Raw genomic sequence first — 1,126,781 nt, forward strand, 5'->3', positions numbered from 1 at the left:
ACTTGAAGAGTCCTTTAATCTAGACTCTCATGAGCTTCTCATCTTTGGAATTTTCTTCTATTCTTTATTTGATTATTTTTTGCCCTTTCTCATTGATCATCATCTCTTGGTATACATGCTCTTGCGTAGTCCCTCCAAAATTGAAAAGGATGACATATGCGACCTGCTGGATGTTAGAAAAGCGATGATAGGTGATATCCAGAGCTGATCATGAAAGATGTTTTCCTTGATATCTTGGATTACTTGCTTAGTGAAAATCATCTCAAGAGGAGACTCAAGCTAACCTATGGAGAAGCTCACATGGTGAGGAACTTAAATCTTCAACCAACAAAGGTCACAAGCTTGCTTGTCCATTCTATCAGGGAGCTACCTTGGAAGCAGATTCTCCAGCTTTAGTCAAACCTTATGAAAACCACGACCCTGGGCAACATTCAGCTGAACCTCATGAGAAACCCAGAGTCAGAACCATTCAGTTCCTGAACTCATGACCATATAAACTAGGCAGTTATCATTCATGATATAAAGTCTGAAAATTCTCTATATTGGATATCTATTTCTCCACATGGTTTTAGAAAAGGCAGAGGAACCAGAGATCAAATTGCCAACATCCACTGGATCATCAAAAAAGCAAAAGAGTTCCAGAAAAACATCTATTTCTGCTTTATTGACTATGCCAAAGCCTTTGACTGTGTGGATCACAATCAACTGTGGAAAATTCTGAAAGAGATGGGAAGACCAGACCGCCTGACCTGCCTCTTGAGAAACCTATATGCAGGTCAGGAAGCAACAGTTAGAACTGGACATGGAACAACAGACTGGTTCCAAATACGAAAAGGAGTACGTCAAGGCTGTTTATTGTCACCCTGCTTCTTTAACTTATATGCACAGTACATCATGAGAAATGCTGGGCTGGAAGAAGCACAAGCTGGAATCAAGATTGCTGGGAGAAATATCAATAACCTCAGATATGCAGATGACACCACCCTTATGGCAGAAAGTGAAGAACTAAAGAGCCACTTGATGAAAGTAAAAAAGGAGGGTGAAAAAGTTGGCTTAAAGCTCAACATTCAGAAATCTAAGATCATGGCATCTGGTTCCATCACTTCATGGGAAATAGGTTGGGAAACAGTGGAAACAGTGTCAGACTTTATTTTTGGGGGCTCCAAAATCACTGCAGTTGGTGATTGCAGCCATAAAATTAAAAGACACTCTTTGGAAGGAAAGTTATGACCAAACTAGACAGCATATTAAAAAGCAGAGACATTACTTTGTCAACAAAGGTCCGTCTAGTCAAGGCTATGGTTTTTCCAGTGGTCATGTATGGGTGTGAGAGTTGGACTACAAAGAAAGCTGAGCACTGAAGAATTGATGCTTTTGGACTGTGGTGTTGGGGAAGACTCTTGAGAGTCCCTTGGACTGCAAGGAGATCCAACTAGTCCATCCTAAAGGAGACCAGTCCAGGGTGTTCATTGGAAGACTGATGTTGAAGCTGAAACTCCAACACTTTGGCCACTTGATGCAAAGAGCTGACTCATTTGAAAAGACCCCTATGCTGGGAAAGATTGAGGGCAGGAGGAGAAGGGGACAACAGAGGATGAGATGGTTGGATGGCATCATCAACTCGACATGGGTTTGGGTGGACTCCAGGAGTTGGTGATGGACAGGGAGGCCTGGTGTGCTGTGGTTCATAGGGTAGCAAGGAGTTGGACATGACTGAGTGACTGAACTGAACTGAAATGAACTGATTATTTCACTTGTTCAGCATTTCCTCTTCTGATGAAAGAAAGATTCTCTGGGGAATCATCTGTAGGGGTTGGAGGCCTTTCCCCCTCCCCTGATCCCAGCTCAAAAGATGAGTCAGATCTGATCAATGAGACTCATGGCCAGGACTTTGCTAGAACTATTGCATAGTGAATGATGACTCAACCCACAGAAGGTTAAAGCTTGGAGTTGCTGGTATTCACCCCAAACTGTGGAGAGAGCCTGCTTGAAAATGAAGTCAATAGAACAAAGAAGAGTCAGGAGAGAGGCAGTGTCTTACTGAACTGCTGGAAGTGTGGAATCTAGCATTGTATTTGTTGTCTGTTCAGTCGCCATGTTGTGTCTAACTCTTTTGCATACTAATGTTACATCAGCTCTCGAACCTCCCAGGTACCTGAACCACTGTGTTTATTTTTGTTTAAAAGAAACAGACAGAAGGAGATCTATGTCTTTCAGTGCTGTATCTGCCTCTTTCCTGCCTCATTTAAGTGTTTTTTTTTTAAAAAATCTTAACTGATGTTTATTTTTAACAAGTATTTTTCTGCATCTATCAAAATTATGTTTGGCTTATAATTATTAATATTATGAATTATATTAATTCTATAATCTTCTCAACCATGGACAACTTTACAGGGCACTTTTGGCAATGTCTGGAGCCACTTTGGCTTGTCAGAAATGTGGGTGCTGCTGCTGCTGCTAGTATGTAGTAGTGACTACAGGCCAATGATGCTGCTAAACATTCTACGGTGAACAGGTTGGTACTCCACAACAAAGATTTATCCAGCTCCAAATGGCAATAGTGCCCAGGTTGAGAAACTCTGTTAAATTGATCTCACATTACTAGCATAACCTGAATTGCTTGTTATTATATATATATATTTGATATATGCTTTATTATATGTGCTATGTGCTAAGCCGCTTCAGTCACGTCTGACTCTGCGACCCCATCATGCTCTTCTGTTCATGGGATTCTTCAGGCAAGTATACTGGAGTGGGTTGCCATTTCCTATGCCAGGGGAATCTTCCCAATCCAGGGATCAAACCCATGTCTCTTACATCTCCTGTATCGGCCTGCTGCTTCTTTACCACTAGCGCCACCTTGGAAGCCTTTATAACATCTACAGAATATGTAATGATGGGCCCTTTTAAATTTATAGTATTTGTTATGTATGCTTTTTTCTTTTCCTCTTGATGGCCTACTACTACTAAGTTGCTTCAATTGTGTCCGACTCTGTGTGACCCCATAGATGGCAGCCCACCAGGCTCCCCCGTCCCTGGGATTCTCCAGGCAAGAACACTGGAGTGGGTTGGCCTAGCTAGAGATTTACTAACTTTATGAATCTTTCCAAAGAACCACTTTTAAGTTCTTAATTCTTCTCTTTTGCATGATTATTTTTCTATTTCATTAATTTCTGCTCTGATTCCCTGGTGGCTCACTGGTAAAGAAACTGCCTGCCCATGCAAGAGATGTGAGTTTGATCCCTGGGTTGGTAAGATCCCCGGGAGAAGCAAATGGCAGTATTCTTGCCTGGGAAATCCCATGGACAGAGGAGCCTGGGGGCTACAGTCCATGGGGTCACAAACAAGTCAGTCACAAACGAGTCAGTCACACCTAGCGACTGCACAACAACTGATGTGATTCTCTCTCTCTTCTACATTTATTGTGTTATTTTATCATACTTCCCCCCTAACTTCTTGAGATAGCTTATTTCTGTTGTCTGTTGTTTCTATAAGTTTTCACTCACTTGGTTCCTTGTACACCTTGTTATTTTTTATCAAACACTGGTAGACTACATGTAAAAATTATTTTGAGGAAATAGTTTTACTCCTAGAATAATGCTCCCCTCCGCTACAAGGGATCTTTGCTTGTTGCTCCTGTCAAGGACCACCTTAATCCAAGTTAAAGACCTGAGATACCCTATCCTCCAGACGATGGGAAGGAAGCTGCAACTTGGTGCCAGAGCTGATTTATTTCTGGTTTATTCCACTCTGAAGAAATAGTGAGCAGTGCTTTAACCAGAGCATCTGATAACTTCTGATAAGCTCTTGGCTCTGACTTTTGTCCCCTTCTCCTGACTCCATGAAGCAACTAGGAGTTTGGGTTGTCTCTATAGCTATTTACCCAGGTATATTATCTCAAGGCAAACACGGCTTAAAGTAGCTTGTCTTAACTCTCTGGGTTGTCCTTGTCTCCCAACAATTCTTTAGTATTTGTCAAATTCTTTGATGTTTCTAAGATAGTTTTTAAAAAAATATTATCTTGCTTCTTCAGCTGTTCTCAGCAGGAGGGTAGATTGGAGACACCTACTCCATTATCAGAGTGGAATTCTTATTATGCAACTCTTATACCTTTTGACTTGTAAGCTTTATAAATGCCTCATCTGCACAAAAATCTTTTAAAAATAGAGATTGCCACTTCTGGTGTCCTATTCTGCATGTAAGGGGCTTGGAAACTGCCACTGAATGCTAACAACAAATAAAAAGCTGAACAAACTGAAAAACCAATTATTAGATCCATAAGAGAGATGAGGACACAGGGAAAACCACTGCCAACAGATTAGGGATGGACAGGTGAATACAGGGTATCTCTGCTGACCGGAATAAAGACTTAAGAATAGAGAGCCGACACTGTGAGACCCAACACTGGAGTAGGAAAACTGTAACTAACAAATTGCTAGAGGCTCTGCAGACAGATGTGAGGGCTAAAAAATCCAGGGGCACTCAGTCATGGGATGGTCTCACGGTTTTATAAATTTCACCTCCGAGAGTTCAACCAGGTTTTCATTGTAAATAACAGAGAAAAATGTAAAGACTAGAAACTCTGATTCACATAATGGAAGTGCACTGAAGAAGGGATAAGTGAAAGTAAAATATTTAAAAGCTTCTATTTTTTTTCATTCTTAACTAAACTAACAGATAACACTTTGTTAAAAAGAAAAGCAATTATATATATACATATGTGTAATACTGAACTGTGGTTCTGGAGAAGACTCTTGAGAGTCCCTTAGACTGCAAGGAGATCAAACCAACCAATCTAAAAGAAAATCAACCCTGAATATTCATTGGAAGGACTGATGCTGAAGTTGAAGCTCCAGTATTCTGGCCACCTGATGCGAAGAGCCAGCTCATTGGAAAATTACTCTGATACTGGGAAAGATTGAGGGCAGGAGGAGAAGGGGATGACCGAGGATGAGATGGTTGGATGGCATCACCAATTCAATGGACATGAGTCTGAGCATCTGGGAGATGGTGGACAGGGAAGCCTGGCATGCTGCAGTCCATGGGGTTGCAAATAGTTGGACACCACTGAGCGACTAAACAACAACAACAGATGTATAATATCCTAAGGTAGGGTGTGGGGACACACTGCAGTATTCCTGCCTGGAGAATCCCATGGACAGGAAGCCTGCTGGGCCATGGTCCAGAGAGTTGCAAAGAGTCAGACAGGACTGAAGTGGCTTAGCGTGCACGTGTAATATATATATTAATATATGAAATGAATAACAGCAATGATACAAGGGATGGGGAGGAGGAAATAGGATTACTTTGTTAAAATATGGTTCTCATATTACTTCTGGAGCAGTACAGTGTTATTTAAAAAGTGGACAACTATTTAAATATATTAATATATTGCAAACTCTAGGGTAACCAGTAAAAAAAAAAGCACACATACACAAAAGGACATGGTAAAAAAGGAGAGAAAATACAATAATATAAAATGCTCAATTAAAAGCACAAAAGGTAGAAAATGAATAGCAGACAAAAATGGGAACAAAGGCAACAAATAGAAAATAGTAACAAATATGATCGCTATTAAGGCAACTAATCAGTATTCACCTTGAACATTAATGATATAAATGCATCAATTAAAACAGATTGTCAGAGTGGATCAAAACAATATGAATCAACTCTATGTTGTCCAAAAGAAATCCGTTTAAAAATACAGTGATACATATAGATGAATAATAAACGAATGGAGAAAAATATACGATGCTAATACTAATCAGAAGCAAGCAGGAGTAGCTGTAGTAAGTTCAGACAGAGCACACGTCAAAGCAAGGAAAGTTATCAGGGATAAGGAAATGCATTACATAATGATAAAGTGGTCAGCTCTCTAAGAAAACATAAATAACAATCCTTATTATGTATGCATCTAAAAACAGAGCAACAAATGATGTAAGGCAAAAATTAATAGAATGTAAAAGAGAAATGGGGGACTCCTCTATTGTAGTTGAAGATTTTGACATCCCTCTATCAGAAATGGACAGAACCAGCAGACAGAAAATCAGTAAGAATGTAATTAATCTCAACAACACCATCAATTAACTGGATGTTAACAGACATCTATAGAGTACTTTATCCAACAATAGAATGTACAGTCTTTTCAAGCTCACATGGAACATTCACTAAAGTGGATCATATTCTTCATCATAAAGCACAACTTAACAAATTGAAAGGCATTTTTCATGGCTCAGCAACTACCGTTCAGAATCTGCCTGCAAAGCAGGAGACCTGGGTTCAATTCCTGGGTCGGGAAGATCCCCTGGAGAAGGAAATGGGAACCCACTCCAGTATTCTTGCCTGGAGAATCCCCAAGGACACAGGAGCCTGGCAAGCTACAGTCCATGGGGTTGCAAGAGTTGGACACAACTTAGCAACTAAACCGCCACCACCGAATTGAAAAGAACGGAAATCATGTAATGTCTGTTCTCATACCACAATGGAATTAAACTAGAAATCAGCAACAGAAAGAAAACTGGAAAATCCCCAAATACATAGAGATTAAACAACACACCTTTAAATAACACAGGAGTGAAAGGAGAAATCTCAAGGGAAATTTTAAAATATTTTCAACTCAAAGAAAATAGAAACCCAGATATCAAAATCTGTGATGAAGTGAAAACATTGCTTTGGGGGAAATTTATAGTACTGAATGCCCCTATTAGAAAGACTAGAAAATGCTAAAATCTGAAAACTTGAATACATTTCTAAAACAATATAAATGGTAATAATTGATTCATGAAGAACAGTTTAAAAATAAATAAATAAGCCCATGAGACTTAAAGAAGGTAAATCAGTAACCAAAGCCTCCTTCTCTCAAAAGATACCAGCCTAAGGTGGCTTTATAAGGAAGCTTTGTTTCAAAGATAAGAAAACATACAACTTGTTTCAGACAACAGAAAGAAAAGAAAAACTACCCGATCTATTTTACCAAGACATTAGTCAGATTTTGCTGTGATAGTGCTGCGCAACAAATTACTCAAGTCCCAGTGATCTACAGTTATTTCTTATTCATTTGTCTATGGTCTCTATATACCATAGTTCTATCAGTCAATATAGGAAACATATTTAACTAAATTCAACACTCACTCCTGGGAAAACAAACAAACAAACTAGACCTCATAACAAACAGCTATTAGAAAGTAATATGAATAGAGACAGATTTCAAAATCCTATTGTAATCATTATTTTTAATATGGAAGCTATAGGCTTGTTGTTAAACCAGGAACAAATCCAGACTGTCCCCAAAATGAATTCTATACAAACTGGCCTAGTTCTCTTTTCCCATGGTGGATTTGAAGGTGGGAAGATAAGGGATTCTGTGACTGAAGGCTTTTATATTCTCCATGGAGCATAAGGCAAAGTAAGTGGTAGAATGGGAAGAAATTGTCAGGGGTTTGGTGAGAGGGGAATCATTTTCTGGAGTGAGAGAGCAAACCATCCAAAGATTTCCAGGAAGAGTTAAATGTCTACTGTGTTTGTGGTCATGAAATAAAGAGAAATCTGTGAGGCTTCCCTGGTGGCTGAGACAGTAAAGAATCCACGTGCAATGCAGGAGACCTAGGTTGTTGGGAAGATCCTTTGGAGAAGGAAAGATCCCCTAGAGAAAGGAATGGCTACCCACTCCAGTATTCTTGCCTGGAGAATTCCATGGACAGAGGGGCCTGATGGGCTACAGTCCATGGGGTCACAAAGAGCCAGACATGACTGAGCAACTAACACTTTCACTTTTTCTTTGAGAGTCTGTGATTTTTCTCAACCAATTTTTAGCTGCCCAGGGGTAAGCTCAGTAACACTGTTGAATTTAGCCAAGTTTGGGATTTTGCTAGACAAGAATCTAAGCCAGGTAGAGAGGAATGTGAAGACAACAGCAGAATAATAATGGGGAAATGATGGGGTCAGTGGACTGGGAGTTAAAGACTCCTTGAGGGGATATAAGAGTAGGTGGACTTAGGGCTAGAAGGTTGTGGTGAGGGTGTGAGGCTTCAGTTGTTTCAGGAGTGCTGTAGTTGCTGGTATTGCATAGGAATGGGGTGACCATACGGTGGGGGTAGTGTCTGACCTGGAGTGGAAGCAAGTTGGAGTTGGAGGCAAGGGGGACAGGGAATGGGGAGGTCAGCATGTTAGCATGTGGCCACATGGATGTTAAAACTGCTTAGAATGAGGGCAGGTGTGAGAAACAGCCGGGAATAAGAATCTTCAGTGAATGAGGGGAAGAGCTGGGCGGTCTGCAGAAGGACAATGGTGGCAGATAATATGTTAAGATGAATTCACTGTCAGAGAAGCTGAGATTTTGAAGGAAGGAATAAAAAGGCTTGGGAATGTCAGTGGAGGGCAAGGAAAACACCTACCCCCGTTCTAGACTGGAGGAAACCTGCGTCCACCTGAGAGGGCTGCAGGGGCCAGGCAGCATTCTGGGAAGGACTAAAGGTACAGAGGTTGAAAACGTAGTGGAGGTTTCTAAAGGTGGGGTTGAGATGGTGGGGGTCCAATGGGTAGGCTCAGAAGGAAGGATTAGCAGAGGATTGGATGAAACTGGGCCCAGTTGTAAATAAAGAAGGAAGGTTTGAGGACTCTGGTGGTAAGCAGGGATTAGTCAGTCTTAGGGAGGACTAGGAGAAAAGAAAGCATTTTATTTTTTTTAAATAGTTTTAGTATGGAGAAGGGATAGGCTACCCATTCCAGTATTCTTGGGCTTCCCTTGTGGCTCAGCTGGTAAAGAATCTACCTGCAATATGGGAGACCTGGGTTCAATCCTTGAGTTGAGAAGATCCCCTAGAGAAGGGACAGGCTACCCTCTTCAGTATCCTGGCCTGGAGAATTCCATGGACTGTATAGTCTATGGGGTCGCAAAGAGTCGGACACAACTGAGCAACTTTCAATTTCAGTATACCTTTTAATTAATTTATTTAGTTTACCTGGCATCACCATGTGGCCTGCAGGATCTTAATTATCGAGCAAGGATTGAACCCATGTCCCATGCAGTGGAAGCATGGAGTCTTAACTGTTGGACCACGAGGGAATTCCTAAGAAAAAGCATTTTAGATTTCTATCTTGGCTCCTTGGCTTGGGAGGTTGGAAGCCTGAGGTGATGGGAGCTTTATCCATACAAATGAAGGTAGATGACAGAAGTTGAGCTGGTTTGGGGGGACCCATCCCTCAGTGGGTCCAGAAGGGGACAGCAGGGAGGAAGGGAAAGTCCCTTGAGGTGGGTGTGGGTCATAGGCTCACAGCCCAAACCGCCTCTACAGGCTGCTGTGGCTTCAGAGGGCAGCAGCCTCGGGGGCAAAAGTGTCTGGGCTGGCTGTTTTTGGACATCCTGGGCAGAGACAAGCTCTAGAGGGGATGGTTTCCCCAGCAAGTGGGGTCCTGTCCTCTTATCCCTGCGCACAAACAATAGATTCCAGGAAAGCTGCTTGTTGGGGATGGGCCGAGAGGAGCAGTCTTGGTGGGTTACATAAATAACAGTTCTGAGGATCTCTCTCAGGCCAGAGTTGGGGAGGGGAGGCGCTAAGAAACGGCAGATGCTGGTCCTCCCTAGCTCCTGAAGGCAGGCCAAGAGGTTTCTCTTTGCACACTGTCCTCGGGGACTCCACTGTGTCCTGTGAGGGACCATCCTAGGAACGTTTGGCATCTCTGCCCTCCCAGCAATCCTGCGAGGCAGGGGGAAGTGTCTCCACTTGGCCAATGTAAGACACACGCCCAGTATCCCATAGGAAGGCGCAGAGCTCAGAACACACACCCCTTGCACTGAACCTCCCTGCCTCTCGTTCAGTTCTTTGAGCATTTATGGGGTGACTTCCACAGCAGCCACCCAGCTAGAAACCAGGACACCCTGTCCACAGGAGGGCAGTTTCACAGCCCTGGTTGTGCACCAGATCACCATGGAAACCCTCAGCCCTGACTTCACAGGTTGAGGGGTGGAACCTGAGAATCGACATTTTTATTTGAATGATACTTGGAAAGGACAGTCTGTGTGGGATCCTCTTGGGTCACTAACTGGTGGAGAAGGCAGGTTTCCCTTTCTAGGTAGGCAAGAAAAGTGGAGTGGCCTGGCTTTGATCTCTCATAGTTAAGCAGGGGTGAAAGAGGCAGCCCCTGCACACCACCCCCTCTCCTCCAACGTGCCTTAAATCCCACAGTCAGGTGTATTCCTTTCAGTTAGGTTTTATCTTCAGCTAAAACAGTCATCTCTCTGTTTGGGGTTGTAGGGGGGAGTACATCAGCTATTATCAGTTAAATACAGGCGAATTTGTTGAATCAATGCAATGGGAGAGTAAATAACAAAAAGAAAAACAAATCCTTAGTCAGGACCAGTTGTGCCAGCTCACAATTTGGCAAGTTACAGCTTGGGCAAGTAACAGCGAGAAAACCAGGCTGGAACCTGCCCTGGGAACATCTAGAGGAAAAGTAGGGAGATAAAAGGAATAGGTTCAGAACCCAGGGCGCTGTAGTGGAGGAGCAGGCCTGGGGAGGGCTGTTGGGCCTCTGGAGACCTGCCGGAGCACACAGGAGATCCAGGGGGTCAGAGCACAATAGCTCAACCCCTGGACTGGCTCCTGGGGCAGGTAATGGGAGTCCCGAGGAGGGGGTCCCTGAGGAACAGGTGCATTGTGGACAAAGCTCCTCCCTTAGCCTAGGAGTGCCAGGGAAGGCTTCCCAGGGGCCCTCTGAGGGCAACTTAGAACAAGACCCTGATGCAGTGGAGGGTGGCTGGGAAATGACGGGCATGAGCAGAGGGCCAGCCAGGGCACAGGCACCAGTCCGTATAGAGGCCCCTCCACTGGGGTGGGGGGCCACCCGGGCATGAGGCTGGGGCCTTGCTGGGCCAAGCTGAGGTTGCCCTGGCAGCCGTCTGAATTCCCTGTCAGCTGAATTCCCTTCTGCAGCTTCGGAAGTGGTGGGATAGGCAGGTGGAAGGCAGAACTGCTGAGTCACTGGGAACCCTGCCTTAGCTGGGCCCTCCCTGGTCCCCAGAGAAGTCTGCCCCGAGGCTGCAGGGGAGGGAATCTTCTCCCCTCTACCCTTCTGGGCTCTGTGACTCGTCTAAGAAAGACATTGACGTAAGACAGATTAACAGGAGAAAAAAACACAGCTTTAAGTATGCTGGTTCCGACTCAAGGGGCCCCACAAAACTGCGAGAGGCTTATATACCACCCTGAGTTAAGGCCAGGGATAGGGATCTGGGGCTGCTAGGGGGTGGAGGCAGCCCTGGAGGGTGAGAGGGGAAATGTAGGGAAAACTAAGTCTGTCTCTCTGGTGGTGAAACTTTTCTCTGCAGAAGCTCTCTTCTGAGTCCTGAGAGGGACATCCTCACAAAGGCAGCTTTTCTTCGCAAATGTAAACCTCCCCACAAAACAGTTACCTCTGTTCTGTTTTTAGAGCTTCTCTCACGTCTGTTTCTTAGAGCTTCCCTGGTAGCTCAGCTGGTAAAGCATCAGCCTGCAATGCAGGAGACCCCGGTTTGATTCCTGGGTTGGGAAGATCCGCTGGAGGAGGGCATGGCAACCCACTCCAGTATTCTTGCCTGGAGAGTCCCCATGGACAGAGGAGCCTGGTGGGCTACAGTCCACGGGGTTGCAAAGAGTCAAAATAATTAGCTCAACTTGACCCTTGTGCCCAAGAGGCAAATCTAGGGGAGGCTGATTCCACTCCCCTCAGGCCTCCTTCCCTCCCACTGCCCCTCGCCCTGAACACCTTCTACAAAACTAACAGGGGTGAGGGGAGGGTTAGAAGGATCCATTTATCTTGATGGAAAGAGAAGCTGATTCCCCGGGCCCAATTCCTGGGCGCCTCTAACTTCAGCCAAGCACCTGCTCTGCCCTGGCAGGATATTTTCTCCCATTCTCAGAGGTAACTGAGGCCACAAGACCTCTCAAAGCAAAGTAAAAAGGCAGATTAAAGAATTACGATGTTAAAAAAAAAAAAACTGAAAAAGAAAATTCCAAGAACAACAGGAAGCTGATCAGGAAGTTCCCATAGAAGATGAAAATATTTGAGAGTCGTGCTGAGAGCAGGGGCTGAGGGCAGAGGGCCTTCCAGGGACATACAGCCGTGGTGGTGGTGGTCGTGCCCCCCCACCTTCTGCCCACCCTTCTCCTTTGGCAGGGTGACCTCAGGCCTGCTGGCCAGGCCCTGTCCACTCCCAGGGGCCCAGGAACACCTCTGCTTAAACAGGCCCACGCATGCAGCTATATGCACACACGCAGCAACTTTTACACACGTGCCCCCAGATCTGCCCGTGTGCACGCACACACATAAGTGTGCTCATGTGGACTAATGCTTGTGCATGGGGGACCTGTCTCTGCACACAGAGGCAGAAAGGGCAAACTCTCAGAGACGCCTTGTGTGCAGAACTGTAAAGAAAGTGAAAGGGAGACGGTAGGCCCTTCCTCTCACTTGCTGTCTTTAACCACCCCTTTTTCAGGTGTCCAGGCATCTGATGGTGTTTGGCTGAAAGTCTTCTCACAGTGCGTCCTCCACGCCCTCCCCACCCAGGGCAGCCCCCCTTGAGAAATATCCTAGCGCTGTAGTTCTCAAACTTTTTGATCTCATATCCTTTTTATACTCTTAAAAATTATAAGGACCCCAAAGACCTTTTATTAATGTGTCTTATATCTGTCAATATAGTGGCATGGTTTTCTGTTTGTACAAATCTCTCTGTTGTTGTTGTTTTAGTGACGTAGTTGTATCCAGCTCTTTTGTAACCCCATTGACTGTAGCTTGCCAGGCTGCTCTGTCCATGGGATTTCCTAGGGAAGAACACTGGAGTGGGTTGCCATTTCCTTCTCCAGGGGATCTTTCTGACACAGAGACTGAACCCTTGTCTCCTGCATGGGCAGGCAGGTTTTTTAACCACTGAGCCACCAGGGAAGCCCCGCGAGTCTCTCTACTGTGAGCTTAATATGGGACAGCTGATATGTGCTCCTGCATGAAATCTCTTATGACACATTTTGGTTGAAGTATAAGAAGAAAGCCAAGTATCCCAGAGACAGAGAGTTGGAAAGAGATTTTTCGTGGATGCCCTGTGTTTGGCAGCCTCTAAAGTGTCTCCCAGGGCACCCTCCCCACATCCTGATCTTCATACCTTGTGCAATCCCTCCCCTTGGGTGTGGGCTAGATCTGATGATTCACCTCCAAGGAAGTGAGTGGTACAAGAGGTATGGCAAATGTGATGGCGCCTCACTCAGAAGATTAAGACACAGAAAGACGGTGGTTTCTATCCTAAGGAGGCCTCTCTTGCTCCCTTGCTCTCAGGGAAGTCAGCTCTAAGCTGCAGGATAGAAAGCCCCATCTGGCAAGGAACAGAGAGAGACCTCTGGACAAAATTCAGTGAAGAACTGAGGCCCCTAATAACAAACTAAATCCTTCCAACAACCATGGCCTTGAGCTTGGAGGTGGGTCCACCCCCAGCTGGGCTGTCAGATCGACCAGAGCCTGTGAGACCTGGTAGGAGGCATCCAGCTAAGTCATGCCCAGATCCCTGACTTATTGTGAGCTACTGTGAGGTAATAAATGTTTGTTGTTTTAAGCTGCTGAGATTTAGGGGAATTCTGACAAGCAAGAGATAACTAACAACTTACACAAAACAGTTTTGGAGACCCCCAGGGGTCCACAGCCCTCCCTTCGGCACTGCTACTCTAGGCCCGATCCCTTCAGCTGCTCTGGCTTGACCCTCCCAGTCAGCGTCTGCTCTTCTTACAGGCTCCTGCTCTCCGCTGATGTAAGGAAGAGGGCTGGTAAAGGAGGTGGGCCCCATGCAGGTGACCAGGGACAGGTGATGTGCAAGTGATGGGTGCATGGTGTCTGTTCTTGATGTTGCTCCTTCATAGCAGACTTTCAGGCAGAGAGCACTGCATGAGGGGTCTGCTGGCAGGTGGGGAGACGTTTTTAGGTAACAGTCTGTTCCCTCTGTAAGCATCCACATTCTACCCCCTCCCCCAACCCAGTGCCCTTTGGGGAAATCAAACTGTGCCAGGCCCTGGGTTCCTACTCACAAATCATCCTATTTCCTATTAACATTTAGGCTAACACAGATGGCCGAAATCCTTGTTTTCCAATCAGTGAAAAGGCTTCTATCTGAATCACCACATGTTCATACAGGCCGATCAGTCTGCTTCCAAAGTTTCTGCGAGTATCACAGCTTGTTTTACAGACAGAAAAGCTGAGGCAGGCATTCAATCAGGGCCACACAGTCTATAGTGGAAGCAGATGTTCGAATGCAGGAGGGATTCCTTGAGCTCTCCTCTAGCAGGTAGAAGGGAAAGTGCCTGATAGCTGACATGTTCCTGAGGCTGACTTTCCCATTCCCAAGAGTAACACTAACGCTACTGATGATGCCTCACTTTCTGGACACCCAGGGTGGTCTAGGCTTCCACCATGGAGGCATGCGCTCTGAGGACTGGAATCTCCAACACCATCCAGGCACATTGGCCCACTGCAGAGGAAGGCAGAAGATCCAGCAAATTGGAGACAGTGCTGGGTTTCAGATAAGCCTCCCTTCTCCCCCACCCACAATCTGATTAAAGTTTTTGCGGGGTGCATCCCTCCCCCAGGCTGTACGTCTGTGAGGACTGGGCTGGGCTCACAGCACATGGCAATCCACAGAAGCTCAGTGATGACTGTGAATGGATGAGGAGGTGGGCAAACATTTGAGTTAGGTCTGTGTTCGGGGTTAGAAAGCTTGGCTGTGGTGAGTATAAAGGCTAGTTTCTGATAAGTCAAGGTTAGAGAGTCAATCTGGAGCAGGATGGGCAAGCCAACTTAGGAAGGGCTAGGAAGTCAGGCTTTGTTGGGGGTCAGCTTATCTCTGATGGGGTTTAGAGTTCCATCTGGTGGGTGTGAGAGGTCAGTCTTTGCCTGAGCTGAGAACACCATCCCCGGTCAGTATTTGCCCCTTGCAAAGCTGATGCGTCTCCGTGGTGCTTCCCACAACATCTCTTATCACCTGACTCAGAATGTCCACTGTCCTGAGCAACGGGTGAAGTCAGCTCTGGCTCCAGGAGTAGAGAGAGCTTCCGAGTAGCACCGAGGATCGCATTCTTGGGGATGGGGTTTAAGGTGATCTTGCTTTGAGGGCTTCCCTGGTGGCTCAGATGGCCAAGAATCTGCCTGCAATGCAGGAGACTCAGGTTCAATCCCTGCAGAAGGGAATGGCAACCCACTCCAGTATTCTTGCCTGGAGAATCCCACAGATAGAGAAGCCTGGCAGGCTGCAGTCCATGGGGTCGCAAAGAGCTGGACATGACTGAGCAACCAACATTACTTCTAGGGCGTCGTCCTCAGCAGCTGGCTTGGGACGTAGACCCTGCATGAAGGGCGCAGGGAATAAAAAGACTTCAGGCCCTTGGAGGCATTTCCTGTTTTCCAGTGAACTGAAAACTCGGCTTCCTGCTTAGAATAGTCCATAGGGATGGTTTCTTTTTTTGGTGGTGGGAGGGGTGTCTGAGGGTGGAGGATGCAGGCTTTGCTGGGCTTGAGGACCAGCTCTCAGGACTCTGCTAGGAGGCAGCACAGGCAGAAAGGTGGGAAAGAAGAGCAGTAAGAGTCCCCAGGTGCCTCTGCCTGATGCCCTAGCCATGCCTTCCTCGGTGCTCACATTCATAGTCTTTAGAGTGAGCAATGCAGTCTAATTATATCAGACAAATTGTATCATTTCACAAGGATGTAAAATTTCTCCAGAAAAAGGAAGCCAAAAGCATGCAGGACCTGTGTCGGGACCAGGACCAGGAGCACAGTGGGGAGAGACGTCTTTGTCCCCAACTGGGTGCAGATGTAAACGACAGGCTTGCATCCTAGATCTGCTAGGGGCTGCCTGTGCAGCTTGGAGAATTTCTTGACTTTGCAGCACCTCAGACAGGGAACCAAATGACCACCTCGCCAGTGGAATGGTGCTCAGCTGGCCCAAGGCAGGCACACTGGCATCCAGCCTCCTTCCCTCCATCAGAGCACAGAGGGCAGAAGGGTACCTGAGGTACATCTGTGCCCACAGCAATCTCATCAGCTCCATTTCTGCCATGACAGTGCACCCAGCGGCTGCTGCTGACTCCGCCCCAGGGTCTCTCCGCCCTTCTACTGCAGGCACATCCCAGTCTCTAGTTACTCCCACCACTCTTGGTTCTTTCATTGTCTGTTGGGTACTGGTTGGGTGATTTGGGAGAACAGATTCTCCTGCTTGGCTGCACCTCCCTTTGCCTGTGGCAGCATTTATCCTCACCAGGCTGGGAGACTCTGTCCTTCCTCTGCCAGGGATCAAGCTTGAGCCCCCACCTCACCCCAACATCCACATGAGGGACAGATTAAACACCCCCAAGCACAGCTGCGATGGGTGGAGTGCAAAGCAGGGCCAGCAAGAAAGGACATTAGTATGGACCATGATTCTGAAGGAAGTATTGGCCAGGACAAGGTCCTTTGATCCCACCCCCATGGTGGGACTGAGCTCCGGGGGAGGAACTAGTGTTGATTAAGTGGGAGGGCTACAAGGTGGACTACCCAGTCCAGCCCTTGTCCATGTGCTGTGATAGTTCATGGACACCACCTTTTAGTGAACAGTGCCCACTGGGATGGGCCCTCAGGGGTGGGACCTCCTTACACAGCTGACATGGCTGGGGGCATGGAGTCCCTGGCTCACATTGCCAGGGCGAGGGCCATGCTGAGGTCTACAACTCACCTGAGCAGTGAGCTGCCTCACCCTGGCCACTGCCCTCTCTTCCGTCCTGGTCTTTCTCTTCCTTTATGAGTCTGTCTGCCTGTTCATTCTCCCCTCCCGCTCTCCAGCTGGCCTTCCAGGTTGTTATGATGGTGTCTTTGTCAAGGGATAAGGCTAGATCATATTCTTTAACAATAGCTTGATTTATAACAAAAAATCTTTAGCCCCCTGGTCTGGACCGCCATTTGTACCCTTGCTTCAAATCTTAGGGGTGGCCTGGATCTTCTAACACATTATATAATTCACTTAATGGTCATGTTTATTGCTTATGGTCTGCCAATACCCCACCTCTACATAAACTCGGTAAGGGTGAAGAGTTTTGTCTGTTTACTGCTGTCTAGATGAATGGCTGGCATATAGTAGGAATTTGATGAACAACTGAGGAATAAATTTATGGAATAAATGAGTGAATATTTCTGTCATCTGTCTTGTGTGTTAACACTACATCCTGTTCAAGCAGCTTTTACTGGAACTGAGAATCTGGGCAATTGATTTTATGTAGAATGGGCATAAGAATACAACAGTTTCATGGAGTTTTAAGGACTAAAGACTTTCATATAATTTATGAGCCTCAGTTTCCTCATGTATGAAATGGGGATAACTGGAATATCTATTCCATGTGATTTTTGTGAGCTTTAAAGAGATGACTTGTGTGAAATACATAGCAGAATGTCTGAAACAAAGAAGATAATACATGTTACACTTAAACGATTAATAACCTAAAGAAGAAAGCATGAAGAATGAGAATCTACAATTTGTGCCTAGAAAGGGACCTTTCAGAGCCCCTCACAACAGCCCAAGGGGGTGACGGTGCTGGTGGTTTAGTCGCTAAGTCTGACTCTTGCAACCCCGAGGACTGTAGCCTGCCAGGTTCCCCTGTCCATGGGATTTCTCAAGCCAGAACACTGGAGTGGATTGCCGTTTCATTCTCCAGGGAATCTTCCTGAATCAGACATCTAACCCATGTCTCCTGCAATGCAGGCGGTCTCCTGCATTGTAGGCAGATTCTTTACCGCTAAGCCACCAGGGAGGCTGCCCTAAAGTGCAGAAGGGCTGAGAAGTAGTGAGGTTTGCAACTGTTTCCTCAGCATTCGGGTCCTAGAACTGAGGCTGGTCTGATCTCAACCCTCAGGCAGTGTCTACCTGACCTCAAGAGAGAGCAGGCAGTGAAAGCTGAACTCCTTCATCCTACACAAAGACAAGGAGCCTTTATTCAAGGTGAGGGCTGGGCCCTCTCAGAGACAGTGCCGCCTGCGGAGAGCATCACACTTTAAAGGATTCCATGACCTTGACAATCTTCTGCTGAGAAATAACGTGAGGGCTACCGCACTTCTCCTGCATCCTGGGGAAGGGCAACTTGGCACAGACAGGAGCCACCTTTCCTCCTTCTCTCTGATTTGTGCTCCCCTCATTATCACAACATCTTGGCCCTCAGCACTCCTGGGGCATCTGACACATCCCGAAGTCATGAAGAGGCAGTGATGAGAGGGCACTGAAGGAATAGGAAGATGTGGGTAGAAGAAGGTAGTGGTAGCAACGAGACAGGAGGGAAGGAGGCAGGGCACAACCTTGAAAAGAATAATCTAGCCATCAAGGACATGACTTAAACTGGTTAGACGTAACTGGGTCCAAGATGGCAGAAGATTCAGCTTCCAGTAGATCTTGAGCCTCATCATACGCTCACTGTAATATTAGGTTGGTGCAAAAGTAATTACAGTTTTACATCGTTAAAATTTGCCTTTTGGTATTAGAATACATTCTTAAATAAATGTGGTTACATTATACATCATTTTAACGTGCATTTCTCGCTTCATTTTTTTTTTGTTGCTAATGACATTACTTGCTGCTTATTTTAAATTTATTTTAGACTACAGAAATGATTTAGATAAAAATCAAATTTAAGCAATTTATTTGAGTTCAAAATGGGTTGTAAAGCAACGGAAACAACTCTCAACATCAACAACGCATTTAGCCCAGGAACTGCTAACAAATGTACAGTGCAGTGGTGATTTAAGAAGTTTTGAAAAAGGAGACAAGAGAGCCTTGAAGATGAGTGTAGTGGCTGGCCATCAGAAGTTGACCGTAGATAATGATGAGAGACATTAAAGATGACACAAACAGATGGAGATAGATATGTTCTTGGATTGGAAGAATCATTATTGTGAAACTGTCTATACTAACCAAAGCAATCTACAGATTCATTGCAATCCCTATCAAATTATCAATGGCATTTTTTCTTCCACAGAATTAGAAGAAAAATTTTACAGTTTGTATGGGAAAAAAAAAAGACTCTAAATAGCCAAAGTAAACTTGAGAAAGAAAAATGGAGCTGGAGGAATCAGGCTCCTTAACTTTAGACTAATTACCAAGCTACAGTAATCAAGACTGTATGATATTGGAACAGAAACAGAAACACAGGTCAATGGAACAGGGTAGAAAGCCCAGAGGTAAACCTATGCATGTTTGGGCACCTAATCTATGACAAAGGAGGCAAGAATATACAATGGAGAAAAGACACGTTCCTCAATAAGTAGTGCTGGCAGAACTGGACAGTTACATGTAAAAGAATTAAATTAGAATACTTCCAAACACCATATACAAAAATAAACTCAAAATGGATTTAAAGACCTAAACGTAAGACCACACACTATAAAGCTCTTAGAGGAAAACATAGGAAGAACATTCTTTGACAGAAATCAAAGCAAGATCTTTTTTGACTCACCTCCTAGGGTAATGAAAATAAAAACAGAAATAAACAAATGGGACCTAATTAAACTTAAAAGTTTTTGCCCAGCAAAGGAAACCATAAACAAGACAGAAAGACCCACAGGATGGGAGAGAATATTTGCAAATGAAGCAAACGACAAGGGATTAATCTCCAAATATACAAACAGCTCATGCAGCTCAATATCAGGGGGAAAAAAAAAACAACCCCAAATGACCCAATTAAAAAACGGGCAGAAGACCTAAACAGACATTTCTGCAAGGAAGACATATAGATGGCCAAGAGGCATATAAAAAGATGCTCAACATTGCTAATTACCAGAGAAATGCAGATGAAAACCACAGTGAGGTATCACCTCACACTGGTCAGAATGGCCATCATCAAAAAATCGACAAACAATAAATGCTGGAGAGGGTGTGGAGAAAAGGGAACTCTCTTGCACTGTTGGTGGGAATGTATATTAATATAGCCATGGTGGAGAACAGTATAGAGATACCTTAAAAGAAACGAAAAATAGAACTACGCTATTACCCAGCAATTCCACTCCTGGGCATATAACCTGAGAAAACCATAATTCAAAAAGATACATGCACCCCACGTCCGATAGCCAGGACATGGAAACAAACTATATGTCCATCGACAGATGAATGGATAAAGACGATGTAGTACATAGATACAATGGATTATTACTCGGTCATAAAGAGGAACAGAACTGTGCCATTTGTAGGGATGTGGATGTATCTAGAGACAGTCATACAGAGTGAAGGAGTCAGAAAGAGAGAAACATCACATATTGATGCAGATATATGGAATCTAGAAAAATGGTACAGATGAACCGATTTGCAGGGTAGGAATAGAGAGGCAGACATATGGACACGGGGGACAAGGAAGAGGGGATGGGATGAAATGGGAGACTGGGACTGACTTATATACACTACCAAGTGTGCAGCAGATAGTGGGAACCTGTTGCCCAGCTCAGGGAGCTCAGCTCTCTGATCATCTAGAGGGGTAGGATGATGGAGGGGGTTGGTGGGTAGGAGGGAGGTCCAAGAGGGAGGCGATATATGTATACATAAAGCTGATTCACTTCGCTGTACAGCAGAAACCAACACAAAATTGGAAAGCAACTATACTCCAATTAAATAAATAAAACAAAAATGAAAACAAAAATGAAACCATCTCTCCAGAAGCCCTTTCATGCTGCCTCCTAGTCCTTGCCTCTCCTCCCCTAAGGGCAACCACTAGCTTGGCTTCTAGCAGCACAGACTATTTTGTACTTTATGTAACTGGAATCACAGTCTGCACCAGCCCTGACTTCTCAAACCCAACACTATGTTGTGAGGTTCCTCTAGGTTGTTGTCTGTAGTTGTAAATCATTCATTCTCATGTATATCTAGTGTTCTACTGTGTTAATGTAAAATTCCACAATTTATTTATCCAGCTGGTAAATTTTCTGTGAAGCCAAGGTTGCTTCAGTAGATACAGCCAAAGTTTTTCAAGGTAGTTGTACCACTTTATACTCAAATCTGAGACACTAAAAGCTCCAGTTGCTCCACATCCTTAGTAACACTTGATAAGTCTGCCTTTTTAGGTTAGTCTTTCTGGTGGGTGTGAAGTGGTATTTCAGTTTGATTTAAATTTGCATTTCCCTAACCACTAAGGAAACTAAAGACCCTCTAGTTTCTTATATCCTGATTTAAAAAAAAAAATGGATATTTGTCTTAAAATATATTTACCAATGTACTTATCTCAAACACCACTGATGTCATCTTTCTGACACCCTTTATGCTAATTAATAAGCTACTGGTTTCCTTGAGAATCTTTTTCTAGAATTCTTTATGCTAACAACGAAACCCCCAGGAGTTGGTGGGAGATGAAAAAGAGCTGAAGCACTTCTGGTGGTGGTGGTTTAGTTGCTAAGTCCTGTTCAACTCTTGTGACTCCATGGACTGTAGCTTGCCAGGCTCCTCTGTCCATAGTAAAGAAGCACTTGTAGTACCTTCTAAATAAACACTGCCTATTTATCCAATCAGCTGGTCCCTAGAGGGTGTATTCCTGATTAGGACAGCTCCTCATCCTTCAGGTCCATACCATCCAAGTCATATCATTATCTAGGCTAAAGAACTTTAAACTGAAAACCCGACTTCATGATGTGGCTTCTGTCCTGTTTTCCCACTCCATCTCTCTGCTACTGTAAGCACTATGACAACACGTGCTTTGTGGTTTAGTAATTTTATTGCATGGAGATCTTCAGGCTCCTGGTAATTCAAACACTGGACTGTACTCAGGTCCATGGAAATAGAGAAGGACTAGTCTTCCCATAGATTTCCTCTGCGAGAAATCTGTTAGACCTGTTCTTTCTCAGTTCAGGGGCAAAGCCACACAGATAGGCTTTCTTAAAGCCGCTCTGGAGCCACCTAGCTCTTGCCAGGGACCAGTGGCCATGGTTTTCCTGGAATAGGCATGGCATTGCTTGACTTCCTCTTCTAGAACATAGTTGGAGTTGAGGAAAGAGGTTCTAAACCAAGTACTCTGATCAGCAATTGACCTTTTTTATAGCTTCAAGGTGATTTATCGAGCACATGGATTTGGGGAGAACGAACTTCCTCATCTCCAGGACTCTGGAGCTGTCTCTTCTGGACCACTAGGCAAGGGATGTGTAGACTGGTCATATTTCATTCAGTAAAATGTTTGGAGATGTCTTCTGACCTTCTAAGAACAACATCTTTTAATTCGATTTTCTTTTTATTTAAACTCAGACATGCTGGTGGGAAGCTTGTTTCTCCTAGGATGGTCATTTACCTAGAAACAGCTGTCTGAATCAGAGAGGAAAATGGTGATAAATACAACCTTCTCCTTGCTTGGCTTGCTCCTTGGAAGAAAAGTTATGACCAACCTAGACAGTATATTAAAAAGCAGAGACATTACTTTGCCAACGAAGGTCCGTCTAGTTAAAGCTATGGTTTTTCCAGTAGTCATGTATGGACGTGAGAGTTGGACTGTGAAGAAAGCTGGGTGCTGAAGAATTGATGCTTTTGAACTGTGGTGTTGGAGAAGACTTTTGAGAGCCCCTTGGACTGCAAGGAGATCCAACCAGTCCATTCTAAAGGAAATCAGTCCTGAATATTCATAAGAAGGACTGATGCTGAAGCTGAAACTCCAGTACTTTGGCCACCTGATGGGAAGAACTGACTCATCAGAAAAGACCCCAATTCTGGGAAAGATTGAAGGCAGGAGGAGAAGGGACAACAGAAGATGAGATGGTTGGGTAGAATCACTGACTCAATAGACATGAGTTTGAGTAAACTCTGAGAGTTAGTAATGGGTAGGGAAGCCTGGCATGCTGCAGTCCATAGGGTTGCAAAGAGTCGGACATGACTGAGCAACTGAACTGAACAACCTTCCTCTTGGAGTGGGTCTGGAGGTCCATGCTTACATCTTCAGTAGGCAGATGAGATTGCTGGTCGGGGAGGGGGAAGGGACTGAGAGGTGAGTACCTTCAGGATAATATACCTAAGTCATGGGAAGTTTCCAGCCTCGTAGGAGCTTCTTGGATTCCTAAGGCCTAAAGTTCTGAGCAGCTGGTCAAAAACTGAGTCTTGAAGAGGCCTGAATGGGTGGCAAGAAGATCCAGTCTTTTCTTCTCTAGAAAGCTGAAAATGAAGTGCTTTCAGTGTTGCTTGGCTATCTCCCAGCACTCCAAGGCAGCTTCACGCCCAGGCAGCCCAGGGCCCATCCAGTGTGCTCAGGGCCCCTCCATGCTTCTGGTGGGCAGTCCCTGAAATGCAGAGGCCAGACAGGGGTGGGCAAGGGGAGGATGCACATACGGTCATTTGCATCTTTGTGCATCTTCCAAGGATAAGAGAAAAGTGGAAGCCTTGTCTAGGTTTGGGAATTTGGAATCTCTAATGTCCAAAAGGCAATAAGCTTCATTAGTGCCACCTTGTCATTCACCAAGGAGATAAATTGGAGCCCAGGAGATAAAATGCTCAATAGGACCCAGAAATAAGATTTAACGTCATTGTATTTATTAGGTTCTGAAACAATACACATTCACATCCTTTTGAATACAGTACATTTGGCACAATAATGTTTACAATGAAATAACACTAATGAATGGCAAGAGATTAAAATTACATCCCGAAAAGAAAAAAATGTACAAATAAAGCATCACAATACAAAAAAAAATCCCTAAAGTTGAATACATTTTATATTTAGCCAGAATTACTTTGCACATAATTTAAAAAGAGGTAATTTTTAGCCTTCTTTTTTTTTAATGTAAGAATGCATTTTTTTTTCACCTTTGGAGGAAAAAAAAATTATTTCCACTTCACAAAGTCCATAATGAGAGAACACAGGAGAACAGCTATCCTTCATATATTTTTTTGGCATTTTTTTTTACACTCCCCTCATTTTTTTGTCTCAAAAAAATAAAAAAGAGTGAGCAAGCTAGTTGGAAAGATTAGAAGGAACTAGCAGAAATGTAATAGTATGTCTGCTTCCAAACTCTTGTGAAAACCGAAATGAAACAATGAATATTCAAGGAACATACAAGCTCTATTCTATAGACTAAATAGGATTTGAGTCTGCCTGTGTGAGAACTTGATCAGCTTTCAAGCAGGAGGCATCCCAGTCAGCCCAGCTCTGGGGGCTGGAAGGGGGCATCTCTGAGCCAGGCAACCTGCTTGAGTGACTGCTTGGAGCTGCTGGGTAGAATGTATTATTATTTGTCTTCCAACAAAAATGCCAGTTGTTCTGCAGGAAGGGCACAATGCCTGCTGACATGGGAATATTTTGGACAAGCCCGTTCGGCATGACAGTTTAAGAGCTTGCTTGGTCGTTCGATCATCAGGGTGAAGGAAGCAGAGAAGAAAGCAGAGAGCAGTAGGGACTCGTGAGTAAGATGGGCAGTATCGTCATGTTTTCCTAAAAAATGAGATGACGCCACCATGAAGATGTTTCTGTGCTTGTCCTCAACTCCGGAAGAGAGTCTCCCCTTACTATGTCAAGTTACCGAAGATAAATTAAATTAATCTACTGTTCTTCATCTCTTCACTGGTATGCTGAACACACAAGTTGATATAGCATAATATTTGAAATTATAACAAGAACAGATAATAATTACACCTGAGTTTTTTCAAAAATCAAAACAAAAGAGAAGTGAATGTCATCACTAGTCGCCAAGGCCACGACCAGCCAGATGCAAATACGGACACCAGCTCTGTACGGGCTTGAGCTAGTCACTGTACAGACTTTGAAACAACCATCCAGAACATTCCTTTCTCTTCCCCATCTCTATCAGGACATAATAGAGCACAGGAGAACTATATGTGAGATTTAATATCGCTTAATACATGTTTACATCTTTTAAAATAAACCAACATGAAATAAACAATATGAAGAACACCCCTCCTCCCACCCCCCGGCCTCCCAGAAAAAGAGAGAAAGAAGGAAACACACCTTATCTCTCGGTAACTTGAACCAATACGCTTACAGAGTATTGCACCTGGACATTATTATAATTATTCTTTCATAGACTAAAGTTTATAATATGCCTGAACATGCAGCAGTTGATACCTCTAAATTCAATGAATTAATTCCACAGGCCTTGCAGCAAACACTATATACAAAAAATCTCAAATGTACAAAAGGCAAAAAGCTTCATTAGTGCCACTTTGCCACTCACAAGTATAGATATTTAGGGGCAGCTGGGAAATCCACGTGCAATCGTTGGAATGGATTCCATTCCCTGCTAAGTCAGTTCAGTGAAATAGATAATCCAATGACCTCCGGGACACATAACACACGAAGCCACAGAGAACCCTTGGAAATCAGAGAACGTAACACTGGTAGCGTATCTGCGGGAGGTAACATCACACCCATCGAACGTGGCCACAGGAATGGCCCTTGCATGTCACACGGAAACAACGCTCAGAACATCTTGCCACCCTGTCAGTGTTCCAATAAGTCGCTCTTCAATCTCCTGACACCCTCTACATAACCCATGTTTAGCCTCAGGCTGCTTGTTCCAAAAGCAGATATTTTATATTTAACTTTACACGTTTAATGTTTAAAAACCACAACACAGTAGTACTATCATTTGGTAGAAGTGCGCAAAAATCACACACTGCTGCAGAAAATAAATAGAGTTGATGCTGGGGATTCAGGATGAAACTGGAGAGAGAATCTGGGAGCTGAGTTTTGCTAGAACCCAGGGTCTTGACCACTCTTCAGGGTAGCCATGGAGTTCAGGCAGAACTTGAACAACAAAGAGCTCTACTAGTTTCCTTTTCTCTCAATTCAGAGCCCCCAGGTGCCATGAAAGCATTAAGAGCATACACCATGGATGATGATTTTCTCATTGTATATTAGCCCTTTAATATCTACCTTTATTAACACTGGAATTTATTTCTTTTGGCCAATTAGAAAGCAAATTTGATAATCTATTTTTGAAATGTTAATAGAGTTCAAATCAAATTTCTTTTTCTATGGAGAGCGATTTCTTCCACAAGATACATGCTTATACAACTTCGGCATGCCCCAAATCTAAAACCAAAGCAAATGACGATGAGCCATTCCAGAGCAAACCAACACAGGGAGCCGATCAGGGTGTCTTCCGACCTCACTCCTTCCTGGGCACGCCTAGAGGGTGCTCACCCTTGGGCTGAAGAAGCACCAGTCTCTTCTCTTCTGGATAGAATGGCAGAGGGTGGCAGGTGGTGGGTGGGGGACTGGAGTGAGGAGAAGCAAGAATTGTCAGGACTCGATGTTCAAAAACAGAGCCCGAGTCTTGCTTGCTTTTTTCTTTCCTTCTTTTCTTTGCAGTAAAAGACCTGAAGTTCCTTCCTTACCGAAGCCCCCAAGGAGCAAAGCCAGGCTTGCCAACAGACCAAACTCAGCAGTGGTCCAGTGAACTGCTGAGCCTGCACAATTCTGCAGTACTGGTGAGACGAGAATCAAGAGTGCCTTCTGGTCATCAGGTGGAAGTGGGGAGGAGCTGGCCCCGGGGTGAGGGAATGCAATAAATAGAGGGTGGACAAGGGACTGGGCTCCGGGGAGAAGTAGTTCAAGACCATCTGATGGGAAAATAGGAGTCTTCCCGGCGCCCTTGCTTGCAGCATCACCAAACTTCACTGGGAGCGGTTGCTCAGGGCATCAGGTCTTCACCAAAGTAGGAGAAGCCTTTGAATTCCTCCTGGTTGATCTGCTTCACAATCGCTTCGTCCACGAGTGTGAGTACTGGCTCTTCCCGGGTAAAGTCTTGGTCAAAATTATTGACGTCTCTTTTGGTTTTCTGTGGGGAGATAAGAGAAAGCACTGATTCTAGGCTGACCTTCCTCCCCAAGGCCCCCCCACAGGGAGTGGGCATTGCGCTGACCAGCCTCTTGCCAAAGCAGACCTCTAGCTACTGAGAGCAGACATTGAGCTGTTTCAATGAGGTAACAATGAATGGCCCCAGGACCGCGAGGTGACGGAGGACTTGGAAAGGAAGAATGAGGTCAAGTGAGAAGGAAGAAGGGGTGAGAGGTATGATGGAAAAGCAAGGAAGTGGGATTCCCATAGACTGTGTGTGTGTGCATGTTCGGACATTTTCCCTTTCAGCATCTGCCCCAACCCTCTGGCTCCACTGAGTCCTCCCTTCCTGTGATCCAGGGAATGAACATGAATTGCCCTCCTATGAGCTCTCCAGTGGTCTTTCTTCCATAAAGGTAAGCATCACCACCCCCATCACCTTACCATGTCTTTTCTAGATGACATCTTCTCTATACGTAGGGGGATGCATGGAGTGGGGGTTGGGACCATCTTCTGGGAAGCCTGCCTTGATCCTCACCTGCTATCATCCTGAATCCTATTTTGTGCTCCCACATTATTTCTATCATTACACTCAAGACACTGACTTGCAGTGAATTGTTAATGCTTCTGTCCTGTCCATGAGCTCCTTAAAGGCAGAATCCTTGTCTGACTCAACCCTGGGTTCCTAGCAGTCCACTAAACTAAGCATCTACTGAATAAATGAATACATCAGCAAGCCCACCACTGACTCTCTAGGGTAGAAGGACCCATACCTAGTTGGAAGTTCAAGTTGCCAAAATTGTGCTTATGGTCTGTGTGTGGGGTTGGGGGGAGAGGGCAGTGATCAAACAAACTCTGGGTTTTGGAGAAAATCAGGAAGTAAGAATAATTCTCTCTGCCTTTGGGGGCTCCCTGCTGGGCTGGGGTCAGTATTCCTTTCTAGCACACACTGCAATGGGTGAGGAAAACTTTCACAGAATAGTGGGACCTGGCTGAGACTTGGAGAATGAATTACCATCATGTTGTAGAGATGGGAAGAAGGCACCTTGGCAGAGAGGAAGATGGGAAAAGGCAGGAGACTGGGAACACGAAAGATGTGTATACAGGACAATGGGTTGGTCAGGCTGCTTGTGACAGAGTGCAGTGTGGGGATGGCGGGAAATAAGGGTGGAGTCCAACTGAGAGACCTGCAGTACCAAGTTCCTCCTCCCCTGCATCCACAGCACAACACTGAGATGGCTGAAGGGGTTCCGGCAATATTTTTTCAGACACTGAGTAATCGGCATTATCCAGGATTAGCGCCCTGGATGATGGAATAACTCTTGTGGTGACCATTATTATTTGTAGAATAAATATTAACATATACTATGTTCTATGGAAATCAGTTACCTAAAAGGTTAGTGATAGTCTGTGTGAGAAAGTAGTCTTGAGACAAAGCTATATTTTGCACTCTGCTCTGGGAGAGTCACCATGCATGTCAGCAAATGAAAGGATGTGGGACACCCTGCAGTCAAGAAAACCGGCTGATTTGATTCAGGCCAGTCTTCCTCAGAATGACATAAAACTTTTTTTTTTCCTTAAAAAAAAAAAAATATATATATATATATATATATATATATATATGTGGACTGTTTTATTTAAAGATTCTCTTAGATTCTTTTTTTGCTGTGGACCATTTTTAAAGTCTTTATTGAATTTGTTACCGTATCATTTTTGTTTTATGTTTTGGTTTTTTGGCCATGAGGCATGTGGGATCCTGGCTCCCAGACCAGGGGTCGAATCCACACCCCCTGTATTGGAAGATGAAGTCTTAACCGTGGACTGCCAAGGAAGTCCTTTTTTTTTTTTTTTCCTAAATATTCTCTCAATATCTGTCCTGGGAGCAAAGTTCTGCAGAACGTGGTTTGGGAAGTGCCACTTTACAGAGCATCTTCATGTTCGTTTGCTTATTGATCCTTGGAACAGGCAGGTGTTATTATCCTGATTTTACAGATGTGGAAACTGTGGCTCACAGACGTTTGATCACTTGCCCAGAGTCACCCAACTGTGTTCAGAGTGAGGCAAGACTCAAGTTCAGCTCTCAGCGTGATGCGTCTCATGGTGCAGAATATTTGGAGAGCTGGACACTGGAGACATGAGAAGACATGGCCAGGCTCAAATGCAACCAGGAGACCTTTAGGTCAAGCTACTAGGCTGAAGTAAAGCCAGAAAGGCTTGCTAGTAAGCCAGCATGGTGGGAGAGGGCTGTGGATCAGGGAGAGAGTGGTACACAGTGAAGTGAACTTGACAGGGGAGTCTGTTTTCAAACTGTCCCAGATTAAGGTCCAAATCAGACAGACACCACGCAGAAGAGATGAGCTAATCTTTCCCATACTGCAGCCCCCATCCATCCTGCTTGGCACCTTCTCTCCGGCCTCAAGCCACCAGAGCTCAGTAGGGCTCAGAGACCTTGTGGCGGGTGGGGGGGGTGGGGTGCGGACAGAAAGGGGACAGAGGAAAGCTGCAGGGATGGAAACAGTACTCGCAGCAGAAGGGGGTGTGTGCCGCCCCTGAGGTGAGAAAACTGAGGAGTGGCTCAGCCATTCCTACAAGAGAGCAGGCTCCAGGCCAAAGAGGACACGTTCTCCACCTCTAGTGTGCACAGAGCAAAAGGAAAAGGTGGGCCCTGCATGGAGAGAGACTTCAGAGGGGAACCACAAAGTCCATCTCCACAGTGATGCATGTGGGGCACGGGAGGGTAGCTGCCTGGGGAGAGGGTGTGAAGACTCCTCTCCTGAAGTTCTCTCTCACAGGAGTGAGGGGTTCACTTTGATTAAAGAGGGGTAACAGCATGTGGCCCATGGTGCTGGGGAAGGAGCAGGATGGGGAAGAAGGCGACGGCAGCATGGGAAGCACCAAGTATCATCCCAGTGGGGGCAGGAGGAGAGGGAGTTGGTGAAGAAGACTGGCAGAGAATAGGGCAGAAGGGAAACTCAGTTTGAGCACCACTGATGGTGGGCTATATCCAGGACCTTTCAGGGGCAGGACCCCCTCCTTCCAGCCTCCTCTGCACTGGTCATTAATGGGGGATGGGGGCTGGTGTAAAGGGAACCTCGGGAAATTTGTAAAGGCTTTGGCATTGACTCCCCTCTTTAACTTTTTGTGCTTTACCTTTTAATCATTTGAGTCCACTAGTCATGGAAACTGGTTTCATTTCCTGAGGTCAACTGAGCATAGTGATGGAGCTAGGTTTCATAGCATGTCTGAATGTCCCAACTTGCTGACTGCCTACCAGGGAACCAGGCTCAGTCAACACAGCTAGGGACATCTTTTTCCAGGTGCATGATGAGCTGGCTTGGGGAGCAATCAAGCTCAGCTCTGGGCTTTCCAGGGGTCCCAGAATCATTGGTGGCATGCAAGCGAGGGTGCCATTCTTCAAGAACTCTATAGAAGAACCTACTTAGCTCATGCACCCCTTATGCTACCTGGTCCAGGCCTTTTTCCCCTTGGAGACATCTTAGATCCTTGTCAGTTATTCATTTCCATTCGTACAACTGACAGTTCCTGACTATTAATTAACCTTAGAGGCTTGGGAGGTTTTCTAGAGCAAGTATCTCTGAGGAAACCCACCCCATGTTAATAGCATGTAGGCAGCCTCACATCCTCACGTTTAGAGGACTGGGGACTATATCCTTTACTCACTGGTTTCACTCATTGGAAAGCGGCTGTTTCCCTTGAACAGCAGGTACGGGACTCACGTCCAAGGTTCTGATGGACAAAGTCCCTGTTTACCTGGATCTTCAGTCATCCCCTTTGCCTCCCTTCATGCCTACACACCTGACTCAGCCCCCACCACACAGCCTGAGAGGTGACACTGGGACACAGGGAACAGCCTTCTAACTCTTCATACCTTGTCTCCTCCAAGAAGCCCTTCCCACACCCTCTGACCCACATGGAGCAGACACCGCATGGAGGAGGAGAAAGAGCACTGGCTGACCTCCCGTCTTGGTACCGTCCCCTTGCTGGTTGGATGACACTGTGAAGGAAACCTCTTTTAGCCTTGGTCTTTTCATCTGTCAAATGGGGGTGGTCCCAGGAGCCCTACGATAGCCTTGAGGACTGAGTTAGATGCCAGATGTGCAGCGCCTCAGTGCAAATCCTGACACATAGTGGGCACCCAATAAATGTGAGCTCCCACCCTCTTAGTTTTAGCACCATGTGCGTTGGGCATACCTCACGCTCAGCTTGGCTGGATCTCCAGCTCAGCCCATGGGCGCCATGAGCTTTGGCATGCAGGGCCTGAGCTCACACTTCTCTGTGTGCTTTCAAATTCTGAACTAGTGCTGAGCCAGGGCCTGCCTGGACATCCTGGTCTTCCTCTAGCCACTGAGATTCTTCCAACGGTGCCCTACTGCTCTCAGAAAAAGCACCAGTTTCTTAATCACTCCTAAGGCCCTTTGGGATCTGGTCCCTGCCCACTTATCCAGCTTTATCTCCTAGGCCCTATGGAACCATGAGGTTCTTTGGATGCACTGGCTTCTTCCTACAGCTGAGCCTTTGATCAGCCAATCCTCTGCCTGGAGCACCCTCTCCCCTCTTTGAGTTCTGCCCCATGTCCTCGTTACCTAGCTGACTTCTGCTCACCTTTTCCATCTTGGCTTAGATATCCTGCCTTCAGGAAAACTTCTCTGTCTCTCCAGGTCTCTTCTTGGGGTCCTGTCATCTCCTCTAACTTTTATCACAGCACTTGCCACCCGGGGTGTCCACCTCCTTTTGTGATTAATCTGTGAGCTCCTGGGGGCAGGGACCAGGTTGAACTCAATGTTCCATCCCCAGGCTGGGCACTGCCTGGCACATAGTGAGTGCTCAATAAATAACCGAGAAAAAAGATTGAGTGTGTGTCTCTTGCTACCACCTTATCTAAAGCCACTGAAGTGATCTGGACCTGAGGCACTCTTGGGCCAATAGGTATTTTTGTTTAGAGAAGGCTGAGGACTGACTCACAAAAAGCCCAGAGCAGGGTGCCCTAGCCCATGGCAGCCTGGTTAATAGGGTGTCTTCTGCCATCTGCAGTCAGCCTGGGCCACTAAAGTTCTTCAGTTGCTGGTATGAGACAGAAATGGAACAAACCAGGGTTTGGGCAAATCCCATTGAGACAGATAGGCTAAGAGAAGTTTGGAGATTTTGTGGGTATGTCCCTAACCCCCGCTATTGGTGTCAGGGGAAAACAACACTCCTCTTCCCTTTGGCTTCCTTCAGAAGTCAGGTCTTAGATCTGAGAAGTCTAGGGCTGACCTGGGGGAGGGCACACTTCTGGCATCTGCAGTGGGAGAGTGAGGCAGTGCTTATGGAGACAGAGTTATAGGTCACTCTAGAGTCTTCTGAGAAATTCCATCTAAGAGGCGAAGCTGGTGGACCTGTCTGTCAAATCACCCTGAGGCCGTGGGGGGCTGGAGCCTCAGCCAGCTGTGGCCATGTTTGGACTCCAGTGCGGACAGGGGCAGGCTGCCTGCATGCTTGCTTCCTGTCTGGCTGGCGGAGTTCTTTCAGAGCCCTCACTGAACTGAAATCATAAACACAAGCTTTCAGAGAAGCCAGTGATTTCTGCTTCTGTCTTCATCTGATTATGAGGAGATAACAGATGACTTTGTTCTAAAGTGCAGAGAAAACTCCCTGGTCTTACAGGCCGGGGCATGGGGCTATAGTCACCGTGCTGGTCCCAGACCACCTCTTCATCTGTGCCTGGCATGACAGCAAGGACACATAGGCAGCAGAGTGACCACAAGCCGGGGTCCTGGCCCCATGAGTGTGACAAGAACCTGGGAGACAAACTGTTCCTGGGGGGACACGCTGTCTCGATGCAGTGTCCAAGAACCCAGGTTTCAGGTTCCAGCTCGCTCTTGAGTCTCCCGGCCTCCAGCCTCCCTCCAGCTCACCCTCCTTTCCCAGTCCCCGCAGCACTTCCTGGAACATGCATTCCCCCCACCTCCTAATATTTTTATGTGCGTCACATTTTCCTCTCATATCCCTCAAGGTACCTGTTGCAAAGCAGGGCACACAGCAATCCCTTCATATTCATTTGCTCAAAATCCTTTTACTCACCATAAAAGTCAAACTCAAAATGCCTCCTAGCTTTGAAATGTCCCAGTATGCTTATCTAAGCTCTATTTTCTTTGAAATGTCAATATGCTTATCTAAGCTCTATTTTCTTCTTTTAAATATCCTCTAAGGAAAAGGAAACATGAAAATAATTAGAATGCTTGCTCAATATCAATTAACTAGGTCTTTAGATAGATATATGTATTCATTCAGTTCAGTTCAGTCGCTTGAGTGTCTGACTCTCTGCGACCCCATGAACCGCAGCACGCCAGGCCTCCCTGTCCATCACCAACTCCCAGAGTCCACTCAAACCCATGTCCACTGAGTCAGTATTAATTAAACCCATATATTTTCAGAGTATACATGTGCATCTTTATACACATGTTCACCTGTGAAGTTAGATGAGCTAGGAATGTGAAACTGCATAGTGTCTTGCCTGACAAAAATAGAGTTGGGACACAACTTCAAGTTAACTATCGTTTGCCTAGAAATTTCTCAACATGTTCTTCTATCCCTTTCCCAATTTTCCTTGTAGAAAACAGAGTAAGACACACAGAGGGCTGCCAGTAGAAGCTTTCACAGTACCTATCTTGCCAGAGAGGTGTTCTATCATTCTTTAATCCATTTCCTTCTTAGAATGTGGTGGCCAGAACTGATGGCTTGCTCCTTGACTCTGTTCTGGGCAATGCTAAGGGCAGCCAGTTTCCACTTGGTGGAAGCCCTCAAACCATTGTCTAAAATGGTGTCAGTGTTTTATCATTTATGGAGTAACTGTGATAACACAGTGATGCTCTTACAGCTTTACCAATCCAGTTTAACCTTGAATGAGTTGACCTGTGTCTCCCTCAAAAGCTATGTTGAAATTCTAAGCACCAGCACCTCAGCCTTATTTGGAAATAAAGTCTTTGAAAATGTAATCCAATTGAGATGAGGTCAGCAGGGTGGGGCCTAATTCAGCCTGACTGGTGTCCTTATAAGAAGGGGAAATTTGGACACAGTGCTTAGACATGTACAGCGGGAGGACCTGATCAAGAGACACAGGGAGAATGTATGTGAAGAGTGGAGGGCTGCAGCCCCAAGCCAAGGGACATCTGGCACCACCAGAAGCTGACAGAGGCAAGGAAGTCTGCCTTCCCCTGCAGGTTTCACGGGGAAACCTGATCTGCAGGCACCTAGACCAAAGACTGCTCACCCAGAATGACCACATTTCTGTTGCTGTAAGCCACCAGTGTGTGGTACTTCACGGTAGCCCCTGGAAACTAACACAAACCCCAATCTTCTGAAAAGGACTTTTCGCATCTGAATGTCACCCTTGACATTTAACCTTGATTTCCTCTGATGGTGGGACTTATTTCTAGCCTGTCAAGATTACCATAATAACGATTCTGTGATTTACCTTTCTGGATCTCAGTTTCTTTACCAGAAAAGTGGGGATAATAAATCTACCAAGCTTGCTGATTGAATGACAGCATAATAGTAAACCTCATGTAAACTAGAGTTTACTTGAGAAAGTACTATATGAATGTCATTTTAATTCTGTCATCTAGCTCATCTGCCATATCCTTCAGCTTTAAGTTGTTTTGATCGGGACCATTTTTAAAGTCTTTACTGAATTTGTTGCAATATTGTTTCTGTTCCATGTTTTGTTTTTTTTTGGCTGCAAGGCCTGTGGGATCTTAGCTCCTTCACCAGGGATCGAACCCCTACCTGCTTCCCCTAGAAGGTGAAGTCTTAACCACTGGACTGCCAGGGAAGCCCCCTCCTTCAGCTTTTTGTCATTCTAAAATTTGACTGCCATGCCTCCCCTCTCTCTATCAAGATGCATATACAAATATTGCATAAGGCAAGTTCAGGCTCAGAACCCTCTGACCTGCCCTCTACAAACAGCCCTCTCATAAAGCTGACAGAACCAGTCTCACCAACACACTTTGCGGGTATGGTTGTTAAATTCATTGTTAATCAACCAGCCATGGTCACTTTTTCCACCAGGTTCAGGAAGATGATAACAGAGACTTTCAACTGTCTTGCTGGAATAGAGATACACAATGCCTGCAGCATTTCTCTGATCTATTAGTCTAGAAATGAAGTTAACTGGCTCCCAGCAATTACCATTTTCCCCTAAGTGTCCACAAACCATCTTCTCATAAAACCTTCTAGAAATCTGCTTTAATCACATCCATCTCAGAGTATCCCAAACGTCATTTTCTCTCTTTTTGAATACTGGGAGCCTGTTTGCCCATCTCCCATCATTTGGTTCAGTTCAGTTCAGTCGCTCAGTCGTGTCTGACTCTTTGCAACCCCATGAATCGCAGCACGCCAGGCCTCCCTGTCCATCACCAACTCCCGGAGTTTACTCAGACTCACGTCTGTCGAGTCCATGATGCCATCCAGCCATCTCATCCTCTGTCATCCCCTTCTTCTCCTGCCCCCAATCCCTCCCAGGATCAAGGTCTTTTCCAATGAGTCAACTCTTCACATGAGGTGGCCAAAGTACTGGAGTTTCAGCTTTAGCATCATTCCTTCCAAAGAAATCCCAGGGTTGATCTCCTTCAGGATGGACTGGTTGGATCTCCTTGCAGTCCAACGGACTCTCAAGAGTCTTCTCCAACACCACAGTTCAAAAGCATCAGTTCTTTGGTGCTCAGCCTTCTTCACAGTCCAACTCTCACATCCATACATAACCACAGGAAAAACTATAGCCTTGACTAGACGGACCTTAGTTGGCAAAGTAATGTCTCTGCTTTTGAATATACTATCTAGGTTGCTCATAACTTTTCTTCCAAGGAGTAAGCGTCTTTTAATTTCATGGCTGCAATCACCATGTGCAGTGATTTTGGAGCCCCCCAAAATAAAGTCTGACACTGTTTCCACTGTTTCCCCATCTGTTTCCCATGAAGTGATGGGACCAGATGCCATGATCTTGATTTTCTGAATGCTGAGCTTTAAGCCAACTTTTTCACTCTCCATTTTCACTTTCATCAAGAGGCTTTTAGTTCCTCTTCACTTTCTGCCATAAGGGTGGTGTCATCTGCATATCTGAGGTTATTGATATTTCTCCTGGCAATCTTGATTCCAGCTTGTGCTTCTTCCAGCCCAGCGTGTCTCATGATGTACTCTGCATATGAGTTAAATAAGCAGGGTGACAATATACAGCCTTGACGTACTCCTTTTCCTATCTGCAACCAGTCTGTTGTTCCATGTCCAGTTCTAACTGTTGCTTCCTGACCTGAATACAGATTTCTCAAGAGGCAGGTCAGGTGGTCTGGTCTTCCCATCTCTTCCAGAATTTTCCACAGTTTATTGTAATCCGCACAGTCAAAGGCTTTGGCGTAGTCAATTAAGCAGAAATAGATGTTTTCTGGAACTCTCTTGCTTTTTCGATGATCCAGCGGATGTTGGCAATTTGATCTCTGGTACCACTGCTCTATTCCGTCAAATCCCAACCACCAAACAGTGGACCTGGTTAATTCTTTGCCAACCTGAGAGGTAACTCACCCGGGCCTCTGAGATGGCTTTTAACCTCAGCTGCATAACAGAACCACCAGGGAATTTTAAATGCAAGTGATGCTACCCTTATCCCAGAGATTCAGTGTAACTGCTCTAGGATCTGGCCTGGGTGAGTTATAGCTCCCATCTGACTTCATTAGATATAATTCATTAATGTACTTCACATGGGTTTCAGTTCACCTAACAGTGGCTTCTGCCCTAATCTTTGTACAATGAAGATATTTCTCTTTGGGAAAAAATTTAGAGGCAAAATAACAGCCTTGTTATTTGTCCTTGTTTTCTCCACCCTGCCGGTGCATCAGAAACAAACACGCATCTGTATGGACACCTGGGTTTCAACCCCTATCTCGTGAACTGGAATGTCCAGGCTGGGGCCCAGATCTGGTTTTTTCATTTTTCTTTTTTTAAGCTCTGTGAATGATTCTGATGTGCATCCTGGCCAAGCCCCTCTGTATAAAGATCAGTGGATCTTTCTTCCTTCCTTTTCTTAGTTTCAAAAGGCTACTTTGTTGTCCGAAAGCCTGGATTCAGCTTTCCCTCAAGGTCACACAATATACTAGCATTCCTTCTCAATTCCATGCCATTCTTCACTTAGTTTATATTGATTGGTCTTTATAAAATCTGGGCACACAAGAGTCTACTGGCAAGCCACACTAGTTTCTTTAGATATTGCCTTCTGAGAGGCAGAATAATCTAGTGATTTAGCATGCATGTTAAACTTTATGGTCTTGGGTAAATCATGCCGCCTCCCTTGTGCCTCCGTTTCCTCATCTGTAAAATGAGGATATTAGTAGTCCTCATATACTTGTTATAAGGATAAGTGAAATAATGCATTTAAGCGATGAGAACGGTACCCAGCAGAGAGTAAATATAAATTGTTAGTAATGCTTCTTTGTCAGTATTGACCCAACAGTATGATGAGAACAAACAGCATCATCTTTTGGATGGTCCTTGATCTCAGGTCATAGAATAATCGTCATTTCACCAGGGCAACCGTGTGCGTTCATTTCCTACATAATCCAAACACTAGAATTCACCAGCCTACTCTCAAAAGCTAAGAGCCGGAAGTGTGGCCCACCCAAAAGGACCTTCCTGAATCTTTTATTGCCTTCCGACCCTTGTTGGGTTTTCCTCATTTTCACTGTATTCACATTTACAGTATGTGCTTTTATACATCCTGGTGGGCTATCTTTAAACTTTCTGGAATAAAATAAGATAAGAAAAACAAAAAGGAGAAAGAAGATGAATTTTACTTCCAGCACTGCTGGCTGTGACATCATATATCCTTTTCTCTGTAATGAGCAGGGGTGTGCATGTCCACGGGGAGCTGTAGAGACAGGGGAAGGTGTGCAGTGCGTGCCTCACCCGCTGACGCTGCCTTCAAGGACACAGACCCTCCCTTTCCAGGGCTTCTGAATTCCCAACAAATGCCCCAGATACATTTTAATGCTAGATTTCCTAATTTTTGCCAACTAAGTCAATTAAAAAATAGAGTAGCCTGGCTGAATAGGTCGAACAGTCCTCCAGTTTGTGACCTCTATTTAGTAAAGTTGTTTCCACGTTTTAGGGGAAAAGAAGATCAAGACCCATTTGCTTTTTAAGCACAAACGATTGGCTTCATGGCATTTAAAAGTGGGAAGCCACATGGCCCCTGGCCACTCTCTGGTCCACTGGAGACAGTCATGGCAGCACCCTGACCTCTGTCGCTGGCACACGGAAATGAGGAGCCACCCAAGTGCCAGGGCAAATGCCTCCACCCCCATAATCTGGTCCACAGCCTCATCTAAACTTTGTCTGAGGGAAAGTGGCTTCACTCCCAAGTGAATTTAAATTTAAATGCATATTTAAATGCATTTTTTACCTTTTTATTTATCTAAATTTTTTATTTTATATTGGAGTATAGTCGAGTAACAATGTTGTGATAGTTTCAGGTGAGCAGCAGAGCAACTCAGCCATACTTATAGACATACCCAACCTCCCCCAAACTCCTCTCCCATCCAGGCTGCCACCTAACATTGAGCAGAGTTCCCTGTGTTACACAGTAGGTCCTTGTTGAGTATCGATTTTAAATATATAAATGTATTGATTTTTTTTTTAAATGGACGAAGTCTCTCAGACCATCAGGCACTCTGAACAACCAACTACAGTTGAATTCTATCAAATCCACTGCATGATGGAATTCAACCATTTCCCCCTCTCATTACTGTTTGCCAGACTATAAAAAAAAATCCACAGTTTTTACAAATTCTATTTGAAGACTTACATGGGAAACTCCTATCAGCTACCACTAACCTCCTCCCTCACACCTAGCTAATACCTCAGTGACCAAAGGAGCTTAGCCAACCACAATTTGTCTATAAACTGGGGGTTTATAGGGGTGTATAGACTCACTCTATGGACTAATGCTGAAGTTCAAATACTTTGGCCATCTTATGTGAAGAGTTGACTCATTGGAAAAGACCCTGATGCTAGGAAAGACTGAAGTTAAAAAGGAGAAGAAGGTGGCAGAGGATGAGATGGTTAGATAGCATCACTAACACAATGGACACGAATCTGAGCAAACTCCAGGAGATAGTGAAGGAGAGGGAAGCCTGGCGTGCTGCAGTCCACGGGGTCACAAAGCGTGGACATGACTTGGCAACTGAACAAGAATAGACTCAGTTCTCCGTGATCTCCTTTACAGGGAAGGGCAGTTATCCCTGTTATAAAGAAGTTGTTACCAAACTTGGAACACTTGCTACGGTGCTTTTAAAACAAAATTTGGGGACAACTACTTGAAGGTTACTTGGAAGTCCGGGCCAGTTTGGAAACCTACAGAAGCTTGAAAGGGGACCCCAAGACACAACTCCCTGTACCCCTTGCTCCCACAGAAGCAGGGAACGTGGTCTTTGATCAAGTGGGGAGTTTGTTGAGGTGACTTTCAAAGCTGCTTCTACCTGTAAATTCCATGGCTCAATCATTTAAAGTAAAAGTAAGGTATTTCAAGCAAGACTTATTGACCTGGGTTCCCACTCCCAGGGCATGGGTGGCACATTTTCTGTGAGGGGCCAGTTAGTGAATATTTTAGGCTTTGTGGGCCATGGGGCCTCGGTCACACCTACCCACCCCTGCTGTGTGTCTCAGAAGTGGCCCTAGACAAGGTGCCAGTGACTGGGCGTGGCTGAGTCCCAGGAACACTTTATTTATGGACACAGACATTTGAACTTCTTATAATGGTCAAGCGTCACCCAGCATTCTTCCTCAACCACTGAAGAAAAATGTAAAACCCACTCACAGTCTGAGGGTTGTACAGAAAGAGTCAGTGGTCGGACTTGGCCAGTGGGCCAGAGTTTGCCGACTGCTGTACTACAGAAGGGACTTCAGGGCTTCCTTGAACCTCCTAAAATACAGTGATGCATGTTGTGTAGACGGGCATATTTGGGTTTTCCTGGAGGAGTTCATTGTAGCAGGTTCTGGAAGGGATGCTGACTTCACTGCTAAGTTAAGAACCACAGATTGAAAAGCTTCCCCTCATACAAGGCTTGAAATTCTCTGTGGAATAACTCCCTGAGGAACCACAGAGAGAAGAAAACCCTGAGAAGCAGTTTCAGGACTGGAAATGTCTCCCCTTGGTCTAGGCCCTTGCACCATGGAGGTTCCAACACAGAGTGTCGCCTTTGGCCTCTTGGAGCTCCACGCGAAGGCTCCCTATGAAAACAGCTGGGAAAAGTCCTGACACAGACTATGTAGCCAAGGCTGTTCCAAGACCAGGTGGAACCACAGTCATGGTATTTCTCTATTTCTTTTAGGGAAGGAGACATTCCTGGACAATTCTGGGGGTGGTGTTGGCACCTGCCTCCTGAAACATTCACAGCCTTCCAGCCTCACAGGTTTGCCCAGGTCCATACGTGGGCACACTGTTGGCTGTGATTATTTGCCTTTAAAACTTGGTAGTGAAAATACAGAGCATACATTTCAGCCAGGATTCACTTTGGCCCATGTAGTTATATGCTGCTCATGTCTGCATCGTCTGTACAGAGCTCACTGGCCCTTGACTAGATTCAGATTGGAGTTTTAAGTGGCCTAGAGGTGTCTCCAAGTGCCCCAAGAATCTTGGCTCCCTGGCGAGGCAGGCAGGGTCTCGGGGCAGGGTGGGACACCTACACCATCTGTCAGTAGTGGTACCTGGCTCACAACCAGTGGACCCTGCTGAGTGCCCAGGTGATGGCTCAGAGGGAGAGCTCTTCTCACACTGGGGAGCCTGCCCCTCTCCAAGACCGGACATGAGAGGAAAGGAGTGTCTGTTTCCCTCTCAAATACTGCAAAGGGGCTTGAAACCATCCCTGAGCCCAGGAGGCTTCCATTCTGCTGCTAACAAGAAGGGTCTATGAGCTGCTAATGTGGGAAAGAAATGTCCCTTCCTAGGGAACTGTGCCCAACCCAGGCTGGTCCCCCTCACATACCTGACACCTCCCTGTGCCCCTCTTTCCCAGCCCTCCTTGTAACCAGGGCTAAGAAATGACTTATTTGTTAACTGTCTCCTCCACAGGCTGGACATTGGGCTTGGGTGTCTGTCATGCATCGCCAGCACCAGCACAGGGCTTGGCATGGCCCAGTCCCTCCACGCAGACAACATAATAAAGCACAGCAACGGAGCCTTCTCTAGGCTGTATTACAAAGCTTACCTGTCTGATGTGTTTAACCTCACATCTACCCTACGGGGAGGCAATGCTGCTGGGGAGGCAATGCTGCCTCAGCAGCCACTGGAGACCAGCACACAGCTTGCCCAACGTGTGCCAGGTGGGGGAGCCAGGATTAGGTTCAGCCTGTTCTGACTCCGGGCTGTGTCCCTGGAGTGTGTTGTCCTGCCTCCCACTGAGAGGTATCACTGTGGTCACCTGTACAAGAGGCTGAGGCTCTGAGCCCAGCCCAGTGGGCAGTCACTATCTCTCACCAATAGTGTTGCTGCTGCATTTAAAACCAACCAACCGATCAATAAGCAAAAATTGCCTTCCGCTCTGAGTCTCTCATAGTGCATGAGGCTGCCATCCGCACTAGACCCTTTGGGGTCATTTCTTCAACATGAAGGGTGAAGAGGAACACGGTCCTTTGAAATTCTTCATTATGACCAAGAATAGACATACAGTTTCCGTGTAACCTAGTGAACATCACCTCACTCCACCACCCCCAAGTAAAGGTGCAGCTCGCTACTCTTTACCTTCACTCTGCGTGACTCAGTCTGGGTTCTAGTCTCTCTACGTAGTTCTTTTCTACTGTACCCTACCCTAGTCAACCTGATCCTAGTCTTCATTAAAAATGTTTTCTGCCTTAACCTTCTAAATTGATTTTACAACCCACTGAGGGGAAGACCCAGAAGTCAGGTAAAGGGGCACCCAGCAGGGTGTCTGGAACTGAAAACGTGTAGGAAATACAAGGTTGATACCCAGGAATAAAAAGTCTTAGGAGGAGACAGCATGCTACCTGCCCTAAGCCTGAGCCCCCGGGCCAGGCTCTGCAGTGAGCTAGCCCCATGCGGCAGGGTGTGCAGCAGCAGGGCCCGTGGCCGCTCCCACTGCAAGTGGGCAGACGCAGTGGCAAAGCCAGCCCCGTTCTGCCTCTAACCGTGGGGCCCTTTTTCATTCATCATTAACTTTTCAAAGCAGCGTCATCATTGACAGCTGTTGAGTTTAGCTACTCTAGGGATGCTTTTTGGTACACAAAGAAGAAACTTTCCAATAGGTCCTGGCAAAAACCCTGGTCCTCCACTGACCCGTCTTTTCTCCCCATATTTATGAAGATGCCCTGGATGGAGATCAAGTTCCCTTGGCCCAGGGGGAAGAGATGGTATTATGGCTCTGCCTACTGGCTTTAAAACAGCAACTGTAAACACTCTAATAGATGCCTCTCAGGTTAAGATGAGGTCACCCACCTTCTGTTACCATTCAAAAAATTCAGGTTTCCTAATGCAGGATCTTATCACCCCAAATTCCTAGGTGTACACCGGAACAGATCTTAAGCCATAAAAAGTGAGACGAGAACTTAGAGATGGAACTGGGAGAGAAACATTCTCCAGAAAAAACACTTGTAGAGCTTCGTTCATTCATCCCACACAGGCATACTGAATCCCTACTCTGTGCCAGGAGTTTTTGCTAAGAACACAGGTGTGAAAGAAAGGGAAGCACATCGCTCCTCTAACACCTGAACCAGAGCTTGCTAATCGTCGCTGTAGGGTGATGGGCACATGGGGATTCTACTTTTCTTGCTACTTTTGTGCATGCTTGGAATTTTCCATAATGAAGAGTTAAACATATGAATCTCACACACTTGATGCTGGGTGAAAGAAGCCAGACATAAGAGAGTACATACAACATGACTCCATGTACGTGAGACTCAAGGAAAAAGAGGTCTCCTCTCCAGGGACAGAAAGCAGATCAAGGGCTGCTGGTGGCGAAGGCATCTGGGAACTGCTCGGACATAGAGGTACTCATACATTCATGTACAGTGGTTACATGGGTGCATCCATTTGTTAAAACACACCAAAATGGACACTTTTAACAGGTAACTTTTAGGCTCTGTAAATGCAGTTATAATAAAATTTAAAAATCACACACATCCCTGCTGGCATAGAGCATGTTTACATGGAATAGCTGGCGCTGGGAGAAATCTGAGGGACCACGCAAGTCCCTCACTTTAAGGAAAGGAGCAGAGAGACTCTGTCTTGTGCAGGGTCTCACAGACTCTCGCAGTGGGGACCTGGACCCAGCCCTGTCCAGTGACTTCTCTTTAGCTCACTGCCTGTGACATACAGCAGGGGCTAAGTTCTGGAATGCCCTGCTTTGGGGGTGATGGTATTCTGAGTCATCTGGTGGAACACCCACATCCCAGGCGCCTGGGTACCTGTAGCCTGAATCTGTAATATCTCCCTAGGAGGACCAGCAATCCTGTTGTTTCCAGCAATAGCGAGGCGCCAGCTACTTATGGGGAGGAGGAAGGAGTGGCTGAAGTGCCCAGTCAAGGTCTGGTTTATTTTCCAGGTCACCTCAGCTGACAATCCCCACTCCAGGCTTATCTGTCCATCTCCCTGCTTCAGGCAATGATCATATCTCACTGTCCCCATTATTTTGGCCCCTCCTCCACACCTAGCTGGGCTCACACACCTGAAATACTCCACTGACACCCAAGCTCTGTGCTCCAAGAAAACTTCTTTATGGGTGGAGTAGGTCCCAGAAAGGAGGAGCCCAAATAACACGCAGGCTCGGAAGGATGCAGGCCAGTGATCCAGGCCTTCTCACTTTCTCACTTTAAAGAGACTGAGGTTGATGTGCAAACTTAACAAACCTTTACAAACCCAATGTGTGTTTGCTAGGCCCCAGAACTCTAGGACAATGTTTTAGCAAATGCCAGCTTGAGGGCTGGAAGACAGAGCCCACCCATGAGAAAAGCTTAATGTTCTGCTGTTACTTAGACGCATGTTACCCAGCCTCTGACCACTGTGCCTCCACCCCTGGCTGCAGGACGACCTGAAGCCTTGTCTGCAGAGGTGGGCAGGTGGGCACCACTCATCCACCTATGTGCCACCCTGGATGGGACCATCCACAGGATGGTGGTGGGAAGTGGCTCCCGTGACCCACACAGGCCTGATCAGGGAGGAGGCTGTCTTCTAAACCTCAAGACTCCGCTCCCAAAGTTAAATCCTGGATTTTATCCTGTTGTGGTAGCTCAAACGGTAAAGTGTCTGCCTACAATGCAGGAGACCAGGGTTCGATCCCTGGGTTGGGAAGATCCTCTGGAGAAGGAAATGGCACCCCACTCCAGAACTCTTGCCTGGAAAACCCCATGGACGGAGGAGCGTGGTAGGCTAGAGTCCCCGGGGTCGCAAAGAATCAGACACGACTGAACAACTTCACTGTCACTGTTTTCACTTTTCACAGTCCTCGGGGATTCCGTGTTCAGTATCTCCTCCTGCCAGCTCAGCTCCTTCCGTCACATGGTGACATGAAATTGTTCTCTGTTCCTAGGGGGTTCTTTCCTTCTATGTTTACATTCCCTGCACCCGGGGCATCCCACAGGACACAAAGCACACGCTCACTAAACACTGGCTAGAAAGAGCCGCTCTGAATCCTGCCCTTCTCTTTTCCCTGTCATACCTTTTCCCAGGTAGCTCTCTTCCTAACCCTTCCTGGCGTTCTCTGCCAAGATCCAGCAACTCTCAAGAACCTTCCCTGATGCTCCTGCCCTTCCCTACTTCAGTCAGGAACAGCCTACTAGGTCCCATGCTCCCAGATAGGATGTGTGTGTGTTATCTTAAGTGCTCATGGGGTGGAAAGGAGATTAAATTCAATATGCACTAGTTTGGTGAAACTACGAAGATGAATCCCAATATAACAGCTATCAAGTCATAAATAAAAACTTGAGAGCTTATGGAAATGCCCTCCCCTGGGGTGGGGGGCTGGGAGGACCAGAGTGATGCACACATGGGCCCTCCAGTCCCTGGATACAGGGACGCTCCTGCAGTCAGAATTCTCTGAGAGAAATTTACTGTGCAGAGTCAAAGAAACCCCCCTGAGGCTGTTTAGCTTAGAAATACTTGGGAAGCTGTGACTGCTACCATTTCAGGGCTGGGACACTGAATGTCACACAGCTGTGCTCAGCAAAGGGACAGTAAAGGTTGGATGATGGCAGGAACAGTAAAGGTCATGGGCAAATTCACTGAATAAAAGGTGGGGAACCTTGGGATATTCCAAGGGACAAAGGGCTTGAATACTGGTGTCCAGGGTGGATCACTGTCTTGCAGCTCCTTCTTCCGAGAAGGCCCCCAGCTCAGACCAGTGGCTATGCCAGCATTAAGCCCCGGGAGGCTCTCTGGCAGAGTCTAAACTGTGTTCTCTGCTAGTCTTTAGATGGCTTTCTGCTTGCGATGGATGGCTGCTCCCCTGCACACAAGGTGTTACCCTTCATCTGAATGCCTGGTTCCTCCACCAGTTTAGATCAGAAATCTGGTCCAGAACTGCCTCCCTCAGCTTAGACCCCCACTGTCCCCACCACCATCAGCATCAGCACCAGCCCCAGCACCCCTGCATATCAAGGATTGTCCTAATCACTTCACATCACCAGGTTTTTCCCTCCTGACAGCAATCCAGTATGGCAGATTTTATCATCCCTGTTTCATGGATGAGCAAAAGTTCAGAGAAATGAGATGATTTTCTCAAGATGTGACAGCCCCAACTGGAACCTGGTTGTATCTGATTCCACGTCTCAGCCTTCAAATATTAATATCACACCACCTCCTGCAATCCGGAACTCTCAATTCTTGGAATCTTGGGATAAGAGGAAGAAGGGCTATAACAGGCTGGGTTGGGGGTAGTGAATGGAAAGAGACAGCAACTAGAATTTATCGAGACTCTGTAGTACGCAAAGCATCTGAGGTTTGTAAGCTAATCCTGTAGTAACTCTGTGAGTGGGTATTCTCAAGCCCATTATACAGATAAGGAGGTCAGGGTTCAAGAAGGCTAGAGGTGAATTCCTAGGTTCATATGGCTATCCTATGAGAGCAATTTTATTCCCACCAAGCCCCTCTGGGGTGACAGCCAGTGCCCTGTCCACTGCACCATGCCACCCCCTGGGCCAATTACCAGAAACAGGTTCCTGGACTTTTCCCATGCCCTCAACCCTGGGCCAGCACCCTGGCTCTTGGAGGGACTCTGCAGCTTCTTGGAGGCTAAGAGTTGTCACTCTGGCATGGACATAGGCCAGTCAGCTGTCCTCATATGTCTGTGGGACTGACTGGGCCCCACTCCTGCCTGCTACGTGGAAGATGGGGACAGCCTCTCATGGTCTCTGGGGCTCTGTCTTCAAGATTCACACTTTCAGGAGGTCTTCAGCTGGTGGGCTGGCTCTAGTGGAAAGGGTTGCCTGTTCTGCAGGGCTCCTCCTCTGGCCGCTGAGTTGGTGAGGGTGTGAGGGTCTCAGGCCCACTTCCCAGTTTTCTCTCAGCATAGCCTGGTCATGCAGGAGCATGCAGGAAGGGCCTCCCTTGAGGGTCCCGCCATGCAGTGTGGATGGCTGGATGGAACAGATCATGAGGTTGAAAGGGGCCTCCGTGTCACCAGGCCTGAGGGCTCACCTACCTGGAGAGACTCCCCATTCTGGAGGCCTTACCTTAAAGAGGGACATTCACACTGAAGCAAACTTGAAAAGAGAGAACATGTACACAAAGAGAAGTTTACTTGGCTGGCATTTCCCTCATTGTTTTTGGCTTTCACTGAGGACAGGTGGGCTGTTGCGAAGGCAGATCTTTCCCTCCTCCACTGGCTTTCCCCCATTTCAGCGCTGAAGCCATAATCTCAGAGCCTCCTGCTTCTGGGGGGCAGGGTGGGAGTATGCAGGAGGAGTGCTAGTGAGCAAAATACCTCCAAGATCTACAAGGTCAGATGATGCCCTTCAACCACACCAAACACATCACTTCTGTCCCCGATGGTCCCCAAGGAAGGCAAGCCCACTAGGAACACAAAAGCTAAATAGGCTGCTTTTAATGGCAGCAAATGATGCCACTGTCTTGGAAACAAATCCCCAGTAAGACCGATGGTGAATTCCATATTGGAGAGTTTTTCCAGCATCAAAGGTCAGAGATCCAGCTTTGCTGGTTTTTCTATCCCCCCACCCACATGCCGCCCCAGAAGAACGGATTTGAGTGCATGATGGCACCAAGTCTCCAGTTCGGTGTTAATGGCACATCGCTGTACCTCAGTAGAGTATGGGAGTGGAGAAAGGGTGGACGGGAGGAGCATAAAAAGGAAAGTGGAGGAGGGAGGATATACAAGATAAGATAGCTGGGAGGAAAGATGAGAAGGAAAGTTCCACGCAGAAGCAAAGGCCACTGAAAAATGTCCTAGGGAGGGGTTAGCACAAAGGGGTGAAAACCTGAAGGGAGGGAACCCAGGAAATACTGACAGCTGGTGAGTCAGGGCAGGGTTTAGACAGGGAGGTTCAGGCGCCAGGGAGCAGAAATCTCAGCTCAGCAAACATCTCAGGAAGGCAAAGGCCTGGAGGGAATAGCAGCCAATCGAAGTCTGTGCTGGAACCTGACCAGAGGCCAAATTCCAGCTACGAATCTGGACAATCTCCTCAGTGATATCTTTAGAGGGGCGAGGCTTCCTGTGGAGGGGATGGAAACCAGTTCTGGAAGCTGTTCTCCTGCCATATCCTTAGCCCTTGTGTGGGTGATCCAGGGACCCCAGCCTCCAGCTGAGCCAGCATGGGCAGAGTGCAGTTTGCTGTGCCCACCCGTGCGTAGGGCCTCTGTCTGTGTGGGGGAGTGGGGATGGTTAGGAACTCTGGAACACAGGCCACTATGTTTTGTCTCTGCATAACTCCTAGACTGGATGATAGGACCTCACTCAGTCTGTTTCCCCAGCACCCACTACCAGACAAAACCAATTCCTTCCTGAATCAGACAGGCAAGATGCCTGCCCTGTCCCCTTCGCCCTCCGCCGACTGCCCAGGGGGCTCAGATTCAGTAGGGCCAGCAGAGCAGTGGAAAGCAGCTCTTCAGCAGGCTCCTGGGGACTGGTGGCATCCTGGTGAGACATCAGCAGGGCATGGGCAGGAAGCAAGTAGAGCAAGCCCAGAACAGAGGAGCCCCAGGGTTCCCTCTGGAGCCCCAGGCTCTTGACTGAACACCCTAGAGATCTTCAGCCTGATGAGATGAGGAGTCCGTGCATAGCTTTCCTTGCTTCTGGAACGCATGCCCAGTGTCTTCTTTAGGCCACCACCAAAGTGCATAGCTGGAGACGCTTGATCACAGACTTGTCCCCTCCCTTCTCACAGTGGCTTTTTCCCTTTGACTTGGAGTCTGTCCCTAAGATCTAAGAAGCTCCCACTGTCCTTCGCCGCTTGTGATCCACCACCTTGGCCGCTTGTTCCCAGTGTCAGTCCAGTTTTTCTTCCTCTCTGTCAAAACCATTCTTCCGTGGTTCTCCTCAGAAGGCATCTGGTGTGTCCTTAAGTTATGTGACACCTGAAGCCCAGGGAGAGCTTGTCCTGTGTTGAACTCCCTGTCCCATGAGCAAAAGATGAGGTCTATGGGGACACACTTCAGCTTCCCAGGGTCTCTCCAATGACTTCTCATGTGTGGCTCTGTCTGTGGCTTATACTGACGCAGCTTTTGGAACACAGAGCCCTGCTCACTGCTGGCATCTGAGCCAGGCAGGCCTCCACACCCCCAGGGAGAATCCTGAGATGGTTAGGGGAGGTGATGGCTTATAAACACCTGTGTGATCCACACTGGTCCAACTAGGGCTTTCAGAGATAAGATACAGTATATCCGTCATTGCAGTGGGCTTTAATTCAACTTAAAACTTGTTTCTATTACACATAGCCCACAGATGACTCAGGATGATGCCATTAACATTTTTCAGAGAAGAGTTTTCAATCAAGGGACAGATCTGGGACATCTTTTCAACATGCTAACCAGATGAAGACTGTTCTTTCCCGATTTTAATATTTCTCTGGAGAGAAATCTCTTGTCACAAGGATATAATTGTGATCAGAGATCTAAATAACTTGAATATATCTTGACTGCCCTATAGCTGAGAACTTAGTAAGGGTCAGCATCATTCAGCTCCAAACGTGACCAGCAACACCTCTCGTACAATGTAAGTTTCCTTTTTTATCCTTCCTTCAGACGATGTTCTAATTTCTTCCTTCAAACTGAATTCAAACCAACCAAATAAATGCCCTCTCCTGACCCCCCCAGTGTTGAGAGTGACTCTGCAGGCCTGTGGGGGGCGAGCAGGAACATGCCCAGAGGGTCATTTCCAAGGCAATGACGACTCAGTCTCTAGGAATGCTAAACAGTGGGAACGTGCTGGGAGCTCCTGGATGGCCCCCAGAAGCCTACTTGAGCCCCTCAGCAAAGGAAGCAAGTAGAGTCCTGCCCTCTGGTCCCAGGTTGGGGCTGTCGAGAGGCCCAGGGAAGGGAAGCACTGGGCTCTTGCATTCTGCATGGAAAGAAAGAACCCCTGACCCAGGATGGACTTCTACTGCTGATTCCTGGGGAGCCATCACTCCCTGTCCACAGGAGTACCCAGCACCTACACCCCTGGCCAGGGCCAGGGCTACAGCTAGCAGAAGGCTACAGCTCAGCCTTCTGGTTCATGTCCCCCCACCGCCCCCTCGTCTGTATCCTTGTCCATCCTGTAGGCCATAGAAACTGCACATCTGTCCTTCCTGCCCTCGCCTCTCTCTGGGGAAGCCAGGGACTGCTCCAAGTGTCCCTGCTCTCAGGTGTGCCCTTTCACTGCGCTCAGAGTTCAGACTGGAGGGTGGAAGCCCCAGGAATTGCTGGGGCTTTGGGAAGAGATCCTGGAGACCAGCACTTTTGGGGGTTTCTTTGGCTATCTCAGAGTAATTGCCTCCACTGGATCCGAGTGACAGTCGGCCACCAGACCACTCCAGAGAAAGATTCTGCCCATGGATTCATCCTTTAAAGCTTCCTTGTGCCTTTTACCACAAACAGCTTCCTGAATTCCGTGCTCCCCTGTGGCTCTCTGCAAAGATTCCCTGCCTGCCTTTGCCCCACCCAGACCCTGGTTCCTTTCATACCCCTTGCTGACGATGGTCCCCTGGGGCTTGTCCCCTCCAGCCTGTACCCCTAGGAGGGGCTGCTCCTCCAGCCATGCCCCTTTGCAAGCCTAGCAGGAAGTCCTTTTATTGACCTGGCCTCTAGATTGGAGTTCAAGTCATTCTGCAGACCTGCACTACTTGACTGGGCCCTGTGCTCATCCTGGGTTCCTCTTTGTTGGGCCCAGATTCCTTACTCAGGTCTATTTCCCAATTTTCTTTGGGTTTGATCAACTTAGATTAAACCTAAAATAAGTTTCTCCTCCTCTGCCTGGCCTCTGGTCTCCTGACCGCCTCACTTTGTCTGGGGAAACTTGTCAGTTTGTCTTGTTCTAAAAGACCACCTGCAGAGACCCTAGGGATGAGGTGGGGGCAGCCTTGAAGCAGGCTAGCATGTGCCATAAGCCCTGTTCTGAGCTCACATCACAGGCTTAGAACAACAGGCCTCAGAGCTGTGGGTGATGTTATCAAAGAAAGAAGGTAAACCTGAACTTAGCCTGTTCCAGGCTGTGTGTCAGCCAGAGAAAATCATAAGAACTCAAAAGGAAGCAAACAAAGAATGGTGATGGGACTATGTCCAGGGACCATCCACCTGCATGCTCTTGTCTGGCCGAGGCCTGGATCACACCCTTCAGCTGAATCTTACCCCAACATGAAATATTTCTAAGATCCCTGCACTGTCAACCATTCCCCCCCAGAAAACCTCCTGGAATATAGTGGATTTCCTCTCTGATGATTCCCAAGGCACAGGAGGGTCTTTTTTATGTATGGAAGTGATGGAGAAGGAATCCTCTGACAGAATGTGGAGTGACTGAGGCTGACTGGATAATCACAAGCCTTCGCTGCCCAAGACCCCAGCCCCACCATTCTGGGGCTCTGCCCTATAACTTCATTACACAGCCCCCCTTCACTCCCAGAACAATAGCTAGCTGGTTACCCAAAATTTCATCTAAATGATTGCTTCATCAGGCTAGGATGCAAAAGAACTAAGAGTTTCCCCTTATACACACACACACACACACACACACACACAGATATGTGTGCATACACATGCACACACATGCTTACACACCCACTCTCTAACTTTAAGGAAAGCACCTCTGACCCTTTTCCCTTCCAGAGGCAGGTCACTGCCACAATGTGGTCTCTGCTCTCTGAGTCAAGCCTGGACTCGACAGGCCTATTCCTCTTTCTAACCTCTGAGCTTCAAACACAATGATTGCACCTTCCTCTGACTGGCATGATCACAACAGGCAAAAGGACCTGGAAGAAGTGTGTGCGGAGGCTGAAGAGAAGGCAGAAGGGAGAGTGGGTCAAAGAGGGCAGAGACGAGGTCTAAAGAAATGGCATCTCACACAGCCGGGCTCCACGGGCTGCTCTGGGGACAGTCCTCTTCAAATGTCCCCCTCTGAGTCTCAGCCTCAGGCTCTGGGCTAGCTCCAAACAATGACTGCGACTATCACTGAGTTAATATTTTTCTTTAAATTGACTCATTTAAAAAAATGTTTATTTATAAAGAAACTTTGTATCTCTACCACACATAGAAAATCAGTATTGCCTACAATTTTGGTCAAGATAAATAAAATTTGATTAAAGTACAAAAGGTTCCTCTGTGTCCCATGTAAGTCATCATCTTGGTTACAGCTATTGGTTATGTATCTTTGACAGTAAACCTCCAGGGTCAACGAGACTCTTTTAGGGCATCTCTTGGTGACCTTCTGCCCTTGTCATCTTGGTTGTGAAATGTGCCCAGACCCTCATCTCTGTGCACAGATGCCACGCCCACCCCCAGTGTGCACAAGCTACAGGCCTACTTACAATGCGAGGTTTGAAAGGCGGCTTGATCTTCTTCTGCTCCAGGAGCAGCCAGTCAATCTCCTTGAAGAACGGGTGCTGCTTGATGGCCTCCTCACCGTTCTGCGCCACCACGCAGCCCAGGCGCTTGTGGGGGTTCTTGGTCATGAACTGGGGGGATGAAGACAGAGAGAGAATCAGGAACAGAGGCCCGGCAGGCACAGGCACTGAGGCGAAGGTGGAGCTCAGCCAAGGCAGAATCTTTGTCACCTCCCAAGCCCACTTTCTGTACTTTCAGGAGCTTCGCCCCTCAGGGTACTCTTTCATTCTTAAGTAGGACTTACTATGCGCCAGCCACCGCTCTACACATATCATATACATATACTGACTCATTCCATGCAATGCAGCCTTCTGAGGGACTAAAACGATCCCTACTTTATAAGTGAGGTAGTTAAGGCTCAGAGAAGTTAATTAACTTGGCCAAAGTCAAACAGTCAGCGAGGTATCAAGTCAAGATTAGGAACTTAGACTTTTTCTAACCCTCTGATTTCCCCTCAGATTCTTAACTCTTCTCATCAGGGTGACTGAAGTCTGATAACCTCATACTAAGAGGTCAACAGCCCTTTTGGAGGTAAGGAAAGAAGACCAGATATTCATATCAAGGTCAGTTTTCAAAGGCACCTCCTCCCCTTTCCTTTTCCTGGATGTAGGCCCTCCTACTTAAAAAAAAAAAATTTTTTTTTTGAATTTGTAATTGCTAGCACAAAACCCAATGTAGATTAACAGATAAAAAACAGGAAAAAGAAAGGCTTATTGCTTCTCAATGCTTGTCTGTAAAAACCACATTGATGTGTTTTGCACTTTTTGGCTGGTGTCTTGTGAACTCATACACCCGAGTGAAATTACTATTCCTACTAAATGAGTCAGTCCTGATGGCAAATGTGAATTTAATTGAGTAGCTGTATAAAAATATCACCTTGAAAAAAAATCAGTGCTGGTAGGTGGAAACATTTCTGACAGCCAACCAAAATAAAGGTAGTGGTGTGTGTTTGCATGGTGTCAGAGGCTGAGTGTTATATCTCATGGGGTGAAGACTGAGAGTTTAAACAAAGGACCTTAAGAGGACAAAGTATAAATTAAATTCAGAGGGATAAATCTATAATGATGGCATTTCGGGCTTCAGCAAGGGAGGGTTTCCTGGGTAGCAAGAACTTCCTACTGACTCCTGCCTGGCACTGCTGAAGCCAAAGAATCTTACCTGGGCAGAGATAAGAGGGTGAAGGGGTGCTGGGTAGATGCTTCTTGTTTATTTAAATTATAATTTGTCTAATTTTTTTTCTCCATTGTGAGCGCTATAATATAGGCATCAGTCCTATCTTCCCAGCATCTGGCTCAGTGCCTGGCTCCCAGTATGCACTCAGTACATTGAGATGAGTGAACAGCGGGTTGAAGGCTGGGCCTCAGGGCACAGGGCTGAGGAAGGGAGGGAGCAGGACCGCTACGCACTGTTGCACAGGTGGTGCACTGCATAACTCTATGGTGCAAAAGGCTTCTGGAGAGTTCTGCACGTAGGCAGCAGCCCTCAAGAGACACGGCTCAGTGGCCAGAGTCATGGAAAACCTGGCCTGGCCCTAGAGTCAAGCGACAATGTGAGGAAGTGAAGTGTTCCAAGGCCGAGGGAGTAGAAGACTTCTCCTTGCTCCCTCAGCTCTTCCTGTCCTCCCACTTCTGGGAGGGGAAGTATCAGCGCCATGGATAAGCACACAGGTTTTAGCGTCTCAGGAAGCTGAGCCCGAGCCAGAGTCTCGTCTTTTCCCAGACATTTCGCCCTCACCAACCAGCTGACACAGGCGCAACCTCCTTCTCAGTCTCTGCAGGTTGAAGTTTCCTCTGTGCTGATGGCAGTTTGGCCTGGATACTTCTTAGCTGTGGGGGCTGTACAGTGCAGGGTGTTTAACTGCATCCCTGCCTTCACCCACTAGATGCCAATAGCACCCCTCCCCTCCAAGTTGAGACAACTAAAACATCTCCAGACATTGCCAGATGTCTCCGGGGGATGATGGAAGTGTGGGGGGCTGGGAGGTCAGAACCATCCCTAGGTGAAGACCACTGCTCTGATCATTCATGATGAAACAGCCCATCTAGGGCAGCGGCAGGGTGCTTACTGGAAGGTGTGTCAGGTTGGTGTCTGGGGCCCAGGGTGAGCGATCAGCTCTGCTGAGGGCATCCTAGCTGCCTCAGGTGCTACAGGGTCTTCTTTTGCCAGCTTCTGGCATAGCGTCTGGCACATCCAAATGCCCGATAAATAGGTGTTGAATAAATGACTGAATGAACATATTCTCTTTGCTTCCTTCACTGCTCGTAGCCCAATGGTGACCACCTATGGATGTGTTTTTTAACTTATTTCCCACCTTCTCCTGCTGGATCACAGGCTCCACAAGGCAAGAATGATGGCTGTTATACTCACGCAGCAGCTAGCACAATGCTAGAGGAAAATACTCAACAGATAGTTGTTCACTGAACCAAGGAACTGGAGGGAGGGAGACGAAGAGAAATGGATGTAGGAGGGAGGGAAGGAAGGAAGATGAGAGAAAGAAGGGAAGAGGAAGGAAACAATGAACCGCAGAAAGAGGCAACGTGTTCGGATGTAGCATTTTCCAAAACATGGTACAAGTCACCTCCAGACACCTGTGAGATGATTTTAGGCCTTTTTACTATTTTTATAGGATGATTTATGTTAATCAATTATGGCAAGCAATACTGATTTTCCATTTATGATAGGGATATAATATTTCTGTATATATACAATTAGGTAAATATTGGGACTTGACTTGGAAAACAAGAAAAATAAACCATGATAGAGCAGGTATTTTGGAACGGCGAATGTTGGGACTGTGGCATGCTGACTCTGAGCTTCGGGGCGTTGTGATGGGTGAGAGGAGCCAGGAACAGAAGTCAGGGTTCCTGGGTTGTCATGGCCTCAGCCCAGTGGGGTGACCCTCCCCAGGTAAACTGGTCTGTTTACATGCCCTGCACCTCACCTCCCTGAGCATTCCCGGGGGACAGATGACTTCATTTACTTGCCGTAGCACACGTGTCTCATTGTTGTAGCCATGGTTGTACTGAGCAAGTGCTAAGCATTATCATCTGTAAGGGACTATTTTGCGGCACGGGAAAGGCTATTACATCTGAATCCATGGTGGTCTCAGGGGTCTTGAGAGGACACACCTTTTCTGATCAGTGTCACTGTTGACGACACAGGTATACAGCGTCTCCCTTTCCTCACCTTTCTCTCTTCCCCGTTGCAAGCCCCAGAGGTAGACAGGCATGGGTGGCAGATCAGGAAAGGGGGTACTGCCCCCAGAATGTGAGCAGTAGGGGTGACCCCAGCACCAGCGGGGTTGGTTCTCCCCCTCTGCAGCTCTGGAGGACACACAAGTGCACAGAGCTTTCCTCTGGGAATGCAGATGTGGTGTCCCTGGGCTCAATTTCTCAACAGCAGCCCCTGTAGTGGACCTGAACTCCCAGTGGTGACTGCCCTCCACCCCTTCTGTTGGGCAGTGAGCAGAGGTGGGATGGGGAAAGGGGTGGGGGCGGGGGGAAGGCGTGGGAGCAGAAAGAGGGCAGGGGCCGATGACTCACAGCTTTCAGGATGCTGACTGCCTCCTTGCTGAGCCAGACCGGGTAGAGCACGTCGTCGTGGAGGATGGACTCAAACAGATCGTCCTCGTTGTCAGCCTCGAAGGGGGGCTGCCCGGCCATCATCTCGTACATCAGTACCCCCAGGGCCCACCAGTCCACTGAGGGGCCGTACTCCAACTCCTGCAGGATCTGTTCGGGAGATGGGCAACATCAGGGCCCCCCTGCAAGCTGCCCCCCCCCAGGCCACGCCTGTACTACAAGCGGCCTTGCAAAGACCTGGGTTTCTATTTCCAGCTTGTTCTTCCAGAGAGTAGGGCTGCCTTATAAAAATTAGGGTTCTAAATCAGCTAGTTTAGTGAAAATTGAGTTTGGGAGGCACAGTGTAGGGGCCAGGTTTCCAGAGTCAACACCCACAGTCTGCCTTGCAGTGGGAACAAATTATAGCTTCTTTGCTTGAGTACCAGATGAAGTTCCTCACCTGCATGGAGGACCATGTGAAAAAATTGTGCATATTCTCGGCACTAAAATCACAGTGAGTGAGTGCAGCAAATTTAGGTCTCCCCTCACTAAATAAGGGTGATCAGAACCTCAGTCCTCTTTAGATAGTGACAACGCTGAATTCACGGAGCCCTGGGCTCTTGGAAAAGAAACTACAGTTAATAAATCTCCCCATCTGTTTGTGTTCTAATCATAAAGGACCACTCTATGCTCTTGCATATTCTGAGAAAAGACCCATTTCTATTATTCTTCATGACTTTCCTAAGGCCTGCTGACAAATCATTTCCCTTCCTTTATGAAGCCCCAGAACCCCTTTAAAAAATGATTGAGTGTTATTTTACCTTTATAACAGTTTTTACACAGATTATTTTCTTTTTCCTAATTTACTGGTGAAAAAATTAAACATTTAATTAAGTGACTTGCAGGAAATAAAGCCAGATTTATGCACTCGTTCCAATCTTACTTCAGATTTGACTAAGTTCAAAGTTTATGTTTTATCCATTACTAAATATTGTTAAACATGACACTAATCTGCTTTGTGGTATATTCATTATAATTAGCTCACAATTTTGTGCTCAAACATATAATAAACTCCATCAATTTCTTACCATATTATTTCACTTATTGCTTGTTAGTTTCACACTGAGAAAACTAAAGAGGTATAGATTTTAATTAACTTAACATGCGGGTTTGTTTTGTCAGTGATCCTTGCATATTGAGTGGATTCCCTCCTTTTTCAGAGAAGGCAATGGCACCCCACTCCAGTACTCTTGCCTGGAAAACCCCTTAGATGGAGGAGCCTGGTAGGATGCAGTCCACGGGGTCGCTAAGAGTTGGACACAACTAAGCGACTTCACTTTCACTTTTCATTTTTATGCACTGGAGAAGGAAATGGCAAACCAGTCCAGTGTTCTTGCCTGGAGAATCCCAGGGACGGGGGAGCCTGGTGGGCTGCCGTCCATGGGGTCGCACAGAGTCGGACACGACTAAAGTGACTTAGCAGCAGCAGCCGCTCTCCTTTTTATTTCAGGCATTCCATAAAATTCTCCCTATTCCAAGAGCCCAGTCAAATCCTGGTTGTCTGGTGCATTTTGTCTTTGCATTTTTCTCTGACAAATCCTCCAAATAAGGACATGTCGCTTCTCTTATCTATGTTCTCTTTGCCTCTTCCTCCAAGTATACGGAGTCAGAGTCACTCAGGTTACATGCACTTAGTACATGATGCTGAAGACATGCTGACATCAGCTTCCTACAGAATGGTGTGTGAGGACTGAAGTTTTACAGATGGAATCAGAATGTCAGTGCAGGAGGGGAACTCTGAGTTGAGAAGCTGCAGAACTTTTGGAAAAGCAAGTAAATTCCCCCTCCTAATTTTTCTGCAGTGCCGGCCAGGTGCTAGAGATAGAAGATCTACCAGGAGGTACCTAATTTCACCCCAAGTTTGGCATTATATTTCTGGGTGATCTCAAGCCAGACAGTTGACTTCCTCATTTATCATATGAGGCTCAGATCCTCAGCTTAACCTCACAAGATTAATTAAGATGGAAGATTCCGAAAGCCTACTGCAGATACAAAGCTCTATATAATCGGAGTGAGTGAGTGAGTGAGTGAGTGAAGTTGCTCAGTCGTGTCCGACTCTTTGCGACCCCGTGGACTGTAGCCCACCAGGCTCCTCCATCCGTGGGATTCTCCAGGCAAGAATACTGGAGTGGGTTGCCATTTCCTTCTCCAGGGGATCTTCCCGACCCAGGGATCGAACCCAGGTCTCCCGCATTACGGGTAGACGCTTTAACCTCTGAGCCACCAGGGAAGCCCAATATAATTGGAAGGTGGTACTAAACCTAATTTTACTTTTACAAGACTTCATCTCCATGTGTGTGTGGTATGTAGCATGTCAGTGATGTGTAGTTGGCTCTGAGCAGAAAGAATGCTGGATTGTCCCCACTGCTAAGGAAGTGATGTTCCCACTCCACAGTGATATTTTCTTCTTATCAGTCAGCAGGACCAGGCATGGTGCTGCCCAGAGACAGCGGGGCAGGTAACAGGTCATCTCTGATTGCTCTCAGTGCTATCATCCTATAAAGAATTCCGAAAAGCGAAGGCAGCAGGAGCACAACTGGAGTGCACATCCTCAAAGGGGATATATTCTGAAGACACCTCCCCAGATGGCAACGGTCACTCCAGCCTGTGGGTCACCTCAGGCAGGTAACATTCTCAGGTCACCTATTTCAGAATGAAGGTCCAGCTCAGTTCTCAGATTACCAGACAGAAGACGAGGTTGAACTCAGGTATTTGGACTGTCTGGGGTCTGCTCAAAATGCCCTTCTCAAGGTTGCAGACTGCTTGGGATTAAATCAAAAGGCGGGAGAAGCATTTTGACAATAGTAAAGAAAAAAAAATATGCACATTTTAGGACTCCTTAGAACTTAGAATGAAAAGAAATGTGAGCAAATGCAGCCAACTTTAAATTATTTGGGGCTGGTAATCTGCTTGGTTAGGACCTTTGATCTCTTAGTCCAGTGGTCAGTACAGGGTATCTGAAAGGTCAAAGATATAGGTTCCACTGAGAAGCCAGTAAAGCTGCTCAGTGCTAAAGCCAAAGACTGAACCTCCCTCAACCTTGAAAGACCCAGAGCCCCACCCTGGCTCACTGTGGTACCCCTTCAAGGTCATGGTTATCACCAAAAGCTTTCCTCCAAAAAGATTTCCTGGATTTCTCTAACCTTTCTCCTAGTCTCTGGCACCCTAAGACCTCTGGCCTTAAGATTTGACAGGCACTTTCCACATACCACCATGATTTTAGCCATTGCTTTTTCATGGTCAACTATCTCCCAGGGCACCCATAAGCCACCAGAGGACAGGGGCTTTACCAGTTCTCTGGATCTACTCGTGACTGTTTCCAGCACTCAGGGAGATTGGCTGCCAGCTGTGTCCACTGTGCGTATCTTCCAGGGCATGCTCCCTGCTCTCCTGGGCTCTGGGGACCCTGGTGCTAAGGTAGCTACCCGCTAACCTCAGGGCAGGGCTGGTACAACTGGGTGTGGTGGGGAGGTAGCTTCCAGGTGACCCTGTGTGTGCTCAGACAGGATGGTGCTAGGGAAACCACCAGAGCTGCACTGCCCGCCTTTCCCCTCCAGAGGCTTCCTGTTTGGGGTGGCATCTTTAATAAAATCCTCCTCAGGTTTGACCCTAATTATCTGCTTCTAAATCACCTTGTCATGGATGGAGCTGGTGAGAAGGCAAGTCTTCACATGCCATGGGAGGGTACCTGGCATGGCAGCCAACCCCTAGATGGGTCAGAGCTGGGGAAGAAGAGCAGGCATTGGGCCTAAAGATGCCAGGCACTTCCCAGGGCTGGCCACCATTGTCTGGGGAACAGGTGAGGAGATAGGGGAGGGGTTGCCATGGAGGTCAGCCAAGGGCATGTGGTGGAAGGAGAAGCCTCAGGGTAGAGTCAGTGCCTCAGAAGGTGTCTCTGGTTTCAGGGTTAGCCAGGCACCTCACAACCCCTCCTATTTGGATATAGGCTTATGCTTTCTGAAGCATTTCCATGCTCTAATTGCATTAGATTCTCAAAGTGCTTGATGAGGCGGCTAGGGCAGGTATTATCATTCCCATTTGAAAGATGAGGAATCTGAGGGTCAAAAACATTTTGAGACTTGGTCAAGGTCACATGGGGGTTTTCGTGGTTAAGTCCAGCCTGGATTCTCAACTGTTAGTACTGTGCTTTGCCCACCCCACTGCGTGACCCAACAACCATGATGATTGTGATGGAGCCACTGCTGACCCAGTACTTACTGTGGTCTGGGCACTGGGCTAAATGCCTTAGCAGCATAATTTCATTTAACCTTCTCAGTGACCCTTTGATAAAGGTAGCAATGCCCCTATCAGCTAGAATCTGCCTACAGTAAGGCCAGGAATCACTTGGCATTTCACACAGAGTGGTGATGCTGTGTAGTTGACACAAGTGCAGAGCGAGAAGGCACAGTGTCTGGGTCCCTATAAAACAGAAACCACAGTTATCCACTGGGAGTTTCGCCAATGGATTGCCTTTCATCAAAGTCGTGTGGGTGTTCTGTTCATCATAAAGTGAATGTTTGTCTTGGGCTGGGTCCTTGACTGCTACACTAGGCCATCGAGCCTTTGACTCTGACATCAATTCACAGAGGGCCTAGAACCAACCATTCTGATGATAAAGAGTGAATGAGGAAGGTGGCGGAAAATCAGGTCTCAACTGAGAGCCCTCGCTTTCAATTTCTCCTTGAAGGTTAAACTCCTAATGTTTCCGCTAAAAGAACTTACTAGTAGAGGCAGTCTGAAATTTCTATTCTTCAGATCTTTTAGAAGATAGAGGGTCCAGTGAGACTTTACCTATTACCATCCTCACTCTGCGAACCTCCCCAGGCCTCCTTGTGTCTTATCTGGGCTGTAAAAAACTCTCAACCAATCTTCTCTGGCCCTCTGGCTTTTGATCTACATTCCTGTTGCCTGTCTTCTTTCTGGGACAGGTCTGATGATGCCCATCCCTCCACTGGGAAACCTTCAGGGGGTCCACAGATCCTATAGAATAAAGGCCACTTTCCGTGGTCCTTTTTCTTAATCTTGTTCATTACTAAGAGCACTAAGAAACCCTCTGTTCTGGCCATACTATCTTCCTTTCTAAAAAAGACCAAGAATGTTCTCATCCCCCAGGCTTTGCTCATGTTGGAGTATTACAAGTCCTTATTTATTTATTTATTCATTCAACAAACCATTACTAAGAGACTGATTTGTGTGCCAGAGATTAGAAACAAAGTCTCTGCCTTAAAGGATTCAGAGCCCAGGGATACTGAATCTCCTCCCCTGCCCCACACCCACCCCAACCCTTCCTGTTGTTTTCGGGAATGCCCCCCTCTCCCCCCGCCACTGCATACCACCAAAGGAAATCCTGCTGACTCTCTGCAACTCAATGCATCCACCAGGTGCCCTAAGAAACCTTCCCTGAGTCCTGAGGTTACCATCTTGTGTACCTATTTATTCTGCTTAACTAGCTGTCACTCTCTCGAGACACAAAAGCCTTTTAGGAGAGCCACCAGGGTCTCAGTAATTCTTCATCCTCACACCACTTTGTGTCTAGCAGGTGCTCAAACAGTGCCCACTGGAAAGAAATGAAATCTGGCTGTGCTAACTCCTACTCACCATGGACAATGCTTAAAGGGGACTAGTACCTCCTTCTTACCTCACATGTTTCAGAACCCTTGAGACCATTTTTATTAAGTATCTGTGATAGACTTCCATAAAAGGCAACTTCCATAAAAGGCAACCCATTGGTGAGGCTCACAGTGAACATCTCTGATCTCCATTAAAACGAGGCTTAGATGCTCTCCTCTTCCTGCTCAACCTTGTGTGCCTGCTATGCAGAATCCATGATACCTTAGAAATGGCAGCTAATTTTTGGTTTTGCTGTAGGCAATTAAAGCTGTATAGCTTAGCTCTGCCTTTATCAATGGTGCTCCTTCAGTCTGGTTATTAAAAAGTGAAAACAGAGCTTTCCTGGTGGATCAGTGGTAAAGAGTCCTCCTATAAATGCAGGAGACACAGGTTAAATCCCTGACTGGGGAGGAAACCACATGCCATGAAGCAACTAAGCTTATGTGCTGCAACTACTGAGCCTGCGCTCTAGAGCCCAGGACTGCAGCTACTGAAGGCCACGTGCCCTAGAGCCCGTGCTCTGCGATGAGGAAGCCATCGCAACGAGGGGGCACACATCACGGCTAGAGAGAGCCCCTGCTCCCTGCAACCAGAAGAAAGCCTGTGCAGCCACCAAGATCCAGGACAGCCAAACTAAATAAATAATTAAAAAGTAAAACACAGTACTACCTTAAGAAAAGTAAAAACAATAATACAAGTCAACAAACATTGCTTGGTCCTAGCTTTGTGATGGTTCTGGACTGGGATGAGATGGGATGCTCAGTGAGGGCCTGGCTAGCTTCAGGGAATGGCCTGTTATTCTGAAGCCCAGCCTGCACAAGCAGTTCACCGTTCTCTCCTCATCACCACCACTTCCTTATGGAGAAATCGATATGCCTTTTACCTTTCCTTTTTTCCCTCCTCCCTGGAATTCATCCTGGTTTTCCACAGCCTTCACCCAGCACTGCTAGATGACCCCAACACATGAGGATGAACTCAGGCCTCAGCCCTGGCAGTGGGAGGAGGTAGCCCCTTATCTTCATGGTCTTACCTCGGGAGCAATGTAGTCGGGTGTCCCGCAGAAAGTGGTGGTCGTCACGCCGTTCAGAATCCCTTCCTTGCACATCCCAAAGTCAGCCAGCTTGCAATGACCTTCTGCGTCCAGAAGGATATTGTCCAGTTTCAAATCCCTATAAGACAGGGCAGAACCACATGATTAGTGCTTCACTCATCCCAATATGACCTTTCTAGTTGGAGAGATATGCACATCTCAGGGAAGCCTGCTACAGAAAGGGAAGTCTTCCAGGAGGCTTTACCTGCCAACAACCGACCTCTCACCCACAGGGCTCTCACCCACATGGCCACCCCCTCAAAGATGACCCCCATTCACTCCAACACGAGGGAGGAATTTCTGTAACCTCAGGAATGTCTAAACCCTGCTTTGGTTTAAAAAAGTCAGCAGCTATTCATTGAAACACTACTATATGTGGAAATTTGTATTATTCAGATCATGGGTTAATCATAGGAATCAGTTGGAAGGACAAGACTGACATATTGAAACCAGGGAAGCAGATAAAACACATAAGAACCAAGTGCTACTTTACAAGGCACTATGTGAGCTATTGTTTCCAGTGGGGAGATCACTGATGGCTGGTGTAGGCAGGGGGGGCTTCCAGAAAACTGACTCTCAAGAGAAAGGATAGAACATGAAGAGAAAAGGCGGAAGGGAGGGGAAGGCCAACATGATAGATGCAAAAGGCAACGAGGAGGCCAGAGCACTGGGTCCCAGGATACAGTGAGCTAGGACAGGCATGTTGAAAACAGCCATGAAGAGCCTAGAACACCAGGAAGAAGGAAGCCGAAATTCATGCTGAGGGGCTGAGGATAACTGAAGCCCAGCCTGCACTAGCAGGAAGCATTTGCAAGCTCAGTCTCCTGGGGGCAAGCAGGCCGTGTGGGGGAAGGGTCTGAGTGCAGGAAAGAAGGCACACTGGCTGCAGTTCCCAGGACTCTTAAAGCTGGGTGGTTCTCAGGCCTCAGGCAGTGCGGCTCCCACACGGCCAGTTCCACAGTTAGGGGTTCCACATAAGATCTCACATATAACCTAGGATTCTGGATGATAAATCCCCTACCAGGCAAGTCTGCAAATTCTAGACCCATCTCATAGAAAGATCCAGATGGAGGTCCTCACCCTGGGTCTCTCTCAGCAGTTACTCTGGGGTGGGGGTGGGGGTCTTGCAAAGACAGCTGATTCCACAGCACGCAGAGCAAGAGGGACCTTTCTCACAGGCCTGCTGGCGTCTGGACTTGAACTCCAGCCACTGTCAGGAATCCAGGCCTGAGTGCAAAGGTGCAGCAGGAAGCACTCTAAGGCTGGCCTGTCTTGCACCCGTGGCCCCATTTCCTCGTACAGCTGGGACTTCTTGAGAAAAAAGAAAGCACATAAAATGTGCTGCTCTAAGCAAATGCCTGGGAACTACAGAAAGAAGGGTGCATCCGATCAGCCGAGCCCCTGGGACCAGGGCTCACCAAGTCCCCTCTCTGGCCTCTGTGTGTGGTCAAGGCTGGGTTCTAGCTGGGGCGATGAGGGTGGAAAATGACGAGAGGAACACGGCCTGGGCTCAGGTAGCCTGGGGGACAATCACTACAGGGGTTAGGTCCTGTGCAGGTCTGTAATCTCATGCGCTGGTGGGAAGGACTACTGTGGTGAGTGTGTCAAAGTAGCCCATCTTTAACACCTTTACACATGAGGCAACAGAGAGGGAGCTGGGAGTCCTGCAAACGTGCGAGTGGCTGAGGCTGACTCAGGGCCCCACCGAGTTAGGGCCCCTACTTGCTCTCTAGACTGGAGCTGCTTTTCCAAGACCCACCCCTGCCCACCAGGATCAGCACGGCAACACTCAGGCTGCTAATAACCAAAGCCTGCGGGAAGCGCGCCTGGTCGTTGACAAACCACAGTCGTATTCTGAACAACTGACCGTTAGGAAGAGCACTCTGCATGACAGTGGCAGAAACTAACCAAGGGAAGACGGAAGAGGTAAGTGATTTCTGTAAGGTGACAGGGTGCTGATGGATCTAGAACCTGAAGCTGGGCACCACTGCCTCTGGGTATGACACTCCCCCACCTTCTGGCCTTCTCAGTGACAGATTTTCAATGCCAGCCACCAACTCCAAATTTAAAAGGAGCCCCGCATGCCATTGCTCAAAGCACTCTCTTTGAAAATGCTCATTATGTCACAGGAAAGACTCGTTTGCTTCTGTGTGAATGGAATAGATTCAGTAGATTCTGAGCCAGCCTGAACCTTGCCCTCATTCTGAAAATCGAGACTCAGCATTTCCGGTCCATCAAGCTCAGCCTTTCCTTCGGCTTGGGGCTCCTACTCAGAGTAAGAGAAGGTGAACCTTCAGTTCCTCCCTGTCTCCCATTCTTCTCTGCCCTCCCTTGCCCTGGCCCAGGCGCACGTCATCCCTGGGCTCTCTGCCCCTCTGCTTCTAGGAGAGAGAAGCCAATCCTAATGAAGGAAGGCCAGGGTGGCCGCCAGGACGGAGCACATTTTGCTGGCAGCTGCCCCTCTGCTGCGGCGAAGGGAGGACCCAGGCCAAAGCATTTCTTCCTGCTGTCTTGTCACTTGTGCCTGACATATTCCTCAGATTGCCCCTCTACCGTCTGTATTTATCTAAACTTCAACTCCCCACACGAAACCAAGTCCCAGGGAAGACTTCATGATTTATGTTCCTTTCCTTGTAACAGGAAAGATTAGCATAGCTTGAAAGACCCCTGGGTGCCTAAAAGGCCCTTGGTGGAACTCTTTCTCTGGGGGGTCTTCTAGTCTCATTGAAAAGAAAAATACCACAGGGACCAAACATGTCCTGTCTCAGGCTCTCAGTGAGTTCCCAGGTGGGGTTTCAGGGGATGGCAGCGCTCAGGAAAGCCCAGGGCCAGGGTTGCTCAGGTGGAGAAAGAGAGAGGAGGGGAGGGGATGAAGGCTGCCCGGGGAAGGGGGTAGCCTTGAAATTCTGCTTGCTGTGCAGCCAGCTGAAGACTGTGGTCCCCTCGTGGTCTCCCTCCCTTCTCCAACCAGCATTGCTGTTCCCTGCCTTTCTACTTGCTCTTCCTGCCCCAGGATTTCTCTCCTCTGGGCTTCTAGTGCTGCCTCTTTCTAGGGATCTCTAAGTTTCCCCAAGTAGTGGGGTCAGAAACAGTCCTTTCCCAGCCTTGCCTTCTCTGCAGTCCAGTTTGCATGGCAGAGTGACTGGACTTTTCCTTTTGAGGGAATTTCTCCTGGCCCTTGGGTCATAGCGGAGCAAGGAGTAGGTACTTGCCAAACTTGGGGACTGACAGCTTTGCAAAGAGGGGCTCCTGCCTAGACATCAGTCCTTCTCTATTCAATCCCCAAATACAATTCAGGGCACTTTTGAGGACTGGAACACTGTCTATGCAGTTGTTGTTCAGTTGCTAAGTTATGTCTAACTCTTTGCCACCCTAGGTACTGCAGCATGCCAGGCCTCCTTCTTTCGATCTCCCAGAGTTTGCCCAAGTTCATGTCCATTGAATTGGTGATGCCATCCAACCATCTCATCCTTTGTCACCCTCTTCTCCTTCTGCCTTCAATCTTGCCCAACATCAGGGTCTTTTCCAATGAGTCAGCTCTTTGCATCAGGTGACCAAAGTACTGGAGCTTCAGCATCAGTCCTTCCAACGAGTATTCAGGGTTGATTTCTTGTAGGATGGACTGGTTTGATCTCCTTGCAGTCTAAGGGACTCTCAAGAGTCTTTTCCAACACCACATTTTGAAATCATTAATCCTTTGGTTTAAGGAGTAGGTTTTTTTTTCTTTTTTTTTTTAATAATGGAAACAAATACAGCAACATCCCTTTCCCTATATATGAGCCAATGTGACTGGCCTTTATTAAGCTGATCTATTAATAGTTTCACTCAATCTTTTTCAGTTGGTAATACATTCATGTATAAAACTCAAAGTGTAAAGGGCATACAGGAAATATTCTCCCCTCTGCCTCTGTCCCTTCCCCGCTACAGGCAATTGCTTTTAACTTATTCTTTGTGCATCCTCTTGGTCACACTTTAGATGTAAATAAGAAAATGTGAATACACATTCATTTCCCTCCTTTAACTAACTGGGAGCTTGTTATATGCACTCATTTGTACCTTGTATCTTTTACTTATTTACTGGATATATTGGACATCTTTCTGTCTTGGTACATGAAGAGCCTCCAAATTCTTTTTTATGGTTGCATAATACTCCATCATAATTTGGGGGGGCCTGTTTAAGATGCTTCTAATATTGTGCTATTATAAATAGTGCTGCTGTGACTTAGCTTGTACCTATGAAATCTTTACATATATGAAGGTACTTGTGCATATATCCTAGAAATTTGAGTCTAATAGTACAAAAATGTAGATGTTGATGAATGTTGTCAAACTGCTCTCCTTGGGGGCTGAACAATTTATACTTCCAGAAGCATAGGTGATAGTTCCTGCTTGCTACCCTGCTGTGTTACCAGGTTTCTGGTGTCTGATAGGTAAAAGCAGTACTTCAGTATGTATCCTTAGGTTTCTCTATAAGTTTGAGCAATTTTCCCATGTCTGAAAGTGCTCTGTATTTTTTTTTTTTTTCTCTGTGGATTGTCTGTTACCCATTTTCCTTCTGTGGTGTGTGTTTTTGTTGACTGCCAGGAGCTCTTTCTATATTAGGAAACAACCTTTGTGTGGGCTGAGAATTGCAAATGCTTGTGTCAGTCTACTCTTTGACTTGGACACTGCTTATGCCAGTTCTTGCCAGGCCAATATTATTTTTGATGTAAGTGAATTGATGTTTACGCTTATAGTTTTTAGAGTTTATGTTTTCATTTGAAAGGCTTTGTCCTACCTATTTCAAAGTTATAAAAGCATTCTCCCAAGGTTTTTCACTAGTACTTTTATGCTTTCATTATATACAGATAAGTCTGTGATATGCTTGGAATTTATCTTGATAAAACGTGGGGAATATAGATCCAACTTTGTTTTCAGACTTTTAGTAAAGTGTCCCAATCCCATATGTTAAGTAGTTCATCTTTTCCTCATTGATTGAAAAACTACCTTTATCAAATACTGGTATTAAATGTTCATATATATTTGGATTTATTCCTTTACTCTTCACTCTATAACATTGATCTGTACCACACTTTTTAAATTATTGTAGGTTTAAAATATATTTTAATTGACAGTAGGGCTGGTCCCCTCCTTCTCCTTTTTCAAAAGTTCCTGGCTACTCTTGCTTATTTATTTTTCCATTTGAACTTTAGAATCATCTGTCTAGTTAAAAAAAATTCTTAGTGATGTTTTTATTGGAAACATGTTTAAAGTTATAAATTAACTCAGGGAGAATTGATCCTTCTGTGATGTTGAGTCTTCCAATTCAATATCATTGTTTGTCTTTCCATTTGTTCAAGTCTCGTCTGTGTCCTGTCGGAGCATTTTAAAGTTCTCTCTCATAGATCTTTTACCTTTTTGTTACATTTCATGGCAGTCTGCCCATGGTCCCAATATTCATTCTCACTTTCTGCCATAGTGAGAGAATGTTGATTTCTTTTAAGCCAAGCACACAGTGATGCAGCTATAAACTAGGATTTATAGCCTTCTTTAGAGCTGGGCATGGTTATGTGACTAGGTTCTAGCCAATCAGATGTGTGAAAGTCTCTTTGAAAGGAAGAGCCTTACTCTTCTTTTTCGTTTCTTCCTCTAGCCTATTACTTGAATGCGGCTGTAATGCCTGAAGTCCTAGCAGCCACCTTCAACCCTGAAGATAAGGACCCTGCCCCAGGAATGGTCACTGGACTACCTATACTTCCAGATAACATTCACATGAAAAAGAAAAATTTGTATTTTATTTAAAGCACTGTTGTCTGGATTTTACATGTTAATTGCAAACTGAATCTACTTCTAAATAACCCGTTACTATTTTATATTTCACATTCCTATTGTATACAGTCTTGTCTTCCAGTATATTTTCTATCAAGTTACACATGTTTGCACTAACTATTGATTTCTGCTGGCCATTCTGTGCTCTGATGCTATACTGAACTTTTGTTTTTGTAAAGGAGTTCTCCAGTTGATTCTCCTGGCTTTTCCAAATCATCTGTATTAGTGATTATTTTTATCTCTTCCTTTTCAGTGATTATATTTCTAACCCATTTCTTCCATCTGGTTGTATTGACTAGAACCTTGAGAACAATGCTAAAGAATAATGGTGATAGTGAGCACTTTTAGTAGTCCCTGATTTTAGGGGGAGGGTGCTCCCAGAATTTCTTCCTCAGGCAGAACACACTTGTCACGTGGCACCTGGATGAAGGCTACCTTCCTGTATTTCTCTACTAGACGGAGGACTGGTGAGAACGTCCATGGAGGCTCTATTAGTCCCACAGCTGCTAGAGGTCAAAATGGGGTGTGTGGGGACTGGAGGGAAAGAGTTAGGGAGCAGGTCACATACTGTCCCTCCGGTCCAGGGTTTCTCACCTTTGGCACATTGGATTGGTATTCGATGCTGGATAATTCTTTGTTGTGGGAGGGCTGTCCTGTGCGTTGTAGGATGTTTGGTAGCATCTTCGGTCTCTACACATTAGATGCTCTCAGGGACCCCCACCCACCAATTCGTAACAACCAAAAATGGCGCTGCTGCTGCTGCTGCTAAGTTGCGTCAGTCGTGTCTGACTCTGTGCGACCCCATAGACAGCACCCAACAGGCTCCTCTGTCCCTGGGATTCTCCAGGCAAGAAAAATGGCTCTAGACATTGTTAAACATCTCCTTGCAGGGCCTCTGGTGGACAACTGCTTCTCAAACTTAAGTCTTAAACAGTGATCCAAAGCTCCAAGACGGCCTGACCCAGATCATGAAGCCAAAGAGGGATCTGGGAGCCATGCTCCGGCTACCAGGAGAGGGTGGATCTGCCTACGGTATCCTCTGCCATTTCATCCCGGGAGACAAGAACCCTGACCACAGCCACCCTCCTGACATCTGGCATCAACAACCACCTTTTTAAATGTATGAAGAAATGAATGCTTAGAAAAGGCGAGTTACTTGCCCAAGGCCTCAGGTCGGTGAGAAGCAATGCTATGCTAATTCCACACAGCTGCCCGTGACCACCTTATGCCAAATACAAGACCCACCTTTGAGCTGAAAATCTCTATCTGCTGCTTGGGCCCAGATCCTTTGGGCTGGGAAAGGAAGGCTTTGTGGTGAGAAGGGGACTACAGAGTCTGAGAGGTCTCAGTGGCTGACAGGGGTGGGCTGATTTAGAGGCAGGATGGTATGACCAAGGCTCCCTTGGGAAAGGAGCATAGCTCTCTTCCAAAAATTCCAAAGACAGCAAGAAAGGAAATTCTCTAAACAAGATACCTTAAAAAATTCTATAAAACCTATGGGGATGGCAGGGAGGCCTAGCAGTTGGTTTTAAGGAGGGGAAAAAAACCCCTAACTTTTCTTCTCTGATCAACTATACTAGTTTTTTGTGTTGAAAAAAGGGAAAGGGGCCTTTGAGTGAAAGCAAAGGTCCCTACAATGAATTTGCTGTGAGCTGGGGAGAAGTGAGGTCTTTCTACCACATCTGTTAGAGATGGGGAGAGAATAGCACTAGGTCGAATTATACTTTTAACTTTTAACAAAAGTATACTTTTAGCATGACATGGAATCAACTGTTGATATCTCTAGAAATGTATCCATGATAGTTTGAAATACATAATTTGGCTTCTTAGAATTGTACACCCCTACCCGCCCTCCCCATGGCTGTTTATGCACCTAAAGGCCAAGGAAATTGTGGATGCCTCTGTGTTGTGACCTGAGATGCTGGGGAGGTACCCCCACTTGTCTCTTCCTGATGGACAGTGAGACCGTTCTGCATCTAAATCCTAACTAGGCTGCTTTTTAGTTGGATGGTGTTGGACTAGTACCTTTAGGACTCGGCGCTCTTATCTGTAAAATAAGCAGAACACTGCCATGACTGAATGCTGTAACCAAGGTGAAAGCTCAGGCACAATGCCTGAGACACTGTAGCTACCCCAGTACTCTGCAGGGCTCTCTAACAGTCACTGCTTCAAACCCACCTGCCATGTGAGGGCAAGTCACTAGAACTTTTGAAAAATACCTATTAGCTCGTATTGTGTCTAGAGGAGCCTGATGGGCTGCAGTCCGTGGGGTCGCAAAAAGTCGGACATGACAAAGCAACTAACAAGCACATCCTACTGTGTATAAGCCACAGAGAGAGACACTACGGGCTGAAAAATGGAAGCCTGTGCAACCGCAACATATGAGAGAAAGCGACAATTGACACTTAAAGGGGACAGAGGCTGAGACTTTCAGTAGAGCCCAGCGAGAAAAATCACAGATTCCTTTCCCCTGGGCCTGAGGAATGACACCTGATGGGAACACCTACAGCCCCAGGGGAGAAAACAATGGGAAGAAGGTAGGGACTGAGGGGGGCGGTGTGGGGTGGGGCAACACAGGTGTTTCTAATCAGGACTGCCGTGACAGCTCCCAGACCCTTAGTTAGCAAACTGCTCGGGACCTGGGATCTCCACAGCTGGGAGTGGGGCCCACAGGGTGGTTGTGGTTCACCGCTGTAACCTGTTCCTAAGCTCTGGGCTTACACATCCTTAAGGCTACCACATGCCTTATCTTTCTTACTCACCACAACAGCCCTGGGCAGTGGGTAGCACCACCCCCAATTCACAGACAAAGAGCCTGGGGAACACAAAGCTTAGTGACGTGAGTTGGGGTTGGCACTTCAGAAGTTGGGTACAGCCCTCTTTTCCTCCCATAGCACCATCTTGACTGAAAATGTCATTCTTTGCCATTTGTAAAATTATAGTGCCCCAATTTGATGGTTAGATTTCCCAGGAATAAAGGCCAAGAAACTCTTCTGTAAACCACAGAGCGTTTAGCAAAGGGTTGGCACCCATGAGACTCAGAAGAAAAAAGTAAAAAAAAAAAAAAAAAAAAATTTGTTTTTCTTGACTTGAAAACATGCCCTAAAGGAAGAGACCCATATGTGCCTATCTCCTTCACCCTGGCTCCATTCTCAGTGCCCTCACTTCCTGGTATGTGCTCCCCACCAGCAGGCTAATTCCACAAAGCTCAGGCCTGAGTGCCACAGAAACGACAGTAAATTCTTCCATTTATGTGAAGATAAGAGATGCAAAAGATTACTTCTTGGGATGCCAAGTATTTGGATCACCAGAGAACAGGCCCTCAGGGGGAGGTTATGAAGAAACTCTGCTTGTTCTTGGGCAAGCAGTGGAGACTTGCAAATGACTGTGGTTAATCAGATGGGAATCCAGGCTCTTCTGGCAGATGACGTCAAACACTTTCACAAACTTAATAATAAGTTCAACAGAAAGACCATTTGCCGCTTCAATGCAGACTACCCTCAAGATGGCAGCAGATGCTGGTGACCAGCTGTCATCCTTTCTCCCGGCTTTCTCTGTTGCAGCCACCTCCCATTTCTCCCAGGGAGGCCATGTCACTCAAGTACGACCCTATGCCAGACGGGATGGCACATGAGAAGCCTGCCTAGGAGACTGCACCTCCTGCCTGTCCATCAAACAGAAAAGCATAATGTGCTCTCAGAACCAAGGTAAATGATTAAAAAAAAAAATCTGCAGAGAAATCTTTCTCCAAGTCATAGGGAAAAGTTCATTCATTTAGGAACCAAGTCATAACCACTATTTTTTTTTCAGATGCTTTTGTATGCCCAGGCTCAGCGGTACATCTTTTACACACATTATCTCATTTAATCTCACAAATAGTCTATGAATCTGGTCAGATTATTATTCTCTCCTTCTTAAAGAGGAGGAAGAAGGGTCTCAGATGTCACTGACCTGGGCTGTCTGATATCAACTCTCATGTTCTCAATCCCATTTTGCTGTGTCATTTGGGGAGGAAAAAAATGCTGTACCACGCTTTTGCCCTTTTGTGGGATTGAAAACCCAATTTTTGCTTTTGGGGTGGTGGTTGCTCTTGTCTCATGGCAACATGGTTATAAGATGTAACTGATAAGCTACACACTGCAGTTTGGACCAAATAGAAGACCCCCTGTCTGAAGGCAGCAGACAACTGGAAACCTGAGGTGTGAAAGAGCATCCCTGTTCATGGCCAAAATAAACAGCCTGGGGCTGTACCTGGGCATTAAGACTTGGAATCACTGTCGAATCACTTGTCTGATCGCATGATTCTCCAATTACTATTTTTTTTTTCCACCCACAGTAATGAAAGCAAATTCTTATCCTTAATACTCACGGATAATATCCTGACCTCCACTGGTGGGAAATAGGCCTTGACTTGTGTCCTCAGCAAGGAGGATGGGCTGCCCTGACCGGACACTTAACACCTAGTCCTCTCATTCCTCTCCAGGTCATCAATCAACTCGGCTTTGAAATGGCTATCTGGGGTTCAGTGTATAGACCAGGACCAAGGACAATGGTGACTTCAAGCAACCTGCTTTTCTGAGCTTATAATCCCCCAGGACCCTTCCTCTAATATCCTGGGAAGCTAAGGCAGCTGGAACACACCAAGCTTGAACTTGCAATCCTGGCTGTTGGATACCAAATGTTTCCCTTTCTACTCCTGAGCAAACCTTTGCCAGCAGACATTTTGATACAAAATGTAAATCTGACCACTCTCTCCTACTATTTGCCTTATTCAAGGGCACCCCATGAACTGGCTTTCTAACATGGTATGTGAGATGCTGTGTGGTCTCCACCAGCCTGGCCTTTCAGCCTCATCCCTCAACATACCCCCTCAAAATCCAAACGTGGGGCCTGTGGGTGGTTTCCTAGATGTTTGAGACTGCCTCCTGCCTCCATATCTTGGTACAGGCCCCACTAGGAGTACCTGTCTTCCACAATGCCCAGCTCCACTGGGGCAGGGCCTGGGAATCCTCCAGTGCCGGAAGCATCCTAGCTTCTCCATACCTGTTGGTCAGAGGAATGAACAAAGGAATGAATAGAGAAGTGAGTTTTGTGGATCAGGCTCCTCCAGTCAGATGATCCTATTTTCAGATAACATATGCAACTACTAAGATACACTGTTCTTTAAAAAAATACTAAAACTAAGGCCAAACTCCCAGAGGCAGCTGACTCTAAGGTTCCCTTGCACCTTCCAGTCCATGCTCTGGTTTCACACGGGAAGAACCCTTTGTTGACGCCAGCAACTTCCGTACTCCGGCCTTGGGGCTGGCCCTCCCCTGTCTCATTTGGTGCCCATTTCCCCTCTGTCCAGCCACAGGGTTTGTGTGACAGCTCCTCAAGCTCACTGAGCACTTTCCTGCTTTGAGACCTTTCCCACATGGCTGTTTCCTCTCCCTAGAGAACAGGCTCCCTGGCATTCTGGTCTCCATCCCCTTTTCTTAAAGATGCCTTTCTTGGCCACCCTGTCTAAAGCATGCCATCACCTCTTGCCCCTCCCCTTCCTTTATTTTCAGTCACCCTGGTCATTTCCTATGCAGCAATGATTACAACTTGCAATTACTTTGCTTGCTTACGTCCTTGAGTTTACAGTTTCCCTCACATGAGCTCCACAAGAACTATGTCTTTGTGTCTGCATCTTGGTCCCTAGAGCCTTCAAAATGCCTGGCCTTCATGTTTGTGAGTGTCTGGATCCATATAACGGGCGGGATCCATATTAAGCCCAATCTAAGGACAGTCTACTTAGTGGCACGACAACAACTCCTAATACATCCATTGCCTACTTGGCCCTGCTACATAATGCTTCAGACTATTTACTGAGATGCTGCTCAGGGTCTGCTTTAGAGCTGGGCCCTGAGGATGCTAAGAGAGAACACAGTCCCTCTCCTCAAGGAAAGCTCTCTGTCTTTAAGACACAAGTGGACATGAGTCCAGAACACTTGGGATGGTAAGTTCTATACCAGAGGGCAAACAGGATACCATCACTGTCCTTAGAAGGCAAGGGCTGCTGGTCTTGTCTTTTTTGGGCCCAGCGATTTGCAGCTCAGAACTCAGCCAGCACTCTGTTATCATATAAAGGGCTATTCCAGCTAAAGGACCAAGAGTACCCTATTGAGTATCCTCCAGTGGGCATGCCTGGAGTCTGGCGGAAGTGGACTATGGAACCCTAGTCAGGGCCCAGAATTCCCGGACAGGGAGGCCAGAAAACCACTCTTCAGACTCTTTTGTCAGGATGAGAAATTGCCATATTGTGAGTGTACGGCTTCCCTGTCCAGCTACGCAAGGAGCCATGTGCTCAGAGAGTGGTCAGTCCCTCACAGGTCAGCCCAGCCCAGATAAAGAGCTGAGAAAACGCAAATGCAACTCCAACAAGTTGAGGAGGATGTAGGGCAAGCACGTCTTCCTGCAAAGTGGGGGTCACTCAAGTTACTTGGAGGATGTCAGAGGCCTCCAGCAAGGCCAGGGAGCTGAAAATGGACTGACCTCTGAAGGGACAGAAAACAGATTTTATTATTCTTTAAAAAAGAAGCTGTATATTTATATTTGTTTAATTTGGCCACAGAAGGTATTTGCTTTGAGACCGAGTGGTGCTTTTCAGCTGATTAGAGGTGTAGGTGTATGCTCATGTGTAGGCATACACGCTGCTAGGGACGGGTACGTGCTGTGTTCATGCCACACGTGTGTTTGTGGGCTTGGGCTAAGGGGGAGGCACAGGTCCTTGAGGACGAGGCAGGTCAAAAAGTTTCCTCTCTTTTATCAGGGAGGACATAATCTGGCAGCGTTTATGAAACAAAGACAGTTAGAGCTGGGAGTGCGGGAGCACTGAAGAGTGCTCCACTTGATAGATATTTATGAGGCACCTACTATATATATACTGGGGAGGTCCAGGTTGTGGAGTGAGGGCAGGGGTTGACAGTAGTTCAACTCGCATAGCCCGAGTGTGAGATGCCTTGGCAACACCTAACTGAACATACTGACCAGGTGGTGACATAGGAAGGTTTGGGATGGAGAATGAATGAGTGTGGGTGGGATTTTCTGAGAAGACAGATGGTACAGTGTGAGAAGAGAAGAAAGCTAAAATTGGTCTGTGCGCAAGCCCAGCATTTAACGGGTGGGACTTGCAATCAAACAACCAGAGAGGAAGCTCAGGAGGTTCAATGTCCAGGAAGCCCGAGGAGGAGGAACAGTCTACCAAAGGGCCTGGGCAGTTATTGCCGTGCTGCTGGGGGCCTCAAGTTTGGTGATCCAGCAGCTCCAAGTTCTTTCTATCCAACTTAGGCCCAGGGAGATACACTGCTTACCTTTATTTATACTTATGATATTTTCTCTTTATGCTTTGTGACTAAAATTTAGAAATAATAATAATAGTAATGATAATACTACTAACAATAACCTACTCTAGTATTCTAACCCTCTCCAGTACTCTTGCCTAGAGAATCTCACGGACAGAGGAGCCTGGCAGGCTATAGTCCATAGGGTCACAAAGGGTTGAACACGACTAAAGTAACTTAGTACGCACTAATAATAAATTATACATTTTAAGAATGACTTGCCAAATCAACAGAGGTATCATGTGCCAGGGGTGGCCTGGTGAATAGTGTTAGTAAAGAAAAGAAAATGTCAAACTTGTCAATGGGAAAAAGAGAAGGAATTTCCAAAATTTCACTCAGGAAAAAAAATAACGTAACAGTTCTGCAAGTGACACTGGGAGATATGTCCCTGCATAAGACAACCTAGTGTCCACATAGGAAGAACTTTCACTCAGAGAAAACACACTGGAGCTCCATGTTCTCCAGGAGGCTTCCAGGCTCTAACTGAGAAGGACCTAGCAGCTTCCTCCTCTCCTCCTCCTCGTGAGTGGGTGCACCCAGCCCAACATCAGTCCAGTTTCCTGGGTCCCTCTTGCTACTCCACCAGCCTCATGGCCCTGTGGCTGCCCTCCCTGGCACTCCCTACCTACTGCTCCACTGGAGGGGGCAACTGCACTCAGGATATATTTTTCACTCCCTTACCTTGAAAAATTACTCTCCCCTAAACGACAAGTCCTTCTGATGACTTGCAAATCTGTTAAGTGTCATTAAGCTAAGATGGGCATTTGCAGCTTGATATATACAACTTCCCTCAGGAACCTCCAAAGACTTGTCAGAAGACTGGAGAGTTAGTGGAGGAGATGGTGTGACACCACTTTCCAAATTCTGCCTGGAGGGGGCGGAGGTTCCCTCTAGGATTCTCCTAGTGGCTGCCTCTTTATCCCACCTCTAAATCCAGCCGGAGTCAGCTGCCTTTTTTTTTTTTTTTCTTTTTTAAACCATAGGACCATTCTTGAAGCAGAATTTGGATTTTCGTGATGTCATTCAGCTAAAATTCAGAGTGACTTGGCTGGCAATCACCAGCTGAACATATCCTCATAGTAGAGCAGGTTGTTTGGGCACAGATATGGATGAGACCCATCTGAATACAGAGTTCCAAAGAACAGCAAGGGGAGGTAAGAAAGCCTTCCTAAATGGTCAATGCTAAGAAATAGAGGAAAACAACTGAATGGGAAAAACTTAAGATCTCTTCAAGAAAATTAGAGCTACCAAGGGAACATTTTGTGCAAAGATGGGCACATAAAAGGAACAGAAATGGTATAGACTTAATAGAAGCAGAACATATTAAGAAAAGGTGGCAAGAATACATGGAAGAACTATACAAAAAAAGATCTTAATGACCCAAAACACCACGATGGTGTGATCACTCACTTAGAGCCAGACAACCTGGAATCCGAAGTCAACAGGGCCTTACAAAGCATCACTACAAACAAAGCTAGTGGACATGATGGAATTCCAGCTGAGCCATTTCAAGTCTTAAAAGATGATGCTGTGAAAGTGCTGTACTCAGTATGCCAGCAAACTTGGAAAACTCAGCACTGGTCACAGGACTGGAAAAAGTCAGTTTTCATTCCAATCCCAGAGAAAGGCAATGCCAAAGAATGTTCAAACTATTGCACAATTGCACTTATCTTACATGCTAACAAAGTAATGCTCAAAATTCTCCAAGTGAGGCTTCAACAGTATGGGAACCTTGAACTTCCAGATGTTCAAGCTGGATTTAGAAAAGGCAGAGGAACCAGAGATCAAATTGCCAACATCCGCTGAATCATAGAAAAAGCAAGAGAGTTCCAAAAAAACATTTACTTCTGCTTCATTGACTATGCCAAAGCCTTTGACTGTGTGGATCACAATGAACTGTGGAAAATTCTTTAAGAGATGGGAATACCAGACCACCTTACCTCCTCCTGAGAAATCTGTATGCAGGCCAAGAAGCAACAGTTAAAACTGGACATGGAACAATGGTCTGGTTCCAAACTGGGAAAGGAATACGTCAAGACTGTATATTGTCACCTTGGTTATTCAACTTACATGCAGAGTACATGATGTGAAATGCGAGGCTGGATGAAGCACAAGCTGGAATCAAGACTGCTGGGAGAAATGTCAATAACCTCAGATATGCAGATGACATCACCCTTATGGCAGAAAGTAAAAAGGAATTGAGGAGCCTCTTGATTAAAGTGAAAGGAGAGTGAAAAAGCTGGCTTAAAACTCAGCATTCAAAAAACTTAAGATCATGGCATCCGGTCCCATCACTTCAGGGCAAATAGATGGGGAAACAATGGAAACAGTGACAGACTTTCTTTTCTTGGGCTCCAAAATCACTGCAGGTGGTGACTGCAGCCATGAAATTAAAAGATGCTTGCTCCTTGGAAGAAAAGCTATGACCAGTGTAGACAGCATATTAAAAATCAGAGGCATTACTTTGCTGACAAAGGTCTATCTAGTCAAGGCTATGGTTTTTCCAATAGTCATGTATGGATGTGAGAGTTGGACCATAAGGAAGGCTGAGTGCCGAAGAATTGATGCTTTGAACTGTGGTGTTGGAGAAGACTTTTAAGAGTTCCTTGGACTGCAAGGAGATCAAACCAAGTCAATCTGGTGGTTTTATTTCCTATAAATACGTACTGAACACTCCACAGTTGGTTAAATCCATGAATATGGAACCATGAGTATGAAGGGTTGATTCTAACTTATACATGAAGTTTTTACATGAAGTTTGCATGAAGTTTATACATGAAGCTTGCATGTAACTTTTTGCTTGGTTCCTCTAATCCCTGTGCTGTTCAAGGGTCAACTGAACTATACATATAGATAATATATAGTAGGATTAATACGTACCAAATATAGAGAGATGTTGGGAGTTGTATGTTGCCTATTACACAAAGTATGTCTGTAACAAAGCATCTATTATGATTAATATACATAATGATATTTAGTATAATAATTTGTATATATATATTCATATTCTATATAATTATTGTATGTATATATAGTATAATACATGTACCTATAGGATATGTTTTACCTAAAATCAATAGAAGTTTTAGTAACTTCTTAGACTATACTCTGTCACTGGTCCCTTCCTAAGTTTGCAACTTATTTTTACCTACTGGTTTATGCTAACAGGGGTAGAAACAACAATTACACTTGAAGCCTTCAGTGTATACCAATGTAAAATCTGCCACCTTATCAGGCTAAAAAAACATTTCAGGCACTAAGAGCTTCAAATAGAACTTTATTAAACAAATGCTAATTTCCTAATCTGCTCATAACTGTCAGTTTTTAATTGCCAGCGATCAGCTTTTAAGATATATATACATATTCACAACCACATCAGCTCTTTTTTGAAACATAAATGTTCTGATTTAATGGAAAATCACTGCAGGGCACAACTATAAACTATAAAACAATGAAAATCATAAATCCAAATGGCAGCAATTCTCAGTGAGTTTTATGACATCAGACTAAGCAGTTGCCAATCTGAAAAGCTCTGCCCTGGGCCCCACAGGTGAGCTGGCTGGCTGGGGCCAGGGGCAGGCACAGGCAGCTTCCTGTGGATGGCTGCCAGCAGGAACCCAAGTTGGCTGGAGTCTCCGTAGGACAGTGGGACGGTCTGCCTAGGGCTAGGAGGTTACAGAGCAGAGACTGCCCACAGGTTTCTAGCCAACTTATTTCCCTTTCATAGGAAAGACCATTTATTCATGCATTTAAATATTTACTGAACAGCTACTGTGTGACTAGTACCATCGTGGATGAAACAAATTCCCTGCCCTCAGGGAGTTTACATTCTAATATGGAAATTGATAATCAATTAACATAACAATAAATAATATGTTAAGAAATGAAAGTGCTATCAATACTTTGCCTGGGATGAACTCTGGTCCATGTCCTTGTTTCTTTTCCACTAAGTGACAAGCATTTATTGAGCATCTTCTAAGTGCTTGGGCCTTTGTGAGATAACTTTCAAGAGACAGAATTCTAAGATTTGGCTTCTGCCACTTGTAGCTGGAGCCAGGAGAAAATCCTAAAGTCACCGTGCTGCACCTCATGTAGAAGATCTCATCAAATTCTCTGAGATGGGATTAATATCACTCCTGTTTTATGGATGGCAAAACTTGAGAGGGTAAACAGCTTGTCTAGAAGCCTATGGTTAGTGTCGAGGTCGGAACGAAGGCCTGCTCCTTGCAGAGCGAGCTCCTAACCATACAGTCCACGTGTGTCTACACTGGATGGTAGAGACATTGGCACTGAAGGACTTCCTGAGAAGCTATAAGCTGCCCAAAGAAGGAACCACATCTGCTCCACCATCCACATCCTCCCCAGGCCCACAGTGCCTGCCCCAGCACAAGTGCCAAGAGAGGTCATTAACCCTGACAGCCTGGTTGTTGTCTGATGCTGTCACTCCAAGATCACCCACCCAAATCTTCAGACCAGAAGGTCTTTTGCTGTGTGGTCATCCAGCCCTGATTTCTAAATAAGGACACTTCATTGTCTTGTCAGTCTTATTTTTAATGGTCAAAAGCAAGTCTAGATTTGGGGCCCTTGGAAAACTGGTTAAAGGTCAATGACATAAGGATTAGGGGATGTTCACCAAGACAGGGACTCTCTGTGATGCCATGGGAGGATTAGTCAGGCAGAGAACCAGAGACCAAGCAGGAGTCAGTGATGTTTCACAGATGTGAGCTTAAAGATTACTCTGACTGAATTATTATCAAGGATAATGTGAAGACAGTGACTGATGCTCACAGAGCCACAGGCCCCTCACCTGTAAAATGGGGGTAACAATACTCATGCCAAAGGCTTACTGTGATGCCTAAATGAGATCATATGTGAAGAATTCATTACAGTTCCTGGCAAAGAGTGGGTACTTGACAAAGATCAGTTTTAATTCCCTTTCATGAGCAATTTCCAAACATGATCATTCAAACCATTAGTTTCTTACTCCTCTCTAACCAACCGAAAAATTACTATCTGCCAGAGAAACAGATTTGAAAGTCTGTTGGATTTTTTACACTGACTACATTTTAAGTGACACTGTAAGGGAGCAACACAGTGGCAAACCACCACCAACAACAACAGAAGGGAAAACCAGAATGAGGAAATATAAATAGGAATTGTAGAATGTGGGCTATATCGCTAAGATTTTGCCTTAATTTCCCACTCTAAGTTGACTTTGTTATGGGAGGAGGGCGTGGGTACCTTGGGTGTGAGTTGTGGAAGGGCATGGGACACTCAGACATGTCCATTTTGATACTTCTAGGACTTTTGAGGCATGAGGCATGAAGGACCTGTGAGCTGTTCAGACTGCGGTGTGCCATGGTGAAGTTTAAGAGACATGGCTGTGTCCAGCCTCCTTGATCCCTGCCCATTTTCCCCTTGATTTTCCAGCTTGCCTGTTGTGTCTATGATCTACTCTATCTCTGTCCAACAAATTCCTTTTCTGTACAAGTTAGCCAGAGCTGTGCTTACTATTAAGACCCTTGACTAACCCCCTCCCAGTCCCAGGCCAATCTAAATACCCCTCACTCACACGGGTTGCTCGTGATGACAGCTGCTCATTGTCAAAGGCTTACAAACTTGGAACTATCTCAGGAGCCAGGCCAATGATTTTGAGAGTGGAGAGGCCCTGCTAGTCACCATACATTCACAAATACCTTTTGACCACTTACTCTGCGCACAGTGCTGGTTGGGAGCTGAAACCGATATTGGGAACAGTGAGGACCAGCAATACCAACTGCATTGGTCTTCATGCTCTAAGAGAAGGCTGAGGCAAATAACAGCTACTCAGTGTATGTTGACATGACCCAGCAGCTTAGAGGTTAGGATCAGATGCTGGTTTAAGGCTCTCTCCCTTAAAAAAACAACAACAACAAAAAAACAGGTCTATACAGCTGTTTCTACTCCATCTTCAAAATAAGAAAAAACATTAAGCATATTATAAAAACCTAGAGGAATCCTCCCGTAGGACACTGTATTAAGAGATGAGGAATCCAGAGTTGTAGCAATCTGTGAAGAAAATATCAATGATGAATTGTTTAAGGGCAAGGGTCAACGAGTTTGCACTGAACAAACCTGAAAGCTAAATAAAGAATCGAAACTAAAGCAGCAGAGCTACTGGGAAGGCCCAAATCTGTAGGCTTTTCTGGCCCCAAAGCCTTGCCTTTTTCCATACTTTGCCCTTCAACTCCTAGGCTAAGGGTCTGGAAGCTTAAAATAGCACAAATAGACTCTAGTTTTTAAAGCTCAAGGACAACACTCATGTTTCAAAAGAGCTCATCTCAGGTAAGCCTATTAATGCTGGGCCTTAAGGAAAACGGCACTGAGTGAGGCGTGTCTTCACCACCCAGGGCTCCTTGTCTCACCCCTGTCTGTCCTCAGTGCTGCCTGACCCCTAGGCACAGGGTCTGCTTCCCCTGTGCTCCCCCCGCTCTTCCCTCCCAGCTTCCCTGAGAACCTGGGGCACCACCATTCACCCTCCAGGCAAGTGGGAAGGAAACACAATTGCCAAACTCTTGGGGAGACCCAAGGATACTAAAGAAAGTTTCTGCTGGGAAAGAAAGCTTCTACTCCAACACTACAATGGGAAATACAGATTCAAGTACCAAGAAGTATGAAATAAAAGGTATAAATAATAAGTGCTCATGTTTAGGTTTTTGCAGAAACTGTCCTCTCTGCCTAGAACACTCTTTCCCACTCCTCACTGGTCACCTCCCAGTATTTCCTGCAAGAAACTTTTATGAGCTCCTCCAATTAGGTTCAGTGCTCCTCTTAAGAAGTGCCAAGGTATTTGGACTTCCCCCACCATACTATTCGTGACAATGAAATGTGAACGCCTGTTTGTCTATCTCCCCCACTGGGCACAAGGAGGGGACAAACTGACCCAGTCGAGTTCGCCACTTCATCCCCACAGGACCTCTCACAGTGTCTGGGATATATATATTTGGCACCTACTAAAAGTGTAATGGCTGACTTCTTAAAAATGAACAGAGGTGCTCAGAGGAAATCCAGAGAGAGCTCTGTGGGCTGAAGGGGGTCAGCTTCCAAGACAGGCAACACTTGGGAGTACTTACTAAAGAAAGATCCATGAAGTAACTTTCTTCTGGAAACTTAGTGTTGTCTGTGCCACAGCTTGGATGCTAAGCTGATAAAATAACACTGCCTAATAGACACACTCTACAAGAACCAACCTGTCGGGCTATTAGTACCATGGCTTGGCAGTCCCAATCCTGTTGCTTACATTTGCCCTGATGTTTGTACAGATTAACTTGCCTTGAATAATTTTTAATCATTTTAAACAAGTACTTCACTTAGATACAATGGAGACACGTACAACTGGATTTTGACTCACACTCCAGTTTATTACGGCAGTAATTATATATGGAATGGACGTTGATTTTCATGCTTATTTAATCCTAATGTGAATTAGGAATGACTCATTGTCATAGGCTGAAACATTGGTTTTTCTCAGAGGGTGCTTACTTATGTACCTACTAAGTACCTTCACATGTTAATTTTTTTATTTTTGGTATGTGTTTATCGGCATGTGTGAACTTAGTAGAAGGAAATTACTTAAAGAGACTAAAACGGTGAAAAATTTCACCAGTTACTTTGGCTAGATGAAGTGAATGACTCATTCACTTCCCTCCTGATGATATAGTTAACCCTACCCAGGAAACTGACTTCTGTCTCTCCTACCCTCTTTAAGTTCTGCATGATAAAAGCCAAACTCTGGTCCAATAGACCAACTTCAGAAAAGATTCCTCTCTTCCAGATGAATTCTCAGAAACTCAAACTAGTAAACCTAATCATTGCTACCTAAAATGCAACCCCAAAGTCACTGAGGACCATGCTAATTTTTCCTTTCTGTTAGAATATGGATCACTGAGTTCTGTGGAATGTGTGGACTGTGTACAGAACATCAATTCATTTTCCAAAGACATTTTTACTAATATTTAGATAAATATAAATGCAAATCAACTGAATTCGAATTTTCTAAAGTTTGTATACATATATATGACTAAAGTCAGTGAAGTAGAATTTCAGAAATCGCTACGGAGAGAAAGTATTGGGCAATTAATGGCTAAAGTGGGCAAAACAAACCATTACCAGAGTGTCTTTTTTGTGCCCCAGTGAGAGAATCCAAGTGTGATTTTTTTCTAGGAAAGATTTAACTGTGTGTAAGGAGTTCTTTTTGAGACTCACCATATTTACAAATTACATGGAGGCTGCTAGTGGAGAAATATTTTTAATTGTTCAGGGTCATTTGACAGTATATAAACATATAACACAATTATCATTATCATTCACCACAAGGACTATGTAAAGATCTTTGTTAGATATAATGGAAGATCAGAGAGATATAAGACTTGTTCCCAGTCTTTAAAGTGTTTAAGTCTATCAAAGTTAGATCAAGGAATGAGGTACTAAGGACTCAGAATATGCCCTCTTTCCTCTACCCAGAGGCCTTAACAGAAATGTAGAGCCATGATTTACATAGTCTTTTTTTTTTAAACACAAATAGGGACATCCAGCTGGGGAGTGAACATAGAATTATAGGGTAGTGTCAAGGGTACTGGTCCAATAAGGTTTCACAGAGGAGGAGGGACTGGAGTCTATTAATATCAGCTGATTAAATTGAACTATTCCTTAAGAGGTGGAGCAGGCAATGGCAACCCACTCCAGTATTCTTGCCTGGAGAATCCTATGGACAGAGGAGCCTGGTGGGCTACAGTCCATGGGGTTGCAAAGAGTTGGACATGACTGAAGAAATAGCACATTGCTTAAGAGGAAATTCTTCCCAGATGACTGTCTATTCATATTCCTCGTGGCAGCAACACCATTTTAACTAGAAATAAAAGTAGTGCCCTCATATCTTCGTTTACAAGCAAACATTTGAAAATCAGGCTTCCCTGGTGGGAATCTGCCATAAAGAATCTGCCTGCAATACGGGAGACGTGGGTTTGCTCCCTGGGTTGGGAAGATCCCCTGGAGAAGGGCATGGCAACCCACCCCAGCATTCTTGCTTGGAGACTGCCCAAGGACAGAGGAGCCTGAATGGCTGCATGTAGTCCATGGGGTTGCAAAAATTTGGACATGACTGAATGACTGCGCACACAGCATTTAAAAACCACGTTTCTAACTAGGAGACTCAGAAATCGCTTGACCACTGTCAGTTGCTTGAAATCAGCCATGCCTTGAGTTTGCTTCCCCTTGCATCAGTATGCACCTCACAAGTCTCTTCATTCATTATTGGGAACCTCATTACTCTGTGCTTGAAAAGGTGCTAATCCTCACCACCTAAGGGGAAACATAATGCAATGTAAAACCAATATATGTGTTTTTGATCTCTGTGATACAAAACAGAGCTCTTCAGGATCCTAAACAGTAAGTTCAGTTCAGTTCGTCAGTCGTGTCTGATTCTTTTCGACCCCATAGACTGCAGCATGCCAGGCTTCCCTGTCCATCACCAACTCCCGGAGCTTGCTCAAACTCAAGTCTATTGAGTCGGTGATTCTATCTAACCATCTCATCCTCTGTCATCCTCTTCTCCTCCTGCCTTCAATCTTTCCCAGCATCAGAGTCTTTTCCAATGAGTCAGTTCTTTGCATCAGGTGGCCAAATAGTAAATAAGTGAGATATTGTTTATTCCCCCAAGAGAAGTAATTCTTTGCTTTTTGGGTCTTGTTTTTGACTCTCCCCAAATCTTTTATCTTCATTCTCTCATTGAACCTTATTCTAGTCTCACTACTCTCCAGTAACTTCCACAATTGAGAGGTAATAGTTTGAGACATTAAAGGGTATGACTTGCTTATCTTTTTACTCTGAGTTTCCTATGAGCAAACCAAAGAGGGTGGGGGCTCAAGTGTTTTCCTTTGTAAAGCTTTTCCTTTCCTTGTATTTACACATTTTTGCCAGTGAACTTGAGTAAATGTATTTCTTAAACTTAAACATACATTACAAGAGAGGTTTCAGGCTATGACCACTGGGCAGTAAACATTGCCACAATGACCAACAGCAAGGTGGTCTGGTAAGGTTTTCTAGAATCTCTCCTCCAGTTTTACTAGGGAGTATTGAACTCAATTTTATAAGAAAAATAATTTGGCTTTGCTAGCTTTTCTAAGTATAATGGAAGAACATGCTTGTCGGCATAGTGCTAAGGAATACAGACTGTGGTGTCCACGGAGCCAGGTTCCAATGCTGCACCCCCACTTCCTGGTTCTGGAACCTCTTACTTTCTGTTACAACTTGAAGTCTCAGTTTCTTCATCTGTAAAGTAGGGACAATACTATCTACCTCACAGGCTGTGTTCCCAGGGGTTAAAAGAAGGAACAGATGGAAAAACACTTATTGCTAGGCATGATTTAATTTCTCAATAATTATTACTAGTAATTTTCAATATGAGGAGCTTCACGTACCAACCCAGACTTGGGCAAGATCAACCCAGACTTGGGCAATATCAGAGGGAGACAATGAGGGCTATTTAGATTGTTTTAGCACTAAGGTCAGTTTTAAAGAGACCTAAATATAAAACTTACTTATGGTCAGAATGGTGGTAACCCCTGGGGTAAGGATGGTACTGACTGAGGAGGCATTAGCCTGCTGGGCTGCAGGAAACAGTCTCTATCTCAGTCTGGGTAACATAGGTGTACGATCATGTAAAAATTTGTTAACATCTGGGAAATGCATTTTTTACTATAGGCCTATTATACCTCAATAAGAAAAAAGAACTAGGAAGGAAAGGAGGGAGGTGGGAGGAAGGGAGGCAAACAGGGACGGAGGGAGGAAAGAAGAGGGGGAATAAAATGGGGGCAGGCATAAAGGTTTCTCTGGTCCACTTTGCTCTTAAGTAATCCACAAGCCCAGTTTGGGAGAGGCCTATTCAATGAACGAGCTGACTGATCAGAAAGAACTGTGCTCTTTCCTCTATGATCAGAGCCTAACTCCGGTTCTGAGGCATCTACAAGCACCATTTTTGGTATGTGATCAGGTGTATGAGGACAGGTTGTATGTGTTCAGAGATTGCATGCTGGTCTGACTTTAGTTTGAATATGCCTCCTGACGTGTGCCAAACACCTGCTGCTGTATGATCCTTGTACTGAAATTGATAAGCCTGATCATCATCCCAGAATTTCACATCAACAAATTGATTGACATTCTCTAGCCATCCCCTACAAGCCTGACACAATTTCAGGTCCTATAAATTCCCCATGGGCACCTATACTATCTCAGAGTCTATTGTGCTGTGTGGTACAGACTGGGCAGGTGTTTGCAGGCATCCACAAGTGGGTGTCAAAGATGGCAAGAGCATGCCCTGGGCACCTTGGGGTCAGAAAGAACAGACCTGGGAGACTTCTTTCAGCATGTAGGGTGGGCCCCCCCTCATGCCATAAAATGTTTAAGACAGTCTGGTCCCAAGAGGCCATAAACAATGCAATGTTTACTTTATGATGGGTGCACCGAAGTGGAAATGAAAATTGTCTGTCTGTGTATTCTTAATCCTTTTAATCCCTAGAACACTAAGCCATTACTGGCATAAACTTCCCCATAAAAGACACTGAAAGGGTGGGGTAAGATGAAGGTGCTCCGGTTAGATCGAGTTGTGATGGCAAAATGACTTTCGAAAAAGTGTGTTTTGTTTGAAATAAAATTTATCTGGAGAGGAGTGGTTTTTGTCTGGAAATGGATATTGCCACATGTTTATGGGACACATATAGAAGGATTAAAGAGGTGGGAAATTAATAAGAAGAGAAGATCATATTTAGGCTATTCTAGTTTTTATAATATGGATAGATTAACTATGTCTTGATTTGATATTTACCAAAAAAGAAAAACAGCCCCAACCCAACAACCTTTGGTTTTTCTAACTTGGGAATATTTGAAAGAATACCCAATACAGTCTAAGACGTTAAATTGTAGAACCTTGCTGAGTGGAAAAAAGGAAAGGAAATGTCTTCCTCTGTCTTCAAAAGGATTCAAAGAGCCTGATCTGGTTTCTTCAAGGTCTGAAAAGTCTGCAATTCTGGCTGCATAAGCCACCTAAACTACATAAGCCTTAGCAGCCAAAACAAGGGTTCTGTTAACTCATGACCTCTCCAAGCTTTAGGGTTGCATAATCACAGAGCTCTGGAGCTGGGGCAGGGTTTATCTTCCTCGTGCTACTCACATCTCGGGCTGGACAGTTTGCTGTGGGGGCAGGCCTGTGCGTGCATCGCAGGACGTTTAGCAGCAGACTCGGCCTCTAGCTACGCCAGCAACAGCACCCACTTTCCAGCTGCACAACCAAAACTAACTCCAGACTCTGTCAAATGTCAGTACCAGCTGAGAGTCTTTGTGCCAGAGGAGCATCAGGGATCACCCACTCTAATCTCATCAGGGGTGAAGAAACTATAGCCAATGACAGTGTTCCCAGCCTGATTTCATTGTCTTTTCCCCAAACAGGGCTTCTGTGTAAGAGTCAAATCCTTCTTTTTAAGTAGAATGAAATCCTTCTTCAGTTCAGTTCAGTCGCTCAGTCGTGTCCTACTCTTTGCGACCCCATGAATCGCAGCACACCAGGCCTCCCTGTCCATCACCAACTCCCGGAGTTCACTCAGACTCATGTCCATTGAGTCCGTGATGCCATCCAGCCATCTCATCCTCTGTCTTCCCCTTCTCCTCCTGCCCCCAATCCCTTCCAGCATCAGAGTCTTTTCCAATGAGTCAACTCTTCGCATGAGGTGGCCAAAGTACTGGAGTTTCAGCTTTAGCATCATTCCTTCCAAAGAAATCCCAGGGCTGATCTTCAGAATGGACTGGTTGGATCTCCTTGCAGTCCAAGGGACTCTCAAGAGTCTTCTCCAATACCACAGTTCAAAAGCATCAATTCTTCGGTGCTCAGCTTTCCTCATAGTTCAACTCTTACATCCATACATGACCACTAGAAAAACCATAGCCTTGACTAGACGGACCTTTGTTGGCAAAGTAATGTTTCTGTTTTTGAATATGCTATCTAGGTTGGTCATAACTTTTCTTCCAAGGAGTAAGCATCTTTTAATTTCATGGCTGCAATCACCATGTGCAGTGATTTTGGAGCCCCCCAAAATGAAGTCTGACACTGTTTCCACTGTTTCCCCATCTATTTGCCATGAAGTGATGGGACCAGATGCCATGATCTTTGTTTTCTGAATGTTGAGCTTTAAGCCAACTTTTTTACTCTCCTCTTTCACTTTCCTCAAGAGGCTTTTTAGTTCGTCTTCACTTTCTGCCATAAAGATGGTGTCATCTGCATATCTGAGGTTATTGATATTTATCCCAGCAATCTTGATTTCAGCTTGTGCTTCTTCCAGCCCAGCGTTTCTCATGATGTACTCTGCATAATAAGGAATCGAGTTTCTTGCTCCATTATCTAGAATGACAACATTTCTTGGAGCCTCAGGAACAGAAGGGCCTCATGGCTCTACCTGCAGATTACAGCATGTTCTGTGCAGCGCCCAGTGAGTTTCCCATCTGCAAGCTCCCAGAGTCCTCCCAGCTGAAGGACAGGGAATGCACAGATTTCTTGGTGGTGCTTTAAAACACATTGTAACTACAGATTTCACCTATTTGATCCAAATTCCAGCAACAGAAATTGAGAACCCTGAAGCCAAAATCAAGATTTGCTAACTGACTTCCACTAACACACTGGGTGGGATGCTGCCTGATAGCCCTCGGGTGATGAGAGCCTAGCGCTCTCTCTGCTGATGGGACATTGTGTGTCTCTCAGTCCACTGGCTCAGAAGGCCTCATTGAAGGAGTCTTCAACTTGCTCAAAAGTGATGGTTTCTGGGAAAAGAAATCACTGGATACAGTATTACCTCTGACTTAGCAGCAGCAGCAGGAGCAGAGCTAACATAAACCACACTGTAAAACCAGGCACTAGGCTAAAAGCTTTGTTCAAACTGTTCAGCCTAGAGAGATTAGGAATTGGAGGAAATTCAGAAAATATGAGCCCCCAGGACCAATAAACCATATTTGGAACTATTTGAATATATTTTATATTTACAGAAGTTATATTAAAGATAGAATTTGAATGTCTTCCTTGACCCATCCCATCCCTTATTTATAAAGATTAAATGACATCATTTAGCTAGAGTAAAGAATGCCCTAAAAGAATAGGCTAAATTGTTTCTACCATTTAGGAAAGGGAAAAAAAATGCAAAACCAAACCAAACCTAACAAATCCTGTTTTGTTTTTTTTTTTTCCTTCACAAAAATAACAGAAGGAAAGCTGCTACTGTAATCAGCAGTGATTGCAGGCATTTCCTGTATTTTTATATCAAGCTGGTTGTTTTTTTTCCATTACATACCCAGTGAACTCCAGTTAGGTCAAGACTAGAGAAAAATAGGACCAATTATGCCTCCAAACCCGCAAATCTGCCTACTTAACCCTGTTAATTTTATTGTGTTAACTCCATGGGGCCTGGTGAAAGAAAAAGCCCTATTCACTGTCCTCCTTCAGTTCCATTCCAGGTAGTTTCCAGCATCCCAAAAAGCACCTGTCCCAGACTGGGGTTCAATCAGGTTGTTAAAATGAGAGGGTCCTGGGTCACAAACCTGCTTTCTCAGAAGTTATCAGGTTCCCTGGGGCCCATGCTCCAGGCCTACCTTTGGACAGGCCAATGCCTAAACCTCCAGGCCCATCACTCATGTCCATCACTAGGATTTTCATTCTCATGTTTTATCCTCAAGAAGGTCAAAAACGTCTTCCTTTACATGCCTCACCTTACATCTCTTTGGCTTTAAGTCACTTTCTTCCTGATTTGTGTTTTGTGGTTACAAGATTGCATTAGGAGCTTCCTTAGTGAAATCTGTTATAATGTAGTAATAATAAAACAGTCTCATCACCATTTTTCTTTTTTGTTACTTCAAGGATTTCTATGAATGTGGTACTATACTATGACTCTGCCTTTCCTGCCATAATTTTAATATCTTACTTATAATACCATACATACACCAGGTTTTATAGTTAGCATGCAGTCAACACGGCAACATAATGGCCAGTATCTATTCTCTCTTTCAAATCTTCTGAAAAGCTTGAAAACCTTCTTTACCAACCTGAAAGCATTATAAAAAGGCGAAAAGCTCTCTGGCCAACCTTGGCACTCTTTCCCCATCCTGTCCCACAGCTCCCCAAGTGCCCACTCTTCTTTGTTTGTGGAGTTTCAGGTAGGTTTTCTTCTTGGCAATGCCTCTCCTGCCCAGGTTAAACAAATTACTTCATCGTCTTAAGTGACGAGGCCACAGAGGAGTGAGGCCACAGAGGAGTCTTTCCCACTGACAGTTCCACAAAAGTGGGCTAAGGAGGTTATTCAAGATATTTTCCCCTAGGGTGTGCCTATAAAGTTACTTGACTCCCTGACAGTTTATTCTTCAATTATCCATGCTATTTAACACTTTTTCTTATTGTTCATATTAATTCCATTATCTGATGTAATAGTCAATTTCACAGACTGTTCGAGCTGGGGTGGACCTTCAAGGTAAATAAAAGCCATTCTGGAATACTTTCATGGGATTAAGGATTAGAGATGTTCTCCTAGCCTTCCTGCAGTTACCTTAGATGACCCCACACTTGAAAGTACAAGTGTACTTTCAAGTCAAAACTTGACACATTTAGACTCAACCTTGTAACCAACCAACTAATATTTAGTGATTACTTACCATGTACTTGGCTCCACATTAAGGTATTATAAGTGAATAATAATAACAATAAATAATTATAAAGCCCTTCTTGTGTGTTTTTCAAGCATTAATTCACTTCATAGTCATAATAATCATACGCAATAATCACACCCAGGATTCCCACTCCAGTACTCTTGCCTGGGAAATCCCATGGACAGAGGAGCCTGGCGGGCTACAGTCCATGGGGTTTCAAGAGTCGGACACAACTTAGCAATTAAACCAACACATCCCAGGATTTCAATGAGGATAGTGAAGGTCAGAAGGGAAAAAGAATTGGCCAGCATGTAGAGCCAGGATCTTATAACCCCAGATGTGTCTAGTTCACAGGTATATATTATCACCCAGCCAGCTGATGCACATTGGGGTCCCTGGAGGCTACTGGGAAAGAACTGGTGAGCTTGCTGCTGCTGTCCCCTTGCTTTCTGGACCTTATGTAGAAGGTCTGTCAGAATCCATCATTTCACAGCCAATCAGAAAAATCAGGGCTTTTCTGTCATAGGCACACATTATTTTTGCTACAAAATGATGTTCAGAAACCAGATTTACTTCCAAAGGAGGACTATTAGACACAAAAGAGATATTCAAAGTAAAATCTAGAGAGGGGTATAAAAATATTCAGAGGAAAAGCAATATTTTTGCCCTGAGAATAGTCTCCCAGGAGGACTCTTTTAAAGCAGATGATAACACTCATTTGGATGTGTAAACTCTGCTCTGTTTGCTTAGAAAAAAATCAGTCTGTTTCCTTATGGCAGAATTGAGAAACTCCCAGCCCCTGATGCCCTCACATGCTTTCTGGAGGAGCTAATTTGATAGGGTTCCATAGCTCCTTTGGACAGTCCATTGTTTTTTTTTATTTTTCCACTTTCCTTCAAACATTAAATTGGGTTCTTAGCTATAAAGATAAAATCCTTTGTTTCATGTTCCTTCTTCTATGAAATTTGACCTATAATTTTCTTTACTGCTGGCTTCCTTTTAAGCAATAGCAAGAAAAACCACCAGAAATTCTTTAGATTCTTTAAGTGAAAGGTCTTTCTACTACCCACAGTTTTGTTTTCCCCTCTCCAAATCTAACTACCAAAGTACATCCTCTTTTGCTACTTGTTTTTCTTCCTCTAATTTTAGTATAGGATGTTCATGTTTATTAAATTATTGATCTTGATGGTTAAATTATGGTCACTGGCCAACCACAGGGCAGAGTGGGGACAAACACATGGCCTATAAACCTGGTAGGCACATGAAGGCTGTGGGTTAGGTTAGGGTCAGTTTTATTAGCACAGACCATCAGTAAAACGGTTCACTTGATTCCTCTTTTGTTATATGTATTCATTTATTTTTTAGATTCCACATACAAGTGGTAACACACAGAATGTCTTTCTCTGTCTGACTTATTTCACTAAGCATAATCCTCTCCAGGTTCACCCACATTGTTTCCAATGGCAAAATTTCAGTATTTTCTATAGCGAAAATAGAGTAGTATTCCATTGTATATATATACCATATCTTCTTTATCCATTCTCTGTCAATGGACACTTAGGTTGCTTCCATATCTTCAGTTCAGTTCAGTTCAGTCACTGAGTCTTGTCCAACTCTTTCCGACCTCATGAATCGCAGCACACCAGGCCTCCCTGTCCATCACCAACTCCCAGAGTCCACTCAAACTCATGTCCATCGAGTTGGTGATGCCATCCAGCTATCTCATCCTCCGTCGTCCCCTTCTCCTCCTGCCCCCAATCCCTCCCAGCATCAGGGTCTTTTCCAACGAGTCAACTCTTCACATGAGGTGGCCAAAGTATTGGAGTTTCAGCTTCAGCATCAGCCCTTCCAGTGAACACCCAGGACCGATCTCCTTTAGGATGGACTGGTTGGATCTCCCTTCAGTCCAAGGGACTCTCAAGAGTCTTCTCCAACACCACAGTTCAAAAGCATCAATTCTTTGGCGCTCAGCTTTCTTCACAGTCCAACTCTTAAATCCATACATGACCACTGGAAAAACCATAGCCTTGACTAGATGGACCTTTGTTGGCAAAGTAATGTCTCTGCTTTTGAATATGTTATCTAGGTTCGTCATAACTTTCCTTCCAAGGAGTAAGCATCTTTTAATTTCATGGCTGCAATCACCATCTACAGTGGTTTTAGAGCCCAAAACATAAAGTCTGACACTGTTTCCACTGTTTCCCCATCTATTTCCCACGAAGTGATGGGACCAGATGCCATGATCTTAGTTTTCTGAATGTTGAGCTTTAAGCTAAGTTTTCACTCTCCTCTTTCACTTTCATCAAGAGGCTTTTTAGTTCCTCTTCACTTTCTGCCACAAGGGTGGTATCATCTGCATATATGAGGTGATTGATATTTCTCCTGGAAATCTTGATTCCAGCTTGTGCTTCCTCCAGCCCAGCGTTTCTCATGATGTACTCTGCTTATAACTTAAATAAGCAGGGTGACAATATACAGCCTGGACATACTCCTTTCCCAATTTGGAACGAGTCTGTTGTTCCATGTCCAGTTCTAACTGTTGCTTCCTGACCTGCATACAGATTTCTCAAGAGGCAGGTCAGGTGGTCTGGTATTCCCATCTCTTTCAGAATTTTCCACAGTTTATTGTGATCCACACAGTCAAAGGCTTTGGCATAGTCAATAAAGCAGAAATAGATGTTTTTCTGGAACTCTCTTGCTTTTTCGATGATCCAGCAGATGTTGGCAATTTGATCTCTGGTTCCTCTGCCTTTTCTAAAACCAGCTTGAACATCTGGAAGTTCTATGGAAAATATTGTTCCAAGGTGTCAACAGTACTGGGTCACCAACAGCTCACCAGTCTGGTCTCACAGCTTTCATCATCATCTTATTTTATTTGAAACTAGGATGAAAGCATCCAGGCAACAGTTACTGAATTGCTTATTACTCTGGATGTTTTAGATTAGAATTCAAGACTTCTTCTGCAGGTTGTGGTTGCAATTCATATCCATGTGGGCACACTGTTCTCTGAGAAGTTCTAAAAGGCACCTCTCACTTGACAATTTCTATGTGCAGGAACACGCTCACCTGCATAACAGAGATAACCTTCTTAAACTGGCTTACCTCATATACAGCCCTTTCTGGGCAGCTTGGAGGACCCCAAAGGAGGAGAGGTCATGTTCCCAGACCTCCAATTGCTAACAATTTAAATTTGGAGACATATGAACAAAAGTGAAACCTTTCTAGACTGAGCAAGCGCTACCTCCTTAGCCACAGTCTGAAATCCCATAAGCCACTGTACAAATAAATGCTCATTCACCTTTGGGAAATCTTATGCTAATCTTCCTGACCCCGTAATATTATAAAGCAAGTTTTTCTTTCTGTAACTTTAGGCCTTTGGTTCCCCATTGTGAGAAAATTTTAGTCTTATAATGAAAAACAAAACAAAAATGGAGACTTAAACACAAAGATGGCTGGGTGACATCACTGATGCAATGGACATGACCTTGGGCAAACTTCGGGAGACAGTGAGGGACAGGGAGGCCTGACGCACCGCAGTCCACCAGGTTGCAAAGAGTCCGACATGACAGGGTGACTGAACAACAATATACACAAAGATAAATGAAAAGAAGGCAAATGATGGGAAGGCTCTCTCTAAGCTGCATTCCCTAGGGTACAGTCTATAATGAGGTGCTAATTACAGAGGGGCAAAGGAGCCTGTGTCTGATTCTAAGTGGGTTCTAAATATAGCTCTGCATCTTGCGTCAACGTGAAACACTGATTTATAATTCAGATAAACACACAGATAGAACTCAGCAGCTATGAAGCGAGCACTGATGCACATACAGACAGCTCCTAAATCTGGCCTCCTGCAGGCAAAGGTGTATCTCTGATGTCTGGTACCCTGTTGTATGCACACAAATGCACCTTTGACAATAAAAGGTCCCCACTGGAGAATTCTATGACATCTGTAGGCAAGTGGGGCTTCTGGATTCCTTATACCCCTTGATTTATTCTTCCAGCCATGTGCTCAGCAGCTAAGTTTTCTGGATAAGACATACTGGGTGGACATTTTTCACTGGGGCTTGGGGGTCTAATGAGATGTGGATTTTTTTGTGCAAAAAATAGGTTAGGTTTTCAGACTCTCACCAATAGGACACACTTCCACTATCTCACAGGAACCTGGAAAAGACAGAAAGCAGAGTCTGGGCACAGGTCCTATTTGTGGAAGCTTGCAAAGTCCAAGGTGACTGGCTGAAAACTTTGTTCTGCTTTGGGTAGTGGATAACTTGTGAAATAAGTTCCCCTGACCCCTTCCAGGGCTTAGGACTGATGCTTGAGTTCTGCTGTGGTCCAGAAGGGACATAGGATGGAGAAATGGCACTCCAGGGGTGCCATTCATATGGAGGCAAAGTCACGAAATGTTGGAAACTTCGTGGAACTGCCCCTGCCTTTCCTCAGCAGCCCCTGGCAATAGGACAGGATTTCCTGGAATCGTCTATCTCTTGGGAAAAGGGATATCCAAATGTATATTATTGAGGCCTGAAATCCTTTTTCTCCAAATCCTGCCCTTCTCTTGGTTTGGGTGATCCAGATAATTGCTCTAATTCCCCATTTTTTTTTAAAATTCATGTCAGTATATCACAAAATTCCCACTGAATCATAAAGTACAGCAAAGTACAAAACTTAAGCTGTTAAGTACAGCTTAACCTCTCTCGAGGTTAAGAATTTTAGATTTTTCTAAAAATCGTAACTCTAGAAAGGATACTGTTGTTTCAGGCTGTATTGGCCAAGTGATGCTCAGCCTCTGGAAAGGTTGCAGCCTTGACTCAGAAAAGTCATGAACAAAAGTCCCCAACTACAGAAAACTATATAAACAGAGAAATTTTCTCTAGGCAGACCTAGCTCTTCTCATGCTTAATTCAATGCTGACATATTCTCCACAACCATGAAACAGAGCCAAAAACTGTAGGATTCTTCTGTCAATGGATATCCCCTGCTCATGTGGGTCCAAAGGCCCAGCCTGGTGTTATTCAGACTCTAAAGATGTAAAAGGTCTGTCTACTCAAAGCTATGGTTTTTCCAGTGGTCATGTATGGATGTGAGAGTTGGACCATAAAGAAGGCTGAGTGCAGAAGAATTGATGCTTTTGAACTGTGGTGTGAAGAAGACTCTTGAGAGTCCCTTGGACTGCAAGGAGATCAAACCAGTTAATCCTAAAGGAGATCAGTCCTGGGTGTTCATTGGAAGGATAAATGCTGAAGTTGAAACTCCAATACTTTGGCCAACTGATGTGAAGAACCGACTCATTGGAAAAGACCCTGATGCTGGGAAAGACTGAAAGCAGGAGGAGAAGGGGATGACGGAGGATGAGATGGTTGGATGGCATCACCAACTCAATGGACATGAGTTTGAGCAAGCTCCGGGAGTTGGTGATGGACAGGGTAGCCTGGCGTGCTGCAGTCCGTGGGGTTGCAAAGAGTCAGACACACTGAGCGACTGAACTGAATTGAACTGAGGAGTGAAGAGAGAGGCATCAATTCATTCCCATTAGACCCAAACTGCGGATTCAGGAAACAAAAACACAGGAGACAAATGAATAAGGAAGTAAAGGAAAATGAATTATTAGCATTATCTAGAATATTCCTGAGGAGAAAGCTGCAGAGTTTAAGCACAATCACCTCTCTGGGCCCCCACCACAGAGCCAATGAGTATGCGGCTGGTGTTCCATCAGGAGTCACCGCTTTACAATGGCTGGGAGAAGGATGGCTTGCAGCTGGTGTTCCATCAGGAGTCACCGCTTCATGATGGCTGGGAGAAGGATGGCCGCCCTCATGTGGCCCCTGCTGCCTGGATCAATCGGGACCTCTTTTAGCCCTAGAGCAGACCCTCTCCAGGGCTAAGAGGGAACCCCGCATGTGAGAAATGTTAGGAAGTAGCCCCTTTCCTCATAGCCAAATCTACCTGGAGAGATTGGTCCCTATGGTTCAGGGCATTTCCCCTGCCAGTGTTTAAATTCTCGGTACCCATCAGGTCCTGCTTAGAGTTTTCAGCTCAGAAAGGGATACTGAGGCACAGTAATCACAGTAAACTCTAATTTAGAGAAATTGACAGGATGACAACTGTTAAAAATAATAGCTATGATTTGGGCACTTGCTGGGTCCTAACCATATTCTGCAAGGAAGGTATTGATATAAACATTTTACACATAAGGAAACTGAGACTTAGAGCGGTTAGTAAATTTCTCAAGGTCATTTCTCTGTAAGTGATGAATCTGGGATTCAAATACAGCACTATCTGATCTCAGAGTTTTGTATTTAAATATGGACTACAGAACAAACTGGCCAAGAGAACATGTTTACAGTAAGGGACCACAAAAAAACTCAATCCAGGACCATATGCTCATGTATTTAGGGTAGTTATTCTCAACTGTGATTCAGTGATAGAACTGGGGTGTCCAGGTCAGCTTTGAGATCCATAGAGTAACTGGATAGGACTAATATAGTAATTATGATAATGGTTAACATTTACTACACACTGCCATACCAAACACTGCATTAAGTACTTTGAGGCACAGCCCTGTTTAAGCCCCACAACCTCCTTATGGGGGGAGCAGTACCATGACTATGGTTCATAAATTCTAGAACACACTTTTTTTTTTTACATTTAAAAAATTTTGAATTTAAGGTGCATCTTACAATTACAATTGGCAATTTTTCTTTTTAATTAAAAAAAAGCAACAGCAGGGGTAAGGGGAAATAAAAACCTAATGTAATTAATACAAAATCATTAAAAATGATAGATATTAATCCTACTCTATCAATAATCACTTCACGTGTGAATGGTCTAAATATATCAATTAAAAGACAGATTGTCAGAGAGGATTAAGAAACAACAAACAGGACCCAACTATATGTTGTCTATAAGAAACACACATTAAATAGTAAAGATTCAGATAGATTAAAAGTGAAAGGATGGAGAGAGCAATACCATGCTGACATTAATCATAAGAAAGCTACGCTATCTATATTGATTTCAGACAAAGCAGACTTCACAATATGAGAAATTATCAGGAATAAGGTGCATTATATAATGATGGCATCAAGTCTTCAAGATGACCTAAAAATCCTAAACATGAATGTACTGAACAACAGAATATCTAAATGGAGAAGGCAATGGCACCCCACTCCAGTCCTCTTGCCTGGAAAATGCCATGGATGGAGGAGCCTGGTGGGCTACAGTCCATGGGGTCGCTAACAACAGAATATCTAAATAGACAGAGGTAAAACTGATAGAACTCAGAACCACAATTAGATATACACCATACCCAGTGGGATATATCATCGAAAAAGAGAGACAATGGTAAGTGTTGATGGGGATGGGAAGAAACTAGAACCTTCACTTGTTGCTGGTGGGAATGCAAAATGGTGCAGACACTTTGGGAAACAGCGCGACAGTTCTTCAAAAACTTAAACCATTTGACCCAGCGATTCTATTCCTAGGTTAGATAAATGGAAACATATGTCCACTCAATGACTTGGATAGCAGTATTAGCAGCAGGTGGACAACCCAAGGGCCCACCAATTGATAAATGAATAAAGAAAATGTGGTTATACCAATACAACATAACATTATTTAGCCATAAAAAGGAATGAAGGACTGATGCATGCTACAATGTGGATAAACCTTGAAATATGCTATATTTAAAAAAAAAAGCCAGTTACAAAACACTGCATACTGTATGATTCCATTTATATGTAATGTCCAGAGTAGGAAAATCTACAAAGTAGACTGCCTAGGGCTGGGGGAGAGGATAGGGGAGGACTGGGGGATGATGGGTAAAAAACATGGAGCTTCTTTTTGGAGGAATGAAAATACTTTGGTGAGAGTTACACAACTGTGTGAATATATTAAAAACTTATTTGTATACTTTCAGTGGGTGAACTGTATGGTATGCAAATTAAATTGCAACGAAACTGTTAGAAAAAAGATTGAACCGAAAGGAGAAATGCACACATACCCTCTTTTAGTGATAGATCAAGCAGACAGAAAACCAACAAGGATATAGTTGACTTGAACAGCGCTGCCCAACTTAATCTATAGCTTTCATTTTACAGCAGTGTACTGATAAATATGTAGAAACAGTTCTCCAGAGGAAATAAGCTTTCATCTGTAGCACTGACGATTTCCACGGTACAAATACTCCCACCATGGCTGATATCAACCTACCAACAAAATGTCACTGACCATGGAGTTGGTTGGGAAGAGATGCTCATAGCTCTCTCTCTCTTTGGTGGTTTAGTTGCTAAGTCTTGTCCAACTCTTTGTGACCCCCTTGCACTGTAGCCCACCAGGCTCCTCTGTCCATAGAGTTTTCCAGGGAAGAATACTGGAGTGAGCTGCCATTTCCTTCTCCAGGGGATCTTTCAGACCCAGAGACTGAACCTGAGTCTCCTGCATTGGCAGGCAGATTCTTTACTGCTGAGCCCCCACGGAAGTCCCTTTCCTCTTTGGTGCCAGTTCACAAATCAGATTGCTAAATTTTCAGGAGTTTTGTGACCTGATTGTGAAATGTGGGTAGCTTGAAATTCACTCCACCCCAGAGGGAATATTTACACTATGGAAATCAACTGCAAATCAGGTGTTTCTGCTTGTCTATTTGGAGTCAGTTTATCAGCCCATACTATCAAAAAACCCCAGAGTTCCCACTCATGGTTCTTCCTACATTACCAAGAGATTGAATGACTTTGGACAAGTCACACCACCTCCCTGACTTTCAGTTTGTTCATCTATAAAAGATGGAGCTGGAGTAGCTGACCTTCAAGTTTACTCACACCTCTGAAATTCTATTATACAGTCAGCCCCTCTTCCGCAATTCCCACATATAACACAACCAAACCACATTAGCGTGAATTCATGTGGCTTCGGACAATCATTCTATTCCCCTCAGGACAGGGTGGGTCCATGCCGTCCCCTCGGGTCTCATTGTTCACCAAGATTCCCTTTGTGTTTTGAGAAGCAGGCCTGTAGAAATTCTTTAGACCCACAGACCCGTCTGGTGCTCTGCCCACCCAAGCCTTCATACATCCTGTTCCCACTCTGTGGTCCACTCTCCTATGACCTCTTACTCTGGCCAACTCCTATTGACTCTACAGGGGCCTTCCTGGAAGAGATCACTACCCCCAGAAAACCTTCCTTGGTTTTCTTCATCCAGCCAAGCTATCTCTGCCATGTAGTTTCTGGCACCCTATCTGATCACCGTCCTCATCAGTTTTTTAAAAATTGTTTTTGTCCATTTTATTGTCTGGCATCCCCACCCAAACTTAAGGGCTAGGAGGACAGAGAATGTGTGTCTTTTTCTTTTCATGGTATCTGCATGAATACACCAATACACCTCCTGATACACTAAGGAGGCTTCACAATCATTGTTGGCTGAATAAATGAGTAGGACACAGCTCTCTTAACAACAGAGCGGTACTCTTCAAGAAAAGGTACAAACTCAAACCAAAATCCCTTTTGGAAGAATGCTTTTGCATCAGCAAATTTCCAACAATGGAGCAAATTTCATCTGAGAGATGTCCCATTTCAGAGAGGGTTTGGAGTCATGGCGTGTGAGATGTTCAATCCTGATATGACCGTGACTTTCTAAGCAAGCAGCCCTAATTCTCAGACTGAACTCCTACCCATATAGTGGTTACTGCCTCTGGAGCTACTTGGTTTAAGAGGGGGGATCTATGGATACATTAGCAGGTAGATCCGCAGATTGTCATCTGATACTCAGAGTGCAAAGCCCAGGACTACCTGTGTATGAAATCTCATGTTCTAGGACCTCTAACCTCTCCAGCAGGCACCAGACACTCTTGCTACTTAAATTCAGTCACCTCTGGAGACTCACTGAGGTAATCTGTAGATGCCATTTTTAGAGATTTATTTTCAGAATCTGTTGGAATTCCCAGAACAACAACCTTAGGATCTAGGCACACAGAGCAAGACCCTCCAAAGCAGACACTGTGTAGGGAGCTGAGGTTCAGAGAGAAGCAGTAATTTGCCTGAGGTCACCCAACTGAGGCAAAGCTTTATTAGAGTTCTGGCCCAATTCCTGGCCTCATGTTCTTTCTACCGTAGCACTTCATTGACCAGACATTGTGAAAAGCAAAAAGACCATGGAATGGGGCAGTGCACACAGAAAGGAAACCCCAGGGAAATGTGGGTCTAGCAAGAAGTCTGTTAGAAAGTGCATCCCTGCGACCAAATATGTTTAGAAAGTCACCCCACCTCCCAGGAGGTGTTTTGCTTGATATATTTGAATAGGTGGAGCCATGAACTCACGGGCAATTGGGCTAAATCATAAGTTCAGAATAACCTGCAGAAATTCTATAAGATCATTCAATCAAGAAGTAGTTTCAGTACAATGTGAGAACAACTAGAATATAATGGAATAGATGCAGTGTTAATGAGAGGAAGAGAGGACTAACTTTGTTTGAAAGGGCCAGGGGAAAATAAACTGAAGCTGAATCTTAAAGGATGGGAAAGAGAAAAAGAGAAAGTGAAGAAGAAAATCTGGTATTCTAGGAAAAGTTACGGTATTCCTAGGTAACAAGAGGAGTCGATGTTTGGGATCGGGGTGATAAATGTACAGTATGTATGGCTGTGTTGGTGAGGACACCTGCCAGGTTCAAGCAGAGCTCCACAGGGGAGTCTGGTGGGAGAAAAACTTGAGAAGGCAGGGTAGGTTGGAACAGAACTGTGTGCAAAGCCTGGAGAAGGAGCTAGTGAAAGGGTCAGCTTGGGGATGGCTTCAGGTAAAAGGCAGAAGTGTCTGGGGCATTATTCTGAGATAACACAGAGTCACTGCAGACTTCTGAGCAAGAAAATGCCCCAACTCCTGGTTTTACAACAATTAATCTGCAGGAATGTCGGGAGAAGAGAACCAGAAGCAAGGAGAGAGAAGACGGCAACAACCACCAGGATTAATCCATTAGCCTGTCACCACAAAACCAAAATGAGAAGCAAAGCTAATTAAATGTGGCCCCTAATGCTTCCAAGGGCTGAAGAAATCCCCCCTCTCCCTCACTGGCTTGAGTCATCTTGGACTCATCCAGGGCCCACTGAGACCTTGGGATCCACTCAAATGTCTGCATAGACTCTATGTACCACGTGGCAGAACTACCCATTGTTTGCTAAAACAATTCCTTTTTTTTGCAGTGCAATCATTAGCCAAAGGCATTGAAGAAACAAAGTCATCAAACTAAGCCTAGGAGAATTCAAGTCCTACTGTTGAATACACTGATAATACGTGTTCAAGGATGTCTACATTCTAAAGGCCACTGCATGGCCTTAAAAGCTACAGATACTGAATTGTGCTTCATAAGACAGAATCCAGGTCCTCAAAGTAGCCTTTGTTTCGGAGACTCTAACCTGGCAAGATGTTTTCATCAGTTTACCAGCTAGCAAGATACAAGGTGAAACTTACCGATTGTCTACTCAACCACTTGTGAAATAGAATAACAATGCCAATACCAGCAGCGAGTACTCAGTGTTTACACTGTAACGGACACAATCACACAATCATAATGACTTTACACCTATTAACATGTATTTGAGTCTCACAATGTCTCTTTGTGGGAGGTAATATCTCCATTTTACAGATGAAGAAACTGAGAGTTAGAGAAGTTAGCTGCCTAAGATCATATATCTAACAAGCAATGGAGACAGAATTTGAGCCAGGAGTCCTTAACCACTACATTGGGCCCTCAGCTCTGTGGTGAGTATCGTGAGAGACACAAAAGTAGTTGATAGTGCCCCAGTCATTTTCTCTCCTTGGGAACTCAGACACATTTAATCAGGAATTTCCCTCTGGTTCCAAACTTCCTGTTTGCTCTGAACGTCCAATGTCAATGGAGTCAGAATTCTACTTCTGATCTGGTCAGCAATAACGTGGCTTCCTCAGAGGAATGTAAACTTGGCTTTTGTCCCAACCAGCTCTGTCTCCATTCACTCTTCCTCTCTCCTTTATCATGTCATAACGACTTCACCCCACATGGACATCAGCAGGTGACACTGTATGAAAGGAGTTCGGGGTGAAGACAGTCCCATCTCTAAGTAAACCCAGACTCACCAAAAAGTGACTATCCCTGAAAACTCCACAATAATATTTAATACTCCTTTATCAAGAGGACAAGCCCTTCAATTATGCAACACGGTAGAGGGGTGAAATAAGTTTCATTACCAAGATGCACATTTTTGAAGTCAGCTTTTTTGCTGAAGCAGATCATGTAAGGAACAGGGAGTGGGTGTAGGAGCTTGTGAAGATGGTAGGTGCCAAGGGAGCCATCAAGGAGGCTGAGGTACAGAAATTAGACTCTGTAGCATTCCAATGCAGGCATACCTCGGGTGTTCCAGCCCTGTTGGTCACTTTCTCATGCATTTCTCAGCACTCACTCATCCTGCCCTATGGTCCCTAGGTGCTCGTAGTATTGAAATAATGCCAAGGAAAGGCTCCCTCCCCTGAAATACTGCCTGACTCTGAGACCTAAGCCCTGTCCTGTTGGGCCCTTAGTTGGGCTCTGCACAGGGGCAAAGCCTCACATGTCCACCACCCTGATGACAGGGTGTCATCACTGCTGGGATACTGGCACCTCCCCATGCCTCACTGGGTCCCAAACAACTTACAGAGTCCTTTCTAGGTCTATCAGTTTATTTAAACCTTTCAATTTATGCCAGAATGGCAGGCCTGGCCGTCTTATTTTGATATTTATTAGGAGCTCCATTTGTATCAGCTCCACATTTTACAGGAAACTGTGGCCATTTGCCCAGGGCTACATGGTTAGCAAGTGTCAGTGCTTGGACTGCACCCTGGGATCTCTGCATTGGTTTCCTAGGGCTGCCAGAGCCAAGCACACACTCTGTTGGGAACAACAGAAACATATTTCTTCCAGTTCTGGAGGCCCCAGATTGAGGACTGGTTTCTTCTGAGATCTCTCTTCAGCCTATAAATGGATTTTCTCCTAGGGTCTTCATGGTCTCCCTCCGCACATTTCTGTGTCCTAATCTTATTAAAACACTGGTCATACTGGATTAGGGGTCACCCTTATGACCTTATTTTACCTTTTACCACTTTAAAGACCCTATCTCCAAATACAGCCACATTCTGAGGTACTAGGAATTAGGACTTCAACGCATGAATTTGGAGGGGACACAATTCAGTCCATAACATCCTCTGACTCCATAACCCTCCACTCTCCCACTCATCCAACCAATATTTATAGAGCTTCCTAGGTGCCAAGGACTGTGCTCAGCACGTCTGAAAAATGTTTTCTGATGTAATTCTCCAAACAGTCCAGGGAAGTTCTCATTCCAATTCCCATGGTACAGTGAGGAAAATACACTTCAAACAGTTTAAGTATTCTGCTCAGGAAAACACAACAAAGATCCAGCATATGTGGGATCCAGCCCCAGCTCTCTGACTCCAACTCAGCGCTGTCTCCAACACACAACTTTGCTCCCACACGAGGCAGCAATGGGACAGGTTGACCTGACAGTTGGCAGCAGCGTGGGATCTGGCAGGATCTCCTTCTTTGGAAATATCATAAATCCCATGAATAACAGCTACCACATAGGGTGTAGCTATTATGTGTATCTACCACATAGGGTTACTGTGTGATGACTAAATGAGTAAATGGGTGCAAAGTGCTCAGAATAGAGTTTGGCTGGTCACGAAGCCTAAAATGAGTGTCTTGCTATCGTTGTTGTTGTTGCTGCTGCTACTGCTGCGGCAGTTATTATTTGTTATTATTTTTGACTTCTAGATAAATAGGTAGCTTGAATGCTCACAAATTATTTTTTTCTCCTTCCCCAAATTACACACAAAGGCCTAAACACACAAAGATGGGGGAAACAACAGAAGAAAGAACAGCAATGTAATTTTGGAAGCAGGAAAGCAAAGGGGTGAGTGGGAATGGCTCAGTAGACCTGAGAAAGAGCAGCATCCTGAGCCAGCAATGGGATAAGTAAAGGACAATCAAATTTATGCTGTAGAATCTCCCGTTTCCTGCTCTAACAAAGCTCAGGAATTTATAATAACCATTACTGCTGGAGATGAGGGTGATGTAGATAAAGATCTGATTGAAAAGCAACTATACACTCAGATTCTCTTCTTACTCTGCATACCCCCTTCTCTGCCTCAGAGACTTACTCTCTGGAGAAGAGAAATTGAAAGTCTCAAGGTCCATGGTGGAATCAGGGAGAGTGCAGGCACCAGGGTATAGAACTAAAAATAGGGCAATTGGGTGGATATATGTATTTTGGGAGCTGGGCCCTCCAATGCTCTTCTCTCATTTGGCTCATCTTGCTGCCAAGCTCTGTCTCTACAGGAAGGACTCTGGAAGAGTCTTTCCAAGGTAAACTGAGGCCTCCAAGAGAAAAAACTCTAAAAATACTGATAGTCAAAAGTTCCCCAAATAAGTGGCAAGTCAGATGATTCATTGTAGTGATGCCCAAGTTGACTACTCCAGAATCTGAATGATAGTTCCAGAAAGAAATAAGACATTTTCCTGAACATAATCTTCTAAGTTAAAAAGGTTCACCCAGGGCCTAGTACAATGCATGAAAATAGGTCTATGACACATCATTAACAAATAATTAAACAAGATTCCAGAAAAAAGAAATAGGTCCATAAGAAGGATCAAGGATAAAACAGTGGACTTCTTAATAGCAGCACTAGGAGCTGAAAGGCAATGGCAACACCTTCACATTTTGAGTGAAAACACTTTTCAGTCTAGAATTCTCTACCTAGCCAAACTCTTTGTCAAGTTTGAGAGTGCGATAAAGATGGTCTTAGGTAAAGAAGGAAGGTCTCAAAAATTTACTTCCCGTACTTTTTCTTGGAAGGTACATCACCATCTCAAGAAAGTGTATCAAGGAAGAGACGATGTGACATAAGAGAGGAGCTCTCACATGGGAGAGGCGAAGACACCCAGACAATACTGACGGGGAGTCCCAGAACGACAGCTCTGCAGCAGGGACTGAGGACAAGTGTTAGGACTGGAGCAGTTCAGAAGGCTCAGGAGAAGCGCATCCAAGAATACTGACAGAATGATTGTTGCACCTCACCATCTTGGAGGGAGATGCGGACACGAGAGCATCCGTATCAACTCCAGGGAAAACAAAGAAAGTGTATTGGAAAGGAAAAGCAATTATAGCTTTTCACAGTCATAACAATGTATACAATGTACATTCATGTAACCAAAATTATAGTAATCTCTGTTGAGAAGATGGGAGGTTTGTAAGGTTATGTCGATGTGATGGGGTGGAAGGTAGGTACTAGGTAGGGCAGAGAACTAAATTCTCCCTTGCCTAGTGGAAAGTCACTAGATAATGCCTAAAATAAAATTCAAAAAATAACATTAAACCATGCTATTTAGTACAATGAGGTTTCACTTCATACGGCTAAAACAGCCATCATTAAAAAGTCTATAAATAATGAATAGAAATGATGTGGAGAAAAGGGAACCCTCCTACATTGTTGGTAGGAATGCAAATTGCTGCATTCCTGGAAAACTATACAGTCAATTCAGTTGCTCAGTCATGTCCGACTCTTTGTGACACCATGGACTGCAGCATACCAGGCTTCCCTGTCCATCATCAACTCCTATAGCCTGCTCAAACTTGTGTCTCTCGAGCTGGTGGTGCCATCCAACCATCTCATCCTCTGTCATCCCCTTCTACTCCTGCTTTCAATCTTTCCCAGCATCAAGGTCTTTTCCAAAGAGTCAGTTCTTTGCATCAGGTGGCCAAAGTATTGGAGTTTAAGCTTCAGCATCAGTCCTTTCAATGAATATTCAGGACTGATATCCTTTAGGATTGACTGGTTGGTTCTCTTTGCAGTCCAAGGGACTCTCAAGAGTCTTCTTCAACACCATATTTGAAAAGCATCAATTCTTTGGCACTCAGCTTTCTTGATAGTTCAACTCTCACATCCATATATGACTACTGGAAAAACCATAGCTTTGACTAGAAGGACCTTTCTTAGCAAAGTAATGTCTTTGCTTTTTAATATGCTGTCTAGGTTGGTCATAGCTTTTCTTCCAAGGAGCAAGTGTCTTTTAATTTCATGGCTGCAGTCACCAAATGCAGTGATTTTGGATCCCCCCAAAATAAAATCTCTCACTGTTTCCATTGTTTCCTCATCTATTTGCTATGAAGTGATGGGATCGGATGCCATGATGCTTAGGTTTTCGAATATTGAGTTTTAAGCTAACTTTTTCACTCTCCTCTTTCACTTTCCTCAAGAGGTTCTTTAGTTCTTCTTCGCTTTATGCCATAAAGGTAGCATCATTTGTGTATCTGAAGTTATTGATATTTCTCCTGGAAACCTTGATTCCAGCTTGTGCTTTATCCAGTCTGGAATTTTGCATAATATACTATGCATATAAGTTAAATAAGCAGGGTGACAATATACAGCCTTGACATACTCCTTTCCTGATTTCAAACCAGTCTGTTGTTCCATGCCTGGTTCTAACTGTAGCTTCTTGACCTGCATACAGATTTCTCAGGAGGCAGGTCAGGTGGTCTGGTATTTCTGTCTCTTGAAGAATTTTCCACAGTTTGTTGTGATCCACACAGTCAAAGGCCTTGGTGTAGTCAATAAAGCAGAAGTAGATGTTTTTCTGGAATTCTCTTGCTTTTTTGATGATCCAATAGATGTTGGCAATTTGATCTCTGGTTCCTCTGTCTTTTCTAAAACGAGCTTGAACATCTGGAATTTCACAGTTCACGTACTGTTGAAGCCTGGCTTGGAGAATTTTGAGCATCACTTTGCTAGTGTGTGAGATGAGCGCAATTGTGCAGTAGTTTGAGCATTCTTTGGCATTGCCTTTCTTTGCAATTGGAATGAAAACGGACCTTTTCCAGTCCTGTGGCCACTGCTGAGTTTTCCAAATTTGCTGGCATATTGAGTACAGCACTTTCATAGGATCATCTTTTAGGATTTGAAACAGCTCAACTGGAATTCCATCACCTCCACTAGCTTTGTTTGTAGTGATGCTTCCTAACGCCCATTTGACTATGCATTCCAGGTTGTCTGGCTCTAGGTGAGTGATCACACCATCATGGTTATCTGGGTCATGAAGATCTTTTAAATATAGTTCTCTGTGTATTCTCGCCACCTCTACTTAATATCTTCTGCTTCTGTTAGGTCCATACCACTTCTGTCTTTTATTGTGCCAATCTTTCCATGAAATGACTCACTAGAAAAGACCCTGATGCTGGCAAAGATTGAAGGTCGGAGGAGAAGGGAATGACAGAGGATAAGAAAGTTGGATGGCATCACTGACTCGATGGACAGGAGTTTGAGTAGCTCTGGGAGTTGGTGATGGACAGGGAAGCCTGGCATGCTGCAGTCCATGTGGTTACAAAGAGTTGGACATGACTGAGTGACTGAACTGGAACTTGCATGAAATATTCCCTTGGTATCTCCAGTTTTCTTGAAGAGATCTCTAGTCTTTCTGTTCTATTGTTTTCCTCTATTTCTTTGCATTGATCACTGAGGAAAGCTTTCTTATCTCTCCTTGCTATTCTTTGGGCAAGAATCCCTTAGATACTACCGTGGACAGGAATCCCTTAGAAGAAATGGAATAGCCCTCATAATCAACAAAAGATTCTGAAATGCAGTACTTGGGTGCACTCTCAAAAATGACAGAATGATCTCTGTTTGTTTCCAAGGCAAACCATTCAGTATCACAGTAATCCAAGGCTATGCCCTGACCAGTAATGCTGAAAGCTGAAGTTGAATGGTTCTATGAAGACCTACAAGACCTTCTAGAACTAACATTGAAAAAAGATGTCCTTCTCATCATAGGGGACTGGAATGCAAAAGTAGGAAGTCAAGAGATACCTGGAGTAACAGGTAAATTGGCCTTGGAGTACCAAATGAAGCAGGGTAAAAGCTAACAGAGTTTTGCCAAGAGAACACGCTGGTCATAGCAAACACACTCTTCCAACAACACAAGAGATGACTCTACACATGGACACCACCAAACTGTCAATACTCAAATCAGATTGATTATATTCTTTGCAGCCAGAGATGAAGAAGCTCTATACAGTCAGCAAAACAAGACAGGGAGCTGACTGTGGCTCAGATCATGAACTCCTTATTGCCAAATTCAGACTTAAATTGACGAAAGTAGGGAAAAATCACTGGACGATTCAGGTATGACCTAAATCCCTTATGATTATACAGTGGAAGTGAAAAATAGATTCAAGGGATTAAATCTGATAGACAGAGTGCCTGAAGAGAACTATGGAATGAGGTTTGTAACATTGTACAGGAGGCAGTGATCAAGACCATACCCAAGAAAAAGAAATACAAAAAGGGAAAATGGTTGTCTGAGGAGGCCTTACAAATAGGTGAGAAAGAAGAAAAGCTAAAGGCAAAGGAGAAAAGGAAAGATATACCCATTTGAATGCAGAGTTCCAAAGAATAGCAAGGAGAGATAAGAAAGCCTTCCTCAGTGATCAATGCAAAGAAATAGAGGCACACTATACAGAGGTTCTTTAAAAACTATAAATAGAGTTACCATATGCTCTAACAATCCCACTCTTGGGCACATGTATGGAGAAAAGTCTGATTCAAAAAGATACATAAACTCCAATGTTCATAACAACACAATTTATAATAGCCGAGGCATGGAAGCAACTTAAATTCCATCAACAGATGAATAGATAAAGACCATGTGGTACATGTCACACACACACACACACACACACACACACACACACAAGAATATTACTCAGTCATAAAAAAGAATGAAGTCATGCCATTTGCAGCAACATGGATGGCCTACAGATTATCAGGCTAAGTGAAGTAAGCCAGACAGAGAAAGACGAATATCACATGACATCACTTATATGTGAAATCTAAGTTATGATACAAATGAATTCATTTACAAAACAGAAGTCGACTCACAGACAGAAAACAAACTTATGGTTACCAAAGGGGAAAAGGGTTGAAGATAGGATAAATTAGGAGTTTGGGATTAGCAGATACAAACTATTATATTTAAAATATATAAACAACAAGGTCCTACTGTAGAGCACAGGGAAGCATATTTAATATCCTGTAATAAAGCATGATAGAAAAGAATATGGAAAAGGCCAAATATATACATTTGGTCACTTTGAATCACTTTGCATATACCAGAATCCAATCAGCTATAAGAAAGGAAAAAACCCTTTTATTTAGAAATACTAGAAGCATAAGCTAAAAAAATTGCAAGCAGGTATCTTTGTGGAAGGGGAAATTATTGGAGAGGAAGGGCAGAAAACAGATTTTCATTTCTTTAAGTACCTGGTTAGAACTATTTGAATCTTTATGTATATCTCTGATTAAAATAACATCTAAGCTTTATAACACTTCACTGTGTAAACTTGAATAAGTTACTGCCTGGCTTTGGTTTCCAAGTTCTGTATCTATAAAATGGAGTTGGATGAGATAGCCTCTGAGGTCCCCCTTGATCTAACATTCACACCACAATTCCTGCCATGGGAACTGATATCATCTCATTACATACTCAACCCTTAGATCCTTAGTAGTTAGCTAACACTAAAGCATTAAAGTATCGGATTCATGTTGATGTATGGCAAAACCAATACAGTACTGTAAAGTAAAATAAAGTTAAATAAATAAAGTATCATTTTCTACAATGGGTGGGAGAATGTTGACAGCTGAGAACAGTGCTCAGTGGGGACAAAGATCCCCTTGAGATTTTCCAAGGACCAGGTCTTGGAAGACTGAGAAGGAAAGAAGAAGGGATCTCCCCAATTCCTCCCCATCCTCTGTTTTGTATGAGCATTAGCTACATTGGAAACATACTGAAAGCAGATGAGACTCTAAATATTAGACCTTCCAGTTACTAACGTAGCCTTTAACCAGAGACCTTCATCTCAGGAAACACCTACCTGTGGCCATGGCAGGAGAGGTTTCCAAGGATCAAGGCAGGCTGCCAGCCCCCAAACTAGGCCCACAGTCTTCCCCCACAGACCACCAGGAAGGCAAGACTGCAGAGCACATCACAACTCCGTGTGCACTTCCTGGGTAGGCCTGGCTTGGAAGGCACAGTCAGAGACCTCGGTCTGCAGCTCTTTCTAGGGAAATTCTTCCCAAGTTCCTCCCTTTGGGCTCATCCCCCAGCCCTGGAGAGAACTAGACATTTCACACTCAGGCTTATCTGAGTCTGAATTAAATCTTTGTTCCCTGCTCATAACTCTTCACTGACTTATAAACATCATCATCAACACGAAAACCTTTTCTAAGCACCTCTTGAGTAGAGTGGCCTAGACAGGGCCAAAGCAGAAACACCCTTTTCTCTCCTCCTGTCCGCTATGGCCTCTCAGTTCTGGCATCAGGCATAGATCAACTCTTGTGGGGTGATGGTGATGACTCATTGAGGATTGACAATCTTGGAGAATTAAAGGAGCAGGAGAGCTTTATAACTTACAATTTCCTCTCCTTCTGGTTAAAGACCAAATTTTAGTGCTCAGTGTGACAAAAGTTAATCATCAGTGATACCGGACATAAATTCCTCATCATTTCCCCTTCTTTTCATATCCTTCACTTTTAGTTGTACAGTTCAACTTGTCAGGACCACACTCAACCACCTTAGAGAGGAGACAAGGCAGGTATTATCTGAACCGCACATGGAAGCCACTCAAAAAGAAATCCAATCACTTGCTCAAATTTTTTTGAAGGATTCTCTAGCAACTCTTCATCTGTTTTGCCCTGATGGTTATGAGGTTGGTGAAGAGAAAACTGATTTTACTTTTCTGTTTAAATTTTTATTTTTCCTATGACTATTACTTCTGTAATTTAAAAACACAGGAATTTAGTTTTATAAAAACAAAGGAAAGAATTCATTCTTCTAGTGTTAAGACACTTGGCCAGAGGGGCAGAAGCCATGTTCTTTACCACCCTCTGCCGCAGTAACTATGACTGTGGAAGAAGATGCCTTTCTGTCTGCCAAGCCTCTGGTTCTCTTCCCAGGGACCCCACTGCCCTCTGTGTCTGAGGTGGATCCCATCCTCTTGCTTCCTTGTCCCATGAACAGAGGAGTATCCTGAGACTCATCTGCTGTCCTGAGCAGCTCAGAGGAAAACAGATAAGCCCCGAGCATGGTGCACAGCAGGAGAAAGCTCCCTACATCAAATTTTAGAAGAAAGTCCACCCCTCAAAACTTCCCCCATCATGGTGTGTGTGAAGGCATAAGGGAGGAGAAGAAAATGTTTAAAAGCCATAGTTAGAAAGAGTGGACCCACAGTGAGCTAACACCTGCTCCTACCGCAGCACACAGAGGATTCCTAGGAATGCTGAGCAGAGAAAACAGAGACAGTGCCCTGTGCCACCCACATGGGGAACCTGACTAGAGAGACCCAGAGGAAAGTAGCCTGCACACCTTCTAGTGTGAGCCCTTGGCCAGAGGAACAACTTCTTCCCTTAGTTCCGGAACTCTGGCCAATTAGTCACTAATTAGTTTGTGTATAACTTCCAGCAGGAAGGCTGGAAAATTCTATCTCAACCTTGGCAATCAGGTCCCTCCTGCAAAATTTAGTCTTGCCAACCTCCCAGACAAACCCTGCACCACTCAAAATATGGTTGCCATCTCGGCTTCACAGGCGAACAGGCAGAGACATGTATCATACAGCCCTTGTGCCGGCAGCTTCAAACAAAGGAGCATGGGGAAGAGAGATCACGTGGTCCTAATTCATCTATGAAATGAGAAACATGCAGGAATGGGGCAATTCAGGGTCAAGGAAGAAAAACTGTGTGTTTCAACAGATGCTTCCAACACAGACTTTCAAAAGTGCACAGGTACGAGGTAGCAAATAGTGATTGCAGCCATGAAATTAAAAGATGCTTACTCCTTGGAAGGAAAGTTATGACCAACCTAGACAGCATATTAAAAAGCAGAGACATTACTTTGCCAAGGAAGGTCCATCTAGTCAAGGCTATGGTTTTTCCAGAAGTCGTGTATGGATGTGAGAGTTGGACTATAAAGAAAGCTGAGTCCTGAAGAATCGATGCTTTTGAACTGTGGTGTTGGAGAAGACTCTTGAGAGTCCCTTGGACTGAAAGGAGATCCAACCAGTCCATCCTAAAGGAGATCAGTCCTGGGTGTTCATTGGAAGGACTGATGTTGAAGCTTAAACTCCAATACTTTGGCCACCTGATGCAAAGAACTGACTCATCTGAAAAGACCCTGATGCTGGGAAATACTGAACACAAAATGAGCATCCACTCCCAAAAATTAGAAAAAGAGCAGAGTGAAGTCTTAGGCCCTGGAAGACATGTAAACAGAAAGGAGGGATAGGAATTAAGTAGAAGAAAAGAATGGGGGGCAACTGATCAGGAAAACCTAAAGCTGATTATCTGAGAGAACATGTACAAAAGATAAGTTTCTGACAAGATGTAACACTTTGGCCACCTGATGTGAAGAGCTGACTCATTTTAAAAGACCCTGATGCTGGGAAAGATTGAAGGTGGGAGGAGAAAGGGATGACAGAGGATGAGATGGTTTGATGGCATCACTGACTCAATGGACATGAGTTTGGGTAAACTCTGTGAGTGAGTGATGGACAGGGAGGCCTGGCGTGCTGCAGTCCATGGGGTTGCAAAGTATTGGACAAAACTGAGGGACTAAACTGAACTGAACTGATGAGGTAGCAACCCAGCTGGACTGTAGGGTTCTGGAGCGTTAGAGAGGAAAACAAGTATTTAGTGAACACTTACTACAAGCAGCATAATAAGCTAGGCTGGCCAGGTAAGCACACCTGCATGGAGTTCTCAATCACAGAATAGGTAAAATACAAGGCTGACAAAGGGAACTGGCTTGAAACAGAGAGATGCTGTCACCCAAGGGAGGCATGATCCCCATGACAGGCTGAGTGGTCAGGGTAGCCTCCCAGAGCAGGGGCATCTTACATAGTCCTGAAGGCAGAACAGAACTTTTCTATACCTGTGGTCCCCAGTCACCTGAGAAATTCTTTAAGGAAGTACAGATTCCTGAGTCCCATACCAGACCTAATGAAACAAAGACTCTAAGAATGCTACCTTGGAACTGCTATTCTTTAAGAAAAAAAGTTATGATTATTACGGCAAATTTAAAACATTCACAAAAGCAGACATAACAGTGAACCTCCGTGTACTCAACACCCAGTCTCAGCAATCATCAGCTCATGGCCATTCTTTCCCCATCTATATCCTGATGTAGTCCCCTCATTTAGTATTCTGGAATCTACCTTTAAAAAACAAAAAAACAACCAAGGACCCTTAGACAGTCAGAACATGGATGTGACCTAGGAGCCCCTCACTGAGCAAGATACAGATTGGGAACAAGGGAATTCTAGGGACGGTGAAGACAAAGACTTGGAGAAATGAAAGAGAAAGGCATTTGGGGGAGAATGGTCTCATCTGGAGGGCATAGAGGGTGGGCTACACAGTTGGGGGAATAGTGATAAGGATCAAAAGATCACTGGGGGCGACCAGGGCCCTTTTAGCATGCATGGTGTCTTTGTGAGAAACAAAAAAAAGGGTCTCCTCTAGGTAGAAAAAGCATCTCTTCCTCGGGCTGAAGCCAGACGCGCTAGCAGAGCAGACCTGGGTGTCAGCTCCCACTCACCGCCTGGGCCCACCCCTCCCAAGCCACGCCCAAGTCACGCAGCTGTGCACAGGCTGCCTCAGGGCCAGGGCTGATGGATTCTGATGGCCAGCAAAAGGGGCTGTGCTTTATCTAGCAGAGGTAGAAGGATGCTAAGGAGGGCACCATGTGTCCATCAGCCTGCACTTTGAAAGAACACTGGGCTGCGATGGAGAGGGAGGCAGACAAGATAGGAGGGAGAAGAGCAAGAGGCAGTGAGGACTCAGGCCAGTAAACTCTTGCAAACTACCTGGGAAAGAAGGTAGAAAGCCTTGGAGATCATCTTGAGAGAGTAGTCTTGTGCAGGGATCTGGAGAGAACTGGGGGCTGGAGACAGTGATATGGGAGTCTCTGGCACACAGGTGTCATTTGGAGACAGGCAACTGCTGAAATTGCTCAGGGAGAGAATTTAGGGATGAAGGCTCCGGGAAAAACCAGTATTTAGAGGATGGGGCTTGGAGGGGAGAAGGATCAGGCCACGTTATATAGAGATTAAGGAGAAGTGGCCAGGGAAGTGGAAAGGAGAGGAAGAGAGGGGACAAGTATGGCTCACAAAAGTCACTAGAACAAACGTAGGTGAGAGGCAAGTATTCATCTAGGGAAGCAGAAAGGAAAAGAAACTAGAAATGTAAGGAAAAGTCAAGTTTTGGAGTGTCAGGAATGACTAGTAAAGAGTATGGACTTGGACTTGGCAGGCCCATGACAAGCGTCATGTCAGTTACACTTCCTAAGTCTGTCACTTACCGAATATGGCCTTGGGCAACTTATTGGGCTGGCCAAAAAGCTTGTTCGGGTTTTTCCATAAGATGTTATGGAAAAACTAGAACAAACCTTTTGGCCCACCCACTGTTAAAGGGGAATCTCTGAATCTCTGCTGGTAAACTGTGGGTGATTATACCCACTCTGACAGGGAGTGGATAGGGATGATATCTCAGTGAATGACAATTCTTCTAGTCACTGGCTCCCTAAGAGTTCACTGCCTTGTAATATGGGTGATATTTTCACATATCTAATGCCAATATCTCTAACTAGTCGGCAAGCTGCTTTGGAGGCAGAGATTAGGAATTTGAACTGAAGCCAAGGGTCATTTCTTGTTCATTTACTATGTGCAAGATAATAAGAGGATGTAAAAAAAGAAGGTCAAAGAGTTAATAAAGAAGCAGCCATGGTCCTAAGGTAGAGGGTGTGACATTCCCAAATTACAAATAAAGCGGGGGATGGAGAGACTTGCTCTGGCTGGTGGGGCCAGGCTTCTAGCAGGCAGGCAGTATTGCATCAGGCTTCTGGGCTGGAAAGAGGAGGACAGAAGAACAAGAAAGTAGGGAATTGTCAGATGAGCTTGAAGCAAGCTAAGAACCTTGGGTTCCCAGGTGGTGCTAGTGGTAAGAACCTGCCTGCCAGTGCAGGATATGTAAGAGATTCAGGTTCGATTCCTGGGTCAGGAAGATCCCCTGGAGTAGGGCATGGCAACCCACTCCAGTATTCTTGCCTGGAGAATCCCATGGAGAGAGGAGCCTGACAGGCTGCAGCCCATAGCATCGCACAGAATCAGCCACGATTGAATGACTTAGCACACACACATGCAAGAACCTTGGTAGGTTCAAGAGATCATAGGAAGTGAGGTGTACTGGGCTGTAGTAGATATAACCTAAGGTGACCCCCAATGTTTAACACACTGGTATAATCTCATAACCCCTTCCCCTTGTTTATGGTGGAGAAACTGTGACTTCTTCAACCAAAACCCGTGGTGGATTCATGTCAATGTATGGCAAAACCAATACAGTATTGTAAAGTAAAATAAAGTAAAAATAAAAATTAAAAAAAAACCACCAATGTGGAAAGGGATATAATATCACTCACAATTATAAGACATCATAGGGCAAGGGCCAAGGGATTTACAGGCATAATTAAGCTCCCCAAATGATTTGACTTTGAGTTAAAAGAGAGATCAGTCTGGGTGGGCCCAATTTAATCAAGTGATCCTTTTCAAAGAGGGTCCAGGCCTCCCTGAAGTTAGAGATTCAAAGCAGGAAAGGCTTTCATTCCTGCTGACCATGAGGAAGCCACGTGTATTCTCCATTTGCAAGGAAATGAATTCTGCCCATAATCATGTGAGCCTGGAAAAGGAGCTCAAACTTCAACAAGAAAGCAGCCTGGCTTTCATTGATCACAGCAGAGAGACCCAGGTACGCTGTGCCTAGACTGCTGCCCTGTGGGAACTGTGAAGCAGCCAATGCGTTAAGCCACTGCGTTTGTGGTAATTCGTTATGCAGTGATAGGAAGCAAACGTGTGGTTGTGACGTGGAGGACCACAACAGCAGGCTAGAGAGTGTGGGCTTTGTTATGCAGGCCGTCGGGAGCCACTGACTATTTTTGAGCAGAAGGAATTAAGGAAGCTGAGGGTTGGTTTCAGAACCCCTTGGAGAACATTTTTTTTTTTTTAGTGAGGGCATTGCTCCCAGGAGTGGGGCCAGTGAAGTTCTGGTGAGGGATTAATTTTGGGTTGAATCAAGCCAGCTATTCTTCAACCCAATTGAAGGAAAAAGGAGGAAGCAAAATCTAAGTAAAGAAATGGACAATCATTGAAAAAACCCGAAGGAACTTTAGTGTCCTTGTTGCTAATTATAAATATTTACTCCTCCCAGAATTCCTGACCTCACAGAAGAGCCTGCGTAAGTAGTACTGCTCTCTTACTGGAAAATTTGTGTGTGTGTGTGTGTGTGTGTGTGTGTGTGTGTTCCATGTTTTCTTGGAAGGGGGACAAGGCAGTAACAAGGGACTGGATGATCTGCAGAGAGTCACTTCCTGTTAGATACTGTCTAGTTCCCCTCCCCTCTTCCCTCCTAGATCATAAACCCTGAGACCCCCACAAGGAACTCCTCCTTCTCTGATTCTATCTGCTGGAGACAAGTAAGCCAAACAAACTCAGGAAGTGGCAAGAGGTTGGGAAGGGGAGGAAGTTCATGGCACAGAAGGAAAAAGTGCAGAGAATGCCCTGATGTTCAAGGAAGAGGGTTGGGGTGGCGGTGGGGAGAGAGAAATGAAGGTCACCCCAAGGTTACTTGGCACTGGGCCTTTAAAACGTCCTGCTTAAGCTTTCAATCAAAACTGGCACAAACAGTGGATCAGATCTCCCGGGGCTATTCAAATATTAACATTTACAGTGATAAACAGCCCCTAAAAAAGCCCTCTGTAAGCAAATTGAAACAAACAACTAATTTAAAGCGAGTTCTAAGAGACCAGTTGGGTGGAAGCCAAACTCAGTTCAAGCATCCAGAAGACTCTCTATTTTTTCACTTTGGGGGAAGAGAGGAGGTAAGGAGAGGTACCTGTAGATGACTCCATGTTGGTGGAGGAACATGAGAGCTGATGTAACCTCTGCAGCATAGAACCGGGAACGAGGCTCATCGAATTTCCGGGAGCGCTGAATCTGGAACATGAGGTCCCCACCATTCACATACTCCATGACAAAAAAGAGGCGGTCCTGAAGGGAGAGGAGAAAATGTCATTTAGTGAGTCCACTGCAGCTGCCCACACAGGCCAGCGAATGTACAGTGAGTTCGAAGTAACAGAACGAGGACTCAAGCAGGGACAGAGTGCACAGGTGGGGGAACTCTAGTAGCACATGTTCCAGAGAGAAGACAAGGAATCAGGGTATGAAGCGTTATTCTAATATCTTTGTCTTACTTTCACAGGAACCAGCATGCTCTAGTGGGAGGAGTCTAAGATTGACAGAAAGAAGACCTGGATCTCTGCCTAATTTCTGTTACAACCTTGAAGTGTGACCTTGGACAAGTCTCTGTCCCTTTGGAGGCTCCAGTTACTTTTGTCTGTGTGGTAGGTTACATCATGGCTGCCCCAAAGATATCCCAGTCCTAACCCCTTAATGTGTAAATGTTACCTGAGATGGCAAAGAAGAACTTAAAGAGTTGTGATGAAGTTGAGGATCTTGAGTTGGGGAGACTATTGTGGATCACCAGGGTGGGCCTTAATTGCAGTCACAAGTGTCCTTATAAGAGGGAAGTAGAGGGAGATTTGAGAAGGGAGGAGAAAGCAGTGTGACCAAGGAAGCAGAGATTAGAACGAAGTGGCCACAAGCCAAGGAAGGTGGTGCTGCCAGAAGCTGGAGCTGTCAGAAGCTGGAAGAGGCAGGGAAGGGTCTGTCCTAGAGCTTCTGGAGGGAGCATGGCTCCATCAGCACTTGGACTCTGGCTCAGTGACACTGGTCTCAGACGTCTGACCTCCAGAAATGTGAGAGGAGAGATTTCTATTATTTTAAAACACCAAGTTTGTGGTGATTTGCTAAGATAGTACTGGAACCTAATACAAAACAACATGGACTAATAAGATGGTGAGAGCCCCTCCCGGGCAGGGGGCCACGTCCACTTTGGAGGATGCTCCCTCTGGGATCTCCACCTTGATGTGCTTCCTATGGATTTTGCCCTCAAGAATGGTCAAACCATAATCACATCTCATTGGGGTTGGTGCCTTCTTTTCTGCACATCATGATGATGTGGGAAGAAGAGGGACTGAAATTCACTTTTCGTACAGCTTCTTGACTACTATTTCCTGAGCCTGTAGAGTATGTGGTGCTGTGCTGGGCAGGAGGCAAAAAGTTGTAAGCCACCACTGTCCTGAATGTTGCGGGGATCATACACATAAGGCTTATGATCCAGGGGAAATGTGTAGAATGATGAAAACTAAACAGGACCAGAGTGCCTTAAAGATATTTGGTGCTGAAAGGATTAGGAGAAAGGGGGACTCTCTGAACTGGGGGTCCATGGAGGATTCTAGAAGGAGATAGGTCCTCCCTGAGAGGAGGAGGAGATGGGGGGAGGCACCAATAAATACCAGGGCAAGGGAACAGAGCGACAGCACTTGGGAACCAGTAAACTGACCAGGTCAGCCAGGGAGGAAGGTCCATGGAGCAAAGAGGAAGCAGTGAGGCTGGGGAGGGCAGAGGGTCAGAGTACATTCTGAACATATAGACACAGTCTCAGCAAAGCTGCTAGGCGGATGTCAGCATATTATCTTGGATTAAAATTAGTAGAATCATTTCAATTAAGACTGAATAAAAATCACAATTAGCAAAGGCTAATAGAGTTTTGCCAAGAAAACGCACTGATGTACTCTGCATAGAAGTTAAATAAGCAGGGTGACAATATACAGCCTTGACGTACTCCTTTTCATATTTGGAACCAGTCTGTTGTTCCATGTCCAGTTCTAACTGTTGCTTCTTGACCTGCATACAGATTTCTACATGCAGAACATCCTCTTCCAAAAACAGAAGAGAAGACTCTGTACATGGACATCACCAGCTGGTAAACACCGAAATCAGATTGATTATATTCTTTGCAGCCAAAGATGGAGAAGCTCTATACAGTCAGCAAAAACAAGACCAGGAGCTGACTGTGGCTCAGATCGTGAACTCCTTATTGCCAAATTCAAACTTAAATTGACGAAAGTAGGGAAAACCACTAGACCATCCAGGTATGACCTAAATCAAATCCCTTATGATTATACAGTGGAAGTGAAAAATAGATTCAGGGGATTAGATCTGATAGACAGAGTGCCTGAAGAACTATGGACAGAGGTTCATGACATTGTATAGGAGGCAGCGATCAGGACCATGCCCAAGAAAAAGAAATGCAAAGAGGCAAAATGGTTGTCTAAGGAGGCCTTACAAATAGCTGTGAAAAGAGGAGTGAAGGCAAAGGAGGAAAGGGAAGATACACCCATTTGAATGCAGAGTTCCAAAGACTAGCAAGGAGAGATTAAAAAAAACTTTCCTTGGTGATCAATGCAAAGAAATACAGGAAAACAACAGAATCGGAAAGACTAGAGAGCTCTTCAAGAAAATTAGAGATATCAAGGGAACTTTCCATGCAAAGATGGGCACAGTAAAGGAGCCAGACAACCTGGAATGCATAGTCAAGTGGGCCTTAGGCAGCCTTGCTACAAACAAAGCTAGTAGAGATGATAGAATTCCAGTTGAGGGATTTCAAATCCTAAAAGATGATCCTGTCAAAGTGCTGTACTCAATATGCCAGCAAATTTGGAAAACTCAGCAGTGGCCACAGGACTGGAAAAGGTCCGTTTTCATTCTAACTGCAAAGAAAGGCAATGCCAAAGAATGCTCAAACTACTGCACAATTGCACTCATCTCACACGCTAGCAAAGTGATGCTCAAAATTCTCCAAGCCAGGCTTCAACAGTATGTGAACTGTGAAATTCCAGATGTTCAAGCTCGTTTTAGAAAAAGCAGAGGAACCAGAGATCAAATTGCCAGCATCCATTGGCTCATCAAAAAAGCAAGAGAATTCCAGAAAAACATCTACTTCTGCTTTATTGACTACACCAAAGCCTTTGACTGTGTGGATCACAATAGACTGTGGAAAATTCTTCATGAGATAGGAATACCAGACCACCTGACCTGCCTCCTGAGAAATCTGTATGCAGGTCAAGAAGCAACAGTTAGAACTGGACATGGAACAACAGACTGGTTCCAAATATGAAAAGGAGTACGTCAAGGCTGTATATTGTCACCCTGCTTATTTAACTTATATGCAGAGTACATCATGAGAAATGCTGGACTGGATGAAGTATAGCTGGAATCAAGATTTCCGGGAGAAATATCAATAACCTCAGATATGCAGATGACACCACTCTTATGGGAGAAAGTGAAGAGGAACTAAAGAGTCTCTCAATGAAAGTGAAAGAGGAGAGTCAAAGTTGGCTTAAAACTCAGCATTTAGAAAACTAAGACCATGGCATCCAGTCGCATCACTTCATGGCAAATAGATGGGGAAGCAGCGGAAACAGTGACAGACTTTCTTTTGGGGTCTCCAAAATCACTGCAGATGGTGACTGCAGCCATGACATTATTAAAAGACGTTTGCTCCTTGGAAGAAAAGTTATGACCAACCTAGACCCCTTATTAAAAAGCAGACAAAAAAAAAAATAAAAAAAAATAAAAAGCAGACATTACTTTGCAACAAAGGTCCATCTAGTCAAAGCTATGGTGTTTCCAGTAGTCATGTATGGATGTGAGTGTTGGATTATAAAGAAAGCTGAGCATCGAAGCATTGATGCTTTTGAACTGTGGTGTTGGAGAAGACTCTTGAGAGTCCCTTGGACTGCAAGGAAATCAAACCAGTCCATCCTAAAGGAAATCAGTCCTAGATATTCATTGGAAGGACAAATGCTGAAGTTGAAACTCCAATACTTTGGCCAGCTGATGCGAAGAACTGACTCATTTGAAAAGACCCTGATGCTGGGAAAGATTGAAGGTGGGAGGATAAGGGGAAGACAGAGGATGAGATGGTTGGATGGCATCACTGACTCAATGGACATGAGTTTGAGTAAACTCTGGGAGTGGGTAATGGACAGGGAATCCTGGTGTGCTGCAGTCCATGGGGTTGCAAAGAGTCAGACACGACTGAGTGACTGAACTGAACTGAAAAATCACAATAATATTTTACTCATGGAGCAGCCTTGACCACATATTTACTTTATAACTGGCATCTCTTTCAAACTAAGTCACCCTTAAGAATTATTATAAATTCAGACTACCTTCTCTCCCCACCACAACCTCCAGAATTATTCAAGCTTTACTGCTATTCACAAAGTGCCTAAGATCTAGCTTCTCTTCCATTTGTCTCGACCTTCCCCTTGAAAACCTGCCTTGTTTTCTCCCCCAGGCCCAACCGGGCACTCAGAAGTGTTCAGATCATCTATTCAATCGTCTATTCAATGATCATTCGATGATCAGTGTTCATTCGATCATCTATTCCCCATTCAAATCCTTATTTCAAATGATCAGGCCAGTGCCAACCCAATGCAACCAGAATTTCTGAGGGTGGACTCCAGCTATCGTAGTTCACAAAGCTCCTCATGTGATTACAGTGGGCAGCCAGGGTTAAGAAACACTGTCCCATCTGGTTGCTGCCAAGGTGAGATATATGGATCATGTTATTAGGGTTTTCCTCTTTTTCAAGGGTCTCCCAAGAAGAAGGTTCTCAAACTTGTGCATCAGAATCTCACAGAGGTTTATTAGAGCATGGATTCCTCCTCCGCGCCTTCTGCCCTACTGCTGCTGCTGCTAAGTCACTTCAGTCGTGTCCGACTCTGTGCGGCAGCCCACCAGGCTTCCCTGTCCCTGGGATTCTCTAGGCAAGAACACTGGAGTGGGTTGCCATTTCCTTCTCCAATGCATGAAAGTGAAAAGTGAAAAGTGAAGTCGCTTAGTCGTGTCCGACTCTTAGCGACCCCATGGACTGCAGCCCACCAGGCTCTCCCGTCCATGGGGTTTTCCAGGCAAGAGTACTGGACTGGGTGCCATTGCCTTCTCTGCTTCTGCCCTACAGGGTTTCTAATTCAGAAGGTCTCGACTGGAGCCTGAGAATCTGCATCTCTTAGTTCCCAGGTGATGCTAGGCTGCTGGCCTGGAGCTCTCACTTTGAGAACCAATGCCCTAGAACACTTGGAGCAAGGCTTTTTCCCATGGGAAATATAGCCTTGTCATGCATTCAACACTACCCTAATCTAGCTGAACCATCATCAGAAACAGCTGCTGCAATACCAGTTCCTGGTCACCAACTTGAACTTGGGCTTTAGCAACCATGGAACATTTTCCTGCCTTTGCTTGAAAGAATCCAAATTTCTAAATCTCCCCTCCCCACCCTGCCTCCCTGGCTGCTTTTTATTTCCCGCAAGGCATTTAAGGACAGGGGCCATGGAGTGAGAAAGAAGAGCTTCCCCCTTGATTTCTTCACTCACTGGCTGTGTGACCTCAAGCAAATGACTTCAGCTCTCTGTGCTCAGTGTTCTGTACTGTGAAAATGAGGCTGATAACAGGACCTGCCTTACAAAATTCCTATGAGGATTAAATTATATGTTAAAGTGCCTGGCTCGTAACTGGGGCTCCATAAAGACTGTCAATAATGATTATTACTATAGTATTATAGCTAGTGGTATGACAGTTATTATTGTCATTATTGAGTCTTCATTTTCCCTATCCTTTCAGCATTATTTTTCCCTGATGACCTCCTCTCCCAACAAATGCTTGCTTTCCTCGGCTTTCACCTGCTATTCTCCCTGTGGTTCTGGCAGGTTTGTTCTGCCTGCTTTGGTAGGCTTCTCCTTTCCCCAGCCATTAGGTGTTGGAATCCCACAAGGCGGGGTTGGACGCCCTCCTCTCTCCTCCCCTTTCTGTACTCGCTGAGTGATCTCATCCACACCCACGGTGTCTAATGCACCTTGACACTGATGACTCACAAACATCTCCCTCTATCCTAGACCTCTCGTCCAACCTGGGAACCCATTTACCCAGCTGTGTTTCTGTCATCTCTCTCTGATGCCTCAAAGGCACTCAATCCCAACATGTTCAAAACTGCTTCATAATCTTCCCCTGGCAAAACTGGTCCTCATCCAGGGTGCCTGTCTCAGGGCAGGGCTTCACCATCCAGCCAAGTGTATAAGTCAGGAACCTGAAAAGCCATTCTCAACACCCGCCTCCTCTTTATCCCTCTTATCCATCACCAAGTCCTATTGCTTTTACCTCTCGTACCTTTGCACTTATTACCTTTGTACCTGTTACATTTGCCTACTTCCTTCTGCTGCTGCCACCGTTGTGGCCACCATTCTGGCCCAAGCAGTTATCATCTCTGGTTGAAATGCTTGCAAGTGCCTTCTCACTGGTGCTCCCTACATTGATTCCAGTCCCCACACCAAACACTGACCACACTGTGGGCAGAGTTACCATGCTGAAATGAAAATCTTATTACAGCGTATGTGCCTTCCTTTCCTCATTCTACTGATTGTTTCAAGGGTTTCATATTACTCTTGGAATAAATAGAACACTCCCTAATATGCCTCCTGGCCAGTGTGATCTCACTTCAGTTCAGTTCAGTCACTCAGTCGTGTCCAACTCTTTGCGACCCCATGAATCGCAGCACGCCAGGCCTCCCTGTCCATCACCAACTCCCGGAGTTCACTCAGACTCACATCCATCGAGTCAGTGATGCCATCCAGCCATCTCATCCTCTGTCGTCCCCTTCTCCTCCTGCCCCCAATACCTCCCAGCATCAGAGTCTTTTCCAATGAGTCAACTCTTCACATGAGGTGGCCAAAGTACTGGAGTTTCAGCTTTAGAATCATTCCTTCCAAAGAAATCCCAGGGCTGATTTCCTTTAGAATGGAATGGTTGGATCTCCCTTCAGTCCAAGGGACTCTCAAGAGTCTTCTCCAACACCACAGTTCAAAAGCATCAGTTCTTTGGCACTCAGCCTTCTTCACAGTCCAACTCTCACATCCATACATGACCACTGGAAAAACCATAGCCTTGACTAGACGGACCTTTGTTGACAAAGTAATGTCTCTGCTTTTGAATATGCTATCTAGGTTGGTCATAACTTTCCTTCCAAGGAGTAAGCTGGCCCTATCTAATTCTCAGTCATTTCACTCCCAGCTGTTCCCTTCGCCTCAACAGAAAACTCCCTCCTGCCACAGGGCCTTTGCTCATGCTACTCCCTCTGCTTGGCCTGTGTCTCCCTGACCTTTCACCTAATTAATTCCTCCTCATCCTTCAGATTTCAGTGCAGCCATCTTTTCTTCTAAGAAGCTGTCCTTGACTTTTCTCACCAAGTCAAAACCTCCTCTTACATGCTACACTCTCTGCCGGGGGTTGATTTGAGTCACTGATTTATGTCTTTCTCTCTCAGTAATCTGCATACTTCATGAGGATAAAAACTGTTGGTAACTCTACCCTGTTGGTTTTTAAGGGAATTAGCCTAACCTCAAAGAAAAGTGCCTCTAATTTCCTTTAAAACAAGCATCATGTGGATAGAATAACTAAACAGCTCAGGGGGCTACAAGAGAAACAAAATCAAAAGATGCTCTGATATTTGTATCGGCAGTCTCTTACTGCTTAGGGAATTAAAGGCTTCAAGATGAGTCAGGCTACTGCAGTGAGCCTCCTGCCTATAGAAAGTGCCCATGAGTGCCCAATCTGACCATTTCACCCTTAAGGGGTCTGTCTCAGCACCCAGTATTTGGGACAGCTTTGAACAGTTCTTTGGTTCCTTGGACAGATGATTTCACCTCCCCATGAGATGGCCAGTTCCTTGAGGAACATAACCTTAGACTTCCCAACAATGCCATGGCCACTACTAGCTCAGAAGTGCTCAATAAAAATCTGCTCATCCAACATTCACTCCATGTTAGCACCTTAAGGGAGGGGTTCTCATTAGCTTCTCACTGTATCCCCAGCAACTAGAATGGAGCCTGAAACACAGTGGGTTCCTAGTGTGTCTTTGTTGAATGCATGAAGTCTTGAATGCCCACCATAGAGAAGATTCTGGTTGCTAGAAATTCAATTGTAAACAGAGTTGATTTCCCCATGTTATTTCTATTGTTAACCTCATTTCGAGTTATTCTAACTTTAGCCCATTTGAACTTTAGTTTTAACTTACTTTTCTACTCAATACAGCTCAATGTGCATGGCCCCAAAGCATGGTCAGCCCTTTTGACACAGGAGGGACTGCTTTTAAAGCAAGAGAAGTTTTCCACTCCTCCTCCCTCCATTCAGTGAGTCTGGATTATTTCTGGTCTCCACACCTAACCCATTTGAGAAGCATGTTTTGATGCAGAGTGAGAACCTGAAGTCATTCTGGGAACTGCTTAATTACATAAACTGAAATCAAAAGAAAGCTGGCAAACCCAGCAGCTACTCATTCATTAATCCCCTCTTGGCATGGGTAGAAAACACAACAAAACAAAAAACCCAACTTCCTGGTAAAGTAAGCAAATACGTTTTCTGAGGTAATCAAAGATTTTAAAAGCCTTATTCTATCTCCTCCTCCCTTAGACACACCTGAATGTCTAAAAAGTTATGGTCTTGTGATAGTAAGTAAACTAATAAAATTAGGAAAGAGATTATATATCATGGCCATTTAGGGTAAGAATAGGTAATAACGACCTGCAAGCTGGAAGGGCCACACCATGTGTTTGAAATTCCCTTTGGGCTCTATTTTCCCAGAGTGCTAACCTTTCCTAACTTAGAAGGGAAAATCTGGCCCGCCCTGTTCATCTTTCAAGGTGTGATGGATAGCCAGAGGCTTCCTCTCAGCAGCACTGCATGTCCTGCCAACTGGATTTGTTTGCACACACAGTCACCATAGTCTGTTAGCTGTTTACATGTGCAAAGATTCTATCGCTTTTAAATCAATTTCACATGACTGCCCAACAAAAGACTGGACTTGGAACAGTCTACCTTTGATGCACCAGTGACCTCTCACTTGTAGCATCTCCTTTTCCTCTCCATGTCTCCATCTTATAACCTATCAACTCAGCAGGTCTGTCCTGGGTGCCCAGACCTAGGGTAGGTGACTGGGGGATATGGAAGATGATATAAGCCATGGGTTTGGTTTCTAGGCACTAGGAATTGAACACAGGAAATCATACAAAGCAACATAAAATGCTCTGTCATTATGCACTAAACGTCTTGTATCAAATCAGACATGAAACCTATGTATCTGTGCCCTTAGCTTCTTAGGCCCTTAGAGAAGAAATGTCTATCATCCAGGCCTCAGCACTTACAAAAGATCATTATAAGAAAAGGCCATAAGAAAACTCTTTCTGTATTTTATTTTCCATAATACAACTGGTATTGATGGAAATGGCCATTGCCTTGGGATTTGGTTGAGACAAATCTAAATTACACGAAAGACCACAGTTAAGGTCTTGAACAGCAGAAGGTGGGAGGAGTAGAGGGCCTGGCAAGTTAGAAGCACACACATGAAGGGCAGAGGTAAGCAAAAGTGATCACTGCATATGGGGATGAGGAGGGGAGGAATGAGGCAGTGAAAAACTTGGATATGGGTATGAAGGAGACAGACAGGTGGGGGCAGAAAGAGAGATGGTTCTGAAAACACAGGTGAGAAATAAAGAACTCTAGAAATCTTCTGAGTTATAAAATGGCATAATTAAAGCTGATTTAAAACTGTTCTAAAGGCAGAGTCCATGATGGATTGATGGAAGATTGCTTGAAGTTATTATCCCATCTCTTCTCTATTTCCACTGTGTAAACTGTTCTATTATCTTTGAGAAAGAACAGCAAGCGACCGTTCTTCTTCTCTATTATACTTCTTGGGTCGAAAGAAAGGAAAGATCCAATCACTTTGGGAAACTTAACTATTAAACTAAACTATAAATCAATTTTACTTCCTCATCAAGAAAGCACAGCCATCATTACAATAAACTAAAAACAGACACTCATGAGTGGGATTCTACAGCTCTCAGGCAGACATACCATATGCGGACTAGAGGCAGAGCCTTGTTTTATTGGTGTCATAGACCTTCCACTGAGTTAGGTGAAAGAGAGGTATGGAGAATAAAAAGAAAGGATCTTTCCTCTCACTGAAGGCTTACCTGCCAACTAACAGAGAAAGACAATCTTATCTGAATACTAATTATGATTGATTATGCAAACTTTCTTATGTAACAATAATATCACCTGAAACATGTTTGAAAAATTAATTTTCACACGTTCTCAGTACTTCTCAGCTTTCTCCCATTGTGCAAGGCCTTACTCGAGAATAACAACCCTGTTGTAGTCTTTCCCCAAACTTAGATTTATCTCAGCTAAATTCCTACAGCCATGGTCAATTCCATCAATGCCAAGAGTGGTACAGAAAATACAGAATGGGTTTTCACATTGCTGTTTCTGATAAGAATCTTCTATAGGCCACAGAGGGGTAGAGTCCACCCTTCTTTGGATAAAAAGGGAGAAGTATTTTCTTGGGGGAAAGTATTAACCTAATCAGAATTAGTCAAACAGCAAAACTTCCACACAGAAGCCTGATAGTTTAGAGGTATAAACTTCATTCATGTCCATCTGATACTTGTTTCCAACTGCTTTAAACTCTACTTATTTGAAGTACATAGGACACCCCAAGTTTAAAGTGACCTAAAAGCTATACCAAACGGACTCATTCAATTAAGCTCAAAATAAACATTTTCTGCATCTGATTAGAGGGATTATTACATAGGCCAGGGAACAACTTCAGGTTACTGTCATCCTGCCCCAGGTACTCTCATCTGTGTGTGAAAGCCAGGGAAAGGGGAGGGCTTTGGGATCAGTATGTCAGAGAACACTTGCCTTTCATAGGGTCGCTTTCAGAGGGTCGTCAACATCTTAGGAAAATGAAGTTTCTATCACATGATGTGACAGGACATACAGGACAGCCCCCAAATAGGCTACATCTCAACGATGATGACACTAGAGTGACCTTGTGCTATGAATAAGAGCAACATCTGAAGGTAAGTAGGAAGAATGACTTGCTGTTAATTTTTCTCTTTGAAAATGACAGAGTCAGAGGGGTTTAGATGGGGAACACGGCAATAAAATGGACAATGGTATGGTTTTCCTGAGGCTCTTCCTTTCATTTCATCGCATCACCAGAGTGTCAGCATCACCTCATAGCACCAGGCTTTCTCCTGGTTCTTCACCCAAGAACTGCTTTCTCCATGAAGCGCTGCTCCTGGGGTATGGCTTCCGGCTGTCATCCTCTGCCACTGGTTGTTGACCTGGACTCCAGGAAAGCAGCAAAGCATCAGGAAACTCTCCCCTGACTCATTTGCCCAACTTAGCAGCCTGGTCATCTTGCAGAGATTTCACATGTCCCTGCTACCCACCTAGAATCTGGTCTGCCCATTCTGGGCAGGCTAGATCTCTCTCTAATGATCCCAAGAGTCCGTTTAAAAAGAAAGAAAACATTGGTTGCTCACTGGAGTCCATTTTCACCAGTGTCACCAGCAGTCAGCAGCTGAAGTTAAGAACTGAAAGAATACTCTTTGTATTTTTAAGCACAGGAATGAAAGTATTCTTGTTCTAAGCCCATCTTCCCATCCAGCCAAGGCCCACATGTAGTCTTGTCCTTTATCAATGCTCTTCTCATGAACTCAGGCTTCTCTTCCCGATCTGGTGTGTGATTGCGTCAAACTCTGACTGCCCCAGAATATACCTTCCTGTGTCTCCAGCAGGACGTAAGGCCCAACAGCTGGGGCTCAAGATGCCCTTTTCTGGTGTCTCCACACCCTCTCTAGGCTCGATGTATGTCTAGCTGGTAGAGAAGAACTAAATGAGTGTCTCTGGCCTCCAGCTCACATGCTAGAGATGGAGCCCAGGCAGAACTGAAGCAGCTCAAGTAGCTGCTGCACTTCCTTGGCGGCTCAGTGGTAAAGAAGCCACCTGCTAATGCAGGAGACACAAGTTTGATCCCTAGGTTAGGAAGATCACCCAGAGAAGGAAATGGCAACCCACTCCAGTATTCTTGCTGGGGAAATCCCCTGGGCAGAGGGGCCTGGTGGGGTACGATCTATAGGGTCACAAAGAGTTGGACACAGCTTAGCGACTAAACAACAATAACAACAAATATAGCTGTTACTCTGATTTTGGAAGCTTCAGATGTCACCTTATTACTTCCTGTGTCCAATACAAAAAGAAGCGCCTACAGAGGTCACATCTGAGGTCTGATTTCCAGGAGGCTCATGCGTCTACTATTGTCAACAAGTCTCCAGTCCTGGGTAAGGCCAAGCCTCAAATCGTGTTATGGCTGCAATTGGTGTTGCTATTTTCTTTCCCATTGTTTTTTGTTTCTTATCTTACTTGCTTAATTCTATTTAGAATGAAATCCTGCTAACCAATCAGGGGATTAGATGACCAGTCTATTCAGCAAAAAAGTAATCAAAGAAATGTTATTCCAATTTTACCTGCATGAAACAACTGACCAGTTAATGTTACAACCAGCTGTCACAACAGTTTCTCTTTTCTTACTTTTTGTTTCCCAAAGAATATGCAAAGTTCATGTGACAGTTTTAAACATAAGCAAATACCAGGTAGCTGACCCTAAGGAGAGAAGGTACATCGCTATTTCTCTTCAGTTGTGGAAAGGAACCATAACCTGCTTAGATGGAAATATTTAGGTTGAGCCCACCAACAGAGGAGAAAGGAAAGCTGCCCCTTGCACCTCTAGTCGGTGTAGCAGTCAGAGCTGATCCTACACATAGGGAGCAATGATGTGGCGAGAGCCTCCACTTAGCCTGCAGACCCGTTAATACACGCACAGTGTGGTTGATGCAGCAAATATCCAGGTTCCCAATGAAACATTATTTCTCCACTTGGAACACCAGAAGGATGGCACTCTCTTTCATTCCAAAGCTTACCCATTCACTAGGACATGGTCAGCCAATACTGACCTTTTCCCTTCCTGATCTGGGCTCCAGATCCTTCTGTCTGCATCCGTTTGAGTTTTTGGTTATTCTCAAATAACACTACTTAGGAGAAGCAGGGCACAAGTAGCAACTGCTCCTGTGGCTCCTGCTGGACTCCGCTCATCAGATCACATGGTCAGTGTGGTGTCCCATTCTGAGCACCATATTTGACACTGACAACTAGAGTTCATCCAGAGGAAGGCAAACAGGACAGGGTGAAGAAGCCGAGATCTGTAAGAAGCAGCTGAAGGAGGCGGCAATGGTCAGCCTCAAGAAACCCACTCTTAGAGGATGCTGACAGTCTGAACTGAATGAATGAATGAATGAACAAATGAATCAGGTATCAGACAAAGGAGTAAACTGAAGAGGAACTCTCTTCAAACACCTGAAGGATTGACATGTTGGTAACCAATTGCAGGACCGCCATCTCGGTAATGACAACCTGTGATACTGCAGATTAACTAAGAAAATGGGTAGAAGATAAACAAAGGCCCTTTTATCAAAGTCTAGGATAGCTCAGTTGGTAAAGAATCAGCCTGCAATGTAGGAGACCCCGGTTCGATTCCTGAGTTGGGAAGATCCACAGGAGAAGGGATAGGCTACCCACTCCAGTACTCTTGGGCTTCCCTTGTGGCTCAGCTGCTCAAGAATCCACCTGCAATGCAGGAGACCTGGATTCAACCCCTGGGTTGGGAAGATCCCTTGGAGAAGGGAAAGGCTACCCACTCCAGTATTCTGCCCTGGAGAAGTCCATGGACTGTAAGTCCATGAGGTCACAAAGAGACACAACTGAGCGACTTTCACTTTGAGGAAATGCTTTAGAGAACCCCCATCTTCTGCCTGGGTCCTGCTGCCTGTTCTGCAGCAAGTTCCTTCCAACCTGAGGATGTCAGCCTTGGGTGGATCATCACTTTGTAGGGTTGTTAACAGAAACCATCTTTGTTCATTGAGGGGACTGGTCAAGTGAGCTGGCCAAGCCACAGAATCCCGTGAGAGCATTTTAAAGCATCCATATTTCCAGGACCCTTGATCAGAGTTTCTAATTCTAGCTGGGCCCTGGGAATGTCCACTTCCTTTTAAATTCCCCAGGTAGCTCCTAATGCTCAGTGAGGTTTGGGAACCGCTGGATTGGACAACTGCCCTGGCTTGTGACATCAAGATTAGGTGATTTCACTGCGTTTGGTTCTGTACCTTTTTGTGAGAATGTTATGTACTGGTAAGTCCAACCAGAGTATAAATTCTTGGACCAGTGGCTTCTAGTCTTCCTCCAGCCCAGGACTCTGACAGACAGGTACTCTTAAGAAAACCATGGCTTTCCACAACAGGAGGAATCTTCTGGAATGACGGGGGTCATGTCTCCTGCATCTGGCTGTGTTCTTACAATGCTCCACACCATGCTGGGCTCATCCACCCACTCCACTAATGTCATAATAAAGCACTTACCACATAGCTGATACCATGCTATACCATGGTTTTGTAACTATGGGGCCATATGAAATCAAATCGAGGGCCTGAAATTCCCACCCACAGTTAAAGAGCTGTGGTTTCACCACATAATTGTATTTCTTGTCTTTTCCTTTTTACCAGTCCCACTTGGTTTGACTTTCAGTCCTACAGACACCTTGTTGGATTCACATGCATGGCTGCCCTGAACTAAATAAACCATGTCACAATGGCAAGGAAGCGCTGCTGACATCACCACTGTGCTAAATCTCCTTTCATGTTCTGACCTCTTTAATAAAGCCGAAATGAAAATGTGCTAAGCTGGGGAAAATTGGCAACTGGGAAATAATACACTAACGTTACATACAACTCAATCCTGTGGATTCTGAACACTTGGTCACATTGTTTTAAATATTAAGTGGCAAGGCTGGTGGCTGTAGGCAGGCTGGAGAGGATTTCCATATGACTTCCCTAATACTTTCTTTAGATGACAGATAGAGCGTGAATAGAGGTTTTTGATTGTTAAATTCTTTGATCTCCGTACTTCCACCCAGGTTTACTCTGAACCCCAGGCAGTGTGGTGAAATAAACTTGTAAGTATTTAGTGTAATAGCACAGGGGCCTCTCCAAGGAACTGTTTAACCTCAGCTATGCTATTGTGAGAAGGTGTGGGATTCCGGCATGTGTTGTTTTTTTTAAAAAATCTATGAGCAGACTGCAATCAACACCGTGCAGTCTGCGTTCAACAGGCATAGGTGCTTGTAGAAGCAGAACAAAAACAGCCTGTGTTTAATCTGTTCACAGACCTTTTGTTCTTAATGACCTGAAAAGGTGGTGAAACAGACAAAGCAAGTGAGTTTCAGGACTGAGTCACAGCTCTTACACGAACCAAGGGCTGACAATTCAGAGAGGAGGCTGGTTTCTCTAACTGTAGAAAGTCATGATCTAAATGATTTGTTAAATGACACAAATGAGAAAAAATGACATAGAGAACCTCAACTGAGAGGTTTATAACTTGGCTGTAGTTGGTCCCCATTTGTAGAACTCTGTCCGTGGGTGTTTTTGAATGTTCTGATAGCCTTCTCCACCCACAGTCTCACCTGCATGGTGCCGTGGTCCAAACTCAGTCTCTGGACCCAGACTGCTTGTGTTTAAATCTTAGCTCCTCTACTCACTGGCTATAAGAACTTGGACAATCAGGAGTGTGGGTTTCCCCATCTATAAAATCAAGGTTCAATAGCAGCTACTTCTTGGAAAATTATAATAGATTATCTGTAGCGTGGGTTCTTGGCCCCCAAAAAACTGCTGAGGAAAACATTAGTTTCAATTTTTCATTCATAAGACTCGATTCAGCAGCTGTATATGGCTTGGTGATGAATGTTATTTCAAATCAGTCCATTCATCTGTAGGTATAGAAGGTTTTCAAAAAGGCTATAATCTAGTTGGAAGAATGAGAAACTCTAATGAAATAAGGGTTAACACCACAGGAGGGTATTTTATTATTTGTGGATTTGTGATGAAGAAAACAGTGAAGGAAATCTCCATGGAAGAACTGGGACTTAAAAGGGGAAGGGAATCAAACCAAGCAGAGTTCGGGCTTTCCAGGTGCAGGAGAACCATGAAGGCACAGAGGTGGGATGCGTCTGGAAGACTTCAGGAACGCTGAGGAAGTCTAGCTGTTTGAAGCATCAAAGCTATCTTGGCCTTTTTGTTTTTCTTAGAAAACTACAATCTCAGGTTAATGTGAGGACACAACGAACAAGTGGAAAGTGACAAGGGCTATAATGAGTACCTACTATATATGAAGCTACTTTTCCACTGACACAGCAGTCTTGAAAGCTGGTGTTAACACCTCCATTTTCCACAAAGATACAAAAGCTCAGAGGAGTAAGTTGACTTGCCTGAGGCCACAGAGCTGGTAAGTAGTACAGCTAGAATTCGAACCCAGATCTGTCTGTCCCAAAGCTTGGGCTCTTTCTGTTACACCAGGAGTAACCCTCAGCATCATTCATTAAAGCTGACAGTAGAGCTCCCATTTTATATATCAGAAATATGGGGCTAGGGTTAGAGACTGTGTTAAGGTCTGCACCTTAAGCCTTTGCTCATTGTTTGTTTACAGAGGTGGTCTTGAATCTCGAGGACACAAACTGCTGATTTTTGAAGGAGCATGACAGGGATCTGTTCCTCTCTTTGGGATCCTAGACATCTTTAGAGTCAACATGAAATCTAAGTGAATACAGCGTCAAGCCTTCTATGCAACGGTCTGCTCTCTGACAAACTCCACCATCTGACAACCACCACCACAAACTCCACCTGTGAAACTGCAGGGGGAAAATGTCCCTTGAGTGGGCAAGGGAAAACACTGGTGTCAAGACCCACAGTATTCATGACAATAGAAGCTAACACCACCCTCAAGTCCATGGGCCAAGGGCTACTCCATGACACTGCTGGCAAAATTAAGGTTAGGATTTTAACCTTACGAAAACTCCATTCTTCCTAGCTTATTGGAGTAGCAAATCAGTCAGTCAGTTAGTTCAGTCACTAAGTAGTGTCCGGCTCTTTGCGACCCCATGGACCACAGCACTCTAGCCTTCCCTGTCCATCACTAACTCCTGGAGCTTACTCAAGCTCATGTCCACAGAGTCAGTGATGCCATCCAACCATCTCATTCTCTGTCGTCCCCTTTTCCTCCTGCCTTCAATCCTTCCCAGCATCAGGGTTTTTTTTCCAAGGAGTCAGTCCTTCACATCAGGTGGCCAAAATATTGGAGTTTGAACTTCAGCATCAGTCCTTCCAATGGATATTCAGGATTGATCTCCTTTAGGATGGACTGGTTGGATCTCCTTGCAGTCCAAGGGACTCTCAAGAGTCTTCTCAGGGTGCGAAATAAAGATAAAAGAGACTGGTAGAATTGATCAAAAAATTGCCAGCCTGGGCCTATTTAAGCGGGAATAACAGTCCTAACTTCTTACAGCCCTGAAGGTATTATTATATCAAAGTCACCAAGTAAAAGAAACATTCAAAACTTTACCAACACTTAAAAATACACGCTGATTTTATTATTATATAGTATTCCTACTAGTATTAATGATAATATAATGAAAAAGTCTGGAAAAATTTTTCTATCAAAAAGGTTTGCTGATTTATAAGAGCTCATATTACCTTTGTAACATGGAAATCTGAATTTCCTGATAAATGCCAGATAAACAACCTGATTCAAAATAGTGGGAATTTTTTAAATGGTCAGAAATATATGAATGAGTATTATGTTTTAAACTATAAAGCACCATATAAATTTGTTATTGTTGCTGATTCATATAGATCTTGCAAAGCACACACTTTAAAAAATCCCAACTTATATAAAATACAATAGGTGCATATCATACCATTACATAGACAAGATCTAGACTCAGCCTTCAGAAACTACTCCAAAGAACAGTTACATGACTGTACCAGTTATGTGACTAGGATTTGGAAAGATTTCATCTTGGTAAGCAGTAGGTAAGGGAGGATTATAAGGGAGGATGTCTTCCACGTAAAAGACAGTATCCCAAAGGCACTGACTTGCTTCCCCACTGAAAAACATGCTTCTTCTCCATTCAAGAGCCTCAGTCATTTGGGACAAAACTCAAATTGCCAGTAGTTGTGCTTTTCAAACTTTAGTATGCACAAGAGTCAACTGAACACTTAAAAAAAAACGAACCCCAATTCCTGAACCACACACCCAAAAGTACTGAGTCTGTAGGTCTAGGTTGGGACATGAGATTCTGTGTTTCTAACAAGTTCCCAGGAGATGCAGTGTTGCTAGTCTAGGAATCCCACTTTGACTGATCCCACTTTGATTAACTCAGGTTAGAACTGCCAGTAGTCTGGTGGTGATCTAAATTTCAGCCTATCTCACTGCTCCCTGGGTGTCCCTGATGGCTTAGTGGATAAAGAATCTGCCTGCAATACAGGAGACACAGGAGATGTGGATTTGATCCCTGGGTCAGGAAGATCTCCTGGAGGAGGAAATGGCAACCCACTCCAGTATTCTTGCCCGAAAATTCCCATGGATGGAGAAGTCTGGCAGGCTACAGTTCATGGGGTGGTAAGAGTCACACATACACAGCACCGCTTCCCACGTGAGCTGATTTTTTTTCATATGGCAACCACTCATTTTTCCTGTTCATTCTGAACAATCCTGGTAACTCTGCTCCAAGTTCCTCCTCTCCACCTGTCAAATACTTTCTATCCTCTTCTTCTTTGGTGATGCCTTTTCCAGGGAAGACAGTATTTAGAAAACTCTTCCTCCTGTGAATTCATGGCAGTATTTAAACCACCCATGTGATGACTAATCTTACCCTGTACATTATAACCTTATACCATAGATTTACATTATTAAGGCAAAGAGGGTTATTTAACTCAGTTATTTTTTAAAAACTCCTACTTCTTAAACTGGGCTTTCTCATTCCTTGAGAGCAGCAATTATACCTTTCATATAACAGTCATTTAATTAATAGTGACTGGTTAGATTTACCAATCAATGTAGTTAATTTGGGTTCTACTTAGGTAAGATTGTCCAAATTACTAAAATGGGTCAGTGGCATTACTCTAGACAAGCCAATTCAAAACCGTTTCATAGTCTTGCTTCTCAGAGTGGCCCCTAAGGTCTTTTCTTAAATCCTTTATTGGACCTAACAGAGCAGGCATGCTCAGGAGTTAGATGGCTGATTAAGTGGCTCACCCCAATACTTCTCTCCATCCTGGATACAAGCCAGCCTAGGTTTATACCCATTCATGACCCTGCTTTTAAGAAGTCCTTAGGGGAAATCCACCCCCAATGATATAAAGTACAAGCAAACCACCAGAGTCTCACATGGACAACAAAAATTTTTTTTTCAATTGCCTTCTGACTAATTCCTTAGAGAAATAATCAGTCAGCTGGTGAGGAAATTGCTTTCAACCACAGAATTATGTGAAAATGTGCATTCTCTTGCAATACTGACTTATAAACAATCCAATGCCAGGAAACTCTAAACAAATGCTTGGAAAAGGGGTATATTTCCAGATTTGCATGACTTTTACTGTTCCTCTCTGTTGCATCAGATTCTTGGTTTACCAAGTGGGAGGAGAGCTAAGGGACTATTTTAAAGTGAACTGCCTCTATAAGGATGGGCAATCCTGCAACTTTGGTCTTCCAGGCTCTGCTAAACTAACTGGAAGTTTGGTACATTCATTTCATAAAAACAACTAACCTCTGGCACATAATTTTTTTTAGCACTTACTAGATGCTTAGAGTCGGACACGACTGAGCATCTTCACTTTCACTTTTCACTTTCATGCATTGGAGAAGGAAATGGCAACCCACTCCAGTGTTCTTGCCTGGAGAATCCCAGGGACGGGGGAGCCTGGTGGGCTGCTGTCTATGGGGTCGCACAGGGTCGGACACGACTGAAGCGATTTAGCAGCAGCAGCAGCAGATGCAAGACAGCCCAACACATAAATTGTTCCAAATTCTAAGATGGTGTCTACCCTTGAAATTAAACATGAGATTCCATTTTGTACCACGTAGGCTGGGTTGACGTCTGAGTACCTGAACATGTAGGTAAAGTGAGAAAGACTTTAAAACAGCACAGAGTTTGCTCCCTTGGGCTGAGAGCTACCTCTCACCTCTGCCTCCCAGGCATGGCTGAAACTGTTTCTCAGGCTCCAAATCACTACTTTAATACCATTCTTTTCTCGTGAAACCACTGCACCAAAATATTTTGATGGACAAGGACTCACTATCTAGTACATGTCATCGGTCTGGCATTTGCTCAAATATGAGACTGTGATAGTTTGAACAGGAACAAACTGGAAATATATTTTTATAAAGAAATACATTGCTTAGCCAATTCATAGCCAAGTCAAATGCTCAAATGTGCAAACTTTTCTGATTAATTTAAGAGCACATTTTTAAGCACATTGATAGAACCCATCCATTTGGGAAGTGTGCTGATTACAATTAACCTTATCACTTTATCATGGAAGGTTCTGAGGAAACTCTGCCTGGCAACCACCTGTGAGCAGTTCTAACTCCTGTCATCTTTTTGAATACATTCCGTATATTTCAGATTTACTACCAATTCTAATTGCCCATATTAGTTTTCTTTTGCAGTGTATCTGTGTGGATAATATAAAACACCGTCAACTTGTTTAAAACAGAAGCACTGACAAAATATTCATTAGCAAGAGCTCTCCACCAACCCATGGGCTTCCCTGGTAGCTCAGCTGGTAAAGAATCCACCTGCAATGCAGGAGACCCCAGTTTGATTCCTGGGTCAGGAAGATTTGCTGGAGAAGGAATGGGCTACCTGCTCCAGTATTCTTGGGCTTCCCTTATGGCTTAGCTGGTAAAGAATTCACTTGCAATGTGGGAGACCCAGGTTTGATCCCTGGGTTGGGAAGACCCCCTGGAGAAGGGAAAGGCTACCCACTCCAGTATTCTGGCCTGGAGAATTCCAGGGACTGTACTGTCCATGAGGTCACAAAGAGACACGACTGTATAGAGTCTGACTGTTCAACTGCAAAGAGTCAAACACAACTGAGCAACTTTCACTTTTACTCCACCAACCCACAGGCAGACCTCACCACAGGACTAGCTCTCCTCTTCTCTGTGAAGCTTTCAACCAAGTTCCCATGTACCTACCACCCAGGGTCAACCAACGACAACAGTTGCCTGTAGCCTAACAGCACAGCGAGAAACTTCTGCCCTGTTCTGATCATCCAAATGGAAAGTTTACGAGAGATGACAAACCGGTTCACAAACTATGCCCTGAGCACTAGATAGAACTTATTTTCACAATTTATTTGAACAAATTGTACTGGGTATCATAGAGTTGTTAAATGAATATAAGCCTAGGATTTTCAATTGGAATAGATGGTTCCCTCTCTTCTTTCCCAGAGACCTCAAAATCAAGATGCAACCTACAGCCTTGGCTATTTCAACCTCGCCTTATCTGTTTTCATTCATAAATTTGGGGGAAAAGAATGGAAGGGCAGGAAAGCAAGATCTAAATAAAGGTAGGTGACTCTTATTACTATAACATTTTCTTTGGGCTGACTTAAACCAAGCCAGCACTCAGGTGGGCGTGCTGGCAGAATCAGGGGAAACAGCAAGACACAGGAAAGGAAGTTGATGAATGCTTCCCCTTCACTCAGTATGGCACTGGGCTATCTCTTCTCCCTGAAGACCCCTGAAGCCCCTTACCACTTCCACGTTCTTCCTCTAGATCGCAGTCTGTTACTGATATACTCTCTTAAGGGAAATGCCAAGGTTAAAATGGCTGAGCTAGTGCCATCTAGCCCTTTGGAATGTCTGGGAAACAGTAATCTCTGGAGGATTGCTGCTGGATCTTTGCAAATGGGTTCTGGGGTGGAGGAGGGCCATGCAACACGGCCTCAAAAGAGAGTTAAGACAAATTAAGCAGCAGCACTCCACCAGTCCCTTGTGCATAAGGCAAGGGTGCTTCAGCTTCCTAGGAGACAATACCATCAGCTAAAGCATGAATCAACTGGTCTGTTCTATTTTCTAAAATTGCGCAAACACTTTCTTGGAATCAGCACCATGACTCAAAGCACCTATGATCATTTATGGCTTGGAAATATAATGCAAATATTTCAGGATAATTTTCCAATAGGAAAATATTAAAAATTTTTTTTCATATGTGTTTCTAACCTCTAGTGACATCAGATCTTGATCATTAAGATAAAGCCAACGCATGTCAGAGTAGCTAATTATAGAATAAGAAGGTTAAAAAGGGTTCTTCTAACATCTGGACAGTAATTTCTTCAGATTACAACAGATCTTATCTGAACTATGGTCCTCACCCACCAATAAGAGCTGGCTATCTAGATGGGAACAATAACAAATTATTCACCAAAACTGCTGTGCTCTCTCTCTCTCTCTCTTTTTTTTTTTGGATTGTGACACTTAACTGGACAGACAGTAAGATAGGACTGTTGATGGAATCAGAGAAAGTCTGTGCGTGATATGATGTCTACTTTTGCTTGTTGGGAAAGAGACTATTTCAAGAGTATGTGAGAAACTATGACAAACCCCAAACACTGTTTCTTATTGAGATTCTTGGAGGAGTTTAGTTCACCCGCAGACACATTCCTTGCTCAGTGGATACTAGATAAACAGCATTCTTTGAAGGCACAGGTCTTAAACAGGTGCTTCCCTCTTTCCTTTTCCCCTCTTAATAGTAGGCTTTTAGGTTTAAATAAATGGTAAATTATATCAACCTCCCACTCCTTTGCCCATCTGAATACAAGAAGCTTGGAGAACTATTATCAGATCCTCTATGATCCTAGCTCTGAAGTGTGGAGGAAGTAAAACTATTTTGAAGGGTCAAGAACGTGCAAGGGTAAAAATCAGTTAAGAGCATGACCTTGCCAGTTAGAAAGTCAACACCTTCTCCTCTACACTCTGGTTAAAAATGAAGGATGACATCTGCATGCTGTCAGCAACAGCCCTCTCCCCCATCTCTACCCCCCACAATTTTTATAGTACTAAGGAGCCCAAAGAGAGAACCCAAGAGAATTAAAAAAATAAATGCCCCTGGTAGTAGTTTCTGCGCTCCCAGGTTCTGACCCATGAGGCACTTTCCAGTCCCACAGTTTGTCACCCCAATCAGAATATAATCAGCCTTGGAAAATGTTTCCTTGACCCTCCCTAGTTCTTCTTTCTATCTAATTGTTGCAGGCTGCTGCTGATCATCTAAATCCCTTAGGCAACTGGTTAAGCACTTGTTGCCAAGACTGTCCTTTCCATTATCATTTAATACCATGTTTTAAAGAAACCATCAGTGTCAGGAAATCCAATTAACTTGGGTTACCTATCAGTCAGTATTAAGAAACACGTCATTAACTGAAATTCATGTGAACTTCTTTTATACATACATTTAGACGATTTAGGGATATCAGAGGAATAACACTGCATCTTAAAGGCAGTTAGCCATTCTTACATACATAAAAATTAACAAGTTTGAGGACTAAAACCCCATTCCAGTCAACGACTCTTGGGGTTCTGGGAGAAACTAGGATTCTTTGAAGTCATCAGAAATGAATCTTCCTGAGTTATTGGAAGTCATCAGAAATAAATCTTCCTGAGTTATTGGATAATTTGTTTCTCAAATGAGTTTGATAGGAAAATGCCACGCCAATTTAGAAGTCACTAGGAATAGAGATTGTTACTGCTTTGTCTGGCAAAACTGTGCAAATCCTTTCCTGCCCCTTTCAAGACAGTTACAGTGGCAGAATCCTGTATCCCGGGAGCATGCTTGACTTCCATTTTCAAATGCAAGGGAAAACAAACAAGCTTCAGCTGCTTCACAGAGCCTCAAATAGCTCTTTTGGAAGATGGGGCTTCATCTCTCATCAGATGGGTTTTTGAAGGCCCAGACCACAGAAACTGTCTGGGAGTCTGTGCTCAAAAGTCCAGAACAATTTAGAAATTATTTCAGCTGTTCTCAATTTAGAAGTAAAACAAAAACACCAAGTAGGAACAAACAAACACATGCTTCTATGTATCTATTTTTAAAAGAAAAGCACAGCTCTGCCCCTGACTTTCTGTCCATTCTTTACCGCCTAGCTTTAGGATCTTGCCCATAAAAAAAGTAAATGGCAATTCCAAAATCTCTTCTTCTGGAATATCAGAAATTCTCTCATTCAGCTAAGCTGAAAGCGTTTTATGTCTTCAGTCTGCTCTTTCTGGTCCTGGATCTATCAAACATAATAACCAGTTGCTATTTCATCAATTTCCCCTGGTTCAGTATTGACATCTCAGCTCTACTTTTCTGACTATGATCACTCTCTAGTGGCAAAAGCTGTTAACTGCAAGCTACTCAGCAACTGGATCATAGAGAGTGGGCCGGGGAGGGAAAAAGATGAGTTTTACCTCTCTGCTTTCTGATTTCCAAGAAAATATTAGTTAAATGAGACGCATGTTTGAAGGATTGTATGCCATTGTTTTAAATGTAGGAAAACGTTCATTAATGAACCGAATTTTTATTCTTCAACTCCTGGCTAAAAGAATATGAGTATTAAAGTGAGGGAAGAGGTAGTCAATTCAAAATAAAGAAAACTGAACGCTATTATAATACAGAGAACCTCAGCCCTCATTCTGTCCAATTTTCCTATTTACCTCTTATTCCTCATAGTTTGTGTCCAGTCCCTACTTGCCAGGGAGAGTTTGAGAGTCACAGCAAGACTTTCTTGCCTTGCTGGGCTTCTTGTGGCTTCCTAAGGGAAACAGTTTGCTTGAGAAGGCTGACCAGATCAGGCAAGACACATTCCATGAGGCAGCACTTACAGGGATGCCTGTCACCACAACACATCAACTAGTGGCACATTGGGTCAGATTTTGTTCCTGAAATTCTAAAACCCTGCCCTCTTGCTGAGGGCAGGAGCTGTGTCCATCTCACAGCACCTGACACAGTGCTTTATACCTAGCAGAAGAGTGAGAAATATTTTGTTCATGCATGAATGAGAGGAAGATACTGAAAAAGTGCTCGAGAAAGCAAGTGTGATGCTAATATCCAGGAAACTCTGACTTCCAGTCCCAATTTCCCCCAACAACTAAAAGAGAGGATTTAAAACTCTCCTCCAGGAATTTTAGATGTCAAGGAGGTTCACTAGGGGCCAGCCACCAGGCAGCCAAGTCCCATGGCACCCTTGAATAAAAGGGGCTTCCTCTTGCATAGTTTTATAGAGTCCTCTGCTCTGCAGGCCCCATTCCCTTATTATAAACAGCCTGAAACCACAGCTCCAGGACACTGACCTCAGCAGGACAATGTACCAGACAGAACTGATTATCTGAACCAGAGAATAATGCTAAAACATTTATAGAAAAAATTAGAACAGATAGGACACAATTCCAGAAAAAATTAAAATCTGAACACAAGATGGACAGGACTAGACTGCTTATTCTTTTGGACACTGAGCTGGACACACAGACTCAGACACCTTCGATGTGAGCAGGGCTGAACATCTTAGAAGCATACAGCACTTTTCCAGAGCCCGGCTCCCATTGGCCCACTGTAACTCACTCACTGGAGGGAAGGATGGCTTTGCACAGCTTGTGCTGCGCAGTGTGGGTACTGTTTGCCTTCACTGGTCTGGCCCATTTCCCCAGGATGCTGGCTCTCTCTGTCTGTGTTTGTCTGTGGGCTGTGGAGGGGTGGTAGAGCTCTGAGACTTACCCTTTGCTGCTTGGCACCCAAAGTCTCATCTACAGCAGGGATCATGAAACCATAGACAGAGTCATGCAGGTTCTTGGACAGTCCAGGCAGTATGCATGGAAGGGAAGGGCTGTCTGATTTTATGTGTAATGATCATACATGAACTTGCTTAGTCGGTCATTCATTTTGTTAAGCCCAATTCTGGGAGGGCTGGGGGCTGAAAATGCATTCCTAAATTGAAAGATGTAGTGTTCTTTAGAGAAATGATACACAGCAAAATCTCTCTCCTCCTAACATTTAAAAGCACACAATTCAAAGCCAAAAATATTCGCTGAAGTGAGTAAAATACAGAATAATTCAAGTTCAATTAATTCAATTCCTATTTTCCTTAGTCCTTCAAAGTTTTCAATTTTATTTAGTCTTCATTTTTACCATATATGTGGTAATAGTGCAAACACATGGCCTTGGCATAAAGTGATATGGAAACATCAGGTTAGCAACAAGAAATACTTGCTGGCTAATCTCTGAAATGTCCAACATCTCTTGAATTTTAGTTTATTTAGAAAGTAATTCAGATACTGTCTTAAAGGATCACATCACAAGTGGTGAGCAGATGGCCCAAACCAGACACTGGGCTTAGAGAATAGTAAGACGTAGAGGCACAGCAGAGAATAACCGAAAGGATGAAATGCCTCTCCCACTGACCAGGAACCATTAGCAAAATCACTAATCCACGCAGAAGCAAGATGAATCCCAACAGTCTTGAAGATGGTATTTTTTATGAATCAGATTCTGCATCAGTCACTCCATAAGAACCAACTGATCACTTACAGCCGTGCTTCCTTGAAGAAGCTGAATGACAAGGATCACCCTGGTTGATGGAATGATCTACAGACGGAGGTCACTATGCCCAAAAAGTTGTAAAAGAGAACTTTAGTGGCCAAAGGGAAACAAAGTGTAGGAAAATAGGCATCAATACTATTTTGCTTCATTTAAAGGTATCATTTCAAATAATGGAAGAAAGACTCCTTCCATGTGACTGAACTCATGGCAAGTGGTAAAGCTGTTAGAACACCTGGAAAACTGGCAGTGCCTCTGTCTGCCTTGCTGCGGTGGGGGCACAATCCCCTTTCACCACGTGACGTGCAGACAGTGTCCTGCATTAGTATCTTTCCCACAGTTTTTGGACTGGAAACAACTCTTACCCCTTCTTCCCTACTCCCTCCAAGTCAAGTTTGTGGGACTTAAAATTCAGATCTTTTGGCTTCTTCAGTTGAAGACTGATTTGATCAAACAAATATTTAGCATCCTAAACAATGAGCTAGTTCCTCTGGAAACATTTCACTGCATCCCCACACAATGAGTGCCTGGACCCCAGCCAGTCCCGGTCCAGCTTTCCAGAGACTCCTCCTCTTCTTGACCCACTGAAGGCCACTTAGCCCAGGACATTTGTGTCCTGTCAGAAGAGAAAGTTGAAGTCACCTGCTTCCTGCAGAAGCTGTAAAACCTGGCCCTCCAGCCACGTCTCCCATCTGTATGACCTCTAGAAGGCCACTAAACCTCAAAGGAATTGAACTACATGGCATCTGAAGTTCCTTCTAGCTGGAACTGCAAAGCACTGAAAAAAAAAAAAAAAAAGAATTCACTCATTATTTGGCTGTTGCAAGGCTCTAAGCGAGGGCAAAGAAGGAGCAGAGGAAAGGAAACAGTTCAGAGGCAACTCCTGAAGTCTGAATCTATTACATTCATCTGTCAGTCAGCTGGTGAGTAGCCTTTCGCTTCTCCTGTGTTTCAGCTACTACAACAAGAGCACTGTGAATGCTCCTAACACAGATATGTATCCTCAGATCTTTTGATAAGCCACTGCTTTTCTGATTCTCAGGGCCCCCAGGTACTTCAGCTCTCTGTCACCCCACTGTTCCAACCACCTCCTGACTTCCCTAAGCCAGAACCAAGCAGCCGAGCCTCCAAGTTTCGAGGTGATCCCTTGTAGCAACAGTAATCAAAACAGCTCCAAGTCCCAAGTTTCAGCCAGAGCAGAAGTGCTTTCACGTGTTTTATATATGTGGTTTTCTCATTGTGATTCCACCACTACAACTGAAAAGGTCGAAAGCCACCTTTAAGAATGTGAGGAGTGATTTCAGCCTGGTCACCACCCACTGAAAGGATGGTATGATGAGGACAGAATCTAACTCCAGCCTTGACTAGTATCCAATATTTATTTTTAGGTAAAGAGATAGTTACTCATAATGCATAGTAAAGTTTCTAATGAATAGTAATTCAAAAGGGAAGGATATAAAACCTGGAAACACCTAAATTTACTAATTGCTGCCAATTTCTATCAATACAATACCTTTTGAAAAAGGAAAGAGATGATTTGAGGAAGGCAGGATGCAAACCCTCCAGATATTACTCATGAAACACAGCTTTATCAGAAGACAAACTAGCCCCATCCAAAAGGGACTCTATGCTCTGCTCACAAGTGGGTATGGTCAGGTGGCTCAGGGGTCACTGAGCTTGGTTCTGGCTTCAGTCTTTGGGGACAGATATTTGAAGATAAAGTATACCCAGAAGAGCAAGACCTAAAAGTGACTGGCCTGAAAGTCAAGAGATAAAGTTTAAGAGTAGGTTAAAGAATCAGGATACCGATAGTGAAGAATAAGACTGAGAAAGGATGTAATTATTGTTTCTAAATATAGTAATATTGAACAATCTATTGAACTCCTGCTGATGAGGCTTATCTGATGCCTCCTCTAAACAGCTTGTTTCCATCTTACAGATGAAGAAACTAAGGCCTAAGGTTACAGAGCATGTTTGTGTCAGAGTTAGGATTCAAACCCAGGTGATCAGACTCCTGAGTCCTGCTTTTAACTGTACAAAGGACTGGCATGTAAAATTAGACACACTGAGCATTGTTCCAGAGGGCAGAACCAAAACTGAGAATGCAAGTCACAGCAATGCCAATACCAACCAGGGCTCCAAAAAGAGAATTTTCTAGCTAGTAGGTATATCAAATGACTGACAGTTAGTTACAAGGTAATGGGTTTCCTACTGTAGAAAACGCACAAGCAGCAGCTGCAGGAGAGCTGTTGATGAAGTTTTAGCCCTGATGGAGAGACCAAACTAGAGGATTTCTAAGAGAAGTCTTTGAACCCCAGGATTCTGTGCATGGTTGAAAATGCAGAGATTCTAAATTAGGACAGAAGTTGCCTTAAAGGTTGAACGAATGAATGAAGATTTTTTATTCTGTAATTCCTGTCTACCTACACCTTACCTCTGGGGGCTCTGTGTTCTTAGTGGAGGATAGGGTGAGCACATGATGCAGAAAAAAGCTCTAGATAAAGTGACATAGCACTTGCTGTTTAATCCCAAACAACCACTTACCGTCCCTGCACTACAATTTCCTCAATTATCAAACTCGAGTGATAAGAGGCGGCACTAGGTGTGGAAGAGTTGGTCCCCTAATCACACGGCCGGAATCTGTCTCCCAGGTCTGCATCTGGCTAGCTGTGAGTCACAAAACCACTTTGGCCTCAATTTCCTCATCTGAAAACTAGGGATGATAACGGGATTCACCTCCTAGGGCTGCTGTGAGAATTCAGTGTCTTAATAATCTATGAAGTGCTGGGAGCCGAGCTTGGCAACATGGCAAGCCTGAGAGAACTGTTAGCTAAAATGAAGATAATGGTAACTCTTTCACCAGGACGTTGGGTAGGGGATGGGGAGACCTACACATAGGAAATAAGAAGAACTTGAAATAAAAAGTAGCTGTTTTATACTAAAAAGTAAGCTCCCTCAGAACCTGGTGAGGCCCCTTATTGAGTTCAAATGTCTTAGGCTGCAGATGATTAGTGGAGTCTGAAGAGTGACAGAAAGGCTTCTCCTCCTCAGAGCAGGACTTGCTTCTCACCATGCTGTCACTCTTTTTTTTTTTTTTTTCCCCTCCCACATGCAGTTACTTCTTTGAAATCACTGAAGCTCTTGACAAAAATATAATCTTACATTCCTACCGATGTCTCTTCTGCTGGTGCTCCCAGCCTTTGACATTCTCATCCTTGTAACTTCACAGGAAGTTGTTGTATGAGAAGCTCTTGTTTAAGGGTTCAATTTGACTTAATTTTCGAGTATGGTGTTGGAAAACAATCTAAATGTTCATCACCTGTTGGAAAGACAACATTTTCTTTTCTCCATTCAATGGTCTCGTCACTACTGTTGAAAACCAATTGGCCATAAATGTAAAGGCTTATTTCTGAGTTCTCTATTCTGCTGCCTTGACATGTGTGTCTGTTTTTATGCTAAGTACCACACTGTTTTGATTACAGTAGCTTTAGAGGAACTTTTGAAAACAGGAAACATGTATCTTCCAATTTTACTCTTCTTTTTCAAGATTGCTTTGGCTATTTGAAGTCCTTTATATTTCCATACAAATTTTAAGTTCAGACTGTCAATATCTGCAAAGAGGTCTGCTGGGATTTTGATAGGAAGTGTGTTGAATATGTAGACCAATTTGGGAAGAAATGCCATTTTAACAATGCTGAGTCTTTTAATTCATGGACATGAACTGTTTCTATATTTATTTATATTTTCCTTAATTTCTCTCAATGTTTTGTATTTTTTAGTATATAAGTCCCCAGCTCCTTTGGTTAAATTTATTCCTGAGCATTTAATTCTTTCTGACGTCACTGTGAATGGAACTCTTTTCTTAAATTTCACTGGTGGATTGCTCACTGCTAGTATATAGAAAGACAACTGTTTTTTATATATTGATCTCACATCCTATGGCCCTCCTCTAGTCATTTATTAGTTCTAGTAGGTTCTTTGCGTATGTGTGTTCATACGCATTAACATTTTCTACATACAGGATCATGTTATCTGTACACACTGCCTTTTCAAAAGAGGCTCAAGCCTTAGATATACTCAATGACCAAAGGGAAGAGGGGATCATGCTGACACTAATAGCTCCTTAGATTATATAGCTATTCTCTCTTCTCTCCCTTTCTGCACTGGAAATCATCCCTGAGTATTTGTCTCTCACTTTACTTCAGTGATGCCTGAAAAAAAAAAAAAAAAAAAGAACACAATGCCTACAAGTGTTAAAGCACCAAAAAGATAGAACAGCCCCTAAGACACTGATAATGTAGCATAACTTCAAATATCAGAGCCACCTTAAAATCCATGGCTGGTGGGAAGAATGGCAAGGACAGTGCCTCACACTCAGGGGATTAGCTGTGACACGTAACATCTCTGGACTTCAGTTTTCTCATCTGTAAAAGTGAGATGAGGACTCCTGTCCTGCTTGTGGCTTCCCAACCATTCTGATCTCGGCTCAGAGAGGCTGAGGTAGCACATGTGTGACACACTGGGGAATGTGGACAGCTCCCCGCCACCAGGAATCAGCAGCCCAGGGCCGCACTACCCAGGGCTGCCCCAGTGCTGTCCCCAGAGCTGGCAGGCAGAGCCATGTCACAGCCTGTCTCCAATCCACTCCTGGTTCCCTAGTTGGGAAGGTCAGATCTGAGGATCAAATGACATGAGCTGGAAGTGTTTCGAGAACTGCAGTAACAAAGAGAAACTGTCACCAGCATAGTTCTGGTGGGAGGACTTGAAATCATCTCCACATGTATTTGTGGGCTCGCCTCAGACGATAACATCCAACCCAACATGACACACAAGCTCTTCCCTCCCTTCCTCTCCTTGTGGGCACCGGATAGAAGTGCAGGGAAGGGAGAAGAGGATAATTAAGAATCGGGGCCTTTGTGGGACTTCTCAGAGGACAGCACAGGAGATGCTTCTGTCTGCGGTGGGCATTGAGAAAAATCATTGTGTTTTTTTTTTTGTTGGTTGGTTTTGTTTTTTGCTTTTTCCTAGAAAATAGTGAAGCTTTGATATAAAGAGAAAGGGAGAAGACACACACAAAATATGCCAGTGTGCCTCCCAATTACTCCTGGGACATGGCTGGAAAAAACCAAATATGTACCAAGTTATGTTTTTTCCAGGCCCTGGTGGCTGTGTCCTGAAATTGCCCCATAACCTTTAGAACCTCATCAAGGGGCCCTCACTGGGGAAGTGGGAGGGAGGGGGAAGCTGAAGCCTTTGTTCCTCCCCCAACCCCAAGGTCACACCTAACATTTTATAATCCATCAGCTCACATGGGAGGGGCAGGGAGAGACAGAGGAGGTGGGGAAGGCAGGAAAGGAAACCAAATGACCAGAAATGATGTTTTCTCTCGGCTGCAACCCATGTGGTTGAAAGCCATTAGACTCGGAGATGATTACAGAAATTAGACACCTTTTGACGGGTGGGACACTAGAGCTGAGGTGTGCCCTGGGACAGGCACGCAGGGACAGCAAACACTCCAATAGCTTCTCACGGCTCAGGGATTAGAAGGAGGACTGGTGACTTAGATTTCGTAAACTAGACAATCACAAAAGGCCCATAAGAAGTGGCCAGTGCCAGACTCCTGGTGGCGGTGCTTGTGTTAAGCCTTCCTGCTGTGAGTCTTTTCTTGTGAAAGGTAAACATGATGGAAGGGAAGTGGCGTTGCAGATTTCAGGCTGTGCATCCCTGGCCGGGAGCTCACCTGAGCCAACTCAGGAACAGGGCGGCAGAGGAGGCACGGGGAGGTCAGTGGAGAAACTGCCAGGCCCCAAGGACCCCCCTGCAAGGGCTCAGCATTTCCGCATCAGGCAGGGGCTTCATTTTTACCCTCTAGCCTCCAGCTCCGGCCCTGAGGACTGCGCTTCATGGCCCCTTTCATGGGAGCCAGCTCTGTGCTGGAGTCAGCAGACACCAGGGCCTGGGTCTGCCCCGGAGGTCTTCTAGGCATGATGGGGAATCAGAACTCATGGAACATAAAATGCTACATCCTCAACAGCTAAATGGCACAAGGCAAGAGGGAAACCAATGAGAGGAGATCAAGACAGATGTTCTAGAATAGGTAGGATTTATAAGAGCTCACAGAAAAGTGGAAGTGAGGCCCCTGCACCCTTGGTGACCTACATGGAATCAGGTGAGGGTACTGCCCCAACAGTGACAAGGAGACCAGAAAGTATTCCCTGCAGCAGGCATAAAACACACCAATGCTCCCACTGACCAGAGGGCTTCTCGGAAACCATTCAGGCTTAAACCAGCCTGGCTCCTCACGGCCTGGACTCTGATCTGGGCTTACAGTTTACTGCAAAACATGTGTGTAAAGGGCTCTGCCCCAGTCTGGTGCATGCTCTCCCATTTCAGTCTATCTCAGACCACTCTGAGTCAATAGCAGCTTAAAGGATCTGGAAGCCTGAGAGAGAGCTGGGCTGTGTGCACTGGCAAGATTGGAAGGAAACCAGAGCAGTACGATCCAGGGCTGGGGGCTTCCATCACACTCTTCCCTTGTCGGGAACTAGTGACTGCTTGGGAAGCTTCTCAGTAGAAACTCAGTGGTCCTGGAGACCACTAAACAGAGCAAGGGGTGGGGTCAGTTAAACTCCAGGAAAGATGGGCTTGGAGAGACAACTCTGGCCCAAGCTAGATCCAGAGGAGGAAGAAAGAGCCTTGTTGTGTCCTTCTGTCTGTCTGACTCTGACATAAAGGTCAAGTCATCTCTACCAGGGGATTCCACGGAAGGCCCTGGGATGATAGACTACAGGGACAAGCCAACTAAACAGTTTTTAGAACCTCTGTTGAATTCCTCCTCCTAAACTCATACATAAAGCATCTTTGGAAAGTCATAATACCCACGGCCATAGGTCTGGTCTTTGCCATGTGGAGGTATGGAAAGGGAGAGTGCATTCTCCCTGGAAGGAGGAGAAAGAGGGCAAGATTCATACTGAGTTGGGTCTTGCAGGATTGGCAGAATTTGCCCAGGTGGGGAAAGCACAACGTATTTCCTATCAAATGGAACAGCTCACCTGTCAGACACTGGTTTCCTTCACTGATACCAAAACCCCCATGCAGGGCCAATCACCCGACTCTCCCTGGAAAAGGCCAAGCATTAGCAAAAAAGTGCTCAAGGATGACTGGGCAGATGTCTGTGCTGGGCAAACCTGCCCATCCCTCTGTGCTCCTTGCTCAGAAAGCCAGCTGTCTGGGGGGAGGTTCATGGAGAGCGGTGCTGGTGGGACACAGTGCAGTGAGCCCCATGTGGGTCCCTGTTGAAGATTAGGACGTGAAAAAGTGGATGGGAGATTGTAAAATATGAAGAGAACACAAGGTGGGAGCTTTCCATTTCATGAATACCCATAGGGCTTTTCAAAATGCTGCTCTTTAAACCTCGGGACAGCCTTGAATGGAATAGGCAAGGAATGTTGAACCCATTTCACAGATGAGGGAACTGAGGTACAAAAGGATCATCATCTAGCTATCCTACAGCTAGTCAGAAAAAACAGAACAGAGAACTTAATCTTCCTCTTCCTCACTGTCCCCATGTGCCATTAAGCAAGTCAGTAAACCCTGCTGTAGTGGGCAGGTAGGCTTATCTGTGGAATTCTTGCACACTCTGTAGAAATAAGACTTAAATTAAGAGACATTGATTTTATGACAGCTAATAATAGTTAACATAAGTATGCTGGCCTTCTAATTTTCAAAACACTTTTTACATTTAATGAGCCACCTCGCTGGTCTGGGTGCAACCAAAGAGAGAATTGCATTTTAATATTCACTTTTCAGATTAAATTGTCTAGGATTTGTTTGGTATTTGAGAGAAGACATCCTGTATGCAGGTCAAATGTCAGCAGTCGAAATGGAGATATTCTGATGAGATTTCTTTTTTAGGCTACAATAGAGTCTCTGATAAAAAATTTCCCCCAAGTTTTTGCTTTTGAGTTATTCAGCTTTCTCACTTAAAAATAAATGAGCTAATTAATTAAGTAGGAAGAGAAAGAGAGAAAGGGAACTGCTTTGATTTGAAGCTCTAAACAAGTGAAACAACAGACACTGCTGAGGTTTTGTCCTGAGCCACTTCAGTGTTTTGAAATGCACAGCTTCTCCAGTATCTAACATCTAAAATGGGATTAGTGGCTTGAGCTCTACACGATCCCTAACTCAGTACATTATCCATAACGCAGCCCAAAAGAGCCCTCCATGTGTGGGTGGCACAGCACTGTGAGCTCTGGGGCTTGCAGATGGGGAGGTGGCCTCCCAGGACCACATCTTCTCAGACATGTATTTTACCTTCTTGTTCCAGCCATGAGTCTTCACTGCTCTATAAAAATCCACCTGCATCACCAGGTTAATTGTATTTATCGGCCCCTTGCCAGGCATCCTGGAATGTGAAGTCAAGTGGGCCTTTAGGAAGCATCACTACGAACAAACTTGGTAGAGGTGATGGAATTCCAGTTGAGCTGTTTCAAATCCTGAAAGATGATGCTATGGAAGTGCTGCACTCAATATGCCAGCAAATTTGGAAAACTCAGCAGTGGCCACAGGACTGGAAAAGGTCGGTTTTCATTCCAATCCCAAAGAAAGGCAATGTCAAAGAAGACTCAAACTACCACACAATTGCACCCATCTCACACACTAGCAAAGTAATGCTCAAAATTCTCCAAGCCAGGCTTCAGCAATACATGAACTGTGAACTTCCAGATGTTCAAGCTGGTTTTAGAAAAGGCAGAGGAACCAGAGGTCAAATTGCCAACATCTGCTGGATCATTGAAAAAGCAAGAGAGTTCCAGAAAAACATCTATTTCTGCTTTATTGGCTATGCCAAAGCCTTTGACTGTGTGGATCACAATAAACTGTGGAAAATTCTGAAAGAGATGGGAATATCAGACCACCTGACCTGCCTCTTGAGAAATCTGTATGCAGGTCAAGAAGTAGCAGTTAGAACTGGACATGGAACAACAGACTGGTTCCAAATAGGAAAAGGATAATGTGAAGGCTGTATATTGTCACCCTGCTTATTTAACTCATATGCAGAGTACATCATGAGAAAGGCTGGGCTGGAGAAAGCACAAGCTGGAATCAAGATTGCAAGGAGAAATATCAATAACCTCAGATATGCAGATGACACCACCCTTATGGCAGAAAGTGAAGAACTAAAGAGCCTCTTGATGAAAGTGAAAGAGGAGAGTGAAAAAGTTGGTTTAAAGCTCAACATTCAGAAAACTAAGATCATGGTATCCAGTCCCATCACTTCATGGCAAATAGATGGGGAAACAGTGGAAACAGTGGCAGACTTTATTTTTTTGGGCTCCAAAATCACTGCAGATGGTGACTGCAGCCATGAAATTAAAAGACGCTTACTCCTTGGAAGGAAACTTATGACCAACCTAGACAGCATATTAAAAAGCAGAGACATTACTTTGTCAACAAAGGTCCGTCTAGTCAAGGCTATGGTTTTTCCAGTAGTCATATATGGATGTGAGAGTTGGACTATAAAGATATCTGAGCACCGAAGAACTGATGCTTTTGAACTGTGGTATTGGAGAAGACTCTTGAGAGTCCCTTGGACTGCAAGGAGATCCAACCAGTCCATCCTAAAGGAGATCAGTCCTGGGTGTTCATTGGAAGGACTGATGCTGAAGCTGAAACTCCAATACTTTGGCCACCTGATGTGAAGAGCTGACTCATCTGAAAAGACCCTGATACTGGGTAAGATTGAGGGCAGGAGGAGAAGGGGATGACAGAGGATGAGATGGTTGGATGGCATCACTGACTCAATGGACATGGGTTTGGGTAGACTGGCAGTTGGTGATGGACAGGGAGGCCTGGCATGCTGCAGTTCATGGGGTCACAAAGAGTCGGACACGACTGAGCAACTGAACTGAAATGAATGAGATCTCTTCAAAGTCAAGTGCCCTGAGTTCCCTTGGCCAACTGGAAATGAGATTTCTGTACTCTTTCTCTGATGAGTTTTTAGAAAACAGCTCAGCAAAGAGTTATCAGATGTGGCCCAGCTCAGGGAGAGCCCATGGCTTGCCTGTCCTGGCCTCTTCTTAATCCTGTGCCTTTAAACTTCTCTAACTGGGGATAAATATGGCCAGGAAGGCTGAGTCTCCAGGGGGTTAAAAAAAAAAAAAAAAAGCCACAGGAGCTCTCCTTCAAATAGTCCTTGGATATCAGATACATCTCTCCTGACCTAGGAAGAATTCACTACAGGAGAAGGGACAAGAGAAAAAGGCTGAGCATGGCCCTTCCATGTTGAGTTGAGGAAAGAGGCAGAATGCTCAGTGTCAGACCCAGGAAGAGTTTTTAAGAGCTGCTTGGTGATTAACAGATGAAAATGGATATAGGGCTCTTCCAATGACGTTCACTCATCATAGAAATAAATAAACAGAGAATGTGGAATACCTCTTGAATCCCATCCAACTCCGTGTTTATCAGAGGGTATTTTCAGGAGGATTCCTGAAGGGGTTGTGCCCAAGATATTGGCCTTCAGAGGAGAGCTATCCTGTGGCTGCTGTTAGATAAACAGTTGACTTTTTTGCCCCCTTTTAAGTTTTCAACTAGGTTTGTAAAAACCCTGACCAAGAAGAAGAACCCCAAATTAAGCCATATTAAAAAATAACTCTCCAGGCTTAGGATTTTCCATCTTTCAATGTGATATGTATATTAAAGAAATCCTAAAGCTGAGATTCTCAAACTTTCAAGTGCAAGAGAGTCTTCTGGAAGATTTGTTATTAACAAAATCACCTGGGACTCAGCCCAGAGGTTCTGCTTCAGCAGATAACAATGATGTGAAGCCAAAGTTCTTTGGGGTGTTTTTTGAGAAACACTGCCCCATGGAGCTCAGTGTCACCACGTATTGCTGGCAAACAGTGACATTTAGCCCTGGAGGCCAGACAAGGCCCAGAGCCCACACAGGGGTGCTGGAGAATGCCAAGCCAGCCTGGAGATGGGAGTCTGGCTATTCGCCAACCTTTGAGCAGCCAATTTTCCTGGGACAAAGGATGGCAGCTGATCTTTTAGGAATAGCATCTGCCCTGGGCCCTCACCCCATGAACTCCACCAGGATGGAATCCCAGCTACTGCTTGCTAGGCTGGGATTTACCATCAGATACCATCTTCCCATGACAGAGGGGGAACCCTCTGTGAGTCAGACCTCCTTCCAGGAGCTGCCTTTGCCCTCTAGGTGTGCTATTTTGGTCTCTCATCTGCTGACTCAGTTCCCCCTGGCAGGGCCCCACACTGTAGGTCAAAACCCACGTATACACAGAAACCAGTAACTGAAATTGTTTCCCAGTACAACTCTTATCTTTACTACCTGTAGAAGATATGGCTGTACTCTCATATTTTCTAACCTATTTTTTTCCGTTAAAGAAAAAATGCTCATAGAAACACACTAAGTGAATTTCATGACCCACTAGTCAAAAACATAACCTGGAGTTTGAAAAAAATGCTGCTTTAACTAGCCTGTAGTATACAGGAAGGCAATGGCAACCCGCTCCAGTACCCTTGCCTGGCAAATCCCATGGACAGAGGAGCCTGGTGGGCTGCAGTCCATGGGGTCGCTAAGAGTCGGACACGACTGAGCGACTTCACTTTCACTTTTCACTTTCATACATTGGAGAAGGAAATGGCAACCCACTCCAGTGTTCTTGCCTGGAGAATCCCAGGGACAGGGGAGCCTGGTGAGCTGCCGTCTCTGGGGTCGCACAGAGTTGGACACGACTGAAGTGACTTAGCAGCAGCAGCAGCAGTATACAGGAAATGTGATTTTGTGTATACTGTTCTGTAAAATAAAATAGTACAAATATACAACAGACACGATACAGTACCCCCATAGGATACTCAAATACAAGCACAGGACCTAACACCCACTAGAACTGCTCAGTGTAGAGCCATGACTCCCCACCACCCCCTCCGGAGGAGATGCCCTTGTTTGAGGCAGCGAGGAGCTGAGAACCCCTAAGTGTGAGCAGCTCCATGGCTCATTTGCCCTAATTTATTTGCCAATCACATTCATAATCAACGAATGAGCATGAACGGAAGTTTTTGTATACGATGACTCCACGGCGTTCCTATTGCTGTCAGGAGCTGCTGGGCATTCCAGGTTTCTACAGGACTTTGCACTGAAAACACTGAAAGACATAAACACTAAACTGAATAGTGAAGTGAAGTGAGCTCGTTCAGTCGTGTCCGACTCTTTGCGACCCCATCCATGGGATTCTCCAGGCAAGGACACTGGACTGGGTTGCCATTTCCTTCTCCAGGGGAACTTCCCAACCCAGGGATCAAACCCAGGGATCGAACCCAGGTCTCCCGCATTGCTGGCAGGCGCTTTACCCTCTGAGCCACCGGAGAAGCCCCTAAACTGAATAACTACATACTAAATCAGCAACCCCCTCCGCTCCAGAGAAAGACTGTGAAGAGAAAATTCTGAGCACTGGCTGGCATCAGATAAGGGACTACGACAGGGAATTAATTCCCTGCTGGTCCAGTGGTTTGGACTTTATACTTTCACTGCCGAGGGCTCGGGATTCAATACTTGCTTGGGGAGCTAAGAACCCCCAAGTCATGACGCATGGCCAAAACAAAATGGGACTGTGTCATAGCTTATACAATAGCATTTATTATATGGAATGGCTCCAGCCAAAAATTAAGCTGTCCCTCTGGAATCAGGGCCCTGCAGAACCATGTGAGATTGGTTAAGACCATTGCTGGCCTTTTCTGAGATGTAACAACAGTCTAGGGATGAGCAGATGCTGGGGGAGGGTGTTGGGGGGAAAACGAGCACAGCCATTGGCCTGAGTATTTTGTAAGGAAAGATGCTGCAACCCCTCCATGAGAATGACAAAACCAGTCCATTGTGCCATACACCCACGAAGACACACACACAGCTGCGGAGCAACCACTCAGAGATGGCACTCTGGACCCGCTGACGGGTTCACACCTGCTCCTCCAGCCAGGGGAAGCAGATGGAGCAAAGACATTTCTGCTTTGTCATCCAGCAACGCAGCCTCTGCTCACAGTGGGATCTATGGACCCACCATCGTCTCCATGGAGGTTGGCCCCTCCGTGGTCCCAATCGCTCTACCCAAATTCTTCCTTCTGTTCCCCACCAACTGGAGAGGTGCCCATCTTCACTGTCTCGTGGATTATTTACCATAATAATTAGAGGCAGCAATTGCCTTCAGACCCACACATCTCTAGGAGTGCACTATGTAACCGCCCATTGATTTAAAAAATTTTAAGGCAATACAAAAAGATGTCAATTGGACATTTCTAACATTACTTTAAAAAAATTGGAATAATTACCTCACTCTTCCCCTTCACAGCTGAACTGAAAGTTGTTTTGTTTTGTTTTCTTGCCGTATAAGCATGGCTATAAGAAGTCCAAACAAGCTCTGAGTTATATAACATATTTCACATTTTTGGGGGCTATAATTAGAGTGATAAGATTATGGCAGTGATCCTAGAACAGATTAAGGACATAACTGTGATGAAAGAGGGCTTTGGGTCAGTAAAAGTACAGATCTGAAACTGTTTTATTTGACATGATTTTGGCACAAGGAGGAGTAATAATCCCATATTTACACAACACCTTTCAAAAACTGTTTTCCCAAAGGCCCCACCACAGAGTTTTCCCACTTCAAGTGTTTAAGCTGGATGGAAAGTTGTGAGTTTAGAATGAAATTATAAAACAAAGAGTCTCTCTCAGGAAATCACCATGATTTTAAAAGGCTTGAAAAGGTAGGAACTACAGACAGGACAATATGGTTTCTGAAAGTTTTCTATGCTCTCCTTCTATTAAAAATTCTATGCACAAAACAACAGCATGGATAGAATGATGTCTGAAAATCAAAATGCTGACCAGGGCAGTGCCTGTGAATAGGAATATACATGAAGAGGCCCAGAGTCAGGCTGAAGTCACCAGACTGATTTACCTGGGAGAACCAGGAGAGGGTCTTATAGCTGGGCTGTGGGAAATGAGCCCCTGCCCTTGCCTCTGGGATTTTATAAGATGGAGAGAAGACTCCCATGGAAAGGCCTAGAGGAGATTGCTCCTCCCACTGGTTACTTGACTCTACAGTGCTCAGGGCTCAGGCCACTGGTTGAAATGAAACAGGACCAAGAGGTGAACATACCATGGGCTTCAAGGGGACAGGGAAGCTTTGGCCCTGGTTCTCCAGAGGCAAAGGGGAGAAGAATCACAGACTGGCATTTGTACCACTTAAGCCTGGCTGGCTATTCTACTCTGTGGCTAGACCGTATTTAAATTTGGAACAGAATCTTGGACTCTAACCTCTCCCATTTACTTTTGTTTGCTCTTCTTACCAATGTTCCTTCTGAAAAAATTCCACTCATCTGGGTAGTAAATGAATGGGAAAAACTTTTTTTCTCACCTCAGTAACAATAAAAGGGGGAAACATTATGCTTTTGTGGCTAGGACATTGGAGGGAAAATATGAACAGGAATGGGAAATTCAAAGAAACAGAATGTAGGTCAGCCACGGAAGCTTCTTAGCTGGGGAATCAATGAGATCCACACGCTGTAAAAAACCAGCAGGCATAGGCCCTTAATAAACAGCAAATCGATCAATTTGGACTCTCCTTTCCCACTAACCTACTATTTTCAATAATGTTAATGTTAACTGGCTGGTATTCCCAGCAGTCAACTTTTGGAGTTTAGCTATAGCTCATATATTAATAAATAAACAAAAATAGAATTCCTAGAAAGGGGACTGTCACATCAAACTGTATCACACACAACCTATGCTATAGAAGTCATAGTAACAACCAGCACAGAGAAGTCCAATGTCTTACAGTGTCTTCAGTGTAGAAAATAAGAGTCTTCAAGCTAAAGTGTTAAAAATGGAGACACAAATGTAGACTGGACTTGTGGATGCAGGGATGGGAAGGAGAGGGTGGGATGTGTATACACCATCATGTGTAAACAGACAGCTGGTAGGAAGTTGCTATACAACACAGGGAGCCCAGCCTGGTGCTCTTGATGACCTAGAGCGGTGGGCTGGGGGAGGGGAGAGAGGCTCAGGAAGGAGGGATGTATGTAGAATTATGGCGGATTTGCTTTGCTGAACAGCAGAAACTAGCGCAACATTGTAAAGCAATTTTCCTCCAATTAAAAAATAAATTTACAGAAAGAAAAAAGACCCAGAACCTTGCTTTTCCAACATGAAAGTGTTGGGAGTGTGGTGCAGTTTTAAGCGAAATTCCTCCAGCTCAAAGAATTCTGAATTTAAACAATGTAATGTAAACTGATCTCTACTTTGCTATGATGCACATGGAAAAGTATTCACAAGGAAACACTTGGGTACTCTGTTGTTTCTCTTTAAGCAGAAAAGCTCTTATTTGTGACTTGCCAATTAGCTCGGTAAAAAAGTCACTGCCTTCATGGTTACTCAGGCTAGTATTTGCTTGTCCAAGACTATGTGTCAAGATTCCTATAATTCCTGCAAATGCTGCAACTCTCTCATTGTAATTTTCAGCCTTTCTTCTGGAAGCCAGGGTGGATGTGACCTGAATTTGGACAAGTGTAAGGAGAAACATGCTTATGTGCTTTTCTTTTAAAATCCAGTATGCTCTTCCCAAAGGGGCATGAGTGCTGTATTAAACCTATGCGACTTAATAAAAGCCCAAGCATCAGGAGATAACTTATGGAAGAAAAGACAGATGAGTGCGTCCTTCCATGAGAAGCATTTTGTTTCAATATTGCTTTAAAATTCTCACACAGGACATAGGTGTACCCAGGACTCCATAATCAAGGGTGATTATTTGCTAGGCCTATGGCTATTTGAACGGTAAAGTGTCTGCCTACAATGCGGGAGACCCGGGTTCGATCCCTGGGTTGGGAAGATCCCCTGGAGCAGGAAATGGCAACCCACTCCAGTATTCATGCCTGGAAAATCCCATGGACCGAGGAGCCTGGTGGGCTACAGTCCACGGGGTCGCAAAGAGTTGGACACGCCTGAGCGACTTCTCTTCACTTCTTCTCTTCACTTCCCTTCATGGCTCAATGACTGGTGCCAATATAAGACACACTTGAGACTGAGTTCTTGCCGTGAACTTGAACACCTGGAAAACCTACACTTACTTAGGAAATGAGCACCTTCTGTCACTTACTCATGAAGAGAAACGATTTTCGAAAAGTCAGGATATGACAGACAGAATGATTTATTTTGAATACTGCAAATGTAAACAGCACCCTAATTAACTTGAAAACTTCTCATTCCTGGGACTTATAGTGACTTTTGCCGTGACCTAGATATAGGGTGACATTTGAACTACGCTTAAACTTGAGATTCGTCAGTTTGCAAGCATTCAGAAACCAATCACGTTCAGAGTGCAAGGGTTACGATGGCAGCAGAGCAGGGGCAGCGGGGTCTTCAGAAGTCTGTAGCACTGGCTGCCCTGACTGTAACTAGTCGTTACCGATCATTTTGCTGTGTCATCAACGGATCTCTTTCACTGATTTTTTACCCAATTCTTTTTAGAGTCACTCTAGAATTCTGAACTCCAGCTTGGAAGACTTAGAGACCAATCCTGGCATTTCCCCACGACCACTAGCAATTTATAGTAGCAGAGGCCTCCTGGTGTGGGGCTCTCACCACAGCCTGCAAAGTGTCCCTAGGAGCCCTAAGTCAGAGTCAGTGGTTCTCAGCGTCCCCAGGCCTCACCCACAGGGATTCAATTTTAACTGAACTAGGGTGAGGCCAGGTGGGTGTATGGCTCTAATGTAGCCCATGTGATTCTAACCTGAAGCCAGAATAGACAACACTGTTCTAAGGTATTCAAAGCAAATGGCCATCTATCTGCCCTCCAATTACTCTCATATGTAACTAAATTGCAATCCAATTACAGTTTACCCCCTTGTAATTCCTGCTTCCCACCTGTCTCTTCTTTCCTGTAGAAACCTCTCCCTAGAAGGCCCCAGCTCTCCAGTCCTTCCAGCTAAATTCTCATCATCCTTCAAGGCCTGGTTCAGTTCAATTTAGTGAATGTTCCCTGGTCACCCACTGAAGCCAGACCCTGTGTACAGCTCAGATGCCCAAGACACAGGACTTGCCTTCAGGGAGCTTCCAGCCATGGCTAAGAAGTCAAACTTAATTCTGAGATACCAGCTAAGATCAAATGTCCTACCCTTAGTAGGTAAAAAATGGCAATTCCAGAAACAGAACAGGCCTGCAAGCATAACAGCTGGGAAGCACAACCAGTTCCAATGGAGGATGAATAAATCTAAGTCGCCATGGAGACCCACAGAACCACCTCAATGAGAGGAGAGGGAGGTAGAAACCCCAGACATCTTTCTTCTAGAACAGTGGTGAATTAGCAAGCGGAGACTCGGGGCCTAATCAAGGCAGCTTTATCAAATGTCAGCATTGTCATCCTTAACTATTTCTTGAATAAATAAGAAAAGAGACACTTTAAGGAATACTAGGCAGAGCAGTCTTCTGGAAGAGGAAGGCTGAACTAATCCAAAGGTTCAGCTTAGACCCCAGGAGCAAAATTAGATTATTTTTTTTAATTAATAATATAAACCCATAATGCAGTCAGAGAAACATGGTCAGTAAAGATAAAAGGGATAGCCTAGGTTGAGGTTTATTTCAGGAGAAGGACTTTTTTCCTATTGCCTTAGCTAAGCAGTCTGGGGAGAGCATGGGTGTCATTTCTGGGTTGGTGGGTATCTCTGGGTTTGTGGGTATCTTGGCTGGGATAAAATTCCCCTTGGGACATCTTTAATGTCTATTAGCTTCTAAGAAGTGCTGTAAGCCCAATGGAAGAACCCGGAGATCTCAGTTCTCTTTCTAGCTTTTCATTCACTGTGATTAGTAAGACTGTTGTTTATTTAACAACAGTTTTTAGGAACATCTGTGTGAGGACATAAGGCTCTGATGAGGCAAGTGCATTGTGAAAAGAAAACGGTGGCAAAACTGACAACTGGTTTCCAAGCTCCCTGGAACTCTCACAGAAGGAAGGTATGAGAGGCACACAGAAACTGGTGGAAGGTAGGAGAGCAAGAAATGGTAAAGCTGAAGAGAACCATAATAAATATCCCAGCCAATTATCTGTGTTATATAGTTTACTGAAGATTTCACATTATTCATCCACTGAATCCTCAAAAGTAGCCTTATTAGTTTCTGCTATCTTCATGTTGCTGATGAAGAAATTGAAGCACAGAGAAGTTAAGTCATTTGACCAAAATCACACAGTCAGTTAAAACAGAGATGGGACATGGCCATGATCGATCTTACTATCACTAAACTGCATGTTAACAGTATATATGATGCCTAAGCAACTACAAAAATTACACATGGAATCTGTACTGTAAGCAAGGAATCATGCTAACACTTCAAATGCCCATCAGTAAGAGTGTGTCCTAACTTGAAGACATATATCATAGTCACTATGGCAAAAAGTATGAAAACTCAAAAACTATGCTAGCATTTAAAAAACAAATCAAAATAAATCTATTTTTATCAATTCACTGTTTGGAGTTGGCAGAGCTTTGTTTATCATTATAAACTATGGCTAAGCCTGGAAGCTTGATGTAATGGAACAAGAACTTTACTTCCAAGGAAGTATCTGGAAGAAATGTTGAGAGTAGAGGCTGTACTGAGGAGGGAGAGCATTATCACTAGGCCTTCATTTCATCTTTCCAGGTATTTAATACCCAGCTCCCCAGGACCATGGCAAGTGTTGGGGAACATGTGGGAGGGGGGAACATCTGTGGGTCAGAGTATTTTTTGAGCCACTTTTGAAGCTGGTTCATTTTAAGTTCACACAACACTTGGGAGCTAACAGTAGTTTGAACTTTTGGCCTGCAAGATATCCTGCTCATTGGTAAGTAAACATGCAGTAGGGACAAACAGTTTTTATACAACTCTTCATTATACAGTGATAAGATCTGGAGAAACGTTTCTTCCCCCTAGTTTAGATTTCTTTATTCAAATTTCACACTCAGAAATTCCCCAAACCACTTTGCCAAGACCCAACATTCACTCCTTCATCTGGGAACTTCAATAATTTGGCAATCACTGCCAGTATGCTTTTTTTTTTTTAAGAGTTTTAAATGCTATGTAGCCTCAACTTTTTTCCTCAAAATTATATCAAAAGTATAATTGGCTCATAAAGAAGATAAATATAGAGGAAGGGCCTCTAGCCAATCAGTACCACACCCAACTACCCTTCTTCCTGAGTCCCAGCTGAATTATTCAGTCACTGTGGCAGGCACTTTCCCAGACTTTTTCATGCCCAAACCTTGAAACAACTCTAGGAGATGGTCATTACCACCCTAACCTCATTTATTTGCCAGCTTTACTGAGATGTAATTACCTCAAAGCAGTGCATACTACCTGTTGATTAAATATACTTCCACACTACAAGATGATTACCTCCACAGCGTTGCTAACACCTGCCCACTTACTTATTTTTATTTTTATTTTTAAGATGAGAACACTAAGGTTCAAGGAGTTTCAACAATGTGCTCAGAGTCAACCAGCACCAAAAATAGAGGTCACGTGTTTCTGGCTTTGAAGACAGTGATCGTATCCTTTTTGCTAGAGCTAGGCTGCCATCTTTAAGACTTTCTCTCCAAATCCTCAAAGCCTCCTAATACTCCCTATAATCTGATCATGACCCAGACCAGTTTCTGTAGGTGGAAAGGTGGCCTCGGAGGGAACAATAGCCCCACCACATCCTGCCCACAGAAGTAGGGTTTGAGAGTTGTGGTTGTTTCCTTCAAATGTGTTATTATTCAACTGAATAATGGCTTGAGTATTTTTCTCCCTCTTTTGAAAAATGGCAAGTAAAACAATACTCAGCTATAGTGTTACCAATCTGAGGATGTAAGCATTAGCCTGGGGGACATTTGAACTCCTTCAGAGTATTTTATGCAACAATGCATCTCTAAACCAAATGGCATTAGCAGCTAATCCCTTTTTGCCATGTCATATGGCGACAACACCTTCCTGCTTTTCTCATACCCAGGTCATTAGTGATGGATGGAGAGGTGAGTAAGGCTCAGGGTTTGCTCACGGTTAAGCCTGACTTGGAGGGAATGGGGGAATCCTTATCTTCAGCTCTCACATGCCTTTTTCATTCAGAAACTGAGCAACACTTTTCATAGGAATAGCTATCCACCCCCACTGCCTGTGGGAATCCAGCAGTTCCAGCAAGACAGAAAGAGAATTCCAGCAGAACTCAAAGACTGATGTCCGGGCAGAGTGACTGTGGGTGGGAGGGGACCTGGTTTGTGCCCCTGGCAGAGCCATAGTCATCACTGGAAGGGATACAGGAAAGTATGAGTCAGCAGGGAAGGGATGAACCCCAGGCAGGGAGACAAGAACAGGCTGGGTTTGGGAAGCTTTTGAGAGCCGGCACCACCATTGGCCTGGGCCAGGCTGTCTGCGTCAGGGTATGGAATGTGGGACAGGCAGGCTTCTACTGATTTTTCACAACTTTCCCGTCAGCCATCCAAGGCCCTCTAAACACAGCCTTCACCTTCGTGTCTGGCCTTATCTTCACTAGGTCCCTATGCAAACTCCCTGAGCATCTCTCGCATTTCTCCTGCCAGAATCAGCCTCCACCTGGTTGCACTGTCCTTCCTCTTATCGGTTCAAGTCCTGGCTCCCGTCAGGGGCCTTCCTTGACTGCCCCCGTCCCAGAGGGGACACTCTTCTGTTTCAAAATCACCGGGCCCCTTAGTCTGTCCTTACCACATTCTACCTTGTCCCATTATCTAAGCTTTTACAAGACTATGTTCTTTCTTCTCTAGGATGGTCAGGGGAGTGCCTGCCTTCCCTCTGGCCCATCTCCTCCTATCCTGTCCTTAGCTCACTCTGCTTCAGCCATGATGGCTTCCTCAGTGTTCTTCGGGAATGCCAGGCACAGTCCTGCTCAGGTGTTTGCACTGGCCACTCCCTCTGTTTAGACCACTCCTCCCCCAGGTAAATGGCTCACACTTTAACAGCCCTGCTCAAATGTTACTGTAATTTATGAAAAGGCGTCTGTGAATATCCCAGATTACAACAAACAAATACCCTTTCTCAGAACCCTGCTTCACCTGCCCTTGCTTTTGTTTCCTGCTTTGTTTTTGTCTTATCACCACCTGACATTGTGGGTTTTTTAACCTGTTTATTGCCATCCCCCTCCCTACCCCCTTGAATATAAGTTCTATGAGGGCACAGATTTCCAGCTGTTTTGTTCACTGCTGGATTCCCAACACTCAGTGCCTTGTATGTAGCAGTGACATAAGAAACAGGTGCTAAATGAATGAATGAATTTATAGTATTATAGCCCTTTTCCTTATCATAGTGCCAGGCCATTTGTTCTGTGTATTTATCATATACATATGGTATATATCATATACAGACATATCATATACATGCAATTTACATTTACCCTTTACCCTTTATATATATACCAGCATAATGCTCAACAGATATTTGTTATAAATGACAATATTATTCTGTCCTTGTGCTCAGACCCCTGTTGGTCTATTCATTTCAAATGCTCCTTCCCCAAGGCTGGGAGGGCACAATGTGGTCTGAAGAAGGGAGGTACTGGAGGAGGAGAGTGAACAAAGACCAAGTGTCCTGTTATTACACCTTTCTCCAACATTACAGTCTTGCACCTAGGTTGAGCTTGTACTCATAAGAGAACCATAGAATCATCCACTTGACATCTGGTTCAAGGATGAATTCCTGCCTGGCAGCCCTGAAAAGTCAAGAGGGAACTTCTCAGGCTAGTCTGCATCTTTCTATAAAGGGAGCCTCAGTAAAAGGCGTGGACAGTCATACTGAGCCCTGGCACTTGGTACCTCTGTGCTTCCTGCCACCTGGGAGATTTTGGACCTCATTTGCTCTCCATGAGAAAGGAGCTCAGGTCCTTAGGGCCACAGAGAAGTCTCTGGGCTTTCAGTTCAGCTTCAATTCTGATGTTTCTACAGAGGTACTAAAAAGAAGCCCTCAAGTGTGGGCTTGTGCAGTGGGGGTGGGTCCTGGAAGGGGTGACCAATGGAGGCACTCTCTGCTGTGACCCCTGAGTTTGCGGTCCTGATTTTGTTGAGTCAGAGGAAAGGAAACCCTGTCTGAGACAAGAGGATAGGTGAGAGCCTTGGCTGTAGAAGGACAACTCAGGTGATCACAGGCTGCTTCTGAGACTAGCTCTCTGGATAAAATCCAGATTCATGGTCCCCTTCCCAGAACCAAGACCTGCAGAGACATGTAGTGATGCCATTATGTGGTCACTCCAATGTCCAGGCAGTGTGTGTGCCAATGAGACAGTAGCCCCTGAAGCCACCAGGAATTAATCAAGTGACTATGAGTTTCTAATATGTGCCTGGTACTATGCTAGAACAATGTCTCTAATCTTCCCAAAAATGCTCTAAGGTAAGTCAGAGCAGTTTACATGCCTAAGGACCCCCTGCAGTTAGGCAGCTGAGTCTGGATGGGAATCTTGGTCTGGGTTCTAGCCAGGCTGCCTCTCTCAGCCCATGGCCTCAGAGTTCTCCCAAAACCATCAGGGAGGGGGTGTGGGTGCAGGTTATGAGACTAAGCTGTGGTGGAGCCGCTCCAGATGTGAGAAGGACCAAGGGAGGTCTGTGGAGAGGAAGCAGCTGCTATTTCTTAACATTTGATGGAACAGTTCCCAGAAACCTATAGATAACGCGCTCAGAACTAAGGCCGGTGATATGAGATACACTGACCAAGGAAGAACATAATACCACATACATAAACACACAGATCCCTCCTTTAAGAAGCAGGGAAAGCCTCCAATCAGTTTTCAGTCACTCAGTCATGTCCAACTCTTTGCAACCCCATGGACTGCAGCATGCCAGGCTTCCCTATCCATCATTAATTTCTGGAGTCTGCTCAAACTCATGTCCATCAAGTTGGTGAGGCCATCCAACCATCTCATCCTCTATCATCCTGTTCTCTGCTGCTACTGCTGCTGCTAAGTCACTTCAGTTGTATCTTACTCTGTGTGACCCCATAGACGGCTCCCCCGTCCCTGGGATTCTCTATGTAAGAACACCGGAGTGGTTTGCCATTTCCTTCTCCAGTGCATGAAAGTGAAAAGTGAAAGTGAAGTCGCTCAGTCCTGTCTGACTCTTAGTGACCCCATGGACTGCAGCCCACCAGGCTCCTCTGTCCATGGGATTTTCCAGGCAAGAGCACTGGAGTGGGGTGCCATTGCCTTCTCCGCATCCCATTCTCTACCTGCCTTCAATCTTTCCCAGCATCAGGGTCTTTTCAAATGAGTCAGTTCTTGGCATCAGGTGGCCAGAGTATTGAAGTTTCAGCTTCAGCATCAGTCCTTCCAATGAATATTCAGGACTGATTTCCTTTAAGATGGACTGGTTGGATCTCCTTGCAGTCCAAGGGACTCTCAAGAGTCTTCTCCAACACCACAGTTCAAAAGCATCAATTCTTGGGTGCTCAGCTTTCCTTATGGTCTAACTCTCACATCCATACATGACTAATGGAAAAACTACAGCTTTGACTATACAGACCTTTGTCAGTAATGTTTCTGCTTTTTAATATGCTGTCTAGGTTGGTCACAGCTTTTCTTCCAAGGAGTAAGTGTCTTTTAATTTCATGGCTGCAGTCAAAACCTGCAGTGATTTTGGAGCCCAAGAAAATAAAGTCTCTCACTATTTCCATTGTTTTCCCATCTATTTGCCATGGAGTGAAGGGGCTGGATGCCATAACCTTAGTTTTCTGAATGTTGAGTTTTAAGCCAGTTTTTTCACTCTCCTCTTTCACTTTCATCAAGAGGCTCTTTAGTTCCTCTTTGCTTTCTGTCATAAGGGTGGTACCATCTGCATATCTGAGGTTATTGATATTTCTCCCTGTAATCTTGATTCCAGCTTGTGCTTAATCCAGTCTGGCATTTCACATAATGTACTCTGCATATAAGTTAAATAAGCAGGGTGACAATATACAGCCTTGACGTACTCCTTTTCCTATTTAGAACCAATCTGTTGTTCCATGTCCAGTTCTAACTGCTACTTCCTGACCTGCATATAGATTTCTCAAGAGGCAGGTCAGGTGGTCTGGTATTGCCATCTCTTGAAGAATTTTCCAGTTTGTCGTGATCCACACAGTCAAAGGCTTTAGCATAGTCAATGAAGTAGAAGTAGACATTCTTCTGGAACTCTCTTGCTTTTTTTGATGATCCAGCAGATGTTGGCAATTTGACCTCTGGTTCCTCTGCCTTTCTAAACCCAGCTTAATATCTAGAAGTTCTTGGTTCGTGGATTGTTGAAGCCTAGCTTGGAGAATTTTGAGCATTATTTTGCTAGCATGTGAGATGAGTACAATTGTGTGGTAGTTTGAGCATTCTTTGGCATTGGCTCTCTTTGGAATTGTAATGAAAACTGACTTTTCCCAGTCCTGTGGCCACTGCTGAGTTTTCCAAATTTGCTGGCATATTGAGTGCAGCACTTTCACAGCATTGTGTTTTTTAGGATTTGAAATAGTTCAGCTGGAATTCCATCACCTCCACTAGCTTTGTTTGTAGTGATACTTCCTAAGGCCCACTTGACTTCACACTCCAGGATGTCTCGCTTTAGGTGAGTGATCCCACCATGGTTGTTATCTGGGTCATTAATATCTTTTTTGTATAGTTCTTCTATGCATTCTCACCACCTGTTCTTAATCTTTTCTGCTTCTGTTAGGTCCATACTTTTTCTGTCTTTTATTGTGCCCATCTTTGAAACGTTCCCTTGGTTCCCAGGGAACCAGGACCCAGTTCCCAGGACCTGCATATGTTCCCAGGACCCAGTCTACTCTCTAATGTTCTCGGAGATCTCTCTACTCTTTCCCATTCTATTGTTTTCCTCTATTTCTTTGCACTGATCACCGAGGAAGGCTTTCTTATAGTTACTGTCATTCACTGATACTCACTATAGACTGGCGCTGTTCTCAGTGCTTTATCCAAGGTACTTCATCTACACCTCTATGCAGTAGGTATTAATATCTCCACTTTTCAAATGAAGAAACTCCAGCCTGGAGAGGTGAAGAAACTTGCTCAAGGGTATTTACCTAATCAGAAATAGAGGGTCTGACTCCAGAGGCCAAAATCTTAACCTCCATGTAGGCTGCCAAACACCCTGGAATGCAGAGGACTTCTGTTGTGGTCTTAGCTGTCACATGGGGCAAATCACTTGGTCTCTGAACTTGGATTTCCCCATCTCTGAACATGGAAGTTGGATGAAAGATCTCTGAGGTATATTCTTTTATGTATATTAACCGAGTGGCACTGGTTATAACTTCTCTGACTGGCACTGGGCTCCTCTAGGGTAAGCAGAAATGGACAACCACAGTCCTAGCTGTCAAGGAGCAGCCTGGAGGGATTCTCTCCAGCCAGAATATCTGATTATTCATAATAAGAGGACCCTTCTAGGCTGCCTTAGGAAGTCTGACCTCCTTGACTGGCCCTCCCAGCTCTGTGGGGTCAGGACCCAGTCTACTCTCCATCTGCTGGCTCCATTGGTAAGCACCAGTCTCTCCTGGCCTTCCTGCTAGGGCTCATGCTAATTCCTAGTCCCATGAATATTCCTAAGGATCAGCAGCTCATCCAAAGGACCCATCTCCTACCTCCTTCAAGACAGCTGCACTTTCCATTTTTCCAAACTCCTCCATCATTTACTGAAGGGCCCATCCTGTTTAACATATTACTTATTAGCTTATATTATTACTCAATACATATATTATCTTTTATATTTCAGTCTTATTTCCCAGATGTGGCTTATTCTTTTTGATTTCCCACAGCAAGTAATGTAAAGACACGCACATAAAAGAATTCAGTTTGTCAACAAGTTTCATCAAGGTTTCTCTTTGCCAAGAAGAGGTTCTAAATTAGATTATCTTGTCTCAAGTCCACTCCTCTCAAAGGAGAGCTGTGTCACTTTGGGAAAGTTACTTAATTTTTTCAAGCTTCAGTTTCTTTATTTAATATAAAAAGGAAATGGTAATAGCACCTTCTTCTAGAACTGTGTGAGGATTAAATGACAAAAAGCATTAAGATACTTGGCACAGTACCTGACAAGAATGAAAGCCCAATATTAATCGCCCTTATGACTGTGGAAGATAGTCTCCAAAGATGGCCCCATTAGTACTCCTTCCCTGATGGGCATGCTCCTCCTATCAAAAGACAGAATCTGCTTCCCTCCCCTTGAGCCTGGGCTGGCCTTGTGGCTTACTTTGGACAACTGGATACAAAGAAGTGATACTAACTATGCCAGTTCAGGGTCTACCTCTTAAGAGGCCAGGCAGCCTCTGGAACTCTCTGGGGGCAGCCAGCCACCATGCTGGAAAGAAGCCTGGGCTCAGCCACTGGAGGATGAGCACCAGGTATATGGGTGATGCCTCCTGGCACCTTCCAACCCAGCCCAGCCACCAGCTGAATACAGCCAAACACAGCCAAACAAGGGACACCAACTGATGCCACTTGGAGCAGAAAAGCCACCTAGTCCAGTTTCCCAAGTTTCTGGCCCATAGAATAAGAGGAATAATTTATTTTTAAAAGCCACTAAGTTTTGGGGTGATTTGTTGCATAGCCTTAGAAAACTGAATCAACCAATATAAATATTGTAATTCAATGCTCAAAATTCTCCAAGCCAGGCTTCAGCAGTATGTGAACTTCCAGATGTTCAAGCTGGTTTTAGAAAAGGCAGAGGAACCAGAGATCAAATTACCAACATCTGCTGGATCATGGAAAAAGCAAGAGAGTTTCAGAAAAACATCTATTTCTCCTTGATTGACTATGCCAAAGCTTTTGACTGTGTGGATCACAATAAACTGTGGGAAATTCTGAAAGAGATGGGAATACCAGATCACCTGACCTGCCTCTTGAGAAACCTATATGTAGGTCAGGAAGCAACAGTTAGAACTGGATGTGGAACAACAGACTGGTTCCAAATAGGGAAAGGATAATGTGAAGGCTGTATATTGTCACCCTGCTTATTTAACTTATATACAGAGTACATCATGAGAAACGCCTGGGCTGGAGGAAGCACAAGCTGGAATCAAGATTACAGCGGGAAATATCAATAACCTCAGATATGCAGATGACACCACCCTACGGCAGAAAATGAAGAACTAAAGAGCCTCTTGATGAAAGTGAAAGAGGAGAGTGAAAAAGTTGGCTTAAAGTTCAACATTCAGAAAACTAAGATCAGGCATCTGGTCCCATCACTTTATGGCAAACAGAAGGGGAAACAGTGGAAACAGTGGCTGACTTTATTTGGAGGGGCTCCAAAATCACTGCAGATGGTGATTACAGCCATGAAATTAAAAGACGCTTACTCTTTGGAAGGAAACTTATGACCAAACTAGATAGCATATTAAAAAGCAGAGACATTACTTTGTCAACAAAGGTCCGTCTAGTCAAGGCTATGGTTTTTCCAGTAGTCATATATGGATGTGAGAGTTGGACTATAAAGATAGCTGAGTGCCGAAGAACTGATGCTTTTGAACTGTGGTGTTAGAGAAGTCTCTTAAGAATCCCTTGGACTGCAAGGAGATCCAACCAGTCTATCCTAAAGGAGATCAGTCCTGGGTGTTCATTGGAAGGACTGATGTTGAAGCTGAAACTCCAATACTTTGGCCACCTGATGCGAAGAGCTGACTCATCTGAAAAGACCCTGATGATGGGTAAGATTGTGGGCAGGAGAAGAAGGGGATGACAGAGGATGAGATGGTTGGATGGCATCACCAACTCAATGGACATGAATTTGGGTAAACTCTGGGATTTGGTGTTGGACAGGGAGGCCTGGCATGCTGCGGTTCATGGGGTTGCAAAGAATCAGACACAACTGAGCTACTGAACTGAACTGAATTCTTATGATTAGGCAAACTGAAATCAATCAGCAAGTTCACAATGAAGGGTTAATAAATGTGAGACAAGTATTTTTTATCCATTATGACCTTAAGAGCTAAAGCAGGGGAAAAAAGAAAAAAGTATAACTATTACCTAACTCCTTACCTCAAGGTTTTTATAGTCTAGCATAATGGGAAACCCTATCACAGACACAATAACCATATAAAGCAGCAGAGGGGACATAGTACTATAGTTTAACAATCTTAATAAGTGAAAGGATGAAGAAATTTGGACTCTGTTCAGAAGGATAGGACTTGAGCGGGGGTGGGGGTGTCCCAGATAACACAGCTATTTGTGCAGAAAGAGACATTTTAGATGGATCTTGAAGGCTAATAAGACAGGAAATTATACACATACACACACACACACACACACGCACACACACACACACACACACACATTTTAAAGAGACAGCAACTGAAAAATGCCTCTAAGAGCTCTAGGTCCTCTCGTGCAACTTTTCTCAGTGTGGCAGCAGGATAAACTCAGCTGGGGAGTGGGGGGAGGTCACAGGGCCTGGACAAGAGACTCAATTCCACCCCATATCTCTGTGAGAATTTCAAGAACAACCCACCTGTTTTCTTATCCTTTAAGAGATGTGACAGTCCCGTAAGTCCCACCACAGGATCACATAGAATTGAGTGCTTTGAAATCCAGAACACACTTTCCACACAAACATCAAGGTATAAATACTCAGGCTCTGAACTCCCATAGACCACAGTCTATGGTGATCCAAATACCCTCTGAGCAAAGTCTTAAAAACCTTAGACTGTTGTCCAGTGTGGTTTGGACTAAGTCCTCACCTGCTGATGGTGGGCTGGGCTGCTGCTCAGACCTGGTGCCTGTTCGAGGCTCACTAACACCAGATTTCAGGGAGCCTTGACCAATGCCCACTGAACCTATGACTTTCTTGAAATGGAGACACAGGCTTTCAGGCTGGTAACGCAACAAGCTCAAGGCTGCCTATACACTGGTAGCCCCTCATCAGAAATGCTCTCTTTCCCTCTGAGCCATCTGTGCAAATGCTCCAGTCCTCCAGGCCCAGCAGAGCCCCATCAGCTCTGCCCAGCAGACCCTGACTCTCCAGCCCTCCTGGAACCCCAACAATGGTCCAGCACCTAATTCTGGCCAATCCTGCTCTGCCCACTCCATTCCCAATATACTCTTCTGAAGGATAAGACTCACAGTGTATGAATCTTCTGCAAATCCCAACAGGCCTAGGACAGTGCCTGGGGCAGTCACTTAGTGATTAATTTTAAAGCCAGTTCTCTGGCCCATTTTTTGATTGGGTCATTTATTTTTCTGGAATTGAGCTGCAGGAATTGCTTGTATATTTTTGAGATTGGTTGTTTGTCAGTTGCGTCATTTGCTATTATTTTCTCCCATTCAGAAGGCTGCCTTTCACCTTGCTTATAGTTTCCTTTGTTGTACAGAAGCTTTTAAGTTTAATTAGGTCCCATTTGTTTATTTTTGCTTTTATTTCCAATATTCTGGGAGGTGGGTCATAGAGGATCCTGCTGTGATTTATGTCGGAGAGTGTTTTGCCTATGTTCTCCTCTAGGAGTTTTATAGTTTCTGGTCTTACATTTAGATCTTTAATCCATTTTGAGTTTATTTTTGTGTATGGTGTTAGAAAGTGTTCTAGTTTCATTCTTTTACAAGTGGTTGACCAATTTTCCCAGCACTACTTGTTAAAGAGATTGTCTTTAGTCCATTGTATATCCTTGCTTCCTTTGTCAAAGATAAGGTGTCCATAGGTGTGTGGATTTATCTCTTGGCTTTCTATTTTGTTCCATTGATCTATATTTCTGTCTTTGTGCCAGTACCATACTGTCTTGATGACTGTGGCTTTGTAGTAGAGCTTGAAGTCAGGCAGGTTGATTCCTCCAGTTCCATTCTTCTTTCTCAAGATTGCTTTGGCTATTCAAGGTTTTTTGTATTTCCATACAAATTGTGAAATTATTTTTTCTAGCTCTGTGAAATATACTGTTGGTAGCTTGACAGGGATTGCATTGAATCTATAGATTGCTTTGGGTAGTATACTCATTTTCACTATATTGATTCTTCTCCAAAGAAGACATACAGATGGCTAACCAACACATGAAAAGATGCTCAACATCACTCATTATCAGAGAAATGCAAATCAAAACCACTGTGAGGTACCATTTCATGCCAGTCAGAATGGCTGTGATCCAAAAGTCTACAAGCAGTAAATGCTGGAGAGGGTGTGGAGAAAAGGGAACCCTCTTACACTGTTGGTGGGAATGCAAACTAGTACAGCCACTATGGAGAACAGTGTGGAGATTCCTTTAAAAACTGGAAATAGAACTGCCTTATGACTCAGCAATCCCACTGCTGGGCATACAAACTGAGGAAACCAGAACTGAAAGAGACACATGTACCCCAATGTTCATCGCAGCACTGTTTATAATAGGCAGGACATGGAAGCAACCTAGATATCCATCAGCAGATGAATGGATAAGAAAGCTGTGGTACATATACACAATGGAGTATTACTCAGCCATTAAAAAGAATACATTTGAATCAGTTCTAATGGGGTGGATGAAAGTGGAGCCTATTATACAGAATGAAGAAAGCCAGAAAGAAATCACCAATACAGTCTACTACTGCATATATATGGAATTTAGAAAGATGGTAATGATAACCCTGTATGCAAGACAGCGAAAGAGACACAGATGTGTAGAACAGTCTTTTGGACTCTGTGGGAGAGGGAGAGGGTAGGGTGATTTGGGAGAATGGCATTGAAACATGTATAATATCATATATGAAACGAATCGCCAGTCCAGGTTCGATACATGATACTGGATGCTCAGGCCTGGTGCACTGGGATGACCCAGAGGGATGGTACGGGGAGGGAGGAGGGAGGGGGGTTCAGGATGGGGAACATGTGTATACCTTTGGCGGGTTCATGTTGATGTATGGCAAAACTAATACAATATTGTAAAGTAACCTCCAATTAAAATAAATAAATTTATATTAATAAAATAAAATGCAAATGGGAAAAAAATAATAAAGCCAGTTCTCTAAAAATAGGTAGCCATGCCACTACCAGGCAGTGTTTCTTCAAGTGCTGTCAGCAACCACTTTGCATTAAAAAAACGCTGATCCAAGTAATCTAGATCTCCAGGTAGGGGGCTCTACCAATCTGCCATTTAACCAGCTCCCTGGGAGATGCATATACCTTAGTATTGAGACCTCTGCCATAAGGGTGGTGCACTAATCCACTCACACAGCAAGGTCTATGTCTGACAGCACTCATAACACAGGGCGTGGAGTTCTGCTGGGGAGACCAAGGAGACCTCTTACTCTGGGGGGACTTCCCACCAGCATGCCTAATGAAAATAATGAGGAGCAATGGCTCCCTGATCTCTGTCTTGCTTCCAAATGCCTATGTGGTGATGTGTTGTCATTCCTGTCACTAAAAGTGACCTGCCTAAGTCCATAACTAATGTCTGGTTCACCTTTTCTCCTCTATAATCTTCCCAGAAATGACTGATCTCTGTAAATACTACATGTGGACCGCTACATCGCGCCGTCAGTGGAGGCCATCTGATCCTTGCTTCTATACCCTTCATGCTGCCTGCAGACGAGAATGAGCCTTTCTCTTCCAGCTGGATAGCGCCAGTTCTGAAAATGAAACTGTGACCTTTAGCAGAAGTACTGATGATAACTGCTTCATTTTCCATACTTTCCTGTTTTCATTACATGATGAATTCTTGGCAAAGGGTTTCTTTCTCACCACCGAAAGCACTGGCAGGCCACAGCTGTGAAAGCCTGAGCTGGGAAACCTGAAATTTCATTAATATTGCAAAAAGCACACACCTTGGGAGAGAAACTTTACCCGTGACTAATGAGAGTCACTTAATGAGGAGACTATAGAGAGGATTAAAACACTTCATCCTTTTCTCTTAGCCTCCTGACTGATTAGGAGCTTCTAGGGTTACAGGGCTTTTTCAAAAATCACCCCTCGCTTAGTCAGTTGGCCTCTGAGCATCAACGCCCATCACAGCCTGGGTGTTTTTCAGTGGAGCCTATAAAATCTCCCAAGTCATCTGGAACTTTCCAGGATAACTGGGATGCAAGACAAATACACAATATTTTAACCTTTAATGAATCCTACTGCTGGCCACAAGTAGAGGCGAAAGTTCAGGAAGGCTGGAGGTAAGGAGGTAGCCTGACCTTAACAAGAGTGAGTCCCCCAGACACACTCAGGCTCACTTTCTGAGACAAACAGTAGTTTCCTCAGCACAAGCCAAGGGTGGGAGTTCCTTCCGTAGGCAAAGGCCGTCCTCTCTCCTGCCACCCCCACAAGGAACATTGCCAGGAGGAGGAGCACTGGAGCGAAGGGGGCTGGGCGAGCCCTCAGATCCAGTCCTGGCTCTTCATGAATCACAGGCCCCGGGCGATTTCTCTCACTGACCTGTGCCTGTTTCCTCATCTATCAAAGGAAAATACACCAGCACCCAGCCTATCTAGTAGGTTCTGTGAAGATAAAGCGAGGCAATGACGCACAAAGGACCCCAGGAAGCAATGTGAGATTGCGTGTGTGCTGCCTTCCAGGCACTGTGCTAGAGGCATGCGTGTTATCACTAAGCTCTCCTGGCAGCCTGTGGAGGGGAGCACTACTATAGTTGTCCCTCGGCATCCAAAGGGGACTGGTTCTAGGACCACAGAGATACCCAAACCTGCCAATGCTCAAGTCCCTTATATAAAACGGTGAAGTATTTACATATGACCTACACACAAACTCCTGCATTCTTAAAACATTGATTTACTTGGCTGAGTCTGGTCTTAGTTGGGCACACAGGATATTTGCTGCGTCACTGGGATTTTTTGCTGTGGTACAAGGACTCTGGTTATGGCACAACAGTGAGCAATCTTGGCAGCTGTGGTGTTCAGGCTTGGTTGCTCCTAAGCATGTGGGATCTTAGTTTCCCAAGCAGGGACCTAACCCCGCTCCCCAGCATTGAAAGGTGGTTCTTAACCACTCGACCTTCAGGGAAGATCATCTCTAGATTACTTATGATACCTAATATGATGTAAATGCTATGTAAATCATTATGTGCATTGCAAATTCAAGTTTTCCTTTTTGGAAATTTTTTCCAAATATTTTCCATCTGTGGTTGGCTGAATCCATGGATGTGGAACCCAAGGATGTGGAGGTACTTCTGCTTTGTGGAGAAGGAAACCAAGATTTGTGAGCTTTCTCAATATCTGGTGTAAGTTTTTTAAAAATCAGACAAAATAATAGGTCTCTGAAAACTAAATTGTTGTTGTGAGATACCCTGTCTCTAATAGGCTGAGAGATGAGTGTGTCTAAGGTGAGAGGTAGTTAAAAAAACAAAAAAGTTTGGATTCTCTCCCATGCTAATTGCAGTCAATTAGTAGGAGCTGTGAGGAGCAATGTGACTGGAATATAACAGAATCCTATTCAGGATTCTACAGCCATATGCTGAAAGGGGGAGAATGATGGATTAGCTGCAAGACACTGTTAAATCAGCTGATTTTAATTCCCCAAATGATTCCTGCTGAGCTGAATCACACTAGCTGTCACTACCATCCTTGCCACAGCGTGCCTTTACTGAGCACTTACTCTTCCTAAGTGGGCTTCTCCTATACATACATACGCATGCATGCACACTCATGCACACACACACATGCAAATGAGCACACACCGGTAAAAAAGAGCCTTTGTGTTGGCCTTCGGATACTTATAATTGGCTTGGAGAGGTTAGTTGAGCTAGTCACACTGTATATTCTGGGTGCCAAGTGACAAGAGTCATTAATAAACACTAAAGGGCTTTGAATGAACCGAAGGATTCACAGAGGACATGGGATGTGAGTGCAGCAGCTGGAGATCTGGTTAACCAGAGAAGTGGGGCTTCGCCACCCCAAGCTAGGGGAACAGGTGGAAAGCAGGGATCTGCCCGGCAGCATCCAGAAAGTGGACAGTGAAGCTTAGGAGCTGATTGAGATCCAACAGAGGGCATTTTACGCTACAGGCCACTGGCAGGGCCCAAAGTCCCAGAAGAGGGTGGCAAAGTGGGGAAGCTCCTTCCTTGTGTTTATAAAACTTCTTCCAGGAGCGGTCCATTTCTAATAAAAATAAGAATGGCTACCCCACTAAAATCTGTTGTTCCTGTTACTACTCAAAATAGTGTTTACGGCAAGTCTGCTGAAATGTCCATTCCTACACACACGGAGCTTGCTACATCACAAGAAAAGCTGCTCAACAACAGGATGCTCTACAGGTAATGAATGGGAGGACAAGTGCAAGACACACACCCCAGGAAGTTCCTACCTAGCATAAAAGGAAACACAAAATGAAAACTACTACTCTCAGGGAAAAGAAACTCACTTGATCTATGGAAGACAAAGACAGCAGGGATCCTAGGATTTGGAGAGCAGGAAGACAGGGACTATCCCACATCATGCGAGACCAGCAGAAACCAGGGGTGGACTGGGAGGTGAAAAGGGGCAAATTCATTTAAGTGGGCAATTTCTTTTTGCTGGGACATAATTACAGTGTGCTATGGAAAAGTTTTACTATAGCAGCAACCCTAGGAAACATTCATTCTGGCAATCCTAAAGGCAGCAGCTTTAGATTTTCTACATCCTCCAATCACCTCTGAAAGATGCAACCACTTTTGAGGAGTAACAGTGATGGAAGAGAAGGGACAGCCCTTCACAACCTTTGGCATGGACACATGGTCAGAAAAGCCCATGGGTGATTTGGGTAAGTGTATCTTCTGCCCTTCTAGTAACCCTCACTGTCACATATCACTGCCCTGAGTGATTCTGGGGTGACATGAAAAGCTAAAGTCAGACAGGCAACCAGGAAGACCCTCCAGAGAGGCCCAGTGTGGGTTTAAAGGATTCAGCCACTGACAAGGAGGTTTATGGCTGGAGCACCAGTGTTTTCTCTTTGAGTCTGCTGTGCCTCTGACTGTATTCTTATCTGGAAGGTTCTTGAGTGCTGTGATCTCAGTGGGAAGCACAGTGTCCACGTTCTTAAAGGATGGAGACAAGTAAACATACATGTTCCATCCCCAGGATTCAAGGACCACAAAGAGCTGTCAGCTCCATCAACCCACTCAGCCACCCAGCAGCTTCACAGTGAGGACTTTTCACCACTCCCTGATGGGGGGTAGTTTAACTTTCTAATGAGTTTATAAAGTCTTTGAGCCATGGTTTCTGGGTGGACTGTCTTCCTTACATCACAGAAAGGGCATTGAGGAAAAAAGCATGGTATGGGAAGCATTTACTCAAATACGTAGTTTGGGAAGGGGGCCGTTAATCACAGAGCCTTCTGTTTCAAGGACCCCAGTAAATCCCTCTAAACATTATTTCCTTCACTTACATTTTTTAAAAAGGAGAGTGAGCTGGAGGAGTTTGGTATTTTCTTACAGCTTCCTTTTTCCTGACTCTCTGTACAGGATGATGTAGTTGTTTACTTTAAGGCTCAGGAGTCAGCCAGCATTGTATAAAAAGCTTTCCCACAAAAAAATAAATAAATAACCATAATAAGACAAACTCCATGATGTTTAGGCAATTAGCAACACATGAACTGGCTTGCTCACGCTCTCACTCCAGGATCTGCTCTTTCCTCCTGCTGCAGCAGCCACACACCCTGGGACTGGGGAAAAGGGAAGACTTTCCATTTTCACAGGGAGATGGGTGGGGGTTGGTGTGAGGGGTGCAGGGGAAGGAGTGGGTGTGGGGACAGTGAATAAAGAAGCTCTTCATTGGTTGCACCACCAACCCTTTGTGAAATTAAATTCCAAGCCTCAGTCTGCCTATCCATAAAATGAGGGGGGGTGATGAAACTGCAGGAAATGTGGTGAGCCAGTCACACCTGAAAGTGGTTATCGTGTTAGCTGAGGCCGCACAGCACGGTGAGCTCTAGCACAACAGCGTGGACACTGCTTGGGTCCCGGTCCCAGTTCAGCTACTTATTAGCCGTGCGATTTTTGGAGAAGGTACTTTACCTCTCTGAGTCTCAGGATACGTCTACCTTATAAGGCCCTTGCGAGGATTATATTAATCAAAATATGTCAAGAGCTTTAAAAATGGTACATAGTAAATGCTGTAAAAATGTCAGCTGCTATTATTTTGGGCTTACAGAAAACATTCTATTAATCTTCGGTGCTGGTGATGGCAGCAAGGAAAGCTATTTTCCACCAGTGGAGGGTATGGGGGAAGGAGGCACGGGAAGGGGCATGTCCCCCACAGAGCATATGTCAGGATCTGGAGAGAACATGTTTGATTCATATAACTGCAAAGCAGTTCATTTATAATATAATTTTGTAGAGAGAGAATAAAGATTTCTATGGTTTTCATAACTCACCAATGAAATGTTTGACGACATCTTCTTGGCTATAAAAGAAGATTTTAGAATGTTGAAAAACACCAAGGTAGTGGAGACTAGGAGAGATTTCTCCCTAAGCAGAGCTGCATGCTACTCCCTGAGAAAGCTCAACCTGTGAAGGGGAGGTCCTAGCCTGGGTTGAAGATGGGCCAGTGTTTCTGCAGATAACCTCGAGACTTCAGCCCCCTCTTGGCCTTGGTCTTGGGAAGGAGATAGGGTCTATGCTTTATCCTTTGAGTTAAACAGACCACGGGACTAGTGGCTACACTTCCTGTCCTTGAGACAGACCTCACTGCCAAAGACAACAGGAAAAACGAGACTTTGGTGGCAAAATAATGATATGTAGACACTGTCCTCAAGCTCATTTTTTACTACAGTGAGAATTTTTTTGAGGCAATATCATTTAAAATGCTAATATCTATAGCAGTTAAGATCTTTTTCATGATCTTGTTCTGCTCTTTCCTTTTATTATATACCTACAGAAGAATATATAAAATATATATTTCAAAGAATAATCAAAACAAACTTCCTTTAGTCATGAGGTGCTCAGTCATGTCTAACTCTTTGGGACCCCATGGATTGTAGCCCACCAGGCTCCTCTGTCCATGGGATTTTTCAGGCAAGAAAGCTGGAGGCATTGCCATTTCCTTCTCCAGGGGATTTTCCCCACCCAGGGGTCGAACCTGTGTCTCCTGCATTGCAGGCAGATTCTTTAGCCGCTGAGCCATCAGGGATAGCAGGTGGTTGCTGGTCTTCAGAAGCTGTTTTAACCCTCTCTGATCGCATCCCCTCCTCCACTTCCCACCAGGAGTAATCACCAGGTAGACCTTCCTGGTAATTATTGCCTTAAACTGCTTTTCTTTATAGTTTCATCATCTCTGCATTTATCTCTAAACAGTACATTGTTTAATGTTTCCTATTTGGGGACTTTATATAAATGCAGTTATGCTGCATAGCTCTTTCTGGGACTGACTTGCATCTTTAGTCTGTGTTTCCTTCTTTGTCATCACCAGCTCTTCTTGTTGAGATCTTAGTTTTTAAAAGCACCCTTTCTTTTAAAAGACATCCCTTTAGTCTCCCTAAAATATCATGACAGCAACTGAACTGATTCATTCTGTTCCCTTGGATGTGGACTGTCTGCCATATTTTAGTAATCTGTGGCCAGTCCCTCACCTTCTGTATTCAAATATTATTTCCATACATCAGAGTGACATTTTTGGTAGATTTAAAGATGGGAGAAATGCATTCAAACCTTCCAAATGATAACCATCCTCCAAAAGGAGGTCTTTTCCCCTTAAGTTCCATATTCTTCATATTTTTTGCAATTTTCTATGTTTCTTCCAGTTTTGTCCAAATGCTCACACTCTTCTCTACTCTTGTCTTTCCTTACCTATGAAGTCTAAATGTCCATTTTTACGGGAATTGGGATTTTAAGTTTCACATCATTACCTTAACCTTTGAACAATTTATGTAGATTTTGACAAAGCCCTGCAACTTAATACTTTTTGCTCCCACGAAAATGTCTATTTGGATCAAATGGGATTTTTACTCATAATCCTGCAAAGTATTAGGGCCATTTCCTACAGATGAGGAAGGAGCATCTGAATGTATGCATTTGGGGCTGAACTTAATGTCTTCAAGATCCAGGAATTAAGGAGTAGCTCAAAGAGCTAAAGAGAAGCTGCCTTTCAGGGGATGTGGATGCACAGGAATCACATGGTTTTGGGGCTGGAAGCATCCATCTATCATTTTAAGTTTTTGGAGGACCCTGTTTGTTTCTGCCCGTGGCATCCACGAGATGCTGACTTCCTGTGTTTACCCAGTGCTGAGGACACTGGGCTCTCTTCAGTTCCCACGGTGATGGGCGGATCCCATCCCCCTCCTGTCCCTCCAGAGGCTAATGTGGTTTAAAGCTGCAGAGATCAGCACTGGGACAGGCGACTAGAGGGAAGGATCCAAACGAAGTAAACAAGCACAACTGCTTCAGACAGGTCTTGCTCCTTGTCACAAAATAATGAGACCACATGGAGCCAATCCCAAAGGTGCTAACAGACTCTCACCACTGTGTTCCTCAAAGATGGATGGGATCCAGGGTTCTTACTCCCGTGACAAAGTCCTTCATATGTGAGTGTCCCTCCCACTTGCAGGAGTATGTGCACTCCTCCAGCCCACTCACAGCACTTCTTCCTCTGACATTCTAAGCTGATTTCTGCACCACTCAATTTTACACAGAATTTTTCATTATTTTCTGGCTCCTCTGTGCTCGTCTTACCTTCCTAGATAGACAAGAAATTCTTGGGATAAAGGCTGTGTCTTTTTCCATCACTGGTGAACCCAGTAAGAAGCAAAAGACATACCAGGTACTGGGGAAATACTGGCTGTCTACTGTTTCCTAAAGCAGGATACTTTGTTCCCTGACTGATGGGATATGTTCCCTGTGTCTTCCTTCCTCCCCCTGTACGGCTCCTCCTGTACTACCATTTTCAACACTTCAGGTCTCAGTGACTCTGCCCAATACCTCTACCTCTCAGCCATTCCACCCAGCAAACCAAGTGCATCTTGCCAACCCAAGGTTTTTTCCTAGTGAATTATTTCAAAAACATTTTATAAAAGTCGTTGGCTTTTGCAAGATGAACAAATCACACCTGCATTTATAATGATTACTTTTTAAAGCCATAGTTTATTTTCAAGTTTTCTTCTAGTGAACCTACTTGTACTTCTTTGTTACATTCCCTTCCAATTTATATACATCAAGAAATATTTCCCATATCTCCAATCAACTCCCTGAGAAGTACAAAACTCCAGGTGAATGAGATCATGGGAGTATTTCAAAATGGATGGCAATGTGTTTCATTTGGTTGCATTTGTGTGGCTTTAGTGTTAATGTTGGTACAACCAGAAAGCCTTCATAAATTAGTGCTTGATAAAGGAAGTTGAATTTAAGTTATTACTTGAAAAACAAAACCGGCATGGGTTGGATAAATGGTGAAAGAAACACAGAGAACAAAGACATCAGCTTCTCCAACCACTCTCATCCTCAGACTGTTACTATGCTGTGTCTTTTGTAAGATGAGCTAAGGCCACAGTCCCTGTCACCACCCAATTCACTATCAGTGGGTCTGGCCCCAACCTATCTGTAGAGCCAGAAGGCTTCAGCTCTAAGAGCCAGGGCTGGGTAAAGAGCTTAGTTCCCTAGCAACCTGCACACAAGTGTTCCAGACAAAATGGATTACATACTGCTGATGAATTCCAAGTGAATATCCTATTGACCCAACAAAGGAGTTAATTTGTACCTTCTGCCACACTAGAGGAGTCAACTAAGAGAATTCTTTTTGTCTATGATCTCTCCTGGCATTCTCTTTGGATTGTCACGGTAAAATAAAATGCTCTGAAGGATTCAAAAAGTGGATGGTTCAACTTCCAATTGCCTCTGAAAGAAAAGAGTCCTCATAATAGGAAGAAGAGGGCCTGTTTTTCCTCTTCTTGCTTTCTGAATACAATTTGGATTGCCTAAAATAATTCCCCTCCCAGCAAGAGTTACTCCAGAGACCCTGGGTAATAGACATAAATAGTCTGATCACTTCACTATACGATAACTGACTGCTGTTTTATTTATACATTGGTCTCTTGAGATTTTGGTTTGTGATCATTAATCCTCAGGAGCCTAATATCCCCTGGGAACTAGGACAAAATGAAGTTTCTGGAAGCCAACTGCCTGGGTCTGCCAGTTCCAGCTGTGTGACCTCTCTTTGGGACCTCTCTAGGACCTCCTACCTAGAAGGTTGATGTGAAGATTAAACAAGTTAATACATGTAAAATGCTTGAAATTAAACCTGGCATTTAACAAGTACTACTAAACAACAGCAACAATAATATAAATTGTTGTTCTTTTTGTTATTATTGATCCAAGGATGACCCTGAAATGGAAGGTGATATTATTACTGATCCAAGGATGACCCATCTCTCTCTTTCTCTCATTTCTTGAATTAGGATGGCAGCCTCCAAAGTGAAACCACCAAGGGAGCAGTTCTAAGATGTTCTTTACTGGAACCAGGAATCTTTTCTTTTCATATTGGGGAGTCAGCCCTAATATGTGACATACATCTCCCACTCTGTACCAGTGGCATGAAGGAGACAAAAGATACAGCAAGAATTCACTGGACTCTTTTGGATAAATAAAAGCACTCAGAAACCACATGGAAGCCAATGTCAAGGTGACCCACTTGTACTACCACAGCTCAAGCCACAGGTCAGACAGTCAGAAGGACAAGCTACCTGACTTCTAGGGACACACAATCGAAGATGTGTTCTTCACGTTAAGTAGTCACACTTCTAAACTGACTAGATTTTACAACTGAGAAATAAAAGTAATATAACAAAGCTTTCATCCTCTAGTTGGGCATAGACATTTGGGAGAAGAGATGGCTCTTGGTAATCTTTTGCTCGATGCCCTCCTGAAACACTTGTGAGACTGACTAGTCAGGTTAAGAGGTTGGGCCATAGCCGTAGTTAAGGACATCCGGACTCAGCTTAGGAGACAGGTAATGTACATTTCCTCCTTATGAAGCTAGGTTCATAAGGGGGTTCAGCTCTACCAACAATGGTTTCTCAATTCTGTTTTGTGAACATTTAGCCAGCTGGTCAGAAAAGGTCTTCCCTATAGGCTAACTTGTCTGGAGAGCCTGTGGGTTACTGTCTATGGGGTAGCAAGAGTTGGACATGACTGAGTGACTAACAGGCTAACAGAAATGTGGCAAAGCTCTCAGTCCAGCTTGGGGGTGGAAGACTTACCTATATAAAGCATACTGAAACTGCTAACTGAACAAGACAGAAGTGGATAAGACAGAGGCTAAAATTATACTGCCTGCTGTGTGCTAGAAACTGTGCTGTGCTTTTATAAGACAATTGTAACACCTCATGGTAGATCTCCTGATGTGGGACCATTAGTCATTGATTGAAAGTGGGTTTGAATTCGGAACCGTGATGCAAAACAATAGTCTTGTGAACATAAAGGCATTGATCAAGGGAGGATCATTTACTGAATTGAACTTTGAAAAATGAACGCTAAATAGAGCACTTTTCATATGATTTTATTGTTGTTCTTTTCTCGCTCATGCATCAGCAAGTTAGTAATGGTCCCATGTATGGTTGCCAATGAGTTGAGTTTTCACAGATCTTCAGAATCAGATTTAGGAATCTTATACTGAAGATAATGTCATCTCCTCTCTTTGTGTCCTTCCCCAATCTTTTATTATGAGCGAGGAAGTCAATGTCCAGAGAAACATCTCAGTCAAGCATCAGCGGCAGGAGCCAGAGCTAGAACCAGAGTGTCTTTCCTCACAAAGCCCTCTTTCCTGGAACCCATGTTCCTTACCAATGAAGAGGGCACACATGAACACAAATAGCCAAATGGGACATAGCTACCCGCTGATAAAACCTTCAAAGATTCAAGGGCCAGCAGGGTTATCTGAAGTACCTGAGACCATTGGAAGAAAAAGTTCAGGTTAAATGAGAAAATCCTATTGCTGGGTTTCCCTAGTGACCAGTGGTAAAGAATCTGCCTGCCAATGCAGGAGATAAGGGTTTGATCCCTGATCCAGGAAGATCCAGCAGCACAGAGCAAGTAAGCCTGTGCATCACCAGTACTGAGCCCGTGCTCTGTAGCCCAGGAGCTACAACTACTGAGCCCACACGCCATAACTGCTGAAGCTCATACACCTAGATCACACACACCAAGAGAGCCACCACAATGAGAAGCCCGTGTAACACAAGAAAGTTGCTCCTGCAGTTACAGAAAGCCCAAGCAGCAACAAAGACCCAGCACAGCAAAAATAAATAGAAATTATATGTATAAAGAAAGCCCATTGCTTAAGCTGAGTAATCTCAAATAGACTGGGTAGAAGCTTCTCCACAAAATGCCCCACATAGAAAATAACAGTCCACTATCAAAATTCAACTTCGATCTAAAAACAGGCACACACACACAAATAATAATAATAAATTCTGAAATCCAATAGATGAGGCTAGATGGGAGGTCTGACATCAATCAATGAGGAAACTAGCTTTGTTTGGTGAACAGGTTAGATAAATTATACCTCTGGTTTTAGATTTCAAGCTGAAACTTTTAATTTAAATTCAAACATTATGAACCCATTGAAATGTGGGCAAATGACACCTTAGGTCACTTAACCCAACTGCCTGCAACCTAAGTTCTTATTGCTAACCAGCCTGGGGTTGTACAATTGATATTTTCCAGAGGATTAAATGCAGTGCTCCACTTCCTTCTCAAGCAGGCCCACCTTCCTGAATGAAGAGAGAAAACTGAACAGCCTATAGCAACTCTTCCTTCAGAAGTTCTCCTCCACCTCCTGACTCGCGGGCTGTTGAAGCAACCTCCACACAGGTAGATACTTTTTATTTTCCCCTTTAATCCAAACCACACAGAGCTGCCCCGCTTTGCTTCTTAAGTCATCACTGCCTATAAAACCTTCAAAGAATCCTTTACTTTCAGAATAAGTTCAAGCTCCTTGTTTCATACTTTAAGAACTCCAGAGCTTAGCCAAACTCTCCTTATGAAGTGGTCTTTCTCATACCCTCCTAAAGTGAGCCCGTTTTTCCAACACAGCACATCATCACTCACCCTAAATTTGGGGTCAAAGTCCTCCCTCCCTCAAACTTGCTGTGTCCTGCTCCTCAAGCTCCCTGAAGTAATTCCTGCTAACTCCCCACAGAGCACGTTCCTCATCCATAGTAGTCCTTCTCTCCCATAGGAGGCAAGCGTGGGGATGGTTGGTCTGAATTCCAGCTCCATCATTAAACTGTGACTAAGGCTCCCCTAGTCTCAGCTTCTTTCCCTCCCCAGAGAAAGGACAATACCTATACTCCATGAGACTTGGGTAAAATTAAAGAAGTTGGTTCTCTCACAAGCCTTGCCACTTAATAGGTGCTCAGTAAGTTTTTCTTTTCTCTTTAGCACATACTACCTCTATTCTGCTGCTAAGTCGTTTCAGTCGTGTCCGACTCTGTGCGACCCCACAGACGGCAGCTCACCAAGCTCCCCCATCCCTGGGATTCTCCAAGCAAGAACACTGGAGTGGGTTGCCATTTCCTTACTGCTTATGTCTACTTTATCATCTGTCCTTGAACGTAAGAGTCCTAGTTCCTGTTATCTCCCAATGGCACCTAATAAGGTTCTAGTACAGAGCAGATTTTCATGGTCAACTTGCGTGTCATTGGAGTAATGTTATAACCCAGCTACATTCCATCCATCTTACTCTTTCTATGGTGGAAAACCTTCCTCAGCGAGCCAAAGTGGTTTCTATTAATGATCCAACTAAACTAGAGACAGCACTCACAGAGAATAAAGGAAACGTATGAGTTTTGAATCTACTTCCATAATTCTATCTCTGCCTAAGTTCCAGGAACATGCCCATTTTAATTATGTAAGGACATATATAATGGAAATCTTCAAGAAATGATATCTGTGTATATATACCTGATTCTACATAGACAGGTAAGAATCATCAAGACTTACTCCAAACTGTCAGCAGAAGTTGCAGTGGCGTTATACTTTTTTTTCCCCCAAAGTATAATCCTTTCTTCAAATGGTATCTTACTTGGAATACTAACATGAGAAGCAGCTGAAGGTACGACTTCTCTGGGTGGACGGAAGGAGGAACGTGTAGGCCCTGTCTTCACAGCACACCAGGGTCTGTGAGTTCAGAGTGTGTGTGTGCATGTGTGGATGCGCACATACACATACACAGAAACTCCTCAGGCACGTCCACAAAACCTAACTCAGAAACTACAGCTTGGCAGAATAAGCAAATCGTGTAGGAGGTGGGTAAACATACTCCACACCAGTGAAAAAACACCTACTAAACAAACATATATACAAGCATATGACGTCAGAGGAATTTAAATCCCGTTCTACAAGATGCCAATGTCAGAGGTTCTGCAAGTTGTACTCAATTTATGTTACAGAAAGAGAGAAGCACAAACAGAAGGAGGCCGTTCTGCTGCATGGCGGTGAATGCTCTCTCTGGGCATCGCTGGGCAGTGTTTTCTGGTTCACTTACCACTAACATCAGCTCCACGGGAAGCCAAGCATTTTCTGGTGACCTGCAAGCCCCCAGATTCAGGATTTCTCTACGGGAAGCCCTTGGATACTGTGAACTTTAGAAATCATTTGGTTAAAGAATATTTAGTGACAACAGAAATAGCTTCAAAATACCATTTGGTGAGACAATTGAAAATATGATTTCAATTTTAAAAATATATGTTTAAACAGATATGCACTTTTAAACTGGAAATATATACACCAAAATGTTAGTAGTCATTAGAACAATTCTTTCTGTTCTTCTACAAATTTATCAAAATTTCTACAATTAACAAATATTCTTTGTCATAAATAATAATAATAATAATAATTATTATTATTATTATTTAGCAAACACCACACAGTATGTAGCATGTTAGTTCCCTGACCAGGGATCGAACCTGAGCACCCTGAAGTGGAAGCATGGAGTCTTCCCTGGACCACCAGGGAAATACCTTACTATTATTGTTTAAAGGCTAAGGCCAGTGGTTTTTGCAGGAGAACAAAGCAATGAATTTACTACTAAATCTCTGGGCAGGTGGCAAGGTGCCCCATGATGCCCACAGCATGATACACAGGGTACCTAGTAGATGCTCAATTAACAGTGACTGAATGGGCAGGTGTGAGGGGCGCATCCTGCTCCAGCCCATTTTGTATATATTCCCTGCACCCATCCCCTATTCCTTCTCTCTCCTCTCTCACAGTTTCAGAAAACAGAAACGCTTCCAGAAACAGGCTGCAAGATTCAGCTACTCTCACCAGCTTAAGGGGCATTTGTTTTTTTTTTTTTAATTCCAATCTCACTGAATCTAGGCAAAACAGAGCTGTCACTCTGAGACCCTTTCTCATGTGTATGACAGCGTATGGAGACTGGGGAGGGAGTTCAGAGGTGAGGATATGTGAGGTAGGGAACTTGGAGAGGAGGGAGGTGATGGAGACAGAGTAACAACAAGGGTCAACAGGACACCTTGATGCCAAGCTGGGTTCCAATACAGACTTGCGTGACTTCTCTGGGCCTCAGTTTTCTCATCCATAGAAGGAAGTGACCTTACTTAAGTCACAGAGATGTCATCACAAATGTGTAGGATGGCTGAGCTAAATGAAATGAAGGCAAAAGTGACTGTCCCATTTAAATGCAAAGTTTCCTTGGAACAAGGAAGTTGCCTGAGGCAGCGGCATCTTGGATTACCTGTACGTTACATTACATTCACACATACACACACACAGGTATCTCTTTGCTCCAGGGGGTACAGGAGCCATAAGGAACTCTACAGCCTTTCCTTTCGTCATGCAGAATGCATCCTGTTATGTCACCTCTGTGAAGCCTTGCTTATGAAAACTGTGATCTCTCCCTACCTGCAGTGGGCACCCCTGGTCTGCTGCACACAGACTCACCCCTCCCCATCACACACACACACACACACACACCCACACCCACACACCCACACCCACATACCCCACACACACACACACACCACACACACACATTCTTTCTCTCCTCTCTCCTTCCTCCCCACCACCTCCTCCATCTCAGTCCCCACCAGCCCTCCACAGGCTTCAAGTGAACAGCCAACTATAATCCCACTATTCTGACAGAAGACCTATCACAAAGTCTTGTAAGGCCCCATAGTGATGTGTACACTGCAGGCCCTCACTGAAGATGTTTGGTTGTCTGATTAAAAGCCATGGCTCCATTGACCAGCTTGCTCTAGGACAGGATGGTCTTTAGAAGTAAAGAGAGTTTGCTGGAGTCTCATCAATTTGGCAATGGCCTCTGCCAATGCTGAGCCTGTACCCTCTACCATAGACCTCATTTCACTGAAATCTGTTAGAAACTATTGAGGCTATCTCTTTTATTGGCAAATATATTGATTCCCAGGTGTCTGCCTGACCCTCAGACCATTTCATGGTACTGAACCTCTCAACATACTCTTGCCAGACACTTGTCAATCCTATCAAAGCCTCTTCATGCACTCCGATACCACACTGCCTGGGAAGGCATGCTCTAGTACAAAAGAGACCCATACTTCATTCTCAGCTCTTTTAGATTTTATTTGACATAGTTAACTCTTTAAAAAGAAAATCTACCGGTGGCCTAATTCTTACTCTGCTTTTTGTTTTTGTGTTTGCTGCTCTTCAGAACTGACAGTCATAAGAGACATCCGAGTTCCTTGAAACCACAATTTTCCCCCTGCATCATCAACACTCCTTTCCCGGCAGTTTTCACCCCCTGCTCACACAGCTTATTAAAACTCATTTGAAAAATATCTCCAGTTGCTTTTTAAGGATTTTTCCATCCTGCATTTCCCCCAGGGCAGCAAGGAAGGTTGGATGAGGGAGATTCTTTAGTTCACTCTCTGTTTCCTCCTTAGCAACTCACACTGATCAAGCCCTCCATGAATCTTCTTCCCAGGCCTGGCAGGAAATGCCAAAGGATCAGGGATGGGGACAATTACGTAGAGACTCTTATTTTGAATGAGAAAAAAAATCATGACAAATTTACTCAAGTCAGGTTTTGTTGGAAGAGATGATTTCACAAGGGAGATCATACTCAGCAGCTCAAAATGCCTGAGAATTTTCTTTCTAATAACCAGAAAAACAAAAGCAAAAACAAGCCTACCCCTCAGTGGCTCTCCCATCCTCAGCCTTCCACGGATGAGGGAAGGTGGAAGAGGCAATTCCTGAAATCATGCCTCCTCCTAAGCCCTGACATTAAGTAGCCCATAACTTTTAGAGCCCAAAGAAGCAGGGTCCCAGTATTGCCTTTCCCCCTCTACCAATGAACATCTGATTCTGCAGATGCAGGAAACCTCCCTCTTCATTTCCCCAACATCCTCCCTTTCTTCCTCTCCTTCACTGCAGTTGTTAAGCCATCAACATTTCCTTGGGAAAAGCAGGACACACACTGAGGTAGGAGTTCCAGTGCTGGAACAATCACAATGAAAATGAGAGTAGGAGATCAGTTCTAGTCTTCATAAGCATCTCTTTTCCATCATCCTCTTTACAAATGCTACCCCTGCTTAAAGGTCCAAGTTAGGTGCCACCTCTTCCAGGAAGCCTTCCCAATAGCCTTTGGCAGAGCTTCAAATGAATCACCTACAGAGCTCCACTAGAAGAGTTACCGTGCTGTAGAGTATCACTTGCTGCTTATCTATCTCCCCACTAAACAGCAATCTTTATGCATTCAGAGTTAGTATGTTTTGAGTTGTGTAGCCTCAGTAATGTCTAGCATACATCAGATGCCCAATAAATACGTGTATATTCACTGAATTAATTATAGGCTTTACTGCAGTGGGTTGCTACGCCCCCTCCAGGGGATCTTCCCAACTCAGGGACTGAACCCAGGTCTCCTGCGTTGCAGGCAGATTCTTTATTGACTGAGCCACCAGGGAAGCCATATATTTTTTAAGCAAGAAATTATTGTGTGTATGAAAATATTAAATATGCTGTTAATCTAATATCAACCATTAAGAATAAGTTTAGAATATGAAAATTTTAGTTTCTCATCCATACCAACAGCTAGTACAATGCTTATAATTCTTTATGGCTATGTCAAACAAATGCAAAAAGGCAAAATGGTTGTGTGAGGAGGGCTTACAAATAGCTGAGAAAAGAGGAGAAGCTAAAGGCAAAGGAGAAAAGGGAAGATATACTCACTTGAAAACAGAATTCCAAAGAACAACAATGAGAGATAAGAAAGCCTTCCTCACTGATCAGTGCAAAGAGACAGAGGTAAACAACAGAACGGGAAAGACCAGAGATCTCTTCAAGAAAATTAGAGATACCAAGAGAACATTTCATGCAAAGATGGGCACAATAAAGGACAGTAAAAGTATGGACTTAACAGGAGCAGAAGATATTAAGAAGATGTGGCAGGAATACACGGAAGAATGATACAAAAAAGATCTTAATGACCCAGATAACGAGGATGCTGTGATCACTTACCTAGAGCCAGATGTCCTGGAGTCTGAAGTCAAGTGGCTTTAGGAAGCATCACTACGAACAAAGCTAGTGGAGGTGTGGAATTCCAGTTGAGCTATTTCAAATCCTGAAAGATGATGCTTTGAAAGTGCTGCACTCAATATGCCAGCAAATTTGGAAAACTCAGCAGTGGCCACAGGCCTGGAAAAGGCCAGTTTTCACTCCAATCCCAAAGAAAGGAAATGCCAAAAAATGCTCAAACTACTGCACAATTGCACTCATCTCACATGCTAGCAAAGTAATGTTCAAAATTCTCCAAGCGAGGTTTTAACAGTACATGAACCAAGAACTTCCAGATGTTCAAGCTGGTTTTAGAAAAGGCAGAGGAACCAGAGATCTTGCCAACATCTGTTGGATCATCGAAAAAGCAAGAGGTCCAGAAAAACATCTACTTCTGCTTTATTGATTATGCCAAAGACTTTGATTGTGTGGATCACAATAAACTGTGGAAAATTCTGCAAGACATGGGAATACCAGACCACCTGACCTGCCTCCTGAGAAATCTGTATGCAGGTCAGGAAGCAACAGTTAGAACTGAACATAGAACAACAGACTGGTTCCAAATAGGAAAAGGAGTATGTCAAGGCTGTATATTGTCACCCTGCTTATTTAACTTATATGCAAAGTATAGCATGTGAAACGCCAGACTGGATGAAGCACAAGCTGGAATCAAGATTTCCGGGAGAAATATCAATAACCTCAGATATGCATATGACACCACCCTTATGACAGAAAGCGAAGAGGAACTGAAGAACCTCTTAATGAAAGTGAAACAGTGAAAAAGCTGGCTTAAAACTCAACATGCAGAAAACTAAGATCATGGCATCTGGTCCCATCACTTCATGGGAAATAGATGGGGAAACAATGGAAACAGTGACAGATTTTATTTTCCTGGGCTCCAAAATCTCTGCAGATGGCGACTGTAGCCATGAAATTAAAAGACGCATGCTCCTTGGAAGAAACGTTATGGTAAATCTAGACAGCATACTAAAAAGCAGAGACATTACTTTGCTGACAAAGGTCCATCTAGTCAAAGCTATGGTTTTTCCATTAGTCATGTATGGATGTGAGAGTTGGACCATAAAGAAAGCTGAGCACTGGAGAATTGATACTTTTGAACTGTAGTCTTAGAGAAGACCCTGGAGAGTCCCTTGGACTGCAAGGAAATCAAACCAGTCAATTCTAAAGGAAATCAGTCCTGAATATTCATTGGAAGGACTGATGCTGAAGCTGAAGCTCCAATACTTTGGCCACCTGATGTGAAGAACTGACTCACTGGAAAAGACCCTGATGCTAGGCAAGATTGAAGGCAGGAGGAGTAGGGGATGACAGAGCATGAGATGGTTGGATGGCATCACTGACTCAATGGACATGAGTTTTAGCAGGCTTCAGGAGTTGGTGATGGCCAGGGAAGCCTGGCATGCTGCAGTCCATGGGGTTGCAAACAGTCGGACATGACTGAGCGACTGAACTGAACTGATGTCAATCTTGAAGAGCACAGTGCCTTTATAAAGTAAGAACTGTGCCCAGGGATTTTCTTTTTTTTAGTTGTAAGAAGGAGGGCCTGAGAGAAATGAGGCTACTCTCTCTCAACTGGAGTAGGAAGTCTTTTTACCTCCTTCTCATACTATATGTTTGCTACACAATTAAATACAGTTTTGTAGATTTTTCCAGCTGTTTCAGGTGATTCTAGCATCCCAAAGAGCATAGGGAGAATTCCAGTCAAACACACTGGTGTGAATTGATTGAATTTGATTGAAACTGAAGTTACTGGCTTAATTTGAGGGCCTTCTGCCTTTTCTCACAAGCACTAGAGCCATTTCATTTGCTTTTTCCTTCTAGATCCCATGGAGAATGATCAGAGCACAGGAGTCAAGGACAGGTGGGCTTGGCACAGAAAAGGCCACAACAGTCTTTACCTGTAACTTGGTCATTTAGTGGGCTGTTATAACCAGACCTGACATCACAATTGGCGCCAGAGGGTTTACACAATCATTGCCATTGGTCACCATACCAGACTGGGGACCCTACGCACTTCCAAGTCCTTTCAGGCAATCTGCGTAGTGCATGGCCTGAAGTCATGTGCAGTCTCTCAGGAGCTTCGCAAAGGAATGCTTTTGTAGGGGCTGTTTCTTCTACATACCAAACAATAAAGGCTCACCTAAAAATAATTAAACCCTGCTTAACACCATTTCTGCTCTCTGTGTCATAATTAAGCAAGAATGAAAGAAATCTTAATAGGATTGTAAACAGGTCTTGTGTTCCTTAATCATGTGTTAGAGACTTAGTCAAAAACAAGTTTACGAAGGCTCAGAAACACCATCCTTTCTTTTCGGGAAAAGCTAAACTAAAGCTGTGCTGTACTATGGCCACTGAAGTCAGCTCCACTCCCACCCAAGTCCTGCTCCCGCCCTCCCCACTGCAGGACCTGGATCCAACTCCTTCCTCACCTCTGGACTCTAAGGATCACCCCCTCCTCTGAGTTCTCCTGGCTTGAACACCTCCACCCAGAATGTAACTACTCAAGGCTGTTTGCTGTGGAAGGTAGTACAACCCCCTCATGCCTTATTGAGTAAAGTCCTCCACTTGAGAATCATCTTCCTTTTTGCTGATAACTCCACATCCAGAACCTACCTCAGAGTCAGGTGAACATCAGCTATTCTTTAAAATCATGATAACTGGTTGCCATAGGAAAAGCCACATTTTCTAACCATTAAGCTGGGAGGTTATTCAATGATTCCTCCTAAGATTTTTTTCACTAGTAAGCTAAGGTCCTTTGGAAAGATTAAACTATGATTTGCTTTGGAAAAATTAGATGAACACACTATCTGTCATGTTAAGTGAGATGTGCCATGGTCAACTGCATGGTCTGGGAATTGCTCCTGTAACTGTGGCCACCTGACATTGGCCTAGGAAAAACCTCTGACCTACAGAGGTAAGCCCCTTCTCTCCCCAACCTTACCCTCAGACACTCAGACACCAATTTCCATGTCATTTGGTCACTGTTCTGCCACAAAGAAAACCCATGGTATCATTAGATACCATTTTCTGCTTCAAGAGCAGTCACATAATGAGGACCCTAGCCTTGATATTCTAAATGCACAGAGAAGAAAACTGCTGACCCTAAAGACATCAATCCCACTCCTCATTCACCAACACTGCAAGGAAGCAGAGCCTCCGCTGGCTCCCCAGGTCTACCACGTACAGGTCCCTACACAAGGTCCCTACAGCTGGACTGGACCTCTCTTGGGATGTTGGACCTCTTGGCAATGTGTCCAAAGAAAGCAAGCTAGTGTGGAACCCTGCTAGGAAACCAGCTCAGATAGTAAGAGATAAGGCGCAGCTGCTACGGGTAGGGGAAGTGGGGTAACACAACATGGTATCAGAGCAGTCCCCACTAAACTGGAAGTCCCAGAGGTGAGATGGTAGCTCGGCTGCCAATACCAAGTGTCTGGGTCAAAGACTTACTTGTCTGAAATCTGATTTTCACATTGGTGCAAAAAGCAGAGCAGAGGAGAGAATTTAAAAAAAAAATCTCCCACCCCTCCATCTCTGAGAGCAACCAGCTACTATGTATGAGGCCCTTGATAGGCACCATGGAAGATAAAGAAATACAGGATAAGTTTCTCATTAATTCAGAATTATTCTCAGGCGGAGAAAAGAGGAAAGCTGACCTCATGACTGACTCCATAATGTGCTTGCAGATTATTTTCATTTCTTTACTGCCACCTTCTGGTCTCTAGGCACCTACATGGTAATTTTAAAATGCTACCTTAAATTTGTGATTCATGATGGATTTTTTTTTTTTTTTGACCGTGCCACATGGCTTGCAGGATCTTAATTCCCTGACCAGGGATTGAACCCCTGGCCATGGTGGTGAAAGAGCCAAGTCCTAACCACTGGACCACCAGAGAATTCCCCATATGGCATTTTTAGTACTTGCTCACACCCTTTACCTCATACGATGGTACACAGATTAGACATAGTTCAGGTGGCCTTTATTCTATTTTCATTTGATCTGAGGGCAACAACAAATTTAAGTGATTTGCCAAGAGACAAAAAGTTAGGAGCAGAGCAAGGATAAACCATGCCTGCTGTTTTATCCAAGGAGCAAACACCGGGGTTATTCATTTGACTTTCCTTGTCCAGCTACATTCATAAAGACTTCCATAACCCTCTCATTCCTTCACAAGTACACCCTTGAGTGGAAAATCCCTTACTCTTAAAAAAGAGAATGCTGTTCAAAGACTCCCTGATCTTTTCAAGGGTAAAATCCATTCCATTTTACAAGGTCTCTGATAAAAGAATGTAGGGGATCTGTGATTGATTTTTAAGATTTTATCTGACAGGCAAAATACTATAGCATCCTCCAGCACAACCCTCAGATGGCATCCACCAGCTTCCTCTTAAGCATACCTTGGTCTGGAAGCAGCAATAGAGCTGGGTTAGGTACGGATGTTTTCGAGCCAGAGCCAAAATCCGCTTCTCTGTCATCGTGCAGTCCACATCATCATCCTGAAGGATGACATCCTTCTTTAGGACCTTCACGGCATAGACTTCATCTTTGCCTTTGAGCTCCGCCAGCATGACCTATAATTACCCAAAACCACCCCATAAGTCTATATATATAGGAAATTAAAAGAAACCCAAGTCAATACGAAGTGCTTTGAAAACTAACTCATTTTATCTTTAATTCTAAATAGTATTGTAGTATTTAAAATGTAAAGACTATCCATCCTGATACAGCTACTATAATTTATTTGCTTTTAATCTCTAGCACTGTGTCCAGGCAAAGAAAAGTTCAATGCACATTTGTTAAACAAATTATATGAACATATTAATAATTATTTCATATGTTCATATAATTTGTCATACTTGCAATGAGTACAACAAGTATAGCATCGATTTTTTAATTGAACATTATTTCATAAGCATTTCTCTATATAGTCTCCATCATATCATGGTTGCTGATACTCAGTTCAAGTATAACAGTTTATTTAACCATGTACTTCAAACTAGTGTCATCCAATTATTAAGTATTATATAAATAAATTGCTTTAGGTGGTTTATACATACAACTTTTCTTTCTTTGAGATCATAGCCTTAAGATAGAAAATCTTCAAAGTGAATTATAGAGTTAAAAGTGTACATTTCCTGACTTTCAAAAAGGATATACTATATAATCTGCCACTAGTAATGTAGAAGTACTTTAGTTTCATGTACATTCACTAATGTTGGTACGTTCACATAAAAAGCTTTGCTTCTGTAATGAGTGTGAAATGTTTCCTCAATGCTATTTTAACTTGTAATGAAACTAAAAATCTTTGTTTTCTATTTTCTTTTTGTGCGAATTATTGTCCTCTGTCCAGTTATCTACTGTCTTATACCACCACATTCTTTAGGAATCCTTATGAGCTTGGTATATAAAGTTACTACCACTTTAATTTCTGCAAAGGTTTTTCTAAGCCTGCCATATGATTTTCTGCTATTTTTTCTATTGAACAAGGTCCTCTATTTTTTGTAGTTGAATCTGTCCTTGTTTACCTTTATGATTTCTTCTACAGCTTTAAAGCTGGAATGTGATTCCTTCTCCAGAGAGTGAATTAATAGCTCTATTTTCTTAAAGTTTTCCTATCATTTGATATTTTTGCACTCATTTCCCTACAGATGTGACAAGATTTTCTCCCATTAAATAACTCGTAAATACAGTATTTCAGTCATCAGAGCTAAAGAGCAGTAACTCAGAAGCTTAATGAGGGCATTCAGGATGTTACCCTGAAGATGTTTGTCACCCACATACAATATAAAGTTTTAAAACTGGCTCAAACTTTGGCAGCAACTTTTCTGAAGAAGCAACCCAAATGCTCCCAAGTCATCAAGGTTCACATCCTGCTTACATCCTGTGGAAACCTGGAGCCTCTGAACCTGCTTCTTTCCTCTTGAATCTTGCTCAGAATTAAACCAGGTCCTGCTTACATTCCAGAGTTATGCCATCAGAGGACTGGGGTCTGCTTCGTACATAACCAGTCTCTGAAGAATTTGATTGCTTCAGCCTTTGCTATTAGAGTCAATCCCATCAGTGACTTTTGCTATTAAGTCAATGCCACCCATAGTCTCAGGATGAAATGTGGCAGGTAAGATGGCTGAGAACCAGGTCTCATCCTCTGGGGGCTCCAGAAAGCCATTACCTTTGGAGAGAAGTGGAGCAGGTCTATAGCTTAGCCTGCAAAAGTCCAGGATGCATAAGGGCATGAGATCCCTGGGAGTTCCCAGAGCCAGGCACCTGGCTCCAGAGCATGGCCACCTAGGAGGTCCTAGAAAGGTGACGCCCATTGATCCCAGGCATGGCTTTGTGATAAGCAGGGAATAAGCAGGGGTCTGAGCTGAAATGTTATCCAGTTTCCTAGGTTCCCTGCTCTTCCATCTTCTAAAATAAACTGGGGTTATTGTGTCCATCTCATCCCACCTTCAGAATGCTGGCTGGTCACCATGAAGGCTTTAATGGGCACACTCTGCACCCATGCCCCAGTTCACTGTGTTGGGCTCAGGGGAGCAGGAGAGGAGAAGGGCTCCGGGGGAAGTGGCCCCTGATCAAAGACCTGAGATGCCTGTGCTCATTCTCTCGCCACAGGCGCAGGATAAAAAAGACACTTAGTCAGTGCCAGAAAAGTCACTTAAAATAACATTTAATTTACAAAGTAATACACTCTAAGATTTCCTTTGAGCCTCAAGTTCACTCAGGGCAGAGATGCTAGAATTAATTTCCAAAATTTTTGTAATGAATTAAGAAAACAGAATTTCAGATGGATCTCTGAAAGGAAGAAAGCTCTCATGACTATTATTGATAATGGGAGGCCAAGCACACATAAAGCAATTTAAACTGCTCTGAGTGCTTTCTTGCCCGCTCTCTCACTTGGTTCCTGCTCCTGTTTGACAAATGAGAACAACTGAATCCCAGAGAGGTGGAATGACTGTCCTATAGTCCTGCAGCCCATGAGCAGCACAACCCTGGTTCCTGTCTCCTTGGCCTCAGGCCATTCTCACTCAACCAGGAAGGAAAACATAACCAGACCAGGATGAAATGTTCATCACATTTTGGATCAGACCAGCAGTTCTGCCCTTGCGTGCCACAGACCTTGCCGAAGCTGCCTTTGCCCAACACCTTGATGAAGTTGAACTCATCCAGGCCCAAGCGCTTGGCCTGGCCTTGCCGGACTTCACCATTTTCACCCAGGCTTGCCAGCTGACCATCGGTGGATGATGCCGCCCTGTGCTCCTCCCCTCGATTGTCAAATGACAAGGCCTTCCGGATGTTGTTTTCAAGTTCTTTTATTTCTAGGACCAAGGGTGACAAGATATGGCATTAGTGCGCACCTCACAAGCCCTTCCTGTTAGGATCTGATATTCAAAATGTTCCCCCCTGCACCACGACTCTCAACCCTCCCTCTGGTTCTTCACAGCAACAGACGCAGCGACGCACTCCTGTAAGTTCCTCCATTTGCTCTGCACACTTTCACTGGCACCTAATTAATGCACAGCAAGGCCTAGGAACACAAAGAGAAACACGGTCCCCGCCAATTCTCTCCTTCAGATCTGCCTTTTATTCTGGGACGGGGCCACCTCTCTGAAAGCCCCCTTCAGCCGGTAGCCTGTTGCATTGTTCTAGGTGTAGTGCAGGAATCCTGGCCTCCCAAAGGCAATAGGGATCCTTCAAGTTTCCTTTGAAAAGTAAAACAATGACTAATGGAAAACCACTGTCACAATAATTATTGGTGAGGTAATTATTTCAATAACTGGAACTAAGAAACCTTTACCTTCTAAGGGACTTTACTTGGCTTTATTGCTGGGTTTATTCTAAATACCCATCTTCCATAAGGTTATTTAACCAAATGAGCAGTGGGCTTATCGTTAACAAAAGAATTATGTCCCTAGAGTGACATGTTGCAAATTTATCTCAGATGGGGCAGGAATTCCTCAGCAGTTTCATAACTATGACACAGCCTTGTGCTGCTGCAGAGTATGTGACCTGAATTAACCTGGGGATGATAACGCTGGGTGACCCTTTGACCTTTTCTATTTGAGAAAACTGTTAGCTATACATTCACCAAGACATAGGCTCCTTTGTGTAGAAGTGGACATCTCAAGCGTAATCCAATTTTAAAAGATGCTTGTGAATAACTGGGATCACAGGAGGGAAACACAAACTATTAACCTTTGGGAATCAGAATCAAGCAGGAGTGATCAGCTGCTGCTTGACATAAAGATAGCTTCAGCTCCTTTACAGAACGGAGGCCTATGAAGGCTCCATGGTCTGCAGGCTTGACTTCTCTGAGATGTGCAGGGGAGAGGTGAGGACAGCTTCCAAGTCTACAGACATGCCCGTGCCAGCACCGCAGTTTTCTATCACTTACTCTTAACTAAGTATAACTTTTGCTCTCAGCATAGAGCTTCTACTCATAACTTGCAAGCAAGTTTATTAAGTGAATTTTGGAAAACAGAACTTGGATGCTGGGGATATTAAAACTTGAAGAAAGTATCTTTCTATGTGTTCTTACAACAGAGAGAAGAGGAATTGTGCCTTATTTCAGTTCGGCAATAATGCACTGTCTTGCTAAGAAGGTTTTCACATCTATTTGTCCTCACAATACGGCTGGGAAATACTGTACCTTCACGGACGGGGGACAAAGAGAGGTCCTGAGGGGCCTGGTGTCCTGCCGAGGCTGGACAACAGGCTGGGCAGGAACCAGGCCTACAAACCTAGTTGCCTCATGCTTGCCTGGGGTTACTTTATCATATGACTCTGTCCCCTTGAAGCTCTCAAAGGAGCTCTCAGTCTTAAAACAGCAAAACCTGAAAATGCCCACATTGAACAGGGACAGCATCTGCTTGTTTGGAGGCTCCAGGGAACCACTGGATTATTTAGGAAGGGCTCAAGCCTCTTTTGAAAGGAAGCAGAGTATAAAGGTGCAGAAAGTTAATCAGAGAAGCATGAAGAGGGACTCAGATCAATTATTTTGTGACTTCAGGACTGGCATACCCCCTGCAGTTGTTTTATTTACTTCTAGGGAAGAAGGGCTGGGTTGCAGTGATGACCTCCACAGAGGGTTCTATGGCAAGGTTTCTAAGAATGGGGTCCCTAGGCCATAAGGGGTGACGTCTTGCCCTTACCACTGACTTAGTTCCTGACCTTTGGGCAAAACTTTTTAACTCTCTGCCTTACACTTCTCACCCTGTAACCTGGGGACAGTAAGGGAGCATAGACAGAGAGTTGGCTTGAGTGTAGAATGAGGATAAGGAAGACAAAAGGGGCTATAGAACATCAAGGCACTATTGTTCTGACTTGTTAATAATTATCCCTGTTCCGCAGATACAAACATCCCTTGCCAGTGAGATCTGGTTCTGGTTACCAGAGGGGAAGTTCTAAAGTGTATATATCCCTCCTCAGTCTTGGCATCCTTGGATACTTGAAGAATTCAGAAACCTTTGATAACTTCCAGCATATTCTGATGGAGAAGGAGACATCCTGAGCTGAGCACTAGAGGGGAGTCAGGTGCGGAGCTGGCTTCTCGCAGGCTTTGCCAGCTTCACCTTACTATGCCCACCCACCCATCTCCAGACTCCTGCCCTGATCGCAACTTTTGGGTATGATGGTGAAGTTCAGGGAGGAAGGAAGTCAGATTCAACTCAACTGAGTGGTGCTGAGGGGGCTGGGAGCAGAGCTGGGCAGTGTGGTGAGAGAAGGGCTGTGCTCTCTGCCTCTCCTGCACGTGGAAGCTGGAAGATAGGCGAAAGAAAAGAACCGCAGCTCCCCATCTCTCTCACTTTTACCCTTGCCTGGGAGTGATGTCAGGGTGGCAGAGCCATTCAGTGCCACACTCTCAAGACTTGGACTCCTTGGCCCTTGCAAGGACGGAGCTCAGAGGTAAAGAAGCAAATCTGAGGGTCTCACCTTGGTCACAGGGAGAGGTGGGGGCAGACTTGGATCGATCTTCCTCAGACGGTGAGCTTCCAGAAGCAGGCTGCGGGGACTCAGCACCAGCAATGAGCTAGAGAGAGGGAGAGAACGAGGGGAGAAAAGAGTCAGAAAGGAGATGGGGAGTTTCCCTAAAGTCAAAAGCATCAAGATACGATGCCAGGGGCTGTAGCAGTCCGTGGTGCACAGTAGCTTTTGCTGAATTGATCATCCAAAAGCAGAGACTCAAGGTTGTCAATTAAAGGAAAGAAAACAAGTGATGTCAGCTTGTTTAATTTTTATTCTACCCAAATACAACTGACCTTTCCAAGCAAAGCTCAACCTTACCCCTTTCATGAAACTTCTCTTGCCTACCCAAGCAATGGCAGTTATCTCATCCAGAGCAAGCTTGACAGCTGCTTGGTATTTATTCCCTACCTTGTTCAGCTTTATTTAATTTGGGATCTCTACTCAGGTAGCCTGTAGGTTCTCTGAAGGCTAAGAGCCTCTCTAGTATTTGTATTGCTCCTGGGGATTGCACAGAGTGATACACATAACAGAAGCTCAATCAGCATCTTCAGATGTATCGATATTTGTTGGCAATCAGGAAATTTCTAGCCGGATGTCCTCCATGAAGTCTATTTCTTAGCATAGATGCTGGTATATTCATACTAAGTTCCGATTAAAGGCAGAAGTTTGCACTCAAGAGATCACAAGCACTTCTGTTCCCCTTTACTCTTGATCTACTCACTGTGCACACACGTCATTCCTGGATGATCGGCTGCTTGCAAGGGACACTATGAAGGTAACTCAGGCTCCAGAAAGCCTGATGCTCCCACATAGAAGCTCCCTCAGCTTCTGGCCAAGGGTACTGGTCTCCCATTCTCTAGTACTAACTCAAGGTACTACTTGGTTTGCTTGACTTTTTCCAGCTTTTGCATCAGAAGCAACACAGCAATAAAACTGTCAGGACTGAAGTCTCTTAGTCTCTGACTCTGCTCCTTCCTTATTTTCTCCATGTTGGCTTCTTAGCAGCAGGATCTCCCAAATCCAAGACAGACAGACAATGCCTGGTTACTCTCGTTACAGGCCATATAAATACAGGGGAGGGGGCAGGTATTGAGTTTTCTCTGAAATGTTCCATGACAGTAAAGATTCCAACTCAGTTTACTTCTCAGTTCAGTCACTCAGTCGTGTCCGACTCCTTGCAACCCCATGAACTGTAGCACGCCAGACTTCCCTGTCCATCACCAACTCCTGGAGTCCACCTAAACCCATGTCCATTGAGTCGATGATGCCATCCAACCATCTCATCCTCTATCGTCCCCTTCTTCTCCTGCCCGCAGTCTTTCCCAGCATCAGGGTCTTTTCAAATGAGTCAGCTCTTCACATCAGGTGGCCAGAGTATCAGAGTTTCAGCTTCAACATCAGTCCTTCCAATGAACACCCAGGACTGATCTCCTTTAGGATGGACTGGTTGGATCTTCTTGCAGTCCAAGGGACTCTCAAGAGTCTTCTCCAACACCACAGTTCAAAAGCATCAATTCTTCGGTGCTCAGCTTTCTTTATAGTCCAACTCTCACATCCATACATGACTACTGGAAAAACCATAGCCTTGACTAGACAAACCTTTGTTGACAAAAGCAATGTCTCTGCTTTTTAATATGCTATCTAGGTTGGTCATAACTTTCCTTCCAAAGAGTAAGCGTCTTTTAATTTCATTGCTGCAATCACCATCTGCAGTGATTTTGGAGCCCCCCAAAATAAAGTCTGCCACTGTTTCCACAGTTTCCCCATCTGTTTGCCATGAAGTGATGGGACTGGATACCATGATCCTAGTTTTCTGAATGTTGAGCTTTAAGCCAACTTTTTCACTCTCCTTTTCACTTTCATCAAGAGGCTCTTTAGTTCTTTGCTTTCTGCCATAAGGGTGGTGTCATCTGCATATCTGAGGTTATTGATATTTCTCCTGGCAATCTGGATTCCAGCTTGTGCTTCCTCCAGCCCAGCGTTTCTTATGATATACTCTGCATATAAGTTAAATAAGCAGGGTGACAACATACAGCCTTGACATACTCCTTTTCGTATTTGGAACCAGTCTGTTGTTCCATGTCCAGTTCTAACTGTTGCTTCCTGACCTGCATATAGGTTTCTCAAGAGGCAGGTCAGGTGGTCTGATATTCCATCTCTTTCAGAATTTCCCATTGTTTATTGTGATCGACACAGTCAAAGGCTTTGGCATAGTCAATCAAGCAGAAATAGGTGTTTTTCTGAAACTCTCTTGCTTTTTCGATGATTCAGCGGATGTTGGCAATTTGATTTCTGGTTCCTCTGCCTTTTCTAAAGCCAGCTTACTTCAGGCAAGGAACAAACTCATGTCTGCTGAACAGGACTCTCTGTGGAGCCGTGCACGCGTGTGTTCAGCACCGCCGTCATAGGGTGTTTGTCTAACCTGCCTTCGGGGTGGGGCCTCAGCATTAGGGGTGCTGACCTTCTGCTTGTAGCTTCAATGTCCTGGGTCAATAACCGAAGTCCTGCTTCTACCAGTGGGACTGTCGAGAGCTGAGAAGGGCCACCAGAAGCACCAAATCTCACGTTAGTCATGAGGAGAGGGTGTGTTTTACTCGAAACCTTACAAAATAGCTTTGTTTATTGGAAAAGTAAAGAAGAAAATGCTTAAAAAGATGGAAACAACCCAAACCTTCCCATTCAAGGGAAAAGCCTCCTCTGAGAGGCAGCAGGGAAAAGGTATGGGCAGCTTCTAGAACAAGAAGGGAAACACAAAGTCCTTCAGAAAGTATTTCAAGGGAAAATTTAGGGACAACATTTAGGAGCTAATACTGTCGAGGCAACCAGAGTCAGGCTTGTTTTTTAGTTAAAAAAAAAAAAAATATATATATATATATATATATACACACACACACTGGGCAATGAGAGCCACTTGCCCATGCCAACCTACCAGGATTTCTTGCCCAGTTAACATGGTTCCCATTTTTTCATTAACTTACTCTTTCAGAGCCCTCTTACATTTTTTAGGCTAGGAGCCAAGGCTAGGACGAGCCTTCAAACAAAATGCTAGAGATATCTTTAGCTCTGTTTACATCTGCGGGGCCTGATTCACCAACATAACATTATAGCAAATGGATCTTTTCCTACTGACATTCGGAATGTCACACAGATAGAGACAGGGCTTTGGTCACCAAAGACAGGCCCAGATGTTTCATGTCGTGGGACATTAACAATATTCCTCGGGCAGCCAAGTGCCAGCACTATCACAAATCTTCTTGGCTTGCTCCCTAGAAAGAAATGTGTTTCTAGCTCTTCATCCATTTATCCTCATTATAGTGATACCAGAGGCAAAGTTCAAATGTGAACATTGCTCTCATGCCAGGTTTGGAGGCAGATAAGGCTACTTCCCTGTCTAGAATTGAATATTTTCTGGAGGGAATTCCAGAATCCTCACCTCGAAGGTGATGATGTAGCCCTAGGAAACACAACACTTGAGACTTGCTTGGCTTTTCCTCACCTCTGGAATCGACGAAGGAGACTTCTGCGTTCCCTGCATGACTCTTTCTTCTTTGTGTTCTTTAAGCACATGTTGTTTCAAGTCCAGTGTCTCAACCCAGCAGTCTCAGAACTATACTCCAAGGGACTCTCAGGAAGTCAGCATGGAGAAGCCGGCTCATATGGAGCTCCAGAAACATCACCCAAGAACCACTTACCTTTTTCCTCCTCTGGCCACTATTGGTGATCTTGTCTGGAGTAACACCCAGGTCAGCCAACACTTTAGCGATACCCCTGGCATCCACGCCACAGTTGGGAGCCACGTTGGTCTCACAGCGCCGGTGAACGTTCATCTTGCAGACTGTAAGGAGACACGGAGGAGAGGCTTCCAAAGGGTCATGGCCTAAAATGTTACCTTATTGTGCTCTGATTGTAAAAGGAACACACGTTCACTTGTTAGAATTTGGAAAATGCAGGAAGACAAAAAAAGAAAAATTAAAAAATCACCCATCATCCCCTCACACAGATCTAAAATCAGCCACCTCATGGAGATAATCAGGTTATGGATGAATAAAAATCACACTGAAATTTCCTTTCAGGGAGCAGAACACTGACTATAGAATTTAATTGGTTTCTCTGAAGAAAGTTCATTTAGATGCTGAACCTAAATGGGTGCCCTGTATACAGTGCACTATATTACTCCACTGTAATGTGGGAATGGTCCCAAGAGAAGAACACTCACAGTAGACAGCCTCTAAAGAAACTCATCTCTAAAAATGAGGAGCCTGAGTAAGGTGACCTCCAAGGTCCCCTTCAAATCCAAAATCTGGATTCGAAGGAACAAAGGCCATGCTTGAATTTTGTCTTTTGCTTTATCTGGATCACTTAAGCTAACCTTGGTGCAGGACACCCAAGGTGAAAACATTAACTGTTTTGGTCTCCAGTCCAGTATGTGAGGAGCTTGGAAGTTGTTGCTCTGTCCTAATGAGTAAAAAGCTCAACAAACTGGAAAATCAACAAGTCTTCTTAAGATTTAACAGAGAAGTAACATCACAGGGCAAACTGCTGCCCTGTGGGAGAGACAGATATGAATCTTAACAGTGGAACAGAAACTCCCAAGCAGCAACCCAGAGGAAAAGCAGCACAGGGTAGGGAAGCCTGCACTAAATGGTGAGCCGCTGGGGTCCCAGAGTGGACGATCTGTCAGAGACTCTAGGCTGACCCCGTCATAGGGTCCCCCCCAGTTTTGTGACTTTTACCTCTAGTTGTTTGACCATGTTCTCACAGGGAATATTGGAGAAAGAAATCCCACATGCTGATCACAGGGAGACAGGGAAGGAATTTTGAAATACGGCAGAGCTCCCTGTTCTTAACAATGCTGGCTCTTAGAAGAAGCTATTTCATCAGAGATTAAACTACTGCAGCTTTATCAGATCCTAAGCAACCTAGGGGAAGGAAAATGCCCAACTCCAACCTGTGTTAGCTATCTTGTCCTACATAAGGTGGGGGAAACCCTGAGAAGCATGTATACAGCTCATAGCTCAGAGAAACAGGTTCACAGAAAGACTGAGATCCAATCTCAGAACTACAGAATGCCTCCGCTCCCCCAACACCTTAGCACCATGTTACTAAAGGCCTATTACTGCTGGTCCTGTTACTTGACATGTCATGTCTGACTATCCCTCTCTCATACACACAAATGTGAGGCATCTTAAAAGTTAAAAAACCAGTTTGAAGAGACAGGGCAAGAAGCAGAACCAGATTCAGACATGGCAGAGTTGCTGGAATAACCAGGCCAGGAATTTAAAACAACTATGATTAATATGCTAAGGGTGTGTGTCAATAGAAATTTTTAAAACAGAAAAACAAAAGGAGAAATACTGGAAAAAATATATAGAATATCTAAGAAATACAGAACAGTTGCAAAAGGTGTAACATGTGCATGGGAATACTAGCAGGAGGAAAAAAAAGGGAGAAATGAACAGAAAAATATTTGAAGTAAAAATGACTGAGAATGCCCTCAAAATAAATTCAGATACCAAACTACAGACCCAGGAAGCTTAGAGAACACCAACAAATGACAAGAAAGAACAGGATAAATGAAAAAGAACAAAACCAGGATCAAGCTACGTCTAGGCATATCATATACAAGCTGCAGAAAATCAAACATAAAGAAAAATAATCTTGAAAGAAGTCAGAAGGAAATAACACCTTACCCAAAGGGAAGCAAAGACAAGCATTACATCTGACTGCTCAGAAACCACATAAGCAAGAAGAGAGTAGAGTGAAATATTTAAAGTACAATAAATCCCCTTCACATGAACTAGCTCTGTTCCAAAAGCATGTTCATAAATCCAATTAAGTCCAACAAAGTTAGCCTAGGTACTCAACTAACACAACTGGCTATGTAACACTGTACTGTAATAGATTTATAATATTTGCTTATAAAAAACAAATATAAAAATAAAGAAAACATTTTTAATCTTATAGTGCAGTACCTTGTACTCTTGTAGTGCTATAGTACCTTGAAAAGCATAATAGTGAAGTACAATAGCTGGTGGTTCTTAGCAGTGACAGTCACATCAACATTGCTTTCACACTTGCTCCTAGACATCCTGGGCTTGAAATAAAGTTACTGTATACTGTACTCTATACAGTACACAAAAGCACCACACTTAGAGAGGAAGCACACACGTGACAATACATACCAGGCGTGTGACTAACTTACATGACTGGTCATGTGTACACACCTCCACATTTTTGAAAGTTAGCAACCTCAAGGTTCATATGTAGGGGACTTACTGTATTGAGAGGGGGAGAAGATGCAGAATTCTGTACCCTGTGAATTTATCCTTCAAAAGTGAAGGAGAAATAAAGACTTCCTCAGACAAACAAAAATTGAGGAACTTTATTGCCAATAGACCTGCCTTGCAAGAAGTGTTAAAAGAAGCTCTTCAGAAAGAAGGAAAATGCTATCAGGCATTTTCCTTCCTTCAGTCATCAGAAACTCAGATCTACATAAAGAAAGGAAGAGCATCAGAGAAGGAATAAGTGATGGTAAAATACAAACTTTTATTTTTTAAATTCCTACTTGATCTAACAGATAAATTTTTAAGACAACAATAGCAACGATGTTTTCAATTATTACGCTTATGTATATCATATGTATGGATAATATATGCTTATGTATAAGTGAAATGAATGACAACAATGATACGAGGAGTAGGACAGAAGAATGAGAATTCCTTTGTTATCATAAGGTATTAATACTTGCACCTGGGGCTTCCCAGGTGGCACTAGCAGTAAGGAACCTGCCTGCCGGTGCAGGAGACATAAGAGATGCTGCTTCGATCCCTGGGTCAGGTAGATCCCCTGAAGGAGGAAATGGCAAGCCACTCCACTGTTCTTACCTGGAGAACCCCATGAACAGAGGAACCTGGCGGGGTACAGTCCATGGGGTTGCAAAGAGTCGGACACGACTAAAGCAACTTAGCACACATGCAATCCTTGCACTATCTGTGAAGTATTAGAGCATTATTTGAAAGTGGACTTGGATTAGTTGTCAGCGTATATTGCAAACTCTAGGGCAACCAGGAAGAATGGATATGCCAAGAGAAAAAATGGAATCTTATAAATTGTTCAATTAAAACCACGAAAGGTGGACAAATGTGAACGACAAAAACAGAAAAAAAGGGCAAGGGCATCAAATGGAAAACAGTAACAAAAAGACGGTTATTAATCCAAACATATTGAAAACCACGTTAAATGGCAATGGTCTAAAGACACTGAGTAGAAGACAGAGATTGTCAGGGTGGATCAAAAAAGAAAACCTAGTACATATGACCTAGAATAAACACACTTTAAATATGTAAGATACATATAGATTAAAATTAATGTATGGAGACAGATACGTCATGCTAATGCTAATTAAAAGAACGCAGGAATAGCTACATTAATTTCTAATAGAGTAGACTCAGAGCAAGGGAAGTTATCAGAGATATCTAAGGCACAACAAGGGAACAATTCTCCAATAAGACATTAAAATCACACTCCTGGTACTTACTCAAATGAGTTGAAGATGTAGGTCTACACAAAAACCAGCACACGGATGTGTACAACAGCTTTATTCACAATTATGAAAACTTCAGAGCAACTAAGATGTCCTTCAGGAGCTGAACAGCTAAACTGCGGTATACGCATATAACTGAATATTTGTCAGTACTAAAAATACATTAGCTATTAAACCAAGAAAAGACATAAAAGAACCTTAATTGCATATTACTAAGTGAAAGAAGCCAACCTGAAAAAAAAAAACTATACATTGCATATAGCTCTTACTACATGACGTCCTCCTCCATGACAGAAAGGCACAACTGCGGAGTCGTAAAAGGATCAGGGACTGTCAGTGGCTGCAGGGGAGGCAGGGAAGAGTAAATAGCCAAAGCACAGAGGATTCTCAGGGCAGTGAAACTACTGTGTATAAATACTATAAGGATGGATACACCATGTTGTACATTTGTCCAAACCCACAGGATGTCTAGTACAAAGAGCAATCCCTAATGTAAACGGAGGGATAATGATGCGTCAATGCAAGTTCATTGATTTAACAAATGTATCACTCTGGTGTGGATACTGATAGTGAGGAAGGCTGTCTGCGGGCGAGGGTAGGAGGGTATGCCAGAAATCTTTGTACTTGCTCCTCAAGTTTGCTCTGACCCTAAAACTACCCCAAAAGCTAAAGTCTATTTTAACACACACACACACACACTCTTCTGGAATAAAATCAGGCAGGACGACCAGACCTCAGGGTTCTGCACTACCTGACCACTGACCTGGAGGAGGGACAGCACTGACCCTACTCTCCTGCATCCAACCCAGGCTTGAAGAGCTCAAGTGAATTATGCGGCTGAAGATGCCCGCAGAGCCAAAGGCAGAAATATGGGGGTGGGGAAGCATGTGTGCTGATGGGAGGGGAGCTTTCTCAGGCAATATAAACAAAAAGAAAGCTCCACCACAGCCTGGCCATGGTGCTGCCTGCATTAATTGAGTTTTTACTAAAAATGCTCAAAAATCCTCAGACCCATGCCAGACTCCAGGCAACAGCACTCCAAATTCTCTGTCCCACTGCCCTTGGCAAAGCTACCCTCTGATACTCAGCTCAGCTCATCTGCACCTGTCCACCCATCCAATCGCATACAAGTTCTCTTCCGTCTCTTCTTGAGGTGACAGAATAGACAAGCATGAAGCAACCGAATGAAGAGAATTTCGTTGCACGGGTAGTTTATCTATGTGATTTAGCTGCTGGCGCCCTCTGGTGTTGTAACACCAACCTGTCCATCCTAATGAAACAAATTGGCTCAGGTTGACTGGTCAGCAAAACAAGAAAGATATTTGGGGACTTCATTTATCGTTACAAAAAATCTGTTATTTATTTGGGAGAACTGTGTAGTTGTCTTAATATGTAAGGTTAAAAAAAAAAACCCCAGTGACGTGTCAGTTAACATGAACCACATGAAAAAGAGACTTTGAGAGAGCTTTGAAAATTCTGGAAACACAAGGGTAAAGCTGGCTGAGAGAAGAGAATTTGACATAATTTAAGCAGCCACAGTGCGGTTCCTGGAAGCTGGAAGTAACATCTGGAGGCCGCAGGTCAGGAAGAGAAAGTAAGTGCTAGAAGCAAAGAAACGTGAAGCTCATTTATAATAATGCAAGGCAGACAAACCAGTTGAATCACCCCCTTCTCTCCCTCATCCAGACTGGTGAGCACCCAGACGCTAGTCCCCTGAGGATTCCCATTCTAGGCTGCTTCATATTGTTCATGCTTTAACCGCTTCACCGGGATGAGCTGCACTGCTGGGGCTCTTCAAAAAGGAAGATCATTATTCTGCTTCTGCCCAGTGTCTCATCACACATTTGCTGAGCTCCTACTCTGCGCTATAGGCGGTGCTGTTCTCAGGACAGACGGGGGCTGGGGCATGCTGACCTTCATTCTCGTTTCCATGTTTCCACCCTTTCCATAGCTGAGATTAAAGCCGGTGTTGCAGTGGGGTGGGTTATGCTGTTGGGAATCCTCCCAAAGCAGGCAGAAGACCTTGTGAGAGAAAGCGACAAAGGGAGCCCGGCAGGCCTAAGCGTCCTCCAGAAATCTCTTTACATGAGGGTCATCTGGCCCTTGTAGGTGAGCCAGAGCAGTGGTTCGATAGCATAGCAGGTTACAGCCAGCCACACCACGCTCAGGGGCAAAACACACACAACTGTGAGCAGGAAGTTGTGTGCTTGTGTCATGGAGGCTGGCAGGGGTGGGAGAGTGCTTGATGCAGAGTCCTGGGCAGGAGACAAGAATGGGAGTAGCAAATGTACACAAAAGGGCTCAAAAGGAGCCAGAAAATTGTTAGTAGAGGTTAGGGCTGGAAACAGACATGGTAAGAGAATATAACAGACTGTAACATTTTTATACATATACTTACGTCTTGCTAGAATCTTTCATAGTGAGAATTATTTGTGTATTATTTGTGTTTTTTTTTTAAATTCTAAAAATACAAATAAAAGTTGAAGATATGACAAGGAAAAGTGAAAGTCGCCCAGTTGTGTCCAACTCTTTGTGACCCCATGGGCTATACAGTCCATGGAATGCTCCAGGCCAGAATACTGGAGTGGGTAGCATTTCCCTTCTCCAGGGGATCTTCCCAAGCCAGGGATCCAACCCAGGTCTCCCGCACTGCAGGCGGATTCTTTACCAGCTGAGCCACCAGGGAAACCCTATGACAAGGAAACTGTTTGTTAAAAAATAATAGTAAAGGGCTGATATTTTCAAAACTGATGAGAATAAAAATCGTTTTTCCTAACTTTACTGTTTTGTTTTTTTAATATCCACTTTTTTTTAATGGAAGGAAGGAAGAAAGGAAGGGAAGGGAAGGGAGCGAGAAAACCTTCCCTTCCTCCTATCTTTGTGGCTCCTATGGCCACTTTTCATTACTTTCATTATAATTCTCAGAAGGTGGGTATGCAGTTGGAGTTAAAAGGAAGCCCAGGGTCGCCTAACCAGGGGGCCTCCCTGCAACTACCCAGCCCAAGCAGTGGCAGAACCAGCACAGATCAGTTCCCTAGACTCCTAATCTGGGATCTTCACTGCTTCCAGCTCTCTGCCTAGGGGGTTTGCCCCTAAATAGATGGCTTGTTCTTTATTACCTGCAGGAATGGGAGTGACTCTCTCCCCCTTAGTCCACAAAAGCAGCCTTGGCTCACAGCTGCTATTAGGATAGGATCTCAGAGAGAGTCAAGAAGCCAGGAAGGAGACTCTTCAGGACTCTCCAGACCAGACCTTTTCCAACTGTACCTCATTCCCTACCTTGGCACAGAGCTGCAGTCAGGGTGGACAGGCAGGAGCAGGGGGCTCACCCCAGAGGAGAACAGGAAAGCCAGGGCTGCTGCAGGTGCTGCAGGGCAGACTGAATTGTGTAAAGAGGTCTGGCTTTCTGTTAAACTGACCCAGATGCTGGGGGATGTCAAGAAAGCTGTGCTGGAGACATGTGAGCTAACAGGCAGAAGAGAAGTGGGGGGCGGGGGGGTGGTGGCCGGGGCAGGTGAGAACCCCACATCTTCTTTAGAGAAGGAAACAAAAATCATAAGGTATTGGGAGTCTTTACCTCTGGGGAAACTGACTCCACAAGTCAATGGAGAAATAAAGCACATGTGAGAGGACCCTGGAGGCACTCACTGTGCAGGTGAAGGTCAGGTCAAGGAAGCAGCAGGCTTAAAATGAAAAGAATAAAAAGAGTTCAAGGGCCTCAGTGACGCTAGTATTTGAACATCTGAAGCTAATTTTTGCACAGGCTAATAGTGGCTGAGGTGCTCAGACAGACCCTCAGTGAGTCTATGGAGAGGTACAGCGCAACTGTGCCAGCACTTAAATCATAAGATAAAGGACAGGAGGAAGTCCCCTGGTGGTCCAGTGGTTAGGACTCTGCACTTTCACTGCCAAAGGCACAGGTTCAATCCCTGGTTGAGAAGCTAGGACCCTGCTAGGTGACCAAAAAAAAAAAAAAAGACAGCAATGAAATATCCTGCCTAGTGCTGGTGTCTTTCTACCCTGATAAAGGAGCTCAGTTTCTCAAACACAGCCTGTGAGCACTCTCCAAGCGTCTGGCCCCTCTGGGCTGCGGGAGGGAGGAGGCAGCCTCGAGGGTGGTGGTGGGTTCCCACGGGTCCCTGGTTTTACCCCTCTGTGCGCACTGGTCTCCATCCCCGCCAGTAAAAGGGGGTAGTGATGCTCTCTCTCCCTGGCTGACAGAGGGACAGTCTCTGGAAGAGTATATCCACCACCCTTGAACCCATGTGGCTCAGGCAACTTCAGGCTGAAGGGAGAGTGACCAGGACCATCTCATGGATTCTTCACTATAGATGCAAGCTTGAGAAAAACCCACTTCATTGAAAACACCTAAACGTTTTATCCTCAGGAGTGGGATGGGCAACAAAGCTGAAGCCACAGACCAGCAGGTCAAGTGGCTTGTATCCCACCATGACCAGGGGATGGGGGCTCCAGCCCAGGAGGCCAAGCCAGCCTGATTCAACAAAGGTGAAGACCTGAAGGAGTCTCCATAGATAGGAGAGGGTGTGGATCACAGACCAGAGGCAGTGCAGGAGCCAGCTGCCTGGGTTTAACTCCAGCTCCCTGGGGACTTGCTCTGAGCCCCCAGGCAGGTCAGGAATTTTTGATTTCTTTTTCTTAGCAATCAAAGGAGTGGAACCAGACTTAGACCCAGGTAAGAGGGGCCCCTGCCTAGGACCCTCCCAGCCTCTTCTGGCCATCGCCCTCTCCACAGGATAAGGGGCCTGCAGGGACAAATAGACTTGAGGCTGAAAAACGATAAAAAGCGAGAAGAAAACATAGGGGATTGGGGGCCAGTGAAACTACTCTGTATGATACTGTAAGGGCAGATACATGTCATTAAACATCTGTCAAAACCCACAGAGTGTCCAACACCAAGAGTGCAATTAATGTAAATTATGGATATTGGGTGACTGTGATATGTCAGTGTAAGCTCAGCAACTGTTTAACAAATGCATCTCTCTGGTCGGGGATGTTGATGGTGGGAGAGGCTGGGTATATGTGGGGGCAGGCTATATACAGGAAATCTCTGTATCTTCTGCTCAGTTTTACTGTGAATCTAAAAAATAAATTGAAAGAGGGAGAAAAGTGCAGCAGGAGGAGAAAAGGAGCAAGAGGGGAAAGGCCAAGTCATGGTAACAGAGGATAGGACAGGAGTATCTGTAAACCTTTGTTGGGGCCCTAAGTTCTGAATTGCCTCTACCCTCTCATCTCTGTGTAGCCTGTTCCTCTCATGTCCCGCTGGGCTCCAGTGACCAGGAATCCTCACTTGAGGCAGCCTCATTCTCCCCATCCTTTACTTGAGCAGGCTTGGGGTGCTTCCTGCCAAAACAGAGCTGAACACACTGTTCCCCAACCTTGCCTTCTCCCAGGGTCATTCAGGGACCCACGGCCCTGGCAGCCACATCTGGGTGTCTGGGCTGCCTCTAAGTTATCAATATTTATGAGATGATGGTGTCTTCATTTAGAGTCCCTAGATAGATCAATAATTAATAGAGTTACTTAAAACCAGACATGGCCTCATCAGAGTCCCATCCAAAGCAGGCGCTCTGCTTCCTGGCAACCACTACTCCACTTTCCAAAAGCGCATCACTCCTCTGCTGAGAGCATTCGAGACTCCTGCTGTACTGCTTTATTTCTCTTCTTTTTGTTTCCATGTTACCTAATGGCAAAAAGGATTTTGGACAGGCCCTGTTTCTTTCAGGTCACTGCTGAAATTCTAGAAAGGGAAAGGACATCTGGGAAGCTCACACAGAACATAAGATGTGCCAGTGGCCAGCACTTCCTCCTGTCCCGTTCATCCTCACTTCTTATGACGCTATTTCCAACCCTCCTTGTGCCTTCCACACCCCCGCTTACTTCTCACCTCAACTGAAAAGGATCTGCTATTTCAGAAGTAAGGGAACTCTCTCTCTCCGCTGCCCCACACTGTAACTCAGAAATCTGGCCAATGTCTATATTGATCAAAGTTGGGGAAATTAACAAGGGTTAGCTAATAAAATGAAATGGTGTGCTATTTATTGTCTTTTATCACTGATAACACTCTAATTAATGCCATCACTACCTAATCTTCTTTGTTATCAACATCAGAAACAGAGTAATTAAAAAGACTTTTCTGCTCTCATGTTAGAAGTGCTGCAGTCTGGGGTTGTCTTTTATGTGCTGACCTTTTTTTTTTAATTGTTGGAGCATAGTTGCTTTACAATGTCCTGCTTGCAATGTGGTACAGCAAAGTGAAGTAGCCATACATATATGTGTTAGTTGCTCAGTCGTGTCCAACTCTTTGCAAACCCATGGACTGTAGCCTGCCAGGCTCCTCTGACCATCGGATTTCCCAGGCAAGAATACTGGAGTAGGTGGCCATTCCCTTCTCCAGGGGATCTTCCCAACCCAGGGATCGAACCTGAGTCTCCTGCATTGCAGGCAGATTCTTTACAGTCTGAGCTACCTGGAAAGCTGTATACATACATCCCCTCTTTTTTTGGATTTCCTTCCCATTTAGGTCACCACAGAGTTTCAAGTAGTGTTCCCTGCGCTATAAAGTAGTTCTCCTTAGTGATCTATTTTATACATAAATGCTGGAGAGGGTGTGAGAGCAGGGAATCCTCTTACACTGTAGGTGAAAGAAAGTGAAGTAGCTCAGTCATGTCCGACTCTTCGCGACCCCATGGACTGTAGCCTACAGGCTCCTCCGTCCATGGGATTTTCCAGGCAAGAATACTGGAGTGGGTTGCCATTTCCTTCTCCAGGAGATCTTCCTGACCTAGGGATTGAACCCGGGTGTCCCACATTGTAGGCAGACGCTTTACCATCTGAGCCACCAGGGAAGTAGGAAAGTAAATTAATACAGCCACTATGGAGAACAGTAAGGCGTTTCCTTTAGAAACTTAATTTAAAAAGGAACTTATTTTTAACTGCAGTGCCCTCAAAAGATTCAGAACTTAAATGACCATTCTGCCAGTCATCTCCTCCTGGACCCCCTTCCATGACACAGGACATGTATCTCTACGCAGGCCTGGCTTTGAGTCTTTCCCTTCACCAGGAAGAGGGGTGTCCGTCTCTCTATCCCTGTTCTATCAAGAATCCCCTGTCTCTCCTGGATCATTAATGGTCTCTTTTTCCACTGTCTTTTTTCTGATTATATAAAATATCCTGAAAATACTTCACCTTCTGTTTTCACTCCAGCCTCTGCACTTGGGTGACCATCCCCACCAAGACAGCTCCTGCTGAGTGCACTAGTGATCTCCTTATTGTTAAATCCAACCCCATGTTCCACCTTTTTTTTTTTTCAGTTTTATTGAAGCATAACTGACCTACAGTACCATGCTGGTTACCGGTGCACAAACATAATGATTCAATATTTCTGTACATTAAAAAATGAGCACCACAGTAAGTCTAGTTACCATCTGTCACCATACAGAGATGCTACAGTATTAGTCAGTCTGTGCCCCATGTTGCACATTTCATCTCTGTAACTTTCATTTTGTATCTTAATCTCCCTCATCCCCCATCCACCTCCCCTCCAGCAACCACCTGTTTGTTCTCTGTATCTATGAGTCTGTTTCTGTTTTATGTATTGTGGTGCTGGAGAAGACTCTTGAAAGTCCCTTGGACTGCAAGGAGATCAAACCAGTCAATCCTAAAGGAAATCAACCCTGAATATTCATTGGAAGGACTGATGCTAAAGCTGAAGCTCCAATACTTTGGCCACCCGATGTGAAGAGCCGACTCCCTGGAAAAGACCTTGATGCTGGAAAAGATTAAAGCCAAAAGGAGAAGAGGGCGGCAGAGGATGAGATGGTTAGACAGCATCACTGACTCAGTGGACATGAATTTGAGCAAGCTCAGGGAGATAGTTAAGGACAGGGAAACCTGGCGTGCAGCAGTTCATGGGGTCACAAAGAGTTGGATGCAACTTAGCAGCTGAACAACAATAACAAGAAGATTCTATGCACTATTTGTCTTTCCCAATCTGACTTATTTAACTAAGCATAATACCTCTAGTTCTACTCATGTTGTCACAAATGTCAAGATTTAATTAATTTTTATGGCTGAGTACTACTCCACTGCGCACACGTATGTGTGGGTGTGCATGCGCACAACACCTCTTCTTTACCCATCCATCTGTTGATGGATACTTAGGTTGCTTCCATATTTTGGCTATTGTAAACATATTGCAATGAACACAGGGGGTATGCGTATCTTTTCAAAGTAGTGTTTCTATTTCTTCAGGAAAATAGCCAGAAGTGGAGTTGCTGGATCATATGGTAGTTCTATTTTCCCATGTTGTACTTTTTACTTTAAATAACTTTTTGGAAGCATTTGGCACTTTCCATCACTCCCTGTTTAAATTTTTTAAAAAGTACTCTCAGTTCTTTTGGCTTCTATGATTCCACTCCTTGCCACTTTCCCTCCTATCTCTGAAGCCCTTCCCTCAGAGCGTGCAGTTCCTTTGCACACTCATCCTAGGATGCTGATACCCTACCTCGTCCCCAGATTCCCAAGGTGTCTTCTTTCTTCACTCAAGGTACTTATCCTGGGGATGACATCTACTTTATAGGTTAACTACTACTCAAACACTGACAAATCCAAATCTAAGTGCTCCATCTAGACGCCTTTCCTGAGTTTCAGTGAGAATTTCCAACAGTCAGACAGCTTCATGTACTTTCCACTGGTGCCTCAAAGTTGACACGTCCCCAGCTCAACTCCACCATCCCTGCCTCCAGCCCTGCCCTCCCTCATGGGTTTCCACCATCCTCCCAGTTGGATCTGATCACTACAGACAATAAATCACTCATCAGCACCTCTTAGGTTATTTCCCTTCTCTGTTCCCAGTACAGCCAATACCTTATTTCCAATCTTCATAATTTCTCACTGGGATCCTTTCAGTGACCAATTGGTTCACAGCTTCAATTTCCTTCTTTAGCTCTTTCTCTAATATTTCCACAATGGGAATTTATTAATGATGCATTCAGTAATAATAAAATAATGTTTTTAATAACAAACTAATTTCATAGTTTAATACCTTTTCATTTTTAAGCTTAAATTTACTTAATAAAATTTTAATATTTAATAAAATAATAAAAAATTGTTTATAAATAGTGTCTGTGAGGTATTCCTGGCCAATAGTTCATGGTTGTCCAACTCTGTGAGCAAGTTGGCCTAGCTTGTGACCCTGGACTTCTATCAGACCCCAGAGTGTGAACCCACCTCCCCATATTATGTGGTGTTCCCTGTGTCACTTAGGACACTCATTTGAGCAGAAGTCAATTCAAAGGCAGAACAGCAGGAAATAAAGGAGGAAACTCAGACCCAGAGGTCAAGGTTCAAACCCCACTTCTGCTCACGAGCTACCTGGAGAGGTTAAATTAGTCTCTGAGCCTATTTCCTCATGGGGGCCAGAAGGATAATATAACATCCATCACAGGTCTATGAAGGAGCAATCTGTCTTACGTGACAGCATTTTAGCAGGGGTTTTTCTGAAAGTAAACTATGAACCACGGATGGTGACAGAAAAAATGTCTATGACTTATTTCACAGTCTGACTCCAAACACTTTTCTTCCCTTCTACTCCAGTGTATCTTTCCCTTAATTTTTTCCTGTACTTTTTCAGACTCATCTTGCGGTCCCAGCTTGTTCACTGTCTTAAAAGGTGGAGTCACACTTTCTCTCTCCTGATTCCCTCTATGGAGTCTGCTGGAAGGCCTCTGCACAGAGACTGCCTGGCAAATGCTCAGAGTAACTAACAACGGCTTAGCAAGGGCTTGGGCCCAGTCCTTCGGTCAGCCCTGGAGAGCACTCTCGAGGCTCCAAGAAGAGTCTTTAAGTGGAGGGACAGCAGGGGCTCGGGTGCAGGGGGTAGGAGCAGCAGGACCCAGCGCCTTACCTTTGCACTGCAGACCCTGCCGCAAGAGGCCCCAGAGCAAGGAGCCGCAGTGGTCGCAGAAGGTGGGGACCTTGTAGTTGTGGATCCCGAACTTGTGAGGCATGTTGACACTGAACCGCTGGGAGCCCACCTGCAGGGATGGCAAATCACAGGGTCAAAGCCAAGCTCCTTGCTCTGAAGCTTCCCTGGGAACATGGTGAAGACAGCCTTCCTCCCAGGGCCCTGACCCCACTTTCTCTGTGGACTCTGATCCCCTACCAGTCCCATCCAGGACTCCAGACCTCCAAATCCCCTGGCACATAGCACGCAATCTGGACCTCACATTTTGGCCTTGAAGAGTTGTCATTAGGAGACAGGGTTGTGGGATCAATGAGACCTTGGGGGCAGAAGAGGCAGGAAACATATTATTGTAGGTACTGCAGACATGCTGGGTCGATACTAAGGGGAGAGTCATGGTCTCCCAGGACTGGCCCCAGAGGGATGAGGTGGCAACCAAGGTAAAGAGGTAGGGAAGCATCCCAGGTGGCTAGGAGGTCTGTGGGGGCGGGAGAGCTGTGTGACCCTCAGCTGCAGCCACTAAGGACTCCAAAGTATCAGACGATGGTGAGTGAGAATGACACACACACAAGACTGTGCTGCAGGATCAGAGGGCCTGCGAGCATCCAGGAAGGCAGCACAGGTGTAGTTCAGACGCACACAGCACTCAAGAGGAAAATACAGCAACAGAGGGGTGAGCAAGCCCAACAGAAAGGACTCAGGGAGGGAGAAAAGGGAGAGAGAGAGAATCGGAAGATTAAAAGCCAAAGAGGAAGAGAAGGAAGGAAGATAACACAGAGAGAGAGCATTCTTGGTTAGTTGGGGAACGGCAAGAATCCTAAGTGTGAGCACAGAGACACAAGACAGGATGAGGGCATCGGCCAAGCGCTTGTGGCCAAAGTTCCGGGGAGCCCACTGGCAGAGCCCCCTTTTAACGGGAGGGCATTAGATGCTTGGTGTTTAGAGCCATGTGGGTGTGGGGTGTATATGTATGATGAGTGTGTACATGTCTCACACTTCGGGTGGTTACACAAAAGAGTGAAATTGAAGGTTCGTCCCCTGAGGGCTGTGCCCGGCAGAGGGCACAGGCATTACCCCGATGGGCCAGGAATATAATAACTAAAAGAGACTGGGCTCAGGGAGCAGCAGGACAGGCAACCAATCCCACTACACTAAGAACCCCAATCAATCCCTGGCAATTAGTCTCCACTGGGACAGGTACCAAATTTGGGAACTCGCCTCATTGGTAACTTCTTTTTCAGTGCTCAATATGCCAGAAAATACAATCAGAAAAACTAGGTCACAGATTAAGCTGGGTTCTGTGCATTTCAAATGTCAACCCTCTAGCCTGCATGGCGTGAAGTCATAGGGTTTCCTTCCAAGAAGGTTTGAAAGAGGTTTAAACATCTGCAGAGGTTCACAATTGATAAAACTTATGAGATCATTTTTTAAAACCTTATTGAGACTTATGAGCTCCTTAAGAGCAGGAATCATGTATTCCTCTTTGTTTCTGTGGGTCATGGAGCAATCATCTGGCATACAGGAAGTGCTCAATAAATGCTCAATAAAACGTCCCTAAGAAGACAGACAGACACACAGCAAGGAAATTATTTTTTTCTTACATTTACTTAAAAAGATAATGAGAGTAACAGCATACTTATGGTTATGATCCTAGAACAGGAATCAGGACAGCCAGGTGACAGTGCCTTGCGATTTCCCACCATGACTGCAGAACCTCAGTAAACGACTTTGGTGCTTTGGGCTGCCTGCTTTCCAGGGACGTGGGATGCTCAGTCTAAGCCTCGTCCCTTCCTGCTTTCCAGAGATGGTGTGAAATCAGAAGGAGATGGAAGAGCTTTCCATAAAGATGCTTTGGGTGTCAAGGTGTTACTTTGTTGAATTGTTTTCAAGAAGCAGGTAGAAGACCCTGCTTCTTCAAAATAGAAGGGACTCCTTTTGGAAGCCTAATTATAAACCTATCTGATTGTAATCCCACCCAGGGTCTATCTCACACTAATGGCCTATGATTGTACGATATTTACTTATTTCACCAAGAATTAAAAGTATGTCTTTGGAATCAACTGTTTTGAACACAGATAACTCCTCTACTCACAGTCACACCTGTCATTTTCTCGAAGAGGCTTTTTTTTTACTTCTGTTCGTGGATCCACTCTTCTCTCAATTACTCAGTTAAGAGAAACCTGGCTTCAAGTCAGATTTTCTTACTTCTTTACTCCTAACAACTTTTGTAACAGTCAGTCTGACACTAGTTTCTAAGATGAGGAGAACATAGCACAGTGGTCAAGGGCTCAGACTCTGGAACAGACTGGCTGGCGTTTTCACATACTGGGGTGTGAGGCTTAAGGCAAGTTAATTTGACCTCTCTATGCTTCTATTCTCTCTGTTGGAAACTGAAGATAGATCTCATTAAGGTTGTTATGGCTTTAAATAATATATGATAAAGTGCTTAAATCAGGGCACAGCAAGTACCCAGTGAATGTCAGCTATTGTTATAACTGTGGTTCTTCCAGCCTTTTAAGTGTTTCTTAGATTCGCTAATCCCACTCCATTCCTCCATCACCTCATAAAGATAAGGCTCCTGCTTATGTGTTCTGTCTCTCACTGTTTATGAGCTGTGTGGAGCCCTTGACATGTCAGTGAGTTCTTTCACTGTTTCGATGAGATAATGACATAAAATAACTCAAATTTTCCTCTGGGCTTTCTTCTGGGGACCATACAACCCTTGGCATCATATCCACACACACACAAGCCTGACTGTGAGCTGCACTCATTCTGTAGATTGTACCTCATGCCGGAAGGCTGTGGACAACTCCCTTCATTTTTGATCAACACAATGAAGAAAGCAACAGGACCTCAGAGAGATAAGGTTTTTCTTGAGGACCACAGAGGAGGCAGTGGAGGGTGGGGATGGCAGGGAAGAAAGCCCAGAATTTCAATGTTATAAATATTTACCTCGTCGGGAGTTTCCTGTTTCTTTAATCCAGCACACTTCGTAATTATGAGCTCATGGCATCTCTTGTGGACCACGCAAGTGCAGACTGCAAACAGCAAAACATGAGAGAGCTGAGCGACAAGCAGGGGAAGAAAGGTTCCGTCCCGGGATTCAATGAGGTTTCTGTGGAGGAGCGAGGGGAGCCCTGCCCCTTCTGTCTCCAACGCAGAGTCTTATGGTAATGCCCTACCTGAAGCCCTTTATGCAATCACTTCAAAGCACTCTGCCATCAGAGCCATTAGGGTTTCCTAAATGCTCTGGAGAAGAATGGACTCTCTAGTTCCAGGACTACCAATCAATTTTCTTGCTTCTCTATGCCAGCGTCAGGAAGCAATCGCCCAATCGTGAAGCACTGTCAACTCCCTGCGTTCCATTCAAGGTCCCACCAGGGCTGGCTGGGGTGGGAGGGAGGCCAGCAGCATGTGAGTGGCTGTTCTGTGACGCAGAAGTTCTCTAGCTCCTTGATCTGGATATACCTTTTGTGCCAAATTTAAAATTTTTCACTGTATGTAATACTTCCCCAAGAAATGGCTGACACTCTGTAGTGTCATGGGCCAGTGTGGGCAGTAGGTGATGCAAGGAATCTAAGAACCGTCACATGTGTAATCGCTTGTTCACACATCACCTCCAGGACACAGCCACGTCCCACAGAAGCTACCCCAGGCCCAGGGGTGAGACTCAAGTCAACTAGCGGCTGGTCCCCCAGTTCCAACCACAGAGAAGCCTCAGCATGACCTCATTACATACTACCCTCCAGTTCTACATAACTTAACCTTGCATTTGCAGTCAATTAACTGGGGAATAAACAAACTCTCTCATACTTTCGAGCAACTGTTAAATGTTTAAGAGCTAATGATGATACAGAAGAGACAAAAAAAAAAAAAAAGAGAGAGAGAGAGAGAGAGGGAGAGAGAAAGAAACAGCAAGGACCATGAGTGAGACAGAATAAAACAAGCAGGGCAGGAAGCTTCTTCAGGGGGCTGGAGAGTGAGGAGCTAACAGAACACACAGAACCTGATTCAGGACACAGGGGGCCTCCAAAGGGCATCTTCCTGAAGCTTTCCATCTCATGGGGAAAGAAGAAGGTGCACCGAAAACACTGCACCAAAAGGCTGAGCCCCCTGGGCCACCTGCAGATGGTGGTCCCCACAGGCACTCCTATACATCTACTCCCACATAGATACAGTGGAGCGACGGCCAGGCAGGGACAAAAGAAAATCGGGGTCTCGCTTTGCAGAGAGAGAGGGTGACCATGCAGGGCCTACAGGGCTCTGAGTCTCATCCAACCAGCCCCTGTTTCCACAGGCAGTCGTGATCTGAACTGACCTGTGGTTCCCAGGGATTTACTTCATACAACACGCTCTTACCTTGACATTGGTATCCCTGCTTTCCTATGACACCCCTGAAAAGAAGAACACAGCTCTTTAAGAAAATGAATTCCAGGAGGTCAAAAGCGACACAAAGCCACCCCATTCCGGCCACTGCCCACAGCGTACCAAATGCTGAGTGGAGTCCACTCAGCAGTGGGGTAGTAATCTCGCTCCCACTTGAAGGGTGCCTTAAAATGACTCCTTCTGAAGGCCATCAAGAACAGCCCCAGTGCTTGGAATGGGTGCAAGGTTTGGTCAGTGTTAGGGCTCAGTTTCCTATACAAACAGCCACTCCAGGGGCCTAGCTGTGTTTTGGAAAGCCCCAGAGACCCTGCTTGCTCTCCATGGGCCTCAAGTCATTGAGTGTGCCCTTCTTTGCAGACAGTTGTGGAGAAAGGTTCTCACTGGCAAGCATATTCCCTGAGCATTCCAGGAGTAGTCAAGATTTATGGGGCAGAGTGTGGCCAGGACTGGGATTTCAATCTACCACTGGGGTAAAGACCAACATCACAGATTCCTTCCATCACCAGCATGGGTCCCCTAGGGCAGGCTTAGGGTCAGCCTGGACACAGAACAATCCAGCCAGCCTGGCCTGAGCCCTGTGCTCAGGACACCACCACCAACTGGTCAGCTCCTTGCAGTGCCCAGTCCAGTGAGAGGAGCCAGCAGTCACTGGGGCTACAGCTAAGGGAACCCAGAGTTTGGTCATACTGGCCATGGGCTTAGAGGAGACCTGAATCTCTAGGGCTAAGCTTTCAGAACCTGTTCCCCAATTCTTGACCAAAATACAGAGATACAGGTCAGACGGCTGTCAGTCCCAGGAATAAGACGTGTCTGTGGATGGAGTTGGGTGTTATTTCTGCTTTAATCAGATTGACTTTGCTCTAAACTGTGTCACCTTGGATGTCCATGCCAACCTCTGTGACTAGTTCCAGAACACCACAAGGATGAGACGAGGTGTTCCTGGACACCATGGGAATCCAGGGGGTCCTCAGAGTGCAATTTGAATGTTCCCCTTCTGCATTCATACTGCAGTATGGCCTTGCTCACTCTCCTCCATGGTACTGCCAACATGCGAACTCCACATCAGTTCCAGAGAGCTAAGAGAGGTGGCTAGGAAGGCTGAGCATGAGCTATTAGTTGTGCTCACCAGGGTGGAATCAGGTCTCTGACACATCCTAGCTGTAGGGCCATAGGCTGGTCTCATTTCTGAGCCTCAGTATTGTTGTTAGTGGAATGGTGTTCATAATACATAGCTCATAGGATGCTGGGAAGATTTAGAGATTTCCAGAGCCAAAGAGAAACCCTGACACAAGGTAGGTATTCATCAAAAGTTCCCTTCTAATCCCCAAGGCCAATATTCCTTGTCTTTCTCCACCTCCCAAAAAGGCCTACTACTTACCTGTTTCTGCCTATCAAAATCCTAGTCATCATAAAAAGAGAATTGCCACCTTCTCCAGGAAGCCTTCCCTGAGTACTCCAGCCAATGCTTCTCTCTTATCTGAAATCTCAGCATCCTATCAGCACCAGTGTTGTGACAGTTACTAAGAACTGCTTTGTATTATAAATATTGGCAATGAAATATTTTTAAGCTTTCTATGCAAACATTTAAATGTATAAAAAAATAGAGAGATGAATATAGTAGGCCCTCAGGTATCTGTGAGTAGCTCCAACAATGATAAGTTCATGGCCAGCCTTGTTTCATCTCTACCCCTAGCCCCTCACCCCTCCTTCCAGTTATTTTTTTAAAACAAATCTAAGAAATCCATCATTATGTTGGTAAATAATTCAGATTCCCTCTTTAAAAGTTAAGAGTTCTTTTAAAAAACACCCACAAACCACAATGCCATCATTGGTTATAAAATCTTAACTCCTCAAATATGAGATATGATATGATCCTACATATCTCCATATGTAGGAACCAGGAATCATAGTTTCTTCTTCCCATCTAGCCCCCCAAGCACCACTCGGCCTTGCAGAAAAGTCTTCTGTAGTCAAAGAATTAAAGCACATGAGCATTTTTTACATAAAGTGTCCAATCTCCTGACCCATTCCCCCCACCTCTTGCTGCCGAAAAGTCTAACTGAGAGGTTTCCAGAAAAGAGGACCTTACCAGATAAAATCTCGGCAGTGGGAACAGTAGGTGGGCTGCCGAAGGTAGGTGGCCATGAACTTGTGGCCGTTGACCTGGTGGACCCTGCGCCTGACAGCCCCTTGCCGCTTCCTGGGCCGCATGCGCTCCCGAAACACACGCTCTTCATTGTCTTTAGGGGCTGAGGAGGGACAAGAGCACAGAAGAAAATACAGTTTGGGTTAGCATCCCTTGAAAATGAGCTTCTGTGGGAAAGTTACTCCGGCCTGGGAGATCTGGAGGTTGTGGGGGGGCAGCCTCCACTGGTGGCTGCTGATTCAGGGGTCTAAAGAGCCTCACTACTTAGCTCCAGTGAGTATGCACCATGTGACTGCAAGGCCCAGACTGTGCACTTTCCCACAACAGCTGCACTCAGCATCCATCCCAAGCCCACTCCTGCGCCAGGGGTGGCCGCTTCACTCCTCCCCACACCAGCTACATGGTGCGAGGGTGTGGGGTCAGAGGCTCAGGTTCAAATCTCACGGAAACTTCTGAGGAGTGACCTAGGACTGCCTGTGCTCCTCATCTGGAGCCTCTGCAGGCCTTGTCCTCTGTCAGGGGGATGATGGTGACGGCCCTAAGGGGTGTGGCTTGGAGCCAATGGTGTGACTTCCCTCCCCACCCAGACGCCAAGCTCAGAGAAGTAGCTGCTGAATAAACTTGACTTTTCTTCCTCTTCCCTCTTACCTAGAGTAAAGCAAAAAAGAGCCTTTCCCTAAAGGTTAAAAGGAGAGGGAAACAGAACACTGTGAAAGTAGATAGTTTCTAAAAGGTTCAAGACCCACCACCACGGGCTTTAAGACCTACTGGAGACAGAAAGATCTTCCCACTTCTTCCTTCCCTCCCTTTCAAAGACTGTCCCAAACCTAAGAACACCCTGCAAAGGGACAATAAAAACAATAAAGACCAGTAAGTGCTGAATGTGCCACCACACATCCCAATACATACATCAATGCCCTAATCCCCAGTGTGATAGTTGGAGGGGGGGGCCTTTAGGAGGTAATAAAGATTAAATGTAGGCATGAGGGTGTACCCGCATAATGGGATTAGTGCTCTTATAAGAAAAGGAAAAGACCTGAGCCCGCCTGCTCTCTGCGATGAGAGGATACAATGAGAAAGGGGTTGTAAGCCAGCCAAGCAGAAATCCTCACCAGAACACAAAGATCTTGATTTCAACCTTTCAGCCTCCAGAACTGTGAAAAGTAACTTTCCGCTGTCTAAGCCTGTAGTCTATGGTATTCTGTTAAAGCCTGAGCAGACTAACACAGTGACAATGCTAGCTAACGGCTGGCAAGGGCTTACACTCTGGTAAGTGTTAGTCGCTCACTTGGGTCCAACTCTTTGTGACCCCACAGACTGTAGCCCACCAGCCTCCTTAGCTCATGGGATTCTCCAGGCAAGAACACTGGAGGGGGTTGCTATTTCCTTCTCCAGGGGATCTTCCTGACCCAGGGATTGAACCTGGGTTTCCCGCACTGCAGGCAGATTCTTTACCATCTGAGCCACCTTAGCTATGCACTCTGGTAGGTGCCATGCTAAATGCATTATGTGTGATAACTCACTGAAGCATCACAACCCCAGCTGAAGGGTACCGCTATTATCCCCATTTCTTGGATTTGCAAACTGAAGAATGCAGTGTTCAAGTAACCTTTTCTGTTAATACAGCTATCTAGTGGTAGAGCCCTAGAGAGGGGAATGGCAATCCACTCCAGTGTTCTTGCCTGGAGAATTCCATGGACAGAGAAGCCTGGCAGGCTATAGTTCGTGGAGTTGCAAAGAGTCGGACATTACTGAGTGACTAACATACACACAGTGGTAGAGCCCAGATTCCATACCAGAGAGGGAGAGAGAGGTCCCTGTTCCACTGGCCACCTGCTGCTCTGAGGGACAGCCCACTCTCCCTACAGCAAGTCTCCAAAGCTCTCACCTGGTGGCTCTCATTAGGGAAGAGCTGGGCTGCCTGAGGCTTCCCCTAGCACAGAGAAGGCAGGCTATGGGTCTCCTGCCAGGCTCTTGACACTCTCAAGCACCTCTCTCCACCTACCCCTGGAAGGTGGGTAACAATACGCTGGGAAGGCTACATCTCCCCCACAGCCCTCTTGCACCAGCCAGTGCCCATCACCCCAGCCTAACAGTGTCAGTCCTGAGGGGAATAAGCTTTGCCCCTCATGGACCTCTCTGAACACAAGGTTCTCTGCAGTGGTGGTCATGCGTGTCAGTCAAACATCTGTTTAATCCAAGAGCATCTTGTCAGTCCAGAGAGGGTAGGGGTGGACAGAACATCAAACTGAAGGAGGAAAAGAACAATGGGGAGCTAACGTCCAGCATGTGCTTTGAGAGGGAAGCAGCCTCCAAGTGTGCAGAACTGCTGCCTGGAGGCGGCTGGCTGGGCTCCCAGGCTGTGTCCTCAGGACTGCCCCTTAATGACCCAGAAGGGGTTCTGCCTGTGGGCCTCCTGCTTCATACCCCACAACCTGCAGGGGTTTCCTGTTTAACCGTTGCCTATTGTTTCACAAAGTCTCTGACACCAATTACCTCTGGGTATAGAAAGCCCACACCACCACCTACTTTCTACAACCTAGGGGGTAAGACCCAGCAGAGCAAATTCACAAGGAAAGGTCCTGCTTCTAACTAGAGATGTCTACATAGGCACATGCATGCATAAATACGACAATCATCTCTCAGTTGTGAAATTACAGGTGACTTTCATTTCTGCTTCATACTTTCCAGTATATTTAGAAAATTCTATTTTTATAAGCTGGAAAAATGTGGTATTTTAAAAAACAAATATTTTCAATAGCGCTTAGTTGCTACAAAACTGATTGACAAAAAATCCAACCCCCCCCCCCCAAACTCAGCCTTGGGGTAGCTCAGGCCAGGGGATGGGACTTCTCTTTGTACAAAAGCATCCATCAAATTCTTTCACAGAAGGTGTTACCGTGGAATGTATATCAACAGTATACTCTAATGCATTTAAAATGCAATTTGATTTACAAATTCCTCAGATTTTCTAGTCATCTTGATTCTGGAAATTGTGTTCTCAGTCAAAATGGTGAGGAGTTTAATCCAGTTTTCTCAAAGAAGTGCTGCCATATGGGGGGTTATAGGGGTCCCTGAGGGCCTTATTTCTCAACTTTTTATAGAAATGACCACAGTAACCAAACTGGACATTCTAAACTGTGTTTAACTGATTTAATAGATAAATGCAGCAGCCAGTTAATTTAACTTCACTTGCTTTTTAAAAATTTACTTATTCTTTAATTGAAGAATAATTGCTTTGCAGAATTATGTTGGTTTCTGCCAAACCCCACTTACTTTCGAAAATCTGTTTGTGGGGTGCACTGATGCTGTGAGAAAAGCTGTATAAAATTTGTAGGGGGTGGGAGGTGGGGGGGGATAGGAGGGTCTTGGGTGCAGGTTAGAAGGAGAGCCAAGGATAACCCCATGCTAAGGCGGGGTCTGTCTGATCTAACTTCTCTAAAACATTCTGTTATCCTGCCCCAGAGCACACTGTGCATGGCCTGAAGTCAGCTTCTATGTTCAATATGTGGGGAGACTAAAGGCAACAGAAAGAACAGGCAAATAAACTTCGTGTTCCAAGGAGGTTTGCACACGAGGCTGCAGGAGAAAGGGGATGGGACTCCTGGCTGATGATAACACCTGCCTTCCACACACCTCTGGACAGGGGAGCCACGGGGCTCCTCAGCCCCATAGAATCTCCTCGTTGGGCCTAGAGAAACTGCTAGAAATGGATCACCTTCAGCATTTCCCCTGGTGTGAAGGGTCTCTATTAAAATACAGCTTCCATGGGGCAGGGGCTGATGCATGGCGCATGCCTGCAGGAGCACAGACACCTGTATGGGTAAGAGAGGGTGCGTGGCGTGACAGTGAAAGAATGGACTATAAATGCAAGCATATGTGTACAAGCATGTGTGCAATATAATAGCAATATATATCAAATATCACGCATAATTCATTATACATTCATATATAATACAGCATGATATTAGTGTCATTACATAATTATATTATGACATAATTATGTTATATTCATAGCAATATATTATTATATAAGATGAATATATGATATCTAGTTTTTCTGAACTGTCTGAAGCAATGCTTCACCCCTAAATACTTCTGGGTTTATCTCCTAAGAATAAAAACATTCTCTGACATAATCACAATATCAAAGTCAAGAAATTTAACATTGCTATAACTATCCAATAGACAGTTCATATTTAAATCTCCCTGATTGTCCCCTGTACGTGTGTGTGCTAAGTCGCTTCAGTTGTGTCCAACTCTTTGCAACCCTCTGGACCATAAGCTGCCAGGCTCCTCTGGCCATGGGACTCTCCAGGCAAGAATACTGGAGTGGGTTGCCATGCCCTCCTCCAGGGGGTCTTCCAGACCCAAGGATCGAACCCATGTCTCATATCTCCTGCATTGGCAGGTGTGTTCTTTACCACTAGCGCCACCTGGAAAACCCAATTGTCCCCTAAATGTCCTTTATCATTGCTATTGTTTTTAAATGTTTAATCCAGGAGCTAGTTAGAGCTCAAGGAAGTTATCTGCTTGCCATGTCTCTTTAATCTCCTAATAGAGAACAATTTTCTTGACTTATATCATTCTTATGACAAAGTTATGGAAAATATAGCATGTTGTCTTATGGAACATTCTATGGCCTGGATTTGTTTGTTCCCATTTGATTAGTTTCCAATTCAATGGCAAACATACCATGGAGGTGTACATATCAGTAAATCTTTAGCTATAGATAAGTGTATAAATGAAATAAATATAAAATTTATAGGAGGAAAAATATAAAATATTCATTCTTACTAGGAATTCTTAAAATATAGAGCTCTCTTGACCTATCATTGACATACCATTTAATGCCTAATAAAGAAATAAATTTGTTTTAAAATGGTATTATCAGCTGTTTGGAAGGCTGCTATTAAACTGATTTATTCATTCACTGCTAGAGGCAATGTTGCATATTTTCAGAAGCAATATTACAGTACATGGCAAACATCACAAAGAGATTCATATCCTCTGATTAGGCAATTCCTTAGTAAGTAACTCTAAGTCAATAATTCAACATAAACTAAAAGTTATACACTTATAACTTATACATGTTCCCCAAGGCATGTCTAATCAGCCTTCAAATAGAAGTAACTTGATAGTCTCACATTAGTAGAATGGTCTAATGAATTATACTACATCTATATCAATTTTAAAATGTTGAGAGAAGACTATGTAGGAACATGGGGAAACATGATCTAAAACTGAAAACAGGAGGCACAGAAACACAAAACATATCTACAGGTTGAAGGTAACATAAAAGAATTATTGTGTTAAACTAGGATGGGATTATGTATTTGTATATTTGAAAAATGTTCTCTAATGCTTGCTGAGCTCTGAAGAATTGATGCTTTTGAACTGTGGTGTTGGAGAAGACTCTTGAGAGTCCCTTGGACTGCAAGGAGATCCAACCAGTCCATTCTATAGGAGATCAGTCCTGGGTGTTTTTTGGAAGGAATGATGCTAAAGCTGAAACTCCAGTACTTTGGCCACCTCATGCGAAGAGTTGACTCATTGGAAAAGACTCTGAGGCTGGGGGCAGAGGAAAGGGGGATGACAGAAGATGAGATGTCTGGATGGCATCACCAACTCGATGGACATGAGTCTGAGTGAACTCTGGCAGTTGGTGACGGGCAGGGAGGCCTGGCATGCTGTAATTCATGGGGTTGCAAAGAGTCTGACATGAGGTAGCCACTGAACTGAACTGACTGAATGCTCTTTAATGGTATTTTTAACACATTGTTTCTTTTTGGCTGCAGCGCACAGAATACTGGATCTTAGTTCCCCAACCAGGGATCAAACCACACCCCCTATATCGGAAGCTTGGAGTCTTAACAACTAGACTCCCAGAGAAGTCCTTTCATGATTTTTAATAGCAGTTCTTTCCACCTAAAGCATTAGGCAATGGAAGGGTCACTCATTTGCAGGAGTGGGGGACTACACGGCATGAATGAGGAGGAAAGGGCACCAGATGTTGGCCTGGAGATCGGGAGAGACAAGATACATTTTATCAGCTTCCCCAGTCACCTGTGGTTCTGAGCTGGGTCACCCCACTTGCCCCGACATCTGTGACTTGCTCTGAAGCATGCTCTTGACATCACTTCACTGGATGTACTCAGCCACGCCCACCTAGGCTGATGGCTCATTTGCCACAGCCCACAAGGCAAAACCAGTGCTGATTTTCCTTTCTTTCCTTCCTTTCCTTTCTGCCTACACATATCTTTTGCTTTATGGCTGCATCTACCACACAGCAGAAGGGATGACCCAAGTCAGGGAGAGGCCAACACAAAGTTGGATAACTCTTGTGAAACTTTCATTGTAAATGAAGGTCTTGGCTGCCCGGATATAACAACGAGAATTCACAAAGGCATGAAGCTAAGGAGACACCCTGTGAAGCAGCTATGAGATCTTCGGTAACCTTAATCTCTAACAAGAATGTTTTCTGCTGGCTTTGATTTGCCTATAATCTCAAATTCCTAGGGTCTTCTATACCAATGAGTATCTTACAGGCCCAAAGCTCAGAAGAATCTCTGACAGGCTGCAGGCAAGGGGCAGAAGAAGCACAAAGAACCCACACCTCACAGTTCTTGCTTTGTTGATCAGCCTCACCTGGCCCCTTTTCCTGGGGCTGAGACTTCTCAGTCTAGGCCAGAAGGACACTCACAATCACAGGGAGAGGCAGCCCCTGGCACCAAACCCTCTGCTACCTCTTCGGGTCTGTCTGATTATTGAAGGTCCCATTGCTTCATCAGCACCTCCCTCACCTCATCTCATGTTTTCCTGCATAAAAAGCGGGCTCAAATGACAGGACTGAACTGGCATCCTTAAACTCAGTGCTCTTTGAATGCCTCTCAGTGAAAGAATATCTAGCAGGGAATTCCTAATAGGCTGATGGTTATGAATCCCCATATGCTGGCACTTCCTTCGAGGGCATGTGTAATAAGGACTGCCAAGCCCAAAGTTCCAGCTCGCCCAAGACCCCTGACCTTGGAGCCTGGACCAGTCAGAAGGACCAATATGCCCGACTGGCCACCTCTGGGCACCACTGTCATTCCTCACTGCAGGCGATCTCTCAATTAATTACTTACTCTTGATTTTGAGTGCACATAGGGCAGGGGTCTTCTCCACAAGCAAGTGTGCCATGGATGGTCTTCTTGATCTCTTCTCACCTCCTTCTTTCTACCACCATGGTTGAACTAGGTGCTGGGAGACTGGACAAATGTTGCCTTTACCTCAGACTTGCGTTATAACCTAGAACAAGTCATTTAATCTCTTCAGGCGTCTGTTTTCTTATCCATCAGGAATAGCAATGCAATGGCTCTGTCTAAACACTAGGCTGGCATGTTCTCTGCCCCAGGTGCCAATGTGACATCTCAATCTCCTGATTGAGGGAAAGTGGAATACTCTCATCCACTCCACTACAAAACCTCCCCTGGCTGAGGTCCGACTGCCTCCAGATAGTTCAGCCCTGCCACTGTGAATGAAAGGGGGTCGGCTCCATCTCCTCCCACCCCATGCATCAGCGGCTTCAGAGGAGCACACTCCACCTCCAGAGTGGAGTAGTCCTGGGAAAACTGGGCTGGGTAAAAACACTGACTCAGCTCTGGGACAAGACCAGTAAGAAATGTGACCAGTTTGAGAAAAGGCTGGGAACGTCCTCAGAAGGCTTGTCTCGGAAGCCAAGCAAAGAGTGAATCCAGTTTTCAAGGCAGATTATTTCACAACGCAAAGAAAACAACTCAAACATCCTGATAATTTTATCTAAATAACTGTCAACTCTTGGATGATCCAGAAGCTGAAAAATAACAGCTACCATGTATGGGCCCCTGTCATGTGGTGAGCACCATTCTAAGTATTTTGTATCCACGAGGGGCTACTTTATGTGTAAGATACTGTTACACATCCATAAAGCGCAATTAAAAATACATGAGGTATTATTACATATACACAAGATACTGTAAGCAACTTACATCTAACATCATGAGGTGCTACTATCCTCAGCTTACAAATGAAGAAACCAAGGGCTCAAGAGGTTAAGTAATTTGTTCAAGGTCACATAGCTAACAGTGAGTGTCAAGTTCAAGAATTCCCACCCTGACCCATCCACCCATATTTTACAAGGAGGGCAGAATAGCTTGTGTCCCTAGTACCCAACTTTGTGTATGGAAGTCTCTTGCTGGCTGCTGCCCATTCACCTCTCCACACACTCATCCTGCTTTCAACTAGACACTTAGAAAGTCAAAAGGGACTGATTAATTCACAGGCACACACATAATGGAATTTAATGCAGTGGCTTCAAAAAGCAGACACGCCAAGTCCCACCAAGAAACAATATGTAGAAAAAGAGAACTAAGAAACATGTCTATAGTTTATATTGATATAAAATGAGAAAGAGAAAAGGATAAATATCCTCAAACAACATAAACAGAAAAACACATCGAGACTTTCTAAAGGGTTAAAAATTGCACATTCTCAAAAATGTTTATTAGGTGGATATTGGATGCCAGGTAGTATTCTTGGCACAGACTCTTAGCCATAATGGATGGTCCATAGCCACTCTCTAAATTATTCTTCTCAGATATTTTGGATTTGATCCTTAATAGGTGGGTCTCCACAAACAAAGCAAGGAATTGCCGTCACTGTCCAGACAACAGTGGTTATGACTGGGGGTGGGGAATGCCCCTGAAGAGACTAGATGGAATTTTTCCCACTCAGGATCTGAGGAGTTTACTCAATAAATCTCTGGCTTAACTTTATGGACTTAATGTGAAAATGCAAGACCAACGGAAACAAAACAAAATGAAAAAAAACCTAGGCACTGAAAATCAAAGGAGCAGTGCCTTTCCAATTTATTTTCCATGAGGAAAATAGCTTATAATATTTTCAAGTTGAAATAAATGCTACATGACAGTGAGTTTTAACGATTAAGTAAATATTTATGTGATACCAAAGGCTATGTTCTACATGTTGTACTCACACAATACATTAAAGAAAATTTCTGTTCAAAACAGGAAAAGAGGAAACAGCAATTAATTCCCCGAGAGAGATTAGCCTGAACTATCTATGTCTTCCCAGAGAGCCACACGATGTGAAGCAGAAACGTCTAGGAGGAGAGGTTTGGAATTGTCCACATGTGTTATTCTTTGCGTAATCTAATCAGAAGAGCACTGGTGGCATTTCAAGATTAGCATCTCAAATTTACTACAAATCATGTTCTTCTTTCTCATCTTTTCTTTCCGAATGACCTATTCTGTATTCATGGCAGGGCATAAGCTCTTGTCCACTTAATCAAACTAAAGCTTAAGCTAGTTTGTGCTTTGTTAGAAAAAAAAAAAAAAGTGAAACATTTGGACACTTGACAGGGTAGAGAGAGTAGCATTAGGGTGAACTGAGGTCAAACACAGTGGTGGTAGGACAACTGGACGGTCACTGAGGGAAGGCGCCTCAGGGAGAAGGGGGGCAGCCCCCCAGTCCCACCACCCGGGCTCTGGTGTACATGGGGACATGGAGAACCACTGGAGAACGATGATCATCCTTAAGTAGGAAGTCTCCTTGCTTCCTGCCTATCAGCATTTATTCATTCCCTCCCTCCTCCATCCATTCACAATTAAACACTGGAGTTACACTGGAACTACCACATGCTTCTGGGACCCAGGAAAAGTCACTGCTTGCCAGGAGAAAAACCACAGAGCAAAATCCCTTCAGGCAGACCTGCTAAATGCTCAAAGAGCCTTCTCATCCCGGGAAATCAGCCAAGTGGGGCACCAGCCAAAGGTGGGGCCAGAGTCCTCGCTGGTGCCAGTGACAGTCCTGTGATTCATATCACAGGAAACTGAGCTGTTGCTGAATTACTGGGCATCTGAGCCCTGAGGACCTCATGTCCATGATGTCATGTCCATGGTTTGTGTTTCTAAAATGCTCTATTAACAAACGCCTGTGGGGGAGCAGTGGCAGAAGTCTTAGCAGGACGTCTGTCCATTCCCAGCATGAAGTGGGGGAGTGCCAATGCTGAGTGAAGGGTGGCAACCCCCTTTCCAGATACAGGCCTCTTAATGCCAAGGCAGGCAGGCCAAAAGGGTTATGGGATTATTTACTGAAAAACCCACATCCATCAGTACTGTTGCTATTAGCTGTTCCACAACATCCAGTCAGTGGCAGGCAGGATTCAGAAAGGTTCAAGAAGAGTGAGCTAGAAATCACACCCTTTAATACCAAGTGGTCCCTTTACCATCTCATTCCAGCCTCCGCAGACCTCCTCCCAGCCTCCATAGACCTCCTCAAAACACAGTCACCCAAATTACCACGACAGACTCACCTGTTTATTTTCCCCAAACTCCTCTGTTTGCTAAGGTAGTTCCATACTGTTGCTAATACTTTAAAGTTAAAATTAAAAAGAAAAACCATAGCCTTTCCCAGAGAGATCTTAAGTCCTGAGCAGGATTCTAAGAAAGATGGCCAGGTGGGTCTTTATCAGACTACCTGAGAAAGAAGTCAAGTTTCAGGGAGTCAGAAGATAAAAGCAAAAAAAATAACAGGCAATGAAAGATTTGTTAAGACAAAGGAGCTGGTGAAAGAAGATAAAAAGAAGTAAGGATGATTACTAAGTCATGAAGTCCAGGCTGGTGATTGGCCAAATGAACCCCACACCTTCCCAGACAGCAGATGAGTTTGTCTTACTCTCTGCATCCCTTCCTCCACACTGACCTTCCTTCTACCCTCCTTCCCAGCTAGTTTCCAGAGCAGGGTATTAGGGGGATGGACCTTCCTTAGGAAGCTTACCAGAGGTTAAAAAAAACCCCTAGATCATCCTATAGAAACAGCTATCAGGGCTATCAGGCCTTGGGAAGCCACAAGATCAAACCAATCAATCCTAAATAAAATCAACTCTGAATAGTCATTGAAAGGGCTGATGCTGAAGCTTAAGCTCCAATACTTTGGCCACCTGATGCAAAGAGCTAACTCATTGGAAAAACCCTCATGCTGCAAAAGATTGAGGGCAGGATAAGATGGTTGGATGGCATCATTGACTCAATGGACATGAATTTGAGAAAACTCCAGGATATAGTGAAGGGCAGGGAAGCCTGGTGTTCTGCAGTCCATGGGGTTGCAGAGTCAGACACGACTTAGCGAGTGAACAACAATCAAGAGCATAGTGCCCATAGAACTTATATCTTCCCCTTGGCTTCAAAAACTTGCTTAAACTTTTTCTGATAAGTTTTATGTTCCACTGAGATAGTGATCACAACTCTGTATGTAGAAAGAAGGATAAGGAGGTCAAAAACAATAATGCTTTTAATAACTGAAAACAAAGCCAGAATCCAGCCCTGTGCCCCTTCAAGGCTCACAGGCTCTGATTACACACACACACACACACACACACACACACACACACACACACACACACACACACACGGTGTGATCCACCCCCTGCTGCTGGCATCTCTTTCAATACAGGGGACACTGCAGTCTGGAAAAACCAATGGCATTCCCAGGATTGCATCTTAGGGCCTCGGAAACTCCTGTTTCTCCATAATTTGTCATTCATAGTGATAGGAGAACGTTGTGGAAAGAACAGCCACTATGTGAGAAGGAAAATGTACTTCTAATAGCCCTACAAAACAACAGAGACATCTGCTAAATTTGGAGTCTCATATCTAGAAACTCCTATACACAGAAAATTAAAACCATCAAAAATAAAAAGATGGGGGTAGGGGCAAGGGAAATGTTTTTAAATTTTCAGTTTAATGAGACTAAGGAAATATTCTAAGGCCTCAGATGCTTAAGGGAGACCCAGTCAGCTTGGGTCTTACTGTTAACGAAGTACGAGAGGAGATCAAATTCCCCAAGTGAGTAAGTTATCTCTGTCCAGAGGGAAAATATTACCAGTCACAGACCCTGCCTTGAATCTCAGCAAGCTTCTTGCAGATATACATTCTTGGTCACCAGCATTCTCGGGAAGAAGTATTGATACTTACAGCTACTATAAATCAATTTCTCTCTGAGAAACCCAGCTCCCATCCTAGACCTTACGACCTCAGGGCAGCCCAGAGCCATGTCTTTACTTACAAAAGAGGACACTTTCCTAATCTGGAAATCTGGGCCCTGAACACAGTGTAGTCACCTGCCTGCCCTTTCAGGAGGTCTTGGTTTAAGCGTTAACAGGGCTAGTCAACAAAGGTTAAGCTAAGGTTAAGATCTACCACAGTCTTAAGAGTCTCAAGAATCCTGAGTAGTGGATGAGCACTGCTCCAGCCAAAGCACACCTCTGCCACATCTTAGCCGGGCTTGTGAGACTGGCTATCCCTAGCATGTGTGAGATGTCCAAGGGAAGACAAGTGAAATGCTTCTAGAGGAAAGATTTGAAACTTCATTTCCTGGGAGAAAAAAAAGAAAGGATTGCATGAGAGGTGTGGTGGCCAATCTCCAAGACGACCCTCAGGGATCCGTGCCTCCTGGCACTCACACCTCTGTGCAGGCCCCTCCTACAATGACTAGAGTTGCCCTGCTGACTCGTGGAACCAAAGAGACTTTGCAGAAATGACAAAGGGGACTGCTTAAGCTAGGTTATGAAAGACACTGCAGCTTCCACCTTGCTCACTCTTGGCTCTCTTGGAAAGCCAGTTTCTGTGTCCTGGCACACAAGCAGCCTTGTGCAGAGGTCCATTTTGGTGGAAACTGACTGGGAGAGACCTCCTCTGTCAGTCAACACTGACTCATGAGCCTTGAGTGTCAGCTATCTTGGAACTGGATCCTCCAGCCCCAGTTGAGCTTTTTTGGTCAGCCAGAGCCCTAGCCAACAATCCTGACTGCAACCTCACGAGAGACTATGGGTTAGAACCATCCAGCTAAAGCTGCTCCTGAATTCCTAACCCACAGAACAGTATGGGATAATACTCTTTCTTATTGTCTTAAGCTGATAAATTTATGATAATTTGTTACTCAGCAATAGATATCTATAATTCAGGAGGTAACTGATAAACCAAGCAGGAAGAGACTTAGGGTAAACATTGGAAGAAAAATGTTTTCACTGTGACAATTGTTCATTCACTTAGCCAATATTTACTGAGCACCTCCAGGGTGCTAGGTACCAGGCCTCTGAATTATACATTTATCCCTCCTCTGGAGAGGGACAAAGGAAAACAAACACTGGTTATATTAAAAGCATGATCACATGGATGCCAGTGCCTATGAAAAAGTGAGTTAGGCTGACCTGGCTCCTGAGAGCTGGGAATTCAGACATAGTGGCGTCCTAAAAAGCAAATGATCCCTGTTACTTTGAGCTCCACTGTGTCAGCTTTTATCTTAAGCTTGAGGCTTTAAGCCCTGTTAAAACACAGATCCTCTGGGAGGGCCATTATGAGTTTAGTGTGGCTGAATTTCAGATTCTTTTTTAGAGGTTGTATTGGGAAGGTAGAAAAAAATCATGTAGAACCTGCAGGGAGAGTGGTGTTAGGAGATAAATTTTGGAAATTTTACATTCTAAAGTAAGAGACAAATTCCATTTGTAAACAAATCTAGTAATAGAAATAATAGGTACCATTTATCATACAGTGTGTGATTAAAACATATCTTTGTTTCTTGAAGAGAGCCTACAAGATCAGTATTATTCTCCCCATTATGCAAATGAGGAAACTGGGGCTAAATAAATCTAGGTGACTCACCCAGGGACACACCTTACTAAGTGGTAGAACCTGATTTTGTACAAGGATTGTCTTCCTCCAAAGTTCACTGCTTCCCGACCATACTACATACGTTAAAGAACACAAAATGACCATTTTCTACCCTTTTCTTCCTATATAGAAACTGGAAAAAAAAAAAAAAACACTCAAGAAATTCAAGCATGCTGTTTCTATTATTCTAACAAGTAGTTTATAGATTTTCTAAAAACTGAACTTTGCTCCTCTAATGCTGTAAATGAAAAAACTTGTGTGAAAAAATTAATAGCAGACTGGAAGGAGAGAGGCCCATTTCTTTCACGTGAATGTAGCATTTGATGAGAAGTTCTGAAAGTTGTTCTGGAAACCAGACGTCTGGCAAAGCAGCAGAAGATGAAAACTCATAGAGATGGGGCGCTCTCATCACACAGCACACACGCGGGGGGAGCTCAGGGAAGAGGCAGAAATGCGACCGTAACCCACACTTTGCTGGTGTGCACCACCTCCAGGCATTTCCTACAGAACCATGAAAGGCAGGAGGAGACACGAAGTACGATGCGGCAACAGATAAATCCATCACATAGGCCACAACCTCCCAGAACAAAAAGTTTCTATCTGCGCAAGCCAAGCAGGGAAGAAAGCTTTAGGTCAAGGTGTTCCCTAAACCTGCCCCAAGCCAGCTTGTGGTTGTCGGCAGGAACACTGGGCCTTGAAGGAAAAGTCACTTTTTCCTCTTCTTCAGGTCAGTCCCCTCTTCACTCCTGAAGCTACAAAGATGAAAGTTAACGCTGCTGTTTTTTTTAAAATAAACATTATCCTCTGTCTCCAAAGAGATCAGTAAGCAAAGGCCCAGACCAAACCTAGAAAATTCGAAGTGAGAAGCTAAAATAGTGTGTGTGTTTAAGGTAGTAGGATTAAAATGATGCTAGAACATTATACCTTTGGCTCCTTCAAATCACCTTCCTGAGAAAAAAAGACTGCAGTGTTGAAGAGACAAGGCAGCCTTCCTTTATTCTGGAGCTACTCTGGCCTCGCTGCTGAGCAGCCTGGCCCAGATAATTTACTGAAAAGGAGAGCTCTTATCGCATCTACTGCTGAATGGGTAGAACAGGACAACAATTTTCTCCTGGTACTTGGGACACTTGGGGCTTCTTATAAGCTCTTACAATATCCTCCCCTGCCCCTTATTTGCAGCTCAAGAGGATAGCCATTTGATTTCTGGGTGACAGTGACCCAGAAATTCCCTTCTGCAGGGATTTACCCAGTGGTAAATCATTAACTAGAACTTCTGGTTGATTCTCAACCTATCAACCTGAATTGTACACCTATCAGACTCCTGACTTGGCTCTTTCTCACATTGATGCTCTGCTTGAAATCCGCTCTGTGCTTAGTCACTCAGTTGTGTCCAACTCTTTACAATCCCATGGGCTGTAGCCCGCCAGGTTCCTCTGTCCATGGGGATTCTCCAGACAAGAATACTGGAGTAGGTTGCTATCCCTCCTCCAGGGGATCTTCCCAACTCAAGGATCGAACCCAGGTCTCCCATATTGCAGGTGGATTCTTTACCATCTGAGCCACCTAGAAAGCCCATGAATACTGGAGTAGGTAGCCTATCCCTTCTCCAGGGGATCTTTCTGACTCAGGAATTGAACAGGAGTCTCCTGCATGGCAGGTGGATTATTTACCAGCTGAGCTACCAGAGAAGGCTCTCTAGGTATCAGAAATGGTTTCTCACTCCTCAAGGGGAGGAGTATGATGTTAGAGTATGATGGCAAAGGAGTTCAGAAAAATGTTTTAAAGGCCAGAATAAATGGAAAAAAGGTCCTTCTCTCTTTCAGATAAGAGCCAGTCAATGGTCAGTCGGAAAATAGCCACAGTTTCTTATCAAATCTGAATTAGAAAACAGAAGACCCTAAATTAAGTTCATTAACACAATTCCATCACTATTTTCTTCTAAACAACCGAAATGTTGAAGTCTTCACCTTTGCATAGTCTCAAACTCCACCTTGCACCAGAAATGTCTGGAGGGCTTGATGAAACATACACTGCTGGACCCATTTCCGGTTTCTAATTCAGCAAGTTTGGAGAGGGGCTGAGAATTTCATTTCTAACAAGTTCACAGGTGATCCTAATGTTGCTAATCCAGGACCAAATTCTGAGAACAGTCTGGACCACATTATCCGTTACCTGAATCAACTAAGAGTGATACACTTATTTTTTCAAAATAAATTAGGGCCTGTCTTAGGATGTATAAAAAATTAGAAAGACCATCACTTTCACCATTACAACAAAAAAACAGACAACTAGATCAATGGACCAGAACAGAATCCAGAAATCAGCCCACTTATATATCTAAAATTGATTTTCAACAAGGGAGAAAGGCAATTCAAAGGAAAAATTATAGTCTTTTCAACACGTGATGCTGGAAAAATTGAATATCCATACACAAAAAATAAGTTTGGGGCTTCCCAGGTGGCTCAGATGGTAAAGAATGTGCCTGCAATGCAGGAGACCCAAGTTTGGTCTCTGGGTTGGGAAGATCCCCTGCAGAAGGGAATGGCTACCCACTCCAGTTTTCTTGCCTAGAGAATTCCATGGACAGAGGAGTCTGGTGGGCTATAGTCCATGGAGTCTCAAAGAGTAGGATACAACTTAGTGACTTACACACTTCATACCTTGCATCTTGCACAAAAATTACCTCGGAATAGGTAATAGAAAAACATGTGAAACCTAAACATTGGAGAAAGTTTTCATGACCTTGAAGTTAGAGCTTTATTGGCTACAACTGAAAGTACAATTGATAAAAGATGGATAAATTGAACATCAAGATTAATAACTGCTATTTAAAAGACATTGTTAATAGAATTAAAAGATAAGACACAAAATGAGGGAAAATATTTGCAAAATACATAGCTGGTAAAGCACTAATATTTAGAATTTATAGAACTCTCAAAACTCATTTATAAGGAAACAAACCAATTTTTTAAAATGAGCTAAATATTTGAAAGACAGCTCACCAGAAAAAGATATATGGATAGTAATTATGCATGAAAAGATGCTGAACATTAGTTTTAGGAAAATGGAAATTAAAACCACAGTGAAACCATGATATTCCTGTTAGAATGACAAAACATTAAAATAACAACAACAATAACATAAAACTTGAAAATATCAAGAGCTGCTGAGGATGCAAACTAACTGGAACTTTCATTACTGGTGTGAAAACAAAATAGTTTCTCCACTTCGGAAAACACTTCAGTTTCTTCTAAAACCAAATATACGCTTACCATGCACGATCCAGCGGTCCCATCCCCAGGTATCTACTCAAATGAAATGAAAACTTATCCTCACACAAAAACCTATATTCAAATATCTTAGCAGCTTTATCTGTAAGCGTCAAAAACTGGAAATAATCCATAAGTACTTGGACTGGGGGACGAATAAACAAATTGGTTTACATCCAGACAGTGGAATTCTATTCAGCAAAGGAAGGGATTACTGATGCACTCATCAACATGAATGAATGTCAAACGTAACGCACTAAAGGAAAAAAAAGTCAAGCCCCAAAGGCTAAATACTGTATGTTCCATCCAAATGACATTCCAGAAAGGGCAGAACTATACGTGCTGCAAAGGGATCAGTGGTTGCCAGGTGCTGGTGGGGGGTGGGGGGTGGGCAGGGTGGTGAGCAAAAAGTTTCACTATGAAATGGAAAGATAATGTGAGAACTTTGAAAGGTGGTGAAACTGTTCTATATTTTGATCACAGTAGAGGTTAGCCGACTTATGTATTTGTCAAAACCCACAAAACTATACACTAGAACAAGCAAATTTTACTGTACATAATGGCAACCCACTCCAGTATTTCTGCCTGGAAAATCCCACGGACAGAGGATACTGGCAGGGTAGAGTCCAAGGGGTCGCAAATAGTCAGACATGACTGAAGCAACTTAGCACATACCCATGCAATACCTTAATTTATAAAAAAAGTGGCGGGGCAGAGGGGAGTAATTAGGAAAGATCTATGGAAGCTTCAGCCCTGTGTCAACAGCTACTAGAGCTACGGAGAACTGCCTTGAGGATGGTTTAGTGCACATCTGCCTGAAGCATTTAACCAGCCTTTACAACTGAGACCTCAAGGGAGCAGAACAGATTGCAAACCCGAGTCTAAAGAAAGCTGGGGGGTCAAGTACAAACCAGGTCCTCTCTGTCTCTGCCTTCCCTGCTCTGACTACGCGAACCAGGTGGATCTCCTGACTGCCCCCCACAGAAGTCACACTTATTCCTCCCAAGCTTCTAATTTCATCAGCCCTCCTGCTAGGACAGAGCTTTCTCCCCTCTTCTAATCTCAATCTTTCCCACTCTTATAGACCTAAATCTTCCATGAAACCTTCCTTGCCAGAGCAGCATCTTAGGACTTGGGGGTTTTACCATTCAATTTGATATTCATCCATTAAACATTTAATTACACACTTTGAGTGTTTGATGTAGTGTTTTCATTGTTCCCTCAACTACATTGCTAGCTACTTTAGAAGTAGAAGCTCTTAAGATTTCTCTTGAATTCATCTCCCCAACCATCACCTCCAATACCTCTACTGCCTAGTTCAAACTATCATTAATTGAATGAAATGCTGAGGTATCAACCACAGCAGGCAAGAGAAGCAATGTGGTATTAAACACATTGCAATTCATCTGCTCATAGCTCAAAATCCTTGTAAATTCTTCCTTTGCATACAAGGTGATTAAAATGTCTTTTCATAAAATAAAATCCATCCCTGGTTCTAGACAATTTAACAATCCCTAAAGGACCCACAATAGCACAGTAAGTACCTGCATTTCCTGATGTGTAACTGTTTCCACTGAACTCAATTCCTTTCATAACAGCACATTAAAATGAGAATTGCATTCTTTTCATTTTTTTTGACAATAATGAAATGAATTCTATACATTGTTTTCTTCTAGAAGTCTTTGGCCAAGCATCTTGAGTTAATAGACCCCCTCCACAGATGTTTCCAGTTTTCATGCATGCTTGTGTTTAAATTAGATAGGCCAATTTAATTAGTCTTTTAATCCTGCAGAACAGTGATGCAAGAAGAACACCATGCTGGGTTACTGCCATCATATTCCGAGTCTCAAGTTACATTTCATTATTTGTTCTTTGCTTAGTTGATGGTAAACCACAAATGGAAAATGCAATATTGATAAGAAAATTATTTTTTTCTTCAGAAATATTCCAACCGACATTTAAATTCTTTTGACTCTGTATTGAATTTTTAGTGATAAGGACACCATTGGCCTTCATTTCATTTGGATATATAGACTCTATTCAATAATATCACAGTATGTGTGTGGGTGAGTTGAAGAATTGTTTTCGTCCCTGCCCAGAATCACTGGGGCTGCAGGAAGACCCTGTGACCCTCTGAGGCCCCCTTCAAAGTGAAGGGAGCATTGAAAAGTTTCAGAAAGTTGACAAGATCATCATCCAAGCTCATGATTTTGCCCAAGTCCAGCCCTTTCTAGTTATAGCCTAAAGGTACATGTTTAGGTATTATGTACCCGTAGACAAAATAAAATAGACACACAAATACTCCTACACCAGTGAATATAAAACAAAACCACTAGGCCAGTGGTTCTCAAGCTATAGCCTGCCTCAGAATTCTCGGAGGTTTGTTAAAGCACAGGTTTCTGGGCCCCACCTGGGTTTCTATTCAGGAGCTCTGGGTTGAGACCTGAGACCATGCATTTCTAACAAACTCCCAGGTGACGCTGATGCTGCTGGGCCATCAGGAGAGGGCACTTTAAGAATCAAAGACTACCTGAATCTATCTATGGTTCTGTGAGTCACCAGAATCAGCAGAGAATTCTGGACTGAGACACAGGAAATAGCCCCAGAGAAAAGAGGAGCAACAGAGACTTCTTTAATCCATCAGTGCTCTGAACCATCCTTTCATCAAGACAGCCTCAGGTGGCTCCAGGGGGGGAGGCTCCCAAGGCGATTTTGTAATTGAAGTATTATTGACTTACAATGTTAGTTTCAGGTATACAGCATAGTGATTTTAGGGGGCAGATTATATTCCACTATAGGCAACTACAAGATACTGAGTATAATTCCCCGTGCTGTAGAGTAAATCCTTGTTGTCTACTTACATGATGTAGTTTGTATCTTTTAAATCCATCCTCCTAATTTCTCCTTCCCTCTCCCCTTTGGTAAGCATAAGTTTGGTTTCTATGTCTGAGTCTGTCTCTGTTTTGTATATAGGTTCATTTGTGTTATTTTTTTTATTCCACCTATAAGTAATATCTCAGAATGGCCATCAAAAAGTCCACAAATAAAAAATGCCAAGGCGTTCTCATAAGCTATCTTTGGAGCGTTCCCAGGGAGTCTGCAGCCTTCACATCTCCTGGAGCTCTGATAGAAAGTTTTAAGGGCAGAACCACTGGGTCAGCATGGAAGTATCTCCTGTGAGTAGGTGACTAACACTGGGGATGAGATTGGCCAATGAGTAAATGGAGGGTGAATGGTCATGTGAAGGATGTAAATTCAAAAGGGAGAATGGCACTGCAATTCCACATCCGCCCGTGGAACACCCACTGTGCCAAGGACTGAGCCCTGCTCTTCCAGGAGCTGAAGGAGGGGCTGTGGGCAATGCAGCTCACCCCCAGGAGAGGGCGCTGAAGACCTCGGAGAAGCCCTCATGTACGACTGTCTGTTAGTTGCTCAGGTGAGTCCAACTCTTCGAGACCCCAAGGACTGTAGCCCGCTAGGCTCCTCTGTCCATGGAATTCTCCAGGCAAGAATATTGGAGTGAGTTGCCACTTCCTTTGCCAGGGGATCTTCCTGACCCACAGATTGAACCTGGGTCTCCTGCATTACACCCAGATGCTTTACCATCTGAGATACAGGGAAGTCCATGTGATTAGCTTCTTCCTATATTCTTCCAGAGAGAGACCCTGGGGCCCTTCACCTTTAAAACACAGAGAGGCCTTGGCCCCACCCTCAGAGACTCCCATCTAAATGGGGACTGGCACTCCACGGGGGATTTTTTTAAGTTTCCCAGGTGATCATAACTGGGAATCAAAGCTGAGAACCACTGGTGAACCAGATCTGGGCTTCTTGGCCCAAAGGAAGCCTGTGTTATTCCTTTCCTTGACCTGCAACTGGTGATGAGAGCATTTCCACAACCAAGAGATTTATTTTATTCCCCAAACCAAAAGTTACAGAAAATGGCATTTCCATATGTCCCCTTTCATTTTTCCAAAAAGGCAAAGGCACTAGGTAAGATTGCAAGGGAGGAGGGGTACAGCTTCTGTGCCTTATTAGGAAAGTAGAAAGCTACGGGGAATCCATTCACCTACCTAAATATGCTGTTCCCACATCGGCTGGCAAATAACGGTCAGCAGGTACACAAAAATAACTAGACATAATCCTGAATGACACGTACCCTCAGACTCACCCGGGGAGGCCTGAGATTTGCTGGTGCTCACAGCTTACCCCAGACAACTGATTCATAATCTCTGCGGGTGGGGCCCAGGCACTGGCACTTTAAAGCCACCAGGGGATTCTAATGTGCAGCCAGAGTGAAGAAGCACTGATAGTAAGGGGAGGTGGTGGGGCCAGTAAAAATCAGGAGAGGCCCAGGGGGACATGGCACTGATCAAGCCAGAGGCATGTGACTCAGCAGCTGCCAGTGACACTGAATGAGCGTTTGGGGTCAATGTTTGTTTTGGGGCCATGACTCAGAATTGGATATTGAAGGGAGGTATTCCAAGAGGAAGAGAGAGGGCAGGGGAGGGAGGGAGAGGGGAAGATGTTACATCCTAATTGAAAAGTGCCCTGAACTGAAAGCCTGGCAGATGGAGGATAAAGTCTTGGTGCTGGGGACTTTCCTGGTGGCCAGTGGCTAAGACTCCATGCTCCAAACGCAGGGGGCCCGGGTTTGATCTCTGGTCAAGAAACTAGATCCTGCATGCCACAACCAAGTGTTGGCATGCCACAACAAAGACTGGAGCTCCAGCATGCCACGACTAAGACCTGGCACAGCCAAGTAAAAATAAATAATAAAAAAATAAAGTCTTCGTTCTGACACTAAACATATACGTGACCCCAGGTGAGTCATTTCACTAGCCTTGGCCTCATTCTCCCATGTTACATGGATAGCTGTGTGTTTTCAGGTCCCTTCAGCTTCTGAGATTTTTCCAGGTGTTGTAACAACATCACCCAATAGACATGAGGTTGGACCCCATGGCAAAGGGGAAAAAGAGGCATCAGAGCTGAGTCTCTCCCAGGCAACCGAACGCAAATATTTAAGTTTGAGAAGAGGTGGCTGAGGGTTATTTTGGAGTCCTCAATTATTTGAGAATTTCATCCTCTCAAACATCACTCAGAGATGTCAAAAAAAAAAAAAAAAAAAAAGGCAGCTGACTTGATCTTCCTATCCAGTTTTCAGGGTGAACTCAGCTTCCCAAGTAAAACAAATGCTCATCCTGAAATCTACAGGTTTATTTGGCTACTGTGTTTTGCCCTGTTAGTTAATAAGCTCCTTGAAGCAGGAACTGGTTATCTAATAGAACCTTCATGTTGAGGGGCATGGCTTAAGCAAAGCACTTTCAGTGTGCTTACTTTTTCTACAACAGTCATGTTCCTGGAAAGCTGTGCATCAGCGGAATTTCCATCAATCAAACCCAATTTTAAATGTACATTAAGTGCTCCTGTGGTGAGTGCCTTTGAAGAGTGACTTAATTTCTTGGGTAATGCTAATAATTGTACTTAATTCAACTGTTTGGTAAGGCTAAATTTTAACATAGCAACTTTGATATAAAATAGAGGTTGTTTTATGTACCCTTAATCTGAACCCTTAAGGGGTTTGGGGTGTGTTATAATAAATCCTGCTGTAGCCTATACTCCTTCAGAATACGTGCAGCAAAAGGAGGGGTGTTATATTGGTTTAACCTTGACTGCGCTTCTGTGTGTTGAGCCACTTGCAAACTCAGAACAGAACAGTGATGACTTGCCTGTGCTTACAAAGGCCCAGGAGCTGCACGGTGCCATGAAATGAGGAGAATCACTGTGGGCTGGGCACTGAGGTCCTTCCTTCTGCTCACCACCATCCAGCTGTGTGCCATTGATAGAGTCTCTTTCCTTTTCTAGGCTTTAGCTTGCCTATTGCTATGTCAGAAATATTGGACTAGCTGGTTTCTAAAGTTCTCTTCAGCTCTGGCATTTTAGGATTTGGGGCTTCTTTGAAGAGTCTGGGGCATCTGAGGTTATCAAATTTTAAGGTCTTAGAACCACTCAGGTAGTGCTTTGATTCAGCTTGGCACAAACGTGGAGGATGGGCTGCAGGAGAGCCAAGCGCACTGCGTGCCGTCACGCAGGCTGTAGACTACACAAAGTGTTCGGCCTTGGCTGCACCTGCCCCCAGCACAGGGTTGTGTTACCTCAGCCGCCTCCCCCACCCCACTGTGTTAGGTGCTGCACGGTCTAGCCTGGCCCTTTAAACCTAAGGGCAAGAAAGCACAAATCTCGTGGTTAAAATCAAAGTCAGGGCGGGGCGGCGGTGGTGGCGTCCCATGACCAAAAGGCTATCTACCCTTCTGGGCCCACGGGAGGTGTGGCTCAAGTGTGGAGATCATATACACATAAATATCACCCAGGTTCAGCGAGGAAGTCAGGGTAAGGGAGGATTTATGGAAGCCCAAAGATTTGCAAGGCAGAGGGACATATTTGGTTGACTAAAACATTCTTTTGGGTTTTTCCATAAGAGGTTATGGAAAAATCCGAAAGTAAGTCCCAGCCAACCCAATATCTAAAGAGATGACTGTGACTGGAAACATTAGTTACTGATCAGTCTTCATGAAACTGTTTCCTAGATGACCTGGTTCCTCCCTAGAGTCCTGTGCTAAAGTTACAAAGAGGAGTAGTTCTCCAAACCTGGATGCTTATTGGAGGGACCTGTGAAGCTGGTACAGCCCTAGAATCCTGAACCACTCCCCAGTCCCACTGAGCGATGCTTACAAACTTGTAATTTCAGTCAGCTCCCTGGCGAATCTAGCACCACCAGCACAGCACAGACAACGTGACCGTGTTTAGAGAACACAGGTGAGAGCCGTTGTCTGAGTATTAGTTGAGGAAGGATTGGAGAGTAATTTACAATCATGATCAAGGGTAGATGATACCAGAAGAAGAGCAGGAACACCATTTAGGGCCTTCTGTCACGGTGGCCAAGTGAACATGGTCCCAGGCAGATAATCTGGGCCACCCAGTGGGCAAAGACAGCCCAAAAAAATTAGCCCGGTAGTCTGAGGATGTTTAACCGGGGAGCTGAATTCTCAAGAGGCATTTACGGAATGCCAGTCCTCCCACTTCCCCTTCAGCTGCTACTCATCTCTGACCACCTGACACCTTGAGGCCAACAGGAGTGTGAACCGTGCAGAGGGGGCAGACACTGTGCTGATCTGCACCCCACCCCTCAGCATGCATCTCTCTCGGCCCTCCATGTGCTTGCAGTACTCTTCCTTACTCCATTGCTCATCAGACACTTGGCCTGGGGTGTCATCAAAGCAGACATCTGGCTGTCCCTGGAGAACCTGGGGCAGAGTCCAGAAGAAAGCCTGGTAATGACTTTGAAAGCTATTCCCCACTTACCCAGCCGGAGTTCCTATCCCCAGAGAATGATCACAATCTGAACCTAGGTCTGTGTGTGCTAAGTTGCCTCAGTCATGTCCAGCTCTTTGCAACCCCATGGACTGTAGCCCGCAAGGCTCCTCTGTCCATGGGATTCTCCAGGCATAAGTCCTGGAGTGGCTTGCCATCTCCTTCTCTAGAGGAGCTTCATGATCCAGGGATCGACGTTTTATTTTTAAAATAGGGACTTCCTATAGGTGGTCCAGTGGCTAAGACTTCATACCTCCAATGCAGGGGACCTGGATTCCATCCCTGGTCATGTAGCTAGGTCCCTCAATGCAACTAAAGATCCTGAGTGCCACAACTAAGGCCCAGCACAGCCGTGTGTGTGTGTGTGTGTGTGTGTGTGTGTACACACACACACACACACACATATATTTTAATCTTAAAACATAGGAAAATATTTCTGTCATTTAGATAGAGAAGGATTTATTCATAATGCAAAAAGCACAAACTTATGATAAAAATATAATCATATTAAAACATAAAACTGCAAGAAGACACCAGAAATAAATTATAATGGCAAGCTAGAGACACATTGAGAAGATATATGCCACACAGAATAGACTCAGATTTGGTAGTTGAGTATGCATCAGAAACTTCTACCATCAAAAAAAAAAGATGACCAACAGTCAGAAAAAAATAATAGCAAAGGATATGAATAGTTTCTTCTCAGGAGACATACAGCTGTCCATTACAGAATCCTTAAGTAAGTAAGTAAAGTTGCTCAGTCGTGTCTGACTCTTTGCGACCCCATGGACTGTAGCCTACCATGCTCCTCCATCCATGGGATTTTCCAGGCAAGGGTACTGGCGTGGGTTGCCATTTCCTTCTCCAAAAGATCTTCCCAACCCAGGGATCGAACCCGGGTCTCCCTCACTGTAGGCAGACACTTTATCATCTGAGCCACTAGAGAAGTCTGTACAGAATCCTTAACCTTACAGATAATCAGGGAAATTCAGATAAAACAACAATGAGGTACCATGTTTTATTTATTGGTTGGCTAAAATTAAAAATCTGACATTCCTAAGTTTTGAAGACGAGGTAAAGAAGCAAACTCTTATATACTGTCCCAAGGTGGTGCAAATTAATATAACCATGTTGAAGACTCATCTGGCAATAATGAGCTAAGCTGATGATATACATATCCTACAACTCAGCAGTTCTTTCCTAAGTACATGTATGTGCTCAGTCATGTCCAGCTCTTTGTGACCCCATCAGGCTCCTCCGTCCATGGGATTTTTCAAGGAAGAATACTAGAGTGGATTGCCATTCCATTCTCCAGGGGATCTTCATGATCCAGGGATCAAATCTGTGTTTCCTGCATTGGCAGGTAGGTTCTTACCACTGAGCCACCTAGGAAGCCAAAGTATATACCCCTAGGGAAATTTGCACACATATATCAAAGAAATTCACACAAAGATGGTCACTGGAACAGTGTGGTAGTTTTAAAAAAAAAAAACCACAACTAAAAACAGCTTGAATATCTTACTAGTAAGTGAATGAATAAAAACTTTGATACTGTCATACAAGAACTATCATCTGGTAGTTAAAATGAGTGAACTAGATATGTTAACACAAATATTAAAAACATATTCCCTTAAAAATATTACAAAAGAAAATGTACAGAATGTTACCATTTATATAAAATCAAATTTACAAAACATTTATGGACACACACATGAATGGGCTACACACCAACTTCATCCCAGTGGTTACCTCTGGGAAACAGGAGGAGCAGAAATCTCTTCTCAAGGGAATTCCAACTGTATCTCTTGTCTCTAACACGGAAAAAGATCTGAAGAAAATATTACATTTTTATACTTGCAAACTAGAGGTAGTAAGGTTGCCACTAAATTATTCCGGCTTTTTCATGTGTGATTGAAGTATCTCCAATATCATAAAGGTTCTGTGTGCCCTTGTGCCAGCAAGCATTCATTCTGAATGTGACATTATCATACCTCAAGGACTTGAACTCAGTCCACTGAATTTGGAGATGTAACACAGGAACGCTTGTGACTGTCCTGCACAGCGCAAATTTAAACCAGATACAATTGACAGATGAACTGTTGCTCAAGCTGGAGTTACTAGCCTGGGATTAGGATGCACACAACAGACACTGACATGTGAGCGATGCCTGAACGGTGTCTAGGATGGGAGTGGGACAGGGAGTTTCATTACTGCTCGGAGAGAACACTGCTGACCTCACCTGTCCACCGTGCTCTGACTTTCCCCTGCTTCTCAGCCATTTTTATATCTCCAAGTTTTATTGGGTAAAACAGACTAGAAAAGGAACAGAAATCTCATTGAAAGGAATGTTGACTGAATAGTCCATCTCCAAAGAAATAATCCTAAAGACATTTTTAGCTCTATAGAAACACTATCACAATCACTACTGCCACAACAACTCTAGAATTATGAATGCCACCACTGCCACAACAAATCTAGAAACATAAATGCCCACCAACTGGAAAATAATTAAATGAGATTTCAAACTGATAGAATGCAAATAATAATTATAAAGACTACGTAATAAAATGGACAAATGTTTGCTAAAAAGAACATGGAAAAAGTACACTGAAGCTATAATCACATAAAAATATGTTTTCAAGCAGCTGAAGAAGCAAAGATAGATAAAAATTAGAACGGCTATGCTAGCACTGTATTATCAACATTACTTTAACCTTTTAATATTTATTCCTTAACTATCTTTTTTGGAAACAGCTTTATGGGGACAGAATGTCTCCATATTGTGGGTCACTATTCGCTGAAACTCCAGTACCTTGGCCACCTCATGCAAAGAATTGACTCATTGGAAAAGACTCTGATACTGGGAGGGACTGGGGGCAGGAGGAGAAGGGGACGACCGAGGATGAGATGGCTGGATGGCATCACAGACTCGATGGATGTGAGTCTGAGTGAACTCTGGGAGTTGGTGATGGACAGGGAGGCCTGGCGTGCTGCGATTCATGGCGTCGCAAAGAGTTGGACATGACTGAGCGACTGAACTAAACTGATACCACTGACCTACTTGGAGCAGGTCATCAATGGTCTTTAGTATATTCACAGGTGTGCTACCATCTCTACAGATCTTAGGACATTCTCATCATGACAAAAAGAAACCCCATGTGATAATGTCACATTCAGAATGAATGCTTGCTGGCACACAGGTACACAGAACCTTTACAGACATTGAAGGGTAAACCATACCCTTTAGCAGGCATTCTGCATCTCCCTGCCTCTTCCCCTGGCAATCACTAATGACATTTCTGTCTCTATGGATTTGCCTCTTCTGGACATGTCATATAAATGGAATCATACTATATGTGGCCTTTTGTGTCTGGGTGCTTTCATTTAGCATAATATTTTTAAGGTTCATCCATATCATAGCATGTATCGGTACCTTATTTCTTTTTATTGCCAAATAATTTTCCATTAAATGGATATACCATACTTTATTTCTGTGGTCCTATCTTTACAATACCCTGGAGGAGAGCATGGCAACCCACTCCAGTATTCTTGCCTGGAGAATCTCATGGACAGAGGAGCCTGGCGGGCTACAGTCCATGGGGTCACAAAGAGTCAGACACGACTGAAGCGACTCAGCAGGCATACACATCTTTACAATAAGAACAATGGAGAGAGATTTGCAGAGTCTTCCTTCTACCCTATTCTAACATGAATTACTTTGGGGGCTGATTGATGACCTTGGGGGAGTGAATGTCTTATAGAGTCTAGGTCTCCTGGGTTATAACTGGGACTTGGCTGTTGGGTAGGACAGGCCAGACTGGAGGTCTGGATCCAGGGACCAGAGTCTCTAGAGGGGAGAGCTGACATCTGGTGCAATCTGGGAAAAGAGAAAAGGAAGTGGGGTGGGAGGCAGGGGGGCAAGGAAGGAGGGGCTTAGCATAGGTAGGAGGTGCTGGACAGGAGGACGTTAGGAAGGAGATTGCAGGACAGAGGATAGGCAGAGGGGCTTACAGGCAACCAGCTTCCCAAGGAAGATCCAGCCACAGGAGGAGTGGCCCAAGCACAGGCCGAGGCTCGAGGGCAGGTCTGGGTACATGGAAAGTCCTGGGACACTGAGCAGGAGGCCAGACCACGGACTTGACTATGGAGTCAGAGTAGCTCTCCGCTGCAGAAAGCCCAGTCAAGGTAGAGCTGGGGCCACTCAACCAGGAATTTGAGGCCAGAGAAGGACAGGGGGAAGCAGAACTAAGAGGATGCTGTCCCTTGGATCCTATAGACTGAACCTGACTTAGGGACTACAGAAGTCAGGCAATGCAAATAGCTAGGAGGAAGGAAATAATTCAGTCATCGTGGTAAGAGCAGGCACCGTCGATTATGCACCAAGCATGGCGATAGGTGGTTGTGTATATTATCAGTAATCCTCGCAACCACTTACAAGGAAAGTACTACTACTACCCTAATTTTCAGATGAGAAGACCAAAACTTATAGAGGTACAACCATGATACAACAGAAAGTGACAAAGCAGGCTGAGAACCCAAGTCTGATTCCAAAGCCTACCTCTCCAGTTCTGAGAGTGGCACTGACTATTTGCTGAATCCACAGCAGAGAAAAGGTCCTGGAGCACTTGGCCACCGCATAATCGACACAAGTTCGCTTTGTCATCCATGGTGTATGGATGTTGCCCCCGGAGGGTGGTGAGAGCCAAGGTGTGCCCGGGGCAGCATTCTGAACTACTCAAGAGGGTGGTCACACACCCTCCTGCATTTGGACTTTCTCTCCTGGGAAATTCCATGCAGCAAGCAAAGGAGGATGAATCCCACAAATCACACTGGTACCTTTATCACAGACTGTTCTACTGACCTTTAATTCATCATCTCCTCCACAGCACTCCAGTAAGAACCTCTTACAACTATGACTGGTTATTTCCCAGGGCATTGGCGTGGATCTCAAAAAGATTAAGGGGCGGGCAGTGAGCTCGCAAGATGACTCCCCCTTCTCTCAGCATTGTTGACCTCCTTCTTTTAACAAGAGCTTGAGGCTGCTGTTTCTGGGATTAGACAGCTCTGTTCTCCAATCCCTCGCCTTCTCTCCGCTCAAGTGAACAGACGTCACAGCTGTCCCTGCAAACCCTGTGAAGAGCTGAGCCAGCATGTCCCAGGATTCTGAGTTGGGTAACTTACAATTCAATTCATTTCCATAAAATTTAAATGGAAAATAGATTCAGGTAAAGCGAGCCAGAAGACAACTAGGCCAAGTGGGCTTACTGCATGGTCAGCCACAGAGTGACTGTGTATGACTCATAGCCAGAGATGATCTGATCAAGGGTCCTGAGGGTGTGGAGCCCAGGGGTGGGCAAGGATGTGAGAGACACAGGGCTCCTTGGGGCTCCTTTTCAGAAGGGTTCTGCAAACTCGGGTCACTTTGGTTGATATTCAGTCCACATCCTATACTCCAGGAGGGCCTCTGTCAACTTCACAATCCATCTTGGCCGTGCAGATGGGGGGTTAACAGCAGCCCTAGTTGTTTTGTGTTTATTAATGACTTACATGTGCAGAGTACTTAATTCAGTTCATTTCTGGGCTTATCATCACTGCCATCCAGTTGGCCACACTCATAGGTATAAGTGGCCATTCATGTGGTCTCCTTGAAGAAGAAAAAGCCCTTCACCATATCAGTACCTTATGATCTACTGTGAGCAAGTCATTCTTTTGAGCTCAGGGCCTGGCACACAGTACATGCTCAACCAGCGACAGGTGTGCAGTGTGGGCCTCTCGGGTCCTTCCCTGGGACTACAGTTCTCTCAGAACACACCCTACACTTAGGGCTCTGGTGTGGCAGTCATTTCCCTGCCTGATGGGACCAACCTAGGGCAGCTGGAGGCCCATGGGAAGTATATAGGGGGTTGGAAGTGCAGCAGGAAATGGAAAAACCATTCCTGGAGAGGGAAAGGGCAATGAGAGGGATGGCTGGAAGCAGAAGACCAGCATCCTCACTTTACCGAGTGCCACTTCTGTATCCACCCCAAAGTGGCTTCGTAGGCAGAATTTACCCACCTAATATCCAAGGATTTACAAGTGAAGTCATTTGAGTGGCTTTTTTCTTTTGTAATTAACTATTCATTTACATAAAGTAGAATGCAGAGATCCTAAGTGTCAAGTCAGCGAGTTCTTACAAACTTATGCACCAGTGCAGCCACCACCCTGAGCTGAGCTGTCTTTTCTGTACTGGTTGCAAGGAATCCCGCACACAGCTCACACATCAAGAATGCCCACTGGGGAGACATGTCCTTCCCCTACAGCCTGATGCCTGTGGCCATCCATAAGATACAAATAAAATAGCGACCAAGAAGCCTAAAGGGAGTAAATGGAACTAGAACAGTGAGGCAGAATGGGGGTGGGTAGAACTGAATCACCAACTCAGTGATTCAATTCTAAAGGCTGTGGTGTCAATGAATCTGGGCAAGAATCTACAAGCAACGGCCCTCTGAGGGGGTGGGGGTGGGGGGCGGGTCACAGCCACTGAGCCTTGGAACTGACTCATGACACCTAGGTTCTTCCCACACTCGAGACTCAGTTTTCTCCCTGCCATCTCACTGCCTTGGAGTAAATCACATCACTGCTCCATGCCTGCGTCTCCAAACTCTGTAAAATGATGCACTTGTGGACTGAATGCTCTTTTACGTCTTTTCTGGCTCCAGCAACTTAGTTCTGTGTCAGTGATCTAGACAGGGCAGTTTCATTGCATGGGGACTCCAAATTCTCCCTTGCTGACTTAACACAGACACAGCCTCTTGGGCAGCTATCTGGTGCCCTCTGCAAACAGGGACTCTTCATGAAGAGGACCCAGGAAAGCAGGTGTGGAGGCTGGGTCTATGCCGAGAAAGTGCGACTCAGCTGACACATTTTCATACTCTTGTCATCTGATGAGAACTTTATCTTCCTGGGTCCTCCTCAAGAGTGTTTGGGACAGTGGAACCCAAAAGCATTTAAGAAAAAAAAAAAAAGAACTCTGGGAAGAAGAAATTCTGGTCTGTGCAACTTCACAGATTTCCAGTTTTTATAGGAAAACTAGTTCTCATCTTGTATGTCTCAGTTGTAACTCATCTGCAAGCCCCAGGTCAAATGCCACGTCCTCCTGGGAAACCCCTGGCTAGCAGGGTCCATGGACAATTCCTGCGACTTCTACTCACATCCCTCTTAATGCCCATATACCCTGTTCTATATATATATATAGATGATTATGGTCCTTTTAATCCTTCATAGGCTGGTTAAGTACTTTCTACATGGTAAGTGCAAAAATTCTCTTTTTTTAAAAAAATGAAGGAATAAATAAAGGAGTGTAAAATTTAGGAGAAACTGAATGATGTCCTTTAACAAAGGAATTGTCCTCCTATAATAAAAGTAGACAAGTAGAAAATTACCTACAATGAGCTCTTAAATCCTCCTGAATCTTCATTGCTGTGTCCTAGCTCATGGGATGCAATTATTCTCTTTGGCTAAAATGATTTGTCAATTTACAAAATACTACAAAAGGTGAAAGATTATCTGAAATAAATCATTGCAAGTATTTGTGTAGCACTTTGATCACTACCTACTCCAGTATTCTTGCCTGGAGAATTCCGTGGACAGAGGAACCTGGTGGGCTATAGTCTATGGGGTCATAAAGAATCAGACATGACCGACATCTATCAAAAAAAGAAAGGGACAGCAGCAGGCTTCCAGGGAGGGGATCTGAGAGGTCAGGCAACTCTTATTTCACTCTCTAAAGCACTCCTCCATATTATTCAGTCTTTTCCTATAAGCACATGCAGTATTTATTATTTAAATAATGTTTAATCAAGACTGAAGTTGACAGAGAGTTTTGACATCAATACACTCATTTAATTATGTGTGTATTATAATACATATAATGCATTTTATTGTCAAAAAATTGAATCTCAAGGAGATTGAATGACTTGCCCAAGAATTAATTGTAGAATCAGAAAACAGCGTGCTTCTGTAACAAAGCACAGGGAAGGAGGGAATTCATAAATCTACTCACGTTCTAAGCCTTTCTACGAGGACCTCATCATCAGGCCAATATAATTTACTAAGCGCATGGCCTGTGCCAGTCCCCATCAGTCCCCTCCTGAGACTCTATCAGGAGCTTTCACATCACAAAGGCTGCCTGTTCCTCCGTTTATGACATAAGACCCATTCAGTTACAGCACCTAAATGGATTCTAAGAAGGAAATGTTGCCTAAGTTGTTATTCTTATTCTCACCTGTACAATTTGGAAACCATCAACCAAATGATGTTATCATCTCACCACGTGTTGATCTTTTCCAGGCATCTCAGGATATACTCAGATAGGCAATGTCTTTGGCCAAAATGTTTCTTTAATTGGTGTCTTTGGAACTTAACTAACACAACGATTCATTCTGTCAATGTTTAACAGATAGAAATAGAATCCTTACTGGATTTGCCTCAGATGAAAAGAAAAAGTAATAAATATTTGTTTTTAATGCCTGGCTCCTATATTTCTCTCTCTAAGCAAGAGTGCTCACACTCCACGGACTAAGCTAGGGTGTCATGCCACAAGAAGAAGTGACAAATTCAAAACAGCAATTAGGTTTGGTTTTAAGAGTTTGCTTTGATAGCTATTTGGAAAGACAGACCCCACTGAGCCAGAACTTCCAGCTAACCACAGCAGCCTCTTGCCTGAACCTCTTGTTTTAATCACTGTAGAAGAGGTTTCAACCCCTCCAGCGATGGGGTCTTTCATCCCCAAGAATAATCTCCCCATAATCGGTAAATTTATCACTTTCTTAGCCAGAGTGTGCCAGGAAAGGCTGTCATATCATAAAGGCCCAGGGCTCAAGGGAATCTTAAAGTTGTCTAGCTCAGTAACTTTCCATCACTTGAAATCCCTCTAGGCTCCCCCAGTGCATGCTTGAACTGCCTGATGACCAGGGCGCTACTGCAGAATAAGTGACTTAAGCTCCCCTGATCCTCAGCCCCTTACAGACAGAACTGTGCTGGCTGAATCTTCCCTTCTCTCTCCCTTTTTAATTCAACCACCCTTCAAGGCCCAGCAGAAGTCCTACTTCTTCCTCAAACTCCTCCCACTGACCTCTGTCCCTCTGTTCCCTCAAATGCTGCTCTATCATAAACACCTGTCAGTGCCTAGTTGACAAAGGTCTGTATTATCTCCCAATCCAGATATTAAGTGTCTCAAGGCTGGAGACCATGTCTTTGCCTCTCACCTGCCCTCATGTCATCTGATCTGCAGATGACTACACTGATGGTGTTGAGTGTGCAGAAGATATCCTGGTCACAAAGTTTCAGTGTGTACACACTGGACACTAACTTCCTAAGGTTCAGGTCTGATGCCAGCCATCAAAAGGGGTTAAGTTAGACAGCAAATGGCCAGTAGTGCATTTTCAAGGGATGAATCATGCTACTGCTTCCCCTTGGGAATAGGTGTCTATTAAGTTTATTAGCCAAAAGGTGCGTTGTGTTTGAGACCATGTGGTGTGTTTGTATGTGCACGTGAGTTGGGGGGAAGCATGGGAGTGTCTGTGTTTGTGAATGAATGCGATTGGTAGTGAGTGTGTGCAGGAGTGAGCAGTAAGTGAAGGTAGGTGTGTATGTATGATATGCATGTGGTATGCTGGTGTAGTGAATATGAGTAATGTGTGTGCATTGATATAATCAGGTGTCAGGTGAGTGTGATTACATGTGTGAGTGTACACAGGTACACTATGTGCATATCTTGGGTGAGTGCATGAGTGTGCATGCACACGTGTTTGTACATGGCCCTGGACACAAGTAACCACCTTCACTTTTGCTCTGATTAACATGCTCTCTGCTTCTTCCATTCCTTGGATCTATGTGGGTCGACTAAGCCAAAGGTTTCCAAGTATTTTTGACTGTAAGTATAGGTAAAAACTTTCTGACATATAGGCTTATTTTCTTATAGATTATGAACATGTAGTACTGGCAGTCTATATGCTGAGTATTAAAATGCAATCATTCTTTTGTTTCTTAGGTAAGAAAATAGATGCAAATGGAAGTGCTCTTGTTTGTTTCCTATTTCCTAGTGGCGCACGTGGTCCGAGTGTGAGCTGTAAGCAGGTTCTACTTCAGATGCCACGCCCCTAAACCATATGACCCCTAGTCCGACTTCTCACCTCTCCCCTAGATACACACACATACACTCACACACTCACACTCTCACATACCTCCTGATGAGGGTTACCATTGGATTACTCAAAGCAAATGCCAGGAGATGGGCTGGAAATGGAGTCTATGTTCATCTGCACATGGAGACAGTCTCCAATTTGCACTGCTGATGCCAGTTTCTAGGAGCCATTACGAGAGGGACAAAGGCAGCAGCCAGGAAGATGCAGAGGTGAGCTCTCGAGCAGGAAATCAACTGAGCAAGAAGACTCTTTGAGGTTATACGGGGGCAAGTGGGTGTGTGGGTGCCTGTTTTCTGAATGTACTTGCCAGCCCAGCATGGTGAGGGGATGCGTTACACCCACATTTCAGAAATGACAGCGGATTCCCACAACAATTTACAGCAGGCATGACTTAACAGTGCATTAGCTAACGGCTGCTGGAATCACTTAAGTAAAACACTTTTTTTTTTAAGTCAATGCATTTTCTCTTAATGACACAGAGTTGGAAATGTCTCTGAAAGCCTTAGTAATCTAATGAAAGAGTGCTCAGATGCTAGTCTCCAGGACAGTAGGGTATAAAATGATGACAGAGCAGCAAAAAGGTCAGCTCCAGGGCCTGACCACCGGATAATAGGGCTGCTTATGAGGGAATGTAAATGGTGAGTCCTGAGGAAGGCAGTGGTGCTGGCTTTAACAAGCCTGTCTCCTGTCTGTCACTGGGGTGCTACCAAGATAAACCTTAGGATGTTTAATAATAACATTTCACATTTCCATCAAATTGCTCTTTCTTCAGACTAATAGTCATTTCTTTTACTAAGGACCCACAGTGACCGTAAGAAGGAGGCTCAGAGGAGTATGATGTATAGAGGGCTGTTTTCACTTGCTTTCTTTTTCTTTTTTTTGACATTTTCCAGGAGAAGAAATCACTCGGTAAGTGACAGGCTGGCACCTCCTCTGCCCTGGCAGGATGCTCTGGGCTGGATCTCCCTGGGGTTGGATGAGGTTGGAGCCAGTGGGGAATTAGCCTGCTGCGCTGGATTCCTGAGTGCTGACTCAGCCACAGAACTCCAGGAGCAGAGCTACAAGCAGCGGTCCACGCAGTGCCCACCATGCCTAGCTGGAAAGAGGACCAGCCTCTGCCCTGGAGGTTTACAACATCATATATCATGCATGCGGCTGATGTTTCTGAGACAGTAAATGAGTGAGAAAGAAAAGTGTCATGCTTATACATACACATTTAAGCAGTTTAAGCAAATGTGTACATTTGTTCCTTTTGTTCCAAAAGTTGCTGAATAAAGCAAGGCACAATGAATTTATGGTCAAATAATCAAGAAACGGCCAAGTTTAGGCAAAAGAGAAGGGGGTCCTAAGTTAGAAAAAAACGAAAGCTGAAGGCCAGAAAGAGTTTGCTCCCTGAATAAATGGCTTTTGTAAGGATTGACAATGGTGAGAGGGGTAGGTACCAAAATATTAAAAAGAGATGCAGAGGTCAGTCATAAAAACATGGGAAAGTCAGGAGAGGTATATGGAGCAGAAAGGGAGAACACAGGCTCCACTTCACCCACGAGAGTCCTGGAATTTGCCTGTTTTTCCAGAGTCATTGTGAATCGCACCACCTCTCACTCTCAACTGTGTCCTTTCTTGGAGGATAAACTACTCATCCTGGTTCTCAAGAGCCCACAGGATGCACTGAATTGCCAGACAGCACCTTCTTTGGCCAAGCCACCTGGTGGCTTGGTGTCTACCTTTGTAATCCTCTCCAAGGGGCTGAAAATCTCCCTTGCAGCCTGCCCTGGGGGTAGGCAAAGCTCCTGTTTCCTTCTGAGCGGATGGTTATCATAAGAGGTTCCAACTCTTCACTCCTGGGGCCACACTGGCTCCTGATGACACTAGAGGAATAGGGCGGAGATGGGGGGAGGGAGGTGAGGAGGAGAGAGAGTAGAGGTGAGAAGGGACGGAGACAGTGAGAATCTGGGGGCTGGAGCCGTAGGAGGGACATGGCTGGAGCTCACTGTCACCATGGGGAAGCCGGCAAGGGCTGGGGGAGGACAGGGCCCAGTGAGACCTGTTTTCTGCTCCAGATCCTTTTGCTAAGGCTGTTTTCTCATCTCCAAGTAAGAGTTAGTAACATCTATTTCCAAAGTTCATGCGACCTTTACAAAATAATCATTTTAAAGCATCAGGCACACAGTAGGCACTCAAGGAATGATGTGTACCTAAGAGCATTTTTCCTAAAATCAAACCACCTAAAACAGGGGACCATCGAGTGTTAGCCCCTATTCCATAAGACTGTGGCTTAGATCACCTCAGGCAGAGACAGGTGGGATGTTTCTGGGTATTCTGCAGATGACCTCAGTGGTGGACCAAGGAATAGGGCTGTGCTGGGGCACCAAGAGCATCTACTGCCCACCCCCAGCTATTTTTATTGAATTACTACTATAAACTTATACACAAAAAGAAAAAAAAATTAAGGCAGATTTTAAAAAGTGAATGGAATTTGGATGTTTTCTTCCCAAAGGGAATCATCCCTTAGGGCATCAGTCCCCAACCTTTTTGGCACCAGGGATCAATTTCATGGAAGACAATTTTTCCATGGACTGGGGGCAGGGCGGAGTAGGGTGGCTGATGGTTTCGGGATGATTCAAGTGCATTACATTTATTTTTTTTTTCTAGTGCATTACATTTATTGAGCACTTTATTTCTATTATTATTCCATCAGCTCCACCTCAGATATTAGATCCTGGGGGTTGGATAACCCTGCTGTAGGGAGCACATCTCCTCTTTCGTATCACTGCCCAAAGGATCCATAAAAGAAAGTCCAAGCACCTGCAGGACTCAAAATATAAGCACCAGAAGCCTTGTACCTGTACTAGGCCCTGGCCTCCATGCTGGAGATCCGCTAGCTCAGCCCCACTGATTGATTAATAGCCTGAAAGTAGAAAAAGGACAGTCAGAGCTATAGCTTTCGTTTCTATTCCTTTTGATAAAAACATGTACCAGTAAGAGGCTGTGAGTTGGAGGAAGTCTCCAAGAACTGATCACACCTGCAGAAAATCTGTGGGCTCCATAAACCATGCCTTGTAACTTGAGTTGAATAAGACCACAGGATGTTTAACTGTTGATAACAGCAATAAAAATGACGTTTAAAAATAACGACAATAGTAGCCTGAAACTAACAAAACATTGTAAATCAACTATACTTCAATTAAAAAGCTCTAAAAAACAAAGCTCACCTTGACAATACTATGACCAAGTCATGATTATAATAAAATCACATAATTTTCCACAAGAATCGACGTGTTCACCAAATTAACTACAAATAGTTTTTTGGAAAAAAAATAACAGAAATAAACAGTTGAAGATTATGGAAAATATTTGTTTCAAGGTGGACCAGAGGCTGCCTGCTGCCTTCTCTGGCCTTGGGCAAAGGAAAATCTGGTCGCACTTTTCCAACCGCCCACCATGGCCACACGGGGGCGCGCGAGTCAACGAATGATCTGGGCTTCCCACAGGCTTCCTCTCCGGAAAGAAACAACGTTGGAGGAGGACATCGGTGAGCAGAGAAACCTACTGGCTAATTCCTTGCTGGGCCCACTTCCGCCAAGGCAGTGACTCAGGCTGATTGCCCCCGGGTGGTTCAGAACCGTGTGGGTGCCTACACAAAAGGTTTCCCCTGTCTTCAAGGCACTTTCCCAGCACCGTGGCCTGGGGCACTGGTTATTGTTGTTACACCCGGGGAGCGGGGCGGGGTGGGAAGGATTGAATTAATAAATGAATAACCACCTGACGCGCCACCGGAGGGAGTAGATGAATACCCGCAAAGGAGAGTCTTTGGGGTGGAGGGCGCTGCGGGTGGGAGTGGGGGTGTGGAACAACAGACTGTCAATATGAACTGAGAATCTTTTTAAAGCTTTATTATCTGTCCCTTTCCCCACTTCAGGATCCTACTGTTTTTCCCTCCCACGCATAATTCAACAGATTTTATTAGCAATTTATCTTCAGTGACTCTTTCCAATACATTCAACTTAGTTTTCATAGAAACGTTTTCTTTTCATGGTCTAATTTCATTAGATTAGCTGTGATTGGATCAAAATTAGGTAATTAGAAGAAAACCCACAAACACAAGTGACTTTTGATAAGTATACAACTGAAAGGATGGAGACAGGCCCCTGAGCCACTAATGAGAATCTTCAAGTGTGCTCTTGGGTGTCAGAAGGAATGGGAGGGAGAATGAGTTTGGCAAGTCTGTAGAGGGGAAGTGGTTTAAGAGAATACCTCCTAACCTTTGGTGAAAAGATCTGAAAAGCTGCAGACTCGGCATTTATAACATGGCCAAATTTGCTAGACAGACATGCAACACTTCAGAAGCACATCTGATGTCCAAGCAAGGAATACCTTCACCAGTGTAGGCTTTTATCAGTCACTGAGCTGGCTACCACTTGCCCAGGTTAATTCAGTTTCACTACAGTGCTGCCCACATCCTAGGAGTACTCGCAAATCCTTGTTTCCCTAGCATTGAAAATTACTACTAACTGAAAAGGCAGACACATTACATGAAAAGGCAAACAATAAGGTTTTTGGAAGAAAACAAAGATGGATATACCATAATCTTCAGGCAGACAGCAGTTTCTTGAATAGAACACACACACAAACGTGTTACCCATAAAGAAAAAGAAAAACCAAGAAAAAATATTGGACAAATTGGACTGCCTCATTGAGGGCTTCTATTCACCAAAATATATCCCTAAGGACTGAAAAGGCAGGCAACAGATTAGAAGAAGGGACTTGGAATTCATACATTCAACAAAGAGTCAGCTCTGGAATATATAAAGATCTCCCACAAATTAAAAAGAAAAAGGCCGACAATCCAATAGAAAAATGGGCAAAAGACTTGAGTAGGTACTTCTAAAGGAGGATATCCAAACAGCTACTGATCATATAAAAGGTGCTCAAGAGAAACACAAAATTGTAAGAAATATAAGCTAAAATCAGAATAAAATCAAAAGATGAATGGTCAACAGATATGGTACATATATACAGTGGAATACCATTCAAGTCTTAAAAATAAAGGAATTTCTGACACATGCTATAACGTGGATGAGCTTGAGAACATTATGCAAGTAAAATATACCTGTCACAGAAGGATAAATATTATACAATTTCACTTACATGAGGTACTTAGAGTAGTCAGATTCAGAGAGAGAGAATGGTGTTTGTCAGCCGTGAAGGCCCGGGAAATGAAGACTTGGTGTTTAACGGGTACAAAGTGCCAGTTTGTAAAACGAGGAAAGTTCTGGAGTTGAATAGTGGTGATGATCGCACAAAAGCATAAATGTTCTTAATGCTGGTGAACTGTACACTATAAAATGGTCAAAAATGGTAAATCTGAATGTTACGTATGTGTGTTTTACCGCAATAAAAAAAGAAGAAAAATTACAATGAAACACATCCAGTGGAAGTGCTGAAAGTGGATTAGGCATGTGTTAACACCACCAACTTTTGGCAGTCATGGAGCAACTGGAACTCTTCATACACTGTTGGTGGGAGAGTAAGTTGGTACAGCCATTTGGGGACACGGACAGCGGCCACCTCATGACTCAAAAATCCTATTCCTAGGTATGCGTGCAACACCACTGTGTACATTTGTTCACCAAAAGATGCAAACTAGAATGTTCACAGCAACATTATTTATATTGCTTCTAAACTGGAAATGACCACGTGCCCATCAATGGTAGAACAGATAGCTATTCCCACAATTTCATGGCAATGAAAATGAACAAACTACACGCAACAGATGAACCACAAAGAAGGCTGAGCACTGAAGAACTGACACTTTTGAATTGCGGTGCTAGAGAAGACTTTTGAGAGACCCTTGGGCTGCAAGAGATCAAACCAGTCAATCCAGAGGGAAATCAACCCCGAATATTCATTGGTAGGACTGATGCTGAAGCTTCAATGCTTTGGCCACCTGATGCAAAGAGCCGACTCATTGGAAAAGATCCTGATGCTCAGAAAGACTGAAGGCAAAAGGGGAAGAGGGCGGCAGAGGATGAGATGGTTAGGCAGCATCACCGACTCAATGGACATGAGTTTGAGCAAACTCAGGGAGACAGGAAAGGACAGGGAAGCCTAGCGTGCTGCAATCCATGGGTTGTAAAGAGTCAGACACAACTTCATGACTAAACAATACACAACAGCAGGGATGAATCTCATAAACAGAATGTTGAATGAAAGAAACCAGATACAAGAGTGTACAGTCATCATTTGGTATCAGCAGAGGTGATTGTTCCAGGACCAAGGCAGATACCAGAACCTGAGGATGCTCAACCTTCTGTTATCCATGGTTCCATATTCACAAGTTTAACCAACTGTAGATCAGTGAAAGTGAAAGTTGCTCAGTTGTGTCCGACTCTTTGTGACCCCGTGGACTATACAGTATAATACTGGAGTATTAATACTATAATACTATACTATAATACTGGAGTGGGTAGTCTTTCCTTTCTCCAGAGGATCTTCCTTACCCAGGAATCAAACCAGGGTCTCCTGCACTGCAGGCTAATTCTTTACCAGCTGAGCTACCAGGGAAGCCCAGTAGATCAGTAGTACTGTAGTATTTATTGGAAAAAAATAAAAAAACACATACAAGTGGACCCATGAAGTACAAAACCATGTTGTTCAAGGGTTAACTTCATATCATATGAATCCACCTTTTTAAAGTTCAAAACCAAGTAAAACTATTCTATGCCCTTGGAAGTCTAGATGGGGGGAGAAGGGGGACAATGACAGGAAGAGGCATCGGGAGGCTGATCATATTCTGTTTCTTCATCTGGATGCTGATCACTTGGTGTATTCACTTTGTGAAAATTCACTGAGCTGTACACTTATGCGCTAGGCATTTTTCTGTGTGTATATGTCACTTTAAAAGTTGACATAAAATAACAAAATCAGACACATGTAGCATTGCATATAATGAAGCATTCAATTCAAATCCTAAAAGATGGGGCTGTTAAAGTGCTGCACTCAATATGCCAGCAAATTTGGAAAACTCAGCAGTGGCCACAGGACTAGAAAAGTTCAGTTTTCCTTCCAATCCCAAAGAAAAGCAATGCCAAAGGATGTTCAAACTACAGCACAATTGCATTCATCTCACATGCTAGCAAAGTAATGCTCAAAATTCTCCAAGCCAGGCTTCAACAGTACATGAACCGTGTACTTCCAGATGTTCAAGTTGGATTTAGAAAAGGCAGAGGAGCCAGAAATCAAATTGCCAACATCCGTTGGATCATAGAAAAAGCAAGAGAGTTCCAGAAAAAACACCTACTTTTGCTTCATTGACTATGCCAAACCTTTGACTGTGTGGACCACAACAAACTGTGGAAAATTCTTAAAGAGATGGGAATACCAGACCACCTGACCTCCTGAGAAACCTGTATGCAGGTCAACAAGCAACAGTTAGAACAGGACATGGAACAATAGACTGGTTCCAAATTGGGAAAGGAATACATCAGGGTTGTATATTGTCACCCTACTTATTTAACTTCTATGCAGAATACATCATGCGAAATGCTGGGCTGGATGAAACACAAGCTGGAATCAAGATTGCTGGGAGAAATATCAATAACCTCAGATATGCAGATGACACCATCCTTAATGCAGAAAGTGAAGAACTAAAGAGCCTCTTGATGAAAATGAAAGAGAAGAGTAAAAATGTTGGCTTACAACATTCAAAACACGAAGATCATGGCATCTGGTCCCATCACTTCATGGCCAATAGATAGGGGAACAGTGGAAACAGTGACAGACTTTTATTTTCTTGGGCTCCAAAATCACTACAGATGGTGATTGCAGCCATGAAATTAAAAGATTCTTGCTCCTTGGAAGAAAAGCTATGACTAACCTAGACAGCATATTAAAAAGCAGAGACATTATTTTGCTGACAAAGGTCCATCTAGTCAAAGCTATGGTTTTCCAGTAGTCAAGTATGGATGTGAGAGTTGGACTGTAAAGAAAGCTGAGCACCAAAGAACTGATGCTTTTGAACTGTAGTGTTAGAGAAGACTCTTGAGAGTCCCTTGGACTGCAAGGAGAGCAAACCAGTCCATCCTAAAGGAAATCAGTCCTGAATATTCGTTGGAAGGACTGATGCTGAAGCTGAAACTCCAATACTTTGGCCACCTGATGTGAAGAACTGACTTAGTGGAAAAGACCCTGATATTGGGAAAGACTGAAGGCAGGAGGAGAAGGGGACGACAGAGGATGAGATGGCTGGATGGCATCACGGAGTCGATGCTGCAGTCCATGGGGTTGCAAAGAGTCAGACACGACTAAGTGACTGAACTGAAAGTATTCAATTATGGAATATTTAGGACACAAGAACGTGGGAAAGTCAAGACCTAATGGAACACTGGTGGAGCAAAATAATGTACCGGGCTTCAACTAGAATGCAATTCACCATCAGGGAGTCATTCAGGAGCAGGGAAAATTTAGGTCAACAAGCTGATGGCACCAGAAGGTGCTGTTAGGGCGCTTAACACCCGTGTTATTCATCCTAGCATCTAATCACATGGCGTCTCATTTTGTTATGCAAAGGTCTGGTGAGTGTTCACCTTAACTATAAGCTCCCTGAAAGCAGAGACTCTGGTGCTGTTTGTCTAAAATAAACCAGAACCTAGCACAGGGTTAGGCATCCCACAAGAATGAAGACCACTATGTTCAGCATTAATATACAACATTAGAATTATGTAACAATGATATAATAAATTAAATGTGTTGTCTGCTAATGCAGGGAACCAGAAATGTTAGATTATCTATCCAGGGGCAAATTCATAATAAACAAAGAGCTTTGGCTTTGAAGCATGACAGATCTTGGGCTGGTTTATATAATATCCTTGACCTCTGCTTTGCAACCTCCAAGTGAGGAGAGTTGTGCCCTTATAATGTTGGTATAAGGATGAGATAAATTATATGAGATAAAGCTGAGGAAGTGGGGGATCTAGGACACAATTATGTGCCTAGCAGCATACACACAAGTACGGTAGCTGTCTTCTCCCAAAGTCTGTGTAGACTTCTGATCTTAAGCAGAAAAGAAGGTGGAATCTGGATCCTTCCTCGTCCTAAATTTCCTCACATCTTCCAGAAGGTGGCTCCTGGGGTAGGGGCACTCTATATCACGCCTTTCTGACCTATCTCCAGGAATCCCTTTTGCAGCTACACTTTTTTTTTTTTTTTTTAATGAATCAGATGCCACTTTTATGATTTTACACTTCCAATCTTGATGAAGGCCCATGAAAAGTGAAAGTGAAGTTGCTCAGTCGTGTCCGACTCTTTGCGACCCCATGGACTGTAACCTATCAGGCTCCTCTCTCCATGGGATTTTCCAGGCAATAGTACTGGAGTGGATTGCCATTTCCTTCTCCAGGGGATCTTCCCGACCCAGGGATCGAACCCACGTCTCCCGCATTGTAGACAGACGCTTTACTGTCTGAGCCACCAGGGAAGTCGCAAGGCCCATAACTCGTGAATAATTTGATACACTAGTTAGGACAGGGGTTGGTTACAAAAAGCCTTACAAATTTCTGAGTACAAACGTACTGATGCCACACTTAGTGTTATCCTTTTCCCAGGTCTCCCTCCATCAGGCTCTTTCCTTTTCCTGACCCAGCACCCACTGAGAGCCCCCTACTGTTGGAGGAGCAGGTGCTGGGATCCCACAGAGGTGGACACCGTGGACTGGGGCGTGGGGAGTCCAGGGACAAAGATCCTATCCTCTGCCTATGAGGTGGGGGGACCACCGAGCTCCCCTCTTTGGACCTCAGTTCTCCTACCTAAAAAGTGAAAAAGGAACTGGATACCCTGCTTCCTTCCTGCTCCAATACTGGATCAGTTCAGGTTCTTTCATTCACAAGTAACAGAGACTAAAAGAAGCTGCTTCTGCACAAAGGGGAATTTATTGGGAAGACCCTGGGCCATCTCACAGACTCCAAGGAGGACCTGAATCCCAAGCCATAGGATGAAGAAAGCAGGCTGCCCAGGACACCCCAACAATGGGAGTCTATGGGGTTGCCCTCTCAACATGACTCAGACCTAGGCAGGAACAAATTTTTGAATCAACCAAAGATAGATGAAGTAGATCCTAGGTGGGATAAATGACATGAGTGATGGTGATTGGCTCCCAATGACAAGGCAGCAGAGTCCATTACAGAGTAACTTGTGTGGCCTCTGCAAAGAGAAGATAGGCATTCAGACCGGAAGGTGGGCAGCGAGAGTCTTCCCTGGATCTGCCTGTGTAGTGGGGAGGCCGCTGGGCATGTGGTTCAATGAATGTTCCCGTTCTCCCCAGTAAGGGGCATGGTGGTGTCTGGGGAAGAAGTTGAAATCAGGTTCTAAAGACTAACTCTATGCTTATTTGTAAGATTTATTGAGCATCCAACATGAGCCAGCAGGCACTGGCCTAGATCTGCCACTCACAAACTGTGATCTTTTGGCTAAATTTTCTGAACTCGCTAAGCCTCCATTCCCTCGTTTTAAAACTGATGAGTAGTACCCGGTCACCTCCACATCTTTTATCAACCATGTGCTCTCTAAACACTACATCTTACTCAGCTATCTTTAGAGTCCTCATGTCCTCACTGTGGAGTGTCACACAGAACAGTCATGAGGTGACTGATAAGCTGCAGAGAAGTGTAGTCTGACTGCCAAAGAGACCATTATCAGACCAGAATAGGAAGAGCAGGGTTCATATCTTTCGCATGGTACTTTTCAGAAACTGTAACATGTCTCCTTTGGTTTGCCCATTCATTGATCCACTGAATGACTGATTTACTCAACAAATTACTTGGTGCTCACTTTGGACCAGACTTAGAGCTCAGTTCAGTTGCTCAGTCGTGTCCAACTCTTTGTGACCCCATGAACCGTAACACACCAGACCTCCCTGTCCATCACCAACTCCTGGAGTCCACCCAAACCCAGGCATGGGTTAGACCAAGACCCTTCCCTCAGGGTGCTTGTGCTCTATATGAAATGCGCAGCCTAATCACTAATCACACACACAATGAAAGTGAAAGTGAAGGTTGCTCAGTCTTGCCCAACTCTTTGCAATCCCATGGACTGAACAGTCCGTGGAATTCTCCAGGCCAGAACACTGGAGTGGGTAGCCTTTCCCTTCTCCAGGAGATCTTCCCAACCCAGGAATCGAACTGATGTTTCCTGCATTGCAGGCAGATTCTTTACCAGCTGGGCTGCCAGAGAAGCCCCAGTCACACACACAACAAGGCACGATAAGGGAGAACAGAGCGTATTGTAGGTAGAGGGGAAGAAGCCAAGAGAAAAAGCAAAGAACATTGCAAGAGAAAGAGGAGATAATTCACAGAGGACCTGGAGGCTAGGGGGAGGCAGATGAGGATGGAGCTGGAAGAAAGCAGTATTTTCTTCAGTTCTAGAAAAATCACTAATGTTAAACAATTTTCAGGGCAGAAAGAACCCTTTGATAAGATGAGTCTTCTGTATGGTTTTAGAAGCAGTCAGAAGTGGGAGCTCTACTTACCATCTTAACATCTGGCCACACCCCCAGACACCACCTCCTTCTGCTCTGCAGGGGCAGAAGCTCTCTGTATCTTTTTTTTTTTTTTTTTTTGGCTTGATGCTCCCTTAGTCTTGGTATCACCTGCCCGAATTTAGTTCCATGGGGGTATGAGTGGGAATTGAACATGGTTGAAAAACCGCAAGGAGAGTATGTATGCACAGAGTAAAAAGGTTTCTATATGTGCATCTTCCGCTGGGAGAAACTGCTTCCCCATCACTCTGGTGTCTCAGACTCAGGCACGACTCATTTTTCACTTTTCCATTCCAATTAGCTGCATATTTTTAGCACGTGTTATATAAGTCTCATCTGCCCGAATTCGTTGGCTCAGGGCCTCTCCTTCCTTTCATTTCACTGGTGGATTGACCCGCGTGGTGGGATGACAAGTCTGTAAATAGCCTGCCCGAGGAGGGGTGGACGGAAAGAGCTCTGGAGATGAAGTGAGGGTTTGTATTTGGCATGCCAGGGCTAAATCCAGCCCTTCTAAAAGGGGAAGCAGCAAGAACGCACAATTCTGAACTAAACGGCAACACGTTAGAAAGGGCTGCTCCGCCTACAACAAGCATGAAGAAGCCTGGCTCAGACAGATGGGGCCAGGATCTCACAGACAGGTCTCCTCGACTGTCTCTAAACCAGGCTTAGAGGAGGCCGGCCGCAGGTCCGGAGTGCACCGAGGGCTCTGTCCGAATAATAATATGCAGAATAATCCTCTATAATTCTATGCATGGCTTGCAGGCCTTTCTAGGAAAAATAAAAGCTCATCAGCACTGTCAGTGGGTGGCAGGAAAAAGCATGAAGTGGGCCTGAGAAAACACTGCCCTCGACTCTTGTCATTCTAGGGAAGGTGCTTCACCTCTCTTGGGGTCAGGATCAGGTGCTAAAAATATCCACATCACTTTTATACACGAGGTTATGGAAGGACTAAAATGGAACAATGAACATGTACAGAAAAGTAAAAGGTTACATTCAAACGTAAAGCATCATTGCTATGAGTCTGACATGTAACCCATGATTACACACCCTGAGTTAAATTTGCAGAAGGCACTAGGGCTAAGCCGTCTCCTCCCAGGGATCACCGTATAAGACAAGCTCCTCTAGAAACCAGAGCCTGGAGAGGAGAAGAGAGGATACCCTAGAAGTCAAGGGGTGTGGTGCTGGGGTATGACTTTAGTGTCCCCAGAGAACACAGAAAAGCTAGACAGGTCCTGGCTCAAAGGTAAGTCTCCACGTCCACTGAGATCTTTCAGCTCATCCATCCATCCTCCTCCTTCAGGACATGCAGTGGGCGATAGGTATCATGAAAGTCGCACATCTGAATGAAGCCTTGGATCAAAGACTTTCCAGAGTCACTATACAGAAGTCTTCCCAGAGCTAAAGAAAAGTAAAGCTGTGTTCTTCCTCAGCCTACACCAACAGTTGGCAGTTATACGTTTACCTATTTAATGAGAAGATATTAAATAGGTAAACATATAAATATTCAAATCCAACACAGGAAAGAATATCAGCATCTGTGAAAAACAAGTGACCTCCTGCTGATTCGAGGTTCTGGAAATGAAACCCCTTCTCCAACGCCCCTCAGTCTGGAGTGTAGAATCAGTAACATACCTTTGGACCAGCAGCTACACACCATGTAGAAAGTTAGGATCCTTGGGTCAGAGAGGTCTGAATTCATGTGGCTTTTCTTGGTGACACTGGGGAAAGTATTTATTTTGTTTACCCATCAGTTTTCAATGTGTAAAATGGAAACAATATCTGCTTCACATGAGGATTAAATTTAAATAATGTATATAAAAGAAACACATTTTTGAAAAGACAGATTAAAAGCTTGGGGCCTGGCACACTGAACAGCAGTCAATGAATATGAACTTCTTTCTCTTCTCCAGGTTCCAATCCCAGAGAAATCCAACAAGACTTGTTAGCTCAACCAATTATATCTTTACTCTCTAATCTCCTTTTTCTTGGATGTATAAACTCACATGTGCACATATAAACTTTGTAACACCTATGACTCTCTTGTGTCCTACTTTTCAGCTGAAACTTCTAAGTTCAAATTCTGTTTCCAATAACCCTTTCTAGTGACTCTGGCGAACAGAAAGCCTTCTTTAACACTTCTGTCTGTAACTGTCAATACAACTCATTGATACTCATTGGAAAGAGACAGTGATGTAAAACAGACAAAATAACCCTGACTTTAAAAAACTCTCTGAATCCCAGCCTGGGTCTTTCAACTGGTACACCACCACCTGCTCTGCCTACCTCACAGTTTTGCCTTAGGCTCAAGGAGAAGGAAATGGCAACCCACTCCAGTGTTCTTGCCTGGAGAATCCCAGGGATGGCGGAGCATGGTGGGCTGCCATCTATGGGGTCGCACAGAGTCGGACACGACTGAAGTGGCTTAGCAGCAGCCAGCAAAATTACCTGTACAAAAGAGCTATCTAATCTGCCATAACTATGTAAGTACAAGGTTTCCACCTCTTCATCCCCAGGACTGTCACCACCTCTCCAACAGCTACCATCATAAGCATTACCACCAGCATGACCGTCACCACCCCCGGCATCGCCATCGCCAACGCCATCATCATTACTATCATTATCACCACCTTCATCATCATCACTCCTGCCATGATCACCATCATCACCACATTACTGCTCTCGCCATCACTACCACCGTTATCACCACTGCCATCACCGTCATGACCACCACGGCCAACATGACTGCAGCTCCCATCACCATCATCATGACACACAAACGATCCTTAGGATGTAGGTACTCATTTAACTCGTTGAATTCACTAACTCCTTCCTGACTTAATATGCAGCAGAAATGTGTGTCAGGCTCTGAAGAAAGTGGTTCTGTACATCAGTTTCCCTGAAACAAGGAGAAACACTTCTTCCCCACATATCCTTGGCCAGGGCTCTGGAGAAAGGAGAATTCAAAATTAGCCACCTGGGTTCCCATGCATATCATTGCAAGCCCCAGCAACTTAGTCGGCTGCTTGCTGAGCAGTCGACTGAAAATTCATGCCTGTCAACCCTGACATTTCTCACAATTTCTGAGTTATTTATACTGTACCAGTCTGTGAGATTCAGGTCCCTAGATTCTTGGGGTGTAGGTGTGCCCAGTTGCTCAGCTGTGTCCGACTCTCTGTGACTCTTTGGACTATGGCCTGCAAGGCTCCTTTGTCCATGGGATTTTTTCAAGCAAGAACACCGGAGTGGGTTGCCATTTTCTTCTCCAAGGATCTTCCCAACCCAGGGGTTGAACCCACATCTCCTGTGTCTCTTGCATTGCAGGCCGATTCTTTACCCACTGAGTCATCGGGGAAGCCCCTGGGATGTAGGAGAAACTGGTAAAATGCTCTTCTAGAAATTTCCAACCCAAAGTGGATGGCAATGAGGTATCTAATATTCCGCCCACTGAATTCTCCTGATCTGATCCTACTCACTTAAATTAGCCTTGACTACCCTCCCCACTGAACCCCACTCTCAGGGTACCCCTACTTGGGGGTCAAGAATGTCTACCCCATCATTCTGTCTGCTTATGAAGACCCTGACATCCATGCTGAAGTCCCATCTTGGCTAGAAGTTGGCACAGGTTTTTCCAGTCCTCAATGATTGACAGCAGCTTTCTCTCATCAACATCACAGATCTTAGCTCTTCAGAAAACTAACCTCAGACTAAGTGATCCTTGACCAGCCTGTGAGTTCCCTGAGCTTGTGCTCCAGAATTATTCCTTGGGTTCATTGCTGAGCTGGCTGTATCTAAGGAACACAGTGAATACTTGCTGATAATAACTGATGATAGAAAGGTAGGATGCTTAACAAGTGAAGTGAAATGAAAGTCGCTCAGTCATGTCCAACTCTTGCAACCCCATGGACAGTAGCTGTCCATGGGATTCTCCAGGCAAGAATATTAGAGTGGGTTGCCATTTCCTTTTCCAGGGGATCTTCCTGGGGTGTCTACACCCCAGGAATCAAACCCAGATCTCCTACATTTCAGGCAGAGTCTTTACCAACCAAGCTCCAGGGGAGGCCCCATGCTTAACAAGGTCAGGTGAAATAAGTTAGCAGGACAATTTGTCTACAAGAAAGGATAAAAACCCCATCCTTCAGTACAAGTCAGCTCAAAAATGAGAAACTGGACATCTTAAAGAATAGCCCTGAGGTCCTGGTTGCCTGATATCAGGCTCCAGATAGTCCTTTGTCCTTCAGGATTTTAGCAAGCTTACCCTTGAGGCAAGGTTGCACACCCTAGAGACACCCTGCCCAGCATTGTCTGTCTTAATCCTCTTCAGTGTTCTCAGTTTCAGTTTACTGGGCAACCCAAGAACTCTGGCTGCTCAGCCCTGCCTGCCATGGGCCCTCAGGTTGGTTCTTTACCCTCTGTGCTCAGAGCTGTCTACACCCCAGCTGGCTCTGCTGGTTTCTGCACACCCCACGCCAGGCCTGGCTTTGGTCGCTCTGCATTCAGCCTCCCATCTCCCATCAATCAATTTCTGTGGAACTCTTTGCTGCAACTGATACAGAATGAAACACCCATTTTTCTCAGTGCTGTGTTTGGGGTCAGTAATAAAATGGCATTTCTAACTAACATTTACTTGAGTGCATACTATTTGCCAAGCACGCATCCCAACATTCCATATGTGTGTTCAACCCTGTATTACAACTACTCTATGAAGGGGGTTGGGGTGAATACTAGCATTTTTCCCTAGTGAGTTAAACAACCAGCCCAAGGTCCCCTGATGCTGGGAAGTGGCACAGCCCAGTCCAATCTGGGCGGGAGGCTGCACTCCCAGCCTCTCTGCCATTCTGTCTCTATAGAACACCCATTACAGGGAAGAATGCTTCCTTCCAACTGACCCCAGCAATCACGGTTTCCTTAATGTCTCCCCTGCTTTCAGTCCTTCCTATTCAAAAACAATTGGTCTGGTGAAGAAAACCTCAAATTTGGCATGAGGATGTCTTTCTTCTGGCAGTGGACATATCTGCTTTAGCTCTCCCCAAACAGAAGTACATTTGTTTTCCTTTTGCTACAATGATCAAGAAACCAATTACTTACCAACTAAATGGCCAGGCACGAAAGTCAACTCCACTGCCTTTTTCCACCTACAAGGAGAGGCTCCGTGGAAGTTTCTGTAGACTTAAGTCCCAGGAGAGAAGGGAGAATGCGGTCCAGTGGGTTGAGTCCCTTTGTTTATCGGGAATCAAGGCTTGTGGAGGGAATGTTCACACCCCCCTCAGCATCTCCAAGGAGCCAGGATGTAGCAAACTCATGTTTACATGTTAATTTATTCATACTACTCTTCTCGATGCTTCCAATAACCCCCCTCCCACTGCCCTGAGAACATTCAGCTAGGTGAGCTAGTTCCCACACATCCCTACCTCATTCCAAGCTCATTCCAACCACTGTACCTTTGCTTACCAGGTACCTCCTGCCTGGAATTTCCTCCCTCATTCCCCTCTGATCATACAAATCCATCCTTCGTAGCCAGCTCCCATGTCTCATGGAGCCTCCTGAACCCTTCAAATCCTGAGGGTGAGCTCCCTGCTCTGTGCTCCTACCTCATAAAGTCTATGCTCCAAAAGTCAGTGCTTAACTATGCCATCACGGGGTATTTCACATGTCTCCTCAACTAGTCTGGGAGCAGAAAGCACGTGTCTTGTGCTCCTACATCTACCACTGACTCTGAAATGGGGCTGGGAATACACACTGGAGATGAACACACTTGGCTGGCTGATGAAAACTGGATGAGGGGGCTTCCCTGGTGGCTCAGTGGTAAAGAATCGGCCTGCCCGTGCAGGAGACACGGGTTCCATCCCTGGTCCGGGAAGATCCCACATGCCGAGGATGTGGGACAACCTTGGCACAACCAAGCCCTTGTGCCACACTGCTGAAGCCCATGAGCCCTGGAGCCCGTGCTCCGCAACAAGAGAAGCCACTGCAGTGAGATGCCTGAGCACCACAACTGAAAGAGTAGCCCCTGCTCGCCGCAACTAGAGAAAAGCTGCAGGAGCAATGAAGAGCCAGTGCAGCTCAAAACACAACAGAGCTGGAGGAGGCTCTGGGCTTCAGCTGCTCTACCTCCAAGGCCAGTGTCAAAAATGACGAACTGCAGGCCAGAGTCGTAGATCCTACCGACCCCCGCTGCCCCATGGCATCTTCTCCCCAGAGCTCCAGAGACGCCATGCTGCAAGCCTGGGGTGGGGTGGAGGGCTCTCAGTGGCTCCTCCTGGCCACTGTTCTGGGCACGTGCACACACTACAGGTTAAATCCTCCCAATTCATCCAGCACTCCTATCTCCGAATCTGAACACTGAAAAAAACCTCAAGAGGTAAACTGTGTCATACCATCAGTCCAGGGATCCAGGCACCTATAATCTCTGCATTTCCTAAAAAACTTTAGTGCCAAAGTCTCTCCCCCAGGGACTTTCTGAAATGGTCTCCTCTCAGCAAGGCCTACTCCTCCAATTATTGCTCCCCATACAAATAAAAGGGAAAGTTCAAAAACACCGTTCCCCTCCCCCCTCATTATAAACACAAGGGCTCAGGTCTGTTCCTTCTCTTTATCCTGCTTTACAGAAGGTGTGTGGTACTTTCCCGCCTCTTGCATCCTAAAGAATTGCCAATCCCTATAAACCGGGGATATCAGAGCATGATCACCTGTGTGCCTATTATTTCCGTAACTAACACGTAAAGGATGTAGCCTCAAGTTCCAGAGATTTAATGTAAAATCAGAGTTGCAAAAGAAAGGATTGGTGTTTCTTAGGTGCCCAAGAACATCCTAGTGCAGAATGAGACACACATTTCCACTGCGCGGTCTTGGCTCCATGATAATCTCCAGGCAACCAAAAGTCAGCTGCTTAGAGACAAAAGCAAGAGGATCAGCCTGCATGTCTCTATTAAAGAGTGGCTATGGCCTGGTGGGAAGCACGGATATGAGCTGGAGTCACCCTGGGCAGCCAGCTGTCAGGGAGAGACCAGCCACATGGGCTTGGCGTGAGGGCAGCCCAGGAGGAAGAAGTTTAATGAAGATGGTTGATGAGAAGGGAGTTGGTGGCAGGGTGTCCAGACATAAGAGGGGCAATTAAAAATGAGGCACAGGGAGGGCAGTTAACCCCCTGGGTGGTGGGGGGCTGAAGCATCCTATTTTCCTCTCTAGATGCTATGCCCCTTAAGGGTCTGAGGGGGCTTGGCCTCAGAAAGGTCCATGGTCAGCTAGTAGCTCAGCCAATACAAAGAATTTGGGGACCTCTAGCACAGCTCTTTTCCACTGAATCACGCTAAATATAATAGGAAAGCTAACAGGGATTCTTAAAATCATGATTTGACAGGTTTTTATGGAGCTTGAGCTCTACCAGATGCTCTGAGGGACAGAAATAAGCATCCAGGATCAGAGAACATGTGGTAATTTCAGACCTAGATACATGGGCTGGTGAGCAGTTCTACCACTAACCAACTCAAGAACAGGAAAAAAAATAAATAAATAAAGTGCTTCACAAGCCTCAGCCATAAAAGAGGGATAATTGTACTTGCCCTGCTTATCCTTGGGCTGTTGTGAAAAACAGATGAGAAAATTGTATGTCTGGAGGAATTTTTGCCATTCCAAGGGGCCAGTATATTAATACAGCTATCCTAGGAAGGTGCTACACTGGGCAGAGAGAGAGGTCAATATATCAAACAACACAAAGCAGTAAGCAGGTGCAGGGAAGCTGCAGGGCAAGGGAACTGACAGGTGAGACTCTCTTTCTCTTCTTGCCCAGTCTACTCACCTCTGGCCTGAAAGCTGGGCAATAAAAAGGACAGGAAAAGCAATTCACACTGATCTGAGGGTTCCTCAGGGACAGCAGCTTTGCAGTAGGTCGTAACTGGTCTGCGTCCTGAAGCAATTCCATGGATTTTTATTATTCAGGCCACAGCAATCCCCCAGGATCAGATACAACCTCAAACTGATGTCAACAGAGAGACACTCATGCCATCTCCACCCCAGATCTTTCAACTTGACCTCCCAAAGGAACATCAGCTCATTAGCAACCGCATTCACACCATGGGGTACCCTGAAGAAAATCAAGTCCCAAAGAGGAAGAAGTCCCCGATGTAGAAAGAGTTTGTTTTAGAGATCTCAGAGCAACTTCCCACCTCTAATCTCATTTGAATCTTAGTCATTTCCTCCATGTAAGGGCATAGTTGGATAAATATTTTATGATAATTCTATGCCCACTACCAAACCAAATATCAAAACAATACAGACATAAGTTAACTGCTCCATTTATTATATATGCAAATTAACTCATTCCCCAGGCAATAAATATGTGTCGAGTGCTTTCTGTAAGCCTGTGGACATCACACCAGGAGAAGATATCAGGATGAAGACAACGCTAGGTCTCCCCACAAAGGTCTCACAGAAGGGCTGTGGCCTGGTGGTGTTCTGTAAGTCCTTCTTTCTTATAGAACGAGGTGTGTGAAAAGTGATGATATCTGATCAGCACACAGAGGGAACTGAATGGAGCTGCTTACAATGGGTCCAGGGGTTCTGGCCACTAGGACTACCGTGGCAATTTCCCCCTTAACCCTCCCCACCTCTATCCCAGGCAACCACCAGTCTGCTTTCTGTATCTATAGACCTCCTTACTCAGGACATTCCATGTGAGCAAAATCACGTAGCATATGGTCTTCTGTGTCTGGTTTCTTTTATTTACACACATTATTTTCAAGGTTCATCCATGGTGTTGTGTGTGTCAGTACTTCATTCCTTGTTACAGCTCCATAATATTCCCTCGGATGACTATTTCACATTTTATTTCTCTATTCAGTTGTTGGAACATTTGAGTAATCTGTTGTTTTTCTTTTCTCTTACTATTATGAAGAATGTTACTGTGAAGTTTTTATGTGAATGTACATTCTCATTTCTCTTGGGATTATACCTAGGAGTGGAACTGCTGGGTCACATGGTAACTCTACGTATAATCGTTTTGAGAATGTTTTCCAAAACAGCTGCACCATTTTACATTCCCCTCTTTGGTTAATTATTAAACAGTTAGAAAGTCTCAAGCTGAGGCCTTAGTGTATACTCATCTTCTAAACGTTTAGCCTCAAACGAATGTCACTTCACTCTCCTCCATGAGATCTCAGGAGCAAAGTTTTTCTCTTGTCAAAGAGAACTTGACTGTGAGGTTGCTCTGTCCTGCTTGACCATTGAAGAGTAAAGCTGTGTCCTTACCTTCCAGGGGAACTACTAGTTCTTGTCCTAGCAGCCTCAGGGCTGCAGGAGATTAACATGGCAGGGTTGTATCTGCACTGGCTGGGTCCACTGTGCCTGCACCTGGAAACAAAGACACAGGAGATGCACCGGCCAGCCCGAGGCCACTTGGCACCCAGCAGGGTCAGGATGCACAGAGCCAGGTCCTGAGTCTGAGTCCTTCCTCTTCCACTGCACAGGGTCCTCCCTTCGCCTCCTTTCCACATCTACTGGGAGCACTTATGCTCGCCTGAGCAGTGAGAACTCCACACATGTGTTTGTTTACCTCATTTGGAGAAGTTCTCTCATTTATTTCCCCTGCTTTCCTTTGTCAGAAGGCCCCCACGCATACTGAGACAAATGTCTGCAGGCTGTTTACTGTGAGCTTTTCTCCCCACACTAGTCTCAGAAGGCCTGGATTTGGAAAAACAAAGGTGGCTCCTGACAACAGCCTATGTTCACTTGAGCTGCCTCCTTACTTTTCCATGGCCTGTGTCTCCTCATGGCCTTGTCCACCCTAGATTTTCCCAGCATTATCCAAAGCATGAACCCGACCTCACTGAGTACCCCTGGGTGCCGGCTTACCCAGGAAACAGGGACAGAAGGAGAGGCATGGGCTCCCCAGAGGAGGAGGGTCCCCCATTTTAAGCCAGAAATGGGGCATCCATACACACTTCAGTGGAAAAGTATCAAATCAAGCGAGACAGGAGGGTAGAGGCAAACACCTTCACAAACACGGGCTTTCCTGTGGTCTCCATGGCCATGTAATGTGCAGATCATGAGCTTTGGAAAGGAAGGGGATCTCTCAGGCCAAGCCAGGCCTGAAGGATCCAGCTCAGCCTGCCCCCTACCTGGACCTCTCAGCTAAACTGATGCTGACACCTGTCCACCTGCCTTCACTCCCTGGTCAGGCGGCCTGCCTGCACCGCCTCATCCCATGGGCCCAACTCATCCTCTCTCTGTCCACCCAACCTCCCCTCTTGTCTCCCCACCCTTGATGTCCTCTTGTTTTCCATTAAACTAAAGTGAAACCAGCTGTTTCCGTGTAACAACCTTGATTTACATAAGCTGCCTTATCAAGCCAAAATGGGCTGGCTCCAGGCCTAACTGTTCCGACACGCTCTTTGGGTGGCTGTCCAGCCCAGCTGTGACACTCTGGCCACTGCCATATCCTGCAGTTCTGCCCGGGTGGGCACCTCCACACCGCTGAAGCAGCTCTGCTCTCCGCCCTCCACACTTTCTGCCCAGCCTGCACTTCCTATGCACAGCTGCCTCCCAGTAACCTTGGTCCACACACTGTCCCTGTCACCTCCCCTGGCATTTGTTTCCACCTGTTGTGACATCTCTTGAATAGCTACCTTTTAATATTCTTTTCATCATAAACACTATAAAAGATTATTAAAGAAAATCTAGCAAATTGAACCGGAATGAAAGAAAAATTATTCAAAACTCCACCATCCAAACAGAACACTATGTATTCTGAAGTACTTCCTCTGGTGGGTGGGGTGGGCGTGTGTGTGTGCTCATATCATACATCTTGCCTTGTTGTTCAGCTTTTCAGCTCTGCCTCCCCCACCATATTCTCATTTAAATGGGAAACCCCTTGAAGACAATGACTGACAAGAAAAGGGAACATAACTTGAGCCATAAAATGAGTTGTGAAAACTTCAACCTCCAAGATGTTTAGTATGACAGTCTGCAAAACACAGATGAGCTCATGGCCAGGCTCTGAGGTCTTGGCTTCTCCTCGCCTGCCCCCTTGCCAACCTCAGCCCCTGCCACCCTCCTGCGCTCACCTCTCCCCCCAGATTCCCCTGCCCACCACAAAGCACTCGAGCTGGCAATAAGCCTGGTCCATGGAAAATGATTCCTGCAAGTACTGTGACTTTCCAGCTGGTGGACAGATTGGTTTACTATACACTGCCATGAAAGCTTTAGGGATTTGAGCTGAATTTGAATCATCTGGTTTTAAAGGAACTATAGAAACCTTAAAATGATATATATGGTGACTTTTCCCTCCTCCAATTGCATTTATTGTCTGAGCCCTTTGCTGGTCTTTAATCCTACGTGGTCTTTTATGACTGTCATCCAAGTCTGAGTTTTGCAAGCATAAGCCTTAATAACATCAACAATAACAGTTACCTTGACCTTGACCCTTATGTTTCGGTGCTTCTCGATTCTGGTCCTATTTTCTTCCACTGTCCTTGAAAAATGTTAGTTGAATAGTAGAGACTTAATCTCAAAAGTGTGTTGTTGATAATCACTGATACAAAGATCAAAGTTTAACTAAAAATAAATGAGTTATAATTTTGAAAAAGTTAAGAGTAAAGCCCTGTTAGAGACTAGACATTCAGAGTTAAATCTAAAGCCACCCTCAGAAGCTTTCCACTCATGATAGAGAAGGAGATGCACCACCTACCCCTTTTACATCTAGCATGTGAAATTTTTCTGTAATATTAAGTCAATTTATGAATAATAGACACTTTTTAATGAGGCTTTACTGTGTTTGAATATAAAGCTTCTTTAAAAGAACAGAGCATCTAAGATTCTCTGTTTGGCTAAAAGAATCCTCAGTGTGAGAGGATGTGAAAATTGCCCAAATAAAACAATATTCCTCCAGACTTACCTTTCTAAAGTAGGAAATTTCTTCAATACAAAGGAATCTATTGCTCTCTCTTGTCCTAAGAACTCTACACCCTAGACAACTTTAAGGGAAAAATAAGTATCGATAGCCAAGACCAACACAACAACCTCCTGATCCCACGTTGGTCCTTGACATCTGCAGAGCTCCTTCTCAACATAACCATCTCCTCTCACATAAGTCCCAGAACTATGCCTTCCAAATTCTTCCCTCTTCGCTGTAAGCGGTAAGCTCGCGCAGACAAATTCAGAAATTGTCCCTGCTTCTTCCTGGCTGATGACAATTCTGTTTAAGGGGGTTTAGACGCTATAGAAGTTACCATGGTGGGTGGGGTGTGGTGGCCATATCCTCTGGGTGCTCTCAGATTTCTGTAGTCCACTCACATCTATTGTCATTTCCTATTGAGACCAAGGTCAGACAGAACTGAGTCACACCAAGACAAAGCCACCACTTGCTAATCTGCAAACTCAGAAAAGATTATATGGGTTTGGTGAAACTTCAGGGAGGCTTGAAAGTCTATATTCATCCCTAGGAGGCTCAAATGCCTTTCATTTGCCCTTTGTTCACTCTTCAGGTGGCAAGTACTTGCTCCTAGAAAGGCCCCCTGGGAACTTCACTTTCTAATGACAAGAAGCCAAGTTCTTCAGGGTTCACTGGCGCTTTAGTGAATTCTAAAATGCTCATACAAAAGAGCCAATTCCCAATCTTATTAATATTTAAAACCTTCCTTCTTGCAAATTCATGCCATGGATCCCTAAGATGTGCTTAGAGGCCAACAACAACAGATGCTCTGGCTGGACATTTAAAAAAAAAAATCTAATTATTAAAAAAAAAAAAAAATGAAGACTCTCACTAGGCTGAAAGGACAAGCTGCCCAACTCCTCTGGTACGTTAAATTATTTTGCCCAAAACTTTGGGGCAAGGAAAAGACAATAATCTCTTCAGTCTAAAGCACACTATGGCAAATTCTAGCAAAAGGATACTTTTTCAGGGGTTGATAATAAGGGAAAATAGAAATTTGAGGCGGGAAGCCCAAGACAGGGTTCTCTGTTGGGTATACATGTGTAATCCCCAAGAGCTGGGTGCTTCTGGAGAGAAATGCATGGTATTCATTCCTTTCCATATATCCCAAGCCAATAAAAGCAACACACAATTAATTCACCATCAATGAGAGACTGTACGGACTCTCAAAAGATTTCTAATCAGATTATGGCTCGTCAACTTCAATGTGAAATGAACATCGTATTTGTTGTTGAGAGCCGCGTGCTCTCCTTCCAGTTCTTCCCAGTGCAGGCTACAACCAGAACTTTAGAAAGTGGGTCATTTAATCAAGCAGCCTCACTAGACAAACAAGAAACCCAGGACTGGAGAGGCGAGATGGCTTGCCCAGGGTCATGTCACTGGTTCTCAGAGCAGTGGAACTCCTGGCTCACAGCGCTGTTTACACTGTGTTCAGTGAACTGTGTTCTCCTTTCGACAAAAGAGTAGTTCAGAGATACTAAAGTTGGATGAGGAACAGAGTTGCCACCATAACTGACAAAGGACGCTTTAAGACCCTGGAATTGCTTCGTTTGAGAGACAGAAGTTGTAGAAGAAAGTAAAAGCTGCTCTTCCATCTCTGAAGGCTGTCAGTGTGGAGGACATGACAGATGTGCTCTGCAGAGCTCCAGGGGACTGACCAAAGCCGGCAAGGGTGAAAGCTGTGCACAAGCAGGGTCTGGGTCCACTTCCAGGAGACGCTTCTTATGAGAAGCCAAATCCCACAAGGCCTGGGCTACGTGCTATTCTGTGGGGAGGTGTGCTCACAAACGAAGGTCCTTATACATATGATAGGTGTGAAAAGGGCACCCAGAGGTTTGGGTATCACCTGCCAGAAATAATATTAATGGGAATCCTCCTTGGGGTGGGAGTTTGAACCAGGCCAGCAGATCTAAAATATTGTTGATGGTTGCAATCTCTAAAAATGCTTTCAAATAAAGATTCCTGAAATCAATGGGTGGAAACAGGCCTGGAAATGGGTAATTTAAAAAACATTCTATGTTTCAGTGATTCTCTAAATAGGGAACCACTGAAATGGATCAGTGGCTCTCATACCTTTCAACCATAACTCATAGTATGGAAGTCATCTTTGCACAGAAACTGTGGATATGCACATTTACATAACGAAAACAGAAGTTTCACAAACAATTGTTGCCCCTATTTACACAGGAGGCACTTTGATATTTTCTATTTCATTTTGTATATTTTTGTAAAATGTGGGTTAAGATTCGCCTAATTCATTTTATGATCAACTCAAGAAAACACTATATAGCTTTCAAGAAACAGAAAGTAAAGGTGAGAAAAAGAAAGTGTGCCCACAGGAAGAAGAAAACATGGGTTTAGATTCTCTTGGTATTTGGCATGTGGTTTGGTTGTTTTAGGTACAGATGAGGAGGGACCAAAGAGAACCTTGAAGGCAGCACTCATTCAAAAACAAGTAGTCAAAGAGGTGGTTACTGTAATTAAAACACATCACAGGTAGGCAGTTACCGAATCCTTGAGAAGCAAAAACATCTGAGCAAATCTCCACGTACATGAGTTATCTTCCCTTGGAGAGCTTTGGAGAGGCAGCAAAGATCAAGCTGATGTGTGCAGCTTAATTATGTTAGTGACTGAAAAGATGTTTTCTTCCTTTGCATTTACATTATGTGAAGAAAATGACTGTTAATTAAAAATGTAGCAAAGCTTGCCCAGAGTCCAGTGTGCTCTATCATCCTATGGTGAAGGAGGCCCCTCCCAGGCTCACTGGAAGGCCTTACCGGCCAGTGGCTACCCTTCACGGTGAAGATGAACACTTGAGCTCAGCAAAGGACATGCAGATGTCTTGTGCCACTACAGGGAAAGATGGGAGTTGCGTGTCTCTCCCACCCATTTCTTTGCTTTTATGTCAACTTGATGACTTGGATCCTCCCTACCCGATACCTAGATTACTGAACGTGGTATAGCAGAAAGCCCTAGCGGTGCTTCTCACGTGTGCATGGGTACCACCTAGATCTTGTTAAGAGGCAGAGTCTGAGTTGGTCTGGGTGCAATCTGAGAATCTGCATTTCTAACTAGGTCCCAGGTGATGCCCATGTTACTGGCCCCTGAACCACCACTTTGACTAGCAAAGACCTAGATTTTGGAGTCAGGTATATTAGAATCTGCATCCCTACCCTGCCACTTTCTTTTTTGCAAATGTTTTGGAAACATTTTTAAATAATAACTTTTGTTGGGGTGGGGGTGGGGTTTCTGTTTATAATAGTAATGTAGAAAAGGGCACGTTATTTTACTTCTTTGAACTCAGTCTCCTCTGTAAACAGAAAGTAACAACCCCTACCTTTGGGCTGGGGCTGGGGGGATAGTGAAAGCTCTCACCCATGCTCTCTGCTGCCCTTACAGTCCTGAAAGTAGGGTCTCCCTGCACTTTCCACTCCTCCACTGCCCCTCTTTTCTAGTGCACTCTGACCTCTGCCCTTGACTTCCTCTTGAGACGGTTCTCCCCAAGGATCCAACAACCACTGTTCACTTTAATCACTCTTGAATACATGAAACTGTAAACAACCCTCTCTGTTCTCAAAATGCTCTTTGGTTTGGGGACCAGCCCCCACCTCATTCTACCATCTCACACTCACTCCTCTGGTCAGTCTCCCTCTGTCCATTCCATGCACTTGGGGTTTCTTCAGGTCTCTGTCCTGGGCTTGGCTTTCTGTTGGATTCTTTCTACACATTCTTCCTTGACCACCACAGCACTGCATCCTCCAAATGCTAATCCCCAAATCAAGATCTACAGCCTGGAGCACTCCTCCCAGCCCCAGATCCAGAGAGCCCCCAGCCCTCTGATTACAATGTCTCCAAGACATATCCAACTCCATGTGTCCAAACAGAACTCGTCACTTCCTCCTGTGTTCCCATAGGTAGCTCCAGGCTCTGCCATCCACTCATCTTATTAGCCAGTCTAGGCACTCCGGTACTTACCCTCCGCTGGGCCAGCACCATTATTTTTCGAATTCACATATGAATGTATTATCTCCCTTACATTATGTAGCAAATGCCTTAATGTCCTTACAGCATTGAGCATGATGCAATATACATATCTATAATTTAAGTCACCAATAAGTTATTTCAGGAATCAGAATGTGAATTACACTTTGCTACACATGCAGAGAAAACTGTGTCCACTAACAGCTCTTGGCATTGTTAACGGTTTCCCCTCAAGAAGAAAAGTACTTCCATTAAGTTGGTAGGCTGCAAATTAAATCTCCACAAATTCTGCACCCCCCAAAAAAAATGGGGCGAGAGGAGAAATCCTTGTTTTTCTAGGACTTGAGGAATAGATACTCAAGTTTTGGCTGGCTGGCATTATGAGGAAAGTCCTGGAACCATCATGGATGAGAGATACACACTGAATGACACTATAACCTTTATACACCTGGCTCCTCTCCTTGACTATACACGGAACGCCTGGACGGCATGGGTAATGCCTGCAGGTTACACCCCTAGAAGTCGGGCTGTGCTCACTCAATACATTTGAGCTGTCAAGTGAGAGAGTAGGTGAATGAGTGAGGAAATGGATAGGTAGATAGAAAAAAAATACTGATGCTGAAGTAGGTCTTTCAGCCACAAGTCCTGAAAACTGGGACTGGTGAGAGTAGGTTGGTCCTCAAAGACTATAGGCAGGCCTCAACAAGAATCACTTAATCCAAGGAACACCGGAACTCCAGTGTTCTACTGAGTCTGGAGCAGGAGCCAAGACCTTTGCCTCACTGAATAAAAGGAACTCCATCTCAGCAGCACCCCTGTTGGTTTCTGACTGGACCGTCACTTACACAATGTGTCCACAGGCCCTGTTTCACTTCTTCTGCCTGCATCTGGGGGTCAGAAAGACAACTATGATGAAGAGACATAGCTAGCTGTCTCATTGAGGTAAGCGGCTCCTAAACACCAATCCTGTACATTTCAACAATGCCATCATGTTACTGCTGTATCCCCAGTGTGGCCCAGTGAAATGTGGGCTTGAACTTCTTCAGGACACTCATTCCGGGCTCTGGCCCGGGTCGACTGGTGGCCCCCAGAAGGCTCCCGGGAAGCAGACCGCAGATGTCCATAGGAGTCCTTTCCAGATTCCTCAGCAAAGTCAGCCTATTCTGTTATTTCCAAACCCTATTCTGTCACTTCCAAACCATTCCTTTCACAGACTCTTTTCCCTTCAAAGCTTTTCCTTTGAAATCTACTCTGTGTTAGAAGCCTTCAAGTTCTATCTGGCTGAAGCCAGGGGCCAAGAAACGATCCTGGCTGCTCAAGTGGTGATTTCTGCCAAGAGATTCCTCTAAGCTGCATTTCTGAGGCCACTCCGTGCCGCTTGCAAAGCCTCTGCCCCAGAGAGGCTGCCCTCAGCCTCCTGAATTATCTCTACTCCCAGGAGCTGTCACACACCTTCTCCTTAACAATGGCTTAGACTCACCCTTTGAAGTCAGGGTCCTGCAGCATGTGGCACCCGTCCACCAGGCACCGTCTACACTCCTAAGGCAGAGCCCCTCCTCCACACAGCTGAAGCAGAGCAGGTCCAGGGAGATGGCCTGTGTGACATCTTTCCTGTTTCTCCCTTCTCCTCCACCACCTGGAGCTCATTCAGAAGGAAGTATCATTGCCCTGAAATTGAGGAGGCATGGATTACAGGCCCTCCATCTGTCACGAGCTAGTTGTATGGCTCCCGGCAGGACACTGACCTGTCATCTGCTCTCTGATCCAGGATCGCACCCTCCCTATCTTTCAGAGTACTGTACATATCCAACAATACAAAAGTACTTTGGAAAATGCAAGGTTTTATTACTACTATTATTGTAATACTATGACCAATATGTGGGACTTCCCAGGTGGCTTAGCCTGCAATGCGAGAGACACAGAGTTCAGGATCCCCGGGTCAGGAAGATCCCCGGGTCAGGAAGATCCCCTGGAGAAGGAAATGGCAATCCCTTCCAGTATCTTGCCTGGAAAACCCCATGGACAAAGAAGCCTGGAGGGCTACAGTCCATGGGTTACAAAAGACACAACTTGGACACAACTAAGCGACTGCTCAAGTAAACCACAACAGCCAATATGGGGACCTCCCTCTCCCGCCGAAGCTCACTCTGGTGGAGAGAGAAAGCCCCCAGGCACGCTCACGCCCTTAAACCCAGTTACCGAAAGGCTCGCGCAGCACTCTCCTGGCTGCCTGGCAAGCCAGAAATTCTCTGTTTTCCTCCAGTCTGTCAACACTCTCGTCTAACTGCTGCACCACGTCGTTTCAGTCACCCTTCGGCCTGGAGGATTTCTGGAGTCTCGGGAAACAGGCTGACAGAGACTCTAAGTGGTCATCTCATTAATCCATTCCTTGCCTCCAGGCAGAGCTTGCAAAGAATACTCCTGCTAAGCAACTTCTCTTCAGGTCTCCAGGGTTTAGAGGAAATGAGACCATGTGCAGCACAGGGGCATGGCCTCTTAGACATGGAGAGTCCCAGTCCCTCAGGCCACATTTGGGATCTGCTGACCCATCATCCTGAGAGATGTGCACACTCCGGGCACACAACGTGGTACCTATGGACAGGCGATACTCGCCCCCCAGTGGTGGGCAGGCATCGGCCACTCTACAGCTCCTTTCCTCAACCAGTCATGTTCTGAGAAATGTTGGGGAAGGTTGCATAGTTGGGGGCTGGAGATGGCGTTTATGGGAAAAGGCAGCTTTTGCTTACTTGTTGGCTTTAAATGACCCATGCCTTCTTCACGTTGATTGAGAAGCATTTTCCTTGGATTCCAGTCCAAGCAAATTCATAAAGAAAAACTCCTTTAGGCTGAAAATGCCAGTGGTCAATATCTCTTGGGACACTGAGGTGGAAGATGCAAGCCTTTCCTTAAGTCTGAGCCATGGCACACAGATGTGAGCAGCCTACAGTCGTCAGCCCAGCTCTCCAACCCAGAGAATGTTCACCTGTGAAGAGCAGTTTCAGTTTTTTTTTCATTTTGTGACATCGCTTCTTGCCTTAGCCTCCATCCCTGACCTTCATTTCCCTTCACAGCGTGACCCTCAACAAGCTGCCTTCAGTGCACACTCCCCACATGGCCTGCTGTTGTGCTGGGCATGCAGCTCGGGGCTCTGTCCAGCATCTGCTCACTGCCCTGTCCACACTCACAGCTCTGACCCCCAAGTACTGACCTTACTCTTGCCCAACTCAGGATGTTCCTCCCCAGCTCCTCCACCTTGGCCCATCCTCATTAGTAGGGGTAGTGATGAGAAGAGGACTGAACTAGTATCCACTGAGCACCTGCTTGATGCTAGGCTCTTCAGCACACACTGGGTCATGTGATGCTTGTAACTGCCTTCCTGAGGAAGGAGGAAGAAGTTGGGGCTCTGAGATATTAAGAAACTCCCCCAAAGACCCTGAGCTGGTAAGTGGGAGAGTTAAGATCTGACCTGCAGCCACCTCTGTGCCCAGTAGCCTGTGTCCCTGCCCGCCCAGTGACCAGAACCCCAAGGCAGTACTAGGACCTGAGGGCACATTGGGACCCCTGCTTCCGCACTCTCAAGATTCCTCACTGCCACCTCCTCCCACTTCCCAGTTGTTCCCAGACGAGGACTAAGCACACAGCCCCCGAGACTCCAGAACAACCAGTCCATGATGACAACAGCCTTCAGAGACTACTTTGTGGGGAGGCTCCAGTTGTGCATGGCTACATTTTTTTAAAAACAGCAACTTAGCAGTGGCATTCCTAGAATCATTAACTACACATGGAACTTAGAAGTGATTAATCGCGGGCATTTTATTTTTCAAGTGCCCTTCAGCATGAGTTTGGGTGCCCTGCTCACACATTCCTGGGCACTTGACTAGGTGGAGGCAGGTGGGGGGAATTTACTGGAAAGGGTCGTTGACAGAAATGCTGCCCTATCGCTTCTACCTTGCACAGAAGCAGAAGTGAGATTCCACTTCTATTTGAGGGAGGAGGCAGTAGGCTGTCTCCATGGCAACCCTGGAGGAATAAGGACCTAAAGAAGGTTTGGGGGAAATTAAGTTGAGGTTGTCCGCGTGTTTGGCCTTGTCGCGGGCAGTGGCTTGGAATGCCTGCCTGAAGGAAGGACACAGGTATGGTGATACAGAGGGGACATTCCAGGAAGGACTCCAACGAGCACTGCACGACTGACTGACTCCTTCCTACCTGGGTGGTTTTTCTAAATGCTTCACTGTGGACGGTTAACCCTGCCCGGAAAGCTAAGCACACGTGCGTGCGTGCGTGCGTGTGTGCGTGTGTGTGTGCGTGTGTGTGTGTGTGTGTGTGCGTGTGTGTGAAGACAGAGAAAGCGAGAGAAAGGAGGAGGGAAGGAGAGGCTGAATAATTTAAAACATGTTTTCTACCTTATTTCCCTATGGTTTTATTTGTTTTTGCTGACTTTATTTGCTCTAGTTTCTATTTTAATACTTTTTAAACTTTAGAGCCTTCTCAGCTATGCACTTTAGGTTCATTTTAGGAAAAGTCTTAACACCCAGCTACAGGTTGATGACACCTTGACAGTCTTCCTTAATATGGAATCACAATGTTTTGTATGAGGCAAAATTATGACCTACAATGTCAGCAAGTCTATGGAACTGTCAATATCACTCCAATAAGATGTGAGCGCATCCCAGTTCTGTTAGCCACTGCTACTGTGACCTTCAGCAAGCTCCTAAGCCAATGTGAGCCTCAGTTTCCTGGGGACAATAATCTTCTTTCATCTCATAATGGCAGTTTGACTATCAACTAAGATAATGACCGTGAACATGCTTTGTAAAACATAATATAATCTACAAATGGAAGGGAGTGGTGTTATTATATTATTAATAATTATAGGATTTAATGCAAAGAGGTTGCATTACTAATGACAACAATTTTTTGGCAAAGCAGTTTGCTGTTTTTCTTCCCTCACCTTTTTCTAAGTTCAAAGAGCCAGTGAGAGACAGAAGCCTGCCTGCATGGCCTGCCAGCTTCAAGGTCAAAACTCAGTCATGCATTTTCACGGGGCACAAAGAGGAACCAATCGATTAGACACAGAAATCAGAGTGTTAAGTAGAAAGCTGCCTGAACAGATGACCGCAGGCTCAGAGGAGGGAGGAGGGAGCCACAGCCTGCCTGCTCCCCTCTCTCCAGGGTTTTGCTGACCCTGGAGGATAGTTCATTCCTCACGGGAAAGCAGAGCAACGCTCGCTCAGGGAGGTCCGCCACATTGCCCAGGTGGGGCCTCATTAGCCTCCCTCAGGCTTGCTCCCATCTGGCTGGTGCTGAGAAACCTGTGAGCATGAGAAGGAAAATAGAGCCTGTGCACAGTGCTCTCAACAGGAAAGACATCCAGGCCCAGCAGCAGCCTTCTAAATCCTCACTTCTCACACAGGGTCCCTGAGTAGCAGCCTCGGCAAGACTGGCCGCTGAGTAGACACACGGAATCGCAGTCATGCCCTGACCCGCTGAGTCAGAATCTGCATCGGTCTGCGATGCCCAGGTTACTTTTGTGCACTTAGCATTTGAGGAAGTGCTGTCCTGGTACCCACAAGCCAGGGAGTGGGGTGGTGGTGACAAGGATGAGACCCCCTGGCGGGGTATCTGGTGAACTGCTTCCATCTGCCTTAATCCTGATGAGGCCCCGCATTGTCTGGTAAGGAGTAGGATCCCCATGCAGACCATGTCGGTTTTCAGCAAGAAGCCGACAGGCTAGACGAGCCCCTTCAGAGGACAGCTTTCTCCTTCTCTCCATGCAGGCCAACCTGCGGGTCAGCCCCTTTGGCGCTGTGGGAAATGCGTCTTTCCAGTTGCTAGGCCTTTGTTCAAAGGGCACTGAATGGCTGGAGTGGCCACTTCCAGTCACACTTCCTTAGCACTCAGAAGCAGACTACATTCTGAGCCTTCAAGCCGAGACCCTCGAGCCCTCCCCAGTCCTCCTCCCTACAGGCTGCACAGCAGCCAGCCTGCCAGCCTGCTCCCACGGCCCGGGGCCTGGCTGCCTCCTCAGGACTTGTTTCTTCCCAATGCCCAGGATTTGCTTTACTATCTTCATCCTGTGTCTGGGAAGCAGGCCCCTGTGGCCAAGGACACTGGAAAGTGGAGGGGAAACTGAAGGGGCATGGAGAGATAGTCAGGGCCACTCAACTTGAATGCAGTTCTTTCCCCTCCTGAACCAAGTTCTTGAGTTCTTGGTTTTTCCATCCATTAACCAACCACCTGCACTCAGAAAATGTACCCAAAGTCTCTGTGTGCTTTTCCTATCTCCCAAATAAGGTTATAGTTACCCTCCTCACTTAAAGGTTTGAGAACATGAAACAGAATTATAAGAAGGGAAAACGGAGTGACATGAGAGATCATTCTGGACAAGGTTTTCTTTACTAATACAGACGCCAGGCACTGATCTCAGCACTTTATAAATCCTAACCCACCTAACCAGCACAAGGCTAGAAGCACACACTACTGGTGTGTCCGGTTTAGGACAAGGCACAGGGACCCAGAGAGGCGAAGAGTCTGCTGACGGTGACCTGTGTGGGTAAGTGCAAAAGGGATGCTGGAACAAGAGCAGGCTCGGATCTGCTCTGCTTGGCTTGGGAGAGGAGGCCCAGGGCAGCTCTGGGCCTTGGAGCCAAGCCTCCCACTGGCTCTAGGCTACTCCTCTTTCTTCAGGATGGAACAGTCCGTGGAGCAGTCAAGGTCTTGCAGACCGACTGTGGAGGAAAGCAGGAGCTGCGTGCGGGACAAGCCAGCCACACCCTCGAGGGCCACCTCCGCAGCAGGAAGACACCCAGCCAGGCAACTGCGGAAGCCCTCAGGGGGATGCGTTCCAAGGTGGCTACCTTCCCGCAGGGAGAAACCCAGTCTAGTCCAATTCTTTACCGATTCTGCAGGACAGTAGCCCCTGAAGCTCTTCAGAAAACACAAAAGGGCCTCGAAGACATTCTCAGCCTCCGAACCCAAACATCATCCAGTGCCTTCAAATATTTCCTCAATATCCAATTGGCCTGCCTCTAATTTCTGAAAGTCGTTCAACAGGGGGCCAATTGACTTCTCCCCTTGCCAACTGCCAGTGCACTTAAAACCCATTCACTCACTCCCAGTCAGACGCTCCATGATATTTAAGACTCAGTTTTCCTCTCTTCCAGGCTCTCTCCTCCATCACTTCAAGGATTTTAACCTTTGCTCTTCAGACCCTGCTAACCCTCTTTCTACCCTCTTCACCACACTTAACCCTCCCCTCCCTTGTTCTGGAGCCCACCAGGGGCACCACCCACAGCAATGCCTGCAGGGGCTGTGAGAAGGATGCCATCTGTGCCCCTTATTCACCCAGGGCCCCAACCAGGACCTCTGGGCCTGGACTGATGAGTAAAAGCCCAGTGCTGCCTTGCAGGCAGACCCCCTGCCAAACATTGGCTCAGCCAAGTTGGAGTGGGATGGCATGGAACCAATCTCCAACAGGGCTGCCCCCCTGCCCCGGTCTCAGCAGGCCTTGCTCACTCAGTCAGGAATCTCAGAAACTGTTGGAACACAGATACCCAGAGCTCCCACCTGAGAGAAGGTAGAGGGCCAAAAGCAACAAATCACAGCCTCTGCTCCCGCTGCCCCTTAACCGGGGAACAGGTGGAGGGATGCAGCACCGTGCAGAGTCAGAGGAAACGGCACCACACACAACCAGGAATGATCCGGGGTCACACTAGCCAGGCCTGTGTTCAGAATCAGATGACAGATATTCAGAGGGAATACAGGAAACACTAACCTTCCCCCGACCCAAATTAAACTGCGCCAAGCCAAGCACTGCACCACAGGGAGAAGAGGCTCAACTTGTTTTAATTTTGGGTGTGTTTAGGCTTTGCTTTAGTAAATGCACAATTGCAAATCTCCAGAGTATCTCAGAGCAGTTCTCCAGCTGGAGAGCTGTAAGGGTTTAATTAACCTAAATACCTGTGACTTCCTGCCTCCAAAAACCTGTTCTCCAAAACTTGGCAGTGACCTGGCCCAGGCTATGTCTGTTGAACAGCACTAGAACCCCAGACTCGGCATTTCTATGCCCAGGAGTGGCCCAAATGAGCGGGAAGGATGCTCAACAGACCAGGAGTTCAAGACTCTTCAACTTGGACTTAGTGACCAGCTTTCATTGTTTAGTTGCTCAGTTGTGTCCAACTCTGCGACCACATGCACTGCAGCACGCCAGGATTCCCTGTCCTTCACCTGCAGAAGGACAAACTGGAGCTTGTCCTGGAGCTTGTTCAAACTCATGTCCATCGAGTAGGTGAGGCCATCCAACCATCTCATCCTCTGTTGTCCCCTTCTCCTCCTGCCTTCTTTCCCAGCATCAGGGCCTTTTCCAGTAAGTCAGTTCTTCACATCAGGTGGCCAAAGTATTGGAGTTTCAACTTCAGCATCAGTCCTTCTAATGAATATTCAGACTGATTTCCTTTAGGATTGACTGGTTTAGTCTCCTTGAAGTCCAAGGGACTCTCAAGTGTTTTCTCCAACACCACAGTTCGAAAGCATCAATTCTTTGACGCTCAGCCTTCTTTATGGTCCAACTCTCACATCCACACATGACTATTGGAAAAGCCATAGCTTCAACTATACAGACCTTTGTAGGCAAAGTAATGTCTCTGCTTTTTAATATGCTGTCTAGGTTTGTCATAGCTTTTCTTCCAAGGAACAAGTGCCTTTTAATTTCATGGCTGCAGTTACCATCTGCAGTGATTTTGGAGCTCAAGAAATAAGGTCTCTCCCTGTTTCTGTTGTTTCCCCATCTATTTGCCATGAAGTGATGGGACTGGATGCAATGATCTTCGTTTTTTGAATGTTGAGTTTTAAGCCAGCTTTTTCACTCTCCTCTTTCACCTTCATCAAGAGGCTCTTTAGTTCCTCTTCATTTTCTGCCATAAGAGTGGTGCCATCTGCATATCTGAGGTTATTGATATTTCTCCCAGCAATCTTGATTCCAGTTTGTGCTCCATCCAGCCTGGCATTCTGCATGATGTACTCTGCATATAAGTTAAATAAGTGATAGTTGCTCAGTCATTCCTGACTCTTTGCAACCCCGTGGACTCCTCTGTCCATGGAATTCTCCAGGCAAGATTACTGGAGTGGGTTGCCATTTCCTTCTCCAAAGTTAAGTAAGCAGGGTGACAATATACAGTCTTCATGTATTCCTTTCCCAACTTTGATCCGGTCCTTTGTTTCATGTCCCATTCTAACTGTTGCTTCTTGACCTGCAAACAGGTTTCTCAGGAGGCAAGTATGGTGGTCTGGTATTACTATCATTTTAAGAATTTTCTAGTTAGTTGTGATCCACACAGTCAAAGGTTTTAGCTTAGTCAATGAAGCAGAAGTAGATGTTTTTCTGGAATTCTCTTGCTTTTTCTATGATCCAACAAAATGTTGGCAATTTGATCTCTGGTTCCTCTTTAGCCCAGCTCATTACAAGGAGAATTTATATTAGATTCCAGCATGTCCCAGGAAACCATGTAATATACCATACCTGGGATGTGTGGGTGGGGAAGGAAGGCTGAATTGCTTCAATGAAAGCAGCCCTCCCCTCACCCCCCCACAAACACATCCCTAGGTACATGCACACTTGCGCATCACACTGTTCACAAACACAGCCTTCCAACACCGCGCCTCCTAGACAAAAAAAACCGTAAAGGGAACTCCTTCCCATTGTGGGAACTGCATCTCACTCTGTGGCCTGCATGTCCCAAGAACAGAGCTGGGTCAGCAGTGCAGGTCAGGCTGTGTAAACATGGACCACAAGGGCCAAGAGCCAGACCTCATGCACCCTTCGGAACAGGTTGGTGCTTTCGTATCACAGCTGAGAGGTTTACCCTCTTGCCTCCACCCTACCTGCCTGTCTCCCTCTATTCATCCCAGCACCAGTGGGTGCTTCCTTGGGAGCCCCGGTCATCCTATCTATCTCTCAGGAAGAGCCTGCAGGGCCATGATGCAGGGCCCAGTGAAGGCCCGGCCTTGCCTAGCTTTCAGAGCTTTCAGGAAAGTACTCAGGGGTTCCAATGTGCTGAAGCTGTGTTTTACTGGATGACAGCACATTTTTAGCTGATTGTTAAAGTCACAGTCTACTATAGCCCATCAACAACCAATTTGGCCCCAGTAAAATGGATTCCAATTCCCTCAGCACTAGTCTCCTAGCAATCAGCTCATCAATATACATAATGTTTAGAAGCTGGATATTGATTGTGGAGTCTAATGGACTCATTATTCAGGGTTCTGCTTGACCCCTGGAAGAACATTTTATTGGAGCTTCCCTCTCCACTCACTACCAAATTCCAAATGGGGGGTGGGGGAAGGGGAGCAGGGATGATGGAGAGGAAGCAAAGAGGTTCCTGGGGTTTGGCCATAAATCAAGTATGCTCATGACCTGGGGTTTTGCCCAGCCAATGTGAAGTAGCCTGTAATACTGTCAGCCCCCAGCATCACTGAATTAACAAGGAGCTACTGTTGCCATAGGATACAGCAAGCACCCATGGCGTGATTTACTTTGGTGGCAGCCAGCAATCCTCTGGGTCACAAATGCTAGCAGAGGCACCTTAGAGTCCCTGCCAGTGTCTGTACAATGATCAGCAGCAGCACCAAGCCCTGGCCCTCAAACACAGCCCCCACAGCCCAGCTCCACAGCATCCCTGACTCCTCCCCTGGGCCTGGGGACACCTATTCACAGCACAGGGCCACCCCATTGTTCCTCCCAAGTCCCTGCTCTCAGAAGCATGTGCAGGGCTGGGGGAAAGGTGAGCTTCTGAGGCACAGAGCAGGGGGCTGAGTCACAGAAAAGAATAATGCTGATGGGACAGGCAGTCTGGCCTCCCAGTGGGTCATGGGGAGACTTTTTCCACAAAGAGATTAGCTAGATTCTTTTTCCTCCTGATAAGATCCCAAGCAGAGTCTGCTGGTAAGCCCTGACCATTTAGTAATCATCACTGAGTGTGGAGCTAAGACATTTCACTTCTTGGCAGAGAAATGAACACAGAGCCTCCCATACACCAAATAAGCCCATCTCTCCCTCACAAAACTTTCATCTCATCTAGAGTCAATACAAAAACACATTTCCATACCATTGCTTTATTTTCACATGTGAGAATTCAGTGTCCTCAATTACATTTAAAATTCCACAACTGGAGGATAGGTGCATTCAGTAACCCTGTCTTCTCTTCTCTTCTACCCCGAGGTTTGCCCTGGACTACACTGGGCCCACCCCTACCATGTTCATTGCAGGCAGGGAATTTGTAGTCTTTGTGGTTTCAAGAGTATGAGGTTCAGACACAACTCGCTTCATTCTACAAAACTATATACTTTGCATTTTCCAAGGAAGCTGAAAATCTACGCTATTTTTTTTTTTTTTTTTACCCAAAGGAAAGTTTTGGACCTTACATTTGTTTGTTTTTAAAAGTATGTGAGCCAAATAAAATACCTTCCAGGCTGCAACCTCTCATGTATAAAATCTCCCAAACTGTGGGAGATGTAATAAAAGGGAGCAGGAGAGAGGGAGCTTGAGGATGCAGTAATCCATCTCCCAGGAGGAGGCTCCAAGGTCTCCAAAACTTGGAGCAGATTCTTGCTACCTTGCCTTTACATTTTAAGTCACTTTCTGGTCCACATGTCTAGATTTCCCAGACATCCTGTGCAAGGGTGTCAGATTTAGAAAACAAAAACACAGGATGTCCAGTTAAATTTCAATTTCAGATAAACAATGAATACTTTTTTGTATTAGTATGTCCAATACAATATTTGGGATATACTTACCTTTAAAATTATGCAGCGCTAGTGTGAAGTTCAATGTGACTAGACAGCCTGTACTTTTTCTACAACCCCAATCCTGCCAGCTCTTGGAGTTTTCTCTTCACTCACAGCCCCAACTACCACGACCCAAGGTTCTATCCCCATGGTGGGGTTGTATTGCTGATGCAAAATCATTTCTCATATTGCAAGAGAAGAAAAGGAATGATGTTAACAAAAACAGTAGTTTTTAAAGCTTATGTTAAGTGTCTCAATATATCAAATACCTTCTGAATTTAGAGAGCCCCGCGGTATTTTATTGTAGGCTGGGCTCTCTTGGAGGACCCCTCATTCACTGGTTTCTTTAAATGAAGTCCTTCTAACTTCTTTCCAGTCAACACCCCTGGGCTTTCAGACCACTGAAAACGTGACTCTATTGCTAGTGACTTGCACTAAAAAACATACTGAAATAAAATCATTTAGGCTAGTATTTCCCCAACTCAATTATATTCTTTGGAATTCTATTCCTGTAGGATCCTCCTGGGGGGGAAAAAAATGGTTCTGTGGTTGAATAAGCAGGAAACTGCACACTGCCTATGCCCAGCTGGGAAAGTCACTGTGAACATCAGCATATGAAAGGCTTGAGGAATCTTGTGGGGGAAACTCTGAGCTGCTTATTCCAACATGAACCAAACTCATCTGACCACAGATCACAAAGGCTGCCACCTCCTCCATCTAATCCCTATTAACCCTACAGATAACACTTGGGTTGCTAGAAACTGATGAATGTGTCTCAAACACAACTAACCCTTTAGACGTGATTTCTTCCTATGCCCTGGTTTAAGTCTGGGTTTCTGAGTTCTTCAGAAGTGTTCCTGGCCCTGATCCCAGACTGTTCTATCACGGTCTTCTTTCAAAGCCCACTGAAGCTCCACCTGCTCAACAAAGCCTCCTTGACCTCCTGGTATCTCCAGTCACACTGACCGCTTCCTTCTTCATTTCTCTGAATTTTTGTTCAGCAACGAATCCCAGCACATCAATTCACACAGCCCATGTCCTCAAGACATTAATCCAGGTATGCTGATTTGATTCTTCTGCTATTGTTTTCTGATTCTGTTTATTTGTTGGCTCCTCAACCAGGCTTGAAGCTACTTGGGCTGACACTTCTCCTGCTTCACAACAGCCCCTGTTTCAAGATGGGCCAAGCACCCAATAGGCCTTTGTTAAATTCTTTTTGACAGTAGCGTGTCTATTCATGTACCCATGTTCTAATCATTGCTGATTTCAAAAACAAAGGATGGCTCTCCTAAAAGAATCAGGAGCTGATTTCTCTCAGGCACCATTAAAGATGAAAACTTAATCCCAGAGTTGCCTTCTGAGCCATGCATTGTGCATCCCCTGGCATCAGTCACCACTGCCCAGCAAACAACCCAACCCAAACCAGTGGAGGAGGGAGAGACCTGAGAAGACCAGAGATCTCCATGACCCTGAAATAATTTCCCAGTTAGGGAAAATTTCATAGGTCAAAATTTCCAGGAATGATACGTCATCTACAGCCTTGATATTCAAATGATTTCACTTCTTCTGTCCTGGGGAATACTATTTCATTATCCTAAGGCAAAGACAGCCATGTACTCTGATAAAGAACAGACTGCAAAATGACCTGCTCTCTAATGCTGAAGTCACAGGATTCTTTTATTTAATGGGCTGGGAGGGGCTTCAGGGTTTTACAGACATTGTGCTGTGAGCTCCATCACAAATCAAGGCCTGTGTGATGCAGACTTCTAACAATTCCACTGTATTTCCATAGTCTTCAGGGAGCTTTCATCTTCACCCTGAGATTCCGATTTAAAAAGAAAAATCTGGGCAACAACAGAGGAGTCTCTAAAACACATAATTGGAAATCTAAACACATCGTACAAATCAACTCTACACACACTTCATTGTCCCAGAAGCATATTTCTTTCCATCTCAAGCCAATTACAAAAAAAAAAAAAATATTCCACACACAAAGCTTTACATAAATAGCCCTAGTTTCCAAGGTGAAATAGAATCTCCTTTTGAATGATAACAAGTGATTAAAAATATCAGTTATAAACCAATTTTTGTAAATCAATTATTTTCTAAAATGCGTAAAGGGCTTTCCAAGAAGGCTCATGGCAAACTTCATTGGATTCAGTTCCTGGAAAAATATGCAACCGGCTAACATTTCCTGGGTGAAAATACTGCCAGGTCTGAGCACTTGGTAGTCAGTAAGAAACACTTTAACATTCTAGTCTGCTAATGCCTTGTTTGTCCCCTTCTCGGTCCCCAAGCAATCAATTAAGAATACACAACACAGACACTCATGCTTTGCAAGCACAATTAATAAGATTTGGATTTTGTAGACATTTCTATATCTTGGAAATTTCAATGAGATTTCAGGTAAAATGGGGTCCAAACATATTCAGTTAAGATTTGATCAAATCATTTGTCATTCAGAACTTACTCAAAGTGTCAACTCCTCAGTGTCCTTCCTGGGTCACACCAGCTAAAGCACATCCCACCCCGTGCACAGGTATAATACAGTTTTCTACCACATTCTTGATTTTACATTTCCCAAAGTCCTTATAGTACCTGTATCACCTTCTTCATCAGTTTAATGTTTACTGTCCATCCCTCATCAGTAGAAAACAATGTAAGAGATGACCTTTGTACTCAGGTCCTCTGCCTGGCCCAATGCTAAATCCCTGGAGCCTCATTTCAGGGCTGGTGATGGCTGTTCAACTCTCACTACCATCCATTTCCAGGACTTTCATATTCCCAAACTGAAATTCTGTGCCATTAAGCCCTGACCCCCTCCTCAGCCTCTCCACCCTGCAACTTCCTCAGTTCGGTTCAGTTCAGTCACTCAGTCATGTCCGACTCTTTGCGACTACATGAATCGCAGCACGCCAGGCCTCCCTGTCCATCACCAACTCCCAGAGTTCACCCAAACTCTTATCCATTGAGTCGGTAATGCCATCCAGCTATCTCATCCTCTGTTGTCCCCTCCTCCTCCTGCCCCCAATCCCTCCCAGCATCAGAGTCTTTTCCAATGAGTCAACTCTTCCCATGAGGTGGCCAAACTATTAGAGTTTCAGCTTTAGCATCATTCCTTCCAAAGAACACCCAGGACTGATCTCCTTCAGAATGGACTGGTTGGATTTCCTTGCAGTCCAAGGGACTCTCAAGAGTCTTCTCCAACACCACAGTTCAAAAGCATCAATTCTTCAGTGCTCAGCTTTCTTTACAGTCCAACTTCCACATTCATACATGATTACTGGAAAAACCATAGCCTTGACTAGACAGACCTTTGTTGGCAAAGTAATGTCTCTGCTTTTGAATGCACTATCTAGGTTCGTCATAACTTTCCTTCCAAGGAGTAAGTGCTTTTTAATTTCATGGCTGTAATCACCATTTGCAGTGATTTTGGAGCACAGAAAAATAAAGTCTGACACTGTTTCCACTGGTTCCCCATCTATTTCCCATGAAGTGATGGGACCAGATGCCATGATCTTCGTTTTCTGAATGTTGAGCTTTAAGCTAACTTGTTCACTCTCCTCTTTCACTTTCATCAAGAGGCTTTTGAGTTCCTCTTCACTTTCTGCCATAAGGGTGGTGTCATCTGCATATCTGAGGTTATTGATATTTCTCCTGGCAATCTTCTAGCAATTGTTATTCTACTTTTTCTCTATGAATTTGACTACTCTAGGACCTCATATAAGTGGAATCATGTGAGTTGACCATGTTGTTTCATGTGTCAGAATTCCATTGCATGAATACACCACATTTTGTTAATCCATTCATCTATCAATGGGCATCTGAGTTGTTTCCACCTTTTGGCTATCAAAAATAATATTTCACTGAACATTGGTATACAAATATTTGAGTCCTTGCTTTCAGATTTTTGGAGTATATACCCAATAGTAGAATTTCTTAATCATATGGTAATTCTATGTTTAATTTTTTGAGGACCTGCCATACTGTTTTCCACAACGGCTGCATTATTGTACATCCCTGCCAATAGAGAACAAGGTTCCAATTTCTCCACATCTTCTTCAACATTTGTTATTTGTGTTTGTTTGTTTGTTTCTTTGGGTTGTGTTGTTTTGTTTCTGTTTGCTAATTACATTTTATCTGAAGCAACAGTTCCCATTTATGTCCATTATAGATGAATGGATCTAATGAGAAAAAACTTTTGACTTGGGTTACTACCCAATGCACAGAGGTCATGAACACTTAAATAATCTACCTTTCACAGCTCAGCCTGGGCTAACAGCACAAGGATTATTTCTGAATATTTGGAAGCCACATCCCACTAGAAATATAAACAAGTAAAGAGAACCAACTGCTAGGTAGCTTTCTCCCCATACTGGTATTAATGTTTTCTGCAAACAGCCCCAGCTGACAGCAAGTGGAATCTCAGGCAGGAACTGCTCTGTGCAGCACTAACTATAGGCCCTGCCACTTCTGGAAGTGCATAAAAGGGACTTTGGAAACTGTGTGGTATTGGCCATTAAGACTTGGAAGGAAGGAGGAGTGGAAATTACAGCCATCTGAATGCAATTGCTTGGCTTTATCTTTGCCCAACACTCCAAGAGCCTATAAACATCAGTGGAGGGAAAAGGGTTTAATCTCCAAAGACATAAAATTTTCAGAGCTATGTGACCTCTGAAAGAATAAGGCCATCTGAGAAAACTATTTCCTGAAACTCAAATCCAGGCTTGGGGAATGAGGCCACCAGCCAAGGCTCAGTCTTTCACTTTTTAAAATGTTTGCACATCAGCCTTTCCCACTGGATTTGGATACTGGGGAGAAAAAAGCTGTGGCCAATTTAACTGTATCTCCTGGCCCTTAGCACAGGGATTGTCACCCAGCTGGGAATGAATACATAGTTCTTAGAACAATAAATGAACACACGACACCAACCTAGAAGCGTGAGGATTTTCTGATCCCAGAGATGGGAGAATGTTGTCTTCCTGATACATTCTAGCCCTGACAAGATCTCATGGACTAGGCTTTGTGTCCTGTGAAGACCCAAGAGAGCAGTCCTTCACAGAAATCCCTACAATCATCATGTGGGTTCATGTGTAAAATAAGCTTTCTCTACCCGGCCCTGGAGCCAGTCCTAGGGAATAATAATCTGGGTAGAATGGCTTTCAATTCCCTTTATCTATTCCCTAACCCAAGGGTTCCCAATCTAATGCCAGATCTAATGCCTGATGATCTGAGGTAGAGCTGATGTAATAATAACAGAAATAAAGTCCACAATAAAGGTAATATGTTTGAATCATCCAGAAACTTCCCCAACCCTCAGTCCTTGGAAAAACTGTTCCACAGAAGTGGTCCCTGGTGCCTAAAAGGTTGGGGACCACTGCTAACCCATGTCTGTGTCCTACTCTTCTGACTCCCAATGGGTGCCCCTTTTCAACAACAACAGTGGAGGTAATAGGGTCAGCAAGAGTTGACTTTGTTTACTGCTTTACCGTTCCCATGGGGCTCTCAACTGCATTAGTTTATTTGACCCCCAGCACAATCTAATGGGAAAACCAAGGAGAGCGGTTTTCAGTCATCTGATTTACCAAAGGTATGTGGGCAATATGCCGCAGAATTAAGTCTCCAGGTTCCAAAAACCCAGTTCTCTTTCTGTGAATATCTTTCTGTTCCTTAAACATTACCAAGTACATATTAATCTCAAAACCAAAACTCTTACCCCTTTAGGGCTGTTCTCAATTACCCACTGAGAGGAAAGATGGCTCCTAATGGACAGATTCTAATCATGCTGATATGTTAATGATTGCAAGTGATTTCATGTGTTTGTGGTTATATTAAAATGTCTACAAATTCATGCATACTCCTCTCTTCAAGACGCAAAGCTTAATTCACCTCCGTTTGAGCTTGGACTGCACTAAGTAACGTGCCTCTAAGGAGTGAAAAAGGTGAAGTGTTGGTGTGTAATTTCAGAGACTAGTTTATATGAGCTAGTGGTCACTGTGGCATCTTCCTTGCTCTCTGCAATCACTGGGGAGGAAGCCAGCTGACATAATGTGAGGACACTCAATAGCTCTATGGAAAGACTCAGGTAGCAAGACTGAGGCCACCCGCCAACAGTTGCATGAGAGAATCATTTTGGAAGCAGGTCTTCCAGCTTCAGTGAAACCTTTGGATAACTTCAGTACCAGTCAGAAGACTGACTGGAGTCTCATGAGAGTCCTTGAGCCAGAACCACAAAATTAAGCTTCTGAATTCTTAACCCACAGAAACTGGAAGCGAACATTTATTTTATAAAGCAACTAACTTTGTGGGGTAATCTGTTATGCCTCAACAGGAACCTAAGACAGTTTTTTACCACTTAGGAAATATATATACTTAAAGAAAGTTTACCTTTAAAAAACTTTATTTTTATACCACTACTCTATGCTTAATTAAAATTTTAAATATACATAAGAACAAACTTTTTAAATTACTCACAGTCTTATTTACATAACTAATTTTTATCATTTTGATATAACTTTTCATGTTTCTTCCGTGTGTATGTGTGTGTGTGTTGGTTGTCTTTATTTTTCTTACAAAAATGAGCTCGTATTACTTAGAATCTTTTTGTCATTCAACAATACTGAAATCTATTTCAAGTCATTAAAGTTAAAATTACAACCGTATTTCGAATAGTCACATTCTATTTTATTAATTATATCAAAATATACTTAACCAATTCTTTTTTAATAAGTGATTTAGCTATTACCAATTAGCATGAATGAGGCTGCAGTGGGAAACTGTCCATGTGTCTTCTGTGGGCTTGTCGGCTGTGTCCTTAGCATAAATTGATACATGTGGAACTGCTGAATAAAAAAAGGTATATACTTCTTAAATGAGTGCCAGGCACACTAACAGATTATACCAAAGACTGGGAAAATTTATATCTTCCCAACAGTTTATTATGTATTGTCCCTCTCTGATAAACTCTGGCCAACCAACTAAAAACCAATTCTTAACTCAAAGAATTGAATCTTTAGTGATGGAGTTGCCAGCAGCTGGCAGATCAACAGAAAGATACTTGGGTGGGTGAGGGAGCTTTTCTCTCAAGCTATGCACCATTTTGCGAAGTTCCCTCCATCTAAGTCCCCACAGAACTGACTCTGACTCCTCTTTCTTCAGCCTGACAAACCAGGAAAGAAGACAGAGATTGGCTTTGCCATGAAAGGCATCAAACGCAGTGGAAAATGTGGCACCATCTCCTGGCACAGTGCATTGAGACAGTCATATTGTCCTTATACAAGGACTGAGAGATACAACAAGACAGGGTGGAGCAAAAAGCTCTTTCTCTCATGGCCCCTTAAAGTCAGGCTCCCCGGGAGCCTGCGTAGACCACCTATAAGCAGAGTGGGGATGGCCAGGACCATTGAACCAATCTACAAAGAGCTGTGCGTCCCTCAAAGAGGTTAAGTGACTTGGACAAGGTAACAAAACCAGGTTGAAAGTGAGATTCAGAACCCAGATCCTCCCACACCCATGCCCCTCTGTGGATGACCACCCTGGTTTAGGCACGTCCAGGACAAGAATTATAAAGAGCTGGGATTCCACCTGAAGCACCCTCCTTCACCTTCCTCAGTGAGCCGCAGCCCACACCCCCACTCCTTTGGATCCCCTGATCCGTGCCTCACCCTTCTATATTAGTGTCTCCTCCCTCTTGGCCCCTAGAGGGTCTCCTTCCTCTACACCTGCGAGATCTCACCTTGCTGAGATGACCCTTGTGTTCCTAACAAACTGGTTTGGGCACTATGCCCTCTTCCTCTTGATTTCCCCAGTCCCTAACCCAGCATACAGAAGGGCTTGATGAAATTCGACTCAGCTGACATGAAAAGCTGGCATCATCAACCCTGAATACCTCGAGAGTGACTTCAACCAAATGAATAAAACGTGATTGCTTTGCATAAACTCCTAGGAGCATTTTCCCCCTAGCCAAATTAGAGAACTAAAGAATGAATTAGGCGTCTCCTGGCATCCTGTTAGTCCCTTTAAAATCATCACATGGCTGTCTTGCTTTAGTTGGCTGAACCATTTATCCCCACGATCCAGAGTCCATACAAGAGACATTGGGATATAAAGTGACAACCAGACCTCTGCACACCAGAGGCCTTATTTTTTTTTTTTCTTTTGAGAAAGTCCCTCATCTATTCATTGAAAAGTTAATAGTTTATGAGTGTCAGGCTCACCACTGCAGGGAGATACTATTATTACAGCTGTCTATGTTCTAGGGAAGCACACCTAGTGACCATGAGTGAAAACAAAAAACAGAAATCAGTCTGTGAAAATGTACCTGATCAACACCATTTATTCTGGAAAAAACTTATTTCTCAGCCAACTATCTGTTTGGCATGTAGTGAAATCCTTACAACTAACATCCTCAACAAGCACCTCTGTCTGCCTAAGTCCCTCGTTTACCCAGGTAGAAGTGGAAGAAAAGATGACACTGAGATCACTTTTTTAAGTGAACATTTTTTCTACTTTAGAGGGAAATGGAAGGGGACTACTGTGTACCAGGCAACACAAAATGTTTCATATACACTGTCAAGTCCGATCTTCATCAAATGGAGCAGATTACGTCCAACAAGAATGATTCTTAAAAGACTTCATAAGTGACAAAAACCAGCCACAAGAGAATATGTTCTCTATGATACCATTTTTATGAAATCTTAGAAAATGTAAAGTTTTAGATTCATCAAGCAGATAAGTAACTGTCATTGGCCAGAGGTGAAACTTTGAGAATGATGGCAATGTTCATATCATAATTGTGGTGGTGGCTAGAGGATTGTATACATTTGTCAAAACTCAATTTACACCTAAAATTGCTAAATTTTATTATATGTACAGTATACTGCAATAAAACTGATTTAAAAAAATTTTAATCCCATCTTGACATCAACTCTGTGAAACTCAAACGTACTAAGTAACTTGCAGAAATCTGCCCTCCCTGACATACTGCCAGGCTGCCTCCACTTAGAAGATCTTTCAGTATTATTATAACACTTTCTCACTCCATGGCATTCATCTATTTTTTTCCCCTTAAGTTTCCCTTCTTCATTTTTACTGTTACTGTTATTGGATGCTTACTTCCTCTCTGTTAAGATGTCTCTATCAGGCATTAGCCAGATATTCACTGCTCAGCAAAGTAATTAGTTGCTTTAATCTTTCTTTATCAAACAGCCTGTTTCCTTAGTCACTCTAAAGAAGACAAGTTCCAGGCTTTCCCTCAGTAGCTCTAGTTTTAAGTGCTTGCAGGTTAAAAGCAGAGCTCTAAAAGCGACCTTCAGAACTGATATGACAACTCTCATCATCTTTAATCCACAGACATGTGTTAATGAAACAACTATTACATACTGATCTTGTGTGGCAATACAGATGGACTGCAGGGTGTGGGAGGGTGGTCATCCACACAGAGCTTGCTGTATACTGAAGGTCAGCTATGTCCAGGGATATCACATGTTACTTTTAATCTGAGATATGTTTGTATCCATGTTGCGAATGAGCAGACTTAGATTAGAAGTCTTTCACCAAGAAGCAGGAAGGAAGGATTATGGCCTTACAGCCCCAGACCCTCTGGAGGTCTCCCACTACTGGTGGGGGCACTGCTAAGGACCCTAGGGCCTACAGAGAATGAACAAGCCCTGGGCTCGGAGAGCCAGCCTAGCTGTTCAAATGGAAAGCAACTTACACCTCAAGCGAGTGTTTGCAGCAGGATCGATGTGTGTCTGAGCAAGGGTGGCACTTGCAGTGGGAGGTGGTGGCACTTGGGGAAACTCCCAGTGGGACATGAGTCAGGCTGTGGTAAGAAGGAGAGAGGCTGATCCCAATGACCAGCCTCTCCTCCAAGTACCCTACATGCTGATCGCACCAGACAGCAGTCATCTCCATGGGCATTTCCTTCTCTCAGCAACTCTCCATACAGCTTCTCAAGGCACAGGTCATTGCCTTCTTTGTTTCCACCAAACTGCCTCCAGGTGTTCAGCTGGGCAGTTCACCTTGCCAACTTTCTCTTCTTATTGTAGCTGAATCTATAGGCACAGCATTCAGGGTTCTGTGAACCCTGCAGAGAGGCAAACAGTCAGCCCAAATTGGGGGCCCCTTGCAACATTTCTCTGAACAGCTGAGCAAGGCTGATGGTTTTAATGGGCAGAAGGCCTGGGCTGACTTTCACGGTGACGCCCTGAGCCACCTTGGGATGCTGCCCTCGAGAAGTCAACGACCAAGAGAAGCCCCAAGGGGTACATCATTGACTGTTATGCATTTCTGCTCCCTGTTCCTGCAAAGAGCACAAGGATACACATCAAAGTACCATGCGGAGCAAACTGTGAGGACAATCCATCTGCCATCCATGAGTGCTAGGAAATCCATACCTCATCAGCAGCCAAGGGTGCTCCTGTACTCTTACTTCTATTTATACAGATACATGCTTTAGTCTCCAGAAATCCTTGCTGTTGGGCTGTTAGCATCTCCAGAGCATCCTTTTAAACCAGGTGGGCACTCATACACCCAGGAGAATAGAACCAAAGAGTCTCCATCTGGTTTATATCGCAGAGCAAATACCTAACCAACCACCCCATCTTCCCAAACTAGCCTCCCACACTGGCTGCCCTCCATTCTCAAGTCCTCAGCCTGCTGACCTAAACTTCTGACATAAGCATTTCTCTCTGTATTTGCATTTAGGGTTTCCCTGGTGACTCAGATGGTAAAGAATCCGCCCACAATGTGGGAGACCTGGATTCAGTTCCTGGGTTGGGAAGATCCCCTAGAGAAGGACATAGCAACCCACTCCATTATTCTTGCCTGGCAGGCTATAGTCCATGGGGTCACAGAGTCAGACATGGTCGAGCGACTAAGCGCAGCATTTTGCATTTAACTTTCCCTATTTCTAATTTTCCTCCCTGTTCTCTCCTCCTATGGAAAAGGAAAACCTCAAATATCCAGGAGCTCCGGTATGCCCAGCCCTGCGCTAGCACAAGAGAGAAGCACACAGGTGCAGTTCACTGCACAGTGAGTTCAAGGGCCTGCATGGACACATGTGAGGGCTGAAAGGGCCCTGGAGCAAAGCATACACATGCCACAGGAGTGTAAGAAGGCAGTCACCTCTCTCCAGGAAGGTCAGCAGAATGTGAGCAGAACAGGCATTCTGTTAGCAGAGGGGAAGGCCTCCGGACAACAGAACTACCGATGAGCAATGCATGGAGCTGGCGAGGCACAGCATGTGCCTGGGGACCTGCTCAGCCAGAGAAGAGAGTTTCTGGAACGACAGATAAGGCTGGAAATGGAGACCAGATGTCTACTTGTGGAAGCCAGGACCAATGTAAAAAGTTAGCCTTTGTCTTCCAGGCAGCAGGAGGATATCAAAGGTTTTCTGAGCCACCGTGCTGTTTCAGTGGCGATGAAAGCAGTGGCAGCAGCCTGTGTAGGAAGAACTGGAGGTGGGAGTGACTAAAAGCTGGAAACCTGCACAGAAGATGCTCTGTGGCACCTGGGCGCTCGCAGTTGCCATGGGGATAGGAAGCCGGGAGCAACAGATGCAAAGGGCTTTTTCAAGGAAAAAGAAGACTGGAAACAATGGAGAGGAAATAGTCCAAGATGATGGGGATGTTCAAAGTGAACCCTTATCTTTTTTGGATGCTTAGCATTTAAAACCCCTTTATATCTGGGAAGACCACATCCCCCCATGACATGCTTCTTGCTATAAGGCAGATCCCATGTCTTCCAGAGAAGCTAAAGGAGCCAGATCCCCGGTTCTTGCCTCTCTCTCCCTGGGTAGCCGCTGTTCTGGTATGTGACCTACTCCACCAATCAGACAGTCCCACGGGGACTTTGAAACTTGATGGTGACCACTCTGAACCTTCAGACCACACAGCCCCTTGTTCTGCTGAGCCACGCTAGCATGTCTGAACAGAGATGCTCATCAGGCACATAACCTGTGTGGTTACTCTGTTAGCCCACATTCCGAGGACTGGACTACAAGGGTTATCAGAGCAGAGCCCACAGCTTCTCAGGAATATGGGCACATCTGCCGCCTCACTGCCACCCCCGACCCATCCAGCAAAACCTGACCTGTTTCCATACCAATCACACCACCTTGGGCAGGCAAGCGGCTCTGTTTATGCCTATAGATCCATCTGGATTGCATTTTGCATATTCATACCTTTTTGCCTTTTCATACTGTTCACGGGGTTCATGGCCAATACTTTGGCTACCTGATGCAAAGAACCGACTTGCTGAACAAGACCCTGATGCTGGGAAAGATTGAAGGCGGTAGAAGGGGACGACAGAGGATGAGACGGCTGGATGGCATCACCGACACAACGGACGTGAGTTTGAGTAGGCTCTGGGAGTTGGTGGTGGACGGGGAAGCCTGGCACGCTGCAGTTCATGGGGTCGTGAAGAGTCAGAATGACTAAATGACTGAACTGAACTTGCATATTCAAGGCAAAATCTGAAAAGCCCCTCATGTGAGTTAAAAGTCCTTATTGCTGCAGTGTTTAGAAGATTATGTAAAAATATTGAGAAACAGAGAAATAAAAAGGGTAGAATAACATAAAAATATTTTTACAATTTTTTTGTTATAATGGGGAAGAGGAAACAAGGCTGGCCAGGCATGAGCATTAAACTCTTAAGCTAGGAAGAGGCACATGGGGATTTATTATACTATTCTATTTTGATACTAAAATTTCCCATAATTAAAACTTTAAAGATTAAATAATAACTATCAAAAATTTAATTTTTATAGTCATTTAAGATTATCTTTGGAAAAGATCAGTTTTCATTCCAATCCCAAACAAGGACAATGCCAAAGAATGTTCAAACTATAGTACAATTGTACTCATTTCACATGCTAGCAAGATAATGCTCAAAATCCTTCAAGCTAGGCTTCACAAGCTGGATTTAGAAAAGGCAGAGGAACCAGATATCAAGTTGCCAACATTCACTGAATCATAAAGCAAAGGAATTCCAGAAAAACATCTACTTCTACTTCACTGACTAGGCTAATAAAGCCTTTGATTGTGTGGATCACAACAAACTGTGGAAAATTCTTAAAGAGATGGGAATAACAGACCATCTTATCTATCGCCTGAGAAACCTGTATACAGATCAAGAAGCGACACTTAGAACTGGACATGGAACAACGGACTGGATCAAAACTGGGAAAGGAGTATGACAAGCTTGTATCGCGTCACTCTGTTCGTTTAACTTATATGCAGAGGACATCATGCAAAACGCCAGGCTGGATGAAGCATCAGCTGGAATCAAGGTTGGCAGGAGAAACAATAACCTCAGATATACAGATGACACTACTCTACTGGCAGAAAGCGAAAAAGAACTAAAAAGCATCTTGAGGAAGGTGAAAGAGGAGAGTGAGAAGGCTGGCTTAAAACTCAACATTCACAAAACTAAGATCATGGCATCTGGTCCCATTGCTCCATGGCAAATAGAAGGGGGAAAAGTGGAAACAGTTATTGATTTTTTTTTTCCTTGGGCTCCAAAATCGCTGCAATGGTAACTGGAGCCACAAAATTAAAAGATGCTTGCTTCTTGGAAGGAAAGCTTTGACAAACCTAGACAGCATATTTAAAAGCAGAGACATCACTTTGCCAACAAAGGTCCGTATAGTCAGATCTATTGCTTTTCCAGTGGTCATGTGTGGATGTGCGAGTTAGACCATAAAGAAGATGAGCACCAAGGAATTGATGCTTTCAAACTGTGGTGCTGTAGAAGGCTCTTTGAGAGTCCCTTGGACAGCAAGGAGATCAAATCAGTCAATCCTGAAGGAAATAAACCCTAAATATTCATTGGAAGGACTGATGCTGAAGCTGAAGCTCCAGTACTTTGGCCACCTGATGTGAAGAGCAGACTGATTGGAAAAGACCCTGATGCTGGGAAAGACTGGGGGCAGGAGGAGAAGGGGATGACAGAGGATGAGATGCTTGGATGGCATCACTGACTCTATGGACATGAGTTTGACCAAACTCCAGGAGATAGTGAAGGACAGGGAAGCCTGGTGTATTGCAGTTCATGAGGTCACCAAGAGTTGGACACAACTTAGCGACTGAACAACAACAAAAGATTATCCTTGAGAGCTGAAGAACCGATGGGGAGGGGATTGAAATCTCTGGTGACTCTGGTAATTGCTTAGGACAAATGGGAAGCACTGAACTCCATGTTTATAGAAAAATCTGGCATTTAATGATGTGAAACCTCCAATTAATAAAGTATTTACAGAGAAAACAAAAGGCACTTCATTAAGGGAATTAGTACAAAGGGATTTGAACCCAAAGAGCACAGTAGTGGTGGTGGTGGTGGGGTGATGCCCTCCACTGCACAGCTCTTGTGTTCCCACCCCTATCCTGTTCTAGACGGGAACTGGAGGAGAAGTGGTTGACACTATGGAATGCCTTCATATACACAGGACACTGATCAGTTGAGTTCAGTTCAGTCGCTTAGTCATGTCTGACTCTTTGTGACCCCAGGAACTGCAGCATGCAAGGCCTCCCTGTCCATCATCGACTCCCGGAGTGCACCCAAACCCATGTCCATTGAGTCGGTGATGCCATCCAACCATCTCATCCTCTGTCGTCCCCTTCTTCTCCTGCCCTCAATCTTTCCCAGCTTCAGGGTCTTTTCAAATGATTCAGCTCTTTGCATCAGGTGGCCAAAGTATTGGACTTTCAGCTTCAACATCAGTCCTTCCAATGAACACCCAGGACTGATCTCCTTTAGGATGGACTGGTTGGATATCCTTGCAGTCCAAGGGACTCTCAAGAGTCTTCTCCAACACCACAGTTCAAAAACATAAATTCTTTGGCGCTCAGCTTTCTTCACAGTCCAACTCTCACATCCATACATGACCACTGGAAAAACCATAGCCTTGACTAGATAGACCTTTGTTGACAAAGTGATGTCTCTGCTTTTTAATATGCTGTCTAGGTTGGTCATAACTTTCCTTCCAAGGAGTAAGCATCTTTTAATTTCATGGCTGCAATCACCATCTGCAATGATTTTGGAGACCAGAAAAATAAAGTCAGCCACTGTTTCCACTGTTTCCCCATCTATTTGCCATGAAGTGATGGGACTAGATGCCATGATCTTAATTTTCTGAATTTTGAGCTTTAAGCCAACATTTTCACTCTCCTCTTTCACTTTCATGAAGAAGCTCTTTAGTTCTAGCCAGAGCATAACTTCAGGTTCAGTCAATCAGAACATGGAAAAACTTAGGGAGTCAGAAACATGCTTGTGATTCTGTACAGTCATAAGTTCCACCTTTCAGCAAACTAATTTAATCATCTAACTCCCATTTCCTGGTTCCCAGGAAGGCTGCACATAAATCCACTTAAGGCATGTCTGATTGCCTTCCTAGTGTTAAGAAGAGCTGCATGCCCCAATTTGAGGGCTTTATCAAACTGCCAGCATTTTTTCAATGCTTAAACTCAACCTTCAAAAAGATTTGCTTGAGAATGACACACACATGCTACAAATTCTTTGTTAGATGGTTGAGGTAGAAAATTAAATTTGATGAATGTATAGATAACTAACAAGGACCTACTGTATAGCACAGAGAATTCTATTCAATACTCTGTAATGGCCTTATTGGGAAAAGAATCCAAAAAAAAGAGTAGATATATGTATATGCGTTACCATATTAAAGATTGAAGGCAAAAGGAGAAGAGGATGAGATGGCTGGATAGCATCACTGATTCAATGGACGTGAACTTGGGCAAACTCCGGGAAATGGTAATGGACAGGGAGGCCTGCCATGCTGTAGTACATGGGGTCACAAAGAGTCGGACACGACTTAGCGACTGAACAACAACATCACTGGTTCACTTTGCAGTGCACCTGGAACTAATACAACATAGTAAATCACTAAACTCTAATAGAAGTTAAAAAAAAATAAAATCAATGAACCACGCACTATAAACTCTAAGTTCATCTCTGAAGTTGCCTTCTTTTCCTTCTGCAGCATCTGATTTCTGAACGGTGGTAACTACTGGTCCAATTCTCATCACTGTCTCTGGGCCTTTGCCATCATGGCTGCAAATCCTTCTAGGCAGGAATACTCCCTCTCCTGTCTTCATGCGTTTCATGCCCTGCTTCGCTGCACACAGAAGTCACCCACACAGAAGACTCCTGCCCTCACACCCCCCACAGGCCCCCCTCCGCTCAGGACACTCTCACCTGAAGCTCTGAGTTCCCTATTGTGCTGCCCTTGTTTTCCTTAAACTAAATGCAATTCATTTTCTGTTTCTTTAACAGATCAACACACATGAGATGTGGTCCACAACTGATTAATATTTTATGATTGTGGTAACCTCTACTAGTGATTACAAAGCTTCCTCCTTAGGGGTCTCCCTAAGGATGACTCTCAGGCCATCTGGATTCCTAAGCGAACCCTCTCTGTCCACACAGGCTCACTTCCACGGGGAGGGTTTTTTGGTCCTTCTTGAAGGGCAGCGTGCCATCCTCACTTTAAAAAGCCGTATCATGTCAATGGTCTGTGATGTGCCCTATGAAGGTCATTGGAAAGGTCAATTCCTTGGAAGTAAAACAAACTATTTTCTCAAAGGTGTTCCTTGACTTCCTCTTTAAAATAGCATTTCTCACATATATTGAGAAATAGTACTTCCGCATCTTTTAAAAGTGGGGCTTCCCTGTGGCCAAGTAAGTTTGAGGAACCCCTGCATGCTGTATCCCCATTGGGAGATGCACACACACACGAGCATGGTGAAGACTCTGCAATTGAGACATGAATATTCTTATCATCTCATTTTCCCTAATAACATCCAGCAAGAGTGGAGTTCTCTAGAACTCCCCCTTGAGATGCTGCAACTATAGCTAAACAGTCCCAAAAAAGCTAAGCAGAAGCCAGAGGGCAAACCCATGGCCTTTTGCTACTCTTAACTCTTTGCTGCTTATTATTACTATTATTTGCTGCTGTCGTCAACATACAACCCCAAAAAGATTCCCAACCACTCCATGCTCTGCTATAACCTCAGTTTTGTGCTCTTCAGCTGACTCTGGAAACTAAGGTCTACTTCTACTAACCACTGGGCCTAGAGGATATGAAGGATTGGTTTTCAAGAAGTTCTGGTGTGTCCTGCACATCCTCAGATTCACTGTAGTGAAGGTTCCAGGTGTGAGTTAGGTTTGGCCACTCCAATGTACTTTTGCGAAATTTAGAAAGAAACATGAGGCAGAGATCATACTTCTGTGGTTTTTGCTCTTTTCTTTCCTCAATAAGCAAAGTCCAGGAGGCACCTGGTTCTTCTGTGACAGTTTCAGCAAAGGTGCCAGCTTCATGGGTGTCAGGAGGCAGAACCGGGACACCCGCTTGCAGGTCTGGATCATAGCAGTGCAGCATGGTTCTGATCATCGAAGCCTCTCCATCCTGGCCATCCCAACATGGCTGTGGAGAAGCTGCTGGCTGACTGTGAAAGTATTGCCTTTATTAGACCTAGCTGTGTCTTCGGAACGCTCCATCAGTCTTCAAGACATTTCATTCTCTATAATGAGTCCCTTCCTCCTGAAGTTTGCTAGAGTGGATTTTGCTTTCTGTGACTGGATCTCGACCTACTCTCCAACTCAAGTGGTGTCCCAGCAAGGGTGGCCTAACCTCTCAGTCTCATCTTGAAGGCAGTGGGATTCCAAACTGAATCACTGTCCACATTCCAGGTGGGAGCCTCCTGAATGGCAGACTGTAGCCAATAAGGGAAACCTGCAGAGCTGGCTTTCTGCAGCCAGGCATATACATCTTGGGTCAGGTCAACATAGATGTCTGCTTCCCAAGCAATAAGGATGCCAAACTCCTTCTAGAGCAGCAACTGTATATCAGTTCACTTCAGTAGCTCACTCGTGTCCAGCTCTTTGAGACCCCATGGGCTGCAGCACGCCAGGCTTCCCTGTCCATCACCAACTCCCAGAGCTTACTCAAACTCATGTCCATCGAGTTGGTGACACCGTCTCATCCTCTGTCATCCCCTTTTCCTCCTGCCTTCAATCAGGGTCTTTTCCAATGAATCAGCTCTTCACATCAGGTGGCCAAAGTACTGTAGTTTCAGCTTCAACATCGGTCCTTCCAATGCATATTAGGGACTGATTTCCTTTAGGATGAACTGGTTGGATCTCTGCAGTCCAAGGGACTCTGAAGACTCTTCTCCAACACCACAGTTTGAAAGCATCAATTTTTCAGCACTCAGCTTTCTTTATAGTCCAACCCTCATGTGAGCCAGGTGGGGACAGTGACATCCTTTAGCTCATAAGAAGGAAGTGAATAGATCTGAAAGGTCTTTGAGGGGGAAAAATGTATTCTATTAAAAGGATGGCACTTACCACTACTAATTAATATTGCCACTAGCATCCAGAAATCATAACCAAGAAAAGAATGCCCTTCTTTCCATACTTTAAAAGAAACTTGTTAAATTTTTAATACATAACATTTTAGCACACTGCATTTAGAGACAAAGTTTTATGAGCTTCATAAAAAAAAATCAGAGCACTGAAAATGAAATGCTTGCTTTAGGTTATAGCCAAGCACAGAAAAGGTTTTTAAAAATCATTTCACTTCAACAGGATTAGCAAGACTCATTGCAGGGTTATTGTTTTCATGCCAGTTGTCCTTTTGTGCCATCCTGCAAATGTCTGGAAGATTTCCTCTATCCACATAGTCCTGAGTTTTTGTCGTTGCTGTTGTTGTTGTTTTTAAGCAAGCATCACTCCTATTTCTTTAGTTTTCTGACACCACAGGAAATCAATGTGTCAGGTTAGTTTCACTGCTAGCCTTAAAACGCCATGTCCCTTGGAAGCAAACCCTCTTGACACAATCTCTAAGCGCTGCTCTAAGTTAACAGACAGCCATAAGGCAGGGGTTCTCAGGAAGAAATGGTCTAAACAGGCAGGAAAGAAGGCAGCAGCCAGACCAGACGGAGAAGCTCAGAGCTCTCAACGTGCAGAGGAGGAGTGGTTAGGAACTGGGATAAGCACAGGAGGGGAATGAGAGTCCCCAACAGCCAGAGCTCCTGGGACTGTGGACAGCTCTGTAATTAACACACCATGTATTCCAGGGCCCAGAACAGAAGACTGCCAGCATATGGGGCCCAGAGCCCATGGGTCAGGCAATGTAAGCAAGGGTTACACCTGTCAGCAAGAGCCGAGTCAGTCACAAGAGGCCCAAGCAGGGCTCTCAAAGAGGAGGAAGAAGAGGATGGGTGAGGGAGGAGGGAGAGGCCACTGATCTGGGAGGCCTGAGGGGAGGATTCAGGTCCTGAAGAGGGCTGAGGTCAACATCCCTTCCACACCTGATTCTCGGATTTATAGAACACAAATGCCCTCATTAAAACAAAACAAAATACTTAACTCTACAAGATTTATTTAAGGCTCCCTAGTCTATGGGGTTGCACAGAGTCAGACATGATTGAAGCGACTTAGCATGCATGCATGCATTGGAGAAGGAAATGGCAACCCACTCCAGTATTCTTGCCTGGAGAATCCCAGGGACGCAGGAGCCTCATGGACTGCCGTCTATGGGGTCACACAGAGTCGGACACGACTGAAGTGACTTTGCATGCATGCAATGCATTTAAAATTTAGCTTTCTAAATTATCTGATGTATAACATTTTGGGAAAATGGCAATATAAGCACCCAAACCCCACAGATCTGCAGATTTTCTTTTAGCCATAGGAAAAACCATTTCACACTGCACCATGAAATCAGAGGAGTTGCTTTAACCCCTAAACATTCACTTTAGGATGTCTCAAGTGCTTGCTTTAACTAGAGAACTAAACCCCATTTGTTATCAACAACAGGGAAAAAAAATTTGGTTATAGTATCGTGTTGCACTGCCGAAACAGCAAAGAGATATATGAATTCATGTAGGTTAGCTGCTTTATAAAATAAAGTTGGCTGCCCTTTTTTTGTGTGTAGGAAAACATATTTGAAAACACACATAGCTACCCTTTGCAAACCCAATTAATGGCAACAGCTTCCCCCATGGACAGTAAAGAGTGAGCTGCAGATACAAACATCCCAGGCAGGAGGGCTCTGAAAGCAGGGCCTTCAAAAGAGAGCTTTGCTGTATTCTCTAGGATCTAAAAAAAGGGAAGCTTTGTCAGGACCCTTCCCTCCAGACACACACATCATTTTATTTGGAAGTCACATGATGTGATTAAATTTAACTGGGTGGAGTAGTGGAAAACCACAGTATTAACAACATAATTCTTTTTGAGGAGAGAGTCTGCCAAGTGCAAAAGAGATAATTCTGAAAGCTTTGAGCCGCTAGGCACTGGCTTTCAACATTTGTTTTAAATCCAGAAGCATCTCTCTGCTCACTGTGGCATGGCATCTATAACTGAAACTCCAGAAACTACCTGGATCTTCGTCATTTGGGCTCCTGGTGAAAGAAATTATGATGCATATAGAACTGATGACATGCAGCATATATATGGACATAAGTACCCATTATATGTATCCATGTGTCCAGGTAATTACTGGAAGGTTATACAAGAAGTAAACAGAAGTCATCTCCAGGGAATAGCACTGACTGGGGAGGGGTGTCTTTCACTCTTCACTGCACACTCTTCTGTCCTAGTAGAATTTTCACCACTAATGTATTTTTTTAATTAGAAAAACTAGCCATGAATATATCACTTCAAGAGCTCACAGGCCAGGAAGTTTGAAAAGCTCAGTGTCAGCCCTGCTCATCACCAAGAAACTGTAAAGGTAGAAATGTTTCATAGCTGTAAGATTGCTTACAGTTTATAAGGCACAGACTGCCTCCCTTTATTCCTGTAACATCGTCAAAGATATCAAGACAAGGCACTCCCGAGACTGCAGCTACTTCCATTTTATTTCTATAAAACAAAGGTTCTGGAGGCTAAGTGTCCTGCCAGGGGCCACTGGGGCTGTAGCGAAGGCAACTGGGCTTGATCTCAGGCCTTCTTCTCGACCACTATCCTATCTTCATACTGTGAATGTTGGTCAGGCCACTTCTGAGTCTCTCCACCAATGAAAAGGAGACACTATCACAGGCATCCTTTCAACAAATGAGTAAATAACATTCTGTTTTACCAAAGAGGAAACTGAAATCAGAAAGGTCAAGTAATCTGCCTGTGACACATAGGACTTGAATCCAGAAATCCTCTCACTCTACTTCTTGGCTGCTATTCCAGGCCACCTCTCTAGGCTGTCCCCTCCACCTAATACAGTGCTGGTTTCAGGCCTCCAGATGTTCACAGAAGTCTTGATTTGTGACAATTTGCAAAAACACGTGTACAAGAAACTGTATGGTGGGAACAAGGGCCCATGGGCTGTCCACAGAGCCACCCATTCTCAAGGCATTTTCCAAAACACAGCTCCTGTGCCCCAGAAGGCCTTGAGCAGCCTTGCGGATTCCAAGCTGCTCTGCAGAAAAGATTAAAAAACAAAACTAAACCCTCAGCTCTGCAGACACTGACAACTAGAAAATCAACTCTCAAGGAAAGATTCCCAGGCCCTTTCCCCAAAGTTTGAGCCTGAGCACCTCTCAGGGCTTGGCATGGATCATCTCCTGCCCACCCCCTGGCTGTGCTGTGATGTCACCCTGTCCCCACACTAGCTGTGCAAAGTGGACTTGCCAGCCCAGCCTGCCCTTCCTTCCAGCAGAGAAGAGGACAACTCCTTTCTCAGGAGCTTCTGACGCCATCCGCACTGGGGCAGTGGAGTAGCTCTGTGGGTGTAAGAGCTCACTTTCAGGGCTTACACAAGAATAAGTATAAATACGTGAAAAAAAACAACAACAACAACAACAAAATACAGTGTAAATTTAACACCCCACAGGACCAAGCAGGGAGGAAGAGCTGATCTGAACAGCAGATACAGCCCTAGCATGGGGCGGGGGGAGTACCTTGCCCCAGGAGCCTTCCACCAAGGGCTCCCATGGGAGCCAGGGATGGCGGTAACAAGCCTCAGGGACTCACCCACATCCCACGGGAGGCCAGCCAACAGTCATCCCTGCAGAGCCCTCAGAGTCCACTCTGTAATGCTCTGCAGCTTTCAATCAATGCAAACTCAGTGATCAGTTAATCGCTACAAAATCAAAATCCATACTTGGCTCTGTTCAGGAGCAATCTGTGGAGGGCAGCCTCACATGGCAGGGCTCAAGTGCAGTGGACACACACATGGACACACATGACGCTGGCTGGAGGGCAAATACCCAAGAACGTATTAAAATATGAATTTGAATATGTGTGGATTTTTGTCTTAACTCCACTAAGATTTAAAGCCCAGAGAGCCAAATATTTCAGCAGTGACTGGTCTGCACCACACACTGCTATAAAGTGCGGTTTTAGACCAGTATTACCAGATGAACCAATGGAAAACCTTTACGCTTCCAAGTTCTAAGCCCTTCTGAATGGAGCCTGCCTGTGTCCACATAGGGTCATTCTGCTGGCCGCAATGACAGAAGCCAGACTTACCCTGGAATCAGTGGACTTAGAGGGGCCACGTGAAGATTTAAAAACAAAAGTCCAGCACAGACCAAAAGGTGCACGCGGGAATCAACAATTCCAGTTTGTCAGGCCAACTCTTTCTATTCACTTTCTTCTGCATCCTTCTCCTCCATGTGCGGACAGGTCCTCAGGGTCAGGGAGTCATTGAGAATTAGGCCAATTCTCTAGGTAATTCTGGAAAGAAAAATACCCTCCAAATATCAAAGAGAAAGCAGCTGGGAGGAGACCAATCAACACGTTATTCTGCAATGATAACATTCCAAACATCATATTCCCCCGAATCCTTGAAAACAAGACCCTAACATCTCTTTGTATTCTTCAATCCAGCAGCTGACCCAACAGCACAAGATAACTGACCAATGAAGCCACTCCCAAGAGGTCAATGCCTCAGACCACTGTGTGACTGAGAGCATCGGGTAAGGGATCACATCAACCCTGAGGCTCCCCTTCACAGCTTCCACAAGGAGGTGAACCGACAGGACAGTCTCTCCCTGAAATTCAGAGCCTGCTCTCCACATGTTATCAAGTATATCACCAATAAATAGGAAGAAAGTAGGTGAGACAAGTCACCAAAGAGGAGAAACAGATATAATAGAGCAATCTCATCTCTAAGCTCTAAAAGCTATTTCCTTATGTTTGGTTTTTTGTCTTTCCATGAAAACACGTTTCCCCTTCGCCAGTCAAATCTGGCACACAGCTTTCTAGAAATAATTCATAAATCCAACAGAAGGCAGAGAACGGTCCCTATGGAGGCTGTGGGAGAATGATGCATGGAACTCCCTCCACCCAGAGGTCTGCAAGCTAACGCCAAGCTTCTGGTTGACCTGCACAGCTGCACGTAGCCCTGGGTGGCCTGGAAAAAACACTTATCACTCAATCTTGTTCCTGCAACAGGACAGCATTTAAGACTAAGAACACAGACATCAGAACCAGGAGGGCTGTGTTGAAATCTTGGCTCTGCCTCCCACTGCGTGACCTAGTTATTCCATCACTTCAGGCCTCAGTGTCCTCATCTGAAAAAACAGGGATGATAACAGGACCCACCATATAGTGTTACTGAAATGATTACATGAATCACTATACATAACATGGCTAAAATAATTACAGGAATGCAGTAAGTGCCATATAAGAGTTGCTATTATTATTAATTATAGCTACTTAGTGCACATTTACTGAAGACCGACTAAGCACTGTGACTAAAAGATTTTTAAATGGCAATAACAATAATTACATTCATGAATTTCTGACTTAGGTACTTAAAGGGTATCTGTACTATATATTATGAAGAATAAGAAGGCCTGGGAATTCTATCAATCAAAAATATACACACCTAGACATTTTTCAACATGTATACCTAGATTACAACACTGACGTCATCCTTGGTTTTTCAGTACGTATAGGACAAAGTTGAAACACAGCACATTTTACCTATGGTTGCCTTAAATTCCTGTTCTGCTTCTACCAACAATTATAGCACAGAGCAGGGAGGGGTGAACACATTAAGATGGAAGCTGCAGTCTGTGAAGGCAAACACACCTTGAAATCTTGAAAAAGCTGTTGTAAGCCCTTAATATCTAGTTCATACATACTGACCTATAAAAATGGGACAAGTTGTGTGCTTCTTTGCAAAACTGCATTTAAACCACCCTAGCCCTTTGTATCTAGCCAGTACCTACCTACTTATCAACAAGTACTCTGCTGCATTTATTTTTCAAGGGACAAGATATTGACTGTGCCCCTACTGAGAACTAGCTGCTGTGCTAGGCACTTTTCCACATATACTTCCTGACCTCACGTAGCCATAGGGGCAGTAAACAGAGTCTTTAATCATAAAAATAAAGTTATAAATTGAGATAAATGTCATGAAGGAAAAAGCCAGGGTTATGAAAGTGTGTAACAAGGAGTCCTAATTAAGACTGGGCTCAGCCAAGTCTCAACCCAAGATGTGGCATTCAAAGTGAGATCTCCAGTTATGGCAATCAGACTACATTATTTGAACCAAATGTACCACTAAAAATAACAACCAAAAATGCTGCATAAAATTGTTAAAATTCTTCTCTGAAGTATCAAAAGTGTAGACAAGATAGTAGTAAATAGCTAGGGAAATAGAAGAAAAATGGGAACACAGGGAGGCACTTTGGGCATTTGTGAATTCTGGAAAATGAAAATTTAGAAGATTTTTCAAGATCAGGAGGACAAAAATAAAAGATTAGGGCATGCTCAAAGAAGAGGTTCAAATGATAGACTCTCACCCTCAATATGCTAGGACCCAAAAGATCCCAAGCCTTAGAATAAAGGTATGACTGGAAATAAATCCCCGTATAGATCTATGAAACTGGGGAGAACCTGCTCCACCAAAATTCAAATATTAAATCCTAAGCCCAGAGTGATGGCACGTGGAGGTGAGGACTTAGGAGGTGATTCAGTCATAATGGTGGAATTGTCATGAATGAGATTAGTGCCCTTATAAAAAAGATCTCATAGAGAGATCCCTTGCCCTTTCTACCATGTGAGAACACAGCAAAAGAATCAAGGAGAAGGCTCTTAGCAAACACTGAATATGCTAGCACCTCGATCTTTCACTTCCCAGCCTCCAGAACTGTAAGAAAATAAATGTCTGTTGTTTATAAGCAACCAAGCCTATGGTATTTTCTTATAGCAGCCCAAACAGACTAAGACAGAGACTGAGCCCTAAATTTGGCTTAAGTTGGACTGAGATACTAGGTACCTGCAGAAGCAAACACTGGAGGGAGGTACCTTCATAACAGGTCACAAAGAAAAATGTCAGCACAATGAGTTTGCAAACCTATTTAGTTCAACCTCCCAGGGATTGCTGAAATCCCTTTAAGGCAGAATGTAAGCCAACATCTGTATGAACACTTAGGGTGATGAGAACTTACCACCTCCACAAAGCAGCCAGTTTAGTTGTGGGAAATCTTTATCATGACCTTACATTTACCCTACTTGTCTTTACTGTTTTTCTGATCAATACAGAACACAATGAACCTATATTTATATAACCACCATACCCATGGAGACACCTGACTTGAGGGAGATTGATACATGCAAGGTATCTCTTTATCAACCCTCCTCCATCAGAGCCTCTGGACACCTCTCTCCCTTCCTCCAGAGCTGGGCTCTGGTGTGCCAACATGCTCCCTAGCAAGCAATACCAGAACCAACCTCCAACTTGAAGAGTCTTTAACACAGTTGTGAACAGAATCAGCAGGCTTTAAATCATAGCCCCTTGAGGCAATGGATGAAAATGTTGAATTGTATCACAGATATTGGTGGTTGAACCTTGGACTCAACAGATAAGGAAATCTGCTTTTGTTTTTTTCTTTCCTCCTAGACTCTGCTGTACCATTTCTGCTCTAGGTCTCACCTGAAGGAGCTGGTCAAAGGCCTGTACATTCCCATCCCTCTAGCCTCTGTCATCCATATGCAGTTACTGTGAGTAATAGTTGCTCAGTCATGCCTGACTCTTTGCAACCCCATGGACTGTAGCCTGCCAGGCTCCTCTGTCCATGGAGTTCTCCAGGCAAGATTACTGGAGTGGGTTGCCATAAAGACCATGTGCACCTGTTAGAGATATGTTCTCTCTCTCCATACACACACATATATTTCATAGTTAATCCATATATCTATGTATATATATATTATATATATAAAATATATGTATCTTCTCGCTGAAATAAGAAAAACAGGATACTGGAAACATAGGCCAAGTAGATTTGAGCTATACCATCAAATTAAAATGGGCCAGAACCAGACAAACAGAATAAGGCACTTAATTCCCAAATATCCCCAGTTGCCATCTGTTCAGTGGCATATTCTGCAATCTGAGATCCAGGGCCAGCAGGGAGCAGAAAGCAGGAATCCTTCGTCTCTGTAAACAGTGGAATGCAGTGTTGGGAATGATAAGCCACCAGCTGCATATTAATCAGTGGGAATTTAGAACCTGTCACTTAAAAACAAGTGAGGCCCCCAAGCTTGATATTTGACACACCCTGTGGCCACACCCTGTCCAATGCATCTCTTCCAAAGACTCAAATCAGAGTTAAAAGAAAGCAAGCAGAGGGTCCTGGAAAAGTGGTAACTGGCAACCATCTCACAGGCAAGTGACAAGTGGGAAAGACAGCTCCAGGAGGCTTTGCCTAACTGGAGGGAGTTCATATCTGATTGCTGACAGCCCCCTCTAGGCTGAGGAGCCTTTTCCTCCATTCAGCCTTGAAGATAGTAGGGTGGGAGGCAAGAGGACAGGTACAAGTTCAGGGCAAGAAAAGGCAATCACCAAAGCCCCTCCAGCTTCCTCCTTTGGTCACCAGCAGGAAGGAAGCCCTCTGGAGTTGTGGGTGAAGATACTACATGACAGCCTGTCCAGAACCTTGGGATCCAGCATTTTGACCAAAATATCTTATAGGCAGAAAAGGGAGGGAAAGGGAAAGAAGGGTCCCAGAGGAAAGAGTTTGAGAGATGGAAGATTGGAACAAGTCTGGATCCTAAGAAGGAAGTTATCCACATGGTGTGATTTGACAGAACTTTTATTAACAATCTCTTTAGCAACGATTCCTCTACTAGGCACTTATACCACAATTTTATCTAACCTCCCAATATTGCTCTGAGTTGCATTTTTCCAGGTGATTGAGTTTCCTTTGAGAAGAAGACAACTTTGAACCAGGCAGCCACTAAGGACCCTTCCAGCTCTCCAGGCGCCATGCTCTCCTCCAGACTCACAGCTCCATAGACGATCCACATGCTTAGAATACAGCAATTTATGTCTCCAGCCTAGTCTTCTCCCCCAAAGTCAGAGCCAACCATTCAGCTGCCTGCTTGACATCCACCCTCAACAACTCCCAGACATCTCAAATTAAATATGACCAGAACAGAGCTCTGAAACCCCACCCCTTGCAGGCTCACCCCATCAGTTAATGGCAACTCCATCCTTCCAACTGCTCAGACCAAAGATCTTGAAGTCATCCCTGATTTCTCCCTTTATTTCACAACTTACTTCAAACAAATCAATAAAATTCTCAACTTACCTGCTCAGGTATATCCAAAATCCAACTTCTTATTATCCAACCACCACAATTCAGGCCACTGCCATCTCATTGCTGGCCTGGTTCCTGGCAGTGGCCCCTAATGGACCCTTCCACTGTCCACTTTTAGGCAGCAGCCTGAATGAGCCTCCTAAAACCCAGACCGGCCGCTCCTCTGCTCAGAACCCTCTGGGGGCCCCGCCTTTCTTGAGAGCAAAGGCCAGTGTCCTATCTGTAACCTGCTCTGCACGTCTGGGCTGGCTCCCTGCCGCCTCTCTGACCTGCTTTCTGCCCTTTGTCTCCCTATCCTCTCAGCTCCAGTCACATTTCCACACCAGCAGGACCTCTGCACTTGCTGTTTTCTCTGTCCAGAATGTTCTTTCATTTCTGCATGGCTCATTCCCTCATTTCCTTCAGGTCTTTACTCAAAGTTATCCCTGGTCCCCTAATATCTCAGAGTCCTCAACCCCTACAGTTCATATCCCCTTTTTCTGCTTAACTTTCTCCATAACAGTGACAATGACATAAAAATCACTTATCTTGCCTACGATCTGTCTCCGCCAGCGGGAGAGCCACGAGGGCACAAGTTTTTGTGCGTTTTGTCCATATGGCAGCCTCAGCGTCTGCCCCAGTGCCTGGCACACAGTAGGTGTTCAGTACATTTGTGGAATGAGGCAGTTCTGTGGGTCACTGTCTGGCTGGTCTGAGGTCCTCCAGTTGCCCCTTCTCCGCTTGGTCATCAGACTCAGACAGAAAACATCTCAGCATCTAAGGGGATGATTCCACCAGGTGTGGAAGAGGCCTGTGTCCCATCTCTGGAGGGGACCATAGAGAAGTGTGCTCTTCACCACTGACCTGCCTTTGCACTCTCATCTCTGCAAAAGAAAGTACCCACTAGGAGGGTTTGGTTTTGTTTTAATTAATCCCATGTAAACCCTTCAGCTGTTTACCTGAATTCCGTTTAACCTCCTATAGAGCTGTTTCTCAATCATTTGCTCTCCAAAAGTCAGGGAAAAACCAACTCCTCCTCTAAAATGGTTTTATCACCCTTGCTGCTGAGAAAACACAATTTCTATCAAGAGAAGCAACACAAAGCAACAGAGCAATTATTTGTCATTTTTTCCCCCTCAGTGCTGGATTATCTAACCACAGGTCTCACAGGGAGTTTAACAGGTGAAGGATTTGGGCCATTTAAATGCACCTTCACACAAAGATACTGGGTCCCAGCTGCAGGTGCACATGTCAACCTGCTGGAACTTCCATTTGTCCCACCAGGGAGGGCATAAAATGCTCTTTAAGCCAGAGCCATACACAGATAAGGTTCTCCTGACAGGGATCAGAGCAGGGGGTGGGGTGATGCCCACAGGTCAGACCAGCCACATGGGGGTCTGAGGAAGAGGGTCTCTTCCCATACGGGTGGCTAACTGAGGTGCCCACTTTATCGTTCCACATCCAATTGCAGTCTCTCTGAAGAAACAGGACACCTCTGATTCTTTGAAGACGAGAAGTATCTGGAGGTCCCTGGAGCATGCCACTCTATGAGAAGTCCCTTCCAGAGTGTCCCTGACAGCCAGCCGCCACTGTCTGCCCAAATGCTTCTGGGGACCGAGCACAGCCTCATTGTCCTCTGGGAAGCCTGCTCCTCCCAAGGGCCACTGGTTCCCTGCGTTCATTCTCTTTGAAGATCTAGGGTCTTTATAACCACTGAATCTTACTATGCACCCAGAATTCAACATGCTTTCACTCACTGAATCACCATGGCCCAGGGAGAAGAGGACATTATCATTACTTCCCAGATGAGGAAACAGAAGCTTCCACTCCTTTCCACCCCTTCAGAGCCACACTCCATTGAGACACAGAGGCTACCGTGGCATATAACTGTGTGAATGTTGTAACCATTACCTGAACCCACTTCATTCTTATTCTAGGAACAGGTTACCACCTTATGAAGCAAAGATCTATTCAGGGCCTCAAGGACACAGAGGAAAAAGTATGTCACGTTTAGCCTAAACACAAAGAAAAAACTAAGAAACACCTCGGTTCATCACATAATCAAATCATCAGGCAAGTCATTCTCTCAGCTGAGAAAAGACTCAAAATATGCAAGCATGCCATGGGAATCTTCTTTTCACCAAGGTCCCTCTATCAGTGGTTTTTTTAAATTAACTTTAGAGCAGTTTTAAGTTTATAGAAAAATTGACCAGGAAGTACAAAATTCCCAAACACCCCCTGCTTCCCACAAACACGGGTTCCTCTATTATCTACACCTTGTATTAGTGTGGTATGTTTGTTACAACTGATGAACCAATACTGATATATTAACATCCACAGTCAATATTAGGATTCACTCTGAATCATATGTTCTAAGAGTTCTGACATATGATGACACATATCCATCATTACTGTATACAGAACAGTTTCACTGCCGTAAAAATCCCCTATGCTCTACATATTCATTTCTTTCTCTCTCCCCTTCCATAACCCCAGCCTCTGGCAACTTCTGATCCCAAATAATTGACAGAAAATTCCTGTATCTAATAAGAAACTGGAGCAAGGTTGCCAAATACGAGGTTAATATACAACAGTCAATTGTTTAGCTATATACCAGCCATGACAATGAGTTTGAACTTAAAAACACATCAGCACCAAAAAAAAAAAAAAAAAAAAGCCCACATAGGTACATGCTCTTCATCAGTAAAACTACAAACCTCTAATGAAAAGAAATCAAAACAATCTATAAATAAATGGGCATTCCTCCACTGATTTTTAAAGGCAAACTCTCCAACTCTATTAACCTGGTCTCAAGTCAGAGGTTTAGAAATAATAATACCTTCCTTCACAATGACAGTTATCAGAAAAAGCCCCTAAGTGAAGATAGTAGTCCCACAGATGTACTGCTACAAATAAACGCTCAGGGCCTCTATCCACTGTGGGTGGGAAAAGAGGTGCCAACATATAGTTTCCAGATAAAATACAATAAGTATTTAGCATACTTATGTCCCAAGTATTACATGGAACATACTAAAGAATTTAAAATGTGTTTGTAGTTTAACTAAAATTCAAATTGAACTAGGTACCCTTTATTTTTCTTTGCATTATCTGGCAACACTACTCCAAGGCCTCACTCCACTCCAAGACTTGGAACATGGAAAAACAACATACCTCTTAGGTATATTCAGTGGCTGACATTTTTCGAAGTCTTCTCAATACTCTCTCTAGATTTTACTATGTCTGAGAGGAAAGAAGGACAAATATCTCTCTACCCTCATTAACCAGATGAGGCTTTTTAGTTCCTCTTCACTTTCTCCCATAAGGGTGGTGTCATCTGCATATCTGAGGTTATTGATATTTCTCCCGGCAATCTTGATTCCACCTTGTGCTTCATCCATCCCAGCGTGTCTCATGATGTACTCTGCATATAAGTTAAATAGGCAGGGTGATAATATACAGCCTTGACTTACTCCTCTTCTTATGTGGAACCAGTCTGTTGTTCCATGTCCAGTTCTAACTGCTTCCTGACCTGCATACAGATTTCTCAGATGAGAGGAAGAAAAGCAGGTAGCAAACAATGGAGAGACGGTCAGGCAGGTCAGGAACACACTTGGCTCTAATCATTCTGAAGCCTATCTGTTGAATTAGCCCAGGAGACTTTACCCTGGTTCAACCTGGGAGTCACCTGGGGAGCCACCAAAATCCCACTGATGCTTGTGTGCTCCTAACGCCTGGGCATTTTTTTAAAGCATTTTACCAAAAAAGGTAAAGACATATAAAAGTAGACAGAAAGGATGGTGAACCCCCAGGTGACCAATCATCCAGCTTCAGCAAAAACCAGTTCAGTTCAGTTCAGCCGCTCAGTCATGTCCGACTCTTTGCGACCCCATGAATTGCAGCACGCCAGGCCTCCCTGTCCATCACCAACTCCCAGAGTTCACTCACATTCACGTCCGTCAAGTCAGTGATGCCATCCAGCCATCTCCTCCTCTGTCGTCCCCTTCTCCTCCTGCCCCCAATCCCTCCCAGCATCAGAGTCTTTTCCAATGAGTCAACTCGCATGAGGTGGCCAAAGTACTGGAGTTTCAGCTTTAGCATCACACCTTCCAAAGAAATCCCAGGGCTGATCTCCTTCAGAATGGACTGGTTGGATCTCCTTGCAGTCCAAGGGACTCTCAAGAGTCTTCTCCAACACCACACTTCAAAAGCATCAATTCTTCGGTGCTCAGCTTTCTTCACACTCCAACTCTCACATCCATTCATGGTTACTGGAAAAACCATAGCCTTGACTAGACGGACCTTAGTCGGCAAAGTAATGTCTCTGCTTTTGAATATACTATCTAGGTTAGTCATAACTTTTCTTCCAAGGAGTAAGCGTCTTTTAATTTCATGGCTGCATTCACCATCTGCAGTGATTTTGGAGCCCCCAAAAATAAAGTCTTCCACTGTTTCCACTGTTTCCCCATCTATTTGCCATGAAGTGATGGGACCAGATGCCATGATCTTCGTTTTCTGAATGTTGAGCTTTAGGCCAACTTTTTCACTCTCCTCTTTCACTTTCATCAAGAGGCGTTTTAGTTCCTCTTCACTTTCTGCCATAAGGGTGGTGTCATCTGCATATCTGAGGTTATTGATATTTCTCCCAGCAATCTTGATTCCAGCTTGTGCTTCTCACAATGTACTCATAATGTACTCTGCATATAAGTTAAATAGGCAGGGTGATAATATACAGCCTTGACTTACTCCTCTTCTTATGTGGAACCAGTCTGTTGTTCCATGTCCAGTTCTAACTGCTTCCTGACCTGCATACAGATTTCTCAAGAGGCAGGTCAGGTGGTCTGTATTCCCATCTCTTTCAGAATTTTCCACAGTTTATTGTGATACACACAGTCAAAGGCTTTGGCATAGTCAATAAAGCAGAAATAGATGTTTTCTGGAACTCTCTTGCTTTTTCCATGATCCAGCAGATGTTGGCAATTTGATCTCTGGTTCCTCTGCCTTTTCTAAAACCAGCTTGAACATCAGGAAGTTCACGGTTCACGTATTGCTAAAGGCTGGCTTGGAGAATTCTGAGCATTACTTTACCAGTGTGTGAGATGAGTGCAATTGTGCGGTAGTTTGAGCATTCTTTGGCATTGTCTTTCTTTGGAATTGGAATGAAAACTGACCTTTTCCAGTCCTGTGGCCACTGCTGAGTTTTCCAAATTTGCTGGCATATTGAGTGTGGCACTTTCACAGCATCATCTTTCAGGATTTGAAATAGCTCAACTGGAATTCCATCACCTCCACTAGCTTTATTTGTAGCGATGCTTTCCAAGGCCCACTTGGCTTCACATTCCAGGATGTCTGGCTCTAGATTAGTGATCACACCATCATGATTATCTTGGTCATGAAGATCTTTTTTGTACAGTTCTTCTGTGTATTCTTGCCACCTCTTCTTAATATCTTCTGCTTCTGTTAGGTCCATACCATTTCTGTCCTTTATCGAGCCCATCTTTGTATGAAATGTTCCCTTGGTATCTCTAATTTTCTTGAAGAGATCTCTAGTCTTTCCCATTCTGTTCTTTTCCTCTATTTCTTTGCACTGTTTGCTGAAGAAGGCTTTCTTATCTCTTCTTGCTATTCTCTGGAACTCTGCCTTCAGATGCTTATATCTTTCCTTTTCTCCTTTGCTTTTCACCTCTCTTCTTTTCACAGCTATTTGAAAGGCCTCCCCAGACAGCCATTTTCTGGCCAATCTCATTTCATACACCAGCCCTGCCCAGTAGAATTTTCTGCAGTGATGGAAATGTTCCACATTAACGTTGTCCAATATAGCTGCTAGCCACATGTGACTAATGAGTACTTGAAATGTGCCTGGGGTCACAGAGGAACTGCATTTTCAGTTTTTAATAATTTTTAATTAATTTCGATCTAAACAGCCACAGGTGGCTGACGGCTACACACTGGAGAGCACAGATCAATATTCTCAGCCAGTTCTCTTCCCACCATGTTATTCTGAAGCAAATCCCAAACATCATATTATTTCATCCATGTATCAATATCGAATCCCTTGGACTGCAAGGAGATCCAACCAGTCCATTCTAAAGGAGATCAGCCCTGGGATTTCTTTGGAAGGAATGATGCTAAAGCTGAAACTCCAATAGTTTGGCCACCTCATGCGAAGAGTTGACTCATTTGAAAAGACTCTGATGCTGGGAGGGATTGGGGGCAGGAGGAGAAGGGGACGGCAGAGGATGCGATGGCTGGATGGCATCACGGACTTGATGGACGTGAGTTTGGGTGAACTCTGGGAGTTGGTGATGGATAGGGAGGCCTGGCGGGCTGCAATTCATAGGGGTTGCAAAGAGTCGGACACGACTGAGCGAATGAACTGATAATTTCTTTTAAAGCTTTCCAGATGATTCCAAAGTGAAACCACAGTTGGAGGCCAATGACTAGCCCATCAAATAGTCAATACTATGACACTATTTACTTAGAAGACAGACTTTCAGCAACTTCACAACCTTGAGAACAATGTTCTCAACCTTGAGTGCACATCCAGTCACCTGGGGATCCGGGGCCAGGCTTCACCTCCAGAAATTCAGGCTTTTCTCTCTGAAGATGAAACTTTTTTTCTTTCCCTCTCCCTCCCTCATTCTTGCACAAGCTCTTCACGTGATTTGAATGTGTGGTCAGAATGGAGATCCACTGCTTTAATATCTTTCTATAGAAAGAGAGCTCCGCAGATCAGCAGTATCAGCATCACCTGGGAGCCAGTTTAAAGAGCAGACTCCCAGACCCACCCCAGACCTTCTGAATCAGAAATTACATTTTGACCAGCTTCCCCAGGTAACTAGTGTGCACATTAAAGTTGATAAGGGCTATTTTTAAATAGTGGTTCTCAAAGTGCAGAACTTACTAGGAATGTAAATTATTGGGCTTCACCCCAGACATAGAGACACTAGGGCTAGGGCCCAGCAGGCTGCTTGCACACGAACCAGTTCTTCTGGCAACACTGATACATGCTTAGATTCAAGATCGACTACTATGGAGTCTAGAACACAACTCTGTACTGCCCAAGCAGCAAGTAGTGATTATATACACAGCAAGTCACTTCTACAGAGAAGCTGAAGCCATCCTCAGGCTCCCATGCAAGCAAGCACACATCAATTAAGATCTCTCTTTATAACCTATGACACTGGACACGTAGGCGGGACTGGTAGGCAGGAATTAAAAACAAAGCCACCTGGGGTCCTCAGAAAACAGGCCAATAATTGGTGTTCATAAAAATGTCCAAAATACTAAACATGTCAGTTGTGTTCAGTACATTCTCCTTAAGGAGGCAACTAAGTTTACATTTCAGAAATATTTCTATTACAATGTTTTACATTTCTTTCAAGGGGAAAATGATTGCTAAGAACAATCTTTTGCATGAAGTATTTGTATCTAGAGGATGAGGGCAGAGACAAGAAGAAAGATTACACTAGGGAACATGGCAGGACCCAAGACTCTTCCCCAGAGCGATTACTGTGAAGCTTTTTGAGGTCCCAAATTCTTCTGACACTGGAGCAAAGCTATACACCTTCTGCTCTTAAAATGCACATCCAGAAAATACAGAAAACACTGCACTCTATGTCAGAGGATTCAAGGCCTCTTAGCCCATAGGCTTGAGGCTGAGGATGCCTTCCTTGACCTGGAAAGCAGGCCTGGAGAACAAAACACAGCTCTTTTAGGGGTCCTATCTTTAGGTAGGAAGTAGCAGCTTGGTGGGTGGCCCTGAGACCTTCCATTCTGAGTCAAGTGCTTCCAAACAAAGTAGTCAGTAGGGGGCTGGGATGTCAGGAAATGGGGAGCCTAATTCAGTATACCCTCCTTTCCAGACCCCAAACCCACACTGATAGAACAAACCATGCATCTGGCTACCTTTTCCCACAGCTTCACAGCCCCTCAAAGTCATATACTGTCCCCAGCTGCTTCCTTTCCCTCTGGCGGGTCCCAACAAATTCCAGAGAGGGGTCTATGGAGCCTTTGGTACCAGGGACTAGACCAGAGAATCAGAAAGCTTGTTTTTCAGAATGGTTCTCAATCAGAATGCTCAGATGTGGGGCAGGAGGGTACCTGAGCTTCTAGTGCTGTTGGAGCATCCATTGAGCCAGGAGTCCAGGAGAAACCAAACAAGTGATTATGATCACACTTGTGTATGTGAGCATGCGTGTATACCCGTGAGTACTGGTGCTGCACAGGCCCACACTCAGGCCTGGGGCAGAACAGAGTTAACTTTGCTAATAAGCTGCCTGCTGTGAGTCTGAGCAACAATCAGTGCCCTGAGCCTTGCACCCTTATTCACATCACCAGTGGGATGACCTGGGACTATGTTTCCTAGCACTGCAGCCCTTGAGAAGGAGCCATAAAGTCATCGACTCAGAGTCCAGCTCCAGGGACACAGGAAGCCGAACGGAGCCAGGCTAAGACCCTGCCTCTCAGACTGCCCAGGGGGGTCGTACCTGATGCCTTCTTGTACTCAGTACAGTCTTCCCTCCTGACAGTCTGGTTGAAGGTAGTTGACACCACAGAACAAGGCAGAAAACAACCTTAGAGAGGCCTAATGCATGGCTGAGTTGTATGACCAGGGAGTTCTGTGGGTTTCAGAGAAGAGAGCCAATCCTGCCAGGGACGGTGCAGGACGTTCTATGCAGGTGCTGAGAACTGGAAGGGAGAGAGGAACAAACTGTTGGGGGAAGAGGAGGTGGTTATGTGTAGTAGGAGGCAACGTAATGAGGAATTCAGATGAACAGATTTAAAATATTTATAAGCTCAAGGTAAAAACATCAATGAGTTAAAAGGTATGGAGGGAACAGAAAGTCTTTTGGTCCCCCTTCCCAATATTCAGAGGTAAAATTTGTGTGTACACAGACCTAGCGTGTGTATATGTATATGTGTTTCTTGTAGCACAAATGACATCACACATATGATTCCAACTTACTTTATTAACCATTTATTTTGAAAATACTTCCCCATTAATATACACAATCAGCCTAAAAATTTGTAATGGTTGCTTACTATTCCATTATAGGAAGATACAAAATGCTCCTTAGCTGCAGACATTTGCCTTGTTTTCCAACATTTCTCTGTTCCAGATTTGCTGATTTGTCTCTACATTACCTGAGCAGGTTTGCCAAGGGGATAAACCTGCAACTGGATTTCTGGGTCAAGGGAAATCCTAATTACATTCCTATCAACAGTTTAAGCGGCACTTACTGAATACCTACCATATGCAATAAAAAAGGAATAAAGGAGCTCTTATTTTAATGACACAGAAGGTAAACTGACCTTGAGTAGGAAGAGGCCATTTACTGAGGGATGGGTTTGAGGGCATTTCTACTCTTCCTATATTTTTTTCTGTTGTGTGTACATGTATTTTTTTATGATAAATATTAAGTGTGCAACCTAACACATGGGTTATAAAACATTACTGCAGAACAGGTAATTACATGGCATATTTACCCCAATCTATTATATATCAAAAATTCTTTTCACTGTCTTTGCCACAACCCAGTAAGTGATAAATTATATACATATTAATTTTAAAAAATCACCCTGTGCTTTTTCAGAATTACCATCCAAGGTTGCAAGGATTGCCTTCGGGAGTCAGAACCAAATCAGTCTCTTGCCTCAAGCCCACATCCACCCTAATATCAGCCCTATTACGAAGGAGCATTCAGTTCAATTCAGTTCAGCTGCTCAGTCATGTCTGACTCTTTGCGACCCCATGCCAGTCTTCCCTGTCCATCACCAACTCCCACAGCTTACTCAAACTCGTGGCCATTGAGTCAGTGATGCCATCCAACCATCTCATCCTCTGTCGTCCCCTTCTCTATCTGCCTTCAATCATTCCCAGCATTAACATTAGGCAATGGCTCAGCTTGCTGCTTTCTCAACCAGAAAACCAGTGAGCAGGAAGCAAGGCTCTGATTTCCTGAAAAGCCAAATCCTCATTGCTTTCCCTACCCAGACCCTTGCTCTGCTCCCACTCTTTTAGCAGAAATGAAAGTCTTTCTGTGACAGCCCACAGGACTTGGCATCAAAGACCTGCATTACTCACTGGTTCCTGACCACCCCCCTTCAAAAAAAAAAAAAAAAAAAACGCTTGTCCAGGACATGGGTTAAGGAGCAGCCAAGAAGAGGTCATTGATCTCTGTCTCCAGGGCTCAGCGGCTTTGGCACAGGGAGGGGCCAAGGCTTTCCAGATGTTCCACTGAAGGGCTGGACTGGAGCCCAGGGAGCCCTGCAGATCTACAAAGAGACGCCTGTTCCCCAAGTGTGCACCATGCAAAATCCAAAGCTCTCTGAAGAGAGTCACTGCCCAAGTGGGCAGGGCCTTCCCAGAGCTTTCTGACTGTTCCTGCTGTCCTCACTCACTCCATGTCCGTGGCCACCACCCAGCTCTGGTTCTCCACCACTTCCACGACACACCCTCCCCCAGCCCTCTCAAGCACACACATTCCCCCCGAACTACCAGCTCTGGTTTCCATAGCAACCAAGCACAAGCCAGTTGGGTTTGTAAAAGCAGCAAATTTGACAGTGACCATGCAGAAGGAGGGGAAAAAAAAAATAGCCTGGGAAATTCTGGTCTCACCCTAGAAATCTGCCCTCACAGAAGTGCCAGCCCATCAGGGGGCCCCAGTTACAAGTCTAAAAACTGAGCTCTCAGATCCCCAGGGCACAATTCTTTTTCTCAGGCTCCACCCACCCTCTCTGGAAAGGAAAAGGCCAGGGATACACTGAACAATACACTGCATCAGTTTGAAAGTTATTTGAATAGGAAGCAAATCTTGATTTTGGATGATTACATAGCAATGATATCATGACTACTACTAACACCACTGGCTTAGTCATTCACTGAACAAATATTTTCTGAGCACCTACTATGTGCCAGGTACTATTCCAAGTTGTTAGACATGCAATGATGAACAAGATAAAATTCTTGCCCCCTGGAGTGTACATTCTAGAGGGACAAACATAACAAGTGAACAAACAAATTATAATTTCAAAAGGCAACAAGTGCAATTTAAAAAACAACTCAAAACCAAAATATATATATATATATATATATATATATATATATATATATATATATTCCCAGAGAGTATGTTTTCATATAAAAATGGAGGCGCTAGGATAATGTAAAAAGAAAACTAGACTTTCTGTAAGCATGTATGGTGTTTTACTTTCAAAATGTGCTTTCACAAATGTCAATGCATTTTGCCATCACTCACTGTAAGGATGCATCAGTGTGCTCATTCACCCAAGCAGAAACAGAAGCACAGATGTGAAAAATGAGTTGTTTCAAGGTCCAGTAAGTTTCATTCTTTGGATTTCCATTTATCAGCTGGCCACAGAGAAACTGAAAAGATTAGCCACAAGATGGGAATACCAGACCACCTAACCTGCCTCTTGAGAAATCTGTATGCAGGTCAGGAAGCAACAGTTAGAACTGGACATGGAACAACAGACTGGTTCCAAATAGGAAAAGGAGTACGTCAAGGCTGTATATTGTCACCCTGCTTATTTAACTTCTATGCAGAGTACATCATGAGAAATGCTGGACTGGAAGAAACACAAGCTGGAATCAAGATTGCCAGGAGAAATATCAATAACCTCAGATATGCAGATGACACCACCCTTATGGAAGAAAGTGAAGAGGAGCTAAAAAGCCTCTTGATGAAAGTGAAAATGGAGAGTGAAAAAGTTAGCTTAAAGCTCAACATTCAGAAAACGAAGATCATGGCATCTGGTCCCATCACTTCATGGCAAATAGATGGGGAAACAGTAGAAACAGTGTGAGACTTTATTTTTTTCGGCTCCAAAATCACTGCAGATGGTGACTGCAGCCATGAAATTAAAAGACGCTTACTCCTTGGAAGAAAAGTTATGACCAACCTAGATAGCATATTCAGAAGTAGAGACATACTTTGCTGACTAAGGTCCGTCTAGTCAAGGCTATGGTTTTTCCAGTGGTCATGTATGGATGTGAGAGTTGGACTGTGAAGAAGGCTGAGCGCCGAAGAATTGATGCGTTTGAACTGTGGTGTTGGAGAAGACTCTTGAGAGTCCGTTGGACTGCAAGGAGATCCAACCAGTCCATTCTGAAGGAGATCAACCCTGGGATCTCTTTGGAAGGAATGATGCTAAAGCTGAAGCTCCAGTACTTTGGCCACCTCATGCGAACAGTTGAGTCATTGGAAAAGACTCTGATGCTGGGAGGGATTGGGGGCAGGAGGAGAAGGGGACGACAGAGGATGAGATGGCTGGATGGCATCACGGACTCGATGGACGTGAGTCTGAGTGAACTCTGGGAGATGGTGATGAACAGGGAGGCCTGGCGTGCTGCAATTCATGGGGTCGCAAAGAGTCAGACACGACTGAGCGACTGAACTGAACTGATTTGCTTCCCAGGTGGTGCAATGGTAAAGAATCCACCTGCCAATGCAGGAGATGCAAGAGTCAGGTTTGACCCCTAGGTCAGGAAGATCCTCTGGAGAAGGAAATGGAACCCACTCCGGTATTCTTGCCTAGAGAATCCTGTGGACAGAGGAGCCTGGCAGGATACAGTCCATTACGTTGCAAAGAGTCAGACACAACTAAGTGGAGCACACACACATTTGCAACAAACATAACTGCCTCTGAAACAATAAGAAACAGACCAAAAGCATAAGAGAAAAATGCACCAAAGGAATGAACAGATATTTCTCAGGAAAGATCAAAAACCTGTAGGTACATGAAAAGGTTCTCAATTTCATTAACCATCAGAGAAATACAAATTTAAAGTATAACGACATACCACCTCCCACACTAGCAGAAATTTAGAAGTTTGATAACACCAAGTATTTGTGAAGATATAATGTAACTGGAAATTGCAAACAAGTATATTTACGTCTGGTGGTAGCATCCATTGCTACAGTCACTTTGGAAAACAATTCATCATTACCTAGTAAATAACTTATCATTACCTTTGTATTGGACATACAAAGACCTTTTGAACTATCAGCTCCACACCTAAGCATATAATCAAAAGAAATTATAGGTGCAATGTGCTCCAGAACAGCAAAAATTTGAAAATAACCCAGATGTCCATGAATAGGAGAATGGATAAAGGAATTTTGCTATTAATAAATGGGATAACATGAACTATAGTCACAGTCACATCAATATGGATAAATCATAAAGAATATATAGGATGGTACTATTTAAATAAAACTAAAAAGTAGAGAAGACAGAACAATATATTATTTAACGAAATAAGCATATAGGTGGTAAAAATCTAAAAATGCAAAAAAAAAAAATTTAGCACAAAATTCAGAATAGTATTGGGTTGGCCAAAAAGATGTTACAGAAAAACCCAAAAGAACTTTTTGGCCAAAACCAAATAGTTACCTTTGGGGAAAAAAAGGCAAAGACAAGGTCAGTGAAGGGCCCCGGAGGCTGCAAAGGTACTGGAAATATTCTTCTTTTTTAAATTTGGCTCATAGGTACATATAACCATAGAGGAAAGGAGGGAGGGTAAGACTGATTTAAATTAATCCCAAAAGACAGATTGATTCGAGGGAAACAATGACAGAGGATATTTTTTTCTTATGTCCAAAAAAACATTATCATTTGTTGGTTTTCTAAGGCAAGGAAGCCTGGTAAAGGCCTCACGCAGTACAGGAAATGAGTGTTAAATCCAAAGGACACTGGTTTGATTTCTGCTTTAAAAAATTAAAAATAAAAGTAAAATAGGTCCCTCTTTAGGCAGAGCTAGGTGATTCTAGTTGGCCTGGCAGTAGAGTGGCTACAAGGGCCATAATTACAGCCAGGGAGAGGTCGGGCAGCTAGATGGCCATCTATAATTAAGCAGGTGAAGTCTGTTTTCCATGCTCAGGCACACTGCCGATGGTCCCAATGACCCCACACCCCCCCATTACAGGCAGTTCTTAACTTTCACATGTTTCGCCTTCAAACAACACACTGGCCAAACAGAGACAGTTGCCGTCAGACAGCAATGACATTTCACAACAGTGCTCTCTGCCTGCAGAGACCCGGAGCCACCTCCACACAATTGCCACATACACCTGGACAGCAGTCACTCACTAATTCCAGGAGCAAGTATTTCCTAAGCACCCCTGTTCACTGGCACTGAGGCCATAAAAGAACAACAGAGACCAAAATAGACACAGTCCTGGCCTGCTTAGAGTCTAAAGAAAGCATTTGTGCATTTATTGAATATTTTATTGCTCTGGCCCCTTTTTCTTAAGTAAGAATGATGAATAAGGGAAAAAGGGAAAAGACTGGCTGTTGTGATAAGATGCATCTTTTCTCCTTTAGAGAGTACAGAAAATCAGCCAAGGGTCCTCGGGGGCAGAAAAAGGTCCTATTTAGCCTCAGCTGTACCCTTCTAGCATTTAAGGAGGTTGACAGGCTGCCCAGGTGACCAAAGGAGAAAAGAAAAAATAATAAGATGCTGGAATTATTACTAAAAAATTATGCCTACACAATGGGACATGAGGAGAGGATTTTATAATATACTTTTGTTTTCCGGGAATGGAATCTCCTATTATAAGATTTAACTCAGTTATTCAGACTTTCTTTGCCCTTCAGACATGTGCGTTTTTTGTTTTTTTTTTTTTTAAGAAAGGTATCATGCACAAAATTAGGGGACTGCAAACCTGGCTATTGGTCCTTCATGCATGAGAAGATTAATAACATTTATGACTTCATCTTTCTAAAAGGGTTGATCTTTTCTTTTCTTTGGGGGGAGGAACGAACTAGCTATGGGATGGCATCAAAACCACCACCCATGTGAAAGCTCTGAAGGTAATTTCAAGCATTAGACAAAACATAGGTCAATGGTGGGGGAAGGCAGTCAACCACCTTCCTAGTGCCCTCACCTCACATAGGCAGTAAATGGTTCAACCTGTTCACGGCAATCATCAACCACCATAGGGAGAAGCTATCTACCCAAAATCAAACCCTTTCTTGGGGCAAGAGGCTAAGAGGCAAAGAAACCTCCATTTCTTTCCACTTCTGTAGCTTGCATGTAATACCTTCATAAGTCTGAGGAGTAAACCATTACTTCTCAGCAGACATGACAAGCATGATGAAATGATGTTTTCCTTTGAGTCAGGGATCTCTGTTGCTCTTTCTCCTTCTCCCAGATGGGGCTGCTCACAGACACACACACCAGTGGACCACTTTTTAAGTGAACTCCATGTTCATCTCCATATAAGAGAGAATTAAGGAGCAAAATAGGTGTTACAAGAGGTTATTCCTCTTAAAAGCAAGGCTTCCAGGATAGGTTCACACAATTTGGGGTCCAATCAAATAGAATCCTTCCTTAGATGTTTGGAAATAAGATTCAAATCTCAACATTTCCATTTTTGACTAAACTTTCCAGAAATAGAACTATTCTGTATATCGATGTTGAGGTCCAGCTTATTCTCTTTTCCCATTATTTCACTTTTATTCTCTACCTCTTTTTCCATGTAGACCTTGGATTTTTTTTTCAAATAAAATAAACAGTTGTTTTATTATCCTTCATTTGTAGATATTTAATGGAAGTTATGTTACAGATAGTCTGATCTTCAAACTGGGGCTCTGTAATAACCTAGAGGGGTGGGAATGGGCAGGAGGTAGGAGAGAGGTTCAAGAGGGAGGGGACATAAGTACACCTATGGTTAATTCATATTGATGTAGGACAGAAATCAAACCAAGACAGTAAACCAATCATCAAGCAATTAAAACTAAATAGATATTTTTTAAAAGAGAGAAATCTTTTCTACAATTTTTTAAAAAATGCTCACTCAGTTTCTATGTGAATACCTACAGAGATGGAGAGCTCCCTCTTTACTGCTGAAATGTACTTAACTGCTAATGAGTAGTTACTAAACTAAGCTTAAAGTTCCTCCCTGTAACTGCTATCCCTCTGGTCCCTGGGCTGCCCAAGAGCCACAGGATAAGTCTTTCCCCTATTCCTCTTTGCTACACTGTAACTTCTTAAGAAACCCAATCATGTCTCACTGACTACTCAGGATCCCATGCTTCACTGAGGAATGATTTGAGTCTTGCTCCTTGGTGTCAAGTATAGAGAGAGATGAGGAAACACTGTCAATGACTCACACCTGGATTCAGAAAGTCTTCAATCTGGGAATCCAAAATCCCAAGCATTCACTGAATCACAGCATCTTAACGCCTCTTATGCAATCCAGTTGAGGGCCAGAAACATGTAATAATTTGTTCACCTTCAACTGACTGGTTAGAAGCAGGGCCAGGAACAGAATCCAAGCTTCTGATTTCAGTAAAGGGGTTGCTCACACTACACTTCATCATAAAGCTGTTTATGCTGAATGCAGTATAACTAACCACGGGCCATGTGCCCAGCATGAAGAGGCCTTGTGATGATGAAGACTCCTGCGGACTTGCTTGGAGCCGCCACGATAGCTAGTCTCACAACGGCTTTGGGTGATCTGAGTCCCCAGCAGACAAAAAGGTCCAACTACAGAGATAGCCCTTGTTCCCAGTCTGGCTTTGTGTAGTCCAGATGGCAGGACAGCGCCCTGGGCTCAGCACTGCTGTATCACAGGGCCAGCCAGGAGCCTCATGTGCTCTGGGCCAGCTCTCAGCTCAAAGCCCGTGTTCCAGAAGTCTCTGCCCTTGGATAATTTGTGGCTCACTGGGGTAGGCAGGGTACAACCAGGACTCTAGTTATAGATACAATATAAATATCTGAGTACATGCTTGTATGGAAAGACACAGAAGAGTGTGGGAGCAAAAACTGTGTGAACCGGTAGGTTGAAGTGGGCCAGCTGGTGTGGGAAGGTCCCCAGGAGGAGGCAAACTTGAAATCAAATTTTGAAAGAACAGAGAAGTAGTTGAATTAAAAGGGAGGGGACAGGATATTATAATTGGGGACTTGTTGTGCGTGGAGGCCCTGAGGTGGCCTCAGAGCACCCCTAATCAGTACCAGGCATAGTTTAACCACGCAGGTTCACTCCCACCCGTGAAACTGATTGTATACTGGAATGCAAAACAGCCGATTATCCAAAGCAAGGTCAGACCAAACACCTTGTTTATCGCCATGGTTTCCTTTTAAAGTGACACTTTCTCCTGTTATTTCATTTAGGCACACATTCATTTGTGTGACGTTAAAAATTATGCCCCTACTGTGTACCCAGCACCTAACAGAACTCCCCCTGCATTTCCACCTCCATTAAAGGCAGGTGCAACTTGCCTACCTCAGAGGAGGATCACGGAGAGGTAAGTTCTAGCAAGGTCCCTGGGTGAGTTACTTTAATTAAAGCCTCAGGAACTGGGAGAAAATTAGCACAGTGGGGTCAAATTCAAGCACCACTCAATACTTGAGGGTATTTATAGACAAGCAAACACAAAACCAAAAAATCCAATATCCTGACTGGTTGCTTTTTGTTTTCGGGGTATAAATTGGTGCCTGTTCTCCTACCTAAAGAACACCGATGCTATCCATTTTGACCTTCTGCAGGTTATTAAAGCTGGGACTTGAATACCAGGGCCCAGGGAATTGCCTACCTCCCTAAGAATATGCCAAGTGCCCTTCCAGCCCTTTTCCAGAAGAAAGGACAAGGTGGGGGAAAAGATACTAAACAAAAAAGGATTAAAAGATCTTGATTTTGAAGACAAAATGATTGGAAGTTGGGGAAGAAAAAAGCAGATTTCTCTCTTAATTTTCAATCCTGTAGAAACTGGTTCAGAGAGGAAATCACAGGTCTTAAGAGTCTCTCACTACGCAAAGTGTTGTCCAAGGACGCGTGGCAAGGGCATCTCCTAGGACCTAATGAGAAATGCAGCAACTCAGGCCCCACCCCAGGCCCACTGAATCAAATCTGCATCTTCACAGGATCCAAGGGATTCACAGTATTAAAACTCCTTAAGCCTCAATTTTTCCATCTGTAAAATAGGGATAATGAAATGGCAGATCCATTTAGGCTTTAAAATAATCTCTGTACAGAGATTTGGCTTAAAAATTTTTGTCCTCTCTCCCTTCCTCCTTCTAGGTGCCCAGCTCTGAGCAAACTTATCTTGGTTTTAATTCAGCCCTGCAGAGGGCCATAGGGTCAATAGTCCCATTTCTCTCTTTCTTTGTATACCAAGGAGGCCATGGAGGCCCAAGTGAAGCAGCTGCCTTGTTGCCAGACACACCCTAGCTTGGGAGCTCCTCGAGGGCAAGACCTACGTCTTTTACATCTTGTTCTCTCTAGCTCTTGGCAAGGTGCCAGGCAGGCAACAGACTCTGCATGTACATCTGTTGAATCAGCAGTATATCCAGTAATTAACCAATTGTGGAACAAAAGCTAAAGTGCAGGTGTCTATGAAATCCTAGTCCTAGTAACACACAGATACACCTGAAAGTGGACTTAACTTCCCCTAACTTCATTCTTTCTGACAGTTGCCAAAGAACTTACACCTGGCTATTCGTCGAAGCCATGAGTTCCTGCTGCAGAAAACAGTTCCTGAACTAAACATCACTATTAATTTTCAGGAAACAGGCAAACTTGAGTGTCTATAGAGTATGAATAACCCCCTGGCAGCCAGTGTGCTCTACTTAGCCAGGCAGAAGGGACCTCAGCTAGTGAAGTCTCTCAGTCCGTGGAGATGACTAAACTTGGAACAAGAAGCAGCTGGCCCTGAACTCTGGAGAGCGCTGCCTAGTGCTAATGAAAAATACCTGCATGGGACTGTCCATTCAGAGGTGTGCAGCCTCTCAGCAGCAGGAGTGGGCATGCAGAGGCCAGCAGCTTCCTGCAATGAACGCTCTGTGAGCATCATTCATCCATCACTTGTTCCACGGAGTCTGGCTACCTGGCCCACCAGCCTCTACGTGTCAGAAGCACATGGTCCTTGGAGACAGGCACACGCTGACAGCATCCTCAATTTCAGCACATCCCACTTCAGATCAGAGATGTCTTGAGTGACATGAAGTGGGTGTCATGCATTATTTCTGAGCTCGCTGCCCTTAGACATTCACGCTGTGGATTAAGCAGGTCATTCCTCTCTACCTAGGTCTTCTGAAACCTGCTGCAGCCTGTGTTCATGGGCAAGCCACAGTCTCTGTGTATATGGGAATGGTAACATTTCTGCCTAATTCTTTTTTTTTTTTTTTTCAAATTTTCTAATTGCTTTAACAGCTCATGTACATCACATGGGAAAGAAAACCAAGATTCCAGACATTGACAAAAATGGTTCCCCCTTTTCTAAATTCACCCTTTCCCTTCCCCAGAGACAACTCTGGTTCCCAGTATGTGATATATCATACAGAGACAGCCCACACACCCCCAAGCATGTCTATGAGAAGGGGCCTGGGGGCAAGGATTTCTGTTTTCACTGTTCACTTCTCGGTCCCTGGTGTAGGGCTTCCCTGGTGGCTCAGAGGGTAAAAAATCGGCCTGAACTGTGGGAGACCAGGGCTCGATCCCTGAATCGGTAAGATCCCCTGGAGAAGGGAATAGCAACCCACTCTCATATTCTGGCCTGGAGAATTCCATGGACAGAGGAGCCTGAAGAGCTGAGTCCATGGGGTCAGAAAGAGCTAGACACAACTGAGCGACTAACACACTTTCTGCGTCCCTGGTACTGAGAAGGTGAAGGAAGGTGAAGTCGCTCAGGCGTGTCCGACTCTTTGCGACCCCATGGACTGTAGCCTACCAGGCTCCTCCGTCCATGGGACTCTCCAGGCAAGAATACTGGAGTGGGTTGCCATTTCCTTCTCCAGGGGATATTCCTGACCCAGGGATCGAACCCGGGTCTCCCACATTGGAGGCAGCCGCTTTAACCTCTGAGCCACGAGGGAAGCCCTTGGTACTGAGAAGAGTAACTGCTAAAGGTGCCCACGGAGAAGGCGATGGCACCCCACTCCAGTACTCTTGCCTGGAAAATCCCATGGGCGGAGGAGTCTGGCAGGCTGCAGCCCATGAGGTCGTGAAGAGTTGGACACGACTGAGCGACTTCACTTTTACTTTTCACTTTCATGCATTGGAGAACGAAATGGCAACCCACTCCAGCGTTCTTGCCTGGAGAGTCCCATTGACAGCGGAGCCTGGTGGGCTGCCGTCTATGGGGTCGCACAGAGTCGGACACGACTGAAGCGACTTAGCAGCAGCGGCAGCAAAGGTGCCCAAATAGTTCTATGTTGAATGAATTAATGTGTAGGTCATAGGTATGCCCGAAAGCTCCACATTTTGGTAAAGCAATTCATGCATGCATGTGTGCTAAGTTGCTTCAGTCGTGTCTGACTCTTTGCAACCCTACAGATGGTAGCCCACCAGGCTCCTCTGTCCATGGGATTCTCCAAGCAAGAACACTGGAGTGGGTTGCCATGCCCTCCTCCAGGGGATCTTGCCAACCCAGGGACTGAACCCGCATCTCTTATGTCTCCTGCACTGGCAGGCAGGTTCTTACCACTAGCGCCACCTGGGAAGCCCTAAATCAAGTACTGCTGCTGCTAAGTCGCTTCAGTCGTGTCCGACTCCTAGCGACCCCACGGACTGCAGCCTACCAGGCTCCTCCATCCATGGGATTTTCCAGGCAAGAGTACTACTCTGCACTTGTTATATCTTCTGATTGGATGTGCCTTCAGTGGACAGTGGCTCTGTCTCCTCAACCAAGAAAAGAGGATAACTGTTATTACCTGCCTTTTAGGGTTGCCATGGAGCGGACGAGAGCATGTGGAAGTACTGGAGGTTATCATTCATTGACTGCATACTCCAGAAAGGGCAGTCCCACTATACTCTGTTCTCCCAGTAGCTACCCAAATGATCAAACACATCACGGTGCTTACTGGTGTAGTGTTTGCCTTATTGCTTAAGAGCACAGATGCCCTAGAGCAGGGACCATCTTCGTTAACTCTATCCTCCTAGGGTTTAGCACTTCTTAGATAAGTAAATAAGAGACGCTTCAAATGAGGGCCACTGAGGAAGAAGGAGAGAGAGGAGATTCACAGACATTCGTTCTTAGCTATAGGCATGTGCACAAAAAAACACACCTTCCCAGGCCCCCAAAAGCTCACACCAAAGGTTTATAATACAGGAGGAAGATAAAAGGCCCAGTGTGAGCAGCTTGAATAAGATGGTAAATGCATTTGATTGTGAGAATGTGAATGTTTCAATGAAGCTAGGTAATAAGAAAAATCAATAAAACTGTCAGCACTGGCCAATTTCAACTGGATAAAAGAATAAAGTAATTGGTCTTGAAAGACAACTCTCTAAATTAAGTTAGATGAATGGAAATACCCTTTTGTTTTAAGCCAAATCACAAGGACATCAACAGCAGTAAATGATTAAATTATAAGCCACTTTGACCCAGTATGATCTGAGCTGCAAACATGAATTTCCCGAAACGATCTTCTTTGTAAGACACAGAACTGATGTCTAGCAAGACAACAAAGACAGAATAGGAGGCCACACCAGGATACCCGGCGCTTGCTTCTTGACTAAGGATCTATTATAAACCGATTCTTTCTATTAAACTTATTTATTCAACATGACTATTCCTCCTTCAATTACTTCATTAGTGAAACAGGCACACAAGTCAGTAGAAAATGCACATCTACGCTCCCATAAAGGCAGAGAGGAAGGAGGCTTTGGTAGTGATCCTAAAGAGCTCTGCTCTCCACACACTCAGGATTCAATTCTGTTTTTCATCTGCTAATGGTTGGCATTTGGTGTTGTTAACTGTGGATGGATGATTCATTTCAGAGGAACTGCTGCGCATCTCGAGCCTGTTTGGAAGGAAATGAGGGTTTCTTGGCTTATTTCTCATCAAGCATTTTAGCATTGTCTCTCTTTGTGACATTATAAACCCCTTAATGGGAGTTTGGTCCTCACTGCTTTCAAGCTGACTCTCCCTGTCTCATCTGGTGCATATGGCCACTGCCAGGAACAAGCATTTATTCCATCAGGACAAAGGAGGGAGCCAAAAATCTGGAAATTAATAGGCCCATTCCCTGAGTCTTGAGCTGCAATAGCGAGTGAATATGTGGGAGTGGGGGTGGGGTGGGGTGCACATTGCAAGAATGATGGTTTTGAACATCTGGCTTTGGTTAATATTCACTCTTATCAGATACTGAGGCTGCTTTCTGTTCTCCATACGCTACTGGAGAATCCAGCTTGTCCACGAATGTCTGGGGACCCTGTGGGGTGAGCAGAATCACAACCTTATTGCCAGAGACACCTCACAGGAGGGAGACCCATCAGCTCCTTGGAGCAGTGCCTGACTTTGAAGTCCCTTTTTTGGGTGGGTAGGTCCCTTTAACATACAAAGTAATGTTTCTCATTAGAGACTGAACAGAACTTGAAAAGGGTGAGAGTGTCAGGCTTGATGCAGGGACACCCGCTAGACAGGCTGGAGAGAAGGAGAAGTTTTAGGGTGATAGCAGGCTTTCCGTGGGACTCCATGAAATTGCTGAAAAGACCACAGCAGGCCACAGAGAGATGCCTGTACTGGTCTTGTCCTTCAAATCACCTAAGTCCCGGGCTTAAAAATGTGCTCTCTGCCATAACCCAGACTTGACCATACTTGGCCTAGAACATCCCTCCTCCTTAGTGGCCAAGGTGAGTGATAGGCCTTGACCATGAAGACACATCCAGAAAGAACTGCCCTCAATCTTCAAACACAGCTTAATCATTTATTTCATTTCCTTGTTTGAAAATTTCTGTCTGCCACATTGATGACTATCTTTGTTTGGAAGCTCCTTGAGAATACAAATGGCATCTATTTAATTTATAGTGTCTGTCCTGCCTTACCAAAAAAAAAAAAAAAGAGCTTCAAAGCTGTCTTTGATAATGATGATATGATGCTCTCTACACAGAATGGCCTTCCCACTTCTTCCTTGTCAATCTGGTATACCTAACTTTTCCTTTTCAGCCTTCAAGCTTTGCCTCTTTCTTGAGTTTCTCTGTGGAGAAGGCAATGACAACCCACTCCAGTACTCTTGCCTGGAAAATCCCATGGACAGAGGAGCCTGGTAGGCTGCAGTCCATGGGGTCGCAAAGAGTCGGACACGACTGCTGCAAATTATTCCCGTCTGGAGAACTCCTGGTAACACCAGTTAAGCACTCAGTGTGATCTTATCTTGCATTTATTCTCTAATGCTTTTGTCCTGCAGGTGTCTCGGATTCCTGATGGAATTGCAAGCCCCTTGACGGCAAGGGCATGTGCTCTTACAAATGCCGTGTCTCATTTTCCACTTCCCAGTCCCCAAATTCAGCATGGACACCAAACTTGACATATTTACTAAGATGCATTAGTGAACACTCTACATCTGAATGAATGGTTCTGCTTAATGATCTGATCCTCAGAAGGCAATGGATTAAAAAATAAAGAAATTTTAAGAGAAACAGTAGAATTCTTATAAGCTAAAGATTCAGTGGGACTCTGGAATCAGAAAGATGTTATCTAGATAAAAACCACCAGTGGCAGAGTGTCAAGAGGAAAGCCTGCCTCTCTATTTCAACTCTGAAGGCAGTGTTCTAATGCCTGCCATGGACACAAGGTAAGAAAGATTATTAATCTGCTGGGATTTGAGTCCAGCCAAGACTTAGTTATGGATGCACCTTACAGACAGCCTGAAAAGGAGCTGACCATTTCTAAACTGGGACCATGTAAGTTTTCATTTCATTTCAGTGGGGCAAAGATCTGCTTATTAATAAAATGGATTCTTTGGGTCATCTTTGGATTCAAAACTAAAAACTTTACCTTCCTATTTCTATAAAAAGCTTCCTGAAGAAAAGAACTAAACTGTTAAAAGCAGTGAGGAGGTGTCTGCCACAGAGGCATGGGGGGACTCATTACTGGGGCCCTAATCCAGGCAGGGCCCTGAATCATAGCCGGGAATAGGAACCAACAGGGCCTGGTGATCAACTGTTTGGCCTAAGGCACATCACTTGACCTCTCAAAGTCACCATCTCCCGCCAGAAGATGTCTGTACTTGCTCTACACACATTATCATCTTATAAAGAAGCGAAGCATGTTTGATCATGTCCACCAGTCTGTGCAACTTGAAAAAAAATCTAGAAGAGAGCTGCAAAGATGAGATAAGATTTCTAAACTCTCTCTTCAGAAAGGTTGAGGAATTTGATTGATTCAACCTGAAGAAGAGAGATTTAATAACCGTCTTCGAATATATGCAGGGCTTTTTACCCAGGGCTGATGAGTGTGGGGACCACATGTTCTGTCTGCACTGAGCAGAGAAGGTACAAGCCCAGGCTTAGGAAAACAGACATTCGTAGCATTAAGGGAAACAAGACACAGACAAGCTAATGAATGTCCTTCTGGGGAATACTTCAGTGGGAAAAGGGTGCTGACGAAAGAGAAAGAAAATGGGACAAAACTATGGGAAAGTCCAAACTCTGCAAAAAGCAATCTCATAGCCCCTGAAAGATACAGATATTATTCTATGAATTTCCTCTTTGGCACCTTGCTCTATTCTTGGACCTTTTGCCATGCCCCAAAGTCAGAAACTTGCCCTCAAACTGTTTCCCTAGATATCCAGCCTGCTGCTCCTTCCTGAACACTGGACTAGAGTGTTGCTCACCTCTCTGCCTTCAGGTCTCCAGGGCCCTGAAGATATTATCGAGCAGCCCCTTCATGTGAGTACTCTGTCCTCAAAGCAGTTCTATCACAGTATCAAAACCTACTATACATCCTATTAGCCCCATTGATGGCTGAGAAATCTGAAGCTCTAAGCTAGTAAACACTGGAGCTAGGATTTAGGAGTCCATCAGTCAGTGCAGTCCACCGGTCCACTGACTGATGTATTTCTAAGGCTCTGTTTACTCTCTCCTCTCCTTTCCCAGAGAGGAGACTGAATGCTTTCTGAAGCCTGTGGCAACAGAAAAAAGAAGACAGGGCTTGCTTTTTCACCCACCTCTTCATCTTCTACTTCCACAATATGTATTAATTTCCCAACCTGATCTACCTGCAGTATTTATGATGGATGTGCTGCAAAAATCTTTCCAATTGCTTTTATCTTCAGCATTTTATTGGAGAAACAGTTTGGGGACCCAAACATACCACTGAGATCCACTTCCTGTCCTTTATATTATTGTCTAAACTCTGAAAAACTCTCCTGGGTGAACATGACACCTGGATGGAAGATGGGAGAAGAAGAGCCTAAAAATCTCTAGGTCAGACCCTGATTGCCCCTCCTCTGGGAGTCTGCAAATGATGGCTCATTATCATATTACTATAAAGAATAGAAATAATATACAAATCACATCACAACAAAGGGAAAAATATTAACAAATGTCCACAGCAGGAAATAATTATTTGCACAACTGAGAACTACATACATTGTTTTTTATGCTTCTGTTGCCTAGGCTAATTACGCTCTGATTTAAGTATCTGATGAGTCTGTAGTGCTGTGCTTACCAGGAAGCCCCATGGTCATTGCTGCTGCTGCTGCTGCTAAGCCGCTTCAGTCGTGTCCGACTCTGTGTGACCCCAGAGACGGCAGCCCACCAGGCTCCCCCATCCCTGGGATTCTCCAGGCAAGAAGACTGGAATGGGTTGCCATTTCCTTCTCCAATGCATGAAAGTGAAAAGTGAAAGTGAAGTCTCTCCGTCATGTCTGACTCTTAGCGACCCCATGGACTGCAGCCTACCAGGGTCCTCCATCCATGGGATTCTCCAGGCAAGAGGACTGGAGTGGGGTGCCATTGCCTTCAAACACTAAGAGGCACCTGGTGCTTCTCCAATGATCCAGTGGGTAAAGAATCTGCCTGCAATACAGGAGACGCAGAAGACGTGGGTTGGATCCCTGGGTTGGGAAGATCTCCTAGAGGAAGTAATGACAACCCACTCCAGTATTCCCGCCTGGAGAATCCCATGGACAGAGGAGCCTGATGGGCTACAGTACATGAGGTTGCAAAGAGTTGGACACGACTGAGCAACTAATGCACAAGAGGCACCCAAGTCTAGAGCGACACATAAAACATTCTGAGAAGGTTTACTGCATGGGATAATGTAGGTAATGTCCTTGGCACAGTACCTGTCAACCCCTTCTACTGGTTACAGATATTAGCCAGTTTTCAGCTTGAGCTTTGACAGATGTCTATTCAAATTATACCAAAGATCAAAACTGCATGACCAGAAATGACCTTAACTGTTATCCAGCCTGACCCCATACGTCTGAGGTTAGGTCGCCTGGTTTAGCTAAAGCTCATATCAGTCAAATCCCATTATGATGAACTACACAGGACATGCAAGCAATGGAATTTTATTAGACAGTTAGAAATCACATTAACTCCAGCTCTAGCAGACGTAAATGTCCAGGCTTTCCACAGTGTGTTAGCAAGAAAAAAGAATTCTTTGGCACATCCCAGAAGAAGGGGGTGTATTCACACAGCCTCACCCCCACATCTTTCCCTGAGCTCTTTGCTATTTGCATGTGGTGTAAAGTTTGTGCAATTGCTATGAATATCTTTTTTTTCCATTGATGGGACTGACTGGAGCACTTGAAATAGGCAAGCTGAAGGGATGCTTGATGGCAGAATAATAGAGCAGTGAAAATGTCAGCTGTGCCTCATTGCAGCTCTCTTTTTCACCTTTTCTCAGAATACAGATCAGGAATTTTCACTAAAGAGAAGGACTTAAATAAGAATCAATGAATGTCCACAGTCTGGGTGTGACTAACCTGTTTTTCCCCGGACCCTTACCATGCAATCAAGGTAGCAAACGTTTTGACTGCTTATTCTCCATTCCTCTTTTCACCCTCCCAACCTTTCCAAAAACAAAACCACCTTTGGACCATGAGTCCTCAACATCCCAGAGCAGGACTGGGAGAACAGAAGCATAGAACACAAACAGAATGCACCAAGATCAGCTTCTAGGAAGAGATTGCTGGAAGTCTCTCCCACTATCCAGAGAAATAATTCCAAATCCAGGAACAGCAAGAAAAAAGAGGAGAAAACTTCTCCTTTTCTTCAGAGCAACACATGCTAGCACTTTACTGAGTCTGGCATGTGTCAGCATTTCCAAAGTAAACCCTGTTTTCTTTAGATGAAAGAGATTTAAAAAAAAATAGACTAAGAATTCAGTCCAATGAAAACTGCTTTGGTCATTCACATGCAATAAGCTGTAGAAGCAAGAAGGAAAAAACCAATTGCCTCTGATTTATTTATTCATTCATTTGTCCATATCCTTTCCCGCTAATGTAAAAAAAGGACATCTTCTATAATTTGCAAGTCATTAATTTTTTCAAAGGAAAAAATAACCAAGCCTCCCAATGATTGTCCAGCATATTGGCACAGGAAGTACATATTTAATTAATTATCCTGCTGCATGCAGAATTATGTAAGGGAAAAGGGGGATTGATTTTTCCCATCAAATGTTTCACCCATATTTCCAACCAGGAGACCACTGTAATACTGTGAAGTATGGTAAATTTGGGATCAGTCATTATGTTAAAAGTAACACAAGGCTTTACCTTACTGAGTGCTTTATTTCTTAATCCCATTTTATTATTTTTTTGCACATCTTGAATATTTCATACTAAATATTGTTAAATCTTCAAATCTTCTACAATAGTTTTCTATTCTGGGCTGTTCAGAGCTGAGAGTAGAGAAGGAAAGTTGGAAATGCCAAAATGTAATTGCAATAAAGAGCAGAAAATGTAAGAGACCAGTTTTGGAAGAATGTTTAAAGTTTTAAACCTATGCCAAATAATTGAGATCTATTATAAGAGGACTGACTTCTATTATGAGCTCCATATACACACAATTACTGAATTATTCTGAACACCTGTTAAAATCAGGTGTTAACAGTCAAATAAAAATCACCAGGCACACCTGTCAAGTGCATCTTTTGACCAGCTCCTTTGAATTTGCTTGCATAATCCCCCCTCCATTACAGAACCTTAAACTAGAGCTTTATCCCTAAAATTTTGGGGTTGTGGCTTTGGCTTATAATCCCCAGTATTCCAGGGAGATGCTGTAAAAGGCCCAATTCTTCCAGCCAGGAGCTGTGCCTTTCCCTTTGAACCACGACCTCTAATCCCCATCTTTTCTCACTGCCAAGAGGAACCTGCCTTGCTCATCCCATCTTTCTGCAGTGACATTCAAGCCAACCGTTCTGTCCCCTGCCCTCATAGAGAAGAGGAGAGGAAAGATGGTCCCTATAACTAAGTTTCAGTCCTAATTCCCAACCTCCTTAGAGCCCAAGTCTGCCACCACCTCCCTGTTTTCAAGTGCATATGTTTATCCCAAACTCCTAATTTATCCCTCTTTATAAGAAGTAACATTTCTATTAAAGCTCTAAAGAAATAGGACTCTGAAATTTGACACCTCATTTATTTCATTTCTGACTACCCTTACACCAACTGGTTTTACTTCCGTCCCACTGCACACACACAAACCCCATGCGACCTTCCCAGGAGAGGCAGTCACCCCTCCAAAGCCTGCCTGGGCATCTGTGCCCGGGAATGCCTGCTTTACTGGTCTGACTCTGTAAGACGAAAATCTTCCCTCTGCTCCACCAGAGCTAACAGATGGCATGGCTGGTCTCTTTTGGTACATAGGCGTAAACATCTTCAAAATAACCTTTTCCTTTATACCGTGCCAATTAATTACATGTCACTGTAATATGTCCCAGCCAAAGATGGAAGGGAGAGACTAAAAGACAAAAGGGTCAATGGACGAGAACAAGGACGAGAGGTCACACTCTCCTACCTTCACCCGACGACCCCGAGAGATCAATGATCACATACACTCTTCCTTCTGGCTCCAGATCAATCTGCAATTAAGAAAATGATAGTAACTCTGTTAGTGCATCGTGGGGGAAACCTGAGAGTTCATGACATTTCCAACCCAAACTGCTAAAACCTAGAGTCACAGCTCCATTCAATCCATCAACCTGCAACATGGAGAGTGCTGGGTGAATTAGGGATGAGGGAGAATCAGCATTTATGGAATGTCTACTATGTTCCAGATGCACTAACGATGAGGTTTGATACATCCCCAACAGGCAGTGCCATCCCACGGGTTCCCAACTGGAAGCAGTTTTGCTGCACAAGCAAAACGTGACAACACACGCAACTGAACAGGGACACGTGGCACAAGGAACACTTATGGGGGGACACAGAAATATCTGGAGACATTTTTGATTGTCATGACTGAAGAGGGAGTGGTGCTATTGGCATCTAGTAGGTGGAGGCCAGGGAGGCTACTTACTAAACCTCCTGCAGCAGACAGGACAGCCCCCACGACAAAGGATTATCCAGCCCTTTGCTGACAAAGTCAAGGTTAACAAACTGTGTTATCTCGTTTCACAGGTAAGGAAACTGACCTCACCATTCCAGGGTAAATGGCAATGCTGAGATTCAATGCCAAGACTGTCTCCAGAAACCCCTATCCTTTATATGACACAAATTGCTCATGGGAGATTAAAAAAAAGAAAAAAAAGAAAAAGACACTATTCCCACTCTCAAGGTGCTTATAATCTTACTGGGGAGTTAAAAACAACAACAGAGAACAATGCCAAACCCAGCTTAATGATGAGGAACAGAAATTAACTGATATAAAATATTCTGGTGAACCTGAAATCAGTATAAAAGAGCAGCCTGGGCAAGAAAGGGAAGGCATTCCAGATGAAAGCAACATCATAGGCAAAGGCTGGGCATGTGAGTGGTGCTCGTGCAGGACTGAAGGACCCCATGCTCAAGGGTATGCTGGCACCTGTGTTTGACAAACCCAATCCTACTAAATTCTCACCACCAACCTTGTCCACCCACCCTCATACCCTCCCTCCCCACCTCCCAATCCAGCAAGCTACTTCTATACAGAAGCAGGCTGATGAGCAAGGTCAGAGGAGCTGGGCCTCTTGTAGTCAATATCCTTCTGAGGTCTGAGCTGTCCTTACAGAGTGTGTTCTCCATGAGTAGCGACTCCGGAAACCCTGGATCACCAAGTAACCCTGGTACCCACCCCCGCCTTCCATCTGCCTGTGCAGAGTTTCAGTTGGCTTAGTCGTGCCAGGCTGGACTCCTCAACAAGCTGTGAGTCTCTTGAGGGAAGGAACTACTAGCCCCTCCCTTTTTTGTCCATGGTCCAGCAAAGAGCAGGCACATATTTAGCGAGTACTACTTAGGAAGGGTCAGCCTGGTGAACACCTCCTCCTCCTCCAAGGTCAAGATCAGTTATTGCCTCCTTTCTGAAGCTTTTCCAGATATTCCCAAGTCAGAATGAATTACTCTTCACTTGTGTTCTCATAGTAGACACACATATCTCAATCACGGCTCCTATCAAGCTATAATACATTGTCAGTATGTCTCTATTGTCAGCCTGGCAGAGACTCTGACAATCCTATTTGCACCCCCAGTGTTTAGCTTACTGTCTGCTGGTCAGGAGACACAGCCAATAAACCTATGCAGAAGTGGGGAAAGTCTCCACTTCTGGAGGTGTCCCAGAGCCTATTCTGGAATTATTCACTCCTTCAAGCCCCTTCCCTAGGCAGGAAGGAAGGTAGGTAATTTGTACTAAAATGATATTCCAAAGAGGCACGAGGGGAAGAAGAGGTAGCTATACCTGGAGCACCGGAGACTCTCTATGAGGTAAAAACTCACGGTGAACTAATGCTGTTTGGGTCCCTGCCCCCAATATCTCGCTCCACTCCTGATCCACACTCCCTGAGCCACGTGTGAGCCCCACTTTCTTTCCTGACTCCGCCTTTCAGTGGTTGAGAGGGCTGACAGTTTCCCTCAGAATTTCAGTTCCACCCACAGGTGTCTTTGATGCCCCTCCCCGCCCCAGATGAGGCCCCTGTGATCTTTTAGGCACACTCTGAGGGCAGGGAGGGAGGGAGGGCAGAAAGCTCTCAGGTAGCTCCACAGGGGCCACTCACCTGAGCTTGAGATTTTGAGTTTGGGGTCCAAATGGGAGCCAAATAACACACTGATGATGCCAGGAGATGACTCTCTGCACCCCTTCTGCCCCAAAAGCCCATGATTTTAGGTTTTTGGATAAAGAAAATGTTCTCCAGCATTCTTACCACTAGTACTGTCCCCTGCCACAAGCATAACCTGGCCCCTGCACCGAATTACAAACAGGAAAACCATCCGTCGACTCTACTGAACAGAATCCAACCAAAATCCTGTCCCTGCTACAGTTCAAAAGTCTCAGGGGCCCCCTTGTCCAAAAGCATGGAATTTAAATAATGTATGCCTCTTAGAGATTAGATCATTCCTATTAAACCCTGCCGGCAAAATGAAACACTTTCTCATATCCTCCAAGTCAAAGATTTCCCACGACTGTGGATTTCATTGGCAAAGTACAATGGTATCTGAGAAAAGCAGGGAGGGAGACAGCAAAGGAATGAGATGGGCTGCGTGGCCTATCGGAAGGCAGGCTGCATGCCTATCTTTGCAAAAAGGGAGTGAGAGCTTGTGTCAAGGGGGAACAGGTCATTGATGATAAAATGTATTAGGATATTAACATTCAAGATAGCAATCAGAAACCATTTTAGCACCCACTGCTGCTTCAATGCCGATGAACTGCATTTCCAAACAGAAAAATAGAAATTAAGCTATTAAACATGCCAAGAGCAACAAAGAACTTTGCAGCAGCCTGGGCAGATGGCCGCGGAGTGCTGGCTGAGCCCCAAGCAAGCTGAGTGAGGAGGCTCTGAGAATCCATCCAGACTGGTGTGACTTCGACGTGGATGACTGGAAGGGTTATCTGGTACAAAAAGGGGTGGAATGCGTTGCAACTTCATGGCCAAATTAGCTTAATCACAAATTCTGCTCACAATTACGTGGTGTGGATAATGAAGCAATGTAGGTGCCCAGCCCTGCAAAACCCCTGCAACCTGAAAGCCAGCATCACCACCAGGCAACTGGCACCACATAAAAGCAGGCCTTTTCCCTCCTCCCAACCATTCCCAGAGTTTCTTCTCAGTTCCTTCTCCCAGGCTTCAGGTTGCTCCCAATTCTCCCAGAGGCAACCCCATTTGTCAAATCGCCTTGAATCTCATGCCCTTATTTGATACACTTTCCCTGATACTATCTCCGTTTCTGACTATGACTCTCTTTCAACCTTCAGCTGAGGCCAGAAGCAAAGCAGTAGAACCGTGGGGGAGATAAACACAACCTTTAGAGTCAGATCAGGACTGAATCCCAGTTTTGCCACTTACAGGTCAGTCAATTATGTATTCTCTTTGAACCTCAACCTCTATCTCTTCATCTGTGAAACAGGTTGCTGCGAAAATTCCACAAGACACACATACAAAGCACTTGGCACTTGGGAGCTACTCAGTATATAGTGGTTAAGAGTGAATTTGCTGGCTCTCCAGCCTGAAGCAAGAAACTATCTCCTCTAAGCTTCAGAGTGCTCCTCAGTGAAATGGAACCAATAACAGGTCCTGTGACACTGGGGCTGTCCTGATGTAAAATGCAAAATCTATGTACAGTGCATAGCATGGTGCCTGGCACAGAACACTCAGTAATTGTTGCTGCTATTGTTATTAAAGGCTTCCCAGGTGGCTCAGTGGTAAAGAATCTAGCTACCAATGCAAGAGATGCAGGAGACGCGGGTTTCATCCCTGGGTCAGGAAGATCCCCTGGAGGAGGAAATGGCAACCCACTCCACTATTCTTGCCTTGGAAATTCCATGGACAGAGGAACCTGGTGGGCTAGAGTCCATGGGGTCACAAAACAGTCAGACACAGCTTAGCGACTGAGCCCAGTGACAGTTGTTTTTCAAAAGTCAAGCATTTAAATTTGCTACTTAATCCGATGTGATGTTCTTTCCACTGTATCAAACTCTCCCCCAACCCTGCCCGCCACAAAGCATTTTCTTGCCCAAAGTTGATGTTATTTTATATATTCCAGTACATCTGATGATTTTACACTGCTTTGAGTATCAGATGTAGAACCAAGGTGAGAATGTTGCACCCTCCCCTGGCAGGAAACCCAGGGGCAAAAAATGGCTATAGCCCCTGTTCATCAGAGGGTCATGAAGTGATTATGAGACAAGAAGCAGAAGATGACCACGTGCTGTCTCTACTAGGCCTGGGACACTGTATTGAGTTTTTTTACCTGAATTAGTTCACCCAATCTCTTCTGAGGGCTTCCCTAGTGGCTCAGATGGTAAAGAATCTGCCTGCAGTGCAGGAGGCCCACGCTTGAGCCCTGGGTCAGGAAGATCCCCTGGAGGAGGGAAGGACAACCCACTCCAGTATTCTTGCCTGAATAATCCCATAGATAGAGGAGCCTGGCAGGCTTACAGTCCATGGGGTTGCAAAGAGTCAGACATAGTTGAGCAACTAAACAACAACAACAATCTCCCATACATATTCCCCACTTTTCAGATTGAAAAGCTTGGGTTCAGAAAACTTTCAGTGGGATTCCCACACAGTGCTGCTGCCTCGAGCACACAGGAGAGATGACTTTCTTTGACAGGGTTCCCATCTCAAGCACCATCCAGCCCAGAATGGGCAGCCCCTGGCTGTGTCCTCTGTGGGTTCACTGTCCTTCTCAGGTGCAACTGACCGACTCCCTAGCCAGGTCAGTTTAAGGCAGAGCAACGCCCTGAATACCTCACCTATCCTCCCCTTCCCCCACTTGGGGAAGGTCTGGGCATCAACAAGATCTCCATTCCTGCAAATTCAGTACAAAGCAACAAGGAAAGAGCTCAAACCATGAAACCAGCAAAAAGCCACCTCTGAAAAGCAAAAAGACCTACAGGCACTTTTTTGGATGTTGCCTGACCCTTCACAAAGTTCTTCACAAGCATTATTCATTGATTCCTCACAATTAACCTGTAAGGTAAGAAGTATTATTAGCAACATTAAGGATGAGAAAACTGAAGTTAAGGAAGGTAAACAGGCTAGTGAGAGCACACACAACTGCAGGGGCAGCGTTCACCTGGTCGTCTATGGGGACCAGTCCCCCGGACCTGGGGATGAGCTCAGAGTCAGGGATGAGCAGCAGAGTCAGAACCTGCCCCCTCAGCGCCCGACTCTCAGCAACCTCTATTCCTCCCACCACACCACACCTGCCCAGCAAGAACTCTGACCGCTGGACTAGCACCCCACCCATGCAGCCGGTTTAGCTGTCACTGCTGTGTGTCACTGTGCATGCCTGTGTTTGGGGGTAATGGGGTTTGAGACAAAGGAGGTAAAAAATTCATAGTCAAGCTTCCTACTAACTATAGGCTCCACTTTCACTGAGGACCTCAAGGCAAACCTCTCCTCAGAACAGCCCACAAAGGGCACAGAGGCCCCATCTGAGTTTCACTTCCTTTTCCATCTGTTGTCAGGCACTAGGGCCTGGAAAGAAGCAAAAGGGAGAGAGTGGGTCAGAAAAAGATGACTCCAGAAAGGAGAAGGAGGCTGCACCGCCCCTGTTACACCAATTAAGTCCTAGATAATAGACTGTTTCTTTTATTTCCTGGAGGAGGGTGGGGAGGGAGGAGGAGGAAGTGGGAAGGAGAAGGAGGGAGAAGACTCGGGGCTTCTTTCCGAGGCAGAGGACCCACTTCCCAAGGCCTGCATTCTCTTTATCACTGGCTCGTCTCCCCTGGAGACCCCCTGGGCACACTACCATCCCCAGAGGCGCTGGGCATGGAAGAGGCAAGCCAGACCTAGCAGGAGATCTCCATGCAGCAGGTGGCCTGCCTCCCAGACACTGCTTCTGGAAGGCAGTAAATGTGGAGACCGCAATGGCTGCTCTTAAGCAGCTGCTGGGTGCTGATTTTGGAGTTAGCAGCCAATTAAACTAAAGACTCTTCATTAGAGGAGTTTGCTGCTAGCTTGATGGGTAGAGAGCACTGGCTGGTTAAAAAGCAGAGGGTACACATGTAATTAAATATTTTAAGAGTTCCACTTGGTTCACAGGCTTCCAACAGTACTTACTTTCATGAAATAAGGGGAGAAGAGGATGGCTTCTATCTCAAACACCTTCCGTGGTAGTGCAAAGATATTATGCAGACTTTCGGGTATATCCTGCAGGGCAAAACTCTGCCTGTCCAGCACACTGGAGGGATTTAATAATATCTATAAATGTTGGTGCCGTGGATGAAAAGAGGATCTGTACAACTGAATTATGGAGAGTATTTACTTGGGAAGCCATCACATAACCATGTACATGAGTGCTCTGTCATGTCTGACCCTTTGCGACCCCATGTAGCCTGCCAGACTCTGCTGCCCATGGAATTTTCCAGGCAAGAATTTGGAGTAGGTGGCCATTTCCCACTCCAATATTCCCCACTCCAGGGAAACTTCGCAACCCATGGATCGAACTGATGTCTTCTGCATTGGGAAACCAACCTGTACACGAATGTTCCTAGTGGCTTCATTCATAACAATCAAATGCTGGAAACAACCCAAATATCCAAGAACAGATCAATGAATAAGTAAACCAGGCTGTGTCCATATGATAGACTTTTACTCAGCAGTAAAGAATGAACTCCTGGTACACACCACAAACTGAATGCTATGGGAAAGAAGCCACATACAAAAGAGTACATACTATACGATTCAATTTACATAATGTCCTAGAATAGGCAAAACGAATCTATCATGACAAAAAGACTATCAGCGACCTCCTGGAGGTGGAAATGAGAACTGGATTCAACGAGGCGTAGAGGATGACCGAATGATTTTGAGTTTTGTATTTTACAATGGTAAAGTAAATATTCAGTTTTTTTTTTAAAAAAAAAGAGGCACAGAAGAACTTTTGGGGAAGATGAAACTTTTCTATAATGTTGATCAGGTGGTGGTGACATGAACGCATACATTTGTTAAACCACATCAAGTCGCACACTTAAAATGGATGCGTTTTCTTGCATGTAAATTATACCTCAATAAAGTCGTTTTCAAAAAAGGAAAAAATGAAGACATCATTTCACACAAGGATTGCTCTACAATTTTTCTTTAAATAATAAATCATCTTCCCACCCTCAGGGCATTTAAAATTTCATATTCCATTTTTTAAAATAAAAGGGTTCATTCAGAGTTTTTCAAGAACACATCTGTCACCCAACATAATGTACACCTACCTGTGTAGGCATATATTCACACACCCACCCACATGTGCAAAACACTCACAGCCACCTTCTCTTGTCTTTCTGTGATCAAAATACAGCAATAGCAAGAAAAACATCCAAAATGTAGGTTCTTTGCTGAATTATTTAAACCTGTCTTTCTGTGTGCGGATCTCAATTTCCTCATACGCAAAACAAAACAAAACAAAAAAATAGGCCAAATGTTCTAGAATGGCTTTTAATGACCTCAAGGACCTAAATATCCATGATTAGGAGATACTTGGATAAATCATGGGAAATCATTCCGTAGGTCACTATGCAAGCTCTATAAAAAGAAGGAAAAGATCTAAATGTATTGACCTATATGAAACTATCTCTGGGTTATAGTAAGTGGGAAAAAAGGATAGTATAATGGGTATATTATACCAGGCTATCATGTGAATAAAATGGGTGCACATATGGGTATACAAACATATACACACTCATACTCGTGAGGCAGAGATTCTCTCTAGAAAGAGGCTTAATCAACAGGAATAGAAACTATAGTATTGAGGGGCCAGAAATCACAAAAGGAGCATTATTCCTTACTCTATGCTCTTTTGAACCACTTGACTTTTAAAATCATGTTCCTAACCTGTTTGCAGGGCAGGAATAGAGATGCAGACCTAGAGTACGGACTTGTGGACACAGTGGGGGAAGCAGAGGGTGGGACCAATTGAGAGAGTAGCATTGATATATATACACTGCTGCTGCTGCTAAGCCGCTTCAGTCGTGTCCGACTCTGTGCGACCCTGTAGACGGCAGCCCAGCAGGCTCCCCCGTCCCTGGGATTCTCCAGGCAAGAGTACTGGAGTGGGGTGCCATTGCCTTCTCCGATACTACCATGTGTGAAATGGCTAGCTAGCAGGGAGCGACTACATAGCACCGGAGTGCAGCTCAGGGCTCTGTGATGATTTAGAGGGGTGAGATGGGGAGAGGAGGGGGGCTTAAGGAGGACAGGATATACGTATACACATGGCTGATTCACAATTTGTACAGCAGAAACTTTGTAAAGCAATTTTACTCCAACTGAAAAAAAATCGTGTCCTTGTGTGAACTTGTCACAATATTTAAGTCAACACCTTTTTTCACTACCTATTTCTAACCTCCAGTCCCCCAGAGAGTAGCTTGCTTCCGTTCCCAGACACATCTTAAATAAACGCCCCTCAAAACTGGCTGACACGTTGCTTGCCCATCCCCCGTCACCAGGTCCTAGATGGAGCAGCAGCCAACATCTCCGTGTGGAAGCCCTGTTGGCTGAACTGGAGGCCTGTTACAGATTCCAGCTCCCCACAGGCCGCAAATGGAGTCAGCTCAGCTAGCACCTGCTTCCTCTTTTCAACAGGCTCAGAAATAGACCCAGAGAGCTGGCTCCCTCTGATGACAGAGGTGGCTAAAAACAAATAAGTCTGTGTATATAGATGCTTTCCTGAGCTGAGAAAACATCCCAAAGTGCCAAATCTAATGCCAAGGGTGTGCAGTGGCTTACAAAGTATCGCCAGGTCAGGGTGTCATTTTCCTCTCTTCTGTCAGGGATGACAGTATAAGTGTAAACCATGAGGAGATGCTGAGTGCAAACAGTAGGAAATGCAACCACTTACCCTCAGTATTTTGAAGTGAAAAATACTCACCACCCATCTGCACTTCTTTGCATTTTGCTTTACAATGCTCTCTCTCACTGCACATACTCGTATCCATGTGTTTGTTTCCATGTTTCCTAAGTTTTACCCTAAGCCAATCGCAGTGAACGAGTGTCAAGGCTCTGAAGCTAGCCTAACCCCAGCTCTGCCTGTCACAAGCTGTGTGGCCCCTGCTTCAATTTCTTCACCTACACATTTAGAATGTCAGTGCGACCTGTTTCAGAGTGTTGTAGGATCAAATGCGAGGGTAAAGCACTTGGAGCTGGGCCTGACACACTGCTAGAATCCTCTCAATGTCAGCTGTCAAGTCGTTAGCGTTATTGCCTGCCTAGACTTTGAGACCCTCTGGGGGAAAGTCACATGTCCCTTTTAGGGGGAGAAAGGGTCCACAGTTCTTGATCCAGGACTGGGCACATGGCAGGGAATCAGTAGAGACTCCACGTGGAATTCAATGGATCCACGTAGAACAGAGCTAAGCCCCAGTAAGGAGCTCAAGATTGTGCAACCAGAAAATTTATCTCCAGACCAGGAACTTTTCTGTCTCTATAATATCATGACTTAGCAGGACCTTCACCAATGGCTCACAAAGGTGTTCAGTTCATGACTCCCTTCAACCTAAGACATTGTAACTGTTATTTAACACTCTGAGAGTCTCAAAAGAGAGACTCTTTTGTTCATGCTAATAATCGCAAGTCTAATAGACACCCTTTACTGAGCACTTCGCACATCTTACCTGGATGAGAGTTTTATCTTAACCATTTCAGGAATGAGAAAACAGGTTCAGGGATTTCAGTGGCTTGCCCACATCCTCACAGCTTGAAGAGGGGAAGCCTGCATTAAGGCAGGGCTCTCCAACTCCCTATCCAATGCACCTGTTACCTTGGGCCCAATCAAAGGTAAGGACTCAAGGAGATCTTGGAGAAAGAACACATTGTGAGCTGTTCATGGAGCCCATGCTGTGTGCATGAAGGCAGAGTTGCTTCTCGGGAACAAGAATAATGAAAGTAAAGCTTTTCCATTGTCCTCTTGGAGTTCATAGTTGAAGGAACACCAATCCCACAGCAAAACCACTAGGAGGTTTGGATTATAAGACACAAACACAGGGCACGATGCCCAGTTTCAGGGAGTAAATGCCCTCCTAGAAATATTGCTGTATTGAGATTTTCTGTATAACAAGTCCTATTTGCCTCTGCTTTGCATCATATCATCATTAAGTGACTTCCCTGGTGGCTTAGAGGGTAAAGTGTGTGCCTGCCTACAATGTGGGAGACCTGGACTGGATCACTGGGTCAGGAAGATCCCCTGGAGAAAGTGAAAGTGAAAGAAAGTGAAGTCGTTCAGCCATGTCCAATTCTTTGCGACCCCATGGACTGTATAGCCTATCAGGCTCCTCTGTCCATGGGATCTTCCAGGCAAGAGTACTGGAGTGGATTGCCATTTCCTTCTCCAGAGGATCTTCCCGACCCAGGAATCGAACCCGGGTCTCCTGCTTTGCAGGTAGACGCTTTACCGTCTGAGCCACCAGGGAAGGAAAGGGCAACCTGCTCCAGTACTCTTGCCTGGAAAATCCCATTGATGGAGAAGCCTGGTAGGCTAAAGTCCATGGGGTCACAAAGAGTTGGACACGACTGAGTGACTTCACTTGCATTATATAGTTGGAACCATGCCTGATGAGGAAAAGAAGGGTTTTATAAAAATCATAGAGGCATGAAAGCTAAGATTCATAAGCTACTTTGAAAACACTTGGTTCAAATAAGCAAAGTAAGGCAAATTTAACTAAGGGTAAGACTTTTTTCTTTTGCCTATCAAATTAGGCAAAGTTTCTTTTGGGGCTATGTATTCTTGAGTTATTTGTTTATTAAAATATAAACAAAATTAAGTACCATGATGTGTTCAGTTTTTAAAAATCAAAGCTACATGTGAACTTACAATGAGAGGCAGCAGTCTCTTGCCCCATACTCCCCAGAGGGAGCCAATTTTAATAATTTCTATTTGGGTTTTTCTAGTGTCCTGAAATAATATGTTTATGCCTCAATTTCCGGATTTCTTATTTTAGATATTCGCTCTTGCCTTGCTGCTGTGATAGATGAGGATTTAGTTCACTCACCACCTCACTTTACTTTCCTCCCTCTACAAAATAATTACATACTGCAGTTCTCAATTCCTTCTCTATTCTTCTCTACAACTGCTAAAAAGCAATCTAAATGTCAATTTCTTGTTTCATCAACTATAGACCATATCCCTTGACCTTCCACATTCTAACTGGAGACCATGAATACTTCCAGCTCCACCCCTATCCTTCACATGTTTACTGTTCGACTATCAGTGTTGACAGGCATCCCAGGTGGCTCAGTAGTAAAGAAGCCAACACAAGAGACATGGGTTCGATCCCTGGAGGAGCAAATGGCAATCTACTCCAGTATTCTTGCCTGGAAAATCCCACGGACAGAGAAGCCAAGCGGGCTGCAGTCCACAGAGTCACAGAGAGTTGGACATGACTGAGTCACTAAGTAAGCATACACCAATGTTAACAATACTGACATGCTTTCCTAACTGTAGCTGAGTCCCGTGTTTTATGTATATGTTGCTTTCAACATTTGAAAATGAATTAATAGCATTTATGTAAAATTACAACTTTGTAAATGATATCACATATACTTTCTTTTCCTTGAGTCCAATGTGACAACCCATATGCCACTCAATGAAGAATATACCTGGCATCAAATTCAAATAGATTGCTTTTTTTTTTTTTCACTCTACCAATTGCCTGTCTCAGATCCTTAAGTTTCCCCCAGGTTCACTTTTTTAAGGGTCTGCCCCTCCGGTGACCTTCACTGTCCATTTCTCCCTGATCTGGGCTGGCTGCTCTCTGGTCTCCAACACAGTTTTGATACCTGCTCTACTGCATGCAGCCACCGTTGCTGGAATCCATCATCTTCCTTGTTCCGAGTCATTCCCTTGTTTTTGCCAGTAAAGTACATTCTGATTGATATATTGATTAAGAATGTATAGAAAGCCAGCTTTCTAAGACCTTGCATGCCTGTCTTCACACATGATTGATAGTTTAGAGGTTGGCTACAGACAGAGTTCTAGGTAAAAAAAAAAATCATTATCAGAACTTATTCTAACATTAATATTGCCAGTGGACTCTAATATCAGCCTGGTTGCTTTTGTTTAGTAGGTGACATTATTTTGTCTTCATTCTCTGGAAGTTTTAGGATCTTATGCCATGATTAGTAACATGCGGTTAGTAGTCTACACTGTGGAAGTTTTAGGATCTCTTTTTTATCCTCAGAGTTCTGAAATTCCATGATATGCCGCAGGGTATCTTTTTTTTTTTTTTTTTTTTTGATTCATTGTATTTGTTCTTTGGACTTATTGAATTTGTGGGATAGGTTCTTCTATGTGTCCTCTGCTACTGACTTCTTCTTTTTCTCTATGAAATTCCTATTATTTGGCATGTTCTACATATAGACCTTCAAACAGTCACTTGCTTTCAGCTGCACATCTCACTCCTGCCTCCGGGGTGACTGAGTCTCCATGCCTGAGCTCCTTGAGGGTTCTGCAGAACAGCTAGCTCTAGGCGGGGCTCTGGCACCCTTCCACACACGTTCTGGGCTGTGGCTCCTTTGTATCTCTATTCCATCCCATGGTTGCCACCTGCCCTCTCCTTTCTTTTCCCCAAAATTCACTGAAATAGTTTGTTGATGGAATTTTTCTGCTCACCTATTGTTATAAAATTGTATCTCCCATCATTTTACTTTTCTATTACTTAATTGGGATCTTGAGAAGGCAAAGCAATCAACGTATTTGCTCCAAGGCCATCTTGAATGAAAATTCCAAAGACATATCATCTTAAATGATATTATCCAAGAGCAGAGGAGAAATAGACCCCCTTATACACTGCTAATGAAGTGCAAATTGGCACAAAATTTGTAGGGCGGTTTGCCATTATATCCTTTGACGTAGCAATTCCATTTCTGGGAATTTATCCCAAATCACACATGTGCAAGAAGATTTAAATACAAGGATCATTATTACAACATTTTGAAGAGTATAAAATTAGAAACTAATTGTCCAATAATAGCAAACTATTTAAATAAATTGTAGCATATTCAAATCATTAGATACCATGCCATTGCAAAAAAAAAAAAAAACTTGTAGAATTATACTTAATGACGTGGAAAGATGTGCAAAATGTGGTATTAAAAATGGAAAGAAAATGAAATAAAAAAAAAAGAAAAGAAAATGAAATAACAAAGGAATATGTATACTACGGCCCAATTTTTAAAAAATAAAATGTTATCCACAGAGAATGAAATAATGTGTGATTTTTCTTCGGGCATATTCATAGCTTTCTAAACTTCGTCTTTTCTTCTACTTTCTACTGTAACTTTTGTGATTTAAAAAGTCAAACAATAAACTTGTTGCTTGAATGACATTGTGTGGCTCAGTCCCCTCACTTACAGGTAAGGAAACTGAGGCACAGAAAGGTCAAGCAATCCAGTCAGACATATCAATAAATTATGTATAGCTGAAAATAAAGACACTCAGTTATCCCGATTTTCACTGCAGAATTCCTTAAGGTGCAAGCTAAAAATGGGACAAATTATGTTCACTCTACATGCTTCTATAAAAGTATAATTTTCTGGTCAATGTTTCACAGCACTACTCAATCCTAATCACAAGGGATTAGTAGCTAGGCATATTCCTCATTTGGGGACAGTTAGAACATCTTAAGAGAAGCTTCAGTAGCTCAGCCAAATAGAATGTACTAGTTTCAAAATTGTTTGTTTTGATTAAATCTCCTTTGTATGATGACGATACCGTTCCTCCATTTTTGTGGGATGATGTGGCCCATATTTTTACACCTTATATACAGTTACCTTTTAAACTACCTTCCATGTAACAAACTTTCCAACCAGCATAGACTTTGTCAACCAGGTAATGACCAAACACTTCTATGATATAACCATACTGGGCTAACATCTAGCCACATGGTATCACTATCTTTGTTTTTACAGGCATTCTTAGGAGTATATTCTCTCATTTGTCCTCACTGTCCTATAATTTTTTGAAGAAAATTTATAAAAAATGTAAAATGCTGGTTCTAAAAAAACCAAGCATAGACCTCAAACACGTAATACAGAGGAAAATGGAATTTAATAGGCAGGTCAACATCAGTAAAATCTTATCTTCAATTAGATATTAATCAGTTGACTCTGTTTAATTTTGAAGGAAAACATTAAATTTTTAAAAATTTTAGATTTTGTGCCAAAACAGTAAAGAAGATAAAATAAGTTTGATACAATCTCTAGTTTTTTGGAATAAAGCCTACCTTAACATGTAACCTAACAAGCATGTGTGAATGTTCAACTGGGCTTTTTCTATAAATAAATGATTATGTTGGTTTTCAGATACAAAGAATACGTGAAAGCAGGGACTATTTATTCTCTGAAAATGAGCAACTCTCCTTAAAATTCTGCTTGTTTTCTACACACTTATGAAGTTGCAAGCCTTGTAAAATGAATAGGCAAATACAGTTGGACTCACAAATCAGACATGCACGTGCTGAAGTCCCACCAGCATCTGAACTAGAAGGAAAGATATTTCCTGAAATTCATAGCAAAGGGGATCAGAAAGTTGTCCAAACTTTGAATGCTGGAATAGTTCTGAACCTGTGACTTTCTCTTGTGGACATCAGATTTCCATATATTTTGGACAAGTACAGAAAAGACCTATATCACAAGTATATTGTATTAAAGACCATATGAGAGGGGCTCTCGATTCCATCCACTTTGTGAGGATAGTGTAGGGCTATCTTCAATCACTAATTAACAGATGCAGGGATTGAAATAAGTAGAAGAAAGCACACAAAAAGTGCTCAGAAAAGTCCTCAGATTTTCAAAGGCATCAAAGGAAAATAAACTTCAAAATTTTTAAGTCTGTCCTTAGAATAGTCAATGCTTTGTTCACTGCCCAGAGTAGATGTAACAGAAAACAAGTTTCAGTTAATAGATCTTTTCTAACCTGTTAAACCTTTTGTTGGTTTCCCTGCAGAGTATTTCATGTTTTATTTATCAAAAGTCGAGTAAAAGGTTTGGGTTTGGTGACTGAGTGTCCATTTATCTAAGGTCATCAAGAAAGGCCTTCTTGACATTCAAGGAGTCAGGCCTGCAGATTTCTGGGAGGAAAACAGGAGTGTAACAAGCAGAGGGAAGAGCAAGTGCAAAGGCTGGGAGGTGGGAGAGGACTTGGTCTTTGCCAGGGTGGGAGACGGGGAGAGTGAGGAAGGTCACCAGTGACAAGGTCTCAGAGGCCGGGGTGTGGTGAGGACTGGGCTTTGTGGCTGAGTGAGATGGGAAGCCAGAGGCAAGTCTGAGCAGAGCGGTGATGTGCTGTGACTGGCACTTTGACAGGATCACTCTGGCTGCTGTGTGGAGAATAAACCTTGGGGGTGAGAGAGGAAGCAGGAAGGCCAGCTCAGAGGATATCATGGTAATCCAGTGGAGAGGTGGAGGCTCTCATAATAATCCAGGGAAGATGACTAGGAAGGGGTGGGATAGTGGAGGTGAGGGGAAGTGGTCAGTTTCTGAACATATTTTGAAGGTGGAGCCAGAGGATTCCTAATGGATTAGATACAGTGCATAAGATAAAGAGAGGGCTTGAGGCTAGCATGGAGTTGTGGGGCCTGAGCAAAACATGAAGCTGTCCTTGACCAAGCAGGAGAGGACAAGGAAGGCGGCAGGGCAGGAGTGGACATCAGGAGCAGAGTTTGAACAGGTATGGCTGGAGACACCTCTGAGACAGCCAAGGGTGAGCGAAAGTCCAAGCTTAAGATCTGAATTCAGAAGTCCGTAGCAGAGAGGCAGTACAGAGCTAAAACCCCTGACCCACAATCCTGACATCCAAAATGCTCTAAAAATTAGACTTTTTTGAAATTTGAGTCAAAATCCTTTGGCCACAAACCTTGACCCAAGATGACATATGGCTATTTATTGTCTCTGCTTATTCCACTTAGTGTGAATATTTACACAATTGTGCTATAGAAATATTAATTTGTTCAGTCATAAAGGACTGCCCCAGAATCTGCTGGGGTTATTATGGAATATACAGAATAAATTCTAGAAAACACGAAATTTTGAATTTCTAAATAAATCTGGGCCTTGAGAGGGCTGGATACGGGATGAGGATCTATAGATTGGGCCATAAGAACAGAGAGATTGGGAAGATGAGAGGGACCAGCCCAGATGCCTGAAAGACCTCCAAAGACCCAGCCTTGCCTACCCCAGGTGGATTCTGCTTTGATTTCATTCCTTCCTTCCTCCAAACCACCACACCAAACATGCACATTCATTCCAGACTTGTGGCAGATTTTTAGGCCTTGATTTTTAGCTTTCTCTGTGTCTTCAGAAGAGAGGGCCAAAACTCTTTCTATTCACCATCCCTGCCCTACCCCCACACCCTATACACAGTAGTATTTTTAAAAGCCTGACGTGATGTTGACTTCATGTATCACTGAACTTGCTGTATCTGTTACGAGGTGGGGTTCATGTGGGGGCCCTCACAGGTGGCTCAGTGGTAAAGAACCTACCTGGCAATGCAGGAGACACAGGAGATAAGGGTCCAATCCCTGGGTCAGGAAGATCCCCTGTAGGAGGAAATGGCAACCCACTCCAGTATTCTTGCCAAGATAATCCCATGGACAGAGGAGACTGGAGGGCTACAGTCCATGGGGTCACAAAAGAGTCAGACGCAACTCAGTGACTGAGCAGGCACACAAGCATGGGGTTCATGCGGTGAGAAAAAATATGTGAAGAAATTGAAATAATGCTTGAAGTTAGCATAAAGGCATTTCCTGTTTCTGGGAAGCCTATCTGCCTGCTGCTGTTTCTCTAGCAGATTGAGTATCCCTGCCCCGACCATTAAACACCCTGACTCCAAATTCAGTCAGGGCACAGTGGAAGAGGAGTTGCAGCGGGGCACTGCAACTCCCAGGCCTGTTGCAAGAAAACAACGGAGCAAGATGCTGGGTGCCGGAATCCCCTGAGCAACGTGCTCTCACGTGCTCTCCTGGACTGCAGACAAGCAAGATCCCCACAGGGAAACTCTCGTGTGTTCTGAGGCAAGGCACAGGAAAAGGTTAAGAAGATTTAGAATCACAGCCAGGTAAAGCTGAGGCTGACATAGCTACTGTTATGGAAGCTATTATTCCCATGTTTATTCTTGTGTATAAATGGTCTAGAGTGGACAGCTCAGCTAGAGATAAGCTGACTTGTCAGCAATTAAAAATAGAAATGAAGAGGCATTTCCACTCACCACTGCATCTAGCCCACCAATGGACCCAGGTTCTGTTGCCTTTGCAGGCCCCATGACTCAACCTCCTTCACCTACTTTTCTTGCCCTGGATGCAGCTTCCTAGGAAAACCTCTATATCGACCTAAATTGTTGGCCCATTCAACTTCTAAGGAAGGAAAAAAAGAAAAAGAGACAAGAAATCTCTACCAGAAATTCCAGGAGCCCCATCATTCATAAACAGATGAGCAACATTCAATGAATAAGAAAAATCCCCCATAGAGCAGGGGTGCTGATAACTAAATATTAATTGGAAAATTGGTCATTGGTTATGGCCGTTGACACTGGATGGTGCATATAAGAGAATCCATTATTCTATGCTGTCTACTTCTATATGTGTTTGAGATGTTCCATAATAAGAGATAAAGAAGAGGAAAAGGAGAAGGAAGAAAAGAGGGAAAGAGGAAGGGAGGGAGGAAGTAGAGAACAATATACCACCTGGGCTTGTGGTCCACAGCTCATCCTAGCCTTTCTTAAAGACTTTATCTGGGGAGCAGGGTACCTCATTTAACCCAAGTCTTTCCCACTTCCTGTCCCAACCAATCTAACCCAATGCCCTACTGCAGACACAGGATAATTAAACCCAAGCCATAGCTGTCCATCTGGTCTTTGCCCCACCCCCTCCCCAAGCCCTTTCCCTGATCCCCTCATGCATACATGGTAGGCGGTGGGTGTTTTTAATGTTTTGGTCAGGATTCACATTGATAAGTGCTTTGAAGAAAAAAGAAGCTGATCACTTCATCCTTTCCTTACTTCACAGAGATATTTTCCCCGACTTCAAAGGCCATCTGTTTATCTTAGATGATTAGGGAGCATTAATGGAACTAATTGTGTTAACAATGTGACTGTCCTGCTGAAGCCTGCAAATTATCCCTCATTTACTTTGATTGCCTCAAGATTACCTCACCACCACCAAACCCAGTAAGCTTTCATATGACCACACTAGGCTGTGCCCCGGTAGTGAGCCAGAGTGCAAAGTCAGCCTTCTGCAGGGACTGAGGCTGTGGCAGCTTCCAGAGTATGAAGTAAGCCTGCTAACCCCTTGGCAGTGCCAGGAAAAGCCAGTGATCTGATGGGCATCTACCCTGGTAGTGCAAAGCTTATACCATGTCAGCCAGGCCAGATGCTCTACCCTCACGCATCCCTGGGGCTGTGACCCTTTGGCTGGCATCTTGTATAAACACTCCACCAGCATAAGAACAGAAACAGCTGCCCAGAACACACATATCTCAGATGCCTCTGTAACTGCCGACAGCAGAGCTGAGTGAGCCCTCAGAGGTAGAACTGGGCTCAGGGAACAAACTGGGAAATAAAGAGAATGCAGCCAGAAGAAGGGATAGAAAACCTGAAGTTCTCTGTCACAGATGGAAGATGCCCTCCTTGGAAGCCTGCAAAGCGCATCAAACCAAGTAGCATGGGTTGGCAGGGTGGGTGGGGCGGTGCTGCCAGGGCCCACTCACGGCTGCCTTTTTGTCACCTTCACCCCTATGACTTTATCACTGTGAATGAAACTCCTGGAGTGTAACACAAACCCTAGTACCCAATTACCTAAATATGAGAAAATTCACCACTTGTTTCTTGAAATCAAGTTACTCTGACTCTTTTGTTCACAAAGCTATGGATGAATCACAGGTTTCTCAACTCAAGGGGACCCAAAGCTTGCCAGAGCCTCCCTGAGAAAGTGATTTTTCAATAGCTCAGCCACTTGGAGTGAATCATTTTCCAACAAATTCCCACTTTTTTTCATCCAAAAAGCAGGTGACAAACCTGGCATCCCCAGGTGTGTTATCTGAGGCAGTGGGAAGGATGTGATTGTCGGGCCAACTTCTCAAGCCTTAAGAACTGAAGATTTGGGAATTCACTCCAGTGCTCAGAGACCTAATGGAGATCACTTCACTCTCTGCCATGCTACCTGGGGTACAGGGCTTGATGACTGGGAGCCATCACAGCAGGAACCTGGGCTCTTCCAGAACAGCTTCCCATTCATCTTTGTCTTCCCAGGCGACTCGGGTAGGGTGGCGGGAACAGGTGTCAGTTACAGGAAAGTGACTACCAGGATTCAATCAGAAGAGTAAAGAAAAACTTCACTTACCTGGTGTTATGCTTTGTTTGGGCCATTAAGTATCAATCATAGGACCTCACAGAGGACAGAGGTCCCCAACCTTTTTGGCACCAGGGACTACTTTTATGCAAGACAATTTTTCCATAGATGGGAGCAGTGGGGATGGTTTTGGGATGATTCAAGCACATTACATTTATTGTGCACTTTATTCCTATTATTATTGTATCAGCTCCACCTCAGATTATCAGGCATTAGATCCCAGAGGTTGGGAACCCCTGTCATAGGGGATAGTATAATTATTAACATGAGCTTATGTTCTGCATAAGGGAATCGCTGCCAAAATTAAAAGAAGCAACTCTCTTCACAAAGAGAGAACATTAAAAAACAAATGCTCTTAACCAAGCCAAAAAAAAAAAAAAAAAAAGTCTTATGAGAAAGATTTAGCCCCTGGTTATGCAACTCATTCAGTGACTGACATTGATTTGTAACTCTAAACCCACGGCATCCCCAACTGCACCCCTACCACCACCTCAATGGCCAAGCCACCTGAATTAACCAAGTTGAGGGTGCAAAGCCTGCCTTGGCACAAAGCTCTCTGCTGCCCAGAGTCCTTATAGGGTGTCCAACCCCAGGAAAAAGGAAGAAAGTAGCCATGCAAGTTGGGGATCCTTGGCAGTTACTGTCCATTTCCAACAACAAACTCACCCACAGACAACCCCACCATGCAGGCAGGAGGTGGGGAGCTCCAGCAATGCTTACATACAACCTTATCTACTGGGGCCACTTGTGGGTTCACGATTTTGGCTGCCTTCTCATTCTTCCCAAGAGCCACAGCATTTCTCTCCAGAGTTGGCTCAAGTTTCATCCTCTGGAAACCAGCTGCTCTAAAAATGCCATATGTGTGTGTGTGTGTGTGTGTGCGCGCGTGCTTGTGTGCACACGTGTGTATGTGCACGTGTGTGCACATGTGCATGTACACTTCAGTTGGGTCCAACTCTTTGTGACCCCATGGACCATAGACCGCCTGGCTCCTCTGTCCATGGGGATTCTCCAGGCAAGAATGCTGGGGATGGGTTGTAACACCCTCCTCCAGGGAATCTTCCTGACTCAGAAATCGAACCCACATCTCCTGCACTGCAGGTGGATTCTTTACTGGCTGAGCCATCGAGGAAGCCCCTAAAATGCCATCGGCCTTCCCCAAACTACAAATTACTCTTCTCCCTCTGGAGATGACAGGAACGTGTTCTTCCTGTCTCCCTGTGCCTTCGCATACACACATATTTCACATGCAGGAAACTGACATATACTGACTTAACACAACACCTTCTGAAAAGATATATACGAAGAACTTGGAAAGAGAGGGCCCTGGACAACCACCAGACTATTCTGCAGCCTGTTCTCCCAGGCCCTTCACTTGGAGCCATCCCAGATCCTCCCACACTCTGCCCCTCCAATCTCATCAGTCACTAAGCCCCTGAATCCTTCTTCATAATCTTCTGTGCCTACCCTTTGGTTCCATGCCTACGCTTGGTGCCAGTCCTCATAAAATATGCCTGATAACCTACATTTCCCTCATTCTCAGCACTAATCTACCCTACTGGAATCACGACCCATTTACAACACAGTTGTCATCATGATGCCACTTTCACCAAAATGCCCCTTGCCCACAGGGTGACATTCAACTCCTCAAGACGGCAGCCCACTTCTTCTAAACTGTCCCTGTGTTCCTCCTAGTCCTTCTTTCCCACTGCAGATGCCCAGTGCTGCAGCCAGGCTCACATAACCATCCTGCAAGATCCCGCAGGTATGCCTTACACTGGGGTCCAATGCTTCCCTTCCTGGGGTCTAGTCCGTCTCCTCCTGCCTCCTCCAGCATCTTCTATCTGAGTCACTCCTTTGGCATGAGCATTGTTTAAATGGCCAGGAACTATCTTCTCACTTGTATCACCAGTCCTCAAAAGTACTTTTTCAAGGTACTTCATCCTACATTCTTCCTTCCCCAACCCCACCCCCATCCCTCAACTTCTAGCATTTAGAAAACATCCCACAAAGAAGTTCTTCAATAAACATGTGTTTGCTGTTTGCTTCCACCCCATGCTGTGATGCTCCATCTTTTCCTTTAGCATCTGTAACTTAGAGATCTCTTCAAGAAAATCAGAGCTACCAAGGGAACATTTCATGCAAAGATGGGCTCAATAAAGGAAAGAAATGGTAGGGACCTACTAGAAGCAGAAGATATTAAGAAGAGGTGGCAAGAATACACAGAAGAACTGTACAAAAGAAATCTTCATGAGCCAGATAATCACAATGGTGTGATCACTCACCTAGAGCCAGACATCCTACAATGTGAAGCCAAGTGGGCCTTAGGAAGTATCACTATGAACAAAGCCAGTGAAGGTGATGGAATTCCAGTTGAGCTATTTCAAATCCTGAAAGATGATGCTGTGAAAGTGCTGCACTCAATATGTCAGCAAATTTGGAAAACTTAGCAGTGGCCACAGGACTGGAAAAGGTCAGTTTTCATTCCAATCCCAAAGAAAGGCAATGCCAAAGAATGCTCAAACTACCACACAATTGCACTCATCTCACATGCTAGTAAACTAATGCTTAAAAGTCTCCAAGCCAGGCTTCAGCAGTATATGAACCGTGAACTCCCTGATGTTCAGGCTGGTTTTAGAAAAGGCAGAGGAACCAGAGATCAAATTGCCAACGTCTGTTGGATCATGGAAAAAGCAAGAGAGTTCCATAAAAACATCTATTTCTGCTTTATCGACTATGCCAAAGCCTTTGACTGTATGGATCACAACAAACTGTGGAAAATTCTGAGAGAGATGGGAATACCAGACCACCTGACCTGCCTCTTGAGAAACCTGTACGCAGGTCAGGAAGCAAGAGTCAGAACTGGACATGGAACAACAGACTGGTTCTAAATAGGAAAAGGAGTACGTCAAGGCTGTATATTGTTACCCTGCTTATTCAACTTCTATGCAGAGTACATCATGAGAAACGCTGGGCTGGAGGAAGCACAAGCTGGAATCAAGACTGCTGGGAGGAATATGAATAACCTCAGATATGCAGATGACACCACCCTTATGGCAGAAAGTGAAGAAGAACTAAAGAGCCTCTTGATGAAAGTGAAAGAGGAGAGTGAAAAAGTTGGCTTAAAGCTCAACATTCAGAAAACAAAGATCATGGCATCTGGTCCCATCACTTCACGGGAACTAGATGGGGAAACAGTGGAAACAGTGTCTGACTTTATTTTTTTGGGCTCCAAAATCACTGCAGATGGTGATTGAAGCCATGAAATTAAAAGACTCTTACTCCTTGGAAGGAAAGTTATGACCAACCTAGATAGTATATTCAAAAGCAGAGACATTACTTTGCCAACAAAGGTCTGTCTAGTCAAGGCTATGGTTTCTCCAGTGGTCATGTATGGATGTGAGAGTTGGACTATAAAGAAAGCTGAGCACCAAAGAATTGATGCTTTTGAACTGTGGTATTGGAGAAGACTCTTGCAAGTCCCTTGGACTACAAGGAGATCCAACCAGTCCATCCTAAAGGAGATCAGTCCTGGGTGTTCATTGGAAGGACTGATGTTGAAGCTGAAACTCCAATACTTTGGCCAGCTGATGCGAAGAGCTGACTCGTTTGAAAAGACCCTGAAGCTGGGAAAGATTGAGGGTAGGAGGAAAAGGGGACAACAGAGGATGAGATGGTTGGATGGCATCACCGACTTGATGGACATGGGTTTGGGTGGACTCCGGGAGTTGGTGATGGACAGGGAGGCCAGGTGTGCTGCGGTTCATGGGATTGCAAAGAGTCGGACACGACTGAGCGACTGAACTGAACTGAACCTAACTTAGCAGAGATAATCACTTCAATTTCTAGGTATTCAATGTTGAGTAAAATAACTCTAGACACAAACAATAATTTTTAAATGATATACCTCCTGGAACTTCCCTGGTGGTCTAGTGGTTAAGACTCCAAACTATCAACACAGGGGGTCCAGGTTCAATCCCTGGCTTGGGAATTAGATCCTGCATGCAGCAACTAAGGCCCAGGGCAGCCAATAAATAAATAAATATGTTTTTAAAAAGCTATACCACCTTTCCATATATTAACAAGCTTCTTTTTAGATTTATTTTTAATTGAAGGATAATTGCTTTACCGTATTGCATTGTCAACCAGTCTCTAAATAATACAAAAAGGTTGTGTGCCTACAGCCTATGAGGTTACCATAGGGCATGGGTTGGTAGGGGGAAGCTTGAAGGGGGGAGTTAGCCCAGAAAGCCTTCTTAAATGAAAAATGAAAATAAATAGAGGAAAACAATAGAATGGGAGAGATTAGAGATTTCTTCAAGAAAATTGGATATACCAAGGGAACATTTCATGCAAAGATGGACAGAAAAAAGGGACAAGGATCTAACAGGAGCAGAAGATATTAAGAAGAGGTGGCAAGGATACACTGAAGAACTATACAAGGATGGTATTAATGACCCAGATAACCATGATGGTGTTGTCACTCACCTAGAGCCAGACATCCTGGAGTGTGAAGTCAAGTGGGCCTTAGGAAGCATTATTACAAACAAAATTAGTGGAGGTGAAGGAATTTCAGCTGAGTTACTTAAAATCCTAAAAGATGATGCTGTTAAAGTGCTGCAATAAATATTCCAGCAAATTTGGAAAACAGCAGTGGCCACAGGACTGGAAAAGGTCAGTTTTCACTCCAATCCTAAAGAAAGGCAATGCCAAAGAATGTTCAAACTACCATAAAATTGTGCTCATTTCACATGTTATCAAGGTAATACTCAAAATCCTTTAAGTTAGGCATCAACAATACATGAACCGAGAACTTCCAGATGTACAAGCTAGGTTTACAAAAGGCAGAGGAATCAGAGGTCAAATTGTCAACATTCATTGGATCATAGAGAAAGCAAGAGAATTCCAGAAAAACAACTACTTCTGTTTTGTTGACTATGTGAAAGTTTTTGTGTGGATCACAAAGTGTGGAAAACTTATTGAAGAGATAGGAATACCAGATCACCTCACCAGTCTCCTGAGAAACTTGTAACCAGGTCAAGAAGCAACAGTTAGAATCGTACATGGAACAACTGACTGTTTCAAAATTGGGAAAGGAGTACGTCAAGGCTATATATTGTTCCTCAGATTACTTAACTCATATGCAGAGTACATCATGCAAAATGCTGGACTGGATGAATCACAAGCTAGAATCAAGACTGTGGGCAGAAATATTAATAACCTCAGATATGAAGATGATACCACCCTTATGGTAGAAAGCAAAGAGGAACTAATAAAGACCCTCTTGATGACGGTTAAAGAGGAAAAAGCTGGCTTAAAACTCAACATTCAAAAAACAAAGATCATGGGATCTGGTCCTATCACTTCATGGAAAAAAGAATGGGAAAAAGTGGAAACAGTGACAGATTGTCTTTTCTTGGGCTCCATAATCACTGTGGATGGTGACTGCAGCCCCCAAATTAAAAGATGCTTACTCCTTGGAAGGAAATCTACGGCAAACCTAGATAGTTTGTTAAAAAGCAGAGACTTTGCTGACAAAGGTCCATGCTATGATTTTTCCAGTTGTCATGTATGGATGTGAGAGTTGGACCATAAAGAAGGCTGAGTGCCCAAAGAATGGATGAATTCAAATTGTGGTGCTGTAGAAGACTCTTGAGAGTCCCTTGGATAGCAAGGAGATCAAACCAGTCAGTCCCGAAGGAAATCAACTCTGAATACTCATTGGAAAGACTGATGATGAAGCTGAAGATACGGCTACCTGATGCGAAGAGCCGACTCATTGGAAAGACCCTGATGCTGGGAAAGACTAAAGGCAGGAGGAGAAGAGGATGACAGAGGATGATATGGTTGGATAGCATGACTGACTCAATGGCCACGAGTTTGAGCAAACTCCAGGAGATAGTGAAGGACAGGAAAGCCTGGCGTGCCTCAGTCCATGGGGTCGCAGAGAGTCAGATACACTTAGCAACTGAACTTGTTCAAAAAGCTTTAAAAGTCCTGAACACAGAGTCTCCCTGACTTCCCTACCCTAAGCTGGGCTCCCCCAACCCCTGAGGCTCAGAGATACTAGCTTTGTGCAGTCCTATGTAAGGTGATCTGTTACCAGATCTAAAGGAGCTCTCTGAAAGTGAGGGTGCTAGACCTCACAGGATTTCAGCTCTTTGTCATGGGGGAGAAGAGCCTAGGCCAAGTTTCTAACCCTGGCCTCTGCCACTAACATCCACATGACCCAGAACAATCTCTCAGAGCCTTAATTGTCTTAACCATGAACTCCCACAGGGGCATGGAAGAGACCTGCCACAGTCATGCATAAACCAGAATGTTTAGAATAATCAAGAACTCAACAAATAAAGAGACTGAAGCTCTCAGTTTGAAAACCCAAAATTTGGCCTTTAGATTCTGAAAAAAGACTTAAGGACAGGAGGACCCCTAGGTACCTCCCTTTCAAATAACAAAGTTAAAATCCTCAATTCTGTAATTCCTATTGCCACAAGTCACAACTTCTCTTGCTGGCATTTAATATTCTTTAAAACTCGGCCCCAACTGGAATTTCCAGCTCTTTCTCCCACCCCCTTATGCTTCAGCCATATTGTCCTCCTACTGTACCAGGTCTTTTGCATCCTACCCTCCCTTCTTCAGCACACTTTGTCCCTTCCAAACCACCCCCTGCCAAAAGCCCAAGTGAAATCTACCTAAACTTTCAGGCCTATCTCCACCCAAATCTGCTCTCCCTCTCAACATGGGTCCATCAAGCGCAGGTCCTCTCCTATATTCTGAGTCCCCTCTCCCCACTGGGAAAAAAGTGCTCAGTAAACCTGGATTTTAAATGATGTGATATCCAGAAAAACTGAGACTCCCTGATGCTTCCATTACTTTCAGCTGGAGGATCCCACTGAGGATTCAGCCTTGGGTCCAGCCCCCTGAAAACATCCTCCTTTATTTTGCTGGTGAGCTCATCTCAGTCCTATAAAAGTGCTACATCCAACTTCCATCTGCGCTTCCCAGGCCAGTGATCACTTCCAACTCCCATTAAACTCCCTATTACTTTTCAAAGCAGCAGCCACCCCAGATCCATACATTCTGAAGACAGTGGGCTGTGCAATGACATGGCCCACACCCATCTTGATGCAATTATGTCCTTGTGCTATCGCTTCCCTGCAGTCTTACTATTGTTCTCCATTTACCCAGAGATCTAGGTCTGACGTTTTATAGGAGAAACGAATTAGGACTTGCTTTATATGTCCCACTTTTCAGTTCACCAATATGGTTTTCAAAGCTTTTGCTGGTGACTCTCAAGGCCCTGAGGTGAACAATTTCACAAACCAGCTTGCTATACAGTGTCACCCAGAACTAATCTCCACCCTCCCCGCTCTCACATCCCATCCATACTATGTATATGCTGCCTTTCCATCACCTGGACTCTCATCCCTAGCCCAGGAACAGGGAAAACCACATGCTAACAACCAGCCAGATTGGCAGACAGTGAGCTGGAAGAGAAGAACCATCCCTGAAACCGCAGGCTTGGAAGGACAGAGCAGTCACTCTTCTCCAGGGCTGTAACTGACAGCATGTCCTCTGGAATTAACTTTTACCTGGACTCACATGAGTGGTGTTCTCCCTGACCACCCCAGAGGAAAGAATAGTGCTCTGGGCCAGGTGAGTTCTGAAGAGGAAAAGCCATACTACACAGTGCAGAAAGTGCATCCGGGAGCCAGACTTCCTGAGCACCACCTCCACTAAACAGCGGAGTGACCTTGGGTAATCAATTATTCCTCATTCTCAATCTGCAGACTAGGGATAACAGCAGTACCTACCTCATAGCATTGTTCTTAATTTATATAAAATGCATAGAAACTACATCTGACAGAGTAAACATTTACTATTATCATCAATAGCATAATTATGGTTATTTTATTACTTCCTCTCCTTTGCTTTATTTAGGCAGGAAAGCAAATGCCTCACCCTCAGCACAGATCTTCCTGTCACTGGACACTATACTCCAAATCCTTTCTCCCCACACCTCCTTTTTTCACCTCCTACATCTCAAACATTAAACATCCATTCAAGCATGGAAACCATCAAAGTGAACTGCTCTCACTTGCTTCCTTTCCTCAGCCAACACCCCAGATTTCTTACAAGCTACTGGATCCACTTGGTGGCAAATTCAAGAATGTTTATACAGGTTTTTATCATTACATGTATTTCAGAAACAGGCATGTGAGTGCTAAAGCAGGGAAGAGGAGAAAGCAAGGCATTAAAAAGATCAAAAACAAGTCTCCACCTCCTCGTCTTAAAATTTCAATGGTGGATCTCCACCAAAGCCAGAGGCCCGTTGAGACTTCTGTCCTGAATTCAAACTGTCGGCTCCAGGAGCTGGTCCAAGAAGGAGATAAGGCAGATGGGAAAAATTGAGGATGAAAGCAGGGTAAAAAGTTGAACCCCAAAGTGTGAGATGAACCCTTTAGATTCATTTCATAACATAGTTTCTGAGCCTACCAGAGTGCTGTCCTTTCTGACAAACATCTGTTACGGTGACTGAGACCCAGTGTAGTTTATTCATTCTTTGCTAAAACTTCCGTTGGGGTGTTGATCTCATAAATGTTATCCTTAAGGCTCAGATGAAAGTCAATGCTCAAATCCAAAAGAGGGTGTGGAGCAGCCAGACTATCTATCCATCTTCTGAAGCCAAAGAGATAGAAATCTACAAGTCACAGGATTGATTTTTGTTTACGCCTTTAATCCCAAACATTTGGAATGACCACTTTGATGTAACAAAAACATGTCCCATGAATGCCAAAAAATAAAAACAGAACCTAATTTCTATGTAGCAGACAATAAAGGTTACCTTATGGACCAACTGATTATACAAAGTGATTGTGAGATTCCTACTGCACCCAAAGGAGTAAAGGCACCAAATCAATGCCTGACTGACTTTTTTCCTTTCGTACTCAAAAGACCAAACTCATTTAAACTCTGTAGGACTTCACGGTTAACAAGGAAAAAGTCCAGGGAAACTGAGCCTCTCCTAATTCATACCACAGATAGATGAAACCCTGCCTCTTGTTTGCCCAGAACCCTGAGAGCAGGCAGGCATCAGGTGCCCCTCCTCCTGGCTCTCAGAGGGCAGGTAGAGCAAACACTGCCCTTTCCTTAAGACTCAAGGACCCCATTCCTGGCTTCTCCTTTGTTAACTGGGTGGTGTCAGACAAGCCACTAAACCAAGTTAAGCCTCAAGAGCAGCACAGTTTGAGGGTTATTTAAGGAATTTAAAAGATAAAGATATTTGAAATTTGGTGCTCTGCAAATGTATAGTCCTATTACATAAACTGCAACACCCAATAAGAAGTTAGCTACATACTGCTATTATTCAAAAGGGTAGGGTTGCAGCTGTTGGCATAGAGGAATGCCAAAGGGAGGCTTGTCCCTCTCCTGGGGCATATACCTACCCAAAACACACACCACAAATACACTCAAACACACACCCTGCAGAGATTCTGTCACTTGAATAATTTCCTTACAGAACAATCATTTTCCTGCACTCTGGATTTTTGGTAATAGTTATGACAAAAGTTCACAGTAATAACTATAAAAGAGAGAAATTTTTAAAAATTACCATAATCTCACAATCCATAAATAATTTGCAATATATTGCTTCCAGCCCTTCATAGCTGTTTGCATGTGTATTTATACATATGTTTGTATGTATATATATGCACGAGTGATTTTTTAATAATAGCAAACATAACAAATACTTACTATATGCCAGGTATGGGATTAACCACATGATTTTAGTCATATAATCCTCTCAACAACCCCTGAGTAGGTACCATTCATCCTCCATTTTGCAGATGAGGAAACTGAAACTCAGAGAAGAAACATGCCTAAGGTCACATAGCTTTTAAGCAGCAAAGCCTGGGTTCAAACCCAGGCAAAGTCTGCTGAGTCACCAAACCAAACATAAAACATAACCTGCAAATGTTGCCACTTATATATCTTGAAAATCTTTACATTTTATTCGTTATGTTTTCTAGTATCATGATTACATAGTCTCCACGGTATAGATAAGCCAAGTTTTAATCAGCTGTTGAACTTGACTAATATCTGTGTACCCACAATATACTCCAACTGGGGATATTTACTTTTTAGTATTTCAGTAATTTAAATAACACTAAAAAGAACACCCTTCTATGATCACTCTTACCATTCTTAGAAGTGGAACTGCTGGATCAAGAGAACTGCATGCTTTTAAAGACCTTGATATTTTTGCCATATTGCCCTCCTGAAAGATTTCATCAGCTGCACTCCTGTTTGCAGCATCTGAATAAATTCTTACATCTTCATCAACAGTGGTGGTATCCTTATTTCATTCTCAGAAACATTTTCAAATCTAACAACTCTGAAGTGAATTACCCTCATCCCCTTCTTCTGACCTAGGACCAGTGCACCCTCTACCACTTAGAAAATGGAGGCTCAGAGGAGGACCAGAGAGGCAAGGGGAACATGAGAAGGCAGGAAGGGGACATCTGATGCAGGGGATGGGGAGGCAGTGCAGCATGGGGAGGAGCCAGGGGCCAGAGCAGGGCTGAGGATGATATGACAGAGAGGAAAGCAAGAGCATGCCAAAAACGAAGTCCTGGCACTTAAAAAATAATTATAATGGCAGGAGCTTAAGAATAAGGAAAAGAAAGATTAATTGAAAACAAAACAATCAAAAGCCAGAAGTTTCACAAGAAGGTTGGAGTCAGACCAGCACTGAACTGCTTCTGTCTGGTTGACACAGAAAGTCAAGTACACCTCTAGGTGTGAGGGATAATGAGGTCCCAAGTTTTATACCCGTGTGCTACATGCTGGAGAAAGTGCACCTGGTCTCATCCCCAGGAAAAATCACTGAATGATTTCCTAGGTCCCCAGGGCGCCCCCAAAACATTAAACCTCACTGAAGTCTAGAGGACCGTCAGCGAATTCCATTCAGCCTGGTCATGTAGGGCAAATTGTCCTTCCCCATTCACAGGTCAGTCTGGGACTCAGGGAAGAGGGAAATGGGGCCTTGAAAGCAGAACCCAGAGATCATATACTCATCAGAGAAGGCCACATAGCAAAGCTCCAGATTATGCAGTGTCAGGCAATGACAGTAGTAGGAATTTCGGTAGCTGTACTAATAGGCATATAGGTGAATAAATGCAAATATAAATAAAGATGTGCCTTTTCAGTACTCCTCATGGGCCAAGAGAAAATGGTCAAATGAGAGATGTGTCCTGGATGTGTCCTGCCTTAATTGCCAGACTCATGGAGGTGCCCATGTTAACACTTTTGTACCACTGAGACTGTGAGCATTCGGGTGGGGTGGACCCCATCACTCCCATTTTTTCAGAAGAGAAATGGAAACCTGAGGATGACTTACCCACGGTCACCTAACCAGAAGGTGACAGAGGCACAAGTTCTAACAGCAGTAACAACCGGGAGTGCTGATTTTCTACTTTAATTCTAGGGCATTCCTTAACCATACCTCCTAGTTCTTTCTTAGAAATGAAACAGAGAAAGCGGCCTATTTGCAGGAATACTCTATCAGTAAAACAGTCTCCCTGCGTGGGGCTGGAGACGCGGACTGTAAACTTCAGGTTATCTACCTGATGATTTTCATCCACTTAGGCCACCTCCCCTCTGAAGTGACTAATCAGGACATGCTTTTTGGCCCATGGAGGGAACCCAGGAAGAAAACGACAGAGATCCAGGGTTGGAAAGCTGAAAGGAGGCAATGAAATACAAAGTAAGAAGAGGAGTCCTTAAGACTTGTGTCCAGGGAGGGGATGGATCTGGGGCAGAGGATTCAAAACACCTGGGCTCACAGCCCGCCTGCTATGGTCACAATTTAAAGAACACACTGCTTCTTTTCGGCTCTAGAATCAGCACTTTACCAAAGGCATTTCTTGTTAAACACTGTGTGTGTGTGTGTGTGTGTGTGTGTGTGTGTGTGTGTGTGTGTATACAAATTATATTTTTGACCCTGAACCACCAAAGAGTAAAGAGAAAGGGGTGGGAGTGGGGGAGGGAAACTGCTGTATCAAATTTCCTGCATAATCCTCTTACAAGATTAGAGCCTTCTTAAATGGTAATGAGGTTCTGGCTTGGGAACTAAATTATACCACTGGGTAATTCTCCTCTGGGGGAGAGGGGCATTCTTGAGTACATGAAGCAGGAGGGAAGCACAGACTTGTGATCCCTTGCTCTAAGTTGGTGCAAATCGAACCATTTCAAATCAGGAGCATGGAGCTTTAAACCTGAAAGGAAATTAGAACCTAACACAATGCCCTTGTAGGTTCATTTGTGGTGAAGTCATACTGCCACAGCCTCCAAGCCTGGGACATGGGATGGTGTTCCCCACAACCCTTCTTGAGTCTCTTCTCCTCTTGAGGAGCCATCCAAACAAGCATGGGCTGTGGCTGAGGTGCTTTGAAACTCTCCTCCCTCCACCCCCTCCTCCCTCCTCCCTCTCCACTCCTCCCTCCAGAGAGTATAAAGTGCCCCGCAAGACACTGTCCAGGGGTAGGATATTTCAGCAACTCTGTCGCACCAAATATTCTTGGCGCCAAAGTCCCTCCTGAATGCGCCTGCGGTCTGAAAGAATCAAGATGCCTGGCTCTCACTCTCAAGCAGCCCAGACCCCAGGAGAATTGGAACTGGACATTTCCTTTCAAACTAGTGGGGATGCAGGATTATCCATCTCTTCTTTTGCACATACAACTACATATTTTGTCTATGAGCTTTGTCTTCCTGGTTTTCAGCATGAAAGATACCTAAATTCCCACTGGAGAAGGAGTAAACTCAGAGCCCTGCAGCGGTGCCAGGAATGAAACTGGAGATCTGAACAGAGGCAGAGCTCTGACCTCCCCATCTGTCCCCTGGAAAGGCTGCCTTCCTCACGGGAGCACTTCTGCAGAGTTACCTGGCAGCCCTTGGCTGCAGGGCTGGGGGCCAGAGGCCATCGGTTACTCTGGTCTGCGGGCTCTGTCCTTCCTGGCTGGTTGAATTTGATCAAACCCAACCAGTTTTCCATTTCCAATCTCTAGCTCTGGCTTCAAGATTCTTCTCAATCTGTCAGCAGTCACGCTTGGGTTCCCAGCCACCCACCACAAGCCCGGTCACCGATTGCTGGGGGTGGGGGTTGTTACCCCACGCTAATCTGCAATCGACTCACTTATTTCTCATCTGTTTCTCAAATTAATCTGGGGACAGGGGCTGGGAAGGGCCTTTTCTGATTATTCTGCTGACCCTAGGTGCTCTGTTTCCTGTTAAGTGTCAATTTAAACGGTTTGTGTTGAATTCACCGAAACTATACTCATTTTTGAGTTATTGTACATGCTCTTGGAGGCTAAAATTTCACAGATATACACTTAAACTCACCTCTATTTATGCCCTAACAGTAGAGAACCAATGCAAACATTCTGGGGTGCATGGGCTATGTGCCATATCAGGTACTTTACACCATCGCAAAGATTCCTAACGTACACTCTACAGAGTTATTTCTACTTACAGAGGAAAGCTCCTGACAGACAGATTATGATCTGGACCCTGCTCTGCCTGCTCCCCACCCCCACCCTTTGCTGTGCTCTGGCCTTGAGTGCTGGGCCTGAGTTTCCAGATGACCACCTCGCACCTACCTGAGGCCCAATTTTCTCTTCTATGAAACAGAAAGAGAGGCTCCTGTAGTCCCCACATCCATTTAGCAGAGAGCTGGACACAGGGGAAAAAAAGAATAAAACTGCCCCTCCCCCTCTCCCCCCTGCTCAGGGACAAACCCTGTCCTCATTAGCACCTGCACTTGCTTTGTGCCCAAGAGTCACCAGTGAGAGCCATCTGTATGCTCTGAAGCCATTAACCCTGTGAACCTCCTCCTGCTCATGCAGCCAGGGGGTCACTTTTAGGTCCTTTTAAAAAATGACCCATGACTGGCCAGCCCTAAGGCTCTGGCAAAGAGAAGCCTGGGAGCCCAGCCGAGGACCTCAGAGAGATGCCTCAGGGAAGGTGCAGTGGCCTCCTGGCTGGGGATCATGGTGCTGCATGAGATAATAACAAATTCCCTGAAGTTCTGCAGCCTGGAACTAAATGCCAGAGCTTATTAACTCCATCCCCAACAAGGCTCATTCCTGGGCTGCAAGTGGAGCCAGGAAACCCAGAAATGGAATTTTCAATAGCCATTTTCTTCTAATTGTCCGTGTTTTTTGCAACCAAACTAAGAACTCTCCTTAAGGTACTTGTCACCCTGCCACAGCACCACGACCTTAATATGCCCACTGGACACTGAAACACTCACCTGGTATATTGTTATTTTGCTAGTGTGTGTTGTTTCACATGCATCTTTCCACCCCTAGATTATAAGTCACACAAGAGCAGGGAACAATGCTACTAACACTTCTGTGTCTTCATTCCTACCATCTCACCTACTGTGAGGCCACCTACAGGCTCCAGGCCCTGTGCTGGGGACTTTACAAAAGACAGCACATTTCATGACTATCACTTGCTGGGGCACTACTGCCATCATTTCATTGCACTGACCATTTTCCAGGCATGTTTGTTACGTGTTTTACACCTACTAACTCATTTACTCCTGAAAACAAGCCTACGTGATGGGCACTAATATTACCCCCACTGTACAGCAGAGGACACTGAGAAACAGAGAGGCTGAGTCAGCAGCCTGAGATTATCCAGCAGGTGGGAGGAGAGCCAGCAGTCCTGGCGTTGGAGCCCTTCACCATCACAGTGCATTGCCTCATGCCCTGCTGCCCTTGGCACGGGGCTGGCACACACCAGTGCTCCATAAGTACTGGCTTTACTGGCAGACAGCTCCTCAGTTCACTCTTCAGATTCATGTTTCAGCTAGCCTCTCTGCTGCCTGTGATAAAATTTCCTGCATGCGATCTGAGATCCATGGCTTCTTCTCTCGGTGGGTTATAATAATACTTTGCATTTGAACAAATGCTTTACATTTTTTTCAAGTGTCAACAGATCACCTCTCCCCCAAACACAAATCTGAAGATATTCTTGGAAGGTAAGTAGAATAAGTGCATGCAAGCCGCTTTTACAGAGGCAGAACCTTTACTCAGAGAGGCGCATGACTCACCCAAAGTCACATACCTTTTCAGGGCTGAGGCTGAGGTTAAGGCTAAAACCCAGGCTTCCTACCTCTTGGTTCACTCTTCTTCCCACCTTGGGAAGAAATGACTACAAACACTGTCAGGAGATTTGCCCCGCAAGGGAATCCCTCAGACAGGACAATGTGGCTATGGATATGAATGGGGGTGGGGGATGGGGCTAGAGCTCAAGAAAGAGGTAAATACAAGAGGATGTGCAGAAGTGTGGCGCTATCTGAAACAGCTACCTTTTTAATTTTTTTTTTGGTCACACCAAGCAGCACTGGGATCTTAATTCCCCAGCCAGGGGTCAAACCCTTGCCAGCTGCAGTGGGAGCATGGACTCATACCCTGGGCCATGAGGGAGTCCCAGCTACTACAACTTTAAAATGTTATTCAAAATGTTTTAAATAGCACTGACAGCAGTCAAAAGACAATTTTTTTTATTTTAAAAAATAGTATCAACATTTTAAAATAATATGAAATCCCAGTGATTCAGAATTCAAGAATCACAAAAGGCTATGCAGTTAAAAATCTCTGTATCATGGGTTTTGATTCCAGGGCCCATCTTCTCCAAGCCCTTCTTTTTTCCATACTTGGACGACCCTACTGTAACAATTCGGAAAGCTTACCTACAAGCCACACATGATGGCCATTTTTTTCTTCAAGCCATACATGATGGTGACTTTTATTTCATTGACAATAGATAATACATGAGCACTGTTCAGGTTTAGAAAGTACCAGGAAAAACAATCATAATGAAAAATCAGTGTCCTTTTTCCCTCTGGCCCTCAGTTATCCAGAAACTGTTACTTCTTTCCCTTATTCTTTCCAGTGAGAATTTATGTATTTACAAGCGTATCCATACATTTTTCCAACTCAGAGTGTAGACTGTTACGCACACTTTTCTGCATGTGTTTTTTTCACTGAACAATTATCTTAGAGATCTTTATATCTGTACTTACACAGCTCCTTCCCTTTAATGGTTATGTGATATTTCATTGTATGGACATACCACAAATTATCTGATGGATCTTTAGTTGCCTCCAACCGTCTGCTATTAAGAACAATGCTGCAATAACCATAGATCATGGCTGCGTAGAGGCTGCTAGGTCTCCCCAATATCTGTGGTCTCTTTCTTCCATACAAGAGAATTTTATAAAGGCCACAGTTCCCAACCTCTCTTGCAAATAAGTATGGCCAAATGAACAAATTCTGGCCATGAATGTAAGCAAATGCACTATTTGGCAATTTTTAGGAACTTCTCTTGTGAGAAAGCAGATGTCCTCCCTTTACTTGCTTCATTTTTATCTCACCAGGAAAATTTGTGAAGTGAACAAAACCAGTTACTGGTGTCCTGTCCAGGGCCCACTTCTGTATTATATCAGACTTAGGTTGTCTCTGAGCCACTTTACAACTCTGTGAGTGGTAGAATACTGTCAATAATATGAATGATTTCCATTCATAAAAATACAAATTATGTCAGTAGAATTGAAGTTGATATTGCAGTAAATATTGACCCAATTTGCATCTAATTATAAGCTCATTCAGCACTCTTGGTGGCCTATATATGTGTATGTTCAGTTCTTCTTTAAACCAACTCTGACATCTTACTAGTCCCCTCATTGAGTTAAACAAAATATTTACAATGCTTTTATTTTTACATTTGCATGACAGCTATGATTTTATCTTTAAAAATTATCTTTTAATAATCCTTTACTTTGTCCTGCTGCTTGGAATACAGATGGTTCCATCTTGGACAATGATATTAAGAACAACCCTAAACAAAAAGAGCCCAAGTCTGAGACCTGGGAGTACTCCACCTGTTTTAGACTTCATCTAGACTTTTATGTGCAAGAAAAACACATGTCTATCTTCAGTGACTATTATTCAGAGTTTTCTGTTAGAGTGAAACCTAACAATGAAATGACTTCTAAGAGAAATTTTTACTAATAGAATATGTCATGATTTCATCTTTGTGCAACTGCAAATTTTACTTTAGACTGTCTTGACAGACATTATTAATCAATCCCCCCGGAGCCCTTACTCAAAATGCGTCTTAAGGTCACAATCTAAATGGTCATTAGTATCAAAAAGAACTTTGAATGACATGTAATTACCATTCTTGCTACAGGATAACAAATCAGCACAATTTTCTCAACTGTCCAGATTCTAATATAAACTTACTGATTTAGACCCCATCTTACTCCTGAGAAGATTTAGATCAGAAAACTATAGGGATCTATGTGAAGGCCTGTAGAATTTCAGGACAGGGGGTAGGGAATATCTCAGCCATTGCCACCAGCCCAGGATACACCTGAGGTTCCAGCCTCACAACAAGTTCACTCAAAATCTCATACCCACAAAAGTCACAGAGGGAACAAGTCACCTGGATGGATGAGTACCATTTGGTGCTAGATTCTGAGCCAGGGTACAGTAGTGATTTAGAAATACTGGCCTGCCAGTGGGCAGGACACAAGATATACAAAGAGATCCCAAACAACATTTCCACACATGCGCATCCCAAGTACAGCTGGAGATAAAGCACTAAGCTAGGATCAGGGAAGGGGTACCCCTTCCAGCTCTGCTCCTAGTGAGCTCCCCTTCACTGGGTCTCAGATAACTCAGCAGAGATGCCGCTAGATGATTCCCAGGCCTAAAAGTATACACAATGTTCTACCTAAAACAAAGCATAGTCTCAGCAGCCTTGAGAGCATCTTTAGCCCAGCAGCGCCAGGTACAGAGACAATCTTCACACCCACTCCCAGCGCCAGGCTGTGGGGGCTTCCAATCCTGGTAGTTCCTTGGCTGCCAGCTCAGTGGCAGAGGAAGGGCTGGCAGAACTAGTGACTCTGATGTCCTCTACAGTCTAGAGACTGCACACAAACAGGAAACTGGGAGAGGTGATAATTGTTTAATCAGCTCTCCAGCAACACCTGTTGTGTTGAGTTCCTCTAATGTGAAAAGCCAGGCGTACAGGGAATAACACTTTCTTATGGTGGTTAGTGTTGATATCAATGTACCATCAAAGATGACAGGAACAGTATTCCCCTGACAATTTTCTACAGTTCCTTTTCTCAAACTTCCAAGCCAACAAACATCCTTTGATCAAGGAGGTACTCATCAGGGTAAAGCACACATTGAAAGTTGAAAGGGAAAGAAAAAACTGGAAGGCTCACTCCTTGCCAGCCAACCACCTACAACTCAAGTTTCAGACTGGACCAACTTCCAGAGAAGTTAACTTGTGATAAAAGCTGTGGTAAGCTGGTGGGATCCTAAAAGTTATAAATGATCAGAGAGGGAGTGACCATGGGTTGGGGTGACCCAGAGTACTCTGGGTAAGGGCAGCCTTGTAGGATGGATAAGACCCAATTAAGCAAAAGAAAGAACATTTTGGGTGCAGGGGGTGTTACAGTGAGGGAGTGAGAGTAGAAATGTCCCCTGTATTTTCAAAAGGGAGACTAGTCTGGCTGGAGCAGAGTTTGTATTAAATACAGGGAAGACGGGAGGAGGGATTGAGATATATGGAAAGAGTAACATGGAAACTTACATTACCATATGTAAAATAGATAGCCAATGGGAATTTACTGTATGTCTCGACCTAGAGGGGTGGGATGGGGAGAGAGATGGGAGGGAGGTTCAAAAGGGAGGGGATATATGGATACCTATGCCCGATTCATGTTGAGGTTTGACAGAAAACAACAACAGTTTGTAAAGCAATTATCCTTCAATTTAAAAATGAATAAATCAAAAAAAAGAATCTACCTAACTACTCAAATAATCCTATTAAAAATAACTTTTAAATAAATAAATAAATAAATACAGGGAAGAAAAGGCAGAAACAGAGGTGGGGGCTGGAGCATTCGTCCTCAAACTTGTATGTATACTAAAGGGTTTGTTGAAGTGTAGCTTGCTGGGTTCCACCCTCAGGGTTTCTGATTTAGGACTTCTGGGGTGGAACCTCAGTATTTGCACTTCTAACAAGGTATCAGGTGATGCTGATGCTGCTGGTCCAAGGACCATACTTTTGAGAACCACTGGACCAGACAGTAGAGGGCCATGAATCCTGAACAGCTGGGAGCTCCAGATGGTCTCCCAGGGGAGAGATGGAATGGGAGTGATGCTTTGTTTAATTTGCACCCTGCTCTTTTCCATTTCTATGAATAGCTTTCTGCCCTTTTCTATTGTCTGTTTTTATAGAAATGGGATCAGTAGACATCAACCACTACCTACCACCTCTACCACACTCCCACTTCTCATTTCTGTGTGAAACACATTGCTTTAAACAGAAATTAGCAGTCATGATTCTGCACCATAAGCAGAAACCAGAAAACATGGTTTGGTTGAAGATTTCACTTTCTTTAAAAATGCCAAGTGAGTGTAAGAAGCCCAGCTGGGATCATTCCAGTGTTACTATTTGTGAACACCTACATGCCAGACACAATGCTTCATACTTTATGTACATTATTGCAAGGTAGGGATTATTGTTCTCATTTTATAGATGAAACCCCTGAGGCTGAGACCAGGTAAGTGGCTGGCTCAAGATCAGAACTTATAAAAGATGGAGTCTGTACGCAGAACCAAGGTCTACCTCCTCCCCAGCCCATGCCAAGCTTACCCTGTGGCCTGTCCTGCTCCATCCACCCAGACCTGCAGAGAGCTCTGAGATGCTGCTTCAGCCCTCTCATCAGCCTTGGTGAGGACTGTCTACAGGGGATCTCTAGGCAAAATGTGCACAAGGACTCAACTTCTAAACCAGCCTCTCAGAAGTTCTGAGTGCCAAGCCCCCATCCCTTTGCAAAAGCTCCTGGAGTTTCAGGGCTTCACCAACCTCTCTCCTTAGGCCCCTGACATACACACATGGTCTCTCCTGGCACACTCTCTTTGCCTCCCTCAGGTACATCCCTCATCTGCACTCAACCTGAGAACAACCAAGTCATCTGAGTCAAATAAACCAGTCACAAAAGGAAAAATACAGTGTGATTCCAATTATACAAGGTACTTGGGTACTCAAATTCATAGAGTCATGCTGGTTTCTAGGCGCTGGAGGGAGGGGGAATGGGAGTCAGTATTTAATGAGTACAGAGTTTCCTTTGGGGACAATGAAGAGTTCTGGAGGTGATGGTGGTGATGACTGTACAATGATAGGAACATATTTAATGCCACTGAACTGTATGTTTAAAAATGGTTAAGACAGTAAATTTTATAACTTAAAAAATGAGTGTATTTTACTATAACTTAATAAATGAGTGAATGGAGAATCCAGTGATAGAAGACAACTAGATCTCCTGAGTTCTGCTCCAGCTACCTTCAGTTCAGTTCAGATCAGTCGCTTAGTCGTGTCCGACTCTTTGCAACCCTATGGACTGCAGCACGCCAAGCTTCCCTGTCATCACCAACTCCCGGAGCTTACTCAGACTCACGTCCATCAAGCTGGTAATGCCATCCAACTATCTCATCCTCTATCATCCCCTTTTCCTCTTGCCTTCAATCTTTGCCAGCATCAAGGTCTTTTCCAATGAGTCAGATCTTTCCATCAGGTGGTTGAAGTATTGGAATTTCAGCTTCAGCATCAGCCCTTCCAATGAATATTCAGGACTGATTTCCTTTAGGATGGCCTGGTTGGATCTCCTTGCAGCCCAAGGGACTCTCAACAGTCTTCTCCAATACCACAGGTCAAAAGCATCAATTCTTCGGGGCTTAGGTTTCTTTATAGTCCAACTCTAACATCCATACATGATTACTGGAAAAACCATAGCTTTGACTAGATTGACCTTTGTCAGCAAAGTAATGTCTCTTCTTTTTAATATGCTGTCTAGGTTGGTCATAGCTTTTCTTCCAAGGAGCAAGTGTCTTTTAATTTCATGGCTTCGGTCACCAACTGCATTGATTTCGGAGCCCAAAAATGTAAAGTCTGTCACTGTTTCCACTGTTTCCCCATCTATTTGCCATGAAGTGATGGGACCGGATGCCATAATCTTAGTTTTCTGAATTGTTGAGCTTTAAGCCAACTTTTTCACTCTCCTCTTTCATTTTCATCAAGAGGCTTTTTAGTTCTTCACTTTCTGCCATAAGGGTGGTGTCATCTGCATATCTGAGGTTATTGATATTTCTCCCAGCTTGATTCCAGCTTGTGCTTCTTCCAGCCCAGCGTTTCTCATGATGTACTCTGCATATAAGTTAAATAAGCAGGGTGACAATATACAGCCTTGACGCACTCCTTTCCCAATTTGGAACTAGTCCATTGTTTTATGTCCAGTTCTAACTGCTGCTTCCTGATGTGCGTACAGATTTCTCAGGAGGCAGGTCAGATGGTCTAGTATTCCCATCACTTTAAGAATTTTTCACAGTTTGTTGTTATTCACACAATCAAAGGCTTTGGCGTAGTCAATAAAGCAGAAATAGATGCTTTTCTGGTATTCTCTTGCTTTTTAGATGATCCAATGGATGTTGATAATTTGATCTCTGGTTCCTCTGCCTTTTCTAAATCCAGCTTGAACATTTGGAAGTTCATGGTTCACATACTGTTGAAGCCTGGCTGGGAGAATTTTGAGCATTACTTTTTGAGCATTACTTTGAGCATTAGCCTGTGAGATGAGTGCAATTGTGCAGTAGTTTGAGCATTCTTTGGCCAGCTAGCCTACATTTCCTACATATACTGTTCACAGAGATGCAGCAGGAGGGGGAAGTGAACATGAGCGAAGGGAGAGATGGACATGCTTGAGCATGGTTGGGGGGGGGCAGTCCCACTGATGTGCCAATCACAGAGTAATAACCGCTGTATATGTGTTGGGTGCTCTTCAGGCCCCAAGCTTTCTCACACACAAAGGCTTGTCTGGTTGATGACCTGATGACCTGGCCAGGGTCCCCAGAGCAAAACACTTCTAGAATATACTTTCCCAATGATGTACATGTGGTAAAAGAATTTTCCCCATGAAGTGTGGAATGAAAGCCCCAGCCTCACTTCGTATTTCATGGTCTGCTAAAAGCCCTTGAACTCAGTTTAGGAAATTCTGATGGAGTGGGACATGGGAGCCCAAGGGCATTGGCATGGACATGCTGGATGGTGGTGTGACCTTGGGCAAGTTCCTTGGCTTTGCTAAGGGTCATTTCTTTCCATGTGACACAGGAATGCTGTGATAGGAGCAAGAAGATAGTGCATGCAAAAACTTAGCACAGGTTTTAGATAAGTGAAAGTTCTCTGAGGAGCTTTAATTACAAGGTCTATTCTTTTGAGACCAGGTCCTGTCCTCCAGAAGTCATGGCCCAGGAAAACAGATGAGGAAAGGGAAGAGGCAAGTAAACAGCAGCATGGTGGGCTGAGTCTGCATGGACACTGAACCCAGCCGAGAAAGAAGGACTCATCTCAAATTGGGTCACTTTTCCCCATCAGGCTCTAAATTCTTATTAAGAGGCCGTATGCATAGTGGTGAAGATCTCACAACCATGCAGCTGGCCTGGACTTGAATCTATGTGTGATCTTGAGCAAATTACTCACCCTCTCTGTGCCTGCTTTTCCTCATCTATAAAATAGTGATCACAAAAACAAGGTCTAACTCATAGGATTCCTATAAAGATTTGGATAAATATCAATGATCAAAATGCTCAAAAGAGAATCTAAAAAGGAAATAGAGATATTTATAGCTTCAGTTCAGTTCAGTCGCTCAGTCGTGTTCAACTCTGCGACCCCATGAATCGCAGCACGCCAGACCTCCCTGTCCATCACTAACTCCCAGAGTTGACTCAGACCCACGTCCATCGAGTCAGTGATGCCATCCAGCCATCTCATCCTCTGTCGTCCCCTTCTCCTCCTGCCCCCAATCCCTCCCAGCATCAGAGTCTTTTCCAATGAGTCAACTCTTCGCATGAGGTGTCCAAAGTACTGGAGTTTCAGCTTTAGCATCAGTCCTTCCAAAGAAATCCCAGGGCTGATCTCCTTCAGAATGGACTGGTTGGATCTCCTTGCAGTCCAAGGGACTCTCAAGAGTCTTCTCCAACACCACAGTTCAAAAGCATCAATTCTTCAGTGCTCAGCCTTCTTCACAGTCCAACTCTCACATCCATACATGATTACTGGAAAAACCATAGCCTTGACTAGACGGACTTAGTCGGCAAAGTAATGTCTCTGCTTTTAAATATACTATCTAGGTTGGTCATAACTTTTCTTCCAAGGAGTAAGCGTCTTTTAATTTCATGGCTGCAGTCACCATCTGCAGTGATTTTGGAGCCCAAAAAAATAAAGTCTGACACTGTTTCCACTATTTCCCCATCTATTTCCCATGAAGTGATGGCTTAGCTAGTCTAATTAGTAGGTCTTTGACTTTCCTTTTGTATCCTTTTCTTTGCTTCCAAATATTTAACCTAATTCTAGAAGGATTTAGGCAGCAGACCTGGGAACATACAGTAAGTACTCAAAAAAATATAGAATTAAAGAAAAAAAAAACCACAACAATTGATGACATTAACTGAACAGAGAATTTAAAGGCTTAATACAAAATCTCCCAATGAAGCAAACAAATATCGACACCTTTTGAAACAATCAAATCTGATTCCTAGTCAGACTTCCTGAGCTAATTTGCCCTAATCTCTGATTTCTGACATCCAGACACCCGCACAATGGGGCCTCCTGCCAGAGATTTAAGTCCCTGGGTCTCCATATTCACTGGGTGGATAGGGAGGCAGAAGAGCCATCTTTTCTCTCAATATGAGAGCTGAATTGCTTTCCAAATGGAACCATTGTCCCCCTCCACCACTGCATTGACCAACTCCAAAGTCCACAGAGCTTTAGGTTTCCCCATTGTTTGGTCCTTCCCCTACCCACAGCCTTCAGCAACCTGGTGTAGGAGAAGTTATTACTAATCAGGATAAAGTACTGAAAGACCATTAGAATATCCTGAAGCTACCTGGATGCAATTCTTTGGAAAGAATAGCAAGGAGAGATAAGAAAGCCTTCCTCAGAGATCAATGCAAAGAAATAGAGGAAAACAATAGAAAGGGAAAGACTAGAGATCTCGTCAAGATAATTAGGGATGCCAAGGGAACATTTCATACAAAGATGGGCACAATAAAGGACAGAAATGGTATGGACCTAACAGAAGCTGAAGATTTTAAGATTTAAGACTTTAAGATTTTAAGGTGGCAAGAATACACAGAAGAACTGTACAAAAAGATCTTCATGACCCAGACAACCACAATGGTGTGATCACTCACCTAAAGCCAGACATCCTGGAATGCAAAGTCAACTGGGCCTTAGGAAGCATAAATACAAACAAAGCCAGTGGAGGTGATGGAATTCCAGTTGAGCTGTTTCAAATCCTAAAACATGATACTGTGAAAGTGCTGCACTCAACATGCCAGCAAATCTGGAAAACTCAGCAGTGGCCACAGGACTGGAAAAGGTCAATTTTCATTCCAATCCCAAAGAAAGGCAATGCCAAAGAATGTTCAAACTACCACACAATTGCACTCATCTCACACACTAGCAAAGTAATGCTCAAAATTCTCCAAGCCAGGCTTCAACAGTACATGAACAATGAACTTCCAGATGTTCAAGCTGGATTTAGAAAAGGCAGAGGAACCAGAGATCAAATTGCCAATATCCAGGATCATAGAAAAAGCAAGAGAATTCCAGAAAAACTTCTGCTTCATTGACTAGGCTAAAACTTTTGACTGTGTGGATCACAACAAACTGTGAAAAATTCTTAAAGAGATGGGAATACCAGACCACCTTACCTGTCTCCTGAGAAATCTGTGTGCAGGTCAAGAAGTAACAGTTAGAACCAGACATGGAACAACAGACTGGTTCCAAATTGGGAAAGGAGTACGTCAAGGCTGTATATTTATAGCCACCCTGCTTATTTAACTTATATAAGAGTACATCATCTGAAATGCTGGGCTGGATGAAGCACAAGCTGGAATCAAGATTGTTGAAAGAAATATCAATAACCTCACTGACACAGATGATACCATCCTTACGGCAGAAAGTAAAGAGGAACTAAACAGCTTCTTGATGAAAGTGAAAGAGGAGAGTGAAAAAGTTGGCTTAAAACATTCAAAAAACTAAGATCATGGCATCTGGTCCCATCACTTCATGGCAAATAGATGGGGAAACAATGGAAACAATGACAGACTTTATTTTCTTGGGCTCCAAAATTATTGCAAATGGTGAATGCAGCCATGAAATTAAGACACTTACTCCTTAGAAGAAAAGCTATGACCGACCTAGACAGCATATTAAAAAAGCAGAGACATTACTTTGCCAACAAAGGTCCTTCTAGTCAAAGCTATGGTTTTCCAGTAGTCATGTATGGATGTGAGAGTTGGACAATATCAAGAAAACTAAGTGCCAAAGAATTGATGTTTTTGAACTGTCATGTTGAGAAGACTCTTGAGAGCCCTTGGACTGCAAGAAGTTCCAACCAGTCCATCCTAAAGGAAATCAGTCTGAGTAGTCATTGGAAGGACAGATGCTGAAGCTGAAACTCCAATACTTTGGCCACCTGGTGCAAAAAACTGACTCATTTGGAAAAACCGTGATGCTGGGAAGGATTGAAGGCAGGAGGAGAAGGGGATGACAGAGGATGAGATGGTTGGATGGCATCACTGACTTGATGGACATGAGTCTGAGCAAACTCTGTTGGTGATGGACAGGGCAGCCTGGCATGCTGCAGTCCATGGGGTCACAAAGGGTCAGATATGACTGAGTGACTGAACTGAACTGACCTGGATGCAATATGCCCAGGTCCTTTCCTCCAGCTTCAGGTCAGCAGGTCTGGGTTGGACCCTGAGCATCTGTAGGTTGTAATGCTGCTCCAGATCATGCTGATGCTTAGCCAGGGTTGAGACCCACTCTGCTGTTTTCCCTAACAGCTCTTCGGTTTAGCTACACTGCATTAAGCTTGCTGTACTGGATGCAGCTCTTTCATAAAGCTCTCATGTGGGTCATACACTGAGCACTGACGGCAAGCAAGACATTGAAGTGAATGGTATGTCAGCAGAAACAAAGATGAATCAGCCACAGATAGCACACTGGGACCCCCCTGCCCCCACTCTCCTCCCACCTCCTCCATCCAGTAATGGAGAAACGAGTGAATCTGAGGCTGGGCTGAAACTTGTGATCAAAGCCCCTCTCCCAGGATGGGGTGAAGAAAAGGACCAAGAAAACTGACTTCAAGCTTTGTTCATTTAAACAACATACTCCCTGCAGAATCTCGCAAGTTTAGACATAATTTTATGGGACTGCCCTCCAAAAAGTAAAATACATTGTTTAAAAGTAACTAAATTTATAGTGTATACAATATTTTGGGGGGAAGCACTTCGTTACTAAAACACTTCAGAAACAATTTACTAAACATTTATTCTATTGGCTTTAATTCAGTGTAGCCCACAGTGGCTGAGCCAGCACTCATAACTGCTAAGGATGGTGACAAGTCCAGGACTGTCCAAATCTAAGCCATCAACAAATATTAAAGGCCAGTTTATAGCTGGAAGCAGAGAGAGATTAAAGTTAAAGTCTCCCAGTGACTACTCTCATAAGTCAAATGTTATAAGCAAGGCCAAAGGGATTCTAGCAAACCCTTCTCTCTGACCTGTGGCAAAAACACAGCCACAGGCCACCTTGTGATGATGGCTCATGGCCAAAGGCACACTGCCCGGGGGACAAAATCCCAGTGGGGAAAACATACTGAAACTTGACAATTCAGGGTTAGTCTCAGGTCCTACAGTACCGCACAGATCCCGAAATGCTACCCAACATTCCTGACCTGGGATTTCATTTCAGATGACTTATTTTGTAGCGCAAAATGGTCCAAGCTAAAGGGCCACATCATCTTTACAGTTCTGACACCTGGGCCTACACCAAATCTTGTTCTTTTGCTTCTAAACACTCTCCCTTTTCTCCAGGACTTGTAATCAGTTCAGTTCAGTTCAGTTGCTCAGTCGTGTCTGACTCTTTGCAACCCCATGAATCGCAGCACGCCAGGCCTCCCTGTCCATCACCAACTCCTAGAGTCTACTCAAACTCATGTCCATCGAGTCGGTGATGCCATCCAGCCATCTCATCCTCTGTTGTCCCCTTCTCCTCCTGCCCCCAATCCCTCCCAGCATCACAGTCTTTTCAAATGAGTCAACTCTTCTCATGAGGTGACCAAAGTATTGGAGTTTCAGCTTTAGCATCAGTCGTTCCAATGAACACCCAGGACTGATCTCCTTTAGGATGGACTGGTTGGACCTCCTTACAGTCCAAGGGACTCTCAAGAATCTTCTCTAACACCACAGTTCAAAAGCATCAATTCATCTGTGCTCAGCTTTCTTTATAGTCCAACTCTCACATCCATACATGTGAGAAAAACCATAGCCTTGACTAGATGGACCTTTGTTGGCAAAGTGATAGCTCTGCTTTTAAATATGCTGTCTAGGTTGGTCATAACTTTCCTTCCAAGGAGTAAGTGTTTTTTAATTTCATGGCTGCAGTCACCATCTGCAGTGATTTTGGAGCCCAAAAAAATAAAGTCAGCCACTGTTTCCACTGGTTCCCCATCTATTTCCCATGAAGTGATGGGGCCTGATGCCATGATCTTAGTTTGGTGACTGTTGAGTTTTAAGCCAATTTTTTCACTCTCCTCTTTCATTTTCATCAAGAGGCTCTTTAGTTCTTCTTCACTTTCTGCCCTAAGGGTGGTATCATCTGCATATCTGAGGTTATTGCTATTTCTCCCAGCAATCTTGATTCCAGCTTCTGCTTCATCCAGCCCAGCATTTCTCATGATGTACTCTGGATATAAGTTAAATAATCAGGGTGGCAATATACAGCCTTGACGTACTCCTTTCCCACTTTGGAACCAGTCTGTTGTTCCATGTCCAGTTCTAACTGCTGCTTCCTGACCTGCATTCTGATTTCTCAAGAGGTAGGTCAGGTGGTCTGTATTCCCATCTCTTTCAGAATTTTCCACAGTTTGTTGTTATTCACACAGTCAAAGGCTTTGGCATAGTCAATAAAGCAGAAATAGATGTTTTCTGGAACTCTCTTGCTTTTTCAATGTGGAAAATTTGATGTCTGGTTCCTCTGCCTTTTCTAAATTCAGCTTGAACATCTGGAAGTTCACGATTCACGTATTGTTGAAGCCTGGCTTGGAGAAGTTTGAGCATTACTTTACTAGATGAGTGCAATTATGCGGTAATTTGAGCATTTTTTCGCATTGCCTTTCTTTGGGATTGGAATGAAAATTGACCTTTTCCAGTTCAGCGGCCACTGCTGAGTTTTCCAGATTTGCTGGCATGTTGAGTGCAGCACTTTCATAGCATCATCTTTCAGGATTTGAAATAGCTCAACTGGAATTCCATCACCTTCACTGGCTTTGTTTGTACTTATGCTTCCTAAGGCCCACTTGACTTTGCATTCCAGGATATCTGGCTCTAGGTGAGTGATCACACCATCATCGTTATCTGGGTCATGAAGATCTTTTTTGTATAGCTCTTCTCTGTGTTCTTACCACCTCTTCTTAAAATGTTCAGTTTCTGTTAGGTCCATACCATTTCTGTCCTTCATTGTGCCCATCTTTGCATGAAATATTCCCTTGGCATCTCTGATTTTCTTGACGAGATCTCTAGTCTTTCACTTTCTATTGTTTTCCTCTATTTCTTTGCACTGATCACTGAGGAAGTCTTTCTTATTTCTCCTTGCTTTTCTTTGGAACTCTGCATTCAAACTGGTATATCTTTCCTTTTCTCCTTTGCTTTTCACTTCTCTTCTTTTCACAGCTATTTGTAAGGTGTCCTTGGAAAGCCATTTTGCTTTTTTGCATTTCTTTTTCTTGGGGATGGTCTTGATCCTTGGCTCCTGTACAATGTCATGAACCTCCATCCATAGTTCTTCAGGCATTCTGTCTATCAGATCTAAACCCTTGCATCTATTTATCTCTTCCAGAGTATAATCATAAAGACAGTAAGGACTTCCCTAGTGGCTCAGATGGTAAAGCATCTGCCTACAATGTGGGAGACCTGGGTTCAATCCCAGGAAGAGCCTCTGGAGAAGGACATGGCAACCCACTGCAGTACTCTTGCTTGGAAAATCTCATGGATGGAGAAGCCTGATAGGCTACAGTCCATGGGGTTGCAATGAGTTGGACACGACTAAGCAACTTCACTTCCTGCAAGACAGTAGGAGAGGCAAATTCATGTTTCGAATCAAACCCCATTCCTGCCAGAGACACTCAGAGGGCTCAAACAAACCTTGTGCGCACCAGGACCCAGAGACCCCACAGAGACTGGGACAAAACTGTGTTTGAGCCTCTCCTGTGGAGGTACGAGGTCAGCAGTGGACTGCCGCAGGGGCAGGGGCTCTGGATGCAGCAGACTTGGGTATGGCATAAGCCCTCTTGGAGGAGGTCACATTAATCCCACCACAGAGCTCCTAGAACTTACACAGGACTGGGAAATAGACTCTTGAAGGGCACAAACACAACCTTATGTGCACCAGGACCGAGGAGAACGGAGCAGTGACCCCACAGGAGACTGACCCAGACTTGCCCAAGAGTGTCCAGGAGTCTCCAGTGGAGGCGTGGGTCGGTGGTGGCCTGCTGCAGGGTTAGGGGCACTGAGTGTAGCAATATATACATGGGGGAGGTCACCTCCTTTTGAAGGAGGTCACCATTATCTTCATTACCTCCACCATAGTTTGTGAGTGAAAGTCGCTCAGTCGTGTCTGACTCTTTGCGACCCCAGAGACTATACAGTCCATGGAATTCTGCAGGCCAGAATACTGGAGTGGTAGGCTTTGCCTTCTCCAGGGGATCTTCTCAACCCAGGGATTGAACCCAGGTCTCCTGCATTGCAGGCAGATTCTTTACCAGCTGAGCTATCAGGGAAGCCCACCATAGTTTGGCCCCAGGTAAACAGCAGGGAGGGAACACAGCTCCATCCATAAACAGAAAATTGGATTAAAGATTTACTGTGCATGACCCCACCCATCAGAACAAGATTCAGTTTCCCCCTCAGTCTGTCTCTCCCATCAGGAAGCTTCCATAAGCCTCTTACCCTTCTCTATCAGAGGGCAGACAGACTGGAAAACAAAGTCACAGAAAACTAATCAATCTGATCACATGGACCACAGCCTCGTCTAACTCAGTGAAACTATGAGCCATGCCATGTAGGGCCATCCACGATGGACAGGTCATGATGGAGAGTTCTGACAAAATGTGGTCCACTGGAGAAGGGAATGGCAAACCACTTCAGTATTCTTGCCTTGAGAGCCCCATGAATAGTATGAAAAGGCAAAACGATAGGACACTGGAAGATGAACTCCCCGGGTTGGTAGGTGCCCAATATGCTACTGGAGAAGAGTGGAGAAATAACTCCAGAAAGAATGAAGAGACGGAGCCAAAGCAAAAACAACACCCAGTTGTGGATGTGACTGGTCTTGTTAAGACCTAGAAGCAAGGTCTTGTTAAGCAAGAAGTTGAACAGTTCTATGAAGACCTACAAGACTTCCTAGAACTAACACCCAAAAAAAGATGCCCTTTTCATTACAGGGGACTGGAATGCAAAAGTAGGAAGTCAAGAGCTACCTTGAGTAACAGGCAAATTTGGCCTTGAATTACAGAATGAAGCAGGGCAAAGGTTAATAGAGTTCTGCCAAGAGAATGCACTGGTCATAGCAAACACCCTCTTCCAACAACACAAGAGAAGACTCTACACATGGACATCACCAGATGGTCAATATTGAAATCAGATTGATTATATTCTTAGCAGCCAAAAACAAGACCGGAAGCTGATTGTGGCTCAGATCATGAACTCCTTATTGCCAAATTCAGACTTAAATTGAAGGAAGTAGGGAAAACCACTAGACCATTCAGGTATGACCTAAATCAAAATTGTCCTAGAAAATCTTAAATCACCCACACCATAAATTGTGTATACTGTGTATGCCTATGATTCTGTGTCCAATGAACTTAATTCACCTTGAAGTTTGAGAACCACTGAACTGGATCTTTATGGAAGGAACACAAGGCAAGCCCCTATGTATTCAAAAACCTTTCTGCTTTTAGAGATTTATCAAATCTGCTGCCATGAAAAGGGGTTGGGTGAAGCAGTCTAAAGTGTTTCAGTTTCCCTGGAGGGTTTACTCAATTTGGTTAGAATTGTGCCTTAATACATTTTAATTTGTTTGTCACTGTAAAGATTAAGTCAGAAGACAGCCTCATCCTCAGTGGGAGGTAGGTTGTCAAGGGCCTTGTAACAGTCTTACTCTGTTGAGATTTTCAAAACACACTCACATTAATGGCAGTCGTTCATCTAACCTCATACATCATCATTTTTAAGATGAACCATTATCTTATCTATCACTAAGAAAAATAATGTTGCCAATTAAATATAACAGACATTTGTACAATGTATCTAGAATTCATAGATGCTAAGGCACAAAACTGCATCTCAGATGCAATAAAACATCATATTGCTTTTAAACCTGAACCTAGATGGTATGTATTATCATCCTACCATCATGGAGGCTGGAGTAGGTCAGCCACACCTGGGGGCCCAGCTTGCTTGGTTCAGGTGTCTGCTCATTGATCTCAGAGGCCATGATGGAAGGATTTGAAGCTGAAGAGGGGCCATTTTTAGTGCCTTATCAGAGCTTGGATTTTGAAATGAATTTGTCAGGGATGCATTTGGAGAAGGAAAGACCGGAGGAGGGAACCAATTCAAGGGCTCTTCTAGAATCCAGGCAAAAGGTGGCAAGAATGGGAAGCGGGGCATGCTCACTGGGATGGAGAGGTGTCAAGGCTGATGGTGGGGAGATGAAGGGCGCCATTTGTGAGCTCCTGGAGAAAGGCCTGTGGAAGGCCTGGGGGGCATAGTGAGAGTGGAGATTCTGGAGGAAAGGAAATGAGGTCCCACAGAGGACATCCTTCCCTTGTATCTCTTGGCAGTTACCAGGCAAGATGAGAGGGGGAGGCCACTGTGAGTCCTAGGGTGGTGCTTGGAACTGGTCTGAAAACTGAGTCAGGGTCCCAGCTTTGCTGCCGGTACCAGACCTGGGACTGGAGTCAGTCTAGCACCTCTCCTTCTTGCCTTTTCTGCAAAATGTGGATGATAATATCTACCATCTAGGCTCAGGTTTAAAAGCAATATGATGTTTTATTGCATCTGAGATGATGCAGTTTTGTGCCTTCAGTTGAGTTCAGTTCAGTCGCTCAGTCGTATCTGACTCTGCGACCCCATGAATTGCAGCACGCCAGGCCTCCATGTCCATCACCAACTCCTGGAGTTGACTCAGACTCACGTCCATCGAGTCAGTGATGCCATCCAGCCATCTCATCCTCTGTCGTCCCCTTCTCCTCCTGCCCCCAATCCCTCCCAGCATCAGAGTCTTTTCCAATGAGTCAACTCTTCACATGAGGTGGCCAAAGTACTGGAGTTTCAGCTTTAGCATCAGTCCTTCCAAAGAACACCCAGGACTGATCTCCTTCAGAATGGACTGGTTGGATCTCCTTGCAGTCCAAGGGACTCTCAAGAGTCTTCTCCAACACCACAGTTCAAAAGCATCAATTCTTCGGCACTCAGCCTTCTTCACAGTCCAACTCTCACATCCATACATGACCACTGGAGAAACCATAGCCTTGACTAGACGGACCTTAGTCGGCAAAGTAATGTCTCTGCTTTTGAACATGCTATCTAGGCTGGTCATAACTTTTCTTCCAAGGAGTAAGCGTCTTTTAATTTCATGGCTGCAATCACCATCTGCAGTGATTTTGGAGCCCCCCAAAATAAAGTCTGACACTGTTTCCCACTGTTTCCCCATCTAGTTCCCATGAAGTGATGGGACCAGATGCCATGATCTTCGTTTTCTGAATGTTGAGCTTTAAGCCAACTTTTTCACTCTCCACTTTCACTTTCATCAAGAGGCCTTTTAGTTCCTCTTCACTTTCTGCCATAAGGGTGGTGTCATCTGCATATCTGAGGTTATTGATATTTCTCCCAGCAATCTTGATTCCAGCTTGTGTTTCTTCCAGTCCAGTGTTTCTCATGATGTACTCTGCATATAAGTTAAATAAGCAGGGTGACAATATACAGCCTTGATGTATTCCTTTTCCTATTTGAAACCAGTCTGTTGTAAGCATCTATGAATTCCAGATACATTGTACGAATGTCTATTATATTTAATTGGCAACATTATTTTTCTTTCTTAATGATAGATAAAATGATGATGTATGAGGTTAGATGAACGACTGTCATTAATGTGAGTGTGTTTTGAAAATCTCAACAGAGTAAGACTGTTACAAGGCCCTTGACAACCTACCTCCCACTGAGGCTGAGGCTGTCTTTTGACTTAATCTTCACAATGACAAACAAATTAAAATGTATTAAGGCACAATTCTAACCAAATGGAGTAAACCCTCCAGGGAAGCTGAAACACTTTAGAATGCTCCACCCAACCCCCCTTTCATGCCATGGAGATCCTAGAGCAGTCCAACAACATCACCCACCTTGCTTGTGCTGTTCTCCCTTCCCGAAATCCCCTTACCAGCTAATTCTTATCCATCTACTGAGACTTGCTGAGGAATCTTCTCTGACATAAGTCAGCACTGGTGTCTGTGTACTGTCTCTTCTGTCTACCTGTTAGGGTGGATCTGAATCGCTTGGTGGGAAGGAGCTGGGACCCTGGCTCATTCATGCTTGTGAATGTATAGCACAGTGCACAGGAGACAAATAATGAGTATTCATAGAAGGCAGGGGGGAAGCCAGATTTACTAGTTAAGTTTCAACCTTCGTCCCCAGTTTTAATGATGGGTGTTTTGTTCTTCTGCTTCGAATTCCATAGGATGAACTTCCCATGGGGCTAAAAGGCATGACCTTGACCCCTGCCCAGCAGCCAGTTCTGCCAAATTGTGGTTCTCCCTTGTCCTTCTCTCCAGTCTTTAGTCCTGGGCAATGGAGGCTACTCTTGAACCTGAGTTCAAGACCAGGTCCTCAGTGCAACAGCCAGAACCAGTAGCCAACTCCCCATTAAAACCTCCTTAAGTACAAGCCAGGGGCTGTGGGTTTGTGCGACTCTGGCCAACCCAGGCCTGGCCTGGGACCAGGGCCAAAGACACAGGCAACCTGACTGCTCTCTGGAGTGGGCATCCAGGGTGGGGCTCTGGGGAAGTACTCCTACCTGGACAATGGGATTCAGGCCAGGCTTCCCCATGTTCTCAGAGCTGATATCCCACAGTGCTCATACTTGCCTGTTCTGTTCTTTCCTGTCTCCTGAAAATACCCAAGCCCCACCTTACCTAATGGCCTGTGCCTGAACTGAGCAGAGTTTACAACACGGCTTCATACATTTGCTGTAACTTATCACCCAGACTGGTGCAATTTGCCTATCCTCACCCCCACCCCACCTCCTGCAACTGTATCTCTTCAACATTGTATAGCCAAGCGAACTAGGTAGGAAATCCCTGCTGGCTTGGCAAGCCTGGAGGGAACTACCCACATACCTGTTCTCCCCCTCCCCAGGGCCACCAGTGGGGCAGTACTACTCCACCCTGGCTTTCCTCACCTTATGAATGAGGAGTCCAGATACCCAGATGCTAAGGGCTTCCCTCCCTCAGCTGTAGCCTGGAGATGCAACACCAGCTCCCGATACTGCCTGTGCTGGACAGCCCTGGCCCAGCCCTGCTTAGAGAGCCATGTGTATCACAACATACAAAAGTTTATTTAAAAAGTACCTATTGCTAAGGGTGCTCCTATTGCTAAGGAGTCAATGAACAGTACAGAGCAGCGTGACACATAACCCTAAACTTCACTCTTGTACCAACATAATTCAGGCCCAAAGGATATGTTTCCCTCACATCTCCTGGCCCAGGTCCTCAAAACCTAAGATGACTATATCCAAATGCCAGGAGGATGTGTGCCTTGTGCCGCTTCAGACATGGGGACCAATCTGGCTTTGGAGACAGGGGGAGATCCAGGAAACCTAAATGCCTAAGAGAAGTAGCAAACCAATTAATTTGAACAGGTCTTTCTTTCATATGACATAACTGAATGCAATAGAGTCTTGCATAACCAAGTATATTTTTCATCAGTGTTAAGCAATCACTTTCTCACTTCTCTTTGCATCCCAACTCATAGTTCAAAAGATACTCACGAATTTGTGTGGAATTGGTGGTTGCAATGGCAGCTGAGGAACATTTTGCAATATCAATTGACATTACTCTTAAATGTGTGTAGACTCAGGTCTAGACATAGCAAGAAAAAAGTCATACTGACTGTATATTGACAGCTAAATGGATTAGAATCCTAACATTGTGAATACTATTATTTTCATAAAAACATTATTGTGATTTCATTTCTTTTTAAAGTTAAATTAAAAATTTAATCTTACTTAAGTACTTTAAATTAACATTTAATAGTCACTAATTATACTGACATTTTTGCCTTTTCATTTCATGGATAATTTGAATATTTTGGAAGAAAAATAATTTTTGACAGTAATTTAATTTTTAAAATGGTTATTTTTATCCCAATTTATATAGCTGATTAAAAATATAATCATTTAATACTATAATCAAGTATATAATCAAGTTTTATTTTTATATTAAAAATACAGTCAAGTTGACTATTATTATAATTTACTCTGTAATTCTTTAGCTCACAGAGTATGAGATCACAGTAGAAACAGAAAAGAAAGTGGAGCTTGGAGAAAAGAAAAAAAGAATAGAAAACCAGTAATGAAGGAAAATGTTACATTTTTAAAAACTGAAAACACTGAAAGAAAAGATACTTCTGTTGAGCATGGCCTACATACAACTTGAAACAGAATATTACAAATTCTTGATTTAGTAAAGATTCAAGACTTAATTACTGATCAAAACGATGAAAATTAGGCAGAAAAATATTCCCATGAAACATGCAAGCTGAACTTGACATTTTACTAGTAACTTTCAATCATATAAAACTCTGGCTTTAACACATTTTTAAATTTTGTTTTTCTGCAGGTATATTTTTCAAGCTAGGAAGCTAGACTATATTTAACAGTTAATTTGTTTAAATATTTAGATACATGGTATGCAGCTGGTCCCATGTAAGGCTGGGGGGCAGTGGTGTGTATGAGTCTAAGCAGGAAGCAGCATGTCTCAGTGGTAAGAGCATGGACCTTCAAGTTCAAATCACGGCTCTATACTTACTAGCTAGATGACTTAACTTCTGGCAACCTTAGTTTCCACGTCTGTAAAACGGACATGGTTAAATCTAGCTTGTATTACATGTTTCATAATCTAAATTCCCCTTTCATAGTCTTTAATTCTTTATTCCTATTTCCCATCTGCCTTTTACAATCTTATTTAGCCTAACCCAGAGCAACAGTAGTTTCAGTCATGCACTTCATTTGCACAAATGACTCTGCTGCTCTGCTCCCTGATCTCCAGCTGGGACAGAGTACATAGAGAAATGGCCCTGGAAACTTCATTAAACTTGGCCTCACCAAGGATACCAAGGAGCTGGCTCCCACATTATACACCTCCGAGACTTCATGGAAATGAAGATCAGGAAGTGGGAATGAGGCTATATCTCTGTCTTTCCCCCCTGCCCCACAAATCCAGGGGCTCAATAAGCCCAGCACGTGGTTTTGCTGTCTTGACAATTTGCATTCTCCTTCCAGCTAAAATCCAGCCAAATACCAAAGCCACATACAGAGGCCTAGACCCCCTCAGCCAAGGTAGAGCACGGCAGCACTTATGCTAAAAGCAGAACACCAAAGGTGCCATGACAGTTCCAGTTCCACAGGACAGTGAACTGCAAGGCAGCCCCTCCTGAGTGTACAGAGTCCCAGCTGTCTGTTCCAACAGGGCTCTGCTCCAGATATGACACCCTCTGAAGGGCCCAGGTGCAGGGCCTGTTCAAATGCTCGGTCTCTCTGAGGGGCCCCACCGCCTTCTAAAGCCATCAACAGGCTCAGCTGGTTTGCACAGGGAATAAATTGAGAAGGATGGTGATTTCAGCCCTGGGCCCAGAAGAAGCCTACTGAGAAGTTACAAATACGGCATAAGATATGGCCCCCAAGCTCTGGAAAAGACACTTGTGAGAATCAACAGGTGCGCTGTGCATCACTTAACTGAGTCCACAGGTGTAAATGAGACTGTTGAGGCAAGCTGTCATCCCAGTCATGGAGAGTTGAGTCACTCCAATAAGGACATAGGGATCCATGGCTCTCCCTCCCCCACGCACCTGGCCAGCTGTCTTTGGTCTGGGTTTGGCTCAAAGAAGACTGGGCAATGTGGCAGAAGGAGTAAGATGACCAGGTCTTGACCTTCCTTCACTAGTGGCCAGCTGCGTGATGTCAGCTAGCATGGGTGTAGAGGAGCTTTCTCCACATGGACAATGAGGCTAAGAATACCCACCCCAACCTGTTTCACAGAGGAGCTAACAGTGAAAATATCACACACTCCACTCTCTCCCCTCTCCCCTCTCTGCAAGTCTTCGTTGTCTGAAACACCTCGGACCCTCCTAGGCACACTCTCTTCTGCATTGTTATATCTCAAATAAAAAGCAAATAGAGCTATGTGACCCTGAATAATTTTTTAAGCTACTGTATTATTTTTATTTGTAAAGTTGAAAAAAAAAAATACCCTCATGACCTTTCCAGCTCTACAATTCTTGACCTGAGCCTGGGCAAAACACACAACAACAGCTAATAACAATGGCTTGGCCTATTGATCTAGGCACACCAGGCACTATTCTCAGCACTTTACCACTATTTACTCATTTTATCTCCCCAGCCACCAAGTGAAATAGATATTGTAGTGACCCCATTTAGCAAATGAAAAAGCTGAGGCCAGAAATGTTCAGTTGACTTGCCAGGAATTAGACTGCCCAAGTTAAAGCAATGCCTCCTCTCAAGTTCAAGGTCAGTGATAATTTCAGTTTGGTAAATATTAAATGCTATCATAAGAAATCAGTATTAGCCAACACTTATGTATGTGGCACTTAATACATACCAGACACTGCTTTCAGTGCATAATATATATTAACTCTTTATCACCTTGTTTACACACCAGGACATAAGCATAGAGAATTAACTTCCCAAGATCCCATCTAGTAAGCAAGCTAGGATTTGAATCCACACAGCCTGGTTCCAGAGCTTGTGTTATCAAGCATATTACACTAACTGCACCTGGACATCTTATGAACATAGAGAGGGATGACTAACCTGAGGCAGGGGTTTGGATGGAGACCCTGGAGAAGATGTCTAAGAATTAGCTGGAGTCAGGCAAGTAGAGCAGGGAAAGGCATTCCACACTGAAGGAACATCAGGGGCAAATGCACAGAGGTATGAAGAATAATAGCATTCAAAAAAATGCAAATAAGACTGGAGTGAAGGGAAATGAGGATGGGAGAATTCCTTAGAGAAAATGAACTGTGTGTTTCCTTATTTTTTTCAACTTTCCTGAATGCCTGAAATTGTTTGTAATAAGAAAAAATTTTAAAGCACTGTCATGCATCAGTGGAGATCATAAACAAAGAAAAGCACAAATCTGCAGTGGATAGATGCATGGAGTCCAAGGGAGCGGCCCAGCTCTGCTCTGCTCCTGGCCCCCTGGGTGGTGCTGGCAGTCAATAAAGTGAGAAAGGGCTCAAAGCACAGGGGCTGGTTGCCAGGAAACCCCTGGGGAGGAAATCAGAGCCCAAAGAGCCAGGGTGTGTGGTTCTGAAGTTCAAGCCAGGCAGGGAACCCGGTGTGGCCAAGTAGCAGATAAGAGGCTGGGTAAATTGAAAATGTTCAAGCATTCAAGGTTCAAGGGAGAGCCACAGGTGTGCAGGAAGAGGTGGAAGACTGGGGTTAAGAAGCCTGAGGTCAGAAAAGGCCAGTGCCAAGATGCCTCAAGAGTAGAAGCTCCAGGTGCAAGCTCTAGTCCCTGAGGCAGACATACCTGCCCAAGCAGGACCAGGAATGCTGAGGCCAGGGGCCTGGCTAGCTCACAAGCATGGGGCTGAGGTCTCTGGAAACCTCAGTGGGGTAGAACCTGGAGGGGAGGGAGAGGGACTGACCTCACCTCCCCAAGAAGGTGGAAACAGGCTCCTCACCTGGCAGCAATGTTGGAAGGGTAGGTGGGACACAGAATAAAGAGAAGAGTTTGGAAAGCAACGACAACAAACCAACTGTAAAAGCTGGATCTGAATTTCTCTGCTCTCATTACCTCTGTAACCTTGAAATTTCTTCTTTGAGGTTCAATGTCTTGAAAAAGAAATAGGGCAATAACAGCCTATCCGCCCATATGGTTCCATGAGAATTAACTGACACTGCACCACCCAGCACAGTGACCAAGCACATAGCACGTGAGCAGAACACAACAGCTCTAGTTATGGTCACTATCACAAGCGATTAGAAACGAAGAATGATGGTGGCACTCCAGCCACCCAAAACTGGCATCACATGAGGAAGACAGGAAGTCAGAGACAGCAGAAGGGAATGAGCAAAGCTGTGAACTATCAGCGATCAGTCACACTTCTCCCCTCAGGGACGGTGTTGTTGGGCAATTGTCTCACTCTTCCTAAGATTTCTAGTAACAGCAAGACCCAGGTTCTTCCCCAGGCACTTTGAACCACAGAAAAGCTTTGCACCAGGGACTATGCTAGAATAAGGCAGGAGGTTGAAAGATGAGCTTCTAACTTCATTTGGGCTGATTAACCCTTCCCCAGAAGATAAGAAGAAACCCAACCCTGAGTGGAATCCCTTCCTGTCTATCCTGGCAATGCATCTGCCATTTTCAAAAACAAAAACCATTCCCTGAATAATTCATTATTCAAAGGAAACATCAGCCCAGAGTGCTCCACTCCATTTATTCTGGCATAAGCACTAATCTGGATTCCTGTGTATGTTTCTGAAAAGGATCCACATGAGAAATCACTTTTTAAAACATCAATATCCGAGAAGGCAAGCACAGTTTAAAAGGGCCATAATTCATAAATCAATGATGCCACACTTGAGGAAGCATTCTGCATCGACTGGTCAACAATTCCATTTGCAGCAAGTTGAAACATCTGCGGCTCCCTGGGTCTCCAGCCAGGGTTCCAGGGCTGCTGCCCCTCAATAATGAGGCAAAATTTCAGTGACAGTTAGAATCATGTTCTTTGGGATTCAGGCACTGAGATGTGGGATTACTGTGGGTTTTATCTAAATCTATCAGTTTCTGTTAATGCACCAATAACCAATCTGAAGTAGGCAAAAACCCAATGATTTACAGTCATGACTCAGCACCCTTTTTGCCTGGCTGTTAAGCAAGACTGTTCACAAGTCCTCATCCTTCACAGGTACCTGCACAGGTTTTGGCTGAGCCCAAATCCTGGATGCAAACCTAGTGTTCCCTCAGTATCCATCAAGGGAGTTGGTCCCAGGACCCATCCCTGCCTCACCCAGGGGACAGCACAACTCACACCTGCTCGAACCCCATCATCGACCCTGTGTACCCTCAGGCTGCACAGCCACGGGTCCCACATCTGCAGATTCAATCAACTGTAGGCCGTGCACTGTGCTTCCAATCTGCAGTTGGTTAAATCAGTACATGCAGAACCCACAGATACCAATCCAATGGATACTGGGGGCCAACTGTATCTGTGGGGAAATTTAAACAATTGTTGCTATTATTTATGGTTCCTGATGGCCTCAACCAAAACGCAGTCGTTGGCGTTGATCAGAGCTGTGGAAACAGAACCACACACCTGGCATTGGCTAGCTGCCCCACATATACTTATTCAGAAGTAAAAGGAAGAGCATTAGGCAGAAAATCAGTAAGTGGAGGCGGCCTTGTAAGAGTTGCTTTTGACACAAACCTCACACTGCTGGAGGAAAACAGCCTGAAGCTATTGATCAGGAATTCTGTGGCACAGAAACCAGAGAAAGAACACCTGTGAGCTCTCAGGGTGCCCAAGGAGCAAGGCCTGGGGGAAGTTGAGATAAAATTTCTTCTCCTTCTTCCTCTCTCAGCTTGCATCCCTTCCCCAGGGCTGTCTAACCAAACACAGAACACAGGCTCGTAATGGACGAAAGAGATCAAACGAGAAAGAAGAGCAGCAGCCCAGGAAATAGATCAAGAGCCAATGGGATTCGAAGTTGCGCTTCTTCACTGCTCATCCAAACAACAAAGAGGAAGGATCTCCCATAGCTCTCTCACAGTCATCAAAGAGCTTTCAAGCACATTTTAGGTATTGAATACCTCTTCAGTGACCTGTTCTAAATCTATTCTGGAAGAAGGAAAGGTAAATTATACCACCTACTATTTCAATAAGTGTTATCTCATGCAATCTTAAAAATAATTACGGGATCATTGGAAGATAACCCCATTATACAAGTGGAAAGCCTAGGCACAGAGAGGTTAAGGAAATTTCCCAAGGTAACACAGTGAGCAAGTGGTAGAAGTGGGATATGTACTTGGGTAGTTTACTCTACTCTCTGGTGGAATAAGCTAAATAGAGATGAAGAGATGTGAGGGACTGTTTCTCTAGCTTTGTGTTTAGGATCGTGAAGGGAAGTGCTACTGACAATAACACATAACATTACTGAGTCCTTATAGTGAGTCATCTGAGCCCCTTCAGGTGCGTGGTCATTTATAACCCCTATGGGGTAGGCACACTTATCTTCATTTTATGGATGAGAAAACTAAGACCCGGAAAGGTCCTCTAGTGGGTTTGTATGAGAGCCAGGATTCCCATCCATACAGCTGGGGTGGGAGTCTATGCTCTCAACCAGGATGCTCTGCTGGAACTGGCACTGGCCACAAGCATCTGAGTTTTAGCACTGCTCTGATCTCAGCAAGGACAGACCTGAGCACAGATACCTCATGCCTAGACCAGGCTGCCTTCAAGGAAAGTAGAACTGCTCTGCAAAGCTACCCATAAAGATGGGGAGTTAACTTAGCTATCAGGATTTAATTCAGCAGGTATTTTGGGGGTTTCTACTTGGTTACTTAATTGACTCCATTCTTCAAGAAAGAAATTAAAGAAATAAAGGACTTAGAGAAATTAGAGCATTATAAAAATACTGTGTATGTGGATCCTAATGACCCAAAGGGGTACCTGAAAGAAGGAAGCAAAGACCTCTTGGGCTGAAGACTGGGCTGACAAGCTGCTATATGGGCTCCACTGGGCAAAGGACTCTGAACTGGTTCCTCCACCTGCTTGGTTGTGGCATTTCCCCTATTGGAAGCCTGAGAGCCAGACTTATAGTTCCTAGGGTCTTTTCCATACCTAGCGTGAGTTATTCCAAGTAGTAGATTTCAGTCTTTCAGTAGCAGGATCCTCTTTATCGGAAAGTCCAATATCTACTAAAATGGAAAGAGGGAACAGATATGGAGGGAATGGGGGATGGGGACCAGCAGAGTGTAGGCCACCATGACCTACCCCAGCCATTCCCATAATAGGTCATGGGCACTTCTACAAGCCAAATTATAAACATCCCCTTGTCAACAAATTGAGCTGACTATAGATGACAAAAGCAGAGAGAGGTTGACTTGGCCTCCTCAGAAGGCCCAGATGCTTTTATTGTTGCTGTTGTTCAGTCATTAAGTCATGCCCAACTCTTTCTGACCTCATGGACTACAACACGCCAGGCTTTCCTGTCCTTCACTGTCTCCTGGAGTTTGCTCAGACTCATGTCCATTGAGCCAGCAATGCTATTTAACCATTTCAGCCTCTGCATCCCTCTTCTCCTTTCGCCTTCAGTCTTTCCCAGCATCCACATCTTTTCCAACGAGTTGGTTCTTCACATGAGGTGGCCAGGGTATTGGAGCTTCAGCTTTAACATCAGTCCTTCCAATGAATATTCAGGGTTGATTTCCTTTAGGATTAACTAGCTTGATCTTGCTGTCCAAGGGACTCTCAAGAGTCTTCTTCAGCACCACAATTTGAAAGCATCAAATCTTTGGGCATTCAGTCTTCTTTATGGTCCAACCCTCACATCTGTACATGACTGCTGGAAAAACCACAGTTTTCACTATATGGATATAGTCAAATACATATTTGTTTTTTAATAGATGCTTTAACTATTAAAGCATCCACCATCACTACCATCCGGGCCACAAAAGTCAGCTGCTTGGCTAAAAAAATCAGCAACCTTGAAAAAGTCCAAGGAAGGTGCAGAAAGAGATACAAAGTGTGTTCACAAATCAATTTCCCAATGCCCAAAGCTTTGTACATCCCTCCTCAAGCATGACAGCCTTCAAAGTCTGCAGAAGATTAAAAAGGAACAGAAAAAAGTAGAAGGTTACCCAAGGTTGCAAGCACAATGGCCAGAATGTGTGTAAATACTGGAGTGGCCCTGTGCTGCTTTGGATCCCCTGATATAATGGCCATTTCCTGGAGTCCCATTTCCTCTCATTGTGTTTCAGTGGAACAACAATGTTATAGTGAGAAGCTGCTCAGTCACATAGGTTATTTTAATAGATACATCCTACAAGCCTTGAAAACCTGTTCTAGGCACTGATAACAGGGCTAAATATATCACAAGCTCAATAGTGAATTTGAGAATCAAAAACTGTGAGATTGGAACACACACGTGTGTGTTTTTTCTCAGCACATCCTGCAAGTTTTCTCACATTCTGGCCCCCTCACACAGATTCACAGGATCCTTCCCGCTGAAGCCTGGTTTAAACCACTGCTCTCCAGCAACACTGGAGAATTTTGTTGCATTGATTTATCTCTTTAGCATTCCTCATTCAGCTGCACATCTGAACTGAAGCCTGAAGGACAGTGCTGTCATTTATGGATATGCGTATTTTTGCAAATATAAACATACACACGAGAAAACACTAAAGACCTAGTTACAAGACGGCCATCACAAAGGCTGATCCACAAACGATTTGGGAGCCCTGCCAGATCTGTAATTCATGGCTGCTCTTGGGATTTCCACTTTCAAGATCACAGACAAACTTGTGGCATCCCAGGTGGTTGATCAAAGTTCTCCTTTCCTTCCTATCCCTCTAATATAAGCAAATACTACCATTTGGGTATTCGATTTGTAAAGCTAATCTAAAGACAAAGGTTGTCTCTGCCTTCAGAAAGACACTGATACATTAAAAAAAAAAAAAAAAAGATACCCAAGCATTTTAGAAAACACAGATTTAGAAACAGCAATATTGCTAGCAAAATATCTTAAAGCAGTAATTCTTAACCCTGACTGCTCATTAGAAATATCTGGCAGTAGGGATACCTTCAACTGTTCCTACCTCCTCCAGGTGGTTCTCATGGGCAGATCGATCTTAAGGGAACACGGGTCTTTGGTGTGATGCTTTTGCAGAAATTTAAGTCAGTGGTTCTTCATCTTGGTTGCATATTAGAATCCGAAGAAAAAATGTTAAAACATCAATGGCTGGGACTCAACTCCGCAATGATCCTGAATTAGTACGGGATGGGGCTGAGCCTTGACATTTGAAAATTATTTGAGAATTCAGTCATGGTTGAGGACCACTAGTCTAAGTCACTGCACCGCTCTGATTCAGTTATCCTTAAACACACAAAGATAGAGAACTCAGGAAATCTATCTTCAGACATTTCTCCAGCTCTAAAAATCCAAAGAACAGCAATGCTTTGCCTACCTTAAATAAGAAATAAGTAATAAAGGCATCTGAGTGAACAACAGAATTTGATGTCATGATGCCCACATATATCCCTTTCAGGCTGAGTATCCCTTGGGTCCTCATGGGCAGTTTGTTCATTTCATTTCACACACTGTTGAAACAAAATCATTTATCTGGTTTCTAAACCATCAGCAGATTAGAATCACACAAATTAGAAGTGATAGAGGGGGCAGGTAGAAAAGAGGAGAGAGACTATTAGAAGCAGGTCCCCTGACTGCAGTGAGAAGTGAGTGCTAATAGGGAAGGGACAGAAAAACTGAAATCAGTAGACACGGCACACAAAAAAGCATGAAAGTCAGGGTTCATTAATGAAAGGGCACGTGGACATCAAGGTGCTGTATCACTGATAATCCTAAGAATAGTCCAGAGTCACTCAGAACAAGTTAAATTATGCTCATGATAACCTGGTTATAGAAGCTAAAATATAGGTGATGACTTCCCTCAAAAATAGTAATAATAAATACCAAGTATGATAGAAGGGGTAAATCTTAAGCTATTTGGAAATTGCTGCCACCCAGAATGACTCATTTCCTGAAGCTCCCAGATAGCCACAGACTTCTGTAGGAGACCTTTTAGCAGGAAGAGCTTCAGCTTGACCAAGAAGAGATCTGCCTCCCTCTGGGAGTCAGGAGACAGTGAGATCTGAGACAGGGAAATGGTCATGGATGCTCCTGACGCTTGGGCTTTCTAGGTACCAGGGCACAGACACAGTCCTCTGAACTCTCACTGAAAACAGGCACAGCTGAGCCCTGGGGCATCCTTCCTGGCTGGTAGGACCTGATTGCTCTAGGTGGGCCTCCCATTAAATGTAACTCCAATGCACAGGGTCTCCATGCCTGCCATTCCTTGCTGAGAATGTCCACACTAACCACACTAAAGACAGTTCTTTTAAATGAAAAGTCCTGGGATGTATAATACCCGAATCTCAACCACTCAGCCAGTTCATCAGCCCACTTCTGTTTATACTGTAAGGCCCTGGTTTTCACATCCTCCCCACCCCCAACAATGAAATATGGAACACAAATATATTACAAAGATAAAATGGGGTACCCATGACCGAAGGACTCTTGGTAGCTAAAGTCTTGTTACTACTCCCTCCCATCAAAATTCCGTGATACACTCAGTTAGGAAGTCATTTGGCAAGGACCTTCCAGGTCCCCCACCCCAGACCCCTACCCAGAGGCTCAGTCCTGCTCTGTGGCCAACACTGCCCAGTGTTGACTGCTAGTGTGGAGCCCCCAGCTGCTATTCTGGTACAGGTGAGAACCCCCTCTTAACATTTTATTCTACTAGGCTTTTTATTGGTTCCCCACATCCATCCTCAAGCCTATCTGTGTCTGCTGATTGAGCTCTTGTATCTTGAATCTCATTCTGATCAGCTCCTAAGTCTAGGTTTATTAGCACACAGACATCAAGAAGCGCCCGCCAGCAGCTTTGCTCCCAGCAAAGTGTGCAAACCACAGCTGGACTCCTCCCAGCTAGCGGGGGACAGCACCTCACTTCCAAATGACCTGATGCAGAATTTTCTAAACCCATCAGTGGGTAATTCACTAAAGGCCTGACTCTATTGGATGTGCAGATTCCAAAACTCATGAGGTCCTAGTTCCTGTTGAAATCACCTGGGTTTTATCACGTGAACCAAAGTCTCAAGAGATTACTATGAACAGATGAGTTTGAGGTAAAATTGCTTCATGGTTACTTATGAGGCTCAGAAATCAGAATGCCTGGGCTTGGATCCTATTCTACTATCACAATGTCATTTTGTTCAAGTGACTTTAAGTGCCTGAGCCCCCAGTTTCCACACCTGTAAAGCACAGGCAATGGCAGTGGCTGCCTTGCTGGATTGCTGGAAGATTAGGAGGCCTCGAGGGTGCACAAAACACTTCAAGCCCACCTGGCACATGGTAGCCCCCCAAGAAGGTTTGCTGCTACTAATAATGAAGTTAGACACTTTCCACAGCCCCCACCTCTGACTTGTCACACTAAATACTCTGCCTTCAACATTGAACCTCCAGCACTCAAGAGTACCCAGATCATGCCCTGAAGACCTGTCCCATTCCTGGGAGCAGCCTCCTTGGATCTACCTAGTTTTACTGCAGTGAAGTGGGTCATGAGCAGATGAAATCTAAAAATAAAATGGCTAGAAGGAGATACAAGCATTTGGCAGAGAGAGACAGAGTGGGGAGTGATGATGGTGTACAGAGCAGAAGATGTTGCAGGGACACACACTTCACTGATATGACAGTTTTCCAGGAACCCCTGGAAGTTGGTTAAACAGCACCTGTCACTTGAACTGTTTCTTCACTGTGATCCCCCTCCCACCCCCAGGGATGTGGGATGAATTCTACCATATGGCCAGATACACAGAGACACTGGGCAGTCCTAGCGAGCCCGGACTCCCTGGAATCTGGAGGACAGGAGCAGCACAGGGCATAAATAAGTCACTGGAGGACCACAAGCCATGTTCCCTGTACATTATTTATTTCAACAAAGATCCCAGCAGGTGTCAGTGGAGGCCTCAGCTTGCTGGAGAGAAAGGGTATCTACTTGGCCCTACGATGACCCAGCAGGGCTGTGAGACTCTCAGTCCCTGGGCAGCACCAAGGCAGCTAGGCCATAACCTGTTCCTGCCCCTGTAGCCGATCCCTAGAAGGTACTGGGCACAGTCACAGGTGAGCAGGGAGATGGTTCAAGGAAACTTGATGACACTGTCTCTATATTCATTATTCCAACAGACAGCATGGCCAGGACTCCCAGCTACTCCCAGCTACCGGGTGCAGCTTGTGAAGCAGAGGTCAGAGTTTTGTTTCGGATTGAACCACTGACATCTGCTGTTCCTCCAGCTTCCCACAGATTCCCCAACCCTCCGATGTCAATGGCTATCTCTCCATGCCACTGGCTCTGCAGGAAATTAACACCTGGAATTCAGAAAACAAAATCAAACTCAACAAGTAACGTCTGAGTGACACTGAATAAGAATAGAGCACTTTTCAGTAAGACCCCTCCCATCTGCCCAGCAAGGGGGCCTGACACTGTGACTCCCCATCAAATCAGTGGTCCTCAAATGTCTGCCAGTCACCTCCACCCATGGTTTTCACTCTCTATCCTTACCACTTATCTCTTTTTCTTAAATATTTTATTTCTGAAGAACAGCATTATCATACTACTTAGGAAGACTAGTATCATTGGATATAAATAATTATTTTTTATGCAATGAACACAAAACAATATTCTTCCAAGGACTTCCTAAGTTTTCAAAGGGAGATAAATATTACAGAGGTGTTACTGACAATGAAACTATGAGCTATGCCCTGTGGGGCCACCCAAGACAGACAGGTCATGGCAAAGAGTTCTGGCAAAACGTGGTCCACTGGAGAAGGGAATGGCAAACCACTTCAGTATTCTTGCTTTGAGAACCCCATGAACAGTATGAAAAGGCAAAAAGTATGACACTGAAAGATGAAATCCTCAGGTCGGTAGGTGCCCAATATGCTGCTGGAGATCAGTGGGGAAATAACACCAGAAAGAATGAAGAGATGGAGCCAAAGCAAAAACAGCACCCAGGTGCGGATGTAACAGGTGATGGAAGTAAAGTCCAATACTGTAAAGAGCAATATTGCATAGGAACCTGGACTGTTAGGTCCATGAATCAAGGCAAATTGGAAGTGGTCAAACAGGAGATGGCAAGAGTGAACGTTGAGATTTTAGGAATCAGTGAACTAAAATGGATTGCAATGGATGAATTTAATTCAGATGACCATTATATCCACTACTGTGGGCAAGAATCCCTTAGAAGAAATGGAGTAGTCATCATAGTCAACAAAGGAGTCCAAAATACTTGGATGCAATCTCAAAAACAGCAGAATGATCTCTGTTCCTTTCCAAGGCAAACCATTCAATATCACAGTAATCCCAGTCTATGCCCCAACCAGTAATGCTGAAGAAGCTGAAGTTGAACGGTTCTATGAAGACCTACAAGACCTTCTAGAACTAACATCCAAAATAGATGTCCTTGTCATTACAGGGGACTGGAATGCAAAAGTAGGAAGTCAAGAGCTACGTGGAGTAACAGGCAAATTTGGCCTTGGAATACAAAACAAAGCAGGTCAAAGACTAACAGTTTTGCCAAGAGAACGCACTGGTCACAGCAAACACCCTCTTCTGACAACACAAGAGAAGACTCTACACATGGACATCACCAGAGGGTCAATACTGAAATCAGATTGATTATATTCTCTGCAGCCAAAGATGGGGAAGCTCTATACAGTCAGCAAAAACAAGTCCAGGAGCTGACTGTGGCTCAGATCATGAACTCCTTATTGCCAAATTCAGACTTAAGTTGAAGAAAGTAGGGAAAACCACTAGACCATTCAGGTTTGACCTAAATCAAATACCTTACGATTACAAAGTGGAAGTGACAAATAGATTCAAGGGATTAGATCTGATAGAGTGCCTCAAAAACTATGGATGGAGGTTCATGGCATTGTACAGGAGGCAGTGATCAAGACCATCCCCAAGAAAAAGAAATGCAAAAAGGCAAAATGGTTGTCTGACCACGCCTTACAAATAGCTGAGAAAAGAAGAGAAGCTAAAGGCAAAGGAGAAAAGGAAAGATAGCCCCATCTGAATGCAGAGTTCCAAAGAATAGCAAGGAGAAATAAGAAAGCTTTCCTCAGTGATCAGTTCAAAGAAGTGGAGGGAAATAATAGAATGAGAAAGACTAGAGATCTCTTCAAGAAAATCAGAGATACCAAGGGAACATTTCATACAAAGATGGGCACAATAAAGGACAATAATGGACCTAACATAAGCTGAAGATATTAAGAAGAGGTGGCAAGAATACACAGAACTATACAAAAAAGATCTTCATGACCCACATAACCATGACGGTGTGATCACTCACCTAGAGCCAGACATCCTGGAATGCATAGTCAAGTGGGCCTTAGAAAGCATCACTACGAACAAAGCTAGTGGAGGTGATGGAATTCCAGTTGAGCTATTTCAAATCCTGAAAGATGATGCTGTGAAAGTGCTGTACTCAATATGCAGCAAATTTGGAAAACTCAGCAGTGGCCACAGGACTGGAAAAGGTCAGTTTTCATTCCAATCCCAAAGAAAGGCAATCCAAAGAATGTTCAAACTGCTGCATAATTGCACTTATCTCACAGGATAGCAAAGTAATGCTCAAAATTCTCCAAGCCAGGCTTCAACAGTACATGAACTGTGAACTTCCAGATGTTCAAGCTAGATTTAGAAAAGGCAGAAGAACCAGAGATAAAATTGCCAGCATCCACTGGATCATCGAAAAAGCAAGAGACTTCCAGAAAAACACCTACTTTTGCTTTATTGACTATGCCAAACCTTTGACTGTGTGGATCACAAAAAACTGTGGAAAATTCTGAAAGAGATGGGAATACCAGACCACCTTACCTGCCTCCTGAGAAATCTTTATGCAGGTCAAGGAGCAACAGTTAGAACTGGACACGAAACAACAGACTTGGTCCAAATCAGGAAAGGAGTATGGCAAAGCTATACACTGTCACCCTGCTTATTTCACTTATATGCAGAGTACATCACATGAAATACCAGGCTAGATGAAGCACAAGCTGGAATCAAGATTGCCGGGAAAAAATATCAATAACCTCAGATATGCAGATGGCACCAACCTTATGGCAGAAAGCGAAGAAGAACTAAACAGCCTCTTGATGAAAGTGAAAGAGGAAAGTGAAAATTTTCGCTTAAATCTCAACATTCAGAAAACTAAGATCCTGGCATCAGGTCCCACCACTTCATGGCACGTGGATGGGGAAACAATGGAAACAGTGACAGACTTTATTTTCTTGGGCTCCAAAATCATTGCAGATGGTGAATGCAGCCATGAAATTAAAAGACGCTTGCTTTTTGGAAGAAAAGCTATGACCAGCCTAGACAACATATTAAAAAGCAGAGACATCACTTTGCCAACAAAGGTCCATCCAGTCAAAGCTTTGGTTTTTCCAGTAGTCATGTATGGATATGAGAGTTGGACTGCAAAGAAGGCTGAGCACCAAACAATTGATGCTTTTGAACTGTGGTGTTGGAGAAGACTTTTGAGAGTCCCTTGGACAGCAAGCAGATCCAACTAGTCCATCCTAAAGGAAATCAGTCCTGAATATTCATTGGAAGGATTGATGCTGAAGCTGAAACTCCAATACTTTGGCCACCTGAGGTGAAGAACTGACTCATTTGAAAAGACCCTGATTCTGGGAAAGATTAAAGGCGAGCAAAGAAGGGAATGACAGAGGATGAGATGGTCGAATGGCATCACCGACCTGATGGACATGAGTTTGAGTAAACTCTGGGAGTTGGTGATGGACAGGGAGGCCTGGTATACTGCAGTCCATGGGTTGCAAAGAGTCAGACACGACTGAGTGACCAAACTGAACTAAATTGACACTCCGGGGGCTTCTCAGGTGGCGCCAGTGGTAAAAAAAAACCTGCCTGCCAATGCAGGAGACACAAGAGATGTAGCTTTGATCCCTGGGTCTGGAAGATTGCCTGGAGGAGGGCATGGCAGCCCACTCCAGTATTCTTGCCTGGAGAATTCCATGGACAGGGTTGCACAGAGTCAGACATGACTGAAGTGATTCAGCACACACGCATCACTGCCACATTGGCCCCAACCTGAGAGTGTCTCCTTGATATGATCAGAAGGACTGAAAGAACATTAGGAGAAAAGAAGAAAAATTATTTTTTGGAGTTAGAATTATATACAGTACAATGCCCAGGTGTTAAGTGTACAGTTGGCTGTTTTACAAATGGATACACCGTGTCACCAACGGCCCAGTAAAGGCAAAAAACATTATCATTATCCCAGAAAGTTCTCTCATGCCCCTTCCACTCAATCTCTCCTGATGACCAGAGGCAACTACCATTTTCATTTCCATCCTCATAGATTAGTTTTATCTATTCTTGAACATCATGTTGATGGCTTTTTCATTGTTAAATAAAAGTGTATTAGATAATGTTATTCTTTTGTATGTGTTTGAAACTTTTCATAATAAAAAGAATTTTTCCAATCATGGAACGCCCTGCCTTTATCTACAATCTTCTCCAGAGCTTCCAATGGAATGAGACCTACAATTTGGGGCACCCTGAACTAACAAAAGAGGAAGATGCCAAATTAGGAAATTGGGCTCTGACTTTGCAAATCCCAACATGATGCTGATTATAGCACTGATCTGCCAAATTTTCTCCCCTAAATCTCAACTAATCTGATTATTTTTTAAGCTCCCCATAGAAAGTCTTCTCCTAGACCAGCATTCCTTCACAATCAGCCAATTCTTCCACCTCCTTTGGCCAGGCTCAGTGCCCCTTCCCACCCACACCTGCCTCTCATCCCCAGTGTGGGTCTGCTGTTCATGTGGCTCCTTCTGAGGGACCTCCCGCCTACCTCTTGCCCCATACCACCCTTCCTCAGGACCCCACACAAGGCCAGTAATTCTCCTCTCCTGTAAAATCAGGTTTATGCTGCACATTTGCACTTAGCCTTCCTTGCCTTCTGTTGTTACCTATCTTTTAATATGAACACACCTTATCTCTTCAACTAGACCCTAAGCTCCTTAAGGGCAAGGGCAGAATTATCTTGGCATCAAAGAAAAGATAGTAGAGATACAATCATGTGGATGAAGGTATAAGTGCCTGCCTACAGATTCAAAGTGAAAATGAAAGTCACTCAGTCTTGTCCGACTCTTTGCAACCCCATGGACTATACAGTCCATAGAATTCTCCAGGCCGGAATACTGGAGTGGGTAGCCTTTCCCTTCTCCTGGGGATCTTCCCAACCCAGGGATCGAACCAAGGTCTCCCGCGTTGCAGGCAGATTCTTTACCAGCTGAGCCACCAGGGAAGCCCAAGAATACTGGAGTGGATAGCCTATCCCTTCTCCAGCGGATCTTCCTGACCCAGGAATCAAACCAGGGTCTCCTGCATTGCAGGCTGATTCTTTACCAACTGAGCTATAAGGGAAGCCCACAGATTATTCAAAGATAGCCTTAAAGGTAAAGAAAGAAAGAAATGGTGGTAGCCCCAGTATCTTCAATGATGGCAGTTTATATGCAGACCAACATTGTTTCTGTGAATTTTTATCACAGATCCTGGGTTCCATTCTTAGAAGCTCAGACTTTACAAGTCTGAATAGAGCTCAAGAGTTTGTACTTTCCCAAGCTCCTGGAAGATAATGCCACTGGTTCTGGACCACTCCAAGAGACATACCATCTGTGAGTACAGAACAGGATGGGTTACTGAACATCCTTATGGCTAGAAGACCAAGGAAAATGGTGTTCCAGCTGGCAGAGCCTAACTTGAGTTCTATTAATTCTACCTGTCTCTGGAGGTGGGAATAAATGGCAAGAAAACTACTTCCAAACAATCAAAGATGACACAAAGTGAAATAAATGCAGATAGAAGTAGATTCCCAAAGAGGGCCAAGCTGAACCCCAGGAAAGGAAACCACAATTCCTGTCCTGGGTCCTTGTCCTGTTTCCCTTATAATATTACACCGTGGTGTTTTCCTGTGCCTGGAAGGAAAACCAACAGTAAGGTAAACTTCAAGGTGCAGAGTTCAGGGTGCAGCAAATGTGTGCAAAAATGCATGTAATGATTAGAAAATGTTTTAAATAAAAAGGCTAACCACAGGACAGCAACCAGCAGGATGATGCTGAGGAAACTGGCATTCTTACCACAACTACTAAAAACCCAAGTATTTGTCCTCTGCAACCAGGGAACAAAGGGGGTGTTGACATGGCTGCGTGTGAAGGAGGGGGAAGACATTCCAGCACTTACAGTTTCAATTGAAAATAAACAAACAGCCCAGGCTGCCTGAGGACCCAGGCTGCCAACCACCAGCCTGGGAGCACAAGCTGGCCGCCAGGGCCAGCACACGGTTATTTATATTTGTAATCCAATTTGGATGGGGAAGGCGCATGAAAATAAATTGATTATCTTGAAACTGTAAGAGCAAAATTTGCCGGGACAAAAAGTAATGAAATAATAAAGAGGAAGTACCCAAGTAGGTCAACCGAGGGCATACTTCTTATGAACTGTTTCCTATCTAGTTTGCTTTCTGGATTCAGACCTGAGAAAACCATGGCTAACAAGTTGCCAGAAATCACATGCCAGGGGCTCCCCTGGTGGTCCAGGGGTTAAGAATCCACCTGCCAATGCAGGAGGCATAGGTTCAGTCTTTGGTCCAGGAGGATTCCACATCCCACGGGGCAACTAAACCCATGTGCCACAACCACTGAGCCCGCACTTTGCAACAAGAGAAGCCACAGCAATGAGAAGCCTGTGCACCACAACTAGAGGGTAGCCCCCACTTGCCACAACTGGAGAAAGCCCACACAGCAACAAAGACCCAACCCAGAAAAATAAATGAGAAAGAAAGAAAGAAAAAAAAAAGAAATCACATGCCAACCTGCAGGTAAAGGTTTGCTGAGTTTTCCCTCTGTGTGTGTGTGTGTGTGTGTGTGTGTGTGTGTTAGCATGTATACATATGTGTGTACATATAATCAAACAAAATAACTCAAGAGGCTATATGACAAAGAGCTGATTATCTCAGTTCAGTCTTTAGCTTGTGAAGGAAAAAGTGGGTAGTTCATAAAAAAACAACCATCTTTCCCAAATCTCAGGGTCAGACAAAAGCGTACATTATCCTGAAAACACTGGCCTTCTATCTTTTCTCTCTCTCATCCCCACTTCCCTGAAGGCTGGATTCATCTCTGCCTCTCCACAGTTACAATGGCAACCATTTATTAAGCATGGGGTATATGACAAGGACTGGAGGTGTACAGCCTGGAATGGTCACACCAGTCCTGAGATTGGGACTGTCAGCCCATTTTAGAGATGAAGAAATTGAGGTTCATGACCTAAATGACTTGCTCAGATACCACACTGCCACCAAGGAGGGACTCAGAACTTGAACCTAAGTCTGTCTTGGGCTTGTTTCACTAAAACACACTGCCACCATGCAGGGATGTGAAGACAGTCAGATTCCCAGGGAGTGGGCAGCTGAGCCTGTGAGCGGTTGTCACGCTAGACTCAGAAGAAGGATAAGAACAAAAAGACAACAAGAAGAGGCCTGGTGAAGCACTGGGAACCTGTTCAAGGAAGTATCCCTCCCTTGACTCAGCTCAAAGAGTTTCTACAGTGGGACTTCCCTGGCAGTCCAGTGGTTAAAACTCCATGCTTCTAATGCAGGAGACGTGGGTTCAGTCCCTGGCCACAGGGATTGAATATGTGTACACATGCTCAAGCACACAAACACAGACACACACATACACAGAGAGGGAAAACTCAGCAAACCTTCACCCACAGGTTGGCATGTGATTTCTTTCTTTTTTAAAATCGTTTATTTATTTCCTTATTTATTTTTCTGTGTGCTGGGTCTTTGCTGCTGTGTTTCTCCAGTTGTCGCTCAGGTTCCACATGCCATGTGATGAGGTCAGGGAAAAAAATGTTTCTATGGCACATTTAAATAATCCCCAGTTCATAAGCTGCATATATGAAAGGTATCCTTTACTGTGGACTTTACCTTGTGGATCCCATGCTATGCTAAGTCACTTCAGTCACGTTCCACTCTGCAATCCTGTGGACTGTAGCCCGCCAGGCTCCTTTGTCCACAGGATTCTCCAGGCAAGAATACTGGAGTGGGTTGCCATTTCCTCCTCCAGGGGATCTTTTCAACTCAGGGATCGAACCTGGGTCTCCTGCACTGCAGGCAGATTCTTTACCACTAACACCACCTGTGAAGCCCTTACCTTGTGGGTAAACCTAACAAAGTATAAGGCTTTTTGTAACACTCAAACAGACGTAATCAAAGCCTAGCCCCAAACCTCATCTTACTTATTACCTATTGATTCTGAGGGATGATATAACCCATCTAAGATTCAGATGATATTTTCCTTTTAAGTGTAGGGACTTGGGAGGGGATGGATCAGGCAGAACCCTGGACCATATAACCTGGTCCAGGGTTCTCCAGTCAAGTTTAGTTGCTTTAATACTATGTCATTGTGAAAGCCCCATATTAACTGCTGGTGGTGAGCTGCTCTGGTCCCATGCCTTTGATGAACAGAAAATAGCAGACAAACTGTCTTTAAGAAAAGGAGTTGATTTCAATGGTAGAGGGAGGGGAAGCTGATCAAAGGTATTAAAAAGCTAGGAAGGATCATTTAAGAAAAATGTGGCTAGGGACTTCCTTGGCAGTCCAGTGGTTAATAGGCCATGCTTCCACTGCAGGGGGCAGGGGTTCAACTCCTGGTCAAAGAACTAAGATCCCACATGCTGTGTGGTGTTGCCAAAAAAGAAGAAAGAAAAATGTGGCTGAAGATGGGCTTCTGGGGATGAGGTGGGAAGGAGGATTCAGGGATTGTCGTTTAATTTCTAAATTAAGTTATTCTTCTGTAGGAGTTTGTGATGTGATGTGTAAAGCATTTCAAGAGCACGAGCAATGTCTGCAAACACTTCCAGATTTTTCCTAGCTCTGAGCTGAGACAGTTAAGCTGTCCTCAGTGGCTCAGCAGTGGCAATTGATCACTGATCAGGTTGCTGATCGGGTTGAGAAGAGGAAAGAAATTTGTATTTATGGTGGTGTGTGTGTATGTGTTTATGTGTATGTGTGTGTGCATTTAAGTGGTGACCTACTACATATAGGAAGAAGGGAAGAAAGCCAGGGCAAAACCATGGGAGGAAGAAGCCATAAACTTCCATAGATGATGGATGGTTTACTCTATCATCTGAGAGCCAGCTGCTAGTCAGATGATGGGATCTGATGGCCCCAGATGCCCCCATGGAAGGTGCTGATGAAATGCAAACCACACTCCTGCCAGCAACTGAGCATCCTGGAAGCCAACCCTACAGAAGTTCAGGGGCACCCTTGCCCTTTGTCTCCCACCTGCATCTAGGGAGAGCAAAACAAGGGGTTGTTTGGGAGGCCCTTCTTTTCTAAAGCCACCACTCTTGCTCCTGGTCATTTCCCTACCTAAAAAGCTCCAGCCCTTTTGCCAAGAAATCAAATCTGATCCTGCTCCAGCCCCTAAAACTAACCATCTGTTAAGAAATATAGATTCATGTGAATGTATGGCAAAAACCACCACAATATTGTAAAGTAATTAGCCTCCAATTAAAATAAATAAATTTTTAAAAAAGAAATATAGGAACAGCGGAACAGGTTAAAAGACACCTTGGGGATATAATCAGCAGAATTCAGAATGCAAGAAATTTACAGGGCAAATCCATTTCATTCTCCAGGAGATCATCCCAAACCCAGGGATCCAACCTGTGTCTCCTGGATTGGCAGGCGGATTCTTTATCACTGAGCCAAGGAAGCCCCATTTCTTCAACAAATACATAGCAAAAAACAAAAAAAGGAAAAGAGGACAATAGAAATCTATGAATGGAAAGAGACTTAAAAAAAATCAACCAAATGCAGTATATGGACCTTATTTGAATCATGACGCAAACACATTAGCTCCTAAAAAGTTTATAAGACAATTGGAAAAATTTGAACATTGACTAGATATTTGATGATATAAAGGAATTCATATTTTCTTTAATGTGGTAATGGCATCTTAATTACTTTTTTAAAGTGCTCTTATCTTTTGAGATAGATACAGACATATTTACAGATGAAATGTATGATGGCTGGAAAATTCTTCAAAATAATTCAGGTTGACCAAAGCTAAGACAGCATCTCTCTGACTTCAGTCTCTATCTTTATATGTGGGCACAGTAAGGGCAAAAAATGTCATTAATAGGCTATGAGTGAGCTATACATTTGCACCCAGAAGATTATACTAAAACCCTCATATCATCAATGTTTTTCAGGCTAATGAACTTCTGGCAAACATAAATGTATATTATATCTCCTCCAAAATAAAGAAGGACACAAGCAGAGCTAACTTAGCTCCATATTTGACTGAAAGATAGAAGCCTTGACCACATTATCCAAAAAGAAATTGCTTTTCAAATAGTGTTGGAAATTTGTATAAGAAATAAAATGCTCAGAATACATACCCTGGGTCCCTGACCAAGAAAAGCTGTGCTTTGTGTCCTGAGTCAAGAGCTGAGCAACTCAGGGATCCCTTCCTCTCACGCAGTGGGCTTATCACACTGACCTTAGCGCCACTCCAGTGGGCCTGACACGCCGTGGATTCCACAGAAACTCGTTTTAAACTATATTAAATTGCGTCTTTCAGTTAAACTCTAAGATAGAGTTAAACCCTCTACCTTAGAAACAGAAACAGAAAGGAAATAGAAAGCTCTGTTGCTTTAAAGACTTAAAGTCTGACCTTCAGTGAGTTGCGGCACTTCTGCTTTTGTGTTAAATGTATGTGTGCCCAAAGACACGACTCCATCATATTTAATATATGTCATTCCAATGTAAAATGTTCTCTTCTACCCAAGGGTATCCTGGCCATGATTATCATAAATCAATAATGTGTAAAGTTGCATTATTAAAAGCCACTTCTGGCATTCCACCACATGCTTTTCAAAGATGGATGGCTAAACTATAAAAAAAGATAAATTGTCCATTTGGTCCTCATCTTATTCCTAACGTGTAAAAGTCATTTTTACCTGGACTCAGTGTTGTAGGTATGGTGGGATACAAGTAGTAAACTTGGAGATTCAAAAAATTACAAACCGCAAGAAAAGTAGGCTTGTCTCTTTGAGCCATTTACTTTGGGTCTGTTGCTGGGAGTCCATTTCCTGTGCCATAACTAAGTAGACTTAATATGCTGTGGAATCTTGGGCTTCCAATACCACACTGCTTGATGCAATGACTTTGAGGCCCTTGAATAAAATCTATGTAAGTACAGGTCAGTTCAGTCGCTCAGTCGTGTCTGACTCTTTGAGAAATATGTTGCTATTACTATTATAGGAATATAAGTAATACAAGACTGTTATTAGTATCTACAAAAATTAAAACATAAAATAAAATAATCCAGTTGTAAGGAAACTTCGGAGAGACGTAGAGGTAAAACAAGATTGGCCATACACTGACAAACATTGAAGCTGGCAGAGTGCATTCATTATACTGCTTTATTTTTATATACATTTAAAGTCTTCCATTGTAAAAGGCTTTCAAAGTGCTAAAAAATGAGTTACAGTAATGAGCAATAGTCCCATGGGATAATATAGAGTTTTAATGAGATTTTAAAACTGTAGTTAAAATAATCCAATTTAAAATAACTCGTACTACCTACACATGTATTAATTTATGTGTATATGAATGGGCATATTTATCTATATAAGTTTATAAATATAGGAAATCTCCAGAAATCATATGCACCAAACTTTTATCAATTCTGTTTTGTGGGGAGGATGGAACTAGAGGAAGATACTCATTTTTTTACTTTACATACTTCTACACTGTTTCAGCTTCTTCCATCAAATATGTCCTACTTCTCAATGAACAAATGCAGTGTGGGAGTAGACACAGTGACTCCCGGGAGCCCCCAGCCTAGCTCTCAAGGGCTCTGTATCCTGGACCTCCATCCAGGACACAGGGCTCAGCTTGAGACTGGCTGCCATTCCTCACCTGCGGGCAGCCCCCTTCCAGTGCCCCTCCTGTGCCCTCATTCACCACACGTTCTCCTCCCATTCAGACTTTCAAATCCGAGCCCTGAGCTGGACTACCTCAGGGCTCAAGGGCCTCCCTCTCTGCAAGATGGCCAGGACCTGACAACACTTTCCGCATGTGTATAGATAGCACACTTACAGAGGAAAACAAACCATAAAGCACATACTACCTAGGAGGCCTACCACACAGCTGAGTTACTTAGCCTTTCTGAACCTTGATTTCCTCATTTGTCTGTGGGGATTCAGGTACCTACCTCACTGGACTGCTGTAAAGATCAGCCACGGGAAAGCAGATTGAGCCCACTGCACCTGTTTCAAAGGCTCTATTTTGTGTAACAAAACAAAGCCTCTGAGACACAGCTGCAAGCTTTAGGAGAATGGAAAGGGCACCTGTAAATACACCTGCATCCATACACTGGAAAGAACACGACTCAGAACTGCTCCTTAGTTAAAATTTTAATAACAGAAATAATGTGCTGGGGTCAGGAGGAGGAGCGCTGAAGGTCACACTCTGAAGTCCCACTAGGTGGCAGTAGTGTTTTCTTGCTGTTATGCAAATAGAAGGAGGGCCATCCGAAGGGGAAAACATTCCTCTAAGGAGAACATTTCCCTATGAATGTCTCCATAACACTGAAACAGAGGTTAGCAGAAGAAAACGCACCGACTTAGAAGAATATCCTCAGTACCAATGATGAAACCCCATCCAGGATCCCTTGGTAGGGGTGGGTAAGAATGTTAGGAATACTGGGGGGAGGGGCAGTAGAGGGCATGATGGGCAGAAGTGGAGGTACCGTTGCAAAGACAGAACTCCAGCTGAGAGTGAGAACTTCCTAGAAGTCCAAATCCTGACTCAACCTTCCTCACCTGAAAAGGAACTTGAACGCAACCAAAGGCAATAAGTTCCCCTGTGGACCTCAGTGACCAAGTGTGTCCTCTTGGGAGATCAGTCTCCAGAGACACATGGTTGGAAGAAAAGAGCCTCCCAGGTCTTCATTCTTCACGTCCCACTGCCTAGAACCTTATACTGACCGCCCCCACCACCCCAAACTGATCAAGAAGACCAAGTCTGAACTCCTCTGCCTGGTGACAGTCATCAGCTATTGGTCTGAAGTCCAGCCAGTGACCTACCAGCCAGTGCACTTCAGAGAACATTACTTCACTAATGAAGAAAATGAATCCCAAGAGGTGAACTGACAGGCTACTCCCTCAGCCAACCCTTCCCTCAGCCGGGCTTTCTCATCTGTGTTGTACTGAAGCCATCTCTTCTCCCCGAAAAGACAGTAGCTCTGTGAGGGTAGGAAAAATGTCAAGGTAGCAGAAATACTGCAAATTGAGGTTCTGGTAGGAGGGACTGTAGGGTAGTAATTAGGAATGTGGAGATGGGGTAGTCTCTGCAGTCAGGCTAGGTTCAAATCCTCTGTCCTGAGCTAGCTGTGTGACCTTGGCGGGGGGGGTGGGGGGTGGGGGGCGGTGTTAAACTCTCTGGAGATCAGTTTCCTCATCTGTAAACAAGAAATAATATAACAGACAGTATATAGTGTGTTAGTCGCTCAGTCATGTCTGACCCTTTGTAACCTCATAGACACTGTCCTGCCAGGCTCTTCCACCATGGGATTTCCCAGGCAAGCATACTGGAGTGGGTTGCCATTTTCTTCTCCAGGGGATCTTCCCGACCCAGGGATTGAACCCCTGTCTCCCACATTGCAGGCAGACTCTTTACCATCTAAGCCACCAGGAAGCAGCTCTAGTACATAGAGATGTTAATAAAGATTAAATATCAAGCGTGTAAAGCACTGGAACTGTGTCTGGCAAGTAATGGAGCCAAAAGACATATGTGTTCCAGTCCAGGTCCTGCTGTTCATCAGTTGAGGGGCCTGGGCAAGTCACATTAGTTCTTGAACTTCATTTCCTTCACTGGTGAAATCAAGGAAGAGTGAGGGCAGGAGACAGAGGGTTATGTAATGTCCTCTGAAATCCATTGTGGGTTTGAAGTTCCATGCTTCTCTGGAATCCTTATCCCCCACTTGCCACAGGACATATCTAGCATATGAATATGAGGGGAGAGAAATTCAGGTACTGATTTTGTGTACTTAAAACTAGCCCAGTATCAACAACTAGCTCAAACATAACCTTTTCACAGAAATCTTCCATGACAACCCCACTTCCAACCCATTCCGTTTTAGCTAGGTTAGCTTCTATTGTTTTATGCTCCCTACACTTCCCTATGTAATACACAGCCTAAATGTAACTGGATTCTTGGTTGTGGATTGAAATCCTCATTTTGCAGATGGGCAAACTGAGAGTCTCAAAGCTTTTGCTGTTCATTCAAGACCCCCAAACCAGTAAGTGGCAAGACAAGAGTCAAACCTGGTCTGTTTCACCATAAAACCTGTAAGATCTTTTCTCTAAACCCCATGTAGTTTAACATTTAATTCTTGATATCTATAAAAGGGTCTTTATATGTGTGAGTTATGGCGAAGAATTCTAAGAAACCTAATATCCAAAGTAAACACTGGAAAGGAGGCTCAAAGCTGCCCATGCATGGCCCTCCACTGCCCTCCTCCTGCCATCCCCTACCCAAAGCGGGCACAATGCTAAATTTGTGTTTGTTGTCCTCTTGCTTATTTTCTCTTCTTAACTTTGGATTAAGAAGAGAAATATATTTACAGAAAAGTGCACAAGGTGATGCCACCTGTGTGACCAGTGACCAGCTCAAGAAACAGAATGAGTCTGTAGCACCCAGAGGCCCCTGAGGCCCCATGGTCCCAAGACCTGCACACTTCTCCCTAGGCCATGCTGCTCCTAAGGGCTCCTTACAAAATAATAAAATGAAATTGCAATTTCTAATCTCTACAGTTTAATTTCTAATACATTTCTAACCCAACGAACAATTTCATATTAAGGCTGGGATTTTTCTCATAAGCAAGATACTCGATCGGTTGGAAAGGGTTAGCATTCTGAGCTCTTGGGAGGAGAATTCTGGTCCAGAAAAGAACCAGAAACAGTCATCTATGAAAAAAGGCCACATGAGCCTGGCCTTCTCCAGCAGTTTTCTCCAAGGCACTGGAATCATCCTTGGACTTCTTTAAACAAGATCAGGTGCCACAGGGGATGGGGTGGAGGATGAGGAGCAGCAGACAGAGTAGCATCATTAGAGCCTCATGTGTGGTTTTGATTAGATCATCTGAATTAAGTGTTCTCACACAGGCATGGCTCAAGTCAAAGTAAATAAGTTTGCAAGCAGACCACCTACTGGAAAATATCAGGCCTGGTGGTGGAGTTAAGACTGAAGTCCCCTGAGGAAAATCCAGCCAGATTATGTGGATGAAACTCTAGGCTTGGCCAGTTTAGTGGGATGCCCTGAGAAAAGGTGCTCTTTGTCCTCCAATCTGCAAGCTCCTGGTCATTCATTCTCCTCAGTGGGCAAAGGCAGTTTTTGTTCCTTTCAAGTCGGCCGGCATTTATTGAGGGTGTCTGAGGATGAATGCCTCGTATAATGTCTGATCCCTGACCTCAAGGAAAATGCCAAAGGAATGGCTCAGAAAATAAAAAGAGTCTAAGTATGGCGGAGCTGGTGGCCAGGAAACAATGTCTCTAGAAAAAGGGTTGAGTGGAGGAGGTTGGAACCAGGCCTTAAGCAGGCGGTGGAGTCATCATCAGATTGTCTCTTCTCAGAAGTTTCACTCTTTACTCCCATAGTAAGTGCCGAATCCACTGTCTAACTAAAATATGAGAAAGCACAGTTATAATTCTATAACGCTCCAGTGGTAAATGAAATCCAAAAACTGTAAGAACGAGTTCAGTCCTACTAGGCTCTATTATAACCCTTCAAACTTTCTCCACAGTCCATGAGATTCTGAGGTTGAGGAAAGAGAAGTAGCTTGGGTCCCTTGGTGCCTTAGAGTAGGCAGAGAGGAAATGCCCTTAAGTTACCACATGAAACCCAAGTGAAGCCTTCCTGTTTCCATGGAAACTGCCGAAGCCTTCACTTCATTGGAACTCAATGTTCTGAAAGGTGTGTTCAGTGTTCCTAATTATCGTCCTCTCAGTAGCCAACAGCAAGATTTTTAATGGCCATTTTGGACAAAATGGATATCTTTTTCCGATGAATATGAGCTACTATAACCCAAGGCCTAGCCTGGGGTGTCTGCCCTTCCATGTTCAAAGATGATGCTACCTCTGTCACAAAAACCTACAGCGACGTGTGCCCCTCATTGTGTGGGGACTAACTCTCTGTTTGCTGTATTTCCACACGTCATTCTCCATGTTAAGAACACATTATGGTTATAGGTTATACAGTGTTTTTCACCTGCAGACTACCAACTGAAGAAGCACTCACAGCACACAACTTATGGATTATATTTACATTTCTGATTTGTGGATCTATCACATTAGTTATTTTATATGAGTAGAATAGAAACTTCTTGAGTGAGAAGAATGACTTCACTTCTCACTGTATCTTTCTCAGCCCCTAACATGATCTAGATGGTGAGTCCTTCTGAAATAGACAGGTGCACGACACAGCATGCTCATCCTGGATGGCTTTCAAACCTTTCCCAAGTTGGCTTTCAAAAGCTCAGAACCCCAGCCTGGAGGACTGGGGAGGAGACCGCAGGGGGACAAGAATGCAAGTCACAAGTCACAAGCTGGTCTAGATCACACTTCCCTGAAGCTTCCTTCAGGGAACCTACAATCAAGCTCCGCTGGAGAGGAGAGGGCTGCAGTGGTGCCCAGGCCCTAGAAATCAGCCACCAATGTGCTCTTCAGTGAGCAGCCAAACTCTGCCATTGCTTTTTTGCAACCTGCTGGCTTGCTTTTAGCTGACTCATGGCCAAGCACTAGGACCTGATGACCGAGGTCTGCATGATGACCAGGACTACATATGGATATAGTCCTGGCTACCCACAACCCCACAAGAAAGGAAGAGCAAGACAGGGAGCAGTTCACAGGATATTGGGGGAGAGGGGCAGGACCCAGAGAGGTGGGCTCAGCATCAAGCCTGATTCTCTGCACAGCTGGCAGGAACATGAGGCCCAGACAGCTAGATTATCAGTGCTGCTTTCTCCAGGAAAGAAGAGGAAAGAGGCTCTGAGGCAGACAGAGCTGAGGTTAAACAGTGAGTAGCTGTGGCCATGGGCACATTTTTTATCTTCTGTGAGTGTCACTGTCCTCCTGGAAGAGATGTGCAGATTTGTGAGATAATATATACACAGTACCTGGCAGATAATAACATACGCAGTACCTGGCACATGTCTCATGCATGGTACATGTTGGTGCTCTTCTGCCTTCTATGCCTAGGTTGAGTTTTTATTTATCCCCCCAAAATAGAATTGTTCTAATACAAAACACTTGGGGAATCCTTATCTTGGGAGTAAAACACCAGTTTTACTGGTGAGGTTTACTCTAGTCATGAGCTCCAGACTAACCTGATATGTGATTTCATTCATCATCAAATATTTATTAAAGTGCCTACTATGTGCCAGGTACTGTTCTAGATGATTAAGATCTATCAGTGAATACAAGACGGAAAGAAGTCATTGCTCTTGGGAAGTCTACATATTAACAGTAAAGAAAGTAAACTGCATGACATTTTAGAATGAAATAAGTACTCTGGACCAAAAAATTTTAAAAAAGGCAGGATAAGTGGGATCAGGGTGGAGAAGAAGGCAGCAGTTTTAAGTTGGGTATTCAGGATTGCCCCCATTTTGCCCAGTTATTGGAGCCAAGAATTGAAAGGAGAGGTTCTGATAACAGAAATGATCCAGGCATAGTGATGGCCAGTGCAAACAGGAAAGGTCTGTTCTAGGACCAGCACAAAGGCCAGTAGAATGAGTCGGGAGAGAAAAGTATAAAATGAAACCAGAGGGGTAGGGGTAAGCTATCTACAGAACATGCAGAGACTCACAGGCTGTTAGAAGGACTGGGGTTTTCACCCATGATGAAGACCCATCCTGGAATTCCAAGCAGAGGAATAACATAATGTGAAGACCATGTGGGCTGGAACAGCAAGGGTAGATGCAGAGATATCAGTGAAGAGGCCACTCGGATCGATGACCTTGGCAGGAGATGGCGGGGGCTCAGAACAGGGGGTGGAAATGCAAAAGAGGGGTCAGATCCTGGATTTTTTTCCTTCTTTGACCTTGAATTTTCCATTCTGAAAGAGTCTCAGCATCCCCTTTCCATATTCCAGGGAAGTATAAAAATAAGTAGAAAACAATAACTATCTGGAAATGTTTCAGTTCAGTTCGGTTCAGTCGCTCAGTCGTGTCCGACTCTTTGCGACCCCATGGATCACAGCATGCCAGGCCTCCCTGTCCATCACCAACTCCCAGAGTTCACTCAGACTCATAGGGCTACTTCAATTTAAAATGCCCCTGGAACCTCACGGTGGGAAGAGCAAATTCTTGCTGGTAGAAGGATTTCAGGAGCCTCAAATGTACTCCATGAAGCATGAGGCTGAGGATGGGTGGGGAGGGGGTTCCTCAAGGAGTCTATCCTTCCATGTGTCTGCCCTCACACACACACACACATACACACTCACAGGGTAGGCAGATAAAATCTCTGAAGCAAGTCAGGAAACCAGCTAGGATGCTTTTTAACCATGTGACCATAAGCAAATTATTTAAAGTCCACAAGACTTAGTTCCTCCCGAGCAAACAGAGCAAACGGGATAAACCAGGGACATATGAGGCTTAAGGGACAATGACAAGAACAGATGTGGTTTAGATGCCTGTCACAATGTCTGGCACATAGTACAGTCTTAATAAAGCTTAGTTCCTTCTTTACTGCTAATACCCCTTAGGGACCAATCCCACCTTGGGAAGAGAAAGGTGTGGATGTCCAGAATGCAGAAGAATCCACTGGTAAATAACTGAGAAGCATCTACACTGCTATTGTTATTTTACTATCCTGTTTACCATGAATAAAAACAACTTCCTTCACCACACCCTGCTGGGACCATGTCGCTGTGCTTCCTCAGTTCAGCATGATACCCTGGACTCAGGGACAGCCTTCAGAATGGGAGGAGCAAGGCTGCTGCTCAGAGGCACATGGGGAAGAGTGTACTGGCTTGGCCCTCCAGGAATGGGTCAAAGTCAGGGTAACCAGACCTTTCAGGTTGGATCATCTGTCAGCAGGCAAAGATGGAGAGAAGATGGTCCCAGACGCCAAGGCCTGTCTGTCTCCCAAGACCTGTGGCTCCAGAACAATTCTGGGATAGAACACCACTCTTCCCTTTGCCCTGCTCTGGAGGGTCACACAAGAACACACACCTGACTCCTAACATCGACTGTTTCCAAGGCAGAATACCGCGTGCTTGGATATCTTGGAAAAAAACACAGGAGAGATGGGAAGGAAAGGGATTCAGTGAAAAGAGAAAACGCAGCACTCAGCCTCTAAATCTGAGGTTGCCTTGGTAGCCCTGCTGGGATCCTGCCCAGTTCTGTGTTCATAACTCAAGTTCAACACGTATTCAGAAAGGCCCTTCACAAGCACAAGGCTGGAAGCCGCCGGTGGCAGGGTGAGCCACCCTGCCAGGCCAGCATCAAATCACCTTCCAAAAGGTTGAGAAGCAGCTGCTGAGAGAGGGGAGGCCTGGAGGTGGTGAGTCAGTCACAGGCCTGGACCAGCAGGGCTGGCCCTGGAGCTCCAAGGCTGACACAACCCTGACTTTTTCCAGTTCCCTGCTCCTCTGAGAGAGGTCTCACCAACTGAGACAGCACAGGGGGCCCCCAGATGAGCAGCAGCAGCAGGAGGGGAGGGCTGGGGGCCCAGCAGGGAGTTTCTATTTCTAACCTGATGTGGCAGTCAGCAGCAGCTGCAGCTGACAGCAGCAGACAGCTCTGACTGGTGAGGAGCACTCCCAGAGGGGATGGTACTAAGGACCAGCCTGAAAGGTGCGGGGGGAGTGCCTCACTGTACTTCCGCCCCAGTGCACTTTCTCTACAGATGGGTGGCTCTGGGTCAGGGAGTGCTCCCAGCAGGGCAGGAGTGCTCAGGGCAATGAGGGGAGAAAGAACTGCTATGGAGCAAAAAGGGGCTCAGCAACTTGGGTCTTCTCATCATTTCAGAAGCACCATCACTCCTAAGGCCATTTGCCTTTGCCTACTTGAGGACATCCTTCCCTAAAAATTCTAGAATTATGGTGCCCAGAGGAGCCCAAGCAATGAGCTCATTCAAATTCTTACCTTGAGAAAAAAGAGAGGCCTGGGCTAACAGATAAGGAGGTGGTGTGCCCTAATCATTAGGGCAGCACCTCTGGAGTCATGGCCAACTCTGCCTCCCAGTGCCTATGAGTTCCATGAGCTTCCATTTCCTCATTTGGAGGAGGAGGGTGATGACAGCACCCCCTTCCCACAGCCACTAGGAAGATCAACTGAGTCGTGTCTGTGATGTACTACACAGTCTGGGCACAGGAGTAGTGACTATTGCTACTTTCATCGTTGTCATCTTCAGCCAAGCCACACAGCTGCCTAGGAGCAAACCTAGATCTGGGTCTCCCTTGCCCACCACTCCCACCTCACCCCATGCTCCTGCAACCCTTTTCCTGGGAGCATCCTGGGGACAGTGACACAGCCTCTCTGCCTGGTTCATCCACCAGTGGGCAGCACTGGAGGGCTGTGGGTCACAGGAGCTAAGGTAGTTTCTTGGACTTTGATAGCCTGGAAAGGAAACCCCTTCCAGGGGCCAGGCAACCAATACCCAAGGAAGCCTGAGACAGAAGAGCCAGGGGAGACCACTGGGCAGGGCTTTTGCCTTCCCAGGAATGACAAAGCTCCGTGTTTCTAGAAAGCCTTGGTATTCAGCCCAGACATCATATCAGCCACCTGCCATCACCACCCAAATTGAAACAAGCTTGATTCTCAACACCCAACAAATAGGGCACCCAGCAGGCTGTCACAGGTGCAGAGGGCCATCTTGGTGTGGCCCCAGCACTGCCCACTTTACATTTCTCCAGTGCCTTTCCCTGTGAGGACAGGAGAAAGCCCATTCTCCAGCTCAAGCTCCTGCCCCTGAGACACCCTCCCTGGTGGCCTTTCCCATTCAGAGTCTGTTCCTCAAAACCCACAGCTTGGGCCTGAATGGAGCTGACCACACAGCAGATGCTCAAATCACGTTTCCTTATCAACAACCTTTGGCTCCATCACTTAGCGCTTTGGGGCATGTTGGTCCAGCACAGGCTGCAAGCTCCTTGAAGGAACAGCCTGTCTCTCCTCTATCGCAAGTGTCCCAGATGGCCCAGGGCTAGGCCAGGTGACCAGAAGATAGTCAATAAGCGTTTTTAAAAAACCGATAAGTGGAAATGGTCAAGAAACAATTGGGCAAGTGAACAAAATCTGCATTTACTGGGAGATGAGTCTACTGCATTTCCTCCTTACTGTGACCCTTGGAGGCAGACAGGGGAACATCACTCACTAAGTTAAGAGTCCTAACAGGCTCCCGGTTCCACCAGCTCCCTTTTCTCTTTCCCATAAGTCTCTTTGTTTCCCTTTCTCCTTCAGTTACTTTTACTGCCCTGGCTTTTCTTTTGCACTCCAGCTTTAAGAAAAGCTCTAACTTAGGCACCAGCATGTCTGGGAGCTAATTCTGACTCTACTGCTTTACCTGGTTGAAGAAGTCACTCAGTCTCTCTGGGCCTCAGTTTCCTCCTCTGTCAAATGGAAACACATTTCCAAGAACAGTTGGGAGAATGAAATGAGACAAGGAGGGATTGCCCTCCCTTCCTGCCCTCTCTGGCCTTTTACAGCACGCTTTCAGAGATGAGGGAGCAGTGGTTGGCCCCTCAAGGCAATGACCGAGCATCCCAGTCAGGCAGCTGGAATTTTATACATGTGGTTCCAGCGCCACTCTCTTCCTCTCCACCCCCAGCAGCCTGTGTAAGATCTGAGACTCGTAGGAAGGTTTCCAGCAAGGGCAGAAGTAGGCTGGGGGCATCCAGAGAGGAAGGGACACAGCCTGCCTGTTCCTGGTGGTGGGCAGCTCCCCCCACACACCCATTTCCAGAATCACCCCAATAGGACCACCCCACTTCCTTTGTGTCTCAGGCAAGTGCAAAACCGGAACAAAAGTTCTGAGAAAAGACAAAGGAGGAGGAAGAGGAAGATGGCCAGGATTCAGTCCATGTCACAAAGGGCAGCTCGCACAAGGAGGAGAAACCTGGGCGGCAGAGCACACACAGCAGCATCGTGCCTGTGTCTCAGAGGAGCTGGCAGCTGCAGGGAGAGGTCAGCCTGGGGCCGGCAGGTTCCCCATCTCTGCCTGCTCGCTGGGCAGGGAGGCGGCAGCACCGGGGAGAACAACCTCTCATTTGCTGTCTGCGGGGCTCTTCCCCAGCCCATTGTGGACAGCAGCATCTGCCAGGAAAAGGATCTGCTTAATGCAAGCCCTATATAAACAGATCCCACTTGTTCCTTTTGCTTGGCCTTCCTCCTGAGTCCTTCCCTTTGTTTTCCCTTTCACTTCAGATCTCCTAGGTCATCTCCATCTTGGCCAATACAGGACAAGACAGGATGTCAGCCTGGGAAAATCTGAAATGACCATCCTCTCCCATTCCCATGCTCCCTATTCACCAAGCCCCCCCTAAACACTGCAGTGGCCCCTCCTCATCCCTGAATTTAGGGGTGGCCTGATCCAGTCCTATAGTACTCCAGAACTAAGAGGACTGCCTAGAGAGAGCAGTATAGTGGTTTCGACGTCAATTCCTAATGCAGCCAAACTGGCCAGGCCAAACAATGACCAAACTTAAATATTTTCCACCCACATTAATCAGCTCAATAATTCCTTAATGACTTCCTAAGAAAAGTGTAAAAAAAAAGCCCTTGTTTGTTTTTATTTCATTGGTCTTTTTCACCCGTGGTTAAGGATTTCATTGTCTTCACATGGCAAGAAGCAGCCTGGATTTTTAGGAAGGAAGAAATAATCGGCTGCGGATGGGGCCAGTCCTAGCAACTCACAGGTCAAGAGGGAGAATGCGGTTATAGGGCTGGCATCGTGGTCCCTGGGCTTCTCACTGTCTCAATTTCATCATCCACCTATGAAGTAAAGATAACCATAGCCACCGCCTGCCTAAATCACAGGGTGTTTTTGTGGGTTTGGGGGTGGGACCATGGCTGTGTCAGCCTGGTCCTCCTGTGAAGGTATAAAGCTAAAAAGAAATTCAGGCTGCTGAGAAAACAGAAATTCATACTTTTGCTGCACTGCAGAAGGGACAGCATACACCTGACATCTCAGGCTCTACCTTCAATGTTACCATCTCTGTGACTGAATAGAACTCAAACACTACAATCTTCACGAATTTGGGGGCAATACTCTTACTTTGGAAACAGAAGAGCGACATCATGTCCCTAAAATAAAAAAGCCACAGCCAGGGTTGTGTTTTCCAGACAGAGGAAGCAGAATTTCCACCTTCTGGATGCATCTGGATAGTAATTCCAGCTTGTGCCTGACTGCTCTGCGCTTGACCCCAGGGAAGAGAAGTGGGTGGAAATCAGAATATCGCCTGCCCAAGAGGGCCGTCCCTGAGAACGAATTGGAACTCACTCTGAAGCTAACGCTTCATGTCCCCTATATAAGAACCAGCTAGAAGTGATGGGAGTCCTGTGAGCAGAAGAGGACGGTGTTTCCTAGCCTTCCTTCTTGCAAAATTGCATATCCTTGGTGGCAATCATGTGTGAGTATTTACTTGGACATCCAGGCGCGAGGATGTGACTGAGTAGGAGGTAGGCACAAGCCTGCTGCACTCTGGTGAGAGCAAGGAACCATGGAGACTGGGACTGCATACATGCTTCTGTCCATCTGTCCTTCCCTTTTCCTCCTACAGTTTTATCCAGGGTGCTGGAATTTGAGGATTTGGAGACAAGTATGCACTTACCAAAGGCTAACCATCCACATGGTAATCTATATATGATTGATCCTAGATCCTCGGTATGGCCCCAACAAGCAAAGCACACCATACATGAGCACAGAATACAAACTTCATGCTAAAGGCAGGCTGGCTTAAGCCCAGAGAAAAGAGAATAACTTACAAACTCAGGAAACAGAATCCCTCCACAATTCTGCACCGTTAAACAAACTTCTAAGTCTTATGCTATATATACTATATATAACTATATATACATACTATATATATTATAACTATATATACAAAAATCTATTTCTGCTTTATTGACTATGCCAAAGCCTTTGACTGTGTGGATCACAATAAACTGTGGAAAATTCTAAAAGAGATGGGAATACAGACCACCTGACCTGCCTCTTGAGAAACCTATATGCAGGTCAGGAAGCAACAGTTAGAACTGGACATGGAACAACAGACTGGTTCCAAATAGGAAAGTACATCAAAGCTGTATACTGTCACCCTGCTTATTTAACTTATATGCAGAGTACATCATGAGAAATGCTGGGCTGGAAGAAGCACAAGCTGGAATCAAGATTGCCGGGAGAAATATCAATAACCTCAGATATGTAGATGACACCACCCTTATGGCAGAAAGTGAGGAGGAACTCAAAAGCCTCTTGATGAAAGTGAAAGAGGAGAGTAAAAAAGTTGGCTTAAAGCTCAACATTCAGAAAACGAAGATCATGGCATCCGGTCCCATCACTTCATGGGAAATAGATGGGGAAAAACTGGAAACAGTGTCAGACTTTATGTTTGGGGGCTCCAAAATCACTGCAGATGGTGACTACAGCCATGAAATTAAAAGACGCTTATGCCTTGGAAGGATAGTTGTGACCAACTAGACAGCATATTAAAAAGCAGAGATATCACTTTGCCAACAAAGGTCCATCTAGTCAAGGCTATGGTTTTTCCTGTGGTCATGTATGGATGTGAGAGTTGGACTGGGAAGAAAGCTGAGTGCCAAAGAATTGATGCTTTTGAACTGCGGTGTTGGAGAAGACTCTTGAGAGTCCCTTGGACTGCAAGGAGATCCAACCAGTCCATTCTAAAAGAGATCAGCCCTGGGTGTTCTATGAAAGGAATGATGCTAAAGCTGAAGCTCCAGTACTTTGGCCACCTCATGCGAACAGTTGACTCATTGGAAAAGACTCTGATGCTGGGAGGGATTGGGGGCAGGAGGAGAAGGGGACGACAGAGGACAAAATGGTTGGATGGCATCACCGACTCGATGGACATGAGTTTGAGTGAACTCCGGGAGATGGTGATGGACAGGGAGGCCTGGTGTGCTGCAATTCATGGGGTTGCAAAGAGTCAGACACGACTGAGCGACTGAACTGAACTGAACTGAAAGAAACTTAATGGCAGTGAGAGATAAACTAGTCTTTGGAAGAAAAAAAAGCTATTTTTTTCTTCATTTTGTTGGGGTCCTAGATCCTACTCATTCCATGTTAGTCAGGCAGGGGCTATTCACCAGCAAATATGCATGACTATGCACACATGACACTTACATGCACACACTAAAACCCACACATGTGTACCAATAGGTATGTACGGATATGTGTATATACACATACATACATGTGCCTGAGTACCCACACAAATCCACACAGACATACACATAAATGCAGATGGACACACACACATGTGCGCGCGTGCGCACTCCTTCCAGCTGAGCTAAAGGGGAAGCATCATGATATGCAGCCATAAAACCTAACAAATGAGGTGGAACAGAAAATGGCAGCTAAAAAATACCCGTGAGGAGGAAGAAGAAAAAAAGCTCCTCGAAACGCAGCTTGACTCATAGTTTTGAAGGCACAAGGTGGGCGAGGATAAAAAGACCTTCGTCAGGAGCGACAAAGGAAGTCAGTGCAACAGTTGGGGCTTGCTGGCTCCCACACAGCACAAACCCAGCCAGACTCCAGATGATTAAAAATGAGCTAATCTGATTAGGGAATTGTAAATGTGGATGGATTGCCCAGTTCACTGATAAATAGGAACAAATAGCTTAAATCTTGCCCCACGGTTCTGCTGCCAAAATTGCCCACAATCTGCTAGACACAGAAACCAGGGTTTGACAAGATGAATGTGTCCACAGGAGAATAAAAGGATGATCGATAAATATTGGTGGCTAAGCCTTAACCTGGCAATGCGGTTGTATAAAGATGTGCAATGAGTTCCAAGCCACCAATAACCTGCTGCTGCTGCTAAGTCACTTCAGTCATGTCTGACTCTGTGCGACCCCACAATGGCAGCCAACCAGGCTCCCCTGTCCCCAGGACTCTCCAGGCAAGAACACTGGAGTGGGTTGCCATTTCCTTCTCCAATGTGTGAAAGTGAAAATTGAAAGTGAAGTCGCTCAGTCGCATCTGACTCTACTACAAGGCACACACACACCATTTGGATATAAGAAACAGTGTCCGTGGGTGTAAAATTTGTGCCAGGCTTTGTGGTAATGACCATAATTGCTGCTGATATTCAGAGAAGAGACAGATAACTAGAGGTAAGAGTAAGCTTTCCTTTAACTGGCATGGGAAATACACAGAGGATTTGGATAACAGAGGAAAGTTATTCAGATTGTTATCCTGAGATAACAGTATTCATTCTCTTGTTCAATATCCATTCTCTTGTTTATCTGTTTGGAGCATTATTCAGGTGGGGGTCCATGTAAGAAGGAAAAGAATTATCTACTATTATCTCCCAACTCTGAACTGTCCCCTTCAAACTCTGCCATATTCTCCCATCCTTCCAGCCAGCTATCAGTTGCTTAAGCTTTTGTGGAAGGAAAAGAGGGAAGGAAATGCTGAAACATCTTTCATTTCTCAACCAAGTTAGTTGGATAGCACCTGCAAGAAGGGACCCAGCTAATGGAATGCGATATGGCTCCTTCCAAAACTCATCCCCCAAGGGATTCACACATAGACCATGTCATTTGAGGTTAATCGGATGTCTCTACAGGTAATTAGAATCACGCCAGGACAGGACCAAGGAAAAAAGCACTCCCACAATGTACATTTAGCAATGTAATGGCTTTTAGAGGTTCTGTCCTTGTTTCGACTTCCTGCTACCAACACAACTGTCAAACATCTTCAGAGGTGGTCTCGACCCATAAGAAAGCATCTGAGTGAAAAGAATGTGAAAAGCTCAGTTTCCTCAGATTTCTTTATCCATGACCTTAGACATCTGGGTTTGGGTAACAATCCACAGGGCCAGGCCAGTATTTTTGCAGTCTCACCAGGGCATTGACACTGCTGCTCAAGGAATAGCCTCTCTCCAGAAAGCTTTTGGAGGCTTGGCGCTCAGAATTTTAACTCCTCTGCTTGGTAGCATGCTAAAGTTTGCTCTTTGGGTTATTTCTGCATGAATCCACTATTCCCCAAAAAAGTTTCCTATCCCTCAGTGTTTCTAGCTCTGAGAGGCAAACACCTGTGACAACTGGAAGGGTAGGATAAGAGATCTTCTTAACTCCTAAAATAAATCTCCTCCAGTTAAGTCATACAGTAAGGAATCCAGCTCAAGGATCCTTCCCAGCAGATGCCCATGCCAAGTGGCTAGCAAGTCAACAGAACTTCTGCTGAGAATGAAAGTACATTTTCTTTAACGCGGTTTCTTTGATCCTTAATAGAACCTGAGAGCAATAATTAGAGAAAAAGTATGCTCCAGTAGTTTGAGTGTGCTGAATTAGAAAACTATTCTGTATGTATAGCCCTCAGTATCACAAAGGCCATGCTAGAGTCTTCCTGTATTAACTCTCTGTAATAGGTACTTGGTTGATAACATACTCTCTTTCTACATAAATGAGAAGACGCAGGAAGATCAAGACTTTGGGATAAACACAAGGATGCTGAGATGATACATATTCATGACATCAGCACTCTTCCCAATTCTGAAAGTGCTTAAAATGGCCCATTAGGAGGCTAATGAAAAGGGGACAATGTTGGGCAGACATTTTACTTCCCTCTTAAAAAAAAAACAAAGAGAATCAATGTATTGAGTAAGGAGGGATAATTCCACACTACTTCCAGAAGGGAAGTATTTGAGAAAACTGTTGCCTTCACCTTATTCTTGTGATTATCTGTGCAGATCCTATTCAAGTAAAAAGTACATCTCCGTGGAAGGTAAGCATAAAGACCAAAGTAGGAGGTGTTCATGCTTAGTCACTTCAGTCATGTCGGATTCTTTGCGACCCTATGGACTATAGCCAGCCAAGATACTCTGTCCATAGGCTTCTCCAGGCAAGAATACTGAAGTGAGCTGCTATGTCCTCCTCCATAGGGCCATGTTATTTTTACAAATTTACTCACAAGAAGTCAGACCTTCCATTTCGTCCCACCACTAGGAACCTGAATGTAAGTGGAAGAGGCGCCTGCCTCTATGAAGAATGACGTAAGAGGCTCAGGATATGACATTCAAAAAATTCCCCCATCCACCAGCCCATCCTGGCATCTAAAACTCCACCATTAAGATTCATTATCGGGGGTTAAACAGTTACACCCCAGGCTTTTTATTGGCTAACTGTGATTTGTTTATCAAACTTCTCTCAACCCTTTTTCTCTGCCTCTCTGTATCTCCATTAATTCTCTGGGAATTTCTCTGATATTATTCAAAGTAGACTAGAAGGTGTGCAGACTGCAGAAAAAAAGGGAGTGGGACAAACCTGAAAGAAGCCACAGGGCTTTCTCTCTTACTCAAGTGAGAAAGTGCTAGAATGGCCTTTCAATTCTTTCAGAATCAACAGAGATCTACACAGCATCCTGAACCAAAAGGTAATAGAACATTGGTGTAAATCCTTCAGATTAATAAACAACCTCTTCTTTCCTTCTCCCAGTTGATTGTCTTGGCTGGAAATCTAGGGATGAGCAGGAAATTTAACTGACTATGGAGCCTGAAGAACTACACACTTCTATCCACTGCAGCTCAACACTGCAAATCCCCATAAACATGGATAAACTTGGGTACCTTCCAGCAACACAAGGGAACTACCATGCTTGCCAAGTTCTGAAAGAATTTCTCCCATCTCCAGCATCTAAGTTTCCTAGTTGCCACTTGGAAATAGGTGGTTGGGGGGCAAGGCAGTGGGTGGGTGGTGATGTTAGGTTGGAACCAACCTCCGGACTTGCAAGTTCACTACAATCAGATTCTTGGTTATTTCAGCTTCCTACATTCACCCAACGTAATTCCCTTTTCCTAAACTCGGTCAAGACTGGCTCTTATGGCTCTAAGTGGAAGGGGGGAGGGTGGCAGGAAAAAGGGGAAATCCCCTTCCGTGCAGTAACGCTCTGTGTTCTGAAAGGCAAAGTCTGCCAAGAGCCCAGTTCTTGGAAGCAGCTCCGTGGGCAGCCCAGGATCCTGCTGGGTGGTCTCATCTTTGGGCCTGGGATGTGGGGGTCAATGGTACAGAGTTCTATTTCCAGCACCATCAAAATTTCAGCCAAGATATTTGATCTCTTTTCATAAGCCCTTTCACCCAAATGAAAGGGAGAGAGAAGAGGAGAGAAAAAGAATTAGAAGAGGATGACCACAATATGGTGGAGAGAAATACCAGGTATTGAATGAAGACTTTAGCCACAAACTGTAAAAGGTACTGCTACACAGCATAGTGGTCCTGTAAGGAAGGGGTAGAGTTTTAGAATGAGGTCAGGTTGGAGCTTGGTACCCTGTGAATTTGATGCAAATGAAGCATCTCCTCAGAACTCCATCCCCAGGTCACACCTGAGAACCCAACCTGCCTATCCCATAGACTTCTTTCTATAAACATACTGTTTATATTGCCAATAAATCTCTTCATAGAGTTTAATCTCCACACTTTACTCATCATGTGACTTTTTCTCTTTAAAAAAAAAAGGAAGAGAAAAAAACCCACTGAAGAATAAAGTACAAATTAATTAGAAGCACATGGCTGAATTTCTCAGAAAGTTATACATGGCTTAACAACATATTAAGAGTGAAACAATTCCTCCATCCAGGCTTGAGGATTTGCTAACAACAAGGTCCATGTTGGTGGGTGGGTTTTAAGGATCTGGCATCCAGAACTACCCCAGGCCAAGGTCACAGGGAAAAAGGCTGGGGCTCAAGTGGGGCCCAGGTTCTTCAGCATGTCTTCTCCTGACAGCAAGAGAACCAAGAGATGCCAGAGGTTCCTTTTTCTCTAAAGTATTCAAGTCAACCCATTCTTCACGATACAAGGGCAAGATCTCACAGAATAAAGGAAGGAATTATGGATATTTTTGCTACACAATTTCAACTTTTTTTAATGTAGTCTAATTCATCTCCAACAGAACAGATGGCAATTTCTTTCCACTCCAAAGGTAACAGAACTCCTTCCTGTAGCCTCTGGCATGGACATAATTTGAATTTACTTCTAGGTGGGCTTTTAAATGAACAGCTGAATTGTCCTCAATTTTTATAGGTTTTCAGAAAATGGATTTTAAAATTTTGGAGAATTTAAACTTGCTGACACCCACCTCTTTCACTCAGCTTTAGATCTGAATTTCCCTGTGTTTAAGGGTCTTGACTGTCACACTGCACTCATCTGAGCTGCAGATATTAACTCTTATACATGTATATACACACAGGTCAAGCCTAAAGAATGAACCCTGTTGATGGTAGATTAACTAGTTTATCACTTAATTATTCCTTAAATAAGGTCCCATTTTGGCTATCATTGTCAACTATAATCATTTATTTCTTTGAACTAAAGTCTTCTACCTCCATTTACACGCTCTTAGTAAAACATGTGCTTAAATCTCCTCAAGCAGATTATAATTTAACCCATCTAATGCTGCGCAAGTGTAACTGACATGAGTCAACAGTTTCACTTATTGGCATGCACACAGGTGGGCTCTACTCTAAGAAACTCAAAATAAGAAAGTCAGCATTTTTTTAAAAAAAAAGATAAAAAGATGACTATTCTTGGTGTGGAAGGCCTCGTTTCCTCCAAAGAGGAGGTTCCTCCAAAAAGTCACCAATAACAAGAACTCCTGGGGTATTATAATTGAAGCACTGGCCTCAGTCCAGTGGTGGGTGCCCATAAGCCTCTCTTGAGAGAGAACTCTGTAAACAATCATCTATAGCATTTGCTCTGAAGGGATCACACTTCATGACCTCAAAGAGTCCTCCCAGCTCTGAGGGTCCGTGATTTGATACTAAAAATCAAAACAAATCTAGAACATAAGCAGTATGGAGGAGTAGGGAAAGAACACAATCAATTCAGTAAAAGATTTTCAGATCTAAGAGGAGAAATACCAGGCATGCAGGAAAGCATCCATCAAAAGAAACAATATACAAAGCTCCCGATCTTTTCACTTTGGTTTGGGATTCTTTCAACAAGAGGGTATAATTCTTCCTTCTGCCATAAAAGACACACTAGAGCTGGCCTTTCTGCTCACTGATGAAATGAGTAGATTAAAATACATGGCCCTTAGGTCTTTCCTGACTCTGGGGTTCACTGAGTCTGGACCAGAGGGTGGCAAAAGAGTCTGGGGGGACCCCAATGACTGAAGCAACATTAGGGAGTGCTGCCAAGTGAGGCTGGAGAATCAAGCCCTAGGTTGGATATCACAGAATCCAAATGCTCAGACTTTGAGAGACTAAGGGGAGTCAGTGAGGGCTATGGTCATCTCTAGAGGACATCAGGGGAGAGAGATGGGACGTGGCCAAAGACTTGACATTTCCCTTACTTGGCTGTATAGCACTGAGTCTGGGTTCGAATGATGGAGTTGAAGGATAATATGAAATCATTTCAGCCCCTACCCTTTGGCATAAGCTTCTACCAAACAGATCTCTGCTGTTTTGTACCGCAAGGGAGTCTCATCTGAGGAGGAAACACCCCTCCCATCCACACGCCCAAGCCAAAGCACATCCAAGATCTCCAGGGGCCAAAGAGAGAAAGCGCCATAAAGGGCTCTAAAACTACTCTGTGCCTAACAACCTGAAAGCCTCCTATAACACAGGGCTTCCCATCTCATCTGTAAAATGGGCTGACAGGTATCTGTTTGGTTGCTGTGCAAATTAAAGAAGTAATACACTTAAAGCACTTAGTGAGTACTCAATAAATGGCAGCTATTGCAGTGATGGAGAAATTAAGTCATCAGTGTACTTTCAGATATAGAGTCCCAGGTGAGAGCTGATTATATCTTTTATTTATGTATTTATTTTCATGGAAGTGGAACTTTATTCGAAAGACTAACCAATACACAAATGATGGTTATTTAGACTTGGATATTTAATCAACATTTTATCCAAATTTAATGAAGTAACTTTGCCATACAATATATCTTTTAGACATCCACCTTCTTTGTCTTCCCAGGCCAGCCCTTCCAGAGACAGCCAAACACAAGAGGACAAGTGGATCCCATTGATAATACTGTCCTTCAAAAGCTTCAAAAAATAAAAATCAATCCTGGTGTTCCGAAAGTTTCCCTCTGAGCCTTCAAAGACATGTGTCTGAGGCCACTCAGTTCATCTCACTCTATTCCCAGTGACAGAGGTCAACAGGAGCCGAAGAGAGACCGAGCAGGGGCAGGAATTTAAGCCGAAATCCAACTTTGCTGGTCACCAGCTTTCCCTGTACAGGGGGAGCAACTTGGCATCATCCCCAAATACATAATCACTTTGCATAGAAAGAAACACACTGATCCAGAGGTCCAAAGGCAGCAAGAATCCCAAATCTTTCCGAAGTAAGAGAGTTTATTAAAATGGGTTCCTCCTCCATTCATGAGAATGAAAATCTTTGTGTAGTTTTTCAAGTATTTTTGATATGATAAAATGGCCATGGTACATGGCAGCTATGCCCCTGGAGAGTGGCTGAGCAAAAAGTCAACCAAGGGAGCTCAGGTGAAGGAGCGGAATGGAAATAAGAGCTGGCTTGACCCTCCCCTCAGTCCCTTACCTGCAGTATTCCTGATGGGTAATAAGAACTCACTGGAAGGTCCTGAAAGGAATACAGGCTGTAAAAACAAGGAGATCTGGATACTGCTTTTATGGGACTGATGGGACAGAGATAGAACTGGTTCGGGTAGAAAAGGGGGAAAAGGGTGTGACTCCAGGGACAGACATAGCAGCATGAGGCCCAGAAGAAAAATCTTCGGGATCAGATGGGAAAGTACCTATCTCATACAAATGGCCAGGGACTAGCAGGAGGCCCAGGACAAACTTAGGCATGATATGGGAGAGGGAAAGATCTGTGGCCAGGGATTAGACAGGCAGCCAAGACTCAATCCACCAGATCCCAAAATAAGGCCAGCTGAAATCTTCCTCAACCTTCCTCAAGCTTCTAAATCTTCACAAGCTCCAGTCTCTCCCATAAAATGGACACAATAGCAGCACACACTTCTGGAAACTGTTTTGAGGATGACATAAACAGGATGTAGGTAAAATGCTAGGGACGGCCAACACTTAATAAATGGCAGCTCTCGATAGTAGGGAAAGCTATAAAGCTAGTCTACTAGTGTGCAATCTCTTCTGAACTTGTACCTATCTTGGATTCATTTTTTAAAGTAAAACTACCCTTTCTAGACTTCAAACTGCTTGAAAAAATGTCAGAGTAAAGAACAGGTACTTTAAGGCCTCCATTAACATAGACCAAGGGATAGTGTACTAAAGGGTTGCTGGTGACAGAGACAAGACCAGCTCCAGACTCTGGAATCAGACGTGTGTCTCATTTTGTGCCTCTGGCTGCCAGGACACTCAGCACCAAATCTGATCCCCAGACAGGGTAATTATATGCTGGCCAGTGGGAACCTGGGGAGACAGGATCCACATTCTTTCCCTGGGTATAATCTCACCAAGACCAAAGAGCTTCCCCTCTGAATTTCCACTAGAGAGGCTCCATCAGGATTTCTCTCCTGTCTACTCTTCCAGCAAATGATTCTAAGTTCCTTTTGCATCAAGTCAGAGCCCCAAAAATCACATAGCTGGATCTTGCCAGCTTAGCCACTGGCCTGATTACCTTCACCATGTCACAACTTGGCATTCAATCCTCCCAATTCATAAAAGTTTTCATGGCTGATGGATCAATGTCCACTATACCCTTGAATCTTTTGTATAAACTCCTACATGAAGAATGATTTTGGGAAAATGTGCCAGGAAGAATTTTGCCTCCCCTCAGGAGCTGGTAGATTTTCCCCTTTCTGATCAAGAGAGCTATGTAATTAACCTGGTTTTCATTTTGGCTTGGCTGCCAAGAAGCTCAAAACCAAATGTAGGGCTCCATCAGAGCAACTAGATTAGCCACTTCTTTCTTTTTCATGCCTCATTTTTCTATTTATGTTTGTTAGAGAAGTGAAGTCGCTCAGTCGTGTCCAAATCTTTGCAACCCCATGGACTGTAGCCTACCAGGCTCCTCTCTCCATGGGATTCTCCAGGCAAGAGTACTGGAGTGGGGTGCCATTAATTTTCTTGTATAAGGTGCTTTCACCCTTAATAGACAATGGCAGGGTGGGGATCAAGTAAAAGCAAAACGTTCTATCCCTAATATTTTCACCTTTTCACACCCTGCCTTCTCTAGGAAAAATTCCATGAGCATCCCAGTCTACAGGGATACCTCCCTGCCCAAATTCTAACAGCTCTCACAGCCCCTTCATGCAGTGCTTTCAAATATGCAGCCTCTTATCTGTGCACTTAACTGGCACCTAAGCTAGGACCCAAGGGCTGTGTCTTGCACTTTTTAGCAACTCCCATAAAACCCAACTAGAGTCACACACTGAGGACTAAAAAATATCAAGTGGATCATCCAGTTCAGAGACTCTGAGGGGTTTAACCCAGGATTTCCCTAAGATTATCCACCTCCCCACCCCTAACTCAAAATGCTGAACGCCTGACATTCACTCAGGCTTTGGAGAGTACATGATGCCATGGCAAAGATGATCCCTGCGAATGCTTTTAGAAGATTACTCACCCACACTGACTAGCTATTTCTGTCTTACTCCTAAGAGCATAACCAAGGCGCTTCTATACTTAAATCAAATGAGTGTGATAACTGACATTTCAGATTACAGCAAAGAGGAGGCCTGCCCTGAAAGAGCAGGAGCTAACTGCTGAACTTGAGGAGGAACAACAGGCTTTCTCCCAGCCGCTGCCACCCCTGCCTCCCCAGCAAGCTCAGGTGCGAGGGCAGAGGCCCAGCCTCCCAAGGGCTTAGCAGCGTGGAAGCCTCCAGGCACGGAGCGCCCAGCCAGCCTGGGCTCCTTCCAACCCAGTCCTGACATGATAAATAAGAGCCATCTGGCTGGCCCCTCTTCTGACACACGTGTCAGCGCCTCCCTCCATCTCTATGCCCCGTCTGCCTAACGCATGCCTTCTGCAGAAGGAGTTCACTCCCTTTTAAAACGGAACAGCTCATGTCAGAGTAAATGGATGTACTTTACTCCCCAAGAGGTACTTGGGGAAGTACCTCTCAGCTGGCACCAACTGAAACTGTCTCGTTCCAAAATATTCATCTCCTGCATGTGTCTAGAGCTGGGACCCTCACTGTGAGGCCCAAGCAGGAAAGGGCACCATATCCAATGGGAAAAGGAGTTTGGAAAATCACAAAGTTTCCCTTATTCATGTATCATTTTTTTTTAGTGCTTAAATATGCTTATTTGCTTTAAAACCTTCAATTTTGAAAAGTGGCCTGAAATTGTTTATAAAGTTATCATGCAATAGTTGGAATAATTCTGTAAGTTTCTTTGTCCAAACATTTTAATGGAGGTAACACTGAAAGTTAACACTTCACAGAAATTATTTCAAAAACATATCATTTAAGTATATAATTTTATATTACTGATAGCAAGATTTGTATCATTTCATAATGCAATCTCTAGAACCATACATGTGTCTTTGATTTCATTGGCAGGACATTATAAAGAAAATTGAAGGTAGCAATATGCCTTGCTCACTTTACTCAACTCTAGTCCATCAAGAACATATCTTGAATTTCTAAGAGCCAGAAAATGTTACCGAAATGCAAGTCCATGTGCCTGACACAGTGAGGCGAAATGATACCAAAACGTTGGAGTTTGGAACAGAGAAATGTTTATTACAGGGCCATGCAAGGAAATGAGTGGCTTATGCCATAAAAACCCCAAATGCCCCTGAAAGCTTTCAGTAAAGCCCTTTTGTAGGAAAGGTGAGGGTGGGGTGTGGTTAGCTGTTGCAAACTTGGTGTCAAATCCTTTGTTCTTGAGGTCACGTCACGGTCAGGTAAGGATGTTCCTGTAAATCTTGACCAAACAAATGTTATTCCCTGTTCTGATAAGAAAGGACCAGGTCCCAAGGCACAGCTGCCACCGTCTGAGGTCCAGGTCGTGGCTGAGAGGAAGCAGATCTCAGTTGGCAGCTCCCTCAGGGTCAGGTCCCCAGATCCTGCCCAGAAATCATCGCTGAGGGAGCCAGGCACCCAACCCAACTAGCCCTCCAGCTCCTCAGGCCACCCAAACGGAGGAGGCCAGGTCCCGCCGTCTAGGACCCAAGCAGACTGCCGCTGCTATTAGGCTGCAGAGACAGAGATGGAGGAGAGGTACACCACTGCTTCGAGGTCTGGACCCAGCCAGTGAATGATCTTGGTGAGGGCTCTGGAGCCCTGCAGGACACAGCCCCCAGCCCGTTACCTGGACGCTCCAGCTCACCCGCTGGCCCAAGACCAGGTAAACTGAGGGGCCCCCAGAGAGCAGGCCGGGATACGCCTCTTACCTCACTTTCCACCTGAAGACCACCATTCTACCAACAGTTCGCTGAATTACCTCATTAAGGGTTGCTCTTTGACAGCTGGTGGTTTGTGGGCGGGGCCCACTGCAGTACCAACCAATGGCTCAGCAGGACCACTAACGGTCTCTCACTGACAGTTGGTCTCTTGGGGGCAGGGCCCACTGTGGCACTGACCAATGGCTGACCAGGACCACTAACGGTCTCTCATTGACGGTTGGTTACTTGAAGGCAGGGCCACTGCAGCACCGACCAACAGCAAAGCGGGACCACTAAAGGTCCAGGGATAACTGTTGCCTGGTAACGGGGTGTGGGAGAATGGTGCACAGTGACTGCAGTGGGCTAAGGGCTGCACTCGCGTGAATTCTATTACAAGAATACTATCTATACAAATTAGTTTCAGTATTAGTTGTATATGAATCTTCTTTATAGTTATGCAAATATTTTAATTAATTTCTTCATATTTTATTAGAAATTAAATTTTGTTACATATTTCACAATTTTTTTAATTAGAAAAACACTTTTCTCTAAATTTTGAAATGGTATATTTTAAGCTGACTAAAAGCATCCAAATTAGGTTGTTTACCATTTTTTCACTGAAGTATAGTTGATTTACAATATGTTAGTTTCAAGTATAGAATACAGCAACCCAGTTATTTACATATATATATATATATATATATATATATACTCATATATGTTCTTTTTCAGATTCTTTTCCCTTATAGGTAATCACAAAATACTGAGTATAGTTTCCTGTGCTATATTATAAATCCTTGTTTATTATTTTCTAAGTTTCCTTTCAATGACTGAATTCACCTTGTCATTTCAAACAACATGTAAGAGGAGATGCTTAAATCTCAAAAAGTACAAGCTTTAAAGACAAGGAAGGGGACAAAAACTTGTACATAAATGTTCAAAGCAGTAGTATTCATAATAGCCCAAAGGTAGAAAGAACTCCACAAACTGTCCACAAACTGCTGAAATGATGAACAGAATGTATTATTGTATTATACCCATTATGATGGAAAAGTATTCAACCATAAAAAGGAACAAAGCTTTCTTGATACATGCTACAACATAAATGAACCTCAGAAACAACATACTAAGTAAAAGAAGCCATTGGCTAAAAGTTAGTATTCAAAGTCCTGCCCAAAAGCAGATAATGATAATGATGATGAGAGCAGTAAAAATAACAATTATTAAGCACTTAATATATGCCAGGCATGATTCCAAATACTTCTTGTACATTGACTCATTTCATGTACATTTAGTGTACATTTAGTGTACATTCACATTCACTTTAATCCTATGAGATCTGGACTATCTCTCAAATGAGAGAACTGAGGCACACAGAAGCTAGGTAATTTGTCCAAAGGTTTCCCAGTTTCTAAGTGTTGTGTATTCAAGAGACATAGCCAGGCTGTCTGGTTCCATCACCTATGCCCTTGCCCACCAGCCCATCCAGCCTTACTTCTTGATATTAGCCCTATTTAAACTACACCCTCGGCCTTACCTACATGGCCTCTCCTTTGTAGTTCAACACAACTTGTGGATTCTATCGTTTAGGGCTTCCTCATTTGGCACCTCTGTGCTTTCAACATTCTCTCCTTTCAGTGAAGTCCATCTTCAGTCCTACACCCACCCAGAGCTTTCCCTGACACCTCTCAAAGGCAGTTCCTTATATTTTCACCAGTATTAACTTCCATCAGGGCTTCCCTTCACTGTGCTCAATTTCAAAAGTGGCCCTTCCTTGCCACCCTAACCTCTTTGAAATTGTCCTTTTTTCCTTTATAAAGAAAAAAGGATTGATTTACCTCCTTTATAATTGATTCACTGAAATGAATCCATTCTAGTTCAGGAATGGGTAAGCTTGCAATTATGGACTGTTGATTGAACTGCAATGAAACTCTCAATCACCACTTTTATTTATTTGTAGCAACTTTATTGAGGTATAATTAATAGACAATAAACTGAATACCTTTGAAGTATAAACTTTAAGTTTTGACATATATATCTATTCCTGTAAAACCATCACTATAATCAAGATAATGACGATATCCTGCAGCCCCAAAAGGTTCTTCATCTACCTCTACGATATCTTCCTCTTGCCCCTTCTGCTGTCTTGCTTTCTGTCATTATAGATTACTTTGCATTTTTAAGACTTTTGTAAGAGTGATATTATAAGACATATTCCTTAATCTAGCTTTTTCCATCCAGTACAATTATTTTGGGAATCAGCCATTTCTTCTTTACTGCTCAATAGTATTCCATTGTATGGACATACCACAATCTGTTTATCCTTTCATCTCTTGATGGACATTTGAGTTGTTTCCAGTTTGGGAGTATTACAAATAAAGTTGCTATGAATGTTCCTGTATAAGATCTTGCATGCACATATGTTTCATTTCTCTTGAATAAAATACCTATGAGTGGAATGACTGGATCATATGATAGGTTTATGTTTAACTTTTTAAGAAACTCTTTGGTTTCCAAAGCAACTGTATAATCACTTTTCTAAGCCTGAAACTTTACATCTTTCCATCATCTCAAACCCACCTCAGTATTTCTTTTCTAGTTAAACCATCAAAGCCCTGGGCCAGGAGCCTCTTTACTTTCTTCTTTCATCCTGCTCCATTATCTGGTATTTGAAGACATGTTTTTTATTTCAAAATCCAAAAACCTAAATAATAGGGTGGCTCTCCATCTGATAAGTAAATGTATGTCTCGGCTTCAACCTGACTCATCCCCATCAGTCTCACCAGGAACTTGAAGTGAGCATCATGCTTTAAGAATTTTGAAGCCACCCTTCCCTGTGGTCAGTCTATATAATTCTTGGCAGTTCACTGTATGTCTAGTAAACACCCAGAAGCTGATGGTTCCAAACTAATTAGCCACACCTTTTTATTCCACCCAGCAGTGGAAATCCAAAGTCTCCCCTGATCTTTCCAACACCAAACCTGTTCTCTCCCTTCCTCCTTTTCCTCCTGCTCCTCTTTACCCTTCCCAATTCTCAACAAGCCAATCAGTTCCAACTCCCTATAGGAGGATTCTCCAGATGACTCCACTGCCCAAGGAGCTCTCCCTCCCCTAATTCAAAAAAAAGTCACTGTGTGAGCCATTCCTTTAGCACTCCCAAAACATAGTCTCTCATTTCCCTGGGCAACTAGATTTGAGTCCCTGTTAGTATGTGTAAACCACAGTGCCAGGGCTAAGGAGGAAAAGAAAAACCAAATGTAATTGCTATCCTCAAGCACCATAAAGTACAGGTCAGGGATAAGACATAGTTACAACTGAAATATTTCTAAGCAGCATGGTAACTGCCATAAGACATTTAAGCCAAATATCGCAGTGGTCTACCAGGCAGGAAAAGGTGAGGAACAAGATGTGGACAAGAGTGTCCCAGGAAGACAGCAGCCAGAAGAAGTCATGGTAGAATGAAGCCCCCTATCTTGCCCACGTTAGATGTATTGACTTTCAGAACCATTTCTGAGCTTTTGTATTGTATGCTTAACCTAACTCACCACAAAGACACCCCCCTTTTCTCCATTTCCTGGGCTATAGTAACGTTATCTGCTGCATAATTACTGAGTGCCACTGTGTGCTAAATAGCAAGAAGGTGAACATCACTGCCCTGAGGACCTTCCTGTTCAGAGGAGGATAAGAAAGAGGCAATAGCCCTTTATAATCCAGTGTGGTAGGTGTTCTGGTGGAGCATGCTGGATAGATGCACAGAGGGGGCTGTCAGGGAATTGGTGAGGCAGCACAGAAAACTGTGTGGAGCTGAAATGAGGCCAACAGCCAAGCTCTCTCCTCTCTCTTCCAGGCCCTCCTTGTAGATCACCTAAGGCATCTCCATGCACTGCGGGTCACAGTGTTGCTGCCTGGTCCTGAACCTTGAACTAGTAGTCCAAAGCCCCCAGAAGCTCCTGACAATCAGGTCCCTGTCCAGAAAGGCCCTCCCCTCCCAGCAGCCTCATGATCCTATCCTCAGCCCTCCTTGAAGTTGGCAGCCCCTCTTTGCACCATGCTGTGGCCCATATGGTGGTACAGCTGATGCTGTGTGACGCAGAACAGCTCTGCTTTCCAATCCACGTCAGCCCCAGCCACGGGTACACTGTGGCATTTAAATTGTAGCAAGGGACCTTTGATTTTGATTGGGAAGCTAAATTAGAAACTGTAACATGTTTGAAACACCTACGTGAAGAATAAGCACAGAGGCAGGGCTGAGAGGGAGCCAGGCACAGCACATCAATATTTATTCATCATACCTCTGGCAAGAAACCAGGCCACCCAAGGGGACTAGGTGTGTGTGAGCTCCCAGAGCCTGGAACTCCAAGGAATACTTCTCCCCGCAAAGCCTGGATGGAGGCTGGATTATTAAGAGAGGGAGAAAGAAAAGCCTGTGGAGAATAAAACACACATCCGAGACACTCTAGAACACCCACAGTCAAGAGGCCTTGGGGCCAAGGACTCCCTTGCTGACCCTGGGCAACTAAGCTGCTTTATAAACATCTTTTAACAGATACATACTCCCACATGAAAGCAACTCAAGGATCTGGAAGTCACACGCCTGGCCTCCTTGCCTCTGCAGATCAAAGGAAAGAGAGGAAAGTAAAAGAGCATCTGTTTCTAAGACAGAGACGTCTCTAAGCCCCTGCAAGAGGAGGCACTCTTCTCACAAACTAACTCAAAATTCTCTTTCCCGACTTTAGATGTACTTCATTAGCTTTTGGTAACCAACAGCAGCTGTCTATCCCCAATCCCCTGAAGATCCCGACCCCCCCAAAATAGCAAATTCCAAGGGGAAAGTACCTACTAGTCAATGGCAATGTGGACACAGACCTTTTTTGCATCCTGATTCAACAGGAAAGACTTTCTGAAACAACTGGGGAAAATCTGAACATGGTTTGCGCATTAGATGATATTGAGGCATTACTATTGGGTTTGTGAGTTGTGATAATGGTCTTGTGGTTATGCAAGAAGTGTCTTTATTTTTTAGAGATGCAGTTGGAAATATCTGGGAGGGAAATGTTATGATGTCTGGGCTTGGCTTTAGAATACTTCCACCAAAAACAAGATGAAGCAAAAATGCTAAAAATTTAGATGACGGGTAAATGGAAGTTTGTTGTTCTACTTTCCCAACTTTTAAAGGTGCAAATGTTTTAATAAGAAAGTTTTTAAAGAAGAAAACAGGCAGGGAAGAATTCTACAGGCACAGCACCAGTCTGAGGCAGACCACCAGACCTCAAGGGAAGAAATGGAAAATGTCAAATGCAAACCAACAACTCAAATAGCCTGGACCAACCACCAAAGGGTCTTGGAGATCCCAAATGATAGCCAACTACAATAATGAATACTCATAACTATGACTATCAACATCAAGAAGATATTCAATTACTTTTTTAGTATACTAGAATAAAAGTGAAGAATGTTTACCTAAAAATATGGACAGAAATATTTCTGTTTCAGGTAAGTGCTTACATGTAAAGTTTCAATCTTCCAGTACAGTTGGTTATCAAAGTGTAGTCCTAGGACCAGCAGCTTCAGCATCACCTGGAAACTTGTTAGGAATGCACATTACCAGGCTCCACCCTAGACCTCCTGAATCAGAAACTCTGGGGTGGGGCCCAGAAACCAGCACTGTAACAAGCCTTCAGGTGATTCTGATTTAACCTGTGGTACAAGGTCGACCCAGCATTACTCTGAACCCGTTATACAGTCAGCAGAGGCATGCACATGCAGACAAACCCTGCTCTGCAGCCACCACCAGGACCAGAAAGCTGGTAGTGGGGGAGAAATGAAACGACACAGCCCCAATTAAATGCCTGCACCCTGGGAAGCCCTATAAACCCCCGAGGAGCCTCCCTCCAGCCAGTGCTCCAGGAAGCCCCATAAACAGCAGGCGTCCCATCTGCAGTTCAAAGGATGCACACTCTATTAAAATGGATCATAAATGGCTTACATAACCCATTAAATCCCAACCTCTGGGCAAACCCCACTGACAGCACTGGGGCTGGCTGGTAGCTTCTGCAGACACACAGAAGTGGGGGGAGGTACCTGGGTCAGGGTGACCCGACTGCCTGCCTGCATGGACAGGGATGAAAGATAACAGGCCTGCAGGTGTGCAGATGAGGAGGTGGGGAAGAACATGCATGAAAAGCAAGTCCCAGCTTCAGTGTTTAATTCACAAAATCACAGAATGTTCCAGCTGAATAACAGAGATTGCTGAGGCCAGCTCCAAGTTTTATAGGTGAGGAAACTGAGGCTCAACGAGGCCTTACAGCTAGTGAATGCATGGAAGAAGGAAAATCCTGAGTCCCAGTGCTGATTTGTGTCATTAAACATGAAGGAAGGGAGACGGAGGAACACCTCAAAGGCTGTGGGGAGGGGGCCGGGCAGTTTTACACAGAGTTTAGTATAGACCCTAAAGCCAAAGTGCTTGAGTTTCAAACTCAGCTCCTCTACTTACAAGTCTTGTGACCTCAGATAATTGACTTATTTGTGCCTCAGTTTCCTAGTCTGTAAAATGGGGATAATAATAACACCTGCCTCACAAGGGAAACAAATGCGTTAAATCAGATGGAGACTTAGCAAACGACTCAGTACATAAGAGCACTCATTAATTATGTCAGTTATTACACATGATATTAACTTCTTTTAATGGTAGCAGTGGTAGCATGAGGGGTGGGATTACAGGAACAGCTTCTTTCTTTTTTGTGTTTTCAAAAACTTCTAAGGCATATATATGTTGCTTCACTAATTTTTTTAAAGTTAATTAAACTCATTTTGTCTCACAACCTGGTACTAAATACTGTGGAGGATTAGAGAATAGACGCCAAAGGCTCTCTTTCAGAGACCTGATTTCTCACATGTGATTACAGAAACAAGAGAAAATGCTAAGGAATGAAATCAGTGTTTGATGTTAAGTGAAGATTATATATAACAGATACATTTACATCTATATACATCTAATTACTTATAATTTATATATAAAAGATTATATATATGTATCCATGTTGTGTATAAATATGCCAGAAAATTTGGAAAACTCAGCAGTGGCCACAGGACTGGAAAAGGTCAGTTTTCATTCCAATTCCAAAGAAGAGCAATGCCAAAGAACATTCAAACTACCACACAATTACACTCATTTCATATGCTAGCAAAGTAATGCTCAAAATTCTTCAAGCTAGGTTTCAACAGAACCTCCACATGTTCAAGTTGGATTTAGAAAAGGCAGAGGAATCAGAGATTAAATTACCAACATCCAATGGATCATAGAAAAAGCAAGAAAATTCCAGAAAAACATCTATTTCTGCTTCATTGAATATGCCAAAGCCTTTGACTGTGTAGATCACAACAAACTGTGGAAAATTATTTAAGAAATGGGAATACCAGACCACCTGACCTGCCTCTGAGAAATCTGTATGCAGGTCAAGAAGCAAAAGTTAGAACTGGACATGGAACAATGGACTGGTTCCAATATGGGAAAGGAGTACATCAAGGCTGTATATTGCCACCCTGCTTATTTAACTTATAGGCAGAGTACATCATGTAAAATGCTGGGCTGGATAAAGCACAAGCTGGAATCAAGATTGCTGGGAGAAATATCAATAACCTCAGATATGCAGATGACACCACCCTTATGGCAGAAAGCAAAGAGGAACTAAAGCGCCTCTTAACGAAGGTGAAAAAGAAGAGTGAAAATGCTGGCCAAACTCAGCATTCAAAAAACGAAGATCATGGCATCTGGTCCCATTACTTCATGGCAAACAGATGTGGAAACAATGGAAACAGTGACAGACTATTTTCCTGGGCTCCAAAATCACTGCAGATAGTGAATGCAGCTATGAAATTAAAAGATGCTTGCTCCTTGGAAGCAAAGCTATGACCAATGTTGACAGCATATTAAAAAGCAGAGACATTACTTTGCCAACAAAGGTCCTTATAGTCAATCCCATGGTTTTTCCAGTAGTCAGGTATGGATGTGAGAGCTGGACCATAAAGAAGGCTGAGAACTGAAAAATTGATGCTTTTGAACTGTGGTGTTGGAGAAGACTCTTGAAAGTCCCTTGGACTGCAAGGAAATCAAACCAGTCAATCCTAAAGGAAATCAACCCTGAATATTCACTGGAAGGACTGAAGCTGAAACTCCAATACTTTGGCTACTAACTCATTGGAAAAGACCCTGATGCTGGGAAAGACTGAAGGCAGGGAGGAGAAGGGGATGACAGAGGATGCGATGGTTGGATAGCATCACTCATCACTGACTCAAAGAACATAAATTTGAGCAAGCTCTGGAAGATGGTGAAGGACAGGGAAGCCTGGCATGCTGCTATCCATGGGTCGCAAAGAGCTGGACACACCTGAGTGACTGAACTACAAAATATTATGTATGTATATGTATATATATTGTGTATAGTGAAATGAAGTCTCTTAGTCGTGTCTGACTCTTTGCAACCCCATGGATTGTAGCCTACCAAGCTCCTCTGTCCATGGGATTTTCCAGGCAATAGTCCTGGAGTGGATTGCCATTTCCTTCTCCAGGCGATCTTCCCAACCCAGGGATTGAACCTAGGTCTCCCACATTGTAGACAGACGCTTTACCATCTGAGCCACCAGGGAAGTCCTATATTGTGTATATGTATTTATAAATATATTGTATACATATATATATATATATATATGTTGTGGGTATGTATGTATATACATACATACATAGTTGTCCCTTGGTGTCTGCAGGAAACTGTTTCCAGGAACCCAGCAATTACCCAAACCGCATACAGTCAAGTCCATTGTATAAAATGGTCTAATATAGTCTTCCCTCTATATTCACTGATTTCGCATCCACACATTCAACCAATGGTGGATTGCAAACACAGTAGAGGATCCTGGCTGACTGAATATGTGGATGTGGAATCCATAGATACAAAGAGCCACCTGTGTACATGTATACATGTAGATACACACACACACACACACACACACACACACACACACACACAGAGTCATGAAAAGATAGAATTAAGGACAATGATAAAACCCAGATGTCTCCATTAAGTATTCTACGCAGGGAGGAAAGTAAACAAAAGCACAGATGGAGGGTGCGAGGAAGCCCAGGACCGGGCAAGCTTCCTTCCTGGCAGAAGCTCCAGGAGCAGCACCTGAGAGCACTTTGGGATCAGAACGATGAAGGGGCTTGCTAAAGATCACACAATGAATCTGTGGCACAGCTGGCCCCTCTTCAACAAGGAGACATTAATCAGTGTCAGACTAACTCACCATTCACCTACCAAAAACCTGGATGAGTAAAGGGACACAGTATGAGTATGTTCTGAAGTGTGGAAGTTAGGAGTGAAAGGCCTAGATCAGGAAAAGGGGGCCTGGCTGGGGCAGCCCTGTAAGGCGGTCATTGGAAACTCAGAGGCAACACGGGGATACTGGGTACCAAAGGCACCAGGGTAATGCTGGGTCCACCGCATATCATAGGTTAAAAAGGCATCAGAATCACCTGAAGGCTTGTTAAAGCATTGGTTGCTGGGCTACACCCCGCAGTTTCTGATGCAGGAGGTCTAGGGTGGAGTCTGAATGGTTAAAGCAAACAAACTCAGCCTGTTTCCCCAACTGGCTCTGACTTCATTGTCAACTAAAGAAAACAGGGGTTGGGAAGAACCACAGAGATCTCTCATTTTAATACAGTTAAATACATGATTATGGAAACTGTATATGCAGAATTCCATCTAGGCACCAGTGGGGATATAAACATAAGATATGGCTCTATTCTCAAGGAATGTGCCGTCTCTCTTAGAAAGCAGGTGTATACAAACAGTCCTCATAGAATAATGATATGATACAAAGAAAATTAAGTAGTTAACACAAACTGAACAATTACCAGACGTCTCCCACACACGTGTGCTCTTTATCTCAGCTAACATTATTACAGACCTTGTGTCGTCTTGGTCGGGTTCATGTCCGATGATCTCAGAACAAGCCTGCAGGGTACACACAATTACGATGCACGAAAGAGCCGAGAGGAAGACAGGAGCATGGCCGGACGGTGGTGATGGAAGGCCATTCTCAGGAGAGGGGAGAGTAGCAGCAAAGGCACAGAGGCTGGAAAGCTCAGGGAGCCCACGGGAACTGAGGATGGTCCAGGGCGGTGGCAGGGAAAGGGTTCATGGGGAAAAGGATGGGAAGAGAAACCAGAAAGGAAGGAAGCAAGAGGCAGAGGGTCTTAAACACAAAGCTAAGGAATCTGAACTCTCCAGGTAGTAGAGAGTCTTGGAAGTTTCTTGAGATGAAGAGTGAGTGACCAATGAGGCTCTGGTGACAACATCCAGGCTGGGTCTGCGGGCAGACAGGCCATTGAGGGGTCTCCATTATTCTTTCAGCAAATGAAGTCAGGCCTGATCTAACTCATGCCACCAACCGAGCACTGATACTGACACACATGAATCCATTCCCTTATGCAAGCGCCCTATGTACTTCCATGTATTACCTCACTTATTCCTCAGAATCGCCCCATGATGTAGATATTAGTACATCTCCATATTACAGGGAGAGAAAACTGAGGCAAAGAAGTGTTGAATAACTTGTCTAAGATTGAGAACAAGGAGCTCTGCATCATGTCACTTAATCCGACAACCCTGACCAGCTCAAAGAAGTCAAAGAACTTGCCCAGCTCTATCACTCTGATTGCAAAGCTGTACCCACCGTGTGATACAGTCCCCCACTAGGGCAGTGGGGCTGCACATGGTGGGCGGAAAGGAGGAACCCTGAGTGGTAAAGTGACAGGACACACACAAGGCCACATATTGTATGTTCCCATTTATATGAAATATCCAGAATCAGAAAATCTATAGAGACAGAGAACAGATGATTATTTGCCAGGAGCTGGAAGAGGGAGGAATGAGAAGTGACTGCTTAATGGCTACAGGGCTTCCTTTCTGGGGTGATGAAAATATTCTGGAACTACATAGGTTGCACAACACTGGGACTTTACCAAAGGTCACTAATGGGATGCTGTATATCGTGTGTATTTTACCACAAAAAGGGTTCTTCAAAAAAGAACCCTAACTGGAAAGAAAAACCCTTGGGGTGTAGGGACAAGGAAATTGTGGAAGTTGACACATTATTCACTACTTAGCCAAGAAACATCAGCCATGCTGAAAGAACTCCGGCTGCAGACAAAGTTTCCTTTTAATACAGTTTAAATATTCTACCCCCTCTTCGCAAAAGTCCTCATTTTTTAACATGATTTTTGACACCTACAAATATCTCAGGAAGAATGTTAAGTGTGGGCAAAGGTAAGAGGCATTTCTACTGACTTCCTTTTTTGCAACTGATGTCCTAGCTTCCAGGAGCACATGTGATGGAGAGGTGGTGAAGTGCAGCCTTTGAAAGCAAAGACTTTAGAAATGAAGCAGAATCATGTTCAAGTCTGGGTTCCATCATCTACCAGTTGTGAGAGTCTGGAGACTTCTTTGCCTCACTAATAACAGTACCTGTATTTCATAGGACTTTTATAAAAAAAAAAAATAATGTGAGATTGCATTCATAAAGCAGTTAAGTGCTCATTATGTGGGTTATAATTTTATAAGTGCTAAAATATGCAATTCACATCTTATGAATGCCATTCCATATCTGGAACTGTGGAATCCCTCTTGGAGACTGGTGAAACCCTCTTAGAACAACGACTTGCCTTAATTTTTGTCAGTTGTTCAGCTGAGTGGTTGGTCTGTGTCCTGTAGCATAACTGCACCCTATAAGCTTTGAGTCCCATGCCAATGACACTCTGTGGTAGACACTCAATCCCAACTCAGCTGAGACCCAGGGAGCTAAAAATTGCATAATCCAAAGATTGCATCTCTCAGTTTTGGACTATGCTGTGTAATCTGTGTGTAGCATATTTCCTTGCTGAACATATTTTGTTCAGTCTGACATTGACAGGTTGGCTTTTCTGAGCACATTCCCACGGTGGGTCAGGGAAGATGATTCCAGAACACATTAAAACTGTGTTCCTTCTGTGTTTTTTGGCATCCAGACAGGGTGCACTGCACCATGTACTCAGCCTCCAAAGACACAATATCTCTCCTTCCTCCAGAGTTACATTTGCTGTCCAGTCCAGCCTTGCAGTGTCTAAGGTGAGACTGTCTTCCCACCCATCCCCCTGTCCCAGCACAAAGCCTCCCCTGCTCAGCACTAACTTCCTGTCGAATAGAGTTGATTAATGCATGTGAGCAACTCTGAGAAGTCCTAGGTTAGACGCAGGACAGGGGAGATAACAGATTGGAAAAGCCAGAGGATCTGCCATCCCAGTGAAGGCTGGGTAAAGGAACACCAGGGATTTGAGTCACACCGAGACCCAAACATAAGGAGGAATAACATTTTGCAGAGTCAGGGGTGCTGGCAGTGGCTTGCTTGCCAGGCACAGGGGTTTCTTTAATGAAATCCAGAGAACACGAGTGATGAGCAACACATGTGTGAAGCTCTCTCGCATGCTCTCACACACACTGCCTGAAGGCACAGGAGGTATGGGGAGGCAGGCAGGCATGGTTTCACAACCTAGTTATGCCACTCACTAGGTTAGAGCACCTTAAGTAAATTATTTGACCTCTTTGAGCCTCAGTCTCTTCATCTATAGCTTGAAAGTGATCTTACATTCCTTACAGGATGGCTGTGAGTTCTGCCTGAGATCAAGAATGGGAAATGTCTGGCACAGGTCAGAAGACTTCTTTCAAATTACCTGCCATTTTAGGACCTTGAAATGCAGACACCTAGAATACTGGGTGAACGATTAGCAATGAGTTCCTGGTGAAAATTACCCTGTTGTTGCAAATCACATATTTGATAAGGGGTTAATATCCAGAATATGTAAAGAATTCTTCTTTTGACTCAACCACCAAAAACAAAGAAATCACCGGATTAAAAAATAGGCAAAGTGTGTAAACAGACAGTCCTCCAAAGAAGATAAACAAATGGTCAATAAGCACATGAAAAGATACTCAATATCACTAGTCACGCTGTGTTTTGTGTGTGTGTGTGTGTGTGTGTGTGTGTGTGTGTGTGTGTGTGCGTGCTCAGTTGTGTCTGATTCTTTGCCACCCCATGGACTGTGTAGCCTGCCAGACTCCTTTGTCCAGGGAATTTATCAGACAAGACTACTGGAGTGAGTTGCCATTTCCTACTTCAGGGGATCTTCCCAACCCAGGAATTGAACCTGTGTCTCTAGAGCCTCCTGCATTGGCAGGTGGATTATTTACCACTGTGTCATCTGGGTTCTGACCCACTAGTCATTAGGGAAATGGAAACAGTGGCTACTATCAAAATAACAAAGAATTAGCAAGGATGTGGAGAAATTGGAACCCTTGTGAACTGTTGTAAATGTAATGTAAAATGATCCAGCCACTATGGAAAACAGTATGGCGGCTCCTCAGGAAGTTACCATATGATCCAGCAATTTGGCTTCTGGGTAAATACACACAAGAACTGAAAGCAGGGTCTCGAAGAGATATTTGTACTCCCGTGTTCACAGCAGCATTATTCACAAGAGCCAAAAGGTGGAAGCAACCCAAGTATCCTCTGACAAATGAATGGATAAACTCAATGTGGTGCATACATACAATGAAAAATTACTCAGCCTTAAAAAAGTCGGAAATTCTGATACATGCAACAGCATGGATGAACCTTTTATGTTCAGTGAAATAGCCAGTCACAAAAAGACAAATAATGTATGGTTCCACTTATATGAGATATTTAGGGTAGTAAAAAATCATAAAGATAAAAAGTATCATGGTGGTTGTCAGGGGCTGGGATAGAAGAGAATGCAGAGTTATTGTTTAACAGGTACAGAGTTTCAGCTTTACAAGATGAAAAGAACTGCAAAGATGGAAGGTGGTGATGGTTGCCCAACAATGTGAATGTATTTAATACCACTGAACTATACACTTAAAAATACTTAAGATGGTCAGTTTTATATTATGTGTATTTTACCACTACTTTTTTTTTAACTTGCCGAAAATAAAAGTGCACAGTTGTTTCATGGTGTGTACTATAAAGATGAAAGCAAATGAGAAATAAATTGTCCTGGCCTCAAGGGGTTACAATCTTAAGGAAAGAAGATAAACGCATACAGTGTGGGTCAGGGTACCATCCAATGTGGGTCAGTTTTGGAGAAATCAGAGAAGCTAGTAATCAGTGCAGCTGCACAGTCGGGCAGGGTGGGGCTCAAGCGATGGGAACTGAAGCCTTAAATGGTAGGGAGAGTCTGGAAAGGCTTGGAGATAGAGGAGGGCATCCAGATCTAGAATTGGGAGGGGAGACTTCAGAGCAGCAACGTGATGACATGTTCCCCCAGACGATGAAGAAATCTGCCTCCTTAGACAGAAGGAGTTGTGTTGAGAAATCACTTGGGCAGACAGGTTTCAAAAGAGATGTGTAAAGCAGTCCTGAATAAAAACCAGGTTAAATGTCCATGTGATGCTGCAGGGAGAAACGAAGGGAGGCATCGAATGCTCTGGGGAAGGTGTGTGATACAATGCTAGCATTTACCTAGCACCACTTTCTCATTCTGTTCCAGTACGTCCACAACAGATGGTAACATCATCCACATTTTAGGGGATAGAAGCTGCAGTAGGGAGATGAGGAGCTCCTTTGGTGATACACACTTCATTAGCTGCAGAGTTTGGAATGAATCCATCCATTCCTGACTGCAAGCACAAAGGTGTGAACTCTTCATTTTCTTGTTCTTTGGTCTATAAATATCTATCAGTATTTAGTGAGCACCAACTGCATGCTAGGCACTCACTCTTCTTGACATGGAGGATGGGAAAGACTACAGAAGGAGCTGACTTGGGCAGAAAATCCAGGAGCTCAGGTTTGGACATCTGAAATGTGAGAAGCCTAGTGGATACCTAGGCAGATGGATACACGAGTCTTAGAAACAAGTCTAAGCTTTAGAGGGAAAATTTTAAGAACTGTGTGTATATAGGAGATATTTGAAGCCATCGAACTGGATATAGCTGACAGCTTTCCCTACAAACAAAAGCTTGAGAGAAAGAAAGAGTTGAGGGGCTGGAAAGAGAAATTCTCAGTAATGAGAGGCAGGCATACTTGGGATTGCTGCCTAATCTCCTTCAGTTCCACTGCCTGGTTTCTCTTAATGGTCACACATGAGCACGCAATCATTGATATTAATTTACAAAAAAGATAAACCATAACGCATCTTAGTACAGTAAAAATCCATAGGTTTGTGGCTTGAGATATAATGACCTCTTAGGCTATCCACTTAAATTAGCCCAGTGACTCAGGGCTAGAGAGAATTGAGACAAGGTGGATAAAAAAATTAGATGCCGACCAGAACAAGCCAAAATACAGAAACTTAAACTCTGATTCTCAGAATGCTAATACTGTTCTGGTTTCCCCATCTCACTTATGTCCAGATATTGAAGATATTCTAAGGGGCTGGTCTACATCCATGGGCTCCCTGGGAGACTAATCAGGAGGTATGCCCACCCCCCAGCTACCCTATTAACTACCAGAAACAAAACTGACTGGAATTAGAAGTGAGATTAGAATTTTCTTAATGCCATACCCACTTCTCTTTGGGGGAAGTTATCTATATAGACCCTAAACAGAGAAAAACAAAACCTTCACATCTCTTAGTGTAAATGAGAAAGCTTCCTCAAATTACAGCAAGATCCAGAGGTCAGATACCCGCAGGGCAGGGTGAAGAATGTGGATAGGGCATGAGAAAGGAAAATTGTTTAGAACAGGGATGAGAAAGGTAAACACACGAGAGCAGATGGGGAAAGGAAGGCTCAAAGACTGCGGTTCTAAGCACAAGTTCTGAGGCTTGGGCGGGGAGAGGGGCAGCAGACCCCAGAGCACAGTGAGACACACGGCAACTGGGTACCAGGGCTCCCCTGTCCTGGCCCAAACACTCCCACCAGCATCTGCCTCCATCACTGCAGGAACAGACAGAATACTCAGAACAGAGTGGTTTATAAAACCCTCGAAGAACGGACAAGGACAATTTTAAGAAGTGATTGATTTCAGAAGCCCCAGAAAGTGGTTGTCCTTGCCCTGCAAACCTTCCCTCTTTAGCCAACTACACTTCACCCTGCAGCAACATCTAAAATTCTACTCCGGGCAATTTGTTCCCTTTGGTTCAACAAGAAAGCACATCAAAATCACCTGGAGAACTTTGAAAAATATAGTTTCTAGGATACAACATGAGGATCACAAATCATACTCTATTTTTCCTCATATCAAAAAACACAGTTGGTATCTCTATTCCCATTTTACAGATGAGGAAACTAAGCTCAGAAACATTAAGCAAGCAACCCAAGGTTACCCAGCTTGAGATGGTTCGAGACTTGCGCGCAGGACTATTTGCCTCTTTCCATACGTTATTTATTAGATGCACTATCTGAAAAAAATCAATGGCCAAATCCACAATCAACTTAGCTCTCAGGAGTCAGGCTCCTTCCTGTACATTCAGGTCTCCGCACCCTTCACCAGGGCCCAGCGATGAGGTCATTCTGGCACTCGGACCATCTCTGGCCAGGCCAGTTTCCTATTTTGATGGCCCAGAAGCTGAGAGAACATCTGTAGGAACCAGGGCCGGAATCGAGCTCTCTGCAGAATCTGCTCATGTGGGTGTGCTGGCTCAAACTATTTGGACTAAACAGAATCTAAGACCTCATGCTTGGGGCAAGGTTTTGAAAAGAAACAGTGGGAGAAGGGAGGGGGGAAGCCCACGCCCACAATACGGATGTGAGGAATAAGTAAATGTACACAGTTGCAGCCAGGCAGGGCGGGATCTGAAAGATAAACCAGAACTGGCTCCGTAGGAAGGGATGAGCTAACTTCCGACATCAGCTTCTCCTGGTTGCTTTCTCCAAAGCAACTTCAAAGGCAGAAAAGTCTAGTCTGGAAGGCTCCTGGACCTGTCTGTGAGGAGTGGGAAAGAGCAGGAGAGGAGAAAGACTTCCATCAACTTGCCTTTGGCTGACTCTTCATCCCCAGTTCTTAGAATTTTAACCTGGCCAGACTTCCCAGGTGGCTCAGTGATAAAGAATCTGCCTGGCAATGCAGGAGACATGGATGGGTTCAATTCCCTGGGTCAGGAGGATCCCCTGGAGAAGGAAATGGCAACCCACTCCAGTATTCTTGCCTGGAAAACTCCGTGGACAGAGGAGCCTGGTGGGCTACAGTCCATGGGGTCACAAAACAGTTAGACACAACTAAGCAGCCAGCATTAATAAAGAGAAAAAACACAAGGATGTTTAGACTGTTGAACTCTACCCTCTTTCATGGATAACTCTAAGGCTGTCTCTCTGAGACCAGCCTTGGCTATGTCGCCAGGTTCCAGCGGTCAGTCTCCTCCCTCTCAGACCCCTTCTGGCACCTGAGTTTATACCTCCTTCAAGGAGGCAGGTGCAGAGGTTCACTCAGATCTGTCAGTGCCACAGGTCCAATACAGGCCTTAAGACACCTGTTTCCATCTCTGAGAGGAGGTGGGGAGTACCCGGAAGCTGGGGCACACGAGTCCTCTGCACTCTGACCATTGGCTGTCTTCCCAACATTGCTACAGCACAGAGCACCCTCAGCTGCTGTCGGAGGCCAAGGAGGTAACAGTCATTTGGGGGATTAACTGGGAGACCCTCATGTCTCACAGCCTCAAGCTTGGTGCTGGAGGCGCAGAGCCTGGCTGCACTCTCTGGCTGCAGTAGCGGTCACGCTGGCAGCCTTCCCGGCTAATCCTGCACAGGCTGTATTAGCATCGAGCTCCCTCCTGAACCTGCCCTTCGCAACCACAGCCCACAGCCCATCAGCACTGCCATCCAGCCCAGGCACGAACCGAAAACATGCACAAGTCCATCTACTGGGAGATGGGAGGACGGGAGGACACTTGCCGGGGACCCACCGTGTCAGAGCTAGAGAGCAGGCCTCGTTCCACCAGAGCAGAGCTGGCTTCCCCCAGAGGAGCTCCAGCTCTCTCTCTGCCAAAGCCAGGCCCCATTCAACTGGCACTATTTGCCCCAAGAATACCCTGATACTCATTCCTAATGGGCTCAGACTCCTGTCCCACTCCCTAAAACTGACTATTTTTGTGAAACTTAAAGCTGGACGTGTCAGACCAGTTTAGCTAAAAGCAAACTATAAACAACTGCCAGGAAATGTTTCTCAGGAGCTTTATTACAACTAGAGTCTCAGGTTCACCCTTGTTTCCAGAGTATGTATTTCAATCTGATTTCCAACTCATCAAAAATATCCATTAGTTACAGTCCTGGAATACCCAAGGCACGAGTGCTGGCATGTATCGTTCAAGGTGGCTGGCATGCAGTTGGACACAAAGAGGAGTTAGAAAACAAGGGTGAAAAGGCAGACCTTTCCATTAATTTGTTTACGTGGGTCACGACCACACCAGCTAATTAACACTGCTTTACACAGCAGGGTATATATAGACCTTGGTATATGGTAGGGTGAGTTCACCCATACTGTTCTTCAAAATTATTTGGCTCCTCTTGCCCTTTATGCTTCCACGTCCCTTTTATAATCAGATTGTCTAATGCTGTAAAAAAATACTAGTTTAGAGTCTGATTAAAAAATTGTATTACTGGCCTTATGAGATTCATTTGGGGAGAATTTCTATCTTTATGTTTTCCCATTCAAAATCATGGTACTTCTCTCCATTTATATAGCTCTTACGTTGTTCAATAAAGTTGTACAATATTTTTTCCATAAAGGACTTGCACATCTAAAAATATATAAGTATAAACATACGTGTGTATATATATCCTTTAGAGGCTGAACACACAAAGGTTTACTCTGACCCCTGCTTTTACCTGCAGCTTAGCACAAACCTGCTTCCAGAACCAGTGACTTCTTGACAGGCACAGATAGAAGGGATCCCACTGGGATGGCTGAAGCCAGCTTCCTTATACCTCAATTCCACCATTAGAGCTTTCTCTATTTTAGTTTGTAATTGGTAGGCAATTTTTTTTTTTTTGGTAAAAGCATTATTTCAGAAAAAATAAAAATGTTTGCACCTTATGTATATCTTTAATGAGATGCTTTCAATCAGAAAATGTGATAGGGCTCTACAATTGAATGCATGTCTAACTCCCTGTCAGTAGAGACTTCTATGAAGCAGAAGGCTACCAAACCTTCAGAAACCACTATGTCATTTGTATATTCTACAGTGTACCCTGGTGGTGCTGCGCCTTTGAACAACTGTGGTGTGAGAGGGTACCAGGTAGAGTTGGGGTAGGGCAGGGAGAAATCAGAACACTTAGGGGTGCAGAAGGGAATAATCAGACAGGAATGAAAGAGCAAAATGCCCCAACTGTATTGAAATGAGCTGGAAGGGACTGGGGAGGAGTTTGGGAGAATAAGGAAGACAGAGACTGGCATGGGACAGTCCCCTGGGGGAGACTCCTGGAGCCAAGGACAGGGAGGCTATGTGGGGAGGACTCACAATGGAGACAGGGAGGAGGCATCTGAGTGGATCCTAAAGAAAAAATTAAGTGACCAGGATGAAGGAGCAGCGGGGCGGGCGTGGGGTGTAGACGTTAAACATTGTGAATGCTCATACTTTCCCACCCTCCTGCCAACCTACCAGCCTGTTACCCATGCTGTGCCTGAGGCCCTCTGCACCAATCCCAGATACCCCCCGCTCCCTAGAAAGCCTCCACCCCTGACTCGGTCAAAGGGAGGGGAGCTGGGACACAGACTCCCTGTTGTCAGTCAGATGGTGGCGGCAGCAGAAGAGCCGCTGAGCCACTCATCGCGGAGAAGGCGCGCTCACTTCTCAGGGGATGAGAGCAAGTGTTCTTGAATGGCTTGAGTGCTTTGTGGGTCTTCATTCTTGCTATCCAATTGCGGTGGTATCTCAAAGCTATGTCGCTCATCACAGCCTAAAATTTGGTGCTCATTAAGATGCAGATCTCACGGCCACTCAGGCTGGAACAGGATCTAAGATCAGGAGCTTTCTGTTGTGTTCATTAAAGTATCATTTACATGCTATAAAATTCATCCTTTCTTGTGAATGGTTCAATGAATTTCGACAAATATATACAGTCTTGTAAATACCATCACAGCCAAGATATAAAACAGTCTATTACCTCAAAAAACCTGCCCAATGCACCTTTGTAGTCAATCCCCAACCCCTACCCCATTCACGGCATCTATTTTCCAAACCTGTAGTTGTGCCTTTTCCAGATACACAGGATCATACAGTATGTAGCCTTCTGAGTCTGGTTTCTTTCACTCGACATAATCCTTTTGAGTGCAATATCAGGTTTTTAAAGAAGATAGGAAGAAAAAGAATTAGAAGGAACTGGGCATTAGCTGAGTCCTCAGACAGACCCCAGAAGGTCCAGACAAAAGAAAGCAGGAACCATCAAAATACAGACCTTGGTGGCTAAGGGCTGCCCCTAAATAGAAAGGGCTCCCACTTGTTGTTGTTGTGTAGTTGCTCAGTTGTGTCTGACTCTTTGCAACCCTATGGACTATAGCCCGCCAGGCTCCTCTGTCCTTGGGATTTCCCAGGCAAGGGTGGGTTGCCATTTTCTTCTCCAAAATAAAAACAGCTCACATACACAGACATAAAAAGACACTAGCTGCCCCGGAACAAGGGAGGGTAATCCAAGGAACAGGAAGTGTGGTCAGAAGACACACTCTTCAGGGTGTGATCTTGGGTAAGTCACTTAGCCTTTCTAAGAGTCACAATGTCCTTCTCTGTCCAATGAGGCCCAGACCCACCCCATAAGAGTACCATATCTCCCTGGCCACAGTACTGAACTCAGGGACAGACCCTCCCAGGGACTTCTGCTGGAAAGACATCTCCTCTTGTCATGCTGTGGGTTCCTAAAATATTAATAACTGAATTTAAGCCTGGGACTGCAGGTAATCATTTCTGCCACCACACAGAAAGAACTTGTCTGTGAACAGAGTCAGCCAGAAGACCGCAGCCTAGAAGGACAAGACAGCAATGTGATTAAATCAGTGTGGGTACCCCCATCTGGCTTTGTTCCCATCTATCGTGGACCAGAGTGAACCAATACAGTTCCTTTATTTGCTTAATAAAAGTAATGCATATGCAATCTCCCTGCTCAGAGACAGGGCCACAGACACATGATATTAAAATTCATCCATTTTAAATTGTAGAAACATGATTCCCAATCCTATGCCTTTAAAGAGCTATCACATCCTAATTCCCAATAACCCTAAGGCCTAAGGCAAAGCATTTGTTAGGATACACATGACAACCAAACATCCAAGACCTCGCAGCATCAACAAGGCCTTCTAAGAGACTTAGGCTATCTCTTCCTAAAGCGCCCAAATCCAGTTGAGTTCAGCCAGTGCTTCCTGAGAACAAGGCACAAGGCTAGGATCTGTGACCACATAAGGGTTAATGAGACACAGTCTCTATCACAAGGGCAATTCAAAGGGAAGCAAAGAAATTAGCTTGGGTTGGGAAAGTTAGAGTAAGATCCTTGAAGACATGTAATTTGAGAAGGGATGGGATTTCAAACAGTGGAGAAGAGAAGGAAGGGCAGAAGCAAAAGGAGGCCCTGCTGCTGCTGCTGCTAAGTCATTCAGTCGTGTCCGACTCTGTGCGACCCCATAGACGCCAGCCCACCAGGCTCCCCCGTCCCTGGGATTCTCCAGGCAAGAACACTGGAGTGGGCTGCCATTTCCTTCTCCAATGCATGAAAGTGAAAAGTGAAAGTGAAGTGGCTCAGTTGTGTCCAACTCCTAGGGACTCCATGGACTGCAGCCCACCAGGCTCCTCTGTCCATGGGATTCTCCAGGCAAGAGCACTGGAGTGGGGTGCCATTGAAAAGAACGCACAGAGGAGGGAAGTTCCCACCTCATTCAGAAAACAGCAAATGTGCCCTTTGCTTGAGGTGTAGTTTATCCACAGGTATAAAGGGATTAAGTTAAAAAGACTGAGTAAATACTAAAGAAGATTCTAGTTGCTAGGCAAGAAGTCATTATTTAATCCTAAAGCAAAGAGAGAACCCTGAAAGATTTGAGCAAGAAAATAACATAATTAACACTGTGCTAATTAATGATTTTAATTAACATAATTAAAACTGTAAATCTGGTAATAGTGTGGAGGCTGAGATGGAGATGAGAGAGATTGGCAGCAGGGAGGCCAGTTAGGAGGGAAGCCCAGGAGTACAGGCAGTAAGTCACATTCGCCCACCCCAGGACTGTGGACCAGAGGATTTGGGTACCAGAAGCTCTCAGAACCAACAGACAGGACTTTCAAAGAGCTATTGAGGAAGAATAAAAAGGGCATGAACCAGGGAGACCAGAAGAATGGAAGTGTGGTTATCATCAGGAAAGGAGGTTACGTTTATTAAATGCATTCCTGGATTTGTTGAATTTGGGATGCTGGGGTAATGCCCGGGTTGAGATGTCCAAGGACCATTTGGAAACACAGACAAGTTAGCAGATGGGAAATGCCTTGGGCCCCAGAGGGAGGAGAGGAAGAGCTGTGGGGTAGATGGGGTCCCCAAGCAGAACATGGAGAGCCTTCAAGAGAGGATGGTGGGGAGAATCAGCAGAGGGCACCTGGCTGGACTTGACTCTCCCAGCTCTGACTTTCTACAGCTTATGGCCCCAGGGGAGAAGGGGACCAGTAGTGGCAAATGCTGGGGAACATCTACATGTTAGGGATGAAAGGAAAGGTGCCTGTGAAAGAGGCAGAAAAGGAGCTGAGAAATCAGAGGAGAATGAGCATGACTCTGCCAGGCAGCCGAGACAAGCCGTGAGCCCTGGACAAATGGGCCTCCACTTTGGGCCTCAGTTTCTAGCCATGTGGATAGACACACTTCTTCCCACCCTGCCTCTCAGCCCACCCGTGTGGAAGGTAGACAGGTAAGCAGTGCGTGAGTGTTCCAAGGAAGAATATATAGTGGCCCAGGACTGGCAGGCCTTAATTCCAACAAGGCGAGAAGGGAGAGAGGGGATGACTCTCTGAGGAGTGTTTGGGGGCTCCTGATTCATCTAAAAGACAAGAGAAAGCTCAACCAAGCAGCAGGCAGTCTATAGGCAAGCCAAGACGTGGGCCAGGGGTAATTCATGCTCGCTTGCTCACCTACCTCCCATCAGGATTTCATCTTGAAGACAGCTGTGTAGGAGGAACGTTTGGTCTCAGGTTGGCAGCACTGGCATAGCCACAGGCCCCAGGGGGAACCTCCAGCGTCCGGTGCTGCAGGAGAGACACTGTTCACCAGGTTCAGTCCTGATAGCCCACAGCAGGAGAGGCGCCCACAACTGACTACTGCCCATCCCCCAAAGGCAACAGCTCCCTGTCTTCCCTACCCAACCCTTCACTGTTTCCATTCTCCAATATCTGGGTTTGAGCCTCACCTCCTCAGAAAAGTTCCTGACTCTCTGTCTCCAAAATCATCCTTATTTCTATCTGATTTCTAAACGCCTGAGGCTGCAAGGCCTAGTCACGTCTCACCACTGTCTAGTGTTCCTACTCATTCATTCTTTCCATGAAACTGCTGCATACTACGGAGGATGCTAGGGGAAAGGCAATGCGTGGAGAAACGGCAGGAACGCGGTTCAGCCTCTCACATTCTCCAGAAACTAGACTGTGAAACGGGGCTGAGAACAGCCCCTCGGTCACCGCGACACCCTGTAGGAAGTGAGAGGAGCTTTAGAGGGAAAAGTGATACCTGCAGTGTCAGAGAAGTCAGGGCAAGGGGCAGACTCCAGGGCAGGGGACCCTGGAGGAGGTGGCTTCTCTGTGTGATTTGCCTAACAGATTGAATTACCTGTAAGTAACTGATTTCTTCCTATGTCCCTCTGTTCCTGGCACAACGACGGCACCGAAGCAAAATGCCATAGGCAGTGTGATCTAGTCACAAGAACATGGCCCCACTGTTACACAGACCTGCCTATCACATAACAGCTCTCTGGTGTGGGGCAAGCAACTTAATCTTTCACAACTTCAGTTTCTCACCTATGAAACAGGAATGAGCATATGTATGTCAAATGGATTCAGTAAGGACTAAATGGGACATAAATGGAAGGGCTTAGCATAGTAGGTGCCCAATTAGTGTTACTTCCCTTTTCCACTTCCCCCTTCCCCCAGCTTGAGAATCTGAGCCCTGGTTTTCACAAGAAGCATCTCCTATCCTTGCTCCCATCCTCCCAAGGATAAGGGGATGGCCTGCCTTCTTCATTCATTCCCATGTGCATCTTCAGACAAAATGCACAAAATGGTCATGTTCTAAGAGTTATTTTTCTCTTTGGTGAACACTTTACTTTTTTTTTATCATCTCCCACCTCCCCTGAGCTCCTTTCCCTTCCTATGAATCTTCCAAGAGCCAACACTTAACACAGGTGTGTGCCAAGCACCTCCATAACTGCTTTAGAGTCACTACTTCACTGAATCTGCAAAACAACCTCCGAGGTGAATACCATCATTAACCCCATTTTTCAGACAATGAAGATGGATACATAGAGGTTAAAGGCCTTGCCCATGGTCACTGAAACTAATTCGGAAGGGGGCTGAAATGCAAACCCAAACAGTCCCCATCCAAAGTCTGTGTCCTTAGCACCAAACCGCACTGCCTCTGCATCTTACAGTTTCCTTAGGTTGTTCTTGTTGTTGTCGTTTAGCCACTGAGTCATGTCCGATTCTTTTGTGACTCCATGGAGCCACAGGCTTCTGTGGCCTGCCAGGCTTCTCTGTCCATGGGATTTCCCAGGCAAGAATACTGGAGCAGGTTGCCATTTCCTTTACCAGGGGATCTTCCTGACCCAGGGATTGAACCTCTGTGTCCTGCATTGCAGGCGAATTCTTTACTGCTGAGCCACTAGGGAAGCTTAGGTTGCTCTTAGTAGGGACTAAAGCACTCTGAGATATTAACTCATGTTGAGGTGACAGTCCCCAAGGAATGCATAGAGCCACAGGAGAGCCTGCAGCAAGGAGCATATTTAACTCAGAGATACCAGCCTCTAGTGGAGAGTACGACGGTGGACAGCCTTATCATAGGCCCTGGCCACCCCACAGGGTGACAGAGCACAGACAGTGTTGCAGTTATGTACGTCCACTGATCTGTCCACACCAGCGGCAATCGTTTCTACCAGAGGCTGGCCTGGCCTGGCCTAGTGTCACAGGTTGGGTCCCCGGGAAGCAGACTCTGAGATAGAGATTTGTGTGCAGGAGGTTTACTGGGGGCTACTCTCAGCATCCACCACTGAGCGAGGAGTGATGATGTGGGATGGGGCCCCCTGGACCCTGATGCAGCCGTAAAGGTCTCAGCCAGGCTTCAAGGAGCTCTGCGGGGAGGATGGCCTCACAGAGTCGGAGTTGTCCCACAGTGGGGAAAGGGGGTGGGGCCTTGTGACTTCCCAGGGAGGGGCAGATCTGAGGCCAGAAGGCTATCCTCTGAAGGCAACAGCCTGCAGAAGAAGGGACTGTAGTGACTGTGAGCCATCAGTCATCTCTCCCAGCAGCAGGGAGAATGAATGCTTCAGGTGCCCAGGGGGTCTGTTCACCTGCGATCCATCACTAACGCTGAGGCTCATGGGTTATCTTGACACAAGGCTCAGGCCAAAATCCTGCTGCTCCCAGGAAGTGGGGAGCACGGACCTGGGCACTTCCCTCCTCTCCCGCGTGCCTGACTCCAGAGGTGCACCAAGAGCTGGCTGTTCCGCAGACACTCACTCACTTCCAAAGACCAAGCCATGCAACCTGGGTGACTGCACGCTTGCACACAGAATCGCGCTGCCTTTCAGGATGGCACTCCTTACCTAAGATGAGGGCCAACTGTCAATGTGGAACTGAGCTTCCATCAGATGTTTTCCATCACCCTGTACTTCCAACCCAAACAACTGAAACTGGGCGCTTTTTAGCCAGTTCATGATTACCCAGCCTCAAGGGCACATTCCACACTGTGCCATCTGTCATATGAAAGCTCCTGCTTTATGGTTCAGTTCAGCTCAGTCGCTCAGCTGTGTCCCACTCTTCGTGACCCCATGTACTATCTATCACCCCCTGTCCATCACCAAACTCCCAGAGCTCAGTCAAACTCATGTCCATTGAGTCGGTGATACCATCCAACCATCTCGTCCTGTCATCCCCTTCTCCTCCTGCCCTCAATTATTCCCAGCATCAGGGTCTTTTCAAATCAGTTAGTTCCTCACATCAGGTGGCCAAAATATTGGAGTTTCAGCTTCAGCATCATTCCTTCCAATGAATATTTAGGGCTGATTTCCTTTAGGATGGACTAGTTCTATCTTCTTGTTGTCCAAGGGACTCTCAAGAGTCTTCTCCAACACCACAGTTCAAAAGCATCAATTCTTTGGTGCTCAGTTTTCTTCACAGTCCAACTCTCACATCCATACATGACTACTGGAAAAACTATAGCTTTGACTAGATGAACCTTTGTCAGCAAAATAATGTTTCTGCTTTTTAAGATGCTGTCTAGGTTGGTCATAACTTTTCTTCCAAGGAACAAGCGTATTTTAATTTCATGGCTGCAGTCACCATCTGCAGTGATTTTGGAGCCCCCCAAAATAAAGTCTGACACTGTTTCTATTGTTTTCCCATCTATGTGCCATGAAGTGATAGGATCTGATGCCATGATCTTAGTTTTCTGAATGTTGAGTTTTAAGCGAAATTCTTCACTTTCCTCTTTGACTTTCATCAAGAGGCTCTTTAGTTCTTCTTCCCATTCTGCCATAAGGGTGGTATAATCTGCATATCTGAGGTTATGGGTATTTCTCCCGGCAATCTTGATTCCAGCTTGTGCTTCATCCAGGCTAGCATTTCTAATGATGTATGGAGAAGGCAATGGCACCCCACTCCAGTCCTCTTGCCTGGAAAATCCCATGGACGGAGGAGCCTAGTAGGCTGTAGTCCATGGGGGCGCTGAGAGTTGGACATGACTGAGCGACTTCACTTTCACTTTTTACTTTCATGCATTGGAGAAGGAAATGGCAACCCACTCCAGTGTTCTTGCCTGGAGAATCCCAGGGATGGGGGAGCCTGGTGGGCTGCCATCTATGGGGTCACACAGAGTCGGACACGACTGAAGTGACTTAGCAGCAGCAGCAACTCTGCATATAAGTTAAATAGGCAGGGTGACAATATACAGCCTTGACATACTCCTTTCTGATTTGGAACCAGTCTATTGTTCCATGTCCAGTTCTAACTGTTACTTCTTGTCCTGCATATAGATTTCTCAGGAGGCAGGTCAGGTGGTCTGGTATTCCCATCTCTTTAAGAATTTTCCAGTTTGTTGTGATCCACACAGTTAAACGCTTTGGCATAGTCAATAAAGCAAAAGTAGATGTTTTTCTGGAACTCTCTAGCTTTTTCAATGATCAAACGGATGTTGGCAATTTGATCTCTGGTTCCTCTGTTTCATGGTATAAGTCCATAAAAAGTAGGGGACAGCACTGCCTTTAAGGAGATTTTCTTGCAAAACTGAGACCACCCCAAGAACTATTAACACATTGGACGGCATGAGACTCTGGCTCCACATGAAGTCAGAGCTCTGAGAAGGCAGGGTTCTGCAGGCCTCAGGTGGCTCATGACTCAGCAGATGGAGAGAGACCAGAGGGCGACCGGCAGAGCCATCTGGAATCCACATCTCTCTAAGACCTGAGCCCTACCTACCAGCTGCCTGGGGGACCTGTTGTCTGCCCTGGGGTGACCAGAAACCCTATATTATCTCCTCCCCTTCAATGACAGTCATTCCCAGGGAAAACATAAATTTCATTTATGTGTATGTTAGTCGCTCAGTTGTGTCCGACTCTTTGCAACCCCATGGACTATAACCCACCACGCTACTCTGTCCATGGAATTCTCCAAGCAAGAATACTGGAGTGGACTGCCAAGCCCTCCACCAGGGGCTCTTCCCAAACCCAGGTTTCCTGCATTGCAGGCAGATTCTTTACCATCTGACCCATCAGGGAAGCCCAAAAACACAAAGCCTAGTGCTAACTAATCACAGTAATCAACTGGCCCTGAAACACCTCACCGATCCCTAGACTATCCCCAGGACTTACCTTTGGCCTCAGAGTTCTTCCTGATTCAAAAGCACCCAAGCTTTCACTATTTTCCACATTCCTATTTCCTTCATCTCAACACTGTCATTAGCAGTCTCTGTATGTGGTTTCACACCAGTGGGATTTGGTTGAGTAAAATCTGGGAAACATCATTTTCATGGCCCACGAATGTAAAATTTTATTTTTAAAACATTTTACAAATAATAGTTCTCTGTCTTCCATGATTTGTTGGGCATACATAAAAAGTTGATTTCCTTTTCATGGGAGAAGTATCTCTTAAAAGACAGAAAACAAACTAGCAGTGATGAAAGTTACTGACAGGTAAAACTGTGGTGCTTTGTAAAGCCCCAAACGGCAATTTAGGTTCGTTGTCCTGGGCAACACGACTGTACTACCAGTGCTGTGGTTTCCATTTTCTCCCTCCTTTCTATTCCAAGGCTAACAAGGGGACTCACGAACATCAGTGCTGGTCAGTATTGTTGAACCATAAAAATATAACCCTATATCCTTTAAAAAATGCAAAATATACCTGTGACCCAAATACCTCCTTCATAGGGATGTGTTTCTCTCCTAAGAACCCAGAAGGGTCTAGAACCCTGCCTCCACTTTGGTAGATTCCTAAGCCATTGCCAAGTCTACCCACCTTGGGGAAAGATGAAGGTACCAGTCTTATCCCTGTGAAGGATGACCAGAGCATCTTTCAGCCCCACCTCTGCATCAGAGTCAGCATGCAGGCTTACCAGTTAGACTACCAATATCCCTTGAACTATTTTCTGCTCAGACTTGAAAAATATGCCCCATAGAGGATGAAGCCTCTGGCACAGCCTCAAATCTCTAGTAAAGATTCAAAACCTGCTGCATTCTTGAGTATACCAGTCCCTCCAATACTGTATAAAATTCATATAAGCCAGAGGTCACTGATTCTAACCTTATGGGGTCTAAGTAATATCTGTCAGGCTACTGATATATGACAGGGAGAAGGAAGACAGAAAAGAGAATGAGAGGGAGAGCCACAGATGCATCCGGTGGAAAATGCAGGCAGGAGCCCCTCAGCCAGCATGGAACCACACCTATGTCACTATGTCCATGTTGGGAACATGCTGTTTGACAATAAAAGTGATGCAAGTGACTTGTGCTAGGAGGGCATGTGCTTGAGTTGGGGGTGAGCTCCATGGAGTCTTCCATCCACTTTCCCTCTACTCTGTTTTGCTCAATCTTTCACAAGCCAATGCAGGGCCTTCTGTGGTGTTCCAGTGGTTAAGAATCTGCCTGCCAATGCAGGGAATGTGGGTTCAATCCCTGGTTAGGGAACTAAGATCCCACATGCCACAGGGCAACTAAGCCCACACACCCTACAACTACTGTGATTGTGCACCACCACTAGAAAGATGGCGAGCTGCAACAAAAGATCCCGAGTGCCACAGCTAAGACCCAATGCAGCCAAAATAAACAGACAAATAATAAATTTTTTTAAAATAATGTTACTTTAAAAATAAAAAGCCAAGGCAATAAGGGACTGCATTATGCCGTCCACTGCCCTGTCTCACTTAACCAAACCAGGATTCCTAGTATCAGTGATGTGTGTCAGTCCCTTTATGTGCCCCAGGATGAGGAATCTGAGCCATTGAAATGGCTCTAAAAGAAGGAGTGGAGGGACTATCCCAGGGGAGCAATGGATAGGAACCTGCCTATCAATGCAGGGGCCTTGGGTCTGATCCTTGATCTGGGAAAATTCCACATGCTTCAGAGCAACTGAGCCTGTGCACCACAACTACTGAAGTCCATGAGCTCTAGGGTTCGTGAGCCACAGCTACTGATCCTGAGTGCTGCAACTGTGGAAGCCCAAGCACCTAGAGCCCCTGACCCCCAACAAGAGAAGGCACCGCCATGAGAAGCCTGCTCACCGCAATGAAGAGAGCTTCAGCTCACCGCAACTAGAGAAAGCCCACATAGAGCAACAAAGACCCAGTGCAACCAAAAATAAATAAATAAAAAGAAGGGGCCCAGGCTCCCGAGTCATCGTGGCAGTCACATACCTGTGTACCATGGTAGAGATGGAGGTCCCTGGTGGGAAAGGGAAAGAAGAGGGTAGAAGCAGGAGAGAAGTGACAGCAGAGGGGAAACCTCCGGGAAACAGGGCAGTACAGCCTGAGGGTTAAGAGCTAGTGCTCTAGGGTGACTGCATCTTGGGTTCACATCTCTGCACCACTACCCATTAACATCAGTCTCCAACCACTTACTCGGCCTCTCTAACCTTAGAGGACGGATGACAATAATACCCCGTCACACAGTCATTCCAAGAAATAAATGACGTGAGGCATGAAAATCACTTCATATAGGGCCGTGATAAGTCATAGTTGTCGCTATTTCTTTCTCAGATACTGCAAAAAATACCATGAACTGGTGAAGAAGGACCTGGACTTGAGTTGCATAATCTGGACTCTTCAGTTCCCTGTTTGTCAAATAAGGGGCTTATCATTAAGGTTTCTTCCAGGGGGGATATTCTAGAAGTCTATGACTAAGAGGTGAGACTAAAATGTGAACGTTACAATTCTAATATAAAATGCCATCCCATAGTTCACTTGCCACCATCAAAGGTGGCTACGTGCATAACAGGGTCATGTGAAGAGTGAGTGAGTGTGCCTGGTGTGGGGGTGTTGAGAGAGGGGTGTGACGGGGGTGGGGTACCACTGGTTAACCACAGCTGAAACTGTTTGCATTGTTATTCTTGGGTTGTCTAGACAAGCATCTAGAGAAGTTTCTGGTCCTCTAGGTACCAAGCAGGCAATTAGGGCCTGGTTAAAAACTGTTTCCGCAGAAATCAGGAGGGAGAGATGTCTCTTTACCCTAACCTTGATTCTTTGCCCTTTGAAGCAAAAACCCAAAGTGCCTTTAATCTATGTAGAAAAGCTTCTCATCCATCATCTCACTCCCTTGATGGACTACAAAAGGCTTTCAGAAAGGATGTGACGTCACACTTTAAAAAATATGCTTAGAGCACAAGGCACGGTGTTTACATAATATACCTCTCTTAGCCTAGTTTAGACCCATCAGGGATTTACCATCAATAGTGCATCCTTCTTGGCTACCCAGAGTTCTGATACAGTGTGAAAATGCATGCTCAAAGCATGGAGCCAAGGAGAACAGACCACTGTGAAGGCAAGGAAGCAGCGTCATCACGGCTCAACTGACAACCCATGCATCTGGACCGACTGACAGATGTTGCACAAAAGCTTGGCTAAATCCTCTAAGCTACTGGGAATGCCCTCCCTCCCAATCCAAATCCTCTTATCCCCTAAGGCAAGGCTCAACACCCCTCCCCCCCTCCTCCTAGACCACTGGTAATAATGCACGAGTGATCTTTCCCATTAGAGACACCGGCTCACATTGACTGCCAAGCTTTCACTGGACATGCAAAGCATTCTGCCATTGCTTGTTTTCTGTCCTTGACACACAGCTCATGCTCATGAAAGGACTTCCAAATGGTTTTATTTTATCTCCCATTTCACCTTGCACTTGGCACACACTGAATAAATAACCAGAGCCTACATGTGTGAGTAAACCATTTTTAATATACACATAACTCTCTTCTCAGGAGAAGATAGCACTACCAGCCTAATAAAGATCAACCATGTCCAGTCATAGAAAATTAATTTCGCCTTAGGCAGGTAAGTAACTGTACGATGACATGCATCCAGGCATACATTGTCACCTAGAAAATTCTCCCAGTGAATGGCAGATCCATTAACAATAATAAGAAATAGGGCCAAATTTTAAACTGAATAGAGCTTGACAATACTAAGCCTTCATATGCATTCTTAAACCTGTCTCCCATGAGGAAAGTGAGGCTCAGGAAAGTGAAGTGACTTGCCCAAGGTCACCCAGACAACACACAGGAAAATCAGCATTGGAATCCAGTTCCAATTCCCTTTCTACTGCCCTACAGCCGCCCTACAAGGACTCCCCATGTCACTTGGGGAAATAGGGCTGAAGTACAAGGCACCACTGTCAGAAGCCAAAGGCTCCCAGGATGTATCTGATTCATTAAATCAGCAATATTTTGGGTGGCTAAATAGATCTGAGAAGCAAAACTAGGCAGTGGAGATCCCAGTACACTGTCCAGTAGCTGAAGCCAGGCAGCGGTAACTGGAGATCCTAGACTGTTTACACTGCTCACAAAACAAAAACGAAAATCAGGATCTCCTAAAAGAATATAAGAACAGGCCATGTCATCACAGCATGAGAAAATTAAAAGAACATGTACTGGAATGTTCAGCTCAAAACCAGTAAGCTGTCCTGAATAGCAGAAAATCCACAGTGGGCAGAAGTGAATGGTAAATTGTAACCAACCACAGAGCAAACCAGTTAGGAAAAAGGACAGTCCCTTCCCAAAGGATAGCAATAAGCAACACACACTTCACCTAGAGCCCAGAAGCCCAGAAGCACATCTGTGTTGAAAATTAATACTTAAACCTCAGACCCTGAAAGATTCCTGGAGCTCATGCAGGTACCCTCTGATGACTACCATGAAAACACATGGGAACTGAGTTCTGGGCTCACAGGGACCTCTCCCCCCATATTGCATATTTTAACAGGGAGGATTCACAGCATTTTCTCCCAAGAATCTCCAGGAGTGGGAAACCACATGTGAAAACGTGTGGACTAAAAGCTCCAGGAGGGTACAAGTCACCTCTCATACATGGCTTGTTTCCCACTGTCAGGAAATGGAGAAGATATGCTGTGAACTTAGCTTCTCACCAACGACAGTGCATTCCTGGGCTTCTATGAAGAAAGCCAAGAGGTGCCTTTGTTACCCACAAAAGGTGAGATTAGAACTCCAAGTGGAAACAGGCCAAATCTGTCACCAGCACTGAGTCACACCTGGTTAGTACACTCAGACTCAAGAGTCAGACCATGCAGTCATTCCAGGAAGTGAAAGGATGTTTTCCCATCTGCTTTCTGGCCTCTTCCTGTTTTCCCTGGGCAGACTCACCAAGACCATCATCCTGAGTTCAGCACCCTCTTCTGCCTACATGTAAGTTTTCTTGGTTCCTGGCAGTGGTTACCAAAGTGTGTTCTGGGGATCCTTAATGGACGTGAGTCTGAGTGAACTCCGGGAGTTGGTGATGGACAGGGAGGCCTGGCATGCTGCGATTCATGGGGTCACAGAGTCAGACATGACTGAGCGACTGAACTGAACTGAACTGAAGGGTACCTGGGGCTTCCCAGATGGCATTAGTGATAAAGGACCTACCTGTCAATGCAGGAGATAAAAGAGACATGGTTCAATGCCAGGTCTGGCAAATCCCCGGGAGGAGGGCATGGGGGCAACCCACTCCAGTATTCTTGCCTGGGAAATCCCATGGACAGAGGAGCCTGGCAGGGTGCAGTCCACAAAGTAGCAAAAGAGTCAGACACGACTTAGCAACGAACACACCAAGGGTTCCTGAGACTTTTTCAGTTGATGTGCAAGGTCAAAATTATCTTTGGAATAATACAAACACGTTCTTTTTGGTCTCTTTCACTCTTGTACTCTCAGGAGTGTCCAGTGGAGTTTCCAGGGACAATGTGACATGTGACATGGCAACAGCGTAGAAGCAGAGAGAAGAATCCAGCTGACTTTTATTAAGCCAGTCATTGAAGAGACTGGCAAAACTGTAAAACAATGTCATGCTGCTAAGATTTTTGTTGTAGAAAATGTAGTTAATATTTCACAAAAATGTGCTTTTATGTTACCATGTAATGAGTGTCTTTTTAATTAATTTTAAAGTGTATTGGTTTTAATTTTCATGTGGTAAATATTGACAGATCTAACACACAAAAACAAAAAAACTCTCTGGAGTCCTCAGTAATTTTAAAATATTTAAGTTGAAATCATTTAAATTTCACTCTTGAGACTTAAAAGTTTGAGAACCACTAGTTCGTAAGAAGGAAGCTCTCATTCCATCTCTATAACCCTGTTGCTTTCAGTCCTTCAGACCCTACCCATTCTTCAGGGTCTAGTTCAAACTCTATACCCTCCTCCAAATCTCCCAGATGACCCAGACCTCTAAGAAAAATTCCACCCTCTGATCTCCCCTGACAACTAGTTTTTCCATGCCATCTCACATTTCATCACTCTCTGCCCTGTGACATCTCCTGCATTACTGTCCTGGGTTATGTAACTTCTGTTGTTATTTAACTTTCCCCAAGGGTGTGTCTTGCTTCCCAAGGCAATGTGCAACTGTGAAAATGGGTCCCAATCCTAGCTTTTCCTCTTAACTAGTAGGCTGACCTTGGGCAAGTTACAAAGCCTCAGTTTCCTCATTTCAAAAATGCAGAGTAAGCAAACTTTCTGTGAACCACAGCCAATTACCTGCTCTACCAATACCACTTAGGATTTTTCTGAGAACGAACAGCTGGAACAATCCTGAGCTCCATGTAAGGTGCTGGTGGGCAGGAGGCTGAGCAGTTTTCTTCGTAACTGCGCTGCTACGACAGACAGAAATGGCATGAACTATCACCCACACTTACTGAGTGAATGAGTGAATGATGCATGAATCAATGCACAAAGGTGAGGTCTTATCGGGGTACAGTATGTCCTTCCCAGAGGGACACTAGGAAACAAGGGAGGGGAAAGAAGGCTACAGGCTTTTAGTGGGTGTGAATTATTGGCACTCAGTGGACAGGGCCCTACCAAAGACATCATCCACCCAAACGCCACAGATTTCTATCTCAGATGTGAACTTCATTTTCTCAGCATCCTTCTCAGATATCTCTCAGGATCATAAGCTTCTCACTCACTCATAGAAGAAGGTTCCCCAGTGTTTCTTTTCAAGCCACTCCTGGCGGGAGCGGGTCTTCGGGGTATCCTTAAATCCCTAGGAGGAATGCCAGCTCTGCCAGCTTTCCAGGTAGTTAGTTCCCTAAACAACCAACAGGCGGAAATGATGGTGCATCACTTCACTCACTCTGAACTCCCGGAGGAGTGAGGAAGCGGCTGCTCCCAGCTTTGGGGGTGTGTCTCCTTCACCTAGAGCACCTCACCACAGTTCTCAGCCCGCCAGCCCCACTCCCTCTCTCACTCTCTGGCAGGAAGCCCACAGTGCCATCAGAGACACAGGAAGCAGCCAAGGAATGCTGTTAACTGTGTGAATTCGGATTCCACTGCCTTGGACTGTGATCCCTGGGAAGGGACTTCAGCAAATAAACCCTGTGTGCACTCAGGACAGCAATTTGAGTATTTTAATTGTTTTCCAGGGGGCCATGATTTGTTTGATCTAAAGTGCAAAGGAGAAAGAGGAAACTTCTTCCAAGCCATCACCACATGCTACATGTGTATAACAACGATGTACTGTGCACATATATTTCAGATGTACCACACCTTGAAATATTTTTTAGACAAAACCCTGATCCCTGGGTTTTGTCTGACCCCTGAAAGGTGCATTTGACATCTTTCAAATGCAACCCACCATCAGTTCATCCATCTACCCATCCACTCAGAACACATTTCCCAAGTGCCCAGTGCTGCTTTCCCAAGAGTGGGAAAGATCTGATGAAACAAAGACGGGCAGATGCCTAAACAGCTCTTCCCATGGTCCACAGGACACCCTGGGGATATGACTTAAAGTGATGTCAGCACTCCAACCTCCACTGATATCCTCCTTAAGAAAAAACTTTAAAATAAGAAGCACAGTTTACCCTCTGACAATGAAACTGTAAGATCAACACAATAATGAATCAGCACAAAAATTTAAAAGTCAATCACTTAGCTAGTAGGAACCTGAGCACAGAAAGCTCAGCTCAGGGCTCTGTGGTGACCTAGATTGTGGGATGGGGTGGGGTGTGGCGGGAGGGAGGTCCAAGAGGGACAGGGTATATGTATGTATACATGTATATGTATGTGTATACAGCTAATTCATTTCATTGTACAGCAGAAAATAACACAACATTGAAAAGCAACTATGCACCAATTAAAAAAAAGTCAATCACTTAGAATAGATTTCAGTCAGATTCAATGCTTTAACATAAGCTCAAAAAAGTAAGAGGCTGGGAGAGGCAACAAAGAGAGAAGGAAAGAGGGACATCTCAAAGCATATGATGACAGTGCCCAGCTCAGCCCTGCCTGCAGGTGAGGATTTCCTTTGGTGGGAATGGACGTCTCAGGTCTTCTCCACCTGTTGCTAATAAACCCTTTTTTCAAACTTTAGACTAACATCTAATTCTTGTAACAGGATGAACTGGCATCCTGACATTATATATCCATCATAAACACTCCGATACCATTAGCTCCCCCAGATGCCTGGAACTTCTCTCATGTTCTAACCTGGTGGGTCCCAGCTAGGGGTGTTCTGCCCTGGAGGCGGGGGGTGGGAGGCATCTCGTAATATCTGAAGACATTTTTAGTCGTCACAACCCGCAATGCGATTTTATTAGTGTCTCGTGGATAGAGGCCAGAATGCCACTAACCATTCTATAATGCACAGAACAGCCCCCACAATAAAGAGTTGTCTGATCTAAAATGCCAGTAGTGCTAAAGCTGGGAACCCTATAAACCCACAGCCTTGATTTGCAACTTTGAGAATCTTGGTAAATTGGCCAAAACAACGAATGCTGCCCTAAAAGGGTTGTTGACAACCAGCCATCAGCCTCTGCAGGCTCTGCAGAGAAGGAGCCTCTTCTTCAATGTCCACAAGATATACAAGCTGGAGCTGGGCACAAAGGTCAGTCACCATAGAGCGACCCTGTGATAACAGGCATCTCGGCCCTGCCCTCCACTTACTTACTTAGTTAACAGACACACTTAAACAGTTGGAATGTCATTTGCTCAAAAAAGTAATGACCAGCTTGTGGGAGCAGCCAAGCTAGTGGGTACTGAGCCCCTCAGCTGCCTCCTTTCCCATCGCAGAGGAAGAAGCAAAAGATGAGACTGTCAGTCACAGACAACTTCAACCGACTGAACAGTGTCATCCCCACTGAAAACACAAGACAGTAGGAAACAAGACTCAGAATCCTCCTCCCAAAGTCGAGACAGATTAAAGATCTCAGACAGAAGGGACATACTGTGTTCCGTGGGACCTATAGGTATGCACACAGACCATTACACTTTAAGGGGAACCCAACACTGCTTTTCTTATACAAGCAAAATGCTCCAAACTATGGATGCATCTGTGTTGACACACATGTGCCATGGGAAGACAGATAGAAAAAAATAGATGACAAATAGGTAGACAGATGGCTGATGAATGGACTGAGATTCCAGTGTCTGGTGTCTAAGGGTTGCTCCCTAACTCACAGGGCCTGCTCTCCTTCCAGTCCAATGACACTGGAAGTGCTAAGTCGCTTCAGTCCTATCTGATTCTTTGTGACCACACGGACTGTAGCCCGCCAGGCTCCTCTGTCCATGGGATTCTCCAGGCGAGAATACTGGAGTGGGTTGCCATGCCCTCCTCCAGGGGATCTTCCCGACCCAGAGATCAAACCCTCATCTACTGAGACTCCTTCATTGCAGGCAGATTCTTTACTACTGGGTCCAATGATACAGACACACCCACAACCGGAAGACAGAGAAGCTGCCCTCTAGATGGCAAACCAGAGGATTAAGCTCCTCCTCCCTCCAGCAGCAAGGTCATCCTCATCTGGGTCTAGTCTGCACTAAGGGCGGGTGGAGGACACACTGGGAGCCCCATCTGTTCCCTCAAGGACCTTGAACAGGTTGGGGCAGCCAAACTATCACCATGGCATTGGCCTTGACCTTTGGAAACTGGAGAAACGACCCTTCCTGAGAATTCTAATGCTGCCTCTATGTAACAGCTGAAGGTGGATAAGACATGAGTGCAAACAGGGAGGGAGGGGAAAGGAGGAACAGGGAGGGAAGGGAAAGGAGGAACAGGGAGGGAGGGGAAAGGAGGAACAGGGAGGGAGGGGAAAGGAGGGTTTGCAGGCTTCAAAAGGCACTTTCCAGATTAAAAACGGAAAACCGGATTTGAACAGGTGGGACTCTGCTGAGAATGTGGGGCATGGCCTTGAAAGGAGAGGCCCATGTGCCTCCTCCCAGCAGGGAGGGGTTCAGGGTGCCTTGAAGTGAGAGGCTCCAGGGACAAAGTGCAGAGAGGGAGGACGGGCAATAAAGATGGGCTTTATGGACTTCAGTTTGCCTTCAGCTAACACTGCTCAACCTGTCCCACACCATCAGACCCCATCCTGTCTCAAAAACAGGAGCAAGAGGAAATAACTGAGTTAGCAGAGAAAGGCAGTTTATGTGGTGAGGAAAGACAGCAAGAAGGAAGGAAAGTGGAACTAGAAGGCAAGAGTTAGCAGTAGGAGAGCAAGATGGCTTAGGCCACGTTGATGAACAGTAAGCAACCTTCTTCCACTCCCAACACACACACACACACACACACACACACACACACACACATACACACACACTGCCATTATTCATCAGGAACCAGTGAGAGCTCTTAGCTCAGGAAAGGAGGCACCCTGGTGTGATGTACACACAAGGTCTCCAGAACCCAAGAGACCCAGCTCAAAGCCTGGTTCCACCACAGAGAAGCTGAGTGATCTGAGGAGATGTGGTTCACTTCCTGAGACACAGTTTCCTGTTTTGCAAGATGGTGACAAGGCCTTCCTTCGAGAGCTGTGAAGCCCAGGTGGTATGAGTAAAGCAGGGGGCACTCAGAATCCATCTATGTATGGTCCTTCTCCCTCCCATCTTCATCCCCTCACCATTCAGACTTTATTTCTGAAAGAGATGCCAACTCCTTAGAATATACTAGTCTGTTTCTATGGAGACAGTTGACTGACACTCCTAGAAAATTCCAGAAGATGCCAAGTCTTTGTGAGAGACAGCAGGCTCCCCTCACTCCTCAGAAGCTCCATGACAGCGAGGGACAATGGATAGATGAAAGCAGGTGGTGAGGGTTTTCCTCCAAGAGGAAGACCTGGAATTGATCAGAGAGAAAATCAACCATGTACTTAAGGACACTGATTTCCCTGAGGATCTGAAAGCAGGTAACATAATTTAAGATTCTCCAACTCCTCCTGGCGGTGTCAAAGGGCACCAGGGGCTGAGGGAGTCAGAACAGACGGTCAAGAGAAGCTTCCTCCAGGCAGAACTTACGGCTGGCAGCCCATACATGGGGAAAGTTCATGGCAAAGGACGATAGAGTGCAGATCAAGGGAGGCCAATGAAGTCACATTCACGACTGCATACAGTCAGCACTCAAAAATATTTGTTAACTGAGTGAACGAGTTCTTCATTCAATTCACAGCTCTGCGAAGCCCAGTCTCCTTTCCTGCCAGGGAACAATTCCAATCTGTTTCAGGGAAAACAACAAAACCTGGGAAGGAAGCTGAAAGGGCTGGAAACCCTGAGGCCGAGAGGTGAATTGCCCAGTGGTTGTCCGTCAGCGCCACCCAAACACACAGACCATGAGGCAGCGACCCGCTGACTCACAGATGTGACAGGTATTACTCAGTCCAGTGGCAGTGCTTCAGGTCTGCCTTGGTTTTAGGGACACAGAAATTAGACTCCAAGAATGCCCCGAGATTCTAGGACAGACTCAACAGCCTCAAGGCCCATCCCCAGAGTCCGAGAGGTCATCTGTTAAGTTTAACCTGGATTCTGCCAGGCTCCTCCCCATACAGTCTGCACTCTCCACCTGGAAAGCACATCACCTCTTTAACAGTGCCCAGCCAAGAAAAGTTTTTACTAGGCCACAGTAAAACTAGGCAGGGAGGGAGGGACAAAGACAGTCAGACATGGTTTTGAGTTTTTCATAACGTTGAATATATTTAACTTAAAGGGCCATCCTTTATTCTGTGATATGTCTTACTTTTTCATTTTTTACTTATTTATTTTTGGCTACATTGGGTCTTTGTAGCTGCAAGAGGCCTTTCTCTAGTTGTGGCAAGCAGGCTACTCTTTGTTTCTGTGCTTGGGCTTCTCATTGTGGTGGTTTCTCTTGTTGCAGCCTGAGGGCTCTAGAGCTCATGGGCTCAGCAGTTGTGGAGCACGGGCTTAGTTGCCCCGGTGCGTATGGGATCTTCCTGGACCAGGGATTGAACCTGTGTTCCCTGCATTGGTAGGTGGATTCTTAACCACTGCACCACCAGGGAAGTCCTTCTGTCTTTATTTTTTTTTATTTTCTATCTTGAACCCACAAAGTCCTTTCCTACCTCAGGGCCTTTGCACATGCAGTTTCCTCCGCCTGGAACACATCGTCCATTCCACTTCAAGCACCTTCTCTCCCTCTGTGTCTCAGTTTCACTGTCCCTTCCACAGGGAGGCCCTCCCAGAACATACTACTGGAAGGCAACCTCCTCTCTTCACCTCAATCTTAGCCCCTTGTGTTTCTTCAAACTCCTTCTTAGAACATGTTATTTATTTACTGGCTTCTTTTATGTCAATCCCCTACTCAACTTTAAGTCCCATTAGATCAGGGGCCATTTCCGTCTCATTTGCTACTAAACAGCCACAGCATTTGGAGCACACCAGCTCTCAATAAATGCTTATCCAATCACTGAATGAAAATGCTCTGTTTGTTTATGAAGTAATTACAATGGTAAATTTATTTTTTAAATCATTGCTTGGTAAAATTAAAAGAGCATAACTCGAGCATGATGTTTTCCCCTTTGGGGGGCGGGGGAGAAAGGTGGAGAGAGGGGAGTCATTTTATTGTTTCAAGAAATGCAAAAATTCGCAAACCAGGACTTTCTAGGTGGTCCACTGGTTAAAGCTCCACACTTCCAATGCTGGGGGCAGGGTTCGATCCCTGGTCTGGGGAACTAAGATCATACATGCTGTGCAGTGTAACCAAATTAAAAGAAACGTTTACAAATCAATGCTTTATAGAATAACTCATTTTGTGAAATGAACATAGTTTGGGGTCCCTCTGTTAAAACCACAGACCTGCTTCTGAAACAGGTACCTGTAAACAAAATGTGTGCAAATTCAGATTAATTTCCAGAAAGACTCACTTTCTCAGAGGTGTTTTATCTTCACTTCTCATTACCCCAACAGGGAATGCTAACGTCACAGCTTTAGCATCTTCTGCCTTCCCCTTTCCTTACCAAGCCCTTTATTATGTATGTTTTAATTTTTCAACCCATAAACATTCATGGGTTCCTACTTAAGGAAATGCCAATGGATCCTTTCTTTTGAAGAATCATTTTTATTACAGTAATGATGCCCCACTGTTGTGCTGATTTAGATGTTCCGTTACTGAGTCTTCTAACAACAGGGTTTACCTATGTACTGGATGGCTCCTCGGGGGACCTAGCCTCACAATCAGTGATCAGTAACGCAGGAAGAGGACACTTCTCCCTGCAGCCATACAGGACATAATAAGTCTTTACAGCTCTCCATTTCCACCATGCATTACACAACCACATAGGGCATGCATTATCAGTCACCCCCGGGCTTGTGCTCTCCTGTAGCTGCTCCCATCTGGCCAGGCGATGGGCTGCAGAGGCCAAGGGCAAGATGTGCAAAACAATGATGCCCTCTGTATGTGTAGAGCTCCCTTCCAAACACATTCTTCAAAAAGCAAGCACTCACTTCTATAAGATCCGTGGGATAAGGATGCCTGGAAAGTCCCATGGACGGAGGAGCCTGGTAGGCTACAGTCCATGGGATCGCTAAGAGTCGGACACGACTGAGCGACTTCACTTTCACTTTTCACTTTCATACATTGGAGAAGGAAATGGCAACCCACTCCAGTGTTCTTGCCTGGAGAATCCCAGGGACGGGGGAGCCTAGCGGGCTGCCGTCTATGGGGTCGCACAGAGTCAGACACGACTGAAGCGCCTTAGCAGCGGCAGCAGCAGCAGGTCATTTACAGGTGGAAAAACTGAGGCCCAGGAGATGAGTGAGCTTACTGAAGACAGCTCTGTGAGTCAGCACCAGATTAGGACTAAGGTGGAAATGCAAAGGTGTGAGAGCCTTGAAATCACGATGTACACTGGAGATGCAGGGCAACAGCGCTGCCATTCCTATCACTATGCCTCCATTCAGGATCTCTGAGCATTTACCAAGTATCACCTGTTCTCCCAGGCTCAAGCAGGCAGGCATGTGGGGAAGAGGGGGTACCAAGATAAATGACACATGGTTCCTCCCCATCAAGGAAAGAAAGTGGCCTGGACAAGTTGACCGTCTCTTAAACAAATCTGTACTGCATTTGGAATTCTAGAGCCATGCAGCTGGGAACCCAGAGATGGACAGCCTGACTCTCTAGGAGCAAGGAGGAGGGGGCATTTGAGCTGTAATTTGAAGGAGGGCTTCGATGGATGGAGAAGATGTGAAGGGTCATTCTGGGCTGAGGGAACAGTGCGCCCAGGCCATGGCAGTGAGACACACCATGAAGGGACTGCGGACGTAAAGTGAGAGCAGCGAGGGCCAGCTAGCCAAGGGCCTCATGGGAGTCGCTAAGGAGGGAAGACTTTTCTGAAGGCCACTCACAGGAGCCACCGCCATTGGACCATTAAACAGGAGAACAGCATGGACAGATTCGGCTAGCAGTTAACAGGAGCGCCTGGGGACGCAGCTCAGTGAGGACATGTAATTGTTCAGACAAGTGACAGAGGGGGAGCTAAACAGGAGGTCTGCCCTTCTCACTTACCTTTCACCTGCAAAGTGAAATAATAGTATTTGTCCTGCCTCCTTTGTGGGGCTACGATAAAGTTGTTAATAATAATGAAAATAGAATAAAAATGATAGCCAGCATAAATTGAGAACTCATATACTTTATTTAACAAATACTTAGGGAATTCTCTGGCAGTCCAGTGCCTAGGACTCTGCACTCTCACTGCAGAGGCACAAGGTCAATCCCTGGTCGGGTAACTATGATCCTGAAAGCTGCATGGTGCGGCCAAAAAAAAAATTTAATTCTTAGATAGCATTTGATAGGTATGAGGCATTGTTCTAAGTACTTTACAAATACTAGTCCATTTAATCCTCAAAACAATGCTGTAAAATAAGTATTTTAATTATCCCCACTTTACCAATGAGGAAACTGAGGCAGAGAGACGTTAAATGACTTATACCAGGTCACACAGGCAGTAAGTAATGGAGCTGTGGTTTCAATCCAGGCAGTCTGACCCCAGTCTCTTCTTTGTCTTCTGGTTGTTATGCCTCAGCCCTGTGGTAAGTTACCTTACAGCCACTGTGTATTACTTTGGTCCTCAAAATGACTCTAGGAGGTAGGCACTCTTTGTGCCTGTTTTGCAGACAAAGAAACTGAGACTCAGAGAGAACCAGCACTGCGCCCAAAGTCACACATCTATTACAGTACACGGCAGACATGCAAACTGCATCCTGGTCTGTGAGACTGCTTTTAACTGCTCTCCCCTCTCCCTTCATTCTCAAAGTGTGAAAAAGGGAGCAGCAACCTGGAGGAAGGCTGAATGCCAAGAGCAGTGGGCAAGAAGCTGGAGTAGGTTTTCCCACCAAATGTTAAGCAGAGAAGAGAGAAGACACACTTCCCCCTCTCTCCCAGCACCCCCGCTCAGCCTGGCAGACAAGCCAGGCCTGTTAGCTGGGCAATAAAGCACCCCAATTCCCTTGGGGGTAAGGGTAAGGGGATGGCAAACAATGACATCTCAGTCAGGCCTGGGCTTCACTGATCGGTCTTGCCAAAAACAAGATGTCAGTTAGCAACAGCTGTAAATCCCGGTGACAGCAGTGCCCCAGGGCCCGGGCACACTCTGGGCCAGGCTGGAGCCGCAGAGTCCAGAGCCTTCTGCTGTCCTGGCCAGGGGCCTGGCCATGTAACCATTTGTCTATGTACAGGCTTCCGAAGGAGGTAAACATGTGGGAAACTTTACAGAAGGAAACAGCTAAAAAATATATTCAGTGGGGTTTGGCCAAGACAAGGCCATTTAGGGCAGTGATTCTGAAGCAGGAGGGCAAAACCACCACGAGCACAGGTTACAGGTTCTGAGGGACTTTGAAGGAGCGCATAAAAGGGGTTGCATGTCACAGGGTGTGGACTTCAAAGTCAGACTCCCTGGGTTCAAATCCCAGCTTGACCACTTACTAGCTAAGAGACTTGGGGCATGTTCCTCAATCTTCCTAGACCTCAGCGTTCCCCCTAGTTACATGAGGATAATGACAGTACCTGTCTCATCAGGTTATGAGGATTCAGTGAGTTAAGACACAGAAGGTTCTGAGAACAGTGTATCACACCTAGACAGTGCTGTGTGTATGCTTGTTAACTAAGATAAATAGGCTGGGGAAACATGAGACATCTCTCCTCTCACAGTTGAGGACATGATCATATCCAAGTCCATGGAGGCCCGGGCTGGGGACGAGATGCTTCTATTTCTTTTAAAAAGAGTATAGATATTTTAAAAGCTGGCAGTTACTGATCTGGCATCACGGGAAAAGTTGCAGCGCTATTCAACTACTGCCACAGCAGTTATCCTAAGGCAGGGTATTGGAATCCAGGATGGAGTGGCATGGCCCAAGAACTCTTCAAATCCCTGGGGTATGGTTTACACTAAAGGTTTCAAAATTCACACTCAGAAATATCCAAAATCATCTAGTGCACACCCAGCCCACTGGGCAGGAAAAGAATCACGCTGAGGGCTAGAGAAGGGCCTTGTCCAAGCTGGCTGGTGTGGGAAAGGAGGAAGAGCCAAGAGCTGCTGGATCTGGGGCATCTCTGACCACCTCAGCCTGCTGGCCATGCCCCAGGGAGGCTGGGAGCCCAGCATCTAGGTCTCGGCAAGGCTGAAGCAGCTGCCACCCAGGCCTGGCAGGGTCTGTCATGCACTGGCCCCAGCCCAGATTATTCCAGACCAGCACCTGCCACCAAGCTCTGGCAGTCCTCAGAGGCCTCAGGCTCAACTTCCTCTCTCTCGGAAGTGGGGACTACAGGTCCTCACCACCTACATAATCACACTGGTAGTGGCTCCAGGCCCGAGCACGAGTCTAGAAGAAGCAGCCCAAGAAATTCCACAGCCTTACTTGTCTCATCCAGACTGATTCTGTGTTCCTGACTCAAGCCAGAAACTCTGTTCATACAACTGCCTTATTAGGAAAACAAGAGAAAACCCAGATATTCAGGGGCTCAAGGCAATCTTTAGTCCCATCGTGTGCACCCATCCACATGGCGTGTGGAGACCACAGCTCCTTCCTCCTTGTGACTCTGACACCTTCAACCCACAGTCCCGACGATGACTATAACTGGCTGATTCAAGCCAAAAGAGGGGGAAGGCACATGGGGCATGGTCCCAGAGGTTTCACAGGCCAGCCTTGAAGAGTCACTTATCCCTTTCATCCATCTTCTACTGGCCAGAATTCAGCCATCTGGCCACACCATCCATAAGGGAAGCTGAGAGGTACAGTCTAGGTGTTTGCCCAGGGAATGGAAGAAACTGGCTTTGGTGGACACAAAGGCCACCTGCTATCATCATCAGCACATCTTTGTTCTGTGGCACTTGATAGTCCTGGTCTGGAGCCCCAGCTTAAAGTGGCGAATTACTCTGCCCAGGTGACTATAACGGGAATCCGATGGTCTCAATGCCCAGGCTATGACATGCAGGAAGCAGTGACAGCAACAGATTGTACCAGGCCAGGAACTCATCGAGGACAGGGACTGTGTGGTGGCTGTGTAGCAGCGTTCCTCGCGTGTGGCCTGTCACTGAGCAAACCTCCCTTGTGTATGTGTCTGCTGAGCACGGGGCTGGGTGAAGGGAGGCCTGGGGCCTGCAGGGGTGCCAGGCACCAGCCGTCTTGCAGGAACTCTATGGTCTGACTCACCAGAGCTTCACGCCTGGGATTCCCTGAACCACTGTGCAAGGGGAGCGGGAGGAGCAAGGAGAAGGGGACAGCCAGAGCCATCCCCACCTCCCGCCCCCATTCCCAGCTCTCACGTCAGAGGCAGACTCTCACCTCTTCTGTGTGGGAAGGAAGCAGGAGCTGTTTCCATTTTATTTCATATTCATCATGCACTGTGTCCCACAGACGTGAGAAGCCCCAGGAGATGCATTCTTTCTCGCCCAATGAAGCATTTCAAAAGCAGGGGGCCAAGAAAAACGTCGGTGAGAACACTCTTGACTTCAGGGGAGAAACCAAGCCCCACCACAAGCCAAGGGGCCAACAGAGGGGAAAGATCAAAAAGCAAGCATGGCTATTAGCTGGCTTCATGACCTTGAGCAAGTGACAGATTCTCTGTGTCTCCATTTTTTTCCCCATCTGTCAAATGGAGATAATAAAAGCTGTTCTGAAGTTAGCATGAGATAATCCACATGTAAATGGCTCTGGAAAGTATAACACTTTACATGGGAATATAAGGTGTTATTACGCACTCACCCGTCCTGTCTCTCCAGCAAATTCAGACATTTGACAAAAACTACAATCTGGAGAAGGCTCCATCTCAATGAGCTGAAGCAGTGCAACAGCCTCCACATTTAAGAAATGGGTCCTGAGGCAGGAACCTGTGCCAGACATAGGCCTGGTGTGTTCTGGGACACATGCTCTAACCAAGAAATATGTGTACATGAAAGAGTGAACTGTGATCCATGAGGCACTTCCACTGCATAGAAGCCAACTCTCACAGACTCAGGTACTGTTTATCTTTGAACTGTGAGGAATATACAGTCAAAAAAATCAGACTTCTACACTTGGCCTGGACCCCAGTCCTTGAGGGAAAGGAGTTATTTCCCAAGCAAAAGTGGAAAACCGACTCAACTTTCCACTGACCCATGAAAGGCAAAACAGGTTTCTGCCTCTCACCACTTACTTGGTTGGGGATCTTCTGCATATTTAACCACCCTGATATGCCTGTTTATTCCTCACAAGAGTACAGAATGGGGAAGCACTTTGGCAACTAAAAGATACAGATCAGAAGAAAGGTATTTCTTGCAATCGATCATCAAATTTCTTCCCTATGAATTCCCTGCAGCATTCTCAGATCCTCTCACACACAAAAGACAGGGGTCCCCGTTTTCCTTCTGCTGGAATTTAATTCATGGTGGTGGCACCCAGCTATCCTGCAGCCAGTGTAAAATGCTATCTTGAAAAGAACAAAAGAGAAGACACTGCTGGAGTGAGGCAGCAACCAACTGACACCTGCAAGCTGTTCATTCAAAGCAAAAGCAAAGATCATTCTGTATTCCAGGCTGACTCCTGCCAGGGCTGAGCCCAGATTTCCAAATACCTTTCCAGACTGGTTGACAGATTGGATGAGACCTGAAACAAGGGCAGAGAGGGAAAAGAAGGGAAAGATGAGAATGAAGAAAAACAGGACACTTTCCACGGCTTATTTTCTCATTACCATCACCATGCACTTATTTCCTCTGTTTGAAGGGGGAAAAAGTTTTCCATTGAGAGTCTAGGGCAATTCTGTGTAATATTTCACTTCATAGCCTACTTTTCTTGCCAACTATGACAGCAGCTGTTAAGTCCTAGCCTCCCCGCCAGCCCTGTGGCATTTCTACCCTGGCATCAATTCAGAATCCTCCCCCACCCTACCCGCTAAGTCCCCAGGCTTCCATTTCTTCTTCTCCTAACCCACTCCACCCCCAAACCTTGATCTTGACACATTTCTGTCCAGGTGAAATCCCTGGAAGAAACAGTTTCTGGTCTTCAAACAATGGCAAATTCAAGGAGGACCAGAGATTCCTTTATCTGCAAAAATGTCCTATGGAACCGAATGACCAAAGCATAGGAAGCCAGACACAGAGCTCCAAAGTGTACATCTAACTTGACACATCTGATGGTTACATAGGCCGGCTCAGCATCCAATCTCAGAACTATCTTCAAAAAGCCCCAGGTCCCACCAGCCACTGAGCCAGACAAACTGATTATCCTCTGCTTCAAGGCAAGACAGGAGGCTTAATCAGGTCAGCAGCATTTGATCTGAAAATAAGCACCTTCTTTTGACACTCCATGGATAGGAATTATGTCTGGTAAAGCCACCAATACCACCATCATGTCAGGGGTACTCAGCTGAGAGGAATAATTAGAGTCAAATGCTATCAAAGCCACAAAATGAAAGCAAGCCACCCATCAGTCCAGAAGCCAGAGCCTTGAGATTGATCTGACAGGGGAAAAAAGACAGTTTTTGAGATTTTCCCCTGGCTTCCTCCTTCCATGGAGCCTATAACCTATACAGTGAGACTCAGGGGAAGGACAGAGGATGGTATGGATGAGATTACACCCAGCCTACCCTGATGAGTACATATGCCCAAGCTTGCAGTCACTCCTATGTTTTCTCACAAGCCATCGTTTCCAGCTAAAATTTTCCACTCCTGGACTCGATCCAAAGGTGAATTTATTTTGGAAAGTCAGGGCCAATTTTTTTTTGCAACTTAGGGTTTTAAGAAGGTGAAAGAAAGGCTGCTACTCCCCCCAACCCCACATAAAATTATGTCCTGTGAATATAGCAATAATAGTTCAGGTCCTTAGGGTTACAGGGGGCCAATCTCCAGAGATCCAGGGACAAAGTATGCATTAAATGTGGTGTGAAAAGATACTCCTCCAAAAGTAACAGTGAATGAGGGACTCAAATTTCATTTCAACCTATCCAAATAGTGATGATAGCAAGTTGTAGGCACTTGTAAGCTTCAGACTTCTCAAAATACTTGATCCCACAGTGTCATCCACACCACGTGGCTTCCCTGGGGCTAAGAAAGAGCCAGCCCTCCTGGATCCCATCTGACAGATGGTAAAATGGAAGTAAAAGAGGGACTGAGAATGAAAGTGAAGAAAGTGAAGTCGCTCAGTCGTGTCCGACTCTTTGCGACCCCATGGACTGTAGCCTATCAGGCTCCTCCGTCCACGGGATTTTCCAGGCAAGAGTGCTGGAGTGGATTGCCATTTCCTTCCCTAGGAGATCTTCCCGACCCAGGAATCGAACCCAGGTCTCCCGCATTGCAGGCAGACGCTTTCCCGTCTGAGCCACCATTCTCTCCAAGAGAATGATGAAAGGTCATGTTATATTACTGTTGTTAAGTTCAAGACCACCCTCTTGAACCCTGGTCCTCCCAGGCCAAGTTTTACAGCTTTTAATCGTTAAGAATAGGAGTTACAACAGAATCTTAAAATATGGCATTGAACTATGTTATCAAAGTTTCTTAAAACTCGATTATCTTGTTTGGTATTTTCACAAATTAGTAGGAAGAGACTGACATTTACTGAGCATCCACACTTGCCAGACATAATACCAGGTATCTCATTTTCACAAAACTTCTACAACACTGGAAGCACTACACCCACCTTGAGAGGAAGTGGATGAGATAAGCCAGGTCGTACACGCAGATCTCAGAGATACTGCAGGTTTAGTTCCAACCCATCACAATAAAGCAAATATTGCAATAAAGAAAGTCACACGAATTTTTTGGTTTTCCACTACATACGAAAGTTATGTTCATGCTATATTGCAGACTATTGATCATGCATAGCATTATGTCTAAACAATAATGGATATACTTTAATTTAAAAGCACTTTAGTGATTAAAAAATGCTAAACACCATCTGAGCCTTCAGAGGTTCATAGTTATTTTGCTGGTGGAGGATCTCACCTCCATATTGCTGGCTTCTGACCAGAGTGGTAGAGGCTGAAGGCTGGAGAGATCATGGCAATTTCTTAAAATAAGGTAATAATGAAATCTGCCATGTTGATTAATTCTTCTTTTCATTTGAACATATGGAGGTCACTGGAGGGTTATTAACTGGTCTAATGTCAATACTGTTGACAATAGATTCTCAGAGAATAATTCTCAGAGAATAAGGAGGCCTGCAAAGACAGAGCAAGACAAAGGGAAGAACCAGTCAGTGGAGCAATCAGAACACACAGATTTATTGGTAAAGTTCACTGTCTTATATGGACATGGTTTATGGCTCCCCAAAATAATTACAGCAGTCACATGAAAGATCACTGATCACAGATCACCGTAACAAACTAATAATTATGAAAAAGTTTGAAATATTGTGAGAGTTACCGAAATGTGACACAAAGACAGGAAGTGAGCAAACACTGCTGGAAAAATGCCACCCATAGACTTGCTCAATGCAGGGTTGCCACAAATCTTCAATTTGTGAAAAGAAAAAAGAAAGAAAAATTTATCTGGGAAGTGCAATAGAGCAAAGTGCAATAAAACAAGGTGTGCCTGTAATTGGCAGAATGAGTACTTCCCGTGGGTACTTTAAGTAGCAAAGGCCATGTCCTCACATCAGAATGCCAGGCTCAGGAAAACTCAAAGACCTCAAGTAACATTTTACATAGAAAAACCACTTTAGGATTTGCTAACAAAATCTAAAGACTTGTCCCTCCTTTCCTATCCTTCTCCAACAGCCCAGTTTCTGATAAGAGACAGTCATGGTCCAAAAGTACAGAATAACCAGAGAATGAGGAACAAATGATGTAGAATCATCTATAAGCCAGAAAACTATCTCCTACATAGCAATCCAGTAGTGGCCTTCAGATATACTACACTGAAGAGATACATGTAGTTGGTTTTCCTATATTTAATTCTAAAAACAATAAAAGAAATTAAATGGAGATAAAATGCTAATAATCTTAAGTATTAAACACTGCTCCCTGCCATGATTTCCTTGGCCTTTTTCAATGCAAGTCTGTATCACCCATGAGTCTCTGGACTTGCACCAAATAAATGCTCAGTAAGTGTTGGCTGGATGGTTGGATGAATGGATGGAATAATACTGTTGTCAGTAATAATGCCTCCCAATCTAAGTGGAATTTAAATCTGTGCTATTCCAGTCATTTGATATTTGGAGACATATTTGTCATTTTAATACTTGTAATATAACTCAAGCTATTTTAGCTTTATCTTCTGTGAACATATGGAGGAAAGAATATGAATGTTCTGTTGCAAGTGAACAGGCTGCAGAGTTAAAGATAGTTTTCCAAAGATTGTGACAGAAGCCCAATTATTGTCTTTTTAAAAACAAAACAAAATAAATGTTCTAGGAAAGAATCTTTACAAGCACAAGTGAAGCTTTCTATTTAGGACAATAAAAGAAAATCTAAAGACAAATCAGTTCCATAGACAGCGGGTCTCTGTGTGTCCTTCAAGCAGGAGGTACTCACAAGATTCCACATGAACCCTGCCCTCCAGGAGCTTCTAACTGAATTGTTCATTTATAGGCTGGAGAATACAACCTAGGGGGAAAGGAAATGGTGTTGTGGTCTCTAACTCAGTTAGGGGGACATAATAATTACCAGGAATGCAAAAAAGAATGACACAGATGCTGAGGTGCAACACATTCCATCCTCACTAAGGACAGCTAAATTTTAAGATTTTTTAGTTAGCAGTAAGGACCGACTTCCTGAGCAAGCAAAAATCCTTTCCAATTGTACTGGAGTTTTCCATTCTTCCATCAGTGTAAGGTTTTCAGATGGCTCCTTCTAGGGTGTTTCTCGGGGAGGATAAAGGAAAGGTAATGGAGACAGAGAGAGGCAGCCCTTGTCTGCGCTCAATAAGAGAAGCTCCTCTTGGATTTACTGTTTCTGCAGGGGTTACCCTAGAGCTTTACTTAGGAAAAGGGGGGAGGGGGATTCTTACTACTAAAAAGAAATAATAATAATTTGGATATCACTGTTGTGGAACGTTGGCTAAATCTCATTCATTAGTGATTCAATAAATAATTATAGAACCAGATACAAAGCTAGGTGCTTTAAATAGCCAAGATATGGAAACAACCTAAGTACCCATTAAAGGATATTGATTTTAAAATGACAGGTAAATGAAATGATTGATAAGAGGTTAATATCTAAAATACATAAACAGCTCATACAACTCAACATCAAAAAAACAACCAACCTGATTAAAAGATGGGAAGAAGACCCCAACAGACAATTTTCCAAAGAAGACAAGGCAGATGGCAACAGGCACATGAAAAGATGTTCAACATCACGAATCATCAAGGAAATACAAGTCAAAACCACAATTAGATATCACCTCACACCTGTCAGAATAGTTGTCATCAAAAAGAACACAACAAATGTTGGCAAGGATGTGGAGGAAACAGAACCCTTGTACACTGTTGGTGGGAATGTAAACTGATGACCACTATGGAAAACAGTGTGAAGGTCCCTTATAGAACTATCATATGACCCATCAATTCCACTCCTGGGTATACATACGAAAGAAAACTAAAACACTAATTTGGAAAGACATGTGCACATCAACGTTCACAGCAGCATTATTTACAATTGCCAAGATATGGAAGCAATCAAGTGTCCATCAACATATGAATGGAGAAAGAAGATGTAGTGTGTGTGTGTATATAGATAGATAGATAGATAGATAGATAGATAGATAGATAGATGGAGTACTACTCAGCCATAAAAAGAATAAAACTTTATTTTCAGCAACATAAATGGACTTAGAGGGTATTCAGTTCAGTCGCTCAGTCGTGTCTGACTCTTTGCAACCCCATGAATTGCAGCACGCCAGGCCTCCCTGTCCATCACCATCTCCCGGAGTTCACTCAAACTCAAGTCCATCGAGTCAGTGATGCCATCCAGCCATCTCATCCTCTGTCGTCCCCTTCTCCTCCTGCCCCCAATCCCTCCCAGCATCAGAGTCTTTTCCAATGAGTCAACTCTTCGCATGAGGTGGCCAAAGTACTGGAGTTTCAGCTTTAACATAATTCCTTCCAAAGAACACCCAGGGCTGATCTCCTTTAGAATGGACTGGTTGGATCTTCTTGCAGTCCAAGGAACTCTCAAGAGTCTTCTCCAACACCACAGTTCAAAAGCATCAATTTGTCTGTGCTCAGCTTTCTTCACAGTCCAACTCTCACATCCATACATGACCACTGGAAAAACCATAGCCTTGACTAGACGGACCTTTGTTGGCAAAGTAATGTCTCTGCTTTTCAATATGCTATCTAGGTTGGTCATAACTTTCCTTTCAAGGAGCAAGAGTCTTTTCATTTCATGGCTGCAATCACCATCTGCAGTGATTCTGGAGCCCCAAAAAATAAAGTCTGTCACTGTTTCCACTGTTTCCCCATCTAGTTCCCATGAAGTGATGGGACCGGATGCCATGATCTTCGTTTTCTGAATGTTGAGCTTTAAGCCAACTTTTTCACTCTCCTCTTTCACTTTCATCAAGAGCCTTTTTAGTTCCTCTTCACTCTCTGCCATAAGGGTGGTGTCATATGCATATCTGATGTTATTGATATTTCTCCTGGCAATCTTGATTCCAGCTTGTGCTTCTTCCAGCCCAGCGTTTCTCATGATGCACTCTGCATAGAAGTTAAATAAGCAGGGTGACAATATACAGCCTTGACGTACTCCTTTTCCTATTTGGAACCAATCTGTTGTTCCATGTCCAGTTCTAACTGTTGCTTCCTGACCTGCATATAGGTTTCTCAAGAGGCAGATCATGTGGTCTGGTATTCCCATCTCTTGAAGAATTTTCTATAGTTTACTATATGCTTAGTGAAATAAGTCAAAGTAAGACAGACAAATACTGTGTGATATCACTGATATGTGGTATCTAAAAATTACAACAAGCCAGTGCATATAACAAAAAGGAAGCAGACTCACTGCTGCAGAGAACGCACTGGTGTTTACCAGTGGGGAGAGGGGAGGGGGTGAAAGAAAGACAGGGGCAGGTGATTAAGAAGCACAAACTATTATGCACAAAATACACTAGAAGGATACAGTGTACACCATGGCAACATGGCTAGTAGTTTATGATCACAGTAACTTTGAAAATTATGAATCACTATAATGTACACCTATAACTTATATAATATTGTTCAGTTCAGTCGCTCAGTCATGTCCGACTCTTTGCGACCCCGTGAATTGCAGCACGCCAGGCCTCCCTGTCCATCAACTATATATGTGTATTTAAAAAAACAGCATTTTCTCATTAGCCATGGTTTCACTTTCTACAGTTTCAGTTACCTGTGGTCATCTGTGCTCCAAAAATATTAAATGGAAAATTCCGGAAATAAACAAGTCATAAGTTTTAAATTGCACACTACTCTGAATAGGATGACAAAATCTCATGCTATCCCACTCCATACTGCCCATTTGTCCAGTGTATCATGCCCCTTAGTCACTGAGTAGCCGTCTTGGTTATCAGATCAACTGTGGCAGTAACTCAGTGCTCATGTTCAAGTCACCCTTATTTTACTTCATAATGGCCCCAAAGCCAGCAAGAATAATGATGCTGACAATTCAGATATGCCAAAGAAAGTCATAAAGCCCTCCTTTAAGTGAAAAGGTGAGAGTTCTCAACGTATTAAGGAAAAAACATCGTATGCTGAGGTTGCTAAGACCTATGATAGGAATGAAACTTCTATCTGTGCAAAACTGTGAAGAAAAAAAATTTTGTGTTAGTTCTGCTGTCGCACCTCAAAGTGCAAAAACTATAGCCATAGTCTGTGTTACGGTTTATTTCCAATAGAAAAGCCTTAAATTTGCTCAAGAAATTTTGAGAAAGAGACTACATTCATATAACTTTTATTACAGTGTATTGCTATAATTGGGGCTTCCCTCCTGGCTCAGATGGTAAAGAATCTGCCTGCAATGCAGGAGACATGGGTTCAGTCTCTGGGCTGGGAAGATCTTGCCTGGAAAATTTCATGGACAGAGGAGCTTGCCATGGGGTTGCAAAGAGTCAGACACAACTGAGTGACTGACACTTCACTTCACATTGCTGTAATTGTTCTATTTTATTATTAGTTATTGTTGTTAATCTCTTACTGTGCCTAATTATAAATTGAACTCTATCATAGATATGCATGTATCAAAAAAACAGTATACCTACAGTTTGATACTCTCTAAAGTTTTGGGCACCCACTGGGGGTTTTGGGACATATCCCCTGTATATAAGGAAGACATATACATAATGGAATATTATTCAGACACAAAAAAGAAGGAAATCTTGCCATTTGCAACAACACAGGTGAACCTGGTAGACATTATGCTAAACAAAATAAGCCATAGAAAGACAAATACTGTATAGTCTCTCTCATATATGTAATCTAAAAAAGTCAGACTCATAGGACCAGAGAGTTAAACCGTGGTGCCAAGGGCTGGGGGTGGGTTGGCAGAAAGAGGGGAATGTTGGTCAAAGGGTACAAACCCCCAGTTATAAGATGAATAAATGCTGGGGATCTAATGTACAACATGGTGACTAGAGTTAATAACACTGTGTCATATACTTGGTATTAGATAAGAGAGTAAATCTCAAGTGTTCTCACCATAAAAAAAAAGTTAACTATGTGAGGTCTGGAGATGGGCATTCTCCATCTCCAGATGGGCACTCCAGCAACTCACTCCAATATTCTTGCTTTGAAAATTCATGGACAGGGGAGCCTACCAGGCTGTAGTCTATAGGGTCGTAGAGTCAGACACGACTGAAGCGACTTAGCACACACATGTGAGGTGATGTATATGTTAATTAATTTGATTGCAGTAATCATTTCACAGTCATTTCAAAATGACCACAATGTAACATATATTAAAACATTACATTGTACACCTTTAAAAAATCACACTGCATAACCTAAATACAGACAGACCTGACTTAAAATTTTTCAACTTTATGATGGTGTAAATATGTACTCAGTAGATGCTGCACTTTGAATTCTGATCTTCTTCCAGGCTGTCGGTATGCAGTATATACTCTCTCATGATCCTGGGCAGGGAAGCAAGTGGCAGTTCCCAGTCAACCACTCAATCACATGGGGAGAAAACTGATAAACTTACAACCATTCTTTGCCCAGACAGCCATTCTGTTTTTCACATTCAGTACAGTAGTCAACAGATGACATGAGAGTCAATCCTAAAGGAAATCAATCCTGAATATTCATTGGAAAGACTGAGGCTGAAGCCGAAGCTCCAATACTCTGGCCACCTGGTGTAAATAGCAAACTCATTGGAAAAGACTTTGATGCTGGGAAAGATTGAGGGCAGGAGGAGAAGGGGTAGATAGAGGACGAGATGGTTGGATAGCATCACAGACTCAATGGACATGAGTCTGAGCTAACTCCTGGAGATAGAGAAGAACAGGGAAGCCTGGTGTGCTGTAGTCCATGGGGTCGCAAAGAGTCAGACACGACCTAGTGACTGAACAGCAACAAAGCTTTGTGTTAGATGATTTTGCCCAACTTCAGGCTACTGTAAGTGTTCTGAGCACCTTTAAGGATGGCAAGGCTAATTACAATGTTTGGTAGGTGAGGTATATTAAAAGCATTTCAACTTGATACTTTCAACTTAGCATGGGTTTATCAGATGGAACCACATCATAAGTCAAGAAATACCTATATGTACAATTTTTGTCAACTATACTTTAACAAAGCTGCAAAAAAAAAAAAAACCAAAACAGAGAAAAAAAAGAAAATCTAGATCCCAGAGATCAGCCATCAGGAGGCATAAATCCCACATCTCAGAGCCAACAGACACCTTACAGATGTTCTTATTTGATCAGCAGCACAAGGACTGTATGTAGGGTAGGTACTACCATCCTTATGTAACAGATGAGGACATCAACACTGACAAAAGGAAATAACTTGTCCAAGCGCTGGGACTAGAGCTCCCAGGCCACCTAACATCAAAGCCTTCTCGCCAGCTACTAAAACCAGGTTGATTCAGACTTCAGTGGATAACTCCCCATTTCAGGTTTGCTCATTTTGTGTTTGCTTTGTGATTTTATATTGTGAGGTGATTCCTAAATTTCAGATACTAAGGAAGGAAGAAAATAATCCAGGCCCATTCTTAGATGTCTCTAAGAATCCAGGTGCTTAATAAAACTCCCTTGTAAAAGATGCGTCTTTATCATCCTGGAATATAAGTGGGAATGGGAAGCTGCCTGGACCAATAAGAAGAATTCCACCTTCACCTGGGGCCATGCCTGGGTTAACCCAAAATGAGGTGAACAACACTTGCTCTCTTCAGTGTGTCATCCCTTCTGGTATGGCCTCTTCTGCAGTGCAGGCCTTTATTGCCCTAGCAAGCTCGGCACTCTCCCCTCTCTAGATCAAAACTGTCCCCCAGAGATCTGAGGAATTATTTACCCCTTAATGCCTCTGCAAGTCATTGAGACTTACTTCCCAGGGCAGATGCATTTTAAAGTTCTGTCCTTTTATAAAGGGCTGGAGACCTGACCATAAGTGGACTGACTGGGGCATTTTTTTTAGCATAAGGAAGTGAAAAATTCTCTATAGTAGCTACCATCCATATCTGTGTAGTTGCTAAGTCGTGTCCAACTCTTTGCGACCCCATGGACTATAGCCTGCCAGGATCTCTTGTCCATGGGATTCTCCAGGCAAGAATACTGGACTGGGTTGCCGTTTCCTCCTCCAGGGGATCATCCTGACCCAAGATCGAACCCACATCTCCTGCATTGCCCTGCAGGTTCTTTACCAGTGAGCCACCAGGGAAGCCCCTAAACCTGAGCTTCTTCCTCTTTTGCATGTGTATTCACTTGTATTGTTTTAAAATTGCACGTAAGAGATATCATACAGTATCATGCAAGTCTCTTCTCCACTCTTGGCTGCCCTAAACCCACTGCAATGCTGTGGCATGGAGGGGGTGGGAACAGAGCTTTACCGGGTGGATAATGGGATCATTCACAGGAACACCAGGAATATTGCTTGCTAGTGCATAGCTGTGGCCTCCGAGCATGAAGTGCAGTGTATGAGCAGGACTCTTGAGGAGCAGGCCAGGGACAGAGGGTGGACTAGGTATTCTTTGAGTTCCCAAAGCTGGGTTGGAAAGGAAAGAGGATCACAGTGACCAGACTCCCCTTGTCCTGAAATAGACAACCTGACACTGAATCCCAAATATCTGTCCATTGCTGGGAGGTAACAATTCGAAGACACACCCTCTCTGTGCCTCAAATTTCTCCCCAGAAATGGTCCATTTGCTACCTGATGATTGCGCTTGGGTCACTCCAGACTCCACGAATGCCAGCGCTGGCTCTCCTCATTAGCTGCACTCATAAGGCCCCTTCTCCAGTGTGAACTCTCTGATACTCAAACAGACCTGAGCTACTACTTGATTTCCCACATTCACTGCACTCAAAAGGCCTTTCTCCAGTGCGAATTTTCTGATGATCAAAAAGACCGGATTACAAGGCAGCCCAATTTGACTTCAGTTCTTCCGGTTTTTACAAAAAGAAACACAAAGCACGTGTGTGCACCTGCACACACCCACACACACACACACAAACCTGGAAAGCAAAATGGAATCCACCCCGTAAGATAACAATAGTTCCTGGAATATAATATTTTTACATTATATATTTTATTAATATTATAATAATATTAATAATATATACTAGTATATATTAATCTCTAACACAAACCTTCATTTTTCTTCCTCCCTTACTATATTATTTTCCTAGGGCTGCCACAACAAAGAACCACACATTGGGTGGCTTAAAACAACAAAAATATATTCTCTTGCAGTTCGAGAAGTTACAAGTCTGACATAAAAGTGTTGGCAGAGCCATGCACCCTCCTTCTCTGCCTCTTCCAGCTTCGGGTAGCCCCAGATGTTCCCTGGCTGTAGTAGCATCACACCAATCCCTGCCTCTATCCTCATGTAGCCCACTTCTCCCTGGGTCTCCCTCTGTGTCCAACTGTCCTCTTTTTATAAGGACACCAATCATATTGGGTTGGAACTCACTCTAACAACCTCACCATAAGTTGATTACCCCTGTGAGGACCCTACTTCCAAACAAGGTCATATTCTGACATACAAGGGGTTAGGACTGCAACATATCTTTATTGGGGTGGGGGGAACACAATTCAACTCATAATACCCACCTATGAGAGAGTGATGACCTCAAGGTCCTACAAGGTTCTAGTCAAAGCAAGGTTCAGTTTCATGTCCTAGATGATCTCCAGGCAGCGGAAGCACAGATACCATGAAGAAGTCATCACACCAAAGACTGACAGCAGCGTGCTTCTCCTGCGGCTCCTGAGCTTCAGACCTCTTCTCTTCTGTCTTGACTCAACTGCTCCAAGGAGCTCAAACACCTGACCCCAGACAGCCTTTTCTGACCTCCCAAGTCAAAATCTCCTACTTCAAAATGTCTTCATACCATTCTCCTTTCCTCATTGCCCTCATCGCTGATGCAATTTTCCATTTGTTTGGGGATTATTTGATAGGTGTCTCTCCCCACCATCTGAGTTGGAGCACCTCCCTGCTTCACTCACAGCTATACTCCTGACTCTTAGCCCAGCCCCTGGCTCTTAGGGGCCTCAGAGCTTAGTCCTCTGTCCTTGGAAAGAAACCTCAGTTAACCATTTCACCTCCAGCCTCAAGCAGCCTGGTTAGCTGAGGGCAATCATTAGCCTTGTGACCTAAGCCTTTCTCCTTCACAGGCTGGGCCCAGACAGCCTCCCCACTCCAGCCCAGCCTATGGCTGCCAACCACTGAAAACAACCAGAGAGCTCTCATCCAGCACAACCCTCTTGACTCCACAGCTCCCCCTACCCTGCATCCAGCCCTCATCAGTGTGAAAACCAAGTGTCTTCCCTCCCACCAGACACACGAGGCAACATTGGCACTAGAGCTTTCCAGGCCTAAAGGGTGTTTCCACTTCACACCTTCCTCATCAGCTGGCAGCCACACACATCTCCTCAAAGCCACTACCTTCTGAGGAATCAGTTTCATACTTTTAACAGCCTGTTCAACCCTGAGCACTACACACAACAGTCTGCTTCTGAAATTCTCCAGGACCATCAAAATCATGGCAGGTTTCCCTGAGATCAGTTTTTAAAAGTCACCATGGGACCTCTCTTGTGGTCCAGTGGATAAGAGCCGACCTGTCAATGCAGGGTACATGGGTTGGATTCTTGGTCCGGGAAGATTCCATGTGCCACAGGGCAACTAAGCCCATGCCCCACAGCTACGAAGCCTCTGAGCCCTAGAGCCTTGCTCTGCAACAAGAGAAGCCATCGGAATGAGAAGCCCAGCATACCATGAGTAGAGAGGAACCCCTGCCCACTGCACCTAGAGAAAGCCTGCAGGTAGCAAGGAAGACCCAACACCCCAAAATGGATCGAAACAAAAAGTCACCATGGCTGAAGGAAACTTGGCCTGTGTATTGATGAGGACAGCAGAGCTATGCCTAGAGGAACCCAGCTTGGGGCCCGGTTCTTCAGCCCCACCAGCAGCCCATCAACCCAAAGGTCTCTGTGTGGAACCATTAAGGAAAACCACCTGGTCACTGCTTCACTCTTTCACTCTATAACTCATAACCCATTCACACCCCACCCCTGACTCAGCCAACCTTTTTCAGTTCTTATAGTATCAAAGGAACAATTTAAGACAATGGGATTGATAGAGGGGGGAAAAAAAACAGAGGTCCATCTTGTTCCTATATTTCAGCATCTTAGAGATGCTAGAGAGACACAGACAAGGAATCAAACAATGAAAATACAGTAGAGTGAACGCCCCAACAGAGGTAAGAGCAAAAGGAGTATGGGGGTGAGTCTCTGGGGCTTTGGGGAAGCCCCTCCTTTGCTTACCAGGGTTTCCCTGGTAGCTCAGCTAGTAAAGAATACACTTGCAATGCAGGAGACCCTGGTTTGATTCCTGGGTCAGGAAGATCCGCTGGAGAAGGGATAGGCCATCCACTGCCATATTCTTGGGCTTCCCTGGTGGCTCAGCTGGTAAAGAATCCATCTGCAATACAGGATACCTGGGTTTGATCCCTGGGTTGGGAAGATCCCCTGGAGAAGGGAAAGGCTGTCCACTCCAATATTCTGGCCTGGAGAATTCCATGGACTGTACTGCCCATGGGGTCGCAAAGAGTCGGTCACGACTGAGCGACTTTCACTTTCACTCTTTTGCTTGCAAAGGCCAATAAGACAGGGAGGAGGGTGGGAAGGGGTGGCAGTCATAAGGTAGAGTTTCCAAGGGAAAGAATAAGATGTTATGGCAATAATAAACCACACCACTCACCTGTGGTGTAGGGTATCCAGTAAAAATATAAATAGATGAAGCTAAAAAGATAAAATAGAGGGGTAGTTTATAAAGGATCTTATAATTAACTGACAAGGCATAATTTGTTACCATGCCTTAGACAACACATAAATCTTATCACAAGACTAATGGTGAATTTTGAAGGTCATGAATGTTCATTCTTTCAAAAGGGGCATAAGCACGCATGTCTCCCAATATGATGCCTGTTCTATTCATCTCTATGTGCACAACCTGTTCCTAAGAAACCCAGAGGACTCCCGGCCACACAACTGCCCTTGGTTGCCCTCAGGGACTTTCTCAGATTGATGGACTTTGCAGATGGGTTCCTAAGCTCCAAGCATCTGCAATCATGCCCAGATACAAGAATTTGGATTTGAAAGACAAAACCTCATCCTTGTTGTTTCCTGCTCACATTGCTGACCTCCCTCCCCTCCTTTTCCTCTCTTTCCTCTTCCCTGCTCTCTTCCTCTATAGTTGTTGTTTTGTTTTTTTTTTTTTCTGTGCTCACTGCTGTTTGCAACAGCTGCTGAATTTCACATATCTGGGAAGTCCATTAACGTGCTGTTTACTTGAGCACCACATCGTTAGCAGAGATGTTGGGCAAAATCAAAGCTGTCACCTCCCTCCCCCACCTCCAGGGAGCCATATCCCTGTGCCAACTTAGGAGGAAGGAGAGGGAGAACACTCCCTCCAAACAGCCCCTTCCCTTCACTCCCAGCCTCCAACTGGAGATTTATGTTTTGTATCAAGCCAGATTATATTAACTTTACTAAATCCAAATAACATTTTGGGATTCTGATAGAAAAAAGGTTCCATCAGATTCATCCACCCATAGTCTAGGTCCTTTCTGCCTATCTGTGAAGTAGATAATCACACACAAAATCCTATTGTAACCATTTGTCCAGAAGCTGGCCCACAAAACGAGAGTGGGCTGCCCACGTGTGCATGTGGCACCCAGTGGAGCATCCACGGAAAATAAAGCCAACACAGGCTTGATGTCCACGCTAATTGCAGCTGCCTGGAAATTAAAAATAAGTCTACAGGGAGATGACACATGCTCACAGCTCTTTGGAAACTGGTCTCTTTCTTCTCTCAAAAAGCTGCACTCCATTCACAGTGGCTGAGAATGAAATGCTCAAGAGTTTCAATGTTCTCAGCTTCTTTCAATGTAGAAAACAAATACATATACAATTAAAAGAAACTGGGGACAAATTCTATCAACCATCAGGAGTATCTAGGTGCCGGTTCATAAAAAAAAAAAAAAAAACTTGCTGGCAATTGGGGTGGTCAGCTGGGCTGGTCTGGAAATTCATTCAGTCTGGAAATGGGACCCTCAAGGGAAGGGCTGGGCTGGGAAACAGGAAGTTCCTTCCGGTCAGCTCCTGAGAATGGAGGTAGGTGAGGTCTCAGGACCTCCAGGTGAAGCTGGCACCTGCAGGAAGCTGCCTAAGGTGTGATGTAACCAGGACTGGAGTGAAAAAAAAGAGAGGCTGGAGATGCCCCATCCATGTGCCAGTCAGGCCACATGGAGCAAAGAGCAGGAGCCTGTACTATGTTGGACCCAAACTCTTTGCTTTTGTTGGGAGGTTCCAGCTGTCATTTCCACTCCGGTTTGGTTTTGCTTGTTTGGTTTCGTTTTGTCTGTTTGTTTTTGGCGTATGGTTTTGTTTTTGACTGTGAAAGTCCTTATCTGCCCTGGTTAAATGAAGAAACTGGATTTATACCCATATTTTTATTAATACCAAGACCAACAGAGAATCAGAACCCCATGAGAAGGCAGAAAGGGCAATAGTGTGAGCCCAGAATTTTCTGAACCTCAAAAGTGAAAACAAAACAAAACCCTCAGGATCAAAGCCAAGCGGAATGTAAGCAGGTGGGCAACCAGGAGGACAGGGCAATCGTGACACTCCCATCCCCATCTCCCCAGCTTTGAAAGGAGAAAGTAATCACTTGTAAGCTACACCAGAACATTTCATTTTATACAGAGGCATCTTCCTGAGCATTAGAGCAAAATCCACCTTTGATCTCAGGGGATAATCCTCGGTATCACCCTGGGCATGAAGGGAAGAGCAGTCATAAAAGAGTTTGCCTCCAGCTGTGCACCAAGCATGGCCCTTTTCGGCAGGTACAGAACCCAAGGCAGAAAGGAGGCTCAGAATTAAAAGGAAGTGGGGTTCAGATTTCCAAGGGGAGAGCAGGAGATCTGTGACCAGGGAGCAGTGGTCACATGATCAATCACGTGACCAAACCACGTCCTGAGCAACCACTTCCTGGTCCTTACCTGCAAAGTCAAGATTTTAAATTATTAGAGTTTTCAAGTTTTGTGATGAGTCTAAAAATGTCACAAAAGGCCTGATACTTGAACAAGAAGCCACTTCGTGGCCAGATTTCACTGTGTGGAACAATCTGACATTCAGCATTCTCAGCTTCCAGTGAGAAGATACTAGCTGGATGGGAAAACTGAGATCCGAGTCTCAGGTCTGCACTCACCCTTACTGTCTTAGCAGCGTGCTGTCACACTGGTTATTCCAGAAAAGGCCTAAATTTTTCAAAGAAAAGAAAAAAGGATGCCAAGTGGCACCTTCCTCTGCCCTATGGCCCTCTGGCTTCTCTCCTGAGAGCAGTGAGAACTTGGAGAAGCAGTAGCAAACTCAAGATGGGAGATGGAGAGATTGAAGACACCCTCATGAGAGTAAAGACACACAAAGCACTGCAACCAAAATCCGAAATGTGAGGGCAGGAAGAGAGTGGGTGTTCTTCGCTGCCTCCTGCCAAAATTCCCATAGGCATCTGAAAAAGCAAGGTGTCTCTTCTGTGGCCCCAGCAACTCTACTGTGAGGAACTGCAGCTGATATTTAACAGGGCCCCCAGAAAGCCTTTTTCATAATTTAGAAAAGTAATTATTTTAACCACTGATGTGTATAATAAACTCTTGTCAGCCTGACATTAAAATCTGTTTCTTTTCTCTGCTCCCCACCCCCTTCCCCACAAAGCCCTTGCTTCCCACAAGTGTGGGACATGCTCTATTATTGTTATTTTAGGATTTCTTCAAGGAGCTCTGTGATGGGCAGCTATTTTGTTAAGTGGAGGTGCGTTTATCTAACACACATACCATCTCCCTGTAGGAAAGGAGAGAAAGACTAGAATGCAATCGGCCTCTCCACCTCCAGTCTGGGTTGGGGTTCTCTTCTAGGAGTGAAGATTTTAGAAAACTCATTATGGGAATAGGAAAAATAGTGTCAAGATCCTCAAAGGCTAAGGCAGAAGACCAATGTTGGGGGAGGAGGCGGAAGAAGAGAAAAATTGAAAAACAGGTTTTTCCCCTCTAGCTTTACAGTAAGTTGCATTCTGCACTTTGAAAGAATAAACCCAAGCTCCTGGGGGATGTTTCCTAACAGAGCGAGAAGAAACAGAATGGAAGAAGTGCCCTTCTTGTAGGTGAATTCCACCAGGACAGGGAACACAGCCAAGCCTCCTGCATGAGCAAGTTAGCTCTACAGCCAAACTGAAGGAGAAAGGAGAGGCAATTCTCCCTCCAAAACACCAACATGCCCACGTGACCCCTGCTCTATAACTTTCTGTAGCTCCCATTCACTCTGAGCGTGAAGTCCACAATCTTCAGCCTTTCTTTCAAAGCCCTCCACACTCCAGCCTCCCTCCTGATCACATCCGTGCCCAGATATAATCCTGTCTAGTCTGGCCAGTCTTCTCTTTGTCTCCTGGACACATCATGTTGTTTCCAGTACACTGACCATCAACCTAGGATGCTACTGCATTTCTTATCTATCTGTGCAAACATCCCATCATTCAAAGTCCCACTCTTGTTTCCGTGAAGCCTTTCTCAACCACTCCAGCCAACACCAACCTTGCCTCTCCCCTCAGAACCACAAAACTAGCACACATGCATTTCTCATATAACTCCTGTACTTTCACTCCATTCCCTAGATCCAGATCCAGATCCAGAGGTTGAAATCTAGGGAGAGGGAGGGTGAGGAAAAACACATAATTGTTCCCCTGGATACTAACAGAGGGGAAATGGTTATTTCCAGGCCATTCTCCTATAGCCATTCTATATACCCAGATGACACTTTAATCCTTAGGTCAGAGAAAGCCTATCTGGGATGGCAGAGCTATCCCCTAGTTTTGGAAACAGCCAGAAAATGACAAATCTCAGGACTTTCCTAACAGTCCAGTGGTTAAGACTACATGCTTCCAGGGGATGCAGGTTCAATCCCTGGTTGATGAACTAAGATCCTACATACCATGCAGTGTGGCAAAAAAATGACATCAATCTATACATTCTCGAGGGGAAGCTTCCGGAACTGGGTGTGAGCTTGCAGTTCCACACCAGTAGGGCACAGCAGAGGCCCAACAGTCCCAAAATTCTGTGTCCACAGGTCAACTCGTCCAGTCTCTAGTCTTCAGGGAGGGCTGTGAGTGATCCTCATGAATTAAAAATCCCCACAAGATTCATGCTGCATTCATACAAGGAATCTTACATGATTCCCTTGAGAATCACTTCTTTCCTGGCCACCCACCCCACAGCCTGCTATCTCTTCCAGAACTCATCTCATCCAATAATGATCCTCTCTTCTGTCTTCCTGACTGACTATTCCTTCTCTTTACTCTGCTTCCTCAGGTGACCTGCCTTCTTGATTCATCCTGCCAAGAAGTGACAGTCTACCCTCCTCTCCTTTTCCAGAGTGACAGTCTACCCTTGCTGCCTCCCTGCCACATCTCCCGTTCATCTCAACCTCCTACAAGTTGGATCCTGCCCCTAATCACCCCACTGAGAGCATTTTCTCCCAATCAGTCTTCAGCCAGAACATCTGCTGTCAGCTCTGACAGTCTCCCCGGCTAGTGTGAGGCCGACAAAGCCCTGCTGGGTTCCCTGTCCGCTCTGAACTCTCCGCTCTCTGCCTGTCAATGGTCTCCTAACCCTGCCCCTTTCCTGGGCATTCCCCCAAGGCATGGGCCTTGCCCCACTGCTCCTCTGCCTCTGTCCCCTCTCTCCAGGTCACTGCATCCACCCCCATGGTTCTAATCAGCATGCTGGCATTCTTTCTTCCAACTTGGACCTCTTCTTCCAGAATGCCTCAAGTTTTAGCATTTGTGCTGAGCGTCTCCACCTAGAGCTGCAAGGACCTCAAACTCAACATATTTACAAATTTACCTTCCTTTTCTAATGTGCTTTCTTCCTAAGCTCCCTCTCCTGTTGAAAGGCATCACCCTCCCTCCAGTCAACCCTACCAGAACACTGAAAGCCATCTCTCCCCTGACCATCTCCCTGTAACCATCCATTGCTACCTTCTACCAATGCCCCACCCTCACCCCAGTCCTTATAATCTGTCCCTGACTTCTTACCCCACAACTATCTCTAAGTTCAGGCCTTCTGGTGAGCCTGCGGCTCCTACAGAATCTCCCATTAGGCCTCTAGTCTCCAGATCTCCAATCTTGCCCTCACATTTCTGCCAGAAGCATCTTTCTTCCCAGGTTGAAACAAGGGTACTTTCAGAACTTTGCTTACACTCAGTTTGAAATTCCCTTCACTGCCTGCTTCTCTAGTACTAAACCCTATCCTTAAAGGCCACATGCCCAGGAAAACTTCTCCAAGAGAGTCTTTATAACTTACCCATTCTGCATCATTCCATAGTCGCATGTTTGGTATTGGAGTGTATGTGTGTGTGTGTTTCCTTCCTTGGACTCTTACAACACAGTGCTTAGGTCTCTTTTAGTACTAAGGTCACCATCCTTTTCCAACACTTTTCCCCATGAATTAAAAGATACCTGTGGACAAGTGGAGTCGTGGGTTGAATTGTGTCCCCAGAAAGGTATATTGAAGTCCTAAGCCCTGACACCTGTGAATGTGACCTTCTTTGGAAATAGAGCCTTTGCAGATGTAATCAAGTGAAAATGAGGTCATTAGGGTGGGCCCTCTATCCAATGACTGTTGTCGTTATAAGAAGAGAAAACAGGAGGGAGACAGCCCTGGAAAGACAGAGCCAGAGCTTGGAGCTCTGCTGACACAAGCCAAGGAAGGCCCAGGGCTACCAGAAGCTGGAAAAGGAGGGAGTCCCCTCCAGGGTTCACAGGAAGTCTGATCCTGCCAACACCCTGACTTCAGACTTGTAGCTTGCAGAACAGCAAGAGAATACATTTCTGCGGTTGTAAGCCACCCAGTCTGTGGCACTTAGTTCCAGCAGCCCTGGGAAACTAACATAGGTGGGAACTATGTCTTGTCTCAGTATTCAGAGTCCTTGAAACTCATTAACTTCATGAACAAAAATGAACCATGCACAATGAGGAACTCTGGCCATGAGTGCAAATTTTTCCAAATATTAATCCCTGAGACTTGAATATAAATGCATACTTAACCATCATTTCCTAGGACAGAATTACAGACCTACAATCACAAGAACCTCAGCTCTGTATTTTGTGTCCAGAAAGAAAAAGAGATGGACTGAGTTTAAGCCACCTGTACCCTCTTCATGGCCTCCTTGAACCTGATGGAAACATGGGCAGCTGGTAGGTGCCCTGCAAGGGAGAGCAAAGCTTCCCTCTATGCAAAGTTGTGACCTTGGACTCATTAGCACAGGGCCCTGTTCCACTAAGCTTATTGTCAACTGTTATTGTTTAGTTGCTAAGTTGTGTCCAACTCTTTTGCAACCCCATGGACTGTAGCCTCCAGGCTCCTCTGTCCATGAGATTTCCCAGGCAAGAATACTGGAATAGGTTGTCATTTCCTTCTCCGGGGGATCTTCCCAACCCAGGGATGGAACCCACATCTCCTGTATTGGCAGGCAGATTCTTTAACCCTGAGCCACCACAGAAGCCCAGTTTCACTAAGCTAATGACCTCAAATACCAGCCAGCAGAGACAAGATTTACTAAAAGAGGTGTGAGGAGTGGAGGCTGATAAGGACTGGCTCTCCTCACGCACAAAGTGAAGCGGAGCATAATTATCAAGATGTCCATGCTGACACTGAAATGCTTGGAATTCAACTAAGTGGACCCTTAAACCAAAGGCCTTTTGTGAATAAACAGGGTGGGGAGAAGGTGGCTGAATTTGCCCAATAATGAGTTTTTCCTCTTTTCTCTTTCTTGAATGCTGAAAACCAACATGCTGGGGGCGTTCCAGAAAAATCTCTGAATGGAAAGAGGGGAATCACTCTGTGAGCCTGCGTCACTCTGTCTGTGTGCCTCCACCAGCGCGGTGGTCATAAATAAGACCCGTGAGTCACAGTGAAAACCCACAACCTCTCTGGAGACACAGCAGGTGGGTGCAGTCCTGCTCCTGTGAGAAAATCAGGTCTGGGGGTGGCGGGGGGAGCTGTAGAATGTGCCCCTCATCCTGCCACACAAATGCAAACCGTCCAGCTTGGAGACGAGAACCGCCCAGCCTGGCCACGGCGGAGGGACACGGATTGCTGATTGCCTAAAGCTCCCTCTTAGGGCTGAGTGTGGCCTTTAGATCCTCAGTCCTAAAAACTTAGTACTCCCCTCATGTGTGATTTTAAACAAAACAAGTACCAAGCCATAAGAGAAGGAAGTTCAACATAGTTCAGGCTTTTCCCACGATGACTACTTTGAAGCTTCTTGGTAAATACCCAGGCAGTCCAAGATTGCCTTTCCACTGTCTCCTCTCCAACCCTGAGAGGGCAGGGGTATTGTCACTTAATCATTAGACACAGAGAAAAAAAGCACCCTGCCCCACCCCCACCAACCCTAACTCTGAACGCCCTTATTTCCGGCTCCCACTCTATCCGCTCAACCCTCTTTGCCAAAGAACCTCTTCTTCAGCAACCACAGATTATTCTTTTAGCTTTCTGATATGCAAAATCTCTAACAGGTATACATCATTTAAAAGGTAGTGAAGTTTTGGTCTCCAATCTGATTCACCCTTTTACCAATAATCTAGCCCACAACAGGAACAGAGGTTCTCACTTGGGTAAAAATGAAGGTGCAGGGACTTCCCTCGTGGTCCGGTGGTTAAGACACCCTCTGCCAATACAGGGAGGCTGGGTTCCATCCCTGGTAGGAGAACTAAGATCCAACATGCCAGGGAGCACTGCAGAAAGATTAAAAAAAAAAAAAAGAAAAAAAGATGGTGCAGGAGGCCCACCCTGTGAGATCCCATATGCTTCCTCCATCTCCTGCCTCCGATGATGTAAGAACTGGCGTTTCACCCACCATCTCATTCTATATGTGACTGTGGTCAAGGACTGATAACGGGTGGGCTTTTATCTCCCAAGAGGAGCAGCACATGTGATTTGTAACAGCTGTATTTCTTCTTACCCAGATATCTTTCCCCAAGATGTTAAAAGTCATAGAAATGTAGAGCTATAGGGAGCTGAAGATCTATGAATATAATCTGACTCTTCATCAACAAGACATTAGTTCAACTAATGACTGAACTACAGATTATCATACTGCCCAGTCTGCAAGAGAAAATAAATATCAAGCTTATAATTACAACTTCCAAAAGTATAAAGTAAAAAGTTTTCAAAATTGTTAAGCAAAAAAGGGAAGAAGCAGAACAGTGTGCATGACAATTATCTCATTCACTTTCAAAAGATACATACGTAATACGCCTATAAAGATATTTCTGGAAGGATATACAACGAGCTAGTATAAAGGTTGCCTCTGCAAAGTGAGATGGGAGTCTGGGATAAGAGGAAGGTCATTTTTTGCCATCTGCTTTTTTACTGTTTGACTTCTTTACAAAGTACATTTTTTAAACCTTTTTTAAATATTATAAATACATAAATGTATAAACACAAATGGGCTTCCCTGGTGACTCAGTAGTAAAGAACCCGCCTGCCAAAGCAGGAAATGTGGGGTTTGATCCCTGAGTTGGGAAGATCCTCTAGAGAAAAAAAATGGCAACTCACTCCAGTATTCTTGCCTTGGAAATCCCATGGACAGAGGAGCCTGGTGGGTTACAGTCCATGGGGTCACAAAAGAGTTGGATACAACTTAGCCACTAAACAACAACAAACAATAAACACAAATAAAACAAAGATTGCACATTAAAAAAAAATTTTTTTAACAGGGAGAGAGACCTTGAAACTGTCTAACGCCTTCATTTCAACAATGAGGAAACCAAGGTCCAGAGAACAGCCAGAGGGTGGCTGAGGCTGGACCTCTGGCCCTTCAGTTCTTTCTGCTCTTCCATAGCATGTCCATACTCATGGGCCTGTCCCGGTTCCCAGAGTGACCTGAAATCTACTCCCTGGTAAATGAGGCCTCACTGTTCTTTATTTCATTCATAAGACATGCTTAAAACAGGGAAGCTGAAATCTAAATTTTTTTGTAATCAAATTCTCTTCCCAAGGTGTTACAAGAGTTGTGCTTAAATCTCTCCCTTCGTGAAAAGCAAAGCAATGATCCCTAATTAATTTAGGTTTCTTTCTCCCTGTTTTTCCTTTATGAGGTTTACTTTAAACAGCACACAGATGGCTCATCAGTGCTGCAACATTTGGTTCATTCTCTCTCGTGTTCTTAGGTTCTGGCCACATCAGCATGATCTGCTTTGAAACATGAGCTCCCAAAAGGTCATCACCAATTCGCTTATGCTGTTGATGCTCAACTAATGAATTATACTTCATGCAGGCATTTCAAAAGCCTTCGGATGTGACAGCCTTTTCAGCTAATGCACTTGACCCCAGGCCCAAGGTGCATTTGCTATAGGTGCAATTTATAAAGTGATCATAGCAAATCATTAGAGTGTATTCTTCCAACCCAGATAGGAAGCTCTACTGGAAATCCCATTCTGCTTGCCTTATTTTTCTTGACTTAACCAATGCACTAGCTGAAGTATTATGCAAGTCCAAGAGATGTTAAATGTTTTATCTCTTTCAAGAAACCCACAAAAGCAACACAATCATTTCGTGGTTTAGGCATTTGCCATTAAGAAAGCCCAAACTGAGGCTCTATTTCTTATGCATAATGTATTCATCCAAGTTAAATTCTCTTCATTTTGCTAAATTCTAGCCTCTCAGAATGGTTATTTTATTAGGCCTTATCTGGGAGTTAAGGGGGAAAAATAACAAGGAACTATAACAAAGGAGTTTTACAACTTTAAAGAAGAAAAGGAATTAAAGCCAAAGTTTCTGCATCCATGAATTTCAGCTTCTTCTTGTTGACACCCTTTTCTGGACAGATATGGTCTATAACATGCTATTCTAGGACTTTTCCATTTTTTTAAATAATAAAAATCTTTACCTGTCCACCCGTTAATTACTTGAAAATATTTCTTTCTGGCCTCCAACTACTCAGGGACCTCCCTGAGCAATTTCCTTACCTAAAATTATGTAGATAGGCTGTGTAACAGGTTGCATCATTATCTGAGTCAAATTAACATTGGTATTAAAATAATGTCAAATCTGAAGGCTCCCCACATGCTGGACCCAGGAAGATGGTCCTAGGAGATCTTCCATCTTGAGGCCTATGAGAAGGCAAGACTGCATGTGGTGAGGGGTGCTCGGACCCACTGCTCCATCTCTTGGGGCCCTGTGCCAAAGAGGCTGCCAGCCACCCCCATCATACTGGCCTCCAAAAGCCTTCCAGGTGCATCCAAACACAACTCTTGATGCCAGAGTAGAAAAGCAGGTGTAAGGTCAGCTCCGGTATTGCAAAGCACAGGGCAACTGCCTTATAATGAGGACCCCTTTTCTGAAACATCAGAATGATGTCTTAAAATTAAAGACCACCTTTCTTCTTCTTTCAGGCAGCCTAGCTTGTTCCTGAGGTACTCTTACACCAGCCATTTCATGCATCAGGAAACTAGAATTATTATTCCCACCTCATGCATGCCCGTGTGCCCAGTCTCTTCAGTCATATCTCACTTTCTATGATCCTATGGACTGTAGCCCACCAGGCTTCTCTGCCCATGGGATTCTCCAAGCAAGAATCCTGGAGTGGGTTGCCATGCCTTCCTCTAGGCAATCTTCCCAACCCAGGGATCAAACCCACATCTCCTGCATTGCAGGTGGATTCTTTACCTACTGAACCACCTGAGAGGCCCTTACTGCCACTTCAAAGATGAGCAAAACGAAACACAGAGCAATGATGACATTGAGATGTAGCGACGAATCTTCTAAAAATGTTTCTGGCAGGATAACATTTCTGGAAATGGAATTATTAAGTTAATGTGTACTTTTCATTTTGATAAAGATTAATCAAAACACCCACCATGAAAGTTTTTCCAATTTACACAGCTATTATGCATGAATTTCGGTTCCCTTCACCCTCAATGATAAATTTTTATCATTCTGCTAGTTTAAAAATTTTTAACTACCATTCAGATAGTCTAAAAAAAAAACCAACTTTGTTTCAGGTTGAGTATCTTTCTATATGAGTCATTTTTATTTCTTTTTTCTGTCAATATTCTATTCTTGTTTTTCCCCATTTTTATTATGTTATTGATCTTCTATTAATTTATTACAGCTCTTTATAAAGGATATTAGTCCTTGGGTTTTACATGTAATTCTCTGTTCACTGTTTCTTGACTTTCTGATGGTCCATGAACCTATCAGGGACCTAGCCTCCATGAGGTATGAGTTTTTTTAGTTTTTTAAAATGTAATATATCAACATTTTAATTTATGATTTCTAGGATTTGTACTATACATAGGAAGACCGTGTTACCACAAGATTTTTTAAAACTTCTGTCTTCAGCTACTTTTAATATTAAAATTTTTATCCATCTGGCATTTATGTTGGCATAAGAAGTGAAGTATTGATCCAATTTTTGTTTTTCCAGATGGCTACCCAGTTGTCCCAAACTGTTTTATTGAAAAACCTATCATTTTATTTTCTGATACATAATGCCACCTTCATTTATAGACAAAGTTTTAATATAATGTTGGTATCTAGTTCTGGATTCTATTCTATACTATTGATCTTCCTGTCCTTTCAATTGTCAGTATTATACTATTTAAATATGTATAATATATTCATATTTAAAACATGTAATATCCTACAAAACTAATTCATCTTAATTATTCTCACATATCCTTGCTATGAATGGAGTCTGCTTCTATTCTATCTACTATTTTTACCAGTTTGTTCTTCTCTAAAGCTTTTTTGTATGTTAATTTCATGTCAAACTACCTTACTCTATTCTCTTGTTTTTTTTAATAAATAGCATGTGTGTGCATGCTAACTTGCTTCAGTCGTGTCCAACTCTTTGTGACCCTATTGACTGTAGCCTGCCAGGCTCCTCTGATTCTCCAAGCAAGAATACTGGAGTGGGTTGCTGTACCCTCCTCCAGGGGATCTTCCTGACCAAGGGATCAAACCCACGTCCTGTGCAGCTCCTGCATTGCAGGTGGATTCTTTACCATTGAGCCATCAGGGAAGCCCAATAAACAGAGTATCATTTAGTATATAAGTATATAATATGCACATAATTATAATTCCACCTCTTGCTTTCCATATGTGTACTTTGTCTTGTCCAAGTGCATCAGCTAGTACCTACAGAACAATCTTTTAATACAGGCAGTTGGTAGTAGACATCCTTAATTTGTTGGCAGCATGACACTCATGTAATCCTGCTTGTCTGTATTCTGCAAACTTTAGAGGAGAAGAAAAAGGGAGAAAGTCAAATTGCAAGTTTCTACTCTGGGATGTGGGTGAAACAGAAGCAAGGGAATTATGAAGAAGGAAAAGCTTTTCTCTAGGACCATCCAACTGCACTGCCCCTGCTGAGTGTCTCTGGATTTCAGCTGGTCTTCTCCTCCCCTTTATTTATTTTTTTTAAACTTTGTTTACTTTTTTCCTTTTGCTGCTCCACACAGCATGTCGGATCTTAGTTCCCCAACCAGGGACCAAACCCTTGTCCCCTGCAGTGGAAGTTTGGAGTCTTAACCTCGGTTCCTCCAGGGAAGTCTCCTCCCTCCCCTTTATTTGCCATGCTTTATAGGGTCAGGTGTATGTTTTGTGGATGACAAAAAAATAAATAAATAATAAGTAACTAAGATTCCATTCTAAGAACTTCCAAGTATGATTTCCTACAAAATCTCCTATACTTAAATTTTTAAATAACAATAATAATCAAAATCTGCTAAGCTACAACTTGACTCTTGGAGCTACTAGGTGGTCAGGGCTCTATCAATGGAAAGGTAGCAAACAAGCTGCCAGGGCAGGACCTTCACAAGCTCTATTATATCTGCCACAGCAGAGGGGTCTAGTGTACAGTGAACAGAGTGTCCGCTAATCTTCAAACACTACCCAGTCCATGAAAGCCTTAGTCACATCCCATCTCCTTTACAAAGCTTTCCCTCACCCCTGGACCCTGTGCCTGAGATGTTATTAGCTGCCTACCTCAATACCATCTCCCCTTCTTCTTTAGTAATAAACCTCCTGAATTTTAGCTGTGCATATGACTGGCTAGAATCAAGAATATATTTCCTAACCTTCCTTAAAAGGGAGAAAGTACGCCCTCCTTCTCTTTCTCTTGGAATGACTAAGTGATAGCTGGAGCTCTAGCAGCCACACTGGACCGTGTGAATGAGGACCACACACTAGAGATGATGGAGAGGTGAGATGAGTGAAGCCTAAGTCCCTGAAAGCATCATGGAATACCACATCAGTTCTGATCAAAACTTCTAACCTTTGAGAAAGTAAAACCTAGTGTCTTTAAGTATTTTTAGGTTTTCTATCACATGCAGACACTGCTACTGCTGCTGCTGCTAGTCACTTCAGTCGTGTCTGACTCTGTGCAACCCCATAGACGGCAGCCCACCAGGCTCCCCCGTCCCTGGGATTCTCCAGGCAAGAACGCTGGAGTGGGTTGCCATTTCCTTCTCCAATGCATGAAAGTGAAAAGTGAAAGTGAAGTCGTTCAGTTGTGTCCGACTCTTAGCGACCCCATGGACTGCAGCCTCCGAGGCTCCTCTATCCATGGGATTTTCAGGTAAGAGTACTGGAGTGGGTTGCCATTGCCTTCTCCACATGCAGACACACTTATTCCTAAATGGTACCCATTGAGTAGGACCCTTAGTGACCACCATATAAGGGCATCTCAGGGCCCTTTCTTGCTCATGAGTAAGCCTTACCTTCCCCTCAACTCTGCTCCCTGAGGTCAGAGATTTCTCCATCCTGCATAATGCCAAGTGCCTAGTCAGTGTCTGAGACACAGTGCATATTCAATAAGAATTTCCTGAATGAGAAACTCTGAGTGACACAAAAGAAATGCCTCTTAGTCTTCTATGTTGTCCATAGTGTTATCAAGAGCACAGGGGTAAAGAAAACCTTTTCTTAATCTAGGAAACCTGGCAATGGTTTTGTTACCTTTAATCAACTCCCCAACACTCCCTCCTGGCAAAATGGTCATTATTTGAATAACAGTAGTTGACTCTCTTCTATTTTCAGGAAACTTATGCTTAGTGACTAGCTAGAAGTGAAGAAAAATCACAGAATTCAAATGAGGGCACTCATGCAGATGGGTTCATTTTTAAAAACGTTAATCCACAAATATAAAAAACTATTTAAACAATGTAGTGTCTGATTCAGTCTCTGGTACAGAGAAAGTTTTCAACAGACATTTGTTGAATGTATTATTTACTTTCATTTTTTAATTACATTTATTTTTTCCTTATTGCTCTTTCCTTATTTCCTTATTACATTTAATTTTTCCATCACAGACAGAAATTCAGCTCCTCCCTTCAGAGAAATCTAAGAAGCAGTGGCCAGTGTCTAAATTACATGGGCTCCTTCCCCTTTGTCTTGGGCACCTTCCAGATCACAAAACGAAGGGGATGTGAGGAAGAAGCTGAGAGCAGATACAGTTGGAACTTCCATATCCATGAATTCAACATCTAAGGATTCAACCAACCATGGATAGAAAACATTAAAAAAAAAAAAATCCCAGAAAGTTCCAAAGGGAAAACCATGAACTTGCTGCATGCTGGTAAAGCATCTACCCAGCATTTACATTGTGTTGAAGGAACGATGCTGAAGCTGAAGCTCCAGTGCTTTGGCCACCTCATGTGAAGAGCTGACTCATTGGCAAAGACCCTGATGCTGGGAGGGACTGAGGACAGGAGGAGAAGGGGACGACCGAGGATGAGATGGCTGGATGGCATCACCGACTCGATGGACGTGAGTTTGAGTGACCTCCGGGAGTTGGCGATGGACAGGGAGGCCTGGCGTGCTGCGATTCTTGGAGTCACAAAGAGTCGGACACGACTGAGTGACTGAACTGAACTGAATGGAACTGAATGACTATTTACATATAATTTATATTGTATTAGGTATTACAAGTAATCTAGAGAGACTTGAAGTATGCAGGAGGATGTGTGTAGATTACATACTGCAAATACTTGACCATTTTGTATAGGAGGCTTGAGCGCCCACCAATTTTGGTATCTCTGGGGGGCCCGGAGCCAGTCCCCCTCAACTCTTCTCTCACTAATGCCCAAGCCACATCTGGCATCCTTTCTCACTCTGGATCTAGCCTCTCCTGACCTGTAATTTTCTACTCTCTCTCTCTCTTCTGCAAGGTGACTACTGACAGGACACTACCAGCCACACAGATCTTATTTGTGAATTACAAATGGTGCTGGGTGGAGCACACAGGTACCATGCATACAAGTCTTGGGCACATGGATCACTTCATGAATACATTCTATAATGTATCCCTTCTTCTGGGAGACCCAGTGCCAAGTCCGGGCACCTGCTAGGCAAGAGAAATGAGAATCAAGGTTTAGCCCCCACCAATCCCCTGACTATGCACCCTGGTACAGAAAACCCAAAACACAGCCTGGCCTGGCCCATTAACTCACATGTGGGCTGTGAAATCAGTTTAGTAGATCCAATCAACATTATTTAAATTAAGCCATAGGTTATTAAAATGATCAGGTACCTCTCACAGAGTGAAGACAGGTATTAATCTATTCCTCCTCATGTGTGTACCCTGTGTCACAAGACAGAAAGTATTTGCTACTGTTGGTCCAGCTCAAATCTTTGAAAACCCCAGGCTGATGTTTGCCTGTGGTGGTCTTCTGAGTGCACATGAGGCAGGCCTTGTCCTCCCATGTGAAATCTCAGAAGCAGGCCTGCCCATTCCTCACCTCCTTATGATTCCTTCACCTGAAGCCTAGGACTCTCAGTTCACCAAAAAGACCCAGTTTCAAAGGCAAATTTCCTTAAAATGGGAACCCACAGACTTACTGTCATACTGAGGTCTAAATGGTTGACAGCAGATGTGTCTAAGACCAAGTTCTGACGAAGTGACCATCAAAATCACTGCATTAAGGAAAGGAGGGGAGGGAAATGAAGCTATCCCACCTCACTTCATAATATTGTCCAGCGCTGGCGTAACTTCTCGTCCTTCTATCCCGCCAAGCCCCAAAAGACCAAGCCAGCTGTACCCTGAAGTCATTTATGGTGCTGCACAGCACGGAAGACTGAAATTTCTGACTAATAAGGCCTCTGGTTGACTGGGGGCTCTAGCTTCCCACGTTACCTCTGTCCCCAGAACACCACACGGGATTGACAACTGGCTGCAAATTGAGCTGCCATAAATGGAAACCATATGCCTGGCCAAGAGATGGGAAAACAGGAGCACCTACTCTTACAGGCAGGCACTGGGTCCCTGTTGAGTGCAGCTACGAGGGGAGGGAGTACTGGGGACTGTCTGTGCACTGTTCATTTTCTTATACTTATTCTTTTGGCAGCGGCTCTAATGACCCGTTCAAGGTAAGAAAACACTTTCTGAAATGTCCATAAATACTGCTCCCAAGAACCGTTTCCCTAGCTTGCAAGAAACATTAAGGCTTGATTACATCTCATAGCTCATTCTTTCCAACTCCACTGGAAGGTACTTGAGTGCAAAGACCTGAAGCATCTTCGTCCTGCTGTACTAAGCTCACTGCTAGGTTTAGAGTGAATATTCCCCGGCATCTTGCTCCTCAGGTATTTCTTTTACTTATCTCACTTCGTCCCTACTCCTGAGAAAGGCAGGACTTGCAGAGACCCGAGCCTGAAAATAGTTCTGCCTCTTCCTTGCTTCCACAGAAAGATGTCTCACCTTTCCTAACGCTACTTGGCTGACTGCTTCAAGGAAAAAAAAAACTGCTACAGTCTATGGGGGTGCTAATTAGAATCAATTAAAACTCAGCTGGTCTGCCCTGGCACTCAATTCTCTTACAGGACTCGCTCAGCCCTTATGGAAATCAAAGAGGGCTCCAGAGAGTAAGAGATTCTGTAGCCACAAGAATATCCACAGACTTTCTGGCTGTATCTTCCTAGATGGCCAGCCAGCATCACTGCACTCAGGAAATAAAATCATTGCTGGATTTGTCAAGAGGACAAAATGCTGAGAGCATTGGAAACTATCCTCCATTAAAAAATTAAAAAGTAACTATGTGAGGTGACAGTTACATTAATGAATGGTGGTGATCATTTCACAATATATATTGAACCATCATTTGTATGCTTTAAATATATGTGTGTGTGCTTAGTCACTCAGTCATGTCTGACTCTTTGCGGCCCCATGGACTGTAGCCCACCAGGTGCCTCTGCTCAAGCTATTTTCCAGGCAAGAATGCTGGAGTAGGGTGCCACTCCTATGCCAGGGAATCTTCCTGACTCAGGGATCGAACCTGGGTCTCTTACGTCTCCTGCATTGGCAGGCAAGTTTTTTGTTTTTTAATCACCAACGCCACCTGGGAAGTCCTGTTTTTGTTTGTCAATTTACTTCAATACAGTTGGGAAAAATTTTTTTTTAACTATCCTCTATTAAAAAGTAAGCAAATAAAAGATGGAAACGATTGCTTTTTAAAGGGCAGGCACAGGGATAAAGACTTTACAACTATAGACACATGACCATCAGGAAGATTTATCACACGTCCACTGAGTGCCAGGAGCTCAACTCACCAAGGCAGAAAACTACACTAGGAAAGTCATCTGGGAGCCAAATCACCCCTTCACCACCACGTAAGTGTCACTTTGAAAATTCCTAACTCACACTTGTAGATCAGCAACCTACACAAAGTCGGTGCCCATTGAATTTTTTTTTTTAATTCAGGTTATGGAGTCCAAACTTATCAAATGGTACATTTATCAACTGTACGCTGCTGCTGCTGCTGCTGCTAAGTCACTTCAGTCATGTCTGACTCTGTGCGACCCCACAGATGGCAGCCCATCGGGATCCTCCAGGCAAGAATACTAGAGTGGGTTGCCATTTCCTTCTCCAATGCGTGAAAGTGAAAAGTGAAAGTGAAGTCGCTCACTCGGGTCCAACTCTTAGCAACCCCATGGACTGCAGCCTACCAGGCTCCTCCACCCATGGGATTTTCCAGGAAAGAGTACTGGAGTGGGATGCCATTGCCTTCTCTATATCAACTGTATACATGTAGTTTATTATATGTCAACAATGCCTCAAGAAATTCATTTTTAAAAAGATGTTCAATTGGTCAATTTGTAATTGTTTGAAAAAAATACTTATATTTTAATAAATGAAATACTTCTATTTCATAATAAAAACAACCCATCAAGTTTGCTCCCCATAAAGAATGCTGGTTAGCAATTTGAATGAGGAAGAAAGCCTGTATCCACAATGATGGGGTAGTATAACTGGGGAGGGAAAAAAAAAAAGCAGATACATGCAATAGTTACTAATAACCCAAGACAAGATGTAGTAAGTGCCAAATGAGTGACCCAGACAATACACATTATAGGAGTAGTGACTGCTGACTGTATTCACTTAGGGGGAGCCCAGCCGCTCAGCTGTTTTAAACACAAGCTGTGCGTTCCTTTCACAGTCTCGGTTTTGGATTCCCACAGGCATTACCCATTCCTGTCCACTCGTGGGCCTGGCAGTGTGTCACCAAGAAACGACCCTAGCTTCTGGCATTCCTGGTCTTGCCCCAGGCCAATGGAGGGATAACCAACACAACTCAATAAATTTTGGCATATAAATAATACAGGTGAAATTGCCCAGTCTAAAGGGGCATTAACCTTAAGTATAAACACTAAAACCAAAACAGATCTGATTGGCCTCTAGTCAGGCACATAAATGCCCACTCAGCCACTCTGAAAACTCCATGACTTGGTTTACAGGTAAATATAACAGGACACATTTCCAAATGACAATTTAAAAAACCACCTGGTTAAAATCTAAAATAACTACATAGCCCTAGGTATTCAGTCACAATTATTTCCTATCATGAGACAAATGAACAGTGGTTATAAAAAGCATAGGAAGAAAATACTCTGCCTTTAAATTACATTTTATAGGTTGTTGTATCTAAGTTACTAGAGGTTTAAAATCTCTAACCTCTAACATAGTGCCTAGAACACAGTAGGTAGTCAATAAAGGTTTGTTGAGTGAAGAACAAATATGATATATAAGACTCTGCTTTATATGTATTAGTCAGATTTTTGTTATAAGCACCTGGAGACAACTATATCTTGTTTATTTTCATGAGCTGAAATGTAGAAGACTGTTGGAAAATCTCTGCAACATGGCCATTTGTACAAAGGTTTTTCTATTCTGAAAAATCACTCAACAGCAAGGTGCCTTAGTTATGGATGTGTGTATATATTTGAGAGCACATGAGTTCTGGTCTAATGGCAGAAGTAGGCCATGCTGCTTTATTTTACTTCCCCAGTTTGTGTCTCCATGTCCTGTGCAGGTAAATAGCTTGACTTTAATGGTTAACTCTGGGCACCATAAAACTATTAGTCAAAGGAACAGGTTTGAGCCTAGAGGGCAAGGGTGAACATCCCTGACATATATTAGCTCCTTTCTGGGATATGAGAAGTATAAGCCTCCTTTTCCATTCTCCCTCCCAGTGAGGGGAGAGAGGGGCATACAGAGCCTATTATATCAGCCTGAACACACGAGGATTTCCTGACTTGGAAAGAACAAATCTTGCAGTGAGGTCTGCTGTGGTGTCTAGCACTCACATTCAAACTCAACAAAGCTGGCAACTTCTAGAGATTTATAGCTCCAATATCAACCCACCCCTCCTTATTTGTCTAGTGACTTGAATTGTTTCTAGAACAGCCATCATCAAATCTGTGCATGCTTGCTTCAAATCTGTAAGCTCACTCTTCATCTCAACACACACCTGTTGTGATTCTTGCTCTTTGCCTCTCTCTCTCAACAGTTATTACAACAGTTATTACAACAGTTATCTCAACAGTTATTACTCTCTTAAAGTCCTCTATTAACGTGGAGAGATGCTCAACCTCTTCCCAGATCTAATAACATGAAATAAAAGTGCAGGAAACAAGCGGAGCTTGGATTTACAAAATAGACTTCTCATGACTTCTGCTCTGTAAGGATTTCACCTTCATGTCGCACAGTCCTTGGGTCAGACCTGAAAGAGCAGAGCTGAGCCGGCCTCTCTGCTTCAGGTGGCAGGAACCCAGATAAAAGTGGGGGCAGAGTGCCTATTCAAGTCAATCAACAAACCCATAGCAGCGTCCCACGTACATCTGCAGGCTCCAGGCTCCAGGCTCCCAGCTCTTGGTGGTCATCTGCTTCCCACACCACTTCTTCACGTAAATACCGCATTTGTGCCCCAATCCACCCCATCTTTCAACCTATCACTTGAGTTCTACTTCTCCCAGGAGGACTTCCTCGACTATTACAGCCCATATACCCATGAGCTTGACCTTCTTAAACTGACAATGCTTCCTCTCAGAAATCACATGCTTGGCACTTACTACAAATGGACTTAGATTTTTATATAGGTGCACTTTATTTTCCCAACTGGATTGCAAATGCTGAGGGCAGAGTTTTCCCTAGCAAAACTACCTTTTGCATAGTAGACATGCTCTAAAAATGTATGAATTAATGTGGAATAAAAACAAAATTGGGGCCTGCGCCTACCCCAACTTGGGTCCCAGAGGAAGAAGTCTCAATCCTAGTGGAAAAGGATAATTAGGCTTCCAATACTGCAGGGTTTTTTTCTTTTTTTGGACCTAATATGTGTGCCTGAGGTTGAGTGTTTACAGCAAGAGACTGTCTATGGAAATCCAGGGGTGGATTCTGTTGTAGTCACATTGCCATTTGCTGCTTGCATATTTATGAAAAATTATCCTTTGGGGATGAAATTTTCCATGACTGGCTTCTGACCCAAAACGAGGGTGTTTCTCTCTCTCCTTTTTCTCTTTTGGAAAATTTGAACAATATCCAGTCAGCCATGTAGAAGTTGGGCATGGGTGAAAAAAACAATGACATGTTTTGTCTTTCAAAATCAATGTAAGCCTTTCTTTAGCGTGACCAATTAGAAAACAACTAAACTTCAAAATGAGAAACTTTCCACTTGTCTAGGCTTCATCAAGGATGAATCTTGTTGATAAGGAGATAATAGAAGCAGAAACAAGCAATAGAATGAAAAAAATTGAAATATGTATCTATTCATTTTACTTGCACTGTCTCACAAATGCCCACAGATACATGACTTCTGAAATTTAAAAAGACACTGTATTTATGAGATCTGAATCCACTGAGCCTGAGCTTACACTCAGAGAAATGAAAGAAATTTCCAGATAATTTCAGAATAAGTTTCTGGATGGTAAATAATTTAATTATCTTGGAAGAAGAGTTCCCTCCAAATTTCCCTCAATATAAACTTTTTTGCCTTCTAACTTCACATCTGTAAAATTTCCTCATCTAATGCTTGTTTAACACTTGATTTACCCAAGTTCATTCTATGCCCTTAAAGCCAGGAAAGTTTAGAAACAACTGGTCCCCTTAAATAACATGTGCATTTTTTTTTTAATTTGGCAAGAGTTGTTGCACACATTTGAAATCTGCAGAACATGATAACATAGGAGAGAGTTTTAAAACCTGATCCCTCAATAATGCTACCAAAATTTCCATCATACTACTAACAGACACCAAAATAAAATTTAATATCTTAACTTTGGTTTCTTCTATTTTTTAACTTAAAAGACATTTTAAGAACATTTTGCCCTAGATAATTCAAAAGAATTATATTGTATATTCCGAATGTATTTGAACACAGGTAGAATGGTAAAGAATCTGCCTGCAATGCAGGAGACCCCAGTTCAATCCCTGGGTCGGGAAGATCCTCTGGAGAAGAGAATGGCAATCCACTCCAGTATTCTTGCCTGGAATAGCCCATGTACAAAGAAGCCTGGCGAACTATAGTCCATGAGGCCACAAAGAGTTGGACATGACTGAGCATTACATGCCAGATGCCAGAATACTAAAAGTTTAAGCAAAAAAAAAAAAAAAAAAAAATTTCAATATGAAGTATTTACATACACACAGAATCCAAGAAAACTAAAAAGAGATAAGGAAGGCAGAAAAGTCAGGTAAGTGGAAATTCCCTCATTACAACAAAGATGCAAAGCTTTTCTCCTGGATCAGTGGATGAACCACCACCTTGATTGATTTGGTTCTAAAAGATTTTTCTGACTCCTGTAAAATCAGGTTGATAGTCACATTGTAGGGGCAGAGAAAAGGGCAGGAGAAGTTAGTGATATGCTCAACTCGGTTCCCACTCTCTCTTCAGACTTTCCATCACTTAATTGACCTTTCAGTTGTCCTCATGTTCACTACTTAAACGGCCCTATCTATTCCGCAATGAAATTCCCCAAAGCAGATCTAAAGCAGCCATCAAAAACCCACAAAGACACCTGTTCCTCTGAATTACCCATCTCAGGAGAGATCACCCATAGCCACCCCACTGCTCAAGTCAGAAACATGAGGTTCATCTTTGATCCTAGCCACCCTCACTCCCCACAGTCCACCCACCACCAGTTCTGCCTTCTCCAATCATTAGCAGCCCTGCCAGTTCCCACTCCAGACCACCAGCATCTCTAACCTGCTAACTAACTACCCCCGTCCCCTAATTTTCCGGTCCATTCTTCAGGGTGATAAATATCAAATCTAGTCAAGCTATTTCTCAGTTTAAAACCCTTTCCCTGGCTCCCCTGTTACCCCAGAATAGAATCCAAACTCATAAATTGCTTTGCACCCGAAGCAGCTCCTCATGGTCCAAAGATTAACTCTCAAGGAAAGAAGGGAGAGAAAGAGGGAGAAAGGGAGGGAGGGAGACAGCAAGAGAGGGAGGGTGGTGGAGGGAGGGGCCAGCTGACAAAAAAAACATTACTCTAGCCCACACCTCCAACCCACTCCCACCAGCCACCCCATCTCACAACACAATCATGTTTTCAGTTTCTCATTTCAGGCCTCTGCTAAAGCGTCACCGTCTCCCAAAAGCCTCCCCCACCCCACAATCTAGATTGAGGTCCCTTTCAAGTATCCCCAAGGCCAACATCACAGCACTTTTCATATTATATAACTGCCCATTGACTTATCTATTCCCCATCTGACTAGAAGCCCTCAGAGGTCAACGTACATAGATCAGTCATGACCCTAGTGATACCCCCAGGACCCAGCTTGAAGCCTGGCCCAGGGCAGGGGCTCTCTAATGATTTATTGAATGAACAAGTGAACGCTCTAATGATCTAGAAATGAGGAAGAGAAAAGGAAAGAACAGAGACGCTTGACACCTCCCTCCTTCAACAGCTAGCAGTGACGGACCACAGAAGGAGGGGCAAATGCTGCCTTTACTCAAAACCTCCTGAGAACCTGGACTGAGCTTTTCACTGCCCTCCTCATTAAAGCAAATCTTCCATCACAATAGAACAATGTGGGTGTCAGACAGAGAATGCAGAAGGTGATGGTATCTGCACCTACCCGCACCACTTCCCAGCTTTCCTTTGGTGGGTAGGTCAGAATTTACTTCAAGCAGAACCATCCTCTCTGTCCACACTCCGGCCTGGAACAGAGTTCTCCTCATACTGTAAAAATATGGTCTTCATGGATGTCATTCTGAACTGTCTGTGTTAAGCAAGGAAAGGGCTCTGCACTGTTAAAATTGTCTCAGTGGTTTAAATGGTTTTGTTGTTCTTGTTTTGGTTTTTAAAAATCGTCACAGGAATATTTCAATCACTGTATTGCTTGCCCTGTGAGGCAAACGATTGTCAAAACCCAGGTTACTGGGGGAACCTGCCCAGGTGAGCTATAAAACATCCACAGGGCTGAACATCCAGCAGAGAAGGGAGGGGAGAGGTGGACAACCTGAGATTGGGGATGATTCTGGTAATGATCCTCTTCAATGAAGCTGTCTCGGGGCTCCCTGAACTTCCCATAGCCCAGAAGATCTCACTCTGATAATAAATAATTTCCCCCCACCAAAAAAACAAACAAACAAACAAACCACACACCTGGCATCCACTAACAACCATGATAACGGAGCCAAAGCAGAAAGTCATTGTGGATAGGCCAGCTAAAGCTGCTCATGCCTGGAGTGGAGGCAGTGACTTTGATGAAAAGCAAAATGCTGAGATACTTTCATTTCCCCAAAGTTTTGCCCCCTCTCCAGCTCCCGTCTGCCAGGTGGGAGCCTCCTGGTAAGTGGTGGTCTTTCACCTGGTGGCCTCTGTGAGCTGAAGGCCAGCTCCCAGAGACCCCGTGGAATTCCCAGTCGTGTTGGCTCACAAGAGAGGCCTGAATGCTTCTTGCATGACCTTCAGCTCAGCCCCTCCCCAGCCTCCCCTTCTCTCAACCTCAGATGATCAAAGATAACCGTGCCAAGTAGATCAGCTTGCTGAAAAGGAACGAGGCTGGAGGGAAATAAGGGGTGACCAAACGAGGAAATGCACCAGTGAATTTCCCCAAACCACATGGATCTTAAAACTTGTCAGACCGGTTTAAAATTAGCCAATACCCAAGAGAATTTATTAAATGCGACTGTTATGATTCATTTAGATTCACTCCAAATCTGAAACGAAAAAATGACAGTGAAACGATTGTATTTACCATCCCCCACCCAAAACGAGTCACAGTCTCCCCACCTCTTCTGAGATGGGATGAAGGCATGAAAGCAGAGACATGTGTAGCCGCTGTCAGAAAAGCTCAGCTGAGACGCATTGAAGGCTTAGGTTTGTTGGGTCTTCCTGGTTTGGGAAACAGTTGCTAGAAAGGACACTGCTTTATGATGTGCTTTCTTGTACTGGTCCTCTCTTGTTTTGCAATATACAGTGCTCTAGACTATTCTGTTTGTCTGTAATTTACAAGGAGGTCAAGCCCGCAGGATCTGTCCACTTTGTCTGTGGTTGGCCAGCCTCAGAAAACTTCCATGCCACCCCTTCTTTTCCCTCTCCAATACTAAATGAACCTTGAATTAGAAGCAGGTGTATGAATGACCTGGGGAATTCTTTGCCTGACTAAGGCACATGTAAATTTAGATACTGGATCTATAACAGGCAGAATCCAAACACAAAAATCTTGCTACCAGAAATAATCACTCCTCTCACCCGCTTTCCAAACAGTTCAAACACCTGCTTCCCTTTGCCTTCAAATCGTTTTGAGGTCCAGAGTTCTGCTAAACTCCGCAGGGGCACCAGAAGAGGAGTTCCTAAGTCTCTTATCCCTCCACTCCCACAAGGCAGTGCCTCTCTCTTTTCAGGAAGCACTCTCTCTTTTCCATTTGATTTTCCATAAAGAAGCTGGATTTTATTTTCCCTTGGCTTCCAGTCTGTGCTTTGGACAGTCCCATAAAATTCCTCAGTAATTTATGGCCTGTTCTTCCTTTAAAGTGGAAAAGCACTAATCCCTCACAGATGCAGGAGACAAGTATTTCAAATGTGAAGTAATCTAGAAATACATCCATTCAGCACAGGTGAATTGGGTCCTCACCCACAGCTGAAGGTTTACATGAAGTCTTGACATAGTCTCAGTAATAGCCTGGTCACAGGTGAGTTCCTGGTTTGAAAGATTTCTCTTGTCCAAAAAAGCTCATCTTCACCTATCACTGACATCTGAAAATTCCAGAGGCGAGGATGTCACCCTCTGGGTGAAGGATCGCTTCCTCTGCAGTCTGTATAACTCATTATGTGTGGACAGCCCAGTGTAAATGGCTTTGTCAGCTAAGAGGAACCCAGGAAACCTGACTGGGCCCCAGCCTTGGAGGGACCCTCAAAGACATGAAAACCTGGAAGCAATCTTTGCCTCCCTCATGTTTTTTAACTGCAGGTCAGCTCCCAGGATCACACTCAGATCTTTGCATGTAGCTTTCCCCCAATCTCTTCTAATAAACATAAGAAAATGAAAAATTAAAATATGCCTCCACCATAGAGTTAATTGGGAGCAATAACCCAGTAACAAATTATTTCTGAAGAGAAGGAGCAAGAGTTAAATTGCACTTGGCTACTATTCATCCTGACCTGAGTCAGAAAGGAGGAACCCTGGGCCTCTGATCTCAGCCCATGTAATTCTATATGAACAATCTCAGGAACCATAACATTAGCTTGGCGACTGCTTTATAAATGTCACTGTCTAAAGACAGAGCAAGGATGAACTTCTAGAATATCATGTAGAAAATCCTACGAATGAGACCCCTATTTGCTCTCCTTTTTTCATGTAAAAACAACTGTCCAGCCTCAGCTTCTCTCCCTTCTTTAGGGTCAGAGGCCTATAAATAACACTTGGGATTCCATTTTAAAAAACAAAGGTTTAGACTTATTTATTAAAAGATCAACAAAAACTAATAAGGATCCATCCCTTCCTGTTCACCATATCAGTCTCCCTTGGTCAAGAGCCCCCAATATATATTTGCTTTAAATACAGAGGCCAGATTTCAGTTAGTACTTCCTAAATGACAGTACTTCAAGAGATATAAGGACTGTCCCCAAAAGAGTGGTGCATAATCAAATGAGTTTGGGAACACTGTTCATCCAATTGCCATCCTGAAGATTAATGGAAATTATTAAAGGCTCTGAAAAGTCCTGCAATAAATGTTGCAGTTTTATTTAATCTGTTGTTTGCCAAATCTTGACATGGCATTCCTTTTTTGAATGTACATATTCTATTAACTTCTCCTATTCTGTAGAACATATTTTGGAAAAACCTACTCCAACTTGAAAGGAAGGATCCTGTCAGTACAGCAAGCTGAATTACAAAGTCAATGTATCCTGACACTCTAGAGAATTCTGGAAGTGAGAGGACGAAAAAGGGAACTCATTTTCTTTACAATTACCCCTCATTGCAGTTTTTAACATCCCCTTGACATGTAAAGACCAACTCCAGAGAGCTAGGCAAATGGTCAGCTCACCAAACAGGCAATGATCCAATGGTGGTCTGATCATCTACCCCAGCCTCAGTCAACAGCTGAAGAACAAATTGAAAACATAAATAAATTAATCAACCTCCCTAACTAAAAGTTTGAGACCCATGGTACTGGCATTAACTTATGACAGTAAACGGGACAGATGTATAATGGCACATGGTGGAAGCCTGGTAGTGGATGATGGTTGGATCCAATGTGGTATAGCTATGCAATCACCTTGCTACTAATCAGGAAACCTGTTTTCTCATATTTTCTCTGTCTCTACTGGAGTTTTTACCTTGATCAAATCACTTATGTTATAGTTTTCCATCTATACATAAGGATTTAGTGGGTATCTATTATTAAAGAGCAGTTTTTGCAAAATTTCAATTAGAGGAAAAATGTTCCATGAACCTTTCCTCCATTTGCTCATTTCTAAGAAAGAGAGGAGGTGGTGAAGCAAGAAGAGGGGGGAAAAGGAAGGTAGAAGGGAATTTTCATTCATTCAAGTGCCTTTTGAATAGAGCTTCAGTGTATAAATACATAATGGTATAAAATGTATAATGGTGGTGACGTCCCTGGTGCTCCAGTGGTTAAGACTCTGAGCTCCCAATGCAAGGGGCCTGGGTTCCACCCCTAGTCAGGGAACTAGATCCCACAGGCCCCAACTAAGACCTCGAATGTTACAACTAAAGATCCCATGTGCCAAAAAAATAATCAAACATCCCACATGCCAAATAAGTAAATTAATGAATAAATAAATGTATAATGGTATTGATATCAATACCTTCTGAACCAGACCCTGGGCCTCCAAGACCAGTGCGTTTGGAAGACAATATACCTGCACATGTGCACTAAACCACCTTCTCCAAAAAACCAAAAGACTCACTCATCTGCCCCAGCCTCCGATTCATCATTTAACTTCCCTGCGTCTTTTCCTTAAATGTCAAATTAAGATGGAGAACATGTATTTACTACTCTACAAGTTTGATGGGAGAATCAAGAGGAAAAGTACAGGTTTTTAAATAAATGTATTAACCCTATGCAGTGTCACACAAGACCCTACATTTCTGATCAAAAAAGTGTACAACTGTCCTGTGCTGGCTGAAGCCAGTTCTAGAGAAACCCATCATGTGTCACAGGGCACAAACTGAGCTCTCTAACCTTGAACTCCAGATGGTTCAAAGTCATGAACCCTGATGCACCACTATCTAATACTGAACGCCATTCGCAGGGGTGTCAGGAGATGGGAACTCTTGGAGAACACAAGATATTTCGGTTCATCAGGTCACTTTTGCATCCTACATAGCTGTGAATCTTTGTTCACTGAGGAACCAGTAAAGCAGAATTTTCAGAAGCAGTCTATCCCATTCTTCAATAGTCACCACCTTTATGGAGTTTTGGAGGTGAGAAAGTTGGAAGCTTATTGAATAGAGAGAACCCTATCTTCTTTCCTTTTCATCTCCCTCTTATTGGTACTCATCACAAGCCTATTAAATCAGAAATTGTGTTCTTGACCAATGTTTCCCAATTTTTAAAGATTTTTTTACTAGGACCCACAGTAAGAATTGGGCTTCTCTGGTAGCTCAGTTGGTAAAGAACCCGCTCACAGTGCAGGAGACCTGGGTTCAATTCCTGGGTCGGGAAGATCCCCTGGAAAAGGGATAGGCTACTAACTCCAGCATTCTTGCTGGAGCATTCCATGGACAGAGGAGACTGGCAAGCTACAATCCGTTGGGTTGCAAAGAGTCAAACACAACTGAGCAACTTTCACAGCCTAACAGTAAGAATTAAGGTCATCATATAAATAAAACTCACATAAAATGGAAGCAGAGGTTTTCTAAAGTAATATTTACCTTTACTGCCTGTGATGCATTCTGATCAGTTTGATATTGTTCTATTTCCAACTCTAAAATCGCTGTTTGAGAGCCATCTAAGTGATCTCATGACCTCAATGGACAGGGCCTGACCCTTAGTTTGAAAAACTCAACAAGACAACAACATCAAGAGGTGTTATCCTCTTATCTCATGTCTTTTCCCATTAAAAACAAACAGATCCAAAAGGGTCAAATGATGCTCGCTTGCCTAAAATTCAAATCCCATCAGAGACGACCTACAGCAGTCTTAAGGATATGTGCACACCCATAGGGCTACCCCTTCAGCCATCAGAGACAAGCTATGATCTGGATCTCAAATAGTGTCAATGTAATGTATCCACATGACTGATAACTATCAATGGAGTCAATTATACACATTATCTGGATTATACCTTGTAACATACATTTTTGTTTTTACAGATCCCACCTGCCAGGTTGCTCTCTAAAAAGAAGACTTCACTAATTTATACCTCTACCAAAAAGGTTAGGACAAGACCCAGTTTCCTTTCACTCTGAAACTTATGTGATCAGTCTTTTCAAGTGGGCATTACTTCTCCCATTCCTATTCCTGGGGGCAGGTGCCAAGACCTCTCTCTGGAGTCCCCACTGCACCCAGCACACACAGAGATAGAGCAGGGCAGTAGGTCACACACGTGTGGTTCGTGTGCTCTGCCTGGGCTCTGAATCTCTCCTAACGGGGAAGGGCTTTAAAATGCGCTCTCGATGTACCTAATTTATTCTCCAGGCACTCAGGAGGCCTTCTTAGTCTTAAAAACTGCCGCACATCTTACCCACACGGGTAAGTCACAACCACGTGACTCCACTTTGCTGATCCTTTCTGAATCACTGTCTTATCTGTCTTCCTCCCCTTTTCCCCTTAAAATAGTTGGTGTTATGGTTGTCTGTGCCCAGTCATATGATAAGCAGTGATAAAGACAAAAATTTAAAGAGCCAAGAAGGGATAAGGAAGCAAAGAAAGAGAGACATGTTCTCTTGCTTGTGGGGGTGAGCTTCCAAGATGCCCATTTCCTAGAAACAAAGCCAGCAGATCAATTTTAAATCTTCAGCACCAACAACTTGAGAGTGAGGCAGACTGTTTGGCTCAGAAACTCAAATGCTGCTCACCACTCAGTGTTATCAGGGGCTTGGGGAGATAAGACCCACTTTAGTCCCTGCCGGGGGACAACCTCTATCCTCAGTTATCCCATCTAGAAATTTCCCATGAACGGCCACAACCCTCCCCCAATCCCAAAGCGGCTCATCACTGCTTACACATATGTGACATGTTTCGCTTTTCAGAGGTAGAGTAAATGGCTCTTTCAACCGCACAAGGCAAGCAGAGCAATAAGACTATTCCTGTTTGACAGCAGAGGAAACTGAAGTTCAGAGAGGTTACATTTCTTCCCCAAGGTCACACAGCTCATTAGTGGTGGAGCTGAGTTGATAAAGGACAAATAAGCCACCGTGAACACAGCATTTTGTGAATGTATGCTGGTCTATAAATGCTTGAAAGCAGACAGCAAATACAAACTTGGCAAACCACTGTCATTTTCCTCGTCACCCATAACAACGAAAATGACCATCTATTTGAACATAACCCTCGTATAAAAAGCAACCCCACATCGAAGCCACCCTCTAACAAACAGAATCAAATCAGCTGGACTCGGACAACATCCTAAGTCCCAAGCCACATAATCTACAATGAATATTTTTTTAATAATAGAATTAGAATAACAATAATAGCTAACATTTTAAAGTGCTTATCATGTGACAAGCAATTTTCTAAGCACCTTCCATTCATTATATGACTTATTCCAAAAACACAATTAGATAGATATTACTGAGTTCATTTTATAGATGAAGCATCAAAGGCTCAGACAGGTTACCCAGTCTGTCAAAAGGTCTCACAGCTGGTTCAATGGTACAACCAGAATTAGAACCCACCTCCCTCTAATGCAAACCCTCAGCATTTAACCATGACACCACCTGCGTCAATGTGCAGTATTATGTTGCATCTTTCCCCCTTTTCCTTAAAGTCAATATATATATAAAATAATAGGGTAAACTTAGGGTTGGAGGTCAGAGGGGTTTTATGGGACGCTCTGTACTGCCTTTCCAATTTTTCTATAAACCTAAAACTGCTCCAGAGTTTCCCTGGTGGCTCAGTAGTAAAGAATCAGCCTGCCAAGCAGGAAACTTGAGTTCAATCCTTGGGTCGGGAAGATCTTCTGGAGAAGGAAATGGCAACCAACTCCAGTCTTCTTGCCTGGGAAATCTCATGAACAGAGGAGCCTGGCAGGCTACAGTCCATGGGGTCGCGAAAGAGTCAGACACGACTTAGTGACTAAACCACAACAAAACTGGCTAAAAAATAAAGTTTATTAATTTTTTAAATGCTGAACAAAAGTAAAAGATAAAAGTCTTCCCAATGTATCAGCACCCTCTCTTGCTTTTTTCTTTTTTAAAGCACATGCAGATGTGTGTGTGTGATTCTTTAAATATTACATTCCTTTCTGTCACAGGAGGAGAGAGAATACTCCAGAACAAGTATCTAAAGAGCATCTATTTTTTTAGGTAAATCTTATTGTATTTAATGTTAAAATGTTCCAACCCAGCACGTATCTATTATATTCAAGGCAACATGCCAAGCATTAACACAAAATGGCATTTTTTCCTCTCCTCTGGGACCTTTGCTACCTCTGTAAGAGAACATAGGGAGTATGGGATCGTCAACACTAGACAGCAATACTTGTAACTGAGGGGCACAAGTGGAAAATGTTACCAGGATTCCAAAGGCCGAAAGGTCACCTGGAGAGTTCTAGAAACAATGGCCCAAAAAGGACAAGACTTGGCTGGGTGGAGACTAACCAAAGAAGATGGACTTGGGGGATCAAAGCACCATGAAACATCGGGCATGAAGGACAGAAACAAGCCCTTGTGGGGGCAGTTCCCAGCACAGAGGACGTGGGATCCATTAAATGGGGCAGAGAGAGGGAGGGAACCATGCAGGGCTTTTAAAGTCTGGCAGGATAATGGGGCTGGACTCTATCCTATAAGCTGCTGGGGTGGAGGGAGACTGTCCTTGGTTCTGAGCACCCAGAAAGGGGATTTAGTACCACTGTACAACTCCCACACAAATCCTCTGGATTCCAGAGACCCAGACTAATAAAGATACAAAACCAATTCTAACGCTATCATCATGAGTTAGTTCTCAGGCACCTGGAACTTAAATGCTATTGTCTTCTCTAAGATGAAAAATAATATTAATGCTTTTCATAAACTAGGAAACTAAAGGTTGAGGCTATTAAGTGAATTTTCACAAAGTCACAAAGCCACAAAAATTACCTCCTGCTCCTGGGTGAAGTCTAAAGAAAAACTTGAAGGAAGGAAAGAACTTCTCTGACTGAGGAGAAGAAAAAGGAAGTTTCTGAAAACTAATCCATAAAGAAGGGAAGATGAGCTATCTGCCTCATTTATTTCTGTTACTTCAATGTAAGTTATATAAAATGAAATCTGAGCTTAAAGACCAGGGTCTTAGAAAATTAACAAGTCAATGTTCCTTACAAGTATATAAGTATATATACAATCTTTTCAAAAGACTGGCTATTCTTCAACTCTTGGTAAGTAAGTAAGCGAAAGTCACTCAGTCATGTCTGACTCTTTGAGACTCCATGGACTATGCAGTCCAAAGAATTCTCCAGGTCAGAACATTGGAGTGGGTAGCCATTCCCTTCTCCAGGGGATCTTCCCAACCCAGGGATCAAACCTAGGTCTCCCGCATTGTAGGCAGATTCTTTACCAGCTGAGCCACCAGGGAAGCCCAAGAATACTGGAATGGGTAGCCTATCCCTTTCTCCACCGGATATTCCTGACCCAGGAATTGAACCAGGGTCTCCTGCATTGCAGGTGGATTCTTTACTAGCTGAGTTACCAGGGAAGCCCAGCAACTCCAATGTCTGGGTCAAAAGCAAAGTCCTACTCTCTAAGTGGAGTAGCTTTGGGTGCTGCCTATAAGGGGGGACAACAGAGCAGTCGGTGTGCACTGCATTGAAGGCTGGGTTTACAGAAGAGACACGCAGTAGGGCAATGAAGGCAGTTGCCTTGGCCCAGAGAAAGGGGGGTACACCTGAAAGTGAAAGTCATGTCGGATTCTTTGCGACCCCATGGACTGTATAGTGCGTGGAATTCTCCAGGCCAGAATACTGGAGTAGGTGGCCTTTCCTTTCTCCAAGGGCTCTTCCCAACCCAGGGATCGAACCCAGGTCTCCTGCATTGAAGGTGGATTCTTTACCAACTGAGCTATGAGATGAGCCCTGGACCACAGCAAATCTGGCTGTTAAAAAACCTTCAAGACTCAGTTACTACATTAGGCCCACAAGCTAAAGCAGGTGATGTTCAGATCAAAATGCAGTGCTGTCTCTGCTTTTTAAAAAGGTAAGAGAGGGACTTCTCTGGCGGTCCAATGGCTAAGACTCTGCCCTTCCAATGCAGGGAAGGGGGTTCGATCCCTGGTTGGGGAACTAAAATCCCACATGCTGTGTGGCATGCCAAAAAAACAAAAAGACAAGAGGGGGCAATGTGTTGGGAAGGTCCATCCATCAGGACCAAAGAGAGTCCAAGGGCAGGTCATCTATGTTCCTGCACCTCCCACCCCAAGGGGGTCGCCTAAAGAAGGGCCAAGAGTGGGGTTCTAGTTCTGCACACCTGGAGTTAGCAAACTGCAAATTCCTGTTGCTAGTTCATTTCAGAGAGGGAGGGAAGTAAGGACTGAAAAAAGGTTTTGCTTAAGACTCCTTAGTTGAGTATTCCTGAACAAAATCTTAGGACAGAAGCATAATTTTACCTGTATCTGGTAATAAATATTCATTGCAGATATTTACCAATAATAATTAACTATTATGTTTTTAAATTTGCTAGAAGTTGGGCACTTTTATTGGTTTGGCCAACAAGTTCAGTCAGGTTTTTCCATAAGATCTTATGAAAAAAGCTGAACTTATTGGCCAACCTACTATATTGCTCATCTAATATTACAATAACTCTACAAGATAGTTGTCATTTACCTTTTATAGATAATGAGACTGGTACAGAGAGGTTAAATAATTTGCCCAATAGCATGCAGCCAAAACTGATTAAACTAGAATTCAGTCTAGGATGGACTGACTCCAAATACTACACTAGTTTTTAACGTTCATGAATTTGGACAAGCCACTACTCAATTACATGAAGGATGCTACAAAGCTATTCTTCATCTCTATTAAGTCTATCAAGAAACAAACAATAGAAAATTAACTGGAAATATGGCATAAGAGATTGAGGTTAGGCCTCTGGATAGATTTCCTTGATAATAAACAGTTCAATACATCATGAGTGATTTTGTCAACACTTTGCTCTGAGCAAAATTCCTGAAACATAGAAAGAATTCAACATATATTAATATTTATTGAATGGCTGCCTGGCTAGTTGGCTGGCGGGCTAGATGGATGGATAGATTAATGAATGAATACCAGGTTCTATGCACTGTTCCCTTTCTTTGGCTATCTTATTGTTTGAGTTTTGTGTGTATATTTTTTAGTGAAGCAATTATTTTTGGATTGCATTCTTACTTTAATCTCACTAATTTCCTGACTTCCCTCATAACCCAAAATGCTAGAAATGGCCTAACATTCTTTATGCTCTTCTTTCAACTTAGAGAGACTCCCTTGTCCATCTATTCAGATTCCATTTTCTACGAGGACTAGATCCAAATCTTGCCAAGAAACCCCTGCCATCTATTAGAATCAACAGTGATTCCCTGTCTCCTTCAAAGTCCCACAGTTCAACTTCACTGTTTCATAAAAGGGTATTACTTTTGAATCCCCAAATGACCCACTTGAAGAAAGTCCACTCCTTTTTTCTAACTATAATGCTTTCCAAATTTGTCCACAAAACACTAGTTCTATGGTGCTAATAAATTTTGACAAATAAGAGCATTCGATGACAAAATAATTTGGGGAATAGGTGGTTATATACAGAGTTATATATCCATGTATATTTGACTCTGTAATATTTCCCGAATTCTTTGATCACAGCAACCTGAAAACATTACAAGATTCCAATGTTTTGAAAAACACGCTAGCAAATACTGGCCGATCACATGCTCCATCCTTGCTGGCTGATTGATGATTCTATTAGCTTCCCAAAATGGTCTAAAGGCTCATCAGTCTGGAAGGTAGAGAGATGGATTCATAGACCCTGCATTCTATAAATTCTGCTTGCTTTATTTGTTTACAGAATATCTTTCAAATGGCTCAAGGATACAGAGAGAGGGCTCCATTTTAAAAATATTAATAAATGTATTTTTGTGGGCCTTGAACACTAGGCAAAGAAGTGAGCTTTCAAAACACATTTGTGCTTTTGATCACAACAACAAAGAAAGATGAGAAGGGGAAAAATCAGACACTGACAGTTTCTCAGAGGAGATGAGAGTTAGCTTCATGGAAAACAATAAAGATAAAATAGTATCCTGCACTAGCTGAACATAGTCAAAGCCCCAGATGCAGAAAGCCAAGTCAGGACCATTGTTTACAGAGGCCTTACAAAGTCTCCAGCCTACGCTCTCCCGCTCTCATACATAAGGAATCTAAGGCCCAATGCTACTGCATAACAGAATTCACCTGACTCACCATTCAGTGAATTTCTCGGGGAAAGAAAAAGGTGTTAGTCAATCCAACCCTGAAGAGGTGAGGTTTAGGGGTCCCCAGACTTGTGAACAACTCTCCTTCTTAGTTGTAACTTTCCATACCAGTATATTTATGTTATTCTTTGATTGATATTGTATCTTCTACTAGACCATATACTCCATGAGATCAGGGATCAGCTTCCAAGTATTCAATGCACATTTGCTAACTGGCTGAAAGGATGGCTGGAACAATGAAGAAGACTCCTCTTTGTCCACTGGTTAGAATCTTTTGTGAGTTGCACCATCTTTCTTTTCAGTACTAGACTGGAAGACGAGTTTCTAAGAGGTGCAGAATCTAAGTCAGTTTGATTAAAGAGTGCTGTCTATTTGAGACTCCAAATAGGCAGCCTTTTACTCAACCCACGGATGAGTGAGTACGTTAGCCTGCTTCTTCTGAGTGGCTCATATTCTGACTGGTGGGGAAGACACCTGCTTAAGATACTTACATCTGAAAGACAATGGGCACCAAGAGGTGCTCTCATCTGAAAAAAACAAACACATTTATTCAAGAAGGTCATAAGCAAGCTCCAAGTCTATTTTTACCTCAATAATTAATCATAGGTGCACCCACAATGATTTTTTCAATTCTTCTTGAATCTGATTATATCCAGAACCTGGGACAGTCGTTCAATGAGTTCATTCCTTGCGGGCAAAGGAAGGTGACCTTTCAGTAGCTTCAAAACTACCTCTCTCAGACTTCAAGGTGAGGTTGACAGGACCCGGAAGGGAGACGAGGCACTCCTAGGTCTTCTTTCCTGAACTTGGATCTGGTGACAGGCTTGTGACCCTCCTCCTCCTCCCAGGCAATAAATACTACAGAGATCAATCATACTCTGTCCGGAATTTCCATTCTGTTTAGAGGTCGACAAAGTTCAAAGACAATAGCCTGTCCCTGTCCTCTCTGTTCTCCCAGCACAATGCAGACTTTTGCCCACTTTTCATGAGTTACTGCCAGAAAATTAGATTTCAAACAGGTGCAGCCTGCTGATTAGCATTATAATAGATTGTAATTACTTAACAAGCCCGTATATACCGGAGGGACTTGGAGAGAAACACAATGTTTTGCCAAATGTAGCTTTTATTTATGTAAAATACTGCAGGCCTGCTCCAGAGTTCTAAGTGAAGACTCTGGAAGCTTTGTCTGCATGTGTTTCAATAAGCTCTGAGTTCAGGTGCGGGAATGTAAAATTTTACTTCTTGTTGCTGCCAGTTACAAAAGGTGTTGTCTCTAAAGCCCTTAGGAGAATTTGAACTTGATTTTAAACTCTGCAAAGGGAGAACAAGTGGGTCTTTTCTTTCTCCCCCTATCACAGCACTCTGCAGGGGTCCTCAGTACCCAGAGGGTACACAATTCCCTCCTTCAGAAACCTCAGACCATCATTTTGCTCTGTAATGGTTATTTGGCATTTGGAATCTTTATTTTTTTGTGACAGTTCCCACTTGTAAAAATGGTTTGACAAGGACCTACTGTACAGCACAAGAAATTATATTCCATATCTTATAATAACCTATAATGGAAAAGAATCTGAAAAAGTATAGAGAACTGAATAAATCTGCTGTACACCTGAAACTAATACAACATTGGAAATCAACTATACTTCAAATAAATAAATAATGCTTTGAGCTTTTACAATGTGTATATATATATATATATATATATAGTAAACCATCATATTGTACACCCTAAAAGTATACAATTTTTATTTGTCAATTATGCTTCCCTGGTGGTTCAGATGGTAAAGAATCCGCCTGCAATGCGGGAGTCCTGAGTTGGGAAGATTCCCTGAAGAAGGGAATGGCAACCCATTCCAGTATTCTTGCCTAGAGAATCCCCATGGACAGAGGAGCCTGGCGGGCTACAGTCCATGGAGTCGCAAAGATTCAGACACAACTGAGCAAATTTCACACACACATACTTCAGTAGGCTGAGGGAAAAAATCAAAAAAGAAAAAAGAAACCTCACACCTGCTGGAGATGCTTCAGCTTGGTGCAAACTGCCTCATGGAAATAATACAGCATTCTCTCATAAAAACACCTTCCAGGATCCCATAGATTTTTATAGAATAAAATATCCCTTTCTTCTACCATTTCTTTACTTCTTTCAACTATACAGAAAGATTGATTAAGGAATTCACTCAACTGCTTATCCTACTGGTCTTCCCAACTAGATTTCCTGCTCTTCAGAGTCAGGAATGACACTGTCCACTACTTTGTCTTCCCAAGCCCCCAGTGTCTACCACAGCACTAGACCACAGTCAACACTAGGGGAATACACCTTTGTTTGATTAAAAGCTTTCTTTAATTCAACAATGTGCCAGGAATTGAGTACCAAGATCAGAGGAGTGAACAAAAAGCTCTGCATTTATCTGACCTCTGTTCTTGTGTTCGAGATGATCAATGAGGATAGGCAAATATATACTCTATAAGACAGATAAGACCTAAAAAGTAAAAATAGAGCAGGAAAACAGCATATAAAGTGTCAAGGAGAAGGGTAAAATTTTAGATGAGATTGCCAGAAAAGGCCTGAGAATGTATTTATTATTATATTATTATATTTGAATAAACATTTAAACTATGAGTGTATCTGAGGAAGGAATATTCTAGAAAGATGGAATAGCAGGTGCAAAGCAGGTGCAAAGAACACAGTAAGTGTAAGGGTACAAGTGGGTGAATATGACTGGGAGAGAACCGAACAGGTGAGGAATACCTGGTGACTGGGTCAGAGAGGTTGTAACAGGAGGCCTGGCCGTGGTGGCCTTACTGATGGTGATAAGGACTTGGGTTTTTACCCTGAGAAGTCTGTGAGCAGAGTGACATGATCTGATAGAGTTGGGGTAGGGGACAGGAGTCAGTTAGAAGGCTGTTGAAACAATCTTGGTGCGAGACGGCTGGGACTTAGGCCAGAGCAGCATCAGCAGAGGTATGGAAAGATGATCAGACTTGAGACTTATTTTGAAGGCAGAGAAAACAGACACTGCTGAGGGATTGTATATGGCGTGGATGAGAATGCGAGGTGTCGGGAATGGCCTGGGCAATTGGAAGGGTGGAACTGCTATTTCTTGAGATGAGGAAAATTATGAAAGGCTTAAAATAGGGAGAGGAGACATCACATATACAATTTGGGGCATAATATACAGTTTGAGATGCCCTTTACACAGTCAAATGGCCATGACAAGAAGGCAGTCACCTATATGAGTTCTGAATCTCAAGGGCAGATATGGGATGGAATTAGGAACTTAAGAGTCAACAGCATTGGGAATGTATTTAAATTCATAAAACTAGATTATTCAGTACAGCAAAACCAAAACAGCAGCTCCCAAATATCCCTATTTCCAATTAATGCTTCAATAAATACTTAACCTTTGACTCCAGCGGCCACAGTTCTAGACTTTCCAAAACAATTTCATTTCAAGTAATTCTATTATTAAATTTCCAAAAATCCAATTGTTAAGTATAACTAAGTTAACATTATTTTTAGACAATGTGAGACTTCTCATATAAGTACATTTTATATGTATATTTTTAGACCATGTGAGACTTCTCATATAAATACAAGGGGAAAAATACCTTTCACTGGACCATATGTTCTGATTTAAGATTCTAAAACTATGAACACATAAATACAACCCTTTAAATATTAATAAAACTGTTAGAATGTACAGTAGCCTGACCCCTTGCTAAGAACTTTACACAGATTCCCTTATGTCTCACAACAACCCTAAGAGGTAAGAACTATTATATTCCCATTGTACAAAGGAAGAAACAGATTTCAAGAGTGTAAGTCAGGTGCCCAAAGACATACAGCTAGTGAGTGATCCAGGCATCCTGCAATTAGAGCTCATGGATTCAGGGCAAGAGGCCTACTGAGGAGCTAGGGAGCTTAAGGGTCTCAAATATTCACTAAATCTGCTGCTGGTCAGACACAGAGAAAGAGGAACAAGACAGGCAGCCAAGGCCCGACAGCATATGAGGCCTGCGGCCCTTTAACTTCAGGGACCCACTGTCAGTCAGTGTTCTGTGGGAGCTCTGGGGCAAGAATTGCATTGCTAAATAACCAGTTACGTACCATGCGAAGCAATGTTTCCTTAGATGTTAGGTATTATAGGCTTTTCCCGGTGACTCCGTGGTAAAGACTCCACTTGTCAACACAGAAAATGGGTTCGATCCCTGGGTGGGCAAGATCCCCTGGTGGAGGGGATAGCAACCCACTCCAGTATTCTTGCCTGGGAAATCCCATGGACAGAGAAGCCTGGCGGGCTGCAGTCCATGGGGTCACAAACAGTCAGACAAGATCAGCGACTCAACAACAACATAGGGGTCAGTAGGGAATCAGCAGGGAGATACCTGAAGCCCCAGGTGCTGGGAGAGTTCAAGGCAGAGGTGCCCACAAAGTGGGTGTGGACTCTTCCCAGTCCTTCCACACTGCTCTCTGGACAATCCCACCTCACCCTGTCTAAATGATAGGAGAGGTCTCAGAGATCCTCTGAAAGATTGCCTTACAAAATCCCTTAAGACAGAGACGGGCCTTTAAGCTGTTTATATCCACACGTGCTCAGGCCACCACCAGCACAGACCTGAGTAATTCCTAGGGTAATTTCAGCAGAACACGTGTATGTCCTCAGGCTCTGTCCAGGGTACAGCATCTGGGCCACTAGGACCCTCTCCTTGGCTTCTACATTGGAAGACTCTCCCCAAGGTCTTTGGGGTCCAGGAGGTACCCCATCCCCCTGAATCCAACCTCTCCAAAAGGGGTATCAGCCTATCTCCCAGTGTCAGCAGGGTGGGATAACTTTTTTTTTTTTGCCACTTCATTTTTTTAATTGAAGGATAATTGCTTTACAGAATTTTGTGGTTTTCTGTCAAACATCAACAAGAGCCATGTGCCCTCCCACCCATCTCTCTCCCCATCCCACCCTTCTAGATTGTCACAGAGTCCCTGTTTGAGTTTCCTGAGTGATACAGCAAATTCCCATTGGCTATCTATTTTACATACGGTAAATTTCCATGCTATTCTCTCTATACATCTCACCCTCTCTCCACTCCCCTCAATTTTTAAAGATTCTTTTTTCATGTGAACCATTTTTAATGGCCTTTACAGAATTTGCTACAATATCACTTCTGTTGTTTATGTTCTGGTATTCTGGCTATGAGGCATGTAAGATCTTAGTTCCCCAACAAGGGATCGAACCCACATCCCTGCACTGGAAGCAGAAGTCTTACACACTGGACCACCATGGAAATTCCATGGGTGGGATAGTTTTGAGAGACCCTGTCAATGGGCTACTTTGGAAAAATGAAACAGAAACACTAGTGCCCCATTCCTTGCCAAATGAGACTCCCTGAATGAAAAACATTTTGGAGGCTATGAAAAACTGGCTTCCTTAGATCCTGTATAATATTCAGCTCAATAAAGACCCCTCTCTAGGGCCTACCCATGGTAGGTTTAGGGGGACATAACAACAATAGCTACAGCTGTTAAACATTCACAGAGCCCTTGGCTGATGTGCTTTACCTGTTCCTTCCATCCTCAGGACAAGCCCGTTGCATTATAGGTGGGGACTTGTACCACGGCCCACTTCTTACAGAGGCAGAAACAGAAACACAGGTTAAATGGCTCCCTAAAGGTCTCACAAGTGGCTGGTGATAGAAATTCAAGCCCAAGCAGCCGGGCTCCAGAGCTCTGCCCTCAGGTGCCCCACCAAACCACCTGTCAGAAAATGGCTTTCTGTCATTGCCACTGTGATGAGGGCCTCTTCCGTAGCATGAAGCATGGGAGCGACACCAGCAAAGATGACTTCAGAGCCTGGGGACAGGGAGGAGAGAACTGAGCAAAGGCTATAGCGAGCAGGCTCCAGAGTGTGACAGGACCAGACAGTTGTAACCCACACGCTCTACCCACGCTCTCTGCCATCCTCCTGCTCCCTTAGCACCCCACCATCTGTCCTAAATGCGAGTGCTGCTCCAACCAGCATCCATTCAGGAATCCCAATGCTTCTAGTTTACCCAATCCTGCTTACAAATCTTGCTTTACCCAGGTGGGCCAGGCAAGAATACTGGAGTGGGTTGCTGTTTCCCTCTCCAGGGGATCTCCCCAATGCAGGACTCAAACCTGGATCTCCTTCATTGCAGGCAGATTCTTTACCAACTGAGCTACTAGGAATTATAAAAGTCTATTCATGGGTGAAGAAGAGGGGGGTACAAACTGAGAGAGTAGCACTGGCATGTATACACTTCCATATGTAAAAGAGATAACTGCTGTATGGGCACAGGGACCTCAAGCTGGCGTTGTAACAGCTTAGAGGGGTGGGGAGGAGGTTCACGGGGGAGGGGACATATGTGTACTTGTGGCTGATTCACGTGGTTGTATGGCAGAAGTCAATACAATATCGCAAAACAATTGTCCTCCGATTACAAATAAACTTTAGAAAATTAGACGAATGTAAAAAACAAATCTATTCAAAAATCTCAGGACATTTCTATGCACAAAATATTGGTATATTCATTATCTGGGGCCTTTCCCTGTCTGCAATTTCTATTCTAGTTCAGTGTTTCTCAAGGCATGGGCTGGTCAGACTCTCCAGAACAGCTTGTTATAAATGAGTATTTTGTCCTAAACAACAGAATGAAAAGTTCTGAAAGTGGGGCAGGAGGACCTGTATTTTTAATGACCCCACCCAGGGACTCTTGCCCACCAATGTCTGAGGAGAGTTATCACCTCTAACAGTTTCGGGGAAGTGAGCTATAGCAATTGTGTTTCATGGGATTCTGCTTCAAGTATAGGTGAAATCTTCCCATCTCTATGTAATGAGCTTTCTCTTAAGCAACCCCTTTTCTCACCATAATAGGTATGCCTCTCATTGTCTGGAGAATGACAATCTCAGTTTGGTTTTAAACATTCTAGAATCCACCTCAATTTTCTAAACTTTATCCCACGGTTTCCAAAGGGTGGAATCATTAGCCCCCATGGCACTAATGATTTTAAGAGGCACCTGAGGTAAGCTTTTCATTTTCATTTTAGAGACAAACGTTTAGTTTAATGTCAATACCGAAAAACTGTAACTACCATATCCAAACCTGTGATTTCACAAATACTGAGGCTTAAGTGGGAAATCAAAGAGTTACTGTTTTAAAATATTAAGTAAATCCATCACAGCACTGGCAGTACTCAGATAAAAGTCTTAAATTTGGGGCGCCTCGCCTCGTCTGGTTGTTTCCTGACAGGCGCCCTCAGTTTCAGCCACACATTTCTGACCCAGGCACACTCCGTCTTTACTCCAGCATGTCCGCACCCATGGAACACTGTCTTCTCCCATAAATACCTCTTTAAATGTTACCCATCGTTTCACGCCCAATTCAAGCCTCCTTCCAGGAACCTCTAGATTCTTCCAGCCATCCCAGCATACTCCCTTCTTGAACTCCTGTAACCTACTTAAGGTACCACTCATTTAGAGCCTAATTGCTACTTAAGTGTCTAAGAGTATCTATTCAGTGTTATTTCCCTAGTGAAATGAAGCCTCCTGAGAGTAACCCATGGTCTCTTTCACTCCTGGATTACCCAAAGAGCTAAATGTTCCTGGTTGGATCTGAGTGCAAAATAGGAACTCAGTGGATACCTGGGAATTCATCACGCAGCTGAATGAAATGTTCCACAACGATGAGAAAGGTGGCTGTTGCATGCCCTCTGGATCTCCTTACTCCAGGCCAGATTTCTCAGCCACACCTCTTCATTACTGCCAGGTGAAGAGAGCAGAGGCTGAAGCCCAGGAAATTCTACCCAAAGGTGTGATTCTGTGTGTGTCCCCTGGCTGACAGGGATGGGAAAGGTGGCCTTAGCCATCCCAGGTGCAACCTGTCTGCTTCCACGGTCCGGTCACGTCTGCCACTGCATCCTCACCCTCAGTTGGAAGAACCAGTGTGGCCAGATCATCCTCGTGGAAACAACCCCAGAACAACAGAACCAGCTCCACTACTGGATTCATCCATCCTGTGACTCTGGCCTTTCAGTATCTCAAGTTTTTTAATCTACCAACACTTAATTCACACTTGCTATAAGGCAAAAGAGATGCTGATTCTGAAAGCACTTTAAATTATCATGTACAATAAAAACATCGGGGACACAGCACATGAATCTGCAGGAAGGCTTAGAGAGACAGAGGACCTAGTTCTCCACTGAGCAAGCTGCGAGCAATAGGAGCTGTGGTCCCTCCTTCCAACCCTGTCCCTTCTGCTTGTCCTGTGACCTCAGGAACCCACTTAGCTGCTCTGGGACTCAGCATCCTTGGCTGTGAAAACTGCCTATCACTGGATGATCTGGTCTAGGGCCAAGTCCAATGTGAATCTGAATATCTTAGAGAGTGACAGACAAGACTAGTGTCCAGTTCACACCTCACTGGACATGCTCCAAAGTGAGGATCATGTGCCAGTGTACCCAGGATTTGGGTGGGTCCCGGCAAAGCATCATCAGAGACACTCAGACACCTTTCCCTTCAACTAGCATCTGTTTTGTGAAGAAAAGCAGATAGCTGTTCACCCTACCTGCTCTCTGCCTCACTGTCCAACTTCATCGAATACACAGCAAAAAGCCTCATTTCCTCACTACCATAATCATATTTTTTTCTTCCCCTTCCTGTCCTAAAACAACAACTTGAAAACCACAGGTTTTGCTGTTAAGATCTGGCTTTGAAATTAGTTATCCCTTCAGCTCCCCCTCTGAGATGCACCACTTTCATGAGTGAAAGGACTGAAGGCCGGTGGACAGGAAATGGGAAATGAGTGGGAACTCCGGTGGTGGGAGGGGAGCAGTGGCCAGGGCCATTGGTGAACTGGAATGGAAAGGAATGACACTGTGTTCTTTGGGATTCCATAAAGGTTTGCCTGCTTCCCAAAGTATAAGCCACAAATCTCCCACGGTTGTACTTGGTGTGGTTTGTTGGAGCTTCCTTGTAAGCCCTGTAACCATGGTTTCGGGCAGACTACATCACAGCCAGGAGCATCAAGGGAAGACGAAAAGCTTTTTCCTATTTTCCCCTAAAATTCCATCTTCTTAAAAAAAGTGTGTGTATATATACATATGTGTGGGTAGGTATATATATATGTATGTATGTATGTACGCATTTATATGTAAGGTGATATGCCAAGGTGATTCATGTGCAACCTTCGACCATAGGACATCATGAAGTTATTTGTTTTCAATAATTAAACATCTCTCCAGGAGGATCAGGTATTCTCTGTGTAGACCAAAGAACCCTAAAACCATATACACCCAGAGTCACATCTGCTCTCCCTGGAAACATGTAACAAATATAAAAATAAAGAAAACCATTTCCTAATTTAACACCTTCCCTCTAAAACAAGGTTGCTTCTCCCTGCGTCTCTGAGTGCCAAGGCTGAATGCATTTGGTTTAGAGTGTGTGCAGAAGGCCTATTACCAAGTCCCTAATATTTTGACAGTGTAATCAATTAACTTGGTCTCAAAAATAGTATCTCATTGCACAGTGTCTTGAAAATCAAAACAGGGAAACATGTAACTTTAAGTCGGATTCAAAGCACTGACTGCCAATTAATCACAAGCAGAACCGTTTGTAGAATACAGCGCTAGTTCCGGATGGATGGACAATGCATTGGGCAAAACTAGCTCGGCCCATGTTTCTGGGACCCTGGAGGGGACTAGAGGTGAAGAAATTTTTCTCCCCGCATGTCAGAAGATGAGCTAACTGCCAGACAACAGAATAGAAATGAGCCAGCTTCATCCCGGAGGGAAAAATAAAACAGCTCCTCACTCGGCTACTCAGGACAAAGCCAGGACGTGCAAGAAGCCTTCAGTGTAGGGTTCCACGTGCCTCTCCAAGGACCGAGGAACCCACCCACACACAACCAGCCCACCACGCGCCTGGCGGAAGGAGCCGGCTTCTCCGCCAACCTTCAGCACCGGCAGTTTGGGGTTCCCAGCTTTCGAGGTCCCTGTAGCGCCGGCTGTCTGGATAGGGCAGAGGACCTTACCCTCTTCCCAAGACTCATCTTCCATGCCCCAGTGGCTACTTCTCCCCAACTACTAAGTGGAATGTGCTTCCCCAAGGTAATTGAGACACACACACAGCCGCCAAATGGCACTAAATCCCTGAGCCCCACGACCAAAGCCAAGGTCGTGAGTTCTGCCCCTGGAACCCGAAAGCCTAGTTGCTGGACCAGGAGGCGCCCAACTCACCCAGTCCTCGAAGTGACGGCTCCCGTTCTGCAGCAGCTCCTCAAACTGGATGGTGCAGTTGGCCACGAAGTCATCGTAGCCGATGGGGGCATCGTGGAAGACAGCCAACTCGATCTTGCGCCCGTTGCACACATCAGTGACGAACTCATCGTGCCAGGCCGGGCTGTTGGTCTTCTGCTTGGTGGCCGTTTGGCCGATGCGCGAGTCGTCCACGTTGAGGGCGATGTAGGGGTCGAGAAGGAAAGTCTGCGGCCGGGGTCCCACCGCATGGCGCAGCGACCAGGCTGTGGGCTTCAAGCTCACGGCCTCGCAGATTTTGATCTTAAGAAGGCCATTGAACACTACCATGGTCGGGGCGGGGAGTGGGGGCCGGGGTCACTCCGTCCGCCCAGAGGGCAGGAACGAAGAACCGACGCCGCGGCGCTCCGAGCACGGGACTCTTGGGTCCCCTCTCGCCCCACCCCACACTCTCCCTACACCTTGTAGCGTTGCGCCCTGGCGCGGGCGATTCTCAGCCAGTGCATGTATTTCCTCGCCGGGTTCCTAACGGAAAACAGGGAGGGGGGAGAGCTGGGGGACGTCCGTGTTTGGAGAAGTCTCTCCCCCCCCACCACCACCAGCAGCACCTCCAGAAGAGGAGACGAGCTGTCGGCTCCGCTGCAAAAGCCGCGGGGGCTGTCTCGTCGCCTCGCTGGCTCTCGGGGTCGGGGCTGCGGGGAAGTGGGCGCCGCGCCGGGCGCTTACCTACCTTTCCGAAACATAATCCCCGGGAAATTTCGACTCCAGGAGGGGGAGGGGGCGGTGAGACGGGGCGGGGACCAGAACGGGGGCGCAGATTTCCACCCGGATCCTCTTCGCACACCCAGCGCCTGCCTCTGACCGCGCGGGGCGGGGGATGGACCCAGGGATGTGCAGTCTACCCGGAGGGATGCATGTCCAGAGGAAATGGTCCTCCTCGGAGCCAAATTTAAAAAAAAAAAAAAATCCACAAGCCACACGGCCAGCCCGGCCGCCTCCTCCTGGGCGAAGCCGCGCCGCGCCGCAGTCGGCGATCGGGAGGCGCCAGGATTCGGGAATCTCACATCCGCGCGGGCTCGAGAGTCGGGGTGGCCGCGGCTCCGGCTGGGGCGCAGGCCGGCACCGGGCGGTGCGCAGCGCGGCGGGGCCGGGACTGCGACTCGGCGCGGCCCCACCTCCCGGGCGCCGGCGCCCGCCCGCCGCGCTCCCCGCGTCCCGGCTTTCAGCTGCCGCTCGTTCGCTGCCCGCCCGCTCTCCCCCTCGGTCTCTTCTCCCTCCGTCGGTGTGCGAGCGAGTCTCCCTCCCTCTAATGCAGGAAATGCGCAAAAGACGTCAGTGTGTATGTGTGTGTGTGTGAGTGTGTGTGTGTGCACGCGCGCGCGCGCGCGCCCTGGTGTTTGGGGAAATAGAAAGTTTTGCCGGTTGGGGGAGCAATACGGGAAAAGTGAGCCCAGCAGAGGACTGTCGAGAACTGGCGAGGCTTTCGGGGTCGCGGCGGCCGGCGGGGGAGCGGGACTGGGACCCCGCGCGGGACCCGGGGGAGTGGCGGCCTTGGGGGCAGGGGGATGCGAGCCCGCTGGCTGTGGATACCTGGTCTGTGGTCTCCCGCAGGAGACTAGAGGGCCACGCATCTTTCCAGGCTCTGCGGCCAGCACTGTCTTTTACAGCCGGGGGTGGAGAGGTGGCAGGGGTCGCGCTGCTGCAGAGGACTCGAGACCCTCCCGCGGCCCCACCCCTACTCTGGCCGTGGCTGGCCGGGGCAGCCTGCGGAGTATTGGTCGGTCTGTCTGTCACTCTGTCCGGAGACGCTCCGCTCCGCGGTGGTGGGGGAAGGGGGGAAGGGAGGGGCGTGCAAGGCTCTGTGTGAGTTCTAAAACACTACTCTCTCTTCCCTTTCTTTGGGGGCACTCTCCCTTTTGGGGGTCTGTCCCAAACTCGGGCTGCTAGAACTTGTTGGCAAGCGAAAGCTTAGTAACACCCCGGCTCGGTTCGTGTGTTTGTTTATATTTTACAAAGTGACTTCATATTTACTCTAGACCTAGCCTGTGCCCTTTGCGGGGGACAGGGTTCTGATCAGCGCGCTGACAGCGGCCGTCCCAGCTGCGCGAAAACGGGGCGCGTCCTCCGGCGGGGACTGGGGGTTGTGGGCTGTGTCCGTGTTAATTTCCTCCGTAACCTTTAAACTCTTGCTGGAAGCCGCGGCAGCAGCTGATCACGTGAGGCGGGCCCTGGGCTGCTGGGGAAGAATTTCCTCCGCGGGGAGCCGGGGACGGGGAAGGCGGCCGGGCGAGGGACGGCCTGGCGCTTGGGGACGCGAACCTGGGAGGGCGGGGCGGAGAGCGCGGAGGTCCGGGGCGCGGCCCTGCCTGGAACTGCAGGAGGACAGCCCTGGAAAGAGGTCGTCTCCGCAACCTGCGAGCCGGGGGGCGGGGGGTGGGGGGGAGGGTGTTTTGCAAACGGAAAAAGAAAACCTCGGCCCTCGCCCGCGTGCCAAGTCAAGTCAGGGAGTTTGTAGGAATCGTGGTAAGCTGTGTTTATCTTTCGACTCTGGTTAGCCCAAGTTTAAAACCCACCTCTCGATCACTTTTTCTCAGTGGGAAAAAAAAAAAAAAAAAGGAAAGTTATTGTCTGTGGCTTAGAGGCTTACAAAGGCTTAAAGGCGCAGAAGGAGACAGACCCCTGGAACGACAGGGTACCAAGTGCCGCACACAGGTTGCAAAAATGATCAGAAAAGTCCCGGGCAGATCCTCTCCGAGGGCCTGCAGCTACTGCTCTTTCTCGAGCTTACCAGTAATTCCTCGCAGCCCTCCAAGTTAGATGGAGCAGCAGGGTAGAGAGAGCTAGCATACAATCAGAGACAGAAGAGTTCCCTTGGAAAAAGTCAGGATGTAAAAGTTTTGCCTTCCAGGGCCACTCCCACCAGCTGGAGGCATATTTTAAAAATTGTCAGTTTGACAAAGCACAGGTGGGATATCTCATCGCTGTTAACTTCTTTGATCATCAGAACTTTTTCCTCCTGGCTTCTTACTACCACCATTCTATTCTTATTAAGCATGTTTCCCCCTTCAGGGGCCATGTGATGGGCTTGATCTACAAATGCATTTGGAAGGCGAGCAAGAGTTAGAGATTCATAAGATGCCTGACAAAAGAGGCAAAATTGAAGGGCTACCAACAAACTGGCCATCAAGATAAATAATATTTTAATATGATATTTTGAAAAAATAAAAATGAATGTAGAGTTCCGAGATGAACCCAATATCCACATTTTAAAATAGCTTTAGATATTACGTTAAAATAGTATTTGTATTGCTGAGTTTCTGGGCACCCCTGAAATTTTGTGCCTGAGAAGAGGGCTTCCTTTGCCTTGCCCCAGCCCCAGCTTTGTGAGACACTAGAGAACGGCATAGATTTCATGAAGGAGGAATTCTTGAGTGTTTCATACCTTTTCTCTGCTCTTTTCTGATTGAGTCCTATCTTACCAGCAAACAGACAAGTACAAGGATTGAAGACAGTGGTCAAAATCCTTCCTCCTCAATGCTTGTAACAGGAAATATATTTAGAATTAAAGACACACTAAATTTGAACTTTTAGCATCTTCTTATGTTCCCCTCCTCCTCCCCAGGCAAGAACCCCAGTGTTATTAAATAGGCCTGTTGCTGTCTCAGGGACTAGGCATTCATAAAACCAATAACCTACAAGCTTCTAATACCATTTCCCTGGACCGGGGTAGGGATACAGAAAGACTGCATCTGCCTCTTAACAGACTGCTTGTAGCACCATGTGAATAAATCGAATAAATCGTACTGCAATCCTCAGATGTGACCAACCCCAGGGCGACCTTTCCTTTCAATTGCAAGTCTTTCTGCCTGGGGGTGGAGGAAGGTAGGGTAACTCAAAGACTTGGCCAAACAAACTTTCTGTTTTCTGTTGGAAGAATATTTAAATAAAAAGGGAGAATATTGGTTGTCTATAGAAAACCATTGCTAATTTCCTGACAATTATTACATGCTTATTTCTAAATCAATCTCTCACCATTCTCCTCTCAAACTTGGCTAAATGAAAATATATATCCTCTAGGGGCACCATGGAAATGCCAGATGTGAGTCTGTTTAGGGGAAAACCTTTAAATTTACCTGCGGGTGGGCGGTTGGATCTAAAATAACCCACTGCTCCAGATTTCATATGAAAAGAAAAACAAGCCCTTGCAGGGCAAAGGTTTTAGAATGTAAAATTCCAATCAATAATTACTGCCTACTTCAATCCTTCTGTTGGCCTCTGTATAGTCCTGAAAGACAGGACAGCCCTGGCTGTAGCCATGAGTAAAAAACATCCTTCACAGGCTACAGTCCATGGGGATGCCAAGAGTCGGATATGACTTAGCAACTGAGCCTACTACAAAACACCCTTTAGAATCCAACTATGGCCTGGTTGTTTTGTTATCTTTGGGAGAGGGAAGAGGAAGAGAAGAAAAATGATAGAAGAGTTTGACAAGGATGATGATTCTCTCCTTCTAAAATTAAGGATCTTAGGGACTTTCCTGGTGGTACAATGGTTAAGAATCCACCTGCCACTGCAGGAAACGGGTTTAATCCCTGGTCCGAGAAGATCTCTCATGCCTCAGAGCAACTAAGCCCACGCACCACAACCACTGAGCCTCCTTGCCACAAATATTGAAGCTGGGCACCTAGTGTCTGTGCTCTGCAACAAGAGAAGCCACCGTAATGAGAAGCCTGCACACTGCAATGAAGAGTAACCCCCACCCACCGCATCTAGAGAAAGCCTGCACACAGAGACGAAGACCCGGCACAGCCAAAAATGTAAAGTAAAACTTTAAAAATAAATTGATAAAATTAAATTAAGGCTCATGAAAAAAGACTGGTGGAGCAAGGGTCCCTAGGGCAGTATGATAAGCTGCAAATAGAGGGCTGTACCAGCCTCTGGGAGTGCATGAAAGAAGAACCTCACGCTTCGCCTGAGGTTGCCTGGGAAGGCATCACCCACCAAGCCTAGGCTTTTTCAACAGGAGTTTCTTCAAAAGCAAAGAGGAGAGAATAGAGCATTGGAGGCAACAGGAACAGAGTGTAGAAAGCTCAGGTAGGTAAGAGCATGGCTGTTTGGGATGAGTAAGGAGCTGGGTATACCTGGCCTTTGAGGTGAGAGGAGGTGACCTAGGTTGGACTGGATAACTAAAGCCTTGTAGAGCCTATAAAGGAAGTTGGAACTTCCTCCTTGAGAGACACTGATCCTTCTAAGGTGGAGAAGCAGCATAATTGGAGTTAATACTTTTTAAAAAGCAATTTTTCAGGGATGGGTACTTCTGTAATTTTCCTCCAGAAGTCTCACCCCAAACACAGGATGTCAGGGAGACAGAAGATCCAAGTCTGAGGACACTTTACCCTCCATCTGATCAAAAAAGAAACAGTCTATGGATATTGTTGAGCTGAGTAGAAGGAAACGAGGGGTGTCGGAACCTTAGACTAGCACACTCAGATTCACAGCCTTGTTGCTCTGCTGGTCGTTGCCATTTGCGGGATGTTAATGGCTTCTGCAAAGGTCTGCCTGGTTAGGGTCTCTCACAGATTCCACATGTGCTCTGTGGAGCAGATTCAACCATCTGAGCCCTGTGATGGGAATATGCGTGCAGTAGCACAGCAAAACGAAAACCATGTAGAATTTGGTTGGCCCTGCCCTGGCCTAACTCCCACCTGAGTTCCAGCCCAGCTTCTAATCCCACCCTAGGCCCGCCCTCTTGTTCCTGGCCCATGTCTGGCCTGCCGTCTGCTTATGTTGGCCCTGTCTCTGCTCTGAACTCTGTTGCAGTGACCCAGAGACAAGCTTCATTCACACTCTACAAAGAGATGGAAGGATCAGAGGGAACTCTATAGAACTTAAAAGTGCATAATGGGTAGGAAATGACCTGCTATCCCTCCCTCCTCAGCGCCCTTGACCCTGAGCCCTGCTCTCTCAGGTGCCATATGGAAGATGATATCACATGCCACATTGTCTTTGGCTCTGATGTTGGGCTGCACCTTGGGACTCTGAAATCCATAAATTCATCCCTCCATCTTCATTGAGAACTGCTATGTTCAGAATGCTGGGGCAGGTGCTCTCAGTTCAGTTCAGTTCAGTCACTTAGTCTTGTCTGACTCTTTGAGACACTATGGAATGTAGCACGCCAGGCTTCCCTGTCCATCACCAACTCCCAGAGCTTACTCTAACATGTCCATCGAGTCAGTGATGCCATCCAACCATTTTATCCTCTGTCATCCCCTTCTCCTCCTGCCTTCAATCTTTCCCAGCATCAGGGTCTTTTCCAATGTGTCAGTTCTTCACATCAGGCGTCCAGAGTATTGGAGCTTCAGCTTCAGCACCAGTCCTTCCAATGAATATTCAGGACTGATTTCCTTTAGGATTGACTGCTCTCAGTTCAGTCGCTCAGTTGTGTCTGACTCTTTGCGACCCCATGAGTTGCAGCACGCCAGGCCTCCCTGTCCATCACCAACTCCCAGAGTTCACTCACTCACATTCACGTCCATTGAGTCGGTGATGCCATCCAGCCATCTCATCCTCTGTCGTCCCCTTCTCCTCCTGCCCCCAATCCCTCCCAGCATCAGTCTTTTCCAGTGAGTCAACTCTTCACATGAGGTGGCCAGATTACTGGAGTTTCAGCTTTAACATCATTCCTTCCAAAGAACACCCAGGGCTGATCTCCTTTAGAAAGGACTGGTTGTATCTCCTTGCAGTCCAAGGGGCTCTCAAGAGTCTTCTCCAACACCACAGTTCAAAAGCATCAATTCTTCGGTGCTCAGCTTTCTTCACAGTCCAACTCTCACATCCACACATGACCACTGGAAAACTCTCACATCCATACATGACCGCCTTGACTAGACAGACCTTTGTTGGCAAACTAATGTCTCTGCTTTTGAATATGCTATCTAGGTTGGTCACAACTTTCCTTCCAAGGAGTAAGCGTCTTTTAATTTCATGGCTGCAGTCACCATCTGCAGTGATTTTGGAGCCCAAAAATAAAATCTGACAATATTTCCACTGTTTCTCCATCTATTTCCCATGAAGTGATGGGACCAGACGTCATGACTGCTCTAGGGAGGACTAATAAATATTCCCGCTCCTTGATGATTCCTGCTCTGGCTGGGGAGATAGGAAGATCTGTTCAGGCAGTCATTCATTTATTCAGCAGTCGGTATTGAATACCATGTCGTTTAGACCCCTGGAGAAACAAAGATGATGGCACATAATGACTTTATTAGTTGGGATGGGCCAGTTCATGCTGCTGTAATAAGTAGTCCCCAAATCCCAAAGTCTAAAACTAACAAAGATCTCTTCTCACACGGCTGTAAGTCCATGGCGGGGTTGTCCACATCAGCATCTTTCCCACTCCTGCATGTAGACCAACAGAAAAGTCACTTTTTGGAACCTAGCTGGTCACAGGCAGAGAGCAAAAGAACCCCGAGAGGGTGTTAGGCAATTAATTAGCCCACTCGAAGTGCTAACCTCTATTTCTGCTCACTAGTTGTTGGCTAGAACCAGTCACATGGCCTCTCTTCCTCATAGGCAAGTGAGCTGAGAAGTTCTCCCACCTGCAGGGTGAGGAGCCTGGAATATTTGACAAATAGCACTGAAGACTGCCTTAGACACTCTTCAGATAATGGGTACACAGAGATAATTCAAGGTAGCACATGGTAAATGGCAGATAAATGGCACAGTCAGAAAGCTCTGTGATGATTTAAGGGCACATGAGCATCACAATTAGAGTAAGACTATTTGCAACCCAATGGCCCTGGGTCACTGCATACAGAATCTTCCAGTAACTGGAGAATCCAATTACCAGACTAGCAACCTCCTAAGCTCCTGTTCTTCCCTTGATACATCTAACTTCTCAAAACCTGCAGGTCCTTCAAGTGACTTCAGATCCGAGTCAGCACTAAGGAAGGATTTGGACTCAACAGAACTAAGATTCATTTGCTTTACTCTGCAGGATTTGGGAGATCACCTGGCCTATATTCTAAATTCTTACTAAATTCTTCTATTAAATGAGGAAATTCAGTCCTAGAGAGGTTAACTGCCTTGCCACACAAGAAAATTTTAAAAAATAATAGTAATAACCTAAACACTACTTAGAGGTCCAAACAAATGCTTGAACTTCCTAGTTTAAGTTCACTCTTCTTCTACATTGTCATAGTGGAACTAATGCAATGCCATGTAATGATAATAACCCCAATCCCATTTTAATTCCTTGGAAACAAAATTTCTATAAACCTAACATCCAAGTTTGTTTTCACGTACTGACTTGCAGTTTAATTGGCCTTGGTGAAATACAACATTTAGACAACAATAATTCTCGGAGAACTATAATATTGATAGAGTTCTTCCTGAAGTTGTTTTGGTGACACATCTTAAAAACAAAAGGACTCTATTATTCCTCAACTTCTCTATTTTTATGTCTTCTCTGGTAACAGCAGTCAGGTGAATTTTCAGCATATGATTTTATGATACCTGCATCAAGTGTAGCAGCTGTTTCCTGAGGCTCCCGGTGGATATTTTATCAATTAACAGAATGATGGATCTGACTGCTCAGATTAGGTTATAGATCACTAACATGTTCTAGACATTTGGTTAAACCATTTCCACCTGGTACTGGGGAAGACTCTTGAGAGTCCCTTGGACTGCAGGGAGATCAAACCAGTCAGTCCTACAGGAAATCAGTCCTGAATATTCACTGGAAGGACTGATGCTGAAGCTGAAGCTCCAGTACTCTGGCCACCTGATGTGAAGAACCAACTCATTGGAAAAGACCCTGATGCTGGGAAAGATTGAAGGCAGGAGGAGAAGGGGACGACAGAGGATGAGATGGTTGGATGGCATCACCAACATGATGGACATGAGTTTGAGCAAGCTCCGGGAGTTGGTGAAGGGCAGGAAAGCCTGGCGTGCTGCAGTCCATGGGGTCGCAAAGAGTCCATGGGGCCCCACGACTGAGCGACTGAACTGAATTGAACTGAATTTCTAATTTACTTTTCAGGATCAAGGACTTGGGGCTCCATGGCAGGGAAATTGCCTCTCATCCCCGATAAGGATGGCAAATGTATAGGTCTAACAAATGTAAAATGAGAGCTGGGTAAGCCCACAGGTTCTTTTGCAACTAATGTGCAGTGCATAATTGGCAATTCCTTCTCCCGTTCAATACCCAAACCCTCTCTGAACTCAGACCTTATTCCTCCAGCGGATGCTATGAATTCTCCTCCCTGAACTGCCCTTCCCCTCCTCCTCACTTCTCATTGCCAGGCCAGCACTGCAGTCTCCTGTCTGGTATCTGTCTTAACTCTGTTCCTTCTCTAAAAAGTCTTTAAGTTTGGAGATGCAGTTTGGGGAGCAAGCCTCTCCATACTTGTTCCCCAGTATCTTGGACATAGTAGCTACAACTTTGCACTCTGCAAGTATTTGTCCCAAGGATGGCCTTTTGAAATAAGAAGAGTGTCACAAATCTTGTTAGCCTCACCCCTCCTTACCCAGATAAGGTCCTTGGCCGTGGTTGGGTCTCTCTGCGGCAAGGCAACCAGTGATGAAGTCCCCGGGACGCTGGGCGGGTCGCGGTGGCAACTCAGAGCCTGCGTTTACGGCGCCGGGCTCCGCGAGCCGACAGCGCCCTCTGGCGGAAGTAAGCGTGCCCAGCCCGGTTTCTCCGGCGCTTTGATCGCCTCTGCTTCCTCGGAATCCGCGGGGCTGGGGCTCCAAGAGTTGGGAGCACTAGGATATCTTTTAAAGTTGAAGGGGTAGGTCAAGGGGCTGACAACATGGTATGTGACCATTGGCTTTATCCACATGCCCATCGCGAGCAAGGGGAGATCCAGTCACTAGCTGTATGAAGTGTTGTGAATATTGTGCTGTCTTTTTTTTTTTTTAAAGGACTAGGCTTCTCAAAATAAAGAACTCTGTTCCTATTGCTGCATTAGAGCAATAGGCCATCCGTTTGCCAGTCAAACCCATATTAGGTCCAGGAAAAACAGAAATAAAGGAGATGGGGGTCCAGATTTTTGAGGAGCAGGAACTCAAAGGGCCTCCTGACTGGCCAGAGGCCGGCCCTGCTTTTTTTCTTAAGACAGCAAGTCAGTTCCTGAAGCTGAGGTGAGGGTCATGAGAAATGGCCAGGGAACCACACAGGAAAAGTCACATCCACAGGGGGACACACTGGGAGCAGCAGATCATTGAGGTCCCCTCAGAGGTTACTCCCCTCATTCCAGCACAGAACTTGGTTTCCTCGTATGGAAAAAACACAGATGTCATCAGCTGGGGGCTGACTCGACTTTGCCACTTAACCCAAAACCATTTAGGAAGCGAGGAAGAAGGAGTGTCATTTCTCCATCCCACCAGTTGTCATGGAAACGGGTCCCTCCAGCTCAAGCCCCCACTTGTGTTGGATCCATTGCACACTCCTCCGTTTCAGAGACTGCTGCTGGTCACCCCTTGCTCCTCGCCTTCTCCACCGTTCTTTCCCCTCAGTAAGTCTCACCCATCCTGAAAAATACGTCGCACTCTTCGCAGCCTCACATCTCTCTCCAGCTACCTCTCAAACTTCTGCCCCCTCCCTAAAGTTAAGTGTTACACACTCTCACACTCTCTACTTCCTTACAATCCGCTCCCTCAACCTGTGCCCTGAGAGTCACTGGGCCCTCTCTCGTGGAGGGTTCCAGTCATTCCCACCCTGCCCAGCCTTGTTTTGGAATCTACCTGGTTTGGCCACTCTCTTGGCAGCACAGGATGCTGTTTTCTCCTCCCTCCTTGAAATGCTCCCTTCCCCTGGAAATGCTCTCTTTCCATGACGGCTGAGCTCTCCAAAATGTTCTCCTTACCTCCACGGCTTCTCCTCTTCAGTTTCTTTTGTTCTTCTCTTCCTCTGCTTATCTCTTCAGTGAATTATTATTTAATAATTACCCTGCAGAATGTTGTGCTGTGCTGTGCTTAGTCGCTCAGCTGTGTCCGACTCTGGGATCCCACGAACTGTAGCCCGCCAGGCTTCTCTGTCTGTGGGGATTCTCCAAGCAAGAATACTGGAGTGGGTTGCCATGCCCTCCTCCAGGGGATCTTCCCAACCCAGGGATTGAAGCCAGGTCTCCCACATTGTAGGCGGATTCTTTACCATCTGAAGCAGAATGCTAAGACAATGCAAATATTTTCTTGATGAAAATGTCAGGTGAGTGACCAAAGGTGCTGTAAACCTTGAAAGAAGAAAAGATCACTCTGACCTAGAGTGGTAAGGGAAGCCCCCTTGGAGGAAGAGAGATGGAAAGTGAGCACAGACATGGGGTACATTATCAAAGAGAAAGGGCATTCTTGGTGGAGGAACATGCCACTAAATGCACGAGGGAAGAAAAAATTTAATCAAAAATTATTAAGCATCTCTTTGTGACACATGATGTAAAACTAAAAAAGAAGAAAGATATGAGTCCCTAGTTTAAATTTTAGTGTACGTGCCTGTGAAATGATTAAGAGGCAACATAAAGTAGCCTTTGATAGAGGTCTAAGAGGTAGAAAGAAGGGAGAAATCAGGACGGGCTTCCAGGAGGTGGCAGGACTTGTGGGCTATATTCTGTTTGAATATAATTATATAATTCTGTTTAAATTAGGGTAGGCTAACTACTCTCACAGGTAAACTCTCAAATGTACAAAAACTCAAATACAATAGACGTTTACGTTTTGTTCACCCAGCAGTAGTGAGAAGGAGAACAGGTCCGAGTGGTGGCCCCGTTCTTCCCAGGCTGCAGCAGTCACTCTGGGGATTGGAGCCAATGGACCCATCCAGAAAGAGAAAAGATCTTGAAGGATCATGGAGCCAGAAAAGCCAGGTTGCTCTCATCCCGTTGGCTATGACTTAGTCACGTGGCCATGTGTGTGTTAACTGCAAGGGAGTCTGGCAACCAGTCTAGGATGAGGAGAGCGTGTCCCTTTGGTGAGCAAAGAGCTATATTTCCCACTTGGTTCTTCCTGCTTTACTGGAGATTAGGAGGATCCATTTGGATTAACCTACGTGCAAATTTCATCCATTCTTCATTTGCCTCATTCTTTTGTGTTAAAAAGAGCTACAGAGACACTGCAGTTTGGGAAAGAGATGCAAGTGCAACTCAAAGAAGAGATGAGGAAACAGGAGAAAGCAGGGTGCTGGTGTCTAGAGAGGCTATCACCTTCTAGAATAATGGCCCCCTCCCTGCCCATTAACAGTCCAAGTTTCCCTCAACTTCAGTGCATGCTGTGGCGTGGAGGGAAACATCACCTACTGTTTCCTGGTCGGGGAGCATCCACTCAACCCCCAAGTGAACTTGGTCAAGGTCTTCCCTCTAGTTGACCTTGGAGATGCTGCAGTGCAGTGTGGGATGAAAGTGTGGGGTGGTAAGCAAGTCACCAGGCACAAACATCAGCTGTAAGGCTATTCTGTACTTGGAATTTTTAAGGATGCTTTTATATCTATCTTTCCCATTACTCTGCAAGCTAGCTCCCTGATTCAGGGACTGTGTGTCAGATTTGCTGGTGGTATTCCTAGGCCCAGAACAAGACTAAGCTCTCAATAAACGTTTGTTAAGTGAAAAGATCCTTAGTTATTGCTTGGCAGACCAGGGGTTCTCATTAAAAGCCCTCAGCCCTGTCATCTGGGCAATCTGTACAGGCTGGCTGGTCCTTTCAGCACAGTACAGAGTGGAAAGAAAAAGCATGAAAGTCGTCAGTCGTGTCCAACTCTTTGCAACCCCATGGACTATGCAGTCCATGGAATTATCCGGGCCAGAATACTAGAGTGGGTAGCCGTTCCCTTCTCCAGGGGATCTTCCCAACCCAGGGATTGAACCCTGGTCTCCCGCATTGTAGGCAGATTCTTTACCAGCTGAGCCACAAGGGAAGCCACACAGAGTGCATTGGAGTCCAATTTGGAAGCTCAGGGACTTGGTTCTAGGATCTTGAGCAAGTAATCTGCCTTTCAGGGGGCCCTGCTTGATTCAAAGGTAACAGGGGTTTGTAACAACCGCCTTATAGAATGACAATGGTCATTGTGTTACAGCCAGGTACAGTGCCTGCCTCTGAGTGGGTCTCGGGAAACTACTTTATAGACTGACTCCCTAAGGAATATTAAAAAAAAAAATCCTTTCTCTAGCACTGACAGACCTGGCCACTGGATAGTGGGGTTTTGATATGAAGGGTCCAGGCACACACAGAGGTTTGCCCTGGGTCCAGCACTCCACTAAGAATGGCCCTGAGGCCAGATCTTCAGTCCCCCTTCTCTATCTACCGCTCCTCCCCACAGTAAGACAGAGGACTTCAGGAAACATTCAGGAACTTGAAGAAAAATACAAATAATAAGGAAACAAATCGTGCGGCTAACCAGCTTCCACTTGCAGCTGTGGTTGAGCTTTCCAGCCATTTAACCCAACTCGAACCCTCGATGGCTGAAAGTAGTGATTATTTATCTGTGTCTCTCAGAGAAACAGAGTCGGGCTACCTGCATAGCTGAGCTTCTGGAACACGGGGCGAGCTGGGGCAGGGGGCAGAGCTCAAAGTGCAGACCAGAAGCTTGCTCCTCCTGCCACCCTAGACACGGCCTCCCCTCCCCTGTCCATCAGTCCTCCCCTGTCCATCAGTCCTCCCCTGTCCATCAGTGCACAATTGACACACACCCTGCTCAATTCGTTTAGGCTCCCACTCTGACTCCCTCATCTGGTAAGAACCAGCGTACATGCCAGTGCAAGAACTGACCTGGCAAGCGCAGCACAGAGCGTGTCGTTGTGGTTTCTCTCGAGCAAGAATGGAGAAGTGGTAACTGTTTCTCATGTTGTCCTCTGGCGAGTCCACGCATTCTGAGTTTGCTTGTGCCAGAGCTTGAAAATTCAACAGCAAAGAGCGTAGGGCATGTGAAAAGGCAGGATGGAATGGGAAGGGTGAGTGACCATTTATTGCATCGTGAGTCCCACTACTCACTTCTTAACGTAGTGGTAGTAGTAGTAACAATGGCAGCAATATTAATAATAAAAATGGTTCTCTTTCTACTGGTTGAAAACTCTGAGCCAGGCATTAACATATAACAACTCTTTAAATCATTAAAACAACCCAATGAAATAGGTATTACCATTTTTCTCCCATTCTAAGACATGGTTTTAAAATTACACTTTAACATTTTAAAATCCATGATAAGAAAATACTATGTTGTACTATAATGGCTAGTGAAAATTTTTTTTATCTCATAGTAGCACTTTAAATTGGGCTTCCCTGGTAGCTCAGTTGATGAAGAATCCCCCTGCAATGCAGTATATTAAATTAGGGTGCATTTTAAAGATGAAGCAAGTAAACTGGAGAAAAACTAAGCGATGTAACCAGGGTCCCACTGCTAGTAGGTTGCAGAGCCTGGTTTCAGACACAAGTGGCCCAGAGTCTATCTGTGTGTTTGTTTTTGCAACCTCAGGCATCCTGCAAACATTTCCCCTTAGGTCTGTCTACCAGGAACCAGGCTCATGATGACCACATACTCTGTAAGACAAGATATATATATATTTTTTTTCATTCAGATTGATTTTGTTTTAACTTTTCATATAACCATGATTCTTTTCTGTCTCCCACAGGAAACTCTGAATTTTGTTGTTGTTGTTCAGTTGCTAAGTTGTGTCCCACTCTTTGGGACCCCTCTTTGCAGCACTCTAGGCTTCTCTTTCCTACAGTATCTCCCATAGTTTGCTCAAACTCATGTCCATTGAGTCAATGAAGCCATACAGTCATCTCATCCTCTGTCACCCCATTCTCCTCCTGCCCTCAACTTTTTCCTGGACCAATGTCTTTTCCAATGAGCCTGCTGTTTGCATCAGGTGGCCAAAGTATTGGAGTTCCGGCTTCGGCTCTGGTTCTTTCAAGAAATATTCAAGGTTGATTTCCTTTAAGATTGACTGGTTTGACCTCCTTGCTGTCCGAAGGACTCTCAAGAGTCTTCTCCAGCACCACAGTTTGAAAACATCAATTATTCAGCACTCAGCCTCCTTTAAGGTCCAACTCTCACATCCATATGTGACTACTGGAATAACCATAGCTTTGACTATTCGGACCTTTGTCAGTAAAGTGATGTCTCTCACAGAAAACTCTGAATTTAGAAACTGCTTGAAGGAAAACAGAAGCCCATTTAAACCTGCCTGGGTGGGCCTGCAGTAAGGGATAGGCATCAGAGATATTTCCCAAGAGAAAGTCCACCCCTGTAGTTGATTTTTATTTGGACTTCTGTTACTTTTGCCTTCTGGCCTCAGCTTTCCCAGCTGGAAAATGAGGGGCCTGCACCAGTTCCAGACTTTTTTTGCTGGTGCATCTTTAACATTTTAAACATTTGAGCACAATATCTTCAATATTTGTAACCTCTTTTTTATTTTAAAAGAGTGAGGTGTACTTCTGTGTATGTGTATGCTTCTATGAGTTTAACACATGTATAGATTTGTACAACCACCACCCTGAGCAACACAGAACAGTTCCATCATCACCACCCTCCAAAAAACATTCCCTTGTTTTAACATTGTTGGAATTCTGCTTCCCATGATCTTCATCCTAATAGTGTTGCCTTAACCCGCCTGCCAATGCAGGAGACATAAGAGACATGATTTGATCCCTGGGTCTGGAAGATCCCCTGCAGAAGGACATGGCAACCCCCTCCAGTATTCTTGCCTGCAGAATCCCATGGACAGAGGAGCCTGGGGGGCTATAGTCCTTGGGGTTGCAAAGGGTCAGACATGACTGAGAGTGACTTAGCACCAGCACTAGCGTATAAATGGAACCATATAATTTGACCCTTTGGAGACTGGTTTCATTCTCTTAGAAAAATGAGCTTATCCATGTTGTTGACTATATCAATAATTTGTTCCTTTTTATTGTTGAGTAGAGAGTCATTGAATAGATGACTATGTTTTACTTAGCCATTCATTCACTGAAGGGCACTTAGAATGTTTCCAGTTTTGGTGTGTGTGTGTGTATGTGTGTGTGTGTGTGTGTGGTAATTATGAATAAAGCTGCTATAAACATTCATGTATCGGTTTTTGTATGAACATAAGTTTTCATTTTTTAAGGGTAAATATCTAAGAGTGATATTGCTGGATTATATAGTAAATACATACTTAACTTTAGAAGAAAGTGTCAAACTGTTTTCAGCGTATCTGTGCCATTTCGCATTCCTATAAGCAATGCACAAAGGTTCCAGCTGTTCTGCATCCTCACTAATACTTTATATTTCCAGTTGTGTTTTTGTTTTTGTTTTACTTTAGTCATTATAATAGTAGGTGTATAGTAATATCTGTGATTTTAATTTATGTTTTCATAATGACCAATGAAGCTGCATCTTTTCTTATTTAAATTTTTTATTAAAATATAATTGATTTACAATGTTGTGTTAGTTTCAGATGTATAGCAAAATGATTCATATGTATATATAGATAGATTATTCTCCATTATAGGTTATTACAAGATATTGAACATAGTTCCCTGTGCTTTACAGTAGATTCTTGTTGGTTATGTACTCTATATATAGTAGTATGTATATTTTAATCCCAAACTCCTAATTTATCCCTCCCACCCCAATGTTGAGCATCTTTTCAGTGTGCTTGTCAGCCATCTATATATCTTCTTTGGTGAAGTGTTTATTCAAAACTTTTGCCTATTTTTAAACTAGATTGTTGTTCTCCTACTGTTAATTTTTGAAAGTTATTTACATATTCTGAATGCAAGTCCTTTGTTGGACATATAATTTGTTAATATTATCTCCCGGTTTGTAGCTTGCCTTTTAATTCTCTTAACAATGTCTTCTGCAAACAAAAACTTTTAATTTGGTGATGTCCAGTTTTCCTTTGTATTTCCTTTATAGATCTATTTTTCTCTTTTGTCAGACATAAGTAAAGAATCTACCTGCAATTTGAGAGACCCAGGTTCGATCCCTGTGTCAGAAAGATCCTCTGGAGAAGGGAACTGCAAGCCACTCCAGTATTCTTGCCTTGAGAATTCCATGGACAGAGGAGTCTGGTGGGCTGCATTCCATGGGGTCACAAAGAGTTGGACACAAAGAATTGATGCTTTTGAACTGTGGTGTTGGAGAAGATTCTTGAGAGTCTCTTGGACTACAAGGAGATCCAGCCAGTCCATTCTGAAGGAGATCAGCCCTGGGATTTCTTTGGAAGGAATGATGCTAAAGCTGAAACTCCAGTACTTTGGCCACCTCATGCGAAGAGTTGACTCACTGGAAGACTGATGCTGGGAGGGATTGGGGGCTGAAGAAGAAGGGGACAACAGAGGATGAGATGGCTGGATGGCATCACTGACTCAATGAACGTGAGTCTGAGTGAACTCCAGGAGTTGGTGATGGACAGGGAGGCCTGGCGTGCTGCGATTCATGGGGTCGCAAAGAGTCAGACACGACTGAGCGACTGAACTGAACTGAACTGAAGGGACTAACACTTTCACTTTCTCAAGAATTCTTTGCTTAACTTTTTTCTCACATAATTTTAAATAAAAATTTATACTTTTTGGTTTACATTCAGATCTATGATCCATTTGAAGTTAATTTTCCTATAAATCATATTCTGATGTCTTGACTGAAGTTCTTTCCTTTTTTTGTAAGTGGATGTCTTCTTGTTTCATTTGATGAAAGGACTGTCCTTTATCCACTGACTTGCCTTCAAACCTTTGTTAAAAATCAATTAATCATGAATTATAAACTTTAAAATGATTTAAGTGGTAAATTTTGTGCCATGTGAATTTTATCTTAACAAAACAATCTTAAAAAACAAATTGATCATACTCATGAGGATCTAAGACTGTTCTTTTGTTCCACTGATCTAGCTGTCTAAACTTTCACCAGTACCACATTGTTTCAATCATTTAGCTTTAGGATAAGTTTCAAAAGTAAGTAATGTGAGTCCTTTAACTTTTGTTTTCCTTTTTCAAAGGTCCTTTGCCTTTCCACATATATCTTAGAGTCAGCTTGCCTATATCTGCCAAAAATTCTGCTGAAATTTTGATTGTTCATCCAATAAAACACTACCAGGTATGCAAAGCAGCAAAAAAAAAAAAAATAATAATAAGTTCCATGATGAGGAGGAAAACAAATCATTTGAAACTGATCCAGAACTGGCAAAGATGTTATATTACCAGATGAAGACATTAAAATGGTTATTATAACTGAATGCCATATATTCAAAATCTTAAATAGAGAGAGGAGTATTAAAAAGACCCAAGACAAACATCTTTATGCAAGTCAAGAAACAACAGTTAGAACTGGACATGGGACAACAGCCTGGTTCCAAATCAGGAAAGGAGTATGTCAAGGCTGTATATTGTCACCCTGCTTATTTAACTTATATGCAGAGTACATCATGAGAAATGCTGGGCTGGAAGAAGCACAAGCTGGAATCAATATTGCCGGGAGAACTATCAATAACCTCAGATATGCAGATGACACTATGCTTATGGAGAAGAACTAAAGAGCCTTTTGATGAAAGTGAAAGAAGAGAGTGAAAAAGTTGTCTTAGAACTCAGTATTCAGAAAACTAAGATCATGGCATCTAGTCCCATCAGTTCATGGCAATAGATGAGGAAACAATGGAAACAGTGATAGACTTTACTTGGGGGCTCCAAAATCACTGCAGATTGTGACTGCAGCCATGAAATTAAAAGACACTTACTCCTTGGAAGGAAAGTTATGACCAACCTAGATAGCATATTCAAAAGCAGAAACATTACTTTGCCAACAAAGGTCCATCTAGTCAAAGCTATGATTTTACCAGTAGTCATATATGGATGTGAGAGTTGGACTGTAAAGAAAGCAGAGTGCCAAAGAATTGATGTTTTTGAACTGTGGTGTTGGAGAAGACTCTTGAGAGTCCCTTGGACTGCGAGGAGATCCAACCAGTCCATCCTAAAGGAAATCAGTCCTAAATATTCATTGGAAGGACTGACGCTAAAGCTGAAACTCCAATACTTTGGCCACCTGATGCGAAGAGCTGACTCATTTGAAAAGACCCTGATGCTGGGAAAGATTGAAAATGGAAGGAGAAGGGGACGACAGAGGATGAGATGGTTGGATGGCATCACCAACTCTATGAACATGAGTTTGAGTAGGCTCCGGGAGTTGGTGATGGACAGGGAAGCCTGGTGTGCTGCATTCCATGGGGTTGCAAAGAGTTGGACATGACTGAGCAACTGAACTGGACTGAACTGAATAAGACAAACATCTAGAGATATAAACTACAGTATTTGAGGAGAAAAACACATCGGGTGGAACTAATGGCAATGAAGACATTGCAAAAGAAAAGATTGAGTGAATTTGAAGACATAGCAATAGAAATAACCCAAAATGAAACACAGAGAGAAAAAAATTATTTTTAATGAAAAATTAATCACTGAACAGCTAAAAATAAATGAAAAAAATTATTTTTTAAAGTTCAAAAAAACTATACAGTGAGAGTTGGGAGTGAGGGGTATCTTCTGGGGCACTTTCTGAGAAGAAAATGATGAAAAGAAACAGTTCTTTGATAGTATCTGAAATACTACTGCTAGTGATTATTTTTCCTTTTGAATTAATCATTGCCCATTTCTTTTAGATTAATATGTTTATAATGCAAAGACCCTGAGAAGGATTAATACTTGGACTCACATTGTTGTGAGTTAGTTGGGCAGCTCTCTAAAACGGTTCATGTGGTGTAATGAGTTACATAGTGACCCCCTAAGATGTCTACATCCTAATCTCTGGAACTTGATTCTTACAACTGTGACTGTTACCTTATTGGGGAAGAATGGTCATTGCAATGTAATTAAGTCAAAGATCTTGAGATAAGAAGACCATCCTCTATTATCTGGGTGGACCCTAAAGCCAATGACAAATACCCTTCTATAAGGGAAGCAGAGGGAGATTGACTGACACAGAGGAGACGGTGATGTGAAGACAGAGGCAGAGATTGGAGTGATGAAGTCACAAGCCAAGAAAGCTAAAGGATGCCTACACCACTAGAAGCTGGAATAGGTGGGGAAGGATTCTGCCCCTAGAGCCTCCGGAGGGAATAAGGGACTGTGGTTATCTTGATTTCATACCTGTGGCCTCCAGACTGTGAGAGCGTGAAATGTCTGGTTCTTAAAACCTCCTGATTTACAGTAATTTGTTGCAGTAGCCACAGGAAAGCAAGCTAGGTGGCACATACTTCCTGGGCATTTAAATGAAATCAAGACCCAGGAAGGGATGCCCGCAGGTCATGAAGAGGAATCCACTGCCTCTCCAGAGTCAACCTTTCTTCAGAGTCCCAGCCTCAACCCTAAGTGAGCCAGTTAGCCTGTCCCTTATCCATATTCAGGGATGAAGTCAGGACTTCTCTGGTGGTCCAGTGGGTGGGAATCTGCCTGCCAGTGCAGGGACATGGATTTGATCCCTGGTCCGGAGGAGCCCACATGCCACGAAACTAAGCCCATGCCCACAACTACTGAGCCCAAACGCTAGAGCCCACAAGCTGTATCTGCTGAAGCCCAGGAGCCTAGAGCCTGTGCTCTCTGCAACATGTGAAGCCATTGCAATAAGAAGTCCACACACTGCGACTAGACCGTGACCCTGCACGTGGCAACTAGAGAAAGGACGCGTGCAGCAACGAAGACCCAGTGCAACCAAGATGAATACATAAATGATAAGATAAATTTTGAAAAAGAAGAGTCACATGTTTCATCCCTACCCTGCCTGTAGACGTTGTTCCTCACCTTGGCTGTTCATCTTCTACACACACACCCTTGGGCATAATAGAGTCAGCTACGTAGTGGTAGATAGTTCAGTACCAACTTTCCTCCTTCATGAAGAGGGGTATCACTCAGAGGGCCCTGTCTCTCTAAGGGCCTGCCAGGTTCTATAAGAAGAACACATTTGGAAGATTCATACCCTACCTCCTAGGGGAACCTTCCCAGTTAACTGACATAGTTGGAGGTACTGGCAGCTGGGAATGGAAGCTGAGAGCAAAGGGACTCATGTTTATTGTGCAGGTCCTGTGATCTTGGCCTGTTCTAGGTGCCTTACATGTATGACCTCATTCAATCCCCATGAGCATTACATGAGGTAAGTAGGAGTATCTTTCCCAGTTTCATATGGGGAAACTGATGCTCAGAGGGGGATGATGTCACACTGTTTCTAAGTGACGGAAACAAGATATGGTGGTCTGTTTGGCTCCAATGCCTGTTTTCCATACAAGAAAATGCTGCCTCCCAGTGGAAGTCAGGAAAGGCTCAAGACTGAGGGCAAAGAATGAGTGTGAGATGCTTTAGATGCCGGCTTCTCGGTCACTTCCTTCACAGTAAGAGCAGAATGTGTTCAGAAGGGAGCAATGAACTCTCTGATGAAATGGGGCTGGGCTCATTGCTTAAGGAAGACATGCCACATTGAATATGAAATGACAGAGCTTTAACATCGCCCTCTAGAGACCTGAGCTGCTCAGTAAACCCCAGAACCATGGATCACTCAAAAATGAAACAATAAGGGCAGTTGCCTATCTCAGGCTTTGGAGCTTGTTTCAACCCAGGTTTGGTGAACAGGAGACTGAACCAAAAGTCTATTTGAAAAAAGAGACAGTTCTATTGACTTCTCTTCCACGTCCCCTGTGCTCCAATCCACCTACCCTCAGCCTGCAGAACACGCTGCCCTGGAAGAGGTGTATTCACCCTGTTTGAACTGGGCTTTTAACTTTCAGGTAGTGTCACTGGGACCAGAGCCAGAGTCTCCATTTCCCTCCAGTTCTTACAAGAAATTTCCCAGTAAGCACCAGCTACACTTCTAAGAGAAAAGGGATTAAGCCTACCATGAAGAATGTACATTTTTAAAGCCTCCAATTTATTGATTATTGTCACCAATTTCCCTCTTGCACCCCACGGTCTGGGAAATGATGCTTCCTTTTCACACTCATCTCACTTAGGAGGTAATTGCCCTTTCCCAGGAAAGGAAACTGTTCAACTATCTGATTTTCACTCCTGCAACCACACACTTGTTCCTTCAGGTAATTTGATTGGTTTAGAAGAGGCAGGTGGAAGACAGTCTCTTGAAAACATTCTGGGAACACACAGTAAAACTGGTCTCTCCTTTGCTGGTCTGTTTGCTCTATTTAGCTTTAGAGTTTACCAAATCTCCTCTGAACACTACCCAGCAGGATCTGTTTCTCTGTAGTTCAACTTTCCTTGTGACAGTTCTCTTAGAACTTGGACTGGATCCATGTTCTGAGTCCCTGCCTGACCAGTTACCAGCTGTGTGCTTCTGGGTGAGTCACTTAATGGTTCTGTGCCTTCTCTGTACAAAAGAGGCGAGTCATCCCTGCCACCTACTCACAGTGTTGAAGTTAAATGAGAGATCAAACAATGTAAAAGCACACTGAAAACTCTAGAAGCCTGTGCGGAAGTAAATACTACTATTGTGAAACATCACCTTAGCCATCTCCTCATGCTCAGCGCTCAGCCCTGGTCAGAGATCCTGAACTCCAATAGCTTATGATTTGATGTACAGAAGACAGCTCTTTATACCCATTTACACTAACGGCTGGGCTGTGGTCCACTCTGAGTTGCAAGTGAATATCCTAAAACAGGATACTATACAATGGGGTGGTGGTGGTGCTTTCAGATGTCCCCAAGGAGATATCCTGGGTTCCCACGAGGGAACCCACACAGCAACATTTTGTGGGACCCTCCTGTTAACTCTCTAAGTTAACTCTCTGATCCCTGCTCATGTGGATCAGTTATGACTGTAAACAAATCCTTCATTAGTAAGAACTGTAATCCACATCTACCTTTTTTTGTTTGTTTGTTTGGCTGCCAGAATCACATAGAGAAAGGCTGCTCATTCCTTCATAGGCTGGATGAAAAATTTCTTTCTTTTTTTTTTCCAGATTTCTCAGTGTTAGTATATAGAAATGCAACTGATTTCTTTATATCTTACAACTTTACTGAATTCACTGATTAGTTCTCAGGTTTTTGATGGCATCTTTAGGGTTTTCTACATGTAAGATCAGAACATCTGCAGAGAAAATTTTACTTCTTTTCTATTTGGATGCCTTTTATTTCTTTGTCTTGGCTAACTGTCCTGGCTAAGATTTCCAATACCATGTTGAATAGGAGCAGTGAGGGTGGGAACCCTTGGTTTTTACCTAACCTTGGAGGAAAAGCTTTCAGCCTTCTACCTTTGAGTATAATGTTAGCTGTGAGGTTGTCACACATGGCCTTTATTATGTTGAGGTACATCCCTTCTATACCCAATTTATTGAGAGCTTTTATCATGAAAGAGGTTGTATTTTGTCAAATGCTTTCTTCGGTATCTACTGAAATGATCATATAATGTTTATCTTTCATTATGTTAATGTGTTATATCACATGTTCAGTTCAGTTCAGTTCAGTCGCTCAGTCATGTCCAACTCTTTGCGACCCCATGAACTGCAGCACGCCAGGCCTCCCTGTCCATCACCAACTCCCGGAGTTCACTCAAACTCATGTCCATCGAGTCAGTGATGCCATCCAGCCATCTCATCCTCTGTCATCCCCTTCTCCTCCTGCCCCCAATCCCTCCCAGCATCAGGGTCTTTTCCAGTGAGTCAACTCTTCACATGAGGTGGCCAAAGTACTGGAGTTTCAGCTTTAGCATCAGTCCTTCCAAAGAACACCCAGGACTGATCTCCTTCAGAATGGACTGGTTGGATCTCCTTGCAGTCCAAGGGACTCTCAAGAGTCTTCTCCAACACCACAGTTCAAAAGCACCAATTCTTCGGTACTAAGCTTTCTTCACAGTCCAACTCTCACATCCATACATGACCACTGGAAAAACCATAGCCTTGACTAGACGGACCTTTGTTGGCAAAGTAATGTCTCTGCTTTTGAATATGCTATCTAGGTTGGTCATAACTTTCCTTCCAAGGAGTAAGCATCTTTTAATTTCATGGCTGCAATCACCATCTACAGTGATTTTGGAGCCCAAAACAATAATGTCTGACACTGTTTCCAGTGTTTCCCCATCTATTTGCCATGAAGTGATGGGACCAGATGCCATGATCTTCGTTTTCTGAATGTTGAGCTTTAAGCCAACTTTTTCACTCTCCTCTTTCACTTTCTTCAAGAGGCTTTTTAGTTCTTCTTCACTTTCTGCCATAAGGGTGGTGTCATCTGCATATCTGAGGTTATTCATATTTCTCCCGGCAGTCTTGATTCCAGCTAGTGCTTCTTCCAGCCCAGCGTTTCTCATGATGTACTCTGCATACAAGTTAAACAAGCAGGGTGACAATATACAGCCTTGATGGACTCCTTTTCCTATTTGGAACCAGTCTGTTGTCCCATGTCCAGTTCTAACTGTTGCTTCCTGACCTGCATACAGGTTTCTCAAGAGGCAGGTCAAGTGGTCTGGTATTCCCATCTCTTTCAGAATTTTCCACAGTTTATTGTGATCCACACAGTCAAAGGCTTTGGCATAGTCAACAAAGCAGAAATAGATGTTTTTCTGGAACTCTCTTGCTTTTTCGATGATCCAGCGGATGATTGATTTGCATATATTAAACTATTTAAATCCCAGCGATAAATTCCATTTGGTCATGGCGTATGATACTTTAATGTATTGTTGAATTTAGTTTGTTAACATTTTATTGAGAATTTTTGCATCTATATTCACCAGGGATACTGGCCTATAGTTTTCTTTCCTTGTAGTGTCCTTATCTGGCTTTGGTATTAGGGTAATGGTGGCCTCATAAAATGAGTTTGAAAGTGGTCCTTCCTCTTCAATTTTTTGGAAGAGTTTGACAAGGATTGGCATTAATTCTTCTTTAATGTTTGGTATAACTCACTAGGAATAGCATCTGGTCCTTGGTTTTTCTTTGTTGGTAGATTTTTGATTACTGATCTAATTCCCTTACTCATGATGATTTGTGCTGATTTTCTTATTTCCTCATGATTCAGTCTTGGTAGGTTATGTGTTTCTAGAAATTTATCCATTTCTTCTAGATTGTCCAATTTGGTGATGTATAATTATTCATAGTCTCTTATGATTCTTTATGTTTCTGTGATATCATCTGTAATGTTTCTTCTTTTATTTTTGATTTATATATTTGAATATCTTCTTTTATTCTTAGTCTTGCTAAAGATGTGTCCATTTTGTTTATCTTTTCAGAAAAACAGCTCTTAGTTTTGTTGAGCTTCTGTAAGGCAGCTATTCTGAATACTTTGTTGGGAAAAGAATAGATCTCCATATCACTGGGGTCAGTTACTGGAAAATTATCATAAGCTTGTGGCAGTGTCATGTTTCCATGATTTTTCATGTTCTGTGAAGTTTTGCATCATTATTTTGGTGTTTGAAGTAACACTCATCTCCTCCAGTCTTTACTAACCTCTTCCAGTGTGTCCAACTCATTTACTTTGTTCCAACTGCTTGCTGATACCCCTCCTCTGGAAATCTGGACTTCCACAAAGAATCTCTCATCCATAGGTGTTTGTCTAAGACAATATTTTCCAGGGGCTCTCAATCCATGGTCAAGAAAGGTTGAGCCCATTCCTGGCTCTGAGGTCTATATGCTTATTACTTTGATGCACAAGTGTGCAAAATTCCTCCCAGGCCCCTTGTCATGATGCTGGATCCCACAGCTCCCACAAGGCACTTTTGTCCATGGATGGATACTGAATTGTTGCCGTTGAGGGGACATAACGAGGGGGCATCTTATTCAGCCTTGATGCTGGTGTCACCCTCCTGGAAGATATTTGCATACAGAAGCCAAGTCCTCATCAGACTCCCCTAGTCCAGACAAAAATACCTAGAGTGCATTCCACATATGATAGAGCTTTTACCCTAGAGACCTCCTGGTTGTCCTTTTCAGGAAACATTTAGGTTTTTCAGTGTCCCTTAAAGTTATGTATTGCTATGAAACGAATGACTCTAAAACTTAGCTGTTTGAAGCTTTAACTGTATATTATTCTACACCATTTCTGAGTATATAATTCAGGGATTTTTAATGTATTCACTAAAGGTTGTGCAACCATCATTACAGTGTAATTCCAGAACATTTTCATCATTCCAAAAAGAAAGTCAGGAATCCACAAATAGCTTAGGGGTGGTTCTGGGCTCTGGGTCTCTCATAAGGTCCCAATCAAGAGTCAATCGTCTGAAGGTTGGAATGGGACAGGAAGGTCTGCTTCTAAGAAGGCCCATTCACATGGTTGGCAAGTTATTGCTGCTTTTTGGCAGGAGGCCTGAGTTTCTAAAGGGCTCAATTCCTCACTGTGTGGACCTCGCCATAGGACTGCTTGGGTGTCCTCAACATATGGCAGTTTGCTTCCTCTAGAGGTACTGATCCAAAAGAGAAAGCAAGAGGGATATAATAGGTTTTATGTCCTTTCAGAATCACACACTATTATTTCCTTCTTATTCTATAGAAGCCAGTTCCAAAGCACCGCCCACATTCAAGGAGGGAGTTTGGCTTCACCTTTTGAAGGGAGCAGCATCAAAGAGCTTGTGCACATAATCTAAAACCGTGGTTTTCAGACCTGGCCACAATGGCCAAGATGAAGTGTGATTAGTGTGTTGGCCGTCAGGCTATCACTCCGTTGATCTCAGTATTCACCTTTTCTTAACACAAGTATGGTGCAGTTGCCGCATAGATAAGTATGTAGGCCCTGGAAGCCTGCCCCTCTCTTTCCTACCTGATTGCTCTCTGGCAAGTCACTTAACCTCCAGGTTCATTTTCTGTAAAATGAAGATAACAGCAGCCATTTACAGAATTGTTCTGATGATCCTGGAAATGCTTGGCTAATTCCCAATACATTCTCAGGAAGTGTTAACAAAATTCAAGGTGGCATAGTTTCTTAAGCAGCTATTTCAGCCTGATAATTCAATTAAGAGCTCATAGCCAACTCAAAATTACAGTTTTCTTTTCATCTTATTAAACTATGAAGTCTATTCTGCCATACTGATTTTCTGTAAATACGTTTTAAATTATTTTTTTATATTAAGATAAAATTCACATGCCATACAATTTATCGTTTTCAAATGTACAACTCAGTGGTGTGTAGTTTATTCACAAGATTGCATAACTATCATTACGATCTAATTCCAGAACACTTTCATTATCACCCAAAGAAACCTCATACCTCTCAGCAGTCATTTCTCATTGCCTCTATTCCTACCCATGACAATCATTAATCTCCTTTTGTCTCTATGGATTTGCCTATTCTGGATATTTTATATAAATGCATCTATGCAATATGTGGCCTTTTGTGTTTGTCTTCTTTCACTGAGGATAATTTTTTGTTGTTGTTGGAGAAATATTTATTGTCAACTTTTCTAATTCAACAAAAGGAAAAAAATTTCTTATCAATTAAAATATAGATAAAAGGATGCACTTCTTGAGATTAAAAAGAAAATAATGAAAGGAAAAGATAGAAGAACACAAAGGGGGAGAAAACGTCAGTGATAGGGAAGTCTAGAAAAGGCCGCAAAACAATCTGATCTAATTAACCCTCTCTGGCAGTAAAAAGGAATTCACGTGATCTAAATCAATTGTTAAGTGATTGCCTAATTTATTCATAGATTCCTCCAATTAGGAAATAAAGCACACAGCCCTGAGGATAATGTTTTTAAGGTTCGTCTATCTTGTAGTATATATCAATACTTCATTCCTTTTAGTGGCTGATTAATATTCCATTGTCTGGATATACTATATTTTACTCACCTGTTTGTCAAATGATAGTCAGTTGGGTTGTTTCCCTTTTCTGCTATTATAAATGCTGCTATAAACTTTAACGTACATGTCTTTGTATGAACACATGTCTTCATTTCTCATTGGTATAAATCTAGGGGTGGAATTGATGGGTCATATGGCAGGTCTCGGAGAAGGCAATGGCACCCCACTCCAGTACTCTTGCCTGGAAATCCCATGGACGGAGGAGCCTGGTGGGCTGCAGTCCATGGGGTCGCTGAGGGTTGGACACGACTGAGCGACTTCACTTTCACTTTTCACTTTCATGCATTGGAGAAGGAAATGGCAATGCACTCCAGTGTTCTTGCCTGGAGAATCCCAGGGACGGGGGAGCCTGGTGGGCTGCCATCTATGGGGTCGCACAGAGTCGGACACGACTGAAGTGTCTTAGCATAGCATATGGCAGGTCTAATGTTTAAATTTTTGAGGAACTGTTTTCCATAGTGTCTGCACCAGTTTTTACATTTCTACCAGCAACATATGAAGGTTCTAATTTCTCCACACTATAAATAACATTTTTTTAAACAATCAAAATAGAGGAGGGACTTCCCTGGTGGTCCAGTGGTTAAAATTACATGCTTCCAATGCAGGGGGCTCGAGTTCAGGCCTTGGGCAGGGAACTAAGATCCCACGTGCAAACAGGTATAGCAAAAGACAAAACAAAATAGAGGAGCTCAGGATCAACTTTATTAAATTTCCCTTTATTGAATTCAGGTAGTTTTTCATAAATTTGAGGTGATTTTGAACCCTGGTTTTCCAAATCCTGTCTTTATTTGATTTATTAACCAACCTATTGTGTAGAAACATTAGCTTGGTTGGAACTAGATGGGAACCTAACCCATATTTCTTTATTATTTCCACAAAGATATCATGAAAGACATCAGACATTTTGCCTACAGCAACAAACTCTTGATCTTACAAATTTTCTAGATTATAGTGATAGTATATAGCTTTTTGTAATATAGTTATAGCGTCCCTGGTAGCGCAGCAGCAAAGAATCTGCCTGCCAATTCAGGAGACATGAATTCGATCCCTGGGTCAGGAAGATCCCCTGGAGAAGGGAATGGCCACCCACTCTAGTATCCTTGCCTGGAAAATCCCATGGAGAGAGGAATCTGGTGGGCTATAGTCTATGCAGTCACAAAGAGTCAGACACGAGTTAGTGATTAGACAACAAAAATATAGTTATAACCAGATTAATAGTTAAAAAATAATTCACAGAAAGAAATTTAGGAATTAACAAATGAAGTCTTATTTTAGATAAGTAAAAATAAAATGAGTGACTTTTCCGAGGTTACTAGGTAGTGTCAGCAGCAGGACTTGAATCCAGTTCTATTTCCCACCTTGTTGCTCTTCATGTCACTCAGAGCAGAGGTGTAGGGCACAGTCACTTGACTGTTGGCAAGGCAATTGTTCAGTTTGTTCGCACAGCAAGCGTCTCTTCAGTTCTTTCCCCTTCACCAGAGTCACAACCTAGCTGTGGCATAACAGTTCCAGTGAATCTCTTCTGGTTCCTTTTAATCACCTCATTTTTTTTTTAATTTTGAAAACAAGTATGACATTTTTGGGCTTCCCTGGTGGCTCAGATGGTAAATAATCTGCCAGCAATGTGGGAGACCTGGGTTAGATCCCTGGATTGGGAGGATCCCCTGGAGGAGGGCGTGGCAACCCACTCCAGTATTCTTGCCTGAAGAAGCCCCATGGACGGAGGAGCCTGGCAGGCTGCAGTTCATGGGGTCACAAAGAGTCGGACACAACTGAGCGATTAAACACACATAACATTTGTACTTCTTAAGTGCTAGTAAATCGTATTTTAATTGTGTATTTTAAAACCTGTGAATAGGAAAATTTACTAGCCTGTATTTCCTGTAACTTACATTTTCCCCTTTTGTAAAAACCCATTACTGCATCTTTAGTCACCTCTTCTCGCATTCATTATTTCACAGAATTACCCAAAGTGATTTTATCCCCTCTGTATGTTTCTTTTAGTACTATGTTTACATTTGTTCAGGCTCAAATGCCTTAGCTCCTGTAAATTATTTAGACATTGTCTTACTATTTTTTTTAACTTTTATGGCAAACGTGAGTCCTTTTTCATTTAACTTTCCAGTTTGTTTATCCTTGTTTATCCTATCCAACTTTCCAATAACTTTATCCTTGGAGAAGAAACAAGCAAAATAAGGGTTGTTATGTGTTTTATTTCAGTCATCTGTAGTTTATTCACTGTCTTTTCCAAAGAATGTCCTATTCCTTTCTTTTTCACTTTCTGTATTAAAATATATTTGCTAAAGTCTTTTTTCACAGTTCTCCCACATAAAAAAGGAGGAGAAAATACCTTAGGTACTGATATGAAATAACCTCCAAGATATATTGTTGAATGAAGCAAGACAGTACAGAATCATAAACATAGGCTACAATCTTTTGTGTAAAATTTGGAAAAAAGAATATAGGGCATATTTCATTGATTCTAAAATGCATGCATTTTCATACTTTGGATGTCTCTGAAATTAGAATCCATTGTATTGATGGCAAATAGTAATTTATTTGGTAGTGCTTTTTAATTTTTTTCTTTTCTAGTAGTATAACGTACTATAATTATAGTGTATGCATAATATATGCCACATAATATAGCATACCATAGAACATATACACTTGTGAGAGTTGGACTGTAAAGAAGGCTGAGCGCCGAAGAATTGATGCTTTTGAACTGTGGTGTTGGAGAAGACTCTTGAGAGTCCCTTGGACTGCAAGGAGATCCAACCAGTCCATCCTGAAGGAGATCAGCCCTGGGATTTCTTTGGAGGGAATGATGCTAAAGCTGAAACTCCAATACTTTGGCCACCTCATGCGAAGAGTTGACTCATTGAAAAAGACTCTGATGCTGGGAGGGATTGGGGGCAGGAGGAGAAGGGGACGACAGAGGATGAGACGGCTGGATGGCATCACGGACTCAATGGATGTGAGTCTGAGTGAACTCTGGGAGTTGGTGATGGACAGGGAGGCCTGGCACGCTGCTATTCATGGGGTTGCAAAGAGTCAGACACAACTGAGCGACTAAACTGAACTGACTGATATATAGTATGCTGTGCTATGCTCAGTCGCTCAGCTGTGTCCAACTCTGCAACCCCATGGACTGCAGCCTGCCAGGCTCCTCGTTCATGGGATTCTCCAGGCAAGAATACTGGAGTGGGTTTCCATATTCTCTTCCACAGGATCTTCCTGATGCAGGGATCAAACTCACATCTCCTGTATCTCCTGCATTGGCAGGCAGATTCTTTACAACTAGTGCCACTGGGGAAGCTCCGTACTTTATATACATATAGTATATAAGCATAATAATGGTACATTTTGTAATCAACGGGATTATACATTTGGTAAAGTATATTATTTCTTTTGATTGCATATGCAAAGAAGTTTCTCTAGGAGAATTTGTAAGAAACTGGTAAAAAAAATATTGCTCAAAGGGAGGAAAACGAAGTGACTGGGGAGCAGAGGTGACAGGATTTCTATTGCATTCCCTTTTGTATCCTTCACTATTTGAATCACATAATTATGTTAATAAATGAAACAATTGAACAATAATTCAAATTCTAAAAGTGCAACAGGACTTGGATCCTCCTGCCACCATTATATTTGTTCAGATTTGTACAGTTTTGTGTTTGTTCCTAGTCATGACTGTGCCATCATATACCCCACTCTCAACCCAAGATCAGCATTGAGCCTGGCCAGGCACTCTCCAACTGACATCATCCCTTTTCCCCAAGTTTTTTGTCACTTTCAAATCACCAACCAGATCTTTATTGGTTAAAAATGAGTTCACTATAGCTATCCCTCTCATTGCTTCCTTCACATTTCTACTGATGAAATTGTTCCATAAGGCAAAGCATAAATATATCAGATGCTCTGCTTTTATGAGATGTTGACTTTCAGCAGAACCATCTAGCAGCATCTAGGGAGAGGAGGAGAGATATATCTTGAAAGGAAAAAAATTTTTTTTAATTGGCACCAAAGCACTTGGCAACCATTAGATTACCATGATAGCTCATACATGGTGTTTGCTAAATAAACCAGGAGGCAGATGCAATGAATGACTCTAAGATGCTAGCAGTTATCCGTGTCACTAAACCAGCATTGCTGATTCATTCCGATTGATGATAATATAGATCACTTTCTAACACCGTACACAAAAATAAACTCAAAATGAATTAAAGATCTAAATGTAAGATCAGAAACTATAAAACTCCTAGAGGAGAATATAGGCAAAACACTCTCAGAAATAAATCACAGCAGGATCCTCTATGATCCACCTCCCAGAATTCTGGAAATAAAAGCAAAAATAAACAAATGGGATCTAATTAAAATTAAAAGCTTCTGCACAACAAAGGAAAATATAAGCAAGGTGAAAAGACAGCCTTCTGAATGGGAGAAAATAATAGCAAATGAAGCAACTGACAAACAACTAATCTCAAAAATATACAAGCAACTTATGCAGCTCAACTCCAGAAAAATAAACGACCCAATCAAAAAATGGGCCAAAGAACTAAATAGACATTTCTCCAAAGAAGACATACGGATGGCTAACAAACACATGAAAAGATGCTCAACATCACTCATTATTAGAGAAATGCAAATCAAAACCACAATGAGGTACCACTTCACACCAGTCAGAATGGCTTCGATCCAAAAATCTGCAAGCAATAAATGCTGGAGAGGGTGTGGAGAAAAGGGAACCCTCCTACACTGTTGGTGGGAATGCAAACTAGTACAGCCACTATGGAGAACAGTGTGGCAATTCCTTTAAAAATTGCAAATAGAACTGCCTTATGACCCAGCAATCCCACTGCTGGGCATACACACCAAGGAAACCAGAATGGAAAGAGACACATGTACCCCAATGTTCATCGCAGCACTGTTTATAATAGCCAGGACATGGAAACAACCTAGATGTCCATCAGCAGATGAATGGATAAGAAAGCTGTGGTACATATACACAATGGAATATTACTCAGCTGTTAAAAAGAATTCATTTGAATCAGTTCTGATGAGATGGATGAAACTGGAGCCAATTATACAGAGTGAAGTAAGCCAGAAAGAAAAACACCAATACAGTATACTAACACATATATATGGAATTTAGGAAGATGGCAATGACGACCCTGTATGCAATACAGGAAAAAAGACACAGATGTGTATAACGGACTTTTAGACTCAGAGGGAGAGGGAGAGGGTGGGATGATTTGGGAGAATGGGAATTCTAACATGTAAACTATCATGTAAGAATTGAATCGCCAGTCCATGTCTGACATAGGGTGCAGCATGCTTGGGGCTGGTGCATGGGGATGACCCAGAGAGTTGTTGTGGGGAGGGAGGTGGGAGGGGGGGTCATGTTTGGGAACGCATGTAAGAATTAAAGATTTTAAAATTAAAAAAAAAAATTTAAAAAAAAAGAAATGCAAATAGCCACTTCCCACACCACTCTGAATGTTTTCTACACACAAAAGTAGTATTAAATCTCAAGTAAGCAAAATCAATTCTAGCAATCCTGGATGGCAAATAGTAGCTACCAGAGCTATGCTGAGATGTCAGGCCTATTAAAAAAAAAAAAGCTAAAAAAGTTCAATACAGAATAGAGGAAGAATTTTCAGGGCCAAAGCTTTCCAGTTTGATGTAGATAGGATCCAACTAGTGCTGGTTGGGCATGGATAACAACAGATCCAGGGTGATTACCATCAGTTCTTGTTGGCATTTGTGGTTCCCTCTTATCAACAGGCTGGTGCAAGGTGAAGAAAGTTTAAAGGCCCCTTAGTAAAAGGAACAATTTTCAGTGGTTTGTGTGCTGGGGTACAGAAAAAATACTTGCTCGGATTAGGACAGACCTACTTTTATATAAATTTACTTTTTAGTAAGGTTAATTATTTAACAAGCAGCTAACATAAAACATTTCCTTGTGATGAGAACTTTTAATATCTACTCTTAATCATTTTAAAATATACAATATAATATTGTTCACTATAGTCATTATGTTGTCCATTACATTCCTAGAACTTGTCTTTTAACTGGAAGTTTTTGCTATGTTATAAAATAGTCTGGGAACATTATTTTTAACATGTCATTTAATTTGATTGACAAATATAGTCTTTGAATATGCACTCTTACTCATCCAGACTCTCTTTCTGAACTCCAGTTCATCCAGTTTATTTACCAAGAGGTTATTTAAAACATTTACAGAATGAAAAAAATATTATCGGATAATTTGCTATGCAGCAATAGATAACTAATATGTAAGGGTTTAGCTGTAGATATAAAGCTAGTTTGCATAAAACTAATTTTTTTTAGTTTGTGATACATTTATTTAATAGTGCTGTATAATTTTGGGTGAATTGGGGTGAGTGTGCAAAGTTTCAGTTTTATCATCTTAAAATGGAAATAAATATATCATCCAACTGCCTCAAAATTATTTTAAAAACAAAATGAAAAAGTTTATAAAGTAATATCTCACAAATATTAAGCAATCCCTAAGTGAAAGCTATTTTCAATTAATAAATTATACCACAATAGTCAGGCTTCCCAGGTGGCACTAGTGGTAAAGACCCCACCTGCCAATGCAGGAGACAAGAAATGTAGGCTCGATCTCTAGATAGGGAAGATCCCCTGAAGGAGGGCATGGCAACTCACTCCAGTATTCTTGCCTGGAGAATTCCATGGACAGAGGAACCTGGCAGACTACAGTCCATGGGGTTGCCCAAAGTCTGACACCACTGAAGTGACTTAGCACACACCACAACAGTCACACACACACACACCACAACAGTCACACACACACACACCGCAACAGTCAGTGGGGCTAGCAGGAGCTATTTGGTCCACCTTTAGAGTGGCAATGTTTAAGGTTAAGCACCATAAAACATTATATTTAGAAAGTATACTACTATAGCTCAGTCCTCTAAGTTTTCTAAATTCAGTACATGTTAAGAATTAAGTCAGTTTTTCCAGTAATGTATAAACACCTTCATCAGGCAAACTCACTCATTTGGGATCTTGGGTGCTAGACTATTGTTGTCGTTCAGTTGCTAAGTTGTGTCTAACACTTTGTGACCCCATGGACTGCAGCACACCAGGCTCCTCTGTCCTCACTATCTCCCGGAGTTTGCTCACATTTATGTCCATTGAGTTGATGATGCCATCTAGTCATCTCACCCTCTGCCACCCCCTTCTCTTTTTGCCTTTGGTCTTTCCCAGCTTCGAAGTCTTTTCCAATGTGTCAGCTCTTTTCATCTAGTGGCCAAAGTTTTGGAACTTCAGCTTCAGCATCAGTCCCCCCAGTGAATATTCAGGGTTGATTTCCTTTAGGATTGACTGGTCTGCTCTCCTTACAGTACAAGGGACTCTCAAGAATCTACTCCAGCACCACCACAAGGACTGGGAATCACTGTTTGAAAAGAAGTTCTGCTTGTGATTCTAATGTGCATAAAATTTTGAGAAATACTAGCTAATGATTTCTAGAAACAGGCCTAAAAGTTATAGGAACTATAAATCTGGGTTTCCCAACCAACAAAAAACTCAGAAAGTTACGAAAGACCCTTATATATGCAACACCTACTTCTGCTAAACTCTCTAACTTTCAGAATCCAACAGGAGTTTCTAAGTAAACTGTCTGTATTTTCTTACACTCGGGTCATGGTCCAGTCTAAACAAAACACCCATTTATGTTGTATGAACATTATGGTTTAGCTAACTTTCACATTATTTGCTAAAGCTTGTGGGTGGCACTTTCTCAATTTTAAAGGATTACTTTAGGGTAACAAATACTTAGGGTATTGTAAGCTCATACTTTGATCATCTTTCACTGTGAAGTTAGGCCATTTTTCTACAAAAAATGTTTTCTGGCTGTGGTAATGGTGGGTTCAGGAAAATTTATGTATGTAAAAAGACTGGTGGTTTTGATACCATCTGTTAGCTAGTCTTTTGAAAAACACTTGGCTGTGGTAGAGTTTTCTTCATAATCAGAGAAGGAATCATTTTTCTGTGTGCCATTATGATGGCTGTTGCGTACAATAACTCACAGCACTTAAAGCTAAGTCTCATATTTAATCAGGGACTAGTATCCACAATATGTAAAGAACACTCATAATTCAACAATTAAAAATCCAACTTGAAAATGTCAAAATATTTGAACAGGCATTTCACCCAAGAGGATATGTAGGTAGCAAATAAACATATTAGCAATAAGTGTTATTTAGACATTAAAGAAATGCAAATTTAAATGCTAATCAGATACTCCTATACACCTATTAAATGGCAAAAAAAAAACCCAACCAAACAGACAAACCTGACAATACCAAATCCTTGTGAGGATGTGGAGCATTTGGAACTCTGATGCATTGGTGGTGGGAAAGCAAAATGGCACAGCCACTTTTGAAAGCAATTTAGTAGTTTCTTATAAAGCTAAACACTCACTGTGTGACTCAGCAATCCTATTCCGTAGGTATTTATTTACCAAGAGAAATGAAAACTATGTCCATACAAAACTTGTATGTGAGTATTCATAGCAGCATTGTTAATGAGAACCAAAATGTGGAAAGAAAACACCTAACTTTTCATCAGTTGCCAAATGGCTAAACAAACATTCTCACAAGGGAATGCTCACTGGCAATAGAAAGAAACAAACTACTGAAACGTGCAACAATATAGATTAATCTGAAATGCCTTCTATTGGGCTTCCTTGGTGATCCAGTGATTAAGAATCCTCCTGCCAGTGCAGGGGACACAGGTTCGATCCCTGGTTGGGGAAGATCACACATGCAGTGAGGCAGCTAAGCCCGCACCACAACTACTGAGCCCACATTCTAGAGCCTGTGAGCTGCAACCACTGAAGCCTGTGCACTCTAGAGCCTGTATACTGCAACTAGAGAGTAGCCCCCGCTTGCTGCTTCAAGAGAAAGCCCGCGTGCAGCAACAAGGACCCAGTAAGTGGTTCTTTTTCACTTTTTGAGTAAGTGAAAAAAAAAAAAAAGACTCAAGTGACTACATAGTATGTGAATTTGCTTATATAACAGTCTGACAAGGTGAAATTATTGGGACAGAGACCAATCATTTGTTCCCAGGGGGCTGGCTATGGAGGAGGAGGTTAACTACCAAGGGACATTTGTGTGTGTGATAGAAATATTTTATATCTTGATAGTAGTGCGTTGGACTGGAAGAAACACAAGCTGTAATCAAGATTGCTGGGAGAAATATCAATAACCTCAGATATGCAGATGACACCACCCTTATGGCAGAAAGTGAAGAGGAGCTGAAAAGCCTCTTGATGAAAGTGAAAGAGGAGAGCGAAAAAGTTGGCTTAAAGCTCAACATTCAGAAAACGAAGATCATGGCATTCGGTCCCATCACTTCATGGCAAATAGATGGGGAAACAGTGGAAATGGTGTCAGACATTATTTTGGGGGGCTCCAAAATCACTGTAGATGGTGACTGCAGCCATGAAATTAAAAGACGCTTACTCCTTGGAAGAAAAGTTATGACCAACCTAGATAGTATATTCAAAAGCAGAGACATTACTTTGCTGACTAAGGTCCGTCTAGTCAAAGCTATGGTTTTTCCTGTGGTCATGTATGGATGTGAGAGTTGGACTGTAAAGAAGGCTGAGCACCGAAGAATTGATGCTTTTGAACTGTGGTATTGGAGAAGACTCTTGAGAGTCCCTTGGACTGCAAGGAGATCCAACCAGTCCATTCTGAAGGAGATCAACCCTGGGATTTCTTTGGAAGGAATGATGCTAAAGCTGAAGCTCCAGTACTTTGGCCACCTCATGCGAACAGTTGACTCAGTGGAAAAGACTTTGATGCTGGGAGGGATTGGGGGCGGGAGGAGAAGGGGACAACAGAAGATGAGATGGCTGGATGGCATCACTGACTCGATGGATGTGAGTCTGAGTGAACTCCAGGAGATGGTGATGGACAGGGAGGCCTGGTGTGCTGTGATTCATGGGGTCGCAAAGAGTCAGACATGACTGAGCGACTGAACTGAACTGAACTGAGTGGTGGTTACATGAATGTATATGTTTGTCAAAATTTAAAAGTTGAGTTTTACTCTATGTAACTTACACTCAATACATCTGACTTAAAAACAAAAACAGGGCTTCCCTCGTGGCTCATTGGTAAAGAATCCTCCTGCTAATGCAGGAGTTGCCAGTCCCATTGCTGGGTCGATGGAGAAAGAAAGAAGAAAAGAAGAAAAATGGCAAGCCACTCCAGTATTCTCACCTGGGAAATTTCACGGACAGAAGAGCCTGGTGGGCTATAGTCCATGGGATCAAAAGAGCATTAGATACAACTTAGCAACTAAACAACAAAAACAAAAAATACACAAATTTGGACATAGACTGGTCTGACACATGATGCTTTTCTAAATTTGAATTTCAGTTCATCTATGAAGCCTCCAGTATTAAAACTCTGACTATAGCATTCTGAATGAATGTTTCAAATAAGCACCTTGCAGGATAGTTCCAGCTCATTAAGCTGCAGGATGAATTCAAGGTACTGGAAACCAAGTACTGGTTCTGATGTATAGAGTTTTCAGACATGGCTTCCTGTGGTGAAAAACAAAATAAATCTGGGCCCACTATACTGCCTTTCATTCCTTCCCCACAATCAACCAGCCATGCCGTCATTAGGATCCTAAGGAGTTCTCTGGGGTGTCTATGTTTGGATCTCAGGCTATTCAATGGATATTTTAGGTCTTTGAGATGGTCTCTGGATACTACTAGAGGATGAGAAACTCACCAGGAGAAAAATTTGCAATTTGTCTGTGCATGGAAGCAACTGATTGAGTGTCAGCGATTGAGCTAGTGAATTTGCCAGACAGGTGAAGATGGAACAGTGGGCCATGCAATAGATACAGTATTTTATCTATGATTCAGACTTTTTCCCTCTTAGTGTTGCTTTTAATTACATTTATTACAAAAATTACTTTGAGGATTTATAAAAGATTAAGTGCACAAAACACTGCAAAATTCAGTTTTCAGGTAAAGATTAAAATTATATTCTAGTGTAATAAGTAAAGCCCACAATTTTACTTCATGTAAAATAAATTTAAATGTATGTAATTCTTATGAATCATGCCTGAATACCAATTTCTTTGAAAAATCTGTACAATTAATTTCCTCAGGCTTAACTGATGCCTTCTCAAGATCAATTTAATATTTTTTCAAAACTCAGGATTTTAATCTCTTGAATCTTTTTTTCTTTTACACAAAAGAAAGACTGACAAACTCACTCTGGGCTAGAGCAATGTCTTCATTACCAGACTAGCACTCTGGAACTATGCTGCTGTTCCCAGTTAGAATGAAAGAGTAACAGGAAAGTCTAAATTTGGGAACTTATCTACCAGCCTAGTCTACCTCACTTGACAAGAAACCCTTTTCTCATCTGGGAAACAGAGGCAGTTCCCTCTCTACTTCCCAGTCTCTTAGATCTTGCAGGAAATTTCTAAGTTCCTGACTGAGTTATTGAGAGAAGCTCATTGAAGCCAATCTGTTTTGTTTTGCTTTTGAAACATTTATTTAAGTATTTGTTGGACTGCACTGGGTCTTTGTTGCAGCCTGTGAGATTACACTGTGGCATACGAACTCTTATTTGCAGCATGTGGGATCTAGTTCCCTGACTAGAGATGGAAGCTGGGTCTCCTGCATTGGGAGTGCAGAGTCTTAGCCCCTGGACCATCAGGAAAGTCCTGAATCCGGTTAGTTTTAGTGTTTAGAAATGAGAACTTCCGACAGTGGGAGAGTGGATGGGCAGGAAGCAACACACAAATTTATGAAATAAAGCTCAGTTTCAATTTGTACATCCTCTAATGTGAAACAGTCCCTTTTTTTGACTTTGTTGGGTGACTGGCTCTAAGTAATAAAATCCAAAAGTACACCTGATTTTTAAAATGGTAACCCACTTTCAGTGTTGCAGGAAAACTTTAGACTACTTTTCTAGTATAAGGAAGGGCTTTTCTTTATTCCAGGCACATTCTTGAGACCAAGAGCTACTGTACTATTTTATTGAGTACCTAGTATTTGTCAATATTATTAAATCTCGTGTCAGTGGAGGGAGAAAATGGAGAAAGGGAGACCAAAATGACTAAGACTTAGTTCCAGGACTTAGATCCAAGTATCTTACAATTTAGTGGGTGAAACTGTTGCATCTATATTAAATTTTTTTTTTCTCATGGAACTTAAATTAGTTTGAAGTTAATAGGGAGAATGGCTTTGTTCTATTTTAGGTGGGAAGATAGTAATTTATTTAGTGCATTTAGAGATTCAGTGGTTCTTGAGCATCTCAAAGATTCTGAGTCTTACACTGGCCACCATAATGGAGAAAGAAAAGACCTTTGCTTCAAGTTGGTGGAAATATTTGGATATCTTTAATGAAGAGTACTGGATAGGAGTATGGCAGATCACTGGTTTTGAATTCCAGATCTGCAATTTAATATTTGACATGACTTTAGAAAAGTTATGTAACTTACCATACCTTGGCCTTCTTATTTTATAAAAAGAGGATAATAGCAACATCTCATTGAGCTGATATGTTAATAAAATACACAAATAATGTAAAAGTATAAACTTAGTGCCTGGAACATGGTAGATGAGGAATAACTGTAAGTTATTACTATTATTATTACAGTAATGCATACCAATGAATATCATATGATGAGCCATTTGCTTTGGAACAAGAAAATAAATAACCTCCAAGAAAACCCAAGACATGTTTTAATTACTCCTAAACTCTACTGCATTATTCTCAGGTGGGTGTTCAGATTATTCCAGGCTGTGAAACTAAATCCACGAATTTCTTGGAATTCAGCACTTAAGATCCAAAGTTAAACAACACACTGGGCAAGGTCTTAGAGAGAAAAAGCAGTTTTTGCAGTGGAGTCTGGTTTATACTTAGTGATTACAAATTTCCCTTGACAGCTTTTAGTGTAAGTGGCTTTCTTGCAAAATTCCAAGGGAAATATGTTCTGGACTGTCTCATTTGCCTTTGGAGTAAGTCAACACCTACATTAATTTTAGAGGATTCTGTCCTACCTTTTATTTGCCCCATATGGCTGATGTCTGATATCTAAAACTTTACCAGGTTATTTACTTTAACTTAGTAATCTTTTTTCTTTCCCAGCTGAAAGACTAATATCCCTTGTGGAGGAGAGGCGAGTCAAGGTCCAACACTGTGGGGGCCAAGCCCTACTCTTGTTCTCACTGATTATGTGGCTATTGCCATGCACAACCTAGCCCTTGAATCTAGATTGTCTTGTCTGTAGTCTCTTGTGACTATATCTAGTCCTCAGCTTTGTTTGAAAATTCCTTCAGGGCAGAACTTATGTCAAAAGATTTTGTAGAATATTGATTCAGCTTGATTTACCCTTACCTTAAACCTGTGTAGCACAATTCAACATCAAAATTAGGTGAATGATAAATAGGAAATTGTTGTTGTTGATTATGACCTGGTTTCACTTCCCCAAAATCTAAACTGTAATGTGTGCTCTAGTAGTCTTTTAAAATTAGAAATTGTGGAACCCACCGTAATTGTAGCAGAGTTCCAGATCTCCTGGAACTATTATAAAAGGCAACCCAGGGCTTCAAATTAAGAAAAAAAAATCCCTAATCAATCTCAGAAATGGATCCTTACTGCCCAGTATCTTAGATATAGAAGAATGGCCCTGAATAATGTTAGAGTCCTGTTTTCCTCCCCATTGCAAAAATTATCCAATAAAAATTATGTTCACTTAGCACCCAAAGGATCTGAAGCTTGCTCAGCTCTTCAATATGTTAGAATTGCTGGAAATCAGTGAGTAGCATGGAAGGTTGCTCTTAGAGTCTTCTAAGACAAATCCCTGGGCTTTTGATTTGCTTAATTCTAATTTAGACTAAGAGCAGTCTTATTTCCCTAATTTTACAGTCTAAGTTTTTGGGCTCTTTCTGTGCACTTAGAGTTTAATGTACCTAGTGAAAAAAATACAACAACAACCACAACCAAAAACGTCATTTTTCATTTCTAATGAGGACTAATTATGAGAAAATATATTCAAGGTAAGATGAAATAAGAATTTCTTGGGAGGCCTTTATAATGACTTTTAAATTCAGTTAATAAAAATAAGTGGGGCTGAGAGTATAGAAGTGGGGTTAAGATACTTGGCCTCATCAAAATAAAAAGCAGGAGCTGTTTTTGTGTTTTGTGGGAAGGGAATGAAGCTGATGGATCTGCAGGACATCTCACCTAGGATACTAGGTTATCAGGACTTAACACACAGCACTTTTCAAGAATCTAAAAATGAAAGGAATTTTTCTATCTCGCCCAAGAAAGTTACATAACTAGGACCTGCCTTTGCTTCAAGTAAATTAATTCATGAGTACTCACCCCTCATATGTGCAGGGAACCTTATCAGGTAAGGAGTGAGATAGAGAGGTAGACTGTGGGGAAAAAAAATCCAGAGACATAAAGCATTTGCCCAGAACACTAGAAAGTTCTTCAGTAAACTGAGTTTCCAAATTGGTGTGCCTAGCAGTGTACCTGTGATTCCTCTTTTTTTTCCCTTTTTGTCCTACCTGGTCATGTGGAGATCTTTCTTTCAATTTTGGTTGTTTGAATTATTGCGTCAGTAGGTATTCTGTGAGAACTATTCCAGCTATAGATGTATCTGGGCTTCCCAGGTAGTGCACTGGTAAAGAATTGGTCTGCCAATGCAGCTATTCGGGTTCAATCCCTTGGTCAGGAAGATCCCCTGGAGTAGGAAATGATAATCTACTCCAGTACTCTTTCCTGGAAAATTCCATGGACAGAAAAGCCTGGCTATAGTCCATGGGGTCACAAAGTGTCAGACATGACTGAGCACACACAATAAAAAAAATTTTTTTTAACTTATTTATTTTTGGCTGTGCTGGGTCTTTATTGCTGTGCATGGGTTCTCTAGTTGCCTCCAGCAGTGGCTGCTCTCAAGTTAATGTGCACAGGCTTCTCATTACAGTGACCTCTCCTGTTGCGGAGCACAGTCTCTAAACTGTAAGCGCTTCAGTAGTTGTGGCACTGCAGCTTAGCTGCATGCGGAATCTTCACTAGTCAGGGATTGAACCTGTGTCTGCTGCATTCAGGCAGATTCTTAACCAGTGGACCGCCAGGGGAATCTTAGATGTATTTTTCTTTTCCTAGATGTTTTTTTGATGTACTTGTGGGAAGAGGTGCTCTCACTGACCACTCTACCATGTTGATAGGTGTCTCCCCTAAGCTGCCTAAGATACCTAAGCAAGAGAGTAATGATGCTAGATCTAAAGTGTGTTAGTTGTTCAGTAGTGTCTGACTCTTTTCAAGCCCATGGACTATAGCCCGCCACAAGAATACTGGAGTGGGTAGCCATTCCCTTCTCCAGAGGATCTTCCCAAACCAGGGATCCAACCCAGGTATCCTGAATTGCAGGCAGATTCTTCAGCGTCTGAGCTACCAGGAATGCCCCACCAGGGCTAAACCCCCCCATAAACCTCAAGGACCCTGTGAGGGCTTATCCATTCCGTTCAGTTCAGTTGCTCACTCGTTTCCAACTCTTTGCCACCCCATGGAGTGCAACACGCCAGGCCTCCTGTCCATCACGAACTCCCAGAGTTTACTCAAACTCATGTCCATTGAGTTGGTATTGCCATCCAACCACCTCATCTTCTTTCATCCCCTTCTCCTTCCGCCTTCAATCTTTCCCAAAATCACAGTGTTTTCAAATGTTAGTTCTTCACATCAGGTGGACAAAGTATTGGAGTTTCAGCTTCAGCATCAGTCCTTCCAATGAATATTTAGGACTGATTTCCTTTAGGATGGACTGGTTGGATCTCCTCGCAGTCCAAGGGACTCTCAAAAGTCTCCTCCAACATCACAGTTTAAAAGCATCAATTCTTTGGGGGCGCAGCTTTGTTTATAGTCCAACTCTCACACCCTTACATGACTACTGGAAAAACCATGGCTTTGACTTGACGGACCTTTGTTGGCAAAGACGGACCTTTGAGGGCTTATCAGAAGAGGGAAAATTTGGATATGCCCGTAAGGTTATAGCAAACCCTTATCTCCGGGTTTAAGAAACACCCTTAGGAAAGTTAATTACCGATATTTAACATTCACGTTAGAAAGACTAAAACTTGATTTTCATTTTTCCATTGAAAATGACAATGCAATAAACAGAAACATAATTGAAAAAAATTTAAAAGAGGAGAGAAGAAAATAAAAACAAAGCGGATTAAGAGAAGGAGAAATAAGAAAGACAGGGAGGCGGGGTTGGCCTTTCCAAACACCTCGGGCCCCACCTCCGACGGGTTCGGGTAAACCGAGCCCCGCCCCCAGCCCTGAAAAGGGTCCCATCCCAGAGCTTCAGTGAGACCCTCGTTCTAGCCTCGCCTCCGTTCACCGTGGCTCCACCCCATTCTGGGAGATGAGCGCCTAAGCGGCGAGTCCGGGGGGATCGAGGCGGGACTTCCGGCGTTTGAAAAACTTCCGGCGGGAACCGGAAGATGTTGTCTAGCACACAGAATCACGGAGCTTCTGACACGCCGGGCGGGAAGGTGAGCCGAGCGTCCGCCTTCGCGGGCTTCCTGCGGGCTCGCTGGAGCCAGGTGCCCGGGCTCCGATATTTTTGGGACCATTAAAAAAGTTCTGAGCGATCACTAGGGGAATAACATCCGTTTTTAAAGTGAGGAGTTTCATTACATATTACTGCAGTATCCCATCCCCTACCCCCTCGGAAAACCCATCCTAGCTGCTGCGTGTCACCTGGCGCGTCTTCTCAGTCAAATTTCAGCACTTAGTACATAAGCGCAGTTGTGGGAAAGCCAGGTAGACCTAGATGGTTTTTATACCTCAAATAAGCGGAGGTGGGGTAGGAAGCGCTCTTTTGACTCTCAGATCATGTCCCGGGCAGAACCTGCTGGATCCTCAGCTCTGTGCCTAGGGGCACACTGATCTGGTTAAGTTGTTTGTGGGGAGCTTAGTATCTTTAGCTTTTTATTCTTGGGCGGGTCAGGTTCACAAGGAAGAGTCTTTACACACTACTCCCTAGATGGTAGGAATCTGTCTGGCGGCTTTTTTGGGAGCACTCTGGGAGAAGGGGACCGGGAATCTCTGTAAGGTTCCCCTACCAACAGCTGTACTTAGTATCCCCTAGTTTAGAGACTCTGTTTTACCTTCTCCGGAGAAGAAACCTCCAGACTTTCCTGGGGCGTTTGTTAAATTCATGAAGCAGAGTAGAACTTGTAGAGACATTCCTTTGCCTCAGACAGCATACACCCAGCTCTTACTCACTTTACCCTTAGTTCTGAGGTATCAGATACTGTGTCCTGTGCTTTTTTTGGAGGATACTGCAGAGAAAATTCGGAGAAGGCAATGGCAACCCACTCCAGTACTCTTGCCTGGAGAATCCCAGGGACGGGGGAGCCTGGTGGGCTGCCGCCTATGGGGTCGCACAGAGTCGGACACGACTGAAGCGACTTAGCAGCAGGAGAGAAAATTGGTTTGGTTCTGAAATGCTCCCACTGCTGACTTGGGGGTTTAATTTTTACATAGTAAAATCTGCTGATATTTTAGGCTTTTGAAATTTTGAGTCATGCCTAGAAAAAGCTTTATTCTCCCATCTCCACTCAAAGTTATGAAAATATTACTTTTTGTAGTACTGTAGTTTTTTTTTTTTAATTTGGTACCATTATATCATCAGTATGGAATGTATTTTTAGTTCATGGTGTGGAAGCAAGAATTAAACACTTGTTTTACTGCAGAGGATAGCTGGTTGTCATACTACTAATTGAACAATTCATTTCTGTCCTGGTTTGAAATGCCACCGTATCATACACTGACTTCCTCTGTTTCTGTGTTGTGGTACAATACATTCAACACAGAAATCACAAGTTATCTATTCCTTTATGATCAGTATCAAGGAGCACTTATTTAAGGAATGATGGCCTTGAGAAACATAAAATTCCAAAAAGGGGGTGAAGGAGAAGATGGAAGAATTTTCTGTCTACTTCCTTTTGTTCTGGTTCCCTCGGGGTGCTTTCCTGTCCAGTATTTCTGTACCCACTGTACTGAGTTGAGGGGTAGCTGCCAGGAGGATGTGTTCCCTTTTTTTGTGACAACCCCTTTGGTATTTCTGGGAGGTGTTCCTTCTCTCAGAAGAAATTAGAACAGAGGCATTATAATGTAGGCTTCGTTTAGGAACTTGTTGAAAGATTTACAAGCATGGTAGAGTCCAGTGTAGTTTTTAGGTTTGACATACGTTCTTTAGGTAGTAAAATTATGAGCTAAAGCAAAATTTGTGTATTGTATGACATCTCTGGCTGTTTGACTCTTTTTTTTTTCCATTTAGAGCTGGGCCTTTGAATTTCGGAAATACTTTCTAGTGGCATTTGTGATTTATTATCCTACTTAAATATTGTGAAATTTTATAATAAGGGACTAGATTATCTTGTTTTAGGAACAACCTGGCTGCTTAGTCAATCAGCATCATGTAATCGACTGTCAGCTTTGTAGATCGGCATCAAATGTACTCTTAAGAAGATAAGAGGGAAGACATTTCTTGTCTTTGAGATACAGTTTAATAAAGGACTTTATTATTTGCTGACTGATAAGTTATCAAATAATACTTCGAGTATATGCAAGCCTATAATTCTGAAAAAAGAAAAAAATTAAGAGTTCTCACCCTATAGGACTTATATTTTTCCAAAGATGGCCCACACTCACCAGGCTTTTGAAGTTATTGGAAGGCTGTTAGCTGCCCTTATAATTGGCAGCCATAGAAGGGAAAACAAATGTTCAGGCTTGTGAATGATTGTCATTTTTTTCCTCCTATGGCATTTTCTAGCAGAAGAGCTATTGGAGTGTTAGTTTTCAATGGCACATCATTTTGTAGACAAAATAAGTTATCAGTCATTCAGGGGATTTAAATCATGGTGATTTCATGTTATATTTCTTCTTCCAGATGTCATCATTGCCAAGAAGAGCAAAAGCAAAGGTCCAGACTGTGATATCCAAAGATGAATTCTCTTCCTTCTCTGAGTTGTAAGCATACTTGTTTTATATGGCGTGGGAGAATGATGTACATTTTAGGGATATGCATTCTGTCATTTACTAACTTAAGTCATTTTTTTTGGAAGAAAGCTTTGTTTTTTCATTCATTCATGCAACAAATATCTATTGAACTCACGGTATTTATTGAACAGAGCTGTGTTCCAGGCTCTGTTTAGGTGTTGATGATACACTGTTGAACAAGGAGAAAGTGACCAACTAAGTATATAATATAATATTTACACTAGAATATATGATCCATGGAAGTAGAGGAGTTTTTTATGTTTATTTAGAGCACAGTTTCTCAACTTCGGCACTATTGACCAGATAATTCTTTGATATGGGAACTGTCTCTGTAGGATCTTTAGCAGCATCCCTGGTCTCTACCCATTAGTTGGTTATATCCCCCCTCCCCGACCTGAGTAGTAACAATCAAAAATGTCTTTAGATATTGTTTAAAAATGGAAAACCTCACCATGACTATGGTGTGACATGACCCATTTACTATTTACTACTTAAGGTAATAAATAATTTCCTATGTCTTGAGTATATGGTTGTGTATATTGGCTAGGTAAGAGGAAAATGAAGGAAGACCTGTGATTTATTTATTTATATTTATTTATTTATACCTGTGAGGGTATTTCTGGTCAAATTTCTTGGTTCAGTTCATAGTCTGAATTCACATCACTACATTTTATTTTAAACACCTACCTTCTTTTTTTTTTCAAGAATCATATGTCTCTTTTTCAGAAACCTTTAGCATTTGGCTTCCGTTTCCTGAAAATTTTTGTCGTTTTACTCACAGATCATCTGCCTCTGAAGATGATAAGGAGGACAGTGCCTGGGAACCCCAAAAGAAAGTCCCCAGAAGCCGTAAGCCACCTGTTTCCAAGGTGTCCAAACCAAAGAGAGTACCACGAGTAAAGAACACGCTGCAGATCAGCGATGGCTCAGAAGACATGGCTGTCAAGGAGGAGCTGGTAGGTACTTTAGCTGGATAGAGGGAACCTTGCAGTGTCTTTTTTTTTTGGAGGGCACCCACACATGTTTATTGTGGCTGAGCCCCCTGCAGTGTCTTCTTAATTAGTGATGCTACTTTCTCCTTATATGGACTAGGAAAAACCAGGTGAATGGCATAAACTGCGGAACAGTGGTGTCCTCTGCCGGGGGTCTTAATAGTATTTACCATCAGATCTGTCACACTGGAGGAAGAAGAATATTTATCACCTGGCACATATGTCTGTCTTGCCATAAGCAAACACTGTATCTGTACCAATCTGGATTAAAAGACACCAACAACAATAAATTATAGGCTTTGTTGCAGTATCAAAAGAATTATGCATTTCTAAAAATCATTCCCTGTGGTATTTCTAAAAATAACAGCTTCCCTAGTTCATTTAAAAGAATAACTCTTTTAATATGCAGTGAATGCCTGACTTCCCCAGGACTCATTTATTGTGGATAGAGGGAGAATTACATTGCACCTTGCTGTGTCCTTCTATCAGGCTTTTGAATTGATCTTTTCTCCTATTAGCCAGTACCTCTGTTTCTTCATCTTTACAGGCAAACTTTTCACTAACACACTTTTAGTGGGTAGGTGAGTTGATTTTACCTATAGCTAAGAAAACCACAATCACAGAAAATTGACCAGTCTATGACATGGACCACAGCCTTGTCTAACTCAATGAAACTATGAGCCATGCTGTGTAGGGCCACCCAAGACAGATGGGTCATGGTGGAGAGTTCTGACAAAACATGGTCCACTGGAGAAGGGAATGGCAAAGCGCTTCAGTATTCTTGCCTTGAGAACCCTGTGAACAGTCTGAAAAGGCAAAAGAAAGGCCACTGAAAGATGAACTCCCTAGGTTGGTAGGTGCCCAGTATGCTACTGAGAATGATGGAGAACTAACTCCAGAAAGAATGAAGAGACAGAGCTGAAGCAAACACAACACCCAGTTGTGAATGTGACTGGTGATGGAAGTAAAGTCCCATGCTGTAAAGAGCAACATTGTATGGAAACCTGGAATGTTAGGTACATGCTACTGCTGCTGCTAAGTTGCTTCAGTAGTGTCTGATCTGTGCAACCCCATAGACGGCAGCCCACATGAATCAAGGCAAATTGGAAGAGGTCAAACAGGAGATGACAAGAGTAATCATAGACATTTTAGGAATCAGCAAACTAAAATGGACTGGAATGGGTGAATTTAACTCAGATGACCATGATATCTACTACTGTGGGCAAGAATCCCTTAGAAGAAATGGAGTAGCCATCATGGTCAACAAAAGACTCTGAAATTCAGTGCTTAGATACAGTCTCAAAAATGACAGAAAGATCTCTGTTCATTTCCATGGCAAACCATTCAGTGTCACAGTAATCCAAGTCTATGCCCTGACCAATAATGCTGAAGAAGCTAAAGTTGAACAGTTCTATGAAAACCCAAAAGACCTTTGAGAACTAACACCCAAAAATGTCCTTTTTGCTATAGGGGACTGGAATGCAAAAGTAGGAAGTTGAGAAACACCTCGAGTAACAGGCAAATTTGGCTTTGGAGTACAGAATGAAGCAGGGCAGAGGCTAACAGAGTTTTGCCAAGAGAATGCACTGATCATAGCAAACACCCTCTTCCAACAACACAAGAAAAGACTACACATGGGCATCACCAGATGGTCCACACTGAAATCAGATTGATTATATTAGTAGCCAAAGATGGAGATGCTCTATACAGTCAGCAAAAACAAGACCGGGAGCTGACTGTGGCTCAGATCATTAACTCCTTATTGCCAAATTCAGACTTAAATTGAAGAAAGTAGGGAAAACCACTAGACCATTCAGGTCTGACCTAAATCAAATCCCTTACTACTATCCTTGGAAGAAAAGTTATGACCAACCTAGATAGCATATTCCAAAGCAGAGACATTACTTTGCCAACAAAGGTCCATCTAGTCAAGGCTATGGTTTTTCCAGTGGTCATGTATGGATGTGAGAGTTGGACTATGAAGAAGGCTGAGCGCCGAAGAATTGATGCTTTTGAACTGTGGTGTTGGAGAAGACTCTTGAGAGTCCCCTGGACTGCAAGGAGATCCAACAGTCCATTGTAAAGGAGATCAGCCCTGGGTGTTCTTTGGAAGGACTGATGCTAAAGCTGAAATCCAGTACCTTGGCCACCTCATGTGAAGAGTTGACTCATTGGAAAAGACTCTGATGCTGGGAGGGATTGGGGGCAGGAGGAGAAGGGGACGACAGAGGATGAGATGGCTGGATGGCATCACCAACTCGATGGACATGAGTTTAAGTGAACTCCAGGAGATGGTGATGGACAGGGAGGCCTGGCATGCTGCAATTCATGGGTTCGCAAAAAATCGGACACAACTGAGCAACTGAACTGAACGACTATACAGTGGAAGTGACAAATAGATTCAGGGGATTAGATCTGATAGACAGAGTGCCTGAAGAAGTATGGACGGAGGTTTGTGACATTGTATAGGAGGCAATGATTAAGACCATCCCCAAGAAAAAGAAATGGAAAAAGGCAAAATGGTTGTCTGACTAGGCCTTACAAACAGCTATGAAAAGAAGAGAAGTGAAAAGCAAAGGAAAAAAGGAAAGATATACCCATTTGAATACAGAATTTTAAAGAACATCAAAGAGAGATAAGAAAGCCTTCCTCAGTGATCAATGCAAAGAAAAAGAGGAAAACAGTAGAATGGGAAAGACTAGAGATCTCTTCAAGAAAATTAGAGATACCAAGGGAACTTTTCATGCAAAGATGGGCACAATAAAGGACAGAAATGGTATGGACCTAACAAAAGCAGAAGATATTAAGAAGAGATGGCAAGAATACACAGAAGAACTATACAAAAAAGATCTTCATGACCCAGATAATCACGATGGTGTGATCACTCACCTAGAGCCAGACATCCTGGAATGCAAAGTCCAGTGGGCCTGAGGAAGCATCACTACAAACAAAGCTAGTGGAGGTGATGGAATTCCAGTTGAGCTGTTTCAAATCCTGAAAGATGATGCTGTGAAAGTGCTGCACTCAGTATGCCAGCAAATTTGGAAAACTCAACAGTGGCCACAACTGGAAAAGGTCAGTCTTCATTCCAATCCCAAAGAAAGGCAATGCCAAAGAATGCTCAAACTACTGCACAATTGCACTCATCTTACACAGTAGCAAAGTAATACTAAAAATTCTCCAAGCCAGGTGTCAATAGCACGTGAACTGTGAATTTCCAGATGTTCAAGCTGGATTTAGAAAAGGCAGAGGAACCAGAGATCAAATTGCCAACATCTGTTGGATCATTGAAAAAGCAAGAGAGTTCCAGAAGAACATCTATTTCTACTTTGTTGACTATGCCAAAGCCTTTGACTGTGTGGATCACAATAAACTGTGGAAAATTCTTCAGGAGATGGGAATACCAGACCACCTGACCAGCCTCCTGAGAAATCTGTATGCAGGTCAAGAAGCAACAGTTAGAACTGGACATGGAACAACAGACTGGTTCGAAATAGGAAAAGGAGTCCATCAAGGCTGTATATTGTCACCCTGCTTATTTAGCTTATATGCAGAGTACATCATGAGAAATGCTGGGCTGGAAGAAGCACAAGCTGGAATCAAGATTGCTGGGAGAAATATGAATAACCTCAGATATACAGATGACACCACTCTTATGGCAGAAAGCGAAGAAGAACTAAAGAGCCTCTTGATGAAAGTGAAAGAGGAGAGTGAAAAAGTTGGCTTAAAACTCAGCATTCAGAAAATCAAGATCATGGCATCTGGTCCCATCACTTCATGGCAAATAGATGGGAAAACAATGGAAACAGTGACAGACTTTATTGTTTTGGGCTCCAAAATCACTGCAAATGGTGACTGCAGCCATGAAATGAAAAGACGCTTGCTCCTTGGAAGAAAAGTTATGACCAACCTAGACAGCTTATTAAAAAGCAGAGACGTTACTTTGCCAACAAAGGTCCATCTTGTCAAAGCTTTGGTTTTTCCAGTAGTCATGTATGGATGTGAGAGTTGGACTATAAAGAAAGCTGCGTGCCAAAGAATTGATGCTTTTGAACTGTGGTGTCGAAGACTCTTGATAGTCCTTTGGACAGCAAGGAGATCCAACCAGTCCATCCTAAAGGAAATCAGTCCTAAATATTCATTGGAAGGACTGATGCTAAAGCTGAAACTCTAATACTTTGGCCACCTGATATGAAGATCTGACTCTTTTGAAAATGCCCTAATGCTGGGAAAGATTGAAGGTAGGAGGAGAAGGGTAAGACAGAGAATGAGATGGTTGGTTGGCATCACCGACTCAATATACATGTATTTGCACAAACTCCAGGCATTGGTTATGGACATGGAGGCCTGGCGTGTTTCAGTCCATGGGGTCGCAAAGAGTCAGACCCAACTGAGCAACTGAACTGAGTTGAACTGAAGAAAGTATTGACTTGTTAGAAGAGTTTGGAGGTTTTTTATAAAGGGTGGCATAGCTGCACTTAAAAGTAGCCTGGCCATCTAAATAGGAAATATATCTTAGTTGCATGGTTCTTTGTTTTGGGGTCACTAACCCTTTGATAATTTGATTATAGTTATGAACTTTCTCTTCAGGAACACATGTACATGCCCATCCTCTAAGTTTTAAAGTTTAAGAGTGTACAACTTAAGAACCCTTGTCTTGGTGACTTTTTGATCCTTTCCGTTATGCTTGATGTATGTATATTTTTTTTAAAGGGAAAGAGAGAATTCAATGGGAAGCATCTCAAGGGATATTGAGCTAGTGTTCTAGCTCAGTCAAAACACATGGAGCATTTGAGAAGATTTCATTGGTTTTTCATCTTGCCATGATGTAGCCACCACTGAACAAAATAATTGAAAATCCTATTTTGGGTGGAGCTAGAATTGGTAGTGTCTTAATAATTTTAAAATCTGTTGCTAGCAAGCATCGTAGACAAAATCCATCATTATTCAGTCTCTTCCTTTCCGTATTGCTATACTTTGCCAATCCACTGGCCATTCCTCTTCATTTGAAGAATTTAGCTCCAGCTTCATGTCTTCCTCTCTGCCATCTTCTGTAATTTTTCTCAGTGCTTTCCCTCTCCACTTGATGAGCCTTCTAGTACCTTGTGTTCCCGGTTCTTTAACCTCCACACCTCCAGTGACCTTTTCTTCTCTGCCTTCACTCTCCGTCTCATGGTCTCAACCTGAATCTTGTCATGACCAGAAGCTGTGCTACCTCTGACATTTCTATGTGTCTATCTCATTTTTGTACCATCAGCTCACCATTTCCTGTCTTACCACTCTACTTGTTCAGATGCCCTCACTGCCACAAGTTTGCTGTTTCTTCACAACTTCTTAGCAGTTCTCAGCCTAGGGAGCTTGGAAACAATGCCAATGCCTAGACCCCTTTTCCAAAGAATCCTGGAGGTGAGCTTGGTACCAGTGGTATTACTTTTTTAAAGCTCCTCATGTGATTGTTATGTATAGTCAGAGTTGAGATCCACTACCTAATCCTTTGACTCTAGAGCTCTGTCATTGTCCATCAGCCCCATTTTTTCCTACGTAATCTAGCCTAGATTACATAATCACTTTTTATTGAATAGTAAATAATAAGACTGTTTCAGTTCAATTCAGTTCAGTTGCTCAGTTGTGTCCGACTCTTTGCAACCCCATGAATCACAGCATGCCAGGCCTCCTTGTCCATCACCAACTCCCGGAGTTCACTCAAACTCATGTCCATTGAGTCAATGATGCCATCCAGCCATCTCATCCACTGTCGTCCCCTTCTCCTCCTGCCCCCAATCCCTCCCAGCATCAGAGTCTTTTCCAATGAGTCAGCTCTTCGCATGAGGTGTGGAGTTTCAGCTTTGGCATCAGTCCTTCCAAAGAACACCCAGGACTGATCTCCTTTAGGATGGACTGGTTGAATCTCCTTGCAGTCCGAGGGATTCTCAAGAGTCTTCTCCAACACCACAGTTCAAAAGCATCAATTCATTGACACTCAGCTTTCTTCACAGTTCAACTCTCACATCCATACATGACCACTGGAAAAACCATAGCCTTGACTAGACGGACCTTTGTTGGCTAAGTAATGTCTCTGCTTTTCAATATACTATCTAGGTTGGTCATAACTTTCCTTCCAAGGAAAAAGTGTCTTAATTTTACGGCTGCAGCCACCATCTGCAGTGATTTTGGAGCCCAAAAAAATAAAGTCTGCCACTGTTCCCACTGTTTCCCCATCTATTTCCCATGAAGTGATGGGACCGGATGCCGTGATCTTCGTTTTCTGAATGTTGAGCTTTAAGCCAACTTTTTCACTCTCCTCTTTCACTTTCATCATGAGGCTTTTGAGCTCCTCTTCACTTTCTGCCATAAGGGTGGTGTCATCTGCATATCTGAGGTTACTGATATTTCTCCCGGCAATCTTGATTCCAGCTTGTGCTTCCTCCAGCCCAGTGTTTCTCATGAGGTACTCTGCATACAAGTTAAATAAGCAGGGTGACAATATACAGCCTTGATGGACTCCTTTTCCTATTTGGAACCAGTCTGTTGTTCCATGTCCAGTTCTAACTGTTGCTTCCTGACCTGCATATAAGTTTCTCAAGAGGCAGGTCAGGTGGTCTGGTATTCCCATCTCTTTCAGAATTTTCCAGTTTATTGTGATCCACACAGTCAAAGGCTTTGGCATAGCCAATAAAGCAGAAATAGATATTTTTCTGGAACTCTCTTGCCTTTTCCATGATCCAGCGGATATTGGCAATTTGATCTCTGGTTTCTCTGCCTTTTCTAAAACCAGCTTAAACATCTGGAAGTTCACGGTTCACGTATTGCTGAAGCCTGACTTGGAGAATTTTAAGCATTACTTTACTAGCGTGTGAGGTGAGTGCAACTGTGTGGTAGTTTGAGCATTCTTTGGCATTGCCTTTCTTTGGGATTGGAATGAAACCTGACCGTTTCCAGTCCTTTATTTGATCCTACGTGGCTGACTTAAACTGAGGCACTAGGTGAGCCATAGCTTCTGCCTGCACTGAGCAGAAAACATCTTCACCAATGACTTGATTTGTTTTACATTAGATTCATACCAATTTGTTCTACAGTAGATTCATAACCTCAGACCGTTGATTTGCATCAGAAATACCTGGTAGACTTACTGTTTTTTTCCACCAAGTTTGATTTTCGACTTTTTTCTCTTAAACTTCCTTTGTTCCTTTCCCTTCTCTCACTCAGCTGATGCTATTGCCTTTTGTTTATTTGAGAATATGTGATGTTTCTCATTTTCCCATGACCAAGCTGAGACCAATTAAATAATAATGACCAATTAAATAATGATCTGCTCATATTTGTTTTCATCTTCTATCCTGTTGCCACGGAGTAAGTGTCATTCCCTGTACCAAGGATGGGTTTGCCTCTTGGGCTTATGATCTCATCCTCTCTCTTATAGAGTCTCTGTTCCCTCTGTCATCGCCTTTCTTTTCTCTTGTCAGCTTTTCTTCCTCAATTGTTTCTGAGTATAAAAATGCTCTTTTACATCTAGTTTTAAAGAAGCCTTCCCTTGACTCCATATCCCTTTCCAGTTAGCTATCAAGCTCACACAGTACAAGATAAGGCTGTCAAGGCCAAGGCCTACTGACTGATTCAACTGGTAAAGATAATGAATGACTTTTTTGATTTAGACAGTTTACAACTTTCAGAGACAGTGTAAAGAAGGATGGTCAGATTCTTCCTGGAGTTTTTGGTTTACCTCATAGGCTACCTAATTAGCATTTGAAGTGTTATGAGTGATTTAAAAACCTATGAAGGTGAAAGAAAATGTACTATGATTATTCAGTCAAAGATTCAGGTTAAATATAAGGAGAAAAAATATTTTCATGGCTTGTTAAGCTTGAGTATGTCACTGGGGAAGGCTGTAGAGTCTTAGAAGCTTTAAAAATGGAGCAATATTGCCATATGGTTTTGATCTGTATTTTGATCTAAACATGCTTAGATTCACCTTTTCTCAAAATTTTTGGTTGTTGGACTGCTTTACACTCTTAGAACTTACTAAGGACCTTAAGGGACTTTTGCTTATGTGGTTTATATCTGTAAATATATACCATATTAGAAATTAAAAATGAGAAAATAGTTGATTAATTAAAAATATTATTAAACCTATTTCATGCTAATGCAAATAACATGTTTTAATGAAAAATAGGTATATATTTTCAAAACAACCAAAAATTAATGGAAAGAATGATGTTGTTTTACATTTTTGCAATTATCTTTAATGTCTGACATATAGACGATAGAAGATAATTTAAATAAAAAAGAAATCCCAGCCTCTACACAGGTATGTATTTGGAAAAGTAATATGATGTTGATGTTGTAATAGCTTTTTTAGATAATTGTGGATATTTGATACTATATCCAAACTCAGTAAGTGGTACTTTCTAAAAGGTTTCTTTGTGGAATCTGTAACGACACTATATTCTGTTACAATAGAATCTGTTGGTCTGTGTTATTCGAATGGATCTTTTACCCATGCATGAACTTGTAACATGTGTTGGTCATTAGGCAAATGATAAGGCTTCCCTGGTGGCTCAGTGGTAAAGAATCAGCCTGCCAGTGCAGGAGATGCGGGTTCAGTGCCTGCATTGGGAAGATCCTGTGGAGAAGGAAATAGCCACCCACTCCAGCATTTTTGCCTGGGAAATCCCATGGACAGAGGAGCCTGGCAGGCTACAGTCCACGGGGTCACAAAGAGTTGGATATGACTTAGCGACTAAACAACATTTGGAAAATACTGGTTCACAGATTTACTGTGAGACAACCGCTGCACATCAGTATGCATTGGCCTGCAGCAGAAGTTCTTTATGTGAACATTTGCGCTTTACGTACATTTCATTACAGAGCATTAATACGAAAAAGGTGTGTTTTCAGGGACTGAAAATTTAAAAATTAATAACTTATACTGATTCATTCTTAAGTGAAACTGACAGTTGTTTTATTGCAAGTGTGTGACAGTGAAGGGAACAGTGATTATTAGTATGGCTTGGTGCACTGTCTTGGTTTTTGCTACCATTGCTCTTGTATGATTAGTGAAATGTCAAGTGCCTTGACATTATTATGAAAATAGTTGTAAACCTGCAGATCTCTTGAAAGGGTCTTGTGTCTGTAAGCAACACTGATAAACATTAGATAAGATTTACTTGAAGACTCCAGTACTTGAAGATACCGTTTTTCTCTTATTTTGAACTCCCCAGCTTTAAGTCATTTTACTTTTTCTTTATTTCTTCAGTTACTTCCTTTTCTCTCTCCTGGTAATTGGTTTGGGTGTAGTAGCCATGATAATGATGGTGGTATCAGCAGATATTTGATTACTTATCTTTTGCCAGGCAGCATGCTCAACAGTCCACTTGTATGATCCTACTTATTCTTCACAACCTGTTGTCAGATGCTGTAATTATCTTGGTTTTATAGACGAGAAAGCCAAGGCAAGAGATGTTAAGTGACTTGCTCATGGACCACAGATAATAAGTCATAGAACTGGGTTTCTAAGTCAGGAACATGAATTTTTTCAGCATTTCAGGAACCATTCTATCTTGGATGTCTTTATACCAGCCATGGTCATAAGAGTGTATAAGACCAGTGAAAGTCGCTCAGTCGTTGCGACCCCATTAACTATACAGTCCATGGAATTCTCCAAGCCAGAATACTGGAGTGGGTAGCCTTTCCTTCTCCAGGGGATCTTCCCAACCCAGGGATCAAACCCAGGTCTCCTGCATTACAGGTAGATTCTTTACCAGCTGAGCCATAAAGGAAGCCCAAGAATACTGGAGTGGGTAGCCTATCTCTTCGGCAGTGGATCTTCCCAACCCAGGAATCGAACCAGGGTCTCCTTCATTGCAGGTGGATTCTTTACCAACTGAGCTGTCAGGGAAGCCTGCATAAGACCAGAGTGATGGTTTAATAATGCATAGTTTTGATATAACCATCACAAGGAGTTAAGTTCCTGTGACTAGCACTGTCTCTCATTGGAGTGCTCTCATCTCATTGAAGTAAATAGAGAAAGTAGAGATGGAAGTGAAGTAAGAGATGAAGTAGAGATGAAATAAGTAGAGATGAAGTAAGTAGAGAAATAATAATCAGAAATTTACTTGATGAGCATGGGCTCAGATTAGGAGAATTAGATAAATTTTGGGGGTTTATTGAATACCTAATGTGGTCAAGGTACTCTGCTTGTCACACTAGTTTTAACTGCATAAATCTAAGGTAGTCTGATGTATCTATCTCACAAGACACCAGTCTTACCATTGGAATCAAATTATTCAAAATCTGTTTTCTGACTTTTTCTCTTCTTTGTGCATTACTTAGAATGCTGATCAGGAGAAGGGAATGGCACCCCACTCCAGTACTCCTGCCTGGAAAATCCCATGGACGGAGGAGCCTGGTAGGCTGTAGTCCATGGGGTCGCAGAGAGTCAGACACGACTGAGCGACTTCACTTTGACTTTTCACTTTTATGCATTGGAGAAGGAAATGGCAACCCACTCCAGTGTTCTTGCCTGGAGAATCCCAGGGACGGAGGAGCCTGGTGGGCTGCCGTCTATGGGGTTGCACAGAGTCAGACACGACTGAAGTGACTTAGCAGCAGCAGTAGAATGCTGATCATATTTGCCTTTTACAGATCTCCTTTTTCTGTTCTTCTGGGGCTGAGAACTCTTGTATGATTTACATATTCCTTCTTTAGCTATGTCAGTTTGATCAGGTTATTATCAGCTCTTATGGACTTCAGGGGAAATTCTATTTTTGTACTTCTATTCTTATCCATTTTGTTCCAATTACAAATGCAATACTGAGAGGATTATTTAATGTATATAATTTCCAGGTTAGGTGGTGATGGGTGGGCATTAGGATGAGGGTGTGGTTTGTAGTTTCTAGTATTTTCAGTAGTCAGTAATGCTGGGAAAAAATATCTGCTAGGAGAGGAAAGTGAATGTTTACTGACATTTAATTGGGAGTTCTTTTGTTCGAGTTTGTGCTATCTGCTTCACTCAGGTAACTGAAAACAGGCTAGCTTGTGAAATTGAAAATTCCATGGGGCAAGGTCTGTATTTTATTTCCCACTCTAGTGTCAAAACAACTGCCAAATGTCCTTGCTTCACTCCTGAGCTGTCACCCGGCAGGTGGGTGGTCCAGAGGACACCTGTGTGTACTGCGCTGCAGGCTCCTACGAAGAAAAAATGCCTGGTGCTACCATGCTGTCCTGCCATGTTTTCTTTCAGCAAAACAGGTAGCAGGTGTAGCCTGTTCAGTTTTATGAGCCTGTGTAACTCTTCTCTCATAAAGGGTTGACTTTTGATTGCAGATGTTAAATCTTGTTTTTTCTGCCAGGTGTATACCTTTCCTTTACTCATTAAAAAAAAAGAAACCTTTTATTTCTAAATAATTGTAATTTCACATTCAGTTGTAAAAAATAATACAGAAAGATATCATGTACCCTTTATCCAATTTCCTCCTATAGTAACATCTTGAAAAACTATAGTTTAAATATCACAACCAAGATATTGACATTGATAAAATCCCAGTGATCTTACTTAGATTTCTCCAGTTTTATTTGTATTCATTTGTATGCATGTATGTGTATATGTGGGTTTAGTTCTATGCAGTATTACCCTATGTGTAGGTCTCTGTATCCACCCCACAGAACAATTCCATCACCACAAGGATCCCTAGGATTGACCTTTTATAGCCACACCCACCTCTCCCCCAACTTCCACCCCCAACTCTGACTGCCCCCAAGTAACCATTAATTTTTTCCAGGAATATTATATAAATATAGCTGTACAGTATGTAACTTTTTGAGATTGTCTTTTTCTTCCCACTCAACAGTTTCCTTGAGAGTCTTTCAAATTACTGTCTGTGTGAATAATTTGTGCCTTTTCATTGCTAAATAATATTCCAGGGCCATTGATTTTTTAAAATCTTCTAATTCTCATCTGTTCTCTTTGTGGTTTGCTAGAATAACTCTATCGCTATTGCCGATGTTGATTTAGAAGACAAAAACAAATTGGAGACTGGGAAGACTCTGAAAACAGCAAAGACAAAACGGAAAAATTCAGCTCAGTCACCTTCAGCTCGGAGGACTAAAAAGCTGAAAACTGATGAAGAAGCCAACAAAGCCAGCAGCTTAGAGAGCAGAAATAATAGCACAGAGATGCCGTCCACTAGCGCCACGTGGGAAGGTGGGTGCAAGGAAGAGGAGAACAAAGACGACTTCACATGTGGTCAGTCTCCTTTGAAGAAAGTGAAGACTGAAACGTGTCCTCAGGGGCAGCCTGTCAGGCTTCCGGCAAATGCCAGTAATATTGAGGAGGTGGAAATGAATTGGGACATAGTACAGGTATGCACAGCCTTATTCTGTCACTTCAGTTTGATTCTCTTTGACTGAGGGGAGACCTGGGAGTTTTCAGTTCCCTTGTCACTTTTGCCAGTGGTTCCTGTAGGCTTTGGCTCTTGGGTACGTTGTTCGGTATTATAGCTTATTGTCATTAATTCTTCAGTTAAAAGCTGTGACCTCAGGAGAGTAGATTTCTTTCCATGGTGTTCTAGTAAACATGAACATGTATTCTGTAGACAGATCACCTCAACAGATTGGGCCCTCCTAAGTTCCTTGGTAAGTTTTTGCTTTGTACTTGGACTGTAATGCCCCATGAAAGCAGTGCAAGTGATTAAGTCATTGGCTGTTAGTACATCTATTTAGCTCTTAGTGTAATGTTGTAATATACTGTGAACCAGGCCTAGTAACTTCTTGAAGGAAATTTCTATCCAAATTCCAACTTGGGCTCCCATAATTATATTTCTTACTACAGGAGAAATCATATTTCTTCCAGTTTCTTTGATTAGCTTTGAGGATGGTAGAGAAGACCTGAGGAGTGACTCATTAAACAGTGATTCCCAATGTTTTGTCCACCCCCACACACTCTCTGAACATTTCAGACTTAATCATAGCAGTACCCCCTCAGGGTGGATGGGGATCGCCTCCCTTATTGTCTGACGCATGGTGATTCTGACGAGTGCTCCTTCCTCTGTTGGGAGAAAACTGCTCTAGAGTCCAGTGCCTCTCCTGGGAAATACCACTTCTCAGTCTGTAATTGTCTGTGTGTTACCTTTCTCTTTAGAGGAACTTCTTTTTACCCATGCTGCCTTTTCTATTACCTACTAGTTGAACATTGCCAGTAACTTTTAATTATGATTTTTCTTCTCTCTGACTCATTAAGGAATAGAATGTTGCCTCATAGCTTTCTTCTCATCCCTGAACAGTCCAAAATTGAAAAACAGCATAATTAGGCTCCTTTCTATGCCTTCTTTTTCTTTTTTTCACTTAGGCCTACAAGGAAATGTTTTAAAAGACATTTAAAACAGGCTGCATCAGGTTCACCCTGAAGGCTTTCTTGACATGCAGATCCCTTGGTTCCAATGCAGACCTACAAGGGCAGGTGGGTGTGTCCCACTTCCCTTCTCTTCACCTTAACTTCTCAGCCTATCTCTGCTGTTGACATAGATCTATCTCTAGTAGCTGACCCTGAATAGGAAGGAGGGGGATGGTTTCAAAGCACAGGAAGTCTCTTGAACTATGGAAATAAGTTTTGCAAAATGAAGTCGGGTTAGTTATTCTATGAAACTCTGCTTCACATCCATATCTCATAATCTGTGTAAAAGAAAGAAATGAAAATAACCCTACCTATGACAGTTGTTTACAGGTAATAGAATCATGCTTCTAATGAGCTTAAGCAGAAAAGAGGATGCAGGGGCCTTTCGAAGAATGCAAGGGACAAAGCGTGATCAAGTCTTCTAAGGCCTTGAACCAGAAATTGGAAAACTGAGGACTTGAGGAAGCCATTTTCTCAATTTTCTCTATTTCAGAGATTTCATGATCACCCATTTTCACCCCTTCTGTGTTTGAGTTGTTGTTTTCTCTTGGCAAATCAGAAAGCAGATCAGATTTCCCTACTTCTTTACGAAAGGTGGGAGATGACAGCCCCACAATTCATTTACCATTAGTTTTAGCTAGTGAAGAGGGAAAAGTGTAAGGTGAGAACAGGTCCCCAGCTGCCAAAAGGTGAGTGGCAGAAGAAGAGCAGCCAGGAGTAAAAGTTTCATCTGTAAACCGGTAGCAGGAATGTCCATGTGATGTTTAAATATCAAATGGAAGTAAGCTTTCAGGTCTAGAACTATTTTATGGCCTTTGACCATATTATCTGGGTAGTATGAGTGTGCTTGTCTTTCCTTTCAATCCTAAGCATTTTTTTCTCCTTATATGAATAGTGATTTTTGGCAGCACATTCTCAGAATGTGCCACTCCGTTGCATGTGAGTTGGGAGAAGTGGTTGCCTCAGCTGTGACCTTTGCTGAGCATCCTGAGGACCACTAGTAAGCTCAGCATTTTCTAAATGGGTTTAGGAAAATTGCCTGGGGAACTTTAGGTGTGGCTTACTTGTTTGGGTTTTTAAAAGATTTAACCAGGTACAGTCATCCTTGTCTAATCTTGAATTACTTTTAAATCTTGTCATATATGTGGACTTTCTGTCCTATGCTATTTTCCATAAGCAGGAGAGAGAATCATTTTATCTGCCAAACATGTTGAGAATAGTGGCAGGTGTTAAAGGGAAACGGGCAAAGCAGAGTGAGAGTCAGCAATGCCAAGTCAATCAGCAAGACAATCAGGAAGGCTTTGAACATTTGAGTGAGACTCAGTGAAATGCTTGTGGTATACATATTAACTACCACAGAATGAAATGTATGCTCAAGTTCTTTGGGGAAGTTCTGACAAGTACCTCATTAGTAAGGAATGGGTGATGGAAATTAACTGTATAGGAATTATTCAGTCTTGAACATAAGGGAAATGTTATTTATATTTCCTTCATTTTAAGGACCATGGACCCTGCCCACCATGATACCTTGGTCCTCTTAACTTTTTCCTTTCAAGGTGGTTTTTTTTTTTTTTTCAACACTAAAGTTCCATAACTTTTTCAGGAGCATCACTGTCTTGTTTGGGGAGGGACTTGACCTATAAACACACTCTGTATCTATTTCCTGATCAGGTTCTGGGATCACCAGACTCCTCAGGGAGAAACAACCTACTTCATTGCTTTTCTGCAAACTGCAAATGTGTGGTTGCCTTAAGAAATTAGTTTTTGTTAAAGTATGTTATATCATTAAGCAAATACGTTGTGAATACCATAACCTTTATAAGAATTTGAAGAGATGACTAGCTACAAGCAGTTTTTGAGAAAATTAAATGCCCTGAAGTGGTGATTGCTATTATGTAGTCTATTTTGAGGGAGGTGGGAGTAGAGGAGCCATATGCAATATATTAGTAATGTTTGCTAAATCAGGGAGGAAGAGTGAGCAAAACCTATTTATTAGCCATTTTCCCCATTCTTGCAAGAGATGATGTGGAAATAATGTGGGTGAGGAAGACCATGGGGTGACAGAATAGGGGAAAGAAGTGGGACGGGAAGGAGACGAATGTCTCTGAGTTAACTTTCTCACAGCACTTTTACACATAAGCATGTGTCACTTGTTAGGAGGAATTAAGTAAAAACAGTTGGGTTGACCCTTGCTTTTTTATAATTTAGCTGGAGGTATTTATGATGGACCTTAAACTTTCTGAAATATATATGGAGAAAATTGTACTAAAGTACTTCACTTCAACTTCATATACCTTAGTTCAGTTCAGTCGGTCATTCGTCTCCAACTCTTTGCGACCCTATGAATCACAGCACGCCAGGCCTCCCTGTTCATCACCAACTCCCGGAGTTCATTCAGACTCATGTCCATCGAGTCCGTGATGCCATCCAGCCATCTCATCCTCTGTCGTCCCCTTCTCCTCCTGCCCTCAATCCCTCCCAGCATCAGAGTCTTTTCCAATGAGTCAACTCTTCGCATGAGGTGGCCAAAGTACTGGAGTTTCAGCTTTAGCATCATTCCTTCCAAAAGAAATCCCAGGGCTGATCTCCTTCAGAATGGACTGGTTGGATTTTCTTGCAGTCCAAGGGACTCTCAAGAGTCTTCTCCAACACCACAGTTCAAACGCATCAATTCTTCGGTGCTCAGCCTTCTTCATAGTCCAACTCTCACATCCATACATGACTACTGGAAAAACCATAGCCTTGACTAGATGGACCTTAGTCGGCAAAGTAATATCTCTGCTTTTGAATATGCTATCTAGGTTGGTCATAACTTTTCTTCCAAGGAGTAAGCGTCTTTTAATTTCATGGCTGCAGTCACCATCTGCAGTGATTTTGGAGCCCAGAAAAATAAAGTCTGCTACTGTTTCCCCATCTATTTGCCATGAAGTGATGGGACCAGATGCCATGATCTTCGTTTTCTGAATGTTGAGCTTTAAGCCAACTTTTTCACTCTCTTCTTTCACTTTCACCAAGAAGCTTTTTAGTTTCTCTTCACTCTCTGCCAAAGGGGTAGTGTCATCTGCATATCTGAGGTTATTGATGTTTCTCCCGGCAATCTTGATTCCAGCTTGTGTTTCTTCCAGTCCAGCGTTTCTCATGATGTACTCTGCATATAAGTTAAATAAGCAGGGTGACAATATACAGCCTTGATGTACTCCTTTTCCTATTTGGAGCCAGTCTGTTGTTCCATGTCCAGTTCTAACTGTTGCTTCCTAACCTGCATACAGATTTCTCAAGAGGCAGGTCAGGTGGTCTGGTATCTAAGTGTTCAAAAATGTAAGCATGTAATAACTTTCCAGTTATTCAAGAAACAGAATGTTAACAGCAGCCTAGAATCTCTTCATACCCCTTCTTAATCCTGTGTCCCCTTTCCTAAAACCACTCTTCTGACTTCTAACATCATACATAGTTTTCCTTTTGCAGTCTTTAGGAAACTTATTTGTGTGGTAAAATAAGCGATGTAATAAATAGGTTAGGGTGAAGAGAACAGCAGTAATAGAGAGCATTTCAGAAGGGAGGTGTCCAGTTGCTGGTTTGATTTTTGAAAGAATAAAAAATTCTCTCAGTGCTAGTCATTTAAGTGTTATTTAATTTAGATATAAGTTATTTTAAACTGCAGGTGCTGCCTGGATTATTAAGGCAATAGTTTAGTTGTTGATACCCAGAATTTTTCTTTTTTTAACTGAGAAGATGGAAATATAGACTTTGAAGAGTAGATTCTCAGGCCACTTGGAGAGAAGGCCATTTTGTTAGGGGTTTTGGATACCATGACAGCACCATGTCTCCTCTGCAGTAGGATTCAGGAAGAGAAGTGAGACAACTTGATTAATTTGTACTTTTGCCTGAAGAATATCATCCTGCTTTGCCCACAAATCAAATTTTTGAACTGGTAAAATAGCATGTGGGACTTTTGGCCATTTACTTGACTTCTTTGAGCATCAGTTTTTATATCTGTAAAATGAAAATCAGTTTAGTTCAGTTGCGCAGTTGTGTCCGACTCTTTGCGACTCCATGGACGATAGCCTGCCAGCCTTCTCTGTCCATGGAATTTTCCAGGCAAGAATACTGGAGCAGGTTGTTGTTTCCTACTCCAGGGGATCTTCCTGACCCAGGGATCGAACCCATGTCCCTTGCACCTCCTGCATTGGCAGGTGGATTTTTTAGCACTGTGCTACCTGGGAAGCTTGCAAGAACAGTAAAAGACAATCTGGGCTGTGGGGAAGAAATGAAGAGTAATACTTCTATGAATGCAGTTTGAGATGCCTAATAGGTTTTCAAGAGAATACATCAGGTAGCTTACTTAAATGAGTCCAGAGCTCATGCGGAAGAGAGCAAGGGCTGGAGATATGAAGCTGACTTTCTCCCCAGAGAGTTGGTATTAATTCATCAGAATACATAATAAGATGTAGGCCTAAAGGATTTCAGGTATGCAGAGGAATGAAAGTATCCTCAATAGTCTCTGGAGTTAAGCCATTTATTTCATCTGTTGTTTAGAAATTTAGTCTGTTTTATATATTGCCTTAATTTTGTTGACAAGTTGATAATGACAGTTCTTTAATAAGTTTTGAATTTTTCTTTAATTTTTGGCATATCTCAAGCAGTAGGATTGAAATAATAATAAAACATATGCCTTTCATGCTTTACTTCAAAAATCCACTTAGCTTTTGAGAACAGTGACTGAAATTGCATTTTGTTTTTACTGTTCTCCAGGCTAACTTCTCTGAACTTTTCTGCTTACATGTACCTTTTGCTGAGACCTATAGACTTTAAAAAAAAATAATTATTTTGAGTATGTGGTAAATGGGAATCAGAAAATGCCAAAGACACAGAAGGATCTTCTTGCCCTAGCTCTAAGTCAACCAATTACCTTTCCCCCAAATAAGCCATGTTCCAAGTTCTTGTAATTCATTCCATGTCAGTTCATACAAGAGTAAGTTACATGGTATTCTCCATGGGTGTATAATTTATTCACCAGTTCCCCATTGTAGACTGGTTTTTGCTGACTTCTACCATACTATAAAAAGTTCTTCAAAAAATATCACTGTAAATAAGAATCATTTTCCAGAAGTATGAATATGTCAGAACAAAATTCCCAGGAGTGTAATTGCTGGATCATAGAGTTTACGCATTATAAATTTTGATAAATACTGCAAATTGTTCTTCCTCCAGAGGTTATAGCATTGTACCTTCTCATTAGCAATAATTGAAAGTGGCTTTTCCCGTCATTTATGCCAACACAATGAGTTACCAACTTTTTAATCTTTGATGTCAATCTGAAAGGTTAAAAATGCTTATCTCATTGAGACCTGTAGAATTTGGATGATACAAAGTGGTTTTTATTGGGTTTTATTGAATTAGTGAAATGACTATTCTGTGATTATCAATATATATTCTTTATTTCATGCAATTTTCTTTTTTTTAAACCATAGCAGTTAGTTTCTAAGTGACTGGAAAACATTATTTGATATTATATTTTAAACCATATGTTATAATATAGATGTTTACTTTTCAGGGTTTTAAATCAGTAAATGTGCTTAATTTTCAGGTTTTATCTGAGAGAACTGATATTGAACTTTGGGTTTGTGCCAATATTATTCGTCTCTTTAATGATGATAACACAATTCCCTTCATTATACGTTATCGAAGAGAGCTTATTAATAATCTTGATGCTGATTCCTTGAGAGAAGTTCAACAAACTCTAGAGGAGCTACGGTAAGAAACCTGGGAAGGGGTGAGCTTTGTGTAAGGGGAAAGAGGGCATGTGAGCCAATGAGGGGAAACAGTGAGAAAGAGAATGATAGTCTGTTTTAACAGTTCCGATATTTTGTTTTCTTGATTTATTGTAATCTGAATATAATCAATCCCCTCCTAAAAGAGGAAGCCAACTTCATTTTACTTATTTAGAGGTATGCAGAGTCCCTCTGCTGGTGTGTTCATGCATAGCTTGGGCATGAATCTGCACAAGGTGGTTTGCATTATTAATATGAATTTGAATGTCATCTTCTCTCATAGAAGTGATTTTGCATAATGCAAAATTAGAACTACCTGCAGGAAACTCAGGAAAATACAGTTTCATCTAAATCTTCAATAGCTTTTGTAAAACTGTCCTCTTAATAACTTTAAAGTCCCTATTAAATGGAGAGTTCTTTGACTGTATCGAGTTTGCTAGGAAATAATATATATTTCCCTTTTCTGTTCTTCTAAAGGATATAGTAATTTAATGGTAGTGGATTGTAACTTGTTTATGATTATAGAATGGAAAACACCCTTTAAAAATATTATTCCTCTGGACTTACTGTAAGAACTCAGAAATAAGCATACCAGAGACTATAAGTATCTAAATATATTATTCAGTAGAGTTTATTTAAACACTCTTCCCCATTCATTTATTTACTACATGTATCCTACCTGCCAGGTGCTGTGTTGTTGATACTTGTGTTCTTTAGCAAGGATCTGATTTAAATTGGATATAATCTTACCATCAAGCCATTCTAAAAGCGCTAAGGATTATTTTTATTAATAGAACAAGCCTAATAATTTTGGAGGGACTTGCATCTCACTAACATTTCTGTCCCTTTTGTGGGATTTCTTTTGGTGCCAGGAGGATTCAAATGCTAATTTGTTGGAGGGTATAGTTCATTGAGAAGCAGAATCAATTAGCCAACCCAGAAATATAAATGACAGTTTAATCAAGTGGTTTCAGAGTCAGATCTTCCAGGGCTAGTCTAATATAATCAAGCATTAAGGGCTGCAAATTGGAGATGACAGGTCCTAAGGGGCTAACCACTGCTCATCTCCAACAGATCATAGTATGCAGTCTTCTCTACTCAAATTGCTGGATCTTCCCATTTTTGAAAAACCAGTAATCTGAATTTTGATGTAAAAAATTTTGTAGGTCAAGCAAAATCATCTACAGGCCATGTCTAGAAATTCAGCAGTTTACAAATTCTGAAGTAAGCTCTCTGTTTGGTTGAAGGCAAAGTAATGAAGAAAATTTAAGGATTTGGGGGTGTGAAATTGGGGAGAGTGTCGCAAAAAAGCAGGAATAGTTTACTTAAAAAAAATTAAAAGTATTCTACCAATTAGGTTTTTATTGAGTGAGGGACAGGAGCTTTATGTCGATTACTATTATTATTATTTTCTTTTTCTCTAAAAAGCATTTCAGCTGTAACAGAATTCAGTTTCTGGGCATCTATTAATAAAGGAATACATTAAATATTAGTAGAGGACTATTTCTCTAAGTAAGTGTGGCAATGATTAGTAGTGACTTAGAAGATCTTTTTATGTCATACAGAGATTTCTTTTTGGTAATTAGGTATGGTATTTTCTTAAGCTTTTCCTATGACTAGAGCATGGTTTTCAATGTGTTAACTGCTACTCATCAATGAGTAGTGAAACTAATTTAGTGGGTCATTACCACTTTAACAAAAAATGAAATAGAGAATAGGAAATATGAGTGCAGTTTCTATAGTAAAGGTGAATATTGTTTGATGGAACTGTCATATGTTTGTATAACTTTATTATTAGGTTGGTGCAAATGTAACTGTGGTTTTTGCATTGTTGAAATTTGCTGTTTGATATTGAAATACATTCTTAATAAATGTGGTTATGGTTATACATCTTTTTAATGTGCATTTCTCGCTTTATGTTTTTTTGCTGATAACTTATTACTTACTGTTTATTTTATATTTATTTTGGACTATGGAAAAGATGCTAGAAAAAAGCAAACGAGCAATTTTCTTATTTGAGTTCAAAATGGGTCATAAAGCAGTGGAGATAATTTACATCAGAATGCATTTGGCCCAGGAACTGCTAACAAACGTGTAGCACATTGGTAGTTCGAGAACTTTCGCAAAGGAGATGAGAGCCTTGAAGGTGAGATGTGTGGTGACCAGCCATTGGAAGTTGACGATGACCAACGGAGAGGACCAACAAAGCTGATCCTCTTAAAACTATGTGAGAAATTGCCGAGGAACTCAGTGTCAACCATTCTATGGTCATTCGGCATTTGAAGCAAATTGGAAAGGTGAAAAAGCTTGATAACGTGGGTACCTCATTAGCTGACCAAAAATTTAAAAAATCATTGTTTTGAAGTGTTGTCTTCTCTTCTTCTCTTACTGTGCACAACAGTGACCCATTTCTTGATCAGATTGTGATGTGTGACAAGAAGTGGATTTTATGTGGTTGTTCAGCCAGCTCAGTGGTTGAACTGAGAAGAAGCTCTAAAGCACTTCCCAAAGCCAGACTTGCACCAAAAATGGCCATGGTCACTGTCTGGTGGTGTTTCATCCACTCCAGCTTTCTGAATCCCGGTGAAACCATTATATCTGCAAAGTATGCTCAGCAAGTTGGTGAGATGCACCGAAAACTGCAGTGCCTGCAGCTGGCTTTGGTCAACAGAAAGGACGCCATTCTTCTCTACAGCAACAACTGACTGCACGTTGTACAACCAACACTTCAAAAGTTGATTGAATTCACTACGAAGTTTTGCCTAATTTAGCATATTCACCTAACCTCTCACGAACCGACTGCCACTTCTTTAAGCATCTCGACAACTTTTGCAGGGAAAATGCTTCCACAACCAGCAGGAGACAGAAAATGCTTTTTGAGAGTTTGTCAAATCCCAAAGCACAGATTTTTATGCTGCACAAAAGAGCAAGCTTATTTCTCATTGTTAAAAATGTGTTGATTGTAATGTTTCCTATTTTGATTAATAAAGATGTGTTTGAGCCTAGTTATAATGATTTAAAATTTGTGGTTGAAAACCCCAGTTACTTTTGCACAAACCTAATGAATATGAAATTATATGTGTATATATTGGGTTGCAGGGTAAAATATATTTCTTACTGAGAGTCCCTGTTAAAAAAGTGAATTAAAAAATGACTGTGGTTATAGACAGTAAACTTCCTCTGAAGATGCCTCGCCTCTCCCTTATATGCAAGTCAGTGGCTCCTGGCCTTTTGTCAAAGTGATCCTGGTAGACTTCAGTGTCTGAAAGCAATCTTGGGCTATCAGGAATGTAAAAGACACAGAGATGTGATCGAAGGACTGCATATTTCTTCCTGTTTAACTTACAATCTTCTGCCTTTGGTGTTTTTTTTTTTTTTTTTTTTTCCATAAGCAGATTTAGTTTTCTTTTCCATCAATCATTTTTACTAATTTATATTATCATCTCTAACTTTCTGCCTGTCATTTTATCAGTACCATTGTTAGACAGATTATAAATAATAATAGGTAATAAAATAGGATGAGAGGTTTTAATAATAATATATTCTAAAATATCAAGATTTTGAAAATCAAGGAGAGACTAAATACTGTTTCAGCTTGAAGGAGATTGTAGAGACATAGCAATTACATAAAACTCATTGTTAGCTGAATTCAGTATTAAAGACATTATAGGAACAATTAGTAAAACTTAAATGAGATCTGAGTGTTAGAATATAATATATCAATATAATATCAAACCCAGGTCTCCTGCATTGTGGGTGGATTCTTTACCAGCTGAGCCACAGGGGAAGCCCATAATATTGATACTATTATATATTACAAAAATTTTTATTTTCAGGGCTGTTGCAAAGAAGGCTCATAGTACAATCCAAAAAATTAAAAAGGAGGGGAAGATGTCTGAGTGCCTGTTAAAAGCTTTGCTGAACTGTAAGACTTTCGAAGAACTAGAACATGTGGTAAGGAACCCTTTTTATTTAATGTAATACCTACCTGAATATATTATAATTTGTGTCTTTTTATAGTTAAAAAATAGCCAGAAGTAAAAAGCCCCAGAGTCATCAGCCACCATCATTATTCAACAAAATATTCTTCATTCAGTAAACATCTTTTAAGCCTTTCTTTTTGTGCTAGGCACTTGGATTTACAAAGATGACTAATATATAGTACTTGTCTTCAAGGAGTTCCCAGTTGGGTAAGAAAAAAGAGTGGGTAACAGAAGTGAGAAGCTTGAGGGAGAGTGCTAAGCTGGAGACACAGATGTGAATGTCTTCAGCATGTAGTTGGTATTTGGAGCCATGAAAATGGAAGATTTCACTCAAGGGAAGATCATAGGGTAAGCAGGTCAGGGTAGACCATTGAGGAAAACTAACTTTTGAAGGATGGGTAGAGGAAGGGATAGCCTAAGAAGGAGACATGAAAAGAATAGTGAGAGAAGTATGAAGAGAATCAGGAGATAAGGTACCCATAGGATAGAGGCAGAGAGTCATAGGAGGAGGCAATGATCAGTGGTTAAGTAATTAAATAGAGCAGGGAGTTTTGGCAAGATAAGGACTGAAAAATGTTTATTTGGTAATTAGGGGATCATTATGGTCTTTGTGATACCATTTTCAGCAAGGTGTATGGAAAGAGAAGCCAGGTGGAGGTGGGTTGAGTAGTGAATATATACTCAGAAGTAGAAGCATTGTGTGTGGACATGTTTTAGAGGAGCTTGCTTGAGTTGAGAACTTGTAGTCCTTGCAGCCCAAGCACTGAGTTTGTAAAGGGAATGAATCCAAGCAAATAGCTAACTTTGAGCATGTAGGAGAAGGGAGAAGGCAATGGCACTCCACTCCAGTACTCTTGCCTGGAAAATCCCATGGGTGGAGGAGCCTGGTAGGCTGCAGTCCATGGGGTCGCTAAGAGTCAGACACAACTGAGCGACTAAACTTTCACTTTTCACTTTCATGAGTTGGAGAAGGAAATGGCGACCCACTCCAGTATTCTTGCCTGGAGAATCCCAGGGACGGGGGAGCCTGGTGGGCTGCTGTCTATGGGGTCGCACAGAGTCGGAGACGACTGAAGTGACTTAGCAGCAGCAAGCATGTAGGAAAGTATAAAGCATTTGATAAGGAATAACTTTTTATACAACTTGTATTCTTTGTTAGTATTATTCCTCTCTGAAGGAAGAAGAAAGAGTTGAAAAGAGGATGTCTTTAGCATTTTTGCATGTCCTCTCATTTTGTGTCCTAATTTTAACTTTTTCTTTTTAAAATTGATTGATTTGGTATGTTTTCTGATTTTTTACCCTAGTCAGCGCCATATAAAACTGGGAGCAAAGGCACCAAAGCCCAGAGAGCAAAGCAGCTGGGATTAGAAGGAGCAGCCAGGACACTGCTGGAGAATCCGGGGGAGCTGAGTCTGCTCTCTTATATTAGACCCAATGTGAAAGGTACTTAATTGTTTAAAGAGGTCTCTCCTGTTTCTTTTCTAATTTAAAAACTTAGGTAAAAAAATTGGTTCATTAAATAACACAAAAGAATAGTATAGCATATAAAGGGAAAATTATTCTAATAAAACAAATCCCAGTATATCTTTCTTAGCCATTTAGCTTTCCTTTTTCGATAAAGTGCCTGTTCTTATCTTTTGCTCATTTTTCTGATGTGTTGTTTCTCTTTTTTCTTATTAATTTGTGAGTATTTTTTAGATATTCTCTCTCGGAGTTATGTGTGTTACAGATCTTTTCTCCCAACTTGTATCTTCTCTTTTCACTTTGTTTATGCTATCTTTTGGTAAATAGAGTCTTAGTTTTATCATAGTTAATTTATTTATCTTCAATTTTATTAATCTTTTAAGATAATTGGTTTTTTTCTTTTTAAAGAATTCCCTTTGCATCCAAGATTATACAGATACTCCTATATTCTTTTAAAACCTTTATCCTATTTCTAAAAACTTATAAAAATTTTACAATTGAAAAGTCATATCTACTCTTTAGAAAGAATTTCAACAATTCAGACAGACATTAATTGTAAAAGAAACTCCTACTCCCACACATCTGCTCTCCAGGAGTAAAATGCTTGTCTTTTTCTGAAGTGTATCTTCTTATCTCAGTGTGTGAACATGTACAGGAAAGGATGAAAGAGGAAAGGGGTAAAGGAGAGATATTTCTAAGAAAAACCCAAGAAAAGTGACAAATGATACATGTCAGGGTGTGTTGGTTTTATTGTCAAAATGAGCCTTGAAGTGAGAGCTTTTTAAGTAAGAGTGATGGTTTTTTTCAGGGAGTGCTCTGATAGGATTGAATGGGGAGATTGATGCTCTAGTGATCACTACTCTCATTCTAGTTCTTTTTGACCTTCTGTTCTTCAGGCTGGGAGATGGTCTGTAGGGGGCAGTCTCTGATAACAAAATCTGCAGGATGTACTAAACTGTAGAGAAGCAGCGTACTGAAACCTGTGTTTTTTAAAAATAATCTGGCAAATACGGATTTGCAGTTGGAAGAATTGAATATGTGTGTCTGCGAAAATATGAATATCTGCTCATACCCAAATACACCCACCTTAATATCTGTATTGAAAAGGGCAGTAATAAGAAAAAGCAAATTTGTATTGTTTGAATTTAGAAATGGATTGAAATGAGTAAAATTCAAGTTTAATTTTTAATGTGTATTTCCCATTATATTTTCAAATGGTTGCAACTTTAATATTTTAATGTTAGCTGAAACTGTTTAACCAAGCATTGAGGTTAGCCACAGTGGAAACTGTCTGAGCCCAGTGTTGGTATGTTTTATTATACATGTTGGAGCTTTCAAAATGTTAGATGCACAATGATTTATGGTTTGTTTTATTTTTATCTTCTGGTCTGTTTCCTTTCCTTCTACTCTTCACCTCCTCTGGTACTGAATACATTCCTATTCAGTATGTTTGATAACCTTATATCTTTTACTTGTCCTATGGGGTGATGCTCATGCACTATCTGATGATGAGTACTAGGTATACTTCTGATAATGGGGTAGGTCAGGCCCAGCACAGTTACACATACCAGAACCCATCTAGCACACATACCAGAACTTTTCTGTTTGCTTTTCTCCCTTTTTCTTTTACTCTAATCACAAACGTAGTATTGTAATCGATTCTAAACAACTTTGAATTGCTTTTCAAAGTTTGCTTGGAATGTTTTTCCCTTCTGTCTCTTCGTTCTTTACGCTACATACATCCTCTTGATCACTCTCTGTTCCTTACTATTTTTCCAAATAAGTATTTTCCTTATTCCCATCATTCCGCAAAGAAGTATTTCAGAAACCAAATATTTCAGTATCACCACCCCCTCCCCCCCCCAACATAGGAGGCACTTTTAATTACTACAGACCAACAAGAATTGGTCTGAAAGAAAGATAGGCTGTGCTGCAAATGGACTGTATCCTAGAAGATCCAGAATATCCCTCTATAAGGAGGAGTGGCTAATCACCCCTTTGTAAGTAAGATGAGGTGGTGTTAGTGCAGATAAGCTGAGAAGTGGCCAGTTTTTTTAATTTTCGAGGTTTGAAGAGTGTGTGGCTCTGCAAGCCACTGCAAGGCAAGGGATATGATTTTCTGGTTCTCTGGACATTATTTTCTCCTGAGATGCTAAACTTTTTGAACTCTTGTTATCCTTGGCTGTATTAAGCCCCAATGAACAATTGTCTCTGATGAGACAAGGTGCTTTTTTTAAAACACACAAGACTCTCTTCCAATTCTCTCTCCCTAGTTGGACTGAGATGGGGGTTTGTAATTTGGATGAGCTCTTGGAATGGCTGAATGTTTCTACCTACTGTTGAGCACTCTGGCTCTGAGGTAGTTCAATGTACCTCCCTACCAATGGTTTTTTTAAGCTTTAATGAGTATCAGAATCATCTGGGATGCTTTGTAAAACAATAAAATGCCACAGTCTAGGATCTATATTTTTAGCAAGTATGTAATATAATTTTATTTTAGGGTCCTTAGACTATACAATCCATTGTTCTAGAACTTTTGAATAATTTTAATTACATATGGTTCATTAAATACATAAGGTTTACAAACTACATCTCCCTCAATGATGTGAACTTTTCAAAAACTGTTTTAATCGCCAAATATATAATTTCCTCTTTCTGTTCTCTCTGATTAATTGATCTCATTGTAGGTTCCCCCTTTGCTACTGACTTCTCACCCTGGTAGTCTCATTAAACTTTGAGTGATGATACTCTGAGGTACTTTTGGACTCCAGGAATGAGTGCATAGTGAGTAGTTTTCTAGGATAAAGACTGTCTAGCAAGAAAGCTAACACAGAACAGACATCTACTGACTGCTTACTGTATGCCATAGCTGTTCAAAGTTCTTATATACATAGCCTTCCACCTATCAGATTGTTCCTGAAAATTGCCTCCTAGGGAAATTCTCTTAAAATGTAAACAGGATACCTATTGATTTCAGTTACCAAATTTCCTTGAAATAAATGCAATTACATCAGTAGTTAAGATCAGTTATCATAATGCGACCCAACAAGACATTTCCTCTTTATTAATTATTCTGTAAGTCTGTCATCCTGCTCTCTTTGTCTTTTGTACCTGTTACTCATTAAATTTGTGCTCTTAGAAAAACATGATACTCAGTGCTAGTGTAATTGAAGCTTTAATGCAAGAAAAAGCTTTAATGGAAATGGAACAATAAAGACAAAAGGAATAAAGGAATGCATTGCAAATGATTTCTTGGTATATAAGCTGATATTGCAGGGACTATAATATACAAGACACTGCTGTAAATTAGCAAACTGAAAGCACTCAGAGAGAACTTAACATACCATTCGTAGACAGTTCAGCTGTAAAGATGAATAGCCACATAATGACTCTTGTTTTGTGCTTATTTGAGATTTGAGATCTATTTCAAATAGGTCATTGAAAATGTGAATAAATGCCTCATAAACAAAATTGGGATATTAATAAAATTCCTTGTAAAGGAGAATTTTTATAACTGGAATGAAGTAGTATACCTTGGGATATTACTATTAATATGTATTTCCTATAACCACACTTAATATTTGTAAATACTTCATGAAGTAGATACTATTATTACCATTTTTATAGGAATCTGAGGCACAGAGAGGACAAGTAACTTACCCAGCACACATTTGGTGGATGGTGGAGCCAGGGTTAGATCAGGCACCTGGCTCCAGACTTGCATTTTTTTACCACTAGGTTATATGGTATGTTAAGGCCCTGTATTACTGTTTTTGGAGGCTTGTTTTCAATGCTGAGGGAAGCTTGTCACTGCTATGATACTTTTCTGTCTTAAATTTGTCGATTTAAGGTTTTATTTTGACTGGAAAAAATTTATTGTGATTTAATTATAGATTTAAAAACCAATCTCTAGTTCTTGCTTTTGTTTTCCTTCTTACCCTTCTCCTAAAGGGCTTTCAGCGCTCCAGGATATTGAAACAGGAGTGCAGCATATTTTAGCAGACATGATTGCTAAAGACAAAGACACACTTGACTTCATTCGGAAATTGTGAGTAACTTTGGGAGAGTTTTCTGCTCTGTGGACACATGCTGTTAAGGGTTGCACAGTTAGTGCTAATTCCAGTGCTCGTTAAAACTTTACTTTCAGACTTTAAAACTTTGTAAAATTTTTTTAGTAGCAGAATTCTTTGTTCAAATAACAGAACCCGAGTACATGAAACAGATAAAAGTAAAGTTGTTTTAATTGAATTCTGGGCATGGATCCTGGAACTCTGCCTGTTCATCCTCCTTATTCTGAAGCACCTCAGTAGAGGCCTCTGAGGAACATGGTTTAAAAACCACTGCCTAGTGCAGTGTATGCTAGAGAGCAATTCATAACTATTTAGAGTGGGTGGCATTGCTTTTTAAGCAAATTGTGATGTATGTACTTCATTTTATAATATCTCATTTCTAGTATTTACCAGTGGTTGGATTACCTTGGAAATGTGTAATATCAGGTATGGATAAATGTGATGACCTCAAAATGAATTTTAGGTGATAGAGAGAGCAGCTTATCCATATTATCACACCAATTTATAAGAAAGTAAAACCTTTTGACCTAGACACTACTTGGGTTTATGGATTTTATGCCTTCTAAAAAAAAGGCATTGTTTAAAAACCCTATTTTTAGGTACTCTGTCTTTCCTTTTCTTCTGTATATCGAAAGACAGTTTTGATTTTTTTTTGCAGAGGTCTGTTCTTCCTCTCTCTCGATATCTCTAGCTGTGTGAACTGTGCAGAGGAGAGCAAAGGTGGAGATGAACCAGTTGACTACTGTTGCTTATCAGGGTTTTTGTTGATATAAGGGAGAAAAATTTTCTGTTTTCTCAGTGGCCCTCACAGAAATGAGCTGAAGTAGAAGAACTGCCCAGGTTTTTAAGTGTGTTTTTATAAGTAATCATACTGCTGAAATTTGGTTCAATTTCGTAAATTGTCGTTGGAAGCTGTCCTGACATCGTTTCCCCTCTTTTTAGCTTTTAATTGGTTCTGACTCCCTAACTCAGTGATTAGAGAATGATGATATCTAGGCCAGAGTTATTGGTCTCTTGGCTAACTGCAGGTAGTATCTAAACTCATTTAGATATTTTATAGGAGGACTGGGTTGATATATCAATAGATTTGTGCTGTGCTAGATACGTGAGACCTATGCTAGCATGAATAAGTGAGGAGTCCTTTTTTCATGGGTCAATATCATTTTTATAGTTGAGCATCATATTAAAAAAATCTTATTTGGTAATTCTCGTTTAGTTTTTTGCTCATCTTATTTCTCTGTATAATGTGTTTCTTTACTGAAATACATGTTAATAACTACTTGTGGTTGAATACTTGTGTATCTGAACAGGTGCCAAGATAGATATATTCATATCCAGTCATCTTTGGCAAAAGTGTCCTCAAAAAAAGTAAATGAAAAAGATATTGATAAGTTTCAGCTCTATCAAAACTTCTCATGCAATATAAGAAACATCCAACATCATCAGGTAAATCAGGAAACTGCTTATTCATGCTGATAATAGTAATACTGATAATTCTTCAGATTCATTTATTACTTTTTTTACTAACGACTTAAAGAATTTTCAATCAGCTATTTTCTTTTTTCCTTCATATAAATTTTTATAATTTTCTTATATCCTCTGCATTTCACAAATGGGAATCTCAAGACCCACAGAAGCTAGTAAATGACACTGAGAATTATTAGCAGAGCTAACAATATAACACTAGGTATCTTGGCTCTCTGGCAGGTGATCTTTCTTATTAGAATTTCCTTCCCAGGAAAAGATTTGATCTGGATATGAGCTCAATTCTGGATCCTTTCCATCTGAAATATGAATTAGAGATACCTGATTTAGAATAAAGTATGAGAAATCTCTCCTAGTTATATAAATTATAGTCATTATATCTATCTTTTAATCTCATTTTTCATTTTACTAATTCTTATCCTAATTGTAGTTATAGGTTATATAGCTACATGTGGAATGTTGCTTTAACTTGTAGAACAAATTTTTTTTTTACAAACCAATAATACAGTAACACTAACTTTTATATTTACCTGTGTAGCTATCTTTATCACTGTTCTTTACTTCTTTGTATGCTTTTGAGTTACTATCTAGATTTTATTTCAGCCTGGAGGACTTCCTGTTATGTTTCAAGTAGGGTGGGTCAACCCCCTCAGATTTTTGTTTTCTGGAAAAATCTTCAGTTCAGTTCAGTTCAGTCGCTCAGTCGTGTCTAACTCTTTGCAACCCCATGAATCGCAGCACGTCAGGCCTCCCTGTCCATCATCATCTCCCGGAGTTCACCCAGACTCAACGTCCATCGAGTCCGTGATGCCATCCAGCCATCTCATCCTCTGTCGTCCCCTTCTCCTCCTGCCCCCAATCCTTCCCAGCATCAGAGTCTTTTCCAATGAGTCAACTCTTCGCATGAGGTGTCCGAAGTACTGGAGCTTCAGCTTTAGCATCATTCCTTCCAAAGAAATCCCAGGGTTGATCTCCTTCAGAATGGACTGGTTGGATCTCCTTGCAGTCCAAGGGACTCTCAAGAGTCTTCTCCAACACCACAGTTCAAACGCATCAATTCTTTGGTGCTCAGCCTTCTTCACAGTCCAACTCTCACATCCATACATGACCACAGGAAAAACCGTAGCCTTGACTAGACGGACCTTAGTCGGCAAAGTAATGTCTTTGCTTTTGAATATACTGTCTAGGTTGGTCATAACTTTTCTTCCAAGGACTAAGCGTCTTTTAATTTCATGGCTGCAGTCACCATCTGCAGTGATTTTGGAGCCCCCAAAAATAAAGTCTCACACTATTTCTACTGTTTCCCCATCTATTTCCCATGAAGTGATGGGACCAGATGCCATGATCTTTGTTTTCTGAATGTTGAGCTTTAAGCCAACTTTTTCACTCTCCTCTTTAACTTTCATCAAGAGGCTTTTGAGTTCCTCTTCACTTTCTGCCATAAGGGTGGTGTCATCTGCATATCTGAGGTTATTGCTGTTTATCCCGGCAATCTTGATTCCAGCTTGTGCTTCTTCCAGCCCAGCATTTCTCATGATGAACTCTGCATAGAAGTTAAATAAGCAGGGTGACAATATACATCCTTGACGTACTCCTTTTCCTATTTGGAACCAGTCTGTTGTTCCATGTCCAGTTCTAACTGTTGCTTCCTAACCTGCATACAGGTTTCTCAAGAGGCAGGTCAGGTGGTCTGGTATTCCCATCTCTTTCAGAATTTTCCACAGTTTATTGTGATCCACACAGTCAAAGGCTTTGGCATAGTCAGTAAAGCAGAATTGGAACTCTCTTGCTTTTTCCATGATCCAGTGGATGTTGGCAATTTGATCTCTGGTTCCTTTGCCTTTTCTAAAACCAGCTTGATTTTTAGTTGTGATAAAATACATATAACTTAAGCTTTACTATCTTAACTATTTTTAAGGGTACAGTTTAGTAATGTTAAGTATATTGACATTATTGTGCAACCAATCTCCAGGTTTTTTGTTTTTTTTGTGTTGTAAAGCAGCTTTTGTGAATGTAGATTCTTGGTTGACAGTTTTTTCTTTCAGCACTTTGAATATGTCATCCCACTATCTTCTGACATACATGGTTTTGATGAGAAATCAGCTGTTAATCTTACTGAGCCTTTGCATATGATGAATTACTTTTCTTCTTCATTCAAGATTCTCTTTAACTTTTGACAATTTGATTATAATTTGTCTTGCTGTGGATCTCCAAGTTTATTCTTCTTGAAGTTTGTTGTGATTCTTGGTTGTATAGATAGATGTTTTTCATCAAAATTGGGAAAATTATGGCCATTATTTTTTCAAATATTCTTTGAGCCCTTTTCTCCCCTGAGTTTCCTGTTAAATGTATGTTGGCATGCTTTAGAGTCTCTTAGGCTCTGTTCATTTCTTTTCTTTCTTCTTCTCAGACTGTAATCTCAATTGACATATCTTCAGGTTGGTTATTCTCTTTGTTCAAATTGACTATTGAAACCCTTAAGTAAAATTTTCATTTCAGTCATTATATTTCTTTGCTCAGGAATTTCTCTGGTTCTTTTTTATGATTCCCAATTCTATTGATATTCTGTATTTGTTGGGACAACATTCTCATGGTTTCTTTTAGGTCTCTGTCTATGATTTCCTTTAACTGAGCATGTTTATAGCAGTTTCAGTTCAGTTCAGTTCGCTTGCTCAGTTGTGTCCAACCCCATGGACTGAAGCACTCCAGGCCTCCCTGTCCATCACCAACTCCCAGAGTTTACCCAAATTCATGTCTATCGAGTCGGTGATGCCATCCAACCATCTCATCCTCTGTCGTCCCCTTCTCCTCCCATCTTCAATCTTTCCCAGCATCAGGGTGTTTTCAAAAAGTCAGTTCTTTGCATCAGGTGGCCAAAGTATTGGAGTTTCAGCTTCAACATCAATCCCTCCAATGAACACTCAGAACTGATCTCCTTTAGGATGGACTGGTTGGATCTCCTGGCAATCCAAGGGACTTTTGAAAGTCTTCTCCAGCACCACCAGTTCAGAAGCATTAATTCTTCAGTGCTCAGCTTTCTTTATAGTCCAACTCTTACATCCATACATGACTACTGGAAAAACCATAGCCTTGACTAGACAATTTAAAGTGTGTCTATTAATGCCAAGGTCTGAGCTTCTTCAGAGACAGTTTCTGTTAGTTTCTTTTTGCTTGTGAATGTTTGCCTGCCTTGTAATTTGTTGTTAAAACTTGGAGTTTGATTGTCAACACTGAAAATCAAGTTCTCCTTCTCCCCAGCATTTGTTGTTATTGCTGTTATTGTTTTGTGATTTGTTTAGGGACTTCTAAATTGTTTCTGTAGTCTGTATTCTCTATCATGAATACACTGAAGTCTCTGGTCCCTTAGCTTAGTTGACATCTGATTACTTGACAGAGATTTACTTAATCCCTGGAGCCAAAACAAATAACTGTCTCCCAGTCTTGCATATTTGCTCTCATTGGGACATTCATCAACATTTAGTGAGTGTGTTTACAGCTCTACCTTAGCCTTCACTTCCTCTTTGCATGGAACTCTAAGGTCAGACAGAAGTGAAAACTTAAGGTCTTCTCAGAGCAAGTGTCTTGTCTGGTGCTGAGTGCTAGACAACACACATGACCTCTAAGATTCCCTAAAATATGCAGACATTTTAAAAAGCCTCTTTCCCTCAAGTGTCTCATTTACTGGCTTCTTCCTTTCCCAGTTTTCTGGTCTGTCGACTGCAGCTAACACATTGTCTTTAAATATTTTGGACAGATACCACCCAGGAAATGACATATGTCTCGGGGAAGCTCTGAGACAGGCAAAACAAAGGCAAGTCCTTGAGCCAAACCCTCAGGAAGCATGAAACAGATCAAAACACATAATCACAAATTTTTGAGAATAAGGTCCATATTGCTCCCTCTAGTACTAGCAACCTGCACCAGAAAAGTAGGCTGTTACCGGTACCACCACTGTTGAACTGGAGAGTGGAGGATGGTAAGTGGGTACATTAAAAGTGCTGTTTTACCAAAATTCTGCAGCTTCTTTCTTTTCAGTTCAGTTCAGTTTGTTACAAGTTTTCTTCTTTTTGTGTTCCTCTGGTTGTTGTAAGATTTTGATTAGATTTCAGAGTTAAGAAAAAATTGAATCTGACAGTTTTATGCTAGCTTGTTACTTCTGTAGAGGTTTGGATTTTAGAATTTCCTCCTCTGCCACTTTGGTGATACCACATTTAACAGCATGTATTCCTCTGTTCTGTTCTAAAACCAGCATGTGACTTTAGCCTTACAAAGTGTTATCTTGTTTAATTTTTTTAGTTTGAAGTCTACTTTGACATCAGGATTGCAACTTGTATTTTCTTAATGAAAATTGATTCCACCCTTGTTTTAATCTTAACTTTTCAATTATATGAAATGCTTGCCCTTAGTTCTTTTGCTAAAAATTTCTAGTCTTCCTTTAGCTGACTGAAGCTCATTCTCTAGTCTAGTATGGAGTTGGCAAAACTTTTCTGTAAATGACCGGAGAGAAAGTATTTTAGACTTGGTGGGCTAGATGGCTCTTCCTGCAAATTCACAACTGCCATTGTAGCATGAAAGCAGTCATAGATAATATATAAGTGAATGAGCATAGTTGTGTTTTAAACAAAATTCTGTATGTGAAAACAGATGTTGGATTGGATTTGGTCCATGGGCCATAGTTTGCTGGCCTCTGCTCTTGTATTAATGTTTTCTCAAGAAGATTTTATGTGTATAGTACAGGCATGCCTTATTCCATAGTGCTTTGCTTTATTATGCTTTGCCAATACTGCCTAGTTTACAGATTGAAGGTTTGTGACAACTGTGTGTCATACAAGTCTGTTGGCACCAGTTTCCAACATTTGCTGACTTTATGTCTCTTATGTTACATTTTCATAATTCTCACAATGTTTCAAAAAAATTTAAATGTTGTTATATTGATCTGTGATCTTGGATGTTACTATTGTAATTGTTTTGGGGTGCCACAACCACACCTGTATAAGACAGCAAACTGAATTGATAAGTACCATGTGTGTTCTGACTGCTCCACCAGTCAGCTGTCCCCCTTTCTGTCTCTTCCTTGGACCTCACTATTTCCTGAGATATAATAATATTGACATTAGGCCATTTATAATTATCCTACAGTGGCCCCTAAGTGTTCAAATGAAAGGAGGAGTTGCACATCTCTCACTTTAAATCAAAAACTAGAAATGATTACGTTTAGTGAGAAAAACAAGCCAAAAGCTGAGATAGGCCACTGTCTAGCCTCTCATGCCAAATAGGCAGCCAAGTTGTGAATGCAAAGGATACATTCTTGAAGGAAACTGAAAGTGCTACTCTAGGGAACAAAGAATGATAAGAAAGTAAAGCAGCCTTTTGATGATATCAAGAAATTTTCAGTAGTCTAGATAGAAGATCAAAGCAGCAGTAACCCTTCCTTAAGTCAAAGCCTAATCCAGAGCATGGGCCAAGCTATCTTTAACTCTTTGAAGACTGAAAGTTGAGGAGGCTGCAGAAGAAAAGTTTGAAACTAGCAGAGGTTGGTTCATGAAAAGAAGGTTTAAGGAAAGAAGCAATCTTCATAACTTAAAAGTGCAAAGTGGGGACTTCCCTGGTGGTGCAGTGGTTAGGACTCCATGCTTCCACTGCAGGGGGCACAGATTCAGTCCCTGGTTGGTGAAATAAGACCTTGTGTGCTATTCAACTCAACCAAAAAAAGAAAAAAAAGGTGAAACAGCACATGCTAATGTAGAAGCTGCAACAAGTTATCCAGAAACTCTAACTAAGATAATTAATGAAGGTAGCTACAATAAGCAACAGATTTTCATTATAGACAAGAAACAGCCTTATACTTGAGGAAGATGCCATCTAGGACTTTCATAGCTAGAGAGGAAAAAATGCCTGGCTTCCAAGCTTCAAAGGATACGGTCTCTCTTGTTAGGGACTAATGCAGCTGGTGACTTGAAATTGAAGCCAATGCTCTATAAATGGAACAACAAAGAAAGCCAGGATAACAGCACATCTGCTTACAACATGGTTTGCTGAATACTTTAAGCCTATAGTTGAGTTCTACTGCTCAGGAATAAAGTGCCTTTCAAAATATTATTGCTCATTCACAATGCACCTTGTCACCCAAGAGTTCTGATGGAGATGTACAATGAGATTAATGTTGTTTTCATGCCTGCTAATGCAGCATCCACTCTGCAAGCAGTAATTTTGATTATCAAGTCTTGTTATTTATGAAATGCATTTCAGAAGACTATAGGTGTTATAGAAAATCCTCTGATGGATTTGGGCAAAGTAAATTGAAAACCTCTAGATAAGATTAAAAAAATGAAGATAATGGCATCTGGTCCCATCACTTCATGGCAAATAGATGGGAAAACAATGGAAACAGTGACAGACTTTATTTTGGGGGGCTCCAAAATCACTGCAGTGACTGGAGCCATGAAATTAGAAGACGCTTGGTCCTTGGAAGAAAAGCTATGACAAACCTAGATAGCATATTAAAAAGCAGAGACATCACTTTGCCGACAAAGGTCCATCTAATCAAAGCTATGGTTTTTCCAGTAGTCATGTATGGATGTGAGAGTTGGACTGTGAAGAAGGCTGAGCACTGAAGACTTGATGCTTTTGTATTGTGGTGTTGGAGAAGACTCTTGAGAGTCCCTTGGACTGCAAGGAGATCAAACCAGTCAATCCTAAGGAGATCAACCCTGAATATTCATTGTAAGGACTGATGCTGAAGCTGAAGCTTCAGTACTATTTTGGCCACCTGATGTGAAGAGCTGGAAAAGACCCTGATGCTGGGAAAGATAAAAGGCAGGAGGAGAAGGAGACAACAAACAGGATGAGATGGTTGGATGGCATCACTGACTCGATGGACATGAGTTTGAGCAAGCTTCAGGAGATGGTGAAGGACAGGGAAGCCTGAAGTGTTGCAGTCCATGGGGTCTCAAAGAGTTGGACACAACTGAGCGACTGAACAACAAGAAAGGATTCACCATTCTAGATGCCATTAAGACCATTTGTGATTCATGGGAAGAGAGATGATATCAATGTTGATAGGAATTTGGAAGAAGTTGATTTCAGTCTTTATGGGTGACTTTTAAGGGTTCAAGATTTCAGTGAAGGAAATAACTGAAGCTATGATAGAAATAGCAAGAAAGCTAGAATTAGAAGTAGAGCCTAAAGATGTGAAAGAATTGTAATCATCTTGTTACTTAACTAATGGACGAGGAATTACTTTTTATGGATGAGCAAAGAAAGATGTTTCTGTGAGATGGAATCTGCTCCTGGTACAGATGTTGGAAAGATTGTTCAGATGGCAACAAATGATTTATTAATAGAATGTTACATCAGCTTTGTTGAGAAAGCAGTGTCAGGTTTTGAGGGGATTGATTCCAGGTTCTACTGTGGGTAAAATGCTGTCAGCATTTGCCTGTTACAGAGAAATTGCTGCTGAAAGGAAGGATCAATTGATGTGGCAAGCTTCATTGTTGTCTTATTTTAAGAAATTGTCATAGCCACCCCAATCTTCTGCAGCCACCATCCAGATCATTCAGCAGCCATCAACACTGAGGGAAGACCCTCCACTAACAAAAAGAGTATGACTTGCTGAAGGTTCAGATGAGAATTAATATTATTTAGCAATGAAGTATTTAACATTTAAAAAAATATTTATTGAAGTATAGTTGTACAATTTTATATAAATTGCAGGTTATATATATCAATTCACAAATTTTAAAGGTTTATGCTCCATTTATAGTCATTATAAAATATTGGTTATATTCCCTGTGTTGTGCAGTATATCCTTGTAGCTTATTTTATGCATAGTAGTTTGTAACCCTTAAAAAAAAATTGTCTATTTTTATTTCATTTTTTTGACTGCCCTGGATCTTTGTTGTGGCATGTAGGCTTTCTCTAATAGTAGAGAGCAGGAGCTACTCTTTGTTGTGGTGTAAGGACTTTGCACTGTGGTGACTTCTCTTGTTGTGGAGGATGGGCTCTAGAGCCCTAGCTCAGTAGCTGTGCACACAGACTTAGTTGCTCCATGGCACGTGGGATCCTCCTGGACCAGGAGTTGAACCCACGTACCCTGCTTTGGCAGGTGAATTCTTAACTACTAGACCACCAGGGAAGTCCCTAGTTTGTACCTCTTAATCCCCTTCCCCTATCTTTTCCTCTCTCCGTTCCCTCACCACCCCACTGGTACACTAGTTTGTTCTCTATATCTGCGAATCTTTTTTTTGCTGTATTTTGTAATTTGTTGTATTTTTATATTCCGCATGTAAGTGATATCATATAATATTTTTCTTCTCTATCTGGCTTATTTCACTTAGCATAATACCCTCCCTGTTCATCCATGTTGTTGCATATGACAAAAATTTTGTTCTTTTTTATGGCTGTGTGTGTGGTGTTGATATATACCACATCTTCTTTATCCATTCTTCTGTTGAAGGACACTTCAATTGCTTCCATATCCTGGCAATTGTAAATAATTTGGCTTTGAACATTGCAGTGCATGTGTCTTTCTGAGCTAGTGTTTTTGTTTTGGTTATACACTCAGGAGTGGGATTGCAGGGTCATATGACAGTTCTACTCTTAGTTTTTTGAGAAACTTCCATATTCTTTTCCCCAGTGGCTGCACCAGTTTACATTCCCAGCAGCTGTGTACAGGGTTCCCTATTCCATATCCTCGCCAACATTTGTTGTTTGTGTTCTTTTTGATGATAGCTGCTTTTAAATTACATTTTTTTTAGACGTATTGTTTACCTAGACTACAGTATAATATAACTTTTATATGCACTGGGTAACCAAAAAATATGACTTGCTTGATTGTGATAGTTGCTTCATTGTAGTAGTATGAAGCTGAATTTGCAGTATCTCTGAGATTCACTTGTATTCTCTGACTTTATGACACAGTCACAATTGTTTCCTTTGTCCTTGATACTTGAAGGACAGCTTGGCTCAGTATAATATTTTTTGCTTGCATTTCCTTTCCTTATGTTTGTCAAATCTGTTCCTCTGTTGTTTTGCTTTGCATGTTTTTATTTGCTTCTTTGCTTTTGGAAATCAGATGTCAGTCTCATTTTCTGTTTTCTAGAAGTGCTAAAGATATGGGTCCTGTGTTGTTTATGCCTTTACTTTATTGGTTTATAGAAGGATGAGGGAGATTTGGAATCAAGACACTGCAAATGTTCTTTAAACCTGGAATTCCTCAAGAAATCACTTAAAAATTTTATTTTGTTCTCCTTTCTGAATTTTACTATAATAAGGAGAAGATAATGAAAAACACATTGTACAGGAGACAGGGAGCAAGACCATCCCCAAGAAAAAGAAATGCAAAAAGCAAAATGGCTGTCTGAGGAGGCCTTATAAATAGCTGTGAAAAGAAGGGAAGCAAAAAGCAAAGGAGAAAAGGAAAGATATATCTAGTTGACTGCAGAGTTCCAAAGAATAGCAAGGAGAGAAAAGAAAGCCTTCCTCAGGGATCAATGCAAAGAAATAGAGGAAAACAATAGAATGGGAAAGACTAGAGATCTCTTCAAGAAAATTAGAGATACCAAGGGAACATTTCATGCAAGGATGGGCTCAATAAAGGACAGAAATGGTATGGACCTAACAGAAGCAGAAGATATTAAGAAGAGGTGGCAAGAAAACACAGAAGAACTGTACAAAAAAGATCTTCACGACCCAAATTATCATGAAGGTGTGATCACTCACACCCACGTAGAGCCGGACATCTTGGAATGTGAGGTCAGGTGGACTTTAGGAAGCATTACTATGAACAAAGCTAGTGGAGGTGATGGAATTCCAGTTGAACTATTGCAAATCCTAAAAGATGATGCTGTGAAAGTGGTGCACTCAATATGCCAGCAAATTTGGAAAACTCAGCAGTGGCCACAGGACTGGAAAAGGTCAGTTTTCATTTCAGTCCCAAAGAAAGGCAGTGCCAAAGAATGCTCAAACTACCGCACAATTGCATTCATCTCACATGCTAGTAAAGTAATGCTCAAAATTCTCCAAGCCAGGCTTCAGCAATATGTGAAGCATAAACTTCCGGATGTTCAAGCTGGTTTTAGAAAAGGCAGAGGAACCAGAGATCAAATTGCCAACATCCACTGGATCATTGAAAAAGCAAGAGAGTTCCAGAAAAACATCTGCTTTATTGGTTATGCCAAAGCCTCTGACTGTGTGGATCACAATAAACTGTGGAAAATTCTGAAAGAGATGGGAATACCAGACCACCTGACCTGCCTCTTGAGAAACCTGTATACAGGTCAGGAAGCAACAGTTAGAACTGGACATGGAACAACAGACTGGTTCCAAATAGGAAAAGGAGTACGTCAAGGCTGTATATTGTCACCCTGCTTATTTAACTTATATGCGGAGTACCTCATGGGCTGGAGGAAGCACAAGCTGGAATCAAGATTGCTGGGAGAAATATCAATAACCTCAGATATACAGATGACACCACCCTTATGGCAGAAAGTGAAGAAGAACTAAAAAGCCTCTTGATGAAAGTGGAAGAAGAGAGTGAAAAAGTTGGCTTAAAGCTCAACATTCAGAAAACGAAGATCATGGCATCTGGTCCCATCACTTCATGGCAAATAGATGGGGAAACAGTGGCTGACTTTATTTTTCTGGGCTCTAAAATCACTGCAGATGGTGATTACAGCCATGAAATTAAAAGATGCTTACTCCTTGGAAGAAAAGTTATGACCAACCTAGACAGCATATTAAAAAACAGAGACATTACTTTGTCAACAAAAGTCCATCTAGTCAAGGCTATGGTTTTTCCAGTAGTCATGTATGGATGTGAGAGTTGGACTGTAAAGAAAGCTGAGTGCTGAAGAATTGATGCTTTTGAACTGTGGTGCTGGAGAAGACTTTTGAGAGTCCCTTGGACTGCAAGGAGATCCAACCACTCCCTCCTAAAGGAGATCAGTCCTGGGTGTTCATTGGAGGGACTGATGTTGAAGCTGAAACTCCAGTACTTTGGCTACCTGATGCAAAGCACTGACTCATTTGAAAAGACCCTGATGCTGGAAAAGATTGAGGGCAGGAGGAGAAGGGGACGACAGAGGATGAGATGTTTGGATGGCATCACCAACACAGTGAACATGGGTTTGGGTGGACTCTGGGAGTTGGTGATGGACAGGGAGGCCTGGCATGCTGTGGTTCATGGGGTTACAAAGAGTTGGACACGACTGAGCAACTGAACTGAACTGAATGATAAAGACTAGAATGTATTACTTTTTATAATGATGTTTAATTATCATCACTAAAGTTTTTCAAAACTTAAACGGTGGTATACATGTAAAAATGTTTATTTTTATTTTTTTTGTGTGTAACAACAAAGAATCTTCAGTTATGCTACAAATATTCTTGAACACTAACTGTGCATTGGTTCCTTCTTAGGGTGTATAGGTGACATGGTCCCTGCTCTTGAGCTTTTGAAGTGTTTCACTGTTATATCTAAGTTGTCTGTTTTACTTTTGTGTACACTGTATCACATGGGGTAAAGTGCATACTTCTGATAATTGGAAAAATTGTTAGAGTGAAATTTTACTTACCTACTTATTGTCTACTGATAGAGCCTAATGAAAAATAATTTTTAGTAAAACTAGTTACTACTAAAATTCCTTTTGCAGAAATGATTGTGCTGTTAGATATTGTCTCCTTTTATTTGATTTAATTTTATTGCAGCTTTGGAAAAAATAGTTTTATTCTGTTAATAAATATGATTAATACTTTGTTTTCAATGCTTAAAAACATTTTGGTTTCTGCATTTTAACTAGTATGTGTAGCACATATGACATTCTGAGTTAGTTGTTGTTGCATTTAAGTTTGTGATTGACAGATATTTCTAAGTGACAATACTAAGACCTGAGAAAGTAGAGCGTTTTGGGAATGTCAGTTTTGAAGAACAGCCCTGTGTTTTGAGAGCTTTTCAGTTATCTTGGAGGCTAGAGTGATGATATGCCAGCTCAGAAGATGATTTTTCAATCCCTATGATGCTAAGGCCTCATGTCCCCAACTCTAAACTCTGCTTTTCAGCCTCCACTTAGATAGCCAAGCATATATATAGCACCCCAGAAGACAGCAGCAAGGGAGGGTGATGACAGACCATGACAAAGGAACAACAGAGGCTGGAACTCCTCCAAATACTGTGGGAGGAGCTGTTGTAGCTATCTACTAAATTTACATGAATTCTTGCTGCATCTTGTTTTCTTTTTTTTGTACATTGGTCCTTAGTGTGCTCCTTTCCACAACATGGATTTGTAACTCAGCCTTCCCGTTCTTTTTTGATAATAGCTTCTTTCACTGATGTCTCACTTTCTGTGTCTTTTAACAGTACCTCTTTTATATTCAGTGCTGCTGTCATCTACAGTAATTCTGGTATGTCTTTCAGTTCTGTTCAGCCACTCAGTTGTGTCCAACTCTTTGCGACCCCATGGACTGCAGCACACCAGGCTTCCCTATCCATCAGTAACTCCTGGAGCTTGCTCAAACTCATGTCCATTGAGTTGGTGATGCCGTCCAACCATCTCATCCTTTGTCCTCCCCTTCTCCTCCTGCCTTCAATCTTTCCCAGCATCGGGGTCTTTTCAAATGAGTCAGTTCTTGGCATCAGGTTTCCAAAATATTGGAGTTTCAGCTTCAGCATCAGTCCTTTCAGTGAATATTCAGGACTGATTTCCTTTAGGATGGACTGGTTGGATCTCCTTGCAGTCCAAGGAGTCTTCTCCAACACCACAGTTCAAAAACATCAGTTCTTCGGCGCTCAGCTTTTTTTATAGTCCAACTCTCGCATCAATACATGGCTACTGAAGAAGCCATAGTTTTGACTATATGGACCTTTGTTGGCAAAGTAATGTCTCTGCTTTAAAAAAAGTTTTTTTTTTAATTGAAGGATAATTGCTTTACAGAATTTTGTGGTTTGCTGTCATACATCAACAAGAATCCTCCATAAGTATACCCATTTCCCCTCCCTCCCAGATCTCCCTCCCATTTCCCTTCCCACCCCACCCTTCAGCCTGTCACAGAGCCCCTGTTTGAGTTCCCTGAGTCTTACAGAAAGTTCCCATTGGGTATCTGTTTTACACATGGTATTGTAAATTTCTGTTACTCTCCCCATACATCTCCCCTTCTCCCTCCTTTCCTCCCACCTTGTCCATAGATCTGTTCTCTGTGTCCATTTTTCCATTGCCACCCTGAAAATATATTCATCAGTGCTATCTCTTCAGATTCCATATATATGTGTCAGTATATGATATTTATATTTCTCTTTCTGACTTACTTCACTAAGTATAATGGCTCCAGTTTCGTCCACCTCATTAGAACAGATTCAGATGCATTCCTTTTTATGGTTGAGTAGTATTCCATTGTGTATATGTACCACAGCTTCTTTATCCATTTTCTGACAATGGACATCTAGGTTGCTTCCGTGTTCTAGCTATTGTAAATAGAGCTGCAATGAACATTGGGGTATGTGTGTCTTTTTCAGTTTTGATTGCCTCAGGGTATATGCCTAGAAGTGGTATTGCTGGGTTATATGGTGGTTTCATTGATTTGCATTTATGTGATAGTGAGTGATGTTGAGCCTCTTTTCATGTGCTTGTTAGCCATCTGTATGTCTTCTTTGGAGGAATGTCTCTTCAGGTCCCTTTCCCACTTTTTGATTGGGTTGTTTCTTTCTTTGGTATTGAATTGTATAAGCTGCTTGTATGTTTTGGAATTTAATTCTTTATCAGTTGTTTCCCTTGGTATTATTTTCTCCATTCTGAGGGCTGTCTTCACCTTTTAAAGCTTTCAAGTTTAATTAGGTCCCACTTGTTTATTTTTGTTTTTATTTCCATTACTGTAGGAGGTGAGTCATAGAAGATCTTGTTTTGATTCATGTCATTGAGTGTTCTGCCTATGTTCTCTTCTAAGAGTTTAATAGTTTCTGGTGTTACATTTATGTCTTTAATCCATTTTGAGTTCTGCTTTTTAATATGCTATTTAGGATGGTCATAGCTTTTCTTCCAAGGAGCAAGCGTCTTTTAATTTCATCGCTGCAGTCACCATCTGCAGTGATTTTGGATCCCCCAAAATAAAGTCTCTCACTGTTTCCATTGTTTCTCTATTTGCCATGAAGTGATGGGACTGGGTGCCATGATCTTAATTTTCCAAATGTTGAGTTTTAAGCCAGCTTTTTCACTCTCCTCTTTTACTTTCATCAAGAGGCACTTTAGTTCTTCTTCATTTTCTGTCATAAGGGTGGTGTAATATGCGTATCTGAGGTTATTGATATTTCTCCTGGCAGTCTTGATTCCAACTTGTGCTTCCTCCAGCCCAGCATTTCTCATGATGTACTCTGCATATAAGTTAAATAAGCAGGGTGACAATATACAGCCTTGATGTACTCCTTTCCTGATTTGGAACCAGTCTGTCCCATGTCCTGTTCTAACTGTTGCTTTTTGACCTGCATACAGATTTCTCAAGAGGTAAGTCAGGTGATCTGGTATTCCCATCTCTTTCAGAATTTTCCACAGTTTGTTGTGATCCACACAGATAAATGCTTTGGCATAGTCAATAAAGCAGAATTAGGTGTTTTTCTGGAGCAAAGGTGAGAATGGCCTTGTAGTATATTTTTATAAATAAAGATTAAATAACTTCTTCTACTCTGTTATTATATTCTGCATGAATGAATTTATTATCTATAAATCTTTGGATAAAGAACTTTTATTTACTGTTGAGTGTTCCTTTCACTATTTTAGAGAGCTGGCAGACATTGAAGGTTTTGTCCAGCCCCAAATAAAGTTTATTTTGCATTAAAAATTTATTTTTAAGTGATTATTTCTGCCAGTGTTTACCTTATAAATGTCTCAAATATATTTAAAGTATTTTTAAAGTATCTATAGTTTTTTAAATTTTGACAATTTGTTCTGTATTTAACATTTTACTTGAAAATGCTTTTAAAATTTATATAAAGTTTCAAAAAGATATATACTTTTCCTTTTTTATGTAGCAGTGAAATTGCTGAAATATATAATACCTCTAACCTTTTTGAAGAACTGCCATACTGTTGTCCAAAGTGGCTATACTATTTTACCTTTCCACCAACAGTTTATGAGGATTCTGTTTCTTTATATCCTAATCCATACTTACTCTCTGTCTTTTTTATTGTGGCCATTTTATTATCAAGTCATATCTCATTATGGTTTTGATTTGCATTTCTCTAGTAAAAACTGATGTTGAGCATCTTTTTATGTACTCATTGAACATTTCTATATTATCTTTGAAAAAATATGTCTGTGGCCCTTTTGAATATTTTTAGTTAGGTTGTATCTTTTTACTGTTGAGTTATGAGTTGTATGTTCAGGTATAAGTCCTTTGTATGATGTATGATTTGCAAAACTTTAGAAACTTTTTTGCTAAGGGCTTTCTTCTCACTTTCTTGACAGTATTCTTTGAGGTATAGAGTATAATCTTGTTGAAGTAATCTGTGTAGTTCTTTTCTTGTGTTGATTATGCTTGTGGTGTTTTACCTAAGGCTTTATGTAACTTAAGACTATATATTTTCCCATGTATTTTCTTCTAAAGTGTCTCATATCAACAGGTGTGATCAATTTTGAGCTAATTTTTGTGTATGTTGTGTGGAAACAATCCAACTTCATACTCATGCATGTGACCATCCATTGTCCCAGAGTCACTTATTGAAAAGGCTATTTTCCCCATTAAACTGTCTTAGCAGCCTTGTTGACATTCACTTGATGGTAGATGTATAGACTTACTTCTGGACTGTCAGTTCTATTCTGTTGATCTGTATGTTTATCTTTAATGCCACACGGTTGTTTACTGTAGTTTATAATTGAGAAGTGACAGTCCTCCAGGTTTGTTCTTTTTTTAAACAAGATTGACTTGTTTATGCTGGATTCCTTTAATTTCTCTTTGAATCTTGGAGTTAGTTGTTCAATTTCTGCAACAAAACTGACTGGGATTTGATAGGGCTTATATTGAATTTGTGAATTAATTTGGGGATTATTGCCATTTAGCAATATTAAGCCTTTTGGTCCATGGACCTGGGATGTCTTTCCATTTATTTGGGTTCAATTAAAAAAAACTAGTGTTTATAGTTTTCAAGAGTATAAGTTTTGAACTTATTTTATTAAGTTTATTCCTAAGTAATTTATTCTTGCTGGTGGTATGGTAAATAGAATTTTCAAAAATTATTTTCATAATGTTTATTGCTAGTGTGTAGAAATTGATTATCCTGCAACCTTGCTGAACTGTATTAGTTCAAGTAGTTTTATAGTGAATTTCTTAGGATTTAGTGTAAGCAAGAGTATATTATCTGCAAATAGAGATAGGTTTACTTCTTTCTTTTCAATCTAGAGGCCTTTTATTTCTTGCGTAATTTTCCAGGATAGAACCTTTAATACAGTGTTGACTAGAAGTGCAAGAGGAGACACCTTTGTAATCGTAGAGAGAAAACATCCAGTCTTTCGCTATTAAATATTATGTTGTGGAGTTTTTGTATGTACCTTTTATCATGTTGAAGAGTTTGCTTTCTGTTCCTAGTTTACTCTGTATTTTTTATCATGAACAACTGCTGGAATTTTTTCAAATATTATTTCTGCATTTATTGACATGACCATATAATTTTTGCTTTTTATTCTATTGTTAATGATGTATTATGTTAGCTCCTTTTTGGATGTTAAATCAACCTTGCATTCCTGGAATTAATCCCTTTTGAGCCTCATGTATAATTTTTTAAAATATGTTTATGAGTTTGGTTTACTAGTATTTTATTGAGAATGTTTACGTCTATATTCATAAGAAGTAACAGTCTTTACATTTTTCTTAGTGTTCTTGTCTGGTTTTGGTGTTAGGGTAAACAGAATCAGGAAGCTTTTTTTGTTCCTATTGTTTTTTTTGAGGAGTTTGTGATGAATTGGTATCGATTCTTCTTTAAATATTTAGTGGAATTCAGCAGTGTAGCCATAGGAGCCTGGGTTTTTCCTTGTGGGAAATTTAAAGTTATTAATTCTATCTTTTTACTTGTTAGGAATCATTTTGGATTTTCTCTTTCTTTTTTGTTCTATTTTGGAAGTTGGTGTCTTTTTAGGAATTTGTCCATTTGATTAACCTAATTTGGCGTATAGTTGTTCATAGTATTCTCTTATGATCCCTTTTATTTTTATTTCTATAATATTCAGATTAATGGCTCCTTTCATTCCTGATTTTGATAACTGGAATGTCTCCTCCTTTGTCTTGATCATCTAGTGAAAGGCTTGTTGATTTTGCTGATATTTTCCAAGACCTAGCTTCTGGTTTTGTTGATATTTTTTGTTGTTTTCTATTCTCTGTTTTATTTAGTTCCCTTCCATTGTTTATTATTTTCTTCTTTCTGCTTGCTTTAGGTTTGCTTCGTTTGCCCTTTTTTGAGGAGTGTTTTTAATGTGTTTTAAAATAATTATTCTTTTAATATGCTAATTAAGAGCAGACACAGCTTGATGTGAATTTAAATTCCTCCTTTGCTCCTTGCTAGCCTTTTGATTTGGGACAAGTTAGTTTTAGAAGAATTATCATATAAAAGTAAGATGATAGCACATGCATTACTGGTGGCTTTGAAGATAAATGAGATAACATATTTAGTGCTTAGATGGACCTGACAGTTAGTAATTGCTCAATAAATGGTAATGATTAGTAGTTGTTAAATATTCCACTTAGAGTTTTGCATATTTGTATTTATCTTAGTGATGTCTTTGAACAAATAAAGGAAATATATCCTTCTAAGCCTAGTGAACAGTCCCCAAACTTTTTGGCACCAGGGACCAGTTTTGTGGAAGATAATTTTTCCACAGGCCTGGGGTGTGGGAATGGAGTAGGATGTGGAGTGGATGGTTTCAGGTGATTTAAGCCCTTTACATTTATAGTGTGCTTTGTTTTATTATTTCTATTTATTGTATACTGTTGGAGAAGGCAATGGCACCCCACTCCAGTACTCTTGCCTGGAAAATCCCATGGATGGAGGAGCCTGGTAGGCAATAGTCCATGGGGTTGCAAAGAGTCAGACACGACTGAGCAAATTCACTTCACTATTGTATACTGTATTTCTATTATTATTACGGTAGCTCTACTGCAGATCATCCCAGAGGTTGGGAAACTCTGCTCTCAGTTCAGTTCAGTTGCTCAGTCATGTCCAACTCTTTGTGACCCCATGGACTGCAGCATGCCAAGTTTCCCTGTCCATCACCAACTCCTGGAGCTTACTCATGTCCATTGAGTCTGTGATGCCATCCAACTACTTCATCCTCTGTTGTCCCCTTCTCCTCCCACTTTCAGTCTTTCCCAGCATCAGGGTCTCTTCCAGTGAGTCAGTTTTTGGCATCAGGTGGCCAAGGTATTGGAGTTTCAGCTTCAGCATCAGTCCTTCCAATGAATATTCAGGACTGATCTCCTTTAGGATGGACTGGTTTGATCTCCTTGCAGTCCAAGGGACTCTGTAGAGTCTTCTCCAACACCACAGTTCAAAAGCATCAATTCTTTGGCACTCTGCTTTTTAATATGCTGTCTAGGTTTGTCATAGCTTTTCTTCCAAGGAGCAAGCGTCTTTTTAGTTTTCATGGCTGCAGTCACCATCTGCAGTGATTTTGGAGCTCTAGGTGATCAAAAACTTTCAGTTAGTAGAATCTGAAATGAGATTTTAGATCACCGAAGTCTCTTCCTGTGACTGTAATAGGCTTTGTAGCTCTATTTTATTTTGGTAAAAAGTATTAAAAAATGAGTATTTTTGAATACATTCTTGGTAAATAAATGAATGCACAACTGATAGAACTCTAACCTGGGTAACCACCCAATTTGTTTCACAAGTGTTGACTGATTAAATTGTTCATTTATATATTTTGTGGATCATCATTCTTTGCTCTGTATGTTTGCACTCAGATTCTGGCAATTAACCGTGGAGAAAATTTGAAGATACTGACTGTCAAGGTTAACATTCCTGATGGAGTAAAGAAAGAGTTCTGCAAGTGGTGCATACAAAACAGGTGTGTTTATAGGTTTTTGCAGAATTTTCTTTCTTTCATTTTTAAAATGCTTGATCGAGATCTGTATGGAAAGATGTCCATTGTGTTAAAAAATAAACGGATAGATGTGTATCCTTTTTACATTTTTATAAAACGTGTGTGTTGAAATAGGAACTATCTGGGAAGTATGTAAGAGTTATTAATAATGGCTATTTCTGGGAAGAAGGACCTTCAGTTTAATCTGTATCATATAAATCTTTTATGCTGCTGCTACTGTTGCTAAATCACTCCAGTTGTGTCTGACTCTGTGCGACCCCATAGACAGCAGCCCACCAGGCTCCCCTGTCCCTGGGATTCTCCAGGCAAGAACAGTGGAGTGGGTTGCCATTTCCTTCTCCAATGCAGAAAAGTGAAAGTGAAGTTGCTCAGTTGTGCCCGACTTTTCGTGACCCCATGGACTGCAGCCTACCAGGCTCTTCCACCCATGGGATTTTCCAGGCAAGAGTACTGGAGTAGGTTGCCATTGCCTTCTCCAAATCTTTTTATAAAGAGTGTTTTTTCTTTTTTGAAAAAGATGAATTAACAGAAACATCCTGTGTATAGTATATCTGAAGTCTTTTGTTCATTATGGATAATTGAGACAAAATTTTATCAGATATCATATGAATAATGAATGAATGAATGACTGGCCACTAGCCTTTTTTATTTTTTAAAATGAGCTTTTAGTGTCAGTGCATGGGATAGTCTTATAGAAAATCATTCTGTCCCCAGATGTTTGTCATCACTTTGAGAAAATGCTACACTAAAGTGGTTCTGTAGTAGATTGTCATGTAGTAGATTTAAAGGGAACTATATAGGGATATCCATTTCTGTTTTAAATATGGGAAAATGAAAGCTAGATGGAGAGAGCCTACCTTTATCTATAGATACAAAATCGGGGGGAGTGTATTTCTTTGCCAAAGTGGAGTATATTTCTTTGTCTAAAGGGGTTGGCAAAGCATGTCTCTGTCAAAAACACACATGTAAGCCCTGGGTCTTTTTCATTAGTTTATAGTACTTTCTTTAAAAATTTTTTTTTTAATTTTAATTTCTTTATTTTTAATTGAAGGATGATTGCTTTACAACATTGGTTTGATTTCTGCCATACAGCAGCATGAATTAGCTATAGGTGTACTTACGTCCCTTTTCTCTTGAACCTCCCTCCCACCTCCCACCCCTGCCTACCCCTTTAGGTTGTTACAGAGCCCCAGTTTTACAGTACTTTCCTGACCCATGTAGGAATTTGAGGTTTGTGACCTCTGTCTTAATCTGTGTGTTTCAGTGTACACATCTTATATACCATATCTTTAGTATTGTGGGATTTTAATTAAAGTGCTGCCCGTCTTAGTATTTATTCAGAGATGTTTAACTGTTGAGTTAGAGGAAGAATCATCATCATAACAGTATTACACACTTAAAAGACTACAGTATAGTATAAACATTAGTCTTATGTATGCTCTAGGAAACCAAAAACGTCATGTGACTCACTTAATTGTGATACTTTACTGTGGTGGTCTAGAACCTACCTAACAGACAATATCTCTGAGGTGTGCCTATAACAGCAACAGAATATAAAAATAATTGTGTCTTAATTCACATCTTAGTTCTCTCTACCTCTCATGACAACAGGAATAGGTGACAGTAGGGAGAAACAGGGTTTGGATGGAAGGAAGGCTATATGTTCTACGTAAAATTATGTTCATTCAAATTAAAAAGCAAAACTGTATTCTACTCAAGTAATACCCTTCTATCAAAGGGATTCAGTTAGTTGTTATGTAGCCTTTTGTGTGTGTGTGTGTGTGTGTGTGTCTGCATGCACGCTCACTTGTGTCTGTTTGTGACCCCATGGACTGTAGCCTGCCAGGCTCCTCTGTCCATGGAATTTTCCAGGCAAGAATACTGGGGTGGGTAGCCATTCCTTTCTCTAAGGGATCTTCCCAACCCAGGGACCAAACCCAGGTCTCCTGCATTGCAGGCATCTTTATCGCAGAGCCACCAGGGAAGCTCTTGTATCATATTATAAATGCTTAAGTATTTGTTCACTGAAATTTAGTTAATTTCCTAGCTGAGATAAGTAAGGGAGATGACAGTGTCCCTAAAGTATATTAATGGTTTATTAAGAATGATTGATAAAATATTAGTATTTTTCTATTCAAGAGCCGTTGAAGGATGCAGGCAGAAATGCTGTCGTTGTAGAGTATGCAGAAGGGGTAGGGCTGAATTTGTTTGTCCTTTTTAGCTTGTGTTTTTATCTTACTATTCCTTTGCAAATTTCTACTAATGATGGGTTCTCTGATATTTATATTTATCAGTATGTATGCAGATATGCTACCTAATAGAGCAGTACAACCTCAGGAATAGAATGAGTTCTACTCAAGAATGACAAGAGGCAATGAATAAAACAGAGTTTCTCCTTTATTCAATCTATTTTAACTCTCAGGAAGAGATTAAGAAATAGTAAAAGAAGGATACAGTGCTTGTCTTAGCTTCACCTGCCATAACAAAATACCATAGACTGGGTGGCTTAAACAACAGAAATTTTCTCCCAGTTCTGGAAGCTGGAAGTCGAAGATCAAGATCAGGCTGACTTGGATTTTGGTGGGAACCCTCTTTTTGGCTTGCAGACAGTTGCCTTTTCATTATGTCCTCACCTAGCATTGTGGAGAGGCGGGTATCTGATGTTTCTTCATATGTGGGCACTAATCCCATCATGGAGACCCTGCCTTCATGACCTCATCTAAACCTAATTATCTCTCAACAGCCCCATCTCCATCCAACTTAGGGGTTAGGGCTTCAACATACTAATTTTAGGGACATAATTCAGTCTATAGCAGTGCTTCAGTAATTTTTGTGACTTTCTTATAGCTTAACAATTTTGGCCATTATTAATAATGCCTTGGGGACTCTCCTCAGAATAGGTTTTTCCTTCCTTAAGTTTTGTGTGTGACCATGGTTACCAGGTTTTTAAAAATAAGAACTCCAGATGTCATAGTAATAATTTTCAGACATCACAGCCTCTCCTCACAGATTATGTTACTTTGGCTTCAGTAAAGTTTCTTTCCCCCTTTTCTTTTCCACTTCCCCTCTCCTCTTCCAGGAGCCCTTTTATGGTCTTATTCTTGTTACATCAGTGTTAGAATAGGCTTTTCTTTTTTGCAGGTGGAGACCACGTGGCTTTGCAAGGCCAGAGTTAATGAAGATCTTATACAACTCACTGGATGATTCCTTTAAACGCCTTATTTATCCTCTCCTTTGTAGAGAGTTCAGGTATGCATCTTGTGTTATTTAACTTTGTGTACTGTTTACTTTTATGTATGGTAATAGGCCCATTAAAGCGTGCAGTAAATATTTGTCGATCCATTAACCAAGCCAGAGAACTGAGTCAGAATCACAGAGTCTTAAATTAAAGCCTAGATTTCAATCTGTAGAGGCATTCACATGCATAGATCATAAAACATAGCTCTTAATTACAGTATACTTTTCAAATCTTGACCACTTAATGTATACCCCTTCCAGTTCTGCAATACCAGTCTTTCAGTTTGACAACCAAGCCAAACAAATGGTTTTATTGATGAGAGATTTGGCTTGGGAGAAACAAACTAGGCAGTTAATAGAGAAGTTAGTTGGCAGCAGTTTCAGAGGTAAGAGAGCCAAAAAAGGCATCAGGAAATCAGTAGAGTGCGTGATGAATATGTTTCTGTGAGAGAAAGCTAATGTATATGTTTTAAACTCCAAATGGGAGTTGTTCGGAGGAATAATTATCAGCGGTGATGAGCAAATATTATGAGACTGTTAAAGTGACCGTCTAAATGGACTAGCAGAAGAACTAAGGTTTACAAAAAACTGCAAAAGAGGTGAGGTACTGAGTTATTTGTAGGGGAGGAGATGGACAGAAATGTTGGGAGGTAAAAACCCTCTCTTCTGCCTCTCTCTAACCTTTATCTTGGTAGTTAGCCTTTAGATACCAGCCATGCCTTCATATATCCTTTCCTTTGTGCTATAGATTTTCTTTATTCTGACTTATTTAAAGGTTTTAGCAAGAGTCACCAGAAACTAGAAATTGTAGCCATCTCTTCAGCCTCACTAGAATTTATAGCAGCCTTTGTGTTTGTCTCTTTTTCCTTTCCTGGACTTGACCGTTGACTTTGGAGGCATTAGAGTAGGGAGTGAGCGGATACTTTTAATAAAGGACATATAGCTTCTTTCTGTCCAACTTCTTTTTATCAAGGTTGTTCATTGTTTTGATTCATCCTTTTTAGCCCAGACATCCCTTAAAAATATTGTTTCTTTTGGAACCCTATCTCATTTCAAGTCTGTGAAGTAACATAACTTGCTTTTGAGTGCTGGGATATAATGTTTTTAAAAAGGGCTTTTGTTCTTAATGAAGAAAAAAAAAATTATCTTACAAAAATTCCCTTTTTGCTATATATTTATCATTTTCTTATTTGCATATAACATCCAGTGGTGCTTTTGACATTTTTGTATATATTTGATGTGAGTATTTTTATTGCCTGTGGAATAATCTCATTGAGATTTAATATATTTAGTTTGGTGTGGGATATTTAATGTATAATTCTTCTCTGACTTTTGTTAGCAGTGGCAAGCAAGAGCACTTCCCTTCTCTTTTTCTAAAATGCCTGTAGTTAAAAAAATACATCTTAATTCTAGTCCATAAGCTGGTTTGCAGACATTGTCTACAGATGTGTCACTTGGTAGAAACACTTGTAATTACCTTAACAGCAGTTGAGAGAGAAAACCCCTTAAGATTTGTTTCTTAAAGAAAATTATATTAAGTCTTTAATTAAAAAGAAATTTGTCCAAATGTAGAAAAATGAAAGAATCAGTAAAACATAAAGAAAAAAAAAAAGGCACGTAGTTCCACTACTTAGTTTGCCAGACTTTTTCTCCATTCATGTGTGCATATTAAAAGAGATCATATATACTATATTATTTTGCAGCTACTTTACTCAGCTGACTAAGATTCATAGTCTGCTTCTACATTTTTGTTTCCCTGACTTCGTGATCAGTTATCCATGTTTCCTTTTTTTATACATACCTCTTTCATCAAGACTACATTATCAGTATTGTCAAATATTGTCTTCTATACTATCTTTTATTGTATCTTGATTTTGGCTCCTCTTTATCTCCATCTTTATTAGGAGAAAATATATCCATGGTTAGTTCAGGATATCATTGTTTCTTATCTGAATAACTGTACTAGGGTCATAGGTGATCTCTGCCTTGAATTTCCTAATACATATTCTACACTGCTGTCCTAAAATTCCCATCTGATTATTTCACACTCTTCTAACTTAAAATCCTTCAGTGGATCTTCTTTGTCTCCAGAATGAAATCCAGGCTCTTTAGAAAAACCTTTCCTCTGTAGCCCTTTGTCTTGATATTTCTTTTTACTTTTTTGTGTGATATTACTTGCTTTTTCTGTAAATGAGCCATGAACTTTTATATATGCTGCTTCTATTGCCTGCAATATTTTCTCCTGTGCTCTTCAGCCACTCTTCCTACCTTTGTTTGCTTAACTATTAGTTGTCCTTCTTGATTCACCTGAGAAGTCATTTCTTTTAGGAAGTTCTCCTAATTTAACCATCCCTGTCATGTATATTGTACTCATCTGTTTAATTTTTCTGTTTCTTTCTCTCGACAGTGATCTCCAGGGCAGGGTTTTTTTTTGTTTTTTGTTTTTTTCTTTTTAGTTTTGTATCTCTCACACTGATCACAGTACCTTATGTAAGACTGAATACAGATGCTCACTCAATAAATAAACAGTGAAGATTTAGAAATTCTTATAATGATATTTGCATGTTGCTTGGCTGAAAACAGGGAGAATGATGTTGAAATATTAGACAAAATGAGGGAAAACCCTTAAGAAACTGAATTAAGCCCCCAAAACAAATGTTTGTTAGCTTTAGTTAGCTATGTATACCTTTAGATATGTAGATAATTCTATCTCAACACTGATCTGTGGTCTGAATTGCTTTTGTTTTTGTGGCCATTGGCATGCACTTTTTTTTGAACCTTGTCTAAGAGAGAAGAGATACTTTTTATAGATTCTTTTTGAATTTCAGTAGATAATACATTAAGAACTTTTGTTAAGTAGATGAATGATGTAAAACTTGGTTTCCAAATGCCTCTTAAGTCCAATGTGCTCAGTCGCTTCAGCTTCAGTCAGTAGTGTTTGACTCTGTGATGCTATTGACTGTAGCCCGCCAGGCTCCTCTGTCCATGAGATTCTCCAAGCAAGATTACTGGAGTGGGTTGCCATGCCCTCCTCCATGGGATCTTCTCAACCCAGGGATGCAACCTGGATCTCCTGCATTGCAGGCGGATTCTTTACTGCTGAGCCACTGGGGAAGCCCTTAAGTCCAGTACAGACATATATGTTTTTATCCTAGAAAAAGTTTTAAAATTAGACTTTTAAAAGCTTCTCTGGATAAAATTCGAGAGTTATTTATATGAGGTATGGTTCTTGACTGATATTAATATCTGTGATCATGTCACTTAACTGTGAGAATGCCAAAGGGGATGGAATAGAATGAGAACATGGCACTGAGAGATATTTAGGTGAAGGGTATAAAACTAAGTATTGATGGAGGAGGCTACTTGGGTTCAATAATTTATCACTAATCATATGTTTATATTTTTAATCCGCTGATAAACTTCAATTTGACATTCTATGTAATGTCCAAATCTTGATATACTCTGTCTCTATCATATACACAGATAAATATCTGTGTACATGTAGATTACTTATATAAGGGAGAGTAGGTGGAGAAGAAGGGCAGTATGACAAACTCTGCAGGTTTGATGCCACAAAATTGTTTGTGGTACATGTATTATTGAAATTAGCAAAAAGAGACTCAATGCAATTTTGTATGTGATTTTTTTTTTTCTCTTAAGTTACTTTGTTATAATGAATGCACTAGTGAGGAATAATTGTACAAAATAAATTGTGTTCTTTTTCTGGAAGAAAATTTGAGTGAACTAAAAACTGAATACTTTATCTTTTTTCTTCTCCTTTTCTGTTTCTAAAGAGCCAAACTAACATCAGATGCAGAGAAGGAGTCAGTAATGATGTTTGGACGGAATCTTCGTCAGCTCCTTTTAACAAGCCCTGTCCCAGGGCGTACCTTGATGGGAGTAGATCCCGGTTATAAACACGGTTGCAAATTAGCTGTAATTTCTCCAACTAGTAAGCATATCTTTTACTTTTTTTGGTATAGAAGTTGGTTGGTCACAAATTTCACTTCATGTATTTCACGAGAATGTGGAAATAATCTTAATTTTCAAGGAATAGAAGATGGTTTACTCACAAAAAGGGATATGGGAATCAGAATCATACTTCCTTCCTATTTGTCCTGTTGACCTAAACACTCAACTTTTACTTTTATGCCCTTCCCTGGGTCACAATGGAGATACTGAGGATTAACTGGATTCAAACATTAATAATTTTATTTATCCCCTATCAAAATATTTGAAAAATATTTTGTTGTGATGCATTTATGTATGATGCATTTTAATACTGTATATATTTTAAATACCACAAGACATTTTTATTGTTTTGTCCAGTCAGTATTTTTTTTCCTGTTTACTCATTTATTTGCCCTTTCTATTATCTTCATTTCTTTCTACATTTCTATGTCCATTTGAGATCATTTTCTTTCTTCCCAAAACCCTAGCCTGTTACTTTTTAATGTAGATCAGGTAGTGAAAAATTGTGTCAATTTTTTTTTTCTTGACTGAGTTTCTGATTTGCCTTCAGATTTGAAAAATATTTTGCTGGGTATAGAATTCAAGATTGGCAGTTATTTTCAGTAATTTAAAGATGTCTTTTTTCTTTTCTGACTACTATAGTTTCTGTTTAGAAGTCAGCCAAAAATCTTATTATTGTTTCTTTGAAGGTAATTTTTTCCTCTAACTGATAAAATTTTTTCTTTTTGGTTTTCAAAAGTTTTCGTACATACTTATTAGTTCTTTAGTGTGTGTGTATTGTTTGTTTGTTTTGAGAGGAGGAGAACAGAAATTGTGCTTGAGGTTTGTAGAACTTCTTGAATCTTTTTTCTGAAATTCTAATTACATGTATTTTAGATCATTCAATTTCTTCTTCTATTTCCAATTCTTTTATTTTCCATTGACTGTCTTTATAATTAATCCTTTATTCTGCTATGTCTAATGTGCTATTGAATTCATCCATTGAATAATTTAAGGTACTATGTTTTAAAGTTTTTGAATTTCCATTTGATACTTATAAAAAATGGGTTATAGTTCTTTGGTGAACTTCTTCATAAAAAATGGGTTATAGTTCCATGGTGAACTTCTTCACCTTTTATTTTTTTGATTATTTACATTTTTCTCATGTTTCTTTTGGTTTACGTTTTCCATTTCTAGAATAAATTTTTCTTTCACATTTAATTCATTCCTGTATTCTTTCATCTTATTTCTGACGTTTTCTAGTTCTGATTTATTTCATTCTCATTTTCTATAATCTTTTGTTTGTTTGTTTGTTCTTATATATTAGGTTACAGTTTTTCTCTGTTTGGGGGCACATCTTTCTGTAAGGATATCCTACTAATCTTTTTTGTTTCCTGATTTGAGAAATAATCATTCTATGTGAAATTTGACTGTGATGCTTTTCTGTTGCTTAATTTTACATAAAATGAGTTTTCCTCAACTTTTAGGATGGAAGGCTAGGTTAGGGTAGCTGCATATCTCTAGAACTGTCATTTCTACTTTTTCCAAATTATTCAGAAAAAAAACTTTTATGTCTATTTGGAAAGAGAGATAGCCTTATACTTGTTAAAATTTGCTTTCTTCCCTTTTGTCTAGACCTTTTTGCCCCCTTCACCCATACTGTCCTTGCTGTGTGCTCAGTCGTGTCCCACTCTTTGTGACCCCAAGGGCTAGCCCACCAGGCTCCTTTGTCCATGGGGATTCTCCAGGCAAGAATACTGGACTGGAGTGCTATGCCTTCCTCCAGAGGATCTTCCCAACCCAGGGATTGAACCCAGGTCTCTTGCATTGTAAGCAGATTCTTTACCTGAGCCACTAGGGAAGCCCAGTGTGGATATGATTCTGAACAGTTTTTTTCTCACTGTGACGTTTTGTCTTGAATATCCTATGGATTAGTTTCAAGAGTTCAGAGATCAGAGTTTTCCAATCCTTTCTGAACTTACTGTGCAATGTTTATACTGACCTATAAATTAGAGTATGCAAAAGTTTTTTTCAGTTTTACTTCCTGGTGTCAAATGAACCAGTTTTGATTTCCAGGGAAGTACCTTCTGATATTTTGAGGCTTTTTCTGATCTCAGGTCCATGAGATTCTCCAGTGTTTCGCTCTGCCTCTTCTGATAGAAATGCTGATACACATCCACTTTGGTAGTTGTTGGTTCATTGTTCCCACCCGCTCATCTTTTGGGCTTTGTGGGGATACATTTTTTAATAAATATATTCATGGGTTTTTTATTTTGCTGTCCCAGTTCTTTTTTTTATATTATGCATTTTTATAGTATTAATAAATGGGTAGTGTATTTTGTCAGTGTTTTTTCCTGCATTTGTTGAGCTCTCATATGGCTTTTATCCTTTACTGTATTTGTTTTTGTTTATAGGATAGTTCTTTTTAAAATTTTATGCACACATACATACATGCATATACACATATATATTTTCAGTCTGTTTTAAGACTTTCCCAGAATTTATTCTAATCTAAATTGACATAAAGTTTTTATAGTACTCTCTCTGCATCTTCAAATTCATTTCTAATACAATTTATTTGTATCATCTTTATTTTTCTTGGTTGGTATTGCAAAATTTATGTATTTTTCTTAATAGGTGATTTTTAATTTTAAACTTCATTGATCTTCTCTGTTATATGAGTTTTCTTCTTTTCTGTTTCATTTATTTCTGCTTTTTTAACTTTTATCATTTTCTTCCTTATACTTTCTTTGAGATTATTTTACTGTCCTTTTCCTAACTTCCTAACTTGGCCATTTAGCTCATCACTTCTATTCTTTAGGTAGTTACCCTCATATTTTAAAATGTATTTCTGGCTGAAACATTGTTCAGTACAGAACAGGTCACATTTCACAAGTACGTAGCTAAAAAATTTACACAAGGTCAAGAAATTTACATATCTATAACCCAAAGGAAGAAATAGAATAGTATTATAACACTTTGATATATAATAAATTTTTAGTAAATGTTAGCTTTTACTATTTTTGATATTAAGTGTTACTAAAAATCATTTCTCTTTAAGGTATCATGGCATATTATCTAGTTATTAGTGATTTTGTGTAGCAAAATAGAGTCCTAGTAACTCTAAAAGTAACAAAATTTCAGAGTCCTTATGGTGGTATCTGATTAAAGAATATTGAGACAGTAGCATGGAATCATATGTACCATATGTAAAACAGATAGTCAGTGGGAGTTTGCCGTATGATGCAGGGAGCTCACACTGATGCTCTGGGACAACCTAGAGGGGTAGGTTTGGGTGGGAGGTGAAGGGAAGATTCAAGAGGGAAGGGACATATGTATACCTATGGCTGATTCAAGTTAATGTATGGCAGAAACCAGTATAATATTGTGAAGCAATTAACTTCCAATTAAAAATAAATACATTTTAAAAAGAAATAATATATATATAAAAAAAAGATTCAGACTGCATTTCAAAAAAAGATAAATCATTTTGCTTTTCAGTTTCAACTTGCTTAATCAAATCAGTGGTGTTTTATGTTTTGTAATTTCTTACAAAATGGCTTATTCCTTTTATTTTTTCCTAAGGTCAGATACTTCATACTGACGTGGTATACTTGCATTGTGGACAAGGCTTCCGAGAGGCAGAGAAAATAAAGAGGCTTTTGCTGAATTTCAAGTATGAAAATAAGTAACCTTTTGAGTACTTTAGTAGCTCAGCCAATCAGAGATAACCTTTGAAGTTCCTAATTTGGAGGGGGGTATTAAGGGAAGTGCCTTGGTGTGAGAAAAGGAGCTGTGTTAAACCATGTTGGGGCAAATTGCTGGAGAACTTTGCTATTTGGAGACGAGGAATGCTGCCTGCTTCTGCAGCCTTCAAAGCTGCCTAAACAAAGTTGGTAATATAAGCAAAAGTGACCATTTAATTCTTCACTTTCGGCTTTCTCTTTCTCTTCTTCCTCCTCCCCTTTCTTCCTTTTTCTCTCCCTCCCTCTCTTTCTTTCTTTTTCATAGATCTGAGAAATGGATTTGGCAGTAGTTGGAAGCTTCAGAAATTACTTGAAAACATACCACATGATTCAGTCATAGTTCTTTATTATGGCTTAGAATGTTCTCTTATTCAGTTATATTACATTTCAATTACATTTTATGCAAAGATGGGCACAATAAAGGATAGAAACATTATGGACCTATCAGAAGCAAAAGATATTAGCAAGAGGTGGCAAAAATACACAAAATAACTATACAAAAAAAAATCTTAATGACTCAGATAACCCTGATGGTATGATCACTCACCTAGAGCCAGACATCCTGGAGTGTGAAATCAAGTGGGCCTTAGGAAGGATCACCATGAACAAAGCTAGAGGAGATAATGGAATTCCAGCTGAGCTATTCCAAAGCCTAAAAGATGATGCTGTGAAAGTGGTGCACTCAATATGCCAGCAAATTTGGAAAACACAGCAGTGGCCACACTCAGCATTGGTAAAGGTCAGCTTTCATTCCAATTCCAAAGAAAGGCAATGCCAAAGAATGTTCAAAGTACTGTAAATTGACTCATCTCACACACTAGCCAAGTAATGCTCAAAATTCTCCAAGCCAGGCTTCAACATTATGTGAACCGAGAACTTCCAGATGTTCAAGCTGGATTTAGAAAAGGCATAGGAACCAGAAATCAAATTGCCAACATCCGTTGGATCATAGAAAAAGCAAGAGAATTCCAGAAATACTATGCCAAAACCTTTGACTGTGTGGATCATAACAAACTGTGGAAAATTCTTAAAGGACCACCTGATATGCCTCCTGAGAAATCTGCATGCAGGTCAAGAAGCAACAGTTTAGAACCAGATGTGGGCAACAGACTGGTTCCAAATTGGGAAAGGAGTATGTCAAAGCTGTGTATTGTCACCCTGCCTATTTAATTTGTATGTAGAGTACATCTTGTGAAATCCAGGCTGGATGAAGCACAAGCTGGAATCAAGATTTCTGAGAGAAATATCAATAACCTCAGATATGCAGAGGACACCACCCTTTTGGCAGAAAGTGAAGAGGAACTAAAGAGCCTCTAGATGAAAGTCGAAGAGGAGAGTAAAAAGGCTGACTTAAAATTCAATATTCAAAAAACTGAGATCATAGCATCTGGTCCCATCACTTCATGGGAAATAGATGGGGAAGCAATGGAATCAGAGACTTTATTTTTCTTGGGTTCTGAAATCACTGTAGATGGTAATTGCAGGTATGAAATTAAAAGACACTTGCTCCTTGGAAGAAAAGCTGTGACCAATCTAGACAACATATTAAAAAGCAGAGACATTACTTTGCCAACAAAGGTCTGTAGAGTCAAAGCTGTGGTTTTTCCAGTAGTTACGTACGGATGTGAGAGTTAGACCATAAGGAAAGTTGAGAGATAAAGAATTGATGCTTTTGAACTGCAGTGTTGGAGAAGACTCTTGAGAGTCCCTTGGACTGCAAGGAGATCCAACCAGTCCCTCCTAAAGGAGATCAGTCCTGAGTGTTCATTGGAGGGACTGATGCTGAGGTTCCAATATTTTGGCCACCTGATGCAAAGAACTGACTCATTGGAAAAGATGCTGATGCTGGGAAAGATTGAAGGCAGGAGGAGAAGGGGACGACAGAGGATAAGATGATTGGATGTCATCACCGACTCAATGGACATGAATTTGAACAAACTCTGGGAGTTGGTGATGGACAGGGAGGCCTGGTGTCCTGCAGCCTATGGGGTTGCAAAGAGTCAGACACGACTGAGTGACTGAACTGAACTGTTCACTTATTCTTGCCTAAACTTGGTTACTTCTAGGTGGGGAGAAAGCTGTTTTTTGAGACTGTGTGACCATAAAACATTTCTCCTTGACCTCCTATAATACCAAGTGCAGAGGCATTGTCTTTTATTCTACATAAGTCTGGATATATGAGACAATATGAGCATCATATAATATTGTTTGTGCATTCTGTCCATTTTCTCCTGATTGATTTATAAGCATGCCTTGATCTCATCCCTGTTTTCATTTTGTTTCTTCTTCAAGCTGCAGCACAGTGGTGATTGGAAATGGAACTGCCTGCCGGGAAACAGAAGCTTACTTTGCTGACCTGATAATGAACAACTACTTTGCACCACTGGATGTCGTTTACTGGTAAGGATGTTAGAAATGTTTCTTTCTCTCTTTTTTTTGAGAGGCAAAGGAACTTCTGAAGTTCGATAATGATAAATTCTTCTTTCTCTTAAGATGTATATCTTTTTGTCATCATATATCACCTCTTCCCATTCTTAAGAGCTTTGCAGGACAATGTAAAGTGTCTGTCTCTTGGAGAAATTTGAGTTTCAGTATCCTGAAACTGCTTATTTGATGCGGGCAACTTAGGGCTTGGATTCATGGGATTTTTCAGGCAGTACATTGTGTAAGGGCTATAGATAACTAGTGACTAAGGAGAATGGTGTCCTGGCCCAGCAGCTGTAGACTGTGGATAGCTTAGCCTTCTTCTCCAAAAGTTTTTCTTTTTTTAAATTTATGTATTTTTAATTAAAGGATAATTGCTTTACAGTATTATATTGTCTTCTGCCATATGTCAACATAGATCAGCCATAAATACTTATGTCCCATCCCTCTTGAACCTCCTTCCTACCTCATCCCACCCGTTTAGTTTGTCACAGAGCACCAGATTTAAGCTCCCTATGTCATACAGCGAATTCTCACTGGCTAGCTATTATATTTTATATATGGTAATGTGTGTGTTTCAATTTGATGTCTGCGAATTAAATAGCTTTGGATTAGCAGGACCTAGATCTGTAGTAGTTCTGCTCCTGGTTCTGTAGTAATTCTGCTTTCATTCACCATTGTTTCCTCACTTTCCTTTTAAACCTCAAATAGCCATCTTTCCCTTTTCCAAAGTACGGTTGAATGCTAAATCTTAGAGTTTAATTCAAGAGAAGATAGTTACAATGGATGATATCTAGGGGAAAACATGTAAGAGCCATCTCCCTTGCTTTTTGAAAAATGTAATTCAGCTAATAAGTATGTGATCAGGATCAACAAAACAAAACAAAACCCAGTACAGGAAGAAGAATGCTAGGATCCATTCTGATAGACCAAAAGATGGTGGCTTTTATTTAGTGTAGCATTCCTTGGTATGTGGAATTGTATTGTAGTATATTCTTTGTGCCAAGAGACTTCCCTGGTGGCTCAGATGGTAAAGAATCTGCCTGCACTGCAGGAGACCTGGGTTCAATCCCTGGGTTGGGAACATCCCCTGGAGAAGGGAATGGCTACCTACTCCAGTACCTGGAGAATTCCATAGACAGAGGAGCCTGGTGGACTACATACAGTCCATGGGGTCACAAAGAGTTGGACCGACTGAGTGACCGTTTCACTTCTTTTTTCACTTTTCTATGCCAGGAATATAATCAAGATGTTAGAAAAGCAAATTCAGGGTAACCAAAGGGGATTAGAAGGGTAGGGTCAATCTGTAGGTGATATGGGATCATGATTCAGGATAGAATCAGGTTGAATTGTCTGTCTTAGCTTTTTTCCCTCTCCATGTTAGTTAGGTCAGTCTAGGAAGTACTGTGAATCTTCCCTATTCTGGGAATTGCACACATACACTCAGTCCTTTTGAGAACGTAAGACTAGGACCTGACATAGCTAATTCACTTTCTTTCTGGCAACTGCTCTGATTTCTGTTTAACTTGTTCATATTAATTTGATATAAATATCTTGCATACATTTACAGTGATTGTAAATAAAACTTTATTAAAGACATTAAATATTGAAGATTTGTTGGATTCTATCTGAATTTGCTTAGAGACTCTCCCCTGTCTTGAACTTGCAGCAGTGTGTGGTGGTAGGAGGAGGGTGAGCTTTGGAGCCAGAAGAATCTGGGCCTGTCTTTTGCTGTCATTATGTGCTAGTTATGCGTGTTTGGAAGGCTTACTCTGCCTCTCTGGCCTTCTCTTTCCCTCATCATTAAAATGGGGAATGCTTTAATACCTGGCCTACTGAAAATGCAGTAAATGTGTAAATAGACCAGAAAATGGAAAGAAATAGGGAATGCTTTTGCTTTCAGTAGTAACATTTTGAAATTTTCTTTATAATTATTTCCATATTCAATATTAAAACTTTCTTTAATATTTCTTTTTGTGTTATATTAAGAATTGCTTTACTATATTACTTTGTATCTCTATAAAGGATGTTAATTTTGTTCCCCAACCATAGTACAGAATTCTTTCATTGTTTATAATTAGTTTTTCAATTCATTTTCTTGGATTTCAAGAGAATATATGATCATATCATTTATAAAAGGTATTGAATTTATCAATTCTTTTTCTAGTTGTAAGCCTTTTTATTTTCTTCTCTTCTTTAATGGTATCATGCAGTATCTTTGAAAAGCTATTAAATAGTAATGATAGTGGATTTTTTCCCCTCCTTTAGTTTTATTACAATGCTTCTAGTATTTTCCTTAAGTATGTTACTGCCTTTGTATATATATTTTAAAATCATTTAAAGGAAATAGTCTTTATTTATGAGGATTTAAAAAATACAGATTCCTATTGTACTTAAAAAATCAAAAATAAAAGATAACATTAATGCTTTTTCAGAATTTTGCCATGGTTTTCTCTAAAGAGGTTTTTTTTCTCTTTTGATCAATATGCTGAATTCTGAAAGTAGTAGATTTCCTACAATTGAACAATCTTTGCAGTTCTAATGTGAACTTTGTCATAGTATATCATTCTTTTAATGTACTTTTGGAATATATTTGCTAGTGTTTTATTATGTGCTTTTGAAATCCTCAAATGGTGCAAATACATAATCAGAATTTACAGTGTGAGCTTTAGGAAAATCAGCTGTTCAATTTCACTTTATCATCATTTTGCCAGTTCAACATACCTTTATGAAGAAACCATGTTTTCTCATCCAGTGCCTTGAAATGACATTGCAAGCTACATTTAAGTTGAAATTTCCAAGCTTTCTCTGGCAGTCATTTTTAATACTCCTGAACAGATAATCTAATGGGCATTCCTGTAATTCTGTCAGCTACTTATTTATCATGAAAAACATTTTCCTGACAATCCACCAGCACGTTCCTTATCTATTTCTTCTACAACTTTTGCCCTGATTTATCTGCCATAGGTTAACATACAGCATGATTTGTTTTCTAATTTGTAAACCCCATGCATTCTGACCCATCTATCCAACTTCTGTCTCAGTCATTTCTCTTGAAATAAACTCTGGCACTTATACCTTCTATGGAGAAAATCATCCAAAGCTTCAATCTCAGTTTTATCAAAGGAAAAAAAAATCTGGATTAAGTTACAGATTATGACATGTTGGAACTTAGTTTGTCACATATGTTTAAAGTTGGAAGTGTTTGTGAAAAGGAATTACACAGTATTACATGTATCATTTGTTTTAAGTATGTGCTAGAATGATTTGATCAATTCTCTGGCCCATAGTAGATATCACTTTATTTTTTGAATATCTGAGTATTTGTTCCCATTCATTTTAAAATGTCATACTTGATTATTTTCTGTTTTTTTTTTTCAATTCCTGTTTCTCCTTTTGTAAAAAAAAAAAAAAAGTGTTTCCTTTTATATAGTAATGGTGAAATTTATTGAAATGTAGAAATCACTAGCTTCTTATGAAACATTTATGTTTTTATGTACTGTATCTGGTTTCTCCTACATTGATACCTTCTTAAATCAGGGTACCATGTTTTACTTGTCTCTGCCTCCTTCACATTGTGTATTTCTATACTTATAGATGCATCTCAATAAATATTTACTAACTTGAATTGTTGAATATTAATGTTAACACTATATGCTGCTGCTGCTGCTAAGTCACCTCAGTCGTGTCTGATTCTGTGTGACCCAATAGACGGCAGCCCACCAGGCTCCCCCATCCCTGGGATTCTCCAGGCAAGAACACTGGAGTGGGTTGCCATTTCCTTCTCCAGTGCATGAACGTGAAAAGTGAAACTGAAGTTGCTCAGTCATGTCTGACTTGTAGCGACCCCATGGATTGCAGCCTACCTACCAGGTTCCTCCATCCATGGGATTTTCCAGGCAAGAGTACTGGAGTGGGGTGCCGTTGCCTTCTCCGAACACTATATGAGGCCCCTTTAAACCTGGGAGCAGAAAATGGAAAACAGAATTTAGTGCTGTTAATTCACACCTTCTCTTAGTGTTCCTATTCTAAAATCTGCAATTTATAAATGACTTTGATCACTGTATATTTGTTATAACCTTTCCCCTACTTCGTATATTTTCTTTTTCTCATACCAATAAATCTGTCTTTATTTCAGTTTCATCATGCACAAAATGAAATAATAAAAGTACTCATCTTACAGAGTTATCATGAAGGTTAAATGAGTTTATATATGTAGTATAATGTGCTTAGAACAGCGCATCATTATTAATGAGGTCAAATATAATTTTATATATTCATTTCCTATTTCTGTAGTTTTTGTGTATGTGTGAGTGGCTTGTTTGTATCCTTTGTCCATTTTTGGGTTTTTTTTGGAAGTTTTCATTTTGTTCGTAATTGCTCATCTTGTTCAGATTTGTAAATTGTCTTTGTGTTAACGATTAGTTTGTTATAATTTTTGCAAATCTTGCAAATCACTTCCCCATCTTTGTGTTTGTAATTTGAGCTTTATTTCATGTAGAATTTCATATTTTATTTTCTTCAGTTTATTTATCTTTTTCTTTATGGCTTACGAGTTTTGTATCATGCTTGAAACTTTTCTTTCTGTCTTCTGATTTTTGTTTTGAAGTCACAAACCCTCATTATCCTCTCAGTTACTTGTATGGTTGCTTTGAAGCTTTATTCTCTAAGAAACCAAAAATTAATGAGAGAACTTCAATAAGCTTAGATAACAGAAATAGAAAGTAGAAGGCTGTGAAATAACCTCAGGGTAGTTTTGAATATGGAAGGATGCCAGTTTCCCTTCAGGCCTGTTTGCCAACTCTGCGGTTTTGTAAACAGCAGAGCCACCTGATTTCCTCCTTTGCTTCCCCCGCCCCCTCCCTTTCTCTTTACTTTCTCCTTCCCTCCTTGTATCTATCACTTTCCCCTCCCTTAATCTCTTGTTTAGTTATATCATATTTTGGCATCTCCTGTCATTTGACAGCTGGATTGTTTCCTATCTTTGATGTATCTTTAGTTTTAAGCCTGTCAGTATAGATATTTGACCATAATTTCAGTGTTTATTTGTAGGCTATGGTGTTTGTAATGAGCTGAGGAGACAGTTGTTGTTCAGTTGCTCAGTTGTGTCAGACTCTTTGCAATCCCATGGACTGTAGCACACCAGGTTTCCCTGTCCTTCACCATTTCCCAGAGTTTGCTCAAACTCACATCCGTTGAGTCAGTGATGCCATCCAGTCATCTCGTCCTCTGTAGCCCTGTTCTCCTCCTGTCCTCAGTCTTTCCCAGCATCAGGGTCTTTTCCAGTGAGAGTTCTTCTGGACATTTCTGTTTTCAAATTTATTATTTACAACTCAGTCAGAAGGGTATATATATGTTCATAAGAAATAAAATATCAAATTTTTTATTGTTCCTTTTTGCTATTAGGTAGCATTCTATACTGCTTTCTTTGTTCTTTTAATACTTAAAATTTCCTAGACTTCTTAAATAGATAGAGTGATATTTTTTGGTTCTTCAGAATCTCAGCCATCACTTTTCAAATATTACCTCTGTCCCATTTTACCCTCTCTTCTACCTTTGAAATTCTGTTTACATCTACTCACCCTTCTCACTCTATCCTCCATGTTTTTTAACTTCTCTCTTTTCATTTTCCATTTCTTATTTCTGTGGGCTGCATTTTGGTTGCTTTCTTCAGACCTTTTCTCCAATTCACTAGGTTTTTCTTTAGCTTTCAGACCCATCTATTGAATTTTCATTTCTAGAAGCTGTAGTTTTTCACTTCTAGAAGTCCTATTTGTTACTTTTTCAGCTTTATTGAGACAGAATTGACATATAATAAACTGCACATATTTAATTTTTTGCAGTTTCCTAGGTTTTGACGTATGTGTTCTCCCATGAAACTGTCACCACAATTAAAATAATGAATATACCCATCACCTCCCAAATTTCCTCATATTCCTTTGTAATCCATCCTGCCTTCCCTGAACCCTCCCTCCCCCAGGTAACCTCTGATTTGCTTTATGTAGCTATAGATTAGTTTGCACAGTTTAGACTTGTATGTAATTGGAATCATATAGTATATAGTCATACAGTGTAATTATTTTGAGGTTCATCCATGATGTTGTATTTGTCAATAGTTCTTTTTGTTACTGAGTAATCTATTGTATGATTAAATCATAATTAGTTTGTTCATTTACTTGTTGATGGACATTTGAATTGTTGCTGGTATTTGGCTATTACAGATAAAATTGTATGAACATTCTTGTTCAAGTCTTTGTGTGGACAAAATGCTTTCATTCATGTTGGGTATGTAAGTAGGAGTAGAATGGCTATGTGGTATGGTAGGCATAACTTAACCTAAAAAACTGCCAAAGTGTATTCTGAGGTGCTTTTACTGTTTTGTGTGCCCACCAGGAGTGTATCAGTTCCAGTTTATCCATATCCTTATCAATTTGCTTGCTTTGGCCAGAGGTCTTTTAAATTTAGCTATCCTAGTGGATGTGTAGTGACATTTCATTGTGGTTTTAATGGACATTCCCCAGCAATTAATGATGTTGAGCATCTTTATTTGCTTATTTGTCATCCATGTATTTTCCTCGTATAGTATCTGTCCAGATCTTTTTCCCATTAAAAAAATTGGATTATTTTTCTTCCTATTATTAAGAGTATTTTATATTTTTTAATATTTATTCTGAGTTCAGAGCCTATAAGTACATGTTTTGTAAACATTTTCTTCCAGTCTCCACTCTTTTCGTTTTTTAACGTGGTCTTTGGAAAAGCAAACGTTTTAAGTTTTGATGATGCTGGATTTATCAACTTGTTTTGCATGGTTCTTGTCTTTTGTCTTATGTAAGTAATGTTTGAAAAAAACTAAGGTCACTGTGATTTTCCTGTGTGTTTTGTTTTAGAAATAGCTTTAACTTTTGTTTAGGTCTGTGATTCATTTAAAGTTAATTTTTGTATATGGTAAGGAGGTTTTTTTTTTTTCTATATAGCTATGGATTATTCCAGTACTTTTAGTTGAGAGATTTTCCTTTTCCCACTGAATTGCTCTGACATCTTTGTTGAAAATCAGCTGCTCATACACGTGTAGATCTGTTTCTAGAATCTGTTTCATTAACTTACATGTCTTTACACTAATCTTTGTATCTTTAACACTACTAGTGCTGATTTGTATAGCTTAATAAGTGGTGAAATTAGATGGTGTGGCCCTTCAGTTTCATACTTCTTTTTCAAAATTGTTTGGCTTTTCTGTGTCCACAGCACTTCTACATAAATTGCAGAATCAGCCTTTCAGTTTGTGCTAATGGGCATGCTGGGATTTTGCATGGGAGTTGATTCTATAATGTAATTTGTAGAGAGTTGACATCCATCTGTTTAATTTTTGATTTCAGTTATTTTTTTAATATCTAGAAACTATTTTCAAATCTGCTTGATCATCTTACAGTTTTTCACTTGTTCCTAAATATATTTTTAAACGTGTCTTTTATTTCCTTAATTATACTTAGCATTGTTATTTTGTAGTCTGTGATAATTCTAATATCTAAAATCCTTTCAAGTCTATTTCTGCCATCTGTTGTTACTGCTGGTTCTGCTTTGTTTCCTTTTTTTGTTCTGTTAGTTTTTATTGAAAACTTATTTTCATGGAACTTTGTCTGTGGGAATTCACTGAGGCTTGGATTGATTGTGAGTCTCTTCAAAGAGGATTTGTATTTCCTTCTGTCAGGCTCCTGTAGACACTACCAATTTGGGATCATTTAAATTAAATTCTCGGCTTGATTTTTATTTTTGCTGGCCACCCAGGAGTGTGAATTTCGGCTGCAAACGAAAGAGATGGCTTATGGTTCCATGTTCGCATCAGAGATTTCTCCTGTGACAAGGTCTGAGATAGTCCATTGTCATTGCAGTGTCCTGGGGTTAGGGTACAGGGTATACTTTGACCCATATACTGCAGATTTAACACTTTTGGATATCAGCTTTATATGTGGGAGGGTTGTTGGAGGAATCATTTGTTAATACCATCTAAAACCCAGGTGGACCCTGGGTTTTGTCTTCTGTGAAGCTCTTCTCTAATTCTGTGAAGCTCTCTGAGGCCATAAAATTCACCTGGTTCAGCAATGCTCTCAGGTAAAAGTAAGCTTCAGAAATCAAGGTTCCTGTGTTCTTCATCTTCCCTTTTTTTTTTGCTAGAGTATTTTTTTTTTTTTTTTGCCAACTTGCTAATGCATTTAAGAAGATGTATTATATCTAGTATTTGTATTTGTTTTCAATAAACTGTTGATGTGGCTAACCAGTTTTCCGTATTACTAGCAACATGGTCACTACTTAATTTTCTGTCCTTAGTCCGCTTTAAATTTAAAATTTGGTGTGAGATTTAGAAGATGATCATTTAAAATCATCTCAATTTATACTTCCTTTGTTTTGACCTTGCCACTTGCAGCAGTGAAATTGCTGAGCCCTAATCACTGGACTGCCAGGGAATTCCCTCAATTTATGCTTTTAGGTTAAGAACTATTTGGTTCTTTTTCCTCTTTCCTCTGGGTATGAATGCTTATGAAATATGTACATGATATTGTTCTTTGTCAGTTTACTAGCCTTTTTAAAAAAGTATGCTTGGAAGAATTTTGAAAGTCCAGGAAAATATGAGAAGGAAAATAAAAATAATTTGTAATTCACCACTCAGAGAATGATATTAATATTTTATTATATTTTATTCTGTTAATAGTTATTTTACTTTATTTATTCATTCATTCAACAAATATTTATCATATGTAGATGATTAATTGAATGAGATAGACTCAAAACAGTGCAAGAAGAAAACTCTTAATTTCTCTCTTACTCCATAATCATGTTTGGAGTAGTTCTTTTCATTCTTGCCTGTAATAATGGAGAGATCTCAGCTTATTCATTTCCTTTTAGTCATTAGGGTAGTCTCATTTTAGCAATCATAATATCTTCTCTAGTGTAATAATCAAAGCTCCAAACCTGAGATAAATTAAATTCCATGTCACTCTGGGAAATACTGCTGTACTAATGGGTTTTGCAGGAGCCATAACTTCCTTCCTTTTCCCTTCTTGCTATTTTTCTCTTCCTCTCTAATTCACTAGCTGAATTTTCTCCAGGTTGAGTTCTCAGAGTTGAGAATAGGGAAAAGAAGCCTAGTCCTTCTAGACTAGACTCTAGACTCTAGACTCTAGAGGAGAGAGTCCTCTCAGTGGCACCTTTACTGTTGCTGATCCATTGTTCTATGGGGTGTTTTTGAAAAACTTTTGTTTTTGTTTTCTGAGATTTTCACCAATAGGATCCTTGAACTGCGATCCCTGTGACTTGGCAGACATCTCTGGTTATGACTCTCCTTCTCTAGACCCAGGCTTTAGGCGGGCTATTCTTCTCTGGGATCCTTTGCTACTCAGCCCTCCGGGGCAGAGCAGTTTGCTAGGTGGCACAGTGGTAAAGGATCTGCCTACTGATGCAGGAGGCACAGACAGGTTCAATCCCTGGGTAGGGAAGATCCCCTGGAGGAGGAGATGGCAATCCACTCCAGAATCCCTGCTGGGAGAAATCCTATGGACAGAGGAGCCTGGCAGGCTGTGGTCCATGGGTTCGTAGAGTCAGACGTGACTGAGTGCACACACACCTCTTAAAACATAATCTCTTTCAGGCTTACCTCCTACTTCCTCCTTCAGACCTATCTGGCTCATACATCCTTGCTTACTCTGAAAGGGGGATCAGCAGATGAGTGCAGCTCTCCCCCTTTTTATTCTCTTTCTCTCCTATGCTTGTTCTTACATCTATTTTCCTTCTTATATTCACATGTTGGTCTAGTGAAGCCCCATCACTTGACATGGGGCAAGTGGGATCCTTCCACCTGAGGTGCTCTCATGCAGTCAGCAAAGTATGTACCTCCCCAAACTGTATGGCAGGTGCAGTACTGTGTGCTGGGAGTAAGAGCAGTGAACAAGACAGACAAGGTACCTGCCTTCTTGAAGCCTTTATTCTAGGGAGGAAAACAGATGAAAAGATAAGGGCGCATGTGTGTCTGCGTTTGTGTGTGTGTTTATATACTATGTCAATTAGTGATAAATTCTATATAGAGAATTAAAAGCAAGGTAAGTGGATAGAGAGGGACAAGAAGTGACATTTTTGGTAGAGATAGATATAACAAATACTCTTGTCTTTTAGTGATAGGAATTCTATTTGTGTGGTGTGATGTATGCGATATATATTAAGGAAACCACCCAGGCTGAAATAAAGCATGATGAATTTATGTCCTTGTTTATCTGTGTTATCCAGACTTGTGTCATTATTGTCATCTTTTCCATGTCATACGGCTCTGTAAGGCCATGTTTTTCAAATTGTAGATTGCAATCCATTAGTGGAAGGTGAAGGCAGTAGTGGGTCCTAGCAGCATTAAAAAAAATTAAATAGGAAACAATAGAAAAGGCTAAGTATTATTTCATGAATATTTGTTTCAGTGGCATATATGTATTTTGTACTGGGTTGAGTTCTTTTGAATTCCTTCACCAAATTTCAAAGTTTGGGGGAATTCCCTATGTATAGTCCCCTGTATATGACAGGCAGTGCTCTGACACCAGCTCGATGCCCTGCCGTTCAGTTCTGATACTATCTACCTAGAGATAGCTTAGATTCCATAGGCCAGTGGCTCAGTCCCATGTGACGGTAAACTCCTCCCATCCCCAGATTGTCACCTGTATTTATGACCGACTAACTAGCTGTAGATTGGAGTTCCCAACCTCTGGAAACCCTCCTCAGGTTTGATTAATTTGCTAGAGTGACCCAAAGAACTCAGGAAAACAGTTTAATTGCCCAACTGGTGTACTATAAAAGGATAGGATACAGGAAAGGCTTCCCTGGTGGCTCAGTGGTAAAGAATCCACCTGCCAGTACAAGAGATACAGGTTTGATCCTTGGGTTGGAAGATCCCCTGGAGAAGGAAATGGCTGCCCACAGCAGTATTCTTGCCTGGGAAATCCCATGGACAGAGTACAGTGATGGCTTGAGAAAATGTGCTGTGATATTCTAGGGTTTTGTTGTCTTTCACCTACTGGTATTTCTTCCTCCATTTCTTTGACTATTATAAATACTAGACTGTTGTTTATAAGGCTTATTTTCTAGGATGTTTGTGACATTGAGTAAGTTTAAAAATAAAACTGTTGTACATCCAGTATAATTTATGTTCATGTTGTTGAAATGCCTAATATTTTTTTTTAATATACCTGTATAGAGAGACCATTTCAGTGAGGTATGTTGGAAAAGGAGGCATAAGGAATGAATAATTATGGTGTGTATGTGGTTTTAAAATACTATTAGGTTTCAGATTCAGTTTGACAGTTTTTGATCAAAATAAAATATGGTTTAGCAGTTTGTAATCCATGTGTTTCTCTATCCCCAAGTCCAACTTAAGTATCTGCAGGAATTACCCCAGCTTCCCTCTCTTCCCCTTAACTCTTGCACATCTTTGTTTATTGACTTAGATTAGAACTGGCTTCAAGCCCAGTGATGGTCATTTCATGTCTCGAGGTTTTTGGTTACAAATCTGCTTTTGTTGCCAGATCCAATAAAGAGTCTTGATTGTTTTTGTTAGTTTTATTGTAGGTTCTTGCCAAAGATACAGTGTATTATAACCAAAACAGATGTTCTGTTTAGACAAGTGTATTTGCTATAACAACCAAAAATGTAAATTAAATATGTTCAACATTAATGTAAGAATTGATGAGCTTTGGAATGTTGAGTGTTTTTGATAACCTTTAGAAATGGAAGGAACAATGCCTTATTTTGAGCAATTGTTTTACATTTTTTCTCTGCCCAGATTAGTTTGTGTACGTAGTCTTATATTCTTATACCCTCCTCTATGCTCGTGTTTTACTGTGATCTTGAAAGCAGAGTGGAGTTCACCAATTTTATATATACATGGTTCAGTTATTTCTTGAAGTGCATACGTCAAATAAACACTATTTTGTCATCAATACATGGTTGAGTAGAAAAAATATTTTTAAGATTCTCATGCTTATAAATAGGTAGACAAAATAATTTCATTGATTTTTCAAAAAATATGTATTTGTTGAAGTTAGCAACCATATTATAGTGTTGTAATATAGCTCTTTTGGGACTGTAAATAACCTGTCTCTGTGATTAGAGCCTGATTTATGCTGAATTCTGTGTAATAGTGAACACCAGTGTATTGTGAATATGAAAAGAATATGTTTATATTATGTAATTTTAACTTTTTGATCATAGTTCCTAGAATAAATTAGATGTGTGAATGCCTTATCAACAGGTTGCTAATGGAACAAGTTTTATGTTGAGATTGTCAACTCTGGCTTATTCTGATTCATGTTTTTCTTTTCTTTGGCATTAAACAGCTTGCTGTTGTCCCTCACATTTGACCAGTACTTGAAAAAATATATTCAGTTGATTATTTGGGAACATTAAATTTTTTTAATTAGAACTGTTTGGGTTATGCAGAAATACTATGGCTCTGTTTCATGTTTCAGTTGCATTAAAATGGTGAAAAAAGTACTAGAATTCTTTGTTGTTGAGATCTTTTTCATTTGGTTATATAGAACTTGAAGATTACGGGACCAGAAATTGCTATTTGTAAACAGTAGTTTTTTAATCCACCTTATTTGTGTTTTAAACTTTTTTTTTTTTGAGGGGGGCACCTTTTGATTCTAATGTATTTTATATGGCTAAATCTTTGTGTTACGCTCTCCTAACTTATTGAAATACCACTTTCAAGTTCTCCACATCTGTACATTTCTAAGGTTACACCCAGCTTAATTCCCATTACTTTTCTGCTTCACAGCACTTGCAGTTTGAAGGGACCCTAACATTTGGGTTCACATTATGATAATTAGGTTTCAGGGGCATAGGGGATTAAAGATGTCTCAGGTCTAGTTGCAGAATAAAGTTCAGAAGCACTTGTAAAACTTGCCTGATTGGTGGGTAGAAGAGCTTTTATTTATTCACTACTCATGCAGCATTAATCCGTATTTCATCAGGTACCTACAGTGCTGTAATTCTAGATGTGACCTAGGGACTTGATTTACTTCAGCTCCGTTTTCTTTATTAATGTGCCATGAAAGAGGTACATGAAAGATAGCCAACATCAAAGTACCTTTTAAAGTAAAATGGTTGATAGGAATTCCCTGGTATTTAACACTGTCTGTCAAATGTTTCAGCTGGTTTGCATCCTTTTACAAGCTATTGCTTGCTGCGCTAAAAGAAATTTAAAGCAGTTGTTTCAAGTCTTGATGGGGGTAGAGTGTGTTATGGTGGCAGTTGTGGTGGTGGTTGGGTGGCAATGGTTAGCTAGAGAAGAGAGTAAATGAGAAGTTAAGGAAATATTCTTTTTCAGCCGTGCTCCACCCAAGATGGTTTGTTTTTGTGTTTTCCTTCGGGTTGGGTAGTGTTTAGTCCAGTGTGGTGCTTATGATCCGAGTGATAAGGTTCTCATCTGGGTTATAAGAAGACTGAAGAAGGTGTCCAAAGAGAATTCATCAGACCTCTAGGAAAGCAAGAATAAAAGGCAATGTCAGTATCTTATTCAGAAGATTGTTTTAACTAGTTTAACTTCACAGCCTGTTTATTCTTTACTGAGTTATCTGAGAAAAGGTTTTAAGCATAGTAATGTGGGAAACTGAGTCTTAAGAACAAAGGAAATAGGACTCAGAAGAGGCTTGCCATAGGTATTGTGGAATATTTATTTTCCTGTAAACCAGTGTTTTAGAGTCTATTTATTGTCTCTGTTCTAGGCTGAATATATGGGGTAGAACTTCCTATAGCTCAGTTTTGAAACTGATTTCTTCCTTGTTTCACAAGTATTTGTTGGGTGTTTCTTCTACTTAAGAAATATTTAAAACCTTTTTGCTTTTTAAATAATTACAAGGATTGTCTGTGGATCTGTTCCTATCATCTTTACCATGAATTATCTTGATTTTCACCCTGGAGAAGAAAGTAGCAACCGACTCCAGTATTCCTGCCAGGAAAATCCCATGGATAGTGGAGCCTGGCAGACTACAGTCCTTGGGGTTGCAAAAGAGTCGGACATAACTAAGCAACTAAACAACATCTTAATCTGAATAGTAAAGAATAGGAGTTACAGAATGTCTTATAAAATGAAATTTACTTGTTTTCAGATTTATATTTTCAACTTAACTAACATAAACTTGACTTGTGGAAGTCTTTTAAAATCCATTGTAATAAAAACTTTTCTTGTAATTAGTATCTGTTAAAATGTATTTGTTGGACAAGAAAATAGCAACCCACTGCAGTATTCTTGCCTAGAAAATTCCATGTACAGAGAAGCCTGCTGGGCTATCGACTGTGGGGTTGCAGAAGAGTTGGACATGACTGAGCGCACATGCAAAATGTATTTGTGTAGTATTAGAATGCTTTAAAAATAGCATATTCTCTTGATATTCTTTAATTTTGTTTAATTAATTCTTTAATCCTTTTGTTTGCACTTCCATGCTTAACTAACTTTTTATTCTCCTATGGTGGGAGGATAAATTTCAGTCCAGACCTGGTCTTGGTACTAAAGCATTTTGCCTATAATATAAGAGACCAGCACTACCATTGACATATAGGTGTTTGATAATGGCCTTTTCTTTATAAGGAAAGCAGATACTTGAGATAGACAAACAGACATTCTATTTTTGTCAATATAGAACAAGCTACAGAGGTCTCCCGAAAGGAGATAGTTTACTAAGTGTATATTGAAAGTGAGCAGTGTATTTAGTTTGTATGGCATTTGAATCTGTGAATAAGGAATGGGTTGGAGGAAGTTTATCTTGCCCATTTGTTGATATATGAGAAATGCAGAACTTGCTGCCATTCCTGTAAGCCATATATGGCTCACCCCTGGCATTAGGAAGAGTGACTTTGGGGATGGAGAGAAATGGATATTAGGAAATAGGTAATAGAATGAAAGCTGGAAGATGTATGGCTTTCTATTCATGGCACAACTTTCTTCAACCTCTTGATGCATCCCCCCTTCACAGTTAACAGCATCTTTTTCAGCATACAAGCTAGGTTCCCTTAATAATTTGACATGATTCATCATAGTCATAGGCAGTTGGGAGCAGTGCAGCTGCCTAAAAAAAAGTAATCAGGATCTTTTTTGCAAGCATTTTAGCTTTCCTGAGGCAGAGTTGTGGAGGCCTTTGGTTGACATAGTAACTAATGCTTTTGACTTTTTTTGGAGTTTTTGTGCATCCTATCTGATTTATAAACAGTATTGTTAAAAACCACATGATTTGGCCCTACTATTGTACTTATTATTAAATATTGCTGCACAGTATTTGAACTTATTAGCTATAAGTTAATGTAAAGCTTGATTGGTAAGAACCAACAGTGAAGGGTTATAAGTGACATTTATTAGTTACTTAGTGATAAACAGTTTGAACTTGCAAGTCAAACTTAGCAGTTGATCAGTATATTTTTGACGGACTCTTATATTTCCTTCATTTACCCAAAATTTTTATTATTCTTCAAAGTATTTTTATTTTTCCTTTCAACACAAGGTTCATGAACTACAGAAGGGACCATAAGAAGTTAGACTATATTCCCAACTCCCAACAGGTTTAAATTCAGACAGTTCCATGGTTTAAATCATGATGTTGCCATCATTGTCATTATCATATTCTACTTGCTATTTTAAATGACACTTCATAATATATTGTAGATGTCTCTGGCTCAGAATTAAGATGTTGGTGTGGGCAAAATGCAAAAACTTTGAGGAAAGATAAAAATGTGAAGAAGCCTCTACAATATGTCTTCAGTGTATAATGAGAAATACTTTGAGGATATTCCTTTCTCTTCAGGCCACTAGGATTCAGTGATTTCCTTGTCTTCCAGGACTTATTTTGAATTAAAATTTACTGGTCATAAAAGAAGAACCTATTTTCTTTCTTATCTTTATTGCTTTATTAGAGGACCCTTACCTCTTAACCTTTTGTGAGACTCTGTGTCTGATTCTAAATACGAAATGCTACTTTTAGTTAGCTTAGCCTTTAGTGCAAAGACTAATAATTAAAGTTTTTACCAGGAAATTGGTCTTCTTTTCCGTTTTAATAAAATTTTGTTGGGTGCAGAAAGATAGGATGTTAAGAACTTCAGCTCAAATTTTCCAATTTGAGACTTGATATTTTTCTCATTCATGGTTTTTGGTGGGCAGTTATGAGAAGTAGATAGAGAAAGCTAACCTGAGAATCTCTTAGGAATGTCTTGGACTTTTGAAGTATCTTAGGTTTTTCAGGTTTGATTTCTTCATCCTCTTTCATTTTCTTACTGCTGTTTTTCTTTCCTGTCTTCCTTCTGGCTACCTTTCCTTAGTGACAGGTTTTTATTAGATGAAAAAATGTAAACTGAATTTGTTCTGTTGAATTTAATATCTTTTTTAATTTATTTTTTTATTGAAGTATAATTGCTTTACAGAATTTTGTTTTCTGTCAAACCTCAACATGAATCAGCCATAGGTATACATATATCCCCTCCCTTTTGAACCTCCCTCCCATCTCTCTCCCCATCCCACCCCTCTAGGTTGATACAGAGCCCCTGTTTGAGTTTCCTGAGCCATACAGCAAATTCCTGTTGGCTATCTATTTTACATACGGTAAAGTAAGTTTCCACGTTACTCTTTCCATACATCCTACCCTCTCCTCCCCTCTCTCCATGTCCATGAGTCTAGTCTCTATGTCTGTTCCTCCATTGCTGCCCTGTAGGTAAATTCTTCAGTACCATTCTTCTAGATTCTGTGTATATGTGTTAGAATACGACGTTTATCTTTCTCTTTCTGACTCACTTCACTCTGTATAATAGGTTCTAGGTTCATCCACCTCATCAGAACTGACTCAAAGGCGTTTCTTTTTATGATTGAGTAATATTCCATTGTGTATATGTACCACAACTTCTTAATCCATTCATTTGTTGATGGGCATCTAGGTTGCTTCCATGTTCTAGCCGTTGTAAATAGTGCTGCAATGAGCAATGGGATACATGTGTCTTTTTCAACCCTGGTTTCCTCAGGGTATATGCCTAGGAGTCAGATTGTGGATCATATTGTGGTTTTATTCCTAGTTTTTTAAGGAATCTCCATACCGTCTTCCATAGTGGCTGTATCAATTTACATTCCCACCAACAGTGCAAGAGCATTCCCTTTTCTCCACACCCTCTCCAGCATTTATTGTTTGTAGACTTTTTTGATGATGGCCGTTCTGACTGGTTGGAGAAGGAAATGGCAACCCACTCCAATATTCTTACGTAGAGAATCCTGTGGACAGAGGAGCCTGGTGGGCTGCTGGCCATAGGATTGCACAGAGTCAGACACAACTGAAGTGACTTAGCATGCATGTATGCATTGGAGAAGGAAATGGCAGCCCACTCCAGTATTCTTGCGTAGAGAATCCTAGGAACAGAGAAGCCTGGTGGGCTGCCATCCATGGGGTCACACAGAGTCAGACACGACTGAAGTGACTTAGCAGCAGCAGCATTCTGACTGGTGTGAGGTGATAGTTCATTGTTTTGATTTGCATTTTTCTAATTAATGAGTGATGTTGAGCATCTTTTCATGTGTTTGTTAGCCTTCTTTGGAGAAATGTCTTTTTAGGTCTTTTCCCTACTTTTTGATTAGGTTGTTTGTTTTCTTGGTATTGAGTTGTATGAGCTGCTTGTATATTTTGGAAATTAATCCTTTTTCAGTTGTTTCATTTGCTATTGTTTTCTCCCATTCCGAGGGTTGTCTTTTCACCTTGCTTATAGTTTCCTTTGCTGTGCAAAAGCTTTTAAGTTTAATCAGGTCCTACTTCTTTACTTTTGTTTTTATTTCCATTACTCTAGGAGGTGGATCATAGAGGATCTTGCTTTGATTTATGTCATGGAGTGTTCTGCCTATGTTTTCTTCTAAGAGTTTTATAGTTTCTGGTCTTATATTTAGGTCTTTAATCCATTTTGAGTTTACCTTTGTGTATGGTGTTAGGAAGTGTTCTAATTTCATTCTTTTACATGTAGTTGTCCAGTTTTCCCAGCACCATTTATTGAAGAGGCTATCTTTGCCTCATATATTCTTGTTTCCTTTGTCAAAAATAAGATACCCATAGGTGCATGGGTTTATTTCTGGGCTTTCTGTCTTGTTCCATTGGTCTATATTTCTGTTTTTGTGCTGTACCATACTGTCTTGATGACTATAGCTTTGTAGTATAATCTGAAGTTGGGAAGATTGATTCCTCCAGCTCCATTCTTCTTTCTCAAGACTGCTTTGGGTATTCGGGGTCTTTTGTTTTTCCATATGAATTGTGAAATTTTTGTTCTAGTTCTGTGAAGAATGCTATAGGTAATTTGATAGGGATTGCATTGAATCTGTAGATTGCATTTGGTAGTATAGTCATTTTCACAATATTGATTCTTCCTACCCAGGAACATGGAATGTCTATCTGTTTCTATTATCTTTGATTTCTTTCATCAGTGCCTATAATTTTCTGTGTACAGTTCTTTTGTCTCCTTAGGTAAGTTTATTCCTAGATATGTGATCCTAGATATTGTTGCAGTGGTGAATGGGACTGATTTCTTAATTTCTCTTTCTAAGAATTTAGTATTTTCAGGGAAAATTTGTCTCCAAAATCTGGTGTATACAATAGCATCCCTTTTTTTGTTGCTATAACGTAGAAGTGAAATATTTCATTTAATATTTGATCCAGCTCATCTGTACTCCTCAATCTCATAGTCTGCTATCTGTCCCACTGCTCTTGAATGTCTTACTTCTGCTTTCGATAGTCATCTTTTCTATGCATCTTTGTACCTCTTATTCTTAGATAACGCCCAACTATTTTCTTCATTCCCTTTATCTTTTCTGTATATCTTTTCCTTGAGAATTTCTCCATCTACTTATGAGGCTCCTTTTGCATTTGAAGGTTTTAAATCTACATCCTTAGTTTCAAGTTCTCTCCAGAGATCTGGACTCAAATTTCAGTGGCTGACTGCCAGTCTCCTGAGTTTCCTCTCTGTTTCAACCAAACTGAACTCCTTGCTTTGGCTCCCAATGCCAGTTTTCCTCATGTGTTTTTAGTTGTTGTTGTTGTTCTTTTGTTAGCTCTTCCTTTGTTGATGGTCTAGCAATTCCTTGGTCACAAAATTGGTAATCTTTAATTTATGTTTCTGCTACATACTCCATTCAGACTGTCAGCAAGTCCTGTCAGTTCTCTCTGGTCTGTTTTTTCCTATTTCTTCCTTTCATTGTCTCCTGTTTGCCAGTCTTTTTCCTTTGAGAGTTTAAGCCTGTCATAAACTGGCTTCAAACTACTTTCCCAATGTAAATCTCTTATACTCCCTTTCAACCCAAGACATGATCTTTCAAGCATTTGTAATCTGAGTCTACACAGTTATCTTTTTGTTATGCCATTGATGCTGTTTATTAAGTAAGTGTTACTCAGTCGTGTCTGACTCTTTGCGACCCCATGAACTGTAGCCCACCAGGCTTCTCTGTCCATGGGATTTTCCAGACAAGGATACTGGAGTGGGTTGCCATTTCCTTCTCCAGCCATTCATTAAGGACTCATATAATTTAATATTATAATCCACAGTTGATTCATTATAAAAATTAGCATAGTTATAATTTATATTTTATTAAATATAAGCTAAATATATCCATTTTCAGTATTTTATTTTGCGGGGTAGCCTCATTTATGTCCTCTGATCTGCTTTGTTTACAATATTTTAGTTCCTGTTTTCAGTGGATTCCACTTAAGTGCCCTTTCTCTTCTTACTAAGTGTCCTCAGTTATCAAGAATTCTTATATGCCAAGTAAATTGGAATATTTTTCTTTAAACATGTGTGGTGTAGTTTGATTTTTTTTTTCCTGCCTCTTTTGTAGTTGAAGAACAGGCTGTGGAGCCAGATTCAAATTATAGCCTCATTTCTTACTGCCACAATGACAAGTTATTTCATCTCTAAAGTGGAGATAACAGTAGTATCTACCGTAGGATTTCAGTTAAGATTAAATGGAGTAATACATTTAAAAATACTTAAAATAGTGCTTGATTCATAGTATCCAATCAGTAAATATTAGTTGCTGCTATTTTTATTGGGCTGCCCTTGTGGCTCAGTGGTAAAGAACTTGCCTGCCAATGCAAGAGACACAGCCTCGATCCCTGGGTTGGGAAGATCCCCTGGAGGAGGGCATGGCAGTCGACTCCAGTATTCTTATCTGGGAAATCCCATGCACAAAGGAGCTTGTCGATCTACAGTCTGTGGTACTCAAAAGGGGCAGACAATACCTAGCGACTAAACACCAATGACATTTTTATTGTAACTACTAAATGTATAAGAAAAATTATATTTTAATAATAATAAATTATTATTATTATTCATACTGTTTCTTTCTATGGAATACCCTTTCCTCATCCTCTGTTGTTGCTTGAATTTCAGGGCAATATTCAGGGCTTGTCTGAGATGAGTGTGAGATGTCTAAGATAAAATGCCTGTATCTCAGGTCTTGTCTGAGATGCCACGTCCTCCATGAAACCCTTTAAGTGTCTGCAGTTGGAACTAATCTTGCTTTCCTTCATATTCTCATAAAACTTTCTATGTATTTCTACTGTGACGCATAAAGCACAGTGTTCTTTATACTGCTCTACTTGTGTAACTGTTATGTGGCTAGGGAGACTGTGCTGTTCATGCTTCTAGAAGAGTACTTTGATTGGTGTTTTGCCTATGTTGGTATTCAAAAGTGTGAACTGATTTAAAACTGGTAACCGTTCCCTCCTGGGAGATACGTATATGGAGAGTATGTATACATGTGTATTTATGTGCATACATAATTCTATAAGGGCTAAGGAGGATACAAAAAAGGTATGTTTTCCAGATTAGACCAGAGTGTTATCAATACATTGAAAAATATTTTGAAAATATACCCTACAAACAAAAGAAAGTATATAATTTAAATAATGACCACATGATCTGTGTCCTCACCATTCAGCTTGGAAGACAAATAACATTATCAGTATTTTTGAAGCCCTCTGTCTATCCCTTCTTCATTACACCTCTCATCACTCCTTCCAGAAATAGTAGTTCTGCTGAACTCTGTGTTAATAATTCCCTTCCTATTTTGCATAATGGCTCCTTTATAGAAATAGAATCCTATTGCATGTATTCTTCTGTGAGTAGCTTTTCTTACTCAGGATTATTTCATAGACTCATTCATTTTGGTATGTATATGTATATATAAAACTATGATTCATTAATTATACAATATTTTTCTATTTTAGAGTTGGTGGACATAAAAACAGGTGTTTTTTTTTGGCAGTCTCAATTCATTTGTTTAAATACCACCTTTATTGAGCTGTAATTTATATACTGTATACTTTACCCATTTGAGGTGTACAATTCAGTGATTTTAGTATATTCACAGATATGTACAGTGTACATATGATACACAGTGGTACACAGATATGTGCCACTATCAATTTTAAAACATTTCATCATCTCAAAAAGAACCCTGTTCCTTTAGCTGTCAGTCCCCATCCCATCTCCTCCCAACTGTAAGTAACCACTGATCTACTTTTTGTGTCTATAGATTTCTCTGGTTTGAACATTGCATATGAATGAAATCATAGCATATACGGTTTTGGTAACTGTCTGCTTTTTTAGTACAAGGTTCATCTGTGTTGTAACATGTATCAGATGGTTATTGGGCTTCCCTTGTGGCTCAGCTGATAAAGAATCCACCTGCAGTGCGGGAGACCTGGATTTGATCCCTGGGTTCGGAAGATCCTCTGGAGAAGGGAAAGGCTACCCACTCTGGTATTCTGGCCTGGAGAATTTCATGGACTGTATAGTCCATGGGGTCTCAAAGAGTGACTGAGAGACTTTCACTTTTACATGGTTATTCTTTTTTATGACTGAATAATATTCCATTGTATGAATACACTATGATTTGTTTATCCATTCATCAGTTGATGGATATGTAGGTTATTTATACTCTTTGGCTATTATGAATAATGCTGCTATAAACATTCATGTATAAGTTTTTTGTGTAGACATATGGAGCATTGCTGTGATAACTCTAACTGATTGAGGCACTGCAGAATGTTTTCCAAAGTGTTGGTATGATTTTACATTCCTACCAGCAATGTATGGGGGTTCTGACTTTTCCACATGCTCACCACTTACTAGACTGTTTGGTTCTGGATATTCTTGTGGGTATGGAGTGGTGTTTTGCTGTGGATTCAGTTTGCATTTCTTTGATGACTGATGGCATCAAGCATCTTTTCATATACATATTGGCCATTTGTATAAATTCCTTGAATACATATCATCTATTCAGATCCCTTGCTCATTTTTAAAATTTTTTATTATTGCATTTAAAGCCTTCTTTATAAGTTTTAGATACATTCTGTGGATTGTGTTTTTACTTTCTTGATGATCACATGTAAAGCACAGAAGTATTAAATCTTGTTGAAATCCAATTTGTCTTATTTTTCTTTTGTTGCTCATGTTTTGAGATCATATATAAGAATCCTTAGCCAAATCCAAGGTCATGAAGATTTACTCATATGTTCTCTTCTAAGAATTTTATAGTTTTAGCTCTTCCATTCAGATCTTTGATCCATTTTGAGTTAACTTTTATGTGTTAACTGTCTTTTTATACATGGTAAGAGTCCCCCATTGGATGATCTTAGCTCCCTTATCAAAATCAGTTGACCAAAAAAGTGTAAGTTTACTTGTGGCTTCTTTTTCACGGATCTGTTTCTCTGTCCTAGTGCCACTTGTCACATTATGTTGATAATCGTTGATTTATAATACGTTTTGAAATCAGGAAATGTGAGTCCTCTGCTTTGTCCTTCTTTTTCAGTGTTGTTTGGGCTCTTCAGGATCCCTTGCAATTCTGTATGAATTTCAGGTTCAGTTTGACAATTTCTACAAAGCAATCAGTTGAGATTCTGATATAGACTGTATTGAGTGAGTACATCAGTTTGGAGATTACTGAGGTTTTATTATTTTAACAATAAGTCTTCCAATCATGTGGTGTATTTCTGTTTGTTTAGATCTTCTTTAATTTCTTTTAACAGTGTTTTGTAGTTTTCAGAGTAAAATTTTATCTTCTTTTATTAAATTTATTATTAGACATTTTATTCTTGTTGATGCTATTGTAAATGGAATTTTCTTACTTCATTTTCAGATTGTTCAAGTGTATAGAAACAGGCCTAATTTTTGTAATCTTGTATCTTACAAACATGCTGAACATATTAATTGGTCCTAACAGTTTTTTAGTGTATCCCTTAGGATTTTCTGTATATAAGATCATACCACCTATAAATCAAGATAATACTATTTTTTTCTTTTCAACCTGGGTGAATCTTATTTTTACCTAATTGCCCTAGCTAGATTCTCCAATTCAGTGTTGAATAGAAGTGGGCAGAGTAGAATCCTTAACTTGTTCCCATTCTTAGGAAAAAGCATCCAGTCTCTCATTATTAACTGTGATGTTGACTATGAGGGTTTTTTTGCTTTGCTTTGTTTTTTATGTGCCCTTTATCTGGTTGAGAAAGTTCCCTTCTAATCCTCATTTTTTTTTTAGTTGTTTTTTTTTTTTTTATCATGGATGTATGTTGGATTTTGTTAGTTGCCTTTAACTATTGAGGTAATCATATGAATTTTTTTTTATTCTGTTAATATGACATTACATTAATTGATTTTTGGGTGTTGAACCCATTTTGCATTCTTGGGGTAAGTCTCACTTGGTCTTGGTGTATAATTCTTTTTATATGTTTCTGAATTTGGTTTGCTAGTATTTTGTTGAGAATTTGTACATCCTCATTTGTAAGAGACATTAGTCTGTATTTTATTGTTGCTGTCTTAGTCTGCTTTTGGTATCAGGGTACAACTACAGCCCCCATAGAATAAGTTGGGAAGTGTTCCTTCTTCCATGTAGAGAAGTTTATGATGATTGGTGTGTTTTGTTTTTTTTTTTAGTGTTTGGTATAATCAAATTCAGTCATACATTTTCAGTAGTTTTTGTCTTTTCAGGAATTTGTCCATTTCACCTAAATTAACTAATTTATTGGTATTTTTCTTACTATTCCTTTAAAGTTATTTTTATATTTTTAACATAGGCAGTAATGTCCTCTGCTCTAACTTTATTAATTTAATTCATCTTTTTCCCCTTGGTTAGTATAGCGCACAGTTTGTTAATTTTCTTGATATTTTCCTAAAAACTAACTTGTTATTTCATTGAATTTCTCTATTGTTTCTCTTTCTCTGTTTCATTGATTTATGTTCTTTTTAATGTTTTTCCTTCTGCTTGTTTCAGGTTTAGTTTGCTCTTTTTTATCCAGTGTCTTGGGTGGACATTTAAGTTTTTTTATTTTTATTTTTTCATTTTTTAAAAATATAAGCATTTATAGCTGTAGTTTTTCCTCTAAGCAATCCTTCCGCTTTATCTGATGAAGTTTGGTGTTTTGTCTTTATTTTCATTCAGACTATTTTTAATTCCCTTTTTGATTTTTTTCTTTGATCAGTTAATTACTAGTGTATTTTTCAGTTTCCATATTTTTTTGAATTTCCCAAATTTCTTTATCATTTCTAATTTTATTCTATTTTGATTGTAGAACATACTTTATGTTTTTTCTATCTTTTTCGTTTTTATTTATTTACTTTTATTTTGTCACCAGTGCTGTTTTAAATTTGTTTTACCTGTTCTAAAGTATACATAACATGTTATTTTTCATTTTAATCACTCATAAGTATGTAATCATTAGTATTAAATATATTCACAATGTCATGTAACAATCACTGCTATTCATTTGTGTCCAAGACTTTTTCATCATATACAACCAAAACTTTGTACCTATTAAGTAAGAATTTGTCCTACCACCTTTTTGCCCACCCCTAGTAACCTTTTTTCTGCTATGAATGTGCTTATTCTACATACCTTAAATAAGTGGACTCACATAATATTTTTCCTTCTCTGTCTGGTTTCTTTCATGAGCATAGTATTTTCAGGCTCCATCCATGTGGTTCAGTTCAGTTCAGTCGCTCAGTTGTGTCCGACTCTTTGTGACCCCATGAATCGCAGCACACCAACTGCGAGCATTACCAACTCCCGAGTTCACTCAGACTCAGATCCATCGAGTCGGTGATGCCATCCAGCCATCTCATCCTCTGTCATTCCCTTCTCTTCCTGCCCCCAATCCCTCCCAGCATCAGAGTCTTTTCCAGTGAGTCAGCTCTTCACTTGAGGTGGCCAAAGTACTGGAGTTTCAGCTTTAGCATCATTCTTTCCAAAGAAATCCCAGGGCTGATCTCCTTCAGGATGGACTGGTTGGATCTCCTTGCAGTCCAAGGGACTCTCAAGAGTCTTCTCCAACACCACAGTTCAAACGCATCAATTCTTCAGCGCTCAGCCTTCTTCACAGTTCAACTCTTACATCCATACATGACCACAGGAAAAACCATAGCCTTGACTAGACGGACTTTAGTCGGGAAAGTAATATCTCTGCTTTTGAATATGCTATCTAGGTTGGTCATAACTTTCCTTCCAAGGAGTAAGAGTCTTTTAATTTCATGGCTGCAGTCACCATCTGCAGTGATTTTGGAGCCCAAAAAAATAAAGTCTGACACTGTTTCTACTGTTTCCCCATATTTCCCATGATGTGATGGGACCGGATGCCATGATCTTCGTTTTCTGAATGTTGAACTTTAAGCCAACTTTTTCACTCTCCTTTTTTACTTTCATCAAGAGGCTTTTGAGTTCCTCTTCACTTTCTGCCATATCATATGTCAAAACCTAATTCCTTTATATGGCTGAATAATTTTATCTTGTTTGTATATACTACATTTTGCTTATTCTTTCAACTGTTATGAACATGTGGGTTGTTTCTGCCTTTTGGCTATTGTTTATAATGGTGTCTGTGAACATTAGTGTACAAATATCTGAAGTCCCTGCCTTCAGGTATTTTGGATAGTATGGTAATTTTATATTTAAACTTTTGAGAAACTGCCAAAATGGTTTCCACAGTGGCTGCACCATTTTGCATTCCTACCAACAATGCACAAGGATTCTGCTAACACATTATTTTCCTTTTCTCTTTTATTTTTTTGATGATTGCATTTCTAGTGGGTGTGATGTGATACCTCATTGTGGTTTTGATTTGCATTTCCATAATGCCTAATGATGTTGAGCATCTTTTTATTTGCTTATTGGCTGTTTGTATCTCTTCTTTGGTGAAAAGTCTATTCAGGTGCCTTACTCCTTTCAATCAGCTTGTCTGTCTTTTGTTACTGACTTGTAGGAGTTATTTATATATCCTAGAACTGTGCTCTTTTCCACTGCTTCTCCAGCTCTTTCTGCTTTTTGGCTGCATCCTGGTAGTGAATGTGGAGATCTTGTAGCTGTCATCAGAGATGCCTAAAGCAAACTGCTCTTTGTCAGTATGAACAGGCTTGAATCTACTTTCTCACAAGGTATCCTTGGCTGTCAGGGGTATCTCTTCCAGATACTCTTCAATAAAGCCAGATTCATAACTTGAGCAAATACACTTCTGCAGGTGATTCATAACTTGAGCAAATACACTTCTGCAGGTATGGGCCTAACTGAACCCAGCGATAGCCCAGAAGTACCACTGGTGCCACAGGACCTGCCGCTGTTGATTCTGCATTGCTGATTGTTTTTGGGCTCCCCTTAACTGACATCTGGAAATGCTTTCTTTTGATTAGTAATTGCCTGGGATGTAATTTTCCATTCTTTTACTTCTGTCCTTTCTGTGTCTTATGTTTTAGATATATCTTTTTTAAACACGAAGAGCAACTTTATAAGGTTGTTCCAGGGATTAAATGATTAAGTATTTAGAAGGGTCATCCTCTGCTATGTAGCAAAGGCAGATTTCATCCTCTCTGAAGGGAAAATGCATTAAACCCAGGCATCAAAGATTTTTAGAGCTAAAATTCCAGAGCAAATTAATACGCACAAATCACATAATGTATGTGCCTAAGTTAGCAGAAGTAACAGATTTGCTTTTGAATCAACAAACATGCAGTTGTTGGGATTATCACATAAAGAATATAGTGTACATATGTTGAATGTATTTAAGGAAATAAAAGTATAATGGAGGGGGAGGGAAAGCACAGTGAAAATCAACCTTAGTCAAAGATAACCTTGTACACCCAAATGGCCATCTAGATCCTTGGAAGCGCAGCTTTTGCTCTGGTAAAGGCATTCTTTTTCCTGGGCCAGTGGAAGCCAAGCTTTAGTCTGAAAGAGGTGTAATATGAGGTGACCTGGCGGTAAGGGCAGAGGGATATGCACGTTGTAGATTTGAGCACCCTTGAATATGAGAATTTGGTAAAGTTGTTCCCTTTGTGTTTCTAGGAGCAACTGATAATTTTACTTTTCTGTTTTTGAGAAAAGTAAAATTTTTATTTCCTTTTTCTGTGCCCTGCTTTAACTAGGATCCATCCATTCCTTACCTCTTTTTTTCAACCTTGTTCATTTTCAGGAGTTCATACTGAAAAAATCATAAAGAAAACCTAACTCTGTCCTTTCTCTGGGAAAAATGAAATTGAAATAAGTTCTTTTAGTGGTATACAAACAAAAAAAACACACGCTTTGACAGTTTGTAAATTGACTCATTAATGTAAACAAATAGTCAGTGAGATAGTTGTGTTTAAAATGATTTATTTGCTTGAATACAACTGTGTTCTTTGTATAGAAAAATTTGGGGTCGTTACTCTGTAATCTGTCCATTTCCAAACTGTTCCTTTATAGAGTGTCAGAAATGTAAAGATGTTTCCTTGATTGATTCTTAAGAAAGCCCTGGGCACGTAAAAATGTAAAGTGGAAGATTACTACCTACCCCATCCTTAGCTGTGGTTTTCCAAACAAGGTACTGTGGATTAAGGTAATGAGAGGCATGGCCTGGGGTTTTGAAGCCTCTGCCTGTCCCTCCATTCTTTCTTCGCCCTTTCACTCTACTGCTCACAAATACCTGGGTTGACAAGTGCTGCCAGTCTTGCTTGGAAATTACTACACAGTACTGTTGTCCTATTCATTCTGCTCAAAATAATCTCATGTAGCAGGACTAAAGTAACTTGGGAGGTGTTGTGGAAAATATTCAGTAGGTTCTTCGAAGGGTCAGTATTGCACAGAAGAGTCAGGTTAACTTTAATATTTTATTAGTTTTATATACTTGGGTGATTTATTTAGCTTTTCAGTTTTCCTATCTGTAAAGATATTCACAATAATAATACTTAACTCGAAGGGTTATTGTGGGGGCTAAATATATTATTGTATTTTAATGAATTTAAGATGTTACCACTTTTAAGACACACCATTTTTTTATGTACCTTTAGGGAAAAAAGTGACAAATTATGACATTGTGCTTTATCATCACATACAAGTAGCTTTTTGAATTTCATTGACTTACATTTTTTACCATATTTTACTTTTATATACACATAAAAAGTTAAAATATCAAATTTATCAAGTTATTTTTAAAACTACATTCAAAGACTTAGTTCAAGAGTTAACTTTTATGTAATGTCAGTGGGAAATTTCTGAGAAATTATTGCTCAGTGAATTCACTAGACCTACTCAAAGCTTGTCACACCAGCTTCTCTTTGCCCTAAAAGAGCTGTCATCTCTTCTCAGAGATTTAGCACTTTCCTGCTTTTAGTTGCCCTGCTAAAACCTACTTTGTGTTTTAGACTTGCTTGTTATCACAATTTGTTAAAATGACAACTTTCATTAATGTAAAAGTTGATTCCTACATTGAAATGCTATGTTGAAATTAAACATATTACAAAGCACTGAAAAAATAGGAATAGAGATCACTGAATACAACAGAAAATGCCAAAAAGGCTATTTAAAAGATATAATAAGCATAGCAAAGCAATAGGAAGAATATGTTTTCAGTTCAGTTCAGTCGCTCAGTCGTGTCCGACTCTTTGCGACCCCATGAACCACAGCAAGCCAGGCCTCCCTGTCCATCACCAACTCCCAGAGTCCACCCAAACCCATATCCATTGAGTTGGTGATGCCATCTAACTGTCTCATCCTCTGTCATCCTCTTGTCCTCCTGCCCTCAGTCTTTCCCAGCATCAGGGTCTTTTCAAATGAGTCAGCTCTTCGCATCAGGTGGCCAAAGTTTTGGAGTTTCAGCTTCAACATCAGTCCTTCCAATGAACACCCAGGACTGATCTCCTTTGGGATAGACTGGTTGGATCTGCTTGCAGTCCAAGGGACTCTTAAGAGTCTTCTCCATGATAATGTTTAAATTTATTTTTTAAATTTAAATAAAATAGTTAATGCTGATGAGTATGTAGTGAGGTATCTTCATATACTGTGTTTGATGTAGTGTGTATGAATTAGTATAACTCTTATAGACAGCTGTTGATTTTGGGGGGTGGAAATTTTGTGGTTTTTTTTGCTATGGTATTCTGTAACTGAGTATCAGTATATGTGTTTTTAGGTATTGAGTTATATACTCTTTCAATTTAACAGTTAATAAATATTTACTAACATATAATTCTGTGGATATTGGGGAGGTTGTTTATGTTTTCTCTGGATATAGGACAGCATCTAGCACAGGTGTATACTTGACTAAATGTATGGATTCTGTATAACCAGAACTTATCTTACCTTGCATTTACATTAACAAATTGCCTTCCTGTACAGAGCAGTTTTAAAATTTCTTACAACATATATTGACATATGGTAGAAGTACCTAGTTTTTCTTTGTTTGTCTTGGGGAGCAGTTTTAAATTCACACCAAAATTGAGAAGAAGGCACAGAGATTTCCTTTATTCTCCCTGCCCCTGCACACCACACAGACTTCCCCAATTATTAACATCTCCCAAGAGGGTATTAAAATTGATAAACTTAAATTGATATATCATAATTACACCAAAGTCTAGAATTTCCATTATGGTTCATTCTTGGTGTTGTATATAGTCTGTGGATTTAGACAAATACATAAAATACATAATGGCATGTATCCATCTTTGTGCTATCATACAGAGTAGTTTTCACTGCCTTAAAAATTCTCTCTGTTCTCCCTGTTCATCTCTCCCGCCTCTCCCCAACCCCTGACAACCACTGATCTTTTTACTGTCTACATAATTTTGCCTTTTACAAAATGTCATTTAATTGTAATCACATAGTATATAGCTTTTTCAGATTGGATTCTTTCACTTACTCATGAAGTTTCCTTGTATCTTTTTATGTTTGACAGTGCATTTCTTTTTAGCTCTGAATAGTATTCCATTGTCTGGGTGTACCACAGTTTATTTGTTTTCACCTGTTTAAAGATATCTTGGTTGCTACCAAGTTTGGGGCAGTTATGAATAAAGCTGCTGTAAACATCTGTGTGTAGGTTTTTCTATGGATAATAAATTTTTAACTCCTTTGGGTAAACACCAAGAAGCATGATGGCTGGATTGTACAGTAACAGTATTTTTAGTTTTATAAGAAACCATCAAGCTATCTTCTAGAATGCTGTACCATTTTGCATTTCTCCCAACAGTGAATGAGAGTTTTCTATTTCTCTGTATCCTTGTCAGCTTTTGGTGTGGTTGGTATTTTAGATTTTGGCCATTCTTACATTTATGGAGTGGAATCTCATTTTAATTTGCCTTTTACTGATGATATATCATGTGGAGCATCTTTTCATATGCTTAGTTGCCATTTGTGTACCTTCTTTGGTACAGTGCCTGTAATTTCTTTGGCTCATTTTTAAATAGAGTTGTTTGTTTTCTTGTTGGATTTTAAGAATTCTTTGCCTATTTTGTATGAAAGTTCTTTATCAGATAGTTTTTGTAAATATTTTCTCTCAGTCTGTACCTTGTCTTCTCATTCTCTGATGTTGTTTATCATAGAGCAGAAATTTTAAATTTTAATGAAATCCAGCTCATCAGTTGTTTCTTTAATGGATCATGCCTTTGGTGTTATATCTAAATAAGTCATATATCCATACCCAAGGTTATCTCTCCTATATTATCTTAGAGAAGTTTTATAGTTTCATGTTTTATGTTTATGATCCACTTTGAATTAATTTTGCGAGGGTGTAGAATCTGTGTCTAGGTTCACTTTTTTGCATGTAGAAGTCTAGTTTATCTAGGTCTACTTGTTGAAAAGACTGTCCTTACTCCATAGCATTGCCTCCATTCCTTTGTCAAAGATTAGTTGACTATATTAATGTGGTCCTATTTCTGAGCTCTCTTTTGTGTTTCATTGACCTGTTTGTCTGTTCTTCACTAACACCTTACTGTCTTGATTACTATAGCTTTATAGTAAGTCTTGAAGTCATGTAATATCAGTCCTCCAACTGTGATCTTCTCTTTCAGTATTGTGTTGGTTGCCTCTCCATATACACTTGACCCTGGAATAACATAGGGCCTAGGGGCACCAAACACACTCTCGACGTGGAAAATCCATGTATAACTTTTATGTGCTATGCTTAGTCGTGTCCAGATCTTTGTGACAGCATGGACTGAAGCCCACGAGGCTCCTCTGTCCATGGGGATTCTCCAATCAGGAATACTGGAATGGGTTGCCGTGCCCTCCTCCAGAGGATCTTCCCAACCCAGGGACCGAACCCAGGTCTTCCACATTGCAGGCAGACTTTTTATCAGCTGAGCCACAAAGGAAGCCCATGTATAACTTTGACTCCCCCTAAACTTAACTATTAGAGAAGGAAAGCAACCCACTCCAGTATTCTTGCCTGGAGAATTCCAGGGACAGAGGAGCCTGGTGGGCTTCAGCCATCTATGGGGTTGCACAGAGTTGGACACGACTGAAGCAACTTAGCAACAGCAGCAGCAAACTTAACTATTAATAACCTACTGTTGACCAGAAGCCTTAACATAAACAGTTGATTGATGTGTCAGTCATCTGTGCTGTATGTATTATACACTGTATTCTTATAATAAAGTAAGCTAGAGAAAAGAAAATGCTAAGAAAATAATGAGGAGAAAGTACATTTATAGTGCTGTACTTTATTGATACTCTAAGTTTATCTGTTTCCAAGGTGAATCACCTATCAATACCTACATCAATGTCATCTTATATGATATAAAATACTATAAATATTATATAATTAGTATTACTAACACTAGACATCAAAAGTGAAAAGTTCATGTAAAAAAGAAATTCATATCTATAGGTATAGTGGTTCAAGCATTGATAACAAAGAATAGCAGTATGATTTCTTTATGGTAGTTTAGTGTAATCAATATGATTGCTTCACAGTGGCCTGGCCTGTGCACTGATGAATGAATGGTTATAAAAATTTTTGCATCATACCAATACAGTTATATTTGTGATACATTATCAGAAATACTGTTACTTATTTTTTTAAACCACTTACCTGTAACTGTGGGCTGATATGCAGTTTCTCCACTTAGGAGAAAGACTGGCACACTATACAGTAATGAAATTCTGTGAGAGCAAAGTAATAAAACAGTAAGAAAACTAACACATTATTAATTTTATATTAAATATCACTCTCCTTAAGCGTAGGCTATCCAGTTCAATACAAAGTCTTGCACACAGTGTTTTATACATTGTGGATTCTTAGGTGGTGATGATGACCCCAAAATGTCACAGACAGTTTTTGCTGTACAGTTGCTAGATTTTCATACAAAGACACACACATACACAACAGATAAGTTTCTTCACTGTATGGCATAATTATTATTTACTCTTCATGAAGTGGAAGTGGATCATCATCATAAAGGTCTTCAGCCTTGTTGTCTTCATGTTGAATAGATGGAGGAGGAGGAAGAGAAAGAAGGGGAGGGCTTGGTCTTGCTTTCTCAGGGATGGCAGAGGCCAAAGAGGTGGAGGAGATGGAAGGGGAGGCAGGAGAGGCAGGCATACTGGTGTCACTTTATAGAAACACATTGTAATTTCTGCTTTTTGCTTTTTCATTTCTCTAAAAATGTTTCTGTATGGCACCAGTCCGTCTTCCTTTGTTTGCTTTAGTTTCAGAGCCTGTTGACCATGGAAGGTCCATGTTATACAAGAAGCCCAAAGCAGTCTTGAATAATTGGAACCCTTATGTCAGATTGTATAAGGTCAATTAGTTTTCTTCTGTATCTTCTTCCTCATTTGGCACTGGGTCAGAAGTACTCACCTCCATCAAGTATTCTGTTAATTACCCTGGTATGGTGTCTGTCTGTTCTTGAATTTCTCCTGGATCCATATCTTGAAACCCTTCACCCCCAGACTTTTTTTGCCATATCCACAATCTTCTTTCATGATGTCCTTGATTGGCTGTGTTGTAAATTCTGTGAAGTCATGCACAGTGTCTAGACAGTTTTTTTTCAGCAGGAATTTACTGTTTCAGACCTGATGGTTTTTGTGGATTTTTCTGTAACAAAGTCATTTTCAGTGGTATCTTCCTTCCCAGATTTTTATGATCTTTCTATTGGAGATCTCTTCCATAGTGTTGCCAATCCTTTCCATAGAATACTGTGTGTAATGAGCCTTAAAGGTCCTAATGGACCCCCTGATCTAGAGGCCAAATTAGAGATGCTGTATTTAGGGGCAAGTAAACCACTTTGACTTCTTTGGTGTTGAACTCATGGGGTTCTGGGTGGCCAGGGGCATTGTCCAATTTCAAAAGAACTTTGAAAGGCAGTCCCTTACTGGCAAGGTATTCCTGACCTCAGGGACAAAGGATTGATGGAATCAATTCAGAAAAAGGATACTTGTTGCCTCAGCCCTCTTGTAGAACCCAAAGAGTGGCAGCTAGTGTTTATCTTTTCCCTTCAAGGCTCAGGGGTTAGCTGCTTTATAGATAAGGGCAGTTTTGTTGCATAGAACAGTACAGTTAGCCTGTTCCTTCCTGCCTTTAATCTTGTGCTTGCCTTTTTTCCTTACTAGTAAATGTCCTTTGTGGCATTTTTTTCCCCAGAATAGAGCATTTTGGTCTGTATTAAAAATCTATTCCGGCAGATATCCTTTCTCCTTAATAATTTTCTTAATGGCATTTAGAAGCTTGTCTGCTGCTTCTTGGTTGGCAGAAGCTAGTTCTCCTGTTATCTTGATATGTTTTAAGTCAAACCTCTTTCTAAAATTATTAAATCATCCTTTGCTAGCATTAAATTCTATCTTTAACCTCCCCTTTGCATTAAGTTGTCATACAATGACTTCACTTTTTCTCAAGTCGTATTAGAGTCTATAGGTATGTACACTGACATAAAAGCTGCATTTCCAGTATGAGATGAAAAAGGTATTTTGCAAAAAGGGTGAGGATTTTATGCTTGCTGGCATGGCTGCACTGATGGATTCACAAACTTGCTTTTCTTTTTTTACAGTGGTCCTTATGTTAGATTCCTTTACCTTGCTTGAAGTGATGGACAGCTGTAGTTGCAGACCTCAGTCTATGGTACATATCAAGCAGTTCAACTTTTTCTTGTAATGCCATGACATCTCTGCTTCTTGGGAGCACTTCTATCATCATTAGTTGCACCTTATGTGGTGTTATTCAAGGTTAATGGAATTGCACTAAACACAATGAAAAACATGCAAGAACCACAAGAGATCACTGTTCATTGTGATACGCAATATATTAGAGAGATGAAATGCTCAAACAGTGATGATTACCATCACACAGTGTTTTAAATAGATACTCTCTTAGTATAGTAGCAACAAGTGGTGCCTCTGGAATTATTACAGTAGTACTGTATTACTGCAATTAAGATTTAATATTTCTCTTGACTAGGAATAAAACTATATACAGTCTGTAAGTGTGATTTTAACTTTTCATAAGACTTCTGTTTATCTTATAGTAATAAATGATGAAATAGACTAGTATGTACATACATTTTATGCATTCATGATATATCTTTTTCTTAATTTTTAAACGATTTCTAGACTGAGTTTTTTAAAATTCTTGCACATCTCCAAAATATTTTCCAGTATATTTATTTAAAAGAAAAATCTGTGTATAAGTGGACCTGTGCAGTTCAAATCCATGTTGTTCAGGGGTCAGCTATAAACTGTAGATTGTTCATATCTATAAAATAACATGCTGAGATTCGGATTGAGATTGTATTGAATCTATAGATCACTTTGGGGAAAAGTGACACCTTAACAATATTGAGTCTTCTTATCTATGAACATGGACTATATGCCTTTTTATTTAGTTCATTGATTTTGTTCATCAGAGTTCTGTAGTTTTACTCACTTACAGATGAATCTTATGTGTGTATTGTTAAATTTATACTTAAGTATTTTGTTTTTGGATAATATAACTTTTTAAAATCTATCTTACATTATTGTTTTCAGTATTGTACAAAATAATGATTCAATATTTTTATAGATTATACTTCATTTAAAATTATAAAATTGTGGCTCTTTTCTCTGTGCTTCATGTGACATCTTTGTATTTTAATTTATTTTTTACCTAGTAGTTTGTACCTCTTAATCCCCATCCCCTATTTTGCCTTTCCCTATCCCTATCTCACCCCTGGTAACCACTACCTGGTTCTCTGTATCTGTGAGTCTGTCCAATCAAAATATAAGGGTGGCTGATTGGCTAGAAAAAAAAAAAAACCCAGCTATAAGCAGTCCACAAGAGACTCCCTTCAGAGCAAAAGACACACACATTGAAAGTGAGAAGATAGAAAATGATATTCAGTGCAACTGGGAACAAAAAGAAGGCTGTTTAGCAAACTCATGTCAGACAAAGTAACCTTTAGAACAGAGTCTATAATAAAGGCATTTTATAATAAAGGGATGGATACAAGAAGAAGATACAGCTTTCATAAACATATATGTACTTGATATAGGAGCACCTAAATACGTAAAGCAAATGTTAACCAATAGAAAGGGAGAAATTGATATTAATATGGTTAACAGTGGAGGATTTTAACACCTTGCTCACTGATAACCTTGCTGCATAGAGACTATACTAGATTGTTGGGTGTTTTCTTTCATCACTTTGAATATGTTATGCTGCTTGCTCTGGCCTGCAAAGTTTCTGCTGAAAATCAGCTGATAGCCTTATATGGTTATTTTTTCTTGCTGCTTTTAGAATTCTCTCTTTAACTTTTGACATTTTAGTTACGTGTTTTGATGTGAGTTGCTGGATTCATCTTGTTTCAGACTCTGCTTTCTATATCAGGATATCATTTCCCTTCTTCAGATTTGGGAAGTTTTCAGTCATAATTTCATGAAATTTTGAACTGTTTGAAATTTTGAAAGTTTGAAATTCTCGTCTTCTACCCTTTTCTCTCTTCTCCTGGGACCCTATAATGTAAATGTTAATATGCTTGATGTTGTCTTAGAGGTTTCTTAAACTATTCTTATCTTTTAACATTTGTTTTTCTTTTTGCTTTTCTGTTTGGGTGATGTCCATTATTCTCTTTCACATAGCTTATGTGTTCTTCTGTATCACCTCATCTGCTGTTAATTCCCTTTAGTGTATCTTTCATTTCAGTTTTTGTATTCTTAAACTCTGTCTTGTTCTTTTTTGTATTTTGTAGTTCTTGGTTAAAATTCTCATCGTGTCGAACTATTATTTTCCCCAGTGCAGTTCCCATCCTTATTACTGTTGCTTTGAATTCTTTATCAGGTTAATTATCTCTGTTTCTTTAGGTTTTTTTTTTTTTCCTTCGTCTACTTTTATTTGGAACATATTCCTCTCTCTTCACATTTCGTTTATCTTTCTTGACTCTATGAAATTAGGTGAAGCAGATACCTAGCCAGGTCTGGAAGGTGTATTCTTGTTACAGGAGTTCTCCTTGGCAGCATATGTGTGCCCTGTGGCTTTAGTGGGCAGGTTGGGTCTGAAGTCAGCACGAGCTGCATCTTCCCCTGGGATGTGCTGGCAGCCATCATCTTGCTAGGAGCATGGACTGGAGTTGGAGGGGCCAGTGACAGATCCAGGTGCAAGGCAGGGCTTCCACTGTTCCCAGTGGTGGGTAGGCTTCAGGCCCAGTGGGATGGAGCAGGAGCCCTGAGGGGATTGAGTTTCTCCCAGGCGGAGTATGATGCTGCCTCAGTTAGGGGTGTCCGGGGCCTGAGGCCTTGGGATTTACTGCCGAACTGTTTCAACTTTTTCCCTGGTGTGCGCGCCTTTGGTTAGAGGCTGGGTTGAAGGTAGAGGGGTTGGAGCTGCACTGTTGAGCTGGTTCTGCTGTTCCCAAGTGTGTGCTCAGACATGGCCAGGTGCACCAGCAATGACTGCTTCTGCCCTGGTCATAGCATGGCCGTGGCTCGAGGCAACTCTGTTCTCTCCACATATGTGTACTGCTTACTGTTGGCAGTGGCAGACTGCCTTATAGGGGATAGCATTGGAGCAGGAGGACCTGGAGCAGGAGCCCAGGGTGGACGCTGGGGCCATTATTTGTTCCAGGAATTTTATTTTTTTTTTGCTCGTTTTCTACATAGGTAATGATGTTATCTGTGAACAAAGACAGTTTTACTTCTTCTTTCCCATTCATATCATCTGTGAACAAAGATGATTTTATTTCTTCTTCCCACCCTGTGTACATTTTCTTTTCTTGTCACGTTGTGTAAGATATAATTTCCAGTGTGATGTTGAAAAAAACGTGGTGAGAGGGACATCCCTGTCTTATTCCTGATCTTAGTGGGTAACCTGTAGTTTCTCACCAGGAAGTATAATATTAGCTATGCTTTTTTTTTTATGGTAGATAATGTTTATCAAATTTAGGACATTCCCTTCTATTCCTAGTTTACTGAGACTTTATATCATTAATGGGTATTGGATTTTTGTGGAATGCTTTTTCTGCATCTATTACTCTGGTGATATTTTATAGCATCTTGATGGGTGGACTGTATTGTTTTTTGAATGTTTAAACAGCCTTGCATTCCTGGGATATATCCTTTTCATTATGTAAATACATTGTTAGATTTCATTTGCTAATATTTTGTTCAGGATCATTGTATCTATGTACTTGAGAGATCCTGGTACTGTTATTTTCCTATCTTGTAGTGTTTTGTTTGGTTTTGGTAGTAGGGTAATGCTAACCTCATAGAATGGGTTAGGGAGTGTTCCCTCTTCTGTTCTCTAAGAGAGAGTGTAGAGAATTGGTACAACTTCTTTCTTAAGTTGTTCGTTTTTAGTTTTTTTTTAACCATTTTTTTTGTGAAATTGTAAGGTGTCTTCTATACCTATACACTAAATACTTACAAATTAAGAACACTTTTGTGTTTGTGTGTAAATATGTACTCCTGTAAGCAGTTCAAACAGTACAGAGTAGTCTAAAGAGCAGAAAAAGTAGTCTAAAGAGTGTAGAAAATAACCTGTACTCCACCATCCAAAGGTCATGATTATTATTTTGGTGAACATGATCTCAGATACCTCTGTGTTGTATATGTGTATGTTATACAATCCAACATTAATGAATACCTATCTTTCCCCCTACTTTTTGATGTGTTATAGATAAATGTAGGTTTTGAGGGTTCCTTATCATTTTTAAGGACTACCAAATGGCATTTTATTGCATGTACATATTTTATGGTTCTTTTATAGAATATGGATTTTTCTTTCCAGGGGTGTTATTAAGCACATGGCTCCCACCTGTGAAAACAGCTTTAACTACTAGTTACCCCTAGTGTTAATACTTATTTTTGAAAAAAATAGTGTACTGTCTTATAGTTTTGTTTTTATATTACAGTGTCTACTTTTCTCCCTTCCCAAGTGTAAAAGATTCTTATTTTGACTCTTGGTACAGTCTGTATATTTAGTTATTGTTCAGTCACTCAGTCATGTCCGACTCTTTGCCACTCCATGGACTGTAGCACGCCAGGCTTCCCTGTCCTTCATCACCTCCCAGAGTTTGCTCACACTCCTGTCCATTGAGTTGGTGATGCCATCCAACCATCTGGTCCTCTGTTGTCCCCTTTTCCTCCTGCTATCAATCTTTCTCAGCATCTGGGTCTTTTCCAATGAATTGGTTCTTCACGTCAGGTGGCCAAAGTATTGGAGCTTCAGCTTCAGCATCACTCCTTGCAATGAATATTCAGGGTTGATTTCCTTTAGGATTGACTGGTTTGGTCTCCTTGCAGCCCAAGGGACTCTCAAGAGTTTTCTCCAACACCACAATACAAAAGCATCAATTCTTTGTCACTCAGCCTTCTTTATGGTCCAACTCTCACATCCATACATGACTACTAGAAAAACCATAGCTTTGACTATACGGACCTTTGTAGACAAAGTCATGTTTCTGCTTTTTAATCCGATGTCTAGGTTTGTCTTAGCTTTTCTTCCAGAGAGTAAGTGTCCTTAATTTCGTGGCTGCAGTCACCGTCTGCTGTGATTTTGGAGCCCAAGAAAATAAAGTCTGTCACTGTTTCCATTGTTTCCCCACCGATTGCCATGAAGTGATGGGACTGGATGCCATAATCTTCATTTTTTGAATGTTGAGTTTTAAGCAAGCTTTTATAAGCTAGCCAGTGTTTAGTAGTGTTATCTCAAATTTTTTTTACAAACTGAACTCATTAAGTTCTGACACTTTCAAATGAGCTTATTCATTCTCTTCCTTTCCTTTTGCCTGTGTTTAAATTCAAGGCTGAGTACTTGATTAGGAGTATTTTTTTTAGAATAGAGAAGATACGCAACAAAGAAGACAAGACAAGGTTTACTAAAAAAAAATCACAGTTCCTGGTTTCCAGGTGTTACGTTGCTTGGAGGTATGTTTTTTCATGAGATTTAGAATTTTTTTTTTTTTAATTAAAGAGTGACATGCAGTGATTAAAGCAATAAGGATATTTGATTAAAGAATACGGTTCATCATAGCTGTACATAAACTAAGACAGACTCGGAATTTTGGTTGAAATGCTTTGAAATTGTGCTAATAATTTTGAAGGTGTTAGAAAGTTGTTAATACTTATTAAAGCAGTTTCAATGAGAATTCGAACTCTTTGAAAAGCATTTGTTCCAGAGAGACTGTGAAGAAAATAGATACTTCCTCTGGAAACGTAGAGTCAGACTCTTCTTTGATTTCCATAGTGACCAAGCTAGAAGGTCTCAGTCCCAACAGTCTCTCTCCCCCATTCCGTTTTATTCTTGCTGAGAAGAGTCCAGAAGTGTGACATGTTTGTGTTTTCATTTCAGTCATGGATTGTGCAGACATCTAAGAAAACTATTTTTCTGCCTAATTTTACCTTGAAAATTAGCTAAATATAAGTCATAGTTAAATTATCTGTGTTGGGATGTGTTTTCAAAGAATGTTTTTGCACTTTAGGAAATAATATGTGGCCATGTAGTCGTTTTTCCTTTTCTTTCATGGACGGGTTGCCAGATAACTTTTATTTCTCATATTTATTTTTGTTGAGTTTCATACTCATGTACTTGTGAAGTTATATTTGTAGTTAGCACCGGTGGTTATCCCACTGCTGCCTTTCCACAATCAGTTGTCCCGGCTTACGTGCTTTATCAGTAGGTCACTGAGTCATAGAATGTGGTTTCATCAACTGGGAATTTGTGAAGAATTAAGTTACAGGAGTTAATAAGACTCTTAGTAAGAATTTAAAATTATTATTTTGTGAAGAAAACAAATGGGGGAAGGGGGGATGGTTACTTAAGGCCCCTAGCTGGGCTTGAAAATTAAACTGACAAATTAATAGAGAAAGCATACAAGTGTATGTAATTATGTTTTACATGACACAGGAACCTTCATAAGGAAAAAAATCCAAAGAAACAGTTAAGCCTGAGCATTTTTATACTGGGTTTGATGAAGAGTAGAAAGTTGTGGGGAAATAAATATAATAGGAGGCATGAAGGATTTTAGCTAAGGTTAGTAAACTGGGGGAAACAGCAGGGTCTGTGATTTTAAATTCCTCTCAACATTCTTCTATCTTTGGAGATAAGGCTGCTTCTTTCCTCCAAGTATAAGGACAACACCTTTCACTTGAGAGTCTTATGACCTGCTTCAGGGTAGAAAGGGAAGGTCAGAGAGTCTTTCCATTTCTCACACTCCTTCAGCTTAAAATAATTACTCTGTCAAAGTGGCATATCATGGAGTAACATATCCTGATTCCCTCCACTTTCTAATTTTGCTTCCTGTTAACTGAGGAGTATACTCCAAGGGTAATTTGTGAATGGTTGCTGTATTCTTGCTTGGTCTTTAAAATTTTTTTTTTCACTTGGTCTTTAGTGGGATGTGGTCACCTCTTCCCAGTTCCCTTGGGAGCATAAACTAGATGTAGGTTAAGGGCATAGAGCTATCTTTGCTCTAATAGTAGAACATACAGGTCCTTGTTTCCATGATTAACACAGATAGGATACAGGCTTAAAGAAAAATATTACTCACTTCTGCAAACTCTAAACACAAAATCAAAAGTTAAAAGTTCCTAATTGAATGGATGACCAGTTGCTTTACCAGTGAATTCTTTGCACTGTGAAAAATTCACTTCATAGTTCCTTTAGCTCATGAGCTCTCTTGTTGCATTTAAAATGGAATTTGAGTTATGAAAATTCAAGTTAAGAACAGATTTTAGTAAGTCCACTTACACATTGATTTCTGTTCAAAACCCCAGTTGGTTGTCACTTGGAAATAGTAGAGACTTAGATTTGTGCCTTTGGTATAAATGCCTGAATTTGGTGTGTTGGAAAATCGTATTATTCTTTGAAATTTAAAAATCTCTCCTCAAGTAAGATAAGCATTATTTAGTTTGTTGATAGTTTTATTCTTTATAGATTCAGGTTTTCTTTACATTGGGTTAAGTGGTAGACTTTCTTCCTGAGTATACAAGACAGAAAGTTTCTAAACCGAGTGGTTAGCAATAAAGTTCTGAAAATTAAATATACTCAGGTCATACAAATATATGTAAACTAAGGTAGGATAGTCTATAGGTAGGGAACTTGGGGAAATGAGAGTCAATTGCAAGAAACGTTTCTTTTCTTTAAAAACAGCCTTTGGGTTTAGAGGTATACAGGAGAAACGTTTTATCCATGAAAACTGCTTTGTCAGACAAAAACATGTGGGTCTGCACGTAACTTTGCATAAGAAATGTATGATAGTGATGGGGGAGGAGAGAAAGGATTCAAATGTATTTCAGCAGCTTTGCAGGATAAGGCAAAGCAAAGCAAATAGCCATGCTGTGTGTCTCAAAGGGCCCTTCTGTGGGTATTTCAACTTGAAAGGGGATTAGCATTGGAAGTCTGTGATCATGTCAAACATTTGTAATTGAAGGTGGCTGTTAAAAATAATTCTTAACGTAACTGGATTCTAACAGTCTTGTTGATGATGAGGTAAGTGGAGAGAATAGGAAATGATCTGTTTGTCATCGCTTGAGCCACAAAGCCAAGAAACGTAGTGTCTGGGAATGAAGGCTTTAAAAGCCACAACATTGGGAAATGTTTGATAATTGAAATCAAAGAGGCTTTTTGTGAAAAGTGAAGAAGGATTGTATACATGGGAATATATATGTATAGTGTTAAATTTTTGCTTTTAATGTTGTCTCTTGCCACAGTTCAAGTTGACCTTTTTAATTACTTTAGTAGCCACAGGTAATATAATGATTTTTGCCAAACTGTAAGCCTAGGCAACTTAAATGCATACCTCATGTAAATAGTCATGTTCTGTGAGCATGTTTGGCTTGTTGCTTGTATTTTTGTCCTTGGAAATCAAGTTTTAGAACCTTTTGGGGGAAGTTCGTGGGCAACCAATAGCTCTTTCTAGCACATGAATATGATTTTCTCTTCTGTGAATAAATTATACATCTTGCACTATATACATTCATCTGGATATTGGGTGGAAAAATTACAGTATGATTTGGCTACTAAAGAACATCTATCATATCTGTACATTTATGTCGCTAACAAATGAACACTTCACCAAGGCAGTCTCTGAGAGATATGCAGCTTTGGGGGGAAAAAAGTGAACAGGAAATGTTTTTCTTAGAGGATTTTAATCGAGAAACATTAAATGATTTGTGGTGGGTTTTATTTTCCTGAAGCACCTTCTACAACCTGAAATTCAATTGTATATTGTGCTAAGGGATGAGTGCACTGACCTTGTCAAAAGAGTGAGCAAGGATTTCATTTGACTTTGGTTTGTTAGTTCACAATACTCATGTATATCTGGATCTCTAGCCTTGGCTTTTTATACCTCTATCATCCTAGGCAGTCATTCACTATGAAAACACTTGTGTTTCTCTTTTTTCTTTGTATTTGTTCATTTGAAAAGCCTTTCAAAAGAAATTGCAGCCTGCATGTGATTATAGCTATCAGTAGCACTTAAACTGACTGCTGAGATGAAACTTTTTGTTGGGGGCCCTGCTAATTCCAGATACCAATAGAAAAAGAAGAATTTTCCCCCTTAAAAGACCCGACTTTACTAATTGGTAGCTGCTCTTTGGGTTGAGCTAGAGTCCTCAGGGACAGCATTTGATAGCCTAATTTTTGACATTTTAATTTGACAAGAAACAATTCAGGGAAACGACTTAGGCATGTGCCTGAAGTCTCTCAGTATGATTGTGATACTCAGGGCAGGGAATGCCTTTGAACGCCTGCAGCACTTTGTAAACCCTGTGATCCACTTCATATGATAGTTCAAGATCTTTGGCAGGTGTTTTCTTAGGAACTTCACCTAAAGTACTCCTACATGGTTGAAAGACTTCTTTCTATAGATATTAGGATGTGGGGGTAATGCAGTAAATACTGATCTGTATGACAAAGCAACATTCCATAGGGACAATAAATTTAGGTATAAAATATGTAAGTTTTTTTGGCCTTTTTAGTTATGTCATAGTTTAAATCTTTCTAACTCAGAAGTGTTGTTTCTTTAAAAAAATTTCCCTTGGCCTTTGAAAATAGTGGAAGAGACTAATTTCAGATATGAGTTACTTGGTTTGTATCTCTTTCTGTATGATAGAGAATTTACGTTTTTAATCGGAGAAGTTAAAGCTTGAAGCAAATCGTGCATACACAATATATAAGCATGCATGGTAGTTTATTTCTGAAAAATTATCTTAGAAATCTATGTTTCTCCAAGTATCTTGGAGAATATTTTAAGGACCAAATTGAAACTGAAGTGGGTGTTTGAAAAATATCTGCTGAGAGAAGCCTGCTTTCTAAGCCTGGGAAATAGACGATAGAACAGTAGAGTGCTTTTTTGGTTCTTTCTGTGTGTGTGTTTCTAATATGTGCGGTTTTGTGTTTTAAGATAAGGTTGGAAATGGTACTCTCGAACTTGCTCATGATGGTTCAGTTCAGTTCAGTCACTCAGTCATGTCCGACTCTTTGCGACCCCATGAATTGCAGCATGCTAGGCCTCCCTGTCCATTACCAACTCCCGGAGTTCACTCAAACTCATGTCCATCGAGTCGGTGATACCATCCAGCCATCTCATCCTCTGTCATCCCCTTCTCCTCGTGCCCCCAATCCCTCCCAGCATCAGGGTCTTTTCCAGTGAGTCAACTCTTCACATCAGGTGGACAGAGTATTGGAGTTTTAGCTTTAGCATTAGTCCTTCCAAAGAACACCCAGGACTGATCTCTTTAGAATGAACTGGTTGGATCTCCTTGCAATCCAAGGGACTCTCAAGAGTCTTCTCCAACACCACAGTTCAAAAGCATCACTTCTTCGGCACTCAGCTTTCTTCACAGTCCAACTCTCACATCCATACATGACCACTGGAAAAACCATAGCCTTGACTAGACAGACCGTCATGATGGAGGTGATTTATTTATTCCAGATGAGGAAAATATGTTCATTTCACTGATCAATGTATCTCCTTGGTATTGGGTTGGGTAGATAATTTGGAGAAGTAGCCTACTTAGAGTCAATTGGTTATGTTCTGTTACTTCTTTATAAGTCATTATTACTTTGTATCCTACTTAATTAAGTGAAAAATATTTAAGAGAGAAAAAAATGTTTTCATGGATTTGCCAGTCATAAATGTTTATGTGTGTGCTTGCTCACTCACTTCCCTGAAAATATTTGTCTGTTTCCCTTTCCTTCCTTCCCTCCTTTTCTCTCTTCTTTCTGTTTTCCCTCTCATTTAAATAAGGGAAAAAGAAGAAAAGCATCTTTCATATCATTGTTTAAGAATGCCTATGACTATAAATAATTTCTTTCTTGAAGATTTATGATTTTATATCTATTTTAGTAAAATCACTTATGATATCTAACAATTCATTGTTTGTAATTTCTCATAAAGAACAAACACTGTTCAGTTTTCTTCTAGGAATAAAAACTCAAAGTTACTCCAACACAGATATACTTGGGTTTGTATTATAACATCTTTCTGTTTTTTAACTTTCAGATGAAAATGATGTTGAAATATGATGCCAGATGTGTGATATGAAACATTAATATTACTTTGAGATTGTAATTTTACTAATAATTGTCCTATGCTTGAGTTAGTAAACTAGAAATTAACAGGAAAAATTCAGTGGAGCCCTTTGATATAAAATATATTTTCAGAACATAAGTCATTTAAAATTTACTTTGGAAATGGAGACTTCATAGTTAAAACAAACTTAGGAAAAAAATGAAATAATTTTAAAAGTTATTTCAGCCATTGTGCATAGTTACTGTTGGATGTGATTGCCAGCACTGGGGAATCAGGAAGTCTGTAGTTTAAATTCTTCAGGATCAGATTATATCAGAGATTTTCTTTACACATGATGTTGAGAACAAATTAAGTGACTGCTGTAACTTTCTTTTCCTTTCTTACCTTTGGGAATCTCAAGAACACAGCTTTAGCTTTCTTTTTATTTGTGTTATCTTTATATTTGTTTTTAATTTTCAAGAATTTATACCTTTAAGCTACAGCAGGACTAAGTATCCGAACAACCTTCCAGCTTTCTTTAGTATACTGTTTTTTAAAAATTGTATAAATATCTACTGGCCAGGTTTTAAGAACTTGGAGCAGGAAACTTTATGAAGGGATAGGGGAGATGTCATTACTTTTAGGTAAGATTAGACTAGGAGGTTATATTTTTTCACAGTTTGGGGATCCTCCCCCCCACCCCCAGTTATGATTTCATTTTAGCTTTGAGCAGTGTAGAGATAAAATACTTTTGCCCAAAAGAAGGCCCAAAACAAGATTTAAAATTTCCAGGGATACCAAAAGAGATCGGAAGATTTTAAGAGAATGTTCAGTGACTTTAATAAGCATAGGCTTAATTAAAGAGGTTGTAGTCAGTGTCATTAACCAACTAACATTTAAGTACCCTGGCTTGTACTCTTGCTTTTTGGTGGAGTGAAAAAAAACCGATGACTTAGCATGACTCTTTACAATGACGTTGAAAATTATGAGATATCTGTTTCTGGTTTGTCCTAGTTCTGCTTTTATTTCAGTTGAAATATATACTAAACTTGATGCCAGCACAAAGCTTGTCCGTTTCATGTGTCTGTTTATCATTTGCATGATTTTGAACAATAAACATTCCTTGACAACAGCATCACACTTTGTTTTTACCAACACTCATCGTTATTCCAAACATGAACCCAAATTGGTTTTTATCCATGTTAATGAAAAAAACAAATCCCTCTTATTTCAATGAGTAAAGCATAAAAACATGAGATGCTGGAAAGTCTGGAATCAATTAAGTTAGCAAAGTGTGTAGGAAAAAGACAGCAGACATGGAAAATGATCATATCAAAATGACCTTTTTTATAGAAATAGAAATTTGCAGACTAAGTGGTGAATAAGAAATTAATTTAGGAAATTTCCATTTATTTAATAATTAATTTTATTCATTTGATTTTCAGACTGTAGAATATGTATCTGAGAGTACTCTTTGTCCTTATTTGATTGTAGGTCTGTGTTAATTCGTATTTACTTTTATCCTTTCTGTGCTATTTATGTTAATTGGCCTCAGATCTGAAAATTACAAAGAAATTACTTGAGCCAGCTGCACAGAGTTGAAGAATAGTATCTATAGTTGCTTAGAAGGCAAGACAATATAATGTAGACTCTGGTGAATTATTTTAGTTTGAAAATATGCACTAAAGGGGTACGGCAAATAAATACATTTCAGTGATGTAGACACAGGGAGTGAAATGTTGAGGAAGGAACCAGTTTGTGCAAGAATTGGATGACCATGCTTGTTCTGGATGCTTCCAAAGGTTCTCACTTGGACACTATTTTATTTTAAAATACTTAACTTGAATATCCAAGGAAGTCCTGGTTCTTATTTGTGTTTTGTCTTTTGAGGCATGGGAAGAAATCAGGTGTTTTGAGGTATCAATCCTTGGCCCAAGGATCCCTTTGTATTTTTCAGTAGAATATAAAAACCTAAATGATACTGAGTGTTCTTTTCCATGGATGGCTATACCGTTAACTGTGTACCACTCATCTGTTGTTCAGTTGCCCAGTCATGTCTGACTCTCTGCGACCCCATGGTCTACAGCACACCAGGCTCCTTGAATGGATCTACTCATCTGAATGGGTCCCAATTTGTTCAGTTTCTCTTGTATCTAACCAGATGACTTGACAGTGAATGCTCCTTTCTAAACAAATAACCTATTCTTATGCATCCCTGGGTTGGGAAGATCCCCTGGAGAAGGAAATGGCAGCCCACTCCAGTATCCTTGCCTGGAAAATCTCATGGACAGAGGAGCCTGGTGGGCTGTAGTCCATGGGGTCGCAAAGAGTCGGCACGACTGACTGACTAACACTTATGCATGTACAGTATCTCCTGCTTTGAGTTTTCCTTCAAATCATTTCTTCTTAGACTGAGATAGGAGGAGAAGTAAAGTAGACCATCAGGCCAATATGTGAATCTCTGGGAACAAAAATGCTTACTGATTAACTTTCACAAAAAAACTTTCAAAAGGCCCCAGAGCTTTCTGGTTATTGAAAAAACCTGTGGAAAGATGATTGGGCTGTGAGAAGTGAACAGAGGGTGGTATTTAAGTAGGTAGAAGCCTGGCCTTACAGTCCAGAGACCAGTTTTTCCTTTTTGAGTTTGAATTTCAGGTGATCTTGATTTAATTTTATTTACTTCTGGTTCTTTCTAACCCCACAGGTAAAATGAAGAGGATACTTAAGATTCTGACTTCCTTATAGGAATTAGATCTTAAAGCACTTAAAAAAGCTATAAATACTACAGAATTGCAAGAGATTCATGTTGTTGATTTCAGATCAACTGAAAATGGCTTTGAGGAAATAATACTCACCTGTAGACTAAGCAAAGAATTCTTTGACCATTTTTTTGCCTCTGCATTGAAGGAGCTAGTTTGACCAAATTATCAGACAGGATATAGACAGGTGCCATTGCACTCAGCTATTTTCCCTTTTGTGAGAGCCTTGAGTTGAATGTTTCTCTGGGCAGCTAGTCCTTGGCACTGCAGCTTTGTTCTGAGAGTGGCATCTGGCACTAGATTGATTTAACCGAGTCTGAGGTTTGCTCTTTTCAGAATGTGCTCCCTAGGCAGCTTCTGTGTTGCTCTGACATGACCACATGCTGCTGCTGCTTTTCCTGCCTTCCAGCACCACGTGTGAGGCTAAGACATTCTGACACCTGCCATTTGGAACCTTTACTTGCTGAAAAATGTCAAGATTTTCAGACAAGATTAAGACAGATATAACTGATCATTCTTCCCTTTCTCAGAAATAGGCTGAGGGCATTTGTTCATAGATGGATGAATTGCTATAGTAGTACAGTTCTGTTAGTTTGGAGAGAGGCACCCAGATTTGAAAAAAAAAAAAAGCATCAAAAGTGTTTATGTGTTCTTATTCTCCTTTGTACCTATTATGTGTGATATTAATTTGCTGTTTGTATAAGGAAAGGTTTTAGTGATTATCCTTTGGATTTCACAGGATAAATGGTGAGAGTTGGGGGCAGGGGATGCAGTTCTCCTTGCACCTTATTGTTATTAAGAACCTCACTAGGAAATTGTAGATTTCAGAGGATGAGCTTCTCTTACGATCATATTGTCATACAGATGCACACACAGATAACTGTCAAAGTAAGACCTCCTGTTTGAGGTCCTTGCTGCTGCTGCTTCTTTTTTTTTTCCATTGAGCCTTGATGTTCTAAGATCAGAAGACTGATTGGTAAGTAAGGACAGGAGGAAGAGTAGGGTAACCTGCTGAGTTTGTTCCTGCTAGTAACTGGAATCTAATTGGTTGAAGAAGGGGCTTGAACACTGTTATAAAACGAAGGCTTAAAAATTTTATTATTTTGCTTTTTCTTACCTTTCAATTTTATGGATAAATTATAATTGGTTGTTGGCTATTGAGTAAGCTCTTTCCTTTATTTCTTTTTAAAAATTTATTTTTAATTGATTATTTCTTATGTCTTGATCTTTATCTAGGATCTCAAGTTCAGTAATGTCGCAGAGATGGTAATATCTTAATTTTGTGTAATTTGGGAAAGATGTTCCAATGACTTCTTAGTTATTTTGAATTACAGAAAATGTAAAGTGGTTGGAGAAGATGCCTTATAAGTTTTTATTAGGAGCCAGACCATTTTGAGAGACTTTGGATCTTTTATGAAACTGTATTCTCTGACATCTGTTTGGACAGCTTCTTAAGTGGTTCTGGGTGGCTCAGTCAGAAAGAATGAGTATTGGCCATCAGACTTGTTCGTTGTATTGTAATTTATGAAGACTAATAAAATAATAAAATCCATCTCCAGCAACTGAAAGGTAATGAGGACTAGTGGCTTTTATGTTATGAACAGGGTCCATGAATTAGAACATAAATATTTGAAAACATTTTATAGTAGAGGCCTAGGAGTTCTTCAGTATACAAAGCGACTTGCTTTGAGTCCTCGACTGGCTTGAGTTATATAAAGAAGGATTCTTCTGCAAATTTAAATGGGTTTTAATCTTTTAACTGGATCCTTCTTGTTGCTGTAGTTTTTCCATAAAATCACAGAATCTGTATGTTAGGTCATGGTTATGGAAATAGTAAACTTATTCATATAAGTTTATCTTACAGTTCGGTTTTTGCAGATAATCAGTGGGAGAGGGGTTTGGGGGAGAATGGATACATGTGTATGTATGGCTGAGTCCCTTCGCTGTTCACCTAGAAAACTGCCACAACATTGTTAATTGGCTATACCCCAATACAAAATAGTTTAAAGTTATCAAGAAAAAAGGAAAAAAATAAAATAAGCATGTAGTAATTTGGGTTTTACCCTTGAAATGAATCATCTTAAATTGCTTCTACCTGAATCAAACATATCCTGTATATTCCTGAAGTATGTTTTATGCATTTGCAAGTTATGATCCTAGATAAGATTTGAATTTTATCTGCAATCTTTGACTCTTCTTCATTTAAGGTACAGTAAATATTCAACAAAGAAAGGGCTGTACTTATATATGAATTATTTTAAAAGCTTGATATGAAAAACTAATAAAAATAGAAACATCAAAATAAATGTATTCTTCCAAATAATACACTCTTTTTCTATACTGTCTTCCGTGGTACACTATTTATCTTTATTTCTACTAGTTTGTAAGGTGGACATATTTCTTATATTCTTTAGTTTATTTTTTAATTAAAGGATAATTGCTTTACAGAATTTTGTTTTCTGTCAAACCTCAGCATGAATTAGCTATAGGTATACATGTGTCTCCTCCCACTTGAATCTCCCTCCCATCTCCCTCCCCATCCCACCCCTCTAGGTTGATACAGAGCCCCTGTTTGAGTTATACTTATATTCTTAAGAATGGTATCTGACCGATGAATGACTCTGAAAACCCTGACACAGAGGTCCATGTTCTTTAGTGCCAGGATGCCATCCACTGTTCTCAGGTGGTAGCTAGGCCCACCTGCAGCTGAATTTATTCATTTTATAATGTATTAAAGCCAGCTAGTTGCAAGTTCCTTATTCTCTTTCTTCTAAAAAGATTAAATGTTTAGGATGATAGTTGTGATAGGCTTTGCTAAAACAAAACAGAAAAGCCGATACTATGAGTGATATTTGCATATTGCTTGTGTGAATGGAAGCTGTTAAGCTTTCACATTTTTCAAGGGTTTACTATTTCTTTTGAATTTTTGAGGCTTTTTCTTTTCTTTTTTTTTAAAGAAAAGCCAGCATCAAGCACTGGAGAAGGCAATGGCGACCCTCTCCAGTGTTCTTGCCTGGAGAATCCCAGGGATGGCAGAGCCTGGTGGGCTGCCATCTATGGGGTCACACAGAGTCAGACACAACTGAAGCGACTTAGCAGCAGCAGCAGCAGCATGCACTTTTATTGCAGTAATAAAGCTTGAAACTCATATGTAGTGCAGGGATAGGGTAGGGGAGTAAGCAGCAGTTTCTTTCACCAAATCACTACATAGGACAGTACAAGGGTGGGAGGGAGAAGCCAGGAATCTCTGAGATCAGCAGGGGGAGCTGGCCATCAAAACACAAGAGATGCTGTGACGACCAGCATCATTTTCTTAAGGCAGAATTCAAGGATTTGTCATGGCCGTGTCATGATGGCCTGGGCTTTCATGGGTGTTAAGTGTCAACAAACAGCACCTTAAATTTAACTTTTGATTAAAGTTCTTAAAATTTAGGAAGTGGAGCTTGGATAACTATGAGATTACAAAAGTCCTGGATATCCATTACAAAAAAGCACAGGATGGAGAAAAGGCAGGCCCTGAAGAAGGCATCAGAGGTCCCTGTCAGTCTTGGAACAGACACCTGTGGTGTCCAACATCTCAGTGAAAACAGTTTTCTTTCAAAAGGCAGAGGATTTAAGGAGAGGATTGGGGGATAGAGCAGTGGAGGCAAAGGCTCTCCCCGTTCCCACTTAGTTTTGGGTAGGGCTTTTAATTCAGCCCAAGGACATCTCTCAACTTGGAGAATAGTTTGGCCCTGAAAAGCGTCTCAGGTCTCCTATGGCTTTGCAATGCCGCAGTAAGAATGTTTAATATATAATAGAGAAGACTTTCATCCAAGGTAAAATTAAATATCCTTGTCCCGCCCACTCCACACACCAGTTCCTGCTCTGAACTTACTCTGTTACTTGTGCTGTTAATACCTGCTGCTGCTGCTGCTGCTGCTGCTGCTGCTGCTGCTGCTGCTGCTGCTGCTGCTGCTGCTGCTGCTGCTGCTGCTAAGTCACTTCAGTCCTGTCCGACGCTGTGCGACCCCATAGACGGCAGCCCACCAGGCTTCCCCGTCCCTGGGATTCTCCAGGCAAGAACATTAGAGTGGGTGTTAATACCTGACTAATACTTAACTGAAAACCTAGAGCCAAAGAACTAAAACTCAGTCTTCAGCCCAAAACAAAAACAAACTAAAATGAGTAACTTGAGGTTTATGGCAACTAGTTCAGGTCAGCACACATATGAGGAGAAAGGGGGAGGAGTGAAGCTAGTGACAGAACACATTCAACTAGGGAAGATGGTTATAGGAAGAGTAGTGGAACATCAGGAAAAGCTCCGCACGGACTCGTAGGTAGCTGGAGGTACAGTGTCTTTCCATGGCACATTGAAGAATAGGGACTTCAGGGAGGAGGCCAGTCCTGTCACTCCAGTTTTAGAAGCTCCACATCAAAGATGAGAGTAGCATTTGGTGGGATGATGCCTGGGTGCCCTCTTGACCCATAGGCGTAGTCTGGGGAGACAGTCAGCTTGGCTCTCTGACCCACGCTCATTTGGGCAATCCCTTCTTCCCAGCCTCGGATCACCTGCTTCTTGCCCAGCACAAACTTAAAGGGTTTATTTCTGTCTCGAGAGGAGTCAAATTTCTTTCCATCTTGCAGCGTCCCCGTGTAGTGCACCACGCAGGTCTGACCGTGCTGCGGGAAAGTGCGTCCGTCCCCAGGGGAGATGGTCTCTACCTGCACTCCCATGGCGGAGGAGGCCCTGCCGCTGGGTGGGCAGACAGGTGGGCGGGCTGGACCGAGCCGACCAGGCAGCGGTTGTGCGGCTCTGCCTCCCTCCGCGCAACGGCTAAGCACGTGCCCTAGCACGCCTCCCTGAGGCTTTAGAACACTGGCTCTTAAAGTCGTAGACTTTATTAGAATTTAAAACTTTTATGTTTCAAAAGACCGTTAGAGAAATGAAAAGGCAAGCCAAAGATTGGGAGAAACTATTTGCAAATTATGTATCTGATGGTGGACTTGTACTTAAAATAGGCAAAGAACAAATAATTCAATGAGACAAGCCGATTAAAAATGGGCAAAGATTTGAATAGATATTCCACTAGAGAAGATTAGGAAAGGCCAACAAAGACATTGAATAAATGTTCAGCATCATCAATAATAAATGTAAAACAAGCTACAAGTAGATAGCACTTCATGACCACTAGAATAGTTGTAGTCAAAAGACAGACAAACAACAGCAAGTATTGTCTAGGAAATGAACAGACTGGAGTCTTTATTCATTGATGGCTGGATGGCATCACGGACTCGATGGACGTGAGTCTGAGTGAACTCCGGGAGATGGTGATGGACAGGGAGGCCTGGCGTGCTGCGATTCATGGGGTCGCAAAGAGTCTGACACGACCGAGTGACTGAACTGAACTGAACTGAGGCAGTTTCTTAAAAATTAAATATGGATTTACAATCCAGTATTTCCCCTCCTGGGAATGTGTCCAAGAGAAATGAAACATATGTCCACACAGAGACTTGTAAATAAATGTTTATAGCAACATTATTTACAATATCAGAAACTTGGACCAACCCCAAATTCTTTTAACTGATGAATGGATAAACAAAATGCAGTATTTCTAGAACAGTGGAATACTATTTAGCAATAAAAAAGAAGTAGTGATACTACAGCATGAATGAATCTCAAAAGCATTATAAGTGAAGAAGCCAGACAGAAAGGCCACATACTTTATGATTCCATTTATATGATATGTCCAGGCAGGACATATTATGTCTAGAGACAAAAAGTAAATTAGTGAATACCTGGGGTTGGAGATGAGTACTGCAAATGGGCACCAAAGGATCTTTTGGGGATGGAAATATTCTGAAATTGAATTTTGGTGATGGTCATACAACATTGAATTATATACTTCAGATGGGTGAACTTTATGAAATGTAAATTATACCTCAGTAAAGGTTTAAAACCTGTATGGTCCCAGCAGCATCAGCATCACCAGTGAACTTGTTAGAAATGCAAATTCTCCACGCCAGTAAAGCCAGAACTCTGGACATGTGTGCTTTAACAACCTTCCGCAGACTCTGATGCAGCGTTGAGTTTGAGAACCACATGAGAATCAAAGAAGGTTAAATGGAGATGTGGGTAGTTTGGGTACAGCTTACATACATTCAGTCTACCCTGTTACTGTAACTGTAGGAAAGGTTTGAATTAAGGACTGTTGTAATAGAGTTAAAGAAAATTACAGGGCAGTGGGAGTAAAAATAAACTGGCCTTTCATGTTCTTGATATGCCCCTATGAGAAGCTTTATGATTGTGATGTTTGTGTACCACATATATTAGTAAATCCCTGTGTTCTTTTAGACTTGCTGTTACTTAACGAACATAGCATAAACAGGTTCATTTGCCATAACGACAGTGGAAGTTTAGATCCTTGAAAGGAATTATTTCTCCTAAATATTTACACAGTATAATATAGCGGAGCCAGAAATATGCAGTGATCCCAAAAAAGTAAAGATCTGACCATAGATAAAGAAGTAAATGGAGCAGCTTGCTGAACTGAATAACTCCTTCTCTCCCTCTGTCTGTTCAGTGTACTTTTGAAAAGCACGATTAGAAAAAGTGGTTAATCTAGAGTCGTCATCTTACATTTGGCGTGTGCTTTCAGGGTTTGTATGTTTTTTCTTTCTTTTGCCCTGAGCTTTGTCTGGGTGGCCCAAAGAAATTCTGAAGTTTTTTGGTTGTCCCAGAAAAGGGTCTGATGATTCAAACTGGAGACTGCTGGTTGGTGAATGTGTTAGGTGAAGTTTGTAGATAAGGTCACCATTAAACGGGGGGTGGGATGACTTCTGCAGAGGTATAAGTTCATTTCAGAGGAAAGGAGGGGTTGGCAGGGTGGGGGGTTTGAGGTAGAAACAAACATAAGACAAGGAAGGAAAGGAGGAATGAGTAATGGTGTTAAAATGATAAAATATGTATGATTTATTAGTGGAGTTCACTGAGATTGTCAGCAATAGCATCTGGGAGAATATTGGGAAATGTAGCACAAACCATCAGTTTTTTCCAAAGCTTTATTCAACTATAAGTAAAAAGAACTGAGCTGTTAGCTGCTGGTAAAGTATATCTCAGTTTCTGTCTCTCTCTGTAATTATTTTATTTCTCATTGTCTTTTTCTCTTTGCTTCTCTCCTTTTGTTTTTTGTTCTTAAAACTTTTAATAGTTCAATTGTATTATTCAGCATTATTATTAACAAAATACTATAACCCTCTAAGTTGGTAATTCTCATTCTGACTTCTGTTATTGGATGGATAATAAAGGAATAATATATCTTGCCATAAGTTACATTCTGAAAAAAGTCTATGCTATAGCAGTCTGAATTCCACATATTTTATTAGTGAATAAATTCCCAAAGATCTATTTAAGCTTAAAAAAAGATAGAAGGCATAAAAAAGAAAAAGTAAACCTCCCTTTGTAAGAAAACGCTAATTCATACTCTTAGATTTATATCTAAATGTAGAATTATATTTGAACAAGAATAACCAAACAGATAATCTGTTATTATATGAGTAAATACAAATCGAATGCCTTAAAATCTGACAGTTTTGAAGTTAACCGCAAGAATCAGGAGAAGCATGCTTTTTGATATGTTTGGGCAGTAAGGATGGTAGGGAGGTTGACATCATGTTTTTAAAATCAGGACATTTCAAAATGGTGACCAAAGCACAGTTAATTGTAAAATTAGATGAATGTTTCTTCCTTGGCTTCTTAGTTTTGGGAACTTGTTAGTAGCGAATGTGAAGTGTTTACAGCATTGCTGTAAACAACAGCCTATTCCATTGTTAGTGTTCTACTCTTTGAGCCTGCTTTTCTTGTCCTGGTACAGTGGGGCCCTTCTCCATGTGCCCAGTGTAAACTCACTTAAGCTTCAGGCCTGCTGCTTGGTTGCTCCTGTGACTGTCTTTTCCATGAGCTTCCTTTAGTGATATTGTGCAGTACTTGTATCAGCCTCATATTGGACTCAAATGTAGATGGGGGCGGGGGGCAGAAAGGAGGCTCCCACCCACACCCCCCACACCCCCAACACTGCCTCCCCCCACCACCACCTCACCTCCAAGGGAAACAGAAGACAGTAAAGGGAAGGGAGAAAGGAAATGAAAGGAATGCTTACCCTGGAGAGTGGTAGAGACCCACAATTTCTGCTGGTTCTATTCTTTGTCAGAAACTGCTTTGCCTCGATAGAGGGACCCAACCACCTACAAATGGAGAGAAGCTCTGTGTCTTTGTCCCTCAGTCTGTTGATTGGCTTTCCCCATGACGGCATTTGAAGGTATCAGTGATTTTTGTCATCTTTATCTGTGAATAGCCCACTGACAACAGTAAAAGTGATTTAAACGTAATTGTTTTGACACGTTGTGGTACGTTGTAGCAGCTCAGTGTCATTGTAAACATAAGCCAGAATTAGATTCTCCTGTGGCCTGAGTACCGTTGTTGAGTTTATAGGCCAGGAGAGTAGGTAGCTGGTACTTTGAGGAACCCCAAATTCAAAATTACAATTCTGTTTGGAAGTTGCTAATTTGGGTTTGTCCTTTTTAGGTTTCTTTTGTGGGTTAACAGTGTTCATCTGATATGATATGAGATACTGAAGGAAAAGTAGCCCAGAGAATTCTGTATGGTTGAAACTCTGCTTTGTGGATATGATGAGATGTCCATCCCAGGGTACATTTCACCCTCTGTTTGGTAGACATTGTAAGTTCTCAGAGGCTTATTATGGGTCCTCTGTGTAATTACTCTACCGTTGCTAGACTCATTCTCTTTGGAAAATGCTCATTCTTTGAAAAATAACTCAGAATTTTTTCTAAAAATACTGTGATAGTTGGAGAATTGCTTCTAACTGGTCTTCCACCAGATGGTGCTAGTGTTACATACCTGCAGGTAAATTCCTTCGGTGTCATTGTAATTTTGAGGTTGTGTGTTTCTGCTCTTTTTCTGTTTCACCATATTTTGCTTTTAGTGTGTGTTTTTTCCACACACTACTTTCCTGGTGTATAACCAAGTCACCTCACATCTTTTCTGTGGTAGATAGTGAATTGATTTTGCTGTGGTGATTCACTTGGTGGATTGATTCGCTTGGTGGATAGATTCACAGGCCAAGGACTAAGTTATAACTTAAAGACACAAAATATATTCTATACTGTAAAATTTTTCATCATGCCTTTGTTTTTTTGACCTGTATGTGCAAATTGAGAGCTATTCTTGACTTTTCTGTTTGGTCACGTGTCTTTCTTGTTATAAAACAATATCATATTATTGTTTTAGGTCTCACAGGAGCCAAGTTTGGAAGTTATTACTAACCAATGATGTTTACCCACATTTAAGTTCAAAATAACTTTCATAATTTTCAAAGAAAGTTTGGTTTAAACGAATGTTGGATATTATGTGATATCAGATCTCTTGGCCAGGTAAACAATGGTCATTTGAAACTTGAATTTTATAAACTTTTTATTTTTACAAATAAATATAGTTATTGCAGAAAAATTTAAAGAAACAAAAATTCATTTAAAGGAATAACTGATAGTTAAGTACTGTTAACATTACCATAAATGTTTCTTTTTTCTTTTTATATACCTATATTTTAAAAATATCAAAATTGGTCTTATGTCATAGTTTTATAACCAACCTTTCCACTTAATGCTTCACAACAATAATTTCTGATGACAGTATAGTTTTTCATTAAAGAACCCTTTAATGATAGGCATTCTGATTTCAGGTTCTTTCATTCAGAGCCATGCTATGATTCATAGCACTATTTATTTTTTTGTATAAATTAAAATTTCTTTCATATAAGTTCCTAAAAATATATTAGCCAGTTCAGAAAGAATGGGTATTTTTGTGACTTGATCTTTATTTTCAAATTACCATCCAAAAGAGTTTTACAGTTTAAACATCCTTAACAGTGTGGGATCTTGTTTCCTGGCATCCTTAGGATCACCAGATTACCTTAGTTTATATTTTTTTGGCCGCATGCATGGCTTGAAGGGTCTTAGTTCCCTCGACCAGGGATCGAACCCATCCCGCCTGCAGTGGAAGCACAGAGTCCTCTAACCACTGGATCCCACAGGGAATTCCCGCCTCAGTTTTTAAAGTGACTACATACTGCTCATTTGAGACTCCCTGAAATGACAGTTCATCACTAAATAAAGGAATTTAAAATTGATTTTTAAAAAAATAAGTATTCTTTAAACAGTAAATCCTTATTTATGGTGATTTAGTTTTTGGCCTTGACTCCTATCCCCAAGATACAAACAACTATTCTTTCATACTTCAGAACAGATTACCTCATAGCAAAGCAAATGATTAACTTTTTTAGACACTTTGTCTTACTTGTTGAGAAATTTAAGTCATTTACCTACCTGCTTTTCATATAAATGTTTCTCAGTCTGAAAATTTAGAAGAACTACTTTTAGATAAATTATTTCTAAGACTTTAGTGAAATGAGCTATGCATTTAGCATCAGAACTTTTTAGTACGTATGTTTTTGGTAGGCAGAAGGAGGGAGGAAAAGGAAACTGCTAGATATTGATAAAACATAAGAAATTCTAGTATACTTTTGTAAAAATTGAAAACATCAGCTTTTATTAGTTTAAGCAAATATGTCCTGGGTGATTTTTGATGTCTTACTAAATATTAATTGTGTTTTCATTTAAGTAGATTAACTTTGAATTAAATTTTCAACATAGGAAGCATGCAGTTTATTTTAAAATAAGAAAAACAGAAAAGCTATTTTCATATCTGGGAAATAAGAAGAGAGGAGGAGACTCATACTGAGGCTTCAAGCAACCTTGTAAATGAATGTGAAAACTATTAGCCCAGTAACAAAAAAACCCAAACAGCTCATTTTCCTCTCTCATGAAAGTAATTCTCTCATCTCAGTTTGGCAAAAGAAATTACCATTCTTTTACTATCAGAATGAATAGTCACTGTAAGAAAAGTATTTGCAAGTGTGGCTCTAAAAGAGTCATCAGTGTACAATTTTTCTTGGTTCAACATTCAGCTCAGTTCGGTTCTTGGTAGAAGAGACTTATAAACTGTGTAGAAATAAATTATGTGGTCTAAATATATTTTTTAATAAATTATATTTATTTTTATAAATAAATTTTATTTTACAGATTTATGTAACAGCATTGACTTTTACTTGCAATAACAAAAATTAGTGTTTTTCACTTGCAGACTTTTTGTTTAAAACATTTTAAATGAATTTAAAAGTAAATGCATCTATATTATGGGCATTACACTTGGATTTTTAGGTTATGAGTGTGTGGTTTATATATATATATATTTTTTATTTTTTAATAAAAGACCTAGAAAGACTCTACTATAGTGCTGATTTAGATAAAGTGCTTTAAGAATGATCAGTTTCATTCTAGAGAATTAGCACATTAACTTATAGATCTTGGACAATATAAAAATGCAGTGGTAGCTTCTGAAATGTAGTTTTGTATATTTGAAGTTTGAGATACCATATTATTTATTTATGCATTTGTCAAAACAAGCAATTTGAAGGTATTTTAAGCACTGTAATAATCTTAAAACTTTTGAGTTTAGATAGAACTGTGTTAGTTAAATTTCCCCAAAATTATAAATTTTACTCAAAGTCTTGTCTGTGTTATGGCAAAACAAATAAAATAATCAAATTGCTAAGATTATGAGCCCAATTAGTTTACACCTGAGTGAAATTTGTTTTGTGACATATGATACATATTAAATGTTAGATATCTGGATATTGTGCAAAGTTTACTTTTGCTTTCCTTAAAATATACTAGAGATAATTGGAATAATTTTTTAATAGTTTATTGGGAAACTTCCTAATAAGAAGAGCGCCTTGTAAAATCTCGCATATAATATCTATCCTTAAACTCTAAATATGAAAGAAAAAAAAGGAAGAGGGCAAATGCTGTAACTTTTGTTCTTAGCAGCTTCTCCTGGAAAAAATCATCACCACTCCCAGCTTGATTTATTTCATTTAATTCTTGCTACATACACTTCTCAGATCCTTATATGTTTTATATTGAAGTAATCAGTGTTGAGGTTTTTCTGTTCACTTAGATTATTTAAGCGTCCTGATCTGCGCTTAGTTCTGAACTGTTTATTGGACCCATGCTATCTAGTAACTAAAGCATATGAAATTTACTACATTTTGTATTGATTTAATATTAATGTTAATCTAAAATCTTTGGGTGCAGCGTGTCACATCTGTTTTGTATTCCTCTGTTTTAAAGAAGTGGCAGTATGGTATTTGGAGGAATATTTATTATCTGAGTGTTTTTCTTTGCAACAGTTTCCCTCAGTCTTTTGAGAATTATAACTTCCAAGAGACAGTGAATCACCCAGAAAATTCTCAGGTACCCAATTGCTAAAGCCCACAGTTAATTGGAATTTTTATTTACCGTTTAAGTTCCCTTTGCTCAAATAGTGGTAATTTTGGAGGTTTCTGGCAATGACAGAAAATAAATTTGTGGTAAGATTTTTTAAAATACTCTTTTCTCTTAATAATTGGTCCTGCCTGCACGTCACAGATACTCTGGGTTTTTTTCTTTTTTGGAAAAGAACTTTGTTAGGCTGAGTGTTCATTTGTGTTTGAAACTAAATTTTCCATGGCTGGTGGCTGAATATTCTTACTTATCCTCAGTTTCACAAAGGGGTTGGCTTTGTGCTTTGTATATAATATGTACCTCTTACTGTATCTTGATGGGGGTTTGATCAGGCACAATTGAAGAGTGTTCATTTTCCCTGTTAGGAAATTTGGAATAATAGATCTTGTTTGCAAAAAATATATAAATCTTCTTGTTGCCCCAAGTAATCCTCTCAAGTCTTAGTGGCTTATAACCATCAAAGTTCAGTTAGGAGTTCTGCAAAGAACTCTTTGGAGTAATAAACTAACTGTTTCACATTTACTTATCATTGTTGAGTGGTTACAGTGGAGCAATATGTTAGAAGTTATCTGCTCAACTTGTCTCATAATTGAAGTAACTGCTGAAGAGCAAGAAAGGGAGAGGTTCCTAAGAGTAGATTAAAAATTAAGCACCACCGTGCTTCTACTTTTGAATCTTGACACCTAGATAGTCACATGGTAGAGAACCAAAAGTATTGTAAATACTTAAAGTAGATGATTTTTTATATATCATAAAGAAAGCCCATAATTTTAAAATGTTAGATAAACTGTACAAATGTCAACCTCTATACAACTGTCATCTGTAAGAGAGTGCTGCCAGTGTGGTTTGTAAAGTATATGGAGCCAGAGAAGAAAAAAAGGGGTTGTATGATGGCTTGATTAAAAGAAACAAGAAATGGTTTAAAACCTGCCTAAAGTGATAATGTTTCAAGTTTACTGAAAGGATGACTTGAAACCCTCCTAAAAAGAAGTGGGGTGTCTGATCTGCTTCCTTTTCACATTGTTGTTGTTAATTATAACCAAGTAATAATAATGGTGAAGGCTTCCAAGTTGGCTCAGTGGTAAAGAATCTGCCTGCCACGCAGGAGACATAGGTTCAATCCCTGGGTCGGTAAGATCCTCTGTAAAAGGAAATGGCCACCAACTCCAGTATCTTGCATGGGAAATCCCGTGGATGGAGGAGCATAGTGAGCTACAGTCCATGGACCCAGGAGTCAGACGTGAGTTAGCAACTAAACAACAACAACAGGGCAGCATTTATAGGAATAGTTTTTGTGTGTATCCACATATGCACATGCCCACATACATGTCTGTGCTTTCCAACATGCTTTAGAGTGATTAATTCAGACAAGAGTCGTAAATGTCAGTCTATAAAAGATTATAAGCACAAGGGAAGCTAAGTATTCTGAAAATTTTGTTGGCCTCATGGAGGAGTATCCATTGTGTTCATTTATAAACTCTTATTACTACTGACAGAAAACAACTGAATGAATTCATTATGGATTTAAGCCTGTGTATTTCCTATGTGAAGAAAAAAACATTGCTTAATCACTTATGTTAATGAATAATCAAGTGGTATGGATACCATTGAAATTTAAAAGAGTGCTTTGCCCTTCAGTTCTCTTATAATACCTACTCTCGTTCATTTATTTTGGGGGGGCAGGCAGAAAGTTTGGCGAATGATATTCCCCTTTTCTTTCTTCTCAGTATCGTCAGTGAAGCAGGAGCATCAATCTACAGTGTCAGCCCTGAAGCTAACAAAGAGATGCCAGGACTGGACCCTAATTTGAGAAGTGCAGGTAAGAAACTATGGACCATCACAAAAGCGTGTGATTTTAGTATTTTGGACTTAAATTTGTAGCAAACAAAATATTTAAATATCTAAGAAATTTTAGAAGCTGTATTATGGGCATATTAGAAAGAAAGTGTTTGAATGGAATAATACTGGGCATTATGGAAAAGAGGCGGAAGAAAACTGCTTTTAAGGAACATTGCACAGTATTCTAGAGATGGTGAAAAATTAGCCCAAAACATTATTAGTAAAATTAAATGCTGGAGAGTTAGTAGTACAATAAAACACTCTCAGCTCTCATTATTATGAAATATTACAGCTTTTTGTTGGAGGAAAGTAATATGTTAACATAAAAATATTTAAACTGCAAATGCATAAACAGTTACAGATTTTCAGTCCATTGCAAAATATTTGCTGAATGATCAGTTTCTCTTGTCTTGCTAATATGAATTGTCATTAGTGTATTGTTTCAATCAGCCTTATTTGATTTTAGTTGTATAAAATTGCTCCGATTTCTGTGTTGTGGAATAGTTTAAATCTTGTGTATGAAGGAATTAAGATATTTTGAGACATCCAATTAAAGTAATTAGATCTGGTCAGAGCATTTTTCTGTGTAATAGGTGGATATTTAGACTGCTTTGTTAGAAAGGACTTGTGTGTGTGTGTTTACTGATTTATTACTTTTTAATCGAAGTATCATTTATTTACAGTGTTATATTTGTTAGGTGTACAGCATTGTGATTCAGTATTTTTACAGATTATACTCCTTAAAAGTTCTTAAAAGATAATGACTATAATTCCCATTGCTGTACAATATATCATTGTTGTTTATTTTATATTTAGTAGTTTGTGTATCGTAACTCCCCAGTTTTAGGAAATGCCAAATTAGGGGAAATAGACTTCTTGTTTAATTTTTTCCCCTTAAAAGATTCTCATCAAATTTCATTGACTGTTCTTGAAATTTATACCTGTAGATAGGTATTTGAAGATTTTTGCATTAATCTAAAGACTTTTTTTGTAATCCAAAAGAATTTGTAGTTTCCTTTCAGTTGTTCATTCTATGATACAGTCACCTGTCTACAATGATCATCTCTTCAAACTCAGATCCCAGCTCAAATTCTTGCTTCTTCAGTGAAACTTTTTCCTGTCACACCAACTCAATAGGGTCTCTGCCTCCTTGCCATGTTCTCTTTTGATACTTGCCTTATATAAATAGTAATAAAATACTAAGAGGAAGAATAGCTAGGGTAATCATAGTGGGACCTACTAACGCTAATCTTTTTTAAGCACTTAATATATGTGAAACATTGTGGTAAATACATTACCAGGATTATTTTATTTAATCCTCACAATTGCCTTGAGTCATTTATTACTCCCCCTTTACAGATGAGGAAACCAAGGCTTAAAGAGGCTGCATAGCCAAGTAAGTGTGTACATAATATTTGTGTATTAACTTGTAAAATAAAGGAATACTTTACAGAAAATAAAATTCAGAGCCTCCCTCCCAAGTTGGCACTGAAAGATAGTCATCTAACAGGGCTTTGGATAAAAATGTTACATAGGTGGTGGCAGTCCCTCAAACTTCCCTTTTGCTGCTGTTTCCTTTCTACTACTGGCCTGTGTGGATCCATGACTGCACAGTATTATAAGGGAACAAAATTGTAATGCTCTAATAAGACTGTGAAAATAGCAAATAATAAAAAAGGGAATTGGTATATAGTCCTAATTACTCTGATTTCAAAACCTAGCTGTGTCTTCAGTTTGTGATTCACTGCAGATGTGCCTTCTTTCTTTGTCTAACTTGTTTCCACGTTGGCAACGACTTTGTTTGATCCATATCAACTCAAAATACCTACCTAGACATTTTGAGTCTTCATGGTGTCTGGACCTGGAATCAAATGTTGAAACTGAGTCTCCACTCTTGACTTTCTAGGGCCCCACTTCCTTTTCAGTTCCTGTTTTCTGACTGGGAGTCTTCCTCTTTCCTAGTGATTGATGCTGGGGATGACTTTACACTTCATTTGAGATCTGCCTATGGGTGTGGGTTTTACCTTTCAACCCTCCATAAGTTTACTGTATCAAATATAAGAGAACCTCAACATTCTTACAAGTGTTAAACATATGTAAGAAAATGACCTTTATCTTACTATCTTTTTGACTAGTTTATCAGCTTATTGAAAACAGAAGTTATCCTTATATATACTTTCATTCCCCTCATAATAAATTCATTATATGGACAGGATTTAAATTGGATGAGTAGAATGGTAGATAGTTGGTATTAAAATGTTTATTTTGGACTTCTGATTTAAAATGAAGTTTAAATATCCTTCACTCTCTTCTGAAATCTCATTAAAATGACAATAACTTGATAGAATGAAGGCATAAACTACTAGGACAAGGAGAATGGGGAAGAGAAAATAGCAACAATAGTTTTGAAGTTGGAAATCAGTTGAGATATAGCCAGCTTGAGAAATTGGAATACTGAGACAGCATTGTTGAAAACAGAACTAACCTGAAATAGATCACAGAAACCCTGAGGACTTAGGGAATACACCAAGCACTGTTAGAAGTATCTTGGGAGGGCTGAGAATGGGTCTAAAATAAGAAGATGGATTAAAAGTCTCTTTAAAAAAACAATGAGATCAAGTTAAACATAGAATACCATATAACCCAGCAATCCCATTTCTAGGTATATACCCCAAAAATTGAAAATAGGTACTCAGCAAATACTTGTACACAAATACTCATAGCAGCACTATTTACAATACCCAAAAACTGGCATTGGTCCAGTAGCTGAATCTCTATCAGCAGGTGAATAGATAAAATGTGGTTTGTCCGTATGATGAAGTAATATTTTCAGTCATAAGAAGGAATAAAGTAACGATACGTGCTGTGACATGGATGAGCCTTGAAAACATGCTAAGCAAAAGAATCTGAGCACAAATGGTCACATATTGTATGATTTTATGTGTATATATATATATATATATATATGAAATGTCCAGAATAGGCAAATCTGCAGACACAGAGCACTGGATGGTGGTTGCCAGAGACTAGGAAGAGGGGACAGTGAAGAGGGACTGCTTAATGTGTTCGGGGTTTCCTGTGGGGGTGATGAAAATGTTTTGGAACTTGGTAGAGGTGGTGGTTTGCACAATATTGTAAGTGTACTAAATACCAGTGAGAGTTACACCTTAAAATGGTTAAGTTTATGTTATGTGAATTTCACATCAGTAAAAAAAAATGAATTAGACCTAGTCCACAAAGCTGAGTAACTCTCCTTCCACTTTTGCAGAAAACCGGAAAATTGTTCTCTAGAGAGGATTAAATAGAAGGTTTCTGCACCAGAAGACATGGGTTATACACAAGAGTGGGAATACTTATTTTAAAAAAAAAGGATTAAATAGTTATTAACTTGATGTTGTAGATACCTTCATTTCAGTTCAGTTCAGTCTCTCAGTCATGTCCTACTCTTTGCAACCCCATGGACTGCAGCATGCCAGGCTTCCTTGTCTATCACCAACTCCTGGAGTTTAGCCAAACTCATGTCTATTGAGTTGGTGATGCCATCCAACCATCTCATCCTCCGTCGTCCCCTTCTCCTCCCACTTTCAATCTTTCTCAGCATCAGGGTCTTTTCAAATCAGTCAGCTCTTCACATCAGGAGGCCAAAATATTGGAGTTTCAGTTTCGACATCAGTCCTTCCAATGAACACCCAGGACTGATCTCCTTTAGGATGGACTGGTTGGATCTCCTTGCAGTCCCAGGGACTCTCAAGAGTCTTCTCCAATACCACAGTTCAAAAGCATCAATTCTTCGGCGCTCAGCTTACTTTACAGTCCAACTCTCACATCCATACATGACTACTGGAAAACCATAGCCTTGACTAGACGGACCTTTGTTGACAAAGTAATGTCTCTGCTTTTTAATATGCTGTCTAGGTTGGTCATAACTTCCCTTCCAATGAGTAAGTGTCTTAATTTCATGGCTGCAGTCACCATCTGCAGTGATTTTGGAGCCCCCAAAAATAAAGTCAGCCACTGTTTCCACTGTTTCCCCATCTATTTGCCATGAGGTGATGGGAGCAGATGCCATGATCTTAGTTTTCTGAATGTTGAGCTTTAAGATACCTTAGAGAGGACTAAAACCTCCATGCAGGAAATTAGGGGATTCTAACCAACACAAGAGAAAATACATATAGAAACTGAGATCAGAGATTTCACAGAGAAATGGCCAAATTACCTTGTAGTGAAGCCTACAACTGACAAACCCCACCTTTGAGCAAAGCACTTATAGTCAGGTTTTTAGTACCCTGCCTCTGATGGAAAGTCATCATTCACTTAGCATGTAAGGAAAATTTATACTGTTAAATGCCAAAATATGAGGCAGGGGGTGGAGTGTATACACTACATGGAAGAAATAGAGACTGTGTAGAAAGAAGAAAAATAAAAAGCTTGATATCCTTAGAGAAAAGATACTTCATTCATTTAAGGGTATATTTACATAAAATAAGTTCACCCTTTCTAGGTATACCATCTATGAATTTTTAAAAGCTTATGCTAGTCAGGGCACCACAAGTGCTGCAGTCAGGATACAGACTGTTTATATTAGGTCAACAAATTTGCTAGCTCCTTATTGAAACATGCAATTACTGATTAGAGGATCAAGATGTGCATTAAGAGCATTGCAGTTACATTTTAATCAGCTTTTCTAGTGAAAAAATTCTAATTTGGAGTTCTTGAATGAAATAAGACAGCATGGGGATTAACCTGTCTTCCTCTGTTGCTGTCTGATGGCAAGGAGAAGTACAAAAATGAAGTGAGTTTTGGACTTGAAAAGTTTCCACTTTATAGGCTCAGGTAACAGAATAAAGAAAATTTTTAAAGACAGCACAGTTTAGTACAGTCTTTTCAACAATACATTTATTTGCTCTGGAAGCTTTAAGATTCTATGTGTTTCATGGATCTAAAGACCAAAACCAATATAATTCCTTTTATCCTTTGTAAATAAGACACCTTATAAATGAGGGGAGAATGCTGCTTTTAGTGGTACTGCACATGGCTGTAGCTCTGGTTGCTTACCTTTTAGGATGGTAATCTTCACTCAGTCTGGGCTCCCTTCCACAGGTTATGCACATTTTATTTCTCTTACATGCAGTACACACACACATACACACAGAAACAGTGAGTGGATTCTCCTTCATGATATTTTCTTATTGGTTGTTGATGGCATATGATGGAGCATCAGTTTTTGTGTGGGTGTCTTGAAACCAGCCAACTGATTGAATCTTATTAGTTCTGATATTTTTTTCAGTTGACTTAGTTGGGTTTTCTAAGAAGACAGCCATCATCTGCAAATAATAATAAGTAATCTAATTTCTGTCTTTTCAGTAATCATGTCTTCTTTCTTTTCCAATTGTGTTAACTAGAATTTCCTGAACAGTGGTGAATAGTAACAATGATACAGAGAAGTGTTGGCATCATATGTGGGAAAAAATAGGTAACATTTGCCATACATTTGGACATTCTGCATTTAAAAAATACATAACAACTTCATTGAGATACAGTTTACATAGCACAGAATTAACCCTTTTAAAGTGTATGCCATCATTTTTTGGTATAGTCAGTTGTGTAACTATTGCCAGTATCCGATTTTAGAGCATTTTCATTGCCTCAAATAGAAACCCCATACCAATTAGCAGTTTGTACCCCTTCCTCTCTTTTTCCCAGTCTCTGGAAAACACTGACCTTCTTTCTGTCTGTATAAATTTGTCTATTCTGGATACGTCATAGAAATGCAGTCATTACAATGTGAGGTCTTTTGTGACCAACTGGCTTCTTTCACTTAGTATAGTGTTTTCAAAGTTTACCCATGCTCTAGCGTGTTGTCAGTACCCCATTCCTTTTTACTGCCAAATAATGTACCACCATACTGGTATATACCATGTTTTCTTCATCCATTTATCAGTTGTTGAATATTTGGGTTGTTTTCACCTTTTCGACTACTATGAGTAATGCTGCTATGAACATCCAGGTACGAGATTTTATTTGGACAGATATTTTCATTTCTTTTGAGCATGTACCTAGAAGTAAAAACTCAGGGACACAGGGTGACTCTGTTTAACATGTTCCAGAAGTCTTTTCTACTCCTTTTACTATACTTGCCTCACCACTCCTCCTCTGCCTCAGCCACCATTTCCTCCTTTTCCTTTCTAACTCAAATGTGAGTGTGCCGCAAGTTTGGGGCCATGACCCTTACTCTGTCTTCGTTTTCTTAATCAGCAATCTACTAGACTCCTTTTGCCTGAGCTACTTATCTGTCTCTAACTTGCAGAAATCTGTTGTTAGCCTGATCATTATTACTGTTTGTTGCATAATGTTTCTCTTGGTTATCCTGCCAGCAGAAAAACAGCTCCATCTTCTCTTCAAAGCTTGAGCATACTACTTTTCAAATTCTACTTTAAACAGTATTCATCTGTCTTTCTCCTCCTGCCTCTGTCTCTTCCATATTTGGTTTTTATACTTCATAGAATGAACAGCATCTGAAAGTGAAATGCCAATCCTAGAAATATTAGATCTTTGTCAAGGGTTGTTTACTGGGTACACTGTAACTCCAGAAGCCCTTGGGACTTATTGTAGAATTAATGTCATCTAGAAACCATCATTTTCAATCCATCATTGCTAATATTTAGTAATATTTGGATGAACAAATGATACACTGGCAGTGAACTGTTGGAAGGGAATCCAGTAGAAAATAGTTGAAAATCCTTTTATGTATCTCAGAAATGTTAAAATATGGGATCTACTCATACTTACCAATTATACACAATGCTGTAACCACTTTCTGAGTTTTAGGTTTTCATAATGTGGGTTTTCCTGAAGGTGTATTTTTGAAAGATTTATGTATTATTGATATACTTTTACTGAATTTCTAATATTGCCTTCCTATGCAACATATGTTCTGATGCCTGTTACCTTAACTTGGTTTACTGTTGTGAGTTAATTGTTGTTTCTTTAATCTGAAAGTGTTTTGGCAATGTATGTATATGTTTGAAATTCATTCTTATTGTATTATATATATAAAGGCTAGAATAAAGAAATAATACAGTTATCCCTTGGTAGCCTTAGGAGATTGGTTTTAGGAACCCCTCTCAGGTACCAAAACACAAGGATGCTCTTGTCCTTTATATAAAATAGTGTAATATTTACATATAAGCTATGCACATCCTCCAGTATACTTTAAAACATCTCTAGATTGCTTGTAATACCTAATACAATGTAAATGTTATGTAAACAGTTGTAAGCCCAATGTAAATAGTTGCTGAATGCGGAAAATTCAAGTTTTACTTTATGGAACTTTCTGGAATTTTTTTTCAAACATTTTTGATCCATAGCAAAATCTGTGAATGTGAAACTTACAGATGTGGAGGGCTGACTCTTTTATTTTTAGAGGATACTAGGTATGTCTCTAGTGACATATGTTTCAATGTGTAACTACAAATGTGGCTATTAGAAGAAACCACTTATACTTCCATGCTTGCACTAATTAACTTTATATGAAATTTGATAAGATAGGTGTATGTGAAGTCCTTGGAATTCCCATCTCTTCTGTGGGAGAAATAGGCAGATTATAAGATACCAGCATATTTCTCTCTAAGCTTATTTTGCAAGTTGCCATTGTCACTATCTCTTAGCAATACTAGTAAAAGATGTGAAAAAAAACTTGAATGACTGTGCAGTGAACTTGATGTTTACAGTGGATCTTATCTCTGATGAGAGGTGGCACACATTAGGAGAATCTGATAGTCACTTCTAAGAGGTGGCTTCTTTTACCAGTCCTTGAACAGTTTAACACAAAAACAGCCATGTAATTTCCTTTAACATCCTTAATGTTTTCACTTAATGAATTTATATTTCATCCAACCTTCTAAATGAGTAGGTAACATTGACTAACTTTCATGTGTTTAGAAAATGAATCCTGTTCATATGTAAACACTCAATGCATCTATGCTACTTGGGGGAAAAAAAGAATTGCCTGAATTATCCTTAAGATTCATATTGATGAAGAATTGATGCTTTTGAACCGTGGTGTTGGAGAAGACTCTTGAGACTCCCTTGGACTGCAAAAAGATCAAACCAGTCCATCCTAAAGGAAATCAGTCCTGAATATTCATTGAAAGGATTGATGCTGAAGCTGAAGCTCCAATACTTTGGCCACCTGATGTGAAGAGCTGACTCATTTGAAAAGACCCTGATGCTGGGAAAGATTGAAGGCAGGAGGAGAAGGAGACGACAGAGGATGAGATGGTTGGATGGCATCACCGACTTGATGGACGTGAGTTTGAGCAAGCTCCGGAAGTTGATGACGGACAGGGAAACCTTGCGTGCTGCAGTCCATGGGGTTGCAAAGAGTCAGACACGACTGAGCAGCTGAACTGAACTGAAGATTCATATTAAATTTCTTTTTTCCAACTAAATTCGTCTTATAAGCTAAATTAGTTATGAGATTTTGTTTAAAAAAGGTGATAGTAAATGATGACTAAGTAAAAATCATGACACAAGTAAAGCAATATTTGAATTTAACTCTCAAGTCTCTTAAAAATGCGATGTGATGGTCAGGAAAGGGATGTAATTAGGACTGTGCATGTGTTAGGACCAAGCAGTTAGCATGCAGATCACTTCCCAGACTAATCTTGCAGTCATATTCAAGGCAATACAAGTATATTCACTAGCCAGCTAACTTGATCTCTGATTGCAGTAAAATATGATTCTATCATTTACTCATCATTATCAAGATGTAGTCTTAATAAGCATATTTAATGCAAAGATGTGTATCATGTTTATAGTAAGGCAGGGTTATTTAAAAATAAAACAATATCTACTTGTTCTTTAAATTGTGAGGTGTCCTTGCATACTGTATTTAACGAATGAACAGGCAATTGTGTAAATATAGCAACCGTTTTACTTGTTTTTCCAAATATATAACCCTTTCAATGCATTTGAGCTTAGGTATGCCTAGGAGTTTTGGTGACATAATCAATCCTGAAGTTTTGCATTCACTTTTTGTATGGGTCGGGGAGACTTTGAAACTTGGTTAAACTGTCGGTCTTTTGGGGGGAAGAATAAAGAGGGATAACTGCTTGTATTATAAGAAACTAAAATAGTAATTATCTGGATACTGCTTTTCACATTAAGCTATACTTGTTTTCTGATTCTGTTTTTTCAGTTTCCATAGCAAGGCGTGTACAAGATCCATTAGCTGAGCTAGTGAAAATCGAGCCAAAGCACATCGGAGTTGGAATGTATCAGGTAAAGCAGTGTGGATCATTTAATTTATGAAATCCATCAATAAAGAGAGCAGTACTCAAACCTTGGTATAGTAATTGTCAGTGGGAATAAGTTCCCATTTTCAACGGTTATACAGTTTGTAGAACGATAGTTAGGTATTATAAATTACTAAGGAAGGAGTGAATTTTTTATTCTGGTGTTTATGATTTTGATCAAGACTTAGAATTAGTTATAATCAGTTTAGACAGTATTAAAATGTTAGATGCAAGTCTGAAGAGCCTCTCCTTTTAATGTTTTTATAAAAGTGGAGGGGATGTGGATAAAGCGGAGTATGTTGGCTCTTTTGGTAAACACATATGAACTATTGATCTTTATTGATCTTTCTGGAAGAAGCCTTTGGTACTTACTGTTATTTTTTTTTTCCTGTTTTTCACTCCTATTAGATTATTATAGTTTGTTTTTGTCATTTCCCAGTATGAGCTAAAAGCTTGCATTTTTGTTACCGTGTAGTAGTAGCAATAATAGTAGTAATAGTGCTTATTGTTGTTGCTATTGTATTTTCAGTTCTTGAGTTTGTATTCCTTAGGCAATTGAGGGCGACACTTAATCTGGATGAAATGAATCCATACTGGTTTAAGTGGTCTCCAGAAACCTCAAGTTGAATTATTTTCCTCTCTGGTGAAAGTTCCACTTAGGCCTGAAGGAGAATATTACCCTCTGTATAATTTTCATGAAATTTGAGTGATAGGTACTGTACTTTCTCTAAGAAAATACTATATTACATCATAGGATCTGTGACCACTAGAAATGGAAGAGAGAGACCTTTGAGATCATCCAGCCCTACCTGCTCATTTGACAGGAAAAGAAGCCGTGTCCAAGAGTAGTTAGGATTTTTACCCAGGCTCACACTATCAAAGCCTGGACTAACCTGTCATATATGGGACTTAACTGGAGTTTTCCCATTTTATAGTAAGTTGAACCAAGAGTCATCCAAAGCTTTAACTGGACTTGTTCATTCAACAAGGATGGTTCCTAAAGGGACTGATCTAGTTACAGATAGATAAAATACCTAGTATCTAAAGAGTATCCCTACTATAGCAGTTTTATAATACAGGCATCATAGTTAAGAGAAGTTATATTAAGGTGAAGTTATGGAATACCTCAACAAGATGGTGGAACAAAGGAAAGGGAAAGTCAAACTTATATAACCCAGGAGGCTAATAACCTGTTGGCATCAGGTCTTTAAGTAAATAGCAGGGACCTTGTCTCCAGATTTGGATTCAGAGTAGTGTTTAATGTGGAAAAACTGTGGAATTCATTCCAAAAGCAATGAGAAGTAACGGAAGAGTTTTAAGCAGAGGAATGACATGATTTGATTTGTATTTTTGAATGTTGACTGACTATGCTAGGTGAAAGGTAATGGCTGGGACAAAGTTAATGGCACTCAGTAGAAATGGAAAGAAATAAAATATATTTTGTAGGGACTACTTGGTGATATGAGTGAAAAGGAGTTGTGTCGAATTTGCTGCAAGGGTCATGAGGATGCCTGAGCAGATTTGGTGAGGATAAGATCAGTAATCTAGTTTTGGATATGTTAAATTTGAGGTGCCTGAAAGAAATACAAGAAGAGGTATCAGCTCAGAGTTGGATATACAAGTCTGAGATTTAGAGATACATCCATGTTAACACTAGAGTACATACCCTTGAGCAAACAGTGACACTGAGAAAGTGATCCAGATAGTAGGCTGAGCTCATGCTATTCTTTAACTACATTACCACCGCCGCTGTCATGTTCCAGATTCCATAAGAGGACAGAAAAAGTGTGCATACATGTCTGTACCTATATAAATACTCACTATGTTAATCAACTAATAAGTCTGGGAAAACAAGAAAGGGTCCCACCAGTGGATCGAAATTATAAGAATTCTTGAAAGATATTAAGTTTGATGAGTAACATCCACAGAAAAATAAAGCATGGTGGAGCCACACCCCCCAAATATATAGACCAGTAGTGTTCGCTAACCAGAGTCATATTCAAAGAGTGGGGGGTCTGTATGATTAGATAAGGAGGTACATATAGAATGGCTAGGCCTGTGGTGACCCCTCTCCCTCACTTTTCTGTGAATCCCAATTGAGTATAATACAGAGGCCAGAGAGGCTTGGTGATCCCTCAGGTAGCCTTTGATTGTCAGAAAGCTCAAGGAGTTTCTTCCTAGGAAGACAAACTCCTGACATGTACATGACACCTGGCCTCATATCCCACATTTTTTACTTGAGGCTCATGGTAGTGAACAGAACCATTATACACAGACAGACACAGAGAGTCTCTGAAATGACCTTGCTGCCAAGAGTCACTAAATGTTTGAGGAAAACGTATGATAGAAAAACGAAGCTCCAACCTTAAGAAAAAAACTGTACTCAGAGAAACAATGAACAGGCAACAGACTCTGAAATAAGTCAGATTAACATTCATGGTAACATAGGAAAGGTTATTACATTTCTAAAACAAACATGGAATAGAATGAAATTAAACCAATCTAAGAATTTTAAAATCTAATTGTTAAGATTTTAAAAAAGAAAAAACAACTCATAGGTGAAATAGAGTGGACACAGAAGCAAATTAATGAAGTAGAAGATGGAGTTAGGTTCTTTAGGGTGTAGTCTTAAAAAGGTAGGAAGCATGAGCAAAAGGTCGTACACTATAGAGTACCTTCTAAAGCTTCTGTGCTTAGTCGCTTCAGTCGTGTCTGACCCTCTGCTACCCTGTGGGACCATGGCCTGCCAGGCTCCTCTGTCCATGGGATTCTCCAGGCAAGAATACAGGAGTGGTTTGCCATTTCCTTCTCCATCTAAAGCTTCTACATTCATCTAATAGAACTTCAAATAAACGAGAGTGGAGGGGAGTTATAATCCCAGAAATAATAGGATGAAATTTCTCCAAACTGAAAATAGACAAGTCTTCTAAAAAGGCCTGCTGGTACTGCTGCTAAGTCGCTTTAGTCTTGTCCAACTCTGTGCGACCCTATAGACAGCAGCCCACCAGGCTCCCCGATCCCTGGGATTCTCCAGGCAAGAACACTGGAGTGGGTTGCCATTTCCTTTTCCAGTGCATAAAAGTGAAAGTGAAGTCGCTCAGTCATGTCAGACTCTTAGTGACCCCATGGACTGCAGCCTACCAGGCTCCTCCGTCCATGGGCTTTTCCAGGCAAGTGTACTGGAGTGGGGTGCCATTGCCTTCTCCATCTAAAAAGGCCTACTGAATACTGAATAAAAGAGTGACAAACAACCTACACTCAGATGCCTTCCTGTGAAATTTCAGAATGCTAGTAATAAGGAGGAACTGACTTAAGACCTTCAAGAGAGCAAACACAGTTTACCAACAAAGGAAAAAATCAGGTAGATATTAGCCCTATTATTGGTAAAAAGAAGTAATAGAAGATAGAAATGTAGTAGTTTTGAAGTTGAGAAAAAACTTATATTGAACCTGTAATTCTGTATGCAGGCAAACCAGCAATTCAGTGTGAGAGGAAAATAAAATAAAAATAGTTTTGGATCTGTAATGATTCAGCTTCTCTGATTGTTACAGACCTTCTTTGAAAGAATTATTTATGCTAGTACTCCTGCCTAATGTGGGAGGGTGGGTGTGGTATTGGAGGTCCAAAAAGTGGAGGTCATGTTTTGAGGAAGCAGTATCAAAGTAAGGAAACAGCAGAGAGCTTTACAATACACACATATCCAGTAAAGTGTATTTGTATTGTTAAGTCATAATTTTTTAACTATAAGGTTCATCTTTAAATTAGTCAGGAGCAGATCAACTAAACATGGGAGAGTAGAATAAAAAGAAGAGATAGAATATTAGGACTCTTTTTCAGGAAAATGATTCAAATATAGATTAACTCTTTAATTTTTTAGAAAAACATAATCTGAAATATATGAATAATAACCACACATAGGACAACTAATATAAATCATGAGAGTGAAAAAATAAATAAATAAAGTTTAGCATTCCAACCAAAGGTAGAGGAAATAAAATAAGAAAGTATAGTAAAAAAATATATGATGACAGAAATAAGTGTACTAATAGGTAAAAGTGAAAGCATTAAATTTCCCTGTGAATAGAATCTCAGACTTTTACAAATGAAATATAGCACCGAGATGTGTGTGTCTGACTCTTGCGACCCCATGGACTGTAGACCATCAGGCTATGGGATTTCCCAGGCAGGAATGGAGTGGGTTGCCATTTCCTTCTCCAGGGGATCATCCCAACCTAGAAATCAAACCTGGTCTCTTACATTGCAAGCAGTCTCTTTCATTACAGATAGATTCTTTACCAACTGAGCCACCATGGAAGCTTATATGTGCTAGAGGTACTTCTTTTTTTTTTTTAAATAAATTTATTTATATTAATTGGAGGCTAATTACTTTACAATATTGTATTGGTTTTGCCATACATCAACATGAATCTGCCACGGGTGTACACATGTTCAAGAAAGAAGCAACCTTGATATTTCAAATGTGGAGAAAAATATTCCACATGAATGAAAACTCAGCAACATCAACATGTGAGATGAAATAGAATTTAAGGCAAAATGCATTTAAGATCAAAGGTCAAGGTCAAAAAGGGTTATTTAATATTAATTGTGGAACAGTATCCCAAGAAAATAAAATTGCTCTGAGCATTATAGAATGCTAACAGCATAGTTTCAGAAAAATAGGCAGTATTAAACACTTCTGAAAATTAGAGCAAGAGACAAGTTCACTTTTCTTGGTGGGGGCTTTAACAGACCACAGTATAGTGACACATATATTTTTAAAACACCTTTATTGAGATATAATCATGTACCTTACACAAATACATAAATTCATCCACTTAAAGTGTACATGTCAAAGATGCTTCATATATTCACAGGGTTGTGAAACTGTTAGCACTGTCTAATTTTTGAACATTTTCATTACCCTGAAAGAAACCATCAGCAGTCACTCTCCAGCCCCGACTCCTTCCCCAGACCTAGGCCACTACTAACTTATTTTCTGTTTCTATTGGTTTGTCTATTCTGGGTATGTCATACAAATGTAATTATACAGTGTGTGGTCTTTTGTGACTGGCTTCTTTCCTTTCACATAATATTTTCAAGGTTCATCCATGCTATAGCATGTATCAGAACTTCATTCTTTTTGTGGGTGACAGTACCTTATTGTATGTATATATACCGCATTTTATTTATCCATTTATCAGGCCACGGAAATTTGGGTTAATTCCACTTTGGGGCTCTTATGAATAATGCTATTATGAACATTTGTGTACAAGTTTCTATTTTATTTTTATTTTACTTCTAAACAGGTATTGGTTAGCAGGCAGCAAGAAATTACTGTTAGGTATTCAGTTCTTAGGTGAGATAGCATTGTTTAGTGGATCCATCCAAACCTAGTCTACTGGCTTTGTATCTAGAGAGATATGAACTTATAGTAAAACTGTGTACAAATTTTTAAGATGTGTATTTTCATTTCTCTTGAATATATACCTAGAGTGGATTTGCTGTGTTACAGTTTAAAGCCAAATGATGAAGTAGGGAAGTTATTGGCCACAAATATATATGTACATATGATAACTACATATTTTATTATTATTATTTGGTGTTTTCTTATAATTTGTATACATTTATTTATTGGTTCCTATAAAACATTGACAAAATTTTATGGAGACTTTACATACCATTTATATGGATGAAATATATATAAATTTTCTCTATCAGAACCCAAATTAGACAAAGAGATATTTATTTCAACCTAATAATTGAGTAAAGTTGTAATAAAATGATAAATATCTGTGCAAATGAAAAAGATACAGTAAAAGGAACATTCATAAACACTGCAGGTGTTATATAAATTGTTATTTCTAGTAAATAGTTAATACCTATCCCGATGCATTTTAAAAATACGCATTGCTTTGACCTGGTATTTCTGTCTTTTGGAGTCTCTTCTACTGCAATAATAAAAACTGTTTCTAAGATTCACATACAAGTTTGCATTACAACAAATGTTGGAAGCAACTACAATAGGAAAAGAGTTAAATGAGTTATGGTACATCTACCAGTTGAAATATTATACAACCATTAAAAATTTAGGCTTTCCAGCTAGACTTAATGCCATGAGAAACTGCTCTTAATATCTTTAAATTGCAAAAAAGTTGTTGATACAGAATAAAACCAATTTGTGTTTTAGAATTAGAGATGTGCGTTTACACTGAAGGAAAAAAGTAACTGGTTGTTGACTGATATTTATATCTTTGTTGATGTGATTAGGGATTTTTCTCTTTTTTTGTTTTCTTACCTTTTTTCGAACTTTCTGTAGTGATTACATATTAGGAAAACTGTGTTGTAAAATAAATATTTCCATTTCCCAGTCAATGGGCCACTTAATTTTAAGCCTTGATAAAATAGACTTCCAGTACAACCAAAATGGGACTGTATTTCTTTTTAGCTGGGACCTATAAGTGCTTTTAGTGTAAATTTAATACTTGTATTTATTCTGATTTAAATTATGAGTAGCTGGACAAACACTGTCGATTTTAAAAATGAAAGCTATTCAACGAAAGAATGTTAAATAGTTATATGAAATAATAGAAGCTGTAATATTATTATTTCAATAGAAACTAAAATACTTTTGGTTTAATAACAGCTAAAATGCTCAAGGCAGCACTCCAATCCTTGTCTTAGAAAATGGGGAGAGCTGATTTCAAAAACACATGCCTGTCATTATTTCTGGAGAGAGAGGCAGCCAGTGTGGTCGAATGACAACATATCCCTAACTGACCCCTAAAGACTTTGCTGGAAAGTGGCTTGGTGTTACTCCCAAGAAAACACTCCAGGGTGAGAGCACGATGATGCTGGGTTGGCTCTGTTTGAGTTCTGTGGGACATGGGGAATGATGATTTAGTTTGGCCTTGTCGTATCAAGAGAGCAGACCTTGAATATGTCGGATTTACTTGCTATTTATTTCTTCCTTGGATCGTGTTTTAGATAGCTTCATGCTCATTAACACCTGTATTTGTTCATGAGCATTCACAGTAAAGTAGGAAAGACAGGGCAGTCCCCTTTCCTCCTTTGTGCCTCTCTGTTAGATCATTTGACGTTACTAGAGAGTGAAATGGTTTTCCAAAATGAGTTTCTGAAATCCTTAGTGGATTTTCTGTATCCAGGCCATCTTTATTCCTCATTATTATGTATAATGAGGAGTCATTGTAAAAGGAAAATCATCTTCCCAGCTGAAATTTTTCATGGTTAAACCTCAAAGGTAGGAATTTGTACTTTACTTCCCCACCCCTTCTGTAGGATAAGTTCTGGAGAGAAACAAGACCCCCTAAAACCCACTCTTCGGTGGTGTCATTACTCTGTTAAAAAATTATTTTATAGTTAATATTGTAAGGATTATGAAATGTTTTACTGCAGGTATGTAAAGGATTCTCACCTGTCCTGTATTATTTGTCCAAATCATTTTAAACATTTTAATCCATTAATGATGTGTTACTTTAACATGGTATATAGAAAAAACTCTGTCCCATGCATATCCACTTAGATGACTTTACCTGGATTTTTGCCTTCTATGCAATATTAAATCAATATTTTGAAATCAATAAAACACAAAGGTGAAAGAAACATAAGAGGAAATTGTTCTAGAAATTAGGCATTATTCACATAAATGAGTTCCTTGCCAAATGTTTTCACAATCCTGTTCCTCAGCTTTAGATCCCAGGATACTAGCTCTGCTTGAATCTCTGATTTACCAAGTATTTATGCATGAAATTCAAATTTAGTCTTGCAATTCAGGTATTTCATTTACTTTTTACCATAACGTAGCTGTTTCTATAATTGAACAAAAACAAGTAATTAATTGACCTTCTCTGGGAGTATGAATTTATATATTAGAATTTTCTAGTTATTCCTAAATTTAAAGTTTTAAAATTTCTTTTCTGGGTGTGTTTTTTTCACTTCTGGAAGAATTATCCTCCCTATGTTGAAATACTAACTATAGTTTTCTTAGATTCTTGGAAATCACTGCCGATGTAATAAGCCAGGTATATATACACACACCCTAGTAAAACACCATTACTTATCTTTAAAAGAAATGTGAGGTGTTAGTGTGATTTGAGAAACCTGTTACAAATAGTGCCTGAATTATTAACAATGAATATCTAATTTCCTTTATCTTTTGTTTACTTACATTTTGTCTGTCATTGACCTCGGACAGTGAAACTAGATCAATTTCAGTTTCTACTTAAGTTCACTTTCTGGTTTCATATATTAGCACAAAAATCACTGTTAGGATTTCTAAAACTTTAAAGTATTTTCACAGTGTTTAAAACTAGGTTTATCATGAATGACTGAAAGAAAATTACACATGAGACACTAAAGGTACTACCACAAAGAAAAAGATTTTTAAGTTCTATTGTATTAGAATATAAAATGTCTCTGAATCAGAAAATAATACATATAAAGTCACAGACAGGGAGAAGGTATTTGCATCACTTAAAATCTATAAAGAGCCCATAATTTATAAAAATCTACAATTAAGAGAAAAAAGTTTAACAGTTCAACAGAAAAATAGGCAAGGGACACAAACAGGTAATTGACACAAGCAGAGACACACACGTAAAGATAGGAAAAAATTATTACTCTAGTAGTTAAGGGAAATGCAAACTACTAGTCAACATGGTTTTCAATGCAAAACCTCTCAGGTTTTCAAAAATTAATCTGACAGTTTGAATGTTTTCAATAATGCGGAGCATTGGTAATTTTACACTTCATTTGTAGAAGTATAAACTGATAACCTCTTTGAAGAGCAACTGGAAGCTAATAAAGTGGGAGATGGGGCTTCTCTTCAGCTTAACAGTTTTGTTGCTAGATATTCATAGCCTTGAAAAATTATCTTAAATGTGCACAAGAAGACATTTACAAGAAATTCACTGAATTCACTTTATTTATAGTACTAAAAAATTTAGAAACAGTATGTCCTTCTTCAGAAAAACAAAAATAAACTGTAGCATACTCAGATGGTAGAATATTATATAGGAGCAAAGATGACCCAGTTAAAGCTACCCACATTAATTTGGATAAACCTCATAAAATACATTAAGAGAGAAGGCAGTTGCAGAATATGTCTAGTAGTTTATGATCAATATAAAAATTTATAATATGAAAAACAATACTACATACTGTTTGTGAGTACCAGTATATACAGTAAGAACATTGAAATAAGCACTGGAACCCTAGGTAGTGGTTACCTTGAGTGGGGCATGAGATGGGCGGGGATTGAGAACTGGGAGAGGTGCAGCAGGAGTTTCTGTTCTGTTTATATTGTGTTTCTTAAGTTGTTTGGTAGGCTCATGGTGTCCCTTATAATATGCTCTGCAACCTTCTGTTAAATAAGTCCAGTTTTATAAAAAGATGCAGGAAAGCTGGGTCAAATGATAAAGTTGTTTTATCTCAGCAACTTTGGCTTTCAATTAGTTTTAATTTCTGCCTTATACATTTGTGTGTGTGTGTATTTTACAGTGAGGATTTATATAATCAGAAAAATACAGCTGTTTTCATTTCCCAGTGAAAATGAAAAAATACTTTTCCTATTAGGCTACATTTCTCTTTATACTGTTCTTTCAAATTTTTATCTTCAAGACTCTTGATTTTGCACCAAATCAAACACTTGTTTAATGCAGAGTTTTAACACTATCTTTGTTTTTTTTTTCACTTTGCAAATACTGGATTCTTCTCTGAATTTTAAGAATTAAATATTGTTTTGTTCCATTATTTGAAATGATCATTTGAGACATGGCCTAGGACAAACCTGTAGACTGTTGTAATTTCTAGTGTTTATTTACAGGGCAGAGTTGGGTAGAACAGATGTTTAAGGAGTTATAGTATAATGTGTTGTAATAATGTTACATAATATGACTAGCATTCATCCTGTACTATTTTCTTTTCACCACTACCCCTCTCAACCAACACGCTGCTAAATTACCTAAATTAGAAACCTTAAGATTAAGCAGGGGAGCTTTTAAAAATCCCAGCCTTTAGGCCATGTCCCCAGAGATTTTAGTTTAATTGGTCTGGGGTGAGCCCTAGACATCAACAAACTTTTTAAAATTCCACAGGTGATTCTAATGTATAGGCCGGATTGAGAACCATTGGTTCTTAAAGTACAGCCCCTGGATCAGCAGTATCAATATCATCTAAGAACTTGTTAGAAATGCATATTCTTGTAACCTGCTCTGAGACATACAGGATCACAAAATCAATGGGTAGGGCACTGGAATTTGTGTTTTAATGGTTAAGGCTTGAGAACCACTGATCTCTAATGCTTCTCAAGCTTGAATGTACAATTAAAAAAAAAAACCTTCATGAGGTCTCATTAAAATGCAGATTCTGATTCAGCTGGCCTAAGGTGGAGCATGTGATTCTGTGTTTCTGCAAATCTCCCAGGTGATATCAGTGCTGTTTGAGAATTACAATTTGAGTAACAAGAGGCCCTACTAAAAGTCTCTTGGGCCCTAACCCCAATGGTTGAATCAGAATCTGACTTTAACAAGATTTCCACGTGTTTTGAATGCACATTACAGTATTTGTAATGTAGAAGGAAAATTAGGACATGCCGGTATCTAAGGGAGATGAGCATTTGAGAAGCAAAAATTCATACTGTAAAACACTGAAAAGAGTAAAGGTAGGTTAAGAGTTGAAAATGTGTGTTTCACATTTTGTTTTTAAAAAATGTTGATGGTGACCATAACAAGAATGATTTCACTGGAGTGGTGGAGGCAGAAATCAGAAGTAGACAGGACTGAATCTTTCATTCACCTTTCGAAGGTGAGCACTTCGAAACAGGTGTATACAGTTCTTTAAAGAAGAGAGTTTTCAAAGGAGGTTGAAATTTAAATGTGTTTAAATGTTATAGGAAGAAGGTAGAAGTAGAGAAGTGGAAGATGTCAGAGAGAAAGGAACCTCAGTGCCTGAGATGACATCCACAGCTTAAACTAAGAAATAGACTTAAGAAAGGAAATTGACAGGAGTTCAGAAGAGAGAACCTTGTGGGATGGTGGGTATCTGGGAAGAAGTGAAGAGAGCAGAATAGGAAGAGCTTGCCCCCCTGCCTAGAGACTAGTTTTATTTTCTCTGTGAAGTAGGCACCTCCTGTTTTATACCCCTCACTCTTGCCCCAAAAGAGAACTTAAAGTTTTAAGATTTCTGAAATCACAGTATTCTTTTGTTTACCGTCTCTCCTCTAGTGGAATGTGTTTCTCAAGGTGTTTCCACCTCTATCCACGGCTCCCAGGACCTAGTACACAATAAGTATTTGCTGAATGGATGAACAAATGGTAGATTATCAGTATAGTTGCTCATTTATTGTATTTTTAACTCTGTTGTGAACATAGCTTGAATTTTTATAGCCTCTCACTTAAAATTTTTGTGTGGTAAACCAAAAATGCTGGTTACAAGTATTTTAATGAATCTCTTTTTCGGAAAAGTGTTTGAGAATTTAGGAGCAGAAAGCATTAGAATAGCCATGTGGTTAGAGTGAGAATGACTGTGGAAAGTAAAGGATTTCTGAGAATGAAAGAACCAGTTTCTTTATAGCGTGTATCTCTTCATTCCTTTCTCCCCCTTGACACCACACACCATCCCTTTTTCTATGAAAATAATACTTTGATCAGAGGGCATACTTACATAGGATTGTTCTTTGTGGTTAAATTAGTACAACAGTATTTCTGAGGATCTTTGATTAATGTAGTATAATATCTTTATGAAAAAACTTTGTTGCCATGAAATTCGTTGAAACAGACTTTTTCTTTTAAAGTGAAATTATCTATTAAAATGTAAGCTTATGGAATTCTTTAAAATTTCATCTTTATTTTCCACAGAGGTCTAGGAAGTTTTCAGTATACTGGTTAGATCTGACATTGTTATATGTGCATGGATAGTCTATAGACAAAAAATAGTGGAATACAAGTGTTGCAAAAAAGTGTTTACTTCTGGCATTCGTGTACATATTACTATCAATTTTGCTGAATATTTGAATATAATTATGTGTAGATAATTGTTTGGCATACTAAAAAGAGAACCTGAGATGTAATTCTTTTTCAGTAGAGAAAAACTACTGTCTGAATATAATAATGTTCATATTAAAAAGAATTACTGAAAACTCAGATTCTAGATTGTACTAGATAATTATAATGATTGGGAAGAGAAATAAAATGTGTAAATATTAGGAAGGTCAGTTCTGAGAATTTAAAAACTATGTTCTGAGTATCTGATATTGTTCATGAATGTTTATCAACTCATTCCTCTAAATATGTGTGTTGAGGGTAGATTTTGATCATGGGCTTTAAGAATTGCACTGGTAAATTAATTACTGCTAAGTCACTTCAGTCGTGGCCGACCCTGTGAGAGCCCATAGATAGCAGCCCACCAGGCTCCACCATCCCTGGGATTCTCCAGGCAAGAACACTGGGGTGGGTTGCCATTTCCTTCTCCAATGCATGAAAGTGAAAAGTGAAAGTGAAGTTGCTCAGTCCAACTGTTAGCGACCCCATGGACTGCAGCCTACCAGGCTCCTCTGTCCATGGGATTTTCCAGGCAAGAGTACTAGAGTGGGTTGCCATTGCCTTCTCCAAAATTAATTACTAGTAAGATTATATTTTAAATTCAAGTGAACGCTTCATCATCACAGTGATAATATGCATTAAATGCATGATCCTATGGAAAGGGCTGTGAGTTTGACAGAATTCAGATCAGAAATGAACTGCCTACAAAGTGGTTGTAATGCAGTACAGAGATAGGAAAATTGGCCTTTTAAATTATGGTATGAGTTCACTCATGGCAGGCACATTTGTCCACCAAAGCTTTTATGCTGTGGACAGTTGTGTTACAGTGTCTTTCTTCTGGTAACTGTGGAAAGGCATTCTAAGGGGAAAGGTCTGTATTTGAGGAAAAGATATAGATGAGAAGTTTTTTCCCCCCCGGGTTATTCTCCATAATTTTAAATATTACAGAAAAGAAAAATTAAGTTGCCTGGATATGTATAAAAATGAAGATTTTTTTCTCACTTACATAGAAGGAAATACATGTGTTGTTTACTTTTTGAACAAGTAACTTTAGAAGTTATCTTAGGTTTGATGTGAGATAGTAAGTAGGCTAGTCGAGTTTCCCCGGTGGCTCAGTGGTAAAGCATCTGTCTGCCAGTGCAGGAGACGTGGGTTCAATCCCTGGCTCTGGAAGATCTCCTGGAGAAGAAAATGGCAACCCACTCCAGTATTCTTCCCTGGAAAACGCCATGGACAGAAGGTATGCTGTACAGTCCATGGAGTCACAAAGAGTTGGACATAACTGAGCATGCACACAGTAGGCTAGTTGGTTGCCTTCTTTGTGCACTGTTAACTCTGGTGATATATTTTCTTTAATAATCTAGATCAGCCTATCCAAGCTGTTTATTATATAGTATTATTTAAAAAGATGTATTTTCTTTTCAAATGTCTAATTGAAAGGGAGAATTTTCTCCTGGTGTATACAAGGCTTTTGTTTCATTATTTATTTGAAGTAAATGGGGCCAGAGAGTATGAGTGTAGTTAAGTTTTGTTGGAGGGAGGTGCTTGCAAAGACTTTTTGAGGCATGATGTGCAAGTGAGTGTTTTTAAATCTCAGAGGTGTGATTATGTCATAACAGCCATAACCTCTGGGCTTGCTTTATTACTTTTATTAAAACAAATCTGTATGGGGGTGCTATGTATATTTTGGTGATGAAGGAAATGAGGTGGTTAATTTATTATGTGAACAGCACTTTCAACTAACCACAGCGTGATTCACTGAGAGAGTGGTGGAAAAGCCTAGCTCTGTAGAAATGACTGCTTTTTGATTTGTGGACCTTAACTTTCAACAGCAGAGCATGAAGTTTATCTACAAAATGGCTCCCTTTCCCCCCCACCTAATGTTTTTGCCCAATTTTAAACTTGAAAATTTTTCCTTTATTTTGTGTATTTACTGAAAAGTTAAGGGCAGGGGGTAGGAGGGAGAAGGAGCTTATGTGTTAGGGCACTAGGGAAGTGGGTAACATCTTTATGGTTTCCAGGTAGCCCACACATGCTTCAGAGGAGGACTCCATAGAGTAAATCAGTCTGCTAAACCCTCCAACAATGAGGATGACTGTCTGATACCAGATGCTAGTTAAGGAAGTGAGGCACCTGTTCTTTTCCTTTTGTTGGATGCATTTATAAACATATACTGTAGTGGAAAAGAAAATTAATCTGCGATAAAATAGTGTCTGACAAACGTTTGTTTGGAAGTAGGAGTGGATTGTGGGAGAAGGTGAGAATGTCATGCCACCTGGAAGTGCACACACTATAGAATGGAACCAGAAGAAGAGCCATCCATCTAATGAGCTTGCAGGGGTATAAAGCACTTGCTGTATACTCATAAACAGCCACTGAGAGACCAAGAAAAGGCTGTTTTATCTGGAGTTGTGCCATATCCAGCATCATCAGGTGATGAGAACCTGGTGGAAAATAGGTCATCTTCCTGGTGGTATTTTTGAAAGACCCCTTCTTTTTTCCAGATGTGCCAAGTGCCAACCACTTATACACAGAAAAATTCAGAAATCAGTCAGTCTTAACTGATAGAATTCATTAAAGCATTTTATACCTGGCATATTACAAGACGCTATGAAAATAAGGGTGACAATCAGTTTTATATTTTATCTCTGCTTCTTTGGAATGCTACACCACGTATCTCTTCAGAGCCTTAAATTTGCTGTAAAAATTATGTTATTCCCTCATAGCGCTTGCCCAGAGAGTTGGCAAAAGCCAGGAGAAGCATTATTTGTATAGTTTAGAGGCAGTGTAGAGGAGGGAGGTCCAGGCCTGTGGTTTATATAAACAGGGTGGGCTGGGAGGGGACCCTGGCACCCCTGGTTATGTTGTTAGTCATCATGCGCTGTCAGTCCTGGTGAGAATGTGTGCGCTTTGAGACTGGTTCAGCCGCAGTGATTGGTAATGACCATCCACAGTCCCACACTATGGTAGGAACTTAATTTTAAAAGGAACTGGATTGTAGGCAAAACCTAATTTTAGTGACATTGGTTGGGCTTCTCAAAACTTCCAGGTATCCTCACTAGTAGAATGAATTCATGTTTTGGACATTCCAAGAGACATTATATTTGACACCACATGAATTCATCATGGTTTGGTTACTTTTTAAAAGATTGAGATTTAAAAATTATTCTTCGGGATTGGCATTAAGTCTGTGACTTTTTTTCCCCTCCTAAATGTCCTGCTCAAACCAATGTGGAACACACCAGTTATTTTAAAAGCATGGGGGAACCTTGATTCCAAATGTGTGGCCTCCATTCTTCTCTGCCTTTCTCTGTATTTTCTCCTGCTGTGTCCTCTTGCTTATGTAGCTCTTTCTTTGTCTGCCTTCCACCCTCCTGTGGGCTGCTTTTTGAGGAGGTAGTCTGTTCCCTTGTCCCTTATTCAAGTCCCCTCTCTTCATATGATGTGAAATACAACCAGACATTACTAAAAAAAAAAAAAAAAAAAGATTCTGCTCTCATTTATGATTTGAAACCTACTGTACAGATGTGTGTTGATATATTTAAGCAACTTCATGAGTTTTCCAAACAGTGAATTCATGGGCATGCTACCAGAGTAGTATTAACTGCACATAGACCCCACGATGGCAGCGGAACATGGAAGACATCCAGCCCATTATGCTTGATGGTAGTGGTGGTTTAGTTGCTAAGTCATGTCCGACTCTTGCGACCACATGGACTGTAGCCTGCCATATTCCTCTGTCCATGGGGATTCTCCAGGGAAGATTTCTGGAGTGGGTTGCCATTTCCTTCTCCAGGGGATCTTCCCGACCCAGGGATTGAAGCCAGGTTTCCCACATTGCAGGCAGATTCTTTACCAACTGAGATACCAGGGAATAAAGGCATGGTTTAAATAAAGTTGAATACTGAGAGGGAGATAGGAGCTATTTTCTTGTAGATAAATGCTGTTTATCATTAAGTCTGCAAAGGAAATTTGGATTCTAGATTCAAATACTTAGTCATACCTGGGGCACGTAACTATGCTCATTGACATATGCCCCTCCTTTCTGCTGGGTAGTTATAATTCAGGGTGTGTTTAAAGGGAACTTAAACTGAAATTGCATAAACATTCTTGCTGGTCCTTTCCTCATTTCAGTGTGGCTCTTTGAAGTGGAACGCAAAGCCCCAGGGCACCAAAGGGAGCTGTGGTCTTATTTTGGTTTAGCTGCATTTGCTTCGTGACCTTGGGAAAGTAATTTTTTTTTTTTCCATGCCTTGTTGAAGAATAAAATCAGGTTACCTATATGGTTTCTGAATAACTGTTAAACGGAGTGTGTGTATATATATATATATATACACACACACACATATATATACATATATATATATATGAAAATGCCTGAAGGTGTAATGTGAAAGTGATTTTATTTCATATGATGGAACCATCAAACAGATTCCAGAGAATACCTTGGTGGTTCAATGGTTAGAACTCCATACTTGCACTGCTGAGGGCATAGGTTCAGTCCCTGGTCAGGGAACTACAAGCTACACAGCCAAAAATAAAAAGTAAGCAGATTCCATTTATGCTGGTGGGTTTGTTTTTAAATCTTTTATGTTAGTGAGCGAGTGAGTGAAGTTGCCCAGTCGTGTCCGACTCTTTGCGACCCTGTGGACTGTAGCCTGCCAGGCTCCTCCGTCCATGGGATTTTCCAGGCAAGAGTGCTAGAGTGGATTGCCATCTCCTTCTCCAGGGAATCTTCCTGACCCAGGAATCGAACCCGGGTCTCCCACATTTCAGGCAGACGCTTTACCGTCTGAGCCACCAGGGAAGCCCCTTTTATTTTAAGGTTGTGTTTATTCCTATTATTTATTCAAATCTTCTCAAGTATTCTAGAGTCATTTCAAGCCACAGGAGACCTTAGGGGTCATTTACTTCACACTGGCAGGTATAAGCATGTTCATGGCCTCTGCTAGAAGGGAGGACAGAAGAATCTGTGGGGAAAGCTTCCAGAACAAAGAATCGGAGTGGCGGCATTGCTGTGGTCATAATCCAGGAATGAGGAAACAGGCCCATTGCCTGAGCTGCCTCGTATAAATAGTAATGACAGGACGTGTTGCACAGGGACAGATAGGCATTTGAAGTTGAATTGGAAAGTACACTTTAAACTTCTGTTAGTTATTACCTAGAGAATGTTTTGTAAGTCTATAGTGCTTTACTTGTTATCCTTGCGTATCTGATTCTTCTGTTGTGGTTCACATCTAATGTTTAAATTGACTCAGTGTTTTGGAGGTGGGAGGAAAAGAAGGGAGAATAGTCAAAAACAAACAACAGCAACAACAGAAACAAACTCCTCCATTGGTTGGGATGCACCATTTGGTTATGGGTTGTCAATAAGAAACAGCTGTTTGTTTGTTGACAGCCTGCCTTGCCTTACCCATAATCAAGCTGTTTCTCATCATATAATTACCAAGTCTTTAGTATTTGAGGCTTGTAGATTTATAGCTGGTTGTGTAGCATTTGCCAAAACGTCATAGTTTAGATAAAAAATTAGTGATTCCCTTGTAGTGATTCTACTGAAATATGGATGTGGGTTGTAATAAAAGAAGGATGCTCGAGGAGAGTTCTGACATTCATTTCAGACTTAAGAGAATGTCGAGAGTGTTTTGTGTGTGCCTTCTAACGAGGGAATTTCAGTGTAACTTCCCTGTCTTGTGGACTCTACTGCCAATCAGAAAAGGATTCTGTATTGTCTCATTTTTTTCTGTCTCTCTCTTTCATTCTTTTCTTTCTTCCTCCTTCTCTCCCTCTCTCTCTCCCTTCCTTCCCTTTCTTTCTTTCCCCTCTTTTCCTTTTCTTTTTTCCTTCCCTTGTCGTCTTCCTTGTCTTTCTTGCCTTTGTTCTCTTTTCCTGAGTGGTGTTAGGCAGGATTGATGTGGGCACCACAACAGGTTTCTTTTTTGTGCAGAAGGACACACTTTTGTTCCTTTTTTCCTTCTTCTTCTGTCTTCTTACAACCCGGTTTCAATGTGGAAACCAAGAATGGAAGGCAAGTTAAATTTTCTGTGAGTCCAAGGTGATGTTACAGCCTCCTTGGATAGCTTTACTAGCTGGGGAAAAAAAAAGGCTGAATGTGCCTCTTACCCCAAAGAGAACATATCAAGAACATTTTATAAACGAACCCCTTTCAATCTGGATTAGGCTGAGTGAGGTCCATTTTGAAATAAGAGTAACCCTTGGTTTTAGGAAAACAAGCCAGAAAGGTGAGGTTTCTATTGCTTTATTTAGTTTTATTCTTCAGAATAGAGCAAAAACATTTTCTAATCATGATTAAATCACAGCTTCTCTGGGAATGGCAGATTTTCTCTCCTTAACGAATCTTTTCACAGTACTGAGTTACTTCCAAAAAAAAAAAATCCCTTAAAAACTATGTTGCCACAAATTTTTATTTTCATTAACTCTAAAGTAATGTCACAAATTCTTCTTCCTTTGATAGATTTAAGAGTAAAATGGAATTTAGAATATTTTCAGTAATTTTTTCTCTTCATTCTCAAAGGCATTACATAAATAATAATGTTTCTCTATATACATATATATTTTAAAAATAATGTGGGATACTGTCTTTGTGATAGATGGTATAACTACAAAAGGGAATACTTTAAAAGTTGTAAAAAGTAAAATTTTAAGGAAAATATATTTAAATATTTAAAATATATTTATGTATAGTTTTTATTTCTGTTACATGGATGCGTTTATACTCTTTTATTTCATTCTCTAATAGTTACTTTAAACTATTTAATTACAATTAGTATCAGGGCAAGACTTAATTCTTTAATACATGAGCTGTACTATGGAGTCCAAATTTAAAAGGTTATGTCTAGCTTAACTGGAACAGGTAGGATGCAGTGGGGTATAAAGATGAATATTTTTATATGTACAGCTGTACATGTATTCTTAGGGCCCTATTAGTTAGCCAAAATCTTAGTAGTACTCAGGTACATAATTCAATTAAATGAATCACAGATGATCCATTTTAGAAGCACCTTGCTCTTTGGGTATCAGGGGAAGAGAGTTTAGTTGTAATTTTAAGAACTTCATCCCCCAGTTATTTACTGATATATTTAATTTTAACTGATATATTTCATTTAGCCAAAATCTAAATGAACAAAAGTTACCACTATAAATGAAAGATGTGCAAAACCTTATTCCGACTGGCTTTTTAAGGGGGAGAGGGAGAGATTCAGGAGATGTTACAGGGTATTATTACAGTTTTTTGTTTCTCTGTTAGGCTTTTTTCAGTAAAGCTTTCTCAAAAACTGTGCTAAAAATCCATTATTATAGAGCTATTAAAATTACTGTTTTATTATCCAGTGATTAATATCCATGACCTTTATTTTTGGATCAGCTTCATAAATATATACATTTTCTGTGTCAGTCATTGTCTAGAATTTCATTTTTGTTCTGCTTTCCATTACATACCATGAATTATATAAAATTAATTTAATCGCTACTACAAACAGAAATTAAATGTGCCCTAATCCAGTGTTACGTTGTTTGCTTTTACAACTGTAAGTCATAAGTAATTAATTTTCCTTGGAAAATTAATTCACTTACCATTCCCAGTAGCATCATATGTTGACACAGCGTTATAGATAGTTTAATATTTTTCTTCAACGTGCTGGCCTCAACTTTAGAAGACCTTAAATGAAAACAAATTAAAATTTACTCAACTGTATATAATTTGGAGTTATATAAAATAAGTGTTGTTGTTATTGCTGTTATACAGGTGATGACTCAAAAATTATATTTAAACTCTATAAAATCTCCATTAGTATATTAACAAGTCTGAAACAATATATTTTTTAAGTTGTTCATATGACAGTAGCCATTAAAATTTTTATTCCTCAGTTCTGAATGAAACAGTGTACACTACAGCCATCAGATAACAGTAACATGAAGAGCTTTACCATATCTTAATGATGGAAAGCAAAATGAGTTATTTACTTACCGAACATTTTGACCACTCAGCATAGCAAGTCATCATGTATGATTTTTACAGAGCTCATTTTCAACATTTAACCTCAGTCAGTAAGAAGATTCCTATCAAAGTCATCTTAAAACCTAAAATATGAAAGATACCTAGTTTTAAACTCCCATTTACTTCTTAGTACATCGATTGCCCTTCTCTACTTCTTTCATCCTTTCCTGTTTAATACTTTTTCCCCTTGCTTTCCAAAAAGGCTAATGTGGAAAATGAAAAAAGCAAAAGTCTTTCAGTTAAATAAGTTTCCCCTAGCTGCTTCTTATATTCTGGGAACTCAGAAAATATGGGCAAACCAAATTTAGCTTTTCTTTTGCATTTGCCAAGAGGTTATTTTGTAAGGTGATTTTTTTTTTTTTTTTTGCTGGTTCATAGAACTCTATAAAACATATAGTGTTTATTACTTTATTTATATTTGTTTAAGTCACTAAGGTGAAACTCTAGTGATGGTGGCAATGTTACAGTTTTAACAAGTGGGGGCTTATTTTATAAATGTGCCTTTGTGGCCATAGCTTTAAAAAATGCAGGGGGTTAGCAGTGAAATGCTCTTTATGCCTTTTGGAAAGAAAATTGCTGGTTAATTCCAGTATAAAAGTACTACCAGAATAGAAAATCGCCAGTGTTAGTTTTTGTTACTATTCATTAACATACTCAGTTTTTAGATCTCTGCTCTCAGAATTGAACTACGTATATTCCAAAGTTTGGTCAGGAGGAGTGTTTTCTTTGTTACTTCTGTCGTAAAGAGGATGACAGAGGAATCCCCTTCCCTGTGCTTCAGAGGGTTTCTCAAAGTGGCCTTCAGAATTAGGATAATAACTCTCTTTTATCATCATCAGACAAAACCCCTGCAGGTGTCAAGTCATATTCCTTGACGTTTGTGCTCTGACTCAGATATGAATTGTTTCATGGTCAGGTTTAAGGAAAAGCAGACTTTGAAAAATAATTTGTATGTGCATCCTAGGTAATGATTATATTTAAAAAACTTTATCCTTAAGTTTATTACCGTATACCTGCAGTATATAAATATGTTTAATTCTGCATGCATGCTTACACAATTTTAAAAATACTTCTTCCTTCTTTCTAAAATGAACACTATAGCCTTAGTTTATCCTTGCTTTGAGTGGAAAAGTAAATATGTGTTTACAGAAAGTTGCTGTTATTAATCTATATTTAATTTTATGACATATTCTCTCAAAAATATATTTAAATGAGAAGTTTGTCACTTTCTTCATTATTAACTGTTATTTTGTATCAAAATGAGTATCTCAAAGAAACATTTCAATTCATAGTGAGCTAAGAAATTAGAGGGATTGTGTATATGGTGTATGTACAAAAGAAGGTTGCAAGGGTGTAGAGAAAGGAAGTGCTGAAGTTAAGCTCTATGGTATTTTAGTCAAAGTTGGCAAAGGAACATTTCATGTTAAAATGTATAAAAATCATGGATTGAAGAAACAGAGCTTGGAGAAGCAAAATTTTTTATTTTCCATGATTATTTTGTTGATTCTGATTATGATAGAAATGATTAGACTTTGTGGTAGAAATATCAATTTTTAAAAGTTGTATCATTTGGAGATAGTACCAAGTTTATAATTTGCTGAATAATGGCTGTGACATACATTAAACACCATGTACTTTGTGACATGTAAGCAGACACGTACATTTGTCTCATGCGGTCCTGAGGAGCGTTGAGCAGACTCTGGTTTGAGTTTGATCAATAAGAGTTTATTTTTAATGTTTAAGCAGGGCATAAATAACCTTTAGTTATTCATGAATAGCTTCCTGAAGTTTGGTAAAAGTACGGTTTGCAGACTGCTCATACGTGTTGAAGCAACGTGTTCCTGTTCAGTGGTGTCCTTAGCAATGCCACTGGGCAGAAAAGTAAATTTGTACCTAAAGTAAATTTGTACAACTATTAATTTGCATTCTTTCCCATGCTATTCTCCCAAAGACTAAATATAAATTAGTTTGTAGTTCTGTTCACAAAGGTACTAATTAAATTAAAATGATATATAGAAAGGTAAAATGTCAATTTACCATCCTCTGAGACTGACAGAACTCTCCCAGGCTCTTCAAAGTTGAAATCATGCTTTGACTTATAATCCCATATGACCTTAATCTTATACATTGGCAATGGTATAAATTGGGTTATATATTTGCTTTTACTAGAGACTCAAATCAAGTCACAGTCAAGGTAGAGAGTACTGCATTGGAATATCTTGCTTTTATGTTTAGGTCCAAACATTAACCTTTGGCTGTAACAACTCACCTGATGCTGGCCTTTTGTTTTTTAGTACCATACGTAGATTGGGGTCAGTTTCAGTCTGATATATAAAAACAGTGCTTCAAAAGACATGTGCACACTACTATATATAAAATATGTAAACAGAAAGGAGGTCCTACTGCACAGCACAAAAACCTCTACGCCATACTCTGTAATGGCCTATATGAGAAAAGAATCTAGAAAAAGAGTGGATGTATACTTTTCTGTACACCCAAAACTAGCACAATGTTATAAGTCAATTATATATTTTTAAAAATAGATAGTATGTATAAGAATGTGAAATAATTTAATGGTCTCCTTTTAACGAGTTTAAGTGAACTGTTAATTGCAGTGAATGGATTTCCATTCCATATTTGATCAGAAAATGAAAGTTTGCTGGAGAACTTTCAAATAATCCCCTGTTGTCAAATTGTTGTTTCATGTTAATCCAGAGCATTTTTCTCTAGAATATGTATCAGAAGAATCATTTTGAATTGTTTTTATTAAATTTGCAAAAATTCAGAGAACCTCTTCACAATAAATACTCACTGTTGTTGTCCTGCTTTGTTGTTTTAGTTGCTCAGTTGTGTCTGACTGTTTTGCAACCCCTTGGACTATAGCCCGCCAGGCTGCTCTGTCCATGAGATTTTCCAGGCAGAAATACTGGAGTGGGTTGCCATTCCCTCCTCCAGGGGATCTTCCCAACCCAGGGATCAAACCCATGTCTCCGCATCTCCTGCACTGCAGGTTGATTTTTTTTACTGCTGAACCACCAGAGAAGGCAAACATTTTACTACATTTATCATTTTAGAAGAAAGGAACCTTGATTAGAAGCCATTTAATTTTTTTCAGTTTTAGTATTTACCAAATTTATAGGAACCCTCAAATCACTACTGTCTTACCTTTTTCCTCTCCATGAATATAAATAGAATAAGTAAAAATTTACCAGAGATTCCTCCTCTTGAGTGATTAAAAGAAAAGTAATGTATTGTTGTGTTTGCTAGTCAAAAATCTGAACTTATTTTGAAGTTATTTTACATTCTGTTAGGCTGTAATGTGGGGGAAGATACCCAAGAAATATGGAAAGAAAGACTGTTCTAGCTAATAAGAGCTTAATTCTAGAGAGGCCACCAAGAAGTCTGTCGTGATTGACAAGCATTCTGGTAAAGTCTTTTCTTTCTCTCTCTCTCTTTTTTCCTATAGCAGTGTTGAAGTCAGTCAAAGTATATATACAAAGCTGAGTGAATACCAGTTTCCCCAGTACAGGGGCTATTTTTTCAGGAAGTCTAACTCAAACCAGATGTTTTGCCTAGACCCAGAGTTTGTTGCTGCCAAGCATCTCATCAGAGGTCAGAGTTCTGGGCTCGGGGCCCTGCTAGAATTCTTTCACAAATTGCTATTCGGTGAGGTTTTAATCCTAATGGAAAGAATAATGTGCTTGTAAAATCTGCAGTTATTACAAACACAGTATACATATTGTGGACTTCAAATGACTACATATTTCATTCCCATAAACAGGGAACGCAGATGAATGCCTTGTGTGATAGCTTTAGACATTCTAACTAAAATCTAGTATACAGTTTATACCACATTAACCATTTGCATTTGTAATACCCCAATAAAAGTAACTGTTATCTTTGGGTGACAACTGGTAACCAACTCATGCCCTCCCCCCGCCCAACAGTTTTTCTTTTTTTTTTTTTAATAAGCGCCACAACCTCATACAGCTGTTTGAGCACAAGCATTAAAAGCATTTGGAACTAAATATTGAATGTTCTCTTAGGAAGACCTACGAATGCTATCATACTAAGTGAAAAGTTCTTAAAATAAAGCAGAAGGTACTGTTGAGCCAAGGCTTCACTATCATGTATTTGGAAACACATATATATATTAAAATTGAATTCATTTACTCAAATTAGGATAAAAGAGTTTGTATTTTCTCTTTAAAATGGAGAATGTGAATAGTATATTCTGAACGTGAATGAAGCTCTTTTGGAAAGATTGAGAGAGATTAGTGAGACTTTATATCTCTGCTTAATTTTCTATACAAATATTGTTAGATGCTTGTTTGGAGGCTTGGCTCTTGTTGAGTATGAGCCCAAGAGAAATTTCCAGGTATACAAATATGAGTGAAACCACAATTTCGGCTAGAATCATAATTTGGGCTAGAGATAATTATGTTAATAAGACCATACTTACTAAAATTAAATAAATCTGCATTTGAGATAGTTGTGTGTTAATTTTTGTGTCAATAAAAAACAAAGTCTGAATTTTTGAAAATGAAAGAATTAACTTTTTTTATGAAATAAAAGACAGATTCTATTGTCCATGAATTATCCTGTGCCATATGAAAGCACTTTTTGATTTGAACAATTTTTAGCATTTATCTGAGGTTGGAAAGTTAATTTCTAAATTACTTTTTTGTTTTTATATTTAAGTGACAGTATAGGTTACATTAAATAAGCAAGGGTACATGGGTACAATAAATAAACAAGTCTCAAACAAGTTCTCTAGATCTCAACTGTTTGGAGATAAGCCCCCCAAATTCTGATAGAACCTCAAGGTATGGATAGAGACATTTACACTACTTTTAATTTTACCTTTCATTTGTATAAAAGGAAATCAGCACTGATAGCATCTCTACTGCATAGAGAGATGATTGCATTGGTGTTATAGACAGTTGCGTTGGTGTTAAGAGGAATCATCATTACTATGAACTTAAATTCTTCTGTTGGCTACCAACAAACGGAAAAAAAAATGATTTGTTAAAGTGTGTGATATAAAAAAGAAAGGAGGATATTTGTATAACTTTCTTCAAGTTGTGAAACAATCTTTAAAAGTTATTTTCTGATTGATCTTTATGCTGTCTTATGTCTCTGGAGACGTAGCATGGTGCAGATCTTCTGTAGAGTCTTGTTTTCTAATGTTCGTCTCCCTGAGTAAGTCCCATCTCCTTTCTACTCTGATAGTATATCATATTTACTACACTGTTATTTAGTTTCACTTTATTGCATCATTGCTTACAAGGGAATTTTCCTTGGAAGAAATGTGCATTATTTATGCATGATATTTTTTTACCATCTTTGACTTTCTGAAAAGTGAAATAATGTTTCTTTTTTATTTGTTCATAAACTACAATTGGTGGATTTCCACCCCCCTCCCAGAAATTCAGGCAATACCTTCATCAGTTTCTGTAAAGAAATTGAAATAAATGTCAAAACTTGAGGTTACATTTCAGTCTGTATGGCATAATCATTTAGGCGCAATTAAAAGAATAATCTGGGACTGTGATCAGTTAATGAGAAACAAACAGTTTCATATTAATGAGTTCCCATTTGCCAATAATTCTGTCATTTGTAACTTGCATCAGTCATCACCCCTGCAAATAGTCCTTTCAAGACATTATTTGCAATTTTGTCCTCTGTTTTCTGTCCTTGATGTTGTGAAAATGGCCGTCTACTGTTACAGGAATGAAAAGAGATCCCATTCAAACATCTTTTGTGTTTCCACTTTCAGTGAAAAATGTTTTTCAAACCTGCAGCTGGTTATTTCTGCAGGAGTTCCCACTTATGCTCAGATTTGATTGACATTTTGAAATGGCAGCTTTTCATGAAAAGCTGTTAACTTGTAGAATTCAGTTATGGTACTAAGACAGACTGACTTTGTTCTGTGGCTGGGACCTGTCCAAGCTAAATAGAACCCTGCATCTGAATTTAATAGTGCTACTCAGCCAAGATAGGGCACTTTTGCCTTTTTTTCCCCCTCCAAAACTCTGATGCTTCTTATATGTTCTAAAACTAACTTGATGGATATTCATCCCAACATCTTTCTGTTCTGTAATTGCTTTAATTGACATATATAGTCATTGCCTTGTTCCCTCCCTTGAACATCTAATGGACCAGGACCGTGCTTCACTTTATGATGTTAATTGAGAAGAACTTATTTTGCAATTAATGTTACAGAGCACAAAAAATTTAGGAATATTGCAATTGTTTCTGCCAGTATGGAGGAGCTAATATGTTTATAAACATGTTGCTACCAGGACTTAACAATTCAATTCATTATGTTAAAATACTATGAAAAATATTCTGTGTATGATACTATACAAATATAGCTTATTAATATTATTACTATACTTAGCAAATAATTATATTCTGCCCTCAGTTTCAAGAGCAATATGCTATAAATCATAGGAGTCACAAAATACATGATCCCTGCCCTTAAGGAACTTTGAATTCCATATATGATTATAGTTAACTGATTATTAGTGCTTCAAAGCACATCAGTTTATTAACATCTAATGGCAATGATTTTTAGTTTTTCAAATGCCTAGTTTTTCTTGTATTTGATTTCCATATAATAGTTTTATGGGATAAATTAGGAAACTTAGTATCTTTGGCTTGTGGGTTTTTTGTGGTCCTGTGCTATCTACTGGGAAATGTAAAACAATGGTTTTACTTCTGAAGTTTAGGGCACTGCTTACTGTGTTATGTGGAGGTATTAACCCTGAACATCTACACATGATAACCTGGTTTCACCTGTCTTAAGGTAGAGAGCTGAGACAGATAATCACTGTAGATCCTGACCACTTTTCTGAAGCACTGATCTTCACAATTCTCAACTCATACCATTGCACATTTAATTAAACAGCTGACTCAGGATGATTATTCATTTTGTATTAACTTAAGCTGGCATGTTGCTGCTGCTTTACTTTTAGGTCAGTTCTAGACTTTACGTTCTGTAGCGTATACACAAGAGTGTGAGCTAATGCTGGACAGAATGCCCTCTGAGTATGTTACAAGACTCAGTGTTCTAACTTACTCTTACAGCTCTGATACAGAAATTCAGGGTTGATATTCAGGGAAAATATTGGCTAAAATGATAATTTTGATACTGTCCCTAAATTTCAATGTCTCACCCTGGTTTTGCTCCCCCAATAACTTAGATAATTGAAATAAAATCATACCATATCCATTTGTATCAATATAGAGGATTTCAGAGAGCTAATACATTTTAATGCATGATTAGTAAAAATAATATAACATTGAAGTCACAATGACATTAATTTCAGAATCACTTTTTAGATAAGAGTTTAAATCCATTTTCCCTATTTTGATGATGTGAAAGGAACAATTTTGGTAACTTAATTTGATGTATGTGTTAAGAATACCCATAGACCTATAGTTAGTGAACAGGTAGCCAAAAAGGCATTCCACTGTCCTTTTGGTTGCACGGTCAACCTTTGTAACTATTTCAGTGTGTAGACTGACACTATGTATAAAGGACCTTAAAATGTCCTATTTTGTCTTGACCAATTCTTTTTTAAGAATTGTGTCCCAGGGGAGCAAGTTAATTTAAAATTTTATGTATAAACGTATTATATAGTACTACCTATAATAATTGAACTGAGAAAAAGAAAATGTTCAATTTTTAAAAAAGACTGGATTAAGTGTGTCCATGTAATTGAGCAATCTACAACTATTTAATATTAAATTTGTAAGAGTCTAAAATAAAATGTTCAAATATCCTGTCAAAAAGCTGGATTCATCCTTGTATCATGGAAAAAAAATCTGCCCAGCAAAAGTTGAAGGAAAAATCCCTACAAGTTGAGTTGCTTCTGAATGATAAGATTGTGTGTATTATTTTCTTCTCCTTTATGCACCTGTGTACTTTCCTAATTTGCTATAATTAAAACCTATAACTTTTATCCTCTGGGACAAAAACAGATTTATAACCGAGAAACTAGGGAAAAAAATAGTAGTGACACATTGAAATCTAGAAATCCTGTTTTCTAATTTCATTCAGGGCAGCTTGAGTAATGGTCCTAGTTCAGGAGGTGAAAAGCAGTCACCCATAGGCCATATTCTACCAGCAGAGGATTTTGCTTGGCTAGCACTGGAATTTTAAAATAATTTGTTTGCATGCCTTTAGGAGAGGGCACAAACCTCTCCAGTGTACCACCAGCCCCTACCCATCTCTCATTCCTGGCCTGATTCATACATTTATGTAATCTTCCAGACCTCTGAGATGCAGATGGTTTGTTTGTACAGCTTTGTGCCTGATCCTGAGCACTTCTGTCACTAGGAGAATGGGCCTCTTCAGTGTTGGGCTTTTGTTTTTGCCTACCCAATACATGATAATAGCAGTAGTGGAGATGATGTTGATCATTAACAGTTACCATTTGTTGACTTGTTAGTGCCAGTCTTAGAGTAAAACTTAATCATATAATCTGGTCTTCACTGTTCTAGGGGTGGGTCCTATTTTTCCCCCATCTTATTGATGAAACAGTTGAAGCTGAAAGAGATTAAGAATCTGTTCATAGTAGAGGTGAGAATTGAAGCTAAATCTACTTAGAGTCAAACTCAGTGCTCTTAAAGTTAACTTAATAGTTAACTTGTATTCATAATTATGTTTTAGTGTCACTGCAAATCTTTAACCATGCTGCTTATATTATTGACAAGAGGACTGTACAGTAATAATGCCATTCTTGTTTATGCATGTTACAGACTAAGGAGAAAGGAGTTTTACTATTATTGTTGATAATTTATTAAACCACATTAATTCATTTTTACATTATGTGTTAAGATATAGAGAGGAAATACTGGGGTTATACCATGAAAACTTGGTACAAATGTTATTCTTTGTACTAAGGAATAGTATACCTATTTCTTATGTACAACTATATTGATTGAAATATGTAATTCTGATATGCTCATTTCTTGTTATATAACATACTCAGGAACATAACATAACCCCTCTACTATCTAAGTATATAAAAACAAAGCTTTCTGGTAAATACTTTGATATCCAACTTTCATAGTCCTGTATACTTAATGCCTATTATCTCAGATATATTTTGTTTCACCTTTGATTTTCTTTTGACAAAAGAAACCAATTTGAGAGATTCTGATTAGAGGTAGAAAATTGGTTTCTATATGGAAGAAAAATAATAATGATCTCCAGAATGTATAATAATCTTATTAGGGTTAAGTCACTTAACTGTCATATCTGAATCCCAATTAGGAAATATGTTGTGTCATGGCTCAAAAGGGAGTGGATATATATGTACTTATAGTTGATTTCACATTGTTGTACAGCAGAAACTAAAACAACATTGTAAAGCAATTATTCTCCAATGAAAAATAAATTTAAAAAATTATTTAAGAGTGATAGGAATAGGAAGAAAATTGTAGAAGTAACCTCTGCTTTAAACTCTTTAGAGAAAGGGTGTTCATTAAGCAAATACTTTTATAATAAAGATAACAAAAACATTTATAAATATCTTGATAATTATAATTTTACAAAAACTTTGATGAATACATTTATCATGCTAGTAGTACATGGAAAGTTAGAAGAAAAAGAAGTAATTAAAATCATGGATAACTGGAGGTATGTAAGAGGTAAATGTTCTGAAATAGTGTGTGTTGAAAAGATGTTTGACACTTTAGTAATATTTTCACAAGATATAGGATTTTGGGTGGTTGGAGATAATATTTTTTCAGAGATTATATTACATCTATTCTATTGTCTTCTGTCGTCTGCTGGTGCTGGTGGTGATCTGAATCTGATTTATTTGAGAGTGACCTGTTTTTTACATCTCTGCAGGATTTTTTGCATCTTCCTTTGTATACATAGGACTCGGTTTTTTTCGTTCTGTGGGCTGGTTGCTTCTTGGACCTTTATAATCTGAAGGTCTCCTTCAACTTTGGGAAAATATCTTGTGCTCTGTATTTGGGTATATCTTTCCCCTTCTCCTTTGGCTTTTGCTTCTCTTTTTTTTTTCTCAGCTATTTGTAAGGCCTCCTCAGACAACCACTTTGCCTTCTTGCATTTCTTTTTCTTTGAGATGGTTTTGGTTACTGCCTCATGTACGGTGTTCCGAACCTCAACCCATAATTCTTCAGGCGCTCTGTCTACCAGATTTAATCCCTTGAATCTATTTGTCATCTCCTATATAATCATAAGGGATTTGATTTGATTTCTTGTTCTTTGTTTTCTCTGGTTCCATTAAGGTAGGAATGAGCCCCTTAAATGGAACCTCTCTGTCTCTCTTTTCTAAAAATTTCAGCTCTTGGTTTTTGTCATTGCTGTTGCTCTGATGAAGCCCTCAATTTTATCTTCTAGTCATTTTATTTTAAATATTTTATTTTGGTAATCATTTTTTGTTTCTAAGAAATGTTTTCTTGATCTCTAATTCCCCTTTTATATAATATTACTTTCTTATTTTTGGTTCTTTTTGTGGGCATGTAGTATTGTGTTTACTTTTCCTAAAAATACAGACCAAAGAGATTTTCCCTCTATCCCTGTTTCTCCTGCTTTTTTTGTTGTTCATTTGTTTCGTCTCTCTGTTTCTTTGGAGAATCTTGGTAATCTCTTCCTATGTAAGAGTTTGTTGTTACTGTTCTCACTAAGTCGTGTCAGAGTCTTTGTTACCCCATGGAATGTAAGCATGCCAGGCTTCCCTGTCCTTCACTGTCTCCCAGAGTTTGCTCAAATTCATGTCCATTGAGTCAGTGATTCTATCTAAGCATCTTATCCTTTGCCACCCTCTTCTCCTTTTGCCTTCAATCTTTCCTAGCATCAGAATCTTTTCCAAGGAGTTGGCTATTTGCATCAGGTGGCCAAAGTATTGGAACTTGAGCTTCAACATCAATCCTTCCAACGAATATTCAGGGTTGATTTCCTTTAGGATTGGCTGGTTTGATCTCCTTGCAGTCCAAAGGACTGTCAAGAATCTTCTCCAGCACCACAGTTCAAAAGCATCAATTCTACACTCCATCTTCTTAATGGTCCAACTCTCACATCCGTACATGACTACTGGAAAAACCATAACTTTGACTAAATGGACCTTTGTTGGCAAGTGATGTCTTTGCTTTTTAATATGCTGTCTTTGCTATATGCAGTAGAGTTTCTTTTATTAGCAGGTTTTGCTTTATCAAGATCTCTTAAGGGAAGATAGCTATTCTTAAACTGGGAATGTTTACCTGCCACATTTCAGAAGACTTTTTCTTCAGAGCAAACTTTTTAGTTTTTTTAGTGAAGAACCCTACAATTTTTTCTTTTTTGACAAGAAAAGATGGAGTAAATATTTGGCTGGAAAGGTGGAATAAACATTTTGGATGCTGCTTGTGGAGAATTTGAAAGTATACTGGGTTGAGTAGTGTCTTCTCACAATTCATGTCTACCCAGGACCTCAGAATGTGACCATATTTGGAAATAGGGTCCTTGTAGGTATAATGGGTTAAGAAGAGGTCCTAACTGGATTAGGGTGGGCCCTAATCCAGTGACCGGTGTCCATGTAAGAGGAGAAAACAGACACACAGAGAGAATACCATGTGAAGGTGGAGACAGGATGTGAAGTGATACAGCTGCAAGCCAAGGAGCGCCAAAGATCTCCGGCAGCGCTGGGACTAGGAGAGAGGCATGGAGCACAGTGTCCCTCAGAGTCTCAAGAGGGAGCGAGTTGCCAGCACCTTGTTTTGGACCTCTGCGCTCCACAACTGTGAGAGAATAAACTTCTATTGGGATAAGCCACCCAGTTTGTGGTAATTTTTTTCTGTAACCCTATGAAACCAAAACAGATGTGCAGCAAACTCACCTTAATGACCTGACCAGCATACCCACCAGACCTTTGAACAGCATCTGTTACCTCCTAGCCTGTTGCATCTGGGGACTGTACACAAGAATTTTAAAGGACCAGAACATACACCTGAAAACTCAGGCTTGGGAAAAGGATCCCTCATCCCTAGGCTGTGAGATTTTAGGTTTGAAGAGTAGGCATGGATGGTCCCTTCCTCTGGTATAGATAAGGCCTGGGGAGCCTCAGTCATGGTGGAGTGTGGCAGAGCTTTTTATCTCCGCTCTTGTTATGCTAGCTGGCATTTGTGTTTGGGGGACCATTAGCCCATCCCCAGTGTGATAAAGAGGACTGAGCACTCTAGATTTGGCATTTCCAGCACTGGGGACATTTTGAGGTCATGGCCTGATTTACCACCTCAGCTTTCTTTCGGGATTGTCTTAAACACTGGGCTACTTTTCCCACAATGCTCAGTGCTAAAGGCCATCTCCTTTTGTGTGAAGTCAGCCTGCTGGGAATCAGTCTATGACATGTTGACTCTTCCCACCCAGGCTTTATACAATGTGATCTCTGACATATCCCAGGACAGAGCCTCTCTAGAGGTTCTCCCCGACTTAGTGCACCTCGTAAGTTACCCTCCACTGTGTCTCCTGAGTGAATGCATCAGCTTGCGACTTCCCCCTACTGCCAGAGGACACTTTGAAGATAATGTTCTCTTAGCCATTGAGCTTTTCTCCAATAGGAGGTATTTCACAGGAAAGGAAAAAGCCTTGGCTTTGTTTCTTTTTGAACTATCTTTCCATCTGTTACACTTCCCTGGGAAAGCGTTATAGAACTCAAGCCTTTAAATTCAATCCCTGTTGAGATGAGAAAAGCTTCCTAGGTGAGTTATCAATAATTTAAAGGTATATCTGGCTGTTAGTAATAGCCATTGTTAAGACAAGCATGGGTCTGGGCATGGATTTAAGTCACTGACAACATGTGGTTTTCTACGCGGTCTATGTGTTGGTCTCTATAATGTGTTTCTAACTTCATGCCATGGCTTGGCTAGCACTAATTTCTTTTCTACTTTTTCTTTACTCCTAGGAAGGTATTGCTTCTGTGTATTTCACATTGTAGGGAGAAACTCACCTCATTGTGACCCCTAACCTATGTAGTAAATCCTCTGAAATTAATTTTGGTTCTTTCTGATCTGTGTCCCCACGTGACTCCCCCAAGATTTCATTATTAGATTTTGACAGCCTTTTAAATTTGTAAGTGCCACAAATTTGTCACTAGAGATGAATGAGTAAAAAGAAAATTTTTTTTCTTGAGGATATGGGTAAAATATTTCAAGTGACAGGTTCGCATCAATAATGTTAATGTTTATAGGGTGATGAAAACCATATAAGTCTTAGGCCAGAATCTTGTTTCAGCTGAGTCCCAGAAATTTTGACCACAGAAGCCAAGATACATTCCATTTATTCCAACAACTGTTTTTCCAAGTTCTTTCCAACTGTCTGAAAGACAGTTGTCATTCTTGAATGCCTGAAACGTTAAATGCTTTTTCCTACTGTCACAGTTAAAAGCAAGGGAAACATTGTCTACTATTCCTGAATTGCCTTTTGTCTTCCTTGAGTTCCTAAAATGGAGAGCAAATTTGATAATGTTCCTTTGGCCCTATTTTTTGTGTTCATCCTCTGGCGAGGTTTTTGAAAAATTTCACTTCATTTTTTCTCAAATACTGACTTCTGGCCTTGCTTTCATGCCAGAAAGTTGCCTCTACTGAACGTGAAACAATTACAGAGTCATAGATTTTCCTTGTTTCATATTGGTGCCAAAGGATTTCCCCCAGTGGTTTCTAGTTCTAGTGCAGGGGAATGTAGTATTTGGGGAACTGAGGACAATCAGAGGAAATACAGAAAAGACATAACTGAAATTATTCTGAATATGATTCCAAGTAGCATATGTATATTATTATTAACTGAAAAGAGAAAGATAAAGAGCTTAAAACCATTGTAGTTTAACGTCTTAAAACCATTATATTAAATAGTTTGGTCTTTGGTCCATTTATTTGCATAGTATTTGATGTTTTTCTCAAAAAAATATTAACCAAAATAAAAGATTTATTTCAAAAACTAAGCTATTATGAAGTTTCTCTGTGAAATTAAAACTAGTTGTTAGGAAAAAGAAAGAAAAATACCAAGGTTAAAAATTATCTACCCCACTTCGCATTCTAAGCTTGCACACAAGGTTTGCTGGCTGTTGGGTGTTCTTTACCAAAGTCATCTGAATAATACCACAGCAGTAGTAAGCATGATGATTTTACAGTGTAAATTTTGCGTACAAGAAGCATTTTTTTTTTTTATTACAAGTTGATAAGACAGGTTTATCTTCAGTTCGGTCGCTCAGTCGTGTCCAACTCTTGCGACTCCATGAATTGCAGCACTCCAGGCCTCCCTGTCCATCACCAACTCCCGGAGTTCACCCAAACTCTTGTCCATCTAGTCGGTGATGCCATCCAGCCATCTCATCCTCTGTTGTCCCCTTCTCCTCCTGCCCCCAAACCCTCCCAGCATCAGGGTCTTTTCCAGTGAGTCAACTCTTCGCATGAGGTGGCCAAAGTACTGGAGTTTCAGCTTTAGCATCAGTCATTTCAAAGAATACCCAGGACTGATCTCCTTTAGAATGGACTGGTTGATTCTCCTTGCAATCCAAGGGACTCTCCAACACCAAGAGTCTTCTCCGACACGACAGTTCAAAAGCATCACTTCTTCGGCACTCAGCTTTCTTCACAGTCCAACTCTCACATCCATACATGACCACAGGAAAAACCATAGCCTTGACTAGACAGACCTTTGTTGACAAAGTAATGTCTCTGCTTTTGAATATACTGTCTAGGTTGGTCATAACTTTTCTTCCAAGGAGTAAGCGTCTTTTAATTTCATGGCTGCAGTCACCATCTGCAGTGATTTTGGAGCCCCCCAAAATTCTTCCACTGTTTCCCCATCTATTTCCCATGAAGTGATGGGACCAGATGCCATGATCTTAGTTTTCTGAATGTTGAGCTTTAAGCCAACTTTTTGACTCTCCTCTTTCACTTTCATCAAGAGGCTTTTTAGTTCCTCTTCACTTTCTGCCATAAGGGTGGTGTCATCTGCATATCTGAGGTTATTGATATTTCTCCTGGCAATCTTGATTCCAGCTTGTGCTTCTTCCAGCCCAGCATTTCTCATAATGTACTCTGCATATAAGTTAAATAAGCAGGGTGACAATATACAGCCTTGACGTACTCCTTTTCCTATTTAGAACCAGTCTGTTGTTCCATGTCTAGTTCTAACTGTTGTTTCCTGACCTGCATACAGGTTTCTCAAGAGGCAGGTCAGGTGGTCTGGTATTCCCATCTCTTTCAAAATTTTCCACAGATTATTGTGATCCACATAGTCAAAGGCTTTGGCATAGTCAATAAAGCAGAAATAGATGTTTTTCTGGAACTCTCTTGCTGTTTTCCATGATCCAGTGGATGTTGGCAATTTGATCTCTGGTTCCTCTGCCTTTTCTAAAACCAGCTTGAACATCTGAAAGTTCATGATTCATGTATTACTGAAGCCTGGCTTGGAGAATTTTCAGCATTACTTTACTAGTGTGTGAGATGAGTGCAATTGTGTGGTAGTTTGAGCATTCTTTGGCATTGCCTTTCTTTGGGACTGGAATGAAAACTGACCTTTTCCAGTCCTGTGGCCACTGCTGAGTTTTCCAAATTTGCTGGGATATTCAGTGCAGCACTTTTACAGCATCATCTTCCAGGATTTGAAATTTGAAATTTCAACTGGAATTCCATCACCTTCGCTAGCTTTGTTCGTAGTGATGGTTTCTAAGGCCTCCTTGACTTCACATTCCAGGATGTCTAGCTCTAGGTGAGTGATCACACCATCATGATTATCTTGGTCGTGAAGATCTTTTTGTATAGTTCTTCTGTGTATTCTTGCCACCTCTTCTTAATATCTTCTGCTTCTGTTAGGTCCATACCATTTCTGTCCTTTATTGTGCTCATATTTACATGAAATGTTCTCCTGGTATCTCTAATTTTCTTGAAGAGATCTCTAGTCTTTCCCATTCTGTTGTTTTCCTCTATATCTTTGCATTGATCTCTAGGAAGGCTTTCTTATCTCTCCTTGCTATTCTTTGGAACTCTGCATTCAGATGCTTATATCTTTCCTTTTCTCCTTTGCTTTTTGCTTCTCTTCTTCACACAGCTATTTGTAAGTCCTCCCCAGACAGCCATTTTGCTTTCTTGCATTTCTTTTCCATGGGGATGGTCTTGATCCCTGTCCTGTACAATGTCACAACCCTCCATCTATAGTTCATCAGACACTCTATCAGATCGAGTCCCTTAAATCTATTTCTCACTTCCACTGTATAATCATAAGGGATTTGATTTAGGTCATACCTGGGTGGTCTAGTGGTTTTCCCTACTCTCTTCAATTTAAGTCTGAATTTGGCAATAAGGAGTTCATGATCTGAGCCACAGTCAGCTCCTAATCTTGTTTTTGCTGACTATATAGAGCTTCTCCATCTTTGGCTGCAAAGAATATAATCAGTCTGATTTCGGTGTTGACCATCTGGTGATGTCCATGTGTAGAGTCTTCTTTTATGTTGTTGGAAGAGGGTGTTTGCTATGACCAGTGCGTTCTCTTGGCAAAACTCTATTAGTCTTTGCCCTGCTTCATTCCGCATTCCAAGGCCAAATTTGCCTGTTACTCCAGGTGTTTCTTGACTTCCTACTTGTGCATTCCAGTCCCCTATCATGAAAAGGACATCTTTTTTTGGGTGTCAGTTTTAAAAGCTCTTGTAGGTCTTCATAGAACCATTCAACTTCAGCTTCTTCAGTCAGTAATAATGGCAAAGTTGATTAGTGTTTTGTTGTTGTTGTTCAGTCACCAAGTCATGTCCGACTCTCTGCAACCCCATGAACTGTAGCACACATGGCTTCCCTTCACCATCTCCCTAAGTTTACTCAAATTCATGTCCATTGAGTTAGTGATGCCATCCAAGCATCTCATCCTTTGTCGTCCCCTTCTCCTCCTGCCTCCAATCTTTCCCAGCATCAGGTTCTCTTCAGATGAGTCAGTTCTTCACATCAGGTGGCCAAATTATTGGAGCTTCAGCTTTAGCATCAGTCCTTCCAATAAATGTTCGTGGTTTATTTCCTTTAGGATTAATTGATTTGATCTCCTTGCAGTCCAAGGAACTCTCAAGAGTCTTCTCCAGCACCACAGTTCAAAAGCATCAGTTCTTCAGCACTCGGCCTTCTTTATGGTCCAACTCGCACATCCATACATGACTACTGGAAAAACCATAGCTTTGGCTAATTAGTGTTTATGAAGTACTTAATAGGGATAGGATGGTATTTATCCTTTCCTTTTTACAGTTGATGAAAGTAAGGCAGCAAAATGTTATGTGACTTGCTTGGTCTTCCTCACTACTTTTCATCCTCATTTGTTTCCTAAGGTTAGGATAGGATAGACCGCACAGTCCAGCTGCCTGAGTTCAAAATTTGGCTTCCCCATTTATTAGCTTGCTGGCCTTGGGCAACGTATCAGGTTTGTTGTACTCATCATCGTCACCATCATCGTCATTCCTGTTGTACAACTGTGGTATGTTAAGCACCAAAAGGCAGCCAAGGACTGTCAAACCCAACCTTCTTAAGTCTAAGGAAACCGAAGCCTAAAAATGAGATGACTTATCCATCACTAGCTTGTGTTTTACTTACAACTAGAACAATAATCATTTAACTTTTATGTCCTTTCTACAGTTTTTGGTTTCAAAGACTGATAAAATAATTTTTTAGAACATTTATGGTTCTGGCAGCCAGTCTCCAGGATGGTGCTCAATAATCCCTGCCTCTTGGTACTAACACTCTGGTGTGTTCTCCTCCCTCATTGTACTGGCCTTTGTGACAGTACAGTATGGCAGAAGTAATGGTATATCGCTCCTGAGAGTTGTGAAGACATGTGGTTCTGTCTTAGATGCTTTTGTTCTCTTGGATCACTTCCCTATGGGAAGAGGGGAAGCCGACTTCCATGTCATGAGCAGCCCTGGTAGGTACTCATATGGAGAGGAATTGAGACCTCTGGCCGACAGTATATAAGGAGATCGGGCCTTCTGCCAAGAGTCATAATGAGTGAGCATCTTAGAAACATATCCTTCAACCCACTCAGGCCTTCAGATTATTTCCGTCCAGCAGACATCTTGACTGCAGCCTCATCAGAGACTCTCACTGAGAGAAGTGCCCAGCTAAGCTGCTGCTAGACTCCAGACCCTCAGAAACTGTGAGATAATAAAAGTTCATTACTTTCAGCTGCTAAGTATTGGCATAATTTGATAAACATCAGTGGATAACTAGTGTAGTAGAGCTGTGGAGAACTGACATGTTTCCACATGTTTTCCTTGTCACAGATAAGAAGGAAAGGACTATTTTAGTACTATAAGGACTATTTTAGTACCAAAATAGTAGGAATGTCATAATACTATAGTAAGGGACAGTTTTTAGATTGAATAAATTGATCTGGTTGAAAAACTTTCACATTGTTCTTTTTCTCATTTTGTTATTGACCACTGAAAACTCTGTCATGAACTGAATTTTGGGAACCATTCTGTTTCATCATACTGTGTTTCAATTAGTAGCTTTCAATTTTGCCACCTTTTGTGTCCGTGTTTGCTTGAATAAAGGGAAATATGTTCTCTTTTGAAACGTGGCTCTAGAAAAACCAAACTGAGGAAACTCAAGTTGTAGTTCTTTTTCATGGTAGAAAGCACATTAACAGATAAAGCTTATCTGGGTTTAGATTTTCTCATCTGTGAATTGATTGATTATACTATATATGACGACCTCTTCTAAACCTTTCCATTTCTAAAATTGTGACATTGCAATAGACCTTTGGACATCTTTCTTTTCACCTGCACTCTTTGCCAACAGAAGGAAGGCGGGTAATCTTCAAATTTTGCTTTTCCCCTCCAGGAGAAGGAAAGAGAACTGCCGGTGGAAGGGACATAATCCTTTACTTCTGACTCTGACACGTGCCTACTGTGCCAGTCTCTATACTTACTGTGCTGCCGCTGTAAAGGAACCAAGTAGAAATGGAGTTGTCTCGAGGTTTTCTTTGAGAAAGAAGTGTACCTGTCATTCATAACTGAGCTGGTTACGTGGCAAATCATAATTATTTTCAGCCTGTCAAGTAAAATGCTGCAGTGGATGCCGCTTAGTGACAGAGGGATAGAAAAATCAGAGGGAAAGGGAACAGGAGAAAGTAAATTATAGTTTCATGATAGAAAAGACCAGTGTCCTGTCAAAGCAAGGTACCATGTACTTCCTTCAGAAATCTCCTTTTTTTTTTTTTCTGTTATTGCATAGACACTCTTACCATTTACATAAGATTTGTAATAAGAACAGTGTGATACAGAATCTTTAAAACATGTCTATTTTGTCAGATTATTTTTAGTCATAGTAAGCCTTATAAGTGAAGAGAAAGCATTATCTTGTAAACAAAAAAAAATGTGTTCCAGATTGTTATGAAACTTTTCCTTAAAAAATAGTTGAAGTTAATGGGTTTTCTTTTCAGGAGAGCTGGAATTTGCATTGCTAGATCAGCTGATACCGCTTTACTTATATGAAACACAGTGGTGTAGTGTTCAGAGCTCCAGCTCAAGACTTTGCCTTCAACTGTTCCCTGGTTGTATGACACTGGGTGACATATTTAACTTCTCTGTGTCTGTTTCCTCTTTTGTAAAATGGAAATAATAACAATATAACGTAACAACCACAGGATTGTGAAGATGAATTAAATTAGCATTGTAAAATTCCTGATACCTATTAGCACCCAATATAAATATTTTCTGGTGTTATTATATAAAATGAGTTTTCTTTTACAAGGCTTTTGAAGAACTTTAACAGCTTCTCTGTAATACTTTATATTTTGCCCCTTTGTGGTAGTATCAACTGCACCGAATTATGAAAATTCAACCCTGTCACAGACATTGACTTATGCCATACCTGTCATTAAAGATTACACACCTCATCCAATGAAAGTTATTAGGTGTACATTAAAAGGATTCTGGAGACAGCACCATTCCTTACAAGACAAGTAGGTAGTTACTTCTTTTTTTAAAAGGTGCATTTCAGAATTATTTGCACATGGGGACTGCAAAAAAATCACATTAGGTTTTTGTTTATTTAGCTAATCGCAGTATGCCCATTTCCACTTGTGCTCCTTGATGCTGCCAGCTCTTCTCCCTAAGCTCTGCGTCCCTCCCAAGGTTTTCAGTATTTATTATGTTCCTCCCATTTGCATGCTAGGGGGTTCGTACTTAGAATGCTCCACCACAGATCTGTTTCCCAAACTCCAAACTCCATTGATCTACTGACCAACCTGAACTTTCAGTTTGGAAATCTAACAGACCTCTCAAACTTAACATATCTAGAAAAGAACTCTTGGCCTCCCTCTACTCAGCTCCTTGCCTCCCCCAAGTTTAAAACGAAATCCTAGTCTCGTTTAAAAAAAATCACTTTTATGAAAATCCCTGATTCTTCCTTTTTTGCTTTATTAATTTCATCTACCTCTTTTCACTCCAACCACCTTACTCTAGACAGCCATCATCTCCCTCTTGATTTGCTAAAAAAGTCTCTTATCAAGACTCCCTATTTCCATTTCTGTCTTTCTTCAACCCATTTTCTATATCATGCTTTTTTTTTAATGTAAGTCAGCTCTTCGCATCTGGTGGCCGAAGTATTGGCACTTCACCTTCAGCACCAGCTGAAGAATAAAATAAAACAATAAAATTCTAACTCCTTGCCATGGGACCTGTGCAATCCTTGTCTACTTCTCCAGTCTTATTTCTGACCACATTTTCACCCCCATTGAGCTCTGGTCACACTGCCCTCTTTTCAGTTTCATGAACACTGTATCTTGTTCCCACCTCAGGGCTCTTGCACTTTTTTTTTTTTTTCCTAGTCTAGAATAATCTCTCCGGCTCTTTCCACGGCTGGCTCCTTCTCATTCCTCAAGTGTCAGTTTTAATATATTTTTTTCAAAGAATCAATTCCCGGTCGCCCCAGTAGCCACCTTTAATTCCTTGATCTATCATGGTTCTCTGTTTATTTCCTTTATAACATTTGTCACAAGTTGTCATTCTTATTCATTTATTTAATGATATATTCTATATGTTTGCTGCTGTACTCTCATTAATTAGAATAAGGCCAGGTACAAAATAGACACTCAATGAATGAATGAGTGAGTGAATTCTTAGAAGCATTAGAAAGGTTGCTTTGAGTCTCTTTAGGACACTTCCAAGCTCATTCAGGTCATTGGCAGAGTTCATTTCCTGACTAAGTGACTGAGAACCCCAGCTTTTTACCAGCTGCTGGCTGTAGCCCACTGTCAGATTCTGGAGGTCACTCACAGTTCCTTGACACATGGGCTTCTTCAGAGTGACTGCTTACTTCATCAAGACATTAGGAAAATTGCCTTTCCTCTACACCCTCAGCTCATCACTGAAGTGAGTGCCTGTCACCTTTGCTGTATTCCACGGCTTAGAAGCAAGTGGCAGGTCTTACTCACACTCAGGGTGAGGGAATTACACAAGAGGTGACTGTCATAGGGGTCACCTCAGGGTCTGTCTGCTACAGCAGTTAATGATAAAAGTACTGGTTTTCTTGGGGCTTCCCGGGTGGCTCAGTGGTAGAGAATCTGCCTACCAGTGCCAGAGACACAAGAGACACGGGTTTAATCCCTGAGTCAAGAAGATTCTCCTGAAGAAAGGGCACCCTGATCCAGTGTTCTTGCCTGGGAAATCCCATGGATAGAGGAGCCTGGCAGGCCAGAGTCCATGGGGTCGCAAAGAGTCGAACGCAACTGAGCCACATGACTGAGCCAAGCTGGTTTTAAACGTAACCTGGGTCAGAGTGACTATTAAAGGGAGTGAAGCTTACTACTGCTTCCCATTGGAATGAAGGACTTTGGTTGATTCTGAAGTTTTGCATTCAGAACAGCAGATATTTATTACAAACCTGTTGCTGCTGCTGCTGCTGCTGCTAAGTCACTTCAGTCGTGTCCAACTCTGTGCGACCCCATAGAGGGCATCCCACCAGGCTCCCCCATCCCTGGGATTCTCCAGGCAAGAACGCTGGAATGGGTTGCCATTTCCTTCTCCAATTACAAACCTACTCTTATGAATAAAAGACACTCCTGCCTCAAAGAGAAGGAAAGACGTTTTTTTAGAATATTATAAGAGGGAGGTATGTAAAGAAGGCAGCTAGACTACCTTTTCCTCCCATTTCCTCTCAATATCAGAAAAAAATTAAATCCTTTCATACTAAAATGGAAATGAGTTGCTAATTCACTCTAAAACCCAAATTTATTTAAAATAAACTGTCAGTTCCAAACTGAGATTTACTCTAACAGAATATTCCCCTTGGTGGTTTGAGGAATGAATAAGATGAATTATTTGCACTTGGGTCTTGCTTGCATAGTTGATCCTATAAGGCCCAGTGTTTAATTCTTATGCCCTAGAATTCTTTACTTGGTAAAGAGGAGTTAGGAACATCTGTATCCCTCTTACAGATTCTCTAATTTGTATTTTCTTGAACTCTGTAACCTAATCCTTGTCCATGAATGGTGTAGTTGCTCTATGCATCAAATATTTTTGATTTTCCCCAATTCTACCATGACTCATAGAGATACTTGGGGAAAATGAGTCATTATACTATATTGAGCCTTAAAAAAAAGATTGTCTAAAAATAACGTTTGGTTGTATCAAGGTACATACCTAGGTTTGCTTTTTGCCCTTTCTGCTAGAGGTGCCTAATCATTTTCTAATCATGTTGACCATGAGATTGTCTGTGGTAAATGGAGTCCGATGAATGAGTCTCACAAGTCTTGACTTGGGAGGTGGCAAATCAGGACTTTCTTCTTGAGGGTTTCTTTGCATTCTGGGTCCAAATATCCTGGGTTCTTTGGCTTCTTTTAAGGATGCTTGTACTTAGCTCCTGTTCAAAATGACAGAAGCTTAAGTTTAACTCAATTTCCAGGAAAATACTTAAGCTTTTCGAATTAAAAGCATCAGAGATTAGTCTCTGAGTAATGTCTGAGTTAACCAGTACTCTTTATTAACCTAGAAACCTACCAGAAACTATTTGCCAGAGTATTTGGTGGCTTGAAGTGAGAGAGCCTGTGGCTATGGTCATTCTTGACATGTTATGTTAGGGCATCTTAGATTTCATTTTTAAATATCACCTTCTGAGCTTACTGTTAATTGATTCCTTAAATTCTATAATATGAATTTAAGTTGTATTACTATAATACCCTCAACCAACTCCATGTCACTAATGCCTCCTTTTATTTTAAGGCAACTCTTTCTCTTAAACCAAATTTCCAACTTCAGTAAGAAGAATGCAAAAACAAAACTGCCACAGATTTGTTTCTGGGGTTCCTTCCTTTATCCTGTCAAGTTCTAATTTATTGAGTATCTACTACCATGTGCTAAGAAACATAGCGTTAGTAAGGGGGAGTGCAGAGAAAAGTCTAAATGGATAGAAAACACACAGCGAGATCCTCAATTAAACCAGTTTTCAAGGAAATACACATTAAAACAGCGATCAGTTGAGTGCCTACTATGTACTAAGATGTAGCAGCGAACAAAACGTAAATATTTTATTAACTTACGCAACAAACCTATGTGAAGTGGATGATAAGTATCGTGGTAAAAATAAAATTGGAAATGGGGTAAGAGTGTTTTGGGGGGCAGTATTTTGGATCCCTGTCTTCACTCCCACCAGTGCAGGAGGCAAGGTATAGAGTAATCATCTCACTTTCCATTGACCTCCCGAGCCTGCTGCTGTCATAGTCACGTAGAGGCAGCAGACCTGCACACAAAAGGGAACCTTACCTTACATATTAATATTCAGCCCTATGGAAACCCGTTAATGTGGATCCTGTGCTTGTGGTGTCAGCCTCAGGTGTCACTGAGGAAAATTTACTGTCTGGAATATTAATGGACTGGAAGCCAATTTGTGTCTAGCTGCATGTGTGGCCACGTATGAGTATATGTATGTGTATTTGGGGAAAGAAAATATATCTTTAGAACTTACTACTGGAAATATCCATAAGGAACCTAGTTTCTACCATTTGGGGAGGAAAAAACCTTTTTTATTACTTTGCAGTAATACCTCCTTTTAACCCTAACCCCTGTACCTCATCTCTAGTTTAAACACCAGGCTGTCAAAAGTTCTGTGCACAAGGATTTCTCGCCCTCTCTCGTATATGCACCAAATACACAATAGTTTCAGATCAGACTTTCTACACACCGTGTTTTAATTTATTAGAAGGGAAATTTCCCTCTTGTGGCTAATCTTTGCACCCTAAATTTTTCTAAAGTTCACATTTATGACTAAGCTATAAATTTCTAAAAATAGAGATTTATAGTGGAAATGTTGAATCCTTCGTATTATGTTAGGTCAAAATGTCTAGCTAATTGGTATGCATTTGTTCATGCATATGTCATAAGCCAGGAGTATGTGCTAGCCCAGGCCCTAGACGTGACCACACATGGAACAGATAGGTGTGGCCTAAGTTAGATGTGTTAATGTTTTCCTTTGTTTACAGCAAATTAGATGGTGTGAGGCACTGGTTTGGAAAAGTCTGTGGGCAAGGCAGACATTTAGGATTTATGGGCCTTTACTTAGCCAATATTACTTGGCTTTCTTACACCGTGTCGACCTGTATCCACTAGGGGACATAGGAGCACCTACTTAAAGACAGAATGAAAGCCTGGCTAGATTAAAATTTAAACACTGGACAATTGAGATTATGAAAAGATTTTTTAGCTTCATGATTCATAAAGAAGTATACATTTTGTTTAAATTTTAATCATCATGGGAAACTTCTTAAGGCAGGATCAGTATCTTATATTGATAATTATGGAAGGAGAACCAAACAAGAAGCAAACTAGCACACTTGTGCCATTTAACCGCATGCTTTTTTTCATTAAGTTTCCATGTGATCTACCAAAGTGATGCTGAGAATGATTCTGACTTTGAAAATTACTGTATATAGAAAAGACTTGCCTTTTGGGTTTAAAAGGTGAGCCATCTGGGGAGGATATCTATTATCAGATTCTAAAAACCAAAAACCCTGGATAGCTGCCCTAGAGTTGTAAATCCTGAGAGAGATATGTAATGAAGGGCATTAGTGATCCCTCCTAAAATGATCATCTGGCCTAACAGTTTCAGAAACTTAGATGGGGTTTTTGTTTATTTATAGTTTTTTTAAGGTATCATTTACATATAGAAAATGGCTGCAATGAATTTTGACAAATGCATAACTCACATCTGTGAAGATGTAGAATATTTCTGTCATTCCAGAAAGTTCACTCCTGCCCCTTCCCACACACAGAGCACTGTTCTTGTTTTCTTCTACCACACATTAGTTTTGTCTGTTCTGAAATTTTACTTAAATGACATTATATAATTCATCTTTCATTGCATCCAAGTTTTTTCAGTTCATCAATGTTTTTGCATTTTGTTCTTTTTTTGTTGCAGAATGGTAGTCCATTGTATGAAATTATGCATTTTAAAAATTCTTTCTCCTATTGATGGCCACCTAGACTATTTCTCGTTCTTGACTATTGGTGAATAAAAATGCTACAGACATTTGTGCACAAGGTTTGAGGGGAGGCCTATTGTAAAAGTTTCCCTTAGATAAATGTTTAGTAGTTCAATTGCTGCAGATGTTTTGAAGCTTTGTAGTTAGGTAAGACATATTTTCTCTGTTAATTCTCCTTTCATTGAAATCTCTTTTTGTCTGCTATTAATATAGCTACTTTAGTTTTTGCAGTCTTAGCGTTTGCATATTTTTTTCCCATTCTTTTAATTCCAACCTATTTGTTTATATTTACTCTGTCTCTTTGGGACAATATATAGCTATATCTTGGTTGATAATCTTTGCTTTTTAATTGAAGCATTTACCTTATTAACATTTAATGTAAGTATTAATAGAGTTGAATTAAGGTCTACAGTTTTGCTGTTTCTTTTATTTGCCCCATCTGTTTTTCTATCCTGTTTTTTTCTTTTCTGCCTTACTTTGGCAGAAAATCAAATAATTTTAATTTTCCATTTTAATTCTTTTATGGACTTTTCACCTGTACTTTCTTGCATTTTTTACTTATTGGTTACTCTAGGGATTGCAATTTATGTTCTTACCTTTTCACGGTCTATTTAGAGTTAATATTATACCAGCTTTCTACTGTTATTTGTGTGATTGTTTTCATATACATATATCCCAAAGTACAGTGCTATAATTTTTGCTTTAAATGGTCATATGTCTTTTAAGTAAATTAGAATACACATATACTCATGTGTACGTGTGTTTTCTAGCCTGAAGAATTTCTTTTAACATTTTTTGTAGTCTAGGTCTGTTGGTAGTGAGTTCACTGAGCTTCTTGAATGTATACATTATGATTTTGAAAATATTGAGGAAATTTTAGCCACTACTTTTTCAAATATTTATCATCCCTATTTGCTCTTTTTCTCTGTATACACATATTTAGATATTCTGATATTGTCTCACAGGTCACTAAGGCTCTGCTTTTTCCTCCCTCTCTGTTTTATCTCTGTTCTTCAGAGGATAATTTCTATTGGTTGATTGCCTGGTGGCTCAGTTGGTGAAGAATCTGCCTACAATGCAGGAGACCTAGGTTCGATCCCTGGGATGGGAAGGTCCCCTAGAGAAGGGAATGGCACCCTACTCCAGTATTCTTGCCTGGAGAATTCTGTGGACAGGGGAGCCTGGTGAGCTACAGGCCATGGGGTCTCAAAGAGTCAGACACGACTGATCAGCCAATACACTTTCATGTCCACTGACCCTTTCTTCTATTCATCTCTGAGCTGCTGTTAAACCTTTCCAGTAAAATTTTCATTTTAGGTACTGTATTGTCAGATCTGGAATTTCTATTTAGTTATTTATTACAGCTTCCACTTCTCTGCTGCTGTTTCCCATCAGTCCATTTATGATCATGTTTTCCTTTAAGTTTTAGCTGCTTTAAAGTTCTTGTCTGCTATATTCAACATCTGGGTTATTCTGAATTGGTTTCTATTGACTGACTGTTCTACACTTTCACTCTGATATGGGTCATATTTGTCTGCTTCTTTCTATGTCGAGTTATTTTTTATTGTATGGTGGACATCGTGGATATTATGTTTTTGTAACTGCAGATTTTGTTGTCTTCTTTTAAAGAGTATTGAATTTTATTCTCAGTTCTGTTCACTCAGTCATGTCCGACTCTTTGCAGCCGCATGAACTGCAGCATGCCAGGCCGCCCTGTACATCGCAAACTCCTGGAGTTTACTTAGACTCATGTCCATTGAGTTGGTGATGCCATCCAACCATCTCATCCTCTGTCATCTCCTTCTTTTCCCACCTTCAATCTTTCCCAACATCAGGGTCTTTTCAAATGAGTCAGTTCTTCACACCAGGTAGCCAAAATATTGGAGTTTCAGCTTCAGCAAATCAGTCCTTCCAGTTAATATTCAGGACTGATTTCCTTTAGGTTAGATCTTCTTGTAGTCCAAGGGACTCTCAAGAGTCTTCTCCAGCACCACATTTCAAAAGCATCGATTCTTCGGTGCTCAGCTTTCTTTACAGTCCAGCTCTCACATCCATACATGACAACTGGAGAAACTATAGCTTTGACTGATGGACCTTTGTTGACAAAGTAATGTCTCTGCTTTTTAATATACTGTCTAGGTTGGTCATAACTTTTCTTCCAAAGAGCAAGTGTCCTTTAATTTCATGGCTGCAGTCACCATCTGCAGTGATTTTTACAGCCCCCAAAAATAAAGTCAGCCACTGTTTCCACTGTTTCCCCATCTATTTGCCATGAAGTGATGGGGCCGGATGCCATGATCTTAGTTTTCAGAATGTTGAGCTTTAAGCCAACTTTTTCTCTCTCCTCTTTCACTTTCATCAAGAGGCTTTTTAGTTCTTCTTCACTTTCTGCCATAAGGGTGGTTTCATCTGCATATCTGAGGTTATTGATATTTCTCCTGGCAATCTTGATTCCAGCTTGTACTTCATCCATCCCAGCACTTCTCATGATGTACTCTGCATATAAGTTAAAGAAGCAGGGTGACAATATACAGCCTTGACGTACTCCTTTTCCTCTTTGGAACCAGTCTGTTGTTCCATGTCCAGTTCTAACTGTTGTTTCCTGACCTGCATACAGATTTCTCAAGAGGCAGGTTAGGTGGTCTGGTATTCCCATCTCTTTCAGAATTTTCCACAGTTTGTTGTGATCCACACAGTCAAGGGCTTTGGCATAGTCAATAAAGCAGAAATAGATGTTTTTCTGGAACTCTCTTACTTATTTAACGATCCAGTGGATGTTCGCAGTGTGATCTCTGGTTCCTCTGCCATTTCTAATACCAGCTTGAACATCTGGAAATTCATGATTCACATACTGTTGAAGTCTGGCTTGGAGAATTTTGAGCATTACTTTGCTAGCATGTGAGATGAGTGCAATCATGAGGTAGTTTGAACATTCTTTGGCATTGCCTTTCTTTGAGATTGAAATGAAAACTGACCTTTTCCAGTGCTGTGGCCACTGCTGAGTTTTCCAAATTTGCTGGCATATTGAGTGTAGCACTTTCACAGCATCATCTTTTAGGATTTGAAATAGCTCAACTGGAATTCTGTCTCCTCCACTAGCTTTGTTCATAGTGATGCTTCCTGAGACCCACTTGACTTCACATTCCAGGATGTCTGGCTCTAGGTGAGTGATCACACCATCATGATTATCTGGGTCATGAAGATATTTTTTGTATAGTTCTTCTGTGTATTATTGCCACCTCTTCTTAATATCTTCTGCTTCTGTTAGGTCCATACCATTTCTATCCTTTATTGTGCTCATCTTTGCATGAAATGTTCTCTTGGTATCTCTAATTTTCTTGAAGAGATCTGTAGTCTAAAATTTTATTCTAGCAATCAGTAAATTTATTATAAGATCAGATTGAATTTTATAAAGGTTATTATGTCTTTTTAACAGAATTGAGTGGAAAGACAGTTTCCATTACCCCTTGCTCCTATGTATGCACAATTGCCCCCTCCACTCGCTCCACTATCAACATTCCACACCAGGGTGATACATGTTACATTCAGTGAATATACTGACACATCATACTACCCAAAGTTCATCGTTTATATTAAAGTGAAAGTCGCTCAGTTGTGTCTGACTCTTTGTGACCCCATGGACTATACAGTCCATGGAATTCTCCAGGCCAGAATACTAGAGTGGGTAGCCTTTCCCTATTCCAGGGAATCTTCCCAACCCAGGGATTGAATCCAGGTCTCCCGCATTGTAGGCGGATTCTTCATCAGCGGAGCCCCAGCAGAAGCCCAAGAATATTAGAGTGGGTAGCCTATCACCTTCTCCAGCAGATCTTCCCAACCCAAAAATTGAACTGGGATCTCCTGCATTATAGGCAGATTCTTTACCAAGTGAGCTATCAGGGAAGCCCCTAGTTTATATTAAGGCTAATTACTCTAAATATGTTGTACATTCTATGGATTTTCACAAATGTATAATGACATGTGGGCTTCCCAGGTGGCACAGTGGTAAAGAATGCGCTTGCCAGTGCAGGAGACACAGGAGATGTGGGTTCGACCCCTCGGACAGAAAGGTCCTCTGTAGGAGGAAATGACCACCTACTCCAGTATTCTTGCCTAGGAAATCCCATGGACAGAGGAGCCTGGCGGGCTACAGTCTATGGGGTCGCAAAAAGTCATTCACAGCTAGGTAACTGAGCACGCACGCATGACGGCATGTATCCACCATTGTAGTATCATACAGAATAGTTGTACTACCCTAAAGATAGTCTGAACTATGCTGATTGTGTCCTCCCTCCTCTCTGACCCCAGGCAACCACTAATCTTTTTATTGTCTCTGTAGTTTTGCTTTCTCCAGAATGTGATAGAGTTGGAATCAAACAGTATGCAGCCCTTTTAAATTGACTTCTTTTCATGTAATGTTATGTATTTGTTTCCACCCTGTCTTTCTATGGCTTAATAACACATTTATTTTCAGTATTGAGTAATACTTCATTGTCTGATTGTACCATGATTATTTCTTCATCCACTTGCTGAAGAACATCTTGGTTGCTTCTAAGTTTTGGCAATTATGAATAAAACTATTTTTATCTTCTGGGAGAGATTGTAGAGAACTGGTATGATTTCTTCCTTAAATGTTTGGTAGAATGAATGAGTCTGAAAAGGATTATTATAAAGTTTGTTAAAATGGGTGTAGAGTAACCTTTACTCTAGGACTTGAATAGCTCCATTTCTAAGGCCTGACCTTTCAGAGGTATCAGCAAAATACCTGGATGATCAGTGAGGTTTCCCTACAGTGACAGGCAGGACTTCGCAGTCACAGAAATCTCCGTATAGCCTCAAACTCCCAGACAGCTGCTTTTTTTGCCTGGTTTGTAGAGTCTTGTCCTGGTGCCCTGGGTATATGTAGCCAAGTATTTAGCCAGTTTTATAGTTGTTAATGGTGGGAAAAGTACTCTGGTACCAATTACTCTCTTACAGCTAAAAGTAGAAGACTTGTTTGTTTTTCACAAAAATATCTTTGACCAGATACTAAGGTACACATATTTAGGCCAAGACTCCTTAAGGCCAGCATATAAAAAGTCCTGGAGTTTTGTGCCGAATGGAGATTTCAGAGATTATGCAGTGTCCTGGAAACAGAAATTCTGGTTGTCCAGAAGTGGGGAGACCTCACTGAACAAGTGTGGGGACTCCTTTGAGACCCAGAAGATCCAAGCCTTAGGAGTGGAGCTACTCTAGCCCTGGAGTCAGAGTGGAAGGTTGATTTGTTTAAAAATTAGTTTCCATTTGTCTTCTGCAGAACAGAGAAACAGTCATTGTCCTAGCGATCTTTCTGTCAAGTTAACTCGAATAAACTGATTTAAATTGAGTGGTATAAGTTAATGCAAATTGGGTGCCTAAATACTGAGTTGACAGTAAAGGAGTCTCCAGCATACTCTTCATATGCTTTATCAGAGGAGGAAGATTTACAAAGAGAATGTCTTTCTAGGCTATTTTTTCCCATTACAACCACTGGCTATACTTTAATCTGTTTCCATATCTTCTAGAAAAGTACCTCCAGTGCTAAAATGCCTTTTGCCATCTTAATCCCAGAGCCCCATAGGCACAGTGAGTTGTTCATTGTACCTATGGTTTATTCATTTAAAAAAACAAAGATGTTCTGCTGGTGTTAGTATCTGTTTTCAAAAGAATCTGCTTATGAAGAAATATTTTAAAAGTCTTTTTCAAGACTTTTCAAGAGTATTTGTCTGTTACTTGTAAACGTGTATGATCCAGTAGAGAATACATAAGTTTTTAAAAAGATACTATGAGAAAAATATGGAACTTTGTTCAGTATTCCCTACCCTAAATGTATCTGATTTTTACTTTTAGTAAAACAGTGTTACATGCAGTATTTCTATGGTGCTGAACATTGTCTTAGTCTTTAAAGGAAGTATATAAAGACCTCTTGTATACTAGACTTGAAGAATTGTAGGAGGAACTACTGTTAAATACACATTTTCTGTTTTCTCAAATGTTTTCCATTCTTCTGTCAGTTCTGTCTTTTATGGGTCATTCAACCCACACATTTCTGGATGACTTTTAAACTGTCACATGTCAACCAAAGAAAAGTAGATGTAAGATGAGGAAATGAACTTGCCTTATTAGAAATTTGGCTAGACTTTTCCTGTAAAGGTTTTTACCTTTTTAGTTTCTAAGTGCATTTTGCATTTTGACAATAATAAGAAACAGGAAGGGACATGAGTGAATGATAATTGCTAAAGAAAATACTCAAGAATGTTGCATCAGAAAGCCACTTGGGAATAAACCTAAAGTTTATATGGAATATGCAGAGTGAAATTTTGTTGCTGTAGTCTACAGACAGTATTCCATCTGAGAGGATTTTTTTAAATAATTGTGAGATAATTTTAGTGCTTAGGACCAAATTTTTTTAAAAAAGAGCAGTTTAGATCAGCAATTCTTTAGAAGTTTGTGGTAGAGCAATAATAACAATGTGGATTCTGACCTCAAAAAAAAGCTGACGATTATAAATGACTGCTTATATTCCTTTTTAAAAATTCTGTAAATTTTAGGTAAAAATCTAATAACCCAAACAATATTTCCTTGAATTTGAAACAGTCTGTTTATAAAATTGAAATAACTTGCCCTGGAATTCAGAATAAGGTAACTGTAAAAAAAAAAAAGAACAATTCATCTTTCCTGGCATCAAGTCCTTGACGATTAGCACAATCATTCCTGGGATCCTCTTGCCTCTAATACTCATGACTACCAGTAGAGTGGTATGTCACAGCCCAGCTTTCAGCAGATGTAAACTGTGCTTCTTGAAGACATGAAATTCATATGGTTTTTACTATACTTTCAGTACCGAGCACAGCTAACACAGTGTCTGGTACGTAATAGTTGCTTAGAAAATGTTTTTTAGAATGACAGATATCAATGCCTCTGATTTAATGTCAAAGACACTATTATGAGGACAATGTGGAACTCTGTTCAGTATTCCCTCCCCTAATCATATATGATTTTTACTTTTAGAAAATACTATTAATTCTTTAGTACTTTTGTAAGCAAATAGTTGGGGAAGAATATAGGCAAAATCCAGGATTATAGATAACAGCAAAAATTTTTATTACATGAGTCTAACTGCTAGAGGGATTTAAAAAGTATTTCAACCTAGTATGTTGTTATCTTAGACATACCCTTTTTTTTTTAAAACATTAGCTTTTTAAATTTTCTTTAAAGGGCTTTTTAAAAATATAGCTGTTCTGCCTTATGCTTTGTAATGACTTTATAGTAATTCGTGTTGTGGTTATTTCATAATTTATTTGTATCAGTACCTTCTGGGTGAATTGTTAGGTTGTACACACACATGCGTACATACCTTTGAACAATAGTCTTGCTATTTCCTTAGAATAAATTCTATGAAATCATGCACAAACTTCTTACAATTGTTGTGAGGATTAAATTAGATAATATTATAAAAGCCTTATAACAGTGCCTGACAGTAAAATCTCAAGGACTTTGGTAGTATTGTTGTTTTTGTTGCTTTAGTCTTGCCACTTGGAGAAGGAAATGGCAACCCACTCCAGTATTCTTGCCTAGAGAATCCCAGGGATGGGGGAGCCTGGTGGGCTGCCGTCTATGGGGTCGCACAGAGTCGGACACGACTGAAGTGACTTAGCAGCAGCAGCAGCAACAGCAGTCTTACCACTAGACATCAAGCTCCTAAATAAAATGACTGCTTCAACTAGAAAAACATCAGAGATCCCAACTCCAAGTGGCTTGAACAATAAGGAAATTTATTATTCTTTTACTAAACAATAAGGAAATGTCATTGCTAGAAGGTCATTGTGTGTGTTTGGACAGGGGCAAAGTGGTTAAGAAATCCAGAACTGGTCAGTACAGGATTTCAGGAAGATCCAGAGTCTTTGCATATGTGTTACCTGCCATATTCAGGGAGTCAGCTTGATCCTCAAGCCAGTCCTGGTGACAAGATAATGCTTACTTCAGCTATAGGAGGCATTCTTGAATGAAAAGAAGAAAAGACATGGGTCTATATTTAAGAGGGATGTCTCTTTCTGAAAGCCTCAGAAGATATACCTTCACATTTTATTTCCTATGACTGGTTAAGTGGAATGAGACTGGTGATATTGGCTTAGCGCATTATTTTTTATACCTTTTGATCATGATACATAGTAGAAAATATATTTTATACCATGATCAAGATACTCATCACACATATGTTTGCATATATGTATATGTCACTCTATACAGTAAAACATAATTCAAAATAATATCTCCTCAATATAATACTTATCCTTACTACTTATGATAAAATTAAACACTGTTTTTTATTTATATTTAAATACAAGGGTTTTTAACCCTCAAATAAAAACATTCATAAAGATTTCATGGGTAGTATAAGTTGTTCATAAATTTGTTCCAGTCCAGAACACATGAAGACGGTGAACCTATATGGTATACTGTTGAGTCTATTCTTTTAAATTTTGATTGAGTCAAGATAAATATTTTTCACAGAAAGAGGTAATTGAGAGTGGTAAAATAATCTTGGAAGTGGTAAAATAATCTCAGATGGTAGAGTCTGCCTGCAGTGCAGGAGACCTGGGTTCAATCCCTGGATTGGGAAGATCCCCTGGAGAGGGAAATGGCAACCCAATCCAGTATTCTTGCCTGGAAAATCCCATAGACAGAGGAGCCTGGTCGGCTGTAGTCCATGGGGTCGCAAAGAGTCGGACATGACTGAATGAACGTGTCCATTGATACAGGCAAGAATCATCAGTGAATTCTATACTCAGAGATAGGATACACAAGTGCAAGAATACCAGGAGTTGGCAATTACTGGGAACCATCTTGGAAGCTGCCTAGCACAGAGTATAAAATTATAAGACAACTCAAATGCAGTGTGTGGCCCTGGATTCAGTTCTGGATTGGGAAGAAAATGCTGTTAGGTAGAATTGGGACATTTGATGAAATTTGAGTTTGGCCTCTGTATTAGATAGTATTGTTGTTGTCTAGTCACTATGTCCAACTCTTTGTGACCCCGTAGACTGTGGCCTGCCAGGCTCTTCTGTCCATGGGATTTTCCAGGCAAGAATACTGTACTGGGTTGCCATTTGCTTCTCCAGGGGATCTTCCCAACCCAGGGATAGAACCCGAGTCTCTTGCATTGCAGGCAGATTCTTTACTACTGAGCCACGAGGGAAGCCCATTAGATAATATTACATTGCTGATGACTTACCTGATTTTATTTATCATATTAATACAGTTGTATATAATACAGTGTCCTTATTATTTGGAAATGCACACTAAAGTATTTGTTTGAAAAAAGGCTATGAGGAGATCCTTTATACTACTCCTGCAGGGTTTTTTTTTTTTTCTTCTAAACTTGCAGTTATTTCACAGTTAAGGTTTTTTTTTCTATTTCTACATTTACTTTGGCATTTTTTAAATATAAATTTATTTATTTTTATTGGAGGCTAATTACTTTACAATATTATGTTGGTTTTGCCATACATCAACATGAATCCGCCACGGGTATACATGTTCCCCACCCTGAACCCCCCTCCCACCTCCCTCCCCATCCCATCCCTCTGGGTCATCCCAGTGTACCAGCCCCTAGCATCCTGTGTCATGCATCGAACCTGGACTGGCAATTCATTTCACATATAATATTATACATGTTTCAATGCCATTCTCCCAAATCATCACACCCTTGCCCTCTCCCATGGAGTCCAAAAGACTGTTCTATACACCTGTGTCTCTTTTGCTGTCTCGTGTACAGGGTTATCGTTACCATCTTTCTAAATTCCATATATATATGCATTAGTATACTGTATTGGTGTTTTTCTTTCTGGCTTACTTCACTCTGTATAGTAGGCTCCAGTTTCATCCACCTCATTAGAACCACAGTTAAGTTTTAAAAAGGTGAGGGAAATTGTTTTTCAACTGAAAAAAAATGTATTTCTTGAGTTTTACATCCACTGAGTGCATGATTGTACCTCATGATGTTAGATCCTTTTAATGCGTTGTAGGATTCAGTTTGCTAGTGTCTTGTTGAGGACTTTTGCACCTGTATTCATAAGGAATATCAGTCTATAGCTTTCTTACCTGGTGGTATCTTTGATATCAGAGTAATGCTAACCTCACAGAATGAGTTAAGACATGTTCCCTCCTCATATATTTTTCTGAAAGAGCTTTAAAAGGATTACTATTAAGTCTTTAAATATTTGGTAGAATTCATTAGTGAAGATGTCCAATCCTAGATTTTTCTCTTTGGGGAGATTTCTGATAGGTCTGTTCATTTTTCTTATTTCTCCTTCAGTCAGTTTTGGCAATTCGTTTATTTCTAAGAATTTTTGTTTTTTATTCCTTCCAGTTTATCTAGTTTAATTTATATTGAACAATAATACATTTTTACATTATATGCAAATATCTGATTTCAGCTTTATGTGAGAAATTGCATTTAAACCATACAAAATAAATCCTCCATACAACTGCCTTGCTTGCATATCTGACCTAACGTGCATCTATCATGATGACATTGTCAGCATTCTGGTTGCTTCACATCCTATCAATGCTTGGTATTTTTCATCTTTTTCATTTTAGCTGTTCTGATAAGGACATTTTTATTTGGCCTTTAATTTTGAAGACGTTTAAGAACATTATTACCACAATAGGTCTGTCATTGTTATTGTTTTCCATATTTATAAAATCATTTTAAAAATTAAGTTTTTTTTAATATGTAAACTGTGGTTCAAATAAAGTCAAAGATTGCTGAGTGGAGTCAACATTTTCACTACCAAATCTGGTAGTTGAACTTGCTTTATTGTTCTTTTTTTTTTTTTCTTCAAAGTTTAAAATTTTCAGTTGAAAGATAACTTGTACTAACTCAGTTTGAGTATACAGATTTCTCAGGAGGCAGGTAAGGTGGTCTGGTATTCCCATCTCTTGAAGAATTTTCCACAGTTTGTTGTGATCCACACAGTCAAAGGCATTGGTGTAGTCAATAAAGCAGAAGTAGATGGTCTTCTGGACCTCTCTTGCTTTTTTGTTGATCCAACGGATGTTGGCAATTTGATCTCTGGTTCCTCTGCCTTTTCTAGATCCAGCTTGAACATCTGGAAGTTCTCATTTCACGTACTATTGAAGTCTGCTTGGAGAATTTTGAGCATCACTTTGCTAGCATGTGAGATGAGTGCAGTTGTGCAGTAGTTTGAACATTTTTTGGCATTGCCTTTCTTTGGGATTGGAATAAAAACTGACCTTTTCCAGTCCTATGGCCACTGCTGAGCTTTCCAAATTTGCTGGCATATTGAGTGCAGCACTTTCACAGCATCATCTTTTAGGATTTGAAATAGTTCAACTGGAATTCCATCACCTCCACTAGCTTTGTTCGTAGTGATGCTTCCTAAGGCCCACTTGACTTCACACTCCAGGATGTCTGGCTCTGGGGGAGTGATCACACTGTTAGGTCCATACCATTTCTGTCCTTTATTGTACCTATCTTTGCATGAAATGTTCCCTTGGTATCTCTCATTTTCTTGAAGAAACCTCTAGTCTTTCCCATTCTATTGGTTTCCTCTATTTCCTTGCATTGATCATGGAGGAAGGCTTTCTTATCTCTCCTTGCTGTTCTTTGCAACTCTGCATTCTGATGGGTTTATCTTTCCTTTTCTCCTTTGCCTTTCTCTTCTCTTTTCTCAGCTATTTGTAAGGCCTGGTCAGACAACCATTTTGCCTTTTTGCATTTCTTTTTCTTGGGGATGGTCTGGATCACCACCTCCTGTATAATTTGTAACATTAGTCTGTAACATATAGTCTGTTTGTAACATATAGTCTGTCCATAGTTCTTCAGGCACTCTTTCTATCAGGTCTAATCCTTTGAATCTATTTGTCACTTCCACTGTATAATCATAAGGGATTTGATTTAGGTCATACCTGAATGGTCTAGTGGTCTTCCAAACTTTCTTCAATTTAAGTCTGAATTTTACAATACGGAGTTCATGATCTGAGGCACAGTCAGCTCCTGATCTTGTTTTTGCTAACTGTATAGAGCTTCTCCATCTTCAGCTGCAAAGAATATAATCAGTCTGATTTCAGGATTGACCATCTGGTGATGTCCATGTGTAGAGTCTTCTCTTATCTTATTGGAAGAGGATGTTTGCTATCACCAGTACATTCTTCTGGCAAAACTCTGTTAGCCTTTGCCCTGCTTCTTTTTGTACTCCATGACCAAATTTGCCTATTACTCTAGGTATCTCTTGACTTCCTCCTTTTGCATTCCAGTCCCCTATGATGAAAAGGACATTAAAAAAAAAAAAAGACTTATAAGCAATAGTCTCTTCAATTTCATGAAATATGAGAGTTCAGTTTACTGTCAAACTTACTGAACGTTCATGTTCTCCTTCCTGTTCACTCTTCTCTTAAGAACAAAGGGTCACATGCAAGTGAAGATAAGACTTCAAGGCAGCATGCAAATGATAGTAACCAGCATGGCTCAGTGTGCTTCCAGAACCAGCAGCAGCATTACTCTGGAGCTTGTTGGAATGTAAATTCTCAGGCCCCAATCCAGACCTACTGAATCAAAGACTCTTGGTGTGGGGCCCAGCAACCTGTGTTTTAATGAACTTGAGAGGTAATTTTTATGGCAAGCTAAGGGAAAAATACCAATGCTGTTGTACTCAAGTCAGGTGTTTAAGTAGAGAGTATGAAACACAGATTCCTAAAGTTTAGGTCAATTACGTCAGCAAACCGTGTTTAAGAGAAATGAACAAATTGACTTTGCGGTGTCTTAACTGAGCCTGCTATCTGTAATACAGACAAAGTAATGGAGTAGTCCAAGAATTCCATGTTCTTTACTTTTGATTGATGGTTGATCTTTCTTTTCAGCACGATGTATCTCAGACCCTGCTCAAGGCAACACTGGACAGTGTTGTAGAAGAATGTGTCAGTTTTGTGGGAGTGGATATTAACATCTGTTCAGAAGTTTTGTTAAGGTGAGACAAGAAGTCTGTGGCTGAAGATTACAGAATCTTGAGTTTCTTTACTGACTGTCCAAAGTCAGTTAAAACAAGGGGACACATGTGTGAAGTCGCCAAGTATAGAAAATCGATCAGTTCATACATTGCTTTAAGTAATCAGTCAGGGAGGAAGACATCATTTAAGAAAATAATCATAACAATTCATATACATTATCATTTTTAATATAGAAAATCTAAAATGAAGAGCATATGATAACTGTTGAGTCACTGCTGCTGCTAAGTCGCTTCAGTTATGTCCGACTCCATGTGACCCCATAGACGGCAGCCCACCAGGCTCCCCCATCCCTGGGATTCTCCAGGCAAGACCACTGGAGTGGGTTGCCATTTCCGTCTCCAGTGCATGAAAGTGAAAGGTGAAAATGAAGTCGCTCAGTCGTGTCCGACTCTTAGCGACCCCATGGACTGCAGCCTACCAGGCCTCTCCACCCATGGGATTTTCCAGGCAAGAGTACTGGAGTGGGGTGACATTGCCTTCTCCATTGAGTCACTGCTGCTGCTGCTGCTAAGTCACTTCAGTCATGTCTGACTCTTAATGACCCCATGGACTGCAGCCTACCAGGCTCCTCCATCCATGGGATTTTCCAGGCAAGAGTACTGGAGTGGGGTGCCATTGCCTTCTCCATTGAGTCACTAATAGAATTTAAATAAGGTTAACATGGAAAAGAGCCCTTTCCCATCACGTAATAGGGAGATATTTTTTACTAGTTCAGTCTCTTGCTTACATCTGTCAAAGCTGGCCATCACCAGAAGATAAATTCTGAGGGAACAGGGTATATGGTTACCATATTTTTACCTTGATTCCTCAAGTTACATATCAAAATCTTCATGATATTAATACTATTATCACGTCTTACATGCTCTTTTCCCCCCCTGGGGTTATAGAAGAGCTGTTCTTTTGTTCCTAATCTTGCATTTATTATACAAGTCTGGAAATTCTGGACCTCTGGGGAAAAAAAATCTAGATTCTTCTGCTTTGAAATTAGAACAGCAGAAAATAATTCCTTGCATTTTAAGGTGTTGCCTCCCTGGTGGCTCAATGGTCAAGAATCCACCTGCCTAGCAGGAGAGGTAGGTTCAGTCCCTGTATCAGGAAGATCCCCTGGAGAAGGAAATAGCAACCTACTCTAGAATTCTTGCCTGAGAAATCTCATGGACAGAGGATCCTGGCAGGCTACACAGTCCATGAAGTCGCAAAGAGTCAGATACAACTTAGCAACTATACAACAGCAACTTTCTACCATAGTAATAAATATTCCATAATTCCATATATGGAATTCTATAATAGAATTCAGATCCTCTAATTAACATCAAGTCAACTACCTAATGACAGAGGTTTTTTTTGTCATGGATAAGTACCTTTCCACCATTTAAGTCTTGGCTGACAAAAAAATAAGAGAGTACAACCCAGCTGTAGCTGTGGTAATTTCTGCTCCTGAATCACTTTGTAAGCTAACTGGGAATAGGCAGAATTATTACTTGATTTAGAAACATAAGTAATGTAACTAGTGTAGAAATACTGTAGGAAAGCAGTTTTCTTAGACCTCTGTTAACCAGTTTGCCAGCGTCTTTATGACAGCCCTGGTTTGTCACTACTTTGCTGTCTACTGTCCTTCACTCCTCTTGGAAAACTGTTTCCCCTTTGTCTTTTTGACATTAACCCACCTTTGATTAACTGAACTTAGAGACATAGGACAAGATATAATTGCAATTGCTTTTATGTTTCTTTACATGCCATCTTTTCTTTCAGTTCTCTTAGAACAATTATATTGGCCACATTACTCATTTTGTTTATTTTTTTAGGCATATCGCTGGACTCAATGCCAACCGAGCCAAAAATATTATTGAATGGCGTGAGAAAAATGGGCCATTCATCAACCGAGAACAGCTGAAGAAAGTGAAAGGGCTGGGTCCAAAATCTTTCCAACAATGTGCTGGTTTCATCAGAGTCAACCAGGATTATATTCGAACATTTTGCAGGTGACTATTAAAGTGTACACTGTTGTTTCTAATATTAACCTCCTCCTCTGTACTGTTACCCATCCTTCTCACTGGCATAAACCCTAGCTGTTCATTTCTTCATTCCTTCGTTCAATATGTGTAGACTGTCTTAATCTTTACTAGGTACTGGGAATACAGCAGTGAACAAATGAACAAATTCACTGGCCTCATGGAGTTAAGTTGTAATAAATGAGACAGACAATAAATAAACTAGTAAAACAGTTTCAGATAAGTGTTATAAAAATTAAAACAAAGCAATATGACACTATCTTAGGGAGCAATAAGCTGCTTTATATGAGTTATTTACTGAAAAGTTATTTGAGCCGAGTTTTGAATGAAGTGAAGGAGCCAGTCACATAGGGATCAGAAGGAAGGCATTCAAGCATAGCAAACAATATGTGTGCAGCAGCCTAAGGCAGGACCACTTTGGTGTATTTAGGAAAAGAAGCTAAGGCCAATGTGATCGGAGCACCACAAGTGGAAGGACTGGTACAACGTGAGGCTACAAAGAAGACTTTGCAATGACCACTTCGTATTGACAGCTGTTCCCCTGAGCATAGTTGAGGGACTTCCCTGGTGGTCCAGTGGTTAAGACAATGTGCTTCTACTACAAGGGCCACAAGTTCCATTCCTGGTCAGTGAAGTTCTACATGCCATGGGGGTGTGCCCCCCCCCCCCAAAAAAAGGGCAGCATAATTGAGTTTCCCTGCTTCTTCCTCAGTGAAAACTGGCCAAGGCATTAATTATCAGATGTGTAAATTAAGAGCTAAATTCTTGCTTTCTAATCCTGGTAGCACAAAAAGCAAAAAAATTGCGTAAACTTCTTAGCATTTTGTAATCATAAAAGACTAGCTTTTTTATGCCTTGGCTTCTTTGGAACTACTTGATTCATTCATTGTGTATTTTTTTCTTCTGACACAAAAGTTACAATCATTTTTTTTTTTCTGGAAAAGACTGAGGGAAAACCAGCCCCTCTGAAAAGCAGAATATATTATAAAGCCATAGTAATTAAAACAGTTTGGTTTTGATGTAGAAATAGGTAGAACAGAACAGAGTCTGAAATACATTAAAACACAGAGGGAATTTAATTTATGATAAAGGTGACATTTCATATAGTGGGGAAAATCGATTAATTAACCAGTAAAACACTTGGTTAGTAAATTCAAGGAGTATAAAAAAGAGTAAAGTGAAAAGTGTACCCCAACTTGTCCCTTCAAAATAGTTTTTTATATATTGCTTCTAAAAATAAATTTATACTTATATAAGCTTATATATATGTGTCTATTATTTTTAAATGCATACAGAACAACTTATAGTATACAACTAGTTGAAACTTGTTTTGTTTCAGTAATGTATCTTGGATCTCTTTCCATGTATTACATATTGATTTATATCATTCTTTATAAATGCCAGCACAGTATTTAATTTATAAATGGACTGTAATTTAATCAGTGCTCTGTTGGTGAACATTTGGGTTATTTTAAAGCCTTAGTTTTTTTCAATTGGTAATGAAGGACTTGAAGATTCATGACTATTATATTTCCTTGATAGGTCATGCCTTTATTCAGAATGACTATTGCTATCTTATTGAGTGTTTTTATTTTCAAATCTATTTTATTTGCTAGCATTGTTGCCATATCTGCCTTTTCAGAATATGCTTGGTATGTTTTATTTTCAAACTTTCTATGACATTTAGTTTTTTATATGACTCATAGATTTTCTGGTTTTGCTTAATCTTAATCCATTCACAGTTATTATGCATATTGATATGTTTGAACTTCCATCTTATATATTTTCTCTTCATGCCTTCATGCAGTTTGTTACATTTATCAGTTAACAGGGCTCCTCCCTGTTTTTCTCTCTGTCTTCCTTCAGTTCAGTTCAGTTGTTCAGTCGTGTCTGACTCTTTGCAACCCCATGGACTGCAGCATGCCAGGCCTCCCTGTCCATCAGCAAATCCTGGAGTTTACCCAAACTTGAGTCGGTGATGCCAGCCAACTGTCTCATCCTCTGTCGTCCCCTTTTCCTCCTGCCCTCAATCTTTCCCAGCATCATCAGGGACTTTTCAAATGAGTCAGCCCTTCCCATCAGGTGGCCAAAGTATTGGAGTTTCAGCTTCAACATCATTCCTTCCAGTGAACACCCAGGACTGATCTCCTTTAGGATGGACTGGTTGGATCTCCTTGCAGTCCAAGGGACTCTCAAGAGTCTTCTCCAACACCACAGTTCAAAAGCATCGATTCTTCGGTGCTCAGCTTTCTTTACAGTCCAGCTCTCACATCCATACATGACCACTGGGAAAACCATAGCCTTGACTAGACAAACCTTTGTTGACAAAGTAATGTCTCTGCTTTTTAATATGCTGTCTAGGTTGGTCATAACTTTCCTTCCAAGAGGTAAGCGTCTTTTAATTTCATGGCTGCAGTCACCATCTGCAGTGATTTTGGAGCCCCCCAAAATAAAGTCAGACACTGTTTCCACAGTTTCCCCATCTGCTTGCCATGAAGTGATGGGAACAGGTGCCATGATCTTAGTTTTCTGAATATTGAGCTTTAAGCCAACTTTTTCACTCTCCTCTTTCACTTTCCTCAAGAGGCTTTTGAGTTCCTCTTCACTTTCTGCCCTAAGGGTGGTGTCATCTGCATATCTGAGGTTATTGATATTTCTCCTGGCAGTCTTGATTCTAGCTTGTGCTTCCTCCAGCCCAGCGTTTCTCATGATGTACTCTGCATATAAATTAAATAAGCAGGGTGACAGTATACAGCCTTGACGTGCTTCTTTTCCTATTTGGAACCACTCTGTTGTTCCATGTCCAGTTCTAACTGTTGCTTCCTTACCTGTATAAGATTTCTTAAGAGACAGGTCAGGTGGTCTGGTATTCCCATCTCTTGAAGAATATTCCACAGTTTATTGTGATCCACGCAGTCAAAGGCTTTGGCATAGTCAAGAAAGCAGAAATAGATGTCTTTCTGGAACTCTCTTGCTTTTTCCATGATCCGGCGGTTGTTGGCAATTTAACTCTGGTTCCTCTGCCTTTTCTAAATCCAGCTTAAACATCAGGAAGTTCACGGTTCACATATGGCTGAAGCCTGGCTGGGAGAATTTTGAGCATTACTTTGCTAGCGTGTGAGATGAGTGCAATTGTGCGGTAGTTTGAGCATTCTTTGGCATTGCCTTTCTTTGGGATTGGAATGAAAACTGACCTTTTCCAGTGCTGTAGCCACTGCTGAGTTTTCCAAATTTGCTGGCGTATTGAATGGAGCACTTTCACAGCATCATCTTTCAGGATTTGAAATAGCTCAACTGGAATTCCATCACCTCTACTAGCTTTGTTCATAGTGGTGCTTCCTAAGGCCCACTTGACTTTGCATTCCAGGATGTTTAGCTCTAGGTGAGTGACCACACCATCATGATTATCTGGATCGTGAAGATATTTTTTGTATAGTTCTTCTGTGTATTCTTTCCCTCTCTTCTTAATATTTTCTGCTTTTGTTAGGTCCATACCCATCTTTGCATGAAAAGTTCCCTTGGTGTCTCTAATTTTCTTGAAGAGATCTCTAGTCTTTCCCATTCTATTATTTTCCTCCATTTCTTTTCACTGATCACTGAGGAAAGCTTTCTTATCTCTTCTTGCTATTCTTTGGAAACCCCACTAAGACAGTAGGTGCTAAGAGAGGTCATCAGAGGGCAGACAGACTGAAACTACAATCACAGAAGACTAGACAGTCTGATAGTATGGACCACAGCCTTGTCTAACTCAATGAAACTAAGCCATGCCATGTAGGGCCACTCAAGACGGATGGGTCATGGTGGAGAGTTCTCACAAAATGTGATCCACTGGAGAAGGGAATGGCCAAAACCCTTCAGTATTCTTGCCTTGAGAACCCCATGAATAGTATGAAAAGGCAAAAAGATAGGACAGTGAAAGATGAACTCCCCAGGTCGGTAGGTGCCCAATCTGCTACTGGAGATCATTGGAGAAATAACTCAAGAAAGAATGAAGGGATGGAGCCAAAGGAAAAACAACACCCAGTTGTGGATGTGACTGGTGATAAAAGCAAGGTCCAATGCTGTAAAGAGCAGTATTGCATAGGTCCATGAATCAAAGCAAATTGGAAGTGGTCAAACAGGAGATGCCAAGAGTGAACATTGACATTTTAGGCTAAAATGGACTAGAATGGTTGAATTTAACTCAGATGACTATTATATCTACTACTGTGGGCAGGAATCCCTTAGAAGAAATGGGGTAGCCATCATAGTCAACAGAAGAGTCTGAAATGCAGTACTTGGATGCAATCTCAAAAAATGACAGAATGATCTCTGTTCATTTCTAAAGCAAACCATTCAATATCACAGTAATCCAAGTCTATGCCCCAACCAGTAACACTGAAGAGGCTGAAGTTGAACAGTTCTATGAAGACCTACAAGACCTTTTAGAACTAACACCCAAAAAGATGTCCTTTTCATTACAGGGGACTAGAATGCAAAAATAGGAAGTTAAGAAACACCTGGAGTAATAGGCAAATTTGGCCTTGGAGGACAGAATGAAGCAGGGCAAAGGCTAATAGAGTTTTGCCAAGAAAATTCACTGGTCATAGCAAACACCCTCTTCCAACAACACAAGAGAAGACTACACATGAACATCACCATATGGCCAACACCGAAATCAGATTGTCTTCCTTACTCATCTTTATCTCCTCTTAGTGATTCCAGCTTTTGTATCTTCTATGCTTCTGGTTATTATCTTTAAATTTGATTTGGATTAGTCTCTGGAGTTAATAGGTGTCTCTGTACTCCTCCTAGAGAAAACTAGAGCCAGAGGTCTCTTCCCAACCTTCCTCCTGTCAATGCTGTGTCCTATGGTGGGATAATCTGGGATTTTAGTTTCAGACTGTTTTTATATATATTTTACAATATTCATGAGCAGTTATTTAACCTAGTGATTTTTATGGTTTCTGTGCTCATCACTGTTTCTTATAGTCCACGTTATCATTTTTCTTGAACTCAGTGTTTTTGTTGGAGTTTATACTTAAGAATTTCTTTTCAGAGAGAGTATATTATATGGGTTGTACCACAGTCCATACATGTCTGAAAGTGATTTTAACTTGTCTGCTAGTTGCTAGGTATATAATTCTAGATTCAAAATCATTTTGTCTCAGACTTTTAAAATATTGCTCCACTGTGTTCCAGCATCTGTGTTTGTCAGTGAGAAAACTGATGCCAGTTTGATTCTAGTTCCTTTCAAAGTAATGTTTTATTTTTATCTCTTAATTTTTAAAATTCTAAAGTTTTCCTGTCATAAGTCAAATGTGAGTCTTTTTCTAGTTATTCTTTTCCCATTCATTCTGTTTTATACTCAGTAGATTCCTTTGGGGAGCTTGTGTTTTTTTCAGCTCTGAGAAATCACCTTTTCCTTCTCCTCCTCATTTAATTTATTTTCGTCCATTTTTCTCTGTTCTCTCCTAGAATGCCAATTACACAGGCAGGATCAATTAATGTTGGGGCTTTAAGTAACAGAAAGTCCTATTAATGGGTTTAAACAAATAAGTGGCAATTTCTGTGAAGTGCATGGTCAAAGTCTGGTGGCTGTTTGTTTATATTTGTTTGGCAGAGAAATAAGCTCATTTTTAATGAAAGGCTCTAAAACCCTCTGCCTGCCCTCTGGCCCTCCCACATCCCCCCATACTGTTTATTTTTTTTTATGACAGAAAGATAGTATTATTTTATCTTATTTTTTAATTAAAAGATAATTGCTTTACAGAATTTTGTTATTTTCTGTTTCAAATGGTTACAGTAGTCAACAAACTGAATCTGCAGGCGAAACTCAGGGAGTTGCTGTAACAGCTTCAGCAGGTGTTGAGGTCACAAATGAGAAGCAAGTCAAGAAAAGGAGCAAAACTGCAGTGAATGTTGTACTAAAGCCAAATCCTTTGGACCAAACTTGTATTCACCCGGAATCGTATGACACAGCAATGAGGTAAGTCTGGGGCCCCTGTGGGAATTCTCTATGCTCACAATGAGTTCTCTACAGCAAATGGCCTTTGTTATGGCATAATGGAGACTTTAAAAATATGACCATGTTTAAAATGACAACATTTTTGAGAAGTTCCGCATTGCTGAGTTGTGTGGCACATTATTTTATTTCAGTGAGGAATGAAACCATTATTCCTGGAGCAGTGTCAAGCTAATAAACCCTGGTCCTAATGGTGAAGTGTGTGTAATGGAAATTGCATGGCACTCTCCTCTGTTTGTTTTGGAAATTAATAAGACACAAATGACTAGCACCTGGCTTAAAGCTTGTGCTTATCTAAAGATAAAGGCCTTTAGTAAACAGCCAGCTCTCAGATTTCATAAGAAATATTGCCCTGCTTAGTTACTATAGAGTCTAAGAAGTGATATACTTTTAATGAGAATACATTAATTAACACAGGGAAAGGTTTGAGTACAAGGGAAAGTTTAAAATTAGGCATTAAAAGAAAAAAATTTAATACCACATTTGATCAGTTCACAGTTTTTAATTAGTTCAAAAATAGTGACTTGCTACACAACTGCATACTTAAGGCTTCTAGTGGACTAAATAGTTTAAAAATAGTGGACATTTTAATTTTCACTGAATCTAAGTTTTTAACTTGTTTTAAAATAATTTATGTTTGAGTATTTTAAGAAATGTAATTTAATTTCTTTTAAAATATTTAAGATTGTGAACATTTTAGAAATTTCCATAAACATTATAGAAAACTTAGAAAATAGAAAAAAAAAAGAAAATTCTATCAACATCAGCAGTGATATCCTTTTTCTCCCAATATTTTATTATAAAAAAATTTAAAGAGAGAAATGTTGAAAAAAAATTTTACAATGAATCCCAATATACCGTCACCTAGATTTTATCATTAATATTTTACTATGCCTGTGTTTTCACTCATCCATCTTCTTGTCCATTAGTCCATTTCTTTTTTATATATATTTTAAAGAAAATTGCAGATATCAGCACACTTTCAGCTAATACTGTGGCATGTATATCATTAACTAGAATTCAGTAGTTTTTTATCTTTTTGTCTTTTGAGGTAAAATTCACATACATTTAAATTTTAGGTATATAAGAGCTGAATTTTGGCAAATAAATACCTACCTACATCTGGTAACCCAAACCTCTATCAAGATGAAAAACATTACCGCCATCCTAAAATGTTCCTTTGTACCCCTTCCCAGATAATCCCTGGGATTACTATAATCCCATATTCCAGCATAATCCCTGTTCTAGCCTCTCAGAGCTGACCACATGTTCACATTTTTCAGCCAAAGATTAGTTTCCCTCTTCTTGAACTTCATATGAATGACATCATACAGTTGTACTTTTTTGAATAAGGGTTCTTTCAACATTTAGAGATTTTTTTAATTCATACTGTAACATAAACAAGTAGCTGGTTCCTTTTTATTGCTAAATAATGTGCCATTGTATGATTATACCGTAGTTTATTCTCCTTTTTGAAGGAACCTTGCCTATTTCCAAGTTGGCTATTATGAGTAAAGCCACTTTGAACATTCTTGTGTAATTTTTGTTGTTGACATGTGTTGTTTGCACTCATCTTGGAAAAATACTTAGGAGAGGATTCGCTGGGTCATAAATCAGGTGAGTGTTTAGTTTTTTTATAGAAACTTCTAGACCATACTCCAGTGTAATTAATTGTACCATTTTACACTCCCATCTGGAGAAGGCAGTGGCAACCCACTCCAGTGTTCTTGCCTCGAGAATCCCAGGGACGGGGGAGCCTGGTGGGCTGCCGTCTCTGGGGTCACACAGAGTCGGTCACGACTGAAGTGACTTAGCACACTTCCATCAACAATGCTAACAGTTCTCTTTGCCATAATCTGGTATTAGTCTTTTTAATGTTAGCCATTCTCGTGTATTTGTGTATGTGGTAGTGTATCTGTGGTTTTAATTTGCATTTCCCTGGTGACATTGAGCACTTTCTCATGTGCGTATTAGCCATTTGTATATCTTCTTCTGTGAACCCTCTGTTCATATCATTTAGCCATTTTCCAGTTGAGTTGTTTGCTTTTTTTATTATTGAGTCACGAGAATTTTAAAAACATATTCTGTATATTAGTCCTTTGTCGAATATATGTTCCACAAATATTTTGCCCTAGTTTGTGGCCTACTTCTTTATTTTCTTATTAATGTCTTTTGATGTGCAGAAGTCTTAAATTTTGGTGATGTCTAATTTATCCATTTTTTCTTCCATATGAAGTTACTACTTTGTATGTGCTAAGAATCTTTTGCCTACTTCAAGTCATGAATCTATTCTTCAATGTTTTCTTCTTAAAACTTGATGATTTTAGCTTTTACATACAGTGATATATCTGAAGTTAGTATGATTGGAAGTAGGGGTCAAGGTTCACTTTCTTTCCTCATTGTGAACATTTAGTTATTCCAGTACCATTTTAAAAAACAATAACAAAAACACAACTTCTCTTTACCCATTGTTTTGTGCCTTTGTTGAAAATCAGAAGACTGTGTAAGTATGAATCTATTTCTCTCTCTCTCTTCTGTTTCATTGATCTTTTTGTCTGTACCACACTATCTTGATTACTATAATTTTATGCTAAATTTTGAAGTCATATAGTGTAAGACCTCCGACTTTGTTTTTCCAACAGTGCTCTGAATACTCTAGAGGATTTGATTTTCATATAAATTGTAGAATGAACTTGTCAATTTACATTAAAAAAACAAAAACAAAACCTGGTAGGATTCTGATTGGGCTTATATTGAGTCCATAGGTGAATTTAGGAACAACTGATGTCCTCATAATATTTATGGAGTCTTTTGCTCATGGACTTACTTAATCTTTCCATTTATTTATAACTTCTGTCATTTCTCTCAACAGTGTTTTTTAGTTTCTAGTGTGGCAGTCTTGTGCATGTTTTATTAAATATATTTCATGCTTTTCAACACTATTGCAAGTAGAATTTTTAAAAATTTGTTGCTGATTGTTTTCTGCTAATATGTGAAGGCAAAATTGATTTTTAATAGTAACTTTGTATCCTGTGACCTTGATAAGTTCATTTACTAGTTCTTAGTAGGTGTTTGTAGATTCTTTAAATCTTCCTGTATAAACAATTACATTATCAGCAAATAAATAGACTACTTATTTTTTTAATCTTCATGCTTTTTGTTTCTCTTCCTTGCCTATTGCAACAGCCAGGATTTTCAGTACTGTATTGAATAGGAGTGGTCAGAATGGGCATCTTTGTCCCATTCTTAATCCTAGCACATGGTTCTCATTTTTTTAATATTAAAAAAAATTGTGGTCTCACAGTAATTGTATTTTTAGTGTTTGTTTGAAAAGGTGCATGTATGCACATGGATTTATAGACTTTTTGCAAGAGTTGCCATCTCCAAATTAGCATTTTGCTGTATGCAAGCCAGTATCTTTTTTTTAATATACACTTTTGTTTGGTTCCATGATGTAGTTTGAATGTGGTTTATATGTTCTTCAAGTTTCTTTCTAACATAAGCACACATTTTTGGTTTCTGCATATTGCTTTTTAAAAGGCTAAATAATATTCCATCTAATGACTGGACTGTAGTTTAGAAATAGTAGTACTAGTCTGTGCATGCCTAGTCATGTCCGACTCTTTGCAACCCCATGGACTGTAACTCACCAGGCTCCTCTGTCCATGGGATTATCCCGGCAAAAATACTGCAATGGGTTACCATTTCCTCTCCAGAGTATCTTCCTGACCCAGGGAACAAACCTGAGTCTCCCGCAGCTCCTGCATTTGCAGGCAGATTCTTACCACTAAGCCACCAAGGAAGCCAATAGTCATACTAGTAGTGGTTCCTTATGATGGATTCCTAGAAGTGGAATTACTCTGCCAAAGGGTTTGAAAGTTTATGTGGCTCCTAATATACATTGCCAAGTAACATACTGATTTATAATGCCACCAGCAATGTTCAAGCTTGAGAAATCTTTAATTTCTCCTATTAGACAGGACTTCTCTGCCAGTTTTCACACAGGCTAGTTTCTGCATGTGGAGCATAAAAACCCCTACCAGTGACTTCATCCTTCTCTCTGCTTTCTTTGGGAGTAGCCTTGTCTCTCAGAAGCAGAGTACTTGAGGACTGTTTCATGGAAAATTTCTCTACATGAAATTCCACTCTTGACCTTTAAAATCTGGAGGAAAAAATGGTAATTTATCTAAGCTTGCTTACCATCCCCGTTATCCACTTTGGAACTGTGATAGTGGTTTCTAACTTTCTATTATACTTAGTACAGACATCACTCAACATAGGTATGTCATACTTTTCATACGGTGTTACAAAAGGGTCTTCCCAGGGAGGAGAAGCTCATTATGGATGTGATTAGGTCATCAGTGGTTTGATTTCAGTCCTGTAAAAGTAAATTCCATTGCAGTAAATTTCATTTTTAGTTATATTAGGAAAGTAGTAGAAACATAAAGCGCTTTAATGCTACCCTACCATGATGTCACTCCCAGAAATACACCAAAATGTGAAGCCATTAAGTCTTTTTACTTTTGTATTTATGATATTCTCTCTCATATTCATATTTTAGAAAACTGAGATCATGGTATTTTATAACCTAAGTTAGGCATTTAGTGGTTTTTAAAAGTTACTTTTTTTAACTATTTTTATTATTTATAGTACTTAAAAGTTGTATTTATGTGTAAGGATTCTCTATTAAATATTAAAGTGTTTCATATGGACTGAGCTTTTTTTCTGATTTAATTTTGTATCTGCTTATAATGCAGATATGTTTTGAAATATGAATGTTTAATTTTTTATGAAGTAACTGTATTATTATTTTTCTTAAGATACCTGATTTCTAAGATGAATTCAGTGTTCCCATATTTTCTTCATGGTCTTTATAGTTTCATTTTTTTACTGTTATGAATTTTATTGTTGATTATTTCATTCATCACTTTGAATGTAGAGAGTGCTGTGGTAGGGCCTAAAGAATATAAAAATGAATAGAGGTGCTTTATGGTCCCAGGGACCCTACCAAAACAAGGAGGATGAAACTTAGTCACAGATAACCCATATCAGAAGTCAATAACTGCTAACAGCCCTTTTGGTTTTTTTAAATATAAATTTATTCATTTTAATTGGAAGCTAATTACTTTACAATATTGTAGTGGTTTTGCCATACATTGCCATGAATATGCCACGGGTGTACATGTGTTTCCCATTCTGAACCCCCCTCCCATCTCTCTCCCCATCCATCCCTCAGGGTCATCCCGGTGCACCAGCCCCAAGCACCCCGTCCCATGCATCGAACCTGGACTGGCGATCCCTTTCACATATGATAATATACATGTTTCAATGCCATTCTCCCAAATCATCCCACCCTTGCCCTCTCCCACAGAGACCAAAAGACTGTTCTATACATCTGTGTCTCTTTTTCTGTCTCACATATAGGGTTATCGTTACTATCTTTCTAAATTCCATATATATGCATTAGTATACTATATTGATGTTTTTCTTTTTGGCTTGCTTCACTCTGTATAATAGGCTCCAGTTTCATCCACCTCATTTGAACTGATTCAAATGTATTCTTTTTAATGGCTGAGTAATATTCCATTGTGTATATGTACCACAGCTTTCTTATCCATTCATCTGCTGATGGACATCTAGGTTGCTTCCATGTCCTGGCTATTATAAACAGTGCTGTGATGAACATTGGGATACACGTGTCTCTTTCAATTCTGGTTTCCTTGGTGTGTATGGCCAGCAGTGGGATTGCTGGGTCATATGGCAGTTCTATTTCCAGTTTTTAAGGAATCTCCACACTGTTCTCCATAGTGGCTGTACTAGTTTGCATTCCTACCAACAGTGTAAGAGGGTTCCCTTTTCACTAAGTTTGAAACACAAACTTGTTCACAGGAGAAAGATTTCATTTCCAGATCGGAATTTCTTACAAGGTTTCATGCAGGAGATGGCATTTGGGCTAGGTGTTTCAGCCAGTAGAAAGAGGAAAAGAGATGTTTAAAAGAGATGGAGATAGGAAAACATAGCTCAGGTCAGATTTGAGGAGCAGTTAATAAAAACAAACCTTCATGGAGTATATCCTCATTACCAGGCACTTTGGAAGCATCAACTTGTTTAAACCCCACAGCAATTGTATAAGGTTAGGACTATTAATATTACCACTCCTTTAAGTATACAAAGTCCCAGATGGGTGAAGTAAATTGCCTAAGATAATTCAACTGGTGAAACCAAGATTTGAACCAGATCTGTGACACTCCAAAACCTGAGCTAACAATTAAAAAGCTAGTTTGGAGCCAGATTTAAATGTAATCATAATGGTCTTTCAGATTAAGGGAATCATACCCTTAAAGATAGTCTGTGTTCAGCACAAAAATGTAGCAAGACTTGTGTTTTGTGTGCTTCTTAAGGAAAGAAAAAAAAGAGTATCTGGAATATGCTGTCTTTGGGTGTTCTTCTGTATCATCACATGAAATTAGACTGTCTTTCCTCTGGGGAAAACATTATTCCTCCGATAACGGAAACTTTGCCTTTTTTATTTTATTAAGGGTTCTGTAGGAAATGGATTCTTCATGTAGAGTATGCAGAATTTTATGCTGTTATGCTGCAAATACAATGTTTGTTGAGTACTGCACCCAAAATAATTCCCTTCGTTACGTTTTTTTTTTTTAGAATGAAACATGTACATTTCAAAATAAGCAGCTTGATAGTGACAGCGTTTGGTCACCATCATTTTAAGAGAAGAGGCGGGTGAAGAGCAGCAGCAGCATGTTCACCCTAGCATTGTACTCACCTCTGCCAGAAAGTTTTTAAGTAAGCGAGAAAGAGTAAGGAATAATGCACGGTCTTCAATAAATGTCAATTTAAAAGCATAGTAAGAAAACCCATATTAGAGAAGGTATAAGAACATGGGATTAAAAATCTACTGTTGCCACAGATAGATTTTATTTCAATAGTCCTTGGAACCCATTCTGTTCTCAATCTTTTACTTATTTCAGGATCTGCTCACATTTAGCTGATGTGTCCTACTTCACTGAAAAAATTCAGAGCCACTTTCCTGAGATTATCTCTCTATCTTTACTCATTCTGTCCCACACTTTCCCGACCTACCCTTCCATCTCCTGATTCTATTTCTCTTTATAAAATGTTATGACTATCTCTTCTATCTTAATGTCTCCGTCATTTATTGCTTTTGTTTTGCCCCACAGACCTATTGCTGATCTGGTATCCCATTCTTCACTCCCTAAAAGCGCAAAGAAGCAACCACTTTTTTACTTCCTCCTAGAATTTCTGTCTCAATGCTCCTTTTCATTGCCAGAAGTCTCAGAAGAATTATCTGCCTCTAATTTTCACTGCTTGTTCTCTCCCAGCCTTTATAGATTGGCTTCTGTCCTTACCACTCTGGAATCACTCTCTCAACAAATAACCTCCTAACTGTCAGAAAGTGGCCTCTTTCTGTCCTTAAACCACTTAACCTATTCTGCTACTTTTGACTCTATTAGCTTACTGATCTTCCATGACTGTTTTCACATTCTATCCTCTCTTCTTCCTCTGGCCTTCTCAAGGTAGATAGACTTCAGGTTTTGCCTTATTCACCTTCTCCTTTTATTCTTTATTTTTCTCTGATTGAATGCATCCACTCATATGACTCTTCATCTCTCACCCCTCCACTGTCAATTCCAGTCCTGCATTTCCACATTAGTCCAGGCCTTTCTTCTAAATTCTAGCTTTCCCTTTCCATTTGGCTGTGAGAGATTTTCTCAGGAATATCTTAACAACTCAAACTCAATATATCTAAAAGTACAACTTGTATCCTCTTTTTCCCTACATTTATAACTCCCACCTCTCCCATCAGTCCTCTTCACTAGCCCTATACAAAAGCAAGACAGACAAATAACAAAAAGGCTTGGTCTTCCCCTCTTGTCCCGTGATGAATGGTTAATGGCACAACTGTCTTCCCATTAGTCAGAGCTAGAATTAACAAATTATTCATTTATTCATTAAACATATACCTTCCAAGTGAGTGCCTGCCATATTCTAGGTACTGTTGTGTAATCTTGATTACATTCAAAGATCCCTGCTCTCAAGGTCACAGACAGTAGACAATAAACATAATGAATAAACCGTATGATAAATGTGATAAGAACAGTGGGGGGGGGGGAAGAGCAGAGTAATGGGGATCAGGATTACCAGGGTTATGGATAAGAACTTGCAAATTTAAGTAGAGTAGTCAGGGTAGACCAGATTGAGAAGGTGACATTTGAGCAAAGTCTTGATGGAAGTAAACGATTTAGCTGTGCATGCAGATATCTGAGGGAAGAGTGTTCCAGGAAGAGGGACCAGACAGTATAAAGGCCCTAAAGTGGGAGCTGGCCTGCCAAGGTCAAGGAATAGCACGGAAGCCAGGGTGGCTAATGCAGTGAGCAAGGGAGAGAAAAGCAGAAGATCTGGTCAAAAGGGCATTGGGAGGCTATTATAGGGACGTGGCCTTAATTCTGTGAAGTCAGGAGCCACAGCATTGTTTTATGCTGAAGAGTGGCATGCTCTGATTTATACATTTAAAGGATACATTGTTTGCTGAATTAAGGACATGAGAAGTTGTAGTTGAAACAGGGAGACCAGTTAGACTTAAGTGCAGCAATCCAGGTGAAAGCTGGTGATGATTGAGACTAAGATGATGGAAGAGTTGATGAGAAGTTTTTAAAGAAGAGTCAATACTATTTGCTGACAGGTTGAATGAAGGGTATGAAAGACAGTAATTGTAAATATGAATGACAAAAATAATATGAATACCAGAGACACTGGAAGATGAAGTGATAACTTGTAATGGAGGGGAATGGGAAAGAGAGAAGTTAAAGAACTAAACTTGGATCACCAGGCCCCCCACTCAGTGATTTCTCCTCATCCTGTGGCTTTAGGACACAGATTGGCGTGGCATTATTTATTTAATAAAAGAATAAAAGATAGAAAAAGAGAATGAAAGATGACTATATAGGAGAAGACTGAGGAAACAGAACTAATTATATTTAGGAGTTGATGATTTTAATAGAGCAAAATGAAGTGTCTAGCTTTACTCCAATTTAAATATTTTTTCTTCAGTCTAAACTGACTGAGGTCAGTGTAGTTGTGTGAGCAAAACTGTTGCCAGAAGGTCTCCGTCTTCCTTTCTGCCATTGTGTTGAATAAATGCTTCTTTTAGAATCCTTTGTGGATCGAAGGGGTTTTATGACCTTCCCATGTTGAATCCCATGCCTTCATACAGTACTGTGTCTAGAGTGCAGGACTTCCTAGATTTTACAGACTGGAAACGTTCTGGTCTCCCATTCTTCACTCCCTGAAAGCTAAAAAAAAGCAACCACTTTTAATCTTACTTCCTCCTAGAACATATGTCTCAATGCTCCTTCTTTTCATTGACCATGAAAGAGGGTTATTTCCCACTTTCTGCCATCATCCAGAAATTGTCACGATGTCTCCATGTGTGAGTGATTTCATCATGTTGGCTATTGTGGGCCATGAATAAAATTGCTGCTGTGAGTAGAATGAAGCCCAAAAGCAGTCTGTGGAGGGGTTGCCACTTTCCCCACACCTCCTCAGTTTTTGTCCTGCCATTCTGGTTGGTCAGGAGAGCCAACAGCAAGTGTCCAATTTCCCCTTTTTCTTAAATAAGGTGCCAGGAGGCAGTGCTTTGTGCTGAGATTATGCTGATTTGTACACATCACACTGAGGCCTGGCACTCTCCCAGAGAATCTGCTGCATTAAGAATTTGATTCACTCCAGATAGCTAAGCTTGAAAGTTGTTACATTCTTGGTTTAACTTGAAAAATGCCAGGAAATTTAATGTCAGGATTGTCACTCTGCACTCATTTTGATAAAGCTTTAGCTAGTAGTTAATTGTTATTTCTGTTTTGGTCATCAGGGAAAATTTTTAAAAGGTTAGTTTCTAGCAGGAATATGGCATACAGCACCAGAGTGAGGGACTAGGAAAGTCATATATCAAGGGATGATTTACATCAGTATTTGCACTGTTATATTAGTAACGTGATATTTCTTTTATTACTGCTGATATTCCTATTTCTGACCCTTATGATCAGTGTGAGAAGTATGTTTTCAGAGAGTAAACAACCACCAACTTAAAATTCAGGTCTGGAACAGGAATAATCATTTAACCTCACAAAATATTTTCTTGAGGACAGGAGATCTGTACGAAAGCTAAGCAATGTTTATTCTTTATTTATGGGGGGTGGTGGGGGGGACTTGTGTTGGGTTTTAACACCAGAAGTTGATCAGAGGGTACAGACTTCCAATTATAAGATGAACAAGTTCTGGGGATATAATGTACAGCATGGTGATTTATAGTTAATATTCTATTATAAACTTGAAAGTTGCTAAGAGAGTAGATCTTAAGTGTTGCATCCCCAAAAAGGAATGATAATTATGTGACATGATGAGGGTATTAAGCTAAGGCTGTGGTGGTAATCATTTTGCTATTATAAGTGTATCAGATGTACACCTTGGCTTATAAGTTTAAGTTGTACACCTTAAATTTATACACTGTTATATGTCAATTATATCTCAGTGAAGCTGATGAGAGAAAGGCCTACAGAAGTAGAATTAACTCAACAAGAAATGGATCCCAACTATTGCTCCTGAGCTAAAAGCAGTTGGGGGCCTAGGAGCTAGAGAGTCTCTGGAGATCCTGCCTTGTGCACTGCCATGGGGCTAACATGAATCAAACCAGAGAGCTTGATGGCCCATACGGAAGACCTGTAATAACTGAGCACATCTCAATCTCTGTTTCTTTCCCATTCCTGTTCAAGGATTGAGCACCTCTGAACTCTTTTTCTTTTTTTTCTTTTTAGCCTTGCTTTCAGAGGTTTTATCACATTCTTTCCAACTTCAGCTTTCTGCCCAGCAAGAAGCCTTGTAGCTAATAAGCAGCTGTAATACAGGAAGTTGAGGTTGTTTTTATTTAAAAACAAAACAAAATGGCAGTGGTAGAACATTGGTATTCATAGTTTCAACTGTGAGCAACTCAGAAGGCCCCTGACTTGTGGTGATTTGTAATTTTCTGAGGGTAAGTCACTTAGTTTAATGAGTATGTCTGACACACCTCCCACATCTAAAATTCACCACAGCTTTATTCAGCATTTGCGTGCCAACTAACTTTTACAATGATAAAAACATATTTCCTTGTGGGAGACTTGCCTGAAAAGAAACCCAGCTACAAATGCTGTAAAATAAATGAAGATTAGGTAAACAGACCTAAGAAGTAATTTGTAAGTTTGAAAGATCTTAAATTTTTCTGGACTTGCCTCACAAGAGTTGGCAGCATTCAGACATGAAAATTAAGGCAGAATCTTTTCTGGCTTTTGATAAGTGATGTCTTAGGGTATATATCAATTACTGCACATTAACTTCTTCTATGGAGCTATGATTAGACAATATTATATTGCCTTTTCATAAAGAGACATAACATCACAAAAGAGAGACCAAACCTAAAATACAAAGATCATAAAAAGGACAGATTACGGAAAGCAATTTTTGGTGTTTGTTTTTTCCTTGTTAGTACTCTAGTTAAATACCCAGATAGCTTACTATAATTCCCAGGAAGTAGCATTCATCATATTTTTGAGAATGCTTTCATACAAGAGAAAGATGATGAAAGAGATTCTACCCACTGGAGAATCAGATGACCAGGATGTGGGATACTTAGGAACCGACTGTCATGTCTAGCGTCTTACTCACTGTTCTAACACACACCACATGACGTTTTGGGCAAGGCTGGCAGAGGTAAATAGGAAGCTGAAGAACCTGAGATAGCACCTAACTTCCTGCTAGCTTACTCTGGAGGCAGAGCAGTGCCAGACTGCCTAGGTTATTCAACCTCCCTATATGTCAGTTTTCTTATCTGTTAAATGAGGATAATGTTACCCGTCTCTTTGGATGAGAGATGTGAGAGTTGGTCCATAAAGAAAGTTGAGCACTGATGAATTGATGCTTTCGAATTGTGATGCTGGAGAAGAATCTTGAGAGTCCCTTGGACTGCAAGGAGATCAAACCAGTAAATCCTAAAGGAAATAAACCCTGAATATTCACTGGAAGGACTTTTGCAGCAGCTGAAGCTCCAGTACTTTGGCCATCTGATTCAAGAACCAACTCATTGGAAAAGATGGTGATGCTGGGAAAGATTGAAGCCAAAAGGAGATGGAGGTGACAGAGGATGAGACGGTTAGATCACTGACTAAATAGATATGAATTTGATCAAACTCTGGGAGATAGTGGAAGACAGAGAAGCCCGGCTTGCTGCAGTCCATGGAGTCACAAAGAGTTGAACACAACATAGCGAGTGAACAACAACTACTTGGGATGGCATGACTAAACGTATAGAGAAATCTTAGCACCTGGGAGAGAGTAAGCTGTTATTACTGCTCTAGTCATTGCTGTTATTTTTGTTGTGATTATGAAGGGGCTGTCCAGTTGAGTCGGAAAAGGGGAGTGGGGCTGATTTACAACTGTTGGCTGCCCAGGAGAAAAAAATGTTTTACTGTATGATCCAGGTATAATTAAATTATAATATAATTTAACATTGTTAATTACTGTTAACACTGGGTCCTGGAACTGAAAAAACACTGCTTTCTCTCCTGCATATCTGGAGAAACCTTGTAGTCAATGAGAGGGAGTTGCCAGCCAGCCATAGTACTTGCTTCTGTCTGTTCCATCTCCAGCATATTTGCCCTTCTCCTTCTCCTCTTCTCTCTTCTTCAGGTTTAGATTGCTCAGTCTGGAGCCTGAAACTCAGTCAGGTATTGATTTAGTCTCCCATTATCTCCCTTCTCTCCTTCTTGTCCCCACTCTCACTGTGGATTTTAATCTTAGCGTGGCTTCTGACTCTATGTGTGACCATAAGCAAATTACTTTGATCTCAATTGCCCAACCTTTAAATGGAATGAAAATGGCTCTGCCCATTCAGAGGACAATTGGAGAGATTTATGGAAAGGGCAGGTGTTGAACATTTTCAAATTTCTTGAAAGAAGGATTCCTGGACAGGATGGATTTCATAGTATAAAGGCTATTTCCCAAGGAAGAAAATTCTTTATTCCAGTAGATGGAGTTTATCCCCTAGTAGTGCCAGAGCTTTTTCATTTCAGCTTTGCTATCATGAGCCTGTATGTTTTTTAAAATACTGCTTTTTAATTTGCCCTCCTCTTTCAAATATTCATAGGCACTAATCCACGTTATGGCTTTACAGACAGTAAATTAAATTATATGAATTCTGAACACAGTGCTTTTGAGCTGTAGCGAGTCTGCAGCCTTTGAAACCACTAACTTAATTTTGTACAACTCTTATTCAGTAACTCAAAAAGAGCCAAACTTTTTCCTTTTGAATTTGGTTTAAAAAATAATAATAAATTACTCCCAGGCAGTGGTACTATGTGCCAGATTTTATCTGGGACCTAAATCTTCTGTCTACATTGAAAATCTCCCGGAGTTAAACAGTAAGCAATGCTAATGAAGATATGGTATATAACGAATTTTACCTTCGCCACAGCCTTGTGGTCTCTGCTGTGTGACTTTAGGCTGGTCACTTAATCTATATAAGTTTAAATTTCTTTATCTGCAAATCTGTATCCACAATAAATTTATGAGAGAATTAAATGAAGTCATCTTTACTGAGCACTTTCAAAGTATTTGTCTGCATGTAAAATCCTACCTCTAAAACAGCAGATATAAATGGAAGATAATTAATTCTGATATACTGTCATTACTTAAATTAGACTAAGCTCATTCAGGGCAGTCTCTGTTATCATGTTTCATAGAGTCTTCTTCCACAGTAAATAAGTATTTATTGAGGAAAACAGAATGATTTTCTAAATTATTTTTAATTCACTTCAGCATTTTGTCTCAAGCCTTTGAAGAGCCTTGATTTAAACAAATCTTTATCATTTGAAGATGTGTGTGTGTGTATGAGTGTGTTTAAAACAACACAGACTCAATGGAAAGAGGATGATCAAACTGAGCAATTGGGTTATTGGGTTTTTTTTCTGTGGGTTTTTTTTTTTTTTTTTTTGACAGGAGATTATTGTTTTAACAAGTATAAGAAAACTGATTTTCCTTTGTCACTTATAAATTTATTTCTAAGACAGGATTTTAGAAATCTTTAGAGCAGTAATCACAACATTTTCAATACATGATGCCTTTCGATTTTTGTATTTTCATGTGCATTTGGATGTATGTATATATACATTGGGTTTTTTAAATTATAGCTTTAATTATATCATGATCACACAGTATATCATACTGTGGTTCTGAAATAGGAAAACCTACACAAAAATCAAGGCTGCTTATTCTTTGTGGTATTGGTTACTATTTCTCTGATCTTAGGTATTTTGTAACTGCATGTCTTCTTCAGCTATTTCTAAAGAGATCATTCTAATCTCAGGTTTTTAGAGCATGTCTATATAAGCTCACTTTAACTGTTTTCTTTTTTTAACAAAATTCATTCCCTTTACTAAACTGCTAAAATAAAACCGCTTTCTAAGGGTATGTTCTCCCACAATTAATGCAGCATGCATCAAGTATCCAGCTCTATGCATGTGTAATAGACCTTTGAAAAAGGAGGAAACATTTACTAAGTTTTTCAGAAGTTAGAATCAGGTTAACAGTCTGATGCTTATAAACCAAGTCTTTTGGAAGACAGACTGCATCCCTTAATCTGTGGTAGTTTCTTTTTGGTTCTTGTGTTTTTTTCTGCTGCTCATAGATCCAAGAGTGTGTTTAGATGCAGGAAGTACTCCAAAGACACTCTAAATGGTACCAAGCAATGACACTAAACGTGCCCCCCCACCCCCAAAGAGTTTTAGAAATACCTTGGTTACCCTTTCTGAAAGGGTTACATTTTTTCAAAAGTTTATCTGCAGTGTGTAAGTTTTCAAAAGCTGTTGCATTTTTATGAAAAATTACTTGCTGTAACTTTCTGTGGTTGATGATATGCTAACAAAAACCACTTCAGTATTACCTTCACTAGATACCTGCTAGCTTCTGAGCCCAGTATGTTGTTCTGTGGGCTTCTCTGTAAATGCCCTCTACTTGAATTTACCGTTATTTGTGGATTTTACATCAGTGAAGATTTTGAAGGATTCTGGCCCAGTTCAGTTTCTTGGTTTAATAGAGGTTTGAAAAGATTCTTTGATGATGATTAAAGTGCAGTTCACACTGCCACCCCTTTGATTTGACTACTGAAACAGCAGATGTGGTAAAGCCACACTGCTCTAAGCAAAACTAAAGTGCGCTGCTCCATGCTCACCTAGGTGAGTGCAGCTCCCATAGGTAGCGTAAAGGAGTAGTGGGTTTCCCTCCTTTACCATGTTGGAATTTACATTGTCTTTAATATAAAGCAATACATTTTAAATGCATAGAATGTGTGGGCTTCAATATAACAAACTGAACTTTTCATTTGTGTCCTACCACTTGCTCTATAATCACAATCCCAGGTAAGAAGGACAGGTTACCTCTTTTGTTTTAAATTGTTGAATGTCTGCCTGTATTACAGATGATGCTTTCTGCTTTATCTGTAACTACTTTTTCTAAAATGACTGTGCTCTTGTGTTTATTGGTTTATTGATATGATTACTTTAAGACTGAGTAAAACCAGTGGATAAAAATAAACAAGTATGAAAGTCTCTTTTAAAAGTATCTAGCGTGGATGGACAGCTAGGAGTACTTTGCCCTTGCAACATGGTTCTTTGTGGAGCCTTAAATCTTGTGTGTTTAGCCCACAAAGCACATGTTAATATTAAGTCGTTTTTAAAGTGATGGAGTTGCATCACCATGACTTTTCTGTGCTCTGTGGGATATCATGTTGCTTTAATGTAATGAGTCCTGGGCTCCTAAATTTCTCTCTCCATGCTGGAAATGATTACATAAAACTGAATGGCTATATCTGAAGTCTAATGAATCTTGAGAATTTCTTATTCTTCAAGAAAAATATTACAAAGACTTTTCTTATTCTTTGAGGAGGAGAACTTGCATTTGTAACAAGTTTCTGTTGAAGATATCAGCGATTTTAGGTTTTATATAGCATTCTGTTTGAAAAACAAGCAGCCTCTCTCTGCTGCAAGGTCTGTGTTTTAACTTTGTGCAGATGTGTGCTAAAAGAACATGATGTGCTTATTTGTTGCATTTATGCTACTTTCTTACTTTAAGTAAGATGGATGAAATTACATATTAAATAGAAACAGCAGCTCAGACAGCAGTCCTTAGCAAACTGAAAAAGCCTTTCAGAGACAGTAAAGAAAATGAGACTATGATTTTAATAACCCATGGACTTTTGAGAGAATTGTCTACTTAAATATGTTTATGTAATAATTTCTCTGTTGGATTCATCAATGTTAACTCTCTTAATATTTAAAACTAATCTGCCATTAAATCGTGTTGGTGAAATGTTACCCAAAGTATTGTTTTATATCTTAACCAAATATAACACTTTAATTTTGACATAACTGCAGTTATAAACAGACATACACTGATGTGTATAGCATGAAACTCCAGTTAGTGAAAATAGCTATGTGGCCTTGGGCAGGTTATTTAACCTCTCTAAAGCTCGTTTTTCCCTTTCTGTATGATATGATACCTACCTTTTAGGATTATTGTCAAGATTAAATGAGAACATCTGTCAAGCACTATTTTTTCAGAACACGTTCACTCACATTCTAGTTCTAAGCTTCATAAAGTACACTGTGTTTTTATATGATACTTCTGAGCCAGAAAATACTTTGTGTTCAGTATTTCTTATTTCTAAAATGAAGCCGTATGTTGGATATTATTTATCAACTTGATTCTAGAGTAAAAATTCAGAATAATGTAGAATAAGTTATTCTTAGTGTATTTAAAGAACACATGTTTATTAAGTGGCTACTGAGCAAAAAACATTGTTTCCTATGGTTTACATTTGAATATTTTTGCAATTAAAGAGAGGTCAAACTCAATGCTATTCCCAGTTCATTTTATAGTCTCCCTTTTGTTTGTTAGTTTCCATTTTCTGCAATCCTGTTGTAACTTTAAGAAAGTTCTCAAAATAAAAAAAAGCATCTGACTCTGTTGCATAGTCATTTAAAAATAGGGTTGATCAATACTGAAGCATTAGCTAGGAGTTCAATTTGGTGCTTTTTTATTGATTTTAATTACCAGTGCCCTCAGGCTTGTGTGTGTGAGGATGAAAATGATATATGAAATATGCACCCAGGTTAAACAGACCAATAATCTTTGTGCATCTGCAGCCACTATAAACAGAATCCTTTATGTGGAAGTGACTTTAGTATCAGTTAGTTATATACACACGCACACAAAACCTTAAGTCTCCAAGTGGCCTCCTGAGCCAGTGTTTTTGCTATTGAGGCCAAGACATGTGCAGTACTTTGGGAAGTTTCTTTTAGTTATTTTATTAATTATAAAATGCTATTCAAGTTTATTATGAATCTTCAACCCACAAATATACTTTTTTGGCCTTTTAATTGTTGATTGTAAGCCAAAATCTTGGGTATTTGAAAGATGTTCTGCTGAATGGCCAGTTGCAGACCAATCAAGCCAAGAGGGTAAATACCAGGGAAGTCTGCTCAGCAGGGCCGGTATTATTTAGAAAGTTGTGCAAGGAAGTTGGCTGTGGACAGAGGTTGCCATGTGTCATCTGGCCCGTCAGTCAGAGCTATAGCAGCTGTTGCCTGTCACCAGGGCCGCTATATGCTACTAACAGACACCTATCAGCACTAAAGATCCCACTGCCTGTCCATGGGCCCAGGAAGCCATGGACACACAGACGTAAAGTGTGTAACTCACTGGCCACCAGTTGGGATGGAAGCTCATTTAAAACAAAAAAAAAGGAGCCTAGGCACTAACTCCTTAGTCTTCCGTGAGACCCTTAACCAAAATATATTAAAGAAAATAGGTTGGATTTTCATCAGTCTGTTTTTGACCAAAATTATGACTTTGGAAATGTAGAAGGATTACACATTTGAGCTCAAAGAGATACTGTGGTCAAATGAGAGATGAGAGAGTTTCTCCACTAGATAACAAACTATCACTACCAGATTATCATTAAAGAGGCCCTCTCTAGTTGAACACAACAGTGGGGGGTTGGGGGGGGGATTGGAAATAACAAGCATTCCTTTTGTGATCATGCAGTAACCTAACAAATAGGATACATCCCAATTCTAAATGTAGACAAGCCTCCAACAGTTTCTTTTTCCCCTACCTGTATTCCAGAGACATCCTTAGAGGAAAGGATTTGGGGGCATTAGTATCACTATCTATCTGATTACTGTGTTGACATTTTTTAAGAGCCATTAATCATAGGAAATGGAACTTAATGATGTGGAAACGTACACAGCCAAGGAATATCAAGAAAGTAAGTTTTAGCTTACTTAATATTCAGATGAGATTGAAGGGAAATTCATCTTTAACCCTTTGTTTTTTTCTTGATTAACTCATTACTGAACTGCACAGCTGAATAATTGAGAGGCGACTAAACAAACACGGGGAATGGTAAACATAGCAAAGGGAAATTGAGAAAGGCAAATAGTCTCCTAAGTATTACAGGTATGCAATATATAAAGTATATAAAGTAATATTCACCTTAAGATTATGTAGAGGTCTTCCTTGCAGAGCTTCTGTTTGAGGAAGAAGTCACTTTTTGATAATCTTCTCATCCTTTTTCTCTTGACTTCTGAATCCTTAATATACTTCATATGATTTAATCCATGTGAGGCATAACCGTTGATGGAGAATTCTTAGATTGAGCATATGCTTGCACAGGTTACACTGTCATCATGGGTACACAGAAGTAAAGAACAAGAGATATGGCATATGGATAAAGTGATTTGTTTGTCAAAAGCGGGCAATCCTTGTTGGGTATTTTGCTGGATTTTGATAGCAGCAATTCATTGTTTGCCTAATAGCTAATTTAAATGCAGAACATTTTCCTAACTGAAATTTGGAGATACATGAAACAGATATAGGTGTCCTTATTTAGAAAATATATCTGGCACTAAATTCTAAGAACATTGCACTGTAAAACATTTCTGATGCTGATTCTGAGCAGGAGCTTCTTTGGAAAGTAACTCAAAAACCTCAGATCATCCCTTTCCTTTTTTCTCCCAAGACAGATCACCTTTATGGCATGGGGCACGCTGTAGATTTCCAGTAAAGACCGGTTGGTTGGTTGATGTATGGATCTGAGATGAAGAGGAGTGATTTATGTAAGGAGACTGGAAAATAAGTAATATTATTAATGTGTGGTGGGGGTTCTTTTTTTTTTTTTTTTTCCTCTGCAGGTTTTTGTCATTCATTGGAGGGACACTATATGAGATTGGAAAGCCAGAAATGCAACAAAAAATAAATTCATTCCTCGAAAAAGAAGGAATGGAGAAAACTGCAGAAAGATTGCAAACAACAGTACACACCTTACAGGTCATCATAGATGGTCTTAGCCAGCCCGAGAGCTTTGACTTTCGAACAGGTAAACAATGAATGTGAATACCGTTCACTTGAATAGCTCACAGTGGTCCTACGCCACAGGATCCTCTGTCCTGCCTTTCTCTCCATGAGAAAACTAGAGCGCAGTGACCTTCCTTCACAGTCACTGAAGCTAGTAAGTATCCAGAGCCAAAGTTGAGGCCAGGCCTCCAGACTCTTCCTCCCAGGCTTATTTCCCATGACACTAGACTAAAAACGTCATGCATGTGCTGCCATGTTCATGGAGACATGCGTTTTTCAGAATCCCTTTGTAACTGTTTCTACCTCATAAGAGTCAGAAGTCCAAGGTAAAGCATTCAGTTCACAGATTAAAGTGAGTCTTCTTTCTAAGTTACAGCCTTCCAGGTTCCTGGATTCTATGTCAGTGAACACTGAAGAAAAAAGATACTATCTCTCTGTTGATTTTCCTTCTAATTAAAAGTCTCATGGCTTTCAGCACAGGTAGATGGTGAGGGAAGTTTAAGAGCCATAGTTGTTGAGAGCAATGCCCCGGTGAGAAGGAATTAAGGTATCAAATGACCTACTTCCCCAGGAAATTTGACTAGGAAGCCCTGAGATTTAAATGAATCTGTGCTTGTCTCACAGCATTTTTATGATACCATGTTTAGGGCTTGGCTCATTTCATCCTGGGTTATGCTGTGTTGAGGCGGTTTCTTTGAAAAGGTCTGGGGGAATTTGTGTTCATCTGTCAAGCTCAATGTACCATTCCCTCAATATCTGTGTAAATTTGAAATTAATTTTAAGGTCAGAGAAAAATAAAATGAAACATACAGTAAGACCTATGCCAAAAATGTAGTAGAAGCCTTCTGGGTGGTCCGTCCAAAGTGAGTACTTCCGTGGACAAATCCCTCACCCTTTGCAGTTATTCTTAGGTGTGAATTCCATAGGTGTTGTCTAGCAGTGAGCAGTGGCTTTCAAGCAGGGTGGGAGTACTATGCCTAAAACCACTACATTAGAAGGTTGGCAAATACGCTCTGTTCTGGCTTTTCTTGTCCATCTTTGTTTTTTTGATCTTGATGTTGATTGTTACATGATCTCAGTTACACTGTAAACTCAGAGCAAAGATCAGCCCTCAGATTACATAGCTGAGTTAGACAACCAACAGCTAAGTTGGTCTTTACCTGATGATGCCTCTAGTTGAGCAGAAACATACACCTGGGCTCTAAATTGAGCTTACCAGTTACTGCAGTATTTAGCATTGTTTCAAGAGAAATTTCCAGTAGATCTCTTTGGAACTGACTTTTGCCCTAGCATAAGTCACAGATTTCTAGATGTCTGAGAACTTTCATTTTAACACTAAATACATCATCAGGAAGAAAGGCAGACAGTCATACGTTTAAAAGAACAGATAGTATTTTGAATGTTTCTGCATTTATGTTACATCTCTTTTCTTTCCTCCATTGTCTCAAAATTACTTCCTTTCTTGCCTCATTCTTTCTTTATACTCATCCTGACTTCTGTTTCTCTGGTGATATAATCAACTCTATGTTATTAACACTCTGGTCGCCAGTTGGTTTCCATAATTATGTTCATCAGAAGCAGCCTGGTGACAGGGCACTGAGTATGTAACCTTGGCAATCAAAGTGTTAGAGTTTCCCTGGTACATGGAGGCTTTTCTGATTTCTCAGTGGCCCAGGCTGTGTTAAGTAGTTCTTGACTCCAATTTTCCGTGCAAAATTAAGCAGCTGATCAGAAACCCTTGGGAATTGTAGCTACTGGACCTCTGTAAGAAAGAGGGAGAGTTTCTAAGTATAAAAACAATACTTGTGAGGCCTCAGAGACCATCCTACCTCTGACCATGATCAACAACTTGGTTTCCCTTTGCTTTGACACAGTCCTTGCCCAGTGTAATGGCATATTCAGTGGGCTCTTTATTTTTGGAATTCACACCTGCGCATCAGATGGAATTCTACACAATCAATTGTAGTGTTAGCATATTCCTTTTTATGAGGAAAATGAGATTTAAGGTTTAAAGAGGGGTTTTGTTTTGTTGTAAAGGTAAAAAGAGGATTTTTTAAAAAACAACACCTTGATTTCAGTATGGTTAGGCTGGGGGAGGGGAACCAAGAGGTGACCAGTTGCTAATACAAATGTAAAGGATAGTTTTAACAAGTAATCAGGATAAAGCCAACAGCTGTGGAGGAAAAGGAAATGGAATGGGTGGAGGGGAAAATGAGGTCTTAGTAAAAGGAGATCCAAGCATAGAATGTGTTCTTTGTTATTAGAATCAACATTCAGTAATCCTAGGAAAGGAGGCCAAGAGGAGCATGGGTAAATGGAATCCACAGATAATCCAAAAGCCCTGTTTCAATTGTTAGTTGTAACCTTCTCCATCATAAAACATTTGTTGTTGTTTTTGTTTTGTTTTAACTTAAGCCATGATTCCTCAGCAGGCTTTGTGCCTGTCTTTGGTGGGGGGTAGTGTTAATGAACAGAGAAATGTATTGGTACACTGGCACGAACAAGGGAAAGAGGGCTATCAGAACTCGAGAGTAGAGATCTGTGCTTCATCTTTGTTTCTTGAGTACCTGGTAGAGTGCTAATAGGAGTTAATAAATGTTTTACGAATTGAATTGAAAGAGGAGAAAGGACATAAGGTACTGGCCCATCTGGGTTTCTGAGCAATAGATAATCAAGAATCCATTCTTTTTGATTGGATGCATTTATTCAAAGTGGATAGGAATTGATCCTTGAGTTCAAAATTTGGGGGGAGAAGTGAGAAAGAACATTTAAATTTCACCACATTTAACTAAACATTTATGGATGTTCTACCCACTTTAAACATTTTGAGAATTCAGTCACTTGGAGGAAAGCTCCCATTCTTCTGTCAACAAGGGTCTTATTTTCTCAGTATTTGTGATTTAGCCTTGCATATTCATTGAGCAAATGTATTTTCTCATCTCCTCTTCATAAAGAAGAAAATAAGACACTCTACTCTTTTAAGTCCCTTATGTATGTGCTAATGTTCACAGGTTAGCAAGACAGAGTTTGAGAAGATAGTGTTTGAGTAAACTGTCTTGAATTGTTTCTGCTTTGCACATGCTGTTTCTCCAACTAGGATGCCTTTTCTCTGAAGGCAGGCATATATCGTCAGCTCCTTTTATGTCTCCCCTCAATGCTTAATACTGGTCTGGGCACATAATTGATATGTATTTAGTACTTACTCATTAAATTATGTTGTGTCTAACAATTATTTATACACACTGTCCATTTTCCCCTTTTGTTGTAGATTTCGATAAACCTGATTTCAAAAGAAGCATAGTCTGCTTGGAAGACCTGCAGGTTGGGACAGTTCTTACAGGCAAAGTCGAGAATGCCACCTTGTTTGGAATTTTTGTGGATATAGGAGTGGGGAGATCAGGGCTGATTCCCATACGAAATGTAACAGAAGCAAAACTTTCTAAGACGAAGAAGAGAAGGAGTCTTGGACTGGGCCCTGGAGAAAGAGTGGAAGTCCGAGTACTCAACATTGACATTCCCCGATCTAGGATTACCCTGGATCTCATTCGGGTGTTGTGAGTGTGCCACTGATGGCCAGACAGTGGTTTTATTCCTTCACTTCTATAGGTTGGCAAGAATAAGTTAGATGCTTGTGAGCTCTGGATGGCAGATGAGAAAGAACTCACTTAATATCAGAAGTATTTTCCAAACATTTCCTTATTTTTCCTTTTGAATAAATAGAGAGCTAATGGCTTGATTTCTTTTCCCCTTAAAAAAAGCAGCTCACAGACACCTTTATGTGGCTTCATGTAGTTTTCTGACCAAAATTTTATTTTTTATAACCCATCTTTGTATCCTTTTGCATTTTGTATAATAGACTGTTTCACTTCTACTTGCCAACACTCCTTGCTGGACTTATGTGGAGTTATCTTCGTAATTTAAATCGTATAATGTTTCTTGATAGTAGAGCTGGCAGTATTTAATCCTCTCTTTTTATAGACTTAGAAAAAAAAATCAGGCCTTTTGGATTTGACTTGTGATTTTTCTCTTGCCTAGCAAACCAAAATATACCAATTAAACAGATCCTGATGTGTTCATAACCATCACGTGAATAGCTCAAATTATTTCTCAGAATATATGTATTCATCTCTACAATAAAATGTTGTGGTTAGTGATCTTGTTTTTGCTGTGTTAATTCAGTGAATTATCTAAGAGTCAGTCTTGATTGAAGTAAATATGGCACATATTCATACAAATTTTGTATAAGCCACCTGTGGCTTTGGGGAAAATGGAAATCTCTAGAAATCCAAAGAATGACATTCTGTTTGACTTATCACAGAAAGGCATATTCCTTCATAAGCATAAATATTAAACTCCAAATGGGGATAGAAATGGCCCCCTCCTATAGATTGAATATATCAGGTGCGAAGGGACAAAAAAACAGGTAGATAAAGCCAGTGACTCTTAACTCTCCTTTTTTTTTTTTCAGTAGAGATGGTAAATATTAGCAGGATCATAGAGGGTAAAAATGATTTAAACAGAGCCCACACTGGACTGGTATCTTGTCCATTCTGGCTGCTGTGGTTGATTTCCCTGAAGGAGTCATTTACATACCAGATTAAGTACCTGGTTTTTGTTTTTGTTTTTTTAATACATAATGAGTACATGGTTACTAAAGAGGGTGACCAGTCCTGCTTATTTACCTGGGACAGTCAGTCCGGATAAACCCTCATTGCCCTGGCATAATTTTAAATAGTGCTTCTTTTTGTTCAAAGTACCCCATTTTATATAATGAATCATGTGATCATCTTTGTAGATTCTTTGCCATCTGAGCTACCAGGGAAGCCCTTAATAGTAACAATCCCTTACAAAGTGGTAAATCACACTGTGTTTATTGATAGTTCTGCATGGTTCATGTTTTTCAAAATTTGCAGCCTTCCAGCTGGTTTACGTAGATCTTTTTAATGCCGTGGGTTCCTTAAAAGTATATAATGCAATTCCTGTTTGCCTGACGATTTCATTTCTGAAATGCTTTTTCTCTCTTTCTTACTGGTCTTCAACTAACAGTGGATCTTAATGTTGTAACTTTAAGTTGGCCTTCCTGCTCACTCCTCCCTGTGTTCTTCCTGGTTCGTAGCTTGTAGATCATTGATGAGTGATATGCACCTGAAGAGTCTTATTCTGAAGCCTGCAATGTAATTTCAAGCAAATGCTTTTTTAAAAAATTTGAGGTATAGTTGTCGTATGACATTATATTTAGTTTCAAGCATACAACATAATGATCTGATATTTGTATATATTGCAGAATGATCGATCACAAGCAGTCTCGTTAACACCCATCACCATACTTGGCCGAACAAATGCTTTCAGGGAAAGGGCCTTCTCCCTGGGCACTTTGAGTACAGGAACCAGAGTAGTCAACAGTGTGACTCATCTCTGTTGACCTGGTAGCTAAGCCCTTGGAGACCCAAGGAGGACTTGATACTGAACTAGGTTTCATGATTTATCCTATTCAGCCCAAACATGGTAGTGCTCTGGGAGAAGAGGGCTCATTTCATTTATCTCATAATTCCATAATGTAGCATGATGCTTGGTGGTCAGTATATTCAGCTAGTTCTAATTCCTGTTCTACCAATAATCAACAGTGTGCATTTAAGCTGGTACCTTTTCTGCTCTGGGCCTTCTTGTCCCAAGTTTAAAACAGGGATGATGATAATAAAGCATTCATTTTTTCAAACTGTGTTGATGGCCTCCTGTGTGCCAGGCATTGTCCTAGACACTGACCATACAATCATTACAGAAAAATAGAGATTATCCCTGCCTTTATGAAGCTTGAAGTTTATTGAGGAAAAAAGACTCATTAAGAATCATATGAAAATGTAAAATCACAAGCATGATAAGCAATATAATAGTGACAGCATATAATAGATGAGTTGACCTTTACAGAAAAGTTGGACAATGTTTCAGTGAGGTTTAACTGAGATGTGAAAATGACTAGAAGTTAACTGGGGCAGATGTTTTGTTGACCTCAGCAAGAGTTGTTTCTGATAAATGGTGGAGATGAAAGCCTTACTGAAATGGGTTTGAGAGAGTGTAGGAGTTAGATTGGACATAGTGAATATAGATAATTTTTTCAGGGGTTTTTGCTGTAAAGGAAAAATAGAAATAGAAGAGTGGCTGGAAGGGGAAAATGGAGTACAGGGAGAATTGTATCTTTTTTAAAAACAGAAGAAATAATAATATATACAAATAGAAAAGATCCAGGAAAATTTGATACAGAAGATGAAGAGGAGAATTACTGGAATGGGATCACTGGGTGGATGAGATTGAATAGATTAGTGCACACATGATTGGTCTAAGATAGGGATACAAAGAGTCCATCCATAATAAACTAGAGAAGACTGAATATGTGGGCACAGATGTATGTAGTTAGGAAGATATGATGATGGATGCTCATGGAAGATCTCTTTGTATTGCTTCTATTTTCTCATTGAAATGCAAAAGAAGACTGAGACTGAAGTTCAGAGGGGAAAGGAGTTGAAAGTTTGAGAAGAAAAGGAAAGATAAGAAAAAAGTGAAAAAAACCCCAGGGAAATAGAGTATGATTTCTAAGCAGTATTAGATGGTCTGTTGGGTTAGTGATCAGTTGAATGTAGGCTAGTTAGTTTTCTTATATATTTCTTTAGCTATATCAGCTAGGTGGTACAGGTCCAGGTTAGGTAGAAAGATGGATCTAATCAGGTTTGGGAGGTTGCCAAGTGAATACAATAGAAGGGCGAGAAAGTTGAAGTCATGTGAACAAAGAAATTATTGACCATGGAATTTAAGCCCAGTAAGAAGAAAAGTAAGAATATGAGGGGAAAGTGAGAAGCAGTGAGAAAGAATGGGATTGATGATGGATTATAGGTCCTGATGCAGTGTTATGGTGGAATTAATAGAGGGTGTCATGGTTGGGAAAGAGTAGTTGTGAAAAATTGGATGTTTAACTCCAAAATTGAGGTTTGGGGGGTAGTTTTGTAACAATGTATAGGGAATGATCGTGGAAGTAAGTAGCAGAGGCAGGGGAACAAGGCTAAGCTCATTAGAGAAGAGAAAGTTCTTCTATATGTGGATAATGATTTTTGCAGTAATGCAGGTAGGAAATAATGGTGACCTGGACCAGAATGTTAGTGTTAGACATGGTGAGAAGTGGTAGGATTCCCAATACAGTTGGAAGGTGAAGGTTGAGGCAGACAGGGTTTCCTGGGGTATTTGGATAAAAGATGGGAGGCAGACAGGAACCAGAGGGATGAAAGTATTATCTACTAAGATGGGAGGGAAATTTTAGCAAAGAAGTTCATTTTGGACAGGTTAAATTTAAGATACTCATTAGACATCTAAGTGGAGGGAACAAATAGGTAGTTGGCTATTTCAGTCTGAAGTTCAGGAGAGAAGGCTGGGATAGAGATGTGTATTTGGTGGTCACCAGCATATAACTGTACTTATAGCCATGAGACTGAATATGATCACCAATGGAATGAATAGAAATAATAGGGAGCAGAGAGAGATCAAGGGCTGGGTTGCTGGAAATCTTAAGACACTCAGCTATAAGTTATTTGAATGTCTCTGTAGGGGCAGAGCCTGCTAGATGTATATTCAGAATTCTCCCCTTCTTCCTTGCTAAAGGAATTCTCATCTGAGGGGAGCAGCAATTTGACTAATAATGTGAATGTGGCCATGTGAGGTAACTCTGGCTAGAGCGTATGGGAAAAAGCTATGGGCTGGAGTTCTGCAGGAGGCCGGAAAGAGTGAGGAGGTCAGGCTCAGCTATCATGCTTTCCTTATCCTTTGCCCTGGCCCTCCTTCCTGCTTGGAATGCACATAGAATGTAGAGGTGCTGGAGGCCAGACAGTGCATCTCCAGCACTAGATAGCGACTGCTGAACAGAAAGATAGCAAGTTCCTGAATCCGTCTTGTCATTGTGGAGTTACTAAAGCAACCTTGAACTAACTGCCTACTCTGGACTTAATGCTGTGTGAGAAAAACAAAACCTTCATACATTTATTTCAGCTGTTGGGGGGTGAACAGAGGTTTACAGCAAAATACTTTCTGTGACATAAGATTTGTGCTGTCCCTACCCGTCTACATAGGAAAACACCTGGCTTGTGATAAGTGCTCGCCAAATGTTGATTGATTAGATGAAGAAATAGCTAATAAGAGAGTTCAATAAAATGGTTAATATAAGTGTTCAGAAAAATCTAGTTTTCCTTAAGCATGTAAAACAATATGATGAAATAAACAGTTCCTATATAACACCACACTATAAAATATCTAAAAATAAAAATGTACAAGATCAATATGCAGAAAAATGATAAAACTTGACTACATATTAAAGGACATTATGTCCCTGGACTAGAAGACATGATACTGTAGAAAGATCAGTCCTTCAAAAATTATCATATCTAGATAGATAGATAGATCTACTTTTGCCAGAATTCCAGTCATCATTTCAGTTACCTTTGCTTTTTATATGTTTATTTAAGCTTTAAAAATTAAAATTATTTGGAAGAGTGTGAAAAAGGTCAAATCAATATCCTTAAAAAGTAATTAAGTTGGATGATACAGGGGATTTGTCCTGTCAGATAGTATACTCCGAAACTTTCATTCAAATGGTGTGGTACTAGCACAGGAATAGATAAACAGAAGAGAGGGATAAACAGAGAATTCAAAATCAAGGGGAATTTATATATGTTAAAAGTGGCATGTCAGGTTGGGGCAAAATCATACTGCCACACTACCACAAAAATAGTTCCAGATGGATTAAACATAAATAAAAATTTTAAAAAACAACAAGCAAACACGGAAAGTCTTTAAAAAGTGGTTAAATAGCCATGTTTATGGAATGCAAGAAAAAGTATAGGAAATATGGCCTTATAGATTTAAAACTTCCATTCAAAAGACTTTGTTGGGTTCTTCGCTTGAGACCCTATGCCAGGTACTGGGGATGAAAGAAGAACATGGTATCTTGATGATGTCTGCAGCCTAGAGGAGTTGGAATTTAAGCTGCAGCAAAGAATATTTCAAGTTAAATATCATGGGCATTTTGGAGTTAAACTTGGCTGCTGTCTATTTCAGAATATAGTGTCATCCCATCTCATTTGAAGCCACGAGACCCTTTTGGAATGCTTGGTTTTGGATTAATGGAGTGCTTGTGTTGAGGTGTCTGTACATCTAACCCTGACCTCAGAGTTAGCACTTGTGTTAAAATTGAAGGTGGAAAGAGGATAGGATGGAAAAACCAAAAAAATATATAGTTGATCTTTTTATTTTGGCTTCCTGCCTAAAATCAGTCATAATGAGTTGGATTTAAATAACAGATCATGGAGAACTCCTGAATGACTGGGCTCACTGCCAGAGCAGTCCATTTCACAGGAAGAAAGATATAGATTTCTTCCCACTCACTCATTTTATATGGTGAGGATGATTCTGTGCATGATGGCTGCATTTATTATTTAGAGGGAGAGTGGGATCAGCAGACTCTTGTCCTGTCAGCACTAAAAATTACCTTTTTAGAAATTAATTTAAAAACCACCCCCAGAAAAGATCTGCTATTCTCTGACCTCATATCAAGAATCTAAAAGATTTAGTATGCCCCTACTAAATGTTTTTTTAAAGAAAAGAGTCTAACGCTGAAGAAAGGAAATAAATGATTAATCTCAATACTACAGGCAAACCTCTCAAGTACCAGAGAATTTGTCAAAACTCTATAGCTCATCCAATGTGACAGGTCTGAAATGTTACGTAGCTCAGTCCTACAGAAAAAGCTAAAGATAGAGTGGTGTAGAGAGAGATGGGGTGAAGGAGGGGGAGAAAGCATTGGAATAGCCAAGCTTTGTTTTGTCTCAAGTTTCAAGTCTTGTTTTATCCACGCAATTAGGCCAAGTATAAGTCTCCAGATTTGTTGCAGTATTTTGCAAAAGCAGTCAGGTAACAGAAGACTGACATCCTGCTTCCTAACATGGCCTACTTCTGACAAACTTTCCATCTCCTTATGGCCAGGTCCACAATAACTCAGAAAGTTTCCTCAAAGGAGCAAGCTTTTGAATGCCTTTCTCCACCCCAGTGGCTGGTTCTTTGATCTTTGGACATCTGCCCGCCTGCTTCCCAGGATAAGTCCCTTGGCCTTGAAGGAGAAGCATTCAAAGTCAAACCCAACATTTGTTCATATTCTTTGCTTCACAGGGTTAAAAGGATTCTGTGAAGCTAAAAGTCAAAAGGCCAACTGAGTCAAATTTGGTATAATTTGCTACTTCAATAACCAGAACAACTGTAAGTAAGATATACTGTCACTTTACCTGTAGTAACACCTACAGAAAACATCTGAAGTTATTTTTGGTCATTATAACTTTATTTTTATCTCTACTTTTCCTTGTTGGAGATACATATGGTATAAAAAGTATAAATAATGAAGTATAAAAGTTGAAAAAAGCCCCTGTCATTCGAGATGTAGTCACCTTTTATAATTTATGTATATCCTCAACCTTTTTCTATACATACACTCCATATATAAAGATTTTTTAAAAGTCAGGGTCAGAGTATATATATATTGTCCTATTTTTTTTTAACAATATAGCATACACATCTTTCCATATCAGTACCCTTTATGTGTCTCATGGTAAGTGTATGAACCATTGCAAACTGCTTCTGATGGAGTTTCTGACTAAGGAGGAAGTGAGTGAATCTGGGAGCCTCATAAACAGGTCCAGTACAGCCGGTAGAGCATTAGGACTGAAGTTTCTCCAAACTAACTTGGCTTACGTGATCCACTAGCTCATGAACCCACTGTCCCCTTCTTCTCCCCCTCTTATCCCTTGCTGCTATTCTGTACATATGAAATCCACCTCTATCCCAGGCTCCCCAACCAGCTCTCAAGCAAACCAGCCCCAGAACCTCCCCAGCCCTGGCTTCACAATTTATAGCAGCGCCCAGTAACCTAGATGCAAAAAACCTCTGTTCCTTCATGGTTTACAAGGTCCCATTAGATTACTTCCCTCCCACCTAGATCTCTAAGAACATTGAGCAGAAGCTGCAGGTCCATTAAAGAAGAAATTAGAGATTCAAGCAGTGGGAAAATCTCTCTGCCTCATGGAGAGTTTGGCTCCTGTGTGATTGATACTGGAAGCTGTTGGAGTTGCAAATGGACAGGAGTCAGGGGCCAAGATAACTAAAACTGACAATTAATTGGCTCTTAACCCATCACATCTTTTAAAAAGGAAAACATACCCTCAGTGCCCCACCCAAGATAAAAACATCAAAAACCCTAGGAGAGGATATGCAAAACCAGACTGCGTATGTCTAATTTGACAAAGGGTTATTTAAAAATAAATTGCTCAAGGCAAAGCACAGATGAAGAGACTTTCTTTGGGCTTTGGCCAATTCTTCACGAATAAAGTCTGCTGGCCCCAGTGACTAGAGCCAGGACCAAGGAAAATAGTCTGCAATGAAATATTTGTCTCTTGGAACATTACCTTGCTCTTGTTTGAGTTTTGGTTTTGGTAACAGCTTAATTGAGATATAATTATTTAAAGGGTACAAATGAATGATTTTGAGTATATTTGCAGAGTTCTGCAACCATCACTGTAATAAATTTTTTTGTATAAATTAATTTTAATTGGGGGCTAATTACAATGTTGTAGTGGTTTTTGCCATACATTGACATGAATCAGCCATGGGAGTACATGTGTTCCTCATGTGTAACCATCACTGTAATAAATTTTAGAATTTATTTTCATTACCCTAAGAAGAAACCTTGTACCCATTAGCACTTGCTCCATACTTTCAGCGCTAGGCAGCCACTGATCTACTCCTGTCTGTATGGACTTGCTTCTTCTGGACATTTCATATAATTGGAATAATATAATATGTGGCCTTTTGTGACTGGCTTCTTTCACTTAGCATACTGTTTTCAAAGTTCATACATGTTGTAATATGTACCAGTACTTCATTTCTTTTTTTACTGCATGGATGTACCACATTTTCTTTATCCATTCATAAGTTGGAGGGCATTTGGATTGTTTATCACTTTTTGCCCTGAATATTCACATACAAGCTTTTTGTGTACACCTGTTGTTATTTCTCTTGAGTATATACCTAATAGTGGAATTGTTGGGCAAATGATAACTGTGTTTAACTTTTTGGGCAAACCTTTTTCCAAACTGGCTTTACCATTTTATATCCTCACCAGCAATGTATAAGGGTTATAATATCTATCCTAATGGGTATGAGATGGTTTCACAATGTGGTTTTAATTTGCATTTCCCTCCTGGATAATAATATTGAGCATCTCTTCATGTGTTTATTAGTCATTTGTATATCTATTTTTGAAGAAACATCTGTTCAGACTCTTTGACCACTTTTTAATTAGGTAATTTTTTTCTATAGTGTAGGAGTTCTTTATGTATTCTCACTATGAGTCCTTTATCAGATCTATGATTTGTAAAAACTTTATCATAACTTCTGGACTTTTAAATAAGTTTTCCTGAAAGTGTCCTTTAAAGAACAAATGTTTTTTAAATTGTTATGATATCCAGTTTATTTTTTTCCTCTGATTGTGCTTTTGCTGTCATGTTTAAGAAGTCATTGGCTAGTGAATTCTCTGGTGGTCCAGTGGTTGGGACTCCACACTCCCAAAGCAGGGGACCCAGGTTCAATCCCTCACTGGGGAACCTGATCGTGCATGCTACAACTCAGAGCCTTCATGCCACAGTGAAGATCCCGCATGCTGCAACTAAAATCTGGCACAGCCAAATAAAATTTTAAAGAAGAAAGAAACCATTTTCTAACTGAGAGTCATAAAGATTTACATCTATGTTTTCTTCCAAGAGTTTAGTAGTTTTAGCTCCTACAATTATGTCTTTGATCCATTTTGAGTTAATTTGTATATGGACTGAGGTAGAGGTCCAATTGATTCTTTTGAATGTGAATATCTAGTTATCCTAGCACTGTTTGTTGTAAAGACTGTTTTCCCCATCTAATTATCTTGGCATTCTTATCCATAATCAGTTGACCGTGAGTTCTGTCCTATAGACATGTAGGTAAATTCTGTTTGATCTTTATGTCTGTGCTTATGCCAGTACCACACAGTCTTGAGTACTGCAGCTTTGTAGCAATTTTGAAATTGTTTCCTGTGAGTCTTCCAACTCTGTTCTTTTTCACAGTTGTTCTGACTGTTCTGGATCTCTTGCATTTGGTAAAGATACTAGGATCAGCTTACCAGTTCTGTAGAGAAATCAGTTGAGATTTTGATAGGGATTGCACTGAATCCATAGATCAATTTGGGAAGTATTGCATCTTAGCAATATAGCATCTTCCAATTCAGAAACACGGGAGAGATGTCTTTCCATTTATTTAGGTATTCTTAAAGTTCTTTCAACAATGTTTTGTTTTCAGAGTTTAAGTTTTGTATTTTTTTTGTTAAATTTATTCCTATTTTAATCTTTTTGATGCAGTTATAAATGGAATTGTTTTCGTATACATATTCATGTTTTGAAGGTTTGCTGCAAGTGTATAGAAATGCAACTGATTTTTTATATTGATTTGTATTTTGCAAACGTTCTGAACTCATTCATTACTTGTAATAGTTTTTTTAGTGAATTTGTTAGGATGGTCGATTATAAGGTCATGCCATCTATGAATGTAGATAAGTTTTACCTATTCCTTTCCTATCTGAATTCCTTTTATCTAATTTTCTTGCTTGAGTATTCTGACTAGAACCTCCAATACAGTGTTGAATGGAAGTAGTGACAATGGAATTCTTGTCTTGTTCCTGATCTTAAGGAAAAAGAAAGTATTCAGTCTTTTATTGTTAAGTATGATTTAGTTGTGAGGGTTCTGTTATTTGGTGATTGGTGAAGTTCCTTTCTATTCCTGTTTCTTTAATATTTTTATCAGGAAGATTGTTGAATTCTATTAATATAGTGTATTACATGAATTAATTTTTAAATGGTAAACCAGTCTTGCTTTTCTGGGATAAGTTTCACTTGGTCATGGTGTTTGTTTTTGGTTGACTTGTGTCCCTGGAAAAATGTGTGTGTGGAAGTCTAACTCCCTGGACCACAGAATGTGACCTTATTTGCAAATAGGATCGCTGTAGATATAATTAAAGATGAGGTCATACTGGATTACAGTGGGCCCTAATCTAATGTGATGGATGTCCTTATAAAAAGAGATTTGGACCTAGACATGCACATGGGGAGAATATCATTTGAAAATTGGAGTTACACTGCCACAAACCGTGGAACTATAAGTAGGTAGGAGAGAGGCCTCGAACAGATAACCTCAGGAATCTGAAGAAACCAGTCCTGCCAATGCATTAATCCAGACTTCCAGCCTGCAGAACTGAGAGAGAATAAGTTTTTGTTGCTTAAGCCACCCAATTTGTGGTGCTTTGTTATGGCAACCCTAGCAAACTTAGACAATATATTCTCCTTTTTATATATTCTTGGATTTGGTTTGCTAGTATTTTGTTGAGGATTTTTGCATCTGTATTCATAACAGATGTTGGTCTGTAGTTTTCTTTACTTGGAGCTCTTTGGAGCTATTTTCTTATTGTTTCTCCAGGCTTACCAGGTACACCTAATCAGAACCTGCTTTGAAATGAATTTATTCCCAGTGAGACAGAAACATTACTCCTGATAACTCTATTGTCTCTCCCCACTTTTGAACTTATTCTTGTTATCATATTATATTACTGTTTAGTTCAGTCACTCAGTCGGGTCTGACTCTTTGTGACCCCGTGAATTGCAGCACACCAGGCCTCCCTGTCCATCACCATCTCCCGGAGTTCACTCAAACTCACGTCCATCAAGTCGGTGATGCCATCCAGCCATCTCATCCTCTGTCGTCCCCTTCTCCTCTTGCCCTCAATCTTCGCCGGAATCAGAGTCTTTTCAAATGAGTCAGCTCTTCGCATCAGATGGCCAAAGTATTGGAGTTTCAGCTTCAACATCAGTCCTTCCAATGAACACCCAGGACTGATCTCCTTTAGGATGGACTGGTTGGATCTCCTTGCAGTCCAAGGGACTCTGAAGAGTCTTCTCCAACACCACAGTTCAAAAGCATCAATTCTTCGGTGCTCAGCTTTCTTTATAGTCCCAACTCTCACATCCATACATGACCACAGGAAAAACCATAGCCTTGACTAGACAGACCTTTGTTGGCAAAGTAATGTCTCTGCTTTTTAATATGCTGTCTAGGTTGGTCATAACTTTCTTCCAAGAAATAAGCATCTTTTAGTTTCATGGCTGCGATCACCATCTGCAGTGATTTTGGAGCCCAGAAAAATAAAGTTAGCCACTATTTCCATTATTTCCCCATCTATTTGCCATGAAGTGATAGGACCAGATACCATGATCTTAGTTTTCTGAATGTTGAGCTTTAAGCCAACTTTTTCACTCCTCTTTCACTTTCATTAAGAAGCTCTTTAGTTCTTCTTCACCTACTGCCATCAGGGCGGTGTCATCTGCATATCTGAGGTTATTGATATTTCTCTGATTCCAGCTTGTGTTTCTTCCAGTCCAGCGTTTCTCATGATGTGCTCTGCAAATAAGTTAAATAAGCAGGGTGACAATATACAGCCTTGACGTACTCCTTTTCCTATTTGGAACCCGTCTGTTCTTCCATGTCCAGTTCTAACTGTTGCTTCCTGACCTGCATATAGGTTTCTCAAGAGGCAGGTCAGGTGGTCTGGTAGTCCCATATGTTTCAGAATTTTCCACAGTTTATTGTGATCCACACAGTCAAAGGCTTTGGCATAGTCAATAAAGCAGAAATAGATGTTTTTCTGGAACTCTCTTGCTTTTTCCGTGATCCAGCGGATGTTGGCAATTTGATCTCTGATTCCTCTGCCTTTTCTAAAACCAGCTTGAACATCAGGAAGTTCATGGTTCACGTATTGCTGAAGCCTGGCTTGGAGAATTTTAAGCATTATTTTACTAGCATGTGAGATGAGTGCAATTGTTTGGTAGTTTGAGCATTCTTTGGCATTGCCTTTCTTTGGGATTGGAATGAAAACTGACCTTTTCCAGTCCTGTGGCCACTGCTGAGTTTTCCAAATTTGCTGGCAGGAAGAAGAAAGCAAAAAACTCTAATTATAGAGCTTGTTATATTAACCTTTTTCTCCATCGTTCCTGGCGCTCTTCATTTGTACCTGATTTTCTAAGCAAAGAGGATCCTCTGAAAATTCTTGGTGGAGGAAAGGGGATGGTGGTCATTTAAGTATGTACAGTTAAATTTGAGGTCAGTTACTCTTGCAGACATGCATAAATGCATTGGGAGTGGTCCCAGGGATAGAAACCAGGGAGGTAAGTTAGGAGGCAGTTGCAGCATTCAAGGTACAGGTTCATGGGAGCCTGGCTTCGGCTTGATTTGGGCTCTATTGCCTTGTATTTTGCCTTCTGGAACTGAGAATGTCTAAGACAGTATGAAAAGGCACTGACTCAGACAGAGTTGGGCATGGATAGGTACACTCATCAAGACTTGTTGATGCACTGAGGTCAATCTGAGAATGAACTCAAGATGGGAAAAAAATGCCTGGTCTGGTGATTTGAAGGGCCTGAGAAAGACTTTCCCATGGGAAGCCTCTGTGGAGAACATGATGCCTAGCAAGTAAAGCCCATCCCAGGCCATGGTGATAAAAGAAAATTGCCACACAGCTATGTGTGAATGCAAGGCAGGAGGTGGGAGGAGGGGAAGGAGCGAGTCCTCCCGTGCACGTGTCCCTGCAGCTGTCAGGGATGAGGTTACAGACCGTGGACGAGAATGCAGAATTGCCCTTCCCTTTCCCAGGGCAGATGACCTTTCAGAAATTAAACAAATCAATTCTGTGTCCTCGGAGGAGGCATGTTTGACTGCCTTGATTCAATGGACTCCATTGTTTTCAGGTGAAACTAGGTGATTCAGTTCATCACTGATGTCTTCCTTAGGAGGTTTTGTCTGTAAATTTTCCTCTGGAATAACTTTGTAAGATCTGGATTAGACATGCCACTACATACAGTTTAAAGACACACATACACATACAAAGGATAAAGAGCATTCTCCCCTAAGTGCAGAGACATCGGTGCTATAGACCACACATACTGGTTTTTCTAGTATACTAGGCAGGAGATTAACAAAGACCTGAGTAAGGTTGTACTTATAAAGTTTCACTTGCAGAATGCTCATGGAGAATAATCGAGGGTAGCTAAAAACAATGAAGTTTTAAAATAACTCATCTGTCAAAGAAGCAATCACAGTGAGAATTAGAAAAAAAAAATACTGTTTAGCACTGCTGGTTTCATACTACCAAGTGGTCTCAAACTCATTTAATATTGTTTAAAATGACTGTGCCCCTTGGCATCCATGGAATTAAATGCAAGTCTTTGCTGAAGAATTCTCTCAAAAGTCCAAGGAATAAGCTGTCACAGTCAAAAATTTAAAACCAAACCAAACAAAAATAAGAAACCACTGTGATAAGACAACAGGGGGAAAAAAGAGTCCTCCCATATTAATATCATGAGATACAGATTATAAAATAAATACTTTTAATATAGTTAAATGAAAGATGAGGTTGAACATATAAACCATTTGAATAAGGAAAAAGAAAATTTCTAAAGTGATCAAATAGGTCTGATAACCGAATGAATGTTTGGAAATGAAAAATATAGTTGAAATTTTTTGCCATGCCATACAGAAAATGAAAATTTTTACAAATTCCATTATATCATTTCTGTTACCTTAATTTTTTTTAATACTCTACTTAGAAGTTACTTTGGTGTAAGTGAAAGACTGAATCCAATTTCATATTTTCCAGATGGCTACCCTCTTATCCTAATACTATTTATTAAATATATCATTTTACTCCACTGATTTGAAATACCAGCTTTATCAGAAACTAATCCCAGTATTTATTTGCATCTATTCCTGGGATATCTATTCTCTTCATGAGCTGGTACTAAACTGTTTTCATTACTATAACGTTCATGATTTTTTTCAATATCTGGTAAGGACTAGTCCTCTATTATTACTATTTTCTTGCTTTATTCCCAAAATGTTAATGTTGGTATTTTTCTTGAAAAAGTTCAATTTATATATTTATTTAGAGAGGATTCAAAGCAGAGATGTTACTTTGCCAACAAAGGTCCGTCTAGTCAAGGCTATGGTTTTTCCAGTAGTCATGTATGGATGTGAGAGTTGGACTGTGAAGAAAGCTGAGCGCCGAAGAATTGATGCTTTTGAACTGTGGTGTTGGAGAAAACTCTTTGAGAGTCCCTTGGACTGCAAGGAGATCCAACCAGTCCATTCTGAAGGAGATCAGCCCTGGGATTTCTTTAGAAGGAATGATGCTGAAGCTGAAACTCCAGTACTTTGGCCACCTCATGTGAAGAGCTGACTCATTGTAAAAAACTCTGATGCTGGGAGGGATTGGGGGCAGGAGGAGAAGGGGACGACAGAGGATGAGATGGCTGGATGGCATCACTGACTCGATGGATGTGAGTCTGAGTGAGCTCCAGGAGTTGGTGATGGACAGGGAGGCCTGGCGTGCTGCGATTCGTGGGGTCACAAAGAGTCAGACACGACTGAGTGACTGAACTGAACTGAACTTACGATTGCCATTATTTTCCATTATTTAAGTGTGTCTTACCATCTATTCAAGAACTTTTTAATGACCTTTTGAAGTCCTTCAAAGTTTTCTTCATGTGAATCTATTTTTTAGAAAGAAAATCACTTTATTCTAATTAATTCACAAACAATAACATCAGAAAAGCACTGTTTACAAGACCACAGCTGCCTCTTCTGCCCAACCCCAAACTCAATACCATCACAATGAACTTCTGCATAGTGACAACATCCTCTTCCACCACAGTCCTGAAGCACAAAAGCTATTAATGATTAAGGAGAGGTTTAATGGATGTTTTCATACTTTCAGTTCAATTCAGTCGCTCAGTACTGTCCAACTCTTTGTGACCCCATGAATCGCAGCACACCAGGCCTCCCTGGCATGAGTTCCCAGAGTTCACCCAAACTCAAGGCGATGGCATCCCACTCTAGTACTCTTGCCTGGCAAATCCCATGGATGGAGGAGCCTGGTAGGCTGCAGTCCATGGGGTCGCAAAGAGTCAGACACGACTGAGTGACTTCCCTTTCACTTTTCACTTTCATGCATTGGAGAAGGAAATGGCAACCCACTCCAGTGTTCTTGCCTGGAGAATCCCAGGGACTAGGGAGCCTGGTGGGCTGCCGTCTATGGGGTCACACAGAGTCGGACACGACTGAAGTGACTTAGCAGTAACAGCAGCATGTGCATTGAGTCGGTGATGCCATCCAGCCATTTTGTCCTGTCGTCCCCTTCTCCTGCCCCCAATCCCTCCCAGCATCAGAGTCTTTTCCAATGAGTCAACTCTTTGCATGAGGTGGCCAAAGTATTGGAGTTTCGGCCTCAGCATCAGTCCTTCCAGTGAACACCCAGGACTGGTCTCCTTTAGGATGGACTGGTTGGATCTCCTTGCAGTCCAAGGGACTAGCAAGAGTCTTCTCCAATACCACAGTTCAAAAGCATCAATTCTTCGGCATTCAGCTTTCTTCACAGTTCAACTCTCACGTCCATACATGACTACTGGAAAAGCCATAGCCTTGACTAGATGGACCTTTGTTGGGAAAGTGATATCTCTGCTTTTGAATATGCTATCTAGGTTGGTCATAACTTTCCTTCCAAGGAGTAAGCGTCTTTTAATTTCATGGCTGCGGTCACCATCTGCAGTGATTTTGGAGCCCCAAAAAATAAAGTCCGACACTGTTTCCACTGTTTCCCCATCTATTTCCCATGAAGTGATGGGACCAGATGCTATGATCTTAGTTTTCTGAATGTTGAACTTTAACATCTTCATTATTAATTATATTTTAAATGCTAAATCAACATGGTCATGAGAGGTGATTTTTCATGTCTTCAATTCGAACTTCTTGTTTAAGCATTGGCCAATCTGTACTATTTCAGTACCTCACTGAAACCGTCACAAAATTGAAGGTCACCCTGGCTCTGGGCACACTCCGAAAACTGTTTCACCTCATAGAAGCAAGGACCATTCTGCTGCAGCTGTGGCAGCTGGGTTCCCTGAGGTTCCTGGTAAGTGATGTCAGGGCTTGAGGGCTCAGTACTGCTTCCCCCACTGAAGTACCCAGTGATGACGTGATGAAGAATGTGGCCCACGGCAGAACCCACAGCCATCTGGGCCATCAGACCTGGCTGCTGGGGAACAGCAGCAGGGGAACCAGCGGCAGCGGGGGGAGCCGCTGCTGGTAGCTGAGCTATGGGCGCTGACCTCAGTGCTGCTCTCATCTGAGGCACGCAGCTGGCAGAACCGGCCATGCAGGAAGCACGGCTTCAACTTCCACTAGCCATCTTGACCGCACTGCTAAGTGACATCAACAGGTGCATGACCCTGGTGGATTCTCTTCATGTAAATCTTGTACATTTCTTAGATTCATTCCTAGGTATTCTCTTGTAGTTCTTGTTTTTGTAAATTGAATACTTTTCTAGGTGATTGTTCATATATTGGTAAATTATTGATCATGTTTTAATTTTGCTCTCAGCTACCTTACTAAATTGTCTAAATCTTGTAATGATTTTTAAAGTTGATTTTCTGCCATAATATTATCTCACCTGCAAAGAATAATGTTTTCTTCCTTTTCCTTTCCTTCCCTTTCCTTTTCCTTGTAATTTTCCCTCTCTTTCTCTAATGACGTTGGCTAGTATTGGCCAAAGGTAAATAATACTGGCCATAGTGTGCAGTCTTGTTTTGTTTCTGATTTTAATACAACTCAGTGTTTCACTGTATAGTTTTTGGCATTTCTAATGATATATGTATTTTTTCATGTTAACATCTATTACTACTTTTAATAAGGTTTTTTTTTTATTGAAAGGGATATTGAAATGTTATTAGATACCTTTTCAGCATCTGCAACAATGTTCACATAGTATTTCTCTTTTGATACATGTTTATGCTGTATTGCTTAATATATTCATTAATATTGAGCCATCTTTGCATTTTTGGTGTGAGTGTTCCTTAATTATGACATATATTTGATTTATGTGCTACTAGATTCTATTACTACAAATCTAGTGGAGGTGATGGAATTCCAGCTGAGCTAGTTCAAGTCCTAAAAGATGATGCTGTGAAAGTGCTGCACTCAATATGTCAGCAAATTTGGAACACTCAGCAGTGGCCACAGGACTGAAAAAGGTCAGTTTTCACTCCAGTCCCAAAAAAGGACCATGCCAAAGAATGTTCAAACTACCGTATAGTTGTGCTCATTTCACATGCTAGTAAGGTTATGCTCCAAATCCTTCAAGATAGCCTTCAGCAGTATGTGAATCGAGAACTTCCAGATGTACAAGCTGGGTTTAGAAAAGACAGAGGAACAAGAGATCAAATTGCCAACAGTCACTGGATCATAGAGAAAGCAAGGGAATTCCAGAAAAACATCTACTTCATTGACTACGCTAAAGCCTTTGACTGTGTGGATCACAACAAACTGGAAAATTCTTAAAGAGATGGGAATACCACCTTATCTGTCTTCTGAGAAACCTGTATGCAGGACAAGAAGTACCAGTTAGAACCAGACATGGAGCAACTGATTGGTTCCAAATTGGGAAAGGAGTAAGACAAGGCTGTACGTTGTCACCCTGTTTATTTAGCTTATATGCAGAGTACATCATGAGAAATGCTGGGCTGGATGAAACACAGACCAGAATCAAGATTGCCTGGAGAAATGTCAACAACCTCAGATATGCAGATGATAGCACTCTAATGGTAGAAAGTGAAGCAAGGAACTAAAGAGCCTCTTGATGAGGGTGAAAGAGAATGAAAAAGCTGGGTTAAAATTCAACATTAAGAAAACAGAGATCATGGTATCTGGTTCCATCACTTCATGGCAGATAGATGGGGAAAAAGTGAAAGAAGTGGCAGCTTTTATTTTCCTGGGCTCCAAAATCACTGCGAACAGTGACTGTAGCCGTGAAATTGAAAGACACTTGCTCCTTGGAGGAAAAGCTTTGACAAACCTAGACAGCATATTCAAAAACAGAGACATCAGTTTGATGACGAAGGTCTGTCTAGTTATAGCTATGGTTTTTCCAGTAGTCATGTATGGATGTGAGAGTTGGACCATAAAGAGGGCTGAGCACCAAAGAATTGATGCTTCTGAATTGTGGTGCTGGAGAAGACTGTTGAGAGTCTGTTTCACTGCAAGGAAATCGTCAAGGAATTTGTAAAAGAAATCATAAAGGAAATCAACCCTGAATACTCATTGGAAAGACTGATGCTGAAGCTGCAGTACTTGGCCGTCTGATTCGAAGAGATGACTCCCTGGAAAATTCCCTAATGCTGGGAAAGACTGAAGACAAATGGAGGAAAGGGCACAGGATAAGATGGTTAGATAGCATCACCAACTCCATGGACATGAATTTGAGCAAACTCTGGGAGATGGAGAAAGACAGGGAAGCCTGGCATGCTGCAGTCCATGGAATGACAAAGAGTTGGTCAGATACAACTTAGCGATTTTTGAAACTTTCCTTTTAATACTCTGGAACCATTAAGTAATATTAAAATTACATGTTCCATAAGATTTTATAGAATTCACTTATAAAATTCTCTAAAAATTGACCTATCTATAACTTTCTTCCTTTATTGGGGTCAGTTTTAATAGTTTATATTTCCCTATTTGTGGTATTTGCATGAAGCTGAACAATATATTCTTATAATTTTTTACATTTAAGTATCTATACTTATTTTTCTATACTCATTTTTCAAACCTATATATGTGCTTCTTTTTTCATTTATATTGTTTGACTAGCTTTGCTCAATTTTTACCGTTTTGTTTTTTCTTGAAGAACTTTCTCAAGATATGTTTATTTGTACTATAGTTTTCTATTCTTTAATTCTTGGTTTTACCTTTACTAATATCTCCTTTTTGTTGTTGTTAAGATTACTGTGTTGTTCTTTTTTCTAACTCCTTGAGTGCTTAATTATTTACTTTTTTCATTTGTCTGTCAATTGACAAACTATTTTTAGCATAGTTTTTTTTTTTTTTTTTAAGAAAGATTCATAGGAACTATGCTCTTTGAGGATTTAAATGTTTGAAATCATCTGCAGGTTACCCACTCCAGTGTTCTTGCCTGGAGAACGGGGGAGCCTGGTGGGCTGCCATCTATGGGATGTGTCGCACAGAGTCGGACACAACTGAAGCGACTTAGCAGCAGCAGCAGGTTATCTTTATGCCTAAACTATACTTTGACTGGAACTAAAATTCTTAGGTAATAGGATCCCTGAGAATACTGAGGCAGTAAATTGCTACAATGTTGAATGTCACTTTAAAGAAGTATGAAACAGCTTGATTTTCTCTTTCTTCCCTTTGAGGTGATCTGATTTTCTCTCTGAAAGATCCTATCTTTGAAGTCCAGTAACTTCATTAGGATATGTTCTAGTTCTAGTATTGGTTCTTCTGGAAAATGATGTGCTTGTTTAAAGGTAGAGATTCAAGTCCTTTATTTCAGAATAATTTTCTTGAATTATACTTTGAATATTTTTTGTGTGCTTGATTGTTCTGTCTTCTGAATGCATAACTGAACATCCAATCTGTCTTAAATGTATTTTTTCCTGTAATTCCTTAAAATTCTTTTTTTCCTCCTTTTCTTTTGCTGTTTTCTTGAGCCTATCCTCCATTCCTTTAGCTTGTTTTCAACAACAAGTGTTTTTCCTGCCCGCAATCTCCATGTCTGTATGCCATTATTTCTCTATGTCTTTCCTAGGTTCACTCAGGTCAACCTTATCATTTCCTTCTTCAGTTCTTTTATCAGTGCTTTGGATTTTTGATTCATGTAGTCCACTTTTTCACGGAATTATTTGAATCTGAAAGAAGGTTTTGGTCACAGTTTTCAAGTTTTCCACCATAAATTTTTATCTGATGAATGCTGAATTTTTCTTTTCTCCTTTGCCTTTTTCTTAGAATGATTTTGTCTCCTGGTTCCTTCAAAAGTTTTATTGAAATGCAATTCACATACAATGTAACTTACCACTTAAAGTGTATAATTCAGTACTTTTAAGTACTTTCAGAGAGTCATGAAACCTTTCCTGGTTCCTTTTTCTGTTCTCATTTTTCCTTACTGGACCAGTTATATAGAGAAGAAAAATGTGAGAGAGATGTAAGAGGCTCTGAACAACCTCTGGACCAACAAGACATTGTCCTAACTCAAAATAAAGCATATACAAGGTTTAATGGACTTTATTGTGAGTGTGAGTGTGTATTGAGACTTCACAAAATTTTAATGACTACACTTGGTAGCTTCAGGGTCACTCATTAGCCTTGGCTTCTCTGTTACCTCAAAAATTTTTTTTTTGCAGAATGTCATGCCTGTATAATCTCAAAACAGATCATGGAGAATTCTAGAGCCATTTTGCAAGCCTCAGCCTTTTTTTCCCAAACAAGGAACTTGATTTTTGCCTTGGAAAACTGTTGACTCTACCTGAGCTCTGCAACCACGGGTATTGTCTTTTGGGGTTCTTTCTCTGGTCACATTTTCACATACTTGGCAGCAGCTCCTCTTTATAAATATTAAAGTTTAGGGCAAAAGTATTGCCTGATTTCTTCCTAAATGGAGTGTTTATTCCATTTTCATTCTTATTGTTTCAGATTGGTTTCAGAAAGCAGACTCAGTTTTAGTCAACTCCAGCTTCTATAAGAAACAGCATACGTTGGATGGCTTATAAACAACAGAAATTTATATCTCCCAGTTCTAGAGGCTGGAAATTTTTTTGAGATCAGGGTGCCAGCATGATTGGGTTCTAGTGAGGAACTTTTTCTGGATTGCAAACTGCTGTCTTCGTATGTCCTCACATGGTACAAAGAGATAGGAAGCAAAAGCTCTCATGACTCTTAAAGAGTAATTGCATCCATGAGGGCTCCACTCATATGACCTCTTCTAGCACTAATGACCTCCCAAAGGCCATTGGAAAGTGGGGTTTCAACATGAATTTGGAGGCAGGGGACACGCGCATTCAGTTTGTAACACAGTCAGAGACTTCTTTATTTTTCCATCTTAAAATGAGAGATTGATCATTTTATTATTAAGTTCTTTTTATTTTTCAAACATATTTAAACCTCTATTTCTTGTCCATCAACTTTAGACTATATATATTTTGATTCGTTACTTTGTAACTAAGAAAATAAACGTATCTACAATTCCTTTTCCTTTTTTCTCTCTGTTTTTCTTTTCTCTATGCTCTGTTGCCAAGCAACATCTGCTAGTATTCCATTATTTTTACTGCACTAAGATTCATGGCACTTATATTCTTCTCTGTAACTGTAATTAAGTGTCTGTACTTTTTTTGTCTGTAAGCTAGTCTAAAAATGGAAAAAATAGACATTGGTTAAATTATTATGGACTGTATAAATATTGTGAGCCACGGAGTAAAATAGTGTTATTGGAGCCTCAGAGAAAGACGCATAATCCTATACCACTAACTCATAGAGGAAAATGTTCCAAGTATCATGTCAAACAAGTTGTCTTTTTTATACTCTGAGAAAAGTATCCTTGTATTTTTGTTGCTCTACATTTCTTGTACAGTGCCCCCCAAAGCTTTCAATTACTTTTCTTTTTTCTTTTCAATATATATATATTTTATGAAGATTATATACGTTATATACAGTAAATGTGCTCAGTTGCTAAGTCATGTCTGACTCTTTTGTGACCCTATGGACTGTAGCATGCCAGGTCCTTCTATCCATGAGATATTCCTGGTAAGAATACCAGAGTAGGGTTGCTGTTTCCTCCTCCAGGGGTCTTCCCAACCCAGGGATCAAACCTGGGTCTCCTGCATTCTCAGGCAGATTCTTTACCACTGAGCCAGCTGGGAAGCATATACAGTATGTACATTCACTAAAATTTTTCAAGATTCTTTTCAGTGTGGACCATTTCTAAAGTTTTCTGTTGAATTTGTTAATATCACTTCTGTTGTTTTTTTATGTTCTGATTTTTGGCCAAGAAGTATGTGGGGTCTTAGCTCCCTAACCAGGGATCGAGCCCACACCCCTTGCATTGGACGGCAAAACCTTAACCCTTGGACTGCCAGGGAAGTCCCTCACCATAACTTTAAAACATTCATTTTCTTCACTATGCTACCTTTTAATAAAATCTATTTTCTTCATGAAGATAACCTTTCTGGGGTCCAATAAGACAGTTACTTTCTTTTATGAGCTTGTCTTTTGTTTTTGTTTTTAGATATCACATGCAAGTGAGATCATACGATATTTGTCTTTCTCTGTCTGCTTAGCATAATGCCTTCTAATTTCAACAATATTGTAGCAGATGGCAAGATTTTCAATAATGTTCCATAGACATGAACATACCACAGTTTCTTTATCCATTCATCCATCAATGGACACTTCAGTTATTTCTAGTCAAATAATACTGGCAATGAGCATGGTGGTACATATATCTTTTTGAGTTATTGTTTTCATTTCTTTCAGATAAATACTCAGAACTAAAATTTCTGGGTCACATAGTAGTTCTATTTTTAATTTCTTAAATGTTAGCCAATTTCTTAAATGGGCTTCCCTGATAGCTCAGTTGGTAAAGAATCTGACTGCAATGCAGGAGACCTCGGTTTGATTCCTGGGTCAGGAAGATCCACTGGAGAAAGGATAGGCTCTCCACTCCAGTATTCTTGGGCTTCCCTGTGGCTCAGCTGGTATAGAATCTGCCTGCAATAAGGGAGACCTAGATTCAGTCCCTGGGTTGGGAAGATCCCTTGGAGAAGGGAAAGGCTACCCACTCCAATATTCCTGCCTGGAGAATTCCATGGACTGTATAGTCCATGGGGTTGCAAAGAGTTGGACACAACTGAGTGACTTTCACTTCTAAATGTCAGCCAAGACCACAAACATTGTGTATAACACATTTGAACTGAAATATAGCATGTCTGATAATTCTTTGATTGAATGCCAGACATGAGAAAGGAAAACTGTATATATAAATTGAGGCCCTGGCTAATGTATCAGAGAAGACTAACCTGCCATTTAGCAGTCAGTAAGAGTAGTCACAGATCGTGTTAAGCCAATCTGGGATGAGCTCGTTTGAAGGTAGGTTTCAGTCTTTTGTGCCTACTGCTCTATTTCCTACTGAGCCATACACCTAGAGTGGAAGTCTGGGCAGAATATGAGGGCCCTTTCTCATTGGTGGGCACTGATCTCTACAATTTCTGCCACCCAGAAATTGAGGGATTGCCAAAGGATCTGATTGACTTCCCAGGGTCCTAGCTGACACTCTTTCCTTTGGTCCTTTCCCTGTGGTACATAAGCTAAGATCAGCAAATTCACTGAAAGGAAGTTTTTGCAGAATATACCACCATTCTCTTTGGAATCCTTACCCTTCGAGTCTTGTCAATGATCTCAGCTTCAACCTTTATAAATTAAAAAACAGAAAAGCAAATGAAAACAAGCAGAAGAAAGAAAGTAGTACACGAGAGCAAAAATCAATGAATTAGAAAACAGAAAAATAATGAAGTCAATGAAACCAGAAACTGACTGAGAGAGAAAAGGATAAACTTCTACCCAGACTGATCAGAAAAACAAAAACAACAATAAAATACAAGTTAACCACTATCAGGAATGAGAGCAGGAATGTAACTATAGAGCCTAATCATATTAAAAGTGATACGAGTGAAAGAATAACTTTATGCTGATCAGTTCAACAACAGATAAAACAGATAAATTCCTTGAAAAGCACAAACTACCAAAGCTCACTCAAGAAGAAATAGATAACTTGAATTGTGCTTTATCTGTTAAAGACATTGAATTTACGATTTAAAACCTTCCTACAAAGAAAGCTCCAGGACTAGATTGCTTCACTGGGAAACTTAACCAAACATTTAATGAAAGAAATTTTACCAGTTCTGCCTGGAGAAGGGAATGGCAACCCACTCCAGTATTCACCCTGGAGAATTCCATGGCCAGATAGATGAGCCTGCCTGGCTATAGTCCATGGAGTCGCAAAGAGTCAGACATGACTGAGCGATTAACACTTGACATTTACTGGATTTTGGAGAATTGTTCCTTTGAGATTCCAACCTCACTACCAAATACGTAAAAGCTTAGTGAAGAATTCTTCCGTTTACTACCCTCCTTTAAAAGAAGTGATCAGACATTAATGAGAAAGGACCAAAGGGACCATTTTGAAGCTGGACAAGGGAAATATAATTCTTATCAGTTTTGTCCAGATCCTAGTTGTTAGAACAAAGTTAAACCTTCAGTCTTAAAAACAAAATCCTTGGAAGTTTTAATTGAACATTTTACACACTTAAAATCTTGGAATGGTGCTTTACATATCAATGTAGCACATGAAAGGCTTTGTGCAGACAAGTAAATTTTCCTTTTCTGAGTATTAAAATGTGATAACACCCATCTCATCATTTTTAACTTGAAATCAAAACTATCAGATTTTATTTTTTTTTTTATTTAGGGAAGGTAAATTTAGGGGACTAGAAGACTTCTAAATTGGCTTCTTCAGATCTAATGATTTAAATGTAACCAGTTTTAGTTGGGACTTTATAAAATTATCTTGTATATATAACTGTTAACTAATCTGTAAATTATAATAAATATATTTGCAATTATTAAATGTTATGTGATATTTTGGTTCAGCCTCTATGAGGCTAGCATTACTGTGATATTGAAACCATAAAGTGTTCCGTAGTCTTGGCACTGGTAAAAATACAAACTTGTTAGATTCTAGCAAATCAAGATGCATGTTATAATCTTTAACCATGAAAAGAATAGTAAAATAATGTATAATTAATAAGCTTATCAAAAAGGAAATGAAATTATAAAAACTATTTGATTAAACTTTTTTTAAAAATGCAAGAAAGAAGAGTGAAAGAAAATAGAATGGATGAGACAAATAGAAAATAAATAGTAAGATAGTGGTTGTAAACCCTAATACATTAATAATTATTTTAAATATAAGTCTCTTGATTAAAAGGCAGAGGTTATTTGGTTCGGATAAAACAAAAAAGTTATGGAGCTCAAGCAGGAGAGCATGCAGAGATAAGAGCAGAGGATTTGTGCCTGCAGGTTTCAGAGCAAGCTACCAAGTGTGTTTCTCAGATTTGAGGGACTTACCCTGAAATCTAAGACCTAAATCCTTGGGGCACAGTAACAAGAGGAAAATGGATAAGCTGGTGGCAGAAGTTACCTCAAGACCAAATTTGTTTTACAAACAAGAGGAGATGAACTAAAGAACCACATATTTAAGTTCAGTATAGAGCATGCTGCTGATACTTAACAACTGGCTCTGCAAGTGTAGTTTCAACAGGGATGTTGAATAATATATTTTGTTAATGTTAACAAGTGAGATGGAAGGGAAACAGTGAAGACATGTTGGCATTTCATTCATTCATCAATTGTGTGGCATGTGTGACATCTTTACTGAACTGGATGACAGTTTTTGAATATTGTAAAAATAGTTCATTTGGGGTTTTTTGTTGTTTTCTCCTTTTTTGCTATTCACAATGCAATGTCTACAGACAGGACATATTTGTAAGTTTCATCTGCATTGTTTACATTTTCTCTATCACTTTCTTAGGTAAAGACCAAGATTCAGTGAACTACAACCCAGCTCCTCGTAGCTTTTCAATTATCCATTCAGATCTAAACATCATAATGCTTTGATGTGCACCAAAATACATGGATAAGTTCTCTTGAGTAGTCAAATACTGTACATCATTCCTTCTTACCTTCAACTTATATTTCCTTTCCATTTCTTCCATATAATTTTATCTTAATGTAACATCATTACTTTGAAAATTTTTTATTGATTACCCTATCATATTACTCTGCAATAAAAATCACATATGTTAACAAGACTTACGTGGTGATCATTTTACAATATATACAGATACCAAACTGTCATGTTGTACACCTGGAACTAATAATGTTATATGTCAATTATACCTCAATATACATTTCTTAATTTGTTTTAACTTCCTATACCTGTATGTCTCCTAAATGTTAATTAAAGTTGTTCGAAAGCTATCACATAATGATATTGGTGAGGCATTTCTCTGTTAGTTCATGTAACCACAGGTAAATACTCATGTATGACATTTTCAGAATGTCAAGCCTGAGACAGGCTTGGCATCAATTCTGTTCCTCCTTTTAGTTTTTTTAGCTATCAGAGCAGAGAACCCATGTTTACATAAGTAACTAGATGGAGGTAAAAGGAGTTTTATTTTATAATATCAACCAGGTCTTGGAAATCCTTTAAGTTATATGCCAGAATCAAATATTATTTTTAATGGTCTATCACTGATAAGTTGATTAGATCCTCCCTCAATTTTGTTGAAAAGCAGGAATTAGAAACTACCCAGTTTGCGAAAAACTTTGTTTCCTCACCTTTAAAATCTTCCTTTTTCTCAATTTCTCATAATTTTGCCAAAAGAGCCATTCCAAGACTTGAAATTTCTGTTACTTATTCTTGTAATTTTTAGATAAATCTCATTTTTATAGCTTAAATTTGTTAAACTGAGATTTAAAAAAGAAAGACAAAATTGGAAATTATAAATCCTTTGTGAACAAAGTATAATCAGGCTGAATTTCAGTTTTCTAGAACATCCTAAAATGTCTTAAAATGTGGGCAGAGTTGGATACTTGACAGATGTTAGAGATGAAGTTAGTAATTTATTTAATGATTGAAAAGAAACATGTTTATAATTATGTGTTTGATATTATTAAATCACATCAAAATATGAGAAGGAGGAATTACCTCTAATTAAATAAAGTTGGTTTTATAAAGTTCAGGATATTATGTTCTAGTTTATGTTTTGGGAACATTTTATCCTACACCTGTACAATGGTAGATGTTCTATTTTTTTTAATCGACTTTATTACTTAAGAAGTTCACAACAAAACTGAGCAGAAGATCCAGAGACTTCCCATATATCCCCAGCTCTTAAACTTACATAAGGTCCCCCAATATTAACATCCCCCACCACAGTGGTACATTTGTTAAAATTGTTAAACCTACATTGATACTTCATGATCACCCAAAGTCTGCAGCTTACATTAGAACTCACTCTTGGTGTTGTACATTCTGTGGCTTTAGACAAATGTGTAATGACGTGTATCCACCAAAGCTATGTCACTTCATCTCACCCTCACCTCTAATCCTTGGCAACCACTGACAGTTTTATTGTTTCCTTGGTTTTACCTTTTCTAGATTGCAACAGTGTTGGAAACACAATATATAGCCTTTTTAGATTGACTTCTTTCCCTTGGTAATATGCATTTAAGTTTACCCCATGTCTTTTCATAGCTTGATAGCTCATTTCTTTTTCTGTGCTGAATAATATGCCATTGCCTGGATATGTCAGTTTATTTATCCATTTCACCTACTGAAGGACCATCTTGGTTGTCTCTGAATTTTGGCAGTTATGATTAAGTTTAAATAAATATCCATGTTCAGGTTTTTGTGTGGACTTAAGTTTTCAGGTTTTTTAGGTAAAGACTGCTGCTGCTAAGTCGCTTCAGTCATGCCCGACTCTGTGTGACCCCAGAGACGGCAGCCCACCAGGCTCCCCAGTCCCTGGGATTCTCCAGGCAAGAGCACTGGAGTGGGTGCCACTGCCTTCTCCGAGATAAAGACTAGGGAGTGAGATTGCTGAATTTCGTGGGAAGAGTATGTTTAGTTTTGAAATCACCGAAGTAAACTGTCTTTGAAACAGCTGTGATATTTTGTATTTCCATCAGCCATAAATGACAGTTCCTGTTGCCAAAATTTGGTACTGTTAGTATCCTGGCCAGTGCTTTGTGTTGTTAGTGTTTTGGACTGTGTGCAGTGTGTAGTGGTATTTCATTGTTCTTTAAATTTGCATTTATGTGGAGCATCTCTTCATATGCTTATTTACTATCTGTGTATTTTCTTTGATGAGGTGTCAGTTAAGGTCTTTGGCCCCTTTTTTAATGGGTTGTTGTTTTCTTACTGAATTTTAAGTGTTCTTTGTTTATTTTGGTGGCCGTCCTTTATCAGATATGTCTTGCAAATGTTTCTCTCAGTATGACTTGTCTTTTCATTCTCATAGATATTCTATTTTGAAGAATGCAACTTAAATTACCTTGTGAAAAGTAATATTAATAACAAAAGAAAAGTATTAGACCATCAATAAGTGAAGGACTTATAAAAAGTTTATTAATCATTGTTGCTATACATATTATTTGCAGTAGAATATAACATTCCTGTTATATTGTCCTGGGAATGTAAAAAAATTAAAATAAATATAAAATATATATTATATGTAATAATATAAATCTGATAACTATATGGTGAAAAGAATAATTGATTAGCAGGTGGTTGACTAGCAACAATGAGGAGACATATGCCCAAATAAACAATATTAGTTCATAGCATCCCACCATCTTTTGGCAAAATTAATGAAAATGATTCCCCTACCAGTCTGAATAAGTGTTCAAGAAAACATAAGACCTGAACTTAGATGTATATTTCATTTTTAGATGCAACACTAGCCTTCTGGAAACACTGGAAATTAGTGTGGACTGCTTCCCTTTCTCCTCCCCAAAATCATGCAGAAATGCATCTGAAATGGACTAAGGCATGATTCATGCCTTAAATGGGAATACTCTCCCAATTCTATCACCAAGAAAGGTGGAAATTCAGAAAGATTTGTGGCAGATTGATACATCATTTTAAAATGTTAATACTAAAATTCTTAAGACTGGTGGGTACAGATAAGATAGATAAGAGCCAGAGCTTTTCATAAATTTGTCCCTTGTGTACTCTCACAAGCCTTGCTCTTAGAGGCACTGCATTCTTGACAGTAGTTATAGGGTGAAATTATTAAACAAGAATTGTCGTTTCTCCTATGGCTTCAAGCTACAATGAATTCAGAACATGCCAACAGAAGCAAAATACTCAGTTTCTAATGCCTTGATCTCGCGTTCCTCTGTCTGTTCTAAATCCAGCTTGAACAAGGTGATGACCAAAACCATCCCAAAGGGAAAAAAAGAAGGCAAAATGGTTGTCTGAGGAGGCCTCATAAATAGCTGAGAAATAAAGAGAAACAAAAGGCAAAAGAGCAAAGGAAAGATATACCTATCTGAATGCAGAGTTCCAAAGAATAGCAAGGAGAGATAAGAAAGCCTTCCTCAGTGATCAATGCAAAGAAATAGAGGAAAACAATAGAATGGGAAAGACTAGAGATCTTTGCAAGAAAATTAGAGATACTAAAGGAACATTTCATGCAAAGATGAACACAATAAAGGACAGAAATGGTATGCACCGAACAGAAGCAGAAGATATTAAGAAGAAGTGGCAAGAATACACAGAAGAACTATACAAAAAAAGATCTCCATGACCCAGATAACCACAATAGTGTGATCACTCACCTAAAGCCAGACATCTTGGAGTGCAAAGTCAAGCAGGCCTTAGGAAGCGTCACTACAAACAAAGCTAGTGGAGGTGATAGAATTCCAGCTGAGCTATTTCAAATCCTAAAAGATGATGCTGTGAAAGTGCTGCACTAAATATGCCAACAAATTTCAAAAACTCAGCTATGGCCACAGGACTGGAAAAGGTCAGTTTGCATTTCCAATCCCAAAGAAAAGTGAAAGAAACTGAAGTTGCTCAGTTGTGTCTGACTCTTTGCGACCCCATGGACTGTAGCCTATCAGGCTCCTCTGTCCATGGGATTTTCCAGGCAAGAGTGCTGGAGTGGATTGCCATTTCCTTCTCCAGGGGATCTTCCTGACCCAGGAATCGAATCCGGGTCTCCCACATTGCAGGCAGATGCTTTACCGTCTGAGCCACCAGGGAAGCCCATCCCAAAGAAAGGCAGTGCCAAAGAATGTTCAAACCACCTCACAATTGCACTCATCTCACATGCTAGCAAAGTATTACTCAAAATTCTCCAAATTAGACTTCAATAGTGTGTGAACCGAGAAATTCCAAATGTTCAAGCTGGATTTAGAACAGACAGAGGAACAAGAGATCAAATTGCCAACATCCATTGGATCATAGAAAAAGCAAAGAAATTCCAGAAAAACATCTACTTCTGCTTCATTGCCTGTGCTAAAGCCTTTGACCATGTGGATCACAACAAACGGGAAAATTCTTAAAGAGATGGGAATATCAGACCACCTTACCTGCCTCCTGAGAAATCTGTATACAGGTCAAGAAGCAACAGTTAGAACCGGACATGGAACAACAAACTTGTTCTGAATTGAGAAAGGAGTACGTCAAAGCTGTATATTGTCACCCTGCTTATTTAACTTTCATGCAGAGTACATCATGTGAAATGCTGGACTGGATGAAGCACAAGCTGGAATCAAAATTGCCAGGAGAAATATCAAACAACCTCAGATATGCAGATGACACCATCCTTGTGGCAGAAAGCAAAGAGGAGCTAAAGAGCCTCTTGATGAATGTAAAAGAGGGGAGTGAAAAAGCTGCTTAAAACTCAACATTCAAAAAATGAAGATTATCACAGCAGGATCCTCTATGACCCACCTCCCAGAATATTGGAAATAAAAACAAAAATAAACAAATGGGACCTAATTAAAATGAAAAGCTTCTGCACAACAAAGGAAACTAAGCAAGGTGAAAAGACAGCCTTCAGAATGAGAGAAAATAATAGCAAATGAAGCAACTGACAAAGAATCTCAAAAATATACAAGCAACTCCTGCAGCTCAATTCCAGAAAAATAAGCGACCCAATCAAAAAATGGGCCAAAGAACTAAGACACTTCTCCAAAGAAGACATACAGATGGCTAACAAGCACATGAAAAGATGCTTAACATCACTCATTATCAGAGAAATGCAAACCAAAACCACAATGAGGTACCATTTCATGCCAGTCAGAATGGCTGCTATCCAAAAGTCTACAAGCAATAAATGCTGGAGAGGGTATGGAGAAAAGGGAACCCTCTTACACTGTTGGTAGGAATGCAAACTAGTACAGCCACTATGGAGAACAGGGTGGAGATTCCTTAAAAAACTGGAAATAGAACTGCCATATGACCCAGCAATCCCACTGCTGGGCATACACACCAAGGAAACCAGAATTGAAAGAGACACATGTATCGCAGCACTGTTTACAATAGCCAGGACATGGAAGCACTCTAGATGTCAATCAGCAGATGAATGGATAAGAAAGCTGTGGTACATATACACAATGGAATATTACTCAGCCATTAAAAAGAATACATTTGAATCAGTTCTAATGAGATGGATGAAACTGGAGCCGATTACACAGAGTGAAGTAAGCCAGAAAGAAAAACACCAATACAGTATACTAACGCATATATATGGAATTTAGAAAGATGGTAACAATAACCCTGTATGTGAGACAGCAAAAGAGACACAGATGTATAGAACAGTCTTTTGGACTCTGGGAGAGGGCGAGGGTGGGATGATTTGGGAGAATGGCATTGAAACATGTAAATTATGATATGTGAAACAAATCGCCAGTCCAGGTTTGATGCATGAGACAGGATGCTCAGGGCTGGTGCACTGGGATGACCCAGAGGGATGGTATGAGGAGGGATATGGGAGGGGGGTTCAGGATGGGGAACACGGGTGCACCCGTGGCAGATTCATGTTGATGTATGGCAAAACCAATACAATATTGTAAAGTAATTAGCCTCCGATTAAAATAAATTTATATTAAATAAAATTTACCATTAAAAAAAATGAAGATTATGACACCCGGTCCCATCACTTCATGGCAAATAAATAGGAAACAATGGAAACAATGACAGACTTTATTTTCTTGGGCTCCAAAATCACTGAAGATGGTGACTGCAACCATGAAATTAAAAGACACTTGCTCCTTGTAAGAAAAGCTATGACAAACCTAGACAGCATGTTAAATAGCAGAGACATTACTTTGCCAACAAAGGTCCGTCTAGTCAAAACTATGGTTTTTCCAGTAGTCATGTGCAGATATGAGAGTTGGACCATAAGGAAGGCTGAGCGCCAAAGAATTTATGCTTTAAAACTGTGGTGTTGGAGAAGACTCTTGAGAGTCCCTTGGACTGCAAGGAGATCCAACCAGCCCATCCTAAAGGAAATCAATCCTCAATATTCATTGGAAGGACTGATGCTGAAGCTCCAATACTTTGGCCACCTGATGAGGAAGAGCCAACTCGTTAGAAAAGACCCTGATGCTGAGAAAGACTGAAGGCAGGAGGAGAAGGGGATGACAGAGGATGACGTGGTTGGATGGCACCACCAACTCAATGGACATGAGTTTGAGCAAACTCAGGGAGATGGTGAAGGACAGGAAAGCCTGGCGTGCTGCAGCCTATTTGGTCACAAAGACTCGGACATGAGTGGGCAATTGAACAACAGCAACAAAGACTAGTTTCAGAGCTGAGAATTTACCCTACAGATATACCTGCAAGAGTTCACCAAATTATGTTACAAGAATGTTCACTGCAACATTATTTGTAATAGTTGGGGGAAAAGTGGGGTGAGGGGACAACCCAACTGTCCATCAGTACAGGACTAGGTGAGTTATAATTCACCTTACAGTGTTAACACTCCATCAGTCTTTCTTCACCTGGGTCATCCATTCACGACATATTATACCTTGTGGCCTTCAGGCCTCAAGTGAGAAAAACAAAATAGACAACAGGCACTTCCCTGTGGTCCAACGGCTGAGACTCCTTGCTCCCAATGCAGGGGGCTGGAGATAGATCTCTGGTCAGGGAACTCTATCCCACAAGATGCAATTAAGTGTTTGCAGCCTGCAACTGAGTCCTGGCACAGTCAAATAAATGGATATTGATAAACAGACTATTTTTTTGAAAAGAAAACATGGACAATGAAGTACATAGTTAATCCCTTTTGTGTAAACATAAAAGCTACCTAGCTGGTTGCTTATCTGTGCAGAATGTTAGGTGAACAAAGGCTGGCCACTGGGCCCAGTCTGGAACTGTGAGATGGGTCACAGGCATGGCCTCAGTCACTGGAGTCCAGCTCATGTGGATGCAGGAAGTAGGGGCGGGTCCTCTGTCTGTGGTGTGAGCCAGGCCTGGCTGGTCTTTCTTGCCTCAGGCCCTTTCCCATTCCTTAGATGGGGTCCCACTAATTGTCAGGTTAAAGATGTATTTGGTGTATGTTCCATGGGAATGAAATCAGTAAGAAAGTGAACCAGAGGAAATTTCCAATTGGTCCTGACTCCTACCCCACCTGGCCGCTGCCCCACCAGTCTTGTTCTGGGATTGTTTCAAGCTTTTCCTGTGCATTTACAAATGAAACCAGGCTGCTCTGGGCATGCTTCCGAGGCGATGCCTGGAGCCCGCATGCCTGGGCCAGAGACTGATACGGTGTGTGCACGCCTGGGCCCATAGAACTCTTTTGATCTATTTCCGAAGGCAGCCTTTGGTCTCCTGCTTCCAGTGATTGATTAAGTTAGGTTCTCTTTTAGGAATTCTCTCCACTCATGCCTCCTTTCCAGCTCCCAGTGAGCCCTGCCAGATTTTCCTCTCCTTTTATGCTGCAGATTGTTCTGTTCCAAGTGGCTAAATGGAAACTGTGTTCTTAATATGCAGCCCATTACCTATTCCTTTATATGCAATCTGTTACCTTGCAATTCCTGTTTCGCATTTAGTACGGTAGGGCATGGGCACCCTCTTATCACATCATCAGTCATGTTTCCAGCAAGGTTTTGGCCTATCGTTAGTGAGTAGCTTTGCTTCAGAGCCTTCCATCCCCTGTGCATCCCCTTTCCTTCCCCTCTCCCCCCTCCCCAGCCCATTTTTGTGTGACTCATGGGGGAATCAGGGTGATAGCATTTGTTTTAAAACAAGCCAGCACACATGTTTGTAGATTCTTTAAGACCATGGGATGTAAACGAACTCATGCAATGTTCTTGAGGTGCCAGCAAGAGAAGGGACCTTGGTTCAGTGGGTTCTGGTGGAAGGGTAACCCAAGGTGTTTCAAAAAGCTTTCTGGTCATGCAGACCTAATTTCAACTCCTGCCTCCAAGCATGGTGTTTGCTTTTGAAAAATTGGGATTAAAATCTACCAGCTTGCATGGATGGTGAGAGAGACTGAAGTGAACAAGTAAAAGCAGAAGCACACTCCCACATCCATTTCTAAGGCCTTCTGCGACCAACCGAAGCTTTTATATTATCTTTTTCAAAGAGGCCATCCTGGAAGCGAGACTGGCCCTGGTGAAATGTCATAACTGGAGCTCTTTCCTCCTTCTCTGCGTGCCCTCCCAGCTCCTGGTGAAGCCTTTCCTTCAGTCCCCCTGGCCCTTTGGTGACATCTTTTTCGGATGTTCCAATCTGGTCTTCGTTCTGCTTTGATAAATGAAAGCAGTCATGGTTCAGAGCTCTTAAGACAAGAGTGGGGGTGCTGGTGGAAGAGGGGTCATACCTCCCCATGATATCCTTTTCCAAACTTGTGCCATCTGGGTTTCACTCTATTAGGGGAGATAGAGGCTCTCTTTATAATCTATCTGTCCAGTCATCACCTTCTGTGTTTTTGTTTCTTTTGGGACCATTTTTCCCCCTCACAAACCCATTTTTTTTTTTTAATTACTCCTTGAGAGTTACTATATACATGCTAATAAGGGTAACAATGTTGTGTTAGCTTATTGCTTATTATTTATTTATCCATTCACTTATTTACTCAACAAATATTCATTGAGTGCCTTTAATGTGCCAAGTACAATTCAGGCACAGGGGTTATAACTGAACAAAAGCAGCAAAATCACTACCCTCATGGGTCTTGTATGGGGCAGTGTCAACAACAAAATACATAGTTTCAGACAGCTGATGTGAAGACTGATGAAGCAAGAAAGGAGATGAATAGCAGCAAGGATGTGGGGCTATGGGGGCTGTAGACAGGATAGATGTTCTCTGGAAGGTGACGTTTGGGTGGAGGCTAGAGTGAATTGAGGCAGGGAGCTATCCAGAGATCCCAGAGAAGGATGTTAAGGAGGTGAAAATGTCCTGGGGCAAGAAACAGGATGATGAGTTCAAGGAAGAGCAAGAAACCCATATGTCTAGAGTCCAGTGTGCAAGAAGGGCTGGATAGGAAAATAAGGCCACATCAGGTAGGGATTTGAGAACTTATTTTAAGTCTAAGGGAAAGCCAGGAGATTTTGGGTAGTGAACCGACATGTTTTGGTTTATGATTATAAAACATCACTATGACTGCTGTGTGGAGAACAGAGAGTAGAGAACAAGAGAGCAGCAAGACGACCAGCTAGATGGCTACAGCAATCTGGCAAGAAGTGTTGGCTGGCTTCGTGTACTGTGCAAGGGGCTGAGGTGATGAAAACTCATCAAACTCAGCATCTCTTCTGAAGATAAAGCCAACAGACCTTGCTGAGGAGTAGCAAGTCAGGTGTAAGAATAAATGAACTCAAAAACTCCTAGATTTGGGTCTAAGCAGCTGGGTGAATGGTAATGCTATTTACTGAGAATAGGGGAGAAGGCAGAGCTGGTTTGGGGTGGGAATCAGGAGGTATGTTTGGACATGGAAACTTTGGGATGCTATCAGAAATCTGAGTATCTGGAGCTCAGGAAGAGGTTAAACCTGGAGATATAAATACAACATCCTCAGTACAATGGTCATACCAGGGCCGTGGGACTGGAGAGAGTTACTCAGAGAGTTATGTAGATGGAGAAGAGCAGAGGTCCAAGAACTGAGCATGGGGCAATCCAGCACTCGTCAATTTGGAAGAGGAAGAAGAGCTGCTGCTGAGCTCATCACCCCAGTCTAGCAGTTTTGTGAAAGTCTCCATTTGGTTTCCTGGGCCTCCCAGTCCAGAACTAAGCCTTATGTGTTGGTGACTAAGGCTCCTGTCCCACAGTGACCTTGAGTATCTCATGAATTTAGCTCTGGCCCAGGTCCTGACAGCCTCTTCTAGGCCAGAGCCCTAGGTCTCAAGTGGCTATTTGGCCTCATTTGCAAGTGGGGAGCCTGCCTTTGGACCAAGAACCATGAAACCAAGGGCATCAGCCCATTTCCATTTTGCATCTGAACCACAGAGTTGATTATGTTGTTCTAGAGCAAGGATATGAATATGGTGTGACTTTTTAATTTCATCGGTCATGCTATGTGCTTGGAGACTATGGGGCAGGCCATCTATGAGGCAAGGGACATTGTCATTTTAACTAGAGCACCATTATTTTGATATTCTAGACCTTGTTTTCTCTGTGGTTCAAGCTCGCCCTTGAACCTCTGTAGCACCTGGTTATCCCTGATTCACTCACTCAAAGTTTCAGTTCAGTCCAGTTCAGTTGCTCAGTCATGTCTGACTCTTTGTGACCCCATTGACTGCAGCACGCCAGGCCTCCCTGTCCATCACCAACTCCCAGAGCTTGCTCAAACTCATGTCCATCGAGTGGTGATGCCATCCAACCATCTCATCCTCTGTCTTCCACTTCTCCTCCTGCCTTCAATATTTCCCAGCATTAGGGTCTTTTCCAAAGACCCTCAGAGTTTATTTACAGATAACTGCACATTTGCAAAATACAGGGTAGGATATGGTTCCTGCTCTCCAGGAGCTTAAAATCAAGCCAGACAGGTGAACATCACAAACATCACATGAGACATGACATCAGGATATATGTTCTGGTGTGGATCAGCTCTGGCACTGTGCTGAGCACCTAGGAGACCCTCAGCACTTGAGAATGGAACAAGCCCACCGACCATCGTCTAGTGGCAACTGCTGCTGCTGCTGCTAAGTCGCTTCAGTCATGTCCGACTCTGTGCGACCCCACAGATGGCAGCCTACTAGGCTCCCCCGTCCCTGGGATTCTCCAGGCAAGAACACTGGAGTGGGTCTAGTGGCAACTACCCAACACAAATGCCACAAGAGTCCTGGAGGAGGAGATGTCAAGGGCTGGTGTGGTCGGAAAAAATGGAGCGAGATGAAGTTGGAAGCCATGAGGTGATGGATGGGCTTTAAAGAGGGACAGGTCTGGGCCATGGGAGGACATCAGAGAAGTATCATAGGTGAGGCAAGAAGGTAGACAAATGAGAGTCTGAGGCCTTCTGAAGGGGCAATGAGATCAACCTGAGAGAAAAGGCGGCTGCATGTGGGGAGTAGCCATTAGCACCGTGGTGGTCCATGAAGCCAGCTGAAGCCCTGAAAGGAAGACTGCCTGCCACTACTTACTCTATGGGGGCTCGTGATTCAGAAGGGAAAGGGATTGTGATTTCCTCGAGGTTAGGGTGAGAAGAGGTCCAGTATCTGAGGGGCCTTGGAGAGGCAGCAGATTGGAAAAGCAGAACAGAGGCAGAGAAGACACTCCACCCTCTCCGGGGCTGCATCTAGGACCCAGGAAGTTTGCTGGCGTGAGCCAGGCCCCCGTGTCCCTGTGGCCTGAGCTCGTGGCCCCCCTGAAGTCCAGCAAGCGGCCAAGGTAGCTGCCTCAGTACTGCTACACGGGCAGTTGTTAGAGGTTCGCTAGTACCGTAGTTTGTTTGGCCTCACCACACAGCTTGTGGGGCCTTAGCTTCCCAACCAGGGATTGAACCCAGGCCCTTAGCAGTGAGAGCACAGAGTCCTAATCCCTGGACCACCAGGGAATTCCCATGCTAGTATTGTTAATAGCAAAATAGCCCCTTACTTGGGCAGAAAGCTCTACACTACAGCTTAAAAATCGCTTCCGCCCTATTCTATCTCTCAATTCTCACAACTTTGCTGTAGGAATTCGCCTTCACACCTGGCAGGAGATGGACATCTTGAGAGCAGCCCTGGGCCTGCTAACTCAGGGCAGTGTGGACCTGGGCAGCAAGCCCCAGTGGGATGGTTTTGGCCGTCCAAGCGCCAGCGCTGGCGAGCCTGCTCCTACTAGTCTTTCAGGGCAGGAGACACAGCCATGAGGGAGGGAGGTGTGAGCAACCCTCGGGCCGGGACTCAAATGGAACCTCGAGGGAAGGAGAATTGATGCATTTACAAGGTTTCCGAATGAAAACCCTCCAAGTCCTCAGTGTACCAGCCGTGTTTCTATCACACCAGACCGGAGGAGCTCCAGCTCCGTCCTCCAGACCTCAGCCCCCAAGCCTCACAGGCTGCCGACGTGCTAAGGGGCAGGCCTAGAGGTCCACACTGCCCAGTGGAGGACGGTGCCAAGGCTAGTCTTGGCCACAGGGCAAAGCAGGGACCTGGACTTTGAGAGGAAATTGCACTCCAGTAGCTAATAAACCCTTCCGGGTGCTGTAGGACTCTTGGCTCCAGTATTTTCTACCTCACAAGAACAAAATCCCAATCTAAAACAAATGCTCAGTTTACCAAACAGAAAAGGAAAACAGTAGATGATAAGGAAAAAACAAGAAAAGAGCACGCTCTGAACCATCTTTGCTCTATTATCATCATATTTTGTCTTCCAAACGAAGCATCCTTACATGCAAATCCATTTTTGTATATTTTGACTGATTGCTGGCAAGATAGACATAAATATTTCTGGAAATGGACATGACATAAACATATCATTAGCCAGGCTGCAACTTTGTGTGTGTGTCTGTGTGGTTTGAAAAGATGTTTATGGTGAGTTCAATCAACAGACCCACCTCATCTCTCTCTGATCAAGAGTCTTTAAGAACTTGGGAACATCAGGCCTGGAGAGGATAGACAGGAAGGGTTCTGGGAGCTTGAGGAACATTCCAGATTTTAAGCATTAATTAAGTTAGAAACCCACCATCTGCACACTTGCTCGTAACCCTTGTGATAATCTTTCATAATTTGTGAATGTATGAAGCATGTTTAGTTGTCTCCCATGACACCAATGTTGCTTTAGAAATTCCAGCTGTTGCCAAGCTCTTTTTAATGACATTATAGGCAATTCAGCCACTACTGTGAGGGGGAAGGCATTTGTGACCTCAAACTCTATCAGAGCCCAGGCATGTAAACCACAGGTAAAGAAACAATTGCGACTTTTTCTTATTCTTTTTAAAAATCAAACCTAATCACGGTGAGTCCCTTCTCCAACATGGGAGGATTGAGTGTAAAGACGTTAGCAGCCAGAGTCGAGATGGCAGTGTTTTCACGTCTGGGATATATTGCTTTGTCTAACAAGGCGCCCCAGCAGGCTTCCAATTGCGGTCTCTCTGCAGACCCTCCCAGCTGCACAGGCTGATTGACAGACTGTGGGCAGATGCGGTGCCAGACTCTAATAAAGAGAGGGCCTTGGGAAAATATAAGGCAATTATTGATGGGCAGCAATCCACTAATCAGACAATTTCAAAATTAATCCCATATTCCCTTACTGTATTAGCTTTCTTTCTTGTTTGTATTTATATAGCAAATTCATGACTTCAGTGAAAATTCTTCCCTCCAGCCCAATTATATCTCTCCGAGGGCATTAAATTAAAAAACGAGAGATATTGAAAGTGGCTTGCAATTAGTTTCTTTAGTTAAAGGTGCTCCATGCACTTAGCGACGATGGGGCTCATAACAGGATGCATAATAATCAAAGTGAACACTTGAATTTGTTTTTCCTCGTCTTGACAGAGTGAGGACTGGTAAGAATAATGTGTCTGCCACTATTCTGGACCAGCGATAATGGGTTAAATAATTGTGATCTGATCTGGGAGCTGATTGGATTTGCATAAAATCCTACTCAAATGTCCTGACAGGCTCCAAACATCTCAGGATATGCCAGCCGTCCTCCTTTGCCATGGTCCATCCTGGTGGCCTCCTCTGACTTTCCTGTGCCTCATTAGCAATGTGGATTTTTTACAATAAAATCATTCAGAGAAAATCCAGCCAGTTTCTTTTACAGGTTTCACATGCAGGATTACCTTCCAAGTAGTGATATGAAACTTTTAAATATTTGTAAGTTTCAAATATTTAGCCAAGTGCTATGATAGAAGTCTGTCTCTCTATTACTATTTCCACCTTCACATTCACTGTCTTCTCTACCCCCACATCTCCCTCCCTTTTTTCACATAAATAGGAATTCTCCTTTTATTCACTGTAACAGTTGCTTCTGCAGAATGCTTTTCTGATTGCCTAACTTTACCACCTAAAGTGAGAAAAGTCAAGAATCAGCATGATTTGGGGGATTTATACAGCCTGAGCCTTGTGTTGGGGACCTGAAGATTGTGACTGTCAGGACTGCCTGTCCACCCAGCCTCAGCAGACTCTCTCTCCTCAGACCTGTGCAGGCTCAGCTATACTGTACTCTACTCCCTGGACCCCGTTCATCAGCAGGAGGGACTGAAGAATCTCTGATCCACAGTGTCAAGTACCAACTGATGCTCTTCGCATTTTACCCTGGCCCCAGGTCTAGCAGATGACCTTGTAGCTAGTTTGGAAATAACACTCCTCTTGCCTCTTATGTCTGAAGTAACACAATCATGAAACTTTTTGGAAGCAGCCTTAGAATCTTATCTTAGAATCTAGATGAATCAGGTATTGGGGCATCCAGCTATCTGGGTCAAGAAGAAAAGCTAGATGTGAAGCCGAAAAAAGCTAGTGAGGGGGGGCTTCCTATTCCAGGTTGTTGGGATGGGGAGTGAGAGAATGGGAGGAAGGGAAAAACAAGGAGTGGAGTGGAGAATGTGCAGGGTGTGTAGAGGGAATCCTGAGGACCTCAGCCTCCTGGAGCAAAAAGGGCAGAGAAGAGGCTAGACCAGCAGAAGGGGACCAGAATCTGGTTCAAAATGGTGCCCCAGGGTTCTCTACCAATGAATCAGAACTGGCATACCACCTGGCCAAGTACAAGCTCCACACTCAGACCAAGATTTGGGGCTCTGTGCCTATGTCCTGATGGCTTTCACCAGACTAGGGCCCTGGGCCTGAGGCTTGGCCACTTGTTACAAAACTTCTCTAGAGCAGACTATTGCCTGGCTCTTGGGGTATCGCTTGCTCCTGAATGTCCATCACTGGATCTGTGGGGACATTTTCCTTGAGACCTTCCCTCTTGGACTGACTCCTTGAGGGCTGCTGCTCCTTGTCTCCATGCACTTTAAACATCACCTTCTGCTGTTGTACTTGACTTCCTCCCAGAACCTGCTACACCCCAGCTGATGGGTCTGCTTCCAGGTCCCACTGTGGCTTTCCACCCATGCATGGCCTTGCTCTGAGATGTAACGCTTGGAGGGTGAGAAGGAGATAAAGCCATGCCTACTGTGAAGTTTTCAATGCAATGCTGAGCCATGGAAGGGAAATTCTGAAGTATCTCAGAAGAAATGCAAAATATGAATTTTTTCTTCTCTAGAAAGTGAAATGTTAAAAAAAAAAAAAAAAAGCGAGCTAACTAGGACTTAGAGCTTCCAATCAGTGTCACATAAGAAATACAAACAGAAGCCTCTTCCAGTAGGTATTGAGGATATAATTGTTGTTGTTGTTCAGTTGCTAAGTCGTATCTGACTCTTTGCAACCCCAGGGAACTGCAGCATGCCAGGCTTCCCTGGCCTTCACTATATCCTGGAGTTTGCTCAAACTCATGTCCATTGAGTTGGTGATGCCATCCAACTATCTCATTCTCTGTCATGCACTTCTCCTCTTGGCCTCAATCTTTCCCAGCATCAGAGTCTTTTCCAATGAGTCAGCTCTTCACCTCAGGTAGCCAAGGTATTGGAGCTTCAGCATCAGCATCAGCCCTTCCAAATTTAGGGTTGATTTCCTTCACAATTGACAGGTTTGATCTCCTTGCAGTCCAAGGGACGCTCAAGAGTCTTCTCCAGCACCACAGTTTGAAAGCATCAATTCTTCAGTGCTCAGACTTCTTTATGGTCCAGCTCTCACAACCGTACTTGACTGCTGGAAAAACCATAGCTTTAACTATACAGATCTTTGTCAGCAAAGTGATGTCTCTGCTTTTTAATATGTTATCTATGTTTGTCATAGCTTTTCTTCCAAGAGGCAAGCTTCTTTTATTTGTAGTGGCAGACACCATCTGCAGTGATTTTGGAGACCAAGAAAATAAACTCTGTCACTGTTTCTACTTTCCCCCCATCTGTTTGTCCTGAAGTGATGGGACTGGATGCCATGATCTTAGTTTTTTTGAATATTGCCTTTTAAGGCAGCTTTTTCACTCTCCTCTTTTACTATCATCAGGTGGCTCGTTGGTTCCTCTTTGCTTTCTGCTATTAGATTGGTATCATCAGCATATCTAATAGATGGCTTAAAACACAGAAGGGCATCATGTGGAAGGATGAGCAAATGTGTTTCTAAATGGCCCTGAGAGGTGGAATGAGGTCAGTGAGAGGAGCCCACAAGAAGTCAGGTTTTTACTTTATCCGAAGAAATAGTTTCTAAAAAGCCAGATATTTCTAAAGCTAGAGAAGGTTACCTAATAGACAGTGACAGCCCTGTCACTGTGGGTGTGCAGGCAGAGGCTATACTAGTTTAGCAAGGAGGTGACTTTAGAACATCAGCTTCAGCTTCAGCATGGAGCTGAAAGCATCAACGTGGAAGTATCAACGACTTCAAGGTCACATTCAGCCTTAAGAAGAAATAATTTATTGTGACTACAGAAAAAAAGTGATGAGGCCATTCTCTTTGCACCTATTAAATCTGACTGATTCCAAAGGGAGTCAGTGTCTATTCCAATGAGGTACTGGGAGGTAAAATAAAGAAGGGGGTATTGGGAAGTTTTGTTCAAAAGTATTACACACCATTGGTTCCATTCCTCCAGAAGTAATCTTCAACTTGGTTTTTTAAAGCCTTTTTGCCACCCAAACTCCATGGCCCTTTGTTCATTTATTTTAAATTGGAGGATACTTGCTTTACAATATTGTGTGGGTTTCTGCTGTACATCAGCATGAATCAGCCATGGGTATTGTGTATGTCCCCTCCCTCTTGAGCCACTCGCCAGCCTCCCATACTGTTCTGCCCCTCTAGGTGGTCACAGAGCGCCAGGGTTGAGGTCCCTGCATCGGGCGGTAACTCCCCACTGGCCATCTGTTTGGGTGTGGTGATGTGTGCGTCTCAGCGCTGCTCTCTCCATTCGTCCCCCCTCTCCTTCCCCTGCTGTGCCCACAAGTCTGTTCTCTGTGTCTGCGTCTCCACTGCTGCCCTGCAGATGAGTCCAGCAGTACCATCTTTCTAGATTCCATACATATGTGTTGGGTGGCATCACTGACTCAATGGACATGAGTCTGAGCAAGCTCAGGAGTTGGTGATGGACAGGGAAGCCTGGTGTGCTGCAGTCCATGAGGTCGCAGAGTGGGACACGACTGAGTGATTGAACTGAACTGAATACAATATTTGTCTTTCTCTTTCTGACTTACTTCACTGTGTATAACAGACTCTAGATTTATCTACTCCATAGAACTGAGTTAAATGTGTTCCTTTTTATGGCTAACATTTCATTGTGTATACATATCACAACTTCTTTATCTAGTCACCTGTCAATGGACATCTAGATTATCTCCACATCCTCACTATTGTAAATTGTGATGAACATTGGGCTGCATGTGTCTTTTTCAATTATGATGTCCTCAGAGTGCATGCCTAGTAGTGGGATCATTGGGTCATATGGTAGTTTTATTTCTAGTTTTTTAAGGAATTTCCACACTGTTCTCCATAGTGGCTGTATCAATATGTATTCCCACCAAGAGTGTAGGAGGGTTCCCTTTTCTCCACACCCTCTCCTGCATTTATTGTTGATAGATTAAATCCGGTTACCCTCTGCTGTCCAGCCTTATCTCTGCGCTTTCTGCTCCAAGCAGGCTGGGCTCCTCAGGGGTCCTTCCACACATTTTTCACTCTATTCTTTGGTTTCCCCTTTCTCCCTTTCGCTCACTTCCCATCCCAATAGTGCAGAACAGAAAGCCTTCCTCACCCTTCTCAGTTCCTTCATATCCGTCCTTTCCTTCTTGACCCCCTGGTATGATGCTCTCAAAACCTGGTTCACCTCTGTATCTAAAAGCCTCTGAACTTCGGGAGAAGGCTTCTTCCAAATAGAGTAAGGCTTATGTAGGGAAGGGAGGAGACAGAATGACCCAAACCAGGGACTTCCTCATCGCCCCGTCGGTGCGCAGTCAGTGTCAACTGCAGCAGGACATTTGGGGAAGCACCTGGCAGCTGGGCTTCCCTGGTGGCTCAGCTGGTAAAGAATCTGCCTGCAATGCGGGAGACCTGGGTGTGATCCCTGGGTTGGGAAGATCCCGTGGAGAACGGAAAGGCTATCCACTCCAGTGTTCTGGCCTGGAGAATTCCATGGGTTGTATAGTCTATGTGGTCACAAAGAGTGACTGAGCAACTTTCACTCACTCGCTCACTGGCGGCTGCATGAGTCACAAACTCGTTGCCTGGGTGGGATGGGAACTGGGTGAGCTGCTCCTGTGGGTGAGGGTCTCTGACCTGCAGAGTCTGCACTGTGGGGGCCCAGAACGAATGGAGTCAGGAATGCTGCCCACATAGATGAGGTGAAAGGCTGAAGTCATAGGTAATCCAGACACTGTTGGGAACTGGCTCACTGTTGTGATCTGAGGGAACCATTTGTCAATTTGTGTTTCATTGGTAGGGGAAACAGAGGGTGTTGGACTTTGAAGGCTTGAGTTCCAGTTCCAACTTTTCTACTTATTCATCTGCCAATTTGCTTCATATTTCTGAATTTCAGTTTCCACATCTTCATAATAGTGAAAATAATACCCCTTTTTGTGGCTGGCATAAGGATCAAATTGGAAGGTGGCTTGCAAATTGTAAAGTGTTTGTAAAAGTTTTATACTGTAGAGGCTTCACCTTGAAAACAGTCATTGGTTCTGGTCTCAAGACAACAAGGTGATGAAGGAGGCTGCCTGCAGGATATGTACATATGGATGTGTTGAAAGTAAGACCACTGGGGGCCCAATGCAGTCTCTATTTCATTTTTTTAATTGAGATGTAGTTCATAGCATAGGAAACTGACTACTTTAAACTGTACCATTCAGTAGTCCCTAGTGTATACTGTGATGTACAACCATCACCACTAATTCCAGAACATTCACATCACTCCATAAAGGAACCCTGTACCCATCAGCAGTCTCTACCTACACCCCACAGCTGTGTGTGGGGAGTTGGAGGTGGGTAACCACAGCAAGCACTAATCTACTGTCTGTCTCTACAGAGTTCCCTATTCTGGCTATTTCATATAAATAGAATCATACAATACACATGGCCTTTTTGGTCCAGCTTTGCCCTCTTTCACTCAGCATAATATATTTAAGTTTCATGCTATAGCATGTATTACATTTCATTCTTTTTTTATGACTGAATACTATTGCACTGTTTGGACATACTGCCTTTTGTTTTTCCATTCATCAGGTGATAGGTATTTAGGTCGTTTCCACTTTTTGGCTATTGTGAATAATGATGCTATGAACATTGATGTACAAGTATCTGTTTGAATTTGTTTTCAGTTATTTTGGGTATATGTCCAGGAGTGAAATTACTGGATGGTGTCATATGGTGACTATATGTGTAACTTTTTAAGGAATGCCGAACTGTTTTCCACAGCAGTTGCTCCATTAAACATACTCACCAGCAATATATGAGGGCTTAAATTTTTCTATGTTGTAGCCAACAGTTGCTATTTTCTGTTTTTTTGGATTTTTTTTATTATTGTTGCCACCCTAGTGGATATAAAATGGTGTTTCATTGTGGTTTTGATTTTCTTTTCTCTTATGAGGGAGCCTAATATATTCTTAACAGAACTGAGAAGTCTGTGAAATGAGAGAGCTTAAAAGCTGCCCAGAGACCTTCCTTAGAAGCAGAGACTCTAAGGTTTAATTGTCACCTCCCCCTCTACCCCCGATCTCTGCTCCTAGCAGCCAGTGCAAAGATGCTTCTATGCGTCAAAAATCGTGCTACAGGCTTTCAGAGTAACAACCCTATAAATTAAGTATTATTATCATTGTCCCAATTAACAGTCAGGGAACCTGAAACTTAGAGATGGTAAGCAACTTGTCCAAGACCATACAGCTGAGTGGCCAGGCTGCGAGCATTCAATTTCAGGTCTGTCTGACTTTTAACCACAGTGTCCTAGTGACTCCAACTAGAGAAGAAAACCATCCAGCTGGCTCTCTACTCTTTCGAAATTCAACAAGTGCTTTCCATGTGCCACCAACCTCTGCTGGGCTCTCCTGCCACAAACGAAGCTGCTCTGTAGGCGGCCCATAGTCTGGAGGGTTCTGAGTTTGCCCGTGATTTTAGTAGAGTGGAGAAATAAGTTTTATAATTTTTATTTGATTCAGCCCTCAAGTTGTTAACACCTCCAGTGCAGGGGCTGGGGAGAGGGTTGTCTATAAATATTAACTCCCCAAGTAAAAATGACTCTTTCATCTCAGCAGACCTAATTAAGCTGTTGATTAGAGAAGGATCAACACCTCTGTCTGTAACAAAAGACGCTGTCTGTCAGTGGGAGGGTCTGTCAGGGCGATTTCTCCTGCAATTTAGGACATTTGGAAGGACAGAACCCAGGCAGCCCAGGATGTCAAAAGGGACAGGTCTTACTTCACATAGCTCCCCTCACACACACACACACACACACACACACACACACACACACACACACACTGCCCCAGAGACGCTGGAAACCCTGGAGCCCTCCCCCTTCTTGGGAGACATCTAATGTCTTTCTAATAGAAATAGAAGCTTCAAGGAATAGAGAGATTTACCGGCAGAAACTGTACAGTTTCTGGAGCACAAACATAACCTGGCAGTTCTGGAACGCCTGTGTATGTATGGAAAACGGCTGCCAGGGGAAGAGTGGCAGGCCGGGCTGTGATCTTCCTGGTGGAAGGACCAGAGAAGCTGGCTCCAGGCTTCCCCTTCCCTGTCTCTCCAGGGGCACAGGTTGCCCCATGGGGCCTGCTGATGCCACAACCTTTTCTTGGGAGTACTTGTGAGAAACTGACTTCCTGTAAGTCTCCGTTACAAAGAACAGGCTTTTTCTTGGGGGATCCAGAGAGTCTGTCTTCGTGCAGTAGATAAGAATGAGAAGCATCTTCTTGCAAGAAAGCCTGGCTCCTTAGGTGTGAGTTCTGCTTGGTCAGCTACAACAACTGCACAAAAGTAAGAGAGTCACGGCTTTGCTGAGTGCACCTTCCTGGGCTCAGCGGTGAATGATGACCAGCCACCAAGAGAGAAGTGGCAGTGTGTGTGTGCAGAGGAGAGGGGGCAAATTTCTTGGTAGGAAGTGCAGAAGGCCACTCTAAACCTACAATAATAGTAGTTGGCTTACTGTGTGCCTGGCCCTGTTCTAAGGACTTCACATCTATTAATCCTGATAGTGATCCTATGAGGTATCACTAACCCTAAGTTACAAATGAACAGACTGAGGCGCAGAGAAATGAAAGAACTTGTCCAAAGGTGCACAGTGGACACATGGGCACCGGCTGCCTCCAGAGCCCCTCCGAGCAGCCACCACGATGCAGGCTTTTGGGGAGCAGGGTGGGCTTCATGGTGGAGGTGATCTTGGAGGTGAGACTGGAAGGATGCTCAGTGTTCTGCAGGTGGAAGACAGAGCAGAAGCTTTCCAGACTGAGTCTTGCGGAAGAGAACGCTGCTTTCTGGGGCTCATGGGACAGTCCCTAGTGTCTGCAGCCTAGGAGCCAGAAGGAAGAAGGTGAATTGGGGGCCCAATTGTCAAGTCAAGGGCAAGCAGAGAGTTCCCAACTGACAGAGCCCTGGGTCACCCTACCCACCACGCAGGAGTCACATAACTGGGGAAACATCTCAGCCTGACCTGTGGATATGTTGGCTCCTACCTTTGCTGACCACATGCCCCGGGCAGAGGTCTGTGCGGCCCACTCTCCACCGTCCACCACTCGGCCAACTCTTGCACTATGCATCCAGGAAGAGAAGCAGTCACGTAAGATCTAAACGTTAATAACAACAAAATCCCTGAGCAGTCACTGAAATTAGCCCAGCTATGATTGAAATGCCAAAGCAGGTCTTGTTACTTTTATGAAGCCGTGAATAATATAAGTATCCAATTGATAAAATGTTATTAAAGCTGACAGCCCTTAAGTGATCTAAGTGGTAAATATTGAAATGAGGTCTCTGGCACACGGTGCCTGGGGGCCCTAGCTGTAATAAGCATTGAACAATGATTCTTCAGGCTCCAGGGAGCAGAGCTTGGGGGCAGCAAAAGCACTCTTCCTAAATAATTAAACCAGGATTCTAGGAATGGATCGTAGATCCTTGTAGTGGTTTGTTAATGTCCAAAGGAGCTGGCTTCAGGCAAGGCCTCTGATGGGCCACGCCTCCCCCAGCTGGGGTGGGAGGGAGCAGGGAGGGGCTGGCCACGCTCCCCCATTGGCCCCCAAGGAGCCTGCACTGAGCAAGCAGCATATTTCAGCCCTTAGTTATAATATAAACAGACTGATGCGGCCTGAGGGCAGCTGATAGTTGATGAGCAGTGGGGCTGCCACGTGGGTTAGAGATTTTATTAGCAAGGAAAGAAAAGAAAACACCATGGAGAGAAATTTTACATGCCGTGCCTTCCTGATAATGCATCGTTAAAGCTGTGGCAGGAGCAGCTTTCTTTTCCCTGCTCTTGGATAAAGGAATTAGAGGATCTCTAAAAGCTGTTATCTGTTCCATCATTAACTAGACGGTCAGCTGTGCTAGGACAGCCTGGGCCTCCCTGAGTTTGGCCAGGTCAGGACTAAGTCTGTCCTCAGCCCCTTTGAGGGCTTTGGGGGTGAGACACTACTTTGGTGGCCTGTGGGGCTTCCAGTGCCATCCACATGCCCCATCCCCTGTCGGGCGCCCATGTGCCTGTGTAAGTGGGAGTGGGGGAGGGAGGCCCGGCAGCAGGCCTGTGGGGCTGACCCGAGCCTCTCTCTCCAGTTACTTCTAACAGAGAGGCAGCCGAAGACATGCCGCGAGGCTTCGCCTGCTTGTTGGGTGCTGAGAGCTGATGCAGTGGGGGGGGCTGCGGGGGCACAGGTAGAGGAGTGGAGGTCACAGAGGCTGAGAAGCTGCTCCTGGAGGAAGTGCTCCCTATGGATAGAGCCCAGGGGCCCCTCCAGTGACAGAAGTGCCAGCAGAGGTGGTGAGTCACACCTCAGTCCTGGCACTTGTCTGAGACAAGAAGGGAAGCAGGGGGAAGGCATCTGGAGAAAGGACACGAAGCCTCTCCGGTCGCGAGAGCTCTGCTGGAGGTCGGGGGAGTGCCTGGGTGTCAGATCTGGGGACAGATGGGTTCTAGGACACACACGCCGAGAGCCTGGGGCCTTTAAATTGAAAAAAAAAAAATGTGCCCACTTGACCAGTGACCTGAGGTTTAGGAGCCAGATCCAGGTTGGCACTGCCTCTGGGGTAGCTCCAGGCTCCCCTTTCTCTCACATCCCTCCTAAGGCCAGAGTGAGGACTTCGAACCCAGTTTACTCGCCAAAGTCCTCCAGGATCCTAGGGAAGAGGGGTTAGAATCCATCAAAGTGCAATCATGGTTTCCAGAATGATTTTCGCTTAAGAAAGTCATAAACCGGTTCAGAATCTATTTTATAGATCAGGAAGTCAAGGCTCTGAGAAGTTAAAAGTAATGTGTTTTAGGGACTGGCAATGTAGAGTTTGACCCTACAAACCAGCTCTGCTGGCTTTTGGCCCTAGACAGGAAAGTTTTTTAAAAATAGAAACTTTGCTCCCTAGGCCTGATGTTGCCCTTTATTACCAACCAGCTGCTGCTTTGTGCCTCTTCGGCATCTCCCCTGAAACAGCAGTAATGGGCCAACTCTGCTTTCTGTAGAGCCTTGGAGGAGCATCCCGGTGATGCCGAGGACCAGCTGTCTCCTGCCCAGCTCATGCCATGGGTTCTGCTCTGTGCTTGCACCTGTCTATTCCCTTCCTTCTGCTCTCAGTGGTGCTGCCCACAGCCTCCACCTCCAGCTTCCATGAAAATGGATTCTCCTCTCTCCCTGCCCGCTGGTTGTCCAACTTCTCAGTGATTAATATCCATATTAACCGCAATCATAGCACCTCCAGAGCTGGCCCTGGTTTCTCCTCATCATTACACGTAGGCTTGCTGCAACCCTGCGAGTAGAGCTGTTGTTGATGTTGTTCAGTCACTGAGTTGTGTCCAGCTCCGCAACCCTACGAACTGCAGCACGCCAGGCTCCTCTACCCTCCACTGTCTCCCAGAGTTTGCTCAGATTCATGTCCATTGAGTCGGGGGCGCTATCTAACCTCTGCCACCCTCTTCTCCTCCTGCCCACAGTCTTTCCCAGCATCAGGGAAATGAGTTGGCTATTCACATCACATGGTCAAGGTATTGGAGCTTCAGCTTCAGCATCAATATTCTCCGAGTTGTGTTTGGGGAAACTGAAGTTTAGAGCAATGGATGTGAACTTAGCCAATCTACCTCACCAAAGAGTCCTGGTGCCAAAGTTTCTTTCTATTATGACTCAACTGATGGGCAGTGCTGGTGGTGATAAAAGATAGCCTGAAGGTCTTGATGAATAGACAATAGACCCCAGAAAACAAGCTTCTCTCAGAGAGAGATGAGCCTTCTTGTGTGGATAAGCTAATGGAGTAGGGCTTGCCTTATTAGCCATCTTGGACATTTAAAAAGAAAGATTGTTATGGGATATTTTTAAGGAATAACTGAAGAGTCCTTGTGCATGAGCAGTGGTTTGTCCCCCCCCCCTTTTTTTTTTGAGGATAGCTGAGGAAGAGGGAACAGTAGACAAATGCATTAGGAATATTTAAATTTCCAGAAGCTTCAAGCGGCCGACTTGTATGTCTCGGCTTCTCTTTGGGCCTCTGTAAACAGCAGATCGATTGAGCATCAGGCTTGTTTTCATAGCTGTCCTGCACGCTGGGAGTATTAGATGAAGCAAACCTTTTATTTAGTTCCTGACAGGTAATTAAATTTGCCTCCTCATCGGTTTGTGATGCAGCCAGGGAGCCAGGAGTAGCATTCTGAGTAGCAATAGCTATTTGCTGGAATATTACAACTTAATTTTACCTCTCAAGTTGCAAGCAGGGATCTTGATTCCTTGGAAAGTTTGACTCAGGCTTGGGGGCTCCAGATTTTTTTTTCCAAACAAGAGTTTGCTCTCTGTCTCCGACATGTGAAAGCCCCATTTCCACATTTTCCTTCCAGAGTGACATACTGTGGGAAAAACCAAAAGTTACAAGGTAAAGAAAAACAGCAATTGGTAAAAGTGAAAGAAGGACTCCAATGCCTTCCAAAAGACACATGTCTTTGGGAACCAGGAAAGAAACATGATTTCAGTGACAGAGAAATTTTCTGAATTCCATGTTCACTGCAAGTGTCAGAGAGGGCTAACTGTGACTCTCAGAGGTTTTATAAAAAAAATTGTTCAGGACTTCCCTGGTGGTCCAGTGGCTAAGACCCCATACTTCCAAATGCTGGGGGCCCAGATCCGATTCCTTGTCAGGGAATAGATCCCGCAAACTGTAGCTAAGATCTGGTGCAGCCAAATAAACAAATAAATAAATTTTATTTAAAAAAAAAAATCTTGTTGGATTGGGAAACAAGCTTCCCAGAAGGAAGCTGACAGACTCCCTTTCTCCAGGACCGTGGGTTTGTGGGCGCTTCCCTGGGCACCAGGCGGACCTGAGAGCAGGACAGTGCCCATTCCTGCTTGGTGTTGAGGACCAAGCTGGCTCCTGTTACAGAGACCAGGGAAGAAGGTAGCACTCCTAGGCCCGGCCTTCCCTGAGTGTGCCTATGCAGAACTCTACCGGGGCAGGCTCCGGGAGCTTCTGATGATGTCGCTCTTCTCCTAGGCATGGGCATGGGGATGGGTCAAGTTGGTTTTCTTGATCCTGATCTGTTCTCCATAATGACTCTCAGTCAAGGAGTTTTATCTCCAATTCTGGGAAATTCCCAGCATCATATCTGTGAATGTTCCTCCTCTTATTCATTTTTTTTTTAATGGAGCTTCTATTAAATATATGTTTGAGGAACTTCCCTGGTGGTCCAGGGGCTAAGACTCCACACTCCCAATGCAAGGGGGGCCCTGGTTCAATCCCTGGTCAGCAATGAGATCTCACATGCTGCAACTAAAGAGCCCATCCTGTTTGCTGCAATTGAGACCTGGTGCTGCCAGATAAGTAAATAAATATTAAAAAATATATATGTGTAAATCTATCCTCTATGTCTCTTAAACAGTATATATGTATATATACATTGTATATAACAGATACCTAAAATTTCTCTTTCTCCCTATGCTGCATTCTGAATAATTACCTTTCAGAATGTGTGTGCGCAGCCGTGTCTCAGTCTTTGCTACTTCATGAACTGTAGCCCACCAGTCTCCTCTGTCTATGGAATTTTCCAGCAAGAATACTGGAGTGCGGTTGCTATTTCCTACTTGGTACTATCTTCTGATTTATTAGTTCTCTCTTTAACTGTATCCCATGTAGAATTTACATTTTTTATTTCATCAACTTTATTTTTACTTCCAAGGTTATAGTTTTGCTTATTTTCCTCTCCCTCTTCTTAATTTATTTCTTCTCTGTTTCACAAATTTTAAAATATCATTGCTTTTTCTTCGTTTTCTTCTTATACTTCCTTCCCTAAACATGCTTATTCAAAATTTGCTTTCAGATTTCTCTTTTATTTTCATTTCATTTGGAGTAAGTTCATTTCCTGATTGTTGGTCTTTCAGCCTCTTTTTCTGAGGTCTGGGGAGTTTTGTTCACAAGCTCGTTTGAAATTTAGTTCTCTTTCTCTCTCTCTCTGCACTCTTTCCTCTGTTAGCAGTTTTGAAGGGACCTCACACAGTGTCCCAGGAATCCCATCTAGGCTCAGGCCTGGTGTCTGTGGCCCAGCTTTCCTGTCCTGAGCCAGTGGGCAGCTGGGCCCCTGTTGGCCTGTGAGGCTGCACCATGTCCCCCACCCCTGGTTTCAGACCTTGAGTTTGGCTCCAGCTATCGACCTACTTGCAGCACTCTTGGACCCTGTTATCCTGCAAGAGCTAAGCTGCCGCCTGTTTGCTAGCTTGTCTTTCTACTTGCTTTCAAGTCCTCAGAGGTATGTATCTGGTTTTGAGCTATTAGGACTAGGTCTTTGTAATGTTTTCATTGCCTGTTGTATCTAACATTGCTATGGTTTGGAGTACAGGGAGGCCTCCATGCATGAACTAGTTAATGCCAAGATGATGGGAAGCTGTGGGGCACAGTCTTAAACCTTTGTGGGGGGACACAGGAAAAGAAGGCCTCATGTCCTGGCCTCTCCAGGAGCTTTGGGGATGTGGCGTTTACCGAGAAGAGCTGGAGAATATTAATGAGTGCTTGGTTTGAAGGATGGAAGAGAGGAGGCACATGGCTAAAACACAGAAGTAGAATTGCAGAAAACTCATTGTTGGAAGGGCTGTTAAAATCTTGAGATCTTACCCGGTGTTCCTTTATTCCATGATCCTGTCTCCACCATCACAGCAAAGGACTGTCCACACTATGTCTGAACAACTCAAGTGAGGAGGAGCCGCGAGCCTTCAAGGCGGCCCTTTGAGTGTTGTGTAGCTGGAAATCTGTCTCCCTTTATCTTCCTCCCAGTGGGCCTCATGCCTCCCCTGGGAACCATACTGAAAAGTTCAATCACTCTCCCACCTGGCGCATGTGAATGCTCAATAACTGCTCACCACGATTATTATTTCTGAACACCATTAACCCAGCCAGGCTCCCAGCGCCCTGCCTGCTCTGTTGTTTCATAGCTTGCCCCAAGGCATACTGTGGTTTGGCAGTCTGGTTCTGCTGCCTGGAGTTTTCTGACCCTGTAGTAATATGACAGTTACGATTCTCAGAAGGGGAATGGAGTCCCGGTAGCACTTACTCTTGCCCATGGCCTGTGCTCCGGGCTCACAGAGGGAAAGAAAGGCCCCCAAAGCTGAGGACAAGGCAGCTCAACATTTCTTTTCCCAAACAATGCAGGTAGGGGATCCTGGGGCTTCAGGAAGCATCCTCTGGGGAGCAAGTAGAGCCTGCAGTTCTGGGCTCTGGGCAGGGACCAAGAGGACATGGCCTGGTGTAGCATATGCAAGTTATGGTATCCCCAGAATGCCACGTTCCAGCCTGATGGTGAAATAGACTAGGGTGGGTCATGGGGAACTCTTCTCAGGGTGAGTTTGGACTTCAGACTGGACCACTCTGGGGTTTTCCTGGTCCAACCCTCTGTTGCTAAAAAGAATTCCTCCGTTCCTTAAACTCAGATGACCTAAAGAGCTATGCCCCTTCCATTGTTGTTTAGTCGCTAAGTCATGTCCGACTCTCTGCCACCCCACGGACTATTTAACCCACTAGGCTCCTCTGTTCATGGGATTTCCAAGGCAAGAACAGTGGAGTTGGGGTTTCTCTGGTGGCTCAGTGTTAAAGAATCCGCCTGTCAGTGCAGGAGACATGGATTTGACCCCTGATCTGAGAAGATCCCGCATGCTGCAGAGCTACTAAGCCCACGAGCCACAACCTTTGAGCCTGTGCTCTGGAGCCTGGGAGCCACAACTACTGAAGCCTGAGCATCCGAGACAGTGCTCCCCAACCAGAGAAGCCACGGCGATGAGAAGCTCATGCACCGCAACTAGAGTGGCCCCCTCCCTGCAGCTAGAGAAGAGCCCGGGCAGCAGTGAAGACCCAGCAGAGCCCAAAATAAATACAATTACTAAAAAAAAATGAAGAATACTGGAGTGGGTTGCCATTTCCTTCCCAAGGGGATTTTCCCGATCTAGGGATTGAACCCGTGTCTTGTGTATTGCAGGCGGATTCTTTACCACTGAGCCACCTGGGAAGCCTGCACAACTCTACCATACTTTAGTTCAAAATCTGTAGTTGGAAAGCTTTGAGGATTTGCAGTCAGAAGTCCTGGATTTAAATCCTAGTTTGCCTCATCACATGTCCTATAACCTTGGCATGTCTTGCAACCTCTCTGATTCTTTGTCTTTTTCAAACCTTAATTCCTTATTTATAATGTGGGGCTAATAATGTATACATGCCACACTCCTCAGGGTTGTCCTAAGAAATATATAATCTCACATTTGAAAAGTGCTTCTGGTGGCCCAGATGGTACAGAGTCTCCCTGCAATGCAGGAGATTGGGGTTCAATCTCAGGGTTAGGCAGATCCTCTGGAGAAGGGAATGGCAACCCATCCCAGTATTCTTGCCTGGATAATTCCATGGACAGAGGAACCTGGTGGGCTACAGTCCATGAAGTCTCAAAGAGTTGGACACGACTGAGTAACTCTTTCATTTTCGCTTAGCATGGTGCCAGGCCCATCACTGAGAGATCCTCATGAAATATTCTTCCCCTTAGTTCCATTTCAAAGTCCTCACCTGTAATAATAATAATGACTATTTCACAAGAATTTTAGGATCAAATGAGATCATCTACAGAGCACACAACAGCATATAATGTTCGTTATTATTATTCGAAGAGAAATGTATTAAGTGATCCTGGTAGGGACCAATGATAATAGCTGGACTATCTTTCCACGACATTAGTCAAAGTGCAACAACTTCCTCCAGGGGCTAGCGAAGAAGGTATCACCAGGCAGCATCAGGGTGGCCTGGGGGGAAGAGAAGCAGCTTTGGTGCTTTTCCACGTGAACTTGGATTGTTTTATTTATATATTTATTCAGAACCTATGTACCCAGGGCCTCAGAAATACTATGTGAGTCATATCTTGTACAGATGGGCCCTGTGGCAAAGTCTTTTGGCTACTAAGAAAGTAAATTCACCCCAGAAGTCTGCTCATATGTGGGTGAGTATTAAAGTCCAGCAGATCTGGTCATCACCTGACCATAGTCTAGGGAACAAACATTTCTCCTTTAACATTTGGAGGTTAGAAAGAAACAAAGAAGGAGAAAGGGAAGGCAAAGGGAAAAGAAAGGAGGAAATGGGCATTTTAGAAAATCTCAAAGAAACTCTTGAAGTACGGATGCATTCCCACAGTTATAGCACAAGTAGCTTTCAGGGCCAATAAAAATCTCAAAGCCAGCCCTGCTTGTGGGTATCAGGAGGACTCAGGGTCCCTGAGGACGGCAAGGGCTCGGAGGGCCAATCGTGCTTCATTGGTGGTGCTGGTCTGTGATCCTTGTGAGTCCAAAGTGACTGGTGCTGCCGTTTCTCCATCACTGGGGCTGCTTATTGCATTTGCAGATTTGCCGGAGAGTGTACGTGTCTTATAAATGGAGCGCATGCCTTGTGTTTCTGATTGATGGCCCATCAGCCGCACAGTTGTTGGGCAGTGATTGATTTTCCAACCCTGCTGCTCCAGCTGTACCACAGATGCTCCCTGTCTGAAGTCAGAGGGCAGTGTTGTAAGCCGTGGAGAAGACCCTAATTGGAGTGATCCCTGAGAAATCGGCCACTGTAATGGCTAACAGCCATAAATGTGGGGCTTCGCTTGGGGTGCTAAGCCACAAGCCCTCCCTTGGTGATTGTCATTCCCAACTGGATAGGTGCCATCTTGAAATTCACGATGATTCAGGTGGGGCCAAGCTGAAGCTTACTCTTGCACAGTTCGCTAAAGCAAAATTCTGTTTCTAAAATACCTTGTCTCAAAACTCTCAGAATCAACATGTGCTTGTTTTAAAGGGCTTACAATGTAGAGAAAGGGAAAAGGAAGAAAGTTAACCACAGTCTCATTGTCTATAGATAACTATGGACCATAATATCTTAATATCTATAATATCTTATTTTGGTTATTTTATTTCATGTGAGTGACACATGCATACACATCTTTGCAAAGCTGGGAACATACCTCAGACAGAATTTTATTCATTCTTTACAGCTTTATAAGTGAGGACACAACATATGCCTTTAAATTAAAAATAAAATTCCTGAATAAGCAAATGGTATAAGCTTGGCTGTAGCTGGAGAGAGAACTGCTATCAGCAACATGAGATGGAGATGAGTCCCTGGCAGATACTCAGGAGATCCAGTATACAGAATGCTTTTGCCCTGTCACTTTTGACTTGAGGTGCCTAGTCTGTAAACAGTGACATTAATATTAATGCCTGCCTCACTTATCTAAAGAGGATGTGAAGTGTCATTCTGTGCAAGCACATTAGAATCGAACATGCAATCAAGGGAAAGTATTACTGTTATTACTTCAGAAAGGAAGTCTTTCCAAGCCTGTCAGTTGCATCCATTCAGGTGGGGCTTGGTTAACTAGAAATGACTCTATTTCATTAGAGCAGACCAATGGACTACACATCATCAGTCCTTCCTCTGGGTTTTTACGGCAGAGGTAACACAGGGATAAGGAACCTTCCTGCCAGCAGGTAGGTGCTCCTTGGAGGCCACTTTGAGCTCCAACATCTGCCATTCGGTATCCTTGAAGATTAATAGAGGATTTCTTTTAAACTCGTTGATGGAGAACTTTTCGCTGCTCCCCAAGTCCTTCCCGTTCTAGTCCACAGAGCAGTGACGTTCTGGGGTCTCTCTTATGTCCGCTCAGAAGACATTCTACATGGTGGGAGAGCAAACTATGGCCCCCAGGTCTTTGATTCCCTTGAGGCCTAGAGGGATGGTTGACCACACAGAGGTCACAGATGCTGCCTGGATGGCATGGGGGTTCAAAGGGCCCCTTCATCTTGGGGGTCTCTCCAGCACAGACCTGTCCTACCCAGGAGACCAGGTAGTTCAGTGCTGTATTTCTGTGTCCAGTGAACTCAGCTAACACTGAGGCCATGGCTGGGCCTACTCTTAACAGACCTACGTAGGACAGCTGGTGGCCTAGCCTTTAGTACCGTCATTTGAAAGTATTCATCACTCAGTCATGTCTGACTCCATTGACTTTGTGACTCTATAGATTGTAGCCTACTAGGCTTCTCTGTCGGGAATTCTCCAGGCAAAAATACCCGAGTAAGCTATTCCCTTCTCCAGGGAATGTTCCTGACCCAAGGATTGAACCTGGGTTTCCCACATTGCAGGCAAATTCTTTACTGCCTGAGCCACCAGGGAAGATGAAATCACCTTCAGGGCTTCCAAATTCTCAAGAGTTTTATTCCAGGAGGGGAAATGAGACTCCCAGAGGCTCCCTCTTAGGGTTTCCAGGTTCGGGCCCCTGGTCACTCCACATAGGCTTGACTGTTGCTTAAATAAAATCCTCCCAGCAAGTAGCGCAAGTATCCCCAGCTGTGCTTACACGATGCAGTCTCCTGAGGTTCCATCCCAGCCCTATTACATAGAAACTTCTGGACTTCTGGGAGTGGAGCCCAGGCAATAGATCTGTTTCGAAGTCCCTCAGATGACTCACATGTGCTGCCAAAGTCAAGAATCATGGAACGGGTTGGGAGGCTTCATGAACTGCAGCCCTGTGAACTCACTTGCAAAGTAACAAGACAGAGGAGGTGAAGTGATGTGTTCCCCGGAGGCCACAGTTAGATGGAGGCAGACCCAGGTCTGGGACTTGAGCCTCTGAAGCCCTGGTCCAAGGTAGGCAGCTTCCTAAGTGTTCTGCTGCACGTGTGTATGGGCTGATTATATCCACATAGCAGCTGTGAAACTGAAGCGCATGCCTGTTCTAGCAAACCTTTTAGCTGTACAGAGATGAGACGTCATGGTGGTGTTTTCTCTACACCCTGGTGCTGTGGCTGAGTTGGATGGCACCAGAGACTGGGAAGGAGTCATGACATGCAGAGATGTCATGAGAAGGTACAGGGAGGAGGGAGTGGGCCCTACAGGGTGGGGGCTGGACGGCAAAAACGTTGGGAGTGAGACCCCTTCTCCTGGCCTTTCTCTTCCTGCTGCTGCAGCTGTGAGATGTTCTTCAGGCTCCCTGTCCATAACTGCGCTAATAGGAACTTAGCTGTATCATTTCTTTTCTGACCACACTGTGCGGCATGCAGGATCTTAGCTCCCTAACCAGGGATGGAACCTGTGCCCCTGCATTGTGAGTGTGGAGTCTTAACCTCTAAACCACAGGGAAGTCCTTCAGTTGTATCATCCCAGGTTTACAATGTGCTTTCGGAAATATCCTTCTGCTCCTCAGAGCAGGGCTGTGAGTAGAGGGAGCAGGAGGCCTTATTTCCATTTCACAGACAGACAACAAATGCTGAGAAACTTCTTAGCCCTCACTCCAGGCCCAGAGCAGCTCACAGCCAAACGCTACCCTTGCTCTGGTATTTTCTGGAAGTTTCCAAGGTGGATTTTTTGTGAGCCCATAAACCAGTCTTTTGGTTTCAGTCTCCAAGCATCTGCCTGGTTCCTGGGCAGGTGGTCTTCACCTCCTGAGCTCAGGAAAAGCCCTGGACCCCCCACCCACTGTCAGTGTCAATACTGAGGGCTCCTTTCTGGAGGGTGCCAGAGTACTGCCCCCACCCCACCCCCAACACCATGCTGCTCTTGGCTGCCCCATCCTCAGAGGTCTGTCGGGCCCCAAGTCTCAGATGTGTCCGAAACATTTCTGCAGCTTCTTTTGACCCACTCTCGCCATCCAGCCTTAGCCTTTTGAGTGTTCTATTGACCCTAACCTCCTCTCTGCTCAGCGCCCACCTTGACCTATGGAGCTATATGACCAGATCATGTGTAGTAAATCCCATTTTGCCACTAAGTCTGGGGTAGGGGTGTGTCGGCAGGGCCAGGGTGTGGCCTGGAGGGGCCATGGGTCCCAGGTGAAAACCCTGGGCCCTCTGCAAGCCTCCACCTCTGAACCCGCACAAGGCTCTTCCCGAGCCTGCCCTCCTGGAGATGGCAGCCTTTGAAGCACACCGCCTGGATTATTTAATATAATGGAACAGTGCAACTCGACCCATCAGAGACATAAATGCCCAGGTGTTTCAAATTTGTTTTCCCGTCAGAATGGTAAACGGCAGGTAGTAAAATTCGGCCCAGGGTCGTGGCTGCGGGTGCTCCCCGCTCACTCTCGGGTGGGCTGGCAGCCGCACAGCAGTCTTGCTTCTCCAAGACTATCCCAGGGCCAGGACTCCCCTGGATGTGGCTTTCCCAATGCTGGAGAGTGTTTCTGCATCAGGACTGGCCGAGGGTCCTGGGCCTTAGTTTCCAGAAGGATCTCAGGGTACCTAAATCTCCTGCCCACCAGGGCCTCTCCCCTGGGACATCTGCGCAGAGAAACCCACAACCCCTCCACTCCTGCACCCCCAGGTTAATTGAGGTGTGAGGGCCTGTAACACCTATAACAAGGTTTCTGTTGCTCTTGCCAACTTCAATTATGGGTGCATCTGCTTTTTGATTTTTCCAAGATGGTTTGATTTAAAAAAAAAAAAAAAAACTCAAACTACAAAGGGACAGACTGTGCACAGTAGCTTTTTGCAGAAGGTAAGAGATTCTGACTGCTTTTTCCAGACTCCTGTTTTTTGAGATGTGTCAGAATTCATAGGGTGGCTGCTGAGAGGAGGTATTACTCTGAGTCATTCTGGAGAAATCTGACCCTTCGTCCCACTCCCCTCAAAGCCCTTCACCCTTTTCCCTTCAAAGTAATCAAGGATGTCTACTTTTTAAAGGGGGCCTCCCCTGCCTGCTTGCTACCCAGAAATCCACTGTGATCATCACTCTGAATGGTGAAATCATTTGACATTTATTTCCTCAACAGGAAGCACTGGCTCAGAGGAGGTGGAAACCCCAGAAATTAGTTCAGCTTAGAAGATGAAAGTAGAGAAGGTGGTTGCCAAGGTGATTATCATTTTCTATTTGCTTGTGGGCAGGGCCTTCCACAGGGTACCTTAGGGTCTGGGGGGAAGTAAAACCCCTAATGAAAGTTACATTTCATAACAGAGCAGGGTACTCTCACAGGTCCATATTTTATGTGTGTATGTGTTGGGTAGTGGGGCCAAGGAGAAAGGATGCAAAGTTGTGAAACCCTTAAGGTTGGCTTGCCCTCAAAAACTTACCCAGTAGCTACTAGCTGAAGTGCAGTTTGCAAAGCTGAATAGGAACAGAGCCAACAGAAGAGCAGAGACAATCATTGGGACTAAGTAGCTGGAGAGATTTCCTAGTTGCTCAGATGGTAAAGAATCTGCCTGCAATGAGGGAGACTTGGGTTTAATCCCTGGAGGGAAGGGAAGACCCCTTGGAGAAGGGAATGGCTACCCACTGCAGTATTCTTGCCTGGAGAATTCCAAGGAGAGAGGAGACTGGTGGGATCCATCGGACCACAAAGAGTGGGACACAACTGAGCAACTAACACACACAGACACACACACACAGTTTGAAAGCCCGAGGCGGGACAAAATCCTTTCTGGCTTTCAAGGTCTTGGGGAGGCTTTTTAGAGGAGCTTGATCTCTGGGCTGGGGGTGGGGTGGGTAGGCATGAGCCAAGTCAGCAGGAAGGAAATGGATGGGGTAGAGGGAAGCGGTAGTGAGAGACGACCTTATAAGACCACATCCAGGTGGGGCAGGACCGCAGGTGTCTTCAGAGAGCTGCTAGTCCCCTTCAACCCTGCTGTTGCTTTTCAGCCTGCAGTTTCTCCCTGATGACATACCCCTAAGAGCTGGAGGGTGCTTCAGAGGTCAACTTCTGGAAACAGGAAACAGTGATTAGCAAATCAATTCATTAAGGTCCGGTGAGCCATTGGATTACAAAGAGCAGCTATTTGTTAACTGAAGACAGATCTTGGCCCCTGATGAGAGCTCTGGTTCTTGGAGAAGGCAACCAAGAGAACAGAGGAAGACAGTTGCAGGCCCTGCCTATGTGTGAAATTCCAGCAGCCCCGCTCTGCTGATGACAGAAATGACCGTAATAAACCAGGGAGGCCACAAGTCAAACAAATAGTTTAGTTGACAAATAGGCGTATAAACAAGACCTTGATTAATGAATTTCCTAATAGTTCTCTGTTTATTTACATTAGCTCAGCTTGGTCATTAGGCCTGACATTGCCCATGTACTTTGTTCGGTACAATATCTTCCATTCATTCTAAGACTCCTTCATCACTTTTTTGGGGGGATATTTTCTCTCAGTTTTGTCTCCTGGGTTGGACCATAAGCCTCAAGCTCTGAGAACTCATTATGTGCTTATTGAAAGGACAGCGAAGTTACGGAGCTCCCTAAAATGAGAGAAGTGAGAAGGGCCCCCAACTGCAGCACCCTAAGTCGTCAGCGTTGGGCTGGGAGCTGGGTTCTAGGGCGCTTTCATTATAACTTCCATTGCTTTTTTCGCTAATTGCTTAAACCTGCTCTGTTTGGATGGCTCCATCTTCTGAAGTAAGGGGGAAGGGAGTCATTCCCGCAGGTTCATCCTTCTGGTGTTACAGGCCTTCAGGAGAGAGCACAGAACAAGGCAATGGATGGAAAGCATCCCATGCAAACAACAGCCTCCCCGGGACTCAACTTGGCCATGACTCACCGCTTCTGACAGAGCTCACCTTACTAAAGTAATCCAGGGGGACCTCAGCCACCGCGTCTGGTGTGCAGAACCCCAGCCAGGGCTGTCCTGGGAAAGTGCCAGCATGCCTAGAGTTAATCACCAGTCCCTAGCCAGTGCATGCCAGGAGCTGCTGGCCTTGTCAACGGCATGGGCCCTGTGGTCCTGGGCCAACATTCCAGCCTGGAGTGACTGTGGCTGCAGCTTGAGGTACTTGGTGAAAAGCAGAGGCAGGAGGAGTAGAAGCTGTAAATGCCAGCTGTATTTTTATTGGTCGTCTGCAACTTCAAAGGCTTCCTTGCTTTAAAGGAGGTCTAAGCAGGTATCCAGTCCGCTTTCCGTGCTCCCGGCCTTGATGCCTTATTGATTTTCAGTGTGGCTTGACTCCCAGGTGGGCAGACTTCAGAACGGCCTGTACTCTTCTGCTCTCATGTTCCCATCCCTGTTCATTTCCATCTCCAGCGAGATTCTGGGCATGTTGGAGGGCAGCTTTTCCTTTTTCAGCTTTCTCTCAATAATTTTCTTCTGGACAGGATTTTAGGCAGCCAGGGTCACTTCTGGGGGGTGTGTCTCCCATTGTAAGTACCGAGTGAGACAAGCTGCTGGCAAGTGTGAGGGAGAAGAGTCAGTCCTTGCCCTTAAGGGCTTCACTCCCATCAGTTCTAAGTGTGGCTGTCAGGGAAGGTGTAGCCTTGGAGGTAGTGACTTGATATGACCTCCCAGTCTAACACATGTGCAGAACTGGCCACAGGCCAGCGGTGTTTGTGGGTGTTTGTGGAGCTATGGTATGTCCAGCCTTGAGACTAGAAGATTCACTAAAATGCTGACTACAGGCTAGATGCTGGGCTTCATGAATACTCACTGCTAGCTTTCCTGAAATTTCATGTAAATTCTCTACTGCTCTGTGAAGCAGGTTGTTCTTGGCTCCTCATCATAATGAGTCAGCTGGTTTTGCAGGGGTGTCATAATTTACACAAGCTCATTTAGCAAGCAGATGACAGAGCAGGATCTGACCCTGGGGCTGCTCTTGCTACCATACCAGGCTGGGCTGCCTGTGTGCCTGTGTGTGTCACAGGGAGGAGGAAGGAACACTGGAAACTTTTCGTCTCACAGTCAGACACACCCATTTGTGTGGAATTAACAAGCAAGACGAGGTATGTGTGTGATGATAGTAACAATCACAGACACTATTCTAGTACCTACCAGGGACTGGTCAAGTGTTTCCCAATGTTAACTAATCCCTATGAGGAAACAGAAGCTCAGAGATGTTGGGTAACTTTCCCAAGGTAACACAGCTGGGAAATGTCAGAGTTGAGATTCAAGCCCAGAGTGCATCTTAAACACTTGATTGAGTTTTGGGCCTGCCAGAGAGGGATTGCCAGCAATTGTGGAGTGAGCATTACCTTTCACTGAGAGATTTTATCCTGCTCTCCCACACTTGACCTCTCCTAAGCCTCCAAGCGCAGGGAGGCTGGCAGCTGGGGCTGGGTGTCACTTCCCTTTATAGATGAGGCGAGGCACAGAGATGTCTAGTGGGTGCCCATGTCATCAAGACCACAGCCCAGCCAGCCGACTTGTCACCAGTGGGGTTTTCTTTTTTTCTCAATTAAAAACAAAGTCTTTGTTGAATTTATTGCAATATTACTTTTGCTTTATGTGACTTTTTGTTTCTGTTTTGGCTTTTTGGCTGCGAAGCATGTGGGATCTTAGCACTGCAACCAGGGATCAAACCCACACTCCTTGCATTGGAAGGTAAGGTCTCAACCACTGGACCACCAGGAAAGTCGCGGGGAAAAAAATGCCAGGATATTGAATAGATATTTGGTCACAAGTGTCTAGTCTGCAAACTGGGACATACAGGCCCATGAAATCAATCTCCTAAACAAGAAGCTTCTCTCCATTTGCTGTGGTCACAGAGTGAGCTGGGAAAGTCATTTTTAATGAATCCAGAAGAAAGTGACAGGGCAGGCAAGAGAGAAGCTGGGTCCAGGGCCCCATCCAGGGGAATTCCCCAGTGCCCTGGGCACAAGGCCTCCTGTCCCACAGCCTGCCTGGCTTAGCCATGCAGGAAGAGAGGCCTTTGAAGTCACAGACCACCAATAAAATTGCAGCTGGCACCAGGAGCTCCCGGGGCTCCAGGCGTGAGATTTTACACTGCTCAGGCTGAGCCAGCGCTGACAGGGCTGGAATGTGCCCTGGGCTCCCCTTTCCTCGACAAGAGCCACCAGGGTGCCTCAGCTGCTGGCCACCCCATCATCTAATCCGGGCTGCACTGAGGCCCATGAGCCCCCACAAGGAGCAGCTGGCAGTGGAGGTGTGTACTCAGGACTGACGCACAGGAAGCACTCAGCCGCAGCGCCGGCAGGCTGAATCCAGGCTGGCTGTGCAGGCACAGGCGTCTCTCTGCTAAGTGATGGCAAGGCTGGGGGAGGGGGCAATGAGGGCAGGAGTGGTCGTGGGACAGTCTGCTTAGATTTCAGCATTAACGGAGGCATGGAGGCTGGGATAAAGGGCCATGCTCCTTCCCACCCACCCCCCTTCCTCTTGCCTTGTCTCCCTCTTCTTTCTTGGTCACCTTTAAACTGCTAGTGATGTCTCGTCCAGTGCTGGAAAGTGCTGGAAGTGGCTCCATCTCTTCACAAGACACTCATAGTCTGAGACAAGCAGCATCCTTGAGAATAGACTTTGCCTCAGGACCTGGTGAAAGAAGGTAAGGGATGGGGAACCTGGCTGAGCCCCATGGCAGCCCTTGGAGCCATGGGCACCATGAGGCATCATCCTCACCCCTCAACCCAGAGTTTTCTAGGGCACTGCCCCTTTCTCTTGGGATTCAGTCCTTCTGAGTGTTTGGTGATGAGTGGATTGACTTCCCTCAAGGAAGGTAAATGGAAAGGGTCTCAAGGAATGAGCTGAGTAGGGAGAACCATTTTCTGAAAATTATAGCCAGGAGGAGGAGCTGAAATAAGGACATGGAGAATGGGCAAACTGATGAGGAGGGAGGGAGGCCAGCTGCATGGTTCAGATATAGGTATTTAAAAGAGAAAACCTTACCAGGAGACTGCAGAGTCTGAAGGAGCAAGAGAGAGTTGAAAAGAAGAGAGCATTTTGGGGTTCCTGCACTCATGTCTGCATGCAGGCAGCTTGCTCATCTCTCTGCTCCTCACCCACCCCAGCCGCCTTGGTCTTTTAAGATGGACATGTCTCCACCAGGGAGGTGACCATACCACATGGGCTGGTATCCATTTTCATCTTGGGGATGATGAGGTCTCAGACCGGCACTGCTGCTGTGCAGAGGAGCTGTGGCTTGGATTTGTTTGTTTCTCCTTAGCTCCAGCCACCCAGGAAAATGGTGCACTTGTTCATATTCACACTAACGATCTTCTTCTGATCATATCCTTGCAGACCTGAACAGAAGCCTGTGGGTAACCAGCAGTCTGATACCTCTAACCTTGGACCTCACTGTCCACGATGACGCAGTGGGTGCCTATGCCTTCTGCAGAAGTCTTCGCTACTCATTCATTCTTATCAATGTTTTAACACACACAATTAGCTTTTCACTCACACCAGTCCCAGTGACTGTGCAAAGCAAATGTCCTCAGGGATCCATGAGGGCCCTGTGTCTGAAACACAGCCTCCTTGATCAACGAGGCTGAAGAAGAGAAGGAAAACCATGCCTGGGCTATTCCGTGCTTCATACTGGAACACCCCTCCTTAGAGCATAGAGCTCTGCCACCCTCCAGGGGCTTGAAGAGTGCAGCCTTCCTGTTGCCAGAAAGGGGATGAAAACTGGTCATGAGTAGACACTAGTAAAGTCTACCAGGCTGTGCATCCCAGAGGCAAGAGGAAACAGTCTCAGCTGCTCTGACTCCATATTTATCAAGCACGTTTTGACTCACACTTGGAATCGCATGCCATGAATTCCTGGCCTCCTGACTAGTCCAGGGACCAGCCAGCGGACAGTTAACTCAAGCCAGCAGGTAGCATCAGCTGAAATTTTGACACTGAATGATACACTGAGCAGTGCTATTCTCAGGATATGAGTGATTTAGTGTATTATCTAAAATTTAAATGTTTTAATATACCTCCCAAAAAGTTACCTGGCTCAGAAAACTGCAGAGGAACCGCAGGGATCTGGGAGGCCACTTGCAGGGAACCAACCTTCCACTACCAGATTCCAAAGGAATCACAGAAAAAAAGAAAAAAGAAAGAAAAGCTAGAGGAGAAAGGCATTTAAATTGTGTTTGGAACACAAGTTCATAATTTTATCTGGAAGTCACCTCAGACATCAGTGAGTAGGAGGGGCTAACTATCCATTTGCAAGTGATGAAGAAACCAGGAAGTGAGAGACTGCTCCAAAGTCATCAAAATGTCTGAAATAATTTTATATTGATTTAAACAAATTTTCCAAGCCTGGTTTAAAATTTTATTTTAGTTTTGAGACATATTTGGTATACAGTACTGTATATGGTACGTCATAACGACCTGACTTACATACATCAGGAAGTGATCAGCACCATCAGTTTAGTGAACGTCCATCTTCTCTTGCTAGTGGAACATTAAAGAAATAGAAACATGAATTTTTTTCTTTACAGTGAAAACTTTTAGGATTTATTCTCTTTGCAACTTTCCTACATAATGTACAGCAGTGTTAATTATATTTATCATGTACGTTACATCCCTAGTGCTTAAGTATCTTATAACTGGAAGTTTGCACCTTTGATTATCCTCATCCAATTCTCTCTCTCTACCCCCTTGCCTCTCATAACCACAAAACTGATCTCTTTTTCTCTGAGTTTGCTTGTTTGTTTTGGTTGGTTGGTGTTTGAAATATAATTAACCTACAACACTGTGTTAGTTCCTGGCACGCAATATAGTGATTCAGTATTTCTATACATTTCAAAACAATCACCAAGATAAGTCTAGCTACCCTCTGTCACCAAACGAAAATATTATGCAGCTATTGACTATATTCCCCACACGGTACAGTTCATGCCCAGGACTCGTTTATTGCGTAGCTCTAAGTGTGCACCTCTTACTCTCTCTCCGACTTCTTTTCGGCCCTCATCCCTCTCCCCTCTGGCCACCACCTGTTTGTTCTCTGTATCTATGACTGTTTCTATTTTATGGTCATTCATTTGTCTTTTAGGTTCCACGTGTAAGTAGAAATATATATTTTTCTTTCTCTGCCTGACTTACTTAGCGTAAGACCCTCTAGGTCCATCTATGTTGTCACAAACGGCAATGTTTCATCCTTTTTTTATGGCTAAGTAATATATATACACCACATCTTCTTTATCCATTTATCTATCGGTGTTGCTTCCATATCTTAGCTATTGTGAATAATGCTGCAATGAGCACGGGGGGCATATATCTTTTCAAATCAGTGTTTTCATTTTCTTTAGATAAATATTGAGGAGTAGAATTGTTGGATTGCGTGTTAGTTCTATTTTTAATTTTTTAAGGAATCTTCATAGTGGCTGCACCAATTTGCAGTCCCATCAATAGTGTACAAAGTTTCCCTTTTCTCTACATCTTCACCAATACTTACTATTTGTTGTCTTTTTGATAATAGCCCTTCTGATGGGTGTGAGGTTTAAGCTGTCTAGGTCTTCTAGCTCACATATTCTTTCCCTGTTGACAAGTCACAGGTTGAAATGAGAAGATTGTACAATATGAGATCACTTAAGGCACTAAACAATATATTTCAAACTTTGCTACACATTGGAATTATTTAGAAAACTTAAAAAAACACTCAATATCCAGACCATACCCCAGGTCAATTAAATCTGAATCTCTGGGAATAGAACTGTAACCAGCCCTTTCCAGTAGGACCTGAGGAAGGATCCTCCTGCCTGGTATCATTAGAACCAACAGAATGAGACAAATCATGGTTCAGAAGCAAAGGTAAGCTTTATTCTTGAATCAGAGAATGGAGAAGTACGAGCTCATGCTCTGCAACACAGGCTTTCCCCATAGGCTGTGGTTGTTGTTGTTCACTTGCTCAGTCATGTCCCACTCTTTAAGACCCCACGGACTGCAGCACACCAAGTTTCCCTGTCCTTCACCATCTCCCGGAGTTTGCTCAAGCTCATGTCCATTGAGTCAGTGATGCTTTCCAACCATCTCATCCTCTGTCATCCCCTTCTCCTCCTGCCCCCAATCCCTCCCAGCATCAGGGTCTTTTCAAATGAGTTAGCTCTTCACATCAGGTGGCCAAAGTATTGGAGTTTCAGCTTCAACATCAGTCCTTCAAATGAACACTCAAGACTGATCTCCTTTAGGATGGACTGGTTGGATCTCTTTGCAGCCCAAGGGACTCCCCAGAGTCTTCTCCAACACCACAGTTCAAAAGCATCAGTTCTTCAGCACTCAGTTTTTATAGTCCAACTCTCACATCCATACATGACTACTGGAAAAACCATAGCCTTGACTAGATGGACCTTTGTTGCCAAAGTAATGTCTCTGCTTTTTAATATGCTATCTAGGTTGGTCATAACTTTCCTTCCAAGAAGTAAGCATCTTTTAATTTTATGGCTGCAGTCACCATCTGCAGTGATTTTGGAGCCCAAAGAACTTAAAGTCAGCCACTGTTTCTACTGTTTCCCTGTCTATTTGCCATGAAGTGATGGGACCAGATGCCATGATCTTCGTTTTCTGAATGTTGAGCTTTAAGCCAACTCTTTCACTCTCCTCTTTCACTTTCATCAAGAGGCTCTTTGGTTCTTCTTCACTTTCTGCCATAAAGGTGGTGTCATCTGCATATCTGAGGTTATTGATATTTCTCCCAGCAATCTTGATTCCAGCTTGTGCTTCATCCAGCCCTGAGTTTCTCATGATGTACTCTTCATATAAGTTAAATAAGCAGGGTGACAATATACAGCCTTGACGTACTCCTTTTCCTATTTGGAACCAGTCTGTTCTATGTCCAGTTCTAACTGCTGCTTCCTGACCTGCATATAGGTTTCTCAGGAGGAAGGTCAGGTGGTCTGGTATTCCCATCTCTTGAAGAATTTTCCACAGTTTGTTGTGATCCACACAGTCAAAGGCTTTGGCATAGTCAATCAAGCAGAAATAGATCTTTTTCTGGAATTCTCTTGCTTTTTCAATGATCCAGTGGATGTTGGCAATTTGATCTCTGATTCCTCTGCTTTTTCTAAACCCAGCTTGAACATCTGGAATTTCATGGTTCATGCATTGCTGAAGCCTGGCTTGGAGAATTTTGAGCATTACTTTGCTAGCATGTGAGATGAGTGCAATTGTGCGGTAGTTTGAGCATTCTTTGGTATGGCCTTTCTTTGGGATCGGAATGAAAACTGCCCTTTTCCAGTCCTGTGGCCACTGCTGAGTTTTCCAAATTTGCTGGCATATTGAGTGCAGCACTTTCATAGCTTTTCTAAATAAAAGGCTGTGGTCTAGGCAGCTGGGAGGGGAGCGGATGGAGCTCTTGCAGGTGGCAGAGCTGTGCTGCTCATGCTCCAGCTTCAGTGCCAGGCGCAGCATCTGTACATGGCATACTGCTACCATCTTGAATTGAGTGTTGTGCACAGCTGCTCGGAGAAGGCGATGGCACCCCACTCCAGCACTCTTGCCTGGCAAATCCCATGGGCGGAGGAGCCTGGTAGGCTGCAGTCCATGGGGGCGCTAGGAGTCGGATATGACTGAGCGACTTCACTTTCAGTTTTCACTTTCATGCATTGGAGAAGGAAATGGCAACCCACTCCAGTGTTCTTGCCTGGAGAATCCCAGGGACAGGGGAGCCTGGTGGGCTGCCGTCTATGGGGTCGCACAGAGTCGGACTGACTGAAGCGACGCAGCAGCAGCAGCAGCAGCAGCAGCAGCAGCACAGCTTCTGCACATGGTCCCCAAGCTGAGGTGTCGGATGTAGCCCTTTCTCGCCAAGAACTCATTTTGAGGTGTCAGGGACAAGGCCTCTGCCACAGAACCTTGTGAGCAAGTGAAACTAGACTAAGTACAAAGGAAAGGAGGGAAAAATGGCCAGACTTTATTACTCAGATTCTATTTTTATTTCCTGGGGGATTATTAATGGGCTTTACCAGCGACAGAATCCAGGCATCAGTAATATTGATCGATTGACTGAGTACTTAGGTCAGAGAACCACGTGCTGCCAGGGACAGATTTTCCAAGAAGATGTAAATGCTCCCACCTTTGCATTCCTAAATGATATCTGGGTGGGGAAGGCCAGTGATGCCTCACTGTCTCCCTTCCTGTGTCCCCAGGGATAACGCAGTCCTTCTCTCGCTACTTGCTGGCCCTGAGCCCATTGTGTCTTTTTCATGGACCTCCAGGCTGCGGCTTTATGGGTTGATTTTAACACTTAGGGAATAATTTTAGGTTTCAAGTCTCCAGGGAGTGAGACCAGACATAGCTTCCCCAACTTTACTTCTGAGATATTTAGAGATGTATTTCGTACCTAAAATACAAGCCATCATGCCATACACATCCAGAGTGACTTGTATGCTTCCAAATGCCTTCTGTCCCACCATCTCCTTTGATTTTCCCAGTAGTCCTGTAGCCAGGCCAGAAAAATACTAATCTACATTCCAGTATCAAGCCCTGCATTTCTCATTGCCTATAGTGTTTTACTAGGCAGCTTCATCACTGACTCACAGTAAACATTTCTGAAACATGCTGTCTGACCCCCACCCACCTCTCTTACTCCTGTGTTCTGTTCTCGTTCATTGTAGCATCGTGTTCCTGATGGTCCCAGCTTGAAACCTTGGCATCCTTGTTGGGCTTCACTTTCTCCCTTGACTTCATATTTATGTAATCAGCTCCTAAATCCCTCTGCTTCTATCTTCGGTCTCTGATTTCAGCTGTTTCCTCTCACTGCCTTTCTCACCACCATCTGCCTTCTCCTGTCTCTCCTGAATAACCGCACTACCTCCCAAGTGATCATCCCAGCCCAATCCTTGCAGCTGGATTAACTACCCTAAGTGCACCGCTCACTGCGCTCTCCCTTGCTCACAGCCCTGCAGCATTCCCTGTGCCTTATGAACTTGCTCCAAACGCCTGAGTGGCATTTCATGATCTCTGGTTTGAAATGAGCTGACACTGATATGTATGACTCTTAGTCATACCTGATTCTGATCTGCCTCTTTAGTTTCATCTCCTCCTCTGTGTCTTACCTGGCAGTTAAGCTAGATCCCATGCATTTCTCAAGCTTGTCCCAGTCTTCCCCATCTCTGGGCCTTTAATATCATTGAATTGATGAGAAGACTCCCTCTTATTTTCCCCGCCTTTTGGTCTCTTAAAGCCCTACCTGTTCTTAGGTCTGCCTAAATGTCCTTTCCTCCATAAGACCTTCTTAGTCTGACATTTACAAGTGGGTTCTTCTATGCTTTCGTTAGTCCTTTCAAATTATCTGGAAGTTTTATCAAGTTTGCCTTTTATAGTGGTTATTTATGTAGTTTTATCTCGCATGCTAAACTACCAACTTTTTGAGGACAAGGAAGGCAAGCCCCTTGTGGTTTTCATCTCTGTAGGCACTGAGAGAGCCCATCAGGATCCTTAAATATTGCACCTCTCCAAAAACACTTGCTGAATTGAGCTGGTTCCCCATCCAGCGTGTAGACAGGCTGAGAATCAGAAAAATTAAACAGCTTGCACCAAGTCAGAAGCTATGCTCACAGCCCCCAACTCACAATGCAGTCTTTCTTTCCTTGACCCCAAGATTGGCTGAAGAGCCAAAAGTCCTTTTGGCCATTTGACAAATATTCATTAGGTGCTGACTTCATGTCTGGCCTTGGGGGCTGGGGATACATTGATGAAAAGACAGCAGTAGACCCTGCCCTCATGGGAGGCTTAGTCCCATGCGGGGAGGCAAACCTAAATACATGGTAGCTAAAAAGCAGAGATATCACGTTGCTGACAAAGGTCCATATGGTCAAAGCTATAGTTTTAACAGGAGTCATATATGAATGTGAGAGTTGGACCATAAAAAGGGCTGAGCACTGAAGAATTGATGCTTTCAATCTCTGGTGCTGGAGAAGATTCTTGACAGCACCAGCATCTTGGACAGATGGAGATCAAACCAGTCAATCCTGAAGGAAATCAACCCTGAATATTCATTGCAAGGACTGAAGCTCCAGTATTTTGGCCATCTGATTCAAAGACCAACACATTGGAAAAGACCCTGATGCTGGGAAAGATCAAGGGCAGAAGGCGGTGACAGAGGATGAGATGGTTGGATGGCATCATTGACTCAATGGACATGAGTCTGAGCAAATTCTGGGAGATGGTGAAGGACAGGGAAGCCTGGCATGCTGCAGTCCTTGGGGTCACAATGCGTTAGACGTGACTGAGCTACTGAACAACAATAAGGTGCTAAAGGGGCAGATTGCTGGGATGGCATGCGCAGGGGGTCTGCCTCAACTTGAGGGGGTGTGAATAGTTGGGAAGACCCTTTCCTGAGACACTGCTGTTCAAACCAGTTATCTAGTTGAAGAGGTCCTTGAAAAGAATGACTTTCATCAGAGAGGAATTTAAATGCCCAGGGGCAGAAAGTAGCAAGGACGAAAAGAAGACCAGCAAAGCATAGCAAAGGAGGGGGACGCGGGCAAGAAACAAGGCCGGTCAGGGCAGGGGCTCAGTTCATTTCAGTTCAGTTCAGTCGCTCAGTCGTGTCTGACTCTTTGCGACCCCATGAATCGCAGCACGCCAGGCTTCCCTGTCCATCACCAACTCCCGGAGTTCACTCAGACTCACATCCATCGAGTCAGTGATGCCATCCAGCCATCTCATCCTCGGTCGTCCCCTTCTCCTCCTGCCCCCAATCCCTCCCAGCATCAGGGTCTTTTCCAGTGAAGGGCCATATAAAGGCCATGTCCACGGGGACTGTGATGGGAGTAGGGCACAGAGGACCAAGTGGACACAAGTGGGTGAGGATTAGTGGAGAGATCACCAGAGACCTCAGGCAAGAGAGAATGGAGGCCTCAGGTGGAGAGGTCACAGTGAAACGGGAAAGCAGCTCCACAACCATCCCCAAACAACCCTCTCCATGATTACACACTGTGAGTCCATGCTTGGAAGGGACTGGGAGGATTTAATGCCTTTTCCAGCTACTGGTTTGAGCAGGCCAGTGGGGAAGACAAGTAGACGGAGCCCCAGGAGGCACCTGGAGTTCTGGCTTAACCCGAGGTATTCCACACACTTCTTTGAGGCCTGGGCAGAATCAGGAGCCTCTTCGGTTTTTCTTTTCTAAAATTATAGCGAAATTGGTAAAGCTTTCGAGTTGATTCCACTAAAACCCTTCAGATTCTCTAAGGGAATAGGACTCCAGACATCCTGCAATGAATGACTGTTGTTTCCCAGGTGGCATAGTGGTAAAGAATCCATCTGCCAAGCAGGAGATATGAGTTTGATCCCTGGGTTGGGAAGATCCCCTGGAGGAGGAAATGGCAACCTGCTCCAGTATTCTTGCCTGGAATAATCCATGGACAGAGGAGCCTGGCAGGCTACAGTCCATGGGGTCGCAAAGAGCCACACACTAAACAATAATAACAAGCGAGGGATCCACATATGAAAGAAAATGTTAAAAAAAAAACCCACAAAACTTGCTCAAATAAAAACACCAAAAACAATGCAATTTGCAGCTCTAGGAACTTAGTGCAGAGTGGCTTTTGCAAGGTGGACAAACCCTTGCTGTTCAAGGGGGAAAAAATGCAGCCAACACTCATTGGATTAAGAGTGTAGAAAAGCAAACGTGTTCAAATCTTAAACACATCATAATTTTAAGCATCCACAAGTGTTTAAAAAGTGTTAGCTGCTATGAGCACATACATCCATTCACTAGTTAAACATCATAACCTGTTTCTTTTCTAAACACATGGGCAGGAGAACAGAGGACGGTTAACATGTTAAACACACTGACATGTTTACAATGTGTTGCAAGAAGGTGTTTAACTTTTTGTGCTCCAAAGCTAAACACTTTGGAATTAGAGGGTTGGCTAATTCCACCTCCAGTCAGTCTATCACCTAGTGGTCCCTCTGGCTTTGGGCAGAGGCACCTTTGGAATTGCAGATAATCTGATGATAACCTGGATTTCATAAAGAGCAGGACTGGGCTACTAACTGCAGAATCTTGGGGGCAGATGAAGTATATGTTTCTGAAAGCAAATCATAAAGGGAATTAGTCCCAAAACCACGAATGGCTGGACCCATCCCATGCTCCAGGTTGGCATGACCAGACTCTTCTCCCAGGTGTTCATTCTAGCGTACAGGTAAGAGCTTTCCAGGAAGCCCCAGAAGTTCACCACCTTGGCCTTTGGTCTATGTGCCACACTCGCTCAGACTCTTATAGAGAATAAGTAGAGGCTGGAAAGGGAGAGAGAGAGGAAAGAGGAGAAAGAAAGACAGGTGAATATTTATTTCCAATGGCTGCTTAGTAAATTATCACACACTTTAAACACCATAAATTTACTGTCTTACAGTTCTAGGGGTCAGATATCCTAAATGGGCCTCTGGGCTAAAATCAAATAGGGCAGTGCTGCTTCTGAAGGTTCTAGGGGAGAATTCATTTCCTTGCCTAGTCCAGCTTCTAGAGGCTGCTATATTCCATTGCTTGCGGCGCCCACTTCATTTTCAAAGTAAGCATTGGGCTGTGGAGTCCTTCCTATCCTGCATGGCTCCGTCTTTGCCTCTTTGCCTCCCCCTTTCACTGATAAGGACTGTTGTGACAATATTGGGCTCATGTGAATAATCCAAGATACTCTCCTTAGTCAGCTGATTGGTGACCTTAATTCCCCTGTGCCTTGTAACATAACATTCACAGTTCTGGAGATTAGGACATAGTCATGTTTGTATACGTGCATGCTAAGTCACTTCAGTCGTGTCCAACTCTTTGCAACCCTATGGATCAGAGGCCACCAGGCTCCTCCATCCATGAGATACTCTAGGCAAGAATACTGGAGTGGGTTGCCATGCTTTCCTCCAGGAGATCTTCCTGATCCAGGGATCGAACCCAGATCTGCACTGAAGGCAAATTCTTTACTGTCTGAGCCACCAGGGAAGCCCATACATATGTTTAGGGAGTTATGTTGAGAAAGACTGAAGGCATGAGGAGACTGGTGCAGCACAGGATGAGATGGTTGGATGGCATCACTGATTCGATAGACATGAGTTTGAGCAAACTCCAGGACATAGTGAAGGATGGGGAAGCCTGGCATGCTGCAGTCCATGGGGTCACAAAGAGTCAGACGTGACTGAGCAACTGAGCAACAACAACAGGTGCAGCAAGGAAGGGTGAGAAAGAGACAGAGAGGGAGAGAGAAAATGAATGTGGGAGAAAAGGAATAACATGAAATTATACTAAATTGAAATCCTACTTATCCCGGGATGAGGAAACCATCTCAGACAGCAACAGAGAGTGGTCTGGAGTATGGGCCAAAGGACATAGTCGGACACTGATGACTGTGTAAGTCATTTTGGGGGACCCAGGTCCCTGTCCTCTTAAAATTTACTGTTTCAGTTAGGGTATCGGCTAAGCTGCTATAATAAAAGACTTAAGCAAAAGAAACTATTTCTTTCCCTTGGTGATAATGGAGATAGGAAGTCCAGGGCTGCTATGGTGGTTCTCCATCTCCAAACATCTGGCTTCTGTTTCTAGGTCCAAGGACATGGCTCAATTTTTCCTTAATCATACCCTGGAGGAAGAGAGGAGAAGACTGGAGAAGGGCATGTACGTTCCTTTTAAGGGCATGATCTAGAGTACAATTTCTAAGCCTTGACATAGTTGGCTGTTAATTTGGGGCCAGATAATTCTTTTTTTGCAGGGGATTGTTTTTTGCATTGTAGGATGTTTAGCACCATCCCTGTCCTCTACCCACTAGATACTAGTAGCACCCTTCATTTTGACAACCAGAAATGTCTGTGGAGGGGAGACAAAAATCACTTCTGGTTGAGAATCACTGACTGAGTGAAAGTACATATTAATTCTAGTGTTATCCTATTGAGTAGAATTTAGTTATGAGGTCATAAAAATCTGGAAGCTGTATACCCATCTAAAATTTAGGAGTTCTCTTATAAATAAAGAATGGATGTTTGCGGACAGTTTATAGTCTTTGCATCTGTTTCGGGCATCTCGATTGCCAAATATCTGAAGTCCCACCTCTTATCTAAGATACTGGCCTGGAATGCACAAGGGGGCTGGATGTGGAGGGAGGGACTAGCGGTGGTCCCCATGGGAGGAATTTCTGGGGTCCTTGGCCAGAACTCGGGATGATCATCTGGTACCCCTGTGCAGAACTTCCTGAGGGTGCTGGGCCATCACTGGAGCCTGGCATCCCAAATCCAAGAGTGGGGAACCAAGGACAGTTCTGGCAGCCAAGGGTTTACCATTCTTACACCACGAATCATAGCATGTGGTTTGACTGGTGAGGGTTCTGGCCTGGGTGCTGTCAGCTGCAACCTCTGGCTCTGTCTTTCTAAGGGAAGGGTGGGAAAGACCAGGATGACTTGAGGACACATCAGGCTGGATCCATATAATACAGTGGGCTAAAAAATGGACAGAACTGGGTCCTAATTCTGTTTCTGCCATTTTTTAGCTATGTGGTTCCTTAGCTAGATCTTAATTTTCCTCCTTAATAAAATTAGTACAGTACCATCTGCTGCATTGAAGGAGGTTGTTGGGAGGATTAAAATTAGGTCGCATGTGAAAAAGATATTGTGCCATCCCTGGGGCTTGGTGTGTACTTGGCAGATGCTACTCATTGATTCTTTTATTCCTCAGATATTTACCGAGTACCTACTGTTGTAAGGCTCTGTCTGAATCCTGAGAACATGAAGTAGCAGTGAGCAAAGTAGATCAGGTTCTTATCTTCCCAGCAGTTACTCTGCAGTTGTTACTACTGTTGTTTTATTATTGTCATCATAATTCTGGAAATAGGCCTAGACACTGATTGTCTGCCAATGGGTGGGTGAAACTAAGCCAAAAACACATTTGGTCTGAGCACATAAGAATGAATCTGGCTGATAAGGTGGGTGTGCAGAGGTCCAGTCTGCGTGTCTGATGGGATCAGTTCAGTGGGGAGGAATGGTGGGCAGAACAGCCAAGGACTTAGTCACATAAGCCCAGAGCAGAAATTCAGAAATCCCTGAAAGTTCAAAGGACATGAGCTGAGGTAGAGCTGCTGTCCTGGGACTAACAAATGGGGCAAGAATAGGTCAGCTGCAAGAGGGGAGGAAGGAGGACAGCGACAGGCAGATGCCTGGTGGGGGTACTTTGGCCCAGCTGGAGGAGCTGAGAGACCTGCGTGAGGTCAGAGGTGACTGATGGACTCATTCTGGTGATGGTCCAGGGAGGACTCTGTCTTGGGATGAAAGGGGAGCTCCTCGGGCAGCCTTAGAACAAGTTTAGTACAAATATGACACCGCCTCGCCTCCCTGTTCCACAGCCAACCCCTGTGCTGACACACCTCTTGGCAAGACAATCGTGAGGGCCAGTTCGGGAGAAGGTCATCTCCATTAAATCCTCAGGGAGCCCCTGAGTTAATGATGACTCCAGGACACTGAGTCTTAGACTTTTCCATCCACAGCTCACTTTTGGCAAAGTGAAAGACCTCACATGTTCCCATTTACTAAAATGGAAACCCTTCTTTCTAGACTACAGCTTAAATTCTATGGTCAATCATTGTAATCACTCCCTTGCCCCTCTTATTTGGTTGTACCGTCTTGCAAAACCACAACCAAGGTTGACTCCAGCTCTCCATTCACTCCATGCTGGTTTAAGGAAAAAAGCACCTCCATGGTGAGTAGTGTCACTTTAAATTTATGCCCACGGTTTTCAAGGCGGCCTTCAGCTGCTGCCAGGCCATCCTCCTCTGCTCTGCTAGTCCACTCACTCCCCCATTATCCTGGATGACAGCTCTACATTGTCACTTCCTTCTCCAGATCATTAATGCTTCCCCCACCCCCAAAATGGAGCTTTGTTTCTTTATGACAAAGTTGAAGTCATCAGAAGAGAACCTCTGTGGACTTTTCCGCCACATCTCCCTGCCTGCCTCCGTTTTCCCGCATATCCTCTGTTTCCTTGGCCGTAACTTGATGAACTTTCCATTCATCCCTCTGGACCCTGCTCACCTACCAAGGATATTGCTCCAGACATGTTGCCTACTTCTCTCCTCCATCTTCAGTTGTTCATGTTCTCCTGAATCATCTCCATCAACTTTCAGGCCTGTGATTATTTCTCCCATTTTGTAAAATCCTTCTTTTGAACCCACTTCTGTAACTTTTTGGTTGCTCCCCATTTGTAGCAGAACATCTCCAGAAGGTTCTCTGCACTCACTGTCTCCAATTAGTTTTCTCCCATTATCTCTCTTGAAACAAATTTTTTGAGATATTAGGGACATGTAAAAATTATATATATTTAAGGCATACAACTTGATGTTTTGGTATATTTGATATATTGTTTTGGTATATTTGATGTTTTGATATATGGTGAAAAGATCACCACAATCAAGCTCAAGAACTCTTCCATCATCTCTAAATAGTTACCATTGTGTGTGTGTAAGTAATTGAGAAGATTTAACTTTAAGATTTAATTTCAGATTTAACTTTAAGATCTATCCTCTCAGTAACTTTCCAGTATACAGTGCAATACTGTTAATTACCATCACCATGCTACATACGACACAACTCATTCATGAAATTTTGTTCCCTTTGACCAACACCTCATTTCCTCCTCCCATCCTCCTTGCTCCTGGCAACCACTATTCCACTTTTTGTTTATATGAGTTTGACCATTTAAAATTCCACATATAAATGAGATCATGTAGAACTTGTCTTTCTGTGTCTGGCTTATTTCACTTAGCATAATGTTCTCCATGCTGTCACAAAAGGGGGGGTTTCTTTCATTTTTGTAAGACTGAATAATATTCCATTGCAATATGTATATATAGAATTACATCTTCTTTATCCGTTCATCCTTTGGTGGACATTTAGCTTGTTTCCATATCTTGACTATTGTGAATGAGGCTGTCATAAGCATGTGAGTACATACATCTCTTTGAGATGCTGATTTCATTTTCTTTGGATGTATACCCAGAAGTGGGGTTGCTGGATCATATGGTAGTTCTATTTTTAATTTTTGGGGGAACTTTAATACTGTTTTCCATATTAGCTCTACCAATTTGCATTCCCACCAACAGTGCACAAGTTTTCCCTTTTTCCCACATCCTTACCAACACTTATATTTTGTCTTTTTGATAATGGCTGTTCTAACAGGTTTGAGGTGATCGCTCATTGTGGTTTTGATTTGCACTTCCCCAATGATTAGTGATGTTTGGTATCTTTCCATGTACCTATTGGTCTTCTAAAAATGCCCATTCAGGTCCTTTGTCCATTTTTAAATCATTTTAAAAAATATTGAGTTGTAGGAGTCCCTTATATATTTTAGATATTAACTCCTTATCAGATATATGGTTTACAGATATTTTCTCCTTTTCATTCTGTACAGAAGCTTAGCTTGATGTAGTTCCACTTTATTTTTGCCTTTGTTGTCTATTACTTTGGTGTCATAACCATAAAAAGTATTGCCAAGATCAATGTCAAGAAGCCCCCTCCCCGCCATATTTTCTTCTAGCAGTGTTATAGTTTGGTTTCTTACATGCAATCCATCTTGAGTTAATTTTGTATGTGGTATGAAATGATGCAATTTTATTTTTCTGCATGTGGATATCCAGTTATTGAAGAGATTAACCTTTCCCCATTGTGTTCTTGGCAAACTTGGTGAAGGTCCGTTGACCTTAAATATGTGGACTCCTCCCATTCTCTCCTAAACACTCTCCAATCAGCCTTTGCCCCCCGCCCCGCACCCCCCCCCCCGCCTCAGTATTCACCAGACGACTAGTGACAACCTTCATATTGCCGAGTTTAGTGAGCAGGTCTGTCTTGACTACTTTGTTGATCTTAACCACTCAGTTGCATTTGACGCGAGTTGATCACTTTTCATCCCTGTTATGTATTCTTCACTTGACTTTCAGAACAGCACACTTTTTGTTCCTCCTGTCTTGTGAGTTGCTCCTTCTGGGTCTCCTTTGCTGGTTCCTCCTCATCCCCTTGATATTTTATGGTTGATATACCTCAGAGCTCAGTCCTTGATTCTCTTCTCTTCTTTTATCTACATTAATTTTTGGGTGATCTCACCTGATCTCATGGCTTTGCACATCATATATCACTGTTGATGTCTGAATTGAAATGTATACCTCCAGCCTTCAGATGTGTATTTGGAAGTCTGCCTGGATGATATAAGTTCAGCATGCTCTCCTTATCTGCCCTGTGCCCACTCCTGCTTCATAAACCCACTCTGCCCACAGCCATCTCCATCATCACAGCAACTCCATCCTTCAATTGCTTAGGCTTGCCACCCCTATGGCTGCCACCTTGGTTAGAGCTGCTATCATGTCTCACCTGGATTACCATAATAGCCTCCAAATGGCTTCCCCCTATGTTTCTTTGCAATCTATTCTCGAAACAGCAACTAAAAGGAGTCTTTCAAAATTTAAATAAGATCATGTCTTTCCTCTTCTCAAAACTTTTCAGTGGTTCCCCATCTCTCTATAGGATCTGCCAACCAATCTCAGCTCTACCTCTCTGCAGTCTCTACTGCTGCCTTTATTCTTATTTGCTCCTCTCCAGCCTACTGACCTCTTGGCAGTTCCTCAAACACACCAAGGGTGCTCCATTTTATAGCCTATCTGTTCATGCTCCTGGAGTGCTCCTTCCCCAAATAGCCACACGGCTCACTCCTTCAATTCCCTCAAATTTTTGCTCAGATGTCATCCTCTCAATGAGAACTACTCTGACTCTTGTGTACACTACAACCTGCCTCTACTCAAATCCAAACACTCCTTATTCTATGCTACTTATTTTGTTTCCATAGTAGTTATCACTTTCTGATAGGCTATGAAATTACTTGTTTTGAAATGTTTATTGTTTATAGGTCTTCTCCTGATAAACTGGGCTTCCCCGGTGGCTCAGATGGTAAAGAATCTGCCTGCAGTGCAGGAGTTCAGTTCAGTTCAGTTGCTCAGTCGTGTCCAACTCTTTGTGACCCCATGAACCGCAGCATGCCAGGCCTCCCTGTCCATACCAACTCCCGGAGTTTACTCAAACTCACGACCATTGAGTCAGTGATGCCATCCAGCCATCTCATCCTCTATCGTCCCCTTCTCCTCCTGCCCCCAATCCCTCCCAGCATCAGGGTCTTTCTAATGAGTCAACTCTTAGCATGAGGTGGCCAAAGTATTGGAGTTTCAGCCTCAAAATCAGTCCTTCCAATGAACACTCAGGACTGGTTTCCTTTAGGATGGACTTGTTGGATCTCCTTGCAGTCCAAGGGACTCTCAGGAATCTTCTCCAACATCACAGTTCAAAAGCATCAATTCTTTGGTGCTCAGCTTTCTTCACAGTCCAACTCTCACATCCATACATGACCACTGAACTGGGTTTAATTCCTGGGTCAGGAATATCCTCTGGAGAAGGGAATGGCTACCAACTCCAGTATTGTTACCTGGAGAATTCCATGGACAGAGGAGTCTGGGAGGCTACAGTCCATGGGGTCACAAAGAGTTGGACATCACTGAGCAACTAACACTCCTGATAAAATATAAGTTCCAGGAAGACAGATTTTTTTGTGTGTGTGATTTTTGTTCACTGATGAAACTCAATGGCTTAAAACAATGGCTGGTATGCAGTTCATTCACAATAAATATTTCTCAGATAAATGCACAGAAAAACTTTCTGTTATGGGAAGTTTTCCATGATGGATGTCTGCCATCCATCCATCTATCCATCTGTCTGTCTGTACACCTATCCATCTACCTATCCAGGTTAGTCAATCAACAAGTGTGTTTTGGGTGCCTTGTCATTTTTCGCCCTATGCTTTAATCTGTGGGAAAATGATGTCTACCCTAAAAGAACTTCTAATCAATTTCGGGGAAAAATCTCAGGTATGGGAATCATTAAATAGAACCTAGCCATTTGTTATCTAAGTCAGAATTAAAAGCATAGGCATTGTCATTCCCGAGGGCCAGTGACGGGGTAGTAGCATAGTATTTATGTCCTGGCACTCCAATGGATTTGAGGGTCTAAAGATCCTCCCCACAAATTGCATGTCCGGGGAAGGCTGAGAATCTGCTGGGAGGGGGAGGGGGAAATGGCCTTTGATAGGTCTGAGAGGGGGAATCCCTGTGGCCCAGAGAGGGGCTGTGGCCCTCCTGTTTCCTCTGTATTTTACCTAGATGCCCTCACACAGGGGCTTTCTTCCAGGAGCTAGGGGAGCTGGCCCCTTAGACATGGGGAACCACCAGCTGTCCTGTCCAAAGAGCTGCCCTCCTGGGAAGGCAGTGTCCTCACCCTCATTGCAGGAGCTAGAATTCCCAGCAGCAGCCCTGAGAACCCAGCGCCGAAAGGCCAGGCACTTGGTGTGCTCAACCTGGGATCCTTCTCACCCCTGACTGCACCAAACTCAGAAAGGAAAACAGTCCTAATCCTATGGCCCCAAACCAAACAGCTCACAGCTGGCCAGCTCACCAGAACAAATAAGCTAGGTCCCCCAGATCCGCAGAGCGGCAGTGAGTGGCACACAGCCCCTCTCACTCCTCTTCTGTGTTGTCTTGAGCCGGGGACAGCTGTGGGGAGGGAAGGTGGTGCGCGTAAACACACATCTGGAGGCGCAGCTCAGGGAGAGATGCACGGATGGGAAGGAGACTCAGGGACAACTTATGGACACACACACACTGCTTGACGTTAGCAGGCACAGTTCAGTCCAAGCACTTGGCAAAGCTGGTTCCTTGTAAAGGGGATGGTGGAACAAGGAGTAACTTTTTTGGTTTTTGTTTTTTCTTGGATGTTCCAGCATGCAGGATCTTAGTTCCCACCCATGCCAACTGCATTGGCAGAATGGAGTCTTAACCACTGGACCACCGAGGAAGTCCCCAGGGAATAGCTCTTGCCTTGTCCACCGAGAGTTCTGAGCGTGCCTCTTACCACATGGAGTTATTTACACGTGGGCAAGAACTTAATGCTCAGAGCATGCGCTGGGTGTAAAATCACTCAGATGATATTTGTTTTGCTCACAAGGCTGGTTCCATTCCCTTGCTTTTAGGTTTCCCCTATTTCAGAAATTGTCATCCAGGCTTCTAAACAAATTCTAGCTTCCTTACCAAATGCATCGTCAAACTTTTTAATTTTTTATGCAAATGATTTATATTGATCGTATAAAGTACAGAGGAGTTAAAAGGAGAAAATTCCAGTCACCCACAACTTCCCCTCTCCTAGAGAGACTACATTTGGGCTCCCACATGCAGACTTATCCCTACACACCCATGCAATGTGTTAAGGAATGTCCTGGGCTCCTAATTGGTGTGGGTTCTCCCTGGCTCCTTCCCTCCTCTATGCTAAGCCCATGCATTCCTAGCCTGGGGAGCCTCTAGGAGAGCAGGAAGCAAATGCTGACACTCTCCTTCTCTCAGGAAAGCCCAAGCTTCCTGAAGCCCCATCCTGGTCAGGGATGGAGATTGGTGGACCCCAAGTTTCACGGAACCCGACCTATCCTGGCAGGACTTGAAGGGAGACATGGTACTTGAGGGAAACGACCTCTCCAGGGGACAGGTTAAAGGCATCTGAACCTCCAGCCTTGCTAAGGAGCACTCCCCATGCCCCCATTTCATGAACAGCCACATACCTACGAGGGACCTTTGGGCTTGATCATGATGGCAGGGGGAGGTCAAGGGATGGGAGGCTATATGCCAGCCTTTGCTTTCTGGTACGATGTTAGCATGTTAGATTCTTGTGTGATGCCAGGTAGGGGAAGAAGAAACCCCAGTGATACCAGGACTGAATTTCCTGCCAGCCCAGCAGGGTAAAACTTAAAGTCAGATTTGAGTTGATTTAAATAATGACATGTGATCCTTCTTACACATCTGAGTTTATGGTGTGTGATTCATACATGCTGCTTATATATACTTTTAGGCAGAAATGGGGCCATTCTGTTCTGTTACCTGTATGTTTCACTCAGCACTGTATCAAACAAGTCTTGCATAAGTGATCCTATGCACTCAGCATTTTTTGAATGGTCGCATCACATTCCAACATATGAATGTGCCAACATTGACTCAACCAGTCCATCTAAATACTTCCTAACCCAATTTCTGACCAAGACCCTACTCTCCAAAAGTCTGGAAGAGGGGAGAGTCTTCATCTTGCTGATGCCATCAGGAGCATGGAGATGGTTCCTCAGATCTTTATTTTGGGGGTCTTGGTGCCTAAGCATGATTGGCATTGGTCGTGATAACACCGCACCTGGTAATAACAAGTGATTAACATTTACACAGCACTCTGGACCTGGCCCCGTCCTCAGCACTTTATAAATATTATCTCACTTAATCTTTATAACTACCCTATGGGGAAAACTGAGGCTCAGAGAGAGAGAGAGGGAAACTTGTACAAGGTCACATAGTAAGTGGCTGTGCTGGGATGTGAACCCAGCAGTCTGGCACCTGCAAAGTGCTTTTAACCACCAAAGTAGTCAGCTTTGTTGGAAAGTTTTGGCCGGTTATTGGGAACAAGCAGCAGGGTTTTTTGACTTTTTCCCCTACGTTTTAGCACATTATATTTGGAAGCTTGTAATTTTTTTTCTTTAAACCAAAAAATTCTTTTCTGGTTTTCTTCTAAAGAGCTCAAAAGCCCACACCCTCTGGGCTAGTCGTTCCTGGGCAGGACCCTGCTGACTGATGGGTTTTGAGTCAGAATTTAAAGCTGTTTCTAGGGGATGTGGCCTGACACTCTTCCAGCCAGTCTCCTCGGTATCAGAATTGACAAGGGCTTCCCACTGCTAGCAAAGGGTCACCCTGCCAGTCTTCTTCATCCTGTCCCAGCTTGTTTCTGGATGGAAGCTGTCCGCCTTGCTGGGTCAACTCCAACAGTTAGAGCTAGAGGGTCCACGGGCAGTTGTGTACTGTTCAGCCGTGTATAGTGACTCTGGGGATAAACAAGAGTCACTGAGCTGCTTTTGCAGAATACAGATGCCTTGGATTGGACTATAAAGGGAACCTCTGTGGGGGGGAGGCCCGGGATTACACCTTTTGGAAACAACCGTCAGTGAATCTGATGCCCAGTGCTGGCCAAGGGCTCCTAGGAATCTGACCAGACTTTCGATCTCTGCCTCTAAAACCAGCTTGTACGAAGGGTCAGCCATCCATCTCACAGATGTTTGGTGTGAAGCTTGAAGCTGTGCAGATGGCAAATCCCTGGAGTGTGTTGTGTGTAACCTGGAGCAATTTTGAGTTGAGGTCCTTCTTGCTGGGAGCCAGAGCCTGGAGCTGACTCATGTCAGAGGCTCTCCAATTGCAAACAATCCCAGATAAGTAGGTACAGAGAAGCTGCCTATGATCTGTTGCTTGTGGAAACCACCCAAAGGGTCTGTAAAAATGCAATTGAATTATCAAAAGGTCTGGCCACTCTCAAGCTTAAGGGAACAATGTTTTTTGTTTTTCCTTCTCTTTTCCATTTTCCTGATAGGAGGTTGACCAAAAAAAAAAAAAAATTAACAACAACAAACAAAAAATGCATTTTCTTGATTGAAAAGAGAGTTGAAGCCTTCTGTTGATAATGTCCTATTTCAGCCCAGCATGGCCTGCCAAATCTTACCTGTATAACAGGTGCCTGTGGCCATGAGGGGGTGTCCAGCAGCTCTGAGTTTCAGCCTCTGCTTCCAGGTAGTTAATCTCATTCCCACTGCTATTATGTAAACCCACAAGAGTAGACCAATGAACATCATCCATTTAAACCCACTGTGGGCAGAAATCCCTACAGCTACTATGGAGAGGTGCAAACAATGATTGAAATGGTCCATGGGGGATTCAACACAAACTGAAAAAGACCCCTGTGTTTCTCATGAACCATAGGAATTCAGTGTAGCCCATAAAGCCCAAACCTTTAATTTAGGGTAAAAAATCCGAGAAATGCCGAGGTTATTGGACCAAATGCATGGTGTTTAAGTAAAGAATAGAACCCCATTAGAACTCACATACTTGTGTATATTGCCCTTCAGAGAAGAATCTTGGACAGTCTTATGCTCATGCCCTGACTGCTCAAGGCCATCACTGACTGCTCTGAGAGGGCACTTTCACTCTGGGGTTACAGGAGCCCAGCCCTGGAGTCAAGGGAAGAAGGACTCCCCCTCTCCAAAGCGTCCCGACCCCCACGGGCTCACAGCACAGTGCAGTCCTGTTCTCTCAGTTAATTCTGGTGGAGGGATGGGGCCATACAGTCTTTATGTAGTTCCTGCTTGCCAGGCTCTCACACTGATCCCCAGGGGCCCTGCAGAAGCTCATCTAAGGTGCCCTTGGCAGTCACTTCACCTCGGTGCAACCCCAGGCTTGCCCCTCAACCTTCTGACCCCCAGCAGGAGCCGCTTCTCTGTCACCTAAGCCACCTGTCTTTATCTGGCCCTTCTTTTCTTCACCTTGTTTCCCAAGAAAAGAGTAGGCGACATGGTTCTATTCTGCTGCACTGGCATTTTCTCCTAAGGATTTGCTCCAATAAGGAGAGTGACGTACATGCCCCCCTGGAGACAGAGCAAGATTCTTCCCTCATCACAACAGTGAGTCAAGGCTATGGAGGATGTGGTGGACGGAGGCCCAAGCGAGTCTAACACTTGGTATTGTTTTGCTGTTTGCTGAACCCAGGGTAGGCAAGGTGAAAGCTAGGAAGCAGATAGGAAAACATTGGAAAAAGATGCAAGGAGCCTAAGAAGTGCAGAGAGTTTTTATTTGCAGTAGCAAGGCAGACATGGTTTGTTCTCTGACGGTTGATGCCGCTGCAAGGTGCGGCATGGGCTTTTCAGGTGATGTTTACACGGGTTTGATGTGTGTGCGTAGTGCTATAAATGATCTCAGAGTTACATAACCATGCAAAGTCACTGTTTACAGAATGTGGGACAAGAGTGAGAGAATGTGGGGTGAGCGAGCCTGACCACTGCCATCTTAGCTGATTGTTATTTCCCTACCGGGATGCAAGATGGAGCTATGTCACAATGGAAGATTTAGATGTAATGGAGGCAGCAGTTAGGAGTGACATCCTCTAAGGTCTGCTAAACCTGTGTCTCAGTGCTGCTGTTCAGTTGCTAAGTCATGTCTGACTCTGCAACCCCATGGACTGCAGTACACCAGGCTCTGCTGTCCTTCACTATCTCCTGGAGTTTGCTCAGATTCATGTCCACTGAGTCAGTGATACTATCCAACATCTCATCCCCTGTCACCTCCTTTTCCTCCTGCCTTCAATCTTTCCCAGCAACAGGGTCTTTTCCAATGAGTCTGTTCTTCGCATCAGATGGCCAAAGTATTGGAGTTTCAGCTTCAGCATCAATCTTTCCAATGAATATTCAGAGTTGATTTCCTATAGAATTGACTGATTTGATCTCCTTGCTAGACCACGGGACTCTCATGAGTCTTCTCTAGCCCCAAAGTTCAAAAGCATCAATTCTTCGGTGTTCAGCCTTCTTTAATGGACCAACTCTCATATCTAAGAGACAGGTACTACTATCCTTATTTAACAGATGAGAAAAATGAGATGTAGGGAGTTTGAATAACTTTCCTGGATCAAATAGGCATAATCTGAACCCAGGCAGTCTGGCACTGCACTGTCTCCAGAGTAAACTGGGGGAAGTTATGTATCATCTCAGTTTCTTCAGCTTCCTCAACCAAAATTCCATGCAGTGTGTGTTAGAACAGTAAGACATTGGACATGACAAACAGTTCCTTCTCCAGAGAGAGGGCTCATCCCTGCTGCCTCACTGCTAGGAATCTGCTTTCGGGTTGAGTGCTGAAATGGCAGCCACCCCGCCCTGCTCCTCACCCCTTCCCCATGCCTCCGGGTTCTCCAGTTGTGTGAGACCCCGGAGGCTTGAGAGGCCTGGGTATGGGCAGGGTGAGAGGAGCAGAGAGAGGGAAGGACAAACACGCCCTGAGATAAGCTCTGTGAACCTCACGGATTCTCTGAGACTGATTCTGCTCAAGGGTCTCTGTAGGGAAAAAACTATTAACAGGGTGGGATGCATCCGTAATATGAATTCAGAACAGAGTGCTTTGGGAAGGAAGGGAGGAGGTGTTTGAGAGGAAAGAACAGTAGAGGCAGTAGATACCCCCATGTTCACTGAGATATCTCCAGGCTGGAGCTGAGAAGAGCCCAATGAAATATTGGCCTGGATGAGCAGTGTGCGCCCTGCAGGGAATGAAGAAACACCCTACTCTGCCAGCAATGCAGACTGGAGGTGCTCAGGCTGATTCTCTCCCCGGAGGAAGAGGGTCCAGCTGAGCCTGGGAAACTCAGAGGCTGGCAGAAGTTGCCACAGATGAATGCCAGGAGGACATATTTTCCAGGCAGGACTATCAGCTAGGAAAATGCAGGTAAGAACGGACATCAAGAATGCGTGCCTCCCCAGCCCTCCAAGCCCTGGGCCAGGGGTGCCCACGCACGTTCCAGGTCTGCAGCAAACTCCCCCAGGGTCGTTAACTGCAGCAGGGAAACACCTGCCCTGGCCTGCACTGGGATTTTTATGTCATCTTCATGGCTTCGTGCCTATCTCATTTATGGTTGTAGAAAAGATTCTTGGCAGCTGTCATCAAATCCTAGCAGCGCCTTTAATGCCTCTCGTATATCCTAAACGTGTCGGTAATTCCATACCGCGCATTTATGCATTTCTTTCACCTGCAATAAAGGTTGAGGTAAATGGAACTTCAATAGAAGTGCCTGGGAGGACAATAAAGAGCAGGAATGCCTGCTCTTCTAATGCCTGAGGTGGGTGTGTGCACACGTACACACACTTGAAGAACGTGGGCTGAAGTGGTTGGCCTGAAGACGCGAGGGGCTTGAGGAGGCTGTTTGGCTGAGGGATGGTGAGACATGCGTGAGAGGCTGCTGGCCTAGCCTGGGCTTTCTCAGGGTTATCCCCGAAGGCACAGGTGCATTCACTTTCTGACCCCTCTTGGAGTGCGCTGGGGCTTCCCAGCTGGCACTAGTAAAGAGCCCGCCTGCCAGTGCAGCAGACATAAGAGACACGAGTTTGATCCCTGGGTCTGGAAGATCCCCTGGAGGAGGGCAAGGCAACCCACTCCAGTATTCTTGCCTGGAGAATCCCATGGACAGAGGAGCCTGGCAGGCTACACATTCTATGGGGTCACAAAGAGTCGGACACAACGGAAGTGACTGAGCATGGGGCAGCTCACACACAGGGTGAGTTGGTATGGTTCTTTGGCTTCCACTGTTGGAAATGATATGCAGGGGCCCTGAAGGTGTCCCAGTCACCTTCCTGCAGGGGCCAGGAGCAGAGCCTCCAGCTCAGGCTTCCCTGGATGTGGGGGCTCACGCTGCTGATTCAGGGGCTCTGGACGAGCAGCATCAGGCCACCTCTTCTGAGGTGTCTCTCTGTCCCCAGAACTTCAGTCTCTGCCCAGCCCCCCGACTCAGGACCCAGTTCACCTGGAGTTGAGGCCTGCTCTGGGCTCTCCACCATGTCCTCCCTGGGATCCTAGTGGTGCTCCCAGGAAGGCCCCCATACCTGCTTCGCCTGCCAGCCTCTCTGACCCTGGCTCCACTGGCGGCCTGGGTCTCTTTATGGATTCATCAGCTTTCCAGGTCATGATGAACGTCAACCTCTGGACGTCCGAAAGCCCTCATTCTAGATCTCCTATCAGCCACTTTATTGCCTTCCCTGCTCTGTTGACTTGGCCTGTTCTCTGGGAAGGGGAACACGGGGGTACAGTGTGGTCCAATTGCACGGCCAGGACAGACCTGACTGTGGTCCCCTGTACTGAGGTTGCTGACAAATCCGTTTAGAGACCAAGGCATTATGATCAGCAAGTCTTTGTTGAGCATTTACCATGTTTCTGGCCCTGTGGAGGGTAATGTTTCCAAGATATTCTCTCCTGCTTTCAGTCCTGAGTCCAGTCCAGTGATTCTCAGCATCTCTACATGGTGGTGATGTCCATGGGAAATACAGACACCCACTGGTTGTGTGCAATTCCCCAGGCCTAAGAGCCTTGCTTTAGCCCCAAGAGTAGGCAAGCACAGAGCCTTGGTAAGAAATCCTTCTTTCTAAAGTTATTCATTTAGTTATCTACCTAACTTTGGCTACATCAGGTCTTCGTTGCCGCATGCGAGCGTTCTGTAGTTGTGCCAAGTGAGGGCTACGGTTTGGCTGCGATACACGTGTTTCTCACTGTGGCGGCTTCTCTTATTGTGAAGCGCAGGCTCAGTAGTTGCGGCGCATGGGCTTAGCTGCCCTGCAGGCATGTGGAATCTTCCTGGACCAGTGATCGAGTCTGTGTCCCATGCATTGGCAGGTGGATTCTTTGCCACTGGACCACCAGTGGCAAAGTCCTGGAAAGAAATTCTGAAGCATCACCACTTGTGCAACAAGCCAAGTCCTATGTAAGTTCTGGTGATCAGAAAGTTTCCGTATATCATGCACCTTTTCAGGATATGCACCAATTATTACTCAACCTCAGCTGCCCCAGAGCTGCTCAGAAATTTGTTCTGAGTCTTGCTGAGCTTAGAATGTGGACAGCCCTTTTGAATGAAGTCTTACCCACTGTGTGCACAGCACCCCCAAGAGTATTCCCACGGAGCCAGGAGGGGCTCTACGACGAGAGAGGGGCCTCCTGAGTGCTTCTAAGGCCAAGGTGGGTGCAAATCACCAAGCTGAGTGCCCAGGCTTGGGAGATGTTTGGCTATTTTCTCCCTTTCCTCCCCTTACTCCTGGAAATGGGGCTAAAATGAAAACCCTCCCAAGCGCAGAGCCCTCTCTCATACACCGAGGGCTTTATAAGACCCTGGTAGTAGTGAACGAGGATGACCCCTAGGAACTCCAGGGGCAGTGCTGGGCAATCCCAAACATCACAGCAGCTTTAGGGATAGGCTTTCCTGGGGAGCCTGAAGACCCACCCCCTCACAGCACAGAGGAAAAGTGAGTGAGGATGGTGAATAAACTGTCTCTTATGTCTCAGCTGGGGTTGCTGGTGGCTCCACAATCTTATGGGACAGTCAGAGTGAGAGAAAATCACTCAGTCATGTCTGACTCTTTGCAACTACCTTCAAGGTAGTTTTTATTTGGCCTATTTTTATTTTTAATGAACATTTCGTAAATGCTAGTGGTAGAGATCCAAGCCCCAAGGGCTCCAGGCACCAAGCTCACAAAATACATCTCCTTTCAAGACTTTCCATGTGCGTCTGTTAACTCAAGTTAACAGTTAATTCAATTCTGACACCGTCCACCTAAAAATAGAGTCAGATCCCACAGGTTAAGGGCTCAGTCCGACAGGACTGTCTCCAACTCCCCGTGCCCCTCAGCACATAATGACTTCAGAGATGACTGCAAGTCTAGATTGCCACCTGTGCCTCTGGTCAACTGGCCACAGATTGGAGCCTGTGGCTTCCTCCCTCGGTTTGATAAATTTGCTAGTGTGGCTTACAGAACTCAGAGGAACATTTTACTTACTAGATTGCTGGTTAATTATAAAACAATATAACTCAGGAACATCCCGATGGAAGAGATGAACAGGGCAAGATATATGGGAAGGGGTGCAGAACTTCCAGGCTCTCTCCGGGTGAGCCACTTTCCCCAAATCTCCTCTGTAAGTTCACCAACCTGGAGCTATCTAGATCCATTCTTTTCGGTTTTTGTGGAGGCTGCTTTACAGAAGCATGGATGACTAAATCATTGGCCATTGTTGATTGAACTCCATCTCCAGCTCCTCCCCTCTCCCATCCCAGGAGGTCAGGGGCGAAACTGAAAGTTCTACCCTCTAATCACAAGGTGGGTTGCTCTGTCAATAGGCACCCCCATCCTTAGTTTGCCTAAGAGCTTTACAAAAGCTACCTCATTAATGGAACAAAAGACACTTCCCTAGCTCTCACCTCTTAGGAAATTCACTTTTTCAGGCTCTGTGCAAGAGCTTTAAGAGAAGATAGTTTCAGGCTTCAAAGAAGTTTATGGTTCACAGGGAGTGTGGGTAGAGGAAAGGCCAAAAGGAATGCAGAACTCATCTATGAAACAAAAAGAAAACACAAGACACTGATTGCCACATAGTGTAGAATAGGCTCTCCATGGGAATCAGGACGAAGAGCATTGTGGAAGGAGATAACAGAGACTTCATGAAGGAAGTGAGACTTCCGTCTGGCTTTAGAAAAGGAAAGAATTATTAGCCAACAAGAATATTTTGATGATCTAGCATGAAGATGGGAGAAGGCAATGGCACCCCACTCCAGTACTCTTGCCTGGAAACTCCCATGGATGGAGGAGCCTGGTAGGCTGCAGTCCATGGGGTCACAAAGAGTCAGACACGACTGAGCAGCTTCACTTTCACTTTTCATTTCATGCATTGGAGAAGGAAATGGCAACCCACTCCAGTGCTCTTGCCTGAAGAATCCCAGGGACAGGGGAGCCTGGTGGGCTGCCTTCTATGGGGTCACACAGAGTTGGACAGGACTGAAGCAACTTAGCAGCAGCAGCGTGAGGATGATGTGGCTGCAGCTTAAGTAAAGACCTTAAGGCAGAACTCTCATAGTCAACGACACAAGATGTATGTATGGAACAAGAAACACAAGCAAGCCAAACAGGACTGTGTGTGTGCATACACGTGTGTCTGCCTTATGCACTTTACATTAGTTTACTCATTTCTCAACCCCATATTCACGTCACTGTCGAGGGACTACCTTGTGGCAGGCTTTTCGTCCTGTGGCTGATAAGGCAGGAACTGGGCAAGAGGCATGTGCGGTGGGCAGTGTGGGTAGAGGCTGGCTTTGAGATGCATTCTGAACTGCGTGTGTTTGAATTAGTTGGAGGAGGGGAGATTTAAATAGTTATTGGGTTGGACAAATTAAAGGACCAAATGTGGAGAAAATGGATGAAGAAATTAAAACCCATAAGACTAAGGTTTCGAGGGATGCCACACTCCGGGTCCTACTTGCGTGGCTTGTTCACAAGTCTGTTCCTTTCCCTGGTTAGACTCCCTCTGAAGGTTAGTAATGTCCAATAGAAAGATAATGTGAGCCACAGGTGTATCATAGCACTTTCTACTAGCCACATTAACAAAAGTAAAAAGAAAGGAAGTTAATTTTAATAATATTTATTCCATCATATTGAAAAGATTTCCTTTTCAATGTATATTCAATTTTAATGAGTTATTTTTCATTCTTTTTTTCTGCACTAAATCATTTAAATCCAGGGTATATTTAACACTTACAGCCTGACTTCATTTAGACTGGCCACTTTCGAGTGCTCAATAGCCACACTTGGTTTAGTGGACACTGCACGGCTATGTATTTCCTTACAACACCTTCCTCCCCTTATGTACACACATAGACACACACACCTGTGCACTGGTGCCCAGGATATAGATGTTAAATGGATTGGTGTTTATTTAGCAGTCTGGAAAGTCAAAATATCAGGGAAGTGAGTTGGTTGAAGGCGATTAAAGAGACGTTTGTAGGCACATGACAGGCATGAGGATAGGAGATGATGACAGAGGCAAGCTCAGTTTTTTTAAAGACCTTCAAAGAAAGTGGCTATGAATTTAGGTAGTGAGAGCAACATTTAAAATCCTTTTCTAACATGTCCTTTCCCTTTTGATATTATCTCTGAACTGGGCCTACCAATCCATGAATCTACAAGTCTACTGAGCACTTTCTAGACGTTGTGAGAGACAAAAGAAGCACCTTGGGAGATAAGACACAGCCCTTGAGCTAATAGCAGCAGCAAGGCCATTCATGCAAGGTAAGTGGTGCTTGGCAATTACCAAGTTGCCTTTAAGACAAGGGAGGTTGGGGAAAATTGGAGCTTTGCAATTCTTGGGTGCTGAACTGTATGGAAGAGAGATCAGAGGCGAAGAAGCCAGAAATGCTTGGTGATGCCTGGGCTCTGTCAATTCATTGCTATGCGATGCCAGTCAGGGCACTAATTTGCCCAAGTCTTCCCTGATGTTGGAGAATGGGTATGTGACATTTGTCCTGCCTGCTTTCTGGGGTGTTTGTGAGTATCTAAGGAGATTGGCCATGAAGCATCCCAGAGAGGTGAGGAGGTACTATTAGTATTGCGGCTGCAAAAGCTTGGCTCAGAGTGACCTAGGAGGGCACCAGAAAGGATGAGCCAACCCACATGTCCTCAAAGACTAAAGTTTTCTTGAATCTCTGCTCTCACTTCCTGGAAAGTTTATCAGTCCCTTCTCTGCCTATGATGTCTTCTCGTCCTCTCAGAACTGGGTCCGACCCCACTGGCTAAGAAGCCTGTCTGAGGTTCCTTTTTCTAAAAGGTAATTTTCTTTCTCTTAAAAGCATTATGTATTAATTTAAAGCTGTGCTGGGTCATCACTGCTGCGAGGGCTGTCTCTAGTTCTCACTGCAGCGGCTTCTCGTTGCAGAACACGGGCTTTATGGTGCGGGCTCAGTAGTTGTGACCTACAGGCTCAGCTGCCTCACAGCGTGTGGGATCTTCCGGGACCAGGAATTAAATCCTTGTTGCCTGCATTGGCAGGCAGATTCTTAACCACTGGACTACCAGGGAAGTCCGAACCTGAGGCTCCTTAATTTCTAGGCCCCCAAAGTATGGTACCCATGTCCTTCTGCCTCATAGTCCAGCTAACCATTTGTGTGAATCTTCTCTGTTGGGCCTGGAATGATTAAGAGGTGGCAGCTTTGTTTCAGTCATCTCTGAATCCCAGGAAATGCAGCAGGCACCCATGTGTGGATCTGAGCTGGCTTGTAACGACCTGTTTGTCCCTGGAGGCTCTGAGGGCAGAAGAGGTTCTAGAGTCTCACGGCCTGAAGAGGCTCTGCCCTTCTGAGATCTTTTACTCTCCACTGAATAAGGATTTGGAGGCTGTTTCTGATTTGGAAATTGCAGTCAGAGTGTATTTGGTGCCGTTTTCCAAAGTCAACATTCCCAAGCAGAACTGGGGTGGAGAGGAAACAGTGCCCCTGGACCTTGGAAGAAAAGATCAGTGTGGTTCCATTATTTAATTAGGCTGAAGAATGCTCACAGGCGTGTCCTGAACAAGAGGTGGTAGGGGCACCGGGGAATGGGATGCTACATATTATTAGACCGTCTTCCGGGCCTAGAGAGGGAGCCTGCGGTGGGAGGGAGAGCATGGGGTGAAAGGTCAGAGTGCTGGCCTCAAAGATGCCATTAATTGTGTCTGTTTAGTCATTCAGAACCTCAGTTTTTTCATCTGCCAAATGTGGATACGTTGTCATTTCCCAGAATTATCATGTGACTCAATTTTAGGCAATCTTTATTAAAAAAAGATTTGAAAAGCTCTGAAAACCTCACTGTTGTCTAATAGAAAATACACTGGGTCGTTCATGGGCCATGTCATCTTGCTTAGGTCTCCAACCTCTCTGGAGCTCAGATTCTTCATTTGAAAAAAAAAAAAAACAAGGTGTTGGATTGAATTGTCCTGAAGGTCACTTAGAGTTCGAAACATTTATGCTTGCTCTTCTGATCAGCAGAGGTGACGAAGAGAGACACATGATCAGCTTACACTTATTCAAGACACATTGTGCATGCTAAGTCGCTCCAGTCATGTCTGACCCTTTGCAACCCTTAGCCTGCCAAGCTCCTCTGTCCAAGGGATTCTCCAGGCAGAAATACTGGAGTGGGTTGCCATGCCCTTCTCCAGGGGATCTTCCTGACCCAGGATTGAATGCAGGTCTCTTTCGTTCCCTGCACTGGCAGGCAGGTTCTTTACCACTAGTGCCACCTGGGAGGCCAACCAAGACACATTGGTTGGCCAGTATTTATTTACTAATAAGCTACTGCCATTTTATTTAGTTTAATGTATAAAAACAGTACCATTTCATCGTGTGTTTATTATAAAACATACCAACGAGATATTTTTAAATTATTTTTTTGTATTAAAATACACACCCCTCCTCCCCCTGCACAATCCCTAGCATGTATTATATACTAGCAACCTGTGTAAACCAGTCTGCCATCAGTCACATTTCAAATGCTCAGTAGGCACACGTGCCTAGTGGCTACTGTATTGGACTGTACAGGTCAGATTGTAAGCTGCTTAAAGGAAGGGATTGCATTTTGTAGTACTTTTACTACTTGGGAATTGCTTTAGAGTTTGTAGGCCTTCTCCTCATATGTCACCTCCTTTGATCCTTACTGTTGTCTGGTGAAGCTAATTCAGTTATTAATGCCATTTTATAGATGAGGAAACTGAGGCTTTGGAGAGATCAATGGTTGCTCAAGGCCATAGCACAGGTAGTACCAGAGCTAGGATTCAAACCCAGATATGAGATTGCAAAGACTGAACGTGACCGAGGGGACTAGGCACAGCAGCGTCCCAGTTCTGAGTGCAGACGGAGGGCTACCTGGGCAGCTACTTTCAGTTATTGGTCCACTCACTTGTCGCTCATGAGCTAATTACTCTGGGTGAAGGCTCTATGCCTGGGGCTGACGTTAACTAGGCATCACCCTTGCCCATCTTAAAAAGAGACAGAAATGGAGGTGGTTTCTCTCTCTCTCTCTGTTTCTTTTCTGGTTTGAGAGATAGTTGAGGTTTTTGGAGGATGACTCTAGCATTGTTGACAGCATCTTTATCTTTTCATCTGTAAGCTTGCTCCAACATATCCGGTGAACCAAGGCGGGGTGCATTCCTGCATTTCAGTCTGTGTTTCCCCTCAGTTATCTTCTGATTCCATGAGTTCCCTGCCCAGCTTCTCTTTCCCCCTCGATCTGTATCCCCCAGCTGAGCCTGGAGATGATGATTATCATACACTCTCCATTAGAGCTGGCTTTAGCCAAACTAAACAGGGTTCTCTCTCCTGTATGGTGATCTTGGCTCATTGTTTTTAAGAAGGGACACCTCGTTTACTTTCCTGACAAGGGATCTCATTCTGGAAGCCTTGGACCCTTTGCTGCCAGGAGAGACTGGTCTGTGCTGCTCTGGGAGGAGCCTGATCTCCTAGCCAAGTCCTTGGCCACACGCTACTTATCAGAAGTGTTGTGTGATAGCTGTCGGAAATTAGTGAAGAGAGTCCCAGGCAGGAAAGCAGGTAAGAGAGTTGCTGGAGGCAGAACTGAAGCCCATTATTGAACACTGGTGGCCGCTTGGAAATGCTAAGTGGAGACAGCTTGTGGGCTGAGGAGAGAGGAAGGGGCAGAGTCTGAGACCCCTGAGCTAGAGCAGACAGTACCATAGACAGAGCCCCGGATAAGACCTGAGGCTCAAGAAGGAGGGGCCCTTCTGCTGCCAGGAACAAGGACCCATGTTCTGTGAACCCCTCACTCTTGGTGTGCTGGTATACAAGAAATCAGAGTCCTTAGGATGAAGAAATCTTAGAGATCAACTGTTGCGACCCCCTAACTGAAGCCAACGTCTCCACATGGTAGGTTCAGTCCGTGCTCCCTGGGGCTGCCGCAGGGGGAGGTTTGTCCCTTGTAATATTTGGAACATACTAAAAATTATTCATTGTTTATCTGAAATTCACATTTAACTGGGTATCCTATATTTTTATTTGCTTAATTTGGCGACCTTATTGAGGAGGTATGCTAGCAGAGGAATGGAGGGCTCGAGGGGCAGGGATTTCTATCATTTTAATAAGATCAGCTCTGCTTTTAGCTAATTGAAATAGACAGACAAAACAACTCCTCCTCTCTCTGTGTTCCGTGAGCAAGGAAGAAGCCTGGGTGTTACTGGAAGAGATGTAGGCATAGTGCTATTCATGACCAGGGTTATTAACTCTCCCCAGATAAGTCAATCCTAAAGGAAATCAACCTTGAATATTCATTGGAGGGACTGATTTGAAGCTGAAGCTCTACTCTTTTGGCCACCTGATGTGAAGAGCCAGGTCATTGGAAAAGACCCTGATGCTGGGAAAGATTGATGGCAAAAGGAGAAGAGGGCAGCAGAGGATGAAATGTTTAGACAGCAATACCAACTCACTGGACATGAATCTGAGCAAACTCTGGGAGATAGTGAAGGACAGAGGAGCCTGGTGTGCTGCAGTCCATGGGGTTGCAAAGAGTTGAACAGGACTTAGCAACTCAACAACAACAGATAAGTCAAAATTGCATTAAAGAAGGAGTATAAATCTCTCTTGAAGACCAGCTGAGGTGTTGTGTTGCTGTTGCTATTGTTTTAAGGAATTGATCCTCATGATGGTGAGTTACCATTAAGAAGATAGCCGCATCCGGGAAAGGAATGTCTCACTGTCATCTTCCCCCCACATTGCAGGAAAACCTTAAAACCAGAGCGCACCCTCCCTTGTTCCATAGAAAGCAGATACTGGGTTGGGAAAAGGCGCCAGGACAGTCAGAGGACACTGCTAGAGTCTGTGAAGTTTGCAAGATGTGGAGAGGGATCTTAGGGGTTAGGAACTGATAATTGAATGGAGAAAGATGGGGCTACTGAGGAAAGGATATGGATGCTTAGGGTTTCCAACCAGTGGGCAGGAAAGGGTTAGAGGGGAGAAGAGGGCGGGGAAGGAGGAAGCATCCTCATCCCCCATACAGCGGGGTGTGGTCCCTTATGTGAAACAGGAAGCTCAGAATTGTATTGCCCACCCCACCCCCCAACACATGGCCTGGCTTTTTATAGCTTTGAATTAAGTACCTGCTTTCATCAGTAAAGAAGAGTTCTGGACCTTCAAAAGAGTCAGTGAGGATTCAAGCAGGAGAAGGCAGGGGACGAGAGTCCAGAGTAGGTTGGGGGCAACTACTTTCCTAGGGTCTTGATGGGTGTGGAGGGCCCTCTCTTTGGGCTATCCATTTACGTGGAATATCTGCTTGTAGAAACAGCAGGGCAGAGCCTTCCAAAGCCCACCCCTCTGCCCAAGAAGGAGCCAGAGATGGGGCCCTAAGGGACTGAAAGGAAGGCGCCTGTCCCGTGGACCTTGAGTTTAAATACAGGGCTTCCATGTGACATTTCAATTTGAAGAAAGGATTCTATGGCTAAAATGATCTGCAAAAACATTGTTTCCCACAGAATTCCCAGTGAGTCGTCTTATTCTACTTTGGGAAAACAACCATTAAAAAAATAAAAATGTGTAGCAACTCACTCAGGCATGACACGATCAAGTTTTGGCTCCATTACTGGTTGTTGGGAAACATCTGGCTGGTGTGTCCAAACTGATATGTTTACACAGGGAGTATCTTGATAACTAGTTACTGGTGTCCCGTGAGCAAACCGTGGGTGTCTGAGTCATTCTTGGTGATTACTTAACAAGTGACCATTCTTAAAATTTTCTTTCTTGCAGGGGAACACATGGATTGCCACACCCCATTGGAAGCATTTTCCCTTCTGTCATCAGTATCACGCTCTGTGGAGAGCATCTTCCAGCCTCCAGAGGACAGGTTTTACAGGTTGCCGAGGAACTGGATTGATTTTGGAGAGCCTTGAATGCCATGTGGAGTTTGGACTTGAAGCTGAGATTTTAAACAATCCCGTGCTGCTGCTGACCCCATGTTAGATTTGCCTTGCCATGTGAAAAAGAGCAACATCCCACACTTGCCCATCCTGTGCCCTTTCTTGCTTGAAGCTACAGCAACTCACAAAACCTGTCATCTGTCCTGGGCTGCAAGAGGCTTTGACTTTGCCTGTGCGTGGCCCCTGGGAGTCCAGATGTTTTCACTGCAGGGGAAGGAGCTCATTTGGAAAAAAAAAAAAAATCCAATTGTTTGTAATGTGATGCAATTTTCTCTTGAAATCAATTAGCGTCTCCCTAATTCCTCTGCATACAATTGCTTTCAAAAATAAATTCCAGGTTCCATGTCTTTTTATGCATTTTATTTTTAAACAGGTTCAGACTTTAGCTTTTAAATAGCTTAGGATCCCAAAGCACAAACCCCTTCCCCACCACAGATGTGAGGATTTATATGTGAAATTCCAGACTGATTAGAATCCAATTTATATTGTTGTTGAATTAGTTGGTGCTGCTACCAACAGACTCTCCACTGTCATTTCCAGGTGAAAGAGAAGTAAAAAAAACACTGATGCTTCTAGATAATCTGTGGGATTCTAAATGGAGAACTGAGACGTAGTTAAGCCAAAGGAGGCCTACCATATAGGTTTAGTTAATCTTTGGAATATTTATACACTTATGTTCATAACAGCATTATTCACAATAGCTAAGGCATGGAAGCAATCTAAGTCTCTACTGACAGGTAGATAGATAAGCATACAATATTATATATTATACAATAATTAATATTACTATCTTACTCATCAGCCTTAGAAAGGAAGGAAATTCTGACATACGCTACAACATGGATGAACTTTGAGGATGCTCTAGTAAGTGAAATAAGCCAGTCACACAAAGACAAATACTATATGATTCCACTTCCATGAGGTACCTAGAGTCATCAAATTCATAGAGACAGTAGAATGGTGATTGTCAGGGGCTGGGAGAGGAGGGAATGGAGAGATGTTTAACGGGTACAGAGTTTCAGTTTTATAAGATGAAAAGAGTGTGGATGATGATGGTGATGGTCTTGTGATGGTGATGATCTTGTGATGGTGATGCAGGAGAATTTGCTCTCAGGAGTCCCACTCCACATGCCAGCATGATGTAGGGACACCCTGGTAATTCAGTGCCCTGAATATAAGTCTGGGGTTCAAATCCCTCTCAGCCATATAACCAGGTAAGGAATCTGGAAGACATGATTTAAGCTTTCTGAGCCTCAGACTCCTCATCTGTAACAAGGGATGTATCAGACAGCTCTTACTGAAAAACAAATTACCCGAAAACAGGATGGCTTACGTCAAGAATTACGTCAAGAACTTAGTAATTTCTAAGATTCTTTAGATTAGCTGGGTGTTTCAGGTCTGGGCTGCCTCAGCGGTGGCTGGGTGGCCTAGGACGGCCTCACTGCTGTGTCTGTGGCCCTACCTGGGATAGCTGGGACAGCTGGGGTCATCCCCTTGTCTCCCATCTTCCAGGAGGCTAACTTGTGCTTGCTCACATAGCAGTGAGATGGTTTGAAGCAGAGAGAAAAGGCACATCTGATACACAATCATGTTTAAGCCCCTGCTTGCATTGTGTTTGCAAAGGCTTCCCTGGCCCAAGCCAGAGGATGGCCAATACTGGATTCAAAGGATGGAGAAACAGACTCCACCTTTTCATGGGGGTTGAGGTACAAAATACTGTGGGGTGGTTTTTTCTTTTTTGTGAACTACTGCAAAGGTTAATAACAAATCCTACCTAAGTGGGCTATTATGAGGCTCATATGAAATAAGGCTCTTGGCATGGTCTTGGCACATAGTAGGCCTTCCATGAATGTGAGTTTCCTTTCCTCTTCCATCTCCTTCCTGATTAAGAACACATCTTTATGAAAGACATGATGGATCTGTTGACTCTAATTCCATTCTCTTTCAGAACACATGGAAATTGAAGCCATGTGGGACTTAACAAGAGATCAAATAGTGCCTTAAATGTCCCGGGGCAGCAGCCCTGTCCCCAGAGCCTGGGGCGGCTCCTGTGATGGGGCCTGCCTTGCCTGGTGCTCTGGGCCCCTCTTCTCCCAGCCTGCTAAAGGTTGGGCTTTCTTTCATTACAAATTGCTCATAAGCACACATATCCCCAGATGCCCGCATAAAAACTGGTATTAAAGTTGTGTAATGGTGGCGTGAGCCTTGTTAGGATTAGGGCAGCAATAAGCCATCCCCCAGAGCTCACAAGTCTAGCAGGAAAAGCCCTGGGAACCTGCACGCACTCCCCCATGCAATCTGACTTCCCACCCGCTGTACATCTGGAGAGAGAAAGATACTGGGCTAAGCAATCTGATAATAAACTGGTTATCAAGGGAGTAAGAATCAGTGGGAGACAGGGATGTCTGGGGAGACAAATGCTGAGAGTCAGAAAACAAGTTTTAGAGATCTTCAAGGGGCTCTGTGTACATGTTTTCTTCTGAGGCACCACAGTGTTTGGCGCCTTTCAGGGAACACTATGCACTGAACTTGGGTAACACCTCACGGGGAACCAGCCTTCTTGTTCGTGCTGGGTATTCTCAACACCCCAGTGAGCTTGGCAGGATCCTTAGCCACATTTTACAGATGTGGACACTGAGGTTTCAGAACCTGGGGGTCTCTTTCATTTCTCAGGAATGCTCTTTCCTCTGCCTCTGGTGGGCCCCTCCTTCTCCCTGACCTTGAACCAGCTGTAGTCACTGATGATAATAGCGCTAATGAAACATTAGTTAATGACCTCTGTCATATGCACACATTCCAAGAATGTGCGTGCTGTGTATATGTATTAAATGATAAATCATCCTTGGCCTCTTGCCACCGTACCATCCAGAGTTTTTATAATGGCTGATGCAAATCTCATGACTGATACTAGGCTTAATGGAAAGGAAGAGCTACAAAATTCCAAACCTGGAGGGTAAAGAAGTTGCAAGTTAGGAAATAGGCCACTCACTGCTCCTTAGGACACTGATCAGAGCCAGAATGGAAGAGAAGGCAAGGCTTTGGAAAGCTATGGTAATAATGATAATATTGAGCATTTATTAAACCTTTTGCTGTGCCAGAAAGTGTGCTCAAGTTTTCCATGCATCTCACGGTCACCTGCCTTACCAATCCCCCCCACCCCCCACCCTGATATGCATTAGCACCATGCTTAATGCTTCCTCGTTTCTACTTCTCTTCTCTTAGGTACTGCTTGATTGTGCTTTCCATACCTCCATACTGGAGGCAGGGCCGTATGACTAGTTTTGATCAACGATTGGTGAGTGGAGTGATGTACGTTGCTTCTGGGTTGAAGCATTTAATAGTCTCTCCGAGGTCCCATTCCAATTGTGGAAGCATGTGATAGACAGCAGTGGCACGTGGTTGATTTAGCCTGGATTATTGAGCTTCTGTGTAGGGGGACAATTTTTTTCAGAGGTCTCTGGAACCATTGCCAACTTTGCTTGCATAAAAAATAAGCCTTGGTTGTTTTAGTCCATTAAAATTTGGGGGTTGTTACTGCAACACAAACTAGCATATTCTGTCTAGTGAATACCCTTATTCTACAGATGAGGAAACTTGGGCTCTGAGTAGGCAAAAATTTGCCCAGGGCACACCAGTCAAAAGTGAGAAGGCCAGAGTTTGAACCCTGGTACGAACAACAGACTGGTTCCAAATAGGAAAAGGAGTACATCAAGGCTGTATATTGTCACCCTGCTTATTTAACTTGTATGCAGAGTATATCATGAAAAACGCTGGGCTGGAAGAAGCACAAGCTGGAATCAAGATTGCTGGGAGAAATATCAATAACCTCAGATATGCAGATGACACCACCCTTATGGCAGAAAGTGAAGAGGAACTAAAGAGCCTCTTGATGAAAGTGAAAGAGGAGAGTGAAAAAGTTGGCTTAAAGCTCAACGTTCAGAAAACAAAGATCATGGCATTGGGTCCCATCACTTCATGGGAAATAGATGGGAAAACAGTGGAAACAATGTCAGACTTTATTTTGGGGGGCTCCAAAATCACTGTAGATGGTGATTGCAGCCATGAAATTAAAAGATGCTTACTCCTTGGAATGAAAGTTATGACCAACCTAGACAGCATATGCAAAAGCAGAGACATTACTTTGCCAACAAAGGTCCATCTAGTCAAGGCTATGGTTTTTCCAGTGGTCATGTATGGATGTGAGAGTTGGACTGTGAAGAAAGCTGAGCGTCGAAGAAGTGATGCTTTTGAACTGTGATGTTGGAGAAGACTCTCGAGAGTCCCTTGGACTGCAAGGAGATCCAACCAGTCCATTCTGAAGGAGATCAGTCCTGGGTGTTCTTTGGAAGGACTGATGCTAAAGCTGAAACTCCAATACCATGACCACCTCATGCGAAGAGTTGACTCATTGGAAAAGACTCTGATGCTGGGAGGGATTGGGGGCAGGAGGAGAAGGGGATGACAGAGGATGAGATGGCTGGATGGCATCACTGACTCGATGGACATGAGTTTGAGTGAGCTCCAGGAGTTGGTGATGGACAGGGAGGCCTGGCGTGCTGCGATTCATGGGTTCGCAAAGAGTCGGACACGACTGAGCGACTGAACTGAACTGATGACTCTAGAGCCCAGGCTCTAAACCACCATGATATCATTCCATACACAGATGTCATGGACAATGGGAAGCCATGGAAATACTTTTCAAACTGGATACCCTGATGATAGCAAAGTTTGTGGGAACCTAGTCTGGCTCATTCATGAGGGGTGAACTGGAGTAGGAAGATGGAACATGTGTCCACAGCCAATCACGTCACCTGAAGTTTGTGCTCTTCCAACTTCTGCCTCCCAGAAGGGAAGTCTTGTCACCTGCTCTGCCTGGCACCGTTGCCATGACATTTGCATGTCTCGGAGGAGAAGACAGTAAGACTGCTTCACCTTGAGAGCAGGGAGGTGCAGGATGGAGGGGGCAGCTGGTGTGGAGATGCGGGCTGTGTTTCCAGAGAGGGAGCAGAGAAATTCTCTGCCCAAATCAGCACAGCCTGTGGCCCTGACGGTTTATTCCACATCCTCTCACCCTTTGGAGCCTTACCTTCCAGTGGATGTCACATTCGCAGGGATGAGGCTTGCCAACTAAGAAGCTTTTACTGTCTAATTGAGCCAAATAGTTGTGATATTGGCTTATAGCAGTGTTTCCAAAGCTTGCTGGACATAGGTCACCAGGGGCCGCAGATCACACCCCATCTCCCTCGTCACTCAAGATTCTAATGCAGTCAGTTTGCGGTGGGGCTGTGGGTTCTGTGTGCCGAGCGAGCCTTCCAGGGGACTCCTACCTTCCAGCAGGGTTTGGAAACTGACTCATGCAAGGGCCGGTCAATCCAGCTGAGCTGTTTGCAGAGTGAGGCTGGAGGTTACTTTGGCATCCAGCACACAGCATGGAGTCCTTGTCCCCAGATTCTCCTTTGGCCAGAGGAATTCTTTTGTCTGTTTCGTTTCTTTGCATTTTAAAAATAAACTTCAATTTGGAAAAAAAAAAAAAGACTTACCCATTTGTTTTTCTAGATGAAAACAAATTGGTTTACTACACACCTCAAAATTCCCTGTGAGAAATTGCTTTGAAGTCTCAAAAACATCTGTGATTCTTCTGAGTCATGGTTTGCTATTTTCAACTCAGTGATATCATTCTTCTTGTAACTGACTGTATTATCCTCATTACTCTATATTTAGGAGGCCCAGACCCAAATTTACAGTTCTCCTTTGCAAAGGTTTTGTGTAGTAAGTAGGATTCCTCTCATTTTTTTCTACCCTTGTTTTTCAGTCGTTTGTTATAATATCATCATTGTCTTCCTCTCTCTTTCTCTCTCTTTTTAAGAATTTGTTCACACTTCAGTAAGTATCTACACATCTCACTTGGATTTATAAATATAATTCTATGAAAGTAATTTCACAGAATCATTGGTTCAGAATTTCAGCTCATAGGAACTATAAGAGCTCAGAGAGAGGAAAGTCCAGCTTCCTTTTTAAATTTTTTATTGGAGTACAGTTGCTTTACAGGGGCTTCTCAGGTGATTCAGTGGGTAAGGAATCTGCCTGCAACTCAGGAGACCCAGGTTCATTTCATGGGTCAGGAAAGTCCTCTGGAGGAGGGCATGGTAACCCCCTCCAGTATTCTTGCCTGCCATGGACAGAGGATCCTGGAGGGCTATGGTCCGTAGGGTCGCAAAGAGTTGGACAGGACTGAGACTTTGCAGCATGGATATTTGCTTTGCAACCAGCTTCCTTAAGTGATCCTGACATATATGGAGGGGAAGTGATGCTGCTGGGGTCATGGGACAAGGAAAGGCAGATTGAAAGGGAAACCCAGGCATCCCAATGCTGGGCAAGTTCTAGAACACTGTCCTCTGGGTATGGTGTGCAGGTGGCAGAGACCCCCTTCAGCGTAACAGAGTCTGCTGTTGCCCAGAAACAGCTTCTGAGCACCTGAGACATTAACAGTAGGTCTTGGTGCATGTTCTGTCACTTCAGTCGTGTCCAACTCTTTGTGACCCCATGGACTGTACCCCACTAGGCTCCTCTGTCTTTGGGATTCTTTCTTTTGGCGGGGGGGGGGGATTCTTTCTCCAGGCAAGAATACTGGAGTGGGTCACCGTGCCTTCCTCCAGGGGACCTTCCTGATACAGGAATCGAACATGGGTCTCCTGCATTACAGGCGTATTCTTTACCACCTGAGCTACCAGGGAAACCTCTTCAGGTCTTGATAACTCTTTAATTTTCAGGGTCTCTATGAAAGTGCTACTATCCCTGGGATGGAAGCAAGGCTCAGCTGGCTCAGCCTGTTCCAGAGGAAACTCCAGAGGGGATGGAGAGTAAATTCCTGGGGGAATGAGTGAGCCAGGCCACCCCAGTGCCCTAGGGGGAGACTTGGCAAGGCTGCTTTGTGTGCCCTCGATCAAGATGGTGCCTGCTCGGTGTGACGTTCTGCCCCGGCACCCTGGAGGCAAAATGAACGGGAGTGCTCAGATGAGCCTCGCAGCTCTGCAGCATGAGGCTGAGTGCGGAGCCTGGAGAGCAGGAACTCAGGCAGGAAGCCCTCCCAGGGACAGTCCCAGCGCTGTTGCCTCCGGGCTGAAAGGTGACATGGCCGTGGAGACCCCAGCCTTGCTGTCCCCAGTGAGACCCAGCCACGTCCAGCCTTTCACGAGACACATGTGTGCATGTGAGTGTGAGTGTGAATGGGAGGCCTGGTGGGCATGCGGAGGCCAGCCAATGTCTATTACATGGGAGAAACATCTGTTTTCTGCAGAACATCCACAGTATCAGATGTTTTACTGCAAGGGACCCATTTTTTTTAATAAAACGAAAATGAGACATGGAAATCAAGGTAACCACATTTTAAATGTTTATGGAAGATAAAGGTTTAACCACAAGTCTTTCATCAAATGGAGGACAGTAGAGAGAAGTCAGGGATGCCCTTTGGCTGTCCTTGCCTGTGCGGTGAGACCTCACAGTCTCACCTCATCTAGAACAGGGGCCTCTGAGCAGCTGGAAATATTTAGCGATGTGTCTAAACGTTGCACAGCGGCCCTGCCATTGGGCTTGTTTGGCCACGACTGTGGGGAGAGAGGTTTGCGCAGATGAAAAGCCCGGACTCAAGTGTGACAGGGCGGATGGTACCCTGGGGTATACAGCAGCCAAAGGTGCAAGGCCTTGGCTGGGAGAAGGGGCCTCCCGTCTGATTCCCGAGCTGGGAGGGTGTGAGCAGGCGGAGGGCCTGGACCACTTGCTCCATTGTTCCTGGTTTCCTGGGCTCTGGGGGCACTAGTTCTTTGAAAACAGAAGGAGGGAGTCAGAGCCTCTTTCTGAGGCTCCTTGGAGGACTGTGCTTTCTTAGATGTTGACTCCATACACCATTTTCCGCACTCCATTGTGTCAATGCCTATGAACAAAATGAAGCATACACCCTGTGTTTATCTGGTTGTGAGCATGGAAAATAACCTTCTTGCCCTATTCAAGGGTTTTTCCTCCCAGGACTGATGTGTACTGATATTTTATCTCATTTTCTCAGCAGATTTTCTCCTTCCCATGTTACAGATGAGAAAATGGAGGGGTCCCAAACCTCCCAACAGGGTTCTGAGTTTGCCTGGGTCACAAGCAAGAAGTCTTCCCAATGAGGGTCAGAGTGGAAAGGGGGGACTCAAGTTGGGCTTCCCCAGGGCGGCCCTCCCCTCCCCTCTCTTTCTTTCACCTCACCTCCCCTTCCCACTTCAGGGTCTTGAATCAGTTGCTTCTCTTTGGATCTGAAGTAACTTTTACATTTGAGAGCAATCCCTCATCTCGCAGCCCCATCACAGGGACATATCTCTCTCACCATCAGCCGCTGTGTCCCCCGAAGCATATAAAGTGTAGGATGGAGTGAGGGATCGAGTTGAATTATGTGACCTGAAGTTTATGGTGGGGGCCCACCGGACATCCGATCCTGTGTCTAAGCTCAGTTACCACAGCTCTGGCCCTGGTTGATTAGACTTTCCTGAAAGGGGGGAAGTTTTTGAGGGTGAGGATACTGGGGAGGAGGGGGCCAGGAGAGCTGTGATCACCCTGTGGCAGCTTGTCCTGGGCATGTTTCCGATCTCTGTGGTCTCATCACGGCTCAGACCCCCAAACAGTCCAGGTGGTGTTGGGAGTGCTTGTTGGAGGAATGAAGTGAGATGGAACCCACTGGGGGCTGTTTCAGCATGCCGGGGAACTTGGGGTTAGGGACAGGAGGTATCTTCTCCCCTCTAGCCCAAACCCAAGCCACGTTCATCTGGCTGAGTCAGCAGGAACTAGAATGTAAAAGGATTTTCAACCGGGGCAGTGAAACCAAAGGTATTTCCTAGGCTCACAAACCTCTTATGCTATTAAATAAACTGGAGGGTTCTGCTTGGGCCCTGAGCTTGGTCTTTATTAGAACTGCCATGGTCCAGCTGTCTGGCAAACAGAGCAATGTTCTATTTTCTTAGGCATATGATATAGGAATATTCGCAGAACCCTGCGACATGCCAGTCTGGCCAGAGTCCTTTCCAAGGGTCCTTGCAGCCTGAGACTCAGGTTCTGGGAATCCTAGGGTGCATTAGGCCAACATGGGAAGATTTGCGGAACTCGGAAAGCTTCAATAACCAGAGGTTAAGGAAAAAAACAACTTAAAGCCAGGCCCACAGTAGGGTCTCAATAAACATCTGTTGAGTGAATGACTTTGAATAGGGATCAAAAGACCCAGATCCTGGCCCTGGTTCTGATATTTGAGAACTAAGTGTTTTAAAATAAAACATGAAACTTCTGAGCCTCAGTTTCCCCTTCTGTTAAAGGACTTGTAAATAACCTATTCCGGTCACCTCTGAGGGCTGCTTTGAGGATCAAAGAATGTGCATTATGTCCTGCAAGGTCTTGATGCAGGCACCCAGATTACTGTCTTCTTTTTGCTCTCAAAAGCTCCCCTTGTTAAGCATCCATGACCTTTGTTCACACAAAGGCACTTTCTCAGCCTGGTTTCTGTTCCAGCCAGTGCTGGAACAGTAAAGAGAGGGGAAAGAAAGAGAGGGGAGGTGAGGGACGCCCTGGGGAAGCCCAACTTAAGTCCCCCTTTCCAGTGCTGGAACATGACTGCTGGAACAGTGTAGGGCAGTCTTTCTCGTCAATCTTTTTACTGCTCTTCGGTGTGTGTGTGTGTGTGAGATAGGGGTGTGAGATGTGTGTTTGTGTGATGAGTATGCGTGTGTGTGTGTTATGTATATGTGTGTGATATGAGTATGTGCATGTGTGTGATGTGTATGTGAGTATGGTGTGTGTGTAGAATATATGATGCGTGTGTGCATCTGTGTGCGATGTATAATGTGTGTGTATGGGTGTTTATGTGAGACGTGAGTTGTGTGTGTGATAAGTGCGGAGGTGTGATGTGTGTGTGTGATGTGCGGTCTGTATGAGGCGTGTGTGGGTATTATGTGTGTGCATGTGTGGTTTAAGTGGGGATGGGATGTAGTCTGATTCTAGGAAAGTCCTTCATTCTTAGGATCTTGGTTCCTCTCCACATTTATCTTTTTCACCTGAGGCCCTCAGGTCTCTTGTGTAGCCCTAGGCAGCCACGTCTCTTTCTATAGCACCCCTTGCTTCCAGTAAGCTCAAATTGGCTTCAATTCTCCAGGAAGGTGAAGCTGCTTCTCTTTGGGTTATTACCTTCTTGGTTATTACTAATGATAGTTCATCTTGTTCTGGAACTTTCCATTTAGGAACTGTTTCTCAATAATAAAATTGCTGCCAATGTCAGAGTCACCATGTTGAGCACTTTACATGCCATAAATAAAAGACACACTAACACAAAAAGGTGGCATTGATGAGGAAGGGCAAGGTTTGTAATAAGTAAAGCGCTCTTACAAATCAATATAAGCTAAGTGTTCCAAAATACAAAGTCGATGGACTTAAAACTTAGCAATTTGCAAAAGAATAAATATACAAATCTCATGACTCCTCTCCACAGTCCAGTCTCCCTTTCATGGATGAGGAAACTGAGGCCAGGAGAGGTTAAATCAAGTTACACAACTAATGGTCCAGAGCAGGACTATGAACCCATAAGGGTTCAGAATCCTGGTAAGGATTATTAGTATTGTCATTTTATAGATGGGAAAGCTAAAGGGCTGTCTGTGTATGTCTAAACTCACACTAATTAAAGGTGTGATTGCCTGCATTTGACATCCACTTAGCTAACTTGCTTGCTGACTGAAGAAGTGATGGGTATAGGAATTTGGGAACTGGAATCAGGGTTTGGGGTGTGTGAGGGTTAAGGGTGCCTGGGCAGGCTGATGTTTAAAATGGTCAATTAACAGTGTGGGTCCTGCCTTGCCAGGGCACCCAGCTGTTGACTGGCTGAGCAAGGCATCTGAACGTAGAGCTGATGCTCTGCGTGCTGTGCCTTGTGACCCAGCCTTCCACTGGCTCTGGTCTCTGCCCATAGCCACAGCTACACCCACGTACGGCACGGAAGATCAAGAAAAAGGTAAAGTACAGCCTGATTTTTGCAGCCTGCTAAGCTGTGGTTGATACCTTACCTGGAGAAATCATTGATTCTTTGACTCAGAAATTAGCATGTAAGTGGAGACACCTAATAGCTAAAAACAGTGTCTAATAAATCTAGTAAGTTTTCATTGTTTCTATTCATAATCCGAAGTGACCTGGCTGGCTGGCTGGGATTGGGGCTGAGACGAGGGCCCCATCTTTATGTAAGACATGTTTGCTACCAGCTGCCGAGGGAGCCTTCCTGTCTGTATTGTTAATATGATAGAGGCCTTGGTTTCCAGTATCATCTCTTTGGAATTTCTGTCTTAGACCCTGTGCAAATGAGCATAATCCCTGGCAGGAAAGGCATTTCAAAGTCCTGGCATCAGGCTTGGGGCCTCTGACTTTCACGTGAGGAATGCCAGATGCTGCTGGTCTTTCATAGGCCTGGGTTTTACTCTGGATGCTTTGGGTGTTCTTGCTGGGGAGGAGGAGGCTGCTGGCTCATGAGGGCTGTCATCCAGGACTTTCCCAAGAAAGAGGATGCGGAACAATTTTCTAAATGTCTCAGGACAACTAGAGACATTTAGGATAACCCGTCTTCCAAGTTTTTAATGAGCAGGACACATATTTAGTCTTTTTTTTTTTTTTTTAGATATTTATTTATTTGGCTCCATCAAGTCTTAGCTGCGGTGCGTGACCTTAGTTGCTCTGTGGCATGTGGGATCTGACTTCCTCGAGGGATCAAATACACATCCCCTGCATTGAAAGGTCGATTCCCAGCCACTGGGCCACCAGGGAAGTCCTTTAAATGATTTGGTGCCGTACTTCCTACCCTTTCTCTAGTCATACCACATGTAGAACAGAAGATTGTTGAACAGAATATTTTTAAGCAAAGTAGACACAGCTACTTCTAGCCAGAGGAGGCTACTAGTCCAGGGGCTCTGGCTGCCTCAGCTCCTGGGGGATTATTTATCTCAGTTAGCCTGTAACCAATCAAGACCTGCCAAAGAGCACCAACCAAGTGACTGGGAAGCTCTGATAGGAATACACAGACTGGGCTCATTGAAGACTGTCAGACTGCCGTTCGTTTATTTTACATTTGCCCCTTAAACACTACTGATCAACTGTCCTTCGTCAGGCACCAGGTGCTATGGATGGGTACTGGGAGGGGCAAAGGCAGCTACATATCATCCCTGGCCTCATGGAACATGAGCATACAGGTAAGTGGTCTGTCACTGACTAGCTAAGTGGCCTTGGACAAGTCACTTAACCTCTCTGAACTTCACTTTCTTCACCTGTCCAATGAGAATGAGAAGCATGTACCTTGTGGGATTATTGTGAGGGTGGAACGAGATCATATTTATTAAACAGCCTTGCTCAATGGCCAGCTAGCAGGGAGTACTTACTAAGTGGGGATGCACTTGCTACAAGGTGAAAGGTTGGTATAGGGTTATTAGATTACTGTTCTCTATCTCGTACTCTGTACTGCTTGATGATATTTTACAGTGGTTTCTGGAAGAAAGGGAAGTTGCATAGAATCATTTGGGTGGGGTGGGAAAAGGGAGGAGTGTTAGGTGTTAGTAGCTCAGTGTGTCCGATTCTTTGCAACCCCATGGACTGTAGCCCACCAGGTTCCTCTGTCCATGGGATTCCAGGCAAGAAAAGAAGAGAAGGATATTGCTAAAGGTACTGCTCATCTTTCTCCCTTCCTAGTAGACTGCTGCTGACACCTGGAAGGTATTGGTCCAAGGTCTCTGAGCCAGACTGGGCTTGCAGAATGTATAGTTTTCTTAACTTCCCACGTGGTTTGGATGCAGAGCAACTTTGAGAAACACTGGTATGGTTGACACTCTAGAAGGGTGACTTTCCTGTCTCCGTCCTATTGTCTCGGGTCACAAGGGTACATAGTCGTAGGTCCTCTGCCAGTCTAGTGGAAGGTACTAACTGACCCCAGACCCAGTCAGTTTGATAAGGGAGTAGGCATCTGGCTGAAATCTGCACAGTCAGAATTCCTCACCCATGAATCTGGAATAAGGACCAAGAGATTTCATTCTTGGCTAACACTTTCAAACAAAGAAGAAATACAAATTTTGGACCAGCAAGGAGGCTTCTCCCCACTATGTGGACTGAGTTAGCAGAGAGATAATGGAGTCATTGGGAGAGAAAAAAGGGAATAACCCCTGGGTTCCCCATGGATCTTCATTTTCTGATTCCAGTCTGCTCATTAGGTTTAATTGCTCTTGCCCTCAGGTTCTGTGAACCTACGCTTGTATATTTAACGTAAGGTGGTTTCTGTTTCTTGCAACCAAAAGAATTCTCTTTAATAAAAGAACTATTAATAAAAGGGGACTTATTTATTTTTCTATGAAGAAAGGAAAGGATTTGGATAATTTGAAAAGGGTCTGAGCCAGCGGTACAGAATTTATTCAGTCAAATTTAGGATATTAAATCTCACATCATCTCACTTCATGGAGCAGTCTCAACATCGGGGCTTCCCTGGTGGCTCAGATGGTAAGGAATCTGTGTGCAATGCAAGAGACCCAAGTTCGATCCCTGGGTCAGGAAGATCCCCTGAAGAAGGGAATGGCTACCCACTCCAATATTCTTGCCTGGAGATTTCCATGGACAGAGGAGTTGGATGGGCTATAGTCCATGAGGCCACAAAGAGTCGGACATGACTGAGTGACTAACACACACACACAGTCTTAACCTTGAACCAGAAGTGTTTACCATCTGCGCCTTCAGTTCAGTTCAGTCGCTCAGTCATGTCTAACTCTTTGTGACCCTATGGACTGTGGCATGTCAGGCCTCCCTGTCCATCGCCAGCTCCTTGAGTTTACTCAAACTCATGTCCATTGAGTCAGTGATGCCATCCAACCATCTCATCCTTTGTCGTCCCCTTCTCCTGCCTGCAATCTTTCCCAGCATCAGGGTCTTTTCCAATGGGTCAGTTCTGAGCATCAGGTGGCCAAAGTATTGGAGTTTCAGCCTCAACATCAATCCTTCCAATGAACACTCAGGACTGGTTTCCTTTAGGATGAACTGGTTGGATCTCCTTGCAGTCCAAGGGACTCTCGAGAGTCTTCTCCAATACACAGTTCAAAAGCATCAATTCTTCGGCACTCAGCCTTCTTCACAGTCCAACTCATACATCCATACATGACCACTGGAAAAACCATAGCCTTCACTAGACGGACCTTGTGTCTGCTCCTTACACCTGAGAGATTGAATGTTTTCTCAACTTCATCTGGTCCTGCAACCTGGAACATTAATGATGATGATGATTTCCATTTGTATGTTTGCCTTATAGTTTACAAAACTTAGGTCACCTTTGTAGGATACCACAAACACAATTGTTTAATTTGTTGATTCTGTGCATTAATTGTGCTCTGAGCTATGGGTCACATGCTATTTAAAACTTTATTTTAGTTCACAGAGGGCTCCTGCTAGAAACTTTGTAAGCAGTACTTTTCTCTTGTGTGGTGATATCACCAAAGAAAATGGTTTAAGTTAGGAGAATAGGTTGTTCCAGTTGGCAGTGGAGGAAGAAGCAGTGGACGATGGGGGTGGGAAGAAGTGGGCTTACATACCTGGAAATCATTAAGAACAGAAGTGATATGATCAAGACATATGCTTATCTTATCAGGCTAAAGCCCTGACTTTTGGGTCCTTTTCCAGCCCTGGGTTTTTATGTTACTAAATGGTGAAGTCATCAGGTGAGAATACAGACTCAATACCTGTCTCTTTGACCAGTTTACACTGCAGTGGCCTGATTTGGGTTCCTATTCTCAATGAAGCTGTTTCCTCATCTGTAAAATGGGGTTGATCATATTTCTGGTGTATTAGTTAAGGTCATCCAGAGAAACAGAACCAACAGAAATATCTGTATTTCTGAGAGAAGGGAGAGGAGAGAGAAACTGACTTTACAGAATTGGTCCATGTGATTGTAGAGGCTTGCCAAGTCCAAAATCTGCAGGGTAGGCTGTCAGGCTGAGAACTCAGGGAAGAGTTGCTGCCCAATTCCTTCTTGCTCAGGGATGGTCAGACTTTGTTCTATATTCAGGCCTTTAACTAATTGGATGAGGCCCACCACATTATGGAAAGTAATCTGCTCACTCCAAGTTGACAGATTCAGATATTAATCTCATTCAATAAACTACCTTCACAGAAACATCCAGAATAATGTTTGATCAAATAGCTGGTCAACATGGCCCAGTCAAGTTAATTTGAAAATTAACCCTTGTCACATCTGGTCGCATGGGATAGGACAGAAGGTTAACTGTGAGAAGTGTTTTATGAGTGGTAAATTGCTCTATACTGCCAAGAGAGAGGGAAGCTCTGTGGGTTCTGCCCTCCACCCCAAGTGAGAGTGTCCTGGCACACAGAGGGTTAAGGGGCCCCTGCCTCTCCGGCTCTTCCACCTGCTGTCTGAACTGTCACTATCCCCTCCCTGACCCTCAGGTGAGGAGGGACTGAAGTGGGGGCTGAAGTCGTCTGACATCTGATACTTCCTTCCTGCCTGGATTAGAGTCATATTGTCAATATCATGCCAGTGTTTACCAAATTAACAAATGGACTTCAAGTTAAACACTGAACAATTTGTGAGATGGATTTTTAAAAAATGTGACGGTTCAGGGGATCACTCACAGGTGATGGGCTGTTTGCCTTATTTGGACTTCTGGCCTTTAACATCATGTCATTTTAAATTGCTTTTCATGGAAAACGGCCTCCCTGCCATTCTTTAGCCTCCGCAGAGAGCCTCCGGCCAGGCATTTCTGTGCACAGCTGGAGCCTTGCCTTGCTGTGGGGCAAGCTTCTTTCTTCTGGGCCCAACAGAGACAAATATCCTCTGGTCACTTGGTCCAGAATGGAAAATTAAGTGTGTTGAAACACTTCACTCCCCACCAGGAATTTGTAGCAGCAGAGCAGGACGGAGCAGGGCTTTTAGCCAGTCATTACTGTCTGCTAGTAGCAACAAAGAAATCAGAAGTTTCTCTGTGAAGTGGGCATGACACCAGGGTCCAGACTGGGTGTTTCTTGTGCTTCTAGTTGTTGGCATCGTGTCCACAGCAAAATACCCAGAGACGTGTCTGCATCCTCTCCTGTCACTTGAGAGGCATCCCTCGAGGGGTACACTGACTTAAGTGCCTCTCAGCGATGGGAGACACCTTGACTGCTGGGAGACAGGCTGCTCAGAGAAGGGGGCCTTTGGGTAGACCAAGTGATGAGTGTCTTTTGTAGATTTTCATCTCGTAGCCTATTAATTTTTAAATGCTATTTATTTTGGAAAGACATGAAAAGAAAAGAAAGAAGTGGATTTCAGCACCTTTCCCGTGTGCTGTTCTGCCGTTGTTTCTGTAAGGCAGCAAAGCAACCATTTAAAAAGTGAAAGACTTAGGTCAATTATTTTTCTTTCCTTAGATTACTGGACAGCAAAGAGCTAGTTTAACTGAATTGACCAGTTGTTTGATGAATCAATCAATCAGCAAATATTTGTTCTGTGAGGTCTGTGAGCAAGGCACTCACTGTTTGATTAAATTGTTTGATGAAACAGAACAAATAGACCTGTCTTCTAGGTGCCTTGTAGACACAGTCTAGCTGTGTGCAGCTAATTACCCTACCACCTCTAATTACAGATACACGCTCAAACTGAACTCTTTTCCCTGAACCAAAAGTTAATCCTGGAAATCTGGTAATGCAATTACTGTGCTTGTTTCAACAAGTGGGAGAGCGAGGGAAGGAGGGAGGGAGGGCGAGAGAGAATATGAATATACCCCATTTATGCAGCCCCACAATGAGAGAGAGAGTTACAAAAAGACTTTTATATCCAAGGAAAAATGAAGGTTTGTAATTGTGTATGATTTGGTGTCCAAGATTAGGCTTGGAAAAAAAGCCGGAATCAACTTTCCTAAGTGGCATTTAATGCACTCCCATGGGTTTTGATTTCTCATTAGCTTAGTTTTTAATTGATGTCACAAGTCAAAGTCAGGACCATATTTCAAGAAGGAGGAAAGAATGAAAACGCTCAGGAAACACACGAAATGACCAAAAAACACTCTAAACCACAACAGTGAAAAAAACATATCTTTCTTCTAAACATTGTCTTAGTGTGAAGCAAACTGATCTGTCAGATATGCTTGTCACATCCACATATTTTATAATCCAATATGTTCAGGCAAGAATTTTGGCACAATCTGCCAACAGCAATCTTGAACTTTTCTTGACACTCTAAAGAGCACGTAGGGAGGGGAAGGGGGGCAGATTTGGGGGCAGCCTTAACCCTTTTATTCAGCATCTAAGAGCCCTGTGGAGTAAACTTCACCCAAGAACAGCCCCAGGGGAGGACCCACCATGTGAATAGTTGATGACCCATCCTGAGTTCCAACAGCAGCTATTGCTATAGCCCCACCTGCAGCCTCCCTGCCTGTCAGTCACGGAGGGCTTTAAAGCTAACCCCCACTCAGGGACCCCACTCCAGTACTCTTGCCTGGAAAATCCCATGGACATAGGAACCTGGTGGGCTGCAGTCCATGTGGTCGCAAAGAGTCAGACACAACTGAGTGACTTCACTTTCCCTTTTCACTTTCATGCATTGGAGAAGGAAATGGCAACCCACTCCAGTGTTCTTGCCTGGAGAATGCCAGGGATGGGGGAGCCTGGTGGGCTGTCGTCTATGGCGTCACACAGAGTCAGACATGACTGCAGTGACTTAGCAGCAGCAGCAGCAGCCACTCAGGGATGACCTCGCCTGGACTGCCATCCAACTCAGTTCAATTCATGGAAGCACAGAGTTCACAGGACTGGGATGATCTAATCCGATGGTTCTCAGTTTTGGCTGCAACTTGGAATCATCTGGAATGCTTTGTGTGTGTGTGCTCAATCATATCCTACTCTTTGCAACCCCATGGACTGCAGCCCACCAGGCTCCTCTGTCCATCGAATTTTCCAGGCAAGAATACTGGAGCAGGTTGACATTTCCTACTTCAGGGGATCTTCCCAATGCAGGGATCTAACTTGCATCTTCCGAGTCTCCTGTACTGCAGGTAGATTCTTTACCACTGAGCCACTGGGGAATGCTTTTAAAAAGGACAAAAACTGATGTCTGTTCCCACCCACCACAATTCAAGCAAAAGCCTTGGGGTAGGTCCTGGCTGGTGAGACTTTTTATAAGTCCCCAGGTGACTGTAATGTGATACCAGGATTGGGAACCACAGCCCAATCTTTCAGTTTATGGAGGCCCCCAGTTGGGGGTGACTGCCAGTGTCTGGGCCAGAACTCGCATCCAGGCATAGGTCAGTTTGGTGGCTTGATGGTTTTGAACACCAGCAGAGGCTCAGTCCTGCCCTGGGCTCCATGGGGTTGCAAAAGGAAACTGAAGCTGCTCCATGCCCCCAAGGAATGTACAGCCTCGGTATGGCAGCAGAACTCACCAATGAAGCAGTCAAATGAAATGGTAGGGCAATGCTCACTTGAGGATGGAGCTTCCTATTGTCCAATGCCAAGTCCAGACTAAAGTGTCCTGGAAGAGATACTAAAAACACTGGTTGGAATGGAGGGAAGCATTATGGGAGTCAGGAGCCCATAGGCAGAGCTCAGGGCTGGGACACGTGGCCAGGAAAGGGGAGGAGAGGGCACTTTCCAGGGGCAGGGGTTGGGTGACAACTTGGAGGTTGGAATGAATGTGCTTTAATGGCCTTTGCTGGAGAGAGCCCAGGACTTGAGAGAAGCTTGAGGGGGAATTCAGGGCAGAGAGGCAGGCACTGCCAACAGGAGAAATCCAAAGAAGCTAAGTTTAAGGGTGACTGCCTTCCCCACATGGGGAGACATTGCTGAAAGTTAAAACTAGATGGCAGAAGGGACTTAGCATATAGTTGTCTGATGGGAATCCTGTTCTGGTCAATTGGTAGCCACGCTGTACCAAGAGTTGAATATTTTGAAATCTCCCATGCATCACATCCTTGGGATCATGGTGCCAGTTTCTTTGGGAGCGTTATTTTGAGCCAAGTATTTTGGGGAATTCTCTGGACTGTTTAGGGTGGGGCGAGAGACATTTAGAGACAAGCGGGTAAAGAGAGACTTCTCATCAGTGCTAATAAAAGCTCCATTTCCTCAGATATCAAGCCCATGTCCCCAGTGTGGCAGTTGTTGGGCCATGAGGTTGGTGGGGTGTCTCTTCCCTCACATACACCTTCTCACTGAGGCTCCTCTCCCCTTGTCTCCTCTTCCACTGAACCTCTTGCCTGGTCATCTGCTTTCTCTCTTGACTTCGTGGATTAGCCTGCCTTTGCTGTGCTTTTTGTAAGAACAGGCCCAGAAAGCCTTTTTTTTTTAAAGAGAAGGAAGGTGGGGTGTGGGCACCAGATGTCCTCATCCTTCAGAGCTCTGTTGTTCAGACCCTGCAGGAGCCCACAGGCAGACGGGCCTTCCTCTTAAGCACGCTATTCAGCCACACGCCTTCCTCTCATATCACACATTTGTCACTTGACTACCGTCTTCTCCATTTGCTTTGTAGGCAAGTGCGGCTACTAAGCAGCCACTCCCATTCTAGAGGTTGGCCTCACCACAGCACTCTGTATGCTCTGGAAAGCCTCTGGGGTCCTTGCTCTGTGAGCCCACGCTAAGGGCTTCCTCCCAGAAGCCGTCTTGATTTCAGTTTGCCTGACTTGATTCTGATAGTGAAGCCAGCTCGGAATTCCCACCCACCAAAAGTGAAGGAGACTAAACTAAGGATACCCTGGCCATTTTGGATCTGTCTCTGTAAGATAGGGTTTCTCTTTACTGGATCGTGTTTCTCTTTACTGGATCGTGTTTCTCGTACTTTAGCCCGAGAAATGCAAAGCTGAAAGAGGCCTTTGAGATCACTCGATCTAGTCCCTATTTTAAAGTCTGTATGGATGAATGGCTAAGAAGAGAAGGTCTGGTGTCATACTATATATAAATATATATCTGTGTATTGATATACACATATATATGCACACATACATATATAGATATACATATATGTTAGTCGCTCTGTTGTGTCTGACTCTGTGCATTGATTGACTGGGTTTAAATCTTGGTCCCACCACTTTGAAGTTGCATGACCTTGGATATGTCATTTAACCTCTTTGAACAGGTATAACAGTCCTTGTGTCTTTGGTTGGTGGCCATAATTAAAGGAGATAATTCACATAAAGTGCTTAGAATAGAGCTTGGCATATAAATACAGTTTTATCATTATTGCTGTAAATGAAGAACTTGAGACAGACATATTCTGTAGACTTGCAGGAAACTGGATACTGGGAACTAGTTTGTAATTTGTCATGTTAGTTAAGTGGTTCTTAAACTTTTCACCAGAGAATACCTAATATCAGAGAAGAGTGGAAACATAAATCCAAGTAATCCAGGGGCTTAACTCCATTCCATAAGAATCTTGGACTTTTGTGTTATCTGTAAAAATGTATGTAAAACTTGCATTTTATTTCTTAATGTTTGTGTTTGTTCCAATATAGAAATAGTGGTTTCCCCCACAAGCTCCTTATCTTTATGAAAATCAACTCTCCTAAACATGTGTTGCTTATTTATCGTACAGCGAGCATATTTGAGTGTGAAACTCTAGTTTGAGGGACATGAAATTAGTATATGGAGTATCTTAAACAGCCAGTGACTGTTTCCATGAAAGCTGAGGCTTCAGGCGTCTTGCAGAAACCAGGAGGGAGAAAGTTATACAGAAGTAGCACCTCCTGCCTGGGAAGGAGGCGGGACAGCCATAGGAGATGATGATAAGTTCATCCCTGAAAGCTGGCAGTTTTTTGTTCTGGGTAGACCCAGAGGCCCCTCTGTGTGATTCTCTGGGCTCCAGACTGGGGGCTCTGGTCCCGCCATGCCCCGGGGAGGCCATAGTCTGAAAGACGCAGCGTGACTTGGTGCCTCGAGGCAGGCTATGTGCTGAAACGGAGGCCAGACAGACTGTCAGCGTGGAAACCATGCGGTGACAGCTTCCTTCACCCTCCAGACCCGTCAGCTCACAGGGGAGCTGACAGGCCTGGACTAATAAGGTAAACAAAGGCTTTCCAGCAGCAGGAGGAATGCCGGCATTCTTTCTTTAATGTTTCCCTATTCATAACATGTCAGAGACTTAACGCCTGGCCCAGTGGAGGCAGCAGTTCCTGGCTTTTAAGATCTCCCAAGGGTAGTGTAGGGCAAGGCCGGAAGCCCAGAGGCTGAGTGCAGAGTCAGAGCACCTGACCGCTTCCTTGGGAAGTCCTAAAGGAGTGTGTCTGAAGATAAAGTCTCAACTGCAGCCTGTTGGCTGAGGCCCAGTCACAGCCATCACAGCCATTGCCTGACTTTCTCTCTCCCCATTCCAAAGCTCTTCATACGCACTCACCTTTCTCATTCCAGAAGCTCAGTTTCACTTTTCTTTATTTATCTTAGGCACTGCCAGGGAAAACCGCCTCAGCTTTGCCTTCTTGGAGATCTAGCCAGTGTGCACCCTCCCATTTCATTCTAGAAAAGCCACTAGCTTTTCTGGATCACCCACTGCCCCCCTGCCACCTCACATTAGGTGTTTCTGTCTCCTGGACCCCTTTCCTATCCACCCACTCAAACTCCCCCTTGCACGTCAGAATCTGTTTGCAGGGCTGGGGTGGCAGTAATACAGTATTTTTGTACCATTACTTAAAAAGACAAATGGCCTGTTAGGCTTTTAGGATGTAATTTAAAAGCCATTTGTCTAGTGGTAATAACTGGAAATGGACTTCCGCTGTAGGCCAGGATGACTTCCTCCCAGAGCACGGGATTGGCTAATGGTGACCACTTGGCTGTGGCTGTTTTCAGATGTACCTACTGCTTCCACTGGAAGGTTTGGGGAGGGAGGAAATGGCATTTTGAGGGGACTGTGAGCTCATGGAGGGCTTTGGAGAAAGGCCGATGCTGCTGCTCTTGTTTACGTACTGAGAGGACCAGGAATAAAAATAAGTTCACAAGGGTGGAGATCGTGATGGTTTTAACAGCCAAATCTCACCCATTGGAACCCTTGAAATTTGAAAAGTTTGGGCTTCATCTTTGTTCTAAGAATCAGCAGGTGAATTTGAATGTCTAGCTTTGGTGTACCTCAGAAGTGACATTTCTCAGGCAACTGTGGCTTTTTCCTGCAGAGAGCAGTTTTATTTTAATTATTCATGACACTTTTCAAGAATACATTACCTGTGCCTCATCAACAGAATTGTTGCAGAGATGTTAAGTGCTCATTGATGACTCAGGACCATTATTTTGAATGTCAATTTTGAAGATGTTGTCTTCTTTTTGCTATTCTTTTATTCATTATGTGTTATTTTATAATTATATCACTTCATCCATCTTGTCATTTAATATACATTTACTCTTTATTTAGTGGGGAAAGATGATGGAAACATCCCAAATAACAGAATAAATGATGATGTCTTAACTCTCTGGATTACTCTGTGACCTTTGAAAAGGATGTAGAAGACTATTGACATAAAAATTAAAATATTGGAAAGAATTTTGCTGTATCACTAAATTATATAGATGCACCTGTTCAAGCTGAGTTTAGAAAAGGCAGACAAACCAGAGATCAAACTGCCTACATCCACTGGATCATAGAAAAAGCAAAAGAATTCCAGGGGAAAAAAAATCTACCTCTGCTTTATTGAATACGCCAAAGCCTTTGACTGTGTGGATCACAACAAACTGTGGAAAACTCTTCAAGAGATGGGACAACCAGACCACCATACCTGCTTCCTGAGAAAACTGTATGCAGGTTAAGAAGCAACAGTTAGAACCAGACATGGAACAGCAGACTGGTTACAAATTGGGAAAGGAGTACGTCAAGGCTGTACTTGATGTACACCCTGCTTATTTAACTTGTATGCAGAGTACATCATGCAAAATGCCGGACTAGATGAAGCACAAGCTGGAATCAAGATTGCTGGGAGAATTACCAATAACCTCAGATACACAGATGACACCACCCTTATGGCAGAAAGCAAAGAAGAACTAAAGAGTCTCCTGATGAAAGTGAAAGAGGAGAGAGAAAAAGCTGGCTTGAAACTCAACATTTAAAAAACCAAGATCATGGCATCTGATCCCATCACTTCATGGCAAATATATGGGGAAACAATGGAAACAGAGAGAGACTTTATTTTCTTGGGCTCCAAAATCACTGCCGATGTGAGTGCAACCATGAAATTAAAAGACACTTGCTCCTTGAAAGAAAAATTACGACCAACTTAGATAGCATATTAAAAAGCAGAGACATTACTTTGCCAACAAAGGTCCATCTAGTCAAAATTATATTTTTTCCAGTAGTCATGTATAGATGTGAGAGTTGGACTATAAAGAAAGTTGAGCACTGAAGAATTGATGCTTTTGAACTGTGGTGTTGGAGAAGACTCTTGAGAGTCCCTTGGACTGCCAGGAGATCCAACCAGTCCATCCTAAAGGAAATCAGTCCTGAATATTCATTGGAAGGATTGATGCTGAAGGTGAAACTCCAATACTTTTGCCACCTGACGCGAAGAGCCGACTCACTAGAAAAGTCCCTGATGCTGGGAAAGACTGAAGGCAGGAGGGGAAAGGAATAACAGAGGATGAGACGGTTGGACGGCATCACCAACTTGATGGACATGAGTTTAAGCAAGCTCTGGGAGTTGGTGATGGACAGGGAGGCCTGGCATGAGGTAGTCCATGGGGTCGCAAAGAGTCGGACATGACTGAGTGACTGATCTAAACTGACTGAAGTGATGCAGTGGGCTGCTAAACATTTTATACATCAGGGTGACCCCTATGCCTGGGAATCCTGTTGGGTTCTGATTCCAGACAGTTCAAATCAATGCATGAAGATGCGATAGTACTCAGCCTTAGATGAAAGTTCTGTGTGTTCAGTTCAAGGATTCCAGGCAAAGCAAGCAACATTTACTGATCACCTATCACGTGCCAAACTCTATTTCAGTTGTTTTCCTGTTATCTCTGTTGACTGGTAATGATGCTCCGTGATTATCTTTGTTTCCATAGACAAGGAAGCTAAAGCTAAGAGATACTGTGTGGCTTGCGCAGATTCACACAGTTGAAAGAGAGTGGGGCGAGGATTTGGATATAAATATTGATATAATTGACTCCAAGTCCAATGTACTTGCTTTTATGCTACACCAATTATCTATTGCTTCAGTAATGCTGCATGATGCATGACAGGCAACCACAAAACCGCAGTGGCATGCAACAGTAAGTGCATATTGTTCACCCCTCTGGGGTCAGCTGGGAGTCAGCCAGGCCCTTCTGCTGTTCTTGGCTGGGCTCAGCCACATGTCTTGTGGTTGACTGGCTATTGGCTGATCTAGGCTGGCCTTGTCTGGGGCAAATGGGGTGACTCGGCTCTGCTCCACATGTCTTTCATCCTTCAGCAGACTAGCCCAGGCATGTCCTCGTGGCAGTGACACAGGTGGAATAGAGAGAGGAATCATACAGCCCCTTGAGTCAGATAGGCTGGGAATAGCACACACTCATTTCTATTGGCCAAACCAAGCCACATGATCCAGTTCAGCATCAAGAATGAGGAATACACTCCTCCTCTTTTATGGAAGAATCACAAAGTTATGTTGTAAAGGGTGTGGATACAGGGAAGGGTGAAAATTGAGGCCATTGAGGGAATCAATCGTATACGACAAGCTGCCTTATTCAAGCAGGTGTTCTGAGGGCTTCATCTGGGGGGTGGAGAGGAGGAAGACAGATATCTGTTGAACCAAAATAACATTATTCCATAATATGTTATTAGAAGAGTGTCCCATTCCTAGATAAATTTGAGAGATGCTGCATAAATCAAACTGAAGATTTATCTACCGTGATACTTCTCAGTGCCTTCAATATGTCAGGGTGCATTGTGATACTAGATGAAGAGAGTATTCAATATTTCCCAAACTCATTTTTCATACAGCCTACCTGTTAACATCTCTTAGGAAAAATATTCTGGGAAACCCCAGTTTTGAAAATAACAGACTAATGACTCGTGAAAGTGAAAGTCGCTCAGTCGTGTCAACTCTTTGCAACCCCATGGACTACACAGTCCATGGAATTCTCCAGGCCAGAATACTGGAGTGGGGAGCCATTCCCTTCTCCAGGGGATCTGCCCAACCCACAGATCGAACACAGGTCTCCCACATCGCAGGTACATTCTTTACCAGCTGAGCCACAAGGGAAGCCCAGTGACTCTTAGGGTGACTTTTAACACCAAGTCCTACTATTTGATGCTGTCCTGTAACACGGGCACGCACTCTGGGACTATTAAGCAAAGGAGAGAGGTGCTTTTGTTGTGTGTCTCCCAATCCCCACATGAAATGAATGTATCTTCATGACGCAGAAAGCAGACACACGGAGCTGTGTCCGCTGCATTTCTTCGGCTGCCAGTACCTCGTGATCCTGGGCGCTGGCGCTCAGGTGCCGTATCTGGGCAAGAGGCTGGAGGACACGTGTCCTCTAAGAGCGCAAAGTATGGGCTTGGTGAAGTAGAAAGCTTTCTGTTCCTCAGCTATTCCTTCCACTTCCCAGGGAGTATTGTGATAGTCCTGTCCTGAGATTCCTGCAAGTACTTCCTTCAGGTACCTGTCGCGGCATATTAAAAACAAAATCAAAAACCTGCAGGAGCAAAGGTAGCTCAGTTAAAAGCACAGTTGTCACACAGTTTAGGAACATGTGCTTGAATATAGTCAAGCATGTGAGTACAAAGGCTGATTCTTCTCTACTTGGTAAAATGGGACCAACAAAATTGCTACTTGTTGAACTTTTTTAACCTCCTTCAGAGCCCTATGTGTGCATGAAAATGTCAATGTAACATAAAAAGAAAACAAGTCTGTAAGGCTGACTTTTTCACATGAAAAATGGTGTGATTTTTCTAACATGGTTTTCATTGCTGTGCTGAGTAATTCCCTCCTTGCCCTCAGCTGAGCTCTGAGGCCTGGGCTTTGCCTGGCACTGCTTCTGGCTCACCCTGCCAGCTTGCCCAGGAGGACTCCACTCCTGCCCTCCACCTCCTCCTTTGGAACTGCATCCATTGATCTCTGACTTGGACTCTGCTACCTGGAAGTACCAGCCTCCCAGTGTGCTAGGAGGTCTGGCAAGGAGTGGAGTGGGGGCCTGTAACCAATGCTTCAGACAGACTCTTCCTTTCCTCCAGAGGCTTAACAAAAATGACTGGGGTTGATTTGGCAGGGCTGGAAATGATCCGTCATCCCCCTTTTCCAGTGATCTCCATGTGCAGGCACAGTGCTTACTGTTCTGGGTTCATATGATCACATGTGAACTCGTGCTGTTTGGAACTGTGTTCATTTACATAACACATTTCTCAGGTGCCCGTAAGTTATACATGAGTCGGTGTTAATCATCTGAAATCTCATTTGAACACAACACTTTTTTTCTTACTCTGCAGGTTTACCTCTCTCTCCCACTCAAGCTCATGCAGCGCTTCAGAAGCAGTTGGGTCTCTTTCCTGACACTGTGGGGCAGGTGCTCAGAAGCCCATGTGGAGTGGGGTATCTCACCCGAGGCAACTTGATGGGCTGGCAGAGGATCTGTAAGGGCCAGGAGTCCCTGCCCCACAAACCCTTCCTCTCTCCTTATCCTCCTTTCTCCAGGCTTGTTGGCCATTCTCTGCTAGGAAAGCTAGTGTATGGGACAGTCAAGCCATTCCTAACTAGCCCTGGGCTCATGCTTCTGGGAGCCTTTCCCAGAATCCCACTAGACAAGGCCTCTGTATTGACTAATGTCCAGTGATTATTTCCTCTCGCCAGTTAGAATTCTCAAGAGCTGAGGACGGTTTTTTCTCAGCCACCAGAAGGTGTGAGCTGAAGCGCTACAGAGGGCAGAATCTTAAGTAGTTCTCATCAGGGTTTGCCCCAACGGGAATTCATTCCTTTCCTCTGCCTGGCTCCATCCTGCTCCCCGTGTGTCATGACCTGAGCAAAAGCCAGGTTCAGTTCCCACAGGTGCACAGACCCCACTCTCCTAAATGAGAGAGATGAGAAAAGTGATGAGAGCTGATATCCCTGCTTCCCAAAACAGGAAGCAGGCGGGATAGATTGACTCGATATGGAGCTATCAGACTGCAACTTGCTCACACTGGGACTTTTATCACTGCCACTCATCAGCACTCCGGCAAGCTCATGAATAATGTATTTCCCAGTGATTTCCTTCCTTATTTGCTAGCTTGAGGCAATATTGATTTTTTTTAAAAGTCTACATAGCTGAGGTGTTGTGGTAACATTTATTTAAAACAATTGGGAGACAGAACACATATATATTTATCTCTACATATGTGTTAGTGTCTGTTGTCAGTGGATAATAATGTTCGCTTAAGAGGCCACTGTTGGTTATTCAGCATGTTTTTCCAACCAAAGACTGGTTCAGACTGGAACCCTGAGGCAGGTAGAAACAGCTGTGTGGTGAACCAGGATGACAAGGCAGAGTGGACTGGGATGAGGTGGAGTCACAGGTATGGAAACTGAGCCATGGAATTAGCAGTAAGGTGGGTTTCCCTGGTGGCTCAGACAATAAAGAATCTGCCTGTAATGCAGGAGACCAGGGTTCGATCCCTGGGTTGGGAAGATCCCCTGGAGAAGGGAATGGCAACCTATTCCAGTATTCTTGCTTGGAGAATTCCAAGGATTTAGGAGCCTGGTGGGCTACAGTCCATGGGGTTGCAAAGAGTTAGACACGACTGAGCAACTAGCACACAACACACACACATGCCTTTGTTACTCAGTCGAGGGTCCGCCCTCCCTCCGCCCTTCCTTCTCTCTGCATCCCTGTCCTGGATGCAAAAGCTCTCCTGGCTGTTGAAGCTGCTGCTGCTAAGTCGCGTCAGTCATGTCTGACCCTGTGCGACCCCATAGACAGCAGCCCACCAGGCTCCCCCGTCCCTGGGATTCTCCAGGCAAGAATACTGGAGTGGGTTGCCATTTCCTTCTCCGATGCATGAAAGTGAAAAGTGAAAGTAAAGTCGTTCAGTCGTGCCCAACTCAGCGACCCCATGGACTGCAGCCTACCAGGCTCCTCCGCCCATGGGATTTTCCAGGCAAGGGTACTGGAGTGGGTTGCCATTGCCTTCTCTGCTCCTGGCTGCACCAGTTTCCATATCAAAGGGGCAAATGTGATGGTAACTTATGGGCAATACTCCTGCAAACGGGCCAAGAAAGTTAAACAATCTAAAGTGCTAACTAGCATTGGTGACCACCAGGCTAATCTTGGAGAAAGAAGAGGTCCAGTGGGGCTGGGGAGGTAGCAGTTCCCCTAGGTGTGGCGCTGTCCTGCTAAAAGGTGCCGTGGGTAGCTGGCATCCTTACCTGTGAAAGGCACCTGGCTCAGCGCCTCTGTGTACTTTGTTTATGATTCTCAGCAACTGACAGAGAGAAGTGCATACCTGGAATTACTGCGCTGATGGCAGGCCTGACGCCCCCAGCCCTGCTCACCCACCCACCACCTCGGGCGAGCCAGAAGCATGCTTCGAATTTGACAGGCTGTCCTGGCCTCCTACTTAATTATATTGTCACACAAGCTTTCAGGGATTCCAAGAAGACAGCCCTCTTCAGGGAAATTTAATTCTCCTCCCAAGCCATTTCCTTAGCCCTCCCCTCACCACTCTGGTCTTTCTCTCAAAAGTTCAGCAAGTGCTGGACACCTGCTTGGTATTGAAAGAGGGTCTGATAGGAGGAGGAGGTGACTTGAGTAATCCTCCTTCACACCCATCTGTCCCTGGCACTCAAGGCTCAGGCTTCATCTCCTGGGGTGGGTATAATGGCTGAAGTGGAAAAAACACAGTCCCTGAAGTTCTGGAGAGAATCCCCGAAAGGCTGTGGAGGGTCACAGAGGTGGAAGAGGAGAGCGTGGCACAGCTGGCCGGCTGAGGCTCCAGTCTCTCCTGCCCACTGACTTGCTACTCCTATAAGCTACTGATTAGAACCCCAAATTCTCACCCACATGGCCCCCTACTGTTTTGAAGGAATTTCGCATAAAGTGTATTGTGTGAACTTCCCCGGTATACTGGAGTTGGTTGCCATTCCCTTCTCCAGGGGATCTTCTCCATCCAGGGATCCAACCCAGGTCTCTTCCATTGCAGACAGATTTTTTACCGTCTGAGCCACCAGGGAAGCTCCTATAGTCTAGATTATGCCCCCAAGCCCTCTATTCAGTTGTCTTATCTAGGCTTATCTAGTTGAAGCCCTCTCATCCTTCCTTCCATCTCAACCTTGTGAAAAAGAGACGGTATCAACACTCTGCCTCCACTTCATGCCTTACAATCCCCTGGCCACGCTGACTGGACCTGCCTTCTTTAAGGTGACCATCAACGTCCAGGTCTAATCTTAGGGCCCTTTCTGAGTCCTCACTTGCTCTGGTGCATTTTTTCCCTATTACCAGTTTCCAATGCCCTTCCACTTCCTCCCAGTACACCTCACACCTCCTCCAGGTCCAACCCCACTACTCCCAGCGTACACACCTTCGCCCAGTGCACCCCCAGTCCACTCCTACCTGCTTCCAGCATACTAACCTCCTCTCAGGGCACCCCAGTCCACTCCCAGCTCCTCCCAGTGTACCCTCACGTTATAAGCTGGTAACATGTTCAACCCAAAGAAATGCATCTCAAATGGTGTCACTGCAGGCATCAGTGCAGACACTATTCGGGGTCATCAACAGTGCTAGTGATTTCTCAAATCTTTCCATTTGAATAACTACCAACTTGGCCCACATTCAGAAGGTGGCCCAAGGTCCCTGTAACTCGTGACACTGGGAAGTCACCCCGCAGTGATGCTCACCTACTTCCATCTCTTTGGTCCCAGGTGGTCCCAAAAGCCTGAATGCCCTGCGTTTTGGAATTCCGATTCCCCCATGTGCTGAGCAGCATGTGGAACAGAGAGTTCGTGTGGGTGAAATGGGAATCACCCTCCTCCCCTCATCTTGTTGAGTCAAAAGCCTGAAGCTGGACCCCCTCTCGGCTTGGCTCTTTACTTCTGCTCATCTAACAAGGAAGTGGCTGAAAGGAGGGCTCGTTTCCTCTGCAGGGAGCAGAGAGAGGGAGCACGCACAGCCGACTCGCGTTTATTTGAAATTGCTCCATGGCGCAAGGCCCTCTAATCGATCATTTCTCCACAAACGTCAATGGGAGAAATGTGAGTTCCGTATTTATAAAGCCAGAAAAATGGGGGCTTGTCCCCCACCTCCCAGGTGTGTATTTATGCACTGATGAATGACCCCAAAGTGGGTTTGTTATAGAAAACTTTCGTGCCAAAGACAAGAACCTTGCATCTGGAAACACAGTCTGACAATTAGGCCTCTGAGCCCGGAGGCCAGCATTAAGGCTCCGCGCTTGTTTCCTGGCTGTGATGATCACATCCATACCGCTGAGGTGAATGCAGGGTTTTTGGAATTTGGATCCTCCTGGTTTCTACAGCACTGTCCCCTGAGGTTGCTTTGTGTTCTGTTTCAGTTTTGTTTGTTTGTCTGGTTTTTGGCACTGGGGTTGGAGCTGTAAAAATCTTGGAATCTAATCAGATTCTGTGCAGGAGAACAAAACTCTAACCCCAGTCTTATCAAGAGAGGAGAGCTCTGAGGAATAAGGAATTAAGACCCTTTGAAGTAGTTAAATGGGGAGTTCCATGCAGACTTGGGGTGCCCTGATTGGTTAGGCATTTCCCAGAAGTCTGCACACCCCAGATCCACCTTGGGGAACAGCACATCTGTACCAAGACATGATCCTTGACCCCAATTCCTGCCCCCTAACTCTAGCCTTCTAAACAAGGGTACCTTTTGTTTTAAGAAGGAGAGTGAAATAGGAATCACACTTCCAAAATAGCATTTACAAAAAGGGACAGAAGTGAACTGTTAGCGCTGGTTAAGTCAAAAGCGATGTGTCTTGCCTGGGCTCCCAAAGATCTTTCTCCCGGGGTGAGATCTGAGCTGAGTAACATGTGACCAATCTGAGCCTTGTGTTTTATGCACTTTGGGGAAAAAAATCAGCTGCTGTGAAAGGGTTAAAAATTTGAGAGCCTCAAGCGACAGGCACATCCAGTTTCAGTCGGGAAGAAAGACAAGTGTTTTGTTAGTAACTGGATATGGCTGGAGCTGGGTTTTGGCCTCCCGTTCCTCTGCAGGTTGAGCCTGGGCATGGGCCAGTTCTTGCAGTTATTCGGAGGTGGAATCGAGGCAGAGGTTCTGGAAGGCAGGGCCTGGGATGTGCTACCACCCCCATCCATGACACAGAGGGAAACAAAGCCTCAGGAGGACTGCGGACTTGATCCAGGCCATCCTTAATAGTGGCACAGCAAAGGCAAGAATGGGAAAGTCTTGGCACAATCCCAGTGTCCTTTGTGGAAAGACCTGGATTATTTTAGCCCATGGATTCAGGCAGGGCTAGTTCAGCCTCTTCTTGGTGGTGATATCTCGCATTCATCTTTTTCCCCCTCACCATCCAGATCCCTTATCTGTGAAATAAGTTTCAAAATAGCTCTTTGGTTGGGTTTTTGTATTAAAATGAGATGGTGCATGTAAAGACCAGAGGCTAACGTACTCAAAAAATGTCTGTTCTTGGGCTACCAGGAATTCTTCCAGGCTTGGGGTCATGCATGTAGACAGAACAGCCTCTTCAGAATCAGTAAGGATGCAGATAAAGCCTCTGAAAACCAAATATCCTTGTTAAAATTTGGCATACTCCCAGCCCCTTCCTGGAGGAACCCCACGTCAACCTGAAAGGCAAATGGGATGGGGAGAATAAAAGGGGGCTTTTCTGAGCAAAGAGGGACTCACCCTGAGAAGCAGCGCCAAGTTAACGATGCCTGAAGAAGGCCTGTGAAGTTAGGGAGGCCTGGAGATGAGAAGGCCAGAGGAAATAATGCTTTTCTTGTCTCAGCTGCGGGGGCAGGAGGAGAGCAACAGCTGGCAGGCATATGCAGCCTGTTAGGGGCACGCTCCCATCAGCAGAAGGAAATCCTGCCCGGCACTGCAGGGCCTCAGCGGCCACTAGGGAGCAGGCCGGCTGGGGGTCTCAGGGAGGCTCTGTGTCCCCGCCTAGGCTGCCTGTGCTGAGACCTCTCTCCTCAGCCCCGCTAGGGCCCTCCGCCTTTGCAGAAGTTGTCAAATCCAGTGATGCTATCAACAGAAAGTCCAAGGATGACTGGGGTTTATTTTGTATCTACTTCAACCCACTCCAGTGTTCTTGCCTGGAGAATCCCAGGGACAGTGGAGCCTGGTGGGCTGCCATGTATGGGGTCGCACAGAGTCAGAGATGACTGAAGCGACTTAGCAGCAGCAGCAGCAGCAGCAGCAGCAGCAGCAGCAGCAGCAGCAGCAGCAGCAGCTAAACGCCTATGAATCCCCCAATACCCCACCTCTGGCTGTGCCTGGATGGGCACCTTTGGTCCACTCTGTAGCCTGGAATCCTTCTCCTTAGCCAGGCTAGACAGTGAGTGGCCTTCTCCTTCCTCCACCTTTTCCTTGGGTTTCCTTTATTGGCCAGGAGATTAGGCTCCTGAGAAAGGGACCAGGGTTGCCTGCCATTCCCACCTTGGACCCTCAGCCTCTGAGCCGTTGGACCATGTGACAAGATGCCCGGTATTAGCATCTGCTAATTAATTGGAAAACCCCGCTCCCTGTTGGCCTGTAGCTTTTACAAACCTGAATTAAACGAAGTGTTTATGTGACAGATATGTGGGAGGGATTTCAGATATAATCACCATCAATCTGGCTGCAGCCAAAATAAATTCTGTGAAAAGTAAAACAAACTATTGCACAGACAAAGTAGGCCTTAGGGGTCTCCGGCAATAATCTGTGTTTTCTTATTTAGCTGCGTCTAATATTTCTGCTCTCTTCGGTGAAGATAGGATCTCTGCACACAGGGCATTCTTGCTTCAGCTACAGGGGTGGACACACACTCTCTCCCACTGAGTGGAGGGAGATAGGAAGGGATGTTGCATATTTACATTTAAATTCTTAGTTCAAATAAATCTGCTCTTGGCTGGGCACAGGGTGGGTGGGAGGGTTGGAAAATGGGTTGGAGGGCATGCTGCCACCTCTGCTCCTCCAACCAGCCTGGCTCCGGGCAAGGGTAGAAAAATCAGAGGCCACCACTCCTTCCAGAGAGGGGCCCTTAGTGAGCCTGTGAGCTATACAAGCTGTCTGAGCTCTCTGTCTCCATCAGTTATTTCAGCACTCCTGTGAGGAAAGAGAGTGAGGAAATTGAAGCTCTGACATGGTAACATCTTGCCTAACTCTAAAAATAGTGATGTTGGCATTGACCTTGACTCTGAAAGCCTATGCTCTCTCTCTCTACAAGGTCTGAGCAAATAAAGAGCTGGTCCTCTCTGTTGTTGTTCAGTTGCCAAGTTGTGTCCAACTCTCTGTGACCCCATGAACTGCAGCATTTCAGGCTTCCCTGGCCTTCACCGTCTCCTGGAGTTTGCTTAAACTTGTGTCCACTGAGTCAGTGATGCCATCCACCCATCTCATCCTTTGTCACCCCCTTCTCTTCCTGCCTTCAATCTTTTCCAGGATCAGGGTCTTTTCCAGTGAGTTTGCTCTTCATGTCAGATGGCAGAAGTATTGGAGTTTCAGCTTCAGCATCACTCCTTCCAATGATTATTCAGGGTTTATTTCCTTTATGATTGACTTGTCTGATCTTATTGCTGTTCAAAGGACTCTCAAGAGTCTTCTCCACCCCACAGTTGGAAAGCACCCATCCTTTGGTCCTCTCTGAGATGTAGCCTTATGCATCAGGGTCAGCCCTGCTTGGCTCTGCCCCGCCTCCCTGCCTCTCTTGCAGCTAGGGCTGCTCCGTATCCCTCCCCAGTTCTCCCCTTTGGCTCCACTCGACCCCAGTTTCCAGTCAGGCCTAGGGTGAGGTAGGTGATCCCCAAGTCTCCAGACCAGCAGCTGCCCATCCTGCCTGAGCACAGCACAGCCTCCTTCCTGTCTCTTTCAGGTCTTGCTCAGGTGACCAGCCTAGGACCCTAGCAAATGCTCCAGCAAAAGCTCTGTATAGGTGTCTAGGTGCTAAAAGCCAGCTCCCTAGCTCATCTGTGCCTGGGTTTGGCATACCTGGAAATGTCCCACCCTGTTAGTCAGTGCTGGCCTGGGTCTGGAAGAAGCGATAGCTATTAGCCCAATGCCTGCCCATCTGCTGTGAATCCCTGCCTTGATTCGTGTGTTCCAATGTCAGTGGATCTGTTGCCACATTCTGTATCCCTTCCTCAAATTCTAGAACTGCTCTCTGTAGCCCTTTTGGTGCTTTCTGACTGATTCTGAGATGTTAGAACCCCTCTGAAAATCTATCATGAAGAATGTATTTTCCTGTTTTTTTTTTTTTTTTTCCATATGCTCCTCTATGCCTTTTTGCAAGAACCCCACCTGAGGTCAAAAGGCCCATATTCAGTGGGAAAAGTTTCCAGATCAGTGATTTAGGCCACAACTGCTTGCTCCCTGACCACCCTGCAGTATCAAAGAGTCAATTATACCTCAGTTATGCTTATATACTCTTGGATAGACCAGAGAATAAAAGCTTCTCTATGAAATAAAAGTGTTTGTCACTTTGCAAGTCCATTCATTCAATAATATTTATTGAGTCGACTATGTGCCTCACACTGTTCCATGCCCTTAGGATACACATTAGCGAACTAAAAATCCTTGCCCTCCTGGAGTTTATATTCTAGTAGGTGTATGCAAATGACAAATGATAAACAAGAAATGTGTACAACAGTGCCAATGAATAAGATGAAACAAGGTAAGAGTGACTGAAAGTACTGGAGTCAGAGAGAGTTCATGTAAACCAGGGTGTTTGGGACAAGCCTGATAGAGAAGGTGATGTTTGAACATAGACCTGAGGAAGGCGAGGAAGTTAGCCATGAGGGTGTCTGGGGAAGGGTGTTCTAGGCTGAGGGACCAGCCATTGCAAAGGCCCTGAGGCCAGACTATGCCTGGCATGTGTAAAGACCAGCAAGAAGGCCACAGTGGCCACAGTGATGTGACCAGCGGGAGAAGCAGAAGGAGATGAGATCAGAAAGAAAACAGGGACTGGATTATGTAGGAGCTTGCAGGTACTGTAGTAACTTTGTATTTTTCTAATCCTACTCAAATAAGTTCATAAAAGGCAGTCTCTCTCATTAGTCAAGCTGGAGTTCAAGATATTCAACAAAAATTTCTTGAATATATACGTTAAGTCCTGAGGCATACATTGAAGGCATTTTCTGCCTTCAAGTTAAAAAGCATTTTATTTATTCGTGTTGTGCTGGGTCTTCTTCACCGCACGGGCTTTTCTCGAGGTGCTGAGAGCAGGGTCTACTCTCTAGCTGTGGTGTGCAGGGTTTGCACTGCCGTAGCTTCTCCTGTGGAGCATGGGCTCTAGGGCTCTAAGGCTTCAGCCTCTGGGGCACCTGGACTCCATAGTTGTAGCTCCCAGGCTCTAGAGCCCAATAGTTGTGGCACATGAGCTTAGCTCTTCCAAGGCATGTGGGGTCTTCCTGGATCAGGAATCAAACCCATATCTCCTGTATTGACAGGTGGACTTTTTAGCACTGAGCTACCACTTGAACCCCAGGAAGTTCAAGTTTGAATCCCAATGGTTGTGGCAGCCTGGTGCAGAGGAAAGAGCCCTGAACTGGGATGTTGGGAGACCTGGGTTCTAGTCCTGCCTTTCCATTTAGCCAAACCTCAGCTTCCTGTCACTGGAGATAATGACCTATGCCACGGACACTTCCTAGGTGCTATGGCAATCAAATGAATTGAAATGCATAAAGGAATGTAAAGACTCTTTGAAAACCAAAGAGCCCTGCATAAATAGGAGAGATGATTAGAGGGTCAGGCTAGCAGGCCCTTGCCCCATGTCCCTTTTATTGGGCCCAGTAGACTCAATCTGTGTTATAACCTTTGCAGTGCGCTGTACTGCTCTCTCCCTGACCTCACTGGCATTCTTTTCACCTGGTGAGAACCGCCACTGTCATTCATTCAAGTTGATGCAAATCTCCAGCATGAAAAACACATCCTGGGGTATCTACTTTGCAAAGGAAATTTACCCATTCCTTCTCTATTTCATGCTTCCCTGATCAGATAAAGCTGCATTTGGTGCTAACTTTTAAGTCAAGTATGCGCAACTCCAACCAACAATAACAAAAACAGGCCCACAGGTTGCCGAACACGGTGAGCTTTTCAAAATGCATTCAGACAGTGTGAGGATATTAATAGGGAGACACGTATCTCATTTCAGCCTACAAAGCAGATCCCACAGTGGGACATGGAAATGCTGGGCGCTTCAAGGTTAGCTTGAACTGAAGAGAGGAACTTGGCTGGGATACAGACACGCCTGAGGCTGTATCCCAGACGCTGAGCTCCTAGCTCTAATGGCACAATCTGTCAACTCAGCTCTGTTTTGAGTGGAACTGGACACTCAGTGATGGCCAAAAACAGCAGTTGACTAAAATAATGAAGCTACGTGTAGACAGTGATGGAGGCAGAGGAAGACACGTCTGGACGGGCCCTTTGGAAATCATCTTGAACACTCTTCTTTTCCTTTACAGGTGAAGACGCCAAGACCTTCGGGTCACATTGTGACTGTGATCGTGACAAGACTCTAATGCCACTTTCACTGTGAGTGCATTCACCTCCACTAGAGTCTCAGCGTGCTACATGTCACTAGCACTCCTTTTTGTGGGACAGAAGCTCTCTGGACCCAGGTCATCTGAACGGTCCCTTGGAGGTTCTGGGGTCCAGTGACAGGTGAGCACTGTGTTGGTCACAATGGAAAAGGTGTTTGAATAAGGAATCCAAAGACCCGGCTGGTCTGAGGCCTGGCTTTGGGTGAATTTACTGGGTGACACTTATTTTTTCAACTGTTTTTTCAACTGCAAAACATGAAGTTAAGAGAATGTGTGTTGATTCTGAAAATGAAATGATGCATGTAGATTTTTATGGCCATTATTTCCCACCTCTCTTGGTCAGATTCCAACATGTCATTTGGAAGGACATGGTTCTGAATTAGGGGTGAGACTCTAAACAGGGGATGTGGGGAAGCTGGCTCCTTCCAAATGGACCCTGGCCTTCACAGTCACAATACACAGGGCTCATCATCATCAAAACACCCTCTACCCTACCCTCATCTCCTTACCACACCCCAGCTCTACAGCCTCAACAGCCTTCTCCTCAGTCCTCAGAGTTGGCCTCAAGTTTGTAAACGTTGCTTCTTCACCTGGGGAAGCCCCTCTATCCTTTAAAATATTAGCATCACTACCTCCAGAGGACCATCCCCAACTCCCCCAGACCAATTAGTTGCTATCTGCTCTGTGTGATGGTGAAAGGAGCAAATCGCAGAGCCAGACCATGTGCGCCAAAGTTTTAGCTCCACCACCTCCTAGGGGCTTGTAAATGGGGATAAGGAGAGAATCTAGATTATAGGGTTATTCTGAGGATTTAATGGATTAGTATAAGTTAAAGCATTTAGAACAGGGCTTGGTTCGTGGTAAGTGCTTCATATTTTCCATTGTCGTTGTTAGAATACTTAATATATTGCTTGCAATGTAAGGGACTATATGTCTCCCTCCTCCACTCCAACTATTAGAGCCAGAACAGAGTCCTGTTTTTCTCTGTTTTCTCAGTGTTTAACACCATGTCAAGAACATAATAAGTGTCCAATGAACGCTTGTTAAGCAAGTGATTGGGCATTGCATGTGTGGCTATGTCTATGATACTATTTATGTATTTTTTCCAGTGAACTTCATGGGACAAGCAGCCTGTCAACTATGTCTCCATGACTTTCTAATGAATTGTCTTGTGGTTTAAAAAATACCCCAAGTCTCAATTTTGTTTAAATAACAAAGAAGGTTGTCTTGGAATTTTAACTAGTAAAACTACAACGTAGAAGCAAGTAAACTCAATTGGTTAATCGCTGTTTCTGCTCAGGGTTGTGGTCCCAAGCCACACTGTTCTTGACATGACTTCAAGAACGGAGCCCAGAGCTGGGGTGTATTTGAAGATTAATTAAAATAAAAGGAGCTCTCCTGCAAAGTCTTTGGGATCATATGGTGGGAAAGGGTTCAAAGGACTTCAGTAAGTGAATGTGCATGAATGCTCACTATGACCCCAGGAATGTAGCCTGCCAGCCTCCTCTGTCCATGGGATTTTCCAGTCAAGAATACTGGGGTGGGTTACCATTCCCAAACCAGGGATCAAACCTGCCTCTCCTGCATCTCCTATATTGGCCAATAGATTCTTTACCACTGAGCCACCTGGGAAGCCCCAGTAAGTAAACACAGTCCCCGAAAGGAGACAGATGAGATATGGATATGCAGCAAAAGGTCAGAGTGGGACTGGGTTGAATTTCTTAGAAGTAGATTGTAATCCACTGGCTCCACTTCTTGCTCTTAGTCTTGTTGCTGTGTGTGATATCCTGACACTGACGTCTGAGAGACTGTCTATCTGCAAACTGGAATCTGGTGTATTCTTAAATGGGCTTCCCTGGTGGCTCAGCTGATAAAGAACATGCCTGCAATGCAAGAGACCCTGGTTCCTTGACATTCTTAAATACCACAAAATAAATCCTCCCAAGGGATTTTCAGGTTAATATTCAACCACAATATCCCTTTCTAATGCTCACTGGTAAAAATAGTAATGTAATAAATGACCATGCTTGACAATATTCAGATATTAACTAAAATGATGATCTAAATATGTGAGTTTGTGACTATGTTAATAATATGCATGTTCTTGTGGTTATATTACAATTTAAACAAAATTTAAATTACAGGTGGATAATCAGGAACATCAACATACTCTCTTCACCTACTTTATAATATAGGTTTCAGACACACAATAGGACCCATTTGATGAGCTGAGTAAGGAGTATGGTAAATTGTCTGCAAAGATGCTGCCAAAAATTCCTCCCATCCCTAGATATACATGTTGTGCCTCCCATCACAGGGCTGAGCATATTTTTCCCCGCCTTGAACCCGGCCTGGCTTTGCGACTTGCTTTGGCCAACAGAATCCTGTAGAATCAATACTGTTCCAGTTCTGAGCCTTGTAAAAGGCTCTTAAGAGGCCTGATAGCTTCCACTTTCACTCTCTTAGAGCCTTGAGCCACCATGTAAGAACATCTCTCTGCAGGAGAGGGGGGGCCAGCCAATCTCCCACCATTCCAACCTCCCCAACCAAGGTCCTGGACTTGCTGTGGGAAACCATCTTGGCTCCTCCAGCCCCAGTCAAATCCTCCCCCTTAGCACCATTTGGAAAAGCAATAAGCTGTCTCCCAAAAACCTTGTTCAAATTATATTGCCATGAGCACATGGTTGTTACTTTGAGCTACTTCCATTTGAAATGTTCTGTTACACAGCAATAACATACCTGAAACAAGAGCTAACACTGATCTACTTCCTTGTCTGAGATCTCTTCCTGACTGATCTCCTTGAATTAGAACAGGCTGGGAAAAGTCTTGAGTGCCTCGCTCTCCCCATCACTCATGACAGACACTGCTGGTTGATACAACCTTTTCCCATCCAGCCCAGATATTGCCTTCAACCTCACCTAAGAGCTCTAGATGACAACTATTAAGCCAGTATGTAGGGCTTTGAATTGAAATGATTTGTCCTTCTAGGATTGGTTATTATGTTTCCAAGGCCTGTGTCCTTGAAAGGAAAAGGAGAGTGGTGTATCCTAGTGAGCTGTTAGCACCTTCCAGAATCATGGAATGTTAAAGATGATAGCGCTTCGGGGACTATCTAACATGGTGGTTGTGAATGTGGGCTGCATGTTACTCGGGCTGCTTTAAAAATTTAACTGATATCTGGATCTCACCCCCAAGGTTCTGATTCAGTGGGGCTTTAGTATTTTAAAGGATACATATATTTTGAAAGTGAAGAAATTTGACTTCACAAATTGAGGCCAAAAGCTGGCTGAGCCCTGAGGATATCAGGGGCAGACAGTCCAAGGACTCAGAGTGCCAAGAGGGGAGCAGTTTCCTAAACGGGAAACAAGGGTTCACGTGAGGGAATAGGCAGGAAGGGAGGGGATTCAGGAGAGCCAGCTCCCAGTCAGAAGATGGACAGCCTTGCCTTTCTGTCAGGAAAAGCTGGCAACTAACCTAAAAGCCTCTTGATGAAAGTGAAAGGAGAGTGAAAAAGTTGGCCTAAAGCTCAACATTCAGAAAATGAAGATCATGGCATCCAGTCGCATCATTTCATGGAAGATAGATGGGGAAACAGTGGAAACAGTGTCAGACTTTATTTTTGGGGGCTCCAAAATCACTGCAGATGGTGACTGCAGCCATGAAATTAAAAGATGCTTACTCCTTGGAAGAAAAGTTATGACCAACCTAGATAGCATATTCAAAAGCAGAGGCATTACTTTGCCAACAAAGGGCCGTCTAGTCAAGGCTATGGTTTTACCAGTGGTCACGTATGGATGTGAGAGTTGGACTGTGAAGAAAGCTGAGCACCGAAGAATTAATGCTTTTGAGCTGTGGTGTTGGAGAAGACTCTTGAGAGTCCCTTGGACTGTAAGGAGATCCAACCAGTCCATTCTAAAGGAGATCAGCCCTGGGTGTTCTTTGGAAGGACTGATGCTGAAGCTGAAACTCCAGTACTTTGGCCACCTCATGGGAAGAGTTGACTCATTGGAAAAGACTCTGAGGCTGGGAGGGATTGGGGGCAGGAGGAAAAGGGGACAACAGAGGATGAGGTGGCTGGATGGCATCACTGACTCGATGGATGTGAGTCTGAGTGAACTCCAGAAGTTGGTGATGGACAGGGAGGCCTAGCATCCTGCGATTCATGGGGTCGCAGAGTCGGACACGACTGAGCAACTGAACTGAACTGAACTGAACCTGTGAGGACAGGTTGTGATATATAGCTCCAGATGTGAGTAGAAGATATGGTCCTTGTTTTGAGGTTTTTCCTGTGGAGAATTTCTTAAATCTCAGATTGTCAAAAAGAACTGAGACAAAGTCTGAAGAGCATGAGAGATGTGTTTGACATAATCGGGTCAGAAAAGTTCAAGGCACCTTCTCTCTTGGCAAGTTTGGCAGGAATGCTAAGTTACAACGTGGGGACTGGAAACCTCATGACAGTACAATTTTAAGGCTTTATTTTTTGGTAATATATGACTTACTGTCATCTATATGAGTGGGTAGCTTTGATGCAAATATATATCAACTCTTTTCTGAAATCTGAAGAGATTTTCTGCATATAAATAAAACCACAAGTGCAATAAAATTGCTTTTGATCACCTCACATGAAAGGTGTTAAGAATTTTCAAGCTGTTGTGTAATTAAAATGCTATGGGGGGGGGGGAATCTTACTTGAATATCCGTCCTCATATTGCATCTGAAAAGACGTTTCTGGAGAAAAGCATACTCACCCACTTTGGTGTTGTTTTGACCCTAACTCTGTAGTTTGAAGAAAATTTATAGCTCTGAGTGACAGCAGAAAAATTGTCTTGTAGTTGAAAACCCTACAAACCATGAGTGACACTGGAATTTGCAAGAAATGAACCAAGTTTCTTCTCTTAGCCTCAGCCAACACAGAGGACCTAAAAAGAGATCATTTTTATCGGGAAAGGAGTAGCCTGGAAAACTTTCCTTCTTTTCCTGGGTCTTTTTCTGGATCTTCTGTCTGTAGGGTCATGGTGAGGAATACTCTCTGCCTGACTTGTTCTTTCCACAGTCTTTTCAAAATCACCTTTTGTATTGCTGTATATACTAATCACAGCTTTTATTCTACAATTATGGGTTTAAAATGGGAGAGGAATCATTACTCAAGCAAAGACGCCCATCAGCTCACACCCAGAGTACCACAACGGCGGCCTCATTGGTCATCCTGGCCCCATCCTACCTGTTACAGCCCATCCCTTGCTCTCTCAGGATGTAACAGTCAAAAGGTTATCTCTGTATATGCCACTGCTCCACTCAGAATATTTAAGGCACTCCATTTGCTTACATAAGAAAAGTTCAAACCCTTCAAGTCCCTCTACAGTCTGGTCCAATGTTGTCTCTGGCACTCACCTCACTTGACACCTTGGATCCAGCCTTGCTGTTTTACCTGCTTCTCTCCCTATTTCTGGCACCTTGACTCCATCCTGCCAGAAATGTCTTCCTCCCTCTGGTACGATTCCCCTAAGGACCAGCTTACTTCCACCTCCACTGGGAAGCTTTTCCCAGTTCCTCTGTCCAATTCTCCTGAACTTTAGTGGGGATTATTTGATAATTAGCATATCCTGACTTATATTTTTATATCTTTTTCATGTGTGTGCCTTATTTTCCTTTCTAAATGGTAAGATTTCATTCATTTATTCAAGAAATATTGTTGTGGACTAACCATGTTTGAGGCCCAGGGATCCCTGCAAGAATGCTGCAGGGATTGCTGAATAAGAATGCTGAATAAGACAGACATTCACCAACATCACAATGTTTCATTTCCCATAGTTTTATATTACATTTTGATATTGCGATAGGCAATGGCCAGGCTTGACCTGCTCAGCTTCTCCCAGTGGATAAATAACATGCCTGCCTGAAATTTTGAGAAAGGAGTTCGAAAAGAGGGCCCATGCTTTTCTACATTTTCGCAGTAGTTCCTCAAAGAATGGGCTTTAGGATGAGTAGTGATAATAACCAGGCATCACACATGGCCTGTTGTATTATCTTAGGTCAACCAAACATGTTTGATGCCTAGTTATTATCATTTAATCTGTGTTTGGTGCAGCAATATGGCATTATAGCAATATAGCAAGAAATTGAACCTGATAATAGGTCTGGATAATGTGGCTTACCCACATTATCCAGCGGTTTTGCAAAACCATTCTGGAGTTTTGAGATTTGTGGCTGCAGAATGTAGGAACTCCAGAAAACACTGATTAGGATTTCTCAGTACCTGGCAGTTACCCCCTGGCAGGCTGACGATGGCCAGCGCTCAAGCCTGTCTTGGGGTGGAATTAAGGTAAATCCGGGAAGCTGTGCTCCCCAAGCTCCCCGGTGTGTATAAGTCAATTACAAGCAATTATAAGTCAATGACAATCTCTTATCCTTTAAGGTCAGCTGCAATGACATGCAACGTGTGTGCTTTCTTCCTTCTTACTCATCTTCAAGCCCAGCTTCTATTGGACCACTTCAGAAATTTACGACAGCATACTCCCGCTTTTAGAACTCCTTTTTCAAAGTTGCCTGGAATATTCTTTTACATGTTCTCTTCTAGAAGAATTTTAAAATCAGTTTGTGAGTTCTTTGAAAAATCCCACTAGGAATTAGATCGTGATTTCACTAAATTTATAGATTAATAAGAGGGGAATGACTGTCTTTACGAGGCCAGGTCTTTACAATCAGATACGTGAACAATTTCTCCATTCATTTGGGTTTTCTTTTATACCCTTTAGTAAAATTTTATCACTTTTTTGTTTATATCTCAAACATTTTTAGTTTATTCTTAGTGGTCTTGTGGCTTTATGAATAAGATCTTTTTTGTCGTGACATTTTTGTCATAGTTATTGTGGAACAGAGGCAAGCTGTTGTTTGCATATGTTAATACAGTATTTGGCCTCCTAACTGAACTATGAATTGTGATAGTTTACTTCGGACTCTCAGGTTTTCATGTTGTCTGCAAATACTGACAGTTTAAATCCTTACGTATTATTTTCCTTGTCATTTAATTGGCTAGGACTTCTAGGTCAATATGAAATAGTTGTGAGCGTCTTTATGTCAAATATCAATAGAAATAATTCTGTTTTATCATTAAAATGATATTTGCTCTAGACTTCTGGTTGACATTCTTTTTTAAGAACAGAAAATCTTCTGTTTCCAAGTTGCTAAGAGTTTCTTGGAAATGAGTGTTAAATCTTATGAAATAATTTTTCTGCTTCTGTTGAGATAATCGTATAGTTTGTCTCTTCTCATCTATTAAGTGAACAATATTTTGAAACGTTGGACCAACATTGCACTTGAGGGTGTAAATTCTGTTTGATTGTTCCCAATTGTGATAATGCTTGTAATTGACTTATAAATACTTACACGAACAGGCAGTCTTTGCTTTGCCTGAGCACTGACTGCATAAAGGTCTCCTCTAACTATTATTCTATCATTTTTGACTCTAGTGATTGAGTGTGTGGTTATCCTCTTTTTAAAAGGTTTTACTGCAGATTATTTAGGGAAAGCTAAGGATATTTGAAGCTTCCCAGGTGGCGCTAGTAGTAAAGAACCCATCTGCCCGTGCAGGAGACCTAAGAGACGAGGGTTTGATCCCAGGGCCGGGAAGATCCCCTGGAGGAGGGCATGGCAACCCTCTCCAGTATTCTTGCCTGGGGAATCCCACGGACAGAGGCACCTGATGGGCTATGGTCCATAGGGTGAAAAAGAGTCAGACGTGACTGAAGAGACTTAGCTTGTACACACAAGGATATTTGGGACATATACTTAACCTATAAAATTTGGCATCATTGAGGACAACCAAGGCAAACCAACTGGTGATTAGGGCCTGTCAGAAAAAAATAACATTATATTTGAAAAGGCCTGAGGGGTTGATAAAGGGATGACCCGCAGCCCCTGATAACATTATATGTATTTCATCTTCATGTAATAAAACACAGAAAAGTACAAACAATTATATAAGAATAGAAAGGAGACAGTTAATCCAAAATCCAGGACTCTAACAGGAGCTAATGCTCTTTTGGTTTCCATGGCAACCAAAGACAGATTTACCATGATGATGTTAATGAAATTTAAGCTTCAAGGTCTCTAACTTAAAAGGGCCCCTTCCAAGGCTCTGCTTCTAATTTTGTTTTTGTAATTTTGTATTATTTTCCTTAAGGAGAGATCCCCACGTGTGTTAAGCCTCAGACCCCACAAAAAACCGGGGTCCATCCCTAATGATAATCCCAGACATAGCTCTGCATACCAGTCACCAGCCTAGACCCAGGCCTCTGAAAGCCCTTCCTGGCAACCCTGATAATTCTCTCAGTTTAGCAATTACAGTGGATGGCAGATTAAATTACCCTGTTGCTTCCCAGCTGGGCTAGGCGAACTGTGGCCTGACATCGAAGCCGGTGGGTGTCCCACGGAACGAGGGCTCAGCTATCTCACACTTTTCTCTCTGTGGGGGCACGTGATCAAATTCATTATTAACGCTGGGCTGATCTGGTTACCTTGATTGACACTAAGTGATTTCAGCCTGGGCTATATTTGTCTTCATGGGGAAAATGACTGCTGCAGAGCTGAAAGGTTATTTCCCTCTTCACATACATTTGGGCCTGTCACCGCAGCGTTACGTACCCTGACATCAAAATCAGACCCAGGGGCTTTGGAAGACAGCAAATGACATCATGGGCAAAAAATGGTGTCAGCTTCATTTTGCTTTTTCTTTTTCTTTCTCAACTCTGACAGAGAAGTAGTTTGTCTAGAATTTGCAAGACTTTCAGGTGAACAGAAGGAAGAATTAGAGGTGGCTGTACTTATTCCTCACACACAAACGCATAGTTTCCAGCACATGTTTCTCTATCCTCCTAGCCCCTCTCCATTACTATTAAGCTTACTTTAAAATATTAGGGCTTTGGCGTCTAATTAATAAGACTGATAAACCATTAACCTACTACTTAATACAAATTTAACCTCTTCGTAAAATGAAATATTCCTTAAGACAACACTTACTTTTGTTTGTAGAACCAAAAAGGTAGATATTATGTGCAAGAAACTCCATCCTAACTCTGATATCCCTTCCCAGGGTACTAAGCGTATAAGACCAATCTATGAATGACCTAGTTTTATGTTTACAGTGTTACACCATGTGAATTCTAAATACAAGTAAGAAACACATCAAACCCAGTAGCAGACAAAACTCAGATACTTATAGCCCATAAACTTCAACAAGGATACATCAATTAGATTGAATGGGAAATTTTAACCTATAGATATTAAATAGAGTTACAGTGGCATAAATTAAACTATTACCCTACCTCATAGGATTCAGTTATTTTGGATGAAGTAAAAGATAAGCAGTTTTTTTCATGGATGGACCCTCTGGATTGGGAATAAAAGAAGAAAGTATTAAAAAAAAAAAAAAGAAACTCCAACTTTTATCACTGTTCTTCTCACAGTATGTGCAACTGAATTTTTATTGTTGCTGTAGAAAGATGGGACCTCTTGCAGGGTCCGCAACAGGTGGGTTTGGAGCATGGAAGTGATGAGGCTCATTGCAACAACTGCCCACCGGTAGAAACCATAGTTCTTATACCAGACTGAGTTGATGATCCGGGGTGGAGCCTGGGGGGTGGGTAGGCAGAGCTACTGTTTAGCTGTGAATCACAAAGTCATAACTACCAAATGTGCTCCTCCCCTCTTGGATCTCTGCCTCATCTCCAGGGGTGATGACAATAAGATGGGTTGGATTCCCATTAGACTGAGAAATAGGAGGGAGTGTCCACTGACCTAAGGAAAATATCTCATGAAAACATGGTTTCTTTTATATTGGGAGGCATATAAAAATGCATGTAAACAAGCATTTTTTATTTGAACATTATGTTTTATTGGTACAGAGCATGTGTTTTCTTACTCTAGTGACTAATGCCTTTTTAAAATGAGATTTTGAAATGCCATTCTGCTTATGTCATGAGATAAAGAGTTTTGGGAACATTGTTCTGGTGTGAACCCCTATAATAAGAACTGATTAACAACAAGACAACTTGAGGTGCCAAAAATATCTTATGCAGAGCCCTCTATTAAGTGAAAAGTTTGGGGATCTTTTTTAATGTTATTTACGTGGTTTTTGTCCGAGAAACCTCTCTAACTGAACCTCAAAAGTCATCAGTTTGCTGATATTAGTGTGTAAAAATACTTATTTGCATGTAGATTTCCTGGTTGGTTCCTATTTCCCTGTCTAATGTGATCAGTAGAAGAGTGATTTATTCAAAATCACCTAGTTAAAAAAATTATCTATGAGAAATAGAAAAGGAAAAAAATCCAGAAACAAAGGTTAATAAATACATTGAAAGTTTATTTTCTTGCTCCCAAAGAAAAAGATAATCTCAACTCTGTCTTAGGAAAATGAAAGTGAAAGTTGCTTACCTGTGTCTGACTCTTTGTGACCCCATGGACTATACAGTCCATGGAATACTCCAGGCAGGAATACTGGAGTGGGTAGCCTTTCCCTTCTCCAGGGAATCTTCCCAACCCAGGGATCGAACCCAGATCTCTCACATTGCAGGAGGATTCTTTACCAGTGGATTCTTTACCACAAGGGAAGTCTGTCTTAGGAGGTCTTGGTTATGGCCCATGATTGTGATGTGCTTGTGCAGAAATTTCATTTTAAACTGCAAATGAACTTCTAGATGTTGGCTGTCTTGATAATGATGATAAGTATCAGATTTATGAGAAATATACTTGGTCACGTAAGCAATAGAAAATGCCAGGGGAAAAGTAAACAAAGATACTTTGAACAAAAAGAAATACTGAAATAATATATGTTGTTGAAAAACAAATATTTCCCCAGGTTTGTAATTTTCTTGCACTGTGAAGTATGCACAGATGAGTCCTTGGTCACAGTCACCTGCAATCAAGGGGTAAACCTCCTTAGGCTCCACTGAGCCCCAGAACCTGCCCTCTTGTGCGGGTGTATGGTTAAATTCAGCATCATCATTAATTCAACAAACATTTATTGAGCAACTTTTCCCGCAGGGTATGTAGGTCTTGCCTGTGGTTCCACAGCAACCACACGTAAGGACTCATTGTTTACATCAAGGTACAGATCCAGAAATTCGTGGATAGATTTCCAAAAGTAGGTGAATCCCCTGAAACTTTGTGCCAAACAGAGGGTGTGTGATTCTGTGCATTTCTGGAAAGAACATCCAGAACTTTCATTAGCTTCTCAGAAACCACCTATTAGATGTGAACTGAATGTTCTCCCTGTACTCAACTGGGGCCCATAGGAATCTTGGCCCTAGAGTCCCTTCCGGGGCTCCACACAGAGAAAAGATGATGACTAAGGGTGTGCTCAGCATTCCCTGGAAGCCCATGTCCTGAGTGCCGAGCAATATTTTCTGGACCTCCTTCCAACCGCCATTTCCTGGAGCCTAACCCAGTCACAGGCTGGTCTGCATTCAGCTAAAGATAAACCATCTTCCAACTACCTGAAACTAAGCCACACTCAGGAGACCAGGGTTTGATCAATGGGTTGGGAAGCTTCTCTGGAGAAGGAAATAGCAATCTACTGCAGTATTCTTGGCCTGGGAAATCCCATGGACAGAGGAGCCTGGTGGGGTGCAGTCCATGGGGTTGCAAGAGTTGGACACGACCTAGTGACTGAACCACCGCCAAGCCACACTTGGGCCAAAGTGATGAACAAGCCCTGAGCCTGGTCAGGAAGGTGATCAGGAAGGTGGCCCTGGGCCGTGCTTGGCTTCTGCTCTCCTGTTGGGACAGAAACACCTGGTGTATCTCCCACCCTCGTTAATGCACCTTGCTCGGTGCCTGGCACCCAGGAAGTGCTCAGTTCACGTTCATAGAGTTGAAGTGAACAGAGATGGAGAATTCTAGCCCTGGACTGGGAGGGGAAACCAGACCACACAAGAAACCATAGTGCAAGGGAGAAAGGGATACTTTTCAGGAGCGAATTGCAAGTTGGTGGCTCAAGGGCAGCAGTGCAGAGGATGACAGGCAAACTTCAGTTCAAGGCCTGGGTGAGTTGATGGGAACACAGGAAAACCTTTCCAGAAGAAGAGCCGTAGGAATGGTCAACACTGGGGATACGTGAATAAAATGCATATAAAGGAGGGACTTTGCTTAGGCAGAACAGGGCAGGAAGATGTGGGGCAAACAGCTTGGTTGGCCTGGAGCCAAGAATGCCTGGAAGGGAGGGGCCAAATTGTGTAGAAAAGTTGGTAGGTGCCCACTGCTTTGCATCCTCTCCTTCAACTAACTCCCTTGGTCAGTCCACTGAGTTCTTGTGAGTTTACCAACAAAGACCCTAGGCCCGGGCGACCCAACAAGGCTCAGAACTGTGCGAGACCATGCTCTTTACAACTAATACCTCATGGGCCTCAGTGGAAGGGGCTCCTGCCTGTTGTTCCTGGAGCTCTCTGCAGGCAGGGAGCAGATCTATAATTACTGAGGCAGCTGATACTCCTTCCCAGGGGATCACGTTTCAGCTTTTAATGTCGTCATCTGTAATCCTCGTTCCTCTCTGTTAATGAAATGAAGCAGGGACATATTATTGGATTTGAGATAGGATTGTTTTCTTTTGTTTTTCTCTCCACCCAATCCAACCCTCTCACTTCTTTCCTCCAAATTTCAGCTAATCTGTCCCTAGCTGGTTTCTGGCAATGTCCATGTTAGAATTCCTCACCACAGAGAGAACATTCCAGGAGGCATTTAATAATGGAATTGTTGCTTAGACTCAACTCTCCTTTAAAAACTAGTACAACTATCTCACTTCCTCCAGGCAGCCTTCCCAGACTGCCTTTTCCAAAGAATTTGATTCTTTTATGAAGCCCTTGCTATTACATAGATAGTTATCTTCTGTTAATATTGGTCCTAAAGTTACACTGTGACTATTTAAGGCCCTGGACTCTTTAAATCATCAATTATACTGAATTATGAGCATAAAGAAAAAAAAATTAAGAGCACGAAGTCCCTCTTTTAGGCTGAAAACAAGGCAGCCGCGATTCTGATGTCCTCTCTCCATCTCTGTGTAGAGACTGTCTCCTTTCTCCATCAGCCTGGGTGCCTCAGCCCTCCTCTCTCTCCAGGGTGCTTTCCCAGGGCTTACTGGGAGGAAGGGTCAGCTGAACGGTGGATGTTGGGTTGGCAGTATGTAGCCCAGGCCCCCCAGCCCACTTCCCCAGGGGAATCCAAGCATCACTGATTAGGGTAGAGAACAGTAGAGGGATGTGTGCCCTGAAAGTCCAGGGGATCCTTTATTTATGTGAGCAGGGCCTGTTGCTATCCTCGGCTCAGAGGGCAAAATCCCTAAGGTGGCCTGTGGGATGTGCTTTTGCTTGGCTCTTAGAGAGTGGTGGGCTCAGGGCAGCACTGGAAAGCTGTGACGCGGACCGTGCAGCCTGAGGCACAGCCCCCACTGTGTGCACCTGTCCTGGGCCCTCTGTGTCCATGCTGTCCTGTCCTAGGAGGGAGCGAGTACTCCTGATAAGGGGAAAAGCTTAAATCAAGGCTGACAGCTAAATATTTTCATCACAGATTTAAATAGTAATTGCAAAAAGGTGCACTTTCTGACATATTGAAAATATGAGTTATAAAACTATAACACTACTCTTTTAAAATGTATCCAAATAAATATAAATACTATAGCAGTTGGATATTCACCATCATGTGTTTTAAAAGTACATGAACAAGATTTTTTTACCATCAGAAATCTTATATTGTTCCTATTTCTTTTTGAATCTGCTTTTTTATTCCATTTCTCCCATAGAATTTTATTCTAATATCTTTTTATGCTTATCAGACTCTCTGCAATAAACATGTATGTATATATTAAAGTTAGCATTAAAAATCTCCTATGACTGTAACCTCTGTTAAAAAAAAACACTTTGCTAGACTGTGCATTAAAATAATTTTATTATGCAATTGATCAAAGTACCATCAATAGAATATAAATTTTAGTAAATATTTTAGAAAAATACGATGTTATTATAAATGTATCTCTTCATGATATGGGAAAGCTTTCCTTTTTTTTTTGCTCCTCTATCCATGGATATGTGTTATTTATTGTTGGAATAAAACAGTGCTTAGCTTCAGTTCTATTCCTAATTTCCTTTCTTATACATGTTTGCTGAGAAGATGTGTTCACAAAAATATGGTAGGAAGAGAGTTTTGTTATATTAATAACAATTTTTTGAACCCTTTCCCAGTTATATACCAAAATCACATGGTGACCTATGATCAAAAATTAATTTTAATGATCTGTGTGCGTGTATGCTCAGTCGTGTCTGACTTCTTGTGACCCCATGGACTATAGCCCGCCAGACTCCTCTGTCCATGGGATTTTTCCAAGCAAGAATGCTGGAGTGGGTTGCCATTTCCTCCTCCAGTGGATCTTCCCAAGCCAGAGATTGAACCCAAGTCTCCTGAGTCTCCTGCATTGCAGGTGGATTCTTTACTGCTGAGCCATTAGGGAAGCCCCTATCAGCTGACAATTCAAATGGGCCCTCTGTCAATTTAGCTAAATGTGAAGAATGGAGAATCAACTAATTGGGAGAACTTATTTTTGAATAAATGTCATTGCACTTATCCATTTTCTCAGTTTCTAGAAGTGTATCAGAAGTCTCTGCTTAGACTTGTGTCTGTGTGCTCAATCATTCAGTTGTGTCCTGTTCTTTGTGAACCCATGGACTCCTCTGTCCATGGAATTTTCCAGGCAAGAATACTGGAAAATGTTGCCATTTTTTCTACTGCAGGGGATCTTCTCAACCCAGGGACTGACCCCGTGTCTCTTGCATCTCCTGCATTGGCAGGCAGATTCTTTGCTGCTGAGTTACCTGGGAAACCCTTTACTTAGACTTATGGAATGACTATCAGTATCTTGAACTTTAACTTTTTTATTTATTTTTGGTTGCGCTAGGTCTTCATTGCTACGCACAGGCTTTCTCTAGTTGCAGTGAGCAGGCTTCTCAGTGTGGTGGCTTCTCTTGTTGCACAGCATAGGCTTAAGGTGCACAGGCTTCCGTAGTGGCAGCATGTGGGCTCAGTAGTTGTGGCACATGGACTTAGTTGCTCAGAGGCATATGGAATCTTCCTGAACCAGGGGTCAAACCCGTGTCCCCTGCATTGGCAGGTGGATGCTAAACCACTGGTCCGCCAGGGAGGTCCTATCCTGCACTTTAGGTAAGGGTGTGAATACCAGGAGGCCACCATCTAGTCAAAGCTATGGTTCTTCCAGTAGTCATGTATGGATGTGAGAGTTGGACCATAAAGAAGGCTGAGTGCCGAAAAACTGATGCTTTTGAACTGTGGTGTTGGTGAAGATACTTGAGAGTCCCTTGGACCACAAGGAGACAAACCAGTCCATCCTAAAGGAAGTCAACCCTGAATATTCATTGGAGGGACTGATGCTGAAGCTGAAGCTCCAATACTTTGGCCACCCGATACTAAGAGCTGACTCATTAGAAATGACCCTGATGCTGGGAAAGATTTAAGGCAGCAGGAGAAGGGGACAACAGAGGACAAGATGATTGCATGGCATCATTGACTCAATGGACATGAATCTGAGCAAGCTGCATGAGATGGTGAGGGACAGGGAAGCCTGGTGTGCTGCAATTCATGGGGTTGCAAAGAGCTGGACACAACTGAGTGACTGAACACCAACAACAACCAGGAAGCAAGGAGCACGCTGGAAGCCATCTCAAAAGCTGCCTACCATGGCATGGCACTTCATGGTTTCTCAGCCCTAGTGTTGAGTCCTGGTTGCTTTCGGGGGTAGGAGGGGAAGTCTCACTCCATATCCTTGGACAGAAATAGTACAAGTCTTGGAACTAAAACATACATGAACATGTTCAGTACTGTGTTATTGAGAGTGACCAAAAATTAGAAACGGCATAGCACAGAGGGCTAGAATGCATCCTTGGAGTGAGCACCTCCCCCCACCCTTGACCCTGGCTCAGCCCAGTCAGTTCAGGCTGTGAGCTCCAAGAGGCAAAGTGTGCAAAGCAGAGCCTTAGCATCCACTGCCCACTTCCTTCCTCCTGCACCTTCCCGATTCTTTGCACTCAAGAATGTACAAAACTGGCTATGAAGGCTAGGGAAATCAGAAACAGAAGCCTGCAGGGCTGGGGGAACATGGAATGACTGAGCTAATAGTGGGGACAAAGGACAGGTTCTTTAGAAGTGACCTCCTGGGGGAAATAAGAGGTTGGTGGTCATATGGCACTGTTTCTGGTATTCGACATAACATTCTAGGATCTAATGCACAGCACAGTGATGATAGTAACACTGTACTCTGTACGTGAGATGTGCTAAGAGGACAGATACAGATACTAAGTACTCACTACACACACACACACAAAGAAAAGAAAAAGAAAAGAAAATGTGACGTGATGGATATGTTCATTAGCTTTAATGAAGTAGTTATTTCACAATGTATACACATATCAAACCATCAGTTGTACATGTTAAATATATATACTTTTTATTTGTTAGTTATACCTCAGTAAAGCTAAGGGAGAAACTGCCATCAGATTGATTAAAAGGGAAGGGAACTAGCTACTTTCTCTTGTGTGTGCTTCCTCTCCCTCTCACTTACACATATACACACATACCCCACAGACTGTTTTTACCAGTTTTTAAAACTATCAGTAAACATGCTTGAATCCAATGCTAAGAATTTAAAAATACTGAATAGCCATGTGTAACATGAAGACAGTTTCATTCTTTGACTTTCTTCTGCCCTTTCCCATGCACATCTTCTGTGTGTGGGTTGTGTGATTTGAAATATGGGGGGCCAGTGTATCACTATTACATTATGAACAATTCACAGTGTACTTTCTTTCAAGTATTCTTTCTTTCAAAAATCAACTGAAGTTTACATTACATGCTTTGAAATGATATTGACAGTGATTATTTAAACTCAATTGTATGCTTAAATCTCTTTGTCTTTCATCCCTGCATTCTGAAAGAGATTCTTGAGTGTCAGGAAAAATTGTAAATGACTGAAATGGGAAAAAGGACGTGGGGAGTCCTTTCAGTGGAACGTGCGGTGTTGTATAGAGGATTCATCATGGTTATTGGATCCTAGAAGGTCCTGAGTTTTCCATTATTTCTTTTTCTAGGCTATATTGCAACCTAATATGAAGAAAACTGGTAGTAATGTAAATGATTCTTACCCATGCAAAATGGGGAAAGGCAAGAAGGAGGTCTGAGGACCGATGGGAGGAAGGGTTCTCAAAAAGTGTCCTCACAGAACCTTACCTTTTCTCAAACAACTGCTTTTTTGAGGATTGGCCCCAGGCCTAGTGGAATTCTTAGTTTTTCTCCAGCATCTTGATTGCCACTCTTCAATGATTCACTGTGTCTCAGTGTAGCTTAAGCATTTGCCAAGGTGTCCAAGAAGAAAAAAAAATGGTTTCTGGAATTATGATCTTTTAATCACTGCTCCAGACTGGTTCTGGGAACTGAGTGGTACCATCTGCAAAATGCTTTTGGAGGAAATGGGGTGGGAAGAGGGGTGGGTGGGGTTGTCAGAGAGGAGAATATATCCCCAGGTCCATTAGAGCAGTCTGGTCTGCCGTCCCTCTAAGTTGAGCAGCCACTTTCAGGAGAAAACCATTTTGTGGTGTCTTCACCAAGCCTAGATATTTTAACTTCATTTCCAGGTCCATCCTTGTCATTCCTTTCTTGATTTATTTTGGTTTTTTGGCTGCTGGAACAGGAAAATCTGTTCCCTTCTCAAACAAACAGCACTGAAAAGGATAGGCTAAGAGAAAGTTGTCACTTAGAGCCTCATCTCTAAGCTTCCAATAGAGAAACTTCTTCCTCCACTCCCAGGCTCTGGCTTGGGCCCCTTGTAGCCTGGGGAGTTGGGGGAAGGAAGCGGCACCTTACTCTCACAGGTACATGTTGGTGTCAAGTTCCACCTTCTCTGTGAAGTCCTCCCTGGCCACCAGCCCACTGTCCTTTCTCCCCTCCGAACTTACACTTCACTCACTTTTCAAAACATTTTTACATTTAATTTGGGATTCGGGTGAGTTATATGAATCATACTATTATCTAGTATGGAATTCTTAGTTTTCCAGCTATAAATTCCTTAGTAGCAAGGGACGCTATTCTGACTTCCCTTTTGGTCACCACATCCTTTATGTGGGGCCGAACTCATGGTAAGAGTTTAGCAATTACTTGGGTTGACCTGAACACAAACCATTGCCTACTCATAGGCAATAATACAACATGATTTACATCTCCAAGGGTAGATGAAGAATGCTTGGGAGTCAGAGCTCCTCTAATGCTCTGCAGTAATAACATAGGGAATTCTGCTAGTCCCCAGAGAGTTGCCTTGATAACTCCCATACCGGGGCCTGGTACTGGGGCATTGTCCCACCCCATGTTTTCAATGTACTTTATGCCAGTCCGTTCACAGAACCTTCATGGGGCTTAGCCATCCTGGGCTAGTCTCTTTCTTCCCTGGTTCCTCTATCCTTCTCTCTCTTCATGCGAAACCTTCCTCACTCTCTGTCACCCCCATCTCCCTCTCCTGCGACTTCCCAGATTTTACAGGAAACACGTCCTAGCCGAGCATCTTCTTCCTGTTCCTGACTGGGGAGAGAAGAAGTTTTCTTTTCTTCTTGTGCAAATCATTCTCCTCTATTCAAAGTGAAAATACTGAGCTCAGTCCACTATGCACTTGTTTCATAGGTGAAGATACTGATGCATTTAATTGCATCTGAGCCTGAGTATAGGCCTTGTGCCTTCCTCTCGGTTCTCTGTTTGAATATCTGTTTCTCTATATCAGCCCTATTGAGAATGATCCTCTCAGAATGGATTTCTTGGGACATAGATGTCCAGTGTATGTTCTCTGTGTCTCTGTGTTCTCTTCTTTGCCCTGAGTAGTTTATCCTCCTCCTGTGAAGGCTCTGTGCACCCCATCTTCTTCCTTTAACTTGGCAAATTAACTCCTAAGAAAGGCTCTAATAGGAACTATGTGCTTGCGTGCTAGGTCGCTTCAGCCGTGTCTGACTCTGTGCAACCCCATGGACTGTAGCCCACCAGGCTCCTCTGTCCATGGGATTCTTCAGGCAAGAATGCTGGAGTGGGTTGCCATGCTCTCCTACAAGGGATCTTTCTGACCCAGGGCTCAAACCCAGGTCTCTTATGTTTCCTGCTTTGGCAGGAGGGTTCTTTACCACTAGCACCACCCGGGAAGCCAAGACCCAAATACACTGCTTACTTCTTCAGTGACGAGGTAATGGAGGGACAGGCCAGATCCAATCAATTGACTAAATCCCAGGGAGCCAAACCAGAGATGGGATGCCGGCAAAAGTAAGAGTAGGAACACTTTTTAGGCTTCCCTGGTACCCCAGAAGCTCGCATACTTAGCCAAATACCCTTCCAGGTGCCTTGCAAAGCTGAGCTGTCCTAGACCTGTTTTGAACAGACAGAGCTTCAACCAAGTCTGGGGCATTTGAGTAGTCTTAGAATCAATCAGAATTTCTAGAGCCTGTGTGCTTCACTTTGCTGATGAGGAAACAGAAGCTCCAACAAAAGTGACAAATAGTTTATCAATTGATGAGGGCAGGACCAGGCTCTGTAGAACCCTAATTTCTTGATTCCCTAAAGTTTGCTGATTATTTTCATGTCTCCTATTTTCATGACTATGCTTGACTGCTTACTCTTTCAATCACTTTTCTAGTTCCGCAGAAGAGTCCTGTAGTTATATTTATTGAGATAGTGTTAGATTTAGAAAATAACTGTATGGAGAATTGACATTTTTATGGTGATGAGTCTTCCAATCTAAGATTATACGATGCCTTTCCATTTTTCAAGTCCCTTTTGTATGTTCAAGTTTTCTTCATACATTTCTTATACATTTTAAAGATTGTTCCCAGCTATTTTATATTTTAGCTGCTATTGGAAATACCTATTTTCCTCCACTGTAACTTCTAACTGGTTGATATTTTTGTGCACAATATAAAAGCTATTGTTTACCATACATTAACGTTGTAACTGGCTTCTCTTTTGGGTTCTTGAAGCCAATTCCAGTGCGTATGTCTATGTATATGTGGGGGGCTTCCCCACATACCACCAAGCAGTTCTCAGATACCAGCACAGTGTCAGAGAATTCAGCCCAGTACTGACTACCTGGAAAGTGAAAGTCGCTCAGTCACGTCCTACTCTGTGCTACTCATGGACTATACAGGCCATGGAATTCTCCAGGCCAGAATACTAGAATGGGGATCTTCCCAACCCAGGGCTCGAACCCAGGTCCTCCTGCATTGCAGGCGGATTCTTTACCAGCTGAGCCACAAGGGAAGCCTGACACTACCTAGAGACAGCATCAAATTCCACAGGTTGAGGGGTCAGTCTTATAAGAATTTTCCCCACCCCCAACCTAAAACGCCAGCACAAGCCCAGGTTGTTACCTGTGCTTCTGTCTTAATGGCTATAGATTGAAGGTTTCCATGAACTCTTCTCTGGGCTTCAGACACCAGTTGCAAATTTAGATTGTCCCCTTTGCTTCCAACTGACTGGTTATAGATCGGAGGCTTCCATGACCTCCTCCTCAGGGTTGATTGGTTTGTTAGAGCAGTTCATAGACTCCAAGGAACATTTTACTTATTAGATGACAAGTTTATGATAAAAAAAAAATGTAACTCAGAAACAGCTAGATGGAAGAGCATAGGGCAAGTTATAGGGAAAGGGTGCAGTTTCCATGCTCTCTCTGAGCATGCTTGTCTCCCCACATCTCCATGTGTTCACCCACCAGGAAGCTCTGTGCTTTAGGGTTTTTACTGAAGCCTCATTACATAGTTATGATTGATGAGGTTGTTGGCCATTGGCAATGGATTCAGCCTCCAGCCCCTCTCCTCTCCCAGAAGGTCAGGTATGAGATGGAAAGTTCCAAACCCTTAATCACAGTGTTGGTTCTCCTGGTAACCAGCCCCCCATCCTTTGGTGAGGCCCATTAGCTACCTCATTAACATAACAGAAGATACTTTTAGGGTTCTAATCACTTAGGAAACTCCAAGGGTTTTAGGAGCTCTATACTAGAAATGAGGGCTTCCCAGGTGGCTCAGTGCTAAAGGATCTGCTGCCAAGCGGGAGATATGGTTGATCCCTGGGCTGGGAAAATCCTGTGGAGAAGGAAATGGCAACCCACTCCAGTATTGTTGACTGGGAAATCCCATGGACAGGAGGAGCCTGGTGGGCTACAGTTCATGGGGTCACAAAGAGTCAGATACTACTTAGTGACTACACAACAACAATAGTACTAGAAATGAGATAAGAATCAAATATATATTTCTTATTATAAACACACTATTGCAGCTTCTTTACTAAATTCTTTTGTTTGCAACAATTTCTCAGTTGGTTCTCTTGGGTTTTTAAGATATACAATCATGTTGTCTATCAGTTCAGTACAGTCGCTCAGCCATGTCTAACTCTGCAACCCCAGGGACTGCAGCACGCCAGGCTTCCTTGTCCATCACCAACTCCCGCAGCCTACTCAAACTCATGTCCATCACGTCGGTGATGCCATCCAACCATCTCATCCTCTGTCGTCCCCTTCTTCTCCCGCCTCCAATCTTTCCCAGCATTAGGGTCTTTTCCGATGAGTCGGTTCTTCACATCTGGTGGCCAAAGTATTGGAGTTTCAGCTTCAGTGTTAGTCCTTCCAATGAATATTCAGGATTGATTTCCTTTAGGATTGACTGGTTGGATCTCCTTGCAGTCCAAGGGACTCTCAAGAGTCTTCTCCAACACCACAGTTCAAAAGCATCATTCTTCAGTGCTCAGCTTTCTTTATAGTCCAACTCTCACATCCATACATGACTACTGGAAAAACCATACCTTTGACAAGATGGACCTTTGTAGGCATAGTAATGTCTCTGCTTTTTAATATGCTGTCTAGGATGGTCATAGCTTTTATTCGAAGGAGCAAGCATCTTTTAATTTCATGGCTGCAATCACCATCTGGAGTGATTTTGGAGCCCAGAAAAATAAAGTCAGCCACTGTTTCCATTGTTTCCCCATCTATTTGCCATGAAGTGATGGGACCAGATGCCATGATCTTAGTTTTCTGAATGTTGAATTTTAAGCCAACTTTTTCACTCTCTTCTTTTACTTTCATCAAGAGACTGTTCATAAATCATGATAACTTTGTTTCTTATTTTCAAATTTTGTACCTCCAACTTCTTTCTGTTGTCTAATTTTATTGGTTACTATCTCCAGAACTCATTAATAGTAATAAGAATGGGCATCCTCATCTGTTTATTTAACTATCTATAATGGAATTGCTTTTATTACTTTCCCTTTAGGCTGGATATAGATTGGAGGTTCCCACCTATTAAGGGAAGATGGTAACTTTTGGGAAAGATATTTCATCACACCAAGGAATCCATCTATTTCTCTGTATGATCAAGCTACTCAAGATGACTGTTCTCTTGCTCTGTCAGTAAATCCCCTGTCCACATAAAAACTTCTACATAAATGTTGATAGCAGCATTATTCACAGTAAAAAGAGGAAGCAACTCAAATGTCCAATCGTGAATGAGTCAATAAAATATACTATATTCATACAATGGAATATTTTTCAGCAGTAAAAATAATAAAGTATTGATACATGCTACCATGTGGATGGACATTTTGCTAAGTGAAAGAAGCCAGTCACAAAGGACCACATATTTATATGAAATACCTGCAGTAAACAAATCTGTAAAGACAAAAAGTAATCAGTGGTTGCCTAATTAGGTCTGAGAGGGTGGGGGAAGGGAATTTGGGAAGGTGATGGGTAAGAGGTGTAAAGGTTTTTTGGAAGGGTAATGAAAACACACTAAAATTGACTGTGGTGGTGATACATACACCGCTCTGTGATCTAAAAGTCGTTGAACTGTGTACTTTAAATGGGTGAGTTATATAATATGTGAATTGTAGTTCAATAAAGCTGTTTAAAATTGTGCGTGGGGTAAGTTTTGCATCTAAAGTGCATATATGTGTTACGAGGAGGGTGATCCTAGAACTGGTGTAATAGGGGATGTGGTGGTGAAGTAGAGAGCTCACAGAGAGGTGAAGGGCACTACATGCCCAGTTCAGAAAAAAATAGGGCCATTGTTGCAAACAGATGTCTTAGGCAAAATGCCCTGGCCAATTGATAGTAGCTACTTGCTTTGCCGCTCTGAGAAGGAGTCTGAATCTCAGGGGCTTCAGGAGCAAAGACGCTACAGCTGACTACCAGTATCTGTCTGCATAATAGTGTTAGCTTACCTGGTGGCTCAGCAGTAAAGAGTCTGCCTGCAATGCAAGAGATGCAGGATTGATCCCTGGGTTGGGAAGATCCCTTGGAAAAGAAAATGGCAACCCACTTCAGCATTTTTGCCTGGAAGACCGCATGGGCAGAGGAGCCTGGCAGGTTGCAGTACATGGAGTCTCAAAAGAGTCCAATACAACTTAGCAACTAAACAACAGCAACAATAATGTTAGCTATTGAATAGGACTTTTTTGCCGGGCACTGTCCTGACTGCTTTATGTGCTTCATCCCATTTGGTTCTCTTCCATATTCAGAGGTGGGCATTATTATTATTTCTGAATGCCAAAAAACTAGTGCTTTCAAATTGTTGTGCTGGAGAAGACTCTTTAGAGTCCTTTGGACAGCAAGGAGATCAAATCAGTCCATCCTAAAGGAAATCAACCCTGAATATTCATTGGAAGGACTGATGCTGAAGCTGAAGCTCCAATACTTTGGGCACCTGATACAAAGAACAGGCTCATTGGAAAAGACCCTGATGCTGGGAAAGATTGAAGGCAGGAGGAGAAGGCGGCAGCAGAGGATGAGATGGCTCGAGAGCATCACCAACTCAGTGGACATGAATTTGAGCAAATTCCAGAAGATAGTGGAGGACAGAGAAGCCTGACATGCTGCTGTCCACGGGATCGCAAAGAGTTAGACACGACTTAGAGACTGAACAATAAAAACAACAGTTTATAAAGAAGGAAATTTTAGCCGCAACTGGCTCAAGATCATCCATCTGGTTAGTGGCAGAGTCGGGATTTAGGCTCTGGAAGTCTGACATCAGCATCCACTCTGTTAAGCTCCACACTCTCCTGAGAGCATGACAGCCTGTGCTTTCAATCTGCCTGCTGACAGGGGTCACTCTTCCTGGACACGATTAAAAGGGAATTTGGGAAGACTCATCTGCTTAAAAATCTTTCCCCACACTGTGCCTGAGGTCTGGAATCCCATGGATCTCACTTCCTGGGTCAGAGTTAGTTGTTCAAGATCCCCTGAGAGGAATTCCAGATTCTCAGTGAACATCTTCTGGGGATTTACAGCCACCATCCAGTTGGGCACAGAGCCTAGGGGAGCAGAATGCCAGGAAAATGTCTGAGGGGGTGCAGGCTAGAGAAAACAGGTTGTGCGACACACACAACCCCGTCCCCCAACACCGACAGTCATAATTTTTGGAATCTGGTGCTTTTGCTTGAGCTCCCATATGAGGAGTTTCTAAGGATACTTTGTGCTTCCATGTAAACTTCTTGGTTAGGCTGATGCCTCTGGAGGCTACAACTAGACAGGAGCATGACAGCCTGAATCTAGTTGTGCTTGGCTTTCCTGGTGACCTGAATGCAGAATGCTATGTGCCTGTTGTTTGTTATTTACAAGGCAAAGGAAACCTGCAGCACTGGGATAAACTTGTAACCTACCAAGTCCTGGCACCCCATGAAGGTGCCTGCACAAGCCTTTCTGAGGTTTTTCTGCAGATAGTCATCAGCCAGCTGCTCCTGACCCCAGCAGAACGCCCTATGGGGGTATGGGAGCTGCTTGCTCAGGGGTCACCTTTGGCAGAAATCTGGGCCCCTGTCTTGCTCAGCACAGGATAAACCTTGATGAGCTCTGAGCCACCCCTGTCCCCTACCCTAAATCCGACAGGCTGTGCTACTGTGCTTGGAGCGGGGGGGTGTCCTGGGCAGACATAGGCAGAGTTGGTGGTGTCTGTGGAGGGGCAAGGCAGGAGGGCATTGGTTGGCTATAAAACATGGGGGAAAACACAGCAAATGCAGAGAGAGGTGTGAGAAAAAACAAACGTGAGTTTTGTGGAACGTGGCCAACACAGGAGGGATTGAATGGCCTCATACCCTGGTTCATCTCAACTTGTTCCTAGCCTGCTCAGGTTTCTTTCTATCTTCTCTGAGCTTACTGTCAGCAGTACCTGGGTTTACATATCAGCTCTACCACTTACTACTTGTGAGTCCTTAAGAATTTATTCTCTGAGCCTTGGCATCCTCGCCTATAAATTAGGTGAAATGGCACCATAGCCTAGTTCACAGGGTTGTTGTAAGGCTGAACGAGGCAATGCATAAGGCACCTACTGTCATAGGGTCATAGTAGATGCTCAATAAGTGATGTCTATTCTGCAATAGATATTTTTAAAATGGATTTGTGACATAGAATATTCACTACCTTAAACATTTTAAGCATAAAATTTGATGGCATTAAGTACATTTATAATGTTCTGCAGCAACCGTAACTATCAATTTCTAGAACTTTTCATCATCCCAAACAGAAACCCTGTACCAATTAAGCAATAACTCCCCATACTCCCCTTCCCTTCAGTTCAGTTCTGTCGCTCAGTCGTGTCTGACTGTTTGCAACCCCATGAATTGCAGCACGCCAGGCCTCCCTATCCATCACCAACTCCCGGAGTTCACTCAAACTCATATCCATCGAGTCCGTGATGCCATCCAGCCATCTCATCCTCGGTCGTCCCCTTCTCCTCCTGCCCCCAATCCCTCCCAGCATCAGAGTCTTTTCCAATGAGTCAACTCTTCTCATGAGGTGGCAAAGAACTGGAGTTTCAGCTTTAGCATCAGTCCTTCCAAAGAACACCCAGGGCTGATCTCCTTTAGAATGGACTGGTTGGATCTCCCTGCTGTCCAAGGGACTCTCAAGAGTCTTCTCCAACACCACACTTCAAAATCATCAATTCTTCGATGCTCAGCTTTCTTCACAGTCCAACTCTCACATCCATGCATGACCACTGGTAAAACCATAGCCTTGACTAGATGGACCTTTGTTGGCAAAGTAATGCCTCTGCTTTTGAATATGCTATCTAGGTTGGTCGTAACTTTCCTTCCAAGGAGTAAGCCTCTTATAAGTTCATGGCTGCCGTCACCATCTGCACTCCTGGTAATCTTTAATCTATTCTCTGTTTCTATGAATTTGTCTAGTCTGGATAAATCAGGTAAATGGGATCACACAATATTTCTCCTTTGGTAACTGGCTTACTTTACTCAGCATGTTTTCAAGGTTCATCCATGTTGTTGCACATATCAGAATTTTATTCCTCTGTAACACAGAATAATATCCCACTGTATGAATATATCACATTTTGCTTATCCATTCATTTGTGGGTGGACATGTGTATTGTTTCTGCCTTTTGGCTATTGTGCCTGCGGTATATATTATAGTCATGAATTATGAAGAAGTCATTTAGGGAATCAGAGCATGGACCCTGGAGCCACACTGCCTGAAGCCCATCCTTTTATAATCACCCACAAGTCTTAGCCTCTTTGTGCACGAATTTTCTCTCTGTGAAATGGGAAGACTAAGCCTTTCTCAGGGATCCTGTGAGAAGGAAATGAGTCAGCACATGTAAAGTAGATGTGGTTGTTTCTGGCATCTGGTCATCATTCAGGAAGTTTAGCTGTTGGGAGTGGAAGCCTTTACCGATGCCCTATGTATGAGACCCATTTAGGTGGATTGATGTTTTCTCACCTCTGGAAACTGGTGGTTGATATTAGAAAACTGCAAAATTCCCAAGTGCTTGAAGTGAGTAGGTGACTTTGGAGATCACCTACTCAAACTTCCTCAATTTACCAATGGGGAAATTAGGGCCCAGAAAAGATGGGGACAAGGCCAGAGTGACAAAGACAGAGCTAGGACCAGACATCTGCTCCCAGGGACCTTGGCCTTGACTTCATGCCTAGCTTCACCAGCTTCTGTCCCCATGCTAGGTCCCTATCTGTGGATATCTCCCTTCTCCTAGTTCACACCAAGTGACCAAGAAACTTAAGGGACCACCACCCCTCTGTCTTAGGTCAGACACAAAGCCAGGTGTTGGCTGCATTCCGAGTACCGCCTGCCCTTTCTTTTACCCACTTCTGCTTGGTTAGGGGGGGTGGAGATAAGGGAGAGAGAGAGAACATCAAAAATGTTTTACTTGAGAGGGTCTTTTTCAATGGGAGATGGAGTGGGCAGGGAGGAACCCAGGCCTGTCTGGCCCAGGGATGATAATACTTTGGTTTTTTTGGATTAGATACCTGCACTCAGTCAGCACATCTTTTCTTCAGCTGTTTGTGTTTTCTTTGTTCATTTTGTTGATTTTCTTAGGGGCTATTTTTCAGAAGATTCCAGCCTGCCTGAATCCTGCAAAGGGGGACAGTGGAGGTACAGCCCACACCTGGGTAGAACAAGTCAGACCAGGTGACTCGGTGGCAATGAGAACAAAAGAGCATTGCCAGTGAGGACAAAAACCCAGGCGGGAAAGGGGCCAGCTGCTGAACAGTTCCCTCCGCTGGATGGGCTTCTCTTGGAGCAATTTGATTAAAGAATTTTGTTTGTTTATTCTAAGGTAAAATCCCCTTTCTTTGAGGAATTAATCTAACATAAGGAAGCTGTTAAGGCTTCCCTTGTGGCTCAGACGGTAAAGCATCTGCCTACACTGTGGAAGACCCAGGTTCAAGCCCTGGGTCTGGAAGATCCTCTGGAGAAGGAAATGGCAACCCACTCCAGTACTCTTGCCTGGAAAATCCCATGGATGGAGGAGCCCAGTAGGCTACAGTCCATGGGGTCACACAGAGTTGGACACGACTGAGCAACTTCACTCACTTCAAGGAAGCTATGCCAACCAGAGTATGGTGGGGAGAGCTCATAGCTCCTGCTTACAGTCTATTTGGGAAGGAATGATCAGGAAGGAAGGACTGACAGCTGATGTCCTAGGGCAGCTTCAGGGAGGAGGGGCAAGGGCTCAGTAGGAGGGGCCACTTCCCGAGTGAAAATGTAGGAGAGGGTGTGGAGGGGATGGCAGATTTTGTAAACCTGTTCATGACTCCAGGGTAATTCTTTGCCTCTTCCCTCTCTACAATTTTCTCCTCCTCCCCTCTTAGTTTTCCTAGTGTGCTAGTCATCACTGCAGAAAAGATTTCTTCAAATGCAGGTGGCATGAACTGGACAATTATTACCCTGCCCTTTCCTTATCTCCCATAGCCTGCTTAAGATAGATTCACTTGAGTTTGGGTCTTGGAGGCATGAGTGAGTTCTAATTGAGGTGATGTAGTTGAGTCTGAGCGTTGGGCTGGGAGAAGCCTTGCAGGACAAGAGGTGGCTCAACTCTGTAACCCAGGCTGCCAGTGAAAACAAATACCCAACGATGGGGCAAAAGGAGGAAGGGAAGGATCCTGTCCCTGGTGCAACAGCTGAAAGTGAGAAGCTGATAATAGTGAGGAGGCCTGAAATGCACCCCATGGTAATAGAGCCATCTGGCACAAACCTGATGGAAAAGGAGGCCACATCCGGACACATTGTGCAAACATGGGGTGCAGCCTTCCAAGTCAATAGTACAGTCTTAGTGGCTCCCTGGATCTGGAGGCTGGAAGGGCCTCTGATCTGCAGACCAGAGTGAGGAGGAGAACATCCAAGGCCATCTCTTTTTGGGCCTGGTGTGAGAGAGGCTCAGCTTTTCCCCGAAGTCCTGGGGAGCTGCACTCTAGAATTTATTAGCTCAGATGGCAGGTTTGAAAGCTTTGTGCCCTCCTGAATGCATGGTGGTACCAGCCAACCATATAGTACTTATAGCTGGGCACTGTTCTGACAGATTTGGTCTAAATTACTTCACTGAGTATTCATAACCCCTACAAAATAAGAGTTAGCTCCATTTTACAGATGGGGAAACTGAGGCATGGAAAGTGGGACAGAGCTGGGATTCAAACCCAGCAGTTCTGCTCCAGAGTACCCTTCACTGCTGGACAGCACTGCTCTGTCGCTCCACAGCTCAAACCAGGATAGAGATTTGGCCTTGACTGTCCACTGAGAAATCAAATGTTTTAGAGACGTGGCATGTGGGCGTTTAGTTGGTGCAGGTGATGACATGCCATCAGAATTGACTGTCATCTAACATAGAGCAGCGTGATAGTTTTCTGGAGTTATCTGGAGATTTCCTGTGGGGCAGATGACCGTGTTGGCCTGATTATTGTTCTTGCCGTGGTACGGGCATCTAGGGAGCCCCCAGCACTTATTAAAGAGGATTGAGGAGAACTGGAGAGCCTTTTCAGTCCCATGCCCCCCCCCAGACCTCCTCCTCCTTGCCAAGTGCTAGTTGGTGTCCCTGGGGGCCCTTTGACCTGGGAATCAGGTTAAGCAATGCTCTCTGTGAGCCTTGCCCAGTGCTCAGATTGTATTGCATTGGCATCAAGTCCCTGGCCAGGTCCCAGAGAGATATCTCGGGCCTGGGACAAAGTTACCTCTGGATATACAGGAGCTTACAGTGTAGGTAATGATAAAAACTTTGGATGAAATGTCTAAACTAGCTTACCACCCTTTTGGTATTTCTCTTATTTTATGGATTTATTTCCTTTAACTGTTAAGGATATAGTCTGCCTTAATCCTGGTCCCTGAGGAATGAAAAGCCAGATAAGTCTTTTGTTTTGTTTATTTAAAGTTTGTACTCTTGTCTCCTATGCTGGGCTTAACTGCTCTTGTCACTGGGTCTCTAGCCAACAGGCCCAGACAGGCAGACTGGAGCTTCTAGTGATGCTTAGATCAAGATGCAATCATGTTCTGATTTCAAAATATATTACAGAGCTACAGTAATCAAAACAGCATGGTACTTGCCTAAAGGTAGATATATGGACAAATGGAAGAGAACACAAAGCTCAGAAATAAATCCGTGCATGTACAGTCAATGGATCTTCAGCAAAGGTGCCAAGAATATGCACTGGGGAAAGTATTATTATTAATAGCACCTACTAGACATTTGACCAATGAAAGGTACAAGAGAAGAAATATCATTCAATTCTTGATCAATCAACATCTATTAAACAATTATATAGAAAGAAGTATCCTTGGAGGTTTCCCTGGTGGCTCAGTGGTAAAGAATCCTCTTGCCAATGCAGGAAATGCAGGTTCTACCACTGGTCCGGGAGGATCCCACATACTGAGGAGCAATTAAGGCTGTTGTGGCATACCTGTGCTCTAGAACCTGGAAACCACAATTGCTGTGTCTTTGTGCCACAGCTACTGAAGCCTGCACGCTCTAGAGCCTGTACTCTGCACCAGGAGAAGCCACCACAATGAGAAGCCTGCACACAGCAACTGGAAAGTAGCCCCCACTTGCCAGAATGAGAGAAAAGCCTTCTCAGCAACAAAGACACAGCACAGGCAAAAATAAATAAATAAAAAATCTTTTAATTTAATAAAGAAAGATGTATCCTCATTTCCTTCCCTGTGGAAGTTAAGGAGCTCTGAAAGGAAGACATACTTACATGGGAAGTTCAATATCAGTAATAGAAATGTAACAGTGCAATACAAGAAGGCAGTATCAAATGAAGGGCATGGGAACAGTTTGTGCATCAAGCAGTTCATAGCATCGCTGATATAGCAAAATGTATTCCTAACAAAGAGATCACAGCAAAATACATTGCCAGCATGACTGGTACTATGAAGAATTAGGTCAGGAGTTCAGAGAAGAGAACTGGCTACAGTTGTTGGGAATGGGTTGGACGAGATCTATCTGTAGTCGATATTTGCAGGGATTTGGCTCCCCTGTGTCCATTCTCCTTTATTTTTGAAACTACTCTGCTTTCTTTCTGAGAAGAACTCCTCCCCCTCCATCAGCCCAGGAACTGTAGGTAGGGTTACAGGTGGGAGCATCTAATTTCTTACTCTTTCCCCCAATAATAAGATTGGCCCAGGATGAATCTATGATGCCAGCCAAGGAACACATGCAGTGTCTGCTGGGGCTATTAAGAGAGAGGAAATTTCTCTTTCTCACTGGACTTTAACCTGGAGTTCACTTTGCAATGCAAACCTCTGGCCACCACAAATGTAGAGTCTGTCTAAGAGTGGTGCCGGTATGGAGGCAGCAAAATCAAGAGATGACACCAGGTACCAGTGACTTCATACAAGGCCCTAAATCAATGCCTAAAGACACGCCTGTCCCCTGGACTGTTCTCTGTGCAGTCCATACATTTTCTTTCTGCTCATATGAACTTGAGTTGGTTTTCTTGGAACAGAAATCATATAGTTACAATGAAGACCTTAAACTAGATTTGAGTGAACGGAGGTGAATGAAGAGGGCAACCCAGGCAGCTGTTGCCATATGAACCAGGGTTGACGAGAGTAAGGGAGTAGTATCCATGGACCTGCATGGAAACCTACTGGGAAAGAGGGTCTTGGTGGACAGCATACAAAATACCCTGCAAGAGAACATGAGTTTTCCCTTCTCTGGGTGCATTTATCTACGTGGACAAATCCAGTGGGATTACTGGGAAGCATGGTGTGTAACGGAAGGACAGAGATAAAGAGAGAGGAAGCTCTAAAAATAATGGAATAACAACACAAGTGTTCACTGAACACTTTACTACATGCTGCTGCTGCTGCTGCTAAGTCGCTTTAGTCGTGTCCGACTGTGCGACCCCATAGATGGCAGCCCACCAGGCTCCGCCATCCCTGGTATTCTCCTATGCTAAGCATTTTCCTCCATTTAATCCTTTAAACAGCTAAGAATATTATTATTATTTCTCTATTTTAGAGATAAGGAAACTGAGGCACAAAGAATTTGCCCCAAATGACCCACTCAACAAGTGTCAGAGGTGGAATTTCAACCTGCAAACCCAAGCTGACTAGATCCTCCATAGTTTACCTGCCCTCTTCTGCTTCAACAGAAGTGGCCTCTGCCTTGGGGCAGCCATGGAACAGCACGGTGTTGAGGGAAGAAAAGGCTGCAGCTATTGCCAAAAGGGGCCATGAGGGAATACAGAATTCAAATCGTTTTTTCCCAGAGCTGCTCCTGATTTGACAGTTTGCTCATAGGCCCTCAGTTTTTAAAACATCTGTGGCTGAGCAAATGCTGGAACTCTGGCTCCCCTGCCCTCAATTAGCAGCAGTCCTTGGGGCCAGCAGGTGACTCCAGGTGACTGCTCCCGGTCAGGTCTGACAAGATTGTGGACCTGATGGAGTCATGTAGAGGGGAGCAATCTCCTGAATATGCTCCCCAACTGGCCCCGTCTCTCCTCCTCCCTGTCTCTTTCCGGCTCTGTATCTCCTTCCCTTCGATTGCCTCAGGAAAAGGAAAGAAGAAATGTTTTCTAAAAAGAATTTTAATGAAACAAAATGCTTATATTTCCATCTATTGACATTGGATTTGTGCTTCTCCAGCCCAGCCATTTGGGACAAGTCTTTAACCACCTCTCTTTGCCTGATGGTCTAATGTAAACAGACCATAGAAAAATAAACTTTCCCCCCAAATATTATCTTAGGCCTCATTTTATCGTGCTTCCTTGAAAAGGAATGTGGGTTTTAGTTTGGGCAGGGCTGGAGACGGCTCCACCCCCGCATTATCCCTAACATGATCTGCTTCTCAGAGCACTCACTATCCATCTCATTCCCATGAGGCCTCACTCAGGTCCATCTCTTCTCCAGTTCTTGTTCATTCACCTGTGATATGGACTCCGAACATCTGTCTATAAGATTGCTGTAAGACAGGGGTCCCCAAACTGCAGGATCTAATGCCTGATGATCTGAGGTGCACTGATAGAAATAAAGTGCATAATAAATGTAATGCACTTGAATTATCCAAAACCACCCACACCCCTCAGTCCCCTGTCCATGGAAAAATTGCCTTCCACAAAACCAGTCTTTGGTGCCAAAAAGGTTGGGGACAGCAGCTTTAAGATAGAGGTGGCAAACACAAGTACCTTTGGGACTCAGAAAACAGGGAAAGTATAAAACAAGGGGAAGGAGATGACGGGCTCTGCTCTAACTAGAAAGAAAGTGCCCCTTACCCAAATGGTCTTGTTCAGCTTAAATAAAAAAAACTACCAAAAATCCTAAAAAGCAAAAACATGCAAGCCAAAACAAAACGTGATCTGGGTTTGGGCTTGGGGCTACCTATTTTCAATTCCTCAAGGACCGTGACAGAATATTTAAAAGATGTGGCTTAAAATCCATATACCTCTAGGATGGGTGATGGTAATGATTTATCTTCTAAGTGGGAGAAAAGGAGGACCTTTCCTCCTTGCAAGTGGGCTCTGATGGGGTAGAGAGATGGGGAGAAAGACTATGGACATGCAAAGCTGGGGAGAATTCTTAGGGGACCAAAAGCATAATGAGAGAAAGCTGAGCTGATGGAGGCCATCTTGGCCTTTATGAAACATTTGTGAAATTTAGACCTTAGCAAATTATTTGGATGTGACAGAGCTTTGATCTCTGGGGGGAAAAATCAAGCATTTACTGGCTTTCCTGTTTGAAGTGTACCAGGAATAACCACATAGTAGGAGAAGGAAATTTCTGGATTAGAATTTCACCATTCTGAAAACCCAGATAAATGAGTCAATTTAGGCTGAATCTTGGAATCGAACATCAGTGGCTGTTCATAATATAAAAAAATATTTTGTAGATGACTACATACATTTTGGTGAACAAATGCACCACCACCAATGAAGTCATCTTGCCAAAAATAATCAGACCCAAATTTGACTGATATATAGATCCAACTAGCAATTAGAAGAACTACAAGGGTCAGAGAAACACATAAGATAGCACCAAGGGGAAACAAGTCGAAAAATCTGCACTGTGGGAAAGTATGCAAATGATCCCTCTTTTTCACTTTCACATTTTACTTTATTTGGAAACAGTACACATTCCTTATTTTAATATTTAAATATTGTGGTACTGTAGTGCATGCTAAGTCACTTCAGTCATGCCCGACTCTGTGACCCTATGGACTGTAGTCTGCCAGGCTCCTGTGTCCATGGGATTCTCCGGGCAAGGCCTTAGGAAGCATCACTACAAACAAAGATAGTGGAGGTGATGGAATTCCAGTTGAGCTATTTAAAATCCTAAACAATAATGCTGCGAAAGTGCTGCATTCAATATGCCAGCAAATTTGGAAGACTCAACAGTGGCCACAGGACTGGAAAAGGTCAGTTTTCATTCCAATCACAAAGAAAGGCAATGCCACAGAATGTTCAAACTACCACATATTTGCACTCATCTCACATGCTAGCAAAATTATGCTCAAAATTCTCCAAGTTAGGATTCAACTGAGAAGTGAACTAGTGAAGTGAACTAGTATGTGAACTGAGAACTTCCAAATGTTCAAGCTGGATTTAGAAAAGGCAGCGGAACCAGAGATCAAATTGCCATCATCCTCTGGATCATCGAAAAAGCAAGAGAGTTCCAGAAAAACATCTATTTCTGCTTCATTGAACACTCTAAAGCCTTTGACTGTGTGGATCACAACAAACTGTGGAAAATTCTTCAAGAGATGTGAATACCAGACCACCTTACCTGCCTCCTGAGAAATCTGTATGCAGGTCAAGAAGCAACACTTAGAACTGGACATGGAACAATGGACTGGTTCCAAATAGGAATATGTCAAGGCTATATGTTGTCACCCTGCTTATTTATACACAGAGTACATCATGCAAAATGCCAGGCTAGATAAAGCACAAGCTGGAATCAAGATTGCTAGGAGAAATATCAATAACCTCAGATATGCAGATGATACCACTCTTATGGCAGACAGCAAAGAGGACCCAAAGGGCCTCTTGATAAAGGTGAAAGAAGAGAGTGAAAAAGCTGGCTTAAAACTCAAAAAATGAAGATCATCCAGTCCCATAACTTCATGGCAAATAAATGGGGAAACAAAGGAAATAGTGACAAACTTTATTTTCTTGGGCTCCAAAATCACTTCAGATGGTGACTACAGCCATGAAATTAAAAGATGCTTGCTCCTTTTAAGAAAAGCTATGACAAACCTAGACAGCATATTAAAAACCAGAAACATTACTTTGCCAACAGAGGTCCATCTAGTCAATATTATGGTTTTTCCAGTAGTCGTGTATGGATGTGAGAGTTGGACCATAAAGAAGGCTGAGCACCAAAGAATTGATGCTTTTGAACTTCAGTGTTGGAGAAAACTCTTGAGAGTCCCTTGGACTGCAAGGAGATCCAACCAATCCATCCTAAAGGAAATCAGTCCTGAATATTCATTGGAAGAACTGATGCTGAAGCTGAAGCTCCAATACTTTGGCCACCTGATGAGAAGAGTTGACTCGTTAGAAAAGACCCTGATGCTGGGAAAGATTGAAGACAGGAGAAGGGGATGACAGAGGACAAGACGATTGGATGGCATCACCGACTCAGCAGACGTGAGTTTGAGCAGCTCCAGGAGATGGTGAAGGACAGGAAGCCTGGCGTGCCTTAGTCCATGGGGTCGCAAAGAGTTGGACCCAACTGAGTGACTGAACAAAAACATAGTTTTCACTATAGGTGATCCATTTAGAAGTCACCTGTCACTGTGCCTTGCCAGCTCCACTGTAAATATTAAGAAGGATTTTTGCATACTCTCTCCCCTCATAGCTCCTAAGATCTCTGCCAAATGGAGTAAAGCTGAACCTTCGCATATCTTCTGGGTTAGGCAGCATAAATTAGTGAGGATTAAATTCCTTCCTGTTGCTAAAGATAGATGCTACATTGTGATATCACAGATACTGTAGACAACAAATAGATTCATCGCCAGATAAATTCACAAGGGGAAAAGGGTGTACGGCAAATTTGTACATTAAGAGATTAAAAAAAAATAAAACTAAACCACAGGATTGAGGGATGCGTGTATGGTGATGATGTTATGAAGAATGGAAGGAGGTCATTATCATAAAAGGGCAGTTAATCCGTAACAGATAGGGGACAGGATGGAGTCTGTGGGGGGATGGGGCACCCCACTCAGGAGCTTCTGGGGTAGCTGATAGACTTCAGTTTCTTGATTTAAGTAGAAATTGTAAGAGTGTTCACCTTTTAGTAATTTACTAAACTAAACATCTATTTTCTGTATTTGTATATTTTTCACCATATAAAGATTTTTGTTTTCAGTACATGCCCCTGATTCTTTTTCTACCCCCAATCCCACCTCAATTTGGAACCTTTTTGACTATTAGATGTCAATTTCTGGGTTCTGAATTCTGCCCAGTTCCCCATCCTCCTTTTCCTAGGTTCTGTCTGAAGCATATACTGTATCAGTCAGAATGGGCTATTATGCTGCAGAAATGAACAACCCTAAGATCTTTATGGCTTGAAATAAAAGTTTATATCTTGCTTATGCTATTGTCTATGACATCTTATTAGGGGCCTCAGGCTAACAGAGCAGCCGCCTTCTCAGATCAGTCCTCAAGGGCTGTGCCAGTACCAACTGGTAATCAAATGCTTTGGCATGAAAGTGATACATGTAATTTCTGCTCACAATTCATTAGCTAGAAATAATCATATGCAGTCACCCAACTACAGGGTCGCTGAAATTTGGTGCTAGAAATGTGCTCAGAGATAGTTTGTAAACAACATTCATAAAATGATCCTTCCTTTTGATAGTTCTGATACATACACATTTCAGTTATCATGATTTAGCTAAATACCAGTCCCCAACAAAATGTTTCAGATTTGCGTCACCACAGTGTAAGACTGTACTTGCATAAAATACAGATTACACTGCCCACTCAGAGACACAGCTCACTTTGTAAAAAATAGATGTTCATCGTGATGTGATCACTAGCATCACTTCTTTCAAAGTCTGTCTGTGATTGGTCACATGCATGAAGCAACCAAGCCCGTGTGCCACAACTACTGAGCCAGTGCTCTGGAGCTCACAAGCCACAACTGCTGAAGTCCACACACCCTCGAGTCTTTGCTCCACAACAAGGGAGGCCTCTGCAATGAGAAGCACACACAGCAATGAAGACCCAGGACAGCTGGAAATAAATTAATTAATTATGGAAAAAAAGAAGAACGTTTTGCTGTCAATAAAGGCTTGTCTCATTATTTTAGAATCAGCATAAGCTGACAGATATTAAGCAACCAGGAAAGTTGCTAGCTCAGATAAGAGTGCTGCAGTGAAATGTGCATCCAAATTCTAAGAAAATGTACGCGTTCCAGAAGAAGTGACACAAAACTTCACCTTAAAGGAATGCTCAAAGGCATTTCATAGCACTGCAAGAAATATTGCAAGTTGATCCAAATTTAGAAACAAGTGTGAAAATGCACCAAGGCATAGACAAGATGCTTGCTCCACAGCATCAGTTATACAATGAGAAAAAAGAAGGCAAGAAATGTTCAAACTACTTTTGGCAAGTTTTTTATAAAGAAATAAAGCACAGTAATTTTCAATGTTTCTAATGTTTTAAATTACAGTGCAGTAAGAATAGCAGGGAGAGATAAGAAAGACTTCCATGGTGATCAGTGCAAAGAAATAGAGGAAAATAATAGAGTGGGAAAGACTAGAGATCTCTTCAAGAAAATTAGAGATACCAAGGGAACATTTCATGCAAAGATGGGCTCAATAAAGGACAGAAAATGTATGGACCTAACAGAAGCAGAAGATATTAAGAAGAGGTGGTAAGAATACACAGAAAAACTGTACAAAAAAGATCTTCATGACCCAGATAATCATGATGGTGTGATCACTCACCTAGAGCCAGACATCCTGGAATGTGAAGTCAAGTGGGCCCTAGGAAGCATCACTACGAGCAAAGCTAGTGGAGGTGATGGAATTCCAGTCGAACTATTAAAAATCCTAAAAGATGATGTGAAAGTGCTACACTGAATATGCCAGCACATTTGGAAAACTCAGTAGTGGCCACAGGACTGGAAAAGGTCAGTTTTCATCCCAATCCCAAAGAAAAGCAATGCCAAAGAATGCTCAAACTACCACACAATTGCACTCATCTCACACACTAGCAAAGTAATGCTCAAAATTCTCCAAGCCAGGCTTCAGCAATACATGAACCGTGAACTTCCAGATGTTCAAGCTGGTTTTAGAAAAGGCAGAGGAACCAGAGATCAAATTGCCAACATCCGATGGGTCACTGAAAAAGCAAGAGAGTTCCAGAAAAACATCTATTTCTGCTTTATTGACTATGCCAAAGCCTTTGACTGTGTAGATCATAACAAACTGTGGAAAATTCTGAAAGAGATGGGAATACCAGAGCACCTGACCTGCCTCTTGAGAAACCTATATGTAGGTCAGGAAGAAACAGTTAAAACTGGACATGGAAAAACAGACTGATTCCAAATAGGAAAAGGAGTACGTCAAGGCTGTATATTGTCATCCTGCTTATTTAACTTAAATGCAGAGTACATCATGAGAAATGCTGGGCTGGATGAAGCACAAGCTGGAATCAAGATTGCTGGGAGAAATATCAATAACCTCAGATATGCAGATGACACCACCCTTATGGCAGAAACCAAAGAGGAACTAAAGAGCCTCTTGATGAAAGTGAAAGAGGAGAGTGAAAAAGTTGGCTTCAAGCTCAACATTCAGAAAACTAAGATCACGGCATCCAGTCCCATCTGCTGCTGCTGCTAAGTCACTTCAGTTGTGTTCAACTCTGTATGACCCCATAGACGGCAGCCCAGTCCCATCACTTCATGGCAAATAGATGGGGAAACAGTGGAAACAGTGTCAGACTTTATTTTGGGGGGCTCCAAAATCACTGCAGATGATGACTGCAGCCATGAAATTAAAAGACGCTTACTCCTTGAAAGGAAAATTATGACCAAACTAGACAGCATATTAAAAAACAGAGACATTACTTTGCCAACAAAAGTCTGTTTAGTCAAGGCTATGGTTTTTCCAGGAATCATGTATGGATGTGAGAGTTGGACTATAAAGAAAGCTGAGCGCCTAAGAATTGATGCTTTTGAACTATGGTATTGGAGAAGACTCTTGAGAGTCCCTTGGACTGCAAGGAGATCCAACCAGTCCATCCTAAAGGAGATCAGTCCTGGGTATTCATTGGAAGGACTGATGCTGAAGCTGAAACTCCAATACTTTGGCCTCCTGATGCAAAACACTGACTCATTTGAAAAGACCCTGATGCTGGGACAGATTGAAGGCAAAAGGAGAAGGGGATGACAGAGGATGAGATGATTGGATGGCATCAACGACTCAATGGACATGGGTTTGGGTAGACTCCAGAAGTTGGTGATGGACAGGGAGGCCTGGCGTGCTGCAGTCCATGGTGTCATAAAGAGTCAGACACGACTGAACTGAACTGAACTGAACTGAAGTAAATATTAGTTTTACTAATTTTTCATTTCCCAATGCACTTGAACCAACAGTAAGAGTTTTTCATGCTTTGACAAAATTTTCTAAAGATCACAGAACAATTGTCATGTTTCCCATTGATTATGGAGATCACTTTGCGGAGTTTCAACTTACACGGTTGTGTTTATGGTCCTACACAATTGTGTAAAGCAAGGACTGCCTGTGTACATACCTGGTTTGTGTGAAATTAGATTATAATTCCTCCACATCAGCTTGTACTCAGTTATCTGGAGTGTAAGGAAACTTCTGAAAGAAGAACTTGAGCCACTAGAGGTAGGTAGATATAGATGTTCCAGGTACAGTTTGGAGGCTGTTTTTCAATCCCAGCCTGATCCAGCCACCTTGATGGCCTGTGTAGACTCAGAGTGGGAAAGAGCATGCTGGACAATATGAGATGAACTGCACCCACTCAGGGTCCATGCCATCCTGCTGTGGGATCCAGCTCATATATATATATATATACCAGACAAAGGGAATGTGTTTCTTTACTTATTTCATGGGAAGGTAGATATATGAGATGCAACTGAAATAGAGGCTCAAAACCTGGTCAGGGCTGAGCATCCATGGGGCCTCCTTGGGCCATCTGGGCCTGGTGGCAATGCTGAAACACTCAAAGGCTGTCTGATGCCCAGAGGCAGCGATATCTGTGGGAACCACCCCTCCAGGGAAGGGTGGAGAGCGCTGTCAGCACTGAGTATGAAGAAGGTTGAAGGCAGGAGTGGAACAACAGGCAGAGCTGTTGAGAGTGTGTTCGCTCCGGAGAGTGGCTCAGATGTGCTGGGAAGGCAGAGAGGAAGCTCAGTGGAAAGAGCATCACAAAGGCACTGAGGTTACAAAGTGACATTTAACAGGAGCTCCACATGAGGGGAATTCAGACTATATTAATAAGAGCTCATTTTCCACACCAGGCCTGGGGACATTGAGATTGTGTACAGATAGCATGGCTGCATAACTTATTACTCAAACTGGGAATATATTTTAAGGAAAAGACACTGCTGTTAATAATTAAACCTTTTAATAATTAAAGATACAAACAGATTTCCCAGACAAACCACACTCACCTGTGTTACCGATGGAATCCAGGTCATCATAAATTACAGATCATATCAGAATAACTGAAAACAAATGAATTTGCCCTAACTGGTTACTGCAGGCTGGGTTCCCTGGAAGTGAATTTTGAGATGGAGATGAGTGGGCAGGGCATCGCTTAGGGAGAGCACCTAGGATCAACACCTAAGGAAGGGAGGAAGGAAAGTAGAACTGGGCAGAGAAAACTTAGACTATCAAGCGGCTTCATCAAAGGCCTCAGCTGACCCCATGGAGAGCTCTTGGGCTGGGATGACCTTCAGAGTTATTGCAAGTTGGAGTGAGGGGAACTGGCCTCTTCAGCGGTCCCCAACCTTTTTGGCACCAGGGACTGGTTTTGTGGAAGACAATTCTTCCATGGACCAGGGTGGAGGGGTGGTTTTGAGATGATTCAGGCACATTAGAAATCTGTATGAAGGTCAAGAAGCAACAGTTAGAACAGGACATGAAACAACAAACTGGTTCCAAATCGGGAAAGGAGTACGTCAAGGCTGTATATTGTCATCCTGCTTATTTAACTTATATGTAGAGTATATCATGAGAAATGTTGGACTGAATAAAGCACAAGCTGGTATCAAGATTGCTGGGAGAAATATCAATAACCTCAGATATGCAGATGACACCACCCTTATGGCAGAAACCGAAGAGGAACTAAAGAGCCTCTTGATGAAAGTGAAAGAGGAAAGTGAAAAAGTTGGCTTAAACTCAACATTCAGAAAACTAAGATCATGGCATCCTGTCCCATCACTTCATGGCAAATAGATGGGGAAACAATGGAAACAGTGACAGACTTTTTAGGGGGCTCCAAAATCACCATGGATGGTGACTGCAGGCATGAAATTAAAAAACACTTGCTCCTTGGAAGAAAAGTTGCGACTAACCTAGACAGTATACTGAAAAAGAGACATTACTTTGCCAACAAAGGTCTGTCTGGTCATAGCTTTGATTTTTCCAGGAGTCATGTATGGATGTGAGAGTTGGACTATAAAGAAAGCTGAGCACTAAAGAACTGCTGCTTTTGAACTGTGGTATTGGAGAAGACTCTTGAGAGTCCCTTGGACTGCAAGGAGATCCAACCAGTCCAACCTAAAGGAGATCAATCCTGAATATTCATTGGAAGAACTGATGCTGAAGCTGAAACTACAATACTTTGGCCACCTGATGCGAAGCACTGACTCATTTGAAAAGACCCTGATGCTGGGAAAAATTGAAGGCAGGAGGAGAAGGGGACAATAGAGGATGAGATGATTGGATGGCATCACCGACTCAATGGGCATGAGTTTGAGTAAGCTCCAGGAGTTGGTGATGGACAGGGAAGCCTGGTATACTGCAGTCCATGAGGTCACAGAGTCAGACATGACTGAGTGACTGAACTGAACTGAGGCACATTACATTTATTGTGCACTTTATTTCTATTATTATTACATCAGCTCTATCTCAGATCATCAAGCATTAGATCTCAAAGGCTGGGGACCCCTGCTCCACACCAACCCAGTCCTTGGATGTGGCTGTCCGTGAAGTTTCTCCTGAGTTGAGGGTAGGTTTCTCTAGGAGGGCTGATAGCTGGCAGCACTCTTGGCAGTACTGAGGAAGGATTAGGTGAAGTATCACAGCATCTGCCTACCGTAGGGAGAAGAGAACTTGAATAAAAATATTATAAAGATATATACTTTAAGTTTAATTATTAGTCACAGCCTGCCAAGGAAAGATTCTATTGCATCTGCTTTGAAGAAGAGTAGGGAATTAATGTAAGTAGCATACCAAATGCTTATCTGAAAAAAAGAGGAACTATTCTCTCAAATTAATTTTTAAAAGCACCCATTTTCTTGGTACTTCTTAGAAAACTTTTTCTCTACAGTGAATGTCTATGGGTAATATTTGTATTTCAGATAGTTACATAGGACTTACTGATGTTCCAGGCATAGTGTGATGCACTGTTGAAATGTTAACCCATTAAATTCTCCCAAGGAAACCTACCTTCAACCCAGGAGAAGCTTCAGGGACAGCCACATCCAAGGACTGGGTTGGTGTGGAGCAGGGGTCCCCAGCCTCTGAGATCTAATGCTTGGTGATCTGAGATGGAGCTGATGGCACAATTCTCTTTTAACAAATCTATAACATAGGCATTACAGACAAGGAAACAGAGACCTAAGGTCCAGCAGATGGTGGTGCCAGGATTTGGACCCAAATATCATATCTCTGGGCTTCCTAGATGATGGTAGTGGTAAAGAACACGCTGCCAATGCAAGAGACCTAAGAGACAGGGGTTCAATCCCTGGGTTGGGAAGATCTCCTGGAGGAGGGCATGGCAACCCACTCCAGTATTCTTGCCTGAAGAATCCCTTGGACAGAGGAGCCTGGCAGACCAAAGTCCATAGGGTTGCAAAGAGTTGGACAGGATTGAAGCGACTTGGCACTCACACATACACATCATATCTCCAGAGGCTGTGCTTGTAGTCATTATGTTATGCTGGCTCTTGAATCCATTTTTGAAAACCATTTATTTATCTATCTGGCTGCTCTGGGTCTTAGTTGCAACTCACAGGATCTTTGATCTACATTGTAACATGCAAGATCTTTTAGTTGCGGCATTCAAACTCTTAGTTGCAGCATGTGAGACCTAGTTCCCTGACCAGGGATGAAAAACAGTCCCCCTGCATTCGGAGCATGAAGTCTTAGCCACTGGACCACCAGGGAAGTTCCCATTGTTTAATTCAGTAGACACTATATCACTGCAAATTAATTTAACGAGTATTTACTGAGCTCCTACTGGTTGCCCATGTCTAATCTTTGAAGAAAATAAAAATCTCTTCTTTAGGGTGATACAAAAAATTAAAATAATAGCAACAGTAATATTTAACATGCACTGAATTTTTACTATATGCCAAGCACTGTCCTAACAGCTTTCTAAGCATCACAATCTGTAACCATGCTGAAAATGTAGTGCCTGCCCAGAAGGAGATTCTGATTAATAAGAAGGTGAGATAGAAAACAGTTACATAACTATATGTAAGACATGAATGATTAGAAACCCTAACATGCAGGACAGGCTGTCGCTGGTTAAAGTGGTCAGAGAGGGACCAGCAGGGTTCAGGTCTAGGGGACTTAAATCCTGGAAAGATTATAGGGTGTCCCCCTGAGTGAGTGACAGCCGCTCAGTCATGTCTGACTCTTTTCAACCCCCTAAACTGTAGCCCACCAGGCTTCTCTGTCCATGGAATTCTCCAGGCAGGAATACTGGAGTGGGTTGCCATCTCTTTCTCCAACAGTGTCCCCTTGAAGGTAATTAAATATAAGTACAATAATAAATAACAAAATAAGCGTAAAGAAATACAAGAAAATTTATGTTTTTCCCATGAAGATTATTTCAGTACTTTCGAAAAAAATTTTCTAGTAACAAATTCTTTACCAACAATGCTTTTAGTTGTCCTTGCTTTGCTGGTGCTAAATTTGGTGTGGTCGGCAGTGTGGGCAATCCAGGTCTAGAGAAAGAAGAGTTTAATGTGGATGTGTAGGGTCAGCAGTCTTGAAGGATGGGTGGGACTAGGAAAAGAGAGAAAGGAGGAAAGGCTGTGCCTGGCTGGAGGGGCAGAGAAGAGGGAGCCCTGGCCTTTCTGGAGCATGCGTTGTATGCAGGGAACCACTGGGCTGGGAGGAGAGTTCGGGTCCATATGTTAAAGACCGTCAAGTCCTGGTCAAGGGTGTGTAATATATCCCATACGGTACAGGACTCTGTGGGAAACAGGTGTAATTTTGTTCCTGTCATTGTTTTTCCTCCCGTAGATCTGAATGGCCAAAGAATTCAAAACCCTCTTGAGCAGAAGTCCCAAGCAGTGGGCACCTAGGATCCGAGGGGATCCCAGTGGCCCTTGCCTGTGCTGTTCTTTGACTCTCTGTAGCCCCTTTTATCGCCTGGGCCTTTCTCATTGTGCAGTTGCCCCTCTGAAGGGACCTTCCCAGCTCAAGGTTCTGGGCAGCTGCCCAGAGTTGGGGCTGAGAGGAAGGGGCCCTAGGCCCCCTTCATCCTGCTACCCCAGAGTTCCCTGCTCTTGCCAAGTTAAGGTAGAAACACTCAGCAGGTAGAAACACTCCAGCCATCTTGGTTTCATCTTTCCCTCCTTCCACCAAATGGTTAAAACACTTTATGCCACAAACACACAGCAAACAAATCCCATCTTGCAACAGTTTTGACCTGAAGCTTGCCACAAGGCAGAAGAGTGGCCAGAAAGCATGGGGATGATTTTCAGTTCAGTTCAGTTCAGCTCAGTTCAGTCGCTCAGTTGTGCCCGACTATTTGCAACCCCATGGACTGCAGCCCGCCAAGCTCTCTGTCCATCACCCATTCCCGGCATTTTACTGTGGTGCAGGTGAAGAAAAGGCCCAGGGCCTGGCTGTAGCATCAGATCGTGGAGGCAGCCCTGAATTTTAAAGACCTAAGACAGCAATGTTATTTCACTGGCTCTCTTTCTCCTAGTGACGATGGTATCATAATTGCAGCTCAGGGAAGGTGCCTCACAGTTTTCCACTCTGACAAGCAGCTTCTGCTGCCATCCTAAATGGTTACTCTATTAAGAATTTTCAAATTATTGGTGGTTGCTTCCTTTTTCTGAAGAAAAAATTCAAGTATTGTTTTTCTACCTTCATTCTATGCATTGAGGTCAAAGTCACTGGCTTCTCTCTTTGGTAGAAGGAAATATCCCAACCTGGCTGAACTCAGGATGGAAATGTTTGTGGAACTTTTGGTTGGTGCTTGTAAGAGGAACATGGGGCTGGAGAATCTGAAAGCCCAGAGGAGCTGGGTTCTGACCACCTGCAGGCCTGGTCCTGTGTGTACTTGTCCAGACGGCAAAATTCACCCCCCTGGCCTTGGCTTACCCTCTCTGGATTCACAATATGTTCCTGTCCCTTGGGCCTTGGCCCAGCCCTTTCCACAAAGACTTCCACAAGCCCCGCCAGGCCACAGTGACCTGTCCCTGCTTACACAACAGTTAGACTGGGTACAGCATGATCCAGGATTTGGCTACATGATCTTATTGCTTAGCTGTGAGCCTACTTTTCTTAAGAGGATGGAAAGCGTGATGAAGGCAAAGTCTATGTTTTCTCAGCAGTGGGCTGAGTAGAAAGTGTAGGTGAATGAAATATAATTGTGTCAATTCAAAGATGGCTCAGTTAAGGCCTTTCCTGACTGCCAAGCTATTATAAGTAAGATGGAAACTTAAATAGCAGAATTCTTCCAGAGAAAGTGTGAAGGCAAGCAGCACATACTTTGATCTGTCTCATGGAAAGAAGGAAAGTTGCGGCTGGAGGAGACACTTCAAGGCATTCAATAGATTCAACTTTTTTTTTCTCCAAGAGATTTATAAGTTTGAACCAGACTCAGGCAGCTTGGAAAGACAGAAGGGAGGCTGGGTTATCTCTCCCCAGTCACCAGAGAAAACTAGCATGGCCTCTAAATACATGTGTCCAAATGTGTTTGAAGGTCGCCATCCTATGAGCCTGCCCTGGCACTCATACCTCGTCATCTTGTCTGGTGGCTGTAATACAAACATAGTATAGTCTTAATCCATCTTTTTAAAACGAGTGAATGAACAAGATGAATTGAAATGAACTAATTGAGGCTTTCCTCCCAGGAAGAAAATGATCTTGTTGAATTCTCTCTTCCCTGAAAGGGAAGCAAGAAGATATTTCTGGTGTTTGTGTTCTCTATTCTTGATCATCTTGATGGTCCATGGACAGTATGAGTATAACTTGGAAGCTTGTTAGGAATGCAGAATCTTGGGCCCTACCCCAGACCTATTAGATTAGAGTCTGAACTTTAAAGAGATTTATATGTGCTGCTCTATAGAACACAGAGGAAATAATCTAATGGCCTAAGCGTGGAGTTTGGAACTACAGATAAATCCCTAATGTGAATAATGGTATCTAAAAACCATCTCTTGAGCAATATCTTTATTGAAACCTAGGTTTTCCAAGTGGCGCCAGTGGTAAAGAAACTGCCTGCCAATGCAGGAGACATAAGAAACATGGGTTTGATCCCTGGATAGGGAAGTTCCCCTGGAGAAGGAAATGGCAATCCACTCCAGTATTCTCGCCTGAAAAATCCCATGGACAGAGGAGCCTGGTGGGCTACAGTCCATAGGATCATAAAGAGTCAGCCACAACTGCCTGACTGAGTGCACACACATACCCATATGCCTAGTCCCGAGTTAGGCACTGCAGGAAAGAAAGAGGTAGGGCAGGTCCAGTGAGTGAGGGCCCACACTGGGATTTCAGCCCCAAGCTCTCCTACCCCTCCCTGTAGAAGCCCTGACTGAGGGGCGGGCTCTTGCAAAATAGAATTCTCTGCAGCACAGCCTCTAGGGTGACACCAGTCACATGGATGGCCCTTGTCCTTTAAGCAATGACAAGTCATTAAGATTGAGCTACCAAATCTTCAGGGAGGAGAGCCTGGCCCTAACCTCCATCATAACATTTTTTCTTTTGCAATGGAGCATTGCCAGGTTTGCTGAAAGCTCATTTAATGTTAAAGCTCAAGCACTCAGGCCTCCCCAGGTTCAGGGTGGAGACTGGGCGGCTGGGGGTGCAGTCCTGGCCTATTAGCCAGAGGTTCAGCTGTGCTATTAAAGTCCATGCTCCCTGTGTTGTATCTTGTGAACAGAGCGATTCGGAATGCTACATGCCAAAATGTAGATTCTGGAATCAGACTATCCTGAGTTCATTTCCAGGCTCTGCCATTTGCTAGCTTTCTGACCTGGTGCAAGTCTCAATTTTCCAGCTATTAATAAAGTGATACTTTATTTCTTGCTTAATTTGGATGAAGTCTAATTTCTCTTTTTCTGTGATTTTTTTGATGTTGTATCTAATAAATCTTTCCCAAGGTCATAAAAATTTTCTTCTGTTTCCTTCTAGATGTTGTAGAATCTAAGGTTTTATATTTAGATCATTTATCCATTTTTAGTTCTGACTACTCTATGAGGTCTGGAGAGTGTAGAAAGTTTCTTTCTTCTTTCATCTTTCTTTTTCTTCATGACGTATGGATATGCAGTTGTTCCAGTATCAAAAAGATCATCTTTCTCCTTTGAATTGCCTTTGCACATTTGTGAAAAATCAGACAATATATTTCTGAGTCTATTTTTGAACTCTCTGTTCTGTCCTATTGATCTCTATGTCCGTCCTTTAGCCAATACCACACTGTCTTGATTTCAGTAGCTTTATGGCAAGCCTTGAAACCAGGTAGTAGACTAAAGACTTTGTTATTCTTTATAAAAATATCTTGGCAATTCTAGGTCAGTTCTAGTTCCACGTAAAATTTTATAATTGGCTTATTAATTGCTACAAAAAGGGATGCTGGAATCTTGCATTGACTCCATAGATACATTTGGAAAGAATTGACTTTTAAAAAATTAATTAATTTTTAATTATTTTTTTAAATCAAAGGATAATTGCTTTACAGAATTTTGTTGTTTTCTGTCAAACCTCAACATGAATCAGCCATAGGTATGCATATATTCCTTCCCTTTTGAACCTCTCTCCCCTCTCTCTCCCCATCCCAACCCTCTAGGTTGATACAGAGGCCCTGTCTGAGCTTCCTGAACCATACAGCACATTCCCTTTGGCTATCTATTTTACATACGGTAATGTAAGTTTCCACGTTACTCCTTCCATACACCTCACCCTCTCCTCCCCTCTCCCCATGTCCATAAATCTATTCTCTATGTCTGTTTCTCCATTGCTGCCCTATAAGTAAATTCTTCAGTACCATTTTTCTAGATTCTGTATATATGCATTAGAATATGATATTTATCTTTCTCTTTCTGACTCACTTCACTCTGTATAATAAGTTCTAGGTTCATCCACCTCATCAGAACTGACTCAAAGGTGTTCCTTTTTATGGCCGAGTAATATTCCATTGCATATATGTACCACAACTTCTTTATCCATTCATCTGTTGATGGGCATCTCGGTTGCTTCCATATTCTAGCTATTGTAAATAGTGCTTCAGTGAACAATGGGATGCATGTGTCTCTTTAAATTTTGGTTTCCTCAGGGTATATGCCTAGGAGTGGGATTGCTGGGTCATATGGTGGTTTTATTCCTAGTTTTTTAAGGAATCTCCATACTGTCTTCCACAGTGGCTGTATCAATTTACATTCCCACCAACAGTGCAAGAGCACTCCCTTTTCTCTACACCCTCTCCAGCATTTATTGTTTGTAGACTTTTTGATGATGGCCATTCTGACCGGTGTAAGGTGATATCTCATTGTCATTTTGATTTGCATTTCTGTAATAATGAGCGATGTTGAGCATCTTTTTATGTGTTTGTTAGTCAGCTGTATATCTTCTTTGGAGAAACATCTCTTCCAGTCTTTTTCCCACTTTTTGATTGGGTTGTTTGTTTTCCTGGTATTGAGTTGTATGAGCTGCGTGTATATTTTGGAAATTAATCCTTTGTCAGTTGTTTCATTTGCTATTATATTCTCCCATTCCAAGGGTTTTCTTTTCACCTTGCTTATACTTTCCTTTGCTGTGCAAAAGCTTTTAAGTTTAATCAGGTCCCACTTGTTTACTTTTGTTTTTATTTCCGTTACTCTAGGAGGTGGGTCATAGAGGATCTTGCTTTGATTTATGTCATCTAGTGTTTTGCCTATGTTTTCCTCTAAGAGATTTATAGTTTCTGGTCTTACATCTAGGTCTTTAATCCATTTTGAGTTTATCTTTGTGTATAGTGCTAGGAAGTGTTCTAATTTCATTATTTTACAAGTAATAAAATTCTTTTACATTTCATTCTTTTACATCTAGTTTTCCCAGCACCATTTATTGAAGAGGCTGTCTTTACCCTATTGTATATTCTTGCTTCCTTTGCCAAAAATAAGGTATCCACAGGTGCATGGGTTTATTTCCAGGCTTTCTATCTTGTTCCTGGCGAAGGCAATGGCAACCCACTCCAGTACTCTTGCCTGGGAAATCCCATGGACAGAGGAGCCTGGTAGGCTACAGTCCATGGGGTAGCGAAGAGTCAGACACGACTGAGCGACTTCACTTTTACTTTTCACTTCATGCACTGGAGAGGGAAATGGCAACCCACTCCAGTATTCTTGCCTGGAGAATCCCAGGGATGGGAGCCTGGTGGGCTGCCATTTACGGGGTAGCAGAGAGTCGGACACGACTGACGTGACTTAGCAGCAGCAGCAGTATCTTGTTCCATTGGTCTATATTCCTGTTTTTGTGCCAGTCCCATACTGTCTTGATGACTATAGCTTTGTAGTATACTCTGAAGTCAGGAAGATTGATTCCTCCAGTTCCATTCTTCTTTCTCAAGACTACTTTGGCTATTCGGGGTCTTTTGTGTTTCCATACAAATTGTGAAATTTTTTGTTCTAGTTCTGTGACAAAATGTCATTGGTAATTTGATAGGGATAGAATTGAATCTTTAGATTGTGTTTGATAGTATAGTCATTTTCACAATATTGATTCTTCCTACCCAGAAACATGGACTATCTCTCCATCGGTTTATGTCATCTTTGATTTCTTTCATTAATGTCTTATAATTTTCTGGGTATAGTTCTTTTGTCTCCTTAGGTAAGTTTATTCCTAGATATTTAATTCTTTTTGTTGCAATGTATTGAATGGGATTGATTCCTCACAATGATGAACGGGATTGATTACTTAACTTCTTGTTCTGATTTTTCACTGTTAGTATATAAAAATACAAATGATTTCTGTGTATTGATCTTATATCCTACAACTTTGCTAAATTCACTGATTAGCTCTAGTAATTTTCTGATACTATCTTTAGTGTTTTCTATGTACAGTATCATGTCATCTGCAAAAAGTAAGAGCTTTACTTCTTTTCTGATCTGGATTCCTTTTATTTCTTTTTCTTTTCTGATTGTTGTAGCAAGGACTTCCAGAACTATGTTAAATAATAGTGGGGAAAAAGATACCCTTGTCTTGTTCCTGATCTTAGGGTGAACGCTTTCAGTTGCTCACCATTGAGAATAATGTTTTCTGTAGGCTTATCATATATGGCCTTTACTATGCCCATTTTTTGAAGAGTTTTAATCATAAATGGGTGCTGAATTTTGTCAAAGGCTTTTTTTGCATCTATTGAGATTATCATATGGTTTTTATCTTTCAATGTGTTAATATGGCGTATCACATTGATTGATTTGTGTATATTGAAGAATCCTTGCATCCCTGGATTAATCCCAACTTGATCATGGTGCATAACTTTTTGATGTGTTGCTGAATTCTGTTTGCTAAAATTTTGTTGAGGATTTTTGCATCTATGTTCATCAGTGATATTGGCCTGTAGTTTTCTTTTTTGTGTTGTCTTTGTCTGGTTTTGGTATCAGGGTGATGGTGGCTTCATAGAATGAGATTGGAAGTGTTCCTTCCCCTGCAATTTCTTTAAAGAGTTTTAGAAGGATAGACATTAGCTATTCTCTAAATGTTTGATAAAATTCTCCTGTGAAGCCATCTGGTCCTGGGCTTTTTGGGAGACTTTTGATCACAGCTTCAATTTCAGTGCTTGTAACTGAGTTGTTCATAATTTCTATTTCTTCCAGGTTCAATCTTGGAAGATTGAATAAGAATTGATCCATTTCTCCCAGGTTATCCATTTTATTGTCATATAGTTGTTCATAATATTCTCTTATTAGCCTTTGTATTTCTGCATTGTCTGTTGTAACCTCTCCTTTTTCATTTCTATTTTTGTTGACTTGATTCTTTGTTTTTTTCTTGATGAATCTGGTTAATGGTTTGTCAATTTTGTTTATCTTCTCAAAGAACCAGCTTTTAGTTTTATTAATCTTTACTATTATTTCTTTCATTTCTTTTTCATTTATTTCTGCTCGGATCTTTATGATTTCTTTCCTTCTACTAATTTTGGGTTGTTTTTTTTTTGTTCTTTTTCCAGCTGTTTTAGGTGTAAAGTTAGGTTGTCTATTTGATGTTTTTCTTGTTTCTTGAGGTAGGATTGTATCATTATAAACGTCCCTCTTAGAACTGCTTTTGCTGCATCCCATAGGTTTCGAGTTGTCATGTTTTCATTGTCATTTGTTTCTAGAAATTTTTTTATTTCCTCTTTGATTTCTTCAGTAACCTGTTGGTTATTTAGAAAATAATTGTTTAATCTCCATGTGTTTGTGTTTCTTAAATTCTTTTTCCTTGTAATTGATATCTAGTCTTATAGTGTTGTGGTCAGAGAAGATGCTTGATACGATTTCTTAAATTTTCTTAAATTTACTGAGGTTTGATTTGTGACCCAAGATGTGGTCTATCCTGGAGAGTGTTCCATCTGCACTTGAGAAGAAGGTGTATTCTTCTGAATTTGGATGGAATGCCCTGAAGATATCAATGATATCCATCTCATCTAATGTATCATTTAAGACTTGTTTCCTTATTAGTTTTCTGTTTTGATGATCTGTCCATTGGTGTGAATGGGATGTTAAAGTCTTACTATTACTGTGCTACTGTCAATTTCTCCTTTTATGTCTGTCAGTGTTTGTCTTATGTATTGAGGTGCATAGATACTTACAATTGCTATGTCTTCCTCTTGGATTCATCCCTTGATCATTATGTAGTGGCCTTCCTTCTCTCTTGTAATCTTTATTTTAAGGTCTATTTTGTCTGATATGAGGATTGCTACTCCAGCTTTCTTTTGCTTCCAATTTGCATGGAATATATTTTTCCATCCTCTCACTTTCAGTCTATATGTATCTTTAGGTCTGAAGTGGGTTTCTTGTAGACAGCATATATATGGGTCTTGCTTTTGTATCCATTCAGCCAGTCTGTGTCTTTTGGTTGGGGCATTTAATCCATTTACATTTAAAGTAATTATCAGTATATATGTTCCTATTGCCATTTTCTTAATTGTTTGGGGTTGATTTTGTACATCTTTGTTTCTTCTCTTATATTTCTTGACTATGTAAGTCCCTTTAACATTTATTGTAAAGCTGATTTGGTGGTACTGAATTCCCTTAACTTTTGCTTATCTGAAAAGCTTTTTATTTCTCCATCAATTTTGAATGAGATCCTTGCCAGGTACAGTAGTCTTGGTTGTAGATTTTTCCCTTTCAGTACTTTAAAAATATCCTGCCATTCCCTCTGGCCTGCAGAGTTTCTGCTGAAAGATCAGCTAAGTGTATGGGGTTTCTCTTGTATGTTACTTGTTGCTTTTCCCTTGCTGCTTTTAATATTCTTTCTTTGTGTTTAGTCTTTGTTAGTTTTATTAATATGTGTCTTGGCATGTTTCTTCTTGGGTATATCCTGTATAGGACTCTTTGCACCTCTTGGACTTTATTGACCTTTTCATTTTTCATGTTGGGGAAATTTTCAACTATAATGTCTTCAAAAACGTTCTTATACCCTTTCTTTTTCTCTTCTTCTTCTGGGACCCCTATAATTTGAATGTTAGTGCATTTGATATTGTCCCAGAGGTCTCTGAGACTATCCTCAGTTCTTTTCATTCTTTTCACTTTATTCTGCTCTTCAGAAGTTATTTCTACCATTTTATCTTCCAGCTCATTGATTTGTTCTTCTCCTTCAGATATTCTGCTATTGATTCCTTCCAGAGTATTTTTAATTTCCATAATTGTGTTGTCTCTGTATCTTTATTCCTTAATTCTTCTAGGTCTTTGTTAATTGATTCTTGCATTTTCTCCATTTTGTTTTCAAGGTTTTTGATCATCTTTACTATCATTATTCTGAATTCTTTTTCAGGTAGTTTGCCTATTTTCTCTTCATTTATTTGACTTCTGTGTTTCTAATTTGTTCCTTCATTTCTGTAGTATTTCTCTGCCTTTTCTTTTTTTTTTTTTTTAACTTATTGTGTTTGAGGTCTCCTTTTCCCAGGCTTCAAGGTTGAATTCTTTCTTCCTTTTGGTTTCTGTCCTCCTAAGGTTGGTCCAGTGATTTGTGTAAGCTTCGTATAGGGTAAGATTTGTGCTGAGTTTTTTGTTTGTTTTTCCTCTGATGGGCAAGGCTGAGTGAGGTGGTAATCCTGTCTGGTGATGACTGGGTTTGTATTTTTATTTCCCTTGTTGTTTAGATGAGGTGTCCTGCACAGGGTGCTACTGGTGGTTGGGTGATGCCAGGTCTTGTATTCAGGTGGTTTCTTTGTGTGAGTTCTCACTATTTGATACTCCCTAGGGTTAGTTCTCTGGTAGTCTAGGGTCTTGGAGTCAGTGTTCCCACTCCAAAGGCTCAGGGCTTGACCTCTCCCTAGGATGCTCTCCACACTGTGCTGATCTCTGGACCTGTTATGGGTCCTACTAATCTGGTCCTACTCCTGTGTGTTCTTGCCTCTAATGTCCACAGCTATCAGAACTAGTGGTTTTCTCTTGTGGGAGCTCCCAATGTCCTTTTATATATTCCATAGACACAGAGTCTGCCTGGATTTAATCAGCAGCTTGTACAGCTGGTGGGAAGGTTTTGGGTCTTCTTTCTAAGCCACACTGCCCCTGGGTTTCAATTGTGGTTTTATTTCCACCTCTGCATGTGGATCATCCACTGGGATTGCTCCTGAGTCTGCCCTGGAGGACTTGGGTTTGCCTCTGTGAGGGCCAGGTGTGGAGGTGGTGCAGCTGCTTGGGTCACAGGGCTTCTGGCAGCACCAGATACTCAGGGGAGTTGGTGGCTAGGGCAGCAGGAAATATAGTACTCTAGAAAGGTAAGACAACCAGTAATGGCCAATATGCTCCAGTATTCTTGCCTAGAGAACCCCCTGACAGAGAAGTCTGGCAGGCCACCATCTACAGGGTCACAAAGAGTCAGACGTGACCAAAGTGACCTTGTGCACATAGATGCAAGACTTGTTTTTGCCTGTGGCAGCTCTGCCCCAGTGAGAGTTGAGCGTGAAGGTGGTGCAGCTGCTTGGCTTGCAGGGACCCTGGCGGTGCCAAATGTGCAGAGACATGGACTGCCTCCACCATAGGATTTATGTCTCTATCAGAGGTTTTTTTGAGCCTCTTATAGCTGGTGATCAGAAGGCGTCTTTGGCCAGTCTTTCTCCAAGGCTCTGCCCGTTCAGGCACTTAGAGGGTTCCCTTGCCTGGGTCCTTCTCTGTTGTTTGGCACATCGGGCACATAGAGGGCCCCCCCTCAACTACTCTGTAGATCTGTGCATCAGGCACTTTAAGGGGCACCCTGGGTGGAGTCCCATTCTATAGTTCAGTGGCAGGCATTTGATGGCCAGCCTCTCTGTTGTTCAGCTGCTGCTGATGGCATGTGGGGTGAGAGAGGCTATGGTGATGGCTCCACCCCCTACATGTGACTCAGCAGTATCCCCCTGCTTCCATGGCTGCCCAGCTTTTCTCCACAGGCGTTTTCCACCACAGTCCCCTCCCTCACATCCTCTCCATCTGACTCTCCTCAATCAATAGCAGCCCTCACTCTGGGATTGCTCCACAATTCCTAAACTCCAGCTCCCAGAAACTTCGCCTTCCAGGAAACCTGCATCCCTATCTGGGGTATGTATGCCTGTGGCAAGGACTATCTGATTCTCATTCCATTTAGGCTGCCACAGATCAGCTGTTTCACTCTCAGCCTTAAATATTTCTCCTCTGACTCAGACAATTGCCCTGATGTGGGGATCAGTCCCCTGTTTCAGTTACCCTACCCACCGAGGAAAGGTCCAGGCCTACTAACACTCCTGTTTTGCCCCCTAGTTCCTTCATCCTACCAAGTCTTGCGTGGTTCTATATATTCTTTTCCACTGGTCAGGCACTACTGTCCTCTCTCAGCTGGTGTTCTGCATGCACTTCTGTGTTTGAAGGTGTATTCCTGAAGTATCCGTGGAGAGAGATGCACTCCACGTCCACCTACTACTCCACCATCTTGTTCCAGAACTGACTTTTTTATAACAAGGAATGGATTCTTCTAATTCATGAACAAAATATATTTCTCCATATATTTATGTTTTAATCTTCTCAGAAATATTCTGTAGTTTTCAGTGTATAGGCCTTGCATATCTTTTGTTAAATTTATTTCTAAGCATTTTGGTCACTCTTGTAAATTAATTTTTTTCTATTTCATTTTCTAATTGTTTGCTGCAAGAATATAAAAATAATCTTTTTCATATTAACTTTATAACATGCAACATTATTAAATTCATTTATAGTTCTAATAATAGTTTTGTAGATTATAACTTCCTACCTAAGAAATCACATCATCTACAAATAGAAACAGCTTTTTCTTGCTTTCTGATCTTTAAAACTTTTACTTCTTTTTCTTGGCTTCTTGCAGTGGCTAACACCACCGGTATGATGTTGAACAGAAGTTATGAAAGTAGACATCCTTGCCTTGTTCTCAGACTTACTGGGAAAGTGTTCAGTATTTCATCTTTATACCCTTGGTCATTCTGAAGAACTTCCTTTCTTCTCCTAGATTGCTGAGAATTTTTATAATAAATGCATACTAAATTTTGTCAGCTGCTTTCTGTGCATGTATCAAAGAGGTCATATGACTTTTCTCCTCTGTTAATGTGGTAAATTATACTGATTAATTTTTGAATATTAAATCAACTTTGCCTTCATGGGATAAACCCTCATGAAAGTGAAAGTTGCTCAGTCATGTCCAACTCTTTGCAACCCCCTGGACCATACAGCCCATGGAATTCTCCTACCAAAATACTGGAGTGGGTAGCCTTTCCCTTCTCCAGAGGATCTTCCCAACCCAGGGATTGAACCCAGGTCTCCCACATTGCAGGCAGATTCTTTACCAGCTGAGCCACAAGGGAAACCCAAGAATACTGGAGTGGATAGTCTATCCCTTCTCCAGTGGATCTTTCCAATCCAGGAATCACTGTCTCCTGCATCGCAGGCAGATTCTTTACCAACTGAGCTATCAGGAAAGCCCCAAACCCTCATGGTCATATATTATTCTTTTTTAGGTGTTGTTGGGTTTAACCTGCTAAGATTTCATTAAGAATTTTACATCTAGTCCATAAGTGATATTAGCCCCTTTATATATGTATTTGACAGGTTTTAGTATTAAAATTTTTCAGGCATCATGAAACAAGTTGAGAAGTGTACCCCATTCTTCTCTAGTTTCTGAAAGAGTTTGTGTAAGTTTGATGTTTTTTCTTCTTTGAATGTTTGATAGAAATTACCAGTGAAATCACCTGTGCCTAGAATTTAGATTTTCAGTTTCATGTAGTGTAAATGTTAGAGATTTATAGAAAAGAATTTTTCTATTTCATCCATTTTGTATAAATTAATGATATAAAGTCCTTTATAACAAACATTCCCATATTCTCTTTTGGGCTTCTCTTGTGGCTCGGATGGTAAAGAATCCACCTTCAGTGTGGGAGACCTGGGCAAGAGTCGGACACGACTGAGTGACTTTCACTCATATTCTCTTTTTATTATTTTCATGTCAGTAAGATCTGTCTTGATAATCCCTTTTCATTTCTGATGTTGATAATTTGTGCTCTCTTTTTCTTGAGCAGTCTAATAAAATACCAATTTTTTTTGTTCTTTAGAAAGAAACAAGTCTGGGGTTATTAATTATTTGTATTGTGTGTCTGATTCTCACCACATTCATTTCTGCTCTCACCTTTATTGTTTGTTATACAGTCCTCCCTTGGTATCCACGGGGTATCAGTTGCAGGACCCCCTCAGTTACCAAAATTCATGGATGCTCAAGTCCCTTATAGTAAAAGGGCCTAGTATATTTGGCTCACCATATCCTTGGGTTCCATATCCATGGATTTGGACTTTGGTTTACTTTCGGTTTGACGGGAATCTTAAGTCACTGATTTTAGATCATTTTTCTTCTCTAATATAAGCATTTAAAGCCATAAAATTCCCTCTAAGCACTCTTTTAGCTACATCTCAAAAATTTTGTTGTACTGTTGCTATCACTTCATTGCTGATATTTTCTTGTTTCTCTCTGATTTCTTCTCTCTCCCATGGGTTGTTGAGAAGTGTGTATTTAATTTCCCAATATTTGGTTTTTTCTAGGTATCTTATTTTTTTTTGATACCTAATTTAATTACATTGTGATTAGAGGATACACAGTACTGTTATTTCAATCTTTTATTTTATTAGGACTTGCTTTTTAGCCCAGGATATAGCCTCTCTTGGTAAACTTCTATAGCTGAAAATAATGTCCTTCACTTCTTGGGTGTGGTGTTATATAAATATCAATCAGTTGTTCTGAATCTTATATCTTTACTGAACTTTTTGTCTGGTGGTTCTATCAGAAAGAGGTGTTAAACTATCCTGCTATAATTGTAAATTTTTAAATTTTTTCTTCTGACATATATATAATTATATAATATTATTTTATTTATATAACGTACAATAATTATATTATAATACATTAATATATTATGTCTTATAATAAATATTCTGTTATATAATATACTATTATATATAATAGTTTATAATATATATTACATAAATAATTTGTACTTAGTCACTCAGTCATGTCTGACTCTTTTTGACCCCATGGACTGTAACCTGCCAGGCTCCTCTGTCCTTGGGATTTTCCTAACAAGAATACTGGAATGGGTTGCCATTTTCTCCTCCAGGGGATCTTCCTGACCCAGGGATTGAACATGCATCTCTTGTGTCTCTTGCATATATATATATATATATATATATATATATATATATATATATACATATAAAATAATCTATATATAGACTGATTATCAAGATCAAGACAATTAACATACATATCATCTCACATAGTTAACATGAGTTTTTTGTGGTGAGAATGCTTAAGACCTATTCTAAGAAACTTTCAAGTACTTAATATCATATTATTAACTATAGTCACCATGCTGTAAATCAGCTCCCCAGAATTTATTCTTCTTGTGGCTGAAAATCTGTACCCTTTGACTTACATTATCCCATTTATCCCTTCTCCCCCAGATCCTAGAAATCAGGATTCTGTTCTCTGTTTCTATGAAATCAGCTTTTCTTTTTTGTAAGATTCCACATATAAGTGATACTATACAGTATTTGTCTTTGTCTGGCTTATTTCACTTAGCATAAGCCCTCCAGACTCATCCATGTGTAGCAAATGGCAGAATGCCCTTCCTTTTTATGACTGAATAATATTCCATTGCACATGTGTGTGTACAAGTATATACATATATGTATATGTATATTTTCTTTATCCATTCACACTGCTCAGAAGGCTACTGCGGAGACAAGCTCATTTAACTTTCCCTAATTCTTGCTTCTAAGCTACAGGATGGTTTTGAAGAAATTGTTTGCTCCATCTGCTTTGCCAAGTCAACACCTAGGAGAGGAAACCTATTCTGTTTCCTAGGAATTTACTTCTTACTCCCGAAGACAACAAAAATAAAAGAAATCATTCTTGAGTAATCCACTGAGTTGCTTTCATTTTTAAAACCATCGCTGTTTCTAAAGCTAGGATACAGTTTTGGAACTCTCCTGCCTGCAGCCCAGGCCAGGAAACATCACTTAATTAGAAATTGCACCTTTAGCAAGAGCTGAAAGCCAGCTGAAACACCTCCATCCATCCCAAGCACCAAAGAGGGAGAGACATAAGCAGAAGAATGTGGTGTTGGCATGAGCTTTTACTGAGTGAAATGAAATGTTCATAAAGTCTATAGCACGTATTCCTAATGGCAGTTCTTTCAGTAACAGCGCCTTAGCCAATCAGCCCTCTCTTCCCATCATCCCCCTTTTCCTCCTGTTCTTTCTTACACGCAGTCATGGAATACCGTCGTCTGCTTGGCTGGGTCAGAATGGGCCATCACCTTCTTGACCCCACCAGTGAATGTTTGTAGTGTTTTGCTATTTTCTCTGCTGGGAGCACATGTGATAACAGGATGGAGGTCCACTCTATTCTGGGGCTTCCTTGATTTACAGGCCTCAAGTTAGATTCCAATTCTCTTAGAATAGTAAATTAGGACACAAACACCTGCCCCTCCCAACTTCCTTATCCTGTATTCTTCTGCCCTTTTTCCTCCCTCCCAAACAAGTGATTATGTAAATCTATTGGTAAAAGTGGCGAGTTTCTCTATTTCTGAATGTTTTTCTTGCCTCAGGCTCCCTGGGTCTTTGGCATGGAGAGCGCATGTCAGGAGCAGAGCAGACCATCTAGGTCTCAGCCTGAGACCCAGATATTGCCCATTGAGCCAATTTTCAAGACGCCGGCACAGTGTAGCTGCTCAGATTTTGTTCCTGGCAGGTTTCAGCACAGCTTGGACAATCACAGCCCATTCCCCCACCCTCCACCCCCGCCCAGAGAGTGTCACAGCGGTTGTGCAAGAGGCAAAGGAGGCGTGGAGGCCCTTCTGAAAAGGGCCAGGACGTCCTCCTTAGGTCTCACCCTGAAAAACAACGACACATGTAAACCCATTGCTATCTCAGTGTCACAGGTCCGCTACTGTGGGTAAGTTTGGTTCCAAGAGCTCAAACTGAAATTTCAGTCCCAGAGCCCCCTCTGTGGGACCTATATCCTGCTTCCCACTTCCTGCCGGACAAATGATGCCTCCCTGAAACTTTAGATTCACATTCTCACTAGAGAAAGTTAAAAAAAAAAAAAAAAAAGCAAATAAACCTTTGCGTTCCAGATTCCTCCTTTGAGTGGACTGCAGGAGATGTCTGTAAGAAATTGTGGGTAGATATCTCAGACAGGGGGAGGAAAAAAAGCACTTTAAATTGACAAATCAGTCCAAACCGCTAAGGTTATAACTCGTTTTTCCCCTTTCCAGCAGAATAGTAAAACAGACGCGTTATTGGCAGCTCATTAGTGCTAAGAGAAGCCGTCTCCAGCATGACATCAGCCTACGGCTTGACCCAAATCTATTATTTCACCAGAGAGCCTTACGCTGCCGGCTTTCCAACCGCCCAGAAGACGCACATGGGGGAGAGGGGAAGAAGACATAAATAAGACACAGATTGGAGACTTTTTGATGTGTTTAGCACATTTTTGTGACTTCCTTTAATACCACAGACCGCCCGTTCTTCCACCATTAAGAGAACAAAAGACAAGCCTGAGATGTGGGGGGTGGGGAGGGGGTGGGGAGAGGGAAGGAGGGAGACCCCATTCAATAAAAAGTCTTGTTCGCCTAATTAACATTTTTAATTCAAACGCCCGAAAGGGGAGGCAAAAATGGGAAGAGAAGAATGCATACCACAGCTGAGTAACTTCAGATATAAAAAGTCCCTTCATTAAATCAGTTGTTTTTTAATTCATAATTGAACTTAAATAAAGAGCGACCTATAGGCAGCTGTTTCTAATATCGAGTCCCCACCGCACATGAAAGACGCATTTATTCCTGCTGCAGCCTCCCTACCCTTGGGTGTTATCAGCTGAACATGTTTTGAACCTACCTAATGCATTTGAGGTAGCTTGGGTTTATTTTTCTTTCAATAAAATAAATGGTTTTGTAATTAAATTTCTGCACTGCCTGTGCTTAATGGTTACATTGACAAGTGCTAATGTATGGCAAGAGAATGAGTTTGAAATGAAACATGCTGTTTTCAAATCTGCAAGCAATTTTGCAGTGGGGCAATCAAACCCCTCGTGCCAGCGAAACATTTTCATTAATCGGCTCCCGCGCCCCTGCCCACTCGGCCGGCCGCGGGAGGACACTTTTTCGCTCCTTCTCTGCCCACCCCTGCTCCCACCCTCGCCTTTTTCTCAAACACATGCGCACTCACATACACACGCACACACACACACAAATATCATGAAGCGAGCCGTTGTTTGAAACCATTTTGCGGTCTCTGGCAGGCAGGCCGGTGGAAATTCGCTGACTTTACACCGTGAAATGTTACAGCTGTCTCCTCCGAAGGGACTGGCTGCCTCAACGTTTCAATCCCTGGCAGCCGGTCAACAAGAAAATCTGTCCCTCTGTTTTCCTTTTTTTTTTTTTTTTTTTAAACTTTTTCCCCTTAGCTAAATTTATTTTTGAATAAATCTTCTCATAGAAAATAGAGAACAGTTATTACATCTCTGGACTCGGTCGGTGCAAACCACTTCAAGCCACGGCAAGGGAGGCGGCCTTCCAACCTTGGCTCTTGCAGGGAAACCGGGCGGCAGTGGTGGCCTTGGCTGGCTCCATTTCCACCCGCTGCGTGGGGACAGAAGGCTTCAGCACAGTCAGTTCCGGGCAGGGACCTGCGTGCCCTCAGGACCTGAGTGAGGCGCTGTCTCTTCCCTGGACGGCCTGGGTCTCTTCTGACCACTAGAGGGATGGCTTCCCAGGGCAGTGGCTGCTCTGGAGCCTCCCAGGCCCCGTCATCCAATGCCAGCAAGGATGCATGAGGCCCGCCGCCATGTGGAGCATGCGTAGATGCGGGGGTGGGGGTCGGGGAGGCAGTGGCTTTGGCTCAGCGGCTGCCCGCAAGGTGTGCAGTTTGGCATCTTCCCTCCAGACTGGGCGAGAGGAGCCAGGGTCTGTTTGTAGGGCGGCTGACTCACCTTTGGGGCTGGCCAGAATTACAAGCTGTCCTACCCCAGCCTAGCTTCCTCTGGCCACGTGCTAGGACATCTGTCTTCAGGACATCTGTGTGGTCCCTGCCTCCCTGAGTTTACTGAGGTGGAAAATAGAGGAGATGGCTGCTTAAAGATTTCAGTAGCAGGAGGATGGATCTCAGCGTCTCAGAACTCCCCTGCCCTTTCCCAAATGTGCCAATTCGCACCTTTAAAAGGGGGTGAACCTTTCACAGAAGAGGCTTGACTATAGAGGTTTTGGAGGGAGGGAAACAGAGACTCAGATCTCCACTACAATGTCAGTGATGGGCAAAGCAAAGCCCATCCTGCGAGGGTGAAAGAAAAAGTACCCAAGTTTACCAGAATCTGAATAGCAGGAGGGGAACTCTTGGAAGAAGTGAGGGCAAAGAAATGGGGTGACTGTTGTCATAGCCAGAAGACACCTTCATGGTGGCCCTGTGAAGAAGTAAACAGTTCCTTGATTAAACGACTGCTAGTGGAGAAGGCAACGGCAACCCACTCTAGTACTCTTGCCTGGAAAATCCCATGGACGGAGGAGCCTGGTAGGCTGCAGTCCATGGGGTCACGAAGAGTCGGGCACGACTGAGCGACTTCACTTTCACTTTTCACTTTCATGCATTGGAGAAGGAAATGACAACCCACTCCAGTATTCTTGTCTGGAGAATCCCAGGGACAGAGGAGCCTGGTGGGCTGCCGTCTATGTGGTCGCACAGAGTTGGACACAACTGAAGCGACTTAGCAGCAGCAGCAGCAGACTTAAGAAGGCTGAGTGCCGAAGAATTGATGCTTTCAAACTGGGTGCTGGAGAAGACTCTTGAGAGTCCCTTGGACAGCAAGAAGATCAAACCAGTCAATCCTACAGGAAATCAACCCTGAATATCCTTTGGAAGGACTGATGCTGAAGCTGAATCTCTAATACTTTGGCCACATGATGCAAAGAACTGACTCAGTGGAAAAGACCCTGATGCTGGGAAAGACTGAGGGCAAGAGGAGAAGGTAGCGACAGAGGATGGCACCAGACTCAATGGACATGAGTTTGAGCAAACTCAGGGAGATGGTGAAGGACAGGGAAGCCTGGCATGCTGCAGTTCATGGATCACAAAGAGTCAGATATGACTTAGTGACTAAAGAGATTTAAGGTAACCCGGGGTAAAGGGGCAGAGGAGAGGCCCATGCCCCAGATGGAAGAATGGAGACACAGTAAGGAAGTGAAGCTGGAGGGCTGCTCTCTTGGGCCTTGCCTGAGTCTGAGCTGAGATTCTGGTGAACCCAAGGTATAAATACTGTGAGAGTGCTGTCATCTATCACTCAAGTGATTATACTTGTTTCCCTGCACAATGGTGGGACACTTGACTCATGCCTTCACTTGTTCATTCAGCAAAGATTAAGTTCTCACTATGTCTTAGCTGTGTTGCTAGGCCTGCCAAGTGCTGTAATGGAAATACAAAACAAAATGCTACATGACTTCAGGGGAGGAAGCAGTGAGCTATGCCAAGAGGAAGAAGAGAAAGCCTCATGGAGGTGACTAGGCTGAAAAGGTGGGTAGGACTTCAAAAGGAGAGAATGATATTCCAGGGCAAGTATGAAAGATTAAATGTATAACATGGAGGTATGAAAGTAAAAGTTGTATCTAGAGAATGACAAGCGGTCTCAAATGAAAGGAAAATAAGGTATCTGTGGGATGTGTGGAGGGTAGTGTTGGTGGTGTGGGAAGAGTGGTGGGAAATGGAATTGAAGTTGAGCTGGGGCCATGGCCATATTGAGAGCCCTAATCAGCAGGCTACAGAAGCCATGCTTTATTTTGCAAACCACAGGCACTCTTAAATATGCTGGAGCCTTGCAGGGGTGAGTGGGTGAGGCAGTGGTGATGTGGCCCCACTGTGTGTTCGTTAGAGACCTTGTGAGCCCTAAAGAGAGCAGGCTGAGCAGGGAAGACAGTGGAGGCAAGGGGACCAGAAAGTGAAAGTGAAGTCGTTCAGTCATGTCCAACTCTTTGGGCCCCATGGACTGCAGCCTACCAGGCTCCTCTGTCCACGGGATTTTCCAGGCAAGAGTACTGGAGTGGGTTGCCATTTCCTTCCCCAGGGGATCTTCCAGACCCAGAGATTGAACTCGGGTCTCCCAAATTGTAGGCAATTGCTTCACCGTCTGAGCCACCAGAGAAATCCAAATGAAGATGTGTCAGAAATGGGACCAGAGGCTATTTCAATAGTCCAGGTTAGAGGGGAGGAGGGCTGCAAGGCACTAGGAATGTTCCTGGAGAGAGGAATGGGTGCTGGGGACCGGGCAGAGGTCAACCAATGAGACATGGTGGAAACAGGGGAGGCACCAGCAAGTAGTTTGCTGTTTTCAGGGTGCCTGGAAAGATGTTCATGGCCATGACAGAGACAGGGAACTCTGAGAGAAGTGATTTGGGGCGGGGGGGAGAGGGAGAGAGGAAAAACAAAGCATATGTTCCAACTGGAAATGCGGAGTTGGAATTCTTGGCAGTGTCTTTCATGAGACAATATCCAAGGGACAGCAGAGGGGAGAGATGGACCTAAATAGGAGAGGAACTTCCACACTGAGAGGAGCCAGTGCAACAGACCAGAGGGGACAGCAGGGGGAGTAGGAGCTGAGCCAAGAGGAAAAGGGAGGAGAGTTTTCAGAGGAGCTGGAACACTTTTCTGATGCTTCAAGGAGGCCCCAGAAAGGGAGATGCTGAGCTGGTTGGGTTCAGCAATAAAGAAGAGAAGCATTAGTTACCTCTGGGAGGACAGTCTTAAGTAAAAGGGCGGTGGGAAGCAGAGGCAGCAAGAGTGGAGGCAAAGAGGTTTCACAGTGATGATGGGAAAGGAAAGCCCTTTTGGAGGGTGACAGGCCCTTGAACAATATTTAATGGGGAATTAGTAAGGAGGGAGAGATTGAAAAGGTATCCGAGAGGGGACTCTTATAGAGCATGACTGGGGGCAGCAGAAAGGGGTGGAGGGATTGACCTTGGAAAGCATCAAGAAGGAGGCGTGATGGGCCAGAGATAAAGGCAAGGGTGGGGGTGAGAGTACTGGCAGCCTCTCGAGGAAGGGACGAATGACATACATCCATGTGCTGAGAGTGAGGCTAGGGATGGAGGTGATGTAAGAGTGAGATAACTTGGAAATTGGAGGCAGGCAGGAGTGGGGTAGAACGTCAAATGGTTTGAACAATAGGACATGAGCAGTACTGAGAAGGAAACCTGAGATGGAAACCTGGCTGGGTCCAGCATGCCTGGCCGACCATCCTCAGCCATCTCGGAGGAGGAGCAGAAGCAGAGAACAAACAATGGGGACGCTCTGGCTAAGGATAGCACCCCAGCTGCGGTGGGAAGCCAGAAGCAAGGGCTTTAGGGGCCAACCAGGGAGAATTTGACAGCAGGAAGCCTTTTGGTTGACATGGGTGAGCTTCACCTCCAGGACCGGTAGAGCCTTGTCTCGGGCTGCAGTCTGAAGGGCAAATTTGGAAAATGTTAAGTCAAAAATGCATACCACTGCCAGAGAGAATTGTAAACCAGAGGTTTGGAAAACTAAATTCAGTGCAGCCTCTCCTTCCCCTTGGCTCACCTGTGCTGTGTGATCCAAGCAGACCACTGAGCTTTTTATGTCTTGATCCACCACACTTACCTCTGGGACACATTCTGTTTATTTACTAGCTTCCTGGGAAAAAAAAAGGTATGATCTAAATAAAGGAAACTTCACAAAAAAACAAGGTTTGATCTACAAAATTCTGTAGTTCTTTTCCTCTTGTTGAAACAGTAAAACAAAAATAAACAGGCAAACCTGTTTTGCAGAAACATCATTGGTCTTCTGACTTGTTCCTGATGTTCAGTGGGGTTGTCTAAGCTAAACAGATACTGAACAAATTCTATCGAGGTCAGTCTGGGAACACAAAGCCTGTTGGAGCTGTGGCCAGGTCATCACCCCCATGTGGAAGGAGGATCCTGCCTCTGTCGGGGAAGCATCTAGCCTTGACCAGAGTGGAGAAAGCATTGGAAGAGCTGAGGCTTGCTGTCCAGGGTCAGAAGGCCACAAGCAGGGGACACGTCCAGAGGAGGGGACACAAGGCACTTTGGTGCCATCTATCATGACGACCTGACAAAGTGCAGTGACTCTATGGGGTCTGCTCTGCTCTCTATCTTTCAGGCATCTCCAAGTCCCCTCCCAAAGCTGTAATGAGACTTTTGAAGCCACTCTTGGCCACCTGTTGACTTTAAGCTTGGGCACTGTCACATTAGCAGGCTGGAGGGAGACAAAGTCAGATCCCAAGAAAGACCTCCCAGTATCAGTACCCAGGTTCTGTCTGACCTAGAATCTCATGACTGCTGAAACACCCAGGCATGGTTTGATGTGGGGACCATCAGGAGGCTCCTTCATAGCCTCGACAGGCAGAGCATCCAGTGTTCATGATATGTCCCAGTTCTCCAGTGCACTCTCTGTATTTTCCATCGGAGCCACACCTAGAAAGAAGGAATTTCAGAAGCTGACTTCCACTGTCTAAAGTGTACATGTCTTTCTCTTCCAAAGGATCCACCTTGCCATCTTGAATTTGATGACCAAAGAAGTAAATGATCATGGTTGCAATGTATGATGTATTAAACCCTTTGCCAAGTGTCCATTTTGGCTAAATTGTTTCACAGCCTACTGGTTACTGGGGGCTTCCCAGGCAGCACTAGTGGTAAAGAACCTGCCTGCCAATGCAGGAGACATGAGAGATGCTGGTTCAATCCCTGGGTTGTAAAGATCCCCTGGAGGAGGGCATGGCAACCCTCTGCAGTATTCTTGCCTGGAAAATCTCATGGACAAAGGAGTCTAGTGAGCTACAGTCCATAGGGTTGTAAAGAGTCAGACACGATGGAAGCAACTTAGCACTCATGCAAACCAGTTACTTACGCAGCATCATACCTGTTTTACAGCTGAGGAGCGGAGTTGGAATCATATCTGTATTAAAAAACCTAAGCTTGTTCTCCAGATTTCCTCTTTCTGCCGAGTCCCTTATACCACTGTTGCTGCCTTACAGCAACCTCTGTCTCCCCAGATTAAAGAGCCCTCCTATGCTGATATTCCCCACATTGGTTTCTGTGTGGAAAGGACTAGATGTCTAAACTTGAGGGCTGGAAACCAATGAATCTTTCATCCAGTTATTCACTGATACCTGTGATATACTCAACAAGTAAAGAGACAGAGCTCATCTGCAGAGACCCAGCTACCTGCTTTGGATGAGGAAAAAGAGGTCCACTCACCTCATCTTCCTTACAGCCAGGCCCCAGGGGCACAAACTGTCATTTCAAGATGCAGAACAAACTTCATGAAGTAGTTCTTAGGACCTGGTCAGCTCCAAGGGGCACCGTCCTGTATTAGCCTTCTTTGGACCTTCTTCCAAGGTGGCAAATGTGCCAGTGGGAGGGGGCACTGTTCAATCCCCCCACTGAATGTACCTTGATCTGCTTCCATGATGCCTCTGCTTGAACCTGGAGGAAACCAGCTGGCATCAGAGGAGAAAAATGGGAGTGTTCTGATGATAAAAAGCAAGTTAGGTCAGCGTGCTGGGGCAGCTCATGCTTTATGTAGCAGAACTGATTGAACTTCATGATTCACCCTCCCCTTGGCCTTCAGCCCTTATTAACACTTCCAGGAAGGAAGCTGTCCAGAGAAAGGAGGGGAGAGAGGGAAGGAATCCAGGACAATTCCCACCATGAGAAGGTGCCGGCCTGGGATGGGGGGGTGGGGGGCGGAACCTGCAGGCTGGCTATGAGAGGGGCAGGGAAGGCTGGGTGCTTTGAGGCCAAAGTGCTCATTATGAGAACTTTCTTAATGACCGTAAGTCCTGAGGGAGGCATGTGAGCAAAGCCTGGCGCCAGCCATGATTGCACGGGGCCTCCCGTCCAGATGGCAAATGTGTAGGGAGCGAGGGAGGAGAGTGAGAAGAGACCGCGTGGCTGCTGAAGGTGACTGATGGCCTTGAGACCGCTGATCTGGCTCCTGTGGGGTCAGGTTTTACTGGAACAAGACACAAAGATTAGTGACTTTCATTTAAGAAAGAACCCTGGTCCCCAGTTTTGGGAACAAAGTTTCTTTGTGGTTCTTTGAGAGTTTCATTTGTATTCTCCAGACCTTGCTCATTTACCTTCTTCCCTCTTTCCTCATGTCCAAGTCTTGCTTGGCCAGCTCCAGTCTCCATGAAAGCCTCTTCATGAAGTCATCCCTGATGGTCTGACCTGGGCCTCCCTCTCTTGATCTGGTAACATGCTCAGAGGCAGAAACCATGTTGGCTTGAGATTCTCCATATGTTCAAGGTTGATCGCTTGTCTTCTCAGAACCTCAGCATTACTGCGAGATAATGCGGGAATAAACGTATAAGACAGTCTATGAAAACATTTCATGAAGTAAAATATAAAATTGGCCGAAATGTTTAAGTCAAAGCTGAGACGTGAAAGGAACTTCACAAAAATGGAGGGCCACTTTGAGCCATACCCAGCTGGAAACCTGCCCGCCTTCCTTTCTACTGGGAGACTTGGGCAAGCAAGTTGGAGAAGCTGGTGGTGACATGTCAGGAGACATGGAGAGGTTCCTTTCTCTTCATAGAGGCTGGAGGCAATGGGGAGGGGAAACCTTGCTGAATAACAGCAAATGAAAATGGTGTCATCAAACAGCAATTCAAAAATAACAACAGAAAATGCTGTGTACCACACATCACCTACGTGTCAGGCACTATCCTAGTAGCATCAAACATGTCATTTCAATCAACCCTCACACCAGGCAATGAGGTAGATATTACTCACTTTACAGCTGCTGAAAGCAAGCTACTATAAGGTAAAGTAACTTACCCCAAGTCAGAAAGTTAAGTGAGATGAAGGCTGAGAATACAATCTAGGTCTGCTGAACTCTTACTTCCTATGCTATGCCACCTTGGGTGCATTAAGGAAGAGACCTGCAGCCTGTGGGCTCCCCAGGTGGCGCAGTGGTAAAAGAACCCACCTGCCAATGCAGGGGACGCAAAAGATGCAGGTTCAATCCCTGGGTCAGGAAGGTCCCCTGGAGAAAGGAAATAACAACCCATTCCAGTATTTCTTGCCTAGGAAATCACATGGACAGAAAAGCCTGGTGGGTTTCAGTCCATGGGGTCAAAAGGATTGGATACAACTGAGCAACTGAGCATGCACAGATGCAGCCTGTGTCTGCACAACTCATCATGAGCCCTCCTTAATGTTTTGTGATTTTCATGTTGGCCCCAAGTATTGACCTTCCTTGTTGCAGGTACAGACTCTGGCCTCCAATGGGGAACTGAGTTTGTCCTACTGGTGCCTCCCAATCCTGGGGCTCCCAGCCCAGGTGTTAGGGAACCCTACCCCCTGTACCAACATCTGGAAGGTCTCACACAGCCCCAGCTTGACTCATCTAACCAGAGATAAAGCGGCTGATTTGGTCCAGACTTACCAAGTTTGGAAGTCACCATATCAGATGTAGGAGGCCATAAGCATGAGATATGGATCAGTTAAGAGGGCAGCCAGGGGACGGCTGATGGTTCATCTCTGCACATGGAGAGATTTCTCAGGGTGAGAAATCAAGCCCCTTTACTGGTACAGCTCATTTCCAAGACCTTTTCCATCCAGTAAATGTCCAGTTTGATAGTTTTAATTGTAGTTGCAGTGAGGAATACTGGTTATTTTTAGTAACACTCATACAGCCATCACATTAATTTATTCCTACAGCATTTGATGATGTGTGTGACCCAGGAAAATGTATGGCTGCTGGGGGAGGGTCTTCACTGTCTCCCCTCTTTCAGCCTTCCCTTTTCCTGGCTCATCCCTACAGCGGAAGTGGGTTTTAACATCTTGTATGTCCAGATGCACCCCATCTTCCAAAAACCCCTTTTGACTTTAATATTCCAGGGAATTGTCAGATCTGTCAAGTTCTTACGTTTTCCTTGGCAGGGACCACACCACTCCATTGAAATAGTTTGTGAGCCATCAGGCCTCGGTGCCATTTCTCCAGGCAGTGCCAGCATAGCCACTGGTACTTTCCTGACACCCTTCCCAGGCTCTGTGGGCTCTGGCACACCCCATGCCCCACCTCTTCCAAGCCCATGGGCTTCCTGGAGCATCAGCACACTTGAGCATCTCCCAGACTGGGGGCCCAGGAACATCATTAACTTTTAAGCTTTATCTTCATCACTTCTACCCATCTCCCCTGGCACCTCTTGCCCTCACTGTGCACTCCCAGCTGCCCCTTCTGGTGGTCTTTCAGATCAGAGGAGAAATTCACCCACTCAACCAGAATTTGTTCAGAGCATCTCTAAAACTGAGTTCATTGTCATAAGCTCTTAATGAACTGAGCAGTGAACAAAACAGATGAAAAACTCCTTGCCTTCATGGTACTGACATCCTAACTCATCTTATTAATTGGTTATATGAAGTTGTTAGGAATTTAATATGCTCCTCCTCTCAGGAAACCTGCCTCTATAAAGAAGAATCTATAGAAGTATAGTTTATCCCCCAAAGAAACAAAGAACCGATGGTGGAATACGCAGTTCATGTGGGGGCAATGTTTATGACTGACAAGCCTCTTCGATCCTCTGGAACAGAGCTTGGCAAGTTACAGCCCTTTGATGGCCCACCAGCCGGTTTATGCGGTTCACAAGCTAAGAATGGTGTGTACCTTTTTAAAGGGTTGCAAAAAAAGTTAATAGAAGAGCATATTTTGTGACATGGGAACATTCTATAACATTCACCTTTCAGAGTCCAAAAGTTCTCCTGGAGCATACCTGTTTATTCACACATTGTCCATGGGTGCTGCCGGAGCAGCCAAAGTAATTTCCAAGTGGCCCGCAAAGCCTAAAACATATACTACCCAGCCCTTTCCAGGAAATGTACTGAGCACTGCTCTAGAATCATATGATGGGGACAGATGTGTGTCTCCCATGTGCATGGAGCTGGCCAGGTAGGCCAGCAGGAATGTCTCTTTCTCAATCTGTCTATGGAAGAGACTCACAGAGCGGACTTAATGTTGGAGGCTAAGAACCTGTGAATGACATTTGTTTCTCTTCAGCACACAGGGAGACAAGGCCCTCCCAAGAAGTGTCCAGCAAATACAAGATACCTTCTTGGCAGAGTCTTCAATGCTATTTGCCAAGCTCAGGAGCAGACCTTCACCTTGGGAGGTTTGGGGCTCCTTTTATGGGGTGGAGGAGGGGAGGTTCATCCATGCTCTCAACTCTGCAAGGTCAAATAATATTTATGCCTGTGGAAGGAATAACAGTCAGAGGGAATGGGTTCAAATCCCTGCTCTTCCACAAATTGATCGAGTGGTTCGGGGCAGAGTGTTTTACCTACAGAAAGTCTCCCTTGTCTCACCTGTGACAGGGCCAGCCTTCCCAGTTCTAAAGGCTGTTAACAGAAATAAGTGCACCCACATACGTGAAGGAGCTTGGTAAACCAGATGTGTGTTAGTCGCTCAATTGTGTCCAACCCAGGGATTGAACCCTGGTCTCCTGCACTGTAGGCAGATTATCTAACAGCTGAGCTACCAGGGAAACCCCATAAATTGGATGGCAGCGTGTAATCCATCATCTTTCCTCTTTCCTGGGTGGGGAGCAGTACTAGCTGAAATCTCACCATTCTTGTTTGTCAGTGGAGATCCACTCAGAGTCAAGGTGAGATAGACCTAGAACGATGTTCCCTTTGATCTCAGTCAGGGTCCGCCTGTCCTCACCTCTCCTCTCAGTTTCCACCTAATCTCTGCACTCAGTGTTGGGGATTCTTGACCTCGTAGGCTTCACACAGCCAGATAAGGACAATAACAACACACCTGTGGTTCTTCCTGCCAGATCACATCTCAGAGTTTGAAGGATGCCACAGCTGCCCTCCATTCATCCCAACCCTGTACAATCGGTATGATGCGACCATCGGTCCCCTGGACCAATTTGCTTATTTCTCCCCCAGTCTGTAGCCCTCTCAAGTAGCAAGTATATTTCCCACTATGTATTCCTGATTGTCCTAAGATTGACAACTATCTATTTCAGGTAGTTGAGGGTTAGGGAAAGGGTGAAACGTGCAGAAAGGCATGGTTTTTAAAAATGAAAATCTTTCTCCTTCACTGGACTATAAACATCCAGGGGGCAGGCAGAGGCTATTTCTATCCTGAGGCTCTCGCTGGTGTCATCAGCATCTACTTGGTGCCTGGCACATGGCAGAGGCTCAATAAAGCTTCTTTGAATGGATGAATGAATGAGTGAATTAATAAATGGTATCTTAGGATTTAGTTACCAGGCTCCATGGCTCAGAGGTAAAGAATCTGCCTGGCAAGCAGGAGACGTGGGTTCAATCCCTGTGTCAGGTAGATCCCCTGGAGAAGGAAATGGCAACCCATTCCACCATTCTTGCCTGTGAAATCCCTATGGACAGAAGAATGGGAAGAATGCAAATTTAGTATCAGGGCTTGTCAGCTGGTAAAGAATCCGCCCGCAATGCAGGAGACCCTGGTTCAATTCCTAGGTAGGGAAGATCTGCTGAAAGGATAGGCTACCCACTCCACTGTTCTTGGGCTTCCCTGGTAGCTCAGCTGGTAAAGAATCCACCTGCACTGGGGGAGACCTGGGTTTGATCCCTGGGTTAGGAAGATTCCCTGGAGAAGGGAAAGGCTACCCACTCCAATATTCTGGCCTGGAGAATTCCATGAACTGTATAGGCCATGGGGTTGCAAAGAGTCAGACACGACTGAGCGACTTGAATTCCTTCCTTGGATTTAGCAACCTCATGCCATTCTACTGATAACTTTTATGAAAAAAAAAAAAAAAAAAAAAAAAACCTCTTCTATGAGAAATGCAGCATTTACACATTGTAGGCACCAAATACACGTCAGTAGATGGTGACCACAATGAACATGAGGTTGAAAAAAAGTGAGCCTCCCAAAGCTCAGAGCCAAATGAACAGAATAAATGTGAATAAGGTTGAAGTTTAATACTACTTTAAAAAAAAACAAACAAACAACTATTTCATTTGCCAGAGGGCTAGATCTTCCATTTTATATTTTGCTCAAGGATTTAATCATAACTTGGAACTTGGACATGTGACCTGGGAAGTTTGGGGTGGCTGTTGTTTTATTGGTTACATCTCCTGAGAAAAATTCTCAGACTAGGAAAAAAATACTCTGACAGTGACATGCAAAGGCTGGTACTTATAACTACCATCCTCAGTGTTTAGGGGAAAGGAGTTTTAACGACGGGCTGAAGAACAGATGTCAAATCCCCAGCCATCCTTCTGCCATTTGCTGTTTGTTATGAGTCACCCTGGAGCCCATCCGTCCCGGCACCAATTTTCATGGGAAGCATTGATGTGTGACCAGAAGTGTGTGCTGATGGATGGACTCACGTGAGGATAGCCGGAAGACTGGGCCTCAGGCTTCCGTTGGCTCTGGCCTTCCTTGCTGCTTTGGCCACTTTGCTCCCCTTCCCCCACATCCCTCCTCCATCCCCTTTGTCCTTCCGTCCAAGCTAGATTTTCACAGTGAATGTGATCTCTCATTTCACTTCCTGCAGCGCTGGCTCGTCAAATACAGAAGGGCTGCAGAAACACCTCTGCTTAGGACACCACAAGTGTGTGGTCCATGCCAGCCATCGGTGGCAAGAGTTCTAAGAAGGGAGAGGGCCATCTCCTGGACAGCAGTGGGAAGAGGTGAGTGGCTTTCTTGGTCTTTTCACTTGGCACCCTTGGAGAGAACCCTGTAGCCATCCTGACTTGCCCACTCACTTCAAAGTTTTCTAGGGCTCTCTCCAGGTTTTCTGACTGGTTTAGCCATTTGTCCTAGCAGACCTGACCTATCACCTCTATTACTGTTGTGAACTAAGCATGGACGCTTCCTCTTCCCCTTTATTTAAACCTATACAATGCTGGGATTTTGCATAAGGAACTTTGCTAGAATCAAAGGAAAACCCAGACATTTGGTATGGGGTTTTCTAAGCCTGGTGGACTTCATTAGCCAAAATCTCTGGTGCTTCCCCTGTTCTTATTTAACTTGGTTCCTGAACCAGACACACAGAGCCCTAACTTGCTGGGCACATTAAGCATTAGTAGATACAGCCAGTTTGCAAAGTGGCTATCCCATTTTGCACTTCCATCAGCAGTGTAGGAGACTTCTATTGCTCAAGATACCATCCATCTCGGTTGTTGTCAGTCTTTTTAATTTCAGTCATTTGGGTGGATGTATATAATTGTGGTTTTAATTTGGATTTCCCTGAAGAAAAACCTTTCCTTATACTTCTTGGCCATTCAGTTATTTTTTTTCTAGACTGCATCTTCTGTACATTTCTAACTGTATACAAGCCTTTTGTCAGACGTATCTACTGTAAAAATCTTGTGCCAGTCTGTCACTTGCCTCTGCACTCTCTTCATGCTGAAATCTTCTTGTAACATAAAACCACAGTCAGGGACTGGATCCACAGCATAGCCAGCTGCTTTTACTTGACTGCATTTCCAAATCACTCTTCAGAAAGTCAATAATATTTATAATTCAGCACCACAGAAGGTGCCCTTGTGCCCCCTCCCGATCAATACCCCGTGCAAAAGTAAATTCTATCCCAACCTCTAGCGCCATAGATGTGTTTTGCCGGTGCTTTTCCTTCATGTAAATGGAATCACATGGTTTGTACTTTTGGTGTCTGGCTTCTTTCACTGTACGTTATGTCTGTGAGATTTATCCACTTTGTGGATCACAAGAGTTTCATCTTTTTCATTGCTATATAATATTCCATTGCATGAACAGACTGCCATTTGGGCTGTGTCCACATTAGTGCTATAATGAATAATGTTATATATATCTACATAACTTTATCTAATATTTCTAAACATGGAAAATATGTAAAGCTAGATTCTTGTACATCAATTGCTGAGCAAATGCAGTCTTGGGCCTCTACCTAGGAATTGCTGGGCCTTAGGGTATGAACTGATGCTTTGTTTCAGTAGCTATTGCCAGTTTTCTAAAGTGGTTGTACCACTTTTTACCAGTTCCCACCTACAGCGTAAGAATTTTAGTCACTCCACATCCTCTCCAGTGCTTGATATTGTCAATGTTTTGTTTTTAAATTTGGGCCCTTCTGTAATGTGTGTGTCTCACTGAAGTTTTAATTTGCTTCTTCCTGATGACTAAATAACCTTGAGCACCTTATCATATGCTTGTTGGCCATTTGGATATCCTCTTTAATGAAGTGCCTATTGAGTCTTTTGTTCATTCATAAACTTTGGTTTGTATTTTTCTTATTGATTCAAAAGAATTCTTTACATATTCTCAGATATGAATCCTTTTGCAGATATACACATTGTGAATATTTTTCTCACAGTCTGTGGTCTGCCTTTTCCTTCTCTTAATGATGTCTTTTGATGAATGGAGTTCTTGAGTGGCGTTCATGATATCAATCTCTTTCCTTAACTTCAGGAAGACCCTCTGCTTCGGGACTCTGTGCTCTTGGTTCCTAGGCTGCAGGCTGCCCTGTCCTGACCTGTAGAACCATCCCTTCTGCTCTCCTGACTTGCTACAGAGTCCCTAGGTGGAGGCTATAGCATTTCTGACTCGTGCCTGGACTTGTCTCCTATGTGGCCACAAATCTTAGAGGCTGGAACTGTCATCCTCCTGGGAGACTCCCTGCCTGCCATCAGCATCCAACAATCCTTCCCTGAGTCCCTCTGCCTTTCACATTCTAGCCTGAGCCTCACCCTAGGCTCATTCCCCAAGCAGAGGTGACTCGCCTTCCTTATCAAATCCTTCCTGGCTCTTGTTATGCCTTCCCTCCCCACCCCACTTTGACAGGTGATCTCTGACACTCCCCTCTGTGACTGTTTGGGAAGGGAACACATCTCCCCTGTGGTGGATTCATGTCAATGTATGGCAAAAACCAATACAGTATTGTAAAGTAAAATAAAGTAAAAATAAAAATTAAAAAAAAAAAAAAGATCTCCATCCTACTGGATTAGAATATAAAGTTACTTTTCACCTCAGGACCAAGTCTAATATCACAGGCTCAGTGTTTAAACTCCAAAGCTGGGCCCAGCATAATCCAATCAAAATAGATTCAAATGGCTATAACTACTGTATATGTCCAAAGTACTGTACTATCAGAACCATTCCTCTTCCTCCTTCACAGGGCCCTTCACTTGGAAGGGGAGTGATAGGAAATGCAATCAAATAAAAGCAGAAGTTAATAAACTTGGATGTGAAAAAAATTACATCTTCATTTCTACAAACTAGCATTTTTCATTATGTACATAGGCAATAAACTACAGCATTGGCTGTCCCTGTGACTTGGTCAGCAATAAAAATCACAGATCCTTCATATCACATTATAATTGTTGATAAGTTTGAACTATTATTCACACTTATTCCCTATTTCAATATTATATAATTTATTAGACCCATCATGAGATTTTTCATTTATTGGGTTAAATAAGAAAGCAAAATATAATAACTACTTCATAAATTTGTTTCTTTAAAATATTCTGATAACTTGATTTCAATATCATTTGGGCATTTAAGAACATCTTTTCTGAGGAGCCTATAGGTTTTTACAAAACTGCCCAAAAGGTCCCAGGGACAAAAGAGATTTAAATACCCCAGTTGATAAGAGACGCTCTTAAATCCATAGCAACTTAAAGTCACACAATGACCTCTGCCGATGAATCGGCAGCTGTGCTTCTGGGTCAAGCACTGCAAGTCCGCTGCATTTCTGTCAGCATGTTCCTTTGGCATGGAGTAGGGATGGGAGGATCTCAAGGGGCCCAGGCATGTGGCTCCAGTTTTCTTCAGATTCTGGCATTCCAGCGATTCTGAAAGAACAGGGCATCTCTTCTGCAGGTCAGAGGAAATGGGTAGCTCTCCAGCTAAATAGATTTCATGCTTGACTTCAGGGGAATAGCCCAAATGATGATCTGTTTGGGAGAGTAAATTAAAGAGGTAAGCGGGCATGCTCGTTTTATTTGATTTAACTTTGGCTGGTATAGTTGCTCCCCTAAGCATTTCAAAGAAAGAATATAGGTTGTCAGACCTCATTTCCCAGCATCACTACCTCCCTCATCCCCTAGTTCAAATTCTGGCCAGATCCTGCATCTCAGAAGGCACTGACCTTGAATTAGCTTGAAGAGAAGACCTTAACAGGATCTCCTTTCTCTCCAGGCCAATGAAGACATAACTCTTCTCTCACAGCTCCAAATACTGAATCTTGATTTCACTCACTTCACCCATTTCTATTTCTCCTAATCTCTGTCCTTACTTGCATTTCTTGGACCAAAATGCTCATGATGAAGAGTTGTCTGGCTTTCATTAGAAGTAATGCTTCTGAGTTCTCATTTTGATGTTGAATAAAACATAAAACAGAAGATAACATCAGGTATGAGTCCTGATAATATCAGGTATGAGACCAATTCCTTGGCTCATGCCATCCATGAAGAGCTAGAGAGGTCCTAGGTCTTCAAGACTGGGGACGTATACATCATGTTAGCCTATTTCTCTTTGATTCTCCCACCCCTGTCCTTCCCTTCCACCTACCCAATGCATCCTAATCTTCCATTTCATCATACAAGCCACTGGACACTTTGTGGGACACTTTGTCTTCTTTTGTAAAGAATGGGGTTGACATGGCTACAGTCACCTCCTCCTCCCCATCAAAGTCACTTATTTTAAATGTTTGAATATGTTATTTTCAAAATACAAGAGACTGTAGCAGTTTGTGTGCATGGCATTCTTCCAAGGTGCTTCAAGTTCTCTATAAAAAGCTTAGCTGTCATTTGTTGTTATCAGGCCCACTAGCCAAATTGTTGACGTGCCCAAGTTTTATTAGCTCTGTTTTGCAATAGCCCTCTTACCATGGAGACAAATGGGGAACTCTGCCTTCATGCTGGCTTTGTTTTTATAGTTCTTAGATGTGTAACATGACTGAATGGTTTTGAGCTGTCTCCAGCTTGTAGTGATGGGTGTCGGTTTCTTGAACACTACTCAGAAATCCGTGACTCTGAGTGGTGGGTTCTGAAGGCAAGCTGCTGTGGAATGAGCTTCGGACTCTGTGAGTCACCACAGGAACTCAGCAATTCCAGTTCTGACTTTACCACTAATCAATGTGTGACCTTGGGTAGGTCCTTTAATGTTTTTGCTCCCCAATTTACTCATCCGTAAAAGGAGAAAAGAGGCCTGGATGAGCTCTAAGTTCCTTCCAGCTCTTTCATTTTATTATTCTAATAAATGCATCACAAAAAAGGTCACGAAAATATCCCAATTATAGCGATCAAGAAAAATAACTGTGATTCTGTTTTATATAGTGTTAAAGATTCCTTTTTGACTTTTGAGGCTCTTGATGACTCAATATTTGTACCCCTGAAACTCTACTAGATCCCTGTAAACTATTTTTAAAGATTGATTTGGGGCCAGTATTGAAATTGTGGGTCTTATTATCTGAGTGTCAGATTCTGAGTTATAAGGTCTATTCAAAATGGTATGTTTTTCTTGCAGCAATTGTTATGTGGTCAAATTTTATGATGTTTTAACATTCAGTGCCATTCATTGTCTAAACTCTTCTATAACCCAGTAAGCGTGTGAGGTTAATAAGTAGAATGGAATTCATTCTGGGTTGATTTCATCTCCTGATTCTAGTGGAAGGCCTCTCATATCTGTCCTTCTTTCTCAACATGGCTAAGCCAAAGACACTTGGAAAAGCTCAGACTCTGCTCATGACTTTAAATCTCTGTAACTTTCAGGAAGGAAGAAATGTTACTTTCTCTTCATCTCCAAGTAGATACGTGAAGACACTTCACATGAAGAGAAATCTATTCATTGGCAATATATTTTTTGACCAATTAAAATATTCACCATATTGCTTTCTTACTTTTCAAACACAGAATTTGCCTACCTGTGTAATGCTCACAAGTAACCATGTTTTAAGGTTATGTTACATTTACTTGTTTTATAATGTTTCAAGAATGAATAAAGGGGAAAGAGGGCTTCAGAGGGCACAAGGGTATTTCACACTTCAAGTGCACCTCAGGCAAAAGGCAGGCCTGTCTAGGCTAGTGCTAAATGCTACCTTTAGCCCCAGTAAGATGATAGAATGCCACAAATGGAGTCTCAGAAGGCTATGTCCTTTTAGTCAAGTCATTCCCTATTGAACAAGGCTCTCTCTTTCCTACCTCCCTGTTTCTGGCTTCTCCACCACCACTCCCTTCTAAGTACACAGGAACACTTGTACTTGGACTCCTGTAGCGAAGTCGCTCAGTCGTGTCTGACTCTTTGTGACCCCAGGGACTGTAGCCCACCAGGCTTCTCCATCCATGGAATTTTCTAGGCAAGAGTACTGGAGTGGGTTGCCATTTTAGAGTTTCATTTACAGATCGCTTTGCTGCACTCCAAACGGCCCAGCATTTTGTCGATGAAAGAGCGTAAATCATGCCTTAACGTGAGATACAGTAGGATGTGATGTTTAGAGAAAGGAAAATATGCTTCCTTATAGAAGCACCAGGCACTAAACCATCTGGCTTGGAGAGAAAAATTTCAGTCACTCATCCTGATGTTTTGTCTACATAGTACCAAACATCTGGAACCTGGGTGACAGACTAAATTTTTCATTTCACATCCAGATGTTTTTGCATTATGCCAAAACAACCTTAAAAACTCAGCTATGTCTTTAAGATTTTAAATAGTACAAGCATAAAAGTTGTACTAATTTCATTTAGGTTTTGAGATAGAAAAGATGAATGAAAAAAGCCAACTTTTGGCTGTTTTATGCAATATGCTAGTTTAAGAAAAAAGCCACATATTTTGCAACTATACGATTAAAAGACTTATGAAGAAATATTCCCAGAAATACTGTCACTAAAAATACAATGATCTGCAATGTTGTTCCAAAGTTGAAATGCTCCGGTTTTGCAAATTTGGATAAGACTTCTGCAGTTAAAAGATAAGAAATCATTCTCCAAACTAGTTGCTTAGCAGCTTAAGAAGTGAGTTTCCTTCCGAGCAACTCTCTGTGAAAACATTTATTCCTTGCACTCAAAGGTGAAAGTAGGACCGATAGGTTCCTGCCTTTTCCAAGGTTCCAACAGGATTTGCAAGGAAACTTGAATCATTTAAAGATGCTTTTTTGAGAAATGCTTTTCATGATTCAAAATGAAAAATCAGATTGTATCCACTGGAGCCACCTTGAACATCTGTCACAAGAACATAAGCAGAAAGGAATGTTTAAACATTCTACAACAAAACTGTTTGAAAAAAAAAAAAAAATATATATATATATATATATATATACTGGGTTGTTTGGAGAATTGCATTTGTCTTGTCCTCTTATATTCAATGGAGTTGGGTCTCATGCTTGTTAAAAAAAACATGATCAGAACAGATTTCTTATATTAGAAGACACAGCATTTAATCTAGCTCTCAACTGCCAACAGACTTTGTGGGCATTTCTATGCCATGAAAATTCCAATATATTTTTCATTATCTCCATAAGGCCTAGAGAGTGTGTAACATAGCAGTGTTACTGAACTGGCTTGGTGCAGGGTCTTTGCTGACTCAGCACATGGTTTCTCATTTCCAGATTACTAAAACAACTTTCCTCTGGGGTAGAGCTTCACAGAAAGCAAGGGGAATAGAAATACAGAGGGGCCTTATTTTCACCCGTAATTATACCAAGTCCAGAGGCAAATGCAAAATCAGACTGAACTCTCCCAGGTTTATAGAATAAAAACTGCTTCTCTCTGACCCTGTGCCTGTGAGTCACAGTAAGTTGCAACAGGTCTTGTTTTTCACCAACGAATTTGCCCCAGGCCTCTTACCCTTAGGGTGTGGACTCCCGGGCAAGGTTGCCTGTGCCTTTTAAAAGCTTGTGTACAGTATTTTAAGTGAGGCAGGTCAATCTCTATGGACTTGCACCAACAAACATTTCTTGAGAGTTGTGCATTGAGTAAACTACAAATTTCAGACACTGCCACACTTGCAGGGTCTGGAGTGAAGTGGGGTCACAGCACTTGCCCACCCTCTCTGCCTGATTCAGTGGTTGGAGCCTTCAGAGATTTACCATTGTGTGTGCCCGCGGGCCATAACCTATATCCTAAATGGCAATGGCCAGTTTCCATACAAGTCCAACAGTCTGGAAGTTCAGTTCTCTGTTCCCTGACACACTCAGCTATCAGGTTGGTGGGAATCGCTGGGCTTTAAGTTGTCTCTCGGAACGAGATCAAGAAGACTATTGTGAACATCATGTCTCCCCAAATGCCCCTCCCCCCGCCTGCCTTCGGCCTCCCGCAAGACAGGCCTGCTAATCAATGCAAATGTCGTAGGCGGCCAGGCCCGCAATTGGCATTCCAAAGAGCTAGGACCACCAGCCGAGCTTTAAATAAGTGCAGATGTGACAGGCAAGAGACTCAAGGATGGCCGCCTCTCCACCCCGCACAGGCCGGTGCACACGGCAGCCGTGTGCGCTGCTGGGAATGTGGCCGGAGGAAGGGTGTGCCCCGCAAACAACCGCGAAGGGAATGGAGCCCCCGAGTTTAAGGGCATCGCTGGGATGGTGTGTGCCTCTTAGCCCGTTATTTCCTTGGCCTCATTGCTTCTTCCCTAAAGTGGCTAGAGGACAACCCACCCTCGGAAAAGCCGTTCAAGGGCCCATATGCCCGACCTTGCTCGGGAAACCGCGATCCTGGGTGGCCCGGGAGGCCTCGCTCTTCCACCGCAGAGCGGGGGCGCCAAGGATGCACTCAGGGCCTGACCCGTTGGCGACACCCGGGAGCCGGGATCTTCGCCGCTGCTTACCCCCACACCCCCGTTCAATCCTGCGCAATACATAGTCCTGGTCCCCACCCCAGCGCGATGCAGGAGACGTCCTAGCCTGCGGGCCGAGGTGTGCGGTCCCGAGACTGCGGGCGGAGCAGAGGCAGAAGTCAAGCTCAGATCGGTTCCCAAGCTGGGGTCAGGATTGAGCGGCGCTTCCCTAGGACGGGATGCTGCGTGGGAGCTCGGAGTGCGTGCAAACCGGAGGCGCCGGGCAGCCGAGTTTCCGCAAACCTCTCGGGTCTAAAGGGTTTCGGGGGAAACGGAGTGAGGAGAAGGAGGCGGGGGGGAACCCGGAACGTTGCGCCTTCTTTGGTGTTTCGTCCCCCCTGAGCCCGATTTCGTATTTATTCACAACCATGCCCCCACTGTCTGGGTGGCTCCACTAAAGCCGTCCGGTCTCAGGGCTTCCAGCCCGCGCGGCCATCCTCGCCCTGGGGTCTTGCTCTCCGATCCAAGCCCTGCGGCTCCGAACAAATCTCCGTTCGCCTTTCCCTGCCAGTCTCCGTGGGTTTAGTCCCGTGGCCGAGGAGGTGGCAGGGTCGGGGCTGCAGACCATTTGGTGGCAGCCCACCTCCGCCACCCGACGAGGCGCCCAGGCCAGGCCCCCACCAACCCCCGCCCCAAAGTCACCTAGACCCGTGCCTTCCCGTCTCTCCCAGCCCTAAGCGCGACAGCCCCCGCGCCCCGCCGCTGAGGCTGCGGCTCCCCTCGGAAACCTGCAGGTCCGGAGGGGCGGGCTGCCGGGTGCAGGGCCTCCACCGAGGGGCCTTGCTGCCTAGCCAGCCGCCCCGGCCCTCCCGCCGGCCTCCAGCTGATCCGAGATGTTTCGGCGCCTACTCTCCGCCCCGCGCCTTGGCGCCTCTGGATATCCCTCGGCCGCCGGGCGTGCTCGGCGGGACTCCACACGGACACCGCCTGCCGAGCCCCGGGGCAGCGAACGTTACCCGCGCCGCCCGCCGGCCCCGGCGTCCTGCCCTCCCGGCTGGGCGCAGCTCGTAGGGCTCCAGGGGGAAACCGCAATTACCCGCGGACACCCCACCCTCCGCGTTCCGGCTGCGCAGCGCCGAGCGCCACGTGCGCCGAGCCGACGCCGCCCAGGGCCTGCGTCCCCGCTGCCCCCGGCGCCGGAAAGAGCCTCCGTGCCTCCGCCCCGGGCGCGCGCAGCCGCCGCCTCCAGCCCGCCGCGCCCCTGCCGCCGCCCGCCGGCACCTGCACCCGCCTTTCCCGCTTGCCTTCCATCCGTGCGTAGAAATACCACCAACTTTAAAAAAAATTTTTTTTTTTTTTCAGAGATGTGCACGAAAAAGACGAGGGAGATTCGACCATCCGAGGGTCAAGACACAGAAATTCGAACTGGCCCAGAGCGACCTTACTTGGCGCAGAGAATCATTTACCGAACGAGCGAGGGTGTGCGGATACGGGAGCTATTCTTAAAAGACAGAGTGATGAACAGCTGCACCTGAAGTCGAAAAACGATCCAAATTTGATTCCTTTCTGTGGACTTGTTCGAATTGAAAGACCGATTGTAAGCAAAAAACAACTTGAATTTGCTGACGGAGGTCCTGTTAAAAGAGGCCAACAGTACGAGACACATGGCGATTAAATCGCTACGTGATGCGACTATTATATTTTTCGGAGATGTTCTAAAGAATTTTCCTATTACTTTTTTAAGGTGTGGAATTTAGCTAAACAACTACTACAGCTAACATTCTAAGATAACGCGGTTACTTTCCTAATATAAAAATTCATAGGTTCCGATTGTGTAACATAAACAACAGAACAAAATCAGGCTAGACAACTAAGTCCCCTTATGTAAATGCCTAATTCCATCATTCAAACAACGTTGGTTTGTATAGTAAATCTAAATCTCAAGGCCAAGCTTAACTGCCCTTTCGTGAAAAATATCTCAATTTTCCTGAAGCCTCAAAGAAGACATACTGCAATGGCAGTATTTTGTTCTTTAGAGGGAATAAATTGCCCTTCTCAGCCACCTCAGTTGCTCAGGAATGAGATGTGCTAAGCATTCGTATGAGGAGATTTTGGAAGATGGTGCAGGTGTGGGCTGACTTAAATTACTTGCTTTTGTGCTTTTCTAAAAGGTCAAAAAGGATCTGGTTTAGGGAAGGCAGAGAGAATAAGACTTTTCAACATGAGTTAAAATGCCCATGTGCCCAGCTTCAGATGCAGGAAATAATACAAACCTGATAAAGCATTTAGCTGATGCATCCTGAAAAATGATATACCTATCAGCATGCATGTCATCAATCAAAAATTATTTAATATTTGCATTCAATTAACCAAATGACTCCACCAGTTTGACATTTTCACAAATCAGCAATTAGTAAAATGATTGGTAAAATCTTCCACACCCTGTCACTCATTTAATGGTAAATTATCGAGCAGTATTTTAACTTGTAAGAATATTTAGTAGTTTGAGAATTTGTGATGTTGTGGAGTGTAAGAATTTACACATTTTCTAAACTATAGAAAATACTAACAGAATTACTTGAAGTTGTTTGTTTTTTTTAAATCATTTTGGAACAAAGACTAAATGGAGGAAACTAATCGGAACAGTTCCGATATCTAAAGACATAAATGAGTTGAGTATATGGTATCTTGAACAATTTTCTCTATAAAATGGGTTAAAAAAACTCTCTGCTTAATTAAACATAAAATTGGCTATATTAAGATATATTATTTTTGTCTTATGTAACTAGAATTCCTTGCACACCAACATAAGAAACTAACAGCTATGTTGGCTATATTCCCTAAGCATCAGTAATTTAAATTCCCTGAATATAATTGACCTCATTAAGTTGACTCATAGGACAGAAGAGCTACTGGGGAAACTCTTTATATACAATTATGCAGATTAGTAGTAGTTTTTAAGTCACTAATAACTAGACACATAAATTTTCTGGGTTGAAGGAAAGACTGTAAATCTACCTTATATAATTTTCTAGCCATCTTTTAATATGAGATAAATTATAGCACATAAACATCCTTGGGATCTATTTTATTTTAAGGAAATAATTTTCTTTGCTGTCAGAGATGCCCATGAGGGCAAATTTTGATTATATATTTGAGAGCTGTCAAATTTAATGATTCAACACATAACTTCAAACCATTTCTCAGAAGGGTTCTCAGACTATTAATAGTATTTTACTTCAGAGAAATACATTTAAAAATACAAAATTAGTGGCATTAATATTGAATTTTTATATCTGTACACAGATATGGAAATATGTGCACATAAAACCTAAAGACTAAGGTCGAGGGGAAAAAGGACATTAAAAATCACACTTGGCAGAAAAATAATGTATTTTACCAAGAATTCTTGCAGTATTTTCTGTCTTAAGGTTTGCCCTCTACCGTGTCAAAACTGCTCAGAGATCTGTTCACCAACCTCACACAACTGCAGCTGTGCACATGTGTTTCACGTGTGTGCATTTCAATCTCCACTCTCTTTTGCAGGGCAAAGAAATAAGGGGAGAGTGAAAATCTTGAGGTACTCTAACACACAATAAGGACTTATAGTTTATTAATTGGAGAATTTAGCTTAGCTCCTCCACTATTCATCTGAAATTAATTAAGTGTGTAGAATTACAAGGTGGGTGTATCAGAGACAGCAGGCCCTGCTCGGACTAATCAAAAGGGCACATGTTGAATGAGCACAATTTAGTTAAGGTTAATCCAGTGAAGATGATACCTCCCTGGTCTTAATTACTCTAGGTGATAGATTGTGGAATGGCAAAGTAGGAAGGAAGGGAAATTTGGTCCTACTGAATACCAGGATTTTCTAATTTAATTTAGCTTGCTCTGTTTTCACAGAAGCAGACAGTTGCTATTCAGACAGCAGGACCACACTCTCTGGATTAAGTTGGGTAAAAGAAAAAAATAATTGTATGTCGATTTTTTTTAAAAAAGTGGGAAACAAATATGAATGTTTCAAAGGTGTTGATCATAACGTGCCTTTCATTACTGACAACTGAATTCAGAATTTTATCAGTAGATTCTTTGTGATTTCTGCTAGGAGTTGTTTGCTGTTTTGAACTTTCTTCTGAGTACTGAGGCTAGTCAATGTGCTGAAATAGAGACGTGTCTGTACCTACAAGACTACATTAATGAAATGAATGTATGTGTATTATTAAAAATAATGTAGTTTAAAATATAAGTAAGTGTACAACAAACCACCGTGGATGAATCGCACAAACATTGAGTGAAAAAGCAGACTTGGGAATACATCCAAGAATCCATTTATATAAAGCTCAAAAACAGATAACAGAAATCTAGTATGACAAGTCAGAATGGTGATTTCTGTTTGCAACAGGAAAACAAGAGGTGCCTCTAGGGGTCCTGGTGGTATTCTGTTTCTTATGCTGGGTGCTAGTTATACAGGTGTGTCCACTTTATGATAATTTATCAAATGAATTTGTGAACTTAAGATTGGTGCATTTTTCTGTACATATGTTTTATTTCAATAAAACATTGTCTTCACAAAATGAAAATAAGAGGAAAAAAGACTAAGAAATAAGGGAATGGGATTGTGAGACTACATTTTTAAAAGATAGAAAGGTGAGGGCTGCAGATATAATTCTGGAAGAGAAAAAATACATTAAAATATCTAGCAAAATATTAGCAGTACGATTTTAATGTGTTCACTTTGCCATGTTAATATCTGCACACCCGTATAAACACTTAAATCGTGCCTCAAGATCCAGACTTCACCCAAATCAGGATCTTCCTTGTTTCTTTTGCGTGTGTTCAAAGTCTGATTATGGTGTTTAAGAATCTTATTCTTTGTTGCTGCTTAAGATGCAGCCCACCCCCTGCCCCCAAAAGCTCATTTTCTCCTTGCACATGCATTTAAAAAAATCATCGGATGATTTCCTTGTTTTCAGTTTTGTGATATATTTTCTGCTCAAGAAGGGGTATCTGTTTCTGATTTATTAGCATTTGATCCCCTAGTTTCCTGCCATTGATCAAGCCTAATACTTAGCTCAGCTGATGAGTTTTATATGAAAACTGATATTTCAGGAAGACAGAAGGTCGAACTCATTTTTAATATTTTCCCCGTCATCTCTTTCAGAGTGTGACATACACGAGAGACACCTAGCAAAGCCCTGAACCATATTTATTTTTCATTACATCTCCTTGGTATAAAACCTTCTGGAAATAAAACACAGATTTATCGAGAGAAGAGATGTTTGTCCAGTGTCATCCACATCCTGTCGATTGTATATACATTTACACCCTCTCGCCAAAACATGCCTTCACCCCACTGCTGACCGGCTGTCCGCCATTCAATCTCCAGTGAAGTCACGGTGAATAAGGTCAACTCCTTGGAAACATCTGTATTTGATCAGTTTGCACAAAACAGGGGTCTTGCTAATGCTGGACTTCCCTGAAGTCCGATACAACAATAGCTGATTCACCACTGCTGCCCAAGCCTCCCTCAGGAAACCTTTTTTTTTTTTTCCCTCTCTGAGACTATACAATGTTCAGACTAAATCCTACTCACATGAGCCCAGGGGCCATCCACAGTTCCTCGCCTTCTGAGGTGGCATCTCCCTGATGGAGGAGGCTTTCTCTTCTCCAGCTAGGAAGATATTCTGGTTATCACTAAAGCAAGGGCAATATATGGCCCTTTTTCCTGAATCCTGGGAACAAGTAACAAATAGAATCAGATCAGAAAGTCATCGACATGTTGACAGTCTGTCAACCATTCTAGACCCTGATCAAGTCGGCTCCATGCTCCCAAGTGCACAGTAGTGGATTAGCATTAACCCATGTGTGTGTGCGTCTTTTCTTTTTGCTTCCTGATCGTTTTTTCAGTATTGTATCATCAATATGTTATTCCAACAAAAAAATCTAAAGGACACTCTAGAGCCTCTTTTTCTTTAAAGCAAAAAACAACTTTGAGGATAGTCTGATAGTCCCAAGATGGTATTTTAATAACCAGAATATACACTTTGTTCACCATAATAGAATGACAATTTAAATGCAAAAGGAACATTGACAAAAAGTCTAGCGTAAACTTTTAAACATCAATCTGAAGACAGCATGAAGGGAATTTCATTAAAATTAGGGGCAGCGTTAAATTCATTGTACTGAGGGAGAATTTTAGAGAATCCCCATTCAAGTGTTTACCAAATTTGCTCACCACATTTTAAAAATACACGGGTCTGACTGTTGTTCATTTCCAAAGAGGGTAGAGTAAGAAGCTGCTAAGGTTAATTAGTCAGTTATGTTTTCACTGACGGGCTTCTGAGCATACCATACAGGGGGCAAGAGACCCACTAGAAAGTCCCCTTCTTTGGGAGTTAAAACACATGAAAATGTAAATAACAGAAAAAGCAGGAAGTCTCAGGTGGCCAATAAGGGATATAGCCACTAACGTGCAGATTTTCCATCCTTCCTGATGGTAAGCACATCAAAACTGTTCTTGGTTTAAGGCTTGTTTGTGGCCTCATCTCAGATCTGCATGCCGTCGTCTCTGGCAGCCCATCCTCAGCTGCGCTGGGGTCAGACAGACTTGTATTATCACCCAGCACTTCTGGGCAAGTTCCTGAACTGCTCCAGGCCTTACTTCCTCACCTGTTAACAGCAGTACTACCTCCTGGGACAGGATGTTCACTGAGACAGTGTGCTTAAAGCAATGCCTAGGACTCACACTATCCTCAGCACAGTCAGCTCCTGCTGGCAATCATATTCCTGCCATTTCCCATTCCTCCCACATCAGCCAGTTGTACTGTGTTTAGTATCAACTGACTCCATTCGGAGAAAAGGGAATTGTTTTGAAATAACTCAGTAAGCTGCTTTTTAAAATGCTCACTGCTTGCAAGTCTACTGGCTCTTCCAAACACAACCCGATTTAACAGGGATGGAAAAGCAGGGTGATTCACTTCACCGTGTTTTCCGCTAATTGCAGAATAACACACTATACAAATAAAGGAACGGCTTTTTCCACCACAGAATGATCAACTTTCTAAAGCTCTTGCAATAGGTGTAGAAACACTTCTTGGCACCAAGGCCAACGTATGGTCCCAAATGTCATATTGGGCTTCCATATTTTCTGGATCTGCCCCTGGCTCTTCAAGATCCTGTGCATGTTCCGAACTGCCTCTGAATAAACCTATTTTGCAATTACCAGTTCTCAGTGGTCCTGGTTCAGTTCCATTCTAACTCAGATATTTGGCATATTGGGGTTACTAAAACCATAGAGCTGCATTGTCAGTGTTGCAGGTTTCACTGAACTACAAAACCTTAGGCAAGTCACTTACCCTGAGTTCCAGGTTCCTATCCTGGGCTCCACTTCTGAGGTCCAGTTAGCTCACACCACTGGTAGTGCTTGGATTCTAAGTGGCAAAATGCATGTGACATACAACAGGAGCTGTGTGCCTTCATGGGAGGGTGTGACCAGCTGGAGTTAGAGCAGTCCTGCAGTGGAGCTGATGGGCCAGGTGGGATGTTAAAGTGTTAGGGGAAGCACACTGATTGAAACCGCCCACCCTGGCCAGGCACCATAGTAACTATTTGCATGAGCTGTTTTATGACAGGAGATCATGATAAGGAAAACGGAACTAATAAGCCACCACCAACCAGAAGAGTTTGGGAAAGGCCTAAAGGAGACACCGCGTGTCCATCCACTTCCCAGAATCCCTCTCGCTAGCATCCATCTTAGCTGAGCAATGCGTGTGCCACCAGGAAAGACTCTGAATTAGAATGATTGATCAAAGACCACCCGGAAACTAATCCCATCACCATAAAACCCAACATTGTGAGCCACGTGGCAGAGCAGTTCTCCTGGGTTCCCTTACCCTACTGCTCTCCACCCGGGTACCCTTTCCCAATAAAGTCTCTTGCTTTGCCAGCACATGTGTCTCCTTGGACAATTCATTTCCGAGTGTTAGAGAAGAGCCCAGTTTTGGGCCCTGGAAGGGGTCCTCCTTACTGCAACAAAAGGATGGTTGGGTTTAACTGAAAGAGAAAAAAGGGAAAGAGCAGTCTAAAGAATGGGGAAAACATGAGCAAAGGTCTGGCGGCAAGAACTAGGTAATCCCAATCAAAGTAGAAGAATTGATGCTTTTGAATTGTGATGTGAAGAAGACGCCTGAGTCCCTTGAACAGCAAGATCAAACCAGTCAATCCTAAAGGAAATCAACCCTGAATATTCTTTGGAAGGACTGATGCTGAATTTGAAGCTCCAATACTTTGGACACTTGATGTGAAGAGCCAACTCATTGGAAAAGACCCTGATGCTGGTAAAGATTGAAGGCAAAAGGAGACGGGGGCAGCAGAGGATGTGATGGTTAAATACCATCACCGACTCAATGGACATGAATTGGAACAAACTCCAGGAGACAGAGGAGGACAGAGGAGCCTGGCGTGCTGTGGCCCATGGAGTCACAAAGAGTTGGATGAGACATAGAAACTGAAAAACAACAATTGAAGTAGAATGCAAAATAAAAATATTCAAGAGAAAACTCCTAATAGTAGCAACTACCCTCAGGAGGGATAATCACATTTACTAATAGTGAAACTTGGGCATGTCTATCCTGGTAGCTCTGCTGTTTCCTAAATAGTTTTCCTACTTGACAATAGTTTATGAAATTTCCTTTGAGGATATAAGTTCAAATCCAGACACACCTTTGCTAAGGTATGTCTAGTCTCTTTATCTGCTCTGTGCCCAGAGGTTGGAGGGGAAGGGTGCCATCTACCAGACCCAGAGATTTATGAGCACTGTAACTCTGCCACCTTTCTTCTTCTTGCCCATCCCCTGCCCTCCTGCTTCAGTTTTCTATTACTGTGACCAAGCTCTCCAGAACATGATGGTTTAAGATGACAATTTATTATTTCTCATTACACCATGTTTTCCCAGGTGGCGTTAGTGGTAAAGAATCTGCTTGCCAATGCAGGAGATGCAAGATACTCAGGTTCAATCCCTGGGTCAGGAAGATCACCTGGAGTAGGAAATGGCAACCCACTCCAGTACTCCTGCCTGGATAATTCCATGGACAGAGAAGCCTGGTGGGCTACAGTCCTTGGGGTTCCGAAGAGTTGGACACAATTGAGTGACTAACACTTTCACTTTCATGACTCTGCAATTTAGCTGGACTCAGCCAGGTAGTTCTGCTCCATATAATATCAACTGGGGTCACTCACGTAGCTGCTGGCAGATCATGGAAGGCTTCATGCATAGGTCTGGTACCTTGGTGCTTTTCCATGTGGCCCTTCCTCCCAGCAGGGTGGTTTTAGGATGGCCAAACTTCTCCTGTGGTCGCTGGCTTCCCAGAGGGAGGAAGCAGAATCTGCCTTAAGAAGACTTGCATTTGGAAGTGCCAGAATACCATCTCCATGGCCTCCCATTGTTCAAAGTAAGTCTTGAGGCCAGCCCAGGGGAAGTAAGCCTCTTAATGGGAGGAGAACCATGTTCAGAAGAGGGCTTGATGGTAGTCACCTTTGAGGACTGCCTGCTTGTCTCCTCCCTACTGCGTGGTTTGCAGGCGAACTGCTGGAGAGATTAAAACAATAGCAGCAGCCAGCAAACAGACCTTAGAGCCAACAACAGTCCCCGTATGAGGTGTATGAAGTTCCCATCTGTGAATCACTACAATAATACTGGCAGCTCTGCTCATTTTGACTCTTCATCACACACCTTTGCTTACTGCTCTGTTTCTCAAATGTGAGTCTTTATTCTCCCCTCTAATTAGACCAAGAGCTCCCAAGGGTAGGGACCGCCTGTTTTTCTCTCATATGCATTACCCTGAGTCAGGCTAAAAGGTTCTGAAGGAAGCTGAACTTGTGTCAAATGTCATGCCTTCATATTTCTGGAACACTCGCTGCAAGCCTGGAGTTAGAGTAGTGAACAAAGTCCCAAGACTCATGGAGTTTACATCATTATTGAATAATAATAGCAATGATGACAGTCATAACCGCTGTGGATTGAACACCCGTTCTCTCACTGCTGGACACTGTGCCTGTTGCCTTATATATATGTGTGTGTGTGTACGTGTATGTGTGTGTTCTTAACCCTCCCAACAATTCTATGAAGGGAAATTCTTGTTCCCTTTTATAGAAGGAGAAACTAAGGCTTTAAAGTTGTTATATAACATCCCCAGGTCATAATGTATCAGTGACAGAGCCAGGATCCAAAGCTGAGGTTATGTGGCTCTAACGTGGAGCCCCACACTCTGTTCTATCACTAGTTAGCCATGCAGGATGCTAACTCCCTATGCATAGTTTTCAGTTATCTCAAGAACACTGTGACATTACCAAAACAGAAGTACTAGACAGACAAGTGTGTGCAAGCATGTGTGTGTGTATGTGTGCACTCCCACACCTGTGTAAGAGAAAGCAGTTCATACTGAGAAACCTATGAAATCTGATGTTGTAAAACAGTGGTTCTTAATGCAGCTCATAAGCTGAAACTATTTTCAGAACAATATGAAGACGTTATTTGCTGGTTTTTTTCATTCTTATTCTCTGACAAGTGTATATCAGAGTTTATCACAGACCATATGACATGATATCACAACAGACTGCAGACAGAAATACATGTGAGATTCAAACCACCTTTAAAAAGATTTTCATGGAGAAGGAAATGGCAACCTACTCCAGTGTTCTTGCCTGGAGAATCTCAGGGAGGGGGGAGCCTAGTGGGCTGCCGTCTCTGGGGTCGCACAGAGTCGGACACGACTGAAGCGACTTAGCAGCAGCAGCAGCAGCAACCCTGTCGTGGGAGGTTACAGCTCCCGCTGTGTTATAGCCGAGCACTAGACATGGACCAGCTGTAAAGGGAGAATCTCAGTTTACCCGTGGAGCCTCCCCAGCGGATCGCAGACCTGTTTTCCAAGCTGCTGGTTTCTGGTGTATAACTGCTAGTGTTTCTTAAGGGTTTCCCCATTTGATTTAGCTTTGTGAAGTATCTTTTATCATAATCATAACTTGCTTTTCAAGCAATGGTACATGACCTGGTTCAATGTTTGGTTCTGAATTTATAAACTGATGTGTTTAGATATCTTAATGTAACTTGACAAGTCCTCAGTAGGGAACTGTGAATTTCTGTAACATTTTGATATGTTTTAAAGCACCTGACTTAGATCTTTTTGAATAAAGCACTCTCAAAAAGAAAAAAAAAAAAAGATTTTCAAAAATGGAACATAATGCTGAGTTTCTCACTAGGTTTCTGGTTGTCGTTTCTGAATCTCTAGTTATTTCTCATAGAAGTATTATTCATGTTAACATATAGCAGGACTTTTTTTAGTACTGTGAGGGTGGAAGTTAAGTTATAAACCTCTGGCTCCATACGAGAAGCTAAAGGTAGAAGTCTTTTCCTGAGTTTTAGTGAGTGTTTTCAAAGTTCTAAAGGAGGTAGAATAAACTGCTGTGGGGGCTGAGAGGAAAGAGCCCCTTGGGACCATGAATATCCCACTGGAAGCCAGAGTCAAACAGGACTTCTCTCCCCAAGCCTGTAGCCCAGAAGCCCCAGCAGAGGCTCAAAGGGTGAGGCAGGCTTTGCCCACTCCAGGTCATGCTATGGAGACTGAAACTCCCATTAACACTGGAGAACGACGCTTTAGAAAACACAGCCCAGGGCGACGAGTGGGTGGCCCTGACATCTGAGGACATAGGGTCAGGGCTGGTTTCCAAATACCCAACATCTACACACACATTTGTTTCAGAAAAGAAAATGGGCAAAGCAACATCTACTCATTAGCCTGGTCCTCCAGAAGCAGTGAACACCATGCCCCCCAGGACCCGCTCCCCAATTCACACCCAGATCTCTGAATGATGACCGGGAGATGGAGACTTGCGAGCTGGATGCTGCGAAGGAGGAGATACACCAGCGGATCAATGCTGAACTTCCTGTCTCCATCCCCAGCGTCCTGCACTTGGGGCAGACAGTCCGACTGAGCAACTTGATCAGACCCAACCAAGCCACACGTTTCACTCTTTCTAGAACTTTTTTTTTCTGGTTGTGAAGATGCCAGTGAAGGTGTGAACAAAGCATCGCTATGAGAGGCCGGGTCTACCCAGCCTTTCTGCCTCACTGTCTGACCTTCAATTAGAGGAGCAGAAGATGACTGCAAACAGGCAGTTCCAAGCAGAGTATAGGAAACCAGCCCCAGGCTTACCAGTGAGGTTTGCCAAAGAGCTGTCAAGTTACCAAACAGCTCATCTCTGAAGGGAGGATTCCTGGCCCCAGAATGAACTGGAATAGGAGGCGTCCAGTGGACGGATTAGACCCTGAGCATCACCAAGACAAATCTTTGCTTCCTGTATGAGATGGGCGCATAGTTCTCTTTCCTCTCCCCATCGGAAGCACCTTTCTTTACCTCTCTCCTGTCCTATTCTTTGCTTGCCTCCCCGTCTTCCCATCCTTCTTCTCTCCAGCACCATTTCCTCCTCATACACCCACCCTTTCTAAGCTTTGGGTCGGGGATCCATAGACATGACTTTGCCCTGCTGGAGACTCCAAAGAGCAGAAGGTGCTGCTGAGTCCATCTCCTAATATAGAAGACAAAAGAGGGAGAGGGAAGAAAAGGGAAGGCAGAATCAGAGTCAGCCAAGTGCCTTCAGTGTCAGAAAATAAGAAGCATGTGAATTTCATCATGTGTGGATTTTCTTTAATTTGGTTAGGATAATGATGCTATCTTTATGCAACCCCAACCATAGAGATGCATTATCAGAATACTTAGAGTCATACCAACCGCATATTGAGTTGTTGACAAAGTTTGTCAACTGCCAGGAGTTTTAAGAGGCTCTTATAACTGCAAAAGTAATATATCCCAGTAGAATCCCAGGCACTGAGACAGGTTGGTGTGAGTGACAGCGCTATTCTAGTCCCTCTCCAGTTATGCCAGACACGCAACCATCTAGTCCAGTAATGTAGAAGGGAGCCAGCATCAACTGTCATCTGAATGCATTCGCTTATAAACTAAAGTGACTCCTGGTGAGTTATCTTCTCCAGCTAAGGACCTTATGGATTACATTAATAACTCATTTTTTTTTTTTCCAATTGAGCATCGCTCCAGTACAAGGTAACCTCTTATACTCCTCAGGCTCCATCTACAAGGATAAGTTGTCCGGGCGACTTGGTTTCAAGAGCACAGGTATAGAGCAGCATCCATTCACTTATTCATGCAACAAATATTTAACAAGAGAGGGGAAGGAAGAAAGACAACAAGGAAAGGGGAATCAAGACTTTCTAGGGGATTAGGGGAGGAGTGTTACCAGCTTCACAGTTAGGAATGAAGCTCACAGCCAACAGGACCAGTTTTATAACCGAAATCAGAGTCTCTGAGAGAAGGCTCTCTGCCTAGAGGGGAGAACGAGGAGGGGAGCCTGTGGGCCCCACAGTGTCAGCCTGTCATTCAGAATGGTACTTCCAGTAACATCTCCTCTCCGTGGCTTTGCCTTCTAGAATTTGGCAGAGGACAGCCCTCAGAAGCTCTTTGCCTGAGCACAGCTCATTTCTCTCTTGAGCAGGTCAAGTGGGAGCCGTCTGCTCTGAGGTCTGCTTGGAAGAGAGTCAGAAGGGCCCTCCCATCAGCCTCACTCTGATGCTGGCTTACCATCTAGCAGAAGTGCTGGCTCCTAAAACACAAGCCCCACTAGGATAAGTAACAAGTCACGAACCTCTGGCCAGGCAGTGGTGAGAAAGCAGCAGCTCCTAAAGGAAAGGGTATGGAGTATTAGGGATCAGAAGACTTAGATTCAAATCCCATCCCTTCTTAGTTTCCTGATCTGGGATAGGCCTATTGACTTGTCTGAAAGATAGATATTCATTTCCATCATCCAGAGAGAATGTCATAGGCTAATGTGAGAGTTAAGAGAGAATATTTGTTGGTATGTTTTTCAGATATAGAACACAATAACTTCCATCTTTATTACTCACTTTTATCAGATCTTTTTGTGAGTGACAGCTCACTGGAAGAAGTTTGGCAAAAGGCCTGAGGAAGTGAGGCTAGATGATGGGAGGGAGAGAGCTCCAGAGGGAGATAGGGTCTAAGACAGCCTCGCCTGGAAGGCGACTGGGACCTGCCAGACACAGAAGATCACAGGGAAATAGGAGAGAGGTCTTGAAAGAAGAAATGAGTGCAGAAGGACGTGGGTTCAGCTTCCATTGCTGAAACATGGACCCCAGAAATGATACATAGAGCCCAGGCTTGCTCTGTGGGGGCCAGGGCCAACTCAGGGAAGGGATGCTGACCTCTCTAGCTTCTAATCTAAGGTGACTTCTGGAGAAAAGCTTGGGGTTTCCCCACTGCTGTTCTCCAGGCTGGGATGAGTCTCCTTGTGACTTGCCATGGGCTACAGAACTTTCTAGGCCCTGTCTCAGGGCCAGAGAGCAGCGGGCAGTAGGTGCTCAGACATTTAGAACAAGTGCATTGCCCCCTGGGGCACACAGGCAGGGGGAGACAGGCCCCAGGACCTCATCTTTAGCTCACACCTGATTAGGAAACTACTTCCAATAGAGACCAGTCTTCTGATGCTAAAACCTTGGGCATCCTGGCTTATCTGAACTTGAGAAGCACTCAGGGTTTTACCCAGAAACACACATCAGGTTGCGTGGCAAGAGGGAGGACTCATGAAAATCACTTCAAATGAAGTGTAGACTGCTTCTTACAGCAGGGGAGCTCCGTAGGCCCCAACTATGCTAATGCAGCCTTGAGGTTTGAAGGGCAAATCCCCCCCCAAACACCAGCACGGCCACAGTAACCACTCTCAGAGCTTGCTCCCGGGGCCACAAGGCTCTTACCACATTGTAAACTATACATTTGCAAATCTCACAGCTAATCCACAGTACAGCCTGCCTGCAATCTAATATGGGTCTGGGAGCCCTGGAGGCACCCTCGTGGCACAGGCAGACCCTGTCTTAAGCCTCACACTGAAAAGTCCAACTGGTTAGCCAGACTGCAAAATATGTAACTTGGAGTCCCCTAGCCATGAGAACCCCGTCTCTGGAATTTCCTGGCTTCGGGAGGGGTGGCATTCAATTTCTAACCTTTCCTTTGTGTTGGTGGAGCGCTTGCATTTTATTCCTGGGGTCGTTCCTGTGTTTGGTAGGGAGGCAAGGGGGCAGGGGAAAAGGAATGAAAGAATCTCAGTCGAAAAATGAGGAGCCTGAGGCTGCTGGGAGCATTCTGTGGAGCCCTGTCTGGGCCCAGTGTGATGGGCCTGCAGCAAAGCAATGCAAAGGCCATGGAAGGGCTCCTGCGGCCCCCTCCTCACACACGCATTGCTTCAAGTTTTCCCACAGCTCGATAATTGGGGCGAAGTAAGAACAGCTGTCATATCAGGGCAAGAACGCTGGACTTGGGGGGCTCAGAAAATCTCATTTCCAGCCCTGTTTTTGCCACTTGCTCACTGGGAAACCTTCAGCAAATCTCTCTGCCTGAGTTTCAACTTCCTCCTTTGTCAGTGGAGTAAATTATGAGGCTTAAATGGAGTAAATGGGGCTTCCCTGGTGGTCCGGTGATTAAGAATCTGCCTTGCAAAGCAAGGGACACCAGTTTGATCCCTGGTCCAGGAAGATTTCACATGCCTCCCAGCAAGGAAGCATGTATGCCACAGCGACTGCGCCCTTGTGCCCTAGAGCCTGTGCTCCACAACAAAAGCAAAGAGAAGCCTGCACACCACAACTAGAGGGTGATCCCTGCTTGCTGCAACTAGAGAAAGCCCTTGCACAGCAACAAAGAACCAGTGCAGCCAAAAAAAATTTTTAATAAATAAATGGGGGAAGGGCCTCCAGAAGCCTGTATAAGGAGTTCTCTGGAGTATCTGGGTTTAGAAATGTTTTGCTGCAGCCTCCTACAGGAACGTATACAACAGCAGCTGCTGTGTGCTGTAACACTTTGCTTGGCCTTGAGGGTGACACCTGGGAGAGCAAGAAAGGCCACCATGAATACAGCATCCAGGGCTGAAGACAAGCCACCAACGCCCTCGGAAGATGGCTAAGGTAACAAGGCATCTTTTGCTAAGAATCAGGGAATGTTGAAAAGAACCCAGAGGAGAGAAGCATGGGCATTAACTAATGGATGAGAGATTCTTTTAGAGAGAAAAGAGGTCTTGAGAATGCTTCATCTTGTTCTCTTCAACATCCTTCATCTTGGTCTCTTTAGCATTTTGGGAATATTTCCTGCAGCAACATGTCCAACTCTGTGGGACCTCATGGACTGTAGCCAGCCAGGCTCATCTGTCCATGGAATTCTCTAGGCAAGAATACTGGATTGGATTGTCATTTCCTTCTCCAAGGTATCTTCTTGACCCAGGAATCAAACCTGGGTCTCTCGCATTGCGGGAGACCATCTGAGCCACAAGGGAAGCCCTCTAAAAGTCTGGTCAAATGCGCCCAAGTTCAAAGAGTCATAGGATCCTCAATGTTGCACTGCCTAAACAATTCAAGATTAAACTGGCTTCAAGGAAAGTTATTGTCACTGTTGTTCAGTCGCTCAGTCTTGTCCAGCTCTTTGTGACCCCATGGACGGCAAAATTCCAGGCTTAGGGGAGCCTGTCCTTCACCATCTCCTGGAGCTTGCTCAAGCTCATCTCCATTGAGTCAGTGATGCCATCCAACCATCTGGTCCTCTGTCGTCCCCTTCTCCTCCTGCCTTCAATCTTTCACAGCATCAGGGTCTTTTCTAATGAGTCAGCTCTTTGCATCAGGCTCTTCGCGTCAGTTAGTATCTTTACTCAGTTAAAATTTTGTCCATGTCCCCAGTCTCTAGGCCCCAACATCAGGCAGAGTGGGACAAGTTACCGCCTGTGGATGCACAGTCCCTAGCATTTTATCCTTCTGGAGGTGCTTCATTTTTTAAAAATTATCTAATGTCATCATATGATTCAATTTCTTGGCTCCTGCCTGAAAAAAGCCTGGGATCTCCTCTGAGGGAATTCCTTGTTGATAGCTGAGGCCTTCAGACTGGGACCAAGCCACACGTCCTGTCTCCTCTGCAGCCCTGGGGTTCAAGCTGCAGCCACCAGGGAGGATTTGAGTTACGACTTAAAGAGCGCAGATGACATTTTAAAAATATCTGAGCATTTCTGTTGTTTCCTGAAAAAGCTCTCCAGGCATTTCCCTGTGTGGATATTACACGACAAGGGGCCCCATCCAGACTGAGCGATTTCTGAAGGTCACACTAAAGCTGAAGGTTTAGATGAAGCCACATTAACAGTGAAGGGGGCTCGTGGTGTGCCTACAAGCTGAAATTATTGCTGGGAAGAGCTAGGTTATTGGCTATTCAAGTAAAACCGTGGATATACATAAAGAGAGACAGACTGACAGAGGCATAAGGCTGTAAGAAAATACAGCAACATTTTTACAGCATCATCTTTGTGAAAGCAGTATGATGAGTGATATTGATTTTTTTCACCATACTTTTCCACAATACAAATGGATAATTAGGAAAAAATCATAGAGATTGATCATTAGAAAAAGGCTCAATAACTATTCATTTAAAAATAAAGATATAATGTTTTTTTGAATCTTAACCATTTGAGATGTTGGTTCTGTATTCTCTTGGGCAAGTTACTTACCCTTTTTAAGTGTCAGTTTTTTTCATCTGTAAATCAAAAACAATCATACCACCAACCTCAAAGGGTTGGTATGAGCATAAAGTGAAATAAACCAAGTAAAGCTGCTAGAGGAGCATCTAGCCCTTGGTAAATTTCAGAAAAGTTTAGTTGTTTATGATCGCCCCAGATTTCTTGGAATATAGAATGAGCAGTTTGTACCACCTCTCTTAGGTAACCCCTCCTAGGGAGAGAAGCTCAAGCCAGCTCAAGTGGGACAAGAGAAGAGTCTGGAGCTCTTTAGCATGGTGATATTGAGGTCTTTTGTTCTCAAACAGAGCCAAAGCATCCTAACATGAGAAGTAGGCTTCCCACCATGTAAGAGTATGCTATAGTGCCTTCACATGTTTAAAGAATTGTCTATTTAGGTGTGTTTACTTTTTCTAGTAAGAAAAATAACCATACCTTTCTAGCAGGGAGGCTGAACTAGAATGAGAAAATTCACATTCACTCCGATGAGGGCAGAGCACAATCAGGAGAACGCCTCTATGAGCATTTGGCCTAAGTTTTGTAAAGAACAAGGTACTAAGAGGCAGAGTTTCCTCCCTTTGTTGGGAGGAGGACCTGGGAAAGGAAAAACACAGGCACCTGACTCAGAAACTCTAAGAAGAGGGTGACAGAGACTGTCAGCTGGCACCCAATATCCATCTCTTCTTCTTGCTTTAGTAAAAGAGTCCTGAGTTTTAACTGGGCAAATGGGTACCCAGAATAAGGACTACATTTCCCAACCTCCCTGGTATGTCTGAACCATGTGACTAGGTTTTGGCCAATAGGATGTAAGCAGAAGTCACGCGTGCAACTTCTGAGTCATGTCCCAAGAAGGAAGGAGTATGGTCTCCCTCTTCTCCCCTGACCCCTCTTTTCACTGGCTAGACTCTAGCTGTGGGGACAGGAGAGCTGGAATGGCTCCTAGATCATGAAAGGGAAGGTGTATGTTGAGGATAGGATAGCAGAGCAGCAGGACAGGAGTCAGCTTCGCACCCAGTAAAAATGTCATAGTAGCCAGGGACTATTCATGCTCAGATTGTTAGAAAGAGAAAGATAAACTCTCATCTTGTTTGAGCCACTGATATTTTGGATTTTATTATAGGAGCCAGACCTGTATTTGACTTAATACAGGGAGCAAGAGGAATAACAACAAGAAACTGGATCTGGAAGAGGAAACTTTGGAGGGAAAGAATGTCCATGGCGGACCTTCCTTTCAGGAGCCTCAGCCTGGAAGGGTCACTGTTTCAGAGTAAGGAACTGACTGAACCGTATTATAAAGTATGTGCCCATAGTTTATAATACTCACCAAAAGCTGCTGAACCACAGGAAAGAAATTTGTATACCTGGAATCTGTTTGGTCTGTTGGGATTTTGCAGGACAAGTTGGTTCAGGAAAATAGAAGTCTTTTCTGCCCTTTAGATAGAGCAGTATGCCCCAAAGTATAAACCATGAACCAGTGCTAGCCCTCAAACTATTTGTAGTCATCCTCCATGAGATAAGTATAAGAATTCAGGATTTAAAAAAAAAAAAAGAATTCAGGGTAAGCACTCAACAAGTTTTATAGTGATTTGATATAGCTGCACCATCTGAACACTTAGTTATTTTTCTAGTAATTCACTTTTATTGTATTTTGACAAAAATATTATTCTGCAGTGGACTGGAAATAAAAATACTGATCCTTTACCACAGATGGTTTGAGAAGGTGGAAGAAGAGCTAAAAATGCTTTAAGAAGTTACTCTAGTTACAAAAACTCCTTGATGATTCCCATAAGTTACTGAGGTATGATAGCTGAAAGAGAAACATATAGAATCCTGCCTCTCTCACCATTTGTCCAGCTCACTGATAGGCAGAAGGTGAAGCAGAATTCATCATCAAACACCCTCAGCTAGCCAAGCACGCTGAGTCCATGCTGAACCATAATTTTCAAAAAGGTAAAATCATGATCTTTATCCAAATACAGAATGAACATGTGTCAAGGGTTATATCTAACTCATTAAATAGAAGAACCAATAAGATGTTAATTTAAAGAACAGGGGTTCATGTTTAGGTTATCAGAAATTCGAAACAAATTTGCTAGTTAGTTGAAAAACTAGGTAACAGCCTATAACACAACAAAATGTATTATTTGGGATTGCTCTTTCAGCAGGGTTTAAATAATTGTATTACTACTGGATAACATGTATTTGATTCCTATAGATTAGAATCATTTTCAGCTATAAACTCTCTGCCACTTTACTTGTATTCCTAGAATTGTCAATTAGCCTAATCACTTGAGAGTCAAAGCTACATCTCCTTTTGAGTCAGATAATCCCTAGAGGGTTCACTAGAAAATGGACAGTACCGCATTCAAAGTAACCCAGGAAAGCACACTCTTGTTCATTTCCAAGAGTGGGACAATTTTTCCTGAAACTTAGAATATGCAAAGCAGTAAAAGACAAAAAAACTCTTCCTTTTCAAGTAGATTTCTCACCCCAAGTCTTCAGTAGGATGGAAATTCAGGAGTAGCTTCTCTGCCTGTTCAACCCATCCCCTAGCTTCTCAATAGATCGTTGAGGATCCATTTAGGACCAGCAAGGCCTTTGATCATGGCTCTTGGTCAAATAGCTATGGGGCCATCATTCATTCTATTATGAGGAAACCAAATCATTAATGTCTGTAGGCCCTCTCCACTTTAACCCTTCTTCCCCTAATCCTTGCGTCCTATAGCCTATCCCTAGCCTCTGATAAATATTAATCAGTTTGCATTTCTATCTCATTCCATTCTGAGCAGTTTGGTGCCTTTAGCTCCTAGAGGTTAGCAAGACACTCTAATCAGCATTTTGCTGAGAGCTCTAATGACCAAATCCCTTGAATTTCATTACCAAATGCCCTTTTACTGTGTGTACCAGGTCCCAAGGTGGGGATGGATGGAAACAGCGTATAGAGAGCGGAAAACCTCCATCCCATCACAGAAGGTTTCACATCCAGAACACCCCTCCTTGCCCATATAGTCCACCATAGCACAGTCTTTGCCTATAATTTAGGAGGATTTAGCACTCTGGAAAGCCAAGTTCTAATTATTCTTTCTCCAAAAGACAAAGCTATTTGGGTAGGAGGCACTGGAGCTGATACAATTAGGCAGGGTAGAAGAGAGGAAACAGCTAGAGCCAGATAGAGCTGATGGGAATCCAGATTTAGCCACTGAATCACAAGTCGGAATCAAGATTGCCAGGAGAAATACCAATAACCTCAGATATGCAGATGATACCACTCTAATGGCAAAAAGTGAAGAGGAACTAAAGAGCCTCTTGATGAGGGTGAAAGAGGAGAGTAAAAAAGCTGGCTTGAAACTCAACATTCAAAAAATTGAGATCATGGCATCTGGTCCCATCACTTCATGGCAGGTAGAGGGGGGAAAATTAGAAACAGTGGCAGATTTTATTTTCCTGGGCTCCAAAATCACTGCGGATGGTGACTACAGCCATGAAATAAAAAGGTGATTGCTCCTTAGGAGGAAAACTATGACAAACCTAGACAGTGTATTAAAAAATAGAGACATCACTTTGCCGACAAAGTTCCATATAGTCAAAGCTATGGTTTTCCCAGCAGTCACATACAGATGTGAGAGTTGAACCATAATGAAAGCAGAGAACCAAAGAATTGATGCTTTCAAATTGTGGTGCTGGAGAAGATGCTTGAGAGTCCCTTGGACAGCAAGGAGATCAAACCAGTCAATCCTAAAGGAAATCAACCCTGAATGTTCATTGGAAGGATTGATGCTGAAACTGAAGCTCCAATACTTTGTCCATCTAATGTGAAGAGTTGACTCATTGGAAAAGATCCTGATGCTGGGAAAGACTGAAGGCAAAAGAAGTGGGTAACAGAGGATGAGATGGTTAGATAGCGTCACTGACTCAATGGACATGAATTTGAGCAAACTCTGGGAGATAGTGGAGGACAGAGGAGCCTGGCGTGCTGTAGTTTGTGGGTTTGCAAAGAGTCAGACATGACTTAGCGACTGAACAATAGCAACAACTCATATAATTTCTTGCAAGTCACTTGAAACTTCTTGGGACCTCAATTTCTTCAAATTATCTATTTGCAAAGGGTGTTGCAAGGATGAACAAGACCCATCCGCATGTGGATGACATGACACACACCGCATGCTTAATAGGTTGTTATAATTATTAACTTAAGAAGAGAGAGCTCACTGAGGACCAGGATAGTCCTGTTAGAAACGGGACCTGAACTAGGCAGTGAAGATCGGGCAGACAGGACAGGTGGAGAAGGAAAACAGGAGGAGGAAAGGCATTCCAGGCAGTGGGCCTTTCATGAGCAAAGGCAGGGAAGCCAGAAAGAACATATGCACTTCAGAGAATGATGAGGAGATGAATAGGGCCAACAGTGGGGCAGAGAGGCTGGAAAGATACGATAAGGAGCTTGAACTTGAGATATCACAGGAGAGTTCTGAGGAAAGATCTGGAGTACATGCAGGTCTGGTACTTTACAGTTTGTCCGTCTACCGCAACAGAAGCACCGACATCCACAAATACCTTTCTTGTCATTCTTGCTTCCTCCTAACAGGACAGGGGTCCTATCAAATCCTGATGCTCCCCAGTTGCTGGACCCCCTGCAGCTCCTCTAAGGGAATTTAGGTTCTGGTCTTATTTCATCGTATTTCTGGGAAAACATGTGAAGTCCAGTTTCTCTTTCAAACAAAGCTTATTTCACCAAACTTTAAAAGTTTGAGTCAGAGCTGCCACCATAATCACTGCTGTGTAACACAAACCTACAAGTACACTCTGTTACCACCTTGAGAACATGCCTAATGGAAGTGGCCTCCAGGAAGATGCAAAGGCCCAAAATTGTTATTTCTGACCATCAGATTGGCGTTTGTGCTAACACTGGCTAACTCCTCAGCCTCAGATAGAGTTTAAAAAAACATGACGGCCCCTGTGAGTTGCTCTCCAGATGTCAGGTGAAGATTATTAACCTGATGGTAATAAATTCTTAAAGAGGCAAATTGCTTGCATATTTCAAATCAGACATAAGCGGTAGTGTATGCGATTAGCAGCCTCTATAGCTGAGTTCCCATTTCTGAGAAATATTTTCTGTCCCATTGCTTTCCAGAACAGTACCAGAGTATGTGCCTTTCAAAGACCATGTCAACTTCCAAGCAGATTCACAAAAGAAAAGGGAGGGAGCCACATTTTATATCTTAAGTTTTCTTTGGATCTCTCTTTATGCTGTGAAAACATCTTGTTGAAAACTGACAATATAAACAAATCTTGCAGAAATGTTTGCAGTTTGTATTTAGCTTACACTCTAGTACTTTGCAGGGCTTCCCAGTTGACTCAATGGTAAAGAATCTGCCTGCCAACACAGGAGACACAGGAGACATGGGTTCAATCCCTGAGTCAGGAAGATCCCCTGCATGAGGAAATAGCAACCCTGTCCAGTATTTTTGCTGGAAAATCCCATAGACAGAGGAGCCTGGTGGACTACAGTCTGGAGGGTCACAAAGAGTCAGATATGACTAAGGGACTGAGTGCACACACACACACACACACACACACACACACACAGAGTACTTTACATATGAATGTGAGGCACTGGGCAGAAATTCTTAATTTGTATTTGTAAGTGTATTTTTCTTTCTGTCAACTAGATAATTTCACTGAAGGAAAAAAATTTTCTCCTTCTTTTGAACTTCTCATTAGTATCTGATACAGTGTTCTTCTTCTACTATGTGTACCATTAACTAGTGAATGCTGTTAGTTGGAAGGGAAACATTCGGCAGCTCTTAACAAAGTGAAAAAAAGGTGGCTTAAACAACATGGGAATTTATCAGCTAGCATAGCAAGAAGTTGAAAGGCTGGACAGGAGTCAGACTGGTTATTGCAGAGACTTGGCCATGACGTTAGGACCCAGACTCTTTCCACTCTTGTGCTCCATCATCTTCCACAGGTGGGTTTTGCCATTCTCTTTTTGCTCTTCTCTTGAAGAGCAAAATATTTCCCAGAAGCCTCAGGTCAACTTCCCCTTAGGCCCCATTGTCAGGACTGGGTCACATGACCAGGCCTAGGCAGCCATTTTTAACTCTACAGTGGGAGATAATCACTGTTAACCAGAAAGCAGTAGAGAGTTGATATTGGAGAGGTCACCAAGAGTCTGTTACTTTGTGTGCAAAGAATGTCTCTACATTGGGGAAAAATGACCCATTAAGTTGTGTGGTGGGGGGATAAGTTGGGAATTATGGATACCATGATTTGAAGAAAATTCCCCCAACCCCTCCAGGCTTGAAAACTTGGAAGTAAAGCCACTATGGAAAGCAGTGGAGTCTCAAGTTGACCCCGTAGCAAGTTCTGTTTACTGAAAATTAGCTAAAACAATTAAAAGAGCCTGCAATCATCATGGTCACCCTTGAGATACTGACAGCTATACATATGTGTTCCACTTTCAAGGCTTGACTTCATAAAATCATAAAGTAGTTTGCAGCCAATCTTGCTTGCAAATGAAATGTTTAACAGTAAGTTATTTGAAAAGATACAGAGCAAATGATCATTTGATGACATACAGAATAGTGTAATTGTGCCACATATATAGAATGGCTAGCGGTCTGATGAAGCCACCAGCTGAAAGAATTAGCCTCCCTCTTCAATGGATGCCTATAATAACCTTAAGTATCTGGACCAACTAAGATAGAAGGATCTGGATATTTGAAAGTCTGGATGAAAGGGCCCTAAATTACCTCTAAGTAACTGAAATCGACAGAATATACAATATACAACATTAACATATAATATACGATGTATATAACATAATCTATATAGCATTTACATATATATTACATAGATTAAAATAGTAACAATTCAATTTATAACAAATTTCTTTCCTCTTATTTCTCCTTTACATCAGTTAGATACATCAGCTTATGCAGCTAACCAGTGAAGTTGCTCAGTCATGTCTGACTCTGCGATCCCATGGACTGTAGCCTACCAGGCTCCTCCATCCATAGAATTTTCCAGGCAAGAGTACTGGAGTGGGCTGCCATTTCCTTCTCCAGGGGAGCTTCCCAATCCAGGGATCAAACCCAGGTCTCCAGCATTGCAGGCAGATGCTTTACCATCTGAGTCACCAGGGAAGCCCTATACTACTAAGATAAAATACAAAACCTGTTCAATTGTTCTAATAACATAGGTTGATAGGTTTGACATACATTTGCCAGAGGAAATGTATTGCCATAATGTAAAGAGAATAGAAGAATTATCTGTATGAAGCAAAATGACATTATATTTGCTAGGCTCCTGCAGACAGGAGGCTCATCTCCCTGTATTACCTGGCTTTTCTGGGACATCACCCTCAAAAGCAGAGCTTTCTTAGGTGTTACACATGCACAACAGGCTAAATCCTTAGGAAAACCTTGGTGCCTCTGTGGGGAGCTTCACAAAGCTGTTAAGTGTTCATTGCTCTTAAAGTATTTGGAAAAGTCAACATCTGAATTCCAGTCAGCTGGGGCTGCCTTGAAGAGCTGAGGAGGCTACGGCTCTCAGGAGGAGCAGATAGATCCTCCTCAGCCCTCCTTCCTGCACCACCTCTAGCCCAACTCCTGATGCCCAACACACTCAGTACAGGGGGAGACAGCCTGGCCTCCCACCTTTCCTTCCTTCCTCCTTCGTTCTATGAGAAGTGCCTACGTAGAGGTCCTCAGGTATAGAGAGGGCAGAGTTGAAAGAGGTCTGGCCACTGTCTTCATCTCAAAGAGCTCAGAGAAAACCAAACCACTCACAAGTCAAATGCGGTAGGAAAAGTGAACTAAGAGTCAGTAGCCATGGTAAGAGTTTGAAGTACTTGGTTCTCCCCGGGTTTTCTCCCAAAGGTGACTTCCATCCCACTCTTGACCCAAGCTAGAACAATCTCAGCAGGCAAAAGCAGCTGTTTTTGGAGGGTGGAGATCTCCAAAAAACCACCGTGATTCTCTGAATTTAGAGCTCCCCCAGGCAACAGTGGAGTAAATATTGTCATGGAGAGGCTGTGATTCCCCGAGCACACCCAGGGTAGAATTGCAGGCAGGCCTTAGTCATGCTGCATGACGATGGGGTGAGATAAACACAGAGACTCTGTGTTTAACATTTCCGTCCGTGGGGCCGCTGGGGCCTCTTCTGAGGGCACACAACATGCTAGGCCTGCCAGCATTCCTTTTTTCCCATCCCTGCTCTCAGCCAGGGAGGAAGGAGCCGGACACTATGTACTTCCCCCCTCACCCCACCACCCCCAGACACTGAGGGCTCGGAGCCGTGGGTGGTGAGTTAATGTGCTGTGCCCAAGCCAGGCAGCACTCCTGGATTCACTGCAGGGAAGGCTTCAAGGACTTGAGGCCTGAGCACTGCAGGGCCCCATCCCTTTTTTTTTTTTTTTTTGAGTAAATATATTTATTGATACCCATTTTACATAGTTCAATAAAATAATCTATAATAGGAAAGCATTTTTCTTTCGGCAATTACCATGGTCCATGTAAATACTCAGCAGTCAGGATCACCCCCAGGAAGCACTCCAGGTACTTACACAGGCCCACACTTGGTTTAACGCCCTGATGTCATGGCCTTAAAGTTCTCAACAGTTTTTGAACAATGGGTCTCGCATTTTCATTTTGCATGGGGCCTCTCAAATTATCTGGCCGGTCCTACTTGTCACATGGTCCTTAAAGGGGCCCTTCCCTCCCACTGGCTCCAGAAAGGGCAGCTCCCCCATTACCCACTTTCATTCTCATGGAACCATTAAATCATCCAAGACACACTCCCAGGCAGACTGGGGGAAGTGAGAAACTCTGTCCTGACTGTCAGTTATGGGGAGAAAAATGAGATGGATGTGGGCTCTGGGTGTCTAACCCTCACCCTCCCACCAGGCTCTTCCCAACCCAAGAGCTTCCACTTGGCTTCCCTGAGAGGTCCTGCCTCTCAATCAATCAGCATGTACTCACTGCTTACAGCTGCTAAAGGATCTCTGTGTGAGGGGTAAGATAGCATCTTACCATCAAGGGAAATACTATCCACCTCTCTGAACAACAGTTGACAAACTTGTAGGATATGCTGAGTATCAAGGACCAATGGTAATAAGATCAGAGAAGGAAGAGCTCAGCTTGGGCAGGAGTTGCCAGAACTTCATGGACAAGGTCTTGCTTTTACCTAATCTCCACCTTTTGCTACAGCCCAACTCCTAACCCTAGCTCACTCTCTCACAAAAACATACGACTGATAAGTAGATGGGGAGAGGGTCAGGAGACAATCTGAATCTCTTCCATTCTAGAAAATAAAATAACTGCCACCATGGTTGCTATTGGTGCAAACAGATGAAGGGAAGCTTCCTCTTATAAATAACTCAGTAGCATCTCAATGGCAGTCCACTCCAGTACTCTTGCCTGGAAAATCCCATGGGCGGAGGAGCCTGGTAGGCTGCAGTCCATGGGGTCACTAAGAGTCAGACATGACTGAATGACTTCCCTTTCACTTTTCACTTTAATGCATTGGAGCAGGAAATGGCAACCCACTCCAGTGTTCTTGCCTGGAGAATCCCAGGGACAGGGGAGCCTGGTGGGCTTCTGTCTATGGGGTCGCACAGAGTCGGACATGACTGACGCAACTTAGTAGTAGTAGTAGCATCTCATTCAGAGGAGAACAGTTCCTGCTGGTGAAGAGGAAGTGAGAGCCTAGCCCATAAGATGGGTAATGCTTTGAAGCTTCTACTGGACCATGGAAGTCCGCTTCCCAATGATTATTCTGATGCTTACTTATTCATACCAGGAGCACAAATTTTCTGTGTCATGTGACTTAGGATAAAATTCACTTATTTGGGTAATGGTAAAAATCTGATCTTCTGAAACTTTCTGTTTGAATGTGAATCTTTTTTTTTCTTTTAATTAATTATTTTCTAATTAAAAAAAAATTAGAGAGCAGTCACTGTGTACCAGAGACTCAGAAAGGGGCTTAGTATAGGTGATCACTTGTAGACCTCTCATCTGTATAAATAGATACTATTTGTTATAGACTGAATGTGTGTACCCCCTCAAAGTTCATTGAAGCATAATCCCCAATGTGAATAGTATTAGGAGATGGGATCTTTGGGGAGTGATTAGGTCAAGTGAGGGTAGAACCCTTGTGAATGGAATTGTTGCCTTTACGAAAGAGACTCCAGAGGCTGAGCGCCAAAGAATTGATGCTTTTGAATTGTGGTGCTGGAGAAGACTCTTGAGAGTCCCTCAGACAGCAAGGAGACCAAACCAGTCAATCCTAAGGGAAATCAACCCTGAATATTCTTTGGAAGGAGTGATGCTGAAGCTGAAGCTCCAATACTTTGGCCACCTGATGTGAAGAGCTGACTCATTGGAAAAGATCCTGATAAGGGGAAAGATTGAGGGCAGGAAGAGAAGGGGGTAACAGAGAATGAAACAGTTGGATGGCATCACTGACTCAATGGACTTGAATTTGAGCAAACTCTGGGAAATGGTGAAGGAGAGGGACGCCTGGCATGCTGCAGCCCATGGGGTCACAGAAAGTCAGATGTAACTTAGCAACTGAATGACAAGAGAGCTTTCTTGCCCCATTCTGCCATAGGAGAACACAGCGAGAAAATGGCTATCTGTGAACCAGGAAGCAGGCCCTTGTCAGACACTGAACCTGCTGGTGCTTTGATTCTAGATGTCTCAGCCTCCAGAACCTTGAGAAATAAATGTTTGTTGTTCAGGCCACCCAGTCTATGGTATTTTTGTTATAGCAGCCTGAGCTGATTAAGACATTCCTATTATCTTTAATTTGCAAGAGAAGAAACTGAGGCATGAAGAGGTTAAGTAACTCACCCTCAGTCCCTCAAATACAAGGTTGTATATCCAAGATTTGAGCCTTGGCAGTTTGGCACAAATTGTCTACAACCCTTGCCTCCTTGTCTCACACACCTTCTTTTTGCCTGGAGCTGAACATAAAAGAAGTAATTGAGATTGGCCAGTTCACTAGGCAAATGAGAGAGACTTGGAAACTCAGGACCAATCTGTGCCTTAGGTTTTGCACCCCCTCTACAGACCTTTTCTTTTGAGTTGGTTGAGGAAGGTTCTTGAACCCAATCAGAAAGTTTCTATCTCTTCTAATGTCAGTTCAATTAAATTTGAGATTTAAAGATTCTACCAAATATGGAGTAACAGCATCTTTGAAGATGGTAGAAAGCATTTGCAAATTTCCATAGACTGTTTTGCCTGTGGTTGAAGATCAGTCATCTACTCATTCCAAGTAAAAATTTCTTGGCTAAGACTTGCCAGCTCAGGACCTTTCCTCCTCCTGGTTATTATAACCTCTCATTGTCCCAGAGTTTCCTCACCCAGTCCTGTTCTGACCTGATAGGTGAGTAGAAAAGGCGATGAAAGAGTCAGTACAGCTTGCTCCTCTGGACTCCTTGGGTCAATATAGTGATAATAAGGACAGCCATCACCTACCATCATTTATCTTTATATGCAGGGAGTCCTCACTTTGTTTGTAGTGAGGTACTATAAAATAGCCATTTGTGCTGAAACCCTTCCAAACCATCTTAATAATCACGGGAAAAATGTTGATTGTTCTGTGAACTTTAGAATCTTTGTCAAAACAGAAGAACTCTGCTGCTGCTTAGTCACTAAGTCGTGTCCAGCTCTTTGCAACACTTTGGACTGACTAGCCCATCAGGCTCCATGGGATTTTTTAGGCAAAAATACTGGAGTGGGTTGCCATCTCCTCCTCCAGGGGATCTTCCTGACCCAGGGATCGAACCTGAGTCTCCTGTGTCTCCTGCATTGCAGGTGGGCTCTTTACCTGCTAAACCATTAGGGGAGCCTCTAGAACTCTCTTTTATAAACATTTACTGAAATGAAATGAGATAGTAAAAAACAATATTTACTTAGTACACTGTAACTTAAAACATTAGAAACATTGAGAAATACTGTGTTTTGTCTCTTTTTTAAAAAAATTCTATCAAGGAACGTTTGAATAGTGCTCTCCGCCTTCTCATTATAGAACATACGATAGAGAGCATGCATCTTTTTTATGCTTTAGCAAAGAGTCATGTGCCTTTCTCTTAAGTCTGGATCAGCTTCCAACACGTTATTATTTGCACTTTCATTGTTGTGGAGTACCTCTGAGATTTCCTTTCATGTGAAGCTTTGGTTGGTGTCACTTCCTCTGAGACATCTTCACTCTCTTTATCACAACCACTCTCCACATTTCTGTTACTAAGTTTACCTTCATTTGCTCCTCCCACAGCATACAAGAGTCCCTCAGAGAGCAGCAGCATCAATATTTCCGTGGTCAGCCATTTTTTCTATGACTCCATTTATGTTGAGTTTGAGTTTCACGTCCAACATTATCTTTTTTTTTTTTTTTGCTGCATTTTTATTTTTCTTGGGCTGCTCCCCCTTGTGATCATCACATGGGTTTGTCACTGGGACACAAGGAGGCAGCACGGCTACATGCTTTGCTGCCTGTGTGTGTGAACTGAGTAACAAACATGCAGAAGTGATACAGTTGGTCTCCGATCTCGATAAGTCTCTGTCATTTACCTGGAGATCTGTGGGTCAAAGAGCTAGCAGAGAAGTTTGTTCTTCATGAAATTACTCACAGCTAAGTAAGTGTGATAAATGAAATTGGAACCATGTTGTTGGGACTGGCGTTATTGAACTAAACCACAATAATTGAAACTTCTGCTTAGTTGAACTCTGCAGATTGAGTGCTGTCTATCCATCATCTCATCTGGTTCTCACATAAGCTTTATGAAAGATGAGGGTGAGGCTATTCTTGTACCCATTTGTAGATGAGAAAGAATAGGGAGGTGAACTAACTTGCACCCCCTCAGCCCACAGCAAGGTAGTGATGGAACGAGGATTGGAACCCCCATCCGAGGAGGTTGCGCTCCTCACCACCGCTCCACAGAGCATTGATTTGGAAGGAGGAAGGTAGTTGTGCCTTTCGTGGGAGAGCACCTCATCCTACAAAGAGCTTAAGTAGCCTCATCACACTCTTTGTCCTTGGGTTTTAGGGTGTAATTTGAACTTCCCCAGGCTTCCCAGGTGGCTCAGTGGGTAAAGAATCCATCTGCAATGTGGGAGACATGGGTTTGATCCCTGGGTCAGGAAGATCCCCTGTAGAAGGGCATAGCAACCCACTCCAGTATTCTTGCCTGGAGAATCCCATGGACAGAGGAACCTGGCGGGCCACAGTCTATAGTGCTGTGAAGAGTCATACACGACTGAAGCAACTGAGCACACACACACAGGGATTCCAATGCTGTTCCAGGCACCCGGCTCATCACCCCCTGAGGCAGGTAAGGTAAGGATTACCACGTCCACTTGAAATACGAAGAAATGGAGTCCCAGAGAGTGGAAATGCCCAGTCCAGGCTGCACAGCGGGATGGCAGAGCGCCTCTCATGGTGCTGCGCTCTGATGACTGTAGTAGGAAGTGAAGAGGACTGGCCCTCAACCTGGGGTGGCTGGAGGCCGAGAGGACGGCTGGTTGCCATTCTGCCCCCCGTACTCCTCACCCTTCGCCTGACATGCTCTTGGGGATCCTTTACTGCATCCCACTAGAAGGAAAGCCTGTTCTCACTCTCCTGGCCCAACCCAGATAGCAAGGATGTTTCTCATTAATAGGATCAGAAAAGACATCTCTGAGAATGAAAGGAAATGTGGCTTTATTTGCCAAGGTCGCTCCCCTCGAAAGCCCTCCAGAAAGCATACAAAATTGTTAAATTATCAAAACATTAATTAGATTGTTAAATAAGACTGACTCTAATCCTCAAAGCATGCGGGGCAGGCCCTTTGATGCATCTGGTCTGATGGCTCTAGGGTCCAGATGGCACTTCCTTTCCAGAAAGTTGCAACCTTGGAAGGAACAGCTGGAAAAAAAATAAAAGGTGACTGTGTCTCGACAGCCTGTGCCCTAGCAGAGTCAAACTTGAACAGGCAGGCCACAGATGCCTCTGACCACCACAGCTTCTAGAGGATGGAAGCCTCCCACCCAGCTCCTTGCCCCCACCTCCCCCTCCTCAGTGTCTGTACATTTCATCCTGACATTTGGAACACGTGATTACATCCTGTGACTTCAATTCACAGATTCAGGCGTTTGAGTCTGGTCCCTTGAAATATGTTGTAAGCATCTAGAAGGCAGAGACCAGCTGAGAATTCACCGAGATTTTTTAATGTGGTATTCATCAGGAACCTTGACAAGAAAGATTTCAGTGGAGCGATGAGGATAGAAGCCTGACTGGATTGAACCAGAGGGAGAATGGGAACGAGCAGCAGGTACTGTCCATTCTTGAGAAAGGTGTTTGCTGTGGGAGGCAGAGAAATGGTGTAGTAGCTGGATGAGGTTGTAGGGTGAAGAGAGAGGTTTTATAAATATAGGAGATGAAAAGGAATTCCCTAGTGGTCCAGTGGGCTTCCCTGGGGGCTCAGATGGTAAAGAATTTGCCTGCAATGCGGGAGACCTGCATTTGATCCCTGGGATGGGAAGATCCCTAGAGGAGGGCATGGCAACCACTTCAGTATTCTTGCCTGGATAATCTCCATAGACAGAGGAGCCTGCCGGTCTACAGTCCATGGGGTCACCAACAGTCAAACATGACTGAGGACTAAGCACACACAGTAGTCCAGTGGTTAGGACTCAGCACTGTCACGACCACGGCCCAGGTTTAATCTCTGGTTGGGGAATTAAGATCTCACAAGCTGCGCAGCGCGACCAAAAAATAATAATAATAGTAAAATACAGGAGATATAATAACCTGTTAGTATGCTGATATAAAGGATCCAATAGGAGAAAAAAATAATGATAATGCAAGAGAGAGGATTATTACAGAAAGCCCTTGCATAAGCAAAAGGGATACATTTGATGTACTAGTGGAGGGGCTGATTTTGGTTACGAACAGGGACAGTTCACCCAAGTGCAGAGGGAAGGCAAAGTAGGGGACACAGATGCAGGCACATGGGTGGACGTCACAGCCGGAGCACGTGGAGGTCTCTGCTGATTGTGTTTTCACAGAAATGGGGATCAAGGCTCTCACTGGGTATGGACCATAGGTGGATATCTGAGAAAACTGGGGAGTGACTAAACTAGGGGTCCCAGACAGAGCTCAGGATCCACCTGAAGTTAGTGTTCATGAGTGTGACTGTGAACTTGTGTAGGTCTCTCTCTAGCCATAGTCACCTGCCCAGGTGTAAGCATGGAGGATGCAGATGTAGAGAGCGGTTGTGTGGACACAGCGGAGGATGCCATGAACTGGGGGATTAGGCTTGACGTAAATATAACACCATGTGTAAAATAGATAGCTTGTGTAAACCTGCGGTATAGCGCAGGGAGCTCAGTTCGGTGCTCTGTGATGATCTAACTGAGAGCAAGATCCCGACGGAATGGGAGGGAGATCCAAGAGGAAGGGGATGTATGTATACATGTAGTTGATTCACTTCACTGTACAGCCATATAAGGCAATGATACTCCAATAGAAAAATAAGAATAATACAAAACATAAATGAAAGGATTGGGCTTTTGCCAAGAATATGAAGGGAGAAAGCTGGCCAGGGAGCTGAGAGAAGAAATTGCTTTTTAAAATTTATTTTTAATTGGAAGATAACAGCATTACAAATTGTGTTGGTTTCTGCATGAATCGATCATAGGTATATGATCCGACTTGAAATTTCCTCCCACCTCCCATCCCTTCCCATCTCTCTCGTTTGTCACAGAGCACCGGATTTGACTTCCCTGCCTCGTACAGCAAATTTCCACTGGCTATCTAATTTTAGTTATGCTAATATGTGTTTCATTGCTACTCTCTCAATTCGCCCCATCTTCTCCTTCCCCCACTTTGTCCACAGGTCTGTCCTTCTATGTCTCCATCTTCACTGCTGTCCTGCAAATAGGTTCATCAGTACCAGAGAGGAGGAATTACACTCATAGAATGTGGGCTATAGAACATTGTAGAGATGGGGAAGGAGGGAAGAGCACGAGGGTGATAGACAGCTATTCATTTCAGGAATTGGCTAATTGCTAGTAATTGCTAATTATTGAAAGAATGTGATTGATTTTATAAAACAGATAAATTGAAAGTCATGAAAATAAATGTCTTCAGATTATTTCAACTTATATGTTATATAAAAGGGAAATGTATTAACCTTTGTGAACTTAAATAAATCATAACTAAATTTAAAAAAAAAGAGAGAGAGCATGAAAGGAATTGGAAAAGCAGTGAGAGAAGTAAGTTCTAGGTCCTTCTGGAGCTTGGGCCAAGGCGCACTTGTCCCCTTGGCCAAGGACTTTTACGCAGTACCCAAATTGCGCAATTGTGTATGGCAACCCCAGGTCAAAAGATGGTTGGAACCAAGCACTAGAGGGATATGCTACAAGGCAGCAGGTGATGATTCTAGAAGGGGGATGAAATTGAGATTGGGAGAGGGTGGCAGTCGTTAGTAATGGGAGGTTATAAGGTGTGAGTGTCTGTGTTAGGGGAGAGGACAAGGTATTGGAGATTTGGAGAAGAGGTTGTCAAGGAGCTGAGATGTCCGGATGTTGGGGGGAGCCCCTTCATGTATGTTGAAATCACTGAAACGTATTACTGCAGGGTCTGGGAAACAGTGTGGTGAGCTGGGGCTCTATGGATGACTGCAACAAGAGACTCTTGCAGAGTCTGTAGGTTGATGCAGTGCTTTACAGCAGGCATTTTCTTGAAAAGGGAGGAACAGTGATGCCCAAGCAGCACTGAGGATCAGAGAGGACCCGCTATTCCAGCTCCAGACTCCACAGCAGGAGGGATGGAGGACAGGAAACAGCCCTCACTGAGGGGTATGGAGGAACCAGTGTCCTGAATGGAGGGCCAGCTTGTAGTCAGAGCAAGAGCATAGAGAGAATACCAGGGAGCAGCAGAGGATGGAGGGGATTTAACTCATGGTGGGCCATGAGACCCAGAGAGCTTGAGGAATTGGGGGAGTGGGAGACAGGCTAAGATCCTGGGCTTCGTGGATCTACCTGGAGGGGAGAGTTAGAGAGTAAAGGATAGTCTGGGAGTCCTGGATGCCTTGGGGTGCTTGACATAAATAGGAGTGAAGAGCAGGAAGTTCTGCAGGGCAGACTATGGTTCTGAGGCTGTGAGTGCTGGGGTGGGAGTGTCTTGTAAGAGCACATGGAATCTGGGACCCCTTCTTGCTCCTGCTGATGGAGCTGAGGAGGCTGGGGGCAGTATCTGAGTATGTTATCAGGAAAAGCTGCCTTCTGATTAATCCAGTTTTGGTGTCCCTTCAGCTTCATGCGTCTCTATCTCAATGACCAGTATTATTTACTCTCTCAGACTGATCATAATAAGTCAGTGATGCCCCCAGAAGTCCAGGCCTCGGGGAGACCAGACTTCTGGGATCCATATTCACTCAGCTGCTCTCAACTCACAATTCCAACTGGAATGTCCACCCCGATAGGCCCTCCAAGGCGCTCATCCTCACACCCTTCTAATGTACTGGCCCAGGGCTGTTCTGTAAACTGTTGAAGCCATCTTCAGCTCACTCTAAACCGGAAGAACTAGATGTATATCAGGAGAAACCAAAACACTGTTTGATTAATCACCACCCAGCAAGCCAGAGAGTGATGGCTGGGCACAAAGTGTGGTCGTTATCTAAATTGAGTGCCGGCCTGTCCATGGAATACCGAACAAATGGACTCCCCTCTATTTATAAACAACCCTGAGGGATGAGCAGCTTGGTTTACGTTGAGAAGGGGCCATCATTCATTTTTATCCATCATACCTGCTTTTAGTGATATTACACACACACCCTGCTTGGGCTAGAATCTCAACAATCCAAGAGGTTTATGTGCTTTTAACACCAATTTTGAGGGTCTCTGTGTACATTTCATCATATGGGGGTAACAGTGGGCCTGAAACACAGTGTGCAAGCTGATTTCTTCCTCAGGGTTTCACGCAGGGATGATGAAGATGAAATGGGCAAACTACTGTTTGCCCCAAGGCTGTGTTTGTGAACAGCAGGTGATTACAAGAGGTGAGATGGTGTGAGCCACTAGACAGGAAAGGTGGTGGAGTCAAAGCAGGTACTGGAGATTGTGAAGTGCAGGTAAGCCCAGCGTAGCCCAAGCCCATCAGGGGTATTTGGCACTCAGCACTTGCTAAATGGATAGAAGGAAAAGGAAGGGAGGGCTGGCTCGAGCAGAATCCCTCCATTTTGGAATGCAAATTAATTTAATATTATAATAACATTTTCATTTTCTCCAGCTATCCTCAGGTATTAATACTTACGTTTAAAACAGTCCTGAGAAGAGTACAAGGAATCATCTTTGAGGTGAGGAATCTGAAGTGCAGGGCAGTGGGGTAGCTTGCAAAAATCACCCCATGTTTACTGTAAGGTCAGAGCAAAGTTCCAGCTTTCAGAGTTCCAGCTTAGAAATCATTCCACTCAGTCCTTAGCACATCCCTGTTGTATTGAGACGCGGGTTCAGTCTCTGGGTCAGGAAGATCCCCTGGAGAAGGAAATGGCAACCCACTCCAGTATTCTTGTCTGGGAAATCCCATGGACAGAGAAGCCTGGTGGGCTACAGTCTATGGGGTCGCAAGAGTTGGATACAACTTGGCAACTACACAGCAACAAAGTGTGTTGGTATGTTGGGGTCTGCCAAGAGTGTGGAAATCTTTCCACTTCTACCTAACGAGGGATGAGAGAGAGAGTTTTATGACGCAATCAGAGACTTGACAGAGAAGCTGCTGAATCCTGATTAGGACAAAGTTGGCTGTAGGACCTGAGAGGGGAATGAGAGGGTAGATGAGGAAGTCCTGGGGTTGTGGGACTGGTGTCCGTAGAACAGCACGATGCCACAGTCATGCAAAGGGAGTCACATGTCATTTTACCTTGTCTAGTAGCTGCACTGCAAAAGTAAAAATTGGGGGATTTGCGGATCGGGGGCGGGGGCGACGAATACGTGTGTATGTAGAGCTGAGTCTTTTCACGGTACACTTGAAACTATCACAACCTTGCTAATCAGCTATACTCCAAGACAAAATGAAAATTTAAAAAGTAAAAAGAACCAGGTGAAATTAATTTTAATAATACATTTAGGGACTTCCCTGGCAGTCCAGTGGTTAAGGCTCTGCATTTCCCCTATAGGGACACAGGTTCAATGCCTGGTCAGGGAACTAAGATCCCACATGCTGCATGATATGGTCAACTAAGATTTTTAAAAAAAGTCCTCCCAATTAACTCTGAGAAAAACATAATGTTAAAAATAATAATAATTTATTTAACACACAATAACCCAAATATTGGGTTGACCAAAAATTTGTCTTGGTTTTTCCAACAGATGTTATTATGGAAAAATCCAACAAATTTTTGGCCAACCCTGTATTATCAACACATATCCAATATATAATCAATATGCAAAATTATTTGTGAAATGTTTTAAATTCTTTCATTTTGCATTAAACCTTTGAGATCCTCATGTGTAGTTTACTTTTAAATTTTTTAGCAGCTTCATTGAAGTATAATTGACGTATAAATATTTAATGTACACAATGAGATGAGTTTCAGTTCAGTTCAGTCGCCCAGTTGTGTCCGACTCTTTGCGACCCCATGAATCGCAGCACGCCAGGCCTCCCTGTCCATCACCAACTACCGGAGTTTGCCCAAACTCATGTCCATCAAGTCGGTGATGCCATCCAGCCATCTCATCCTCTGTCATCCCCTTCTCCTCCTGCCCCCAGTCCCTCCCAGCATCAGGGCCTTTTCCAATGAGTCAACTCTTCGCATGAGGTGGCCAAAGTATTGGAGTTTCAGCTTTAGCATCAGTCCTTCCAATGAACACCCAGGACTGATTTCCTTTAAGACGGACTGGTTGGATCTCTTTGCAGTCCAAGGGACTCTCAAGAGTCTTCTCTAACACCACAGTTCAAAAGCATCAATTCTTCAGTGCTCAGCTTTCTTCACAGTCCAACTCTCACATTCATACATGACTACTGGAAAACCATAGCCTGGACTAGATGGACCTTTGTTGGCAAAGTAATGTCTCTGTTTTTCAACATGCTATCTAGGTTGGTCCTAACTTTTCTTCCAAGGAGTAAGCGTCTTTTAATTTCATGGCTGCAGTCACCATCTGCAGTGATTTTGGAGCCCCAAAAAATTAAGTCTGACACTGTTTCCACTGTTTCCCCATCTATTTCCCATGAAGTGATGGGACCGGATGCCATAATCTTCGTTTCCTGAATGTTGAGCTTTAAGCCAACTTTTTCACTCTCCACTTTCACTTTCATCAAGAGGCTCTTTAGTTCCTCTTCACTTTTAGATTCCATTAAATATCCAATTGAGAAAGTAGATTCACATGTACAGGTTGTTACAGACTTAAAAGTTTTCTAATAACTGAAGTGTTGCAGTCATCTCACATGCTAGTAAAGTAATGCTCAAAATTCTCCAAGCCAGACTTCAGCAATACATGAACCGTGAACTCCCTGATGTTTTAGCTGCTTTTAGAAAAGGTAGAGGAACCAGAGATCAAATTGCCAACATCCACTGGATCATCCAAAAAGCAAGATAGTTCCAGAAAAACATCTATTTCTGCTTTCTTGACTATGCCAAAACCTTTGGCTGTGTGGATCACAATAAACTGGAAAATTCTGAAAGAGATGGGAATACCAGACCACCTGACCTGCCTCTTGAGAAACCTGTATGCAGGTCAGTAAGCAACAGTTAGAACTGGACATGGAACAACAGACTGGTTCCAAATAGGAAAAGGAGTATGTCAAGGCTGTATATTGTCACCTTGCTTATTTAACTTATATGCAGAGTACATCATGAGAAATGCTGGGCTGGAAGAAGCACAAGCTGGAATCAAGATTGCTGGGAGAAATATCAATAACCTCAGATATGCAGATGACACCACCCTTATGGCAGAAAGTGAAGAGGAACTCAAAAGCCTCTTGATGAAAGTGAAAGAGGAGAGTGAAAAAGTTGGCTTAAAGCTCAACATTCAGAAAACGAAGATCATGGCATCCGGTCCCATCACTTCATGGCAAATAGATGGGGAAACAGTGGAAACAGTGTCAGACTTTATTTTTTTTTTTGGCTCCAAAATCACTGCAGATGGTGACTGCAGCCATGAAATTAAAAGACGCTTACTCCTTGGAAGAAAAGTTATGACCAACCTAGATAATATATTCAAAAGCAGAGACATTACTTTGCCGACTAAGGTCCGTCTAGTCAAGGCTATGGTTTTTCCTGTGGTCATGTATGGATGTGAGAGTTGGACTGTGGAGAAGGCTGAGCGCCAAAGAATTGATGGTTTTGAACTGTGGTGTTGGAGAAGACTCTTGAGAGTCCCTTGGACTGCGAGGAGATCCAACCAGTCCATTCTGAAGGAGATCAACCCTGGGATTTCTTTGGAAGGAATGATGCTAAAGCTGAAACTCCAATACTTTGGCCATCTCATGCGAAGAGTTGACTCATTGGAAAAGACTCTGATGCTGGGAGGGACTGGGGGCAGGAGGAGAAGGGGACGACCGAGGATGAGATGGCTGAAAGGCATCACGGACTCGATGGACATGAGTCTGAGTGAACTCCGGGAGATGGTGATGGACAGGGAGGCCTGGCGTGCTGCGATTCATGGGGTCACAAAGAGTTGGGCACGACTGAGCGACTGAACTGAAGTGTTATTTTTCAAATTTCAATTTCAATGAACTAAATGTAAATATATTTAAAACTCTGTTCTTCAGTCATGCTGAACACCTTTCAAGTGCTTAACAGCCTCACATGGCTCCTGTCTACCATGTTAGATAGCTCAACCATAGAGTAATAATGATAGCCACAGTGGCAGAATCTTGGCCTTCTGTAGTTTCAGACTGGGAAGTGCATCAGGTCTTCTCTTTTCCATCATGTACCTTCTGGCACCTCCTTTCCGTTTGTTATCCTGTTCAGTGTGATTGCTTACTGAGAGGACAAGGCCTCAGTCTACCCTTTAAGGCACTGGGTAAGCTCAGTAAGTGGGTATGTGTTGGTCATGCTACATTCCCGTCTTCTCTGACAAAAAAGTTGACATTTGTCACGGCACAAAAATGTCTTCTCGTCCCCATAGAAGGATAATAGTCCTTCCACATGAATGTCAACATATATACAAACCACATAAGCCTGCTACACCAAAACACACACCACATCCACATACAGTCCTCCACAGCACACACCATATAACACACACACACATGCACCCTACACATCACATACAATCCACAATACATGCTCACCCACCCACCACACATACACACGTATCACACAGACACATACCCCCACCACCACCACGCACAGACACAGTGTTGTTCTTCAAAGGCCTGTGACATTACTGAGGAGCAGGAGCTGTTCCTTCTACATTGTTGACCTTCAGAAATTAATTTTCGAATGATAGGGCTTGAGCTCCAAACAAGGAGTTATGAGACCTGTGATCTTTTCCTGGTTCTGCTGCCATAGACCCATGTGTAACCTAGACCAAGCCAAGTCTCCTATAAAATGAGAGGCTAGGTCCTTCCCAGCTCTGATATTCTAGTCCGGGGGTTGGCTAACCACCGTTTGTGGGTCAGATTTGCTCACACCCATTCATTTACATATTGTCTGTGGTCACCTTCACCTACAGTCACAGAGCAGAGGACTTTGACAGACCCACAAAACTGAAAATATTTATTCTTGGGCCATTTTTAGATTTTGTTGATCCTGTTCTCATATATGGTTCCAACTCATTTTACTCCTCTCTACACATTAATTTTGTTCCTTATTAACATAACAAATATTGACTCAACAGTTAATGGTCACCATTATCAGGCAAAGTGTTATGAAAATCACTGAAATACAATGGTGACCAAACAAACAGTCATTACCCTCAGGAATTTTAACATGCCTGCTCAAAGTCGAAGTTGCTGATCCCCCGTGTGATGAGGACTGCTCTTGTCCCCAAGTGGCCATCTAGGTGTCATTTATGTGTCAACTTGGCTGGACCACAGTGCTCAGATATTTGATCAAATAATATTCGGTTTGTTTCCGTAAGGATGGTTTTGAATGAGATTAGCATTTAAATCAGTGAACCCTGAATAAAGCAGTTTGCCCTCCATAACGTTGGTGAGCTCATCTCATCAGTTGAAGGCCTGAATAGGCAGAAAGACTGGCAGCAAGAAAGACTTTTCCAGCCTGCTGGCCTTCAAACTGGATCTCCAGCCCCAGCTCCTCTGGCTCTCCTGCCTACCCACCCTGAGGATTTTGGACCTGCCATCTTCCGTACTTACATGAGTCAATTCCTTATAACAAATCTCTTTTTACATATAAATGCATCCTATGGATTTTGTTTCTCTAGAGAACCCTGACTAATACACAGAGGAGTAGAAATTTGAGCTGGCAAATGGCCATCTGGAATAAAGAACACATTTCCCAGCCTCTCCTGCAGCTCAGTGTGGCCATGTGACCAATGGGATATAAATAGAAGTTTGTGTGGCAGATTCTAAAGGACCTTCCTTAAAAGATGGCTGTTGTGTGTCCTTTCCTACTTCTTGCCATCTTCCTCCTTCCTGCTGCTTGAACCAAAGACATACCAGGGCGTGCTCCATCCTCAGCCATAGCAGGAAGACAAACCTGTGAACTAGAAATCCCCAAAATGGAAAGAACCCAAAATGAATCTGGGTTCCTGGGGGTTTTGTGAAACAAAGTCACTTGGTTGTCCTGAACTTTTACTTGAGAAATGAGCTTCTTTGTGTAATCCACTGACATTTTGTATGTTAAAGTAGCCAAACCTAATCCTAAATGACATATGCATCCTTTCATGTGTCCTTCTGCTATGCCTGAGTACAACATCTACTGTAATTGAGGGGACCTGCCACTCACGGGGTCCAGAGTTGCTGAATGCATGTGTACAGGTCATGGCTACACTTATGTATCCCAGAGTATAGGTTGGAACAAAGAAGGGTTGTCCTCCTGGGAAGTTAAGTTTAAAAAGAAATCAAGATTAAAACCTAAATATTACTATTTCTCCTCTCTCCCTTGGATAAAAAGCAAATTTTTAAAAATTCAGTCAGCTGAATAGTTTTTCTTTGTTTTTAATGGAATGTATTCTTTTTTTCCCAACATGATACTAAATCATTTCTATTCTTTGCCAAGTTATTTGGATATTATTGGACTTAAATACATCTATGTATCTTGGACTATATCACAGTCACATGGTATTCATAGCCAGGTTTTCTCTTCTTATAATTATTTTTACCTGTAAAAAAAATGTTAGTCAAACTGGTAAAAACTATGCGTGTGTGTGTGTGTGTGTGTGATCCCTGCCACAGCCTTCTTCATCAGCAGTGATCAGGATACAATCATTAGAGATAGCAATTGTCGTCTACTTTGTTCACAGTCTCCTCTCCTAAGTGGCACATCGCCCACCCCTCAGCTGACTGCACTCTGAGTGGGTGCCCAACACAAGGGCAGCCAAGTTGCAGGCTAACCAGGGCACTAGGCCCTGCCCCCTAGAAATGATCAAGACCAATTGGGCCAGTCATATTTCTAAGACACAGAGAGACAGACAGCCAGCTTTGGAAACAGAGGCCAAAATTTGTATAAGAGTCGCCACAAGTTAAGTGAACCAGCTGTCATAATGGGACGCCCATAGGCAAGATGAAGTAACAAACTGTGAGCAAGCGCAGAGGGAATGGGACAGACAGACAGAATAACAAATGTTGGCAGAGAGGGCGGGGCTCCAGGGCTGCCTCAGTTCCTCCTAGTTTGCCAGTTCCTGATCCAGCAAACCTTCTACAACTGCTGGGTCCTTGGGTGTGTCTCTCTTTGATGGTCTATCCTTTGCCCCTTGGCACTTTGGAGCCCAGCCCTGATCTGGGGCCAGATAATCTGTGAATGGTCACAGTCAGACTGACAAATACAGGTTCTTCACCGGAGGAGTTTTCACTCAAGTAGTTCTAAAAATGTCAAAAAGAAGAAGGGCAACTTTCTGGAAGGGCCAGTGTAAAATTTAAAGGCATAAAATCCACCATCTTGTGACTTGTAGAGGGCTCACTTGGAGGCCATTGTTGTGTTCTGGGCTTCATCAGAGTTAGAGGTTATCCCTGATGGGAGCCCCAGGAAACAGTTGAAGACAGGAAGGAATTACTTTCCATTGAAGTTAATCTGAAAAGGTGGGGAATCATTCTTTGAACACCCCACCTCTGCCACCTCCCTTTGGCTGAATAAGAACAAACCTTGTTGGTTTAGGCAGAGCTAAACAAGGCAATGCCTCTTCAGGCCCCACCACAACAATCCCCCTTCTGCCCCAAGGACATCTCAGGTTTGAAAGACCCATAAATGCAAGTCTGTGTGTAGAAGCTACTTTGGGGTCTCTCACTGAAACCCAGCCTCCAAGCCAGCCTTGACGCATGAGCTCATTCTGCCCGGCCTGGGAGACTGAGAAAATGGTCTGTGAATTTCTCTTCCACTCTGTCAAAATAAGAACAGAAAAAATACACCTCTGCAAAAGTGTTTTCTTTCAGCTTTTATTTGCACACATTCTGTATAATTATGGTCAGCAAGAGGGCATTTTCCATAGCCACACTGGCAGTATTTTCCACACAAAGGTTTATGCTGGCGGGCAGCCTGCCCTTGAGCTATTTACTTGTGCGGTGGATAGAAAACCATCAGACCTATGGCCAGTTAGACCCCAGCAAAATGTTTTCATTTGGATGTCTCCTGCAACAGGGCATATTACTTGAATTTCCCCCCGCCCCTTGTCCCTCTTCTCTAGGTAAAGTGATTCAATATGGTGCAAACACCTTTACACAATCAACTCTATGGTATACCTCCCACTTAACTATGAATGTTCACATTTCTAAATGCTTCTCCCTAGCTTTCAGTATCTTAGAAATTGCTAGTCCAACTTTATTCCTCATGAAGCCATCTCATTCCTTCACTATCCAGTTAAGCCTTTTGCTTCACTGGCCCCTCCCACCCCAAGCCCATTTTCTCCTTCAGGCCATTTCATGCTGTGCTCACCATTCCAATTCTGAATGCCTGCCTCTTTCCTCAGCACCTTTGAATCCTGCCCACCTCTAAACATTCAGTTCTGGTCTCCTTAGCGAAGCCCTCGCTGATGGCTGATGTTGCCCTAGTTCCTACTTCCATCTATGTATGAGATGATCACTACAGGCCCATTTTTTGCTATTAATGAGTCAATAGACAAGCTGACCAAAATGTTGACATTGGTTTGTTGCGTAGAGCCATAGCATAAATCAAAGAATTCATTTAACAAATACTTACTGAGTACCTATCTTTTTTTCAGTGGTGTAGGGAAAATTTCATGTCAGAAAAAGTATGGGATTCAATAATAAGACCTGTTTCTATCCTTAAGGAGTTTGCAGAGACTTTTGAGAAAAAAAAAGATACGTACATGAAAGGACAATTCCAGAGCTGGAGCTCAAAGAATGATGGTTCTTCAAGGCAACATGAGGTGGAACCAGAAGACAGGGAGGAGCCAACACCATTCACTAGAGAGGGACTAGAGGTTGGGAGGCAGTTCTAGCTAAGAGCAGAATCAGCTTTCTACAGCTCACAGGGTACATGGATGGATGGATATTACTATGAATGATATAATAGATGGATGGTCCAAAAGGCATCCATCCATCCATTCTAGAAACCGTTATTGAACACTCACTAAGTGCCAGTCATAAATGATACTTAGCTGGAAAAGTAGCCTTCAGTGAGATCGTAGTCTAGTCTAGTGGCAGGGCAATGCAGTCATAAGTCAACCAACACTGATTCTAAAATTTTTTTAGAATCCTTTTTTTAAAGCACCTGTAATATATTAGGCATTCTTCAAACATTGGTCTTGTAGTCCCAACTCTGGGTATTGAAGCAAACTCATGGGGAAACTGAGTTTTTTTAGATTTTGAAGGAAACATAGTGATATTTGATATCTGTTAGACACTGCACAAACTACTAGCTTGAGGTAGTTCACGGTTTTAACGTGAGATCACTCTGCATTCCTTTTGAGGACGTCATATCTTGTGGAGCTGGGTCTTTGGTGGCAGCTGCAATAAATAAACCAGAACCATATGAAAATCAGCGTGGAACACGGGATGAGAGCCACAGGCTCCCATCAGACTGCAAGGTCTGAGAAGTTGTATAGTGCCCAAGAAGTGCATGCATCTCATTAGTAAGTAATTGTCATTAAGAGTGAAATAAAACTAATAATTTAAAATAAATATATGTTTACTATTTTGTCAGGACATAGATATTTATGTTGTTTGGTCCTAAGTTTTAAAAATAATCTTATTGAAATATAGTTGATGTACAAGGTTGTGTTAGTTTCAGGTATACAGCAAAGTGATTCATATATACATGTAAGTGTGCTAAGTCGCTTCAGTTGTGTCCAACTCTTTTCAACCCCACAGACTGTAGCCCTTCAGGCTCCTCGGTCCATGGGATTCTCCAGGCAAGAATACTGGAGTGATTGCCATGCCCTCCTCCAGGGGGGTCTTCCTGACCCAGGGATTGAACCCACGTCTCATAAGTCTCCTGCATTCTTTACCACTAGCACCACCTGGGAAGCCCTCAGATATACATATATATATATATATATATATATATATATATATATGTATAATGTGTATATATATATATTCTTTTTTTGCATTATCTTCCATTGAAAGTTATTACAAGATATTGAGTGTAGTTTCCTGTACTATAGAGTAGATCTTTGTCGGTTATCTATTTTATACATAGTTGTGTGTATATTTGTTTTCTATGTCTGTGAGTTTTCATTTCTGTTTTATAAATAAGTTCATTTGTATCATTTTAAGATTCTACTTATAAGTGATATCATATAATATTTGTCTTTGTCTGGCTCACTTAGTACAATAACTTCTAGGTCCATTCATGTTGCTGCAAATAGCATTACTTCATTCTTTTTATGGCTGAGTAATATTCATATATGTAAATATATATATATACCCCACAACTTCTGTATTCATTCATCTGTCAATGAACACTTAAGTTGCTTCCATGTCTTGGCTACTGTAAATAGTGCTGCTACGAACACTATCTTTTCTAATTATATTTTTCTTCAGATACATTGCCCAGGAGTGGGATTGTAGGATCATATGGTAGCTCTATTTTGAGTTTTTAAAGAAACCTCCACTGTTCTCCATAATAGCTGCACAAACCTATATTTCTACCAACAATGTAGGAAGGTTCCTATTTGGCCTCTGACATTTAGTAAAAGGGACTCTGAGTTGTTTCTTATGGACTAGCTGCTGCTGCTACTGCTAAGTCGCTTCAGTCATGTCTGACTCTGTAGGACCCTATAGATGGCAGCCCACCAGGCTCCCCCATCCCTGGGATTCTCCAGGCAAGAACACTGGAGTGGGTTGCCATTTCCTTCTCCAGTGCATGAAAGTGAAAAGTGAAAGTGAAGATGCTCAGTCGTGTCCAACTCTTCGAGACCCCATTGACTGCAGCCTACCAGGCTCCTCTGCCCATGGGATTTTCCAGGCAAGAGTACTGGAGTGGGTTGCCATTGCCTTCTCCCTTATGGACTAGAGACACAGTGAAAAAAAAAGACTGATATACTGAGGATACCATAACTTGAGAAACCTTGAGAGCCTCTGTTTTATTGCCAGTCTTCCCAGGTTACTATTAATAAGTTGCCAAAGATCACACCAGTAGTTAAGTTCCAGAGTCAGAACTCGAGCCCATGTCTCTTCTAATGGTCTCTAAAACTGCATTGCCTCTGTTTATAATGATGATGGCAGCTCAGTGGCCTCACCTGGAGATGGATAGACAGGGTGGTTGCTGCAGCAGAAGTTAGAGAAGTGAGGTGGGGCCCGCAGATCATGGAACTGAAACCTTGAGGGATGAACTTGGCAGTCGATTTTCTCTGTCACCCTTTTTGTGCTGAGTTTCCATGGGACCCTGGTCTGGTGGGAGGAAGAAGAAACCACCTTCAGAAGCATGCAGCAACAGACAACAACACTGTGATTTTCTCAGCACTGGTCGTGAAACGGGGAGGGGATGGGGATGTGGAGACCATAATGAGGTGTGAGAAATGGCGGCTGAGTCTGCACACATTTTGGGGGTCAAACAGTTTTTCTTGCAGCCTGCTGATTTTTGAAAACTCACAGTCATCCCCACAAATGGCCAGGCTTCTCTCATTTCAGGTGGGCAGAGTCCTGCCAAGATTGTGGGGAGATGTGGAGGCAAGTTCTCCTGAGAGAGAAACTCTCTGGAATTGGGAAAACTTTAGGTCAACATCATTTGAACCTTGACCTCCAGAAATTCCTCTGCCTCGAGGGAAGACTCGTCTCTCCTCCGTTCCCCCTAACCCGGGGCCTCCAAATTGGGCTGGGAACAGATTCAGGGCAGGACCCCAGGGAAGCAGGATGGCCTTGCGAGTGTGGAGAGTGTGAGAGGTTTCTCTGCAAAGATCTTCAAAGGTAAAGCCCAAGGCACTGAGCACCCCAGGGGGGCGTGCCCCAGAGAGGCGTGTGTAGGGAGAGCCTGCGTTCAGGTCCTGATGGAGACCCCCTACTGTGGCAGCGGGCCTGCTTGTAGGAGCCTCGAGAAGCCTAATTCAATTACCCTTATCAGAATGCCTCTGAACTTAACAAAGCAGATAATCAGTTCCAGAGACAGATACTGTGTGGGGGGCCAAAATGATTTTGCTTCCCAAAATTGGAGGCTGAAATTGGAGATGTTTGGGTAATGGAAAACATAATTCCTCCCTGGGCCCAACCCCCGTCTCAGTACCCACACCTGAGACACCCCTACCATTGGAGCCAAGAGGACTGGGATTCTCCTTAAGACACCTGACTGTGAACTTGACCTCTTTCCCCTACCCTCTTTGAGTCACAGCTAGAAAAAAGCTGTGTAGAGGCTGGAGGCAGGAGGGAAAAGGGATTAACATTTATTGAGAACCCCTCACCGTACGAGTCAGATTCATCATACACACTATCTAATTTAAACCACCCAACATGCCTTTTGAAGAAAAATATTAGTGTCACCACATTATAGAAGGCAATGGAGATTTGGAAACATTAAATCACTGCCCATCATTATAAACAGCACAGGTTAGACTCAAACACACGTATCAGAATTTACAACTCACTATCTAACTGATTAACCGACTAACATGGCCTCTCTGCTCAACATCAGGAAGAAAATAGAAACACACTTATTCAAACATCCATAGTGACCCTCCAAGGTACAGTTTTCTCTTGTACAGGAAATAGACTCAGAGGGGCTAAGTAATACTCCCGAGGTCGCACAGCTGGTGAGTATGTCAGTGAAGATTTAGGTGAGATTGGAGTCAAAGCCAGGGATCTCAGTACTGTCCCACAGCTGCCATCCAAATTGTGTTCTAGAAACTTCCTATAGATCTTTTTTTAAATATAAGTTTATTTTAATTGGAGGCTAATTACTTTACAATGTTGTAGTGGTTTTGCCATACATTGACATGAATCTGCCATGGGTGTACATGTTTTCCCCATCCTGAATCCCCCCTCCCACCTCCCTCCCTATCCCATCCCTCTGAGTCATCCCAGTGCACCAGCCCCAAGCATCCTGTCTCATGCATCAAGCCTGGACTGGCGATTTGTTTCATATATGATAATATTCATGTTTCAATGCCATTCTCCCAAATCATCCCTCCCTTGCCCTCTCCCACAGAATCCAAAAGACTGTTCTATACATCTGTGTCTCTTTTGCTGTCTAGCATATAGGGTTATCATTACCATCTTTCTAAATTCTGTGTATATGCGTTAGTATACTATATTGGTGGGTTTTTTTTTTTTTCTGGCTTACTTCACTCTGTATAATAGGCTCCAGTTTCATCCACCTCATTAGAACTGATTCAAATGTATTCTTTTTAATGACTGAGTAATATTCTATTGTGTATATGTACCACAGCTTTCTTATCCAATCGTCTGCTGATGGACATCTAGGTTGCTTCCATGTCCTGGCTATTACAAACAGTGCTGCGATGAACATTGGGATACATGTGTCTCTTTCAATTTTGTTTCCCTCGGTGTGTATGCCCAGCAGTGGGATTGCTGGGTCATATGGCAGTTCTATTTCCAGTTTTTTAAGGAATCTCCACACTGTTCTCCATAGCAGCTATACTAGTTTGCTTTCCCACCAACAGTGTAAGAGGGTTCCCTTTTCTCTTACACCCTCTCCAGCATTTATTGCTTGTAGACTTTTGGATAGCACCCATGAGGCATGAAATGGTACCTCATTGGGGTTTGGATTTGCATTTCTCTGATAATGAGTGATGCTGAGCATCTTTTCATGTGTTTGTTAGCCATCTGTATGTCTTCTTTGGAGAAATGTCTCTTTAGGTCTTTGGCTCATTTTTTGATTGGGTCATTTATTTTTCTGGAATTGAGCTGCAGGAGTTGCTTGTATATTTTTGAGATTAATTCTTTGTCAGTTGCTTCATTTGCTATTATTTTCTCTCATTCTGAAGGCTGTCTTTTCACCTTGCTTATAATTTCCTTTGTTGTGCAGAAGCTTTTAAGTTTAATTAGGTCCCATTTGTTTATTTTTTCTTTTATTTCCAATACTCTGGGAAGTGGATCATAGAGGATCCTGCTGTGATTTATGTCAGAGAGTGTTTTGCCTATGTTTTCCTCTAGGAGTTTTATAGTTTCTGATCTTACAGTTAGTTTTTTAATCCATTTTGAGTTTATTTTTGTGTATGGTGTTAGAAAGTGTTCTAGTTTCGTTCCATTACAAGTGGTTAACCAGTTTTCCCAGCACCACTTGTTAAAGAGATTGTCTTTTCTCCATTGTATATTCTTGCTTCCTTTGTTGAAGATAAGGTGTCCATAGGTGTGTGGATTTATCTCTGGGCTTTCTATTTTGTTCCATTGGTATATATTTCTGTCTTTGTGCCAGTACCATACTGTCTTGATGACTGTAGCTTTGTAGCATTGTCTGAAGTCAGGCAGGTTGATTCCTCCAGTTCCATTCTTCTTTCTCAAGATTGCTTTGGCTACTCGAGGTTTTCTGTATTTCCATACAAATTGTGAAATTATTTGTTCTAGTTCTGTGAAAAATAGTGTTAGTTGCTTGATAGGTATTGCATTGAATCTATAGATTGCTTTGGGTAGTATACTTATTTTCACTATGTTGATTCTTCCAATCCGTGAACATGGTATATTTCTCCATCTATTTGTGTCCTCTTTGATTTGTTTCATCAGTGTTTTATAGTTTTCTATATATAGCTCTTTTGTCTCTTTAGGTAGATATATTCCTAATTATTTTATTCTTTTCGTTGCAATGGTGAATGGGCTTGTTTCCTTAATTTCTCTTTCTGTTTTCTCATTGTTAGTGTATAGAAATGCAAGGGATTTCTGTGTGTTAATCTTATATCCTGCAACTTTAATATATTCATTGATTAGCTCTAGTAATTTTCGGTGGAGTCTTTAGGGTTTTCTATGTAGAGGATCATGTCATCTGCAAACAGTGAGAGTTTAACTTCTTCTTTTCCAATCTGGATTCCTTTTATTTCTTTTTCTGCTCTGATTTCTGTGACTAAAACTTCTAAAACTATGTTGAATAGTAGTGGTGAGAGTGGCACCCTTGTCTTGATCCTGACTTTAGGGGGAATGCTTTCCATTTTTCTCCATTGAGGATAATGTTTGCTGTGGGTTTGTCATATAGCTTTTATTATGTTGAGGTATGTTCCTTCTATTCCTGCTTTCTGGAGGGCTTTTGTCATAAATGGATGCTGAATTTTGTCAAAGGCTTTCTCTGCATCTATTGAGATAATCGTTTGGTTTTTATCTTTCAATTTGTTAATGTGGTGTATTACATTAATTGATTTGCGGATATTGAAGAATCCTTGCATCCCTGGGATAAAGCCCACTTGGTCATGATGTATGATCTTTTTAATATGTTGTTGGATTCTGTTTGCTAGAATTTTGTTAAAGATTTTTGCATCTATGTTCATCAGTGATATTGGCCTGTAGTTTTTATGTGTGTGTGTGTGGCATCTTTGTCTGGTTTTGGTATTAGGGTGATGGTGGCCTCATAGAATGAGTTTGGAAGTTAGAAACTTCCTATAGTTCTAAGTGCAGGGAACATATCTTCTCATTTTTCCGTACTGCATGTGTGCTAAGTCATTTCAGTTGTGGCTGAATCTTGCAACCCCATGGACTGTATAGCCTGCCAGGCTCCTCTGTCCATGGGATTCCTCAGGCAAGAATACTGCAGTGGGTTGCCAGTTCCTTCTCCATTTCCCTGCTGGGCCTGAGACAGAACCAGCATGAGTTGTTTCTGGGTTCTGTGTAATCAGGGTGACTGTTGAATGTTCAGAGGTTTGCCATCATCAAAGAAGAGCTCTCACATCAAGCTTCTATCAGTGGATGGCAATGGTATTCCTTTAAACTTACTAATTTTATCAGGTAACATTTGACATGGACAGAATAATATCTACACAAATTGCAAACTATAGTGTAAGGTCAGGGCATTCAAAATGGCTGTTCTCTTGCTTTCTCTGTTCACACCTGCTTGGCTAGTCTCTGTTTCACCTACACACTATTCACATGACCATCCAATCCTTTTAATTATGGGACTTGATCAGTAACTGCCTACATACTTGCCCTCCGCCACGGCCACTGGTTTCCTTGGTAACTGATGAGCCAACCTGACATCACTTCCCCCTATAGCTGGTAGCCTCCTTCTCCCTCCACACTCCTCTGGTAGTAAAGACTGCTGCCCTGTCCTGCTTGCTGTCTGCTGTACACAGTAGGGTGTCACTCCAGAACTTTTACTTCAGAGATTGTAAAATTTCCTATCCAACAATCCATTGACATCTCTATCTCTGCCTCCAGGCTCTTTCTTCACTCTCACAACTGGGCAACTAATAGGCTTGCAGGTTTGTGGGGTGCAGCCCTACCCAGAGTAATCATAAAACTTGTGAACCCACCACAACCCCCTTTAGAACTAGACCATCACAATTAAGTCTCCTCCCCTTCCTTTCTCACACCTCCTCCGTAGAAATAACCACTATCTTGAATTTTGTGTTTATCATTTCCTTGATTATTTTCATAATTTTGCTAACCATGTTTGTTCCAAGTCCTTTAGATACCCTTTGACATATGACTTTGCAGTTCCTCCCATGGGAGCTAAAATACATTTCCTTGTGCAATGTTAGATTTTCTTTAGCCAGTAGATTGTGGTAGGCATTGATGGATGCTAATTCTAAGCCCAGGTCTCAAGAGGTATCACATTTTCACTTTCTCCTCTTATATTCCTGCCCTTGCTACAAGAAGAGTATGAACCAGGTCTTACCTGATGGTCCAAGGAGGATGAACAGACCTGGGCCCAACCTGAAGACAGAACCAAATCCAACTGAGTTCAGACTAGATCAACCAACCCCTAGGTAATCCACAGATACTCTAGTGAGAATGCATGGATGCTGTAAGCCGCTGAGGTTCAGACTAGTGAGGTAGGCAGCGTTATTGTGGTAATGGCTGATGAAATACAATGAATCTCTAAGTGAAAGTGAAAGTCACTCAGTTGTGTTGGATTCTTTGCGATCCCCAGGACTGCGATCCCCAGGACTGTAGCCTGCCAGACTCCTCCATTCAGGGAATTCCCTAGGCAAAAATACTGGAGTGGGTTAGCTGTTCCCTTCTCCAGGGGATCTTCTGAACCCAGGAATTGAACCCAGGTGTCCTGCATTGCAGGTGGATTCCTTACCATCTGAGCTACCTGGGAAGCCCAATGAATCTCTAAAGATAACATCATTTTCTTTTGCCTGTTTTTGAGCTTTAGGAAATGATAATATTGCATGTCATTGTCTACTACTTACTTTCTTTTCCCATTCAGCATTATGTTTCTGAGATGTATGAAGTGAAAGATAATGCAGTAAATGAACTACAAAGTAGTGCCCTCAGTTTAGACATGAGGACAGTGAATGAGGCACGGAGCTCATGGAAGCCTGAGCTGACTCAGGACTCCAAGCCTTATTCCTTCTGCAAATATTTATTGAGCATAAGCAGAGCCCTTTCGTCAGTGCTGAGAACAGAAAGGTGAACTGGGCCCAGAAGAGTCTTTTCCTAAGGGCCTTGGGTTGACGAGCCACTTCATGGAAAGAGGGCAACACCCATCTGTGCCTTCTACTATCTCATTGCCAGGGCTTCCTACTGCCTCTGCCCTGCCAGCCAGTTCCCTTCATCCCGTTCACCACCTCTAGTCCCTGCAGGCAGATAGTGTAATTAAGGCAGCGTGTGAGGAGAGCAGGCAGAAACGGGAGTGGACAGCTCTCCTTGAGAGAAGTGCTGGCAGACTGAGTTGCAGGAGAAGGGCCAAGGCTTAATTGCTTGAGGGAGGCAGGTTTACATTTATGCAGATGACACATGTCTGCAAGGAATGGGCATTTATCTGACCCTGCCATGAACTCAGCACCACCCAGGACTCAGCTCCTGGAGTGATCACAGTCATCAGCAAACATGTGTGAAAGACAAAGCATGAGAAACGTTCCTCACCCTTGAGAACTCTGTAGTCAAACAAGGGGAGCAGGATACACCAAAAACTGCCTCACACCCCTTGAACAAACACCAAGCATCACAGCTCTAAGCAGAGCTGAGTAGATACGCATGGATTGACGTGGGCGTGCAGGTACCCGGAAGTGGCTGAAATGACCGGATGTACTGTCATCCCATAGACAGGTGTCTTTTGTTTCTCTCTAACATTTGAGTAGTTCCCATGAGAGTTGCCTTTCACTCCAATCTTTGGGAAAAAAACGTAAGTATCGCTTTCCATTAAAACTAAACTGAACCCAGCCGAATTCTCCCTTAGTGATTCAGAAAGCATTCCAGGGTGTTGCAGGGCCTTGGGGACATCATTAGGAAAATCAGTAACCATACAGAATTGGAACAAATAGCATCCTAATGATATGAGGTTTCATGGTGATTGGGTCCTGGATCAAGAAGTTATTTTCAGTAATGAAAAGCTGGTAACTCCTGCCAGATAGGAAAATGGCAAACCCAAGCCGAGTTCTTGGCCGCCCTCAGCTCTAGCGCTCAGCTCAGGGGGAGGCTGGTGGCCTCTCTCCTCTGCCTCTACCTCCCACTACCACCACCGAAGCAGCTGAAGGCACATCCTCATTTGTAACTGTCCCAACAGCCCCACCCTCCTCATCCTTCCCAGCCATAAGTCAGAGTCAGGTGTTTCTGCAAGTTCTCTCTGGTTGGAGATTGCTCAGAGAGCAGTTACAACTATGGGCTGTGGGTTGTGTGGACCGGGAAGAGCTAAGGTCAGAGTGGACAAGCCCTTCCTTGGGGAGAAAAGCACTACAGCAGGTTTTACCTGTCTCTATACTTCACTGCCATTTGAAAATCCCCACTGCTCATTTTTATTGCTTGGGGTGGTTTTTTTTAATTTTTATTTTTTAATTGAAGGATAATTGCTTTACAATATTTTGTTGGTTTCTGCCATATATCAACATGAGTCAGCCATGGGTATACCTGTGTCCCCTCTCTCTTGAGACTCCCTCGCACCTCCCAGCCCATCCCACCCTTCTAGGTTGTACAGAATCCTGGTTTGAATTCCCTGAGTCATACAGCAAATGCCCATTGGCCATCTATTTTACATATAGTAGTGTGTACATTTCCCATGGCTTTTAAAATTTTTTATTTTATTTGTTTTTGGCTCTGCCAGGTCATTGGTGTGCTCAGCCTATCTCTAGTTGCAATGAGTGAGGGCTACTCTTCATTGTGGTGTGTGAGCTTCTCTGGTCATGGAGCGCAGGCTCTAGGCACATAGCCTTCAGTAGTTGCAGGACGCAGGCTTAGTTGTATTGCAGCCTGTGGAGTCTTCCCTGACCAGGGATTAAACCCATGTCCCCAGCATCGGCAGGTAGATTCTTAACCACTGGACCATCAGGGAAATTCTGTCTGCTTTTTTTTTTTTTAACTCCAAAATTAACATTTCCAAAGACAGTGATTTCTGTCCCTATGGTCATATGTGAGGGACTCCTGCAGGGAAGGAAAGCAAGACATAGCCTGTAATGAAGGAGGAAGGAGCCAGTGATCCCCCTTCAATGACCCAGACTTACACATTATGTTTGATGGCCAGGTCAGAAGTGGATGGAAACAGACAGAAGTCCTGAGATCAAGTCCCAGCCCTACCACTTCCTAAGGTGCAGTCTTTGCAGTACAAGGCTCCTTCCTTCCCTGGGTCTTGGATGTCCCATCTGTAAACAGAGACTAAAGGGACAGTGGCTTCTGACTGTAGGTATTTTCCACCTTTAAGAACTTATGGGGAAACTGAGTGCTCCCAAAGAGGTGGCAAGAAGAAAAGAAGAAAATGACCAAATTTATTAAGCCAAACTTGAGGAAATATCAAGTGGCTCTTAGCCTCTTTTTCACAAAATATGATGTACTCTCTTTGTCTTGTATTCATTGCTGTTACACATGTGTGTTAGTTTTAGTTCCCTGATCAGTTTACTTGTTTTGTAAGAGCAAGGAAAAGTTTCACAGAGCTCGTTGAAATTCAGAACAAATTTTATTATTTAAAAACACATTGTAAAATTAGAAATCATATTAATCTCCATTTATTAGATTAGAATATATACCTGTCCGCTTATTATGCATCATTATTTAACTCATGTATTTCTCACATCAACATTGTTAGAAAGATTGTGTTTTTGTGCCCGTTTTATAGGAAACCGAGGACAAGAAAGGTTAGAGGACTTGCTAACATCCATTTATGAGGAAGAGGGTAGAGCTGGCCTTGAACCCAAGTCTTTATACTTAAACTCCTAGAAGTCATTTGAATTTCTTCTATTCTCATGTGGCACCAACAACGCAGACACAACAGGGAGTCAATAAATAAACGTGGGTTGATGGATACCACATAGTTATAAACTGCCTGGCTTAAAGGCTGGGGTGAAATAATATAGCCCAGCATGACTTTATTCTCACCCAGGAATATCTGTGGGCCCCTCTGAGTGCTTCATGCTCCAGGAGCCATGGCTTCAAAGGGACCTGCCTGGACCTGATGGCCCCGCAGCTGCAGTCACGTGGCTGGCTTGGCACCTGTGGTTCCCCTTGCTCAAATGAGAAGCTGGTGGGCACAAGCCAGACCTGGAAGCCACCTTTACAAATACATTCCAGTTTTCATTCACCCTGGCTGACAGACAAGGCCCTACAAACCACCCAGCAACACCAACCGGGAAAAAAGCCCTCAGTTCTGCCCACAGGAACTTCACCAACGAGTCAGCCTGAGTCTGAGACAACAGCTCTGCTCACAGGACATCCAGAGGCTGTAAACCTGGGCCAGACCAGGTCACAGGGACTCACTGAATTTCATTTGCCCATCAGGGGACTGGAACAAAATTGAAAAGCAAACACCTGGTTCAGTTAAGTTGGTCATCTCAAACACAAATAAGTTGGGACATGTGTCCATCCTGTCTGTCCTGACAGCTCATCTTGAGAAGACATTTGTATGTAACTTACTTGGGATAGGGATTTGTTTTTCCTGATCATATCAGCTCTGGAGTTGGTCCCTTTGCCGTCTTAGCCTCTTCCATTGGCCATGTATATGAGCTACCTTTCTCCTTCCACTTTCCCCACTCTCCCGCCACTCATCATCCTCATGATAGCCCTTGTCTGGTTCCTCATCCACTCCTCCAAAGAGCAGCTCTGGGTGGGCCCCTTGGTCCACCAACATGGTGTTGCCATGTCCAGCTTCTCCAACACCACTTTCAACCATCATCCTCTATTCACAGACCTTCAAAGTCTTCCCAGTTCTTATCACCACAGATTTGGACTTGGACTCCTTCTTAGACTAGATTTAGACCTAGACTCCCCTTTTCTAAAAAGCTTCTACCAGTAGGCCCCATGGGCCACCTTCTGGTTCTCCCAGCCACACCTTCTGTCTTACTAGGCTAAGCTCCCCATTGGCCCAAACAGTAGATTCAATCTGAGTTCATGGCCTTTGTTCACCTTGCTCTCCTTACCTGGCACGCTTTTCTCTATGTTCTGGTCTATCCTGATCTTCCCATCCTCCAAGGCCTCCTTCTCAAGGAGTCATTTCTTTCTAGCAGTGATCCTCTCTATTCACTGAAATTCCACAACACTGAATTATATCCTGTCTTGAACTGTTTTTAGACTCTTCCACAACAATCACTATATTATGAGTAAATTATATAAAAGGGCTTCCCTGGTGGTTCAGATGGTAAAGAATCTGCCTGCAATGCAGGAGACCTGGGTTCAATCCCTGGGTCAGGAAGATCCCCTGGAGGAGGGCATGGCAACCCACTCCAGGATCCTTGCCTGAAAAATTCCATGGACAGAGGAACGTGGTGGGCTACAGTCCATGGGGTCTCAGACAGTCAGACATGCCTGAGAAATTAATACAACAACAAAAATTGTATAAAAAGTAAATAGCCCTCTTAGAACTGGCAGCCAGAGCCCTTGCATGTTAGAAGGCTCCGCTCAGCCCTCATCCATCCCCACCCTTCCTTATAGGGTGATGATTGTGTTGGACCAAATGAGCCCACCCATCTAGAGTCCACATGCTTCTTACTCCTATTTATAGACCATGTTCCTGATACCAGGAACCTGGACCTTTCTGCCCAAGCAGCCCTAAATCTATTTCCAGAGCCTGTGGAAGGCCCTCCCCAACGTCTCTCTTTCAGAGGAGGAGGGGTGGCCAAGGGAGGCCATTTCCTGGGAGGTAGTTTTGTGGATGGAGCTTGGGCTTGTAGGCTGGAGTTTCCACATGTACATATACAAGGGTTTTGGGGGGAAGAGAAGGTAAGTGGGCCTCTGCAGGCTAGAGTCCCCTCAGCTGTCCTTTAGTCCCCTGCTGGAGGGTGAAGCTAAGACAGAGGAAAGTAGAGTGATTTGGAGAGAGAGACTTAGTACAGACGATCTTGTTGCAACTCTGGATTCAGCCTATGCCTGGACTTTTCAATTATCTCAGGCAATATATTTTCCTTTTTGCTTAAACTCATTTGAGATGGACTTCTGTCACTTGCAACTAAAACTGATGAATACAATCATGATAATGATGAAGATTAATGATGGTGGTGGTGGTGGTGATGACAGCCAACATTTACTGGGCCCCTGCAGGTCCCAAGCACTCTGCTTAACCTACATTAGCTCATTTCTTCCTCTCCCCACCTCATGAGGGAGTTGGTATTATTATCTGTTCCCAAATGGGGAAACAAGGATTCAGAAAGGTAAAGTAATTTGCAGTGTGTGTTTAGCTGCTGTAGGACAAGAAAGGCTCTGAAAGAGCACGAAAGGCCAAGGGTGTAGGTCAGGATGCAACATGCTGAACTGGACACCCAGCAATTCTTCTCAGCAGAGAAGGAGAGGAGAAAACGATCCTTCTCCGAAATGCCTTCCTTTACACTTCTCCTCTCTATCCCTGGTCCAAGGCTTCTCCAGCAAAGTTTTGGGAGAAAGGACAGAATGGTGAGTCTGGAAGCATAGTGTCTCTGCAGGGCTCTGGAGGTTATGCTTTTCAGCAAATACACAAGGTAGCTTATACACATGGTAGCTTGTACTGCTATTGGGTTATATCCTAAAAATGAGCAGAGGCATGTTACAGCTCAGATGGTTGACGATGGCCAGGTTCAAGTATCCACACCATGTAATACTGGGTATAGGTAGGATATCCCAGATGCGGCCCATGTAGGACCCTAGCACACATCCAGTGAGTGACTGGAATCACATAACTTAAATATGCCCCCCCACAAGTGGAGGAGGAAAACCTCCAACTTCAAGAGGACTTAGGCTCAAAAGTGTTATGGCTACAAACACAGTTGTGAGATCAGATATGGGTGCATCCCTCCTTTGCTGCTGCTGCTGCTAAGTCGCTTCAGTCATGTCCGACTCTGTGCGACCCCATAGACGGCAGCCCACCAGGCTTCCCTGTCCCTGGGATTCTCCAGGCAAGAGGACTGGAGTGGGTTGCCATTTCCTTCTCCAGTACATGAAAGTGAAAAGTGAAAGTGAAGTCGCTCAGTCGTGTCCGACTCTTCGCGACTCCATGGACTTCAGCCCACCAGGCTCCTCCGTCCATGGGATTTTCCAGGAAAGAGGACTGGAGTGAGGTGCCATTGCCTTCTCCGATTCCTCCTTTAGGGAGAGTAAATTAAGACCACAATTAGCACAGGCAGGTATATATGTGGTGTGCAAGATAGCAAGACTGCCATAACAGGTTTATTGTTGCCGGCGTGGGAGAGCTGCATGAGGCTGCCTCTGCTTGGCCACATGTGGGGAATGCTCTCCTCCCATTGCCACTGTTGTAAAATCTTTATAGAAGAGTGCACAGACCTCCCCACTGTCAAGTGCTCAGTGTCACTCACCAAACACTCATGAAGCATGAAGGGCTTTCCCATCTGCAGGTGTGGGTTTTCAAAAATCTTCCAGGAAGGTCAACAGGAACAATAGAATAATCTCTGCCATGCCTCTTGGAAGGAAAACTCACTCAAGTTCAGCTCCAAGCCCGAATGCATTTTATTAACTACCTTTCTTGAGTAGGAAATGTGCATAGTAAGCAAGTATATTTTCTACTGAGAACCTAAGTTTTGCAGAGGCAGGGTCCTGTGTGGGAGGCTGCAGTAATTGGCTCTGCTCATGGATGGATGTTCAGTCTGCCTACATCCAGGTTTTGGCATTGAGAAATCACCAGGCTCTATGTAGCCAAGCTACATTTTCCAGTATTGGCTTTGTCAGTCGTGAAAATGATGCTGAAATATTTGTCCCTATCAACTTGACATCATAGAATATAAACTTGAGCAGACAATGGCTGTCATTTATTAGACTTCCTCAGTACTAATAAGGCATTAGGGAAAAGGAAATGCCATTTCTATAATATTTCCCACTCAGTGGATGTGGATGCCATTTTTTTAAACAGGTAACACTGAAGGAAGACCAGGCTTTGATGGCAAATGGGAAAGCAAAATTTAGTCTTGATCATGATAAATTTGAGGTGATTTTGAAACTTCCAAGTAGGAAACTCAGAGGAACTCAGAGGAGAGATATGTGATATATGCTTGAGGTTAATAGGTATGTCAATTTCAGTTGGAGCCATGGTACTTAAAGAGATTGCCTAGAGAGAGTATAAAAAAGAATAGAATTTAGGACCAAGGCCTGAAGCTCATAAACTATTTTTTTGTTTGTTTGTTTTTAAAGTGTGTGTGTGTGCATGCTCAATTGCTCAGCCTTCTGACTCTTTGTGACCCCATGGACTGAAGCCTGCCCGGCTCCTCTGTCTATGGGATTTCCCAGGCAAGAATACCGGAGTGGGTTGCCATTTTCTCCTCCAGGGGATCTTCCCAATCTAAGGATCAAACCTGTGTCTCCTGCCTCTCCTGCTTTGGCAAGCAAATTCTTTGCCACTGAGCTACCTGGGAAGCCCTACCCCACCCCACCCCGCTCCCCGCAAAATATGTAATGACATTATTGAAATATATAATCCACATACCTAAAATTCAACCTCTTAAAGTATACAGTTCAGTACTTTAATATATTCCCAGTCATGTGCAACCACCACAGTTATCTAATTCCAGAATGTTTTGTCACCTCAAAAAGAAACCCTGTACAGTCACTCTCCACTTCCAACCCCAGCCTCTGGCAGCCACACGTCTACTTTGTATCGCTATGAATTTGCTATTCTGAACGTTTCATTTATCTCTCTCTTCTTTCACTTAGCATAATGATTTTGAGGTTTGTTCATGCTGTAGCATGTAGCTGCATTTTTTTCCTTTCTATGGCTGAATAATATTTATTATATATAATATAAGATAGATAGATACTATGCTTTGTTTATTCATTTGTTAATTGATAGATATATGGATTGTTTCCATTTTTGGCATTTATGATTAAGGTTGCTTTGAACAAGTTTTTGTGTGAACATGTTTTGAATTCCCTTATAATCTGGGAATAAAATTGCTGCATCATCAAGTAACTCTATGTTTAACTTTTTGAAGAACAGCCAAACCATGTTCACAAAGCAGCTGCATCATTTTACGTCCCCACCAACAATGTATGAGTTAATTACTCCACATCCTCATCAGCACTAGTTACTGTTTTTCTTTTTATTATAGCCATCCAAGTAGATATAAAGTGACATATTGTGGTTTTGACTCTCATTTCTCTAATGGTGTTGTATATTCTTTCATAGACTTATTGACCATTTGTGTATCTTCTTTGGGGAAATGTCTATTCAAATCCTCCACCCATTTTAAAATTGGTTGTCTTTTTATTATTGGGTTGTACACGTTTCTTTATTCTGGATACAAGTGTCTCATCAGATATGTGATTTGAAAAAAATTTCTCCCATTCTGTTTGGATTGTATTTTTCACTTCATTGACAGTGTTTTTTGAAGCACAAACATTTTAATTTTGATGAACTTCAACTTACCTGTTTTTCCTCTTGTGGTTTTGGTGGCATATCTAAGAAATCATTGCCTAATCAGAGGTCACAAAGATTTAAACTTACATTTTCTTCCAAAGATATAGTTTTAGTTCTCACATTTAAATCTCTGATACTTTTTAACTTTTGTATGTGTTTTAGAGGTAGAGATCCAAATTCATTCCTCTGTGTGTGAATATCCAGTAGTCTCAGCACCATTTATTGAAAAGACTACTATTTCCCCATGATTTGTCTTGACACCCTTGACAAAAATCAGTTGACCAAAAACAAAGGTTTAGTTCTGGATTCTCAATTCTATTTCATTGATCTATCAATACATATCTATCTTTATGCAAACAGTACAGTCTTGATTACTGTAGTAAGTTTTGAAATGAGAATGTGTGGGTCTTCTAAGTTTGTTCTCTTTCAAGTTTGGGGTATTCTAGGTCCTTGAATTTCCATATGAATTTTAAAATAAGTTCATTATATTTGAAAAGAAGCCAGCTAGGATTTTTATAGGAATTGAATTGACTCTGAAGATCACTTTGAAGAGTTCGGACTCTTAACAAGACAAAGTCTTCCAATCCATGGGAATGAGATGTCTTTCCATTTTTTTTAAGTTTTCTTTAAGTCTTTGGTGACATTTTGTAATTTTCAGTGCATCTCTTGCACTTGTTTCATTAAATTTGTCCCTAAGTATTTTATTCTTTTTGATGCTGTTAGAAATTATTTTAATTTTATTTTCTGATGGTTCATGCCAGTATTATAAAAATTGATTTTTGCATACTGATCTTGTATCCTGCAGCCATGCTGAACTCATTTATTTGCCCTAATAGTTTTTTTTTTTTTTTAATGAATTCCTTAGGATTTTCTGGAGATAAGATCATTTCATGTGTAAACACAGCTAGTTTTGTTTTTCCCATTCCAGTCTTGATACATTTTATTTCTTTTTCCTGCCTAGCTGCCCTGGTTAGAACCTCCAGTACAGTGTTGAATAGAAGCGGCAAGAAAGAACATCCTTATCATGTTCTTTTTTTTTTTTGTTCTTGATCCTTTTCTTTCATTATAAGCTGCTGTTGACTGCGGGTTTTTCATAGACAACTGTATTTGTTTTCTATTGCTACTGTAACTAATTGTAACAAACTCGATGCCTTAAAACAACACACATTTATTATCTTCCAGTTCTATATTTTAGGAGTCCAGCATGAGCTTCACCAAGCTAAAACCAAGGTGTCAGATGGGTTGTTTTCCATTCTGTTGAATCTAGGGGAGTCTTCTCTGCCTTTTCCAATTCTAAAGGTCACTCACAATACTTGGCTCATGGCCCTCTTTCTCCATTTTCAAAGCTAGCACATCTCTCTCATTTTTTCTTCTACAGTGAAAAAGCTCTTCCTCTGGCTGAATACATCAGGAATGGTTCTCTATTTTAAGGATTCAAGTGATTATACTGGTTCTGTCCCAGTGTCTGTAACCTTAATCCCATCTGTGAAGTTCCTTTTCCCATGTAAAGTAACACATTCACTGATTCCGGGGGTTAGGGTGTGGATATCTATCAGTTCAGTTCAGTTCAGTCACTCAGTCGTGTCCAACTCTTTGCGACCCCATGAATCGCAGCACGCCAGGCCTTCCTGTCCATCACCAACTCCCGGAGTTCACTCAGACTCACATCCATCAAGTCCATAATGCCATCCAGCCATCTCATCCTCTGTCATCCCCTTCTCCTCCTGCCCCCAATCCCTCCCAGCATCAGAGTCTTTTCCAGTGAGTCAACTCTTCGCATGAGGTGGCCAAAGTATTGGAGTTTCAGCTTTAGCATCAGTCCTTCCAAAGAACACCAAGGGCTAATCTCCTTTAGGATGGACTGGTTGGATCTCCTTGCAGTCCAAGGGACTCTCAAGAGCCTTCTCCAACACCACAGTTCAAAAGCATCAATTCTTCAGCACTCAGCCTTCTTCACAGTCCAACTCTCACATCCATACATGACTACTGGAAAAACCATAGCCTTGACTAGATGGACCTTAGTCAGCAAGGTAATGTCTCTGCTTTTGAATATGCTATCTAGGTTGGTCATAACTTTTCTTCCAAGGAGTAAGCGTCTTTTAATTTCATGGCTGCAGTCACCATCTGCAGTGATGGGAGGGAATTATTCTATCCATCATATATTCCGTTCTCTGACCCTCAAAGATTCATGTCTGCCCCATATGCAAAATACTTTTACCCCATCCCCAAATCCCCTAAATTCTCAACCCATTACAGCATCAGCAAATTCAAAACTTTACCTATATTGCTGCAATTCAAAAGTTCCAAATACCATCATCTAAATCATCAGTGTAGGTGTGAGCTAGTTTCAGTATAATCTGTCCTGGAGCAGAGTTCCTCTCCATGTGGACAAGTGAAGCTAAAGAAGCAAGTTATAAGTGCCCAAAATATAAAGGTAAGACAGGCATAGACATTCTGATTACAAGAGGGAGAAATGACAAAGGAAAAATTCATTGATCCCCCAAAATGTATGCATTCAGCTGGGCCAACTCCACTGGGCTTCAAGACCAGAAATAATGTTCTGGTGCTCTCAGTTCCAACCTCTGGGTCCGTGGCTCTAACTCTGGGCCTGAGGCTCCATCTTCTGAGTCATCCTTCATTTTTTATGAAAGGTAACATGTGCTTAGAGCTGAGTAGTTTCATCAGCCTATTTCCTGCCTACAGAATTTTAGGAATCCAAGAACCTTCTTTAATTTTGTTCTCTGTCCCTTTTGGCCCAAGCTGGCAGTATTTCTGCTGGTATAAAGTTCTCAAGAATTTGCCTCTTTCCCTTTAGACAAAAGTCCCTCACTAGATTCTTCCTAAATAATCCCACCTCTATCTGTGGCTTCTGCTGGGATAGCTGAGGGCATCTATGTGTTATACACTTCATTTCTAAGAGCCTTCTGTGTAAATGAATATTCTAGCTTTTTTATTTCTCTGAGGCATTAGCAAGAAGTTATCCGGCTACACTCTTAACTCTTTTCCAATAATACTCTTCCCTGAAAGGGAATCTGTTAATTTTAGCATCTTTTGCAATCTGGTTTAGCTGAAAATTTCCCAAATCATGAAGTCCCAGATCCTTTAAAAAAAAAAAAGAACAGTTCTCACTTCAATTTGTTTCTTTTCTCTTGTATTTTAAGCAGCAAGAAAATTAGGTCATACCTTCAACACTTTGCTTGGGAATTTCAGTTAAATGTTGAATCCCATCGTTTACCAGAGCTGCTTTCCACATTACTGTAGGCTGAAATTCTGCTAAGTTTTCCAGAATCCTCTTTCCTCCCTTCCAGTAACATGTTCCTCATTCCCTCTGAACCTTCAACAGCACCACCTTTAATATCCACATTTCTACTAACAGTCTATTGGTAATGATGTAGGTATTATCTAAGGCAAGTCATGTTTTCTCTACTGTGCTTCTCATCCCCTTCCAAGTCCTTGTTAGCAGAGTTATTACCACCTGTATTTCTATTAACAGTCTGTTCAAGGCAGTCTAAACTTTTTCTGTCATGTTCCTCAAAATTCTTCCAGCCTCTGCCCATTGCCCAATTAGAAAGCCAGTTCTTCATTTTCAGATATTTTTCTAATTAAAAAAACTTTTTAGGGTTTTCCCTGGCAGTCCAGTGGTTGAGACTTCGCTTTCCAATCCAGTGGGTGGAGGTTTGATCCCTGGTTGGGAAGCTAAGATCCCACATGCGTTACAGTCAAAAGACCAAAACATTAAAAAAAACAGAGAGAGAAGCAATATTGAAACAGATTCAGTAAAGACTGTAAAAATGGTCCACATAAAAAAAATTAAACAAAAAAACTTTTTAAATTGAAGTATAGTTTACATGCAATATTATGTTAGTTTCAGGTATAAACACAGTGATTTGACAATCAAATACATTACACAATTATCATCATTACATGTCCAGTAACCATCTTTCACCATACAAAATTATTACAGTATCATTGACTATATTCCTTATGCAGTGTATTACATCCCCATGGCTTGTTTATTTTCTGCCTAGAAGTTTGTATTAATATTCCTTAATCCACTTCACCTATTTTGCCCAACTTCTCGCTCCTTCCCCTCTCCCAAACACCAGTTTGTTCCATGTGTATCATTCTGTTTTTGTTTTGGCTTGGTTGTTCATTTGTTTTGTTTTCTAGACTTTATATATAAGTGAGATCATATGGTACTTGTCTTTCTCTGGTTTATTTTACTCAGCATAGTATCCTTAGGTCCGTCCATGTTGTCACCAATGGCAAAAATTTCCTTCGTTCACATTTTCAGGTATTCGTTACAGCAACTTCCACTTATAGGTATCAAAATCTCTATTAATTTTCAATGAGTATTAGTATTTTATCAGATTAAGGAAGTCCCCTTCTATTCCAAATTTGTTGAGTGTCATTAACATGGAAGGGCATTCAGTTCAGTTCAGTTCAGTTGCTCAGTCGTGTCCAACTCTTTACGACCCTATGAATCAGCACGCCAAGCCTCCCTGTCCATCACCAACTCCCGGAGTTCACTCAGATTCACATCCATCAAGTCCGTGATGCCATCCAGCCATCTCATCTTCTGTCATCCCCTTCTTCTCCTGCCCCCAATCCCTCCCAACATCAAAGTCTTTTCCAATGAGTCAATTCTTCGCATGAGGTGGCCAAAGTACTGGAGTTTCAGCTTTAGAATCATTCCTTCCAAAGAAATCCCAGGGCTGATCTCCTTCAGAATGGACTGGTTGGATCTCCTTGCAGTCCAAGGGACTCTCAAGACTCTTCTCCAACACCACAGTTCAAAAGCATCAATTCGTCAGCGATCAGCCTTCTTTACAGTCCAACTCTCACATCCATACATGACTAGTGGAAAAACCGTAGCCTTGACTAGACAGACCTTAGTAGACAAGGTAATGCCTCTGCTTTTGAATATGCTATCTAGGCTGGTCATAACTTTTCTTCCAAGGAGTAAGCATCTTTTAATTTCATGGCTGCAGTCACCATCTGCAGTGATTTTGGAGCCCAAAAAATAAAGTCTGACACTGTTTCCACTGTTTCCCCATCTATTTCCCATGAAGTGATGGGACCGGATGCCATGATCTTCATTTTCTGAATGTTGAGCTTTAAGCCAACTTTTTCACTCTCCTCTTTCACTTTCATCAAGAGGCTTTTAGTTCCTCTTCACTTTCTGCCATAAAGGTGGTACCATCTGCATATCTGAGGTTATTGATATTTCTCCCGGCAATCTTGATTCCAGCTTGTTTCTTCCAGCCCAGCGTTTCTCATGATGTACTCTGCATATAAGTTAAATAAGCAGGGTGACAATATACAGCCTTGACATACCCCTCTTCCTACTTGGAACAAGTCTGTTGTTCCATGTCCAGTTCTAACTGTTGCTTCCTGACCTGCATACAGATTTCTCAAGAGGCAGGTCAGGTGGTCTGGTATTCTCATCTCTCTCAGAATCTTCCACAGTTTATTGTGATCCACACAGTCAAAGGCTTTGGCATAGTCAAGAAAGCAGAAATAGATGTTTTTCTGAAACTCTCTTGCTTTTTCCATGATCCAGCGGATGTTGGCAATTTGATCTCTGGTTCCTCTGCCTTTTCTAAAACCAGCTTGAACATCAGGAAGTTCACGGTTCACGTATTGCTGAAGCCTGGCTTGGAGATGAGTATGTGAGATGAGTACAATTGTGCGACAGTTTGAGTATTCTTTGGCATTGCCTTTCTTTGGGATTGGGATGAAAACTGACCTTTTGCAGTCCTGTAGCCACTGCAGAGTTTTCCAAATTTGCTGGCATATTGAGTGCAGCACTTTCACAGCATCATCTTTCAGGATTTGAAATAGCTCAACTGGATTTCCATCACCTCCACTAGCTTTTTTTGTAGTGATGCTTTCTAAGGCCCACTTGACTTCACATTCCAGGATGTCTGGCTCTAGATGAGTGATCACACCATCGTGATGATCTGGGTCATGAAGATTTTTTTTGTGCAGTTCTTCTGTGTATTCTTGCCATCTCTTCTTAATATCTTTTGCTTCTGTTAGGTCCAAACCATTTCTGTCCTTTATTGAGCCCATCTTTGCATCAAATATTCCCTTGGTATCTCTAATTTTCTTGAAGAGATCTCTAGTTTTTCCCATTCTGTTCTTTTCCTCTATTTCTTTGCATTGATCACTGAAAAAGGCTTTCTTATCTCTTCTTGCTATTCTCTGGAACTCTGCATTCAGATGCTTATATCTTTCCTTTTCTCCTTCGCTTTTCGCTTCTCTTCTTTTCACAGGTATTTGTAAGGCCTCCCCAGACAGCCATTTTGCTTTTTTGCATTTCTTTTCCAAGGGGATGATCTTGATCCCTGTCTCCTGTACAATGTCACAAACCTCATTCCATAGTTCATCAGGCACTCTATCTATCAGATCTAGGCCCTTAAATCTATTTCTCACTTCCACTGTATAATCATAAGGGATTTGATTTAGGTCATACCTGAATGGTCTAGCTGTTTTCCCCACTTTCTTCAATTTCAGTCTGAATTTGGTAATAAGGAGTTCATGATCTGAGCCACAGTCAGCTCCTGGTCTTGTTTTTGTTGACTGTATAGAGCTTCTCCATCTTTGGCTACAACGAATATAATCAGTCTGGTTTCGGTGTTGACCATCTGGTGATGTCCATGTGTAGAGTCTTCTCTTGTGTTGTTGGAAGAAGGTGTTTGCTATGACCAGTGCATTTTCTTGGCAAAACTCCATTAGTCTTTGCCCTGCTTCATTCCGCTTTCCAAGGCCAAATTTGCCTGTTACTCCAGGTGTTTCTTGACTTCCTACTTTTGCATTCCAGTCCCCTAAAATGAGAAGGACATCTTTTTTGGGTGTTAGTTCTAAAAGGTCTTGTAGGTTTTCATAGAACCATTCAACTTCAGCTTCTTCAGTGTTACTGGTCGGGGCATAGACTTGGATTACCGTGATATTGAATGGTTTGCCTTGGAGATGAACAGAGATCATTCTGTCGTTTTTGAGATTGCATCCAAGTACTGCATTTCGGACTCTTTTGTTGACCATGATGGCTACTCCATTTCTTCTGAGGGATTCCTGCCCGCAGTAGTAGATATAATGGTCATCTGAGTTAAATTCACCCATTCCAGTCCATTTTAGTTCGCTGATTCCTAGAATGTTGACATTCACCCTTGCCATCTCTTGTTTGATCACTTCCAATTTGCCTTGATTCATGGACCTGACATTCCAGGTTCCTATGCAATATTGCTCTTTACAGCACTGGATCTTGCTTCTATCACCAGTCACATCCACAGCTGGGTATTGTTTTTGCTTTGGCTCCATCCCTTCATTCTTTCTAGAGTTATTTCTCCACTGATCTCCAGTAGTATATTGGGCACCTACTGACCTGGGAGTTCCTCTTTGGTATCCTATCATTTTGCCTTTTCATACTGTTCATGGGGTTCTCAAGGCAAGAATACTGAAGTGGTCAGGGCACTAAGGGCATTAGAATTTGTCAAATGGTTTTTTGTGTCTCTTGAAATGATCATGTGGCTTCTGGTCTGTCAACTTAAGAAGACTGTGTTGGGGACGTCCCTGGTGGTCTGGTGGTTAAGACCTCGCCTTCCAATGCAAGGGGTGCCAATTTGATCCCTGGTCAGGAAGCTAAGATCCCACATGCCTCACGCAGAAAAACCAAAACACAAAACAGAAACAATATTATAACAAATTTAATAAAGACTTAAATAAAAAGACTGTGTAGAGAGAAAGGAACCAGCCAAGGTGACAGAAACAGCCAGACATAAAAGGAAACCAAGTGACCCAGATGTCACTGAAGATGGTAGAAGAGAAGGCTTCAAGAGGGAGAGAGAAGCCACGACTGTCACTACTGCTGGGGCTTCCCTGGTGTCTCCAGTGGTAAAAAAAACTCGCCTGCATTGCAATGCAGGAGATGTAAGAGAAGCAGTTTCGATCCCTGGGTGGGGAAGACCCCCTGGAGAAGAGCATGGCAGCCCACTGCAGTATTCTTGCCTCGAGAGTCCCCATGGACAGAGGAGCCTGGCGGGCTACAGTCTATAGGGTCACACAGATTTGAGTGCGACATACCAATATATGCACGCATCAATACTATTGATGGGTAAGATAAAACAGGAACTGAAAATTGCTTATTTTGATTGGCTTGTGGAGGTTGTTTGCAACCTTGATGATAGCCATTGCAGTGGATGAGACTAGGCAGAAGACCACTGAGAGTGGGATGACATTCCCTAGATTTCAGGGAATCTAGGATAAAAGCTGATGGAGAAGGAAATGGCAACCCACTCCAGTATTCTTGCCTAGAGAATCCTGTGGACAGAGGAGCCTGGTGGGCTGCTGTCTGTGAGGTCGCACAGAGTCGGATATGACTGAAGCAACTTAGCAGCAGCAGCCGCAGCAGCAGGATAAAAGCTGGAGGATAGTGATTACTTTAAAGTGATTAGTATCAGGAGAACTTACTGGGCCTTTACATAGTGGATTTCAAATACATTTTAGCTGAAGCAGGAAAGACTAGAAGTACGT

The 1,126,781-nt window shown here is 42.7% G+C and overlaps 4 protein-coding genes, 3 long non-coding RNA genes and 1 other non-coding gene across 19 annotated transcripts; 3 read left to right on the forward strand and 5 right to left on the reverse strand.

Annotated features, from left to right (window-relative positions):
• Positions 1-23,481: 23,481 nt before the first annotated feature.
• On the reverse strand, positions 23,482-568,891 carry PRKCE (protein kinase C epsilon). 9 transcript variants are annotated; one of them, XM_060412212.1, is made up of 18 exons: positions 328,213-338,591; positions 323,138-323,344; positions 282,214-282,315; positions 234,038-234,200; positions 226,854-227,013; positions 224,738-224,772; positions 223,331-223,416; positions 220,322-220,451; positions 206,546-206,688; positions 202,821-202,917; positions 200,007-200,206; positions 197,288-197,461; positions 129,194-129,304; positions 118,048-118,202; positions 62,107-62,245; positions 55,389-55,577; positions 51,771-51,917; positions 23,482-26,769 (listed from the first exon to the last, which is right to left on the reverse strand). In XM_060412212.1, exons 4-18 carry the CDS (start codon positions 234,090-234,092, stop codon positions 26,623-26,625), a joined length of 1,968 nt encoding a protein of 655 aa, XP_060268195.1. In that variant the 5' UTR covers positions 234,093-234,200; positions 282,214-282,315; positions 323,138-323,344; positions 328,213-338,591; the 3' UTR covers positions 23,482-26,622. The 9 variants fall into 9 exon arrangements, with proteins under 9 accessions (XP_060268195.1, XP_060268194.1, XP_060268193.1 ...); XM_060412211.1 differs by lacking the exons at positions 234,038-234,200; positions 282,214-282,315; positions 323,138-323,344; positions 328,213-338,591 and adding exons at positions 356,913-356,976; positions 567,149-567,691; positions 568,757-568,891; XM_060412210.1 differs by lacking the exons at positions 234,038-234,200; positions 282,214-282,315; positions 323,138-323,344; positions 328,213-338,591 and adding exons at positions 356,913-356,976; positions 567,149-567,691; positions 567,897-568,458.
• A 42,555-nt stretch (positions 568,892-611,446) lies between these two features.
• SRBD1 (S1 RNA binding domain 1) lies at positions 611,447-839,365 on the forward strand. 3 transcript variants are annotated; one of them, XM_012172342.3, is made up of 21 exons: positions 611,447-611,488; positions 613,894-613,973; positions 614,785-614,959; positions 626,972-627,352; positions 633,970-634,136; positions 637,990-638,107; positions 639,441-639,579; positions 643,552-643,648; positions 644,981-645,116; positions 664,089-664,192; positions 667,370-667,477; positions 671,260-671,417; positions 675,002-675,092; positions 677,455-677,562; positions 739,712-739,803; positions 749,023-749,105; positions 807,570-807,676; positions 809,522-809,698; positions 815,514-815,696; positions 835,049-835,233; positions 838,480-839,365. In XM_012172342.3, the coding sequence occupies exons 2-21, from the start codon at positions 613,894-613,896 to the stop codon at positions 838,767-838,769; spliced, it is 2,979 nt and encodes a 992-aa protein (XP_012027732.3). In that variant the 5' UTR covers positions 611,447-611,488; the 3' UTR covers positions 838,770-839,365. The 3 variants fall into 3 exon arrangements, 2 of the variants coding, with proteins under 2 accessions (XP_012027732.3, XP_004006028.3); XM_004005979.5 differs by having other exon boundaries at positions 815,517-815,696; XR_009599843.1 differs by lacking the exon at positions 838,480-839,365 and having other exon boundaries at positions 815,514-828,134; positions 835,049-835,114.
• On the reverse strand, positions 729,904-734,553 carry LOC132659367 (peptidyl-prolyl cis-trans isomerase FKBP1A-like). Its single transcript, XM_060411624.1, has 2 exons — positions 734,482-734,553; positions 729,904-730,463 (listed from the first exon to the last, which is right to left on the reverse strand). The coding sequence occupies exons 1-2, from the start codon at positions 734,551-734,553 to the stop codon at positions 729,975-729,977; spliced, it is 561 nt and encodes a 186-aa protein (XP_060267607.1). The 3' UTR covers positions 729,904-729,974.
• A 15,824-nt stretch (positions 839,366-855,189) lies between the features above and the next one.
• On the reverse strand, positions 855,190-867,667 carry LOC106990986 (coiled-coil-helix-coiled-coil-helix domain-containing protein 2-like). Its single transcript, XM_042245257.2, has one exon. It carries the CDS (start codon positions 855,568-855,570, stop codon positions 855,190-855,192), a length of 381 nt encoding a protein of 126 aa, XP_042101191.1. The 5' UTR covers positions 855,571-867,667.
• Positions 861,044-861,115, reverse strand: TRNAL-GAG (transfer RNA leucine (anticodon GAG)). The gene has a single exon. It is a non-coding gene; the product is annotated as a tRNA-Leu (tRNA).
• Positions 867,668-924,496: 56,829 nt separating the features above from the next.
• On the forward strand, positions 924,497-939,251 carry LOC105606932 (uncharacterized). Its single transcript, XR_001038555.5, has 2 exons — positions 924,497-933,245; positions 938,735-939,251. It is a non-coding gene; the product is annotated as an uncharacterized LOC105606932 (long non-coding RNA).
• Positions 939,252-949,773: 10,522 nt separating this feature from the next.
• LOC132659590 (uncharacterized) lies at positions 949,774-1,062,471 on the forward strand. Of its 2 annotated transcripts, XR_009600164.1 has the most exons (4): positions 949,774-949,924; positions 975,468-975,666; positions 1,049,013-1,049,148; positions 1,058,567-1,062,471. It is a non-coding gene; the product is annotated as an uncharacterized LOC132659590 (long non-coding RNA). The 2 variants fall into 2 exon arrangements; XR_009600165.1 differs by lacking the exon at positions 949,774-949,924 and having other exon boundaries at positions 975,163-975,666.
• On the reverse strand, positions 1,051,885-1,058,379 carry LOC121819057 (uncharacterized). Its single transcript, XR_006059208.2, has 2 exons — positions 1,052,586-1,058,379; positions 1,051,885-1,052,391 (listed from the first exon to the last, which is right to left on the reverse strand). It is a non-coding gene; the product is annotated as an uncharacterized LOC121819057 (long non-coding RNA).
• Positions 1,062,472-1,126,781: the final 64,310 nt, after the last annotated feature.

This window comes from Ovis aries, chromosome 3, assembly GCF_016772045.2.
Source record: "Ovis aries strain OAR_USU_Benz2616 breed Rambouillet chromosome 3, ARS-UI_Ramb_v3.0, whole genome shotgun sequence".
Lineage (NCBI taxonomy): Eukaryota > Metazoa > Chordata > Mammalia > Artiodactyla > Bovidae > Ovis > Ovis aries.

What these genes read in the sequence shown, in the direction of transcription:
- PRKCE (XM_060412211.1), bottom strand. Translation starts at nt 567,496, where the DNA reads ATGGTAGTGTTCAATGGCCTTCTTAAGATCAAAATCTGCGAGGCCGTG. An exon ending in GCCGTCACTTCGAGGACTGG is followed by an intron (nt 356,977 to 567,148) that starts GTGAGTTGGGCG and finishes TCTTAATTGCAG; the next exon opens with ATTGATCTGGAGCCAGAAGG. An exon ending in AACAGGAAACTCCCGACGAG is followed by an intron (nt 220,452 to 223,330) that starts GTAAATATTTAT and finishes CCATCCCTGCAG; the next exon opens with GTGGGCTCCCAGCGGTTCAG.
- SRBD1 (XM_012172342.3), top strand. Translation starts at nt 613,894, where the DNA reads ATGTCATCATTGCCAAGAAGAGCAAAAGCAAAGGTCCAGACTGTGATA. An exon ending in TCGAAGAACTAGAACATGTG is followed by an intron (nt 638,108 to 639,440) that starts GTAAGGAACCCT and finishes TTTTTACCCTAG; the next exon opens with TCAGCGCCATATAAAACTGG. An exon ending in AGGCTTTTGCTGAATTTCAA is followed by an intron (nt 675,093 to 677,454) that starts GTATGAAAATAA and finishes TTCTTCTTCAAG; the next exon opens with CTGCAGCACAGTGGTGATTG.
- LOC132659367 (XM_060411624.1), bottom strand. Translation starts at nt 734,553, where the DNA reads ATGGTGAAACAGAAAAAGAGCAGAAACACACAACCTCAAAATTACAAT. An exon ending in CCGAAGGAATTTACCTGCAG is followed by an intron (nt 730,464 to 734,481) that starts GTATGTAACACT and finishes ATTCTAATAAAG; the next exon opens with TCTACGACTTTAAGAGCCAG.
- LOC106990986 (XM_042245257.2), bottom strand. Translation starts at nt 855,570, where the DNA reads ATGGCCGGTTCTGCCAGCTGCGTGCCTCAGATGAGAGCAGCACTGAGG.